Here is a 985,275-nt window from a genome sequence, read left to right as displayed (position 1 = left end):
AGAGAGAGAGAGAGAGAGAGAGAGAGAGAGAGAGAGAGAGAGAGAGAGAGAGAGAGAGAGAGAGAGAGCAGGAAAATATTTAAAAATTTTATTGGATGCTACTCCATTACGCGTGGAGAGTGTCTGACCACTGATCGTCCTATTTCACTTGCGCTCCTTTCTCCTACAACTGTATCTATGGTTATTTCTTTCATGATTTAACATCCGAAAGATTGATACTAAAAGCATGATAAATATCATCGATATTTCCTTTAAACGAAATTTTCTTAAAAATAATACAATTTCTTAAGGATATTGCCTTATCCTTTCTTATTCCTGTCTCGGGAACGACTGCAATTATTCTCTTTGTGGAAGAATAACATTATCAGGTCCGACAGAGTTAATTACCCTGCGTTATCGTTCTTCACCCCGCTGTATCGACTTTACAACCCAGAATTATATTCACACCACCAGCCATTATTAAACATTAACGAACTGTCTGTACGAGCTCTTAAGCTCGCTTTAGGACTGCATTTACAGGACGCGATAAGCATTTCGTGGCACAACGACGGGGTCAGGATAACGTACACCATCCGGGAGCTATAAGCTTCCTCGTAACAATGTTTCCCTCGCCATTGACTTCAATCTCATTTAAAATCTCGCGTTGCTCTTACGCAAACAGAAATATGTGACAATTAATACTGCTTTAGATTTTCAAATGTAACAAAATAAATAACGTAGATGAAGTCATTAATAGTACATGTTATAAATACTATACTCAAAATATAAATGAAGGACTTGCCTTGGAAATCCCCTGTGTCATAACATTTATTAAATATAAACGTTTCTTTCATGCAACTTGCATTGCATTATTGTTCTATTCGCGTTGTTTTTTAGATGTCCAGAGTTTTTAGGAAATTAACCGCTGAGTGAACAGTCAGTTTCGAGTTTCAATGTCATTTGGGGCAGTTTGCGCACGGTAATCGATCATTGCCGTCCGATCTCCGTCACGACAAACGACGATGTCGCGGAAAGCGGCCAGCGTCGAGGATCCGCGACGGTTGGCCGACCGTTTATAGATTATCGATTCGGCCACGATGACGAACAAAAGCTACTTCGCGGCGAACGGTCCGAAACTTTGCTCGTTGAAACACTTAGCCAGCGTGGATCCTCGCCTGCTGGCGCGCTAACTCGCGCCAAGACGGATAATACGCCCGATAAACCAGTGATTTTTAACCCTCCCTGCCAACATCCGGATACAGAGGACATTACTTCCTCCCTTCGATACAAAGAAGTTTCGTTAAAAATCTTAAAATTTAAAGGGCGACATTAAATTAAAAAATTCAAGGGTAAGTTCCTGTGGTGACTTTGTTATCACTGCAGAAAATTTACAGATTTAAAAAGAGAAATCAAAATTTATAAAGATAATATCCCCTAGAAATCCTCTGAAACGTTGACTCGATTTCCAAACACGCTTGGCCACGGCTGTTAGTCCTGGACTATCGATAACAGACGGCGCAGCGGAACGAGAGGCGAGTGGAAGATTTCCATTTCCAAATGAAAGATACTCGGAATAATTTTCTCGACCGGGCAGAAATTATTTCGAGTCCGGCCCCGTCCAGCGATAATCATAGTCATCGTGGTCGTTTCACGGGCTACGTTTTAAATCCTCTCTCTAGATTCACCCCGCCTCCTTGCCCTTTAATTCTTCTCGTCTCTGCCCGCCAGCAGGAAGAAGGATGGGCCGAGTCCCTGGCAAAAAGTTCCGACGCTTAAGTGTGTCTGACGTTACTCTCTTGTTTCTCCTTTATTGTGTATAATGCGCCACTTCCCTGCTCTGCTCCTCGCGCCAACAGTTTTTTACCCGGAGCTCGAAAAATCCCCGCTGGAGATTCGACGAAGGGTGAACCTAGAAGCACACGCAACGATAGGATAGCAAAATTAATTTCTAATAATGAATTAACGATTAACTAGTTATTCAGTCTGTTGTTTATTTTTTTCTTTAAGCGTTAATTCGCAAAACTCTGGCACCCTCCAGCAAAACGCTATGATGTATCACAGGGTCAGACTCCAGTACTTTGTAATTCCTGCGTTTGTTTTTCCATTGTGCAACCCCGTTCTCCCTTCTGAATGGAGGATTCGATTTACGGGGGGAATTAACGACCGTTTATTGTCCCTTGTATCCTGGCTGAATGCAGCGTCTCTCCGCCCTGGGAGCAGAAATTTATTCAATTACGCGTTTGTCGCTGAATAATTGCTCCTCGGATAAAGCTCCCCGAGGAGGGGGTGAAAAAAGAGCCGCGGGCTAGCTGGCAGCGTGGAAACTGGGACAGAAATCGCGGTTGCGTGCCGACCGTCCGGGACAGAGAGTTGTTCATCGTGCGAGCTCTCTGTTGCGTTTTCAGTTGTACGCACCGTGCGCGGAAATTCGTGTCAACCTGTCGGGAAACGTGGTCGTGTTGATGCTGTCCCTTCTTCTGCTTGGCTTCTGTCGTGGTACGCTGAGGCGCTTCGAGGGTGCGCGATGTCAATGTGCGGGAGGCATTGTGTCGTTGACTTCTCCATAAACTGAGTCGAAGTGAAACGATCAGTTTACTTACGGTCGGTTAATTTATACAAATTTCTTCAATGGACATAAAGGGTATTAATATTTATGGAACTGACTGGAGGTTATGGAACTATCAAATTAATTATGTGGAGCAGTCACGAATTTAATAAATACTCGAATATGTTCATTTTCTCCTTGAATTATGTATCTCTTCCAAAAACAAGTTTGAAAAGTTGCTCCATTTCAAACAGCAGTCGCGATAATTCCGTTTCGATATTAATGTTTCAACGCCCAAAACCATCACGAATTCTCCACCAGTTTCACAAAGAGGATTCAGCTCGCGGTTTCATCGATGGAAAAGTGCGATTATTTAAATCGATGCTCCTCGAGACGCGAGACAGTTAAGACCAAGGGAACAGCAACAAAGACAGGACTTGGAGCTACTGAATCTGCCCGAGGCGCCGTGGAAGTGGGAGCTCAGACTCTCTAATCGTCTTTCAAAGTATAGAGATGGAATCTCTATCAATGGATTAAGTGGAAATCAGCGCCCTGGGCGGCCCTGTGCAGGCGAAAGGAGAAAAGTCGATGAAAGGAAAGACGGAATACTTTCCAACTGTGCCTGTCGCACGAAAATTCAGCAAACTGCATTCTTTGCATTTCATTTTTCTCGGAGCATAAATATATTATGAATTTTTTTTAATTGACAATTATTTCTAACCTACTGAAATAATTCCAAGCCTCCCGAAGAGAATACTCAACGAATAATCTTTCATCATCGAACATTGTTATTCTCGATGAATACATAGAAGAATAATAGAGAATAATAAACGACTGAAGTTGACATTCAGAAAAGAGGCATAAAGGCTCCTCTAAAATTTCTGAGAATTTTCAAAAGGCTCGTACCGGAATAACTGTACCAGTGGCTCTATTTAATTGGCAGAAAAATATACGGTTCCTCCTCTCGTGTTAGAACAACAGACAACGGACGAGAAACAGCCAATGGGGCAGAACAGAAGCAAAACTCAGAGAGAAACAATTCGAACAGACCATGGCGTCACCCGTGAGCTAGTTACGAAAGCCCCAGCAGCTACTTAACGTTAGAGCTTCGTTCAGTTCCGCCATTGTGTTTAAAGCAAAATAGCTTTTTGCAAAGTTTCCTTGCGAGAGTTGTAGCGGCGCTCCCGACATCCCTGGGATACATTCAGGCTTCCTGGGACGATCATCGTTGTGCGCTTCGTTGAACATCAAACATACGACACCCGCCCATGGGGTTTGCTCCAATAATTTAGGCTAAATATTCTAATGGAACTACGGTATTCGTTCGCGTGGAGTTGCGCAGCCACCGCTCCTGGCGGGTCCTTAAACGTCGTGTCATTATATGATGAACAATCCTTGATGGAATGAGGATTCCAAATGAAACTAAAGAAGAAATAGTCGTGGTGGTTAGTGCACAGGATGTCTACTGACATTTATCAATTATGTTTCATTCATTTCACGCTTTATCAGACAGGAATTTTTTTTTTAAATTGAACCATTTGCTTACGAAATAAGTGGGAGTAGGAACAGGTGAACAGAGAATGGAGAAGGCGCCCAAAGAATTTACCGTGGGAAGGTGATCCGTTGGAGAATTCGTGAAATAAAGGGCAACTCCGAGTGCGGTGGATGCTGTGGCGGTCTCATGAGAGGAGACATTAAACAAGAAGTCGAGCGAGGCCGCGACTGGACCGTCCACCACCTCGTCGCCTTGTGTTCTCATCCCCTAACGGTCCCATGCAACATTAATCGGCGGACGTTTGATCTCCTTTGCGGTCCACCGCTGTGAATTTTTGAAGGACCTTGGAATTTCTTGCTTTCCACGATTCTTGCTGCTCCTCGAGCTGTTCGCGTGGTAGCAGTCCCTTTTCACCTTCACTTCATCGAAAAGTCAAGGAAAGATAAAATTTTCGATTCGAGAACGCATATTTAATTTTATTTTTATTCATGGAAACGTTTCCTTGGTCACGTACACTTGGTTATTTTTTACATTTTTGTACGAGAAGAATATGCTAATCGTACACAGAATATTATTCATTAATGAAATAAATTTTCCACGCTTTCTTGCGTATGTGTTTATACGTTGATGAGTGCATTAATGTTAGAAACGCATGAAATCCGCATTAATTTCAAATAAGTGTACCCTTGTTGGTAATTAATGGTTGGAAAAATAATCGCTGCCCTCGCAACAGCGATGTTCCAATAAGAACGAAAGAAAGCCATTAGTTTTCCAAACCATTAATTTTAATCTCCGTGGTGACTACAGCAAGCTTCCTTTTTGATCGATGGATTCTTGTTCGTAGAGCAATTTAGCTTTGGGAGATCACTCAAACGTAAAATGTAAATAAAAGTTTGCTTGTACGAGACCAAGGGTCTATATTTATTTTGACGGAGAACGAGATTACACGAGGGTGAAAAGCAATTATACTATTTATTCAGGATTTCCATTTCGTAGGAAGACAGTGGTAAATTCGTTTTTAATACGAAGTGAATCATTACTTGTTCATTTTAGTCACTGTGAGTATGCAGAGTTAGTGCAAGATTTTGCAGCTTAATAGTGAATGAAACTACAATTTGAAGGGATCATTATAACCATCCTATTTTAGAAAAGTTTCGGAACAATTCACCAAGTCTCCTCGTATAAATCTGCTTCAGGCGAAACCAAACAAGTACATATTTAACATTCTATAATTCCTGTACGTTCTCGAACAGCAATTACCTCGTCGACAATGGAAGAAAGCCTATCAGAGCTCTCTCGAGGTAAAATTGCCACTCGACCCCGATCGAATCCGACGTATCGATCATGGGTGACCATCCAAGGCCGTCTCAAGAAACCAAACGAGAACGGGGTAATAAGAACCGATAATAGTCATTGTTATTTCATCAAAGGGGAAGCAACGGGGTTGTGGAACGGGGTTTTCATTGGCTTTCTTTTAAGCGACGGCACGTTTTGCGGGATTAACGGGAAAAGAGCGTCAGCCCAGGCGGTAACCGAGCTATTGTTGAATCACGCCGCAGCCCTTAACCGAGGAGTACGGCTACGCCCTCGCGCGTACTGGAAATTATTGCATCGTTATGTCCTTTGTTATCATTTCGAACTACTCTTGTCCCTACGCTTCCCTCGTTTGTCGTTCGATGACGCCAACCTGCTGTAATTTCGCGACGTCGGTGATCACAGGGCTCGCGCTGCGGTTGCCGCGAGAATCGGCGGTTCTTGAAATTTCACAGCAACTTGGGGAACGCTCTATTATTTCTATAAGCACATGGTTAAGCACTGCCTTAAGGTGTCTCTAAGTTGCCCCCGATGAAGCACTAGAGTTGAGGCTTTAACTATGTAGTGCCGGTTGAAATTTTAATTCCATCAAGCACACGTCGATTGGAAGCACCGAAGCAATCCTCAAATGATTAAAAGAAACAACCCCAGCGATCCGCAGGTCGAGACCTCGCGATTACCCTCAAGAGTCAGTTCCAGTTCATCGCGAAATTTCTCATCCCCTCGACTCCCGATGGAGTCCTCGATGACCCGAAAAATGCTCGGGGCTTCAATTGGATACCCGCGCCAGGGGCCGAGGTTAGCTTTCTCGGTTCCCAATTAAACTTTTTTTATTATTTTCCTAAAGAGCACGCTCCCCGTTCCTCGTCCGAATCCGTTCGTCCGCGCAAATAGAGCTGACCGTCGCGAAAAAATTCACCGTGAACGGAGTGTCGCTAAAGCAGCTGACGAAGGGTCTCGCATAGGAGGCGCTGTACAAAAGACGGCCAGAAGAACCAAGAGACAAAGACGTCCAGGGTTGTGGCAGGGGAAGGTGGAGGAGGTGGAGGAAAGCGAATGCGAACGACCTCCTCCATCTCCGTGGTCCGGTCACATTTTTAATCCGACAAAACTTTTTGAATTACGGCCGTCTGCGAGCGAACGGAAGGGAATACAGACAGAGGAATAGAAGAGGAGAATGAACGGGAAGAAGAAAGAAAAGCTGGAGGAAGAAAGAGAGCAGGAGAAAGAGGGCATAAGTCGTGGACCACGGAATAGGGAGGCAGGGACAGAGACCGCGTAAAAAAGATTATATTCCTCCCTAATGGTCCCCACTCGTTTTAAGCGAACAAGTCTTATAGCCTGTTCCCTCCCGTCCCTCCGCCTCTGTCCTCGCTCGGACCGGGGAACAGTCATTAAAAAAGACTTTCCACGGCCAGTGGACCAGCGAATGAAAATGCCGCGGGACAAGGCAGGAAGCGGGTGGAAAAAGAGCGAGGAGAAGTTCTTTGCCGTGCCACGGGCCGCCTTTCTCACCCCCTCGAGCCCCCGACCCCTCCCTACACTCGTTCCCTCGTGCGTTCTCTTTCGTCTTTGCTCTGTTTCGGTGCCTGATCCTTCCCCAGCGCTGGAGGTGACGTTTTATACGAGGCCCGGGCTCGCCGCGGCCGCGGTGAAAATAATTGCTGGACCGTTAAAGCCCTGCAACCCCGCCCGCCCCTCCGCCGCCACTGGGAAACTCGCGAAAGCAACGGGCTACGTTTCCTAGTGGTGAGGCGAGGATCACGCGCTGCGGCCGTCCTCGATTAACGCGGTTTTTAGCGGCGACGCTTTCGGGTTTCGCTCGTCCACCGGTTCCACGGCCCTTCGGGGAATTGATCGCGCGAGGACTGGGAGAACTGAAGTATTCGTTGACAGGTTGTCTCTGTGTTGGTTGACCGGGGTGTTTTAAAGAGTAGGAATGAAATAACCACGGGGAAAATGTCCTTTTAAAAAGAAAAAATGGAATGTTTGTAACGTGAGAAAAGTTGGTAGGAGCGATGTTCGTTCGTCCGTGGTTAATAGCGGAAATTAACTGGTATTAGTAATGGAGATCGAGGGGCAAAGCAATCCCGCAAGAACTTGAGAATGTATAGTTTCTGCGCGAAGGATACCGGCCGTAAATTACTATGCGGTATTAATTCCAGGGAATAACTGGAATACCGCGATCTGGCGGGGGAGAGGCAGACATTCGATGCGTCGCGATTGTACCAGGAAATATTCATGCTCTGTTCGGCAAAGGTGAGCCGTGAAAAGGATGTACTACAAAGCTTCCGTGGCGTTGAAATAGTGGCCGCAAATATTCATGTATCGAGTGTGAAAAGTATCGAGAAAAGTTGGAAGAATATGCTCTGTATACGTATACAGAGAATAGCAGAAGCTATTGATTGGTTTGCCAATTAAAACACACACTGTCGCTGGATGTGGTGATGGAGTTCAACGCTCTTTTAGAAATACTATTTTATTTTGATTTTTTATAACAAAACATATCCTGTCAGATGTGCCTTGATTAATGAAAAAATTTACAATTCTCTTAATTAAAAAATCTGCAACCTCAACAACAACACTCATCACTGAAGCTGTTTAAGGATCAAGTACCTCTTAGAAAAGAAACCAATTCTTTCCAAATAAGCTCTGACACGGTTAACTCGAAAGGAAAACAAGAATGCACCTCCTAAACCGCGACAGCAACACTGGGAACGCCTGGAACAAGAAGACCCTGAATCACAGTTCCCCGTGGAATTCCCTTTTTCTCGTTCACCGCCCGCGGAATCTCGCACGCGACGATCTTCTCGCGCGAGACGGAATTCTAGGCCCCGCGTCGTTATCGCGAATAATTTATCACTCGTCCTTCTGGCTGCAACCGGTTCGCTTAGCGAGCTTTAATTAAATAACCCGGCGAATCCCAGTCGCGGAAAACGCAGCCTTAGGATCGAATCGTAGAGAAACCAGTTCTCGAACCGCGCAACAAGAGCGATCCGGGCGAGAATCGCTTAATCCTTCGCTCCGTGACAAATCGTCGACAACTCGCGATCAATTCCCGACGACGCGTTTCGAGTTGCGCTTATTATTTCTTGACTGACTCGCATAGCGCTTATAGGAGATGATAACAAAGCCTTTTTCACGTTCAGCTTACTATTCGAGCAAGATTTGGACAATAGGAAACCTTTTTGTACCGCGATATAATTATTTTCAATTTATAATTTGGGCCAAGCAGTAGATAACCATGATAATAGTTTTCTATCGATACTCACTAAAATCATTTAATAAATATTAACCATATGGTTGGAGCAACCCCGCCAGCCAATAAATTATCACCAAGTAGCAACGCGAATTATCGAAGAATAAAATTTCTTTTGCAGGGGTTGGGTAGCCTTCGAATCGACGTTTCGCGCGACATGAAGGGCCCTCGACCACCGCCGTCGCGTCAATGTTTCTCCCTCGTTGCATAAGGAAGCCTCTCGGCCAAGAATTCGGTCGATCATTAATCAGACGGGTTGCAAAAAGCTCGGAGGAATAATGTGGCTCGAGGACTCTTCATCGGCCCGTAAATCCCCGAGCGGGGTGTGCACGTGTCGTTGCTAGACAAACTTCGTTAGCCGTCGATATTGAGTGCGACGTGAAATTATCGACAGATTAAGGTATACCCCGACAGCGCCATTGTTGTCTTTCACTCGCTACCGTCTCAAAGTGCTTTGGAAGTCAGCTTACACGTCCAGGGCTCACGGCTCCATCGAACTTGTCCCTTCAAAGCGCACGGCTTCCCAATCCCGACTATTAAACGCGATTAGTCGCCCCCAGGAGCTTCGCGTGTTTTGCATATTCTATACGATCAATCCTGATTCCTGCCACTTGAACTTCTGTGCTTCCTTTCTAACTGTTGTACTGCAGTGATCTGTGGTCTACCTTCGTTCATTGATAACTTCAGTTCCACTTAAATTTAAGCGTTGCTTGATTTAAAACCTTTACTAGGTCAGGTTTGGAATAAATTTTTCCTATGTATGAAGCACCATAAAAGAATATAAAAATAAGGGAAATATTAATTCACTACATTAAATTTCTTGAAATGATAGTTTCTATAAATTTCTTCTTTACACGCTGCCCTATCAAATCAGCGAGAATCTTTCCAAGAAGTAACGTTGTTTTATCATCCACATCGATCGAGGGTGACTGTCGATTTTGGACATTGAAAACGACCCGCGAAAAATACACTACTCACTCGATGGCTCCTCGGTATAGGTGTTTGGCTAATTTAAATATTTATCTGTCCGATACTCCTTTCACGCTTTTAGCCACGGCCGCTTTTACAGAGGAATCCATTACGGGCCATTCGCCTCCGATTCTGCAGCTGACAGCTCCATCAGCTCGCGCCGCATGATTGGACCGTGGAGAGTCTTGCTTGGTAAGAGAAGCTTCTCGACTGAAATTCACTCGGGCCTCTACAATACCTTAGAATTCATTCCTCGCGCGTCTGTCGTTGTCCGCATGATCGGTGATTTCTTTCGCGAAGGATATCGTCTCCCGTGCGTCGCCTGAATCGATTGTTCTAAGGGCCAATTTCGATCACGGAACCTTCTTCTCCTGTCCCTTACGATCATTCTAATTTCGATCTTTAATTTCTCCAGACATTGTTAAACAATTCTGTTGGCTTTCTTCCAAACAAATATTATCTCTATAAAAGTATACGCAGTCGATATCATAAATATTCATACCTTCTATGTCTATTGAAGAATTTTGACGAAATTAAATTATAACTTTGATATTACCAAATGAATTATATTTATACATACATCAACATATTTATACAGACATACACTTGGAAATATCAAACCTACCATTTAATTTCAACAAATTTCTTCAATAGATATAGAGGGTACGAATATTTATGGGACCGATTGTATTCCATTAAATAAGCGAAATGAAATAATGTGAGATAAAATTAAATTGCACGAACGTAAACTAATATTAACTGCTTTCAAATAAACAGAATCAACACAAAAATTAATTACAATAAATTTAAGTAAAATACGTTATACCAAATTAAATTGAATGGAGTTTGATTCACCTCTTGTTTGTATGCGGAGAGTAACATTATATTATTGTAATGGCAAGCAGTCGCTGTCGACAAAGTATTGGATGACCAAGATTCCAAGGAGCCCCAATATTTTACGGTTTCCAGTATGCATCCCCCAATGGTATCCCTCCTAGAAGCCATGAAAATGAAAACGGCGGTCTGGTGGGGCGTTAAGGTTAACGTTTCAATGGTCGGGTGTCACTCGATATTTCGAGAGACACCCAACCCACAACTCGTTCGCTATTCGATATCCAGATAGAGTATAATAGCAAACGTGGAATAGAGGGGTTGGAGGTACCAACGGGTCGTTCCCGCTTCGCTGGCATCGGTAAATCATCTTTTTGCCATGTTTAATACATGTTTTTTCAATTGTTCCAGGGGTCACGTGTACGACCATTCCTTCGACTCTATCGATTTACGAGCGTCCCTGTATTGTTCACATTGCAGTCGTCGTTACAGAGGGTCTCGTTGCTCTTCCTGTCCCCGCGAGACTCCTCCGCGCGAAACTTTGCGCGAGAAACACAAGTAAGACGCGGACAAAATGAAATTTATCGTGTTTTAATAAACGGTGCACTGCTACATTTGCTTTACGACTGCTGCCCAGGAAATTGATTATCGATCCCCTCTTGGATTGTGAAACGTATTATTCTTCGTAAACACGGCTTTTTTCTAAACGGACGGCTATCTCTACTTTCTCGAAACGATTAATAGAATTTACATTCGCGCTGTGAGGCCCAGTCGAGTTATATATCTCTCTTCTCGCCCGAGGATGGGGAATATTTGAATTCATTCCACTCTGGACTCAACACGATTTGTGCTGTGTATAAAAATGTTCCCAGGTATGGAGGAATTATCCGTTCGCCAACGAAGAGTACAAAGTAACGTGGATATTGGACCTTCTCTCTCGAGTGCCCTTTTGCTGTAAATTTACAGAATGGAACGGATATTGCGAGGAAAACTGTGATTCTACAGCGGAAAAATAGAATATTGGATCTACGTAAACTCTGAATTTTATTGGGATTCGTTATGTTGGATGCAGTGGAGACAGGTCTGATTAACAACGTTCCTGTTCTACTTAAATTAAAGAACGTTGCTGTAATATAAATTTCAAGCTGGCTTTGGTTAATCACTTGAAGTGATATCTTCAAGAATAATTTTCAGGATAAATTGAGGGACATAAACCCTGCACCATCTTTGAGCTTAGAACGAATACTCATCTGTCATGAAAAATATCTTCGTCCTACCTGCCAACAACCTGTTACAAATTAATTGCTTCGTTCCCTCACCACTGAAGTCTCCTGACAGATTATTAGGTTAGAAACAAACGCGCACCAAAATGGGTCTGCTTTCTTTAAATTTGCTCTCCGCGGCGGTTGTAAAACGAGGCGCAAAAAATTCAGTCGAGTTTACCACTCGCAAATCTATTATCCGGATGATCCGATATATACTCGCGCGCAACAGGATTCCCCGCCGTAACCCAACACTTTGCCCGCCATCGTCAAAAGAAGCGACGTTATTTCTGGGAAACGAGTTCCTCCACGAAATTGAAAAGTCCTGCCTCTGCTCTCGTTGCGCGCATGTTTTCGTTCGACGGCGTCGTAGTCGTTTCGATGTTATTCCACGAATTCCATCCGATCGTGATCCCTGGGATACCACAGAGGTCCCTGGCAAGCGCAAATGGACGAACGTGGCGCGATATCGCGGAAACAGTGCCAAACGGAGGACAAGATGGATCGTTTCCATTGTGAATTCATCGGTGCATGGAGGTACGATGGAATGGGACTCGTCTCATCTTGAAATTTGAGCTCTCTTCGATTATAGAATTGGTTATTGTACACTGGGGTGGTTAGTTTATTTGTTAATGATAATCCTGAAATTTAAAGCTCTGTTGAGTTCTGTTTGGTTAATCTAAGCTTCAAATAAAAATGCAAAATATCAATGGTTTAATTTCTCATTCTCCAAGTGATTCCCGATATTTCTAAACTCCAGTGTTCCTCTGTTCGAAAGGCCACTCCTGTTTATTTCCATCATTCGTTCGAAACCCGGCGCGTAACACTAAACACCCTCCAGGCTTTTCTCCAGTGTGTCTAACGGGTCGAGTGGACTGTTTCCGTCGGTCTCACGTAACACGCGATACGTGCACACGGTACGGAGCGTGGGAAAAGTGCAATGCTCGACGAAGCGAGGTTAAAACGACGACACGATCCCTCTTCCATGCCTCCTCTCCGCCGGATAAATGAACGCTGAATTAGTGCGCTGTTAAACGGCAGCGTCGGTTCGCTCACCTTCAAACCCGCACATGTACGCGCCGTGCGGCGGTTTAATTAAATTTCATAATTAGTCGCGGTGTGGGAGGACCCTTACGAGGTTGGCCGCGCCTTAATCTCGCCACTCATCAGCCGTCGCGCGCTCGGATGATTGTGCCTGTAAATCAGACCCTCAGACGGAGCTTCCGCGACTTCGATTGCGGAATCCCGGACATGATACTTCCTGTCTCACTTTCGTCGACTCACTTCCTACCTTTGACTCTTTGTAATGATATCAGAACACGAATTGGGATGGAAATCTACATGCGATAATTAAAGTATCTCTCACGCAAAGTTCTTAAACAACGGTTCCAGCGCTGGACCTTTCCCTTCGGTAATCACCACGTGCAGGAAATCGATCGATTGAGAATCCTTCGCGGGCATCCGGGAAGCCGCGGTGCAACGCAAAATGTTGCCAGGAATTAACATAACAAGTTTCCCGGCTGCACGTAATGCGCCAATACCCGCAGGCACCCCACGGATTTGCATGGTCCATTTAAATACAATTTCTTTTTGACCCCCCTCCCGATCGAGAAATTACGTGAATACGCGATCCGCGCGTCGTTCTCGTATGCAACCCCTACCGTGGGCGGATTAAAGGGGCTCGCATTAAAGCCGCCCTACGAAGAAAAACGCGGGACGCCTCTCTCGCCGTCCTTTACGCTTTACCTTCGCCTCACCTAATTAATTCTGTTTGTACATTAATCGCGCTCTGCCGTTCCCGTCGCCCAGAGCGCCTGCAGACGAACCTCCGACTTTGGTCGGCTAGTAAGCCTCGCTCTTTCCTCTGTTTGGCTTTCAACTAAAAAGAGAACTCGTTTTTCGCATCGCGCTCCGAGCACTTCGCAGTATTGTTGTCCACGTTTCACGTGGATAACGCTAGATAATTAGTCGAGTTTACAGAAACAATTTACTAAAAGGTCTTCGTTGGCTACTCGGTTGCAGGTTTAATTACTCTTTGAATAAACTTCACTGTTTCATGTCAAGTTACTTGTTCGTATTAATTTCGCAGTCGTACGTTTAGCAGCATGTCAGGTGAGGAACTGCTTGGATAAATTTCCGAGTCGATGGAACATTCGAATGTAAGTAAATACCTTAATTTATTCGCACTTTTATTGTTAGTCAGAGGGACGAGCTTAATATGAAATTGTCTAGTTTATTTATAGACTTGATTTTTCACTTGAGAATCTATGGAATCTCAGACCCCCTGTCACCGTGTTAGAGGAGTCTGCAGTAGAAACGGACCGTGCGAGTCAGACACAGGCATCGAGGGACAACGTCGAATCTCAGGAGTCATAAAGTGACAGTGACAAATCCTCGTTTCCGCGATATTTCGAGAAGTAAACGTTTGTCTCCGGTTATGTTCACATTTTCTGAAGCTTTACGTCTAGCAAGAAGTAGAAACGGAGTGCCGCTGTTAGACGTATAAAAAGAGAAACCCTATCAGGTATCTACGGTTGAAAAAGTTGAATTTGTCTGTATTTTTCCTCGGTATTTTTCAAGAGTCTGTGACGATTCTGAGCGAACCGTTTTCTGTGTTAGCGACTGTGCCAAGTAGAATCAAGGGTCAACGTCAGGCATCCTGTGTCGTATTAATAAAATTGTTTCAAGGGAGCTTCTGCTCGCAGTAGAAACGGACAGATGGTGTCAGACACAGGTATGGAGGAACATTGTCGAATCTCAAATTCGTAAAGTTACCATGACAATTCCACGTTTCACGATATTTCGTAAAGTGAACACTTGACATCGATTATGTTCACCTGCAAAAGTGGTAACGGACTGTCATAGTCAGATGCAGGTTACCAAAGGCTCTATCAAGCGTTTACAATTAAAAAAGTTACAAGTCCGTTGGTTCGGTATTATTAGGAGCAAGCGTTTGGTAGGATTTAAGGGAACCTTTCAGAAAGTTAGCGATTCTCAGTAGAACCGGAATACCAAAGCCTGACGCTCAAACCCAGAAACTCTCTCAAGGTAACAGCAACGCAGTAAAAGTTTAAGGCGCCCAATTCCCAATACTTTCTAACACAAATGCTTGCTTTAAATTAAGTATAGCGTTTCCAAAGCCTGCGTTTACCAGAGAGTAGAAATGGAACGCCAAAGTCGGACAATTGAATCTAGAAACTTCCAAGTGAGAAGTAATAGCGTTGGAGTCCACGGTCGAAGCGTTGCTGGGAGTAAATCTTTTTTAAACCACGTCTACCATCGCGTATGGCAGATGTATCATGTGAGAATCGCGAGTAATAAATAATATGAGTTACATAACTGGACGACAATTTTCGAAGATTTATATGAAAGAATTCTTTTTTTAAATATTGTACCTCGTGTTTAAACAGTATTTATGGTAATTCAAAATTTATTACTATACAATATTCGTAATATTAATCTCCATCTTTTGATGGTCGTAATTCAGGTTGATTTATTACGCGCAGGTGCAATCATTTCAACTGATCTTATCATTTTCGCGGAGATGTATCGTTACTTTGTTTCCTTTTTTTTTTTCGAAAAATAAAATGCAGCTGCGCATAAATTACATATAAGCAACGGTTTTCGTGCATCCACTGCACATGCTGATACGAAAAGCACGTGCAAAATGAATGTAAATATGCTTCATAAATAAACACAGTAATATTAATATTTTATTCTCATCCCTTTTTTAATACAAGTTTTGACTTTTGACTCTTCTGTGTATTAGTCGGTACGAAAATATTCCCAAATCGATATTTTTCATGCGGAAACATGCCACTACTACCCTTTCGAAATCTACTCAGCTCTAAAGCCATGCATGTGTTCTTTAAAAACGATCGATAACTAAACAAGTTTGGGAAACGTTGACCACTAATTATTACGAAGCTAATTACGAAGCAAGTTGGTCACGTGGCAGGACAAAACATAAGATGGTGGAAATTTCGCTGCTGGTTACGTTGACTTCGAAATGTAAACCGACAGCCAGCGCAGTTCCTCGCTGAGAAGCAGCTGCGAGAGGAAGCTTCTTCCCTTCGAGAGAGGTTGTGTCGTTTTTCACTCTCGAGTCGGTAAGCGATAAGCGGAGCTGGCTAGGAGCGCCAAGGAAGATAGAAACCGACTGGTGGATCCTTTCGAAACAAATGCTCGGTACGTGTTACGTTCGCTGTACGTACGGATGGATTTTCGGCCACTCCGAAGCAATCTGCAAACACGTATCGCGGTTGCGGATTGCGTACAAGAATCGCGAATGATAGAAATCGGAGGTGAGTTGCCTAATGCATTCCTGGCACCTAAATCGTACCTTTTCAATACCTTTATCATTCCTTACTGCGAGCACAGGGTGGTTACCAATGTATGGAACATTTGCGGTATGAAAAGCGTGAACAGAAAATTCTTTGGTGGTTGGTAGAAAATGGTTAAGTCCTGAATTTTAAATAAAAATACATTCAACATACGAAAGAATATTTTGAATTTATATCACGTACACGTGCAGTTGTTATAAAAATGAAATCAATACTTTTGCAAATGGAACAAACGCACATTCGTTCTCATAAAAAGTATATTCATTTTATTCCAGATTATATTTATTTTGTGAATCCGTACCTTTGTTAATTCTACCAGTGCAATTATAAACAACTATTTTATTTTTCTAATAATAAACATATTCCAAGTTAAAATTATCAACACCTGTCCTCTAAATTATTGCGACATTAATTTTTTCTGTTATAGCCTACGCAGCTTCCCAGCCAAACAAATCCACCTATAATTTCCATTTCGCGAAAGGTGCTGTCCACGTGTCATATAGATAAACTAACACACACATACACACATCTACACGATGATAGTGAAAACAGTGGGTTGCTCCAGAATGGTGAGGTAAAGGGGGTGATCAGGTGAATTCCAGTCTCGCGACGCGATTTATGAGAAGCGAACACCCGGCTATAAAATAACATTTCCCATTCAATTCGCCAAATTAATGGCCGTTTTCATGGATTCTTTGTTTGCAGCTGACGGCAATAGCTCGCTGCTGGGTTATTATTACGAGTACGGACCAAAAGAACAGTCAGTTCGAGTAAAATCCGCGGATCGTACCGCAGTGGAGCTTCCATCGAGAACTTTTTTTCCCATGGATACTGCAGCATGAGTTGCAAACAAAGCATTCGATCGCAGGCGTGTCTGTTTCAATAATAATGTCCGTTTAGCTCACTGGAGCTGCTCCGACATATTTATTTACCAGTTCAGACACTAGAATGCGCGCGAGAGCAATAAAGCCTTCCTATTTTTATCTTCCTCCCCTTTTTTTTATATCGAAATTAATCCATGTCACCATCTAGGCGCGCGGCAATGCGCCGTGGATTCCTTTGACAGCGGCGGAGCATCGATGAAAAGCTGTTGAAGAATTGGGCATACATTTCTGTCGTTCGAAAAGGACTCCCAGCGCGCCTATTCAGCACAAAGGGCCACGCCGTTGGAAATGATAACGCGAAAAGCAGGCGAAAAGAGACGAGGTGGTACGAGAACTCGTCCGCGACCTTTGGACCTACTTTAGGCGAGTCAGTCGGATAATTGAGGCTAATTTGTTTGGGATTAATCTGTAGACAGCCTTTTTATAGCTTCAGAACTTTAATTCACTCGCTCCAGGCTCTCATCTCTGTGACATTTAGATTCTGAATCGGCGTCTCGTTAACTGCGCTATGTAATTTCACATATACACCTGAAGAGCCTGGCGTTGAAAGGGGCACGTAAAATCTCGGAATTTTATCCCAAGCGGAACTATGGGTTTCATTCGTCTTTCTAAACAGTCACTCAACTCGCTCCGCACGTTATGCTGCGCTGTGCGCCTTCTGTTCTATTGTACCTCGACTTTCCCGTACTGTGTTTTAGATCTACGGGGAGTAGAGACGATTAATAAATAAATTATGAACGCCCGGTATGCTTTACAAACTTGTACCGTGCACTCGTTATGTGGCAGCGCATTGGATTTCAGGTTAGTGAACTCTCTGCCAACTTCTAAGGGAATCGCTGATTGAAATTCTGAGGCATTGAGATCTCAGGATCTCAAACCATCAAGATCTCAAGATTCAAAGCTCTCAGGATCCCAAACTCCCAAGATTCCGAGCCCTCAAAATCACAAGCTCTCATGACCCCAAGGCCTCAAGCTCTCAGGATCCAAAGCTCTCAGGATCTCAAGCACTCAAGACCCTAAGCCCTCAGAATTTCAAGCTCTCAAAATCCTTAAGATCTCAAGATCCAAAGATCTCATGATCCCAAGCTCTGAGGATCCCAAGCACTCACGGCTCCAAGCTCTCAGAATGTCAAGCTCTGAAAATCCCAAGCTTTCAAGATCCCGATACGTCAACCCCAGAAAAAATATCGTTTCCTACCTTGAACTGGAGCGTAGATGTTGAGATACAGGCAATCCTCGCTCTGGTTCCTCAAGTAGGGCAGCAGCCGCCTGAGATACTCGACCCTGCCCCTAGGCATCTTGTCGCTGAGCTCAGGGAGCTTCTGCGGGCATACGGGCCCGAACTTGTCGGCCACCTTGACGCCGTGCCAGAGAGCACCGCTGACAGGCGGCATGAACCTCAACGAGCCGGTCGGCGGCGACGCGTAAGGGACGCCGCGGAACACCTCGACGCCCTCGAGGTGGCGATCGAGGGTCACGATAATGCCCGACAGTTCTCCATACTTTGTCCTGACGATCCTCGAGCTGAGCTCGGCGCTGGCTGACGCCAGTACGAGACCGAGCAGCGCAAGGATCGACGACGTCATCTTAGTTCGCGCCCTTCAAACCCCGTCCCCACGCTTGGTGCTCAGTAGATCCTCCTGAAACCTTTCATTCCTTGGTCCTAGCCACCCCCTGAGGCCGGTACGTGAGCTATCGTGCCCGCCTCGTAACCGCTAGGACCAGGAGCGCCTCCAGGATGCATCAGTGATCTCCACGATCAGCGTCAGGACTCTCCCAACTCTCTTGCGGTCTAACGATCCCAAACTCGCTCCGAAGGTTCACGTCATCTTTCGATCCTCGATATCACTGCGTGAATCTGGTTTCAAGAACTAACGGGACCTACGAGGTTAGTCCGGGAGCCGAGTCTCCCCTTCGCGATGTTTGGCTAGCTATATTGGATCAGAAAACGCGCTGACGGTTCTCGACGGGAGTCAACACGCGGCCGTAGACATCCTCGACTCAGCGTTCTGAAAGGTAAATAGTCGAGAACTTGGCGCTGCAGACTCCGATATCCTCGAGCTTCCGATTCTATTCCATTCGACAGGATGTATCCTGAAAATGGGACATTGGACTCTTGGGGAAAAAATCTTCTGGTTCCAGAGATTCTCCTCGAGTCAGTCTTCGAGGAGCAAGCCTTGATTCCTGATTATAAGGAACATTATTGAATTGCCTTCTGAGACTAAGTTGAGGTTCGAATTATTGACTTCGATGTGTGTGGATCGAGTTACAGAAAGACGATCTCATTTCTAATGGCATGCTTGACGTGTCGGTAAAGATAAAACGCGCCAGCTCTGATGACGGACAGGAGAAAACTACCCCTGGGATGTTTAACGGTCCGCTTCATCCTTACGAGCCAGCTTCCCGAAGAAGCCTGAGGAATGAAAACACCGGATCCCGTGTTGAATCGCGTCCACGGTAACCACGAGATGCTTTACTCCCCAACTAGACTCCTTATGGACGGACAGGCGTTTCCCCAAGTCGTCCCTTTCTGATCTTACGAGCACATTCGTCGATTTCTGGAGGAGTTCTCAGATTCGACATGGAGAAGTGAACTAGCCGAGGCAACTTCGAGGAACCGCGATCCGAATACACCAACTCCGATCACTTTAGAATCACTGTCACACTGTCGCGATCATTGTTCTCAGCTGAATGGGAAACCGTCCAAGACTTGTTCTGCTGAACTAACTCTCGTCAGGTATAACTGTTAATGGATCAGGGATTTAGAAAACGATTGATGCTTTCAGATGAGGTGCATTGGTGCAGTGGTTTTCACAAATACTTTAGGGCTTCTTGTTGCATCTTACTCTAGTAGCGATAGATGTGTCCTGTTACTAATCTTGACGTAACACAAGTGCACTTGGTTTCGAACTGACCTTTCGTTGGTCTTGGATAGTAGCTTTGAAATGACGTACTCTGTCACTAATCTAGGAGTTGGTCTAGTTCTGGCAAACTTGTGACAGCTGGCTTTGGGAGCCGGCTGAAGCTTCCTGCGACTGATCCAGACGCACTCGGGCCTTCTGTCGCTTAAGCTATCCTCCGTTTCTGGGTCAGTGAACTGTCTCTCTGCTCCTGAATCTCAAGACTCAATTGCGTTCACTAAATTGTGCTTGATCCTGTTTTACTGAACTTTCTCTCTGTTCTTGGGTCTCGATTAGCTTGGAATCTTGAGTGATAATTTCTTTCATAGGTGTCCTGTTTCCCTCATAAGGTGTACTCGATCCTGTGTTTCTGTTTCTAGATCCCACTTGCCTTGTACACCTGATCGAAGTTTCTCGATACCAATCCAGGTGCACTCAGTCTCGATTTCCTGACCCTTGCCTACCTCCAACCCATACCTAGTCTCAACTGACGCTTCCACTTGTAATTCTAAGCTCACCAGGTCCCTTTACCCCAAACTTCCTCTGCCTCCAACCCCCAACTGGCCTCAACAAACCACCCGATGCATCCAGATACCACTCGGTCTCGGTTTATCCCCGAACTCCCCTTTGAACGCCTCGAGGACCGATTGATCCTGCAACGCAGGATCGCGTACGCGTCCTCACGCAGCCCTCCCGATGCCAACTCGCCGAGAAGTTGACACACGCGGACACTGGACCCGCGCACTATTCGACGGTCTCACGCACTGCACTCCCGGGTCGTCCTGTGATCCCTGTCACGTGGACCCGGCATTACGCAATCGGGATCCACGTAGATCGCGAGTATCGCGGGCGAAGAGTGAGTTAGAAGACGAGTCGCGGCCGCGGAACGCGCTGGACCAGAGGAGCCGATGTTGCCGTCAGTTCGACCTCGGGCAGACTGGCGTCAAGCGACTTGGCTCGCGAGGAGATGCGCATGCCCGCGCAAACACTCACCCACCCCTCACGGGCCATGGGCGTAAGTCCACGAACGCAGTCGATACGGCAGAGGGGATCGATCGGCAATAGCAGGGAACTGGTTCGTGTCTGAGACGCGTGGTGGCCGTCTGGCTGGTCGCGCGCCACCCAGGACGAAAACCGCGCCACAATTAGGACGATTAGAGCGAAGATTACCGTGGACCTCTTATTAGATCGTGCAGGTGTTGGGAAGAGAGTAGAAAAATCCTTCTTTTGGATTTTCTTCGGCCGTTGGAAAATGTCGGTGATCATTTTAATCCCCATAAAATCACTTAGCGAACTCGTTATGTATCCTGGTGAACTAAAACTTGTTAAACTCTGTTAGAAAATATAAAAGATCCACTAAAGAATAAAGGGGTTAGAAGACGGTGCAAATCCACGTCCGATTTGATCTTGTTTCAAAGTTGTAACCATACTTGCGTTGCCACGATCCTTCTACTAAACTGGACTAACATAACTAGTTCCATGTAACTGTTTGCAAACAGAACCTGATACCCCGTGTATGCTCTCGCTGATTATTTTGCAAACATTGTCTCATCGCATTCTACAAGCCCTGAGCCATTTCGGTTCGCTGTCCGCGGTAGGGGCGTGACGTGTTGAAGCTTGTGATTACAATATCGCGATACTTTGCTTTCAAAATGATAATGGAGGCTAATGTTCGTCGCGTAGGTATCGTATTCAACGTGATATCGTACCGAGAAAAGTAACAGTTTCAATGATCATTTGCTGTTTACACTAGGGAACATTCGAACGGACGTTGTGACTGAAGTACGGTCACGTACATTGAAACAGGGTGGTATTTTACCGTCCCTCTTGTTAAATATTGCATCCACGAAATATCTTCTGTATGCTGTCTATTGATAATTGAAATTATTAGGTAAACAATATTGTACTACGAATTGAAAACGTTTGAAAGAAGGCAGACGGTGAAGAAAGGTTTTTAGTTTAAAATTCGATTTAACAGTGGAGTAGTATACAAAATGAGCCATAAATCTTCACTTTTTATTGCGAGCTTTAAACTATAACGTTTTCACCCATGTAATAGCTTCGTTTTCGAATTCTGAAATAGACTATTTCACATTAAACATTTTTCACAGTACAAAGCTTGTATTAACCTCTGGAAATTTACATTTTATTCTACAATTGAATTTAATCTCTACCATTGCTTTTACTCTCCACGGCTAACCCGTTTCATTCCAGTCAACTACTCGAAATACGGGGAACTTCTACATTAATTTAATTAAACTGTCCTCGTAACGCTAACGGTGTTTTATTTGCCCATACCGCGATGTTTCTCGTCTTTCCAAAACAACGTGACGCGGATCTCGAAAACATTCTGCATTATCGAGGAGATACGATAGCAGGGCACGTGTACACGGCCTCGTTCTCCTATTCATTGTTCCCAATCACACTGTTACGTAGATGATCACGAGCGCCAGAGAACAAAATAAAGAACACGCGATGCGTGGAGGAAAATTGGAATATCAGGTATGTACGACGGGTAAACTTTATAACGAGAATTTCAGGGAAGAATGACTACAAGCGCGGTCGATTTCTTCGCAAAGTTTCGCTATGTACTCAGCCTTGTGCACGTAGTTTACCGCGTAGTTGTCCTCGTTAACAAACTTCGATGCTCGCTAAGCTTCCTTTTCAAAACAGAGGGCCCTTCGGTATTTTTTTTTTTTATCGTCGAGCATCGAATTAGATCCGACCGCGAGCAACACACCAGCCTAATGACGTCGATGTTAACAAGCGAGCAAACCGTCGCCACCCTCCTGAACTGTGGATTACTTTTACAATTTCACAAAGGTTCGTTAGGACAACAGATTACTCTCTTTTGTTAATTAATTTTTAACAAGCTGGATCGGATTACTCGTTTTGTCAGTCGGTGGAATTTAAGAGAAGGAGGATTCTACTTTGAAGATTGATAGCTTTAAGGATCTGAAATAGAGGAAGTGTCTCCTTGAAAAGGACACAAAAGTCTTCTCCTTCTTGGATAGGTCTGAGCTGGATATGTTAAACAAAATAAATAAAAAAAAATTGACCATGGAATTCTTAATATAAAATAAAGAATAACCTCGTCCACTTTGATAAACCTCTCACCTTTCTTGGTTAAGCCTCGATTAGTTGACTCAACCGCCAAAGATGAAAGAACAATTCCAGAGTGTCTACCTCAATTACTCCCACGCATGGATCAGGCTACTTCAGAAGGACATAGTCGCAAGGACGAAGGGGAAACTTACCCCGACTGTATCAGGAACGTTAGGCGTTGTTATCTCGCGAAACGAGAGTGGGTGCAATTCAGAGGCTCTATCGCCTCGTTGCTCGAAGGTGTTATCGCGAAAGCTGTCAAGCGTAGTCCTTGCCCATGCGACTGGCTCCTCGATCCTGCGCCAATTAAAACAGCGATACTGCGACTGTGTACCGTGCATTGTTAACCCCTAATCGAAGTCGTTACTTGTGAGAAAGTTTTCTATGTAATGTACATCTAACTCATTGCACTCGAGGGGAGACTTAAAAGTGACAGTCTTTGTTTCATAGGTTTCTAAAGTGGAACACTTTTAAGTAGTAGTATGATACTTTATTTTTACGACTCTCTAAACATGGTAGAAGAAGGTTTCAGTCATCTAAATTGTTAGCTCTCTGAAATGTGACTGTCGTCGACTGCAAGGAGTTAATATTTCACACATAGCAACAGGGACCCCCTGCAATGAGATGATTAAATTGAACGTCGTCCCAGACGCGGCGTTCCGGTGCGCCAACTTTGCCAATGCTATTAACTCGTGTCCTAAGGCCAATGTCAGTCTCGCTACTCTTAATCACGAGGGCGCTGTGGAGCCTGCGTGTTGTGCCACGTCGAAAGCTGTGCGTAATTCAATCAACCCCTCTCTGACGAAACACTCTGCCTTAGGCCATCGAAATTTGGAACGAGGAGTTGAAAGAAACGCGATGGCCAAAGTTAGAAGAGCCTGTGGTTACTAGGGATTAACACTTGAACAAATGAGATATTCGACGAGTGTTCACTGGGAACATATGCTTTATCAAACAAACAAAAAATACAAATTTTTGAATATACCGCTCGAGAACCTCCTTCTTTTCTGATTCTGCATTAAAATGAAACTGAGACCAAAGTGCACACTGTTTACACATTGTAGCGATGGCTGTTGGTGAATCTGAGCGCTCCTGAGCACGGACTCTGCGTGGTGGACCTATCCCGTTCATTGATGCTCTGATAAAGCGTAAGCCAGTCTACGGTGGCCCTTTCACGTCGATTAGCGTGGCCGTCATCGAGACTACTCAAAGCTGGGAACGTGGTTTTTATGGACACGGCGCGAATGAATGTCGCATAAAGGCAGCCGACGTTGATGCGGACGCGCGCCATTTCCGAGATTGCGATCGACAACGCCGACCTAGCTCTTGGCAAATCGCAACGAATACTCTTTGGGGGTCCTAGGTCAGCCCTCTGCGGGGAATTTTTTTATCTGATTATGATCAGTCGTATATGCTGGAGTTTATTTAAACCGAGCGTATTCGTTGACTCGGTGTTTTATTAAAACTCGAAGCTGAGGAGTGGAAAAATTAAAACAGACACCGCGTTAAAATTAAAACATGGCTCCTTTGTTATTCAATTTATAAATGTCCGGACGATTTACTCTCGCGAGAAAGGAGAACTCTGGAAAAAAATAAAAAATTGGTACTTTGCGTGGCAAAAGCTGGACAGAAACCAGCGACGCGAACGAGACGAACAGATCCCTGTCAAGGACACGATTATGATTCACTGCGCATGCGTTGTGACAAGAAGATTCCGTCGGTGGATTCAAATCGTTATGACTTATTCATTCCCGTTAAAGTACCTCGGCCCTGGTGGATGTCGCGCGGGAAAAGAAGGAAAGAGGGAACGGAGGAGTTTATCTGAACGAGGTTCATTCCAGGCTGCCAGGGCCCTTCCATAAGGATAAAGGACCTGTCCTGGAAACGGACGGTTCTTTACGAGGCCTTCTTGGTCCTGGCGTTTCACATCTCGCGGAGCACGGGCGTCGATCGATAACAATTTATAGCTTCGTCAAATCTGTCTTATACTGTCGTCGCTCGGAACGTTCCTCGTTTCCCCGCGCTACAGAATACTGTAGAAAACGTCCCCAGCACTCGTTCGAATTTGTGAAACACCGCAGGACATTTCATTCCTGCGCACGTTTTCATTTATCGCTACTGGAATCTTCGTCTCTTCGAATCTTCGGATTTATTAAATCCGCTGGAACAATTTATTTAAATGCGTAGCTGATAAATGCTTTTATCAAAAATATTTCGAGATAGTTTACTGGGTCTCTGACTCGCGAAATTAAAATATTAATACTGAAATACAAAGCCAGAAGGAGCATCCGAAGGAAAATAATAAATGGGGAAGAATAAATACGTTATACAGGTTATCACAAACTAATTTTATATTTCTGATCAAAACTGTTCCAACTTAAACCTACCTTGTAGAGCCTCACAAGAGAATTTCATAAGTGTACAGAGCATTGTCGATCACCAAGAAGCACTGAACCACTTTCACCTCTTCTTCTTCCAAAAATAATTTACGTACATCCAGAAGACCGATCTGCGATTCTTTATTTTAGGGAATTGTGTTCTGGCGGTACGTCACCATTGTCTCTGGTTCCACTTGGCGATTATTCCAGCGTCCAAGCCTTACCAGGCCCGTCCATCATCAATTTTTCTCCATGCGAAGGGTGTCCTTTATGCCGCGTGCATAAATTAATTTCGTCGCGTGAGCTCAATCGGACGACGTCTCTCGGCTGTCGCATAAATTCGTCGAAAATTCAAACGCGCGACGCGGAGGAAACGCGTCCCGCGAAACCGTTCCCTCCTTCCGAAGGTAGTTTATCGTCGTTGCTCGCACACGACCCGGAAACGAAATGGAAACGTTCGAACAAAAGCGGATTTCGTTTGCCACTTGACTTTTGCCAAACGGAACCCTCCCCTCCCCCCCTCCCCAGGCGCCGGTCCCATCGGATCTACTCTTATCCTTTCGAATCTATCATGTTGACTCGACCAAAGGAGGTAGTTTTTGTTTCCTTCGTTAGGATTACGGATAGATGACAAATTAAATAACCTGACAAGTAGATTTCAAGAACTTTGAGCATTTTTCTATTTAAATATTAATGATAGTGACATTTTTTTTATGAAAGAATTAATAGACTATTTCCATTAAAGGTGAAATAATATTAATAACAGAGATAAGTATAAAAAGAGAAATATTCAAATCGGGGTCTACTAATTAAATCTCAGAAATACACGGAAATTATTAACCAAACGAACTTACTCTTACTCCTATCGTCGATTAAACAACCGAACCGGATACACTCGCCCTGTGAAACGCGTTCAAATCATTTTCAAATATCTATCTCACGCTCTGCTGGGCTAAACTCGAGATGAATTCATACTGACTCGACCAGATCGCTGGGGCGTGGGTAGAGAACGCACGGGGAAGATTGTAAACTCTCTCCACGCGGATTAAACACGCGGAAGGACGATCGAGGGCTCTCGTAGTTGAAAGAAATTTCATTTTCGCTGGGTTGGAGCCTGAAATCGCTGACAACGCGTCGGAGATTCAGCGATTATTCGCAAAACTTCCCTGCTTTGGCGAGTTTACGCGCGGACAGGCCTCGCTCGGACCCTTTGACGTAATCTGCGCACGCCGAGGGCGAGCTACAAGGACGATCGCAGGTTTAGGAGCTAATTAAAGTTTCTTGAAGTAGGCGAACTCCGCGGGCCATGGCGAGAGTATGCTAGAAACGAGCAAGAGACTAAATTACGCCATAGTGGAGAGACTACCACTATAAACTTAACTATTATTAAAAAAATGTTTATAGCGAAGGGTTGCTTACACTTTTTTTTCTTTTCACAGGACGGTTTCTTTCATTGTGATATGGGTCACGAAAATATTTCATGTATGCTACAATCGAATATTAATACCACTCGCTTCAATATTAAATGAATATCCCATTTATCAAATTCAATACCGTATATCGTTATCGATATCCCGAATGAAAAACGTGAAAGCGTCAAGTTTGCTGATTTATTATATTCACAAGCTCCAGTATGAATTATATTTAAAAAAAGTATTCTCATCGCACATTTTCCAAAGCAATTGAACTTAATAACTGATCTTTGTTGGAGGAAACGATATTGCTGTTCCCAGGAACTTGGTTCGTATCATTTTCGCTTGGTTCTTCCTTTAGTTATGAAAACACTTTCAGAGATCTCCGTACATTTTACAACGAGGCCAGAACGAAGGGGACAAGACGAGGGAACAGTCTTTAAGGGAACTTTCTCTCTCCCACCCTCGACTTTTCCCTCCTAGCGGTGTTTGCGTCCTCCCTCGGTCATTTTACGTGGAAATTACGTTCGTGAAAGAGTTTCATCGTCAACCAGAAATACTTCTGTCTCGCGTTTCGTCGATGCTTGTACCGTTGGTTTCCGTATCGGCGACGATCCCTCGCGATAGAAACATAAATGGAGCGAGTGGACGAACCACGCGAGCTCGATTTCGAGTCGGAGAACAATCGATATCGAGGCTATCATCGCGAGAACGGACCGGAGGATAGTTGTACGACGAATAATACGAAGAGATCCAAGCTAATCCTGGAAAAATCCGCTGTGAATGAAAGCCTTCCTTCCTCTTTTCATCCACCGTTTAATACTACCTGTTACGTATACTATTTCCCTCCAGTTATCATGCCGAGTTTTCAACCACGAACTCAAACAAGAGGTTTTAATATACATATAATTAGTGGCTGTAGCTTGAGGTATAAACGATGAATTAAAAAATAGTTGCTAAGTTGGAATAGTTCAAAGCTTTCATTCAAACGTGTAAATTTTATCTGCTGTTGATTCTTTACTGTGGAAAGCTTCGTTATCCCACGTGAAATTAAAAATAATATCTACGAGATCCTTATTCGAACTATACGTAGCTATACGTAAGTGCTTTGTCGCAGTTAATATTACTGATGCTATTGTTTCTACTTGGAACAATTTATTAAGTTCGCATTCAAAGGAACACGACCTCAAACTCGGCGAGCCTCCGTCAAAGGAGAATAACAAGAACTAGAGGAATTCCAAAAGCACGGAAGAAATCGTGTCACCAAAGGCTCTCCAACTCAGCTCAGCGAAGCACTAAGTGCGTCTAATTGCGGAACGCCGTCTACCCCTGAATAATACACTCTCGGAGCTTACTGGGAAGCCCGTGGTCCGGTCACAGCAAGTTTCTGCCTGTATAAAATACGACCACGCGAAAGGAACGGGGTACCGTGGACGATGGGTGGCGGATAATTAACCTCCATTTTTAAGACGACGCTCCGCGCCGGTTCGCGAACTTTTAACTCGCCAAGTCGCGTTATTCGAAACTGCTCTTTTCGTGCTTTCCATGCCTCGTAAATCATGTTATCTTATTTTCGACCATGGTCGCGAATTTCTCCGAAAATTATAATCCATTTTGCAAATTCTCATGTCGTATCTTTCCTTCCACCTCACCAGACCTGTATGCAATAATTGCAATTGTTAGATCCAATTATATCGAATCCAAAACAGGTCGTGGCACTCGAAGAATATTTATTTTCCAGGAAGCATAAAGTTGAGAACCGAGGAAGATAAACAGGCTCGTATCGAACCGGAATTATGAGGAAGTTTGCGAAATTAGAACAGCAATTTGAACATCGTAATTCAGGAAACGCGGCACGGTCAGTAGATTCTTCGCGGACTTTCAACGAGTTGAATTCAAAGTTTGTTTTCAGTACTAATTATTTTCACGTGCTCGTGAGCTTCTCCTTTCCAAAGTTGGAGCACCTTGCCTCTAAAATTCTACGATTAATACCCGGCACCACTTGCCAAACACAGGAATTTCGTTCTTGGGAAATTAATCCTTAACTAGATCACTTACACTCGTGGTAGATTAAATTATAATAATTAAATTAAATGCAAGTTTTTTCAATCGTCATCTAAAAAGATATCTTATATATATATACACCACTAAATTCGAACCTTTTTTAAACTCGCAAACAATACTTTCTTTCACTGAATTCTATTAATTATAATATATCGAATCAGAACGTTCCAATTAACTCATCATATACTCCTGACCAATTAAAAAACATTCATTAACGTCGTACCGCGTGCTTCTCTTGCGTCCGCGACGCTTTGACCGTCGTCAAGGATTTTAGTTCACAAAAGAATTTCATTCGCCGCTCCCAAACACGATCCTCGCACCTTTCGAAACAATTTTTAACGGTTATCAGGGAATTTTTAACGATTTAGGGAATCAGTTTAACGAATTCGCTGGCAAATGTTAACTCAACCGCTCCGAGATGAACCGTCACCTTTCAGGGAAAGCTTGACGCGCTACTTATTCGCGAGTCTGCCGACTGTTGCATTTGTTACATCCGCCTCTCGCTTACTCTCCAGGCAAATGCGTCAATATTCAAAATCGAATGGAGAGATGACAGGAAGATGCAAATATCTCCATGCCGTGGCGCGAATAAACATTTCGCGCCACCTTTCAAAGCGAAATTACCATCGGCATTACCATCGCGAGATCTTCGCTGCGGACGTTCCTCGACCTTTGACGGCCACCAAACGCGATCTTCAATCTTGTTTACCGAGGGGCGACGCTGCAGAGGGTCGGGGAATGGAATTAAGGGTGACTCGTTTGCATCGTCGAAGCACCCAGGAGTTCGACCTGGCGAGAAACGGTTGGGAGAGAGAAAAAAACGAGGAAAAAGATGGCGACTGAAAAGTCGCGAGAGGTTCGAGCTCAAAGGGTAGCGAGAGAAGTCGAAGAGCGTAAATTGGGCCGAGCACGAGCTGGGAGGGGCTCGCGACTGGATGCACAGGGGTCGATCAAGGTTCCATCCCCTTGCTCCACTTATTCGTCCTGACTTTATTGGCCGTGTACGCGAGCCAAGTTCACGAATCTTAGTTTCGAGAGTTTCGCGCCGTTGGTTCGACACCGGGGGATGAAACCGCGCGACCCCCGGAACCAGATATTCAACGAAACTTATTTATTTACGAGACCCTGTTACACGGACCGTGGAGAGAAGAGCTGGAATGCTCCCTCGAGGGTGAGCAAGGTCGAAAGTCTCTTTTAGAGGTTGTTGCGGCTTCAGCAATAAGAAAATCACGAGAATTAAGGTACAGTGTATGTCATACAATTATTATTGTAGAAAATTGCTCTACTTTCCAACAAGAGGGAGGCTCTCCTATATTTCTCGAAACGTTAGAACTCGTCCTCGACCACCTCGTTTACTTTTTTCCCTAATCGATGTCAAGGGAGGAATTAATCAGGGGCGAGAATCCCAAACGAGACCGTCGGAGGACTTCGATACATGACAGATATGACCGAGATTACTCGTGAAGGGAGAGACACGGAAGACAACCGATCAGGGCAGAGCTCCAAGAAGGGGTGGACGGATAGGGGTGGAAGAGATTCGACCCAAGAGAAGAAAGTCGACGGAGTGTGACGCGGAGAGTTCGTGCCTGGACTGTCAAACATTCAAATCCGAGGAATCGATGGAAGATCTTGACAAGAAAACCAAGGATTCTACGGGCTTCTACTTTGGACGAGGGGGTGAGAGAAGAGGACCCCTGTGGTGCCTTCTTTCAAGCTTCCTGCGTCCCGGTGTTATACTTTACCTACTTTACAAGATTTCCGCGCCTCGATAACCGGCGCGTCGACGTTCTTCTGGTTCCTTGAGGACGTGGCATCGGTTCCTCGTGAAAATCGAGATCGAACGTGCTCTACTTTTCTGGTTGCAGTTGTCACTCTCTGCAAGCCACTGAGATTCTCTCTCTTGAAGCGTCTGTGTTGTATATCGAGTTCCATCTGACGAAATTTCGACGTGGACATTTATTTTGGCACTTCGACTTCGAGCTGTGAGAAAAAAGGACGATTTACAAATATCTTGGTAACATTGGGGTACGATATCAGTGCACAAATCGATTAGCCCTATGAAACACAAAGCTGAGAAATGCGGTGAAATAACGTATAATACATTGTTTTTTTTAAATTTCCATTATAATATAAATTCAAATAAATATTGTAAAATACATACATACGGATGTAGCTTTCATCTAACAGTGAATGGCTCATATAAGCATATATTATTTTTCAAAAATATATTTTCTGTCTTTCACAATCTAATCAAATAAGCAATTCATATATTTCATGATGTCAGAGGATTTATCTCACGTAATATGCAACGAGACAAATCTTCAGTTAATAATCAACCCTGACATTTCAAATGTAAAACACGTACACTATCGCAGAGATTTAATAATACTTCCATGTACATTTCGTCAGAACGTTTATAATTTCCCTCGGAAAGATTTTGCATGTAATAAATTCCCGAGCATAGCGTGCGCCACTTGAAGTTCCTTAAGCGATTTTAAAGCGACGCAGATGACACGGAATTTTATCAGAGGAACTCGCGTGTGTACCCCGGACGCGGGGGAAATTTCATTTAAATTTCATTTAAATCCCAGATTTCGTCTTCGAGATAAAGAATGTAATCTACTCATAATACCGAAAGTTACAAGGGTCCTCCAGGGATTAATATCTGCCGAGAAAGTGGATTACACGGATTCCCTTGTCGCGGACCTATGTGGCCGGTACGTCGTGAAAATTTGAACACCTTTCGCGAGCTAATTCATCTCTATCATACGCCACAGTCACGCATGGCGCGGAAGATAACCGACAATCGACCTATACATATGATAAATTATACGAGAAAGATCGTGGGTAATTTGCCGGTGTTATCTGCTGCGTAATTAATGACTACATTATGGTTGATACATTTAGTCATTACTCGCTAAATAATATCCATTAACCTAGTCGCTTGGAGGTGCTTTTTAAAGACCTATAAAAGTTCATATATGTCTAATTTTATTTACAATCTAATTGTGGAATTATTTGAAAGATAGTAAATGGAATCTTGCTAGCAAGCTTTTTGCTTGTATTGAAAGTGATTAAAATGTTCATTCCTTTAGAAACTTGATCCAACTGCTTGGAATCACAAGGTTACTTTTTTCCACCGAGGAAAAATCGAGTATCAAGGAAATTGAGCTGAACGGTTAGAAAAACATTCGCTTGATGGGATTTCAGGGTTTGTACGAGTCGCAACAGAAGCGCGTCGACGGGTAATCGTGTTTGATTTAGCCAATCGACGGTGAACCAACGGAACGATAGGATCGGAATAGTTGAATTTTGAGGCTGATTGAAGTTCAACAGGGACCACCCGATGCGCAATTCAAGTGTCGATAAGTCTTGAAGCGTGCACGTGTACAGGGTGTGCGTTCGTCTAATCGACGGATCCTTGAACGATGCTATCACGGATCTCCAGCCATTCAATTATCGCGTGCGAGCTTTCGCAGCCGCTACCGAAATTAATTGTCGCGAGATCCGTGATCAATCTGTTCTGCTCGATCCTTTCGTTAAGCTCCATCTAGTGGACGCTTCGAGAGCTGTGACGTAGGAAATTATTTACTTTTAGTAACAAAGATTGCATCAGAAGTCGAAACAAATCGTTTATTATTATTCTTTGCCTTCTCTATTTTAGATTTTTCTTCTAGAAATCTTCTAGAAACTATTATTAAAGATTCATACGTACTTTCATCGAAGCTCCAAACCAATAAAATTGCAGAAAATTGCCTTCTAAAAAAGATGCAGCTTGTCTGGGAAGGAGTTTTCAAAAATTCTAGCAGCGAAACCGTGTCGGATGTAAAATAAACAAGAGTAAGGTAAGAACAGTGGCTGTGTTCGAGAAAAGCCAGCGTCGCCAGGTGACAGGAAATAATGTAACACCTGCAAAACGCCCTCGGGATTATCCGCGGAAGAAGAACAACCAACCTTCCCGTACCTCGAAGAACGTGCATGTATATCCGGCATGTTGAAGCGATAGCTACGCGAAAAAACGTACTCTCAACATCGCGCGAGGGAAGCGTGGGCTAATCCACGAAAAATCCCTCGTGAACTCTTTCTCGTGGCAAATTTCTCTAATCCTACTTTTCTCTGCGACGAAGTGCGTGGGTTTTCTGAAGATGTCGATAGGTATTAGAATTTTTTTAATTGATCAAAGTCAATTAATTTTGAGGACGCTTTGAGAGTTCACTGAGCAAACGACTCATCCACAGACTTACAAATAATTAAATCTTGTTAGATTAATCCTGTGAAGGATTAAACGATGATAAATTCGCAGCAAGAGAATATTATCTTGGTATTATTATTACTAAGTTAACACAAGGAGTGAAAAAGAATTTGTCAGCCATCTGCTAAACAGGGACCGAGTGACCGGCGAGATAATTACGTTTCCCGATCAACTGGTCTCCTATTCGCAAGGAAAATATTTGCCAGATCCAGAAGGAGGATGAATTCCAGCAGGAGCAAGCCATCCGGCTCCGAAGACGGATAAATTCCCCGTGGATTGGCATGTATCACGAGCGGACTATTTACACGCGGCAAGTTATTTATCTTCATCTCGCTGTGGCCTGTTTTGTTATCGATAACCCTGGGAACAATGCATCCTCCCCCTACCCTGCACGTACAATACTTCGGTCGAGGTAGTCGGGTTGGAAAATATCGGAAAGCTTCGTCGTGAAAATTGCTAAGACGAGGCGCTGTGTTCGAATTAATTGTTGGGTTTCAACCCAACCACCCATCCCCAGCTCGCGAACGAGAGTTTCTCTTGTAAATATTCGATGCGGAGCTCGGTGCCTGAAGTGTTTCTGGTATGCAGATCCGTTGCTTGTTGTTTCCGGTATAATAAACATCGCAGTTAAATATTGACACGGGCTGCGATGGAAATCGTAGGAAACGTGTCGATCCAGGGAGAACGAGGAAAGAAACCCAGAATCTCAAGTTTGGAGATGTCTCGATTAATCCAGACTTTTGTTTTCGCGTAGGTTACTATGCACCGTCGTTGCACTCACGCCACCCCTGCGCCGAGTAAGTTCATTATCGTAAATGAGATGTTCCTGAAGAGGAGCCACTCATCGGGCAACGCCTCGTGCCTCGAGGACCTCTCAAAGCCTTCTTATCGTTGCTTTAACACGTCGTTCCGGGGCAACGAACAGTGCTCCGGGCCTGTGTGGGCGTGCAAACTAATTCGCGACAGAACTTTTTTAATCTCCTCTCCTGTGCCCGCGCGGGGACGCTTCGTGATTTTTATCGAGCAGCAGATGTTGAAGCGAACGAGAGCGGCTCTCGCCTTCGCCTTAACGCAGCGTTTCTCAAATTGGGCTCCGCGAACCCCCTGAGAGTAATATTCTGTTATTATTAAGAGGCGTTCTCTACGTTGGCCCACTAAAAACTTGAGAACTCTTTATGAACTTTCTGCGAGCACACACTATTCATGATGTTACGTAGACTTCACGGAATTTTCTCCGTGTTTGATAGTGCAATCATTTTTTTAAGGAAATATGAACTCATTGAAGTTTATTAGTATTTATATATTCTATTTTTATAGAAATATTTTTAATTATTATTTATAATAATATTAAATATTTCTTTTCGATAACCTTCGTTTTCATTCCAATCTTGACAATTAGTATCCAACGTTTAATTAAATGTTCGCATTTATTTTTGTCTAATGAACAATTATCCTTTTCCAAGACGATCGTTGGGCGAGGTTTGAGAAACACTGTTCGACGAGCAACGTTTGATCCCAATCCTGTTCCAAGAGCGAGTGGACGAGGGAATTAATTGAAAATTTTTTCACCAAACGAAGGAAGCGTTCAGCAACTTGATTAATACAACTCCTGTTTCGCTACATTCTCGCTGGGCACAATTTCCCCGCGCACTCCAATTACCTTAATCTCGATACACAGAGTTGCTGGTAACCGGTGTTTCATTTCATCCAAACACTCCCATCCCTCCCTCCAGGATTATACTAATTCCATTAGAGATAAAATGTTTAACTTTGTCCAGGAGTCAGGACCCGAAAGGGGAAAGCGCGCTCAGGTCTGTTCAGATTAAGCGAAATTAAATTGCGCTCGATCGCCGGAGAGAGGGAAGGGAGAGGATACCTCCTTAAGAACGCGCGAAAACGCAACGAAACTTTCTTCCTACGGTAAACTTGGTCGCAATCTGTCAAAGTCGAACCGTCTCGGCTTCCAGTTGTCAAAATATTTTGCGCGTAAGTTCTAGGAGTCTCCGCTTCTTTCCTGGACCCCTAAAAGTTTGTACTTTGGTTTGAAAAATGCATAATATATCTAGAAAGGTAGGGAATGTTGAGTTTTGCACGTAAAAAAGTTTACAGAAGATATAATCTTCTTTAAAATTTATGTTGAAATAAACAAGCAGAAGGAAACCGATGAATATGTATATGTACAAGGTGGCAACATTAGGTGGATCGTGTTCATCTTCATGTTAAACAGAAGAAGCATCAGATGGCTTGGAAATGTCAATGATTTGCATAACATCAACGCTCATGTAGCAGGAAGAGTAATTTCAGTAAGTAATTCATGTGCGTAGATACTGAATAATAAGGGTCCCAAGATGGAGCCTCGAACATCGCATGATATAGGCCTTCTATTGAGGTAAGGTAAAAGGCATAAATATTTCAAGACATGGCCTGCTGAATTCTCGAGTCGAGTAGACCAAAATAATAAATACTTGAATAATTTTCTTATAATAAATATCAATTGACATTCGATTTTTAGAGCTTCGATCTAGGTACACCCTTTAAGGTGTTACACCAGAATGGGTGCATCGTATATCCATTTAAAAAAATTAATCGTAGTGAAGGTATAAGATCGAATAGCTTACACTTATAATACGTAAGTGTACATCATTTATGGAATTCTAAAATATTTCTCTTTCTCCAAAATTCGAGTCTGTTATTCAAGATGGCGATCGTGTCTACAGAGATGTTTCCTCGAGCGTAGCCCAACAGAGATTATTGTTTAAACCAGCCAACTCTCGTTAATGACAAGAGCTGTCAGAACTTGAACCTCGGACCTCTTCCATCTAACATTCTAACAACTCTAGAGGTCAGTGCTTCCTCGCTCAGAGTTCCAAGGTTAGACTCTCTCGCTTTTGAACTGGCAAATCCAGTACCTGAATCTTCCAAAGCTCGAGAACTTCTTCATCAGCGCGAGTGCCTCCGCGAGACACTTTTCTCAAAGAAACGTGGATCTCGTAACACGTGCACCAAAACTTGGCGAACGATCACGATATGTTTCTCCGAAAATAAAAGTTTCGTCTTGGAACATTGCCGCGGGCGGCGCTTCCTCCACGACTGGTTCTTGATTTAATTTTAGCACTTACGGACTCAGTTCACTCGCGAGATCCATCGAGGCGAAACTGAGTCCGCCAACGCGATATATTCGTGACTCGACGATCGAGCGTTTATGCGTTTGGGTTCTGAAGGAACCTGAAAGTAGGTCGAAAGAAAGTAACTTCGTTGTCAGACAATGTTTGCGATCGTTGGGGAAAGACTGGCTGGTGTAAACGTGTTTCTAGTTGTTTGAAGTTTCAAATCCCTTGTGATTGGTTCGTGCGTCTCTGAGACTCGAGGCGATACGAGCGTGAGTGCTTAAAATATCTTATTTTCATGGCGATCTGGAAGCTCGTGTCCCAAAGCCGAATCGAAATGGATGTTTGGTCGTGGAATGATTGTGCAATACCAACTAGTATCTTTATGTAGAACATGTAGCATTTATTTTATAATTATAATTGGATGACGTAGGTGTGCAGTAGAATTTGACTTCACTTCGGGCTGCTCGATTCTAATTTTTCTGTATCGAACTTGACCATATTTTTGACGCTGAAGAAGACCTAAACCAGAGGTCCTCCGTATAGGGCGAAGTTTTCAATAGGAACATGTAGTTGCTTCAAAGTGGGAAATCGCGTGGCCCATCACGGAAGATCGCTGGAATTTTGCGGTAAACCGCGGACCACGGTTAATGACGGTGGCTTCTCTTCTGTCACACGGAGACGGAAACTTTCACGAGAATTCCTGGTGTTTCCGCCACCGAATTCAGCATCGGAGTATTCGAATTACAGATAACATTAGTTCGGTATTCCTAGCATCTCGGAAGAATCAAATTTGCTTAATTTCATTATAGATTAAATTCTTAAAAATGGATGTCTATCACTGACAAAAAATTACGTAACCCAATAACACACGCGGCAACAAGCCTGCAATGTTTCGAGCGAACATCTTTCACAGTTTTCCATTTTATGAAATTCAAAAAACGGCCTGGTTTTCCATAGCCAGTCCAGCGTGACCCTTCAAGAGTATCGACAAACATGTCACGTAGCCGGGAAACCTCGTCTTGCTGCGGTTCCATTTCTTTTTTCCGCTTTTTCACGGGACACGTACAAGGCTGGGAAAATGGCGGGTTATACGCCGCGCGACAATTAGTCACGATGCAAATTACGGGTATTCATAATTTAACGCTATTGACCGCTTTTAAGCGCGCGTTAAAACGGTCCCGGTTTTATTTCGCGTCGCGTAATCCGGTTTGCCGCTTCACGCGCGTTGCTAGGGTTTTTCGTAAATTTCGTTGAATGATTTTCACGGTGAAACGGAAGCTCTTTTGATGGCTGCTTTGTGAGAGGCGTGAATGGGGTAAATTGAAACTTTCCCGGTTCGGTTCGCGCGAGCCCGATGTTTCGTTTTCGAAGCCGCGAGCTCGATTCTTTTCTCTAAATTAATTTGTCGAAATAATTACACCCCATTCCGGGGTGCAGCGAATAATGACTCGTTGGTCATTGTCACGTATAAATCGCCTGAAAACACAATTTATTTTTGGGTTGTTTTGTCTCCTTATGCTTCAAACGAGTTGAGCAATATTTGAATAAACATTGAATAGAAAATGCATTTTAATGATCAAATACACTCATACAGGATGAGTTGATATTACTGTTTCCAGTCCTAAACATAATAATTCAGTAATCAATTTGCGAGTCCTCTCTAATTTAACGTTCATTTGCCAAGGAATGAATTCTCCATTTAAATGTTTATTATCAATTACGTCATATGTGTGCCCAACTAAAGTATTCCAAGAGCACACACATCGAATCAATAAATAATTTTGTTCTCGAATATGTACCATTGCCAATATGTTTACCAATAAATTATTTAACATTCACGAGCGGAATTGTTTTTAATATTGCCGATACCGTAGTCGTAAAAATTTGAAAAGTTCTCCAATGGCTTCTTTTTGCTAATGCTCTGTGCAAATAAAAAAAAGTGGCCGCCAGTAGCTGGAAAAATACTCGATACGAAACATTTCTGTAGCTTCTGTGCAAAATGAAGAAATGTTCGTAACAAAGAATTCCAATTACGGTGGCTTATTGCGGATGCCCTTTCTCTCGAGTCTTTTGCAAAATTGGCAGACTTCGTTTGTTTCCAATTAAATTGTTCCATTTGATCTGATTCGTAGAGAGAAAAGTTATCAATGATCGTTCATTTCTGACGATGATAAAATAGGATCTAGAGAGTGTTACAACCTATTCCTGCCCCATTCCAGGCCGAAGTCGGTGGGTGAAACGTTCAAAGGCCATAAAAGTGCCATAAATCGCAATGTAGAAAATCTTCCACGTTGGAGGAGGAACTGAACACGCTCTGGCCGCGAACGCGCGTCTAAAGTTTACCAACAGGAGCCAACGTTCTATTTGGGTCGGAAATAGAGTGCACGCACCGTTCTTTCTCCCCTCTCTCCGCGTACGTGCGTTCACCCTTGTTCGAACCAAGAATATCGTTGGAGGACAGCGGCAGAGGGTCCCCTTCGTCTTTTAATCACCATCAGGCCCGGTCAACGTTGCGCGAAACCGAAACCTCCGCGGTTTCGAGGCCTGTCAACTATATTTATAGCTTGTGCGATTGAAACCTGCGAACGTGAAACTGGAGAGGTCGACAGTGAACTCTCCGTTTCATTTGGCGGTTAGAACGCGCGTAGAACTATCGTGGAGGGTCAAGATCTTGGTTGGCTTTCTCTAGGGCTGATTATAGGCCTACGAAAGTGATAGAATGGTGAATAAAAAATGGAAATCTAAGTGACTAGTGCAAGATTGCGATTTTATAGTTGGTTGGATATTGAAGAGAATCGTGTGAATGTTTGAAGCCTGGAAGATTTATGAGGACTCGATGTCGGAGAATACATTTCGATGCTCTTCGTCCGTTAGGTTCGTTGATATAGCGATGGGCATATTTGGTGCAATCAATTCCGTGGGTGGTCGATGAACTGGTGACGAGGGATTAATCAGGGAACTATGAGGGATCAGTGAGAACTAATCAAGGACAATCGCGTTAGTGGTGGATAGTTCCAGTTGCAGCCAGTGTTAAGTGTCTCCGACGCAGACTGACGAAAGCAGTTGGACAGAGGAAAATTTGGATTTTAATTATTTGGATTCGTGTGTCGTGGCAACTGACAGACAAACTGACTGAAAACAGAAGAATAGAAGATAATCTCTTCGAGTTTACCTCGAGAAAATCATACCCTGGGTCAACATCCCGAAGAATCGAGAAAGGACCGTGACAATGCGTAATCGCGAGCGCCTGGGCATCGATCCCTGCCAGTTCAACGTCGACCAGGAAGCAGTCGTCGAAAATGTGAGCCACGCGCGCACGTGGTGCCAAAACTGACTTGGAACGATCTTGGCACGCCTCGAGGAAGATCGTGCGCCCCTACGAGCGAGCCGACCGTCGAAATAGCGTCGTCCGTGAAACCTCTGGCCCTCCGAGCGAATATAGGGCGGGGGAGGGACCTTCCTCTTGCATCCGGTGCAAGAACGGAAGACGCAGCAAACCGTTGAAAAATTATTTTTACCACGACGGGGTTTTTCGAACGCGCGTGACTCCGTCCAGCCTCGAGCCCGAAGGTGTTCCGCGAGAGAAATTCATTGCCACGCTTTCCGCCCGTCGAACGGCCAAACAAATGTCGAGGATGCTGCGATTGGAGCTGGTCGGGTTCGTGCTGCTGGCCTGCACCCAGATACTCACCGAGCACCGCGACCTCCACCAATCCAGGAACCAATATGGCTACCAATCGAGGTACCACGAGTCTCAGGAACGCGTCACCAAGGACGTGCGGATGAAGTACGGTCGTCTGCGTGGCACGGTGGTGCAGCCGCGGACCAATCACAACCTCCAGGCCGTGGACGTCTTTCTGGGTGAGTTTGGAATTATTTTTGGATGCGAAATTAATAAATTTTTAATAATTTCTGAAAATAGGAAAGGTTCCTTGTTCTACGGAAACTTTGAAATGATTATAATTCATGTGCAATCCGTACTGAATCAGTAGTTGGCGAAATCAGAGGCAATCTGGCACTGCTGCGTGTACGCTTCGTTATATCGCGCTCGTGGGCCAAGAATTTGTATCTTCGGTCTCTCAATGAGTACAAAATATGAATAAACATATCCTACGTTTGAATGAGTTGCGTTGGGACATCGAACAAGATAGTTCAATCAACGATTTCTCGAATATCTCTAATGGAAAACTCAGGAACGATTCCCAACGAGTAGCGAATTTCGATGTTCCAAAATACGTTCTTAGATCCCCCAGGAGTCAATCGCAGGCATTGAAATCCGTTCACAATCATCGGTTAACGTTCCATCGGCGGCGAGTTTCGAACTTGAGGCCCAATCACGGCCTCCCTCCGCCCTTTCTCAATCGAAGCCCACAATCCCTGCCGAGGAGGGGACGGACGATAACACGCCACGATTTCCAGTTTCCGTCGATACGCTGAACTTTGGTCAGCGAAACTTTCCTCGCAGCTGCAACAGCCTCTCGTATCCGCGCTTCGAGAATCCCGATACGTCAAAGGCATCGAGAAACGAGGACCGTGCTGGCTATTTCGGGAGCGCACGCTCCCCTGCCCTGTTACTCCGCTGTCGCGCGTGCACGCTGAATTTGTCGCAGCGGCCGCACACTTTCCTCGAGTTCTCCGTGACATTCCTTGGCACTGGCGATGAGACTTGGAAGATACATTTACGTCGGGAATTAATTTCCCTCTGATGAGGAAAATGGTATTCGAATAACGGATCGGAAAGTACTTTGCGACAGGTATATTCTCGTGAAATACTCCAAACACCTGCAAAATATTCGAATATTTTTATAGTACAACCCATTCCTCGTGAAGGAACTCTTTATACACTTATTTATAATATTGGGTTGTCCAGAAAGTTTGTAGCAAATTTTAAGAAAAATTCAAAAGCACATTTAAATTTTGATATATATGATTTTATTCCACAATTTTACCACCTTTTTCACACTTGAGCCACCTACTAAAAATCGACATGGACTTTCCAGACGACCCAATATAACTTATTCCTCGAGTTCTAGGACTCTCATCGTCTGCTCACTCCTTGATGGTGACTCTTTGGTGATTTCCAGCTACCCTTCCGAGATCGACAACGTCCTCGACTATAGAAATACAGGGGCGTTTGAGTCAGCCCTCGACAAGCAATCAAAGTTTGTCAAGGTCGTTCCAATTTCGACGCGAACAGTCCCATACGTTTTTAATCCGAACCGTTCACAATCAAGCCTCTCGATTTGTACCCGCCCAGACGTACTATCCGCGATTTAATATTTTACGTAGGAACCAGTGGCCTGGGAATCCAATTTACCCAGGGGATCGGATAAAACGGATCGCCGTGATCTTTGCTGCCAACGTGAAACGTGTTAACGGGGATGCCGGACGAACGCGATCAATTTAATCGATCTGGTCGCGGTCCAATAAAACTTTACGGTGATTGCCTCTGCGAGGCATTCGCGCGAGATCATCTCGAGACCAGGCTCTCCCAGCGCTAACAATAAGGATTTTCATTTCCACCGTTGATGTATTGATTATTGAATGTGAATGCGTCGCGAGAATGCATATTCCCGTGGGATGGTACTGCCCGGGTTGTTCCAGAGACGCCGTTAGGTAATTTTATTCGAATCATTCGTCTACGTAATCAGTATCAACAGGAAGATACTTCAAGGATCAATAGGAGTCTTTATTAACGACGAGAATTATAGGAATCAGGGGGTTGGGATGAGAGTAGAGTTGAAAACTTCTACATTTCTGAAGAAAAAATTGGTAATTAGTACTGAAATAATTGGCACTGAAATAATCAGAACGTGAAAGTCTCGATCAATATCGTAAAAACTAAGAAAGTAAAGATGCGAACTCTCGGAGTGATACATTTGTCTCTCGAGGCGGATTACTTTCCTTTGTACCTTTTCTTTACTTTTGCTGTGTATATTTTAACAATGCCAGTGCAAGTTCCTATTGAAAGACAGATGAGAAAATACACAGGTCCATCAAAAACAAAATAAGCTCGAAAGATTCTTAATACTTCCGGTGTCAGTTGCAATCTACCTTAATACTCTGCAACACGCCCACTCAAACTATATTTTATCCCTTGAATTATATACCCCTATTATCCTACCCCAACCACTTCTAAGGTTTCTTCGAGGTCCTCCAAATCCACGACAGGAGACGGTCGCCCCCAATTGAAGCGAGAAATTAGCAATGCACAATCACAGTACCCTGCTACTCGAATGTTCCAGGAGTACCCTACGCGGAGCCTCCCGTTCGATCCTTAAGATTCTCCCCGCCAAGATCACCGGAACCTTGGCGTGGCGTACGGCAATCGCTGGAATTCGCCCCCGTGTGCCCGCAAGTGGCGCCGAAGCTGCGGGACGAGGTGAAGCCGGTCCGCTACGAGTACTTGGAGAAGCTGTTGCCTTACCTCAAGAACCAAAGCGAGGACTGCCTCTACCTGAACATCTACGCGCCCCATCAGTCCGAAGGTGAGTGACCCCGCGAATGGAGATTAATTGTTTCTAAGATCCTCGAGTTCGATGGCAGTTCGGAATCGAGTTCGAGCTCGGTCGAGGACCAATTTGCCTCTACCAGACGGTACCCTCCGGATGAAGCACTTCCGCTATCGGTCAGACTGTTAATACGTCTGTTCGAATGGTTCCTTTGATGTGAAATGATCCTTGAAGAGTCGTTTCTCCTCGAATATTTTCTGACCGGCGATCCGCTGCTGTAATTCGTCAGAATGGATCTGGAATTTCAAACAGGTTCCTAAGGTTTCTCATGTTCGATTTTGTGTTGGAATTGGTAAACATAGGTATCCCTGTGAGAATAGCTTTCGTTTGAGTACCATGTCGATGTATTTAATTTTATTAAGTATAAATTGGTTGAGAACCACTGCGACCAATTCGACATGGTACTCAAACTATAGGGTATCGCTGGCAGGTCAAGAAACTCAAGTATCCGACTCAATTCTCTATCTATCATCTATATTTAGCAACAATACAATGATTATTATCAACAGCTACACAGAATTCAAGAATAATCGACTTCGAGAACGAATGATTAAGGATGGATTTAAGACGTCGAATTTAGGGTTGGATGAAGGAATGGGAATAAAGCATTCCCATAAAAGGCGGCTTCCTCTCGCGATTAATCGAGGCCGAGGCGCCGATTTCCCAGGATCAGCTTTCGACTTACGATCGTTGGGAATACATTTCTCGCTTTATTGCTGGTTACGATCACCCGGTTATAGCTGTCAGATAACACAGTATCGCGGCTTATAGGAGATTCGTGGCCAATAATAACGTGGGAGGCGCGTAGACGTTCGGGGTTATAAAAGTGGGGAGATCTGGTGGAATTTCTGTGGCAGTAAATAATCATTCCTCGCGTTTTATCCCAGACACATTGTCAAAGAGATAAGGGAGAGAGGTTTATAGGCCGAATGGTTCGCGGGAAGAAAATTAGACCGCTGCAATTTCAGCCGTGTTCAATCTTGCTTTTACGATTACTTTGCCCGCGTTTCATTTACTCGAGCTTAATTCCGAGTTAAATCTAGGCTGGTTTTACGTTTAATTTACTCTCGTTGGCGCCCGTTGCCGAGCAATACTTTAAATTTAACAGAATTCTGCTTTCGAAGACCACCCACAGACGGTCTCTAAAAATTTTTAGCTGAACGAGACCTTCCTGAAATTCAGTTTACCTTTGTTTAGCTATTCGGTTAATAACTGCCTAATATATATTCCGTGGGCGAGAGAAAAATGCTCTCCACCGCTGTTAAATATTTAAGAAGTTTCATTACGTTACAAAAGCAATCTCGCACTGCCATAAAAAATGGCACGTACCAACGACGAGGCGCCTCAGCATTTTTTTCGAATACCGCTCCCAGTTCTCTGAATAAATTTCCTAAAAAATGACTGCGCTTCGAAAACTCGTGCTCGAGTCTTCTTTATGGGTTTATTAATATTATGTTTCTGTAATGAAAATACTCACCGACACAAATCTCATAAACGAATAAAAGAATTGTATTTTTTTCAGCCTCGTACGAGGTACTACTTCATTCGTAACGAAAGAGAACAATTATTTGACTGGGTAATTATGATGTAATATATTTAATAATAACATTAATAGGCACCGAAGATGACTCCAGCACGAGCCAAAGCATAAATTAGATTATAGCTTGGAATGTTATTTCAAAACACGCTAATAATTCCAGATTAGTCAACGATTATTAATATTTAGAAAAACGCTCGTACGGGTATATTATTTGTAATTTAAAAGTCGAGTCTGAATGCGTTCCACGAGACGACAATTTTCTAAATTTTCCTGCACAACGAACGCGTCTGGCTATAGGGAAAACATGCATTCAGGCGAAACCCTTTGTTATGAACTTTCGTCCATGCAAACAGTGCATGCAGTGACGTAGCAGATGCATCAAATGCATGCGTCGCTTTCGCTGAAATGACTCGAACGCACGAAACAGTGGAATTCATTCCAAAAGAATTCTTTCCGTATCGTTTGCTATCAGATAGAACAGACGTACTCGTATGCTGGTAATAAAATCTTCATAGCAAAATGGTGATGCAGCAAACAGAGCAATTCCTTTGCGTTCGACTTGATATTAGAGACTTTTTATTCCCCCGAGATTCGATATGTCCATTTGAAAGCTCGGATATTCTTCGAATTTATCGAAGCGTTAACGTACACCCAAGGACAGCTTCTTCGTTCAATTTTGAATGAAAACAGAAAAATTCCATGAATTTTTACACAACAATGTTTATCTTTTGCGTCAAAGGAGCTGCGATATGACGTTTGGCCTGTACTCGCTCGGTCGAAAAACAATATTCGATATTCGATTTACATGGTCCTCTGAAAAACTATTTATAAGGGTGTTGTAATTCAAAATTTTGAACTCGAGGCTTGGAAATTTCCAAAGATTGAGTTTCCGAGATCCGGAACCCACAGAATCCCAAGGCCGAAAGCCTCAGGTCACCAAGACTATCAATAGCCCCGTATATCAATGGTCTAATACGCCAATATATCAGGGATCAGGAGCAGATTATACCAGTAACTCAACACTCGAATACCTTAACCTGTCTACGCACCACCGGAAGCTTGAAAATTTCCTATACAGGGTGGCTTCAGAAACTACGACAAATTGTAGCACATTTCCAAGTATTAACATTGCATTTCAATAGTTGCATTATGCACTCAACAATCATACCTTAATAGGTTCGTGCACAGAGTAACAAGAATCGATTCATCCAAAGAAACATGCATGCATTCGTTCAAATTAAATACTACATCGTCGCACTGAAAGGAAACGAATCGTATCGTCAAAAGATAATTCTCATCGGAATATTCAACTCTCCCCCTTTTCAGGCTGGTCCCAGTTTCCAGAATCACCCTGTATGGCAGCTTACAATTGACAGTCTCGTTCACAGAATGGGATCTCTCGCCGTAAGAATTGTATGGCAGATTCAAACTCCGTTGGCGCGCGTTTGACAAACTCATCCGTTTCCTTCTCTCCTTCTTTTTTTTTTTTGCGACCCCTCCGAGAAGCTAATTAAACGTAATCTCTCGCTCTCGCGATGAGCCGTTAATTAAGGGGAAAAAATTGTGGAGCACCGCGTCGATTCACCTCTCGGGGATTACTAGAGATTTTCCTCCTTTTATTTCTTCCCGACTCCGCTGAAAACCTCCGTCTCCTTCTGTTGCCCTCGTTCGCGACGGGAACGATGCCTCGTTTTTGCCCGTTCCGCAGATAAGGATAAAAATTAACTGAGAGATGTTTTGCGGCCGAGGAGTAAACATTATTGTCCGCCTGCGGCGAAGTTCCCCGTTGGCGTACACGGTGTTAAAACAATGCGATGAAGACGCTGAGGAACTTGCACTCTTCTCTTACCTTTTCTCCTCGAGATCTCAGGGGCGTATTTTCATTGGCCGTAATATTAATCAACCTCGACACGGATATTTTTCTATCACTTTTCTTTTTCAACTATTTGAAGTATTCGACAGTGCGCGGTAAATCGAAGAGTAACGTTAAGATAACTGTATTTCATTTCGCATGAACGAAAGATGCGCCAGCGTTGAAAATAAATTGAAACCGTCTGGCCACGGGTTAGAGGGTCTGTTCTCGGGAAGATATATGCGCCCTCTTAAATACCGAAGCCCCGCTGGACGCGTGTGGGGGTGGAGAAGCTGCAGCCGTCGAGAAAGCCGCTTTCAACAGGCTCGTGGCTACGATGGACCCCATGGGCTCGTAAAATATCGTAAAATATCGTTGGAGGTCGATCAGCGTGGTCAAATAAATTTCCTCCTAAGACGATACTACGTTTTAAAATAAAAACAGATTTTCAAAAGCTATAGAAACATTTTGCAAGTTTCGGTGACCCTTGAATTAAACGAGGTCTCGACAGCGCGTTGTAAACGGAAACGCAACGAGACACCTAACACGGCTGCGTCATCAAACACGAGTAAACCGTCATTTCTCTCGTAAAACGAGCGTTCGCGATACCGATTCCCTTTTTGCTCGGTTTTTGTGCTCGTCACATTTCTACCAATTTCGACGTAGCCGGTTTACAACGCCGCCGGGTCGGTTTTTTCGAAGCGAATTTGGTCGTTTCGAGCGACGAATCTCGAAAGGGTATCGTTCGCCCTATGCGATTTCATTTTCGACATCGAAAGGCGCTAATTTTTTACGCGTAACTTCGTTCTCGGCGGACGTATTACGCGTGGCAGATCCGCTGGCCACGCATTCGGTTGGAAACGCCATTTGGGGGTTCTTTTGCATATGAAAACGCATTATACGACGCCGCGCAAGAACGACGTCCGCGGAATAGTAATGAATTGGGGTACGAGTGAAAGGAGCAATTTTAATTTAACTCGCAGTTCCCGTTTTTTGGTATTAAACTGTTCATTCTGCGCTTCAATTGTCTTATTTAATTCAATTCTAATATTTTTGCCTTTTTGGTATTCATATATATTCATCTGCATGCGTGGCATGGTCGTGTATGCGCGTGTTTGCAGGTCGCAAGTGTATAGACACGCACATGTATACGTTTCCGTGTGTATACACCTGTACGGGTGTGTATTCATCTATTTGCAGGTGCACGCGCGTACAAAATATATTTTTTATATTGATTATGAACTCGAATGCCAAAAAACCGTGTTTTTTATGAATATTGAACCCGAGTACGAAGAAATTAAATTCAGTTTCACTAAATTTCTGCCTCCTTGATTACCGTTATCTGCTTTTCAATTTAGCAGAGGAAAAGAAATTCCGCCAACGCGCCGCGAAACCGGAAACCGGGCGACACGCTTCCGTTCGTCGTTAAAAGGCCCAAGGGGGAAGCAATAGGCACGATTTCCTCGAGAAAAACGGGATCAAAGTGCACGAAACCGGGAAGGAAACGAAATTTGCTGGAGCGTCCCGCCCGCCTTAAATTTGTCTCCGGCGCAGGATTACGGGACTCCGATACTCCGATGCCGGACAAAGGGGATCAACGAACATCCTGCGAGGGGCAAGGATTAAGGCCGTCGAAGAAATTGAATTCGCTAGGAAATCCGTAAACGCGAGTGGACGTGAACGGGAGCCGAACGGTTCGACGTGTTTCTGTGCCGCGCACCTGACACCGCTTTCTTCCTAACCTCGTCGATCTCAACTGGTTTAAAGAATTTTGTCACTTAACCTCTCGAGCATTCTGCCACCATCGTCTCGAAGGAAACTAAATTTTGTTGTATGAAATGATCACAGTAATATAAAGAAGGTTTCATTTGGTTTCATTCGTTTCAAATCCTTACGAAGAAATTAAAATTCATATTGAAACTTACGTAGGATTTTCAAAGCAAAAGTATCAATCTACATCCGTGATACAAACTAACCCTTTTTTTGTCCAGGACGACTCACATTTAGTGAACGTTCTATATCAATCGTAGATTGAAAAATCCTCAAATGAAATCGACTCCTGTATTCCGAATGAAAACGACCCCGAAATCACGGGGAACTTTTCGACAAGCATTTCGCTCGACCAGATGGCTCTTCGACGTTGAACTCGCCCGCAGTTCCCTTGGGCTATTCCGTCAGGCAGAAGTAGAAAGAAACACGAGGGGCGGAGGGGCAGGGGAAAAGGAGCAACGCCCAGCGAGCAGGAAGTTTATGGATCGCGGGTTGAGTGCTCTTCTCCGCAACAGTGTTCGCTCTGCCGCACCGGGAAATCCTTCAGGAGTTGAAGTCCGGCGAATCGGGCCTGTATCACGAATCAAAGACGCCTAATACACAAGACCTCGTTAAGAAGACTTTATAATGACTCGTTAACTGGTCGACGAGTGGCTCGGACACTAAGCGTTCTAGGAGTCAAAGGAGACCATCGTTGATTCCTCGAGATCGACTTCCACTGCGTTCTAAGCGGAAACGTGCTTACTTCCACGACGCTGGATTCCTTCAGGATCAACGAAGTATTAAACAAAGGCACAGTGAGATATTTGCATGAATGGAGGGCTCTAAATATGATACATGATATTTTTAAAGAGGAAATGTTTACAAAATTTTAAAGGTTCGATTTGTATAATACGTTGATTGCTAGACCAATTGTCAAAATTCCCACGAGACTAACATTTTCTTTCCATACAATTACAAATGATATATTACAAATGATATTTGTGGTGAAACTCATTTTTGCAACCCCTTTAAAATCAATCAATCCCACCCTGATTTATGTTCGTTACCACCTCACCTTCAGAATTAACATATCTGATTCCTCAGTGAAAATCTTTGTCATCCTTGAAATACGAATAAAACGTCTTCCTCCAAGATTCAGCGCACAAAAAGTGCCCACCAAACAGGCACAAGTAGCTTCTTTTCGTCGTCCCCTTCCAGAGTCATTCCGGTTCATCTCCGCTGTCCCCGTCGCGATCGGAAACGTCTTCCGCCGTCGCCCAGTGAATTCCACCACGAGCGGCGAATTATTAATCAAAGGCGAACGACGATCGTCTGTCTGCAGGTGAACTCGGGTTTTGAGGTTGAGGATGATCCGAGAGGGAAACGCGCGCTCGAGTGGCACTCGGCCGACTCGAAGCCTTTGTGAGGGGACTTGTCCTCGCGAGCTTCCAGCAGGTTCAATTTCTTTTGTGCCGCGTTTTATCCGACGCCAGAGGTACCCGGGTAAACGCGTTCCTCTCTCGTCGATTCCTTTCCGCTCTCCTCTTTTCTTGCGTTCCGGTTATTACGAACTTAGGCGCGACAGTGAGCTGCTTTGACCGAGTCTCGCGAGTGGTTTTCCGCACTGGCATTCGTAATGAGGCATTTTGCGTTTGGTTTCACTCCGCGCGTCGATGCGAGAGTCCTGCAAGTCCTTTTATCTCGCACCTCGGGGGCGCGAATGTTGCCTTTCGGCGGAAAGTTAGCGGCGCCGAACGGGGACGACGATTTCTACTTCTTGTCTCCTACGAGGGGTGAAGGATGATCATGAGATAAAATAGAATCCCAAACAATCTTCTGACAAGTATAGTTTCGGCTATGGTCAGAATTATCTTTAAGTGCATTTCAATCTTTTACTAATTTGTCTTTCCATTTGGTCCTTGTCATTTTTATTTGGAGCCCTTATGTTTCCTGTGCAGGTCCTCATAGACTGATATACACGTTTCGACGTCTTCGTCGAGTATTATTAATTTCGTTTCGAACTTCGGCTAATTGGGCATCCAGCCAATCCTAGTAGCTCCTGATCGAAACATTTCACGATCATTTGACGATTCATTTACCGTGCAACCGCTCAGGAAGGGACCTCTCCAACCCCTCAAACCTACAGACCAGGCGGTAACGAATGAAATTTCGCGGGTGTCTTTCCTCGTCGATATTATTAATTAATAATAAATCAGTCTGGCCGGGTAACGGGTGACGTTTTACCGGTTTACATCAGCGCGCGTCCGCGTATCGCGAGAATAACAGGCGTGCTCTACGTCGAGCCGATAACGTCGTTATCAGCGCATACGGGTTTCAGGGCCCACGTGCATTTGTCATATCTGCAGTCGTGACGTAGGGGGGAAGGGTGGTTCGGAAGAGGGTCGAACGACAGAAGAGGAGCACAGTGGCCGCTCGAGTCAACCTCTTCCTCGCCATGCACAATCTCTGCAGTTAAGCGTTTCAGACATCCGGAAGCGATCTCGGCAGACGTTGGAACGTCAATATCGAGGGTCGTTAGGAAATTGAACTTCTTGTTTAACGGCGGACATCTGACTGCAATTTGTTGTCTCGTGTTTGTCCTTTATTGAATAGGACGTAACTGATGGAGGATGGAATGGTATATTTTATTTGGAATAAAAATACATTTGATGAAAGAATAAGAGTTTACAATGTAGTAAATGTTTATAAAGAAAATGGGCTCTTCAAACATTCATTTAGAAGAAGAAGATAGTCCACAGGAATTGATAACACTCACATAAGTGTATAAGAGTGTATAAGTTGAAATAAATCTGTAGGGTTAGAGGGTCGATTTCTTTGATTTAGAGGAAACTCCTTCGGAAGGGTCCAAGGACTAGAAATAACGTCTTATCCCTGGCTCATCGAAAAAGTTTCGAGTGACATCCTCGCCGTCTCGGTATCCCCTCGCTCGTACTCGGATCGCCTTCAGTCTTTACTTGGACCAAACAGTCGACGAAATAAGTTTGCACACGCTCGCGTTAACTTGGCTCAGTTTCGTAAATACCCCGGGAGTTTTTCTCGCCCGTCCGTTACGGTACTGCTGATCGAGTTACTTTACGTTTCCGAGCTGCGGAATTTTCGACGTTTGTTCCGAGACGCTGTACTCGAACTTCTCCCCTTTTTTTCAATCGTCGAATTGGGTCAACGCGTGCTTTCGCGCCCGGTTTGAAGCTGGTGTTCATTTTTATTTCAATTTGAAAACCCGTACAGATCATCGGTGATCGTTATTCAAAAATACAATGCACCAAGAACCATTAATAATATATTTGAATTAATGAACATCGCAATTGACAACTGTGATGAGAATAGAATTACTGTATTGTTGATTCATTTATTGTTTTGGAATATTGAATGAGTAATCTATAGAAATAATATTCGGAATGACTTTTACATTTATATTGAAAATAAATGAGGTTCATTTGTTATTGATATTTTGGGGGTGTATGAAATTACTTACTTTCAGTACGTGTAAAATTGAAGTAACGTATGCAAAATTTGAAGAAATTTTCATCGATGAATTAAAAGATACATATATATATTTTTCTATTCGAATTGTAATCAATTTCAGGGGAACATGCGATCAGCAAAATCAAATCAACACTACAACGTATCCAAGCTCGGTAAGGATCGTCGCCATTACTGTAACTCTAAACAAATTTACCTTTCCTCGTCGAAATAACGAGGTACGCGTCCCCACGTACCACATTTCACGAGTTTAAGGTACAGGACAGAAAATATTTGCGAAAATCTCGACGTCGTTCCAGATGCTCGGAAATTTCAACGACAGCTCCTCCCGGGCATCGTTTTCGCGACGAAAATACCTCGGACGGGAAACGCCATGTTGAAATAGATCAAAATCGGGACCACCTGAGTTTCTCAAACGGGAATTGAAAATCTAGTCACAGTGTCGTATATCACGTCGACGGGGATGCAATGAAAGTCGTTCTCGAAGATAAAACAGTATCCGTGAGGGGCGATATTTTTCAGAAGGTTCAATAATATCCTCGTACTTTTATAATACAGTCATCCGTCACTATCTACGGTGAAATAGATCCTTGCAATACATCAGTTTGCGAAATAAGGAATATTTGTTTAGTAACAGCACCACGAACACCGTCGATCGCGGTCAATGTAAATAACGCTCCGATTGTAAATCGTCTATGGTAAAGGCTCTCTGCACGCTATATACTCTCAGTGGGCATGATTAAAAACAATGGTAAACACATTCTTTAAATATTTAAACCGTATCACTATCGTCTAAACAAAAAAAATTGAGTAATCATGATCTCGAGTACCGTAAGCCTCGATGAATTGGTGGGTCTGACCACATACAAGTATAATCTACTGTGAACAACCTGATCACGCGCGACCATTATCTACCGATCGTTGCAACTCGTTCCACAAAGAACGAAGGCGGACAATAAAGAAAGAATTACTCGACAAACGATGTTCGCTAGGAACGCCAGGTCGTCAAGAGCTCGTTTCAGTTAGTGGCGTCAGGGGATCGATCTCTGAAATTGGCTTTGTTAGGACACGAAGAGGTGCGTTTTCTCGCGCCGACGAGCTTCGCGAAATAACTACACGCGCCTCTTAAAAGAAACGTTTAATGGCTCCATTGTCTAGTCCTGTCGCAACACGCGACCATTTACAATCGTTCGCGTCGTCAACCAGTTTCCAGAGATGTCGCGAGACATATTGGTCCTCGGCGACAGGCGAAGTGGGACATTTCGACTATACATCATGTCGAAGGCAACGGAAGAAGACGTATGCTCCAGACTATTCTTTCACGACTGACGCTGGGAGGAATTGTCATTTGTAAATTGGATTACTGCGGGTTGGACGAGTTGTTTACTGTTGACGATTCTCTCAATTCTTTTACAGATGAAGGGAGTGTAATTATCAATCAAACAACTTCCAATTCTACTTCCCCTTTTACTTACCGTTTCGTCGACACGTGCACACACGCGTGCACGCATTGGGTTCGCGAGCAGGTTACGCGGCACTGTGACGAAAGTTTGGGTTCCCCAGAAGCAACAATGACTGGAGGAGGATTGAAGTGATGTAGGGTGGAGAAAGTATTGTCGGGCGGCGAGAGAAACGGTGGCTAGAGCGCGCCGTTTATTTTAAGTTCTTTCAAACTCCGCGGCACACTCCCCGAGAAAGGAAGAAAGCGTCGGTGGCGAAGTAGCAGGGGAATGGCGAGTTCAGAGGGAAGGGGGGAGGGGGATGAGCGGTGTACAAAGGAAGAGACGGAGAAAAGGAAAGAAAGGTCAGCTGCCCACCAGAGTATCGTGGTGGAAATAGAGCAAAGGAAGAACGGAAGAGGAGCAAGGGATGGAGGGCGGTAGGAGACGGCACGCTCTCCGAACCATTAGACAAATTTTATATATAGCGGTTGAAAGCTCATTCGTTTTTGCTGCACATCGTTACCGGCTATTGGTCCCTCTACCCTTCGTTATAATCGATCGTGTAACGCTTTCCCGCGGGTCCTTATTGCGCACGGTGAACCAGTTAGTCTGGCAAATGTTCCAATCAGAAGGACGAGATCGATGGTTCGAGTGTGGTGTTTGTAGAATTGGAAGGGTTTTAACTTAAGATCAACGCGAGTTTTGGAGCTAGAGATCATAAAGCATAAAGCTTCGATAGTACGAAAATTCAGAGTTACTTTCAGGGTGGTACATACACCCCTAAAACACAGATGCGGAGCCTTCGAAAATTCCCATGAAAAAATCAACCCTTTCAATTTCTAAAACAAAAAACGCTAAAGTGCTTTGGACTCTTCCAGTCACAGAAAAAAATTCTCCCCCGCGCAGAGTGTTGACTATTCCTCCATTTCCATTACTTCGTCACTGTAAGCTTTTTGCACTTCAGAGTAGCGTGTTCGAATTCAAAAAATTTTCGATACCCCAAAAACTAGCGTCAGAAAATCCCCCGTCTGGCGTTGCAATTAAGGATACAGTCCGTTCGTGCTCCAGAATGCAGCATTCCACTTCTACCAACCCCCTTGGATAACGCAACCGGAGCCAGAGGGAACACCCAATGATCCCTCGACCGGCTTTCTCAAAACGTTCGTTACCCACACGACACTTCGCCGCGTGGCTCATTAACCGTTAATAGAAATTTCCTCGAACACCCTTAAAGTAGGGTTGTTCTTCCAATGGGAGAGCAGGCGCTGCATACACGACGATACCTCGACGACGTCCACGGGCCACCCGGTGAAACCAAACGTCTCCCGGGACTCGGGGCTATTTGCATTCCCTATCTCCGTAGTTAATCGTTACTCGGTAAACAATTGTCCGTGTTCTGGCTCGCGCAGTCCATCGGGATTAACGCCCGCATACAGGGTGGTCCGCTTTAACCCCGTCGCTCGGCTGTGTAATCAGCGACGTTGCTACGCGAAGCCTGAATTGTTTACAATGGGATTTTTTGGGATTCCGTTGCACGGGCTCTGACAGTTTTAAGCCTCACGCGGGACTCTATGCAATGGTGCATTCTTGGGGTCCAGAGGCAGCTGTGCTCCGATCGAACTCGATTAAGGCTTTGAAGGAGTTGAGTACTTGGAGCATAAAATGCGTTGTGCTTGCAATTTTCAGGGGGAGGGAACCGTGGAGTATTTTGGTTTGAAATTAGGGATTTGGGGAAATGTTAAGCTTTCAGCAAGGCGAGAATTTTTATACATCTATTTATTGAACGTAGAAAAATGAAGAACTTGAAAAGCTTGAAGCTATGACACACCCCAAAGAAGGATAGTTTTTCCTAAAGTAAATTTTGTTTAAGTATACCTCCTATTCTAACTCAAAATACATATAGAGTACTTCTACAACATATAATTAATAATATAATGTCCGTACTAGTTTCCCACCCCGTAAATAACCCCAGAAGATACATCGGCCCTCGCGTGTCTTATTCCGACCTCTTTTCCAGCGCGCGACGCGATAAAGACAGCGACATGGCTGCTCTAAACAGGCCGTTAACCCCCCGCAGCATCGCGCGCATTAATCAGGGGTTTCGCGTTGATTAAAATTGGGCCAGCGTCGCAAGCGCGTAACAGAAATCGCGCTCGTCGAATTGTAGCGTCGGGACGACGTCGATGCGCAGCGTAATTCATCCGCGGGGCGTCCTTGTATTAAAAACGTGCCCCGTCATCGCCCTTCAAAATCACGAAACGTGGAAATTATTAAATACTCGATTTAAAGCATCGAGCTGGCAACGCGTCGGGGTGGTCGCCCGCGCGGGCGACGCGCCCGTAATTACCTCAAATGGTTTTTCCAATGGAACGCGTAATTACGTTAAAGGATTACAGAAAGGCCGGAAAATTAAAAATCGTATTAACCTCGAACACGTACACCGTCGAACGGCCATTAACTGTGACTAATTGAAATCTGACTTAACGAGCCGAGTTACCATCGCGCTGAAAGAACCCTGCCGTTGTGATACGTCCAGCTGCTGACGCAGAACCGCATGGAACTTGACTCGATTATGGTTCTCGCTATTACTATCTTCCCTTGGACTCTTAAAATAGGACGCGTCGGGCTAGGAGAAATCTGGAGCAGCAGTTGTGAACCTTGAAGGGTGTAAGGGTTCATGATTTTTGCTGAGATACCGTTTGAAATTTTGTAATACACATGTGCATTGTCTCAGTTGAGTTACATTTCATCAAATAAATTGTATATGCTGTTCTCCATACATTCTATAAAACCAATAGTATATATTTCCCGTTCTCACAAAATAATTTTACATAGAACATATCTTATATACATATATTCCACATTCAATAAAAATATTCGTGTCTATCTTATATTATCAAAAAAAAAAGAAGAAAAAATAGAAAAGACTAGTTATCAGTATTTAAAATTGAATTCGAGTCAAGAGTACTATAACAATTGTTCATTCCTGAATGCATCATCCCTAATTCATGAGCCGATCGTACGCGGACGATTCGTTCATCGAGAAGGAAAATTGTCAGAGAGATGTCTGGTCGCATCGAAGACGTTCTCGGGCAAGCAACAGTCGCGTTCCAGTATGATCGAAGTCACTTAATATGGAGGGGGCGGGTGGTCCCTGCAACCGCTGGTGGTGGCCTATCTGCAAGCGACCAGACGCCGTCATGGCGGACAATAACATATCGGCGGTGCATGCTACGGACTTCGGTTCATCATTATGGAAGTCTCGTAACCGTGCCGCGTCGAAGAACCCCCTCCGATATCGCTGGCTCGTATGAATATCCGTCTATTCAGCTGCTCGTGTTTACTCGTGGTTAGATGTCGGAGACCACGTAAGGAAGCGGAACGTGAGCGTCGTAATAATTGTCCACCGTGACCCGCCGTGAATTAATTCTTGCGTTGGATGCAGCCAGCCCTTGATTACCTCTCAACCCTTTCAGGGGAATAGTCCATTCGAGTACTTTGTTTAACTTCAGTTAGTAACGGATTCCCTGAGCCTTCGAAGAAAGTAAACCATGGAAGAGACACTGATTATCTAAACCTAGGCACGTCAAATTTGTATTATTCCTTGCTTTGTTGAATCTAAAATTCATTTTTTATCGAGTGGAATGAATTCTTCGATATTGGTTCTATATTCCTTACCAAACTCCGATATTTTCACATGCGACAAATGGTGCAAAACTATAGCATGGTACCAAAACTGTTTCGACACGAATATGGCAAACGTTCATTCCTCCTACACAAACATAGCTTCAGGAATAAATCTCGAACATTTGCATAAATTCCTACCGTCGATCCGAGCCGTACATAGAACATGATGCAGTGTTTCGAATACATCCATCCCCTCTCTATAATGTACCTTAATATATACATGGAATTCGTAACATCGAAAGGAGTACCATCGTCGCGGAGAAACACATCCCTGCGTTAATTCTGCATTCACGGATTGTCATCGATGGACTGACAAATAAATCAAAGACGAATCAATGACACAGAGGCACTTTCCATCGCACCAGCATCCGTCACGAGGGCCGTCATTCACGCTGGAATAATTTCAAGTCGATAAGAAGGTTTTTAAGCCCCCCCTCAAGCATTTACCAACAGCCCCCTACTCGTGTTTCGTCTATCGTCAGGGGACCGTCGTGCGGTTCGGTATCGATTCCTTCAAGATTCGAATCGATCGGAGCGTTTGCTTGCGTTCTATCTCGACTGAAAATTGAACAAGCTATTGCGCATGATGGACACGTTAATAATGGAACCGGTGGCGGTCCCCGCTGAATAAATTTTGGGAATTAAATTCAGCCAGGGGCTGAATTCGTATGATTCGACATTTTCGTTCCGACACGGTTACCAATTCCAATATTACGTCTATCTCCCTCTGGAATTTCTACGCATCGATCTCGCCCGCGGATTAATTCCGTCGCTAAAACTGCAAATTAATATCGCCGCAAGAGCTGTGCCATTTTCGATTCGAGCTTGTAAAATATCAAAACGGTGGCCCGTCGTTATCGAGGTGCATTCCTTGGCGAACCACCGCAGCGATGCAACTTTAAGGGATAAAATAAAATCACCACCCGCTTGGTTTGGTCTGACTACTTCAAAAATTTAATTACCTCGATGTAGCCTTCGATACCTTACCGAATTTTGTTATTTTCTGAGAAATTATTTGTGATATATAGAGTTACAGGATGACAAGGATACAGAGATCACGGGTGATTCATGTACAGAGATCAAGATACATACAAACCTATACACACCCGAACGCGAATAATTTTGTAACTGGTTCACATTTGCTGCTTGGTCTCGCTGCAACTCAAAGCATCGATGGCAAAAAAACCGATATAGTCGGACTTCATTGATACCAATACTTCCTCTCTATAAGAGGGCCAGCGGCTTATATGTATTCAATGACAGCCCGGAAAGTAATTATGCGACAGCCACGGGGACGTTACTGTTCGTCGGATATTAAGGAAGTTCGAAAACAAAAATGCCGCGTATGTGCACGACCACCAACGAGAGTTCGTATCGGTGCAGATCGATCCATCGAATCCATCCCCCCCCCCCCCCTCCTTCAGTCTACCGTGAGTACTTACCACACTCCAGCAGGTATATTTTTCTTTGCGGGCTCAAATACACTTTTTTTAACCACAACTATCTACTCGTGCTTGAAAAGTGCTTCAAATGAAAATTATGTACTTTGTCCAAGAAATGATATCTTTTATCTATGGACATTTAAGTGAATTTGTATTATTATTTCTTCTTACGTATATTAAAAAAAATATGCAACATGCATACGCACAATACGTAATCCCATCGAGAATCGAGTGCTGCTTTTGTTAAAAACGACTGCAACTTCTCCCCTGGAAAAGGGTGCCCAATTTCTTCCGTTAATAAATCATTCCCCGCGTTGCTTAGATCCACGGATGGCACGCACCCTCGAGACTCTGTGAACGAGGGGCAGAAAGTTTGGAAGTTTCGGCGTTCCAAGAAGTTTCTAGACATCGAGTAGCGAGATTGAAAACTTCCGTCCCCCAAGTTGTGCATTACGATTAGGAATACGCGATGCTAATGGTTTCCGTCGGCTTGCAAAGGAACATCAATTATTATTCGCTGTTTCCAAATCTCCCCTTCCTGGTTTTTCACAATGTTTATCTTCTTGGTTAACCCCTTTGATACTTGCAATCAGGCGTTAAAATTTGTACCTAATTTGTTTCTGTCACTATTACTGGGAAAGGGTTGATCCATGATTCGATGAAATCCCAAGTAAAGAAGGAATAATTGGCAGGGCTTGCATTGATTTTAAGCTTCGAGCAGAAGCGCTGTCATCGATGGTCGCGGCAGGAGGTATTTGTTAAATGGATGCTGTTCGTAAAATTCCGACTGTGTCGTTACGCTTGATATTCCGTGATAGATCCGTCGATACGTCCGCGAGGACGCGACATTCTCAGTAGACGGGTCCGACGAAAAATTGATAGAATCGTTTGTTCGATCCCTTGTCTTCGTCGAACGCAACATCGTTCAACCACGTTTTCAAGACAATATTATTTGAGTCGTTCAATGCACACATCGATTAACTCCATAAAACAAAAAGTTGAGAAACGCGATCAAAATGACCTCTGAATGAAATTACTTATTATTCAATGATCAACAAATGCTTTAACACTTAAATTTAAGATTTTTCGAAAAGTGGAGTTAATCGATTTGTGCAGTGAACAATGCTTCGATTAATTTCTCAAATTAAAACCATATAAGATACGAGCATTTCAATCTCTAACATCGATTCCATCGATAACCTCTCGTTTATACGAGAACCACTCACAATACTTCTAACCGTTTCAAGTGCGACGTTCATTGTTATTCACCGACTCCAGCATTCGGCGGTGCCCCGCGCCATTAAGCAACAACACAAGACCGAGAACCGCGCTTCGCGGGGCACTTCGATGGGAAGAATGGTTCGCGATCTCAATTTAACTCCCCCCTCCCTAATTTCAATTTCAAGATACCAGCGATAAGAGCTGGAGTCGAAACAGGGCCGGTTTCCATGGGGAAACAGCATTGTTTAGCGCGTCATTATTCGCGACGAATGACTCGCGTCGCAAAAGAACAACGATACATCGATCCTCGCGGAGGTGGATCCGATCTGACTCCATCGTCTATTTCCGTCGAGATCGATGCTCGGTGAATTCACAGAGGTTCGCTCGAACGATCCGCTCGTCTCGCGAAACGTCGCGTTACAACCGATCCGCATCGAATTGCTGCGATTTGTAGACGAGGAGGGCCCCCTCTGCTTGTCGACGGACGTTCCCTGAAATCCTGTAGGCGGGTACGTTACCTCCAGGTGGAATGCGTTTCATCTTTTGACGAAGTACATCGGACTCTGGTTATGAAGCTATTTTGCTGTGGACGTAGAAAAAGCGGAACTCATTGGAAATTTTTTATAATGAATACCTTTCGAGGAACTAGTTCGTAATTTTGCAGAGTCGTTTGTTATCTCGCTGCGGTTCGTGCAATTTTTCATGATGAAACTCAGAACAAATATTAAGAGCTTCTTTGATCAACTTTGGTTGGTACAAGATTTCAATAGAGTCATAAATGGAGGGAGGATACAAATAAATTAAAAAATATTACTAATACATTGCATATTAAGGTTCCATCTTTTGGAAAGACCCAATTGACACTATGTATATTAACAAAATAAATTTTAATGGATTCTCTCCCCTGTCCCTGCACATTTTACCATCGTTTTTAATTCGATTGATCCCATGGGCCAAAGAGTGTTCCCACTAAAAATTCGTTCCATTCCCAGCCTCAAATCGAGTTTCCCTCGTCGGAGAACGCGATCTGTTCATGGCATTGTAAAACAAGGAAAAAGGCGAAATTAACGCAGGCAGAAAGCCACGTTGAAGTTTGAAATGGCAGCGCCGAAAAGGCTCGTGGATTTCGACGGATCTCGTTGAAACACGAGGATGCAATACGGAGAATTTATAGAAACCCTCGAAAGTGATCCAAAACGAGGCCATACACTTCCAAGTCCGCGCAGATAGCGGCTCTGGGGCGAATCGCCGCGGGTGCAAACCCCCATTACGCATTTCCAAGCTGTAACTGCGCCCTGGTCTGGCTTCTTACTTTCTAATGAATATGAATATCCAACCTTTTTCTTTCCTCAGACGCACCCGACCTCCTGCGTTCCATTCCCATTTCACTTCCGCTCCCTTAACCTTGCTTCTGCCCCAAACTCCCATACAATTGTTTCCCAGCGAACTCGCGGACTTCCAGATAAAGTTCCTATTATTTTACTAACGGACTTTGTCCCACTTCGACGTTCTCTGGCCTTCTCTCTCTCTCTACTTTACTCGATGAAATCTTGCGCAACTTCTGGGGAAATTTATCTAACCCGTTTTCGAAATATTCGTCCTGGGTGGCTGAATAAGTTCCTCTCGGGTTGAGCAAACTTCTCACCCATTCCTTAACTCGTGGCACACTTTTTAACTTTATTTATTCTTGCGGTCACGATAACGTAGTGTTATTAAACGAAGCTCCTAGGATGCAATCTGTAACATCCTTGAGACATTTTCACTCTGACAGTTTTCTATTAAGTTTACTTTCGTTTTTATATTTCCTTTTCTTTGTAATGAAATTTATTCTATACGCTCTTATTTGTATTAAGTGGTCTGGAAAGTGATGCCGTTTTTGCAATTGTAAAAGATACGACTTCCATAAATAACTAAGGAATACTCCCTCTTTCGTTGCGTGAAACGAAATTCGCGCAGCAGAGAGTTACAGAACGGGAATAAATAAGCCCGTGAACGAATCTAGAGTCAAGGTGAACTCGAGTCGTGGAGTACATTGCAAATGGAGTTTTGAATCATAAATGGGCCGCTTGTCTGCCCTCGATGGTCTTTCATGCTTCATAGATGACCTCGTTTCGATCGTGGATACCGTGACGCCGATGCTTGTTTACTCTCCTCGTAAGTTCTGTTTATCCACTTGGGATTGATCGCTGTACTTAATAAGTTTTTCTTCCCCTATCAGACTCGTGGTCCTGCGTTCGCGGGTTGCGATTCTAATTTAGAGTTCGAAGACAGTTTCGGACAGATACTGATTGCTCTGCATCCACTGAAATTAACGTCCTGGGACCGCGAGTCTCTAGACGGCCTAACTTCACTGTCAAACACTTCTTCGATTGAGGCGCTGTTCGAGAGGCGGTGGGATTGTGGTCCAATACTTGAAAGAGATGTTTGAAACTCGAATCAAAGTTAATGGGTACGTCTAACAATGCGATCTTTCCTTAGAAATGCTATAGTTTCGTTTAGGATGCTTAGGGAGTCACGCTGGAGTCGCGCGAAAGTTCGAGGAAGTTTCAAATACACTTTCCCTATGTATCTTCCTACTATTTTGATTATATTAATCGAGTGGCATGAATTTTATTGTTGTTTCTGAAACAGGAATTATTTCTTAGTCAGAATATTCTATCCTTCTAAAGTGACCGACTCAAAGGATTCTTTGCCCCAAAACGCGCAACCCAACGAGATCTATACGACACGGATTTGTCGATTACGGCCAGAATGCACGTGCCGCGCAAGTGTAACGACACTGCGATGCTTTGTTAGCCATGAATTTTTACGACTCGGATTAGTTACGGTCCCGAGTGAAAGAAGGAAGTTGGAAAATTTCATTTAAAGTTATATTACCGTGTCAGGCTCCTTTAACGCGCCACCGAAAGAAATCGTCTTTGGGACTGCCGCGGGTATACACTGCCACTTAAAAGTCTTAGGACACCTGCTGCTTCTAGCGGAACTTCACTCTGCGTATATTATAAGTTTCGAACTACCTTCGTTACCTGATTCGATAGTCTGGGGATTTCGTGCACCTCTTGTCTTCGCAAACAGGTGAAAAAACGTGTGCAAGACACTTTTATACCGTTTCGCGATTTATATAATATTAACATATGATATACAGTCAATCCCATAAATATTCGCACCCTCTATATCTATTGAAGAAGCTTGACAAAATTAAATAACAGTTTTGATATAACCAAATGAATTTTTCATTATAAATACGTATATGAATAAGTTTATACAAGCATATATTTGTACATTTGTATGTACATCAAGATATTTATACGAACATACACTTGGAAACATCAAACCTACCATTTAATTTAAACAAATTCCTTCGATAGATATAAAGGGTACGAATATTTAGACTGTAAATTTCTAAATGGCATGGAAGTGATTAATATCAGTTAGAGGGAGAGGAAAATATTTTTGGAATAGAACAGAAGGTTCTATTCAACAAAATATTTAATTTGGGCAATTCATGGCTCTTCTAAGATAATTTCGAACAGCTTTCGCCTATCGATGCGTACAGAAGCGTCTAACGTAATTTCTGTCTAGCAACTTTCGGACACTAGGCGAACAGTGCGACCAGTAATTTTCAGTGCCAACCGGGGAATTCGTTTCAATCGATAAATTTCATTCCGTGGGCTTCGAGACACGAGGACCCTCGCCACTTTTTCCGTAGTTGCTCCACGCGTCGAATCAGTCGGAAGCTAATGAAGGCAGATAAAAAAGGAACGGTTCTATATCTGTCTGGTCGCGTTTTTATTTTATAGCAATAAACCTCGAAAGTCGATGAAGCTGACTTTAATTAGTGCTCGTAATTGGAGTTGCTATATTTATAGACGCAACTAATTGCGATACAAAGAAAACTGGATTGGGGATATTTCTGGCTGCAATTGAAGCCAGTAATACTTCGAGCATTACGATCTGTATATAAGGTTTACGTATAAATACGTATTCACTGTGCACAAACATGTTCTGATCAACGTGAAATAAATGCTCAAATGGCCACCATGAATATTCTACTCTGATCATGCTACGTTGTTGTAATCAATAGGATATTCCGTTTATTCGAACATGTCGATATTACTCGCGAGTTCGGTTAGTCCTGGGGAAAAGTGTCCATAGATGGAACTCGCTTGTCGTTCAAGCGTGTTCGCGTTCAAACTTGCATTAAACAGCCAACCCCCGGCGATGGACGTAATTTTCGCAATTGAACCCTTCCCAACACACGTCGCCGTAATTTCCAGGAACGCGTAATTTCCGTAAATCGTCATGAAACGGCCGCGGTCGATTAGGAATGCTAGATTGTGGATAACCAGCAGCAGAATAGTTAATTTAATGCGAGTTAGGCGAAGCTGGTTCCCAATCGTCGCCGACCAATCGAGTCCTTTCAATGTTCGACGCGTGGTGGCATTGACTTGACCCTAAACAACCCTAAGGTGTAAGGCTAAGGAAATTCAACGTGTCAAGCTGTAAACAAGTTTTCAATGCTTGTTTCCTTCAAAGGGAATCCTTCGGTTGAATTTTAAAATACGTGTATAGAGTTTTGAAATGGTTGAGTGGAGAAAATATTCATCAGATATGTGTACATATGTTTGATTCTGTTTGTTTGTGTTCGAAGGGTTGGTGTGCTCTTTAAACAAATTTATCGGTTACGTTGGAACCATAAGAATGTGCAATCTGTCACGTGAGAACCACTGTTGGATATGTTAGATGTATCCGTGCAGATGCATGCTCGGTGAATGGCATTTACTCCGACTAAAAGCTATATCCTGGCTGACCCGACAGAATCACGAGTAACTGGCATAATCATCGTAAAATCTGGCTTAAAAGGAGCCCTGGAAGAAATCGTAAATCCGATAGCATTAACTCAATCGAATAAGCTTCCTATTTTTCTATCAAGAACATCGTCCTCTATCACGTGGATTTCCATTGATTTATTTTTATTTAAATATACCAATTATTACACACTAAATGTACAAATGTATTCCGACCAGCTCTAAAAAATCCAACTATTGTTTCCATCACACCAAAGACATAAATTTTACACAGAAATGACGTTGTTCTTATTTTTGCAACGAATTTAGATGCATTTACGTAATACAAAGTTAAAATTTCCCTCGACGAGGAAAATCGACACAGAAATAGCGGCCACCTCTCTTTCCCGGAGTTTAGATGAGTTTTCACTAATTTAAATCGACGAATTAATTAGTCACAAAGTTGACTTTGGCATGTGACGAGAAAATCACCCTTGTATTACGTATTCCGGTCTCGTTCGCGCTCGTGGGTCATCCCGCGCGTCTGAGAATTTCGTTGCTGGAATTTTTAATGGGCGTCGTGATTAATCCCGGAACCATTTGCAAATTAACCCGAGCGGGGATGCGTTGTGACGCGCGTCGGGACTTCGTAGCTGTCGCTGGAATACCGCTTTCATTCGCACGCTACAACCAAATAAGTGGACATTAGCTCGAGAACGGATGGGGAATCCGCCAACCGTAGAGTGGAATTTAGAATAACAAATTTTAATAATACAACACACTATTAATATATGAAACACTGTGATTATTAAAATTACTATACACGTGCTATAGATGTACTATTATGCTTATTTCGAAATAGAGTGGCCAGTGTCGAAGGAATCCGAAAGAATAAAACAATCGCGCGCCAAGGCGCCTCGCGTCGCTCCTTATTCGAAAAGCGTAAACCATTCGTGTGGTGAAACGCGAGGCTCCTTTTGGCCGTACACCAAGCACAGATAAGGGCTCGCCACTTATTGCTGAGGAAATATATGACGACCCATTAAGCTCTGCAGGAAGCCAGACAACCGCGTTACGCCGATGATTTACAGGTCGAGCGGTGAAAAATGCCACGCGTGTACTGTTGAGTCCGTGCAGCGATGCGCCACGTTCCGCGGATTTCACGGACGATCGCCGTTGCGCAAACCGTAGCGTATAAAAACTGAGGGAAGAGGATGGAAGAGGGGGAGGGGTAGTGAAAAACATCCGATACATCGACCAGCAAGAAGCGACCAGCGACGTTTGAGGCTCGAATTCCTACTCGTCTCCGCGGTTTTTGCGATCGCACTCGTTTCTTGAGTCGACAACAATCATTTATCAACGCCCTCTACATTAAGCTCTTTGTTAAGGATTGCCCTGAAGGGATAGTCTTTCCTCCGCTGAGGAGCGAGGATTCTTCAGGAATTTATTCCAAGTGGTGGGTATAATCGAGACGTCTGAGATTTCTTGACGTTCATTTGGAAAGTTTTTATAACGTAAACAGTGATCTCTTACGTTGCCAGAGTGAATAGTGTTATAATATACAAAATGATGCGCAAATAGTCACTGAAAAATTCATGCTTTTCAACTTTTCTTTGTATCGATAATTATTCTAGAACGGTGTCGTAGATATTAAAAGAAGTCATAATTTGTATTCATACTTTTTATATAACTATTTACAATCTAAACCTGTCAGTATTTGCTGTCCAGGATAATTAAACGAATACTTTCGGAAGCGTGTACAGCGCAAGTGGTGATTTGCGTTGATTTAAATAAATATCGTTGCCACCGCAATTATGATTTGTTAATTGCGGAATAATCGGCTCGTCGAATTCCGTGGGAACGAGCACACGTTATCCGGGGCGCGTTTAAGCAAATCTAGGCAGAGTTGTTGCCTCGTGCCCGCTCGTTTTCATATTTAACGGCGTACGAAATTATTGTGCCAGACAGTAGAACAAACCGTCCCTGGTCAGCCAGCCCCACTCCTAGCCTCTTTCCGACCCACCATTCGATTTGTCGTGATTAACGACTCCATTCGACCCAACAGAATCCATCTGCGCGCGTTTATTGCGCCTGGGAACCCCTGCTACAATTAATCGGCCGTTCATAATTCGCAATTAATTATCCCTCGGTGTTGCGTGCATTTTTTTCCATAGTCTCGCTAGCAAGTTTCACGTTACGCCTGGAGTAATTGATTTATTAACGAAAGCTGGATTGATCTATGGGTCCCGTCGAGTTGTCCATTAACTCTAGACGGAAACAGCAACGACAGGAAATTTAGTTAGTTACATTCATTTGCTTAGATGTAACGTTTAGTATCCTGAAGCTTTCAGTCTAATTCCTTAAATTCGGAGCAGAAGTCGAGCAATTTTCGCGCAATCCTCGAAGACAGAGCTTCCTGGCATTTCGATTTTCACGTGGCAGACAATTTTACGTTGAGGTTTCAACGCGACCAGCCCGAATGCGGTGCTCGTAATTTCAGACACGCGTGATTCGTTGCGGGTGCCGCGCTGTTTCGCATTGAAATGTGTTTATGGGAATCGCTGCGCGTACAGACCTGCTCAACTATGGTGTGCCAAACCGCGCCGGGGTTTCTAAACGCTCCTTATATGTGGCAGCTAATTTCTAAGCAACGGAGAAGTCGCAGGGAGGAGGACGATCATGCATTTTCTTCGTAGGAACGCATTCCTGCGGAACGAGAAACACACTAGGCGGAAGAGTACGCAAAACGAGAAAAAAAAAAACATGACAGGAGCGAAAAGTGTTGAGAAAACAGTGACACGGTGATAAAAGAGATACAAATGCATCGGAGGAAATTGCAGTCGTCGACACAGGGGGGAACGAGGCTGTTAAATAATTTATGTTGGTTTAAAACGCGAACGGTGTGGTACGAGCTTCCGCTACCGTTTTATCGACGAAGAACTTATTATTTCCCATGCAACCGTATTGCTCCGTGTTCGTGAGTCCGTCGACGTTATATTCTTCTTTATTCCGCGCTAGGAAACGGTGCAATCGCTGCGGCAATATCGTGGTCACATCAGCCACCTTGGCTTCCATAAACACGAGAGATTACGGAGCAGCGCTCCGTGTCCTTTCTTTGCGTCTCGTAGACGTCGTGTAGACTTGCCGACGGATTCTTCTGGTTATTTACCTGGCGCAATGAGTCTTGAGGATTTTTATGGCGATTATAATTCCAGGGAAATTTCAGCTGTTCAGTACTATCTTCACTTTTAATGTTCACGCCACTGTTATCTGAGATATGAGAGGATGTCAAGTTTGTTCGCTCTGAAATAAAAACTTGAATATACCATTTTTTTTCTCGATTTTGTATAATTGTATATGTAATTCAGTGTGACTTTGGTTCTATTGGGATATATCTTCAATAAAGGCTGATTTCGTGGTGTCTGACTAGTACTGTCTGTTTCTACTTGCGCTCGTATTTCTATGGACCGTCTGTGGTACAAGTATCATCTGCTGCAACCTTCAACTACCTAACCGAAAGCATAGTAATATTAATTTCTGAATGTCCCCGTCCACAATTTTTTAGGAAAAAAATGGAATCCTCCCAACAGCTCCAACAAATCACTTGTCTATCCTCAAAAAAGATTCTTTATCGCTGCAAAATGTACACAAATATACCCGTCGATCTCGATGGTTTTCTCCTGAAACAATCTCGAATATCGCTCGATTTTTATGTCACCGAAACTAGGCAGACGCCCGAAGGAATATTTCCAACCTGGCAAACTGATCCGTGAAATTCCCTGTCTCTATCCGTTTCCATCCCTTCCGTTCGACACCTGGGAAAAATATTCGAGTACACCGTGCATGCGCGGCACTGTAGACGTTTCCTGGCGGATCGACGCGTGTGTTTCCACACGCAACTATGCGAGCGTAAACGAGCCGTTCGCTCTGTGTTCACTCGAACGCGAATGATCGGCAGCGGCGTTACACCGCCGATCGTTTGAATTCGCTGATATTTGATCGCCAGTATCGCCGGAGCGTTTTCACGGCTATTTCCGAATCCGTGACCGCCGCAGCTGCTTCCCAGCGTTATTTCTCTCTGGCAATCGGCCGGGAAAATTCCCCTGCTTATAACGGTAAACGACGAATTCATCGAAACGTGTCACGCGCGCCTATGGTTCGAGGCCAACTCACCTCGCACGCAACGATGCTCATTTCACCTGGCCTGTTTCTTTGGATTCGGCTGCTAATAAATCTTGACAGAGAAACGCTGGCACTTGGAAGATGAATTTTAGACATTTCAGAAATTTAAATAAGAGGGAACACGTGAACACAAACGCGTTAAATATTTGAGCATTAAACAGTTGAAGCTTTTACAGAATTTTAAAAAATATAGAGTATTCTTCTTATTATTCTACCCACGGAAACAGAGTCCACACAAACGAATTTCCACACCCCAAAAACCATCACCTATATCAACCTTTCATTTTTTTCCTCATTGCCCAGATGAATTCCTTTCGATTCAAATTGTCCACCACAATGAACGCGAATATTCTAAACTGATTCTAACAATGCAACCCAATCTCTGCAAAGGGTGAATGCCCTTAACAACCCGGAAGCCAAACCCCTGATTAAGTCCAGAGCTGATCGTAGTTAATAAACGTCTCAACGACGAGCTCCACCTCAACGAGATAATTAAGGACTCATTAGTCCTGGCATTGTTGGAAGATTAGATCGAATTTTCCGCGAGGGATAGTCAGCAGCATCGACGCCATTCATGAGCAACAGAGCATTTCGCTCGGGACTTTAGCCGCGCGCAATCTGCTGAGTGGCGTGCACGCGCGGCGTTCATTTCGCGACGCAACTCGCGGAAGTACCAGGCGTCGCGGCGTCCGCAGAGTGCCGCGTTAAGAGAAGTTACGGGACCGCTTTGCGCATTCAGAAGCCTACCGCAAGCACGGCAATTAGTCGTGACTGTGCCAGCGTTTGAATTTCTGATACGGGTTCTTCGCTCCCCGCGGCGAAGCGCTGCCATCTTCCCTTTACGCGGCTCGAGACGCGTAAGCGCACGTCGTTCCTAGGGGAATCTTTCTGAAACGTTCTATGGTGATCAAAGTGACGAAGTCTTGGATGAAATTGGGGGAGAAGGGCGGGACATATTTGGTCTCTTTATGTCAGTGTTATCCAAGAAAAAGAAATTTTGTTGGCGTGAAAGGATGTGGATAATTGAACGAATTTAATTTATTGTTGGGTTTAACAACGTCTCGTTTAAAAAAATTTCTCATTTCTATATTTTACAATTTCATTAAGTACCGAAATTATTATTGCTCGAAGGCTTCTTAAATCGCTATTCGAAGTTAAGAACGAGTATCTTCTGAGAGTCTCGTAGGGAACCATAATTTAATGTACAAAGGCAGAGCACTTACCTCCCTAATCTCGCTGTCGAGTTACCGCAATGCAAGTACTTCACCTCTGAGGACTGAGTTATGGTTTCGTGAAAGTCACTCGTTAGAATCGTCGTTTAATGTAGATTCTTCCACCACTTCGCATAGACTTCCATCTTCCATAAATCAGGAAACTTGCTGAATTCTTTTTCGTCGTGAAAAGGAAGGGCGTTCTAAGCAGAAACTAATTTTTGGTTTTCAAAAGTTCGAGGGAAAAATTAACACAAATTCAGGAAAATATAAATAACTTGCTTTAACAGTTGGTCAGTTTTGACATTAATTTATGATTTTGTATCAAATCTGAGGCTCTATGAGATGACACAGCGGGACTAACGTATACAGTAGACATTTTTTAATTAACATTCTACATATTTTCTAAATTTTATACTAGATTAAACAGGAAGGCCATGGTCACTGCGCAGTATAGAAGTAGCGCATTACGCGAGCCGCTCGACAAATATTCGCAGTTCGTCCGTCGAGTGTCAGAGGGTTTCCTTGTCTAGAGAGGGCCCTGGTTGGGTCAAGGCACGATCGAGATCCGTGTGCAAAGATAACGAAGAGTAATCAGGACCACTACGGACCCAGGGAAACGGGCAGACGCGTCTCTAGAGCGGGCGATACCCATTTCTTCAATGGTATTTCCATTCGCTGAGTGGCTGCTTTCCATTTAATTATTCTCTCTTACCCCGATATCTCACCGTTCGTTGAATCCCTCGGTAAATTAAGTTACTCACCCCACTCGGAAGCGTAGCTTTGAGAACAAGGCAGCGGTCGAATGAGAGTGCAGGGAAGTCTGCGAGCGCTGGAGATATCCTTCGCGGTGAATGATTCGAACAGCGGACTTCCTCGGTGCAGGGGATGAAAGTTTTGTGAAATTTCAATGTTTAGTAGCAACAATGGTTTGGGTAAAAATACACCACGTTTCTGATTGTCGATTGCATGTAGAATCATCCATTAGAGGTTCTCCACCTGAACAAAGAGGAATCTACCATAAAACCCAAGAAAAGGCTCGATGTTATTATTAATAACTCGCTTATTCTTACATCAAATCAAATAAAAAAATTCATGAGATATCCTTACAAATATACTAATAAGTGAAGAAAGTTTTAGTTTGACACCTAGTGTGGTTTTCTCCCCCGAAAAATCCAAACGTAGTTTGTTTTTCGAAGCCCTTCATAACTCAACGGCCAGATTGAATCTCGTTCAAGACGTACAAAAGAACGTCGCCTGCTTCTTATTTCACCGTGAATATTTTCGAACGAGCTCGCATACCGGGAAATGTCACAGGAATAAATCGCGCGGTATCTATTGAAACGTCGCCGTGCTGAATTACAGGAAACGTCGGGCCGCGCGTTCCTCTTTAGCGCTTGTAAAACGAGTTCCGGCCGATATTCTTCTTCCGGGAGAGCGAAATCGTCGCTGTCGATGGTACGTCAGCGGAAAATGGTGTTTCCTGTGCGAAACGACGAAACTGAGGACCTGTTTCGACGGTATCGATGCCGTTGCTTTCGAAATTGGTGCGTCCGTGCAGAATGGGGAACACTCATTTCAAGAGTCGTCTTGAGGGTGACAGTTGGGATTTAATATGAAAAAAGTAGACGACTCAGGAATCTGAAATTTGATGGAGACGTTTACTGTTGTCTCTAGAGTGTGTCCAAAAATTTGAGTGGAATTATATTATGCCTGTATAAAGTTATTGACTGTTTTCTATAAAGTGTCACAGAAATGTTATCTAAACGAAAGATTATTTCCATGTCCTGTTCCTAAACGAAAGGACCTCGAGGATCGTTGCTGCACGTCACTGAAGGTTCCACCCAGCAGCTGGATCAACGATCATTTTCGTCGAATTCAATCTCTTCCCCTCGGAAAAAAACATTTTTCTCCTCTCGTCAGTGTAACGGCTCGAATAACGGTTCGCTCCAGCTCCGGCGATAGCGTCAACTTCTGGTGACGTCAATCGTTTTCCACTTGGTTGGGCCGAGTAAAATATACACGCAGCATTCCTCCGTTTCCTTCAATCGGCAGTACTCCCCGAATGTTCGCTGGCAACGCGTTATTTCTAACGCTTTGCTTTATTTATATCCGATACATATTAACGTGGAATTAATTTTAGGTGAAGAACTCGCGTCCATCTATATTTTCACACCCAATGCACCTCAGAAGTTATTCTCCCCATCTTCAATCTGGAATAAATTAAACTTCGATGCATGGATCTTTATAAAATCATGAACAGTCAAAACACGTCACTAGTTCTTGGAATATTTATTAAAATTTTAAAGTAGAGCTTAATACCGCATATCGATCGTTGAATTATGAAAGTTTCATAGTCTGAAAATTCCAGAAAATTCCACAATTTCCCAATCCTTGGTTTAGAGAATCTTGCATGCCGTGGATCGAAGAAACCTAATCATCGAGGTGCAGGCACGGTTTATTCAGCCCTGAACGTCACTGTCAGGCTGCCGATGTCACAGCGTCGAGCGTACAAGAAACAGTGACGTCAGCAGCGTGGTCGTTGGTTGGCGACCCAATTTTTCATTTTGCGACCTGAACTTAAAGAATACGCAAGGATTGTGAAATCTACGCGAGGAGAAGAGGGATGGAGGCGGGAATGGAGCAGTGCCTCGACGAACTTCTTTCTTCTTTCGTCTCTTTTGAGGGCTTCGTGTTCTTTATTTCGATACGTTGTAAAGTTTTTTGCGGCTAGGGGGTGGCTGGGTGGCTCGAAGCTCCAAGCATAGCTCCTCGAATTGAAGTACCACGAAACGCAGAGTTCTTTTGGGCGCCAACGATCATTTGCGTTTACATTACGGTTTCAATCAGGTCGCATGGGTCTCGACTGTGCGGGGTTTATCGGAGAATAGTAAACTTGGGATATGGGAATGCTTGGTTCACTGGAAAATTTCAAGAAGTTCATTTTAAAAGATTGCGTTTCTTTCGGAGAAACACGCCTACGGGGACATATCGATGATAATAAGCCTGATTAAGAACTTAACATTACGAATCTATTCTATATTGAGACTCCTAACTCAATCTTTTTGTGAATTTATTTTTTACGTGACCACTTCGATTTTCATTTTATTTAATCAGTGACGAACAAATTGATCCCTACGTCTTATTTTTTTTATTACAGTAAAATTTCTGTTCATCTCTGACCAGGGAGTGCTGAGTCTGCCGGTCAGCATTTTAAGTTCATATCGAGGTTAGGGCTTCAAAATTCGTCTCCCTGCGTAACAAAAATGATACAGTTTCAGTTATGAAATTTTGTGAAGCGAGTAAAACTATAGGAAAGCCTCATTATATTATAATACCACCCGATCTCGTATTCCTACCCACCCCTTTACCTCCCGTTTACTTTTTCCTCCCCATTCCACGGAATTCCGCGCGAACATTATTAACAGTTGCATTTATTTCTACTGGAAACTAAACGAAAATGTTTCATCTGTCCGTGGATAGAAAAGGCATCCTGTCAGGACTTTTACAAATCGCGTGCGGTTCCACCGGATGTTGTGGAGGGGGTCTTCAGCGAAACACCGAAACTGACAAGTGGAAATTTTCAATTTCATAGAACGCTGAGTATCGTCTTATCTGGTTCCCGTCTGGAACAATTTATTTCGAAAATGTTTAATTCCTTGAGCGACGTGCTCGTACTTTTTCTATGACAACAGCTCACTCTTCCATCTTATTTTTTATTTATATTGCTTTCAAGGCAACGATGTACTTAATATGTCGTTATTTTATTATTAATTTTATCTATCGATAATAATGTCTTCTTGTTTTATACCAAGCAAGTGGAAGAACGCCATGTCTGACCATTACGTACTCATTCTACTTGCTCTCGTTGATTCTCATTTCTCTCTAACACAGTACTGCGTGAATTTCAATTTCTATTTGCAATACTGAAATACTATAATTTCTATTTAAAAACTGAACAACACAAATGAGTCAACGTGTTATCCCCCCTCAATTGAAAACATCATATAGAAATCCTGTAAAACAGTCTCACCTAAATTTCATTCTAACCAATTCAATAGCAAAAATGATGAAATTCCATCTCTATAGATCGATTTCAATACACTATCCCCCGAACTGCCCGTATCATCAAGTCGTTAACTACATCATTTTGTGCCCAAAGGACTACGCTACATTATTATAATACATTCCATTCAAATAGCGATGAAACAAAGTTACCCATTACTCTGGAATGAATCCAGTGGCAGGTGAGAGTGACACGTAGCAAAGTAAATAACGTCGAGGCTCATTAATGCGTTGATCCATCGAAACGTCATTATGCGCGTCGCGGAGCGTTTCGAGCGGACTCTTGCCGATATTAGCGCGCGACGATTGCAGGGTCGGTTGTCCGCGCCGTTCGAGCTCGCCAGCCGCTGTAACCGTGGCCGCTGATTGTCCGAAGCGTTTGATTAATTGGTCCGTTAATTCATTCGCGAGGACTCGACTCGATGCGCAATAACGGAGGGCGGAGAGTCTAGCGACGCGTGAAAGGCCGGACGCGGTGTTCGACCAAGCACCGAGACGACGCTCGCATTGGTCAGCGTTACGAACCAAAGAGGACTTCGTGGACACCACGTCGGACCTTGTGAACGTCACGCGAATGGTTCGAACTGTAGTGTATTATTATGCGACATGTGAAACGGTGCACGTCAGAAGAAAAATATTTCTCGAAATATTACAAGTGTGATCTGTTATAAAAGTACATATACAACGATAGAAAAATGCGCCACAGTCTTTGGGAATAACCACCCCCACAAAATCAAATGAAATTCTTCACCAAAATTCACCTCTCACTTGTTTTCATAACTTTCTCGTAACTCCTTCTCCAGTAAATTTCAGTACCCTCTAAGAAAAGCCCAACCCAACCACCAAAATGTTGACAAAAGCAATGAAATCGACAAGTTACATCCTCCTTCTTCTGTTCGGATTATTGCTTTCGCTCCCAAAAGTAAAAAAGACACCCGATTGATGGAACTTGTCCAACAGAACGAGAGACGTTCTCGTGAGCGAAACGAGGAGGACAGGGGATGAACGAGAAGGTCGAGGGGGTGGGTTTGGAACCAGGAAACAGGGGCGAGAGACAGGAGGAGTGGGTTGGCAATTTCGGGCGGCCAAGCATGTACTCGTGTCCCGGTTGTTTGTATTCGCAGCGGCGGCATTGCCTCGAGCGTCGTTTTCCGAAATTACGAGCCGATACCGTTACAATCGGTTGAGCGATGCACCGCCGCGGCACGTCAATCGCTATATATTTTCTGCTAATCGATCGCCGCCACTTCCGCCCCGAAATAGATCACCCAGCCTAGACGCCACGGACGCGTCACCCCAGCGTGGAAATAACGGCAATGAATTTACCGCGGTTTTTGATAGCCTGGATTCAACCAGCCCACCCTTCGTCGCCCTGTCAATCGAATATTGGCCACACTCGAGGAATCCATCGAGAATCGATCCGCGTCGACGACTCAGACGACAAAATAAATTCTCATTTTAAGAAAAAATCATTGGTGTCTCAGACGAATTAAAGAACTTGAAGAAGATCCCTGAAGAAAGACTACAGAGCCAACGCGAGTAATAAAATTAAATTTATTATTAAAAATGTTCGCGTTCCTTTTTGCGGATTAAATTACCTTTCCTCGTTAAGCGAAGCCCTCCCCACAAGGTCGTCTCGTCCGTCATGAACCTCCAAATCTGTCAACTGCTTGGAACATTAAATACTAACAAGAGCCCCGCGTATAAAGATGCATTATTCCCGGTCCAATTTCCATTTATACTACCATATAAGGATTACGCGGAGATTTGCCAAGCGTGAATGTACAATTTAAATTTAATATCCTCAGCGACGAAGTAGGTTACGTTTAATTTACAGAATTAAATTAAATTACGAGTTCCAGCAGGTGAATTTATTCAACGCTTCCAGGACGTATCAACATGTTTTCATGTAATTTTATTCTAATTATGACTACCATCGTTAACAAACGATATGGTATCCATACATACAGTCAATCTTATAAATATTCGTACCCTCCGCGTCTATTAAAAAGGTTTGACTAAATTTAATAATAGTTTTGATATTACCAAATGAATTTTCATATCAACATATTTATGCAAACATACTTTAAACAAATTTCTTTAATAGACATGATGGTTACGAATATTTATGGGACTGACTGTATACAAGTAAGCTCATGCAAAATAAGTTTCGCGTGCAAATCTAGCCTGTCCATCTCAATTCTGTTCCAGAAGAATGTCCAACTATTTACCTCGATTTCCTGTTGGTTCAATTTGAAACTTTTTCTTCTTCATTTCTTTTTCATTTCCGAAGCCGCAAAGCTCTCGATGCTCGCAGTCGGTTCGTTTCCTATCTCCTCGCACGATCGACGCACAAACTTAACGAGTTCTTCGATACATTTATTTACTTCTCTGCGTCCTGTCCGAGGCAGCTTTGAGGCGCGCGTTTACACGCTCACGGTTACCCGAGCACGTCCTCCTGTATACACGTGTCAGCGGTGACGCATTACCAACGGAGAGAAAATTCGAGACACGTTGCCTCGGACGGGGGAAGACAATCGCAAAGCGGGAAACAGTTCGACGCGAAATAGCTATTCCTTCCTGCAATTTCGCGCGGGACGGACGTGGCCGAAATTCCAGAGACGCCCGAAATAAAAACGGGGAATCGAGGAGTCGGTTGGACCCTGATTTCACCCCTGTGATCACTGCGATCGAAGGTATTGCTCGCCAAACATGTTTATTTTTTAAATATATGAACCTATGTGGTACCTGAATAAATAACGTTTTATTTTATTGTTCAAGAAGACTCAATTTTATTCTTTCCAGACTACAATCAATAGATTACTTGGAGATAAAATAGAGAATTTATTTTCCCTCTCAGACAAATAATCAATGCCTCCTCCGCGGTCCTTCACGTTTTCATTTTAGAGGTTCCTGAAACTCCACTCGACCCTCTCACTCGCACTGTTCGTCCTCTGTATCGTGTCTTTATCTATCTTCCAGTCTATTCGCCCCGTCAGCCTCTGGCTCACCTGCTCTGTCGCTCAAAGCACGCCACTGGCCTCCTCTCACCCTCATTTCTCAACCCTCAACCCCTGCTCGTGTTGTACGCGCCGCGCGAATCCGCTGGTTCCTCTGTACCAGATTATGAAGCCGACCTGCCCTGTATACTACAAGCTACCAGCGTAGTCACACTTTGTTGGCTCGTTGCTCGCCAGTCATCGCCACTGTAATTTGCCGGACTATTTGCCACGGACGCTGCGTCCTAGGCTCCGTGTATCCTGCAACGGAAAAGGACGATCGACATCCACGGGATCAGGATGCATTACGGAACCCATGGTATTTTCTAAGCACCTGGAATAAAATTCTTCCAGTAAAGTGTCGCAGAACTTTGTCAAATAACGATGCTTTTATGATTTTTCTTTCAGACCTGAATTATTTCTTTTCTCCTAACGTAATTTAAATTTCAGGATTGACTTTGATTAAAATTAGTATGGAGAAAATTAAAAGTAATCCTAATAGTGTAGTTTTCGAGGATTCTTTCTAAACTTTGTCGTCAGATTTGTAAGGGTTAAAGAAACTGTGTTAGAGGTTCTAGAGCAGTGGAAGGTATCTCGTTTAATAAGTCTGCACACACTGCTTCAAGTTTGCAATTGATCTTCTGTTCAAAAGCTTCGTCTCTATAATTTTCTCAAAATTCTCACCTCCTGAGGTATCTTCGAACTCGCATGTGATCTCAAACACGTCACCGCCGCTGTTTTCTTCTTGGACCACGACTTCTGCTATCTCTTCTTCGATATTCGTCGAAGTGTGCTACCGAGATAAGGATTCCCTGGCATTGTTCGACGGAATCACGTTGCCACGGGAAAAACATAGTGCCGCGGTCGCAAAGAACGGGATCCGTAGCATCGACGCGTTATACGTCATCCCTGGACGGCAGAAGGGTTCGAGGGAATGAAACTGGCAAGAATTTCCGGCATGGATATTAGTATTCCCCGAAAGTCGTGGTCACCATCGCGTTTACGACGGGCTTTTTCCTCCGACGCGGCAGAAAAGCTTTTAAGCTCAGCTTTAAAAAGGACAGTCCGGTTATCGTGGCTCGCGTAAATATATCCAGACGCGGGGCAAAACCTCGCCGCTTCCTGCCGCCGCAATATCGGATAACTCGGCCGCGGCTGCGAGCATCGCGTCATGCATTTAAACAGGCAACCTAAAAACGTTGTTACGCTTAATAATGCTGCTCATTATTAGGTACGCTGCCGGCCACGATTGGTTCCACGTCGTTGTTATTCCAGCCGTTCGTTACGGAACAGATTTAATGCAAAACGGTCCATTTAGAAGGCGAATAGATTTTTTAACGCGTGATCAATTTTAGTTCCCTGCTTCCAGATGGGAGAAGGTTAATGCAAAGGTCGTGGGAGATTTTATACTTTTGTAATAAAGAACTCATTTTATCGTTTCATATGTGGCGTTCTTCGTTCAATTAAATCTAAATCGATGCTCGCTAATTCAGTCGTCCGACCTCGAACGGCAAACGAACGAATAACGAGGTTAAATTATTTTCGAATCTCGGATAAATATATCACGCGATTTCCTGTGCCACTTGGACTTCCACATATGGCTCTTGTACAAAATCTTGTAGAAACGACGTTTAAAGAAAAATTGTTTAAACGCAGAGCAAGTGTTAACTACTTTCTCTGCGATGATATTTGCGAGCAATCGTCACGTAGCCTTCCCTATGCATTCGAACGGAGGAGTCTATTCGATAAGAGTTCGGTAAACTCGATTGTCAATCCACTGTAATTGCAATTGTTCCTGAATCAGGTGTAATTATACAACAACTAGTTTACAGAGCTTCTGTCCGGAACAGGGAGTTCCCAGAATCAACAAGTAGTTTCGGCTAGTTTTTTCCTAAGCCAAAGGAACGGTTGAATTTAATTACAAATTACTTTTCCGCGCGAATTAAGGCCAGACGCTTTGATTGAAACAAAGGGTCCCGTTAACCCATTCCCGTAACTTTAACACGAGATGTAATCTCGTACGTACGCTCGCAACTTGGGAATATTAATGCATCGTTAATATTAATCTTAGTAATGGAAAAAATAAATTTCACGTCACGTTCTTCCAGTCGACCCATGCAATAAAATATTAGCATCATCTGCGATCGCTACACGATCTCGCGTACTCGGTTTTGGAAATCATTAACAACGATTCGCCTGTGTTCAAATGAAATTATTTAACGTCACACGCAAACAAATTGCACCTGGTCGTGATCCCTTCCGACTTGTGAACTATGCTCAGCCGTTTCTTCCTCGTTCATTGTTTGCCCAGGACGGAACGCAAATACATTGAAATTGCTGGGAATACGCGCCTCAGCGAAATTATATCTCCGTGAGAGCTGATGCCACCGCGGCGCACATAATTGCTAATAATTTATCGCGTGCAATTAAATTCGCGCCACACGGAACTACGCGATATTTACAGCTGCTGCCCACACCTCATCCCTCGATCGTTAGCGCACTTTAATATTCTGCGCGCAACATTTTCTTGCCGTTGTGGAAAAATATTCATGAGTGTTCCCATGTTTCCATGAATATTTTCCTGATTCCACGCACGGAAATGAATCGAATGTATATGGAATTCCTATTTCTAGTTGCGGAGGACTCGTCTCCGAAACAGATTTACCTCGAAGATGTCTGGGTTACGAACTTTCCATGGAATTGTCGAGGATGAAAGAGCTGCGATTTTCAGAATTTTTCACATTAAAATGATATGTAGTATTCGATGAAAGAATGATGTTCCAAACGTTAGTCCGATCCATCCTTCAACGTCTCGCTCGCCACCAGGGGAATGTTTATTTTTTAATATTTATTCGCGCTCGAATAAGGAGCGTGCCGCGTCCAATTTGAATAACAATTCGTCGGTTTACAGAGCGATAACTTAGCATTGGCGACGTGACGAGGGATAAGAAGCGAAAGGATAGCTCACGGGGTTCGTTTACTCGTTAAAACAGGATTTTCCTCCACGTATTTTAAACAAACGTGACGTCATTTATAATAAATCAATTTCTACATCCTGAGAAACTTACAATAAATTGCGCGTTAGATACCTATTTAAATCATGAATATGAATAACGAACTCGCATTGATCGTCATAAATATAAAATACAAAATATTTAAAGGTTTAACTAATGGATTTAAAAATTATGTCGAACTACTCACGTACTAATTAATATTTTCACAGGGCCAATTTTCTAGAAAGTCTGGCGATCGATAAAAGAAAGAGTGAAATGAACAAGCCGGGAATAAAATGTCGAAAAGTTCTTTTGAGGTTCGACGAATGCTCCCGACCCTCATTTTCATTGTTCCGGAATATCGATAGAAAAACGAGGATCGCAACAGCGGTTTCTTTCCTTCGTCGCTTCATTATGCATGCGATTCTCATTATCCGCGGAATAAACGTTAATCGCCCGCATCGTTAGAGATCCGACCCGTGGGTTTTTGCATCCCCCTGCGTGTCTAAGTTCGTCTCGGAACGATTTGTCAGTCGTTGGCGACGACGGGAAGAAAGTGGCGGCTCCGTTTGCTTGTTACCTTCATTTTCCGACGCGTTGAGCCGTGGGGACGTCAGCGAACGCTGTTCCAACACGTGAAATTGAAAACCGTAAGAGTAGAAGGATCGAAAAGAGCTGAAAGAATACCCCCGAAGTCCTCGGCGCATTTTTCCTCGACCACTGGCGTGGTCCTGTTTCAAGGTGAAAAGGAGAGAGCTTTGAGTCTGTCGAACACAAAGGAAATTTTCGAGCGTGCTACTTTCGGCGCAGCTTTTAAAATATCCAGGAACTAAAATTCTGAAGAATCTTCGAAGAAGTTAGGAAGGAACTCCAGAAAGAGGTCCCAGGAACTTCGATGGATCGAAATGCTTTTATACTCTTGGGGCGATCGAAGTGTCCTCCCAACAATGTTACACCAATTGGCTTAAAAAATAATCCAAGTTTTAGAGCTGATAACGGTGGAATCCCTGTAACCTTGTAACGTTACACCTTTCCGATAATACTGGATTGAGTGGGATAATGTTAGTGACACTATGGAATTCTACTCGATTTTTTAGCGACAACGAGGAGAAGAATCACGAAGCAAGGATAGCTGACAAAGCAAGCAGAGAAAATTTCCAAGTCCTTACACCCTTTCGCACCTAAGCAGACCTAAAATTCTGAAGAAATACTGGAAAAGACCCCAGCATGGAAGCCCAGAATTTCAATAGGTGGCTCGAAACGCTTGGAAGTCCATCCCCGGAACGACCAAAGCGTCCTCCAACAATGTTGCCCCTCGGGTGGTTTCCATCCCCGTGGAAAAACACGAGACGGACAGCGTATCTGGTATCTTCCAAGTCTGGAAAACGTCTGTGTAGAGCTGACGGATCCTCGTGTCCGGGTAGTGAGTTTATCACGACAGCGATGGGGAAGAGAGGAAGAGAGGAGGAGGGGGAGGAGGGAGGAGGAGGGAGGGGGGGTTCGCTGATAAACGGATCTGTTTATGGAGAACGGGGCACGTGAGAGGGTGTGATCGTTGCGACGCCACTATCTACTCGAGACGCTCCGCGTAATACATAGGAATACGTGTAGCTCGGATTGAATAGCGTCGTCCAGGATAATGGAAGGCTTTGCTGGACCATGTATCTACACCGCAGTCTGCTCGTATCGAGCATTCGGATCTCTCACGGTTCTGTTTCCCCGCTGGCGAAGCGGAAGGCAGAGAAGAATAAAGGGAAGATGACGGAAGAGTGGGCAGACCCGAACGAAGGAGTCGAGAAGAAAACCCCGCCTGAAGCAAAGGTTTTCATGCCCCTCGCGAGACCTTCCAAGGGACATCTGCATGGGGAATCTATCGTGTTTGTTTAACGATAGAAATCCACGGTGTAGCCGACGGTTCTATTCACCCAGCTTCGATGCAGCCTGGAAGCCATTTATTCGTTCTGCGGTTCGAGTACCGTTGTTTGCTCGCTTGTCTTTCATCCGCCTTTCACGTTTTCGTTGCTTGCTTTTGTTGCGTCGTACGATACCACCGCTCGGTTTCCTTGTTTGGACAGCTGTACAAGCGAATCGCTGATCCTAGATGCCTAGAACAATCTGGAAAATTGTTGGGTATGCTAAGTGGACGATTGGGGCTCTGAATCTTTACTCGGACGTTTGTAGGCATCGGTAGAAGAGCGACAACTCCTTAGAAGACGAAAATCTTCATCTTGGCAGAATTTTTAAAAATTTTAGAAACGAGAGATCAGCTGTAGGCGGAAAGCAAACACCCGTCGAGTCCTCTGCCAAATCCTCGACCTGGCACACATTCGCTACGAAATGAATACTTTGGCCGACCTGGAGGTGGGAGCGATCTCGAATCGCAACTAGGGAGCATCCTGCTCCCACTCGAGGATCGGACAGGCCACGGAATCGGTAGTTACTCGGAGGTGCACACGGTCCCGCATAAAAGATGCATACCATCCGCTCGACTCGCGCGCGGAGTCGAATAACGACGGATTTCCAGGACCTCCAAAGTGAATGGTCGAGGAGCATTCAAAGGGGCCATAATTCTTTGAGATGAAAATGCGGAGACGAATGTAATATGACGCTGCGTTCGTACGGAAGCCGTCTGTGCATCCTCGTGGAGCGAAAAAGTAGACCTCTACGACGAAATTCTTTTTACCCCCTCCCTCAGCCGAGGAGAATGTAACATTATTATGCGTCTGGACCCTTCTTTGCAATTGAAATGAGACAGCTGTATTTCGAGCAGCGTTTGAGAAGGTTAAGTGGAATCCGGATGGAATTGCTCTTCGGAGTTGCCTTGACGCAGTTGATACCACGCTTGCTTGCCATAGTAGCCACAATAATACTAATACAGACCAATACTTTTAGCAAGAATGATCTGTATACGCACTATAGAAATGTTATGGTCGATTTCACCGTACCTTTGTAATTAGATTGAGAAGAAACAAATTAATTCTCTATTACAGTAATTCTCCCGAAAAATGTCAATAAAGCACTATTAATAATTCATCTATAATTATAAATCCAAATAATTCATCCACTTATCCTATTAACCTTCCAGTCGTAATACTTCGAAACCAACCATTTCATCGTCTCCCTGCGTGTCACCAAAATCAACCCTGCACGAGTCAAGTGGGCCATCCCGCGTTACACTAGGTAGAACATTAGTAGAACCACGGAGGGAGTTAATTTACATCACAATGACACAGTTTTGATATTCAGCGGCGTCGCGAAGGAAAGCTGCTCGATTAACGTTCCACTGTTATGGCACCGAGCTCCCGCGAGTAAGAGGCAACGAACCGCGAGAGTTCCTCGTCGCTGATTGCCACGGGGTTGGAAAACGCGGTTTCTCCCGCGGCCAGTGTTATTCCATTTTCCAACACCCGATTCGACAGTCTCCGTTCTTCGGGACTCTCGCGGCAGGGACGCATCGTAAAAAGCGGACGACACGACTTCGCACTTTGCTTGCGCGAAACGGTGCCGGTCGAAGGAAGCTCGACGAAAGTGGCTGTTGTTTGGCAAAATGTAGCGCCGATAAATTCATATCGGGACATCCGCTTCGGCGACGGTCTATTAAACGAGCTGCGTTCCGCGGCCCGATCTTCGGTTACAGTGATGGACTACGCTGGTTGAGGAAGGGGATGATGAATGTCTCGTCGCGTCTCAAGTTTCTAGCCAGCAGACATTTTAGGGCAAAAATTCCCGATGGCTTCGTCGCCTTTCATAAACTCATCAAAGGATAAACTCGACTGGAATCGAAATTTACGAAAGTAGAGAGGAGTACGAGTACTGGGGTTCATTTTTATTTGTATTAAATGTCCTGTATCTTGGGAGAAATACTGTATTAAATACAAATGTCATTACCACTTTGAAACGATGGATAATAATTCTCAAAAGTCCCAACATCGGTTCTTAAGAATAACACTGTAAATGTCACCTCGAGGATTATTAATGACTAAAAAAAGAGTCCATAAATCGACCAAAATCATACCTTTAAATCCATACCCCTCAAGTATCACTCCGTGTGAAGTCGTAATGCGTAACTGCTTACTCGATTCCGCAGTAGAATAAATGAACGATAGCCGCGCCGGTTGTATTCAGAATCCATTTCACGCACGGACAATTCTAGTCGCTGTAAAAGCTGTGCTCATTTAAATCCATTTTAAACGACCCAGTCACCAAACAGAAAACGAAAAACTGAAGTGAAAAGGATCAGAGTCGATTTAAATAGCAGGACAATGGATCCCCAAGTACGAGTCGACGATAATCCGTGCGTTACAATTACCGTTCGTGGAAACTTGCGCACACCTGGGTCCCACCGTTCGAATTCAATTAAGTAGTTAGCTTGTCCGCGTATCTCGGTGATCCAGGAGCGAATATAAAACGAGTTCAACAAATGCAAACACCGAAAAATAGATCGACGCGACGCGGACATCGGGGCCTGTTACTGTTTTAACGAGTGGGAAGGAATTAAGAGAAATGGATTTCGAAAATAATTATTATACTAGAGCCATATACAATATTTTCGACACAAGGATTTGTCGAGGATGGAAAGACCAGAAAAGGGAACGCAGAGTTCGAAGCAGTCGCAGGAAACGGAAACTACTATTGACTGTCGATATAGAGGACGTGGCGACGACTATTAATCGCTCGAGTAACGACTTTGAAGCGTAAACATCGTTTAACCTTCGACCCCTTCGGAGTTCTCGAGTGAAAAAGTGGTTTCATAAACGCAACGACGGGTACAACTCGAGAAAATGTTTCCTTGCGGAGTGCCAAGAGTCGCGTTACGACCTTTGCCGCGAGCCAAATGAAGTTCAGTTCCAATGCTGCAGCGCGTCGAAAACAACCCTCGAGCTTTTACTGCCACCCTTTCCGCTTATTACTATAACCTTTACCCGCTTTCCCAGACGGACGAAGGGTGAGGGGTGAATAGGAGGATTGAATGGCCGTGTATAACGAGTACTGGCGTGCATATGATTTCTGTGTTAATCGAGAAAACATTGTAATAGCATACTTTGAATTATTTATAGTTTTAATGGGAGATGGGATTTCTTGAGATCATTATTATTTGGGAGAGATTTCTCTTCAGCTTGAGTCTCCAAAGGCATGATAAAATATTATTTGATGAGTTTGCTCTGTTTAGACTCCTAGCATTCAAAAAATATAATCATTGTTCAAGTTTTCAAGCTTAAGCAATTGTTAAACAGCTCTGTACCGCGTCAGTAAACTAAACAAGATCTGTTTTAACACGAGTGAGTATTCAACGCGGACAAGACTCGTCCGTTCCCCTGTCCCCAAACAATTCCAGTTTAGTTCGACGAACGCAAACTAAACTCGAGGCAGTTTCTAATCATCGCGGCGTGAGGCTGCATCCATCGCACCGCCTACCGTCTTCACAATCCATTAGGCGACAATCTCCAACGACAATATACTCAAGCTCGTCCAATCATGGTTCTCCGAATCATCCAGCATCCCCAAATCCGAAGAATAGATCAAACACTTTTTCCCAGAGATATTCTCCCCACGGAGAATAGCGATCGCACGACCTGACAACCCCTCGATGCACAAGGGTTGCCATTAGTCTTCCAAGGAACGAAATTGCTGGTATCGATAGGGGTGTCGAGTCCACGGAAACCCTATGCGTGCTGACATCTACTCCCTCGCCGAGCAACCCCAGTCGGGGCCAGTTTGCTCGTTCCACCGCGAGGTGGCGGTAGCTGACTTGTTTTCCACCCCCGAGGAGCCACCCCCTCGCAAAAAGCGGTCGCGACGTTTCAGTCTAGACGCGACTCTGTCGTACCTGGAACCAATCGACCTCGAATACTCGAAATCCAGCGATTTCGAGGCTCGTCGCGATCGCGGGGCCAGGTTTAAGCGCTCGTCGCAGTAAATCCGGTAGGGAGGCGTCGCTGGCGTCCATAAAAGAAAATCGGCCGTACCTGACTGAGTTACGAGGCCATCGACGTCCGAGCCCCCGTATATACGCCGGCCATAAATATTTATCCGACGCTGGTCAGATACGACGGACCTGGGGTCGCGGGGGGCCGATAAAAATGATTACGTCGCTGGAAAAACCGACCCCACGACACCCCCGCCGTACCGTGGACGTAAAGGGGCTGGGATCGTAAATCGAACGTTGATTTGCTTTATGCAGAAATGACGTGACTACCACGACATCGTGAATTATAAGAGGGCCTGTAGTTGAATTAAGCCGTGAGCGCATTTTAATTCAGCATAAAAATAAAATATTCGAACGATTAGATAAACACCCGTGACTTCCCCGGTTCAACTTTACATTCAAACTTTAGTTTCATAATACACTTTAATCGTCATAATCGTCCAGAGACGAAATTCGGTATAGTTTCTTTACCCGCGAATGTATTTATTTAAAAAAATTTTCATACATTCTAACAACGATATCTCGATTGATACAGTAGAACAATAACTTCTCTCCTAACAACGAGTCCTTAAATTTATCAGTTCCATTTCTAGCTTCCTTTATATTTATTCCCCTCTATAAAAATGATTACGCCGCCCTTATTTCCAGTCGTAAAGGGGTTGACTCGTAAATCGAACGTTGATTCGTTTCACGCAGAAGCGCCGCGGCGACTGCGTCGTTTCGTATCGCGCATTATTCCGGTCGGAGCGTAAGTTACGCGCGGCCCTGTTAGAAGAAATGCAACAATACGGCAGGGTGCAGCGACCGATAAGAAGAATGGAAGTTTTAATTTTACGAGAAACGGGAGCGTTACTTATCGACGTATCGTCGATGTCGAGTTATTGTTTTCGCGCGCCAGGAGCGCACTTGGGGTTCGGCGCCCGTTATTGCTACGAATCTCGCGAAAAGGGGTAACGCTCGATTACGCGTGGAAATTTAGAGCCACGTCGGGTGAGTTTGATTTAGAATCGGCTGTTCTGCGAGCATCGTGAAATATTCGGAGCCGTTCGAGCAATGAAATGTATTATACCGCGTCCATTGTCTCTGTAGCGACTTTTTGCGTGTACCTTTTATCGATGCGAACTTAGGGGGTGCCTTTATTGATTTCGAGGGCTGAGAGAGTAAAATAATTCTCATCTGAGGTCGTTGGGAGGTAGGTGAGCTACTTTGTGCGAGTTCAAATAAAATTGAAAAGGTATATGAAGATTGAAAAACTACCCCTAGATTTATAATGCTATCTTGAGGGCTGTTGGAAATATTGAGACTCTTTAAAAATATATTCCACGTGCGTTTTGACGATTGAAACTTAGAAAGATCGTCCCAGCACTCAATTTTGAGCACTTGTGACTAAACAAAATATTTGTCCTATCTTTAAAACCTCCACAATTCATCAAAGTCGAGAAATGAGCACTTTGTTTATTCTAGGGTGCTTCGTATATTTTCTGAAGCTCTCTAATAAATCTTCGAAACATTCTATGTTTGTAAAGCGTATTTCTCTCATTTCCAGTGGCCAGGAAATACTAGAACAAGGTGTGTACAACACCTCGACATACATTCGTTTTCCATTTCGCGGCGAAAGCGATCTGCGCGATATCGTAGCCCGAAATGCTCGAGTGCTGCGCTGTTACAGAGGTCTATGGGAAACGAGGTTCAAACGTAAAATATGTTCCCGTACACGGCCCAATTCTCTCGATAACGGCGCGTGGAAGTTTACCACGCGATATCTTTTTACAGCTACACGGCTGGCGACGGTGGCTCCTTTTACTTTTTATTAGAATATCGACTCGTGCCGATTGATTTATGGCGGATGCTTCGATCCGCGCCTCGACCAAGATGAGAATGTCCCGGGGCACGTGTCGCCATACGTCAATTTTGTGCCCGGACCGTATCGATTCGCTTTTTAATTTTCATGGAAATTTCACGGCCGAAGCTTAGCCGGCGAGCTCTTCCATTTATCTTCGCGATCCAGTTCACGCTAGTCGCAGCCATCTTTTTCCGAAGGAATTAAGAGGGCTTTTCTTTTGTCTCGCCTCGATCGATGAGTATTGGGAACTTGTAAAGGGGGACATATTTAATTTGATGGACTGTTCGCTGTCATCGACACGAACAGAAATTTTATTTGTGGCTTGCAGAAGAACCTTATAAATTTGTTTAACTTTTACTCCAAAATGGCGCAATAATATCCATGAAAATTAATAGAAATACATTGCATGCGAAATGAAGTAATCAGATTTAACTCCATGCAAAAAAAAAAATCAAATTTTATATACCTACTCCAACGCATATATATTCAGGAAATGAGCAAACATTTAATCTCGTGGCAGTTTTCACCAAAAAACGTTCCAATTTCCACTCTAATTTTCAATCCAACACCCTGTCATAACCCCCGCGACTTTGCTAATTAGCTCGCGTAAAATTCACGCCGTCTCGACGGAACCATCGACGCAGCACACCCCCCTGCCCCCAGGGTGTATCGCACACGAAAAAAATCAATTTCTCTGACCCAAAAACAAAAGTTAATTAAAATGTCCAAGCCGTCCGGTTCTCGAGTTAATGCGCTATTTGCACGTTCCGAGCATCCTTCTGACATTTGGGCGGTGATGAATCCCCGTCATTAACCACGAAGATGAGCCCATCCCCTGAATAGGGGTGGGTTCGCGCGAGGCCCTTTTTAACGCGGCCATTTGCGGGGAAACGCAACAGAAAATAGGTCGATACGATCTCATGGAAGCGGCCACACGGGCGCATTTATTATTGCAGGAGTGCTTTTCGTATGATCGCATCGACCTATTTCTCGTTACGTTTCTAGCCCGCAAAATGGTTGCCTTGAAAATCCACTCAGCCCCTCCAATATTACAAAAACAAACTTGTACTCGTGTCGTGTATCAATTTTATTACGATTGCGAGCGTTCATCGGGAATTATTCGCTTGGACATTCGGTGTTATTACACTATTGGGAATATAGGATGTCACGAGTACGGTACAATGAAATAATTGATATTAATAGTGATGTAGTTTGAAGCATTCATTACAGGGATCTTAATTAGTATTCATCGGGCAAGTTATTACTTTTTGTCAGCTATATTCCAAAACTCTCGATGACGAGTAAAAAATGTAGAAATAGTTACGTGACAATATAAATTACAGGAGCAATTTATTGCAATAAGAAAAGCTTATGAATATCTTCCAACCCTCGAATACAGAAGTGAAACGCTATTAGGAATAATAAACGCTGTGTAATAAAAAAGGGCCATCGCGTGGGAAGAAGGTCATAAAACAACGAATCGTTCCACCACTCGGTGGAAAATGATTCAATTTGACCCCTCAGAGAGCGCGGTATTTCTCTGGCAGTCCATAAACGTGTTAACAGGTCGTGAACGACACCGATCATCCCCCCAACGCTCGCCCGTTTCGACGTTCATTTCCACCCTGTTTACTTGTAATATTTTTTCGCGCCCTCCCTCTCTGGCATACGTCCGAGACAGAAACTGGGGGAAGATGCACAGGGTCGCATTACCATAACAAATTCAACCCGAGCCGCAAAATATTTAGGATCGCTGATGTCTACCACGAGGGTAGCATTTAATAAACCACCCTTCTTTTTGCTCCCTCCAGATAGACGGACGCGATAGTGCCGTATGGTGGCTCTCGAGATTGGACACGCGCTCAACCACCGCCATTACTTGCATCCGTCTTAAAAAAAAAAGGGAAAACTACACCCCCAAAGGGTTGAGGGGTGTATCCACAGAAACTTCCGCCCGGAAATTACTTAACCAACGGACTTCGCTCCATTTCAAAGGAACATTCAAACCCAGAAAGAGCTCTTCGGTAAAAGTCCAGGTAGTTTACAGATTACGGGGGCCCGTCGTGGAAACTCACCCCCTTGCTGTCTTCCCTCGAGCCAGTTCGCAAACTCAGTCCCTCTGGCGAGTTTCAAGAATAATACTTTAGTGTTTTCTAACCACATGGATGATCTGATTTCCTTACTTTGCCGAAAAGCATGTGGGATATTATAATAAAAGCCATATTATTTTAATCTTTGACGAATTTTTAGATTAAAGTGGTAGTTTTCACGAAGGACATTCTTAGAGAATTAATAAATACTATGTACACGAAGCTATAACTCTCGAGTACCTTCATAAAACTCGAAGGAGGACTACTTTCTCATAAAAATTCCGTCCTTTGGGAACTTTTCCACTTCCCCAGTTTTACGGGTGGTTGATGAGTGGTTGCATTGTTCGTGGGTAGAAGAATAAGCGTATCGTTTAATTTAACTCCGATCGGGGCGCGGTATTCAAATGTCAGTGCGAAGTTGGCTGCTCGACGGAAACTGGAATCGTGTAAAACAGATTCCCCAATAAATCTTGAGGGTTGGCGGGGACAGGGGTGGCTGGGCGGTTCGCTCTAGTCTAATTTGTGGATCGTTCACTAAAAGGAAACTACGTCGTCTACAGGATGGGAGAGAAGAATTTATAGATACCCTAATACTGAAAACTCACAGTGAATAGTTGGTGAACAGAGGCGTCCAGGGGTTGAGGGGGCCGAGGGTGATAAATTTTGGAACTGACCTGACTTCACGCGTGCGTCGTTCCTCCCTCCCTATAGGCAAACTCGGCCGATAATTTTTCGGCTGACGTAAATCAAAACCCGTCGCGAAAAACCCCTGGCGTGAGAGGACGCCCTCATGAAAATCATAATTCAAGCAAGATATTACTGTTGTTAATAAGCGAAGGGGATGCTTCCCTCGTCGTTGCTCAAAGGGGAAAAGTTTTCTCGGAAATATCCTGTTTGTCGTTTGCCTCGTCAGCTTGTCTGGATGGTTGTCGTTGAAATATATTGTTGGTATTTTTTCATGGTCTTTTATGTCAGTAGAGATTTTCTGTTCCATATTATGGTCTCACTTGTTAACAATCGGATCACCTATGAATTCTATCTAAATTCCAGAATAAAAGCTTGAAACGAAGACAATAATGGAGTTATTTAGTCAATTTTTGTTTCCAACCATCACTTTTTCAAGAGCGACGAATTCATCGAACAAACAGCGATTTAACGAATGCAGAGTAACGAAGCGCAGCTAAGTAATTACTCGACCCGGTGTAATTCAACATTTATCCAAACAGATTTCTAACCAAGTGTATTTAATTAATCGCACGTACGTTTAACGTGTAATTAACAAGTAACAATTTATTCCTGCATTTACCTATCACTCATAAGCTACGTAAAATTTTCAACGATTTATTCGGACGGGGTTAATGTCAATTAACATTCAGTATTGCGTTCATTTGCGTGGATAGTACGTCCAATCATTCCAAGCTCTTCAAAGTAGAAATTCAATCGCCATTTACCGTATTCAAACATTTGTAATTGATGTTTCGAAAACGAATTCTATAATTTCGAGGATGGTATTAAAAATGATAGTAATGACTTCCTGATAAAATTTAATTATTCTAGTACTATTTCTACTTTCGCATATTGGATCGTAATTATTTTTTACATTCCAACATCCATAGAAGAAAATAAAGTTGATGTGATTCTTTGTTTTATATTAATATTCTTGATTCTTGTGCTCGCAGGTCAGAAGTCTTTTCGAAAGTACCCTGTGATCGTGTTCATCCACGGGGAGAGCTTCGAATGGAACAGCGGCAATCCCTATGACGGTACTATATTGGCAGCTTATGGCAAAGTCGTCTTCGTCACTATCAACTTTCGCTTAGGCATCCTGGGTAAGTAGATTAAGCACTGTATGGCCAGACACGTACCAGTAGTTCACCTCGGTAACTGAGTTCTTAAGGAGGATCAACTTGAGGGGGATTCCACGTTTTATGCGATTAAACAATCGAGTTATTTGTTGCTGTATTCCACAGTTTACGGTCTTTAAATGTTTCAATCAATTTTCTTAAACTTAAAATAAACTCTAAGATATTATACTCCACATTTTAAGTCAATCATATGTTTTTTTTTTCATTCTTCCTAGTACGCGCGAAAAAAAAAACAAAATAGATCATGATCGTTCTGCATTCGAAATTTCGTGGTGGAAATGCGAAGCAAGCCTCGACCTCTCGTTGGAAATTGATGAAATCTTTGCGAACACTCCACGCCAGCAGCCTTGCATACAATCAGGAATTCTGCTTCGTTAACGGCCGCGCTACGCTGCGCGATCGGTTTTTGATCTTCGACGAACTTCTTTTTATTTCACTCATGCATCTGTCTATCGATCCGTCGTAGTTCAGCGCGAAAAGCGTCGCCTTTCGTATCCTTTACAGTCAGCTCGTATAAATAACTCGGGTTCGAGCCCTTCGTTCACGGAAACTGTGTTCCAACAATTTCTACGGAAATTTTTATCCGTCCACGGCGTTTCAGACACGGTTGAAGTTTGCATAAATTTGTCCATGAATGTAGACTCGAATAAGTTTCTTAATGTACCAATAAACTTTGCATTCGTCGCGTGGAATTCGCTGCTGGCGAGTTCATCGGCGGATACGCGGGATTTTGGCAAAGGATGCGCGAGAATGGGGGTGAATCTAAATTCATGGCGTTTCTTTGCTCGAATACTTAAAATTATTAACAACTAGGGGACAATGGAGAACTTCCTCCAGCTTCTGGGGCCAGTATCTCAAGTTTTATTGCGAGGATACGTTTCGAAAGCTTTTTGAGGGAAATAATTTTAATTCAAATTAAATGTGTCAAGAATTTATTTTTATCAATGATGTACGTTTATCAGTGATGTTACTTTTAATAACTAAATCAACACTTGTAATTTATATTATAACTCAAATAGCACAAACATTGACCTCAAGTATAAATTCGCAATGTACCTAAATTATGAATAACACGCGAAAGAAAATTTGATAAAATCGAGGTAAATTCCATAGTAAGAATTCTCGAAACTCTGACGTGAGAATTTAAAAGCAAACATTTCCTTGGAGTATCGTCTACAGTGCACAAACTTCAGTTTCCTTCCTCCTTTAGTATTCCATATTTCTCGCGCAAAACATAACCGGGGTAAAGTCACGCGACACACAATCTGCTCCGCGGAATTTCTACCCCCCTACGTCCAATTACACGCTCGAACATTTATCGTCCGAAGAAAAACTCCTATTCATTACTCAAGGGCAAAAAGCCAACGACGACTGCGGGGACGGGGGACGTCCGTAAAATTTCATGCAACTCCGGGCAGTCGTATATCGCTTAAAAGGAAACTTCTCGATGGGAAAGGAGGCTCGTGGTAAAGACAAAGGCGTCCTTCTCGCCCTCGAAACTCGACGTCGTACCCCGTAACCTGCCCCAGTTCTTTAATCCAACGTAATGATTTTAAAAAGCAACTGTGCAAAATTATGCTTAGCATTCACCTGCGATTTCTCTCTATGCAGTCTGTTTCTTTCGGAGAGCACGGAACACTCATGTTTCTCTTTTTCTTTTAATAGTCGAGATATTTCAAGGGCATTATTTTTAATGACGGTATACTCTCACGACGTAGAAGCACGTGGAAAAACAAATTTAAGTCATTATAGAAAATACAGAAATTAATATACGAAATTCTGTTACATTCATTTAATATTCTACAGTCAGTTTGAATTCTCACCCGTTTAATTCTGCCTCGGGATAATTACTACAAGCCTGTTAATTTAATCTTGTAAAGCAAGGACTCTAACGGGGTGATCGTAAAATTTCCACGCAACCCCTGGCAGCCGTGGTTATATCGTCGAGAAGGAAACTTCTCGATGAAGGAAGGAGGCTTACGACCGAGACAAAGGCGTCCTTTTCGCCCTCGAAACATCCCATCGATCTCCGACCGCTCTTTTTCCACGGCCTGCTCTATTTTTTCCACCCTCCTGCCTCTCCGCGAACCCCCCATAACGACGAACTTCCGCCTATCCTTTCCCCTAAAATGATAACCGAGACCACCGTCGCGCAATGCAAATGGACGGACGATGCGAGCTGCAGCTCGCTACATCCGACAAGCGGGTTGCTTTAAGAGGAGTCGTGGTGGGGAGTAGAAAAAAAAAGGAAACGGAGGCTGCGAGACCATAATCATAAATTAGGTTAAAGTGCTGGAAAGGCGCTTAGTTAACCTCGCCCTCTCGCTTCCGCCAATGGTCTACAGTTAGCCAGCGAGAAGTCCACGGATAACTTCAGCCCTTTGCGAAACAAGGGTGGAAAAATATGGCCGCGAGGCTCGAGCAAAAAGAACGCTACGGTTGTTGGGCTAGTTTACATCCTCGGGGGTGATTTCTTGGTACACGGGGACGCGAAACCAACCCCGAGGCTTCTGTTTCGACGCTTTAACGAGGACACCGAGCTGTGAAACGAAATATGTCTTTTTTTTTTCTTAACTACTCCGTTCCGAGGCGAACTTAAATCTTGCGTAACGGGAAGCGTGGGCGAATTTGGCACACGCTGGACATGGATTCGAGACGGGCAAACAACACCTGATGCAATAGCTGTCCTGGCATAACACGGGCTAATTAAATGTAACCTAATTGGGTTTCCGGCTGGAGGGTTCGTGTTCGTCGTGGCTTGTTTGACAGACACGAGAATTTATGAAAAAGAGAGTACTTGGTTAATCGCTTTTGAATTTGTCAGACGTGAATGGCTATCGAAGAAGTTTGAGATAACGTGCTTCGATATTATCGTATTTATATTTGACGTGTTCTCTTTGACAGTATCAGCTAGAGGAGGAATAAATAAAACACATTGTTAGGGATGGGTATGATAAGTGAGGATAGCAAGTATTAAATTAATCAAGCCTCTACTCAGATATACATTCTTTAAATAAAAAGTTGAATTGGTATTTGGAATTGAAATTCTGCTTTCGTATACAATTTGGAAATGGCGTGCATCCCCTAAATTCAACCTAGGACAATAGTGGAAACAATAACGGCGAGGGTTTCGGTTCAATTAACATAAATCTCGTTGCAGGTTTCTTGAGGCCCGGTATCAGAGACGACACCACCAGCAATTTCGGTCTCCTGGATCAAATAGCCGCCCTCCTCTGGCTCAAAGAGAACATCGCCGAGTTCGGCGGCGATCCGAACAGCATTACGTTGCTCGGCCACGGTACCGGCGCCATTTTTGCTAATCTGCTGCTTATCAGCCCTGTGGCTAATAAGAAAGGTAACGGTTATTGCTGTATCGCGTGTTTGCGACTTCTGCGATACCTGAATATTAAGAGGACGCTTTCAAATTGGAGGGTGGGTGAACACGTTACCTCCATTTTCGTGAAATTGATACGAGCCAGGGCGTGCAGACTTCGATTTTCAGAAAAGTTTGGTACGACGACGGGAGAGGAGATCCCTGGAAGTGGAAAGACGGAAGCTCCTGGCGAAGTTTACGCAGTAAATGAATCATAATTAGATTTAAGAGAAATGTTCAAGCTGCGAAATTAAGGGTGTTCCAGTTTGGATGCGCGGAGTCTAGCGTCTCTGAAATTATATGAGATGGTAACCATTCTTACTGGGTTAAAATTTTGGTATTACGTCGATATACGTTACGTTCAGTAATAGGTTGAAAATGGAGAAAAATATTTTTAAAATTTGAAGCATCAATATTTCAGTATATTCAGTAGCATCTTGAATTATAACCTGTAGCCGTTGACAAAGAAGTACATCACACAGAAGCATTCCTACAAACATCATTCATCGTCCCCATCGTCATCCAAATCTTGTCCATCACCGAAACAAGTAGTACGAGTCAATTATCTGTCAGACCATTGTTTGACGTAAATCGTAAAAGACGTAACCATACAAGGTGTTAAGGATGACATGCCTTCTTCGAGGGCTGGCTCCCTCCCTCGAGGGATCGAAAAGGAAAAGAATAACCATTGTGTGTGTGGGGGGGGGGGGGGGGAGGGAAGAAAGGGAGCAGAACGACGGTCATTTTTCACCTTGCGGCGCGAGGGGAACTCTTCTCGTCCGCCTGGGGGGACACAATGCCGTCGTGTCCGGTCAATAATTATATTGTGCAATGAAAAATAACCGGACTTAATATTTTTACGCGCGAGGGCAGCCGCCTGTCCGTGTCTCGAGGGACGCTTGTTATTAATCGTCTCACCAACACTGTGCAGGTCTGTTCAAGAGGGCCATTCTGATGTCTGGATCAGCCCTGAGCGCAGACGCCATTGGGAAGGCGCCCCTGCAGATCACCAAGCAGGTACCAATCTCTTTATAAATATCCACCAAACATTTGTAACTTCTGAAGTTTAACTTGATCGATCGCGGTGCACGCTCACCATCTTTCATTCTGTACCCATGTTAAGGGGCGGTCATCCCTCAATTTTGGCACCGAAACAAACTATAATAACTGCGATCATTCTTTGTCCTGTGACAATACCTGCACAGGAAGAGATGAGGACACGACATAGTTTAGATGTCACCAGGGTATGCACTGGAGAAATTTAAATAATGAGTGGCCTCGAGTTGGAGGATACTTGTTTATTTGAAATGAAAACATGAAAATTTGTATACAGTATTACTTCTCAGATTTTCTTTAAAGTTCCTTTCTCCAAAACGATAGATTTCAAACTAACAGATACGATACTTTAAGAATATTATATTTCATGACTAACTCAAGCGCGATTTATTTTTCTGAAGTACAACAAATGTAAAAGTGACACCCTCGACAAAGTTTCCGTACGAAATTACCCTAAACTGAACTGTTTACTTGTTCCACCATCGCCCTTTTGATCCTCAACCCCCAAATTATAAATAGGCTCGTATCACTCACTCTAAATCCCACCAAAGATAAGCTCGGATCTGGGTGTTTCTCGAGCATCGAGGTATGCTCGATCTACTTTGTATTAACGGTCGACGTAAAAAGGGGTTGGAGAGGGGGAAAAGAAACGCCTAAGTCGCGACTCGAGCCCGACTAGAAGAAATATCGTTTCTTGTCGCGTCGAGGAGCAGTCGCGATCGTAGGAACGTTCATTGGGTTACTGAGAAATGGCGCGAATAATTTTTCAGGTTGCGCACGCTTTGAACTGTCCCACCAACACCGACAGCGACCTGGCGCTTTGTTTGCGAGACCAAGACGTGAGCACGTTGCTGGACGTGAAGATTCACAAGCCCAAATACGTGCCAGCATTCGCGCCGCTGATCGACAACGCTGTCATCCCGGACAAGCCTTTGAATTTAATGAAAAACTCCCAATTGTTCGGCAGGTACGATTCCAAATTCCGGAAGGAGCTTTGAGTTTAATTTTATTTTCGTTTAATATTCGAGGGACGATCTGATAGATGGATCTGAAATAACTAACGAAATCGTTCATAATTCCATCACTGGACTCTGAAAATTGTAATCGACTTTGCATCTTCCTATGTCCAGGTTCGACCTGATGTATGGTGTCACAGAATCGGAGAAGTTTCACATCCTACCGCCGGTTGCTCTGGTGCACGGGTTACTGGACGGCCAGAGGGACGAGGTTTTGAGAGATCATGCTAAGGTTCGTGCCCCATACAGTAATTCATAAATGTTAAAGACTCCGAGAAATATATTTTCATGACAGAACAATTTGAAGCCTTTATTAAAGTTTCATCTCCACCCTATGCAACGCTGCGATACAAAGCCCATATTAAACATTTTTTTCATCAAATTTTGAGTTCACCCTCCATCCAAAATGCCGGAAAAATGAAATGCTTGGTGATCCCTTTGAAAATAGGGCAATTTAATTAAAAAATTGTTGGAAGAAACGATGAGATAGCCCCGTGAAAATGAATTCCGCGAGACAAATTTTTGGCGCGTCAGATCCATCGAAAACTACGATAGACATTCCGTTGGGAAAGTGACGGGAATATTTCTTCGTCGCCAGGCAACGCACGAACTGGAACCAGAACTCGTTCTATCGAAGATTCTGGAACAATACGGCGACTTCTCGACTGGATTTACGAACGAATACACGACGAAGAATCGAGATCTGGTCCTGGAGGTGCTCTCCGACAGCGGGACCGTGGCGCCATTAATAATGACCGCGAATTTACATTCAAGGGCGAACCCGAAGAGCTACATGTACGTTTTCTCGCATCCGAAGGCGATGCAGGACTACTCTGGCGTAAGTACGTTTCTGTTCACACGTACCACCATCCGTTATTCTCCTCGAAAATTTATCGCGCGTTGGAGACAGTCAACGTTACCTTCAAAGAATGATTACTCCCGACTTTTAAACAAAAGCCAAGACCCGCACCAGACGCGAATATAAATTGGACCCCATCTAACTCCGACGCGTATGAGAATTTAACCCAGCCAGGATAAAACCTCGTGAAGTTCAAGTAGACTCCGGTTCTTGACTTGCTGATAATGGATTGTGAAACTACCTTGCATGCTATTTTTTGAATCAATATCAATTTGACAACTCCCCAAATCAATTAAAATTCTTGAGATTATCATATTCCAAAAATTATGGAGATTTATTGTAAATAATACACCTCTTTCCTCTGACCTTCCCAGGCCATTCTCAGCTTTGAACCTCATTTGGATATCCTGATTCAAACACATTCCAAATGGTCACCTGTCTCTTCCAAGTGTGGAAATTATATCGATTTAGCCTAGCTAATACACCTCTTTCCTCAGACCTCCCCCAGGCCTTCCTCAGCTTTGGACCTCATTTGGGTATTCTGATTCACTCTGAGACACGTTCCAAGTGGCCACCTGTCCCCTCCAAACACGACTCGCCTTGCCTGCAAGGACACCAGGGCTGCTGCTTCTTTTTACATCGGGTAGCAGCGCACTTAGTTCCCTTATCCATGCTCGTGTACCACCGAAGAAACTTCACGACGTTGCACCGGTGTCTCGCACACGCCGCAGTCTTCTCCCGCCCGCCTGACAAATTCATCCGGGTCAAGGATCCCGGAAGCCGGCAGAAATATTAAGGGAGCGCATAAATCGCGGCGGGCTCTTCCCGTCCGACGGTGGAAACTGGAGCACGTACGATTAGACGGTGTACTTTGCACTTTATTCATTTTCTCCCGCGTCGGATTCCTCAGCGACGATGAGGAGGGGATCAGAGGAACGCGACCTACTGGCTAGTCATTGTGTTCGTGCAAAGGGGCATGGCGGGGAGAAAAATCCCGGCTGCGAACCCATTTGGCCCCCGGCCAACTATTTTTATCGTCGCTGCGTGTCGGCCTGTTACGCTACGAGTACAGTGACCGGCGGTGTCGTTAAACCGAATGTAACAACGTTTCTGGTTTTCAACTCGGGGTTAGAGGGCTACTGGCGCCATTAGATATGAAATTTACGAACGATGGGGCCGCAGACGTTCGAGTTTGCGGTGTGGTATCGTTTAAACGTGATCACAAAACGGTGCACAGTTTGTCGGAAGGCAAAGGTAGAGGGAGAATTGTTCTTGCGGGCCCTGGGTTACGTCTGGATTATAGGGGTGGGTGTTACGAGTGATCGAGGATTTGCAACTAGGGGAGGTTATGAGCCGATTTAAGAATGTTGATACTTAGGTAAAAGGGGTACCGGCGATTTTATACCTTAGAAGTTGAGTCACTTCTGCTTTTAAATTTAAAAGCGTGGACTACTTAAGTTCAGATGATCCTATATTTACCATTCCACGTGGTTCAACCTGCTTTTCCTTCTTTGTTCTTCGAGTGTACATCCATTTAAGTCCCCGAATAAGTAAATTCCGCGTTCATTTATGCATCCACGGTATACAGTCTCCGATTTCGCTCAATTTCGCTGTGGATCGTACGTGACTAAATAGAAGGTCTGCGTTGGGTTGTTTGACACCTGGAGGGCAGGAAAGTGAGCCACGGCTCTTCATACACCTGCAAAGCTTCCTATTATCTCAAAATAACGTAAATCAACAAGAAGCTCGAACCTCAGCCCGAAATATCACTGAAATTACCAAAGGTTTCCAAGAGTGACCCGGGAGAAACACCCATCGAACGTATCGATTGGCCGGAGTTAGGAACCATTCTGATAAGTTACGATTGCACCGCGGTATCAACGAAAGTTAATAACAATGGTTTTCGAGAACGTGGGAGCACTCTTGGTCCGTTCTTATGGACCGCAAAATTTCGGGGGAAACTGGCCAGCGCCCGAAACTTTGTTTCGATGGGAAAGTATATCGAGTGGCCTCGTTATCGTTGCAGCAACAACGGCAGCACACGGTGCACGGCGAGGAGCTGCCCTATGTACTGGGTGTGCCACTCGACGGGAACAAGTACGATCTGCGTCGGCAATACAACATCGGGGAGGCTCTCTTTTCGGAGGCCATCATGACTTGGTGGTCCAGCTTCGCCTACGTGGGGTAAGTTCTGCGGGGTAGCTCTTTCAGGATGAGTTTTTTTTAGCAAACTGGAAGGGTGGGGAAGCAACCAAACGCATGAATTGTACGAAATAAAATATTTAGGATTGAGGTAGTCCAGGGGTAGAGGGTTAAGAGTAGGAATAAAATAATAGATTGTAAAATGAAGTGTTAGAAATTGACGTAGGTTACTTTTTATTTCATAAAATTATGTAGGTTCAGTTTTGATGCAACCGGGGCAGTTTTATGCTTCAAGGCTTTCTTTATATAATCCTGCAATTAAAATAATGTCTCTCGTGCAACCCTTGTATAATAATATTATCGAGTACCACAATGGCGTTGCGAGGGCCATCCTGGAGAGTAAAAAGATTACGGTCACCCTTTCCCACCTAAAAGCTTCTTCTCCCACACAATATCGTCAATGTACACAAGAAGTTACTACTAAATAGGTAAAATGACTAAGTGCACGTAAAATCGCTTCCTTCGTTTAAATAATTCAGCAAACGTGTTCATACGATGAAAACATTTACCGATTGTCATTCGATACTGATTAATCACGTTTCATAACTTACAGACCAACGCGTATCCGTAATAAACAACGCAACTATACAGGGTTCGGAGACCGGACCATTTAACTTACGTTTTAATTACCACGCATCGTTTAACTTGTAGAGCATTTTAGTCGATGCAATTTATAATTCGGAAGTTGACTTTCCCAAACGGAGGGAGGACCATTAACTAACGAGAGTTAAAAATTACTCTTTATAATTAATCGTCTGGCCTTGGACAAAGAGACGGAAAATTTAAATGCGCTCGTAAACCAGCCTTCGACTCTCGTAGTTGTAAACGCCCCCTTTTCGACTTCGAATATCGCTACAGCGAGGCGAAAAATAAAAGGAAGCGACGGAACGAGGGGAGAGTAGCACAATGGAGAGCCGTTAACACACAATTCTGGGCCACTGATGTCGCTTTCCAAGCGCAATGGCGCTAAAACCTCGAGCTTCGAAAGCTCTCCAATCATCAGCGACGCGTTCCAAACGCGCTCGAAACCGCGCCGCGCGCACAATGTGGCAGAAATATTGCGCGCGAGCATTACTCACGTCGACGCATTGTTTACACCAGCGCCACGTGAAATTAGTAAATCCGATCGGGTTTCGCGGAATTGGGAGCTTGTCTCGCTTATTAAATAATAAATTTGAGAACCGGCTAAGCGGGCCGGGGGTCGGGAGTGGTTGGGACGCGTGAACAACGGCGTCGACGCACGGGAAACATTTTGTTTTCCACGGGTACGTTCACGCGTTTACAATAAATCCCTCGGAGTTTTATAGAAATTCCGGAATAATAGGTGGTAACACGTGACAACTCGTTGCCAGAGGAGGAACAATTTAGTTGGGGATATCGCGAGGAAATTTTCAACGTCCTGAAAATTCATTATCAATCCGACGGGCTGCGGGAAATATAGGGTGTCCTTGATAATCTTGCGTGAACGAGGTGATTCGTCTTTGGAGAATTGGTTGTCAGCGTGAAATTAAAATTAAATATTTAAATACGTGTTTGGTTGACGATTCAACGAAGAGTTTTTCATTGATGAAAATCAGTTTATAGAAGAAGTTTGAGCAGAACAAAACAGCTGTTAATTATACTAAACATAATTTTCATAGAATTTTGTTATAAAAATATTCCACCTCGATTTTTGTAGCCTTCCGATTTGAGTGGTATTCGTGGATCACCCCGCATATACCGACGCAATTACGAACGCGATTTTCAATTTTCCGCGTCTTTGAATATTTATATTGTTCCTCTCTGACCCACTTCTGGCGACCAGTTATTGTATTCCCAAACAGAAAATGGCGCACGAGAAAGCAGCGCCTGTTAAATTACCGTTCGCTCCTCCGAGAAAAGTTGACAAAACGTTCACGTTCGAGTGTGCATTTTTGTATTTTGAGAGACGAATCGACGGAGGAGCGCGCGTTCGGTACCGTAACCGTATGCTTCGCCTCTATTTGCGCGCACAATGTCAAGAGGCCCGTTAACGTTTAATGAATAAATAAACAAGTACTTTGACTACCAATTTACGCGATATACGGTGGCTCAAAGTCCGTATAGACGGGGCGCTGATTTTGAAATTACGATGTTCTAACAGGTTAGAGGTATATTAGTATACATTGCGAATGAAAACTGCTTTGAAAACTACTTAAAATAACCTTCTTCTTAACAAGTAATATATACCTTTACTATCATTCAGAGCTTACTCAATTTATTGGTGTGTCCAAGTCTCTTTTTAGAGACCTCAGAAGCTTCTCCTTCGTCTCGGTCCATTTCAACGGTATCCAATCGACGGCCAATAAAAGTAACCGCCGAATTATTGTGTTTCCAACTCAGCTTTCGTACTCAATATATTAAAAAAACAAACCAGTACCGACATTTCATTCGAAAGTTTATTTCTATGTTCGGCGAGAAAAAATTGAAAACATTTCGCGATACTGTTCCCTGTATGGAATTCCAAAAAAAAAGGAAATAATTGATAGAAATTTTTATTTAAAGGCGGAGCGTTTTTCCCCGCCTCGTTTGACGAATAGCCATTGGAGTAACTTTAAACCAGAGAGCTTTCCATGCTGGATGAAGCATGAGCGGTCCTGTTTCGCTATCGAGCCAGGCCTCCAGCAATTTGACGCTTGTTATTCTGACGCAGGGTATTGGTGAATTAACGACCCGATGCGTCGGCCATTTTAATTTTCTCGATACAAGCAGATTACCTATATACACGCGAATTACTCGTACATTTCATTCCGACAAGGGTGGGGAAAGAGGATTTCCCCGGCAATCCACCCCGGATCGATTTGCCTGTTTTATCTTCGAAAGCGCAAAATTTCTCTCGTATTTCATCGAGCGCGAGATAATTTCAGAAAAGCAAACTACGCTGTCAGTTGCGTCTGTCAGTCGCCTCTTTTCGTCTGTCTCGTCCATTTGCGCTACGTTTACGTTCGGGTTTCCTCGGATCCACTATTAGCGAAGCAGTTACTGCTGTTTACAGCATGGTTCCATTATTTATTTAATACAGGAAACGTAGGGATGGATTTAGGCTTGTGTTGGTGCACGAGGTGATGTAAAGGAGGCGAGGATTGGGGAATCGAAAATTCAGCTGTTAAGAACCAGATACGCTCTTCATTAATTTCCTAAAAAATATTAATGTTGAATTGCAAGCACTGAAATTTTATCTCAAGACTTTCCTCTATTATTTATCCCTTCTAAAAATATTTTCGTACCTCCTGATCTAACACTCATCGGTCAAAGCATGCCACCGTGTTTCCACTCACTCATGTTAATTCTCACTTCCTATTTTCATGACATCTTACGCTCCAAGAGTCCTGGAAACTTCCAAGACTATGCGACTCCATTAATTCTCCCTTCAAAGGAAAAGCTTTCTATATCCTGATCTAACGCTCATCATGCCCTCAACGACTACTCGTTAAAATTCTTAGTCCCTGTTATCATCTCACCTCGTGTTCCAAGAGTCGCATGTTTCTTGGAATCTTCGACATACGCGGTGAGTCTTCCGCGATTTTCCGTGAAAACTGATACATATGCATCGCGGCATGTCGCTGGATCGCGGAGATCTGGGTCGATCCAATTAAGGAAAACAAAGCTGTTTAATGCACGCGGCCCGGAACAGACGCCGCGTGTGCACCACGCGCTCCGTGACGCCCGGCTGATCGATATCGCGCGTGACACTGTGTCCTCCTGGTAAGAATACGACTCCCGGGGGGTGTAGCGATGCACTCGATGCATAAGCGGAGGGCGTGGCGCTCTCTGTGCGAATCCGCGACCGGAAACGTGCTGGCGACCATTAGTAGAGACCCTTTAAAAGGTTACCTCGTTTTTCTCCCGTCTCGGTGCATACGATTGCGTGATTGACACTGTGGATCCCTTTGATCGCGAACGAGGTTATATCGAGGACGTCTCTTCATCTTCAACACCGATCTCTCGATGACTTTCTTCGATGGTTGTTACGTGATATATGGGCCTGTTTCAAATAAATAAATATAAGTATATAAATAAAAGCTAAATTAAATTTGGCTCGTTATTTATTCTGTTTAAATGAAATCACTTTTCGTATTAAACCGTTTTCAATTAGAATGCAATTATATGTACTGTCGAATGAATTACAATTTGAATGAAAGTGTATATCATGTGGCACCAATTACAGTTTGAATAAAATTATACTTTGCGTTAAATCAATTACGGTTTGAACGAAATTGCACTTTATTTCACGCGTGTCACTGTAGGGATAATTTATATTTCATGTTTAACGGAGGCTCAGTGACTGCTCGGGATCATCATTATTTGTTTAAATACATAATATGTAATACATAATACGTAAACATGAAACCGGAATAGATAAAGGCAGTGAATTTCAAGGACGTGACTGTACTCGACTCGTTGAAATTGTAGCCATCGATGGCGGAAAATTCCTTTCCCTTTGAGATACCTGTTTCAGAGGGAAGTTTCTCGCGCGTCGAAGGTGCGAACAATAGGTAACGAGAGAAGGGTAGAGTCACCCTCTATCAAAATTTCGATATTGGGCTGGTTTTCCGATATTTGAGCGTGGGGAAACGATATTGTTCTGTGCTTGTGTCGGAGACTCGAGGTACACGCGGAAATGTGTTTTTGTAAAGGTTTACTTGCTGGGAACATGGCGCGGAAACGATTACAATTTTTCACTATTTAACGACAGCGTTTTTCTTATAGGTGACAGGTCCTGTTACTTTTATCGATGGTATTATTTCGTGTACAGCATTAGAGAGCCAACGTTATTTACAAGCTTGCAATTTAGTTGACGGCTCTCTATTGCAGGCTCAATCGATAACTCGGTTCGCCAATTCCATAGGTATCGTCCAATTCCGAAGACCAATATTATGGACAATACTCGGAATGTTAGAATTTCCAATATTGGAACGGCGTAGAGTACACCGATGACTGGAGCATTGAAAACATTAATGTATAATAGCATCGTCGAAACGTATTGATCTTTCAGAGATCTTTCGTGAAGATGAAACAAGGATCGCCATTCAATTATCGAAGAAGATGCTTAAAATTCTGTTGCCTAACAAACGACAACCTATAATTTCCCAAAGCAGATGTAATACATTTTCAAACGACGTGCGGGCTTTAATTAAATGCGCATCAATGACTATAATATTCTAGTATCTCTAATTAAAATGATTAAAATGTATCCGAAACCCGCAAAGCAAATTAAATTCCATCTGGAATGTCGGTCTGATTTCATTACCCCGTTTGTACTTTACGTTTCACCCGTCAATATTCTGTACAGTCGATAAAGAAAGCTGTACTTGCAATTAGAACGCATCCAGCTGGCTGAACGTAGCCAGCAAAGCATTAATAATAACACTTTCTAATTACTGAAGTAAAGCTTGATCACAGAGAATTATGCAGCGGAAAAAAGCTATTTTGATCGAATTACTAAAAATATGGCTCTCAACGACCATTTATTCTTGTCGAACCAGGAATCCTAACGTTGTGAACCGCTACCCATATCTGACTGACGGGCTGAAGGAATGGCGCCAGTACGCGATCGAATGGCCAGAGTACGACCCGCTGAATCAGACCTACCTGAACCTCAGTAAGTCTGTTACGTTCCAATGTACGTTAATCTAGATCAGTTTGTTTATTAAGTGAAACGTCAGAAATGTGTAAGCTACTACAATGTGGAAAGCCAGTTGTCTTAGAGGCAGTGACGCTTACATGAAACACGCTCTTCCTATTGGCGCAGCGATACCACCGACAGCAGGCTCGCGCTACCGCTCGACTGAGATGCAGTTTTGGAACGAGGACCTACCTAACATGCTCCGTCATCCGAACAAAGACATTCCTCTGCCGATTCGACCGAAGGGGCCGCGACCGGAGATTCTTGACATAGCTGACGGGATTGGAAAGTACGCGAATGCGAGCACCAACAAGGCCTACGAGACCCAAGGCATCAGGTTGGTAGCTAGTCCCACGAGTGTAGCTTCTCACTCTTTAAATAACCACGTATTTAGAATCAGTGGATCCTTCGAGATCGTGGTGGGATTGTTGGGATTTTGGGAACTTAATTTTAACTTCAGGCATGGTTTCTGGATTCTTCCTCGCGGAGGGGTTGGTGTCTTCATTTTTGAAGTATTTTTTAACTGTTCTTTTAATTCACAAGAGGTTGGATTTCCTTTCACCACGTTTTAAAATTACTTTGTGACAGAAGACAAATGACAAGGAGCCAATGTTAAAGTAGGAAACAGAATTAAGGACAAACACTTGTACAGATAAATGTAAATTTCCCTTCTAATGTCCTCGTTATCAAAGAAACATTTCTTCTTGCATGAATCTATTTAAAACCTTTGATCAAGGCTAGTGGTAAATCCTTCTAGATATACATAAGCCATAAATGGAATAACGTTCATTTGAAATGGATTTAAAGTGCTCTGCAGAAATGTTCTCAATTTGGAAAAATACTGATCATTGGAGAAGGCTGGGGGGTGGAATGCCATTGGTCCCTCTGGGCGTGACACGAATCGCTTTTCGCGTAATTATTTGTTCAAAGTCCAGCGACTCCACCTCTATTGCTTATGTAACGCGTCACCCCTGCGTTGACGCTCGAAGGGTATCAATTGATGACGTACCCCGTCGTACAATTGATTAAACAACGAACGTTCCAGGACCAATACGTTGTTATCGTAAATACCAATCCTCCGTTACGCTCTGTTGCTCCCGTAACGCGGGTCTTCGAGGCATTCAATTTAAATTTCAATTATAAAAGTTTGTGCGGATGCGTTAATTGAAAAATTAAATACACTCATTTACGCGTGCTTTTATGCAAGCATGCCGGTATTGTTTTTCACCGTGGACAGAATATTTAATGAAATGTCACTTGCACCCCATTGCGTCCCCAACTCCCCCCGGCTGTCGCGAATGCTTAACTGTCTGTACGCAGCGGTTGAAGGGAATTTATTTAAACGGCTGCACAATCAGCTAACAGATTAGCAATTTAGAGTTGCCATTATGCGCGCGGCCGTGACAATATATTCGCGTTGAAAGAAGTTAATTACCGTGGTCTGGCAATTTTTCTCGCCCAAGATAAACGTAGACGATATTGCGAGGTAAACGTTAATTTGTACCATTTCCCTCGTCGAGTTGCAGTTTCGAGAGCAGCTTAATTCGTGAATTGGGCGGGTCTGAGTTGCTGTTTTATACATGTTTGGCATTAATTCTTCTACGCTATATTCGTACATTACTATAAAAATAAAAACAAAACATTGCTATTATTACAACAAATTTTATCTTACTATCTTAACATAATTCTCTTTGTGATCTATATTAAATGTAAATGAACTGAAGAATATATTTCAAATAACTCAGCATAAAGGTAAGCCTGATCTTGAGGACCTCTTGCACTGTTCATTTCAATGTAATAATAACCAAAGCATCCCAAAGACGTTCCCTTTGAATTTCTCAAACGAGCCCCCATTTTAAGCTAACTATACCTCTGCTCCTGCCTTTATCGAAGGTACTCAGGACGTGACCACCATCTACTGGCATCCCAGACAACGGAGCCCAGTGAGGATGGAGCGACGACTCCAGATTTCTCCAGCCCTCGACCAGAGGAAGGAACCATCCCCCCATCGACCACGCCAAAGAGTTCTTCGGTGATTACCATGCTGACAGGGTTCGGCGTGGTGTTCCTTCTCATCAACTTCACGGCATTCCTCTACCTGTACTGCAGAAAGCAGGAGGCGAAGGACAAAGAGGTCGGTCTGAAGAGACGGGTCAGCCAGAAAGACGACTCGAGGCGCGCGAAGTCGGAGAAATACGAGAACCACTACGGCGAGCTGGGCTACAAAAGCGACAGCAAGCCGGACCTCAACGACGTGATAAAGAACGACAAAGCGTACGACAACAACTCCAACTTCGGACGACGCTCGAAACTGTCCAGACAGAACTCGGGTTCTACGATAGACACTCACATCAAAGTTAGAGAGTGGATACAACAGGAGATCGTGCACAGGTTGGTAGCGGTGTCCAGTTTCGCATGATTGAACAGTTGGGGGAGGCCAATAGCTTCGAACTATCCAGAGTCTACCTACTGTAATCGCGCGGATTCGTGGGTCGAAGTCCTGGGCGACTTGGTGGATCGCGGACGAACTCGGTCGTCGAGCAGTCTGCTAATCCAATTAGCGGTTTCGCTTAAAGACTCGTCGCTTTGAGACGCGAGCTGATTCATCGGAAGCCGAACGTTCCCGGCGTTCCGGCTGCTTTCGTCTTTCGGGGTTCCACTAACCGAGCAGAATTTACTTAGTTGGGAGTTTTCGGCTCCCAAGCTGATCTGTATGTGAAGACTGCGTTGGAAGTTCTGATACTGGAAAATTGAGGATTTGGTTTCGATGAATTGCAAATGTTAGTGACATGGTTTCTGTTCAGGAGGGGGATTCTGGAAAGTGGGTCGGGACTGTAGCTCGTTTCTAAACGAAGTCACAAATATCGAGGCGAACGGCTCGATATGGGGGTCCTTTCAATGATATGTATATATATTTCCTTTTGGTGCAACGGTGCAAGCGTGCGTGACCCCGATCGAGTTCTTTCGGGATTCTTTGGCAAAGTGTGTTCTATTCGAAGACGCGGGGGATAAAATACAAACTATTTGGGCAAGTGTAACTGATATAGGAAAATGTAAAGAGGAGAGTAACTTAATGGTTAAAAGTTTTGATGGGATTACGTTTTCGATGGTTAGAACATGGTACTTTGAAAAATTTGTATGTAGGTATGTGCAATTTCGCTTAAGAAGTGCACGATGGACTTGCAGTGATGCACCAGAGAAATCTTAAAATTTGAATACTATAAATTATCTTTTCCTGTCCACGAAGGTGTTCGCCGAGGTTCCTCCGCAAGACGCGCGAAACCCTGCAGAGAGAGCATCAGGACAAGCTGACGAAGCAACAAGAGGAGGAGAAGAAGCGTCTTGAGGAGGAGATGCTGAAAGAGAAAAAGGAAGAGCCGATTTACGACGAGAATCTCGCGCTGGTCGTGCGTCCTGGCAAGAAGTCAAAGCTCCCAAAGGTCTCGGTGGCGATCGACGCCACACCCGCGACGAGGACGGAATCGATTCTGAACCAGGTGCCAATCGAGCTGACGAAGAGCGCCGAGCCCTCCGACGAGTCGTTCGAGAGAGGCTTCGAGTTTCAGACCGTTCCTCAGGTGGTTGTCATCGAGCACCATCACTCGAAGAGCGATCCGTTGCCAATGGAAAACGTCATAAGAAACGTGAAACCAAACTTTTCCACGCCTAGGATCTACGAGTCGGATTCAGGTAGCGCTAGCAGCCTGTACGCGAAGATTAACCCGAAATTGAAATCCAGGCTGCCTCGTTTGGAACTGGGCGTGAATCCAGAGGCATCCGTTGCAGACGAGGCGGAGGAGATTTACATAAAGACGGGACCGAAGCTGACCACTTTCGGCGCCAACAGTCCGCCGCCTTGCGACATAAACGTAACCTGCAGAGAGCCCGTGGTGGAAAGGAACTGTATCAGTCCTGAAGAGGCTCTACGGACAATCAAACGCAGGAACTACCCGAAAGTCCTTCCAGACATCGAGAAAAGGCGATCGCTGCCAGCACCTAGCAGTCTGTTCGCGCCCAAACAATACGTCCATTCGTTGAGGGACTACAGAGGTGGGCTGCATTCGTCCTCGTCCACCCATCATCCTCCCCAACCTCCTCCAAGGATATTCGGGCCGTCTAAGAGTCTGGAATTCGCGGAAGAGAGCGAGAATCACGACGAGGGAGAGTCAGTGACTACTAATCTCCACGTGGGGCCGTTGCTGAGGAGACAGGATGGCTCAACGAAAAACAACTCCGATCCTAGTATCATAGACTCCCTCGACGAGAGGATAGACAGGACAAACAGGTCCCAAGCTGGTGGTAGCGTCGACACCATTTACTCGAACCCCATGTGTCCTGTTCATGGGATAGGCCAACCGATTTCTCAGAGCATGGACAAGAACATTGGGCATCCTACGACTCTGCTGGAGACAGGGATGGGGAACCCGAATTGGTACAAGTCGCCTTCGTCTGGGAACGAAGCGGCGATGACCAGCGCGTTGTCAGAGCCAAAGATTATTGGGAGGGAGACGAGTAATCATTCTCAATTCGGTGGCTCCAACTGGGACACCAGAGTCCCAGGCATGGAACCCAGGATAGTGATCACTCCAAGGGTTGGAAATCTGCTGGGTCAAGCGAATCAAAACCTGAGTCAGACAGTGATGAACTTGACACGTGCATTCTCTGACGAAAGGGAGCCTATACCAGGTCCTGTGTACGATTCAACCCCTACGATCGGTCCACGTTCGACCGCCAGGTCCAATCCTGGATCAGCAGAGCAGCTGGAGACGGATCCCCTTACCAGGTGCATCTCTCCAGACTCCAGACTGCCCATCAACACGGAGAGAAAGGAACCAAGGATTATTATTACTCCTAGAGATCCAAAGGGATCTTCATCGAATCTGAAGCAGCCCAAGATCATCATCAAACCCACGTCCACCCTGCAGAGGACCAGGGACAACAGGAACATACCCAAAGTCTCAGCCATCCCCTCCCCAGAGGCTCAGTGCTCTCAGAGCTCTCTCGATCAGAGGGAGAAGCCTCCCCTCAAGGAGAAACCGAAGATCACGAGGATCCCTTCGATTTCCAGACGTCTGGAGGACTCATCCAGCGGAATCGAGAAGCCAACAGCCCCTGTGTACGCCGAGAAAACAGAAATTGTCCAGAGGGTGGAGGCTGTACCAAGCAAGGTCCCATACGCACCAGCAGCTGGCGATGGGAAGTCCAGCATTCCAACTTTCCTGAGGAGGGACCCTGAAATGTCGTCCAGCACGGACTCCAGCAACGGAAATTCCAATACGGGGACGATCAAGAAGAAGCCTGTCAACAGAAAATAAACTTCACTGATGGATCCGGATTTTTTGTTGAAGCCACGTGGTTCGTGCAAGCGTCGACGAGTGAAGTCGACTGGCGAGAAAAATGAGTTTGGCGGGATCTGGCGAGGATCGTTTAGGTTTTAGGACGATGAAAATTGGCTTGCTGGGACTGGTATTACCTGACGTTCAGATCCCTTGAATTATGAACAGTCTAAGCGTTATGAATTGCCAGGCGTCCCGAGGAAAAAAACGTGAACGAAATAATAGAGCGGGATCAGCTTTGTGTTTAATTAATACTGGCACGTAACAGGGGGAATAACATGTTTGGTGGAGGTTGTTCTTGTCGTTGATAAAAATATGACGACGTACCCGTGACGAATGGACGTGTTTTGTTTTTATCAAATTTATCCAATTTCCTGGAAAATGGAGACGCGTGGAAACGGATTATACGCTTGATATGTTTGAAGGTTTCGTTCGAATCGGACCAGTTTATTTTTCAATTAGAGCGGAAGCTATTCTTTATTTATTTACGCCATAAGTAAAATGGATGATAAAATTCACCTACTATTTTAGGCAGATGATCAAAGGCGATATGACAGTTCTTACAATTCCAGATTGTGTAAATAATTTACTCACGAATACTTCATGGTCTTTAAACAGATCTGTAGAAAACACCTTTTTGTACTCTTGAAAGTAGTAAAAACACTTTAAGCTTTTGTACTAACATTGGATAAAACTTCTTCGCCGACTATTCGTTCATAACCCGTCAAGACTGTACTCACGTATGCGTTAAGTATTAGTTCCTTATCTACCTTATCTCGTGCAATTTTTCTACTCTTGTATGACCGTTGATATAAATTAATTTTAAGCACAATCGCAATTTACCCATACACTTTAATTGTACTCGCACCGCCTGGAGACGTCCACGATAGTTTTGTACGTTTGTTAGCTTGTACTTGACTGAAATAAACGATTTTCGTACTCTTTTTCCAGTAGATTACCAAAGGCTGAGTGCGTCCCGAGCGAAGTGTCGCGGCGATGTTTCGGTTATCATTTTTCAGTACGCTGCCGGCGTACCATTTATCTTGCAACTTTACCTTTATCCGAGGGGGAACTTTATTATTAAGTAAAACAAAGTCTATAAGTCACGACGGTGGCCGTGCGCTCGCGGTGCCTGTCTGGAAAATGTGGGCGGACGTGAAAACGGCCAGTACACCTCGCCACTCCTCCATTCTAGCGCCGTACGCTTCGCGAATCGAATTGATTCTCGAAGTTCCGGTCTAGTAATGCGATTTCCCTGCCGGCCGATAAAGAAAACTTTATTCTCCTTGTCCTACCTTCTCTCTGATTACCTACGGAGCCGATTTATCTTACCAATCAAACGACGGAATTGACTTTAAAGAGAATTGACACAAGAGAGAAATTTAGGTTCCTCCCTCCCTGCGGATAAAGAAGATCGATCGGGTGATTACACTCGCTCGCTCTCGCCTCATTAAATATACAACCATTTCATGCAGCTGGACGATGGAAACCGAGTTGGAAATTTGTGGCAAAGGGAACGATTTATTAAACGCTTCTCGGAGGATTAAATTATCCACGGTGGGAAGGTTTCAACGAAACTCGTACCTTTGTCTTAACGTTGAGCAGTTTCGCGGAGTGTTTCATATCGTGCGCAGTATTTTCCCTCGCATTTTTATCGCGTATAAACCGACCAGTCAAGCAAACTATAACAGCGATACTCGATTGAAATATCGTAATGGCCGAGCACGCGAGGATATTGTCCCGTAAAATGTGTATCGCAGCTGAAACAATAGGCTATGAGTGAATCGGTGACGTTTACAAGGTCCTTTATCGCGAGAGGTTCGCAAATATCAGCCTTCCGTCATATTTACCCAGCGAATACATACAAATTCGTAAAAGTCGCGGACGTTTATTCGGAGCCGATCCTATTCGATGGAGAAACGACGCAAACTTTGCATCCTATTTATCTACTTCGCGCTAGGAACTCTCCAGGCGTTCAATTCTTTGCGTTCTGCCCCACCAAAGATAGACCACCCTTCTGTATTCCCGTCGATAATGGAAAGAGGAAATTTTACTCTAATACAATTTATGCTGCAATATGTAGAAGCCTTGAGAAAAACGCGTACTAAAAGGAAATCCTCAATTCTTGTTATTTATCACACACATAACACTGACACCCAGGCAAATTTTTACCCCAAGGTTTCTAGGTTCTTCGTGTACTGCAATATCTCAGGGTAAACGGCTGGGGCTCGCTTTCTCTACTTTCGATTCATTTTTGGAGGCACTTTGGGAGGCAGTCTCTAGTCCAAAATTATTACGCGCGGAATTTCTCGGTTTTAGTTAAAAAAAATAAGGTGAAATGAATGTTTGTATCACTGATTTCCTTAAATTTTAAAAAATTTGTAGCCTCTGCCAATTGCTTCTCAGCTGAAACCCCAAAGAATTCTCATGTAAATAGCGAAGAAACTGAAGGAGGAATCTCAGAAGCCACCAAAAAGCATCGAAAAAGTCTACGTCACGAACCGCGATAACCAGCGATACATTACGCCCGCGTCACAATCATCTGAAACGTGCCATTGACTGCAGCGAAGGGATTTCAGCGAATACTTGGGCTATATCTAAAGTGACACAGCGGAACATTCGCCCAGCGTCGACGCATCTCGTAATTCATCGTGATTCATTGTTTACACGTTACGGGTACACGGCAAGAGCGAACGCGAACCGATGAAAGTTCGAGGCATCCACGGAATACCAAATCGAAGTCTCGGGCTGTCGAGTGTACGGATGAACTCTCGATTTGCCAGCTGGCGTAATGGCTCGGATCTGATAAATTTGTTCGACGTTTAATGGAACGGGGCACGTGGTCTTCACGAGGCAAGTTTCCATCCGCTGATGGCTCGCTTACGGCAGTTTCGGTTCGATGAAGAACGGGGATCGCAGGCCACTCGTGGAATTATTTCGCGAATAGAACCGCCACGCTTAATTACCATGCAAATATAGAAATTTAATTAAACATCTCTCCTAGGACGCGCTTTGGAGCAACGAGACAAGGGCAATTATTTTGCAAATACCCGCTGTCTAAAGAGTTAATTTGAAAGCACCGTCGACCTCCGGTTATGAATTTAATTCACATTATACTCGCGGCTCGTATTGCGTCAAAGGAAAAGGCGAAATCGGTGGCGGGGTGCATCTGTCTAGGCGACTCCAAGTGCATCGGGACGCACACCTGCACATACGTCGCGCACGTGCGAATGCACAACGGGAAAATATATCCAGAGGCAGCGTCGAGCCAATTTGCATTGCTAAACGTCGCTTCACGTTCGATTCGCTTCTGGCTCCTTCGGTTTCAATGTTTGCAAGCGCAGATATGCATGTACTCCAGACTGGAGAGAGAGACGGCGAGTTCCAAGGGGTGGCAAACGCCTTTATAGTCCTGGGGCCTGCTAAGATATTCGCACACGTCGACTTGCACAGTGATTCCATGCGATGACCAACTCATACGAGCTGTTGAGGATTGGAACTAAAGATACATTAACGTGATACTCTCATTTAGAAAAATAATTTAGCTTTTGGTTTGGATTTTTAGAGAAAATTAATTCACTAACAAAGCAGATGAGACAATAAAAGTACTCGATTTATATTATGTGCAAGAGGGTACAAATACTGTCTCGACTCATTCGAGCCAGTGAATCTCGTATCGATCGAATTCATCGCCACTAACTAAGCCGTTATTTTTACACGAGCTAGCGCGACCAAACAGTGATAAACTCTAAGAACGCGTTACATGGTTGACCGACAGCGAAACCAAGACAAATCGCTGGACGGGGCGGGCGAGCGGAAACCAAGGGAGAATCTGGAAACAGAGAAACAGGAAACGGCGAGAACTGAACCGAACGATTACCAAGCATTAGTTACGGAGAGAGCGCAAACGCAGTTCCTGGGCGCAGCAGTTTGGAAAGCTGTAATTACAAGACAACTCCTCGTTCTATGGTTGACGTGGGCGGATTAGCGGCAACGAGTGCTTACGCAAGGTCGCAAAACTATCGTCCACCGAGCGTTCGGTGAGCTTGACGAACGTGTGATTCGTTCCGGGGATGATCTACGATTAGGGGCGGGAAACAGGATCGATTGTTACTACGCTGAGATAATTGGCGGAAAATATAATAGATCAAAAAAGAGGTGTGCTTTTATTCTTGGCTTTATAGTATCCTTTGCACTCCGAATTATATTTCAATTTCGTTACCAGCAATTTAAATAAGTAAAGAAAGGAACAAATTCACTTAAATATCAATTTTATTCTCACTTTTGTTGTATTCTGTAGTTTTCAAGCTCCTGAGATAAAAACTGATATCGAGTCACACTCGACGAGCGCAAAGTTTTAAGAAACATAATTAAATCAAGATCAAGGAACAACGTTCATTTACTGCATGTGGAAGGTACAAGCGTTGTTGTCCTATTTCATTTTGTTGATTCTGTTCCCATTGTATCTAAATAGAATGGGATGCAAGGGGATGTAGACGAAACCTAGTGACTGGAGCATTGCCTGTGTGTGGAGATAAATTGGACGGCAGTAAATTAAATAACTATAGAGGAGTCTTAGAATGAAGGATCTTGCAATCAAGTCAACAGACACGAAGGATCCATCTCTGCTACAGATTCAGCCAGCCATATCGTTGAAATGGAGGAGTTACACGCACTTGCAAACACAGTGGATTAAACGAAGTCACGAATTATGGGTACACCGAATAAGGGACTGTAGTAGAGGAAAAAGAACCAGAATGCTAATATCAAGCATTAATATCGTTCACAAGGTGGTACATAAGGTATCGACGAAATGTCTTTTATGAAAAGGTTTGCCCTCCAGTGAGGGAATTATGCGAGGGTCGCCATCGCTGATCTGCATGAAAGGATCGATGGCGTGAGACTTGAACTTGGCGATACTGAAAGCTGACGGTGCTAAGGTTGGAGAAAGTGGACATTTCGCTGTGTTATTTGCTATAGCGCCATCCGTGAAGCTCGTCAGCCTATCGTCCAGGCTCTCACGGACATCGAGGAACTCGAGGGGATGGGCCATCGATTTGTAGGTCGAGTGGTCACGTCGATAGGAAAGGTCGTTCCACTTTCGAGATACTTTTAATATATACGCCGAAGGATCGGAGAATATTATTGTGATCCTTTCGGGAGGAAGGGACTCGGTCGGGTACACGTAACGTCAACCCTCTTCGCCACACAAATTCACGTCTCGGCTTGAAATATCAACCGCAATACCACGAACACGGGATTATAGGAGGCCTATAATCAATGTCTATTAAGCCCTCAGTCGTTTCCTACACCTTCCAAATCTTCTTTACGATTTAGAATACTTGTCGATGTTGCCACTTTTTTTTGGCGCACGTTAAACAAGCTCGCTGGACGAGCGAAGTTCCGTGATCCTGCCATAAATCCAGGGCGACCACTGGCTGACGCGAACGCATACATCATGAATTATTCCCGATGTTTTGGTACCGCGAATTATTCATAAGAAAACAAATGCAGGCCAGTGTAGTTCGGGCTACGGTAGGAAAGAAACTATAAATCTGTCTGGTCGTGTTTTCCTTCCCATCCCATGAGTATCGAAAATCTTGTTTTAATTTTGTCGAGGTACGTACGCGCGCTCCCAACTCCTGTATTCCGCGTTCCGAAGTCACATCACAAGAATCACTTCCAAATGAATTCCGAAAGAAGGAGAATCTTAATACAGTATACCGTATAATGTTTGAAAATCGGGATATCTGTTACCGATATTTTTCTGTTGACTTCGTATGGTACAAAAATAAAAAAGAGGATCATGTTCCGATCAAGGCATCGCTTGGTTTTGGATAAATTAGAAGAGAATAGACAAGATAGACAAGAAGGAGTTCGCCATTTGAGCCCACAATGAAACGAGATCTACACGTGTAATTGCTACTCCGTGGCGTATCCATTGACAAAGCAGGAACGAAAGGCAGCTACGAATGAGATTACAGTTGGATTATTGTATACTTGAAACAATGGGGCAACAACGCAGCCTTAATACGAAATGTAAATGCGGATCGAGTTAAGCAGCTAAGGAGATCGGATATGCCAGATCTTACAAAGCAATAAACAGTATTACAAAGCCCGTCTGCTACCGCAGAAGGATCCATCAGAGTTCTCCCTCGAGCATTGTCGATGACACCCATCGCGGTGGCGTTGCATAATTAGCGCTCTCAAAGTGCTAATCAACCTCTAAACAGCGCGCGTACATTCGTCTCTTGTTATCGTGTGCCTGTACCAGCGGTGAGCTACCAGCGAGCAGCCTAATTCCCTGCCTTCGAGCTGAGCCAATTAATAAATTTGTACCGCTTGACTGGCCACAGAACAGGCCAGCCTCTCCAGTCTCGCCTTTCGCTTCAAGAGGTATCCATTGTTGCAGAGACAATGCCAGGCTACTTGCCAGTTCGACTACCTAACTGTCCGCGGTAACGACCGAACGCGATGTCGGATTAATTAGATTTCAGAGCGCGCGCGCGTCTAAGGGCCCGCTTAATCAGGCCTGAATCCTCTCGCTAGCGGGCTGGAACGCCGACGGGCGGGTAATCGAAAAATACTCGAGAAGGAAACGCGGTACGTCCCCACCGGTCGACAGTTTCTATCGACAGAATTTCGTAATTCCCTTTTCGACGAACGCGTTCGTCGATTAACGACTCCCGCCCGCGGTTTCCGCTTTCCGATCAATTTCTCAGTGAATCGGCGAGATAACCAAGATAGCTGCCCCGAGCCGCCGTTTCGTCGTTAATCATTCGTGTCTCGATTGTGTTTCTGTGAGACGGAATTCCGGCTCGGGAAGAAATTGTAATGGATTCCGGTGGGGGAAGGGGAAGCAGGAAATTCTCGGTTGCGCGTCAGGGTGTAGGATTGTTTCTACGCCTTTGGGAACCTCGCGAATGCTGGTGAACTCCGGGAGAACTGATGGAGGATTTTTGATGTCATCGAGGGGACGGAATCGGTCTCGGAGTGGAATTGTTTGAAGGAGGATGGTTGTAGGTGATTTGAATATTTTAAGAATAGTCTTCTAGTAACAGCGCGCACTGCCTTATCCAAGACTATTCTGCCGTGCCAGCAGAGTCACGTGCCTTATCGATAATTATTCTACGTTACCTCTTCTTCTTCTCTATAGAAAACAAGACACAGATACCATTATTATTTCACAATAATTAATTTTTAAACCTCACTTCCGCAAAAGAACAATTCAGACTGACTGGAATAAAACAAGTGGAACCAAAACACGAACGACGCTACTTTCACGCGACCACATTTCCGTGTCACCAGTTTTTCGCGTTTCACGTCGAGCAGCGGCCCTGTCTGTTCACAGTCCATTATTTTCGCACGTTAAAGTCAGGGGACGAGAAGAGAAAACGAAGGAAACGCGCGATCCTGCAACGCGGTTTTCGACGACGGCTCGATTACCGACAAAGCGCGATTTCGTAATCGCATTCCGAGAGGGGCCGGTGTTTCCAGCGACATATCCACAGACGATATCGATTATCGGATGTTCGACTGATTAAATGCATCTGCGGGGCGTAACGTTTTGGCCTCGAGCTCACCGTTAAACGATCCGGTCTACTCGTAAATCATGGAACACTGCATTTCGAGCGTCTCCTTTTTTTTCCCTCCCCACCGTAGACAATGAAATACCGATGAACACGAGATTTTCCTGGATTTAATTAGCTGCCACCGATTAGGAGGCACCTGTGGGGCCCTAACTGAATCCGAAATCGTGGCACGAATCGATCGATCGGTCTTTCACGCCTTGATGTTTGCTCCATAGGACAGGAAGATCGAAGCCCAGCTGGCAAACGTTGCAACGCGTATACACGCCAATCAACCCTTTTGGCACTGCAATTAACTGTAGCTAACACGTGCTGGGTGCTTAATTCAGCGCTGGGTCTATCATTGAGCCCGCTGTAGCAATGACACAAAAGTGATACAACGACTACGAATGCTACGGAAAAATAAACTATGCATTGCGTTCTCGAAAGCTGTGATTCGTGGATAAATTCAATCCTAAAAAAATTACGAGGCCTGACAACTAAACAGACGTAAACTCCCTGTACCATTCGTTTCTTTCCGTTGTTATTTTTATTTTACTTTAGAAACAGTGCGTCTACGGCAAAAGTACTCCAGTATCCGAGTTTATTCTTTCTCAACGTTTCCCGCTGAATAATATTGCTCCACATTCACTGGCGAATGGTCCGTCATCCATATCGTATGTTTAAGAGTAAAATGTATTTCATTCTGAAATTAAATTTCCCCGGTAGCTGGAAACGGACACTTCCTTCGCTTTGTGCCCTCACGTTTCACTGCAGGGGGGCGGGGGGTAGGAGCCTCGTAAAAGTATGTCTTATCTCGCCAAGGGTAAGTACCGTTTGACTGCCAAGTTATACGAGATCATATCTGGAAACGCAGTTCTAAGGTCAGTCTTCGAATAAAATTTTGACGACCGCTAATTTACGAAACGATGTTATCTCGTTCGTCGTTGCGATCGATCCACCCCTAACTTCTCCATTTCGGGCTCCAAGTGTTCGAAGAAACTTCATGCGATCGCGCAATTTAATAATTGAACCCCCCAGGAAATTTTCCCAATTAGCGAACGTAAGCCAACGTGTCAATTATTTTTCGGTAACATGCCCGATAGAATTTCCGGAGATATTATTTAACAGAGCGCGCATATTACTCGCGTACAAAACATTGCATAGCCGAACAAACCTACGAATTTATTTAACCTGGTTCGCCGCCAGCTGATCAAATATTGCTTTTGTGAAAAATAATGCAATTTCCAAAGCTACCAGTCGCTTTATCGATACCTATATTTAATAAATTCTACGCATTTAAGAGTGCAACCACCACGAAAAAATTCCTTGACGTCCGAGAAACGTAAATTACGCGAAGTCGGACAACAAAGTCCGACTTATCGCGCAGAATTCCACTGCGATCCAGGGGCAGGGTCGTATCTTCTCTCGCGGCAGGATTCCAGCGTTTCTTTCGTCAGTAATTAATACAGAATGCAGGAAATCCCCCATACGGCGATCGAGTCTAGGGTGCTGCTGAAGTAAAAAGGTTGAGGGCGAGGGGGGGAGGTGGGGGGGGGGGGGGGGAGGGGGATGGTGGAAGTGAAGAAAAAGGCTAAAGAACGCAACGCTGCAATTCCGTAGACACGGTCGTCGTTTATCTATAATGAAATCTCCAGCGATATTTTCATCGCGGCGACTCGGCGATGCTGAGAGCCATTCGAATACTGTGAATCGAGCTAATGTTCCCTCGGTTCTAATCCTGCCTCTGAACTTCTGATTGCGACCAGACGCCTTTCTGCAGCTCTTCGGGAACCGACGCCTTACGTAGAACTTTCGTCGTCGTTGCTAGGATATCATTCCTCTTTGGCGTCGATCGAATTGAATTTGTCCGAGTTTCCCTCTGTCTCGATGCCAGATGTCTTTTAGCACTTGAAAACCTATGGCGATGGTCCTGTGTGGACACAAGGTCTCCATGGAAAATTCTTCGTGCAGTTGACATGGATGTCCCCTTACAACATTTGTTTTAACACTGCGACGCGTTCGCCTACGTTATGCAAAGTTTATCTTACCATGCGGGACCCACTACGGGGACACGAGGACAGGTGAAATTTCATAGAAACTCTGCTCTGTAGTGGTTTTAATGTTAGCATAGCATGCACGTCATTCATAAAATTATTACAGTTACTCAATGGAAATTATTTACACGTATGTAATGGTACTCTTCCAATAAGTGGCACTCTGGACAAGAGTATCATTCTTCCAAATTGAATCGGAAGTGTAGAATTGTTATATTGAAGCATAACATTGAGTAAATAAGTACGACGCACTTGTATATGACCTTTTCTGATCGTTTTTGTGTCTCCAATCCATGAATTCAAATGGATTTTGTATACCACATATCAAACACAGATTATACCCTCCAAAGTTGGCGATTCCTGCTGCTTAGGATTCCAGTCTACTACCCGGGTCCATTCGATCCACCACTTCAAAAGAGGAATCGCGAGTCTAAATATCTGTGCTGGTAAATCTCTACGCACAGTCAGATGTACAGCAATGCATTTAGTACGTAACACGTAAAGGCACGGAGGAAGCTGATACTCCCAGTGGAACGCTGACAGAGTAAAAGGCGCGCTTGTTAGAGGGCGACCCACGTTTTTCCTCCGCTCGTTACCGAAACTGGCTTACGTATCGGAATCATCAACGTGCCCGATCTCGCTTCCGCCTAGTCCAGCTTTCCCTATCTCGTTACAGATTTCTATTTCGTCGTACGACCCGAATCGAACTCCCTGTTTCATTTTATTTCCACTTTGGCAACGGATGGGACGAACCGGATGCACTGAGAACACAATCCACCGCTTCTGGCTCCCTTAGAGCTTGTTGCTGCACGAATCTATTATCCCTCGTTCCACTGTTCTCCATCGAACGGTATTAGCCTTTCCACGAGGTTATAGGGATTTTCGAATCGGTGTACGCATTCGTGGGATTGTCGTGATTACGTAAGGTGACCATCGAGCGATGCATCTGAGAATAGCAGCTGTTCTATTCATTTGTAATGATGTCAGACGAGTAAAGAATAATTATTGGAGAAGAATAGCTTATCGATTGCAAAGGAATACGATTCGAGGAGTTTTGAAATTCATGTAACAAACTGCATCGCAAAGAAGCTGTTCGATTCGTGAAACACGAAAGGCGCAGCAATAGTCTTGACAATCTTGAGACCTACTTCATTTTTCACATTTCCATTTCTTCCGGCAATGTTCCTTCCACTCCAACAGGGTGGAAGTTTTTCCTTTCCAGAAGAGGTCTGACCTCCTTCCGTCGACCTCATCCCATTATGGTAAGGAATAATTAATAATCGTGAAATTTCTCATCAAGGACTCTTTTACATGATATTGGGACAAAGCTCGCGGAAACAATTAATCATAAACCGTCCCGTTATAGAGTCCGACGCTAATTAAACGTGCCTTCGGTTGGGAAATTGTGATTTCAATTAAAGGAAAGAGACGGGTTACATAAAATATCCCTTGTTACAGCCGCCACTGTTGCTGCTGTTATTGATCTCGAAGCTAACGAAACTGAAAAGTGGACATCGAAATTCTAAAAACCCAAAATCCCTCAAAATCCCAAAGTTCATAGACCGAGTTAAAATTTAGCGTCAAAGGTCGCCAAAATCTCGCAGGTTCCAGAAAGTCACGAACAAAGCTCGAGGGGGGGGGGGGGAGGGGCCAAAGAACAATTTAAAAAGGAACCTGGGCGCAATTCCATCTGATTATATTTCACGAACACTCGCGGGGGAGCATTGAACGCGGCAGGTCGAGCGAACTCGGCGGCATTCGGTTAACCATTCTCTCAACCTTACCTTTCGTCTCGTTGCACCTGCTGCGGTCGTCGCGGTCCTTCGTTTTGTTTCGCCCCCGGACTAAATTGAATTTCACGCCGCGTTTTCATTCATTTTCTTCCTCCGCTTTGAGGATTGCCAGCACCGCCTCCGCCGCGTTCGCGAGGTCCACAAAGAGCAGAGAGAGAGAGCGAGAGAGAGAGCGAGAGAGAGAGAGAGAGAGAGAGAGAGAGAGAGAGAGAGAGAGAACGAGCGAGTCCGGAGGACTGGTGCCAGCAGCTGGCGGCGAAGCCGGTCACCTTCTTTCAGCCGCCTCTATCTAGCCATCAGCGTGTCTTGAGAGACGGTCGACAGGGTGATTCATCTTCCGGGAGGGGATTATTGTGGGCTGGCTGTGCGCGAAAGCTCCTTGTGACTCGTCTTTCTTTCGTGTCAGCTTTTCGCACTTCTTCTTCCTCTTTTTCTTCGCCACGGCAGCCACCTTCGTTCCGCCTGATCCCGTGCCAGAGGCTCGATGCCCGTGTCTCATCCGTACCGCGTTCCACCTCCACCTGAGTTTTCCTCTCGTTAAACCAGAGCTGTTCGACGCCTGAACCCCCGCGACTTCCACAGAGATTCCTTTCGCGGGAAACTCCTGCCTCGTCAGTTAATTCCTTAACAACCGTGAGCACCTGCTCCTGCCACGCGCTCGTTAATTCGACGGGCGCTGTACGCCCTCGAAATCGGAAAACAGCCCCTGTCAGGTTCACCAAGCAAAAGTCGAACGTGCTTTTAGTTCCACCAAAGATAGCTGCACTCGCCCCATAAGTGATACATTCCTTCGTTTCAAACTGTCACAAAGCAGAATATTGTCCTCGTAGGCCAAAACAATAATCTGTGAAGACACTTGATGACTCCTTATGATCGAGCTCAAGCATTGATTAATTCGCGAATATATGATTCACCAATAAGTAATTTCTATTTTACCTCGAGGCTCAATTCTCATACCCAATCGAGGAAACTGAAATGCTCGCAGTCAAGGTTCTCGTGTTCTCTGTTTCTCCGCTTCGTTCGATTTATCCCGTGGATCCTCGTCCAATAAAAAGAATACGCGGTAACAGTTGATGGGACTTGTTACCTCCCCCACCAGGGGAGTAATTGCCATTTATCGATTGGAAGGAGATATAGAAGACACGTTTAATTACGATACGACGGGTACAGGTGTTCACGGATGGCCAAGAACTAACTAGGAAGTTCGTGCTATCCCCGGGGAGGGAATGGCGAAGATGCCGATCAGAAGTTGAAGCCAGTCTGCGATGCTCCGGCATTTCGGGGATGAGACGCGCGAGGGTGAGATTAAGAAACTGACACCGACACGTGACCTGTTTAGTAGTTATGCGAGTCAAAGTGATCCACCATGGCAACCTGTCACAGATGTCCCTGACAGTCGACTGCGTTTATGAAACTCAGGTCATTATACCAAAAACAACCCCAACTTAACCAACGACATCTGTGGTCCTAAATGCCAACACAACCTTTATAACTTGAATCAACGCGATGGATGTACCTCAGTATGCATTCGTCCGTGTTTCCTTCATGGTATATCTTCGTCGAAGAGACGCAGCTTCGGTATATTAGAGGGATTCTTCGACTTCGTAGGGGCGTGCAGCGTCTTCTTCTAAGCCTCGCGTCCCGTGTAGGAAATAGGTCGCATCGAAAGGTTTTCCGAAGTACCACAAACGTAGCGAACCGCCATGAGGAGGCCGCGTTTGCCGCAGATGAGCACATTATCCGGATGACGACGTCTTTAGCCCTCCTCGCCATCTTGGATCAGGCACCTTATGGGGCTGCACTGGAGAAAAATTTTCATTCCAAGCACCATTTTCTGGGGCGGATTTATGCCTACGTTTGGGCTAGACTCGTAATCGTAGACAAGTGTGTTATTTGGAAAAGGTAGGACCGAAGCTAAAATATTCTTATTTAAACGAAATTCTATGTCTGTTCATGCTTTTGGATTTAGTTCATAGTCGAAGAATAATTCGAGATACATTCCGTATACAATTGCGATCAATATGCCAACCTAGGTTGTAAAATAAAGAAGGAATCGAAGCAGTTCTTGTTCCAGAGTGTTCCCGGTGCCAAGAAGTTCGCCAACAAAAATGAACGGGTGCTAAACTCCACTTTTAATAAATAGATCTAACGGCGCAGTTAAATAACGTTGCTCCAAGGAAACAAATTCGCACAACGCCTCTTATTGCACCATTGGGAGAATCATGAAGACGCTTTAAAGCTGCTAAGAAGTTCCCAGTTCTGCGCGAGATCCTCGTTAAAACCTCGAACATGCGAAAGTTAAGCATCATTCTGTCGCACGCTTCAATAACGGTGGAAGTTTACTTTAATAAATTACCTAGCGCCGTGCATCTGGAATTCTCGAATCGAATTCTGCATTAATTTGTCATTTTACCATCTCGAGGAACGGTGTTTATACCGTCAGTCCCATAAATATTCGTACTCTCTATGTCTATTGATGAAAGTTTAAATTAAGTGATAGGTTTGATGTTTCCAAATAAATTTTTCATTATAAAAGTATACACGTGTAATGTTTATTTATGTACATACTTATAATGAAACATTTATTTGGAAACAGAGGGTACGAATATTTGTGGGACTGACTGTATGTCGTAGAAATCATTATGGCTCTCTTCCATTCAAAATAATTTTAAAAGTGAGCTACATTAATATCGCTCCACGTCCACCGAAGTAACTGCACGAAATTATTCTCGCCAAGCCCTGCTTTGCGCTGTGAAACATTCCACTCGTGTTACGAAATTTTAATTTAACCCAAAGACGATAAAACTAATGAAGATGGAGATGAATGGAAAGCGCAGTTCCCACTGCACCGCTTCTGGCTGGCTCCACGGCCGCCGGTTTCCCGAGATTTTGCGAATTCACGCGTAAAGATCGCTACACATCGGTACGAGGGGCAAAAAGGGAACGTCCATTGTGGCAGTTCCCGGGTTCAATGAAGCCAAAACTTAGGGGCGACGTAGGAGCTCGTGATAAGGAACCACGTTTAAGGGAACTTCCACGCGAAGTTCCTCGAGGAAGTTTCATTCATTGAAGTTCTCCACTAACGAAACTTTCCGCTTTAATTTCCCGGAGACTGGCTGATAATTCTTTGCATCGAAGAACACTTGATGCGTCGAATTCACGAGAGAAATCGAGGAAAGGGGGGAACGAGACACCGGTTTTTAAAGGCGCCAATCAGCAGACAACCGCGATGAAAGAGCCCTTGCTTTCGAATTCAATGAAGTGATCTCTGAAGTGTGGTAACCTCTCGTTTCGTGGTTTAATTAGCGACAATATAGTGTCTAAGAGCACGATGAAGCATCCGCCTCGATCAAGCAAGCCAATTAGCGGTTTGGAGTCAACCAACCCGTGGACATTTAAACTTCGAGCTCTTCGTAAGCTTCTTCCTTCGTTCTTTCAGCGAACGAGCGCTTTTTGACGAACTTTGGACACGGGAACCGGTCGTTTTCGAACTCAAGCGGGGCAGCGGAGGGATGACAAGGTTGTTTTATTCTTTTACTTCGGAAAGTGAACGGAGAAGATGTGTCAATGCTCCGTCGAGTCTCTAGGTAGCGGTAGAAGTTACTAAAAAGTGTCCTTCCGTTGGCAAAACTGAATCGATAGCGACTGTCCTCCTCCAGTGGCGCCTGCGCGCCGACGCTCGACCAGCTTTGCCGGTGTTTCAGTGTTCTAGGACGGAATTTGCTTTTCTCGTTTGATATAACAGAGGACAGAGCAAAGATAAACACGATGAGTCAATTAGGAGCTCCTAGATTAAATAAATAAGAAATTGCTACTCGGCAACCTTGAAAAAGTCCTTGGTTATTTGACGTTTGAACCCATATGTTATTCAGTCATGTATGAATAGGAAATTTCGATTATAATTGTACAATAGGAAAAGAAGAAAACAGAGAATAGCATGATAATGATACATTTCGTGTTTTAGTATGTTTGAAGTCAACATAGTACATTCCATATTCACTCAACTCTGCTCACTTTTTTATTCTCAAATGTGCTAACATAAAGTATTATTTCATGGCACGTACTCAATTGAAAGCCAATCAAATTATGAATAATTATACCATAAATGTATCTATGACCTCTCTCAAGAATACAGGAACATATACATTCCACTATTCGCATCCATTTAACCAAACACTCCTTTCAATTCCACCGATCTTTAATTTATTCTTACATCATTTTGCATTAATATCAAGCTATATAATAACGAATAAAATCCATACCATTTCGTACATCAAGCCACTAACACAGAGAAATCTTCTATTCCTTCATCAACAAACACTTCCCCTCCCAAAAAACACATCGAGAGTCCCCGAATGCATCCTTAAAGTATCCTCACCGATGCTTGGAGAATCAGCAATATTCACTCCGAAACAAAGGGACGCGTTCGGTTCGAGTAAAATTGAAAACAAAGCGGGCATAGTCGGTCGAAAGAACCGCGAGTACGAGAAAGGTCGGTCCGGTCGGTAGTGTTTAGGTTTCGAGTCGCAGAATCGACCCTGGCGCGTTTCCACCTTCTAGTAGCGTGGCGGCTCTGGTGTCGCTGTGCGCGAGAGGTTTGCAGACCTTCTCATTCCCGTGCCGTAGTCCGTCTCGCGAGCTTCGACGCGACGTTACGTGTTGTTCGCCGGCTAAACCAGCCTTCCTCGATCGGCTGGTCGCGTTTTTTTCTCGCGAGTGTGTCAGTGCCCGGTGTATCGTTCGCGTTTCTCGTCCCTCGTCTCTATGGAATTCTTCCTCGCGGTTTAACCCGTTATCAACATTGAACAGCGCGTATTATAACCAACGACAGGCGAACCCACATCACTCGAACGAGATGACGTTTGATTCGTTCGACGCTCTCGTGGAAACGTTCCACCCTCTGCGTCCTAGAACGGAAGGAAGGATCACCAGCTGGACACCGAGTTCTGGCGAACCACACAACTGAGCGCCGAGCTGTTTACGTGAACGGTGTCCTACCGGTTGAATTGTTATTGTTGGGGGAGGTTTGGAAACTCTGACGATCCGATCGCAGCTTGGAATCGGTACAGTGCGATGCTGCCGATCGCGTGGTTCCGTGTGCGTGTCATCTTCTTGTGATTGTGTGTGTGGAGTACAGTGAACCTGGCGGACGGTTACATCGTTTCATACACGGTGAGTTGAGCTTCAGAGTTTTTTTCCTTTGGTATTTATCGACAATTGCGGGTATCCTGTGATTCATGCGTATTTTGATTTTGTATGAGCGTGGATCTAGATGCTACATTGTTTTCTTTCGCGCGTGTTAATTGGCAGAAACGCCCGGTACTGGCGGAGGAAAGATTTCATAAAAATAGAGGTTGATGTTTTACCAGACGTGTTGGTTCGATTGAGTCGATACTCGAATCGGTTGTTATTCGGTAGAATTTGAAATTTAACTTTGTTTAAGGAGTGGAGAATACACAGGTTCGTTGTTGGAAACACTAATAATTCTAAATGGTAAATGGAGAATAAAACGGAACACAGTGGTTCGCACTTTGAAGTGAAACAAAGATAGGAATACCAGTTCACTTCAAAACGGGGCAACTGACGATTATCATCGTACCCTCAGGCTAATAGAGATCGATCACAGTTAGGGTCGTTCACGTTACGTGAACGTAAACAAAGGGACATTGGTTACACTACTCGAAACCACACCAAAAATTGAAACTTGGAACTAAAGCTTCGCGTTGCTTTTTATATCAAGAATAGTTCTTATTTGTTTCATAATGAATCCCTTTAAATCTCTTAATTGTCTGATGCGTTTAAATTTAAGGCTGACACACATGTGCAGTGTGAGTCGGGGCCATAAGAATATTTAGGAATTGATAGGCACCGCGGTGCTTTAATGCAACTGGGACGTTGACAGTGATGGATTCGACCTCCGAGAGTCGTTCCCGTTAAAGTTTCGGCGCGGCTGCGTGAAACTGATTTCAGTGTCGCTTCGTGATGTAAATTGTGGGCACTGCGTGCCGTTGGATCCTGGCTATGCATTTTTCTGCAGCGTTGGACGCCCACGCTTCGCCCCACCCGGTATTCACCAGTAAAACCACCGCCTCCGAGTGCCCCAAAGACTGCTCATTTTCTCAGGGCTGCCTCAGCTAAAAATAAACAAAATCTTAGTCGCTTCGTAACGCATACATCGGCACCTTCTTTATTTACCATTAAATGGTAGTATCCATTTTTGTTATTATTCAACGTATTGAATCGATTTTATATCAAATCCAGCTCATATTAAATGGAGCTCATAATGTATCGAGCTCATATCGAGTCGAGTTCACATTGGATCGCGCTTATAGCAACTATAAACGCTCTCACGTCCTCAAAAATTGATGTATACTCACCAAATATTTTTCGCGTGATCCCATCGGTAATTCTGAAGAATCGTGCCCAATCTCAAATTCATTTCACCGTTTCGATCGTCACTTACGTATCCAGGATCACCCAGAAGTAAATCTCTCCGCGAGTTTGCGCCACGACCATTATTTATCGCGGTATTATGCAGTATTTTAATACAGGGAAGAACGCGAGCTTTCATAAATTCGATGTTAAATGTATCGACTTTGGAGTGGAGTGTATCTAGTCTTTATAGGTGGCCCGAGGGGTGCATGGCGGCTTGCATGCGACAATGTATTAGCTCAGGGTTCTATCAATAATTTGCATAAACCGGCGGCGAAATTTACGTGTACGCGGCTGTGCGATGGTCCGCGCGAACTTGAAAGTGGATTACAAGTTGCGACGGGCCGATTTATACGGCCATTATACCGCTGTAAGGTCTTAATTACCGACGGAGAGCTTTTCGATGAGAACAATTTCTCTGTTGCACGTGTCTGTTTTGCCAAGTGCTTGGTAGAAAAAGGGTAGCCGAGATAATTTGTTATTAATCCCTGTAGGGACGAGAACCCGTTCGAATCTGAGCTCGGGTGGCAGCTTTTCGAGTGTAGAGAAATTAGGATACTACACACGTTCGAGCAGGGTTAGGGAATAACTTCATAAGGTTGGGGAATTTTCTTTCTTTGTCAGTAACGTGCAATTTTCACTGAATTGCATTGCTATTTTGGTGTTCTTGAAGGGTTTCAATTGTCCATTCATCCTTTGATTGTTTGTCTATTTATTTTTTAGTTTATAGGGAGGTCCAAGATCAAATAAGCATTTTGAGACCGCATTCAACGAAAAAATGGGGGTAATAATTAGAAGTCAGATCGTAAGGTTAAATGCTCCATAACGCATTCGTAGATATTCACTCACGTATCATGTTTTTGCCAGGTTGAAAAACTGCATCCAGTTTAAACCAAGCATCGCGCGTATAATTTTACTTTTAATCACCGCTGATGATCTAAAAAAAGAGTCGAAACTGTAATTCGCGCAGGTAAGAGTGTTTATGAAATGTACGTGCCTCGGTGAAAATCGTCTGAGGGGAATCGTGCCCGCCAGAAAGTTTCGAAATGGCTGGTTGAAAACACGATTAATGAAAAAGTTCGAGCACTTGCAAATTATGGTCCATTCGAGCGAGAAATCTCCGCGTTTCGGGATCCGCCGGTAGTTTTCGTCTTCTCGTTCTCTTCTCTTCTTCTTGGTTTACCTTCTCGCCTCCCTTTTCTTTCGTTTCTCTTCTTATTTTACTCAAACTATCTTCCTCTTCCCAGCGGCACGATATACAGCTCGAATTTTCCCTTCGCCTGATAGGAGGTTTCCTTATCTGTCTGAACTTTGTTGCACAAGACAGTCGGTTGGAAACGCGAAATTGATACGGATTCAATACGGTTTCCTCGACTGAAAATTCAGTTAGGCGTTTCTCGATCGATCGGTGTAGACAGCCTCGGTCGAAGTGCAAGTGCATCGAGTCCCATTATCGATAAACTGAAACAAGGTTCCGCATCGTTCTTCGCGTCGAAGACAGTGGCGTTCACGTTTGAAACGTAATGATTGCACTGCAGATTTCATACGTTAACGTCGACACGAACCAAGCCAACGTGCTCCGAATATTAATATTTGGTGAAATAATATTACGGTATGAACATATTATTTTCAAATTTGTGTGCAGCATAAATATTTAATATCAATAGTTAAGCAGTAAATAATGGAAATTTCAAAGATTAAAAAATATGCTTCGAAAAGTCAGGAATCAGTTAAAAATTTAGTTCAATTCCACCCTGTAGGTATAAGATGTATTTTTATTGTTTCGAAAAACATCGAGTACATTCATGTATCGTGGAAGCGTAGGAGCTCTTGAGATTCAGGTCGAGTTTCAATTGAACGACGAATATATCTAGAATAACTATCGGAAAGTCTCCCGGCAGAATGCTTAGCATATGAAAACGGTATCGTTGACCACCTCAAAACTCAGGACAAATTCCCTCCATAGTGAAACGTATGCAGATATATCCGATACACGTTTCCTTATTTGGAATTTTGGAAGCCAGAACGAGGAGCAAGCTACAAGTGCACTTCCGACATCGACGAATTTCCTCAAGATTTTCCATCCCTCTGAATTGAAAAATATTTGCATACGAATAAGAGCCTAAGTTTGCTATAAGAGGCACTCGATTCGGACACATTCACCATCCAACTGCCCCTTCGGATAAATGCTCAAAAATGCAATAAACGTAACGTAAAGCTCGCGCAAAATTTCACGGGTAATCAGATACCCAGTATCCATAAATACACCAGGGTTATCCACCGAAACTTCCGATCCACTCGAAATTTATGAAAATCCAATTCACGGCTTCCTTACCAAAAATTTTCCAGCGCAGTCGTTCGCCGAATATATCGAATATATCGAGAGCCGAATCGATCCGTATCGACGCGTATCGCTGAAGGTGCCTCTGCATCTCTGTCTCCCTCGGTCGCATCTATTCTCGCGCCGAAAACCACTAGAGACGTCGAGTTGGCCAAAACGCAGGACAAATATCCGTACGATATCCGAGGGAATATTCCCTCAGGCGTATTTCAGCCGTGGGCTTCTCGTGCTATCAGAACTGGATATTGATACAGACGCAATATCCTCCTTCGCTCGTGGGACCGTATTTAAGCAAAAGGCTAAGTCTCGCGTTAGCGGATGATATCGGGGGCAAACAAAAGGGGCGGCAGAATGAGTATCGGGCGTAGTGGTAGCATTGAAAGGGGTGAAGTTGCCTCAACTGTGATTATGTCGCGGAGAAGCAATCCTGCTCGCGGATGAAGTCGAAGAGTCCCAAGCTCCGGCAAAGAAAGGGGGATAAGGGAGCTCGTTCAAAGGGAGCCTTCTCCTTTCTGTCTGGCCTTCCCTCGGCTCTCGAGACACGTGTACGCGATTCCAGCGAATGCAAGAACTCCTCCCAGGTCATCGGTGCGCTACTCGGAATGCATTTCATCAAAACTTGCGGCTTTTGAGCCCCCTGGTCTCATCCCCGTTCCCCTATTCAGCCGCCACCGTGAATGAGAGACTCTCGATTCGGACTGGAGCTTACGCGGGGGTACCAACAGAGTCCGACTATGGATTTTGAGAATTCGATTTCGGGGAAACGCCGTCAAACTAATTCTTTTAATTGACCGCGGTTCGTTAGCCCTTGGTGAACGTTTATTTGGAAGTTAACGGAGTTACTTTCGACCACTGGCTTTGAAACGCGAGCGAGGGATACGCGTTTCGAGCAATTAGCGTTCGAACGGAGCGGGTTTATTATGTTTAGAGTCGATAGAGTTCACTTGCCCGAGTTTCGCGAAATTTCGGTTGGCGTTCGAAGTGGAAAGTACAAGTTGAGGTTATCGAGGTTGGAATGCTGAATGCTGCTGGAAACGTGGTTGAATATTATTATTCCTATTAAACGCGATTAGCGTGTATGACTAGATTGATTCTGTGGCAGCATGAATTTTGGGAGCATTTAGAAATTTCAGTTCTGCATAAACAGATGTATCTCGATAGTTGGAGTATTGTACGGTTGAGCGTATCTGTTATTTTCTTTCGAAGGGGGTGCAGGTGGCATAGCCAACATTCAAAATTTATTTCCCAAGCAATTTTTCAAAGACGAAGTTCAATTGCACTCGGTGAAAAATTGTATAACAGATTTACAGAGATCTCCAAGCTGCCAAAAATTTTCTTCCACAATTATATTCCATCTTCCTATAAAGCTTCCATTTTCCCAAAGTTATGGGCCAACCTGATACCTAGAATCCCTCTGTACATCTCAATTACACGCTCAGATTTGTATTCAGAGCCTCGATGAGGATATCAGCCGATTCCTTCGTGGTATTATTCCCAGAAACGAGATTTCCATGGCACCGTTTCATTTATTATTCGCGCGTCGTCAGTCGGCAGCAAACTGCACCACCTTAAATCGAGGAACCCGTTGGAGCCATACCACTTGCCACGTTCGCGGAGGTAAGAACGTCCTCCGTCGATGCTTTCTCAGACATTGAACTTTCCCTCCTTCTCCGGCTGTTTTCGAAGGTTTAACGTACACCCAGGAATATTGCGGCACTTTTCCCCGTCGTGGCAGAGGCGTAGCCATTCGAGGCACGTAATCCATGTTCCGGCCGTGCGCCACGGCGGATAAATCATCCGTTCTCCATACACGGGAACGGAAGAAATTTCTATGAATCGTCGAAATCGTTGGACTTACGAAAGCGTTTTCGTCGATTAAACCGCGATTTTCGCTTGGTTGTTCCAACATAAACAACCACGGCGAACGTTCGACCGTTACACGATCGGATTCGTCAAACGGGGTTGACTCAACTTCCCTTTTCGGTCTGCTTGACGCGTTTACAATGGCAAACTGGGCGAAAATCGTTGGTCGTTTAAAAGTATCGTTTTTAATTGGAGGTGATCCGTGCCCGTGGGAAACGTCCTCTTTGTACGAATTAAACGCAAGCTGAACTACGTTGAACGTGTCGCGACGATAGGGGTGAACTCGTTGCTCTTTCGCCCCTTTGTGACCACTGTGCGAATCAGACCGAAAGATCGCGAGTTTGAGGACGCCTCGGTAAGCGTGATAATGTTAATCGATCTCTTTCTGCCTTCTTTACTTCCGGTGATGATTTACTGTGGCCATTTGCTTTTGGACGTTGAGAATTATTCCCTCGGTTAATTGTCGAGGTTTATGGTAATTATTAATATCGGGGCTCTCTAGCCATGAAGATTCAGGCAGCAACATTTTCCAGAAGCCATGAATACTACAAGGAATAATACTCAAGGAAAATCTTAAATCTAAGAATAATTGTCTTCGCGATCTGGAATCCTATCACATTTGAAATCAAAGCTTTCGATCAATAAAGCTTGCGAATTCCAGTCGAAAATGTCCGTAAGAATACTGAAAGATTCCGGTAGAAAGCAATCCAAGAGACCGTGAGGAACGTACCGCTCCCTTCGACGCGCTATAGAATGACGAGGATTACGAGATCCGGCGCGTGTTCGGTGGGAAATTTGTGAAACGTCTCTGGACTCAGTCCGAGCACCGCAAGCTCGCCACAGATGCGCGAGGTTAAATGGTCCATCCGGTGGCGGGCGGTGGTCTCCGCGAGACGACCGTTGATTTATAGAAAAAGTTCATGGGCCACTTGAAAGCTTATTTGGTGGCGCGGTTCGAAAACTGTACGCGGACTTCCGTCGCGGGTCGAGAAGAATGATCCTCTCCTCGAGGAAAGTTTGCCATCGAGAGAAGGGTCAGGACCTATCGCGAACTTCGACGACTCTTTCGTAAATGCTACGCGAGAGATTCCAGGCTGCAATAGGAGGATCGACGAGTGCGGAGCCAGGCGAAGTATGTCCGAAATCTTTTGGTCGAATAAAAATGAGTTGGGTAAAGGACGATAAAGTTCTCTGCACTCTTCGTGAAGGGGACACGAATTTATTCCATGAACGAGGATAATTGGGGTTAGTTGGGAATTATCAGATATTCTTTTCGAGGAGAATTCCAACTATTGGAATTTTTCTTTTAACAAAATGTAAAATTAACGATGTCAAGGTTTCTGTTGATTATAAATACATGTTTCGAAAGTAGTTGATGGCTGGTCTATTAGAAAATTGTTTCAAGTGGCTGTGATATGTACGACAATATCACAGCATGTTTTCACTGTGGAGAATCTGTAGTCTCACTGTAGAGATTCGACTAAAATCAAATATAACAGTGAGAAAGCCATAAATCGCAGTGGTACATGTAGTTCATCTCGCGGTCGAATTCGGAAAAATTGATTTTTGACAAAACGGTGGGAACACGAAGTTAAAACAGCGATATTTTCAGCGAAAATGGAAGCTGGCCAACCGCGAAATGGACGAGACGACGCGACGCACCGATCCTCGCCCTTCTGCCACCTGCGAATGAAAAATGTTTCCCTTTCGCGTTCAAACCTTTGTACTGTCGCTCGAGCAACGTTTTGCAGAGAGCTAGGAGTTTCTGGGAGATCGTATTTGGCAGCACTAGTTGAATCACTCGTGGAAGTGGGAGTCTACGAACCTGTATTCCTCGTTACAACCACTACAAAAGTGGACTAATACATCAGTAAAATATAAGGACGTGATGGATATCAGTCCAAGAAATGAAATAAAAATTAAATCCAAGGGAATTCGTGGTGACCAATAAACATGCCATTTTGCAGATTCTTAAAATCTCCCGAGGAAGTTCACTCGAACCCTTATTCGATACCGAACCGTCTCGATATTTCGTGTTCGGTTCCCTGGATGTGTTCGCGGCGAGGCTGCCCGCTTTTCCGCGATGATATCGGCCAATCTAGCTCGTTCCCTTCTCCTTGCGAACGGCAGAAGCAATCATTGTCCGTGGCGTAACTCGATTCCTTCTGCCTCCGCGGCGACGATTGGCTTCTGCTCGAAATCGAGTCCACGTAGGCCCTTAATATCCCCGAGTGTTGGGATCTTAGGAGAAGATCAATAGGGTCGAGCCGTTTCGACGGCCGGCGGCATCCGATATTCCGACAAAAACGGCGCAAGAGGCGATCAGGCTTAACTGGATTCTTCTGCTTGATGGGAACTCAGCGCTGGCTGAGATATAGCGGTCACCTATATCGGTAAATCTTGACCTTTCGGACGTGCTCGAGATCCCCGTGTGACACTTTCATCGATGTCAGGGATCATTCCCTCCAACGAAATCTGCCCAATTATAGTCGGACTGATTTATTCATCTGGTCTGTCTTGGTGTGGACTCGGGTCACGCTAGCAATCAGCAGACAATTGCTGGGAGATTCACGACGATTGTTTAATTCTCATTTTAAGATGAAAGAATGTTTTTTCTTAATCATACATTTTGTTGTGGCGCTATGACACAGTGCAGTGCTTTAAACCAGGTTGCGGAATATAGTATTCTTTATTGCGTGAACTTTAATTTATCCTTGAATAAGTAAATTCTTTCTTGTGTAATTTACATAGACACGAATTAATTGATACTCACTGTCTACAATTGCCAGTGGTTGAATTTAGTAAGCAATCCCTTCTCCAAATTAAAATTATTTCCATTGCAATCCTCGTCGTAAACGTTTCAAAAATAGTAAAAAAAAGTAAAATACTCCCCACTTGCATTACTACACTGTTCGACACCCAATCCCTCCGTCATATCAAATAATCGCGACGAAGCTTTCTCGAGGACAGGATGGGGGTTAAACGAAATGTGTAGTGTGCGGAAGATCACCGAGGAACGATTCCGAATGGCTTTAATATGAAGTCGACGGAATTGGTCTCCCGGGACGGCATCGATCGGGCTCCTTTCGCTTTTGGCAAGTGATCCGAGAAGTAAATTGCCTTAAGTGGGCGATAACACTGCCTCTTCGATCGGAGGGACTGAGACACGGCTGTTGCATAGACTCTGCACGGAGACGCGAATGCACAGCTGCCAACCTACGAGTGCGATGCACAGCGAATGCTAGCTACAGAGTGGAGGCTTGAAAACCTTTGGCGCCCTTCAAAGATACTGGCAACAACTCACAAACAGTGGAGTTGATCACTTTGGAATTGTTCACGTGTGTTTTGAGTGCGATAGTCGAGCTTATAAACTGAGTATATAGTTTTGTTTCTGAGGGACTTAATACACCCAAAAGTGTACAAAGTTGGTCCACCATAAATTCTATACTCGAACCCCATCGATACCTCACATTAAAAATTCTGCAATCTACTTATATTTCTCCACTGTAATCCAATATGGCACTATAGATCGGAGTACAATCTCAATTTCGTAGAAAGTATTCCAAGTATTCGAGTATACCAACCCTGGCGAAGCCTCCGAACTTCGACGGAATAAAAATCGCATCCAGGATTGAAAAATTTGCATATTAAATTGAATTTAGCTCCCCACTGGTGGAAAAAACAAAAATCCAGCTATATCAATTTGCGCGAGACGCATCGTTATTGGTTCAGTTACGCCGCTCACCGTGGATTTTCGGTCGACGAACTGGCCCGTGCCTTTGAGCCTCCCTTCAGGCCACGTGCACACGTACGAGCACGACCACGCTCACCCAAATACGTTGATGAGTTCTTCTCCGTGCAATAACACGTCTCCGGTCCCCGTCCGTCGCTCCACCGAGCCCCTTGTTCCTGTTCCTCTCGCACCAGCCGCGAAATATCTCCTGCATATATGCAGTAATGTCCAGGAGATACTCGACATATCTGCGTGACGTCTCGAGGGCGCAGATGTCGTATCAGGGCATTAACATCGGTCTCAGGATACCCCGGTGATTTTCGAGGGCATCTCGGAAATGTCCTCGATGCTATCTTCCGTGGTTCTCCGACGTCGATGGATCCTGATGGCCCGCCGCCGGACGCGCTGGTCATTGATATTTACTACTGCGATTCGGGGAGTCGATTCGTGTTCCGAGGAGGTGTCCAACTTCAATCAAACAACAACACGCGAAATCGTTGAAGCACGCGTTCTTATTCTTGAGTTTCGAGTACGGTTCGGGATTGGATTTCGGAAGTATTATACTATATTTCTTTACTGATTAATTACGTTTTACTAAATCTTTGTTTCATTATTCTGAGTCTGAGAGGGTGCACTGTGAATTCCTTCTCGTTGATCTTTCCGTTGATCCACTGTAAAGGATCACACCGAATTCTTGAAGGAATCCCAGGGACATCATAGACATCCAAGACCACAAATACCAAAGATTAGACCTATCAAAGCTCCATAATCCACTAAGAATTTGGTACTCTCCAAGTACGTTTGAGACGCAGCATTTTCCAGCTTTGGGGGATGAACGAAGCCCTACAATTGCGTTCGGTCTAGGGCTGTTACTCGTCGGTCTAATTCCGTGCCGAGCTAATGCATCAACCCCCGAAGCCGCCCCCGCACAATGCACAGGGTCCCGGGCCAAAGAATACTCGGCGACGCGATAGGAATTTCTTTCAAGCGACGCGTCGTCGCGTCATCGCGCAATTTTTCCGTCCTTTGTCGGAGCTCCGTGTAGCGGGGATTCCCGCGACAAAAGCAGTAAATCCAGCGTCTGTCCGCCGCGCGGAACTGACCTGTGCCCCGCGACCACGTACACACAGGACAGAGCTTTTCGGAGCGGTCTCCTGGAGCGGTGCATTCTAGTACAATACGTCCATCCTCGTCTCGAGGCGAAGGAAGAGGGGTTTGGGGGAAACACCGCCGGCGCGGTTCCACCCCCAACCCCTCTGGCGATGATTGTGCTGCGGCCAGGGCTTTTGTGAACTCGTCCCAAAGTTCGCGGTAACGTCCTCGCGAACAAATTTCGCCTGGCAAAAGGAAGACGAATTACGCCCCCGAGGGAGCAACTCCCGTCCCCTTGGTTCTTAGGATGCAAATCGGTGTTCGAGGCGGGCTGCCAGCCTGCCACCAGGCTACCCAACGCTACTTTAATTGTTGGTCGTGCTTAAAATTGTTTAAATTAATGTGGTGGATTAGATTAGGAATATTACTGCATAAGTGTACCTCTTTCAGGAGAAGCTCCAGCTCCCCTCCCTTCCGTTTTTCTCCCTTAGTGTTCCTTAAAAATCTTCCTTGCACCTTCGGCTACCAATCGGCTACCATCGGTTAATTATCTAGCATTGTGCGTGGCGACTGATGGCGTGATTACGAGACGAGATCATAAAGGTAGAGTGTCTCGCGCTAAGAGAGGCAAACTCATTTCCCCTGTTATTCCCTCATACATATCCGGTCGTCTAAGCGGAGGAATAGGTGCCGCGCGGGAGATTATGCAAAAATATTCGCGCGTCGGCCACGCAGCCGCGTTAATCCGTGTGTAGAACGCGGGGGAACACTCGAGGGAGCCTCGTCTCCTGGACGAGTTCACAACGTTGTACGTGCTGCGCGTTCGGCAACGGCAAACCATGTACATAGCATCCTCCGATCTGTATTCAATTAGCGTTAATCCCATTGGCGAATAAACGACGAAGCGTCAGCGCGAGGCATTAAAAGCCAGGCACGTGTTAGAGGCAGGGAAGCTGAGGATGGGAAGATGGGGAAAAAGGGCGGAACATCTTTTCTTTGGTAACTAGTTCTACCGCCGCGAGAAAAGCTAAGATTGTTAAAATGGTAAGGATGGTTGGGATAGTTGAAACATTCCACGTGGGTTAGAGATCCATTATTGGACTATTCGGGGAAATTGGAGGTGTGTTACTTCTTTTTTTTATGTATACCTTGCTAAAGTGTGGCACTCAAACCTCCCTTCTTCAAACATTTTTAAATGGAAGTGTGCTTTCCTAGCCTAGAGTTCCAATTGAAGCAAATTTCGAGAGCCATTTCGATCCCATTGGAGGAGGCCAAAAACATCTTGGATTCACACTCGATGAGGTTGAACGGGAAGCTGGGAATCAGACTGCGGGGAATGTACGGCTCCGGCAGTATCGTCGAGATAATTCCCTTATCAGCATTCTACATGAAACGTCACGACAGATCGACTTCTGTCGCAGTTAACCTCGTTACCTGCCGGCAAGTACACGTCCCTTGCCAGAGATGGGATTTCACTGTCTTCGAGAGAAGCGTTATAATAGTTAAATTAGAGTTCTCGCTGCGTCATAAGCGCCCGGAACGTACGGTATTCGAATGATACTCGCGTACGTGATCGAATAACAGAATTGCCAATTTGTCGCGCGCTCCTTTCCACGTTCATTTCCGGGCCGAAGCCAATCAGAGAATAGATCAATTGCGTTGATAGAGCATAGAATTGCACGGGAGGTGGGAATATTATTAATAGTCGCTTGCATCATAGCGTATGTTTATAACCCGCTTGGTAACCGATACGCGATACGCTAGAAATCAATATCGTTACAGCACAGATTGCAGTTTGAGCGTGAAGTGGGGGATTAAATATGCTATGGGGAATGGAATAACGCGGCTTTTAATGGGATTCAGCTTAAATATTTTTATTTAATTCGGTAAGCGTTTTATGAATACATATATCGGCTGTTTACATGCTTTGTTTCCACGCGCTTTGTGCTGTAATCGAGTTAATCGGTTGGTATCAGAAATATTTAAACAGCTCAATCTGTCTATGAGTGTTTAATGAATCAAACACGCTGATTACTCTCTATTTTGAAGAAAAAGTCAGTGTCCACTGTTAAATGTGATAATTATACAAAAACATATAGCAGAAAGAATCGTGAATCTAAAAGTAAAATTATTTGAACGAACCAAAACATTTTCGATTTCACAAACACTTAATTTACCGTGAGACGAGAGATCAGGGCGTGGTTTCTTTCGGAACTCTTCTCCCGAGCCGAATAGTCAATTCACCTGGACCTGGACGGAACGACTGGTCGGTTTTCGGTTTTCAGGACTCGAAAACGCCATATAATGAACCGTGAAACGAGGGGCAAATAATCTTACCGCAAACGAGGAGCAACCGGACGTTGCGCGTCCTGGCGGCAACGGTCTCGTTTAAATTTAAATCGCCAGGTTTCCGCCAGCTAGAAATCGGCGTCGACCATAATGCCAAACGCTGGACGAGGGTGAACCGCGATAAACGTGAACACTCGAAATCCGTCGGGACGTGAAATCGAAACCTGCAACAGCCGCGTCGAAAGTTGGCCGAGATGCAACAGAATTTTCGCGATTCCAGAATTTGAATACATTTCGCAAATTTACACGCTGCTCTGAATATTTGCTAAGCCTAACATTCAATACCACCTACGCTACGTACTCTAGGAAACCAGAATATACATTTAAACTTCTCCTCTGTTTACACCTCGAACACAAAGAAATTCACCCATCCAGCTCCTCGAAATGACCAAGAGAGTATGAAAACCCAATATTTGGATCGTCGGTTTCGAAAAGGAATCCGTCACTCGGCATTCGCACAGCAAAGTTGCCCCGAGGCTTTGCTTCAAATTTAATGGTCCGTGCGGGGAAGTCTCTGTAATTAGCTGCCCAGCTTTTTCCTCCACCTGGTCCGTTTACCCGTGGCCTGAAAAACCTTCAGAGCCGAGTGTGTAAACGACATTAGTAGAGCACACACAGCCACGGTTTTCGTCGATAGGCGTGTGCCTGGTCGAACGCTCGTTTGATGCAGTCTTTGCGGAAGAGCAGCTCTGCGGTCGACTGCACGTCGGCCAAGTCCGTCGGGCTCAGCTCATTGGGATTTGCGCCACCCCAGCCAAGGCCTGGCCGAAATCGTCGGGGGAGTTCGCGTTCTGGATGCGCGTTATAATCGCCAAAGAAACGATTAGTTAGGCATAAGTTGGGCCTCGTTCGCGGGAACCAACGTTTACGTAACACCGTGCGCCGTAATCCTCGTCGCAGGATTCGTGTTGTTGGGAAACCAGTCCACGCCTCGATTACAAACGAGATGAAAGTGGCAACTAGTTTTGCGCCCAGGCTCGAGCGAAAGGAAGTAGCCTACTCCAGAGTTTGGGCGACGGTGGTTACTGTGCTACCGAGCGAATTTGGTCGACACCACAGTGCTAGAGCTGAATCGCGCATATAGAAGATGTTTGGGTGTTGGGATGTCCTTGTTATATTGGGGATTTATATTTCCTTTTATTTGTTAGTTTTTCTTGCGATGAACAGTAGGTATTTTGATTTTAGATTCTTAGGGACTTGTTCCTGAAGGCATAAAAAAGGAGGGTCAAAAGGGTTAGAATATTTAATTAATTTTTTTTAAATATAATATATCGAACTTAGTACAGTGTCTTATATACGCAGATCAATCATTGATCAACATCCCGCATGAATTGACGTTCTATTTAGACTACTGTCTTCGGTGTTTATGCTTGCTCAAAACGGTTCCACCACCAACAGACGGCGACCCCCATCTATTTATCAAACACAGTCGAAACGGTCTGGAAGCCGTCCAAACCTGAGGCCTGTTTTGAATCTCCTCGGCAACATCATCTTGGCGCAATGTCTCCAAATTCCTCCGTCATCCAAAATCTCCCCTCACGCCGCCAGCGTTTCCAGACCAATTACAGCAAACTCAACAACGCCTTGGGCTCTTAGTTTCCGGATCATCGGGCCAAGCCAACGGTCTAAATGCTCAACGCGGCCCTACTCAGATTGTTTACTAGCTATAGGACCGGTAAAGTAAACCCCCTGGCGCGGTAAAAGTAGGGAACATCGGTTTCGGAAGTTCGCGCGGCACTTGTACCGGAACCTGGAAGCATTGGTAGCTCACCCCGATTTACGCGACCGGTGGCGCCATAGGGATCACCGGATGAGGTCGAATCCTAACGCCTCGACCCTGAGCTTAACCTTACGTAACAATCCCAACGGCGTGCGACTATAAATCTTCGGCAGGGCATTAGTGGTCCCATGTCCCGCTAGCTTGCCTGCCGTACACCCACTCGGTTGGTCGTTTCCGGCCGGTTACTCAATAGCTTTACGAGTTCATATTTCCACGTCGTTTCGGGATTAGAGTCCGGCAAGCTTTAGCTCCACGGTGAAATTACGGCGTAAGTTTGCGTTATGCGTGTTACATCCCCTTCCCACTACGGTATCCTCCTGGCGGTGGACATTTTTTGCCAGGGGAGAATCGATAGAGCTGGTGGGCTGATATGCTGCCTTGCGGATTTGGTTTTGGTGGCTTGAAAGGTCTGGTTACTTGTTTAATTCAATCTAACAAGGTTTCATGTAACAGTGATACAATCATCAATTTCTGTTTAAATCTGTATGCACCCCAGCACTGTGCTATTAAATTCGAAGCTACCCTGTGTAACACAAATTTCTATTCTTCGCTTCACAAAGGAAATTAGATTCTTGATGTTTCGTTACTGAAAGCAATCCAATGGATACATCTGAGATTCCGGGGGTTAGTCGAGGGATTCCCGGGCTCGTTTGTTGCCCTAGTCGCGATTCACGTTCGTTTCGCGGAGCCAGATTGTGTGGAATGGAAGTTGTTGGGTTGAGGATCAACCACCCCTACGGAATGGGGCAGTTACTCGGGGTTGATACATTTATGGTCGAGAAAAAAGGTAGGACGCTACTTTGTGGTCGTCGTTAGGCTTGAGAAAGGCGAAGTATCTTCGAGATTAGACCAAGCATTAGGGGACGAAATAGTCTTGTCGATGCTGTTCGTGTAAAAACAATTCGCTTTAAGTTACAGTTGAGAGGCTGGTTTCTCGAACATATTTTTAATTCTAATTCATCATTTCTTCTCTACAATTCCACGCAATACTCCACTCTCCAAGACGCATTAATTTCTACATTAACTCAGCAATTAATCTCATTTCCTCCCCAAATCCAATTAAAAATTCTATTTACCTTTTCCGTCATACCTCTTCCATTTTCCACCTCGCATCAAAATCTCCCAGAATTTTAAAAGACCGTAACCAGCAAACAGTTGCTTACAAAACAGTTAGATTAACCGTTTCGTTTCATGAGGTTCGCGACTCCTCCGAGAAGTTCCATGGTGCATCCCCAACTTGCCAAATGACACGCTTTGCACACTAATTAAACGAATTTCCGCGTACGTCGTGCACCGACTTCCAGAGTTCACGTAAAACCGAGGATCTCCGTTAGCCGACTCGTTCTTCATTTAACTTTCCGGGAGCGACTCGAGCCGATCCCCACGAAATCGCGGCGAGCAACCCCGCCAACCGGTGATTTACGTTTCTAATCGAATCGCAATTACGCCTGACGCGTCCAGATATCCTCGTCGCTCGAGCCGCGCCACGTCCACGGAAACTATCGCTAGGAATTATGTTCCCTTCGCGTACTTTATCCGTGGCTGGCGGTTTGATCGATGCTGGCCACTATTTTTTGCCCTCCTCGAATGTCCAGGCGATTGTGCGCGCGTCTAGCAGCGATCGTACTCTTTCGCCATTCGAAAATTGCGATTCTTCAACTCGCAGCCCCTGTCCGCCCACGAGTCTGGTCAGCGGAGGATACGTAGGATAGGTATAACGGTGCTTAATAAATCCAGCAGACACAACGGCCACAATCTGCCCGTCGGACACGTAATCTGGCTTAACGTATGTATCCACTCGGTTTTCTCGCGCTGCATCTCTCCTTCATTTGTTTCTCTCTGTGCTTTCCTGATTCTGAGTCTTTCCTTCGGTGTTTTTATTCCTGTATACGCGGTCCAAGATAGATATCGTTAACTGGATGTTGAATTTCTTTTATAAAGATACTTCTGGAAGATTCTGAAAGGATGATCTCATCTAGGGAAACTTGGAAGCAATTTTATGTCCCAAATTTATTGTTAAACTAAGTCTGCAAAGCTATTAAGCAAGCTTGAACTCTGGTCTCCCGTTTCTCGATCTTTTTTGGCTCCTCGCCCACTTCTAAGTTTCAAACTTGCATCTGAGACTCTAATCAGGGCAGTTTAAATTTGATGTTGCAGAAGATAGTGAACGTATTGCGCGACGAAGGACGAACGCGACGATTAGAGCGGAACTTAACCTTAGAGGAATGTTTCACGAGTGGCTCGCTATTAGGCGGGTCTAGGGTATTTGGTGATTTCGAGACGAGAAGCGAGGAAAAGTTTCGCCCAAGTATTCGAATCCACTCGAATAGTTCTGGCGCTCCACCATTTCTCCTTCGCGGGGCGCCCTGTGATTCGCATCCCTCTGCTCCGCCAGTCAGCTTACTTTCCAATTCAAAACTTGCCGCGGTAATGTACTGTCTGGAAACAGGAGCACTCGCATACTTTGCTCTAGAGCATACGGTTGATGCATTAGGGAGAGATAAGGAGATCAGCCTTGGGCTGAGGAGACTTAGCATACATACAATTTACGAAAATCGTACAAAATAACATGAAAATTGACAGTGTTTCGATATATCGACAATAATTCTCGAAAGAAATCTGTCGTTTCTTTGTTTAAAACAAGATAAATGATGATTTCCTATAATTGATATATTTAAGAAGGTGTTTAGTATCAGTAGCGCAAGCAAGTAGAATAAGCCTTTAGTCAGACACGTCGTATCTTACTTTATGGTGCATTTACACGCTCAAGCTCTTTGTGCAATTAACTAGATGAAATATTGCCGTTCACACGTTCAGCTCGATTTTCTGTCAGGACAGATTTCACTCAAGCCAAATTTGTTCACACGCTACGATTTACTTGTGTAAGCCGGCTTGTGCAAGCCGATTTGTGCAAATAGCTTGAGCGTGTGAACGCACTTTTATACATACGTCGACCGATTCGCAGATGAATCGTTCGCTCAGAAATCTCCTGGAAATCGCACTGCCTCTTCCGCAGAATGTAATCTGTAATATCGCGCGTTTTCACTCTCGTTTCACTGTTTCCACGAGCTCTTTCGCAGGCAGCCAGTTCGACGCTCGCCCTCTTTTTGTTCCTCTGTTGCGCGCGCTCTGTTTCCTTCGACGCGCTGATACCTTTGGTCGGTTGATTTTTCGCTGCCGGTGACAGCTGCTCGGCCGAAATGCCACGCCAGCCGATAATATTGCGCGCCAGTTGCAATGGAAACAGCGACGTCGGGAGCCAGGCTCAAAGTTGTTTCGCATTTCACCACCGGACGCTACGATTTCAATTCGTTCGTTGATACATTCGCTGATACGTTCTCGAACGGTGATGATTGTTCCTATGGGACTCGATTTCGAAGATGGAACTGCTAGGGAATTATGGTCGGTTCATTTCTTAGGAGCCAGCTGTGGATGGAAGCGAATCGGACAGAAATATGCTTCCTCTTCATTTTTCAGGATTTTCCTGAACCTCAGCAGTGGCATCTGGTGGTTCCCTTCATTTTTAGAACATTCCTTAACGCGTATAACCCATGTAGGTGTTTCTAGTTTATCCTATATTGGTTGGTTTTATGAAACAGATGTAGGCAGTAGAATAGGCTAGCATTGGTCAGACTTGGTCACGAATTTACACGACCGTCAGCAGTCTACTTACAACAAATTTTTCCTTCACTTATCTAGACCACTATAAGTAACGTTAATTGCTCAAACATCACTCCGGCGATATTCGCCCGAACAGTCTTCGTGTATAGCACAGATAACAGGCCCAGGCAAGTGGCATAAGCCTTTAATCCTGCGAACGTCTCGCGACTTACGCGTGCGACATATTTGCGACATACGATATCAACATGTGACTAACAGAACAGAGAGCTATCAGCATATTTCGAGGAATGCACTCGTGCCGCGACTTAACCGCATCAACCCAGTTCTCGATTCAGTTGCATTCCGTTCGGTCTTAACGGGCTCTTCAACGTCTCCGCGTCTCGCAATCTGCCACTCAGCCGCTGCATTCGCAGCTACACGCCAGAATCGACCGATCGACGACCGGAAAACGCGATAGTCGTGCGTGAGACTATGCTGAGATATGTCTAGCTCGTATCTCGCTCGAACATCGATGTCTCCGTTACTTCCTGTACGTCCAGAGGGAAAGGGGAACATCTTCGAGACAGTCGGGGCTGAATCAGGAGTAGAACTGTTTCAATTAGTTAATTTTGGGAGTGGTAGGACAGGTTAGTGATTAAATGTTACTACTGGATATTATTAGTTATAGGATTGGGGATGATAAGGTTCATTGAAAATTCAGAAATTAAATGGATTTTTATAAAATTTCGAGTGCTATTGTATGTAGAACTTGTTTGGGAAACCAGTGGTTTCAGCCAGTGAGAGTCACACATGCGCCACAGATGCAGCATTCGTACACTGCTTCGGTAGTCAGTAGTATAGGCCAAAAGTATTCAGACAGTGTTCTCCTACTGTTCACCTCGCATGTCTATCCACTTGAGGATACAAAATACAGTAACGTAAGTGCTATTTGTTAATAAATTTCTAACATTTTTACATACTTATTCCAACTGAGCAAGTGTCGATATACTTACAGAAACAAAAATTCTGCATAGAGTCCTGTTGTAGCACCGAACTGCAAAATCTCGTCTATCAGTTCCCCGAAACATACCCATAGGAAAACAGAATAAATACATTATGCATGGCGCAAAAAAAAAAAAAAAAAAAATAGGAGAACAGTTCGTTCCCGATATTTCCCGAACGTGATACAGGAAACGCAGCCGACTTCCGTGCGAGCGTTGACATAAAACGGCAAAATTCAGATTTCGTTCCGCTTGCTCCCTTTTTTAATTCCTGGCCTCTTTTTGCGGTGGCCCTACGCAAGCGACGTTTTCCATCCAGCTAGGAGAATCGCGTTTCTTAAAGCGAGCGTTACAGAAAGCCGCGGGATTTAAAATGTATGAGGCGCGCCGCGGGACAGGGGAGATATTTTATTCAGAAATCTGGGTACGCCGCAACATCGCGAGGCATTAGGATTCGATAATACCGTCGCGGCTGGACGGTTTTTACTCTGTCGAAAACTTGGTCGAGATTTTCCCACAGGCGAACGCCCACCATGGTCGCGTGATAGGTTAAGGGAGGGCTCCATAATTTCAGCATCGCCCTTAACGAAATTCGGGGCTTAAGAACGAAATCCAATTTGGCTGTTTGAGCGTGAAGCGAGGCCGCGAACCACTCCAGCCGCTAATACGATTTACGATATCGCGTGTAATTTATGGTAAAATAATCGGCACCGTCCCTGCGATTAAACAGGATAAGATCCTCGGGGGCCAGACTGGCGCGCAAATGAATTGATTGAACTTCGTTTGCTGGGAAAATTTCATCCGTCTCTTCGATTTAAGCTCGCTTTGTTGGCCTTCCAATAGGCTCCTCGAACTGAATAATTTTCGAAATTGACGCGTCGAGAGAAATTAGCGACCCTTGTACGAGGATGACGTTTCCAACTGGACTGGGAGTATTTAAAAATATGACGAAAACCGTGCAAGGTAATTTTGAATAGTTTGATGAATTCTATTTCTATTTCAAACATCAAGGTTTCTGAAAATTGATTCTTTCAAACATTCATAACTTTCGAATAAACCTATGTTCTGTTCTTATTCATAGATCTCGCCGCGGTTCTACTCGAATACACGCTGGTGTGTATCCAATTCGCAGCAGCTCGGTTTTGGAAACGATTGCGTCGCGGAAAAATTGTCACTGTTTCAATTTACTCGAACGTTCCCATTTCTATATTCCCCGGTCGTTTCTAGCTCGCCGTTTCAATTTTTCCAGAAGATCCCCGTTATCTTCGCGCGCCTAATAAAGAAATCTCGTTTCCGGCGGACCCGAAGTCGCTCGATTATTCCCGCCGCTTGATCCCAGAATTACACGACTCCCGAATAAATTTCCACCGAATACGTAACGAGGGTTCGACCGTGCCCTTTATCCGCCGATAGAGCCATGAATCACTCGCGCAAATTGCCGGTTATTATGAACGGATGCAAGGATCGGTGTGTGCAACGCGCTTCGATGGTCGACACCATCTCTGACCGGACCAACTTTGCATAGCGAACGAACGAAACGTGCTACGCGAGGATAAATCTCGAGCTGCGATCGATCGAGCCGCGTTGCGTTTAGCAGTCCACTGTGGAAACTTTAAACAAGTTGAAACGAATCGTAAATGAACACTGAGGATCGATTTCCATGGCTGACGAAACGAATAAAGTTTAATTTCTGTGCAGAAATGAATTTATCTTGTCTGACTAGTGACTGCTACTACCACTCGCAAGGAATATGCATCAGACTGTTCAGGCTGTTGTTTGACATCTCATCGTATCACGAGCTCTCAATAAAATCCAATAACAAGATGAAATATTGAATTTATCCGACTAATGCTTTAGCAATACTACTGGCTTTCCAGTCAAATAAATAACAATGGTACGTATCAGAACGTATTATATGATTCATGTTTGTTGGTGTTATTAGCACTGCCACGTGATAACAGAGAGAGTTTTCTCCTCGTTTATTGGCAAACACGAGTCTGATCAATATTTACCTATACTACTGCCCTAAAACAAAAATATCTAAAAAGGAACAAAATTTTCATCACTTCCTTTGGTCATCGCATCGCCATTATTTCCCGTGTCGACCATTTATTTTTCCAGCGTGAACGCGTTTATCATTTCCTTTGGTTCGGCGAGCTGAAATTCGGTGCGTCGCAAATTTGATTTCGCTCGCACTTTTAATTACCAGCACGCAGTTAATGAACAACGAATCGATCAAATCACCGCTCGACTCGCGTCACGTTTAATCTCGGCAAGATTTCATTTCGTCTATTAATGACCCATTCATTGGTGCTCAAAACACGATAAAGACACCGCGTAAACACTCGCAAATGTTTGATCGTGCAATCAAGCGATTGCGATGAACGTGTCTACGAACGAATCAAATAAAGATTCGAATGGAAAGAGTTCAACTGCGACGCGATTACGGTCTGCAATTATGGTAAACTTTCCAGAACGATAATTACGAAAATTCCTCCGGAATTAATGAAACATATTAACACCTCAATTAAATTTATTTAACGAAGAGAATTAAATATAGAAAAATAAATTAAAGTATAAATTATAGTTTGTTTTTAATTTTATAGTATCATTTGTATTTTAATTTATTTAACTACAGTTATACTGGATACCCAAAGACCTAGAGATAGAATTATTGTTGCTTCTCCATTTTATAACACCACTTGTATTTTAATTTATTTAATTATGCTGGATGCATAAAGCCTTTCTAATAAAGACCTAGACATAATTGCTAAAATTGTTTCGAATTAATATAAAATTCTTACGTAAAACATTCACGAACATTGCTAAAAGTGAATAGTGTTGGATCAATTTTGCTCTGTCTCTCCCTCGATGACTCCCGCTTTGATGCGATTTTTCACAATACGCGCACTCGCGGCCTTTCATAGTGGCGCGCTTTATTTAATAAGGGTGAAAAGTTAGCATACGGTAGCCCGCGACGAACACGGCGCTTAGCCCAAAAATCCTAGCCCGAGGGGTTGCGGCATGAGTGGCGTCGGGGTTGTCGTTAGTCGGCGCCGCGGCGCAATAAATTTCGACGCTATTAGGATGACATTAAAAACGTGAAATTCAGCGAGTGTGCGCCGTGACGGCCTTGCCACCGCTTTCAACCCCGGGGTCTCGCCCTTTCCTTTACGCCCCGTCGACGCATTAGTGCGAATGCGCCGAACTGAAAATTCATGGCCTCGTTAAAAACAGGATGAAAAAACGTTCACCGACGACCGAACGCAAAACAGTTTCTCCAATGCCAAATCCCAAACTCGCAGTATTTCTGTTGCCATTTTTAGCAACCCCGGACGCGCTGCCTATCATTTATTATTCCCACTACTTATTGTAAGAATATTTTATTCTTAAAGAGCTAATTGATCTATTTATATAGTGGATTAATCTTTTAGTGCAATAGTCAATTTATTTCAAAACATACAGCTATTATAAGATCCCTTGAAAAAGTATAAATACATAGTGAAATTATTTTATTTGACTTCCCTCATCAATTCATAATAATATTTTCCTACAGCTTTAAAGTAGGTTATTCCCGGCGAATTTTTCTCGAAACTCTTCAATGTAAAATGTAGTAGAGCATGAAACGCGAAAGATTCTATTATTCCAAAGATCCTTAGCGCTGTTAAACCCATTCGGACTTCCACCCCAAAAATTGGCCGGCATCCAATCGCGATAAATTCGATGACAGTGGCAATTTAATGAACCCTCCGATCGCTGATTGATTCCCAGACGATTTTGCACGGATAAGTAGCAGAATTCAGAGAAGCTGCCCCCACGTCGCGGACCCGATGATTTATCGCGGCGAGGCCGATCGAGCAATTGAATCGAGCAGTGCGTAAGTCAGCCATTCGATCAATCTTCCCTTGGCGAGTTGCACAACAAATTCGTTTGTAGTTAGGACGGCGATCGATAAACATGGAAACGATGGAAGATTCTTGGACGGAGGTAAACAAAAAAATCGATTGCGTCATTGGCATGGCCCGTTAGGATCGAGACTTCGTCGAATTTCTTCGTTTCCGCGACGAGTTTCCTGGGACAAGGTTCCGCCTTCGGAACGATTCGTTTACGGGGTAAGTTAATACCAGTCACGAGCGTAAACCGACTTTTTCCTCCCGTGGAAGATTATTCTGTTCTTACTGGTGGAAGTTCGGCGACGGTCGCAGTAAATCCTCTTTAATGTAACAAGCACCGTTTCTAATGCTCGCTGTATATCTCCCGGAGTATTTGCCTTCCATCCCTCGCATCTTTCGAGCTCCTCCTTCCTAGGAAAAAATGCCCAACCAGAACCGAGATTACCTTTAGGCAATTAGACGCAAAATTCTTAATGAGAACAGAAGAAGGTACGGCAATTTTTTCGTGTTCCGAGATGTTCAAGCGTGCCAGAGCTACCGAAATTATAGTAGCAGCTTCGCGAGTAAGGTAGGGAAATTATTTTCGGGTGCGCGAACGCGATATATCTTCGTTGCAGGACTTCACGACGGTACAAATACTTGATAAATTGATTTTCGTAGGGTTCGTGTTCCAGAAGGAAGTAAACGATATTTCTCAGGCCCCCTATCCGGTCCCTGGTTCCTCCGGACCTATTGCAATCGGCGTAATGGCTGCAATTTGAGCGCCATTTAGTCTAATCTTTCTCACTTTTTCAACGATTCGACTGACCAATTGCAAAGAAACGCCAGCGATGGCTGCTCACCCATTCCGAGATTAAAGGTCGCGATGGTCTCGTTTCGTAACAGTGCAATAGAGGTATTCCAGAAACCAGACGACCATTCGTACACGATTCTACAAAAATACTAGCTTGCACGAGCTGAACAATGTCGCATGAAAATTAGAATTCAATACAGGAAGCTAGAACTATTTCAACTCTGAACCTGCGAATGTCGTGGTAGGTTTAGAGTTAATATTTGTATTTTGTTCTTGAAGATAACCTTAATTTCCCTTCATTATTTTAATACTATACTCCAAGATAATCAGCCTCTGTGGTCCTCCCGGAAACTTTTGGCTCCACCATTAAACCACGATCGAGCATCCTGCTCCAAACCTTTCTCCTGGATCGAAAAAACGATTCTCCCCGTCCAAATAAATAAAATTTCCGATTCAGCCGATAGAATACTCGTTCCCGTAGCTCCCAAGACGAATATCGTCGAGGAATCCGTGGAATCTCGCGCGGAAACAGGCATCCGCCAAGGGACCCCATGCTTCCTCGGATTCTGTTTCTCCGACGCTCGGAGACGCTCGGAGTAAATCGCTCAGATCTAATTTGCGATTCCTGACGCGTGACGCGCCGCGCCGATGGTACAGCCGACTAAAATGCAGACTAGATCTATCCAGGTCATTACGTGCCTGGGTGAAAGTCGTGGAAACGCGTCGAGGCCCGCTCATCGCGCCTAAAAGCAGTCGTGCTTTGTCTGGCGCGAGGCGAGAGAGATCGAGCGCGTCGTCGCGAATCCTCGTTTATATTCAACCCCCAACTGGACTCACGAGGGATTCTCGTGCGAATAACTGGGCGATCGGGCGGCCAACTGTCGGGAATAATTACGTCGTTGGCGAGACGCGATGAAAAGATTCGAGGGAAATCGATATTTGCGTTTCCAAGGCAGTTTTTTGGCATGGGGTGGCATTAGGGAGTCTTCTGAGTCAGTTGGGAGAAAACTAAAGGGCGTGGATTCTTTGGTTTGAAGGTGAAGAGTTGGGGAAGTGCTAGTCACTCTCAGGGATGAATCGATGCATCGATTTTGAAAGAAATTGATTTAGTAAAAGAAGAGATATTAACGGTATTTTTCTTCGATTCCAAAGATATTTTCCACTCACTACGTGGATGGGTGTTCAATTAAGGTTGACGAGACAACGATGGCACAAAACGAACCGAAACGTTCCATCTGTCCAAGAGAGAGGATTGATCAGGGAGCGATGCAGTCGCGCGTCGGAGAGGCGATTCCGTCGTAGATCCTCGGAAAATTCGCGTGGAACTTTTCAATTTCCGGAACGCTCCACGCGCTAGACTTCATCGGGACGAAACAATGAGTCTCCAGGATCGTATGAAAATTCAAAACTCCGCGGCAATGGGTAACGGAAAGGAGTGGAGGACCGCGCAAACAGGATGAAGCGTCGAATGGTGGATGAATTCGTTGCTGAAAATTTGTCCCCGGCACTTCCTCGCCCTCTTTTCGGGGCCAAATGGTAAGAGTGGTGGTTCAGGGGGCGGAATTGGAAACCTCCGAACGAGTTTGGGAAACGCGCATCGGCGAGGAACGCAATTTTCCGAGGATTGTCCGTTATTAAACCGACGGGGCAAGCGTGAAGAGAGAAATATTGCAGTCTTTCGTTGGAAACGTATTATTTAAAACCTCGGTGATTGCTATCGTTTCAAATATTCATGGGCCAACTGTTGCGCGATATAAATTCCGGAAAACTATATTTTTGTTCCAAGGACGGTTTAATAGGATCGGTATTGATCGTCGAAGGTACGCGAATTTTTTCACCTAAATAGTTTGTGTATTTCTGGAAACTCTATCAACGAGCTCAAAACTTGTTCAGGGGCATTTACCAATGTCCTCACTCGGCAGCGCGGAAGTGGTAACTTTTCAATTTTCGCGGCATTAAATTAGGTGTTCCATCAATCTCGAAACTAGAATTTTTCGTATTTTTTTAGGCGCGTCAGATTTTTTTTCTGCTTCCTTCGTATATCCGAACGCAAAATTTGTCCCTAAATTTTTTGCATTACGACATGCCACAGGCATGCACGATAAAAATTCCGTTGGAGCGTTTGACGTTGAATTATTTCTGCGTCAATTTCAAACACTGGTGGGCCTGGGTTACAACTTTGGAATTCCATTCCAGAGATAACCTGCGCACACACGACCTGTCCCTGCAATCAACGATACAGTTTGAATTAATTTTAATTAACTTCCACTCTAGATATATCGTGTTAACGTAGATGTTACATTTGTGGCACAAGCTGCACCGTGTAGCTGCTATATTTATTTCATTTATTTAGGGTTGCTTTTGACTTTAGTGAGTCATTCAGCCACCCTCAAGTACCTTTGAACACAGCATCCCTAAATGCACTATAAATAACGAGCGCACCGCGGTGGCTCCCGTTCCCTCAAAGATCGTCAGATCCCAAAGCCAGCCTTTGTCAACAATGGCACACTCAAGGATGTAACGTTAATCCACGGTAACATGACTCGAATCGTCATTCGAGTACATCAAAATCGACGTGTCCAGCGACGCAGAAGAGGATCCAGTATCTCGTGGCGGTGGGACTCGAACATGGATTCGAGTTCAATTCCCCAATTTCTCGACTTGTCACTCACCCCTCCCTGTCGTAGTCGTTCGGTCGGATATTTCTAGACGTCGCGATTCCTTTCCTTCAACCCCCTTGGGTGGCGACGGTTATTTAAGATTCCCGCGGGCGTCCCGTCCTCTGTTTTAAAAATCACTCCAGCTCGCTTAGTATGCCGGCTTGGCCCGCGCTAGTCGACTGTGATATTGCTTCAGCGTTACTCTTACCCTCCTTGCTACTGGCTCTTCTCGCCCATCTTTCATCCGAGCTTCAGCCTTGCTCGTCCCCTCCAGCCATCGCTGCATCTCGCTCGTTCCTCACGAGTCGTTCATTCGATCTCCCATATCTACTGGTTCCGTGAATAGAACTGGGGATAGAGGAAGGGACATCCTTTGGGGAACGTTTCAAAGCTCCTGCGTTAACCTGGTTTGGTCCAGAATCCTCCACTACCAGGGGGAAGTGTATTTTATTCCTCCGTGGCGCTCTTTCTTCTTAGTTCAAGCTAGTGGCATATACTAAACAGTGGGATATTCGACTTGTTTCGCGCTGGCATGTCGCTTTGATACTTTGACTCTAAAGAGATTTTCCTTTCGAGAGACTTAATCAGTGACGTTATTTTGAAATAATGCTACACGTGTTAATTGAAACGACCAGGACAGTTCCTCGCTGCAAGGCTGCAAGGTCGTTTTAATTATTCCTCCAATCGCCTGAAGCTAGTCTGGAGCATTAGCTCGCTGCTTGAGGTAATTGATATTCTAAATGCAAGCCTGAATCATTCGCCCCTTCCGGACGAAATTGGCCACGTCTTTATCGTTCAAAGGGGGCTGCGATCCCATCGAAAGCCACGCTAATGCCGGAACTACGCGATATCTACGCAAACTGGTCGTAATTTCTGCGCTAGGGAATATAATGTAATTTAGATAATGCCGGAAGTTGGTGTAACAAGCCGTCCAGGCGCGCGGTACGTAATGTTTAGCGATCGGAGGTAGTTCCGTCTGGTTATTTTCGGCGCTCCAGGGAAAAGTAGGCGCATGCGGTGAGCGAACTGAGAGGGAGAACCTGAACTGACCGAACAAAGGTATAGAGAGCTCGAACCGGAAGCCTAGGGGGATTCCACGTTTCAGATTTAATCAACAAAAGATTTAATAAACCAAACTTGTTTAACCAAGTCGCTGGGAGTAACCTGTTACGTTGCTGCTGTCGACGATTCGTGGAATTTCAAAATAATGTGGACGAGGAGGAATAATGGAATTTACAAACCCTATTTTCAAATTACATCGACTGGACTAAATTACCTGCGCTTTGCAAGGAGTGTTCAGAATCAAGATGCAATCTCGTTCACTCTGAAAAGTATATAATAGTCTCTACGACTATTGTAGAAATTTTATTGAATTAAATGATAGATTTGATGACTAAATAAATTCTCTATAATAAATATGTATGTGTATGTATCTATAATGATAAAATTATTTGAAAACATCAAACCTGTCATTCAACTTAGACTAACTTCTTTGATAAACACAGAGGGTACGAATACTTATAGAACAGACTGCATCAATCTACACAATTTCATCTGACTAATGCTTGAGAAATTGGCAATGGAGAACACCTTGATCGAGAAACCTACTAAACTCATATCTCCAATACTTCCAGTTCCTACAATACCTTCAAAGATCCTCCACGAGCTTGACCACCATGCCAGACACCACCACCAAGTCACTATTGTTTATAAAGTTCCCACGAGCGTAATGTCAGGGTCACTCGCGGAGTAAATTTTAATCACCAGTGACAAAGAAAGCTTCCCCAGCGTAATTGGGCATGCGGTGCAGCCAAGTTCCTGTTTGGATGTCAATAAGATGCAAGACCAGACGCCATCGTGCCTGCTGACGCGATGCCTGACGAAACGTGACCGGGTGAAATCCAATTACCTGCAATTAAGCCCTCCCCTCAGCTGCTCCTCTCCAGCAACTGTCTTCGTCTTTGCGCGCAACGTTGGCTTCGAATCGTAGGAATTTCCTATTAATAGGAATTGGAGATTCGAGCTCCCTTGTCAGCCTCGACCACGAGAACAGGAGCGGGCACTATTCGTCGAAATTAATTCCGATAATGCACCGAACCCGTACAAGAATTTCGGGGGAAAGAAGAGTATAGGAGTTTGTACTTCTTTGAAGCGGGGCCTCCACTCGCGAACCAATCACGATTAAAGCTTCTTTGCTTGCTACGGATCACCTTATTTTCCTTACGAGGGGATATGCCACCGAACTTACTGTTTGGTATGCGTTATATTTCAGGAGCATCCCTCGTTCCGTGATACAAGATGCGGGAGGAAAATAGAAGAGTTGGAATATGTAGATGAATGGATGCAGACTGCGATACGTTGCTGAGGCAGATTGTTATCAATGGAGGACGTTGGGAAAATAAAAACAAAGATGTAGGTGTATGTAGAAGACGATCAGGAAGAAATTCTTTGAGTTGCAAAGCAGAGTTTTCTTTTATGAATTATTTCTCCAAGCACCCTCGCATACTGAAGGGTAAAAGAAAAAAAAAATAACAAAGTCCCACGAGCTTGTATGGCTCGAACGTTTGAAAAATAAACCAATCAAGCAATCAAAGAGTCATGTAATCACGAATGGACCATACAGCTCTCCAATAAGGGTCCCTCTCTTCGATTCCAAAGCATTCTCTTCAAGCTTCACACCCCACGATCGATTTCTGGATCGTGGCATGCTCCACAGGTCACTGTTCGCTCCACAATCATTTCTTTCCATCATTCTAGATTCCCCGCGAGATTTGCCGCTGGCCGAGCATCGGCACAGGGTTCGATAGCTCCGCAAACGCTATTTCTCGCCCTCGAGGGTGAATACCGCCGCGAAGGGCAGAAATTAACGAGGAGGTTCCCGGTTGTCGAAAATTGGCTAGGCGAGAATCGTCGAGTAAGAGGCGGAAAGAAGCCGCCGCGGGAGAATATCAAACGAGACGATCGATACGAACGGGGAAATCGAATAAATCCCAGACGGACAGGTTACCTCTGTAGAGGCCGACTCGCCACCTAATTCCGATGCATCGTGACGAGCGTGGCGAGGTGGACGGTAATTCGATCGAATATTACTTGGGAAAAGTTCTTACCGGCGACGTCGTGGCGAAGGGTGAAATCCAATATTCGAAATGACTTTTAGGACTGAAAAAGTTTCCTACTAATTCGCCGGTCTCTCGGGTAAACTTTTCGATCCTATCTCCTCGGATTGGACCGTAGAGCTTACATTCTACTGGGTTCCCTCGCTTTTGAATACCATTTTACGATTACCAGTTGACGATATTAACACATTTGTAATATATTCGAATGTGTAAATGTACTCGCATGTCTGCGAATGTGATCGAGGGACTCGCATGCGCGATCCCCTAAAACGATTGAACGTAGAACAATCGAAAGCTAGTTCCGCATGGCGTGGTTGTAAGCGTGAGATTAATAAACGTATTTATATATTACAATGTTGACGGCCAGCAATTTTACACAGAACCGATTTCATGTCACCGGCTATTACTTCGTAATTCAATGTGAAATTGAAACAATCCAATAAACTCCAATAAACGTTATTTATATCTTACCAATATAATTAATTGAAATGAAATATTTTACATGCGTAACGCGATGAACAAAGCTCTCACAATATTCTATATCGCCCTGGGTTTCATAAATTGAAATAAATATTGCAAGTGCAAACACAAGTTAACTCGTGACCGGTCATCAACGTGTTAAATGCAATCTTCGTCCATTAATCCTCAGTGAGAATTCAAAATAAACTATTTACGATGTAAATTGATCTAAACGGTGATCTTTCGAAACAGCAAGCTCGCGTGGATAGTAAAATCAAGCCAGTGGACGGTGATCGTGCCAGCACGAGTAATTGTTTCGAAAATCGTGACCGGAGTAACGCTGTAACGGAAAATAACGCCACGGGCAGCGATGTAATCGAAGGGAGTCAGCGTAAATTCCCGTTACAAGATCAGGCAATAAATAAGCGTGGCAGGGGCAAAGAGGGAGGGAGCGATTAAAAAATTTCACGCGCGACCAGGCGAGGCATTTTCATCGAACATTTCCCAATCGCTGGCAAACGAAAACCGTTCGTGTACACTGGGCGGAGCTGCTCAGCCGCTATCGATCCCGTCTCGCATTCGTTGTTTCGTCGACCAAACCCAGAGACGGGGCTTTTTTTTCAAAAATTATTCCTTATCACGGTTTCGCAGCTTACCGCGAGTTAATAAGCTCCCGTCAGCCGTCGGGATGCGCGAAGAACTCGAGTTTCTCCGCTCGATTCGTTATTTTCGCGGCGATGATCGATCGATCGCCGATGCGAGACAATTACCGCTGGTAACGGCCCGCCTCGGAGTTCTCTGAGCAAGAAACGACGCTTGGTAGGAAAAGTCCACCAAGGGGGGAGTTAATCTTTTAGCATGGGGTGTTTGTTCGTCCTTGGAAAATTAAATCGATGCAGTTTTTAGCGACGACGTGGGCCCCGAGAGAGGGACCGCACTGTCCTTGTCGCGTGCTGATCGAGTCATTTATCTTAGACTTCGTAGATCGCGCGGAGTTCGTTTTTCCTGAATCTTTTCGATGCTGGGGGAAACTCGAACGGTGGATGACGTTAGGAAACGGCTTGGAGAGATTTCTTTTGTATTTTGGTTCAATTGTGCAAGTAATTGAAGGTGAAAAATTGATATTTACATATTTAGTAGCTTGAATATAAAAGTTTGTTATTAAAATTCTACTGTAATACTTTTCCTTCCGAAATTTCTGAAAATTTAAAATTTGTACTTCATATTTAAATACACAATCGTTAGAATTATAATTAAATTAGCTCTCATATTCAGGAAAACCTGCGATATAAGTATCTAAAAATTTCAAGCATAAAAATGACTCGAACCCTCGAGAGTGGGGACGTTTGGACGCATAGCTCGCATCGCTACTGTCAAAGGTGTTCTTATTTTTCCCATTCCAGATCGAGACGCGCCCTTATTTTGCCCCTCCGTATCGCGGAGGCGAGGGTCGTGATCACGCGGCTCTAAAAAGTCAAAATCCATCGCGGTCGAATCTGGGTCAACGGGCGCGTCGTTGGTGCATACGCAATACGTACCGCGCAGAAGTATTTCCATCGAGCGATACTGACAGCTGCACCGAACCTACCGCCTATCGCGAGAACGCGAAAGCCAGGGAAATTCTGAATATTTCCAATGGCAATTAATTTCCCGAGGAGGATAAGTGTCCCCCAAGATTTCCTCTCGGGAGCTTCGGATATTTCGCGAGCTAACAAAGCTTAGCTAGCTGATACTACAGCTTTTTGTTCCAGGAGCAACCAGGGGTGCAGTGATAGATTTTTATGATACTAGGAACGTTCGATGTTGGGATTACGGGCTGCAATTATTCTTAGAATTGCTCGTTAAAACTGAGTAATTGTAAATAGTGGGACGATATGAATGAAGTGTTGGGAAATCTTGATGGAAGGTTAAACTTTTTCAAACAACCTGTTTAATGGCTGTTTGAAGTCGAAGACAGAAGGAAATTAGTAGAGCAGGCATTTATGGAGTCCTCGGGTGAGGTATGCAGAGGCCCGGTTATATTTCGTGACACGAGGCGATATGTTCGATGTAATGGCGTATCGATATCGATCCATTTTCAACGTCTTCGGGGATAGAGACGTTAACGACAGGAAACAAACGTCCGCTGCTAGGAAACGGTAATGAAATTCGGCGGAGGGTTGCGTGCCACTGGCTCCTTTGAGCATCGATGTTATATCCGATCACCTCGAACTCTGTTGTTTCGGGAGCACCATGCACGCGAGAACTCGATAGCGGAAGATTTAATTTTGGAATTGTTGTGGCTTGCTTGGTGCGATATTGACACTGGCGATGATTAGCAGAATTATTCTAATTTATACAGAGAATTAGATAAAGGCGGTAGTTAATGAAGACCGTTTAAAGCTTCTTGGTTCGTAACAGATGCGACTAATTTAGCTTAATGAGCGATAATTTGCAATTTTCTCTTGATCATCATTGTTATTGTTCCTTTGAGATTCTTCTAGTTTCTCGCACACATTACTTTTTGTTTTCCACGCTATATATTCCTGCATATAACGTTATAATACCCTGACGACGTATAGGCACGACTCGTCGCGACAATCCCCCAGGCACCACTCTTTGTTTCCTCTCGTTCCTCCTCTCTTATGCCGTGACGCGACTATGATGAGCCTCATGATTCCTAACAATCATGGTTCGACTAAAGGCAGAGGCCTCTTGGCGAATAGAATTCAAAGTTCAAAGAAAGCGAAGGTAATTTGGAATTATGACATCTATCATTCTTCGATGAACACAGAAGGAACGAATATTTATGGGACTGACTGTATTTGTATTTATCCCACCAGAATGTGTTCATTCATTTCACTCATCCGAAAAAGTCTGCACATCGCAGGTCCACAGTAAATATAAACTTCACGGATGGCATCGGAGGGTCGAAACTTTGCAAGGGTATTTCTACTCTCGCGAAGTTCCATCGAAGTCGCTGTAGACAAACGTTGAAACTTTTTCAGTTTTCCGCCAAGCTTGGTCTATTCGCCCGAGCTGGTGACAAGTTCTAAGCCGATCCTAACCCTCTTCCGCGAAAGTAATTCACGCGTGCTTCGAATGTCGCGGTCTTGAGCCCTTTAAAAAGATCTAACGCACGCGTATCAACCCCCGCCAGATCGAGCACAACGAAAACCAAGCGACGTGAGTGCATATCGGGTATCTGGACCGGAAGATTTTTTTCATTAATATTCCCTGGCGATGATCGTTCCATTTGCAAACGCGTCGTGTACCCCAGAACTTACTCTTGTCACCCCCTGCAGCTCTCGTTTACCGCCAGGGATTCGTGTCGCTATGCGTCGTTTGTGCAACGAGCTGAAAAAAATTGTGGACCGAAACAGAACTCCCCGACATGGTTCACACCGTGCTCGAAAATTCGCACCGTTTGTATACTATGTTTTTGACCGACCGTTTATAAGAGCCCTCCTACCTTCGAACAGTCAGCGTAGCTTTTAGTCCGAATTTGTATTCCGAAATGATTTTATCGTTGATGACTACTTCGACCCAGTGTTAACTCTACTGCACGCTGGCTTGTTTTACGACTTTTGAAACAGGTGCATGTGTCGTTCTAAGTTCAGTCTAGTAGTATTTCTACTGGATTGATTCAATTACATCCACCGGTGTTAAATTTACAGCGCCGGACTTCGATAGTATGTAATTACTCTCTAAAATTGAAAGTTAGAAATTTGTATCGCGAAGGCTCAATATTTCTGCTTAAATTCAATAAATTCACGCGTTATTTTCAGTGTTACTTTACAAAATCCATTTCAACCGACCCGTTTTCAAATACATTCAGCTCAAAATACGTGATCAAGAGAACCTAGAGGGAATCACACCCAGTTCCATCGACCCTGTCCCAAACTTTCCCAACGTTGCAACGCCATTGCGCGAACCCGACGGCTATTGTTGCGTCCAAACAACAGACCACAGTTTTAACGTTTTTCACCTCTCCGTTCCTCGCGTGTGACGTCGTGAGTGCAACGATTGTCCTCGTAGCTCCGTCGTGAGCCAGATTGTCGTCGCCCAGATAATTAGTCGAATGGAAAATTTGACCCGCATACCCCGTGTCTATTATCGGTCGTCGCTGATCGATACACTCTTTTCGCCGGTGCTCGTTCAGTCGTGAAACGATTCGCGTGTATGCATCCGACTGTTCGCGAATGCACGGGCCATTCTCGTGAATTCGGATCGCAGGACCTATTGCAGCGATGTTCTCCCTCTCGGGGGATGACTGGTGTATCTTGTCGATCGCCACGCAGGGGACTCCAGCCCAGGCTGGTATTCGGAATATTGGGAAATGATATTTGAGGGACAGAGAATCTGTGACCTTCGCTGATTAATTAAACGAAACTCCGTCGTGGCTAGGTAGGAATTAAGGATATGAATTAAGGTAGGGGTTGTTTTTCTTGCCTGACGTGGTTTTCTAGATATATTTAATGGACCATTGATGGCAACCCTCCCTTCGACCCTCCATTACCGATTAATAGCTATTTAATGTGTTGTTCTCTATCGTTTAGATAGACTCCATTCTTCTCGGCCCTTAATGGTGATAGTTAATCAATTGGGAGTTTTATTTATCCACCTCTTGTATAGCACATTATGGGAATGAAGGTCTTCTAGGTTTCTAAGGTCTGTAATTTCTTCTTCCAGGACTGATTAACTATTGTTACCAAGAAAATATGAACTCTTTTGTACGTTCGTCACACAATATTTGATTGTCTCGCAATCTTCGTTGTGCAGCCTTCGCTCACCCTTTGCGATATTTACCCGACAAACAGTTTAACTGCGCCCGAGAGTTTACTTCGGCACGCAAGGAATTTAACTCTAAACATTCGACTTGCCTTTACAAAGACCATTTCTTGAAATGTTTGCCCCGCTGACGTTTGTTACACAATATCTAGATTCAGCTGCGTTAGCCTCGCTGTATTTACCGTTCCGACAAAAAAAGACCTTTAGCTTTGTAACAGTCTAAGTAATTCAATAACTCTGTTACAAAGAATTCGCGAATAAATTGCACGAATGGGCGTTCAGCTTACTTTTGACTTTCCATTTTCGTACCGAAACTCTGAGAAATCCAATTCGGAATCATTCCGGTCAACGATTGAAAAACGCATTATGGCTGTTGAACTCGTAGCCTTTGTGGCTCGTTAGCATATTTTATTACTTCCACATGAATTGAATTTTAAATGTCTCACGATGAGTTATTTTCCTATTACTTATCGCTATTTCCATTTGCAAGTATTCTCAAAAATTGCTCGTATTGTAGGTAATAAGTATTTACTAATTTAATCAACGTATTATTTTCTAGAACGATCGTGAATTTTTGAATGATCGAGTTGACGCTGTTTTCAAACAATTCGTTGAAAACTACCCTTCGGTTACAGCGCTACCGAATGGCAGGGTGGAAAAGGCGCGTCTATTTTGTTTGCCCAATGGCGCATAACCCGTCCAATTCCGAACCTTTATTCCAGCGAACCGTAATATATTTCACGGTTACATGTATTCTTCGATTCCCGCGTTCACCGATACCGCGTTACTTATCTCCTGACACCGAAGATAAAGGGCAAACGGAAAGTATATTTGCTTCGACCGTTTCCTGTCCACAGATCCTTTAACCCGGTCGTGTAAACACGCCTGTATCGCGTACACCCTAAAACAGGAAAGCTGTTCGCATCAGGAGTGAAGAATCGAACCAGTTTCTATCGCAGTCTCGCTCCTTTAACGTCCTGTGTTTCCGTTCTTCTCAATTTAACACCCGTCCTCGCAAGCACGTCTCTCAAATAACTGAAGCATGCAACGATAACCCAAATCGTTCTGAATTTCTACGAAAAGCACCGGGTATAAGGAAACGACGGATATCGACTTTACGATACTCCTGTCTTTTTCTGTCAATTATTCCAGCAGCTATCGTGGAGCGAACACAGGAATGAAAAATTTATACGAATACAGCGGATTTTACAAGGAAAATGCTCGAATGGAGAAGGAAACAATGCTCCTAGTTTCAATTTACGCTTTGAACTTAATGCAGGTCGCGCATTTCATCGCAGGGGAATCAATTGGCGGTGCATCGTCGCCCTTTGAAAACGCGCAGCGTCGTTGGCGGCGTCGTAAAAAGGTGGAAGGTATTCGTGTCAATTGTTTCAGGCGCCCTTTGCACGGAATAACAACGCGATAATATCGTGGGAGTGGTCGCCGCGCGGCCACACCACTCGATACTTCACCCTCGTTATTTTTATGCGACGATGCTCTGCGAAACGTTCCTCCCCCTTTCACGGTATAGGGGTTCGCTCCATAAAAAGGCAACGGAAACCGATCACCCATTCATTTTTCGAGCGTGTCCGCGTACGCCAGCCAGCCGACAAAGTGATATCGACTAGGACACGGTCCATCGGTCCCTATCAGCTGTGGTGTGATCTGATTTTATCAATAAAACAGGTCGCCGTACCTCCTTCGAGGTCGAAAAAGAACAATCGCGGTACAGGAGTCAACCTCGCGCGGACATCCATTCAGTGGATCCTCACTTCCTGTTCGCTCGGCCCGTATTTATAAAGCGGCGATAAAAATTACCGTGACGTCAACGCTGCCTACTGTACTTAACCCTTTGATCACGGAAGTTGGGTATTAGTCACAGTGTATTGAAGATTATTATTAAGTCGAAGGTGTATTCTCTTCTAGATCGGTTTTATCGGGGGAATGGTTGGGAAATTAATGTAAAATGATCATGGGGCTTCGGAGTGTGGGCAGAGCTAGTCTTTGTTAGAAAATAATCTATGTTTCGACCTTGTAAATAGTTTAGAAAAATTTTCATTGGGAAACCTAGTATTTAATATCTTTCTTTTTAAATCGCAATTATATTCAAATTTGTTACTAAAATTTAATTACCACAAGCCGAGTATTGGATATCCTATGCAAAAGGGTCGTTTAAAGGGCCAAGCACCAAGGGTAATTCAGCATAATCATCGGGCAATCCTCCCATCCCCGAATCGCGATTCGAGTATTTATATTTGTCGCATCGAAATGCAAAAACGAAGCACAGGCAAACCGAGCTCTTTTGACGACCAAAGTTGTGCAAAATTGCATTTCGATTCATGCAGAATTGTACCAGTTGGGTAAGTTAAAATTAGCCCGCGTTGTTTGCAGTGGATTCAGCTTCGGAGTTTATCGGGACGCAGAATTCGTGATGTGTAAATAAATAAAGTTGATCGTCGGTATTTAATATCTCCCTGTTTGAACGTACTCCTATTTATGCCAGGCTCAATTGATTCGAAAACGTTCTCTGTACGAGTTCGATACTCATTGTCAAGTTTTAACTTGCCTCTACAGAGAATGTATTCGAGTATTTGCATACCATCGTAAATAAAGTGCAGAAGCATCGTATCAAACAATTTTCCCTGAACAATTGCGTCTGTTTGCCAGATTTTTAGACATATGGCGACATTGTTTGTTTCTTCTTACCGTGTCAATCAAAGCTTACGTTTACACAGTTTGGAAGGACGCGTTATCAGCAAAGCTTATCACGGAAGGAAGTTCGGCGTTCACGACGCGCGCTATGTTTGCCTCTAGTTTGGATCAACTATTCCACCACATCCTCCCTACACACAAACGCACAAAAACCACCAGACTCACATTCCCTCCAGTAAGTACACTGCGAACCGCAGACACACGGAGAACATCAAACAATGACAACCCTTCATCGGTAAACCCTAGACTCAGCGCGTGTGTTCCACGATCCTTGGACGCCTCTGGCTCGAATCAACAGTTCTGTTAGTCTGTATCAGCGGGGCCTGAAACTCCTTAAGCTCATTGCATAATTCAGAGAAAGAGGAACGCTTGGCAGGTTCTAATCTTGAATAATCAAGCCAGGTGTTCAATAATAAATCGTTCTTGGAATATGCACTCAAGGCAGAGGGTAATTTGGGTTGAAGGAAACGGAAGTTTAAATATGATTTAGGTTGATAGATTAGATTTGTTCTTTGCTACGATTTTTGGAAGGGAGTCCATATGACGAAGGATCATAATAAAGTACATACTTAACTCTGTGCTTTGAGTCAAAGTAGGGAGTCGATAAACGAAAATTCATAATTGTCCTTAAATTAAACATGAATTTGAATAACGCTCCCGAAAGGAAAATTTTTTTATTTGAGATTTCTCTATGTATATTTTATTCTCCAAGGAGGTGAAGGAGATGAATTTCCAAAGAGGTTTATCCTAGAGGATCCCAGATTCGTCATTCCTCGGAATCAATCGATCACAGGTGAACGAACGGTGCTGACGAGCCTTGGAGCCTCTCGAACTCGATGGAGAAACCCAATCAGTGGAATAGTCGGTGGTATGTCAGGCACGCGTGAACGCGTGCGACGTTTGAGCAGAATGAATTACACGAGACCTCGTCTCCTTGCACGATGGCACCTGTACACGGCCTTCGCAGTTGCCATAAACCATTCGTGCTGTTCCGGTGGAATCGGCCGATATTCGGCCACCGATAAGATAATGCCGATTTGCGAGCATGCATCGCCGATTGAACCGACTATCGATCGATCAACGTTAAACGATCGTCAAACGACGAAACTCGTACTCGTGTACAGGTATCGGACACCTAGGGCTTAATGATTTCGCTGGGAACGCAAACTGCATCGTGTACGATGAATTTCGGCGGATTTAATTATATCTGGGATTCACGTTTTGATGATAGCAGTATTTATTTATTTATTTTTCATTTTTTGGATAGTATGATATTTATGGAATTAATATTCGATAATGTAGATTGCGTTTATACATAGTTGTTCGGTATTAAATTAAGTGAAATGACCTGTACGATAAAGGGTTAATTACTATGACAGCGAGTATTTACGAGGTGTTATCTTTCCATTAGACAAAAATGTCGATTTTACGGACAAAAGAAAATTGAAATCCTATAATTAACGGTAGAACATGACCTGGCACAGCGACAATGGAAGCTAAAGTGATGCGCGCTGTAGAACCACAATGTTGGTCAAAAATGCTGCGTAATAACAGGATCGACAGAACAGCGAAATCTCGTTATTATTTTGAATATAAACAGCTAAACTAACGAACATCGGTAATAACGAAACATCGATATACAATATTCGAAACAAAAACTTTACAATACCGAATTATTTGAATTTCGGTAAAACCATTATCCAGGCTGGAAGAATACGTGTAGCTGTAATTAAATTTTCTTTTTATAGTAGCCAGCAATTTTTTCCATCTTTTTCGAGACACGCCATCAGCGGGATTGAGATGAAAGTTTGAGAAATATTAGAACCGTCTCGCCAAAGTTTTGGAGCCGGATGAACCGCGCGGAGGACGTCCGGCCGGCAAAATCTTGATGCCAGCGGCGAAACTTTATTAAATCCAGCGATGAAACGGCCCCAAAAGGTTGTTGACGATGGTCTTAGGCGTTCTTTTAATTAACGTTCCGTCAAAAGTTCCAGCATTGCGCGATTCGCGAGAACGTAATTCGTTTCTCCGCTGAAAGCACGAGATTCGTGAATTTGAGGCTGGAGAGGCAGAAGATGCTTACCTAAAGGTGGTTCCCTTTCGACGGTTTCCTAAATTCTATGTTACAGAATTTTTTATAACATAAATTCGTTGCTTCGACTGGCTAATTAGAATTTCAATCATATCGTTCTCCTTTCTATTATAATTATTGTCGATTTGGTGTATGTTAATGAATTCTAAACACGTAGGAATGTAAAACAGTATAACGAACCATTTAAAAATATTTTGAGTCAAGCATTTTCTGAAGTTTGGAACGTATCCTCGGAACTTTCGAGGTTCGTCCGTCAATTTAACGAGGTTTTCAGCATAGTTCGAATAACGTGGTCGAGTATTTAATCAACGGTATCGTTAAGTTACGAGGCGCAGTTAAGTCATCAAGCACCGTAATCTTCATAACAGCGCGACGTTCTCGGAAATTTGCCATATCTTCATGGAATCGGGGTTCGCTATCGTGGAAATGTTCTCGTCAATCACCACTTATGATACGGAGTCTATACTACGTGTTACATTTTCTGGAAAATTTTAAGACATCGTGCTGAAATTATACAACTGAATAATTTAAACCATACGAAAACGATGAACCCTGAGAAGACCTTTCGATATATGCTTGAAACAAAATGAAAAAGATAAAAACCTGATCATATTGTACAGATTCCAAGGAACATACTGTGATTGATTATCCACTCTGTTGTGTCTTGGTAAAGTTTTCTGACCTTCTCAGGTTCTCTTCTTTTTATGAAAGGAAGAGTGTCGTAGAAAGAGATGGCCCAGTACCCGTAAATAGTTGACGGTCGAACAACGAAATGGAGGAGATAACATCGTCTATCTCGGAAGTAATTCAAGATTCGAGCTTCCTCGCCAAGAATTCCGTGTCGGAAACTTTCATAATTACCAAGTTTGACGCGAAAGCCCGGAACGCCAATCCCGTTGAACACTCTTCTTCCGATTCGTTTATCAAATAAAGTTTACACCACACTGCTCGACGGGATTCTGTAAAATGTTTCGTCGATTGCTCGAGAACAGCTTTTCCCTGTGGCTGTCTATATTCTGAATTAATTTTACTTTTATTAGAAACTTTTGTTTCGCACAGTCACTTGCATCGGACAATACATGACACTTGAGGAGAGAAACTAATGAACTGTGACTTCGAGCTTCGCTCCTGCTTGAGTTTGACTACTCGACGCATTTTTAACCCTTTCTTCGGGCTCTCTGTACACAAGAAAAAAAATATTTTGTTGGAACTATAGACTTCTAAATCACAGAAAGCTACTCGAAAATAGGTTCGATAACGTTGGGAGTTATCACAGCAAAACAAATTGAAGGAGAAAACAATTTCAACGCGGTCTAATAATCGTTTCATGTCTCGCGTGCTAAGTTTCGTCTGTTTCTGGAATTTTTATGAGCGCCACGATCGCGAGAGATGAAAGAAGGATCTGTTAAAAGCATTTTTCATTCACGGTTGGTACGCGAGGCACGTCGGCCCCATTCTGAGGCGGACTTTCGCGCAGCGACGTTTACTTCTCCTTTTACATGTGCGCGAGCAGAGACTTCGAGTCGTGCACGATATATTCCTTCGTGAGTTTCGAATAGAAATTGGTTTTGAATTGGTTCAGCACGAATGAATTCAACAGTTCAGCAATATTGTTAAACAAGAGGAATGTTTCTTTGATAAAAGGAAAATTTCTTCATTGAGTTAGAATATTTAAAATTGATAATAATCATTTTGCTCTTCCAAGGCATCGCCCTGTGATGGCCTCTCCTGAAGGATAACTTTAATTGCTCACCATTGTTCTGTCCTCTACCTAGGTTCCTCCCTCAATAGAAGTCCTTAAAATGATATAATCAGAGAACAATTTCACTCCCTCTCTCCCTCTTCCTCCCTAGGACATCCAATTTTTATCTCTCGACATTTTCCAACACAACTGTCACTTCTACACCGGGGACGCGCCATTTGCAATAAGAAACAGAGCTCGACAAATCGTTCCTCTCAATTTTTCTCACCCATTTAAGTCAACTCGTCTGTTTCGGCTTGCCAGAGGAGAGAAAGAACGAGATTTCCCTAGGAAACAGCGGCAACCGCGAAGCAGCAGGGGAAGTTCTTCTCCTCTGGCGGAAAAACTTACGCTAACGACCGCCCTGCCTAACGATTTCCCTTTCTTGCACGCGTCTAGGACGATTCGGGAACCGGAATCGCGAAGGACTTTTAATCCGTGCCATTTCCTCGACGCTAATGACGCCCGTCTCAGCCAGGGGGTTCTTCTTGATCAATGCAAACGAAGAAAAGTCAAGATCTTAAGACTTGATCCTAGGAATTCGATCAAGGTACGTTGGCACCATGTTTCAGTGGTTTTAAAAGCTTTTAACCCTTTGACCCTTTCAACTCAAATTTTGTACCGCGAGTCTCAATCGTTGTTACAGGTTAAGTGGTTAATGCAAAATAGATAGTTTTAAATCTGTGTTGAACGTTCCATTGTGGACGGAATACAACTTCCTGCGTCACTGACAGCGTCCAGGCCCGCGTTCATCATTCCCAGAAAAATAGAGGAACCTGACAAAAGGATCGCAGGTGAAACGATTTCGATTTACCGAAAATAAAGATTTGGAGAAGCAACGGATGGCTGTCAGTCAGGCTCGCTCGTCCAATAGGATTCGATTTGTCCCAGTTGACGTCGGCCAGATTTCCAGCGCAAAAATTCGACCCAGTCATGTTGTTCCACGCTTATGGATCTGCGTTAGGGGCTCCACGGTTTGTGTCTGAAAGACGCTCGCTCGTTCTTTCAAAGACGTCCACTGAATGGTCGCTCGTTACCGTTTCCCTGGCTTTCATCCCTCCACGGATCAGAACGGAACGATTCCAACAATGAGATTCCTGGTCGACGATCGCGGAAATAGGCGGCGACCAACCGAAACTGCGGCGTTAGGGTCTTCCTGGTTTGAAATGCTAAAAAGCTTTTTCGGGAATTTTTTTCCTGGAAAACCATCGACGATATTTTCTTCAAACTTTCCTCGTTTGTTTGTGCATGCTTCAAGAAGACGTGAATTTTTCTAAGTAGGAATCTGGAACTTAAATATAAGTAAACATTATGCATGGTCCTCGAAATTTTCTCGTTGTTCTCTTAGAATATCTTCTTATCTCTTCCCATTGAAAAATTAATTTGTTCAAACCTAAAGAATCGCTTAAATTCAAAGTGGGTCAGCCTTCCGCATCCGCCCCGAAGGGAATCGTCGCCCTGGGAGATGGCTGAAGGAGCTCGAGCCGGGCTGATTCCTTCGTGCATAATATACATGCATGAAAGATAACGTCGAACGGCCGTAAATTGCGCTACGATTACGTATTCACGCCGCGGGAGGACGCGTCACGCCGGCGAAGTTTGCAGGCGCGTAAGAAAGTAATCGCGACCGCCCTCGTTCCCGCCTAATCCATTTTAAGGGACTCCCTTTGGGCTCATTTGCAAGTCCCCTTTGCGCGCGAACGATAGAGGGGACTTCGGGGCGTTTGCCGATGGAACACCTCACTCGTCCGGTGTGATCGAATTCGACAGTAGATAAAAGTTTGCGCGTAGTCGATACAAAGTGGTCCAATTTCTCAACATGAGAACTTTCTGTGGAGAGACACACTTGAGGCACCCTGTATTCTTTAAGTGATGGTTAGAAGTGAATGGTATGCCGGGAATATGAAACTAAAATTTTTAAAGCTTGAAATAGAGTTTATATACATTACTTATAATATATCTTGGTCAAACAAAATAAGTAGAGTAGACTAGAATCCCAAGCTTGGTCCAGAATTCCCAACCAAAATTTTCAGAACAATTATATAATTGGTGAACAAAAATTTCACGTCCTATTAAATGAAATTTCCCTCAATTACTGCATCAATAACCAAACCTGCAGGCATCGACGCAGCGTCAAATTAGCCCCACGCCATGGAACAAGATTAATATTCCTAGATATCGCTGCGCGAAACAAAGCACAAAGAAAACGGAAACTCGTTCTTCCTTATCAGCGATTCTCCCCTTTCGAGACTCGGAATAATTCCCAGGCTCGCCTGTGTTTGCTTCGTAATTACACCTTGGTCCGTGTTTACACATCCCTGAACCCAAACGCGTAACACGCATACACACACATACACACACATACACATACGTGCCGAGGTGCACGAGCCTCGGTAAAGACAATCGAAGCCCCATTTCAACCGGGGTTCGACTCTACAGAGATTTCAACGCGTCAAACGCGACAGCGGCGCGCTCTGGGATTCTGGTCGCGATTAATGAACCCCAGGCTCCGAGCGTAACGACACTCTTACTCGCGTCTGTCCTTGTGCGCGGGGAAATCCATCGAAGCCTAGACACGGTCGCCGCATATAGCTCCCAGCTATCGATTAGATAGATAGTCGATAAAACGAGCACACTAATCGACGGTGCGCGCCTGGGCTTCTTTGACACTTTGCCTCGCAGAACGAAGGCCGGCCGTTCGATCGAACAGTGGCTGTTGTCGTCGGTGCACACAACCTCGGCCACGGGCATTGATTAAATTGCAATCTCGCGTGATCCACCTCCCCTTGACTCCCACCCCGATCCACCTCTCGCAACCCCTGAGACTTGGCTTTTTTCCCTGGTTCTTCGATCACGGGAAAACCGCGCTCATTTCCCCCGGGTACTTTGACAGAGAATATTAAGTTCCTCATTACGGATACAATCGCGGGATGGATCACTGACAGAGCAAAGACCAATTCCGACGTGGTTGGAGGATCTTTATGTTGACGATTGAATGGCGAGTCTATTGTTTTTGAGGCACGTTTGGCTGCTAGAAGCTGAGTGGTTTGTGTTTATGAAACAGGGGAGGTAGCGTTTACGAAGGTTTATTGAAAGATTGAATCCCTGCTAGGGGACTCTGATTAATGATGGAATTCTCTAGGGATATCAGAAACCCTAGAATTTTTAAAGCAAATTGTTTTAAAGAAGAAAGTAATAGCAAATCATCTTCTATGCACTTACAATTCCAGTAGACTAGTCCGGGTCAGGACATCGGTTTGGGGTTGCCTCGAAAATTATGTTGATAAGAGTAACGAAACGAGGTGGTCGCTTGGCAACGAGCAGCTGGAAAGAATCCCCCTTTGTTGTGCACTGTCGCAAAGCTGGCACGCGCGGAACTCTTGGCTCCGAGGTGCGCCTTAAATGAAGGAAGTCACTGGCATACTTGACGAAAGATGGCATTCCATGCATGCATAACGTGATAACTTCGAGACTGGCTAGTCAACACGTTGGATGCACTGGAACGTAATCTTCTAGTTGACGTCCACAGGATCCCCTTGCTCCTTTTCATTCTCTCTAAAGTAGCATTAATTCCTTGATAGATTTCGGAACTTGATGAAGACTCCTTGCTTTGATGAATTAGTATTACAAGCAATAATTGGCTCTGTTAAACCTCCCGATCCTCACTTTCGATTAACACCCTCTTGAAAGCAGGATGAAGTATCCAACACAATCTTAATCATCTGTGTACTCGACTGTAATCGTTGGTAATATCGCAGGTATCGCACGCGATGCAGTAAAATTCAACTTAGCGGAATTTAATTAAGTAGCGATTAATTTTCACTCTAGAAAAATAAATTTCAATCACTCCTCAAGGAAGGGGGTAGGGTAATTTAAATTTCATTTCAGAAATAGAAATTAAAATTCCTTCGAGTTTTCGACGACATTCTTGCACGCCCGTGTTCCCTAATTACTATCTGGTGGTAATCGCGGTGTTCCCCCAAATCTTGACGCATTTTTCGAATTTAATTCCCCCTTGGGATTCTCCAGCTCGCCAAATTATATCGAGCCCGACGTATCCGAGCCGAAAGAGCCGCGGGGTTGCGATCGAAAGTTGGCGACGTTCGCGAACAAAGGGTACCGAAAGTTTTTCACGGTAGAAGGCATGTAGGTTAACTCGGACTTTCACCCCGATAATAAACCCGCGGCAGTAAGTCGCGAGATTAAAGCCTGCGCTCACCGATTCCGGTTGTCGCGGGTGAACTGGAACTGCGAGGGACCGTTGTAACGACCCGAACTTATCCTCCTGGTCGAAATTAAAGTAACGCCACACTTTTTCGCGCTCCAGCGACGTTTACAGCCCCTGAAACGCGATGGTAACTTCGATCGTAAAGAACTAGGGGACGCGTGGCCGCTTAAAAATCGGACCTGGCCGTTGGAACGTCTTTCCCCGCATTCGCTGTCGGCCATTCGGAGAGCACCTACGAAGAATGAGATCCCGGAAGTATCCTAGAATCTTCTAAATCTGGAAACCTCGGCTTCTTGAATGGATAAAAAGAATTTCAAATTTATTGCGTCGATTTGCGCGGAAATTTGTCAAAATTTTGAAAGGTTAAGAATGAATGTTTACATATTGAATCCAATTGTTTACTTGGAGTGGAATTCGAAGAGTACCTCGTTTGAAATTTTATTACACCAAGCTGCCTCGACAACCCAGCCCCGACAGGTATCATTGATTCTTCTGCTACTCCAATCTACGCTATTAAAGATTACCCTCTACCAAATTTGCCAGCTGCTCTTTGATGAAGTTTGAGATTGCTTTCTCAAGATATTGCCATTCTGAAGTTACTTCATCAAAAGTTTGGGTGCTTGGATGACTGATCAATTATCTTCAATCTCTCACTTGGTGTACAGTGGCTCTCAAGAATCCCAAGACAACTATCGAAAGTGTCGAATCGATGGAACCATCTCGTTGATGGGGAGTTCTCAATTCTATATACAGTCAGTTCCATAAATATTCGTACCCTTTGTAACTGTTGAAGAAGTTTGTCTAAATTAAATGACAGGCGTTGCGTTACCAAATAAACGTTTCGTTATAAATATTCAAATAAATAAATTTTACATTTGTATCTGTTCAAAACTTACCAAACTAAGAATTAAAACATCAATTCAAATAATAATGTACGCCCTACTTTTAGACGATCAGCAAAGAAACATTAGCTGAAACAATGGACATTGCTTAACCCAGAACATCATTATCGCGTTCTGTACTAATTCCCACGGCAAATTGGACATCGTTAAGCGAACAATACGCTGCCCAATGAATCCTATCATCCCCCTCGTCAGCAACGCTTCGTCGGGGAATCAGTTTTCCATGGGGCAGCAGCAAACCGATCTTACTGCACGGCCGCAATCGAGTTTTACCTTTCACGAGCTCGCGAATCGCCATTGCGGCGTGCAATGCAAATCGATGACGCCGACCGAGAATCAAAAGCCGTGGAGGGCGAATTACCGCGAACACTAGCCGAGCCGATCGCTCCCTCGCATAAACGGCTGTGTATCCCGAAACCTCAACGCCGCGAATACCAGCTCGTTTCTCACCCTCTCGCGACCGCGCCTTTGTTCTCCTGTGTGCGTGGCCGCGACCACCGATTCGTCAGAGCACTCGCGCGTGATTAAACAGTCCCTTTTTTTTCGGCCAACAATCGAAAACGCGCTGCTTGCGGCTTTCCTCCCCTCCGCGTGACCTAAAAAAGCGCGGAATTCCTTCCGCGCCGCGAAGAAGCATTTTTGGAATTTGTTCGAAACAATACGCCCAGGAAATTGCGAGCGCTTTCGGCGTACGGTGGTCGGAAAAGTTGTCGGAGATAGTGAGGAGCATAGATTTCTGTTTTAATTGGCGATTCCCCACCCCGATACCTTCGTCAACGACCGTAGCGCCCAGACGTCGATGGGAAATTACCGCTAAAAGGCAAGGGCCGAAACTCAGGGACTAAATCTCGTTAACGTGGGTCGCGCGGAGTGGAGGAGGAGGAAGAGGAGCAGGGAGTACGCGAACGATGTATCTCCCTGCAGCGGGGAATCTGACAAAAAATAAAGCGTGGTTAGCGGGGTTCCCGTGGAGAGGCTTGCGCCGTCGACTAATCAAACGAGCACGGACGAGCGTAACCTCGTTGGGGAAAAACAAGCTGTGAAATGGGTGAACGCGATTCGCAACTTACGCAGAGGCGCTGCGACACGAACGAAACGCGAGGGGCGGTTAAAAACGTAAAACAGGGAACGGTTGAAGGGCGGGGGAGAGAGTAAAAGGGTACACGCGACCGGGCGTGTCTCTGGTCGGGGTTGCCAAAGGCCATCCCCTATTGATTAGCAGCGACGTGGCTACAAAGTCCCTGTTTTTTGTCCACCATTGCCGCCAGCGAAATCAAAGTCTGGTCCCGTCGATTCGCGTCTACAAAGGACGAGAGGATTCCTTCCGACACAGCCGCGCGACCCTCTGGACAGAAACGCACGACGTTTTGCGCTGGTAGCGTAAAAAGGGGTTGCGATGCGATCGTTAGTACCGTTAGAATTGCTCGACGCTTCGTTCTAGTCTTTTTCTCTCGTGGCAAATTGGTCGTGGTGGTGCGAACGGCTTTTGAATATCGCGCGAGAGTGTTTCATTTTCGTCGATCTGTGCAAACATCGTGGAAACTGCCGGCGATGTCGAACAGCTTCTCCGATGGGGGGTTGAAGGCTTTCCAAGGAATTTACATACTGGACGTGATCTGTTTACCGGTGGAGGCGAGTGGATAGCGGGGTGGTTCTTTGTGGAAGAGTGAAGTGAAAATGTGGAGAAAAGGTTCTCCGTCCGGGGATGGATTTTTGGTCACTTGCAAAGGTTAATAGAAATATATAATTAAATTGCGATAGCTGGGTTTTAATTAAATACAATCAGTCATTCATTTAAATGACTAGTCTTGAAGGCACTTTTTTCAATTGGATACAAAAATATTTCACTTGGTACTAAATTTAATAATACACGAATAAGAACTGTACACAAAAATGTGAAAACCAATTGTGACAAGTAAAGTGTTAACATTGAACAAACGTGTTTTATATTCAATTTTATATAAATGATGCATACAAGTGGTGAAATATCGCGTTAACCTTCTATCTCCATTTTATTTTTTCTATTGTAATATAACGAACAAAGTTCGAATAACAAATAGGAGTAAAATATTCCACCAGTCACTCAATGTTTACAACTCCATTTCTTTGTTCTACTCGATACTGGAAATTTGCAGGGTAGTATGGTTAATTCATAAAATCTATGTCAACCATGAAAACATAGTTTTCCAAGCATGGAACACGTTATGCAAGGTTTGCCGCAATTCTCTAACCGTGTTAGAGCAGAACCGTGTTGTAAAACTATTCTGCTGTATGAGAATTGCCGCAATTGCCTAACCGTATTACAGTGAAAACGTGTTGCAGAAATACCGCGTTATGGGAGAGTTGGCCATAAATCGATTTCGGTTATTGGCTCGGTACACGTGCGAACGAGAAAAATTTGTCTGCCACCTCTGACCATCGCCGGCTGTTTCTACTTACGTCGATGCTTAGAAATATCGATGGCTGTGATACGTAGTATCTTCTGCTGTACTATATTTCGCCTGGCGCAATATTTACCATTTTATTTTTAACTGAAACAGTGCAACGTATTCTGGAAGTAGAATAGGGCAGTCTTTGGTCAGACAATTCGATTATACCATTTCCTGACCAGACTGTAGGATCACGGAGTATTGAAAAGTTGGTGAAAATATGACTAAAACACTTACGAAAGAGGAATATCGGATAAAATAAGAAAAATTCAATAGAGATATAATCCACGCGTAATGAAAACATATTTTATATTTTATTTCCATCTCTCCACATCTGTTCACCAAAGTAACCTGTTTCAACGCATCTAAACGAACTAAAGCACACAAACCGCGATCATTGAAACCGGATGAAAATAATACCAAACGGCTACGAGCGAATGTAAGCGTCAACGCAATTAGAAACGACGAGTAAACTAAAAACAAAACGCGTCGCACGATCATTCCGGAAATTTTTTATTCCATATACTCGATGCATTTGTCCATGATTAATCACCTCTTAGCCGCCAGCGCCACGCATCGCTCGGGATATCGTGTATTTCCAAATGGAATCGTGTACACACTTTTCGAGCGACACCGCGCGGGCAACAGGTAAAATAACGTTTCGCGTGGGGCGAAACGAAGTGGAAATATTTCCCCCATCGCCTGGAAATGTGTTTCCGGTACGGCGCAAACAAATGGTACACGGAAAAAAAGTCAGCTGGTATCGGTTTTCACCGTCTCGCGTTTCTACGGCGACAACAGAGTCGTTAACCCGACGAACGAGCAACGAAGACGAATCGCCCGTTAATTTTTTATTAATCACCGAGCCACGGTCTGCATACAAACGTTCGAGCTCCACATGCGCGGAGCAACATTAGTCACGGAGAACGAAACGTTTATCGGCTACACACTCGCTAAAACCGTGGGCAATAAAAATGTCTCCTGCATCGGTGTTGCTTGGCTGCGTCGCGGTCAGAGTGCACTAAACTGTACGTGCACTTAAAAGTGTCGGCTGAGAGGAAGCAAAAAAAGGCAACGGCCACGGTACCGTCAAGGGAGAGAAGCCTGGCGAGGGGGTCGGTCGAGGGGGATTTGGCGAAAAAAAAAGCTGAAAAGCTCTCAGCACAAAAAAAGTGGAATAAATTGGGGCAACTGCTCGTAACGTTCCGCACGCTGCACATCCTATCGACAAAGTGTAGATACCTAGCGCCAGGGGTTGTAATACGACACGCACGCGTCGTTCCATGCGCGGATGTGTGTGCGACGTGAGTGTTTTCCACGCGAGATTAAACCCCCTCAAAGGGGTACCTTCCTTTCGCCGCGTACCAGGGAGGAAAGTCGTTTCGAATATTATCATCAAGACGGTCGTTAGGAGTGGATAGAGCGGACACCCTACGCCTCCACCCCTTCCTCGGTGCAATTCTTTTGCACGTTAATTCAGCGTGCGTCAGCCACGTCACCACCCCTGGGAAAGGGGGATGTGTATTGATCAGAAAATAATAGAGCGCGGCCTGGATGTCGATTAACGGTGCCGAACGTCGGCCATTAAAGCGGCAATTTCGACGGATATTAAGTGTTTATAGATCTTGCGTCGACCTTTATCGCGGCGGGGTAATAAATATAAATCGGCGCGGTCTGGGATACGATGGCGGTATTTTCATGGAAAGCAATTCTTTGCCAGTGTGTAATTTCCGTAACGGAACACCGTCGTGTAGAAATATCGGGTTTTATTAATAGGGACCGAGGGTTTTTGAATATTGTAAACGGTGAACCGGCCACGTTGGTAAATTGCTGATATTATGGGGCGAATTTAATGCGGCCCGAGTGCGCGTAAAATATGGGAATTGTAACGTTGGTTTGCCGTAATGGCTGCGCGAGATAAAGCGTGGGTGACGGTGTACGTCCTTGTAAATTAAAGACTGCGCCAAGGGGTGTATATAATTAGTTAATGGTAAATCAGCGTGGGTTACTTTGAAAATAACAACCCTTAACTGGACGAACAAAATCATAGAACACGAATCGAAGTAGATAACTTTCTGACCACGTTTCTAAAGTCAGTCAATTACTAACGATGCTTTTATGGCAATTTTTGGAGACTACTTAAAAGATTTCATACTACGACAAATGTTAATTTCTCTAATCTTCAATAGTCTCGAGATATAATTTTAACTTTGTAACAATTTTTACGAATTTTAATTTGACACCCAGTGTAAAAATATGTGTCTTTACCTGCTAATGTGAAATGTGAAATCATTCATGGTTAGTGCCCCAAATCGTAGTAATTCCAGTGAGTTAACTATTCCCGTTGTCCGGGTGATAATGCCAGACATTACGCGATTCGGAGATTATATTGAACTACGGGCTTCCGCGATATGGAAATGAGCTGAAAGTGTACGGGGGGACGTATCAGTTGTTTGGCTTTAATTTTCATCGTTCACGAGCCACGAGCAGACGTAGTCCACGGAGGGCAATAAAGCGCGCCGTGATGGCGGTCGTGCACGCGCAAGCTCGCGATTTTAACCGAGATTCATTGGAGTCTCATTGCGTCTATGGCCACCGAACGCTAAGATCGATTCTCCGTGCCATGTTGCCCCTGTCACCGAGAAGCAAGTGGCGTGCTGACGACAACGGCACGATTCAAAAAGAAGAAACGGACGAGAACGTGCCGGGATTTTTGGAACAGAATGAATTTATCAGAAAACGTTTTGCATTTATTTACAGGCTCTAGTAAGATAGAATTTGTCTCCGGGACGTTTCTGTTAGGGGAGTGGACACTTTCGATATAGAAATCACTTCTGATTTTTAGTAACTTCTTCATTTTCGAATATCTGGATGCATAAAGTGTCAATCAGTAGGTGCTGAATCAAAATCTTATGGATATTACTTGGATATTTTGAGTTGAGCAAACTTTAAGTAGTAAGAGGCAGTAATGGTCAGACGTTCCAAGAACAGTTTTCCCCGAAACGATATATTACTTTTCTGTCTCTATTGAGATCCTTTTTCCTTTGTCTCCGATACATTAAGTTTCCTTCTGCTCTCCTCTTCCACTGCTACATTCTCAGGTAACATTTTGCCAAGAAGAAGTACCAGTATGTAAACTCCAGTTTGAAGAGCGTAGAAAGTTCATGGAGTCGACGTCGTAGAATCAATCAAGCATATCGCTTTATGGGCCACCTCCCCAGTACGATCAATCTAGAATGCACCGTCAAAGATGGTTAGGAGTCTGCTACTCTGTGGCTCAAGCAATATCCTGTCTATTCGAGACGGATCAAGTATCTCGTCAAGTTACAGTTCGTGATATATACTCTCGCGACCGCGGAAATCCGCTATGCGTGCTATCTGGATGCACGCATGCACGGAAACAGAGAGAGGCTCGAGCGTACAATGGTGCAAAGTCAATATAATTATGCTTCACGGCTCGGCCAGGGATTCCAAACTAATGCAGATCTCGCTGGCGGGACAAAGCCTGATGACTGGAATAATTTAAACGAGCCTGATGCCGCCGCGGACTGATAATGATATTAATAGTAACACGTAGAGCTGGTGCGGAAGCGCTGGTCGACGAAGGAAGGAGACAGAGTGTGTTTTGAATGACGCTTAATTCGATCGACTCTGAATTTAAACGGTGTTCAATCTACCAGAAGTGTCCGACCATTACCGGTCCTTTCTACTCGAGGCGACATTTGATAATATCAATTCGCAGTAAAATGTTAAGTGTGCTCGAACTCGAAGCGCACAAAACTCTGTTTCGAAAATGTTGCGAAGAATGAAATGGAATTTGAATAAAACTCTCTTGAATCTACTCGTCACGACCCTCATCCTCCCCTTCCCAAGCAGAAGCAATCTACAGAATTTCCTCAGAAAACAACTTTTCCAAACTCCCACATCGAAAATCCAGGCTCTCCTGAAGCGTCATCTCTCCTAAATTGAAACAGAGTAACCTTGAATCGACTCATTACGCACGTCGCTTAATTCAATAGAGCAAGCACGAATAGAGCGTTGGATTTCCTCGAAAACACCGCATTCCCACGACCAGGCACATTTTTTTCTCTCGAGCATCGAGTGTTCCCGTCGCAATTCATATCAAAGTCACTCCAGCGTTGCTTGGACACGTGGACTAAATCTCGTGAAAACATTTCAAGAGCATATCAGCGAGCGCGACAGCGGCACGGTGGAAACAGGGTGATTGGGTTAGGCCGCGTGAAGGGGTGGGCGATTTAAATGCTTAACATGTAAATCCCGGCAGCGGGGCGACGCTGTTTCAGCTGGCGTTAATGTTTGGCCGCGATATTACCAGCGCAAAACAGAGAGCCAATTCGAACGTGGGACGATTCAGAGGGTGAATATAAATTATCTTCGTCCCGGAGACCGGCCAACCGCGTCTTCCCCCCGTAGACGTCATCCCCTTGTCGGATTATATGCGAATATCTTACGCATACCGAATATCAGACCGAACGGAGAACGGAGCCGGGCTGAATGAGAATTCTTCCGTGGGTTTTCTCGGGCTCTCCTCGAAATTGCCGTAATATTTTTTCTCGGTGACGTTTAAATTGGACGACTGTCTCGACGCGAGGTCACCGTAGCCGTAGTCTGGCCAGGAGGGAGGTAAGTTACGCCGTCGATGGCTCGGGTGACTTGTTACCCCACGATGGTGCTCGATGATCCGTCAATGATAGTGGGATCGAGTAATTGAATGCTATTCGAGGTTATGGACGCGTACAAGGGTGCATTGATTGTAGAACCAGGGAGTTGGGCCCACCTTGACCCCTCGTACTATCTTATGCCAGATTTGGAATTGCTTTGATTTTATTACAGCGGTGGAACCGTGTCTTTTAGACTCCTTTATTTTGTAGATAACTGTATCTTTAATAATTTAATTCCTAAAAGGTGTCTAGCCTACTATAGAAGCGATAACAACCCAGTTCCACGAAACATAAACAACAAATCTCATAAAGCATCACTTTCTCTCCATAACGGCGAAACAAAGGCGTTCCAGTGCCGCGTAAAGTGCGGGACATTAATAATGTCAACCCTGGAACACAACAATGGCAATTCGTGACGATTAGTGACTAGCCTGTATTTCATAACCGGACAGCGATGCCATAATCCACGGGGGGTCCGCGTAGTTCTAAACGCGGTTGTATCGGTGACAGTGCCAACAACACCGTAGGCGCTGTATCAACTACGGAATTACAAGTTAACGTTATCAATAGGACTATTAATCAGCCAGTATCGGTAGTCGGCCGTCCAAGTAACGCGAAACGAGATCAATGTAAATTTTACGGTCGTGTTGTACGAATCAGCGAGGGATACGATTCACCGAACGACCGCGTATTTACAGAGCTATATCCGTTACATATCATCACTGTCGCTTATACCGCTGTCATGTTGGCTTTGAATCAATAATATAGCTCGACGAGGACCAGGCATAAAATTGCATCTGTATATGCATGGGAATCCATTGTTTGTCGTTGGGCGCTCTGTCTTTTGGAATCGACAATATTTGTGTAATGAATTAACACTTTGGATTGGACATTAGCATTCCAGAGGTACTTTTTATTCGCCTGAGTATTTGGACTCTGTGAATTTGCTTTTGAATCTCTGATTATCATGATTTAACGTATATACTTCAGATAGGTGTTGAAAGTAGTCGTGGATCGTGCTGGATCAGACACTGTAGGAAGCCTTAGGTAGGCCTACAGGCGTTGCTTATTAATTACAGATAGAAATGTTGACTTCAAATTTAACCAAACTCACGTTACATATTTTAGATAAAATAGTTATTTAGTTACAAGGGACCCAAAGAAGATATCTCACGGCAGTTTAAGCACATTTGCAGTATTATCGTTTAAGACATCACCTTTTCCTATAACTTCTACGTTACTTTAAACACAAATCGCATCGATCGTCATTAAAAGACAATAGTTCATCGCAAAATGTGTTCCCCATTACAAAAGCGATCCGCGTAAAGCCCTTTCAGTGCTCCTAAACGAAATTCCTGGCGTTCCCCGCGTCGCGGTTCAACGTTCTCAATTATGCCCGGCGCAATCAACGTGGAAAAGTGTATTCGTTCCCCATTCGTCGGTTTCGTCTAAGCTGGAAAATGTTTTCAGGTGCTCCAGCCCGGGGAGAGCATTCAGACCGCGCCTTATTTATTCTGAGACGTTCGCCGCGGTAATTTTACGCTCTGGCACAATATCGCGGAATTAATTAGCCACTCGAATGAGAGCGGAAACAAGATGCACCCACCTCGCTGGAGGGATGGGAGCGTTCCGTTTCAGAGATCTGCAACTGATGTACGTATAATTGCGTGGCTGGCGCCCGCTGGCCCTGTGCGGTCCGTTTCTTCCTGCAGCTTCTTGCGGGAAGTTCGAGCGCAACTGCTCTTCCGAAACGGAGGCGGACCGAACGCGTTGTGATGCGAGAAAAATCCACGTACGAGGCGCGTCGATGGACCGATACGGGCTGAGGGACACAGGGGGTGTGTTTTCTTGTCGACGGAGGAGCGGGAACGCGCGGCGCCGCGCGTTCGATTTGGAAATCTCGCGAGACGTTGCGAGTTAACTCTGGCGGGGAGGAAACTTGGAAATTATTTAATCGAAGGAAGGATTCGAATGATTGGGGTGAACTATGTTTTATTACCAGCGAGATCTAATCAAGCTTATATTCATTCCTAGTAGAAATTGTCTTGAATCGAAACGTCTATGTTAGAGTAAGTCAATTTATGATAAATGTTCAAGCACTTTATTCTCGAGAGTGCTCAGGGGCCATTGAATCATTCAATGATCGTTGAAACATATTCGCACGTATTTTAATTTCACGAAAGCCAGAGTCTGTCTTCCTGGGGCGACACTCTCGCTGCGGTAATCGCGCTGGGAGCAGGAGGAACGAACCGTGGCAGGTTTCAAAGGGTTCAGTCTGCCGTGAGGAACGCGTTGTTACGGTAACACCGTTTTATCGTATGACACGGGTAAATTATATCGCGAAGCGATTTCGATCGCGTAATTTATTCTTTTGTTCGGCAATCCTATCGGCATCCTGGTTGCCTTTATCCGCGCTAGTCGCCTATGGGAAGAAAAGAAAAAAACAGAAATGGAGAAAGCTGATATTAATTCAAACGTGTCAATAGCGATTTTCAAACTAGATGTTTAATTTAGAAGCAGAATATCACTCTTTGTTATTATCTTCCCTGGACTCTTATTAAATTCTTCGCCAAGTTTATAAAGTATATAAATAATGAATTAGACCTTTCCTTAAAAATTTTTCCGTTATTATTTCTTTCCCGAGCTATTACATTATTCGAACAAATACCTCGAATTCAACTCATTCAAACATCCCAAACGTGGAATAAATGTAAGAGAACCGAACGAGATCCATTCGAGGCAAAACTGGGTTAGCTTCTTGCTTCCAGAGGGGGCTCCCCTAGCTCCCAGCCGTTCCGACTGATATTACAGAGCCGCAATATGCGTGCTATAAAGAAAATGAAACGGCGAGGAGACCACTGGAGGCCTGCCACCGCCTGTCTAGGCTCGGTTCGGATTTTAAGGAAAAAGAACCGAAGGGGGAGAGAAATAAAGATAGGAAAGTCGTGAGGGGGGTGGAAATGAAGAAATAGAGGGAACGACGCAGACGAGGGCCTGTTCTGCAAATCTCTCACCTAAAATCAGGACGCAAACACACCGCGAGGGGGAAGATATGCAAAGTGGCAGACGCTTTATGCAGAAGGTCCCTCCGCCACCAATTCACTTTCCGTCGGTCTTATCATTCCGTGCGCGACCGCGACGGGTCTCCTGCAACGCTTCTCTTTATTTATTTCACGAGACGCAAATACAAGAACAACGTGCCACGCGAAAACGTTCCATTGCAATTTTACCTGGTCGTTTCGACGTTAAGAGAACCAGGACGATGTCGAGTTCTTATATCCAGCATTATATTTCTCCCTGGATATTAGCTTCGTTCGATGGCTCGAAGAAGAAAGGGAAGACTGTGACTATACAGAGGGAACATTTAGACCGTCACGAAGGACTATCGAGTCGATACAGACATAGTTTGATCAATAAAGGCTAGCACTGCATGACAAAATGAAGACATGGAAGTTTACAGGGATAAGTAACCTGAAACATATTTCTAATTTTCTAAAAAATTCTTCTATAACGTAGTTGTGATTTTTGACCAGCTACAGTCTCACAATTACATTGTGGTTAAACAATTTCAAGAGGATAACGACTGTTCATTATAGTTGAAGCAAATTTTTAATTTATTTCTTGGGGATGAACCACCCCACGAGATATATCGCGATTCCCATGCAATATCCACGACTCCAGCGGATCAGAAACCGATTCTACGAGGCAATATCTTCCGGAGAAGCACTCCGTGCCACCAGTAGCGGTTCTGGGACGTCACGAAACGATTCTCTTCTCATTTTTCGCCGAAACAGCCGTCGAAACGACAGCTTGACTTAAAGCTCACAGGACGTTTTGGAGAAAGACTATGAACTTTTCGGGTTCGTGGTACTTGGTTTACACTTGATTACTTGCAAAGATAACTATAGTAAAATACATTCGTAACAGTAAACCCATTTACCAATGAATTAAAAACCAACTTCCTAGCTCGAGTAATGAGATCTCAAATTAGTTACCTATGTTTTTCGACAGAATAACAATTTCAAAAGTCCTAAAAATAAGAATTCTTTGAAACCATGGAATATCGTTGCGGTTAAGAATCATTGGCTCGTATTGGAAGATACCAAAGCGGACTCGAGCGAACGCAGCACCGAACGCGAATATCTGAACCGTGTTCTCGTGGCCGCGAACGTTCGACCGCACGGTATTCGATAACGCGTCCCGTGGACACGCCGACTCTCGAATCTGATCGCGGGTCGACCCAGATAACGGCTGACAGAAGCGCCCTAGGGTTCTCAGCGAACCTTGCAATATCTGATATTCGTCTGCGATTAAATTAAAGGCGGATCGGGAACCGCCAGGTCGATTTCCATGGCGGACGAAAGCGGTGGCATCGACGAGCCTCGTCGCGGCTACTTTCGATTCGGTTTTGAGGTCAGTCCTTTTAGAGGTTAATGAAACGACCGACCAGGAATGGTCCATCTGTTACATCGAGGTAAAATTTTATTGCTTCTGCTGGGAAGGTTATTTATATAGCAAAGAGCTTTGGGATGACTGGAAGATTGATTTCCAAATTCATTTAGATTTTATTACAAATTAAATTTTAAATTCTTTGACTTTTCGATCAGTTCAAGAATTAATAGAACTTTCTTATCCGAAGAAAAGATTAAAGAAGAGCTTCACTTAACCTTTTGTAAGTCATTGGTACTCATTGTTATCACTAAGGAAGGTGTGGGAATTTTGTATTTTTAAGTTTCTACGCTCATACTTTTTTTTTGGAAAAAAAAGTGAAAAAGATGCCCAGGGAGTTCTTCCCTACAAAGGGTTAATACTCCGCGTAACTCTAGAACCACCTGCGCTTGATTCGGAGTATTTAGCAGCGCACTAACGACCAATTAAGTGCATCTGGAATATTCTGTGAATGCAACAATGTAACTACGACTCGTTATTATGAAACCCATTCTCAAGAGCGAGGCGCTCACTCGAATAATGCCTGATTTGATTTACATTTCAACGTAACGCGTTCAAAGCTGCTTATCGCCGATCACTACGCCCTCGATAGCGAGCAATTGAGCGAGAAATTCGTTTACATTTGCAGCTAATGATATTCACCCAAGGAATCAAGTTCCGTTTATTGCCTGGGAATACGTTATAATTACGTTCTCCTTCGAGTAAGGTTTGAATTGGAAAAAAGGAAAAGCTCACGGCTGATTTTATTTGAAATATCGTTAGTTTCTTTTGAACGCTGGGAATTGAGGCCTGGTCAAAGGGAAAACTGATTAAGGACAGTGAATGCTCGAAGGTATTGATTTCGAAAGTGGCGGTCTGTACGAGGTGGTACACCGTTGGTTTTGTTGGAAAGGAAGCCGTGGAAGAAAGGAAACGATGGGTAGAGGCAACGAGGAAGCCTCTGATTCGTGCTGCCGAGCGTATAAAACAGAATCCACCTAGTTTTGCATCGCGTAATAAGCGAGTGGCCACTAGACTGGCAATCTTTCTGCCTCATTAGACGAGATATAGGCACGTTCGTGTGTCTGCACCTTCCCAGAGCTTGTTTCCTTTGGTCCGACGAGAGATGCTCGCGAGACGTAACGCGGAGTCACGTACATCCGACGAGAAGGGCCGAGGGAACGACTCCCCGTAGGACAGACGTGGGCGAAACTTTTATAACAACTTTTAGGAAGTTATTCTTTCGTTAAAATGAAAATCTAAATTAACGTTTCACTGTTCGATGGAACGAACGTTACAAAAAAAGTTTAATGTATTTCAAGGAAGGGAAATGATTAAAATTTGCTCTCTGCAAAACATCAAAGTAACTTGTACAGAAAGTCAAAGCCGCGAAAATGTTCCTCGCAACTCATATGTAAATAAAATTTCTCCGTTGGACTATCGATTCTTTCAAATAAAACACCGCGTTCAGCTTTTGGTTTACGCTTCTGTTTTGTTCGATTCCCGTGCAACTCGCTGGGCGGTTCCCGCGATTTCTATACAATTTTCGCGGAATCGATTTGGTCAGAGGTAAATGAGTGTTCCGAATAAATTTCAAGCAAAAAGCCGACACGAAATGAAATTCCCCGCAAGAGATACACACGCGTACCACGATAAATCGGCGGGTGGCCCGTAATGTATGCGCCCGCGCTATAATTCAGGGAAATACTAATTGTGCTTGCCGCGATCGACTCGAAAGACTTATCTCAGCCGTAGCGGGTTTAATGAAAACAACTAATTCAGTATGTGGCTGCGATTGAACCGCGATGCCAACAGGGAAATTGAGTTCTTTGCTCCTGGGAACGTGCTGAACGAACCAATTCGATGTTATAATTTCTTCTGGGTGGCTGGCGAATTGTTTTTAGCGTTGCTGCAATATAATTCGGCGTGCTTGGTGCAAACTGGATTAAAAAGGAGTGGAATAGAAGAAAGAAAAGAGGAATGGAAATGCAATCGACGCTGTTCTGGAACGATTCGAGGGATTTTACTATCGTTAAAGAGAGATTTTCGTTATGTAATATTATCGTAATAATAATACTTTATTTACAGGCAATATCAAGGGATATGAAATACTATGTTCGGCTGCAGCACGCACACGGAAAATTGCTACATCTGAATTTTCGAATGCCGAAGTTGATTCATGAGAACGATTAACAGACATCCACAGAACAGAGTTCCAAAAGAAGGGATCGCAAGTCGTTTCGCAGTCTCGCACCTCTTTCGAGTCTCCAAACCAACGACAGACGGAGACATGGGACGAAGAGTAGGCGAACAAGTCGGTTCGTCGACACGTTAATTAAACGGCTCAAAATGGAACAGGACACAGGGGGTGTGGTTGGCGGGTGGTAGGTCTCGTGCACGCGGCTCCACGTTTAATTTAAACCAAGAAAAATCACCGGTGTCCTGTAGCTAGCATCTAATTAACTCGAACCACGACGCGGCGGGTCCTTTCAGTTTTTTTTCCAAGCCAGGCCGTCCAGAGACGCGGACAAAGCCCAGCCCCGACGCTTTGTTTCGCACAAAAGCCCACGGGCCGACGGGGAAAAATAATGGGAAAATGTAATAAATCGGGTGATTAATTAAGCCACATTCGCCTCCGCGAAACCTATCCGGCGCGGCGGCGTCCATTCTTAACCGGGACGCCGCTTGTTCGACCATGCTCGCGCGAGTTTCGTCGCCAGCTGAACCGCCGTTCGTCCATTATTTACGCCGAAGACGTGGAAAAACAACGGGCCTGCCACGGTTATTAATAATCCACCGATGGCTGGCGATGGCGCATTGTTGCGTTAGACGTCCGCGTCGCGCGTTCACCACGACGCCTCGTCACGTTGACTCTTCCGGTAAGCTCAAAAAATACTGAAATCTGGCACCTTTCCTTAAGTATTATGAGGGCTCTAGTTCTGATCGATTTTTAAAAAATTGTATTTTGAGAGTTTTTGAACTACTGAATTTTATGCGATTGTTTCAACTATAGTACTCCCTTCCATTTCTAGAGAAGAAATTCCTGAAGATCGACCAGTTTTCCTCCAACCTAGAACAATCTAAATATTATGCCAAATATTAATTTCTTATAGTTTTCTTGAGTTCTCTTGAATCGTGTAAAGTCGGATGAATTTACCTTCCAGACGTTGCTCCCAAGAAGCAATCGTAATAACTCACCCTGCGCACTCCCAAAAATTCCCTAACACCCGATAGCAAGTGCAGCGTGGAACAATAGGCGCATCCTCGAAAGTAGCGGAGCCAACGCCGCGCGTATTTAAATCCAGGTTAAGCCTGGCGAGAGCCATATGCACGTTCTTAAAGCTTCATCCCGTTTTAATGAATTCCCCTTTATTTTTCGCGTTTCTTCTCGTCACTCGCCCTCTCGTCCGTCTACGTTAGGTCACGGCATTAGGTAGGTAGCGTTGTTTAAAGTTTAAACGCTACCGAAGGGTCACTTATCTTCCTTAACAAGAGTAATGAGTTAAAGTGGAGAAGCGGACGCGCACGTCGAGGAGGCTACTTCATCCTTCGTTTGTTTGTTCTATCCCCTGCGTTATTTTTTTCTGTTCTCTCGGTTTCTCCCGTGGAGATTATAACAAGCGATGGCGAATCACATAGACAGTCGCGCGCACGAGTGCGCTCGAACCTTTCCACGGGACTCTTTAAATTAGAATCAAGTCCGCGGGATGTTCCACGTGCCCCGGCGTGGCCACTTCAGCTTTAAATCTTCGTTCTCATTAGTCGAGATTCGACACAGTTTATGTTTGAGGCTAATTGCGCACTGCAAATTAGAGGAGTTGCACGGGTATCCGCTACTCATGTGACCCACTTTTCGTTACCTACTTCCCTTTGGGGAGGGGAGGGGGGGGGGGGGAGAGGCCAAAGAAACTGCGTCGACGCGCACGAAAGTTCGGTTAACGGATTCGCCAGGAAGCTCGCGGAGTTCGAGCAAATTAAGCTGGACGTTGTCGATCTTCTTACCAAAAAACGGCGTGTGATACTGGCCAACAAATTTCGTTTCAAGGACGAATTGCATCTTTTTCTATTAATGATAGAATATCTATCACAGAAAGCGTTTGCTAGAAACCATTCAAGCTTGAAATCTTGCACAAGTATATCTGAATTTACGCTCCAATAAATATAATTATTTGAAGCTTGGGCAAAGCTTATACTCCTTCAACTCTTAGACAAACAACGTTAAGATTTTTACATTAGAACGAAAGAGCAACGCCAAAGAGAATCTCAGTCGTGATTTAGATGGAATTTCCTCATTGAGGCGACACTTCGGAAGACAAGAGCACTCTTTTAGCGACTCGTCCGTGCGAAGAATAATTAATTGATTAAAACAGACAGATCCCGAAACGGTTAATTATTTGCGAGTACAATAGCGTTTGTGCGTCGTGGCTAAAAGGGGAAGGAACGGTGGGACGAGAGGGAAGAGGGAAAAATGGAATCGCGACTATTAATTGCCATTGAACAATCCTGGCGCAATTAAGCGCGCGCAGAATCGTCAGAGAAACTCGCGAGGTTAATAAGGCATGTTCGAATGCATCTGGTGTCGGTTTTGTTGCCCCCTCGTCGCCTGTTAACTTTGGTCCTCCTTCTTCGCCCGGGAAATTCAGCGTACTAATAACGAGGTGTTTGCAATTTCGTTGCTCCTCTTCTGGGTGGTCTCGTGAAAGGAAGGAGTATTTCGTTTGCTAACGAGAGATATTATTTGTACGATGTAGATTTTTTATTTTTGTGTGATTGTTCGAGTCTCCTTTTATAGCAGGGGAATCCTTTCTCTGTAGACATTTTTACCATATCAATTATGAATCCTCAGGCCTTGAAATAAACATAATACATACTGTTCTTGTAGACTCCTTTCTATTTTCTTTTAGAGGAATTATTATTATGATTCCAATACAAATTTCTCGTTATTCAGTCTTCTGGTTACTTCGTATTTTACGTACTAATAATTGAAACATCGTATACCACTATTCAATATTTAATTTTATTTTTTACTTTCGAACCCCTGCACCAAATGTTCCCCAAAGTCCATATTAAATTTCCAATCCTTGCAGCAACCATAATTATTAAAGAGTAATCTCACGTGCGGGTCGTATGGTAGGACGGGAACTTCCCAAAGACTTTACACAGCTCTATCCCCCTGTTGGGATCCTCCTTGGACCCGTTTTCAGGTTGCACTCCCAGATATCGCCAGAGAGTTCGACGTAGACTTAGACGTCGCAGTTGGACGCATCTGTTGCAGAAACTACAGCCTCCCTTCGGTCATAACCAGGAAGGCAACGAGCCACGGAAGAACTGCCGCCCGTCTATCTGAAAGTACACTTTATCCCGCGCCATTCCGCAGAAGGTGAAAAGTGCCTGTAGGCCACTCCTCATTTTTTCCATCGGAGACGTCGAAACTCGTTCTCCCTGGCGTGTGACGACCTTTCGTGTTCGCGTCCCTCTTTATCGCGTTCTAAAATATGCACGAAGCTGCGATTCTTCTTGTCGCGAGGAAATCGCTCGATCGAAGGAGAAAATCTCACGGAAGTAGACCTAACCTTTCTCGATGGGTGGACCAGACTTTTGTGGACAACTCGCAGAATGAAGAAGCTTGGTTTGTCAGTTTAAAAATTTCAAGAGCTGGTATATATTTTATGGAAATTAAAGGGATAGTACTTCTTGGCATGAAAATGAGGATTTATTCTCACTACACGAGTGACTAGATTTCCTTTAACAATGGTCAAATTTCTCAAAAAATAGTCCAATTAAAATCCAAGCCAAACGCAATCCATTACACGAAGTAATACGGTAATAATGATCTCCTGAAGAAGATCAGACTTCGCCGTGGTAACGCAGACAGCGGAGAAAATTCTCAAAACATTTCCAGCAAGAAACGTCGAAAGAGTAGTAAACCTCACGTGTATCTTACTTCACTGGCTGAGTCTTTTCAGCAGAAGAAACGGGAACGCATAATTTTCCACTTCTCCGAGAATCCGGAGAGGGAATCAACAGCGCCGTATGAATTTAGGGGCGGAATCGTTTCACCGCAAACACTGGGGGATAAAACGACAAGCGTTTCCCGGCCGCGAATTAAGCGAGCTTAAATATTTTCCTTTGGTTTCCAGCTCGAGCGGCTCGTTTCCATCGGAGATACTTATTCCCAGCGAAAAATCTTTACGCGGATCGGCTGAATAAGGAACTAATAATTCTCCAGCCATTTTTTCCAACTTTTCCTCGCGAATCTCAAATAATGGTAATTGCCACAGCGGAGCAAAGCAATTCATATATGCATTGCGCCTCGACGTTTCGTTTGAAGAATATTATACCCCTATAGTTAACCTCGATTCGAAAGAAAACATACGGTAATGAGATATAAACTAATGACAGAACAGAAAAAAGAAAAACGTAACCTACACGAGAATAAATAATGAAAACCTTAATTTAATTAAAACTTGAAATAAAGTAATGACCATCTAACGAGTAAAAAAAATACAATAGAAGTCCAAAGGAGCAGGCACAAAGAAAAAGTACATGTTATTTTGATTATCAAGAACTCCGAGAAGAAAGAAATTATCAACCCGTGGGGTTTATTCTATTTAAACAGAATATAATTAAAAATACTTTTCGCGTTAATACCTCCCCGCACGTAAGAAACGTGCGCTCGAACGCGGTCCAAGGATGTTGGGAAGTTTTCGAGAGGAGTTGGGCAGCCTTTGGGAAATCCCCTGGCGCCGGTCGAGGACCTCGTCTCCAACGAACACGCGAGCCCGTATGGCCAGCAGATTTTCGAGAGAGCCTCCCGTAAGCCCAGTGAATCCAATTCGCGGAACAATAACGACGAACTTACCACTCCCTGCCAGGTGTCCAGCCAGCCACCACCCTCCGAAACTGGTCCACGAAATGGATACGCCTCGACAGGGTTATTGCTCAGTGGAGAATATTATCTTTCCTTCGTATTCTCTCCCCTTTTCACTTTTCCAGGCTTTTTCCAGACCCTGTCCCCGTGCCCCGTCCCACCATGACGACGTTTCCGCGGCGAAGGAGGCTAATGGCGTCTGTTGAAATCCTGAACTGAGTGCTTTCGACGTTGGTTGATCCTGGACGCGAGAAATCCGGGAAATCCCGCGCGGATTTCCAGTTGCTTCCGTCGTATTTTGGGCTGGTATTTTTAGCGATGAAAAATAGACTGGAGGAATAGAAACTTGACCGCTGGCGATTTTAGTCTATTTAAGCCCGAGTCGTTCGAGATCCACAAATTTCGATTCGAGTCGGTTTCGAAGCCCGGACCTCCGGTAGAATTATTGTTTTCAGCAGCGAAGGAAAAAGGTTGCGGGGGCGTGTAGTAGCTGGATGTTTTATATGGGTTCCCAGCGCATGACGGTGAAAATTGAAATTCCTGGGGTAACGGGCACTCGTCCGCTCGTCAGAACGGTTCTATTTATTCGGCTGGCCGTGAAAAATGTCCAGCTGGCCCTTCCGCGCGCGTTTTATCCGAGCTGGAGCAATCAAACTGTCGACCGAAATTAATCTACCACTTGTTCGCTGGCCTGTCATCGACCGCGTCTTCTGTGTACCGTGACAGCCGATTGCTGCACCTTCGTTCCCATAAAACTGCGCGAAAGGGGGCAAAACAATTTACTTGGACACCAACAGCTGTCTAACCATAGATTGGGCACTTTCACTTTCAACCAATGGTGCCCTGCATCACATCTCGTGAATCGATATTTGACAACGTCGAAAAATTGTTCACTGACCTCCGCGCGCTGCTAGTCGATCATAAGATAAACAGTTTTTTTTTCCAGTGACCGAGAGACGTCTGACCGTAGCCTGGATGCTTTCACTTGTTCATCGATCACCGGCTGACTACATAGATGTTTACACCCCTGTGACCAGCATGCCTTGCAGCTGGCAAAAGTATATCCCTTGGTACGCTAAATTCTCCCAAATTGTCCACAGTATTGCCTAGGAAATATTTATATATAAATTTTATAAATATTTATAAAATAATCTTTCTCGGCAAATTGTTAGTTGGACATTTGAGATTATATGGGTGAAATTTAATCCAGACTGGTTAATAGGAAAATTTGAATTAGCAGTGATGGATGTATTGAATTTCTCTAGAAATTCAAGGAAGCGATCGAGGGAGGAAGTTGTCCACGTTCAGGGGAGAATTTACGTACGTTGAAGACTGACGTATCGGCGTTCAAATTGATTCGCGGAACGAGAGGAAATCTCTAGAGTTCCGCCTTTTTACACAGCAAATGCCGGGTTCCGTGTAGTCAATTTCGCCCTATTGTACGCGAAATATGACGGCAAGTTGCGTAATGCTCCACCACCGCAGCGGGAAACCACAACCCTTATTTTTCACGACGTGAAAATTGACTTTACAAAAAATATAAAGGGTGCTCCAACACAAATTGGGTAGATCTGATTTTATGTACAAAAGGAAATACCTTGGTTTTTATTTTTCCCACGTTACACTTGCAAGTATACCTGGCCTCTACAAGTTTAAACAATTTACTTCTTCACAATTGTTCTACTTAGGAAATGATTAAAAAAAAAAATTTTACCTTACATTCCGTTCCTATTTGCAAACAGAAACATTTCCTCCTTGGTTGGAGAGGCACTCTGTATATCCGCAGTTAGAGGCCTCCCCAACCCCCGTTCCGCGTCGCGTTCGCTCATCGCGTTGTCGAATCCAGTCCCGCGATGTCGTTCGGGGGCTGACTTTGTTCCCGTTGACTGCTTGACGCCTCAGTTCCCCTCCGTCGAGCAATTTCAACGACGAAGGACGCGGGAAATCCGTTGGATCGTAAACGGAATCGCGCGGGATTTACTTTTAATTACTCGAGCCTGCGAAACCCTGCACGCGTTCACGGCTGGCCGTGTTTGCGTCCGGAAATTTACTTTCGATTACTCGGGCAGCAGTCGGACGACATCGAAATAAAAGTGTTCGACTGACAAATCGCGTCGGCGCCCTTCCGACGACTTTACACGATTTGGCTCTGTTGACGTAGTCAATTATTTTTTGAAACGGTTAAAAGAGGAAAGCATCGGTCAGTTGGGGTCGACATAGGTCAGAATTCGTAATTGACAGTTAACATTAATTTATGATGAAGTAAAAGAGTCAAGGAGGACCTAAACTTGAATCATTGGAAACTGATCGTTTAGACGTCAAACGAATAGATGCCAAAGCATTAAACAATAAATATGTAAAAGCTATTAGTATCGATGAATATTCATTCCAATCCGTTATTATCATTACTGATTGAATATATCCAACGTGATATCGTTAAAATATGAACGCGAATTATGCAACACTTGAAATAATTCAGATAAATCAACATCGAGACCGCCCCAATGCATTGAACGTAGAGGACCCAGCTTTCTGCGACGATAATCGAAATCCCCAGGTCGCAATTAAGGACTGGAATATTCCAGGGTGTATTCGCTCCATTTACGATCCCCATCTAAAAACAGTTTCTAAATCGCGGGAGAAGAAATCGCATTGGCATCGCATTCTTCCGGAATTTTCCACGGGTCTGAGATTGTGGAAAATGTTGGCCCCTGATTCCATGCTCTTCTGGCACACAGTGAAATGCACCCGCGTCTAGTCAGACGCCGACGGAACGCGTACAAGCCCTGGTACAAGGGGGTTGTTACAGGGGGTTGTACGGGCGAGGGAACTGCGCCGCGTAACGACTGCCCCGAACAATAGCCTTCGACCGTCTATGTCGATCACGTCTCACCCCCAAGAAAGGCGAGAGAGACTTCTCCGCTTTCTTTTGTCGTCGAAGAGGCCGACCGACATCGAATCGATATTCCCTATGCCGCGTAACAATCGAATTCTGGGGTGAATCTCTTCGCAAGCGTCTATTCGGTATCATCGTCCCCGACCCTTCGACGCTTCGAGCTCGTTTCTTCCCAGCTTCTTCCGCCCCATCGACCGAATTTCGCGTTCTACCTGCCTCTGGTTTCCAGCTCTGTTTCGTAGACGTGCCTCCACGATCTCCGTCCAATCGACTCGGACTACGAGATTGCAAACGCTGATGGGATTGATCATTAACAGTTTCTGGGCGATGGGGTTGAACAATTTCTATGGTAGTATCGATTGCCAGGGATTCTCCTGGTTGATGGAGCTTGGGATATATTTAAATCTCGCGTGTCTAGGGGATGGGTTTCACTCTTGAAACGTTCAGACTTTTTAAATTACGAGCACAAGTAGTGCAAGTCAACGTTTGTACTTCCAAGTCGCAATAAATATTCTAACATTCACTTAAATCGAGCACGTTGACACGATTCCGCAAACACGGTGCTCACCGAATTAATAATGAAATAATAGAACAATGGCCGAGAATTTTGCAGCAATCACCGGGATCGATAGAAGCTCTCTGCATCCGCGAGTGGTAATAGTCGATTAATGATGCAGCGAATCTGTTATACGTGGCCCAATTCATTTCGACGCAAATTTCTATCTTCATAAACTAAATTCAACCGAAAACGAGGTATGACGGCTGATCGATAATCTAATTCGAATCCCCCTATCGGTTAAATTGAAACCGATCATCCCCGAAACGAGTATTCATCGATGACAGTATTAAAAGAAGATCACGATTTCGTGACAAATTACAGGGAATCGCGACGGGTGTTTCCCACGAATAGTAAAATAAAAAAACCGGAGAGATGGTAATGGCTGGCACGCGGGAGTTATCAAAGTATTCTAATAAGGCCAGAAAAATTCTTGAAATAAACGGGTAGGAGGAGAGGGGGCGGGCTATCGATCATCCGTGACGTCCGCAGCGGGCCAAAGTTTCATCTGGCGCTGGGATGAGCCGGCATTATCTTCTTTCGCGGACAAGAGCGCAACGAGGTCGGCGCAATCCTGGAAATTTAATTGGAAAAGTTTGGACGGCGGTCTGCCCCTCTCGAATCGCCAAGTGCTCGCGATGTATCGGCTCGCGTTTCAACCGTGAATCGTCGGGGAGCTCGTCGAGACACTAGCCTATAAATCGCCCGTGTAATATTCTAGTCGATCGTAGGTTCGTTTCAAACAGAGTTCCCCCGTATGCCTCGAAATGCCGATTAGAGAGTTGAAAAGGTAGCTTACGTTGCATCCCGCTGGAAATTAGTGATTTCGACGCCATTCCTGTCGATTGAATTTATACTGGTGGTAAGAAGATGAAGAATAACTGATCACGGCTTGTAATTAAATCTGTGAGAGTCGAAATTCAAATCTGGTAAATGACGTAGGTGTTTGGTTGATGTTTGAATCAAATGGCTTTGGAATCGAAATTCACACTTAGGTTCCTTCATGCGTCATGATATAGAGCTTGCACTAAACCACACGGTGCTAGTTACTGAAATAGAAAAGGGAAAAAGAATAACGCTATCAATCCTGCCGTATTTTATTCTGGAAAGCCTTAAGTACGAATTCGACTCGTGGATGAAACAGAGTACGGGGAACGCAGTAGCTAAATAAAACATCGCGGACGTTCTCGCCACCGTAGATTTAATTTGCCCAACGACGATCAATCGGTGCTACAAACAATCCTCGCGATCCGTTGGGACTCGAATTCGCCAATTTTCAACGAACCTCGCAGGCCCCGGACAAATTTCTAATTGCGTTTGCCGGAATTTCAGGACGCAGTCTTTCCGCGTCGGGTCGCGCGATCGACGGCTCAGAAAGTGTACACAAGTTTATGCGAGACTGGAAATGCAATTTGCTGCTTTGACAGCCCGGCGAGTCTGGCCGAACCAGATTGGAATACGGCAACAATGGATCCGCAACGTACGGTTTCACTCCGTTTCCTGAACAATACCGCTAATCAGGCAACTTCCTCCTTCACTGGCGAGGCACTGCCTTCGTGCCCAGCGTTCGTTTTGTCCACTTTACGCCCGATTCGCCACTGTCTTGTTACTTTTTATGCGAAATCAGCCTCGTTACTCAAAAGTGCGAGGATACTGGTTTTTATTTTAATAACAGCGCGTGGAACTGAAGGTTACAAAATAATTCAAACGGAAACGAGGAAAAGAAATATTTTTTTAATAGTAGATAAATAAATCATGTGCTCCCTTAAATTTTGAAGTCCTGAACCTCTTATATATCTATCGAAAATATTATCTTTCCACCATTTCCCAATAACCAACCCCCACAATCACTATTACTCTCCATTCCACTTTATCCCTAAAGCATAAAAAACAGTCTGTAATTTATCCAAGCCTTCCTCAAACAAGTAGTACCAATCGATAGATACCCCGCCAATCGTTCTTCCCAATTTGCTCGCCGGTTGTAAAGACTCTAATTGACTCCCGTCCATGCCGTGCTGCCAGAAGCTTTTCAGGGATGACGGTGTCGACCAGCGCTGCAATTTTCCAGGGTGTAGGAATCGCGATAAATTTCATGTCAGCGTTCTTCGTACGCGATGCGGTACTCCGTGCTCGGAGGAACGCGTTGTTGTGCTTTCGATTCGTCTCGTTACCGTTAATTGGGGGCGATTTTTTCGGCGGAATATCCGCTCCAGCCTTCGAGCCGTCTCGCTGTCGCTTTAGCTTCGAAACTTTTCACCATGTTAGTCAGCTATAATAACTGGGCGCTATTTCTGCTGAACGGGGCTGGAAATAATTGATAGGGTATCGCTGAATACTTTACAGAAGCAATTGTACGAGTCCTTGCGAGATACTCATCGGGAAAATTAAATTACATTCGTTGGACAAGTTGTTGGGAGTCGATGACTTGACGATTGGTCTGAAGCCTTCCTCAAAATTCCAGTAATTTGGTAGAATGATTTCTAAGTGATTAATGAAATAATCTGTCGCCAATTGTAGTGATTCGTGGCTTGGGAAAGTTGACGAATTCGCAATTAAAATAAATTTGTTCCCCCAAATCCGAAATCCCGTGTATTGTTCGAATCATTCGTTATAGAGTCGTAAATCCTGACGAAATGGTTCCTCGGAGGGGCACTCGATTCGCGAGTAGGCGAATAACTTTGGATCCTTTCGTCCGCAAGTTCGAGGCCGGCTGCGGAACCAGTTCGGGGAAGTACGCATCTGCATCCACGGTTATAAACCATAACTTCCCTTAACTCGATTAACGTGTAACCTGATAAATGAACGACGTGCAAACTTCTAAGTACCTCCGAGCCTCGAGATCCATGTAAATTGCGAGTAAACGTCAATATAACAACGATGATCGATACTGGCCGCTGTCCTGGTAAGCGAAACCCCCGACACAGCTAAGAAACCGTCTCTGGGCTTCCAGCGGGATTAAATCGTCTCTTGATTGGATCCTTGACTGGAATTCCAGCGTTGTTTATTCATTCTAATTCTTGTTTGGGTGGGCACTGGGAAAAATCAACGGTGCATTGCAATTGAATGGCCGGGTAAATATTTTCGTAGCATTTCTTGTTTACTCTTTTACATTCGAGCATGGAAAAATGAATAACACTCCATGTATAATTAGAAATTAATACATTAATCTCATAAATATTTGTACCCTTGATGATTCCAAATAAATGTTCCATTATAAACATGTACATAAATACACTTTACACTTTTATATACATAAATACACTTTACACTTTTTATAATGAAAAGTTCATTTCGAAACATTAAACCTACAATTCAATTTCGACAAATTTCTTCAATAGAATTTGGATTCTAAAATACTATTTCATGCTTTTTCTTAGATAGCCATCCTCCAGTGTCCCTAAAAAATCCCTCTCCCGTACCCAAAGGGATGAACAGGTGACCCAGCCGATCCTCGGTAGGTACACAGAAGGGCTGCATAGGTAATACCCCCCTGCGACACCATGCTGGTAGCCCCCTTGTCCTCAGGACCAGTGTTACCCTCTAGAAACAATTATTACTACTTGGCAAACTCAAACAGCCCGGACCTCGGGCGCCAGTTGCCAACTTCTCGGCAGCTGGTGCCCGCTCATGGTTCGATGGTGCGTGTCGACACGTGCACGCGTGTGCTACGTGTACAGTAGTTAGGCATGCGAACGATTGTTCCCATCAGTCGAGCATGGAATGATCAGGATGTAATGAAGTGTGCTACGGTTAATGACGCACTGGCTGGCCAGCTTCGTCGAGAACACGCCTCTTCCACCGTCTTCTCCTCTCTTTGTCTCTCGCAAGAGGAACTTGTCGGCCCCTTGGGATTCCATGCCAAGGAGCCGCGAATGTATTCGCGATACTCGGTTTTAGTTGAACAAGACCGCTGGAACTTTGAGTACTCCGTTGCTTCTGGCTTACCGGTGTAATTCAATTTATGAATACGAAAGTTCTACACGGTCGGTAAACTGCGACGTCTGACGCACCGGGGACTTGCCAGTGTAAACGTTGATTTTTATAAAGGTAAATCGTGATACTCTAAAGATCAAGACACGCCGGTTTATTGATCTTTAGAGTTTTTGAGTAAATGAACATTTTTTTGGACTGCTGAGAAATTGGCGTGAACGTAGAAAAGAATATAAAACAACTTCGGTAATGAATATATTTACCGTATCGTTTTGCTTCGCGCGAGAGGGATACTCGTCTTGTAATGAACAAAATATCGCAATGTGGAGTCAACATTGAACGGTGATAATTGCCCTGCGTTCCGAGCAATCGTATATAAATTAATATCTACGTGCCAGTTTAAGTTCCAAATTAATGTGTCGAAAATTGAGCTGAAATCGTAGCCGGATAATCGATGAAGTTTATGTTAATTTAATATGCTCTGTATGATGGAATAAATATGTGATTACTAACGATTAATAATTAAATTTAAGAGCATGGTAATCCTGAAAATCGATGAGATTGAATCACCTGAGAATTTTTCAAGCATTAACGCATGAGATGCTATGATTGGAGGACGTGCAAGGTATTGTGTCTCCATGATATCCAGCGTGATCTCTCTGTCTCATCGGAGGTCTCCTCGCCCCGAAAGCCATCCAGTTACGCTTCTCAGCGCAGCCTCTCGTCATTTGCCCTCGGCAACCCGATAATATCCGCGCCGTGGATTCGCTTATTGGGTAGTTGTCTAATCGACTATGGAGCTCGATATAGGTATACCAGGTGCGCTAGTAACTGGCCGTGCCGCTCGACTCTCTCGATTAGTCTATTTAACGGCGCTAATTGGACGCGAAACTGCGCGTTGTTACGACGCGACTGCCTCCAGAGGAAGGCGTCTTCCTTTCTTCCCTGAAAGAGAATATCTCTGGCGTCTCGGCCTGAACTTCGAATAGCGTCTGAGTCGAAGAAGCGCGAGCGTCTCGACTTCAATCTTACCACCACTTAAGCAAGGAGATTATTCAGAAACTGGTTCGGACGATTCGATCGATGGAACGGCGATTTTCGGGGATATTAAGTTAGCGGAATTAGAACAATCGAACGACCCAATTTCTCCAGCAGAGAGATCTGGCGCTATCGCTAGAACCGAAGAAGTAAAACTGATGTTTGCTTTGGTTTTAGGAGTGGAACAAGGAATTCTAACATCTTCGTTAACCCATTTTTGAAAGAACTCCTGGAGAGTCGCGAGACAGGAATCTTCACTTGCATAGTGGTGGGATTAAGTGGATAGAAACGTTGCGATAGGGGATGGACACGATAAATTCTGTGGACCGTGCACACCAGTATAGATTGTCGAACGACAGTCGTTTTTGGAGTTTACTTTGTAGCGACAGACTCTTGGAGATCCCTTATTTTTCTGTGCTTCTTAGATGGATCTACTTGCAGGGGAGATACAGCTGTATCGTTTTACGTGCTCGACCGTTGACTTCGATCCTCTGGTATACATTGACTTGGGGTACAAGGGTTTTACGGTCGCCAAACTGAAACTATACATCGTCCGTGATCGATCGTGTGCCATCGACGTTGTATACTAGAGTTTTATTCGTGGAGTTTGTTTTCGTTTCGTTTCTGAATTTCTATGCAAATTTCAAAATATTTAGTAGACTACTTTATAAGATTTTATAATTAATATGCTTACAGTAAGGAGCAAAACTGAACCAACCTGACAGTAATTATTACAAAAAATATTTATTATGATTGTTATAAATCGTAACAAAAAAAAAACCTAGGAATGATTCCTTTTGCCACGAATAAACTAAAATTAACCCATTACAAATGAACTCGTAGCTTCAACAATTGTTTACTTTTTCTGTTTCAGAACTTCCTGCGACTCCTCGAGTGTTATCGAATCCCGCCAACTACGAATGCAGGCTGACAGAACCCGAGTGCAGTATTCTAAATCGTACCCTCGAATAGTGACCGAACCGTTCGCGTGAATGATATCGTGTATCGCGTCGCATGAGTGTCCCCGCGAGCCTGTCCCTCCTCGAGCGAAGCCGCGCTTCTAGAAATGACGATGGGGACGAGATCGAGGAATTAGGCTCAAACGATCCGAAAGGCACGTCTCGACGCGTTTCAATCGATTTCGAAGCATGCCTCAAGACTCGTAGACGCGATTCCTCGTCTGCTGCTGGTCCTGGTTATTCAGAATGGCGAGAGCGAAGTTAATTAAAGCCAATGATCGAATCTAATGGTAAGGCATCGCGATCGTACGTCAGTTGACATCGATTTTGATCGTTTCCACGCGTGATATCACCTTGGGATTCTCCTCTAGGCGACTCAGAATCGGGAAATTTTAGAGTCGATAATTTAGAGTCTGAACTGAACGTAGAACTGAAGGAATTCTTAAGTATCCCGAGATGGGCCCCTTCTGCGTGGGTAAAACCTCCTTCCTCGGGGTAATTGCAGCTGGTTTTATCCAGAACTCCAGAACTCCAGAACTCCAGAACTCCAGAACTCCAGAACTCCCTTTATTAAATTATTGCTTTTTCAGTGTGCTTTGAAACTAGTTTTATATTTTGATATTTTTTATTTAATTTAAGTGCTCACCCCAATTGGGACTTTCGCTCGCTAATTCTTTTGCATTTTAGAGCTTTTTAGTGCTATTTAATAATAAATTACCTTCTTCCATCGCGTCGCATTCTTCCGAGGAGTAACGAACTTCTAAACGTAGATGTCGCCGAAATGCTTGACTCGTACTACTGGAATTCGCGTTTGTCCTGTAGGAAGCGATGATCAAACTCCACGTCATTCCCAAAATCCTTGGCGCCGTTTGAAAGGATTTCGAGACATCCTTCGTCTCGAGAATCCTTAGGATTCGGGAAGAAAGATTCGAACGCCGTTGATAAGCAAGCCTGGGATCACCTAGTAGAGCCGAGCGCCCGAAATAGCTTATCTTCTTGGTCCCCCGCGCGTAGATGACGAAGAGTACGTGAGCCAGTTAGACGATAGCGAACTCCAGTCTCCCGTCGAGGCTGATAAGTGCTGATTTCCATAATGGTCCCTCGTACGAATACGCTCGCTTCGGGCACTGTCTTATCGACCCCCGAGCGAGGAAATTGATCGACATCAGATTGATTTGAGGTAACTGTCGCCGTTTTATAAATAGTCATTGCGATCGAGAGGAGTGCGGGTCGAAGTAGGGGGTCCCAATTTGCCTCGAAGAACACAGTAAGTTTCATGCGCAAGAAGTAGCCAGTGCTCGCGATAACTGAGACGTTTCTAGCTCCAGAGATGGAGGAATAGTTGAAGTTGAGACTTATCGCGTGTCGCTTTTTCTGGAGTCTTTGCTAGAAAGAAGCTTCCAGTGGATGATGAGAACGATTACTTTTCAAAGATAGTGACGATGTTAGCTTCTATCTTCATGAGTAAATGTATTGCTTGAAAGTAGAAAGTTTCTTTAATCTTCTCGATCCTTAGCTGTAATTTTCAAAAAATTTAAGCTTCTGGAAATTAGAATTCATAAGTAGCAAGACATGAAGTTCAGCCAGATTTCAATTCACTCCTTCAAATTAGTAACGTCTCAGGCTAAGCTTGCACCACCCCGGAGAGGATATACTTTACCGGTCTTATCGAAGAGGCAAACTTCTTATCCTCTCTCGTATCACTGACAGTCGTTTTGCTTTATCTAACATCAAGGAGCCCGGGATGAATATTTCCGACACGAAATGAGAATACAGAACGAGCGAGCTCGAGATGGACGAAGCTCCGTAGCGGAATTATTATTCTGTTTAGCGTATCGTCGATGAGCTTTGTCGCGATAAAAGAAAGGTCAGGGTTCTCGCAGAGAATTTCTCATCTTGTTTCACAACCTCTGACTACGAGCTGCAACGTAACCCTGGGAAGGAGGTTATTCTGCATGAAAACTGAATAGAAAATGCGGAGTGAATATTTTTTCTACGAGCCTCCGTTTTCGAGGAAATTGATTTTAATTCTTTTTGGGGCACGCGGTCACCCAATTTCAAATGTGTAATCTAAATGCGATTTTCTCGCTAATGGTGCACTATAAACGAAAACTGCATTTATCTTTTTCGATGCAATTTTGCTCAGTGGAATATTTGAATGTACTAGATTTTTAGTAATACTCTTATTCGAGGGTGGATGGGGGATAAACTACCCTCTGTTTCGATGGAAATTCGATTATACCGCAGCCAGTAATCTTTTCGGGAGTGTACATTGTGAACTGCAAAATGAATCTGAAAAGAGGATGATTTTACGCGAAAACTCGATTCGAAAACGTAGAATAAGAGTTTCTCGTATAAGCTTACTTTTTCGGAGAAATCGATTTTATTTGATCCGATGTTTCGCAAATGCAATTATTCGAAAGTAAACTCTCCTCTCTCGAATAAACTCGATGAAATCGTCTAGCGAGAATTTGTCGCAGCCCAGAGGACGAATAACAACGTAAATCTGTAGGAAGAGGAGATTCCACGTGAAAAACTGAATCGAAAATGTGAAATGAAATTTTTCGTACGAGTCTCCGTTCTCTAGTAAATCAATTTCAACAATATATGACGCGACGCCCACCCGAAATCCGATTTCGTGCGTGCTCTTTGAAAGCGATTTTCTCGAAAACTTTTGCACAGTAGACGATATCATCAATTCACATGGTTGATGCACTTTTTCCAGAGGAATATTCATTATTAATCCGCTTTTTGATAAATGCGATTATTCGAGAGTGAACGGAAGGTAAACTGCCCTCTGGCCCGGAAGAGTATTCGAACAGGAAGTACTTTCATTGGGTGCCCAGAGTAAACTCCAAACGGGCATGATCCTGCATGAAAACTGTAACGAAAGTATAAAATAAAATTTTTCCTCCCGAATCTTCAATTCCGGGAGAATCGGTATTAACTAAACGCGACTTCACACGCGATTATCTCGAAAACGGTGCCGGGTAGTAAAAATCATCCCTCCACCTTTTCGACGCAATTTATCGAGGAGCATATCCCTAGGTGGTTCGATTTTTCATAAATAATATCATTCAGGGGTAAACTACCCTCCGCTGCAGATACCTTTTTTGATCTCGTAGCTTTGCGTGGCGCACAGGATTGGCTAGGGTTTATGAACAGGTTGCAACTGATATTTCAGGGAAAACCGCAAGCCTGCGTCGGTGTGGCGCGCAGTTAGCGCTCGAGCAGGTCTAAATGAAGAGCGATCGTCGCGGGGACAGGTGATCGATACCGATTGCGAGGAGCGGCCGCGAGCCGGGCGAGCGTGTGTGCGCGCGCGCGTGTTCGCAGGGTAATCGTGGCGGTAGCGCGCGCGGGGGAGGGCCGGATAGCAAGATGGAACTCTTCCTGATTCTCGTCTGTCTGATTGCACCGCCCACCCTCTCGCTCTCGATTAAGGGCCAGCTCAATCCACGGATCGTTCAGACCCGATACGGCGAGGTGCAAGGGCTGATACGAACCTTCGACTACGGAAAGAACACAAAGTCAGTGGACGTCTACCTGGGGATACCGTACGCCACCCCACCGGTCGGTGGTAACAGATTCTCACCGACCAGGGCGCCCAGCCCGTGGGAAGGAGTCAGGTGAGCTTCAAATTTTATTTCGCCCCTCGTGTGTCTACCCTTCCATCCTCTGCACACGTCGATCGGCCACCTTCATGCCAAGTGTAAACACCCTGGGTTGCATGGGAATTAAGTGAGACTGAAAAATCGATTCCTGAGGTGGCTGTGTTATTTTTGGAAAAGGATGTTATCGAAGGGATGCTGTTGCATGGTTCGAGGGATTACCTTTTATTTTTCTTTCTGCAGGGTAAATTTTTGATACGACAGTAGGGTAAAATTAGAAAACAAGTAGTACGGAGTATGGTGAATACGGAGAATACTCTATATATGTATTTGCTTGTAATCGAGTCGAAAACGTTTGCACACTCTTTTATATTAAATGTCCTGTACTCACAGTCATGCTAGAAGACAGTATCCTTCGGATAGGCACACAAAGCTTACAAACCCTCCATGAATTTTAACCTCAGCCATATTCTACCCTTCTAAATGAAATAGAAATCAATGGACTGACAAGCTTAGGTGTCTCATCTAATACAAAATACGTAACTATAGACACGAATCATGGCATTCCAACAAGTTATTCCAAAATTTTACAGGAGTTTGATTTTGCCGAGGTGCATTCTGGTACCCGGATTTCTCCTAATGCGCGAATTCTTAAACGTGTTCCAGCGACATATTTCCCACGAAGTTATGTCAAGCTGTTCCTTTGAAATTCGCTCAAGTATTCAGCCCGTACGCCCTTTCATGGTCACTACCCTGTCATTCTGCGCGGCTTCGCGGAATAAAAATGCACTTAAAGTCGTTTACGGAACTTAGAGGAATGTCGACGACACAATTTTCAATGTCTTGCGCCCCTCCATCGCCATCCCTGTCTCCGAACATAAAATGAGAACCCAGTCGCTGTTACTTTGGACGCGCACCGCCAAAAATACAACGGGTTCGCCGAACTGACAGCGCCCGGAATTTAGAGATCCATCTTTTGGATTTCCCTTAATCCGGCCCACGGCAGAAAGTTGAATTCTTGGGGACAACAATTTCGAGTATTCCGCAGCGCCGAGAGGCGACGGTTCTTCGCTTTCGAGCGCTTCCTTTCTCGCCACTTTGTAGCGATACGGAAACAGCGGTGTAGTTATTCACGACCTTAATCTGCATACATTACACAGACCAGAGAAACAAAATGGAGTTCAAAATAGACCGCAACAAATTATGTCGCGAAAGGGACACAATGGAGTACCCACGGAACACTGAAGTTGACTCACCGCGACTCCAATTATTTTTGGCTCCTCGAAGGCACCGTAGAATGAGGAATTAACAAATTGTTGAAGGTGATTTTTAATTGTTTTTTATATTGGATATGTTTCGATGCGGATATGTTTTTAATCACCAGAAAGGTATTCATCGGAAAAATTAATTTCTAAATATTGCGGTTTCTAAAAGCACATTAGATATTGATCAGGCAATTAAGGAATCTGAGGTAAACACAGCGGAATAAATGCACAAAGGGATCCAAAGCAGTCCGATCTCAATCCTTCCAAATAATCGGACTTTGACTGTTTCATCCGATCCATACCAGTGATTCCTCGACTTCATAGCCTCCCTTTTTAGCCGCTCCTTCGTCGAACAAATGAAAATGTAGTTATAGATGGAATTAACAGCAATCATTCGATCGAAAAGCCGCGGTCTCCCAAGAACCGTGCGATTCGAGCGTTCGATTTATCCGCGCCGTCACGCATGAGTGGGCTCAAGCGAATCCCTCTTTGCAGATTATCGGACTCGGTCGGTCCAGTTTGCCCCCAAAAGCTGCCCGACATCTCGAATGAGCAAGAAGCACTGGAGCGTATGCCGAAAGGCCGGCTGGAGTACTTGAAAAGACTGCTGCCACATCTGCGGAATCAGAGCGAGGATTGCCTCTACTTAAACATCTACGCACCCGCCATGGGTGAGTAATTATACCATGAACCGTTTTGCGTACCGCGAACGAACAGGAATTATTGTTTCTCGTCGGATCGAGCCATCGAGGCCGACGGGGATAACTTTGCCTGCGGAAGTGCAATATATATATATATATACCGAAAGTGGCTGTACATCAAGAGTAAACGATTTAAAGAGGGTTTGTTAGAACTTTCCCGCGTGTTTCGAAGCACTGCAAATTTTCGAACGCGGCTGCAAATTTTCTGATGGGACTTTGAACTTGCCCTCCCTTGTCTGCAACTTTATACAGCCCCTTCGCTAAATTAATTTTAATATAGATTCCACAACGATTTTTGATCATTTATGAACGTAATAGGAACGACAAACTCAACTCGATTTTATATCACTTCGGAGAGACTGTATGACAAAAATTGCAGGATCACCTCATGTATTTTAACAAAATTCTGAATCATCTAATACGAAGATCCAAACCTCCTCTAAAATTTTAATCGAATTGAATCCCACGCCTGCGAAAACGTGACTCGACGTCGAACGCTCCTTTTGCGATTGACGTTAATAAAAAGGAATTCTCCTCCGGATATTCGACAAATCGTTTCAGTCGCTGGTGGTGCGAAACTGCCGATAAATAAGACAACGAGAGACAGAGACGAGACTGTTGGCTTCTGGGGATGCGAGAACGTCGAACATCGCGGCATGTACACGCAATATGTTTCCCTCTCGAAACGCCCGCTCGTCTCGTACCCCCGCGCACCTCCTCCTACACACACACACACACACACTCACACAGCTTTGACGTTGCGTGGAACGGTTTCAATAATAGTACATCATTGGATTTTCCACTTGAAATAGGAAATTTTACTCTCCTCCGCTTTTTGAATCCACCCCGACCCCCTGACGGACCCCCCGTTTTTCTTGTAGCCTCTCCCGAGCCGGAAATTGAACGGCAAAGGTGACAGGAATGCCAGGACGTTTTCTTGCGTGACACAACGAGAGGAGGTGTTCGGAAGGGTTGAAACCGAGGGGAGTGGAGTGGATGGAAGAGGAACTTGAACCGTTGTGGTTGATGGAAATGTAAATTAGTCGAGAAGTACATCGTGGTTTCGATTACAGGGTGGGGTGTGTTGCTTGAAGCAAAGCAGGATCTGAATACAACATAATACCCTGACTAGGCAATTTTTTCTAATTTTGTCTACTAATAATTTCTGCTCGACGTTCTACCTTCTATTCTTGGACTATTCATCTCTATGAATGATTTCCTTTGAGTAAAGCTATTATTTTAAATTTTATTTAAGAAATCACCTTTCTTTATACTTAGATGTAATTAAACTATCTACTTCCTTGCTTGAGCTAGCCTAAAAAAAAAAAAAAAAAAAAAAATCTAAGGCAATTCTAAAGACTTCTCCGAAATTTCAGATACAGATCAATTCCAAACACACAGTCTATCAACAGTATTTTCACCATCTTTGCCACGAAATCCCAACGTAGGTCCTCCATACTATTTGTCAAAGTCTAAAGGGTTAGCGACATCCCGAAGAAAAGCACCCCTCCGCTCCCCTCTGATTATAGACACACATTTTACATCGGACATTCACTGTCCCCAGTCCCCACCCTCCCAACCCCTCGCGGATCCAGGTCAAACCGCTTTCATCTCTTTCGTGTATCGCGGCGTGCACGTTCGCGTTTCGACAATGAAACATCCAGACGTAAATGTAAGCCGGAACAGGAAACCAGAACACGCTATTCTGCAAGTCTGCGCGCGAGCGTGACTACCTGCTACCGGGACCTGGTGCCTCGGCAACTGTCCAAAATGCGAAACTACCACGGATGCGTTCGCCCCTCCAACCCCCCTGCTCTCTCTGTCGTGTTCGAAAAATAGTCACGACCCTTCTGCTCGGTGAATAATGCGACATTTCTATGTACCGGAAAAACGAAGAGAATCGAGGACAGCGGATGCGGTGGGAGGACTTTAATTTGTCTGCTTGGTCTTCTCCGATCTAGCTCTGTCGAAAATGGCTTCCCTATCCGGCGAGACTTCGAGATATTAGGCTGGAAATTATGAAACATTTCGATTACGTTCGCTAGGAAGTCATATTTTGTCGTTGGGGAGTTGTCATAGTCGAGATCTAAATCCAAAGAAGTGGAATATCAAAAACCGAAAATCCTTGATTTACTCATGACTCGCAACCTAGTACCATCACCAAACACGCCCAAACGCAGAAATTCCGTCGAGGACGTATGCATGACAGTTTCGTACATATCTGAAGATCAAACGTTTCGCCACGTCTCGTGTCCCCGTTTACTTCGAATCAATAATAGCGTAATAGGAATGATAGCGAGCAAACCGTGTCTCGTCGACGTAAGTAGGGACTCGACGGATACGTCCATCCTGCGTAGCAATCGACAAGATGTTCCGGCAGGTCGCGAAGCTAAATGTTGCCTGGCAACGAAGGACACCGTCTACGTTGCCATTGGTGACATGCGGGATTACCTAGCCGCGAATTGATTCAGCCAGGAGCTGGGAAGATGCTCGTGAAGCATTACATGTGTTTCGTGGGGTGCCGAAGGGCAACGCATGTTTGATATCCTTGAGGATCTTGGGACATTACAGGCAGCTCTTGTTGGATGTCCTGAAATCGAGTGGATCGCGTCAAACAAGGTGTCTGGATGTACTACAATCGCATTAGTTAATTAACACTTTCAGACTTGAATTATTCTTTTTCCTTGTCCTAAGTTAATTTAATTCATTAAGTTAACTTGTACTGCTTTTTATCCAGGATGTCTAGATTTTCATCGTATCTTGTGTATTTTCCTTCACGCCACTCGAACAAAACAGCGATATTTTATCTCTAAAGCGATAACACATCCCGAGGAAAGCTTCGTTCGCATCTACATTCAACACGCCGCCTGACGAGGCTCGGGATGGAGCATGTCTAACTGGGTCGACCGTAAAACAGAAAGTACGATTTGATGACGTGACTCGTACGCGGGTGTCAACGCTGCGAGGTTATCTGGGGTGCGTGACAAGTCCCAACTCTGATAGAAGGCATCCTCTGTGGCTCGAGAGTCTTTTTGGTCTCGAGAATTTATTCTGAAGGTGCAATATCTCAAAAATCCTTTAAGCTTCTACTGTTGAGGCAATTATTACGTATCTGTCGCGTTTCTCTCGAGCGAAATTCCATAAACAACCTAGCCATAAGGGTTGCGAATGTCCTGCGTTACGCTTTACAACGTGCTCCGAGTGATTAATTCATCTCATTCGCGGAGGTGCTCGGACTGTCAAGATTTCATGGTTTTCTGCGCCGGGTAGGAAAACCTTAATTAAGATGGTCATAAAGTAACTCCCACCAGTGCCAATCGCGTGGAAAGCTGAATCGTCAAAGAAACGGCGCTCGCAATTAGTACCGTTGCGTCTCGTTAACGGAAGCTCACTGGTTTCCACGAGGTGGCTTTATGAAGTTACCTGTTTAAGCGCGCAACAAGCTCACCGTTGCTACACAAAAGGGAGACTCCAAAGGAGTCTCGTCTAAGTGCCATACCCGGCAACAAGGACGTCGAGAGTCCTTCCGACAGCCCCTTCCAAACAGCCCATCAGCAGAAGTTCATGCATGTCACCGCATTATTAAATGTGGTTTCGCGTACTTCGCTCGAATCGTGTCGCTGCCAAGCGATCGATCCTGGCTTCTAGCGGAAAAGTAACGTCAACCGATCTCCGCGCCATTCAAAGACAATCGGGTCCTCGAACCTGCTGCCATTCAAAACTTGGCAATCATACTCCTCTAGTGCACTCGTCCCTGGATGTGAGTAGGCTCTTTCGCTTCCCGTTGTTTCGCTTTACGTAGTCCTGCGTTGGTTAGACGCTCTTCACGGAGTTTCGCGTTAAAGAAAATTCCCAATTGAGCCTCAGCAACAACACCGCAATGGATAAGTCTCACATACTATAACGTCCCCAAGTTAAAATTCTACAAAATCCACTCACTCAAGCTTCAGTTTTCCTCGAGGAAGCTCCCTGTTCCAAGCTACCAAACGCAACACCCCGCTTACTCACGGTGTAGACGATTAAGAGCAAGTAGGCTGGAATCATTCGCGTCATAAAATACCGACGAATGGATGCGAGTGTCTTCTGGAATACGTGAACAGTAACGTGCCAACGTGGACGGGGTAGGTCGGCGAGGCAACCACCGCGAAGATAAAATTCAAAGACAGAGGCGAGAAGAGTAGACAGCGAAGAGTGGAGCCATCAAACGCGAGAGAAACGAAGGAAATTCTCTGAATATTTCACGCGGCTCGCCTTCTAGACGCTTTCGAATTCGGTCTCCGGCTCGGTTCTTTCATTTTTTTTTTTTTTTCGGGGACCGACCTATATTCCACTGAACGAAAGATAAAGAGCTTAGAAAAGAAAGGGTTCCACGTGTTGCGGGCGTCGAGTCGTCCGATTAGAATGGAGACTTAAATGTTCCACATCTTTCTTACCTCTCGCCTTGCTGGCCGGCTCTTATTAATGATCTACCTGATCCAGGGTACTCTCCTGATCGAGCTGCGGGAGTTACGTCGCTCAGACTGTCGATACGAATCTTGGGAACAAGGCTATCGGGAAGACTTTGAAAAAAGGGGCGATGGAGATAAATGATTTATTAGATCGTGTGGTTGCTCGATGAGAAGGTTCCCATTTTTTAAATTATATTGTTGGGAATGGTTGCAGAGAGGATTTAGCTAATATTGTTCCTTAAATGTGAAGACTTTATTTCTGGGAATACACGAATCTTTAATAGACACTTTCTTTTCTAACATTGAGGAAGTACATTATTTCTAGTATCTAGCTGAGCAGAATTTGAAAATTAAAATACTACTGTCTTCATTCTTACCTTAACTCGTTAAAACAGAGTCAGTTTGGGCACTTCGTGGCAACTTGAGGAACAGAATTTGTGGAACCTGACAATATCAAGCAGCAACACGTTGTAAACCCCATAATTATACCAAAACCAAGAGAAACGTTTCAAAGCCTGATCACCAAGGCCCTCCCACCCTTAATCGTCCCATCGAATCGTTCAGCCCAACACGTTTCTTTCTACCCTTCTCTTTCGCCCTCGTAGGGCTTGGGAATGAGTCCAACAGTGGCCCTCATAAACTCGAAAAGCGTTCTCGCTGCAGGTTACGGGGGGAAAAAAAATACGCGACGAGCAAGAAAACGCTCGCTCCGACGAGGTGCAAGCAGTGCTTGATCATCGACTGGCATTAAGGGGATCCCGTATCGACGATACAAAGGAACGCTCTCGACGGAACAGGGGAAGCCACTTTATCTTTCGTCCCAAGCGAACGAGCAAATAATTTCACGGCCCGTACCCCGTGGCCGGATGCTCGCAATTCACGCTCCGCGTCCAAGTATTTCAGAGTTGAAACGAATTCCCTGGAACTTACCACGGTTCGATTATTAGTTCGCGGCCGAGTGGAAGTTTGCTACCTTCTTCGGAGCTGGCCAACGAAAATTGTGAGTGCAGGCGGCCGTGTGATTGCTGGTCGCTCTCTTTGTTAGCTCCTACGGTGGTTCGTTGGTGCTGATCATTCGGCAAACAGAAACTTATTTGCAAACGCGGTAATGCTTATTCGGCGAGAACTGAGATGGAAAGACTTTCATTGCGTGTTTTCCTCGCCTTAAGAGTTCTCTTTAGTGATTAATTCGAGACTATCGAGAAGAGTGTGGAGTACAAGAATAGAAGGGTAGTTTGTTCGGATAAATAAATATACGAACTCTCGAATATCTACATATTTTAATATCACGAAAATTTAAATCTCCACCGCTCTGAAAATTCGACCCGCTTATAATCTACATTTTTCGATGCGATCCAGTGACTCTCTTTTACGGAGAAATAAACCGCGGTGCGTAAACGTCCGCGTGGAATTTTTCGGGGTTGCTCGTTGGGCGACAAACGACGCGGAAACGATTGCCGGGGGAGGCGGAATTAAAATAAAAACAGAATTTTTATCCTCCGTTATGGCAGCTTTATCCCGGAGCTTTCTGCATTATAGATTTCCGAGTTATCTCGACGAAAATGTCGAATAATTTCCGCAAGCGTTACACGGTTGTTACATGTTTTACATTGCGAACGGTCGAAATTGCGGTTGAAAAACGCGGAGGAAGATGAATGAAAACCTTCGTCGTCCCTGCTGGTTCTGTAAACTCTATACAAATTACTCGCATCGAAATTAATTCACTGCGTGGCTATTCACTGTGCTGATAATTGGAGTGCGTAATTGTTTGCTTCGTACAAATTTATGCGTTAAACAATGGACAAAATTACAATCGGCACTCCCTTTTTAGTCGTTTTGACTAGATTCTAACGCTACACACGATTGTTATTAATTTCAGACCATAACAGTATGCTAGTCAAAAAATTTTCCTTGTTCCATCAAACTTCAGATGCCTTAATATTTAATTCCCACCGAAAATCAATTTCGTAGGCTAATAATTCCAGTTGACTGAAATTGGTAATGAGCGTTGTCGTAAAACAAATTCTTTCTCGACACGGGGAACTAGCTCTAACAACGCCAATTCGTCTATCCATCAAGACAGCCGCGTCGCCAGGGACGATTTACGTTCGGTAAACGAAGACCACGCGACCTGCTAACCTTCGTTAGTTCTCGCCGATTAATAAAACGTCGAAATGGGACGGGACTCGAGAGGACGGCTATTAATTACCAGCGGCGACCGCAGGCATTAGTAATGCCGTTTCGACCCCGGGAAATCGCGCAAGCGTCCGCACTTGTCGCGGTGAACTTTTTACGTTTTGCACGTCGAAACGCGATATTTCACCCAGGAGTTACCGGCAGGCCTTAATTCGAATAATAGCGAGGTCGATCTGGACCAAACGAGACGTCGAACACCTTTACAGTGAGGATTTAGTTGGAGGAACTGTAACGAAGTGGAGATATTAGTTTGATTTTACAGCGGATTCTTAGAAAATCATACTGCAGGTCGTGGATAGGTAGACGATGAGTATGATATGAGTTATGAGTATCTTATAAATTTATGTTTCGAAATGTATATGAAAAATGTCCACAGATTGAGATATTTGTAGACTGGAAAGACTCGTTGGCGTCGCCGTCGGTATTTATTCAGTTACTTTGTTATCATCAGATCAAATTAGTGCCCGTGTTCTCCCTGATGCGAAATTATGGGGACGTCGACGGTCCCGTCAAAGGCACCCGCGTGAAATTCCGTCCATCAGATGTCGCAGGGTGCCGCAGTCGCCTCGTTAGCCCGGGAAGATGTCGTTTTAATTAATCACGCCGCAAAGAAGCGTCGTTGCACACGCGCTGCGCCGACACGCCTGATACTTAATGAGAAAAAAACGAGTCGCTAGGAAGGGGAAACAGAGACATCAAAGGGCGCCAGCTGGCGGCAGATGAACGGTCCGCTCGTACTTGGAATACGAATTATGTTTCACAAAGGGGTGCTATTCTTTATCTTCTTTTCCTCCTTAACTTTCCCGTCTCTGTCGGAGCGTTCGTGTGCATCGAATGTACAACCGAGCCCGGAAGCGGAGGAACGAGGAGCCAGAGATCGTCGGGGGCCGACGGTCACGTATTATCCTATCTTCTACCCGTTGCCCCAGTCATTGTCCCCGGCGTGAAGGGATACGCGGTTGGTATTCTCGCCACCGTGGAAAATGAGACATGGGAATTGCTGTCTTCGTTTGAGAGGGACCTGTGGGGGATGGGATCGCGGGAAATATTTTCATACCGCAGCCTGGCATTGTCTTAGAGGGGAATTAGAGAATCGTGGCTGTAAAAGACTGTCTCACGCTTTGAATAAGGCAGTCTAGGTACTTTTAGAAAGTGGACGTAACGAGAATTTTCTTATTATTTCTTCACAGCTGGGATAATCTGTCCTCTGCTTAATATATTGCACACAAAAACTGTATACTAAAGTTTGAAAACGGTCATTTGACCAGACAAGTAAATTTAATGTTAATTCTGTGTAATATGTAATATAGTCTCCGGATTTAGTCACTGCCCTGGTTAACGTTAGAAATGGTTCAGAACTTTTCACCCTCCAGCAAACTTTCGTAAATAGCCCCCAAGAGGAAAGAATTTTTCCAGCATTTTCCAAAAAACCAGGAAAACCAGTTTGCCAGTTGAACCTTGTGCACTAAAAATCTTTTCATTCGGGCTTCCAGACCATTCTGGCACCCCCCTCACCTGACGTCTGTTCAAAATACTTCAACGCATGACAATATGGTCCCTAATAGTGGAGCGCAACTTCCCTGCAAATTGTACCCTAGATTGCACTCCCGACAGCAACGCAAAACTCGTAGTCGCGGATGGTCCACTTAGCGAAGCGAGTCGCGTAACGATACCGCGAACGACAGTCGAGAATTATCGCGGCGATTTTGGCGGCAAGTAAAACGAAGCAGTAATTACGCGACGATTGTGCTCGCGTCGCGCTGCTCGATGACGTCGCCAGCGAGCATTACGCATAAATAAACGTATTTACGACGGGATCGGACGGAAGGTACGTCTCGACGGTGAATTAATCGGGCACTGGTGTCGTAAAATTGAATTCGTAGCTGGCACCGATCGGTCCCGTTTTCGGTGTGGCTTCAATTTCGCTCCGACTGTGAAACCAAAAGTTTAATGAAATTATACGCTGGAGCTAGATGTTCTTTGGAAAGCAATTATCAAAGTTACAGATATATGAAATTATTTCATACTTTCATAATAGAAATATATGCCCTAGATGGCAAAGAAATAGTGAGAATATTTTGTAGAATGGAATAGAATTGATACGAAGGAAATGATGGCTGTAAGGTATACTTTGTAAACACGTGATTTTTATATTTTATCGTTCAACATAGAGAAAACGTTCTGTGACGTAATAAGTTCGAAAGAATGCAGAAGACGTCTAGAAACGCGAATTCGGGCGGTTCGTTACACGTTGTACCGATTAAAAAACGATTTCGAGGATGATTTACCATCAGGCCAAATTGAATCGCTAATCTAAGTTGGAGAACTTTCCACGGTAGCTGGAAAGACACCGTTGAATTATGGTCGCCGGGAATAGATGTCATCGACCTTTATGCGATGGCTCTCGATTACCTAAAACTGAACTTTCCAGGAATTGTCCGAAGTCGCGCCCAGCTTTCGACGGGGACTTGGCTCGGGCGAACATATGGGTTGAAAAAGCTTCGACGTTTTGATTAAGCGGCGCTCGGTAAAAGCGCGCTGGAATTGCCGATAGTAAGAGTTATATCGCTGCTCCGATCGAGTTGAAAATTCTTCGATCGAAATTTTGCTTTTTGCTCGACGCCACTCGAGAACCACTCTCCAACTGACGTGTCTGTGTAAATGTCTGTAATTGGACGGAATTCATATCTGGTACATTTTCAGTCTCCCGATGCTCATTTCGAGGAAAGAAATTACTTCTCGACTATTTCTCCGCTAATGCTTATGTAATTTTAGTCAAATCTCCATTGCAAGAATTTTATGTTAGAAAATAATAGAATCCTAGATCCTAAAATCAGAACAAATTTTTTTCCAATAAACCGATATGTTTTTGTCAAGCCAGAATATTTTAATTCATCGACGAATTTCACTTGACAAATTTGCCAATTAAAGTAGCCAATTAAACTCTGTATATTTTAATTTATAAATCGTACGTTCCTCGCGCGTGAATTTCAGCGAAAATTTGCACTTCTACTGTTGCAAGTTTTTAAACCGCGGCGAGTAAAATAATTCCGAAGCCAACCAGCTCTGACCAATTAGTTTCATTTAGTTCTGGAATGGTTGCAGGTCCACTGCGAAATTTTACCCTGTATCCAGGGCCAAGGGTTGTCCTCTAGAAACGATGAAAGTCGGTTCCCGGGGCGAAATTGAGACTGTAATTGACCGCCTAAAGGCCAAGTGGGCCGCTCTCGATGCAAACTACATAGTTCCAGATTCGCATATTCGCGACGCAAAGTGCACGATGGGTTATCGCGGTTGGTTCGCGGAGGCTCGTTCGCGCAGCGTTTATTTACTTGGAAAGGATCAATTAACCGAAATAAAATTGGATGGCTGGATCGCGAGAATGTGCAATGTCTAGACGATTTTTACGTTTCTTCCTTTTTTCCAACGCTGTTGTGTCGTTTCTGGGCTCGGGGTCGAGGCTTCGAATGCAAATTTGAAGACGGTTTACGAGTCCATGTCGAGCTCCCTCCAATTTACGCAGAGATTCGACGGAGAGGCGCAATTTTGGTATGATCCACTCTGGGTTCAAATTCGCACGAATGACGAATTAAATTTGATCAATAATCCCAGAGGAGTCATTCCCCATCATCGTCCACGGTTCTCAGAATTTGTTCTTTTCTAAGGAAATGAGCTACCTCCCAGAGTTCTCGTTAGATCCCTTAATCGAGGAGCGACGCCGACCCCTGTTGCGAGTAAGTCGTTATTGTTTTCCCCCTCGGGCCGATAATTAAATTTCTTCGTGGGGTTGCTTGAAACCTCGTTACACTTAACCCGCTTAAACGACAATCCCTCAAGTTTGTACGCGCATCAACAAAGGTATGTTAACCCCTGGCGCTCGACGCGCCGACGGCCAGGGAAGATGATTATCGGCGATATTGTGGAACGTTCGTTTACTGGTCAGGGAAAGTTTAATTAGTTGCAAGGTGGTGGATTGTGGTCAACCAGGGGCGAGTGGAGGAGAGAGGGTAACCAACGTAGATATTGTAAGCACTTGGGGTGATTGTTGTTGTCACTGAATTACCACTGAGGGGGATTGAATTAGCGTCGTCACAGGGGGACGTTGCTGTGTTTATAAATATACGAAGAACAGGAGAGTTAGTGTCCGAAGCAAGAATTATAAACGTCATAGGTGCTATGGGACTAATAAGGGTTGATCATTGTATTAGACCTTTAAAAATCTCTGACTCACCAAATAGTATTCACACTGTACCTTGAAGAATTTATGAAAATGGCGTACGACATCGAACCACCCTTTCACAATTTATTTCAGCAAGAAAACTGAGAGAAGAATGATGTAAATTGTCCACCGCATCTGTTCAACTCAAATACCACACAAAATGTTGCATCGAGTCCTGTTTGAGTAACGCACGACTATCCATTCAACCCTGGAATCGTCGTTGATTTAGAGGGTGGATAGAGCATCGACGAACGGCTAGGCGCTTCGAATTTTCTTTCCAGGAACTGCTACCACTCTAAGTCTGACATCAATCTTCGCGTGGAGCATTTTCGTCGCGAAGTAGAATTCCACGATCCATGGCCAGACATACCGGCGACGAGGAATTCGCGTCCAGATTGCTGGCATCCCCTGCCGCGGAGCTCATGGAAACAATATTCCTCGCCGTGCGATTTGGCGACCTCTCCCGTTTATTTGATCCTTCGCGGAGCCACCTATGCGCATACCCACCCCTTCTCGATGGGTTGCATAAAACGATCGTGCTATGAATTGTTCCAGTGCAACTCTTATTCGCATAAGTGGTTTCTTTCGAGGAAGCATCCATTTTCGTTATAGTTTCCATCCCTCCAGTTTGAGTCTCATTTATGTCGGAATTTGCAATCTTTCCAAATGGCTGAAACGTTAATTAATTTAGATCAAAATTTCTTCGTTAAATCCACAACCCCTGCCAGGGACTGAGGATATCATCCCTCTCCGCTGATTGCCCCGACACTCCAAGCTGTCTCGAAGTGCATAGCGCGAACACGCTCCCTCGAACCCCTTGTCTGTATCAACCCCCCTTGTCTGGAGCCGCCTGGAGGCTGAGCAACCCCACCCCTCCCCTCCCTCCCCACCGTGAGCGGGTCCGCACGGCGGGAGCGCGCAAAAACGACCACGAAAACGAGCGACGACGTAGAAAAAAGCTGGCGCTCTCGGATGCTGGCGCGAAAATTGAAAAAAGAACAATGACGAGGGTGACGCTTCGTGGCACTCGGACGCGAGCGAGGAAGGGAGGGGTCGAGGGCTGTCAGAGACGAAGGAGGGTTGAACGCTCTCTACAGCCTCCGGAGGGATGTAAAATTGCGAGAAACCCTCGTCCCCTCTAGACAAACTCTTCGTGGGAGTATCGCTCGCCCATGCCCTCGAGTTTCGCGTAAATAAGCGATGGACAACGCGCGATGGCGATCGTGTGCGTAACGAGACTCTGAGAAATTGAATTTTCGGCACCCTCGGGGGGGGATGATTTTCACGAGATTGATACCGGGGAGACTTCTCGAACGGGGAAGTTAATTCGATGGGGACGAAGTGGACCTTGAGACACCGCGGGGGATTTCTTCAGGGGGAACCGTTGGTGACGTGGGGTTGGAATATCGAGGGGTCGTTGGGGCGTATATTATTGAGATTCGAGAATTTTTTTCCATAAAAGAATGCATGATTTCAAAGTGTGGAGTGCATTTGAATATAGTCTCTCTTTTTGCACGACGACGCATATTTGTTAAACACAGTGCTATATTTTTGAAATTAGAGGAGGGAGATATTCACCCTACTGTGCTTAAAAACCATAAAAGTGATACACCATGACGAATTAAATAAAACATCAAAATCTTAGGTAGTGTGTGCATATGACTCAGAATTACATTCTGAGCGTGCATTCACTCAGAATTACAGAGGGTTAATCGAGTTACTTAGCATTACCTCAGATTCGACAAAGGCCACCCTCCTTCAATCAAAAAATCACGGACGGAGCAAAGAAATTAAATAGCTTAAAAAAATACTGCCTGCAAGAAATGCAGAGACCTGAAAGACACCGAAGCCCTTTGGTACTTCGATTCCCCAGACTCGACGTCGATGTCACCTCAAACATGCACAGACAGAATCAAACGCGGGTTGTTTCAGAGCTCGCCACATTAAACAGGCGGGGATGAAAGCGCGCCTCGCGAAACAATGAGCCACGGTGGGCTGTCAGACGTCGGAATAGCGGAGACTCGTTCGCGCCTTTTCGTCTCCATTTTCGTGGGTGGCACGCGGTATCTTCTCGCAGCCCCTTTGTCTTCCCCCTTCCCATCGTTTTGGGAACGACAAACGATTATGCAAACGAAGCACGACAAAGAGGAGGGGGTTGGAATACTCGTAGCGACGAAGCAACGGATGCCTTGTTCGCGAATCATTCCCCCAGGTCGGATTGATCGACCGTACGAGGAAACGATCCCTGGAATTGGCGATCCTGCGAGAGACGCGAGCGATCCATCATCCGGGACGAAACGTCTACGGCTATCGCGGAATCCCACTCGATCAATCAGCTTCCCTTTCTTCTGGCGCAACTGCAGCTCGGTGCACGCGCTCCTCCCCGTGGAGGGTAGTTTCTTCCCTCGTGACTGAAACACACTCGCATCGAGCTCGCGAGGCTTGGGACTCGTCGAGATCTTCTGCATTGGAATATTGGAATACTATTCGAGTATTAAGACTGAGCTATTTTATTCGTGACTCTTGTAAGGGAAGAAGGAACGAATTGTAATTTTGTAGCACTTGCTGGGATTCGTTTGACGTAATCAGACGTAGGTGATATCTAGCGAGAATAGGAGTCGATGGATGTCTTTACCAAACCAAATTTCTCTTATTTTTGTCCAAAAAGTTAATTCTTGCTCGTTGAGAGAAAGCTCCATTTTTTCTCGACCATTTCATCGTCATTTTCAAGCGTAATAATACTCGAGTATAGAATATTCGAATTTCCATAAAATCCCTGAATATTAAATCATTCGAATGCTTACAAACTACTCGAATACAATATTACATATTGTATACGCAAATATAAAATGTTGAATGCCCATTAAACATTGGAATAGTCCCAGCCGCTCGTTACGCTCGTCTGAAGAGCGATAAGCGTTGTCGAGGAGGGGATTCCGCTTGTTTCAGTCAGCTGAACCATAAATCTCTCTTCCATTCCTGCTGCAGCAGTTGAACGACGCGCTAAATGTGCAACCGCAAATGAAACTAATCAGTGACGATGTGCTCGGCGTATTATGCGATGCATTCTATTGTATCTTTGAGCGTCGATTGATGCCCGAGACACCGATACCGTTGCTTAAATTATTTTGCGCCAGCATTGTAGCTGAAGGTGGTTAAATAAATATATTCTAATCTACACTGTTTTAATTTGAAATCTACGGAATTATCTTCCTCCTTTTGCAGTAAAATTTTCAAGATATATTTTCGGGACTGTATTTTTAGAAAACGCAAAAATATCGATTTTTCCGTGTTAAATTACCTCACTTCTTCAAAAGTCAAGGGCCAATCGAGCCACTTGAGCGAGATCGGCTTAAAGTCCACCGCGCCATAAAAGCGTGAACGCATTCTCGGTTCGCGACGTCGTCCCTTTCCATTTAGCGAAAGAAGTCACGCCAGCGTACACTCTAGCAACGTCCCCGACATACGTGCCACGTATTTCGTCCAGTTTGATCCTCTTCCCGCGAAAGAATACGTCGTCTAGTCACGTCAGCCACTTATTTACCGGCATACGTTGTCAAAGTCGCAAAAGGGATTCCAGGTTCCAGCGACGTGGAATCGCGGGGAAGCCTCACTCCGCGACTGGCATTAAAATTATCCGAGGGCTTCTCGAAGTCTCGAATTTACAGCCCTTTTCGTTCGAAGAAAAGTCTTAGTCGGGCGTCTTTCACCCCTTTGCACTCCACTGTGCCGTTTGCAACAGGATTCAGGTCAAGTATTATTTATTGTGAAGCAAAAGAAACTGATGCAGTATAAATAAATATTTAACATTGCATTAAATTGTGACTAAGCCCACTGTCATTATTCTTATTAGTAAAAATATTGAATGTAGGCTTCAGTTAATAGGTGACCGTACTGAAAAATAGACCTGGAATGCAGAGGACTGTAATTGAAAAGTCGATCATTTTCTTACCGCTGTCCCCGAAAGCAGAAATCCAATTCCCGTCCTGACGAAATCGTCGCGTGACTCCGGCGGATTTTTATTACCCTTATCCGTCCGTGCGGCTGACTTTTGCCTTTTTGAATCGATCGTTCGTTATTTGCCAATCACGGGAGCAGTCGCATGCGTCGAACCGAACCCCCGAATCACGCGATTGATTTGGTTCGAAGAAATATTGGCCCGAATTGACGGGAAGTCTCCTTGCGTTTCGTGACTTTCGGGCATGAGGAAAGGGGAGATATATTCAATTATCTTTTAACATGGTTTCGATTTAACTTTTCTGATTCTACAGTCCCAAAACTCGATACTTGTACTTGTTCGATATACTTGTTTCTTTAGAAGGTTTTTAAATACGAGTTCCATATTATTTGCTGCACTTTAACATCAAGCCTTAATGCATTTAACCACTCACACAAAAATATTTTTCTTTCCTTCAAAAATACTTCTATGTTACCTTGCATATCTTCCTTCAAACGTGATGTAAATTTCCTATTTTGCAATACCAATTATTTTTGCAATGTATTCCCTACAATATACTAAGAGAATTGATTGTATTTGATACTCGCTTAGTCGTCCGTCCAGGAACGATCCACATTCTCGCGTGTCTGACCAGGTATCGACCTTATCTACTTGCTCCGCCAGGGATGACCGTACGTATATTCCTCTCGTGTAATCAGTGTCCTGCTTAGTGATGGGATTGAAACGTGCTCCAATATCATCGATTAATTCACGTTTCTAATCGATTCACTGTTATTACTGCAACCATCCTAAGGAATCATTTTCAGATAATTTGTGACTCATCGAAACACGCCGTTCTAGTATCCATACCAACTGAGGAGAAATGGTCGTTGTTTGAGCAAATTGTTCTCTGAAACTTTGTCTCCGCGACTCTCAACGACTTTATTCGTGATATTAAACACAAAAGCAAAGCATCCACGTAAGTATATCTTACTAAATGTTGTTAAATCTTCGTCTTCGCGGTTAATGAATTTTCCCTGCATACATTCGCCTTATGGATTCCCCTCGAATCTGATTTCAAGTTTGTCTCCCCATTTCCCGACGCGTTCTTATTGGCCTACCCCCGTTTTGTCGCGTCGACGCCTCGCGCGGAACAAAGCATTTGAATAATGCTCGTTGAAACGAAACTCCTGATGTAAATAAAACGATAACTTCCAGGCTTCCAATTTTCAGCCAGGAGTATCTTTGGCAGCGGCAATCGGCCCTCTTTGGCCAGTGTCCAACGCATGCAAGCGCCGTATTAAGTTCCATGGAAATTCGAAAATATCGCGGCGACGCCGACGGGTTCTGTCGCTCGCCTCGCTGCGAATAATTCTTGAAATTCAAGAGTAGGTTGACGGCTCGCCTCGCAATAATTATAATTCACGTTCCGCTCTTGGAGAAATAATAAATTCCACTGAATATACGTTGATACATTTTTAGAAAGTATTGATATTCTTCGTGCACTAGTATAAATTGTCGATTGATAAAAATTATTCGAACGTGAAGTAATTCAAGTGTGGAAAAATAATTGTTTCACCTTTAGACATCTGTTTAGAACGAGACCTATAATTAGTAAAATGAATTTCAATCGTTTCAATCAATCAACAATTTTAATTAATAATTCATGAAATTAGATACATGCCCCATAACTCATCGACAGTTAATTAATGCCACTCTGACCGCGATTGGCGTCAAAAATTGACTTCGCTCGTTTTCGTATTTACACTATCGTTAAAAATACGTTCGGCGAACAGCGGAAATCGAACCGTAGCATATTCCCATTGTGTTTGGACAACGAGAGCTTCGAAAACGGATATTGTTCAAATATGAATGCATTAAAGTGATTGACGCAATCCTATTGTGTGCTCCATAAATTGTTTTAATTCGCTCTCGAATGACGGGGGAAGTTTCAGGGATCTGTTACGCGCTTATTTCGCTGTGAACTCTTAATTATGAACACTGCACCAGCCATTAAGGAATATTTAATAATGCTCGGAGCTCGTTACGCTTCTTCTGCCCTGAACGAGAGTCTGGCTATTTAATTAATGCCTTCATTGGATTGGCAAGTTGTCATCCCGTATGGGAATTCCATTGTTCATTGTATCAAAGGAGAGAAATCGTTCGAGATGCGTATGCGCGTATTTGTTATCGACTGAAAGAAAAATGAAAGGGAGAATATTAATATTCTCAATTGAAAGGGGTTTAATTACAAATTTTCAGTTTTATACTGAATAATTTATACTAATAATTTTTTAATATTATTCTCTCTTGGAATTTGCCATACTTTGGCTTCCACACAGTCTGGACGATCGAAAAGACCGCAGACGAAACAGAGGGGCGTTTAGAAAGAGTCGTGGAAGGACTCGGGTCGGGTTATCGACGAAAAGTCGACCGTTTGGCAGCCGCAGGCCGCGGCACGGGGAGGCAACAGGACATTTCAGCGGCAGCCTTCGCTTTCGCACCCCTCTAGACCCTTTATCCCGCCCCCTTTGCACTTCCCTTCGCCGCCGCCGCCAGTCGAGCAGCCCTTCTCCCTTCTTCCCGTCGTTTTTCGACGTCGTCGTCGCTTTGCACTTTGTTTTGCCGTCTTCCTGCAGCTCCGTCTTCCTCCGGCGGCGTTTCACTCCCCCTCCCCCTTCTCAAAGAGGGTAGCGAACGCGGCGAAACGGCGGCTGAAACGTGTTGGCAACTGTTTCGAGTACTTAAGGGACCGGTGAAAAAGTTTTCGCCCCTCCCAGCGCCCGGTGCTCGACACCGCCGATTAAATCGGCCCCTTGGCTCGCTTTTGTCGCGCGAGTCCGCCTCGTAAATCCGTCGCGCGAGTCTCGTAATCGAAGCTGCCCTTTTCTGTCAGCGACTCCTTCGCGGGAATTTTTTACGACTGGTCTCGTAAACGAACCTTAAACGGACAATAGTTTGGCCGTTTTGGAAAAGTAGGTGTGGTGGCGGGATCGTATTTCAGAGTCAAGCGCAGACCCACCGCAGAGGAAAGGACGCAAGTGGAATCGGTTGGCCGCGAATGCCAGCTCGAAGGGCGGGGCCTTTATCGGCCCCAGAAAAGAGCAAAAATCCATTAGTTACCCCCGTAAACGACCGACGGGAATTTATCGAGTTATCGGGCCTGTTTCTCCTTGAGTACGTCCGACCGTGGCTCGAGCCGCGCTAGCTACTTGGCTGAGTTTCCCTGGCGGTTGAGTTGTACTACTTGGACGCGGTGAACTTCGTTACCTCGACGCGCTCTGTTCCTCCGTTCCACTTCATTACGCCGACGCGTCGGCTGATTGGTTTCGCTATGCTACTTCCATGTGTCGATACATCAATTGGCTATCCCCTTTAGAACGATACAAAGCAGCCTTTACGAATTTCTTCGTAATTTAGAAATTGATGACGCTTTTCAGAGAATTTAATTCAAGAGTATCATTGATACGTACCACTTTCTTGATACCCAATTTTACTCACTATTTACAGTCAGTCACATAAATATATGTACCTTGTATGTCCATTAAAGAAATCGGTTTAAATTTAATGATAGGTTTGATATTTTCAAATAATGTTTCATTATAAATATGTAGATGCGTGGAATCTATTTATGTATATTTCTATAATATATTTGGAAACATCAAATCTGTCATTTAATTTAGACAAATTTCTTCAGTAGACATAGAGGGTACGAAGACTTATGAGACTGTATACTGAAGACCAAACTATAAAACGAAACTACAGTATCAGAAATCGTTTTGAATATTCCAAAGTCTACCTATTTCGCACTTTATCCACTACAATATAGAGCAAACCAATCTCTGCGACTATTATAGAACGTTAAAGGTTGGATGCGTCGATCGCCTTCATATTTGGGCGCGTCGGCCTCGCGGTTTACTCTTACCACTCGGTACCTGGAATTTCATTCTTCCCGCCCTTCTCCGCCCTCTAACCAAATATATCTTTCGTTACCAAGGGATATAAGCGTGGAATATGTTCGCCGAGATACGATTCCCTTCTCTTGGCGCGAATGGAATAGAATAAAAGGAATATACGAAAAGAGAAACGGTTATTTTCCACCCAAACGGAGGCGAAACTGTTTCCACGTGGAACCACCGCGAACGCACGAAGGGAACCATTGATTCGACAGCGACGGAAATTTTTCTGTGAGCTACCAGCTTTGTTTGAAATACGAATGAAGGATTTACAGCGTGATAGACGCGGGCCAGATAGCTGTCGAAGGCTTCGACTGTGTTCGCGCGAGGTTTGGGAGCTTTTATAATGATTTAGACTAGAGTTAGAATTCACAAGCTAAACGCATTTAATATTGCAAACACACTCCATGTTACGAACGTTTATGACAACTCTTAAATACACGTAAAAATGTATGCCGCAATTTCCACAGAACCAAAGCATCATTTAAAATTCGAAACGTTCATCCGTGCGGATATAGAGAAAGGAGTCAATGAAAGGAGTAAATGGCAGGTTACCGAAAGGACCCCTTAAAATGAAAAACCCGCTGGGTATCACGATATTGCTCGTGCTCCCATCTACGTCGAGCTTTACAGTCGATGATTCTCGCAATCTCGATATACGCGATATCGGACAATTAACGACATGGCAATATTGCTGCGCCGACTTCATCGCGAGGCGTGTGCATCCAGACCCGTGGAACGACCGTGTCGTTCACGCTTGCATAACTTTCACGGTGTTCCGCGGCTAACCCTTCGTCGGTACGTATCGTGGATCCAGCTTCGATTCAAAGTCCCAGACAGTTTCGCCAAACACGATTCGAGACCAGGAATTCGTCATTTCCTTCGTTCCGCGTAACTCAATCCGGCATAGTTTCGTCCGCGTCAGCATCCAGTCGGCGGCGCAGGCATCTCCCGTTGAATATTAATTTTTAGCGAACGGAGGTTCGAGGGGCAAGCAACGGGAAAGTGGAGTCGTCGACCGGCAACGGCGAAAGAATCGACTCAAAACGAGTGGGAGACTGTTTCGAGGCCTCTCATACAGAGAATCGCGTTCCTCGCTACTTAACAGTCAACGGAGACGGAGTGCTGCGTGTAATTGAAGTGTACAGGATTCTTTGTAAGTATTTTCTGCCGAGAGCTGTTCGCGTTGTCATTCCGAAACAAAGGTTCGAGGGTTCGATCAATCGATTGCCTTTCAAATTTTCTTTACGGGGTTAAAGGGTCTTAGAGAAGGAGCAACAGAATGTATGGAAATGTAGTTGCTCGATCTCTCGCCTGAAAACTGTTTGAGTTTATTGATTAGCTCTTGGGAGGCATGTGTGAATTTTTTGACATTAATGCAGTTGGTAGTTTTTCTTTCAGGAGAGGTACTGGTTTGAGCTACAGACTTTGTTAATATATTTTTATGAAAGTTACCAGAAACATTGTTCGATGTATGTACTTTTTACATATGTATCAACCATTTCCATTATTCTTTCGACATCTTCAGAAAAAATTTCCAAATACTAGGATTTTATGACATTAGAACTGACATTCCACCTTTGAAGGAGGCCACCCAGTGCACGTTTACGGGACCTGGACTCTTCCACCCCGTCGTCAGTTGTTTTTCATGCTTTTTATCGTGCCCCTGCTCATCAGCAAGCCGGCTAAAGCGTGCTCGTATCAGCTCCGCCGTTATCCTGGATTCGCTGCTCGTGCAGGGGTTGTAAACCCTCGCTGGAACGAGGCAGGGGGTTGGTATGCGTCTGTCTGGCTCGCATATCCCGGTGCGAGCCTACGCACGTCCGGGCGTGTGTTCTTTGTAGCTGGCGTGAATGCTGGCGACGTAAAGTTCGCGATATTGCGAGCGTTCCCACGAAATAAAATCGCTGCAATCCCCTAACCCGTTCGCTCGTTCGATTGCGTCGTTCCTTCCGGAGTTTTACCTCTTCGTTTCGTCTCCCCCTTCGTCCGAGTCCGTTGCAGTAACTGCGGTAGGTAAATTAGCTGCGACATCCCATTCTTGCGAGGGCTGCAGCCACCCCTGTTGCTTTCAACCCCTGTATCGCTCGCTGGAGGGTAGTTCGATTGGTTATTCCTGTCCATGCGTTCCTCGCTTGTTTTTCCTGCTTTCGTGAAATATTCCTGAGCTCCCATTCTATTTTCAATGTTGCTTGTTTAAAGCAACAGCCCCTGGAAAGCAGTGCTTTAAACGTGGATGCTGGAAGCGAGATGTATGTACTAATGGGTGGTCGGAAGCAGGAAATGCCTCTGAAAGGAATAATTCATTTCGCCGGTATTATTCGGTGAATTTCGGTTTACATCGGTATCCTTGTTAGCAAGGAACGCAGTGCACGGGTTTTTAGAAAGCTCCTCGAGAAACGCTCGCACAACGGGGTGAAAATGGAACCGGCCACGGTTAACTCGATTTCCTGGCAGCGGTAACCGCATTATTTCAGCGCATTTCTAGTCATTTTCCTGCTCCGACGTGGACATTAATAGCCCATCTCCTCCTCGTTCGGGAGATGAACCCCTTCTACGCCATATTTTTGAAGGAATTTTAAACGTTTCCATGGTAGACCTTGATACTGGACTGCTTTGATGATATCGTATCACAAAATTGAAATTAACGAGGGATTAATCAGTACGAGCATGTTGGTATAAACAAAACTTAGTTTAAGTCTTTTGTTGATCACTTTATTTCTTCATCTCGCGAGCTTTCTACATATTCTCTTATTTGGAAACATTTTTTAAATTATTATTCTAATTACATAAATAATATAAAATTGTTCCAATAGCGTACGAGTAGCTACAATAATATATACTCCAAATACTTACGTCCATTTAAAAATAGTATCCATCCAATTAAAAGAAGTTGCAAGTAACCAGCCCAATAAAACCTTCTTCCCCTTCCTCGGACCTATAGAAAGGCAAATTAATCCAATTGTTCTGAGATTTTCAATATTTGTGCGCTTCACTTTTAAGCTCCTTTCATGATGCTCGAAACTCGCGTAAAACAATCGGTTCAATCAACGCCAGCGCAAGAATCGTGGCAATGGAAATGGTATCGACGTCGCGTGTAAGGCGACAAAGAATCAATTAAAAACATAACGAGACGAGTGCGAATCGCGTTTGTATCTTGCGCGAGAAATACTGAAATGATAACGGAGAGAATCAACCCGGTGTAATTGTTACAGCGGTAAAGGGGGTGTTTGAGGCTGACACGGAATAATTGAGACTCATTGTGCCGAAAAGTACCGAAATTCGGGAGCGAACAAGGCTCAAACTAGCGAAACGCTGTCAAGCACAGCGCTCGCGATTAATTTATTTTCTAATTAGAAAACAATTATTGTTCGTCGCGGCGGATCGATCAATTTGCGTCTACTTCCAAATTTAAATGCGGAATTATTTCTACAATACAGACGAACTAAAATACAAACAATGAATTAGATGAGTTTATCCAATGCTTTCAACTATTCCTCTTGCCCATTGAAGAACCGTAATTTATTATGAAACCGCGTTTCCGTCACCGACTTCTTTCCTTGCGTTCGCATTTCGACGCCAACGGAAATCAAAAAAACCTCCGAGGAGCATTCGATACTGACTAATTCCGTTTCCAGCTGCCGACATTCCGCGAATACGCGAAATGCGACCCCTTCCCATACCCCTTGCCCTTTAATGGAAATAATGGAAAAACGACCGTGGTAGATTCCGGAATGAAACTCCAGACCGGCGAGGTGTCGGTCGCCAGATATAACTGTCCTGAACAGATGGCCTGATTTTCCGACATGCTGAGCGCGAATAAAAAATAAAAGAGGAGCAAAGGGACGCTCCGACGCGGTCCAGCATCCCTCACGAATCAACTGCGGGGATCAGTTCCCACTGGAAGTGCTCAGGAATTCTCAGAGACGAACGCCCTTTGACGGTTCCTACCTGCGTGACGGAATAAACAGCCCCTTGGGGGAGTAAAGGCCTGACAAGATGTTTTTCTGATTTTTTTTCCTTGAATGATCCCTTGACTCGAGTTAGGGTGGGATCGTGAGATTTAAGGGTGCAAGGTTTTTAGTTGTAATTCCATTTTTCAATACTTGGTATATTTAAGGAAAATTCTTCTGCGTTCACTTTGATTTTTGAAGCGAATATTCTGTGATATTAGAGTGTTATGAGATGGTTACAAGCACATACACGTTGAATACAAAACTTTGTAGACAGAAACACGTGGTATGAGGCGTGCCTGGTCAGACATAGACTCGAGAAATCTGATACTGTTATTCTCCCGTAGAATTTATCGTTGTCTGCCAGTGGAGTTTCCTGTTGGGGGGCGTGGTTTGATTAAAATATTTCATTTCAGCAAGCTCGTTTCGTCGTTATCGGTTCATTTATCACAAACAATCCCCTCTACCGTTGTTATTTGAAACATTGCAGAAGGTGTGGCGATTTAAACGAAACGAGAGCGTAATTGTTATCGGCTGCTGGGAGCATCAAATATCAATGCTTGTCACGCAGATCGAATAAGTTTCCTCAATATCTCGATGCATTTAGAATAAGCACCGTTCCATTTCCTTCGAGCGCTGTCACGGATAATCGAGAAGATTTCGATTCGATCGCTCGCCCCATGAGCGAATGTACACCGTTGGAATATACCAGACACTCTCTCCATTCTTCTTTGTCTCTCAACGTTTTCTTTCGACGGGAAAACGGGAAAGTTGTAATTGGGAAATGCAAATTTCGTACAAAAGAGGTCCGAGACTAAAGGAAAACGAGGAAAAAGCGCATGAATTCGTGAACAATCCACGGTAACTTTCAGAGTAACGCGTATCGTTGAATTGAATGATGGAGTTACAGAGAAATAGGATATAGCAGAAGTATAACGCTTTGGAGCTTCGACGTAGCGATGCGATTGAATGACGTTGGATCGACTGAAAATCTCATGGAACGGTACGCTTGATTAAATGAATAGGGGCTTGGGAATGTTATACGATCGCTATCATCGAAGAGCTGCAACTGCCTTTTTCTAGTCGAAGTCAAACGGTGTAGAATTTCTTGCTAACCACTGTTTAAAACAATAGCGCTATTATCCTCGTGGAATCAATTATTATATCGTGTTTGAAGAACTCTTGAATTTCATTATGATAAATATTCCTTGTATATTAGAGTACTTATTAATGAATATATTTACGTGTCTCAAGAATTATTTATTTTAAGAGTCCAAAACTCTCGAAAAGTGGGGCTCAAGTAGAATGGTCCTGTGACTAGTCAGACATGCCCACCAAATTTTTCAATTGCCCCTCGAGGATTCGCCAAAACAACTGTCACCTGAAAACCGCATTTTTCTATAAATAAAGATTTAGTTATATTGTTAGCCAGCCAACCAGACGAGGTAGCAATTAAATTCGTGTTTCGATTCGCTGCACCGGATTTGCGCTCTCTCTCTCTCTCTCTCTCTCTCTCTCTCTCTCTCTCTCTCTCTCTCTCTTTCTATGCGTCGTTTCGGCCGATTTCAGGGGACAAATAACAGAGGAAGCCGCGAAATGTCATCTGGTTTCACGGAGAGCTGCTAATTCTTTTCCGAAGTGTATCACGCCCAGGTAAACACGGTATTGTCGGTCTGCAGCTGCGTCGAAGGTAAATAAAAACGATTCGTGGAACATGGGCATCTACATAGTCGGAATTTATATCCGTAGCAATCAATTTCGAGCGAAAAGCAAATGTTTCGGTGCTACGTCTTCTCGTAAAATGTTATTAAAAAATTCCAAGCAGAAGCATCCCTCCTTCAAGTAATAATTCAAACCGTCGTGCGCCCTGAAACATGTATTTTATGTACTCGTAAAACCTGTCGGGGAGATCGATTCGAGGATGCCATCACTAAATATTCGAGAAATATTACATTTCGCGGGGAGAGGTTTACTAGAAAATATTGCCGCATTCCTCTACTTTTCTGCGCTTTCTTCGAAACGCTCATTAAGAAGTACATCATCCATGACAAACGAGTTTCCGTTTTAATTACTTGATTACTTTCACTTTCGTCGTAAAAGACAGTCGTTAATAACCAAAGGTTGATGCGACGTTAAATATGCAACGAAAAAGAAATAACTGAAAAAGAAGTACATAAAGTATATATTTAATTTCTATTTAATATTTCTTCAACACCTTCACAGTTTCAAGTAGTCCGAGTTTCTGAGAAACCATCCCCTAGAACCTTCCCCCAACGAAAAACACTAATGCAATCGATTCGACATGCGGCTACCTTCCGCCAAAGTGGAGCATCTTCGAAGCGTGTCAACGTCGAAACGTCCCCTGTAAGCCACCGTTCCGGGGTCGGTCGGATCCCATCGTGGCAGCCATGTTACAATTTTTCCCAGTGCCCGCAAACTGCGTACGGAGAACGCTGCCAACCCCGTCTAGTCGATCTGGCATCGAAAGCTGCAATCACGATCGACCTTCCACCCTTCGACCCGTGGCACGAGTCTCATCGAGAGGAAGCTGCGAGAACGACCGAGCGGCGAGTGTCGGTGGTCGTCGGGGGTTGGAAGGAACGACGCAGCCACCCTCTGGCCAGGGCGCAGCGAACTGCAACGAGCGGATAGAGGCTGGTAGAAGTATAACTGCAGAAACGTATGTATACGACGCCTGTAATCGGATCCCCGGGAGAATAACTTCGTTATCCGACGCAGGAAGTCACTTCGCTGGATGGAAACTGTCTACTTCCGGATGCGGACTTCCAATCCCATTTCTTGCTGGAGCGTCGTCGTCCTATCTTCGTCCCGAATGACGCGCAAATGGATTTTTAAATCGTTCCTCGAAACAGTCGGGGGACTGGGTTTCTTATCGTCGGAGCGGAAGCTGGGGCTCTGGGAGCCTCGCGCAAATTCGAAGCGAGGCGAATCGCTTCTTATCCCTGTCTGGGTAATTTCCGCGAGCGACTGGGGGCTGCCACGAGATATCCTCGTGCACGTAGCCGACAGAGACGCATTAATTGTCGCGGAGGAGCGTGGCTCGGGCTGGATTTGCGCGCAGCCCCCGTGTTTTTACCCGACGAAGAGAGGGAGATGTCTCGAGGCGTCTCTTCTGCCGGGGGTTGCCTCTCTTTTGTCATTCGCGGTCCCGTTCGCTTCATTAGGATGTCCCTAATAATATTGCGCGGTTTTAGTCACTTTGTTGTTATCGCCGTCATACCTACGTCAAATTACTCTTGGTTCGGATACGTTTTATTTTAGAATTTCCAATTGTTTTATGTTAATTTGATGCTGATGTTTCTGCATTTATGTCTAGTCAAAATATGGCAGAATTTACGAGAATATTCATTAGTCCTCCGTCACTGTTTTCTGTGTTTTAATCTGGGTTCACCGAAACAGAGGAACGGGACATAAAACGGTAAAACAAGCATGGCTGAAATCCACTTAATTTGAAACAATAAAGCAAGCAAAACAAGCATGGCCCAAAGTTAATTTATTTCGAGCAACAAAATCAGCATAATAAACATGGTACGAATTCAGTTTAACTAAACTGTATTTACACCAATGCTTGTTGCCTTTAATTCCTTTAAAAATCGATAACAAGGAATAAAAACTCAATTTTAATTTTACCGTGGAATTCAGATTCAATTCCTTTTTGTTACAGGAAATTATTTCATAGATACCTCGGGTAATTTAGCGTCGAGGCGAACGGAGTTGCTATTCCCAGGGATGAATTGTGTTTCGAAAATAGAACCCTGAACAAGCACACGAACCGTAAAGCCCATCTTCTTGCAGCGTGTTCGCAATACCCCCTGCCAGGCGATTTGAACCATCGACGTTGTAATCCCGCGCACTATACCATCCCGTAACACGTAGTACTTTCTGCTCGGACGATACCGTTCGCCTCCATCGAACGATTTCATCCGACAGGGTCATCAGGACGACCCTCGACCCTCCTCGCCCTCGAAAACCTCCTCCGCCAAGCGATCTCTCGCTAATTTCACCTGGAAATATTAGTTCACAACGAAGAAAAATCGCTTCCGGCAACGTTATTAACTTTTCCCATCAAAATTACGAGCACCGTTATCTCTCGCTAATTAGATTTCATTTGAGCAACGAGTTTAATTTCTCACAATTTTTCTTTACACTAGAAATATACGGACACCATAGACCTGTGTACGACAGATATTCGTTTCACGATGAGGCTCTGTTGAATTTACCTCCGTCGCGCGAATCTGCGATAAATAATTGCGAAACGGCTTTCCATCGCGCTCCAGAAATATCTAATTTTGACGAGCTTCTTTATTGTCTGTTGAAAAGCAGGGAAATAGGATTCTAAGATATTTAGGGGAGCTCTTCAACGTTCAAATTTAATACTTTAAAATTTAACTTAACTCGAGCTCAAATTTAATTTGTTTCATAATTGAAATATTTGAAAAAGGACGTCTCTCTTTTAATCCTCCTCGTACAACTCGTATTTCTCCCCGAATCATTCGACTTTCGCCTCGAATGTTGACGTCATCGATGGTTCGTGAGGTATTCCTGCGGGAACAATTTAAATGGAACGCCCTGTACAACCGAGGCGCCCACAGCTATCGGGGTTCGTTTGCGCTAACGAAAACCGCGATGACACATTTTCGAGGGCCGACTTTAATCGTCAGCAAGCGCTCGGCCTACATGATACACCGCGAGATAGCAAATGTTGCGTTTCCGCTTTACCGTTGTCATACGTGCTTCACCGTGCACGGTGTATTGCGCGCGTTACATACACCGGTGTAATCGCACGGCGTACTACACGTTAACCACTATCTCCGACCGAATTGTTATGGCGGTTTCGAACAGTCGGTCGACGAGTTGCTCGCGTATGCTGGCATTATTTTACCGATAGATTTCGAACATCGATGCGTGACTATCAAAGCACGTTCCAGGGAGCGATCCGCATTCAGAAGGAGATTGTTCAGGCAAATTAATGAATTAAATTACTTGACTGATTTCAGATTGATAGGTTATTTTTAGTGTGTTTGTAATTGAGACACGAATTTAAGGGAATATTAATGGATAATGAAACAGTGAAACTGGAGAACTTTAAAATAGAAAATTGAAGGACATGAATTTGAATAAATGAATGTTAAAATGATACTAGCCAACCTTTTCAAAATATTATTTCTGATTAACGTGTGACGTAAAGTAAAATATATACAACTCTCTAGAACTTATCGGATTAAATATATGACTCTATTTATTAGCCTGTATAGATCAGAATCGCAGTCGTGTATCCATCCAATGATATTCGTGAAATATCTTCCACCCCAACTTGCACGCTATGCGAACGAGGCTCCGAAGACGCGAGGTTCGCTCTAAAGTCGTTTTCCCTGGGAAAACGAAGTTCGCGATTTCCCTCAAAGGGGGAAAGGTACATGCATGAGGTCGTGTTTATTTCGTTTACCAGCGTGGCTCATAATTCAGGAGGCTGTCTGGTCGCGACAGCTTCTGCAAACGCGGATGAGACAGCTGGTACGGTGACACGCGTTTAAAACGATCGAATTACCTTCGAGTAATTTTCATCGGCCGCAATTAACAGACATAACGCCCCACTCTGCAAAAAGCGAGACAATAATTTCCGCTCGATGCGCCATCTCGTTGTCGATAAAACGTAATTACGATAATTAACGCACGACGCGCCAGAAATTCGGTCGAATTTGTTCGCGATCGTTCGCCGATATCGTTTTCCCGCACCCTGTCGATATATAGCCAACCCATCGATTATATTTTGCAGCGTCACCATCGCTACGGTTCGAATCTTCTATTTCCTTAATTAGAAATTATCGTTTGATAAATACAAATCATTTAGGTTACTAGAATGCTAGCAGTTTTATTCGAAATAATGGGAACTGACTGAAATATTGTGAGCGAGGTTTTTTTACTCCTAGGCGATCGTAGTATGAGGGTGTTTTTTGCTATTCGGTCAGTGAAAACCCAATTACTTCTGAAGTTTATTTATTCAACGTGTTACGTTTGGACCATTGTTTCCGGTCCCTTTCAGGGGTATACGTATTATACACCTGAACACAAATGGAGAACAAGTGTGTTCGGGGTGTAAACGCGAAGAATAATTGAATTGGTTAAAACACGGGAGGAGGAAAAGACTTGCATACCATTAATTAATGCTACCAACAAGAACGTCTGAACATTGAAATACGTAACCGTTCGTTAATGTTCAGCGTATATCTTACAACAATAATGAAACTCGACATTTCAAAATATTCCAATGAATATTCTACACAATATTCATTACACAACAGCCGGAACGATCTTAAAAATATCTTTTGTTCGACGCCAGTCAGTCATGAAACGCAGAACAAATAAACTCTACGTAGTCTCGAAACAAGTCGACTCCATCCATTATCGACGAATACACCACCCTTCGCTAACCTGTTCGTTGAGCTTCATTGACGTCGTGTAATTAACTGCGCAACGCCCTGAAGAGTCGAACATTGACAATTACAGTCCAATTTTCTTCCTATCGCCGGTGTGTGTGTCGAATTTTAACGCGCATCGCTTCTAGCCAATCGTGACGCTCCGTCCATAAAGGACAACGCGATTAATCGATAACAGAGTGTCGTCGTCTTCCCAGTTTCAGTTTGTACCACTGAGAAAATGGAAATCAACCGACCCAATTTCCCGGGGAGCACGAAACTCGATGCGACGAACCTTATTGCTTACCGACGAAACTACATTTTAATGAGAGATAAATTGCACCCGCCTTCCATCCCGCCTCTCTGATAAAACGTTGCTTTGTTATAGCGTGCGACGTTGTTTCTTTAACGCACGGTTGAAATAATTACGCGACGGGTTCTTCTGCAACTATTTCATACTTTACGGTTGTCAATACTTCAGTCACTTCTGTTATTTACTTAGACTGGGGACGTACAAATTTCTATGCTTTATTTCTCATAGTAGTAAAAGCTACAAAAAAAAAGAAATATACACGTCGAATTGAGTAACCTCCTCCTTTTCGAAGTCGGTTAAAAATACAATTTTATCAAATTTTTAAGTTTCTTTAATTTTAACATATTTCAAGTCTAAGAGGTATTTGCTTTTCACCCTCGTTTCAGCACCCGTAACGGCGTCTCTGTGAAATTCCAATTTTCGTAGACGTGCTTTTTAGCCGCCCTGCGTTTCAGAAAATTCGAAAATTCAATGCAAACACAGCCCAGTCTTAGCGAGAAGAAAAATCATTTTCACCCCTTTGGCGAACGACCTCGGTCTAGATTTTTTTAGGTCCAAAGTGGCCATCAGACTGGATGGCTGGAAAAAACATAGCACTCCCGAGCGTATACCAATTTTGGTCCGCGTTTATTCCCAGCCGGAGGACCACTTCAGCTCTCGCGGGGTGAGAGAAGGTTTCTCGAACGATTATTTCAGGCCTGGTTTGGATAGAGGCCTCTCGGTGACACGGTTATTGGTTACGAGGATACTTTCCCGGAGTTTTGGCGACCACGGTTAAGTGTTGACACTGGAGACGCTGGAAGACTGACTCGGGAAGAAATCGAATTAGTCACGTAACTTTCGCTCGTGGGGAGAAAAGTTTATTTACCCTTCCCTCGCCCGTCGGGGGTGGCTATAGTCTAGAGAAAATTCTTCGCGTGGCAATAAAGTTTGTGTACTCAACCTCGGAGCAAATATTGTTCGTCTCTGAATGTCACAAATGGTAAGTGAAATAAAATGTACAGGGTGTTGGAGTCCCTGAAGACGTCCCTGTAGGCGAAACTGGGACCACTTGAGTCGCAATGTCCTAGTTCGAGTGGATGTTTCAACAATAAAAATGTCAGGTGATGAGTAAGTGTAATCGATAGTTATTTTATTAATATCGTGACTTCGTATCACTTCAGTACTTGAGTATTTCATGTCTGAGTATAATATATCCTCGAAAACAATTGATTCTACTTGAATTTTCCCTTCGAAAACAATCAACTAAGAATATTTTCATTCGATGTTCAACGGATATTTCCTATGGAAACAAAGATCATCCCCCAAGTCTTGATGTCACGTGTCCAGAAGGTTGAAGAGTAAGCTCAACGATCCCCTTCGTTCCTCGAACCAGCTGTCAGCCCTCTAATTGCATTTTCCAACGAAAGCAACGTTTCATCGACGATGATCCTTGCCAGAAAAAAATTGCTCGGCTCGAATTGTAAATGTCTCGGTGTTTCCTCGAGCATGGTTCCTCGCGGACTCCTCGTCGGGCGTCGACACCGTCGAGACAACGTAAATTGTAGTGGCATCACTTTTATGACCCTCGACACGTTCGTTATGGTAGCTAAGAAGTGCTACTCTCGGTGTACGCCTGGTGTGCTTAAAACCGTGCGCTCCTCTTTTCTTTCTTCGGTGACCAGAGGGGCTGGCAAGATGGTGCTGCCGGATGAAGGGAATTGAGGACATCCTACAGCTCAGGAAGTGTCGACTTCGACTCGACATTGTGGTCGCCGCGAGAAATTCGGTCTGAAACAGTTATAACTTTCCCACGCCAATTTTTATTTCGTTTATTTTTGTGAATTTCATAAATTATAATTAGAGTCTTAAATTTTGAAACCTTCTGGTTCCACTCGCAACACTTTACTCCTACACCTTCTCTCTAATTAATCCAGCAGACCCTTTTCACCCTTTAAATTATTAAACCCAGTTCAAATGTATTTTAATTTGTCATCCCGGCGCGGAACGGGTTGTTTTAATTATCCAAACAAGTCGCGGCGTTTAAACATATTTAAACACGCCTTTGAAGCGAACCGCGTGTTCGACATTAAAGTGAACATTTATGTGTTACGCAAGCAAACATCTACGTAATTTTGAGATTTACACGTAAATTTCGAGTACGCGTAATAAAAGTGTTGTGTACAGAAGGTAAGGCTGGAAAAGGCGCATAGACGTGAACGTAACGCAACGACTGCGGAATAAAAACCAACAATGGATGTCTTACTCTCTACAGCAACATAATAATAGTAACAAAGGTATCTCGGCAAATGATCTCGCAGGATCCGGCAGCGCAACGTTAACGAGCAACGATCTCCGTCACAAAAACGCCATTAAAACGAACATTCGCCTCGATTTAGAAACTCCACTGGGCTAACATCTGCTTTCGTCTCCCCACTAACCATCCCCTGCATAGAAGCAGCAACTCCTCCTGAAGGACACTATCTAAGGAGCCAGGGCGGAACCGTGGCTGGAATTGTACATTCGAAGGCATTCGATGCGTCGTAAAACTTTTTTATCGTCGACATTTACTCCCTGCCCGTTGAATTTCCCTCTGGTTCGCCCTTGCCCATTCCTCTGCGAGCCCTCTCTTCGAGTGGAATCGCGCTATCTGGTCCCAGGAATAACGAAATTATAGTTTTGTTCACGGCTGTATAATTTCGCAATATACGTACAACGGGCGTCGTAGACGCGACTCGCGATATCGGTCGTCGAATTTATCCGGAATTCTATGCATATTCCGCGAATCCGATAACGAACGCGGGGGGTGGCAGGGGCGTCGTTCCGTCATCTTCGCTCGCCCAACGATCAGTCGGATCGAGTTTGCTAATGAGATCGTTAAAAAGTGCAGCAACAGCGATTGGATTATTTCCCAACCCCTTTACGCACCCTGTTAACCCCGATCGAACATTGTCGTTTTTCTTTGCGAGTTGTTCCACATTGCGAGCTGAGATAAAGGGATGAGTGATTCGTTTCTTCCTTTTTGTTAACCCCTACTTTGATCTAAGATGCTCGAAGACTACAGCAGGCTGTTTTGTTTTGGAGTTTGTACATTTCAGTTGAAATGTACCTTCATTTTTTTTTTTTTTTTTTTTCTTAGATGAATCGATTTCTCGTACAGAAGAGTTATCAGCAACAATTTTACACGACAAACGCCATTCGTAGCTTTCCAACTGGAAATCTGGAATTTTTCTTCTCAATTTCACCGCCATCGAATCTCCAGTTGTTGAACAACGGAAAAAAGAGAGAAATCGCGGATTCTGACTTGCATGAAAAATGATAGAATTTGGTGGGGAAAAAAGCGAACCAGAGAGCGTAGAATTCCCACGTTGTGGAGGTAAACTTTTACGTGTAGTCTTCGCTCGCTCGAAACGGAATAGAAAATGAGGAATGTGTGAAGGCCTCCCACGCCTCCCAAAAAAAAAACCGTTCGAAATTCCAAAATCTCTGGAATCGTTCTCGCGAATCTGTTTCGAGGTGAAACACGATGGACGAAAAAAAAAAAATGTCCAGGGAATCGAGCGTACGAAATCAATGCGGCATGGTTTTATCGGGTGCGAGGGCCAATCGAGCGGATTTGATATCTCTTTTTCAGGTTCGACTTCCTGGCGAGCCGTATTGTCACGACAGTGGCATTGTTGGTAACCTTTGTCCGATACGAAAGTTTCCTGGCGTTCGGCTCGAAATTTCAGTAACGACTTCCTTTACTATTACTAGTTTCTCTTTTACGGTCGACCTCCAATGAGGGAAGCAACTCGGTTGGATAGGCTTGGTGCGATCGGAACGTCATCGCAACTTAAATTAGGACGCTGCGTCCTGGTGGAACCCTGTGACTTTTAATCCTCACCATGATGAAACGCAGAGGACAGAGGTTTTATTCTATTTATCATCAAAATAATATAAACATGTACAAGAAGGCTACATGTGAATAAAATTTAACAGGATTATTACAAATTGAAAGTATTCGGGTACCTTAAACCAAACTTCATTCCCCCAAATAGACGATAATTCCATTAAAAACGAAACCTAAAAGGGCATTACGTGTGAATGCAATCTCCTAATAGAATTAATACAACTAGAAGATTTCAGGATTCCTAAACAAACTTCATGCTCTTAAAATAGACGATAATTACATAGAAGATGAAACCTAAAATTCTCCCAATCTGAGCATCCCCCACATTCCAGTCGCCATATCCTAATCTTCAACTACCATTTCCCCCATTTTCGCAATCGCTTCCATTTCCCTATATTCGACGAATTCGACCAGATTTCCCAGCGGCAATCGCCCTAATTTTCGAAAGCAACGTTTTCGCGAGTGGCGCCTTAATGGAACGTCGGATCCACCTTCAACTCGAGACGGCAGAAAACTTATTAAAGGGAAAGCTTTGTTCACGTATGGAGAACCAGAGACACGGTTGCAAATCTCTATTGCGTCGCATCGCTGAGTGAAATCCTATTTAACACTCGACCATTGTGCGTACATTATACATTATGGACGCCATTGTGCGGCACGTTTCAATACGTGACGGTGGTATTTCATCAAAGGACAGGCGATCGATACTAAGAATGCCGAGACTTCTCGCTCGTGCTTCTAATCGAAGAACGAAAATATGAGAAACTACGGACAAACTCCGAACCAACAGCTGATTAAAATATGCCTCCATATATTCTACAATCGGAGTGGACGTTTTCTGATGTTCCACTTTCTACCTTTTTTAAACTCTGCGCTTATTATTCTGCTGCGCTGGGATTGTGCAGGAAACAGAAGGGAATAATGATCCAAATGTTACTCTCGAGCAAAATAATTTTTTTCTAGTCTGTATTAGGTCTGGTTTGTCCAACCAAATATAAAAAAAAACTCGAAAGCAATGCAAAATAATTTCTTCCCGGTATTAATCTTCACTCCAATCGAGCTTCTGACCCCTTTAATGGCTACTTCAATAGTCATCACTCTCTAGACTCCAGCGTGGTGACTCAGTTCGACTTAATTTACCGTTCCACGGGGAGTTTCTCACAATTCAAAGAGTCCTCTGTCCCCGACAAGCGTTAATAAACACTGTTTTTCCCGGTGGCTTGAAATAAAGGGCCCCGCGTAACTTAACCCGACTTCGCGCATTGCTTTTCTTCGTTTGTATGAGCTCGAAACGCCGGGATGAAATACCCTCGCTCCCGGTTACATTTGTATATCATGAAACGTCACAGTTGCACCTCGTGGAGCACGTTCGTCTTCATTACTCGCCATTACGAGCTAAGAGGATTCAGCGCGGATTTTTCCCCCGCGAACTTGCTCAGAAATCGAAATTTATGTGGCCGCGAGAAGGTATACTCGCTGTTCCCGCCATTTCGGAGATCTCCAAGCGACTTTTCCTTCCTTTTCGTTGAACGTTGTCCCGCGATTTTCCAACGACGCTTCCGCGGTCCCCGTCTAGCAGGGAGATCCTGCGAGAACAATGGCGTGCGTTCGTCATGCTGTGAATGTTATAGGAGCAGTCGCGATGGAAAATTATTTCGACGCTTTGCGTAGATTCTCGCGGGGATGACGAAATTAATTATAGAACGTTGATAAAGTTGCGAAGAATTTTGGAAAAAAAAATTTTTTTGGGGGGGAAAAAGGAATATAAAGGTAGAATGAGAAATTAATATTTTTGGAGTCTAATTGAGATCTTCTTTGACAGTATAGCAGAGATTTTTAGGTTTTGCAGGCTTCCAGAGGAATTATTATAGCTCGAGCGTAATACTATTTTACAAGAAAGTCTGGCTCGTCCCACCTGCTACGCGAAACCTGGGTTACTTTTCAGTAGGAATAAATTCACCGACTGTCGAGGATAAATGGAGAATTTTTTTTAAAGGCCAGAGAGACCCGTGGTTGGAAATTCTTTTCAAAACGAGAGGATTTTTACCGTAGAACGTGAATAAGGGATTGACGATAAAAAAAGTCTTGGCGATTCCAGTCCTCTTTGATCATTCCTGCCAATTCTCATCGTGAATCTTCAATCGTTGATTGCTGCTTCGATGAAATCGTATTACGACTCCGTTCGTCGTAAAAATAATCGAATCGACGGGTTTCTTAATTGCATCCCGTTCGGAAAAACTGTCGAACAGTGTTTCAGTGACTTGTGTAAGGCGGGGCTGGTTCTGGAAATATCGGTTTTCAATTGCAATAACTAGATGGTTATGGTGTTCCTGTGCCAGCCAACTGCGAGGCCAACTTGCATTTAGAATTATCTTCTTTCCAACAGAGTCTTTTCCGCCAGGACTATTAGTAATTGAACAGCTGATCTTTCCATGCTACGTTGTGGGATCACAAGTTGAAGTTTGGTGGCAGAAACGGATAATGGAGCAATGAAACGTCCGAGCGTACACGTGACGAAAGGTGGTTCGTCTCGTTGAACCGTACGACACGTCTAATTACAAGTTAACTTCAACTGAAACTCGTGCTCGTCTTGGATAGAGAAGAAACTTCTACCAGTAGAAACTTCAAGTATCATGCAACGATGTAATTAGATCGCGAAGACAGCTTCCCGACTCTTTCCAACTGGGGAGCAACTTCCACGAACATTTCAACGAGGGACGTTTCACGTCAGAATTGTTGCTATTTTTGACAGAACATTGTCTGTCGGGAAAGTCCCCCAAATTACCCCAGACCACTCGACTCCTTGATTGGAAGCATCGTACGTTAGAACATTTCACCGAGAACTGGAAGAGAATCTTTTGTTGTAATCCGTTATCACGTTGACTAAGTTGCTTGCTGCTTCCACTTACAGCTGGAATTTATCCTGCGCAGGATGGATTAGTGGAAATGCTATTGATCATCTTCTTCGTGTACATAATGTGGCTTCAATGTTCTGGATTGTCCTCAGATGCGCTACAAATATTAACAGAATCTATAAATAAGTTCCTCAAGACATTGACAAACAAAAGATCCACTATCAAATTTTCAATTAATTTCTCAAATAACATTCCAAAAAACTTTCCTCTAAATTGCCACCCTCAAAGCAACCCTCTCATCATAACCACCCTTAAATCAGTAATCAGACTACTCCGATTCAACTGTTCACATGGCGATAAGGAGAAAGCCTGATCGAGCGTGTGTGCTAGGAAAGTTTCAGACCAAGGAACAATCAAGAAGTGCGAAACGTCCCGTTGCAGTGGTACACGGCAGTTAACAGGCTGCCAGTTTATTGGCCATTCAGGCACGGGGGCGGTAAATCGCTCGAGAAGTTAGGCAGTTGGAGTCCTGGAGGCCCCTGACCTCGACGGGGACTCGGAGCGTAACGCCACCAACTGCTATCAATTTTCTTAGAATTTATGGGACACCAACGAGTCTTGGTTCCGGCGTCCCCTAGAGAGCACTCTTCCCACGGCACTCTGACGACAATGGAATTTTGCGATGCTCCCAGCCTCGTCATCGCCAAGAATATAAGAACACTTTGCCTCGACGATTTGCGAGCGAACTCTCGACGTTTTCCTGACAGCCAACACTTGTACGACAGGATTCACGTGGCACATGAAGCGATCGTATCACACTGAGCTAAGTGATTGAATTCCGTTTCTAAAACTTCTCTTCTTAAATATTTCTTGCCCAGAATTAAAGAAGGCTCTTAATTGCCTCCATTCGGAAAATTTCCCCTAAAAATTTCTATCGAACACCTCCAATCCAGTAAAAAATGTATTGTGGTTCCCTTGGAATGCCTCGGTATTGTCAGATCGATCATTCGCGAGTCTCAACAGCGAAACTTTCCATCGTTTCTGCGCGCAGATCCGTGCGGGCTGCTTTATCGTCGATATTACCACTCGACGAGTTTGATTTTTGTATTCCTGTGCGCAACAAATGCTTCCTTCCTGAAAGTAGTTGCACGAACGTTCGCGATTACAGTTGCCTTCGATATTCTTACGTGGTATCTATCAATCGGCGGAAATATTTCAGAACAAATGTTTCGCATTTAAATTTCTTCGCGGCGAACGCGCGCGCCCGTTCCGTTCGGGTAGCTTTTCCGCTTCAAAGCGCGCACGGACTTCTTTATTCCAGGCCGGGCGTACGCTGACAAAGAAGAAGCAGCGAAATATGAAAGCTTTTAGAACTTCTGACGGAGTACGTAATAGCTAGAGACGAGGTAGGGAAGAAACGAAATGAAAGTTTAGAACGTCGCTCACTTTTCATACAACGAACGCAACTTTAATTAACCCTCTTCGTATCTTTTGGAATGACTCGACGTTATCGTGTAACGTGGATTGTTAATCGCGAAATTATGAGTACTCTCATTTTTCCTGGATTTTTAAAAGGAAAATTCGTGCTAGCGTGCTGGAAAATCACACTGAAACTCTACTACGAAATGTCTTTCTACGATTCAAGTTTGATATTTGAAAAGCAGGTTATGTAAGTATTATAGTATCACAGTCAGTCCCATAAGTATTCGTACCCGTTATGACTATCGAAGAAATTTGTCTAAATTAAATGATAGACTTGATGTTTCCAAATCAATTCATTATAAATATGTACACGGATAAACTAAACACCTGTTCGTTACTAGATTCTTTCTGCATATTAAATCGAATCTTCGTAAAAAAAAATAATAATTCGAGACGGTAAAACAACACCTGTACGGTTGGCATCCCGCGACGATAACCGATACGAGGTCCAAGATCGTGCCACCGGCGCCATCCAGCCCTCAGCTCGCGTAGACGATGCCTCTCCACCCCCTCAGGAGAATTGAATGAAACATTTCGGTTGATAATCGAGCCCCCCCCCCCCCCCCCTCGGTCGAGGGTCGTAGCAGAAAGTCGGATGCCTCGAATTAAGCGTTTTCAATTTCTCTCACGGAACCGAGGGACAAATAACAAGTCCCGGTCCCCTCCCCCTTCGGGGTAAATGACTCGACGCAAATTTCCCCATCCGTATGCATGTCCAAGAAGGCTGGCTGTTTCGAGCGCAGCCCAAAAGGGAAATGCAAACACAATTTCCCTCGGAGCCCTGATCCTCGCCCCCCACCCCCAGGCAGTCGGTATTTGCGTGAAACTAAATTGAATGGCCGAACGAAACGGGCGACCACGTCGCTGGCCCGAAATCGGGTTAATCCCGTCGAGCCATTGAATTCATTTTTATCATCCGCCTTGAATCGGTTCTGGGGACCTGAATCACCCCTTCCACCCTCCCATCGGTAACTTCCGATCCCGAGGAATCCCTGAGTCGCTCTTCTCCATTGGGTAGACGACTCTGAGTAATTATTCTCGCAAGGGTTGCTCGACGAAGTGATTCATCGGTCGGTTACCTGAACGGGAAGAGTACAGTTCGGTCGCTGGGTGGTTTGGAGCACTCCTTAGCTCCTGGAATTCGTTGGATTCGTCCTGGAGGAGGTAGATGGTTCTTAGTAAGGTAAGGTTTGCACTTGGACCAGTGCTTTCTCGATGGTGGTGAGTCGTAGAAAACGATGGGTGGTCTTGATTACTGGGATTTGGGGAGATGCTGGACTCCGAGGGAGTTGAAATTAGGTCTTATGATTTTTTTGTTGAAGAAACTGCTGAGAATTTACGTGGAGTATTTTTTATGGTGTATTTGCACGTGTTTGGGATAGGTTTAGACATTTTTGCGTGGTACAATAACCACGATGGGAAAGTTATGGGTTGATATGTGCAAACGTGTTTAGATTTCAAAATGGGAATAAATGATGAATAATAAATTCTCTCCCCCTCGACAACAAATCAGGAGCGTGTCGTCTCGGCTGTCGATTCAAAAAACAAAGAAGAAGAAGAAGCAGCAACAAAGGGAAATATGCTTCCAGGTCTCTCGATGGGATTCAGTGGTACGCGCGATTTTGATAGCTCGTGGCGATGAAGAGCGTCGTTCCCAGCGACAACGGCGTCGAATTGTACATCAACCGTCGAATTTCGACGTACCTCGTCGCTCGTTACGACTCCGAAATTGAGCCAATAAAATAGTCGCGCGGGCACCGCAATTATCGATACGTAACGGTGAAAGCCATTCCGTCGGAATGATTCGTTGATTCCATCGGCGAGAAATGTTTGGACAAACGACGGGGGACCGAAACGTCGGAAACGTCGAATCGCGGATGTGTTTCATCGCGTCCGCTTACTTTTTTAATCGAATATAACCAGCGTGCAACCTGCACGTCAAATTGAGCACCGCGATCGCGGTTATCCACTGGTGAAACGTATCGACGTTTCTTTCACGGTTTTCACGGATCCCTTCGCCAACGATGGAACCGCTTCCTAGCGATTCGCGATTAACCCCTTAACCTGCATTACTTTTTCGGATTCGCGGTGGATGGAGTTGATTCGTACACACTGTTTGTTTCAAGTATTATGGAATAGTCGGGTACTCAAAGCTCAAAAACTAAGTTTTAGGCTATCGAAAGAGAAGTTTTCGTGGGGAGTTTCCTTGGGAAATAATTGATAGTAATGTGACTTGATTTAAACGCTCTGATCTGTAAAACAAACTTGAAATCATGGAATAGACAGAAGTGAATTAAAAAGTTAGCGGATGACGATATACATCATCCCCTGAAAATTAAAATTATAATCTACAAATGACACAAATCTTCAGAGCACACTAGCAAAGATGTACGAATCATAAAAATAAAGGCAAAACGAGACAGGTGATTGAGCTAGAATGAAAAGGTCATGAATAAAGAGAAGAGTCATTGAAAAGGAGGAATGTTGTCGCCATTCGAAGGCAGGTAATCCCCGCGCAGTGTCCGTTTCGACAACGGAATTACAGGTCGCTTGGAAGCTGACCTCTGGCATCTTTCATTTGCGAGTATAAAAGGCACGTATGCAACGAACGGCTTAAGATATAATTTTTCTCCGACGCTTGCGGATCATCCGGGCATTTTTCATGGTAAGCTTCCAGCGGCGGGAGCCAAACGACCCGCGTCTCTTTGCCACGGTAACCGTGGCGCGCCACCCCTTGATCCTCCCTTGTCCTTTTCACCCTGCGTCGCGCGCATTATCAAGCTTCCCAGGGACCACCTCGGCCGTCCAAATTGCATGGAACGGAATCCCAAACGGAGCGCGAGAAGCGACGTCGTTTCTGGCAAGAAGAATGCATTCAAGTGGCGTGAATAGAAATTTACCAAGTGGGACTGCGACTTGGAAAATTTTCTGTGGGAAGCATTTATTAAACTTTTGCGCGGTGAATTTCATTTTCTGCGAGATTTATCTGAAACTATTTTTCAAACTGTTTCGCACGTACAAATTTCCTGAATGTACTATATAAAGCTCGATCAAAAATTTGATCAAACTTTATAATATGTGAAATTTAGTTCCCTCTAAAATTTAAATGGAACAATCATAAGAGCAGGTACCTTACTTAGGTGTTATTACAGCAGACTGGACAAACAATTCCAGACTGTTCGCGCGCCCTTTCACCATTCTTCTCCCTTGATATTTTTACTTCTCCCCAAGCGTATAATAAATTTTCAAAGGATATTTGTAGGAGCCATTGCATACAGCGTGTGTAGAGGGGGGAGCAAATATTCACCAGAACTCACGGCAGTTTATCTAAGAGCGAGGTGAGGGGTGGGTTGTCGGGGTTCGTCGGACCGAGGGGTAATTACGGTTATTCGAAGACGGATCGCTCCTTCTTCCGCTGCGCGGATTCCGTTACGCTTCTGACGGAAAGAATGCAGGGTTGCTGCGTTCCGATCTTCGTTGTTTATCCAAAGTAATTGTGGGATCACCGATTCGGAGCTAATAGAGACGGATTAGGCGATTGTCGGCCGTTAGCTTCGGGGGTGAATCGCGAACGCAACCGAACTTTAAATTAACAGGTGTCAGTTGCAGACGTTGTCAGTGGAGCTGCATGATGAATCTACGATACGGAGAATTTTGAAAGTTCTCTTATCGTAGGAAGCTATTTATTGTAGACGTCGAAATTGAACTGTCTAAAACACTATTCGAAGATGCAGTTTGTAGAGTATGAATATAGTAGCTAGAATTGAACCTGAACTGAATTTACAATTAATTATGTTTATTCCATAGAACATGATCCATTGCAATTTCTGTGGTACATCCCTTCCTATTTTATTCTTTCTAAATTTCACTGACGCCTTCATTAATGATCTAGAAACGATAAAATACAAAAGTACGTACGAGTACATGCTGGCGTTTTTGCTTGGATAGATGTCACTACGATTCAGTCACGAGAATCGAGGAACAGTGCTACGAAAGCTTGCAAGAAACGTTATATACACGCACGCTTTATTTTCGTTACCCCTCCGATGTCCATTTTCAAAGTGAGAATAATGGAAGAAGTTTTATCGCGCCTCGTGTGTTCCCGTTTCTGACTGGCGAGAATAATTACAGGAATTCCCAAGCTGTTAAAAGAAGACACTCACAAGTGAACGGGGACACGCTTTCCCGAGCTCGTGGATTTCTCCCGCGATACGAAAAATCTGCGCTGTGCAATATTATTCAACGGCGGCGACCCGTGTTGCTTTTAATTTAATCCGCACCGCGTTCCCGGATTCACGGCCGAGGAACGCATAAACATGCCGAGTATAAATCAATTGGACTGTCGTCTTATTTTTCCTCGTGCATCGGATTTCGAATTTCTAAGCAGCAACCGCCCGAATCCGGGTGAATAGGAAATACGGCCGGGCGAGGAGGATGATTTGCATTCGACGTATATACCCGAGAAATCGATACGTCGTATATTTTAAAGGGAGGGGAGGGTCCCAAGGAAAACGCGTACTTTGCGAGAAGTTTATGCTAATTGGCCGTCCGAGTCTCGCGTGGCACTTTCCAATCGCTTTTTCGACCTGCATTATTTATTCGCGTGCACCGAACATAATGGATTTTTTTATAGAATACTGCTAGTATTTCCCTTGTGATTTAGTTCTGCTGTGCTTTTTTCCTTGAATGTAGCACTGCTGATAATATTAATAATCAGGGAGACCACTACATTCATTTTTATTCTGATGTGGTATTTAATTTTAGTGATTGTGAGACTCAAGAGGACCAAAGTCTAAGGATTGAAATATAACGCATTCTCTTAAATCTTTTTGAAAGAAGAAATCACTATGAATTTCTCCACTCTCCAATTTCAACGAAGCAAATTCTGATTTGTTCCGATGGCCTCGAAATGACCAAAGAAAACAATAGAACATGATACGCTTTTCCTCCCCTGGGAGCCTACAGATCCCAGTCAGCGCGTAAGTGTTCGTAGATCCCAGTTTGAGAAACGTTGTTACATCGAGGCAAGACGAAGGGATACTATGAGCGTCCAACCACCCCCGAGAAAGAGGATGATGTTCCAGAAACTCCGTTCGCGACACTCGCGCTCTTTCGTTTCCTTTTTCCTTCGAAGTCGAGCAAAGGAAAGGAGAAAAAAAGGAAAATTCCAGCAGTTGAGCTACCGTAGAAAATTACCTCCGCCCGTTTATCCGACTACCATCAGATTCTGCGTGCCCCCCAACCCTCGGCGTCCAGTTTCACCTTTTCTCGTTTTATTCTTCAACCCCCCAGACTCCAGTCCGGAATCTTCGTTTCTCTTATTGGCTTGCTTCCCGTCCCTTTTCCGTTTCGGTCGCGTTGTCGCCCTTCCGTCGATTTTTTGCGTTCCCGTCGCGTTGAAACCGTAAGGGACTCCGGGATTTCTGGCTGCTAGCATCCTGGCGTCCGGTTTATGGGACTGCGTCATCTCCCCTTTCGATCCCCGTCCTGGGAAGGACTCTTCTTGTCGTTAAAAAAAAACTGCGAGTTGAAAGAAGCCGAGGACGAGAGAGCACTGCAAATGGTCTTCGGGGAGTTAATTATTTTATCGACTAAATAACGTTTACTTGCTAGATGGGAACGTGACGAAGTACTAGGATACTATTTACGAGGATTTCGCTCACTTCATCAAGAATAAATAGAAGTATACGTTTGTAGATTACGTCAGGCTTTCACAAATCAAAAGGGGTTTAACTGAAATTTAACTGAAACTGAAGCTGTTGCTTCTTTTTATTCGCTCGATTTTTCTTTTTGTTTCAGGTAAGTCAGGTCACAGTTCCATAGAATATTTTCATCCCAGGTATTTATTGTAACAAATAATTCATTTTTTATTTACAAAACGAAAACACAATTCGCTTACCGAACAGGTATATATTATACACGTTTTAAAAGTGTTGAAAGAGTATTAACTTTCCTTTAAGGCAAACTATGGTTTCCTCGATAAAGTGAATCCTTGTTGAAGAAACTCATTAAACGCATCTCATCAAGGAAGCCATGATCTTCTTTGAAATAAAAATCACCCCTTAAGCCTCTTTTAAAAGGATTATATACCCATTCCATAATGCCAACTGCGGTTCGTGATTGATAATTATCGCAACCTATACTTACGTAGAAGCAACCTAATATACTAACAACTATACTGCTAAAATAAAATCACGGGATCCACGTAATCGCAAGACCCAAAAGAAACCAGAAGAAAGTTAACACAGAAAATGACCTGGAGAAATTTGTGTAGCTTACGTTCGTTGTTCGGAAAAATAACCCAGAGGGTTTAGCCCATCCCCCGTCGAATCACCCTGTATATCGGGGCAGCAGTTCAACGATTACTGCGTCCTCGCAAGCTTGGGCGTCCGTGCTTGCGCGAGAAACGACGTAATGGTGTATAATAGTCCGCGGGAGAGACGGAACGAGCAGTTTCCAGCGGATTTCTGTTTTCTTCCTTGGTGCTTTTGTTTCCGCCTCGGTTCTGGCCAGCGGATAGGGGATGGGCGAGGGTAGTCGACCGAGAAAGCGCCTCCAGAGAAACGCTGGGACGTGTACGATCGTGGCGAACGCTGAAATGTAATTGATCACGCCCGCTGCGATGGAGGCGATGGTAGGGGCGACGAGGGCTGGATCGTTAAGGATTTTATTTCGGTACACGGAATTGCTGACCGAATCCGACCGTTTGCTCGCCAAGCTTTCACGGGGTCCTTTTCTTTTCGACTGTCGTTGCGACGCGATTCACGAACGGTTTTCTCGTTACATTTCCCATCGCGAGCGTCGTCGCGCCTTTCCCGCAAATTAATCCCGAAAAGAGCTCGCCACGTACGAGACGCGCTCGTAAGCAGAGCGCTTCCTTTACCAAGGCAGTCAAATTGCTCCAATGCCTTCTCTGGGAATTAATTCCGAGGAAGTGAATGCAGGCCTCCCCTTTTCCCAGAGTAACTAAAACAATCTAATCACCTGTGGACCGGGGGGGGGGCGGTTTCTGTGGCTCGATTTTATCGAAAATTTGCACGAAATTCGATTTCTTTTAGTGTGCCATTTAAAAGAAATTCATAATTGCGACGATTTTTTTTCTGCGGATTGACACGTCTGGAAATCGACTTTATTCTCCCTCTCATCCTCTTTTAAAGAAGTTGAACCATTAATACGTGGAATTCTTCTATCTTGTATACACAGACGTCGCTCGGCGCTAGTATCGCAACCAAATATAACTTCCAAGTAAAAACAAGTCTCGTTTCGAAACTCGTTCAATTAAATTTCACATACGAATTACACAGAATTGTCTTTCGTTGCTGGAATAAGATACTGCTCTTCTACTTATGTTTTTACATCCCTACTCAAGTCTCAGTTTATAGCGAAAACACGAGGCGATCTTTGAACGCTCGCACGGGGGTTGAATAATGTTGGGAAAGCAGGTTGCGCGCATACCAGGCGCGCGGAGACGAAGGGAATTTTAATTTTCATTTGCGATCTTCCCTGCCCGACTGAAAATTCACGGCTGACGAGAACCCGGACACGGGGTGAATTATGAACTCCACTCCTCGCGACTTTTGTAAATTAATTTACGAATTGCGCACTGGGTTATGTTAACATACCTTGGAAATCTACTTTCGCAGAGTTGAGAATGGATCTGTTTGTGTTTACTTTGAAAGAATCGAAGTAGAAATAATAATATTAGAAATAAGGATAGTAATAATGATAATAACGATAATGATGGGGGTGGTAACAATACTGCGCATTATACGAGGTATCGCGTACGATCAAAATTGGCATGTGAAATCAAATACGATACCCTGAAGCATTATTCGATGCATATTCGAAACGTTATACAATGGGAAAGATATTAAGAAATGAATTGAAAATCACTGCAACTATATATTATCTGCGAATTCGTAACATGTCACATTCCTGAGAAACAGCAGTGTGCCACGGTTGAGTTCAAAGTTACGTTAAATAGTAATAAGGATTCCTTAAATAACTATCGCTCAATAAAACCATAATTTAATAATATTAAATAAATTCGAAAAAGTGAAAGTTTAGCTTGAAATAAATGAAACTATTTCAACTGGGGATTGTTAAACCAGAAATGCAATTTTAAGTTATATATAAACGATAAGATTTTAATTCGCCTCTGACGAGTCCTCCAAAAATTCTCCTGAATTATGGGGATCAGCAAACAGGTGAAGTTTCCAAAGCACTGATCTACTTACTCGCTGCCACGAACTGATAGATCAGTTCCCAGCAGTGCTCGACAGATTTGGGATTTAATCAGTGACGCAGTTGCGGAATATCTTCTCAAAGGGAATCCGCCGCCAAAGAGAAATCCGAAGATTAGCGGCATCATACGAGATTTGCATAAAATGTCCCTTACGAAGCAAATTGGGACATCCTCCGCTTTTTCTGGTATAAAATTGGGGGAGGACTGAAGAAAAGTATCCACCTCGTGTAATACAGAGACTTTGAACAAAGTAGCAATAACAAAGTGCTCTTTGTAGATCGAAAGTTCCTCGAAAACTCTTGTCGAGAATTTAAACATTTACATAAGGTTTTTTTTTTTTTTTTTGAAGTTACTAGTGAATACATTTAAACTTTATCAATGTATTTATTTATATTTTACCAAGTCATTCTAACAATGAGTAAAAAAGACTCTTATTGGCATTGAAAAGAAGATTGAAAGGCTGAAAGGCTAAACTTTATTCACCACAGTTAAAAAAGTACACATTTTGGCCTGACAATGCAACGTTTCTGGTTTTCACTGCAAAACAGACGCAGCAACTGGAACGCGGTATTTCCTTCCCAAGCATTAATTCGTTCGTTGAAAGTTCGTCAGAGAAACGTTTGTTTTTCCACGCACAAAGGAACGTGATGAGAAATATCGACAGATAATATGCGCAACCGACGCCGAGGATAGAGGAAAATGGATAACGGAGTGCACGGTCTGGAGAGAGAAAAGGTGAAAAACAGCAGAACGCTACGCGAGCGATTTATTAAGCGACATCCAGGACGGCTTAACCATTTGTTCTCTCGCGTCGCCTATTTCCCAAGCAGAATTGAGTTTTCTGAAGCGAAATGCCGCTGCGGAAACGCGTCGAAGGTCGCTTCACTCTTCCGTCGACTTTTTCTTCGCGCTGCTAATCGCTTTTCGCCGCCTCGGAAAAATCTCGAACAATAACGACAATACACGCGTATATTGTTTTATCGTAAAGCGTTTTTCCTGTGCTAGAGATCAAACTAAAAGCTACCCTTAAATCTCCGCACGCTGTTAAAATTGCTGTTTCCGATCTGTAAAAAGCAAATGGCTATTTTCAAGTCGCAATGCTTCTTTTTCTAGACGCTGAAATAATGCGGTCTACCGCGAACACTGGAGGACTTAAAATAAAATTCTTTCAACGATAACAGAACATCATACAAATGATTTTATTCCATATTTTTAATTTATATTTACAATTTATATTTACACAAAGAATTACACGGTAATGTTTGCGTCGCGCGAAGGTGGCACGAAGCCACGATGCTCAAGATAAGCGCGTTATTCGCGCAAGGGGCTGCTCGAAGAATTACGACCCCCCGTTGCAGCCAGGGACGAAAATACGACACCCCACGGTACCCCCGTATATTCGTGTATCGTTAAACGCGAAACAGCTTTCGACGGAATGATATCGGGGCTACCGAAACTCTGGGCCAAACGATATCATTCCAGGGCACAGTTTCGCTGAATATTCCCTATCGAAAGAGCGAGAGGACTTCGATGGTCATATGCATGTAAAGTATAAATATAAAATATCAAATACTCCGCGGGGTGCTGTACAGAGAGTGTATCCAACGACGGACGTTCGAGTGTTTTCGAGAGTTTGCTCGGTTGGCGCGGCGCTATCGATACCCCTCGACGATAAGGTGAATTAAATAACGATAAAAGACGGAAACGGGCTTCCCTTTAATGAATTATTTAGTAGGGTGCTTGATGAGAATTGATGCTCGTGTTGGATAATGGTTCGCAGAGGGCGAGTGTTTGAAATGTGTTCTTCGTTGCAGATAGAGTTTATCGAGGGATCGAGGAAAATTATGTTAAACGAGATGTCGATAAATGGGCATGCTGGGAATATAATGCTGGTGTTTGAAACGTGATGAGGGAAGTTAAAAGAATCTTTGCTCGAGTATAAATTGGTTGAGATGTTAATAATTATTTTTCAATGCAAGTGATATTTTACTGGACTGTTATTATGATATCTCACTTATACGTGCTCGTATATTTCCAGTCAGTCAACTTTACACTTGTGTATTAATAATGAAATATTTGTTTGAAAATATCGAACCTATAATTTAATTTAGACAGATTTCTTTAATAGACATAGAAGTTATATTTATACGTTTATAGTATGTTGGTAGTATTTAGTAAATACGTTCAGTCTGAGCAAAAAGCTTAACGTGAATTCAAGGCCGACAATTTATAACAAAGACACCGACGAACTATGGAGCTACTCTTTTGATACCATGTTTTCATCGTCGGGAATTATAATTGCCAGCAGGCAAGCCATCAGCCCAATCTCCGCGTACGTAGTACTCGTTCGTAAACATTCACGAAGAAAAGATACTACGCTGGAAACCATTCAGAGGTTAATGGTCTCAAACGAGACGAAGCTCGTTCCTCGTTTTCTCCGCGGTGGATGGAAAGACGGAAATACAGAGCGCTCGCAAATCTCGCAAAGTAATCGACGATGTCACGAATTCAGATCAGAGCCTTTATGAGCTGCTACTCGTCTCGGGGAGGAGACGCGGCCGTTAAAAGGATATTCAGCATTCTGCTTTCATGGCGAGCTTGTACGAGCTCCTTAACTCTCTGGGGATCCGCCTCGGAGTATGTTTTCCTCTATCTCGGCACAGCTGGCGAATTCGATTCAAAATAATTCCTCCATCGGGTTTGTTTGTCAACCAGACCCCGTGTCGGCTAGCATTTCAAATGAAAATGAACTTCTTTCATTCTATAACACGAACACGTGAAATTCTCCCAGAGGGAATAATTGGTGCAGTCGATGTTGTGTTAATTAATGACTTTGAGTATTAGTTTGTATGTGAAAATACATATTGTTTGCTCCTAATCCAACACAAGCCCTAAAGTAAATTTATACATATTACACACTTTACTTTATCCAATTATGGGGTAAAGTCAATAAATATCCTTGTAACTATTCAAATTCAATTCAAATATTATCACCGTTTAATTCCCTTGCATTTATAGGTCCTTAAATAACTCCATCGCGTCAAGGAGGCACTTCCCACCCCCAAAAATTCAGGTTCGAAGAGGTTAAGTACATTTCCCCTCGAAGAGGAGCATATTCTTTTATGGGGCACTCAAGGATAACACAGTTTTATAGAAGACACTGCATAGAATGACGAAAAACGGCTCGCGGAATATTTTGCGACACGTCAGACAAATGGGAAGCTCTTCCACGTAACGAAAGGGCAGAAAGAAACCATTCAATAACAGTAAGAAATGGGCAGAGACGTGTGTAAGAGGTCGGAGTGCACTTCGAGGAGCTCGAGGAGGTGGAAGGTGTTCCAAAATACTTCGATTTAAATCAGAATTTCTGGGAAGAGTTTACAGGATTTTCAGGAGGTGCACTTAAAGTCTTAAGACTTCAAAGGTAGCCACAATATCGCACAAAGACTTGTTTATGGCAACTTCCAGATCGCGCTTCCTGGATCTTGGAATTTCTGACGATCTCGCGATTAAAGGAAATAAAAAAAGAACTTGTGCATAATTAAAAATGCTTACTGTGTAAAAAAGAATCCATGCTAAAGGCTGAGACCGCACTAATTCAATTTTCATACGAATATCTGGGACTACAATTTTATATGACGAGGAAGACCTGAGCTCGAAGGTTGAATTATATTTTGTTATTAATAATAATACTTCGGCAAGGATTTACAATTATTAACACCTACTCGAAACGAGTTCGAAGCAGTGACACGTAATACGAGGGTCGATGAAGGCGCCCGGCGAACATTATAAAGGTGTTTAGGCGTTACGATGGACAGTTACAAAGTACAAAGTTCTCGATTACCCAAGTTCTGGCGATGAAAATACAAAACGCGACAGGCGTGTGCATGGAAAAGTTTTTTCCCTGTGCAGAGTGCATCTAAGAGCGTGAAACTTTCCGTCAAATTCTATCTCGCGGAGCACGCGGTGGCTTCAGACTTTATCGTCTCGTTCGCCAGTTCGTTTTCATGCCATCGTTAAGAAAACGTTGACGGTGGCATCGTTCCTGCGCAATTCCGACGACGGTACAGCGTCTACGATCCCCTACCAGTGGGTCTAATCATCCCTTGAAAAATGGCGTCGCTCTCGATTCGTGATTCTTCGTCCAATTACAGTACGGTCCTCTTACGTACATAGAGACGTAACTTTCATCGAACAATTATCGTCGAATTCCGTGCTCGTTAGTCGTGCAAAGACGATATTTCTTGGAACTGGAGCTAAAAATGCACTAATCGTTCCAGACCGTAACGAACTGGAAAGCTTTCTGGATGGGAAATGATTTTGTTTTATTCATTAAGAATGATCAGGTGAACTGAGAGAAGAGAGGGTTTGAAAATAATTAATCAAACGGTAGTACTTTAAAAGTAAACCTTTTAATTGTTCACAAGACTCGTGTTTTCAGTGAGCTGAAACAATAGTAATTCTTAAAATATCAAAATTATCGTAGTTCACGTATAGCTAGAAATATAATTTAATATAAATTATATTGAATGTTTTGACCCAGAAAAAATAGAATTCCCTCCTTAACACGATGATTATACCGACAAATTATTTATCGAGCGAATGGCGACTGAAGAGTTTATCTTTCGCGACGACTAGAGGTATGCTGTACGATGTCGTCGCGTCTTTGGTGCATTGTTGGGGGCGTACGAAACGAGAGCGGCTATTTTTGTGTAAGTCGAGGTAACGATATATGACGCGACAACGAAGACCGATTGCCAGGCACGGTTGCACGTCCAGGGTTGTAAAACGATCGCTTTATATCCCAGCGACCACCTCGATCCCACGGGGGTTCATACAAACGAGATTGCCAGACGTACGAGCTCCCTCGTTCGGCATTTCCTGCACGAAGTTACCAGAAAATCAGTCGATCTAATTATGGCGAATTTCTGATTAAACGTACAACCCGGCTGGCTTTAGATAAATGTTTCAGTCGAGTTAGAGGTCAAGCAGCGTTGGAGAGTTCTCCATTTTTCATTGAGCTTTCCTTCGCTTCGAGGCTCCCTTATAAATTTGCGTACAGTTTGCGTAGGCTACGAATTTCTTTTTCGTTAATTAAGCGAACAGTACGATCGACGTCGAACGTTACAGGGGTGCTCTAATTTTTCAGAGCAGCCCTTCGACTTTTTTTAGAGGTGAAATTATTTTTCGATTAAGCCTCTTGATACAAGAGCCAAGTTTCGAAAGGGGAACGATTGGGTCTGATGAATTCGGGTTGAAAGTAATCCGTTTGAAGGGAATCGAAATTGATTAACTTCGAATTAACCTGGATGGAGAAACCTTGACCAAGACCCAGGAGATCCGGATAGAATCAAAGTGGACACACAGCAACTACTCTCAAGGCTAACCAGAGCCCAAGTTAGACACTCCCGGAGTCCAACGGAGAGTTTTAACCAAGACCCAAGCAAGCCACGCTTGGTCCTTCCGGGATGAAACACGGCAAGCAGCTACAGGCCAAACTTCACTCGGACACGCCGGACCTGCGAAGGCTTAACCCAACTCGATTTAATTAAAATTTAACAACCGGAAGACTACACGTGTTGTTTCTGTCAAGGTTAATCCAATGCGGATTACCGGGACTCGTGATCTCCTCGACGACACGAAGATCCTTTTTCTTAACCATCTTATATATATATTTAAAATTTAACAGAGAGCAAAGCAACTGAAGAAATATTTTAATAATAAAAGGAATGGCTTATAAGGAATAAAGAACAAAATTTTCTGAGTCCCAAGAAGAAGTATCGTTTCATCGAAAGTCAACTAATTCTTGTTTCTGAAGCTGCAAGAAATGATGATATGTGAGAATTGGAATGGGCAAGTGGAGCTCATAAGCTTACAATTCATGTTTTGTGCGATGTCCAATGATATGGTGGAAGTAGTCAGTCAGTGGAGTGATTCTTCGAGGTTAAAAGGTTCCAGAGGTCGAGCTCCATTCCGGAAATTGGGCGAAAAATCAAAGCTCGGGTTCGACGAGAAGGCGTCGCGTCATTGTTGCTTCAGAGCGACTTGGAATCCAACAAATCCGCGGTCGAACATCGACCTCTCGCCACGGCACGATGGCCGAGAGAAGAAGCAGTTACTGCCCCGGAGCAAACAACCAGGAGATATTTCGTCCTGGGGAAGTGCTTGCCGAAACGTTTTCTCCATGTTACTTCCGTTTGCTCGCGTAAATAACGCCCCGATACTTTCAGCCGTTCTACTTTAACCGGAAATTTTCCGTTCTATTTTTTATCTCCGCTTAACGACTCTATTCTTCGTATTAAGAACAGAAACAAGCACAGGGGAGAGTGCTGCACCTCTTAAGTCTCTTCTTCACGAGAAGAATATTCCTCCATAATGTTTTATTCATTTATAATAATACCTCCTCCCTCCCTCGCTATACATAAACTGGAATAATCTCTGACTATATCAGGACCTCTAAGAAATATCCTTTAAAAAAGAAAGAGAAGAAAAAACAACCTAACAAGCATTTTTTTAAATATATAAACCTCTGTGTCACTAGACAGTTAATAAGTGCAGAGAAAGAATTGCGATTGTTCACCCTCGATGAACTTATGCTACCATAAATCCATAAGAAAGATAGGGGCCACAAATAAACCCTCAGCAATCAAACGGAGAAACCACGAAGGAGATAGTATCAGTTTAGAGTGGATTTGAATTTAGAGCTCCCCTAGACTTCAATTGGATGTGATTCAATAGCCTGATTGAACGGAGCAATAATATGTCGCGAAAGCACCAGACACGCCGAAATTTATTCCCAGCGTGTTCGCAGGAGATGAGAATCGTCGCGGTTTGGAGACTCTACTTGGGTTACCCTGCTCCAGAGGCGATGACATCGTGACCACCTTTCTCATAGCGACTCTAACTTTTCCAGACGCTTTTCATACCGTGGATCCGTAGTTTCTATGGTGGATAGTTCACACAGCCACGTTTGCGTGGAGTTTATCAGGGAAGTTGCGACACGTTGTCGTCTCTTTTTAAAGTCGTCGCGATACCTGAAGAGTACTACGCCGCGGCGTGCCGACTTCTCTTTTTTCGAATTCTACTTCCGTGCTCGTCGACGGGTTTCGCATTCTTCCACGGTTCCGTCAAGGAGGATCTCGATGGATTCGACGTCGGGCATTTAAGGGATTCTAAGAGCGCGTACCAGAATGGAAGGGAGAAAATTGAAGTACTTAAGGAATTTTGTAAAATTTGAAATTACCCGAGAGCTTACTTTGCACTGGGAGGTACCAATAATTTAATGGGGAACATGAATTTTTGAAAAGAATAAAATACGTAATTAAAACAAAGAATATATGCACATATTGTTAACCAATATGCTTATCAAGAAAATAAATAATAGAGGTATTTACGATCTTGGTTTGGGCGAGGAATTTCGCGTAGGAATTAATATACTGATCAGTACATCGCACGAATTTTTCCACGAAATATGTTTCATCAGTAAACAAATAACATTCGTTAACAATATAAACTGTCAACAGCAAATATCCACGCGAGATTGGTAAAGGGTCGTTGTGTTTTTGATAGCGCTATCCGGGCGTCATCGACTCGATAAAACAACCCCTGTAATCGATTACAGGCATCCACAAATAAATGGAACGAATGCTATCTACGCGTTTACACTTGCACGTGAAATCGACGGGGGTGTGGGGAATCAATTAATCTACAGCGTAGGCGTTCTCGTTGGTTAATAAAATACATAAATCCGCCTTATCGTCGCGACTCCTCGTCATCGATTTCGCCGAACGACCGTTGATGTTTTACGCTGGCGAAGTTGTAGAAGGACCATAAAGTTCTCTCGCCAGATAAAGCACGATTGCTTTCCCGTCGGCAGCCTCGAGGACTCCGTGGAAGCTGCTAATGAAACTGCGACGATTTTCCTAGGGTCCCGTGGCTCGAAAATTTAAAATCGATCGGTGAATTCTAAATTGAGGGCTTCAGGAGAAATGAGAACCTGTGCAGAAGAAATGTGTCACCGGTCCTGCGCTGTCTGCTCCCGAATTTATTGTGTCCCCAAACCATAACGGTTATTTCCATAATACCAAGCATTGCCTCGCCCCATTGAGTCGATGTAAATTAAGTTTTGTCCGAAAGCAACACCCTACGGTGATGTTAATGTTAAGGTTGCGTAAACGCCAGTAGTATTTAGGCGAAACGAGGAGCAAGATAACCCTCGCCTGTCCGAACTTGGACCATTCTGAATTCTCTCGAATATTTCTCCACCGCCACGATGTAGCAGGTGAATGCCAGCAGAAAGTGGAAGGTGGCGGATAAAAGGGGTTGACGATCTTTACTGAAAAGCCAGCCCTCTCGCGCCCCCAACCCCTGTGAGATAAGCTTCTCCGGCTTAATTCCACTGGTTTGTCTAAGACTGCTATCCATGCTGTCCGGATTATACGAATACTTTTCCCGTTTCAACGTGGCACCTCGCCGAGCAGCGGTTTCAGTGAATTTTTAGCGCGGCCAATTGGAATGAATCGTAATTTCCCTCCACCACAGAGATCGTTTTGTCCTTTGAACTAACCAATTTTCATTTCTGATATTTTCATTGCGCTCCGCGCGTCCCAATATACAGCTTGATATTGAAATTTTGTACGTTCATTTTGTTCAACTTCGTCCACTATATTAAACAAACGAGAAAAAAATATACCGTCTAGATATTGTGTCATCGCACGTGAAATATATAAGCGGAAATACGTTTATATTTATCGATGGCTGTCGAATATATTCTCGGTTTCCGCAATAATAATTGCGGCTGTCTGCGTGAAGCAATAAACGCATTTGTTTTCGCGTAGCGGGGCACCATTCGTATCCATCAAACGTTTGCAGTTTTAAATACAGTTTATATTCGTAATATTACTCTACGAGAAATGAAGCAAATACGTCGAACGAAATTAGAAAATAATTGAATAAACACGCATAGACTTCTAGATTGAAATCTTTTATTATTTCAGCCACGAATCCATGCGCAGAATTTCCACGTACATTTATTAAAAATTCTATTAACTCTGGTTTCCTACGAAACATACCTTTTTCTCGATTACTGTATTTCAAATCAAAGTAATACTAGAAAACTATTCAACGAAGCAATCTGAAACCTTCCATACTTATCGAAATACTTGTCAGGATGTTGCATGCATTTTTAGAGTTCATTGTCATCGACACTACACATGTTATTAATAATATAACCCGATACGTCTCAAACTCAAGTAGATAAGGACATCACTGGTCAGACGTCGAATCAATTACCGTGGCTCTGTCCAGGACACATTCCAAAACCGTCTGCAAATATTTTAACAATTCCCCAACACATTTCTGCGGGTGACACAAAACCAATTGTCAGCGGAACGACTTCCGTTTGCGGATCGTATCGAGGCGATACGAGTTCCCGTGACCTCGTGCAACGCTACACCGATGCTACATTTGCAATTATTTTCGAGATAACATCCTCACTCATTCCCGTCGCCGCTGTTTGGGTTGTAGAAACGAAAATGTCCGTCTACAAAGGGCTGATGGAACGCACGGATATGTAAACAGGATTCCAGCATTCGATCGGACAGAGTCACGCTCCTTTGTGTAACGCGCGTCGTTTACACGAGTGTCGCGATCCCCGCCGTTTGACGTCCGTGGAACATTTCGCATCGCTACGCGCGTTTAATTTTGACGAAATCAAGTTTCGTAATTGCCTCGTTCGATTTACAAATTTCCGGTATAACGCAACTGGCGCATAATGAGTACAATGCCGTCCAGGATTATAGTGACTCCCAGTCTACGGAAAATTTCGATCGAGGATAGGATTCCGCAGATTCATTTGACTCTTCATGGATTGGTTTTGAAGGTAAAATAGAATTTTTGAGCAAAAACACGCAGTAGCACCTAGTAATAAATAAGTAGAGTTGTGGAGAAAAAAAGGCCTCGTTGATTTTACAATATTCTTCAATTACCATATGTCTTTCTTTTCCAGTTAACAGTATTATTTATATTTTTTTATTATATTATGTAAAAGCATCGACGCTAATGCAGCAACCTAAGCATTTATTCTTCCTAAAACAATAGTTATCCGTTCCGAGAAAAATATTTTTTCCGGAAGAGTTCGTTTAAATTTCAGAGGAGTTCGTGAAACGCTCGCATACACAGCGCTCGTAGATCAATCTGCATTCAGCTGACAAAGAATACGCAACAAGACCGGACCAACCGGTTTCCTCCAGGTTACGGGATTTCCTTGGAGCACAGTCAAATATTTTCACAGCAATGGCGACGGAATGTAGGTGAGAAAACACGCCTCGGGGTACCAAGGCTCTCTCCCCATAGTCCTAGATGTATGCCTCGACTCGTTCTCGAAAAACGCCTCTGCATTCGTATCTCTGCGATCTACAAGCACCCCATGCCGGTTTGAGTTTAAGACGAGGGTAGCTCCACCTTGACACAGTTTCTACCCTGCAGCGAACGAACGAGCGGTTCCCATCATTTTTTCAATTGTTCCTCAACGGTGATCGATGATTCTTCCTATAGTAGAAAGCACTTTACTCCCTGAAAACTTCATGCTTGAAACCTTTTACATTTCCAAGTGTTTCCGTTTGGAGTGCGCTCCTGTAATTTTATTTTCGACGGAGTCGTGAATATTGTACGATTTCCGGAGTACTACTTTCCAGTCGGAGTTTATTTATCTAATTGAAGTAGTTTAAGACCAAGATATCCAATTTAAAATTAAATTAATTGCCATTCCTCCTTCAAACAATTATTTCTCCATCTATTTCATTCTTAGACACACTTTTGAATTATCTTTTATCCTAGTTGCACTGAGATACAACGCCCCAGCGACTAGGGTGCCAGATTATGTTCACCCGTCGAAGACAGCGAGGCAACAACCAGGCGCACATGACCCGCAGGAACTTGCAAAGCTTTCATAGCGGCCTCGGGACACGATGTGATGAAGGGAATCTCCGCAGACGGTGTCTTCGGTCCGTTTGAACCCTCGTCCAGAATACAACGGGCGACGACAGACGATGAAGGTCTGCTTTCTCAGGGGGCGAGGGGGTTAGGTCCGTCGTCTTCTAAGTCTCAACTGATTTGACAGGAGCATGACGTACTCTGGAAGACGAGGGTTCACGCCGAATCACGTTCCTACGTCCCTCCAGCCCTTCGCTCCGAGAACAGTTGCTCCCGTGATTCAACTTCCAGGCCACGTAGCCGCAGGAAATTAAGACCAATCGCCGATGATGCGTGATTTACCAGCCCTAGTCGGTGTATCGCTCGGATCTACGAGGATTACCGGAACCACGGAGTCGTGGCTCTTCTCGCCTTTCGTCCAGACCCCCTTGGCTCACCGAGTTCATTCCATCAGCGTGCAGGCTCTCCGTTCACATTACAGGACGTGGCCTATAAATTTCGGTGTATACCTGTCCGATAGGTTTTTGCAACGGGCTAAAGAAACGCTAGAGAGACGCTTCGAAGGAGAGATTTGTTGCCGATTGGCGGTGAATTGGAGAATCGTCGATAGGATGTATCGATCAAAACCGGTGTCAGCTGTCTCAGCGAAAGAAATTTGTAAGTTCTCCGATCGATACGGTGGGAGCGTCTGACTATTGTACAGACTTCGGTGATTACCTGCGAGCACCAGCGACGATCGCTGTGAGTAATGCGTTTTCGTTCACGGATAAATGCGAACGACTGACGGGTGTTTGCGTGATAGATATGCGCTGGGAGGATCCAGAGACAGCTATGGGAAAATGAGTTTCAGGTGGGCGATGGTGGCAGTCGAACGGTAATTTATTAGTGATAAAGTACTAGGAAAAAAAATGAAAATAATGAAGCGTGCCAGTAAAAATATCTAAAGTCGATTCGCTTAAAAATGAAGTCTCGTAGGAAAAAGCTTCGTTCCACAGTTTCGATGGAGTCTTTCGCAAGAAATAGTCCACCTTTTCAAATTCACCATTTTTGCGAGACTGCAGCCCCAAGAATAGTCGATTTCCGAGAAAATAAAGTTCTGTACAAAAAATTCTACTATACATTTTCGATCTAGTTTTACGCAAAGGATCTCCGCCTCTTTTTGGCCACCCTATGAATTTCATACTTTACAGAAGACTACTTTCAAAACTCTACAAATAATAAAATTTTACTCTTTACTTAAAAACTATCACTTTATCTCAAGATTATTCCCAATTTTCAAGGGTTAAAAGTTTCGTTACATAGATTCAAAAAGTCAAAATTTCCCCCTGAAAAATGGCACAACTAAAAACACCGTTCCACCCTAGCAGGGATGCCTGTAACAGGCATCGTCGAGTGTCCCGAGCCTGGCGACGATCGATTTACTGCCAAGCAACGACTATATCGGTATCAAGCAACCGTCCACTCCCACGCCTAACAGAGACATTTCACCGTGAAGGCAGCTACGCTGGGGTGGGAAGGACGCCGTTTAAATCGTCAGGGAAAACTGCGTCGTCGTGATGTACACCAGCAATTACACGGCGCGCGCGTGTATGTGTTGTCCGCGATGATTATTGTCGGCTACAGAGTGGTCGGAAAGCTAAACACAGGAGGTAGCCGATCCTCTCCCTCGGCGTTCGTGTACTTTCGTCGATGTATACGCGTATTCACAGACGCCGGGGCAATTAGTCCCGGGGCCGTCCTCTTCGATCAGAAGCCCTGCGACACGCGTTCACGTCATTCCTGCTAGATAATCAACGTGCGCCAGATTTACGGTCACGATGCCTTCGACGATGGGTCCTTTTGCCTTGTCGTGTAACTGAACGGACCTGGTGGCTCTCTCTCTCTCTCTCTCTCTCTCTCTCTCTCTCTCTCTCTCTCTCTTTCTCTCTCTGGTCTTTGAAAGATATTTTCTGACGTGTTGTACTTGATTTTGGTCAGTCTAGTTAGAATCCCTGCATAGGTGAACTTCTAGGGACTTGATGAACTCGCATTCATGTGTGTTTCTAGCCTGGGTCTACTAACACCAACGTAAGTAGAAACTACGCGTAATGGTCGGACACGTGAGCCCAGCAGTATTTCAGGCGTCCAGCAAACACCGATAAAAAATTCGTAGCAGTTCGCACGTATCTGCTTTCAGCCCAGTAGCGGCAAATAATTCGGGTTGAAAGATGCGTGCGCACAGGTCCCCTCTCGCAGTTGAATTTCGAAGTGGACAGGTACGCGTTTCGAATCCAAGGATCACCGTTGCGAGCACGTACGGACTATCGATTTCCACTCGCCTAGAGGGAAGAAATCGCGAATATTTGTGAACGTTATCGCCCTGATGTATGCGTGGGTGTCTGTGCACTAGGAAGCGGGAGAGCATCGGGCGGTTGAGTGGATCGATCGGCGTCGAGATCGTGAGACGAGCCGCGGAAAATAAGCGTGAAACGCGTTGACCAACCAACCGAGTCGATCTCCCCCGTCCGAGAAAGACTCCGATGCTTCCGGGCTATTTACATTTTCTCGCCCCCTACCCCCGTCCATTCCACACGGTAGGAAATTTATTTCCAGCACGGACGATTCGCTAGATCGGATGAAACGTCGGCGTAGAATTTCGATTAGTTGACGGGGGAGGGGGTTACGAATTCCTAGCAGGATCCTCGAGCTCCTGGCGAGCACTCGAAACTTGGAGTGCCGAGAAAGGAGAACTCGAAATTGTGAGACAAGATGTAAGACGAAATTGAGTTGACTTGGATGGAGAAAAAGGCGATGACAAGCATCTGTGTGGGTGGAGTTACTGTAGAATTTTTGTGGGCGTTGAGAAAACTTTGTGGGGAGGTTCTAAGTGTATCCATAATCCTAGAAAATATATCCTTATTTTTAGATAATCTATAGCCTTTACTTCCTTCACAATTAACCGGATATAAATGCTATTAATATCGTCCACTAATGGATTAATATCACAGAATGAATATTCTGGATTTGATTGAATATCGTGAGTGAACAGTAGCATTGGAAAACAATCAAGACGGTCAACTAATTAAATACCATAGCAATGCTCGCGTAATACAAATTTCGACAGTTTACCAATGCGATTAAATTTAGTTTACAACCCAAGCATAACAACCCACCAAAATTCAATTTTCATGCCTAATTATAACCAAGGCAGAATTTCTATAAAATTTACATCGAGATCTTCGATTAGCATTTTCGCTTTCCAGCTTTCGACTTCGATTAACCCTAGCGACGATAATCATCACGACATGTGCATCGCTGGTGCACGCGTTTCCCCACTCGTTCCCGCGATTATGGCGGCGGAGAGGCAGACAGAAGTGGCGGCGCATAGTGCACCCTGTAATGGCATGTTGCATTAATCACGCAACACCGTAAAGCGTTCTCCATTTAAAATTCCGCCTCCTGCAGAGTGGCTGACCGCGGCGAAAATTCGCGCTAGTGACAGCCGTTTCGGGCCGAGTGGTTTAATTTGCTTCAACCTGGTGTAATTAGTGGCGGAATCCTGCAATTGACAGTGGAGGTTGACCTCCCCCTCGACTAGTTTTAACTTGATTTGGGAATTTTCTTCTCTACGGTTGAAGAAGATAGATCATTCGGGCAAAAATCATTTTTAACTGTCGCTTTGATTCCGTTGAATGACAGGTGTTTGTATTTTTGTCGCTTTGTTCATCCACCTGATGAATTTCAATTCTTTGAGAGAATTAAAATTTGTAATGATGAAAGGAATAATGAGAAGCCTTGTATAGGTGTTTATTGCTAAAATAGTTTTGTAATTCGACTGAAAAATGTTTCTACTCCCAAAATGGTCGAAATTTCCTATTAGATATTCTTCGAGATACGTTTCGATCTTCCTCTGGCAGGAGACTGGAAATTTCCTTGAGCCTCTTTCCCGTTTCGCGTGCATTAACTAAATAATTCGCTACCATAGGAAATTACTCTGAAACTTTTTGATAAAAATCCTTTTGGGTGAATAATTAAGGAAACGACTCCTTTGGTAAAGAGAGCCTCCACTTCCAGCTTCCTGTGATCAAAGGAGTCGGGCAGTATCTTAACGTTATCAGAGCATCGTTGAATCATTATCGTTATAAGGCCTCGAGAACGCAGCTTCGAAACGAGTTCGAACGTAAGCTTCTTGGCTGCCATTTATCGCCGAAGATTAACCGAATCGATCGAACGAAACATTTAATTCCCACGAAAGCCTCTGTTAGGCTAAAATCTAACAAAACCGCAAGGGAATTTCGGAATCCAGCTTTATGCTCGCGATAATTCAATCCGATTATTTTAATTCCATCGTGCTTGTTTCGAAATGGTAATTCGCGGAGAGAGAGCTATTCCATTATTATAGAGAAACTAAAAGCATATTGTTTGGGTTACCTTCTAGTTCCCGATACGTTTTATAGATCATAAAAATTATTTACGATGTATTCTTAGATTTATTCAATGATTTCTACTAATTTTCACTGCATTGGAAAATTCTCTTGGAGGATTTAAATAATCACTGTCGCGTGAAGTGGCAAGACTCTCCGTTGAGTTTTTAATTATGTCCCGATAGAGAAGTGTTAAAGAATCCGTCTCCCTTTACCGTCTTTATCAAAAAGCAAATAGGTCGAGGATTGTTTGGCAACAAAAAAAAAACGTTTTAATCTCCCTGATTTTTAATCGCTGCGAGCGAATCGTTTTACCCGTTCCTCGTTGATTGCAATTAAGTCGTTTAAAATCACTGCGGATACAATGCCGTAACGAGGTATAATTAAGATTTTCCATTTGCCAGGGCTCTTTAATGGTTCTCGTTCGCGGCGATAATTGAGAACACACGGAGAGATGAGTACTTAAGTTGATTAGTGCGACGGGGAGAGTTCTGTGAAATGTAATCGTTCCTCGGTCAAGCCTTTCCCTTTGTCCAAGAAAAATCGAATCGCTTGTAATACGCTCGCGTTTCGTGTAACCGTTATTGAATTCTCCGTCTACGTGTATTTTCTCGGAGACTACAAAATTGAATATAACAAGAAACATCCGGTAGAGAAAGGAAAAGTTATCGTATCAAATGTGGACACGTTTCTTTGCAAAAAGATATACATGAAAAAGATTCTATCATTTAGTGAAACAACTTTGTAATTAATCCTCCCAATCAATCCCGAATCAACGCCTTAACAAAGTAAACACAATTTCTAGTAAATATTTATGAATTTTTTAACGAACAAATATCGTTTGTATTTGTCTATCTTTTACTCCATTCAAAAATATATATTTTCGCCACGGTGTGCAAAAAAATGTTGAATAGGAAATGCCAACGCCTATCACGAAAGGCAGGTGTAGCTAGACCAAGTGCTCAGGAAAAACAGAAACACTAAAAGATCGCGCGCTATAGGCGAGCAGGTGAAGCACGGATTCGTGTAGCTTGGAATTCGACGGAAGGGAGGGGAGGGTGGTGGTATCCATAACTTTGCATCCTGTCACTCGGTTTCCACGCGACGCTTTTCCCAGCCATTCGTCACGCACGCCTAGCAGAACGTACGCTAGTCAGGACACACGTTACCCTGGAACCAGGCTGGAAGCTGCACAAGCGTCGATTCATCTTTTTCCAGCCTCCACTCGAGCGGAACGCGCTTCCTCGAGCACAGAAGGATACGCGTCATGCGAGAAATACTATACGAAGGTCGTCCTTTCGGTGATCAATAAAGATTTTTCAAACTTGAGAATTGTTTCATTAGTTAAAAGTGAAGGATATCACACGTATCATTTAGGAAATATTTGAAAGAAAGCAAAATATTCGATTTAAGAATCACAAACCAACGCTTACTATTGCTCGATGAGATTTGATGTCAGAATAAACGCCTCCGCGAGTATATGAAGGCTTCAGAGCTACTCGGGCAATGAAAATTCCAAGGAAATACATAAAATGCGAAGTGGGATAGAAGGATCGTTCGGATCCACACCGTCCGAGGCTGACCGTCCGTTTACGACCAGCAGATGTCTCTTTGATGACGACATAACTGAAAAGATGACTTTCTAAACGAGCTCTTCCGAGCACAAAGGCCTAGTCTTCTCATAGTTCGCGTTTGCACGCCTACTTCCCGAGGGAGGATCGTTCGACCTGTAATTTCACCAGCCGCGTTTACGTAATGCGATCGAGCAATCGATGATGGGGATCGACGATCAACTGAAGGAAATTCCAGGAGGGATCATATAAAGGGTAATACCGCGTAAACGTGTTCATCTTCGACAACTTTCTCTCCGCGCCACCATTGGCTTTCCGCAAGGAGCTCGAACCTATTCAACTATGGCAATCAACCTTGCAAAGTGAGCGCTTGGAGGGAACGAGACTGTAGTCGAAGATGATAGCGAAATTCCACTGGTAACTCTTTGATACCTATTCAGGCACCTGGGGATGAATTTTTATTTAATGAAAATCAATCGCAGTGGTAGCCGTCGAAGCATTTACTCTTCGGAACTGTTTAAAAATATATTTTCACACGTGAATAATATTGAACTGCGAATGTTATGAAAAAGGATTCGGAGTATAGAAATGTAAAGGGTTTATGAATATTGAAGAGAAAACATAATAAAATAATATAGGGTATGCAAATGTAAAACGTTCGTGCTGTGAAAATATTTAGGTGTGCAGTAATTTTGTAGTAGATTTTTCTCGTCGAGCAAACAGTTGTAATTAATATTTATATGAAACATATTTTTATCGAGTGAATATCTTTCAGCTGGGAAATTACAATGGTTCTTCTTTTAATAATAAAAGTTTCAAAACTTTGATTGTGTCTCATAAAATTCAAACAAGTCCTCAAACTATAATTAGCCATAGTTCCAGTTCTAGGAACTCGATTATCGAATTAGTTTCAATCTCCGCCCGTTTATCAGCTGTTTTTATGCCCCATTTGCTGTTTACCAGGTACCGCTTAATATTCCTAGTTCCTCGAGGCGGTATCGCGGGGGTGGAATTCGCACGTAGCCAGAAGTTTAATAAGCCAGGTCACTGAGAACATCGTCGGTAAATCACGCTCGCCCCCTCAGCTATTGGAAAGCGGAAGTTAAATAAGACGACACAAATGGTTCGGGCAATAAATTGCGAGATAGCAGTCGAAACCCACTGGGGACACTCGTGGACCTCCGTTTCCGGTCGCATTGTTACACTTTACAATGCGCCATCCGGCGCACTCGGTCGCTACCCGATTTTTCCTACGTGTCCTTCCGAGTCCCTCGTTTTTAACTTCCGTCGAACTTGTTCTCGAAAGCTTTTCGATGCAGTCCTAGCATCAACTTATCTCCTTCTTGTCTTCCGAACTCGATACATCCCCCTAACTCGCGAGATTACGTCGTTTTAGAGGCTGACAAGAAGGGCGAACTTTTTTGGAGTTCAAGTGTGAGTATTTGGATTAGTATCGTATATTTGGAGTTTTTTGGAATATTTGAAGTATACTTTTTGGTATATAACAAGCTCCTATATAATACATAAAATATTTGTTAGTCCTATATTTGTTATTAAAATCCTCCACGCTACTTTAACTCATAGAAAATTAAACCAGAAGTTCAACCAGAAGTCCATTCTACCCCCTCAGATAGAGTCACAATCATCCCTCAAAACGAGACCCTCGGAACTTGCTTCCCCTCCTCTCCAAATTTGTAGCAAGTTCGCCAATTGGTATTACGCGTCAAGTCTCGTGACAGGTACGTCGAACAACGATCATAAATTACAAGCAAACTTTCCTCAATTACCGTGATCCATAACGGGTGCAATTAAGGCGTATCTGTGAATCTCCGAGTCATTATTACAAAAGCTCACGCAGGGGGTTTGGGGCAGTTAATTGCAAGGTCCCCGACTGTGGCGACCCGGTCTTCTAGCAGTTAATTTGAACTCGTTACGTTCGTCGATAATGGACCGTGGACGAAATAAATGACCGCGAGACTGGGCTCGTGAAAAATACATTCGAGAACGGCCGAGCCGCCGGAGACTAAATAAATCCTCGCGTCGAACTAATTGATTCGTTCCTGAATTAATTTCCCCGAGGTTTTCGGGGAGCCCCGTGTTTACGTTTCGCGATCAATAATTAATTTGTGGATCGATCGCCCAGCGCTTTAATCGAGTACACAAGGTGCGCGTAACATTGCAACTAAACGCGAAACGCTGGATGTAATATTTAGTTAGATTAATAAATTAATTTATAAGGGTCATTCATGCTAGGGGAAATTAAACAGTAGACGGTGGATAAACATTTATATTTTATCGTGAGTGTAAGCGTTGTTATCTGTATAAATTGTTTCCGATTTTTATTTAGTTTAATTTGACTTCTATACAACAGTTTAACAGCGAACTTCAGTGTACGTAAAAATGATTTGATTCGAGTATCGTTTAATAAAATGAATTTAAAGTGCTGTGCAGCAGTGCGTGCATCGACGTATTTTGTATACATTGCCATTGGCCGTCCTGTTTCAGCACGAAATGCATGAAATCGCGGTTTAATATTCCTCGACGAGAGGCCTTCTAATAAAACTTTTTACACGTCCCAGCATTTTTATCATCCGACGCGTACCATCACGAATAAGCAAACAGTATCGAAGGAAACTTCCGTGGCGGTATAAAAAGTCCCTTTTAAACTTCGAGAAAGATCTTGAACGCCGCGTCGAACTTCTAGTTTCCCATTCTGTGCTCGATTCGTTTCGAAATGAAATTGTCCATGAGCGGTCCTTTTTGAAAAATAAATTCGTCAATCATAATATTCACCTGGTCGAACCAAACACTTCCATATATTAACGAAGAAATCAAGCTACAAAACACTCTGTTTTATTTATTATTTTATGGTTACCAGGGTTCGCTCGATTTTTCGCGTCAATTCCCAGAGAGGTTGGAGATGGCGATGAAGGGGGTGGCCTACAAACTTCACTAACCATAACTAGTAACCGTATCCACTAATTAACATGCGCTAAGTTCCGCGTAACACAAATAACCGACGACACAGAGTTGGGTAACGAAGGCTTTTCACCCTGTCAGACCCGCCTCTAGCTGCGCCCACCGCGCGAGCAGGGGGTGGGCGCGTAGCCACCCACCCCCGTTCGCTTTGAGCGGTCGCATTAGTCCAGTTATTAGCATGATTCCATTTTCCTTGGAATTACGCTTCCCAGCGGCAGGACTCGCAAAAAGAGGGACGCTTCGTAAAAACAGGAGGCCACTTGGCATAGCCCGAACAGGGGCTGGGAGCTACGGAGGGGGTTGAAGCGGTCGTTCGTATGCGAATGGAGGACCCGACTTTACGATTTTTCACCGCCGTATTTTCGTGAATAATTTCTCAACGCTTTTAGGAATGTTGGAAATTTTTGTGCGGCTTGAGGGGATCTCGAGTGACTATAGTCACATCCACTGCAGCCTGAGAGACAGGTAGGCGAAGTCTGATCCATCGATTATCCTTTAAGTAATTACTTCAGGGGAAAATAATTTAAACGAATATCGTGTGTTTTAAAGAGGACCATGACGTACAGTATTCAATTGAATGTCATCACTCGAGGTTTTCAACATTTCGTAGCCGTCTTCAGAATCTAGACTTTAATACAGACCACTGAATCTATTTTACCTTGAATTCTGATGAAACTTGTTTTTACAAAAATAACGAATATTGTAAATACTATAAAATTATCGAGATGTATCGGTAAAATACGAGAAACGTTGATGACGCCGAGGTATATGTTTGCTGCGACCCGCGTTGCGTCTTCGTTTGTTTTTGCTACTCTTTCCTCGCGGAGAATTGCCTAGAATGCTGCGAACTATGTTCCCAAGCCGTGTTATCGCATGTTCAGTTCGAAGCTACAGGACGCGCGTGCAACGTATGCAGGACCCGCACGGCGAGATAACGTTTCGCAAATGTTTGCGCAGAATTTTCCTATCGTAATTCCCGTCCTCCAATATTTCGTCTCCATCGCAGCTGTCCTCGAGACAGCAACTCCACAGGGATAATAGATATATACTCGACTCCCATGTGTTTCCCTTCCAGGAGAGCTTCCAGAAGTAGCCCTTTAGAAGAACGGGCACGCTAACGAACAACAACATCGTTGCTAAGCAGCCGCGACTAGCTACTTAAAGACAGCTGAATTTTTGTTTGGAGTAAATTAGAATTATGATTCGTTGAATAGAAGATATTGCTTGGATAGAGTGGCGATTGTTCAGTGACACAAAGCACCAATAGCGACATCTACGATTCAGTATGATTTCTGGCAAGGTAAAGTCCTGTGCTGATAATGCAGCGCAGTCCGTCGGTAAGACTCTGTAATTTATAAACTTAGTTTGTCGAAAACTTTACCATCGGAGCGTTCTACATTCCCAGCAGGGGCGATCTGCTTAATCGACCGAGTGCTCTACGTTATCGACCCTTTTAGACAACGCACACAAGGTACAGAGAGAAGTACGAATGCAAGAAATAAGAAGAAAAATTAAAGAAGCGTCCCATGATAGGAACCAAACAGATTCGATTTATTTTCGCGTAGTGAATCGCGCTCGATCGTTGTCCAAAACTCCATCAGACAAAGATCCACCTGTGACGAGCGGGTAACGGGGTTGGAAAATCGCCATTAATCCGAAACAAAGCCACAAACAGGTCGTCAGCTTCACGCTGCCCGCGCTGATCGTTCTAATATCAATCGGGTCGAATCCCCTAACTACGGGAACGGGAAAATTTCATCAGGAGCGGCAGGCGTGGTTTAATCCATCCCGATGATTAATTCCACCGGCTAACCGACCAGGGGATGGAATCGCACGCGTGACCCCGCTACAAATCGCACGACAGTTTCGTTCCAGCGCCTCTCCGTGGCCCCTGCCACCGCCCTCGCGTCGGTGTCCCGTTTCCAATTACGCTGACTGCCTCGAGATAACTGCTGGTTACAGTTACGCGTTATACGGTTACACCTTACGTCACCCGCGCCATCCGAGCGGCGTTTCGTCTCCGCGTTACCCAGCCTGGTTAATATCCCTTTTCATCGGCTACGATTACCATGGATATCTTACACTTAACTGCTCCTCGTACGCCCTGTTATCTAACGATACCACTTAAAAGGTCAGTATGCTATTCTGGGACGAAAATCAACGGGATCCAATCGTATCCGCTCGTAAAGAAACCAATAATTACATCGAAATTAAAATTAAGACTTTGAGCATCTTTGATGGGTTGAATAACGAAGAAAGGGCTAGTTGGTTGATGTAGGGTAGCAAAAGCTGGGGATAGGACAGCATTCCTCAGTGGCTCTTACATCTAAGAGTCAGCTACACAAGTACAGGGCTCTGAATTGTAATTTGCTGGGGGCTAAAGTAGCCACATGTACAGTTTAACAGCCGCAAGTACGAGTTTCGTGGAGAGTGCATTCGAGGAAACTGAATTAAACGCTGCGCAAGTCGAGGCCACGAGAGGATTGATACTAAATGGCCGTTGAGGACGATTTTCTAAAACGAAGGGGTTCCCGAGCTGCTTTTTTTTCTGCGCGACAAGAGACTCCGTTCGCGCGGTTCTTAATGTTTCATGCGTCTTTCATGCCGCGGGCTCGTTACCAGCGTCCCCCGTGAATATTCGTTTCGCCCAGACCCTTAATGAGGGCGATTAATAGACACGACGAGCTTTGCGTTCGTCGCGACTATTTAACCGGACCAGCTAGCGAGGAGAGTGGCGCGGGGAATCCCACTCGAACTGACCAATTATCCCCGTAATACCTTATCTGCACACAGTCTAATAAGTACTATTAACAAAACTGAGGCGATACAATAAATTCTCATCCCTTACCGTACAACAATTGAGGAATGCAAGGAACTGGAGGAACACAGAACGAATCTACGTATCTTGAAGACTTTAGATACAGCACTGAACGATACAGGCGAGTTTTGAAAATTTGTGAAAACATTGGACAGACACAATTTACTGGTCCAAATATGAGAACGACATTTACATAAACAACTAGTCGCTTTGCCAAATGTGACCGCTAATAACCTAGACGTTGATGGGACCTCGTACAAACAATTAAAAAAAAAAAATGTTTCATAAATTAATAAATGATCCACCACAAATATGATTGAGTAAAAACAAATTAAAAGGAAGTCGATTAAAGGAAACACTCATCTGAAATAAATTAGACTTGCAGCTACGTATCAACGTGACCACAAAGGAAACTGACTTACCCATTCGATCGGTCGAGAAGACTCAGGGGTGACGATGTATGGAGAGAGGCTTGAACTCGCAGAGCGTTCACCTCGTTTCGCGTTTTAGGGGTCGTCGTCTTAAGGATGACTGCCACTTAAGTGGCCGGAGACCAGGGGAAACGCCGAGGAAAATGTCACAACGAGCGGAAGAGGGAGAAAAGGGAAGGAAGCGCCGTGAGACACGCCGGAGAACCGTGGAGAGGGAGGGAGACGATGATCTCGGAGAGAAGACGAATAACCTGCTGAGGTACCGTCGACGAACGGTGGAAAGTCTGGCCGCGCTGGAAACTTTTCTATTACGGCCGAATGATGTATAGAGCGGCGCACGACGAGCCGTTCTTCTTGCAGCGAAATATGGCGGAGAATTTAGTGTTTCGTGTTGGGTCGTGGTTCGCTGGATAAAAAGGAATATTGAGGCTGCTTCGATGTCCTGAAATTTGATAACGTGGTACGGATGGGTTCTATCGGGAGTATATTCTAATCAGATAATTTAATCGTCTTTCCAATTCACTTGGCGGTTGTGTCCAAGTAAAATAGGCACGGAGCCCGTTCATGGTCAGACAAGGATAAACTTTTGTTCATTTTTGTGCCGTGTTTTTTTTTTCTGGATATTCTGAAACAACGGATAACGGAGTTATCTACACCGAATTCAAACCTGCTCACGCGTTAAGATACAAAGAACAATTTTCATCCGTCACTGAAAGCATTCATCCATGCTAACTGGTTTGTGGTCATACAATACAGTGGTCACACAATCGTTCTTCCATTCTGATACAAATAGTATTAAAATGTTCGTACGTCATAGTACGAAGAAATTCAATCGTTGTTGATAGCATTCGTCCACTACTGATTTCGTCTGACTATTTCTCTGCATATTCCACTTGAGAATTTTTAATGGCAGTTTCATCCATTCACTTCAGAACGTGAAAATCGTTTTTCCACGACTTCGGAAATCAGTGTATCAATTCTCCAGTCGAGGAACGTCACCGATTCGACGATACCAATTACTCGTGCCGCTGATTTCGATCGGGAGCATCTCAGAAATTCTACGGGGCAATCAGTAGAAACAGCGATCACAGGTTTTCGGTCGGACGCGACGCAGAGTTATGATCGGAATGTTGTAATTCATCGAAATCGGATCGGGCTCAGACGGAACGGAGGGCAATCGCAATCGCAGACCGGTAATCTCAAGCCATTAACTGTCCACCGATATACTGGTGCCTTAATCGACAGGCCTGTGACTGCCGTGATCAATAGTGCGTGCGGCAAGCGAGCTCTAATTTCTGGGGACGCGGTACCGCCAGTTTCCGCGGTAATGCACATAATGCTCCACTGATTGTGCTCAAACTGTCGTTTAACAAGCTATACGGATATCGATCATTTCCGTGTACCGGTGACTCGATCGTTCTTTCTCGTGAAACAGTGACACTCAACCTTGCATCGCTCGTGGGCTCCTCTTGCAACTTTATTTCCCGGTGTGGATCCCGGAGGATACATTGTTGAATATTAGTACTTATTATATTGTATAATGAAGCACATTAGGTCTTAATATACTAGGACACGGGGCATAAAAAGGTGCCAATGACGCCCTAGCCTTTCGAGTGCAAGCAACCCCCATTTAACAAGAATGTTGAAACAAATTTTACCCCTCGATATCCAGTGCACTTAAAGAAAAAAAAAAACCAGTAATCTTAACATACAACAAAATAGAAATAAAATCCAGTCTCAACGCACAATATTGCTTCTATAATACCAAGCTTTACTCCCCTCACCTTCTTACAAGTATTAAATTTGAAAAAAGAGCAACAATCCTAATGTTTCAAAAGTAAAAGAAAACACAATGTCCATCTCGAATAAAGCGTCCGACCTACAAGGATGAACGCTTTTCTCAGTTCCTTCTTCGCGTCGATTTTTCCTTTTCTCTACCTCCATCCCCCTCCCCCTCCCCCTCCCCCGTTCCTGGCCGTTCGTCTCTCGGAAACGAGGGCTTCCCGAGGTTGCCCGAAGCTCGCTCGCTTCCGTAATTAGTGCTGGTTTCCAAGCGGGATACCGCCGGCGCGCGTTTACAAACGCTTCCCGGTAAGCTGCCGGTCGCGTGCTACGGAAATTAGTATTATCGGTATTGTGTATAATGAAATGAAAGGAAGCCTACGCACGGAATGGCAATGGTAGTCCCGGGCGCCGCGGAAGTTCCTGGCCTGGGTAGCACCCACGGGAGCTGCGTAATAAGGCTCGGGCTTGGAGCGAGCTTTCGCGTTGTTCGCGCCACTTCTTCCCGTTTAATACTTAACGTCGGCGATGTTTAAGCCTGGGGCTCCTGTATGGGGATGTATACCGCCGTTCGGTGAATTTTGAACAACTTGCTTGATCGGCTTCAAAGGATTCCGGCGACTGTGAATTATTCCGCGAGGTCCGACGCTCGCGATAACGGCGACAATGGTCGGCCATACTTTTCACGTACTTCATCGCGTGTTCGTTCTGTGGAATATACGTTTCTGTTTCTTGGAAAGAATGGGGAATATAATACCGAAGAATGAGGATAATACATTTTATTCTCGGCTGTCTCAAGATTTTTGATCTTCGACAATTATGTTAACTATTATTTAAAATTAATGTTTGATTGTCTTGCAGCTCCCTACTGACGAGGAGCGTTCCAATTCACCAGGTGCAATTCATAGCATTGCATAGTTGCAGCAGGAAACGTGTCTGGCAGTGCCGCGAGTAGCGCGAGAATTGCAAAGCCAGACGCAGTAGTATACAGTAGGTTTTCCGCGATGTCGTTGCCGGCAGGTCCTTCAGACCGCATGCAGCACACGCGTGATGCATATTTCCACCGTATTTATCGTGCCAGCCTGCCTTCCCAGGTATCTGCTCGCGATTAAACGCGCGCAAACAAAACCTGAAAAAAGACGGAATTCGTGAATAACGAATCGCTGCGACGGCGTGACACTTTTAGATGACGAAGATTGTCTGAATCACAGCAGTATCATTCGCTTTTACTTGCTTGCTCATTTAACCAAATATTTAAGCAAACACAGTAATTACTTTAACGAGTAATGCTTTCCTAAATTATTTTAATAAGAATTTCCGATAGAGAAAAGTATGAGCACAAGGAAATCTGTTCCAACAATAGAGGGAAGCCTCGTGAGGTACGGTCTGGTACGTCACGCTGTCAAGTACCAGTTAAAATATTCCTCGCAAATGCTATTTTGAAAAATATTGCGTTTCCTTTGTGTCTTTGTTATAACATACGTTTGGGAATCCCAAACACAGCGTTTGTACGTTTTCACCCGTTATCCGCGATACACGTATCACGTTTTCGTTATTCGAAGCACTGGTTTTCTGCAGGCTCCGTTCTCGAAGCTGCTCGACCTCCATATCCGTACCGGTCGCTGTATAATTGCAGAGTATACCGCGACTGGGAGGGATATCTGTACGTGACCGTATATCTGATTATAAATTACAAGTACTCGAGACAGAGGGAAAGATAAGAAATAAATTTAATAATAAAATTGAAGAGATATCGTAAAGTATAATTAAAGTAGATGTGAAGGAAAGATTTAAATTAAGTATGGAGAATATAACAGTTGAATTTCATCTGACAATATTGTATAAAATTATCAAGAATTCCGTTGTCTTGTGGAATTGTTCATTTCACAGCGAAGAGTAACTTAATACTGATTATGGTAATTTTAAAACGAGGCAACTATATTTTCTACGGTACGATTTAATGATAAGATTCAGAGGATTACGTCGATTAATGGCAGTGGAACGCTGCGCCTGTGCTTAATGCACTGGCAAGTAGTATTAGTCGACGATTATGCAGGCACATTAGCGTCTGACTACCTGTTGGCTGATTCTACTTCTAAGTGGATTTAAATGAAACAATATGTACATGTAATTGTATGGTTAATCTGGCGCATTAGCGTTCAATAGTTTACGCTTGGAAATTTCTACTTAATAAATTCATGTCACTGTCAGCATCGATTTATTTTCGGATATTACTTTCGCCCTCGTGGATTATTGAAGTAATTTACCTTTCGCTCAACTTGCTACAGGCACAATGGAAGACCTGTAAATATTTTCATTAGAGAGTTACTTTCACTTGTCGCTTTCTGAATAATTAAAATTCCATTCTCGTGGCATTATCGATGGACGGAAAAATTTGTCACTCACGAGCGTCGATGTTCTCGACGTATCTGTCATGTTATTAATCTATATTCCGAACCCCATCGATCTCTCCCACGTGCACTATTTCAACCAAGTCCTCGGATGAAAGCACTAATCACGCTAGGCGTCGAGTGACGATAAACGAGCGACATTCGAGACACAACGACGAGGAAGAAGGCCGCTAACGATGTAATTAGTGCACGAAAAGTCGACAACGCGACTCTGATAAGCAACCAGGTATCGATTGCACGCGATTGCAAACTGCTTCCCATAATCGCGACGATATAAAGTTAGGAGAGCCCTTGGTAGTTCAAATTACAGAACATTACTTCAATACAATTAAAATGATTATTGAGATGCATGGTTATTTCAATTTATATACAATAATTGTAATTCCCTCAGTTGATAATTTAAATGAAATAATCACTCATTTCAATGAATACGATTACTTTAATTGGCATGCATTCCATTACAAATAGAGGACATTATACTAATTTTATTTATACTTTCCAGAGTGAGGAAAATGATTATTTAAATGGCTATGGTTAATTAGAATTACTTGAAATTATACTTCGATTTAAATAAATGTTTGTTTAATATGATTATCTGAATTATTGTACGGTATATCGTGGTCATACAGCAATTTATAAATTTTCTTTCGCAACAAAATATAAAATTATATAAATAACGATGTCTGAAACGATCCTGGACACCACTATGGGCCGCATCTTGTACTAATATGATGCAACTGACCTGTTTGAAACGATTAATTCCGCTGAATCCACCAAGAGCCAAAGACTAAACGTCTACGTCTTTCCCCATCGAAAAGTATCCTTTCCCACGGGATACCGCTTCTAAATTCTCCTGAGAGAATCATCCCGGTCGCCCGTGAACCTTTTTCATTTTAATATGAAAATGTACAGAATTTCCGCGAATGTTCGAAACCAACGAACGTCTTTGAGAGCTTCCACCGATGCCAGGCTCGTATCCCAAGATGATTAAGATTCGAGTAACGAATATGATTACCTTCAAAGTAAGAAGTTTCCCAAAGAAACATCAACGGTACTCTAGCGCAATTCCTTTTACAAGGAAGGAAGAAATTCCTTCCGCGGTGAAGCTTGTCGCAAGCAACCTGGATACTTGAAAACAGTTTTAGCAACTATTTACGGAATTACCATTCTCTCTGTGGCATAAACCGAGCTGTCGTTTCCCGTGGGATGTAAAGAGACTCCGCGAACCACGTAATGAAAATTCTCGAATAAAAAACTGTATTACTCGTCCTTCGTTCAGGATTTCAGCTATCGCCGCGAATAGTTCGCTAAAAGATTTTTACAAGTAATCTCGGCCCAACGAAGCAACAGTGTCACTCGACCGCAACAGAGGCTTTCCCCGAGTAATCCTAACTTTTGTGCCCGGGGCGTTAAAGTCTTCAACGTCCGAGAAGATTTATTAAGAAATTCATTACATCGAGGAAGCTCGACGTTGCCGACGTTCGCTTGTGCTCTCATGGTTTCCTCGATCGATACCTATGAAAGCTCGCGACTTCCACGGGCTAAATAACATACACTTTGCTTGATCAAGAGTTTGACTGCGACGAATAGAATTCTTGAATGTTCCTCTATTTTTACTGAGTCACTGTATATAACGTCACGTAATAAATCAGTTATCTCATACACGCGTACATTGAATGAAATTAATTATTTCCCAACGGGTAATTTCATTCGTTGAAAATAATTGTTTGCCAAGAGGAAATTTAATTCGATCAAATTATTTATAGCCTCCACATTTAACAGAATCAATTATTGCAGATGATTTTATTATTCAATTGCATTAATTATACCATCTATTTGTAATTTCGTTTAATGTAATTGTCTCAGACGGTTTTCGAAATTCAAACAACCAGCACGTGTTCGATGCATTTCGATATTTTTGTCCTTTTTCATAACGTTCAAATCTACAAAGTGACACGGATGACGATAAATATCGCATAAATAAACAATTCAGTCTCGCTGTGCGTAATTGAGAAATCATAATTTCAAATCGCCGCTCACGAGCGTCTCGTGCTTCGCGCCGGAGTATACGATGGAAAGCTGGGGAGCGGAGAAAAGAAACCGTAACTTCCTTTCTTCATAAAGTCCCGGAATATCGATACAGGAAGCCCTGGGAGGCAATATGCGTGTACCTCGAGAAAGCTGGATAAGTAAATAGGCCCGTTACCCCCCTTCGGGAAGCTTATTTTGTCCTTTGAGAGCAGCTTCATCAGTGACGGTAATATCGTAGCGCGCTGGCTGAAAATTACTTAACTGTCGACTGGAAGTTTGACGTTTCAGGGAGGGGAGGACAGCTGTCATTCGAGGGACGTCTCGCGGAACATCGTATTATTGACTTTCTCAAGATTAATAAAACTCGATCTGCTTTTGGTCATCGCCATCGACCAATGATAAGAATCTTCCTTTGATATTAATAAGACTCTACTTGAAAAACAAGGATATCGAACGCAACACAATTCTTTATCTGGAGACAAACGTTTTCATTCGAACATTCAAAGAAATAAATTTTAATAAACAAGAATCCCATCTTCGACAGATGGAGCTTTAAGAAAATGAAGAAGAAAGAATCTCGATCCACAAAACTCTATCAACTAAATATTCCGATAGATCGCGTTTCTCTCTTCGATCAAGAACGATAACCCCAGTACCTCGTAATTTTGAAAATACAAAACGGCCAAGCAAAACCCTCGATCTTGACTTCAACCCCAGCCCCCTGAAACTTTGTTGTTCCGAAGCCTTCGGTGCTAAGAGAAGCTGATCCAAACTATGCAACTTCGGCTCGTCTCGAACGTTAATTGAAATCTAAAAAGCTTCAGGAATCGGATCCAGCGCATGGCCACGATCGCGACAGGCCCGCTAATTAGACGTTTGCGACGCCGTTGGCGCTTTGCAGCAACTTCTTTCTTCTTGGGCCTCTTCGTTCCATTAATGGACGTTCAACATGTAAATCAGAGTGGCCAGCGAAGGGCTACGCGCTCGATTAAGAGGCCTCGTCGCCCTTTGGGGCAAACTTTCGTCCATGGTGCGCTCCAGCAGCGGTTCTCAAACTTGTTTTGAGAATATCTCAATATCTCAATATCCAAATCACCGACCTGTAAAACATCAATGAAGCAGCTTTTCTTTTTATCTTAATCTGAAATTGTTAAATCGCCTGATTGTATATTCTTCATCCTATAATATTTCTCATGGCCTTAAAGAGGCCCATTTGGGAACCGCTGCGCTTGGAATCGAGAATCGACAACTTTCAGCGAGTTTTCGTGGGTCGAGAATCACTTTCCGCTGTTCCATGGAATGTCTTTCGAACTTCCGCGAGCGGTCTTCGAGTTTTCTGGTAACTACTTGCGACCGGCTGCTTTCTCAAGATTCCTCTGTTCAGCTATTCGCTCGCTGCGAGGGGGGAGATACGCCATTTTCGCGACTTATCGGTAACCGATTCCGCGACCGTGCCGTAGGATAAGCTTGGCGGAATTACGATCGATCGTTTCGCATAACGATCGGATCGTACAGCGAGTCCTTCGAGAGCTTCGATGGAAGACGTCGAGGAGAATTCAAAGTTGCACTCCTCGACGATTTTTCTTATTGGCGATCCTTAAACGTGGCGAAATAGCCCTCGAAGAATTTTAATCCTACACTAGTCGAGCATAAGAAGTGTACGTACATAATTTAGATCGTACGGGATAATTCAGGCCTGTTGAGTATTTGTCTAAAAATAATCGCGACAAATTAATAGCGTCAACAAGTTGCTCGTTAGGAACACCTCGTGGCACTCATCAACCTCTCTGCTGTTATAACCTACTTGCGTAACAAACTTACCGTGTTCTGATGTCATTGTCAGCGAACGTAACTCAATTTCCAGAAATTTCGATTTATCGGCAACTTTCGATTAAACTACAGTGCGTTCACGCTGCTCCGTACGCATTCCCATTAAAACCATAATTAATTGCGCGACAATAACAGCCCCGACAGGCAACGAAAATAGACAGAAAACAGGGAAAATAATTTTTACATGCATAACGGGGCGTCGAGGGGCTAATTAAAATAATTAAATTTTTATCAAACCGTTTCGCGTGCGCCAAGGATCAAGAAAATACGTGCAACGAGGCATTGGAAAATATGAGAGCTTCTCGACGTTGTTGCTCTTTTTATGCAGATCGTTATTATCCACAGAAGGTAGCAATTATTTGAAAGCGTTATGTAAATGCATCCATTACCTTCGATTAGTCTGAATTTATCTCCTTTTTTCACGAGCACAACATCAAAGGGGTTTGAAAATTTTCTCAATTGCATATTCTGTTTCTGCACAACGTTTGCAGTGGATGAACAGAACGTTCTACGCGTGAAATTTAATTTTTGATACTCTCCTAATTGTTAAAGCGGTCTGGCTAGAGTAAAAATCGAATTTGTCAGAGGTTCTCGATGAAGTGCTGGTTCGACATTGGTAGACAGAAGCGACAAGCAACTATCAGTGATAGACAGGGCTGATTTTCAGATTTAAACGCGTTTGACACATGCGACGAGTCCAACTGGACTTTCATGGCCCCCAGAAACGACAGGCCCGGCTCACGAGATTAAGTACTCGATGAGCCGCTGATGAGCATCCATTTGTATTCCGTTGGTGATTGGACACCGCCATCGCTCTCTGCCAATCACTTCGTAATGGGTGGCGGAACGGCGTCGAACGCTTGTCGATTGCCTATACAATACCCCACTATCTATTGTTTTGCACTTGAGGGACGTGCCTCGTAAACAGAAATAAATAATCCCATTTTTACTAGTTCCTCAAGACTGTGCCCCTTCCTGTTCAGAAGATCCAGAGAATATATTTTTCTTATGGCACTACAAATTACTTAAAACTTCTATGATATTTACATGATCATTAATGCAAAACGCTAGACTTGGCTGAACAATTCGATACAGTCACACGGCTGATCGCCTCGCGACTAGGCACGAGCGGTTTCAGTACGCTCGATGGTACTTGGCTAGTCGATTACATTTATATCCTTCGACCCGAAATGCCATCGCGATGAATGCAATTTTCCACGAGAGTTGGGTGCCTCGGAATTTGACTGCTTCGAGTTTCTGCGGCGAGCGCGCTGACGTGAAATCACAAGCACGTGCTACACTGAACGATCGCTGACCTCAAGCCTCGTGTACCTTACAAAATATCCACTCGATCCTTCAGCACGATTCCTTGAATCGTTAAAGTTATTGTCGTACATATAATCGATGAAGAAAAATAAAAATAGTTGTTGCTTCTTAACAGTATCTTCAGTAAAAAAAATTATTTAATATTCATTCATGAAGATATTTTATTTTATATGAGATTGCATGCAAGACAGACATCCCTTGTTTCTTAAAAAGATAATTGTTTTATAGACAAAATGACCACCTAATGACTTTAAATGAAAAGCCATCGTAATTTAAAAAGACAGGACATGGACCGCCCTCCACAGTCGAAACTATGTTTCAAATCGACGCCATGTGCGACCATCGGGCAAAAAGCGTGAAAGAAGCCATCGACGTGATCATTATCCTTGATAGATCATGCAACAATTTTGGCCCCGCGTTTCGATTCACTTCGCGCTCGGCTATCGGACAAAACGCGGCGTGAAATTGAATAGCGGCAGCCTGGACAAATGTATTCGTTTCTGTAGCGAGCCGATATACGCGGCCATTGTCATACAGATTGAAAATTTTTCGCGGAACGCTTTTATCGGCTTTCCTAAATCGCATTAGACGCCGTTCAAATACAACGCGCCCGCGCAGACAAGATGAAAGATCGACAAGAATAGAACGTTGCCGGCAAAGTCGAGCGAAATGGAGTTCCTTTGACGCTAAGTGGGGTATATATCTTCGGAAACGTTCTCGTCCCTCCATACGTCGATGGATTCTTTAAACATGCTTCTTTGTGGGACGAGCAACAACATTCGCGAACGGGCTCCCCTGGCGTTTGGTTCGTTGCTACGCGAAATATTCACTTTGTGTCGCGGAATGCTGTTAACGGAGTCGCGCACTTTACGCCTAAATTATTGGAGAACGTGCTACAAATATCATTCTTTGCGCGAAGGGTCTCGCAGTGTGTATTTATTTATAATTTGAGGAGGCACACGAAGACGTCGCGGAGCCTTCTGTCGGGGATCATTTTCAAAAACATACTATTTGATGGTGTATATTCGTTAGATATATACTCTCACATGAAGTAATTTTCAATATTATAGATTAAATAATTGATGCAGTTAGTCACTGGTCTCTGTCTGACCAATGCTGACTGTTTCTACTTACCCTACTTACAACGACAGTCGACTGTATTATTTCCTCTATTTGCTTCTGATCAACCGAAAAATAGAAAAATCAACGAAGAAGGGGTAGTATTATACTACCTTCAACACTTTCAAATAACAGCTCACGTAGAAATAGAACGCATTGGTCGGACATAGAAAAAAGAAATGACTGCGTCTGAAAAATGATACACCTCGGTGTGCAGTGCTTAAAGCCAGCGAATAATGAAACTAAAGGGTGTTCCCGCGGACGGTGTTCGACCAGGGATAAATATCCGAAGGGAATCGAAACAAATGTCTCCCCGAGGTGCCATTGCGCGGCGTTTATTTGCCCAGAAAAAAAAAGTTATTGTTTCATTTCGTTCGAACGATTCTTCTCCTGGTTTCGGACAAGTCCCCGACGGTTTGGCCAAGTTCCCTCGATATTCTCGTCCACGATCGCGCGATTTGCTTGATCGCCGAACCGTTAGGAGAATTTCCACGATGGGAAAACACGAACGACTGACGACTTGCGTCGAATGGCCCATTTCTCAACCGACGGTCCTAGGGCGTCGCTCTGCCACGACGAGATGACACGAGGATTTTTCTCTACCTTCATTACCAGAATCCTCGGCGATAAGTCACCGAGAATCGTTCGCGGTCCTGATGGTGCAGGAGTCGAGTCCATGATATCTATGAATTTCTTGGTTGGAATGATGGAAAATTTAGAGTTGTTACAGGATTCTCCATTTTTTGGCTCCGTCCACTCGTTTATATTAATTGGCAGCTGGAACCTCTGCGTTGTTTTAACTACATTTATCAAAAACCGAAAAGCACCACCTCGCAATTCCTTTACAATCTCGCGCAAATTGTCCTGGTTGAAACAATTACAATGTCAATTACAGAATCTCTCCATTTTAAAGTAAACGTAACGAACAATGGAAAACTTCGGACAAGGGATATATTTTCGTAATTAGGACGAAAAGAGCTCTCCGTCAATGCAAAAGTATTAATACATATAAAATGACTAAAATGTACGATATTTTCTGGGACACCCTGTCATTATAATTTCTCCCTCGAACGTAAGCCGCACACCCACACAGACACCCACGGCATTCCCATTTTTCACCCTTTTCCGCAGGCACGACAATTATTTCTGCAAACAATTCGACCCATAATAGGCCTCTGCTTCCGCTCGCGCAGACCGACTTCCTCATCCATCGCGTATTTCAGAAATATCCTACACCCATTCTCGTTCTTGTCATTCGCACACCATTCAACGGCCAAGCTTTCACTCATCGCCCAGCTGCAGCGTCAACAATTCTTCGCCCATCTCCTCCCCCTCACCCATAAAATTCAGTATCTCCTGTCCAACCGACCGCAAAACAGCGGATCGAAAACGGTTCTTCCTTCACTCCCGGTTCGTTTTTGTTAATTAAACTCCACAACTGCCGGAAGGATGGAGAACGATCGTGAAACGGAAGCAGGCATCCTGAAAGGGCGACGGTCAGAAGCATGCTAGAGGGGACGGTTGGAATTCCAAACGTTCCGATAATTCATCGACGAGTCAGAATCGGCCAAATGATCGCTTTTTGCGTCCTTTCTGCCGTTACAGCCTCGCCCCGCTGTGGGAAAATTGCTGGAAATCGACGAGATGCTCCCGTATCCGTAATTCGTTCCACGCTCGGTACGAAACATTGAAGAAAAAACAACGGGGGAAAAAGGGAAGTCGGTGTTTGTTCGGGGTAGATTGATGGAAGCTATGTTTTATTCACTTGTAAAAATTCCTTTCGCGCTCGTGAATTAGTGTATACGTTAAAAATTCACTCGAGGCAGATTTTCCACTGGTCGTTCCAAAGAAAGAAATTCCTCGATGAGTATAATTCACCGTAATAACAAAGGAATGGAAACCACCAGAATTCCAGGGCTAGCAACGAAATCGTCAGTCTCGGACACCTCTACTTTACACGCTTTAAATACGAATGGTTTTTAAGTGGAAATAAAAAGTAGCGCTGAAGGGACGATGGCGCAAGAATAGAGGGAGGGAACGGGGGTGGAACTGGCCAGGTCAGGGAAGACGAGCGTTGAACAGTGAAATAAAATCTCCACTCTCCGACGTCGCTATATCATTCAGCCGCAGTTTTGTTCGGCTTAGGATTTACATGTGAAAGAGGGACGCACGTCCGATTTATGTTTTTTTTTTCCCTTGTCGTCTTTTCAAGCGCTATCCTTCTCGCCCTCTCCTCCTCCAAACGACGCGCCAGTGCGCTCGAACGATGAAGAATTTACACCGTCGACGAAAGCGTCGCGTCTCGTTTTTCCGCGCAAATAACGCGATTCCGTTCCACGGTTACCTTCCTCCTCCGTCTTTGTCGCCCTCGTTCCCGACTTCTTGTCAAGTTTATTCGCCCGTCATGCATGGCAAACATCCCCCCGTGAAACGTTAATGCGAGCGAGAAATGGCCTCCCAGCCAACGGAATAAGTCTACTCGTCGCCATGTCTTCGAAAGTGGCGGAGTATCGGTGAAGTAAATCTGAGAAAGTGGAAAATATATGCGTGGACCTAAAACGTGGAGCACTTGTATGTTTTTTATAATCTTATAGCGTAACATTTGTTCTTATATCGTTGTTGTATATCACGTCTTTATGTCGTTATATCATTGTATCTCGCATCAATTGATTTAGCTATTGCCAGGAATTAATTTTTAGGAATTACAGCCGATAGATATAAGAATGTGGAAAAGTTCTCCATGATGTCTTCTCAGGAATAAAGTACCATGCTAATGTCGTGGAACAACCGTGGCAAGTGAGTCGAGCGTGTACAAATAATTACTTTAACTCCTGTCCAAAGTAGAATTGGAACTATCCAAGTGAAACTCAAATAGCAAATGCCGCGTTGATGCGCCCTCAACACGGTTTGTGGACACTGGCTTTGGCTTTCTGTTGGCCGATGATGATGGTGATTATTTCACCTGCTTAACTCCGCCAGGAAATTATATTTATATAAGTGTTTAACAACTTTTGATTTTCTTGGTCATAATTTAATGCAATAAAAGGTAATTAAACCCTAGGTCTCGATAAATATAATTTTCTTCCTATTCGAACACTGTTAAAAATTGAGAAGAAACCAGCCCGATAGTTCTTCAACTATGCCAATATTATACCTTATAACTTGAATTGATTCCAATAATGACCCAATCAGCTCGATGGACACTCTTTCACCAGTTAAATTCGATTTGTCGAACCGTTTCGCTACCAATGGCACGGTTCAATTCCGATTGTCTTTGGTTCGAAGCGAGTTCTCGTTTTTAAAAGTAAAATCTCGTCGATTCAGAAAGAGCTGCAGAAACTTCCGAGTAATTACTACGGGCGAGTTCAAAATGCAAGGTAAGCTTCCCTTGTTCCACGAAAGAAGTTCAAAAGCTGGCAGTACGAGTCGCCTGTTTAAAGTTAAGTAATACCCTCCCACGTCGCCGCGGTGATATATAATTACTTGTCTTTTCAATGCTGAATGCTTTGCGGAGACAATGTCGAAGCACTCCAGACTCGTCAACTTTAATCTAAAATTTCGACTCCTCGAACCCCAATAAGAAGTTCTGCGACCGGAAATAAAATTCAAGTTACGCTCTGCGCCAGCGAAGACAGTGTACCGTTGAAACTGAATACAAACACGCCGCCGGGAAAAAACAAACATTCCACGCGTCTTTGGAATATTAAACGAACTCGTGTTTGTCTTTAACAAACCCTCGGTGCAATTCGCAAAAACTTGCGACGAGTGGTTCCAATTTTTATTCCGATACGAAACTTCAACGTATCAGCGGAACGTCTGAAATTATGTCCCAGGGGTAGTTTTTTCAGGTTCGATATTCGTTCGCTAATGCGTCGATGTTGCAAAAAATAAATGCCAGAAGTACTCGGGCTGTTGATAAACTTTGGAATTCTTGTCAAGAAAAATGTGCATTGTATTAATTGGACTTTCAGTTGTCTGGAGAACACTTGAGTCTTCGATAAGTGATATGTATCTATCATTGGACAGAGTATGCTACACATAATCAGCATTTTAACGGTCAATATTTAATATTTATTGACCAGTAAAGAAAATTACTAGTTGTGATTCCGTAATTCACTGTCTTCCCCGTGTGGATCTAGTACTTTCGTTTCTCGTCAGTTCGAACATCCGAACTTTGTTCGTCCCGAATGTGCGCGAAGAGCGATTTTTCTCTCGCTTATCGCGAGGCGAGCTTTCGTCCGTCTGTCGGAAAATCGATAAAGCAGCGAGTAACTCTTGGTGGAACGGGTGGGGAAAAAACAGCGGCTTCCTCGCTGATTCGTTTTTCGTTACACGCTCCCCAAAGCCATCGATGCTTCACTGTTAACACCGACGTGTCACCGTCCACTGAACGCATATCACCTTCGTTCGAATTTAAATTTTATGCCATGCGCTCGTTATGGCGGCTGTGTTCATTTTACGATGAAAGAATAAATGTAGGATTAAAAATTTTTAATGCATATGGAAGTATTTCGTTGGATAGAATATTTGTAACCACTTTTATTCAATAAGAAAGTCCTCATATTTCACACAGGTTGACCAAAGTAACAATCAATTTTTCGATACAGTGAAGACTGATTGGGAAGTTCTATTTTCCCTGAATTGAAAAATTGATTGACGTTTCATACAACCCATGTGAAATTTATGAAACCATAATGATCTAAAACCCTCTTTTTTTTGCAATATCTACAAAATCTCAAGAACTCCTCGTCTAAAATAATTACCGACTTTGGTCTATTACCAAGAAAATCCTTCACTTCCCCCAGGCTTATCTCAGATATATATTTTATGTAAAGAAAGAATTGTCGGTTTCCTTTGGAGCGGTTCCTTCTTACCGTAATCCAGACTACCTTCCGTCATGTCGCAGAAGAAATTCGAAACCACTCCGCTCACCCCCGCCCGATATTCCATTAGACGTGTAATAACACACAGAGGCGGCCATTAGCGTGTCAGAAAATCCGCTTTCCCGTAGGGATTTTCCTGCGAGCGCAGGAGTAAACCGTTGGATAATCCCTCGGCAAATCGAGAGTCCGATTTTTCCCTCTCGCTTCTCCCCGTTTTAAAAATATTTTTCGACGATCCCGCGACTTACGAAGGGTACCAAAGGATCGTCGAGAAAGGACTCGGCTGTCAGTAGATCGACGCGATATTAATCATCGCTGGCCTCGGTGAAAAGCAGCTGCCGATCGGCCTCGCGATTGTACGCTGCTCGCGCAGAAAACGTGCCTCCGTCGGTTCATCAATATCACCATTCGAAATCATTAATCGTCACGAAGAGAGGGAACTGCTCAAAAATTACTCGACGCGTGGCAGCTGCTTGTTATTTATCGAGGAAGACTCGCTGGAGTCTTTGGAGTCATGTTGAGGGTCTTTGAATTAATTTTGGAGGGGAGATACGTCGTGGGGGATAGGATAGGTAGAATGCTGATTTTTTTCGATTCAAGGGCGAGGAAAGTTGATGTAGACAATTTTACAAGTCACTCCTTAGATGTTAAACAAAATGAAGACGAATGTAAATAAATACACATGTCCATTGGTTTGAATTTTGAAACATTCAATGCTCTGGATATGAAAGACAAGTCAAATTCCAAGTCTTTCTGGAGAATCACTCCTGAGACCTAAAGTAAAATTCATTTAATAATCCTCAAGCTCCTGACAAGAATAAAACTGAAACCCTCGCAAAACATATTATCCGTAAACAGATTAGGGTTTCGTGGAATGGTAAACTCGTTTCCGTGGGAATCGAGAAACTTCCGTTCCAATCTTGCGCCTCGAGCATCAGAGAGGTGGAAAAAAAAATTAAAAACGGCCAATGACAAGGCTTTGAAAGCGCCCTGGAATTCAGCCCTTCCAGCGTCCACCGACAACACTTCAGCCCCTCTAAATAAAAACCAACCAGGCGGTCGTGTTTCGAGCAGTTCCGTTTCCACTGGCGCCCCCGCCCCCCTCTCGCGATGTCACTTTTATTAAACGCCACGTCGACTCGTCATTCAAACGTCCCGGTGGTTCGAACGGGGAAACGGGAAAAGCGTGCTGAACATTTTTTCCTCTCTGTTTTCCCCGGTTTCATTAACGACCGAGCACGTGCAGGCAACAAGAACGCGTTGCGTCGACGTCGCGCTTCAATTCGTTCCGCGATATCGATTATCTCGAGCGAAACAAGCGAAATTTCGACGACAAAATAATTATAAACGGTGCCTCCAGAACCGACAATATCGCTTCCTCTCATCCTACGGGCTACCTCGTGCATTGAGCTTTGGCGCTTTCGAGTAGAAGAAGCTTTGGAACAACGATGAAATATAGTTGATAAGTATAATAATTATGATAAAAAATATTTTTAGAAGCATGTAGCATTTCTGTGAAGTTTTATATTTTCATTTCAACCTGAATCTGTCTATTAAATGTAATAGTGGAGGCTCTGAAAGCTTCAGGCAATCCTTTTCAAGGTATTTATCTCCTTAAAAATTTCGAAATGATATCCCACTGCTTCCCCAATCCAAAACCAACTCCCCATTTTAATGCTATGCTTAATCTATTCACCTACCATAATAATCCTCCATGAACCGTATTAGAGAATGCTCTTGAATTTTTTTCTCGCAGTTTCTCATTGAATGCACGAAGCCATTCGACATCAAAGCGAAGCAAGATCGATTCTGTTTTCTCGAACGTCGAGGAATTCTCGAGAGGACGAATTAACCGAGTATTAAGGGAAAGTCCTTTAGTCTTAATCCGAGCCGAAGTGAGCCTTGAAATACCGTTCGTTCGCAATGTTTTTGTTGCTCGGGTGCCGTGCCGGGTAATGGGTTAAAAACAGCGAGCCTGGAGCCCCGTTGAGGCAAAATATCTGAGGCATAACAAAGCAACTAGCAAAAACGTCGAAACGAGCTGGAAAACAACTTGTTGAGAAAAGGGGAGGGGGGTTGGATTTTCGAGAACAGCACGCGACTTGAATCTTGAATGAGGGAACTGTTGCGAAATTTAAATCCGTTTCTTTCGGAAATCAAATTTGTTACGTCGTAGCTTATCTAGCAGCGCGTTGATAACTCGAGGGCTGCAATTAAATAAAGGATAGAGGATTCGTACTTCGCATTACTATTTATTCGAATTTCGTTTATTGGCATGGAACAGCCTCGCGTGGGAAAAGATCTACGGCTGGAAATTTTTCACGAGGCGCGACCAGGTTACGCACTGAAAATTTAAAAATCTTCGCAGAGCGTTGCAGTTCTGCGATGCATTTCCCTCTGAATAACCCAAACCCTTTCGTTTTTAATAAGACCCCACGTTGACATGGGTTCCGGCTGCGATCTAGCGAAGAGCTCGCTTGCGTGCTGTCTTAAATCCAAGCAGTTTATAGACAGCAATTTTTTTTTTAAATATGAAGCATACGTTCAGTTATTTAACAATACATTCACCCTATAATTACCGAAAATATATAAACTTCCACGATTTTCGCCGCGCATATTTTCCCGTCAGGCACTGCTTCGCAGCAGCGCGATTTTAATTGTTATGTATCGCTTGGCTTCGGGATAGAAAGTCAACTGCTAATAAAGAAATATTATTCGCAGAAATCATAAAACCATTTAATTTTCGGGACGTCATGTTTTTGCAGCGAAATCAACTGAATTTAAATAAAGTTTCGAAATATTCATTTCCTACTGTTACTTCGGCTCACTCGATGCCCGATACACTTTTTTTGTAAAATTCATTCAAATCATAAAATATTATCGGCTATCTGCGAAATACTCGTCCACGCAACGTCGAAAATCGGTGTGGTAAAAATTCATAACACATGTTTCCGAGTATTGCTAGCATTTTTTTAAATCCTCTCGGCTAAACAAAAATTCGATAAACGTTTCATACAATATCGAAGTATCGTCGCACGAAGAATTCCCTGTTCGATTTAATGCACGCACTCAAGACAGAGGGAATTAAACGCAACAACACTCGTTTAACTTTCCGTTCCATTCTCGCACATTCGTCTACGTTTTCAAACATTTTTAATTAAATGTAACAACATATACGCCACGCGACAGCGACGTAGCAAATATTTGAACAACCCTGCTTGGTTATGGATTCGCAACAAATAGGAACAAAGGACAGCGAAATTGAAACTGTAAAATATTGCGACCCTCCCCTGGCACACACCTTGCACGGGAACTGTTCCAAATTGCTCCTTTTCCCAAATGCATTCCACGTGCCTTGAGCAATCAGGCTCCTTCACACTTTATCAAGGCGACTGTGTAGTTTTAGCTGTTGATGTTTTGAACATAAAGACCCCTTGGTCGAAATTATTATAATTATTGAACCAATGCTGAATGGAATATCACTTTCCATGAAATTTACATTTGAGGTGGCACAGGAAGTCACAGAAAAAAAGGTGTCAGAGGAAAACCACTATTCTCCCTCCGAAGGATTAAATATTATGCTAAAGAAAAGAATTTTTTCAAGGAGTTTCCTCATCCACGGTTCGTAGTCGACTTATATTATTAACTCACTAATGCAGTTACTAAAGAAATAAATCCATCCAAGGAACATCGACTTTCAAACGACTTCGAACCAGGAAAAATCATTTCCCCTCGTTTCCGAGGGTGGAAACAAGAGGAAACAAGGTCCATGGGGGACCTGTGGGCGTCAGAATAATTCTACGTTTCATAAATTATTCGCGAGCACGCGGTCTCGTTTCGACGTATCGTTAATTAAACCTTGCGGAAACTCGTGGAAGTTCTCAGGTAAATACGAATCCTTGGACGGCGACAGGGTCCTCTTTGCCCGTTTCCAGCTGAACTCTCGGCATATTCGTAATGACTGAGGATTCTAGACCACGTAGAACAAGGTTACCCAGCAAGGAGTTTCCTGCCGGTGATGACGGGAACTGCGAAACGTGCACCTCAACCGTCGTCTCCGCTTCCACCCGGAATGTGTCTTATAATTAAGTATTAATTAAACGGTTAACCGAGGCCACGCGGGTGTTTCGAGCGGATCAGGACTTCACACGGTATGCCGCGTGTAAAATGCTGCGATTCCCATTACGTGTTCAATATTTCACCAGACTCTTGTGAAAGGTACTCTGGCTTCCCTTTAAACTTCTGCTGCGGAAACGTTCACGCAATGTTTGGCTAAATCTTAACGGGAACTCCACCGTTGACTTCCAACTCGCGACTGGATTTTCACGGGGAGGGATTTTAATCAAACTATTAATAGAATTGTGCGTATGAGTCGAAGGGAAATGTTTGGGGAGCTCTTGAATCAGCAGCATATATTTACGGTTCAAGTAGAATCCTTTGTTGGCGTTGATTAGATTATTCCAGGACCCATGAAATAAACCAAAAAAAGATGAGGAATAATTCCATCTCTTTCTGCTTAGATAGAAATATAAATCTTGATGCTACATTGAAATATTTCACGCTGCTCGTCGCGCTTTCCTCGCGTTTTATCAGAATAAAATGTAAAACCTTGCACCTCCCTCCCTTTGCTTATCATTTCGTTGGCCATTGGTCTACTCCCGTGCCCCAAAGTTTAATTCAATTCACGACGTCACGTTCGGCAGATTCGATCAATGCTCCGCGAGGAATCGGTTTCCAGTCAAACAACTTTCGAGTTTCGCGACCCTCCGGGGCGGGAAGCTCTGTTGTTCGACGTGGGTCGCGCGGCAAGGAGCAGATCGCTGTAAGCCCTGTACAGTCCATTGTAACGACTATTCCCCGACTCCAAGCGGAAAGATTCGCGTTCAATACGTGCCATTTAATCTTCGTCCGCGTCACCGAAACCTCGCGGCAGTGGGAGCTCGAATCGAGTGCTCCTGCAGTGCAGGGCTTTGACCGTGTGCTGTTTCGCCGGGTACACGATTAATGTATCCGTTGCGAAACACTGCGACGGAGGCGACGGACGATCGACTCCAAGAGGAAATTCGAAGCGTGCGGTACTTGGTATTTTAGATAATTAATCAGATAACTCGCTGCTGGACAAGCAGAGTCAATGTGGACGTTGAATGCTTCCAGCGTTTGTGTTTTAGTCAAACACAATTCAGTCAGCATTAGAAACACCAATAAAGATACTCTAGAGTAAGCAGAAGGCAGTAAGGAACAGATTCAAGTGAAAAACTTTACGATTACTCAGCCCCTGCATGTATCCCTCAACTAATAATTTAAAAAGCATCGAATAGCAACTTAAACAACAGAAATTCCCAAAAGATTTCCAAACAATGAAACGGTGCTCATAACTAATGCACGCGAGTGGAAGAATGCCTAAACAACGCACCAGATAACGGTATATTACATTATTCACGTAATTGTATCCTCAATCGACCACCTATTAACGCCCATTCACCCTTCCCCGTGATTGAACGCGAAACGCACTGGTAAACTGGTTCAACGAGCAACCCCAACAACATGAAACGAGAAAATCAATTCACGTCGCTAAATTCAAGCTATAACGACGCAAACATGAACCTCGTCTTAGCTGAGCTAGATGCAAATTATTGGAAATGCAGTTTCCGGTCAGCATAGCTGGTCAAAGTAAGGGTAAACCTCGATCCCTTGACGCGTTAATAGGTAACTATCGATTAGGCCGAGGTCTCGTCGCCTGGACGTACATAAGAAAATCAAATCTGATGGTGATCAAAGCAGAACGAGTTAACCATACCTGTGGCTATTGTAAAATTAATATTTATTATTTATTCTACTTTTCTTCTTAGCCATTATAACAGTTGCTTAAAATTACGTGGATCGTTAATGTTCTTGGGCACAATTTTATCAACAATATTGGATTTGCAATGAAGAAGATGAAAGAAGCTATTTTAGGAGATTTACGTGAGAATAAAGCATTTTTAAGCTCTGGAGGATTTGCGATAAGCACGACGCTGATGTGTCCTCGTAGCGACGTGCAACAGAAAATATTCGAAGTAAAATTAGCAAAATCCATGCACAGTGGGGTGCGTCACGCAACGTGGATATTCTTTTCTAACACGAATTCAATTTCGTTAATTAGTTGATCTTTCAAAATGCGGGGCAGGTAAAGTAAAACAACGTGCCAATGGAAACGATGACAAGAGATACACAAAAGCTGACTCGCATTTCCACGTGAAAGGATTACGTCTACAATTGTATGCACAAGAGAGCCATGTTTTGTTTGACTAGAAAGTTTTAATGAAATATATTGTCAAAGTAAAAGTACAACTCCTCATACCTTAGAATAATTATTCGACTACATGGAAAGGCTCTTTCTAATCGAAAGCGTCAAGATTTTACTCGCCAGAGATCCAAATGTTCAACAAAAAATTTCACGTTTCTGGTCCCAACAAATTTGCAGAACACCCACGAACAAATACAAGGGTTTCCTCGATGTCAGAAGCAGAAATAAAGGTTGTAGCTCGAGATCGAAGAAAAGGAGGACGGGGAATGTAAAGAACGAGATGAAACATAACTTGGAGCACATCTTTCGTATTGACCCAGGACAAAGGAAAAAGAGGACAGAGATATCAAAGCATTCCACCTCTTGATTCCCGATCGGTTTAATGAGATCCTTCTTGCTCGCGCCGTTGTGGCGATTCCAGTGGTTCTTCTCCGCTTCCTCTTTTTTCACCTCTTTCCTTTTTCCGTCAAATAATACCCGGATATGAAAGAAACACACCCCAAAGATTCCACGAATCGCCCAACGATAAAATCTACCCCCTCCCCTCGTTTCCAGTGGAATTTCAGTTGTTCTATTTCACTTTTTTTTTTTCTTCGTCGAAATCGCGGTCGAGATGGAAGCAATATTTCAAAACGAGGTAAATTTTATTTTCTCTAACGAAAAGTTTCATTTTCGGTCCCGAACCCTCCGCTTCTTATTTTTAATTAACGCAAGGAAAACCGAGGCACATAATTAATTCACCACAAGAATACGAATCGAGAAGTTCTCGCTCCAAGGAGACCGGAAGACAGAGATTATTATTTCATCGAACTTCTGAAATCAGCCTGCAGAACGAGAATGTTATTCCGTGCTTGGGGAATTGCAAATCGTGACGAACGTTCGCTCGATTTGTTTACACCAGGCGTGATTCGTATGCAACACCTGTAATTAGGATGCGTTCGTGAATATGTTAAATCTGTGAAATTTGATTCTAATCAGGAGTGCATCGGGCTGCAGATTGTTTCTGTACAAGTTCTAGTTGAATCTAATATTCATCCTGAAATCTTGCCTCGGTAAATATTTGAACATCTATACAGGTCAAAAAGAAAGTCAAGAAATTATTTTCTCCACCTCCAACAGCTAAAAAATATTTTCAAAGAACATAGGTGAGTACGCGCATCTAATTCCGTTTAAATCAAAATCGCATCGGCCAAATTGAACGCAGGCTGGATCGCAACCCTCGAGGAACCTGTTGCGAGGCAGCCCTAAATCCCGGAAGCGCGTTTCTTTTAGAGCATCGATAAACCCCCAAGAGGGAAGACGATCCGGTTGGTAAAAGGCCATTCTTACGGTGGCAATTTCCGCATCGGAAGTTCGAAACTTCCTTACACCGTGGTAATGCGGGAGAGCTCGCGGAAGAAAGCCTGGCAACGACCATCGGAACGCAGGGCGAGCACGTACTCCAGGGTTAATGCACCTCGGGCCGCTGGCTGGCTCTTGGCTGGCCTGCTAATTGGAATTTGTGAATTACGAGCCGAAGAAAGGTCGGTATTAAAGCAGCCTTTGCTGCGAGAAACGTACCCCCGCGCGGCCATTGTGAACGCGTAGTCTCTGTACTCCGTTTCCTCCATCCCGGCGATCTTTTCCCTTCCCTTTCTTTTCCCCGACGGATTAATTAAACGTTTTCGAGTTGGGAGGGGGTTTCGTTCAGCAGTGCTAAGAAACGAAATTCAATGAAACGCCAAGTTCGATTTTCAATGGGGAAACGGGTTAGGGATTGGGTGTCTAGAGATCGTGTGAGAGGAGAGAGGGGGTGGAGTTCAATGAAGAATTAATTTCAACGCAAAATTAATAATTCTAGAAGATTAAAGAGCTGTGTTTTCAAGCCTTTTGGTTTGGGGGAGTTCACTGTCAGAGAACTCTGGCTACACCCCTCCTATCTGATGAAACAAGGTGGTAACAATTGTTACAATTTTCAATACAGTTTTCAATTTTTTATACATTTTATTTGCCTTTTTGTCGTTTTAATGGTTTACTGACAAGAGGACGCGAACGCAATGCTGTCGATTTTTGGCTTAAAAACGTATATATTGAGTGTCCAAATACTGGCAGTATAAAGTGATTGTATCCGTTTTGAGGTTGACGGCCTCAACGATTCACTATTTTCCATTTTCCATGTGTTTTATTCCTTTTTTATGGCAGTTTACTCTCAAAAGCCTGTAACTTCGAAGCTTCAAAAATATACACGATGCTCGTTCACTGACTGTACGAACAACAGTTTGGTTTTGCATGAAGAATCGAACGAGACATATAGAATAAAACTTTTCAATACGGGGCTTTGTTTCGGGGGAAATACATTTTGCAAATATGTGGGGCACTCGTTTAACCATGCGTGACCATTATTGACTGTTTCTACTTACTTTGCTATCAATAAGCATTGATGACAGTATCGTGTATTACAACTGGTTCTAAGTTGAAGTTAGTTCTAAATTATACTACTACAAAACTGCTAGACAAGCTACTTTCTGTATGCAAAGATTTTTTCAGTTACACATTTGATGAAGTTACACCTATCGAGAGAATCGAACGAGACTTTTACCAATATTCGAAATCCTCTGTCTACCGATCAGGCGAAGGAAGAATAGAGATCACCGTGCTAGATAACGCCTATCACTATTTATCGGATACATTGTCCCTCATAGGTTCCCAGGCGTACATCGACACCTGACGCCCGTCGTCTATTGTAATCCTTGATGGATGACGTCATCGGAGGATGGATACTAATCGTTTCCATAATCTTCCCCGCATTGTGGTCTTCTGCTATGACTGGATCCTAATTGCTGGGTAATTATGGTAATTATCGAAGATGTTCTATCGCGATACGAGCCATTTCGCTGAGTCTTCCGTCTCGAAACCGTTGGCGAAACTTAACGCGTTTTCGTTCCTAACTACTGATGAGACTTCGATACTTTTGCTTGCAGCTTGCCAAGAGAGTCAAGAGTGTAGAGATTTTGATTATTTTAAGACCGTCTTGTTTCACTTCTCTGCCCACGACATGATATATAAATTTTCAGAACATCTGTACGCAACAATTAATTAAAGCGCAGAACAGCAGCCAACAAATTCGTTCGCAATCGCGACCCGACGAAATATCCGAGAAAAGCAACGCGAGACGAAATCGCGTTATCTCCTCAACGGAATAAAACACGCAACGCTCGCGTTTGCCAATTAACGTGAATAAAATAGCGAATAAAAAAGTCACCTGCCACCTTTTTTTTTGCGCTCAAAAAACCTGTTTCCCTCGCGACCAGTTGTATTTCATTTAAAGTCCCGCGATATTCGTCCGGAGCATTCGAAACTCGTTTCAACGTGCATAAACAAAAGGAGCATCAACTCCGGCATCCTCTCTAATTAGCATGAGCGTTCGTGTCTCGGGACCAGCCATTCGTTCAATGTCGTCAACGTGCCTCGAAATAAAAATTAAAGAGGAGCGTCTCGGACACTTCGATTCGAGTTTAGACTGGATTTACGTTATTCCGTGGGAACAAAATGGAACACGCGGTAGACTAATTTTCCCACGGGTCACCTCCCAAAAAGGAAAACGGTGTCGCAGTGCAGATAAACGGCGATGATCGTTGTTAGAATCGCGAGGGGGACAGACGTCATAGGGATTGTTTGGAACAATACCAAACGACTGCCTAATCTCCATTACGGAATGGAACTGCAAACACTTCCTGGACACTTAGCCAGAGGGAGCGTTTCGGGGTGCTCGATAATTCCATAACTTACCCCTGTCGTTGCGCGTCATCCTTGTAAAATATGCAACGGAAACTTGCGATTTAATATAATAGAATCGGGTCAGTGCGAAACTCTTGGATTTAGTGCCTTCGCGATTGTAACCGGGAAACGTCGAAAATGTTAATTAACGATAACTCGACTCGAGTTCCAGCTCTGACCTGTTAACCCTCTATCGCATGAATTTTATTCAAATTTTCGCAACTGTTAAAAAGAACGAGGGGGGCTTCCGAGGTATAAAATAAGACATTTTCAGGGGCTGTGTTGCAAGGGGCTGTGTTTACTTAGGAAAATTGTACAAAATGTTTTAAATAGAAAGGCTCAGCGTCTTATTTCAATGAAAGAAACGTATTCTGAATTCCTAACACAAATTACCTGCTAAAAGGATCCTCGAGTCTTCTTTTATTTTAACTCGGTGGTGGACTTTAACATCTTTAGTGGATATTTATAGTTTCGGTAACTTGGAGGCCATTAGCGGCTACTTATACTTTTAATACATTCAACGCTCTCAGCGCTTCCGACACTTTGGACACACTTGATACTTTCCAAGCTGGAGCACTCTTAAAGGATTATACAATGTTAACACGACTAGAAGCAAAATTCTTATAAACAACCCCCGCATAAATTTTGAGCAAATATAATAACGCTCTTTTAATAAAATTCTGTAGAAATAAATATATAAAACTGAAAAAGACTACCATTAATAATTCGTAAAATATATCTCGCTCCAGAATATTCTGAACTCAACAATTTAACTATAGCAGCCTGCTTCCCAAGATTCACCAGGCTCTCGATCAATTCTCCGAGGATATCACGGACGTTTACCGCAAGTAATCGCTTCCACGGTCTATATTTGTACCTTATCCGAAAGCTTAAGGAAGCGAAATCATAATGTACGCTGGGAATCGCTCGAAGAATGAGGTACAGCGTCGATAAGCCTAATGCAATACACGATCACGCGAACGTGCCTAACCGGCCGAGGACAAGCTTTATCGAAATAGCTCCAGCGTGAACGCGTTACCGTATATCCGGTCGGTGGTCTACTTTACGAGCCACGATGTGCCTTTCCAACGAAACACCGAAAGCCGTGGGAAATTCCTGCAGCCCCGAGCTGCGTGGGACTAATTGGACGTGAGCCTCTTAATTAATGACCAGTCGGAAGGGACCCAGAAAACCGGGATCCGACTTCGCAGCGTCTTCGTAATTTCTAACGGTGAAATTGTACCGAGTAATTATGGCAGCTACCTCACGAATTATGCGGAACACCGGCAGTCGATGAGGAAATTAATTTCGGAAATAGAGTAAATGGATTTACCTTGTTGTGGTGTGTAGGTTTTATTTTTTTTCTGGTAAAGAGGGGCAATTTGAGTTGGATAATAAATCTTGCAATAATTGCTTGATTGTTTTCAAGGTCGAAAATGTTTGTAAATGGGTATTGTAAGTGGTGACTTTACGTAGAATAAGAGTTTGAAAGACAAGAGTTGTTCACATTTATAAAAAGGATGTACAGATCTGAATTTCGATCAAAAGGTAATTCCACCCCCTGGAACTATGCTACGAAACCCCCTAAAAATAACTCAAACTCCCCAAGCACGAAACTTTCTGAATATTCCTACTCGTAAAGCCTCCCTTGTGAACCTCCCTGTATGTCACGACGACGATCGACGCGACAAAGCGAACTACCTTATAGAATATTAAAGTCGTGTATAAGTTTCATCCTAGGCAATGTTTCGTTTCTTGCATATTCAAGCAGACCGCGGATACGACGAAACGAAGTTAGCAACGAATAATGCGGAATTGCATATGTTCCCGTTCAGGAATTAAATAACGCGAGCCGTTATCGCGCTCTGTTTTCTCTCCCCCTCCATGTTTGCCCGTGCGTCGCGTCTAATTAATTCATACCAGGAGCGAGCCACCCCTTAGCGATGGGCCGCAGCGGCTTACAAGAGAAACACGCGGCGCTCGTTGCACGAATAAATACGAACAATAACGGTGTATCGCGAAACGGGCTACTTTTGTGTAATCGCCGCCAACAATCGCCGCTTGCCACGCAAATTGCCGTATCGGCGTTGGGTAATTGTTTCGACGCTAGAAAAAATGTTTGCACGACTACGCGACGCGTAGCTTTTGTGCTCCCACCGGTGAACAATCCTTTTTCCTGTGCTCCTCGTCGCGATGGCGCGTGGCGAACTAATTAATTCGTTGGCTGTTCGCGTTAAATTGAATGTACACACCAGCCAATTCACGCGTGCTTATTGATTCTTTTTATGTGTTTTCGTTTACCTTTGGAATTTTTATTGTTGATACGCGCGACACGTATGTGCATTGTAACGAAAATACTCCTGTCACTGTATATTTATTTAAATATTATGTGACTGAATCGTACCGTGTTATTAAAAGAATATATCTCGTGGAATAATCCACCTCAAAAATCAGAGATACTTTGATACATTTTGGTTCATATATTTTTGCGATAAAATGATGTTCCTCTATTTAGAAAAACACTACATGAATTTAAAACAGAGACTGTGCAAATAACTATCCTCAACGGTATTTTGAAATCTAAATAAAACTTTATCAATCCATTTAAAATATAAATATACATAAATTTCCTCGATACAAAAAGCTTCCCAAAACTGTCCAAAAAGTCGGATGGTTTTTCTGCCTCGTACAGTGGCGATTTTCCACCCAAATTGCTGTATCGCGTAATCGTTCCAACGCTGAAAAAAAATATTTTTCGCAACTATGCGCAACGTCCCTTTTGTGTCGCGCGTTCCATACAGTGTTCCCTTTTCCTCCAGTTTGTTTTTAATTCTGAGATACACGCGGCGAACAATCGGCACCGGGGTCGACGACTCCCAGTTATTCGAAGCTAGCTTTATCCAGGACGAGCTTTCACATGTATCGCCCACTTCGATTACCGGGCACAATTGTTTATTGTGCGCCCGGAATAATTGTTTTGCGCTACTGTATCGCGCGGGCTGCAGGCAGGACTCTTCCCTTCGGCGTTCCCGAACACTTCGCTGGAATCGCATTATTCCAACGATTTCGAACGCACAACACAGCTTTCGAATCCTTAAATTAAATTTTAAATATCGACTGAAAGGAGGCAACTGCGCTGGTTTAAAATATGACGCCACTTTCAAGCTTTACAATTCCAAGCTTCGTGAAGACTTGCAACAAAAATTAGAATTCCTCAGTGGTAAGGTAAAAAATTATTCCTTAATAAGTCCCTTAGATACATTCCATACTATATACAACTTCCCATTAAAATTAAAATTCCTATTCTGTTATTTCCTTCCACGTTTTGTGACCACAAACGTGTTAAGTCCACGCATACATCGACCAAAAATCTTCCCAAAACAGAAGACTCCTAGACTCCGCCATGCGAAATAAGCAGCTCCTTGCTCGCTCCTCGTTCCTCGTCTTTACTTCCGCTGTTCCCTTTCACGGGAACCTTTGAATGGTTCGTTAGGAATGAATCACGTTAGTCGTATTTCCGATCGCTAAATCGCTACCCCGAACGTGGCAACGTGAAAAACTTCTTCATCCAATTATCGAAGCGCGACGATTTCCGTGCCCGACAATCAGTAACGCGCGTTGCGTCCGATTGCGCGATTATTTCTGCTGCCCGACGAAAGAACTCGCAGTTGGATGACGGGAACGTCGTGTCGTTTGTCTCGATGCGCAATTTGCTAACGAACACCGGCAAAAATTGTCGAGGAAACAAACGCCTCGACGCGGAAGGGCGAAACGCGCTTCTTCCAGGCAGCTCGACGCGCGTTTGCCCGTTGAAACGAAACGACGCGCTGAAACTCGCCGAGAACAAAGATCCATTTGTTCGTATCGGCCGTGAAGACTACCCGCGGTACGCGGGGTGGAGGTTGGGAACGCGTGGACGTTAAAAAGCCACGCGAACGAAAGAACAGGCTTGAAAGGAGGGCTTGGGAGTCGCATGGAGACGCGTCGGGCCGAGAAAAGAATAATAAACGCGAGCGACGACCGGTGTCGCTGCCGCGAAATGAGAACTCAGCCTGAGAGAAGCTGCCAGCGACGGTGGACTTCATTTAAATGCGCCAGGCGACGCGAATCGTGAGCTCTCGCGTAATCGAATTGCCACTTCGTTGGTACCTACTCGATCCTCACATACCATGCATGCTGGTTGGAGCTTCTCGTTAGGGGATGCTTTTGAAATTAAGGCGGGCGATTGCGCGGCGATACTCTTTGACGCATCCTGAGCATTATTTTTTGGTGAATTAGGAAAAATGGATGTAAATTGATTGGGGATAATAAACGTAAAGGAAGATTGAAAAGTGTTCCCTCGAGCATTCTAATATAAAGGTATGAAATAAAATAACTGTCCTCGACACAAGACAAAAATATCTATCAAAGCATCAGCGATAGTAGCGGTGATGAAAGCAGCGAAAGTAGCGCAAGTCAACGATAACTCAGCCCCTCAGATCACCACGCGTCTGACTCTATACAGGTTTAACTACTTCACACTCGCAATCGGTAGCTTAGACTCTCTAAAAATCGTTTTTACACTCTCAGACTTTCGCCGCCTCCAACTCTAAATATTTCCCTCCAAAGATCCCCCAAGACAATTTTTTCTCCTCTTCCAAGCACGAGAAGTTATTCCAGCTCACTGAAATCCCCGAAGAGAATTCAATGACCCAGAGGAGGTTGAAACTCGCAGAGGTGCTAGACAAAGGTAAGGAAGCCTGCGGAGAATGGTTTCGGTGGCGATGGGTCAGCAGGAAGAGAAATGGGGGCAGTGGCAGGTGAAAAAGCACCGGGTCCACTCGGAATAAAGAATAATAAAGACGAGTAACGAGCGCGGTCGACTGTCTGCGACCAGAGTAAAAGAGACCTGTGGCGAAACGACCGAAGCTTCGAGCCTGATTTAAAAGCACTAAACACTGATTTCGACTTAACGTTGAGATACAACCCAGACCGCGCTACGACCGTGGTCGAACGATTTAAGGAATGCTCGACGAAGACGTGGCGCGTTTTATGAAGAAACTTTTTCCAACTGACGTAACCCACCCTCCTATCCTTTGTCCTTGCTCTCTTCGCACCGATTCGCAGATATCTCTTCGTTACTGTTAACCTATTACCCCGAGACACTTTGCCGGCTAATGTTCGCTTAAATCTTTGTCCACCGCGAGAGAGGTGTCTTCGAGCTTTATACCGCCAGTTTTGGCACCGAGGTCGAGACGGGGTCGAGTGGATCCTGGGGTGAACGAGATAACCTCGCCTTCTTTCCACTTAAGCCTGGCCAGATTGGTTTAAATCTGTTCAGAGTTGCGCGAGGAAGTTCACAGACTGCTATCGTCGCTGTTGGTCAGGCTGCGGCTGTGGAATGTCATCGATTCGGACTTTCCAGGGTCGACGACGTGGAATCTTGAGGAGCTTTGAGAATTTTAAATTAAATGCAGTGTTTACAAGGCAGTTGTGAAACGTAGACAAATTTTTATTCTTAGGAATTTTTGGGAGGGTGAATGAATTTAAGATGTGCTAATTCATATCTACTTAATTCGATATTAAAACATCAGATATCCCTCATCTATGTACCTGACACTAAAGTTATCCTTCACTAATGTAATTTTATTTTCTGTTACAGGTAAGTCACGAGAATCCAGTCAACTCTAACTTTAAAGTTCTCAAAGGTATTTACAAAATCCTTAGCCTTCTACAAAAGTCCCAAAGAAATTTATTATTCGAACAAGGCTATTCCCCAGCTGAAAACTAATTCGCCCAGTATTTGTGACTACTCGAGCCTTTAATTTTCACAAGCAACTTCATTCTACCCCGCGTGGTTAACAAGTTAAGAAGCTGGACCATTTTTGTGTTTCCATTTGCGGATCATTCCGAGCGAGCAAATACTCGGAATGGAAACGTTTCTGCTGCGGGACAATGCGAAACAAAGAGGAACAGCGCGAAACCGGAAGTGGCGAGTTCGGGGACCGAGAGTCAGGTGCAAGAACGCGACTGCGAGTATCCAAGCTCAGGAGAAGCGTGGAAAGACAATGAGCGCGAGAAGCTCGCGGTCGCGAAGACAAAGGATTCGAAAGGAAACGTCGGGGACGACAAAGACAAAAACGGAGGTACCATTTTACTGGTTCCTTCCGCGCGGTTACTTTTGTCTCTCGATAACACGGTGTGAAGTCGCCGACCATTCTCAGTCCACGCTGGGAAGGGAGACGGTGAAATTTGTCGAATATTGCCTTCGAACTTCGAAGTAGCTGCTTCAGTTTTACAAGTGTTTCGATAGCCGAAAGTTTTCGCTGGCCCCAAAGAAAACAATTTACGGAACAAGTTTAGAGATAGTTCCGTAAGTCGGAGTTTTAAGAAATACTTAATCGACGTTAGCCTAATGGATCCTCGAAATTCCACTTCCTTTGTATTCTAAAGACTCCAAAGACGAAGAAGTGCATCGCACACAAAGGGAACAAAAAATAGATTATTCAGAAAAAAAAGGAACTTATTAAGAATCCCTTTCTTCTAAAATCACCCCAGTGGACTAGTCACTCACATGCTTTAAATATAATATCAATTGAAGAAAGAATTCTTAATTTCACCAAGCCTCGCTTTGGTTTCTCTTCATTGATCCTCTCATGCTCCCATCCCTCAAAATACAAATCTCCTCGTTACTCACACTCCACCCAATAACTACCCAAGTCTAAAGATCCTAATAGCTATCCCCAATTGCACAAATTACAGAAATTATCTTCATCAATTTCGCAATTGTCCATCCTACACGCGTAAATTCCAAATGATTCCACTTCAATGCCGGTGAAACAGATTACCGTAAATATACCCAGATCCCATCGATTGGGAGAGAAAAATTCGAGCCAATCGTGGGACGAAAAATTGACCAGCGCGTCATCCCTGTAAAAGTGGCGAAGGCGCACGAGCGTCCCGACGCTTGACGTCCCGACGTTTCCTCGTTACCGACCAGCGAACGGCAATAACGTGGCATGGAAGTAGATCAACGGGAAAGCTCTGGAACGTCCGCGAGTACGGAGGCAGAGATTTGTTGCGTCGTAAATCGGATCACGGCGGGACTAACGATTTTGTCGATACCCAAAGAGCGTTTCCTAGTCCGGCGGTCGACCGTAACTGACTCAGTATCGAGATTTAGGTATGTGCCCGTGTACCCCAGCCGCTGTACTCGCCGATCTGGAACGCGATTTTTAACGTAAACATCGATACGTTGATCTTGGGACTGTGTGAAACAGGGCAGAAAGTTTCGAGGACATTGCAAAGCACCAATTGTGGTCTGAATTAACGTGATCAACCAACCGTGATCGCGGGAATACGATAAAATGGTTCATAGTTCCATAAGCAGACGTTGCGGTGCTCTAGGCTGTGTAATTGCCTGTGAAGAATATTTATCGGATTATGGCATCCTTCGAGTATTATGATTTATTATTATTATTGTAGAAATTTTATTTCGCGAGGGATACTATAAAAAGAAATTTTTCTTACTCAAAGAATCCATCTCCTAGCCTAATTTCAATTTATCCGCAGGCCAATTCACGTAATTCTTATAATTGATTACGTATAAACTGCACTCTCATGCTCCATGGTTTCTCTTAAAATATCGCAATAAGAAGTTTCTGGCTAATCCATAATATCGAGGAAGAAGCGGAGCTAGTCGTTCGAGGAATCTCCAAAAAGACCCTCGCGGCGTTAATTAAAAACTGATACACTCCCCCACCCGGGTCTCAGACATAAAGCCAACCCCTCGGAAGCTCCGTGGAAAAAATTTGCCAGCCGGTTTCATGCCTATTGCCTACCCGAAGAAAGATTTCGCGGATGGGGGTGGAAGTCGGGAACGAAAAGTATTTAGAGGCGCGTTAAAAGATTACCCTCGGCCGTAGCGTGGAAGAGTGGAGGTTGGGAGTCTCTTAAAGGGTAGGTTCTGATCCACTCCCGCGATCGATGGACTATCCCTACTTTTAATACAATATTCTTTGTTACTAATCTTTGAACTGATCACATCAATATTTTCATGGATTACATTGGAATTCGTGACCAACCCATAGGCCAATACAATTTCATTTAAAAATATTCAATAACATCAAGATAACTTAGGTGAACATAACCAGAAAATAGAATTAAATCTACAAGAACAGTTATTAACTCGATCAATATTATTTTTCAGGGTCATTCGCCCTCGTATCATCATGGCCAACCCTCGCAAACCATGGCCAAGATATTTTCAGACTTTTCCCTCGCCCTGTGAATTAAGACGGCGAGCCAGGTCGACGAAAAACATTAATAACGCCATAATCGCGGGTAGATAACGGGCGAAATTTGAATTTTTATCCCCGGTTGCGTTGATCGTCTTCACGAATGCTTCAGAGGCGAAAGGGGAGGATTTTATGAGTGCGGGAAATGGGTTTATGGAAATTAAAAGTTACCCCCACCCCGTGCCCCTCGAGTGAGTTATGCATGACGAGTACTCGGCATAATCTAACGCTCCCGAGACGTCTGGACCTTTTGAAACAACCCACCCCCTTCGTTCCACCCCAGAGGTCGCGACTTCTCCAGAAAAGGGGATGCTTCGAAGAAGAAGTTTGCGAAGGCTCTCGACAAATAGGGCGGTGTTAGCGGCGATTCTCGTGTATTTAACCGACCTGTCGATAAATTGAGGATCTCGCCGATCTAGATCATTCCCTAGAGCGATAGTGCGATTTAATTCCGTCTATCCTCTTCTCCATCCATGCATGGACCACGTCTATGAATTTATTAGTATCTGCAATTTTTCTACATCTCGATAAACATAGAAGTTGACTCTCAGTTGATTATAATTCTTGCATGATCGTACCGCATTATAATATCGGTACACAGAACATAAACCATGAGTTGAAAGGGACGCCACTCTAAATAACAACGCTGACTACCCCTCTATTTAATTTAACATAGAAACTTCCGACTATTTTATCCGGAGTTTTGCGGGAGCTGTTAAAAATTCACGCCTCGCAAACAGTTTGCCAGGCACGTGTTCTCGGTGGAGAACAAGCTACGACGGTGTTTTCAACGAGTATATTCGGAGCGACGAAGTTTTTAACGCGCCGATAAATTCGCGTTGCGGCCGACAATCGAATAAGGACCTCCATTAAGCGACCCCAACGCTCCTTGATAGGTGGAACGCAAGGGTTCGTTCTATTTTGCCAAATTAGCAGATACGAGGTCTTGAATTGCGCGTCGTTGCATATAATTTTACCGCGTCGAGGAAGCAAAAATGAGACGTAATAGGATTGCGTGGGACGCGACCTAATAACGCGTCGACATACTACAGAAAATGACGTGTTGCAGAAAAGGGATGATTTGCATGAAACGGGCGAAATAATTGCAAGCTTGACGTGTGTGAATATTTTAAAAATTTTATTTGTAGAAATTGGCTTGAAACCTTTATTATGAAGGGCACTCTTGGTATGGAATATATGATTTTCAAAGTAATGACGAGCATGAAAGTGTATGCGTTACTAGAACCCATGGGTGCAATATGGACGACAGAAGGGAACTTTAATTAGCAACTGTGTCGAGTTTTATAGGTCTGTTGCTTTTACATCGTATCCTTTACTGTGCATATGTGTTTATTTTGCCTGTTCCTTTTATTTGGTAAGTTAATTCTTTCAGAACCTTACCCTCTGATGTACATACACATTTATAAAATATATTGTATCGTTCCCTGCCTACGCTATTATTTATGGGATTTTCATTTACCATTTTATTTAAAAACAGATAAATAGAACGAAGGCATCCTGAAAGTTACTGTTGATACATCTAATTTGACTGGAAATATTTTCACCGAGTTTGCATTTCAAATCAGTTCGCTTTTACAACTTAAATCTGCCACCTCCGCAAATCTCCTGTAACGCGAAATACTTTTTTACTCGGTGTGGATTTTTTATACGGCAAATGCACATTTATAGACGGACCAGTTTATTTCCTTTTAAAGCTTGTACTCAATCAAACGAAAACGTGCCGAATATATATACTACATATATATACACATACCAAGAGGAATTTTTCTTGCGCGGAAAATTCGAATAAAAATTCCGCGTAATTAGCCATGAATAAATGAAAGGGTAAGAGAGGATTGCCCGTAAAACTGGAAAATTTTATGAATATTTCCCTTGGCTGAAATATTAATGGAAATCTCTCTTTTCACGCTGAGTATTTCTTCGTCGCTTTTCGCACAGCAGAAATTTTACGCACTGGCTAACTCGAATGTTTATTTATCCATGATATTTTTCTAGAACGAGTAACGTAAATCTGAACTCGACATTTTCTACCAGCTTGCTCTTCGAATCAGTCTCCTAGCACAAAAAAAGAGGTCATTGTACCGGGTCTTCAAACAACTCTGACAAAGATTAACGTTATAATTTGCAAGAATGATCGTTTCAAAAGGGGAGTAATATATTCGAATCTCTAAATGATTTCATCAAATATAGAAATGATTCTATTGAAAGGAAGGCTATTCGTTCCATGATATTAACAAGTGTTTTTGTTACGAAAGGAGACATTAACCCTGTCAAACCCACGAGCGCGCTTCTCACAAAAAGGGCATTCGTCCAATTCAATCCGCAAGTGGTCCTGATAGTAATACAATCATTCGCGATATGAAATCCACAAGTACCCTTGTTACAAAGGAAATCACTCATGCTATCAAATCCATAAGTGGCCCCTCGCAGAAAAATTCATTCAGAACCTACAAATGATCTCATTACACCCCGCGTACAAAAGGTCGATTCATTAAAGAATCCATCGTGACGCCCAATCCACAATGAATCCCTTCTCTCTTACAGCCACAAATGTTTTACGCTTTGTTGAATCCACAGGTATTCGCTTAAGCAATTAATAATTAGACAATGACTCCGAGATCTGATTTCCTCGATAAAAATATAAACAAGCCTCTACACCACTAATTCGAGTATAAAGAAATTCCTTTCACGAATTCTAAAATAAGGAGATGATTCTGGAGACTTCGAGCATGTTTCTTAGGTGTTCTAAATGCAGATACACAGTGTAAGTCGATCCCGGGGCTGTCTAGAAAATAATTTCCGCCCAAGGGAGTCCGTGGACTTGCATATTTATGCTTCGTCGCGAGCGCAGCGACTTTTAAAACGTGGAGAGGAACAGCCTGCTCGACCCGAATAACTCGGCGGACATGTGTGCGTGGTTCGCGTAAAAGGGGTTTGTGCAAGGGGGTACGGCATCGATCGTGGTTGTATACAGAGAGGCAGTGATGTATCGGCGCGGGGTTGAAAATTATTTTACAGCTAATCGATAATGCCAACCGAAACGACGAGCGACGTTCCGTGATCGAAACGCTTCGGTATGCAATCAGACCTTTCACGAATTGGCTCGTAGAGCACGGATTGAATTTGCGTCGGGTTTGATTCCAAGCTTTCCCAAGTTCCTGGCTTATAGGGAACTTGACCGTGACGCTGGTCGAGCGATGAAATGATCGCGATTCCCCGACCCAATTTCGTTTTTTAACATCGACGTTTAATCGACAAGGTGCACGAAGTGGTTGAAACATTCATTTACCTTCTGATAGCCGTTCACACCCCGGCTGCATTTTCATTACGTTTTCCAACAGAAACCCCGTTAATTTATCATCGCGCGGGCTCCCGTGAAAGAGTAATACGCGCGCGCAATATCGTACGGCTAATTAAAATTCATACGCAGAGGAACGGACGCGTATTAAGCGGCTGTAATTATTGTAACGTCATTTCGCATGAATTTCACGGGGAATCGACCCTGCCTGGTCGTGGCCAACCTACTGAAACGGGATCGTTCGTTGAAAAGTGTGACTCGAACCGCGATACGACGACACGCACACCCTTCGTATAATTAATTCAACTAACTGCGATTATTAATTCCACTAGCTGCGGTCGTTAATCACTTTTGTATCGTAATTGATCGGTTTCGGGAAAGAAGATAGATGCTCGGTGTTGGATGACTCCTTGGTTTTGGTAATTGAAGGTTGCTTTGTTCTTGGTAGGGGTTGTAACTGTGAATTAGAGTGTTATTTCAAATGGTTATTTGAAAGAATACAGAGTGAAGAAATTTGACACCTCAGTTTGTCAATATAGGGTGGTTAATTCGAAATTAATTGATATTCAGACCAACAGCTACCTGTGGAACTGATTCTCGCACGTGAACCAAAGCATGCACGCTTGTAAATGAATTAAACACCCGTGTGATTGCCATCATTTACACCCTGACGTAATTAAACATGAAAACTACACAACGACGCGAAGTTCGAGATGGTTGGACTCGCTGGACTTCCAGTGGCACGAATCTCTCGGACTTCGAAGTTTCAAATCGTTCAAACTTTCAACTCGAATTGGATAAACTTGGGGTAATCGTCCATGAACCCTCTTGGCACTCGCCACGCATATGGAAGACCATATTTTCGTCGCCAGTGATTATTGTTCATCATGAACACTGACAAAACAGTACGCAGATTACTTTCTAATGATAATATTTGTGTTTTAATATAGGTTAGTTTATTTAAGCGGATTCCAAGGAAAACTCGCCGTGATATTACAATTTTCATGCTGGAACACTGCAATTTACTTTTCTGACAAAGTAGTTTTCAAAATATTATACCATCCTCGAGAACATACTTCAACTTTACATGCACGATTCACGTAGACAGCTTTTCACACGGATTCCACGTTTCATCTCAGCAATATTTCACCCCTCATCCTCGCAAATTACGTCACTCCTGTCTCGATCGAGTTAAAAGGAAAAATTCAAGCTGTCCTAGTTTCGAAGGATCGATGATTTAATTCAGTCCGTGTATGAATCGACTGTAACCCCTGTTTAGATTAAACTTAATCCCTAATGATCTCGTCAAAGCTCACCTAAGTGTGAAAACATACAATTCCAGCTATCGGATTTATTTACGACCATCTTCTGCCTGGGCGCACAGGTCGTTGTACCACGCGCTCGTTTGCACGTGGACTGAACTGACCGGAAGTGATTCAGCGCCGGCGGGGTGCAAGGGTGGACGGCTACACTGTGACCATTTAAATGGGAACGAGTCGATATCTGCGTTGTTTATGGACCAAAGTGCTGGGGAAGTTTACTGGGGTGCGATTGTTCCGAGTGTTACTTTTTTTGAAAGTTTCAGGTCAACGATATTTGTTTAGAGTGGGTAGCATATTTTATTGTACGATATACAATGCGTATTATTTATTACCAACACATATCGTACTCACTTTATAAAGTTCTCGCTAGAAAATCAGGTTTATTTGTACATTGAAAATTTCAAAACCTCCTCAATATGTAGGACCCAAACGTCGCCGCCAAACAGCTCCTCGTCGAGCTTGAATCTCACCCTTCGAATCTTATTAAAATATGAGACCACGTTCCGTATCAAAGGTGGCACCGTGTACATGGCGCGTCGAACCGGAGCTGGAAGTAACGAAGAAAATAAAAATGCTATTTACGAGGGCCGGTCCCGAGAACGGGAAGCCACACTATGAATTACACGTGCCGCGCGACAATGGATTCTTTTTTTCGTCGAGCTTCCTGCCGGCGCGCGTCCGCTCGAGCGGGCCAACGGCGAACGGCGACCAATTTTTCTCCATTCAGAACCTAACAATCGGCAGCAGGGGTTGCGGCACGGTTGAAAGATCGAGCGGAATTCGATCGTCGCCCGAGTCACGGCATACATAACGATCCTGCGCTTTATGCGCGCCCACTCCCATCCGCGCCTGCAGTTTGCACGACCGAGTTGTCCAGCACGGCAAAAATATGCGACCTGGAGGAAGGAGGCCACACGGAAACAGGCGAAAGAGAGAAAGAGGACCGAGGAACGAAGTCGAGTGAGCTTTCAGCGGTCCGCGTTCTTCATCGGGAATTTTGTAAGCTTTCGTCAAAGGGACGACGCAACGTTTCGCGCTCGTGTCCCGTTATTTGGAAACGTTCGGGGAAATGTTTCGAGTGGATTTTAGAGAGCATTCAATTCTACTCGAAAAAGTTCCGCGCACTTTTTGACTATCTCCTCTGTGGAGTGGAGAGAAAATTGTGGAGAAGATAGGTGTATTCTCCTTTTGTAAAAACTTCTATGCTTTTGTTTCATTCATAATTTATTTTATGAATGAAGGATGTACTATGTTGAGCTGGTGCCATTTTTGAAATCACTACTGTGTATATTCGACCCCTTAATAATGAAGTGGAGAGAATGAATTTGATTCTAGAGTGTCCCCACGCGATTATTCGCGTTGAAAGAAAACTGAATAAGGGGATGAACAGGTGTCTCGGAGTTCACGAAGCTTGGTAGACACCGAACGGGGAATTTTAATTCGACCCAGCACGGAAGAATGCGTTTCGCGGCGAAAGGTCAGCAGCGTGAGAAAGGATCCCGCGAAGATGCAGATTTCGTTTCGCAGCTAATTAATTGCAGACGTGAAAGCGATTCCACGCCCCCGAACGATCGTTTTTCCTCCTCGAAGGAGCTGTGCAACGGTGAATAACGTTCCACGACCCTCGAAGCATAAAATTAAACCGAGTGCGCTTTCAAGCGAACGGTTTAATCGTTGTCTAACAATCGACGCTCGGCACAATAGAAAGCCGCGTAAACATCCAGTCCGATAAAAAGTGTATACGAGTTTCAGTTCGCCCGAGGTTCTTCCGCTAACTCGTAAGATACTTTACACTCTTTGCAAGAAAAATAGACGATAAGAACGATCGGCTGAATATTATACAGAACGATTCAGAAGAAAAAGTCGATGTTCAGTGAAACGAACGTTAACAATGGATACTAAACAAACGATAAATTTTTCTTTTAAATTAAATCCTCTGGAACAGAGTCGAAGAAAGGATTAATAGACACATATTCATTCAAATAAGGGATGAATATAAAAATGCACTACACTGAAGATGCGAGTCTAAAAATTCTATAACTAATAAATACACTAAAATATTTAAAAAAATACAATCCAATATCATTTCAACATTACTCAATGTCCGTAATGAAAATTCTTAAATATCAACCAGTAACTTAATCGGGGAACTTTTGGTCCTAAGATTTGCCGCATTGTCAATGGAATAATTTCGTTAAATCGAAAAGTAAGACACATCGTATGCAACCACCGAATGGTGTCACGCATCGTGGTGTTCGGGGCGGAGAAGCCTCGAAACGCGAAAATAATCCAGGCAGCTTGTAATTCTGGATTAGCGAAGCGTGCATTCGGAACTCCGGGTCAGATGAGTCGATTATAAACTGGCAAGTGTCTCGCGGATTATGAGCGTAATACGAACCGACCCGACTACCACGCTTATGGAAAGCTGCCGGGTGTCCCACAATTCGCGCCTCTATCAGCCAGTATTACCTTGAAAGACTGAAAACGAGACCAGCCAAAATGGCGATCGATGGAGGCTTCGATTCCGTCGAAAAGCTGTCGTGCACGGAGTGGAATGAACTGTTTTGCGTACTCCCAGCGACAGAATGATCGAACACCCGTGGATTTATAGCGTTTTTTTCAAAATTATTGGTTGCCTGAAAAATTGGTGGATCCGTATTTGTTATGATAGGATAAATTGAGTTTAAATTTAAGAAGCGATATATCAAGAGAATATTATGATAACTATTTTTGTTATTAGAACGGCAAAGTCCTAAACTTTCAAAACATTTGTGAAACGTTGCGAAATAACAATGAGTGACCAAATATTTTGCTGGTTCTTCAAACGATAATATTTTTGCCAAGGAAAGATAAATTGGCAATTAGTCGACTAGTTCGACGTTAATTAAACACAAATGTTTTCTACCATTTTAGAACCATCTTCTGATTTACGCGAATATACGGATAACAATGTACATTTTCTTTTGCTTTAATTACAGCAAAAAAATGATCTCGTTTATCCGTTCGTTTGAAATTAGCAACGTTTCAACCGAATAAAATGGCAACAGATCGCAACGTTATGGAAATATTTACCAGTATTTTCAGCGCGATGTAATTAAATGAAGTCTCTGATAATTTCGAGTCTTTCTGAATTAAATATCATAGCGAGTTGTCCTGCGCTCGGAATATTTTCAGAATCAGGAAGCGCATATTATAAAATCCATTCCGCGAGTGGAAAAATCGTCGATTCGTTTAACGTAGACGTCGATCGTCGAATGTTTCATTTAACGTTTGTCGATGGAGACTAAATATTTGTCATACGATGATCAATAACGGTGGCCGTGCGCAGCGAATTGAAACGAAATGAAACAATCATTTCAGCGCCGCATTTTTCCCCAGTGGAAATTTTTTCGAATAAAGTTTTATCGACTCTCTGCATAGAATTGTCTCTAGTAGGTACAAAAATGAGATTCAGATGATATTAAAACATCTTCTTTATTTCCTCCTTGTCTATAAAATGTAATACTAAGAATAAAACATTGTGGGAATAAGAAATCTGGTCTTACTGCTACAAAATGTTACTTACATTATTCAGATTATAATACTGACTCGCGTAAGTCTGTATTTGAAATTATAAGAAAGCCACGATTCCATAATACAAAGCAACTATTAATTAGATGACCAACAACGCCTACATACCTGGAAGCAATTCGTCTGTTCTCGAATCACTTTGAGCCCACCATAAGGCATTTAAGATAACTTTCCCCGATGACTCAGTTACCTCGACGCCCATTTTCCTCACTCTCTTAACCACCCGTAATTTCAATTCCCACGATGTAGGCGCGCGTTTGCCGCAAGTAGTTTTACGCGTGACGTCAACGCTAACGCCTCGCTCGAACAATATTCGTTAACGAGCGTTTCACTGTTTAGCCGACGTGTGTTACGGACGCACGTTAATCAGATATCGCGATTCATAGCGTCGCAATTAGGGAAGTTCTGGCGACGAAGCCGAAGGATACAGCTCGGAGCGAGTTCAATATTCATGGAGTCAAGGGGCTGCGGCAATCGAACTCGTATCGAGAAATTGATCAACCCGTCGGTCATGCATATAAATACGGCCCTCGAAACGTACCGAAAAGAAGTCGCCGAAGGAAGAGGCAGAAGCTAACGACACTCCGATGTAACGAACCATGCGATACCCCGAGGACGATCCCAGAGGGAAGACGATCTTCGACGATATATTTTTTGTCTCGCGTTCAAACACGCCCGCGATTGGATGCTTTATTCGAACTTGTTTCTTCGTGCATCCATGAAGAAGTACACGTGAAGGGAGCTTCTCGATAGCGAGATTAGGATTTCCCTTTAACGATTGGTTCGAGTTTGTTCAACCTCTTCGCTGTTTCCTGTTCGCTGATTGATGTGGGCTCAGCGGAGCCGAATATGTATATTTGTAGAGGAGTAGCTACGATGGCATGATTTTATAATTGCTTTGGAAAAGCTAGTAATTAATTGAAAATTTATATACACATGAAGATTCATTTAAGATTCTAGAATTCATTAACAACTTCCTTAATGTAATAGAAATACTCGTAAGGAGTCACAGAGTCAAGCAATTCCCATCTTCGCCCTTACAAGAGCCAATCTAAAGGTTCCCAAAAATCTCGATCTTAGCATCCAAGATGAAAATTAAAATCGATCAGAGCGCCCTGTCGCGTGCAGCAGAGCTAACTCGTCGCCTCGCAGCCATTTCCAGTCTGATAAATCCTCGAAACCCATCCCGTCGCTAATGTCGTCCGTAGAACGAGAGACTGTTGCCCCAAAAATACATCCATTTGGGAAATTGAAAAGGAAGAAGCTCGTTTCCTAACCCATTCATCCGCGGGTACCAGGAAGGAAGAACGAGTTCTGTTCCGCGAGACTGCTGAACGGCCCCTTTTCTTCGGACACGCTTGGAACAAGAAGAAAGGTGGACTGGGAAACGGAAGAAGTACCCGATAAATAATTCAGTAATCAATTTACACAACTTTCCAGCCCCCCGCGTTTGCATTCGTTGGCCGGTTCGCTGATTTTATTTCGCGTCACGGCTGTTTTGATTGCGGACGGAGGGCGCTTTTTATCCAGCCCTGGTCTACCGTCTCGTTGCCTCTATTTATTTGCAGTCTGGAACTCGATTGCCAGGCGTGCCAACCGTCTTATTACGGATTCCGTCTGCGAAACGGTCTGGCCTGCTTTTGTCTCCGATTCGCGAGGAGGGACATTTCGAAATCTCAATGCTGGAGCGTTGTTTTAGGGTACAATTAATAGAAGGGGGCTTCCCTTATACCACAAATGTCTCTGATACATTAAAAATATTTGTAGTACTTCCATAAAGAATATCGTCTACCGGTCGTGTTTACACTAGAATTACCAAGGCAATTACTTTCATGTACCCTAGATTTCTTTTTAAAATTATTGACAAAGCTCCTGCTCCAATTTATGCTGAAGTTATCGAAACAGAGACCCAGGTATACATTTATCAATTGATTCGTCCTTTTATTTTAATTGATACAATAGTACGGACGCGAAGCACGAATTCAGCGTCGGTAGTTTAACTATTAATAATGATAATTCCGTAATGGGAACGTAGAAGATCCAGCGTAAGCTGAACCGACGTCCCAGAAGCGGTACGAAAAGAAAAGAGAAAATTTCTCTCATAAAACAGGAGAACATCGCACCCCGTCAAAGTTATAACATATTTACGATCCTCGAGGGAGATACACACGCGTGTGAGGTCTCTTGTGCGTGTGTTTTGCATCGCTCTGTGAACTCTCGCGAAGCTCTGGAAACGCGTGTGCACGCGCAACGAGCCATAAAACGCTTCGTCGCACACGCGACCGCTATTCTTCCCAAGGATCTTTTACGATGTTATTTACAGAAAAATCCATTACGCGTTCGAACGCCGACCGCACGAAATTCGGTTAAAAATTCGAGGTGATCGTTCGTGGAAAGTCGACGCGCTCGTCAATGCCGCGTACTTAGCAGCCCGTTAATTACTTTTTACTCGATTAACGCGGTCATGACGCCCCGCCAGAACGTACTCGCTGGTGTTAACGTAATTGCCAGCGCACGCATGTCACCCGACAGAATTTGGGACGCTGATCGAAGAGCGTGCACCCCCGGCGAACACAATTCCCTCGAATTCTGAAGCAAATTCGAACGAACGACTACACTAGTGGCGATCTTATCCTCGAATGGAGTCGAGTATTGACAATGTTAAGCTTGGAAGGCTCGCATAAAGGAGGCTCAGATAGCTACGAAATGTTGTTTAGATACCAGGTAGGCAAACAGGTTTCTTGAAAAGAAATTTAGAACTTTGTGGGGCCTGAAAATCGGATTTGGAAGTTTAGAATACTTAGTTATGTGTAATTGCTCGAACATAAAAATTTTTATTATTTCACTCGGCTTTCACGGTAGTCTATTATCAGTTGTCGATGAATCAATTTCTACGTTGTTTTCGTCGAGTTATACACGGATGAACCCACACCACGCGACGGGGATTTAGGTACTTAGCATCGTTTGAGTAGCATCGTTATAACGACGCTGATGAACAGAGCTTTGCCGTGGTTTTTGTTCTATACAGTTCAGATAGGAAGTTCAGATCCACGCTTGTATTTTGTTCCGCGCGATGAATTCATTTTGAAACGACTGATCCGTAAAGAGGAATGGAAATTTTTGTCATTCTTCGAAAAAGAAATATTTTCTAAAGTTTTTCATGACTTCCCACAAAAATGGTCATTTTTAAACAGTATCATCCTTTAAGTACCACTTAGAGTTTATGTACCGCGAGTGTCGATTCTAAACGCACAAGATCATAGTTGGAGATAGTTGGAATTTTCCTCGTACTGTACACGCGGAATACTCGCCAGGGATTTCACAGCGCTCGATATTCAACACTTTTTTTCATTAGCGTGTTTCGATGCAGGCGAGAAGCTCTAATTAATATTTGCTCGTTATCGGTTCTCCCTAGTATCGACCAGCTTTCATCCAGCGACTTGTGATGTCCCCACGCGCACGGCAGCTGGATGTCCCTGTAATGAACGTTAAATCTTTGTGCACGTTCCGGATTAAATCACGATTATATCGTTTCAGAGGAGATCAGAGGAGTGGTTTGAATCCCCCCGTGTTTCGTGATGTATTTTTTTACTCTCATCGTATCTCCGCGAACGGAATTCTCTGCTTTCGCGTCCGAGGATTCGCACAATGCCGCGCTCGAAACATTTTTATACCGATAGTTGAAACAATGGCAACGAAATAATACAATAGCTCCCAAATGTTTTGGTTCTTTTGGATCCCTGGTGACGCGTCATGCTGCTCGTTAATTTCGATCGCTGCTCGTCATTGAAATGTATGCATGTATAATATATAATATATATTTTGCAAATGTCAAGTAACTATTTTCATAACCCTTTATCCAAGTTTTAATTAGTCCAAACAATAGTTATAGATAGAATAGATATATAGACAGAACAGACTTACTCGAGTGTTCGTTTGATCTGTCGAGAATGAATGTCTACGTGACATATTAACATTAAAGCAAAAACATATTCTCCATCATTGTTTAAACAAATATTGTTAGTAATTAATTCAACTATTGTCAGACATTAATTTTTAATTGTTCCAGTCAATAGATATAAATATATAGAAAAATTTCTCACTAGTTCAATAACGTACATCTTACGAGGACATATGCAGTAACTTGTTTACTATTATGATCGCCATGTATCGCGACCACAGAATACTCCTCCATTAATCCAATCTGTCCAGAGAAGAGCAAGCGTTGAGCTTCCGTTTTTTCGTCGACCAGCAAGTTTCGTTGGTAATCTCTCACCCACGCAAAAGTAGCAGTCTAGTTTGTCCTCTGTTCAGCCAGATAGCGGCCTCTGTTTGACGCGGCGCTCAGCAATCTTTCCGCCATAGTTTCGCTTTATCGTTGAAAAAGGAGAGGTCAGGAGGTGCACCAACCCAAAGATCTCTGGCTCTGCGAGCAAAGAATTGTCTGCGACTCCGACAATACTCGATTTTATCGCTTCTTCTTTCTATCGGTCGAAATGGCCATGGGAAAAATGCTCCAGACGATCTTCTTTCAGAAGGTTGTCTGGCCTTTTGTGATGCGACCAGCTAGGCGAACAACTATGATCCTTGGCCCATGACAAACAAGTTTTGAGAAGCGTGCTTTGGAAGCTCGCGTCTGAAAATTTTAGTCATCGTTGATTCGAATTTCTCTAGGATCGCTATCCAGAAGGAACCTAGAGGAAATCTTATTCCTGACAGGGCACTCTTGAAATACCAGAAGAATCTTATAAAATATAATACTTTCCTTTCAATTAAAATACTTTCCCGGAAATTCAACTCAGAGCACAATAATCTCTACGCTCACCGTTCATTTCGAACAATTCTCCCCCGAATGTCTCTATCGCCCACACATTGCCAGCAGTCAGCTGCGAAGAACTTCATTCGAGCTATTTGAAAACTCGTGCCTCGGTTGTAATTCACTTTGAAACTCGGAGCAATTTCCGTGAGTCACCGGCGATGGCTCTGCCTCGCACGCGGTCTAAGAGATTTCCTCGGTGTTTCCCGTACGTGTCGGTGAAGAAACAGAGAAAGAAGGAAGGCGAAATTTCGGGAGAAAAGAGGAACTCTCGCCGGAGAAAGGGTCGCCAAACTACGACTCCATTTACGAGCTCCTGCCACGTTGTCGGCGGTTTTATAACGCGGACCTTAGCCTCCTCAAGGTCTTAACTAAAAACGTCACGTGCTGGGTTGACACCCTAGAAAAAGGCTGCTGATGGCCTCCCTCCTTCTACCGAAGAAGCGTGCAAGAGCTCCACGAAACAAATGTCTTGAAAACATTCTTAAATAATTTTACTGATTTTTCGTGGTATATGAAAATGATAATAACAATGATGCTCGAGTTTCTTAAAAATTAAAAGTAAAGATCAAACAGAAGAGAATGAGTCCTGAGTGGGTCTTCTATCTAAGACGAAGAGCATTTCAATTGTTTCGTGTGCCAAAGGTAATTTAAATAAATTTTTTAATCAATCTTCGTCCACATCTAGAGATACACGAAGCAAGGTTTTAAGAGACTATGATTCCATCTTGATGCTTCCAGGAAAAGTCTATTGTTGATCGGTTTGGTAGTTTCGTTAACAGACGTGCCAAGTCGCCTGGACAAATGGAACCATGGCGATCGATCGCGAGACTTGTAAATGGCTATTGAACGGACGCAGATTTATTATTGAACCGGCAATCGACTCTGCGGAATCAATTTCCAACTTCTCTTGGGCTTCCGAACCACTCCGAGTCAATTATTCCGAAGTCAGTTGGCCCAAACTGACGCTGAGTGACAAGAATCGGCGACGCCGTTGTATATTAAGAGAGAGTGCGATTTACATTGGACCTGTTTCAGCATTCGATTCGAATTCGAAGTCATTGATCCCTGAACAAATAAACTGATGGTTAATTTGCAATTCGTTTCATAGAGTGGTCAGTAGTCTAAGTCTGAATATCAATGCGCTCCAACCTTTCGGTGGAAGTGCATATATTCATAACGCAGTGGAAGAGCTCGTCTCCTAAAGATAATCCATAATCAGCTACATCCAGATCCACTTTAATCAAATTAAATTTAACAAAGCACCCTTGACCAAGATTCGATATTCCCACCGCCCCATTTCTCCCAATCGACTTCCAATTTTCTCTCCGAGGAAGATCGCGGCCGCGTTGGAAGTTTATTAATTGATTTATCGTCGGTGACGTTACCGTGGAAATTCTAGGTGTACGTGTACGAATGCGCAGGTGTACATACCAGGTTATCGAGTAATCGAGTATAAAAACGTAACAAGCTGCGTGGAAGCTTTTTCGCAGAAATTGAACTCCTGGCGAAATTACGTCTGTCACCTGAGGATCCAGAGCTTCCGTTCTAAAAAATCAGTTTATGGCAGATATGGAAACCTTTTACGGTACCTCCACCACTGGAAATTACGCAGTGAGCCCATGGGAAGATTTTTATACGCGACGAATGAGAACGATGTACAATGTTTCGTGATTCAAAGTCTAATCGCGACCGTATTACGTAAGTAGTCGAACGCAGTCGAATTTTCAAATATATATTTCTATTTTACCAGGTGCTCGTTCCCAGGGTACATTCTTCCTGCATTTGGACGAGTATTTTAAAGGGAATTTTATTCTTGAATTCTTGAATGTTTATTGAAATTATACAGAAGAAATAGATCCGCGATAGGACAAATATTGTGCATGAGAATATTTACAAATAATCGACGGTTATTTCCATATCGCTGTTTGTACGAGGATACAACAAACCTAACTGCGACACATCGATTTCGCGAGTGCGGGTTGATGGAATTATTACAGCGAAGCTTTGAAAAAAGAATTCTTTTATTTTGGAATCAATTAAAAAAACAAAAGAATCGTGTGTTATACAATGGAAAATGTCTTCCAGTATATCCATACCAAATTTCATTGAACACATATTTGTTAATCTATAAAATGATTTTACGTATGTTGTTTCGTAAATTTTGCGAATCATGGAGGACGTCAAGGTGGTGCCACCCCCTGAACAGCCCAGGAAAGTTGCAGTGTCGAGTCGATGGTCGTGTCGCGCCTCGCTTTGGGGACATTCAACGACGGAGGAGCGCGGTTTGGCGGATTCGGGTTTAGCCAGCTGTGTCGTTCCACGCGCATAAGCCTGAGGTTTTGGCACTCGAAACCCGCCTCGACAGTCTGCGAACCCGGCCATCCGTGGGCGCCTCATTGTCAACGCGGAAGTTCCGACGCTGTAGCACGTGCAACGCGGTATCCTGGTTGCTGGCTCGAAAGAAACCTGCAACACGTCGGTTTCTGCTTGGGATCCTCTCGTTAGCGCCCTTCGGAGACGCTGGAGAGCGATAAACCGTGTCTCGAATGCTGGCTACCCGGCAAAGTGTGGTAACGCGTTGGAAATGCTCGTGGACGAGCACTGAGTGGAGTATAAACAACTATCTATGCGTGAATCGTTAAAGAGAAATTGAGCATTGCAGAAAAAAAAAGATATTTATTGGAAAGAAACAATTTATTAGATTGTCTGGAAAGTCGACGTCGATTTTTGGTAAGTGGTACGGGCTTGAATATATCGATATGGTTAAAAACAAATAACATGTATATGATTCCTACTATGTAATTCGATAAATATATATTAAAGATCAAACGTGCCTTTGAATTTTTCAAAAATTAACACGAACTTTCTGGACAACCTAATAGTTTGCCTCCCAATGTGTCCATAATTCTCAAAAATAATTCAGAGCAAAGGGATCAAGTATTGCCTGCAAAGCTAACAAATAAGGGTCCTTTAAACGCATTCATGGAAACCGACAAAGGTTCATTTTCTGCGAAGCTTGTTAGCACCTCACGCCTAGCGTGATTAATTCTGTCGCCATATTAATTGTAACAACGCCATCGCGACTAGAATTGCAAGGACACGACGGGTGTCGGGTAACCCAATTAGGTTTGTGCGTTTTCGTAGAATGGCGAGGAGGGTTTGTTAGTGGAAACACGCGTCGGCAGACAGCGAACGCGACCGCGCTTACGTTCATTTCGTCTTGGAAAGTTTTCCCCTTCGTTCGGAGTTTACAGCTGCTACGCTCTTTTACCGACGACAACGGTCTCACCGAACATCTTGCAGCTTTTGAAACAAGCTCCCGCGCGCAATCGGGAACCGTTGAAACCGGAACCTACGCGAGAAACGTTCCAGAACTACAGTTGAAAAGCTCCCGAGCAATTTTGAATTCTTGGAATGGGGGATTTTCAAACCACCGACTGCAGAGGCTAGGAGCAAGTTTCCAATTCGACGAGGGAGAGCGTGACTTTCGTGGTTTTTACAAATACAAAGGAAACTTCGACGATGTCGTTTAAATATCATTAGCGAGGGAAGATATTGAAATATGATAAAAGATAACATTTTATTTGGTCTGAATAAATAATCAAGATGAGACTAGACGATTACGAAGTAACACGATTATTAAATGAAAGATCAAACTTGAGCCACTTCTAATCCAGGCCTAATCCAAACCTGACAGAACGGAAGGTATCTTTAAAATTGAGTCATAAATGCAATAATGATTTCAACGTTTCTCAAATTATAATTTGTTACTCTCCTCACGAGCCTCTCTATTCATAAATAAATGAAATTAGAGATCAACATGGCTCGTCATATTGGTTTGAATATCGCACGGAACTTGTAGGGCTGAAACTGGGGAGAACTATACATGACAGTAAAGTTTTGAGACACAAAGGACGGTAAATCAAATTCTCAGTGAAAAGATCGATCGACGTGGATGGAGGATAGCGTTTCGTGGAGATGCGAGTTTGCAGAATAGATCCTGACACGGGCGGCATTAGAAACAAGGGCGTAGTTGGATAGATTTGGGTGTAACCAGCTGCGATCTCTCACGCGTATAAGCTACCGGATAGACAAGCCAGAGATTTAACGCTGCGAACCCGTCTGACAATGAGACACGTGAAAAGGCTTGCGTGTGAATGTTTCAACGTTTGGAAACTTTTCGTCGCGTAAACGGGCTCCCGTGAACGTGTTTCCGCCATCGTTGAAATTTCCAATAAAAGTGGAAGTCCATTAAAAGTGGAAATTTGCCCGTTAAAGTAAATCTCCTTTAATGGATACTTTGTGAATAAATCAGAACCTCTTCAGAAATTTATTTTACTCTATTGCGTATTTACTCCAAGTGATTATTTTCAACTCTTCGTATAAAATAGGACAAGAATATTAATTTGATTGGTCAGCCAACAACGAGAATAATATATTGACATTCGATCTTAGAGTTCTCTAACTCTGCCTCGCATTATAATACGGTAATTAATATATGAATAGTCAATAACAATTCAACCCATTCAAATATCAAATTTAATTAATACCCCAATCATGCGTCGATAAATGTTCTAATCGGTTTTAATTGCTTAGTCTATTTGTTTAATCTTCGTTGCCATGTATAAACTTCCAATTTAATCCCAACTTGACATTTCAATCTGAAAGTTGACGATACTCGACTCTGTTGGATTTTTATGACCCGTAGTTTATATTATTGCATTAATTAATTACTCGCTGAGAATTAATTACTGAAAATTTAATTGTCATTCGTCGAAAAGCTGAACCTTTACATATTAAATTCAAACGTATATTGTATGGCGTTTGCACCCGGCATTCATAATTAACGAATTTATTAACGTATTGTTATATATGAATGGTTTAACCTGTCAGATCAAAAATAATGTTCGAAAGGATTGCCTGAAACCTTTTTCAAATGGAAACAAAGTCACGAGTGCTTCGAATCGTTATCGATTTTCCGACAATGGGGAAATTCGTTTCGAACCAAACGTGGCTGATCAAGATTGAATTAAAACATTCCATATATCTTTATTCAAAAACGATCGGAAAAAATTTATTCCTGAAAACGAAACGTTTTGATCTGCAATTTAATTCACACCGTGGTCCAGAGATGGACAAAAATATATTCGACAACGAATTTATTCATGATTTTCACTTGAACAATTGAATCATTTAATTGAATTTTATCTATGAATGTGGACTTTTTCACGAACGATTATTTAATTCGTCAACATCCTCGTGAATATAATAATGGAGATCCAAGTGGAAGATTGAATAATGCGAAAGAAGCAGCAAGTTCGAAGGTTCCCTATTGAGGAGCTCAGACGCTGAGACGATCAAGAATTGAATTTTTCGCGTTCAGGAACCCGTAGCACCACTCCAGTCACTCGTAAGCCGTATTCGACTATACACGGGGACGGTAAGCTCTTAATCGCGTTATCCGTATTTCCATATAATGCCTAGAAGCCTGTTATCTACCTGTCGTTACCCACACGACTACCCCTTTTAATCGAGCCGCGCGCATACATCGACGAGCAATTTAATAATCGGAAGCGTTGTAACGAGAGAACCTTTCTGTCGGGGGTGATAGACGACATTTCGTTTATTAACCTACACGTTCCCCTTTTTCCGTCACGATCGACGTACTAAGCCCGGATATTGTCAGTGGAAATATTACCCGCGGAGAAGAGGTACTTTGTAAGTGGAATATCAGCTATTATCGTTACAGCTGATGAACGTTTGGAAGACGTGCCCCTTTGGAAGAAGCTCTGAGATCAATTCGATATCATCGATGGTTGATTATGTGAACATTCGTATCGCAATTTCTACTTGAAAGATCTATTGAATTTATATTTTTGTAGGGTGATTTTATTGTATATTTCATATTAAAATTGTTTAACAATTATTACATCTAAAGGATTAGGAAGTAAAAGAAGGAAGAAGAGCAAGGAAAAAGGAATCTTTGTATATGAGGATTCCGATCTCCTCGATCATCATTGCTAAGACCAAAGAACAACTGTCATTAATTGCCATAAATGGTGAAACGTGTTAAACTCTTAAAGAGTAATACAAGGACGCGATTCAGTTGGCCACGCCCAAAACTTCAAGTGAAGAAGACTTCTCTGCCAACTTCGAGTCACTTCAGCTACTCGTCGCGGAAAACGCTGCAAAATTAGTTGAAAGCACTCGACGGGCTCGACTAACTTTTCCAAAATCCAGCACTGTGCTCGCTAGAACTCCACTCGATTAATCTGAAGTACAAAGTGGCCCAATAACTCGATCCAGCTCAAATACCTTTGTTAAATAAAATTCGCGCAAATGGTTAATGCCATCACTTTGAACATTGGAATTCTTTTTAATGGGAGCGTGGTAGGCGGAAGTCTAATTAATTATTTGGATATTAAAGCGATTACGAATATTATACTTCGTTTACCCAACGTTTCGACCCAAGATGGAAGCTCTCTTCAGGAGATATACAATTTACATAATAAATGGAAGGAAGTGCTTCCACACTTCCGACGTAGTCGCCGACACGAACTATGAACTTAATACGCAAGGAAGAAAATCCTTGCATAATTCCTCGGCGTACGTATACACGCTTAAAAGGAATTTTAGCAGAATATGCAGCTTTGCTAAATATCACTAATTTATTATAAAACAAAGTCCACGAATCAGGGGTTAAAGCAGAAGCTATTTTACTTAGGCAGAGTTTACTGAACCTTTTTCTCTATACGTAGCGAAAAGGCACTCGTTGGAAACATCAATGAATCGATAGAAATAATTTCTGCAACCAGAGATAAAATAAAATCGAGCAGGAGCTATTTTAGTTAGAATTACTGGACTGCTCCGCGTAGATTGATAGCGGAAACGCAGCACGAACTTCCGCATTAGCGCGGATCCGATCGACTACCCAACGCCCCCGATATCTGCTTTTCGGTGGTATAGGGAAAACGGGTTGAAAAAAAAAAGAAAGTAGCGAAGGGAAACGCAACGGAGGCCAAACAATTTACAGGGCCAAAGCAGCCGCTGTTTCCTGCCGTTAAACGATTTCCGATTACACACGTACGCGGAAATATGGCCGCGGTGTAGGTGCATAACGGATGCACGCAATTACGATTCAAATTTTACGACTTGCTTAACTTAAATTACGCGACCCCAATTAAGGGAGATCGAGCGCGGCTGCCAAGTTTCTTCCACGGCCGCGTTTAGGTGGGCCAGGCTGCCAGCATTGTATCAAAATGTGGTCGTTTATGGCCCCGTTTCCCTACTAGGGACCACCGCAGTCGCGCGAGCAGCGAATCCTCTTGTTAAAGGTACACAGAAAGTTCGCGGTTGTTTGGCGAATGATTACTGTATTCGTCGACGCGATAGACACTAGTGAAACGCTTAAGCCAGACGTAAACTGGATTTAACCCTAACCTAAACCCAACGCAGACCCAACTTGGATGGAATACACGCTCCATGAGTTTTCAGAGAAACGCACCGCGGCAAAAATTGCGAAATTGTGGCAATTCCGACCTAATTTCAAGTCCACGCGGTGATTACAACAGTCGTGCATAGAGGGTTGGAGACTTTTCTGGTTTGCTCTAAAGTTGTATTATGTTATATATTTCAAAACTGTATTTAATGTTGATTAAAATTTTTTATTAAGATGTTTTTATACAGTAAAATTAATTCCTTGCTGAAAATACCGCACCTTCTCTATCCCAATAACGTTCTCATTATTCAAATATTCATCCAAAAATGAAACTGACCGGATCTGTTCAAGATGCTTCTCAGGAACATGGACAATTTAATCCAGACAATTTTTTACCTCGCCAAGTAATGTAATCGTGCACTCCAAGTGCAGAGTCTGCTCGAAAGTGTTTGCCAGTTGCGATGCGAATCGATTCGGATTAGCTTCGAAGGATCCGCAATGCAAATGGCATCGCGAGATATATCTGTAAGATAAGACTTAGCCCACTGATGGGGAATCTCCACTCGCGTAGATACGCTATATCTATAGGTAGACACATGAAGATGTCACAGTGTCTGGGTTAGATCTAGGCATCTAGGCTCCACCTGTTTCCAGGCCACCAAAGTCTCCGAAATAATCGTTAATTCTCCAGAAGTCACCCAACAGCTTCTCCTAAACAGTCTGCACCCTGATTAGGTCTGAGTATCTAGATTTAATCTATTCTCAGACTAACGAAAGTCTCCAAAGCACCCCTCACAGTATCTGGATGTCGAATAAACCAAATAATTCGTAGTCGAGCGTCTCGACGCACGATTCGAAGCAAATCGGTAGCCTGTAGCAAAAACGGATCGATTCCGACACCGTCCGCGAACCTGATCGTTCCACACCCTTCAGCGCTGACACCAGTACACGGTTCGTGCACGTTCACGCTGATCGCTTGCACGTGTGCACGGACATGTTGCCCGATGCTCGCACGACCAAGGACGTGTAAGTGCCTGTGCCGCGTTGTACGTCTGCTCGTCGAGAGCAAATGGGAGGAAGTAAGGGGATTCGGTCGGAAGATACCGGTTGGTTCGGGTGTGCCATCGATTCGGGCCGGCATCCAATCAAGGATAAAGACACTGTGGAGACGTCGTCCCGCGTGATTGCGGGCGTTTGCCTGCCGTATGTGCTCCCTGTACCGCGTCTGGCTCCTATGCAAATGGCAAGTTAGCCTGCACTCCAGCTCACGTGTAACCTCCCGTGAACAGGTCGGTGCAAAAGTTTTTTTTATAAGAGGAAAGACGCTGGAGTAGAGGGTGACATTGTGTTCGCTTGAAGGAGTGAAAAGGGATGTTCTTTATAGGGGATTGAATGACGCTTGAAAGAGAGGTTTCCTGGATTCGTGATGGCGGGATCTTGGGTCGGAGTAAACGTTTCCTTTGGCGTTCTTGTAGGAAGCAGAGTTTTCGGAGATGAGTATTTGTTTAATTAATGTGATAGAGTGCTTATGGTCGAAGGATTTGTTTTGTAAACCTTTACTTAGCCGAAGCATGAAATTCGAGGCTAAACCCGAAGAGACCACCTCAAACCCCATACCCAGCTTCCCCGATATCCCACAAGCACCGATTTCCAGCCTGGTGTCACGGAGTGCGACGGTTTTCCTGAAATTCGAGGTCAAACATGGACAAATCTATATCCAATCTCCCCAACAAAATTCGCCAATCATCCGTTTCTAGGGACTCCAGGCCAATCGGAACCGGTGCGAGCAAACATCAAAGTTTCCCGGAGTAACGAGAGACCAGACCAATCGCGACCCAGAAATCGCAGCAGTCTGCTTCCCAGCTCGACGACGCTTCTCTCGAATGAGCACAAAGAAAGTCGAAACCGCGTGTTCGTGACTCGACAATCGAGGAGCGCACGGCTGGTATACGTGCCGAAGAGGAGTTTTAGGGTAGACTGGGACCAAACGTGTAAGGGGATGCAGGACGCTTAAGTGCGCAGAGCTACTACGCGTCTAAGTTGGCCGTGATCCCTTCGTAGTGCGGGTTCGCGCCGGAATGCATAGGCGTAACGTAAATCCATGTTTACTATGCTAATACCGGCAAACTTGCCAGCTGAAAGGATGCCGTGGAGCGCCCCATCAAATATGCAGCGCTACTTGCTCGAGCTACGGGGCCAAACAGGAAGACTGGAGGGGGTAGGCAACGAAGAAACCCGTTTCGATGGAGCCTGTTAGACCTCGTGGCCGGTTCCCTTTTCTTCGACCCCTTCAGAGACGACGCAACGGGGTTGCGACGTTGATCAATTTTTTCGGGACGCATGAACGTTCTGGGGATGATGTTCGTTGCGCTGTAGTCTAAATGCTGAGGTATACGGAGACGTATGCGACTCTTGGGAATCAATTAGTTGATTAGGACACCAGCTGGTGGCCTTAGAGCAGGTGGCGATTCAAGTTGAAGCGTACTAGGCGTAGTATGGTTACAATCCTCAAGTGACTCTGGTATCAATAACTCTCAACTGATTGAGGTCTCTAGACCAGTTAGAAATCCAACTGAAACCAGTTACATAATATTGCTGGCGATCCAATGGGCACCCATGACGATGCTGATGATGCTGTTTGGGACCCAGACTAAGTAGCGACGCAAATTATTGACACATTAATGGAACCACTAGACGTCAATGTCCGAATCATCGACCAACTAGCCACTTACGATCCCCAAGAGGTTCGATAATTACCTCTCAGTGATACGGCTGAGAACTCTAAACCAACTGGTGATTATTCAAATTTCGGTAGACGACCATCCCCAGCCTCATCAATGTTTATTACGTATCCGAATCCGCTATCCCCGAACAGGGTTTGCGTGCACAAAAATCGGTAAACACTTTGGTAATGACCCAATACGTCAAACGTCACGTCAAGCGAAATTCACGGAGCAGGAAAAATCTGATTTGACCGCCAAAAATTACGTACTATGAATCGCGAAAGTATTCCTACATGCTCAACCTCAGATTCTTATATTAACCCTCAATCTAATAAATAAAAATACGATGGTACATCATTGGACCCTCGAGGGTTACTATCAAGTTCCTTGAAAAATATCAAACCAACCCAACAAAACTGGAAGATGAAATAAACAAACAAATAAAAAATCAACTTAAATTGCTTCGCAAAGTCGATAAGCGATTGTGTACATGGAATACTTCAGAGAGTTCAACGCTTTATGAACGTTTTTAATTAATTCTGTACAACGAGTTCACCCTGGATTTTATATCCACGGTTATGACACACCCTGTATCGCTAGGGTCTCTCGAAAGCACGCAACAAAGAGAATCGAGCACCCGCCATCAGGTTTCAACCTGATTAACGAGCCGATGTTGGCCAGACGATCCCCCTGCGCCCCTCCGTACCCCTCCGCGCCACTGCTTTCCCTACACCCGATAAATCTTGGATCAGACGGGGTTCTCGGGGGTTCTTTGATGCTTTTCGTGTTCCTTTCGGGCAGCACGGCCGGAGGCTTCTCGACGGGAAATTAAATCGTTAGGTAATTTCTGAAATTCCCTCGTTTGATGTTTCAACCCCCCACCCCACGCCGTCGATGTTGTTTCTTCGCTGGTTGGCTGTCTTTAGAATACTCCTGCACTTCGGCCGGAAACTTTAGAAAAATAGATCGACGAGACCAAGAATTATTTATTAAATTTTCGTTGGTATTACTCGAGCATACTTTGAGGTATTCCTTCCGTATTTTATTTTACACATTTCCTCTTAGATCTTTCCATATTTCCCCTTAATTTCCTCCACTTTGGCTGTAGTTCGATGGGTGGAAAATGTTTGAAATAATATATTGCTCGATGTAGCAATCAAATGTGAGCCTATCCCAGAATCTGAAGACTCGTAATCAGAATCTCAAAAGATTCTTTGTATCCACAAAGAAAGAAAAACAAATCGATCTTCAGCGTTCAACTCCTCGAGTAAAATCACCAAGTTCGATTAAAAATTCCAAGCGAGGGTTCGTTGACCCGTGGTCAGTGGGCGCGCCCACGCAGCCCACGACGAAACAGAAGCAACGGAAGTTGAGAGAGTGGTCGACCGTGGCACAAAAGCTGAAAACTCTCGGACGTGGAGCGACTTCTCGCAACAAGGCAGGAACGTTGGAAAACGTTCGACACATTCAGGTGCAAGACGCGATGAACCTCGAGAACGCCACTAGTAACAGCGGCCTTTGAAGACGGGAGCTGAATCTATTTGTCGGCCTCGGAGGGACCTCGTTCGTTTTCCCAAGCCCGTTGAAAACCACTTTTCTTGCTCGTCCTACTTTGTAGTTCGTGGCGAGAAGGTGGAGCGCAATCGTAACCGTGGAGGAGGGGAAGAATGAAATCCGGAGGACATCCGGCCCTTCCAGAATAGACCAGAAACTCCGAATGGCTTTTTGCGGTTCCGTAGGTGGCAAGATAAAAGGCAGGCCGCGGTTATTTGTCTTTTGCCGTTGGATGACAATGGCCAGTTACCAAAGCCAAGCCTGCTTGCCCGTTAACTCTCGTTCGTTCCTCTGGACCGCGTTTCGCAAATGGAACACACTTTTTACCCTTCTTCCTAGTGCAACTATTATCAACGTCCTCGATCTCGCGCGAGAAACACTCGCGAAATTCCCGACGGCCATTTTCATAGCACTCTTCTGGGACAGTCGAAAATTATTTGTATCTCCACTTGATCGCGAGGCTTTGATTTCATCGACTAGGAATGTAGGATTTTTAAAACATTGAAAATATTCTGATGGTGAAAATATCGGTATTGAATATTTCATTATAAATTGATTCAATATGGGCATTTATGAAGAGGCCGAATATTTCATAGAATAGAGAATTCATTAATAGGTCGAAAATTCATCAAAGCAGCATTCATTAATAAGCTGGGGATCCATTAAGCAGGACATTCATTACAATTGCTATAATTATTAATTTCTAAAATACCTTCGTCGTACTCTATTTCACCTATTCACAATTTAATAATAAAATAGTCGTATTTCCACAGACGAGGAGTCATCTGTAATACCTATTTCCTACACTCGAAAACGTGACGATAGACAGGTATAATAAATGTCGCAAGTATCCGCGCATTTCCCCAAGAATTACCGTCGACTCTGGGCGAACAATTCCCATTCGTTGGCTACGCGCAGCACTGTAAATAACATTTAAATGTAATATCGTATGAAACGCACGCGTCAGACCTGGCGCACGCATACTGCATTAATAAACTAACCTGTGTTTATGCGAGCGACGCATCGACCATGGTAAAGAGCACTGGCTGAACGCTACGGCAATTTCACCGGGCACTTTGCTACGAAGTACTTACTTGATTAAGATCCTCGGATAATTTCAGAAGAGGGTGAGATATCCCGAAGAAGCCGCGGCAAACGGGAAGCGGATGGAATTCCTGGAACCGAGTTAAAGAGTTGTTCAAAGGCGATGAGTAAGTAATGGAAGAAAAATCTAGCGCGGACGAATCCGCCAGGATCCCCGCGCGATTCAGAAACTAATACGGAGCGCACGAGAGACCAAAATCGGGAAGAGTTTGTTTTAATCGTTGACCGTTTTTTAAGCATCGCCGGTATTCGTTGGGAATGCTCGCGTCAACGACTGAAAAATTCACGAGAAAACTAGTTTTTCTTCATATTATACAGGGAGATTGAGAATATTCTAATTGAAGTATCGAATGCTTTAACTCGGGACGAAATATTGGCCTCATTGTGAAGCCATTTAGGCAAATAAAAGAAATTTATCCGGAAACTCTAACACAATTTTTAAATACTTCTGTATAGACGATTAAAATTCGTTCCTATTCCACACAGAACCTAGCCCAAATTAAAATTAGATGTCCCAACATTCCCTAAACTTGTGCAACAAATTTTAGAAACTACTCCCCACTACTTTTCTAAACGTCCTTCATTTAATTACGTACCAGGCGTAAAACTCCCTTTAATCAACTCCAAGCCACTTCGCGCTTAAATTTCATTAACCCTCCCGCTAGAAAATCCATCGCCCGAACAACGAAGATCGGATCACCCTTCGATGGAGCGTCATCGGGGACCCCCCTCACCCCTGTCCCCATTCTCACAAATCGCCACAGCCTTCGAAGCGTTTGACGAGTAACTAAATTTGCGGGAAGAGGAGTGTCAGCGAGGGACCGCTACTTAAACGCAGCCTGCAATTTAATTTCGCTCCAACAGACTGGCCGAGGGGCGAGGCCAGGGGGTTGGAGGGTTACGAGCTACATTATTGGACTTCCCCGCGTGGCCGCGACACAATGCACCTGCGTGCCGCCCTTTTGACGACGCGTGCACTGCGAATGTTTCGGCTCGTATAAGTGAGCAGTCGGGGCCAACCTGAGCGTCCCTTTTGAAGCCACCCCCGTGGGGGTTGCGACGCTGTTCGTCGGGGTAGCTTAAACTGCGCTAAACAAGCGGACTTGCCCGTGCTAACGATCCATGTCACGTGTCGTTATCAGCTTTTAAATCAAAGAGAATTTTACGTCGAAATCGAGGGATGCGGAGGGATCACAAAGGGGTTGCTGCGGCGAGGAAAGGTGTCCCGGGCTACGTGGACTCGCTCGAAGATCAAAGATCCCTTCGCGCACGAGCTAGCGTTTGGGTGGTTGCTCGATGCGTTCGATTCTGTCATAGGAAATGTCCGTTTGAACCTTCGGAGGTTTGAACTTTTATGAGGAAACCCAGACCTAAGCCAGGTCCTCCAGAATTTTAAATTTCGGTTGCTTTCGATCTCACTTTTCTAAGGAACGAGTTTACCTGTATTTGTTTGAAACAGTTCGTTATCTTGCGTTTGTTTCTTTTGTATGTCTATGATTCGAGCTCGAAATCCCTACCAATGGAAATTAGTAAAAGCGAAGTAACGTTTGAAACCGCAAACCCTCGAGAAAGAATGACTCTGCGGGACTTCGTGACACAGCTCGCAGCCCTCGCTCCTCGTCTAATTTCCTCCATTACGACTCTTCTTCGCTAGCCCTGCACGAAAGCTTTTAAGCTTCGGATTTCGTCCATTGATCCAATGAAATATATTGGAACACTGTCGGAGATGGAGCTAAAAGTAGCGGGGATTAAGATGGGAAATATAAGTAGAATGAAAGTCTGCAGCTTTCGGCCGTCACCGTGTTAGTTAAGAGTGACGAAATAATACCTTGGAAAAGTTCCCAGCGCGTTCGTCGAACTGGGAAATCGAGGTGCACTGGGACGAAGTGAATTGAAGATGAAATTGACGTTGCCGAAACCCAAAAATTAGATCGCTATGATGCTCCACTCTTTGATATTTATAGTAGAAGTGTAGGCCTTTTATTTAATAGACTGAATATTTACATACTGAATATTATATATTGAAATAAAAATACTTAAAGCAGAACAACATAAAATTACCTGTACCGAGGAATGAGTGCAATTGCAATCGACCACTTATACATAAACGTGCCAACGCGACCCCTTGACACGGTGTCATCGATCCCCCCAAAAGATAAGCCAGCGAGTCTCGATTACCCTTATCCTCGGTCATTGATTTCGCCAAAAGGAAGAAACTGGTGGAATTTGAGTAGCTCCACTTCTTATCGCGGGACACCAACCCCCGTAGCCCCATTCGGCCGACAATGGTAACGTCCACGAGTAGCTGAAAGAGCGATAAAGAAGGAGGACGAGGACGACCCTTACCGAAACAAAGAGCCATGTTGACCGTGCGTCTGGTCCTATAGAAAAGTTGCAGCCAGCTTAAGAGAGCACCCCACCCTCTGCGGCGGGGTGGTTGCCAAAGGGGATTCAAGCTGGTCTTTCGTCCACGCGCTTCAGAAAATGTAGAACCGTGCCCCTCGCTTATTCTGAGCTGTTGAATAACCGGGGGCGGCATTACACGTCCCCCAAAGTGCGGGTTTAATTCACAGGGTGGCTGGGAGAAGTGCGTTAGCCAGTAATTCGAGTAGCCTAGCCTATTATTTTACTGAACAAGCTCTTCGAAAGTACGTTAAGCCTCTCTTATCCTTGGGTGACTATGAAGGGATTCATCCATGTGTACTTTTCAGATAAAACATTATCTGACGACCTGGTTGTTGAGCTTTCACAAAGAACATTTGTAGACACTTAATGAAATAACACAAAAGTTGAACTCAAATAAGTATTTAAATTCGTTTGCAGCAACCTCTTTTATTTTTGTAAACTGGGTCGCAGAAAAATTCGCAAACCGATTCAAATTTCTATCTCGAGCACCGATTACAACGAAATTTCGTTGGAAACACCATGAGACGATCGCTATACAGCCGTGTACACGGGTCGAATGAATTGTTGCCGGCCGAAATGGGAACCCGGCACGTTTTCCATTTAACTCTTGTATTTCTAATTTCGTGACCCATGTACCGCACTGCGGGGTTGAGGGGACGGCGGACAGAAGTTGTAAATTAGAGAGAAACGTATTTTTATTTGCCACGCACTGCAGCCGGTTATTAAATTTGGCTGGATCTTTAGTCATGCATTCCTTTCTTGGCGTTCGTATGACGCGAGAGAATTTCATATCGAACGTGGACCAAGGGATGAGATGTAACAAAGGTACGAAAAAGCGACGAATATATTCGATTGCATTTCTCTATCGAGGAATATTCGTGGAATTCATTCCTATCTGTTCTCTTAATAATGTTTAAGTAATTGAAACGTACATGCCGCTAAATTTCATGAAATGTGAACTCATTTTACGCTTAATGCTTCTTCGATAAAGATTACGCTGTGAAGTATAAAATGAGTTTGCTCGATAAACAACGGATCAAAGGCTTGAAATTAATCTATATTTCAGAATGCCACTTCATATCATGCAAATAACGGACCAAACGCCGTGTATGTTTCATTTGCACTACATGGAAATAAAATATAACATAAATTTCTATTTCCACGATCGAGTGAAAGCTTATTTGAATAGCTGTTGAAGCGTACAAACATCAAAAATAAATCACAACACGGTGTTTCTGTTTGTTACATATTCGAATAAAATTCTGAATGAAAATACAGCTACAATGGTGACGTGAGGAACCAAAACCTGTCAATTATTATAATAAACGACCTGCGTCGTATATTCCAGCGATTTTCGCTTATTTATCCCCAGCAAGCTTTCGCTGTTAAATCAACCTCTATTCTAATCAAAACATTCACCTTCCATCCCCATGTCACACTTACTCATTATATTTCTCCAACGTAGCGTCGTTTCACGCGATTTCACATACGAATCGACACATGTCGCACCCGCGTTTACCCCCTCGCGTAGCTGTCAGAGGGGAATGAGCAGGAGCAACGGTAACAATAGCAGAAGAAGCATTAGCGTGCCGTCATATTCTCTAGAATATTCCGTCATACCCACCGTTCCTGTCGCAAGGTTAATTCTCCCCGCGTTACGTTCCCTTCGCGACTGTAAATGGCTGACAGTCTCCACGGGAACAATGGCCAACCCCCATCCGTCCGATACGCCACCCTTGGCGCGTTCTTCGCTGGATTTACCTGGTTTAGACGAGACGCGACGAACAGCGAAGTGACAACACCCTGAAACAAAGACTGCTTCAGACCTTGAAAGGAACGAGTCGAGAAAAGTTGGGCCAGTTAACCCCCAAGAATTTTTCTTTGAAGGTAGACAATTCTTCGCTTAAAAGTTTCGCAGAGTCGTTACGGTATTATCCAAAGGAGCCTTCTCATTTTAGTAATGGCTAATGTCGAGACTTTAGGGCGTTCTTTGGACTTTCCTTTCATGATTGCAGGGGAAAGTAGTCAAATCTGTATATAGTCATACGCTCGATGTCTTGGGGGGGGGGGGCAATTTATCGTTGACCTGCACTACTGTCATGCTATAAAGAGAGTTTATGATTTAAAAAAAAAAAATAGAAAATGGGACGTTCCTATCAACTTATTTCTACTTTATTATAAAGTATGCCAAACTTACTACCCTTTAAACAAATGATAAAATATAAAACCTGTTCCTTATTGTCCTACTAAAGAAGTTACCCTATAATTTCCTCCAACCCCTTTCTGTTCTAAGGCACTGTATACCTGGAGCTGTGGAGTGGAGAACTGTTCTAAACGAACACTTTTATGTCTGCAGGGATGGCAGACAACGGAAGGAGACATCCGGTGGTGCTGTACATCCACGGTGAGAGCTACGACTGGGGTAGCGGAAACCCCTACGACGGGGGCGTCCTGGCCAGCTACACCGACCAAGTGATCGTCACGATGAACTACCGGCTGGGCGTGCTCGGTTTCCTGAACGCCAACGTGGCGCCCCAGACCAAGGCGAGGGTCGCGAATTACGGTCTGATGGATCAGATCGCGGCGCTTCACTGGGTCAACGAACACATCGCCCTCTTTGGCGGCGATCCCAACAACGTGACGCTGATGGGCCAAGGAACGGGCGCCGCGTGCGTTCATTTTCTCGCCATCAGCCCGACAGTCATACGCGGTGAGTTACTTCACGCCCGCGAGATTATGTCGCGACGGAAACGAGCTGGTCGACTGATGGGCACACGCTCGGAACAAATGCTCTAGGTTATTTAGAGATTTTTATTTTGGAGACTTTTTCTCTGGAAACTTGAAAACCTTAAGCGTTGTTATTGTAGCGAAATTAATTCTTCTTTGATCTTTATTAGAACGCAAGGGTGTGCATTGGTTCTCCAAAGTTTGGAACACGGTTTGAGCTTCTTTTTAATCGAAATTTCAGTTTAAAAAAAGAGAAGATAAAATGAGCCTGGGGCGATACGGGACAACACCCACGTGTCTGGCTACCTCCGGCTCCAACTCTGAATAGCAATCAATCGTTGAATCGAACGTCTCGTTTCGACAAACGTTCTTCCATATCGCGAGAGCACTTCGTACGTTCAAATACACATAAGCTCGTTTCCTTTTCGATTCTTCTCGAGAGTCTCGTTAGCGGTCCACGTCCTTAATCCACGGAATCGGTAGGAATCTACGCCGAAGATCGGACCCCAGCATTGAAAGGAGAGAAGTTCCGACGTCTTTTCGCTTATCGGATAACGATTTCTCAGTCCGAACGATTTTTAGCGGGCTGTCACGCCGTAACCGAGTCTTCGATAGCGCCGTGCGATGAGAATTTTATCGTCGAATCGCCTACCAGTCGAGGATGTCACACGTGTACTTCTCGAGCGACGCAATATAAACTAGAAAACCCCTATGAAATACTAGAAACCATTTACAACGTATTGTTTATCTAACAAACGATGATCAGAAGTCAGATGTGGATATCTTATTATTGACTCGTGCTACTTGGACATCTTGCAAAACGTCAGGGTAGCCTCGGAAGCTTCCATCGGTCCTTCCACCCCTGGTTTTCAGAATCGTTTTCCAAGGAAACAATAAATCAGTGACAGAACAACACGCGGAAGAAGTATACAGGATTGCGGGAGTCCCTGATAGCTCAATGAACAACCCTCCACCCGAATTGTCCAACGTTCGAATCCCACTAGGCCTGTCTGTCTCACAAAAAGTCCCATTTTTCATTCTAGCAAAAAGCCAACACCTAATTCGCTCGTCTTCCCCAATGAATTCACGGCCCATCGCTTCTAACCCCTGCGTAAACCCCTCAGATAATACACAGGGGTGGAACAGTCTCTTCAAAAATAATACCGAAGCAAAGATCTGTTTCAACAACTGTATCTTCACTATTCCATAGCAAGGGAAACAAAAAAATTACAACACTAACAATTTGGCGCCTCAAAGCTAAGAATCGCAAGAATAGATAGGGGGATGTTTCACTCAATTCCTTAAAACCTAGCAAGACATTGTGCTTCACAAATAACTACAGTTTCGTAGTTCCTAATATGACAGGTTCTCTGCTAAACACCAGCTTGCAACCGCCACTACGTTCTTGCCAAGGTCCCATTCGTTTCCAGAGGGGGTGGATGACGCACGTGGGGTGGGCAGTTAACGGTAACACATTGCCATCGATATTGGTCGTCTCCCTTCGTGTCTTCATCCGAGTCGATTTCCAGCAGCTTCGTTCGCGGTTAACCGTTCGACTAACAGCGTTCCCGATCGAATTACCCTCCGCAACCCCTCCCAACCTCCGCCCATCCCACGAGAAACGAACAAACGCGAACGATGGAATAACGGCGAGCTCTCGCGATATTATGTGCGTGAAATATCGCTCCCCTCCCCCCGCACGCGTTATCGGAAAATGCTTTCTCTCGTTACCAGCTCGCGGTCTTCCTCAAAGCCGAGACTTTTTCTATTCCCCCCTCCGTCAGGCAGTTTCTTGTTTCAAACCCGGTGCTTCACTCGCCTGGAATTTCACGCTCAGCCTGACCGCATCCGAAAGATATCTCCTGCGCCACGATGGAGCTTCCGCTGGGAAACTGCGCGAATCCTTCTTGATAAATTATCGAGCCTCCGAGGGGATGGTCCAAGGGGGTACTAATTGAAGTTATCGCCTCGAAAGTTATTGACTGGTCCCGTGGTCACGTCGATGAAGATTTTTCTCGCGATAGAACGATCTAGGAGTTATAAATCGGAGCTTTGGTTGCACGATAAATAATAGTTTGAAATTTTTTTAATTTCTCGAAAATTCCAATGTATAAAGTCTCTTCGTATTATTTTCAATGAAGTCCATCTTGTATGCGAGTTCCTCCTTAAAGGTTTCTCTGCTGAAGTTTCCCCGTGATTCGTCAAGGGTGGAATAGAATCGGCGGGCGATTATCTATGGAACGTGACGATCGTTGAAAAGCGCATCCGCCCCGCTTGTTACTTTGAGCAACGCTTCCCGCTTAACATCGATCTTCGTTCTCGTTTCTCGCTGTTCCGAAGTAACCTCGCCTCGAATTTCATTAAAAGTCTTGGTTTTTGGACTTCATTGCTCCCCATCTGGAAGTTGATTGTACTCGATGTAACGTTGTTCCGTTCGGAACTTCCTTTAATATCGAATGTTAACTGATCTCTTGATACTAAGTTTCATCTGTTCCATCCTAGATATTAAACATTCCCGTAACATTGCCTCGTTTCATAAATTATTAGTTTAAGAAGCATTTTCTCATACTTTGGCCAACAGCTGGAGAAACGACTCTGCGAAAGAGTATTCTCGAGAAAAAGTTAAAGTAAGAATGTTTTTAACATCTACATCGATTCAAAAAGGAGATGTAAAATGACTGCTCTGGTATTTTTTTCTTTAACAAAATTATGCATCAAAATTTCACCATTGCTCTTTTCCCACCGAAGTTCTTCTCTCTGATAAATTGAATCCAAAGTTTCCAGGGCTCGAGGTGAATTTCGAGCTGCGAGCACACGAAGACACGTCCGTTTCGAAATTCGTCGCCGCGTAGCAGACTCGGTTGTCGCTGAGCGCGCGGACCTGTGAAAACTTTCGCCGTTCGATACAGAAACTGATTAATTAAGGACTCTTCCGGAATCTTCTTTCGTGTACTTTGGAAGATATCTGCCACCAGGCTCGGAGTACGCCTGGGAAAGTTCTCGTCGTTTGTCTGAAGTTTCTCGCGGAGTTCCTGAAACGATCGAGCCGTCGACAGATTACAGAATCCGGTTATAAATCAACCATGGAGGGAGAGGGAGGGGAGCTGGTGTTCGATTCCTCCAGGAAAATCGTCATAGCGTGTAATGAAAGATTAATAAGACGAATCGTAACTTGGGGGCTCCACGTTTTGAAATTCAAATGCTTCCACGAAGTAAGAGAATACTTCTCTCATACATTAAATATTAAAAAATGGTACAGAATTTTTGTTAAGGAACCAATCGAATGCATAGTGTCAGGAACCTTTCAGGCTTATTTATACATGGATTGAGTATGCGTACGAATTCTTTTGAGCTGAAAGGCACAGATCAAGCCTTGTTTTTCGTAGGCTATAATAAAAAAAAAATTGAAAATAAAGTAGAACATTAATAAGTACTTCCTTTTTCTGTGCAGGTCTCTTCAAGAGAGCCATCCTGCTTTCGGGTAGCGCCCTTTCGTCGTGGGCAGTGGTCGAGGATCCTGTCTCGTACGCGTTGAAGCTCGCCAAGGCTATCAACTGCTCCATTCCCGAGGACCTGTTCAAGGACAACGAGCTGATCGTCGACTGTCTTCGTAAACGTAGCCTGGACGAGCTGATGCAGGTCGACATCCAGCCACCCACTTTCCTCAGCGCTTTTGGGCCCAGCGTGGATGGCGTGGTCATCAAGCCTGACTTCCAGAAGGACCTGCTGTCCTACTTGGGCCCTGAATTCCAAGGATTCGGGTAGGTGACTTGAAACGTACCAATTATGACGTTAGAGGTGTGGACAGTACAGTGCTTTTCTTTCAATTATTCAAATTATTTAACTCACATTTTTATTCATTGGGTAGTTGGAGAACGTAGGCTGCATAATTAATTTTTGAGACAGATCTTAGGAAATCAGATGGTTGTATCGTAGAATATATTTTACATCTTCTCAGAAGGTAGATCCAATGATTATTTGATCCAATGCATAATGTTTTTATATTTAAAAGAAATTGTTTTTGAATATTTTATCGACCAGAAAATTAGTCTACACAATATGGTAGCAAATTATTTTCGTATCGGATCACCGTGAAATAATTTCATAAACCAAGGAGTTACTATAAATAGAAATGATCAAGGCGTCTTTAATAAAGTGTCTGGGAAGACGTCACCGGCTACAATAAGCCAATTACTGCTCAGCAATCGCGATCTTGATTTATTTTTCATTGTTATTCATCGTGTCCCGTTTCCTTGTTGTTTGGCGATGCTAATCGAGAATTTCGTTGGAAATAATAGCCAATTATATAAAGCACCATCGCGAAATCCGTCGATGACGTCCTTATCTCCGCCGAAGAACTCCCTTAATGTCTTCGTTTCCCGTCTCACGACTTTATCGAATCCCCTCATTAAATGTAAAGCAGATGCAGAACCAGCTCGATCCACCGCGGACATTAGTGCGGTTCATTAACGGGATTGTAAATGACCCAGCCCCGTTCCGCAAAGTCATTAGCATATTCGTATCCGAGCACTGGCAACGGTGTTGCGAGAGACGAGGCGGCTTCGAGCAATAAGTTTTTGCGGTTGCCAACGCGTGTCACACGCGAGAAACATCTCCCTTCGATCGACATTCCGATAATTAGTTAAGTGTTGTGTTAATTCTCCGCTCACCTTCGTTTAACCCCTTGACGCACCGTCCAAAATGGACTCTGCGGCTCTCACAGGTACATTTCCATTGGCTGTTACATTAAACACAGCGCGTAGTATTTTCTACAGCATTATCAATCCTTAGCATTCATTATTGACACTAATTAGAAAATATGAATTTAGATTTTATCGCAGAAACGAATTTCCCAAGGGTTTTATTCGTATTTTTTTCTGGTCCAGGCTTGGCTCTGACTTTGATTAACTTTAGTAAATAATTGGTTTATGGAATATTCATAAGTGTGAATTATGACAATATGAAAGCAACGCACATTTTTGATGATATAGCGAGAAGAACTCTAACACGAAATGACCTACAGAGGCGTGTATATTAAACAAACGCAAAACAAAATAAAAGAGTTACTTTGGCGTCAGTAATGACGCACTATGCATGTGCCCAGAAGAAAGAAAATTGTCTAATTTACACGCGACATATATAGGTATACGTGGCAGGAATTTTTATCCATGTTATTATTCCTCTGTCCTCTTTCTCCTACAGGCCACTTCCAAAAAAAGCTGAGCACGGAGCCCCGATCACCAGCAACAACAAATACGATTTGTTATTCGGCGTGACCAACAACGAGGCTCTGTGGAAGTTCGCTGAAAAGGATGTGCAGAAAGGATTCGAGGGCGAGAGGCGAGACAGGATCATCAGGACGTACGTGAGGAACGCCTACGTCTACCATCTCACGGAAATATTCTACACTGTAAGTAGATTTCATTGACTACACTGTTGATTAAAATCGAAGACATTTCGTAGAATGATCGAGTAAGAATCAAAGTAGGAAATCATAGTTAGAATGATCAAGTACATGTTGATTGTTGTGTTTAAAATAAATTTTGTACATTGTAGATGTTCATGTTGATAGAAAATAAATATACGAAAATTTTATTCGACATCTGTTTTTGTAAATTCGTAATCGTTTTTAAGCTCAATAATTTGCACACGTGTATTGAACAATGAAGAGGATTCTAAATAAGAGAAACGTATATTAATCAATCTGAGTTCCATACGCTCCAAAGATACCAATGAATAGTTTCTCTGTACACAATGTATTTAATCGTATTTATATCGACTGGAATGTAATAATAATAATCATAATAATAAGAGTCGCGCAACGCAGTCGAATGCGTCTGGTACGCGTCCCCATGGACGACATCCGCGTTACGTCCAATTTATCCCCATTATCTGCGCGTTCGTGTCCCAGCTGGCAATTTAATTATGCAGCGTATTCCATTAGAGCTGATAAGACTATTAATGAACATTAAACTCGGTGTGAATTTTACACGTGATCTCGCGTGTGAAACGGCATAGTTAGGGGTTAACTTTCCCTTGCATTTTCCAATCACTTAAGAACACAGATTGCGACTACGAAACGTATCATTCCTGTATCGTAAATTAATCGTTTCGCAACGATCCATCGAATGTCGTGATTGTGGGCTTAAAATTGGTCCCGTGAATATTAACGAAAGCGGGTCGAAGCTTAAACTTTCGCCCCAATCGATATGATCCACGTGGCGGAACAATTATCGCGCAATTTGTGGTTGAATACCGTTTTACGATTATGGATAATTAGACGCGCACGCGGCATGGAACGATATATTTTTATAGCGGCAACAAGAGACTCGATGATCCGCCAAATGTTTGCCAAATTATTCCCTAAGAGCATTACGAAAACGCACGCGAAACGGCTGGGAAATAATCTTCGAAATCGGCAGCTTATCGGAATTTATGAAAGATGATCAATTATTTTGCTAATTGTGCTCTGTAATTCCCACTAAATATTTGCGATCTCTTACTTTTCGTATTTATGCGTTATCCTCTGTGGATTGCAATCACGTTGAAATATGGTTAACGAACTCATAAGTTAAATAACTGAATATATGTCATGTGATATTTCTTCTCTTTGTTTGACCAATATATAACAAATATGTAACGTGTCTAGGTTATTCTATGTATATACATTTCATCGCTATAGAAAAATGCAAACGCCTTTCATCGTTAAAATGAATCTCACATGGGACTATATTGAAAAAATCACTGAACGCGATTCCGTATAATAAATTGAAACGAAACAAAAGTTCGTTCGACGGTTGTATTTATCGCTCTTCGCTGGACTGTTTACAAAAACTGATGACAGTTACAATTATCCCGTTCGTCAAAGCATGAACGAACGCAGGCACCGCGTCGCGAAAAACTGTCTCGAATAATAAAAACAGGATACGCTTGATAAAACGAGAACCGGCAAACTGTCTCGACCGAATCCCCCCCCCCCTTTCCTCTCACGTTTGCATTTATCGTTAACAAAATGCGCGGAAACGAACTACTGTATCAGTTTTCCCATTTCATCCATGCTGTTAGAATTCGTTCCACGGCTTGTTGGAATTTCAATGAAATTCATCGCGATACGTTATTGTTCGCTCGTGATTTTTCACGAATGTTATCGACGGTATTACGAAACAACAACAGAATGATACAAAAATAAATAAATACGATGGAAAAGATTGGAGGGCGAATAAAAGTGAAGCGGTGTAAATGATGATTCAATCGAGAGGTAATCATTTTGTGGCTTAACAGAACTTTTAATTTTAGGGCTAACTGGCATTTCCTGAAATCCTTAAGTTTTAAGTTCTTCGTAAGATAATTTTTATACGATCTAAAACTGAAAAGTACAATTTGATAACTTTTAAAGATATCATAAGATATAAAATAGATTGAATTATTGAGTGATACTTCTTGTTTGTTAAACCTGCTCCATTTCGTTTTTATTATAAATCAGGTGGTGAACGAGTACACGGACTGGGAGCGAACTGTGCAACACCCCGTGAACACGAAGGACGCCTGCGTCCAGGCGCTCAGCGACGCCCAGTTCGTGGCGCCCCTTGTGCAAACTGGTGATCTCTTCACTTTAAGACACACGAGGAAGTCCAACAATCGTGACATTACGCCAGTACCAGAAACTGTGGAGGAACCCATGCCCAAAACGTACTTCTACGTGTTCAACTATCAGAACAAAGATGGCGGCTACCCCGAGGTAAGTGGTTCTTCAAACACTTACGAAACCAAGCCATTTCTGGAAACTAAGAAATACATGAATTGGTTATTATGAATTGTTCGTGTCATCTGTACCCTCGCGTCCTACTTCTTCGTGGAATGAAATCTTGATAAAATTGAAACGAACGTCACTATTGTGCCACTTTTTGAATTGTCGTCTGACATATCGTTACCAGAAACAAAATATCTATTTTTATTGATAACAATACACAAACTGTAATTGGAAACTATAATTGGAACAGACAGAAACACTCCCAACGATCGCTTTCGTAGCCAGAGGCGAAACTGATTCCGATAGCAGCCTGCGATAGAATGAATGCCATTCTATTGTTTCCCCTACACACTGTGTATTTCTTTAAAAAATAAAATGCTTACAGGATCAACAATTCTTGATGGCCTGAAAAGAATATTTTTCGATATATATATATATATATTATAACTCAAAGTTTACAAAGGAAACTAGGACATTAGAACTTCTTTAATCTAAGTTGCAAGCTATGTTGAGTTAAAATTTTTCAATTTTAATACTTTTAAGTGGAAAGAAAGATATAATATTAATTACATTACTTGACCTATTTACCCCAAAGTTTCTGTTGCACGATCAGCTCAGGTCCTATTTGGTTATAAGTTTCGAAATTTAATATGCCACGCAACGTTGCTTCGTCATTTTGCGAAAGAATCCGGAAAATTCGTCGCGGAACTCTTTCATTTCATTCCCAGGGATATGAAAGAGTCCACGGTTGGAGTAAGAACGTGTAAATATTCTTGGATGGGTTAGTTCATCCGTTCCTCGCGTGCATTGACTCAAAGAAATAAAAAAAAAAATAATGGATAACTGTGCTGCCAACCAAGCTAATTATATTAAAAAGATCATCGAATATCTGTTCTCCAGAGGATTCGAGTATTGAAATCTCGATTATCCAGCCTGTGGTGTAAAAATATTGCCTCAAAGGAAATTGAGTTTGTAATGGATTCTGTTTTATCGTGGACGAAATACAATTCTCCATCAAATGTAATAAACTGCATTGATGATTTAAATATTTGTATCAAAATTAATAAAAGAATTAAATTGATCTTAATTCATACTTCGGCCAACAGAATCAATTCATGAGTGCTTCCACTTGAAACCAATTGTTATTACGTCCACTCTGAATTATATTAATTGAATTAAAATTTTGCAATACAAATAATTTTTGACCGTCCAAAACTTTTAATATCTGCACGATAAAATCGTTAATGATCGTTACAATTACTCTCAAACGCAATACAATTAATCTTAAGTTCCATTAGCGCGAGGAACAGAACCGAGCGCCTGCGGTTCCTCGTTCGATCACTCGGGACAGACGTGATAATAACGATCGTTAAAATTATTATTATTATTATTTGCAATTACAGAACGAAGGATTCGTCAGACATTTCTTTATTCGAACATCTACGCGCGTATCAATTAATGTAACACGCTGGTCGCGCACGCACTCGGTCGTTCGTAATTTCATTGCTCGTTATTTCATCGTTATTTCATTACTCACGGTGTCGGAGGTGTAGGAACAAGTGAATAACCTTACGTAGGCGATCAAGGAAGCTCCTATCGGTGTGAAAATTTCGATCATGAGGTCGTTGCTGAACTCAGTCGTTAAAAATTTGCAAAATTAGGGGAATAAGAGCTGTTATCTTTCCAGAGTCACGAGTCGTTCAGACTCTTACAAATTACAAGTCACTTTTTAACCAGATAGAATTAAGAAACAAATAAGAATTCCAAGGCAGCAATCACAGAAAATATCCAAGATACCTGCGTAATCATCCAGCTGGCAGGGTACAGATAAACAAAGATTCTCTTCAAGGCCTTCGTCCTCGAACGATCGTAGGGCCAGTGCCCAGTGATGTCCAGGAAGAACCTGGTGACCTTGTAGTATCGATTCTCGAAAACGTCCATCGCGGGACGAGGGACAGCACGCGACTGTTCACCCTGGCGATTCGACCCTTTCGCGAAGCTCTCGTCTCACTCTTTTATTTTCCACGAAACGCCCTCGTGAATGATTAAAATCCCACCAACCGTTGCCTTTTCGCGCGAAACAACGAAAACTTTCCCTAATAACACGTCTGGCCGACAAAGTCGCCAGGAAATTCCTCGGGAGTTTTCCTACCTGGGTAGTTTTATCTTATTTTCGCATTTCTCGCGCTCCTTCTTGACGCGCGTGCGACAGCCTCGCTAGAAATTCTTTTCTCTCTGGGACGAAATCGATCGATGATTTTCGACGTTCCCGGGCTAGCGTTGCACTCAGTCATGCTAGGGGCATCGTCGTGAGTACGTCGAAAAGTTTTGCGTTCCTGGACGACGTTGGAGAGGAGACTCTTTGATCTAAGACTGGTTTAAGCTGGGGTGTTCATGGAGTGAACTTTGGTTTTTTTAGAACGTGGCGAGGAATTTTCCTTTCGAGGAAGGTTTTAACGCCAGGACACGTATTATACGGTAAACTAACAATAACTAAAGCGATTGATGTACAGAGTCTCATGGATAACGCGTTACTGTTAAGCTTAGGGGAAGATATCGAGGAATCAATTGTCATAAATGTCTAAACGCTCGCAGTGCAGCGTTCGGAGAGCCAACTCTCGCGAACTGGTTGCTTTGGAAACCGAAATAATGAAATAACTGCCAGCAGAAGTCAGAGCACCGTTTCCACGGAAATTACTTCTCTCTTCGCGAGGTGAGTCGCAAGTGGGGTTAGCTGCGTCGTCCCTGAAAACGTCTCCTGAGACAATGACTACCGAGTGAGACACAAAGACGTTGCTTGGAATGCGTTTATTAAAGGAAAACTTAATTCAATCGCTGAGCTACCCTCCGGTTCTGGTTTTCCTACGAAGATACAGCCACCGCTGTGGCGTGCAATCCTGTGAATCATTCCGCTGTTACAAGTGACTGTCGCAATTTCCGGTCTGCGTCGAATCCCATTCTTGGCTGCCGGTTACTATTTCAGCGCGCAAAGCACGGCGAAGTAAGGTATCGAGCTCTGAAGGATCTTGAATGGAAAATACGGAGACGTCGAGGGAGTTCTAGACGAGTTGGAATCCAAAGGGGTTGGCTTTAGATCTGTTTCGAGTTCTATGGATTCTTTAAAAGGGAAGAAAAATTCCAGGTTCAAGGATGAATCTATCCTTAAAGGCAGGGATTCATTGAATTCTCTTTTGCTGGTGGCCTTTGCTTCGATTTCAATCCATTGAGTGCCACTGTCCTAAGTGTTGGAAAGCTAACCGGAAAATATTTGTCGACTTCTTTGAGATGCCAGTGATTGGTTAATCTTAGCAGCAAACTTTACCATTTTACATCTTTAACGATGCTGTCTAAAAGTTGACGAGTGACAAATTGCACAGATCCATACACTATTGCATTATTGCTCCCATTGGTGGCATGTGCATCGTTTCATAATATCTGCAAAAGTTTTAAACAAAAATAGCCTTCCGCGTGATTGTAAGAACAATCACGAAAAAAAAAAATTGAGTTTCTTGAGGAATACTAAGCTTTTACAAGTGTCGTCGTCGTTGGAGTAGAATCTTGCAAATTGAATTTGATAATGCAGGGAGGGGGAGTTTAACAAATCTATGTTGCAAGTTCCACAGGACTCTTTTCGCGCCGTTGAGAGTCCACTCATGGTTTAACGAGAAAAACTTGAATTCCTTACAACTCCATTTTCTCTGGCTCCGTTGAACAGAGAACGCGGAGATGGTCCCTGGATTTCCACGCGTGGGACACTTCTCTGTTCTCTTTTCATTTATGAAATTACGAACGGAGAACGAACGGAGTGCAAACGCGATTCACGGAAAAATAAAACTCGCCGAAAATTTCTGCTGAAACTCAAAGAACGTTGAATTGGATGTAATGAGAATTTCTAATAATGCTCGAAATTGAACAAAAACAAAGTTTAAGGATCGTAGATAAGTCGAAATTTGTTGAAAGTGATCTGATTCTAAAGTTATTAATATCAGCATTCCTGTTTCGGAATAATAAAATTATTAAAGGGTTCTCGAGGCTCCATATTTAGAGAATCAAAGAAATTAATGTAAAAAGAATTTGAATAAGTCGTTAAGTATAGTTACAAGCCCATTAACGTGCCAAAAAAAAATATTCTAATACCATAACAACACTGCAGTTTTCCGCGTATAAAATGGGAACTGAAAATCAATATATATACAACTACGAAGAATAATAATTAATAAAATTTGACGACCTCCTGTACAGGTACGTGATTTTCGCCATAAATTTTTTGCAAACTGTACAGTCTTTCTGTACCAAAGCACCAATTCGAAAGCCTGCAGTACATTCTTGAAAAGGCATCAAAAAGAGTAAATTGACCGTGAAGTAATCGAATGTACAAACTCACGCTTGATAAAAGTTCTCCGCAGTCTACCAGCATTCGCGTTGGATAGACGTTCAGAAACACGATGAACACGAACGCCATGGTATGCGGTAACAAAACCTCCTTGATGCCATCCAACGGGGTTAATTTATCGAACAACTACAAACATACCTTGCTCGATATAGGACCACGCGTAAACAAAATTATGCGCATTGTTCGAGCTCTTATTTAACATGGACCGACGTTTCAGCAATATTAACTCATTAACATACCCCGTTACGGTCATTTTAGTGGAAGCTTTCCATCCTAGAAGGTAGAAAGTGACGTGACGTGAGTTTGTTCATGCGTTTCACAAATCTGTAGAAATACATAATTTCCCAGTCGCAACGTTGTATCCATGCCATAAATTTTCTACCAAGCTTCCAACCCAATATTTCGAAGAAGTCTATACTTCGATGGAGGTGGATCAGTCGATTCCAACCTCACATTTTCGCTTTCATATTGTCTTGCCGCAAAAGCACTTTAAACATTTCACGTTTCTACCAAGTCGCGACAATTCCTCATTTATTATTACCCTGGAACAAAGAGACACTTCAGAAAATTTTTGTCTCCACTCTGAAAGTTTCGAATTTGACAGCGGAATTTCCATTGGTCGGGATTTTCCGGTAATGTAGAGTACTCGATCGATAGTGCAGATTACTCTGTCAGCAGAAGTCGATAATGTAGAGTGCTCGGTCGATAATGCAGATTGCGCTGTCGGTAATGTAGAGTACTCGGTCGATAATGCAGATTACTCTGTCGGTAATGTCGTGTGATCGGTCAATAATGCAGATTACTCGGTCGATGATGCGGATTGCTCTGTCGGGAATGGAGCACTCGGTCGATCATGCAGATTACTCTGTCGACAAAAGTCGGTAATGTCGTGTGCTCAGTCGATAATGCAGATTACTCGGTCGATAATGCACTTTACTCTGTAGTAAATGTAGAGTGTTCGGCAGACAGTGCATATTACTTTGCCGGTAATGTTGAATGCGCGGCCGATAATGCAGATGGCTTTATCGGCAATGTAGAGTGCTCAGTCGACAATACAGATTGCTCTGCCGGTAATGCAGGGTACTCCGTCGGTAATGTGCATTGCTCTGTCGATAATGCAGATTGCTCCGTCGGTACTGCAGACCCTCCGTCGGTAACGCACAGTGCTCGGCCGATAATGCGGGTTGCCCCGCCGGTATTGTAGAGTGCTCTGCCAAAAAAGCAGATTGCTCTGTCGGTAATGTCATGTAATCGGTCGATAATACAGATTACTCGGTCAATGATGTAGATTGCTCTGTCGGACATAGAGCGCTCAATCGATAAAGCAGATTGTCCGGTCGATAATGCAGATTACTCGGTTGGTAATGCAGATTGCGCTGTCGGTAATGTAGAGTGCTCGGTTGGTAATGCAGATTGCGCTGTCGGTAATGTAGAGTGCTCGGTAGATAAAGCAGAGTGCTCGGTCGATAATGCAGATTACTCGGCTGGTAATGCAGATTCATATAAATTAACTAAAAACTATTTTATACTTTTCACTTTAACTTTTTAGAAGTCGGCTAAATTTTTTTTCCAAAAAATTACTTTATTTTTCTGTACTGTTACATTCATGTACCTTACAATTTTTTCGTTTCATTTTTTCTATTATCCTCTTTTTCATTGGATCACTCGGTTGGTAGTGCTCGGTCGAAAATGCATATTGCTCTGTCGGTAATGCAGATTACTCGGCCGATAATGCAGATTACTCGGTTGGTAATGCAGATTGCTCTGTCGGTAATGTGGTGCGCTCGGCCGATAAAGCAGATTGTCCGGTCGATAATGTAGAGTGCTCGGTCGATAAAGCAGAGTGCTCGGTCGATAATGCAGATTACTCGGTCGATAATGTAGAGTGCTCGGTCGATAAAGCAGAGTGATCGGTCGATAATGCAGATTACTCGGCCGATAATGCAGATTGCCCTGTCGGTTATGTAGAGTGTTCGGTCGATAATGCAGATTACTCGGTCGATAATGCAGATTGCTCTGTCGGTAATGTAGAGTGTTCGGTCGATAATGCAGATTACTCGGTCGATAATGCAGATTGCGCTGCCGGTAATGTAGAGTGCTCGGTGTATAATGCAGATTACTCGGTCGATAATGCAGATTGCTCTGTCGGTAATGTAGAGTGTTCGGTCGATAATGCAGATTACTCGGTCGATAATGCAGATTGCGCTGCCGGTAATGTAGAGTGCTCGGTCGATAATGCAGATTACTCGGTCGATAATGCAGACTGCTCTGCCGGTAATGTAGAGTGCTCGGTCGATAATGCAGATTACTCTGTCGGTAATGTCGTGTGCTCGGCCGATAAAGCAGATTACTCGGTCGATAATGCAGATTACTCGGCCGATAATGCAGATTGCTCTGTCGGTAATGTAGAGTGCTCGGTCGATAATGCAGATTGCGCTGTCGGTAATGTAGAGTGCTCGGTCAATGATGCAGATTGCTCTGTCGGTAATGTGGTGCGCTCGGCCGATAAAGCAGATTGCTCGGTCGATAATGTAGAGTGCTTTGTCGATAATGCAAGTATTTCATACTTTTCACTGCATTTTCTCATACTTTTAAGCAATTATATCTAGATCTAGTGGGTATTCATATAAATTGACTAGAAATTATTTCATACTTTTCACTGCACCTTTTTGGAAGTCGGTTAAATTTTTGTTCCAAAAAATTATTTTATCAACGTAGATGAAGTTTCTCGCTTTGTTTCGAAAGGTACGAAGGGTCGAGGGTCGCAGGGGGTGGCTGGCCAATCTCGCAGGTTTCGAACGATTTCGGAAAATGGTTCCTTGGGACTTCGTGATCGAGATTTTCGAACTCTACGTTAATATTTATGAAATAATAATTGAATTACGGAGCACCTGACTCCAGATAAACGAAAGTTTGTAACGACGTCTTTTATAAAATAGCAACGATTTCTTGTTAGAGAAGCGAAATTAAACTTGTAATTTATCGATACTTCGATATGAAAGAAAAACAACTTTTCTCTGAATATTTTCATCGAGTAATTAACCGACTTATCTCGGATAATTTTTTCTCTCGGAGGAATGCCTCGAGCAGGGATGGGGGAAATTCTTCAGATAGAAAATTTTGCCCAACAAAGTGAAAATAAACACTTTTTCCAATAGTTACTCGTTGAATAAAAATTAGAATTTCAATTATAAAGTGAAACACTTTGACATGAAAACGTGAATTCGCTATATTTTGATCTTACACTATCAGAATGATCTAATATTATCGTTGTTTATCGATTGAACAAAATTCTGTCCATCTCTAGCCTCAAGTGATGAAATAAATTTTCCTCTGGAAAATCGTCCAATCTGTTTATCATTTGCATGAAAATATTTCGAAACCTCGCGCAATAATTACAGAATAAAAGAACACCGAATGCAAAAGAATCCTGCACGATGAATGGTTCATTGGGTGGAAAAATATGCGCGTCAATTTTGTTTCCGACAATTTGTTGCAGTAGAACAAACATTCGTTTCGTACTCATCGGACAGAAACGCGACGTTTATTGTAACCGTTCCAATAATTTGTAAACCAATGCAGCCGCAATCACTCGACCATTTAACAATATTCATCGTCACCGACTGTGACACTGAATAATTTACATACCTCGCGCGTATTGTTAAATACATGCACGTAACGTTCGTACGTAAACACGATTATCGTGTCTGTCAAACACTGTTATAACCCGGAATCTGAAATTCTCCAAGTCAACATCGAGGCCATGCTGCGAAATATGCATCACGGACACGCTGCGTTATGATAACGACGAGCACGACGAATTTTCATGAAGTTGAAATGGCGAAATATGTAAAAGATAATGGATGTGGAGGTAAACATTATTCTTTTAACCCCAGAAATATAAACCTTCGACATTTTACTAAAATGATTTTCTTTATACTAAAAGTAATTGCGCCACTTTCGACGTGGCAAATTTTCTTTACGATAAAAATGGCCCTGTCACGTGGAAAGTGACATTAGTTTCGATGCTTCCTGATGCAAGGAAACTTTATAAAAATAGCAATATCGAGTGGACACCGCGAGTCACACGCTGGTAAAACGCGAAGCGTCTATTCGCATTGTTAATTTGATATACATCGCTGGATATATACTCGAATTGATCACTGGAAAAATACACACCAACGTCAATACGCGCGGCTCTATCCGTTTACGATATTTCATCGAACAAACGAACCAACTAGACCATGGCAATCAGTAACTCTCGATGAAACGTGTCACGCGACTCGAAATGTAAAGTATTTTAACTGGAAATGGGTTTCGAATTAGATTCCATCTGACTGGTGAACGGAATCTGGTTACACGGGATTAAACCCCGAGTCAGTTTGGGTGAATCTAATCCCTGGAACGAGAACGCTGTTTTATTCTTTTTATTCTTCGCGCGTGAGCTCGTAAATAATTGATTGCTTTCACACTTTGTCAATAATCTACTCGAACACACAGAGAGACGATGCTGTGACAGTAGAACCACCGTATTCAACGCATAAGTATCATATAAAAGCATTGTTAACAATTGAGTAATTTCAAAAACAAATTGAAACACAACGATCGAATTGATCATGTAGGTTTACTGTTAAAAAGAAAGAACCTACTCTTCCACTGATCATTTTAAATAGTTCAAAATTAAACAGGCATTGTATACCCATTGTATACCCATTAAATGCAAACAATTATTTACTGTACGCATTTTCCCTATGTCATAAGGTCAACAAGTGGCCACTGAAGACGCTCAGATCGATCTGAAGCCTATACTGAAACTCTGAATCTACGGACGAGTCCCTCGATCCATTTCCCTTTTCCATCCTCGAACGAATAGAGGCCAGGCTTCGAGAAATGTCGAACGAGGCTGAAGTGAGGGTCGCCCCAATGAAAGCAAACAATGTCCCAGGGTGGGAACGTCTGGGGTAAGGCTCGCGACTTTCACCCTCCTCGCGCGAGGTATAAATAATTCCACAAGTTTTTACCTTCGGTCTCTCATACCGCATTATTACGCTATTGTTGCGCTGGGAAATTCAACACGCGGTGCTGCGTTTAGGTAATTGCGGTCGTTTATTTTCAGCGTGTCGACTATGCGCTCGTGAGAATTTCTTTCCGGCGTGTTCTATGAATTTCCTCGCGTTTAATTGACGTAGCATTAAAAATTACTGGCTGGCGGATTTTATTTAATTTCTCAAGACTTCGAGCTATTATTTTAGGAAAAGAAACGTTCGATTTTTAGACAATTTCAGGAATAGGGATAAAATGGCAAAAGCTCAGTGTCCCTGAGCTTACCATTCCAAAACACCATCCTTTGCCAGCTCTCACACTCTCCACGACAAAGTGCTCCTAATTGTCGCACTTTTGATTCGATTTATCGCCTCCTACCTACATGTCACCAGTGATGGAGAGTCTAACAATTTGACAGCATCCGACGGCCATCTTCTGCTCCCGTTCCGTCAGCATCCTGCTGAACGAGTTCAAGCACGGTCGAATATGAATCGCAGAGAGCGAACGCATACGGACGCGGAATAAACTTTGAAATGAGTTTAAAACTCCTGGATTGTTGGGCGAACTGTCGGCAGATTTGTTATCCCACAGGAGAATGGGGGGGGGGGGGGGCCCGGATGGTCGGATGCAGCTGAATCCAAGACGCCCGCCGGGTTGGTTAATCTTGGGGAAATTATATTTGCGTCTGTGCGCGGTGTCTGCAAAATAAACCGGCCGCAATTGCCCTGGCTTAATTGCGTTCAACCATGCCGATGGTTTGCGGCGAAGGCGACGTAAATCTTTTCCATGGTTTACGCCACGATGCTCGAACAGACAGTGGTTATCGATAGGCGAGGCAATGGGAGAGAATTCTATTCGGAGGTAGACGTCAAGGAACGTTTTTTCAAAAACAAAAACGGCGTAATATAGTTTGTTTTATTCGTTAGATTAGAATTTAATGTGTTCCATTTTGTTGAAACGTCGAAAGAAAGCAGAAGATAGTACGTTTTCTATTCAATGAAATAGAAATGAAACATTTTCTATCAATTATATTTCAACAAAAAGAATGAGAAACCTTAAGATTCCAAATAAAATAAGAGAACTAAAGAATTAATTAAAACAGCTTCGACGCGTCTCCATGTCTGACTAAAATCAGCCATTTCTACTTAAATATCGTGGTCGTTCATTTCTCCGTGTATTTCTGACATTAACTTTGAGTCAGATATTGTATTCACGGTCAGAATGAGACCATAATTGGCAGCGTCCGTCCATAATTGCGTTTCGTAATTGTCGACTATGTTGGCGGTTTGAATGTATCCCTCTAAATCACGCGCACTACAATGTCGAAGTGTCGAGCTATAAAATTTGTCCATAATTACGCGCCAAGCTGAATAAATAATTCAAACGGCGTATTATTATCGCTGATTACGGACATCGTTACGAAACACTGCGCTCACCGCACTCGATGGGAAACTCCCAGATGCATCGAAAGCTCGACTTGCGGTTCGATGCATCGCGAACATCTCGCGTCGATGGTATCAATTATTCATATTTAAATAACTATTCATACTTTGTCGGGCATTAATAATGTTAATGTTTGCAATATTTATGAACAACCGATGTAACAACGAATCACGACGCGAATATCGTCGCCAGTCGATGAAAATTCGATGAGGCGGAGAAACTGCGGACTGAGAAACGTTTCATCTCGAGATTCATGTGGGAAAAAAAATACTATATGGAACGTAATGTTTTTCTGAATCTTTCTACATTGGTTAACGACAGAAAAAGTATTAATTGGAATTAAGAATGGGTACACAGTTGAAAGTAATAAAAACGTCGGCCACAATGGGTACCTTGCAGTCCATCATTCGAACACTGCCCATTAAGAATCAATTCCGATTCCAATTTGCGCTAAATTGTTTGCAGAGGCGATTGTCCTTTCCACTGCCAACCCTCTTTTGCCCCCCTTAACTCGTCTTCCGTTCAACGAGCAGATTCTGGATCGTCAATGCTCTGCCCCTCGTGTAATAGGAAAATTGATTGATTATTGTCGAGGGATGGCAGACACGACAAATTGAAAAGACATTGGGTGACAGAGCGTTATAATAATCCTGGAAAACTTCGAGGGTGTCTTTGCGAGTGTCATATTTCGCCAAGAAAAGTAATAAATAGACGTTGAAAAGTGAAGACGTGAAAGATTTTCTGTAGCGCAGTTAATGCACTCGCTTTTCACTAAATTAACTGGAGTTCAAGTTCCTGATTTTTTCTCTAGATAAAGGAAAGCTACATATTTCTTCCTAATAAAAATAAATAGTGTGTTACATGAATATTAAAATTTGATGGAATCGTGCTGATATCGGAAACAAAAGGAAACACGGTGGATATCCATCCATCTCCATGATAATTTCCACCCTAGGGATAATAGGAAAAAATTGTTCCGAAGTTTTCTCGAAGCCCCAAGCCGAAAGTCCCCGAAGCTCCGGAAAATTGCGGTGTTTGTCACCGGGGAACCACTCGTGAAAAAAATCGCTGGCAGACGTGAAAATGTAGGGTAAAGAGAGAGGGCACATTTGCGGTCGAACGATGGCATGTTGTAACACGCTAGGGAAAAAGATGGAGGGTGCGCGTGACGCGTTAGACGCGTTTCATGCTGATAAATTTGACTGCGAATACAGAGGCTCGCTTATGCGCGATGAATCACGTTACGACGCGACTATGCTACACGCTTCGCGTACAAGAGTCGTGTATAAGGGTTCAACAACGTTAGGTGATCGATAAATGGCGAGTTGCTAACGCCAGAAAGTTAACAATAATGTTTGTTAATGTTTATATAAAAAAGTGGATGTTTTAGTTTCTTTTAATTAGAATTCCAGTAGATTAATTTCTGTGAATTTTTCCCATGACCAACGCTTCTATTTTAATCTATAATAAAAACCTACCAGGCAAAAGAAATTCACCCTTATTGACTATAAATCCATTACGGATCAAATCGCCGATTATTGGTCACTGATCCATTCATTGCCTTCTGGAGCGCAATTCTCTCGACGAACAATGAAACAGCAGAAAACCAACGTCGGCAACACAAAGCAAAAAATTCCGTCTCGTCGAGATATTTGTTCGTTTTACCTCCCTTTCATTGTATCGCGTACACGCTAAATCGCTGCACCCTGCGAATTCTTAAAATAATTAGCTCGAAGTCTACGACGAAAAGCGTTCTTCAGGGTCACGTAAAATACGCTTTCGCGAGGCACTCTTCGAAAAAAAAAAATTGATTGAGTCCTTTCCGACCGATTCTGAAGTTTCATCGAGTCAGCCGATTCAGCTCGAATCGATTCGATTCAAGCTTACGCGATTTCTGCTTTTGTTCGTTATATTTGCGTGCCCTCTCGCTGAAAACCGTGGGGTGGATTTCACGAAAATTAATTTCCTTTTCGCAGGGAGTCCAATGTCTGCTAATTAGGGTCCTCGAGATTAAAACGGCAGGCTGCCTTAAATTAACGAGACGTGATATAATTGACGTCGTTATAATTTTTATACTCAGTGTTTATACAAAGAATTATTATATGTTATTGTTGAATGAATAATCTGGTCCTAATCTGCTTAGCTGATATTTAAATATTATTAGATATATATATTGATATAACGGTGATATTGTTTCCTTCACCTGAAACAGAAATATTTTTATAGAAAAAATTACTTAAGTGCCTATCATCACATGGTTACGTTCAGGAGTTCCAATAAAAATCGAAGATGTACGATTAGCAAGTCCTGTTTGCTAAGGAAAAAAAAAAGCACCACAGAAATTGTTTCAGCGCTGATATATATTGAACATCGAATATCTCGATGGTATCGATGGAAAACCTCACAAATCTTCCTGGACGAATTTCATTCCCTCCCGGGGAATCGATCGGACTTATCCGCAACGTCAGTTTTCACTTTGGCCGCGGATTACAAGCGGCTTTCTTCGAGAAAGCTTTCGCCAATTCGAGGGACGAGGACTTTCCCTTCTCAGGAGCACACTCGCAATTTTCCGACGGAGATCGCGGCTTCCTACGGCCACGAGTTTCCCGTCCGCAACAAATCGCTTTTGGGAAACGCTTTTTCCCGATTTCCTGATAGCGATTACAGCGACCAGTGCCAGGGAACTCGAGGACGAAAATAATTCGGCGATGCTATCCGAAGCTTATCGAGGAAAGCCCGGGATTTCGATGATCACTTCAAGGATAGGAGATACTAAAACACTTTAGAGTAACTCCGTCACGAGAACGATTAATTAATTAAATTACATTTGCACTGCACATATTTTAATTAAATTTGTATTTCCTACGTTTTCCATTTTCAATTACTTTTTATTTGCTTTCTTCCCATCCTAATCTCGTTTTATTTTCAACAGATGCTCGCGTATCGTCAACGAAACGTTTAACAACTTTATCAGCGTTTTCAGAGAAGAAAACACACAAACTACCATGAAACATGACGCGATATGTTTACTGGAATGACAAAATGAGATCTAACCGAGCTTTTGGAAGATCCCAAGTATTTCTTTGATTCGAATACTTGGTACGTGCAAGTTGAACTTCTAAAACAGCTACAAAGCTCGCGTTGCGGATGAAATTCACGTGATGAAAGTAGCTACAACAAGGTATTAACATCAAGCGAAAAGCACACGATGTTTCATACGCTTTAATTGTCAAAGAAAGGCTCGAATTGGCTCGCAAGAAATGTCGACCGGACCGGAAATCTCTTTGAGTGGCTTACGTTTGCTTAATTTAGCCCCCCCCCCCTTCACCGCCCTCTTTCACTTTGTTTCATTGTCCGTACGGATACCTTGTACGCTCCTCCTCTATCGCGAATCTCTCGCAATTAGCGTTAATTGTATAACAAAGGCAATCTTGTCTTGAAATTGTTTGCCACGGAGTTTCCCGATTTCTTGCGAATGCGCAGCTACGATCTGATTACGCCACTCCATGCGGGTTCAGACTGCTCCCAAGTTGGGGATTCTCGATACTTCAGAATAATACTCGTAACTGTTGCACGGGGAACAATCTGTATGATTAAGGGAAAGAAAGCTGAATTGAAATTGTGGTGGATGACTCTGCGTCCACTCGTAACATTGGTTTCTTTTTTCGGAGCTCAAATTTTTGGTGTATTCGGTCCCTGTATGACATTTCTTCCAACACTGTAATTGTGAGTTACGAGCGAATTACAAAAATAAATTTTAAAACGGTCTCTAGCTCAAACGTAGGTAAAATAAAAAACGAATTTCCTGACGTCATCATAATCTAAGGATGTTTGGACAAACCAGAGGAAAAGTGCTAAACGTGTTGGAATTGAAAGTTTTGATGATTTTTCCCGCATAGCAGACAGAATTATCGAATTTTCGCGATAGTGTAAACTATTCGCCAGTTTCACGCGCAGTTCTACGAAATTCGAAACGCCGAAGGCAAACTAACCGGCCCGGAGCACTGCGAAAACGGAAATATGAGATACACGTACGAGTTTCAGAACAAACACAAACCCTGGGCCGACATTACGGCTCTGGCCGCTATGTGTTTGCGTTCTCTTCTTGCGAGCGTACACACCGCGCTCCATATATCATTTCGTCCGACTGAAATTCGCGAGGATGCTAAATCGGCCTCGTATAAAAGAAATATTTGCTTTGGGTCTCCGTGCCAGCGCTGGGAAAACGCTAGCCTTCCGGTTCGTCGGAAGATCCTGTTTGCATTGATTGCAATCGTTCACCGAAACTGGAAAATTTGAAATGGAAATACAAAAAAATGAAGTTCGAAAATAGAATTCAACGCCCGACAGGTAGAGGCGACCAGGAATCTATTACGTTCCACGGAAATTTCTTACGTTTTATTCCATGAAAAATGAAGCTCTATTTATTCCTAAAAAATCTAGAGCTCGTCCGGGAAGCTCATAAAGTATAGAACTCTTCGTTACAAGCTTCCAACTGTTTCTACTTCAAACACATCCTTTTATTTTATTTCGTTATCGTTTTCCAATTTATTATTAATTGTTCGTTCGATTCCATCAGAAACACTTTTGCTCCCGTGGTTTTATTTTGCTGAGTTGAATAATAGGTTTGATCTTTACAAATAAATGTTTCATTATAAATATTGTATGTATATGAATAAACATTACACGCGTATATACCTGTAATAAAAAATTCATTCGGAAACATTAAACCTGTAATTTAATTTAGGCAAATTTCTTCAATAGATATCGACGGTACGAATACTTATGAGACTGTCTGTATTTATTTTATATACATTTCTATGCAATTTAAGAGCGACCCATCATTTTTCCTCTATCAGATCGACTGTACGCAAGGAAAATTCATCCTAAATCCCATAACATTTTCCATTCATAGTAAAAAATTCATTTCGAGCTTATACATCGTGGCAATAAAAAATTCATAAAGAACACCTTTATCTTGTTGCTGTCAGAGCGACGCAACTCCTTAATACCTCGCGTCAGAGAAGACACGGTTAATTGAATTTCGCCAATTCCGCTGAAAATCCGTGGGAAACACCTTCCTCGTTTTCTTCCTCGCTCCTTTCTGCGTAACGCGCCTGGCGTTTATGATTGATGACGCTGGAACGACAGGGACATCCCTCGACGAAACTTCGTTATCGTGGCCGCTAGTTTCGCGACGAATAAGAGGTAGGACAAGACGGGGACTCGTAGAGGAAAGGGAATGTATTATTTAATTAAAGCTATCCGACACGCGATTGTACCAAGGATTTTACTGCTGTCTCTTCCGTCCTTTGACTCCCGTCCGCCTCGAGCCACCTTTTCCTTGCTCCTTTCACGAGCTTCGAACCGATTCTTTGCCAAGCTAATTGAAAAGGATCCCTTCACCCGACCCGATGAGTGATGTAGAACGAGAGAACGGTTTCGAGTCTCGCGGATAAAAGACGATGGGGGTCTGTTACGAAAAATATCGATTTTTTTCGCGATTTAATAGTCGATTGCAGAGACTTCTGGCTGGCAAGTGTAATAATTCTGATTCCAAGCACTCTTCGGGATCAGATAAAATTGATATGGAAGTGATCGAAGAGTAATCGAATTAATCAATGCTTTCTAGTCTTACATACGTGATACAATTTGTCTAGTAATTATAATTGGAGAACTGGAGGAGAATTTTAATTAAGCTTCATTGTACCAGTGCACGTGCATGTTTGTTTAAAATGTTATTTTCCTTCCAAAAGAATTCAGAGTGCACTTCCCCCAAAAAGCTTAATTACAGTCGAGCACAGTCCTCGTGCAATTATGCTCTGATGCGCGCACCTCCGAGGAGCATCACGCTGTAATAAACCTAACCTGCGATTAGCAGGTGACCTCAAGCGGACAGGTGAACTCTCGCTTACGTTTTGCTCTTACGTATTAATTCGAGTTAAAGACTGGCCAGACAACCGAGCGGAAAGTAACACGGGAGAATGAGATTCGTTTCGACGCCCACGCCGCAGTATTATTTGCAGACGTACGTACATACCTGTTGCTGTAAAGCGCATGCATAATCTGCCTATGGGTATATATATATATATATATTTCACAGAAACAAATTACTTCGCTGCGCTGCATCTGACCCACCCCGCATCGCAAAGGTTGATCCGCTTTGCTTTCATAGCCGCGCCTTAAAACAGCTTACCGACGATCGTAAACATTTCAATGAATAAAATATAGAAATCGTGGGGTTGCTCTGGCTCGGAGTATATACGCCGCAACGTGTAGATGAGCTGGGGCTTTAAAAATCAAATTTAATACCGCACAGAGAACCGAGGGTACTATTATGTGGAATAATATCGGTTTCGGGTTTGGATTTCTTGAGGTATACGAGAATATAAGTGAACGAGGGAGAAATTAAACTCCGATGGGTAAAAATGAAGTTCAATTTTAATTTTCTGCTTCGTTCTGGATAAAAGGGTGTAAATCGGATGTTTCAGCTTCTTAGGCTTGAAGAATTATTTTAATTACAAATTCTTTATGGAAGGCTTGTTATCCTTAATTTAAAGACATGATTCCTCTTGTAAAATATATAGATGAATATGTATTTTAATTTCTGTTTTATTTAAGATTGTATTTTCACACAGCTACGTGGCTGAAACGTTCATTTCGGCTTGATCCTTAATTTTCGAGAAATAAATTGTCGTCGAAGCACCGACCCGTAACCGTATACGCTTCGCGATTCCGTTTCAAGAGAATCTATTTAACGTCCCGCGCAAACGAAGAGTACGCGGATGACTGGAGATCGTATTCGAAACGAGTTCCTCCACGTTTTTGGGAGGAATTTGTTCTCTGTTCCGAGGACCGATACTCACGTAGGAATTCGTTGTTTGTTCCTCTAGCTAGCAAGTTTGTTTATTCGAAAGCAGTTCCTAGCGACATGTTCCAAACTGCACTATTTCGATCACATTTAAATAAATAAATTAGTTATCTATATTTAAGAACCTTAATTTATTAAGATCACGCACCAGATTACTTATGTGTAAAATTTTTAAAAACAGTATAAAACTCTGAAGACGATTTTCTACATAAAACTACATATATGAAACTAAGCTGACATTAATTTCTACAATCTATTCATTAAGCTCACGGTTGACTACAAAAGCCCACTTGGTCGGAAGCGTTAATTGACAGGGAAAAAATCGAAGAAATTCGAGATCCATTTAGCTACTGAAGCGCGAAACGAAATTACGAGAGAAAGTAGCCAGAAAATGTAGGTAATGCTAAGTAAATCGGATGTCGCGACTTCGTTTCGAGTTTCATGGCGAGTCGCCAACGAAATCGAATCAGCCGACTGGATCATACGTTCGCGAACGGGAGTACAACTCGTAATGGCCACTTACAACGACCCCTCGTGCTTCTGTCCGTGCACGTGGAACACGTGATCATTCTTGTCCGTTCGGTGACTCGATAAATTAACGAAGCTGAGGGATCGACCCATTACTTTTCTTTCGACTTAGGGTGTATTTCAAAATGTTCAACCTTTCAATCCTTGTATCAGAAAGTCTAAGTCGTGGAAAGCATCGATAAACACTCCATCATCGATTGAAACAGTTGATTTTATCACTGTATTTTTTAAAGTATCGAAAAAATGAGAAATATCTGGCGCCTATAAAGTGGAGGTTGACAGTCGAAAGCAACGTCACGTCAGTGGCACAATGGCGGAGCATCCGCTAATTTCGTTAAAGTTTCGCGCACGTTTAATTAAACTCTTCCGCGAAGGGCCGTTCCGCGTCAGCGCTGGAGACTTACGCGCTCGCTAGCGAGAAACTCACGCTGGATCCAAAACAGCGCTTAGAATTAGACAGTTTAATGCCGCAATTACCGAGTAACGCGTTCCTGGAACAAGAAGTCTCGGTGCTCGCAGCGGGAATTGCTTTCTAAACGCGGCGCAAGTCGTAAGTCGTAAGAACGCTCCGAACGTGGTGCAGACTCGAATCGATCCTTGAGGCGTTCGCTTCGCCCCTAAATCTGTACTGTGATCGTTAATTGCTGCACTCTGTGCAAATCTACCCAGCAATGGAGTTGCTGTTCGCCAAAAATCTCTCCTTGGAGATGATAAAGATCAACTTTATTCAGTTTCAGTCGATCTATGCTTGCTCTGTGGGTTTCTAGCTATGTTTAATGAAAATGACTTCGATTTGTCTTGGAATACCTTTCCTAGATCCTTCTGCTGCCTAAACAAGGTCTCTTCTGTTACGAACAATTCGATCTGGCGGTTCGGCGTTGCACATTTTTATTTTTCACAAAGTGTAATTGGTTCTAAATAAACAAAAAAAAAAAAAATTGAGATGGACAGAGCCCGAAACGTTTGGTTTGAATTCTCGATCCGGTCTTTTTTTTTAAATTAAAGAGATTGCTGGAATTCGCTGAACATTTACCAATCGCGAATGATGAATTAAATTTCCATGTAACTGTGTTTAAAATTAATCCGTTCCAGCGATTGAAAATTTATAGTTATTTCGGAAAATAAAAGACTTCCCATCCGTTTTCACTGAACACGATTCAGTGCTGATTGTATGTCAACGATGGAGTTAGTAACGCGATAAACAAACGTAGGAGTGACTGCAATTTGTATGGAATTAGTCAGTAATTGTCCAGTAATTGTCGACCCATCTATGGTAATTAAATCTCTCTTTTAAATTATAAAAATAAAGTTATAATCGAGACTACTGGCTGTGGTTGCGGCGTGTGAATTCATTATTCGTGATAAACATTTTCCCATCTATTTGTATAGTGATAAATCGCAGAATTAAATGACAAAGTGGAGTGCACAATGGACGTTTTCCCTTTTCGATAATATGAATTATTTTTTAATTAAAAAGTTAGAGATGGAAGAGTGACAGATGGAAGATATTTAAGAAAAATAATGGCTACTTTTAATGATATTAAGTGCAACACCGTAAGCTTCTTTCTGAACAATTTTAACTACGAACAATACTTATTTATTTTAAATATTAAAATAACACATATCTCCTGTCCACCGAAGAACAGACGAATTAAATTCCTACAAAATGATCAAAGTTGTTACTCAAGCGCAACAGGAGTATACAAAAAAAAAACATGTACGACTTCGTCGACAGAGTTGCAAAGAGGATTTGAACGTCAGGGATGGACTTATCGGTGCACCCAGTGTGTTCCCCTGTGTAATGCGAAGGTAAAGTATAAGCCGACGCTGGAATCACAAACAACGAAAAGCTACAGCGATTCGCATCGAACCATACGGCGCGTCGTGCAAATCCGTCGAAGAGGCCAACGAATAGGTCGCTGTACATTTTCGAAAATAGCATACGCGAAAATTCTCGATAAGTAGCAGGCCGCCGCTTTGTCGAAACGGAACACAGCGGACAACAATAGCAGACTTGGCTTGGATTACCACTTTAGAACCATGTAATGGACAATGACCGCTTAAACCTCTCGGCATCCGATTATGCACAGGCCAGCTTACTGCATCGACGAGCCGCTGCTTTCGCAGCGGAAACAAAGCCCTTACTGAGCGTAGTATTAAAAGATATAATGATTATTGGCGGGAGCGTTTGCGTCGTTATTAAAGGGCTCTACGTTTGGTCGTGCTAATTCGAAAACAGAAGGGGGTCGCGTTTTTAAATTGATACCAGAGAGAGTAGGAGACTCAGGAAGAATTCCTAATTAGTGGACCGTGGATGGCAACAGCAAGTGGAAATATTAACGATGAAACACACGTTGCACTCCTTTAGGAATGAGATACGCTTTGGAGTAAATTTCAATTCTTTATCCGTTTCGTGGCCTAGAAGCTTCCAATTATACAACACCCTGATGGCTTCCAAGAAATATAAGCCCAAGGGTGTATATAACCCCCCCCCCTGTGTGGATTCCTGATTCCCAGAATGTTTCATCAATCTCTTCCATCGAAAGAGTATGTCATTAATTTCCCCCATACGATAATCAATGGTGTGCCGTCGCGATGCAAATTTCCAAGGGCGCTCTTACATCAAGCGTCAATTTTCCCGATACTTTCTCGCATCTCAGGCAACGATATTTCCCGCTGCATCGCATTGTACGAGCGCGCTGACCCGCGCTCGCACCGGCGTGAATTTAAATTTAAATGGAAAAACCCAGACGCGATGGCGACTTCCCTCTCGTTCCAGATTTTTTCCACGGCCGCGCGATATGGTTCCAATTTCACGAAAAAGTGGAAGTACGAACCCTTCCTAGGAGTCTTCAGGTAGATTCAGGTAAATGAATCTGTGACCGGGTCTATATTTATTTTCGAAATTTTACCATCACTTAAACTTATTTTAAATATTTGGAAACCCCATCAACAGATCCTTCGACTCCCAAAGTTTTCTATTTTGGGATCCTGCTACTATTTCATCGCGACTTCCTTCGAACACCGTCGTGTTCTCTAATCAGAGACGGTTTAATTGTTATTCGAAATTCGAGAAAGCTTCGACAATCTATCAACCGGGAATTAAAGTTCCCCGAGGGAGACGAGAAGCTTCGAAATCCTTTTCGTCGTAATGAAAACTTCGACGTTGATAATTGTCGAAGGAGTTTCGATGTCTCGAGTCTCTATTTCGTTAGTAGCGGACGATGGTACACAAAAAAGGAGAAACAGGGACGTTTCCGTGCTGGGAGCTCCGACGACAAAGGATAGGAAATTCAATCAAGTACAAGACACACGAAAACTGAAAGTACCATTGAAGACTAGACCTCTGTACGGATGGGAAACTTGGGGACCTCCAACGGAGAATGAAAGAAGACCTTTTGAGAATTCACGTTAACGCGAGAACCTTTGAAGAAATCACGTTGGTGAAAAGCTCTCGACGAATCAAAGCGGGGAGGATCGATACCCGAGCATCGTTCCTCGAACGTCCACAAATGAAACATTAAGCCGGCGACTGACTTGAAACAGAATATTGTAATGTAACGCGAGCATTCGCTTAGTCTGAGCGGACTATCGCGAGCGACGAACCGAGCCGCTCTTGCGATTCAGCCGAGTTCGAAGCGAGCATTCGTGATTCCAAAAACGACATTGTAATGTAACGCTGGTATCGACCCGTAAAATTCGTGCCGAGCAGTTACATTACAGCGTTCTGTTGCAAGTCAGTCGCCGGCTTTAGACTGGATAGTAGGCGAAATGACGTTACTGCTAGATGGGAGAACGTCGGCGCAGTGACAAATTCCACGGCAGTTTCTTTCGTGGAAATTAATGACACTTTAATGGATGGAATTAAATAACGGAAGATTAGACGGGCCGATGAATTCAGAACAGATGGTAAATGCTGAATCAATAGGGCTCCGTAAGACGTTGAGGCGTTCAATTAATTTTCAATTTATTCCCCTTCGCTTTGACGTCAACCGGAGCACCTTCCTTTTTTTTTCGAGTTAATTCACTTCTACGCGAGCTGCATTTTCGCACTTTTATTAACCTTATTTGCCCCTAGCCCTTCGAGGCGTTCGATCGATGGGCTATTTATCTAGTCGAATATCCTTGGTAAATTCAGCGACATGTTATTTTAAACTATGAATTAAAAGGAATTACACGAATAACAGAAAAATGTGATATAATATAATAAAACTAGCACTTGATTTTCAAGCCATTTTTAAAATAAATAAAATATCTAAAGATAAAGCCCCGCTACTGGCTCTTGTGTTAAAAATAAAGCACTATTTTTATGACATACTTCAAATAAAATGGACCACTTACTATTATATTTACTGTTTGAAATAATATTCCACCTACCCCTGCGAGGCATCGTTGCCAACGAACAATGGAAAAACATGCACACACAGAAAACAGATTTCCCTTTGTCCCCGAGACGAACAGTCGCGACGAAATCCGTGGTTACGGTATTATTAATGGCTTGCAAGTCTCGCGAGCATCGTGACCCTAATTCCAGGCTGAAAGTAAGGCTCTTATATTACTCGGGGAGGGCCGATGACGAACGAAACCTTTCAACGGGCACGAGAACGTCTCCAGGGGTGATTTAAAATCGCTTTGCCAGTGCGATGGAACCCGTAAAGGCCTTATGGCCCGAACCAAGGCGGAAATCACCCCGCAGGGCACTCTAGCGTGTTCCATTGGCCGATAGAACCGTCGTGTTTATCGACCTGACACGGTCAAGGGCCAGAAAAATGGAGTATCCACGCCACGAATACGCTGCAAGATGATAACAAATAAATCTGACCACACTTGTGCTATAACACCTTTGCTCCTAAACCATCCACGTCTTTTCTGTATCGCCGAGCAACGAATGATTAGACAAGAGTTTTTTTCCAATTTTATAAATAACGCGTACGTGCTCTTATTATCTCTGAAATAAAATTCTGTCCCATTTTTAGCCCATAGAAGCGTGTATTTCATTAAATCCAGAACCCTCCTCATCAGTAGAATTAACAATAATGCCAGGCAATAAAAAAGGAACAATGCTTTATAAATAATCCAGTGTTTCATAAAAGACTCGGAAGCTCTGGCAGTAACAAAGTCTAATTTTGGTTGAATTAATGTAAAAGTTAGCATAATTGATTTTACTGTGAACAAAATAATTAACATGTTCAGTATAATTACTAAGTGGAATTAAGATGAATAGGATGCTGCATACGCAGCCCTTTGTTCCAATTCATGACTAAAAAATTAAAAATGTATCTGCTCGAGCACAGTCGCTACATAATTTTAAAAATGGTACGAAAGGTGAAGAATAATTAAAACGTGGAAAATGTACAGGTCAACGATAGTTCCTTACACGTTTATCATTTATTAAGCAAGTACTCTGTATGACAAGCACCTCATTTACTCGGTAGTTCAGTGTTTCACTCAATTGTTGACCCAGTCATTCGTCCAACTAATTGGACCTACATTGAATCGACACGTCCAATCATTTGAGTAATCGCTTGCTCGTTCGGTAATTCCTTCGGCGACTTAATTAATTACCGAACCGCGGGTCTAGATTATTAAGCGCTCATGTCGTTCCGACCCAGTTTTTCATTTTGTCTAATTTACACCGACCTCGAGGAAGACTGGTTTCGAGCGATGAGCCAATTCAAACGTTTGCATAGCACAAATGAGGAAGAAATATTTAAAAACTTTAAATAAATTCGAACGAATTATAGATCCTTAGATTTTCACTGTGGACTGTTTCTATTTACGTTGCTCGCAACTCACTCTCTTTCATTCCATTTTACGACTTCCGTTAACACAAATGAAATTTGAATAAATTTTACCTTCTTTACTTTTCCCTTTTCGTATTTATGCTATGTGATAAATCTCCTTTAAAAATTTCTTTCTAAGACAGTCAAGCTTTTCTTCGTTTACGTATAATTGTATCGATTTCGCCAGGAGCTGTATAAAACAGCCTCAGCGCGTTAACAGAGCGTGGAAAGCTTGCGCAGATCGTAGAAACGTTCGGCGAACAGAGTGAAGCGTCGACAATATCGGTTGTCCTTTCCACTTCGCAGTTGCTAAAGTTGCCGCAGTTACGGGTACGACGCGGAATACCGGGAAGCTCCTTTCCTTCGCTTCGTAGTATTAACCTAAGGTCTCCGTCTAAGAACTTGGCCGCTTACAACGCAACTTTCATCCAGCAATTAAACACCAAGCCCGCCTATCGCGCTAAAACGACCGAGATGAGTACTCCTATCGCGACGCGCGCCGAAATTTCAGGCGAAAAATAATCTGGTGCTTATCAACTCAGCGCACTGGGTTACAAAGAAATTGAAAATGAAAGGAGAAGGTTGGTTTCCTCGGTTATGAATTTATTTGGGGAGTATGAGAAATATTCTGTCCTAGATTGTCAAAATTAATTGTTTATACTTGGAAAAATTCACATGGTTAGGTAAAATATGAGTAAATAAGTACACAAAGCTTGAAATTGATAAGTCTATCAAGTCTTCCTCAAAAAAATCCGAAATATCGATCTGGTTAGAGCTTGAACTGGCGGTGCTCTCCTCGACCTATTTTGAAGGATGATCCTCCTTTCGAGGAAAGATCTCGGTGTTCGAGCTATCCACGAATCTCGGGCTTAATCAGGATCCTTTTAGAAATGCAGCAGGACTTCGTTAAAGTAATCCGTGGATCCCAATGTATCGCGCGTGCGATCTTGTTCCTTGGGAACGATCTCGTTTTTATCTTCCCTTTACCGAGATCTCTCATTTCGTCTAGTTCAGTAAACGAAAATAAGTCCCGGAACATCTGTACAACAAACTATTTTATAGTCTGAATCGAGAAGAGAAAGAAATTCTGGGAACAAAGGAGCCTTCCAAACATTTGAATTTTGCGAGGTCTCCAATTTTTACTCGATGTGTCTCTCTCTGTGGCTAAAGTAATCAGTCCAGATCATGTTTCAAAGCCATCACCATCAAACCTTTCCAAATATTGTCTACCATTTCTAAAGGTCTCGAATCTTCACTTAGTAAATAACTTGCCCCCGTTTCCCTGTGTCTTATCCACGCAAGAATCAGCATCGTGCCGTTGCATTTGCCCAGCGTCGACCAAGATGCGACTCGACACATTTCCCCAACCGCAGGGGAAAGCAGCTTTGATACCGCAAGAATGATTACGTTTCCACGATATCGACAAAATATTAACTGGTCAGCAGAGTGGCAGATGCTCATCCGGCGGAAGCTTGGTATTGGTCGTGTCGCAGCCAATGCTTCGCTTAGCTCCTTCCTCTCCGCTCATCTCGACCCGTGGCTACTTGGGACCACCCCTTTGCAGCTGGGAACCAAACTCGATTGCCTGCAAACGCTCCACCTCTGCACACAATCCGCGTACACGCTACAATAATCGCCCTCGCGGCAATATTACGCTTTCCGTTTGCCCAAGCGGATTGCATCGAGTGCGTTTAACGTCGCTGAGCCGCGATCCGAGGAGCTGTTGCCTCTCGAACGAATAAATCATACGCGTCAAAGTTGCTCGCCTCAAGGACTTCCGTTTCCACTGGCGGAAGGCGAGCGCCAAGTTGGACAGCAGCGATACGCCACGGTCCGATGATCGATTCCTCTAGACGAACTCGCCTTCAACTCTTCCTCGGACTTTACAGTTCAATCCCGCTGATGCGAGGCCACTCCCTGTTTTGCGGATTGGTTATTAGAAGGTGGAGAATTCCTCTTGAAGTGGACTAGTAGGTGGTACTGCGAGTAGATGTAGACTACGTTTAAAACAATCACATCTAAATCGATAATAACATCAACCCACTCTACTGCAATACTCTCAGTCCTGAAAACTTTTCAAAAAATATAATGGTACCCCAAATAGAAGTCTGAGTTTTTCCTTTCATTTTTCTTTTCCTCTTTCCAAAGTTTCACAATCAATTGTATAAGTAATCGAAGCCGACGCCCCATTCGACTAGAGTTGAATTTCTCCGAAGAAGGGAACTTAGGCGTACAGGGAGAAATGCATGTAACCGAATTCAAAATACGATCCGACAAGGCGAACCAAGCGTCGAGTATTCGTCACTGTCCCGGTCACCGCAGAGCTTTATCAAAGTTGTTTCGCCAACTGGTTTCTGTCACTGTCGAGCGCCACGGTTAACGGAGAATGCACGACTGTTCTTGATCCCGTTAATTCCATTTGAAAGCATATCGGTGCACGCTTGCGTCCCGAAACAATTCGAGGGAAACGTGATCGATGCGCTTTCTTCCACGGTCCATTATCTAGCCCGCTGCTCAGACAGGTGGTTGTTTATTTCGATGCGCCATCCTGATGTTCTACATCCACTTTCTTCAGGTCACCGTGTAGAGAAAGGCCCGCAGCAACAAATGACGATGTTTATCCGGCATAAAGGCCAGTGACCTACGAATTTCTGTCCAACTCCAACGCTCTATTACTTAATGTATCGATCATGGATTGATTAAAAATTGCATAAATTATTTCGAAGTATAAACTACAGTAATATAAATATAAAAATCAAAGAATTTCCCTGAATGTACTCATAGCCAAGAACTTGCCTCTCGCAATTTTTTCGTGGTACGGAACACCTGTACAGCATCACTGCAAAAGCTTTCCCCTGAAGAAGATTTGCTAGTATCAAGCATAAAGTCCGAGTAAAAATTTCGAACAAGAACAGTTTCGCGTTTCTTGCGATCGGCTCGTACGGGTATCGCGTCAGAGTGCCCCAGGTCCCGTATTCCCGTTTGTTTATACCTGTAATCTCGCAAGAAAGGCCGAGGATCGTAAAGTGCATCCACAGAGAAAGTTTCGTTGCGCGAAACTTCCGCGAGGCCGCGCAAAAAAGCGGCAACTTTTCTCCATCGGGCCACCTAATAGCATGAAGTAATTTCTTCCCCCCCCCCCCCCTCCCACCCCACCCCACCCCGCTACATATTTACTCGATCGCAATCAGAAAACCGTATCTGGCTGAAAACTTCCGTCTGCCCTCGCACGGGGAAGAATTCCTGTCGAGAAACTTCCGCGAAGGACGTTCAACCCTCTCGAAAAAGTTGGCGAGCTCGTGTTCGCGTTCGCGAGAGCATCCGCAACCGGAACGCCAACTGATTCTTACAAACCAGGAACTGTGACCTCCTGTCTGCCCCGTCTTGGCTCCGGCGAACTTCATTTACACCGCGAAACTATTTTCTAACGGCCACCGACTCCGTTGTTGGGATGAAAACCTAGACGCTGACGGTAATTTTCGTCGAGAAACGGAGAAATGGAATTCAAGCATCGAACAAGGTTCTTGGAAGGAAATTTAGGGGAGAAAGTAACCTTGCACGGGGGTCAAGCAGGGTCAGTTGTTATTAGGAGCCCTCAAATATCAAAATTACTGGTGACTGTCGACGATCCACTTACGACTTACGGCTGTGTTTCAAGGAGTCTTTCCGAATAAAATAATCGATATATCCACACCCCAAAGATGATAGCTTCTATTCGACGTTACGAAAGCTCTCCAAACCTCTCACGAACCAGAGACCATGATTTCAGTCCGCTCTTTCTGGCTCCCGCGAACTCCATTTGCGCCGAGGAAATATTTTCTAACAGCCACGGGTTCCTTTGTCGGGATAGAAACCCAAACACTGACGTGAAAGTAATTTTCCTCGAGAAACGGAGAACTTAATTTGTTCGTTGGCCGCCTCCTCGCAATCCCGCCATTACTTTTAATAATAATGAGCGACCCCGCGTTGTTTACAACGACGAATAAATGTTACCTCGCGCGCTGCGTTTTGTAACGCTGCACTGGTGCTACGCAGGTTTAATCCGTTGAGTGTTTCGCTGAAACAAACCGCCCGAAGGGGGATAACGATCTTGTAATATATTCTTCAGGATGGTTAATCAAATGTACATAACAGAAGAAAGTATAATTCTCCGTTAACCTCGAAAAATAAGGAATACTTTTGTTGAAACTTCCGTTAAAAAATTATACCACGTCATTGGTAATTTCAAATCGCAGATCCATCACGGGAAGAAAGAGACATCGGTGACGCGCGACAGTAAAATATAGTCAAAGAAAAATTAGAGACGAACTTTTTGGAATAGTCCGGTGGCTCAGGATCACGGTGAGCTTGACGATTCCGCGGATTAATGTCTGCAATAAAGGACACGGGGCTGCAGGAAATCGGCGTCGTTAACGAAGAAATTCGCCACGACCAGCGATTCGTTAATCACCCGTTGAAACAAGCGATTTAGAGACAACACTGGACAAAGGATACGACGAACGTGGGAGGTGTCCGTGGATCCAGCGGCGCTAATACCCTGCTATCCACGTAATTCAACTTCTCTCATAATTACAATTAAAACGGAACTAAAGGGAATTAATTATGGAGATCGCTCGCGAGATGAAACGTTCTCGACGCTATACGAGCGTAGTTAGCACTAGAATTTGAAGGAATAGAAAAGTTTTTACGATCTTGGTAATAAATTTATGAAACAAAATTGGTCGACAGTTTCTTTTAAAAGGGAATCCTTCGAAGGATTTTCAATGGTCACACGACCAGTGTTCCACAAAATCCGACAAAAGACATTCGAGCGTGATTAACAACCGTGTCATCGAAACGTTTAATTCAACGAGCCAGCTGTGAGCCAATCATGGTACCTTAAGCACTCGTTTCGCCGAGAGAGCCGATCTCGTCCTCGAGGAGGACGGAAATCCGCTCGAGGCAACAGGACACGGCCAAAGCTCTGGCTTGAGAAACTTGAAACGTCGCACGTGCCGTTCCCAAGCTGATATTACACGGGTCTCGCCGTTTCATACTGCGAGGGCTGGGACCGTGGTAATTTCGGGGGAAAGGGCTCCAAGTCCAAAGAAATTGAATTACGCGCACCTGACGTGTCCATCGTGATCGAGCGACGAAATCTGCTCCTGGAGCAGGTGTGCGAGTAAAATATTCCTAATCTAAGTTAGATTCGATCAAATATTACTTGTCGCATTAGAATTATGTATTGCATTTGTACCTGAAGGGGTATAATTGTTTTATATTTTTATATATTGTAAGGTGCATCGATTCCAATGTATATGAAGCACGAGAAATTGAAATTTTCGCAAAACTAATTAAGGCTTTTAATGGTTCCTGATTTCAGAAGATGGGCTCGGTTCACGGCGAAGAATTGCCTTTCGTTTTTGGAGCGCCGTTGGTGGATGGATTGGGCCACTTCCCAAGGAACTACACGAAGTCTGAAATAACACTCTCGGAGAGTATTATGCAGTTATTCGCCAACTTCGTCAAAACTGGGTGAGTAGATTTTGATCCTTGAGGTGGTTCTCGCTTCGAATGGCCCCCGTTTTCTCTCCCAATCTTCAGCTGGAATGTATTACTTCACTGTCAACTACACATTTACACGGACTCTAACGTCAGACTATTCATCACTCTGATTATTGAAACTCACGCTTCGAATGTAAAGAGGATTAAGTAAAGAGGAAAGTTATTTTGTTATAAAAATGAACGCTCGAAACCTATCGACAGGTGAATGCTTCCAACAGGTTAGAAATTTGAACCCGGTGGAGCACGCTGCGCGCAAATTTGAATTTCGAGAGGAATTGTGCCAGTGTCTCTCTTCTTATCAAGAATAAACCGTTATCGTTTCGACGGTGACGAATCCATTCTTTCGACGGTTCGCGACGAGCCGTGAATTTCAATTTTCGTCCGGAAAACCAATCTTTCTCCCTCTGAATCAACAACGACGCGTCGCGAAAGCCTGGGCGCCGCTTGCGTGGAATCAATTTGCGAGCTCCGCGAATGTGAAAAGTGGCGAACCAAAAAAAAAAAAAATAAAAAGAGTCACCACCCGAAAGGTCTAATTTTCCATATTCATGAACGGAACACACGGAGTAAAAGAAGCGTCGAGGGGTGGAAGAGTGGACAGAGACACGGAACGGGGGAGGGGGGATGGTGGTGGATTAGAGCGAAAATATTTTTCGTCCCCCTCCCCCCCCCCCCGGCAGGCGTTTTACGGTCGCGCTAAATTTCTGATCGAACCGCGAGTAGAGATATTCAAATTTAGGGATTTACGAGTGCGAAGGAAGAGAGCGTGTCGTTGATACGGGGGTGGAATTCAATTCACAAGTCGGTTGTGTTCTCGCTATCCATGGCGAAATTAAATACGAGAGGTGGGATTTCGAGGTGTCGAGGTATTAAGGTGTTCTTTTAAGGAGTAATTTTATTCTATAATGGAAGTAGCAAAGGATATCCGATCGAAGTGGAAAAACAAAGAGAAGAGGTTTAACACCTGAATGTCCCATGTTCAAATCTCCATAGACTACATTTCTCCAAGGTAATCGATTAACAAAGCCAAATACATCAGGTTCGATCAATATATGCTAATAAAATGGACGAGCACATACAATTAAATGAAACACTGAATCGCTCAGCAATCTTAAACCGATACAATTCTTCCGGATAAATCCTCTTTCCAATGAATACTCGATGAATTAAGCACGAGTGACGTCGATAAACGCCAAACAGCGAAGAATATTAACAAAACTGTTCCGTTATAAACCATTGTCGGGCTAGTCGAACGAGGAAAATGTCCTCGAATTTTCGTAATCCAAATCAGTTCAACTGGCGCATAGGGGCTCGATAAAACGATGCGAATGTATATCCGAGATAAACATTGCATAAAACTGAACGAATAATATTGGATGATTTGGTCGTGGGAAACTCAACTAAACGTATTAGATTACCGTTGTGCAAAACTGCACGGGAGTATCGAGAACCGCGCTGCAAAACGAAACACAAGTTAGCGTTACGGGGTTCGCGGAAACAATTACTCCTGAAAATTTTATCATCGACTGCCCGCAGTTCTCGGTGTTTCCGGGCTCGTGTTTTCGCTGCTGAATTATATTTTATTAATTATCGAGCCGCGCATCTCTTCCGGGGCGGGAATTTATTCGGGACTATCGAAACCGCGGCGTGAAATTGAAGAAAAAATGCGCCCCGGACGCGGGCGTGTATCAAAAATATACGAAGCAGTCGGATGAAATATTCGTCGACCTAAACGCGGAGTTATTTGCCTGTCAAAACACGCATTTGATCCGCACAAATTATTTTACTCGAACCGCTCGCGAATAGAATTCCAACTCTCGATTCCATAGAACAGTTTTGGTAACCACTTCTCGTTTACCGTTTTCACTTCAACGCTGATTCCAATAAATGTACAGTGTAACGTTGCCTGAGTAGAATAAACAAACTCGTTACGATGCAATAACTTTTCACGATTTCAAATATACGAGTGGAAACTTTATATTTTTGTATTGTAACAAAATGGAAAACTTAATATTTTCCTACGTTAGTTTGGGGGCCTCTAGAATGAGAAGTTTATCTATAAACTTTCTTAGGGTAAATGTATCCAAGCTAAGAACCACTGGCCTGGAAGAAATTGCTAGGAACTAGATATCGCTTCTAAGTATGAGGGTGGCGACTAATCGCGTAGCGGGCTCACGCTCGTCCTCACGTTTCCTGCGGCAAGAAGACGTACAATAACAAGTAATTTCGGCTCGCCAGTTTAGATACAGCCACGTACACGAAGATATTACGTGATGCTGGCTGCACGGTCGTCGTCTACGTTTTCCCTACGTGACACCGCGTACACGGGAGTCTGGGAAACCGTTCGCGGCGAATAATTCATTCTCTTAGTTTGCCGCACGCGCGCGAAAAGTCCAACAATATCCGATAACTCCGATACCTTGTTTCAGTTGCGAAACAAATTTACGATGAAAAGTTTAATCGTCGCTTGGACAACGCATACAATAGCGTGATCCTTGTTACTTAACCTGGCAATTGTTTACACCCCACCCAGAAGGGGTGAGTGAGATAAAAAGTAGAATATGAATCGACATATCTAAAATACGACGTAAGAAAAATATAATTTATATAACGAGACTCGTAGGAATTTAATATATTATTATTTGAGGCCGCTTCTCACTGATTAAAGAATTAGCTGGTGGCGATAGCCCCACTTCCTACCAATCATATGTCGCAGACAATCATTAAATAATTTGTCAAAGCATACACACATGAAAACCACAACAAATATATCAAATATACACCAGAGAGTAATAAATCTGTCCCGACAACCGTGCCTAACCATCTCCATCCCCCTTAGCCTTCCACATTTCCTTTGTCGAGGCTACTCCACCGCCATGACTCTCAGTTTCCGGTCTCTTTTCTTTCACTTCTTCGTTCCCATTCGTCCTTCCCTCTCGCCCTTCTATCCGTCCATGAATATGCAAAACCGAGCTTGAAACGAGCCGATGATATTTCAGCGCGGTTCCCGCCCCGAACGACGTAAATTTCGCTTCGTCGATACACACACGCGCGAACGCGTTCCCGTTGCACCGCAGTGCACATCAACGATGCAAGTGTATGCAAGCGTACGTGTCTGTGGGAGGCTGCAACGTCGAAAATTGATATGTGGTAATGCGATTCTCGTTTTCGGTGTAACGATCTACGAGGGGGGCCTTTAACGATCGACAAAGTGCACGGGGATGAAATAGGGGCTGCCGCGAGACGCGTTCTTCTTAAATCGTGTACAGGGACGGTTGGATCTTCGAATTCTGTGAGTTTTCAGGAGTCGTCTCTCATAACCCAACCGAGTCTCGCATGCCTGATCGAGTTTCCTCTCGCGAGGATTCATTTCAGAACGTTTGATATAGTTTCACTCGATTTTAATCTCGTCAATCTTGTGTAGAAAAAGATCGCATCCCTCATTTTTCGAGGTATGATTGTAGAGAGCTTGGAACAATCGTCGAATAAAAATCAAAGAAATCCAAACAAACCCCCCAGCTCGAACGCGACCCTTGGAATCCCGATAAAGAGATCGAGCGAGTTTGAAAGTCAATTCTTCCTCGGTGCAGGCAGATTATACAGTCTGTAAAATAGATTCGCAAAGATTTCCTTTACGTCGAGCAACGATCGTCGCGAAAGTCCATTGTCTGCCGCGAGTGCACTCCTCGAGATGGCCATTTTACATTAAGCCCGGCATCGGGAATACAAATGGGCGAGGGTGATCAAAATTTCAATTCCTTCCTCCTCGTCTTCCTGCCGCTGGTGTTCATGTATTATTACCGAATCCGCCGAGGGGATTCTGGTAAACCGAAGGCAAAGACGATAGAGCAGGAGTTTTTCGTTTCCAACGCGGACCAGCCTCGAGACAGTCCCTCGAGGGGCAGGAGGGCTGACTAGGATTATAGGAAAATTGGACGACTTCCTCGTAAAGGACCAGCTTCGAATATGGTCCTTTCGCCGCGACACGGTCGTGCCAACGAACGGTGCTGATCCTTCTCGACTTTCTTCGACCGTCTGCGCCAGGGAAAACGTGACGCTGAACGTTGCAAATGGAATATCGATGAAGTCTGCAGCGATATTTTACGCGCCAAAAATCCCTGCGAGGGCCACCTTCAGTTCTGACCTGAGAATTTCATTATTAGAGTCCCTCGAGGACCCCAGATGGGCTAATTAAGGCTCCAGGGAAACCCTCGAGCTTCTTCTTGGGTGGTATCCACGAAGACTTTTTTAATTTAGGGTAATTTTAGAGAGAGAGAGAGAGATGTTTTAAATATTGAATGTAGGTATATTTGCGATGGTAAAATGGAAATCTATGTACAATCGCTACGTGATAAAGCGCAGTATCCAGGGGCAAATCCCAGCCGTTGATGCTGGAATGTATACGAAATATATGAAAGATAACTGGATTGCCGGAAATCGAAATTTCGTTATCTCTTTGTTCGCAAACCACTGTCCCGGATGGCTCCCATTTGGTCCCGTCCGTTTAAATGCTAATTTTATTTAGATATTACACAAATAGCGGGCCCCGATACGTTCGCGTCGACTCCCATTTAATCCGTGATTCACGAGTCGAAATAAGGACGACGGTACGCAGGGATCCCGTGTCACTTTCATCAATCTTTCACGATATCGATTCCATGGAAATCGCTAGTGTGTATCGCCAGCTCTTTTCCTTCTTTTGGTCAGCTTTAAGGTAATTTTAATAGGATGTAATAAAGTATGGCCATAAATGCATAAATTTAAATTCATGTTCTGATCCATTATACCTGCAAATTAATTGAAATCCCACACCCTTGTCCATCGAAGACAACTCATCCGATATTTACACGATGTTCAACGACAAAGTTCGAAAGAAGACCAACTTTTTCTCAAACTGTCGGGCAAAAAGTTTGCGTTTAACGTTCCGCATAATTCCATTCGCTCATCGTTCCTATCAAGTTCCGCTCGCAAGTCAGCAATTTCAATTTCGCTGTCCAGGCCCCCGGAGCAACCGGAATATTATTCGAGATCGCGTTTCGCGCACGATAGAAACTCGCCGCGAGGAAAAATTCAATATTGTTTCGACCTCCGGTTTTTCGCTCGTCTCGTCTACGCCTCGAAATTGCGAGGGCGAATTCGATCGCGATACGCGTATCGGGAAAGAGCTGCTTTTAAAATAAACAGAAGGGACAAGGGCCATCGGCAATGGAGTTGCTCGCGGAAATTATTTGCCTACGACTGCGACTACCCCAACCCGTCGATTCCGTTCGCGTTTCCATCAACGCGGATAACACGCGTCGCGCTCGTCGGTGGAAACTCGCGTGTTTCGGATTCCTGTTGGGAATCGCTTCATTTGGATCTGGAACGACGACGAAGTCCAGACTGGGTTAGGTTTGGGTTGGACGGACCTGTAATTATTTACCACGGTGGAATTGAAGGTTTTTTAATCATTAATCTTTAATCTCTCTCTAAATATTTTATTGTATTTTACCTTAGTACTATATAAAATAAGGTTAAGAGTTTAAAATAAAATGTTATCCATTCACCCCCGAATCCAACGCGCCGGGGTTATTTTTGTCTCTAAAAATCGCCAGATTTCGCCCGTGTCGATTACTGGCAGGTGTACACGTGGGTGGATCGTGCTCCATTAAAGGTAGTTTTGTCATCGCATGTATGCCAGTGGGAGAAACTCCTCCCCAATAATGGAAATGGAGAGGGCATTGAGGTAGAGATTGCGCCGTGCGGTAGATTGCTCTGACGTCGTACAAAGCTCGGCGGGCAGACGACACTGCCAGGGGATGCTCTTCTCCCGGTGATCCGGAGACTTTTTTTTCTCCCCTCAAAAGAGACAGAGGAGCCCGGGTTCCGGGGTAAGGCTATTGTCAAGGTTATGCCTCGAAACTCGCTCGAGCGAATTTCTCGCTCTCAGACGTCGGAGGCTCTTCTCCTCTTTTTTCTTCCCCTTTTTTCCTCTTCTCTTTTACGATGACACAAAGCTCCCCCTTCGGAAACCCTCGGACCAACTTTCGTCGCATTGTGCGCGTTCGATACAGGCACGGTTCGTGCGGGGGATTACGATCGAACTCGCTTCTTTGAAAATGTGAACGATAGTGATCTTCTTGCGGATACAACGCTGAGAGACGGGCTATTATTCCGGTAACGTATGAAAAGGCAATCGCCGATGATTCTTTAGACAGCTTTGTTGCTACTTTACGCATTGTGTTATTGTACGCGGCCCCCGTGACGTTTGTAGGCTAATTCTGGTGCAACGAGACGGAGAGTTTTAACTTGAGGGTGATTTTTATCGATACATACATTAATTCTGAAGATGAGATGTTACTGAAAGTAAATCCGTCTTAGATTCATAAATTTGACGAAGTTTCAGAAATGAGTGCTAGTTTGAATTGGACAAAAATAAGTTGCGCTGAACTCAAGCAAGCACCTGCCAAACGTTGGTCGTCCTTTTAATTTGATATCGGTTAACAGGGACCTCATTCGTAAAAGAGGAAGCTGGCAGTAATTCCCTTCGTGACTGCCTCGAGGGATGACCGCTACTGAACTTTTACTCGACCGTGCGATGGACGATAAAGTCACTTACGGTCACACGTGACCGATTCTTAGACCGAGAGTTTACAGCTCGCTTTTATTTTTTCCCTGACACCTCCAACCATCTTTCCTATCGCCTTCGTACATTTCCAACGACGACACGAGGCTAGAGAATACCCAAAGGGGGTGGAAACGGGTTTAAATCGTTTTCAGGGCAGCTAGTAACAGACTCTACGTGTTGGTGTCGGACAACGGGACGACTTTCTCGAAGCAGAAAGTCGTACGTGGACAACTCCTCTATTTGCCACGGGCATCATAGACAGGGGACGGGGGAGTACACGAGGGCCCAGGACAAGGAGGAATCACGGATTGAAATTTACTCGAAAAGTTCGCCATCGAGGCGGTCTTTCGCTCCCCGGGGCGCCAGGGAACACCGGAAGGGAAGTAAATATGTCAGGTTCGATCGTTCGAATGGCTGGTCGAGAGGGTTGTCGAGTTTTTTACGGGTAATACGAGATCCAGCAGACGCGACGAGTGACTTTCTCTCTCTTACTTCGCTTTCTTGCGAGATCCGCTGTTGGAAACGGGGCTCGCAGAGCGAACTCGCGACGCGGAAGTCACTGCGACCTTTTACTTGCTTTCTTTGCCGCCGTTGCGCGGTCTGTTTCATACCTTGGGAAGTGTGTCGCCGAGATATTTCTCTTCCCACAAATGGTCGACGTTTAATCCTTGGCACGCGGAGATCGCTGAAGCGACTTGGTTAATCGAACAATGAGAAATACTATTTCCTGCGCGACAGAGACTAAAAATAGAACGATTTCGATGGCGCTTCGTTAAATAAACGAGTTAGAGGGTGATTCGTATTTGTGGTTCATATTATTGTACAGGTTTGAACCTTGTTTTGTTGATATTTTATTCGGTTTATGTTATAAACTTGGAAGCCATGCAATCTTGTGTTAATAGATAACTCATATACTATTCTCCTCAGATTTTATACCATTTGATATTAAAAATCAACACTCTTGCCAAATGACAAACTTGCGATGACAATTAACTGTATAACACTGTATAGTACATACCTGTATATACTGTATATTTCATTGGATTGAAGTGACAGTGCTCAGTGCAATAGTGAGCAATAACCAGCTTTTATAATATTTACCGTGTATTCAAAAGCAAATAGAGCTTGCTGACAGCTTGACAGTCAAATTTGCGATCGAAAAAATCCATTTTGGAAGGTGGAATGGAGTAGTGGGCATGTCACTTCCCCGGGGCACCGACCGTTCGTCGACTATTTTTTCCTCGTTAATCAAACGAACGATCAAAAAAATACCTGGGGACGAGCGAACCAGCTCGTTTCTGTCGCGAATTAGCAATCACCGCAGGCTGATTGCGAGGCGAGTAAAATCTGATTCGCGTTAAAATTCGGCAAACCCGTCGTTTCGGTCGCCATCGGGTGATTTTAATCGCTCTCGGTTCAACTGATAAAAATCGAGAACAGAATTCACCCATTTCGGGCTTACAAATCCAACAAGCAAAGCTCGGAAAGATCTCAACATGTAAGAAATTATATTCAGGTACTTGTTCGGAGCTTGATTCATTTTAGACTGGATGAAAAATCAGGTTGCGTCAGAGACCAATCCTCCTGGATACAGTAAATTGGATACTTGCTACATGTTCCGAAGCTATGGATATCACGTTGCCATGAAACTCCCCAGATGAAATGGTTACAAACGACCGCAATGGGGGAACGCGTGTAGGAAAGCGCAGGAATTCATCATCGTTTCTTCCAATATTTCGCAAAACGAGGACCCGGCTGCTGGCGTCAATTACGCGCCTCCTCGTCGTCTGCGAGAAAAACGCTTAAACCGCAAAGTCCATAACCGAGGGGGCGAGTGTACCGTGACGCGTTGAATCCAGGTGGGCAGAAGGGATAATCCCGCGGAGTTAGCGTCAGTCAAGCCTGAATTACGACGTGTGATGGCGCGGGTGTCGGCCTATTTGCCGTAAATTATGATAAACTACGTTACCGTTTGCCCGATAATAAATACGAAATCGATATCGGTCCAGGTATTTCAAACAGGCGAGCGCGTCCTGGCGCCATTGTGTAATAACCCATTATCCGAAAATATCCAAGTGCGGGTGTTGTAATTGATCGCGCCGCGCAATGAAATTAACCTTGTATCCTAACGCGTTAATGCGACTGGCAAGTTTTAAGTGCCCCTTTCGCGTTATTTATCGGCCAGGCGATTTAATGGACACCCGACATTGATTCTAATACGCGGGTCGCGCGACCCACTGGATTTATGGTGTTTAAACGCTCGCTGGGATTTCGACCGGCGATTAACGAGGATTATTTCGCCCGGATACGGCGGAGGATATTAAACGAGCCAAAAAGAAGCGTCGCGGGCGAATCGAAACGCCTAAAACACGCTACTAGCTCGTTCCGTTCGAGAAACCCCTTCTCGGGAGAGATTTACCAGCATAGTTACAGAGCTGAACCGTAAGTAAGTAAGTACAGTAAGAACCGGCTTATCGGCGAATCCTTCGAGAATAGACGGGAACGAACATTACGGGAATTTGTACAAGCTTGGTTTCTTACTACGTTGTGAACGCCGAGTCGACATCTTCCAAGGGGAACTCGCACGACTAATAGAACTACTCAAAAGTTAAGAATATTGAAAAGTAGTCAATTTTGGGATAGCTCAGACGCACAATCATCAATAGAAAAATTATTAAAAAGAGACGATGAAGTAAGTAATACACACAACGAAGAATCGACAATCGTCAATTTCAAGTAATCGTAACTTTGAAACAGATCCATGAAATATAAATATTTAAACGCTGTTTTATAGTTAAAAGTTCTTATTTATTTTTCGTGTAGAAGAGGCTCACATAACTATTAATTAACCCTTATGAAAATTAATCAAAAAATATAACAATGCCTTATAAATAATTTAGGTGCCCCCGCTACCCCAAAATTGGCCATCAACATTCCCCTTTCCTTTTCATTGATTTGCGCATTGCTAACGAGCCCCGAGCGTTCCCATGTTTAACCTCGCTTGCCCAGTGGCTAATGTTTCTCTTTCCACGGCAATGTCCGAGGTTTACAGTGGGAAATCAGTCCAGGAAGTTGGAAAAGCAATGTTCGATACAGCAAGACCGCAAACATGCGTTCACCTCCGCGCTAACCGAACAGAAGTTGCTCGACTCGCCCACGGCTGAAAGAGCGTCTCATTTATTATCGATGACCGATCGCAATGTTTGATAACTGTCGCAGATTGTGCTCGGAATTGCGACAAACGACGACGGAGCTACTTTGTATGCATCGCCGTCACTCTGGGAACACGTTATAGTGTTTTACGAGCTTTCGTAGCAATTCATGAAACGTATATATCGCGATGCTTTTTGTTTACAATCCCGCCGTGGCATTTTTATTCCCGCCTTCTTCTTTATTCCGCGAATTCCTCGGAGGCCCGTGGAGCGTATTTCGTTTCTTCCGATGGTAAATATTTCAGACGCAGTCCTCGACGATGCAACGAAAAGGGAGATGAATGATTCAAGGCGACTAATCAACTGAGACGTTCAAACTAGGCTCGAAACTGACTCGATGACACCAAAGAAAAAGAACTTTGGAGGCAGGGTTCTACTTTGCCCTAATCGATTGCTGGTGGTTCAATTTGTTTTGTGAGGTATCAGATGAGCATCGATTCTTGAGAGAAATGAATATCTACAAGCCTAGTAACAGCTACATTATTAAACTCATTATTCAAACAAATTTTGATTCTATTATATTCTATTCCAAAAAATTTCTGTCTCCACTAAGTATGCCTATTAATTTCATCCTGTTCCACATCAAATTCTGATCAACTGCCATCGATTCATCCTGAATCCCATCCTCTGCAGCAGACTATCCTCAAAAGTTGGCGCATTCCCATCACGGTCGCGAGACTTGACAAGAAAAATCATCTCTCCCGCCATAAGCAGCGAGAGACTTAATCTGCAAGGATCCCGAACCGCGAAACACAGGAGCGCAGGGCATTAAGGATAGTTTGGAGGGGTCGTTGCCACGTATGTCTGTATTATGCGGTGTTTGCTGGTGGATTACGAGAGTAAAGTACGGCGGTCCCGCGACACTGTTTGCGATTGCCACGTTCGCGGTTATTGGACCGACGTAACGTTTAGTCCGGACGATTATGCTAAATTATTGTTTACAGGGGCCGTATCCTATATGTCTATTTACCCAGACCGAGCCGCGCCGTTGGCCGATCGTTAACAGCGACGCTTGTGTGCGGCGCGATTCCAAACGATGATGAAAAGTGTTCCCCAAATTCCGTGCTTTTGGCTGGGAGGAGATTACTATTTCTTCGTCGATTAGGTTACAAACATTTTATTATGGATATTCATATCATAACGCATTACCTTCACAGCTGTAAATTCACTGTTTCATTCTCTTAAGAAAATAGAACTGTGTTATTGAAAACATAGAGGTAGAGGATGCTATGGAATTTTATTTTGTTTCTGCAAACGAAAGTAACATATCCGCGATAGAGTACTTTAGAATGTGAATTCCTTTGGTTAGTACACCGCCCTCAAAGTGCAAAATTCCATTACCACTCCCTCCTCTCTCAAATTGTAAATATGACTTCTGATCAATTTTTTTTCTTTACACCCACAAAAAAATGTTTGTCAATCACCTGACTCAGAGGATTTCACACGTACCAACCATGACCTCACACCATCAATTGCTACCGAGATCCAAAGAAACCTTCTGCAAGACTTTCAAGACCCCGCTCCAAAACCTAGACTCCCTTCCTCTAAAGACTCGAAAAGACGATACAATCAAGGAAACCCCTATCCCTAAAACGTCGAGGAAATCACGTCCACGTCCACGTCGCTGGCCCCGGCATTTCGCCAATCCCAGACTTACCGTTTGCAACATGGATTCTACGGCGCTGCTCCTTGCTCCGTTTTATCACAGCCGACCTCCACAAAGCGAGCAGCGCTCGAACGTCATCAGCCAACGGAACAGCACAAAGCGATCGCGATGAATCTATAACGCAAACAGTTCCGCCACGGGTCTCGCAGGGGACCTTTGTACGTGGCCCTCGCATAGGGCACCGAGATCTTTGGGAGCTTCGCAGGCCCCAGGCCGCGCGACTCGCAACAGGTAAGTCGGTGGTTAGAAGGCTCTTCCGCTCTTGCGGTATGCATAATGGATGGATGGGAAAGAGGATGGTACTGGGTGGTGCAAAAGGGAGCGAATCAATAGATGGCACGAGGTTACCCCCGCCACGGGCCGAGGGGGAGGAGGGATCACGCCGTCAGAGAAGAAAGGGGAAAACGATGAGACTCCGATAATTCCTTGGGATAAATGGCCTCAAAGAGGTGTGCTCGGCTTGTCGCAGAGGACGCGCGAGAGGCCGTTCATTCGTTCGATCCCCGAGATGTACAGGATGGCCTGCGAAATGTGCCTGGTGAAACTGTGAACTCTGATAAGGCTGCATTAAGCTATCGCGAATGGTTTCGTTTTTAATTGAGCAGGTTTGTTAGAGACACGAGGTATAGGATTAATTTAGAGAATCATGAACGAACCTATGTAACGCCATATAATTCTCATCAGTAGGGAATTTCATAGAGGCTTAAATAAATAAAAGAGAAAGTGAGTGTGCTTTAATTTTGGTAGTTTATATAAATATGCATTGCTTTAGCACAAGAAGTATTTTGACGAATGGTTAGTACTTACTCTAGGAGGTTGTTTATTTCCCAAGTATCATTCACGTTCCTTATTATCCACGTGAGAGGGTGTCGATACGGACGCTCCAAGACGGTGAGGCACGTTGGGGCTGGAAAGACTCCCTCACGAGTCTTGGCTCCTTGCTGGGGAATTCGTGGGGATTTCGTGGCATGAGCGGAATCTCTGGAATTAATTAGTGATTTTAGCGATGCCGTTGACTGCGAGACTTGGCGGTGAAAGTCCTCCGTGCTAATCGCCATTTATCTATCGAACATGTGATTTAGTACTAGCATTTCTACATATCGTTAAAAAATTATAAGCGTTCAAAGAAAAGTAAATACAGAGGTCAAGTTGAAGATTAACTCTGTAATTTTTTTTTTTTTTTAATCTGAGGTATTTTTTACTAAAACAGTCACTTCGTAAGTAATTATTTAATTAATCTAGCCCTCGAAGTTTCTACAACGACTTCGATCCACCGTTATCAGTTCTACACTCGATAAGCCACCCTCTAAGAGAATTCACCTCTCCCCTCCCAGGGTTCAAGGAACGTCGAAGACAATTTTCGTGTCGTATACAGCCGCCATTATCGCGAATTAATCGACAATTTTCTTTCAACGTCCCAGTTTGCACGCGACCCTGGCCGCCCCAAGACGGTGTCCATCCACGTTTCTCTGTCTCTGCACGACATTCGCCGCACGGTCTGATCGTAATTTGCTACTTATTACGTGCCCGGCGTCCATTAGTCGCGTCGCTTAAATTGCAAACAACGGTTCGAACACGGGACAAACTTTCCGACTTCCATCGGCAACTTGCCGGAATCTAAATGTCGCCAATTACCAGGCCGCGTCCAGGTCGAAACTTTTAACCCTGACTAACCGATAGCGACCCACTTAACAGTCGCGACCGTTTCCGGCGTTTACGTGCATGAACGGGAGTGGTGATTACGGTGTACACGGCTAGTTAGCGGGCCTCTTTCCTGTTACAACCGTAACAGGCTCCGCCTGGCTCTGGAAAGGAGACAGGACGAACGTTCGCGAACTTGGTACGGTTCTTTTCGTGGAACGAAATGGGGAAACGATGTTGGTTGCGAAAATGGGAAGGGGCGAAGTATAACAAGATCCACCTTTGAATTTTTATTGAAGGAAGGGGTTTTTCTCGATCAAAATTTTTAGATGGAGTTGTAAAATTTAGAAATACTTTGTTTGGGGTAGATTTGAAGGTGACATGGTGTACACGTTCATAGAAAAATTAATAAATTGATGAATCACTTGTAAACTTTGTCATTCATGTTCAGAACCTACCAATTGAGTTGGTCCTCATTATGACCGCGAAAAATTCAAATCGACTTAATAAACTTATTAAGAGCCGAAATGATCCTATAAATCTCTAAATCGCACACGCGAAATGATTTCGAGCAGATCATGACATCGTTTCTACCGCTATATCGAGCAGCGGATAGAATTCAATTAATTCGCCTAACGTTTCCATCGGTATTGTGAATTTATGATTTGGAAACGGTAGAATCCGAATTATTTCGATATCCATTCGGCGTGTCGCGCGGCGACGAGCCTGGTATTACTGCACACGCGCGGCACGTGTTTTTCCAGTGAACTGCTAAACGCGCATACGAAGTTAGCGACTTCAATCGCAGTGATCAGTGAATAGAAACTCCCCATCGACGATCGTCAAACGAATAGATTAATTCAATAGTAAATTACTAGCGATGTCTGACCCAACCACGCGTGAATTTGGTTATTAACCTCTGCATTGATTTTAGTTTAACGTTAACAACCTCGAACATTACTGTAGTTGAAAATAGTGTGTTTCTTTTCAGAATATTTGTGTTCTTAAAACGAGAGACTTACGTTTAGATATTTTCTTATATTTCTGGTCCTGGAGTTAGGTGACTTATCTTGTTAAATTGATGTTCTATGTCAATTCATATTATTTAAATTTGTGTTTGGATTGGTGAATAGTCCAGTAACATTTAAGTTTGTAGAAACATTTTGGAAAGAAATTGTAGTAGCACGGAGCCGTTCCATAATTCGACGGATATTTCTCTCTATCTGAAAATTCCATGTCCCCTCGCAATTTCGCCGGCGCATTCTTCCGAACGGCACAGAGGTACCTGAGACAATTCCAGCGCGTCCCCCGAAACCGCTAATAGCAATTTACCCGACGCGTAGATCCAGGTAGCGCGTAATTAAGCCTCACGCCGTCCGCTGGTCCTCTATCGTTCTCTAAACGCGTTCCAGTCGTTCCGTAAACGAGAACTGAGCAGATTTTGCGGCCACGTAGGCTATGTAGCGCGTTATGAAACCTGGGGTGTGGCGACCGCATTAGTGCGCTACAACCCCTCTAAATATCCGCCCCGTGCCCGAGGAATTCCACACTTTTCCTTCGCAGAACGTATAGTTTCCTCGAATCGTTTCTGCAGTATGGAATAGATACGTCACGATGCTTTCTGATGCATTGTGTTCAATATTGGGCGAAATTAAGGGTGAAGAAAAATTGTATTCAGAAGAAAAATTGAGGCAACTTGATGAACATAGGTCAATGAAGAAGTGAAAGAAAAAACGAGTGGGGGTGAAAGTGAATATGAGCTCCTTGGGGATGAAAATTGTTTCTTTTAAATCCTAATTTAAAACTCAATCGTGTGCACCTGGTGTTTTATTCGATATGAAAGGGTCCCACGCAAGGTCAGAAAGACATTTTCCGAAAAGCAAAGTGGCATTTTTTATCCAGCCAGGAGAAAGAGTTCCCCTTCTTCGAGCATCGTGTCGTTGGCCAGAAGTGGCGGCGACGGATGGAGGGGGATTTGGATGGGGGCAATGCATCAGCGGTTAATGAGCAAACTTTAATATTCTCCCGGACTAAAACTCGACCCGCCGCCACCTATCTTCCAACGGCCACGAAGCAACCCCTTTATACAGAGGGCTGAAGGACAGGGAAGAGGGATGACACGGCGCGCGGAACGCGATCACACGACTGCCATAATTATTGTGCGCCGCTACACGTAGAAGTATATGGCGGTACGTTGTTGCGCCTACGTCGGGAAACGTTCTTTCACCGGTCTCAACTTCAAAGTGCACTGCTTCCATCAATTTCGTGCATGCCCAATTAACCGACTCTGTACGTGTTACGTGCACCCTGCACCCCATTTTTCGATGGATTGGGAATGGAATTGGATTTTACAAAGATGTTGGGTCTATCAGAGACGTTAATGATGACCGACGGCTAAGTTTTAATGGTTTATAAAAGAAATACTTCAATTGTTTTGAGAAACTTAAGTAAGCATGACTGAGGGACTCTTTTTAGCCTTTCGTGAGATCGGTAGAAACGCTCTTCAATTTTCTAATCGGATACATGAGAACTTTTAACGACCTGGCTAAGTATGAAGCGAAGATGCCTCTAATTAACATGGGTAGTAACCTGAGAGTTATTAGTGACTTGCATCTCGTTTAAAATTGAGTGCAGTTCAGGATGCGTTTGAATCCGAAGTTGCTTAAACCAGGGGTTCCCAATCGGGGACCACGATCCCTTCGTTTCATGAAACTTCATAAAAACCAAATAAAAAAATAATCCTTCTATCAGCATATGTCAACTTCCGACCCTGACAACTACGATGTAATCGATTTATCTAATAGAAAATTATAATATAATTTGTCCTCACAAAAAAAACAATTCAAATGAATCACATCCTTCCATTAAATACTGTTAAATAAAATCAAGTTCTGTTTTTCCTAGAACAAAATTCCAAAGCATAAATTCAATTGAACCACGTAGAAAATTTGAGAGCCACTGGGTTGAAGCAAAGTTAACAGTGGATGGCTACTTACCAGCTAATCGAGCGTATATCAGGTCTACCATGTGCAAAAAGCTTTTCCCCCCTTTTTGCAATCGATTGAACGGAGTCTCGCTATCCAAACACTGTAAGTAACAAGTTTGCAGCTATAGGTGCTCGATTATTCTGACCCGCACACCCTGTCCACAGCATGCAATCGACGTTAGCTGTTCGCTTCAGCCGGTCTTAGCTAGTTCTTGCTCAAACTCGACGCGATTTGCGGCACAACTCCGGTTACAGTCTATAGCCCATCGATCGCAGCTAATCCCCCGAGTATCTCGTTACTGGCCTAGCCACGATATTGACGTTCAGATTTACCGTGAAAGTGGCATGAACACCTGTTATCGCGAGATCTTTTCAGTGCTCCCCTGCTCATTCAATTAAGGATAGGCTCTTCGCGTTAGATTCGACGCGTGGCAATCGGGAATTTCCACGTTGAAACGTCTCGATGATCGATTCGATCGACGATCGACCATCTTGGGGGGTACGACAACCAGCTGATCGAATATCAATCATACGGATCTGAAATTGAATTCTATGACCTTTGAAAATAAACTGAAACTCGAAAAGAATTGCATCGTGTGCTTTCAACGGGTGAATCCGACAATCGGGGTTGAAAAGGCTAAGCTTCCGGCATGGTAGGGTTAACTCGTCCAAGGATTGTTCGCAAATCTAACGAAGCTGTCGCTTAAGATTCCCCAAATCCTCGTAAACCAAGGATCAGCGTGGTTTGCAGCGTCCAGGAGAATTCAATTTGAAACCAAAATGGGATCCACCGGAAGCATCTGTCCAAATCTCTTCATTAAAATTTGTTCGTTCAAGCTTCCATGCGTATCAGGTCCTCCTCAGGAATGGATGAGTGAATACTCAATACTCAATTTAAAACACAAAGGAAATTGCCAGACTTCGGTAGACTAGACGAAAAAGAAAGAAACATTCTTTGCATCTAATTTGCTCAATTATATCAACCCAATTATTCCCTGACTCGAACCTCGAGGTCAAAAGGGCTACCAAAGGAACCTGAAAAAAGGGAGACTATCTCGGTTTCAAATTGGATTCACGTGCCCCTCGCAATTATCCACGAAGGAAAATTTTCCAGGCATCGGATAATCAGCTCCTGTCAATAGGAAAGAGGAGCCACGGTCAGCGATCGCGAACTGAGCGGTCTGGAGTTTGAATTACCAGCAAAGAATTCCGTAGACCAAGCAGTTCCGCTTTCCATCTCCAATCGAAGTCGAAAATATAAAAGGAAAGGGGATGCGCGTACTCGTCGGTGACTCGCGACGAATGGCTCGCGGCTCCTGGCAATTTCAAGATGTACGCGCGACAGAGCGTGCGGACCAGGGCGCGAGGGGCCACGAGGGTGGGTCGAGGGGTGAAACTGTCCCGGAACGGTGGTTCGTCGCGTCGTAAAGCGGGCGTTAAGCCCGAATATGAAGCTTTTTCGCCGCTATCAGCAGGAAATTCTGCACTGCGGCGGCCAAGAATGTGCTAACGACTTGGAGGGAAAGAGAAGGCGAAATTGAGGGGCCAGCAAGCCGGCGTGGCACGTTATAACGATGATTTAGCGCCAGTTGTAATTACGACTACCGCATACCTTCCCCCGCCGCGGACCCTTCGACGTTCTTCCTCCGCGGCGAGTTAAGCGATTCCGTTTGCGAGACGATGGTCGAGGCTTTCACGCTTTGAGCTGTCACCCCCAAAAAGAGGAAGATTGGGGGATGTTTTTTTTTGGAGAGGGTGGTGGAGCAACCTACTTTCCAATCTGAGGTATTTTATTCAAGGAAATCGACTCCAGCAACGTCTGCCTTCTTAACTTGTGAATTGTGACTCCTGGACTTGATAACAGTAGAGGAGTTGTTAATAATTCTATCTTATAACAAAGAGTCGAGAGTAACTCTTTATAGAGAAACCCTTATCCAGCAGTGTTTCGAACGAACGATATAAAAAAATGTCCCCAAAATGGAAGTAAAATAGGATCACACATACAAGTAGAATAAGATTCCTCTATGTCAGCCGAGCAGAACAGAGAATTTTCATATTCATCAAGTAAGACGAGATTGTTCCATAGCAACGAAATCGAGTAGAAAATGTCCATCGCAAAAGTCGAACGAGGTCGTTCTGTGTCAGGCAGGTAGAATAAGAAATTTCCATATTGAACAAGTCGAGTAGGATCTCGTTCTGCCTTCAACAAGTAAGATAGGATCTTTCCATCGCAGTACAATGGGACGTTATCGTGTCAGACGAGTAGAATAGGTAAGAGTTTAGTCGAACAAGTGGAGTAGGGAACCGATCAGACAACCGCAACGATAGAAAGTGTTGGCGAAACACACGGAGACGTCGATATCACGCCCAACCGAAGCCTGTCTCGCAACAGACAAGCCGACTACGCGCCTACGAGCTTACAATCAACACGAGAGGAAAGGTGTCTGGCTCTTGCGGTCGCCTGCCAACTTTTCTACGGCTGCCTATTCTCTTTCCACCAGGCCAACCTTGAAGCCATCACGAGGGCCATCAGTGCCTGGAGAGTAACTTTTTGGACCCCAGCCAAGTGGACCCCTCGAACCCCCAGATCCTGTTTCATACGATGATTCGAGGGTGTCTATCTCGAAGACTCCTCGAAACAGTTCCCGAAAAATACAAAACGACTGTACATTCTTTTCTAACTAAATTAATTTCAATTCCTAGATTCTTAAATATCTTTTATTTCAATTTTACTTCCACCAGCTCAGCAGAAACCTTCCTGAAATAAAAAAAAAAAAAATGCCAGGAATCGCAGAGTCGACAGGACCGCGCAATCGTATTCGGGTCGTGCCCTAACGAGAATCGATCCCAGCGATCGCTAGGGACTTCAGTACCACGCGTTTAGGTTCGTTCCCCAAGGAGAAATCTGCTCGGAAGCTTCTCTGTGAGTTACAGCCGCTTGCCAGCGAACGAAGGAGCGCACACGCGCGCGTGCACCGTCGTGAAAGCAAAACGGGGCGAGCATTCGCTCTCTGGGAATAAAAGAACGTGTCAGGCCCTGAAACAACGACGGGAGGAAAACAGAAGAAGTGTCTTTTCACGCTGGCATTCCCGTTGTCGCGAATCGTTCCTGCTGCGAGACAGCGCGCCGCGAAAGGGCCGAAGCGGAGACGAACCGCGCCTTTTGTGCGATCTGATGCCCGAAACGCCTTGATACGCGTGCAATTCCGTCCCTTGGGTGGCGATGGATTCATACGCGTTTCAGAGAAGTGTGTGGAAGGGAGAGGCCAAAGTAGCCGGTGAACGACGAGCGTGAAAACGAGCAAGTGGCACCTTTTGTTTGGGCTTTTGATCGCTCCTCTCGCCTCTGTTTTCTTGGGAGAATAGGTGTAGTGGGTGTTCATCGACGAGGAGAATTGGAGAATTCATGATGGAGGGATTAATAGATCAGAGGGATCACACTGTATTGATCTGTGGAACGAATTTTTTAGAGGAAATGGGTATGCTTGGTTGAAGTGACCTTTTTTATAAACTATATGATAATGATTTAACTTTGAAGAATATATTTTTGGGACGGCTGTATTTATTTGTAACGTAGAAGAGGGTTAGCAGGTGGTTAGCTAATGTCTAGACTAAACAGTCGTGAGTTCGGGTAGGGTTCCATTGACATGCAAATGACGATGAATTTCAAGTGGGAAATTAAATAGTTACATTAGAGTCAACTCAACGTGTTTAAATTTTTTTGTACCTGTACCACCTACCATGCTCACCGATGACTAGAGTCTAACCAGGCACCATCCTATACTACTACCAGAAGAGATATATTTTATCAACAACACCTGCTATTCTACATACTCGAATAAACATTGCGTTAGCCTGTTCGATAGTTCCGTTGCCATTTGTTTGCCCAAACAAGACCTAATTCCACTTATCGTGTCGAACAATGGTCTGATTTGCTTGTGTGACGAATTACAAACTAATTCTACTTCCCTTTTCAAACGGACGGTTCTTTATTGTCCGACCAAACACTGCCCTATTCTACTTCGATAATCAGCCCCGACTATATTGTTCTCGTTCGCTAGTACAGTCTAGACAATTCTACCGAATCGCCTTCTGCTACCATGTTGCATGTTTGTATCGCTTTGCAAATCAAAGGTACAAGTACGCTTAAGACATTATTGAAAGGTTAGTGTTCCAAGTAAATAACAGTGCTTGTTACACGACGACGTAGCTTCGTTGAACCCTGTACCACGATTGCAACCTTCCTTCGGTGGAAACACAGCTGGGCCAAGGGTGTAGATTCATAGTGCTTCGATGCCGGAGGGATTTCCGTATAATGCTGCGCGTCTACGGGTTATCGACAGCTCTCATGATTGCCGGATCTACGCGGTTATCCGTTTGTTTGGTCGATGCTAGTCGCCACCCAGCGTTGATCACTCGCTATCGCGCAGAGGCGCGTGTAACCTATGTTGTTTGACTCAATTCTAATCGATCATTCGCGAATGACCCTTGAAGGATCCTAATCCATCATTTTAATTGTGAACGTATCAATCCAATTATTTTTAGTTGCTCTACCAGACCCATTCGATCTGTTAAAGGTAGTATTATACAAATTGAATTGGTCTTAAAGAAGGTATTTGTTTAAGAACCATTTTCAGGATGTTCTTCAAGTTCCTCAAAGCACCGACAAGCTTATGTAACATTTAAAATGTTTATAATTTAAATTCTATGTTTTATTCCTAATTATCGAGGCTCTTAAAATGTCCTACGCGTTCCTGAATTTCTAAAAGTAGTCGAAGGGCTCGAACGAGCACGATATCGATCGAGAAATCGTTCGAACCCTCTTTTATTTTCAATTCCCACGTCACGAGCACCTTTTTAAGTACTTGATCCACTAAATCCGAAATCCCGACTGTACATAGACCCGTTGGGAATTCTGTTCAAGATACTCGAGCCGAAAACAGGTCAGGGACTGCGTGCTCTAAACGCGAGAAGCACAATTGGGGCGTCCGAGGATTACCATTTACCTCTTTAATTACAGAATTAAAGTCGATGGGAAATCTGCATCCACCGCGACAGAGGGTAAACATTTCTCTCGCGAAATGTTCCCTCGCTCGAGACCAAGACGTTTCTCTAATTTCGCATAAAATTCCTGGCTGAGAAAACGTCAGGATATTTGGGAAAAATTTTGTACAGTCGAGTGATAAACAAGAGAGCTGCGAAAGGAGAAGAAAAGATTTTCTTTGGTAATATACTCGACTAAAATTGTTTCGCAAGCACCTCGACGTTCCAAAGAGGTCTCTTTTATTTCTTCGACCGTCATCTAATTTCACTGATCGCCTGGACATACCGGTTTCCCTGTTTCTTCTATTTGCTGTTTCTGTGGATTCAGTGCGCCACTTCAAAGCTGGTTGCCAATGAAATTCACGCTGTCCGCTCATTCTTCGTGGCGCTTGAGATGAAAACAAATGTTTTAAAGAGCGAATAACGCACTTTTCACTTCGTCGAGTTAATTTTTGTTGTATTACAGTTTCTCTGCTGAGAATTCTATCAAGCTTTCTACAGGGACGATTCCTTTATCTGGGCGAAACTTATAATAAAATGTAGAAACTCGAATCCTGTTTTGTACTGTACGAACCTTTTCGTTGAGTAGTAAATTATTTTTGTCAAGCAATGTAAGGTGATTCTTGAATTTTCCAGGTAAATAAATTAAATATACGTCTGACTAACCGAACATTGTGTCGTTATCTGATATTTTTTGGCCGACTCGATCATATTGGAGCAGCATTTGTTTCGACCTCGACGGCCCACGAGGCCAATTTACACGATTATTTGTCGCTGGCGTTCGCCCAGGAAAATATTTTCCCGCCTAAAGGCACGATTCATCAAACCGCTTCAAAATCAAGCGTCACGAAATTTAACATTTATCCCCTGTCCGGTCATAAATCTTACGAATCGTCCAGCCGAATAATACGCACGATCGGTCCCCCATTATCGGCTGGAATATTGGGATCGATGGTTTTTTGAAACCGCGCGATATGAACGTGGCTCGATTGGTCACGTCGATTAAATATCAACTCGAACAAAGATCGCCACGTTTGGAACCGAGAATTCATTTTTTTTTTTTCTGACAACTGGACCCTTTGAAAAATTCAATTTCCAAAAAGTCACCTGTATTTGATTACTTCAAAGAAAATTCATCCCTTCATTATTTTACACGATTAAACTTGTACCGTCCTCGTATCATCGAGCAGCAACAAAAAGAAACATCCTCTGGCTTCTTCGTTTATTAACCACATTCGAATCCATTTCCACGCCATCCGTCTCCAATCCAAAAGTTCGCATAGTTGGCCAGCCAAGGACTTATGAATCGAGTCGATACTTTCGCGAAGAAAATGCGGAAAATTGAAGTGGACCTTGAAGATTGGAAACTTCGTCCAACTCCACCGGTTCTCTGCGAGGCCAAGATTTCTTGTCGCTGGAAGTGGTGCCCTCGGTTCGCAGAGTTAGTCCCACTCCCCTCGACTATAAACCTATTTCCCTCGTCGCAGGATGTCGAAATCCATTTCGTTCAACGCGTGCCGTGTCGTTCCGTAGTGTTACACCCAGTTTCCGCGGACGCGCAACGAGCTCCAGGCTTTCTTACACCGATTCTAATATTCTTTTTCACGTCAAATCGAATTTTCACTCGCAAATCGAGGCGTCGCGGTACGTGTATCCTCGCTCGTAAAAAGAACGTTTCACCCAGAGCCGACGTTCGAGTATACACGCAACGACATATGAACTCGTCGCCCATAGAACCATGAAGGCATATCTATTTCTTACTTACAGGTGTATACCATGTTTACAGCTGATGAATGTCTCGAGAAGAAATTCTACAAGCCGAGATATGAGGAAAATCAAAAATAATAAAATTGCATTCGAAGCTTTGAATCCAATCTTAAGGAAGAAACATAAATTTTGAATATAAAGCTTTAGTAGGGTATATTTGATCAATAGTCGGAACGTGATCAAACGTTTCTGCCTCTTGATTTTCGTTTTATTTTGGGCTCGAGAATCACCTCCTAAAATATTTACCATCCTGTCTACGTTGCCTCGCGGATTTCGGATCATCCCGTTCGCGTTAGTTTCGAATCAAATCCCATCGCATTCGCTTATTTTCGTGGCGAATAAATGGAACTTCGGGACGTATTTAATTAATCGTTGCATGTGAAAACAATTATGCAATTGTTACTTGCTGGCAGTTTTAATTAAATTCTAGCGTAACGTTACCACACGCCTGCCAACAACGAACAGCTTAACTAAGTCCAATGTGTAATCGGATCGTTTTAATTTCATTATTAAATAACATCTGGTTCTACTTACATTACAGATCATGAATACGAGCAACATTTGAGTTTAATAATATATGATGAATAGAACATTTACACGTTTCCATTTTACGCAGTCGATCCTTTCCATCGTTGATGCTTTTAACCCAATCTTGACAAAAATAGGTGCACTCGCGACAGGGGTGAAAAACATCAGAGTCGGCTATGCGTATCCGCGTCGCACAAAGGATACGAGGGACCATGTACAGGCAATGTAAACAGCAACCTAGTCTGTATATTACATCCTGCGAGCGGGACAAAGTGTAGCTATGGCTGGTTTCGCAGCTAGCGACTCGATGTGGGATATTAACCTCCCGTTGTACACAATCTGACTGATAAAAAACAGAAATTGGATCGATCCAACGTTCGTCACTAAAAAAATCCAAGTCTGCTTCATATTACTCTTTTGACTGATCAAGCACTCGGTACTACTACTTAAAAGTTTGCCAAACGTACATTTCCTGACGAAAGTGCATTAAATGGTAGCGTCAGAGTTTCAGTAAACAGTAGATAAATAAATAAACAAAGTGGTTACGCAGCAACTCAATTGTTACGAATAGGAAAGAAGATACACAGCGCTGGTCGAGTTATTTATTTATCAGGCAGACCGTGTATGCGAGAGTCGCATAGACGACCGAAGTTCTCGATCGTGAATTATGCCACAGCCGTGTCTCGAATACATTCGTTCCTCGATTCCGGATTCCGTCGCCGTATTCTTTGGGAGAGTCTCGTGGACCGGCTCGGAACTCGCGAACAAAGCGCACGTCGCGGCTTAATTCCCTTTCGATTCGCTACTTGTTGCGCTAATTCACAACCAGCCACCGATGCGTGGTTTCCATCTCGGTGGTGTAGGTTACCAAGCCGAGAACATAATAGGAAAGGGGGAGCGGAGTTCGCTAAGATCGTCACTTGCAGGCCCCGCTGCGGATAGTTTGGCAATTGTGGGTTTTCTGGGCGTGGGTTAAAGGAGATGGATGGTCTTAGGTATTGGAAGACCTGCTAGAAAATGTTGGTTATTTCATTTGGCTCTTGTCCTTGTTTTCCATTCTTTGGAGGTGGGGGTAAATGTTTTCTACTCATTTTGGTCGTATTTGATTGCAGGCAGGTTTATATCTAACTGAATATTGACTATTACTACTGAATAGTTTGGTAACAGTGGACTTTGTGATGAGCATAAGTTAAAAAAAAAGATTGGCATTGTTATACTAGGATCACCTAAAAAATATTTCATATTCTGGCACATTTGATGCTCGGCAGTCTGACCAAACATTGATTACTACTACTGAATATCTTCCTAATTGTAAAAATAACCTCAATTCCTCGTAAATTTCTAAAATGTATAAATTAGGAATTGAAAGCCTCTGAAAATTGACTTGTTAGCGACACCTAACTGGTTGTTACTAGGATGACAATTCTCCACGATTCGCATCGATATATGAAACACCGATTTACGTTTTCCTTTGCAGAAATCCGAACGTGATGGATCACCACAACCGATACGACACGCTTCTGCCTGCCAACCGGGAGAAAGACCGTTTTCGCAACTTGACATGGGTGCAATACGACCCGGTGCATCAGAAATACCTGGAAATCGGTAAGTCGACAACAACGAATTCCCATTTTGCATCCCATCGGACCGTGCGTGCCACGCGATCGTTCATTCTTCTCCCCTCTCCGCTCCAGTGGCTAATTAACGAACCCTCTCACAAAAATATTCTGCTCTTTCAATCCCCCGAGAGCCACTCTATTTTCACGTCACAAATTTAACTCCAAACTTACGAAAAAATTAAATCCACTGAAATAAAATATATGTGATACGAATTCCATAGAAAATTGTAGGAGTTCTGAGAAAAATTAACATGTCATACAGAGTGCAATTTTCATCGACAAATTTTCCATTTTAAAATCGATATGGGGTAAAATAATTGAACACAACCATGAGCACCTAATGCGACCATACACCTACGAGAAGGTACTACTTACTTTTTCCAATTCCACCAAACGGTTCTAGACATCGTGACGCAATTAATTTCAAATATTTCTGTAAAAAAATCCTGATTTCCCAGCGCGGAACGTTGTTAGAAAAAGCGTGGCTCGCGAAGGATCGTGCGTGTGGAATTAGCTGATACCAAGGGAGGCCCCCCGAGGCCGCGGTTTCATCGTGATCGTGCGCGCGTAAAGAAAGCTAGGAAAATGAAGTGTCACGGAGGAAACGCAGCGCTCGCCGCTCGCCTGCTCGCTTGTCCAGCGGAGAGAAAGCCCAGAGAAAGACTCGCCGCGAGGTCATTTTTATTTTCAGCGGGTCTCGAGTGCGGCAGATGACGTGAAAGAAACCCTTTGACCTGAAAAAGAATTTGCGGTCTTTTTCCCAGCCGGTTCTCCTCCCTCGCTCGTTCCATCCCCTATTTTCTCCAACGCCGCTCCACGCGCTCCTTTTTCCCCCTTTTCTTTCCTCTTTCTCTTTTTTTACTTCTCTCCACTTTTTTCGCCGCGTAACGTTACGACGAACGCCAACATAATTCCATTAGCATTTGAAGGCAATGTGAGAGCACTAATTAAGCTAATTAGGAGTGTTTCATGGCGGCGATGCACTTGATGCGGCGCGTATCCCCGACGCGGAGCAAGAAACGCGGGGGGAAGGGGAAGCGTACGTGAAAATGTAGCGGACTAATTGAAATAAAAAGGATATCCGGCCGGGTGTAATTGAGGCAGAGGGTAAACGCGGCTCGTAAATGTCTTCGAGTGTTCGTTTAATGAATTCTTTAGAACTGCGGCTCGCCAGGCGACGGAGATCGCGACTGAAGCGGAATTATAGAACAGACTGCGAGACTCTCGCTTCGTCGACGGCTGGAAATTTTGATGGAAACCGTGCTCGACTGAATGGCAGACAAAATGAACATGACGTGTCATGCCTGATGTTTGTTTATGAATATTAATCGATCGCACTCCATCGTTTGTGTGGGAAAGGTGTGGGAATGGATTGACATTATGTATTGAGAAAACTAAATTAAAAATAATATATATTTCTACATCTAGGTAAAGAAAAATAAATTCCTTCTATCACCAAAAGCAGACAGAATTCTATGTTCCACAGTTTCTACAGGTTCTTCGTAAACGAAACACGACTCCTTTAAAAGATCCTTTCACCCCACGTGTGAATCATAAACTCCCCCCATCGATAGGAATAAGAGACCTCGAGACCGGATGATCGTAGCTAAGCATGAGTAACACTAAGTTCGACGTTATCGAGGTCGAGATTAATATTACTCTTAGCCGATTCGCATATCCTGCCAGTAATAACGGGCTGATATAATCGTCCTTCGGCCTCCATCGAGGCCGCACGACCACGATGAAATATTGAGCTGTCAAGTGCGCCGGGGGTCTATGATACTTGAGTGGGCCAGAAACTCAACGTATCAGACGATCGTTTCATTAATGAGTGATCAATAGCCGCGCATAATCGCGCCGACTGCTGCTTAACCGCACGTCCAGCCACACTATCAGCCGGCCCTATTGCGCGTAATTTATTATTATCGTTAGCCCTGACACTCGAGATTCATTAAGCGCTAATTGACTCACCCGCTATTAACGATATTATCGAATTTTCGAGGTTCGCCAACGAGTGTCCGGCTCCGAACCAAACGCCGCGCGTATCGACGACCCTCCGTCGGGCTTTCGTCGTTCTACGGGCCTAGTCGAAACTCGAAGCACGCGAGGAATTGCTTAGGGAATATTTAGAAAGGGTGGAAACTTGGTCCGGTGGTCAAAGGAATTTCTAAAATTAAGTTGGTGGTTAAGGTCTCCAAGTGTTTGAAAACGCAAAATCTCTAAACAGCAACGAGGATTTACTTGAAAATTGTTGCGTGTATATGTAAGAAGGTTACCTCGTGTATATAGAAAGCAGAATTGCGAGAAAGATTCACGAGAGAAGGGAACAAAAGGTGGTAAAAGCTTTGAAATTGTCATGATTGTCGACATCTGAAAATTGAGAAACAGAATCTCTCTCTTTCTCTCTCTCTACATCTATTTAAAAATATATTTCTAAGCTTGCTCTGCAGGCTATACAAAATTAAACATCGCCTCTCTATTCCACTACTTCACCAGGAAATATAAATATTTCTCAATGCTTTATCGCTGCCTCGTCCTTCCTGAAAACCGCACCCACAACGTCCTAGGGAAAAAGGGAACAAGAATCGTTTCGATCAGGAGCAGGCGGCAAAACGGATCACCGGCAGTATCCGAGCGATTCACAGACGGCCTGTATCGCCGGAAGGATCGCTGGGCGTGGCGAAAACAGAGGTAGAAGTCGAACAGACACGACGGAACACGTTCCCCGTTGCTATTTCTCAGGAGGTGGTGAAAAATCACGGTGAAACGATAGCCCGCATTCCGTCCTCGCTCGGGCGTCCGAGATCCGAGAAAAATGGGCCGTGAAAATGGACCGGAAGGGGAGCGAGCGCGCCGCCCACGTGATTAATTTTTTTCCTTTGTCTCTCTTATCTGGCCGAATGAGTGCCTCGGGCCAATGGGCGCTTCGTTACGAGCCACAGCGACCGGGGAAGACTTTCATCGCCGTGTCGAAATCGTCCTACCACCAAACAGACGCTGTGCTTTCGGAAACCGCTGACCCCGATTCCAGGAAAATTTAATGGTTCCTTGAAGCTACTTTTTATTAGTAAATAATTCAATTATAAGATAAGGGGTATTTTCACTTTAAAATGTCGTTCCTACCCTCCTACCCTCCTACCTCACCTTACTTTTACTCTTCATGCCTGAACTGATTAATTACTTCCACCCTCCTAAGTATACACGCATTCGTTTCACAGGATTCTGCATTCCACTTCGTCATTCCTTATCTCCGATACGAACGCGTCCTGCCTCGCTATCGATTAAGGCTCTGGCTTTCCCTTGCGCACGACCTGGATCAACCGCAGAACTGAAACAACCCCAGACCGCCATAATTTACTTGTACTACACGTTCCCACCGTTTTCCATCCCCCGCACCCATGCTACATAGACAAACTCCCTCAAACAACGACGCCTGCGAACCTCTCAAATATGAATAGTTTCATTACTGACTTAACCTCCCATAAGAAATTCAAAATTATCAACACCTATAGAAGATGGTATGCGTAGACTATGAATCTTTATACAAATTCGTGAATGTCTTCTCTTCTGAACAGTATAACCTGTATATTATTGTTGATATTTTATATATTTTTCTATTTCTGCGCGTTCCTATTTCTCCTACTGTACAAATTTCTCCTAACAAAAATCCTTGACACCTTAATCTACATTTTTCTCTAATATATTAACCTACATGCTCGCCTAACAGGAGCCTCGAAATTACCCAAAATTCCAATCAAACATTCCATTCCAGAGTCTACCTTGTACGCTTCGCTACAAGTTGGGTAAACAACACAAGAAACAAATAGAACCACCGCGCAAAAAGTCAGGCTCAGACTGTCGCCGCGATAAAACCAGTCTCCCTCTGTTTTCCCCTGTTCCTGGAAACAGTTTGTCAGCCAATGTCGTTCCGCGTTCGGAACCGCATGCATCTAACCGTGGTTGGGTGCAGACACGCCGCCCTGAAGCCACAGTTACCGGTTTCTGGGGAGGTGTCGTGCACGCGATCGCGTAATGGGGCTGTCGTGAGCCGCAGCTGCCCGAGTTCGCCTGCTTGGGGAACTACACGCGAGCGCATTTGGCGCATCTGTACAATCCGCGTCGTCCTCGTAGCCCACCCACCCCTTATGCCTCCCCACGGTGCCAGTCGCGAGAAAGAGGCGGAAAAAGAGCGCTGGAGGAAATGGAAATGGAACCGCGGCTACCCGTAAAACAGAGGCTCGTCCTCGCGAGGGATTCTCGTCCTGCCAAAGTGGATACGTTGATAATAAAGAGTCTTCATTTTATTTTTTGAAATTTGATAAGAATCAAGTCTGAGAGAAATGTTGCCGCGTGAAATAGTTCCGGAGAGAAAATCGATCAGAATTACTGAAGATTGAAAATTCAGAGTAGAATACCTCCTTAATAAAGTGAATTAAATAATTCCAAGCATCTCTCTTTGGAAATAGAAGCAACCAATGAATAACGGCGCTAATGAACAGGTCATATTCACTCGCGCAACTATTTAATAATCTCGTCCGATGTATACTATGCGTTCACGGTTTGCCCGTAACGGCTGAAAATAAAATTATCCGTTAGCGAAATCCAGCCGAAAATTGCGCCTAAATACAGGGACGGTTAATGAAATACCGCAGCGGGACAAACATCCCTTTATCGATTCATGCTGTGCCAACGGTCGTAAATAAACATCGCGATGTTTGCCAATAGATATAGCACGCATTTGGTAATTTTCTAACGGCGGTTTTCGGACGATATTAACATCCAGACATTTAAGAATAAAATTATTTGAATATCGCTGGAAGGGAAACTGAATACGCGGCTTCGAAGGTGTGGGTGCATGGAATATGTATAGAACGTTTTCAACGTATTTCACGTAAGGAATAGCAAAGAGTGCCGGCGGCACGTGTGCGCCGCGGCATATGTAAACCTCTCATTGGTATTTTCCCTGGGACGCTTAGTCGCTCAAAGTAGATCGGGAATTTTCCCGCTGCGGCTGTAAATATCGAGAAAAATAATTCGCCCCGCGGTTGAGGGTCGATGGAACGACCGTGTTCACCCCCCTGTGAAAACGCGGGGACAAAAAGGAAATACGCCGGCGTCTCCTCGCGAGCTGCGTTGAACAAATATGTTTCAGTAGCATGATACGTCAGGAATATCGGATGAAGACACATTCGAACGGAACTGTGATTAAATGCGCGCAAACAACCCGTAGGGTATCGTCGTTTCTTGAAAAAAATGTGACGTAGTTGAAAATAGGAGTTTGAGTAGAATTTCAACGAAGGGGTATTTGCTATAACGATCCGAATTTCATAATTGAATCGCGAAATTGCTACGTGCACGTTCGCGGACGCATTTATATGAATTAATTTCAATATTTGCCGATACGTACCCGTGCGAAAAGATATTTTCAATTATGAGTTACACAGGATAGAGTTACAAATCAGGTTTATCCGATTCTGCATTAATCGTACGTGGGAGGACTCGCGTGTCGTGTTTGCTAATATTCGAAAACTGGCCTCAGGACCCTGGAGTTCCAAAATTAGAGATTCGGAGCTCTGGAGATTCAAAAATCAAAGCTTTAGAGCTTTAGAACACTAAAGATTCGGGGCTGTAAAGCTTCAGAAGCTCTATAATTTCAGAATATAAGACTCCAAAGTTTCCAAGCACTAAAGATACAGAGTCACAAAATTTACAAAATTCGAGCCCTCCCCAGACCCCTGAGTCCCTTATAGTACGAACCCCTTCGAATTGCAGTGGACTCGATCACATGTCCCAGATACCCTAATTCCCCTAGCTACCAAGTTGGCAAAATCTGGTTGAATATCCCACAGCAACACCGTTTCAGGACCTCGGAGGTCGCCGTTGCCAGGGAAATGTTGGGATTCAGCTCCTCGTTACTTCGCGTTTCGCTCCTTCCGGCGCGCTGTCATAATCATAAAAGCGTGCTGCAACGTTTTACGTCCCCGCGCCATAAACACGCCCAGTTCTTTCGCTTGAAAGGAACTTCGAATATCACGGTGGCTTTAACTGCGGAACTCTCCCGCGAATGGAACGGCGTGCGATCGAATGAGAAACGACACGGATGGTAGGTCGATCCATCGACGTCGTCCAGCGAACAATCGTCCTAGCGAAGCTGGTAGCGATCGCAGGAAGCGGAAAAAGAGCTCGAGACTGACCGTTAGAAGCGGATGCCAGTGAAAACGGTGTTGTGAAGGTTCGTTAAACGCGACTTCACTGCGAGGCATCCTCTGCAACGTTTTCTCGTTCCTTCGCTCGCTGCTTTCATCAACTGAAAGAAAGCGCCCGCGAGCCACGGGAACGCCGAAAGTCGATAATCGCTTGTCATGAATTCAAAATTACACGAGGAACGCAATATAAGGAGATAATATCTGACGACGTTCAGCTAGATTTAACTCTCTACAATAGTATATATATATTGGTATGAAAAGTTGGAAATTAAAAGTTGTTGAATTAAATCAGAATTAAATCAGAGATCAGAAATGTAGATAATTGATACATGATTTCAGAGTCACGTGAGCTTTCAGAGGGTTAAAACGTCTAGCTCTTGAATCATTACATCGAAATAATAATATTCAAGTGACGACGATATCTAAATATTAAAAGCCTACCTACCAAAATACCTACAAGTATCAAGATTTTGCGAGCGACGGTTCGGTACACAACGTGTTGATTAAAATTCGCAACTCTGGCCAGCGGTTAGTTTACGTCTAATTAAAACCAAGGCAGCCGCGCGTCTCTTTATATCGCGGCGAAGCTAATTGCACCTGAAATGGGTAATTGTGAAATGAGTAACGAGTTCTGTTTCGCTGCCTTCACCGCGAGAACCTTTCTCTGTTTCCTCGTACCAACTTCGTTAACCCATTAAGGATCAAATTGTTTTCTCGCAATTCATGTCCATCCAAAAAAATATTCTATTTGTTCAAGTAGATACTCATCTTCTGCTGTTTCACCGAAACTCATTGTGCCACTTGTCTGACCATGCACAACCGTGCTTTATTCTACTCGTCTGATCGAGCACCGACCCATTCCACTTGCAAGATGATTCATCAACCCTCTTTAATCAATATATATTATTTTTAATTTAAAGCTATGCTCGGAAGAAATTTCATAGGAAATCAAAGTACCATAAACTAACTAACTCGTCACTCACACGAACAGAATCTCCCAACACATGATGTCAATGTTTCATTCGAACAATGAAGGTCTTCATTTCAGTGATACATATTTTGCAGACAGATATTTCAAGGGATGAACGTCGCAGAAGCAAAAGTTCGTAGGAGCCGAAGACGGGAGGCTCGTGTATCAAAGTCGAAAAATTTCGAGGCCGGTGACTAGCGAAACGACGACACTCGCGCGCGAATTATGAGCGGACGGTTTATCAGCCAGATCGATCACGCCTGCGGCTTCGGTATCGTTGCGCGGTATCGAAGCCGGATTAACGATAACGGCTGACACGAGTCCCTGATACAGCCACCCGTCTCGTTGGCCCAACGTCAATTTATAATCGGGCTTTTATTAAACATTTCCGTCGGCGTCGCTTAAAAATAGAACGCGATAGCCAACGATAAAGTCCTCCCCCGTCCGTTGTGTCCGTGAGGTTTAATCGTCGAATGGCCAACGTTTTTTCGGGGAAGCCCCGATTTCTGGGATTTCGGGAACTCGGTGTTTGAAGTTCGTCAGCTTTTGCGGAGGAGTTCGATTTTTTTCCCCTCCACCCTTCCTTTTTTCCCCCAACGTTCGTTTTACCGTTCCAGCGGGATCATTCGCGAGTCGAATCGTAAAATCGACAAATTTAAAAGCAGACGCGAACGACTGTGTCTGGAAATACCTGCTGGAAATACCTACTGGAAATCGGAGATATTTCGATGCAGTCGCTTTTATTCGAAACTCGCCGGAAATCTAAAAGTTCCTCGAACCGCCTGCGATCGCTCGAAATGCACACTTATCGAGATGAGGACGGGGAGGTGAACGCAAGGTTTAATTGACAGTGTTGAGTTTGAATTCCGTAGCGGAATTGTAGTTAAATTCTCCCCAGTGGAAGCGATATATAATTTGTTGAGATTCCAGAAATCACTTGAATCGCACAGATGTAATTCCCTATTCGTCTTCGTCGAGAGGAATTAAATGCTCCCCGAAGAGCACATTAACTCCCGCCGACCGCGACGCACCGCTGCGTTCTCGCTTCAGAAAGTGGCATGCGTTTTAATTAAACGGCAGATATTAATTTAGTGGCCGCCGTTGGGCAAATTATTAATCGTTCCCACGGCGAACGAAACCGTGTTCCCTCTTTCGAACGCTCGCTGCCAATTTCTAGAAACAAAGGGGAATCCTACCAGATTCGTTCCTCTATCCCCTCGAATATTCCGGAGTCCATCGAACGGGACTTATGAAAGAGAAGGTAGCCGAAAACGAATTAGAATGGAATTTAATTCTACTTAAACTCCGCTCAGGGTATTCGTCGAAACTCCCGGCATGAAATTCGCTCGAAACTTTCCATCAAAGTCTAATTTACGCTAATGTAAGCTAAGCTCCGCCGCATCTCGACTTTTGTAACGTTGGTAGCACCGATGTTGACCACTTACGGTGCATGAGAGACGCTTCGCAAATGACTTTCGTTGCAGTTACTCGCAAACCAGAAAAATGGGAGATTATTCTTAAAGAAAGTTCAGGCTGAACCTCGAAGATGACGTCTGATAATGGCATTCGATAAGGGACAGAAAATGTCGAGAGCCTTCTGCGAGGACAATTTAATCATAGCTCTCACATTAATTAATTTTCATTCTTGGACAACTATAAAGTACATTACAAAAATAAGATAGCAAAAATCTACATATATGAGCGAACTTACACTGCAATTGTGCAAAGAGTATAATACTCATCGAGTCCAGTTAACATAGGCAGAGCTAAACTAAATTACGCTTACTCTCGATAATCTTAACAAGATTACCACGGCTGAGAAACTTCTCTTAATACAAACGAGAATGTGATCTCGACGAAACTGACGAAGCGATACTGAATATTCACGAAACTTCACCTCGAATTTCCGTGCGTCCTGTATGGGTTGTTTAATCGCATAAATTACCTACGGCAGTCGCGAAACGAAACAAATTTGCCGAAACTTTGATTGTGTTAAACAATATTGTGCGTGTTTGCCGACGAAAAACTAATTTAAACTCCGGCCCGCGGCGCTTGCCTGGCCGCAGCGCCGTTTACTTTTGATCTCGCTAAATAAATTCCACCGATAACGCGATAGCTCGAGATGCGTATGTCAGAACAAATATCGAGAAAAGTGGAAGACAAATGTTGGTTAATTATTCGCGAAATGCAAATCTTTCGTTACACGTTTCATCGAGTATTAAAATTTGAACAAATGAAACTGTTAATAAAACATTGCTCTTTCGTTCAATGTGAAATGCAATTGCAATTAACAATTTATATATTATTCATCGTATAAATAGTGGATCGAATATTGTCTACTTTCGATCTAAATAAAATGTGTGCCCATCTCTGATTCATATATAAATCATTAAATGAAACTACACAACTATTACACAATTCATGTAATACTTATTCGCTCCGGACTAAACGCGTTCAAACGAGACTTGAAAAGATTCCTGCACCCAAGGAGGACCCAACAAGGTAGCAAGAACGTGTTCCAAGCTTGCAAGAAGAAAGCAGTTAACGTCCACGTTCCCAGATTCGTCCAGGTCTCCAGATTTATTCGTCTGATTACCAGCAAAGTTACGCTTTGCATAACGTGGCCACCGAATCGTTCGGAACTTGTTCCAACTCTTTTCCCCTGCGCTTTGCAGCTGAATCCATTAAGGGGACCCGAGACTGATACAGGTGCACGCAAGAACGAGCTAGCTCGTTCTTCTTCGCCCGCCCCCTGAGCAACCAGAAGGGAGAATATTTCCGCGAAAGGGACGATATGACTGGAAAGCGTGGAAAACTTTTCCAGGTACCAACAATGTTCGTCCGAGCACGGAACCGTGAGAAAAGTTGTGTTCCACGTAAGTTTCCTCGTCTGGTCGCGTATGGCTAGCTACAGTGACGCACAAAGCACGACCCGAGGGTCAATTCGAACCATTCGTCAATTTTATCTGGTTCGTGGAATAAAGTTAGGAGTGAATTCAAAAATTAGAAGAGAAAAATGTGAGGGACCCAATTTTTTAACATTTCTGAAGCGACAAGGAATAAAGTTGGTAGCGAATTTAAAAAATTCAAAGGGAAAATGTGAGAACACGATTCTTTTTTTAAATGCTGATGCTGAAAGCTATGCTGAAGACAGTCCACAAAACAAAAAAGTTAATTCATAATTCATGAAACACTACATCAATGAACTAAAACATACAATTATCCTTAGCTTTCTAGTGTCAGGATCCTCGACTGACCGCGCAATGGGATCGATGCCTCGACGTAAAGGGAATTCGACCGCCATCACCTTCGATATTTCGCAATAAATTAGCAACTACTCCCTCCCCCTCCCACTCTGGTGGGGTTCCCGGCACCGCTCAAGCTAATCTCCGTAAGAGCAAAGTCTCGAAGCTCCGAAACTTCGACGTCGGGGAACTTGGGCGTTCGCTGTTTGCCGCTTTATACGTTCGGCGATAGTCTTCGCGGCTGTTTCGACTGCCTTCCCGTCTTTAATCCCGCGGATAGGAGGGCGGCTCGAAAAGGAGATTCCCTCCTCAGCCTTCGACTTTCATTCAATTCGCTTTATCGAACGTCGCCTTGATTAATCCTGGCGGCGAGTCCTCGACGGATTGTTAAGCACCCCCGTCTCGGGGATGAAATTTTCGTACGTCGATTGTTCCTCGAGAGTTTCGCGTCTGACGACGCGTTGGGTTTCGAGTCACTTTCAAGAGTTCCGTCGAGGAAGTCGACTTGTGTCGCATAGTTGCTTTAAAGGATCAGATTCCGAGCAATAGACGTCGCAGACGAAGTAAAATATAGGGAAAGGAATCCTCAGATTTTTCTAGAAAAATAAACAAGTAAAATAGAATTATTACGAATGATAGACGCGAGAAAAATTATATAGAGGAATTTCTACGCGTAATACATACAACATTTTCAACTGACTTGCACAATTTGACTACAATTTTATTTGTTTAATCCAGAAAGAAGACTGGTTCACGTTTAAATGTCTGAAATCGAGCTATTTTAAAGAACTATTTTCTCATGCATACATGGGTTCGTTGTTTGCACCCCGAGTGTAACTCGTCGTTCGAGTCAAACGAAAAAGAACGAGAAGCGGAGGGCGCGAAAAAGCATTTCAGCGAGGCTTCCTTCTCCTTTCCACCGGGATTTCGTGCAGTTTTATCGCGCCGATTTTCGCATACAACGGTGAAACGAGGCACGGGGCATTACCGGGCGTCACGCACGCGTGTACAGCGACATAAATCGTCACGTAGTATCACTTAGGCCACGCATACGTGCGCCCGTGAATTACTACGTGCTCTCCTACGTACGCTTTATCCTGCCACGTCTCCATCCGTTGCACATGCAGCCGATCTCTCTTCCACGAAACTGCCCCACCCACGGCTTTGCCATGTTCTCGCGCATCCACGATGCATTCGGCCAAGTTGATGTATCGCGCGAAGTGATACGTAAATTCTAACAACCTTCTTCTCCATTAGACAATACGGACGCTCTCTGGAATCGTATTTCTTTCCTTTGTGGCTAGTCCTAGGTCGATTCTTCGTTTTCGCTATGATAGTAGCGATGGGATCGAGAGCATTATAGATTGGAGGTATTACCTTTGGGAACACTTCCAAAAAGGAGGAGGCTTTTCGAATTTTCGAAGAGTTTTGGACGAACGATGTACCTTCTAGCTTAACTTCGAAATTGAATAAAAAAATCCGTGCATCTCGAGGCTAGCTAAAAATGAAATATTTTCTGTAGAAAGTGCGCTAAATGTAATAGTATCGCCCAACGTCTGGTCTGACCACGCACGGGTCAATACTACTTGCCTCCTACTTTTAATTCCTACTCGCCACACCAATTAACACCGCGATACCCGCAAGTCTCTTCACGACAAGATCCTTGTTCAATCATCCTGTTATGAAGTCTAGCGCAAAATTGCACCCCACCTCCCTACAGTTAATTGAGATTATTAACAGGCGAAGACGAAGGAGAAGGAAAATTGACTGCGAGCTTACATTTCTGAATGAAACAGGAGCCCCCGACGGAATTGCCAAGAAAGTAAAACGACAGGAAAAGCTATCCGGTGACAAGAAGACTCGAATTCCTTCCCACCAAGGCGCGCCAATTTCATCTTTTCATTTCAGTGCCACGATTCTCGCCCGTTTTTATCATTTAGCGAGCCCCAGCGAGCGGTCGAGAACTTTATCATCCCTTTTAAAGACTTCCGATGCATCACGCGACGTTTTTTACACCTGCGGGGGGAGGACGGACGAGGGGAGGGACAAAGTGGATCTCGAGGAGGGGAAAAACCGGTGTTGGGCGACTGACGGTTAAACCAACGAATGAGCCTTATAATTTGGCGAAATGGACTCGAGGTAACGCTGATGGTTTACGAGGACGCGTTAAGACTTTCCTCAAGACTGAGCGCGCGATACCGAAAGCTTGAAGTGTCTCGAAACACGTGAAACCGTAAAACGCGTAAGCTGTAAAAAAAAAAAAAGAAAAAAAACTCCACGCTATGGAAGCAACCTAATGGTGCACCGACACGGGAAAGGCACTACAGCTTATCTTTACTTAAAGCAGACACGCCGCCTGGGATCTACTTCCTGGTCTTAGTAAATCTAGGGTACACCGAAATATTGGCGATAAATTCTCTTTATGGCGAGACAAACGTGAACGTTAGGTGAATGGGTATAAACGTTGTCTACATCTCTACTTTATCCAGCGTGCATTTGAAGGCTTACGCTCATTTACCTTACGCCACTTTTTCTTCCCTGTTGTAGAAATAAGTTTTATCGTCTCAGAATTGTAAATAATAAAGGAAAAAGAAGTGGGCATCCTGTAGAAACTTGAAGCAAGAAAATGTATTATTAAATTTGGGAAACATACTACGCACCTTCGTGTTTCATCTTCAAAATTCACCGTAAACTCTGCTCGATAAAAATTAATCATCGAACAGGTCTCGAATACGGGAACGTCGTGCATAGTGCAGCATACTGCATATTTCTCGCGGTGCATAAGTCGAGAATATTCGGAGAATAGGAAAACAAGAGCTTAGGACGTGGAATGGATGAGACAACGCGAATGTAAGGAGGCACGTGCCGGATAAACGATATTTCGACACCGTGGTCGGCCGCGCGCGTTCACCCGAATACCAAATGCATAAACAGAATTATTATTTCGCCTCCTGGAACCTGGCTCTCGCAACCCTGGACCCGTTTCAACAATTATGCTGGATTAATCGTCGGGACACAAAGGCATCGGGCTGCAGAGATTTCTAACCGTTCTCGGAGACTGTTGCGAGTCGAGAATGACTGCGTTTAAGGACGATTTGGAGGAATGGGTTTAGAGATGGAATTTGGGTTGTGCTATGGTCTGAATTTATGCTTTGTATAAGATGGGGTGATACGAATGGAGGCTGTGATGCGAGTAAATGACAAAATTTCTTTCGGAATGTGCCCCGAAATTCTTCGTTGTGTGAAACCACACACAGTTTCTAAATTCTTGTGATTTCTGCAATTTCTTTACGCTACCCTCGATGACTTTTGACATTAGGACAATTCAGAGTCAAGGCTCCGGGAAGAAACTTGGTGGATCCCCTCACGATTAGCTGCCTGCGTCGTCATGTCGAGGTCAGTAACGTTTGAGAAGCGCTGGTCGACGTTTTCGCGAACTCCCGAGTACCCATGGAAACCGTCGAATCGAGAGTCGCTTAACTGTAAACGCGGAGAGTAACGCTAACGTTACAAGCGGTGGAGACTGCTCAGCCCTAAAAACAACGAAGCAACGGCGAACTACAGAGAGGAAGGCCCGGTGTTAGGGTACTTGGGCAAACACCAGCGCGCGAAGCAAATTCCCTTACACGAAACGATTCAGCCGTTCCTTTCCTGGATAGACTCTCCAACCAGGCCCCCATACGTACACATCCTCTTAACAGCGACGGAACTAATGCACGTGGGAACTTCGGAACATTACGACAGCCAGCGTCGATCGCGTACCGCTGCCGAACAACCGGATCAGACTGTCGGGGAGCCAAATTGTAATGGCGTCGTATTATCTTGGACCAACCGGTCCTCGATTGCGTTTCGATTCGACCTCCACCCCTCATCGGTCCATCTACCACCCCTCCACCCTTCGTTCGTTATCTCTGGCCCGTTTCTATGTGCCACGAGATCCAAACGAACCCTGCCAAAGCGAGACTTCGACGAGATTTCATCTCCGTGAAATTGCGGCGGTCGGTATTCCACAGCGAAACTGACTTTTACGGGGATACTAATTGGCCTGGAGAGGATTATGAATTTAACATCTGAATAGGCCGTTAGGAGGAAGTTAGACCGATTGCTGGGGTGGATTCCTATCGTTCTTTCTGTTTATAGTGGTTGGACATCAGGTCTCGGTTAGGTATAGAATATCTTGACAGGTAAATCTAAAATGTCAAGAAATTAAATATCCAACGCTTTTGACCTAGTAATTATAGCAAGGCCTAGTAAAAACACCCAGATGATGCGAATTGAACTCTGCTTAGAAAAACAACCTGCCAAAATTCTCCCAAAATTCATCTGCCTTGGAGCATACTGTACCCTAATACACGAAACGTGATAGTTTCCATTCTGGGTGCTGTATTAATTGGATAGCTTGCTTCCTGTTTCCATTAGTGGCGGGTTTCCGATTTAGGGAGACGGGGTACGCGTGTCGAGTGTATAGTTCAACTTGGAGGTTTAATTGTTGCGCTCGGGAATTATTGTTGGAGCGTTTTACAGTTCACCGTGTGTTGGTTCGGTATTGTAGTTCCGAACGCCAGTACCGGACGAGGGAAACAGAGAGGGGGTGTTTATAGTACTACGAATCGTATATCGGAGTCAGCGTTAACAATCCCTGCGATAACCATTACGTTTCCCCTTAAAGAAAAGATCCTTTCACGCGACCAACAGGTGTCACGACTCGAACTAAGTTATCCATCGACCATCTGCGGAGCACTAATAAACACCCGTGGCCGTGGATTAATGGCAGCTGGAACTGCGCCAGGGAGCGGATAATGACATCAAAAATAGCACCTCTCGTTAGAATTATTAACAGTGCATCCTTGAATCTTACTTTCTACCTCCATATGAAATGTGATCACAGTACGACTCATTTCTTTCCTATAATGTCACCTCAGAACATATATTCTTCCCCTCTGCGTACGTTTTTCCCTGTTACCACACGCCACGAGTAAATCCGCCCTCTAATTGGTATATTCTGCGAGAAACCATAGGGATTATACCCAGCAACGTTCCTTCCTCATCTTTCGCGTTTAGTTTGGAAGCAGCTTTCGTTGGACAGCTGCAGCAGTCTCGCGCAGACTTAACAGCGAAGTTACGTCGATCCAATAGTCGAACTTGGTACCCTACCCACGGAGCCTGAAGATACGACCGGACCCTCCTCGCCGTTCCAGCGGGTTTACCTTTATTTTTATGCAGCGAAGTTCGAGCAGTTGTCGGCCAGGAACGCTAAACCTCGCGCGGGGGCGTGCGAAACTCGAAGAAAATAAACGAGCTCGAAATGGCAACGAGACTTTCCAGTTACACGTTAATTCGTTGCGATTGCTCGAACCCGCTTCTTCGATAGCCGTAGGATTAGGAGGAACTTCCGTGGGCCGATCAGGGATTCTTTTTAATCTCTGTTTCTTCCCCTAAGCAACGTCAGGGTCGTTTCCTCTTATCAGGGTGGTTTCCTTGTATCTGAGTGCACTTTAGTTGGTTAGGGGCAGAAACAAGGACTCGCTATGCCAGTTTTACATGGGAGAAGATTACTTCCTCGTCAAAGGAAGTTTGGACTAAATTTCAATTCATCGTTGGATAAAATTTCGAACGTGCACTCTCTACTATGCAAATTTTACGTAATGCGTGTTTTACATACTGATGGATTACACGGATCTCCACTTATAACATTTTTGAAAAAGATTGGGATTCGAAGAGTCAATGAAACATCGAAATTGAATAAATAGATCAAACGTTATACGAATATGGTGTTCCTTAGCAAGCAATGTATATGCAAACAGGAAAATCAGTTTGGGTACATGGGGTCAACAAAAATATTCGTTTTCACACATTTCTACAAGAGATATACGTGTGATATACGTCTCGAACACACAGTTCTATAAATTTTCTGTAAAGCCACGCGTCTACACATTCACGGGCCATTGGTTAACCCTCTAAGCACCCTTTCCTCCTGTTATTCAAATGATTCTACCACACTAACAGGTGTACCCTCCCCAAAGCGACATGAATCACCCATTTTCGAGGGTGTCAGAAGTTGCAACGGATCGCCAGCAAATCATCAACCGCTCCTCGATGTTTGGTCGGCGAAAATAATTTAGCAGAACGGTAATTAGAACGCGGGGCCATCGGAAACGATGAATTCACCGTTCGTCCGCGTAAATAGCTTCCCGATTGTAACGTTTAGCAATTAAGATACAATTTACTCGGCAAACGTGACTCTCCGCGCGCTGTCGCGTTAACGAAATTGAGAGTGAACTTATTATCGCTGATTCGCTCCCGTGGCAGAGGGCATTATACGAGCGCGTCGCTACAAACGCGCGGCGCAAACAGAAATTTATGGCGCGTAATTGACGGGACATCGTCCGCGAATAAATACAACGGATCCCGTAGATCATGCGAGTGGAACGACGGTGGTTAATCCACGGACACGTACACACTGGCCTGACACGTAGAATTATTGCGCGTTGCAACGACGACAATGGGGACCGCGGCAGCGCATTTACGCACGTGCGGTACGTCCTACGAACTCGTCCTCGCCGAGGAGAGACGCTCCTGAGGGACAGCTGTCCCGTTGCCAAGGAAAGCAATTACCGAATTAACCTGGCATCGCGGCCAGAAACGAAACGCAATTAACTTCGGACTGATTCATGGAGTCACGCCTCGAGGTCCTCGCGATAAAGCTGGCTCGCGAGCAGACTTTACGTTCGTTCCAGAGTGATCCTGTGGCATGGAAGCAAGTACATTTATTTACTGATAGGGACAAAGGAGGATTTCAAGTGGAAATCAGGAAGTAACCTTTGGGCAAGCTTGAAAGTGGCTTCATAAATAAAAATCAACACAAGTGATTAACTTAGATCCTTTGGTCCTGTCCTACAGACCCACACTTTCTACGCCTCCAAAGAACCAACGCTCGCCTAATTTGCCTCGAACGACCCTGTCCAAAACGTCGACCGCGGCAGTGGAAACGCAGCTAAACCCGTAGCAGGGAAATTGAATCATCTTGCCGATCGCACGACAGCAATTGACACGAAGAGGGCAAAGTAGCGATTCTGACCGGGTCCGCGCGCGCACACTCTATGAAATTGTTTCACTTACACGTCGGGGATATGTGTAACTCTCGCACACAGTCGTTCATGCCTGACACCTACGTGCGCCAACAGGCAACGTCCAGTTAATTTATGCCCCGACTATATCCGCATACACAGTCGGAATACGGAACCGCCGCGCGCATTACATAAACTCGAAACACACCGCAGAGGGACGGCTGGTCGTAAAGGGTGATGGAAACGGCCTCATCAGCGTCCCCATAACCGCCGATGCCTCGACTGGTTTAATCTTCGACCCTTTAAGTGGACAGTCGATTGGTGAAGCTTGTCGCGACGATTTTCGATTCGTCAGGATTCGATTCGCAATGGATTTTGATCTATAGATGGTTGATTCGTGACTTCTATTGGGTCACCCTTCGAGTTTGTGCCCCAGATTGTGTTTATATTTATTAAAAAACAGTATGATGATTTTCTCGTGAAGAAGAAGAGAGGATGATAGAGGGAGATAAGTGGGAGATGAACTTGTGGGATGATTTAATACTATTAAATAGAGGGTTCTGTATAATCTTAGTTCCTAACCTGGTGCAATTTGTTCCTCCCTGGATCTGGTCAGGTGATCGACCAGCGATTCCGCGAGTCTTGGAATTCATCCATAATGCAAGCACCTTTCCTCAAATATTTAAGATCCGGCGCAGTAAGTAATCGCTCTTGAAAGTGACACGGCCGACGGATTGCGAAACTATCGATTTCTACTTAGAAGAAATTTCACGAAGGACACCGAAAGATGTATTTTCATTTGAGATACTTAAACGGGTTAGCGTCTCCTCGTCTCATCCAATATTCATTTCACCCTTGAGAACCCTTAATACTGGAAGTCGAATCCTGTTCGTGATCTCGACAGCGTGAGGGTTCATTTCGCGCTACTTCGAGTCGCGTTCAAGCGACGTCGAGCGTCGAAGATATTATGTTTTCATGATTGTCGGGCTTTGTGATTTTATTCTAGACAATTTCGTCTATTTTTTCCTAGTAAAAAACTCAATCTTACTAACGTCGCAGATGTATTAGTCTGATCCTGAGTGTAAAGAAAAAAAGAAATTGAAACTCCTAAGGAAAACCAGGGAACTTCTGCCCAAATTTCCACTGAATCCCTTAGAAACGAATATACCTCCAAGTTTGCAAATCTTCCAATCAGTGGAAGATGAAAAACTCTGAAAGCTGAAGCTTTCTAAGGGATTGGCGAAGACCAATTACGAAAATTCGAAATTCTTGGGGATTCCAAGGGTTGATTAATGGATAAAAAGTTGTATCGAACCGCGTCTGTGCGGATCACTTTTTAATTCCCCTTCAACGCGGATCTGGGCGCGACATCCGGTTGACAATGTAATCTTAATTACTTTCACGTGAAGAAATGGGAAAGCCTTCCATCACGACTTCATCCCTGTTGACGCGAACACGACGAGTTCCCTATAACAGCCGCTAAGCCGCGCCGTGGGCGCATTAATTCTTAACGCCAAATTGGCATCGCATTAGCGGCGTTCCGTCACTGTAATACCATGATTAACTGGGACGCACTGGTGCCGCTAAGCCATTCGTTTGTCCCGGCGGTCGAGCTGGAAATAATGGAATGTCCCGATGCGTAATGTGGATTCATCACTTTCCGCTGGCTACTTCCTTTGTATCGCAGGGCCCTAACCAGTGGCTTCTTCCACTTGTGAATATGGGAACAGAGATAAGGGAAACCATTGCCTATGGTGGCTAACTATTGGCCAAGGGTTTTTAATCGAGATACAATTTGTGTCGAGGATAAATGTAGTCTTCAGCTAAGGGTTGTAATTTTGTTTATCTCACTAGCTTGAAATTATCAGTTTCTAGAGTCAACTAATTTTCCTGAAGGTGTTTCTAATGGTGCCTTGATTACGAAAGAATTGGTAACTGAGAGAATCGGTATAGAGGGTGACCTAAAGTTACATAACCAAACTGGATTAATTTCAGAATCGAGCGATGCGTGAGATTCGCGTACGAACGTCGTCATGCGGGCAGGTCCACTCTATTGACCAATGGGAGCTATATTTGATGAAATTTCTCATGCGTCTGACCCACCTGCGTCCAAAATAAAAGTAAAAAATCAGTTTCGAGTTTTTCGTTCCGCAAACCAAACCCTGTACCGCGATCCAATAACACAGAGGTAAAATTCGCCAAGAAAAATTAAGTAAAAAAACACAACTTCCATTGAAATATAATACATAGCGTACTAAACAATTGAAAATTTACTCGTTCGATCCAATAAACGCGTCGAACAAATCGTTTCGCCTTCATTCCATTTGTAATCCATTGTTCAAATGAAATTTCGCAACATCCAATAACAATGTTGATATTCAATTGCTTTTCGAGCCTTTGCGTAACGAATAAGTTTTGAGTAATAAACATATAAATTTTGGGAGGAAAATAATCGCGTACAATGCGAAACGCAATTCTCCTCGGATATTTAATAATCAGGCACCCTCGAACAACGCGAGTGATGGACAGCTGCCGCTGTCGACGATGCGTTAAATGCCCGAGCAATTTTTCATAAAGCATAGCAACCGTCGCGAGCATGTTTTCGATTTTAAAGCGTTAATTAAATTTCCGTTTTATGCCGGGGAAACGAGTCGACCCCGGAGATACGTGCGCGCGCGCACGTCGCATTTTCAATTCTAAATTAAAATCGCGCCACTTCGTTTGTGCGTGGCAAAAAGCGTGAGAGTATATTCTTTTTTCGCCGCGGAAAGCGCATTGAAAATTAAATCTGCCAGCGGTCGTTGCTTTGTCGTCAACAGGGGAATTAAAACTTCTGCCTTCCGTCAACAAATAATCAAAACCCGAGCCAATTACTCCTGTTTATTGAAACTCAGCTGGGCCAGTTTGTCGGTCGGCGTCCGTTCTCGTTTCTCAATAATATTTAATTGCCACTGTGATTTTATTTCCTATTCAGGCTTTGTCTTTCGAGGGGAACATTCCGCGGCTTGCGCCGAGTCGTTCGCAAAAGCACCCGTCCCACTGGAATTTGTAATATACTCTACGTAATTAAACAATTTCAAAGTTCGAAGTTGGTAATATCAACTAAAAACTCCCTTTAATATAAATATTCATTCTATGCCCAGTATGGACTTTAATCATTTTCTATTAAACTTTCATCCATTATCATGCGAGAGTATGGCGGACAATCGAGTTGTTCTAAACAACAATCTACTTTTCTAAATAGAAGAGCTTGTATTGGAACTATATTTTATACCAGGGTTGATACTTGAAAATTACATAAAATCCAAATGATTTTTCCCTCCGCACTTACAAAAAATTCCTCAGATTAATCAAAGAATTACTTGAATTTTCTTTAATTTATATTCATAAGCACCGATGGAGCCATATCTTCTCAATACAATATACCAAGTAAAAAAAATCATGTTCGAGCAATTTTTGAAAGGTGATTGAACGATTGTCGTTCGTGCATCGCCAGAAAGCATATTGTCAAGTAGAATTCGCGAGGAATGATGCGCGATTCCGTATTCCATGTCTCTGATGTAATTAGCATGCCTCCGATACGCTGGGCTTTGCCATAATCGTCTTACGTGGCTCGCCGTCGTGCCGAGCGGCCCTTTGAATGCAAGCCGGGGCTTACATCCGATATTAATATCGCTTTTCCGTAAACGAAGGGGGAGGACGACGAAACGGGAATAACCATAAGTTAGGCAAGGCAACGCGTCCGTCGATATTGCGATAGTTAAGCGCGCGATCGCGCATAATACAGCAACCCCTTTGTCGCCAAGGTTCGTGCAACCGAAGATCCAAGAATTTCCACTAACATTTGCGTCTCCTGCATGCCTCAAAATACAAAACAGTTTTTTTGGTGGAACGATCAAGTGGAGTCGAAGGTGAGAAGAGTAATTAAGTAACCGCAGTTTAGATTGTACGTAATTGGTAAAAGTACCGAAAACTCGAATTAAGGGATAATGTAGTCCGTCGCGAGTGTACTTTTAAATACGCGTGTACAACCTAAACGGTTCGACCTCGTTTCGGGTGTGTCTTCATCGGTGAAAATTAGTAGAAACTTAATTTCATTCTACCAGGAAAAGAAGAAGGAAGGAATTCTTGTTTCCGCAATTACAGATATACGCCACACTTCTTTCTCTTTGTTGTAGAAGGTTCTTTGTAATTGTTTCTGAAGAGAAACCAGGCAAAACGAGGTCAAAACATTTAAAACACTCTCGTATCTAAATACACGTCTGCGTTGGAGGGCATCATCGTTTAATTTGATACTGGAACAAGTTTCGTTACTTTCTCTAAGCTTGACTAACTCTCTTCAATTTTCAGTTTATTCTAGTCTTAAACCTAGCTTCAAAAATTTAAATAAATAGATTTCCTATAAATGTACTAGCGACCTTAATGAAACCGAATATTCCCCAGTACCAGTTTCCCTCTTCGCTGACACCGACTGTACCCTATAAACGTGATAAACAATACTGTTAGAGTTCCCAAGGCAGAATTATTTCCCTCATCAGCTATGTAACAAACGGAAAAACGCGGAGGTCGGGAGAGCTATCCGAAATAGTTTCCCACTCGCCTAACGAAGTTCACGTTCCCTCCATTCGCGTGGAAAGTTACGAGGCCAACATTTTTTTCCCGCGGAGAAGTATCTCACCAAGGAGCACCGTGGTCGAATTAAACTAAACTATATTAAATGTTAGCACAGTTACGCGATATAAACCCGGTTAATTAAAGCCGTGGAAGTTCTCGGACGCTATAACGGAACCCTTTAACAACCAGTTCCCTAGGGGGAAACTGGATAGACCGTGTGCACCTCTCCTCCATGCACAGAGAAAGATATTAAACTATTACTTGGATAATTTGATATGTAAGCCCTGGCACGCAACTTTCGCAAATTCCATCAACAACAGCTACTCGATCACTGCCAGCGTTCACCTCGACTCGACCTCTTTAATATCCTTCATATTAGCTCTGCGTCGTGATAAATTCAATATTTTTTTTTTCCAAAACGCCGTGAACCACCGATTTATCACTAAACGTGTCTCGTTGCCGAAACAACCGTACACGGAGAATTTCAAAGCTTATGGCTTGGGAACATTATTCCTTGTTTCCTACGTTCCTTCTCAAGGAATATATAAACTAAATAAAATATGTCTAAGTTTTATCACCCTGTATCTCTTGAATTGAATTGCGTGTGTAATTCGTTGAAAATGAATATAAAAAGGATGAAAAATCGGAGAAAACTTTCGGTTCAGCCCTAATATTGTAGAAACTCGTGGCCAACTTCGCTCGAGCTTCTTAACCCAAATTTCTCCTTTTTTTACGCGAACGAGTCTCCGTCCGTATTTGAGAAGACAGCCGGCGTTGTTAGCCGCGAGGAATTCATAAAAGAGGAAGAAAATGGGGCCGACGCTGGCAAAGAAAGACGACGAGATAAGAAGAGCCGGCGTAAAACTAGCGAATAGGTAGACGTCCGGTACTGGCTTAATCAAATTCTTGTTCCTTCGTCGTTGCTATCAGTATCTAGCTAGTAAATGTTCCCTAATCAGAATAGCCAACTGATACTCAATATACCTAATCCTTACGGTTCAATATTATTTTTAAACTGCGAGGAGAATACCTTTTTCATTTTACAATTTTATCATTCTTAGAAGAAAAGTCCTTTCGTGTTTCGTCGATAGTTGATGAGAATTTTGAAATTATTCTCTTCAATTGGAAAGTCGACCATCTTCTTGCAACCAGCCACTGTCCCCGACTAAACAACGAAGTCCTCTTTTTAGACGACCTGGTACCACCCTCCTATTCTCCTCCTTCTCTCTTTAATAATATGCAGCATCATTCAACCCTCCCCCCTTCCCACCGCAGTGCACGTAATTCATCGTTCCCGATAAGGGTTGGGCGGATATCCCACGGTGGATAAGAATGGCGTGCAAATACAATACATTTCCGTTGGTTTCGACCGTAACTCGCGACACGGCGGAAAGATCGACGCCCCAGCAAAGACTGCGGAAGCCCAGCACGTAATTCTGAGTCCTCTGGCGATACTTTCTGGTTATCTCGACCACGGTCGTCGTCGTCGTCGTCGTGCATGTACGTCGTTGCGGAAGCCGCACTTGAATGGTGACAAGAAACGACCGCGTTGGAAATACGATTTCACTGGCACGGTCATAACCAACCGAGACCGTCCCCCCGTTGAACGTCGTGCTTCCGGCTGCGTATTACCATCGCGGCTTAAAACGGGAACACTAGAAACGCCTGGCGTGTTGCTCCATTTCCTAACCATTCCGAATTCCCCCGTAACGCCGTCGACGATTAAAACGGAATATTTGACCGTCTCCTAGTCTAATCGTCGATACCTCTTGCCTCGTGGCCACCAAGCGGAGGCTTATCTCCTTTATTTTGAATTCGCTTTGCTCCGTGCCCGCGGAACCGAAACCTTGGAGGTAGCGTTCGTGTCCAGGTAGCGTTCATGTTTTATTGAAAAGGTCGGTGGTTTCCCCATTGTCCTCGCGTTTGGAATGTTTTTATGTTGGTGGAGATACCCACTGTTTCCCCATTTGGAGGATTACAGGGGGACAGAAACGCGCCATAATGGATGGTAATAAAATTCTTGCGATGAACTTGTTTTTTAAAGTCTAGCAGAAGCGACCCCTCAACCTTGAAGCACTCCTTAACATAGCCTAAACCTTCGAGTGGCCATATTCTCGATGCATAGAAAACAAAAGACTCTAAAGGAGAAGTTATTGCAATTATCCTGTTCGATTATCGCTGTGAAAAGGATCGAAAAGCACTCGAATCTGAGTAACTACAGGCTTCGAGGTCTCGACACTCTTCACCCCTAAATAAATCGAGCTGAATTACGCCAGTCTTCTCTAGACGTCTCCACTCGCTCCGTTCCGTGCGATAAAAAAAAGAACGCCTCTTCGACAAAGGACATGCACTCTTCAAGAAGCGTTCTTGACAAGCCACCATGAGTGCGGGAACATCAAAGACGTTTCGCAGCGACAAAAGGTCAGACGATGATGGACAATGAACGACAGTGTTTCATTCAGCAGAGATGCAAATTAACTTCAGACCTCTCTCAGCCCATACGGTGGCTCGTGTACGAGGGCATTAACGCAACGACATGCACCATACACTATCGCGATGCATCCGGTGTGCAATGTCCAGCGGCGCGCTTTCAACCACCCTCCATCCTCCCCACTTTGCATGGCGCGCTGCAAGCGACGCGTTACAAACCTCGTTTCCCGCGATCTTCGTGCCCCATTGTTGGCTGCCATCGCTGAGCCATCGCTGCGTGCCGGATACACGGAAGCGTCTCGAAATAAAATCCTCGCGAGCGTGATCCATAGATCCCAGGTCGAGTTTGAGCGCATCGGTGCGCTTAACCTGGAGATCAACGCTTGAGAACTCGAAATTGTTGTAGCTGAATTTATTTAGTTTTCATTGGGGGATCTTTGAATTGGATAATACGTCTGGAAAACGAGATGACTGGGAGCCAATGGGCCCCAGAGTTCAAGTTCCACTCAACTAAAGTTCCAGTCAAGGTCAAGCCTCAAAATACCTAAATTTCTAAACTATTGAACTCAAGACTCTTGTCTTTCCACTCGCCTCGCTTTCCAGACGTGTCAGTCCGCAGAAAAAAATCGAGAATCTCTCCTTACCAACCACGAACCTGACGTCTTTCAGGCCACGTACGAGAAGAACCGTAGATCGAATAGATTGTCGGAAGATTTAAGCAGAACCAAGGAATTTTCGCTGTAATCATTCGGCCCGATTCACACGTACGTTTCGTCCGGTCGGAAGAGTTCGATTTATATGCTGTCCGGCTCTTGGCAATACCGGAGCGCGATTATTGGACGTGGATCGAGTCCTTGGGAGAAGAACGTGCCGGAATTCATGACCGTGGGCGCCGAAGCCAACTAATTCCAGCCAAATTCGACGACCGTGGTAAAATCCACAAATCGAAAGCTCGGCTTTCCTATTAGCAGGGGAGATGGTGCCTAGAAATCGACCGCGATATCCTGCAGCGTTTCTGAATAGCCAACAGGCTGACAGACGTTATTGGTTATCGATGGTTCCACAAACGAACGCGCCAACCAACGGACGAATTTTTTCTCGATTAGCTCGGACGCTCGTCACTCGAAGTACGACGACAGGAATTGGTCAATTTTTGTAGTCAGCGGAAAACAGAAATTTTGAAATAACAAGCATGTAGGAAACGTAAAGAACTTGCAGATTTCAGATTATGCGAGACCACATTGGCACTATATAGAATAGATGTTTCACGGCAGAGATTATTAAACAATATACATCGTTAAAAGAAACTATCGGTCTCTAGTTAAGAAAAATTTAATACTACGAATGAATATTTAGATTAGAAGCTTGGTCTGACCCAACTCGAGGCACGACTACTTCCATGAATACCTCTCTTCGCAATACTCTCCATAGAAGTAACAAATTTTCATGAACACTTGTCAAAATTGAAACATTTTAATGCAACTGGTTCAGTGTACTAACCAAAAAGTATGTTGTGAGAAATGTTGGTTCGCGTACACGAATCGTTTCCAATTAAAGAAGAATTTTCGAGTGGAAATACAGACAAAGGGTACAGAGACAATTTTTCCAACTCGTGTTTTTTGCATTTTACACGTTCACGGGGACGGCATTTCTGGAATGGACCACGTCGGACCTTTCTGGGAGGTATCCCGCACGCGTATTGCGATCCTGAAATTATTTGGGGACGTTGAAGCGAAGTAATTGCTGTCGAATCCAACGAGCTGGGCGAAATCTAGCAACGGGAATCCGGGATTTCCACCAGGGAAATGGGCTTCTGGTTGGACATAATTCGTGGCTTAGCTCCGTCGTGCTTAGAAGATAATTGATAGTAGCGAAGCGTTCGATACAAGATTAACATAAATCTACAAAACATCGAGGAAACTGAAAAGTCGATCGCTCTAACCAGTTGGAGGTGTATGTTGTCAGACTGGCCTTTAAAATGCTCATCGCGAGGATTTAAAGTACCCACGTATTTATTATTCTGGAATTAAAATACGAAATCTTGCATATCTAATTTCCTCATTCATCGCAGATTGTTGCAAAATTTATTACACTGGATTAATGCGAATCGTTTTAAAGGTACGTCGAGTTGATTAAATAATTATCTAGTACCGTGCTGGGAATATTAACATTTTAATTAATTGCTCAGAGGCTAATTGGAATTTCGAAACTGGACCTTTATTAAAATTTGTTCTGTTCCTTTCGGTAGGTATCTGTAATATTTCATAACTTCGCGTTGAGCAATTCATCCCCAATTCAGTTCTATTATCAATGTATAGATAAACCCCGCGGAAGTTCCTTGGTTTTCTTAATGAATTCTCTACTGTAATTTTTACCTCCAGGTCTCTTCAATTCCGCTTTTCAAGAAAAGACCTTGATCTTCGTAAACGGATCAGACACTTGATCCCGTTCTGATCGGTGCTCGACGCGCGGGTTCAACCCCAATCGGTGACACAGCGATTATTCCGTTAGGTTCTTGACAAAGCATTGTTAAAATGATACCAAGTGTTCCTAACTTCATAGTGAAAGGAAGAACTGAATTATTTCTACCGTATTTGCTCGATAAAACAGTACCTTTGATGAACAGTCTCAAAATTCATCTAAAAATTACCCTCTTATCCCTCGTCACGTGGCATTTTTTTCCATCCCATGTCCTTCGAGCTGATTACACCTGAAAACAGTTACCAACTCTCTCGGAAAAGAAAGAGTAACAAATAACGCTCTATCTCTGTATATCATTCACCATATACCCTCGCCAGTGAAAAAAGGAATCCCCAAATCGCGACGGGATAAAGCATCCCCTAATAGGCGATACAGAACGACCCGTTCTTTCCCGTTCCCATTGAATCTTTCTCGTCGGTTCCATCGAGCCGGATCGCTAAAGGAATCCTCGTTTCGCATCATCGGCGAGGGCTGACGGCCTATCGATCCATCTCGATATCCCCCACGGAGGGTACAAGGGTCGTTTCATTTTATAAAGTGCGTTGAATTGATAGAGATTGAACGTATGGGGGTTGGAAGCCTAAGGACGGACATATTTCAGGGTCAACGGAGATTCAGCCATCGTTAACCCCCTAGGTCCTCAATTTTTTCTGTTTCGGGGTAGATGTACACGTGCCTCGCATTATTTGAGCACGTGGTAGATATTGTCAGAATTCAACGGGAATAATATTTTAGAGATAACTGGAATAATATTTATCGACCCACTTCTGGAAGAAAAATACTCTGAACTTGAACAGGCTAAATAAGAATGATTTGATGTTAGTGATTAAGAGTTAGATTAGATTAGACTGCACTGTTTAGAAGATAAGACATACATTCATTTAAATTTCAATTCTTTATCTGAATCTGTATAAATATGAATTTCCATAAACATCCCCAGCCTACTCGTCAATATTTTCTAATGAAATTTCCATAGATCAGTTGGCTATAAGCTACATAAATTATAAATGATTGCAACCATTTCACCTTAAGGTCGATCTAAAAATCCTGATGCTACAGCCTCGAATGAGGGCGACGCGCCCAAAGAGTCTTCATTGGAAAACACTTTGCCACTGTCGGCAGATGCCTCGGCAAACTTACCAGGGAGTTTATCGCGCTGGCAACGCTCGAGCCCGGTGTGTCTGCGTTTTAAACGCGAAAATAAGAGGCCGTGGCGCGCGATTGGCGCGAAAATCGCGCCGAGGAAGCTGTCAGACTCGCGAAACTTATCGTCCAACGAAGATTACGCTCGCGGAAGCAGGCGTTGAACCGCGTTCTCGGGGTTTTCCTGTCGATCTCGCCGCTGATTATCGATCGACGCCCCGTTTATTATACTTCGAAGAGCGTCTGTGAGAGTTTCGAGGCGACGTCGTTCGCATAAATGAATATCCCCGCCGCGTTTCGGGACTTTCGACTCGCGGCTGGAGCATTTACCGCCAACGACATGCAACTTCCAACAATTTACAATGATGTTCTGGTTGGTTTACATTATTCGCGCGCCCTGCGCTGGATGGCTTTGGCTTTGATGGCGGTGATAGAACGATAATTAAACGTGATGAGAGGGTCGTGAAAACGCACGTGATCAGTACTCGATACATATTTGAGAGAAAAAGGGATCGGTCACGCTATTAGTATAACGTCAGTCTGATATACTTATAACAAAAATAGGAAAAGGATGTATTTGAAAATTTATTCAAGATGAACTTCAAATATTCCTGAAAGGGTATCAGCCGTTTTATGCGTAGAGTGGCGAGAAGAATCGACCTGAAAATCAACACACGAAGACGAACCTTGTTAAAACATTTAACATCCGCCATGTTTCTCTTCGACGAGGCAACCCTAGATAGCCAGAAGCGCTTCGTATAACGATTTGAGCCACCAGTATTTTTAAAACGACCCTGTTCGATCGACTGTTTTAATAAGCTCGTCATAAATGCAGAGGCCACCCTGTGGACCGTGTCCATCGAGAACCGTGGGGTTGAAAATGTTGAAAACACCTTGGACAAAGTCTTCGGTCCATCGAATTCGGTACATCGTCTGCGTCGTTGTCGAGGAAACCTATTTCCTACGTAAACGGGACCCGGGGGATGGGAATTCTTCCTATCTCTTGTTCCCCTGTCCCCCTCTGACACGATCAAAACGGGGTGCTCGCGTTGATGGGCTATCAGGCTGCTCCGCGCGGCGGAAGGTAAAGTTCGAGGACGGAAATTAACGCAGCCCTCGTTGATCCTACTTGACCGAGTGCAGCCCGCGTTTATCTTGGCTGGATCCCCCCCGTCAGATTCGGTAAACCTCGGGAAAGGGGAAGAAGTAGGCGGGTAGATTGATGAGCGAACGGGGAGATAAGCGTGGAGATTGATAAGTAGAGCGATATAGACAAGGGGAGACAAATTTTATGTGAATAACCCTACCAACGATCGCTAATGAAAGCCCCTCTCGGGGAAGATTTAGGGCTGATAGGGAACAACAAGGCATGAGCCATTGGAAAGTGGCAAAAATGCAAAATTTACAGAAAGAAACCTAGTCTCGATGCTGTACTAGAATGTTTCCATGCGTGACGCTTAATTGGCTTTGAAAATGACATGTGATGCCATCGAGTGTTGCAAGCTAGGTAGCAAAGACTTAGTGCTCCCATAAAGGGTGTTTTGTATCGACCCTCGAGAATTGTGTTCGAGAGATTTGGAGGGATCGAAAACATTCCGTGAAATAGTTCAGACGATAACGGAATTAACGCACGGGCAGAGGGAGTCAACAAGGCGGAAGATTAACAGGCGGCGGAACGTAATCTAAAAGCGTTCACAGACGAGCGAGCGTCAAAGATCGATAGCGCCAGGATCTGTAATCCCTGGCTAATTCAATGCTACTTAGAACCAGCTATGCCAAGCTTCGCCACTCGAGGCGACCCTGTCATCCCAGGGTTCCCGCTCTTCGTTCCCTCTTGTTTTCCCATTTCCAACGCGCCAAGTCATCCTAATTTGACTCGGCTTACCCTCTTCAACGTCTTTACGAGACCTTTCTCCGTTTCTCGCCCCCTTTAAGCCATCGCGCCTTCTCTCTCTCTCTCTCTCTCTCTCTCTGTCTGTCTGTGATTATTTTATCGACTTAGTCGACCTCGTCAACCTGCGAAGTAACGTTTCTCGGCACTGAGTGGGTGGCACCGTCGTCTGGAAACGGATATGAAGACGGAATTCGAATAACATGTTTACACTCCCGTTCCTCTTCGGTGCTAATGGCCTCTGACGAACTCACGCAGACGAGGGGAAATAAATTCCTTTCGAGCTTCAACGTCGGAAGGACTTGGCTGTCCATTAACCCTGCGTCGGTTCTACCCTTCGACGAGAAAAGAAACGGCGTCGCGTTCGTTAGCGAGATGGCGCGATGAAATTCCGTTTGCAGGAGCCAGTGTTAACAGAAATCGCGCGTGATTGCTCAGACTTTTCGTGAGAGGCTGCGTGTGCTATGTCGAGTGCATACTTGCTCGTTCACTTATTTATTTGGCTGAGAAAGAGAAGGTTATAAATAGACTGAGGATGCTTGTGCCTATTACAGGTGTACTAGATGATTAAATATTCGCGGTCTAGTCGTAAACTTTTAGATTCTATTGTCATTGATCTTTTTATATATCGACTATTCTATATTAATATCCTAATTGATATTTACTTTTCAACCACCTTCTTCCTAACAATTTTATTCACACGATAACAAATAGAATGCTCGAATGGGTCGTCGCCACTCGCTCTTCTCAGCCTCATACATTTTTAAGGCGACACGTAGGATACCTGGCGCGATGTGTCTCGTGGCGACCAGCTGACGGTCGATAGTCCAATTTATTTCGTTTCAAGATACAAAGAAGCGGCTCCGTGGCTTCCCTCCCTTGGGAGTGGACGTGTTGGCTGCAGATACTAAAGCTGTCGAAACAAAGGCTGAGAAGGAATGATCCACCGATAGCAATGGCTTCTCGTGAACGTCGGCGTCCTCTACCTGTTTCTGCGACCCTTTATACAGCCCGCTTTGATCGCGCACAGAGAGCCCACAAAGTAAATGACCCACTCTAGCGCATGAATTCTAGTTTATACAAGACACTATTCCTCAATTACGAATTTAAATAACGTTTGATGGAGTGGACGTGGATATTACATGTATAACATGACGGAAACATCGTGCACATTGTCTTCATTTTACTCAAGAGTAAACGACAAAGCATGTTTCGAACAGTCTAACGATTAATCTTCCTCAAGCAAAACAGATTCAAACTGAAAACTCCAATGATATCCAAAAACAAACGTTCGGATTACCAGGTAAAAATTCGTCTTCGGAGGATTCGACTTTCTCGTATAACCGTATAAATCGATACGCGTCCGAGTAATCTCGGTTAGGGGAACGAACGTGTCGAAGAGACCGTATTTTTTTCTGGGACACCCAGTGCATCCTTCAAAATTACCTGGAAAGAATATATCGGAGAAGAGCTGAATCGGATGGTGAACAGTTCCGAGGCCTCGATTAGCATCGCGGCACGGCTTTATTTACATTTAGATCGAAAAATGATTTATCGCGCGCACCGCGTTATCAGGTGGCCCACTGTCCAAGAGGGCCATGAAATATTCATATCCTTCTCACGTGGCCACTCATAAAATTTTCGTCCCCCCTAGCCAGGTGAGATTTATGGGCCGTTCGTACGCGGCCAGCCTCCGATTCCAAGCACGCTGGGTGATTAATTAACTTCGAGCTGCGAGGTACGCGAATATTTGGGTAACGACTGTCGCGTGACGCCTGATAGTTTATTAGGTGATCATTGTTGTGGAACAACTCTCGCTAAGATCAGGGCTGATCACTCTACGCTTATACCACTTTACGCTTTGACCATTCAACCCTTGAACCACTCTACACTTAGACCACTCTATGCTTTGACCATTCTGCACTTTGACCATTCAACCCTTGGACCACTCTACGCTTAGACCACTCCAAGCTTGCCACTCCCAATAAGGCCCAATTTCTGCCGAAATAAAAATATTTCTACTCTCTACGAATGCTACCTGAACCTTGGTCGCAATTAATTTCCAAAGAATCCTGAACGTATTACAGGTCCCTGACCTGTAACCCCTCGACTCGAGGCTCTCCATCCCGAAGATTGCCCCCATTAGGGAAGTTCGACGCTGCTTTATCGCCGCAAGGAGCGGTGCTAGACCGCCGTGTCGCAACAGGGCGCATAAAGCAAGACGACGGGTTCCGTTGATCGCGAAATAATCATCGCCCGCGGGCCTCGGTCATGTCGCTCGGAGATATCCTCGCTTCCCGGTGAAACTCTCCGGTGAAACTCCCCGTCGAACAAATGAGAAATAGAACGCGGCAGGGGTTGAGAAACGGCGAGATACGAGACGAGAGGGTTACCGTCTCAGATAGCGGAAGATAAGTCGTGTAGAAGACGAACGGATGAGAGAGGTTCGAAGAGTCTCGCGATAGCGACGCTTCGAGTGGGTAAGGGGATCGAGGGACACCGAAGATGGCTGCCAGAGTGGCGATGGGCGCTATAGGGGTGATCTACAGAAGGAGAAAGAGAAGCAGAGAAGAGGAACGAAGCGCGAGAAGGATCGCAAGACAAATTTACTTTCGGGAGGAGAATCGAGGTGGCGATGACCTGGGGGCGGCTGGAAATAGTTGCGAAAGAATTTCTTATTAGATCGGAAATTGAAATAAGCTCCCGACAGAAGCTCGAAACTCGGCTACAATGACAATCGTCGGCTCGCACGATCGATCCTCTTAATCGCGAAACGCTGGATTCGCGCGACCCGATTACCCTCGAGTAATTGCATACCGAAGTCGGTGCTTTTTCCAAACGTCTCGTCGTGATTCGACTTTCTCGTGGCTGGACGTTTGCTATTCGTTATCCAGGCCAGTGAAACGCGAGGAGAGGCGTTGGGAAAAAGCTGTTACAATAGATAGGCTGAGTGTCATGGCACTGTAATCGATTGATGAGACGAGGAATGATCAATGTGAGCTTAAAAGGGGGTGAAACTGGTCGATACATAAGAGAAGTTACCCTTCTAGATCTTTTTATGAGTGTTTCATTTATTATCTAACCTCTAGAGAGGCTAATTTTAAATGATTCTATCTATCATTTAATTTAGACAAACTTCTTCAATGGACGTAGAAGGTACAAGCATGTATGGGATTGACTGTATGTGTCAAGGTGCCAAGATGTTAAACAGTAACTATAATTCAAATTGATCAATTTTTTCAACAATGTCTAAAAACAACACGTACACCTCGAGTGTCCAACGTTAAATATCTCTGATTCCGGGATATCTCTGCCTCGAAGATCTGCAGGACCAGAAGAAGGTCCCCTGCTGTAATTTGTTAAACCTTTGTCACGATTCGTACCACGATAAAGAAGAATTCCGTGGCCGCGGTGGAGACTGGCTCGTCGACAGTCGCGGGACCACTAATTCGTGGTTTTTGGGGCGAACTCGACTCGCTACTTCCTTAATTGGAAGACTCCTTTCCTTAGTTTAGCGAGCAAGTCGCGCGCGCTGCTAGGAATCTTCCCCGTGACCCATTGCGCCAGTTTTCATTCGAGAAAAGCACAGTTACGCTAGGAGGAAAAACGCGACGGACTAAAGGGGCCACTGGATGCTTCCTCCGGCGGTTTAATCACTTTACAAGCCCCGGCCAATGGCGAGGGATTAAAACGTAATTCAGGGACCGCCGTTCCGTCGTCACGAGGTCCCCCAACACTTCACGTTCGCGGTAATCTCGACAAATTAAATGTCGAATCGGGAACGAGCTCGTCCTCTTTGTTTTCTTTTTTTTCCCCCATCTTCCTCGCAATTACTCCTTCTTGTTTTTCCTCGTCTCCCTCCCTCCTGCGGCCCTTCGTTACCCGCGGAACGAATTTCTCGCGGCTTACTCGCATCCTTCGGCAAACCGTAACGAGGAAAGTTCCTGCAAGACGACTTAAAGAGGATAACGCACAGCCTGCGGAACGAGTTTTATTAGTACGCTGCGCCGAATTCTTTTCTCGAAGCGGACGTGCACACTTACAACGAAATAAATACTCCAGGTACCCAGAAGGGGCGTGTGAGTTCTCGAGAATATCGTGGAGGGTTTCGAGAATTTTTCCAGGGATTGGAAACGCTGGTGACCAAAGATGGGCAAAAAAAATGTGTTTATCTCGTTTCCTTTTCTAGAAAATGTTTGAAAGAGGAAACCAGACGAACATATCGCCAAACTTCAGATTTATTCGAGCGCTAGGGTTTTTCCAATCACTGCTGGTGACGAAGATAGATAGAAGAAGAAAGTGAGGAGATATTATAGTGCTCGTAATTTTAACGACGTTCAGAGATTTAAATGAGAAATGCCCAGTCGTATTCCAGCAAACAAAACCTCATCATCGTCAAGCAGAATAATCTCAGCTGTCGTAACATCGTAAATACCACAAGTTTTAATCATCCACTGGTTTCAACAATTATCTTCACCTTCGTAAATGAACCATTCCAGTCGACGTAATATTTTCTTTACAGTATCAGCATTTACAAGAACAAACAAATTTCTTCACTAGACATAAAAAATACGAATATTTACGGGATCGACTGTATGTAAAACCTTCCATTGCGTTCACCCAGCCTTCCACCAAGACTAGAGTAATTTCTATCGTCGAAACATCAAGTTTTTGTCAGAGGTAATTCGACGACAATTACGACGAGGAGCATAGGTAGGATTCGAAGCCAAGGAGGAACGCGACTCTCGAAATCCTCAAGGGTCCCATTACCCTCCTTCAATCCATCGCATCCTTCCTCATCTTGGATTCACCGCGGGAAGTCATTCTGGACTCGCGATACTGGCATCAGAATTCCCCTCGGTGGCCAAGCTTATCCCGTCCCTGGTAGCAAATTAGCACGAACGCAAATCAAATCATTGCTAGACGTAGGGCTCGCGACGACGCGTAAATCAACTCTCTGGAAGTCGCCAAACCCAGCGAACCCCGAACCCCTTCCGTGATTTACGCCAAACGAAAGAGAAAGGGATCTTCGTCGTTATAAATCCGCGACGACAAAAGGGAGCTCTATCCAGATGAGAACGTACGCGCGATTGGAGGACACCCATCTTCTCGCCGAGATTGGAGTCACCCCCGTGACCCTGGGACTACCCCGACAATTACCACAAATGCGAACGACCCGGCAAGTAAGGTAGTTGCGGGCGCCCAGATCGGTTGTCCCGCAGAAAACGACGTTTAATAGAGGGTGAGCACGGTAAAGGGCGAAAGTAAATAAGTGGACGTGTTCCAGGCATCCCTTTTTTTTCCTGCTTGCTCGGCGAACCGTGTTTTCGCAAAACACACCTCCCGTTGCCGGCTGTTTCCCGTTGGAAAAATTCTTCGGGTTAATTGGGTTTTCAGTTGCATTCCAGGAAAATTCTAACGACGATCCTCGACCGCTGAGATTATCTCTCACGATGAAATAATGCTGTATTTTCGCGAATTAATTTCCTTTCTGGCCTTAGTGCGGTCGCGGGCTCTTTTTCGTAGATTAAAATAACGATAGTACTCGTGGAGATGCTAGGAGCGAAGGTGGGTCGACGACCTCGGATAAAACTGATTTCACGCGTTGGAATTAAACTTTTCTTTCCCCAATTAGTATAATCGTGATAGCCGTTGTGGTAGTAGGCGAAGAAACGCGATCAAAGGACTGATTTATATTTTTGATAATAATAGTATCACCATTGATTCGATATCAAAAGTTCGACGAGGACAAAGGATACTTTCAATTAGTCCAGTCAACGTTATTTTCCCGAACTCGTGACCGCTAAAAATCCCAAGAACGGAAGAAACTTATACGTTCCACGAGCGCCACCCTCGCAATGCCTTTTCTCCCGTTTCTTTTATTTTCGACCCTATCCGAGCTCCGAAACACTTTTTCCTAATGGCACCCAGGACTGAAAGTCTCCACTGTCGTTGTCATTTAAGGCGCACAGACGCGGGCGCGTAATAGTCGTGCCTTGGAGAAGACGCAATCTTATGAATATTACAATTTGCCACCGTTCTGGCGAAACTGGTTCAACGATTCTGAGGTATTTAGCCCGAAAAGTGTCTCGAAGCTGTTGCGTCTCCGAAAAGTCGTTCCAGAGATGGGCGCAATTATCCTAACTGATTAACTCCGAGAGACGAAACTCTGTGGAGCAGTCTACGTGCACAGAGAAATTAATAAAGAAATATGAATAAGAAATAAGAACGTGGATACCCATTGTACGTGAGAAAAATATCAAAATAATTTCAATGAAACCAGTTTCACTTAAACGATATGGTAAAAGGCGATGCAAGCTACATAGGAAGATGCAGAGTCGAACGGAGTGCAAAGTATGTACAAGTCGAAACGACCCTCGTCGCGGTATGGACGTCGCGACAACGATAAGCTCCTGAAGCTGCGTCGCACAAAGAGGGATTCATAAAGATGGTATCTTAAAAGGTTCGCGACCGACCATTGGAGTTTTTATGGGAGGCTCCGTGGTCCGTGAAAGGGTATCGCATGAAAGTTAAAGCAGCCACGCAATTATCGAGGCCGTGCAGGGGGCTTAAGGTTATGAAAAACACGACGATAAAAGCTCGAGGGAGAACCAGAGGAGAACGAGGCGAATCCAGAGGACAAAGGAGAAAGCGATTCGCGAGTCGACGATCGTTCGCCGTCGTGTAACCGCTTTCACGGTTTTCGACGACGATTCCACGGACCTCCGCCTCTATGGTTTCGCAATTCTGCGTTTCCGTTAATAGCGACGACTCCAACAATAATTCTGCCCGGAAGCCGTGCCCGTTGCCAGCCAGACTGCCATTGGTCGACGCCGAATGGCTCGCCAGGAATGAGCTCGTTGTGTCAATTTTCACGGACTTCGTCGCTTGGCTGCTCCGTTTGCTTCTGGCTTAATCGGAGGCGATAAGGTTAATCAATTTGGAACGATTTCAAATTTCGTTTCTGGTGCTTACATGAATTGCTGTCTGGTCAATATTTGAGGGGGTATTGCTTTGGATTGCTTAAAGAAAATTGGCTTGGAGGACTTGGAAATTATTTGTCTAAGAAAAAATAAATATGTATATTGCGCAAGCATTTGGGAAATACAGCCATTCCCATAAATATTCGTACCTTCTATATCCATTAAAGAAATCTGTCTAAATTAAACTATAGGTTTGATATTTTCAAATAAATATTTCATTATAAATATGTTCGTCTCCAAAGCCAGACCCAGCAGAGACTCACAAAAAGAAAACGGAAAAGAACCAACTAATAGAAGCACCGAGGCGAGTTTCGCATCCTGAGACTCGAGGGTCCAAAGATCCCTGACGAAAGTTCGCGTATCAATATGAAAATCCGATTCGAGGATCACGACGACACTTCGTAATGTTGTTTGCTCGTGTTTCCTTCTGCACCGCGAGGGAGACAGAAAAAAACGGAAATGTATTCGTCGAGTAGAACCTCGCGCCACCTGGATTTTATTCTTTCCGAGACTCGACGTTCCCTGTCCAACCAGATCGGCTTCCTGCCGTGAATCCTATTCCGGACGGCGTTACGTAATATCCGCGAAGAACGCGCGATCTCGTTTTAATTAACAAAGTCGAGAGAGAGAGGGGGCTGTTCTTGCCTGGTCCGTTCGAATTTAATAAAGACGCATGAATTAAACGCGACGACGAACCATCCGTCCGTGGGCGACTTAAAAATTCATCGGATATCTTGAGAGACGTTGAGAATTAACGGGACAACGGTTTCGACTTGGGTAATCGAGTCGAGGAAGGATTCTTCACCCGTGCCTCGCGTATTGATAGTCGTACAGGACGATTTTAGAGGGTTGCGTAGGCTTTGGATGAGAATTTTGTGGGGTTGAGTGCAGTAAATCCAAAAATGAAACATCCATCCATAGCTCTCGAATCGTTACCTCCATTCTCTTCCAAAAAATGAAACATCCCCTCAGCGAGGGGTTAATTACCCCACGACTGGGTAAAAAATAAACAAAAAAAGACCCCCTCCAACATTCAACCCTGTTTCGTCGCGAGTACAATTTCACGAAAAAAATCAGCATACAAGAAGGACGAGCGACAATAGGGCTAAAATTATAATTCCCAGGGCGAAGTTGACGGTGACAAGGGAGTATCTGAACGTGCACCCTTCGTCTGCACTTTGCGAAAGGAGCAGCTTTTTCGCCGGCAGTCCGGTCGGTCCGTTGAAAGAGGAGCTTTTATTGTACACGAGAGGTCGTGTCCGAAGGAGCTCTCGTTGGTCAGGTTTTTCTCTCTTTCTCGATCGAATACAGCCCTCCCTCCCCCCACCGAAACCCTGGCGCGAGGCTGCATATCAAGCAGCCTCCTCGAGCGGAGCGCGAGATCGAAAGACTATCAGAACGAGAGGGTTGGAAAAGCGCGGAAAAGAAAGAACAGGGGTTGGGCGAGGTTTTCGGGATAGAGACGGGAAGCTGGCACGTGAAATACGGATGAAAGCCCGAGAATCGAACCACGGGGTGGGGCTCAAAGGGGAAAAAGAACGAGGAGATGAAGCGGATCGCGACAGAAGCAGAAGAAAATACCATGAGACATGTGTTGGCATTTATGCCACGACTTATCTACTGCGATAGGTTTTCTCGTTTTATTCTCTGGCGGGCAGCGAGCAGCCTGGATATTCCCGTGGAAGGCCCTCGAAAAGTCGAGAGAATATGGCGTCTGCACAGGAAAGACGTCCTTTGGAAGTTTTAGCGCGTCTTAAAAGAATAAGTCGTTAACTTTCCCGTGTGTATGTGTGTGTGCGTTCGCGCGTATACACGGCCGTGTCTCGCGCAACTTTATCATCTAAAGTATTTTTCCTTAGTCTCAGAACTAGGGAAAAATGTTTCCCAGGAAAGCTGTACGGTTCTGAGACTCTTGGACACCGTACGGTGACAATATTTTCGTCTTACGAGGGACATTCTCCTTGGAGTGTATCGTTCAGCACCGAAGTTTAAGAGATACTTCTTTGCGGGCATCTCGAATACAGAGTAAATAATAAACATGTCGTCGGAACCTTGAACTAACGCTCGACGAGATTCGACTAAAAATTCCGTTGCTACTTGTTTGTACTTTTTTGTTCGCGGGTTAACTTTCCGTTTGGCGATCCCAAACAGAAAATCGAGACGTCGATGAATGCTCCTCGGAGATTGCCAAATCGTCGTTCTGAATAATACAATTTCAACGAGCTACAACGTCTCGGATGTACATCTGTTCGCGTAGTTTCCAAGAAAGGATTTCCTGCATGCATATCGCGAAAAAGAGAAGTCGGGGGAATCTCCAGTTAAGTCTGGAGGATGTCGTGAAACGCGACGTTCCGTGTGTCCCGGGCCGTGAAAGATGTCTCGGGGAGACAATCCAAAACACGCGAGAGGAAGTCGGACGGATCAAACTTCGACGAGTCGCGGAAACTGGAGAACGAGGAAAACAAGAAATAGAAGAACAGAAAAATGATCCTGAAAATGTGCTACGATTCACTGCAGGGATGATTGCCCACTTCTCGGCGCTTATTTCAAAGCTTGGATCTGAGAAACGATTGAGTCGAGACGAAAACATTTAGTTCGTGGAGTGATTATTTTTAGGAAAAAAGATCCGAACGAAGCAACTTTGTATTTAAGCAAGGACATGCGCGGAATGTTGCATTTCCAACCCCTTCAGCTCTTGTCAAGCATCCAAGAACCTAGCATGCTCGATCTCGTGACTATCCATACGTGAGAACGGATAGCTTCCATGCGAACAACGATAGGAACGCGACCAGGAATATTCTGACACCGCATGCATCAATATTTAAGTGCACCCACGCTTTCGATTTGCAATAAATCGTATTAAATCTATCCAGAAAATTAGAACGCTTCGGATACGAACATTTCCTAGCGAAACGCCACCTCTAGCAATCATCTTCTGCGATTCGAAGAACTTGGGACAAATGAGTGTTTTTGGGGGGGAAACCAGCTTCTTCAAGAGTCAAAAAACACACTGGATACAGAGGACGCAAAGAAAACACCAGGAAACCTCGATTAATAACAACTGTGGTAGTGATAACTTCGTCTCAACTTGGTGGACAAAGTCAAGCTACAATTAATTCTTTTAATTTATAATTTGAGAAATAATTGAGTCAAGAAAAGGAAACACTAAAATTCCTTCATTTCTCCCCTGACCTCCCCTAACCTCCCTTGAACGCTATGGATGGGGAAGCATGTTTCGAGTGACGAGCAAATAACGTCGAGGGAACAAAAGAGCGGTCCACAGATCGGGTGGGAGTGTCCATGAAAAGTCGATCGCGGGCATAAAATCTCTTCGTGAATCAGTCGTCGACCGGAAATCACTGAACCGTGGTCCCGTCAACCGGGTCGTCGGTACTCCGGGGGCAATCAATTCGGCGCTGCCCTTTCAAATCGAACGATACACGCGACGGAGGGTGAAAAGCTGTAAAATGGCCAGCCAAAAATGGATTTTATCGGTCATCAGTCGCGCAACGGTCCGCGGGAATCAACTGAAAAAGGTGGACGGTCGTTATCACTCTCGAACAGCGAACTGTATCTGGCGCTAAACGATGGGCCAAAGGAGCACCACCACGTGGAAACCTCGTAAAATGCGTACAAAATTCACGCAGCTTTAGAACTTAACTTTCGTTAGGTTATTGGTTGAAGAAGAACATAAGAGGATTCATTTTCAAATCGAATCGATATAAATTCCTAATGTGAAGCCTGACAAAATTAATGTCCTTGTTGTAGACTTTCAAAATCATTTTTCGCGTCCGTTTCCTGTCTCTACTCCCCGCACCTCCCCCATGGCATGCGTGTACAACTTTCGCGAATCGAACGATGGAATTAATAACTGTAATTTTTCGCTGGACGTGATCCAATCGAGAAATGTAAATATCCGCGAGAATTTAAACGATAATCCTTGGAAGTGCGCTTGAAAACGTGGAAATTATAATTCGTACGATACCGGCGCGCACGTCGCCAGGGTTCGACGCGAGTTAATTCGATTCGCGATCAAATAAAACGGGGAAATTATTTCAATTATGTATTGCGTTTAATTCTCCCAAGCACTAATTGTTCGAAAGCGGGGGAGAAAACGCTTTATACCCCGATAAATCTCCCGTTGAATTACGCTCGCCCGCTTGGATTTTATAATGCACTTTCCCGTTTAATTAGGGCGTACGGGCAACTCAAATATGTTCTTCCGCTGATCGGGTAAACGTTTGACGAGCAAAAGTCGCTACGGAATCGCGTTGCCGCGAGTACGATTGCGTTCGCGGGATAGACGTAAGAAAACGAACAAAAATAGAGAGAGGATTCAACCTCAGAAACTCCATTAACACTAAATATACCACGATAGATCAAAGATCCAGTTTAAAACTCATGTACAGGTCTTATGGAAAATTCATAAATTATTTACAATTTTTTCCTGTACTATACAGTCATGTATTTACAGTTCTGATAGAGAATTCATAAATTATACACGATTGTTTGATATATTATTCTACTTAATATTTATCCATTCAATTAAAAATATAATCTTCAAGACCAACCACTTGATCGATCGTGGTAGAAGTAGGTACAAATGTAATAACACTAACTTTAACATTAAAAGTAGATTGTACAATACCTCTACCCGATGTTTGTAGCGACATGATCGTTGTAGGTCGAATGATCGCTGTTGACATTTCCCCTCTGCCTTCGAGTGCCCCGAAGGCCGTGAATTAATCTCTATTTCTTCCAAAACCAAAACACAACACTACCGTACCCACCACGACGGCCAAGCCCGATTAAACTTAATGATTCAAGTGCTTCCGGGCCTGACTAGGCCTGTTCTACCCCCTATCCTTCTGTCCCCTCACAACGGCCACGCTCCATCAAATCAAATGTCGTGTTTCGAAATGATTCACGAGCTCGATACAGGAGATCCACGCCGGAAATCGCTCTCCCGCGCATTCTGCGCTCAAGTCCACGTCGTTGTGTTACACCCGGAAATGTTTCCATTCTAAATGTCTCGAGAATGTTCCCGTCTTGACGCACCACGGATGATAGAGACGCGACATCGATCAGAATTTCCTGCATGCATCGCGTCCTCCCATAAGTTGCGCCACCTTTTGTTCCAGATGATATTTTTATGTTTTCTTGGGGAACGTGGTCGTTGGTTGTTGGAAAAATAGTTAGTGCGTTAATTTCTGGTTTTTAATCTTGGTAGTCCTTGCTACTAAGGTTTGTGTGTTGTATCGAACAAGGTGCCATCTTCGACTTCATGTTCGACTGCGGAAGAGAGCACGGGTGTAAGGATTCTCGGATTTCAGCTTCCGTTCTTTCAATTCTCGAACTCGCGACTACTGTAAATTACCAAAATGTTAGGATGAAAGCATTCATTGAATGAGATCGTGAAATCAGTTGAAATTACCGTTCTTGTTCTTTCGGTCCTCAGATTCGCAGTTGCTGCAAATGGCCAAAACAGTAAAATGAAACGCATTCGACTACGGAATGCCTCTGTTTCCCGCGGTTAGCCTCGCAGTTAATTCTTAGCATCCAGGACAATGCGCGTTTACCGGCAAACTATCCCGAATATCGCTTGGAGCAATTATTTTCATTAATTTCATCGTTCCAGTTACATGCACGCGTTCGCACGTTCCCGACGCTCGTTTTCTCGTTTTCAGAGATGACAAATTCATCAGCTATCAGCTTTAATTAACTGACCGCTCCAGATTGTGTTTTCGACGAAAAATTCGACGTAATTAATGCAGCGCCAATGGCAGTGGTGCTTTTCGAATGATTTGCATGTATCTGAGTAAATTTTGCTGTGTTCGACGGGAATCTGGTTTGGTCTGAATGTTTAGATGATGCTGAATTTTCCAAAATTGTATTGGTACCTTGGATCTTGGAGCTTCGAGGCCTTGGGATCTTGAGATTTTGGGGTTTTTGAGTATCGAGGTCTTGAAATCTTGAGATCCTGAGGTTTTGGAATCCTACTGTTCTGGAGTATCAGAGTCTCAGGATTCTAAAAAACATCAGGACATAGAGTTTCAAAGTTCTAAAAATCTAAAATTCTAAGGTCTTAGAGATGCAAGCTTCTAGTTACCCAAAGCCCAATGGACCAACGGTTCCAGGAATCTAAAACTCTTCCAAAGCTCACATCCTCCCAAATTTTCAGAAACGCCAGTACATTCGTTTTCCAATGCAAACTGGAAACAGATTCGTTTCGAAATTAGCTAATTCTTGGTTCGCTGAAAAGCGAAGTAAAGCATAAGTAGGAAACGGAACAGTACACCTCATTTGCCTCAGCAAAAAGAATACATTTCATGTTCCTCAACTCAGGCGCACCCGGTTGAAGTAATTACCTTTTTATCGCAGCGAAATTATAACGTCTCGCAGTTTCTCCTTTCACCAGGGAACTGAAATTTTTTCTCTGAATACAGTTTCATTTCGTTCCCTACTTTAAGAGTAACGCGAATAATTCTGGTTGCAATGAAACGGTGTAGCGGCATCATAAATTCTTCATTACACGTTGAGAATTTTATAACTCGATAATGTACAGCGACCAAGCAACGCGGAAAATTCCGAAGACGATTCCGGAACTTTTTTAATGAAGCGTACTTTACGAAGTATCATAATGCCCGGTTTGCCCGCCGTTAATGGCATTATACACGAAATGCATTTTAAAACTGTTTAATGAGAGAACGCCCCTCCCCCCACCACCCTCCAAAAAAAAAACTTTCTTTGTTTAAAACGGGACTAAAATAAAAATTGGAATTATTACGAGCGAAAAATTCATTTCACCCGAGTTACATAGCAACTTACACCGAGCTCGACTTCTGAAGCCTACGATCTCTCTGTTCCAGGTCTCAAACTAAGGTCGAAGAGTCATTATCGAGCTCATCAACTTTCCGTGTGGCTACGTCTCGTCCCAGAGCTTCATCGAGCAGGGATGGAGGAAGTGGACTCCAGGCACAATCTATTCCGAGGTCACTCTGATCCTGGCCTTTACGACGGTTTAGTAAGGCCAGACCCTCTGAGCAGGATCAGCGAGGAATTCAAAAGGAAAAACATTACCACCGAGCCAACGACCACCACCGATTATAACGCCGCCACGTGTGTCAGTTACATCCAGAGCACGAACCTCCAGAACGTTCACAATGCCAGCACAGATACCCTGGCCAGTTTGGACGCAGCTGGGTGCGTAATAAGCAGTTTCAGTAGCTACGCTATAAGTAATGAAGACGTTAACGAACGGTATCCTCCTTGGCGTGAGCGTTTAAACTCAAGAACGCTTGTCCCTTTGCCGTAATTGCAGCTAAATTTGCCAGAGTCAACAGAGACAATGGTGGAGAGACTGTGGAGTCCTCGGGAAACGGAAACACTTGGCTGTCTCCATTATTAATATGTCTGCGACCATAAAGCGTGTGGACCCTTCTCGTGGACTCTACGCCTAAGGCTTCTCTTATGGAAGTCTTATTTAAATCTAAACTGATAAAAGCTGCAATCGTCGTAATATACACATACTGTAAAAGTCCATTTATTCGAACTTGATATATTCGAAATCCATTTATCGACTCACGCATCCCTTATGGGTCTTCATGAAGTCCAATTACGTAAACTATCTAGTTATCTCCGCATAAATAATATTCTACCGTCCCTGTGCTCTCTTCCCGTGTCGCCAATTTTTCTCGACCACCTCCAGAGTATTCATCGTAAAAATGATTCTATCGTCAGCCTATTGAAAAGTTGATTTTTCCTTGTCGAACAGGTACGCCGCGTACTCGACGGCCCTGAGCGTCACGATCGCCATCGGGTGCAGCTTGTTGATCCTCAACGTTCTCATTTTCGCGGGCGTCTACTATCAGAGGGACAAGACGCGGCTCGAAGTGAAGAGCCTTCAGCAGCAACAGATGTTGAATCAACAGTGCGGACCGCGTGGCTTCACCGAGCTCAAACAGCCGCCACCGCCTCATTCCCACTTCCCCGGTGGCGGTCAGGTGATCGTCGACGTTGAAAACGAGATGTTAAGAAGGTACTGCACCTGTGTGAATTAATCCTAGCAAAGGAGCAGCGTGACTTATTAATGAGCGCGCAGTGGAGCACGTCAACGAAAAGGTGGTCGCATATCTATTTATATTCCGTAGTCATCTTGACACTTTTTTTTTATCGTACATCCCCCGTTCGTTAGTGGCTCTCTGCCATCCCCCCCACCCCCTTCATCTGTGAATAACGCAAACGGCTTATAAAAGACGAAAGCTACGCTAGTAATCGCGTTAGACACTTTGCTGTACTCTCTCCCTTTCTCGAATACGTTCGAGATCATCGTAACATCGTTATCGTTAGTTTGTAAATATACTATTCACGTCACTCGCCCAAGCTACATGCCATTTATCTCGGTATAATCGCATCTGTCCCGTCGATGGCCACCTTTTCCCTCATTGTAACCCACTGCACGACTTTCAATTTTATTTACCAACATGCTCGACGATTGCGTCTCGTCCCTGACCGTTACGGAGCTCGTAAAGATCGATCGTCGTTACAGGAACGTTATGAAAGGCCCTCCGAACGATCCCAACACGCTTCTCCAACAGGGCCAGGGAACTCACACGTTGCCTCATCAACATCACTATCAAAAGCAACATCAGCAACAGCATGCCACTCTTCCCCGAGCTTCCGTCATACAGGACATGAACGCGCAAACCCAAGTGAGAGCCGATCGTTTTACTTCAAACGTTACGTTCAAACTCTCACGGAGATAAGGGTCCCATCATGCAAAGATAACTACGCCGTTTAACGCGTTACTCGAAACCGTTAATCCACCCCTGCTTTTGTTACCAGATTTTCCCACCTTCTTTTGTGTCGATAATGGCGCGCCTTGCTTCCTTTGCTACTTTTGCTTCCTTCCCGGCTTGCTCCTTTAATCTTCCCAGATATCGAGTTTCCTTATTAGCATCAGCAATTTTTCTCGCTCTCTTAATTTCCCTGAAGAATGTTAACTACATCGGGGGTGCGTTATTTTTTCATTTCTGGCCAATTGCACCTATCGAAACTCGTTAGATGGAACTAAGCTTCGGGTTGCAGTAGATGAAAGCGTTTCATGATTCATTTTATGAAACACTTGGACCGTCGAGGGTTAAATCTTTAACGGGCGACGAGTTCTGATTAGTACTCATTCGTTAAACGTAATCAAAACATCACGAACGGTACTTTTCATTCGTCGAAACGGGGAAGCCTTAAAAAATAACGCTCTGCTCTCGCGACTCTTATTGTCCATAAACATGAAGTTTATTTGCAGAGGGGAGGGGGCTGAAAATTTTACGTTCGTCGTTGATTTGAAAAAGTTTGGTTAACGACCCAAGCGCGTTCGAAAGTTTAATTCATAATCTTATTAAGGAACTTTTAAACTTCCGAGCCGACCCGATGAAATTTACACTGCAAAGCTTCTGACATTCTTCGGCGGTCATTATTCTACCTACGAACAGTATCACCTTTTATCTCGTTACTAAATTTAGCTCGTGACCAGGGTGAGCTCCGTTAAGCGAAACTTTAATGGCTGTTAATTTCGTCACTTCTGATGTCCAGTTTCATTTTAACTAAAACATCTCGATTTCCATCGAGGATTTATTAACATATTATTTAGTTTGACTGTTCTACTGAGTTATTCTTAAAGCTTCAGACATTTGCTTTCGAGCTCTTTCTTTCATTTTATTTGCCCCCAAAAGTATTCAAGTCTTAACTTAATCAATGTTCTGCACCCATGTCCTTCGACTCCTTTTGTTGAACCATTTCCTACAGGCCACGTATCCGGTTTCAAATTTTTATTTTTGATCACAATAGCCTTCGATGTATGCAACTATCGCGCTTAACTTCCCTTAATTTCCATTCGATCTTAGTCTTCCTTGGAATTCCGATAAAAATCCTTAATTAACGGCGACGCATTGTTCAAAGTTGCCGTAACTAGATTTCATTTCGAGTTGATCAAACAGTCGGAACTCCAAACGAAGAGAAATCTCTTTATTGACAAGAAATTCGTTACCGGGGAGCTTAAGAGAGTCGAGTGGCGAATTGTCGGAAGGAAAGCATTCGACGCTTCATTTGGTAGCGAGAAAACTTCTTGACAATAATCGATACCTACGTCGAGTGCCTCTTTTCGGACCGGCTCCACTTTCTATCCATAGTTCGCTGGAAGTTCCCATAAAGTAACAAAGGAATGATAAGACTTCTATTGCGATTCATAAAATTCCAGAACGCATTCTAGAACGCTTTAAAATCACAGTGCATCACACGCTGCAAAATAATCGGTAATTATTTAAATAATCTTGTGAAAATAGTAGTCCTTTGAGTATCATTTCGTTGAGATTCACAACCCAATCTGATAGTCGATCCTGTTCGAGGCTTCTTGGGTGCAAGCTATGTCCTTGTGGAAAAGCAAAAGCTTCAATCGAAAATGTAATATACGGTTAGTCCCGTAAGTATTCGTACTCTCTTTATATATTGAAGAAATTTGCCTAATTTAAATGATAGGCTTCACGTTTCCAGATCAATTTTCCATTATAAATATGTACTAATAAAGCAATGTCCCGATGAACAAGGACACAGGTTTCTCCCTGAAACTTCAACCACTGCTCTCGAGTCCTTTTAACCTCCGCCCTCCATTGCATGATTCAATTAAAAATGCCTCTCAAGTCAACTAAGAAACTCCTGAATTTCATACCATAAAATCACACCATGCCCCTCTAACAAAATAAAAATTCCTGCAATGGAGGGTCGAGAAAGAAAACTCACCCCCAACTCTGGCCATCGAGAAACCTTGCCCTGCTAACGAACTCGAATTTTCAGGGTCCACCAAACGGATCTATACACCTGACAGTACCGAGAGCACCACCACCCCCTCGAGCAAAGAGTCCACCAGAAAACCAGCCCTTACTGCAGAGCGCCACAGTGTCGAGTCGCGTGTCCCAGGCAGCAATGAGCGAGATGAGAGTGTGATGCTTGGACCCCCCTCCGAAGCCAGTCGTCCCGGATGTCCTGACGGCATCGACCTTGCTTTAAGAGTCTCGTCGATGCCGCTCGAGGTCCCATCGAGGTGAACGCGAGTCGACCAAAGGCTGAACAATCTTTGGAAGATCGTTCGAGTTCCCTGGGATCTCAAGGCTGCGGCGAACAAAACGCTCGACTGGCACCTGGTCCGAGCAAGTAGCATCTAATCAACTACCTGCGCGTCCAGGTGACGACGAGCCAAACGACTAACGGAGGGGGGTGGACGGAGCTTACGCTCGATGGTGAAAAACGCGACGAAAGTCGAAGAGGAGAGGAGATAATGGGTGGAATACGAGGTATCCGTCGCAGGAACGACGTCGGGCGATGCAATCGGATCATGGACAAGATAAAGAACGAGTGGTTTTCGTAGGGATGTGATTAATAGGCGTTAAATTACTTCACGCGAGTACGAGGACTCTCGAGAGGGTCTAGATACGACGAACGTTCGGTTATTTTGAAAGGTTGCGAGAGGCTGAGCTGCGATCGAAGCAGAAACGTTTGATGAAGGTTATTTTGAAAGCTCGCGAGAACCACGACTCGGGAGGACGTCAAGCTGGAGGTTCGAGAGGTCTAGGCTTTTGTGAGGATGCCAAAGGGAGAATCTTGGCACGGCGGATGGCACGACGGATACCAGGAGTCTATCGTGATCGGGATAAATGGATCGTAAATATTTTCGATGAGGAGATTCAATCGAACTTCAATCAAACATCATTTCAAAACGGAATCAAACGCAGTACATTCAGCTAGCTAGTCGATAATAATAAATTCTAGGTGTTACGGGGAGAGGAGAGAGACGCTCAACAACATGAATCGATCATGGAGAACCCTGTATAAAACGCTATCCACTACGATGTTAGATGTTCCTTGTACATAAAGTGAATTTATACCGTAAGAACGCCAAAAAACGTTTGCTACTTTCTAAGAGGACCTGTACTCGTGTCGCGTACCGTTTAGTCGTCCGTTCTTTCCCTTTCTCTCTTCGTTTCTCTGTAAACGTTACGCGGTGTAAGTGTGCGAGATCAAAGCTCGGATCATCGAAAGAACATTGCCCTATTGACCGGTCGACTAGCTTTTGATTGATCAAAGAGGAAAGACATCTGTTTCTGAACCTTTCTCTCAACTGTTGGCTGAGTTATCAAAAAATGTATTGCTTGTCAGGATGAACGAAACAATGTGAATAATTGTACTTGATGTAGTCCTTGGAAGTATCGAAATATTTATTTATTTTTTTTTTGGAATATTTTTTAATGTATTTTAATATTGGGTTGTCCGGAAAGTCCATGTCGATTTTTGGCAGGTGGTACAGGTCTGAATACACAGAAGTGGTTGAAAACAAATAACATGCATACATTCCTTAAAAGGTGGAAAGGTTGTGGAACAAAATGGCACTTATGCAATTTAATAAATATATATTAAAATTCAAACGTGTATTTGAATGTTCCTTAGAAATTGGCACGAACTTTCTGGACAACCTAATATATTATTATGTAGATTTTTGAAAAGAGAGTAGGACCACAAGGATATAACATTGAAAAAGCCATAATTCGAATTCCTTTAACATCCACACAATAATGGACTTTTTAAATCTTGCGATCATCCTCCGATTCCTTCTGAATTAATTACAGCCTCCATTTTTTACATAAATAAGTACTCTTATTTACAATATATGATTGTACATCATTTTACATATTTCATTGAACAAGCAGACAAGGTTTACGTGTGAATTGCTCCATAAATGTATCATGGAATTGGGGATAATAGCAAAAGTGAAAGTAGCAAGCATGATGGACCGTCCACAAACATTCCATTTCTTCAAAAATCTCATAAAATACGACGTAATTTTCATTTGAATACCTTTACTGCCATAAATAGTTTCTACCCTCTACAAAATCAAATGCAAACAAAAACAGGAAGATCAAACAACCAATAGTTCTATCTGAGAGGTCTCCTAGAAGATACCAATCACTTTCACCAATCAAAAGCTTTGGTCATCGACTAACAACTCAATTAATCATCCCATTGTCCACAACTGTTACCCCAAAAGGTCTCGTCTTTCATTCGGAAACGAAAATTGAACCGAACGATGCCTCTTTTGAGAAAGACTCGTCGCTTTCATGTTTTATCGACGCATTGGGAATCACCGTTTTTTCTACGCTTTTGGTAACACTGAGGAATCTGCCGCCGAAGAATAAAAAAAGAGATTTCATTTCACAGATAACACCGCGTAATCGAAAATTGTACGAATCCACGCTAATTCTTACCAATGTCAAAGTGTCGGGAAGACAAGTGACTCGATGAATACCGAAAGTGTGCGTGACTTTTTGTAAAGATATACGTATACATATAGGTGTAACATACAGAATAAGATAAATCCGTTATTATGCGTAACACACTGCCAGAAAACTCGGGAATTCACGAGGAAAAATACAGCAGAGTGTATCTAATCCATCAGAACGATAAGAAGCAATTTCAAATTTATTTAATATTCGTAGCGCCATCTTATAACAATTGGCGCAACGCTGTCCTAATTTCCATGTTTTACTCAGCTAGTACAAGGTTAACTTTTCTTTAGATAACATTTATTTAGTGTGCTTCGAAGGATTAATCACAGAACGGAGTTTAACACTTTCACTGCTGTTGAAAGATCAAAATTAACATGAATAATTAAGTTTTTGGTTGAGCTACCTTCGTTGAAAACACAAAAACCGGAGCACACGATATTATTACCTTCGTGTTTCAAACGTAGTAGCGCCACCTTGCGTTAGAAGCAGTAAACGTGTTAAAGGAAGTTCTCACGTTCGATGGACTTGAAGTTCTGTTTTAAATAAAGCGAAACTCAGCCGTGAAAACCGAGCTTAAAGGGGAAAAGAGCACGTGTTAGTTAAAAAAAAAGGAATCAAAGTTTTTGTACATACATTAAGCGATTAAAGCAGAATAAATCAAAGGATGCGTTTTCAATGTTCTCATCGAGTATGACACCGACGTTAGAAAACCGATTGGACGTTTTCGACATTATCGTGAACGAGATAAGAACGAGGAACAAAGTTTGTTGCACCGAATAACGTTTTCTTTTCATTTAAAAAAAAAAAAAAAGAACTCGCGGAAGTAACGGAATTTCGTGGGAAAGTTACATAATAAATATCATCAAGTACGGACAATCCGAATATATTAAAGACTAAAAAGAAAAGCGAGTAATAGTAGAGGTAATTAAGAACAAGCCGCGGTCGGTTAAAGGAGAATAACGCTGAAGTGAAACACTGAACCGGTTAAACAGAATCTGTTTAACAGATGTTTAAGAAAATTTAAATAACGTATATTACATATACATATTACGGATTGTAATGAATTTATTATGACGAATATTATTATATTTATGTGACTTTTAGCTGGCCTTGCGCTCCACTCGAAAGATGACTCGAAACTAATCTTTCGGCCGAGGGCGAGACTACCTGTTACGTTTAACATTTCTGTTATCAAATTGTAAATATATAACAAATACATGGAGATACTAATTGTACGTGTTAAATCTTTTACCTGAATATTACAGTCTAGTTAATAAGTAAATCGATGTTGAGTTACCAAGTATACAGGGTGTCCCAAAAATGTTGTGACACATTGTAAGAGGTGGTTCGAGAGGTGATTTGAAACAACTTTTTCCTTAACGAAAATGTTATCCGAGGCTTCGTTGAGGAGATATTAACGGAAAACACTGACCAATCAGAGCTCGAGTATGCCGATGGGAGCGCTCGCGGTAGCGTATGAGCGCGGCCGCCTAGCGCGTAGCCTACGCTCAACCAGCATACTCGCACTCTGATTGGTCGGGGTTTTCGCTTAATATCTTCTTAACGAAACCTCGGACAACATTGTCGCTAAGGAAAAAGTTATTTCAAATCACCTCCTGAACCACCCTTTTCAAGGTGTTACAACATTTTTGGAACACCCTGTATATTTTATTGTAGCATGCCATTTACAAACACCAATCGATCCGCTCCGCCAGTTTCTAACATCCTCGCAGAAACGTGTAAATCTGATCGATCATTAAGTAACCAAATACTCGTAGGTGCACGTAATCACTCTTAACTTCGCTCCTGGTACTACGCCACACGAAGTTCAATTTCATATTGTACTCTGGCATTATACCAGACATCAAACGCGTGCATGCACAGTTGCATACGTACCAGCGCAAATATTTCAGACATTGCACGCACCTAAATATAGGATGCTCCATAAGGTCAATAGTAAGCTGTTATTCAACAACTTCTAAACTAAAAATACTGCAGGTCCTGGCGCTTTCACGCGATTACTATGATGCGTATAGTTTTCAATTTATTTAATTTATAGTCTAAAGGTGAGCGATGAACTAATTTGCATACTCTATCCTTCTCGCACACGTTTTCTGTCTCTCTCTAGCACGTCACCTAAAACAGTGACGCCATTCTTTTTTTTTTCATAAATGCATAATTAATATGATTCTATGCTTTATAACATTATAATATAATAGTTTATACGTCAATTTATCATCTTGATGAATAGTTGTTTAATTTAGCACTAATTATCGACCCTTTTATTTAGTGGCGCCATCGGTGGCAAAACGTCCAAGTTTCTAGCGAAAATAGTTTCCCCATTTTTTGTAAGATGGCGCCATTAACCGAAGGATCGATAATTATTACTGCCTTAAGTATCTTTTCATAAAAACGGCACATTTGGCATTTTAATTAATGTATTGTAGTGTTATGAAGCAAGGAATCGTACTAATTAAGCATTTATGTACGATAAAAGAAATTCATTACAATGACGCCATCTTATAAAAAATGAAGGAACTATTTTCGCTACAAACTTGGACATTTTACCACCGATGGCGCCACTAGTTTAGCTGACGTGCGAGAGAGATAGAAAACGTGTGTGAAAAGGATAGAGTATATAAATTAGTTCATCACTCGTCACTAGATGGCAATACCATCGTTGTTACCGTAATTGGGTATACGATACCAACAGATTTGCAAGGATTTCTAAGGGATATCAATAAATAAAATATTTGGTACATGGATGAAAAAAACAATTAAAACAAAATGATTTCAAATGAAAGGGCTTTCATACCATACGGAATACATTCAACGATGAATCAAACTAAACCTTTTGTTTACACATAAACCCCAATGTACCAAAGTTGTAACTTAATACATCGAAGAGTCACGTTTTAATGCGTAGACCTTTAATCTTTCAAGCACGCGTTAATCACGCAGCTATGCACATGTAAATCCAAATATTTCTGTGTACATAAGTATGCACGCAAACGTATGCACTGGGAAGTTCGGTTCGCACTTTCGAAGGCCAAATATGGAGCATCTATTTCGAACAAGCGCGAACTTGAACTTAACCAGCCGACGTAATCTTGATGGTGGCTGCATGATAGCCAGGAAATTGGTAATTATGGACGAGAGCGATAAGATACGCTTTTCGTTGGAAGTTTAACGACTCCCCACCCCCCACGTGGATGGATCTAGGCAAAATTATTCGATACTCGAGGGCAGCTCGCATTGGCGCCGAGTTTGTTTCCTCTACATAGTTGTGTCTAGAAAATTATGCAATTGGGTCGTTAACCTTTACTCTACGGAGATAAAATATACTCTGATAAACGTATGCTCGACATGTTGAATAATACCTCCTACTACATATAACGTACGAGGGCTCTAACACTGTGTTTTAATGTAAAATAATTCATTTCTATTTTTTTCGCGACTGATACTTCATTCAAATTCTTCCTATAGCATTTAACGCCACTTCTTGACCTGGCGACCATGCTTCCTATTTTTACCGTACCTACAGCCCTCGACACGAGATGCAGGCTTTTGTTTTCGATTATCCATTTCCAATGAGAATGCCACGAAACGCGTGCTAACATTGTAAGATCGGTAGCTGCGATAAAATCGCGAAATTGCACACGTGCGAGACGAGCTGCACATGTAAACGCAATCAAATGCATACGAGCATTCGACTGTGTATGCGGGGATAAAAGCATTACTCGACTACCTCGAGAACTTCAGTAAGCATGTAACAACCTTGCGAAGTAACTCGAGTTCCGCAGCATTCGATTGACGGTTGGATGTTAACGATCCTCCTCGTTTCAAGCTATGGTCGATTTTCCTTTGAAGAGTCCAGATAAAATACTTATTCTTCAAGGCATGCATGATGTCTAAGAGAGCTAGTGTTTAGGTGCGGAAATCAATTCTGTGCCGTTCCCTCAGACACACATTGCAAGAGAGCACCGTATAGTCGTAAAATCGAATTTAAAAGCTATCATCTGTGTACGTATAGATTCATTATAATGAAAATCAGTTTGAGGACTCAGTAGGTTGATAGTTTAACGTAAGGAGGTGTCGAATAAATATTTTTCTCAGAGTCATCCTCTTAAACACTCTTTCCTCTATGAATTTCAGGCTCAGAAATGTTCTCTTCTATTTAATCTTCCAAAATGTTTGAAAACCAGTGGTCTACGGTTTCGCTGTAGAGTTGAAGTTTCCAGGCAACGTCGAAGGCGAAAACGTAGGTCTGACGCGCGAAACTTTTTCCCATCGTCCCAATCACGGATTGCCCAAGGTGTTAGGCTAGTATCCTCGAGTTCACGGCTCGATGTTATGCATATACGTATTCCCAGCCTGGTGGGATGGTAGCTCGTGCGCGGCTCGATGAACCGACTCGGCCTAAAGCTGCCGGAATTATTAACTCCTGTCAGTCCAGGTAGCTCGATGCAGCAACGAGCACTTGACTGCCTCTTCTACTTGTTAATACGTCCGAAGAAGACCATCGATCGGCTCCTGGAAGATCGAACGTCGCCCTGAGGACAGCCAGACATCGCGAACCTTCGCAAACCTTTGCAAACTTCGCCAGAGACGCGTGTCCAGTTCCTCTTCGTTCATCCTTGGAATTGTCGAGATTATCTTCACAGATAAAACTTTGAACTTGACGCTTCGGGTCCTTTCGGAGTCATTTGCAATCGTGTGACGAATCTGTCGAAGCAACAGAGTGTTCGTTGAATGATGTCTGCACGTCTGTAGGAACTTGTCATTTTCGTTGAAGAATCAGTTGCTGAGATGGAGGAGCCAGAGGAAACTGAAGAAGGCACCAATTCGAGTTCGAAGACAGCAACGGTGTCGTCGGCATGTGGGAAGAGACACTGCACGGAAATGCGCGCTGAGAAACCGGTGTATCTTCGACAGAAAGGTACGATCGTCACCTGACGCGTGGAGCACGTGTAAATAGAGCTGTAGCGCTTTGCATGACATTTGAAAATTATATGTCCCTTGCAATGCACTTTCGAACTGTGTACTCTCATAGTGTCGAAGCTTGATAGGTATAGTACACCATTGTGTCTTAATCATTTTGTGGAGGACAGTGGAGGAATGGGAGACAAAGTGGGGGAATTTCCTTAATTTGTGTAATTTAATCATTTCCACTGCAGAGTACCTGAAGTTGAATAAATATAATTAAACACACGCATGTAGTAGAGCATATACTTGCTTTTAATTGGACGTTCATCCTCGATGAATACGAAGAAAAATACTTCGATCCTGGATTCCTTATTAAGTGGAAAACCTCTTTAATCACTCCTAGTCGTTAAAACGGTAATTTGCTTTCTTTGGTTTCTAGTTTCTTTGTAAGTAAGACATAATTAGTTAAGCTACAGTACTTTTTCTCCAATGTTCCATTTGGCGTTTACCGAAGTTTATATCTTATCTTCGTTAAGATCCTTTCTGAAGCATTCTGACAAACTATTTTTCATTATTACAATCCAGAGGATACTTTCCTTGTGCAGGAGGACTGAAATAGACTGAGTTTAGGTGCCAAAAAAGGATTTACCATTGAACGTTACCAAATGTCATAGTATTACATTCAGTAGCACACACGTACCACCTAGTTATGATTTTAACAGTATTGAAGTCGAAGGAAGAGTAATCAAAGGAGGTTGTTGGAGTTATTTCGACATCGTCTTTAACTCTAATTTTCCGTTCATCCCCCATTACTAATGCATGGCTAACAAGACATACAGATACCTGGATTTTTCAGAACGTAACGCCATAGATTTTCGTAATTCCGCTTCCTTCAAGAAATTACACTGTGCATTTGTCATATCATACTTAGAGTAGCTCGCTATAATAAATAATCTCCCCTCCTACCTAGAAAATTATTTTATCCCGATTGCCCCAATAACAAAAACGTGTCACATCACTATACTACAATCTGGCTACCAGGCAAGGGTGTCAAACAACTAAATAAATCGATAAACAGATAAATTTCGAGGCCAAGCCAAATTCCACGATCCCTCCAACGAATTTGAGTCGATCGAGGCGGCCAAGACGCTTTTTTTAGGCCCCCCAAGTATAGATGCGCGAATCAGATCGATGATTCGCGGAGAGTAGCAGACTCGCGAGGGGTAAATTAAGCTGCGTTATATCGGTAGGTGTAATCGGCGAATGCAGATGCCTGTTCCGACGCGAATTCGTAATTCGATAGACTCGATTGCACGCGAGCACGCGATTCGTCCTGAGGCGCCGAAGCAATCGAGACGAGCACACCCCCGTTACACATGGGATTGTGTGAGAAATGAATAACCACGTGTTATTCACCGTTAACATGCGTCCAGAGTCTGGAAGAAAGCCTGATAGGATCTTCTAACGCTACCCACATTCCACCATTTTCTTTTTTTTTTTTTCATTGTCTATGAACGAGCGATTCTCGTGTCTGGAAGATATCTGAATTCTACGATGATGGAAAGTTGAAAATAAATTTGAAAAAAATGCTACGAAATTGTGGTTTGTTCTTACAATTAAAGAATGCCACAAAAATTCTTTTATTATTGTAAGTATTTAAGAAAAATGTTGAAACTCGACTTATAAATAGCGAAGTATTAACTTCTTTCCAATTACAAGTTCCCCTCCATTTCTCCCTACCCAGAAGATTGCAAACGATCGTTTGAAGCTCATGGAATATTCGTTCTCACAGCCAAACTAATGCCTCGAAAAAAGAACCTTGCGAAGCAGGACGTGTCAAGGAAGAATTGACTCAGGTACACATACGTGTTTTTTGTTTTTTTTTTTTTTTTCGAAGCTTAGGCTGTCACGCGATCCAGTTTGCAACTGTAAACGGTGCGCAACCGTAGCCACATATAGAGAAACAGTAAAACGGTAAATGAAAAGATGAACACGTTAGAGGGCGAGCGATTACTCCGCGGTGCATCAAATTATTTCGGTCGAAACGGCATTTTCAATTTTCCACTGCGCCAGATTCGGAATTGCGGAAGTGCATTCCGCGTTCAACGGTTCGAGTAATTGTGAAAAAGCCTTGACTCCCATTATTACACTTCGTTCTGAAAATAACGCGTTCCACCCTCGTGGAGGTATGATTTAGTGATTTGAGGAAAATAAATAAACGAAGGCATTTAAAATCAAGCATAAGGCGTTGTGTGATTGTTCATCGCTTGGTAACGGTCCTGGCAACAATTTACACTTCCTTTGCCATTTATGTGTTTTTTAATAGTGTTATCATTAGACCGCGGGATTTATGGCTCAACTACAAAAATCTAGGAACCAGTTCCCTGCATTTCCGTGAAAACTTCGCAATTTATATCCAAACCACCCCCTGCACCTTAAAATATACATCGATCTTCTTACGTGCGACACATCCCGTACTCGATACACCAATCTCGAGGCTCGGCTCGTGCCAAGCGTCGCGTCAACGGCAATTAAGATCCAAGTGGTTCGCCACCTCCCTTTCGAAGAATCGCGCCGTTGTTTCCGGTCTCGACAATGGCAAACGGCGAGATTCCATTACGCCTTGGTATTCCTCGCGTGGCCTGAGACATGTACGGAGACAGACAGACGTTATTGGGGCATGTCTATCCTCCATCCAGCCGAAGTGTCTTCGGACATCCGAAATTGACGCGTTTCGTGCGCTTCAAACTTTCACGGACTTCTCGAGATACGAGGCGCGGATAAGCGGTATATAAAGGGTCTTGGAGTCCTGCACGAATCCCCAATTGATATTCGATAGCTTGCCAGTGTGCATCACCAGGTGACAATAGGCAGAACGTCGCGAGCCTGTCCCCGAGCCACGTGGATGTCCCGCTTCCGTTCCGCCGTTCGCTGTTCGATTTCGACGGCGAACTCGACGCTCGAACGCGAATTCGGTCTTTCTCGACTACAGTGCTTCGATTCGTGGTACCTTGGTTCGGCCTACATGTAGAATCTCGGTATCTTTTGAAGTTGAAGTCCGAGAGAGATGTTACTGTCCGCGAGAGCTGCCAGGTGCGCTGCGCTTATGGGAGAGCCAGATGAACTGTACCCAGGTGGAGAACGTACTCGAGTCTGCACAGTGGGCAATGTCAACGTTAACTCCTCGATGTGTCTTTGATTTCAGAAAAAATTATATACCCGAGGAACACGAGGACGCTGACGAAGACGGCGGTAATTGGCGGCAAACCCATCGACGAGGAAACGTGCATGGTAATTTTGTTTGATCGAGGTCTCTTCTGTGGGGAAATCCTGTCTTTGATGGGTGGGAATTATCTCGTATTTATTTATTCATCGCATATGTCGATGAACGTTGATGGATCGAAGGATTCCTTTTATTTCTGATGACGGACATTAAAATTTCTAGTTAGGATGTCACGATAGGATTTCCCGTGACCTAATATTTTTCAAGCTAAAGATTAACAGTAGAATATCGAACTATTCTTTGCATCTTCGAATGGCAGACTCTGAGGGGTCTTGTTTTCGGAAGCGCCGCTACTCCACCGAAACCAGAATGGGCAAGAACCGGATTAACCTTGCGACCTTATGGCCAGACCTTGGCGTTTGGATTACGATCGCCACGGAACACGACGAGAGGCCTCGTCACGGCGGTTCAGGCCATCATGCTGAAGCACTTTCTGTTCAAGTGCAACAGACAGGAAACCCATACGAACCCAGAGAGGTAAATGTCTTCCACGTTACATTTTCATAGGTACAAATTCATATTTTAGGTGGACTGAAAAGTAATGTCGTTTTTGCAATTTTAAGGCTGTTAAGCCAAAAAGGCTGTTAATAACAAGGGCGATTACATAATCGATTAAAAATAAAAATTTGTTTGAATTTAATGTAAAGGAAACTACATTACTTTCCAGTCTATCTAATACCAATTCTTGAATACCTCACCAAGACGATTTTACTTTATAAAAACAGGAAACTTAATGTCGGACTATCTTAGAAACTCAATTCTTGAGTAATAAATCTCCGAAAGTGTTTAATTACCTTTCGAACTCTTCGAGTAGCTTTAATTCTAGCCCAACAGACCTTGAACTATTTAATTTCATGCTGTTCTCCATCATGCCTGATCCTTAAGGTCTTCTTGATCCCACCCAAAGTTTCTAAACCTCTAAAATTGTCCAATTACTTTTCCTGCCTGTGAATGATTGCTACACTTTCGGTAAATAAAGAAACGCAACAGCTCCGGTGTTAATTATACCGCGCGAGAAACGTGATCGCTATTCAGGTCAGGTTGTCGGAACGGTATCAATGATATCGAGAAGCAATCGAAAGTTCTGACAATTATTTCTGTTGGTAGCCTGCTGAAACCGTCGTACGACAGGCAAATCGATGTCCTGACAGCGGCGATAGCCGAGATCATTTGGCGATGCGCCGGAGGATTCGTCGTGCAAAATACTGGTTGCTCGCCAAATCAAAGTGTCGCAGGAAACGCGAACGTGCCGAGGGCTGTGGTTGCCTTACCTCAGGAGACACCCTATTTGCAGCATAGCGTGCAATACTTCCAGGATGGACTGACTGAGACCGTACGTAAATGCGCTAAGGATAATTAAAGGATCAACTGTTCCACTGGCTTCAACATGCTATTAACACACTGCCCCAGATGATTAGACGATCACCTGCTCGAGTTACCGTGCACCTCGCCATCCAGCACTGAAACCAGTGAAACTTTCGATATATTTTGATTGTTTTTCTCTTCGCTTAATTTTCCATCTCATTAGTACTTGGTTTAGAGGGCCTAATTCAAAACAAGTTTTAATTAACGGCCACTTTCAACGCATTGTTTAATATAATAAGGCGCATCGCTCCATTGTCCACGCATTCTCACAATTTCCTTCCTATGCGTCGCACTTGAAGAACTTATAAATATGTAGCAACGAATAATTTACTTTCAGCTGCACTTGTTCGAGTTCGACTCCCTGGACGATCTCCAAATATTCATCAAAAGATACTTGTACCTGGTAAGACGGCCAGATTACCTTTCCAATTGATTTATAAATAAAAGATTGACGTGTAACATCGAGTTTCAGTTCCAGGATGAGGGTGGTCCTGGTGCTCAGTTGCTGCTGTACAGCGCCATGCTTTCTAGAAACCTTTCGAAGTAAGCACTCGTGTAATTTATCGCTTCGTTAAGAGTACCTTCCAAACGAAATAAAATTCAGAAGTAAAATCACTGTAGAACGTCGATTAAACATTCATTGTCCAATGCAGAATACGAGCTGACCTCGAAGACCCCAGAGCCTCGATACTAAGTGGTTGCCCTGAAGAAGGCCCCACCAGCGTTGTGATGCTTTCCTTAACTGGTCGTGCCTCGCCTCATCTACACAATGGAGTCTTACACGTTGGAGATGAAAATACATACGTAAGTTTCATCATTTCTTTTCTCAGCCTCGTTTCTCAGTTTCCTTGTGACATTCAAGGCCATACCTCAATGGGGCGTCCTCGTGAGGAGCGAGATAGGCTTCTTGGTGCACGAGGGCGATGGCCAAACGACCAAACAACCAGGCTCTCGTCTCAAGACCCCCAGTCTTCCCATTTGGGTCACTCTTTGCCATGGCCACCATGGCGTCCTCTTCAACACCAATCGGGAATTGCTTAGGAATTATCACGCTGAACGTCTGTACGTTCTCTCTTTCTTTGATAAGTTCTTCTTGTAAATATTCCATACACGGGGAAGGAACATGTTCGTAATGCTCGTAATGACTGTTCTGACTGTGATGACTGTTCTTTTGCAAGATTCGACGTTCAGTACTTCACCTGCGGCGGCAGCCATGCTACTTTGACAGTGGACACTAGATCGAACTCAGCAAACGATTCAGAGTTCGAGGGTTCGAGCAAAGAGTGCATGGACATTGCTGCGACCCCGTTGGAGAAGCTTATTCGTTCCAAGTAAGTACCAGTCTTGCATTCAGAATCAGTGTATCGATTAATAACGATTACTGTGTCAATGTGTCAATTCTTTCTGGAGTATTCTTGTTACACATCCTACGATTTCTAGTTCGTTCGCATTAATATGGCTCCAGAATCGTTCTTAAGACGAGTAACTTTATAAACCCAGTTTTGTAAAGTATGTTGCAACAAGCAATCGATCCAGTTGCATGAATAACGGAATGAATAATTGATTTATTGCAGATGGCAAGACGCTTACGTACAGTGGAACGGAACCCCCTTGATGTGAATGCACTATCTCGTTCTATGCGTCTATAACATCGCATAAATGATCAATGTAACTTTGTATTTCACTGTTCGATCGCTGTAGCGCCTCGAGTAACTTTGTAAACGTTTATTTAAAAACGAAAAGGAGTTCTTCCTCGTACCTTCGGCCATTCTCGACGATAACCGAAAATCTGAAGACGAGACTAACTGGAACGACGTCTCCTTGGAAAGTCTCCTTGTAAAAATATAGAAATTCCATAAAAAAAGATCGATAGCGTTCAATCTGTTCGACAAACACCTCTTGACATGCGATCGCGTGAAGTGCGACCAGCTTGAACTCTACGTAACCGGTTGTGCTCTAAATAGACGCATACACGTCCTCCGACAATTTCAATATTTTATTTCTAATTTTCACAAAATTAATTCTACCAATCAGTCAAGGGATAAACCTCGCATTTCTGAAGTCTAAACTCGGCTGGGAGATCCTGCACCTCTCCAACAAAACGATACCAAAGGAACCGATATCCAATCCTCTCAAGAATCAACAAATCCGTCAGTTCTACTCTCACCTGCGTTATTCCTAATTCACCACCACAATTAGGCATAGATATCGCACGCTTCTATCCTCGTACGTCTCCCAATTAAAATCGCCTCAAAGGTTTAAAAACAATGCAACCAGACCCCGTCAGTCTTCCCAGCGAAGGATTTCGGCTTTCACGAGGCCGATGGTGAGGGCAGCGCAGTTGCATGTGCACCCGTGGACACGTACTCGTACAATTTCCTCCTGACGAAAGTAAACACCTGTTCGAAGCAGGGCCAGGAAGGCGCCTCGGTTGGTCGTCGATTCCCCCTACCTAACAATGGTGAACCGACTTCCCGAGTGCCGCTCTACCGCGCACTTTGCTCGTCCGCGTTTCGTAGTGGCGAGTCCTGCTGGCTGAAAGCGGACAGGTGCGTCCTATAGGTTCCTTCGTTGACGAGGTGCACGGGCGTGGGGATCACGAAAAGAAAGAAAACGGAGGAACAGTCGGTTATAAGGACTCGTCTGCCACGGGAACGCGTAAAATAAATATTCAGGGTGCTTGTCGATGGTGTCAGGGTTGCTCTGCGCGATGGGAGCGTCGAAGAAGGGGTTCGTCGCGAGGAAAGGCGGGAAGTGTTCGTTGGAGAAGTTTGATCGTTGCTGATGTCGACGATAGTTTCGTGATCGAGTTGAGTGAATGGTGACGATTTAAGAGGAATATTCAGTGGTTGTTGATACGTGACAAGGACTTGGGGGAACGAGGAGGAACTGGAAGATCGGAGTGCTCTGGAGATCATCGTATGCTTCTTGTGGTAAGCATTTAGACGCGAAGGAGTTATTTTAAATGCATTGAATTTTGGGTTCTTTAGTCTTGATAGAGTAGAAGTAAAGCTTGATAAACAGATAGGAAAACCTTCGACTGTTGGAGGGTGGAGTCGAAGAACGCACTGGTCGAAAACTTGCATCGATTTCGAGGGGTCGCAATTGCACAACAAAGTGACCATGCACCAATACAAGCGCAGTCCTGGGTTCAGCCAGACAGGGTGTATACTCCAGCCATTTTACTGCTGTCATTAGCGGGGCCGTTGCTATCGGTCAAAGTTCGACCCCTCTTCTTCACTCCTCGACATTCCGAGTACTCGGGATTCTATTTGTCCTCGCGCAAACATGGTCCCTTGATGGCACTAAATTTTTGCCGAAAAGGATCTCCATTTCATCTTCTCAGTCCCAATATTTGGTATCAGCAAGCTTTCGCATCAAAGCTGCCAGCTTTCTTAAAGGAACCGGCATTGTTCCACAAGTCAAACGTTGAAAGTCTGTTGGATTCCGTTCCTCCGATCGTGAAAGTACGGCGATACGTTGCAGACGGAACGAAGTGATTCATCAAAACGTTTCTCGAACCACCATTGAATCGTCTGCATCGCGAATCGTGGCCAGGGGGGAGGTCTTTACGCCGGTTGCCCATGGCAGTGCGTTTCAGTTTACGGTCCGTGAATTTGAGGAGTATCGTGGCCCACATAACCGCCGTATCCGGCTCGCGTATCCCGTATAAATCGTTTGGCCCTAGGAATCCTTTTTCCTTCGATTATTTCCGCCTACTCTCCCGCGGCGATTCCTTTTACCGCTTTGTTCCACCCGATAGGAAATCTAATCGGCGACTTTAGCAAGGGTACGGTGATTACACTCTCTTGTGGCGAGGACACGACTTTTGAGCAATGGCTGCCAACTGTTTCAACAGTCTGTCATTTCTGAGACGAGTTATCGTTCGGGTCACAGATCGCCGATCGGTTGGATCTAGATGCGGCGCGAAACGATCCACAGATCTGTTTCACGATTGTTGGCGTGCTTATGACGAGTATGAAGAATCGTGTTGGAGTTCGGAACAATAGGAACGTGGTTCTACTAACTGCAACTAACGTTTACGCCTCTCGTGGTTTGGAAAGAATTCTAAAATGGTCAAAGGAATGGGAAATCCCGTTCCCAGGGTCGATGGGAATTTTTCCGCGATCGAGGAGCTAATTTTCCGCGCTTGGATCAACGTTGGCCTTCTTTGGTTTTGAAGGATCGACAAACTATCGCTCTCGCCACCCCCACCCTCGGTTCGGATGTCGTTCCACGTATCTAGGTTTCACGTAATAAAGTAGTTTCTTCGCATGCTTTCTAACCACGCGTTATGTTTGCCTGTTGCAGGCACAGACGCTCGTTTTTCGACCCGTCACTCGATGATCCAACGTCTATCCGACAAATGTTTGCTCTTGCTTTTGTTGCCAGAGGCCTGCCTTTGTCACGCCACTCGCGAATGCAACCCTATGATATGCGTCACGTGAATTTCTGACGATGCCCTAGTGAACATGTGCTGGACCTCTGGTTAGGACCTTCTGTGTAGGTTTGTGTACTGAGACTGTTGCTTTTCTGTCGAGGATTACTTAATATAAAGTTGTAACAAGTATTAGGCTCTTCATACAGGAAGGTAGTTATTCACACAACCATGTGAACAATACCATAATAGGGTGGTTACATATTCTATATGATTGTACGATTACACAATAATACTGTAGAGTAGTGTCAGATCTAACCCAGACCTAATGATTAAACTACAGATTTTATGCATTTGTGATTCATATTGATATAATAAATAGACATAACCAAAAGGTATGTGCATTTAGCAAATAAAAATATTAGAATCATGCCCTCGATGCAGCCAGTTGCATACATGATTATATAATGATACTGTGTTACTTTGAGTAGTACTACACCTAATGACGCAATGACACATATTTCAGACATTACTTAAGTCAATAAATCTTCTTGGGAAATAAAACAAATTGCCCTTAATCTTCCTTCGTCCTCATAATCGTTTTTCCTCGATTTGCAGATGCATCTGCCGGTGCTGGGACCGGTGAAGGATGTCCTTGGATCGCCATGAGACCCAACATTCTGAGGATCCTGCCAATCCTGTGCTGCACGGCGCATTTACACGGCCAATGTGGGTCCTCCGAGTTTTCTCACGCCATTCATGCGCCTCCTGCCTCCCTTTCGTCCCTTCTATTTCCTGAATTGTCCTGCTGACCCCCTCCCACCTCCGGCATCCCTCTATCCGCTTCAACCGCGACCTTAATCGGCCCCTTCTTCCGTTTCATCGCACGGTTGATCGCGTGCGAACGGTTACGCACAAGAATCGCGAAGAGGAGTTCGGCTCTGACACGGGCCACGAAATTTCCCCACGTTTCCTGGCCTTTCCGTTTCCCTTCGATGCTCCTCGCGACACTTGCAGGCCCAGACCGCCATCGAACCACTTAGAAAGCCGTCATAGTTGCGAAAATCCCGACACACGACTCGAACTCGTCCTCTTTTCTTGTTTTCCTCAAAGGACTCGTGGAAATCAGCCAGCGCGGCAATCGGGTCGCGTTGAGTGCGAAGGAATGGCGATACTTTCGAATGCTCAGCTCGTTGCGTGTTGTGAACCTTTCTTAATCAATTTTTTTTTTACGCCGAGCGGACGAAACGTTGCAATCAAAACATGGCGTTGCGACAGACGTCCTATCGATGGCCCGTAATGTTTCTCCCTGTATTTAATATTCTTTTTTATTTAAATTAATTTCTACGCGCGATCATTGTTCGTTGACGCCGTAACCAGTCCTTATCTCGTTAATTCTTATCTCGCAATTATGTTCGCGGCCAACGGGTTAGACTCGTGTCTCTTTTTCTCGCGACCTTTCGTGACATTCGGACACGTTCTTTATTTTCATAATTTTCCATTTCATCGAAAACGACCAGTGTTTTTCATTTACATGCCAATTAGCTGCTATCTCGTACCGGAAACGTGTCCGTCGTTAAGATAACGCTTAAACGAGCGTTTACTTCGCCTCGCTACTTAGAACCGTGTGAATACGCGTTGCTTCTCGTTGTCGCGTTATACATAGAGTACGGTGAATAAATTAACAATCGAAGAAGACACTTCGTTTAGCCTCGTCACTCCAACCATTCGCGACAACGTATCTTGGCGATAATCCTGGAAAAATCGTGGAGACATCCTGGAGGAATACGTTGAACATAATTGCGCACATTAATTAGAGGTTCTTAGTATAATTTAATTCGAAAATGGAATAGCTAGAATAGCGCGAGACCTCGCAGACGGAACGAGCCGCTACCAATGGCAGCCTCCGAACGCGAACTGTACAGTAGGCATAAATTTCTTCTAATTGGAATTAATACTATCGTTTTCTTCTGGAAAAGTCTTCGACTGCGGTGAAAAAGATTACGAAAGGCAACGCCGGAACGTTGTTGCATCGACGATGTACGCCATGAGCTGGCAGCGGGCGGAATTCCGCTCCAAGGGAGCGCGCACGTCTAACCCTCGTGCACGCGCTCCTGTTAAATAACGCTTGCGTGTGCACGTTTTAGTGGACATGTACAGATTCGTACGTCACGTTTGTGTGAATCTGGATATTTTTGTTTTCTTATCTGCACGACTCATCGCGAACGCTCCGTCGGTCATTAAAATGTAGGTTTCTACCATGTCAAAGGTGGAGGTTAGCCCCAAACGGGAACGAAACGTTATCGCGAGTCGCTCACGTTTCAACTTTAGAAGCTTGACTTTCTATCGAGTAAATTTTATTTTGTTTTTCGAGGCAGAAATTGTTTCCGGTAGTTTTGCTTGGACCTTGTAGGAAATCGTTCTTGTCTTTGAATTTAACGTATAGATCATCGAAGAGTCTGTGCTTGAATTAATTTAGTAGACGAAAATAGTCACAAACGGTACAGTTAAATCGAAAATAACGGAAAATGTGGGCTCCCATGCGCGGAGAATTATGCAGAGGCAACGATCGCTTAAGTGATCAACTAACTCGGTCTTATAACGAACCATTGTCACGAACATCCTTGTCTTGAGAGCGATTTTAAACGTCTTATTACATCTGTAATTGCAAATAATTACAACGGTAATTAGAAACCTTTACCTTTCACTAAATTGAAATTTTATTTGAAAATTGTCCTTCTTCCCAGCAAGTCCGACCTTTACATCTGACTGCCGAAGAGTGGCAAACCGGTTCTGAAAATCACCGGAAACCCCAAAACCACATGTCTCACATGAACGCAACGTCTCGATCCGAATCGTTTGGAACACGATCGCTCGCGACACAAGGAAGCTTAAGAAATAAGAATCGCCGTTCCTTTTATCACTTCCTGCCACCTAAGCTTCTTCCCCCTTTCGACTCCACTTTCTCTCGAACGTGAAATAATCTTGAACACAATAAATAATCGAGTTTGCGATACCGTCACAGTGATCCGTGACGCGCGATGCTTCCTGGAGAACGGTGCCACCGCTGCGCATCTCTTCGTCAGCGAAGACCTGCCTGTCGGTGACACCGCGGGCGTTCTGGGGGTCTTAGGTGACCCTGGACCTCAAGGGGACATCGAGCTCAGGCTCCAGGAGATCGACAGTCCTGTGACATTTGCAGCGTACTCGAAGAACCTGAGTCTGATCAGACCTTTGGACAAGGAGGGCGTTGATGGACCAGCTAGTGTCTACGTGAACGTCATCTGCGAGAGGAAACACACCTTGGACCCTGTGAGTTTTATACAATATTCTTAGCACCGAATATTTTTGGAATTTTCTTGCTGATAGAAAGGAGATGACCCAACAGTCTCAATTATTTGTTTCTGATGCAAGGGGTTCGTCATACCGGTTAATATTCGCGTGACTGACGCCAACGACAATGCCCCGCAGTTCGTGAATGCGCCTTACGTGCTCAACATCTCAGAGGTAAGCGTGTTTTAAGTTGTTTTAGAAAGAACATGAAGAATTAAGGTGAATTTTCGTTGTGTTTAGGTCACTGTAGTTGGTACGAGGGTGCTTCAAGGAGTAAGGGCAGTGGATGCTGATCAGCCAGGACCTTTTTCTACCGTACAGTATGCCGTCCTTCCAGGACCTCATTCGGTACTTGTTTTTATGATTTTAAATATTTTACAATTATTGGTATTTTACTTCTAACTGATTCTTGACACCAGTTTGGAGACATCCTATGTATAGAACACTCCATTTATGCGCAGGACTATTTCGTCTTCGTGAACGCTTTAGAAGGTACTCTGGTTTTGAGAAAGCCATTGGATTACGAAATCCTTGCTAATTTCTCCGTCAATATCCGAGCACAAGTAAATCATCATTTTCATTCAGTTAAAACTTGAAGAATGCACGCACTCGACCTGATGCAGTAAAAAAATTGCTTATCTATTTTCAGGATCAGGGTAACCCGCCCAAATCATCAACCACAACCCTCCACGTGAACGTGATCGACGCCGATGATCAGAATCCTGCCTTCCAAACCGACCAATACAAAATTGTCGTGCCTCGACAGATAAAAACGGTACAACTGGTAGCTTCACCTAATAAAAATGTGTCTTCACAAAGTTTCTCTTGTCAAAAAGTATGTCATCTTTGGATTACAATACATTTCGTTTTAGAGGAGGGTATTAAAAGTGGATCCAGCTCCGATAAAGGCTGTGGATCAAGACGTGGGCATCAACGCTCCAGTTAAATACACGATCCAAGGCGGAATTCTGCCATTCCTCACCCTGAACCCTGAAACCGCCGAGGTCGCCATAACGCGTCCTCTGTACGAGCACGAACTCCTATCTCCAGCGACAATCGTCGTAAAGGCAAGCGTTATTTCATTTATTTCTAAAAATTCGAAACACAACTTGTGATTGAAAATTGAAAATTAATCTCAATATTGATTTTGTACAAAAGATAAACCGTGAACTCTATAGTGAAAAGTTCAAGTAAACACTAGCTTCTGTATAAAATAACCGTGAACGTAACATTAAAGCAAACCCAGCTCGGATGATTTCAATGCACGGTAGTAGTACCAACGGCGAGTTTAAAGGTTAAGGCAAAGCGCAACTGAAGAGTCCTCGATTGCCAAGTGTTGCTTTACATTTTGCATAAATAAATACTCGATCCACAGGCTACACAGGTGGATAATCCAGACAAATACGCTCTTTCAACGATAGTCGTTTCACGCGAGAGCGACTGGAACGTGGAACCCACCGCAGGTGAGCAATTAACCGTCTCGTTTGATCGATTCGAATCTCTGAAATAACTGCGATCAATCAAAACGTTGCAAATTAGGTGGAAGATTGCCTGTCAGATTCGTACGACGAGATCATCAGACGAGCATCCCTGAAAACACACCACCTGGGAGCGTTTTATTAACGACAGGCGTGAACAAAGTGGATTCCGTGAGTTCAAGTCAGAAATAAACTTTTGCCGAACAAACTGGAATAGAAATGATGAGTTCTACATTTAGAATTTAAGGTTTTGGCTGGTTGGGGCGATCGAAGATCTGGAGAGATTCTCCATCACCAATTCTGGCGAACTGATCTTGAAGGGCACCTTGGATTACGAGAGGAGGGTCCAGCACAGCTTCCTGGTCCGCGTCACTGATGGCCATCATGTAAGTTCATTCAATTAAAAATACACTAAGCTGGTAAACAAATCTCTGTTCTCTCAATCGGAGTACAAAGTACACTCGCGTCAGCAAATTTGGTCACGATTCGATTACTTAAAAATTTGGAATTAAAAGGAAATGATCAAGCTGCTAAATGCTTGCTATTATATTTCAGAACGACACGTCGCGAGTGAATGTCTCCGTCGAGGATGTAAACGAATGGGAACCCCGATTTCGACATCCCAGATACGAATTTCACGCTGCAACCTTGAAGGAGGGATCCATTGTTGGTAAGCCACTTTCACCTGCGCGGTTTTCTTCGATGAATTTATCAGTAGAATTGTGACGAACACTGACCGTGAAACTTTCAGGGAAATTGGAGGCTGCTGATGGGGACAGGGACGACAAGGTCAGTTTGTCCCTCAGGGGCCCCGATGCAAGGTACTATAAACATATAGAATGCAAAGAAAATATTTAGAAACACCAGAAATGAGGGTAATAAGAGTATATTAATTACATTAATTGTGTAACAGGTCTTTCGAGATACGTGACAGTGGGGAGTTGATCCTTAGATCATCAGCGAGTATCAATGGGACCTTGGCGCGATTGGTAGCAGTGGCTTCCGACTCAGGACGTCCTCCAAGGTATGTATATAATATGGTTCCTTGTAAAAATCATAGCATTGACTGTATTTTAAATAAAATAGAAGCTTACCTACTTCAAATCGCTACTAATTAAAGTTTCTTGTTGATCATCTCTGTTAAAGATCGAGCATGATCCCAGTGATCGTGCACATACCCAACAGTGGCTCACTACCGGTCGCTGCCAGAGCTGCACCTGCTTGGCTAGGCAGCAGCGTCCTCCTGGTCGCTGTCTTCGGTGCAGTCTTGGGTCTCCTCGGGGTCATTATACTTGTGTTAATTTTGTACATATATAAACAGTAAGTAAAGCAGTAAAATTATCTGAAAAGTTTCATTTTTTCATTAACGATAATCTCCTTTTTTGCACCCAGTGACATCTTCTTCGTCTAATAAACTATATAAACTTCGACTTCCAATAACTTCCAATCACAATGTCTCCAAATCCTACAGTGCTTCTCGTATTGTTTTCCATCTAAGAGTTCAGATTTCCAAGTCGAGAAGCTTTTGTATATTGTAAAGCAGCTCCAAACTTTCTTTTTCAAGCCGAATCTAGTCTTTTTAAATTCGAGCTCCTTTCTTTGAACGTGTTACCAGTAAGAGACCAAAAGCCAGCGGATCTGTAAGCTCTGTTGGAACTGGGTACCGCGAGAAATCGCCTATTCCCTCTGCCCTGAGCTCGACTCCTCAGGTCCTCGGGGCAAATATGCTCCAAGACACCCTGGAAGCCTCCTGCAGGGGCAATCGTTCCGAGGGCGCGCACAGCATCGACGAAAACGACGAGGAGGCTGACGGAAACGATCCTAACGACGACGATCACGTCGACCAAGCAAACGTCGATGATAGCAATCACGGAGAAATGAGAGAGACGACTAACGACGGCGAGGACATCGACAATCCTGTCTTCGGGGCAAGGAACTCTTACAGTGCCACGATTAAAAGTAATTAACTTTCCTATCATTTTCTCAGAGGTACATCGAGGGTTTTCTTTTGGAAAATTTAGAAAACATGACATCTTTTACTGTTTGTTTCTGTAAATCAGGTTTATCGTCGGCTAGACAAGTGCCTTTGTATGCGAGGCATAAAGTAGCTCCAGCTCCAAATCCTCCGGGTTTATCAGCCACGTCGAACATCCCCAACATCGGGGGGTTGGTCCAGAACATGAACGACCTGAGCGCGAAGACTAATTTTAACACAGGCTCTCGCGAATCTTCCAGTTACTCCGCGGATCTTCCAGACTCGTTGGTGCCTGCCTGGCCTGCTTGCTCTGTCTCTCAGAGGGTCAAGAAACTGTCCTGGGACGACGACGATAGGGTAAGTGAATAAAAGGAATAATAATTTTCGATGTGGTCACGATATATCTGAAATGTTTGAAATGGGCCCATTGACGACGTTCGAATGAATTACGTCGAATTCCGTGTTTGAGAAAGTTTTTATTTTGCAGACAGTGGACAGCGTCGAAGTAGCTGCTGAAACGAGATCCAGAAACAGCCAATCGGGGACTGAACGACTCAATCTCACCGTCTACTTCTAATTTATGCGCGAAACGAAAGACTGAAGAACGATTCACTCGTGCATAGCTGCCTTGCGCTACACCGGAGTTTCCCAAACTGTTTTTGATAATGGCACACTTTTTATCGCAGTACATATTTTAATTAGACTTATTGATTATAGTAATTATGACCGTAATACAAGTTACAATTAGACTGAGGATTTTATGAATTTATTTCGTACAGTAATATAGAAAACATACGAAAAATATACATGATGTATGTTAAATATAATCTATTAATTCATATAATAATTTAATGAGTGTACATACGATGTATGGCATGTATTTGTCGTATTAGCTTGTGTGATAAATACGTAAAATTCGCAGTCCAGTTGTAACTTTAAAGAAAAACAGTTTGGGAGGCACCATTGTCATTGCCAGACTCTAAATAAATTTTTAACACTATGTACATATCAAATGTATAGTTGTTTACACGATAGTTGTTTCATTAAAAACGTGCAGAGAATCAAACAGCTCGCAGTATTTCAATCCCTTCGTCTGGACTACAGTCGACGCAAATTCTTCTCAGTCAAAGGGTTAAGGAGACGATGAGTTCCGTTCTACAGAGAGATTTGTTTATTGAAATTAATAATCTGTAGTGAAAACGCTGGCGGTAATTGCATCGTGCGAGGAAGAAAGTGACTAATTTTTTCGAGGAGAGAAAGTGTTCAGTGGAAGGCTACCGATCGGATCTCTTGGTCCGATAGTCTTGCGCGGCTCGCTAACGGAAGCGGATCGACCAGGTGAGAAACGCGAAGGAAGAAACAAAAGTGGAATGATAATAACCGCAACGTCCTTGTTTCACGAGTATTATGTAAGTGAAGTGATATACGGTTGAAAAAAAAAACGATCGTAACATTAACTCGACACTTTAGTTACCGCCCTATTTAAAAAGAATTTACAACTCGTTGACATTAATAATGTTACAAAGTGTATCCAAAAGCTTTGCGTGTTTCTTCGAATTGAGCAGTGTCAATATACAAGCAACAACGTACGTAATAGATTAATTTTAGTAGATATACACTGGAATTAAACATTAATCTTTTAATCACTTTTCGCGATCAAGCAATTGCATTAATTGCATTAAATAATGAAGATAACATAATGTGAATTCCAAACGCTTTAAACTCAGACGATGTTTTTAACAATTGAAAGATAACAACCATGATAATAAATTGTTTGTTAAGATATACATTTATCACCATGATATTTCTAATTATAAACATAATTATCGTAACGAGATAATGACATTCTATTAACGATTAAAATACATTAAAATATATTTAATTAGTCGTATCGATTTCTTATTAAAGATGGTTTGCATGAAGCGACGCGCATTCCTTTGGACTTTCTCAGAGAAAGTTAGAGATAGTATGCTACCAAAGAAATAAAACTAGCATTTAGTGTTTCCTTAATCCGTTCTCATTTTAATGTAATAATAACTGCTCGGCACTTTCAGGTCTACTGTGAAAGATAGAGGATCCGTTTGTTTGTGTCTTTTGCTAATTTTCCAGCTGAACGTCTGCATGGGAATTCCTGGTATGAACAAGGAAAATACTATCATCTTGATGACGTTCGACTACCTTATGACTAACGAGATTTTCAAAACATTGTTAGGCTTGTCAAATGTTTCCACCATCGAAGCAACAGGACCATGGTCTGAAATATTGGAAAATTGGGTCGTTTCTGACTCGAGGTCTTCCCGGGCTTCAAAGGTGATGAAACTGGGCGATAAAGCCTTGACAGTTTCGAGTAAAATATCGTCGCCAAACAAGAGAGAGGTGACGGAAACTGATCTCTATCTACTTGGTAAACTTGTTTCCTACGATAAAACATTTCACGGCTACCAATGTTTGGAATTGGACTATGTAAACAGACTTTGCGAAACTGTGATTTATTCCTGCAGGTGCCATAGAGAAGCTCGTCTACAGAGTAGATTTTCTGGAAAATCGCTTGAGGAGAGCAGAAGAGCTGCTTTATTACGTGATTTCGGGAAATATGAATCAAAAGAAAGGTAAACTCGTTGTTTAACACCTGTTTTCTTTTCATATCTCACATGCAACTCTATAAAGTACTTAATTAATAACGATTAACGTGTAATTTTATTATTTATCTGTTATATCACCTTTTAATTCATTTCTAGAGCCTTGCCCATCGAATTACACGAAGATTGGCGAAAGTTGCTATCACTTTAGCGATCGTGACTTCGACTGGAAGTCATCCGCCAGCCTCTGTCGCGGATTGGGCGGCCATTTGCTCGAATTCGAGACGAACGACGAAAAACGAGATGTGCTGGCTAGTTTGCAAACGAATTCGAAGTTGAAGGGGAAACACTTCTGGACGGGAGGATTGAATCCAGGGCTGTTATGGATTTGGGCGAGCAGCGCGAAGCCAGTTTATCAAAACACGAAGCAAACTGTTCCAGGCGATGGCAGGTAGGCATTCTACTTCATTTAATGTATCAATACTTAATTTACGATTTTATAAAAATAGAAATTATTGTACTTTGTATTCTCAGGTGTCTAAAACTGGCATACAATTCAACATCTAAGATATACGCGTACCGAAGCGATGATTGCGGAGCAAGACATAGGTACGCCTGCAAATTAACGGTAGACGACGAGTCTGCGAATAAAATTGAGAAAACTGCTCGTATGCTGATAAACAGGCAACGCTAAACAACGACTGACTATTAATAAATAATTACGATATTATTTATTCCATTTTTATTTATTGTTCGCTAGAAGCTCACAGTCTCTAGAGGAATGTGTAAACGACGCTTCTTCGACGTTAAAGTGCCTTATAAAAAATTAAGTAATAATTTAATATACACTGTTCCAAGTAATTAGAGGATCACCAACTTAAATCGCTAGTTAAAGTACTTAATACTGCAAGAGCCACGACATGACATGTATGTATATCAAAATATTTAGTATAGGTTTGTTTGTTTTCCTAAATTACCTAGGAACGTGATACACAAATTCTTTTGACCAGTATACTTAGGAACATATGTAATATATAAAATATGTATGTGATGTAGATAAGAATATAAATTACGTGTACGCTTCTTAAATACCGTTACATAACCATACCCGATGTCCTTGTTCAAAATCGAATGATTCTGATCGAACACATAAACTTTATTTGTTAAACTTAATGAATATTTAAGTATAGTGCCTCTCTAACCACTACTAATCGCTACAAGCGATAACTAAGTTACTTGACTCGAGTAAACTACAAAGAGAACGCTCAAAATACAGGACGTTCCGGTAATTACTAACCGCTGAAAAGAAATACGATAAGTAGAGTAGGACATTCTTCTTTGAAGCAGCCATATTGGACTGTTCGAAGATGTATGCTACCGTCCTGAGTCTAGTTTAAAACAATAAATAGTCTTTCGTTTAAAAACAAAGAGAGCTGGAAAAAATTTAAAAAAAAAGAACAAAGAAAGATTCTATTGCGACTGTTCTGTTCTCGCGTTGACACACCCTGTATATACCTTTCCCGCCTAACCGTGTGTTACTCCGCAGACGTGTTGACGGACCTTTCCGAGAATGAAATCGAGGTCATCATTTTCGCCGACTGATGGCTCATGATAAGACTTCGCTTTTTCTCATTCACCAGCGACAGAACGTCCTCACTGTTAACGATCAGACCACCATTCTCTGAGATTAATTTCTTGGTATCCTCGATATCATCTATATCGACGCCACGGCAACAATCGTTGATCACCGCCACCGGATAACCCAATCGAAGCCCATCCAATGCAGTGGATTTCACACAGACGTCGTAAGCAAGGCCACAAATGAAAACATGTGTGACGCGAGCTTCCTTCAAGAGTGGTAGCAGCTGTGTGGTATTCTTGGAGTTGTTGTCGAAAAATACCGAGTATGAGTCCACCTCTGGATCCTGACCCTTTAGCACCTGAAAGACGATTGATAGTCAACGAAAATTAGGTGGATAAATATACATTCGCAGATTCACGTTGAAAACTGCCATACCTGCTCTGCACCTGGAGCGATCACGAGGGCTTTATGAAAGTCAGACCCTTTTGTGTTCATAACGCAATGCTTGGGCCAGAGTTTCTGTTCCAAGTGAAGATCGGCGAACATCACTGTGTCGAACGGCTTTGCGTTTTCCTTTGTTATCTATACGCATTTAAAATCATGTTCGTTAACTTTCCTTCGCGACCAACTTTTCTATGAACTTCATGCTGGAACGATTAATTTGAAAAATGTTGTATATTTGTTTTGCTTTAGACAGGACCTCTAAAATTTAATTTTGCTGTTTTATAAGTCGCCATTGGACATGGAAGTGCCCAATTATCGCAATCTGACGCAATATTGTCGCTTGAGAGATTACTGTGCTTAAACCGTGAACCGCTCCTACTAGGAAACAAAGGACCGATGACGAATAGAGATTGTCACGGTGACATCCGGGTTTTTGCGTTTTTGATCAATTGAAACTTTAAATTCGTCGCAAATCAGTCGATAATAGAGATTGGAAATATTCTTATCTACCCAAAATTTCGAATAACAAATCCATCATTTGTTAAATAATAATCAGAATTACAGAATGAAATTACGTTCGATAACAAACGAGTTAAACGTGGCCTATACTATGTTATCAATCGTGATCTATTATTGAAATAAAAGTTTCCCAATCTCTGGATTGTATCATGTTGCACCCCTTTCAACGTGTTACAACATTTTTGGGACACCCTGCATTATATCGTCGAACGTTCTTTAAGGTGAATGCGTTCGTTTAAACAGAATGCAAGCGATACGTGAGAACGAGGAAAAAATGTTTTCTGTGGTGATACTTGAGCGAACGAATGGTTATGTAGGATCGGAAGGATAGACAGGTTTAAACACTTGTGTAACTCCGTTGAAAGAAGATAGAAAAAGAAGGTAAAGGAAAAGGAGAAAATTAGGAAAAGTTTGTAGCAAGGATAGCGGAAGAAGATCATAAATAAATTACTGAAGTGGTTTCGCCTGGCGAAACCTTAAAAGGGACACGATGAATTAGAGACGATGACAACGGGTTCTTCGCCTCGCACGGGTCTGGTCGCCAAATGTGCAAGAGTACAAAAGAAGAGAAAGTTCCACTGGAAAAGGCGTATGTGGTCCTTTGGTCGTCACAGTTAGTTCGGTAAATTATTTCGGTAAGGAAATTCGTCGGGAGAAATAAAACACTTTTTAAACGCTCACAAGGTATTACGCGACAGCTCTAGTATCCAATGACGCCACATACCTTCGAGTCTGGATGTAGTTCTCGTAAATGCAAATTTTCATAAAAACTGATGTGATTCTCAGGATGCCAGTCCCTGGAATAGATAATTTTATCGAATTGCCCCTCCTTTATCAAATAATTTATCGGCTCCACAACGTCAACACCATCTTGATTACATCCGCAGTCACGAAGGGCTAAAGATCCGTCGATAAAATCGTTTTGAACGTCCACGATCAGCAGAGCAATTACAGGTTCGACCATCACCCGTAACCAGTCGCAGAATCTACGTAGGCGATGGATGGATGTTCATTATGTAAATAACGAATTGTTCGACATCATTTATAAAGAAAAAGCATATAAACATGTGAATTCAAAGTATATAGGAAATACTTTTTCGTATCGCTACGTAACTTAGATTAAAGAATTAATGCAGATTAATTTTAATTACATTGGCTTTCATTCTTTTACAGCGTTTAGCAATTCAATTCATCTTTGCGCGATCTTTTGGGATTGCATCACTTCCGGTAACGAACAATGTATCGAAAAAGTTGTGATCGCGTGTGAGGCATTCGAACGTAACGTTTGATTAAATGGCCTATTATTCGGTTCGTATGGTACTGGGATTGCCAATTACGTAAAGTAAGTACAAAGGACGGAATAAATCTCCATTTTTATTATCTATACAGTTCTTTAATTCGTATTTCTATTATATTGTTAGAATTATGGTAAGATCTGATCGTAATGGGTTTTTTATACATTAGTTGGTACATAGAAAATCATGTTCAAACGAATTATTATTAAATTTATTAAATGTTCCCTATGGAAGACACCAAAAATACCAAATTCTTCTCATAAATGATGCTATAGATCATCAAGTACGTCACTATTTTGTCAGAAAAGAATATCTAGCGTCCTTCCTCAACCCAAGCGAAAAGATAAAGACAAAGAGAAGAGAAAAGAAAGTGTTTCCTTCTAAAAAGGAGATTGGCAACCCTACACGGAACACACATGCGTACTCACGTTTTCCATTCTTGTCCTTTCAAGATCCCGTCGCGATCGCAATCGAATAAACGGAAAATGTTCTGAATCATCCAATCGTTTTGCTGGATCTCGTCCGGTGGAAACAGAGCAGCGCAAATCACACGAAAACTTTCGTAATTTAAGGTACTTTCCTCGATAGGCAAATCAAAATTTGCCAAAATCTTCTCGATAGACGTCCATTTCTTCCCGCCAAACGATTTGATCATAGATTCGGCACTTCTTGTTTCCATGTCTCACACGTGACGTTGTAGCGACGCGACAAACTAAATAGCTTTACCAGTCGGCTTCCTTTCCAGCCTCACGATACTCGTTCGCACGAGTGAGAGTAATCAATAGACGTTTTAATTGTTCACAATCGATCTACGGTTCCTTATCGGTACGACTGATCTTCAAACGATACGAGCTAGTTTTAGTAACCTGATTTTAGCCTATCGACGAAGCATTCGTCATGCGTAGCAGGTGTTCAGAATCGATCGACCGCTCCAAGCGCACTCATACTTCTGCGAAATTGCCGCGCAACCTTTACTTTTTATACAACTGTATTTCCCGTCGCTATATATAGCCTTTATTTCTTACGATTGTTTCCCGCGAAAATGTTATCATTCGTACACGGAATTTGGGAGCAAACGTGACACAGAGTTATATTTCTTTTGTCTCGATGTTTAGAGTCACTTTCATGCACAAACGAAATTTCGAACTGGTCGAGATATTGACAAAACACTTCTGTTCGCTTTTCCTGGTTTCATCTTTGTATACAAACAGGAGGTATATCAAGCATCTGATAAGAAACGAGTGTGCTATATTTATCTTTTTCAAGGTACTCTAATTTAAATTCATTATATTCACGTGTAAAATTTCGTTTTATATAAAAACAATATTGTACTTACTTTTGTGGAAATCTTTCTCTTCTTTGCAGTTTCTTTTATATCAAATATATATAATTATTACAATTACTACAGAAATAAAACAACAAAATAAACAATCACAATTACTTTAAAAAACTTTATTAGCTAACATAAGTAGTTAATAAATAATTGTATGGGAATTTGGTATAATGACTATTATGTTAACTGTAAAACATAAACTAATGTCTAACTCCGTTAACGACGAATGAACTAGATCGGTAATGAATTCATTTTCTCATATTATGTGAAAATGTAACATGAAATATGTTATAAACATAACAAAACTAGAAGCGAGTTTTACAATTATAAAATCTGAAACATATTCAACAGACATAGGAGTTATCATTACTTTGTATTGAAAAGTTATTGCGTTAAATAAAAATATAATTTCCAGTATTCTTATTATTGGTACTATAGAACAAAGCCTATTACTATGACTTATGTGTAATGTTCTTTGAACTTAATAAATAAAATGTATAAAAACTGAATGAAGTAAATATTTCAAGGAGCAATTTTTATTCTAAAGATCTTATTTTTCTTATTTTAAACTAGATGAATCGCGAGATAGAGCATCTCTTCTTGAAGTAATCTCTGATGCTATTTGGTTAATAAAAGGATGTCTGATTTTCCCATTGGTTGTTGCAAAAAATTCTTCCAAGGCGCCAGGAACATTGTCTCTCTTCTCATACTCATATGCTTGCATAATTAAATCCAATCTGTCAAGATCTTTAACATACTTGGCTTCAGGGGACTCTTGCTTTTCATATTCCTATGAGAAAAAATATTAATAATCATAGTAGAATAAATTAATCATAGTAGAATATATGTACATATATTTATTTATACGGATAACACTTACACGAAACATTTCCAAAATCATAGGACCCTTGTCACCCAACAGTTTGCAAATGTCCTCCATAGCCTCATCTTCTAGCCTATGTTTCACATCAGGTGGAATACCATCATGTGGTGTTATGTCTCCCACAATACATTCAGCTAAATCATGAATTAAAGCCATCTGCATAATTCTATAATGGATATAATTTAATTGATTAATAAAGCTTCAATTATGATGAATCATAATAAACGATAAGAATAATACCATTTCATACTTGACTTTATCTAAATTGTCTTTGTTATCTACCAGGAAAGAGAGCATAGCCATCCTGTACATGTGTCCAGCAATTGTTTCTGGATCAGAAATATTTCTAATGACCCATCCTGTTCTCTTCATATGCTAAATTCATAGATATATATACATGTAAGAAATTATAACAAGATAAGGCTTATTTGCTAAGGTGATATACAAGAACTGGCAAAATTTTACTCGCATAAGTAAAAAATTGAAGCATGATATACTAATTTGTAGGTAATGTTTATTTGAACGAATAATTATAAAGATCATTTTATTTAATTCATTCATTAGTCATGCAAAACTATTTTGTTTCATATTTTCCATTTACATTAGAAAATGACGTTGAATCATTATATAACAAATATGCTGTATGCGGTATAGCAACACACGGATTACTACACAAAATCATGCTGATTGGGAATGCTAAATGCAAACATTTGACACATATAGCGTGCGTCTGCACGCGCCCAGAAATCACGAGTTTATATTTGTCACAATACTGCCTCGCGCAAAGACAGGCAAACTTCTCGTCTAGTTAACCCTTTGCGCTCGAGTGGCGCCACTAAAACAACATATGTATTTTAAAGTGATTTTTTGAACGTACAATTTCAATTTTACTTGTATCAGAATACAGCTAATTATTAATTGAAATAATAATACATTGAGGCATAAATGTTTGTAAATGTTTTGTTTCAAAATTTATTATAAAAATGGACTGGATTTGATTGTGTAGAAAAATGCCTCGAACGCAAAGGGTTAATACATATTTTTATTATAACTAATTGAAACAACTTTCTAACCGAGATTCATTCAATGAAACTTAAAATTTGAAAAATACAATCTAAATGTAATTCACAGTTTTCATTTGTCATCCATTAGTGGAATAAAATTCTGCCAAATCGTAAACTCTCGCAACAGCTCTCGACCATCACTTACTTTTAATCGTCCAAGCAATTCCATGAATTCCTGCAAATTCTGTATATTCATGTTGGTCGAAAATTAATAGCCTTCCCAGCAAAAATGAAACGTTCGATGAAATGCACTAATTCTCACTAACTGTCAAAGCGAGGACACGAACTGCGTGTTGTATACTATGTTAGTACAATACAACCAAGTACAACTTCGCGGATAATCAACGAACTGCGACACCAATGGACACCAACATTAGAAGAGTATCGCAATCCACGAAAGTTACTCCTCGAATGTGCATACAATTCTATCTACACTCGATGCTATACTCCGTGCGTCACACATTTCACACATACACACACGCGCGCGGTATCTGAAAAGAAGTAGGTTGCATAACTATCGTATTAGAATTTTTATTTCTACCTGGGGGAAAGTAAGGTCAGGGATTATGTGGGGTTCCCTGGTGTAATAGGAATACAGAAACTACCCATTAAAACCCCCATAGTGTGCAACTACTAAAAACACCATCCAGTACGCCCCTCAAGACATTTAGGTTCATTGCTGTAGATAGTTGTCTAAGTACAAGGTAAACCTGAAAGGGAGAGTGGTTGTTTCATAAATATGATAAATCACATTGTATAGCAATTTATATATATTTCTTTTTCAATCTGTGAGTTATTTGTATAATTTTTTTGAAATTATGGTATATAGAAAATTCTATTATGTGAACCCCTCTCAAAATTGTTCTACGTACGTCACTGGTCTTAGGGTACAGAGATGTCGCCTTTAGGTTCGTATAAATCACTGATGGAGAAGATACCTACAGGGTGTCCCAAAAATGTTGTAACACCTTGAAAAAGATGGTTCGGGAGGGGATTTGAAACAACTTTTTCCTTAGCGAAAATGTTGTCAGAGGTTTCGTTGAAGAGATATTAACGAAAAACACTGACCAATCAGAGCGCGAGTATGCCGGTGGAGCGGCCGCGGTAACGTATGAGCGCAGCCGCCTAGCGCGTAGCCTACGCTCCATCGGCATACTCGCGCTCTGATTGGTCAGTGTTTTCCGTTAATATCTCTTCAACGAAACCTCTGACAACATTTTCGCTAAGGAAAAAGTTGTTTCAAATCACTTCCCGAACCACCTCTTTCAAGGTGTTACAACATTTTTGGGACACCCTGTATACAGGGTACCCCTTGTATTTTAACCACGTCTAAATGTTTCCATTCTTTTAATGATCGAAGGAAATATAAAAAGAATTCATTCTTTGACTTAAAAGAATAAGTGTTATACTTAACAGAAAATCTTTTTTAAGGTCATGGTTCATTCGACAATTCAAGGTCATGCAAAATTTAAATAGAATGTATTCTACATTAATCACTAATCACTATTCGTTCTATTTTTAATCATTTTTGTAACAGGAAGCGCTCGACAAAGAACACGTCGAAAACATATATATATTTTCTTGTAATTATAGCAATAAAGTATAACCGTGCCTTGGCTGTTCTAATTTTATCCAGCTCTCGTCGGTACAGTTCAAAAACGTTTATACAATTCGTAATTGCTGCGCGTATTACGCGAATATACAACGTATCGTCGATATCATGTAAAAATTATTCGAATCTCTCAAAACCAGTCATATCTAATCTAAAACTTAACACAAATATATTTATCTATTTCGTTTCGTATTGAATAAAATGATTTGCTTCTAAAAATTACCAAAATAAAAATTCATGAAGATCACTTGTTTTTATATGGATGGAACAAGAATCCCCTGAACATGTTCTCCTACAACCAGATCCCTAACTTAAATACGAGGTTCTTCAGGTGAAAAAAAGATTCTGTAATAAATAAATTTTGCACAATTGAAATCTTGAGAAAGAATTGTCGCTGTACCCCTCTAGTGGCAATTTTGAGAAGCCTCGTCGCAGTGCCGTAATTGTGGGTACCCTATGGTGTCGTCTACTTGTAAACCAGCTCTTAATTCTACTAGGACTGACAATTGAAAACGAGCACATCGTTCAGTCAGCTGACCTGTCTTGTGATAGCAGCCAGGCTCGACTCTGAAGCTTGACTCGCTGTTATAGAGTGAATTTACTGCGATACGTTGCACATCTCGTAAGTTTCTTTACTGTCATTTATTTCGTTAATTATAGATCGCTTCGCATCCCTCAATTTACTATATAGTAGAGGCAATTAAAACAATTTCACGCTACATAGACGGTGTCTGAAATTTTTGTGAAATATACTACCGCGTACAGTATCGATCGCACCAGTTTGAATGCGCCATCGTTTTTCGATCTTCGGTAGAGTTTATGTCTTTTATTTGGTTCGCAATGCCTAGAATTCGCGTTTTCAAACGAGGAACGATTTCAGCTATTCAATGCTGATGATCGATGACCGACTATTTCATTCCAAATCGATGTTCTCGTCACCAGCAGAAGTCTCGCGGGCTTAAAGAGGGCTACGCCTACTTTTTAAATGAACTGCTCACGTGAATTTTACGATGAATGGATGCGCTACTTGACATCGAGTTTCTTGACGATTTCAAACAAAATTGAATCACGGTGCTTGTCAGAACACTTGGCCCGAGAAAATTGTCCACGATCCTCGTTTTTTTTTTATTGTCAGTACGTTATATCTTTCATCAATGTGTACTGTGTGATTCGTTTCGATTTTGTGTCAGATTGAAGTGGCACTAACTTGATCCCGTGATCAAACGTGTATTAACAATTGTCCTTTTGAAATTTGTTTCTATCAAAATCTACTTTTTGTCAATTTAACTGACCTCGCATTAATTTATCTTCTTTTGTAAAATACTTGTTCCTTGCTGTATTTACTTCAATCTGTCCTTACTTAACAATTTTATCTGCTTTCAGTTATTGAGTGTCTTTACTTGAAGAACTATTCAAAATGACGAGCCAAGGGTTGTCAAAAATTAGTAATGAGGAGAGGGAATCCAAATTTGGATATGTATATGCTGTATCTGGTCCTGGTTAGTGTACAATATAATTTCCATAGTTTGCACTTGATTTTCATCTTTTTAACATTATTAACTTTCTCATAGTGGTCACTGCTGAAAAGATGTCTGGATCAGCTATGTATGAGCTAGTCAGAGTAGGATATTATGAGTTGGTGGGAGAAATCATTCGTTTGGAAGGTGATATGGCTACCATTCAGGTATCAGCAATTTCTTATAATTTATTCACAAATTCATAAGTGTTCCAACAGCCCTATATATTTATCTGTTTTTTATATAGGTATATGAAGAAACTAATGGTGTAACTGTTGGAGATCCTGTGTTACGAACTGGTAAACCATTGTCTGTAGAACTGGGACCTGGTATTCTTGGTAGCATTTTTGATGGTATCCAGAGACCACTGAAGGACATCAATGAGCTTACCAATTCCATTTACATCCCAAAGGGTATCAATGTGCCAGCATTATCCAGATCTGTAGCTTGGGAATTCAATCCAACTAATATAAAAAATGGTAGTCATATCACTGGTGGAGATCTGTTTGGCATAGTTTATGAGAACACACTAGTGAAGCATAGGATGATTTTGCCTCCAAGGAGCAAGGGAACTGTAACTTATGTAGCTCCTGCTGGAAACTATACAGTTACAGTAAGTTATATAATATTTTTATAAATCAAAATAAACTTATACAAACTTGTTTAATGCAGCTGGTAGCTAATTCCTGTATCTTCGTATTTTGTAGGATGTTGTATTAGAAACGGAATTCGATGGCGAAAAGCAGAAGTATACTATGCTTCAGGTAAACCAATCATTGTTAATTTATATATGTACCGAAGTTATTATACTTTCATATTACCATATGGTATGTAGGTATGGCCGGTACGTCAACCTCGTCCTGTTACTGAAAAGTTGCCAGCCAACCATCCTCTGCTTACTGGCCAAAGAGTCTTGGACTCCCTCTTCCCGTAAGAATTTAGCTTTTTTACTTTCACCCGCACTTCATTGTAAACTAAGACTTAAAATATTCTTTAAAATTGTAGATGTGTCCAAGGTGGAACAACGGCAATCCCAGGTGCCTTCGGTTGCGGTAAAACTGTAATTTCGCAAGCTTTGTCCAAATATTCCAACTCCGATGTAATTATTTACGTCGGTTGCGGAGAACGTGGTAACGAAATGTCTGAAGTACTACGTGACTTCCCCGAACTAACTGTAGAAATTGACGGTGTCACCGAGTCTATCATGAAGCGTACTGCTTTGGTTGCTAATACTTCAAACATGCCTGTGGCTGCTCGTGAGGCATCCATCTATACCGGTACGTGTACAATCTTTAAGAAAATTCTGCCGTTAAACATTTTGTTGCATGTATTTATTTTTTCTTTCAGGTATCACTCTATCAGAATACTTCAGAGATATGGGTTACAACGTTTCTATGATGGCTGATTCAACATCTCGTTGGGCTGAGGCTCTTCGTGAAATTTCTGGTCGGTTGGCTGAAATGCCTGCGGATTCCGGTTATCCTGCTTATCTTGGTGCTCGTCTAGCTAGCTTCTACGAACGTGCAGGAAGGTATTAATTTGTAATACGCAAGGTCATTTTACAAATCGAGACAAGTTATTAATGTACATATCGTACTTTCAGAGTAAAGTGCTTAGGTAATCCCGATCGTGAAGGTTCCGTTAGTATCGTAGGTGCTGTATCACCGCCAGGTGGTGACTTCTCCGATCCTGTTACTAGTGCCACCCTTGGTATCGTGCAGGTACTGATACTACCAATTTCTTTTACATCATTTTCAAATTATAGAAATTTTATTTTATTCTATTGACTCCCGTAGGTGTTCTGGGGTCTTGATAAAAAGCTTGCACAGCGTAAGCACTTCCCATCCATCAACTGGCTTATATCGTACAGTAAATATCTGCGAGCGTTAGACGATTTCTATGACAAAAACTTCCAAGAGTTTGTTCCTCTGAGAACGAAAGTAAAAGAGATTCTGCAAGAAGAGGAGGATTTGTCCGAGATTGTACAGTTAGTTGGTAAAGCTTCCCTCGCTGAGACAGACAAAATTACGTTGGAGGTTGCGAAACTGCTGAAAGACGATTTCTTACAACAGAACAGGTACGAGAGTTATTTGTCGTATATTGACGCATTTTAAGTCTTTCATATTTAACATTGATTCTTCGCAGTTATTCGTCATATGATCGTTTCTGTCCATTTTATAAAACTGTGGGAATGTTGCGAAACATGATCGCTTTCTATGATATGGCGAGGCATGCAGTGGAGTCCACAGCGCAATCTGACAATAAAATAACGTGGAATGTTATCAGAGATAGCATGGGTAACATTCTGTACCAATTGAGTTCCATGAAATTCAAGGTAAATATTATTGTTCAAGAGTAGCATTTTACGAATGTATTTAAAATTGGACCGCAAGATTTACGTAAGATATTCTTATTTATTTCAGGACCCGGTAAAAGATGGCGAAGGGAAAATTAGAGCTGACTTCGATCAGTTACACGAAGATATCCAACAGGCGTTTAGAAATCTGGAAGATTAATTATCAGATGCATTCATATGAATATAATTTCTCCATGTAAACGTTCAGGAATCTTATGCTGGTCATTTAAGGAAGTCCTGAATATCCTGGAGAGGAGTTTATGTATAACAGGCATTCATAATCACGTATCGCACATAAAGCTATTACATTAGTTTCAATAGTTTAAAAAAAAAACAATTGTACATAAAGAGTTACAAATATAAAATCTGCTATAACTGTACGTGTATTAACTAATATTTAACAGAAGATAATGTGTGATGGCTAAAAGAATAAAATAGGACGACCTTAAATGCGTTTCCAGCTGCTACACATATGTTAACTGCTATAATAAGTTCTGAACTTTGGAATGAAATTCTATGTAATTAATTTGAATTGATAGGAAAAATAAGTTTCCTGGAAAATAATCAAGCTTCCGGTCAATTTATTTGGCCAAAATCGAGATAACTAGGAAAAGCTTTCAACAGAGGAACGTTTGTATGTATGTAAGAGTAAAAGCATCGTAAGAAGCTTTCCATTCATCCTTATACGTTGTTTTTCCTAGGAAAAAAAAACAGTTAACGGTCAACTATATTTTTGTTGTGGTATGGGATGATATGGTAGCTTTTTACAAAGAACGGAACTTCGATTAAAGAGTATTAAATATTGTATTATAATAGTGTATTATGTAAACGTGTTAAGCGACGAATGCAGACGTTACATAAAAGTAGATGTTATTTTAAACGTTAAAACGTTGTAAAATGGTCTGAAAGTTTAATAAAAGTGTCAAAATGTTAAACTGTTAAGGTGCAGGGTCTTTTATCGTTAAAAGAAAGTACAGAAAAAGATGCATCTCAAACAGTGTTCCAATAACTTCTCGACATTTCCATTGTACCATATGTAAAAACGAATAAAGACTATGCATTAAAAAAAGGATCGTTATTAAAGTAAAAATAACATTAGGTTTCATTCAATTTCATTTTAATAATAATATTATTATATAACAATAACTTCGCGGTATATATACATCAACGATATATTACAAACCAGTACTTAATTTTTCAATGATTCCGACGCGTTTTGATTGCGTTCGAAACCTCTGGTTGAAAAAAATATGTTTATTGCTATATGCATACGTATATGTATATGTACACATACGTGTATATATACATATATAAATATACATACACATCCATACGTGTACGATTAATCTATTTTACATTCTCAGTTCCTAGTTCATTTTCATGAAGTACCTACTCTACACTCGTGAAAACAGTATTAAAAATAAAAAATATTTAACGATCTCTAATGATTCAGTCGTCATATTTCGTATCGCAATTTCATCGATCGTGTTATAACAAAACATTTTTCTTTTTAAATTAACTTCATCTGCATAATTTAAAATTTTATATTCCGAAAAATTTCAAATCAATGTTCAATATTCACAGCCTTGGCTCGTTCATATACAGAAATAAAATCAGTTTTAGCGGGTCCTACGAGGAATAGTCGTAACTTCAATAATATCGACTTCATACTTTTTCGATCACTACGATAGCGAAGTATAAAATTGCACTTAAGATATATCGATCAATCGTACAAATGTAGCATTAAGAATGTAAAATTCGGAGCTCTGCGATCGATCTTTTCGTAAGAGGAAAAGATCAATATTATTTACAACAGATGTTTAAAACTTATTGCAAGAATTATAGAATGATATTTTAGGCACAAAATTGATTATGCTATTCTTTTTTTGGATCGTTAAATACTTGATAGACATAAAAATATATATGGATGCAATCGTTGAAAATGCAGTTATGACCATACCATTAGGACCATTTGTTATACACCTTGAAGAATGTAATTCCAATACGACGAAATTTGATGTGGCTCGCATGAAAACAAAAAATATAAGAGTAAATACTTCGTCTAGCCGGTCGGTCAGCTTACGTTTTCTAATATTTACAAAAAGAAGCACTGTGTCGTAAACTAACAATTCTTTAAGGACTCAGATGAATAACATCAACGTTATTTCCTGTGGTAGATGTTATTTGTGTCCTGAGTTGAAGATTCTCACGTTTCAACTGTGCAACAAGTTGCTTCAAAGAGGATATTTCTTGTCGTAATTTTTCATTGTCTCGCAAACACTGGCCCAGTCCTTGGTTAGCCGCTCGCAATTCTCCTATATATTCGCACGCTTTCGCCAAAATTCCTCCTTTGCTCTGAATAAACCATTAATATGTACATTTCAATGTTTATAAACTTTTAACACAAATTTTACCAGAAATTTGATTTGCTACCTGAGTTTCATAATTTGCTTTCCCTTCACCACTGCTACCGCTTCCATTAGTGGCCGATGTAGCATTGCACTCAGGGATGATTTTTCCCAACTTTGCAATCCAATTATTTATTTTATCTCTTCGTCTGCGTTCAACTTCATTATGGGTCGCCCTCCGTCTGTCGTCTCTCTAAAATATAGAATGAAATATAAAACACCTGAAACTCAAATTCAAACATAAATTTTAAAGGAAAGAGTAAGGATTTATACCTTCTTCAATCCTGTAGTACAATTTCTTGGTGTTTCTATTTGTAAAGTGGTGGTTCTAGGAACCAGAGATCTAGAAGTTTGCGCAGTGGTGAAAACATCATTAGCATTTCCGATAACATAAAACTGGCCATTTAACGGGGATGTTAAGACCTGTACAGTATTATTTGGTTGGGTAACTGGCAATTCTATTTCATTACCAGCAGTAGAGCCATTTACTTGGACTACTCTATATGCAAGAGCTTCTTGATACCGCAGTCCATCTTCTCCAACATTTTCCCCTGTAAAAGATTCGCAATATCTCCTGATACACACAGCGATTGAATTAAATCAAATCACACAAATATACTCCTCATACATAACATTTATTTATCATAACCAAGACATGAAACACGTATGTAATTTTCTCGATTATACTTGTTTTTGGAGTATCAGTGGTATTTACCTTCGCAGTCAACGATTTCCGCTTCTTCGATAACAATTCCCGTGCCGCCGTCATCCTTCGCGTTAACAGTGCTGTAAAACAAGCGTAGGTACGTTGAAGAATGGATATGTAACGTATCTATAGAATTACGTCTATGCCTATTACTTCCACGACCGTTGTCCTAAGTCTTGTAAGTGCGCACTGTGCACTACGTGGTGACCTTGAGGAGACCTCGAGCGAAACAGGAGGGATAGGTGTTCGCATTATCAGCCAGTCGATATTTAACATAAACACTACCTGACATCCTGTTGTTCGAGGTGCTGCTCCAATATATCCATTTCTTTTCTACCGAAAACGTTTGAATTTGTCAAAATTCACGTGAGCTGGTCACGGGACACGGCAACGAGGTCATGTGGTGCACAAGATGGCGATCTGTGATCACAATGCCACCTCACGCTGTTCGAATGCACAATGTTGCATTCTTCCTTACCAATAACTGATAACTAATCATTTTGATGCTCAATCAGCAATTAATCCTTTACACTCTAATTAGGCTATTACATTTTATGTATATTCTGAGTTAGACATTTCTATTTCTACGAAAGTGCAGCGAGCGAAGGAAAGACTTCGCTTACGCTTTTTCTTTTGAATATACAGGGTGTCCCAAAAATGTTGTAACACATTTTGTAACACGGGGGGTAATTTGAAACAACTTTTTCCTTAGCGAAAATGTTGTCCGAGGCTTCGTTGAGGAGATATTAACGGAAAACACTGACCAATCAGAGGGCGCGTATACTGCTGGAGCGCCCGCGAGAGCGAAGGCTACGAGCTAAGCGGCCACGTCCAATGTCCTTCGATGCACGTCGAGTCGCTTGTTCGCATACAAGCGCGGCCGCTTAGCTTGTAGCCTTCGCTACCACAGCCGCTCCAACGGTATACGCGCGCTCTGATTGGTCAATGTTTTCCGTTAATATCTCCTCAACGAAGCCACCCCTTTCAATGTTTTACAACATTTTTGGGACATCCTGTATAATATCGTTCGTTTAATAACATAAGGTTTTTTCTTTGTTTTTACAATTTCAGTACATGTTTGAACATATTCATACTAAAATTGACGGAAAAGTCACAAGAATCGTTGCAAAATGAACAACAAATAAACCACGATTTTGTTCAATGCTGATAAATTTAAACGATTCAGCATATCAAACAGAGTTTAATCAAATCTAACGATACTCATGTTGCACGCGTTTGAAAGTCATAAATTTCGTCCTGTACATTTTATTCTATAACTAAAGAATTCAATATTATCTACAACTTCATTTTTACAACAGAATAATTTATTACATGCACTTGCCACTTGCATGCACCCGTCAACCTTTCAGTTATCATTCTGATTTGTATCAAGTTATAACCCTCAGATCATTTTAATATACTGATTCATATCGATTTGAATAAAAAGAGAAGTATCACCTTTTTTCGAAAATATATTTGAAAATTTGAAAGTCATTCTGAGGATTGCTGTAAATACGAATGGCAGAAATTACACGCATCTTGCAATAGTTTTGATTGGTCAACGAAATACAGTTCATCATGGAGTACGTGGGTACGTACACTAAATCTTGGCGATTTTTCATGCTTTTTAGTAACAATTGTGAATCAATAAATATTTTTTATCATTATTCGTGTGTCTGTTTTTAATTATTACGAATCTAACGAATATTTGTCACCCGAAATAATCCTGTTATGAAATATTATAAATAACAGTTGCATACGTTGAATTAACTTCTTAAAAACGATCATTATCTTTCTGAAAACCATCTCTACATCTATTTTTTATTTACATTAAACACAATGTGTTAATAAATCTGCATAAGAATCATCAGTAAATCTCAGACACGTATCGTTTTGAACATAACCTTATCTAATCTGTTTGTAAAATTTTTCCTTAAATTTTGACAGATCTCTGCATATTGAGTATCTGTCGTAACAATATAAAAAAAAATTATTATTTTTCAGTAGAAAAAAGTACCTTGTAAGTCGGAACAGAACTGTAAATATTGTGCATATATTTTTTTTTATATTTTTCAGATGCTGCAAAGGATGAAAGCAACGACAATTGTTGTAATGTAACTCCTTGTCCTGAATTAGTATCAAATACAAATTCTAATGAAAATTCATCCATAGAAACAAAAGACACCACATCAAAATGCGAAGTTTCAGATGTACAACCAAACGATGACACAGTAACAATCTCGCAAGATCCACCTAGAGAGAATATAGACTTTAAAGTGATTTATAATAAACAGCGGATTAACATCAATTTTCCACTTGATGGTACAGTTGCGGAATTAAAAGCTCACCTTCAAAACATCATATCTGTACCACAAGCTATGCAGAAAGTTATGATCAAAGGATTAGCCAAAGATGAACAAACCCTTAGAAATCTGGGTGTTACAAAAGGTAATTTTCCAAACACAGGACATAATCAGTTCTATTTTTTTACATGGTTCTTTCATATAATATTGTATCATATTTTTAAGGTGCCAAAGTCATGGTAGTAGGATCAAAGTTAGATGATGTGTTAGCTGTATCAATTCCAACAAAGCAAGATCTCTCAGATGAAGCTGCTTCCTCTTCAGACAAAGAGCCATGGTCTCAACAGAAATTGCATAGGAAAGTTTTAGATAAAGGTGTTCCAGAAGATGTTATGCCTGGTTTAGTAGGTAGCAAGGTATGAGTTTTAAATTCCTGATTTAATTAATTAATCAATGTAATCTAGACTAAATTAATAAATAAAAATTTAGGAGCCTCTACCCGACTTTCCATTGTTTGGCATGTTAAATAAATCTGGTGGCAAAGTTAGATTAACATTTAAATTGGAACAAGATCAGCTTTGGATTGGTACAAGAGAAAGAACTGACAAAATACCAATGAATTCCATAAAAGGTGTACACAGTGAAGCTATACATGATCATCCGGAGTACCATATTATGGTGTGTATTTTCGCACTGTTTATTTTGTTATTTCGTACATATATGCATTTAAATGAACATAAAAATCATAGGCTATACAACTGGGCACAACAGAGGCGTCGAGATATTGGATATATTGGGTTCCTGCACAATACATATCGGCTATAAAAGATGCTATTCTTGGCAAGTGGTGCTACTTCTGATCAATTGCTGATGGAAATGTCTGTCTCTACGAAAGCAAAGTGTAATCAGGTGTAAGCATTGATACAAACACGACTGTGCTAGTCACACACTTTTAACAGTAAGTAATAACTTATTTTGCGTTGGATTATAACCGATGTGTCCTAATAAAAGTATTCTGTTAAGAAATTTTTTTAGATAAATAATGTTTAATTTTGTTGAAAATGATGGCAGTCATTTTATAAAATTGACGTGTTTGCTTTTCGAAAGCTCATTTTACGACGGTAAAATATTTGCACAATATTGTGATTTCAAAACTATCGAAATCTTTTTATACATTGAGATAATATGGTAATTATAATAATAATTTCATTGATTTATATTCTGTAAAAGACTTGTAAATATAATAAGTTTTTTAACTCTAAAAAATACATTTATGTTAAAAATACACTTGTTACTTTATAGGTAAAGTTATTGTTTAAATGAACAGATCAAAGAATTTTATCTCTTCTGTTTATTTAAATAGGAACATGTAAACCTTTTTAAAAAAAGAAAAATGAAATTTTTGTAAAATTACATTTATAGGAAGAAGCGAAGAAAGAAGTTATGATGTTGCATTTACAATCTTTTGAAGTTCGTCGAGAAATAATTCAACTTTTTGCCACATTTATCGATATTAAAGAATAAACGATAATAGTTCAAGTATTCATATAATGTCTACAACTTTATTACGATAATAATTTATATTTAACATTGAAGCAGTTCTCTTAAATGTTATGCTTTGAAAAGAATTTATCTCTATTATGTCTCCCTCAATCAAAAAATAAAAAAGTACGAATTATAAGTATTGGTCGGATTGTAGTAAGCTAAGTCAATATTGAAAAAAAATTCATCAGAATATTGTTCGATAATAAAACAACGAATTTGTTACCAAATTAAATACATTAACATTGGCCTACATAAAGGAATAAATTGTCAAGGAAAAGAGCCGTCACGGAATTAGAAGTTCGAATGGACTCGAAACTTCATATCTCGACGAGCGTAAGCAAGTTAATATTGCATACTTTTAGTATTATAACTGCTGTAAATTAGGTTTTATACTATGTAACGTATATAACTAAATCGGAGTTACGATAAAACGACAAATCAAATTTATCTACCGTAATATCTACATGGAATTCATAACTGCAATTTGCACATTGAAGATCAATTTCAATGTCCGTTTAAATATGACTTGTACATCATGTTGTGTGATTTGATAAAATAAACAATTTTAAGACTTCTCTATTGTGTCGACTTTCTTTGTTTCCATGCAGCGATTACGTGAAATGTATAGATAATATTTTTTATTTAATTTTATTTTTACATCCGCTTTATCGTACATGTTATCTGCATTATTGTACATTTCTGTTACCCAAGTAACACTTCTAAAATATTATTTTATTTTCATTTGCTTTAGCATCTAATGCTTAAAATGGTATTTCAAATTTTACTTTTGCATTTCGTTCGCATAAATTGCGTTACGCCTTGTATTACCCTACATTTGTCGCCACGTGAACAGGAAACTTCCTATTAGGGTATTAAATTACTTCATACTTCGAGACGAGAGCGAGCGGACCTTTAAGCTTTCGTTCGCTCCATGTAAGAAGAAGATACAAAAATTGTTAGGAAGAGATACAGGATTTCGCACCAATCAGAGGATGATAGTATCTGTTGTGCAATCTATGCAACCTTCACATTTCGAAGAAACATAAGTGGTTCAAGGTTTAATACAGTGTAGAAGTGTGTGCGTGCGTGGGTAAGGTATAGTGACATAAACACACACAGTTAAACGCTTGGAGAAGGCTGTATTTATGTCATAACTGTTGCGTCGGCAAATAACAATGGAACATATGTACGTTCACTTGCTAATACCAGCTAATTCCAACATGAATATGCATTTAGACGACACACGATGAATATTTTTAAAGCAATCGAGCATTTTCTTGCCGTACGAAGTCTACACTCGAAGAAAATAACGAGTAAAGTCGTCAGACTGAGTGAAGTGTAAAAAGAAAACTTAAATCCATTTAAGTTGATGTAAAAACTATATATTACATTAAACATTACACTGACATAAGAATTATGATGTTACTAAGCTGAGTTGTGAGCATCTTTCGAAACTATACGATAGTTAGTAGATGAATCAACAAGTAGCAATGATGAAATGTTATTGACACTGATGACAACAATATTAACATAGAATTTTGAAACACTAGAGTATAAATATCAATGGATACTTTAACCTAATTCTTTAGTAATTGCCAGTATTACTAGTAATGGAAGAAAGAGAAAAAACTTTAGAAAAAATACAAGAAGCATTTTTTTTACTAACTGAAAGCTTTTTGGAGCAAGGTGCATCTCTATCAGATCTTAAATCTACTAGCATAGAAAATAATGGAAAACATACAAGAAGCTTCCTTTCACATATCTGCTCAAAAAAGTTTTTTCTTATTTTATTTGTGCCACTATTCTGTAGTATACTCTTTAAATATCTGTATATTGATGCAATGAGAAGCTTTCGTGGAACAAGGTGTTTAATACCAAACAATTATCTCATATGGGAATTTACAAGGCCAATATCTAATTGCGATTATTGTTGTAATATTACTTCAGCATTGATTTTGCCAAATTTAACCAGAGAAGAATTTAAACAGTATGCTTATTCTTCTCAACCTATGGTGATAAAAAATGCTGCAAGTCACTGGCCAGCCTCGAAGGTATTTAGTTGGAAATTCTTCAAAAATTTGTATGAAACTATCGATGGTGCTTATGATGCGGTAGATGAATGCCAATTTTTGCATTTCAAAAGTAATTTCACTAATTTACGCGATGTTTTTGCGATGAGCGAAGACAGAGCTATGCAACATAATGGAACAGAGCCGTGGTATGTTGGTTGGAAAAATTGTCACCTTCAAATTTTGGATATTATGAGACAATTTTACTATCTACCTCATTTTTTGCCAGAAGATGCAGAAGTCCCTTATACTAATTATGTTTTTCTGGGATATGAGGAAGGTGCCATTATGCATGTATGTACCAGAACTGTAACAAATCTATACCCATACTTACATTGTTATTTGGTTCATTATTTTTTTTTGCCAACAGCTGGACTACATCTCGCGTCTCATGTGGCAAGGACAAATTATAGGCAATAAAACGTGGACCGTCGCTCCGACTCCAGAATGCGATCATATTTGTACACGTTTTAATTTCACCGTTCACGCTGGAGACATTGTACTTTTAGATACAAGAATTTGGTATCATGGCACTTATGTTATAGACGGAAATATCAGTTTAACAGTCACCTCTGAGTATGGCTAGATTTTTATGTATTGCATATGGATACATAGTTGTATGATTTATACACTTTTACAGACTGCACAAATAGCATTCCATGCAGTTGAATATTTTTAGATAGTACGATCGGAAAACACTGTCTTGCTTTCAGCATTTAAGTATTAAATTACTCTCTTAAGAAATTTGTTCAAAATACGATATATATTGGTGCCATTTTTAGTGAAAGTTACATATTTACTGATACTTACGATATATTTATACAATAATGAATATTGTAATATTTTACACTGCCTGTTTAACTGAATTATTATGAACTATCGAATAGTATAAAATTTTTAAATACACGCGAATCATCGTACGTGCCATTTTTGCCACAGAGAAAAACTAGTCGAAATAATAATGTAATATGAAACCAACTGCCTTTAATGTAGGTGATTATTACGCAATCGAAAATTATTTTTATATACACGTATTTAAATTTTGGAAGTACGCTATTGTACCTCCAATGAAAAAATGCATATGTTTGAATATATTTTGTCTATTTAAATTTTATATAAATTTTATGCGATACTATCTATTATTTATTTTCTTATATATGTATGTATATGTACATATATTATGTACCTTTTATAATTAATAAAATGTTTGAATATAGATAACATTTCGATACGAGTGATTTTTTTTCATGCTTGTATGCAGTAACTTTTATTTTATATATTCATTTAATTGCACAAGAAACAATAGAATTTTTTTTATAGAATATTTGTACAATCTACACAATAAGTATAAATACTTGCGTATTTTGAAGCATAACAGTACAATATAGTGTAAATATTCAAAAGTGTGAATAATATATGAAAGATAGAAATATTATTTTATTCAAATGCACACACCGAAATGACATTAGAGCAAAACCTAAAATGGAATGCATATACCTGTTACTATGCAGTATATTATACATATAATACTATTCAGACAGCAATAGTGTTGGCATTACACCACTGTTTTTAGAATTCATTACTGTAATTTTACTGATCCTTTTTTTCCGTTGCTTGCTGGAAACTTGGCGGACTTTCCTAAAACATATTAAGATTATAGCCTCAAGATAAAAATTACGAATTATTTAATAAATGTTACACGTACATAGTATGCAGGAGGTGGAACATAGGCACATTGTGGTCTGCTTGGATCATAATATGCACTTTGAGCAGCTTCTGCTGCTTTTGCATCTGCAGAAGAAAAACAAATATAACACATTGATGAAGTTAAAATGATCAATTTTTAATTGTAAATATGTTTAAAGTTGTGACAAGTAACATACATATGTATATATTTGATGCAGCAAATTTAAAATGATCTGGCATTTTCTTGTCAGAGGGATTAATTTAAACAAATTAATTACTTTAATATTTTATAATTCGATTGTTTCTCGAAATGAATGTTATTGGTATTTGATCAAGTTTTAGTGTTGTCAAATAATTTGTCCATGAAGCAGAATTATAAGATGGAGCAATTTTAATATAAATTTGAAGATAAATATTCTGAAAATTTAATAAGATCATATAATCTTTACGATTTTTGCTGCTATTACCAGTAATAGTACTTTGTCATAGCATACTTTGATTGAGTCATTCATTGGTTACACTGAAAATATAATTTTTCATCTATTTTATGAAAAATGATACAAAGATAACAATTTTATGCACTCTTTTACTGTACACAATAAGTCAATAAATCGATTAAAACTGGTCAAGAACTCATAATAACACTTCACGTATTTTTGAACTATCTCTGACAACTATGAGATAATAACTGAGCCATAGTGAAAGTCAACCTTACTTCAGGTCAACCAAACCTGTTATGCAACAATATTGCATAATTTTAAAACCTTCAAGTTTGCCAGATGAAATAAAAAAATGTGACATCATTATCCAGTTATTTCGTAAAATAGATTTTTATAATTTTTATAATAAAGTCACATTTTGAATTGGTGGGTTTAAATAAAAACAGCAAGTTATGTTTGACTAAATTTTAATAACATAGTACGTTCGTTGTATTATAATGAGTGTCATAAAGATATTATACTATTAAAACAACGAAAATATAATACTTTAGTATATTAGATAACAATAACAGGTAATACTTTCCGTACTGTCCGCGAATACATACGACAAGAAAAAAGTATTTGAAAGCGATTCAGCATTCATTATTCTATGTATATACGTTACATTATTATGGAATATAGTAGTATAAATGTATTTGCATCATTTTCAAGATAATTTTGGTTACACTTTAAACATTTTAAAGAAATGTACATTCTACTTCGTTTATCGTAACATCGCATAGTCGATTGGCGGAATCATTTTCAAAAGTTCGATTACTTCTAAATGTATTAAATTTTATAATTTTATAGCACATATATAAAATATTATAATAAATTATAATAAACATGTATACTATCATAATCTTGATATAATTAATAAGTAGGTGGATAGGAATTGTAAGGATTTTGTTGAGGATAATACCCAGGCTGGGTGTAATTATTACTTTGAGGATACTGGGAATATGGTGGTGGATTTTGTGGATAATTATTATAAGTCGGTTGCCCATAGGGTGGATACGCACCTGCTTGGGACATTGGTTGACTATTATAATGTGGATTTGACCATCCAGCTGCACCATTTTGTTGAGGTGGTGACCACGCGGGTGGTTGACCAGCACCGCCCCATGCACCTTGAGGTGGTGCACCGGTCGCGTATCCTTGATAAGGTGCATTTATACCAGGGTATGGAGGTGGCATATCCGTCATAAATACGCTGTTTGCTGTATACATAAATAAAGGAATTAGAAACAATGGCATTTTACTAACTGAACAAGCTTGCTTTATAAGTAGTCAGTAAGTTAGTTATTAACCTGGTGGCATATCTGGAAATACATTTGTAGGTGGTACCCAGCCATAGTACCCAGTTGGAGCAGCTTGATAAGCAGGTGGTGGTGCAGCATACCAACTTGATGTTGGTGGTTGATAAGGTGGTGGCGCATCAGCTCCAGGCCCATTACGTTGAGCTAGAAAAAAATATAAAAACTGTATATATACTACAAAAAGAAATAAACTTTTGTGGGTTAAACAAGTACTATTCTTTCTCTTTATGTATAAGTACAATAGACATACCAATCGATGCAGCTCTTAACATGGCTTGCCCAAACTCTATAGCACCACCACTTTTGAAGTGCAATTTGAATTTACATTCTCCAATCCAATTGCCGTTTGGTTGAGCACGGCATTTACCTTTGATATAATTAGCTCCAAACATTGGCTGTTCAACTTCAACTTCGCTCAGTGTTATAAATGGAAAGCTGAAAGATTGCATCCTCTCTTTCTGATCTTTAGCGTTAAAGATCATTCTATGTGTTGTTAGGTACAATCGACCACGCTTACTACCCAGAAACTCTGGTTGCTCTTGTCCATGGAATTCCATTGTAACATTGTCGCAAAATAATAATATGCTAAGGAACGAGTAGAAAATGTTATATTAAAATAATGTAGAATACATGTTAACGTAATTTAGAAAATACAAACATCTTTTGCGGTTCAATACGGCATTATGATTAATGGAAGGAAGATTATTGAAATAATAAGGAAGTCGTCTTAGGAAGGCCACGATAGTAACTACGTTGCAGAAACGTCACAGTCGACACATACGAAATAGCGGTAACAATCTCAAAAATGACAAACGTTTATCGTAACTCACCATTCACCGGCGTGTATAAGGACACCGCCGTTTGCGTGCGCTGTATTTAACGACATAGTTTTTAACTTTTACTGTAATATTGTTGAAACTCAGAGCAACAATCCTCTCCTCTCATCAGCTGATTCATAAGTGATAAGTGTGACGCAGCGCGCAAGCGCATTGAAGCGCATACTTATCTCGATTTGCCAAGCAATGGGTGCATTTAAAAGAGGCACCGCTCATTGAGCCGCTCAGTAAAAAACTTGAAATAAAATAAAATTAATTATTAAGTGTAGTAAATAATAAAATGGTCAGTCCATGTGTGATTATGTCAAAGTTATCATTTTTTTAAATATTTTATTTAATACCGGTCTTAGTACCAGTGGCGCCATCGGTGAGAAAATGACCAAGTTTGTAGTGAAAAAAGTTCCTAGTAAATAATAACACGTTTTTTAATGTAAAAATATATTCACAATCATATTCGTTCGTACATAATTATAACATAAACGCATAGCGATATGTATGACGATATACAGTGTAACTGTGTAATATAAATATCTACTGTACATGTTTAACTTACGGAAACAGTCGAAAGGAACAGTAACAAAATAATTACATCAATTTTCTAATTATAAAATAAGTTTTCACACATATATTATGTCGTATATACTATTCCTAATCAGGTCTCTGAAGATTCAAAAATTACAATCTTCATCAGTATCCACAGACTTCAAGTCTCGTTGGTTTAATTTGACGTATTCTCCTCTTATAGGAATGTTAGAATCTACCGAAATGGCATTTACTTCTTGCTGCGATAGTAATATATTGGTTTTAATCAACGACGCTTCAACTAAATCACTTTTAGACGGGTTTTCACTTAACCCTTCTATCGTTTTACTGGCTATGTTTTCATTAATATTTTCATTTTGCTTGAAACATTTTTCTTGATCATCTTTTAAGGTAGAATTTTTTAATAAATATTCAGTGTTTTTGTCTGACATATCACTTGTAACTTTGGTATTAGTTTCTTCTACATTCACATCGATTTCTCGTTTCTCGCGTTCATGGTCCTCCAAAATATCTCTACGAATCGCTTGAATATTTTCTTCTAACTTACTTGTTGATAAAATAGACGCATTGTCTACTTTTGTTTGATTTCGCATTTTTAATGCAATGGGTAAAGAAAATTCATGTTCTACTGGTTGATTCTCGGTATTCAAACTCGGATCTTTTTGTAAATTAGAATTAATATTATTAGCTCTATTGTTGTCATTTTTAGGCAAGACTATTCCACCTTTGCTATTACTTACTAATTCATTAGTAGCAATAGACTTTCGCAATCCACGTTTTGACAAAGCATTTAAAATAGGACCTTTTGGTAATTCTTTTGAATTGCTTGATGTAACTTTCGTCTCTTTGATTTTTTCTCCATCAAAGACTTTTTTATTTAATATTTTATTTTGTACATCTGTGGCAGAATTTTCATTTTGAATATCCGTTTGAATACTTTTATCTTCTTTAGCCCTCGCCTGTTTGATTTTAATTTTATCATCATTATTTACCGTTTTAGACTGTTCATTCAATTTTGTACTCGAAACTCTCTCATTATTTCCTTTTATTTTGTTTAAAGCTTTCTTATTATTATTAACATCCAAGTTTGTAGAATTTTGTTTCATTTCTAAAACAGATTCTTGATTAAGAATTTTTAATTCCTTTTCATTCTCTTCAAGCTTTCTAAGTTCCTTGAGATCTTTTAATATTTCTTTTTGTTCCTGCATCATTTGTTGTTGCTCAATTTTGTACTTTTCTAAAGTCTTTCTAAGTTTTTCATGCCTTTCTGCAGCCATTATGTTAGCAGCATCTGCATCAGCAGCTAGTTCCGTTTCTTCTTTTTTAATTGCATCAGAATTTATAAGGTTATCTGTTTTTTGTATATCTACAAATTTATCTTTTAGTTCTACGGGATGATTTTCTTCTTTTACGTTTGCTGTATCAGATTCTCCTATTTTTACAATTTCATTTTTAATTATTTTCACTGGAGGAGCTGTAATTACAATACTTTCTACAGACTTTTGTGTTCCCGCTGCTAATTTCTCCGCAACAACTACGCGCTCAACTGGAATCGGTGGTTCCTGACGAACATCATTCGTCTTTAAGTTCAATGATTTGTCAAGAATATTTAGAACTGGTATCTGATTTATTTTCTCTAAAAATGAATAATGTTGTTACTGCTGTCATTTTGTATGCTACATAGTAATAATAAAACGTATTTAATACCTTTAATATCTGGTAGAATGTCAGGGTTCTTAGGAATATTTGCTATTGCATTACTGTCGTCTTTATTTACAGTTAATGGTAAATTATTAATTTGATTAAGAGGTTTGCTTGTTGTTGCCAATGCTTTTGTATTAGTAGATTCTTCCAAAGCATACAAATTTGCATATGTACTTAGAATCATAATGCAGATAGCAATAAATAAAATCACCTAATAATATATTAAGAAGAGAATATTAATGATAAACAAATAAATAATATTAAAATTAATGAATTCACCTAGTAATCTTACTTGTGCTAATAACCTCTCATTAGTATGTTTGCTACTAATGGATATAAAAAATATTGCTGGGAATATTAGGCATATCATTACTCCAATTGTAGATCCCACTAAACCAAGAACAAATTCAATATTTGGTATTAGAATACCAGCAGTCAGAGAAACGGCAACAATAGCAATAGTAAGACATCTAAATCTTGTTTCTGGTAAATAACTTATAGATGGCTCGTGAGTATGTACCTGTAAGAAATTATATATATATGTATATATATATATATATATATATAACTACTAAATGATATTATTCTACTATTATTTTACGTCGCTACAACTATACGAACCCTGCGAAATAAAAGAGAGTTTAAACTTGCACGACATGGAAAAATGACTAGAGGAAAACTAAATGCAATAGAAAACACAAATCCCATTTTGATCATTTCGGATGACAAGCTAGGTTCAAAGCTCATTAGTATGTTGCCTACAAATTCAATAATAAATTAGTAGGACTCAGAAGTGCGACATGCGTGTAGAACTATATAAATACCTGTAAAAGGTTGTGTGCAAAATGCAATGTAACCAAAGAATCCAACACATAGATATACAATTGTACATATATTTAATGCACCACGTACAACATCATTCATTTTTTCTAATGACACATTGGGAATGGTTTCATATATTTCAAATAGTTGAGTTTGACAGAATAAAGCCATAGAAAAAATAGGTATACATTGAAGTATACCAGATGGTCTCCAGTAATATACATGATCATACCAGTCTTCTGCAAAAATGTGTTGCATAGACTCTGTCATTGTCTAATAACAAAGAAATAAAATATTGTGACGATCATAAATTACATTAAATACATATTTCATTGTTTAAAATTTGTAGTTACAGTAAAATAAATTATTTACCTTTAATACAAGACATAGGTAAAAAATAATTGTAGCAGTGCAAAGACTGGATAAGCTGTCGATGTTTCGAAGCAATCCCAAGGGTAAAACAATAAAAACGCTTGTTGTTACAAGCAAACTGGTCCTGATATCTTCTGGATTTTTATCTATCATTTTCCCTATGATTTGTGGTCCAACGTCACCCATAACAACAAAGAAAGCAATACACGTTCCCACAAGAAAACCAATGATGAACAGTTCCACTAAGACTTTTCCCATATGACCAAATGCGTGAAAAGCCAAGAGCTCAAAGTTTCGTCTTCTTGACATTACAGCTGACTTGATAAGAAAGTGAGAAGCAAGTCGAGACAAGACGCTACTTACTAATAAAACCAAAGTAGCCAATACAATGCCACATTGCTTAAAACAAAATGGCATTGCAAGAACACTTACTCCGATAATGCTGTTTGCAAGAGTCATAACATGCGATAATTGAGAAATCATTTCAACAGATTGTATTTGCATTGACATCAACCTGTTAGAATCTATAGGAGTTTTGATGTCTACTGACGGTTAAATATTCTTTTTCCCAATGAATTTTCTCGATTAAATTGATGGCAATATTATGCTACTTAATGAAAACCTTAAGACTTCATAAGATACATAGGTGATAATCATTCGTACATTGTTTTCATACCCTAAGTATAAAGTTTCTCGACTGTGAGGTTAGAACTGATATATCGTTAAATAATATTGTACATCCGACGGTAATCCGTATAAAATGAACGACAAAAGTCGTTATCATATTGGACGTATCAAAATTGTGCTTTGGATGTCACACTTTTGATGAAACGCACTTTTTGCGAGCCAGATTGTAAAAGACCATTGAACAGTCTGTCGGTTTCTTAGGACTGCCGCCATTTTGTTATAACAGAAAACACTCTGTTAGTCCACGTAGCGGAAAACAAAATTCACCAATACGCGCGGTAGATTTCTTTATTTTTTATTATAAATATTTAAAAACATTCGTGTTATTCATGTCTGGACATAAATATATATATTTATATATCGTACTTGATCTATCTCAAACCGACTTAGATATACGCAATATTGTATCGAATTTGTCTTTGCGGATAATTAATTACAAGTAGTGGTAGGTACTTAATTACAACTAGATAAATCGACATATATTTTTCTTTCGATCAATTATCTGTCGTCGTGTAACTAGTCGAATTTAATCTGCTTTTGAAATATTATTGAGGCGCAAAACGTTACATTTTATGTACACAAAATCATCAATGTATTTTTACTTTTACATAAACATCCAAAGTACTGCGATTGGAGGGTAACAATTTTATAAATGCATCTGCGAGACGCTCTTCTTTTTCTTTTTTCTGAACGACAGTACTTTCGCAGCCTCGGTATACAGATATAAATCGACTGCGTTACATTCATAATTTTGAAATCTTACAATTACTTTTGCTTAATTTATGATTAAGATTCTAATCTATGTTTGAATTTAATACGTTCATTGACTGTTTTAATTTCTCCGTACTTTCGTCTTCGCCGATCAATCAATTTCATTCATATAAAATAAAATACTTTACATATCAAAACGAATATCGTTATTGTTATCGTATAGTATTATTGCATGTAGGACTTCGTTTAAACCTGATTTTACTTTATGTACAAGAATAGGAAGCAAAAAAATTTGTTAATCTCTAATACTTGCCCGTTATATAATCGCTCTTTCTTTCGATTATAAATCGCGCTTATTAAACGGTTTAATCAAGATCACACTGCGAGTAATGGATAAGAAGAAAAAGGACTTCGAGCGCCCAAAATGTTATAAACATTATATTTCTTGCATGATTTATCGGAACATGCTAATCGTAAGGTTAGGTATCTTCAAATGCTGTCGGTATCTTATGATCTCATTGAACAAAACAAATAAATGTTATAAAATGTATTTTTTTAATCGATATGAAAATTCTTTGTACAATCAAGGTACTTACCTCAACTGACTCGTTACTTTTATTCTATATAAATGTATACAAAGGTGAATTTGGCAGGATCATAAAATTCGACAGATTATTCAAGATACTGACTGATCCCAACAATAGTTTTAGAACCGGTCATTTGATAAATTGTCAATTTAAGAATATCGGAAAACGTCTGTAAATTTAATGAGACAATTGAAATTGTAGAGCGCTTGAAGTATTACACGCTCATACGTGTATCGTGGTAACAATGCAGCTTGCCACGAATTCAATTCGATATATATACATGTACCAACGTTTCTACAGAAATAGATATTTCCGAATAAAATAATAAAAAGTGATAATCATAATTTAGAATTGTATTACCGAGTTCGAGGCAGCGGACATCGTATGATTCTTGACTTAAGTTATCTATACTTATTCATACTTGATTTAAATAAGGACTTTTTCCAATTTCTTAAATGTTCAATGACAACCATTTATCAGGGATTCGCTCCACCATCCTTCTTTGTTTCCTCGTTTGTGGCATTTGCTTTTTCGTCTTTCTCATTTTCTGTAAAGTATTATTGCTTCTTATGAAAACACAATTAAATGCGAAAGCATAATTTTACACAGAAAAATTAAATGTACATACCTTTTGGTTCCGATTTTATATCTTCCTCTTTTTTGAGATCGCTTTCTATGCCTTCTTGACCTTTCTCTAGACGAGGTCGTTTTCTGGAACCCTATTGGATAAGAAAGTATTGTAATTTAAATGTGAAATTATTTACCACAATTGTAGCATATTAGAAATAATAAATATTACCTTAAATGACCTATTATCTCTTCGTCCTCCTTCTCCTTCATCCTCACTATCGCTATATTCATTTTCATGTTGTATCCTTTTGTCTAAATCCCGTTGTGGTAATCGTTCGTCCGGATTTACTTTCTCCTCAGCCTCAGAATCTTCGATTACTGCACCATCTTCTGGTATGGGTTGAACTTGTACACCTGGTGCATGAGGCAACATTCGTAGATTTTCAAATAATCTAGTCCTATAAAAAAATTTAAACTCATAAAACAACGAAAATTAACTATATATATATATATATTTTAGTATTCTGTTGAAACATACTTAATCTTTTCAAGATATTCAGGAGTATTTTGATTTGCCATGTTTGAGGGACTAATGTGTAATTTAAAATCAGGTCCAAAATATTCAAAATAATCATTATAAGGTAATTCATTTGCAATTTCTGATCCAAGAGCCACTGATGTTTCATATGTCCAGCATCTGGATACATTCCTGATAGTGTATCCACCACCGCCAACCATCAAAAAAGGGAGATTATATTTTTTTACAAATTCAACACATTTACCATGACCTCTTACTGTTAAGTTGAAACAACCCAACCTATCTCCTGTAAATACACTAAATTAATATACATGTTTTTTTTACATAAGATTGTATCCATGTACAAAGGTGTACCTGTTAACGAATCAGCACCACACTGTAAAACAACTGCTGATGGCTGAAATGTTTCCATTACTTTTGAAATAATAGGTACAAATATTGACTCATAACTTTCATCATCCATACCATCTCTTAGAGGTATGTTCACAGCATAATATTTTCCCTGTGTAAAAGAAAAGTACATGCATATCTTATTGGATACAATAAATCTTATTTATATTGATGGTTGATTTTATACCTTCCCTGCTCCAATATCGCGAAGATCACCAGTACCAGGAAAATATTCACCATATTTATGAAAGGAAACTGTCATTACTCTATCAGTGGTATAAAATGCCTCTTCTACTCCATCACCATGGTGAACATCAATATCAATATATAAAACTCTTTGATGATATTTAAGCAGTTCTAAGATTCCTAGTACAATGTCATTAACATAACAAAACCCAGATGCCTCACTCTTTTTGGCATGATGTAAACCACCACCCCAATTTATACAAATTTCTGAAGCCTGTTTGTTAAGCTTTACAGCAGCAGCTACAGAACCACCGGCTGATAATTGACAAAATTCATATAAACCATCAAAAACAGGGCAATCCTCTCCAACATTAACTGTAGAAAAAACAAAGTATTATCTTTATAATATATATATACTTTATAATTTTATTATGAATATAAAGTTTATTTGTATGATCTTACATCTTTGCATTTGTTTGTTATACTCTGACATATTATCAGGCCTTATGGATCTCAGGAACCTTATATATTCGTCGCTATGAAATTTTGTCATTTCATCAGCTGTAGCTTTGTGAGGTCGCTGAAAACGGAATTATTTATGATTCGCTATATAATAAATAATGACGAAATGATTAATAATTCTTACATATATTTCCATTTTTCTGTAAAGACCATAATTGAGAAGTAAATTATGTGTCATCCTTATACGATGTGGCTTCATGGGATGTCCCTGTCCATAGTAGTAATTTCCAATATCACCTAAGGCATGACTTTTATTTTCATTTGTTCCATTGTATAACAAAAATTTGTAAATTAACTATGAACGGATATGTATACTACAAGCTACGGTCAACCGAGATACACTTGAGAATCTTTCGCGTAACTCATCAGAAAACAGTGTTATCTTTCGTATATATAATCGAAAATCTACCATTTTTTAAGGATTTATAACACATATAAAGCACATTTATAAATCTCAGCACATGCGTCTGTATTAGTTACAAATTTGACGTAATTTCTCAATACATTTTCATAACCTATAATTCGTTTATTTCGAGTAGAATAATTGATCTTATTTATAAGAATTATAATACCATTGAATAAAATAAACTGTAATAATACACGAGATATACAAATATCTAATTGGGAGAAAGATAATTATAATTCATAATTTTTTTGTTATAACTGCTTATTATTAAATTCTAATGATTTATCGACGATCCACGTATAATATTAAAAGTTTGTGAAGATCTAATAAATAAAACTGGAAAGAGTTGCATTGAAAAATAGTAAATAAGCGATGAAAATCATTTAATGTGCTGTAATTGCTAAAGGGTAGGTAGGTAGGTAGATAAAGCCGACGCTCTTTCTTCGTTCAAGTACGGTAACATGGAGCTACACCTGAGAATCTCTCGCCTTAACGTGGCTAAAACCGTATAAGGAGGTAGAAGCCACGCTAAAAGTAGCCAGCATTGTGAATAAAATGGAAGTACTTTACGTATTTATGAAAAGACGAAACTTATTTGGAGGAAAATACACCGAAATACATTGATAGACACAAAATAAATTAGTCGTACGGGATACAAGCGCGGACAGCACAAACACATTTTGACAATCTCCCCGTGCGTGTATAATGTTTTCGCGGGATCACAAATTACTAAGGAATATTCTAATTTTTTTCACTCACTGTCGTAGTAGTAGCAGACGCGCTTCTTGCTGTGTGGTATCGTCGACATTTTCCACTGATTTCTTTCGACTAAATTGCAAAATATCTGATATGAATCAAACGCGAACCGCGGAGTGTCGCGGCACCCACCGACAGAACACAGCGTCACTAGATCACTCGTCTACGCAAGCGCAGTATTCCGTAGTTATGGTTGCAGATTTATCGCATAGATGCCGCTACGCCAACAACGAACTTAATCATGAAATAAACAATGTTAAGAGTGCGTATGTTACTGCTAAAATTGAGAGATTAGAACAATGGAAACTTTAAGCAAAAAAGAGATTGTATGCGTAGAATTAATAAATAAAGGAAAGATATACGTAATAAGTAGCAGAAATTAATTTCTACATTAGACAACACAAAGAAATTCATATAGTTGCATGATCAGGACACCATGGCATGCATGCTTATGCGCATACTTTTATAAACAAACATTATATGTGCATGCAAGTGGATCATTGCATACAATATACATGACCAATTAAAAGTAAATGAATATTAAAACATGTAAACGTCCATAAAAATATATGAATTAGAAAGTTTAAACGTGGTATATTTTATAAGAAAATATACGAGTCTCGAAATAAAATGGACGAAATTATAGAACACTCTGTAAAGGGAAATTTAAAAGATTAAAATGTTCATTATGTACATCAATATGTACAAGTAAATATATATATACATATTAAAATAAATATTAATATATACATTGAAAATATTATAATGAACGTATTATAAATTTCAATATATGTATTAAAAAGTTTAATATATATATATATATATACACACACGCAAATAGATCTTTTATTTCAAAGCATTTTACACAACGCTGCTCTACATTTGTTTACGTAAGTAAAATAATGTCGATTCAAGGTCACCCGAGGAGCGCAGTTTACACAGGTCGGTGAATTAAATCGTAAAACGTACGATGAGCTGCTAAAATTTTACACCCGCACATATAGCTCGTATTGCACTCTCACACCAAAGAACGTTACACGTACATCGCTTTTGGTCGTCCTTTTATACTAATCTGTCAGATTAGCGAAGTACACGTGTACTGTATATGTGTGCAACGATTGCAATCGTTGCCATTAAGAAAAAAAGCAAATATCAAAAGAACTATGCTGCGTCGATTTAAACGGAATTTACAAAATAAACGCTTCGATTCGCGTAAATGCAATAGCATCCATTTTGGCAGTATGATTTTTCAGCGTTTCAAATTAATTATCGATCTCTATGTATTTATGAAACCTTTGTAAATCTGACATTAGTGCTAAACGAGTACGTACAAGAAATGTATACTAAGCATCGTAAATAGGAGCTTTTTTCCCCCTCCAACGAGCATACAGAGCTTAACAACGAAATATACGCTTGCGTTTATTTCACAGACGACTTCGATTGTAGATGTTACCCTGTATCCGTAAATTGCAAGAGAATTTGTCAAAATCTGCCTGGAGCTGGAGATGGACAGAATTTTATTCGAACAGTATATGACAAATAGAAACTCGCAGATTATAATTTTTACTAAAGAAATAACGAATCAAAAGTTGTTTACCTTTAACTCGTTATTTGAAACGTGTTTATCTAGATGAGAATTTTGTCTATCTCTGATTACAATGAATAATCATTGGCCTTGCTTGCTTTCTTTTCGTATTACACTCGATCGTTTCGAGGCTCTGGTATGCATCGTTTTAAAAATGGTTTTTTTTTACAATCTTTACCCCGCGTGTGTGGGGAGGCGTGGGGGCAGAGAATGTAAACATCCATGCAAAACATATGCGCACAGAATATACGTATAAAAAACCGACATACAAGAAATCGTGATGAACGCTTGAAGAAGAACTTCAATAATCGCGCTAAGTAAATGCAAATTCTAAAAACTAAATTCACCTAAATGGAAATGAAATGCCGGTACAGCGGCTGCTGAAAGCAACGACGAAGCAACGCCCGCGAGCGGTGGCGTTTACAAAGTCGATCGCGTGTACCATGAAGAATACTTCGATAAATATTTTTCGACCAGCACCAATCGCATTTCGCATACACACCATCGATCTAGATCTACAGTTATGAGATTTCGCGATCGTTTCGACGAAATCAACGTCCGTTACTTTTGCCGACTGACGCCATTTGGGCAAGTCGTAGAAGACGAATTCATCGTAGTCCGTACGCTGAAAGAAAAGCTTCCAACGAAAACTGATTTAACTTTGTAGCGCGGTAGACGCGAGAGTATACGTTACATTTGTTCTGTCGCGTAAAAATACAGTAAAGAGAACAATAGCAACAATTCGTGAATTCTCATCATTCACAAAGGTTGTTTTGGTAATCGTTAATCCCACAGCACGATTCAGAAATTTTCATAATTTTACCGTGTAGTAAAATTCTCGGACAATGTATCGTAAATTCGATTCTAAATATCGTTACACGTTAAGCCTCTGTTTCTTAGCGTCGTAATTAGCAAACAACATGGGAATACAACAATTGGTTTACCATCCTCACGTACCTCCGACGAGGATATCAAACCAGTCACGCATGACGTTCTTCCAGAAGGATCGCAAATTTGTCTTGAATAAAGTGTTTAAATGTATCGTTACTCTGTTTTTATATTAGATACATTAGGCTGATGTCCTTCTAGAAGGAAGGATCGTTTTAGGGTCATTTCCTTTCCACTTAAATGTGTTATTCCTAATCTATTCGTGGTAAAGTATTAAAAAAAGAAAAAAAAAATCAGCCTTTTCTGGGTTAAAGAGAAACAAATGGACTACCCGTAATTACTGGAATTTGATCACTCGAAAAAATATTGATCAAGTGTACGTACGTGTTATGTACACGTATACATGTTTACAGTAACCCGCGTTAAAGATATTTTTGTTTCAACGATAATGTTGGAATCTCTAAGCGAGGAGTAAACACCTTGTAAACACCTCTATCTCATTTCTACTTGAATAGTGCGTGCTCGTGCGCGCGTATACGTACTTACAGTCGACGTATAGGGACTCTCTATCTTTATTAGAGAGCGGTCGATCTTCCGTTTCGGTTGCATTTGCTTGCGCTTTTCGCGCAATACCTCTGGTTCCCTCGTTTCGAACGATCTCGATTGTACGTGTCGTTTACAGCGAAAAGAATTTGAGGAAGGTTTGCGGAGGGATCGGAACGTGAAGAGAGGCTTGATCGACGTCTGCCAGTTTCTCCTGAAACGCTGGATCTTGATCCGCGATACAAGGATGGCCCAACGACCGCCAAAACAAGCAACGGCAATTGCGGCACAGTTGGATCATCTCTGCGTATTCTTCTCGTAGTCCGAACGATCTAAACAAACGAATTTGTCAGGGAATCGTTAAGGTTACTCCTTTTAATACATATATTTGTGTATAGCAAAGATTCACACACGCGTATTACCTTCGAGCAACGGTAAATATAGTCTTCCAGTCTTTTCCAGGATTGTTTTGTCTGGTGGTGGCTATTTGCTGAGGCGTGAAATGATACTGGGCAAGCTCGCGCCAGATTCTTTGTTCTTGAGCCAGGACGGCGAGATGTTCGCAAGCCTCCGAAGAAGCTTCGATATCACGTGGATCGCTCAGTCGAAGAAGCACCTCTCGACGGCATTCGGCAGGCAAATCAGACCATTGTGGCTGTTGTTCTTCGTCAGGCTGAAAAACGACAACAACTCGTCTCGTTATCGATCGTTCAAATGAACCGAAAGAGATAAGGAAAGAACCAATCATTTTCTACTAAGTTAAACACTAGAAAACAAATGATATGATGCCTCAGAAATCTTGTTATCAAATGTAGGTACTTTCAATGAATATATTTTCTTTGGCCTTCGAAGATGTCGAGAATTCTTAAAACAATCGACATCCTTGTATAATCATGCGTCTTTATCGAACCTTATCAGATCATACCTGCGTTATAGTGATGGACGATGCAATTTGCAAGATTCTCTCCAAAGCTGCTTTGTGTTTTTCCCACAAGATCACGGAGCCCAAGGGTCTGCCACCCCAGCAGCATCCCGCGCTGAAAGCTCGCACTCTTTCAATCAGCCGACGAAGCCTTCCAGTTTGTTGCTGAGACAACGATACTGCGAAACACGAAAGTAAATCCGAACTCGTATCATTCCCATCGCTAGAACGAACGGATGAACAAGTGGGGGAATAATTTACCTTCCAACGCGACTTCTTCCAGCATATTGAAGAGAACTCGCTGAGCGCATCCGCTTAGTCCGCCCATTCTGTGACTGACCAGAAGGTCCAGCAGTCGCACAATATAATTGAAACGGCGGCAATCGTGAACCGCGGATAGAAAATCGAGCCTCTTCAATGCATCGCTTAAACCGTTGAAGCCGGCGATCTGCAAATGGAAAAATAATATTAGAGTTCGTTATGATCGAAATAGCGAAACGTAAGAATAGTCTCAAGCCCTTTTTTCGTCTAAACTTTGTTTACGAGACATGTTTCCAGAAAATGTAAGAAAAAGGAAAATTCGGTTTTTCGAAGCCTCTAAAGTGGGAAGACCCCTTAACGAATAAATATCCCATCTCGTGGCTCTCCCCTTCGCGAAGCTAAGTTAAATATAAGTAGGGGTGGAACGAGTCACTCACCTCGCGCGTGCACTTCAGCGTGATGTGGCAATGCGGCTGGACGACGTTTTCTAAAATTACACGAGAAGATAGTTAGTCGAAAGATCTAAATGGCGAGCACCCCTTCCGTCTGAGACGCAAAAGACGACGCGCCGTTTCAGTGCTTTTCAGAGCGTCCCTCTGCTTCCCGCGCGTTCCCCCCGTATCTTTTAGTATAGGCAATTCCTCGCTTAAAGATCGAGATTCAGGACCACCAATTTTCTTTAATCGAGGTCTTGGTAAATTATGGTAAATCACAAATGATTCGACTCGAATCGTCGAACGCGCCATACTCACCTTTCTTTTTGTCCTTTTCCTTCTTGTCGAGGGCATCCTTGTCGGCGCTGCAAGAAACAAACGAGACGATAATGCCACCCTTGTCTATTCACGGTCTGCTTAACGATCGTAGGACACGTTGTATGCAAATTCTTTCATTGGTCCAACAGAATGTATGCGTAGGAAACTTTAACGATCAGAGTAATTGTTAGGTCGCGACTTAAACTTGGCGAACCAGGCTGGCGAACGGAATCGCTAAGCGTGAACATTGCTTCGCGCGTTAACAGCCGCGTTGCTCGTTCGCGTGTGCAAACAACAACCGTATACGTGGGCGTACGTAGCTTTTTTCAAGACATAAAATTATATAGTGGGCCGGCAATAACAGCCCAATTACAGCACGATAACGACGGGACCGGTTTACACGATCTCAAACTATGAAAGGGGTTCGATTTGTAAGCAACAACTCTACAGAACAGATTCGATTTTGGTGAAGATCCCTTTAAAGCTTTCTCGTGTTTATTTGAATACGCTACAAAAGAGTTATCATTGGAATTGAGTTGATGCAATGCGCACCTGTTTTTAAAACGGAGCTATGCATCTTTTTGTACATAAATCGATTCTTCTCGTCATTCCGCGTATAAAAGAGATGCATGGTCCTCATTGTGAGATTCAACTTTTTCCTGTATCAATTCATATCTACGCTTGGACGAGAGAGCTACGGCTTGTCCCAGTTTCTAGAACCACCCTGTGTATTATCAGCTATAACTCTCGTTTTCTTGTTTTGTACATCGTTAAGCATTGTCCTGCTGAGGACCAAGGGGCAAACAATTTTTAGAACACGACAGCAATGAAATTTAATCGAATATATAATTAACATTTCTATTGAATATACCATATTGTATAAGAAACTTCATTAGTTTTCTGGGTAACGGTATAATGCGAAAATGGATAGTAAGCTGCGCTAGGCCGAAGTGTTCGATGTCCACTGAAAAAGAAACAAATTTTTTCGACCTTGAGCGAAACCTGATTTTACTTCGAAGTCTGTTTTATTCGTTTCCTTTGATCTTCTTGTGGATACGGGGCGCAACTTGCGCGCCCACGTGCTTACCTCTGCGTCGAGTCACCGACATCGGAGATATGCAAAATTCTCATGTAGATCAAATTAAGGAATAAAAAGTAACCATTTATCCGGTACACGGTGAATAACATCATTAATTTTTAACTAGATCGTCTTGTCGCGACAGTTTAAGTAGAGATCACGTATCCATTTCCAAAGGCATGGTTAACGAAGATAATGTTGTCTGCGCGACAGCTTTGTTTTAGCTGCCATCAAGTTGCGCGAAAGGTCGCTGAATACGTCAAAGGACTAAACAATGGTTAACGCAACAGGAAATCGATTGTTCCACGGTTAGAGATGACCCATTTTTCTTTTCTTCGCAAATCGAATCTCCCGATACAAAACGTTCGAATTAATTGTCGACGATGCGCCTCGATGGCTGTAATTGTGCAACGTTTATTAAGAAACGTAGCGATGAGATCGTATTTACAGACGAATAAAGCGAGGCGAAGAAGACGAGAATACCAAGTGCTTTGCACGCGATGCAAAACAATAAAAACGAATCGCACGTTAGCTTTGTCAACCATGATCATCGGTGAAGTTTCAAACGTGTAGGCGATAATCTTTCGGCTCCTAATCATTCGACCAAAGTACAGTAAAGCATCGTCTGTCCTGATGGCCGATTTTACGAATACAGAACTTAACATCGGAGCTGATAACTATAGAAGTGTAAAGTAGGTTCTCGATGTAAATATTCACAGTCCAAAGATGATTAACTTACTTCTTACACTATGTTTCGTACGTGTTCTTTCGCACAGTTGCATCTTTGATTTTCTTAGGCAGATTATCCGAAAATCCAATTACCGAAACGAATTCGTCTCCCTATTGTACTCGACGAAGTGTTAACGTCGACGAATCGCTGGTGTACGGTCGCAGCAGAGACCTTGCACTAACGCGCTTAGGCGATGCAGGGACCGAAACCTCGCACCAATAATCCTGCGACATTATGTAACTTGTATCGGTAATACTGGTCGTGAAACGAGTCGCGTAGGTACACGAACGAGTGCGTATTTGTACACGCGGTCAGGCACACTATACACCAGTGGTGCACAACTTTTTCGCTAACGAGTAAAACGAAGTAAAATTGCATTTGAATGGAATTGGATTTGAGTGGAACTTTGTGCATCACTGCTGTACATTATGAATACTCAGACAGATGAGAATATCAAAAAGTTCTCGGTATACAGGAGCTCTGGTTTTACTCCAGACTTTCAGGCAAGCCATAGAAAGTGTCTTCTGAAGTTTCTAGGAAGCTTAAAAGCTTTCAAAGTATTTTCTATTCCAAAACTTTGAATCTTCGATAGACAACTGAGCCTGAGATGTATTCTCATGTTTAATATGCAACACATAGGAGTAAACGCATGAAGTTCTATCGCGCGCACATATCGTGGGGTATTCGATATTTTCGTGGTAAGTGTAAAATCGAAGCTCTCCATTCGAGATGCGAGGTGGTCGCCAAGAAGCACGGTATCGTCCGATCGAATTTATCAGGACTCGGTGATACAGAAGGAGATTTGCGAAATTGGTGCAAGTCAGGCTGCCTAGGTCGCGACCCACTTTCGTACCAGGACACGGACAAGTTACGCTTGTACTTGCTATAAATTCGAGAATTCGTTCAATCCCCCCCCCCCCCCCCAGGAACCCATTTAGTTCGATTTTTAACAACCTTATTGCATTGTAATAGAATATACACTCTTGAAAATATAATTTATAAAAGAAGACGGCTGACAGACGAATAGTCACGATTGTATAAAAAGGTCGAAGATTGAGGAGACGAAGGGTATTGTAAGAACCATCGTGTTCAGTAATTGAAGCCAGATTACGCAGGCTATACCTTCGTACACGCAACAAAGAAGTTCAAAGCTCGCTGTTCGTAATACGTATCGCGTGGATCTCGGGAGCTGCTGATCGGAGCAAAGCTGCGCGCAACGCGCTGCGATCCGGAAGCCAAGGCCGTCGGATACGTATGTATGTACACATAACTGCTACACCAGGCAAATTGTATATCGTTAAGATACGAAATTGCAGAGCTGTGTGCCTAGAAGCGGTGAAAAAATTACGTTCGACTCTAACAAAAGTATCGCGGTATTGAGCGACATCTTCAGGAAAAGATTGATGCTGGGCCTGGCACGATTCAACTTTCCAGCATTGGATATGCCGAAGGAATATTTAAAGAAGAACGTGAATTGCATATTAATAGGATTAATATTGCATAAATTATAGAAAAGAAAGTCAAAATGTACGTATAGAAAGCTACAAAATATTTTTCATTTCAATCAAATATTTTCCTTTAATTATCTGTCTAAAGAATAGTGCAAGTATGAAAGCGTATTGCGAGATGGAAAGTGTTTCGTGGCTGAATAATTTTGAGGAACACGTTGCAAACAAATGTTACTTTCAGGTAGAAAGTTGACGATCCGCGGTTGCAGATGTTAAACGAGTAACGAGAAACTATTTGGTCTTCACGCGATAGTTTGTTTGGTGTGCAAACAGAAGAAGGAGAAGAAAAGGGGATCGTTCTTTCGCGAAGCGCGCGAAAGCGTGGCGACGGGTGCAGCCCCCGACAGCTCGCCTGCCTGCCTGTCTGTGGTGTATGCATTGGCACGAGGAGCTTTCACGGTCTCGAGACGCGCCGGTGCTTAATTCGTCGGTGAATTCGTGCACGTATATCACATACACGTCCAATCCGATGGTATTTGCGCGTACCTGCCCACAAAAGAAAATCACGAAGCAATAACCATAAGGAGAATGCGCCCGCGCGAGAGAGTATGCGGTACGCACCGTTGATTAGAAACACGATTCGCTGTCGTGGAAAACAAGAAAGATTAAACAAAAAATGTAGACGCAATGATACCTGTAAAACCATTCGAAGGAAATTATTATACCTAAGGCTTCCAGATCAACGTTGCAATAAAAAATGGTCAAAATTCTCATTTGCCTCGCAACGCAACAAGGAGTCAAACGTATTTTACAAGTCGCACCGTCTTGGAAAAGTACTAAGAACGCGCGAGGAGCTATTTTTGGAATAATGTTCATACTGCCATAGACGACTGACAACGTCAAACACTCTCGATTCTCTGGAAAGTTAAATAAATATTTTATTCCTGATATTTTCCACGAAGGAATATAAATAAAAGTCATTGGACGATGATGAATCGATACACTTTGAGAATCTGACGCGCAAATCATCGAGAATAATGCGTATTAAATGAAAATTGGACGTGAAACGTTAATTACTTACATCGTATAACAGTGTGTTCAATCGAGTCAGGTATAAACGAAGAGCAAGTACAAAAGTTGTCATACTAAATTCTTTGAAATCGAGTGTTTTCCGTGATGGTTCAGTCCACTCAACGGCTGAAACGGGCAAAATTCTTATCTAAATAACAAATTCGAAAAACGAATAAAACAAACAACTTTTGATCGAGCATTTGTTCAACGCAAAAATATCTGTATCAATTATTTTTGTATTAAAACTGTTGAATCGAATAAACACTACAAATGCTACACATCGTTATTATTCGAGCAAAATTGCGACTACCTCTGCTAGACGGAACGTCAAGCGAGTGACTGTCACGACAGACAAAGCACTCGTCGGTAGCACGACTCGTGATTGTAAACAAACCGTGGACTAACTGTCATTCGATCGATGTAACAGCTGTGAAGCGGACCGAATACCCGGAAACGACTGGCCCCGCTAGCGTCGGCTGCTATTTGAAAACAAAGAGTGACGCCAGGAACGTAGAAGGAGAGCAGAGAACGCAAAAGTAGACGGTGGCACTTACCGAAGGAGGAGAGAAAGCGTTTTATTGTTTGCGCACTCAAGGATTTTCTTCTTTTCCCAGCCCTCGACGGTCTTGACCCATTCCTCGCCAGGACTGCGCCAATCTTTCGATATGAACGGCATCCTTTGCGAGGAAGACGCGAGTCGAGCGTACCCGCGCACGCAAACCGTACCTCTGGCCGAGAAATCTTGCTAAACGGACCTCACTGTTTCGCGGACGCCCAATGTTTGTTCGCGAGACGGCTCGGTCGGTTCGGTTTGCCTCGCGGCTGCGATCGACCGCGCATGGCTTTGTTTTACTGACGTCACTTTGGTATCAGCTGTGCGACCACGGATCTGAAGGACGATACAGAGAGTAGTATTATTGGCTAGGGGAACGAAGCCCAAAATACGAGGGGAAACGACTACTGGAATAGTTCTCGGCCATTTTGTGTTGGTCTTTAGTGGCGCCATCTGTTTAAAGCGCGGCGAACTCGAGATGTGGTCGCCATTCACCGCCATCTTGAAAATTATAAGCACGCGCGCGATGTTTAAGTGTTTAACGATTTAAACATCGAAAGACCTACATTTCGATATTGTTCGAGATACGATTTTTATTTACAATAAATAGATAAGTCGTATAAGCGTGTAACGTAACGGGATTAGTCTTGAATTAAGTACAAAACAAAAAAATATGTACAATCCTTATACTATATTTACATCACTTAATTGCTTATCTATTTGAGAAACGGTATTCTCGACTGATTCTTCCATTTCATCTTCCGTTTCCGAATCAGTAGGTGGGAAATCCGAAGTAGCTAAAAATTATTCAAGAACGATGAACAATAACGCTACAGAGTTATATATATCCGCATGATCGCTATGCAATGCGATGATCGTAAAATTACCGTGTCTATCTATCTTTTCTTGTCTAGCATCGGCGAGGAACTTCTCCTGTGTGGCTATAATTTCTTCTGCATTCGCGCAAAGCGAGTACTTTTTTAACAATTCGTCGTTCAATTCTAAAAACGCATGGCCCCAAGAAAACTTTCCAAGATAAAATTTTGCCTCCTCTTGAAAACCTGTTATAATTAAAGTAGCAGCTATAGCTTCCACGCAACTCAATTGACATGGTTTGCCATAATTTATTGGATTTGCTGCAACTAAAAATGGTAAGAGACGAGGATTAGGTGTCCTCATCCTACCGAACGGGGTATCGTCCAAACGTGCCCAACTACAATCGACCACTGCACATCCATAATCTCGTATGATATCGCGATCTGTCGGACTCACGCACTGTAACAAACTTTTTTAATTTCAAATACCTATGATAACACTATTTTATTACTACATACGCTCGGTGTACCTTTTGACCAACAGGAGTAAGAACTAAGCCCGGAAATCGAGCACCTAACCTCAATAGTTTCACTAAACCATGCCTAACAAGTTTCCTACCGGAACATTTTTTGGGATCGCAGTGTTCCAGATCCCACATAGCGACTGGAAAAGGGAGAGGCCATTCTCCTTCTTCTGAAAATTTAATAATATTAATCTCCTTTAAATATGCACACCTAAATGCATCTTCCCTAACCTGACTCTTCGTCTTCTTCCTTGTCGGACTTGTCCCTTTCTTGACGATATTTCTCTTCTTTTCCGACTACATGTCTAGGACGTCGCGTTAATATTTTCTTTTTGTTTTTCTTCCCACGAGATGACATTTACGAAATTTTAAAATGTTTCTTGATACAGTTTTTTCGCGTAAACGTACGCGCACATAGAGCAGTGCAACTGCCTCTCTAATTCGAAGGCTGCATCAGCTACATGTCAATACAATTAGTTTAAACTCTGTTGATAACTGATGTATGTACAAATCTACATATATACGTGTCATGTACACGATATGCTTATATAGTTTCGTCTCTGATTCGAGCGTATTTATTTCCGTTGTATTATTCCATAGTATGCAGGGCATTGGTACATAAATACTTTATACTTTCGTACAAGTGTTGCGAATACGAACGACAGTTTTAGCCTTAACATTCCCAACTACAGTTTTTAGTTAAAAATGTAATGTTTGTATATCTGTGTCAACAAAATTGCACTTGTTCGACTTATATATCTATCCGATGATACAAGTTTCTCTGTACAAACAGTGAATACGAAACGTCATTTAGAGCTAGAAATGTTAAATCAAACTTCTATCGGGTAGAATATAGAAAGATTAAGAATACAATGTTAATGCAAAATGTTCGTCTTATATTTTGTAATAGTGCCGCTGCATTAAACGGCCCTGAAGTACTCATAGTGTGGGTAACAAGTGGCTGTTCTGTTCTCAATCGCTTCGCGGAACACAAATCGTTCAGAGAACGATGCTGCTTTAACATGCATTTTAAAGCACTTTGACTCGGATAGGAATGTATTATTTGCTTTCATTTTTCTCTTAAATCGAAGGTAGGTCTACATTTATTCAATTTTATATATTAATGTTCTCGTTTCCTAAGTACGAATCGTCAAATTTATAATTTCGCAATCGTGTATAAAAACAATAACTGGTTAATGCGTATTTGTATACACACATGTTTTCAGTTCTTATTGTTTTAATGATCTTATCTCATTCGCGCTGCTTAAAGGAGATGGACCCAGGTATTTCATCAAGGAAGATAGATTATGTAGTATTTTAGAATATTTTCATTCATACGTGCTACAATATTTAAACGTGAATTAAAGGCAGAATTCGCAATTTTAATTATTATGTCAAATTTGCATAATAAGCCTGTAATACAGAAATTTTGATCAATATATAGAAGCTAACATAAATTTTGTAAAAATATGTTGATGTGTAAAAATTAATTAATCGCAATAGATTTATTTAATCCTTTGAATGTTATTAGTTTTACCAGTTTTTTTAATAATTATTGTTTCTACTGTAATAGAAAACGTAGGTAAAGACACATTTATAAAAGTAACGGGCTGGATACGCGGAATTTGGGAAATGAGGCGACGAAATGGTCCAGTTCAACAGTGGGTTGATTCTATACCATCGCCCATAAAATCAAATATGTCGCTAGCAGATGAACACCATGAAGTATTGACTGAAATAGTTGATACTCCATTGATGCCGACAGAGCCTAAAGACATACCACATTATTTGGGAACAAAACTTCCAACTATGACTGTCTCAGCACCTATTAATGTTCCTACTACATCAGCAATTAATACAACTAATACATCCGGCCTACCTAGGTATTGTATACGAATTTCTGTTGGCATGTATTTTAAATTTTATACCATAATTATATTGCTATGTTTACTTCCAGCTCATTACCTCATAGACTTGTACGTGATCCAAGTCTGCAGTCTGATAGTAGTCACTGTAGTAGCGTGGAAAGCTTGTTAGAATTGAGAAAGGCTGATCCAGAAGCAATATTACTTGGTCTTGGATTTGGTGGTTGTCCAAACAGCCCTCAAGACAATGGTTCTCTTTCGCGTATACCAAAAAGATTTTTGCAGCCTTCAAAGTTAAAAGGCATAGCTATTAATGATTTTATGAAACACCAACAAGAAACAACTGAATCTATTGACTCGGTATCCTTAGGATATAGAGGATTAACTGGTAAGTTTTATATAACAAATTTACGAACATTACAAGCGAATTTGTAATGAAATATAGATTAATGAAGAAACAGCATGTTGGAAGTCGTTAAATTTAATGACAAATAGCTACAACAAAATTTTAGATCAACTATCTTAAATCGGTAGTAACATTGTTACGTAAATGATAATTTTATAGGAAGCGATGGCACATTATCCGTATCTAAACTTTTTCCACATCGCAGACATTCTGGACCAATTAAGTTTGTAAGTCTTACGACAGTTAGGACTTTTCCAATAAAAATTGTTTTTGTTGCATATATAAATAACTAATATTTTTATTTATAAAATTTAATTTTAAAATTAAAAATATACTATTTTAATTACAAAGTATTTATGTTGATTATTTGTCTGCTATAATTAAAAATTTATGCTCTACAATTTTTGTTAATTTTGAGTTTTATTATAAATACTGAAAAAATTTAATCTGCATGAAACACTGATTATATTATTATGAAGACAGTATGCTTGTAATTATGTTTGTTCATAAAGCTAAAAGTGACATAAATAATACATTTATTACATTCTCAAAATGTATACACACAAATGTGACATTGTGCTATATAATTTGCATACTGTACATGATTTGTTAATTATTACTACTTACTAGTTGTTTTTATGTTGTTATAGTTATTACTGATGTTAGTAGTATGTAATGTACAGCAACATTTATTTATTATGGTCAACGAAATAATTTTGCATATTATTTGAAAGGTTCACCATACGTAGCACCATCAGAAATTGTTCAAAAAATTATGCAACGTTTACGAGAACATGAAAGTCATGAAACTGATCCATATGCAATGTATAATTCTTATGAGCAATATAGTCCACTGCAACACAGTGGCACACTTTCTGTACTATCCCCTGATAATAGACAATTTTTAGAACGTCCACGTTCGAAAAGTCCTGATATGCGTAATAAACGTATGATCATTGGTAAGAATCGATTGCATTTTTTTAAAAGAATTTTCTAACTACATATAGCAGGTCTTTGTACGGCAATCTAAACGTTTCAGGACAAAAGTCCTTTGCATTTGGACACGACGGTGACTTAATTGAAATTAATCCTTCCGATATAAAAGAATCAACGGAATATAACGAAAACAATGATTCAAATGTCATAGAAAGTTCTAAAAGTCAGGAAACAAACGACATTTTGCCAAAGAAATTATTGTTCGACGATAGCACAGAATTTTCTGATACCGAGATTAATTTTCCACTGGAAACATGTAAAGAGAATTCCAATAAACAAAATACATGTTTAGATGAAAATATTCATCTTAAAACAGAAAATTCTGTCAATACAAATTCACAAAATTTACCCGATATTCGAAGAGCTAGCGATGGGTCTTGTGATGTGAAAGTTGGGGTGAATTTATCGATAGCGCAAGGACGAAGACACAGCGATAGTTTTGTTCAAACTAATGGCAGTGAATCCATTTTATCACAGAGAAGGAAAACCTTCAAGCGACAAACTAGAATATCTGATATGGATACGATAAGTTATTATAATTCGAAAACATCTATACCTGATATAACGCAATGTAAAGATAGCTTGCACAAAAAAGTAGAAATCGGCGAACACAGTACAAGTACTCGAGTTAATTCTCTCGAAAAAATCGCTGAAAACGTGGCATTAAATACTGAAGATGAAAGTTATGGTGCAAAATGTTCAAATACATTTTCTGAAAAAACGGACGATATTTTAGTTAAAGAGAAACAGAATAACGATAAATGTTACATCGAGAAAAATCAATCTGTGGAACAATCGTGTGAGGACGAAGGGGAAAGTACGAGTTCTTGTTGTTGTCGTCCTGGTACTACGAAATATTGGAACAAAATGGACAAAATTATTAAAAAAAATAAAAATCTAGAAAACATGGTAGTAAAAAACAGACGAGAAATGGCAGAAATTCGAGAAATGCTAAGCAACGTACTGTCCGTACGATTGGAGCCTGGTTTTTAATATAGATGAATAAAACTAAATAAAAAAAAAAAAGGATTATTCACAAGTAAGTGAATGATTAATGATTGGTTCATGACATTGTAAAACATGGTATTAGAACGTAAAATTGTTTGAACTTATTTCACTATCTATTTCAAAAACTGAATATTTATTTCACATACATTAATAGACAGTGCTCTATAATGCATGTATAAGCACTATACACATAGTCAAACTGGCATACGGAATTATCTCAGGAAGTAATAAGTACCATAAAAACTAACAATGCCAATGTTTTATATGTGAAAGAAACATCTTTATTCATAACAGCTACATTTTTTTTATGCTTTCAGTTATAAATAAAGATGTAAATATTTTGTTTCATATTAAATATTAATGCAATACCAATGTTCAATATGTGGTTAAACTTACAAATACCATGCACGCGGTCGTGTCTGTATATGTATATATATATATATATATTTCCACACGTAATTACGATATTTCGTTATGTTTGAAAATTATTGCTATTGTGTTATTACACTTGTTAATTTTAGTAGATATTTTTTATTTGCTTAATGTTGAAAGTTTCATCGAAATATTATATTTACCTCTGAATAGTTTTATTGTTGTTTAATCGTACAAATATGAAATAGATCGTAAACGCGAGTGAAACATTGTTTGTTATTTTGCTTCTTATACTTGATATATTGTTAGAAATAATGGAACATACATTCCTGTAGTGAACGAAAGAAATTCGGAGAATCTAGTCTCGTAATTTCGCACAGCAATAATGTGTTAATAATATTATTGTTTATTACGTTGTTTCACTTATAATTGAATATAACAGAAACATTCCAAGTTAATGGAATAATGATAATTACTGAACATTGGTACCTACATGCAATATAACTAACTTGTCATACTTCATACTATCGTTCGCCGAGGCATTTGTAAAATCTTCAATATATATCGACTGTGACTACGACGTAAAACATAGTTGAAGCAACATTTACAGCTTCCTTCATATTTAAGAACATTTTTTTGTAAATACTTAGCGAATGATTATATTGATAGCGAAAACATCAATGCTATGAAGTTGTGTTTGGGATTTGTGTGAACATTGAGTCTATTTCTAATGATACACGTTAGACAAGTAATAAACTGCTAACATCGACTTACAAGGATACGAGTATCGCTACGCCTATGAACTGTATAAAATGAAAACGCATATTTTTGTATAGTATATTTTGTTTTACGTAGTATTATTTGGCTTCTGTATGCTCCAAATTAAAAGAAGCAAAAAGAAAATTTGAATCGACTGAAAATTCAATATTAAAAGAACACAGTTACTAAATATATTCGAAAATCTAAACGAGGTAATAGAAGAAAAAAAGCGAAGAAAAACAGTTGTATAGGTAGCGATCGCTGTACATTGTCAAATCTGCCTTGCCAAAAAGGAAAACTTTGAAACATTCCTAATCGTAATGTTTTATACTTTTCCTCTTTTTGATGTTTGTACTATTTTGTATTTTTGTGCTTTCAAAAACACATTTTGAAAGTGTGTAGTTATTTTTAGAACTTGTTTGCATAATCGATATATCGAGAGAAATATTAACTGTAATCTACAGTTTATACACAGTTGTAACTTTACAAGCTCATTAATCGTTTTTATTACTCAAATATGTATGTATGTACTTTTGTTACTAAAAGTAATCCAATTATTTTTTATATGAACTGAGTACAGTTTTATTTGAGCTTCTTGCTAACATCAACTATATTTCAGTGCATACATTTTATAATTGAATTAAATACAACTATAAAAGTTGTATTCGATTATTATTAATCAAAATATTTCAAGTACAAATTTCAACATTTCGAAAAGTTATCTGAAAGTTTTGGAGAACTCGCGGAATTATTCTTCGCAATACTTTTTAAATATATGATTTAATGTTTAAACTTATAATGAAAATTATATTCCTTATATGCCTACATTCCAATAAGTTTGATGTACATAGATTATACAAACAGGGTAGGAGCTTTGTAGATGATACAATGAAATGTACAAATACAGGAATACTGAATAAATATTTAACACAATTAATTTTTACTCTTTCTTTTTTCATGTATGTGAACCATAATTTTTATCTATAAAACTAGGTCCGACATGACACACCACTGAACATGATTCATGACAGTACAATTCAATTTCTTATTCACAATTGTTGATATAAACATAAATTTAGTATATACGTTTTTTATGCTCATGAAAAATAGTCCAAAAATGAAATAAAAAATTATAAACATGATTTTCCAGGGGATTCACAGGATGGTAGGAACACAAGACAAACGGTAACTGACATGGTGTTTTTTTTTCTATATCTAATATTTTGCATTTCGGTGACTAAACGTAATGCAGGATTTAATTAATTAATGTGTTTTCGTCATAGGGTATAATTATTTAAAGTACAATAAACAGCCAAGTGAATTTCGAGATCGAGACTGAGTCCAAATTTTTGTATCGCGTAACAATTATCCGAATGGAAGATAGAAAGAAAAAAGACAATATTTAAAAAATAATGTTGCAGTCAAATTAAAAAGTTCGTACTTTCATCCGAACTATAAAATATAAAGTGCGAGTGGATATTGTGTACTTTTAAAGAACTGAATAACGGCGCTTTAAGGTAGCTTTATTGTTAATTGAAACACGCATACGCATTTGACAGAACTATCAATTACACGTAAAGCTACCCTTTTGCAACTTTGAACTGAGATCCATGGTCCACTCAATCTTATTTTTAAACACGAATCTGCTAGAATATCAATTTGTAAACTGCATCCATTTGTTTGCGTAATATGCCTGTGTAGTGTTATTGTGTACATGTGGATGTAGATGTATTCTTTCTTAGCATACCTTAAAATGTATATAAACAAATAAAATCAACCGTGATTTTATATTTAGTCTTCTTTGTCCTCCCTGAAAAAGAGAACAATTTGTTATGATTTTCATACATGTATTATACAAAGAAATGCTAAGAGACACATACTTTACAACTTCTTGTTGTTGTTGATCAAGATGAAGTTCAACAATTGTCTCTGTTCTACTTTGCACTTTAAAAGTGACTTGTGCTGCCAAGTATTTATCTTTGTTATTCACGGACCATCCAGAATACTGTAAAAAAAAAAAAGTATTACAAACGCATAGGGATACAAAGACTAACTTATACAATAGATATATTAGAGCTTACTGTTGATGTGCTTTTGTACAGTGTTTTTCCATCTTCTTTAAAGGGTAAAAATTTTTGAAGTAATGCTTTCCCATCTATCCTCCACAATGTTGGGTCTGTACTTGTACCAATGTCAGCTTTAGCAACAACAAATGCTCCAGACTATATTGCCAATGTAAATAACATAATCTTGTTATTATTTAGGCAGATAAATAAAGATATAAAAATAATAGGTCTTGATGCACAACTCACAGTAAAATCTTTTGGTGTTTCTCCAGATGATTCATTAAAGCTATTATCATCTGAATCCTCTTCATCTTCATCTTCTTTCTCATCTTCCTCTTTTTTTGACCGTCTTTTCCTTTTGGGTTTCTTTCCTGTGTCAGAATCAGATTCTTCGTCTTCTTCTTCATCTTCCTCTTCATCCTCTTCCTCTTCTTCGTCTTCCTCCTCTTCAGAATGTTGTCGTTTTTTAGCAACTTCTCTCTGTGGCCTCTTCTTAGCACCACCCTAAGTAACATTTGCATAAAATTGCAATAACTAATGCTTACTAAACACTAGTAATTGAGAATGTATAAAAATTGGAAAGTTCCGATTTTTATCAGTTACGAATAAAATACATATGTTTAATTCACTAGACTAATTACAATGACACCTTCAACAAATAACGTTAAATTGGACATTATTCGACAAATCGTAAAAATATATTAAAGACTGTAAAGCGTGTACGCGTTTAAAAAGGATTGACGGTTAGCAATTGAACTGTTTTGAAGAATTTATTAGCTGGCGCCACCGACTGACCGGCCGGCAACGATGACTCGCGACAGCGGTAATGCTATCTCCAGGAATAACTGTTTTTCTTGTAAAAATAATACGATCCACCGACGGACTTTTTATCCGCGTTATGAACCATCGAATGCTTATTTCTTTTTTTACAGTAAAATGGAATATTCATAAGATACATTTAGTAGCGATAACACTTTCGAAGACATACTATATATCAGGTAGCGTGCTTGACACGACTTCGACGGCGCTCCGCACAACCAATTCGTGTTTTCTCGTTATCTGTTCGAGTAGACCGATTAAAAATGATTTATACCTAAGAATAACGAAACGCGTATAATTAGGAGAGAGTCGAGAACGTCTTGGACGATAACGGTGATCCTTTATCCAAAACCGTTAAAATCCCTCACTTCAATTTCAATGGAAACGAATAAATGGAGCAACGACTCCGATTGACAGATTTTTAGTAGCAAATAATTGGGTATAAATGTTTTCGTGCGCGATGGAATCTGTATGAGAACCGTAGCCGGAAAATAGGAAATTACGGACAGAATGAAAACATTGGGAAAAATGTTTGAAGTAACAGTAAAACAGGCGAAAATGTTAGTAGCGTGGGCTTACTTCGACCCCGGCCTCAGGAGTCCACTCTTCTTCGGAGGCTCCTTCCATTTCTTCTGGATCGTCTGCAGAGTATTCGTCCTCGTCGGACACGTCCTTGGTCTTCTTCATGTTGCTTTTTCGCGAAATGTTTGCAAACTTTCCCGAGGGACTCACCGAACAAGAAAAAAACTCACGCGACCACGTACAAATCGACCAACTACGTGCGCGACTACCGCAAACAATATGGCGGTATATGGCGGTGGGAATCACCTTTCGCGCATATCCTCCTGCGCAGCCTGGAAGCGACGCGTGCCTCGCGACTTCCCGTGCTCTCGAACGAGCGCGAAATGTACGTTTTTCAAATTTACACGTTTACATGTTTATACAGTGTGTCCCAAAAATGTTGTAACACCTTGAAAGATGTGGTTCGGGAGGTGATTTGAAACGACTTTTTCCTTAGCGAAAATATTGTCCGAGGCTTCGTTGAGGAGATATTAACGGAAAACACTGACCAATCAGAGCGCGAGTATCCCGGTGGAGCGCAGGCTACGCGCTAGGCGGCCGCGCTCATAGGCTACCGCGGCCGTTCCACCGGATTACTCGCGCTCTGATTGGTCAGTGTTTTCCGTTAATATCTCCTAAACAAAGCCTCGGACAACATTTTCGCTAAGGAAAATGTTGTTTCAAATTACCTCCCCAACCACCCCTTTCAAGGACCTCCAACATTTTTGGGACACCGTGTATACATATATATAAATCCGTAGGAGTATTATTGTGTTTATAATCATTTCTCATCGATTGCCAGGACCTGGAGGCTTATTTGATGACACTAGAGCCCAGAAATGTATCTTCAACATTTTTGTATAAATCGAAACAAAAAATATTTTTAATAAGTAATCAAGAAGAGATAAAGTAACAAACGAAGGGTTTCTTTTAACAAACGCGTACTTTTTAAGGAATTTAAGAGTTTATTCTATTAGTTTCGTTAATTAATATCTTTATCGTGTTATTTGTTAATGGAACAAGGGTCGTACGTAATTCTTTTTCGCGATGAATGCGAAAATGCTGAAGACGCGCAGACAAAGTTTTAAAAACGTCAATGAAAATGTTGTTTTGCGAAGCGTAAGCTTTCGACGAATCGCGACTGCGTATCACATCAATGAATTGAATTACACTTCGTAGGTGCGTATGCTTGCGTAACCGAGTATCTTGGTCACAGGAATGTAGTGTCGTTTGATGAATTTTTAAACAAAATTTCGCCGTTTTAGTGTAATTTTTTAGATTTGAAACGTTTCCCCAATATTGGGTCGATACGAGGGTTGACGCATGCGTTAATGCCCCACGACACGAGACGCTCCCTTCAGTATTTACGGTCCTAAGGAACTCTTCGCAGAGGCAACAGAGTGATTCTAAAAAGAAGGGAAACATGTTTGAGCTTTACGGAGTAAATAAAGATGGCATGGTTTATCGGTCACCGCCTCCAAGAAGAAAAGAAGTCGACATATTAGAGGTAATTCACAATCTCAAGTAAATTCTTCGATTATGTTAACTATATCGCTGTATTTTTGATGATTCCACGGCTGTATCATCGATGTTCGCCAGTTGACAAAGCGAACACTGTTAAAGGAGCAGTCGAGAACATTAGGCTGAAAATTCTGATTTCATTCTGTACATATTTATATATATTTTTGTATAGGAAGAAATAATCGGATCAAAACGAAAATTAGCACGCGTATCGAACTTTCAATACGGACTTGAGATATTTTTTGTTTCTTCTAACAACACATTAGTTGCATTTTTTTAAATATTCAAAGTACGATAGAAAAAGAAATCGACCTCGATGGCATTAATCATCTTTTGTTCGTTTCTCAAGACTGTTTTAAAAGCGTGAAAATGAAAAGCATAATGTTTTACGCGCGGAGAAGACTACGACAAGTTTTTGAAATTCAAACCACGCGATGATTCTGGAAACGAGCCAAGTGTACGATCGGAAGTGATTACAAGCGGTGAGGTTCTTTAAAAGAACGAATTGTCCCCTAAGCGTACAAATTTGATGTTTTATAAAATCAGGAATATCGTCATTCAATCGGCATAATGCAATAATAATATCTTTTTAGACTTGCTTGCAGCTATCGTCGCCAGAGCTCATGAGAAAATTGCCTAATGGCGATGCGCTACACCATACAAAGGATTCAGGTGTCTCTACATCCCTCGACAAAGATCCACCGAGGGAAAGCGGTATGTCCCTAACGAATAAGCAAGGTTCAACACGCAAACCTTTATACACTTCATACGTATAGTGCGTGAACCAAATATAGCTTGAAAATTAAAACACGTACAGGGCATGTTAGACTTCTTTTTTTTTATTGAACAACTGTCTGATAGCTGCAAATGCGTGGCCAATAACTTCGAGTTAAACGTAACTGTTTCTTTTGTAAAGTTCTACGATAATACAGAATTCGTGTACGGCAAATATTCTTCAGAGATCGCTATATTTCTCCACGCGCTATGGATACACACCAGTCACGATCAGAGATAAACAAAATTTGATTGAAGTAATAGACGACGTGAATTCAATGAACAGTGACATTTCTACTTGTTCAACGTGTGTTGAATAAAAACCCGATCATCATTTAAAATTTGGCCCATCTCTGGCCAAAAAAATATATATCGACCGTGCGCGCATGTTAAATTTTTTCGGTCGTTTCTGCGCAGAAATATTCGAGTAATTTCTTTGAATCGAAATAATTCACGTCTCTATAAAGAGGAATAGTCGCGCTAAGCTGTTTCATTTCGCTTCCGGCCAACCTATCGCCACCGATTAATCGCTTTTCTCCCTTTTCTCTAATTTCGCACATCGGTGAACTTGCTCCGCAACCGTGACTTTTGCCCGCGCGAAAAGTGAGACGAGCAGACTGCAGAAGCGTTCCACGAGCGAGATTAGATACGATTTCCATTCGATTCACGGATCGACGAGCTCGTTTGACGCGGTCAGGACCGAATTAAAAGAAAAATAAACACGCAATCGTTACTTATCGATACGTTTTCGAATAGAAATTATTCGAAAAGTCTTCGTGGACCGCTAAACTATGCGAACTCGTATCTCAATTCGGTCCTGACTGCGTTACAAAAATCGAGACGACCGGGACACGTACCGGTGTACGACGACGGTTTCGCCACGAGTGATTTCGCCAGTCGATGAAAGGGGAAATGATCTCCGATCGAGAAATTCGAAATCGTCTGACCGTTTCCGAGAGAAATTCTCCGAAAGAGGATAGAGAAATTCGTAGAACAAAAACGTCAATTACACACCGAAAGATCTGAATTGCGAATTGAATTGGCCTATACGTACGATGCAGGACGAAGTATGCTGAGAAGGTGGATAGTGATGGCAGGTTTCTTATTCCTCGGATGTGCCTTGGTCGCCGGTGTAGGATTACCTTTAGCTTTAGAACTGCGAAGCTCGCACTTGTTGGAAGTTAGGCTTCAAGTTGTGCACCGAATGCTCTCCGAGATTCCTCTCGTCGATGGGTAACCGTCATTTTGTAAATTAGATCGTTTCGAACGACCCTACTCCGTACGTTAGGCACGCCCAACTGACCTGTGACGAGCAGGAGCGATCCGCAGCCGTGAGAGCGAACACCGTGGAAAAGACGTGTCTTTGTTTCCAAAGAGAGCTCGCACAGCCACCGAGTTGGACATGCCTGCCGTACGCGATCGTCGAATTATTCGGCTAAACTTGGCTCCATCTTTCAGGCACAACGATTTCGCGTGGAACCTCCGGAAGCATCGAGGAAACACAAAGTTGCAAGACTTTCCGTTCGACGAGGACTTGTCGCGAAACGAGAGCTGGGGTCCTCGGTGGCAAACCGACTTGGTACGGTTGCGACAAGGTATCGTGGGCGGACAATTCTGGTCCGTGTACGTTCCGTGCGAGGCGCAATTCCTCGACGCGGTACAGCTCACCCTGGAGCAGATTGACGTGGTGCGTAGACTCGCGTCGAGGTACCCGAAGAGAATAAGACTGGTGACGAGCAGCAAGGAGCTCGAGAAAGCGCACAAGGACGGCGTGATTGGGAGTCTGGTAGGAATCGAGGGTGGTCACAGCATAGGCACCTCCATGGCGGTCTTGAGGAGCTTTCATCGACTAGGAGCGAGATATATGACTCTCACGCATAAGTGCAACACTCCTTGGTAAGTGTCGATGCTGTCTCGCGCATCGTTGATGGTACAAAGGACAGAGACAATCGATTTCCTGTTCCCAGGGCGGATTCGTGTACGGTAGAAGATCCAAACTCGGACGCGTCGCTGGGTTTTCACAGTGGCGGGCTGTCAATGTTCGGCAAAGCTGTCGTTAAGGAGCTGAATCGATTGGGGATGCTCGTGGATTTGTCTCACGTTTCGTTGAGAACCATGAGAGACGCTCTGGCGACGACCAAAACCCCGGTGATATTTTCTCATAGCGCGGCCAAAGCTCTCTGTAATTCGTCCAGCAACGTTCCAGACGACGTGCTTCGCAACTTGGTAAGAAAAGAAAGCGAACCAATGAATCATTTCATCGATTTTCTTTAATACTTTCCTCGATCTTTCGTCCTCGAGATCGTTCGATATACGCGACGGTGAATCGCCACAGACAGAAATCTAAACCATTTACTTATGTTCGATTGTGCGTTTTCCCCTCCTCTTAATTAACGATAATTTATCAATGTGAGTAACTTTTTTGTAAGAAAATTACACGATACGAGTGACCTTTGATATTTGGAATTTCTTTCGACGTCTCGGTCAAAGCAACGATGCCATAGGTTTCAGCCTCAGACGAGCCATCTTGTATATCATTCGTTTACCGATAAATCAGTCGATTTTTATCACTTTTTTTTTACAGTCTGTGAACGGTGGTCTGGTCATGGTCAGCTTCGACAGCGCGCATTTGAACTGCGGTGATAGAGCCTCCATATACGACGTCATAGGTATGCGTAACGAGTGAACTTTATAGTATACTATGTTACACATGTTATCAAAGTAGAAATTTTCTACGCTGCTCGAAACGCATAGAAAAAGATGGACGAACGTTTTTGCGACGAACCACCCGTATGCTTGTCTCTTTGCAGCTCACATCAATCATATACGACGAATAGCTGGTGTTAATCATGTGGGTCTAGGCGCTGGCTACGACGGTATACTAAGGTTGGTGGAGTGATTTAACGTTCGTAATTTATTTTAGCGAACTTCATCTCTTACTCAAGTGTTTCTCAAACCGTATGTATTTACAGTGATATCCTTTGCAAATATGAGTCTCCTTTCTCAAAAGGAAAAGGTGACTGACAAGGTTTGGGAAACGCTGTCTCGCGCGATACACGATGATCTAATATTCGCCTATCTTTAGTCCGCCGGTCGAACTTCCGGACGTTTCCGGTTACCCTCTGTTGTTGGCGGAATTGACGAGGGATCGAAGATGGTCGGCCTCGGATATCAAGAAATTGGTCGGTGGAAATCTGTTGAGAATCTTTAAGGAAGTAGAAAGTTACGCGGCGACGATGTCGCATCAATTGCCAGCCGAAGAGCTGATCCCTCAGGAGCTGATCAAGGATACCAATTACTGTAGATACCACGATTCGTAAAGCCGACGTTCTTCGTGTACAGTTTCATCTTTATACCTGGATTACTCTGTTTTACATTTTTAATAAAGTAGTCACGGATTCTTTTACCGTTTTCTTCCCATGCCCAGCGGAGAAGGTTCGTTCGTACCAGTCGAGACGAGAAGGTACGCGATTGCTTTTGCGAACGAAATAGATCCTGCCAGTTGAGTCAATTTACATTGTTATCGACGGTGCCGTCTACGCGGAATGTGTGTCGAAGCAATTATTTAATTTCATATCAGTCGCACTGCGGTTAACGAGCGCAGACAAATCGAGTCAGTTGCCTTGCTTAGCTTAACTGGTTAACGTTCACCTTTTTCAGGTTGACGGTGGAAAATACTTTGTAATCCGACAAATTGCCACGATCTGGTCGTGATCATTGCGTAACTCTGAAAATCAAGAAAAAACTGATTGGAGTTGATTGCCATCTTACAGACTAATTGGTAGGATTGCGAAGGGTTACTTGAATTCTTATAGGTTGTACGCGAGTCTTCCGGGAACTTGTATCGTTTTTCGAGTTCTCGGTAATTAGATATTAGTACAATTGTTGTTTCGAACCGCGTTGATTATTATCTCGAACGAGGAAATTTCGAGATGCGATAGGAGCCTGTTTCAGCTTTGCTAAAGTGCACCATTATTTTTCCTCTTTTTGTCGATAACGCGTTCGTGTAAACTTTGTACTAGATATCACTTTTAGAGCAACTCGATATTTCTATCCGTTGACGACTTCTTATTTTTAGAAGGTTGGCATTTATCTACAAAGACCGTTGATCGCAAATGGTGACCGTAACCAATTAACTCGTAAGCAGTCATTGCGATTGTAGAAGACTTTAGGAGGGAATTGCCGATCCCATTTATGAAATTTGCATGATTATGAAATCATCGCATCTTTTTATGCAATCACCTTGGCAAATTTAAATTTAGATACAACTATTTATCTTTCTGGCTATCTCGACTGAAGAGTTCGTATCGTCATGTCGCCACGCTTATTAAACCAAGACCCGAAAGAAAATTTTTGTTTTTAATTATATAGTGAAAACACGACAGGAGTACGCAATTCGCCAGCGCGACCTCGCGTTTACGATAAAGCGGACAGAATCGTAGACCAGACGTGCGCTGAACGCGGGGATTCGACCGAAAGTGATTCGTTGATCTCGTCCAACTGACGAAGGAACAGTGCGTAACGAGTTCATCGAATCAAAGAGGCCAAGATAAAGTGCAATCAAAATCCTCGAGTTGGGACAGATTACGATTCGTACCGTGCCGGGCGCGGTAGCGAGGCAAGCGATGTTTCTACGTCGGTTGCGTCGCGACGAATGCCGAATACAACTAAATCCATCGGCTTTTAAATATTAATGGCCGAGCATCGACGAATATCAACGATATTCACCGATCGTCCCCCGACTCCAGGAATGTACACGCTTGCGTGAAAGCCTTACCCATAATCGTAACGAAAAGTCCTAAGATGGTCCCTGAAAACAATAACAGCAGCTACTATTATCTTATTTTCAAATTGGACAAGAACATACAAACGCGACGCGACGGTACAAAACACAACAAAAGAAAAGAGGAAAAAGAGGATAGGAAAACAATGATAATCGTTTATGCGAAGCGCGCAGCGAGGATCGTTTGGATTCCTGCGATGAGTCGCGGTAAAGATCGATAGGATCGTTCTAATCGTTAGTAAACAGATTCGTACGATTAGTACGATTACATTAACAACGCAACGTGCGTTGCGTTCTGGACGTAGGACTTTATTTTAAAATCCTAGCAGGAAAAAGTAATTCAATTTGTCACGGGATTTTTCCCGTGTCGCATTGTGCAACTTCTAATCTGTACAAGGAAAAATATATAATCTCGAACAATGCAAAGTGTAAATGTTTTGAAAAGAATAAACATGATTTTTTATATAAAACGCAACGTGTTTCGCAACGAAAAAATATTTGAAACACGCGTAATGATTATTATTTTAAGAAATGAAATATTTTCCTTGCGTTTAGCGTGTTAATAGAGATGGCAAAGGACGGGACAAGTATGCGACAACGAAGAGAGGAAAAATATGACTAAAGAAGAACAAAGACAAGTTCATCGTCGGCCGTTCCTGGTCGGTTGTATGGCGGTATCGTGGCGCGGAAGTGGTAGGGGATTCGAAGATTACACTTGCTGGTTCGCAAGCCGAAACATCAGTTTAGTTTACTATCGGTTCCGTGTCGCATCCTTCCAGGGGATTCAGAAGCGTGGATGCGCGGAGTAAAAATCGTGACGCGACAGAACCAACGAATCCGCAGGAAAAAATATCATTGAAGTCTCGTAATTATCGCGCGAGGCAGCGTCCTTTTCTTTCTCGATTAAGATCTCGTTTGTCGACGCTTCGACGGACATTGGAACTTAATTGTTTAATATGCGAATTTAACGTAGACCACAGACACCGACGGCAGGTAAGCATGGTATTTCATTTATTTTTCCAATACTTTCGAAAAAATACAGATTAAAGCGGTTATCGAGAAAACGTATCGGATATTAAGAAAGGGAGATAGGTCCAACTGTTTTATACTCTGGCAAAAGTTTGGAGATCGAAAGGAAAAGTGGACGATATAGAAAGACAACCACGGATGATAGACGGGTGGTTAAGTCAGCGGGCACGTGTCTCGCGTAGATACTTGGCCAACATTTCGTTTACTTCGCAGCGTACGTTCAGTGAACTGTAATCCCGCGGAAAGTGAGACAGAATCCTGTAAAAATAGCCGTGGCTAATTTCGAACCGCGTAGACCGATGTATGCTTTTTGACGGGTGATGAACACGCTTAACTTTTTCGGCAAACATTTTTTACCGCGACAAAACTATACGCAGTCGAATTTTACGCACGGCCTAGCCTTCGATACCAATATGTATACATTTTGGCAAACGATCAACGGATACGTCGAAGATCCTAACGAGTCGTCTATGCAATTTGCGCGATGTACGATTGCTGTCGATGCATCAAACCGGAGACGTTCGATTTTTGAAAGCATGTGTTTTCTTAAAACATTTATAAGCACGTTACGGTAATTTAGTACGCTACGATTGTATGGAAATACTAGTATTTTTAGCAAAAGTATTCTCGAAAACGATTGATTTTCCAAAAGTACGTCACACTCCCCTATAAATTCCTATTACAGTCGTTTCTCAAAAAGGATAACGGTCCGTTGTCCAAGAAGGAAACGGCCAAGGTGGCGAGAACGAAAAAGGACACGCAGATATTTCATCGGTTCGAAATGAATTGTCGTTTGGATTCGTGATGGACGTATGGCGACGTCGAGGCAAATTATGTTCAGCGTCGAAGCATGGAACGTTTCTGTCAATAATTCTTTGTTTCAGAGCAACGAGCGGAAGTCGGGGAAACGGAAAAGACAAAGGAGACCAGAAGATGAGATACAAGGTGAACGCGAAGGATGAGACGCTCCTCGATTGTATTTTTCATTCGCGGCCACGAACATGCACCGTCGCGACCTCGAATGTGTCGCGAGGAACAAGAATAATCAGGATCATCGTGACATTGCTCGTCCCGTCCCCGCGATATTCTTACCAGCGAGTCATTGAGCTTTTCTTTCTCTCTTCGTTTGTCTCGCGGGCATATATCGATTTGCATAAAACATAAGCCGCATAGAGGCGACGATGCAACGCCTTCGTTTGTTCACCGACGAGTCTCATTGTCATTGGGAAGATGGTGAGTCCTTGTTATCGAGGCGTGCATCGCTATTGCCATGAGTAGGAATTATTATGATGATTATTATTATTGGAACATCTTTATCTTGCTTACAAAGCGACGTCTTGGAAGGTGTGCATCTCACAGTTACGTTTCGTGAAAGATGGAAAAAAGTGGATAGCCGCGGCTCGATGAAGGATAGCTGCGTTAACTATGCGATCGGAACCGTGACGACTCGCACCGCGAATAGAATCGACGATCACGTTCACGGTCAATATCGGCTAACTCCTTTCCAAGCTCTTAGACCGATGTATTTATACCTTTTCGTTCGTCACGAAGGATGCCGTGTCTTCGCGCGGAGAATCTTTGTTGGGGATTAACTTCGTGCAAACTTTGTTGTATAACTCGTAAGCGCAGCGAGTACAATATATACATATGTACACATCGGTTTATTGCACAACGCAAATTATCTACTATGGTGTTGCGTGCATTAGGCATGCCTAAGCGAAGATCGGCACGAAGATTGAATAGGTTCGGTAGGAAGTGGAGCGTGGACAGAGGCCCGTCCTTCTCGATTTTACTGCTCCGACTGGATCGGTTCGAGAAATTGAAGTCGCTGGCAAAATAGTCGCTCGAGCTTGACACGAATTCGCGGTCCGTCGAATACTTGAAATGGAATTGCACCGCGAGAATAATAAAAATAATCGTGTCGACTACTGGGTCGGAGATTCAAAGGATCGTCCTGTCTTGAATGTCTGAAGGTGTACGAAGCACTTGTGCGGAATATCATTTGCAAATTGAAAGAGACTAGGAGAAAAGATTGCATCAAAGACGCAACGATTCATACCGATTCCCTAATGTATCAGTGCCAGGCTAAGCGATCATCGATAAAGAAGTCGTTCTATTCGTAGAGGGCACACAACGTTGAAGCTGTGTTGTGGCGCGTTCGTGGTTTGCGTCTTGTCGTATTGCACGTGTAGTCACTTTTTAAGCTGCCGTACGCAGGCAGCTTCCCGCAACCTACATTTTCCAGGCCAAGGCTGAAATGGATTCGTTCGTTCCATTAACCCTTCAACTCGTCCTTCGATCCGACGACGGTTCTATGCGCGAAAACATAGCGATCTCTGCTCTAGCGATAGGATCAAGTTCAATTTGTACTCGTGAGTACGAATCAGTTCCAATACCAGATGCGATTGGCCATGAACTCGCGGAACCTTAGCTTTCGGACCCCCAAGGAACTCCTCGCGCGTTCATTTTTTAATCGAATTACCATTCCAAGGTAGATTGATGCTTGATCTCGTCGCTAGTATTCTCGCGAAACGATCGATTCGACAATTTTGGCAAACGTGATGAGAGAAGGACGAAGGATCAAGGATGCCTCGAGACCGAGGGCAGGATATTGGGCGCGAGGAGAATAATGCCGAGGTAATTCCAACGATTCTGGAGCAAGGTGAAATGATCGATCGTGTAAACGGGCAGAGGATAAACCGGCGAATTCGATTAGATCGATTAGAACTTATCCGCGATGCAATTATCGAAGAGAGAAAAAGAACATGGTCGAATGACAGATATCACGACCCGAAACCGACCCCTTGCGTTTCTCGTTTTGTCGCATTTTCGCTGCGTGCGTAACGATGATCCCTGATACGACCAACATCGCGAACTTTGATCCCTTGACACTTAACTGTCACGACAGTTTTCCGTGTCTAGAGAAGTCCTCGATATTTGTTCAAATTATGGCGCGAAGATGGTGTCTTTGATACTCCATAGCGCGAAAGTTTACACAGCATTGTTTGAGGCGAGGATCTACTTACCGTAAATGAAGACGTATCTCTCGTTTTCGCCAGGTAACCGACCCGGAGGACTATGGAAGAAATGAGCCAGAAGAAACGAGGGAAAACTCGATGGTTTCGAGGTAATCAGCAGCATTGTCATGAATTCTTGTAGAAAAAAAAAATGCGTATACAGAGTTTGTCACAGAAGAGATGCGAGGTAGAAGCTATTTACCTAGAGTTCTACTTATCAGAAAAGAATATACACGTAAGCATACCGACGATAGTACAAAGGAAAGACCATTGCCCTCGAACAGCAGGTGGGTATCTAGCTTGCATGTGCTCGCGAAAATGTTGATACAAGATATGGAGGTCGTTGTCCGTCTGACGTGTAGAAAAATTGGTAGAAAGCCTGCTGAGACGGTGTCGAACCATAATGGCTAATGGAGGTGATTGGACCCATTATTAAGTAAGTGCGTAATAGCTTTTTAACCTTTTCACTGCTGATTAATCAGTGGTAGGAAAAGCTCTGTGCCGAGTTAACTTTACGATTCAATTCTTAATAATCGCACTTGTAAATACACGTGAGGGTTAAATAAGGAGGTCAACGAGGTAGCTTAATCTTTTTGGAAGATATCGTGGATCTTTCTGTGTAAGATCTTTCTGTGACAAATGGTAGAGGCATGTAAACAAACGAGGAAACGGAATACTCTACGCGGAGTATTCTTTTAACAAAAGCTACTTTGTCATCCATGCTTCTTCCGATTGATTCGAACAGGCAGCAGGTTCGGAGGGAGGGAAAGGAATTGGGCGGAAAGGAGACGAAACTGGTGATAATCGTGGGCTTGTTGACGGTGACCGTGGTTGCCTTGGTCGTAACGCTAACTTTACAGATAGCAGTGTTCCGTCGGGAAGAGTACAAAGAGATGTGCCAAAGCGAGGAGTGCGTAAAGACAGGTACCGTACTTGCGTAAAACCAAGGTCATCCTATTTTTCTCCTCGATTAACCTTGCGGCGCGATTAAATGGAAATGTTCGGTATCAATTTTACGCCCATTTGCATAATGATAATTCATTATCGCGTAAATACTGCAGGCCTCCACGATGACGAACGACCATCGACGATCGCTTGACAATTTGTTTACCTTTCCAGCCGCGAGGATAATAGAGGCGATGAACAGGTCCGTAGATCCTTGCGATGATTTTTACAAATTCGCCTGCGGCGGTTGGATCACGAAGAACCCCATACCCCAGAGCCAAACTTCCTGGGACCAATTGAGCCTTCTGAGAGAGGAGCTCCTGAAGAATCTAAGGATCCTGCTCGAGGAGCCCGACAACGAGGACGATCCGAAACCGGTCAAGATGGCCAGGGCTTTGTACAGAACTTGCTTGGACACTGGTAAGAAACGTCGACGAAATTAAAAAATCGTGTCATCGCTTTTAAGAAGAATCGAATAAATGATCTCGATTTTTTCAGCAAGCGTCGAAGCATTGGGATTGAAACCGGTCCACGATACCTTGGCCAGACTCGGTTTGCCAGAAGATCCACCATCGCGAAGCAACGCGTCGCCTATGGATCCATCGGAGATCGCTGGAAAGACGCAAAGAGTCCTGGGCTTGGATCTGTTTCTAAAATTCTACATCAGCGAGGATGTTCGCGACACGTCGAGGAACAGGATGATGGTAGATCGTCAAATACGTCAGATTAAATCTCTATCGCGCGGATCCGGAAATATTATCGTTCTTGTAGATGGAACAAGCGTCTCCTGGATTCAGCGAGCGCTATCTTCTCGATCCGCAACGTTTCCGATCGGAATTGAGCGAGTACAAGAAGTACATCAAAGCCATGGTCGAGCTGGCTGGCGCCGGGAACAAAAGTCTCAGCTTTGCCACTGAAATATTGGATTTTAGTACGAAAATCGCTAAGGTGGGTAATCGTCCGCGGTACGCTCGACTTTTGTGCACGCGTACATAGGTATGTACACACATATTCGGAATGGGACATTTAAACGGGGACACTTCTTTACAGTCGTACGAGAAAACTCTTTACGACAAAGGCACGCTACACTAATTTCAGTCTTGATGTAGTCTCTTGATGTAGCTTGTCCCTTTGTCATAAAAAGTTCTTTCGTACGGTCAGAAAATACTGGGATACTTGGGTGTTCCTATTTGAATGTCTCGCTCTGTACAAATATGTATACAAGTATTTCAGACGAGTGTCAAACATTTTTCACGCTATTATGCAGATTATGGCGACACCGGAGCAAAGACGCAGCGCTAATCATGTCTTCCACGACGTGACGATCGACGAATTGCAACAACTTACGGACTTGCACGCGCAACAGGTAAATACAGCGGAAGAATAGAATGGAAGATACTATCGAGCCTAACGAATGTTAATAAACAAGACTTCTTTTTTCTACTGTTTCAGTGGAACTGGACAAAGTACGTAGAAGGTGTGTTCAACGATACGAACGCGACGATTAACACCGGCCTCGACCGTGTGATCGTAATGGATCTACGCTATTTACAGGAATTACCTGAACTGCTTGCGATCACGCCACCCGCTACCGTGGGTACGTACCATCTATCCATCATAATATTTTGAGAAAACCGCATTAGTCGAGCACGATATCTTTTGATTGCTAACCGACTTGCGATAAAAGCAATGCGGTTCAATGACATCTTTCAACCTTATCTATCGACAGATACTCACAATGAAACATCTCTTTAAGGAGCGCCTTTGCAAACACCGTCGTCAGATTTTTCTAGTTCGTGTTATACAAGACTGTTAGATAACACGAGTAACTGAATTTTTCAATTAGATTTACATCAAGATATAATTGTAACAAACGTACTTATAATTCCAGGCTATTAAGTTTAATACCGAGTCTTCAAATATATATAATCTTTTGTGTAATTCTTTCAATTGCTAGAGGCATTCTGCTTTAAAGAGCACTTAATGTTTATTCGTAACGTTTCAGGGCGGTACGTATGGTGGAGCATCTACTCGACGATCGCCCCGTTAACGTTGCAACGATTTCGCGACCTAGGCTTCCAGTTCTCGCAAAAGGTTCTCGGTCTGAAGGAGAAGACCCCGAGATGGAAAGCCTGCACTGGGAACGCGAACGCGAATTTCGGGATGGCTGTCAGTTATGTTTACGCGCAGAAGCATTTCAACGATCGAGCTCGCGAAAAGGTACGGTCAAACTGATCACTTTTGTATTTCGACGTCGGAGCCAATTTAAGTTTTCGGTAAAATCAATTTTCAGGCACTGGAGATGCTGTTGGATATTAAGGCCGCGTTCGACGAGATGGTGTCTGAGTTAGACTGGATGGATGCTAGCACGAGAGCTAGAGCGCACCGGAAATTGGAAGCCATGAGACCCTACGTGGGGATTCCCGATTGGATTACCAACGTCACGAAGCTGGAAAAATATTACGAAGGGGTGAGCTGTCCAAGTAAATTTTTCACTCGTTTCAACTTTGAACTATACGTCGAACGAATGTTATATTTTGCAGATGGATATCGTCCCTGGAAGATTATTCGACTCGTTTCTGAAGCTGACCGACGCGGGTATGAAGAAAAGTTTGAATGCCTTGAGGAAGAAACCAGACAAAAATCGATGGATATCGACGGGCACGGCGGTGAACGCGTTTTATAGCGCGATATTAAACTCAGTTAGTAAGTATTGAAAATACTTGGACAGAATTCCCTCGTTCTATTGCTACAAGATTATATTGACTTGCAGCTTTTCCTGCTGGCATTCTGCATCCCCCATTCTATGGCAACGGGCTAGAGTACGTATAAATCGTTACCATCGTGCGCACGCCATGTTGGAAGATTCAAAATAACGCATAGATTTCATTGAATACTGATAAAAATCACTATATCTTTCGTCTGTTCACACAACATTTTTATTATCAATTGTACAGTTCACGAGATATAAAATAGAAAGTCTTCGTTTCGAGTTGTATTGTATCATCTGAAGGATAAATATGACGATTATGGTTAAGAACTATGAGTATTCTACATCTCCGACCTGGTGTAACTCTTTGAAGGTTTACACTTCCGATTGAATGTTTCTAACGTTACGCGTGGTACAGGTCCATAAACTACGGTGCCATGGGCGCTATTATGGGTCACGAACTTACTCACGGATTCGACGATCAAGGTATCCGTTCGACGTTTTAGTCGTCGATAGTTAATACAAAATTATAAAGCTTTCGCGGGTTAATCATAATTCACATAGACTTCCGATTACATGATTTTTTCTCCTAAGGTCGCAGATACGACGAGACCGGGAATTTGAGGCAATGGTGGAGTGCCGAAACATTGCAACATTACCTCAAGAAAGTCGAGTGTATGATCAAACAGTACAGTAACTATCACTTGCCAGAGTTGGGCGATAATTTCACGGTGAGTGTAATTACGTTTCTTATAAGGAACGAGACGAATATACATGTGTGCCAAGGTAGGCATCAATATGATACCACGACGAGCAAATATTTTCATTCTTATCTTTTGTTTAGATTAACGGCATTAACACGCAGGGAGAAAACATAGCCGATAATGGCGGCATACGGGAAGCGTACAGAGCGTATAAACGATTAGAAGCGAGAAATGGCGGTGAACGAGTTCTACCTGGTCTCGTGGGATATAGTCACGAACAATTGTTCTTCGTGGGTTTCGCCCAAGTAAGCTTTCGTATGACAAATATTAACGACACAAGGTAAACGATGAAACGAAATTATGTATATTTATTGTACAGGTCTGGTGTGGTAATTATACGAACGGCGCGCTAAAATCTAAACTGGTGGAAGGAGTTCACGCACCTAATCACTTCAGAGTGATCGGAACTCTATCGAACAACGAAGAGTTTGCGACTGCTTGGAGCTGTCCTGTCGGAAGTCCCATGAACCCACCTCATAAGTGTATATTGTGGTAAATTACGCGAATGAACGCCGCGCGTAAAAAACTCAAACAAACTTTTGTTGATTTCGGTGATCATCCGTGTACACGTTACAGCTGTAGCGGTAAAGTTACATTAAGACTGATTCGTAGGTACTAGCGTGTAACCTAGAATACGTTTAGATCATATTTTTTAGCAGAAATAACGATCTGTAAATATTATACAGAATGAGAATAAAATTTTTTAAATTTACTCAGTGTTATAATTGTCTAGCTTCAATGCTTCTTCTTCTTCGTCGGAATTGCGTCAGGTTCGTTAAGAGTTGCTTTCTTTTTTTTCTTTTTGGGACGGACTCCGTCGTTTCTTTCCAATCGTTTTATTTTCTTTTTCGGTATCTTAACAATTACATTATCCGCCTCCGAAACATTATCACAGGGTTGATTGTGCTCGCTTTCTAAAGTTACAGCGCTTCTCTTTCTCTTTTTTTTAGGATTGTCATTCGTATCTTCCTCGTACGACGATTTCTTCTTTTTCTTTGGGATGGTTTCGACTACATCTTCCTCTCGTTTCTTCTTCTTCAAAATCGTTTTGGACTTTTTCTTATCTGGAACGTTTGAGACTTGTACTTCTTCCATCCGTCTTTTTTTCTTCGATTTCTTTCCCATCGATAGTTGGGGATCGTTGACCGGTGTTATCTCCCAATCACCTTCTTTTTCGATGACGACCTCATGGCGAAGTCGAAATTTCTTTTCCTGTATTACTTCTTCTTCCTCTTCGGACTTCACTTCTTCGTCGTAGTTAAGATTTTTATATGGCATCGCGAGAGTCAAGCAAGTGATTCTAGCGCCACAATTAACGCTTTGTAATATGTGTAATTTATGTTTATTGTATCTCCAAACTTTAATTTCGCCGGAACTGGAAGCGGTAACTAACAAGTCGTCCTTAAAAGCCATACATTTAACTCTAATGTCGTGCGCTATCGCGTCTATAGTTTGCACGGATTTTTCGAGATCGTAAAATTTGATCCGACCATTCTCTAACCCAACGGCGATTAAATTGTCTCTTAAAAATTCCACGCATACAATCTTCGAGTCAAACTGAATTTCGCTGTCGATACCAGCGAATTGTACAGAATACACATCTATTCTTTGGTTAGCAGCCAACAAGTATTTTTCGCCGTTTGGACTCCATTTTAAAACGGTAACATTGCGAGCATCTAGCTTTAGTCTGGGCACCAAATTTGTGGCGTATGCTTGTCTCCCTTTTACTAGGTTCCAAGTTCTAAGTATACCATCGGCTCCAGTGGACAGTGCTATTTTACCAGTAGGATGAATAGCAAACGTATTTACAGCTAAACCTTTATGAGGTTTTAGCCAATGTTTCTCCATTTGCCAATTGCCACAATGAATGGCAGCTATAGTGCCATCGTTGCTGCATGTAAACATATGAGATGCATCAGGAGTAAACGTAATGCAATTTACGGTATCTGTATGAAAAGTATGGTTTACTGTATTACAAATAAAATATACAGATAAATGTGAAAGTTTGTACTTACCATTGTGATGGACTAATTTACCAGACTCCGTTCTGTAACGCATATCGTATAAACAGATGGAATCGTCTGCTCCACCTGAAGCCAAATAATGTTTATTAGTCGCGATACTACGTACACTGGCGACATGGCTATGCGTCGCAAAGGTCCTGTCCACTTTGTATTCCTGAAAATTAAAAAGCACGTTTTCAGGTTAGAATGTAAAACAACTTTACGCGGGGAACCTTGTTTCAACTTTTTTGCCCTTACGTTTTATTTTCGCTTTCTGACATGATAAGTAAAGTTATCGAATGAAAAAATAAACGAAAATATGGCAAGAAACCTGATCTACAAAATCCCAACTAGAACATTCCACACTTACGTTAACGATATTGTTGACTTTGTAGCCAAGTAAGTATTGCTCGTATGTTCCCACAATTATTTCAAATGGATCTGACATGTCTTCGTCTAAACGTACCATCGTGAGCAAACTTTTTAGTCAATTACGAGTCGTAATTAACGACACAAATACTTTTGGCACGTGTTCGCAATCGGTTTGACATGTAACTGCGTAACTGTACTGTTCCGCCGGCTGCCGGTAACGAAACGGATATAATTAAGACGCGGTAAACACGTCACACGATAGTTTCGAATATCTGATCTAAATTTTTCACGAACGGATGAATAAAACAATAGAACACTAGAACACAGAACAATAGAAATTAATAAACGTGAAGAAGAATGAAGTAGAAGATAAAATAGAAACGACCGATCAGCTACGGGTCACTGTGTTGTACTGTGTCTAACTATATTGACCAGAGCCAGAGGGCCAAGAAGGAAATTTCCAGTCGTTTCCAGTTGCTTCTTTTATGACATTGCAAGGGTATAGAATTAACGAAAATTAATGTTACATTGGATGTATATATGTACAAATAAACGAAGATTGACAATTATCGAGTACACCTCTCCTCTTTGGCCAACAGATCCGCTAGCTGAATTTAGTAGCTTCTAGAAGTTTCTTTATTTGTTAACAAAAGAAAATCGTAATTTAGAATAAGATTTTCAAACTTCTGGATAATTAAATGAAACTCTACTATCCCCTTTAGATCCAATTTAGAAATGAAAAACAACAAAGAGGCAAAATACTGCATCTTTACTATGTCCCCAATAAAGATGTTCAGTAATTGCTCGTATCGATAAATTTACGTTATCTAATAATACATTTGTTTTTTACGGACGCGTATCAAATTTCATACAGCGTTGATGAGATAATGCCTATGTACTCGAATCTTTATGTAATATGATAAAAGGAACACCACTGATACTTTAGTCTCGCCAAAACTTTACTCGTTATTTCTTGTTTAACGCTTCGTGCAAATTGTTACCAAACGTACCGGCTAAACGCGTGTAAACAAAATTTGTATAAAAAATGGATATTACAATCACGGATATCGATGCGAAAGATATTAGATTTCCAACATCGTTGTTAGCAGATGGAAGCGATGCTATGGTATGTGAATCGTTGAATATGTAGCAAATTAAAATATGTTTTCTTTGTTCCAAAAAGAGGTAAAACATTATTAGAATTGTTTGTATTATCGAGTTGTGTTATTTACGGAATTTTATTGAATTATAGCACACCGATCCCGATTATTCTTGTGCGTACGTAACAATAAAGACTAACAAGGACATCGAAGGATACGGACTAACATTTACTTTGGGTAGAGGGACGGAAATTGGTACATAATTATTGATCTATGCCTCGAGAAGCTTAATTATCAATATTAACGAACGTTTTCCAAAAATCTCTTTAGTCGTTCAAGCATGCAGATCAATGTCGTACTTGGTACAAGGTCAAAATGTTAATAACATTTTTGAAAACTTCGGATCCTTTTGGAGGAGATTGACTAGCGAGTCGCAGCTGAGATGGGTAATACATAATAGCACAAATTTTTTCGTACGTTGATTTCTGTTTTCAATACGTATAAAAAACGTTACAAAGCGTAGATCGGACCGGAAAAAGGTGTAACTCATCTCGCCACAGCGGCTATAATAAACGCATTGTGGGATTTGTGGGCGCGAATTGAGAATAAACCTGTTTGGAAATTGCTGGTCGATTTAACTCCCGAGCAATTAGTTTCTGCGATAGATTTCAGATACATGTAAGTTACCGTGAGGTTGACATTTACCGAGGTAAGCCTCAAATATTTTATTAAATAAATATGATACTCATAACATTTTTCTTTTGTGTAGTACCGACGTTATCACAAAGGAAGAAGCGTTACAGATGCTTAAGGATAACGAAGGAGGAAAGGCGGAACGTGAAAAATTTTTACAAAAGAACGGATATCCAGCGTACACGACGCAAGTCGGTTGGCTTGGATACAGCGACGAGAAAGTTAAAAGTCTTTGCAAAAAGTTTCTAGACCTTGGCTTTACATCCTTCAAGGCAAAGGTTGGTCAGAACTTGAAGGACGACATAAAGAGATGCCAATTGATACGCGACATGATAGGATACGAAAACAAGTTGATGCTGGATGCGAATCAGATTTGGGATGTCGACGAATCGATAGAGTGGGTGAAACAGCTATTGAAGTTTAAACCAACGTGGATCGAAGAACCGACATCTCCGGATGATGTGTTAGGTCACGCTAAGATCGCTAATGAATTAAAACCGTACGGCGTCGGTGTCGCTACTGGTGAAATGTGCGCAAATCGCGTCATGTTCAAACAATTACTACAAGCAAAAGCAATTAGTTATTGTCAAATCGATTCGGCTAGGATAGGAGGAATTAACGAAATATTAGCTGTTTATTTCATGGCAAAGAAAATGAGAGGTAAGTTGGATAAATAGGATTTTCTGTTAGTGTGAACCAAATAGCTGCAACAATATTATCTTCTTCTAGTTCCCGTGTGTCCGCACGCTGGTGGAGTAGGTCTGTGTGAAATGGTTCAACACCTCCAAATGTGGGATTTCATTAGTTTGAACACGTCTACTGAAAATCGCGTGATCGAATTCGTCGACCAACAACACGAGCACTTCGAGCATCCTGTACGAGTTCTGAATGCTTGCTACATGCCACCCACTGCTCCAGGATATTCGACTAAATTCAAAGACGACTGCTTGGAAAAGTATACGTATCCGAACGGCGAACAATGGAAGTATATGTACGAAAAAGGACTCTTCCAAAGACCATCTGTCTAAAGTAAATTAAAAATTAATGTGAACTTATATTAAGCATACAATGCTTGTATTGATATAAATAAATCTTTTACAAAAGTAAGATTGATTGAACAAATTTGGATACACCAACTAATTATTAGGATATTAATAATTAAGCATTATTTATTTTTCTTCCAACAAAGTAGATATTGCAGCTAGTTAGTACTTAACTAGTTATAGTTCTCTAAAGTTGGCATTAACTGCACGACTGGAGGTGGGATTTTACATAGTCTGTCTGCAAAATGAAAAAGTTAGCGTTAGCAAAGTAATGTTAAATAAATAATTTCAAATGTTATAAGGTACATGGAATACATACACTCACAAACCAATACGAGTTAGGTCTGAACATAAACTTTCTAACAAAGGTCATGTCTTCTATGGGAGAAATAACATGTAAATGTAAATGATCCACTGTGTTAAATGGTGGCCAATGAAATCCTGTTCGTGTAGCTTCACGATCAAGACCTTGTTGCTCTATTATGATATCCACTGTAGACACAATTTTGTCATCTGAAAATTCCCATTGTTTTTAAGTTATACGCATAAGATATGAAAAATGAATACAAGAATTATTATTTTGTATTACTTACAAAGTTCGGCATCTTCTATTTTAAGTTCTTTTGCGTTACGTATATGTTTATTTGGCAGTATTAAATAGTGATGTGTGGAAGCTGGATTGATGTCCTTAATACACGTCACATAATCATCCTACAATAAACAATGACTTTAATTAGAAACTGATATCTACGTGTTTTATTAATTCTTCGTTACTTTGACAGGTGGGGTTAGATTTCTCGTACCTCGTAAATTTTTTCACCTGGTTCTTTATTTTCTATGATTTTGCAAAATATACAATTTTCCAAATGCGTTTCCATTTAGATGAGTTAACAATTACACTGTCATTCAATACAAAAATTGATCTCTCCGTATCTTTTACCTTGAACTTTGAAACATAAATTGCCTGACATTTCAATGAATATACAGGCTGTTTCAAAATGAGTAAATAGTTAATATTGATACAAAAGTACAATGAAATTTTTGTTTTTAAGAAATATTCCTATCAATTTTTTATCCAATCGATATTATATTATTTTGGAAATATTATAAATCCGTTTTCTTTTAAGTGATAATTGACTTCTTATTAATGCTTCAAATTTCGCGCTTTCTACAGTATAGCCATCTCACGGTGAGAAAGCCAAACTAAAATCCCGACCTCCGTACAGCGCTCCAGCGGGAAAACGCCCAAGTTTGTCCTCGAATAGTTCCTATTTTCACTGTTAGATGGTGGCATTTGTTTGTTTAAATAAAAAAAGGAGGGTTTAAGGTTTAAAAAACGATTCTCATTTGAATTTTTATATCAGAATGTTTGTTCACATATTTGTTATTATTAGATATAATAAAAAAAAACTATGAATATGACGGTCGGTAATTGAATAAATTAGAGGCGACATCTAGCATGAAAAGTGGAAACTATTATACGACAAACTTGAGTGTTTCCCCGCTAGAGGCCCTACCATAACTCGAAAAAATTAGTTCTCTGACCGCCGCTAGATGGCTATACTGTAGAATGTCACGAAAATGGGGATCAGCAACCCTTCAACCATATTACATGATCGAAGGGGCAATTTAATGAAAGGTCGAAAATTTACTTTTCTGGCAGCCGCTAGATGGCTATACTGTAGAATGGCGCGAAATTGGGGTTAATCATTTTTTTCGGACGAATTTATTAATAGTCGTTGAAGAAGGATATAAATGATAGAAATAACTAAATTGCCTTTCATAATTGCATTACTTTTTAATTTAAAATATATAAACTGTACATATATTTATAAGTGGTATATATTCATGTGTTTTTATATAATATGTGTGAGCATGATAAATTAATAGTTAATCTAACATATTTTTACATGTGGCAGTTGAGACGACCGAGAAAATGTTCCGTGTGTACAAGTAATTGATAAAATTTGCAGAGTCTCTGCGTATTTTTTCTAGTTTCGCCGGTTTACGTTTCCTAAATGGATTTCTTTCTACGTTCAATGTATCCTACTCAGTCATTTCTGAAAATATAAAAATGCAGCATCGTGTTCTCTATTCGAAGTATACAACAACACATCTTCCAATTTCGTTAAATGCGAAAACAGAACGAACGATAATAGTAACACTGTAATTTCGACGTATCGTAGAGCATCGATCATCCATTCTAGATATTACCTTATTCGTTTCATACGTTACAATGATACCGAACGTCACTTTCAGCATTACGTATTTAAATTTTGCAAACGTAGTTAATTTAATGGAATACAAATTCTTCGGGGTGTGCGTGCTTCGCGCTCGCGTGTATGCTTTTCTTTTCTAACCTAAACGTTCACAAATGTATAAATTCTTTACTTATATACGAAAAGCATTCGCTACGCCCTAATACGGATATACCAATTTCGATCGAGTTGCAAGTATAAAATAAAATAAAGCGCTGTCTCGCGAACGATCAACTTAAGAAGACGTAGAAAAGAAATGAGTACGGTTGTAAATCGAATTAAGTCACGAATCGATGGTTTTTTCATAAGTTAACCCTTCGAGTGCTACGAACGAGCATATACGTCATAAGATTTCGATCACTTACTTTAGACACAATTTCCCGTACGTTTTTATAATATTTACTAGGTTCAAGTATTTACATTCGTTTATTTCCAAGTTAAGATATATTTTACATTTTGATGTTTGTAATAAAGTAATGGATTAGAAAAAAAAAAAAATTTGGCAAGAGCATTTAGCACTCAAAGAGTTAAGGTGATAACATATCCATTCGTCGAATGTTTTATATCCTCGATTATCGGCCCGTAGGTGACTTACACGTTAAAGTAGGTTTACCGGGATTATCCCGACTGTACAGAGCGTTCTTTATAAATAATTCTTATAAATTACCATTAGTCTATGTTTCCGATTCAACATAAAAATCATACAATGTACACGTTTCCTGACGATAATCCACCTTTAATACTGCGAGTCCCCTCCCCCCTCCCATTCCCGCCCGCCCCACCCCAATTCCCTACCCACCCGTTAATGAATTCCTGAAAACATCGTTCAGTTAATTGTCCTCTAACAGGTTTGGTCGGTGGCTTTTCGTGGCTTCGTCTCGTTTTCGTATATCGCACCCGTTCAAAGAATCGGATCGAGACGCGACGAAAAAGAAAAACTCAACAATTAAGTTAACTTACATCTCTAATAGAGGGGTAAGTTTCAGCTGCCTTGGTACGTCATTTGATCCGGAACGGCGGACGAATGATTCTGATTTGGACTCTGGTGGAAATGTGAATTGCTTCCGTCTAGCGACAACGGGTCGTTACTAGGTTCTTCGTATTTCCCCCTCTTAAAACGTCCGTACAACGAAGAGTAGGGTAAATTATAGTGAATAGCTGCTTGATTGATGCTCATATGCCCTAATCTGAAACACGAAAACGAACGAAATCTATATCGTGGAGAAATCGACGAATCGACGAAAAAAGTAGATCGACCGCGGTGGCAGAAGCTTCAGACCTCCTAGAAAATAGGGCGTCCAAGAGCGTTGATCTTTTAATTTAATTCTCAGAAAACTGTAGCGGTCGATACACGTAAACTTCTAATTTTCCGCGTCACGTGGATACGTCTGGGCTCTGACGTTGCGAAAGGATTAAACGGATAAGCCCCCAGGTGTTAACGGCATGGATAAAACGGAAAACGTTTACCTGACGGCTTCGAGGGCTTCAGTCATGGCGTCCTCGCTCCACGGTGTAGGATTACTTCTGCTCAGTTCGATTCCTTCCCTCTTACATCTACCGTAGAGCGTTCCCGTAGGTATACCGAATTCCGTCGACGCCCTCTGCACGGATGTCTGACCGGACCTTATCGCTTCCAAAGCGCGATCTAAATCAGCCGGTGACCAAGTGGTAGGACTGGCGTTGAAAGGCGCGGCCAATCTAATGCCTTCCCTCCTCGCGATTTTGTACAACGTACTGGAAGGTATCCCGAACGCTTTGGAAGCCTTGTTCGCCGAGATCGTTCCAGTTCTCAACGCCTCGAGCGCGTTATTCAAACTCTCGTCGCTCCATGACTTTGTTGGTCCGTCTTTTTTTGGTGTGTCTATGCCTAATCGATGCGCTCTTTGCCAGAGCGTCGTCGAGGGTATACCAAACGTAGCTAAAACAAAACGGAGAAATACCATACAACACCGCGCAACGATGGATCAGCGGTTGGCGATGGTGGCCAGAGCGTGGCATAGAAGCGTAAGAGTTTAAGGGAAACGTTAATTACCGGAGGCTTTCGTGAGACTCATGTCGTGATTTCTCAAAGCTTCCAACGCGGCGTCCATGTCTTCTTGGGTCCACGACTTGGAGCCGTGGTGATGGGAACTGGATTGTCCGGAATGACCCCTTGAGTTATTTTCGCCGGAATCGGAGTGAACGGAACTTCCAGAGGGCATTAATCCGAGCAGCTCGGGCGTGATCATCATCATGTTGTCGCTGTCGGCTGCGTTCTTCGAGCTGACGCTCGCTCGATCGGACATGTGGCTGTCGATGTCAATGGTATCCGACGAATCCATCGTGTGCAACGTTTCGAACTTAATCTTCACACTGTCACAGGTTTGAATCTCTGCAAGCAAACCTGAATAAACGACAATTCTTCTAGTTCCATTTGTGTAGCAACGGTTGGTTATCGCGGAACGACGACGGCTACGATCGCGATGCTTTCGAATCTCTACCCGAGGCCACCTGGATTTCGCGAAAGAAGCGCCGCCGAAGGCAAAGCTGGATGCGTTGGACTAAATGAGGTTGCGTGGGCTGTTACGAACCGAGCAACGCAAATCTAATCGCGACTAGTTAAGCCCGATTAGACCAATTATTTTGATTCCTTCCCTGTCTAACGAACGGCTACACTTTTTTTTTTTACTCCCCTCCCGTAAAACACGCTTGTGCTGCAACAAACGACAATAGGAACACCGTTATTGTTCGGTTACAAGTGAGAAAATCGTCAGTGCGTTCGAAAGCGGGGTAGGTGGCGAGTTTCGATTCCGAACGCGACCAAGTCTCGCGTGTAACGTTCCACGAGACGTACATCGTAAGGTTGCAGGGTTACGATTGCAGCACTTTGTATGGAGTGATTCTTTTCTTTATATAATCGTATCTAGCATTTCACCTCGTTCTGTGTTTACAATTAAATTTTAGTAAACAGCAGAGTCTAAAGCCGGCGACTGACTTGCAACAGAACGCTGTAATGTAACTGCTCGGCACGAATTGTACGGTTTGGCACCAGCGTTACATTACAAGATCATTTTTGGAATCACGAATGCTCGCTTCGAACTCTCGGCTGAATTCTCTCCCGATGCTTCCTACTCGATTCAGTGAAAAGTAGACGATCAAAGAGGTTCGTCAAAAAACTGACAGACCAGTGGACCACGGTCGAGCGCGAACCGAGCGCAAGAGTCCGTACAGACTAAGCGAATGCTCGCGTTACATTACAATGTTCCGTTGCAGGTCAGTCGCCGGCTTAAGAGATTACCGTGATTGCGATCACAGAATAAAGATTGTATACTAAAAGAAACTGCACCTGTATGATGATCCGGATCCCTCAGATGGGTGATCGTAGTGCCGACTAACGTGGCGCTAGGTGGAGTCGGTTGGGTCTCTGGGGGCAGATCAACCTCCCCAGGATCCGGATGATGACCGTAATGGCCGAGTCCTGTATGACAAAACATGTCACCTTTTTATTTCAAGTGAAAAGAGTCTGTTCTGTCGTACCTCGAATTGGTAAACCGCCCCACACCCGGAACCCTTGGCACATTTGCGATTCCAACGAGCGTGCTTAGCATTTAACGTCGATTACTGCTAGCCCTTACGCCGCGTTGTACTTTCACGCTTTGCGAAATACTGTCCTCGGAATACAGAGAATCGCTAACGTTTCGACGAGAATAAAATGTGCAAGAATTCAGGTGTGGGGCGTCGATCACGATTAATCGACTTACCGTTGTTATTGTTATTCACCCCGTCACCGTTGTTGTTGTTGTTGTTATTATTGTTGTTGTTGTTGTTGTTGTTGTTACCGTTGCTGTTCCGCTGGCAAGTTTCCAATACTATTGCTGCTGTCGTTCCCTCCGTGCAATCTTCATCTTCGGCCGGCCAGTCTCTGTGGTTCTGCGAAATATCCGGTACGAATTTAGCGACGACCGTGACGAGATCGTGCCACCGTTCGCTGGACGGCTGTCACGTTCTCGTGCTTTCACCCCCGCCCTTGCAAATTATTTTTCACCTTTTTCTCCATCGTGCCTTCGAGATTTTCACGCGTGTCATTTACAGTTTCCATACTTTTCTTACCTCTTTGTCCTCCCGATTGTAATTCTCGTTCGATTCCTCCTCTTTGTATCTGTCGTAGTGTCTGGAGTCCGTCGCGCGAGGTTCGAACGTGGTTCTGGCTCTCTTGTATTTCGGATGATGCCTTTTTAGCTTGGTGAAATTTATCCTAGGCGTGCCGGGTTCTCTTGGTGGCGAGCTCAGGCTGACCGACGGTGGACCGTCTCTGCTTTCCGGCACCTCGCAGAGGCCCTTGATCTTCAGCTGATCGGCCGTTTTCAACAGCGACTGAAACACAAAGGATCGATGGAGGTTAACGAGTTTTATTCGTTCCGACTTGAAATTTTATGGCGGTATTCGAACATGTAGAAGTTTTGGTTTTTTGAAGAGAACGCTGGCTTTAGGCTGCAGTCGATGGGCAAAATGGAATTTTTTTTTTAAGGACTCAAGCATAGCTAAGAAATATCAGTTAACTTTCACTGGGAAAGGGCTCGCTCGTAGCGTTCTCAATAGCAATTGACGCACCGTAAACCCGCAAGCAGTGCGAAAGGGACGACGAAGCATGGGCGAGTTCCTTCTTTCGACAAGGGACTCTTGTGCAACATTCCTGCCCAACGTTGGAAACCGCCCTAAATTGCAATTGGGATTTTGTCTACCTCCATCAACTCATTCGGACCTTCAAGTATCTCCTGAACGAAAAACTAAAATAACCTCCAGAAAATTCCCCCATGATTATTTATAAAACTTTCGTTTACCCTGTATTTTGTTTATTCCCATCGTTTCGGAGATATTTCATGGGACAAAACCCATACCAGCGAAAAATAACTCCGCGTTACGGACAAGCAACTCCATTTGCGTGCAATGTTTAAAATATTCCGAATTCTCGGATCCGTGGACATCTCTTGTTAGTTTTTCAAAATAAATTTTGTTCATCCCACGAACCGGAAGGACGCGCAACTCGAAATATTGGGTTGTCTGGAAAGTCCGTGCCGATTTTTAGTAGGCGGTACAGGTCTGAACATATCGGAATGGTTGAAAACAAATAACATGTGGACATCCTTTAAAAGGTGAAAAAATTGTGAAACAAAATGGTACATGTACATATAATTCAATAAATATATATCGAAATTCAAACACGTATTTGAATGTTTCTTAAAAATTGGCACCAACTTTCTGGACAACCTAATACGAATATCGTATCCTAAATTCTGACCTCTCGTTGTTCGTATCTCGAATACATTGTGTTTTTAAGTAAGATTTATCAAGATTTATCTGTGGAAGCTAACAACCGCGTTGGCACGGTCGTTCGCGTTTGAAATTCCACGATTGTTCAACGCAGCATGCGGTTCATCCAGAGAGCATCGGAATCGTGATCTTCTCGGCACAACTAGATATTCGTCTAGCGAGCATGTTGGCAGCAACGCATTTTGAGGGTGTTTTGAATGGTTGGCCGGTTTCAGATAGCCCGACGCTACTTCGTTTTCTAAAGGTTTATGGCTGACTCAAGGATTGAATAGGTTCGCGATACAAGCCGTGCACTCTCACAGCTGGGCGTTGAACTGATGGCTGGCGACTCACCGTCGTGTGGTTATTGTGTGTTGGATGATATTTAGGAAACGTAAGAGTTTGGAAAGATGGCTCTATCGTAGAGATTACGGCTGGCGATGTTCGAAGGATTCCGAGGATAGCGAAGGTAGCGAGGTTTAAGAAGTGTCGCCGAGAACACGGAAGCTAGAATGACTTTGGGGTTCGTAGGGCACGGGTGTCCCCAGGCATGACTGACGCAGCGTTTGCGACTAGAGCATTACAAAATAATGAGAAATTCTAACAAGCAGTTGGAATTCCCACACGGTGGGACGAACAATTATCAAAGCATTCGTTGAGAACTGCGGCCATTTGAGGCGGTCGAATACGTAGGGCGTCGGTATAACGTGGACAAGACCAAATACGGAATAAAGTCATTTCGGTAAACCGCTTTCTGAGAGGAACGAGAAGGGACTAGCAGGGGCCGGCGGATTTGCATATTCCTGGTAAAACCTCGTCATCCTTACGCCCCATTCCAACGGATACAATTTCATCTCGCAGTTGCCGTCTGGCCGCGGCTCTGGTCTAAAATCAGTTTTCGCGATCCAGTTTCGGCGTGCAGCGATTCATCGGCACAGTGCGTCGACCCGCGTCGAGCGGCGGCGACGTCCTCCCCGAGACTACGACATCCATCCCAGGCCCCCCTCCGCTCCTTTCTGTGATCTTAACCTTGAAAGCGGCGCGCAAAGGAAACTAGCGAAGGAAAAGAAACGTAAAGGAGAACGAGCGCGGCGTACGGTAAAGAAAAGCGAAGAGAATCCGAGTTTACGGTTCCGTGGACCGGAAGAAGCACGCGGAGGGATGGAGAAAATGAGAAGAGAAGACGACTTCCGCGTGAGATAGCGGACGGCTCTCCGACGGAATTTTCGTGGCGCCTGGGACGGATTGGGAAAAGGAAAGATCAGTCCTGGAAGGGATTGCGACGCTTTGGTTAGCCTTTGTCCAGTCTGGGACTTGATAAAATATTCGTATTCCTCTTATGGTATAGACGAGAAGACGAACGATGAATCCTGAGAGGAATTCCACTGGGTCTAACGTTGTAGGCCATATGCAAAGATGGGGTAATTCTGAAGGGGCAGTCTCCTTTGCAATGAAAAGTTACTCGACCTGGCCGTATTTCCTTTACTTACGACGTGGGTGACAGGAGGAGAGATCGATTCTAGAAAAATGACTCGTCGTTGTAGTACGTTCTCGTCAACCTGGGACTGATTTTTCTTTCGGCCGTCCATATTCGAATGGCGTAAATAGTGACAGGAAACGAGAGAAACCGGAGTAGAATGGATAGAGGGAGAATCGAGGGAAAATGGAAAGAAAACCGATAGAGGGTAGACGAAACGAGAGAAACAGAAGGTAGAGGAGACGAAGAGAGAAAGAAAGAGGAGCGAACGATCGAGAGCGAGGGCCGCATTGAAGTTGAGGCTCTCTGTTCTTTAATCAAGGCAGGGGTGGTGCGATTAGGCGGGGTCGGCAAGGGGACAGGCGGTACGAGAGCGTCGGTGGCGGCGGCGGCGGCGGCGGCGGCGGCAACGGCTCGGCTAGGAGGGAGGGGGCCGAGGAAGCAGAGGAAGAGTTAGGCGATGGAAGCAGAGGTTCAGGTGGGGGGTTTAGGCAGGCTGCACCGGGGGTGTCGGTGGCGGCTGGAAAGCGGGCGTGGGTGGAAAACTGGGTGGCGGTGGGTAGGACTAGGTTCACAGGGGTATGGCTGGAAGAGAAGAAGAGAGTTACAACGACAGAAAGGGAGAGAATCTGACTGAGCTAGCGATTGAGTGAGCAGCTGAGGGAGACGGGGGCGGAGGGGAAAGAGAGCAAGTGAGAGAGAGAGAGAGAGAGGCAGAGAGGCAAAAACGCCCGCAGGAAGAATGGGGAGGCCTCCGACGCGGCTGTCGCGGCCCCAGGGCCGTATCGACCACCCCCAACCCCCGATTCTCTCTACGGCACTCGCGACGGCACCGACACCGATGACTTCCAACCGTTTCCACGCACACATCCTGTCTCTCTGTTGCTCTATCCGTCTCTCTTCACCCCTCCACTCTGCTCTACCTCTCCTCGTCTCTCCTTGTCTCTTTCACACGCTTCCTCTCACCCGACGGCTGCGAACGGATACGTATAACCGCGTTGAAATGTCCGCGAATCTTCGAGCCCGACAATCCGTGAGTTCCGTGGTATTGGTCGAAGCAGGGTGATCGAACTTCCATGTCGGACGTGCACGCCGCGACGACAACGTCGGCGTAACGATGCTAACAGGAGTAATTGGGACTACCCTGTCGTTGCACGATTTTCCACACATTTTCCAAGATCGTGTTTCGGTTCCGATCGACGTATCCCAGGGGCCACGGTGATTCTTGCCGTCTAAAGAGGAGATCGTCAGTCCCGACACCGATCGAAAAAGATGAGCCATTTCGATCGGTGCCGAAGTTGACGATCATCTCCCGATGGGACGAGAATCACCGTGTCCATACGATTCGCGATACCAACGAGTTTAGGGGGTCGGTTGTTAAGCGGCCTCTGCGGGAACTCTTCCGCTACTGCAACTGCTTTCCCTTAAAGGTCCGTTTTCACGTTTTTAACGTGACATCGAATGTCAAGCGAACACGGACCTTAGAATGAACGAAGACGGATCCTAGAATTAACGATACGTCGTCGTCAGGAGGGTATTCGAGAACACCTCGAATCGGTTAGAACTGTCTCCTTTGGGACATCGAGATATCGTTTGGCGGTTTGCGAGCGCTGAATGGTGCTCTTCCGCAAAATGGCTTTTCGCGGTTCAATTAAACGAAAGAAGGTACGAAGACGCGCGATACTTGAACGATACGACGTCGACGTCGACGTCGACGACGACGACGACGGGACTTGGAGAACCACGGACGCTAGGCAATGGGTTGGTAGGGTAGTGCGGGTGTTGGTGCAGGGGTTAGAGAGCGGGAGGGTAGTTGGTTGGTTCGGCGGTGGATGCATAGGGGTGGTGCCATCGGTTCGGAGGCAAGAGGGAAAGCCACCGGCAGAATCCAACCTCACCAATCAATACTTAGGGTTCAAGGGCATCGCCCGACCAATTATCCCAGACTAATTGACGCGAGACGAGAGAAAAAATTCTACCCCCCCTTGGTGGCTACTTCCGATCCGTGTCTTCTGCAGACAACGTTCGCGAAATAATGTAGAAACGTGGTGTTCGGAAGTCGCCGTCCAGATCACGGGCGGGAAATATCGAGCATGATGGGAACTACTTTCGTCGGAGGAGCAGCCGATTTATTTAGATATCGCATCGAACGTCCACTTTGAGAAGCATCGGGAGGCAAACAACCTACGATTCGTCCCGAAGGAATCGAATCGCAAGGATAATGGGGAACCGAGAGACCGGGGGACAAACGCGATTCTCGAAGGCGGGAAAAAGCGACAGAGAGGGAGAGATAAAGAGTAGAAGCGAACGGGGTAGAGGGGGTGGAATCGTTGAAAGATCTTCCCATCGAGACAGAACACGACGTTGGGTGGAGTTCTTTCGCAGGAAGAAATAAGGGGGCGATAGAACGAGAAGTCCAACAGGTGTAAATCCGCAAAAAGATCGACCGTGGAAACGTTTCACGAGAACAGGAAGGACGCGAAGGGGTGGCTCGGGGTTGGTCTCCGTGAGACCGTACCAGGAGACGGTGTAAGGTACATTATACAGACACATCGGTAGGAAGAGACCCAGGAGGCGCAGGAAGAAGAGACGAGAGAGAGTTGGAAACGGGGAGAGAGGGTCGCTAGACACGTGAAAGAGAGAAATGAGGAGGAAAGCGGAGAGGAGAACGCACAGGGGAATCCCCGAAGATGGTCGTAGGGTCGTCTCCACTATTACGAATACAGCGCCATAACGGAATTGATAATGTAACGGGCGTCACGAGCATAACCTTCCTCTCTTCTTCTCCACGCTACATAACCTCCTTTCTGAATGAAAGCGCGACTCTGGCCTCCACGTGCTCTTCGAGCAAATGCAAGAATACACCGAGAATCCCCGTTGGTGCTAGTATTTTGGTCGCGTCTTACGTCAAAATATTTATCCTTAATAAATCTGCAGTTTTTCGTGACGTTCTTATCGGTATTGTTTATCGTGGCGTAAGACATAACGCCATCATTCTTGCTACCCGTTAAAACCTATCAATTTTACCTATGTACATTTGGTAGAAATCCAACGACGAGTGAATTAAGTAAATTTGATCTATTGTTATCGATAGAATTAGAATATCGACGACAAGTACGAAATATCTACGGTAGTGTACCTTTTTAACGGAAATGACATTTTTGTACAGCATCCAAACATCGTAATTTTCATTTTCCCTGTTAGATTCTACTCGCGATTACAGAAAGGCTTTACGATTATACAACGGTACTGTCTAAATCGGCAAGATAAGACGTACGTGACGCGAATGTTTACGAATGTGAAGTGGAGAAGGCTGATAATGCGAATTACGCAGTTTCGCAGTCGTTCTAAAGGATTCTCGTGCACGTTGGATTATCCTTCGATCATTCCCCTCTCGCGAGAAATTTTTTAATAATACGGACAGGGAATTAATCGCATCGCGTACAAGTTATTTAAGTTGACACGGGGAAAGTCTAGACGCGATTTTCACTTTACAGTGTAGACACGATCGATTTACACTGTCTGCACCGTTAAGTACAATTTCAATGTATGCATCACTGATCGACATTCGAATTTCTTTCCGAGCGTACTCACACTCAGGATAGGGTTACGCCGTATGACAAGCTTATTCGCCAAACCTCGCCCTTTCACCTCGTTTCGATTTAATAAAACGTTACATACATTTTGTTTTTTCTTTTAATATTGCAAGTAAAGTCGTTAAATTTAAGAATAAGATGAAGAACGACCGTTTAATATGCGTGCTCCATTATTTACACAACGTGTACGACACTCCACGCGTGCGATGAACGCCTCGTGTATCATAATCCGTATCTTCGTTTCAAAGTGGATTATTCGAGCGTTGCAGACTTCGTAAACACTTCGCGAACGCGTCCGTCTCTGGTACCGGTTGGTTGCGTCTGTGTTTCATTCATGAGAAAGACACTTTTGCACGCAATCACGACTTTCCGACGTTCGGAATACACACGCGACAACTCGCGAACGATTTCAGACGGCGATAACTCGATTCGAAAGAAACGAAAAGTAAGATCCGCACGAAACAGTCTGGCGCACAAAAATATCTTGAAATACGATGGCTCACGTGCACGATACGGTCGTCCAACGTTCTCGGCGGGTAGTACGCTTGTCGCGTATCCACGTTTAAACTTGTGCTATCTTTCCCTTGTCTTTCGCTTCTCTCTGTCTCCCTGTGGCGAGAAGTCCATCGTAGCGATGGCCATCCTACGGCGGTGCAGTAATAACGCGACGCGGCTCGCTAGACACTCTTCCATCCTGGCGCGAAGGAAGTTGTATCGTTTATCACTCACCTGGCTGCGGTGCTCCGTAGGCGAACGGTCCAACGTCGAGAGAGCAGAGACGCACGAGGAAGGGAAAACGCAAAGGGAAGAGGAAAAGGGAGAGGAATAGACACGAGGAGCGTCCGACGATCGGGCAGAGAACGAACGAAACGGGGTGCAGCGAAAAGGGAAGGAAAAGGACGAGGAAGAAAACGAAAGGCGAGCCAATGAAGAACAGGAAGAAGTCGAGGAAGAGACGAAGGAAGCGGAGGAGGCGAAGGAAGAGAGAGAAGTAGGAGTAGGAGAAGGAGGAGGAGAAGGAGAAGGAGAAGTAGAGGCACAGAAGTCACGACGAGAAAACGAGGTGGTGTCGCCGGCGTTAGTAGAGTCGACGTCGTGAAAAAGCCAGACGAAACCGTGTACGAGGAGGTTACGACCACGTAGAACGAGAGGATAATTCCTGGCAGGGCCCGATCTCCTACGCGGCGAAGCCCAACGAAAGTGAAATGGCATTCGGCGCTCCGTGCTGAGGGCGCACGGCATTCGGAGGAGCGAGGAGATGAAGAGGACGCGGCGGAGAGCAGGAGGAGGCAGAGCCAGAGCCAGAGCCAGCAGAGCCAGAACCGGAGGAGGAAGAGGAGGAGGAGGAGGAGGAGGAGGAGGAGGTGGAGGTAGAGCGATGGAGGAGGAAGAGGAGGCGGAGGACGCCGCGAAATTCGCCGACGCGACGAACAAGGACGGATTCAGACCGCGCTCGAGCGCGTACAACGAGGAAGAGACTCGCGGGGGATGCGTGCTCGACGGTGGACAGAGAGCGATTGAGCTCTCGCATGGAGCGAGCGAGCCAGCCGCACCTGACCAGTCCCCATCGGCGGGGTAAGGGGTTGAAAACCGGCGGGTGGCAGGACGGCCGGTGGGAAGCGGCGGGGAAAGGTGGAGCGAAGGGGGGTAAGAGAGTCCGTTCGGCGGCCGGGGGGGGGGGGGGGCCCGATGCACCACGGCCCGGGGGGGGGGAAGGGGCGCCCCGGGGGAAAGGGGCGACAAGTCTGCGGCGCTCGAGAGAAACGCAAGAGCTTGCCTCTTGCGGGAGCGCGACAAAGACAGCATTCACGGTTCCCGTGGGAGGAAGGAAGACTTCCCGCGTGCAGGACGAAAACAGAAATACGGTTTGCGCGGAAACGAACGAGACGGAACGGCCAAGACGAAGAGCGGGAATGCGTTCGGTGACCAAATGACGAAGACGGATGCAAGGTTCGCGAGAGAACGGGAAAGGACAGAGGCGATCTACCGTCGGCGCGACAAAGGTAGCGCTATCGCGTGAACACGCCGATCGAGACTGTGTATATGTATATACATATATATCTATATATATATTATATATATATAATATATATGCATGCATATACGTGAAAGAGAGGGAGATGACCGTTGCAGTAGTGTACGCCTAAAGTTAGGTCCCTGGTTCGCTATATATTGCGAGCAAATCGTAGGAGAATGTTGCTCTATTAACATTTTCGAAAGTCTCTTTTTGGATGTTAATATGGATAGGTAAGCTCGTTAGTACAGGGCATATTCTTTGGATCATCCTCGAGCGAATCGTTTCATTCGAATTAAAGATGTGCTTCGAGGACGACAATAATTGCCCAGAGGGCGTATTCGTACGTACAATCGTTTGGCGGTCAGAGAATGGGAACGATGAAATTCTTGTCGGCATAAAAATGTCGGATAAAGATCAATTGCATATAAATTTTGTTTAACCTTGCAACATTTTAGTGCTAGGTCCTTGTTGACATGTTACCCTTACACAACTCACATTGGTATGGTTTTAATTTATATTTTGTTATAATACAAAAATCCACTTTAGATGCTGCAAAATCGTGGACCGGTAGACGCTTCAGTATGCGTTTAGCGCGCGATCGTGACGTGTGACTTTGTAACGTCAGGAAATCTAGTATGATAGTTCAATAATCGCCATGTTAAGAAGTGTCGGCGGACACGCGGGAAAGATCGAATTATCCCCACTTTTCGTTGTTGTTAACTGGCCCCACGCAGGAACCTCGAGGGTCCGTAGGGCCGGCCCTGCGTCGAGCTGACTCGAGTCGAGTCGACTCGACGCGACACGACGCGACGCGACTCGACGCAACTTGCGAGACGGTACGGCGAGAGGAAGAGGGCACGGTCGGTTTCGGGAGAACGAGCATCACAGAGAAGGACAGGAATCGCCGAAAAGAAACGAAAGAGAGGAAGATGGAAAAGCGGTGGAAGAAGGCAAAACGACTGGAACCCCGTGCGCGCTCGAGGAAGAAAGAAGACTCGAAGTCGAGTCGCGAATTGCAGAGCTTGCGCGCCGCGGACAAAGGGAATCTGCGGCTCCAGTCGTCTCTCTGCACACGCATACGCGAGCACACGCATACACACGCTTGCTTCGTGCAACCGTCCGCACGCATATGCACGCCACTGCAGAAACCGCGGGTACAGTCGACAGAGGAAGCGCGAATTCTCTTGTTTCCCCGCGTTCGACTTTGCCACTATACCTCCTACCCTTTTCTTCTCTTCGTTGCTTTTCGTCTGCTTCGCATCTATCGAAGAGAATAAAGAGACCACGGTCACGAACACCTATCGTACGACCTAAAGAACGTTGGTTACCATTCGTATACAGCCATTCGCTTCTCTAACCTCCTGCTCGCTCCAGGACAGAAGAAAATTATTAGTCACCCGTACCAACGACTCTCTTCGCGGTTTGGCCAAAGCCTAGAAAGCGGTACAGTCGCGAAAGTAACGTCTGATACTCGTACTTTATTTTGCGTCGATTAGTCGGTAAAACCGAATGATAATAAACAGTATTATCGCTGCTGAGAGTCATTGTTAATTTACAAGAACGGAATGTAATCTCGCTTGCGTTAGCTGCAAGCAGATATTGGTCAGATCCGATTAATCGTTGTTTAGTAACTCATTTGTAGCCGTAACTATTGATTCGATCTCTAGTTAAAACGTATAACCATATTCTCTCGCAGCAGTCACAACCACTTGCATCGATGATCACTTGTGTCGTATGCACTGCCAATATGCACCACGCACTACAGCTTTCGAAATTAAATTGCATTATGAATTGACTCTATCAATACGGTGTACCATTTGGTATGTGTTGCCTGTTTTTTCACAGAATCATACTTTTTTTTCGTACCTTTGTTTTCGATCCTTCTACGCGCTCGTATTTCTCTCTCGACTACTCGAAGAAGGGAGATACACCGATCGAGAACGAGGTCAGTAGAGAATACACACTATCCTTACCCCCGTGATGCTGAATGTTTCTTCCCTGATTACCGTATGTATAATTGGTAAAGGATACGTGCGTAAACATTTGTCGCAAGCTTTCGAATTTTTACCGATCCTCTGGCACGGTTCGACCGTTGATTGCATTTGGAAAGGGAGCATTATAAGAATTCTTTCGCGTTGTTTTCGTTCCAGTTAGATCAGACGGGGACACGTGCAGCCTGTGACCGTGAATATACGTATATACAGGGTGTCTCGAGATAAATGACATGGTTTCGCGAGTCATAACTGACGCAGATAACAGTACGGATAAATTAAAATGGAACACCCTGTATACGCAAGTACGTCCAGCTCGATGCACATGAGCGATATGTGTTTTCTTCGTAACGTCGTCGTCTTACCTCGCGTGTCAAGGACAACGAGTCGAAGGTCCGCGTGTGTCAGGACCTATTTATTGGCTTTTCTCCGAAAATGAAACGAAAATGCTTCTTGTATGTCCTTTCATAATCCACGACAAATTTGACGTACACTCTTTCCGATAAGCTGGTTAACGACGACGGCGGGAAGAAGCTAGATACGATTGATAGGAATGGTCGTGGAACTAGAAAAATGTCTTTGAAAAGAAATCGCGTTACAAGTTTACTCTCGGCCAGACCAGAATTACGTCCGTAACGAATGCTGGCAGCGAGATAGGAAACTCTGAACGAGGAGCACCAATCAGGGGCGTGAGCATCGTTGCGTGCCAACACGTTTTGCTTCACGGAGCGGGGTAAAAGGAAGGTAAAAAATGGCAAAATAACGAAACTCGAAGCATCGTTTGCGAGCGGTTCTCTCTGGGCATATTTCGCGCCAGAGGGTCAAAAGACGTTGACACACGGTGGGTCGTAAATATTCGATCGACTAGTTCGAATAGTCGTTACGCGAACAAACGGACACTCTGCGCCGTTTGGTAGAGAACGAGAAATAAATTACACTACACACGGACGGCAAAATCCAACTACACAAAAATGTAGTTCCTTTGTACGATCGTACGTTGCTCGTACGTGTTTCCGAATTTCTAAAAAATGTGAAACACCGGATGTCCCAGACGATTTTGTTCTTCGTGCGAAAATCATTTGAAAATCTGTCAGGTATGTCGGTCTATTTGACTAATAATCAATTACAAATTCTACGAATAACAGTGGGATCGATAACCAAAGTGATAATGGTTGAGTGCCACTGCAACGGCAGGTATGGTATGTAGTAGTAGTAGCTTGATTGCTGGACAATGGAATCTAACGAGACAGGGTTTGAAGACTGTCTTATTGATCTCGCGAAAGTGGAAAGCATAATAATGGAACTGTCCATTCATGATTTTGTAAAACATGGGCGTTCAACGATGAATAACTGTTAGATCGAAAAGTAATATCGGGTTCGCTATTCAAAACAAACGAAGCGATCGACTCGAGGTTTTTTGTTCGTTCGAAGAGATGCGGAAGCATTACTATAAAAATAAATGCAATTATTACCTTGCATTTATACGCGGAGCAAAGGAGAAAATTGTATTTATAAATGCAGTACACAACGCAAGTTTATTGTCCGATTTTAAACGGTTCGAATAGCCGGTCGATCTGTTCTATGATAGATAACGATGCAGCGGTGTGCACATAACGTACCAATGCATTTTAAGTACTCCAGGAAATTGTCCAGAAAGTAATCTGTTTTTTTCTTTACATATCCCTTTCGAAAATAAAACTGTACTTTATTTTATAGGAAATACGCGTAATCATTCCTTTGTTCTTGACCGAGGGCTTACGCGAGTTTACGTTTTGGTTGTTGCAAAATAGGTTAGAAACGCGAGGGAGGGCGCGCACGTTCGGCCCAGTAACTAAACGAATACCTTCGGCGAACGGTGGTGGTATCGCGATTGAAAGAAAATTAAAGTGCGCGAAAGGGAAAGTGGACATTTGAAACGCACACGACTCCTTTAGCCGTGAATGTACCGTTATTTATAGCGAGTACCGAAGGGAACTGAGAACAGGGAAGGGGAATACGAAGAGGAAAAGGAGGATTGCGCGCCTAAACTGTCCAAACGAGATCTCTGTGTTTACCACGTACGCCGAGGATCTGTGGCGCCATCTCGAGCATCACCGCGAGTCTGCGTTATCGATAACGGATTCAAAATGGCACACCAGAGAAGGATACCTATCGACCGGTAAAACAGAATAGCTGTATCGTGCGAGATTCGACGATGCCGAAGAAGTTAACTTCCGACGGATGTGCAGGAGTCGCGAAACTGGAGAACCGGCCGAGCGAGTTAATTCATTTTCGCTGTCGGTAAAAGTGTTTCCGAAAGTTCTCCTCCGTTGCGAGAGAATACGAAATAATGCGCAACGAAGAGAAAGTCACCGTCGTTTCTTCTTTCAACAGACAATAACGCGGTACACATACGAGCATTGTATTAGGTTGTCCAGAAAGTTCGTGCCATTTTTCTAAGAAATAACACACGTAAAACACGTACGAATTTTAACATATATTTATTAAATTACATAGGTGAAATTTTGTTCCACAACCTTTCCACCTTTTAAGGGATGTAGGCATGTTATTTGTTCTCAACTAGTTCGATATATTCAGACCTGTACCACCTACCAAAAATCGACATAGACTTTCCGGACAACCCAATAATTTGTAAGGCTTACCTGAAGCTCTGCTTGAGAGACGTCGATCTCACCCCTGTAGACGAACTCTATGATGAATTTCAGGTCGTTGAAACAAACGTCCTGTGGCATAATGATCGTCGGGTGCTTGCAAGGATTCGAAAGCAGAAGCTTCTGAAAGTAGGAACTGCACGCCGACAATACCACCTGCGCAAACAAAAGGAGGCATCGAACGAGAATTAAGTGGATCCCAGTCTAATACGATCGTGACTATGTCGACGCCGCGCTATGCAACGATTGGCTCACCTTGTGCGCCTTCAAGGAAGCTTCGTTGCATGCCAGGGTGACGTCCACGAAAGCTTCCGTCTGTAGGAGTTGATGAAAAACGGACGTCATGTTGGACTGGTAGTTGTTCCAGCGCAGGCAGTAGTGCTGCCCGGCCATGCCTCCGCTGCAACAGAAACACCAAGGAAACGCTCTTTCAGTTATCTTTCCAGTCTCTCCACGCTTCCTAGATTCCACGAAAAGTCATCGACGAGTTCGTTCCGCATCTCGCATTCACCCTACGCACGCATACACGCAACACCGTATCTTGATGACATTCCTCCTTCGAGATCGATCCGCGAAGCGGAATAGTACCTGTAGTGCACGCCCCAATAACGATCTGTCTCCATGAAATATTCTTTAGTGTTCGTTTTCATCACTGTTATGCCAAGATATCGGCGTCGAACGATACAGCATTTAAGCGAAGGCGGAGAAAGGAAGGCAGAGATCGGTGGAAGGTCTCCGACGAGACAACGGACTGGTAGAGATGGACAAACTACTTATCCGAATATTAAGATAATCAGCTTTGGATCAGTTGTCGGTTCGTCCAAGTTGTATATTTTTGGTCGGACGAACGAAGGAAGGATTAGAAACCGTTCGATCAACTAATTCCTCCAACGAAAACTTGACCATCTCCGAGGACTGGTCATGAAGAATACGGACACGAAACACAAAGTGACGTGGACGGAAGAAAAGTACTTGGCGAAATCGGTTAGGTGAGGTATTTCCGGTGAGGCAATGGGTAAGACAGAGACAGGCGCAATTTTGATCAGAATACAAAATTCGAGTAAGAAATATGAAGATATTCGGCTTTCGGTATTTTATTCGAGTAAAAGTTATAATCTGGATTATACAACGATACTATATTTACGTTGAACGAATGAAAGCTTATCCGAACAACTGTTCGATGAAACGAACGTCGTCTATTATTCGAATAAAATCTTGCCCATCTCTGCGGATTGAATATGGGAAGAAACGTGGACACGAAACACAAAGTACACGAAGAAGAAGAGTTTCGCACGAAATCAGGAAACACTTTCGCGGCAACGATGATCGACGACCGACACCAGGTTCTTCGAGTTCGCGATAAGGCGCGCGGGCGACGTTCGACTGGCCGGAAAGACGAAATCGAAAGGGAAGAGCGATAATCGAGCCGTGTTATTCGCGAACCGTAAGTCCGTTAATTTTTCGTTGAAAATTTACAGGTGAGAACGAACGTATCGTCACGAATCGACACCACAAAAGCAAACGAAGAAGTTCGGGCGTTGGTCTGTCTCGTAACATTCACCTGTTCTGTGGATCGTGCTTTATCTGTCTCTATCTATGTGACTCTTTATACAAGCCATTCCGTCGTTATCTATCCGTAAGAACACGGACTTTTATCAGTTGCTTAGACGTGTTCCGATAACGCAAGAACTTTAAGCTCTCGTCTCATCTCTTTTCGCTTCTCGTCCCGTTCGTCTCAGACTCTTTCGTTTTCGTTCTCGCTTCAGGCCGTTGTTTACGCGATGAAAATGTAAATACTAACGATTCTTTCGCTATCGAGTGCCAGGAAGGACGCCAAGGATTCTGTACAGGTATTCTATCCCCGAGGATTGCTTTGGTCAAGAGTATTTAACACTCAAAGGGTTGTTATTTATGGAGAACTGCTTCGAGTTTACCGTCCATACTCGCGCGGAGGTCGCAAACGAGCGAGGCGGCAAACGAGCGCACCTGGTGCATTTACCTGTCGGTTTTTGCCTGCAATTCGTTAACCGTATATTTTAACCGCGCGTGCGTACTTTCGTCCAGTTTCGTATTCCCGACGAGTCCAACGATACTGTGTATGGATACACGCGTTGTAATGTACGCGGCCCGATATCTAGAAATTGGGTTAACTGGTATACCGTTTCAAGACAAACTGATAATGCGCGATAACGGACGTAGAATGACGACCAATAGACGTTAGACGATCGATCGATTTCCTTCGTCGTTTTCCTTCTTCGTGAATCGCGTCACCGATACGCGAACAAAGCGATGGAAATCAACATGGTACTGGATAGGAATCGATAATGAATGTAAACTACTAATATGTGAAATATTCATCAGGTGTTTCTGGAAAAGTCCTGAGCAGCGCTGGAACCTGAGTCAAAAAGAAGAGCGGGCTGTCGATACATCGGAGAGCTTCGCGTTGATCGATTGTACCGCTATCGCCAACCCGATCGAATCGATCGATACGCTTTCTCGACGGTCGATCTTTTGCGCGTGCGCGAGTTTGCCGGTCTCGAAACAGTTTTACGCGGTTTCTCTAGAATTGTGTAGAGGCTGTTTCAAAGTTAAGCTGTTGAATTAGGTTTGCTTATGTCGTTTGGAAAGAGTTCATTTCCCACGTGTTTTGGAAAGAATATCTTTATTTCATTACGTAACACGACAACGAAACATTTTTTGTTGTTATATTTCTATTCGCAGAATACACTGTTCGATCGTTTGATTCTGGAATGCGCTGTAGAAATCATTTAACTATTTTCACAGATACTTTCACTGATATCGAAGAGCAAAACAACCACACGCACGCCGCGCCACAACGACTACAACGCACGCAAGGAATTTACCAAAGATGAGTAAGATTTGATTCAAATAATGGATAACGAAGATTACTCGATTGCACGACGAGACTTTTATTCGTTTGTTTCGAATTCAAATTTCGATCAATTTCGATATTTCTTTTTCCATGCAAAAGTTGTACTCATCTTTTGGATCCATGAATTGGACGAGTGAAGGAAAAAGCGCGCGAAACATATGTGAAACGTTGACCGTGAAAGAGTGGGGCGACTGTAAACTACTTTGGAGCGCGTGACGTTAAACGAGCAGCGAGGCAACCGTGGACGCGAAAACAAGCGTACGTGAGGGACCGAATGACGTACGAGCGTAATGTAATGATCTGAGATATAGCCACCATTGATCGGAACGATGTATAACAGCGGCGTCCAAAATCTTTTAAGAATGGAGTCGAAGTAATTACAAACACTTCCTTGTTTTTCCGAAGAATCCCTCTCAAGTAAAAACGTGCTATTTAAAAGTCATACGAACGAAAAAAAGTAAGTGCGATTTTTCTATCTGGAATGTCGAGTCGTTTCACTCTGTGGCCAGTAACGTTCACTTACATTACGCGTTCGTGTCGAGAGGCGTCGAATCCCTAATGAGCCTAGATGACCGCTAGCGCGTAAGTATATCGGGCGAGCGCGTTTGGAAATCGGCAAGAAATATCGCATCAACGGACGACGCTCATCCCTCGAAAGCGACGTTCACGCTTTCTTTCGCGGCCTCGAAGAAGGACACTGCGTTGGTCTCTCCCTTTCAGAGAATCCTCCCTTCCCCGACGTTCCCTTCCACGATTCATCTCAATTTTTCTTCGAGCTTTTTGTGTCCAATTTCACCTCGCCTCCCTCGGATCCCATCCTCTTTCTTTTTCCCGTCTGTCTCTCTGCCATTCGTGGAGTAGACGAGCGCGCCTGCCGCGCACCTCCCCCTTCATCTACCCCCTGGTATCGTTCTCGTTCCATCTTCTTCTTTTCTTTTCTCCCGCCCTCTTTGTCCCTCGGTCGTTTCATCGTTTCTTTCTCGACCCTCCGACGTCTCCCGTTCCCTCTTTCTCCGCGCGTTGGCTCCATTTACTCGTTCCCTCGTTCCCTCCCTACGACGAAGACGCTATTTTCTCGTGGCCCCCTTTTCTTCCACGGTCTCCGCCACCACCCTTCTCTCTTTTTCTCCTCTCCCGTAGTCTCATCCTCCTCTTTCCTCTCCACTCATCTCTGCTACGCCCTTCTCTCGCTCGATGGGAAGCTGTGCGCTACCCTCTCTCTCTCTCTCTCTCTCTCTCTCTCTCTCTCCGTCCTCTCTTCCACTCCCTATACTACGCGCGTTTCCTTCTCCTTGCCGGTGCGCGTTTTACGTTTTTCCAACGTTATCGACGTTCTTCCTCGACTCTTCCCGGACTTTTTCCTTTCGTCGTACCGTCCTCGAGACGACCAACCAGCTCTTTCTCCGGGAAAACGTAAGCGGAAACGACTTTCCCCTCCTCCTCGCCTTGTGCCCGTTTCCATCGCAGATCCGCGTTTCCAAGGAACCAGCTCTGAAATCTTCCAGAAACTGTTTTCTCCGGTTCGTTTCTGTGTTCGTGTTTCTTCCGTATAGATGTTGGATGATAAAACGCGGGACTAATCAAATTTGCATCGCTACCGGGCCGGGCTTTACATAAACTAGCGTCGACCTTTGCCTTCGCAGTGGCTACCGATCCTCGAGCCGTTTTTGAAACGGACCGACGATCCTTTCTGAACAACGTTGCGACTGCAAACCAAATCTCGATGCGGTCATTTCTTTATATTACACGTTTAACTTTTCGTTCCGATGTGAAACGCTCTCGTCTACTTTAGCATCTTGTTTGTTTTCTGTATTTCATCCGTTTGTTTCATTTGTGGCGCGACGCCAACGGTGTCGATCCATTTAATCGTCATAACCAAACTGACCTGCGGTTGTCGTGGAACGGAGAACGGGTGAAACGGTAATGTTTTTCGTCCATGCTTCTTTCGACCGTTCTCTCCGGAGTAATTGTAATTATCTGACCTGTGCTCGTATTCCGATCGGATTACTTGACACAATGTCTGAGCAAGGTACGTAGCATCTATTTTTATCGGGAATAAGAGACCGTATGCGAGGAAGTCGCGTTAAACAAAATGTGGCTTCGAGGGACAGGAGGATACGGAGAAGAATAATACAGCAAGAGGTTCGTTTCGATTCGTATCCGCGGCGGTACCAACCTGTCCTTTAGAGATGAACGTTTCAACGACGCTTTCTATCGACTCTCTCTGCAAGTACACGCTCCGTCATCGAAACGACGTCGATATCGATTTACGGTAATACACTGACGTTTTTCGTATCCCGTGAGATTGAAAGTAATCGATAACACCGCTCCGTCGAGGCATCCTTGAACCGATCGTAGACGCGAACAACGGTTCTATCGATGTAATGATAACGAAATATCGGAGGGAAATATGACTGCGCGCAGCCTGTTCGTAAAGACGTTGGCGTCCAGCGAGGATATTTTTCTAATCGGACTGAGAGGACGTAACGGTTTAGACAACAGAAAAAACATAGAATGTAAGGCATGTAGGTACGCAACGTGGTTCAAATTTATGGCTAGCACTCCGTACACGACAATAGACGATAAACATTTTTCTCTTGAGCGTATTTCCCACAGTCCGAACAACGCATTACCGCGAGCTCTTTCCAGACGCGTTAAACACTGCGAATCTCGTATCGCCGCTAGCGACTCCCAGACGGGTTAAACTGTTAAAGGGTTGGAGGAAAAATGATAAGGGGAAGAAGTCTGGCTACGAAGACGAGGGAGTAACGATCGGTGATCGAGACAAGTTGTAGCAGTCCTAATTTCCGTCCTGTCTGTACCGTAAGGCATAACAGTACCGCATTCCAAATGCCCTTCGTTTCTTCGTTTCTCTCCGTTCACCTTTCCGAGAGAACCGGGCTCTCTCGGCCTCTCACCTGTTCCCCTTCGCCCTACCACTTGGAAGAGTAGTCGTATATAGTCGGAGTCTCGGCTCCGTTCTTCCGACCACCTTTTACCTCCCGCCATTTTCCTCCGACTCCAACTACGACTCCGTATACGCTGTATACGCAGCTGGTTTCGAAGGGCAGGAAAGGAGTGGAGAAAGAAACGTAGCCGTCGATACGGGGGGGGAGGAGACGGACCCGGAAACGCCAATTTCACTGGAACTGGAGGAGAGCGGAGGAACCGACACGTGGAGACGCAAGAAAGGGGAAAGGAAAGACACGGGTCTATATCGAAGTAGATACTGCTTTCGATAGTCCTATTATCGACGTTCTCTCGAAATCCATCGTAGAAAGGTTCACGCTAAAAGAATCCCTGGATATATACGAAGGCCATCGGAGGGGAAAACAGGAAGTGTGCTCGCGGTAAGTTGACGACTGACGTGGCTAATTCCGAAGCTCTTCTCGTTGATCGACCCGCATAAATACGAGTTTAGTTACAGAAGTTTTAGTACACGATAGATCAACGTCAAGTTTGTTGGAAATAGATATCTTCTAACATTGTCAGTTTTTTCTCCAATAATGAAGTGGAGAGCAACGTCTAGGCTCGTTTTAAACGAAAAACATGAAAATGCGCGTACGCACAGTTACCGGAGTGAAATTTGTGCGCTGCGTAGAATATATAACATCCGAGAGCAACTCGCCGCGCGTTTCATCGTCCATCGTCCGACGTCCTGTGCTCCTCTCTATTCTATTCTTATAGAGGAAGGATAAACGAGGGTTGAAAACCACCCCCGAGATCCACGTGATCAGGGTTCCGTCCCTTCGGAGGGTGCAACGTAAGAGGGTGACGTGGACTTGCCCAAGGTCGCACGTGGCTTGCCTAGAGGGATCTTTTTTCTCTGTATGTAGCTACAAGGGTGCGCAAACTTTTTTTATTTCTCATTCGGATACACCATCAACGAACAACTATCGTTTGTATCGTCAAAGAAAAGCTTTTTCCTCTCGTCGCGTCGTTTGTACTACGAAAAAGTATGATTCCTTACGCGTGGCAAACTAACTGTACGATAACGAGACGTTATCGTCCGAAATTTGTAATTCGTGGTATTATTTCAAAGTATTTTCTCGATAGTTACATCGATAGTGGATCCCGCTGGTCGCCGAAGGAGCCTGGCGAAGTTTCCAAGGAAGGAGAAAGGAGCAACGCGGATGCGCAGGAGTAGTCGACCGAACGGAAACTACGGCGAAGAAGGGAGAGCTGGAGAAAGGGTGAAGAGAGGGTGGCGAACGACGGATAAGAGAGTCTCTTTGTGTGCTCGTGTACAACGGAGGGATGAAAGCGGAGGATGAAAAAGCCGGGGGACAGATGGCCCTTTCAGACAATGAGAAACTCCGGAGATAAGGGGAACGCGAGCGAGAATCTAAGGGGAGAAAAAGAAGGAACAGCAGGGAAAAGGTTGGCGAGAGAAAGAAGATGAGGCGAAACTGCTTTTTTTTTTTGAGATAGCAACGAGAAGGAACTAAACGAACGATCGTTTTCTGCATGCGAGAACACGTTCGATGAAAATGAATATTTCGATAACTATACTCGTCATTTCGATTACGAGATTATATGGATTCGTCTAATCACAGGGATTCAACGCTCGCGTGAACTCCAAGTTGGAGTAACTCTTTTTCGTCGATCGTCGTTCGAATACCTTTCTCCTTTTACCGCTCTCGAAGCGTTCAGGTGTTTGTAAAAAATCCTAACAACCGCCGTTCTCTTCGACGTTGTTTCAAACAACGAGTATCTCGATCGATAGACGTAAAAATAGTACATAAACCGCGCGAATTAATATTGATTTAAATATAGAAGCTTTTTACGTAAGTAACTCGAAGAAAGAAAAACGCGAGAAAAATCGAGCAACAAAGTTCCCTCTCTCGAATCTCGTTCTTCTGTATCCCCTGCGCCATCTGTCTTTGTCCGTCTTTCCTTTTTCCTCTCACGTCTCGGTCGTATTAAAGAAACAGGATGTGCGGAGCGGGACGAGGAACGAGGAAGAGAGTAGGGAGAGAAAGGCAAGAGGGTTGGCAGCGGAAAAGAGCGGTTCGGGGGAGTAAGAGGAGACGAAGGCGAAGCAGGAGACGACGCCAACGACGACGAACGAACGAACGAACGAACCAACGACCGAGCGGAGGAGGTGACGGAGAAGAAGGAAGAGCTGCGGTGGTGGTGGTGGTGGTGGTGGTGGTGGATATGGAGGTGAAGGTGGTAGCGAGGTAAGGAGGCAGGAAGGAGAAGGAAAAGGTGGGTAGAGGCAGATCGAAACGCAAGAAAGAAGCGAGGTTAGGGTGGTAGACAGGATGCTACGAGGGAAGTCAAAGGGTGAAGGGAGGAAAAGAAGAGGAGTTCGAGCGAAGCAAGAGAAATTTCTTGCCTTCGTCCTCCTTCCATACTTCTTCCGTTGCTGAGTCAGTCCGTGCAGCGTCGAAGAAGACGGATAGAAAATAGAGAAAAATGGTGGAGAACTGTCCGAGAGAACGGTAGAGCTGAAAACGAGGACAAAGAGAAAATGACAAAGGCGAGAGGGGCGTTCGATTCGATTGGAAAGGCAGGCAGAGAGGCCTCTTTCCTTTTACCAGCGTTTTCTCCGTATTATGCTCCATACTTTCCGTTGTTCCTATGCGCGCGCGGTACGGTCATGCACACATGCAAACCAGTATGCATCTATACTCGCGCGATACGTACAGCCTATCTAGAGAAATATGCATTTACCCGCGTTCTCTTTCTTTCCTGTCTTCCTTTGCGTCCATTACCTGTCATTCCTCCTATCTCTGTTCTTAACACTTGCACGAGCACTTTTTCGCTTCCTCCCTCCCTCTCTCTCCTTCCTCCCTTCTGCCACCTCAATTACTATACGAGGTTTCGCGTTATGTGGCTCTATGCTTTTGCGGCGAGAGGGCAGCTTTATACGTGGGTGAACGGGAAAATGTCTTTTGAAACCTTTCTAGGTCGCTCTCGATCGCCCCACTGTCAGTCATATACACGCGATTCCGCTCGCGGCCTCTCGAGAAAATCGTCGATCTCTTCGTGGTTTTCTTTTAACGACGCTACAAGATACTATTACAATGATCGTGTATCGACACGAAACTGAACGTATTCGTCGAAATGACGCAATAAAAACGTTCAATACATAAACAAATGGTATATCGTTCTCGTTTTCGATTAATCTCTCACATCTGCAAGAACGTGTTGCCATAGATAATGTGAAATCGATACTTTTGATGCGTGAATAAAAATGGTCCCGTGATTTCTACACCTCTTCCCATGTATCCTACCGATACTTTTTAGATGCATCGCCATGTGGCGAATATATGTTCGAATATTTGCTGGCGGTTGACGGTAATTAATCTTGTCAACGATAAATCGTCGAAAATATCCGCGACTTTTTAAATATGCCTTGCTAGTATTATCGATAACCGAGAGTGATTCAAACGTTCGTTTTTATCTCTGTTGTAGCCGGTCGTCCTCCGGAACACGATCCTTGAATCGTTCTAAGAAAAAATAGGAAGGGAGAGAGAAGAACGGAGATGCAATGGAAGGGATAGAGAGGTGGTAAAGAGAGGGAGAACTAGAAAAGAAGAGAAAAGGTGCAGTTCTCTCGATGGTTACGAACGCGGCAAGGCCGAGAGAAGGAACAGTAAAATTGTGGAGAATGTGCACGCGCCATCAGGGTGGCCTAGATTCAGTCAAGACCTGCTTTCTAGGCAGCATTTCTCTTTATCATCGGCACCGCGAGCACAATGTATAGGTAAACCGTTGGTTGCTGTACGATCGCAGAGAAAATCTCAGGTGCACGAAATACTCGTACCAGTTACGTACGATTGTCATCGATTGATTTTTGTAAACCGTTTACCAATAAGTCGATAAACAATGCGCATTTGTACCCACGGTTTTGTGTCGTAAATATAAAACATCGTCGTACGGTTTCGACGATTCTCATTATCTTAGCTAGATAGCTCGCCTCCGTTTACTCTCTCCTTTCCCGTTCCTTCCTTTCGCAATCATCCATTGGTAACGTTAAAGAGAAAATCCTTCGAACAATTGATCGCGCTAGCACGTCTTTACCTTAAACATTATACGTTCGCTTATGTATCACTATAAAATACAGTGTCTGCAAAAGCTTTACGGAAATCACTTTCTATTATTCTAAACATAACCTACTCGAATACGCGTGAACGTTGACAACTAAACGATAATCAACTATTCGAAATATTCTAGGATTCAATCTACGAGCAACTACACGCGAAAATGATATAGTAGTTATGTTTTCCTTGTGTTTAGCTATGTAACGCGCGCAAACATTAAATAAGTGTTTCCTGCGCATACGTAATCGTTGATTATTGGACAGTTATCGTGCACGTGACCTACCGTAATCGGCGACAGCGTTTCGAACGTGCACGCGGCAAGTGTTCCAAATCCTCATGGAGAAGCCACGAGGTGCGCGTGGAGGGACGTCGTTTAATTCGTCGCTTCGTACGACAGGTCGTTAAACGTCGTAGATCATTGTCACGCACACCTATACGAGTACGCACACGCCAACTGACCAGCTGGGCGAGATACACCGGGAGTAGTCGAAAGTCAAAACAATACGCGCGGGCACGCGTAAATGCGACGCGGAAATATCAGCTACCGAATCCGGAAAGCATTTTATTGACTCGAGAATCCGTATTACTTACGCTTGAATACTCTTTTAGATCCCTATTACGTCGAAATGAGTCACGGAAACTATAGAAACGTTTACGTGTCTATTTACTATCAAACGAAAGTGTTGTTTGACGATGTTTATAAATAAACTGAACGATGAAACTCTATCGTTGCACTTACCTTACCATGACAACCGGACGCACGAACAAAATCACCACTGGAGAAAAAGTTGAGCCGATTCTTGGCAACTCTGTGCCAAGGTTCGCGGGAGACACTCACTTTTGCTGTAGTTATGACACTCGATGTATGCACACGACCACGCACGAGACGATATTTTACGAGGAATTCTCACAAAACGCGTATACACGCGATGACACACGAATGATTGTCAGTCGCCGCGTAAAGCACGTACCGCGCTGACGACTGGCAGCTGTCACTCTCTCGGTTTGCCCGTGAAAACGTCGCGGCACGAAGTGGCGTAGCGAATCACGGAGAGAGACGGACAAGGGGAAGGAGAAGGAGAAAGAGAAAGACATAAATGCACACTAGGGGGCACCGTGATGGCGGCGGACAGCCCGTGTTCCGTTGTGTTCCGTTGCGGACGGTGGCGCAAAGCGATTAAGCGATTTTGTTGTGGACCCCGATTCTTCCCTTCGTCGGCTCTCTCTTCCCGGCTTTCCACTTCTCCTGCGCCGCCTTTCGCCTCTCCCGCCTGTCGCTTCGGCTGCGCTATACGATAAACGCGCCCCTCAACGGAAATCAGCCTTACTCCCCACTACGTTCTCGCGAACCCCTACCTTTACGGTTTGCCATGACGTTACACCGGCAAAAATCAGGATTGTATCAATTTTATCTCTTCGCGGCTTGCTAACCTTTTCTCGTTGTAAAGGTTTGATCGATGTATTGAAAATTGTCACAACTAATAACGCCTATCGAGTGTCAACGTTTCAAAGGATCTTTTATCGATACAAGTTTGAATTACGCGCGGTGTATACATCGCTGGTCGATATATTTATTCTGATTGGCAGAAACTATTCAACGTAAATTGTCGTTTTACGGACTGATTGTGTAACGAAAGACATCGAATATTACTTTGTATTTTTCAGGATATCAAGAGGTGTTCGCTATTATGCCGCGTAAAAATAGTCACTAGGTTCTAAAAATCTATCGACGACCCTGCGCTAGACGGCCGTTCTCTTTTGCCCCACTATTCGTGCCTGGATGCGCAGAACACTGATTTTCCTCTTCTGCGCCGCGTCTCCCCACAAGGGGCATACTGTTTCTGTGCATACCCGGCTATCCCCTCGCAGAGCGGGTCGATCGTTAACGCGTAGCACCACGGCCATTGTGTAAAAAGAATCCACGACGCTCGGTTAGTGTACGCTGAGGACGGGACGTGTAGTTTTCCAAGGTTTCCTCGTGTGATATTTAGACTGTGCCAATAGAGGTGAGTAACGCACGAATATGTATTTTGACTTGCGTTCTAGTTAATTTTTTCTTCGGATTGTGTTTCTATCACTGCGAAAAGTTTTGGGAAAATCAGGTCGCCTCACGATGCCAACAATAACGCGGTTTTGTCGTACAAGCGTGTCGCACGAGCATGAGAGAACTTAGGATAACGATGTTCGAAATTTTGCGTGGAAGTGTTTGTTGCGAGGTTCAGATGCATTACAAACTTGTTCGTACATAGAAGTTTTCCAAGCGCGTTTTCGGGAGTTTTCGCCATTTTGCCTTGGCCGAGTCTACGGAGTCGGCCATTACGTACGCGTGCCAGGTTGAGGTCCAGGGCCGGTTAATGACGTTGAAGTAACTTTGTACTTTTTTTTTTGTTTAATTTATTCCTTTTCATTGAATGCGCATACAAGTGTGTTTACATACACATGTCTTCTTACCTGTTTATTTCTTTCGTGATGGTAGAATTGTGACGCTATGTGTTTTATGTGTGATAATAAAATTGACGCCTCTTCTCTAGTTTTATAAATCGGCTAGTTTTGTTTATAAACGATTAGCTTTCCAAACGTTTCGTTACCGTGATACTACGACAGAAGTTAATTATGTTCGATAAAATATGGTTAAGCCGACTAGTGTATTTTATTTGCAAAAATTTTCCCACTACGTAGTCAATTACCATTTTCATCGATTACTGTTTACTGTAAGATACAGCATTTTTATTCATAAGAAAATAGTTGAAGTTATTTTCATGTAACGTTAAATTTCACATCAAGCTTCATGCAGGCGTATATTATCAAATCAAAATAGAGAAGCCGTTTTATCTGCAGCGTCCTCTAGTTGCGATTTCCAATCACGACGAGACATCATAGCTTACGGGAATAGAGCGCATGCTCGATAGTTTCCTTCGTTTTTTCTTCTCTCGTGCCCTCTTCCGGGGAAGCCTGCGCTCTCTGACGGTCGATGTACAGGCAAGCCTAGCAGGCGTTGTGCTACGCCATTGTTGAAAAGGGCAGCGCTCGAGGCGCACGCCGAGCTTGGACGCTTACGCAGTTTTTCACTTTTCATCGATCCGTTGCTGTGATATTAGATTGTTTTATACTCCTTATTAGGTGAGTGTTACAACACGTAGTTAGTTATTCGTTATATTTGAGTGTTTCGTCAGAGCTTGGGAGAAAATTCCGGAAAATCTTAAGGTGGGGTGACATGGCGCGGGCGGATCCTCTATATACTTTTGAGAAATACCAGCTTGACTGTGCTATTACTCTAATGAAATTTCCCGATTAAGTAAACGTTTGCGATTTTCGTGTGTTGTCCAGGCGGTACTTTTAATGGGAAATTTCAATATAGCCGAAAAATTTTAGATTGTATATTTTTCCTTGCGAGCTTTTCTTCTATCGCCATTTTGTCCGGGCGCGACCTCGCAGACGGCCATATTGCGATCCACGTCTCCTCTCCTCTCGTGGTTTCCGGGGGCGGTGTGAGGAAAGTGCATCGTTCTTTTTCGCCGGTCGGTAGATGTGATTGAAAAAATTATCTGTCGCTAATTTGTTTTGTTTCACACACGTTGCCCGGCGCCATCTGACGTAACATTCGATTCGAGATAACAATATAAATAGATTATGCAATCGCGTGTAAGCAGTGAATGCTCTTCGCTTTATTTCGTATTAATCTCTACACGCGTATACTCGTCCCTGTACCCCACCCCAACCGCGGCTGAAACTTACGCGTTGCGCATGTGAGGCGAGTAATCGATTTTCCGTTTTATTGCGCGTCAATGATGTAAACTTGGGTGACGTGAACTGTTACATTTCGCCCTGTATCACGGACTTAAATGTAGTTTCCTAATTATCGTAATAAATTTCGTTTCTGTCGTTCACGTTTTTTGATGTCGTCTACTTATATATGATGATATACGTTTGTCATTCAGGTATAGTTACACTAGACAATTTTCATCGATCGAAAAGAATTTTGAAATCGGTACTTACATAATTTAAACATTATTCAAACTGTTATGCTTGTAATTTTCAAGCTTTTCAAAGTAGTAACTCGGTAATGTCGAATTTGTCTATCGAATTAAAAATGTACCTTCGTAGTTGGTCTCACGTAATCGATTTATCGCGTTAGATTTTTCCGTGGTTCGGTATTATCGTTAGGGTACCGGTGAATCCAGCAGACGCCCCTGACTTCCAGGGGCCTCGAGCCAGTGCGCAAGTCAAGCGCGCAGCTCGGGCGCAGCTGCGCATGCGTGATGCTTGCGCGTCCTCCTGCATCATCCCCACCAAATCGTCCATTACCGTTATGAGGACACGCACAAAGGAAAAGGCCAGAAGACCGATTCGACCGACGCGCTTGCATCGTACGGCCATTTTGGAAGCTTCGGTGCTTCCTTGCGGAGCTTTTACCGCAGCTGCGTATCGATCACGAACATAGTTAAAACTTATCACTTCTTCCGTGTATTTTCGAATCATCCGGCTCGATGTTCACGTTAATCGGGCGTAGAAAAGCTAGATAGCATTAGGCTCGGTCGATATTGTACAACAACGGCTCTTTCCGTCTGCTCATCGCCACGGTGTTTTTTCTGCTTGTACAGAAAAGAGGAAACTGTAAGAAAAAATGGAAGACGACCAGCAGTTCTGCCTTAGGTGGAATAATCATCAAAGTACGCTCATACAGAATTTCGACACGCTTCTCGAAAGCGGGACGCTGGTTGATTGCACTCTCGCGGCGGAGGGGAAATACTTAAAGGCCCATAAGGTAGTTCTTTCCGCGTGCAGTCCCTATTTTGAGGTGAGTTTATTCTTCATGTGTCTGTTACTAATATATATTGCTTTTTTTTTTTTTATTGATTCGACTGTACACGTAATGTTCCTCTCGCGGTTAAACGGTGCATAGAGTTTAATTTCAAATAAAAAATGATTAGATATTTAATTTGTATAAGATGTCACTTTATGTTGATATGAAATTTACGTAAAAAAAGTATAGATACGTTCTTGGTATTATTTGCTAGAAAGCAAACGTTTTTCACACGTATAGAAAATACGAGAAGTTTCGAGCTAAAACTTTGGTTATAAGTTTTCCTATTTCTATTGGCTAAGCATGGTTAGGATCTGTAGCAAATACTGGAATTCAAACTGGTGAATAGGGGGAACCTGAAATTGAAACAAGATGGCTGCCCTTGTTGAACGCTGCCTGGGCAGATGCCTGAGAGGCAGGGGGAGTGAAAGCCCAAACCCCCTCCTGGTTCCTCGTGATCAATACAGAGAAAGCAAGATGGCTGATTTCCAGGGCACTTGCCCTGGGATTTTACCCTGGCATGGGTGGGGGTGTTTGAAGAGGCAGTGCCTCAGCAATTTGAGCTTGGATGATGGAATTAAATTCTATTCGCTAATAAATTGCCACATTCAAAACTAAGCTTAGCCTAATGGAAAATGCATCTAATTCACACTAATTATTAATATCCTCGTTATACTTATTGTTTTGTTTGTTCTCACATTAGTTACACTTTGAGTTTTTGCGTTGCATTTAGGATTTGATGCTCGAAGAATTCAGTAATCATTAAATCCGTAAACCGACATCGCCATTTACATTTTTGAGCATTTTTATAACGAATTATAACTTTTACAAAAAATAGTTTGAACTTTGAGAAGGAAATAATTTAATATTCGAAATATTTTGTTTTCATTATAGGGCCTCCTCAGCGAACACTATGACAAGCATCCTGTTTTCATATTAAAAGATGTTAAGTTCAAAGAATTAAAAGCGATGATGGACTACATGTACAGGGGAGAAGTAAACATCTCCCAAGACCAATTGGCAGCACTTCTTAAGGCCGCGGAATCTCTACAGATAAAGGGTCTCTCAGAAAGTAAAACAGGTGGTAGCAGTAAGACGGACACGAGACAACAGAAGGTCGTCCCGCAAGCAACAGCCCCGTCGTTAGACATTCCACATGCGTCTTCCGGTCTTACAATAGAAAAGAACAAAGTTCCTAGGCAGGCGGTTCCTCCTATGGCACAAGGTTCCGTAGGGGACCTGCTTGAAGAGTCGAGCAGTCCCCAACTACCTAAGGGTCTCTCCTCAAGGTAAGAATGTTGAAAATAGACGACAAATTTTATGCTACATAACATTGATAGTATTTTAAATGAATCGTTTCTTGTTTACTTTTGCAGAGAGGGCTCGCAAAGTCCAACTTCAAGAAAAAGAAAGAGGTTTAGAAGAAGAAGCGTCGGTGAAGATACTATAGAAAATCACGAAGCCTCGAATTCCAGCGACATGCCCCAGCAAATGGGCGTTCCTGCGTTAGGAATCGCGCCCGTTGCTGACGAAAAAGTGCACGCAGACCCCACAGACACGCTTGGCAGGTCAGCTTTAATGACACAGCTGACGAAACCAGCGGACGAGATGTTACAGGTAAATGTTGTGAAATTTAATATCGATTTCTCAGCGTAACCTCGTCGATCGATTACCAACGTATAATGGAGGCAGTTATCCTAGCGTTCTGTTTCTTTCGCGCGTTGGTAAATTAACGAACGTCGTACTTTATCCTACTATTTGGTTCCGTTTCAATTTGATCTCATAGTGCGGAAACGGTGCGATACAATAATTCTTCCTTTTTTCTCAGCATGTGGATCAATTTTTCTACCGATACTATCCGAAGTAGCGAAGAAATTAATTTATAAAATGCCCAATGTTTCTTTGCACAGCTACCCTTGGAAAAGCCTGAGCCAAATGATAATCTGATCGAACCAAAATCTGAGTATCTCGAAGACCCGGAGGAGAGCGTCGAAGACCTGACACTAGATGACGATATGAATGACCTAAACGAAATGGAACAGGATAATAACAGAGCGGGACCGTCCCACGACCCCTCCCAACATCCTGGTAAGTTTGCATAAACATACACATTTTTATTTAAACGATGGTTCCGTTTGGCTAGTAATGTAGAGAAATACAGGGTATATTCGCGAAGTTACACGATGCGAATTGATTTCAAATTTCGCATACACCTCAAATTCATGTTGCTCAGATTTCTCCCGAAATTAATTTTTAATATACCGTGTGAACTATATGTGATATCTAAACGAATTGTATGATGGATACGAAACGATAGTGGCAATACTTCCATCCAGAAGAAACTTTGGATCGAAGCAGAGCTTTCTACCCTGGCATGTTACCGATAACGAGGAGATCGTTCTTCTTGTAGGTTCGAATTTTTGAAAATACTTTGATAACAGGATGAAAGGGACTCGTTAATTGGTGAACTCTAGCTTATTCCTCGCGATCGTTTCGTTTATTTGTTTTAAGTATAAACCGGGCCGTGCAATGATTGGCCGACACTAGCTTGGGTTTCCTCGTTGCAGGTGGGGGGGCGGGAGCGCGGTCTCGGTCGAGAGGGAATTTGGGTGGTGGTGGTGGTGGTGCCGTCTGGGCGTCCCATTTCCTCGAATGTAAAAAAGGTCCGAACACGAGGCGGCCACGCCCAGACGTTGACGTAGGCGCGTTGCTTAATTCGCTGGCAAACAAACAGGGCAGAAAGTATAGCTTAGACTCCGTTAAAATGTCCCTGGAGGCAATATTGCAGCAGGGGGTTAGCACCACTCAGGCATCAGAGATGTATGGCATTAATCGATCGACCCTGCAGTTCTATTTGAAAAAATTGAACGTCGTCCGAAGGAGATGGAGGCAACAACCTAGTAACCTGATCCAGCCTAGGCAGTCTTAGTGTGTATGCCTTACAAAAAGTAGTTTGTGTAACAATGTTCAGTGTTGAGATTTGGCAGCGAGAAATGCCACTAATCGATGAAACGGCTTGTTCAGCTGCTCCGATCTGTTTGTAATTCCACGCGGCGTTGTACTTACGTTTGCTTCCTTCTTTCACGGAATATTTACTTTTCACATAATAGCTGATAACGATCAATAGAATCCATAGCGAGTCGGAAGTATTCGTACACCCCAAACTGTTGACATCCTTTTAGAATAAATATTATAGGATCTTTGACGATACAAAAATACACTATTTTAACCAAGAAGTACATGATTGCTTTTAACAAACAATTCTGCTAAAACATGTAACATTGTTTGAGAATCTAAATATATAATACATTATAATAGCTCAACGAGCGCTGCAGATAAAATAGACAGGATTACAAGTGGAGTCCAATCGATAAGAAGCTTCCCTATTCTGCTATACTTTTTTGCTTTATACTTATTCAAATATTTTAAGTAGCTAGCCATTTGTTGTATTGAATTGGTATTTTTACGAGAAGCTTAACAAATACAGTGTACATATTTCTCGGTCAGGATTCCATGTAATTTTATTCTGAAAGTATCTGTCAGTTAAACGTCAGCAGTTGAGAGAGAACGAATACTTGAGCGATTCACTGTATATGCGTGTATTGTGCCAATTTTTGAGAATTAGTATACAGCGCCGGTACGAAGCATTCTTATCACGTAACCATAAGTTGCGCGATGATAATGTCGATGTTTTTATTCCTCTTAAACAAGAAGACAAATTGTTGATTATTTGTTTTTATGGGTAATTTGTTATATCGTGTGCTCCGAAAAATACAGGGTTTAGAATTCATTTTTTGAATTAGCACCGAATCGATATATCGATCTATTCCAATCCGACGAGGAATTTTTATCGCTCTACAAATATATATTTCGGGTTAGTTATTGTTATGCGTACATACGAGTCTATATATACATGCAGTCACTGTACGACGCAGTAATGAATTTTCTAGTTGTACGACCTGTGTTTCGAATGAGCCGTTTGCGTTTGCATTAACCCTTTCACACTATATCATACAACTGCGGAAGGGTTGAATTCAAGTGCGAATCAGCATATACGATCAGTGGTGTACAAAGTATCCGACTGTGAAATAGCTTAAAAACTATCAGTATTATCTCTTTGTTCTAAGTGTTGCGGTAGGATTTATTAGGCGAAAGTATTCGAGGCGTATAAAGTGTTCGACGTATGTTTGTATGCGTGTATACGTATGTACGACGACAACGGATCGCGTGTTTCATAGGTATATAAGGTTTCGTGTTATATTGCCAAATATTATTCTCGCAAGGAATAGCGGATACCGGGGATATGAACGACGGACTGTACCTTATGATATATCGTATATATACGTATAATACTATCAGGTTCACCTTTCCTGTAAAAGAAATGTGTACAATTTTTGATCGCGATTACACCCTGTATTTCACTATTTCGGATCGTCCAAGAATCCGTATGGTATTTTTGTTCTCGTTTAAATGAGGATGAACTTGTGAATAAAGAATCCCTCATTCCAAACTCTCTGATCGACTACTAATTTTCATTATTCGCTTTCTATTTAATTTCTTTCTCGTTCGTTTGTCTGGTGTCTTTGTTACGAGTATGGTTGTTTGCTTGTTTCGTTAGCAGGTATAGGTGCGTGGCACGTTACCGGCGATCGGAGTAACGCGGGAGGAGTTGTGGGCTCGGTGGCAGGAGCTCCAGGAACGACAGACGAAGTCTTTCTTGCAGCCCAGGAGGCCGCCCAGGCCCATCGCGATTCTCAAGGTAGGCTCACCCACACCATTTTTCATCAGCTCCTGCCCGCCGTAACAATAGGCACTCGATATTGGCACATACTAGACTGGTATCCGACAGGAACACGAACGCTCTTCGAATGTGTTAATCTCAAGGAGAATATTTTTGAAAATTGTCGGACGTACGATGGAACGAAAGATGGCTCGTTAGAACTGCAACACATTCTTAGAATGTTCGCTATTAAAACGGGAAATGAAGTAATACGTAATAACGCCGTAGCGAGAAGTGCCAATTGCGCAGGCGTGACAGAGCTCTTTTTTTTCTTTCACTGTCGAATAACGTGGTTCAACCTAGATGCCGGTACATTCAAGAGTAGCACGGTCTCTGAAAGAGCTTTTCACTTTTTAAACAGGGCATGTAGCTTTTTCGTTAATTTCTAAGTTCCTTCTTATCTTTGTCTTCCTCTTTATTTTTATCGCGATACCATGCTGCGAGGTTTACGAGAGAGACATGCCACGATTTCTTTTTTTTTTTTCTTTTATGTATATGTTTATTTCTTATTGTTCGTCGTCCTTCGGTATCTTCATATCGCTCGGTGTAGTATTCCAAGATAATGGAAGTCGCATATGCGCGCACGCTTTTCTTCTCTTTTTATTTCGTGGCTCGTCTTTATCGTTGGCCTCGCGACGCGATATTGCGACCTCTCTCTCCTCTGCAAGGAAAAAGTCAACCGTGCGGACCTCGCAGCTTCGCCGCGACCACCGACCAAAGGAAATACGAGACACGCTCTCGCATCTTTTGTATTATCGTATGCGCGTAATGAGGGAAATTCTTAGCAGCAGCAGTAGTAGTAGTAATTAGTAGTAGTCTCTGTCCCCCCCGAATGTATCGTGATTTCTCACGTTGATCTAGTCGAATACGCGCAGAAATAATTTTGAGACTACAGATGGAGAGAGAGAGAGTGAGAGGAAAAAGGGAGAGCGAAAGCTGCAGAATATTCAGAGTAGAAATCTGTACGTGTCTCGATCGAGAGACCTGAAAGTGAGCTTGCAAGAATCATTGCTATCGTAACACGGTTTGGTGTCGTAGAAATTTCGCATAATTTTTCATATGCCAGCGATTGATGGCGACGTTCAAGATCTGAAACGATATTCACACGTAATGTTTCGTTTTCGGGGCGTGACGTACACGATTATCGATACTTTCGTTGCTAGACAGGTTTCTTAAGGGTGTCCTCTCCTTTCGGTATAAGATTTTATTTTCATCTCACCACGGAAAAGAAGTTAGACGATAACTAACCCTTTGCACTGCGTCGTGAAAAACCACGCTTCGATATTAGGTACTAGGAGACGGGTTTCTCACACGGATCTACTTCAAAGATCCTCGATGAACACGAAGCAGCATCGTTTCCGAAAAATTCCCGGTTCTGGGGACGAAAGATTTCCTCGGATATCGTGCGAGGTCTGTAGAGGCCTACGGTAAACATAAGGATACGTATTACTCACGCGACAGAATTCAGTAACAGAATTCGGTAACAGAATTCTTCTCGCCTAACGGGGCCAGTATCTATGTAACGTTATTCTTTCTCCGATCGAGGAGGCTCGTCCAAGGATTGTGTCGAATAAAGTCGCATCACGGATTACATATACGATCCAATTTTATTCTCCCATGGTACGATATACGAAATAAGTGCAAAGGGTTAATTGTGTAATAAGTGCGAATTTATTGCGGTACATAAGATTAACAAAGCGATACGTTTAGGAAGCTTAGGAACTCGAGCGTGTATATCGCGACGAGTCGCGCTGTTGCTATGAGAAACTTAAGTCGAAGTAACGCGAGAGCTTGAGAAGGATATAACGGCGCGTAGTCGCGAGAGCTGCTGTCCTAGTTTTTCCTTCCTTCTTTCTAGAAATTGGATCGTAACGGAATATAGCCGCGATTATATTCCCTACCCCTCCATCGAATTTAACGAGAATCGCGTTCTCTATAGTTAGGACTATAGTTAAGGGAAATTTACTCCGTTCGGAATGAATGGAAAAATGAAAATACGATTCGAAATTTCAAAGTAGAAAGTTGATGGACGACGTGTTTGTGAACGAGGCTCCGTATTTCGTACAAGTTGGTTCGCGGAGAAGGCAAGCGAACGATTCGGTCGCCTCGTGGGTTCTCACGGAAACTTGTCGGCCTTGAGCTCGATAGGACCCCGACGGTAGTATAATTACGATGATAGAAATACCTGAGAGTCGTAGCCGAATAAACTATGCTAACTATGGTATCGATGACCGCGATATCGTCACGGGGAAACCATACGTCCAACGATTTATCGAAGCTCCCTAAGAGTCGTTGATCGCTTACGCGAGGATAAATTGTATTCCGTAGCGATAGGTCAGAGAAATTATGTAGCTGAGATGAATGGACGTTATCTTGAGCGTTTTAGGCGCGACGATTTCGAAGCCGACGACCTAGATTCGCGATTCTTCGCGTCGAGGCCCGTTGAACCCTATCGACCGATCAATAGGACCGATTACGTAACGATAAATCGCGGCGATTTACTTGAAACTCGGATGCTCCAGTTACGCGGACTTGCGAGCACCGAATGCGCGCTAAAATGGAGCGATTCTTTACTTCTGACCCGTTTTAAAGTTGGATATTTCGCGAGAACAGTAGAATAAATTTATCAAACAGCATCGTGAACGCGATGAGGCTTGTTCGTTAATTCCGGAACGCGCGAACGGGGCGAGGAGAAAGTGTAAAGGACCGTGCAGCTGTCGCTTCCTCGGCACGGTGCATCTGCTATCAGATGCGCAGCTGTCGTTGGCAGATGCGAGACGGGCTGGTGTTTAAAACTGATAGAAAAAGGTAGAGTTCGTTCGATGCTTTTTGCGCAACACGCGAAGCTCTTTTAGAATTGCACGGGAAGGGGAGAGGCGCCTAAGGAAACCTTAGAAATTTGTATGGTGATACGATAGGATTTTCAGAGAAGGGCGCTTTTACATGGGCGGTCTATATTTTTTTTTTTTTTTTAAAGAGATGTTTAGGGTAAATGGTCGCCCGAAAGAGAAAAAAGGTGATCCAACGCGGGATACAAGGTAATATCGGAGAGAGAGGAGCGACCTCTCCGTCAATGCTAGTCTTGCTACATTTATGTTCAACAATAATAGATCTTTGTTGGTACGTCACGGACGTAAGGAGTGTCTCGAACAAACGATTTTGTAAGATATTGTCGTATGGAATAGAATTTTTGGGAAGCGCTCGCATTGATGGGGACGGTCGTTGTTTTCACCGTCAGAGACTTGTTACCTTGAATCGATTTTTCGAGCGGTTTCATTGAGATTACGAAAAGGTGCGTCCGAGCAAATGCAAATTTGCACATTCCGTTGTCTTTGAACACGTTCCGTGCCGCGTGGGTTGTCGATTAAGGTGGATTTTTGGGAGAGTCGTTGGTCATTCGAGGAAAGCTTTTTAACGTGCACCGTGTACACATTTAACTGTATAGAGACAACAGAGATCACGAGACTCGCTATTTATCTCTCGCAGATACGAAGGGCAGAGGCTTGCGCCACCAATTCAGAAAGAAAGAGGGGAAAGTGTCGAAAGTAAGACGTCGTTGCGAGAAATGTTACTACAAGAATGTGAAAAAGTTCGGTGCCAGGATAGCGGCAAATTATACCCGGAAAGTAGCGACGTTTTGCGATGATTGTGACGGTAAACCTCACCTCTGCCATAAGTGCTTCTTTACGGTACATCACCATTGGGGATAATTGTTCTAAAATAAAATTCATTCAGCTTTACATACGGCATTCGTGTACTTTATCATCCTTGTATCTCTCGGTGCTTCGTTACGTAAGAACAAACACGCGTTGAACGAGTCGATCAAAGCGCAATATCGATGATACCGCACGGCATGGAACGTGTCAACGAATCCACTTGGTGTCCAGTTCTACCCAGTGTTGGGCAAAATTTAATTCACTATCACGATTCCCGAGTAATCGATAACCGTGATTTAACGAATAATCAGCAGTCACGATTAGCTCTGAATTCTTACTAATGACATACCAAAGTTAGGATGGTTTCGTAATTTACGATTACTGATTTGCTGCCCAACTCTGGCTCTACCACAGAAAAGAGATAGCACGCAGCCTGGATACATTTGATTTGATTAAAAAGAAGCTTCGGTTGAACGCTCTCTCGTAACACACTTTGTGTCCGCTTTGTCCCGTTTTCTTGGCGAAATATCGAGTCGCACCATGGTCTCGTTCGCGGGTTTTCCCACCTCGCTATTGTTTTTGTCGGCCACTAGTCGTGTACAAAAGCAGCGAAAACTAGAACCGGCGTTGCGCCACGTTATTTACAGTACGTAGAGGATTCCTATAAACGTAGTCGTTAGAGATAAAGAGGATACGAGATCCGGTGGTAACACGGGCAAAGGTGATTGTCGTTCGCGACCATTCGAAGGCTAGTCTAGTCGACTGCTTCGAGATCCGAGCAAAAAACGCGTTCGAAGCATTTCCTTCGGGTAGACGTCGAAACGGCGTTCATCTTTGCTCTAACAACCGGGTGGGCAATTCTCGTATCCTAAGGGAAAAGAAATAAAGAAAGGAACTACCCATTGTAGCCGTTTGCGTGTTTTTTTTGTTGCTAGAAACGTGACAAAAGTACGTGTAACGATCGTAACCCATAAGTCAGGGTGTCGGACGAAAGGGGTTAAATCGTTTGTGCTGTTCGATCGTGTGGCGAGGAGTAGAGATGGTCAATAATTTATTCACGTAATAGATAACGAGTAAATCTAAATTGTTGTCTACGTTTCATTTAACGAATGATGTATAAACAATTCTCCGTTTATCCTTTATCCGTTACTTGAAATGTTTATCTAGGAAACAGAATGTCCATCTCTGGTTAGAAGAGGCGAGCTCTAATCGCGACGTAAAGCCAACCGTACGCGCGCATGCCTGATCTCGTGCTCGTGCACACTGCAACAGTTCTTTCGTTACTTTTGCACGACGGGAAGAGTCTCTGGAAATTCTTCGTACGTTCCTCGTGGTCTGCCTGTACCTATTTTTTCTCCCACCTTCCGTTGTCGCGTTTATTTTCCAAAACGGACGCTTTTTTCGTACCTAACAGCTGAGCGGCGACGGTTGGCAGTGCGTTTCTCGCCATGCGTGATAATGTTTGCAATTTTCGAGTAACCACGTACACCTCGTGGACACACGACGATGGCTTATCAAAGTATAACGTTTCCGCGTCAAGTCCCTCTTTTCGCGTTTGAAAGTGACGTTTAAGTTCACGTTGGGTTGCGGCTCTCTATAAAATCAATGTTTGAACGTTTGAACAAAAAAAGCACGTGCCGTTTGATAATCGCGATACGCGTGCCACGCGTCTGCAACGCGTCCTCGAAATCTGAGCATTTTGTCGTTAATCGTGTTTCTCTTACGTCTAGCTTTCTGCAGTCACGTGTCACGCGTGTCGAACCTTTTCCACGCGTACCAATACGTGTGTGTATATACATTCTTAATTTATATACACACACACACACACATTCATACATATATATATATAAAATACGATGTGTGATATATCAACATACTTTTTCTTTGTCCATCCGTGTATGCGTACACTCGATAGATTTTAATCCATTGCGTTGTGCCATTTTTTGCGTAATTCGTCTTGCATGCCACGCTTCCTTCGGTAGTGTAATTACGACTCTTTAACTCTGCGGAGGTGAGCGAGCGCGGTGCGTTCTCGTCACGGAACCGCGACATCCTTTTACGCGCGTTTTGTTTCCTTTTTGTCTTATATTGCCTTGCAGATCGCGTTTATCATTAGGGTAGTTACATATACATGTTTGGTGGTGGTGCCCGATCTGCGAACACATTTTTACTTTCTTCTCTACCGGTTAATATATACATATACGAGGCGTACGCGCTTGCACACACTCCAAAAAAACATTTTTTTTTTTACTAACCCATGTGTACATAACTTGCTTCTTTGTTCGTAACGCATATAAACATCAAAATATTTGATTAACTCGATTTATATATATACATATATACAACGTTGTTTCACACGTCTGTATATTTGTACACGTATATATAGTACACACGCGTATGCGCATATGTATGTATATATGCGTATAAATGTACGTGTGTCGATGGAAATCCATAAACAAGTGTGTGTGTTCCCCGGAGATTTATGCATATTACATATATGTATATGTATATGTAAAAATACGGATATATATATGTATATGTATATGTATATGTATATGTATATGTATATACATTTTGTATACATATATAGAAGCACGCACCTATTATACACACACTTTTTCTACTCGATATGTACCTATTATCTTCTATATTTACATTGCGTATGAAAACATACAGTTATAATTATTGTTAATACTGTTCATGGTATTGTACTTTCTCGCATTCGATTCTCGTTGTTGTACCATGCCATGTCAAATTGTACTCTGTACGATATTTTTTGTCGTCTTACCTCCCAAGTGTTTAGGGTGCAATGATTGGAAGAGATATTCGATACGAGAAGGAAGAGCACGGATGGAGACGGCTCTCGTTTCGGTCACGGTCGAGCTATTTCTCGATCGAGACGTCGAACGGAGCCGCTTCGAGTTCCATTTCCAATTGGTACAAGAAGAAAGAAGAGAACCATCGATCGATGTACCTTTTATACACCGATCGGCCTCGCGAGATTTATTTCGCACGTTCGTCGGCCTCTTTGCCGCGAGAGTGCATCGTTTCCAAACCGCGTTGTCCAACGATTTCGCGTTGCCCATCACCGACTTTCGATTTTACAATCGTGAAACGCGTTTTCAATGGATCGAGTACGCGGTGAATTTTTATGTCCAACCGAATCTACGCTTTTTCGTACGATTCGCGAACGACTAGCCGTACCGTGCTCCCAGTTGACTGTTGTCGAACCTTGTCGAGATGACCCGAAGATGCATCGAGGAAGAACCAGGGAAGTCGTCGTTGGTAAGATGCGTTTGTTTGGAGAACGAGACGTGGTAAGATGGTAAAGGTAATCGAATGGGTAACGAGGTAATATCTAAAGGTATCGTCTGCCTATTAGGCCCGCGAATAATGTCCACAATTTGCATTGTTTCGTATATCTGCTAAGTTTTTACGCATAACTTATATATCAACCTTGTACATCGCATACACTTAACCCGTATACGTAACATTTGTGCGCACGTGTAATAGCAAAGCGTATAACTTGATTAATATTTTACGAACATTGGAAACGAAAGCTGTGGTCTCTCGAGCAAGTGGGCGAATCTAATTTGTGGTAAGATGATTGGACGTTCCTTGGATCGAGAGTTAACGGTTCGTTTCTAATTCGATTGTTGGACGAACGAATGAAAGCTGTGAATCGAATTTTCTGAAAGAATGATTCCTATGTATGATCAATTGTCGAACTTGTAGCGGTATTCTATTGTTATATTCTATTGTTAATTTTATCTTCCAACATTTTTCAGCGATGGTAAGTCCTTGGTTTTTATTCCTTTGGTTTCTCCCAAAGAAAATGTACTTTTTTCGGTTATACGTTTGCTGACATTCGAGAGACTCGTGAAATGCAATTTTTGCTGAAGTATTTCGCAACCGTCTTCGAGTACTTCGAGCATTGTATTTAACGAATCGATTGAAGGCTTGGCAACGTACGGTTTGTGTATATGTGATTTTTTCATACTTATCGATACTTGTGAGCAGAACTTTGCGCGATTTTGTGTAGGTTCTCGAACACTTGAACTAGCTGCATTTTAGCGTTCGTGTATCTTGGACCTGCTCTTCGCACAATTCTTCTGGTCGTCTTGTATCGATGAGTACGGATCAGTGAAGAAGAAGAGAACAAGAAGAAAGTATTGGGGACTCGTGAAGAAAGAAGATTCCTCGATGGTTTCTGTTTCTAAATGCTTTTCGACTTGAAAAGATCTTTTGGGGAACAGAGACAAAGGTTTAACGAAACTTCTGGTTTTAGAAGTTTCTGTATTAATTTTTGTTTTACTTGAACTTGAACTTTAATTATTGATACACGCAATTTCGTAACGATGACCGATCGTTTCGTACGGTTTCTGTCGTGGAAAGGTATCGAATTTGATATCTTTTCACTATAAAGAAGTGCGAAAGGAAAATCACACTCGAAGTTCTCGACTTTTAGGACTTCGAGTGGTAAGTTGAGTACGAAGAAGTTGGAGGCTGCGTCGTGGGATTCTGGTAACTCGATACGCGATATGCGAACTGGTACAGTATTGGTAATCCTCTTTAAACCTTGAAGTAAGATCTAATTTAAGGTGCGTTTATTACTCTCCTTCTGTTCCCCCATATACGATTACATATATTTTCAATATTTTCTTTTGCAATCGTGTTCCAGCATGACTTTAATATTTCGTGTACTCGGACCATTTCTCTGCGTATACAATGTTTCTAGTTTGTCTTCCGTAAACTGTTTTACTTTGTATAGAATATAGGTATTTTATCGCACACACGATCATCGATCATCGATGATCGTTCAACTGTTAACGATCGACGATATCTTCGATGCTATTTTTAAACAATTTTATGTCTATATGGAAAATACGTATAACTTTTTCTTGTCGTTTATCGTACTGTGAATTACATCCGATTTTACTTTCAGGAATTTGAATCGTCTTCTTTTGCATTTATAACGCCAACATACAGATCTCGAGTGGCACGTTTTTAGCGATATGTATTCCATATACGCTTGATTTGTCACGTTTCGAGAGCTATCATCGATTATTTTCGTTATTTATTTCAATATTGTATATATTTTGAACATTGTCCTTCGCGACATAGTGAAATATGTGAAAACTTTTCCAAAGTAACGAAGGGCACTCGATAAGCCTTGTTCTCGAAATCTCCTTTTGAGTTTTCGAGGCAATTGGCTCATTGTCGCGAAAAGAAGAATATTGTGGTGTGGTGTTCGTATCGAATGTGAGACGTTAATTAATCGGTAAAAGGTAACCCGCGTAAGTATGTAGTCTTGCGCGTTGTATCGGCGCGCAAGGCGCCTTTCCTTAATTAATACTCTAAATAATAATTTTTATAAAAATGATTGTTCGTTTGCCATCCATTTGAACTTTGTTAGAGAGTATATGCATACGCAAGAGGGAAGTTTATTTCTTCATCGAACGGAAACAATCATTTTTATTCTTAATCTAAGTATATTTTACTTACAATATTTCTCTCGATACACCATTAAATATGTGTTTTTGTTTTCTGTGACCATCCAAAGGTTTTCATCGATCTTTACTTAACAAAATTCCACATGCCGTTTTTCTTCAATCCCGTTAAAATTAGGAATTTCATTTCATGACGTATCGATTTTTCCTTCGTTTTTCTTTTACGCCGATCGATTCCTTTCTGTTCGTATACTTCAGTTTCTCGTGCGTGACAGAAACCGCGTGTTTCACCACTGTATCATTTCGCAACAGGAGAACGATGTGTATTCGTAAGACGACGGTCTGCGGTTTTAACCCTTTCTTCTCTTCCACCTTCGCATTCGCAATTTCAGCCCAACGTATGGTTCTATTTCAACGGCGACTCTGCGGAATTCTCTCGATTTCTGTGAATGTGTTCGTCTCGACGAAAGTATGAATGCGTATCTGTGTGAGTGGTTGCAGAAGTAGATGGTTTCACAAGGAGTTAACCGAACGGTGGATCGAAAAGACTCACGGGAATATTGCGAGCTCGGTGTTTGTTCGATCTGCATCTTTCACAATCTGAGGCGCCGGATGATGAAAGATCCGCCGGTTGTTCCTTCATCGATCGCAATTTCTCGCTAGAAAAGTGAGTGATAAGATTATAGGGAGCCTCATCGCCACGTTTTTCGAAGTCAATCCTGAATTTATTACGCGTAAAATCAGCACCAATCGATATCAGATTACGATATATTCCACAGGATCCAAGACAAGGTCGCGCGTAGACGATCCGAATGAATTCATTCCCACGAAGGAATAAAATTTATTTGGATGCTTCTACGCGACGCTTGCGCGTAAATCGAACGTTTAATTCGAGGCGATTTCTCGTTGCGGATGTCGCAGAGACTTCACCGTCGATTTTGAATATTCGATCGTTCGCGAACGTCCGCGGGGAATACCGTAAGCTGAAACTTGTTCGTCCAGTGATCGAGTCTGCGATGAGCTATCAAGTGTACGTAGTTCGTTTTTTAAACCACCAGGTTAGCTTCGTCTTCGGCACTGGAAATAGAAATAACTCTTAGGATGTACGGAATATGCTGTTTGCAGCGTCTGATAAGATTCAACCTCGTTCCCCAATGCTTTATGGACAGAAGATAGGAATTTTTGTCTATCGCTAGTTGATTACCGAGATGACTACGCGTTTAATTCAACATTTTACGACGCTACGTTCTATCGACAGGGTGAAACTGCAGGCGAAACGTTGTCCTAACGCAACCATATGCAATGGTTGTGCCTCTGGTAATTTCTGCTGCGCAGTGGTCATTAACGGTGTCGCATCGCATTGCTGCGTTACCGCAACGTTTCGTCCGTGTTTGACGAAGGTACCGAGACAGAGGACGAACAAAAATGGACGAAGGGAAACTTATGGACGCGGATACAGCGATTCTGTCTATTCGAGCGAGAGTTAGAGAGACAGAGGGGTGGGAAGAAAGCCTAGAAAGATAGATAGATCCAAAGTACGAGTGCTCGCGTGATTGTAGTGAGGGCCACGGTGTTTCAGAATCGTTTGTTGGCTATTGTTGCTTGCGATGCGGCCGACGTTATTCCATCCAGTACTCGTTGGACAGACATCAAAAGTATGAGTGCGGAGTAGAGAAGCAGTTCGTCTGCATGACTTGCTGTCGGCGTTTCACGAGGCTGGACATCATGAGGGCCCATCAGAAGCGGACTGGTCATCATTTGGCGCCGTACTCCAGAGGAAGGTTTTCCAGGTCGCAGCAGCAGCACTCCGTCGCGACATTCCAGGACTCTTAAGAGAGGCAAAGTACAGGAGAATATCGAGTTGTAGTGCGCGTATATTCTCTTGGTTGCCTCTTTTACTTTTCTCGGTACGAACCACTGACCGGGAAAGGAGAGAAAATCACGTCGCTATGCCAAGTATGTCACGTTCCGTTTTTCCCCGATCTTATTCGAAAGTGTATCCTCGCCTTCGAGGACGGAAACACCATTTTCGTTCGACGATTTTTAGCGCGCGTTACCAAAAAATCGGCTCACTTGACCATCGTACGACTCGGTTTCATTTTGCGGCTGCGGGGAAAGATGGCGCGACTCCTTTGCCAATGATCGATTTTTATCGTTTTAATGGACACTCTCTCGCGGAGCTTTGCATTGATCGTCGACGTAGAAAGTTTAGAAAGCACCGTTCTAATGAGAGAGCGCCTCTTTCAACCCAGTCGATTGTTTCTTTTTTAATTATTGTTTCGCGGTTCTCATCTGTCGTCCCTGCGACTGGATAGTTGTAACCAGAGTTGGGCTGCGATTATTTCCCGATTACTTTGTAATCACTCATGATTGTCGGATAATCAATTTTAATAATTATTCATCAACGATTGTTACCGATAGCTGATTAATCATAAGTACTACGTTTCGTCCAACACTGGTTGCGACGCGCCTCGATCAATCCGACCTTGGTCAAGTGATAGAGAAACGTCTTGGCTCGTGACATAGTCGATCGGTTGCGAAATTCTGTCATTTTCATCGATACAGCGTTGAACACGTTACGCGAGTACAGTTTTTTCTTGAAAAATTTCGATATTACGCAGAAAGAGAAAACGTATAGATCGTTTTTATAAATCGCGTTTCTTTTTCTTTTGTTTGCCTTTGTATAGAAGTAAAATCGAACGCGCAATTCATTGTAAGAGAATATCTAAATTCAAAATTGTACATGAAATACGAGTGGCGAGAAACTCTCTCCCACGAACAATCGGCGTTGACAATTATTTGTAAAATAATCCTGCGGGAAAGTTGCGGTATAATGTTGTTAAAAATAAACGATAGCTGTTTGCAAAAAGATGAAACCAGGCTTGTGTTGCGGTGATGTTGTTCACTTTGTTTCTTCCGGCGAGAAAATTATTATCGGTTACACGAACATGTTCGAAACACTCTTTTTCTTCGTTAGACGTTAATTTTCGGTAATTTGAATTCATTTCAAATCCGTTAGTCCGCGGGTCTTATCAGTGATTGCAACTGCGTTCGAGGAATAGTTATCGTTTTGTTTTTCCGTTGATTAGGCGAAACGCGTAGAAAGGGCTAGTCACAGCTTTCAATTTCTATCATTCTTCTTGGACGTTACATTTAAAACCAAGCAAAAAGAGAATCGAATCCGTCGAGTCTATACGCACAATTTTGTCTAATTGCGAAATTCCTCGGTTCTCGAATAGTTAAACGAGTTTCATTCGGTGTTTAAGGAGTTCCTTCTATTCGAGCGTGTTTCGTCGGTAAAAGATTAAATAAAGAAACTGTAGGAATACGTTAGTTGTAGTCTACACTCGTCTCGTTCGCACGTTCCAGCTGTCGTCCAGTGGAGTGGAGTATAAGAAGATACAATAAACTGTTTTTCTAATAAAACCACATTGTTTCTTATCTTTTGCGCATGTCCTTCCTGTATCCTACTTTTCAGGAACGATAGCTTGCGACCAATTCTCAATTTCGGTTTCCGGATCGTGGTAAGCCTTCCGGACATCGCGCGATAGTTTCGAGCCTATATCGGGTTTACGAGTTTTTCTAATTGCTTTTCGACCGGAACACGGGCAAATATAGTCGCCATACGGATTCTGAGAGTCACTTCGGTATTGTTGACAAATAGCATGCTTCAATGTTCCTTGAAAGTAGCGATTACGCGTGGAAATACCGCGACGCGGAACTAATTATTTCGTTCGACTTGCGAGCACGAATTTCAAATAAAAGCTGTCTAAGCTCACGTAACCGTGGCGTTTGCAAACTTGTGCAAAGATTTCGTATCGCGAAATGGTGCCCTGTATTCGCGCGATCATCGATCGTTACTCGGTTTGCGCGCGAAGAATTACGTGCAATTCAACGCGTCGAGTGTCGAGCGAGATTTTTTCATGTCTTTTTCCTCTCGTCTGTCGATATTTCTCCAAATTATCATGTAAAAAAAAAGAAACAAATAGAAAAACATTCGATACTTGAATGGTGTAGTTGTTATTTTAGTCTTTTTAGACATATTGGCTTACTCGAATAAATTTCTATGATCCTTTCGAAATCAATGTATGTTAAGAAATAGAACGGTGTTTTTGATGTTGTATCGAAATTGACAAGTATTTGTGGTAGATTTCAAGCGTCCTGGCACTCGACGCGTTGAGAATCGAACGCGCCGCGCCATCGTGACTATATTAAATTCTTCGGGTCGATAGTCTGGCAGGTTATCGCAGTCGATTCCGTCCAAGTTGCAAGCGCAGCTTCGCGAATATCGAAGGTGTTCGCTGGACCACGAGTAACTTCTACCGAAGGGAAAAGCCGCAAAGTCGCTTTTCAATGCCGACAACAGGAACGGCAACAGATGATCTCGGCGAGGGATTTGGATCGGACCTCGCAGCATTTGGAAGCCGTGAAGCATAATTCCTCAGGATCGTTTCTTCTGTAATTGTCACTAGACCTGCAATTCTTCATTTTCTTTCTTTCTTTCTTTCTTTTTTTTTTTTATTAATTTTCGTATTCAGATCGCAAAAGACTAGTTTGTTTGCACGATTCTCTATCTAGTAGAGTAATCTCTCTTCCAACGAGAATGGTTCGACCAATTAGCGTTTCTTCGTTCTTCAAAATTCCAATGAAACGTTTATATATTTGGCCTAGTTTTCGAGACTGGTTCGATATTTCGATCGAAGCGTAAGTTTGAGATTGAATTTTCATTTCATTTCGAATACAATCAGTTCGAATTCTTGCGTTCTAATTTTGATACGATTGATGATGCTCGCGTAGCAATAAATCGTTAATAAAAAAAGGAAACATTCAAGAAGTGTATCTCGACACGCGATGGCATTTGACGATGGTACTGCATGCTGACTCATGGTTTGCCACGACTTTAAGCTTCATTATCATTAATGTAATGCGGAGTAATTTTGAATTAAAAATAAACAAACACAAAAGAATAAAGAGTATTTGAGTGTGTCGATGAATTACAGTTTTGACGAAATTAACGTCGCGTAACTCGTTTTAGATGTATGTTTTCATGTGTCATGGACGTGTGTCGGGTGAAACTATACAAGGAGGCATTTTTTACGTTGGGTTGAATTAATGAAGTTATCACGGGTGTAAAAATGGAAACACTAATAAAACGCAATTCATCTTGGAGCAGCATGTAAATAACAACGGCTCTGAGCAAAGAAGACTGCGCGAAATATCGCTGAAACGCCTCGAACGATAAAGATACATGTGAGAAGGATTTGTCCTTTTCTACGATGAGTTCGTTAGAATTCAGTTCTTGTTTCGTAAATATCGAACATTACATTGGCTTTTCTTGTATCATGATGCGTCCGTTTCGCGTATCATTGTTTTTGTGAAACTCGAGAATTAACTTCAAGAGGGAACCAGAGATGGTAAAATTCTTACGTAAATAAAAGTTGCATTATTTTACAGTGGATAAATAAATACGATCGTTTTATCGTTAATACACATATACGTATTCCGTGATCGATGCTTTATCAATTATTTTTGTTTCAAGGTCTTTTTGTGCTTGAAAAAGTGCTACCAACTTTTGGCTGAAACGTTGCTGGAAAAACGTGTAAACGTTAAAAATAAATCTTTATACGCTAGTTCGCTTGTGTCATCCATTATTCGAATATTTTTCCCATCTCTGGAGGCAATGCTGTTACACCAAACACATATTTATATATATTGTTATCGCTGAGAATAAAACGAAAATGATTACTCTCGTAAGTTATACACGAGTCAAACAATTTCTCGTAGAAGAAATAGCTTCGCCGTTTACCTTTTACTGTTTTCGTGTCGCTGTTCCTAAACGGGAGAAAATGTTTGCGGTGTGCGCAGTCTTCTTTCGGAGCGAGCTTAGGCCTTGATCGTATATCGTCCACATGCTTGGCTCGAGCTTAACTTTCTTCGTCGTTGTCGAGAAAACGGAAAACCCCGCTTCGAACTACTATTGTCATGTATTTTATATATTCATTACCGTGAGAGTGAGAGGGGGAGAGCGACACCAAGAATGAAACGAGGCAATTCGTCGAGCGCGCACGCACGGTGGGGTAATATTGATTTGATCGGATGGTGAAAAAAATGGAAAACCCATATGTAAAAAGCCTCCCTGTATGCTTACAGCGAGCCCCATGATGGAGGGTGTCTCTGCCAGCGAGCTGAGATTTCGGTGTGTCATGTGTGGACGCGGATATAGATCACGGTCTTCTCTGACGCGACACTCCAGGTACGAGTGCGGAGGACTCGGGTCCAGGTACACTTTCACCTGCACCCTCTGCGGAAAGTACTTCTGCCGACCGGATCATCTAAAGCAGCACATCCTGAATATTCACGGCGGATCGGTCACTAAATAGCTTCCGTTCGCTGGCCTAGAATTTCACTCCGAAGACGCTTGATACGTCGCTGTCGCGAGTCCACGTTGGCTCCATCAGCCAAGCGTGAAGTTTATCGCGTTATTATTTAACGCAGTGGTTCTTAAACTTTTTAAGCTCATAGCACAGTTTCGATATTAAATCTTAAAACTTGAATAAGTTGAAAAAGTAACGACAGAGTGGTTGAGAATCGCTGAGTTGAACGATTCAACCTTGCTAGACACGATGATCGTTCTCATTTAGGGAAGGGTCAAGGGAGGGTTTAATTTATTCGTATCGCGTGGGTTCGCGCGCAGTGTCGGATAGTTAATTAGCTACAATAATTTTATTATCATTTTGTTAAACGTTTATCTTTCAGTTACATCGATGCTTATTCCTTTACCTTTCTATTCATCGGTTTTAGTACCGCCGATTACTGTCCGACACTGTTTTTGCGTATTGGCGTAGAAAATTATGCAAACTCTGCTCGCGAAGTAAGCGTTTGCTTAGATTATTGTTATTCTTTTTCGTATAGTAGTTTGTTTCATTTTCCGCGAAGATTAGTTCAGTTTTCTTTTTGTTGTTGTTGTATCTAATACTCTTCGTTTTTATTCGTGACTACTATCTTCGTCTTACCTGTTGTTATCCAAAGGAATACCAAAGGGAATTTTTATGATAGGATTTAAATCGTACGTACAAACGCGTCAATTGTTATTAACGGTACAATGGTTACTTCTACGATGTTATATTTCATTACGAATTCAATGTTTGTAACGAGCATATCGCGCTGCGATGCAAGTGAAGTTTTCTACGTATAAGGAATATATAATTTGATCGACAAGTGTGCAGACAAAATGTCAGCTAAAGGGTATCTCTGTATCGTCTCATCCATATTGGCAATCGCGATGCATTAACGCGCGTTACAGTTATATAACATCGTAGACGTTTCCATTTTTGTTTAAGTTGCATTTAAGGAAATACGTACATTATTGAAAATACATAAGGAAACAGTAAATTTATTCAGGTTAATAACGAAGAATTTGGTTTATGCCACGGGCGTGCATACGAACTGCCAAATAATTTGATCACGAATGCCAAATGAATAATATTCCTATTTTCGTAGATTAGCGTAGTAATATATTTGTAAGTTATTCTATACGATTACACGATTGTAAGTGTGCGTTGCGTGTGCGTGTGTGAGTCTGTATGTACATATAGATAGCCCCGCGAAGTGTGTTGTATTTATCGAACAAGAGGTTTTCAACGAAAGGTAAGACAGACTGGAGAAGAGCGACTGTCAACGCTTGTAACGTGGACCAAAAACTAGAAAGATCCATTGTGACTCGGAAAATTCTTGTTTTTCGATTATATGACGCATTAGGTGTGCATGTACGAGTGCAGAATTTTGTCAGAGAAACTAAATTTCCGTAACAGTTCCATTACGATGCGTGACGGAACGACGGAGTTACAGTTATGAAATGTTATTTTTTTAGTCGCGACACGATGCGTACACAGAGATATCTATATATTTCTATCTAAGAGGAGGTAAATTTGAAATATCGATTTAAACAACGAGAAGACTAAAGCTACATCGTTACCGTTGAGCAATAGATTGTAAAGAACGTTGCTCGTCGGACTCTTCAAATTTTTATCGATTGTAAATAAACGAGATCTTTGAACGAAACGTTCCCGTTTGCGTCCATCCTTTGCTTCCCGATTGCAAACGGGTCGTAGTTCAATGAATGGAGGAATAGGACACGGAGGTTTAGTAAAGAAATAAAGGAGGTTTAATAGAAAAGAAATTATTTTCTTTATAGAATATCGATGGGATGTTCGATACTTTAGGTTCTCGTGCATTGCACTTTGAAGTTTGCAATCTTAAATTATCCTTTGTAGTTTTGATCGACTTTGCAACAGAGAAAAGAATCTATTTTTCGCTTCTCGCAATGTTTGGAGAATCGCTTAACGATGTTTTCTAAGGTCAATTCCTTCGATATCTTTTCTCTTTTTCCTAGAGACTAGATCAGGAGGTAACAGTCGACTATTATTTTTCGTAAATCGAGCGAAATCGAATGGACTAAACGAGCAGGAAAGCGAGGTCTATATGTACATTGAGTGTCGCTTGTCTGTTACAGCGTCGCTTCGCGAGTGCAACATTGGGGAATATCGGTGCAACTTCTGCAACTGTCCTTACTCGTCACAGAGTCACTTGAAGAGGCATCTGACCAGAGGATGTTTCATGGATCCCACGTTTCGTATCGACGAGAGACGTACCTTAAACAGAGCCGAGTCCAGGAACTATGTTTGTCCGAAATGTTCGCAGGGCTACAAGAACAAACGTACCTTGGTCACGCATTTGCGTACCGTGTGCGGACGAGAGCCGAAATTTCATTGTCCTTATTGTGGTCTCAAGAGCAAACACGGAGCCAACATTTACACCCACATCAGACGAAGGCACAAAGGCGAGGATCTGTTCTTGATCGTTGATCAGGAGGATCGCTGAGTTTCTCGCGTTCTCAAACGTTTTACACACATTTTTTAACGCTTTTTAACGCTTTATATACGCTATTCTTCAACAGGAATCTTCACAGTTTTTATTATATGGGAATACGATGGCCTCCGTAATCCCACGGGCTCGCTCGATTACGTCAAAGCTGCCGTTGCAATCGTTTAGGACCTTTGATATCGGCATAATAAATTTTTGCTAGCGAGCTCTCACAGTTCGTAGGAGACATATTTAATAATTCTGTTTATTGATTTGTCGAGAAAACCATTTCACATTTAATGTGTATTACATTGGACGAGAATCAGGAGATGGTTGTAATGGTATTTCATAAATGTTTCCAATATTTACAGGTACTCCTATCGAAAATTTAGAAAATTTCGCGACGCACAGTTTGGTAACCATCGTTCGAACGAATAAATGTACGATAAATCAATGAAAACCCTTTTTTTTATTCTCCCTTCATTATAAAACGTGTTAGATTATTGATAAGTAATCGCAGAGTACTCGATTTAGAGCCTAAGTTGGTAAGGTAACAGTAGATTAAGTAAACATGTAGATGCGTTTAGTTTTAGCACAGTTGCTATCAGTGTAAAGTAGTAAAGATTGATATTAATACATCCGCGCTCTGGATCAATCGGAGCTGCTCTATCCATGAAACCAAATAGTAGATTTCATCGGACCATTATGGGTTTACTTGGGGTCGTAGTTAAGCGTAAATTAAAACACATTGTTGGAACAATGTAGGGGAACTTTGTAACATGTTAGCACATGGTAAATTTATTCGTACCTTTTGGGAAATGTTCCACCTTAGTCGGTTCTTTAGTCAGTAACGGGACAATCGATTCAATTTGCAAAGCACTGGTAAATCGGGGCATTGCAATCGTTGTACTTTGTTCGACAATCAACGATGCTAAAAATGTCCCGTGTAATGTTTCATGTGTAGATAGTTCTAGCTACATTCACGTTTCGGTCGCAGCGCAGGGATTTGCATGTACAGATCTTTTCCTACAAATATCTGATACTTCGTCTCTCAGGTAGCGACATCATACACACAAACGACTTTTTGATTTTGTTTCAGAACTGCAGTGTACAAGAGTTACTCGTTATTATATAGAACCGATCTCATATTATCGTTGCAATGCATGCAGCAAAACTTTTACAAACAGGAACACATTAAAGTCGCATAAATCGAACGACTGTGGCACGATACGTCGGTGTCCAAACTGTAATGCCCGTTTTACGTACCGTGCGAGCTATTGCCGCCACATTAAAAAATGCGGAGTAAACTATAGGGGTCAGGAGGTTGTTTCTAAGAAATAATTGGCAATTAATGCGTTCTGTGAGTATTATATTTGAAATGTAGCTTGTCAATACAAAAATATGCTGGGACATGTATGTCCCACTTTTAAACAATCTAAAGTACACATTTTTCAAAAGAATCTCTGCGAATAATGTTATTAATCACTGTTAAATTTACGAAAATTCCAGATCACGGTTTACATTCGAAACACGAAGTGAGAAACAATGAGAGCGAATGGGAAACCGTAAGATGAGGGTAGACGAAGTTCCAGTTGACTCTGACGGTCAAATTATGTGAAGACATTTTTATTTTTTATCTTTTTATTTCGTATATACTTATCCAAGAATGTTATACCAAAGTTTACTTTCGTATGCGTCAGTCGATTATCGCTTGATATTATGCGTTCTGTGCCTATTTTTTAACGTGATTATTTTATTTTTATTCGTTTCGCCTCGTGCATTAGTATTTTCATTACGTTTCAAGCGTAATCGTGTTATTTTACGTTTTCATATTTTCTACCTTTTATATTTTTGTCGGCAAACTTTATAAGAAAGTTTACCGTTGTATGCGATTAATTAAACACGGCATGTGATTGCACGTTCTATCTTCGATTATAGTTTATTTTTTAATTTGAAGTGGAGATTTATGTTGCGCAAAAAAAGAAAAAACTCGGTTATGTTGATTGGAGTCGTGCAAAATGTTTTTACACGATTATAACATTTATATTTTGTAATACCAAATAAAAACTTCATTCTATTCTGCATTTTTGATTTAACTGTTTCTTTACTGTCACGATACATTCTTCCCGTATAGTTCCACGGAGCGTTTCACCGTAGTCGATAGAAGAACTCGTCGATAATCTAAGGTAGTGGCAAAAGTCACACTCCCATTCTTTTCGTATAGATTTATCATTTTGCGAACTCGACGAAAGGGTGGGAATTCGTGCGTCACTGATCTATGGAAAGAATAGTAGGTATAAAAAACGGAGATAGGTAAGAGATCGCGCGACTCTGATGGCTACTTTGATGGTGTTCCAGAAAGCGGTGTACCAATTCCTCAACGGGATCGACCTGCACCCGAATTTCAAGACACGTCACGCTGTCACAGTTGCAATTATTGCGGGAAGAGTTTTACTAGTGCCAGCTTTTTGCAGGCCCACTTCACCTTTCGGTGCTCTATGAACCCTCGGTCGCAAATGCGCAAATCCGGGAGGACTGCTCGGTTCGCGTGCAACTCTTGCGGTGCGAATTATTCGCGACAGAACAACCTGATGTGGCACGTTCGCCACGAGTGTGGCAAGCTGCAGAAATGCACGCACTGCGGCAAAACTTTCTTACACAGAAGAAGCCTGTACAAGCACAAAAATCGTTACTGTCCCTTTCGTCACATACTCGACAAAGTGAGCAAGTTGGACACGCACGATTTCACCGCATTGGAGATCGATTCTACCATGAGAAGCGAACTCATTCTGAACCCTTTGGACTTTTAACCGAACACTTTATCGCAATTGAATCGCGACGAGCAACTGTTCGGTGAATTCATTTATGTAGTTTCGAATGGTGTTTGTTTTCTTTCGTTATCAGAATTAAAATTTTACGAAAACGAGTAGAACTAGAGCGTAGAAACAGGGCTCGATTAAGTATCCATCGTCCAGTTGGCTTACCAATAATCTTGTATCTTTTGCATGTGACTAATAAAGATGTTTTCACGGAACGTTACGTTTGCCCGACACAGTTCTTTATCGTAAAGCACTACAATTTCTTTTAATAAATATTAACTCGTAGATAAGCCTTCCGTTTCTTAACGACGCGAACCGCTTTTGTTTCTTTCTTGGTCTGTTCTATTGCATAAAGAGCGAGCACAGTGAATATTTATGCAAGTACATGTACAGCGTGAGCCGATAACACGCGACGTCTGAAAGAACTTGTCCATTGGTATTAGGAAAAATTACTTTGGACAATCCTGTGTATTGTATAAAGGTGGACGATTCTCACGTTTTATATCTAAGGATCTTATTGCAAGTTCGCAGCCATTAGCTCGATATTATTCGCGACGAAGGATTGTTCACTTCTACACTTCTAATTCTAACGCACGGCATTCCACGCATCCACTTCTTTTTTCACGGCAATCGTTACGCGTTCGAAGTCGCATTCGAAGTCGCGTTCTAGTTTCGCACTGTTCGTGACGTAAATTTTTGTTTATAATTCCATCGTTATTGCGTGTATAACGGAAACTGTACGCGATACTTGTATTCGTTAGGATTTCTGTGTGAATAAAGTAATATTGGACCATATCTTCCTATTCTTATTCCTGCACGTTTCCTCCGTTGATGTCGTACAATGAATCGCCTTGGAATATTGTTGCATCGTTGGACTGCTTTAACAGTTATCGTTGAAGGTCGAAAGCAACCGCAGAAATACAATACACGAGGGAACATTCTGTTTTCTTTTTACACAGTTCTGCCTACGAACGATACACAATGCGTAATGTACGGAGAATGAGTGGCTTGTCCCAAAGGAAACCGGCGAGGAGAACACTTCTCGACTTAAACGCTGTTTTTCAGGAAGGATCCAAAACGGATGCGAAAGAAGACGGTCGACTGGCAGATAAGTGACACTGTTTCCGCCCATGCAGGACGAGTCTTTCATTCTCCGTACGTTATGTCCGCGCAATTCGTATGAACGCGTTCGATTGTTACCGAGAGAACGCGACTGACGAATGGTTAATAATGTTGCAGAGCTTTTCGCTGACACGATTCGAGAGGACGACTCGAAAAGAAAGTACAATTGCAAATACTGTGGCAAGGGTTTCACCCTTTCCGGTCACTTGAAGAGTCATCAGAAGAGTTTCTGCTATTGGAATCCTCGATCGACGTGTCATCAGTTGCAAAAGAGCAGGCCGTTCTCCTGCGGCCAGTGCGGTGCCCGTTACTCGAAACAGTCCCACCTGATTTTCCACGTCAGACACGACTGCGGTAGGACGCAGAAGTGTCCCGTCTGCGGAAAAACGTTTCTCCATAGCAGCAGCTTGCAAAAGCACCGACAACGGCCTCCTTGTAACTTTCAATCTCGCTAATAAGTCTCGATTCGTATGCAAAATAAATTGTAAACCTCGAACCTCGATACTCGTAGGAACCATCAGCCACGCTTTCCTGCGATTATCGAGATTCCGTTATACTTCGACTTCGCTCCCGAACCTCATTCGCGCATCCTTGTTGAATCGAGGAGATCGGGCGAACTTGTTACAGAATTATGGTAGCGAACGTGTCAAGAAACAAATATGATTCCACGCGTGGATGTATTATCTTTAAATTATTAACTGTTAGTGTAACTTCGGTGGGTCACGTCTGACGGTTTTAATTCGTTTCCTTTCTAGCCAGTAAACATCGTAAAATGTGCAGTATGTGAGTTATACGTAATACAAGAAAATAGATAACAGATAAAGCGCCTTATACTCAGTTTACTCACATTCGTTCCTTTTCCCTGGCTGATCCGTTCTCTGTTTCGGTGGCGTCTCTTTACGTGCGTCTGCTGACGTGCTGGTTGATGTTTTCAGATATCGTCTTCGTGTCGTACCTGGACAACTTTCTACGACCGAGGAGGACGCATGCAGCGCGAAGAATCCACTCACGGTTGTCGAGCTGTCGAGTTATTTTCAAAAATTTCCAAGTTTTTTAACGGAATTCTCGATATAAAATTAAAGGATAAAATTTGAAGTTAGGATTTATCTGCATCCGTTCATTTCATCCATACCTCTCATTTTTCTTTTTTTTTTTTATATTTTTTATGTATTTGTACGTCGATGCGTATTATTTACATATTTATTTGTTATCATTATAAATACACTTTTATAATAATAAAGATTAACAAAATTCAGAGGTCAGATATTAGTAGGGACGGTTTTTGATCGGAGAATCGTTTAATTTTACTGATTTGACAAGGACGGGCAATTCACCGTTAAAATGATTAAATGATAACGATAAGCTGAAAAAGGACACGTTACATTTTCTAAAGAAATATTTCGCTAGAAGTTCACGCATCGAGTATGCTGTACCCGATGATGTACACCCAAATGAAGCCAACGATTACGTAACCGCGCAGTTCGCTATTCATTTTCGCCACTTTCAAGTCGATCACGAGGGTTTCTTTTCTTTGTTTCGATCTTTATGTTCAGTCTTGTTACCTTTTGTACGCCCATTTCTCTTTGCCTTTCCATTACACTGGAACTCATCTACTCGATCGTATTGTTACAGAAGTAAAGAGAATTACTCGTGGGAGACAAGTAGCAAAAAAGCGAGTCAATACTTCCAATGCCATGACGGTGCGACTCGGTAAGAAGACGATTACCGTCGATGCGCGCAATCAGGTGAATGAAGAAACCGAGGACAACCTAAACGGGGAAGACGAATCAACAGGGGACAGCTGGCTGGACGCGCATAAGGGCGTACGATCTTTGGTATGCAAGTTTTGCAATGCTCCGTACAGGACACCCGCTAATTTGGGAAAGCATATAAAAAACACTTGCTTGAAAAATCCGGATTCGATGTGCAATGCTAAAACGCATCCGTGGGTGTGCGGTAAATGCGGTTCTCGTTTCAAACAGGAAAAGTTGTTAAGGCACCATAACAGGATCACATGTCAGAAATGGACCACTTGCGCGAAATGTAAAGTGATGTACGCCGGCAGTAGGTTGCCTCCTCGGCACGAATACACTTGTATGTCTCCCGAGAGTAAGAGAAAGCTCGATTTGATTAAAACGGCTACATACAGAACGCTCAAGCTCAAGACCAGTTCTAGAATTGTTGAGACTAGCGAAGATTCGAGCGACGAGTAATCCATTCCTCTGCATTTTATATTAGTTATTTTAAGCGTCGGTATCCGTGATTGTCGCGATTAAATTCACGGATTATAATACGCGCGTTAGTTGCCGGCGATATTCCTCAAATTTCATTGTTTATTCGCATTATTATCCATATTATTAATACTCATATATTATTGGCGTATCGAAGAATCGATAGATTTGGTTGTGATTGCAGTGGCGACAAGACGTAACCGCACTTGTTAGAAACAATCGCGATGTATCTTCTCTCCTCAAAGGTATTTAATAAGATCTTGTAGATTTAGCAAACCAAGTTTCCGAGTTGAAATTGTCCTTCAAAGTCTCATCTTTTAATCATTTTTGTTTAACGCGAAGATTATTATTTCTGATGAATATCGTACAAATTCTAATTAAACGACTTCCTCGTATGTTTATTGTTCTTTAAGGTGACATTGAAAGCCTGAAAGTTTGGAGTACAATTTCACTACTTATATGCCAAACGTATGCTATCGACTATGACACCATGTTATGTTTCAAATGAATAGTTCTTCCTTTGAGTCTATTTTTTATATTTTTGTACTTCTATGTTTGTCGTGCGCTATGGTTGTTACCAAAGCGGAATGTCATTATCATTTTCCTTTACTGAAATTGTGAAAATATATTTCTTTTGTGTGTGTACCTGAATTACTTTACCTTTAAAGAATTTTCCAACAATCCGAAAATCCATCCAATCGCTCGCGAATAATTGTGACGGAAATTGACTTCAAGACTCCCGTCAATATCTTCTTCACTCGCGAGAATGCGGGGACTACACGATACAAAAGCATACCGTACGAGGTGTCCAGGATGCACATCGGGGATGAAGATGCAATGTCAACCATAAAAATTGTATATATCGTCGAGTGTAACGTTTCGTTTCAGGACATTAGGTTACGCTTCGAAGGTCATCATCCAACAGTAATTCTCGACTGAACCGAGTTTCGGAGCGGCCATCATCGACGAATCGTTCGTACAGAAATTGGTTCACATCGAAAGTTTCGAAGTGCAATTTCATTAAATAAATCATGTAACCGTTGAATTGATTTGAAGCGAAATATTAGCGTTATTCCAGTTGTTATGGGACACTTGTGAGAATAAAGTGTAGCCTCTCGCATAGAATTCCTTTCTTCGATTAGATCGTTACGAACCCGAAGTAGCTCGAAAACCCGCGCGCGCTTAGAAGATCGAAGCATGGACGGCGAATGTAATTTCTATCCGATGTCGTCGGTTCGTTGTCGTTTTGCTTGGCACTAACTAGCAACGAAAATTCGATTCTTTTTCTAGATTCGCTGTACGCCCGACTGCATTCGGCGTTTATTCGTCCGGAAATGGTACCCGGGGGATCCATGCAGTCCGAGGCATTCCAGTCGAGGGGCGATTCCGGCAAGGACGCGAAGGACGAGTCGTTTCTCTTCGTGGAACCGAGCGGATGTCGCCAGGAATCGATGATACCGTCTGTTTCTAGAACTCACTGGCCGGACAGTGTCGTTGTACAACGCCCCACGCCTAGGAAAAAGTTTTACTGTCCGAGGTGCAACAGCGGTTACACTCGACTCTCGGACATGAAGACTCACTGCCACTTTCAATGCGGCAAGGAGCCGCGATATCAATGCCCCTATTGCACGAAGAAGGCGAAATTTTCCTCGAACATGTACGTCCACGTGCGACGGATGCACAAGGACGAGAAGCTGCAGATCATCGATTTGTACAAGCAACTCTCCAGAGTTCGTTATTAACACGTTAGGTTCCGAACTTTTACCGAATACTGTGAATGCCTTTTTTTTCGTTCGAACTAGCGAAACGTGTAATCAAAAAGGATAGAACACTTTGGAGAAGAAGAAGGAGGAAGATAGGTTTCGCAAACGATACATATCCGAAGTTTATTTAGGAACACTACTCGTTATTTATTCACCGGAAATATGGTTAGCATTGTAATCCGCGAGTCTTTCTCGGGTGGTTTGCATCGATCATAAACGACGATGGAATCGTCGAAATTGGCATTCGTAAATTGGACGATCAGTTTTTAACAGCACCGTCGAAATCACTCAAAATTAATTGAAATTAAAAGGAAATTCCCGTTTGCTCTTTGATTGCTTCGTAAAAGCACCGAGCATCCACGTATGTAAATTGGTTCGTATTAAGAGCAATCGCAAATGCAACGCAAATGCAACTGCACCTCTGATCTACACGATACAAGCATGTCCACCACTAACTCGGACGAGAAGATGAACACTGCGTAAAGTATTTATCGATTAAAGGCGTAAGTTCGTAAGTTAACGGTAGATCAGGTTGAAATGTAGACGTTCGATGGGTTCATTTGGGACTGTCATTGGAACATCGTATACAAAACTACTTTCGAAATAATGCATCTGCCAAGTGGGCCATTTAATGTCGGTACACTCCAGTCATAAGGAATTCTACGAGAAACACTTTTTCGAAGAACAGCCTGCTTGGGAGAATACGGGCACTGGCTTTCGAGATAATATGGCCACCAATGTTTTAACGTCCAGTACGTGTGAGCACTTCTCGTATGTTCGTTTACAATCATAGCGACGCTACTTTTCACTTCACGTACTCTAATTTATTAACGTAACGAATTACAATTGCTTCGTAGTAAAATTGATGAGAAACGAAGCGTACTATCTCGTTCGCTATTAGAGATAGAGTCCATAAGTATTAAGACATTCCATTTGAGAAAATCAAGTTGATTTTCGACCTTCGAAACACCTTCACCTATTGTACAACGTTTGTATAAAGAAATTTTTCATGCAACGCATAATTTATAAGTTATTTCAGGTGAGCATGTTAGATGTTTCGCCTTGTATATATAGATAGGTAGATTGTAAATAAATAACTATGGTAAATTTTATTTCACGTTACATTCTCAATGAAATACATTTCAATCCATACTGTCCACATTTCCCCATACTAGATGCTTGGATTAACACCGCTTTTTCACGAGATATCAACGTTGTTACATGATTTATATTTCCTCTCGCTCGGGACCTGTGAGTGCGGATGAAATTGTACGAATGGGTAAATAAAATATCAGCGTGTAACAATTGTTTACGATACGTGTATTAAAATTTGGCGTTCCCCTCATTTTTATTTATTTTGGAAAGTCGAGTATGCCCATATTACTCCGAGTTTCTCCTATTCTGCTTTCAGCACGACGATGAACGGCGTTATTCGCGAATAAATCTTTGGGAATTCCTCGTTATTCCTCATTCGAAATAAAGCTTGTCCTACTCTGGACCGTCCAATGCAAAGTTCCTTTCCTATGAAAGCCGAAAGGCTCGATTCTCGAGAAATTGCAGCGACGGAACTGGAGTAACCGTTTTTTTTTAATTTTGTTTCAGGCTACAAAGTTGAGTGTCACAAACGCAAAGACGGTGCTCCCAATCAAGCATTGACAAGCTTCGACGGCACTAGAGCGATTACGAGTAATGTTTGCAATATCTGTGGTCAAATATTTTCTTCTTCGTGCTCGTTAAAATTGCACGAACGCGTTATCTGCAGACGACTGTTGATCTGCGTATGCAAGTGTTGCGATATGTTGCGACAAGAGGACGAAATGCTAACTGGAATCTATAATCCATAGAAAACACTGCTCGAAACAGAAGTGTCCGCAGTTGTTGACATGCGTACTTCATTATACTCTAATTTTTATCGTTGCCAAGTTCTTTTTCATGCGATTTTAATGTCGAAGCGTCGAAGATAATAAAGAAAACTCAGGCTATTCCGTATTTTTTACTCGAAGATACGTTATTACTTCATTTTCACTGTGTCCGCTTAGTTTTACGTTTCGGTACCCAATGTACCTTGATAGTTCAGGGAAGAAATCGAGCAAGTCGAGAAGAGGTTGCGGGTCTCTGATGGAACTGCCTCTGATGTTGCAGAAATCGGAGGGCTGGTACTGGGCCAACGAGATCTAGGAGCGTGCAGATTCAAACTTGCTGCGCATGATTACACGTGCAAGTACTGCCGAATGAATTTTAGCAGATTCTGCGAGTGGCGGGCTCACCTGGAACAGTGCTATGTGATCCCTAAATGGTTGCAGCGCCATTTCTGTAAAATGGGCGGTCATTCTTAATAACATCGACGAATGTATCGTGTAACTTGGTTTGTCACACAGTCGTTCTTCGTTGATCGTTCATCCACCAAGAAAAATAATAACCGTACTTGTTTGATATGCGTTAGGCTGGAGCTAGGGACGGCAAAGTATTCCTATGTTAAATAAATGTTGGAGTTTGACCTGTTTCCTCATCTCTTATTCGAATAAATATGGAAAGTTATAATAATCACATGTAATTGTGTCCGATTCATCCATCATTAATCACAGTTATTAACAGTATGTTCCCAGCCTTGTCCACAAATGGCCTCGAATAAAGGCTTTTCGATCAGAGATGGGCGAAATCCTCATCCGAATAAAAATCAAAATAGAAAATACGAAAGATAGATCACTTTAGAAGGTGATCGAGTACGTTGATGCGATTTTTTCGAACAATTCTTGTATGCGGACGACGCCCATTTCTGGTTTCGACACAGCTCGCCGCATCCGATACAGTGCGTCACGTTACATGCGTTCCTTTGATTTTTCGTTGGCTTTTATTGGCATGATTACCAATCACGATCCAGTAAACTTCTTCTGCGTTTGAAACGTTGCTGCTGCGCAGTAGGTGCGACGACGAAGCATTGTTTTCTTACACAGAGGATTTGTCGTATCGTAGCACGGACCTCACGAAGCATCTATACGCCTGGAACCTTTTATTTTCAATCAATTCGTCGTTGTTGCGGTTGCGTGAAGATGTTCACTGACCAGCGATTCGATGTTTGCAGGTTTCAAACGATTCGCTGCGTCGAGACTGTTACTGACTGCAGGACAACGCAGCAGACTTTACAGATCGTTCGTACCGAACAGTCCGACCCAGTATCCTTGCAGCAATTGCACGAGTGTTTTCAGACAGAAACGAAGTCTGCTTACCCACTTGAGATACGAGTGTGGCCAACCACCTCGATTCAAATGCCCGTACTGCGACTTGATCTCGAAGAAGACGTCGAACGTACAGAAGCACATCCGGAGGAAACACGAAGGCAACGCGGTTTACGTTCAGGATATCTATCGGTTGCCAAATTTAGCTATATAAAACTCGCGTCGAACGCGCTCCACGGATTCGTTTAGTCGGGGATTCCTGTGTTTGTGCAATAAAACTACATTTAAAACAGAACACACCGTGAGCTTTTCCTCGACGATGCTCGCATGATCTCGTGGTTGTTGATTTAAAAACTGACGTGTTCGCGAGTCTTTACGGACAACCGAGACATTCATGCGTATCGTAGGTGTCGCAACGAAGTTGGGAAAATTCGTTCTGACGAGATGCTTTTCGTTTTCAGGTTTCTGTTGGCTAGAGGATACGCGCGGGCTGTGTTTGTCCGCGGGAGTACCATTTAATCGAGCAAGCAGAACTACTCTGCAGACGACACGAGGGATCGTATAATTTTCGTCCAACGTACTCGACGTCAACCTTCCCAATGTATTCGCGTATTGGACGAATAAAGAACTTTGTGAAATTTTGCCTTCTTGAGCGTTTCTCGATAAACGACACCCTCCTAAATTCATCTTCACGGCAGGTTCCTTTTTTTTCTTTTCTGTTTATTTGTTTTTTTTTTTTTTTTTTTTTCTTTAAAGCGTTATCTCTAAATAACTCCTGCGACTCGAGGCGCTCCAGTGATCGTGACGTTTTCCCAGCATAACGAAGATTTATGCTTTTAGTTTCCAGATCGATCAGGAGGACGTCGATAAGCGGTCGGTTTGGCTGTCCGAATTGCACGAGCGTGTTTCCCAGATGGAGAGGTCTTAAAGAGCATTTGCGCTATCAATGCGGTCAGCCACCAAGATTCCAATGTCCATATTGTCTCCATCGCTCGAAATTGATATCGAATCTTTACAAACACGTGCGATGCAAGCATCGTGGCCAATCGGTGTGGTACATCGATCTCAAACAGCAATCGCATTATCAACGTTACGCGCAATAGGTCGCTCCTGGGTAGCCAGAGTCGAACGCTATTCGAATAAATCTATACCTAGATAATAATCTTGACGGAAAGGTAAACGCGACGCGGGCCTCGCTGGAAGTTTATTCGATATTCATTAACGTACAGATTCAGTCTTCGGATATTGAATCTTGAAACATCACCTACGACCAACATGGATATTCCAAAGTTGCAGTTTACATCACGTTAACACTAAACATACCACGACCGGTAAAATGACAGTTTTCAAATTTTCGTGTGCAGTTCTTACGTGCTATATGTAAATTATGTACAATTGTTTCATGGAAGTATCTTTAAGACTAGTCGTTCGTCCCATCACGATAGAAATAGTTACAAATGAACGTCGTTAGGTTTGGTGTTAATTTATGTTATTCAGCCAATATTGAATATTGAACAGCTCGCAGTACCCGCGTTACGTTTATTTTTAAACGTTTACAAGCAAGAATCCAGTGGGTGATTTATCTAGATATATCTGTTATCCGAATAATCGGTGCTTTCTGTTGCGAGTAATCGCCTTTTCGCGAATAAAATTTTATCCGAGGATGCGTCCGTCTAACGTGATCGCGTTTCCACGGTAGCATCGTTGGCGCTTCGCTTCTTCGACGGTGGTGACTTTCCAGTTACAGATTTCGTCGCAACGAAACAATTGTATGGCTATCACGATTAAAGGTTTATTTAGATAATACGTTAGTCGTTATTCTTACTTGCCATCCGAATGCAACGCGTCCAACATCAGACTTTCTTCGCGGGGAAAATATCCCGAGGGACCTGAAGGGATTCAAAGGTTTTTAGGAATAGAAGGAAAAAGGAAACGATTTACGAGTGAAATCCTTTGGTGTTTTATCGTCGCAAATAAAGAAAATTCAAGAGTACGTATCCTTGCAGCGCCTAAGATTGTACGAGACCATAGAGCATACGACCTCGATGAATAGGAGAACGAAGAGTCCCTCCTGATATTGTAACTCTTCGTTGGTTAACGTAACAGAGTCGTAGCGCAACCTTGCATTAACATTGTACAATTGTTGTCTCGTTTCTTCTTTTGGGGGGGATCGGAAACAGAGAAACTCGTTGGTGGACCGAGCGCACACACAGCTAGCATTTTGCAATCGTTTCTTTATGCTTGCAGACGAGCAGTTTCTCTCCGACCGTCTAATGGCCGGACGGGACGCGTCGACGTCGTTCGCGATGCAACACGTTCCGAACGCCAGGTTCCCCTGTCCGAATTGCAGCAGCGTCTTCAACCGGAAGAACAATCTGCAGAAGCACCTGAAGTACGAGTGCGGACAGTTGCCGAGGTTTAAGTGCCCTTACTGCGGGTACCGTTCGAAGAAAACGTCCAACATCCGCGCGCACGTACGCTCCGTTCACTTCGGCTGCGCCGTTTACGTGATCGATCTTAACGCGAGTTGCATCTAGTTACTCTAGATCAGGATCGACCACCCTCTGAGAAAAAAAAGACACCGATCAAACCGAAACCGTCGAGTATCAAAGTTTCGTTGATCTCTGCGCGTAACGATCCAATGAAAGTTTGCATCGTGTCGCGTCCACGTGGTCCTTTTCAAGGATTTTCGCTGGTCGGGGACCGAATTGCTAAGTAAAACTATTTTTCTGATAGATCTCGTAGTTTTAGCTAGGGTTTTGTATACATGTACATTTGCACACACAGAATTTCGACTTCATCGAGAGTTGACTATTTTGTTTAAAGGCTGATAGAGACTTTGAAGAGGAGGAGGAACGATATCCATCCCCGAGCAGCCTTGACCCGCGAGAATTCTTGACAGGACCGCATTGCGTTAATGTTTAAAGCGCGGAAATTTGAAGGCTCTATCCAATACTGTGTACAGAACCGAAATAAAAGTTGCATTTCTTTCGCCCGAAAAGCTACATGTGTATCCCCGAGGAAGAACACTCGAAAGAGGCTAACCGGTCGTCCAAGTCGTTTCACCGTTTCTCGACCCGATCCTTCTCGCTTCCATATACGTTCGTAGATCACTAACACCGTTTCCGTCCGTCTCTCGGACCTTTTCTTAATCGACCTTACTTATCGGATATAGTCGAACCGCCGTTCGTCACTCGATCGCGGACTCTGACGAGCTCCAAACATTTTCTTGCAGATCTGGAACACCTGGGCGGCTTCAAGATACCTTGCAACGCGTTACCAAGAACCACGGTGGAGTTCCAGCACCGTAACAAGAGCAGATTTCCCTGTCCGAAATGCACGAGCACGTTCAACCGGAAGAACAATCTTTATTCCCACCTGAAGTTCGAGTGCGGACAACTGCCGAGATTCGGCTGCCCTTATTGCAATTACGCGTCGAAGAAGTCGTCGAACATCCGTGCCCACGTGCGCAGGAAACACTACGGGTATAAAGTCAACGTGATCGACGTGTCACGCGACCCCTTTGGGACTTCTTCCATGGAAGATCTCGACACCGCGAAGATCTCCCAGAGCTTTTAATCGACTACGGTTCCGCCCTTGCTTCGTTTATCTTTTGCCAGTAGTAACGTCCAGGTCACGTAGATCGGTGGTTCTCGACCCCTAGAGCAGTGCAAACCTAAGAGCACGGATCTACGTTTTCAATTTTCCGTTCAAGCAGCGCGATCGTTAATTCACGGTTAGCCATGGTATTTTTACACAAGGGACGTCACCAGTGCGCGATGACTGTAAGGATCCTAAGAGAAAGCCTGCGCTAGTTACTTTCCATTTTTGAGGGGAACGAAATTAACATGGCTTGGTATTATAAATATTCGCTTTTTCGTTACCTTTACGTTCTTTCTCTAAAGATCTAAAATGATTAAGAAACACTGGTGTAGATCGTTAACAGTATTCGTTCTATCTTTCGCGGCCGGCGTCGCCGACCCTAACCGATCACGAATCGATTCTTTGGTTGATCAATAAAGCAATCAGCTGCCACTGCACGAGCAACGAGCCTCTTTTCTTATTTCATCCTCTTCACGGAAGATCCCAAGCCCGCAGGAACGAGCTCGATGGCCGTTAACGTTATGGCAATCGAAGAAGGTTTGACCGATTCCAGCTTCCACGATTCTTACTTTTCCTTCTAGCATCTACCACCGGTGGTACGCTGGCAATACGAAGAACTCTGACAGCGGTGTCGCGTTTCTGTTTCTGTTCCAGGGTTGAAATACTGCGTGTTCACCGGCGTCCCGACGCCCTCGCAGAACTTTCTCCTTCAGCAGCATATGGTGCCGAGTAATCCCTCGATCGTGCCCCTCTCCGACACCTCGCAAATGCTCCCGCGGAAGTTTCCCTGCTCCAATTGCACCAGTGTCTTCAGTCGGAAAGGCGGCCTGACCTATCATCAAAAGTTCGAGTGCGGCCAGAAGCCGCGGTTCAACTGTCCTTACTGCACTTATCGTGCGCGGCATATCTCGAACGCGCGTAGACATGTGCGCAAGTGTCATCCAGGAAGAGAGGTCTACACCGTCGACCTAAGTCAGCTGCAGCAGTACGCTGCTTGAAACCGACGACCCCGAAGACGACAAGCGTCTCGTCTCCGAAGAAGAATACCGTCAGCTGGAAAACGTCGACGAGTAACGCGACGGGATCAAGCGGAAAAACGAACGAGCCACGTCGCGGACCTTCTCCGGAAGAATCGACGTCGTCGTCGCGAAGAACGGTAGAGACCGACGTCTCTTAGGGGAAAATTGCTCGAATCGTGTGCTGAGAATTTAGTACAGTTGGTACTCGATCGAATAAGACATCCTCTGCACTGTGTATAACATAATAAGAATTTTTAGCGTTCCCTTGTTATCGTATCTAACTTATTTCTGTCGTCTAGTTCGATCACCCTCACCTTTCCACCCTTGTGCGACTTGATTTCATTTATTTGACCACTACCGTACCTCGCGGAATACAGAGTCGAGCGCTATTGAAATATGTTTATTGTCACGAATAACACGTTCCTTGCCAGACCATTTTTTGAAGACTTTCAGTTTAAAAAATTAATTTCTAATGCAAAATAAATTAATTTTTCTAGGTATTAATTTAACAAATACAATACCTAATGGCTTGAACGGAAAGTTCAGCGTGGGGCGCATACGCGTCACGGAAAGTGATAAATTTTCTTCGAGTCTTGCATCGTTCAAGGGTACGATCGAGCAATCTTCCCCTATTTTCGACGTCTTTTCCTTATCTTCGCGTGCATACGGAAGATAACGACCCAGGAAGAGTCAGAGCAGTCGGGGTTGAACGCGATTTTGTTTCTTTTCAGGAGTTCAATGTTTCTTCCTCCAGTGTTTACGTTTCGTCAACGGAAGCTGCGATGGAACGAATCATCAAATAGAACGGAAGTCTCGCGAGCAACCGACCCGCGCGTACCTTAGCTGAATGCTGCCCCGAAGACTGTCAGTGCCAAACAACGTATCCATTTCGCATCTACCCACACGTTTTCGCGTGAATCGCGACGGACCTTGCGCATATCTGTGACGCGCGAACGACAGGACGCGTTCGCGCGAAACGCGTAGAGTCAACGATGTCACCTTTGTTCCTGCAACTCGCAGAACTCGCAACTGTTTTACTCATAGTACAATTGTTCGCGACTAACGCTACCTAGACCTGCATTGTATTTTCCGGTAGTAGATGTTGCAAAGTTACAGTTCCGCGAATTCCAGAACCCACGAACACGAACAAACTCTGTACTTAATGGATATGGATCGAACAGATCTGTCTCTTTTTTAAATATACAAAGTTAAAATCAACGGTTTGTGAATTACGTCCATTCGCAAACACGCGGCACCCGATCATCCGACATCCTCTGCTCCTGTCACGTTTACGTAAACCCTTTGAACGAACGAATTGATCCGGAGTCGCTGATAAGGTCAGCTGGAACGTTCGAAGGCATGTTGTTTCCAACTATCTCGATGAAACGATAAACATTCAAGCAGAAACCAAGCCTTCGTTGAGCAAACCGAGTGTTTGACGAAATTCTCGTCTCGTTTCTGTTTCAGGGTTCTCCCTGTCAGATTATCCGTGCACGGTGCCCATCGGTAAAAGACGTCGGAGTTATCAAAAAACCGGACTCCTCGGTAACGGCGAGAAGCAAAAGTTCCCGTGTCCCACGTGTCCGAGCGTCTTCAGTCACAAGAACAATCTCTACTATCACTCCAAGTTCGAATGCGGTCAATTACCGCGATTCAGCTGCCCTTACTGTCCTCACAGGACGAGACACGTGTCTAACGTGCGTGCACACGTGCGCAGAAGACATCCCGGTAACAACGTATACGCTATCGACGTCTGTAAGGTGGAAGGATAATCCTGTTGAATAGGTGTCGAGATTCTCTCAACTTCAACGAGGAAAAGCTCGCTCGATTTGTATGGTTGTACGCCGAAAATGGCGTCCGCACTTAGCGTAACCCCGTGTCCTTTCGGACGTGGCGACGGCTGACAACGTATACCCATAAGTTGATCGAATGTATCCTTAGAGTATCGCTGTGTAATCTTAGAAATTCTCCTTCTGTATTGTACAGTGTAGGGTAGCGTCGTCGAGATTTGTAATTGCTCCAACGCGCGTAGGACAAGTTTAAATACAAAAATGTATTCGTTAACGAAGACTGTGGCAATCGGCCGCCACGGTTGGATTCATGAATCGCTAAGAGGCGTAGAACAGACGATCAAGGGATTAATCTGTCTTAACTGTCGACGATTACCTCTCCCCTCGAATCCCTTAATCCGCGATACTACGCTCGCATTTTTCGAAAGACTTTACTGCAACTTATTTAAAACAAAAAGGAACTTAACGTAACGTTCGAGAGGACATAGAAAACTGGATAGGAGTGTTTCATTTTTCTTTTTTTGTACTTTGATAAGAAGACCAGGTATCGTGTATGCGGTAGCGAGGTACCTTCGACGCATAAGAATAATAAGTGACACTCTTCCTTTGTACCCAAGATCTCGCAATAAACGTGGAAAGTACGAAAACAAGTATATTTGCGCGTGCACGCCAAGTTCTTATCACTAGACTTGACCAGTTTGTTTGTAGAAAAACTGCGTTGTTTTGTAAGAGATCCCGTAACCCAGTTACGGCTGACGTCCTTCTAAATGTACGGAAGGCCCGGTTTAGGAACGATGCCGATATCTCATAGCTTTTGATCGATTAGACTGCGTCGCAAAGAACGTTCAGCCTTATCTGGGTTAATTCCATTCACCCGCAGAACGATCGAGAAACGCGGGCGTCTCGAGAAGAGTTTTGCTGGCGTAATGAAAACGGTATCGCTTTAAACAGCACTGTCGATGTTTAGAACTGAACAGTTAAGCACGTCGGTGCACGAACTGAGAGAATTAACCGTAAGAACGTCTGAATTTTCCAGGGAAGCTACTGAATCAGATGTACGGTTACGGCAGGAATCAAGCGCGCCGCGCTACGGATCGTCATCCTCAAGATATCGTCAAACACATTTGCCCGAAGTGCGGTGGCTCGTTCAACTGGCGCTACAATCTGCTCCATCATTTGAAGTACGCCTGTGGGCAATCGCCGCGATTCAACTGCCCTTATTGTCCTTACAGGACGAAACACACGTCCAACGTTAAAGCTCACGTGCGCCGGAAACATCCCAATCTCGAAGTCTACGTTATCGATATAATGAGCGGCCAGCAGTAACGAGGAGATCCCCATGTATTGTCCCGTAACTATAGCGAAACGATCATTGAATAAAAAAAGAAAAGAACAAGGTCTTCCCGAATTCGTCCTTTGAAACGCTTTGCGTGCATGCTCTCATTCGCAATATTCGTTTCGTACTATCCCTTGTAGCAAAGAACAGTCATATAATCGCTGGTGATCATCGTTCACGAGGGTCCGGTCTACATGCTGAGAAAAGTATACGGGGTGTCACGCGAAATTGCAGCGAGCTGTGTCGCCTGGAATACTTTGGATCGAAAAGGAGAAACGAGAGAAAATTTTAGTCCTTGGGTTTTGGATGCTTCGATCCACCTTCTCTTTAATGGAATCCTCTGATTTTTCAAGTATCATCCGACGCTGTGACGCTTTATTCTCTATGAAAAAAAAAAAAAAAAGTATCGAGGAGTTTGTCCAGCAAGCTGTTATTTTGAGATAAGAACTTTCCGTAAGTCCTTCGCTAAGTTGAATATCCTTCCAACCAGCAGCTCTTTGGACGCTCTAAACACTTTCTCGTAAAGCATACAAAACTACGTCGAGGAAACATCCGAGACCGTTCGATTTTCTCTTATAAATTCTCTTTTCGTATCTCGAATGGTTTCATCGACACGGCTCGTCGAAGTTGCGCGAACCACCCCGCATAGCGATCATTCTAAGCCAACCGAGATACCAAGGTACGCGATCGAATCGTACGAAAATCATTGTCATACAGCGAATATCGCATTTCGTAGATTATCCACGTAACCGTGGGCGTTGCTTAGGTCTCATAACGATCCGATAATGCTCGGAACACTCGGAATGAACGAACGAATTGTGCTTTTTTCAGAGCCGATGTACTTAGCGCCGCATCAGCTGGACACGAACGTCTGTTGGCCTTACTCGCCCAGGGGAAGGACGTATTCGCCCACGGACGTCCATCACGCGCAAAAATTTCCATGTGGGAATTGTCACAGCGTGTTTAACCGGAAAAGCAACCTCGAGTATCATTTGCAGTACGAGTGCGGACCGTCGCCAAGATTTAATTGTCCTTATTGCGTCTACAGAACGAGGCATCCGTGGGACGTGCGAGCCCACGTGCGCAGGACTCACCCTGGCAACGCGGTCTACGTCGTGGACATAAGCAAGATCGAAGTTCCCCAGCACTCCTAATCGATCTGACCCTCGACCTGGACCGTTGCTAGGCGATGCGAACCGTGTACTCGTCAACGACGCGAGTTGTTCCGAATTTCGCGATATCTTCGATCCGTTTCGTGTCTAGTCGCGGGAATATTTTTTACAGGCTGTTGTATGTATTATACCATCGGGCGACGATGCTTTTAGCTTGTAAGAACAAAAAAGAAACAAGGAAAAAGGAAAAAGACACATTTTATGCACCTGCGCATAGAGCACGGTAATCCCTGGATATCCAAAACGAACACTTGTAATTCGAACTATAGTGGAACTCCAATTCCTGGAACAAAACCACGACTGATTTCGTTCGATTCACCCTGGGATTACGGTATTCGCAATGTCTACGTCGCTTTCCCCTCTTGCCTCCACGACGCAATGTTTTTCCACGTTCAGCTAATGTCGGAAATGGGTTTCGCATACGTTTTTTAGGATAGCTCGGAGTCCTTGTACCGATTTCTGTATCGCGTTGCAACCGTTAGGGAGCAACACGAGGCAAAAGACAATTAAAGTTTGTAAGTTTCACATCTGTCGAATCGCTAAATCGTAAATCGGTGGCATCGAATCATCGTCAGAAGTCATTTTTGGTGGCTTTTTCTGTTCGCAGGTGTTCACCATCCGGTAATACGTCCGTCTTGTTACGCGCAGGGTCCTCATTGCGCCTACGATCTCATTCGAAACGAGCAAAACAGAAGTTATCCGTGTCACAAGTGCGGTAACGCTTTCACGCGTAAGAACAATCTGTACAATCACCTGAAGTTCCAGTGCGGACAGTTGCCGAGGTTCAACTGTCCTTACTGCTCGTATCGCACGAGGCACTCCTCGAACGTCAGATCCCACGTGCGTAGGATGCATCCTGGTCTGAGGGTGTACGTTCTCGACGTGCGCGGCAAACAAGAGAGTCAACAGCAGTGGATATCGTAGACGTGAACGAGAAGATGGTTCGGTGAATCATCGCTGAACCTTGGTCAGTTTACGACGAAAGCTGTTTTAATATATTTCAGCCTTTCGCGACACGACACTTCGTGGTCTTCGAGCATCTAATCGAGGACTTACTGGTGTATTCTTTGGATAAAATATCTTGACGTGTCGCCAGCGCTGCAGCTAGCTTCTTCAGCGATTGAACGAACCTCGACGAAACGTCGGAGTATCTTATTCAAAGGATATGGAAACCTCGATTAGTATCAACCACGAGAGCTGCTTTGTTATTCGTATCAAACGATGGTTGTCAGAAGCCGGCATCCAACTATCAACGAACGTGGTACGTTGGAGGAACTTTCGTTTCTCGATGTGTAAAAGTGTGTAACGGGCAAAGTAGCGAGAATTGTAAAAAGTGTGAGTGGTTGTAAGATTTTTAATTTATCTGGCATGTATCTTGGGAAATATTTTTAATACTTAACGTTTCTTTAATGAACACTACGAATTTTTATACCTGTCGTTAGCGATAGGACTGGTACACGTATGTATACAAGAATGTTCGAGCAATGCTATAACGAAATCGACAGACGTCGATACTATCGTACGAGTATCAAAAGTAAGATACGTTGTTCACCATCCTATCGATATCTGCTCCATTTATAAGACATCGGTTTACAATCGAGTATTCGACGTAAAAGCATCAGTTTTCTACAAAAAATAAATAATATTTTATAACGGTATCAGTCCTATTGCTACCCGTCGTAGACTCGAGATTCTTCAATAAAACGTTTCCTCAACGAAAATTTGTCTAAACGTATCTTCCAGACAATGTTATGCGCGTCCTCGAAACAAACATTTCGTCCCTGTATCTTTCCTTCTTTCTCCTCCAATGTTACTATTCGTTCAATGTTTGCTCGGTAGGTCTCGATAATTAGTACACGTAACGTCGTCTTTCGGGGAACATGTGGATTCGATTGGGACTCGTAGATCGTTGTCGAGAACACCGTCAATGTAAACTGACAATCAGCCAGACCCGTTTCGTTCCAGATACGGCCCCGTTCACCGTGTTCGGGTTCAACATCGGTATCGGAGGCAGCCAAGTCCAAACTATCGGCAAAATCTGGCCCCAAACGCCACTCCCTAACTTTGACAATAACTTTAGGACGAAGAAGTTCCCGTGTCCCAACTGCGCTTGTGCCTACAGCCAGAAGTACTCGTTGAACCGACACCTGACCTACGAGTGCGGCCAGGAGCCACGGTTCAAGTGCCCGCACTGCGACTATCGATGCAAGAAGTCTGCCAACGTCTACGAACACGTCAGAAGAAGGCACAAGAACTGCAAGGTCTACGCGATCGATGTCCTCAAGATCGCCCATCAGGAGCGCACTTAATACCCCTGGAGACTCTTCCACTGTATCGTAACGCTGTCTCGAACGACCCCGTTCAATGCACAAATCGATTAATTCCACTTTTTGAAAAATCTTTAATTTAAGTGTCAAAGCATTGGGTATAGTCATAACATTTTATATTTCATCGGATTTCTCAACTTTTTGTTTCACGGATTTAGTCGATAACATTGAGCACGATCCTTTCTAAACTTTGTTTGAACAGTATTACGGGCTTGTAAATCGACGCATATTTTTGGCACAAATTTTTGTTTTGCGAGACGATCGAATACCATCGGTTTCGTGCATTATTCAAAGTCGAACCAGACACACGCGTTTCGCTCGAGTTCGATAGTCCAGGAGCTATGTACAAGCGTCGTCTTTCACAAATTGTACTCGCATTTAAGACTGTAAATAAAGAGGTCCATTCATCGCAGCGATTCTACATTCGCTGTTATTGTAAACCTTTAGTTTTCTACCACGTCCCGAGCACAGTCAACCCTTTCTAAGTTTCATTGTCACCCCCCCCCCTAATGGCGTTAGGCCTTCATCCCACGCTTGTAAGGCGCGGCGCGAAAGCCCGCGAAGAAGGTCGAGTACATTTACTCCACGATAGATATCGATCCTCTCGATCTTTTGTGTCACGCTTTACAAATGTGGAGCAGTCGCGGGCGACTTCACCCAGCTCTCCGTCTAAGTGTCGCAGCGACGCTCGGACAAGATTGACCGTACTTTCTAGCCGCGCGTTCTTCTATCCAAACGTTTCGTTTCCTTTCTCCTGTCATCGTTACGACGATTCTAACGAAAACTGCTTTCAGCGTTGCTCGATGATATTGTGTTACGTTCAGTAGTTGATCTTCTTTTGCAGGCGTCGTCGCGCGTTTCGCTCGCGTTCCCGGGAGTCAGAGTCAGCGCGATTCGACCGCCCAACGATTCTACGCCGCAAATAAAAGGTTCAGCTGCTCGAACGCCTGCGGAAGCTCGTTTACCCATCGTGGTTCTTTAACCAGGCATCTGCGTTACGAGTGCCAACAAAGTCCTCGCTTCAAATGTCCGTTTTGCGAATTTCGCTCGAGATGGAGGTCGGACGTATACAGACACGTGCGCAGAAGGCATCAGGGCAGCGACGTATGCTGCATCGACACTGGTGGAAATTAATCTTGTACCTCAACGGAATCTTAATAAATGGCCAACCCGTACAATCCTTGTCCTGTTATTTTTCTACCGTTGTACTTGTTGTCCCGCACCGTTGCATTGTTCTTTGTCACTTACATTCTTATCGGTTTCGAAAAAAAAAAGAAAATACAGAACGAACAACAAACGTAGAACCAGTTCGGCAGTTGCATTAGGATGGATGTCGCGAACTATTGTTATGGCACAAAATTTTCTTTAAATATATACATTGTAAAGCTACGGTTCTTTCATTTCTAACAATTCCGTCCTTTGCTCGTTATTTTGTCACAGGCTAATTACTCGTTACTTACTCACTCATGCCACATTATGTTGTAGGGTCCGTCTTGCGCTGTCAAGTATACGATTTCGATACGTAGCTCCTATCGCGCGTTAGAAAATCGTTTTCGTGCTTCTGTGACGTACACTTTTGCCGCTGTTAGTCGCATATTCGGTGTCGTATACTCCGCCCGATTCTGGCAAACCTTTTATTCACGCGTAATGCAAGAATCAAGAACGCTCGATCGTTTCTCGAGTCTTCGTGGCACGAACGTCTCGTAGTGGGTGGAAATACTCGGCGATTGTTTGACCATAGCGTTTCTCTTCTTTTGCAGGCATCGAATCGATCTACAACTGTTACTTGGCCACCAATGCCGAATTCCAGGCGGTCGCCGTGAAAAAGTATCTCTGCCCTAACAACTGCGGCAGCTCTTTCAGTCATAACTACAGCATGAAGAGGCACGTGCGATACGAGTGCTGCCAGGAGCCACGTTTCAAGTGTCCCTGCTGCGACTACCGATCCAGGAGAACCTCCGATGTCTACAGACACGTGAGAAACAGGCACCATGGATCTATCGTGGACAGCATGTACATCGACACTTGTAAAAGTTGAATAAAAACTCCTTAAGACTCGTCGTTGTGCGGTGATCAGTTGCTCGAGCAAACGTTGCAGCCGAATATATTGTGTTTTCTATGCTGTTTACCGAGTTAACGATTTCGCGATAGCGCGGATCGCTCGATCGAAGTTGGATAACGTTAAAGTTTACGAAGAGAATCGATGGCGACCCCCTCGAGAGGTCCACGAATAAAGAGTTGCAAACGAAACGTTGTTCTCATTGACACGGACGCTTTTCAGACGCAGAAGGTTCTCTGGTCTTCCATTTTCAGATCACGCGCTCAGGACGATTACCTCGAGCCTTAACGATGAGCAAATAGAATGAAAGAGTCACACGTTTTCTCTGTTCGGTCGTTTCGCGTTGTCCCTGGAAACTTTGGACACGCTATTAACCGTAGCCAATCTGTTTCTGTCGTTTGCAGGGCACAGGGATGGTCCGAGGTATTCATATCGACCGTTCGCGTTCGTCGACGAAGGACATCATCCCTGTCCGACGTGCAGTCGCATCTTCAAGAGGAAGAATAGCCTCAGCAGACATCTGCTGTATGCCTGCGGGCAGAATCCACGATTCAAGTGTCCTTACTGTTGGTATCGGTGCAAACTTCGCAGTAACGTCTACAGACACGTTCGTTCCCATCACAAGAAGCGCGAGGTTCTCGCCATGGACGTTGTCAGACATTGCATCAATAAGCCCAATTGAATCCTTTCCTTCCTATGTATGAACGGGAGCTTGAACTAACCGATCTACTGGAGGCAGAGAGTCCACCGAGACATATTTAATAAAGCTTCTAACACAGATTTATAGATCGTGTTGCATACCACGCGAATTGTCAGAACCCTGTGCAAACGTTGGTTGGACAATTACAATTTTTTTTTTTTTGGTACGCCCATCTACCCTTTGTAACAGAACACTCATGCTCCCATTTTCTATACATACAACTCCTTTACCCATACGCTTTTGCAGTCGACGCGTTAGAGATATTGGGACGTGGATACCAACGATTATACGCGTTCGAAGGTTCTTGCAGCTTTGCGAAACATATGCGAATGTACGCTTGCGCTGGGAAGCTAGCAACTATGTATTTGTTGCACCATCATTTAATTATATAACACGAGTATGCAATAAATGGTATCCCAACATTTTCTTCATCCGTGGTCGTCCCCTTTGCGCGAGAGCATGGAGTATGGAAGAGCAGGATGAGTATAACTTACGGTACCATTTTTATTCCTGTGTTTACTGGCCCATATCGCGTAGCCTCGAAGGATCCAGGAACCCCTTTGCGCGACTGTTATCCTCTGAATGTGTCCTATCGCAATGGTCCCGTATTTCCGATCCACACGGTCGACCGTTTCCGTCGATCCGTTTCACACGGTGGAGGTGAATGTGTTCATGTACGTGATCGGTGAACCCGTGTTTCCTTCAACGACGAGAGGCGGAAGATTCTGAATCTTTCTATCAGCATTTTTTCGTCCTGGGGTTCTTGGACAATCCTCGATACTCGTTGCTTACCTTCAATCGTAAAGCTCCAGAGCTAATCGACCATTAACCCTTTATAGTTCGCTGGTACTCATTGTTACCACTAAGGAAGGGATGGGAATTTTGCATTTTTAAGTTTCTACGCTCATCCACAAAAAAAAAAGTGAAAAAAGTGACCAGTGAGTTGTGCCCTATAAAGGGTTAACTGTTCAACGTAGGACCGCAAAGGGTTAATTGTAATTAGCTACTGCTACCCATTTTTCTCGACAATAACGCGCACATGGTCCAAGAACCCCAGTTCTCGCGATGTCGTCTAAGAAAGAGTGATTTTTAAAGCGCGAGAGTCCTCGCGCAGCTCTCTTCTGTCTACCTTGCAACAGGTGCTATCGAGGACTTTCAGAGACGGAGATAATATACCGGGGTACTTCGTTTTGTTTTCAGGTGGTCTGTATTATGCGAACGCTCGCTACAGGAAACCCCGGGTACGCTTCAACGATCTATCCCACAAGAGATTCCCGTGTCCGAACTGCCCGAGCGTTTTTGTCTGGAAGTGCACGTTGAAGAGACACATGCGCAACGAGTGCGGGAAAGAACCGCGCTTCAAGTGCCCGCACTGCGAATATCGCGGTAAATGGAAAGCCAACATATGCAGACACATCAAAAGAGTTCACAAGGAATGCAGTATTTACGTCCTCAGCACGTAGGCTTCCGGAACCAGCTCGATCCCGTCGACCATCGCTCCTGAACGAACGCGTTTGTTCCTCTCCGTGGATGAAATATTTTTTATTGCGATATCGACGCGACATCGAACGTTGCGTACGCTTTCAACACGCCGTGCCTCGGGAAACTCGATGAAACTTTTCGCGTAGACTCTCGTCGAAATGGGTGGCGCAACCTGAAGAGGCTTGATTTTTCGAAGCGAACGATAAATATACGTTTCTTTATGGAAAGATCGATTTTAGGTATTCGCCGCATGACGAATAAGACTGTTGTTACGTGTAATGGTTAGAATTGTTGCTTGGTACGAAATTTATAACGTTTGTCGACTGGCTGTTAGTCTCCTTCGGCGATCTTTTAGAATTAATTATCCCTGCACTAAAAACTGATTTTGTTTTTATAGTTGTCATAAGCTTATTTTTCATTTTTAAGGAATTCTGAAGGTGGCTAAGTAGCGAGCAGTCGAATCGTTAGGTTATTAAGTTAACTGACCTTGTGTTCAATGTGCGTTGAGATTTTTTTTTTTTTTTATTCACACGATGTAAGCAAGAAATTTTACATATCAAGCACGTGGACCGACGTGAAAGTTCGGAAATATTTTATTTCAAACCAACCCCGAATCAACCGTTTCACGGTTATACCACGATTTTGATCGGAGCCTGTCCAACGCACAAGTGCGAAATTCGATAAATCGATAATTAGGATAAGAGGATTGCGCGATGTATCGAAACCAATAAAACATTATTGTTAGAAAAGACGAGATTACGTGCCTCTCTATTGGTATCTTTTTAGGAGCCCGAACAGGGGCGGATTAAGGCAGGAGCTTTAGCGATTAAGCGAAAAGTTATTTAATTTCTGAATGCTGAATTAAAGTATAAGTACTCTCTAAATTACATATTTAAAACTCGTTGTTCATAGTTCCAGCGGTAAGTTGCGATTAATCTTCGACAGAGATTTAAGAGCGGATGCCAGCGAGGCAAACGACATTCTACTCGTAAATTAGGTCTGTTGGATCTTAATTTGGCTCTGAGCCTGATCGCGTAAGATCCTTTGGCGCGATGGTGACGTCGAAAGCGAGCGGTTTATCGCCACGAGAAAATTTCGTCTGTTCGTTTGTTTCAGGTTTCGGGCGAAGGTGGCAGTTCGGCAAGGTCGTGATGAGACCGTCCAGGTACAGAAGACTTCAGGCTGGCGTCTACGTCTGCCCTAGTCCGAACTGCTCCAAGTCTTTCAGCTGGAAGGGCAATCTGAACAGGCATCTTCGATACGAGTGTGGTCTACAACCCCGATTCAAGTGTCCGTATTGCGAGTACCGTTGCAAAGTTAAAGGGGACGTGAGTAAGCACATCCTGAGAAAACATCACGGCTCCACCGTTTACGTTCTGGACCTGTTCACCGCCTGATCCTCGAGCTATGGAGCCGCAGACGTTGACCAGCCACCGACAACTTCCAATCTTGTACTTTTTACGTGCAAATAAAACGCAGGCTTTTTTCTTCTCGAGAATATTGCGCATTACTTACCGAGCTAGCGATTAGAAAGGCACTCAGCGAGTTTCAGGAATCCTCTGGACTTTGATTTCCTTTGGATTCGAGCATGCGACTACAGAGAAGCACACCAGCACGTTCTCGCCGTTCCCTTTGATCGCAGGTACTCAATGGTCGAAGGATACGCGATGTTTAATGGCAACAAGATACGCGGTTAAAAAATTGGTCCTTGGTTATCACGTTCCGTGCCACGTGCATTGCCGGTGGTACACGCAGATATGTTTACTTAATCACTGATAGCATATAGTTTATGAACAATTTTGTAAAATATATTTCCATGAAAAGAATGAAGCATGAGTGGTACACGATGTGGTAACTGCTCTAAACAAGCCAACTACTTATGGATCGATGATGTAACGAAATATTGTGCGATAATATATCAATCTTTAGTCAAAACACCAAATGGGCTGACCGACAAGTCGGGCAAAAGAACGGTTTGGCACGGAACGTGTTGTACGAAATTGTTTGGCATGAGTTTTTCCTTCTCGGGACTATCGTAGTCGAAGTTGGATCGCGAATCGAACATGTTTTCGCGTCGTTCTTTCCCGATTCGTCAGGTTTTTCGCTGCTCTAGTGGGGTTTTGTGGGTCGATCGGAAGGAGAGAAAGTGCAGCTAGCGAAATCCGACGATAACTCGCGTATAAATTGTTTGGCAGTTACCAAAACGACTGATAGCGAACGAAACGTTCTTTTTCAGGGTTCAAAGGGTCCACGTCGCGGTTGGACCACCGACGCACGAATTGGTTTATGAAACCTAGCACGTACGCCTGTCCGAATCTGAATTGTCGGAGCGTCTTCGCTTGGAAAAAAAATCTGACCAGCCACTTGCGTTACCAGTGCGGACAGAAGCCTAGATTCAAGTGTCCTTACTGCGATTACATGTGCAAGGTGAAGGCAGACATACGGAAGCACATTAGGGTGCAGCACAAGAACCACGACGTCTACGTGATCGATATCTTCCAATCGTGGGAGGTTCTACATTGACCGGGAGTTGTCTCGACGAGGAGACTCGTCACGTTTCAATCTTCATCGACCAGCGACGTCGTCGACGACCAATCCAACGGCTCTAATTGTATAGGAGAATTAAATTTCGCTTCGATGGCTTGCCTTACACCGGCTTGCCCCGAATCTGTCTGTAACGAAGTCTTGCGTTCAATAAAGATCCGACCGCTTTCGTCGAGCCACCGAATCGAGCGATGCTTTCGCATGTTCATCGCATTTTTGTTCGTTCCTTGGGCTAACGGGTTACACACCTATGCAAAAGTACTAACAACGAATCATCCAATCGAAACGTTTCGAAAATAGGAAGAAAATTCATTTAACTTTTGTCGAGGCGAGATCGAAATGTCGCAAACCTCCTCGTCGCCCGTTCGACGAAGCCGAGGGGTCGAAGAAACGAGCGGCCTCGACGCACCACATTTCGTCAACCTTAACATCGACTTTTTCCCCTTCTAGGTCCTGGACTTGGGATCGATGTTCGAGGACAATCGGAAAGTTTGGGCGAGTTTCCCAGAGGGAAGAGATTCCCCTGTCCGAATTGCCCGACCTCCTTCGGCCAGAAACCGAGTTTGACTAGACACTTGAAGTACGAATGCAGACAGGACCCACGTTTTCAGTGCCCTTACTGCCAACAAAGAAGTAAAAAGACCTCGGACATTTACGCGCACATCAGAAGGAAACACGCAGAGTGCAAAGTGTTCGCCATCGACATCCACGGCGACCCGATGCAGTATACGACTGGCGCCTACCATCTGGACTGGATCTGAAACAATTTCCCCGCGCCAATCGCGTCGATCGACTTGCGCTTGTAATCGCATAAACGCCACGAATACGGTAATCCCTGATTTCGGATATCCGAAACGATTACCTCTCAAGTTGGATACGTTAAACATTTTTATGCTTGTAGTCGCGAGTATTACGGATGGCTCGACAAAGTTTCTCTACAAACAATTTGAATACAGTCGGGATATCAGGGATTACCGTACTTTGCGTAAATTTTATTCAGTATTACATTAATCTTGCTTGCTGCCTCCCGCGAACAACGGATTTCTGTTTTTGGCGACGCCACGAATCGCGGTCTGTACAAATTTTTCATCAAACGACGAATTTTCCCGTAAACTTTATTGTATAGAATAAAACAGAGTATTCGGAGGAATAAATGCGTTTCTATGACACTACATATTTTCATTTCGCAGTCGCATGCACACTGTTTGAGCACATTGATCACACGACGATATACTCCCCGAGCGGTCTTCTCATTTTAGCGTCTCGAAGAATGGATGGGATTTGGTCAGTCTCGAATATGACAATCGTCGATCGAAGTTGAATTAGAGTCTCTATAAAATATATTTCGATTACCGAACTTGAAGAAAAGAAAAGCTTCGATGTTGGTACCATTTCTCTTAGCTTTACAGACAATTTTACAAACCTCTAAACTGAGAAGACCCTTAAAAGCTCCTTTCTGTTCGTTCGCCTGGCAGCGAATCCGAGTAGTTAAAACGATTCAGCGAATCGAAAAGCTCCACGAAGGCATTCACGAAAGAAACACGACCGTTCAAATCTGTTCCAGGATACTACAACGAATGGTACAGCTACTGCCCTTGGAACGCGAAACCGTATCAGTGTTTGAACTGTCCGAACAATTACTCGACGAAAGTTCACCTGAAACGTCACGTAGTCAGCGCCTGCAACGGGAAGGAGCCTCGCTACAAGTGTCCCTATTGTACCTATAAATCGCGCTACCCGTCAGACACGTACAAACACGTGAAACGTCTCCACGAATTCCACGAGGTTTTCGCGATCGACGTACAAAATCAGAGGACCTACTTGCCGAAAGATACCCCCACGCTGCAGGACAACAAAATGATATTCTGAAATCCGAGCGCGCGAAAGATCGCGCTATGTACAAACGTTAGGAATGAGTAAAGAGTGTACCTAAACAGTACCAAAGGAAGTCGCAGAAGAAAGCACGCGTTCTTTGAATTTCTCCCTGTCCTCGTACAATCATACCGTAGCAGTTCCAGGATCGATCGGTGACAGTCGAAGCGAACAAGTTTTCCCATGGAGTCGAAACGAACTTCCTTCGACCACCATTCGACGGACGCAGGTATACACGTCCGAAAACCACATCTCTCGAACTCTACTTTTGTTTCAGGTGTTCCGCCAACGCGGTGTCTTAATTCCCACGTCGACGATAGCGACGATCCTTTCGCGTTTCGTTAGTTGGCTCGCGCGTTTAAACTTCGGTTAAAAGCGAGTTACTCGTAGTTGTTGCACGCACGAATCTGTCGCCGGCGATCTTTGTGTCTCTCGCTGCTGCTGTCCGTGGACTGTGCGCAAGTATCTTGCTGGGTTTTCTGTTTCAGTTTGCCGGGGCATCGTGTGGCGGAACAAGTCGAAGAGGTTCTGCTGTCCAAATTGCCCGAGTGGATTCACTAGGGAGACGAACCTTCGGAGGCACGTGCGGTACGGATGCGGCCAGGGACCGAGGTTCAAGTGTCCGTACTGCGACATGCACTCCAAAGAGATCTCGAACGTGTACAGGCACATTAGGACCAAGCATCGGGGAATGCGCGTTTTTCTCACCGACGTCGCCACCAACAGGCAGTATTACGCGCGGAAGAACTAAACGAATCGATTTTAACCGATCACACCGTGTACAATGGTGCTCGACTACAAGCGGTGGTACTTCGTACGGGTGCCGCACAAGGTAGCGGCATCGTTTTAAGGAAGGATGTCGCCACAAAAACTAGCTACCAGTAGTTATTCAGACAAAATTTTGAAACTTTGTACTCTTACGTAGTTTTAAACGCTGAATTGAATGGCGTAAACAAAAAATGTATAAACAATTCTTTTGGATTTTTCGATCCGCCTTTTTTTTTCAAATAATTTTTTATTAAAAATCCAAAGAAATTGTTTCGACATTTTTTTGTTTACACCATTCAATTCAACGTTTAAAACTACATAAGAGTACAAAGTTTCAAAATTTTGTCTGAACGATTACTGGTAGCTAATTTTTGTGGCGACATCCTTCCTTAAAGTTCGCCAATTTAAGACGACCACTATTATACACCGGTCGAGCTGGTCTCTGTGGCTCGACGGATCAATTGTACAGTGCGACGAACGTCCTACGACGCGAACGACATTTGTATCCTAAACGAATAAACGAAGTAACGTTCACTGTGTTCAGCTTCTCCGATAGCTGTCGTCGAATGTCAAAAGTTGCTCGCTGAAAACCCTGTTCCATCTGTAAGCCTAAGCAGAGAATGTATAATAAAAGTTGCTTATCCGTGGCACCGAAGAAACTTTTAGTCACCGATCCCGACAGACGATACCGGTAGCGTTTCTTCTACGTTCTCGATCGCTCTGCACGATTACCCTAAGTTCCGTCGCTGGTACGTCGATCTCTATGCGGTATCGCGACGGGTACAGCGATCTCTGGACAGCCTAAACGAAAACTCGACTATCGTTTCGGTTATCCAGGGATTATTGTGCTTCGTTCAAGTTTATCGCTTTTGTCACGATTTCTACCGTTCGTTCGTGGAAACGTATCCAATCACGACGCTTCGCTTTTGATTTCAGGCACGATATATTTCCCACGGTCGACGGGTTATCATTACCCCGTGTGCCCGGGTCAGTCGCAAGAACCGCCGCTCTGTCATCGTCCGATTAAGCCCGGGAGCAGCGACAGCGACAGGTTAGTTGTCACAACAAACACCTTGTCAGTCCGTTTCGTTTCCGTTTCGTTATCCGATAACTCTGCCACGAACGTTAACCACTTCTCGGTTACGCGCTCCCGTCGGTCACGATTTTCCGTTGACGGTACCGCACGTCTCGGACTAAAGTCTCGGTTCTGCGTGTCGTGTCGCAAACCCGTGGAAAAAAAATACACGTTTGCATTGCAGGATGGAAGAGAAAGACGGTCTCGTGGAATCGTGTTTCGTCGGCTCGGCGGCTTATCATCGCCGTTTGATCGAGAGACATTTCCCGGAGACCATACCGCCGACGGAGAAAAAATCGAAACCCGTGAGAAAATGTGTTCAGTGCTCGAAGAAGATATGCGCGAACGGGAAAAGAGTACGCAAAGAGACCAGGTACTACTGCCCGGAATGTGACGCTGGACTGTGCATCACCCCTTGCTTCCGACTCTACCACACGACAACCTAATGCGACGTGTCCCTCGATCCTCGATACTCGATTCTCGATTCTCGATACTGTCGAGCTCTTAGTCCTACTCCCGATGGCGGAGGAATGGCAATGTTCCGTTCGCTCGCGGGCTACGGTTAACCGAGAAGTGGTTAACGCCGATTAATAACACTGACTAATAACGCTACGGTGCGTCAGGTACACTTGTCCAAAGTGCGAAAGGAGTTACCAGCATTTGCACCACATGCTGCGGCACTGTAAGTTCGAGTGCGGTAGCCCGCCGAGGTTTCAGTGTCCTTACTGCGTGATGAGGAGCAAGCAGTCGAACAACGTTTACAAGCACATACGTCTCAAACATCCAGGATTGAAGGCGGAGGTCATCGTGCTCCACTACGATCAGCAATAAACGTTGCCGACGGTTGACTTTCATTATATTTTTTTTTTCTTTCTTATTTTCCCTTCGAAAGTTGAACAATAAAGGGCGATTAACCGAGAAGAGTGTGTACTTCGATTTCACCATCTCCTCGTCCTCCATCCTTCGATCCCTCGATAGTTTGGTGTAGCGGGAGACCTAGCGGTTTCCTTCTCGGGGGTACTTGTTCTTGTCACGCTTCGAATCGACGTCATTTTAACATTTTCAATCGTTTTGCAGGTTGAGAGTCGCTTGAACGTCAGCTACGCGTCCACGTGGGAATCAGCGGCTGCCATTGATCGTTACACTTCCCGCAAATTCTCCTTCTCGCGCGTAAACGGGTTGTCCGGGCATACTTTGTCCCCTATATATAGCTTGAAGATGCCTGCAACCGCTTTATTTGTTTGTCTTTAACTCAACAAAATATTTTACCACCGCGCGTGTGTCAGCCTGCAAGCACAATCTCTCCAAGACTTCGACATAGAAAACCAGACCATTCATTATTGCCTGTAAGCACTTGTTCCCCGACGATTCGCCGTGTACGATTCTTCCTTTCGCGACGATTCGCACGGCGGTTTGTCCTGTCTCTAGCTCCGGGGTTTCAAACTTGGTCGGATTGGTTTGTCGCGTTTAACGAAATTCGACGACCTCGAATAATATTCGATGATTTCCTTACTCGACTGGAAGTTGCAATCTTTGATTTGTGTCTTACCGTATCAGTCGAAGCAGGGAATCGCGCGTCACGAAAGCGCGTAGACGAAGAACGAAGCTCCTGAAAGTACAACAAAATTACTCGTTTCGCGTTGAATTTAATTTTCGGAAAAGTTTAGGAACCCCTGATCTAGTTCATCGTTCGTTCTCTTCAACGATCTCGCTATCGCTTGCGATCGAATGGAAAAAAACAGTGGCGTTCGTTCGGTGTGCCCGCTGGCTCGCGTCTCCTCGACTTCGTTGCTTCGAAACGCTTGAGAGGCGGTCGCGGTACGCGTCGAAAGCTTTTCGAAAATCCCAAGCCCCCCCCCCCCCCCCCTGCGGAGGAACGTCGTTGCCGATTTGTTCGAGCTAACCGTGCACTTCCATTTCTTTTTCAGCTTTCCTAGAAATGTTGCCGCTGCCATGGGCCGATGACAAGTACACGGAACTTAGTCTGAGAAAGAGTAAAACACGGTTTCCGTGTCCGCTGTGCCGCAAGAGTTACACGACCAAGAGCGCCGTGACGGCCCACTTCAAGTACGATTGCGGCAAACCGCCGCGCTTCGAGTGCCCGTATTGCGGAAAGTTGAGCAAGAAAAAGTTCAACATCCAGGATCACATACGGCACAAGCATCCCTCCAAGCCAGTCATCTGCAACACGTTGTTTTAGGCAGGGGCCGTTTTAATACGTGCCGGCGCGTCCAGGAAGACTGACATACTGTTGTATTCGCGCGAACTAGCTGACGGAAGTTCGCTTTAATTTTGGAATAGAATAATAATAAAAGTAGGAGCAACGGCGTAACCGTTTGCGTCACCGAATGGACATCGTTCGCAAGAGATCGGCTTGCAATTCGGAAACTATCGCTCGGAACTTTGTCGTTATCAGGTGCCTGACGTCCGATTTGATTTTGTCGAATCGAATTGCGCGCGACGGCGCGTTAATATTTTTTAGCGGAGTTGAAATTAAGCGGTGGTACCGCTTCCTTCGATTTTAATCGAGAAACGGGGATCGATGAACCTGGATTAACGACTCGTGTACATAATTTATAGAGGTATTTCTGTACAAGGATGTGTAACGCCCTGCGAAATCGGGGATGCCTGTTAGTCATGTAAATTGATCGGTATCTGACTCTTGTTTAGAAAAAAAGAAATAAAAGCGTTTCTAGGAAAAGCAACGAACATTTGGTCGTTTCATGAATCGTCGCCAGAGAGTACTCGTCGTTTTCATCGTCTCTCGTCGATGTACTTGCCCACCGACTACCTCCTCCCTGCATGATTATTTCCTGTGCGTACTGTTTCGTATCCCGATATTTAAGGCGATGCTCGACAAAAGTTGTCCGTGAATCAGCTAGCTTACAATCTTGACTCTGGTACGATGTTTTGTAGGTGACAGGCCCGGCGACCTTCGCGCTGCGCGCAGAAGGAAGTTCGCCAGGATAATGGACACGCTGTACAACTCGAGTACGGGGAAATATCACTGTCCTAACTGTAACAACGGCTACGGCAGACGAGACACAATGTTGGGTCACTTTAGGTACGAATGCGGCAAGGCGCCGAGGTACAAGTGTCCTTACTGCACACTGTGCAGCAAGAAGACATCGAACATTTATCAACATATCAGGTGTATGCACCCGAAAGAACTGGTCACGCTCGTTAAGCTCTATTGAGCTCCTTCTCGATTCCTTATCGGGATCCTCAGGATGCCAACCGAGGCTTCCGCGTCCTTTGGAACGTTTCGAGGTACTCCTGTTCGCGTCGCAATTCGACGACAAGGCTTACACCTGGAAGCCTCGGTTGGTATCGCCCACGAAGATCTTGAAAGTCTCGAATACCATGTCCTCTGGATACGTCCCATTCGCCGTTGTTCATAAGTTGGAAATACGAAGAAACCAAGACTGCGATGTACGATAGATGGTAACGACTTCGATCGTTGTACAAAAGAATAAATGCGATCAAGAACCAATCCTTCCTTCGTTCGTGTCGTTCGATCTCTCCTGTTGTTTTTCAGCGATGTCGATCATACAGCCAGCCCATCGAGTGCGATCGAAAGGTATCACCGAGCCTCAAATGTTCACGAACTAACCGTTCCTTCGACTTGTTTCGTTTCAGATGTCGTGGAGCAGCTGTCGACGAAGAAGTTCGTCTGCCAGATCTGCGGCAAGGGCTTCAGTCACAAGCCGTCTTGGAAGAGGCACTGTCGCCACGAGTGCGTCGGTATCGAACCACGTTACGCCTGTCCCTATTGCGGGAATCGGAGCAAATACGCCAAGGCTATCTATAGACACGTGCGGAGAATGCATTTTGGTTTAGAAGTCAAGACGAATCTCCTCTATTGTACGTGGTATTTCGTCTTCGTTAGCGTTATCGATAAAACAACCGCCGTAAACAGTCGGCCCTCGACACCTTTGCACTCGACGTTATTTGTTTTAGTTTAGTTTATTAGTCAAACTAACTATACGCGTGCCATCGACTCCTAGATGCAGCTGAAACTCGTCATCTTTTCAATTTTCAAGCCTCACTCTGTTCTCTACAAACCGACTTTTCTCCTCGTGAGCCTTAGATGCGCACATTCCGATCCTCCTCGTTATTTTCCAAAGTTTTCTCCAAAATACAGATACTGTCTCGGCGTCTACGACAGAGTCACACACACGGAAGTCAGCTACCGAACAAGTTATCGAACTCTACGCAACAAACTATTTCCTCCCAGAGTAACAAACCGCACGGCGAACACTCGCCGGTTCGCGTCTTCCATAATTTGCTCGTTGGCTTTACCGAGTGCTTTAATCGAGTTAGCCTCAATAAAATCCGCGCACGTGAGTGTATTAACTCGACACCACGGTCTTGGTTTCAGAGTTTCGTCGAGAATCGAGGTCGGAGCCGCATCTTTCGCAGCGGATTTCGACGCAACAGCGCGAGATGTTCTCGGGCATGGCAGCCTCGCAGAAACGGAGACACGAATGCCCGAAGTGCGACAAGTCTTTCTCGCAGAGTTACTCGATGTACCGTCACTATAGGTACGAGTGCGACTCGTTGCCGCGTTACCAGTGCCCTTATTGCGGTCACATCAGTAAGTGGACGCACGCGATCTACAATCACATCAGGAAGATTCATCCTGGACAAGAAGTCGCTCTGAACACGCTCTACTAGCCTCGCCTGGCCATGGAACTCACGGAACCGGATCGTCAATGTATTCGTGTCAATAAATAAGAAATCCTAGTGCAGTGAGCGAGAATTGTATGCTTCTATGCGAAAAAAAAAGAAAGAAAGAAAGAAATAGAAAGTCATCCCTTATTCCGCGAGAGTTTCAGGGCTTTCCAGGCAAAGAGCACATACGGTTTTTTTAACGCGCCATCGATCCTCGACGGAATCGACGGATCCGAAACGATCGTTCGAAGCTTACGTTAATCCACCACCCGTGTCCCGTTGGGTCGTGACCGTTCCCAAACGCGACACCTCCGATATAACCGTACTCGGTTTCAGAGGAGAATCACTTCCACTTTTTCTCTCTAACGGTAGATCCCCGTCTCTTTTTCTGCTTACAGACTTCAGGCCGATTGTCCTGGGCAAGTACCACGCTGTCGTTCGAAATTCTCGGCACATGCTGAAGCTACAGACGTCCCTTAACCGGCGCGGCTTTCCATGTCCAAGGTGCGCTCGTACGTTTCACACGTCCGGCGGCATGAGTCGTCACTACAGACTCGAGTGCGTCGATCTTCCGCGTTTCAAGTGTCCTCACTGCGATATGCGCAGCAAGTATACTCAAGCCGTGTACAGGCATATTCGGGCCAAACACCGTAATATGGAGCTGAGGTTCGTCAAGTTGTATTGAACGCCTTTAGCAGCGGGATTTGCGTTCTTCCGCGTGACGAGCTTTCAACGGCGACCCAACCCGACAAAGGTTCGCTGCGATTTCTGCATCGAATCGTCTTTTACCCGACGCTGTTTATCCTTCGAGACGGTGATCTTTCGGGCAAGGAACGCTTCGTTATTTCTCGTGTACATCTCACGACGTGGATTCTGGTCAACCGTGGGGCAAGTGACTCGGAAAATACTTCTATTAAGGAATGAAAATTGGCCCATCTCTGGCACGCGATCCAACAGACGAGGAGTCATTTACCTTTCGACTGGCAAAAATCCGCGCCACAGGGTGTACACGGGTATTACTTATTTCCTAGGAAGTAAAAGGAGATTGCAAAGTGTTTGCAATAAATTCCACGCTAAGTACCAATGATCCGATGCGTTTGTAAATTGCTATACGAATCGTTTTCAGCCTTTTCTTAAAGCGTTATAACGGAGAAGGTTGAAACTTGTACCGATCGATTAACGAGTTTTCCCGACGTATACCAAGACCGTATTTACGTTCCATGATTTACGGTCGTAGAAGCAAGCTTTAAACGACCGAACGAGCGCGAGCATAGCCTAACGAGAGTCGATCTCTCGACCGTAGCGAATGTAAAACGATTTAGGGAACGAGAGGAACGACGTAACGAAAGCATGGTGAATTGTACGACTTCATCGACCTCCGAACAATAATAAGTTAGAAGCATACGTTAAAATCTATTTTAATCGCCAGAGTCTACGTAGATTACGAGGACGTGACTGAGATTACAAGAACAACTTATAAGGGGTTTATACTCACGAATATTGTTAGTATAGTTATTAATATCCGATGTCGTCGTTGTCGCGCGCACGAAGTCTCGACTGCGAGAATTTGATCTTTCCGACGCGTAAACGAGGCACCATCTCAATGAAACGTTCGAGATTGGAGAAACACGACATGTTTGCGATACGAAGACGCGCACAAGAATTTTCTGTATCCATCGTCATAGTATCCTGCGACTGATATACTTGTATTACCAATTCGCTGCGCGCCATGCATGTAAACGCGTACGCGTCGATGTCTGATTGGCCTTAAATCGCACCACAGTCGAGCTACGCGTGAATTTTCTGCTGGAAAGTCAATTTTCCGCGACACGCCAAAGGTTTGCGTCAACCAACCAATGTATTAATCGTGTACGATACAATTCACACTGATAAAAGGAAAGAAAAAAAAAAAAAGACACAGATACAAAGGCAACGACTATCGTTTTATTGCAATTTTTAATACATTTTTTTTTCATCTCTTTAAACAAATAAATTTTTGTTTGTTCCGTTAGGTGCGATCGACGATGCGACAAGTTCGTTGGGCAATTGCCATAACTTGGAATCGAAAACTCCTTTTGAAAAGGACCTTAAACTATTTCAGCAACTTCTACGAACTTCTCGCGTTTTACTTGTTTTGTGGTGGGTAGGAGTAGGGTTCGTTTCGTTTCTTTTTTGTCGTCCCGTACCTGGATCCAAGATTTTTCGTTCTCGTACTTTAAGCGCCGAAGACACGGACGGACGACGTTTTTACTGATCAAGCATTTTCAATTTTTCAGAAGGAGGTGGCGACGGATTCAGGGGTAAGATCTTCTCCTGCCCACGTTGTCTCAAGCATTATAAATCGAAGCGGTACATGCGGATACATTACAAGCTAACATGCGGCGTCAATGTGCCACGTTATTGTTGCGCTTACTGCGGATACGTGAGCAAATACGCGTCGAGCGTCTACAAGCACGCTCGAAGCGCTCATAAAAAGCTGCCGCAGCTTACACCTCGAAGACTCTACTGAATACGCCCGGTCGACGCGAATCCATCCTCGATGATCGTGTAGTTTACCAATTGCACGCGCTGCTTTCGCTTTCCGAGGTGTACACTGTTCCCTTTCCTTTTTGTTTATATTTTATATCTACACGATCGCCGACACGAAGTACCGAACTCGTAATAAAAATTGTTATTTATCATTTTCGATCTTCCTCAGCGCTTTTGCTTGCCCATGTGCACCGTGTCCTTGATAACTCGTTTTCAGCGACTTCTTCTGAGAAACGGAGTTAAAATCGTACGCAAAGATATCTCGAGAATAAATCAACTTGCGGAGTACCACATTAGAACGAAATTTATTTCGCGCGTTAGAAAAACTGATACAATTTCTAACGTGTAAAGTAATTCTTTTATTCGCATTTTTTACTCCGTAATTTCACGAATGTATATAATTTTAGTTGGAAACGAGCGTTCCGCAGATCCGGTTACCTCAGTTGCGAATTTTCGCGTTGAACGGATATCGACGATACGTCTATTTGTTTCCGTTATTTTTTCCAATCCGTGCTTCCTCGTTAGAGGTCGACTTTTCTCGTTAGGAGTACTTTCGATCCTTTTTCGAACGTGGATGCGAAGGCCACTATTACTGGCATCGTTCGACGGACGTTATCGCTCGAACCGTGCGCGGAACATTTGAATTCTGATATTGAATCCGTGCTTCCAGGTAGTCTGGCGGGAAACGAAGACGGTTGGTTCCACTGTCCTCGTTGCACTCACAGTTTCCTGTCGTTCGACTGCATGTTACGTCACTACGGGAACCATTGCAATCCCTACGAGACTCGTTTCCGGTGTACATACTGCGATTACGGCTCTAAGTACAGCTCGAATGTCTACAAACACGTGCGAAGGGTCCACAAACAGATGCCCTTCTTTAAACCCGACCGAATATATTTGCGTTAATCCGCCAAGGAGGAGTCGGCGGCATCGCGGGCACTAGAAGGAAGAAACTGAGAAGAAACTCGCCGAGGACATTTTCATGACGATTTTAACGTTCAGAAGAAACTGCCACGTTACCCCTTGTATTCATTTTTCACGCATTTTCCGCGTATCTTTGCCAAAGACAGAGATAGAGCGTTGTTTCTATGTATGACCCACTCGAATACTGTGCACCTTCGTTCTGGTCGACCAGTTGGTTCGACGAAAGCGAGCACATTTAAATGTTGTGTACGCTGCGACAAGTTTTGTATTAGAACGTCTCTTGCAAAGGAACAATAAAATTAGTTGAGTTTATTTTATTACTCGAAGCGTGTCAGTCATTTTGCAATAAATCGTGCGCGTCCGTAAGAGGACACGCTCTCCCGAAACCGATACAAGTCGCCATATCGCGATCGATCCTTTCCCTACAACGGACGACTATAGTTTCCCTCCACGCGTATCACGTTTATTTGAACCGTTGCAGTGAAAGGGTCGATGGCATCGATGTTCGTCTCACTGCTCGAAAGTGTTGTACCGTTTTGGGGTTGAAACCACGTCCTCCTTCAAACCCGATCCCGATTGTGTGAAGTGGTTCGAGGTGTTTACGTCCCGTCGCTCGTAATCGTGAACATCTTTACTGACTCGCGTCGCGATCTGCTTCTTCTGTTGCAGCGTTCGACGACAAGTGGGCCGCGTGTCAAAACGAACGACCTCCGGCCGAGAGGTATTTTTGTCCAAGGTGCTGCAGTTCCTTCAGCAAAAAGTCGAACATGATGACCCATTTCAGGTACGAGTGCGGCAAGGAGCCGCGGTTTCAGTGTCCTTACTGCGGTAAACGGGACAGGAAGTCTTCGAATACCTACAGGCATATCAGGACGAACCATAAGGGTAGCAGAATACAAGCGTTCAGACTCTACTGATTATCGAGATCGATACTTCAGTTGGCGCGGAGCCACCGGGAAATCCCAAAGGATGGAACAAGCTAAAAGTGTGAGCAGCTGTGTGTGCGTGTACCAGATAACGAAAATAGATGTCTTCCTTCGCCTGTCAGGACAGTTACTCTCATTGCATACCCTTTCTCTCGGTCATTTCCTTCTACTCTCGTATCCTTCGTTACAGAGGACAACGCCGAAATGGTCTACGGGCCGAGCGGAAGGTTTTTTTTCACCCCTAGGCCACCCCTCGTTGCTCCGTTTTCTTTCTCTCGTTTCCACCCCCGTGGCTGAAATTGCCGAATCGCGAGATCGTTGCCTACCACGCGATCCACTAACCGTGACCTATGTTTTCCTGTTCGTAGGTCGAGCTCTGCCACCCTACGACACCGGGATCCTGGACATCCTCAGGATGAATACTACGGACCACGGGGCGAGTCGTTACGACGCGAAGCACGAAGACGGCCCGTTCTGGCACTCGAGCAACAGGATGGCCTATCACTGTCCCAGGTGTAACGCGGGCTACACTTACAAGAAGACCCTGAAGACCCACATGAAGTACGACTGCGGCAAGGAGCCAAGATTCAAGTGTCCTTATTGCAACAAAAGGGACAAGTGCTCGTCGAACATTTACAAACACGTCAGGATGCGACACGACGGGATGCCTGTGATCGTCCATAGAAATTAGGGTCGTGTCGGTCCTCCGCTTCCATCTTTGGGTTTCTATGTCTTCTGCTTCGCATTTCTTCGGTTTTCATACGTACGCCGGTAAAGCTAGCAGCTAGTGCACGTTCGGACGCGAGGGACGTTGCAGATTTTTTGACAACTTTTCTTTTCATGCTTCCGAGAGGAAGAGAGACGCGTGTCGAGTTTTATTGGCACTCGCCGCGTTAACCCTTCGAGTGCTATGAACGCGCGTCCGCGCCCGATGCACGTAGGCGTAGTCCTAAAAGTCCTGTCACATTTGTATTTATTCTGTACATTTCTTAAAAAATTAGCATAGCTATTTCTGAAAATAGATATGATAGTTTGGAGTTACGGCGCGTGTCTACAAATCAGAGGTAGGCGAAATTGTTATTCAAACAATGTACGACGAGTGAAACGTGCGTATAGCTCTGTTTTTATTTCTCGAACGTGAAATATAATTTTATTTCATGAATAACGGATAAAAGGTTGCGTAAAAATCTTTTATGCGTGACAGGGCTTTAAACGCGAGTGCCATCGACGCGGACTACGGACTGGCGCGTGAGATTTGGTATATCCTTTAATATTTCGTTAGTAAATTAGCAACCTAGTTACGCATTTTATAGTTACTACTGCGAGCCACGCGTCGTCCAATGAAAACGTTTAATTTTACAGTGTTCCGCACTCGAAGGGTTGAAACGCTATTCAGGGAATAATTGTACATTTTATTATTCTTTACAGCTGCCTGTGACGAGTATTTTTGAATTGCGGGATTCAATACACGGGCGCTGTATTATCGCAGTGTTCTTCGTACGAACAAAATTTATTCGACTGAACGCATTTTGAGCCGGTACCTGCGAAGACGTACGACAAACGGGGAACTTGTCGACGCGTCTCGAAATTGTATAGTCAACTTTCCTCCCTATGGTACTACCATATCTATCAAATGTTAGAGAATAAGAAATCCTATAAATAGAGTATTTTAGGTGGTACACCTGCCCAGATGCGTATCGCGTATGCCTATTTCGGTATTTCCACGAGTCATCAGTTCCTACGGCAGGAAGAGTGTGCAGTCATTGGACCACGCTGGACAAAATTAACGTGTTAAGCGATGCCGAGAAACTACCGAGTACAAGCAATAAAGTGACGTTCGTTGCGAACGCTTACCTCGATAGAATTGCTCGACGAATATTAGGTAGCAATATGCTCGCCAGTAAAAAGATATTGCTATCGTGTAGCCCTCGAGCATTTATCGATATTAAGACAGGGTTCTAGCGGAGGCTCGAGACTGTTAACGTCCATAAATGTTCGAAAGCTTACGCGATACGAATAAACGAAACAACTCGAGAAGCACCCGGTGCGCGAAGAGATAATTGGAGTCGATGCGTTGGTAGAAGCAGCTTTCGCGACATCTTTCTTTTGTATTACGAACCGATGCCATAACGATTATACTTCTTAAGCCGTGTATGCGAATTACGGTCGACGGAGGCGACGAGCAGGTCGATCACTATGCCAAATTGTACGAGTTAAGCTAGAAAAAGGACGCATATTGAATAAAAAAAAAAAAGAAAAAAAAAACGAAGCAACGGAAAACGTGAAGCTGTCGGTTTTCACGCAACATTTTCTGTTTTTCTTGATCGTTTCACTCTTCCATGCAGTGCTCTCTCTAGTCACACATCACAAACCCGTTCCAGCGACGTAGCACGTAGCCACACATATCGATTTTAGATCCCGTTACGAAGGACGTCCGATACGTCGCGTAGTTTCGGCGAACGGCACCTTTACGGCCGGCGCAGGACTAACGTCCTGATTGTTTTCAGATGTACGGAGAATGGTGTGGCCGAACTTGAGGACACAGTTCGCCGTCTCGAGTTTCATCTGTCCCAAGTGCAACGCAGGATTCCGAAGGATGTGGGACCTGATTAGGCACAAGTGTGGCCAGATACCTAGATACGCGTGTCCCTATTGCCATAAGAAGGACAACTCATCCTCGAACGTTTACAGGCACATTAGGCGGTGGCATCCTAAGCTGCCAGTCGGCGTGAACAAAATGTTCTGAGCCTTCTCTTGTCTGTCTGGAGCGAACAGTATTATATATCTTACCAAACTAGATGCGATTGGATGTTCGAACAAGCTATCGTCTCTGTGTATGGTTCTGTAGGATTTTCACTTTCCAGAACGACGAGAAAGTTACGTTGCGTAAAATTAGATAGAAGCACGCGGCGAACGGGGACGCCTGGCATTTGCAGAGCGAATACGACTGCGAGGCATTCTGTAAAGAATAAACGATAAAACTGTGGCGTTGCTCAGCTTCCGATTCTGTGGTACAGTTATTTCACACCCTCGTACCCAAGATCAACGTGTCTGTGACTTCTCTTTTATCGTGTTTCATTTTCGGTGCCTACTTTGCAGTAGGTATACTCGCGTTTACATAGATCGTCCTCACAAAACTAGCACGATTCGATTACAGAGCAGAGATGGCCAACGATTACTTTGGGATTACTCTCGAGTAATCTTTCCAAACTATACGTGATCACAGGTTACATTACGCTTGACACTGGTACAGAACGACATCAACGATCTCGTAACGCGCGTTGACCCAACGGTGATTCGAGCATTTCGTAACTACATGTCACCTTTTATTTTAATTTTCAGTGTGGGACATCTCGTCTTTTTCGAAGATCAACTCGAACGAGTGCGAGCAGTGCGGCGAAATGTTTGCTAAGCTCGGAGACTTGATCTACCACACGCAGAACACGTGCTGTTATCAGAAACACAGGATTCTTCCCCCGAACCCCGATGGTTATAACGCCCCCAGCAGCTTGGACTGCGTTCAGTGCGGAAAGACGTTCAAAAGGCTTAAAGATGTCAATTATCACATTCGCCATTTGTGCGGGATCCGTGGGATACAGTGCCCGTATTGCAAAAAGTGTTACACGTACACCTCCAACGTCAAGTATCACATAAACCGTTATCACAAAGGGAAGAAGGTTTACTACAATAAAATCTACACTTCTAACGCTCGCGCTGTCGATCGTGGGTCTTTCTAGACCCAGATGTCGGTCTTTCCATTCGTCTTGTCCCCTACCGATTCCTTTGCCAGTCTATAACGATGTTATTCTAGATACTCGAATTAAAGAATACATAAAGTATATGTATTCTTTAGTTTTTATGGGCGATCGTGCAAAATGTGTTTACTCCTTTTACTCGTGTTATAGAAATTTAAGTTAAGTCACGTTAACGCGTATAATTCGTTGAAAGGCGCGGTTAGCAAACCGTTAAGTTTCGAGTATAATTATTGATAGCTTTCCCAATAAAGTCCAAACGCTAATCTATTCGTACTAGCTTCGATTACATGTAAATATACGTAAATTATATGTATAGCGATGAAATAATATTTACGATTCGTGAAGAATTTTTGTTGTTTCTTTTTTTTGTTACGTAGATATTAAAAATATAAAGAGATGTACGATAATCGTATGCTTTAAATGTATGGGTCTACAAAGATACGTCGAGGGCCATGCGAGTGTTAGACGTGATCGATTACTATTAAGGTGCTTCTGAAATGTTTCCAGACTGTTGATGATTATTGGAAGTAACCTTTCACCGTTCTATCGGAATAGCTAAACCATATATGTATCGATTTAATGGACTTCCGGTTACATCGATCGCTGATCGCGAATGTACTCGCTGAAAGACATTTCTCTCGCCAATTGTAAACACCTATGAAAGATTAAACGAATTTTGCTGAACCTTCGGTTCCCTTGTTTCGATTACGCCCCCTGCGTCCACAGTAATTCAGCGTGTTATGTGTGATCCGTTGACTCGTATATCGCTCTCACTATCTTTCCCCCTTCTCTGTTGGAACGTTTCCTCTCGCTTCTAAGATACTCTTGTGTTTCTCGAGAAACGTTTCCCCGTTGCACGGTTTAACGCATGGTCGTTGCACCGACGTCTATTAACTATCCTGTGTGTTGATTTTTTCCAGATGACTATCGGAGATACAAGCGCAAGTGGAACGAACAGGACTTTCTTAACTACCCGAGGGACATGAAAAGCCTCACAAACAGTTACAGATATCACCCGAACGAGCGTAAAAGGTTCGAGTGTCTCGACTGTGGATGTCGTTTCACCCAGAAGACCACCATAACCAGGCACTTGCGTTACTTTTGCGGTCAGGGGCATCGTTATCAGTGCCCTTACTGCGAAATGAGAGCCTCGTGCTCGTCCAATATTTACAGACACGTGAGGTCGCGCCACGCCGGGCATAAGGCGCACGCCATCAAGCTCTTCGACCAGGTTAATTCCCGTAGAATCGCGTGAAAAAAAAACCACCCTCTCCCGTGTGTGTGTGCAGAACAAAAGAGGTTCGAACGAACAACCGAACCACCGACGAGTCGAAATCGCTCTAGATATCGACGACGAAACAAACCGACGACTAGTGTAAAGTAAAACCGTGTAAGATCCTTTCTTTCTTTTCACATGTTCTGCAATATAAAAAGAATATATCTATAAACATGCGTCTTTCTGTACCAGTCTCTTATCGCGACGTTCACCCAATTCCAGCTTTGCTTGATCGACGCCTGCTCAACGAGGATCGTTCACCGTTCGAAACGGATTCTCGTTGAGCGTTCGTTCCCGTCGGATGCGAAGCCAACGATAGAACAAATTTCTTTGTTTTGCGCGTCAAGGGTGTCTTTTCTTTTTGTCTTGTTTGTTTTCTATGTCACGAAGACGCGGAGCGATGCACGTGCACACGCTTCCGGACACGGATTAAAGAGCTTCGAAAATCGTGCTCGTACCCCCGGGATGTTTCCTGCTAACTGGTTCCTTCGATCTTTCAGGTTATTGCCAGACCGTTCCCAGGCAGCGACGGAAAGTGTACTCCGTGAACAAGAGTCACTATTGCCCACGCTGCAACCGCGGCTTCACGCTAAAGAAAAACATGACACGGCATCTGCGCCACGAGTGCGGCATGGCTCCGAAATACCAGTGCCCTTACTGCGAGAAGCCCTCCAAGTTTACCCAGAATATTTACGCCCACATCAGGAAGTACCATCCTGGCCAAGTTTTGTGCTTCAAACGACTCTATTGAACTCTCCGCCCGATCTCCAAGTACCTTTTCGATCCACCTTTGCCGACGCGAGAAATATCGACTGTCTTTGATCCATGTGTGAGAAAAATTAATAAAGTTCTCTGAATCCCAATTATTCCGAGAGTGTTAATTTTCCGAGCGTCGAGCGAGAGGAACCAAACAGGATCTCGTCTGCTCACCCGTTGAAATCATCGGTGACGTTGTTCTTACCCTACTAACAACGTCGGTTGTCTTTATTTCAGATGCTGGTCAAAGGTCGTCGTCCTTCTCGATCGTCTCCGCATGGGTCACGACGAGAGGAAACGTTTGCCACTGTTCGGAGCTAACTTCGCAACGTAAACACGCATCGTCTTTCGTCGACGAGTGTACGCACAGTGACACGACTTCGTCTCATCGCAGAGGTTGAGTGATACTTGGCGTTATCGCGAAGAAGGAAAGGTAACGCGAATCGATCCACTCGTTCTTTCGATGGAACGAATTCGTGTTACCTGACGTACGGAATCCTTCGTTTTTTGTATCTGTGAGAATGAATAAAGATCAAAGGTAGTTGAATGTTACTCGTTACGCATACGTCTCTTAGAATGGGCCTGGGTTAGGAGGACTTACGTACGCGACACATTGCGTCGAACCGATCTAATTTGCTTTTAAATGTTTTGCCAGTTGTCGAGCTTGTTCGCGTTGGTATCTTTCGGGTCAGATTCGGTAATTACGTCGTCCGAATCGAAAGATAGCACGATACGGCCTGTTTTTCAAACGCCATTTAACAATAGACTCGTCGCTGACTTTGGTTGCTTCCCCATCCAAACACGGCGAGTAACTCTTGTCTCGCGGCACGAGAGAAAGAGAAATCCATATGAAAATTACCGCTGTTATATGTGTCGTCGAGCCTCGTACTTGTTCGTGTGAAATTTCACTTACCTAGAAAACTACCGTGTAATTTCCAGTGATCTTCAACCTGACTACTTTGCCCTACGTGGCGACCATGGCCCCGGAACGAAGATGGAGGCGCTGCAACACCAGCGGCCTGTTTCCGCCGGCGAACACCACGTCCAGAGGTAACTTCGATTGCCCCAAGTGTCAGAAGACGTACAAATGGTATCGAGGGCTTCACAGGCATTTGAAATACGAGTGCGGTAAGGCGCCGCGTTTCAAGTGCCCGCACTGCATGTACACCGGAAAACACAGGTCGCACGTCTACTCGCACATCAAGAGCAATCACAGCAATCGTCCTGTTTACGCTCTGGACACCCAACAGCCCTGAATTAGTCGTTCTGGCTACAGCTAGTCCCCGACTTACGTGAGCCCTCCGCTCTCACGTAACTTCGGATTTACGTCAATTTCTTTTCTGGTGCAATCGTTTACGTTTTAAGGTACCTTCGAGTTCGCCCGAGTGCAAAGACGTTTACGCGGTTTAGGGACATTTTCACGAGTATGTACACTCGGGCCCGAGCTTAAGTAGCTTTTATAAACTCTACACGGTGTACGAAATAAGACTACGGTGTGATTCGACGAAGTACGCTTTCATTTCTTACGCGCTACTCTGGCTACCTCGCCACTGTCCGCGAATGAGATATTGTTTCTTTAACGATATGTATACACGTCAGGGGCATAGTTGCAATAATTTACTAGTCACGTAAAGATCTTACAAGGGAGGTGTTCGGGAAATTGTCCGTCGCGGATGTCGGGGACGGTATGTTCTCGCGAATTTTTTCACGACGAGCACGCGCCGCTCGAACGGGTCAAAGAAGTTAGTATCGAAAGCACGCTTCGAAATGTACCACGGATAAAGCGAAGTATACGCGATCGAAATCGAGACTGTCATCCAGCTGTCCTGTAACATTGTTTTCGTTTCTCTATCTGGATATTGTACATTTTTATTCGTAGCTACTGTATAGAAAATAAACTTCCTCTGCGACAGAAAGGACTTAGTTCTTCCACCTTCGATGTTAGTTGTTTCTTAGCAGGTGGCTCGCAAATAAAGTCTCGAGCCGTGCCCATCGAAAACCTTCCTTCCACATCATTCTTTCCACCCTAACGTTTTTCCTTTTTCCATTTAACTATAAGAAATCTTTACTTTGTTCACTGATATCATTGGCATCAAAAGTGGCAAAAGTAATTTCCCCAAATATAATGTTCACCGTTACACGCTTTAACCTCCTGGTCCTCTTCAGGAATAAATTTAATAAACGTTCTTCTTCTTAACACGAAACTCTTGATAAAGACCTCGGTTTCGTTCTCTATCCCTGTACTGTACTGTAATTAAACATCCCAGCTGTGCGACTTAGAATTAACCACACTTGAGAGTTTATCCCGCGTCGCTTTTATGCCGTTGTTAACCTTGCGTGTTCCTCGCGATCCAGACCACACGCGCTCGTCTTATCCTCCTAGCTCTTTGCACTCCATCGATCAACGGCGGACACGTTCGACACGCATTTTATTCATGGTAGTACGAACCAAACGAACGAAGAAAGTTTTGCCATTTCAGAAAGGTCACCGAAAAAGTGCCTCGAAATTGCTAGACGATTATGTTAGACAAACTTTCGGAGTGCAAAGGGTTAGAACTTCAAGGACCACGAATTTCCTCGTTGAATCGAGAATCCGTCGACTAACTGCTCCGAAATCTTTCTCTTTTTCAGATTGGCCGACGAACAGCGGTGGCACCTGCCAAAGCTCGAAGCGAGCCTACGATTACAATAATCGTAACCGTCATCCATGTCCGATGTGCTTCCGCAGCTACAAGCACCGTAGCCACATGATACGGCATTACAAGTACGAGTGTGGTAAGGAGCCTCGTTTCAAGTGTCCGCACTGCATGTACATCGGCAAACACAGGTCGCACGTCTATACGCACATCAGGAGCAATCACAGCAATCAGCCAGTTTACGCTCTCGACACCCTGCAGTTCTAAGTCGTTCCTTCGGCTCGCGCAGCGTCGAATGTGAGATTTACAGACCCCTCGGACTGTGCGAGGCCCCGAGGAATATTCCCGACAGGAAACAGAGAGTCGAGGATGAGAAAAATGAGTATCATTTTTTTCACAGAATGGTATAAAAATGTGTAAACGTAGGAATCCAACGTTGAACTTCACTTGGAGTACGTATGGAAGTAATTCGCAACATCAGAGGACCCCAGTCCGTACCTTCATTCGATCCTGAATCCGTTTCCGAAGTATTGAAACGCATCGAAAACAGCCTTCGTGTATACCAGCCTCGACGAAGTTCCAGCAAGTTTCTTCGAAGCTGGTGTGCTACGAATAAAAACAGAGTACTACAGTACTGTCTCTCTGCAGCAACTCGAGAGGCGGGTAGGTGAAATTTAAGCGGTATCTTTAGCTCTCTTGGTTCTGTGTATATCGAGACAAAGATGAGAAACACCGACGGGAACGTGTTTCAAGCGGGGTCTTACTGTATACTTAAACTTCGCCTCGTTTGTTTTCACCAGACTTCATTTTTTTTTCCCGTCATCACGGAGAAAAACTTAGCTTAGAGGAAACACTATCTTCTCTTGCGATCCCTTGAACGACTAATACGTACAACTGAAAATACGAAGTATACATACATATATATTCCTTAACCTACATAAATACTCTTTATGTGCAATCGCATAGCAATCTAGACGTTCTAATTCTAGCGACGTTCGTGCGTCTGTAGCTGTACGGAGTACCAATTTGACCCAACGGGTCTCGTGCGTTGAAAGAACAACAGCGATGGTCCAGGAGACGACGTACACGATAATTGTCACTGTAGAAACTTCCATTTACGCGAATACAACAGTTCTATAATGATAAAGTAGACTCACTAGTAGCTGCGACAGTTCGAGAGACAGTACTGTACATGCGACCGAAACCTCGATACTTTTCGCTAACGAATAATTTTCGTAACGACACTACCGTCCCTCTCCCCGCACAATTTTCGTTGTAACCTTGTTCTTTTCTCTCGATACTGTACATTTTTATTCGTAGCGACTGTATAGAAAATAAACATCCTTAGCGTTAGAAACGGCTCAGTCTTTCCACCTTTTTATTGCGAATCCATATTTGTAATAAATAACAGCAGATCGTTCGCGATCGTTAGCATTTTTTCCCAGAGTTTTGTTCGTCTACTTCGTCTTTGTGCGTCCTCCAGACCTCGTTTCCTCGTTTCTCACCTTGGACTGTACGATAGTTTATCGTTGAATCCTCGTGACGTAACTAACCACGCTTGAACGCTTCCTTATTCCAAGGATCAGGACATCCTGTTAGGACTTCAAGGCCAATCGAAGGACCACGAAGCTCTCGCTCGTCAGAATCTCCCGACTAACTGTCTCGAAATCTTCTTCTTTTTCAGGTTACAAGGGCCACTTCCGTCATCGGTGTCCGAAGTGTAATCGCAGCTACAAGCATCGTAGCAACATGACGCGTCATTTCAAGTACGCTTGCGGAACGCCTCAGAGGTTCGAGTGTCCTTACTGCAAGCACCTTTTGCGTCAGCGCACGCACGTGTGGACGCATATACGCAACCTACATCCCGATTGCGAGCTCTACTGCCTGGACACCGTGACGAACGCGAGGATCAATCATCCGGACAATATGATCTCGCTGAAATCCGTCCAATTTTCCTTCTCGTCTTAAGACTCGTTAACTTGTAAACGTTAAACAGACAATCTTACGTGTTTTTCGAGAGTCCAATGTATCGAAAATAAAGTGTCGATTATTTCGAGTCTGCGCAGGTTCAGTGTTTGGTACGCGGTGGCGTCCGACCATATGTGAAAAATCGAGGCTAGAGATTCGCATATATTTGGGGTCGGCGACGAATTCGTTCCAGGATTGCGTCTTGTATGACATATGTTCGGTCACCGATCATCGAAGCGGTGCTTCGATCCGTTTACGCAACGCGTCCGTCGAAAGCTCCATCGAATCCAGGAAGAACACTGAGTTTTAGGTATCCGACGAGAAATTGTCGTGGGTTACCATTAACCTTCTATTTCTCTTTGTGTTTGTTTCAGAGTGCGGTAAAGGGGTGACGAGAGTCGAGCGGTTTCACGGCCGTTCGGGAAGAGAGTTTATGATCATCAGGCGTAACGGGATGTACGAGTGTCCCAGTTGTCACAATCCGTACAAATGGAAGAAATCGATGCTGTCGCACCTGAGGAATCAGTGCAAGCAACCGCCGCGATTCGAGTGTCCCCACTGCGCGATGAAGAATTACCAGAAGGCGCACATGATCCGACATCTGCGCGTCCATCATCCGCAGCTCGCGCAAATGTTCTGGGACCGAAAGCTCAACAATTTCTTTCGTCTCTAACTCCCCGCTTGGCCCTCGTTAATTTAACTGTTGCTCGCAATAAAGCTCGCCGATGAACTCCAGTCGAATGAAGTTTGTCTTTCCCGTGTTCTATCTTTCGTCGTACCACACATAAACGGACAGTTACTGTACACTTGCTTTAATTATTCCTTCGATATTTTTCAGCTCGACAACCATCGGTACTACTTCTAAAGGATGCATGGATGAGTAAACACTCGTTTTATTTTATTTTCGAGCAGTTTCAATGTAAGGGCTAGCTACTCTTGGGAACGAGCTTAGACACACCGAGCAGGAAAGTAAGGTTTATTTTGCGTTCATCGTTTTGCAGTAGACCACGAATTTTTATCATTTCTTTGTTCGACACAGAAACGATTTGTCGTGAATGCCTAACTTATACTTGCGCGTTTGAGCTTGGAGCGATCGAGGAAACGGTAGCAAACGCGCGTTCCGCCGAGTGCAGCATGTTTACGGTTCTTCGGCAAAGTCCGAGAATGCGCTTGGCTGTTAGGTCTGGGCTGATTCAAGAGCGTTGCATTCGGTGGAATCCGTTTGTTCGATGAGCTCGCAGCCATCGTTGATCGATCTCGCTCCTAGCGACCGAGAGTCATGCTGTTCAGCATCTACATCTCCGTGTTTCAGGATACCACATCCTGCCGCTTCCGTTCGGACAGAGCATGAGCTACAAGAGCCGATCGGGATCGATCGGAAAACGTAGCTTGGAAGTGCGACAAAACGTGAAACGGAGAGGCCTGAAGATGAGTCCCAGCGACAAGAAGAAACCGTTCCAGTGTCAGAAGTGCGGCCGCGGGTTCACCCTAAAGAGAAACAAGGATCGTCACGTGAACTACGAGTGCGGTCACGAGCCGAGGTTCCAGTGTCCTTACTGCGGTCTCCGTAGCAAGCAAACGTCGCCTGTGTACGCCCACATCAGGAAGAAGCATCCGGAAGAGGAGGTGTTTATCTTCGACATGAAGCTCTGAACTCCGAAGATCACGGAGAACCGTTAACGCGCGTCCCTTCGGGTAGAGAATGTCTCGGATAAATAAACTTAGATGTTGCTTTACGTCTTCGCTCGCTTTCAGCGGAGGTGTGTACCCCTCCGACGCACGCGCTCATCCTGAAGATCTATCGTCGACCTACGTGGAGACTCCAAGACTTTACTCTTAGGATACTATATCGATGCTTGAGAATCTTTAACGAACGAGTCGCCACATCCTTGTAAAGTTGCAAGTAAACAGGAATTTTTGGATAAGACACTTAACCAACAAAAAGAAAAAGAACAAAAAAAAAAAGGAACTGTCCGTTGTAGTTTACTCTTTCTTCTATCACTTACACGTAAATCCTAGCTAACGCGCGCACACGTAACCGTACAAGTCAGGCATGTCCACGGGGAACTACCCTACCATGCCATAGCGAAACGAAGGTGTTGAACGGATCGTGGATTTCGCGTCTGTTTGGCAGCGTTGGGCAAAGAATCGACCAACGTCGTTTACGGTTGCCGACTAGTCAGATAATTATGGACGAGTGTCCGAAGTAGTCAGCCCAACTCTGCTGTCCGGGCATTTCACTTATAAAGTAGAAGACTATATGCTAACTTCCACTGATATATATTAAGCTGATGTTGTGATATACGTATACCAAGACAGAGTAGAGGAAAGTGTCCGAGCTCCGGAGCTCGGTATGGACATGCCTGGTGCGAGTAATCGATTCTTCTGCGTTCTTAAGTAATCGTACGGTCAACCAGGACACGCCATGGATCTCATCACGCGAAGACTGCTGCCGCAACGATTTTGTTTTTTTCATAGATTTATTTATCATTGCCGTAGACTAAGAGGTTGATCCTTGCTGTAGACACTAGTATAACAAAGCGCGTTAAAGTCGTTTTCGAGTCGCGCTATGATTAATCGTGGAACGATTGAAATCGGTTCGACGTTATCGTCTCGAAGATCATCCGCAATTTATCAAGGTATCTTTCTTTTTCCGTTAAAGCTCGTGAGTCCGAAGCATGCGATCCGATCCAATCGATGAACGTTCCCGACAGGAGTATCCCCGATTTCTCGATCCCTCCTCCGATATCTCTCTGATCACTCTCACAATTTCTCTATCTCTGTATCTCCCATCGACGACGCTTCCACCGATTAACAGACCGATTTTGAAGTTTCAGGTTTCTATGCTGCGGCGCCACAGTTGGATCTAAACTTCGTTTTACAATCTTGCAAGGCGTTCGAGAGCGATGCCAACAACAGGGAGGCTGGCAGCGAGGGGGATTCCGGTGGAGCGTCCATACCGAGGTCCCTGCCGAATTACTATTCGCAGGACAGAGTGAGGAACGCCTACGCCAAGGGTTCGTTCGCCGATTGCTTCAGGAAGCCGTTCGGTTGTCCCAAGTGCGGACGATGTTTCACCGTCAAGGGCAACATGACCAGGCACCTAAAATACGAGTGCGGCCAAGCGCCGAGATTCCAGTGTCCTTATTGCGAGTTCCGTAGCAAGCAAACGTCCAACGTGATGTCTCACATCAGAACCAGGCATACCGGCCAGAGAGTGTACGTGGTGCATCTCAAGTACGAGAATTGAACTTGCAGCGCGCACCGGACCCCCGTGGCCCGGAAGCTTTCGCTTAAGAACGTTACCAGAGTCGAGATTTATCTCCGCATTATCTTTAATCATTCCTAATGAACGATGATGGTGGCGTACGAAGGGTGTTTAACAAAAGTATTCACATTTTCTTAAACACCCAGCAAAAGTCGGGAACGATATTTAAGACAATCGATCGCTCACCGCGATACGGTTATCCGCCTTCGAGAGACTAGATCTCTGTCCCTTCCAAGATCTCTGTCGTCGTCCTCTCTCGGACTTCCGGAATCTGCTCGTGTGGCTAAACGGAAATGGAACTGTGCCATCGAGAGTAACACATTGCGGTCGGTTACTGTTTTTGATAAGAAAACTCCGAGGACCAATATTCGTTAATTTTTAAGCAAACCCTGTCAACTCCACCTTTCGACTCCAGTTCCGAGTCATTCGCAGAACCCACGAATGAACTTGAATTCAAGGGTTAACCAACACTCGCAAAGAACTACTATTATTTTTTTTCCTAGCAAAAGTCCATAAAAGAGTACAAAAGAAATTTTAGTCGAAAGTACGTGGAAGAATTCCACGTATAAGTTCCTTCCTTTCCCGAATTTCCCGAGAAGGTAAACGGGGAATGCTCAAACATTTTTCTGATTTGCGAGAAAATATGTAGTAGCGTTAGATCAGCTTAATACTAGTCTCGAAATAAATTGTCAAGATCGGAGGAAGGAATCGCAAAGTGTTAACCGCGATGCTGATCGCACGGTGAAACGTAAGCCACGCGAGATTACGGACCCGACTCGATTAAGCAAATAATTTCGTGTATATACGTACTTACATACATACATGCATATACATATATACATATATATATATATATATTTTTCGTTGTTGACAAATTTTTAAAATGTTTTATAAAATTAGAAGAAGCGATCGTTTTATGAGATGTGGGACAGGGCGATGCTCAAGCGTGTCTCGAACCTCGGTTCGGGAGACCGGTTTATTAGTTGTCTGTGCGTTACAATTTTTCCGTGCTTCTAGGAAAGATCATTCCTCGTTGAATGAACAAAACAAAAGGCGTGTTTTAAGTACAAGTGCATTTAAAGTTCCAATGAATATACGTACGGTTAAGGAGCACGAACGTTTTCGATTCCTAGGCGCCCTAGATGGAGCTGTATGTTTTCTAAAAAGAAGTAACGATATCGATAAGAAATTAATTATGGTAACGACACCTTCGATGTTCGTAATAGCGAAACGAATATAAATGCACTTCCGTCTGTCGGGATCGAACGAGTCGCAGTCGCGCGCGTGACGTGCTTGGAGAGATTGTGCGAAAAGACGAGTGCATGTTTGTTGGATATGTTAAAAGTTGTTTCGAGTAAATGTTACGTCCGTTGCGTTGCGTTGTGCGTTGCATGGAAGAGGCATGGTAAAACGTTACCCTCGTACGGTACGTTTTCTATTATAAAGACTGAAGCGCTACCAACCGAAGTAAGAAGGCTAATATATACGTGGTACAGGGTGAGGCGGTCGGGACAAACGTTATGGATTGATTTTTTTTTCTCTTTTTTTTTTTTTTTTTGGTAAACGTTACGTCGATGGAGGACATCACGAAGGAACTTCTTCAGCTGTGGAGAGACTGGACGTTAGACCGGTGAACAGGCACAGATCGCTTAAACCGAAGACCAAGGTGTACGGCGGTGAAAACGGTTCCGATCGTATCGAACCGTTTCGAAAAACCAAAGGCGTCGTTGCTCTTCGTCTCGCGGCGAAGATGTTGTTTTTCTTTTACTTTTTTTTTTAAGTTTTTATTCCTGTTGCTCTAATTGCACCTAGACGTTTGACGTTAGTGGCCGACTGTTTTTGTTGCTGTGATATAATTAACGATGTAGTAGAAGATAAGTACGTTTTTAAATGTGCGCCTGATTTAGATCGGGCTAGAACCACGTTTATGAGACGGGATGCGCCGTACGAACCGAAAAAAAGTTGTTCTTTCTAATCGTTTCGTTCGGGATTACGGACCCACACGGATATAAGTGTTCGTGAAATAACATTTCGATGTCTCAACAGTTACTATTCCTCATTTTCCACGATGTTTTGTGATCGTATATCGTCGCTGTGGAATTGTAAGATACAAATAAATCGATGTTCAAATACCTCATGTACTCTACGTACGCTTGATGACGGGTGTCTTGTTTTCGAATAACTTTTCTATCTCTCATTTTTTTTTTTTTTTTTTGTGTAAATTGCTCTCCTCTGTTTTTTTTTGTGAAGCTTGTGACAAAGGGAACGGCGATCTTCCGCTCTTACAGTATTTTTGTTTTCACCGATCCCGACAAATCTACGAAAATCCCTGGCAGTTGGGCCGCGCTTCGTGTCTTACCTTGGCAACGAATCTTCCCCAAGTTTCCTAATCTCCCAAGGATTACGTTCCTCGCTTCCTCTGTGCTTGTCCGCAGGGCGGTTTCCCTCCACCCCAGCGATCCCCTTCTTCCAGGGCAACGACGTTACGGTTTAACGATGATTAACGAGGCGAACTGTGAGGTGTGATTAGAAACGGTTGTCGGTGAGAGCCTTTCTAAGGAAGCTTGTTGGCGAAATGGTTGGAACGGTGGTTCACGAGTCCGTGTTTGCTTTCAGATATGAAATGCTGGCAGGACCTGGCTACGACGAGGCTGGGAGGACTTGGTCCCGAAGCGCCCGACGACCGTTTAGTTTACGAGCCACGGAAGATGCTGCATTACTGTCCCAAATGCAATCGCGGTTTCACGTTAAAGGGCAACCGCAACAGACACTTCAAGTACGAGTGCGGCCACGAGCCCAGATTCAAGTGCCCCTATTGCGAATTGAGGAGCAAACAAACCTCGCAGATCTATTGTCACATTAGGAAGAAACATCCGCACGAGACGGTCTTCGTGATCGATCTGAAAGTCTAAATCGATTCGCGGACAATACGTGGGAACGTATTCAAGCGGTTCCCATCGATAGATCGAGACCATGCACGCTTTATCGTTAACGCATCGCACTTTATTCAGGAGTAAAGCAATAAACGTTCTTTCCACGATGCATCGCGGTTGTTCGCACAGCATCTCGACGAGTCCAGAGCTTGTTTCAGGGCATACTCTCATCCTCGGATAATTAAAACGAAATCGGGTCTTCGGTTATCCGAGGAAGGTCGTATAACTCGAATAAGGTTGTGAGCTGGACGTTCGTAGGATGTTTAGGATAACCTTGATATCGATATAAAAAGAAGAGTAGGTAGTACCTTAAAACCGCGTGGATAAATATGTTTAGGAAGTAATTGTTTCCTAGAATCGTCTAAAAAAACTATTAGTAAACATTGTAATTTTTTAACTGGACGAAGCTATTCTTCTGATTTTTTATCATTAAATGTTATTACGTGAGCGTAGATATAAATACGGCATGAAAAATAAAGGCATAAAAATAAGTAAAATGTAATAGCGTAAGAGCTAAGGTGCAGCCGGAATTTAATCTTAGATTCTGTTCTGTGCGCGTACTTGATCGCTCCTGCTTATGGGGAATCGGTTCGTTTAAGTTATTCAACAAGAATCTCGTTCTTCTCTGCAAAATAAAAGAATTGCATTGCATGAAAAAAAAAATATATAACCCAGGAGAATTATTTATTTTCTTGTTCTAATACAATTTTTAACTTTTTTATGCACAGAGAACAACTTTTCTACCGATGCTTTCGTTATGGGAACTGACAACAAAATTTTCGTTACGTTATTTTCACGTTAAGCAAGTGTACGAAATCCGTCAGTGTCATTCGAGTAAGTATTCATTAAATTAACAGTGCAGTTATCGAATACGAACTTTGGGGAGTAGGGATCCCCAATGCTCGCAATTGGGGAACCTCTGAACTCGGAATAACGAGTCCAACTACCGAACTCCGGTAATTTTAAAAACATTTCGATATAATCTAGATCGAGTTTTTCGAACACTGACGATTCGGACTCCCATTTGATCGGGGCCCCGGGCAGAGATGTCTTTTTTGGCTCTAGGATAATCCGCTATCGCGGCGATCGGTGCAAAAAGCAGACATCGTTGGCGAATGGACCCTAAGCGCTGCTTCCTTACTCTTCGCGAGGAGTAACTCCTCTCACTTGGCGATTCGTCGTTGGCGAGAACGATACTCTTCCGTTTGGTGCTCTCGGAAGCGTATCGTTGTTGCCGATGACGTATCGCAAAGACGGATGCTCCCGACGAACCTACGAATCTAACCCTGTCACGTTTCCCCGTAATCAATTCATCGTTTCGCTAACCGTTCCGTTTCTTTGATTTCAGTGGACCCCACGTCTCGTATGCTGTACGGGAGCGGTTACACCGGCAATCTGTACCGGAAGGCACGGAAATTGGAGACGTCGGAGGTCGTCTTCAGATCGCGTCGACTCAGATACAGCAGGAAGGACCACGTGTGCCCCAAGTGCGGGAACGGTTACACAGTGGCGAAAAGTCTGAACCGTCATCTCCGTTACGAGTGCGGCGTCGCGCCGCGATTCAAATGTCCTTACTGCGGCAATCGTGGCAAGCAGAGGGCTCACGTGAAGGACCACATACGTAGAATACACTCGGGTCAACGTGTCTACATCATCGACTCGCCCTGATCGTCGAGGTGTCAAGCTCGTTGATTCGACCGTTTCCCAGTTTTTCTCTGTTCGTCGCGCGTTTCCTTCATAGGATTCATCGCGCACCTAATCGGGGCTGCTCGTAGGGGCACGGAACGCGCTCGTAGCGTCGCATGAATTAATCTTTGACTACCGAATCGCGTCGATTCGGGAGAAGAAATCTTCTTTGTTTGAAAAGAAAACCATTTCTATTGGGCTACGAACGTGTTCCATCGCGCTGCTTGCCGACGCCGGCCGTCTGGGCACCCGACGCGTTGCACCCTCAGCCCCTGACAGCGATAAGTTCACGAGGAATTGTGCTGTTGCAGACTTTAAGGCCGTCGATGTTACTTCGAACCTCGTTGGAACATGGCGCTGTCCACGATGGCCTCTTTTTCTCCGTTGAATGTTTCTCATTGGTTCCATGCTGTATTAATTTTGTATACGATTCACGAACAACGCTGGTTACAACCGTTCTTTTGTACATATGATCGAATAAAAGCATTCCAACGATGCTACTGTGGATTTGAAGAGTGCAGCGGTGCCCGAGGTTGGTCGCGAATTTCAGGAATCGAGTTTTCGTACTTCGTGCCGAGATCTCGCGTTTATTTCGATTTATTTTGTCACGCGCTGTTTCTTCGTTCCTCCAAACATTTTTCAGTTCTCTCGACGACGATATACGGATTCGCGACAGCTTTCAGCGACCAGGTGACGGGATAATAACTCGCGGGAAAGTAACTCGATCTCTTTCGTAACGATTAAACAGACAAAAAAAGAAATCTTCCATCCCATAACTTTTTTGTTTTTCCATTTATTGCCCGGCCGGTCACAAAACACGTCTTCGAAGATTCTAATTCCTCGTTTGTTTGATCTTTCTTCTTTTAGACGTCAAGAGAATCAAAATCGAAGCAGACCTGGAGAACCTGTGCTCGGTGGTGATGGAAGAGAAGAGGGACTTCGATTACGAGGAAGAGAAACCTTTGAGCTCGAGAAGACGAAGAACCAACACCCTCAGGGACATCGAGAGGCACACGTGCTCCAGGTGCTCCAAGAGTTACATTCACGCCTGGCATTTAAAGAGGCACACCAAGTTCGAATGCGGCCAGGAACCGAAAGTCCAGTGTCCTTACTGCGCAGCCCGGATGAAGCAACGCGGTCACGTTTACAGACACATCCGCCAGTGCCATCGCGGTCAGAACGTCTACGTGATCGATCTCAATTAGCGATCTGCGCGTCTACCTCGTTTCTCGCGCGCTCCATGTTCCTGTTTATCGCTGAAACCTGCTCGCATAAGAGAGCGGAGAAGCGATCATTTTTCGCGGACTCGAAACTTACGTGTCATTTATCGTTCGAGACGTTAAACTCCCGATTAGGAGACAATCGAATCGACTGCTGTGTGCAATGTTTGTAGAATATGGTTAACGATGCGACGTACGGCGAACGACGTCTTTCCCTTTGGAGAAACTAAGGGGCCTCTTTACCGTAAACGCGTGAACAATGATTTTTGAGGACTCGATATTCTGCACGACGTTTATCCCTCTGTATCTTCTTCTACCCGTTTCTATCCTCCTTTTGTCCATTTACTGGTTCGTGGAATGGTCTGGAAAAAGATACGTGGTTATATTTGTTACAGAATCGTTGAAACTATTTTTACACGAAAAGAAGAAAATAACCAAAGTTTGTCGAAGGTAGGGGGACCCCTTATCCAAGCAAGGCTCGTTACGAGAGGTTCCGTCGCAGAGGCAGAGTACTTCAGACTATTTTACTTAAAGTTATCATTTTTTATTAATCCGTTCTGTTACCATAATTTTATTGTACGCATTACGTGGACGAAAAAGTATTAGAGAGAATAAATTCCAAATAAGAACACGATCGATTGTTTCTGTAAGTAGCGATACACTTTACGTTGCTGCGTTCTCATTGCTCCATCCCCTTCTATCGTGTACGATTGTTCTGTTGATAACGTGTTGCGATGTCGGTTTGATCGCGGAGCGGGACGAGATTTCTAATTGGACACGTTCGATTTCAGGTACGCGTCAAAGCACGTTGCGTAACCTCAGGACGGATGCGTCGCGGCGGCGCGCAGGGATCCATGGATCGGTGCAGAATCTCTGTCTGAGAGTCGGCGAATCATCGGCCAGTTTCTGTCCACAGTGTTCCGCCAAGTTCGATCAGTTGCGCGATCTTCGCGCGCACATGATGCAAGTTTGTAAATTAACGTCGAAGAAGATATGCCCGTACTGCGACGCCCAGGCGAATGCCTCCGACGAGATCCATCGACACATCAGAAATCGTCATCCCAGCATGCGCCCCGCCGTTTTAGAGGTGTACAATATGCAGAGAAATTGAACGACGAGAACATTCCTCGAGAGAAACACCTTCATCGAGGCTCGTTTCTGCTATTTTCATACGTTCCTTTTTTTTTCTTTTCTACTCGAATAAATGCTAGATCGTTCCTTTCTCGAGCAATCTGTAAACGCGTCAATGCGGTTTGTATATTAAAATATTTAAAAACCTGTGTGTCGTGACGATTAAAGGATGTTTTAAATGGTAGTTGGGTTTCTTGTCTGACAAAGCATCCCCCAATTCGAAGCGTTTGCACGTTCATGGTCAACTAACGTCCCCCGTTTTCTTCTTCCTTGTGACTTGCAGAGTTTCCGTGCGTGGTTATTCCGAAGAGATACCAGGGGGACTGCGGCTACCCGATGATGCCCCTGATCAAGAACCTGGCGAACTTCTGGGTGTCCAAACGTGTCGACTTTCCGTATCGATGCGAGACTTGCGGCAAAGGTTACCAGCATCGCGCCACTTTGGTCAGACACACCAGGCACGAGTGCGGCAAGGAGCCGCAGTTCAAGTGTCCCTACTGCGCTCACAGGACCAAGCAACGCGGCAACCTCTATCAACACATTCGAACTAATCACCCTGGCAGAAACGTCTTTTCCAGCACCATTTAAACTAACGAATCCGTTTCGTTTCCGCTTTCTTTTTAGCACTGGACGCGTTTGCGGAACCGTGTATACTCGATGGAACAAACTTAGCGACGCTATGCTCGTAAATCGACCCAGAAATTCTGACTGGATACTTTCTACTGGATGTTCTCGCGTAGTTATCCAGAAAGAAGATCGAACGCTAGATAAAGTCGTTGTATTTGTTCGATATACTGTATAGCGATTCTCGGATAACTGGAACGATCCTCATCACTGTGTTCATTTAAACCGATCCGTTGACTTGTAGAGAGCTGCGATAAAATACTCACGTCATATAAAATGTTAAATCTTCGAACTTTCTACTGTTAATCGTCTTTGTTACTCGAGGCTGGAGGTACGGAGAAACTTCATATCGCTACAGTTATCCGAGGATTGATGCATCTCACGCGATATACTTTTCTTGCGTTCCAAGCGAACGTTCCAAAGTTCCAACGACTAAATAAGTTTCAAACAATTCGCTTCACCTGCGCAAAGTTTTTGATTCCCTGCTCGAGAACCACCTTTCGGTAGATGCCAACGCGTAGGCAGATGTAAGTTATAGAAAGATCCTTTGTCGAGCTTAAGTCGTCGGACGAAATTCTGTAACGCGATAGAGTAACCCTATCATAGGGTAGACATTCGATAGGAGAATTTGCATCGTTCGAGAGTAAAATCGAGCGATCGCTCGACCTCCGCGCGATCGCACGACACGTGTAAATCTATCCGTGCGTCTGTAGGCATGTGCCAAATTTCACGACAAATAAAGAGCAACGTTTGTAAAGCATTTGGACATACACACATCGCTGTTCCAACGCATATATTGTTCTTGATCCGTTCTCCTTTGTGTACGTCGAGGCGTTTTCATCGTTTTATTTGGCTTGCATCTGGTCCAGCCGTCTGGTCGCAAATCGCAGATACCTAGACGAGACGGCGCGTTGCATTGTACCGTTTTTCGAGAGACGAGTGCTTCCCGAACGCGTTTCGCGCGCAAACGCGCTTTAACGAGAGATTGTTATTCTTCCTTTTTTTCCAGATCTATCGTGGTCCGGCTATCATTACCACGGCGGAACGGTCGACGAACGTAAGATACCGTTAACGTCGAATACCGCGAGCTCGAAGATACCGCAGAGATCTAGCAGCTGCTTGGACAAGAAACCGGGTTGCTTCAGGTGTCCCAGGTGCAACAAAGGCTATCGTTGGCTCAGGAACATGAAGAACCACCTGAGAATCGAGTGCGGGAAAGACCCGAAGGAGTGTTGCCCGTACTGTCCTCATAGAACGAAATACAAGAGCAGCTTGCAGAAGCACATCCTACGCATTCACTTCGGATGATAAGCGAGAAGGTCTCTACGCGACCGTTAGTGATTACCTCGTTGCATTAGTGATTGAAATCGATAAATCGCGCGCGTGACGAGTACCAGAGTGGTCTTCTAAGAGTAGAATCGGTGGAGGGTGAAGTGTGTACATACGCATGTATATTTATATATAGTCGGACAGAGCATGTCACAAGTGTTTGATCGAATGTTTGCTCTGTAATCAATAAATTATTCATGGAACGAGAATCACGTTGATGTCCCACGACAGTCTCGATCATCCTTAACGAGACGCTACGAGCTGCGCGGCTTCTCGACGTTGTAAGGGGAGCTGTTTGCCATCGCGACAACACGCTAACTAGAATATTTGTTTCAGGTAGCAAGTACGTATGCGAGTGGTGCAGTCGACCCTTCGTCTGGTCCTCGAGTCTGATCTATCATAAGAAAATGGTCTGCGGCAAACCACCGAATTTCTACTGCACCGTCTGCGACTACAAGTCCAATTTCAAGGGAAACCTAAAGAGGCACTTGATAAGCAAACACCAAATGGAATTGCATTAGCGCCTCGTTCGTTCTGAAATCGAATTCTCGACGAACATCGAAACCCGTTACTTGTGTTTGCGATTGAACTGTGTGACTCGACGACAACCTTGCGTAATAAAGTGCATTCCTTCGAGCCCGAGATCTATCCTTCATTCGCTGAATCGTCTACGAATATTTTCGATCGTGTACGGTTTTATTCGATACGAACTATTCGGACAGAAGCGTTCCCTTATTCGAAGGAAATTGTCCGAAGAAACTCGACTACACCCACGACTCACCTTTTCTTTTCTACCCGCAGCTTTATACTACACACGGTGACATACTCGCCTTAATTAATCTGCCAAGCTATGCGTTCTATGAAAAAACGATTGTACACAAAATTTGCATGGTTTCCATAGCGTATGTATTTCTTGTGTCTTGTATTTTAAAGATATTAAGGTCAATTTTGTGTTTTCCCAATGGAATATCCTTTTACACCGGAGTTCCATGTTCGAAATTATTTCTCGGGAAATTCCTCTTTCCCTTAGGAAAGAAATTTCTGAAACAGAAAGACTATCGAACCCTGAGTGTACTTAATCATTTGCTTCGTAAACGCCAACCCGAAGATTCAACGTCGTCATAGATTTCAGGTGTTTCTTTGCTTCCGATTGGAGAGCAGGTAACTTGAGGGAACAGGATCTGCAACCGTACGCGTGAGTATTACCGCGTGCACGAGAAAGTACAGGTGTGTTAGCATCGTTGTTTCCTAGCTGCTCTTTTCGAGTAAACCGCTGATCGTTCGGACGAACGAAGGAACGCTTCTTTTTCGCGAGACTAGCGCGGGATCGAGCATCGTTGCTCCGGGATACGAGTCGGAACGATCGTCAAGGCATGCGCTTCGGTGTCTAGAAGCTACTCCCGTGCGAATCCCACGTTTTTGTTTATTCTCCCATCTCCTCTGATCGCGCACGACCTCTCCCTGCGATCGTTCTTTAACCGAAATTTCTTTCCAGATGCTCCCCTATTTCCGATCGTGAGGCCACGGCTCCACGTATGCCCCCGTTGCGGGCAAATGTACTCCTGGGCGTCAAACTTGCGGAAGCACCTCAAGATGGGCTGCGGAATGGTCACGTTCGAGACCCACTTCTCCTGCCAATATTGTCCTTACAGATCGAGGATCGAGGCCTCCTTCATCAAGCACCTGCTCTCGGTGCACAACATCAAGTAGACCGGGATACGATGAGCGGTGGATTCTTTCGCGATTTCGCGGCTGGACTCTCGTTTTTATACCGAGACGCGGGTGGAAAATCGTCGTCGGCCGATCTCTGGTCTCTGCGCGCGCGACGTAACCGAGATCTGCTGAACGATCCAGAACGGAGAAACTAGGATGGACGAACGACGAATCGATTGTTAATTAGTGTCGGTGTTTCGTGGACGTTTGGTTGTAATTGGATCAGTACCTGTAATTTATCGGTATGCGTAAGTTTCTCTGTGAACGATCGGCAAAGTGCTGCGGGAAAGGGACGCTTCGGTGCGAGGATCCGCGCCGTAATCCGTGATCGTTCCTTGAACGTGTAGCGATCTATCCGAGTGTTACATTTGCCAAACATGTTGCGACACGTGCGAAAGAGTTATCATTGGTTCACGCGATAGTGTCATTAACCCCTTAGCCGCGTCATTTTGGTGCAGGAAACGCCCTTCGCAGGTGAAATATTTCAGTATATTTATCATTAGTTGTATTTGCTCTTGAAAACACCAAATTATCTTCGTATGGTGCGTTCCGTAGTTGATGGGTTAATAAACTACCCGTGGCCATACTTAACTGAACTAAATCTAGTCTAAAGGCTGTTCCTTTTGTAACGTTTATCGACGATCGATTCTGATCCGCGGTTTCGGGACTGGTTGCGTCGTGATCGTGGACATTCTTACGAACGACCGTGGGTGTGTCTGTAGGTAAACTTTGACAACGTATGCTCCGTATCGCGCGTTGACCGTTAAATGGTACGTCGCTGACGTATCTGAAACCATTTCTCGGACCCCCGATGAATCAAATTACGTTTGATTTCCGAGGAAAGTCCAACCAAACACAAATTTTCATCTGTACATAAATATCCCTGTATTCGTAAGCGACACGATGTTGCTTTAAAACCGCAATCGATCGAGATCTGGAAACACATTTGTGCGATTTAAGTGTCAACCGATGAAAAACGTTTCATTGTCCCGAATCAGTGGTCGACGATCTTTGTCCTCGCGCGAAATCGGTAACGCGCGAATGGTAACGATAACCGACTATTTCTTACGTTGACACATGTAATTCTATTCGCGTTTGATTGTGCAAAAACTATAATTTTTCACGTTCATCGCCACGATTTTTCACCGTATCGACGAGAAAATAATCGTAGCGCGGTATACTTCTAGCATCCGGTTTTCCTACCTGTTTGATATCGAAGTGGTTGTAGTAAGGGCAAGCATGCGTTTGCGGTCTCTGTTTCCTATAGAAATTGCTAGAGACCAATGTACATAAATATCGCAATTAACATGGTAACGCGCTGTAACTATGACGTTGTACGCTCAATCGATTCTCTGGTGTCGTTCGAATAAGAAAATGCTTCTCGAGATTCTCGTTGTCGCGTTTCTGCTTGCTCGAACTGATCAGGAAATAATTTCGAAAACGAAATCGTTACTCGTGGAAAATACACGGAACGTTTGGTAGCCAATCGTACGCTATAAAATAGAATTTAATCTAGGAGGAGAACTGAAGACTAAACAAAATCACTCTTATTATTTAACTGTAAATACGGTGTGGAAAATTGCACGAGATATTCGTTGGTACGTCCTGTCAGAATAACAGCAAATCATTTCGATTGGCTTCGGAATCGTTCGACGAACAAAGATTGCTATCGACGCGACGGATTAACCCTGGGATGACTTATGGGATCGTTGCAGACCCTCCCTCGAACTTCAATCCTATCGAATTGGGTGAAAGAATAGAAAATTCTTAACGATAGCTTTGTTTAACCACTGCTGCTAGATCTTTGGCCACCTTGCAGTATTTTCAACGTGAAATAATCAATAAAAAATAAGCTGTAAATTGATATAGAAATAGGAATTCGAAGGGGATCTCAGGTGGTCCTCCTGGGGTTAAGTTTCGCGTAGCTACTCGCGCTAACCAAGTAGTGAATGTCAGACTCGTTTAATCCCATTCTTTATATTATCGCACGAACCGCGAGAAGCGAGTCGTACTTGTTATCAATGTTAGGAAGAATACTGTACGAGTCGCTTGTCTACGATGCATGGCGATCTAGTCTATCCGATCCATCCGATTCGATAGGTGCGTAGATCTATAGATCGGGCAACTATACTACGCAGTGGTTTAAGTGTCCCTGTGTAACGGTGTTCGACAGTCGATTGCTTTTTAAATAAATACCTGTGTACGTGTCCGAGTTAATGAAGAGATTCTTCGAGGAACGTCCCGTTTCGTTTTGCTTGTTATTTTGTAAACCATTTTTTTTTCCTTCTGTTTCATTGGATTTAATCCAGGGAGATATAATTTGTTTTCAGCCCAAGGGGTAACGTAGGTTATGCTCTCTGGATAACGATCTTGGAATCGGTAAGACCAGAAGCGTAATCGCCGATAACGATCAAAGATCGAGGTGATGCGACTTTAATTCGAAACTCACTCTGTACCAGAGATGAGTTCTTTCAGACTTGTCTTTTATACACCCATGAGTTGTAAATATTGATAACTCGCCAAAATTGTCGTTCGAGTTTAGCTTTACAAAATCGTTTTTGCTACTTGGCTCACCGATCTAAACTTCGCCGATCTCTTTGTTTCAGATTCGTTTCATTTCTACGATTCGACGTTGGACGACCCCTTAGGACCCTCCGAGGGGTTTCGCGGTTTCCCAGCCGACGACGACTACGTTGACCACAAGGATTGGCATACAATTTACAAGGTCGAAGACAGGGTCGAAGACGAGGACGGGGACGAAAGTGGCCACAAAGGGAGCAGCTATAGAAAGAAAAGCATGAAACGTGGCCCGAAGCGCAAATTCACCTGTTTCAAATGCTTGAAAAGCTATTTGAGAAAAGGACACTTGGCCGAGCATCAAAGAATATTTTGCGGCAAAGACAAGCAACAGTTCTGCCCGTATTGCTCGTTCCGTACATACAAGAAGTCGAACTTGAAGAAGCATATGTCGCGAAAGCACTACGAAGATATGTCCTCTTGAACTACCTGCGTTAGAGCAACGAGAAATATAAACATTTTCAAATTGCATTAACGACTATCGCTTCCAGCAGCGCTTTTCTTTTAAGTTTTGAAACATTTCATTTTGTCGTTTCATAGCATCGCCTTTTGTATCCACAAAATTTATCTTAAGAAAGAACAATAAACCTATTATCGTCATATGTTTGTCGAGAACTCTCAGGATGATCATAGATCCAACTTTGTGTCCCTTCCTGTATCGTCGTCAGCCAATTGATAACGTATCCGTGCCTATGCCGTCTCGACGTAAGTAAACGATTCTATGTCTGTTCGACTTGGACGTGTCCCGAGAAACTCTGATCGTTAACGTTCGTTGCACGATCCTCGGCAGTGTTAAGACATCTCCGGTCTTGTATACGGGCAATGACGAGTTGGACTTTGTGTTTCAGGTGAACTGGCCCTGTGGGAGGATTACCAGTCGTTCGATCCTGCAACGAGAGTCGAGACCATCGAATTTCGGTCCGAAAGGTGCTCCTACAACGGAGGTTACTTTGGTTCGGAGGGCGAAACTGGCCAAAACCTTCAGAAAGAATCCACGGATCTTCTAACGGATCGATACAAATGCTCCAAGTGTTCCAAGTCGTATCGTTGGAAGCATCACTTGGTCGAGCACGTCAAGGCTTTCTGTGGCCAAAAGAAAGCTGAGTGTTGCCCGTATTGTAGTTATAGAAGCAATCGAAAGTGGAACTTGAAGTGTCACGTGAAGAGGATCCACACTGACCTTTAAGAAGATCCGATGCCCTCGTTTAGGATTATCATCGACTCCAACGTCGACCATCTGTAAATAGTTGGTTACATTCGTTGAATTCGATTGTCGTGGACGTTTCAATCACCATGGATCGCTGCGAACTTTTTTTTACAAGAGGCGTTTTTCGTTTCTAATCGTCAGACACGGGCGAACATTTTTGTTTGTTTGTACCTACCGAGATCTATACCAGACCGATGAAAATAAATTTTTCCTTTTCTTTTCGAGAGTTTCGATTGAAACCCAGGACTGTATGTGATTGTCGTGTCATCGAACAGAGGTGTGAGATGCTTTGCAGAGGTTGAAGCTTACTTTCTCTGTTTCGTTATCAAATATACATATTTCACTTCGAATCGAATCATGAAAAGGTGAAGGCTTGAATGTTTCACAGATCCTCGAAATCGTTCTGTCTGTTTCAGTCCACTTTCTGTTGGCGGTGGGCGCGGCGTTCTCTTTAAAAATGATTCTCTTGATAACGATTGATTCGTGTTGCAGGATACTATTTTCACGACGGAAAATCGAAACTTTTCAGAAGAAGATACGGCAAAAGCGAATTCGAACATGTGAAGACGGCCGTCGAGGCCGTGAACAACGGACTATCTTTGAGGAAGGCGGCCGAGCTCTTCGGCATATCCAAGTCTGTTCTCCATCGTTACAGTAAACAAGGCCTACCGTTTCTGATGGAGAAATACGCTCGAGACGATTTCTGACCGTAAACGATCCCCGAATATTCCCTGCAGGAACTTTACCAAGTTCGCTGCGATATCATGTATTTAGCTTTCGTCGTCTTTAACGATTCGATATCCCTGAAATTTAAATTTCTGTTGGTTACTCTAATTTTTTACGGACGTCTATTGTAAATAAAATACAACGCGTATACAGATATCAGTTATGTATTGATGATAAATATATTGAACGTTGTTGACTTTACGTATCAAAAGTACTTCCATCTCTTCAAACTAGAAAACGAAACACATGGACCAGAAGTTCCGAAGGCAGTCCTCGAGGAGATCGACTCGGAGACATCGAGGAAGAACGGATCATCGCGAAGGAATCCAGTTTTATTAAGAGAATTTATCAAGAACGATTCATTCTTTGCCTGCGGAAAATGACGCGTCATGCGTTTCCTAATATTTAAAAAAAAAAAAACTGATTTGTAACAAGTTGCATGGTACCTCACGATTTGCTACAGCGTTTCCCAGTCCTAACCGCATTTATAAAGTACAAACTCGTTGCGAAGAAAATGTGATTTTACTCGCGTATCGCTTCGAAGTATTGCGATATAGTGCCTTGTAAAATGTCCCGAAAGGTACGTAGTTCAAGATAGCCGACGCTATTTTGCGCTATGTACAGTAATCTCCCGATGACGTAAGCGCAATTATCACGATTCGCTGTTTTCGTGGGATACAATTTAAGTCAGAATGCGAAAAGAACACAAGACTCGGCGTCCGTTATCCGGGGATTACTGTACTCTTTTTGTAGAGCAATCCGTTGCCACGAATCTCGATCCTAATTCGCGCGGAAGTGTCCCGTTGGTCCACTGATCGTCTCTAATGTCGACTTCTTCTGCCTTTCGTGTTTTCCAGAGGCGAGAGCGATGGGTCTGCTGAATTGTCGGAGGGTGACCTATCCCTGCAAGAACTGCGGCAAGGTCTACAATTACTACTCCAGTCTGGCGAGGCACTTGAAGCACGAGTGCGGCGTGGAACCCAAGTTCCACTGTCCTCTGTGCCCTTACAGGACAAAGCACAAGTCCAGCTTGAACACTCACCTGAACGGCAGACACATGAAACTTCTCAGCGAATTCTACGCGATGCCGAATAGAAACAAACTCTCATCTACCACAGATGCTGGGAAGTAGTTCGCGACTCTTCGGACGATTTTCTGACTTCGCGAACGAATATCCATTTTGTGTTTCGATACGTTCATCGATAGTTTTGTAGACGTCTGTGCAATACATTTGCCGATCGTATTTACGAATAGCGCTTATACATGTACAGGATTGGTCGGCCAGGCAGTTAAGACCCTTTGACGTTACGGCGAACATTCGACGCGATAGTATATATTTTTACAACTCGTCGAAACGTGTTACAAACGACTGTCTTTTACTTTCTCTCGTCCACGAAGTGCAATGACATCGAAAATGTTTCGGTTTAGTTGTACCCGATGGTGAGATGCTCGTACAGTGTCTCCCTCGTTCGAGGAATTCGAGGCGCCGATGAAAACAAAGGGATGAAAGAATCACTTTCCTGGCGCTTATCGTTAGACAATTTCGTAGTGTCTCGAATATTCTACCGTGTTATTTTATAATCGTTTCTATTTTCCATAGGAACATTTTTGCGAATCCGAGAAACGTTCGAGGCGCCATGAATCCCTCTTGTACCGCCATGTGTATTACATACCTGTAACGTATTATATCCTTTACTCGTAAGAGTGTAAACGCTGTAGAAGCGATCAGAGTCGAGTAGATCGCGCACGACGTATCCGTACGTCCGTAGATTTTAGTTTGTCGGTAAATAAAAATCGCTCAGGTGAGGGGAAAGGACGCTCACACGCGCGCGTAGAACGTAGGTTCGTCGACTAATCGAGATCATCGAAATTAAGGATTCGGTTAAGCTCGAGAACGCGGAACATCCATGTTTTCGCATAAGTATTAAGAACTGTTACCTCAATCACCGTATTAATCGTCGCGCACAACGCGAGCTCGTACATTTTGCAACCAAAGTCTAAACATAGAGAGATCGCATAGTACAGTGTACAGCAGTCTTCCAAGCCGCGGAAGTTTTTCATGCGCGGACATGCACAAAACTCGATCCGAATCAGCAACATTTTTGCGTTAACAGTCTCCATTTTACTTTGATTCGCGTGACCGACAATAAACCACCGAGAGTAAATCGTTGCGCGATTTCGAACTCCACTGGTAGGTTTCTATTTATTAACGAGAACATCCGTAGAGCTTTTGCGTTTCACCGTTGGATGTGATTCGATACTTGGGCTCGAGCAGAGTAGGAATCACCATTATAGCGCATACCTATTTAATAAAGTAAAAACTGAAACCTTGGAATCCGTACTTTTCCTCGAGACTTTTCCTTTTTTTGCCCTTCGTTTCTACCATTTTGTTATTTTCCTATGAAAAATACTTACAAGGGAACACTGCGAAACGTCAAACGCTGATTTTGACGAAACTTTGAGTACACGTTATATAAGCCATATTTATGCAAAATCTCCTTCCATTCTCACGTTCGCTTCGCATCAAGTGCCGTATACACCAAAGAGCCAAGGCAATCGAAAGCACATGTGCGCTAATCTTGGCACATGTGCCTTCGGTTGCTTTGGTTCCTTGGACTATACAGAGTTGTGGGTTCTAAAAATTACACATTCTTTTAACACCCTGTACACACATTTTTTTAACTCAAACTCGTTTAAAAGCAATCGTGGATGAGGTACGTTTAATGAAGCCCTAACAAAATTTATTATTCTAACCGTTCGTTCACCGATTTCAGAGCGGAGCTGGGGTCGGATCCAGAGGTTCCAGCATTCAATGGGCCGCTACTAGAAAGACTTCCGCCAAGGAACCATACGCCTTCTCTTAGTCTGCCTGCAAACGTCCGCACAGCCAATATAGCAGCAAGTACAAGACCAGCATGTCGAAGCACGCGATGAGAATTCATCCCAAGTTTCGTGAAAAGTTGTCGACGCTGATCGATCGCCGCTTCTGTTTCGACCATTAACGATAGTATTGTCATCTCGATACGAGGTTGCATCTTCGGTCGATCCGCTGGTTAAATGTACAGTTTTTTCTTTTAAACCAACAAAATATACCATACGTTCTAATGGCTAAACGCAGTTTGGTAATTGTATTCTTAGTACACACCTTGTTAAAGCGTAAATCAACGATGCTCGGAATATCGAGGGATCGAAGCTTGCGAGCAAACGAACCGCATTCCAGGTTCACGCAATTGTTCACACGTTGCAACGAATTGTGACTGTATCGACATACACGTTCCCCGTTTTTTGAATTTTCTTTTGAATCCACGATCTCAACGCCCAGCCCCATCGTCAATGTGTACAATTAATACCGTTTGCATGCGATCGAAACAGGCGTCCCGTTCGTTTCATTTTTCAGACAGTACTGGAGTACTCTTCATCTCCCATGTGCCCCTGCTTGAGCGTCTTTCTTTCTTCTACTCGTGAGCACAGTTTTTACCCACACGCTTTAGAGGCATACGTTGTATCGTTAAACGAAACAAACCATTCCTCCGTCGAACGTAAGAATGTCCTACGACGACGATCCTCAGGAACGACGATCGCTTTCCGTCTAGGCCACGATTTAACCGAAACTCTTTCCTCGTGATTGCAGATTACACGAAGATGAGATACTTCATGAGTCGCGTGACGAGGGACCGTAGGAGATCTCGCGGCCAGGGACGTTTCGCTTGCGACAACTGCGACCGTCGTTACCATCAGATGAAGAACCTCAGGAGACACGTGATAAACGAATGCGGTAAACAACCTATGCATCAGTGCGTGTTCTGCCCTTACAGAGCGACCTACAGATCCTATCTGCAGGTGCACATGATGAAGCACGCCAGGCAGGGATTCACGCCGCGCACAGCGACCGTCAGACAGCACAGGAACCCTTGAAGAACTTACAGGGGTCCTCGAGTATCTCATTCCAGTGATCGGTGATAACCAATCGAAGCATAGACAAACATAGAACCGACGCTTCGAGTGAATTGTGTTAGAAGTAGATTGGACGACGTGAAGCGGCACGCATGATCTCTCTCTCGATAACTTCCACGCCGATCGATTTATCCACCGATATCTCTGTTTTAGCTTCTACGCGTAGACTAAACCGCAAAACGACGACAAACAAACAAAGTACAGGCAGAAAAATGGGGGGGGGGGGAGGACAAGAGACAGAGTAAACAGAATAAGACGATAGCGTGCGTTGCGAAATGCTCGTTAGCGTTCAGCTTTGTGAACTTCGCAAGTTAGATCCCGACGAGTGACACGGATCAAATAAAAGTCTGTCATGTTCCATACCACACGGCTGTCTGTGTCTCACCCTGTTTCCATTCCTACTTCGCCTACTCGCTATCCGTCGGTACATCCGAGGAATAAATCGTTCAAGATCGCCCGACCCAACTTGGTAACGCGCCTCGCGCGAGAACGACGCTTTCGACTAATTGTGACTATCTGTGTCTGTTTCAGTGGAGTCCCAGTATCCCGCAGTCTCGGCGTTTAAGCATACCTGCGCCACTTGTGGGAAGACGTACAAGCACAAGCACCATCTGAAGAGGCACCACGACTTCGAGTGCGGGATCGATCCGAAATTCAAGTGCGCGTTCTGTCCACACAGGACCAGGTACAAGGACAGCTTGATGAAGCACATATTGGCGAGGCATTCGCTTTTGCTCGACCAAAACTCTCAGTACGGACCGCAGCAGGTCTTGGACGTCCACGGTGATATCCCAGGGACCATGTTCGCCTCCTATCACGACTTCACGCAGAATTTACAGTAATCCCCGTCGCTGTACTTCGTTCGCCTCGTGTAGCGAGAAATTCTCCTTACTGTGCATCGATTTCTGCTGCGGGAGTACAGTAGCGCCCGAGTATACGCGCGAGGATTTCACCCTCGAATCATTCTCGATGTTTCTGTCTCTTCGTTCTGTCTCGATTTCTTGCAAATAGTCGATTTTCGCAAACGACTGAGCAGATCTGACCTTCGAAACCATTTCAACCATTGTACACGTGCAGGACACTTTTATGTGACATGTAAATAAAGATTCTATGTATTTTAATATCGCTCGGAATTTCCATCCGATTCGCTGTTTTCAGATCAGTGGCACGATGAGTCTCGATCGCGTGACTCGACTAAGTCGCGTTGTATTTAACGAGGAACTAATTGTTATCGCTTCCGTTTGTTCGGTTTCAGGGTCAGGCTACAGCTCGTCGAACTGGACGGTGCCGACGTTGCCATCGACGTCGAGGGTCATCTCGTACACCAGGCATCTACGATCCACGACGATGAAGGACGAGCAGGGGATCGCTCATCGTTGGGGCCCCAGGAAGTACCGCTGCACGGATTGCAATCGAACATTCTCGTTGATGGCCTCCATGGCCCGTCACCGTATATTCGAGTGTAACAAGCAGTCGCAAGGGTTCGAGAGGGCTACGCAAGACTCCATCGACAGCAAGAAGATGAAAAAGAAGAGATTCGGTTGTCCCGACTGCAATCGCGTCTACGCGGCCTTCACGTCACTTTGGAGGCATAGGAACTACGAGTGCGGTGTCGAGCCCAGATTCATTTGCACCATTTGCGACAACAGGTTCTCGCAAAAGACAAATCTGGACAGACATATCAGAGCTAAGCATTAGCCGCTGGCTCGCGAATGTTTGCTCGTCGACTTGGAAGAGTAATGGAAGAACAATGATCTAGCATCTTCTCCCATCCAGTTCCCGCACGAACTAAGTTTTCCTCGATATTCTGCTGGCTAGACCAGGTGGAATTCCATAATCGTACTACTTTTTTTTTTTTTTATACTTTGAGACATCTGCAGGCGATGTCAAAAGAGTAAACGGTTAGATCAGTGTCTTATGTTGAACGCTAAGAGATATTAAATGTCGAAGTTCCTGTTCGTTAACGATACAACACCCAGTCGTCGTCGTCGTCGTCCTTGTATGGTCCTGTTTTTGTTAAGTAGAGATAGGTACGTATCCCTGCCACGCTCGGATCACAACCTCAAGAACTTTGTTTCCAGTGATCCTTCCCATGTGTATCGAATATTCTGTATATCGTTAGCGTACGCCTATGCTTACACATTTCCTATTCTAACCCTTAACCTCTTCAGGGACGATTTCTTTTTTGTTATTATCAAATTTTTATTCTATTTATTATTAACAGTAATTATAATGATAAAAAACTAAACGTCCACATACGTGGTCAAGAGCGCGAAGATGTTAAAATCGAGCAATATCTTCCAAAAACATCCCGTATACATACTTATTATGTATATTGCATGAAACGTATATAACGATACATGTTGGTTTCAAATGTTGTTCACGCATTACTTAACGTAACGATTCGCGTAGCTCAACCTGTAGCGATTCTGGTTAGGGTTGAATAGAATCGATCGTTTATTTCTCCAGTTATCATTGCGAAATCTACGACTAAATAGTCGAGAGCTGTAGCGATGCGTCGCTAGTTAATTCAGCTGTCTTGTCCGTCGTAGTGAAACGTTTCGTAGACGATACCACTCCCAAATGTGCGTCCAAAGATAGTGTAATCGTATGGCTGAAATAAATTTACGTACTTCCCAAAAACGAATACGCATTGACTACGATAAACGGTGCGATTGCGCTCAAGCAACGCAGACGACTTTTTTCCGCAGGGGAATTGACGGATCCACCGAAAGCGTGAAACTTACTCGACAGTGAAATATAATCGTTTTATCTGTCCAGCGTGCGTCCCGTGCATTTCTCTAACACGTTATCCTGTTTATTTCTAGGATTCAGGAGGAGCCACGTGCTCAGGAGTAACGTGACGCGGATACATTCCTTTAGCGAGACGGAGTCGCCCATCAAGTGTCCCCAGTGCGGCAGAACGTACAAGATGAAGCGAAATTTGACGACTCACATGAAATTTGAGTGCGGCGGACAAAGAAACTTTACGTGTCACGTGTGCCCGGCGAAATACACGCAGAATATCGGACTGCGCCGACATCTCTTGCAAAGACACAACATTTACCTACCGCCAAAGTTCTCCATGCCTAAGCGCATTTTCGATCAGGGATCGATGAACTCTTAGACCTTCTTTGCAGGAATTCTCCAACGAATCGTCAATTTTTCGACGAGGATGACTTATCGCGACGCTTCGCGGCTCGGCACGCCTCGTATAGAACGCGTACTTTCTTGTCTATCCTTATCGAATTCTTCCACGGTTACTTTACAGAACGTGCCTCGATGGAAACGATCCCCCCCCCCCCTCCCGACTCGAGCATTCTTCTATTTCGCACGAATTTGGAAGACTTCGAACCGACAAGGTAGACCTAATCGAACGAGACTAAAGGTAACTTACGGACGAAATCTTAGGCACATTTTGTACAGGATGTAAGATTGTTATTATGCGAGGAACGCGGAATAAAAGGTGCACACGATTCCCCGACCACTCTTTTCATTATCCAAAATCGCTCTGTTTCCCGACGGCGACTAGTATAACCGCTAGAGTACCTTGCGATGGTTGTTTTCTCTCACAGGACTTTAGACACCTGACGTCTCGTTTTCATTGTTTTGCAGAGCCGATAATCGCCGCGGGGGGATCCAGAAACGGATGCTTCAGGAATATGGAAGCGTTCACCTGTCACCAGTGCGGCAGATCGTACCAAATGAGGCACAATCTGGTGAAACATTTGAGATTCGAGTGCGGCGGGCGCAAGCATTTTGGCTGTAGTTTGTGCCCGGCGAGGTACACGCAGAATGGGAAGCTAAGGCAGCACATGCTGAACGCGCACAATATCTTCATCCCGCCGCGAAAGACTTGGATAAGGCCGACTTATAGCACTTGAATGGACCCCACCTAAAACCCTTCCCGTGCGAAGTCTTCGTAGATGGAACATTTTTGTGCAAATAAGTTAGGTGTCGACGCTAGTTTATCTTTTCTTACAGTAGATAGAACCGGGCGTGGATATTTGTTTATGTAACGTTTCTGACAATAGATGAGAGAGTAACAATAAATAGTTTTGGGAAAATGAACGCTTGCGAGAAGCCACTAGTTTTATCCAACGCGTTTCATGCTTGTTTGTCGCGTGGTCGGGCCGATTCGTTTGCGGTAAGTATCGAAATGCGAGCCAACGATTTCGACGAGGCTGCGACGGACGGAGGAGCTGACGATAATTGACACTCGTGATTGGAAACGGGATGTTTTGCGAGATCGACGGGTCTCTGATAAAGGAACCGGGCTTAGTACTTGGATTTTAACGAAATTTGGTGGATGGTAAGCCATTCACGAATTTTCGTTATAATACAAACGTCTGGCTCTGAGTTGTTCGCTTGTCAGTTCCAAAGATCGGTACATTCGAGGGTCCAATAAAGTTCCTAACGTTCGATTTTTCTAATCGAGGTATGAACGTTTTTTTCCAGATTTCTACGAGGATCTCCTTACCATTGAACTCTACCACAAAGAGGCGACAGCTTCCCAAGACTCATCATCGAAGAGCCTGTATACGAGCGTTGGAGCTGCACACCGACTACTCGTTGGACAACCTGAAGTCAACGACGAATGCGACAACCGATGAAGATTCTCTTCCACTTTACCTCTCGAGGAATGAAGATACTCTAAAAATCATCTGACTGTCACTTATTCATTTTTGCTGCTCCTTTTGTCCCTCTCCTCTTCGCATAATAAATTATTATTTACAGCCCGTGTCAATTGTCGATTTATTTCTGCATCAGAAATCTGTTACAGTTGTCTGTTTGTAAAAGTCTTTAGGGATATGTTGTTTACATGTAGACGCGCACTTGTTGTACGTAGAAAAGCATTACTAGAAGAAATCTTTTATTTACAGCCGAGTCATCACGGAAGAACACGCACAAAATCATCGCTGCCAGAGTTAATCACTGCTATTGGGTTGTACGATTTGCGTAGATTACGACACGGCCGTACCGATCGGTCGGTCGATAAACGTTATTGCCAACTTCGCGATAACCGTCACGGTATATCGGAAGCTGGTGACACGCGATCGAGGCAAATCGGAAGTTCCCACGAGTGTAGGACGCTCGTCGGTTAAAATACCTTCATTTGAATCAGAAAAATCAATCAATTCAATTGAATCAATTCCTTCCATCCCGTTCGATGGACCGTTCTCTGACAGTGGGGTTTTTCTTTTCGTTCGACAGGTTTCATGAGGCCCCGGTTCATGTGTCAGCAATGCGGCCGCGGGTACACAATGCTGTGCAACCTGAGGAGGCACATGAAATGGGAATGCGGAGGAAAACGTCAGTTTCCTTGTTACTACTGCAGCTACAGTTTTACACAGAAGACGAGTCTGCAACGTCATCTGACTGCAATCCATAAAATCGACATAGTCAACGGAATGGAGTCTACTCTAATGCTATAGGAACACTCGAGTTCTGAACGTTGCATCGTGTGGTATTTCACCCAAAAAGCGGGGAAAAACATTTTCTGACTACAGTTGTATATTTAGCCCAGTGTTTTGTTTATTTGTTGCAATTAGGGAATTATTGCATACTTGAGGGCTCGGGAGAAACGACTTTTTTCCGCTTTTTCGGTCGCATACCCCAATGTGCGCCAACCGATCATCGAAACAGTTCGGATAAAAGCCTGTCCCCCTCCGCAAACATCAGATCACCTCTATCCCGTACAGGTCACTTGTCTCGCTTAGCTTTTTCTCGTAATAATGTCTCTGTAACTGTTTTTGCTCTTATAATCCACACCATCCCCAAATCCAAACAGCTTGTCTTGTACCTTGTAATCTCCAACTTAATCAAATTTCCAAAATTACATTTGTAGCAGGCTGTCGACGCCGAAGGAGGGAAAGGTTAGATGGGTCTAAAGGGTCCGTGAGAATCGATCGAATCGCTCGAGCGTGGATGAGGGAGGGCGAGGGTGGGAGAGGACCGCACGTAAATCGGTAGAATCGATCGAATTCGTGATTAACGCGACTGTGGTATTAATGTTCTTTTAGGTATGCGCGAGCTGGCCAGTCTTCGATTCCTGTTTCACCGCAGATCGAGACACGCCAATTACTTGAGGGACGAAGACCTGGCGCTCAAGTGCAGGCAATGCGGCCGAAGGTACAAGGTCCAGCACAGTCTCAACAAGCATCTCAAATACGAGTGCGGTGGCCAAAAGAACTTCGCCTGTGATTTCTGCGATTGTAGCTACACGCAGAACGTCAACCTGCGCCGTCACTTGATGCGTATCCACAATGTGTATTGTCCGCCTAGGCAGAAGCTCGTCAGGAAGAGTCTGTGATCGAATCTTCCCGGAAGAAAACGTCCTCGATCGTCGCGGAAGATTGCGTCTCCGAAGATCGATGCTTGGTTCCTCGCCCCCGAAGATGGTCCGTCCGATCCGTCGTTTCATCCACCGATCGCGAAGAGCGTTCCTCTCCACGACCGTCCCAAGATTCTTCACACGAAGATTAGTTGAATCGCGCAATGGACATAGGCGAAGTGCATGGACCTTAAATTATTCGAGTTCCTCGGTCTTATACGGAGATTGTATAGATAGCTGTTTAACTTTCACACGTTGTAAAGGCTTTGTCCCGGCTGAACGCGTTCGATTATAATAGTATTGTTATCGAGGTCTACCCTAACTTGCCACTTAGAGCATCGATACGTAGTTAGACGTTTGAATTTCGACTGTGCCACGTAGCGTCTAGCAACAGTAATAAATATAACAATAAAGTTTTAAACTGTTAAGTTCTGATCGATACGGCGATACCTGACAATCATCGCGCACCTTTTTAATCTTCTACATATATATGAACGAAACCCTGACTGATTACTATCAACGTCCAGGCTAAATCCTTGAACCTAGAAAACTGACATTTTGCACAGAGGTTTCCTTTATGATGTATACAAGGAATAAGAAAGAATATTTCGAAATTCAACCCCTAAGGGGGTAAACTGCGGGGCACAGCTAGTTATATATAAATACGCATAAGACACGAACAAGCACAGAACTCTTCCTATGGTTTTTTTTTTCTTTTTTGATCAAAAATCACTGCTCATTCCACGAGCACGTCGTGCAGCTTTCGAACTTGAGCGTCTCAATATTCTTCTTCTTCTTCTTCTTCTTTTTTTTTTTTTGGATTCCTTCATACGAATAATCGGATTTTTTTTACTGCGACGCAATCCTACTTAAGTCGACGTCACCTCATGTCGAAGATGCTCATCATGCGTATTGTTCCTATGTACAAGTACGTATAAAATAATTATTATGACATCCCCCTCACGCAGAAAATCGTTCTAACTCTTGCGGACATGCGAGATTATCGGCTTTCATTACGAACTTTTGTTTTTCTTTTTCCATTTCCGTTTCGAAGGAAAGAGAGTTTCTGTTACCTTTTGTTCGTCGTTTTAACTTTTTATTTGTGCTATTTTCTAAACGCCTTTTTCTCTCATGTTTCCTTCCTCTGATCGATCGAATCGCCGACACGTCTATTTCGACTGCGAAGTAGACTCTCGAGCCTCGACACGCTCTCTTTTCTTCCGCCCCCGACTCACGGTCCCTCCTCCCCTCCCCCCCTAACGTATGAAATTCGTCTGCTTTGTTTTGCAGACAGCAAGCCAAATTATCGGACCATGTTCCTGAAGCAGTGCCTGCCGCCACCGGACATCCCCAACAACGCCCCAGCACCGTTCGATCCTGGATTGGGCTGCTCGGCGGATCCACGGTTGCTGTTTCAGGGCTCCTCTGCCTGGATACCCGAAACCGACAAGCCCTACATGTGCTCGAGCTGCGGCAAAGGCTACACCCACATATTCACCCTGAACCGTCACCGTCGCACCGTCTGCGGGAAAATCAGAAATACCAACGGCAAGTGGAAGTGTCCCCGGTGCACCAGGTCCTACGTAACCGAAGGGAACCTCGTCCGTCACGTGAGGTTCGAGTGCGGCGTCAGACGGAAGTTCTGCTGCATATTCTGCAACCGCAAGTTCACCCAGCGTTGCAGCCTGATACGACACCTGAGGAACTTCCACAACGAGAGCTTCGACAGCAACAACACCGGTGCCGTTCCCTCGGAATACCAACCGATGGAAGCCTGTCACGTGGAAGTAAAGGCCTCGGACGACTCTAGAATATAAATCTTCGTTTTGAAAAGCAAAAGAAAAAAAAAAAACGAAAACGAAAAAACAAAAAGAAATACGCAGAGACTATTCTCGTCGGTTGTTTTTAGGGATTAAAGAATAGGAATAATCGTTTCCGCGAGAAAAGGTTCTCCTCTGGGAGTACTTCGAATCGTCCTGAGCTTCTGAATCGCGATATTTACCGTATTTCTTGGGCGACGGTTACCCTCGCCGAGAAATCGGTGGAACGGTTCCTCGAGAAAACAAAAACAAAAAACGAGCAATCTTTTCGAATATCACGCGGATAAACGTTTCAAGTGTCACTTATGCGTATAATAGTTCCACGTCGTGTTAAGTAGGTTAGCTGGTAAAGGGGAAAATTTCGAAGGGGGAGAAACAGTACCGCGCGGCCCGTACTACTGCGTTTTTAGGCAACCGCAATTCTTTCTCGACGAAACGCGAAAAAGTATCCGCGAAACCGTGATCCTGAAACGAACTTTGAACGCGTAATTCGAAGACGAGAATACCTGTTTGGCGAACAAAGGTATTCAATAAACGGCTGGAATTCGTATGGCCTTTTAATTCGATAAGCTTTTTGACTATCAAAAAAAGAAGATTCGTATATATATATAAATATATAAATATTATATATATGTATATACATATATACATACATTTAAGTACGTTACACACAATAATGTGTAAAATAAGATTGCGATCGGCACTGGAGCACGTGGAAGCATTTTATTCACGTCCACTGGGGAGAGAACGATCGGTCACGAATCAGAGAGATAAAGCATTTGATCAGATTTCGCGACGACTACGTGCCCTTTTCTTGAAAAGTGTCTTATAGTTGGATCTCCGTACGTACATCGTCGATGTATTCGAGTACAAGAAGAACATATACGCTTTGTTGTTCGTTTTCAAAATGTTTTTTAAAATAAGGCTGATTATTCGATAGCTTACGAAACTTTGATACGATTTTTTCCTTGTCGTCAGATTTGTCATTATCATGCGCGTACTGAGTGGACACGCGTTTTAAGTGCTGTTAGACTACTCGGATGTGCACGGAGGATGGCACGAGCGTATTCCATCAAACGAAAACGCGAGGAATGTATCGTCGAGCTTGGTACACTTCGATGGTGCTGCATCTTCTAAGCTATTCTCTATTATTATTAGTATTACTATTAGTATTATCATTACTGTTGTTTCTTTTCTTTTCTATTAATCGAAGTAATCATTTAAGACTGCGTTATTAAAGGGATTAAGATTAAATAATTTGCAATGGTACAGTTAAGAATCTTTGCAATGACTCGTAGTACCGTCTAAATAAAAGTCAGGATATGAGTCGCGAACCGATTCGCCGAGTTGTGTATCGCTGTAGTCAAACCTAAGACGGCCGATTTTTCTCGTTAATTTTCGACTGATAGCGTTGTTTGGGCTGTGAAAATCATTCGTCTCTCGTACGCGTTCTTTCCTTTCTCGTTGACGATGACGTAGAATAGCGTTCCGTACTCAATTCTTGGCGAGTCGAAACAAAAAAGAAAAAGATAATTTAGTTTGAATCGATGATCCTTTTTTTTTTGTTTATTCATTTTTGATTCGCGATACCGAAAAGATACCATCTAAGAGACAAAAAAACTTTGTTGTTGTGTAAGGTGTTACTTAAAACGATAAAAAAGAACAATAAATACACACGGTTTATGTACGTCGTGTGATGTTTTACCTTGAAACTGAGAAATCGAGTTGCGATAGTGAATCTGCATTTCGTCGAGACGCTTCGAGTTTCGAGCATATCGATGTCTATCGAAGCGTAGTCGAGGACAATGCTCCCGATCATTTCTTTCCCTTCGTTGTGCACTCTCCCGTCCGAGTTTCCCATCTCCGGCCTGCGAACTTAACATCTCTTCTTTCTCGAGACCCGTCTTTGTCGTTTCAGTGCCACCGATCGATGTTACATGCTCGAAAAAACAGTTTAGAATACTTCGAGGAGCGTTGCCGTAGCCATAGTTGCAGTGGACGTTGAGAAACTAGTAAAACCACGATGCTGGTAGTAGCCTTCTATTTTTATGGACAGCGTATTATGACTCAGGTTGTCCGAGTTCTTCATATTTCGTCATTATTATTCATTTGGTTTCAGTCTAGACGACACGTACCCCCATGCTCTCTACAATGGTGTACTTCCTTTCAATTTATACCCACGGGACACACAGGAGAGAAAGCATCACTAACAAAGCATATTCGTGTTCGAGGTTTCAGTCACTCTTGCTAGGAAGGTTCGAAACGATCTCACGTCTACGATTCTAATACGTTGACGATGAAAATAGAAGGCCATCGCTGGTGTTGTGGGTTTATTTAATCAAGAATGTTTCTGACGCAGAAATGTTCCGTCCCTTGATTGTTTGTTTGTTCGTTCGTTTCTTTTGTTCTTTTGCCGAATGCCAACCACTCATGCAACCATTCCGTTCCTGTTTCAGTCAAAGGGCGGCTGTTTTGCGACCAACTGCCACGCGACATTTGGAGACGTTGCAAGGACGACCTACTCTGTTTGAAGTGTGCCAAGAGGTACAGCGACTGGAGGAGCTTGCGGAAGCACATGAATTTTTTCTGTCAGATGGAACCGCTTTATCCTTGCCCCTATTGCACGCACAGGGCCAGGATACCGACTTTGCTCAAGTATCACGTGGTGCGCGAACACGCGACTTTCGCGTCCACCGAGGAGATCTATTGATTCGTCGAGCCGCGCTTTCGACTGTGTACGAATATAGCTTTTTCTTCGTTCTTTGTTGCGTCGACAGAAGAAAGAAAAGCTTTCCTGTCCGAATAAACACGCGCCGTTGTTGCGAGTGGACCAAATTTCTGTGCGTTTTGTCAGTAAGTTGTAGTTATTCGTAATATGAGTTTCAATAAACGTATCGTTCGCAAAAAAAAAGTACGTATCGTAACAACCCCATTACTAAATCGGTATGTTTCGACGATCCTATGCAAGTTTCTTTTCCAGACGTTTGTGTGCCGATTGAACTCGAATCTGGGCGATCGAGGCTCGTTTTTCTAACTCGTTCGCTTCTGATTTTTCAGGGATCAGCCTGTCGGTTCGCAAGGTCCAACTGAAACCAATCTTATTCTGCCCGAATTGTGGCAAAGGACCTTTCACCTGGAAGACGAACCTGCGACGTCATCTGAGCACTAGCTGCGGACGATCACCCAAGTTCCACTGCGACATATGCGTCTTCAAGACCAGCAGAAAGGACATTCTCCTCAGGCATATGAGAAATATGCACCCACCCGCACTTCACGAATTAGCATAACCATCAATCTATAGGGAAACATTATCGTTGACTCCACCTGGTAGATCCTGGATAAAACACACTCCTATTGGTCTTTGGATCAAAACAGTTCGCGCTACCGGATTGTACGTCGATTGTGACAATACACACATAATTTAACGATTGTTTGTGGATGTTTGGAATCTCTGCGAGTGCGAAGCGCGGTTGACTCAGCCTGTCATAGAGTCTTGAAGCGTTTCGAAGCTTCAAAGAGACCTCGACGGAAAAAAATGTTGAGACTACGATTCCAAACGTCAGTTTAGGACGATAGTCGAGCAGCTCAGTCGACGCTTGACTTTTCTAAGCTAAACGTGGTATAAGATTTGTTAGTTCCTTTCGTTCCCTTCGATCGAGAATGCCATTTCGCACCTCGTGTTGGCCATGCTCGTCTACGAAGAATTGTTATGTGCTTGCTACTGGTTCTCAATTGTTCCCGACCAATAAAATGTACGTTACATAAATCATTTACGATTGCATTTAATACTGCGTCAACATACGTTTCGACTCCCTCCGAGTATCGCGTAGGTTTCGTTCGATTCGAAGACGAACGATGTCTTGTCTTGTCTCGTCTCCGCGAACTCTGCTTCATCGATGTTTGTTTTGGTTTGTTTCAGGTGGTTGGAATTACGCGGACGGCTACAACCCCATGGACGGGCTGCTTCATTCGGAGCTCGATAAATTTAAAATCCCTGATGCGGCGGCACAATCCATCCCCAACTATCAGTTCGTACACAAACGCCACATGTGCGGTTTCTGCAAGAAAGTCTTCCCTCTGAAGAACCTGCTCAGGCGGCACATGCAGTTCGGCTGCAAGATGAACCCGAGGAATTCTCAGTTCGCCTGCTCCTTTTGCCCCTACAAGAGCACCTACAAAGCGAACATGGAGAGGCACGTTCGAAACGTTCACGAAACAGGCGCGCTCAAGTTTCGTTGCGATCTATGCAACTTCCGCAGCAACTATTCGTTCTGCGTGCGAAGGCACATGAAGACTTTTCATCGCACCCCTGACTCGGCCGAGGCGAAACAGTAGACCTCGCGTTCTCCTTGAAGGGAAGCATCGTGGCCAAAGAGGATTCTGATTTTTGGCCATTTTTTTCGACAATACCGAGTGTCTATCGTAAATGGTTCGTACATATGTTAAAAATGCATCCCTCGAACTTTATTTTTGCCGAGTTTCGTAAAAGTATGTTAACCCTTATATTTTCTATATACTTTTAATACAAGTCGAGAATATTTATACTGGACGTTCGGTATGGTCGGAAGAAATATTCATTCGTCAGTATTTTTGGGGCCCGAAGCTGATATTCCTCTGGAAGAAGTTGCGCCAGGATGACTGGATGAGAAAATGAAATGGCTCTTAGAAATTTTGTTTAAGAAGGATATCGTGTATCCTCTTCTATTTCAGTGAATCGATAAATAAGTATGTTTTTTTTTCGACATCGTAGTACAGATGCAGCCATCTGAAGACAATAATGACGAATAAATAATTCTAACTTCCTCTTCCTTCTAATTGCCTGTAGCTCTAAACCGAGGGTGAGGGATCCTTAGCTGTAGATCGAGGACACTCGATGGTCTTTCTCCTCAAACTTGCGTCAACGACGAACTTAGTTGTCGGTGTATATAATTACAGAAAAATTATCCAAAAGGCTTATTTGCTAGCCCGTCACCCTGACGCAACCCTAATCGTAGACTGTGGTCTACAGCGACAAAGACAAGTGGCCGTTGATTCTGTGTAACCGCGATGGCCAATTCCGTGTAAATTACATTAAAGAAAAACCCGCCAGAGATTATACGCGTAGCATAGCGGAGATTATTTGTAATTGTCGAAGAAGAAACCAAGAGTATGTATAGGTGTCCTTACGACGTATCTTCCGCAAAATTTTGTAATTCCGTGACGATTCAGTATTATACTCGGAACACGCTTTTCCCTTGCAGACATTATTTTTCTAGCTTTTCGTTTGGGCTTCCCCCTCGACTCCGCCGTAACCGAAAATCCCTGATCGAAAGCATAATAGCACGAAATTGACGTATCATTTTCTCGATTGAACGTTACATTTTTTACAACGTTCGCGATCACTGCTGAAAAATACTCGTTCTTCGACAAGAGGGGAAATGGCGAAGAATAAAAACCTAGACTTAAATACCCGAGAACTGTATCGGCTACCGATAGAGAGCGAACATTTAATTAACGCGAGACAATTTGTATATGTATTTTATAACACTTACTTCGCAGCGTATATTTATTCGTAGTGAAACGATATTGTAGACACAACTTTACCGAGAAATTGAATTAAAGCACTCAGGTTGTTTGTAAATCCCTCGAGAATGTAATAAAACATTCGATACGTTTGACTAGGATACTACGAACGTGTGTTTCCTTGAATACCGATCGACGTTCGGGAACGAATCGGTCAACGACTGCGAAACGGGTCCACCCGTTCGTCCTTTTCCCCACGACGTAAAAGTATCGAGGATTTACTTTCAGGTTACGTCCGTCACGGGAACGCCACCGTCGAATCAAAGGTAATTCTCCAAAAATGTCCCCAGTTCCGCCGAAACGAATTTGTTACTTGTGCCATGTGTTTGTGTCCATCGAAGAGACCTAAAATATCTCGCAGCGCGCGTCGTCGATCGTTGCTCGCATTAACCAGCCACTTGTTATTGTTTCAGAGTTCTTGTGGCCTTACAAAACCATCTACGCGTTCGAGACGGCGAACAGATTCGCCCGAAGAAACGATCAGCGGCTACAGTTTCGCCAACAACGCGGCATTATGGATATGCGCGAAAGAAAATTCGTTTGCATCGACTGCGGCAAGGCGTACGCGGTACACAGATCGTTGTGGCGGCACCGGAAGTTCGAGTGTATCAACGCGAAGCCGAAGGTCGCGTGCGAGTTGTGTCCTTACAAAAGTCCGCACAAATGGTGTATGGATAACCACAAGAAGAGACACCACAACAATTGATGCACGTTCGTTGAAGCATCCTCGACGACTGACACGCGTTGAACTAATGTTAACTGGAAGATGGCGTCGTCTTGATGGCGATGAATTGGAGTGACGGACCCGCGAATAAAGTAAAATTTGGAATTTTCTTTTGCAGGTGGGGATGTAGCGTTTTCAAGGTCGCGATGACCTAGACAAATTTTCGAAACAGGAAAATGTTCAAACGGAAGTACATACCCGCCTTCAAAAAGAGTTCCCACATTCTACTTCGCGTTACAGTTCGTTACTCTGACGTAATTGCAGAATAAGGGAAAGTATACGAAGACTACCTATTGTCATATTAATCTATAAATTAAATGTACTCCATATACGATTATGGAATTCGATTTAACTGTAATTAATAAAAAAAAAAAAAGTGCGATGTTGAACGGATCAAATTATACGAAGTATGTGTAATGGGACGATTTTATGTAATGTTGTATTCGAACAAACTCTAGAGCGTCGAAGTCTATGCTTGAAGCTGCCGCGGAAGTCTGTGATAAGCCAATTAACAATTTTCTGCATTACAGAAGTTTTCTACACGTTTTTTTTTTTTTTTTTACAAATGTACTTCTGTTATTCATGTTTCCTCGTACATTTCGTACCTTCTGACAACGATCTACAGATACAGTCACATAAGATAATGGTAACATTCCTTCGGGAGCATTTATGGTTTGTCCTTAAAAGTATTTATTTTACGCGCAGACTGACTATTAGTATTCACGATAAATGTATAATATTCCTGTCGAAATAAAGAATATTCGTAGCGGTAGTACCGTCTTTCGCTCGGTGTCACTCGAACTCCCAGCGTTAAAGTTCTTCGTCGCGAAAATAAGCAGTATTGTACGTAGGTATACGGAATACATCAAGAAAATAATACAAGAACGAAGGATGGCGGCTCGAGTGCTACGAGGAACAGGAGAAGCGTCCGACGAAGAGGAAATACCTGAAATCCGGAAGATTGCATTGGGTTTTATATAAAATGTTACTTTTACCACTACTGCGTAAGCAAAAGAGTTTTAATCCACTCTTGATTTATCATGCTTGAGCTGCAGCGGCCACTGCTAGTTTCTTTAATAAACGAATTCCGCAGGACTGCGTTCTAAGTTCACGAACCTCTGAGTCCTCGTCCTTCTAACCTCGTGCCATTATCCCAATGTGAACTTGCCGATCCGACTGCTTTCTTTTCTCTGAAAAACGTGTCGAGAACGGTAACCATCGCTTCAAGCTTGTCGCACAACTCCAGTTATGGAGTAGCATTAATTGCCATTAATCCAGGTACGGCTGAGACCTCGCAGAAGTATTTAGAAATGCGTTGGAAGTTTGTCTCGAATGTAATTTTTAATTCTCCGTTTCCGCGTCGAGTATATCAGTTCTTCCAGAGGGCTGTTTTGGAGATCCCAAACTGGTTACAGTAAAATCATTTTAGAGGTAGCCATACCTGGGTTAAAAATAGCGCAAAAAGAAAACTTTCGGCACGTTAATCGAGAGAGAGTCCCTCGAGGCTTTTCGTAGAAGAAGCTGTTTCGCTGGTCGAGGAAGCCAAGCCTCTTTCATCACTAGCGCTCAACGCGTGCTCGCGTCTAACTTGGTCCCTCTGTTTTCAGCCTACCGGAAGATGTACATGGGCGACCAGGTTCTCGGCTACACGTGCACAATGTGCAGCAAATTCTACAAGATGTGGAGCAACTACTTGAAGCACAAGTGCGAACCGCCACAGTTCAAGTGCCCGCTCTGTCCGTTCGCCGCGTTCAAGGCTTTCATTCTTCACGCTCACCAGGCCGAGCAGCACTTCAAGGTCACCTCGCCGAACACGTGAACCAATCGAACGCGATAGGTGAACGCCGCAGCCAACGCGCTATCGAGTTGCCTTAATCCGCGTCGCAGCTTCTTCGTGTCTAATCCACCCAGTCCCAGGACGTTCCTCCCACGGTAGACAGGAACGGTTTTCCGAAACGAACACGAAGAAAGGCGAGGAAGGTGGAGCGCGCGGAATCTAACTAAATACTTCCTCCTTCGCGCAGGAAACTTGCGGCGGCGATGCCCGTAATTATCTTGCTGCGCGGCCAAGATGACGAAAATACGACTCATCGGTCTATTTTCCATCAGGACAATAATCTGCGCGCAGGGATGGGTGAACTTTGGATGCAAAATTTTGGACAGATCCCCCACATCCTCTAAAAAATCTTTCGTCATAAATTTGAAGACAGGTGTTAGCACGTTCAGTACTCGTCCTACGTGCTGAACACCCGCATTCGGTATTCGGTATTCGAGATGTTCCTCGATGTTTCAAGCCCATTCCTGTGACAGACAAATTTTGATTTCCTTTACGATGAGCGCTTTATTATTAAATCGACGCTACGCTTGCTACATCAAGTGTTCGCAAGCTAGCGAACACCTCGACGGACTGATCGCGCGTAATGCTTAAAAATCTTTTCCTAACTACCGTATCGTTCGCGTCAAGCGACAAATACCTACTGTCACTCTTTCGCAACATAGTTCGCGCTAACTTTATAGGTTACGTAGAACGCAAGGTTTCTCGGCTGATGAATTAGCCGTAAGCATTATCCATTAGCAAATCCTTCTCGCGCCGCTGGTCTCGATTAACGTCCCCCAATGCTTTGTTTCATCGCGTGATCCTCAGGTTCATTCAGTTGTACGATTCGAAGACTCGTCTCGAAACTAGAAGCAGATTGGTCAAATTGTAATTGCGTTACAAATCCCAATCGTTGGTTGTTTTGTAAAATGCGTAACTGATTTTACCGCTTGGATTTAACCCTCTGTACCCGAACCACCTACATTGTCATTAAGTAACTTATTTACAACAACCGTCGATCACAAATTTTTATATAATCGATTGTTCCTATCATCGATACCTTCTTGCATACTTTTTTCAGAAGTCAGATATAACTTGGGTTACAGGGGGTTAACGACAGGCGAAGACGATAGAGGAAAAGCGTCGTTCATTGGCGCGCGCGCCTGAACATAACTCGTAATCTCTAGTAATCTCGTAAATGCATGTATTTTCGTAAAGCCAAAAATAAAGAATCACTGCAAGAGTATTTGCAAACGAAACGAAGGGGCTGTCATTTGTTGGACGAGAGGCGAAAAGAAGCTTTCGTTTCGCAACCACCTCCTCTTATCGTTCGAACAGGCAATCGAAAACCACGTTCGATCGAACGTCCCAACGAAACGCCGTCCTATCGCAGGAGGAATAGACGACACGGGTTGATTCGATGGAATTCCTAATAACGAACGATGAATTTTCTGTGTTTCAGCCATGGTCTATCCTTGCAGTTCCTGCGGCAAAGCGTTCAAATGGAGGAAGAGCTTGGTGCGGCACGAGCGCGAAGAGTGCGGGAAGAAACCCTACCATTGTCCTCATTGTCCTCGCGAGATGAACCTGAAGGACAGCCTGATCCGTCATTTGCGCGTAAAGCACGGCCAGGATTGTCGCGTTAGGACGCGAGTCGTGCACCGTCCGAATTCGCGGAGAGTAGACAGTTACCTGGGTTCTACGATGGACGGAGAAATTATACGACTGCCCAGGAAACGAATGAAAAGTCTACCCTTTCGATATTAACTTTACGCTTCTTCACTTCTCGCAACGAATTCTTCCGGTTAAGAACCATTCATGGACTGCTATGTGTAAGATTTTATAGACCGTAATTTTTAACGTAGCCAACCGTTTAGAAGACCCGAGTCAGGACCTGACGAACCTTGCGCGACGCTCGAGCTTCTTGTATATTTTCGCACGAATAAAGAACAAGTTTGTACCGAATTCTATTTACTCCGAGTTAACACGTTGACGGCCACGTCATAGTGGTGACATTTTTAAGGCGCGCCATTCAAACTGTAAATATCGGGTTAAAATATAATCTATAAGAAATTCTAAATAAATCTTGGAATGGGCTTGGCAGTCAACGTTTTAAAAGAAGTTGTGCTTTTTTACTCGTTCGATTGTACAGGTATCGATAGACGAAACGGAAAGGTGAAAACGTAGAAATAATAAAACTCTGGCGGGGAACGTAACGTTGCGGAAATACGATATGTGTGTGTATATGTACTGTTTCAGAGGATTCTCCTAATTCCCGTAGACTTCCAAACTGTCGAAGGCGTTGGGCGAAAGATTCTTATTCACGAATCGCGAAATTTGGCGGGGTTGTTGTGCTTAATGGTATCTTTCTCGTTTCCTTTCAGGTTTCCACGAATGCTGCGAGTGCAAGAGGATGTACAGGTCGAGAATGGCTCTAAATCGACACGTCAGAGAGGAGTGCGGCAGGGTGTTGTATACGTGTCCCTTCTGCCACAGTATCATGCCCATGAAGTTCAACCTCCTCAACCACCTGAAGAAGGAACACGGCTGCGTGCCGAAGACGTAAATTGAAATGTTTCAACAATGATCGTTCGTCGAGAAATATCGCGATCAGACTCTTTATAACGCCATTGCGGTTCAAGCGATATGTTGTTCCTATAAATTAAGGTTGTGTGTGCACTGTCTCTTGGATAACCGATCGCAAAGTGGTCTGGCACGGTTGTTCAGAAAAGGTAGCTATTGTTTTCCAGGTAGGTTATCCGGAACATGGTACGACTGTTTCGTTATCATCGAGCGCGTTCAATGTATCGTTTATTTCTTCGGTTCTGTTAACTATGCATTTGATTTAACAGCACTAATCTGTGGTCGAGAACTTTTGTGAGCGTTGTCCGCGTTGACGGTCTATGGAAACATGTTGAATATGTACATAGCGCGTGTGTGCGTCGCGAGACGATAAAATAGACTTTATTTTTACAAGCTGCACTTAAAACTAAGATTTATTATAAAACGGACCAGACGAGCTCCGAGTGTCTTTTCGTGCGTTAACGTTTCGCTGTTTCCTTTCCTCTCGATCTAACTCTTAACTAACGACAAACAACAATGGATGACGATCTGGTTGAAAGCATGTATCGCAATTGTGTAGCGTGTATTACAGGCACGTCGTTTTAAGATAACAGCATCAATAAAGTGACATCGAAGCATCGTTATACGTAATTGCAGTCGTGTATCTTGACCTCGTTTTTCTTTCTCGTTCAAGAACAGACTCCGAAGGTACGCTGGAGCTTGTGCGGCGTACTAACACGTGCATGAGGAATCGACTCGAGTGAATCGCAAACTTGTGCCTTGCTTTTATTTTAACGTGCGCGCTTGATTTATTATTCTTTGTTATTTAAAGACAGGCGATAAAGACGAAAAAGATACACAAGTGGATTTGACGTAGCTTGCTTTTGAAGTGCAGATATGTATAGGAAGCTTGAAACATCTGTCTTTGGTAGGCGGATTTACGTCAATATTTAATGTTATTTATTGATTATCTCGCCATTACTTTCATGACGTTTGCGAGCGAGTTAGGTTTAAGGAAACTCACACGATGCTTCTCGTCCTCTTTCTCTCCGCTAAATTAATAAACACGGTTTCACGTTGCTCCACTGATCGTTGATACTCTGCTCTGTTATTTACATTTCCTAATCGTTCAGCCTTTGTATCATCTCAGCTATCACACGTTCTATGTCACTCTTCTAATAACAACGCGAGTGACGTAACGCTGTAACCTGGCCAAGCAGTCCCCCAAATGGGGTGAAGATCGATCTTGGAGTTTTACTAACCGAGCATTGTGATTTCTTTTTACAGGTAACCCGAATGGGAAACAAGTGCACGAGTGCAACACCTGTGGGAACGTGTACATGTGTTACAGTTCGTTGACACGACACGTCAGGGAAGAGTGTGGCCAGCCACCGAAATATCAGTGCTTGTATTGTCCGAAGATGACCAAGTTACGGTGCAATTTGTTGAAACACATGCGTAAAAAGCACGGCGGTGTCGACGACGGTTCCTACGGGACATGGAAAACGAACTATGGGACTGTGTGATCGGTGAACAACGACTCTGGCAGTCGTCGATTCCTCTGACGATTTAGTGTACGCGAGCTGTGGCGATATTTCGTGGTACTTCCGAATGGAACCGATTCTCCGAGTGAGAATGAATCGAAAATGTGCAGTAGAGTTTCTATTTTTTTTTTTTTTTTCATACGAGGCTTCGTTTTCGAGAGATTTAATTTTAGAAGTTTGGGAAGTTTGCGTACTGGGTACCTGGCGCGTCAGACCATTACTGGCTGTTTCTACTTAGGCGTCTACTGTGGTCAGACGCGTCGGTCAACCTCCGCGCGTACAACTGTCTAAAAATCAATTTTCTCGAAAACAAAGAGCGTATATAAATTGTATTACACCCATTCGATTAATTTTTTCACGAAAAATCATCCCCTTTCCGGGTGTGACACCATAATCGAGCACGTAGAAGTACTCTCACGCGGATACAAATCACGCATTCTTTTTTACCGAAGAGAATCATCTGTAAAATAGTGTATGTTCCTCTCGAAAGCATGCCCTAATCATCTTTGTAAATAAATCATTAAGAAGTTACCGATCTGTCTTGAGCAACGATCTAATAAGAGGAGTTGGACATTGTGGATAACCGATAAACTCTTTCCTACGCCCGTGAACTTCCTAGCTTAGGGACATTTAGAGTATAACGTAATATCGATGCGAGTTCGCTCGCATTTTTCTTGATACGTCATTTCCGTATCCGCGACCCTCCCAGTACTCGAAACATACACAAACAACGCAGACGCGCGAATCGAGTTTGGTTTAGAGATAAGGTAAAGGTTGGATGCAGAGGGACAGTAACATTACCCACGTCCATGTGTTCCCGGTGGTCGATCAAACTATTGACGATGCGAACGCGTTAATTTTTCAGAGTGGAACACCTGCTTGGCCTGCTCGAAGTCGTACAAATGGAGGAAGTCCTTGCATCGGCACGTCCGAGAGAACCCGGAATGTTGGCCCGTTCTCCTAACGTCTGGAAACGACGAATTCATCAGACAGATTCACTACAAAATGCTCTACAACGTTAACAATTGATACGTTTCTCTGCTACCGCGCGATACGAGAGATTCGAAGAGGACGAGCGCACCGTTTCAGCGCAATCTTTGTTGTTATTTCAGATACTTTTTTATAGAAATAAATGTTATTCTATTCTGATACAAGAGACTAATACATGCGTATTACACGTTGACGGTGAGCATCGAAATTTATTTGTTTGGAGACGAGCTCTGGGGCCAGTGCCACTTGGAGTTTCAGGAGAATCGTCACTTTTACGGTCGAACGGTATATCTGGAATTTTTTTCAGCTAATTTTCACGAGAAACAAAACGTTGATTTGAAGAATGGAAAAACTTTTGAAACCGTAAGGGTGGCGCCTCCTTTTCAGCCCATCGTTCGCGATTACGTCAACGATTTCATAGTTTCTTTTTTCAGGCTGCTTTTTTCTGTATTCGTTCTCTTGGAACGACCACTTCGCGCCGCTTCAAGTATTTGTTGCTATTACTTCAATCGAGAGCTTACGACACACAGAATGTGTAAAATTCGACGTGAAAGTTTCGAAAGCTACCGCGTCAGAAAATCGTTTCGCGTTCCCCCCACTTTCTCCCTTGACAAACTCTCGTCTATGTTTAAGTTGAAACGCTGCTCTTGAATGTCGCGCTCCGCAGCACCTGTGCCGCTTATAGCTGACGCTACGATTTTTCGCAGATTTCGGGCTGCTCCATTGGGTCAGGACACCGAGTATGCCACGAAGAGCATACCCTTGCGGCAAGTGTCAGAAGATCTACGCGAACGCATCTTCCCTGTACCGACACTTGAAGCTCGAGTGCGGCATTCTTCCGCAGTTTCACTGTCCTTACTGTCGCTTCAGCTCAAAGAGGAAATTCAATTTGGACTCCCACGTGGCGCACAAGCATCGAAAATTGTTACAGTGTTACGTGAAGGAATAAGACTGGACTCGTGCACCGTCTTTCAAACACGGTACCCGGTTAACTAAAGCGTCGAGAAGTCGTTTCGCGAACGCGAATCGTTCCTCGCGAGTGCAAAGACGAGACTATAGTGCACGCAGACGTACAAGAATATTGTAACCGATGCGAATAAAGAGGTGTTTGGATTTCTATCCTCGCCGACACCTTTCCTTATAATTTTCGAATTACACGAATAAATTGTTCCGGCAATTAAGCACGCTTTGTCTTATGGTCCTCGTGCTGTTCAAATGTTTATTAATCAGTCGTTTATTCCGCAGAGAACTGGTACTGTGTTTTACGTTAACGTATCCATCATCGTATGCTCCTGAGGTCCCTTCGTTCGTCGTAGAATGCGTTCGATCTCCTAGTAAACATGTGTTTCGTCAACCGTTTCTAACTTTGTGTTTGTCCGTAGTCGCGATTGTGTCCATGACGCGTTCCCGAACACGCATCGAATTTAATCATGTGAATTTGTGTTTCAGGGTATTCTACCTCGCAGGTCGAGGACACGTCGAAGAAATTGTATCCATGCGCGCAATGCGATCGCAAATACAAGCATAAAAGTAGCCTGAAACGACACATTCTGTACGAATGTGGCAAGGAAAAGCAATTCGTTTGTCCCATTTGCAGTAAAAGGCTCACCCTGAGCGGCATCCAGAAACACAAGAACGTTCATTGAACCTTCGATGCAACGTCTTTCGCGAATAACGCTCGCGTTCGTTTCGAGGACAGGAAAGGAAGAAAGATCCTGTCGCTGTCGTTCAGAGTCTCGTTGTCTCTGCTCTGAACTGTACAGTGTCTCGAAGTATATAAATACAACAGTCGCTTGTGTATATTACACGAACTCGTCCGCTAAAAGTACTTCTTTGTATATTCGTTCATTTCTCTGAATATCTACGACGCGAGATCATTCTGCGATCATCAACGAAGCATCCTATTTGGTGACTTTGTTTGGAGGGTTGGAATTTGGCATATCTTTTCATGTAAGACGGGACTCGGAGGAGATGGAGAGACACAGATCGCGCACCGCGAGCAGAGTTGGGCAGCGGTTACTTTTCTAATCGGTAAAATACATTTGAAATCGGTAGCGTGTAATCGCGATCGATCATGATTATAGAGTTGCAGACTACTATTTTGCCCAACACTGACGGCGAACATTGTACAAACTATGGGTGGCGCGTAGGGTGCACGCTTGGCGTCTTTCCATCTCGTTACGCAACCTTAAGAATCTCACGCCTCTTCACGTAAACACGGCAAAATTTTACCCTGGGCGCACCTATCTCTCGGGGCTATTGGCTGATACGTTATGTGTTGGGTTGGTTACGGGTTTAATCTCACTGATCTCTCTCGCCAGTCGCATAACAACCATCATCCGTGCATCGGGTCAAGAAACGCCTCTGTTCTCGATCCTCGTCCCGTACCAACGATCCACTTCCCTCTCCTAGCTCACACTTTTTCGTTTTCTCCGCCCGATTTTCTGTTTCGTTTGATAAAGTAACCTCTTACCTCGCTCTCGCGTCTCGCTTGGCGCCGGGACCTGTTGCAGGAATGGTTGCGTTGCTGTCGTTGTTGCGGTCCGATTACAAGCAGCAGCAGCAGCAGCAGCCGACGGGCAAAAAGGGCCGCACGTCGACATCGTCATCGACGGCCACCACTCGAGGCAACGTCGTCGTGGCGAGCAGACGCGTCAGCAGCAACGCGGGTGACAGCAACAGCTACGACAGCGGGACCGACAACAACAACGCGCGCACCACCTCCTCGACGCGTGAGGTGGTTTTCCCAGACTCTTTCGAGGTGCTGCCCCAACCGCGCGACCTCAGCGTCGTCTACATGGGCGTCCCTCACGAGCAGCAACGAAAGTTCAGGTGTCGTTTCTGCGGCAAGGGTTACCGATGGAAAAGCACGATGCGTCGCCACGAGATGGTCGAGTGCGGCGGCAAACCGCCGGCCTTTCAATGCCCCGAGTGTCCTTACAAGGCAAGGCAACGAGGCAATCTCACGGTGCACTACAAACGGCATCATCAGAAGATCGGTTACGACGAGGGCGCCTAGGAGACTCGGAGTCTCCGCGAGTTGGGCACGATCGTCCTGGAAATGTCACGTGTCAGTCGACGAGTTTCTAGCATCGAGTATTTTAGGCGACTTTCTTGTGGGTTGTAAGTGGAGTGTAATATACATCGGGAACAATTGTAAATAACAAACGTGAGAGAATCGCCGCGAGCGTTATTTTTCAAAGTCTCTGAGGGACTACGTCGGGTCGACAGGATACGTTAATTTAGGTAGCTCTCGGCAGCTTTTTACGAAGACACGCATCTCCGTCTTCGTGATACAATGTCCACAATCTAGCCTATTTTTTAACCCCTCCACGCCGACGTAATCGCTGAAGAATCTTTAGTTGTATCGAATACTTTTACCGACTTAGAAGCATAAGCTTAGGGGACCCGAATGGCGGACTATCGTAGGAAAGTTATTAGATTATTTTTTTCTTTAATCAATTTATTACCTCAGCGTAAGAATTTATCGTGGTATTTCGGTTCTTCGTGTACATAATCTCAATCTCTCTACTTCTATTTAAAGGGTTATTTTGTGTATTCTCTAGAAGTGGTTTATTAATCGATCGCCGGTTAATTTGCGTGGTATTTTTATTTTCTAGATAAACCAGAAATCGGTATTTAAGTTCAACGGCATTTAATTTCTATGACGATCGTACCACGAACAATTGCAGTCTGCGTGTTTTTCGTGGATTGCAGACATTTAACTCAACATTCCAGAAACGCGCGATATCTACTATACGTTCGAGTCTCAGGATTTAAACGACTTAAAGCGATAACGGAAGGATCGGGGCGATAGCTCTGTTCTTGTCGTGTTGACGTCGAGGCAAAATTGACGATCGCGTGTTACCACTGTTCGAAAGTTTTTTTTACCACAGAATTTTGCGTATTTTCTAGTACACTTACATCGTAGGTATTTTTATATTTAGATGTTAACGCTGCTTCGTTATTGGAACGTTACAAATTTTTTACTAGGTAAATGGAAGCGTAAAGGCAGTTGTAGGTACGAAATTACCGATCATTCCGAGCGTGATAAGGATATGGGTGAAAAGTGCCTTGTTTTAATAGGAACGAAACGTTTCAGTAAGATGCGAATCGTTCGTGCGTCAAGCACGACCGTCGCGTATCGCTGGCGATTTATTGCGAAATAATCTCCAGAAAATCGGTTACCTGAGAGCACCTTATAGACTTATGATAGAAAATAATAATTATACGATCTTCCATCTTCGCCCTAAAATGGAAAACAAACGCGAGAACTACGATTCTTCGCTCCGTTGTTTCCTCCACGTTTACGAGGAACAACGAATTCTGTACTTCAGCGACGTATGCATTTAACAGGTAGCAAAATGCCGATGGAAAAGAAACATATTCGAAATTTTCGACTCACTTTGCATGAGACGATCGACGATAACAGGCTAGAGGGTTAAATAGTATCCTATTTTCTTAACGACCGCTACGCGTCTCTATCGATCGCGATTGTATTTATTGTGTATGGATTTCAATCATCGTAGTCGGCCATTATCAGCCAAGAAAAGGAAACGTTATTATTCGATTCAAATTTTCTGTACTCAAGTAACTTTGTAATCGTTTGACAATGAATATCAAATTTGGTACTGAGCAAGTCTGTTATGATTGAAACACTACGCTCGACAATCAAGGTTAGACGCTAGAATTTGTAAGAATCACTGTACCTTTAAGCGAATTTATCGACGTGGAGAAACTTACCCTTGTTATATAACGACGAGAGGATTCAAGTCCGCTCGAACGAACAAAGGAGCCGATCTCTAATTCCTCTGAGGTTCGAGATTCCCTCTAAGTCGACTAAAGTCTCGTACCAGAGATGAGCAAAATTCTCGTTTACGTAAAAAATGCCGAACAAATTAAAATACGTATTGTAAGAGTGTTTGCTCATTTCTGCGTCGTACAAACTGCTCCCGCGATTATCGAGATCCGTACGCTGAGGAATTACACGCTCGATCGCGCATCGTACTTGACAACATTCCATAATTCTCTCGAGATCGACTCATTTGTCGTTCTACGCGGAATCATTTTTTTAGCGTTTTAAGAAGCAAAGTTTTTTTTTTTCCATTTTTATACGAGCATTTATGAACGTATCGCGCGCAAAGTGAAAGAGCGTGTATATACAAGAGAAGAAAAAAAAAGAGAGAAGAGAAAGAGGTCCCCGTCGAGAGACTTTTGTCCCTGGATCGGGGTCCAGTATTTTTGATATCAGTATTTGCGGACACTCGCGTCGACGTGCCTGCAAACTAACGTAGAATATACTCGTTATACCGTCTCCCTGATACCTCAACGTTGTGAATCTTGCGCGATGAGTTTCCGAGACTATTTTTTGAGAATCGATCAAGTGTAATTAATTCCCCGTATCGCCGACCTTTGTTACCGAAACTCTTAATCGTTTAATATTTAAGCAACACGTGTTTCAGTTTTCCTTCTTTTTTTTTTCCGTTTTATTTTTATTTTTATTATTTTTTTTTTTCAAACGTCTTTCGTCTCTCTCATTTCATTTACGGCGTATCGGCGAGGAGAGAATGGAAATTGTCCCTAACGAATACTCGTTTCGGTATTTAGCACTTTCAATTTTTTTTTCTTCTATTCTTTCTATTTTATTTTTGGAAAGGTTTACCAAGCGAACTATGGAATATCTATCACGATTATTATCAGCAATTAATATTATTATTAACATTATTATCATTATTATTATTATTAATATTATTATTAATAAAAAGACAATCTTTGTTGCGGGTTATTTTCTAAACGATCGCACGTGTCATTCTATTTTCCCACATATATCCACGTTTTTGTGTCGCAAACCACTCGAACTTGCATTTGATTACTCGCAAAACGTACCCGAAAAAAGCTCAGCCGTTTGGAACTGTGACGATGCAAAGGGAGAATGCTCCGGTATAGATACCTCGGAGCTCTCGTGGGTATCGAGAAAACATTCCCGGATTTACGAGCGTTCCGCTAACCAAGAATTTCTGTTTTCAGCGTGTTTCTACCGGCTACCCGTCAATTTCGAGACGTACCCATGCGACACCTGCGGCAGACAGTACCGAAGGCTGATATCGTTGCAGCGGCACAAGAGGCTCGAGTGCGGAAAAGAGGCTCAATTCGAGTGCGTGCTGTGCCATGCCAAGTTCAAGCACAAGCACAGTCTGCTGAGGCACTATAACGTTCACGTGGCGGACGTGAAGAAATCGGACACGTACAGACGGGAGGAGAGGTCTGCTTGACAGGCGAGACTGGTGACTTCGATGCAGGGAGAGACAAGCTGCGGCGCGTGACGGTTCGCACGCTTACGGACCGATTACGTTAACTTGCCGTCGACGTAGATTCGCCGCTTCGCCTCGAGATATACGTATTTTTTTATTGACTTTGCGGCTCACATCTAGTTTCTATCACTTTTAGTTCGTCGGCACTTTGCCACTTAACGTGGTCGGTCAATAATTTCCAGTCTGCGAACCAATGGCGCACGGAAATTGAGCGCAACATTTTAATTTTGCAGACTCTGATGCATTTTATTTCGTTGTAGTAACATGTACGCCATCGTGGTCGTAACCCCTGAAGCCCTTCCCTTCTTAACTCTACTAATTTAAATAGTAAGGGTTCGCACCGAATGTGCCGATACTAGAAATTCTTATTTAACGTAACGAAACGTTAAACACGTTCAGGAATATTTATTTATTTTATCATCGGATAATATTATGGATATGCACAATGAATTCCATTGCCTTCGGGAGGCTGCCACGTTTGATTTACGAACGGTGTATGTCCATTGTTACAAGAAATAAAAATTACATTTCGTTAAGTCTGTTATATTAGTGTACACCACCTCAGGAATTTACAAAAAAAAAAAAAAAAAAAGAACATATCCTTCTAGTTAAGCTGTCTTGTTTTCTTTTTTTTCAAAGATCCTTGTCTTCCTAGCGCAATATTTTTAATTATCGATTAATGGAGTTTTCCATGACATTTCATTGGTAAAAATGTCACTCGAAGCTTTCAGAAGGCGAGCAAACGAACGAGTTCCGAAGTCAGTAGTAACTGGCTCATAACATAAATTTCCAGTCTTCGTTACAAGTTCTCGCAAAGCTTGCAACGAATACTATAAATGTATACCTTACGCTTTACTGCGAGGGATCGCTACAAAAGTAATCGCAACCTAACTCTGGTTTGCCCGGTATTAAGGGCGAAGATTTTATCCGTTCGGTGTGTTGTCGATCGCAGCGTCATCGTTCAGACGGAACATCAACTTGAACGTTTCTTTTCGTTTCAGGTTTTTGGCACAATCCGGTCCCAGATGCCAGGAACGTGGTGTACTTGCCGCAAGTCGAACCGATGCCGACCGAGCAACCTCGAAACCCACGCGGCGAAGCAGCTTTCAAATGTCCCGACTGCGGCCGTTTCTACATGAGACAGTCCTGCTTAAAGCGTCATTTGAGCACCGAGTGCCGCAAAACGCCGATGTTTCAATGCAAAATCTGCCTGGGATTCTTCACGTACAGGCACAACTTGATGTCCCACATGAGGATCCACACCGAGGGGCCGCAGTATAGTTGCGGTCTATGCCAGATGAAGTTCTACAGACGGGACAATTTGGTGGATCACAAGATAAAATCGCACAACATCTTCCCGGTGACGTGATCCTATACAACGCAAATCTACGTTTCCAACTAATTCTTAACGAACAACAGGGTTCATAGGGTTATCTTTTTTCGAGATCAATCCACTTTAAATCGATCGCTTCGTGAAATCGAGGTATCCGAACCGAGGGGGTCGAGTCTCCAATGTTTCATTCCGAAATTGTTGATCTCATTTTTTCTCATCGTCAACAAGGATTGGCCTTACAGTAAAAGATTACTGAATCAATTACCAATTGTCATGTATGTTCAAGGAAGGTTTCTTTTCTCGATATCGATCGCATCGTGTACATACCGTCGCGCAGTGCGAATGTCTAAGCTTTTTTAACTTCTGACCAGCATCTGGCCGCCGTCGATCGCTAATTGGTCGGTTTTCTTGTATAATTTCAGACCCCTTCAGGCAACTAAAGCAGGGTACCGTCTACGTGATCGGCGGACCGCAGAAACTCGCGTGCAACAACTGTCCGCGTACGTACACTACGCTGCCCGCACTTCAATTCCACCAGAAGAACGAGTGCAACCGGGAACCAATGTGGAGCTGCCATTATTGCGCTTACAGGTCTCTCAGACAGACGAATTTGAAGAGGCACATGCTCCGCCACGGACGCGACAAGCTTCGCTGAAACGCGATCCAAGGTTTTCTTTCCAGCAAGTCTGTGTCAAAGTTCGACTGGGCGATGCCCTACTCGATGACGTTGTTGTCCAATCTGTGTTCTGCTCGGTGACGGATCACTCGCTAATTCTAATTAACTCTATTCGTTTGTGGTGCGCGCTGTTATTCGATGACAATACGAGTGACTGTTAGAAAGATCGTCGTTCTATGTGAAACGTTAACCCTTTGCACTCTGAGAATCTTTTAATTTGAATACGATTAATTAATTTTAAACGAATAAAGTTTGCGGCGCTAGTGGAGCGCAAAGAGTTATGTCTCCCTTCTACGACACTATATTGTACTACATTCTATTTTGAATAAATAACGGAACATGTACCAAAATAGTCCTTTTTCGAAAGATCCACTTTTATACGGAACGATATGTTCGTGGATTTTTTTTTTAAACGGTGTAACTCATCCCTTTACACTTTTCCAGGTTGCAACGTGTCGTTCGACCGCAAGAAGGTACAATCGAATTATTATTTCTAGCTAGTGTTCCTTGAACCTGCGTACAATATCGCTGGATCAGAAATATTGGAACGGTAGTTCATGGGTGTCTGATCTTTTCAGGTGGTTCGATATCCTGGGACAACACGAAGCCGTATCAGTGTCCAAAGTGCTTGAGATTCCTTAGATCCTCGAAATCCTGGTGGACTCATCGGCGAATCTGCGGGATGGACAAGAAGTTTCGTTGCACGCTCTGTAATTATCGTTTGCACCGAAGGGGGGACCTGCTCAGACATTTCGCTACGCAACACCCCGATACGGACCAGAAGAATTTCGCGATGAAACCGTAACATTGAAGCTGCAGAGACAATATCCGCGCAAAAGTTACGGTCAACGAAACGATGTGAACAGTAAACTTAAAAACTGATGAAAGAATACCAACAGAAAAGTGTGTCATGTTTATTCACCCGATATTTCTCTTTCTTTCTACTTGGTTTCTTAGACCCGAATCACAGGTACTCTTGGGAAACAGGTACGTTCCCTGATTTCTATAGGAAATAGTAAAAACGAGATATTCTGCGATTAATTTTAAACCGACGAATGAACGTCGTTGCCATATAAACAAAATAAATGTAATTTCGTTGGCACACAAAAAGACCTTCATCGCGACAGTGGTAAGAAGTTGGAGCGACGAAACGTCTGTACCCCGATACCGTACACGATGACACTTCACAGCTGAATAATTAAAAAGATTCGTAGTTTACTGTCTTCTGACCAACGGACAGTTCTCGATCGAAGAAAATAAGAATCGACGAAATTGCGCTGAAGGCTTCGAATTCGAAATATTAATTGCTAAGACTACTAGGTATTCGGAACGTTGTAGCAATTAATAACTGGAACACAGAGTCTCAAATGCAATTTCGTTATCCTTGTTTTCCCTTGAAAAATCTTATTCTAGATCCCTATCCGTTCGAATCGCGGCGATCTATGCCACTACCTCGAACTTACAGAGTGTGTAAAACCAAGTGTGTGGCCAGTCACGGTGCTACAGAGGCGTGACGCGAACGGGGGACAAGCCTAAAGTTGTTGTTTTTTCCGAATTGCAGATGACATGATGGAGAACAGAGAGGAGAACGCCGATCTGCCTGTTCAAGCGTGGAAGATTCAGGAGCAGGGGCTACCGTTCGCCGAGCTGAAGATACCGAAGGCCTACAACTACGTTGGGAAGAAGCCACCTGGACAATTCGGGTGCAGCAGATGCGGAAGATCGTACATGAGGAAAGACTCGTTGCAGCGGCACATGCACTGGGAGTGCGGCAAGGAGCCACAGTTTCAATGTCCGTTCTGTCCCCAGCGTTGCAAACGGAAGGCCCATTGGTTGAGACACATCCGTCGCCAGCACTTCGACAAGATTGGAGACATGGAGGCCTACTTGCTGGCTTACACGCCGAAACACGAGATCGACTGAGCGGAACGGTCGCTCGTGCGTGTGCCTTTTTCTCGATTCGAACGATCGACGAATTTCAGCTTCAAAGTTAACAGATTTCAGATTTTTTACTGCTCGACCGTCGACGATCGTCTCCGAAACCAACGTTTGTCGCGGTCAGCCTATAACGTTTGTGATTTCCAGAGTATAGGGGAGGGGAGGGGAGGGGAGGGGAGGGGAGGGGGGTGAGGTAACGTCCGATTTCCAGAGGACTGGAGAACTTCGATTTTATACACACGCATATAATATATATATATATTTCTTTTTTCTATAATATACCACGACTTTGAAAGTTTGCATCGAATTAAAAAAAAGAAATGCGAAGAAATACGAAGATGCGTATTGCGAGGGGAACCTATCTATTTTTATCGAAATCTTTGAATTGTCGAACCGTTATATTCCTGCTTTCTTAAGTAATACGCGCGTGTATTTTTTTTTTTTAATTTTTTTTTTTTGATTGTGCATACATCGGTGGTAATCGTGCGAAATACTCATTCCAAGTTAGCGTAAAACGAGCTTAACGTACAAAAAAAAAAGACAAAAAAAAAAAAGAAACGACGAGTTTGCTTATAAAAATGTACATCGAGTTTCGTTTCTCGTAATCAAGAACTCCGACTGATATTTATTATTGTACATCGAATTTACGATTAGTTTCTTGTAATACGATTGTGTTTGTTTTTCTTTTTTTTTTCTGCTAGATAAGATACGATTTTTTTTTCTATTATTTTTTAATCGCTTTGTAAGTCACGGATGCTAGTATCTTTTCGGGAAGTTTCTTTACATCGTCGACGCTTGTTTCCCTCGATACAAGTGCCTTAACGGATGCGCGTAGGTGTAACCGATATCGTTGAAGACAATAAGTGTGATTTCTCCGTAAGCTACTCGAGAAGAAGAAACGCAAAGTACACGAAAAGATTAGCCTTAATACCTAGACCATAGAGACGACACGAGTAACGTTATTTTCTATAAACTTAGGAGTAATAGGTTCGTAAGCGAACGCTCGTCAAGACTGATCGTGTTCGAAACGCGACGTACCACGATTCGCAGTGCGGCATCACTTGATCTTGCGATTAGTATTAGAGCTATATGCGAATTCTATCGTATTTCGTACGTTTGATTGAATAAATTTGTCAGAAGACGATAAGTACCAGAAGTGACAACCCCAATACATATCCACCCTTACCGTTTTCTCGCGTCGATAATTGCAATTGTTTCCGAACTCTTTTCAACGTCCGTGAATCGCCGAAGTCATTCGTGTCTATTTTCAGCTACGTCGACGAAAACAACGAATTCACGCACTTGACACACTTTCCACGACGATATTTTTTTTTTCCTCTCCCCCCGCCAACGACAACTTTCCGTCTTTGTCGCCTCTTTCTTTCTCTCACTCGCTCACTTTCTCTTATCCCTTTTGAAACAGGAATACTGTACATTATTGCGGGAACTGGCGATCGCAACGGTGTTTCATCGAATTGTGGGAGACACGAGTCGGAAGACCATGGAAAAAAGTAAAGAAACAAATGGAAGATTCTTTGGTCTAACGATCGGTCAACGTTTTCCACTGTATTTCCCACAACTCGACGAACGGCGATCGGATCGGTTGCGTTCCTTCCGATTGCATTTTCTCTATTGAATTTTTGACCTCTCTATCTTCTCGTCGACATTAGGGGAAGTAGCATGCGCACTAACTTTTCTCGAAACTTGTACATAGATACACGACTTTTATCGCTTGTGCGTTGAAAGGAACAGACCGCTCGACCCAGAGGCCACTCGACGCGAAATGGAAAAGTAGAAGCGACGCCGTATCGCAGGATCTGGCGAACGAGTCCTGATTCGGCGCGACGTTCTGTTTCTTTCGTCACGCACAGATACCGCTCCTTCTTTGTATGCGAAATTCATAGCTAGCTGCTTGGGGCTCAAAAGTAGGGATTACGAAGAACGTGCATTATTCTTTCCTTCCTTGACAATAATCTACCCATTTTGATCGCGTCGGTGTCGAGCTCGAGAACGAATCGAACGACGAATCGGTGGCGACCGGTCAACCGAGAAGTCAGCGATGATTCTTTCTCGTCCTTCGAGCCGTGCGCGGATTTTCAGGACACTGGCGAAAGATACCTTCTGCTTCGACGACGCTTAAAAAATTCTGACAAGAATAACGATCGTTTCGATACGTTTCTTTCGAAAATATGACAAAACTACTTTGACACCCCGAGCAACAAGATGTAGCAACGAGAGATAAATTGAGAAGCAGCAGGTAACTTTCGCACCATGCAGGCGACTTGGACGAAGTGGCGAGAAGCAACAGGAACAGTTCCAACTCGCCACGTAGCACCTAAGCCTGTAATCCGTATAAGTTCGCCTGCGTAGAATGACAAAGAGAGAGCCGGGGATCGGTAGCGTTAAGCCGTGTCCTTCTGAAACGACGAACAGAACGAACGAACGAACAGACCACGATCACGTCCCAGGATATCTAATTGACCGTCCGATCCTCACCTGGTGGCGTGAACACCATACTAATAAAGCCGTGAATCCTGTGTTCCAGCCGAGGACCTGAGCATCACCGGGCTGAAGTGGGCAGCCGCCTGGCAGAGATGGAGCGTGCCGTCGATCATGTGGCGGTCAGGTGGAGGTTTGGGCAAGGGTATCGGCTCTGGCTCCTCGAATCCCGAGGGTTTCAACTGTCCTGCCTGCGGCAGGGTCTACAAGCTGAAGAGCAGCCTGAGGAACCATCAGAAGTGGGAGTGCGGCAAGGAGCCACAGTTCCAGTGCCCTCACTGCGTCTACAGGGCGAAGCAGAAGATGCACATCGCGCGGCATATGGAACGGATGCACAAAGAGAAGATCTACAAGCAGGAGCTCGTCTAAGATGGCCGTTGGTGAGACTCGAGCGGACCGTCGGCGTCGTCGATCCGGGCGCGAAACGCCGTTTGGTTGCGCTGAGCGCAGACGTAACCGAAGAGGAGCAAGTATCGTCAACGTTTGCTTTCGCGCTCGGTTGGCGGTCATCAACGATCACGAAGTGGGGTGGGCCGAGATAATGGGGCTGGGGAAGGGAAAGAGATATATCGCATGCGAGGAGGTATGAATTGGGAAGATGACGAGGTGAGGGTAATCAACGACGTTGACGATCGATACCGATCCGGGAGTAAGACGCGAAAAGACGGACGGAGCTGGGTGGAACAGGACAACTGCCAATCCTCCTTACTCGATTTTGGATTCTATTTTTTTAACGTTTTTTAAGGTTTATTATTATTATTATTAGTAACTATTAATTATTATTATTATTATTTTTATTATTTGCGTAACGAGATGTACCGCGTATGAACGAGGGAACGCGTCGATCTCCCGCTCGGGGCGATGTCTTCGTAATCAAACGCGTTCACTCGAGTCCGCGAGATGCTTCGCGTCTTTTCGTTCCTTTTTCACGATGATCGTGGGTGTATTCTGTCCCAATCCGACGTTCCTCGCTGGATGGATGCTCGACAAAAGTGGTCGGAGACGGGACAATTTATCGTTGGATACAGTCCTGCGATACGACACGGCCTAGTCGGACGACAGGTTGTAGAACAACCCTGCACATTCGCGCTTGTTAGAGTGGAAGCACCGAGAGGTCGATAGTTTAATGTAAGAGGAGGAAACAAAGCTCGAAAGTTCATTCACAGATGTACAGTTAATCAAGGAATGCTTTTCTTCTCGTAAGAAACAATGAAAGTCACGCGATAGAAGGTTAACCATTTTTCCACAAATTATAGAAATCCATCCGTCTAATTTCACCTCTCGGTCCTTTCACTCTGCGAACATCGTCCAAATCTCGCACGAACCGCACTTCTGCCATAATTTGTCGCGTTCCGAGCACTTGTCGCGCCGATCCGACGCTGGAACGTCGGAGATCAGATGTCCCCTAGCAGATGATCGCGTCGACAAACTTTGTCCAATGTGTTCGACGAATCCTAGAGAAGCTAGCCAAACGGTTTCCAACCAGCGCAGAAGAGGCCCTAACCGAATACGTATCCCTGGATAGAGTCGTTTTTAAAACGCGGCCCGCCCCGAGTCGGATTAAGACCGTCCGGTAAACCGGAGCTCTTCCATAGCAACCATTCTGGTCACACTGGTTCCATATTTTTAAACGGGTGAAGCCGTGCGCGTGTGGCTCACTGGGGACACCAAAAACGCGAGATGAAAGCAATCGTCACTATTCCAGAGAACACTGCTCTATATCGTAGCTGGAACGTTCCTCGATCCGGTCCACGTGCTTCCCGTCGCTAAATACACGTAAACATCTACACACACTCACACTTACGATCATACAAAACGTACACACCGACCATGTCCCGGAGTCGAACCACGAGCTCCGTCTCATTTTCCTTTTTTTTCAGCCTTTCACGACAAAGGCAGCCATTTATTATATTCCTTGTCGCTGCTGAACCGGCAGCGAACCAGAGAGGGTACAGTATTAAACACCGATTCGGTCGTTCACTCTCTGATCGAATCGCGCGTCTATTTGCTTCTCGCTAATATGCTTCCAACTAAGTGACACGCGCGTAGAGTCAGATATACGTACATATTTATACATGTACATACATACATATTATACGTACACGAATACACATAACTTTAAATACTGCGGGGTATTCCTATAGCATTGTGATCGTCAGACTGCCAGATACACGAACCTAGTAGATTCCTATACGATGCATTTAAGTATATATATTTATATTATATAATACGTACGATTAATGCTTTTTAATTAAGCGCCCTCGAGTTTAAGAACCCTCGCGATTTCTTTATACGATACTATCCTCACTGCCGATGATCCTGAGAAGCACGGCAATCGGGCCAGAGGAACGTTCTCGGCTAGTAATCCTGAGCCGAGCGCGGGTACGCGTCACCATTTTTCCCGCGCACACGATATTATTCCCAAAAATAGTCTTCTATACAAAGCTCTTCCACTTTGGGAAACTGCAACGCGCAGCCTTTCGATCCATGAAATTTTTCTACGCAGTAGGTCTTTCTCGGCGATCGCACGTTTGCTGGTCCTGCGCGGCGGTGGACAGAGGATGAACGATATTTACGATTAGTATCCGGAGGAGATTCCCTTCCATGTACAAATGTATCGTAAACCTCGGAGAGAATCTCGTCCTCGTTAACGGGAATGAGGGCCGAAGGTCTTCGAAAGTTCTTCTGAGCCACCCATAGACGTCGACGAGGACGAGTAACCAATTCCTGGTTTCGCGATACGAACAATCAATAACTTTCAATACTTTGTTTGTGCAATAACAATTAAAATCCGAATAGTAGCGTGCGTAATCTTCGCATTGACTGAGTAGCAGCTTACATAACCATTCAAACGAATGAATAGTCATTATACATAGTTTTTATTCGTCATCTGTTACGCGTAACAGATTATTCTGTCCATCCGCAGTTCCACGAAACGTACGAGAGTCTCGCAGAAATAGTAATCGACGAACAAAGAGACGCCCGTGCTCGGCCAAGTACCTGGCATCAGGTCCCGTATTCCTACGCCAAATACGCGCGCCACGGCTGCCCGACTTTCCATACTGTAGACAATATTTATGAGACAAGCTAAACTAAACTAAACTACTCGTAACTCATATTATACAGTGTAAGTGTGCGCAACGTCTGACGCAAAACGAACAGAGCGGTGTAGATTTAATTTTTCATTCGCGTCGAGCAAGCGAACATGTTCTCGATCGGCCTCCTCGCGAACGTGCACGGCGCTACCGCGTCGCGAATCTCTAGTTCCCTACCGAACCAACTGTTCGGCTCTTCGTTAAAAAACAGTCTCGATGACCCAGACGTGGGCAAAAATCTAAACGCGATGAGCGATTCGCTCTTGGTACGATAAAAATTAAGGCAAACGTTCTTTGGTAATCGGTCCATCGACAGCCGCTTCGAATGGTAATGAAAAATTGGGAGCGTTATTTTTGAAATACATCACGAGGAGGTAGAGCACGAAAAGACCTTTTATTTTTCGATAGAAACTACAGTTTCTTCGTATTCCTACATTGATATAAAATTTTGCCCACTTCTGTTCGATAATACAAGCGATCGACCGATTGCGATTTACCTCGGCGATGGGATGCGGCCTCGCCAAAGAGAACAAAGTATTACGATCGACGCGAGAAGCTCTTTCGAGCGAAGCAGGCCAGGATCGACGTCTCCTCCGTACGAGTGCAATAACTACACCTGTATTACTTTGCTCTTTCGATTACGTTCTTTCAATTCCGACAACCGTTTTCCGTTCACCGATGCGCCTTGAACGGGTCGATCGAGAATTGGTTCGTCGACGCGCGATGGTCGTATGTCGTATAGTGAGCGAACGAATAGCTACTGTTCGCGGAATGGATGAGAAGAGAGCATATTTGGGTGACCTCGACGAAAGTTCATCCGAGGTGGATGCGCGACGTCGTAGTTGAAGCTACGAGGGAGAACGGAGAAACAAAAATGGTGGAATGCGCGATCGGTAACGATATATCGGCTCGAGAATAGGTAGGAGACACGGCACGAAGAAGACGGTTAGGCGATAGGCGTTTACGATAAATACGTTTATGGATCGACTTGATACATAGTTACTGAATAATATTATTTGATAAATACTACTGCCTCACGAGGCCTTGATGCGTGGCGGCGGTCGTTAAACGAACGGGGGTGGAGAGCTGGTTTCGAAACGTTCGCGACGGGGTCGGGAAGTAGGGGTTGGGAGATTTCGATGCCGACGAGCCGACCGACCGCCGCCATCGACGGAGATTATTAGATTATTAGGTACGTAAGAAGTACTATTAGGTAGGTCGTAGGTTTTTAATGACTCCTTTTTTTCCTTGTAATGTAAGTAACAGAAAAAACGAAGGAACGCCTCGCGCGGTTTCGCGCGGGGGCGTCTGTGGTCGGCCGAGCCGGACGGATATTAAGAGAGACGTTGGATGCGAATTTCGGAAAGCTGTCTATTAATCAGAGCCTACGATCCTGCGCGTGTATTGAAACAAGCAAATAAACGTGGCACGTGTACGAGATCATTGCAAACGACACGGGTAAACGTACAGTGCCTTTTAACTCACGAGTATTCGACACACGTGTATTTAAGATTAGGCGAGTTTCAGCGGGCATTAGTTTCACGTGTCGACTCACTGGAAATTTTGTTATCTTGGAAATCTTGAACTTGAAAGACGCGATAAGTAACTTACCGCGATGTGTCTCGAATATTTGGCAATACATCTATCGATTTGTTGATTTTTTATTTTTTAAAGTTTTTAAAATTGTTACTATAATTAATATATTTACGCGAACGGCCTCTGACGAGCCCATTCGATGTTCTAACGGTTTCTTTTTGGATCCTCGTCAGAAGTAAGTAATTTATATATATTTTAACGATCATAGAGAGGGAAAGTTCCCCTTGCGTTCTCACAATTTTCAAGAATATTGTATCGATATAGTCAAAATTAATGTTTCTAAACATTGCACTGTTTCGTCGTGCTCTCTTCTAATTCTCTTTAATTTAGAGTTGGAATTACACATTTCTGAAGAGAAACCAAAAAAATGGGTCGAAAGCGTTAGAGTATTGAATCGGCTAGTTAAAGATATCGAGATCTTGGCAAAACAAGCATGAATTTTTATTATTAAGTTGTATCGTTCATGATTAAGCTTTTGGCGTGAGCTTTTGAGAGAGAAACTATTGTACTAATATATATGAATGATATTCACCGTACTCTAATGCAAATAATGTGATACAAAACGTCAGATCGCGAATATTCGAGCGACGTATTCGTATGATTGTTTTGAAGTAAAATTTAGGAGCGCGGACTTCTATGAAACGAGACGAGTGAAGTATTGGAAACGACGGAGAAATAGTATATTCCTCCCTTAGTTTGGGAAACGTACTTCTGAACAGTGTCGTGACCTTGAAAAGGTTACGAACCATCGAGTTATCGCGCGAAGTTGACTGTTGAAACGCGCTCGACCTTAATTACACGTGCATAGATACACGTGAAACGAGGAGCAGGAGTTCGAAGACGTGTGTCCGCTTATAGACATCACGTGAAGTAATATCACGTGCCCAAAAGCGTGCAGCCTTGATTTCACGTAAAACGGGGGACCGCTAGAAACGAGAACGACGAGAGAAAGAGGGTGGAGGGAATGAACGAGATGGTAAACGATCGTGATAGACGAAAGTGATAATAACAGTCGTGATAAAAACGTTTGGCCGTTCGGCAGGAGTTGCAGAGGACAAGGGAAGGGTGAAACGAACCGTTGAACAGATGATGCGCGCTTAATTTAAGCATTTCCCAATGGAGGCTCGCTCGTCAGATGATTTTCTCGCGAATACGTCCCGGAATCGAGTCCGTCGAGAGGCACTTAGGGTGAAACGTGTAGCTTTCGTGTCTCTTTCTCTGATTTGTTTGATCGGTTACACCTGGCCGTTGCTCGTATCGCTGTGCCAAGTTCTACGATGGTTCCTCCTCGCGAGCCTCGTCTTTTCCTCGGCATGATCGAAGATCGTGCCAACGTCGATCGCCGAAAGCCTCGCAATCCGTTCCCGTCGAACGTATTTTATAGCAAGAGATGACACAAAGAGCAATATTTTTTCCCCCAACGGATCGAAAATTATTTTTGAACGCGAACCCCGACGGCGTGGGCGTTCTTCGATCATCGGGGAGAAGATCTGTAATTAACGCGGTGCAGGATCGTCAATATATATTATATGTATATGTATATTTCTGCTTGCGGATTGAGTTCAACCGGATCAGGAGTTCGGCGCGTATCGCGCCGCTTCGTTTCCGAATTAATCGCGGTTCGTCGATCTTACGTTTCACTGGTTGTTTTCTGTTTTTTTTTTTTTTTTTGTTATCATTCTTTCTGTGTTTTTTCCCCCAAAGAGTCGGTGACTCGTTTCCTCTTCGTTCGATAGTTTCAGGACACGTATCGACGGCTTGCACGCTCTCGCTTTGACTCTTTTTCGAAAATCGATCAACGATGACAACGATGGGGGGGGGGGTGAGATTCGAATTTGAAACGCTTAGTGAACGAGCGTAAATTCGTTCTTGTATACATGTGCCTTCGAAACGTTCGAGAAAGAACAAAAGAACGCGGTTCTTACAATTATTGGGTGGGATTCGCTGATGAATTCCATGGCTGGAATTAGCGGTAATCGCGGATAAAAACGACGAAGGGAGAAGAAGTAAAATAGCGCGAAGAGGTTTCAAAATCTTTTTCTGTTTGAAAAGTACACACACATATATATGTATGCATATACAAATACACTCACACACTCTCTCTCTCTCTCTTACACACACACACACTCACTCACTCACTCACTCACTCACTCACGTATGTATAAGAACGCCTGTCACCGTAGGGAGACGAAAAAAAAATTGTGTAGAATTTGTTGAGATAGGTGAGCAAAAATATTACATGTATACATATATAATATATATATATATATATACATTTATATATGCGTGTATATATGTACATATAAAGATATATACATATATTATACACACGCGAGTACACAAGAGAATCGCCGTAACGATATAGCTTTTTTACGGGTTCGTCTATCGTACTAATTATTACGGCTTTTAATCAGGTCTAACTCGAGTGTTGCGCATTATGATTGGGCTTTATTAATCATTTTCTTTATATTTTTTCTTTTCGTTTTTTTTTTTTTTTTGTCTAATTAGGTTTTTATTACGTTTACGATTATATCGGCCGTCGCGGCGAATCTGCGACGCGCAGGACGTTGGAATTCCATGAATTTTCTTTATCTTGGGTGTCGGTTTGGGATTGGGAACACTCTAACCGAAAGCAAACGTATAACAAAAATAAGAGAGAACAAGCCGTTGCAAAAATCGATGCATTTCGAAATATCGGTACAGCTCGAGGGGGCGGCGAGGTGAAACGCGATGACGACAGTTTGTTTTCATCTTTTATTTTGCCTTTTGACGGGGGACATTCGCGTTTTTCATTTTTTCTTTTGTTTTGTTTGGTTTTACCTTTCGAAGTGGAAAAAAGTGTCGCTTTCGTTTGTTTTGGAGGGAGCGATTTGTCGCTGCTGTTGAAATTGAAAAAAAATATTTTTATACGGTCGAGTTGAAGGCGAATTCGGCATTTTCTACGATATCAGAGGACAGTTTTGCATTTTCATTTCACGACTTTTTTTTTTCCACCATTTCCGTTTGACACGACGCGTCCGTAGCAGAGTAAATCGATATTATCGGATCGTCGTGTCACCGTCGGGGCAATTTTGTTTGTTCGACTCGTGGAGGGAGCCTCGTCCGTGATTCCGTAGCTCGCGATAGATTAGAGAATGCGCGCATAGTGTGATATTTAGACGCTAAATTTAAAATGTTAAGGGTCCCACGAGAAACTTCACGTGCTCGCGTTGAACATTTATTATTAGAATTTTTTTTTTTTTTTATTGGAACTTAACGAGATTTCGGTACGATCGTTACCGCGAAATTTATAACGATTTTGTTTGCCGAGAGAGAAAGAGAAATATAAATCTATTTATTAGGCGATTGTTCGCGGCTTCGATGCAGAGATATCTTTTTTTAATTAAACGTATATCTATATAGGAGAGGATTATTCGAAATGTATATGTTATTAACAAAACGAGAAAAAAAAAATGAAAAAAGGGGGAAAAGTGAAAAAATATTATGTTGCTTCGCAGTTTAGATCGAAATTTATCGCGATATGGTATATCGTTCTTTTTCTTTTTCTTTTTTTTTTTTAAACAAAAATATTATTCGTTAAGGGTGTTAAGATATAGGCTCGTGTGGTTTCTCGAATGGCCGAGTTTTCTTTGTTTCGCGGCACCTGGCGAGATGCGGTCTATGAAAATAAACGTTTTCTGGCACGCGTAGATCGGGAAGGATACACGTACAGTAACGCGTAGGGAATGTAGAGCGTAATTCGCGAAAAGACATGCCATCCAGGAATTTAGAAAGTACAGTGCTTTATTTTTTGTATGACATAGTATATTTCCGCACGAATGCACCGTGAAGGAAAGAATTAATCGAAGGGATACTGCTGGATCGCGAAAACGAGAAAAAAAGAAAGTATAATAAAGTGATCGTCCTCGGGTCGACAAAAGTGACAGCGAAGTTCTATCGTAAACTCTAAAAACAGGGAGGGAATAGAAACTTGCTCTTTTCTGTAGCTAGAAATGTCTCCATCGAGAATTTCAATTTTCGTTTCAACTCGATCGAATCTGTCCGTTGAAATTCGGTATGCTACGACACTTTGGCGAGTCTAATGCTTTTGTTACGCTTGACGTGCGTCGAAAAGAATGAGAAAATTTCCAAAACCAGGGAACCGTGAAAAGCGAGGAAATGGTTAGGAAATGAAGGCCAGCGAGAAACGATCGAAGCACAGTATTCCCTGCTTTTATGCAACCAAATCGTGTTGAACATAAAAGTACACACAACGATATTTGTGGAAATCAACTTCGTTGCTTGTAAGCGGGGAGAAGAAATTGGTCGCATCTAACGGGGATGTACTGTGCCCCCTTGGCGAGCCGTGGAAACACTGCGTGGCGGGTGTTTAGCTTTTAAGGAGATAGGAAAGAAATTATATTGAGAAATTATACGAGGAAAATACTTATGGATAGGCTTTGAAGCCTTTTCGAAAATTATCTTTAACGTTAGGATTTTTTCGCGATGATTCGTACTTTTATTGTTAACCGCCCGGTGATTTCTGAGTCTAATGAAATTTTGATAATCGGTGCTCGCCGAGGAAAGAACGCGAGTGCAAGGTGAAATGAGTGAATCAGAGATGGGCAAATGCTTATCTAAAAGAGACAATTTCGAGTAAAGAGTAAGAGGTACGCGACGTGGTTTTTCCATGATAATTGCAATTGTTTTATAAAAGAGAAACACTTTATCGTTCGAATAAAATTTTGCCCGTCTCTGCAGCGAACAATGATCCGTACTATCGGAGGGAAACCAAGGAGAGAGCGTATATGAATATTATTATTTTTTTTTTTTTTAAATTAGAAACGTCGTACTATATACCGTACTATAATCACCGTATTATGAATGAAATTTCTAAGAGCGAAAAAGAAGCCGCAGTCAGGCACTGCGATACGTTTATCGGAAATTCGTTGACGTTGTTACATTTATCGTTTCGCGAGAAAACGTTCCATTCTTCAAAACTTATTTTCCGCATGAAGCGAGGCACAGTTGATTTCTTGTCGGACCACGGTCTCGCGACAAAGGCGACCATCGATGACAGAGGGGGAAACAAACTCCGTTTCGAAATTACGGTGAACGGGAATTGAGACGCGAAAAGTCGCAAATTAACGTGGAGGAACGTTCTACCGTTAGAATCCAGCAATGACAAATTAAAAAAAAAATATGAAACAAAAATACCCGTGGACAGTTTTCTTTAGCTCTTTCGCAAAACGCGTGTTCGGGACGAACATTCGGGAAAGACGTCTAAAAAAGAAAAATAAGGGGAGGAAGTAGCTTTTTGAACCGAGAGAGCCTTGTGTTAAGTGCCTTCAAGTACGACTTAGATTTTAGGATAGATGAAAAGAAAAATGAAATAACAAGAGGCGCTGGGCGCATCCAGCTGTGAACGAATTTTTACGGTATTATTGGCCGAGTGTCATGTACAGGAAAGACAAACCTGCGCGTGCCCTCTGGCGGATGATCTTCACCGTCTTGCGAAAACTCGGCTACGAAAATCGCCAAAGTCCGAGAAACATTCAAGACAGTTTTTTTTAACGGTGACGGGTGGACGCGTCCGCCATCGCGCACCGCGCGAAACGATACCGCTTTATAGGTGACACTCGGCAAACATCTTGAGACCAGTGATATTTTTTTAGAAATTATTTATTTACGCCGAAAGAAGCAGAATTTAATCTCGATCACTCGCCTTTATACTGCCAATATATCCGCTAAGACGTACACATCTTCGTTGTCGATCCATATTACATACATAATGACACCACCATATATCCCTTACGCGTTACATTTGTTCCTTTTCTTTTTTTATTATTTTCTTCCTTTTTTTTCCCCTCGAATCCTGACAACCGCAATGTGATTCCCGCGCGTATAATTTTCCTTCAATCTCTATTTATTCCTGCGCGTCATACGTTTACCCCCTTTACTTTTGTATTTTTCCACTTACTCTTCGTTTTGTTTTCGATAAACGGGTATGGCGGTACTCGCGTACTCCTTTACATTTCTTTCGTTCGTTCGTCTCTATTGATTAAACAGTACAATTATCTGTAATAAATAATAGTGAATTTACCTGCGGAGCGACCCAAAACACGCGAGAGATCATCGAGTCTCGTCGCGTGTTTCGGGGCGTCCCGTGGAACAGTGTTTTCCAAACTGGCGCCCGTGGAACCCGGGAAATCCCAAGCTCGCGAAAGAAGAAGCATTTTATAAGGTAGCGAATTTTATTGGATTTTTCGTCTGCGACGAGGCAATTTTATCTGACATGCCAGTGCAGAAGATTGGAAACGTTTTAACCGATAGAAGAAACGTAGATCGTATTCAAATCAAGTCGAAGCTTTTAAACCGTATACACATTTTCTATAAGGGAGCATTTTTCAAGTAACCCGTTCGCAAACAATTTCCTTTCACCAAGGGTGTCCACGGAGAGCAAAGTCTGGGAAGCGCTGCTGTAGAACATCGGGCGCGTGATGCCTCCTCGACGCAGCGTTCGAGGGATCCCCATAGAGCGCCATAAGGGTGACGCGCCTGATTTGAACCTTCCAGGCACAAACGTCCATCGAGCTTGAACCGTGTTACGGTGCCAGCGACAAAAGTATTAGTGCCGACAACGAAATTCACCACGCTCGAGAAGGTATCTCGCGTCCCGAGCTTAAGTACGATATTCTTACAATTAGTACAAGCACAGTACTCGACTGTATAGAGAGACAGGCGGAAAGAGAGCGAGTGAAAGATAAGAACGAGTGGGAGCGAGCGAAAGTAAGAGTGCCAGTGAGAACACGGGAAAGCCAATTAGGGGTTGGCAGGAGGGGGAGAAAAAGCGAAACAGTGTGCGTGCGTGTGTACGCGAATGAAAGGAAAGCAAGAGAATGTGCGCGCGCGCTTGAGCGAACGAGAGAGAACAGAGAGCACGTAAAAATAACGCGACTACAACTTCCGCTCAGCGCCTCGAACGCAAAACATACATTGTAATCGTAATTTCTTTGTCGCCATGTATTTGCCAACGAACGATGATTTATTAATTATTACTTTTTTTTTTTCTCTCCATTTTATATTAATATTATTTAGGGAGCAATAATTATTAACGATGATACGCTACGATGATAACGATATTCTTTCTAGATAATTTTTTTTTTGCTTGTTCTCTTGCGACGAATTCGCATGCATGTAAACCCACGTATATACAGAACACGTTATTGTAGCACACGAACAATCGAGCGTGCCGTTGCCGCGCTCGCCGAGATCAAGTGTATCGCTCGCAGCGGCGAAACGGGGGATGAAATCCACGCGTACACGTACACCTACACGTACACTCACACACGTACACAAGATGACGAATAATAATGACGCGTCGCCGTTTTATTGGCTTCGTTGTATCGCGCGAGAAAAGTCGCTTGCTTGTGAAATTCGTGGAACGATCGGCGGTTGGGATCGCGCGCGGACGACGCCTTCTTGCCTTCGAGTCACTCGCTCGCGCGATTATCCGCGCGAGTCCGTCGACTGGCCGGTCGTTCGCTTCCTATTTTCTACCACTGTGCTTCCTTTTCATTTCTTTGTACACGTATCGTTTCGACTTTTCGAACATTCCAAAATGCTTGTTTCCCTCCTTTTTTGTCAATTTGTAGAGAGCCTTGTATTCGATTTAGAGAAAAATAAAGTCTAGAAAGGCAAGTACTCCGTGTTTCCTGTTCTTCTTGCCAGCCCTCAGACCACGCCGTGGATTTCCAACGACATTCGCCTGGACTTCGACGAGAGGCACACGACTGGGAGAAGCATCGATCGGTACGAAAATATTTTATCGCACTTCCGCATACTGACCGGTTTTATTTTTCGCAGGTGTTCCGGCCGTGGATCATCCGACATGGCGATTTCTACGAAGAGGACCTTCGCGGATGCAGAAAAGAGCATTCTTAACTTATCCCGACCTCTGCCAAATTTCCTTCTTCGAAACTATGCCTCTTGCGATCTATCGTCGAACCACTGTCAGTGTCTAGAATTTTGTCATTAATCGACGCGTGTGTTGAGTTCCAGGTCCGCGAGTGCTTCAAGAAGGCAACGGCTCCCTTGCAGCCGGAACAGAAGAGAAGAAACCCTAGGTACATACGCAAAGAAAATTCAGTTTCATCAACGATCCGTCCACCAATCGCAACGTGTTCTCCCGAAGAAGCGTTTTGCATAAAAGCGCGTCATTAACGATCAGCTCGTTCCCGCAGAGCGCGAGAACGTACCCCTGAGAGGATCTCCTCGGCGATAGAGCAGCCTGCGAGGAGATCCTCCGCGAGTAGAATCACCAAATAACCCCGAGAACGTAATCGTCCCCCGTTGATCCTCCTCCCCTTTGACATGCTCGTTGTTGCTAAGCTTGAGAACATGAATGTTTTTTCTTTTTATCGCATGGCCCGCGCCGTTGTAAAGAGCAGTCGTGTAACCAACGAACCACGTAGAGAACAAAAACAGATCCCGGCAAAACTAATCGATCCGTCGAAACCTCTGTTTCGATTGTTCGCAGGTTTCTTCGCGAGCCTGGGCTGGAATTCAGATGGGACGAGGCGTGTGTCGCGGGCGTCTTTGAACGAGACGGTGCCGGCGCCGTTGACGCCCCAGCGTCGCGCCAGACTCCATTGTCCCTCGCGTCATCCCCCCAGAAGCAGCAGCAGCAGCAGCAGCAGCAACAACAACAACAATCAACCGATCGGCAGCATCTCGGGCCAAGATCGTCGCCACAACTGCTCCAGTTGCGGCAAGAGCTACAAGAACGCGTACATCCTCAAGAGACACTTGCGCTTCGAGTGCGGCAAGGATCCCTCGTTCAACTGTCCTCACTGCGCCTTCAGCTCCAAGTACGAGAGGAACGTGAAAGCACACATTAACCACCGTCACGTTGTAGCGCAGCCCTCGCAGTCTGGCACTGCCGTGAACCAGAGGGCCTGAAGGAGAGTCCTATCCAGCCCTAGAGGGCGAAAGAGACGAACGAGCGCCCGTAAGAGCCGAGAATCGCCGAAACGGGCGCTTCGTTAGGTCGCGATTAATTTAGAGATCTTGGAAATCGTGTACGCCAGGTGACACGGATTCGTTGGGTTGCAGGCTTAGCTGTACAGTTTTGTCTCTCGCGTGAAAAAATTCTTGCGCTCGCTATGATTCGACGACGAAACAGTCGACTTGCGAGGAGTCTGAGTTTGTTCGTGTTTCCCAAGTCGATTCCTTCGGTTGTCGAACCTTAGAGAGTTTCAGAGACCACTCGTGCCGGCGACTGTAGCGTTCGGTGGAGGTCTCTTTTTATAGGAGAGGATTTACTACCCATACAGGCCTCTACCAAAAGCCAGAAAGTTGCCGACACGAATTAATCCTTATTCTGTCGAGAACTTCGAAGTAGATACCTAGGAAGAAAGAATCCGTATCATCCGCGTACCTAACCCAGCCATGACAACGTTGTGCAACAATTTACTTGCGTTTTCAACCAAAAGGACTATACAATGTTACGTTTTCTCTTCCACTTACACGACAGCTCTTTTTTTCTTTTTTTTTTTTTTAAGTTTCGTTACCAAACAATTTGATTCGTTTTAATTTTTAATTATTCTTTTCAAATTTTTCAACGTGAGTTCTTGCCGCGCTAACGCAAGTTCTTGATAATTAGTCGGACGGAGTACAACAAACTGATCTTGACTGACGCGATTCGAAATAGTCGCGTACATGTGACAATACACTTCCGTCATGCAACTCGAATGAATTCGCTTTGCTTTAGCTTCCCGTTGGGAACGCGGTAACCAGAGTTAGAGAGTGCTCGTCGTTTTTAAATCGAGTCGACGAAAATTAAAGACGGTCTCGTCGCTCTTGTTACAAAAAAGTAGCGACTCACCGTGACGCCATGGCGCGAAGCCGTTGTTGGATCCCATTTAACCATGTATAAAGGGGGATATATAATGTAAAACGCATTGTTGAATATTTTAGGAGGCTCGAGAAGAGCGCCGGAAAAGTCTGCTAAAGTGTACGCGAAAATACGGAGGAAGGTGATGTTATACAGAAATATTATATTTTCCAAATTTAAAGGACAAAAGTGAAATACAAAAAAGTTGTCGAGGTAAAGGTGTTCGATTGGAGGAGGAATGCATCGCGATTAGTTTCTATTTGGAGGCATTGGTCTCATCCGAAGGTTGATTGTATACTTTTTTCTAACGGGAAATCGTTGAAAAAATTGGGGCATTCTATTGAGAAAAAATAAATTCGACCCTCGGATAATGTCGAATGCCTTCGGTAATGATCTAAACGGAATGGTTTCTTTGTTCCCCTTCGTGTTTCGAAAACAACCCGATCGATTTACGCGAGTCACCCGGTGTTTAGCAGAATCTCGAAGAATGACAAAATAAACGTTTGTTTGACGACGCTATTCGACGCCACCGATGGTTTTTGCTTCGCGGTTGCTCGAGCGTCGCGAGCAACGTGGCACTTTTCCGGGATCTTTTCGAGTTTTTGGCAGATTACCCAATTGCCCACTTATTTTTGTACTAATTATAAGGGAAGCAGGTGTTTCCCCGCGAGCCATCACGGATACGGAAACGAACGTTTTTGGCGACAGGGGTTCCGTGATCTGTTGATCGAATCGGTCGAAGGCAGGCCAGCTCGATGATCGTGGCCGCGTAAATAGCATGATTCGACGGCCATGACGATCGAGTTGCGCACAGATATCCTGCGACGATCGAGAGAAACAAGTCTCGATTCTTATCGTTAGTCGAAAGAGTCGATGTTCTCGGTGCAACGAAAAATCTCTGACAGTAGCAACTAGTATCCCGGTTCTAGCTCTCTAGTGTAACCTAGCTTAAGTAACGTTCAGAAAATCTAGTCAGGCAAACGTTAGTTCTCGTTCGCGAATGACGGTTCCTCCCGTGTGACGTCGAGGGGACCGGTTGAACGGAAAAATCGTTCGAGCATCGTTGCCTTTTTATTGTTTCAGCGCGATAAAAGGCTCGTCGTCGTCCACGCGGGAGCGATGTTACATTATTTTTGTCGGAGATTGTGCGTAGATTTTGCGAACCGACGACGTGGTCGAACGAGTTTGGGGATCGAAAGTGTATAGAAAAGGATTCCACGTCGATTCGTTCGACGACTTGACGCCGGTTCCTTTCGTTTGAATTAGAGTCGTCTAGTTTAGAGAAAGGTCTAAATAGACCGCTACCTACCATAGAATACCCAAGATAGAGAGTATATTTAAATCAAAAAAAAATATATATATATATATTATATATATAATATATTATACATTATACATAGACATATACATATACCTATTGCATAGTAAGTTTACAGTGATGATGTAAATTGTAATTGAAAATCGTATGCGTACGTTGCGGTTGAAACAGAAACATGTCTTTCCACGTGGCTTGGCCGGAACACGGGATCCGTCGGATTCGAGTTTTTATCGCGCGTGGATCTCTGTGATAACGTTAGTAATCGATACCGATAAACGAACCTCCGAAATCTTCGACGGTGAAACATTGCGTTCTCAAAAACGCAAAGGAAACATTATTTTGAGAGCGAACAACGACTTTACGATCATTTCCGTCACCATCGTGAACAGTACGATACATTCGATACGATCCTCGCGACAAATTCGCGCGACACCACGAGCTTCCTTCGAGACCCAACGAATTCGAGAATACTCCTCGATCAAGGACCAAAGACTCGACAAAGAATTATACCGTGACAGGATTCTAGTCAAATCGAAGCCCGACGACGATCCGCGCACCGGCCAAGCGTGAATCAGCGAAGAAGCGTATATCGATAATACTATAGAGGCGTTGAATCTCGTATTTATCCTCGTAGGATTAGAAGAATTTTACCAAACTTTCCAGTTTCACTATCTTCCTCTCTTCTCTCACAATCTCAGCTCTGTCTCCTCTGGGCACGACCTGTGCTCTGTTCGAAATACTCTAGCGAGCTTTTTGAGCGTCTCGCTTACTCTTACCCTTAAGCGTCTTCTATCTTAAATCTTGATAATTATTCATAGACAAGCTTGTATGTATACAAATTGACGGATGGCGTTTCTCCTGTCTCGCGCTAGCTATTATTTATCTTGCGTTAAGACTCTAAACCAAAGAGTGGAAACGTGCAGCGAATAACAGCTACTTCGAGACTGACAAAACGATCATCCTCTAATCTTGAGAATTGTTCGATCGAATCCAAGTTAGACCTAGATGTTGGACGATCTTAGACCTAGATGTTGGACGATCGACCGCTTCTTTCTTCGGTCATCGTCAACGGTATCTCTCGACTATTCTCTCGCTCGACTTACCCGTCTTTCGTGTCAGAGATCGCGATCGTCTCGTCGATGAGTTTTGAAAGAGCTTTTTGGAAAGAGAGCAACGTCGACGAGATCTTCGAGACGAAACTGTGAACCTCTCAGCTTCTACGCGCTGGTCCTCGTTGGTCTTGAAAACTTTCACGCAGACTCGTGTCGAACTATTTGAAAGCTGCACGTGCTGAACGCCCAGCCTCTTCCGTTTTTCCTTCGCGAGCTACTTTGTGCCAAAGAATTCGAAGCGGTTTTTTAAGAAGACTCTCGCGCGTCGTTCGAGTCGACTCCATGTGCCTAAAATGTGATCAGAATGCTACTGTTATCAGTGTGAACTGAATGTTATTGTTATCGATGTCGTGTTTTCATATCCGTTTTCGTACAGAACCGCGAGATCCCCATCCGAGCGTACAGAATTGTATCCTGTTTTATTCGAACGTTCAAGCCGAAACCAGCAAAATTATTTTTAGAGATGCAATCTTTAGCGATCGATCGTTTACAGACGGCGGAACGTCGTTCGATGACCCGTTGAAACGAACGTTGTTTTTACCAAGCGTTGCGGGAACAGAACGTGTCTTCCAACGATGAGCAGTATAGAAAACGAAGGATTAATCGTTAACGGTGAGCCAAGAGGAGTTAAATTTTCAGCCAAGCTTGCGTTTCACGGTCACAATTTTCGCACGCGGACGAATAAAAGTGTAGCGTAAACAGAAGCGCAAAGACTGATAACAAAAATCGTAAGAAGTGAGAGGTATACATGCATTTATTAAAAGCGTCTGTTATATCACGTAACGTAGATACGATAGCGTCAGAGGGTAACGCGACAGAAATTCGTCGCTGATTGCCGTTTGCGATCTAGGATATGATGTCAAGAGAACAGAGATCGAAGAAAACGATTAATACCGTGCTGGGAAAAGATTTCATCGAATTTATTTGACAGGACGATCGTGAAATCGAATTCAAAGTCGAATAAATCAAATGGAGATCCTTTCAAGCACGCTTCCGTTGATTTTGCAACCCTTGTGCCAATATAAATCAGACTAGCTATGCGATATAGTTGATACACCAAATGCCTATAGAATTATTTTCAAGCCACGTTATACGTAAAAGCCAGGCGATTCGCTGTATACGCGTGTACAAATAATCGATCAAGAGACGGAGATTATGTTTATACACGTATACACACGCGACGATGTTCGAGGTGACATTTAAGTTTAAGTGGAGGTGTCCAGTTCGTGACAAAATTCGTAGTATAATCAGGAGTGATCTTTCGTGAAAAAGTGAATAAAAAAAGTGAAATAAAATTTGTTTTGACACGAGGCTTTGGCTTTCTTGGAAAATCAATCTTCAAAATTCATATTCTAACTAGTGAGAACCAATTAAAATCGATAAAACCACCGTCAGCGCTTGCAAAGATCAGTGCAACTAGTTACAGTCAATAATTGTCAGACATGGACACATTTCTAGTAAACAAAGCCCCGTTTGGAAAAATGTTATACCACAATTTCGATGCAGTTTTACACCAAGAATCGTTCCCTTATACCACTAATTTTGCCACACCTGCGTACAGTATGTAAATAAGAATTATGATTGTACAATACGCTATACGATGTAGAATCCGACGATTCTCGCCAGTTTGTCGCGAGACAAGTGAGAGACGGAAAATATGAATGCTGAAATCCGAAGCCCAAAGAAAGGAATACCTCTTGCTTTTAAGGAGATCGATGATAATAATTAGCACGTAAGCGTTTGACTCTTTTTTTCTCTCCCCGACACGGAGAGCTTTCGGAAGTACAGGCGACGATAGCGACAGGTAGGAAGGTTGAATATTATGCGAGAGATAAAAAAACAAAACTATAATTGCATACAATATTCATGTTCAATCGGGTAACACGTGTGAAATATACGCAACAGAGCGAGAGTCGCGCGTTACATGCACGAGCGTTACATGTACGATATATTCTTTATGGTTTACGATTTTTGTTTTTTTTTTTTTTGCGAACTTTAAAGTTACGATTACCATTGTGAGTGTATCACTGATAACCATTGTGTTAGCGAGGATACTCGACAAATAATAAAGAATTGAATTTAATTATTCAGCAACCATCTGTCTCCTGGAATTTTTCGTTTGTCGTCACCTCGGTTCTGTTTTTTACATTTGTACCGCGATAAGCACACAAATGTACAGAGTGTTTCTGCAAGATCGGTAGAATGTACCTTCAAAGCTGGGCAAGGCCTTCTAGAAACACCCCGTACAATTGTCGCCTCGATCCTACACGAATAGCGTTACGATTTAACCGTATTGTTTCAATGTGTAGTTAATTTTTATATACGACACCATATGCATGATACTGACACATTTTCCGTTTTTTTCTTTTTCAGATACACGCTTGTACTGCTACTGTGGACGTCGTTTCAAGTACATGTTCTCGATGCTGTGTCACCAGCGGGACGAATGCGGCGAGCAGTTCCGGTGCCATTACTGCAGCTTCAAGACCGACAAACTATCTAACTGGACGACTCACATCGACACCTGCGCTCAGTACATAGACCAGCAATTGATGAAAAGGTCCCCGTAGTAAAATGGGTCCTTCTGGCATACGTATGTTAAGAAAATGTATACTAGACCGCCACTCTTCGAGTAACGGGTATAATCTTTTGGCGTTTTGCGTATAATTCGCGAGAGTATTAATTACTATTGTGGTGAACGGTATACAACATCGGATATTTGTCCACTAGCCGTTATTCTAAAATAATGTTATCCTATAATATTAGTAATACGTTAGTCTCCTTTTAAACGGAATAGTGAATGTTATACAACATCACACGTTTGATTACTTGAACTTATTATCCAGTAATATTATAATCTTACTATAATCCTATAATAATGGCATAATAATCCTATGATAATCATATAATCGTTGCGGTCATTTGTTCAAAGCTGTTTCACCTTTTTTTTTCGAGACCTAGCCATCAAAAATACCAGCGCTTAGGAGACCTCCGACATTACAAAATTCGGAGGTACTCGTGGAAATTGTCTTGGTGGTTCACGGATACGAGGTCAAAAATAATCGCAATGTAAACGTTGCTGGTAAGGAAAGGAGTATATTTGAAATTGTCACTCAAATACAATAAAGATGGAGCAAGCGTGTAGCTGAAAACGCATTTGCTATGTAATCAGTATACGTGTTCTCGATGCTGTGTCACCAGCGAGACGAATGCGACGAGCAATTCCGGTGCCACTGCTGCACCTTCAAAACCAACAAACTAACCGAACGACTCACATCGACATCTGCGCTCATTGCATAAACCAGCAACTGATGAAAAAATCCTCGTAATAATATGGGCCTTTCTGGCGTACGTACGTTAAGAAAATATATTCTAGACCGCATTCTTCGAGTAACGGGTATAATCTTATGGGGTTTTGCGGAGAATTGACAAGAGCGTTAATTACTACTGTAGTAAACGGTAGACAACGTCCGATATTTGTCCACCAGCCGTTACTCTAAAATAATATTATCCTATAATATCGGTAATACGTTAGTATCCTGTTAAACGGAATTGTGAATGTTATACAACATCACACGTTTGATTACTTGAAGTTATATCCAATAATATAATCGTATAGATGTAAAACCATTATAATCTTACTATGATCGTATAATAATTCTATGATAATCGTATAATCGTTGCGATCACGCGTTCAGGGTGTTTTACCTTTTTTTCGAGACATAGCCAGCAAAAATATCAGCGCTTACGAGATCTCCGTTATTACAAAATTCGGAGATACTCATGGAAATCGTCTTGATGGCTGAATGATACGAATTTACAGATAATCGTTGCTGGCGGCGGTAAGGAGAAAAGTACGAAAATTGAAATTGTCACTTGAATTCATGAAAGATGGAGCAATCGTGTTGCTGAAAACGCATTTATTATGTAACCGTTATATTTTGTATGTACCGTGACTATTAGTAGCCTTGCTTTACTAGGGATTGCGAGCAGCGAACGAAAACTAATCGATGTAAACAGCCATTGTCGAGCGATTTACGCACAGCGTCGAATTCTATGTACTTTCATCGTCTACCACTATGTAACTCACTCTTTTATCGCACAGTAATAAAGAAGCTTATCTGAAACTACTTCATCGAATCCGAGAACACACAAACAAAATTCTCTGATCGATGTTCATTCGCGAATGGATGCGCGAACGAAAAGTATAAACATTAACACAGTGCTGCTGTTTCGTTAAGGTTGACCCTGTGTGGATACCTTCGGGCTAAACTCTGTCTACCGAGCGGCTACGCGACTTCCTTCGAAGGAAACAATACGAGTACCGTCGATTGTCGATGCGAATAGGTTCTATAACCGTGTAAGTAAAAGAAGATGGTCTCTTTCAGGCCAAAATAGTTAAAATTAATTCTAGGCATAGAGAGTATCTTGTAAATATGTCATATGCCCGTTGAAGAAGAAAGAAGACACTGCGCGTTAAAACGAGGCATACAACAAACGCCTCCGCGATCGAAAAGTCTTTAACGAAGTGAACCGATTTTTGATTTCAGATGACATGGGCCTGTTTCACGCGAAAGACCCGAGGTTCACGCTCGAGAGCTACGAGCTGTCACCCTCGCTCACCATGTCTGCGAAGAAGTACATATGTACTTGCGGCAAGATCTACAGCCAAAAGAGTTCCCTGGACCGACATCTACGTTACGAGTGCGGGAAGATGCCCAACGTGCCCTGTCCGCAGTGCGGGAAAATGTTCAAGCACAAACACCACGTGACGCAACACCTGAAGAGCTGCCGTCTCAAAGATTCACGAAGCTCGGACTTTCCCAATTGTTAATCGCGGCCGGGGATCCGTGGAATCTGTTCGATTTGTTTTTTTATCGCGCAGTATTGCTCGACTTTGTCTGACTATTGCGAAGCATGGAGCGTGAACATTGTCTTTGTAATATAATATATCGACTGACTTCGATGGAAGTCTCCACGACAATTTTGTATCGCGCGGTTCTCTGATTTTTACTGTTCACCGTGAAACGCGAAGTGTGTATATTATTTTTGTAATATATATCATCTAGAAACGTCGACGTTTTCTTTATCCGTCACAGAGTAAAATGTTTTACGCTTTCAGGGACCGCAGGCGTCGAAGAATCGCTCTGTTTCGTTTGCCTTTTGGAATAGAATTCTTCCCCGCGTACGGTTGACGTTCGATTGACTCCTCAACTGTGTTCTGCTTGGATAATTTTGCAGATGCGATGCAGCGACGACCAGGTGGCCATCGTCGACGACCGTCGGGATCGCGTCAAGAGACAGAGGACAGCCTGCTTTCAAGATTCTTCTGCGAGAGTTGCGGGAAATCGTACAAATGGAGGGAGTCTCTTTTGAAGCACAAACGCGTGGAATGCGGGAAGTTGCCGCAGTTCTCGTGCGAAGTTTGCGGCTATAGATTCATGCACAAGCATCACCTGCGTAAACACATGACTTCTATTCACCAATTGGTTCCTTCGAGTCACGATGGTAGCTTTTCGATGAAAATGACGGCATCCGGGGGCACGAGTGCGTTTCGATTCGAGCGATTGAACAACTTGCAGGGCTCACAGACGTAACAATTTTAGTCGAACTTAAAGGCTTGGTTTCTTTTCGAGTGATTCATTGGTTGCGTACAGGCCAGTTTACTCTTCGATGAATTGTTGAGAACTAAGCCTCTAACGAGAAGTTTCGATAACTCGAAATATAAACAGAGTTCGAAGCTCGTCAGAAATCTTGCCTCGACGAAGACACCGCATGGTTGCCAAAACAAGCTGTAATTTTGCCGAATAAAATTTCAATGTCAGTCCAAACTGCTGGTTTGCTATCGCGGTTGACGCGCTTTCCTTTCCGAAACTTTCGATTAATCGCGACCTTCTACTCTACAGGCACGTTGAAGCGTTCAGAGGTACGTCAATGAGGAAGGTTGAGTTTCGAACATCGATGGATATCATTTCATTTCAGTTACCTAGGGATCATTGTAATTTTTACAGGCGAGAAGATCAAGTGCGCGAGAAGGATGTTTCTAATATATATTTATCTCGTTTTCAGGTTGGCCGTGCCAGCAGCAGTACGTGGCGAAGCCTTACAGCTGCAGCAACTGCAACAAACGATACGTGAGACGCGATTCCTTGTACAAGCATTTGCGATACGAGTGCGGAACGGAGCCGAAGTTCGCTTGCATCGTGTGCGGCAGAAGGTTTAAGCGGAAACACCACCTCACCTATCACCTGACAAACATGCACAAGCCGAATTGAACTCCACCTCGCCCATTTTTGGGGCAGCTTCCGTTCCTCCGAACGTATTGTTACGACAGATTGAATAAACGCCAAGCGAATGATATATTTTGTACGAATTAAATACGAGTCATCTTGGTTGAAGCATTGGTCTTCGAAGCATTAAATAGCCACTCGTTTATTGGAATAAAGAGTTTCGCTCAATTGTATCGCGGCCCTTGGGGTTGAATCTTGAATAGTATAATATTATCTAAGCTTGTAACGCGTCGAAACTATCTCAAATTCCATTCGTTACAAGCTTCTGTTGTATTATTTTAAATTCGACCTGCAGAAAGCCGTAATACAAATTGTCCGAAACGTTGGTTATCGATTCCGATAAATAAATTTCTATTTATCGAACTGTGAGATTGGATTTGGATGCGTTTCGCTCTCCGAGAAATATTCGCGATCGTGTGTTATCATGCTGGATAACAGACGGTTTCCTTTCACTAACCCAGACCTGTCGATTATTACTCGCGTTACGTTTTCAGTAGCGGTGGAGGAACTTTCTACTTTGTATCATCGCACCGAGCCACTATTCGAAACGATACAATAACAACATTTTTCCTAGCCGAGCGTCGACCACCAGCGTTGAGGTTCGCGCAAACGGATTTCACTGATGCTGCTTCCTTTCTCGAATGTTTTTAGTTGTTTGGGGCCCCATTCTCGTCAAGGGCCATTCAGACCGGCTGAAACCGTTCGTCTGTCACCTGTGCGGAAAGAGTTACGCGTGGAAGGAGTCCCTGTGTCGTCACCTTCGCGAGGAGTGCGGTGTCGCACCACAATTCGGTTGCGCGCACTGCGGAAAAACGTTCAAACAACGATCCAGCTTTCAGAGGCACTTGCTCAACATACACGGACGCTACGACACATTCAGACACTGATCCTATCGAAAAGTGAAGGACGCTGACAATTTGCATGAACTCTCACAGAGCGACGAAACGCGCTCGAGGACCAAAAACGTTGAGAAAAGAGCGTGAGGAGAGAATATAGGAGAAAAGAACGACGAACTAGTTTAGCGATTAACTGCAAATAGAATTCATGGTATGCCAAAAATATCTTGTACACGACACCGTGGCCCGAAACTTTTACAATAAACATTGTTCGATCCCGTGAACTTTCTATTTTAGTCCGAACTGATTTTTTCGTTCTGCTCTCGGTATTTTGGTCGCACAGTCGGTTTGATAGGAAGTGCGTCCGATAACGGGCAACAGGTAAGAGTCGATTACTTTATCCCTCGGATCCTTATCGTTCGTTTAGTGTTTCCTCGACGAATTTTCATTTCTGCATGCGATCTACTGGTGTCGATAACCAAGTTTCAACGAATTATATTGAAATGTTCAAGTTACCCTTAACTCGAGCGTTTAAATATAACACGTCTAAACTACGCGCGATTGCCGTTCCCGCGTGTCATTTTATCATAACAAGCAACATTTACATCGAATTTAACACGAGGATCAGGAAATTGGAGTGGATATTTCAGAAGGATCTGGAAAGTATATTCTTCGACCTCACCGTTATCTGTTAGCTTTGCTTCGCGTTCTGTCAGCTCGATTATTCAGTGGTGTACGAAAAATGACTGGCCGACATCGGCATTTTTTCTTTCTATTACAGAGTACAAATGGAAGCGAAAAATCGACGCAGGCGACGCTCGTTCCCGTCGAAAACCGTATCCTTGCCCGTCTTGCGGAAGATCCTACACCCGCAAGGACACGTTGCGTCGCCACATGCGCGACGAGTGCGGAAAGAATCCTCAGTACATCTGCTACGTCTGCACGAAAGGCTTTAAACAGAAGTCGAATTTCCAGCGGCACAGCGCGAACGTGCACGGCTTCAAGATGTGAGAGCGACCCGTGAGAAGAGAAACCAAACGAAAATTATAAACAATCCTCGAAACAGATTCGTCCAGCACCGATCAGAAATGGGCGACAATATTACACACTTTATTTGTCCAATAAAATTACGATCGAACTAGGTTTCACGATGGACGATTAAAAACTCATTCGAGTAACCGTTCGACCGGACCATAAATTGCCGCCTATCTCTGATACCAAACCATTTTCCCGTTGTACAATAGCGATTCTCCTTGTTTCATAGAGGAAGCGAGTCTGTCTCGAGTCACCTACGCGACATTATTCTTGAAAATAAAGCATGTGAAGTAACACGTAGAACGTCCACGATACGTTGTTGTTTATTTTAATCCCAAATCGTTACACGAAAGTGCGAATGCCAACGAGTGTCATCACTGAAGATCAACCGAAAGCTTATCGACACCTTTCCCGCAGTCACATAATTTCGAGAACAGTACTTTTTCCCTCGTGCTCGAAACGCATCGATCATTCTTTCGTTTCTTAACCTCTTCCCGTACCACTTTGTTCGACTAAAACTAGGGCTGAAAACTGGTGTTTCTTTGTGGCCCGACTATTTGTTTACAAGCTTGGCTCGTGGTATTCATGTTTGGAACAAAATCTTCATCGCGAGTCAGACTCGTCAAAGTACGGCAAGAGGTTAATGTCGCAATTTTTGCCCGAGAATTGTCACGTGCGTACACACTACTCTGACGTACAGTAGTGCCTGGTTAAATGTGAATGTAAAATTGAACGTAAAATTAAAAGCACTCGGTATTATTTTGAAAAATGTACGGGCTTTCAGCTTGCGACAACTGTCCAAGTTCGAGCAGGCGAATTGTGTTTCACAGTTGATGGTCATTTTCATTAAACTGCGCGCTATTGTACGTGGAAACAGTGTTCACAGCAATGGGACTGGTAATTAAGCGTATTTCCGGCATCATTGGAGATCTGTTTTACGGGTACGCGCTTCTCCTATCAGTTTGACCAAGATTAGATCGAATAATCGACGCCTTTCGTCCTCTAAATTACAGGTAATTGCTCGAGGAGCAGGTATACGTCGTCGCGGGGCCAAGATTTCTTGCCGAAGCCATTTCCGTGCCTCAAATGCGGTAGATCCTACAGGAACAAGGGCAGCTTGAAGCGTCATCTCCAAGACGAGTGCGGGAAACCGCCACAGTACATCTGCAGCATCTGCGACAAGGGATTCAAGCAAAAGGCTAACTTCCAGCGCCACAATTCGACCATCCATGGCCGAATTTTCCTCCTCGGCCCGTGAAGAGGGCCGAATATGCCCACGAAGAGCCCATCGTCGTCGGAAGATAACGTTCTTATCGGGTCCCTGAAACAGCTTCTCTGCAGAGATTCAGAATCAGAAATCTTACGCGACTTGTGCACTTTCTGCTCTCTTTATGTATATGTGTAGCTCCACTTCAGCATTTAGCCTTTTTTCTTTGCGTACGCTCACTATTGCTACTTCTATCAACGGTTCTCACATAGTGCAGCGATGGAACCGAGACACGTTTCGACACCATCGATACGCTTGGGTCACTGGTTGATCGATCGCTATTATCTTAATAATCGGGCGATCCGAACGTGACGAATCCTTGGAAGTAATTTTTATTTAAGTTTTATTTCTTGAATATTGTCTTCTTTTAAAGATAAAGACTGTCTTTAACCAACTATCTTGGTTCAAGTACTAAAGTGGTGGTTAATCGTCTTACCTCGCGAATAAAGTATGCGAAAGGGTATTTCGAGCGAGAATTGATACGAAGTAATTTACTTTCTACTTATTATATTTTTATGTACAAGGAGAGTCTCTTGACAACAACGTAAATTAAACAAGTTTATTTTGTTATGTACAAGTCGAGTCTCTTGACAATAACGTGAATTAAACAAGTTTATTTATTTTTTTTTTTATATTATTACATATTTTTATTTGTTCGTTTGCCAAAGTAAAGTTTTCGTTTATTATGTGTAACCGAGCTGGCAAACAAACGTACTCGACTCGGAACAGGTTTTACGTTACTCTTGAGATCGGAAAGTTCAACGTCAATCGATCGAGCGTATCGACATCGACGAGTGTTTTAGATCGGTTCCGTCGCTAGTTACATAAGCGATTAAGCAACATAAGGCTTCGCACTTTGCAACATTTTTCGCGGACCCGTCCTGTGCCCCAGAAATTTTATTTTTGTTGCGCGACTGAGGGATTCGTTTTTGAATCTAATTGGAACAAAAAAAAAAAAATGAAAGGAAAAAGAAAACAGTTTCTCGGGGACTGCGAACACGCGATAAACTATTTAATACGACGGCCGATCATGGTTCGATGCTCGAAAAGACTGCATGGGTCGGAAGGTATAGCGTTGTTAAATTGGTTTAAGAAATTTCATTCTGTAAGAGATGTTCTGTGATACGTTGAATAATTGTTATCTTTGAGAAGGGTAATGAAAACGATGTTCGCCGAGGCCTTGGTTATACGTAATCTAGTTTCGCTACGTGTAACTGTAGTTTATTATAATTTTATTATAAATATCGAAGTACGCGGTAATAAAATTGTAACAACAAGGGCAAATCATGTTTTAACATTTTTCGTCTTCACGGGAAGATTCTACCTACTGGAAGATACACATTCCCCGCCACGATCCCCGAAGATCAAGAGGATATCGACAGGAAGAACGACCGGAAGATCCATTTTGTTACACGAAATGCCGCCTCGTTAATCGAGTAGTTCTCGTAAAGCAATCTTCAATTCGTTTTGTTCGTTTTCTTTTTATCTCTGTGCCGCTTTTTTTCACTGTTAAATTTCTATGCGAGAATATTTCCACTTTCAAAGTCTCGACAAAAATTATTAATACGATTATACAGTGCTCGGTAGATACATTTTACAAACACGCTTTCCCAAGATCAGATTAATGGCTTGCTTCTTTAAAATTTAACTCGGTTTCAGTCTCGTTGCTCGTGAGCAATGCCCCTATTTTCTTTTCGCGATGCTTTCGACAATGACATCGCAAGCTGCGAACGAAGAAGGTATTCCAGAGGAGTTATGCGAGTTGATGCGAGAGAAGAAGAGAGTCCAGTTGTCGGTGCGCGTATTCAATCGATCGTGTTTCGATTTTGATTTCAGGTCACTCGAGATTTCGCAGAGACGTCGCCAGGGACGATATCCGCAAACCGTACCCCTGTTGCAAGTGCAGTAGGTCCTACACGAATAAGAGCACCCTGAACCGCCACCTGAGGGAGGAGTGCGGGAAATTGCCTCAGTATTTGTGCCGTTACTGTCAGAGGGCGTTCAAGCAACGGTCGAATTTCCAGCGACACGTCTGGACGGTCCACGGATACATCATGTGACCCGATTTTTCTTAATCTTTACAGCGCAACGTTTCGCGAACCATTTTCAAGCGATGTTTTCGTTCGCGAAGGAAGGACAGTAAGTCTGAAATGGTTTGAGAAAATTTGTATTCGCTGCTTGATCGAGGCAACGACAACTTCGTTATAGTCATTGCAGAATAAAGGCACGATTTTCTATGCAGCGCGAATTTCTCATCCCTCGACGCGATCGTTTATCTTCTATACGGTAAATAACCAACAACGTAGCTTTCCTTTTGCTCAAGTGCACACTCGATCGACACGTCAGCGTCATTCGTCGTTTATTTGGATATTCGAGCAGCCGTGAAAGCAAAATTTGTAAAATTGTCCATGTAGCAGAACGCTGTGTAGCTTTCGTTCATCTGACGAACGAACTATTGTTTCAGGGCGGCAATTCGTCGCAGACGACCTCGACGTACTCGAATTGCTACCAATGTAGCGACTGCGAGAGGAGCTGCGCTTGGAAGCGGTCGTTTCAACTATACATGAAGCTGGAATGCGGCGGAGAGCCGCAAAGATCCGTTTGTAAGAATTGCGGAAAGCAGTACCGTTAGCGACACTCGTTGAACAGACACTTAAAGTTCGAATGCGGATTGGAACCTGTAATATATTGAAAGTTATACCTAATATTAAGTGGGTTCACGCAAGAGTATTAATTAGTTTATTAGTTATATGTACACGAGTATTACTTGGAGCCGGTCCACGTAATTACTTATTGATGTTACTATCAATACGAGCACCGACGGTCCCCTCCGGCCAACAAAGCAAAAACTATACAAAAACTACTATCAATACGCGTACTTTTGGACGTTTTAAAAATTACCTCTTTGATCTCGACTCCATACACTACAAAACCAACCTACGTGTGCTCTGTCTGCGATCGGAAATTCCGCCACAGGAAGTTCAAGGATGACCTGCTGTTGTTTCACCCGAAAACAGTGTCATACTTTTATAGTAAATATAAGAACGCAACTTTTATTTCGCCTTCTAACTGTGGTTAAATCGCCAGCTTTCAGGTTCTCCTCTTTTGACTATAGTAAATTTATGAAAAAAGGGTTTGGATTTGTCGTGTTTTATCTTTGCGATGTTTGTATCTCTTTTCAGCATTTCCACGTGAGTTTCCGTGAGTTTACAAGCATCATATTCGGAGTGAAAGTACGCATATACGGTTTTATTCTACAAAAAAGGAGAACCTAGAACGCAGTGCTACATTTGATTACAGTTTATATACTTTTAGTAGGTTACAATACTTGCTACCGTCTCTCCGCGTCTAAAAGTTCCTGTTAACATTGCAGCAGGCCGAATCCACTCAGATGGGATTGGATGAAAGAGTGAACAATAAAGAAATCCTTTAACCTTTCAGTCGGTGATTCTCCTTTTTCCCCTAGTCGTCCACTTTATCTCGCGCTCATGAAAGTTCCGGTGTGGGTGGGGCAGTACTAAGAACGTCTTCGCAAGATGCAATGATAATGCCATTTCTCGCCGAGAGAAAGGATGTCTCCGTTAAAACGAAGCCCCATTTGGTCTCATCGTCGTTCTCTTTGCGATCTGTTTCAGACCCGAAGAGGGACCACAACCGCGTCAATTACGACGCCCCATTCATCTGTTACAAGTGCGGAAAACGTTATACGTGGACGGACTCGCTGACCAGACACCTGCGGGAAGGCTGCGGGAAATTGCCCAGGCACAAATGTACCCTCTGCGGTAGGAAGTTCAAACGTAGAGATTATTTGTTGCGACACGAGACCAATGTTCACAAGATGATCTGAAAGGGCTCGGGAGCGCTTCTGGCTACGTCAAACTTTTTCTCAATCTGCGACAGGCAGACCTCGTCGACTGATAAAGCTGCGCTAAGCGCACGCGATTTTATATCGAGATTTTCTCACGGTTTTGTGCTTTCTAAACATTCCGAGTACGGTATGTGTATTCTAATTCGTACGTAAGTTCCTTGGTAACGATAAGCCGAGCGTCGGTCTCGACGCTAGTTCACAGGACTGGATGAGAGCAAAGGCCTTAAGGGCCACAGGGTTAATCGCCAGTTGGGAATTTTCAATTTCAAACAATGTAACGTTGAGTTTTAATTTTTGTTAATCTTTTATAAATAAATTCGATTTTCTTTTCGCTCGACTTGGTAGCAACTGTGGCCCAAGGGTCTGCTCAATCCTAATTCGGCACTGTTAGTTAAAATGTAATGCCGGTGCTTGACTGCGAAACAAAGTGTGCAACGATACGATTCGTGGACATCGAACGTTAGACTGGCGACTCTGTTGAACTGTACGACACCGACGCGAGATTCAAAGACTTGTTCGTCTATAAGACTGATATCATCGACTCGAGAGCGTTAACGTTTAACTGTAATCCTTTTCAAGATCTAAATTTCGCGATCTTTTAAATTGTTCATCCTAAAACACCTACCGATGCTCCTGATCGGTCAAAACTCTTGAAAGGGGTAACAGTTACAATTTGTCTCAATTTGTTCAATTGTGCATTAAACTCGATTTCCTAATCGTTTTCCTAGGATTATTACGTAATATAATAAATTATGTGACCACGTTAATTCATCGTTTACTTTGGGTGTAAGTTCTCATCGACTGAAACGGATAATAAATTATATAATTTATCGTTGTTAATGTAGGTTGAACCACAGGCTGTCGCACACGTACTTGTAATTTTTATTTTCATTAGTTTTTCGTTACTGTTGAAGAAGGTCCATTCGAACCGGCCAACTATCATCTTCGTATTCCTAACGTCCTTCGACATTTTTATACGTGTATAATGTGAATATGTGTTTTACATGTTACAGATCGACGTGTATGAAAAGACAAAACGGAATATAATAGGTGTATGTACATACTTAACTACTCGCTGATCGTAGTACCATTTTTTACTTCGGTACCGTTTGTTAAACAATGTTGTGATGTAAATAAAGCGCATATTAGCAATTTGTTTCGTTCTTTATATCAAACTCGGCGTGTATCGATTAGAACATACTACACTTCTACAGTGTTCGTCTTCGTCGTTTCCTTTTCTAATCGAACATCTCAATTCAGACGAATTCCAAGGCCGGTGAACGAATTGCTGTGCTAGTGGTCTTAGTAGTCTTGCAACGGTATTGCAATCAAGACAAAATTTCAAGGAATAAGAATCAACGGAGTATTGAACGAAAGCTAAAGCGTCTTGAGTCGTCATAACCGATGCACGGGGTTGACAGCCGTCCTTTACCGTGCATTTATACCGATTTGCATCTAAGCACGAATACAAGCTATTCCAGATCGCGCAATTACGAATATAATTACAGAAGCTTATTATTCTTTCAGTTTACTTCAGTCCAGACTACTACAAGAGATTCGGGAGACACTCCTGTTCGGTCTGCGGGAAGGAGTACAGATGGATGCAGTCGCTGATTAGGCATGAACGAGAAGAATGTGGAAAGGATCCGCAGTACTGTTGCCCTATCTGTGGAGCAAAGATCCGCCACAAGTGGATGCTGAAAAAGCACCTGGTCAACCTTCATCAGTGGAACGCCCCGGATGGAAAGAACACTTAAGCTAGAACATTTAACGAGATCAGTGCGGAACGATTGCTTTTACCGAGGAAACTATCGCAAGTTGCTATCTAAAATGGTGCCAGACGGAGAAAGAATAGCTTCTCGATCGACTTTACTTAAGACATTATTTCTTGCATACGGTTGCAGCTCGAAAACGGTTGTATTATGTAAATTTACTTTCCCTGTTAGGGCAAATATGGTAATCTGCGGTGATTGTTCGATCAAATCTTTCTTTTTTATTCTCGATTCACTCGACTTTGTGCAGTTTGCGGAAGAAATTGTATGTATGTATATTATACGAATTTTTGGTAATAAACGGGACGATAAAATAAAGGACGAGTAAGGTACCACAAATATCGTTTCACGCGATAGCCAATGAAAATAAAGAGCAGCAAGGGATTTCGTGACAGGCAGAATAAAGTCTAATGCCCAATTTCTCTTTGCAGGATGTACGAAATCCAAGTATCACATGCGTTATCGCGGGAGATATTCATGCGACGCCTGCGGGAAACAATACACTTGGAAGCCATCTTTGACGAGACATCAACGCGAGAAATGCGGCAGAGGACCGCGATTCGCGTGTCCCGTTTGTAATCTCAAGATTCGTCACAGTGATCAATTGAAGATGCATCTGACTAACGCTCACAATTGGACGTCAATGGATGACGAAGTTTTTACGATGCCAGTGTACGAAGAAATGCGAAAATTTCTTTTTAGATTCCGTGTACAGGGTGCTGTACAGCTGGTGGTGAAAGTGGAAGTTGCATCGACAGTGGTAGATACCAACGCAAGTGGAAATAGCCAGGAATGGTCGGACGTATCCAAGTTCTTTACGTCTAAAAAATATTGTTCTACCGGTGCCATCAGTTGCACGGCATCCTGTGTATCCTGTCGCGACACGAGTGTCTGTTCGATGTTTAACAAAACGAACGTGCAGCATTACAAACACCGACTTCTTTATACCTTGGCGCTATCGCGTGTCCCTTCAAGTAGCCAATAACAAAAACGATTTGCACGTGTCTAATCCGACGATGTGTAATACTTATTGTAGTCGTCCTAGGTGTACTAACATTGATCGTAGAACGAACCAGTGATTTAGTGTGTACTGTGACGTCTAATTAGTACGAAATCTGTATCGGCCTTCGTCTGGGCTCCTCGTTGGATAGATTCTTAATGAAATAAGAATTAGTCTAAATGATGTTAGTACTTGTATCGGGAAAGGTTGTAGGTTCCTACGTGATACATGAAATCTTGAACATTTCAGGTACTTTCTGTGAAGCATGTGGTGACCAGTGTTTGATTGTTATCCCAGGAAAAAATGACAAAAATACGTAACGTGACGAGAGTTTACTTTCATTAGTGAGAAACGTACAGGCTATAAGTAAACAACGTTTATACATAGTTATATACGATTTTGTGTAATTTTTGTTTCCATTGAAAACTGTATTACAAATGAAGGTCTCGATTTGATTGTAAACGCTGAGCCACTGCTACGTTCTGCGTTTAATGTTGCAACACGCGTACGATCGCCTGGAAAGATACTCCCGGCGTTAGTATAAATTTGTCGTGTCGTTGAATTTTAGGCAACCTTAAGAAGCACGTCTGCGACACTTGCGGGAAAAGGTACAAATGGAAAGAGTCTTTGCAGCAGCACCGTCGATTGGAATGCGGAATCGAGCCGCAGTTCGGCTGCGTCTTCTGCGGTAGAAGATTCAAGCACAAGCATCATTTGAAAGAGCATACGAAGAGACGTCACTACAAATGCGACCAATTGAATTGGTTCAATAATCAATAAACCATTCTTATTTTCTTTTTGTTCCCTTTTCCTTTTTTATTTCTTGACGCAGGCACGGAAGCGATTTATCAATGTCGACTGAATATTTTTCATTTCTATTCATCGTTTCCAATACTAGCATTATGTTTTCATTCGTTTCATATGAAATATATCGGCATTGTTCATGAAGTATTACTAGTAAGAAACTAGTAGGCGACTTCCTAATATTACACTTTTGTACGTTCCTGTAACGTATCGAACGATACGATTATACGATCCTACTGTATATATTTTCAAGATTCAATAATAAACGAAGCATTTTCGAAGAAATTCACGGTTGAGTTTTCCAATGATACGCGGCCCATCGTGAAACTAGGACGACTAAATCCCTTTTCGAAGACAAAAGGCACGTTTGCCTACGCCGGATCGACTATTCGTTCTGCGACGCTAACAAAAATCTACCGTTTTGTGATTTCAGGTTTACCTATTTATGTGTTTCGGCCGAGCTATCTGTGCAACAACTGCGGGAAAACGTACAAATGGAAAGAGTCGTTGAATTTGCACAAACGAATGGAATGCGGCATCGAGCCGCGGTTCCCTTGCAAGATATGCGGACGAAAATTCAAGCACAAGCACCACCTCACGAAACACCAAAGGGCCATTCACAATTACGTTGACCAATGGCAGTCGAACAACGAATCGACCAAGGAACTGGACAGACAGTCGCGAACTTACGCTGGCGCGGCAACGTTATGAATTTCGTCGATCGTTTGTCGTAACACCAAACCTAACCTTCGCGCTATTTGCTATAAATGTTTCGTGTTCAGTAAAAATGTTGCGTTAACATTATGAAACGACTCACTGCGTGTTCTCGTATTCAGTGAATAGTTTTCGAATTGACAGCACAATTGCTGGGAGAGTACGAGAAACGGATGACGAGCAATAAACAGAGAGCAAGACATTCTGCGATCCATATTTATATAAATCATTTGAACAAAGACACGCCCGTTTAACCAATGTTTCTTTCGGCTTCTTCCCATCCCTTCCCCAAAATTCACTAGTTCAAGTTCGCGAATAACACGAAACAATTAATCCTTTTTTTAATCGATAAAACAATCGCGATAACACCTGTTTTCTGCATCCACGCACGATTCATGACTTGTGTTTCAGGTGATGCCGGCCAAGAAACCGCTTTCCCGTGCAGAGTGTGTGGCAAGATCTACTCGAGAAAATCTTCTATGTACACGCACCTCCGCCTTTGCGGGAAAGAACCCGCGTTCACCTGCGTTCTTTGCGGCAGGAGGTTCAAATATAAGCACAGACTGCAATCGCATCTCGCGTCGAATTTGCACAACCGACGATTTCGATAGTCTAAAACGTTCAGGGGACAGTCGTTTTGTATAAATTCGTAAAAAGTCACTTTTCAGCTGAGATCGAATAAATATTAAATATTGCTTGTGGATATTAAAACAGCAACGCAGCTGATAAACTGACCCGAGACAACAAAGACTGATGGGACTCGCCAATTCGAACTTCCACGCAGAGGCACAGACGCTTTTCATTTTTGTATCGCTTCAAGGAAGCAGAGGCTGGAATATATTTTTATCTACACGTTAGAAATCAATCGAGAAACTTCATTGTAGAAAGTACCGCATAAACCGTTATTTTATTACACGTTTTTTACGACTAGGGCTTCCAACGCATTGTACACAAGGCTATACAAGCAATAAAGGTTCCATGATGATTATTTAATAATAAAACCCCTAATTTACTTGAGACGTCGAGGGTATCGCTTCGAGATTGTGCACGGTCTTCGACGTAAACGACTTTGTTTGTCAATTAATCTGCAAACGATTCGATGATTGATGCTTGAGTGACTTGAAACACTAGTAGTCGTTACAAGCATTATTGTTTAGAATAGTATTCTTATTGTTCTAAATTATATATTTCCAGAGGATCTTCACCAGGAAGAAACACATACTACTCTAAATAATAATGGCTACTTGTGTTTGTAATTTAAGTCATAGATTCGCAACGAAGAGTATACAACGGTAACGCTCGTACTGCTAGCGCTGTATCGTTTCTTAATCGTTTCTTTAGCCTGAAGCGCTAACCACCGTGAAACGCTTCTCCTTTTCCAGTTTTGCTGAAGAAGTGGACCTGTTTTCAATGCGGGAAACGGTACCTCTGGCGGGGTTCCCTGCAGAATCACATCCGCGTGGAATGCGGCAAAGAGCCTGCTTTCAAGTGTTCTATTTGCGGCAGGAAGTTCAAGCACAAACATCGCTGGATGTCGCACGCCAAATGCGTGCACGGTATTAACTTCTAACGACGTGTACGTCGCGACGTCGACAACATCCTCGGCTAGGTTTAATCATCTACTTTCCACGCGAAAGAACCTGCATTGCGTTAGAAAAAGCTGTGTCGGTGCTTGCTTGTACGACGTTCAATCCCTTCGCCACACCTCTGCCAAATTTTGTTCGCTATTCGCAACATTTCCTTGTTTCATTTGTTTTTACGCGTTACCATTTTAGTCCCTAAGAATGGTTTCGTTTAATTATCCAGCAACTACATAGCTCGATAGCGAATGAAATCAACCGATCAATTTTTCAAAACTCAACGAATCGCGAAGACACACGTCGCATTCTTTCCTTGTTGTATGTAAACGTGTGCCACGTGAAATCTCAGAATATAGTTTGAAGTAAAAAGAGAACACTTCGTATCCCTTTCTTCCTTGTGCGATTGCGAAACCGTCCAGTGTGTGCATGCATCGTACATAACCAACTCCGCGTTTCCAATTATGTTTTGTCGAATATCAAGACACGTCCACGCCTCGAAGCCACAGTTTCGCGCGTAAATTCGCGAAATATCCCCATTAACGACTGGATTTCTCTTTGCAGACAACGCGAGGAAACTGTGGTGGTGTTTCCAGTGCGGCAAGCAATACATGTGGAGGGACTCGCTGAAGAAGCACCTTCGAGTCGAGTGCGGCAAGGATCCCACTTTCCAGTGTCCGGTTTGTGGGAGAAAGTTCAAGCACAAACACCGCTGGCAATCGCACGCTAGATTGATTCACTGTATCAGCATATGACTGACTGACCGAGGAGACCGCATAATTTAGCTAGTCGCCATGATTCGTTAACGAGCTGTCAACTGCGTGTAAATAACTTGCATCCCGAAATCTAATTCAAACGTATCGATCGAACGCCGGACTGATCAATTGCGTCAATGCCAAAGGTGTTTTAAAAGTTCATGGCCTCGAACAAAAACAAATTATTTTCAATCGTTCCGTTATATTTTGTTGTTCTTTTTTTTTTGCACATCCCTACCTTCACGTCCCACCTCATCTGTACCAAAAACGAGAATAATTGTGTTGCAGTTGGTACTTGTTTAAAGAAAATAAATAAAAGTTGTATATTCTGAGTTTTGGGCTTTTTGCGTTCATACTCCATACTTCATTTCATTATTCGTATGGGAACTTCAATTTTTGATAGTTTGCAAACATTGGTATACAATCGAAAGATATGCATGCGATCGAATGTATGTAGGATACGCTCGACGCAAAGGAATCCTCTAACAATAAATTAATCTGCTTTCAGATAACATACCAGACTTCAAGTTTGTCGTCGTAAAGGTGGCCTGTCCGAGCTGCGAAAAGTTTTTCAAAAATCATTATCAGCTTCGATTGCACCAACAGCAAGCACACTCGCAAAAGCGCTTAATGGATTGTTACTTTTGCGAGGAGAGCTTCACAATGAAAAAATCCTTGTTGGCACATATGGCATCTGCGCATCCATATCCTAAATTGGGAACTAAACCATTGAATCCCTTGAAACCCTGGTGGTGCTTCCAATGCGGTAGGCAATACGTGTGGAGGGGCTCGTTGAAGAATCACCTTCGAATAGAGTGCGGCAAGGAACCCACTTTTTCGTGTCCGGTTTGTGGGAGGAGGTTCTTGTACCAATATCGCTGTAAATCGCACGCTAGATTGATTCACGGTATCAACATATGACTGACCGAGGTGTCCACATAATTTAACTAATCGCCATGATTCGTTGACGAACTGTCAACGCCTGTAGGTGACTTGCCTTCATCCAAAAATTTAGTTCCCACGTGTCGTTTGAACGCTACACTGATCCATTGTGTAAATGTCAAAAATGTTTCAAAAGTTCATGGCTTCGAGCAAAAACAAATTATTTTTAAGCATTCCGTTATATTTTGTTTTTTTTTTTGCATATCCATACTTTCACATCGCCTGTTCCAAAAACGAGAATAATTATGTTGCAATTGGTACTTGTTTAAAGAAAATAAATAAACGTTGTATTGATTCTGAGTTTTGGGCTTTTTGCGTTCGTACTCCTTAATCATTTCATTATTTATACAGATGACTCTGATTTCTCATAATTTACAAACATTGGTACCCAATCGAAAAATAAGCATGCCATCGAATGTATGTAAGATAGGCTCGGCGCAAGGGAATCCTCCAACAATAAATAAATGTGCTTTCAGATAGCATAGCGGACTTCAAGTTTATCGTCGTAAGGGTGGCTTGTCCGATCTGCGAAAAGTTTTTCGAAGACGAGGACCGGCTTCGGTCCCACCAACTGAAAGTACACGTACAAAACCGTTTAATGGATTCTGACGTTTGCAAGAAACCTTTTGAAATGAAAAAATCCTCGTTGAAACGTATGAAATCTTCGCGGCTACGTCGTAATTTTGAAAGTAAACCATTGAATCCCTTGAAATCCTGGCGGTGCTTCCAGTGCGGCAAGCAATATGTGCACAAGGCCTCGCTGTCGAAACACATTCGAGTAGAGTGCGGCAAGGATCCCACTTACCAATGTCCGGCTTGTGAGAGACAGTTCAAGTACAAACACCACTGCAGATCGCACGTTTGATTCACCATATCAGCATGTGACTGACCAAGGAAACCGTATAATTTAGCTAGTCGCCGTGATTCATTGACGAACCGTCAACACGTGTAAATAACTTGGTTTCATCCCGAAATCTAAGAGCGTTTAATGGACGTGTCATTTGCAAGGAAACTTTCAAAATTAAAAAATTCTTGTTGCAACATAGGGAATCTGCGCCCATTGAATCCCTTACAAATTTATCCTGCGACCTTTTAACTTTTTCTTTCTTTGTAAGTGTTCCTATCAAATATAATTGAGATTGAATTTTAGATTAACTGGTAACTACCGAATAATCTACAGCACGATTACAATTTTCTTTGACAATATCGTATACGTTATTAGTTATATTGTTTATTTCTTACAAATATATTAATTTTATGAACAATATTATGTTCTTATTATTATTTCTTGTTTTATTACTTTAATCTAATATTTTTAATATTGCGTAATATGACATTAGGATAAATTAAAAAGAAGCAATCGAGAATTATGTTGTTTTGTTGCGAAATGCTCGAGTTACGAAGGTCGAATTAGGTTAAAATAAAAGCATGCAGTTATTCTCTTAAGAATATTACTCACGGTACATGCAACTCAGGGATTTAAGCAATCTTAATTTGGCCCTGGTAACGATAGATAAAATTGTCGAACGATTTTTTATTATTTTATTTAATGGAACAGTATTATTTCGCGTAATATTCTCTACATACACGAATGTCAAACTCAATTATCAATAAATCACTTTGTATACACGTCTCGTCTAATCGATGTATATTTTTGTACATATAACCTCTTCTGAAACATATCGTTCGCTCATCGCCATGCATAAAGAAACAGATGTGCACGTAAGTTTCTCGAACAATATTGCGATTCAGACCCATACTATACACTCTAACGCATAGTTTAAAAAAAAAAGGGCAACAAACTTCACCTAAGAAATGCATTTCCTCTTTTTTTGCTACATTCAGAGTTAAGGTTCGAGAAAGGTTCTCTAGGTTCACGTGTAATCGTTGGGATAATAAATATAATCGAAAAATTTGCTGCCCCTTACTGGCTTTTATTCTCGTACCTTTTTCTGTGTCTTTCAGCGCCGAGGGTCACGGTGAAGAACATCGAGAACCTGGGGTACAAGAGGAGACCGAAGATACTCAAGTGCGACAGGTGCGGAAGGTGCTATCAGCTGCAGACGTCGCTCAAGAGACATCAGAAACTCGAGTGCGGCATCGAGCCAAAGTTGAGCTGTCCGATTTGCGGGAAAAAGTTCACGCATAAGCACAATCTAACGAATCATCTACCCTCTTGCAGAAGAAAACGCATAGACGCCATCTCGCACGTCGTCTACCCCCGTATGGAAGAAAATCTGCGACGATCTTAAGATGGAACTATGAGAAATACGAGATTTTTCCACGGATACGTGATCCGCTAACGGGGAACAAAATGGGGTTTAGGCTTATCGAAAGTAAAGAAATTCGTGATCACTGGAGGTGAGTGGACGAGGATGCCTTAACGATGGAAACGTCGCAACGAATGTGATAACGACGAGGGAACTCGACTGGGACGCTTTTTACAATTTTATAGAATATTCATTGTTTTGCATACCTACGGTAACAAGTATCGTTATCTTCTAAATAAGATAATCGTGCTCGATATAGAAAAATGAATATACGTTTCCGACGATCCGGCTGTATACATTTTACACTTTTCAAATAAACACGATCCATTACGAAACGAACGCCTATCCAATTATATGACCGAGCGATTATAATTCCCCATGATCTCGACGAAGGATCGATGCAAGCAATTGTGTTACGTACTTACACGCATACTATTACTTCTACTCTGAATAACAATTTATTCTATCGCTTGCCCGTTTGAAGGCTACTTTTGCTCTTCTTTATTCATCCTTCTTCTCCTCTATCTATTCGTCTCCCTTTCTCGGAGCCAGGTCTGCACTTGTAATTGAAAACAAAAAAAAAAAAAAAAGAATAAAAGAAAAGACGAAGTCGATTTTTCAGGATCGTGACGCTTAAGTATCTCGCTAAATAAAATTTCCTTCCCATCGGTAAGGACGAAAACGGCGATAGGGTGAGAGGAGCAGTCGTCTAACGAACGAATCCTCTCGTTTCAGGACTTTTGGCGACGATGTTGCTGTCGCAAGATATACACCAGCCCCTGGACAACAGCGACGCGTTGTGGAGCCAGTTGTGCTACACCTCGGGGACGCCCTACAAGGCCAACAGGAGTCAAAGAGGGAAGGACTTGAAGGACACCGAGGCCAAGTACGTTTGCAATAGGTGCGGGAAAACTTACAAGGCGACGACGTCTCTGAGTCGTCACAAGCGACTCGAGTGCGGCGTCGTGCCCTGCGAGGTCTGTCCCATCTGCGATCGGAGATTCAAGCACAGATTCGTCCTCAACTCTCACATCGTCGGCTGCCAGAGGAAGCTCCGGCATATTATGGAGAAGAGCGAAGACTCGCCAATGTACAACGAAGAACGAGAGTAGCGCTCGCATCGTTCGAATTCTTCCGCGCGTAGGTCAGTCCCCTGAGATTTTCAGAATACACCGAGTAGATGTTTTACCGCATTGATGGGTGTATGCTATGTCTAATTAATCGATTTTTAATATTCCTGGGGACCGATCTACGACACGTCACTCGCTCGACAACAGGGTTGGACAAATATTCGATCTATCGTAAGGGACTGTTCTTCGCGATTGAATTTTACGAATAACAATACAGTTTTGCCCACCTCTGCGTGTTAACAGCCTGCCCATCGATAAGCAGGTCTGAAATCTGTCGCCACGACCGCGACGCGATCGGAAAGATCTTCGCCCAACGGTTACCTGTGCATCGAACCTTAACCGTTCTTCCAACTTGCCAGTCGTCTGCACGTTGAAGCTTTAAGAAAGTATTTGTTTTTTTTTTTCAGGCCAAAAAATAGACATTCTTGTGGAAGCCATTTTCTAAAATGTCCTTTTGCATGGAATGCAGTATACTTCAAACCTCCGAATATTTAACACGAATATTTTAAACGCTATATTCGAACAGAAAATGTAGATTGGATCTTTTTCTCCCCAAAAAATGAATACTTTCTTAAGCCATTATTCCATCCGAACAACGCGATTTTCGATAGAGATGATTAAAATTTCATTTGAATAACAATAGTAAAATTTCTCACTACGCTCATTGTAGAATAAACATTTGTTTTTATTCAAGGAGTAACTGATACACGGTTTCTTTATCTTCGCACTCGATTCGTGTCTCACTTGCGGCTCCACGCGTCGTTCGGATGGTGGAAGGGTCTGAATCTCCTTTACTTTGTATTTCTCCTCATTTGTACAGCTTTGCCCAAGAAACGAAGAAAAGACAATTGCTCTAAGGAAGCTATCGCCGTAAGGCTCGTGGTCTCCTCGTATATTGAACGAATAGGAGAAAGGGGCTTCGAAAGATTTAAAGTAACTAAGCAATGGGTGCTCGTCCAACGCAATTTAGAATATTAAACGAACCCCCCTTCTTTCCAACACTCTGCGAAGTTAAGAATGCCCGGCACTTTTTGATTCTAGCCGACGTTCGGAGAATATCGTTCGAGCTCGATGAACTTTTATAATAATACGATAAATTGACGACATTTATATTCGAACTTGGTAAATTTTAAGTAGTATAGATCATCGATGTTTACGTAACGATTTCGTAGCGACGAAAGAACTTTTTTACTCCGAGGATGCATTTACGGTTACGTAATTGTTTTGTACAGCATCTAATCTTGTTTTTTTTTAATTCGCATTGAGGGAAAACCGAGTGTGTGTAATTATATCATAACGAATTGAAATGTGTTTACTTCGATGAAACGCGTACCAAAAGACATTTGGACCGTGAAGTTTTATATGTACTGATAAATAAACGAATATGAACGAGCAATGCGATGCTATTAAATTGCCTAAAATCGGACGTGCCTCGACGAACTGCGTCCTGATCGAGGTTTACTTATCCTATCTGGTCGGCACCTTAACTCAAATATTACTGAAACATTTTTATGAAAGTACATTTGCTCTGCGCGCGCAAAGATCTATAGATATCCGTATTTTAAAAGGAATGCAGTAATGTCTGAGTTAAAGAACAATTCCATCCTCGGTATTCGTAACTTTCTTCCGTATCGAATATCAGGGGGCATCCTTCGAGGGCCTATCACCGCCTCAACTCGTCTAAGTCCGTGCATCCCTTTTATTATAATCGTTATCATTCTGTGCGAAACGAGTGTTGTCTCGAGGTATTTTCATTTTACCTGTTGCTGTTCGTTCACGTATTTGTTAATTCGACAGGTTATCTACCGAAGAATGTCTGGAGCACGGCGAACAATTATCAGACGGGCACGATGGACGATAAGCTCCTGAACGAACAAAACTACAACGACATGTACTATTACCCTGGCGCCACTGATCCGAACAAAAAGGACCCGCAGCAGCGTTTCACCTGCTCGCTCTGCGGCAGGGAGTACAGCTGGATGTACAGCCTCCGACGGCATCAGCTGCAGTGCGGCAACCAGGAGGCGAGGAACAAGTGCCAGTTTTGCTCGAGGAAGTTCTACAGACGCGACAGGCTCAAAGAGCACATGTTGGCGCATCATCCAGAGTTGATATAGGGAACGAATTAGCCAGCTTTAGTCGAGCGTCCACTCGAGAGTTTCACTCGACTATTCTCGTGCGAAAGAGACGTTACTTTTTCTAGTAATTCTACAGAGTAAAACGCTCGAGTGGTTACCAATCGTAACGCCTAACCGTCCGTTCGCGAGACTGCGTAAATTCGCTACCTTTTCTAAATACCTTCTTACGTGTCATCTTCCACGCACAAATTTTTTATTATAGCAATAGATGTCTCGCAGAACGAGGTCGATGACAAGCGAATTGGACGGTTAAACGTAAATTATTCCTGTTGCGTGGATCATTTTAACGGACACAGTGCACAGAGAAACGTTCCGTGTTCGTTATCAGAGGTGGGCAAAATTCTTATCGTTAAAAACACTTCGACTAACGAATAGAGACTCCGGATGCCTTACTCGTAAAAATTAATTTTACCTCCGAATAAAATTCTGCCCATCTACGTTTTTTACTCACGGATCGAAATATTGTTTACCACCGACGTCGAGCTTCGTTTTATATCTGCGCGTGTCGTTCCGGCAGACTTCACGACTCAATCCATCGAACTGTATTTTTCCCGAAATTCATTTATTTAATAAAGTTATCGTCACGTAATTTCGTTGTACATCACGCGACCTTCTTCACGTTTAAATTATTTTCACGAATCCGCCTCTTCTAATATTTACACGCACCTGAACGCAACCGAATCAGATTTCTCGTTCGGTTCTTCTAAAGGACACTCTAAACTCCGTCAGCCACGATTTGCCCTCGGTAACCGATTTGATTTGCGTTCCAGATGATTCCAACCTGATGGACGAGTTCGCTGCCTACGAATTCGTTGACACCAAGACCTACGAGTCAGCTCCCGTATCCTTCAGGCCTTGCGTGCCTCGTGCTCCTCGCGGAAAGCACTCGCAAAATTACATGTGCGGGGAGTGCGGGAAAGGGTACAAGTGGATGGCGAATCTGCGCAGGCACCAAAGACTCGAGTGCGGGAAGTTGCCCAAGTATCACTGTCGAATGTGCAAGAAAGAGTTCTATCGACGATACGAACTGACCAATCACTTAAACACTAAGCACAGCGCGAGTGGCAGCCTCCACGGCTATGAGAACTCGGCCCAGAAGGATACTTCGACGTCCTGGACAGTTTAACCAGCCGAATTTTGCCTGTTATAGTAGCGTTCTCCATCGCGATACTCGAACGCTTCGAGGCCACGTCTCGAATGGAACGACGTGTCCTTCTAATCGTAACACATTCTAATAATTTTACCACCTGTGCGTCTAACTTTTTTGCGACACTATTCTTTATTTTCATTCGAACGATACGAGTGAAGCCGATCCTGAACTTATTTATACCGCATGAAATGTATGCCAATGCTGTAGCGTGACGTTCACGAAAGGACCGCATTCATTAAAACGCACTTGCTTTTTCGAATAACTGCATCCTTCATTTCCTCTCTGTGAAACTGCTTTCGCGTGTGTGAGATAAATACTAATTCTCTAATTCCGATGCAACATTTATCATACGTGTTCTCGAGGCTCCTTGTGAACGACTTTCGTTTTATAAGTTCCGTCGACAAGAATTTGCTATTGGAAGCGAAACAGTTTTCCTAAAAATCTATATTACTTTGGACAATTACAGCTCAGTTTCTTTATATTTTAAAGAGGACCACAACATCACAGTCGAGAACAAATAACACGAGATTTTGTACCTATCGGCTGCTTTCGAAAGGGCGAATAAAATATTTACTACGCTTGATGCATGTTCTTTCCCGTTCTACTCGAATCTCCCGGCCATTCTGCGCAGAAACTGCTTGATAACGTCGACTGTTCGTTATTCGCAGGCGACCAAGAGGATTTCAACCAGTTGAGCCAGTGGTTCGTGAAACAAGAGGTCAAGTACGAGTTGCCACAGTCTCTTTACCAATACGTAGCCAGCAATTACTCGCCGAAATCGGAGGAGAGGAGGAAATCGTCGAAGAGCGTCGTCTGCGAGGAGTGCGGCAAAAGCTTTTCTCGGCCCGACAGTCTTCGAAGACACGAGAAAAGCTATTGCAAGGTCAAGGGTGACAGAATGTATTGCCGTTTCTGCGGCAAAAAATTCGCGAAGCTGGCCTTTCTGAACGACCACGTGAAATCGGTGCACTCGATTCTTTTTTCGGAGTCGGACACGCAATAAGCTCGTAGGCAACGGTCGTCACGAGCAGAGAAGAGACTTCGACTCTTTCCTCTCCTTTGTAGGATTCATTCAAGATTCAGTTTCTTGGGTTATGTATATAGTTACCTTTTTTCATGAAAAAGATCGTCCGATTCCCGCGTGTGCAATCTTGCTACTTTTGTAAATCGCGAAATTTGTATCAGAGAATTAATCGCGGGCCCAGTGTATCAATCTCCTGTAATAATTTTCGTAATGAACTTTGTAAGGAGATCTTTAACTTTTCATCATTCTAAGTGTACATTAATCTTCATCGGGCGATAAATATATGGCTTGCAGAGCATATGTTGCAAATGTATTATACTTGAGCGTGCAAACTAAGGATGATTTCATCGGATCGCAATAACGCAATTTCTTCGAACGAACGTAATTGAATAAAACCACTCTCGAAACGATGTTTTCTAATCTCTTTTATTCGTTCTGAAATGCAGTCTGTCTAACAAAAGCGTGACCATTCGAAGTTTAGCTCCAAAGTAATTAGACTTTTAGTGTATTTTACAACACAACGATGTAAAATAAAAAATGTCACGTATTCAAAATTGATGCGTGAAGAAGTGCTACGAATACTTTCGCATCGTTGCAACATTGCGAATCATAACGAGCAGCTAAGCTTCAAACGAATCCGTACAATAATTTTCGAAGCGTAGCGACGAGTAGTTATTGAATTACGCTGGTCTCATCTTATTAGACAGACTGTAATCGCGATCCCAAACTTCTAACAAGATTTCCCACGGAAAACAAGATGAACGTAAGGTAACTCGGCTACGTCGAAAGATGCATGCTTCCTCGCTGTTGGCTGAACTTCGTAACGCATAATTTTGCACGCGGATCCTCCGCTGGATTTCCTTTTTTCACTTTTAACAGAGAAACGCGTCTTTACAGGCGCGAATATGGAGGCTATGAGAGAGGGCGAGAAGGGCCAAGAGGACAACGCGGAGGCGTGCGAGGTCTCGTTTCACGGGCAGCTGCCGATGAGTTACTTACTGTGCGACTCGTCCATCCTGAACTCCGCGGAGACTAGCGTGACGCAGAAAAACGTCAAGTCCAATCAGCAGTTCCGTTGCGACGGATGCGGCAGAGCTTACACGCGAATGGACAGCCTAAAACGACATCAGGCGAAGTGCGACGCTTCTCTGGAGAAGCTGCAAGAAGAAGTCGAGTGGCTTCACAGGCAGAAGTTTTACTGCAATCAGTGCGGCAAGGGTTACAAGAGGTTGGACACCTTGAGGAGGCACCAAAGGCTCGTCTGCGTGGACAAAGAGACCGCTACCACCAGCTCGTAAAGGGATTTCTGATTCGCTTTCCCTCTGGCGAACTTTGGTGCTCCGAAATGACGAGAAGTTTATTTGTTGACTTTGCGTGGCAGGAGAAAGTAAATTTATCCAAGAGAGTTTTTGGATCGAACGTTTAACCCTTTACGATTGTTGATACTGATCCGAGTTAGGTGTCGAGTCGAGAATTAGTCTCTATTCTTAAAAATCAAATCTTCGAAACATTTCGTACACTTCGATTGCAAAGGGTCAACTATCGTAAGGGTTTAAATATCTGGGTTAATATTTACTCATAATTGTTGAAGAAAAATAATAGCAAGTATTTCGAGGGTTTCCCTTTGCGTGTACGCGAGGCGACGTGCCTAGCGTTATATCTCCGAAACTACATCCCCAACGGCACCGTTTAATTTCATTGCACTTCCAGGAAGGTCCAAACGACTCTTTCCTTGTATTTTTAGTCGGGAATAAACCGTCAAATCACCCCCAGAGAAGTAACCGCGTTTACTCGGTGCTTGGCTAAATTTACATCAAATATACCAGTTCAAATCACCAAATTCAACAATAATACATGTGCAAAATAGTATATTATATCGCTGCAATGTTGAACGTTGAATCAGTTTATAGCTCTTGTTTGAACTTTTCAAATATTTGTACCTGCGCGTACGTCCATTAAATCCTGAAGGAATAAAGTATTGGATATCTGAATTAAGGATGCTTCGCACATTTTCGACCGTCCCTGTAGACTATTTCGTGTCGTCGCAATAAATATCGACTTCCAACGTTCCATGATCGTTACCGCTTTGCGCTTTTCCCGCAGGTGGCGAGGAAACGGGAGTGTACAACGCGTTGTGGATGCTGGAGAAGAGTACTCGAAGCATAGGGGATTTCCAAGCTTCGCACGTTTGCACCGCTTGTGGAAAGAGGTACAAGTGGTTGGACAGCCTGAAGAGGCACATAAGAGTCGACTGCGGCAACAAGGAGAAGCAATTTTCGTGTCACGTGTGCCACAGGAAGTTCAGATACCGATACGAGCTACGAAATCACATTGTCGTACGCCATGGCGTGTGAATCTCTTCTCCGTAGCGCTAACAAATTTTCGAAAAACTTTCTTAATCGTCTTCTGAACCGTGTAATTCTTAACGACACATTTCGTTCAGTTCCTTAACAACAGAATTAATACCGGTGCACAAGTTACGCGATTCACTCTGTGCGAACTCGATACGCCGTATAAACTTAAGCAAGACTCGTAGTTCACGTAGAACTAAATGTTATTTCCGTGTAAAATAATTGATTTTATTTTTCAAAAATATATTCGATCGATATCAAAAGCTGTTTGAACTTAATAATTATTTGTTGTTAAATAATTTGGAGCGAACCTGTCTTCCTTGAGCTTCCTTGTATTGTCTGATATTTTTAAGGCTTTCTTGATCGTAATCGACGGAACCAAAAAGTGACCATCGATCGATGAAGTGTAATCGTTCGCGTGCTCGAGTTTCACCTTGCGATTAGTCACGAGACTTCGTTTTTCAGGAGAGCAATGGTACGTGATGGATCAAGCTGCATCACGCGAAATCTTGTCGCATCTCCAGCCAGTGGAAGTCTATCGATGCGAGTGCGGAAAGGGTTACAAGTACAGTAGCAATTTAAGAAGACATCAGTCCATCGAATGCGGAAAAAACAAGAAACGACATCTCTGCAATGAGTGCGGGAAACGTTACAATCGACGCTACGAATTAGATCATCACTACCTACTTAATCACAGAAAACTATAAAATCGATTTCTTTCCGTTTCTTCTTCATTTGACATAAACTTTCAAACGAACTGTACGATTCGTTAACTTTTCTTTTTTATTTAATCTTTGTTTCAATTTTTTTCGTTCAATAAAATCGTTTCGATATTTTATAACACATTATTATTACCTGAAATGTTTGACCTTTGACTGTGTAAAATCGAACAAGAAATAAAAGTTTATACTTTGACGGTACTTGATTTGTATACGGTAATTCCTCGTCTCAAGGTAGAACTAAAGGCATAGGGATTGGAGAAACTGAATCTCCAATGCAACTCAACTTCCGATGCAAACTCAAAGTGGTTGGATTAATTCAAACTGTCGTCTGGTATAAAATAATGTTATTCAAAGCGTTCCAGAACCTCCACGACGATAGAAAAGATACTTAATTTTATAATTCGATAAGACAGGAATTATTTGGAAGAATGTTACTCTATCAACTCTTGATCCGAGGCAACCGATGGTCTCGATTTTCGATCTTGAAACGAGGAATCACCGTATCGCATTTCTTTCCAGCCTCTGTTAAAATCTTTCCACTGTTTCCATTCACACGCAGAGAGTTTCGTGAACAGTTCTTAAACGGTGCGTTTGTTTCTTTAAATTTCAGATTCGTTCTCCATGTTGCAGCTGTCTTATGGCATGTCGTCTGGATTTCAATCTTACTCGAGCGCTCCGCAACACCAGCAGGACGCGGAACCATCGCGCAGCAGCGACGGGATCCTGCTGAACATTTGTTTCGGTTGCGGGAGGAGATACAAGTGGAGGGACAGCTTGCTGAGGCATCAAAGGGTCGAGTGTGGTAACAAGGAAAAAAAATTCTGTTGCACGCTGTGCCCGAAAAAATTCTATCACCAGTACAAATTGAACGAGCACTACCAGGGACGACACAAATTGCCCAAGCTCCGTTGAAGACGAAACGTTTCGCTTTTGCAACATTTTTTATCGCGACGATCGTTAAAGAATTATCAACTAAGAGAAGTACAGAAATGTTCCTTGAGATTAGACTAAAATACTCGCTACGGTTCTTCGACCGTTTCTTCTTAAGCAGCGATTGTAACGTTTGCAGACAATTTCCTGATGTATAATACGTTATCTGCTATATCCAGACTTCGAATTAAAGACTTTCTTTCGCGTCTGTGAACGATGATATCGGGAGCACGGTCGAACGAAACTTGTTAATGTAACGAAAACTGTAAATGCGAAGTTTATAATTGATTTGTACGTATATATAAGTACCGATACCTGAGACTCTACGACACTCGCTAACCGCGGATACAATAACTGTAAAGCGCGATCATCGTTGTATTTTCGAACAGTATCGATTCTATTTTCTCTAGTTTCTGTTATTAGGTAATTAATAAATCACGACTTGGCGTCATAACGTTTCATTCCTATCGAATTATTGTTATCGATACATTTGCCGAACACATTGTATCCAGATCGAAAACCTCGCTGTTCTTTTTATGGAATAAAATGGAATTAACGAAAACCGTGTGGTGCTTATACGAGCTATACTTCACACTTGACACATTCGCTACCATGGGTCACGTAGTTTATCGTAGCAGATCGTTTATGTTAGATTCTTATTTTTCAAATTTCGATGAATGAAGTATCGGTTACAATCCAGTTATCGATGTAACATGATCTATGGTGGATTCCAGCTAAATGGTGGTTGCGATCATGTTAACGTTACCGCGGTAATTTAATCATAACTCTTTCGCGTGATGCAACTCATCCCTTCAATTCCAAAGAGAAACAGACCTCACGCATCTCACGTTCAATTAACACGCACCCTCCGAAGCGACGAGGAATCTAACACAAACCAAAGGGTCCAAATACTATCGCTCTCGATTAGCTTTCCCGTCCGACAAGTGAACGAATCGACTTCGGAGACCCCCGCCAGGTTTCCGTTGTACATCATTCGATACGAGTAGCCTCCTTCCTTAACCAAGTCGTTTCTTTCACCTGTCAGACCGCGAATTACTCGAGTATTCGCTTACGATGCGAGCAGAGAACCTGAACACTTGGAGAACGAAAGTTGGCGGTTCTGTCATCCGTGTGATTGCTTTCATGGTAAACGGTTAAGTGTACCTTGATTTGTGCTTTGTGTAAGTCCACGTTCTTGTCATCAACCATCGTCACAGACACAGACTCATTGGAAGCGTGCAGAAGAGCCGCTCGAAACGGTACTGATCCTCTTATCTGTTTTCTAGACCGGAGCTACTCGCCAGGTGCAGCGATCAACTGGTACTATCAGTACCGAACACTGTACCTGAGAATGGTAGCGGAGAATCAGATGGCGGAGAACGCGACCACCCAGAACAAGAGCCCAGTCGTGGAACAGGACTCGGAGAGCTGGCCGAACAAGCCGGTCGTCTCGGAGAAGACGTCCGAGAAGATATTGAACGAGGCTTCGGGGAATCACACGACGTTTGGCGCTCGCGACTCGTCGGAGTACTCGTGCCCGCGGTGCGGAAACGCTTACGTAAGACTCCATTCGTTAAATAGGCATATCAAGTTCGAGTGCGGGGTCGAGCCTCGGTTCGAGTGCCCCGTGTGCCACAAGAAATCGAAACACAAGCACAACTTGATCTTGCACATGAGAACGCACCAAAAGTCTTGAGGGGATAGGCGATCTACATATATATGTATATATATATAGTTAGCGATAATCTGTTTCCACGGCTGATGCAGTAATTCCTTCGCTTAATGATCGCACCTGCGTTAGGAATACTTGAAATGGTATCACATTTTGTAACAGACTATAAGATTGCAATTTAAAATATTTAAGAAATTTGAACCTCGATTAAGGGCACCTGATGGGCTCGATTTTGTACCATTAAACGAGGAATTACTGTGCGATCCAGATATCGATGTATTTGTGCACGGTGACATTTTTAAATTAGATACGTCGCACACGTGCTTGTATATAGTACAAAGACAACGATTGTCTCGATTCATCAGTCAGTAAGCATAGTTAACCCTGGAATACCACGCTTCATTTTTAAGCAACTTATCGATATTTGTTTGTTCGCATCGTTTAGAATCATTAGCTTTCTCTGAACAATGTGTAGGCTTGTGCGAGGTGTAGCAGACGTTACAAGTCCGCTATGGCATTCTTTATGAAATATACAGATAAACTACGAGAAGATAGACTGGAGTCTACAGGACTTTAGCGCGGCATTCCAGGGTTAAGAGCTCTCGAGCAACATTCAAACTAGTTGCTTTCGCTGTGCAATAGAAGATAATTTATTTAAGTATTATCTATTGCTAAGAATGTTTACCATAGCGGGTTCTACGAAATTCCGATCGTAGAATCCTTTTCCAATTTTTTGCGTGATGCCTTCCAAAGAAATTAACTTTAACAGTTAGAATAGGAACGCAGTCATCAGCGTGGGCTTTGATTTTGTCGCTAACATGATACTGTTGTTTTGTATCATACGATCCCAAGAAATTGTCAATCGATCCTTGTAAGTACTTACAATTTCGAGTACAGTAAGCTCATCGTTAACTGTCTATTCCGCTACGTGCCCCACTGGGAACCCAGCAAAGTCTCGTGGAGTTTGCTCAAAAAATGTTTACAAGATTTTCGCACGATATTTGTTTGTGAAGCTATTTAGCTTAAAACATATTCGAACGAATGAAATAGAGGGCTAAAAGTCCAACAAAAACATTTTGTTATTACCGTCGACTCGCTGTTTGTTTAAGTTTTTGTTTTCCATACATTCCGTACCAGTTTAGGCTCGAAGTGTAAGTTTATTTTTGCGCGAGAGTGCAATGTTAAATTTACGTTTAAATTTATGTTAGAGTTTAGCGGATGTATTTAAAGTACATTCGATGCATCGAAAAAAGATGCTAAACGCATGGTGCAGTACTTAAGGTACTCGTTACGTAAGATACCCGACGACGATTAACACAAATCGTTTGTTCTTACGTTCAAATTTCCTTTTTATTTTATGAACTGAAAACAGAGATCTCGAAAGTAATTTATTGTTTTGTTACCGTACAAAGACTGACTCGCTGCCATTGTTATTACGTGTTCAGTAAGATCGCGAGAAAGAATAATCGAAATACGATTACGTTTTTATATTTTACGCCTCGGAGTATGTTAATGGACGTTCTACGTCGAAAGTTAGACCGATGAATCCTCGTTTTGTGTACAATTCTTACGTTGAACGGATCAAAGAAGTATAGTGCCAGTGCAAGAAGTCTGAGAGGAAACCGTTACGAAAAGAAGCGTATACGTGCGCGTGCGTGAATTTATATTAAGTATAAACAGATATATGCGATTGTAAGACATTGGAAATAAATATTTTCTAATTAACGAAACCTCGCAATACCTAAAACAACTCTTGATCGATTTACAATAGGAAAGCCATCTTCTTGTACCGTAGATCCGAGTATCATCGACACGTACAGCGCAGCATGTCTTTGGTAATTCGTACAATATGCTTCTTGTACAATTTTCTTTACGTAGAAAATGTTTTACCCATCGCTATTGACAATTGCACGTAGGAACGTGAACGATCGACCTAGAGGACTATTCGAAGCGAACAACCGCCGAACGCAACCGTTAAAATTTCATTTGTCGAGTAGAAAAGTACACTTTTTTTTTGTTTTCTCAACAGCATGGCCCGATGCAAGTTCCTCGAGGTTGTGGTCCTATGTTTTCGTTGTTAATTATTACGTTGCAGTAAACGAAACCATGCTTCTTCCTTTTCCGCCTTCCTTTTTCGTTCTCGTCGTTGGAGAAACGAACGCTTTACTGATCGTTTGGAACAATGTTACAGTCTGGAAAGCGCTGAAGGATTTGGAAGACGGACCGCCATTTTTGTGCCCGAAATGCGGCCGCACTTACACACACAAGTGCAACCTGACGAGGCACTTGCGCCTCGAGTGCGGCGTCGGGCCGAGATTTCAATGCGCGTGGTGCAAGAAGCGGTTCAAGCATCGACATCACCTGCGGGACCATCAGAGGATTCATCTTTACAACAACTGCAACTTCAAGTCGCGAAACTGAAACATTTCTCTCCTGTACAAACGTTTGGTTGTAGAATATCCAGTCTTTTCTTCAGCGATTCGCGTGTTTACTATTTACTCGTTTGTTAACTTATTTACCTGTTTATTTATTCGAAGCCGGCGAGACGTTCGTAACAGCGATCTCAGTTGTTCGTCGAAGGAAAATGTGTTGAATTAATGCGTATAAAAAGGTATTGTTATATTTCTGCTGTTTTGGATATTTTAAGTATTTAATCTTTCTTTGACAGAAGGAATAGTCGCTCGAATATTATTTGTTTTGTTGCGTATGCGGATATAACGCATAATCGTAGGTATAAATTCGTTGTTGTTCTATAAATCCTATCGTTCCATCGATGTTCGTGGTAATTTAATTCTTACGTAAGTAAGGTAAGTCGAGAAATAAAACTACAAAGTACGTAGTACATATATAGGGCATTTAAACAGAAGGGAGAAACGTATAGACAGCGACGAATATCCATCTGTGCTATTTTCGAGGCATGTAGTTTTACTTTTGTGCTCAATACAAGTCACTATTATAACTGCAAGGACAAAGGATGTATTCTTGTTGTTCGTGAAATCAACGAAGATGAGTCCTTTGTTCTTACGATATTGTTTTATCTTTTACCCATTTTATATGTAAGGAATTCAAGTATTCGAATATAAAAGAAACGAATTATTCGATCTAGGGTAAAATTGCCGAGTCGGATATTCAGCGGTGTCCGAGATGTAAGATTCGGAGCTAGAGTATTTTCAATGTTTGTGATCAGTGTGATTGTCGCGTCTGCGCAAAAGACAAGGTATTAATAAAGTATCTATTAGCGTGTAAGTCGTAATCGTACACCGTGCGTAGACGGTATAGATATATTTGCGAATCTATAGAGACTGGAATGACACGAGTGTACAGAAACAGCCCGTTGGCCGTAAACGAATCCGTCTCAATTTTTTGTAATCCGGTGCTCTAACTACATAATAAGAGAAGCCATCGAGCCAAGCGAATCGAAGAGATGTTTCGGAAGACAGAAGTGCAAATACCTCTTAATTGTGCCAAAGATACGATCTAGTTTTTACGTTCAAGAGATCAACGCAACAAACGCCTTCGCGAAGCATCTCGTTAACGATTACGAGAAATTCAAACCTTCCTAAGCGAATAATAGTGCAATACGAGCTAGCGTAAACGTACGTTTTAAATACGCTTCGAAGTTTTCCTAGTTTACAGAACCGATGCTCCTACGTCGATAAATTGTAAACAGAGATGGTAGAACATTATTCGAGCAACAGACGCCGAGTAAACAATTTGTACAACGCAATGGTAATTGATTCAGCTTGAAGCACGATTCGATTTTATAGTATACCCATCTCTAGTATCCAAAGTAACATTAGAAAATTCAATCGCAAGACGCGAAAAAACAACGAAACACGAGAGAAGATTATATTTCGTACGATACTTACTCGCTTATCTAACACGGTGCTTCCCAATAGACGTGGGAAAATTCGGAATAAATTTCTGAAGTGACTCTAATCGGAAAGGAACTTAATGTAACAAAATGGGCTGAGAAGCACTGTTCTAACAGACGCGGATGAACTATTTTACCGTAGTTTGCGCGTTCCATAGAAAGCAGAGGACTTCAGTTGAAATAGCAAGCGAAATAAAGAGCTTCCGATTGTCCGCTCACGGTAATGCAATTACAAGTACAAGTTTATACGAATCGCCTATACGTACGTTCGAGATTTATAAATCGAATGTTACGAATGCGTTAATTGAGATTAGAAGTACTTAAGCACGATGCTAAAAAGCTGCGCGTTGTTTAAGTAGCCGAACGATTAGGTTAACGTTAAGCCAAGCTTCACAGTTCCTTTGATGTCCGTAGCACGAACGAAACTATGTACAGTTAGAGAAAAGTTGTCACGAGATAAAGCGCAAAGTTATCTTTTATAGACAGAGCAGAAACGGCAAGCTTTCCGACTATGTTACGAGCCAGCTATTTATTTCAACTGCTCGACGAGTAGCGTGTTGCGTTTACTTAACAAAAGACATCGTGTACCTTTGCGAAACAGAATAAATTTACTTTTTACGAAAACTTGCAGTTGCTTACTTCCTGGAAACGTTCACGTCGCTAGTTTTAGAAGACCAACTGACACGCATTCTCAGTTATCAAGAATATTAAACAAATCGCTATTTATTTTCTAAACTCTCGCGGTAACTTATCGACTTTATTATTATTACTTTAAATTTATTCGACCATCGGTATAGTACTGGCCGTCGACGTGAGCATTCCGTAACGTTCGTCGGTAAAATAGCAACGGAAGATAATAATGCTAGGCGCCAACATTCGATTCCATGCGCACTCGAAACAGAGCACGCGATTACTTTTCAATTTCAAGGCCGTGCGTCAAAGAAGATAACGTAAAAGGTCAGTATCGCGAATAGGCTCGTAAATCGTTACCGCGGATACAGTAATATTTCTTTACGGTTTACGTCATAAGACTTCTATTTAAGCGTTACGCATCACTATCATCCGTTGAACGTCGTTACCGATATCTTAACGATGGCATCACGTGACCAAAACCCAATGATAGGCAAATGTTGCCATTCGAAATAGTTGCTCGCAACCCTTGCTCGTTTAACCTCTCGTAAATACAAGGCGTCGACGAAACGCACAGCTCTGGAAACGTTTCGACGGTTAGCAATTTACCGGACGACCTTGGGCCTATCGCACCGGGCAGTCAAAGAGTCGAGGACAGGTCGCGATGGATCAAGAAGGAGTTCCTCACCGACGGCGATATCCTTTTGTGGGAACGCAGCGCCACTTGGAACGCTGACGTACCAGAAGGGTGTTACGCGGGTACGTGAGATCCAGCAGGAACCCTCGCCAGAAAATCAATCCCGAGACGTCATGCCGTCGTGTGTATCAACATTGGAAAATCAATGGTAACCCGTGACGTAGGAGTCCCGCCTCAGGACGGACCAATAAGCTGGTCCTCTCGTCCCCACCGAGTCGAGCTTTTACACCTAACCACACGGCCGCCGGCGTGCTCATTCCGTAGCAGACAGCTGCCCAGACCGGACGCGCGTGTATTCGAACCTCGTTGAAAAGGCAACGCACGCCGAGAGCTACCCGTGAAATCAACACGACGTGTATGCAGTTTTCCAGTCGACACAGCACCGGGAGCAACAACACTCTACCGATCCGCTAGTACCAGCCGAACCGAGCCTGAACGCTGACGCTCCAGAACGATCGATCCGATTCCGAGTCGAATCAGCAGAAGATCCTGCGCGAATTTCTGCCCTGAAACGAAGAATTCCCTTTTCCACTTTTGCCGCCAAAGACGGTCCCGGGTCCAGCGAAGCGCCGAGTGGTCGCCGATCGCCCGCTGGGATAAGCCTCTCGAGGGTGCAGAGCTCGCTCAATTCGAAGTTTCCGGAGAAACGGTGGGAGAGAGACGGCGACTGGTGGCACAGACCGTGAGAAACGGGACGTTCCTTCCAGAGGAATAAAGAGGAAGAGAGTGCGCGCTAACGAGTGCCGGCTACCGAGATGGCGTTTATGATGCCCGTGGTGAAAAACGAGTGGGACATTTACAAGACAAATCGCAACCGACGATCCTCGGAGTGCTCCAATCCTCAGACCTGTCGCAGCAGGAAGGTGAGTGATCTCGATCAATGGAAAAAAAGAAAACACGAGTTCGCGCGCTATTTGACAGCACCGAGACTTAGATAGATAGATAGATAGCGCCAGGTATTTTAAAAGGAAATTTTTGCTTTGTAAAATAAATAATACTTTCGTTGCATGGAGAATAGCGTTTCATATAGAAGTTCTTAGTTCAAGTCATCGCTGAAGCTTATCTAGCGGCTACTGTTCCGGTCGTGACGCTATTAATCATTTCTTGAACGATCTCCAATTACTCGGTAACTCATTAGCGTATAATTAGTTTAATCGATTGCCTTCAGCGATTGATAGCGTCACGTTTATTGCTAGACTCGCTAAATATGCTTTACCGAGTTCGATTATCGATCCAGGTTGGATTGTAATTTCATCGAATTTAGTACTATTTTTTGTGTAAATTTTGAGCCAATGCCAAACAGCCTGGTTAACGCAGTTTGGAAACAGAACCGTTTCGCGTTAACGACTCTCTCGCTCGGTTAAGCTCGCGTCAAAGTCACGTTTCGATTCGGTTAGTCTCGTGAGCTGAACGCGTGTAGTTGCACAGTTTTTAAAGAGAAACGTTGCTCGTCGCTGGAAACTACGTTCTACTGGTCAACTTATCGCTCCAACGATAAAAGAGTTGGTATTCGGTAGGCCGAGTTTCCAGTTCGTTGAGAAAATTTGGCGCGTAATCGTCCTCTTCTGAGAACGTCCTGGCGTTCCTGATGGTTTACGGTTGTTTATTTATTCGAAACATACGTCAGGATGGGTTTCGGAGCAGATTGTAGTAGTTAAATGGTTTCAACGTGGTAGAAATGTTCGACGCGTCAAAACCCTGAACCGGGAACGATGAACAGCGATTGGTATTCAGGACCACGCGCCTCGTCGAGCGAATTTAAGCATCGAATATTTCGAGCGAACCGTATGCGATCAAGAATGTCGTTTAGCCATAATTTCACGCTTACTCGGCTCGATGATTACACGCGACGAAAGCGACTCTCGACGACAGATGACAAAAGAGCACGGCGTTTATTTTGCCCGCGTTGCTTCGGTGAGGTAATCCTTGTTGACAGTCTTATTTCGCTGACGAAGACAACAGAGTGAAGAGCACGTCGCTGTCCTTTCGGCGTTAACGCAAAATGGTTTTGAATTGGGTGGACTCTATATTTCTTGGTTCCCCGACTGTCCTTGTTAGGCTAGTTTGTAATCAGTGGGGCGTATATCATCGAGCTGATATCTATAGCTCTTCCCGGCGTGACGCGCAGTTGCACAACTTCGATTCTCAATTTCGTAATGCGTCATGCAGTGATATCTCTCTTCTCACGTGAATTCTCGCTCGGGGCACCCTTATCGGATGTCTTATTCGTTCCATAATCTCATATGTCATCGATAACGGAGACACCAGTTTACGAAGTCGAACGCGAAGAACGAGAAATCGTATCGTCAATCTGGCGTGTAGACCATCTTATCGATGTGCATTGTTCGATGTAAATCTCTGTAACCATTACGGCGAATAAAAAAGGCGAGCGTAGCGAATGATAACAGCGAGCGCGAAGATAAGCCTTATCGGATCTTTCATCGGATTATTACAGGTTCTAACGGGTATGCAAAGTGGAAGCAGCAAGAAGAAATCGCGAGCGCTTCTCGACCGTTTCCTTTCATTTTTCGACCGACATTGACATGAAAATGATACCGTCGATCGATAGTCGCGTCATTACAAATGCTGATGGAATCTGGTCGAATCGAAATATAGTCGAAGGTGATGGAGCGCTCGCTGATGGTGTTCTCTTCTCGCACACCAGAAGAGAAAGATAGAGAGATCGTAGATTGCGTGAAGCTGCAAATCGCGTTAATCGATAACTACCGGCTCGAGAGAGATAGTTATCGCTGCAATGCTGGGCGCGAAAATTGCAGGTCTGGCTCTGTTCTGGTATTGTACTTTCAATTACGCGTGCTAGGTGTCTCGTACAGCGATGCTCGTTCACAGTTCCGTCCAATTTCGAAGCATAGCGCCATCGATTGTGTCGCGAGAGGCTATTTCGACTCCACTTGCGAGGGATCATCCCCCACCCCTATTCGCTGCATTTAACTGCTGCTTCTTATCGACTTTAGAGCGACGTCTAATTAGCAAGCCGATAGGGAGTATCAAATACGGAGGCATCCGAGTCGAGGACAGCACAGCTTAAATTTCGTTCACCTGTTTTTCAGGTTGTCAGAGACCGGTTCCAAGTCCCGTGACTATCTAATATACGTTATTGTGCAGGTCGACAACTTGGAAAGATCCTTGGGGGTGGGAAAAGTGGTTCAGTCTCTGTGAACTCGGTTTCCTCTACATTTCCTCGAATGCTTCTTTTCGAATGGACATTTTCTATCACTCTGTACTTTTTCCTGCATTCGATGACGAAACAGGGTTCTTGAGAAGCGAATGAGATCGTTGCTTCCAGGAAATGCGACTGACCGTTGTCGCAAATAGGTGCTAAGACATTTCATTTCATCCGATGCAAGGCCACGTGTCTCGATTCGACTGCATCTGATGGCAGGGAGAGAGGGACAGTTATGCAATCGAGTATAATCTGTGGCGAGAAATTCACCGTGGCCGCGGTCATGGCGCACGTGCACACGCGTGGCTTTGATTATTTGATGCGAAGGGACACGTCGTTTGGCAACCGCTGTTCGATTCTAGAATTACCTAGAGAATCAGGTCTTGCGCCGCGACGCTCCGCTAGATTCGCTCGAGGAATGTTGCTTACCGATTCGATCCGATCGCTAACCATCCGATATGTTTCACATTTCGTTTCTGGTAAAAGTCCACCTGCGTAAAAGGGTCAAGCTTCGATGATTTCAAATTGTAAACATACCAAGAATACCCAGATTACGTAAACATCGTGACGTGTCGTTTATATAACTATATTTACGTAACGTATTCTCTTTACGATTACTCGTAGAATAAGTCAATAAAGTTTGATCGTTTCATCTACTTCTCTGAGAGTTGCTGTACTATGCAGCATTTGGTCGGCAGACATGAAAAAAATTCGAAAGTCGTAATAGATGCGCGAACAGACGTTTAATCTTCGCAGCCGAGTCGAATATGAAGTATAGGTTCCCAGTGAAAGTAGTCGAGTCCTTGCGCGTTTTGAAAGGAGGCGTCTGTATCGAGAAACAAGACGAAAACGAAGGTTTCGAAAGACCCGACGCGCAAACTTTGGATTTCTATCGCGTTTGACACTGGTGAGTCAGACCGTTACTTCTCAAGTATTCCGCGCGATTCCGATGACGAAGACACGCCGTCGGTCACGGACTACGTCGAATCGATTAACAGAAATTTATTTTATTTATATGCGTTGGATATTTACGCAGGTTTCAAGCCTTAAGAAAAAACGCTCAGGTATTCGGTCGCTATTGACCCGAGGGTCTCAAACCACCCAAAATCAAACTTTCGAATTATAATCTAACGGTTTTTTTCGCGAAACTCCAACGATATGTTCGTTAGCAATAGCCAGAAAATTAACGTGGAAATGTTGTCTGTTGACAGGTGTCGGAATGCTCAAAGTCGGAGGGTCCGTCGTTGTCGACGTCGCCAGGTTCAGACTTCCTGACGTCGCCGGCGCACCGTTCGGTGCCCCTCACCTCCAGGCACTTCTCGAGGACATCCTCGAGGGCGTCTCAGAGCTCGTTGCAGAGCCCGAGCAAAAGCACCGGGTCGTCGCCGCCAAAGACGGGCAGCTCGAACTCCTTGAACAAGTTCCACAATCGGTTGGTGGACAAGTTGAAGAGGTCGTTGAGGAAGGCTGAGGAGTGCGGGGAGGACCAGAGGAACTTGTCGTGAAACAGCCAAGGGGTTTTGGGCCGGCCACCGATCCCCGGCTCGAAACCGATCGAGATCCGACGCACCTCCGCACCCGTTACCGCGTCCGAGACGAGCACCGACGCGGTGGCACGATCGTGCCCGGATCCGCCGCCTTCGGCATGGTAGACGACAGCTGACGAACAGGAAGAAGATGGGGGAGTCCAGTGTCCCCGTCACAGGCGACGATGATCGACCCTGTGACAAGTCAAGACTCGATTTCGACGATCGTCGCTATCGCGAAACACCAGCGAAAACAAGAGTCAGGGGGCCAGAAATGACGTCAGGGTGGACGATCGCGATGATCGACTACCGGGGATGAAAGTCCATGGACGTCTCGGAAGATCGAGAACCGTTTCGAGTTCTCCGGTCTCCTCGACGCGAGGGGAGGCCTGGGGAGAGTTCGTGTCGGCGTTTCCAGCAGCCGAACAACCTGACCAGTAGGTTGCACTCGTCCTTGCTCTCTTCTACGTTCCTCCTCCGCCGATCGCAGAAACGCATCGTTAAATAACCAAACACCCGGTCCTCTCTTTCGTTCGATGATTCATAGTCACGGGAGACGATGAAAGATCAAACCGAGCAACGCCCGAAGATGATCCGGAAGAAATCGTTTCGCTCGTTTAGTTTCCGATGAAAGATCAAACCGAGAAAATTACAGCCGATTCGATGCACGCCGCGATCTTCCCTTCCCAATCCGTTGATTTTGGTCGGATTAATCGCGATCGGCGCTTGGATAACTGTGAGAATCTGTTTAGGGTTAACGCCAAGAGGAAAGAGATAAATTGTGAGAGAGAGATTGAGAGAGCCGCTGCGAGCAATCTCTGGGAAGGAGCGGTCGGATGAACGAACGGGAACGAGAACGGGTCTCTCTAGCCGAGACCGTGGAGCTCCTTCGCGATCGAAGATCACTAGGGCGAGCACCGCCGGGAACGAGCTGGAACCAGGAAGAACCCAGCGAAAGAGGTACATAATTACCACTGGAATATTCGCCGTGGATGTCCGGGGTGCACGTTCAGAGGTGTATATACGTACATCGCGTTGATTTGGCACGCGTAAGTCGCAACGGTTCGCGAAATCGAAACAGGACCTCCGCGCCCGTACCTAAAGTTCCTTCGTTGTACATTATCGCGCGTATAGAATCCTAACACTCTGACGACCACAAGTTTCCAACTCGTTAAAGCTTTCAGACTTCTCAAATTTTTCTATCCGATATTTCTCGAAGATTCGCAAACGTTTTTCCCTTCGGAAAAGCTACTATTCTTTGCTTGCTTCTTGTCGAATTGGTACCTAAACAGTAATTACAAAACTTAGAAACGATTTCGATAGTTGAACCCATCGAAGTAACGAAGGCCGTCAGAGCGTTAACGAAGACTTTCATACGAGTGTTGCTACGCGACTTTTGCTTTTCGCTCTCCAGAAACTAACGATTAGTCGCGTGAACCGATCGTGCCGGGAATATCGTGCGAATCCTAACCATTACGTTTTCGTGCGACATGTATCGCTGCCCGGTTATAGTAACCCCTCCCTCTGGTTCCAAGTTCTCACGTAAACGTTTCCCCGATCGTTATTCGAAAAATGTCTCGTCTTTTCTAATCGTGTTTCACGCAACTGGTAACCATGATGAATATGTTTTTGGAACATTAGGACACGCAGAAACGAAAGAGCGACTAAACGGGGGCGTGACTCGCGTCGAAGCGAACGGGGTTCCGGTAAGAGCTTCTCGCATGCGGACGCAACCGGAAACGCTCGTTTTCATCGTTAAGATTACTTGCTGCCTCCTGAAGGGAATGCGCGAGCATGCGTGCGCGCAGAAACTGCGAAGGGATGCACAGAGTCGCGAATGCGTATATTTACAATCGCATACCAGAGTTGGGCAGTAATTCATCATCGTATTGTGATTCACTCTTTGTAATCGATTAATCGAAGTAATCGTGATGATAATAATAATGATAACGATCATTCATCGATCGCTCGTCGCTAAGATTAAGTAGATTAATCGGAGATTAATATCGTTCAACGAAGGATTACTTTAGCTTTTCTTATTATTAACTTATCGATTCGATCGCAATAAAAAATAAGAACTCTCGTCATCAATGATTAACCCCTTAACTGCGTAAAAAAAAAAAAAAAGAAAAAAATTAAACGCAGCGCGAACGGGCTTCCCGTTTTATGTCGCTTAAGTGTATCGTTGCGTAACCTGCGTTACGAGTTCGTAATGTTTCTTTTCTTTCGGTTTTGTATACGGATGAACAAATGTACGCATCGAATTTACATTCTTTGCGTTGACGTTGGCGTTCAAAAATGCATAATGGACGTGGCAGCTAAGGGATTAACGAGTCAATCGCGTCCGATGATTGCATTCCTTTTGATTATTTGTGTTACTCGTTAATTATAACTATCGATTAGACGGTTAATATAGTCGTCGGTCACTAATCGGATTACATTTTGCCCAACACTGTCGCGTACACACATATACACGGTATATGGAGCTAGTGAGAGAATGGAAGCCTAAGAAAAAAACATAATTTTAACCATGTAACGTTCAAGCGTGATTAATTGTACTTACAAACGTGAATATTTATTCAAAACTTTTCTTATTTTGTTCCCGCGTCTGTTGTACAGGATGTCGCGAAATGCGTGGCACAATTCGAACTTCACGCCAAACAAGATATTTTGACCGCGTCGATACGATAACGCGGATATCTTGCGAATTTCCGAACGTCGTCCAAGTGCTGGCGAGAAACGCTTGGTAACAATTTATGCCGCGAAAGAGATATTTTCTTGATACGATCTTCGCAATGTATCGAGCCGCATCATAGCGCTTTCCCTCTGTCCCGCGCCCGAGGTATTCGATTATTATTACTGTTTCTATTAGCCATTACGAAGCATTTGTTAACTTCTTGTATAGTATAATGTATTTTACTTCCGTCGAAATGAGCGGTCAAGTCTGTTATTCGTTGTATCGCCGAGCAATCTCTTTAAAAGATGATGAATGGGGGACGAAGGTGGAAGTGTTGTCGAGATTCGGACGCAGAACGACATCTTCCAAAGGCATCGAATGAAATCACAGAGATACCTTACGTACAATTACGGGAAAACGAACAGAAAAATCGTGTTTCATTTTCCTCTAGAATCTGTTCGCGGCACGACGAAGAAATTCGAAACCAAAGAGAGTCTCTGGTTCCGTGAAAATGTTTCTTTATCGATCGTAAACGTTTCAATATTTTTGTTTTTTATACGGAGAACTCGGGTGATCTCGTCGATCGTGATGACACCCCGAATATCTATCGACTGTTTCCTTTCTTTTTTTTAATTCGACAGTATTAAGTCATTTGCGTAAGATAGAATGTATACGTCCTAGACGAGAAGCTAACACTGTGCGACATCTTCTGCGTCCGCTTTGACTATTTTTCTTTTATCATTTTTCGAAGCGAGAGAAATTTGTTCGCGCGCTTTCGCTTGTCGTTTAACGAAATTACGAAGTGGGAGCAACTAAACGATACCGCGTGTAACTCTGTGATACCGTAAGCTATAAGGTAGAATTATTTTGCAACGATCAAAGAAAACAAAACGAAAACTGTAAAAAAAGAAAAAAATAGAAGCGAAGGAGTATAGTCGGCGGAGATGTTATATTGTTACGACGAAAATTCGTACGAACGCTTTGGTTCGGGATCAATTCCTTACGAAGAACGGATTCGAAAAGACCTTCACCATTTTGCAATCTCAGGTTTCGTTATCGAGCTATAAGCAATTAGATCAGCTGATTGGAATTCAAACTTTGAACCTTAATCATTCGCATCTCGATGACAAAGCTTCGGATCGTAAAATGATATAGGACATTGCCATTTCTTTTCTATTTGCGAGCGTCGAAGCCGATTCAACGTGTTTTCCTCGAAGCAATAAAGGTTTAACGCGAGACAAGAAATATTCAACGATAATAGATTTTGAACTTTAAGCAAGACGGTCGTGTCCTGCGTATTTTTTGAGAGACGGAGCGGTTGAAGCGGTGAAAGAAAGAGGATCGGATAAGAACGAGAAGGAGAACAGAGCTTACGAAAATAATGCTAGAATGTCGCGCGATGGATTTAATAACGCAAACGTTGCCGTTACATGTAAGACTGCTTTAGAAACAGAAGAAACAAATAGAATTATTGGTCGGATGTTACATTGTGGTGCTGGATTGAAGTTTGGGAACGCGCGAAGGATCCTGAATTTTGTCCGGATCCTTCGCGGTGATTCTCGAAATTCCGTCGGATGATTTGTACTGATGAAAACAAAAAAATGGTGTTACTAGAGTTTAGGGATTGACGAGATAATACGATCTATTTATTACGGCGGCCTCGGACCGCGGAGTAAACGTGGATTGGGACTATTGATTTCTTTGCCTTATCTACTTAAAATGTTCGCGGAACTGGTAAACGTTTACTTTTTAATCGTATCGCGACAAGCTTATAAACAGTCGATATTGTAGTTGGACTTTTACGGCTCGATCCACTTTCATTCTACGGTCGCAACGTTCGCGCGATTACAAAGCTATACAAATATATATTATATGTATACACACTTAAACACACATTATATATGTATATTTATTATTCGACGACTTGACTATTTTTTCTATTACTGTTTCAAGTACTTTATTATTATTCGTTATACCTCACTCGGGACATTTTGAGCTGATTTTTAGCGCGTGGTTGAGAAGACAAGGCGTGACACCTAACCAAGTCCTCGAGCTAAGTGTTCGTAAATTTGTAGTCGATTGATGGCACCTGTGTGCCAAGTTTCACACTGGAGAGGTGTGTTTCGATCGGAGATGGGCAAGAGTTTTAGAAATAAAAATTTTTAATAATGACTAAAAGATCAACAACTGTATTCTATCGAGTAAACGTCACGAATAAATTGCTACACGTTGGTTTCCTTCAAAGTTTTGCCCATCTTTGAAACTCGAGTCACGTACCGTGTTGTATTCGTTCATTGTTTAGAAGATTTTATACTGTATAATAAAGTCGCTTAATCGCGTCATGTTGCCAAACTGATATCAAGATAATAACTTTTCTCTCTATTTCGCCAACGTATCGCTGCTAGCTCGAGGCCTTTCTCCTCACCCACGACGATTGAATGTCACTGCCAAAATCCCCCAGAATTAAGTGAAAATGTAGCGTGCGTGGTCGAAAGACTCGAAAACCGGCTGTTGTCGCCTTTTCCCCAACAGTCTGTTCTTATTCTGCCGCCACGGGCCTCTAGCATCCCCCGATTAGATTTCGACATTCTATATTGTGTATTTATTTCTTTTTTCTTTTTTTTTTTTTTGTACGAATAGCGGCTTTCGTTGTCGAGAAAGAAAAAGACCCGTGTCGCTCGCTTTTCTTCGATCGATGCTTTTGGAGAAATTGAAACGAAAAAAGTAAGGATCGATAGAAGGCGTAGAAAATTACGATGCGTACGACGTATCCAGGCATACCCGCAGTTTCATCGAAAGGCGAAAAAATTGTAACGAAAAAGCGAGACGGCGGGTGCACATTCCATAAATTTAATTATTCATACCTGTCTAAAATAATAAATCTGTTTGATAAGACATTCACGTAAGATAATTACACGCGACGATGATAATAAATGAATAATATATCTAAAGTTTGAAAGCTTACAATAGACTCGGTTTACCATTATTATGTATCGTGATTTTTATGTCATGTTCAATAAATGAGTTTTAAAATATCTTTCGATCTGTTCATTTCCCGTGAAACGCGATCCCGTTACGTAAGCAATGTTGCTTTCGGCGTGCGTAACCAGTAATGCTGCAACAGATTCAAGGATTTCGTTTGCAGTCCCGGCAGACCATTGAAATAATTCTTTGGTAATGAGTCACGCATCGGATCTAAAATTACGACGGATCGCTCAAGTCGGCGATGACACGTGAAAATGACTATCCGATACTCAACTGACGCGGAATAATTATGATTCACGATTAACGGATTCTTCGGATACGATTTATCGACGTTGTCGTCAATTCAGATCGCGATTACAATGAAATCATTGTACGATACGAAGTTATCGGTCATCGGTGATACGTGTGCTTTGACGAGGAAATTAAATCAGAGAAATGGTGCATCGTTCGCGAACCTTCGCGAATGATAAGCGATGGACTCGAGCCAATCCCACGATCGTTGATACCGATACACATCAATCTCCGAGCATTGTGTTGAGGTATCGATCACGTATCAAAATAAGTTGTCATTGCTATTAATAACATGTACCTGTTGATATTTTTTGTAATAGAGATAGTCGGTATCGTAATTTCTAGTAATCCTTCATTTAGAGTACTCTAATATCTAATTCTAATTCGCTCGAATAATTTTAATTATCCCCTACGCGTTATATTTGCATGAGCTTTCATCTTTCGAAACCGATCGTCCAATTTCGTTCGAATTCATGTTTCAATTAACGTTGATATCGTTATACACGCAAATCAAAGTCGACTCGACGATCAAACAATGGAAAGATTATTCCATCGAATAATTACTATGAAGATAAAGATGAAATACAATACAAGTAACGACTGTTATTGTTTCTGGTATCGATCACGTCTCAGACCCATCGCTGTTCACGATAGTCGTATCCTCTGGAAAGTTGGTAAGCTAATCGATATCGTCACGACTACATAAAAGATAGAAAAGCTTCCCTAGAGTTCGTTAATCCACGACTGCGATGTAACTACCTGGTGTTCGCGTAAAAACGAAATCGCATGATCTGAACGTAAGTTCATCGAGATTACCCGGTATCGAGCACAGAAAACTATCTTGTTTATGTTTACGAGGATCCAGCGTGCACTTATCTTTAGAAATTATTACACGAACGTGTCGCAACACACGGTTTACCATTAAACGGGTATATAAATTTGATGCTGTTCAGCAATTGTGTATTAACATTTATCGATTGGAGATTAAAGGTCAACTTGCCAGTAACAGTAATCAATTTCCGATATACCGTCACTCTTGTCCGCGCATACGCGATTAAAACACATTTACAATCAATGTAGATCTTATCTCGTTTATTATACATTCGCACAATGTAATTGAATGCAAAATTGTAATAAAGGGAACCTTCGCGTAAACCTTGAAATGAAAATCTTACTGTACGCGTTTACCGTGGAAATTTAAATTGCTTAAAGACATACAAACTTGGCGTTCCTACAGAATTTTATTCGTTACTTAGTTACGTTGTTATTAGTCGAATTATTCATTAATCCTTTTAATCTATATATACATTATTCATCTATTCTAATTAGCGTCATTACCAATACAAGTCCTCGATTGACATTTTACGAAATATTGCGTCACTCTTTATGCCGACAATTATTCCAGAAGTATCCTACTTATATCGTCATATTTTACGAGGAGCAATATACAGGCAAGGATGTCGGGCTATTTCGAGTGCCCGCGATTTATTACCTGTCTCCCGATTTGTACTTAATTTTAATCTGAGTGCTAGAAACCGATAGAAATTATCGATTAGGGAAGACGGTGTCGCGTACAGGGTACAATGGATGGTATGCGACGACGAGTCTTCGCGAATCGACCACCAACGTTGCGGTGTTTCCAGAACATTCGAGGAGACACTGCGCTATACCTGCGCGACGCAGCTTCCACGCTCGCAAACCAAGACGATGGGTATAGCTTTTGGTGCTCTTGCACTTAATCCAAGCCTAAGTCGCTCCAATTTAACCATAGAACTACCCTTGTAACAGCTAACAGCATACTTGGAAATGACATAGGAAATGAATATGCACGTATTATTTGCACAGTCAGGTTTGACAGAAGGACAATGGTAACTGTGCATCAACCGTTAACGTCATCGCAACCCGACGCAATCGTCTCTCTGATGTCACGCGCGAGCAAGGATCAATCGCACCTTGAAAGTTCCATTCGGCATCCAACGACGTTTGAGTTGTGAAATCGGTTACCGTTTTGCCTTTGTTATCAAAACTTTTCATAGAGATAACGCGGCTTCTTACGCAACTGAGATTCAGGGGTAATCGTTACAACGTGCTCGTGTTTACAATTGTACCGGAAAACTCTATATTGCCGTTCGGCTTATCTGCTTCGTTTCTCAGGTATGAGCGTAATCAGCGTTGTTTCGAGTAAAATGCAGGCTTATCCGTGGTTGGGTTATTTATTTTAAAAGAACCGCTTCTGAACATTGCTCCGGTATCTGAAGCCGGTATCTGAAGCGATGAATCAGGAAATCGTACGTATTTATGTAACACGGCTTTATTTCTTTGTTCTAATCAACATCGGGGATTCACGAAAAAGAACAGAAACACTGATAATCTGTATATCACACGCGGGTTTCCCCGTGCGCACCGAGTTGAACAAGGTTTTCCACGATTCTCTCCCCGTGTTAACCCTTTGCACTCCACTGGCGTCGCCATGGCGACATTATATGCACCCTGTTTCAAGTTTATTTATGGCGACACGAACGAAATTGACGAAATGAATGAATAAAATTGCGGGGAAAAAGGGACTACAACGAAACTGTACACCTGGTTATTTACAAGTATACAATTCTGTTATCAAAGCCACTCCGATCGTGGATTTTTATCGAACCATTATCGGAAACGGCGAACGCGACGTCGTATTAAGACCCTCGCATTGCGCCTGACGTTCGAGCGAGCCAGATTACAGCGAACAAGAAAGAATTTCATAATTAATCGCCACGTGATTAATTGTTACCGCCAGCGAGTAAATCCCAGCACGTATCAGCATTAATTACAGCGACCAGTCACGTATAAACAGCATACGTTGGATTGTCAGTGAAGTCGTTTTCGCTCTAAATAAAGTAGCTAGGAAAGAATTCAAATTCCAATCTCGAGTAGTAAGATATGGGAACAATGATAGGAGAAAAAGACAAAGGCTATGAATGAGGAAAGGATCTATCGTCACCTATGGTTGAAGATATATCCTAGATTCTCGCGAACCATCTTCGAAGTTCAGAATCGGAACAAGCTAACAACTGGGTTCGGATACGGGTCCAAGTTGCGAGAAGAAGCTGCGAATCGCGAATTTTTAGACACAGGAGTCCGCGACCGGTTACGCCAATGGTTTTCGCGAATGGAAATTTCCACGGCGCTTGGAGGCCTCGACTGCTTACGATGGTGTGTCACTGGCTGACTTATTAGCGCGAAAATTGCACCGGCAAAAATACTCGTTGCGAACACTGAGAACAAGGAAAATAAAATCGCGTGTACGAGCCTCACCGATGCTCATGATTCATCTGTGGTCACGGTTCGCCACGTGGATAATATCCTTTTCGAGGCAATATCGATATCGTTCTCGAATGAACGAGATGTTGCACCCAGCATGCCTAGCTTCGAACAGATGCTAGTTCGATCGTTTAGAATTTCCCAATAGGCACTTTGTACGACACTTTGGTCGTCGAGAATGGATCTTACTCTGCTTCGTTCGGTACCAAAGGTTTACCTCGCGATAAATAGATTCACGAGGAGTTACGGGACACTTAACCAGCTTTTGAGACCCAGAAGGTCCTACGGGTTAGCATGCAATAGCCAGTTTCCTACCGATTTCCATCCGATTACATCAAAGTTTGCACGAGTCGCGATTAATTGAATTTCCTTGGTAGATTCCACAGAGGCTTTCGACGGAAGCGACAGGAAGGAAGGAAGTCGAGGCAGCGCGGTGCAGTCACAGGACGACAACCACCCACGACGCCTTATCGTATCTCGTTCCGAAATATGCGCGTTCATTCAGCCGGTAGCCTCGCATCTGGCGTATGTCGGTTGGACTCGTGCAAACTGCCTACGCTCAGCTGCGTTCCATTGCACTTCCCTCGCTCTCTTTCTCCAATCTGGCATCAGCAACTGCTTCTTTCCTCCGTCACGACGTGCCGGTCGTACAGTCTGGCTAACGATTTCTCGCGGCCTTAAAGTACGCCAGGAGTTAGAATGGACAGGGTCGGCCTTGAAACGGGGAGCACTTTGTCCTTGGCCGACGAAATGATGATCGACCAGCGGTATCCCCTGTAATCGCGATGGGAAAGGGTGCACGTTCGATTGTTGGGCAGATTCCATCGTTGAATCGCGAGTTAAGCAATCGATCCCTGGTCCGATGGCGAAGGTTTCGCGCGGTTTCAGCAAATTTTCGTGCTTGAAATCGCGTAAGCGAATCATCGACGCGTTTACTTTCAGAGGTGAAATCTAACACAGCCAAGAAGGAAACAACGAACTGCTGGTAATAGTGATGCGCACGAGACGAGATAAATCCGATCTCGTCTCGATCTCGTCTCGATTTCTAGATGCGATTCGAGATCGAGATTACTTGTAACATTCGAGATCGATATCGAAATTTTTCGAAAGCAAGATCGAGATCATAAAAATCTCATCTCGTCTCGTCTCGTGCGCATTACTAGCTGGTGAAGCTTCGAGGAGTCAATTTTGGCTTTAATCCTGTGGACGAGCGCCAAGATGTACTGGACATATCGAATTAACGCGTATATAACAGTCTATTAAGATGGAATGAAATTTGTTACATGGATACTCTGCTCCAGAACTGTTCTGTCTTATCTAGCATGCCTGGTTCAAAACGATACGTAACGCGCACTATTCCAAGCATCGCTAAAGCAAACTAACGCTGATCCTCGTTGGGAAGTATCGAGGGGACTCGTGGAGACAGATTGAGGATACAGGCGAACCGTCAGTGTCCATTAGAAACTGTAGTCGCGGAATAGGAAAAGCCCCGGGACTTATTGGATTAACGTTCTTGGAGTAGTGTAGATTCCTAAGTAATCGTAGAAGACCACGAAGTTACAGGTGCCCTGGTAAAACGTGGCCCGGAAAAGAATTCAGGTCGATGGACTTTCTGGCTGATGCAGAATAGGGCCGACGATCAATACGTTCGCGCGACGATACTATTTCTAACTTGCAGCGAATTATTCTTAGAACGTAACTTCCCCTCCTGTTGGTTCGATTAAGATGCGACGTGCCTGGGAAGCTTATGAATTGCCACCGGTACTTGTGTTTACACTCGAGACGTCTCACGAGATCAAGAAGGGTTGTTGGGTCAAGAACATCATTTGCAAAGTGCATCCGTGAAACGAGATTATTTTTGCGTCATGGATTGGTCCTGGTTTACTGGTACTTGGTGTCACGACAAGTGTACAATTATTTCGATCTCATTGGAACACGTGTCCTGCGACCTTTTACGTCAAAAACTAATTGAGCTTTGCAATACTCGGGTTTCCAGACGATTCCAGGAAAGATCATGCTACAAACGTCATCGACGCAACAAAAGAGAGACGTCAAAATTACGGTAAATGAAAACCGGTTCTATTGATCAGCGTCTTTGTGGACGGTCCGCGGTTGATCGTTACTGCATTTTTAATGAATGTTACCCACGTCACGGAGTATAACGTTTTTGTCTGTTTTCGTTTGATGCGTTTTTCTCGAGAACGATATTCATGAATATGAATGATACTCTTTTGTGTTTCTCTGAACAGAAATTGTAATATATGCTTATCATAATTATTCGATGAAGAACGATGAGATAACAGCGACTCGATAAGCGTGGCGATTGACGGAGTTGGCCTACATTATCATCGGCAGAAATCATACATTATCTACATTATCATCGAGTTTCCAGAAAAGAAATGAAACTTCGCAAAATCACGATGCTCGATCGATCACGGAATGATTCGTAATTATTCGCGCGAACACGCGCGAGATAAGTAAGTTGTATCGCTTGAACTCCGTTTCAGAAAATGCATGACGTCGCAAGGCCGCGTTACATTTTACCAATTCTGCGGCTTAAGAAAGTCCTTGGTCCTTTACGAGCGAGGGAGCCTTGAGTTAAACGGATGCAGATCGAAACCGTCGCAGAGAAACCCGCGGTAACGTTTGGATTTCTTTTCACCGCGCGATTATTTCGCGCGGGCAAACAAATCCCACGCGACGAAGTGGAGGAACAAAGGGAAACGTTGAAAAATCTATTGAAAATTTTCCATTGCCACGACTGAACCGAGAGATAAGTGTCACGAGCTTTCGATTTTTGCTTCGCTCAGAGGCGACAACACCGTGTCGTTGCATTACAATTCTTAACGGCGCGGGAGTAAATTATGTGTACGATGGCCTCCAGGTTATCGAGAAGCATTATTGTCCCATCTTCGCTATTTATTGCGACAAGGAAGCAACGTGCACGTCTGCAACGCGACGCGACTTATTTCTGTTCTTATCTGCATGATTGTTAATAATAACGTGTGGCTATTGGCGCCCGTCACTGAACGATAATACACCAGCTGATCGTCGGCGGGGTCGATGGGAAAATTTGCAGCTTGCAATAACATGTTTGTCATCGCGGCATGTCGGTATTGGCGCCTAGTTTAGCAACCGGATTCATTTCTGCGCGATTTCGACCGTGTACGTAGGAGAGAGTTGGCTAACGCATACCGATCGACTATATCGCGCTTCTCCGGTTTCTTTAAAATTTAAATATAGAAAACGTTTGCAATTCCTTTATCGTTACCGAATACACGCTCGATCTCGCGATGATCACATATACGAAACAATTGAGCAATGCGAAGCACTGGCAAAAAATTGACGGATGATATTTTGTTCTGTGCATGCGGTGCACAGTTTGAGCGATCAGAAATGAATGATGCAATTTTATTTTACATGTTTTATATTCTGTAAAATTCTATCAAAATCAAGGACTCTTTCGCGTCGCAGGCTGGTTGATCTGATCTTGTTGATCAAGGTATTCAAAGATGGAGAATAGGAAGACTCGATTAGAAGCTAAAGGCCTATTGGTATCGTAAATTCTATTTCGAACTCCTGGCTGAGCACGATGCAGTTTCTCACAGTCTCGTTACCGGAAGGCATCCTTGTTCGATCCGTGACCAGATCGTTTAGAAACAGTCTCCGTTCTCTACCGACGCCAGATCGTCTGCAATCTTTCCATACCCTTATCTAGTTTAAACAGTGTCATTTGAGACTTGATAACTATGTGACTGCAAATCGCTAACCATCCCCTGGCGTCCACCCACACGAATGGCTCTATTCAATCCTTGACCCAGTCGCAACCATTCGGAAAGAGAAATAGCGTCGGGGTATATGTCTTCCAAGCACTATCAAAATACGCCAACAGACATCAGAGGGATTAGTCTCGGAATAGAACACGTATTTGCTCTCCAAAGAAATTTACAAAATATTCCCTGGTGTACGACGTATTCTGTTTCGTTAAGATTTCTCAACGATGTATACACGTTGGAAAGAGTGGTTTGAAATGTAACAACGAAACAGGATCAGGTTCTCTGTCCTTGGTAATTGTAAAAGCTTGGTGTCCATTGTGCAACGCGTTTAATGTTGATTTAAAGACATGACCCACGTCATGTTCGTGGGTTGAAAAAGAACACTTTAGCTGGATGCGTAGATCCCTGGGCGTTATCAAACGAAGCAAAGGCATTCAGCTTGCTCCTATTCACGCGTATTTCTTTTACCGACGGTTAGCTGGCCAAGCTTATTTCATTTTCATTATTCTCTTCTCTGTTCGCAAATATTTATGCGTATTATGTATCGCGCCCGTGTCACGCTTTTGTGCTATTTCTAGTTGAACAAACGCAACGTTATCGCGTTGCATTTGTAGCGGTAGCTCGTCTCTGTCGGTTCTGCCTGTTACCGATGCCAACGTCATGTTCTCCTTTGAAGCGTTCGTGTGCAAGTTTTAGATTGTAACACGAAAGATCTTGTACCGGCTCCCTTGCGATCAGGCACCGACTTGTGTGCTTCTTCCTCGACGAGTTTATTCGGCGAAAACCGGAAACGATTAGCGGTGGGAATGTAAATCCGTGCGCGCGGAGGTTGAAAGTTGCTATCTTTGGAATGTATGCAGAAAATACAGGCTGATGTAAGAAGGAGGTTGCAGAATTTAGATACGGTGGATTCCGGAGGAATCGATGTGCAGTTAATTTTAGTTGAAACAATCTGAAACGCGAAGCTTGAGAGTGCATCCTTTACTTCCTCTTCTAAAGAAAAGAACAAATGGTATGCTGGAATTATGGAGCGTAAAGAAGATTCTCTTTATCCGGCCGCAAGGTCCTCGACGAATCTGTATCGACTTATGCGTCACAAGCTTACGATACGCTAATCTTAATGTCTCTGCGTACGAGAGTATTTCCATTTATAGCGAACGTACTAATAGGCGCTAATTTCGAACGACAGTCTAACCCGGCTAATAATAAAACTGCTGGTACTTTAAATTATGAGAATACGTAAACAAGTCCCAAGAATCTCACGTTGGATGAGGTGGAAACATTGTTGGCGCAAACAAGCACAATGCTTGGCATAGAGCGCTAAGCATAGTAGAGATTCTAGAAAATCGCCGCGGATTTCCACGAATTACCAACGAGCAGTTGCTCAGGTGCAATCGCAATGTATCCATTTAATCTGTATACAACATCTGACTCACAAACACCGCGTCATCTTATCTTCCGCGTCTTTCGGGATATCTACTCATTAAAGATTGCTCTATGCTATCGTTCCCTCTGTTACAATCATAAATCATCCAAGATAATTATGCACATTTCCCCGAGCCAGAATACCGGGGCACTTTTACATCGTTCAACAACCAAACTCTACTCTCGAAACTTGGTAGACGTAGCGATTCCTACGAAGCGTCGAGGATCCGTTGGATAATCGCCCGACATTGAGACCTTTCGCGATGTCACGCGTGAAGAACGTGTACGTGTCCAATCGACATACGCGTCTGTACTTATAAGTATGCCAGTCTACCCTGTTATTTTCGGCGTAATAGCGACGCAGGTCGTCGCAGAGCGCGGCGCCTACGGCGTCGTGACGCGCCGTCTCGACACCCACGTGAACATTTTTGAAGGCGCATACTGTCACGATCGCTGCCAAATTGTTCAGTTCATCGGCAGCTGGGCCTGGGACAACAAGAGACCTATCGCAGGGGCAACGGATGCGTTTGCGTGGGCGTAGCGATTGTGCAGCGCTGCAAGGCCGAGTTACGTTTAGAATAGACAACCAACGTGCTCGATCGTCGACCAGTACTTTTTCGTCCTGACTCTAATCCTTGCACGACCACGCCATTCTAGTCGACGTAAAGTGTCGCGACGATAAAAATTTCTTCATTTGACGCGACATAGGCGTATTCTTAGATATATTCGAAAATACTTTGTTCCGGAATACAGAGTGTATCGGTTCGGTACCAACGACGCGGGGAATTCGATGCGACGTTCAATTTTCGCGCCAAGAGCGCAGGACGTCCTTAGAGAAGAAGCCAGGGTGACCACGTTAACGAGGGTGTTCGAATTAAATATCGCCTCGTGATTAGATTACACGCCAGATGAAGGGAGCGACGTAATTGGGACGAAGAAACACCGATTCCTTTCGATTTCGTCTTGTAAATTAAAAGAAAAAGTAACGAAGATGTGTAACGATTTATAAGTATAAGAAATAGAATTATAAGCATCGAAATAGAGGCTTAACCGAGTATAGAGAGTCGCATGTTTCGCGGATATAAACACGAGGATACGATAAAATCCCATAATCCTACGACGGTGGAAAGATATTACAGATTGCGATCGTCGACAATGACCCTGTTGTCTCGATGGAGTAAAATTATATAATCGATGACGTAGAATCCTGTATTTTTGGTTGCTACGTGGTACGAGACAATAATAGACTGTATTCCTTGATAAGCTAATAAGTAATAACGATACGTGCTGCTGTGACGCGTATTAGCCTGTACTCTTGACGCACGTTGCTTGCTTGGGCAGCTGTACGCGCAATTTTCCTGGATCGAATAGTTTACACGTTAATTTACACTGACCTATCCTAACTCTAACTCCACCCATGAATAGGGCGAATGACGCAGATGCAGGGATAGGCAACTGTTTATCTAAACGATCCTCCTACACCCTTCCATGGTTGCGAAAATCGCTACAATTTTACGTCTGCCATGCTGTCCTATTTGCAATCGAACGGAAGACATTCAATTTCAGCGACTCGACTCGCGGATCTATCATTTCTTCGACTGACGTGTCAAAGTTGTACGCGTCAATCAGTACCGCCTACGAGGTACGCACGCGTGAACCAGGTATGAACGAAAGGGACACCTCAATGGAAATTCGTACGGCCAGACATGCCACGCACGTCGAGATTCATAAATATGAACGTCTGTAGTTAATTCAAATTTACACATCGACGACGCAATCGATAACTATTGCAGCACGTGCAATCTAAACGAAGAGAGTATGTGCTGCGAAATATGTTTTGAATCTCGTAATCTTACATCTTCAAGAAAATAAAAAAAAAAAAATTGACAACGTCCATTCGTACAGAGCTCGATTTCGTTTGATTGATACGCGTACCCATTTTACACATTTGTAAAGTTGATCAATCGTTGAGACGTGCGCAGTTGGCGTGGACAATTATGTCCGCTTCGCATTACGTTCCCCAATTGGATTCGCGCGTACGCGAGAAGTTGGCATCTGACACTTCGAATTGTTGGTAATATCTTCATAATTGATTCACGATTCTAATCGCGTACAGCAAATAACTTCGATGCCACGATCGTTTCTAGACTAGTAGATCCGATCATTGAGTCATACATGGAAATATCGATCGGGTGATCGTAATACGCGTCCGACATGCATTCAACAAACATTTGAACAGAATCCATGTTGGCGTTTGAAGATTGAAATTTCGATGATCAAGTTTCTACTGCTTAAACTATTCAACAATTGCACAACTGTGATATAACAAACGTATTATTGTTGTTATTATTATATAACAGAAGAGCAAACATAATTCTGTAGGCGCCTCGCTCGAACAGCAGACTATAAATCTGTAATGAATACTCAGATGTTGGCATTTAATGTTCGAACAATGTTCTTACACTATATTGCGGCGCAAAACTATTGTCTCGGTCATCGATTGAGACGTAAATAGTCGATATCCTCTTCGTCTCTGCAATGACAAATTTCTTCGCATCACGCACGCGGCACGCTGCGCTTCGCGATCGCGCGTAAATTGGTCCCTGAAGATTAGCACGGTCGCCGGTTGTGAACAGTTTGGCACGATTCAGACGCGATAAATAGTTAACGGCGAGCCATGCTTATTGCCAAATATCACAGTGCTCGTGCGCAGGCGTGCATGCATTTTTAAATAAATTATCTTGGCCAGCGGCGTCTCGATAATCTCGTTAGCGACGATGTACTTTGTAACGCGTGAGTTTCCTTCGATTCCAAACCCGTGTCAATGTTCGATTCGAAAAATTTCTTCCTCCTACAACGCGTTCATTTTTGTCGACCTTGCGGACGAAAGGTTTAGAAACTTGAATAGGAGTTTGAACTTTGTGCCGCAAAGAGTTAAGCGATAGGAAGACACGTGGCACTCGCAGAATTGCTCAAGTATCATCGGGCTTTGATCGTGATAGCAGAAAGTTCGGACGGGCTGATAATCGGATCAGACGGTTCGTCAACGAAGCGACCAAGAGGCAACATAATCGGGCGAGGTTGTATCGACCTTGGTACGAGATCTTGTTGATTCTCAGCAAGGACGATATCATCTGGCTGGAAATTCTCCGTTGCCGTCTACCGCGGCCTATTCGCTCTTTTCAAGGGAAACCAGTCTTAGCCGGGCTTCTGCATCGGTTTTCTGCCCTCCGCACAGATGTCGGTGTAAGGTTCTGCCATCAACCGGTTACCGACCACTCGACCAGTTATGCAGCAGTTTAAAACTCTGAGATCGCAGCACGAGCCAGCGTTTTGTTTGCGAGGTATCTTGCAACCGGTTTCGTTATGAATGTCGCATCAGGAAGCACGCGTCCACGGTGATCCTTAGATAATTTACAGAGAATAGAATGCCATCGGTTCGAATCAATTGAACCACTTTTGATACACGAACCAACCATCATCCATCGACGCCGAGTCGATCAGGATGAAAATCGACCATCGCTCTCGCTTACATATTCCTCTCCATAGAGTACACTACGTACGTTATTTAATTATTCAATGTTTCGGTTATCTTCAGGAATATAATCACGTGTATTATTATATAAAGATTTCCATTCTTATCCTTATATTAATTTTTCATCATCGATATCATACTTTACCTTAAAGTTAAGAATGAGAATCTTTATATATTAATACACGTGTATACATATATTCCTGGAAAAGGTCACGAAATATGTTCATACGTTTTCATTTTACTCTAGAACTCTAATGACATTGAATTGTACCGATAGACGCCACGTGGACAAGATTCCAGATTAACCAATCGAATCTGTACATGTTCTTCTCGTATTTCAAAGAAACCTCTTCGATTCCCCGTACTGTCACGCCTTGCAGGTAGATTACATTGCCTCGCGAACATAAACACCGAATTCCCAGTAAGCAAAGATCGCAATGTACACTCCACGCAAATATTTGACTTAACGGAGCGGCTTTTGATTACATCCCTTTCTTTGTCGAACGATAGATTCCGTTTGTTGCGAAAGATGACTACACCTTCAATTTTATCGTTCAATTCTGTAACCGTCGATACAATCCGTTCCTAGTCGATGCGCCGGCGCGTCGAGCTTAAGTTTGCTAGACGACTTTTGACGAATCATCCATTGCGTTTGCCAAAATTCCACACCGATCTAGGCTAAACATATCCTTCAAATTTCGATCGGTTTCTATCTCTGTTTCATTGACAATTTTAATCATGTTGCATCTATAATTTAAGTAATAAACGATCTATGACGTAATATTGCGTTAGCGGTATCTCGCGAGGTGGTTTCTAGAACGAATTGCAAAGAACGGTACGCTTGTTCAACTGCGATGTTGTAACGGTTCCGAGTACATTTTCTTACAATTTTTATTTAAATACGCAGAACGGAGTTTTCCTGAATGAGAGCACCAGCCTGGCCTCCCCTCCGATCACCTTTCTACCGTATCTACGTCGTACTCAAATGACACTGAAAGCGCGGATGCAGAGAGCTCCGACCGACCGAAATCAATACCACGTTGGCCTACTACGCCGTGGCCTTCTTTTCATCTAAATCTGTTTGCCATGGAAGACAATAAAGGACAACTAAAACGGTCATCTGTACTAATTTCGTTCAAGATTTCACCGAGTCTCGTCATTGAAATTCTCGTTTAACTCGATTTAGGATAGCTATAACAATTGTTTATCTTTTTCCACTCTTCTACGTATCAAAAACAAATCAGATTATATCGTAAATTATTCGAGAATATCCAGCGACAAACTACAGTGTTAAACGTTGCTTACGCCAACGGTATTTGAATAAATTTTTAATATCGTGACTAAGCGAATACTTGCTAAGTCTAGACTTATGTGACTAATCTCTGCCTCTAAATGCTGATCATTCGTCGATTGCACGATTCGCGTTGCCGAGGATTGAGTAATTTAAAGATAAGAATGTTACGATGCAGGGATAAGCAGATCGAAAGCTTCCAATCATTAACGTAAGGTTTCTTTGGAGAAGCTCAGTCGAGAGCTTACAGAAGATCTAACAGAAGTGATGAAGCGTACGAATCGAAACTTTCCAATGGACAAACCACGAGTAATATTAACGACGATTACTCTTTGAAATTTTGAAACGAATTAGCGACAAGGAATTATATATTACGATCCAAATTAAAATTCTTATCGTTCCTTCGAATGAATCTGACCGTGTACTGCTTTGAACGTAGTGTTGTTAATCAAGGAATGCTTCGGGAAGGTTAAGGAAGTAAATACATGGAAATAACACGACTACGAGCGGTTATTATCCTTTCCCGCGCCATCGATCTTGGTCAAAGAGTCGCATGGCTAGGAACGACGCAACAGCAGGACCGTCGTCGCGACGTCCTGGCGCCCGCGACAATGTCGTCGAACCGTTTTATGTAATCCAATTAACGTCAACGATTAGTGTTATCCTTGAAAAATTAATTTCATCCGTAAACAAAATGCGACACTAGTTCAAATATTGATTTTGTTTCGCAAGCCGATAAATGTCCCTGAGAATTAGGATCGCTTTACCTCTATCTTCTCCCACCTTTGTTTTACCTCGTGTTATCAGGTCTGTAATTAATTACCCAACAACCCTTTATTTGTTACGTTCAAACAGAGAAAGACTGTTTCATTAACTTTATAGTGGATATTTCAAGTGACCTCTTTCCAGATGTCGTGGAAAGATATGTGAAAAGTATTCGTCGATAATCGAGAATGGGAACATTTTTTCATGAATATTTAATAACATTCGATCGTCCAAAGATGTCGAAGAGATAGTATATAACCCAGCCAGTTTAAAACGTGGATAATAATAAGTTTTCATTGCCCCTAGAATTGTAAACAATTTTACACGAAGGATGCGACTGATCTTGGTGAAAGATCGTGTTCTGAAGTTTAGAAAATTGTAAAGAAATCGCGAAAATAATAACTGTTCATGTTATCAAAATAATTCAGTTATTCAAATATTTAATGAGAATCTATTTGAATAAAAATAAAGCGGTTCGTAGATTGTTTGTACGCTCCTGAACCTAGCATTAATGCAAGGTGCAATTTTCATTCATTTTCAGAATAATTCCATGGTTATTGCTTACAATTTGAAACTCCTCGTTGTTTAAATAACGCATCGAGTAAAAGGTAGCGAACCCTTTGGATGGAGTTACCCGTTAGGTAACCAGCAAATTACATTATTGCTTAGGTAGGAGGCATTAAGAGCTCCTTGCATCCAGTATTATTCCATACGACCGGGTCGTATATTATTAGAATACCCTAAATAATTACTTTGGCTATGAATATACACTCTCGTCATCTGTTAATTGTCAGCTTCATCAGCAGTTATATGCACTCGCAATGGAAACACACATTTGTTTAGCAATATTAATAAGACTGAGTTGTTAATTACAAACCACGTAGATGACATTCGAAGAATCGTAATTGTGCAATTGTGTACGTAACCAGTGGTACAATAGGTTAACTCGTTACTGTCACTTTGACAGTTCGCAACTATAATAAAAACATACATACCTGAACGACCTCCTGTCCCACAGCTATCTCCGCAAATGGTTTGTTATTATTTTCATCGTCTCGCATAGAATTGTCCTTGTGTAGTTTCTTGTTTCTTTTCACAAAACCCACGTCAAACATTACTTCGCCATTCGATTTTTCAGGCAGCGTTCCTCACGATCAACCATCGATCAATCGATACTATCGTTACTGGACCCATCGTTAATTCGATAAATAGTTGACACGGGGGCGCCTCAGTTTAATGGCGTTCGACTCAATAGAAAGTGGTGTTGTCGAATTTATTGTCATACGAAAGCAATTAGATTAATGACATCTGTGGATGATTTCGAGCTCTTCGAGAAATTTAAAGTGTACCGTGATTACCGACCGAGGCAAGTGTCAGGGTGTCGCTCGAACGATAAAACCCAGTGGTCGCTCGTGCTGGAAGACAGCCCTTATGCACGTTTTATCGTGCAGACGCGCACTTTCGAGTTCTTTCGGCGCTCGTTCACGGTAGTCATGCCATCATGTGAATCGTTGGCAGGTTGCAGACAGAAGACAGATAATGAAAACGGCGCGAAACAGGTAGGAAACATCCGAAAATGTGCAAGATCTTCGAGACGTCTTTACTTCTGATTAATTAGCTTAGGACTCCATCATCGGCTAGACAAGACCACCATGCAGATAATGATCTTAACCTCCAATTCTTTGGATTGTCATCGATACGTTCCAATAGGAAGAGCCATATTTGTTCTTTCGTTGAATATTCATATATCAGGATAAATTTTTACATTCGTATAATACGGTGTTTATTCGAACATAATCGTCGTGTAAAAAGACAGTCGGGTCTACTTGAGTCAAGGTCGTCTCAATGATAATCGCACAAATAAATAAGTAAATAAATGCAAGCGTGCATATCTCGAAATAGAATGCGAGAAAAATAAGTGTATACGACAAGTAAAAATAGCATGGTATGCCATGGCTTATGAATTTACATGAAATCATTTTTTCGGATTATATGACCAAACGGCGGACAAGGCCGGTCGTTTATATCCGATCGCTTTTACCATGTGTCTTTACGCGGAAATACCGATAAGCAGAATGTCTAAATACATTCGTATTCGTAAATGTATGGACGAGTACGTATCGATACGTTCACTGTGTACGAGACAATGGCGTAGCTTGCATTTATTTCGCGGTGCATTTTATTTTCACGTAATTACGCTTTTTATGCAGTTCTTCAATTACGTGTAATTACTCCGTCACAATCGCGAGCAGTGATTGTTTAGTGCAGGAACAGAAAATAATTACACCCCTGTCCCATGGAAAGAACATTTCAATTTTGGGAAGTGTGCAGGTGTTACAGCATCGTATAATTTTGTTGTTTGCTGTATTATATAATCGATGGGACAGAAAATAAGTGAAATTAAACGTTAACGAATTCCGGGAGTCGCTTTCATAATTGCTGGCATAAATATTTCCTTGCCAAAGTGTTGCCGCGTATGCACGTGGCTGTAATTAACGTTTCGTACACGTAATTCGTACCGACGATACGATATCGAAATGATATTCTACGTGCACGCGTGAAAGACAAAGAGTGCACGCTATTTCGTTTACGTAAGCGTCCACTGATCTGTAGCACGTCACAGCAGTTCATATTTTCCACGGACCATGATATTTTTAAACGCGACTAGAATAATTGTGGCCAATGTACGTGTGATGAATCATTGTATCCTCTGCCGTGTGTATCTAGCGCAGTAACAGTGGAAAGGATTGGTATCCACCTTGTCGCATTCCACCGGGACGTGGAGACAGGCTGGAAGAAGCGAGCATTTGCGCACAGACAGTTATTTAAAGATTCTCACTGCATTCAAATTGTGTCACGTGATTGTTGGCTAGCTGCCGGTTCTTTACCGCGGGTACCTCAACGGCTACATGCAGAATACTGTACCATGGAGAAAAGGAGAAATCACGTGCCTACAGGTCTCTTCATGCGAGTAGAACCTACTTCGTTCGTCATTTCTTAGCATTTCGTCAATTTCCAGCGTGAAAGACTCGTTGAACTCTCCAGGCGACGTTGAGACGCGAGGCTCGCCATATTTGTTTCGTTTCACGCTGCAAACTTTACTTTGTATGCGCACTTGCATCTTTTGAAACACATTTGAAAACTGAACGACTTATTGTTAGCTACCTTTCGTTCTTCGACAGACAAGTCGCCTAAATATCTGTCTCTTGTTTACGGATGTGTAATAGTTCGTCTTTGAGTACGTACGATGAACGATCATGCTGATTAGAGGATCGACAGTTGCTGGCGCCTGCCTAGCCCGTTTGTTAACCCGTGACCTTTACGTCGCAATTAACAACGTGGCATTTTCCATTCGGTAAAGTTTCGTATGCATTTCCGGCCCTCGTCGAGATCGATCTAGGGGCAAATGTTAAAGTACTAGGTTGATGTAAAAGTAATTTCATTTTTCCGTGAGATTCCGGTCTACATTTTGATAACAGGTATCGTGTGTTTTCCATTAATGTATCCTTTATTCTAAGCGTGTGTGTTGGCACATCGACGGTTTGTTTTATCAGCTGGCAAAATTCATATCTCGGTGGGATAACGACGTGAGTTAAAGAAGGAGGGCTGGCGTAGAACATCGTATCACAGAGTAATTTTATGAGACTAAAAGTTTAACGTTTTTTTCAGATCCCGATTCCACGAGCAGCCTAGTTGCGAGGAATTCATCGATGACTCGTCAAATTTACCGATCTCGGTCCGCCTTCGATTCGAGGAGTCGCCTCGAGATGGTGCTACCGTCCACTGGAAATTCATACTTAGCAAGAGTTCTGTATTGACGATGCAAAGTAATGGTAGCTGGCACGGAAGGCAATAGAACGACTGTCGCACATGTAATAGACTTGGTAATATTTCTTTTCTCTATTTTACCGAATAGGTTCGATATTTGTATTCTCCTTAGTCCGTTTAGCCCACGAAACGTATCCGTAGAACTCTGTTCTCCTATCGTTACCAAACCGCAGCTGTAGAACTGTTTCCTTTAGTTGAACACGAGTCAAAGATGCATTTTCACGTCCCGGACAGACGTGCCCTAGATTCGAAATACACGCACATTGTGATAGCCCATCTATCGGCTATTATTTTGTTGAAACGCACACTTGTACTCTTTGTTCGAGTTCATTACGTGCCAGACGGCGTAGTTAATATCTTTAGGTAGAACTAGGAGCTCTTATATTTGCGGTAGACGTGTACAGTGAGTCAAGAAAGTATTCGCGCACCCTGTGGTTTCAAGATATTTATATTTATGATAAGAAACCAACATTTTATATCTTACATTGTTTAAAAATAGAGTATACGATAACCATTGGTAACTCCTGTAAACTACATCGTTAGGCTGGCTTGCTTACCTTTTCAAATTGCATCACATCATACCAAGTGTGCTCGTACACCTACCTTTCTTATACGAATGCTCCTTATCGCTTTCTTTAAGTGTGGACGCCATTGTCGTACTCCAAGCATTCTCTTCCCTCGTCATTTCTGAGAAATTAGCGCTTCGCGTGAATGTATCCTGTGTAATCATTGACAAAGTATGCTGGACTTATGATGTCCCCACGAAGGGAACATCCCTGCAAAGGGTTAAAAAACTGGGTGTGCAAATACTTTTTTGACCCACTGTATACATTCCGAGTGAGCGATACAGCATTGCTCACATATAAAGATCGGTATGCTTCCAAGTTTATCCATACCAAACATCGCACGTGCGTTTGTTTAAATAAGAGTAGACTGAACGGTAGACCAGTCCGCCTTGGCGTCTTTTGTGCATTAGCCATCGTTCACGCTTTTGGAGCGGAAAGACGCGCGCATGTACGGTTTTTCGCTCTTCTCAATTGAAACACCCTGTAATCCGGGTGGTCCTCGTGTGCCGTACGTTACGGCACGGAGAGAGTATTGACCGTCTCAGCGAGCACAGTGGAAATTTCCACTGCCCTACCCCAAGACTCTTGGCGACTACTACATACACTTTCCGGTCGCGGTTGTGTGATGTACATGTAACCGAGCCCTAAAGTCTACCATCCAATGTTGAAGACCGTCTTTCAAGCTGTGACGCTTTTAGTAAAAAGCCTTTTACGTATCCCTGTTCGAAGGCAATTCGATATCCCGTCATAAATATCAATGGCGGCACTCGGTAGACGACATTTAAGATCGATTGCATTGGTCTGTACGTGAAATTGTGTTTACGGATAACACACATCGACGTTCGAGTAATTAGAATGAATAATTTATACTAGGTTTCTCAGTTACATATCAAGTTGTAGACCGTTGTCGAAACAAAGTTCTTACGAGCGATTACAGGCTTGTAAGCGCTTGGTTAACTATTTCACGAGCATATCCATGAAAACGTGTACAATTTTACAGTGTCTACGTTCTTAATATCGATTATCGATTTATATTTCTACGCATAATGAATGTATATAATAATGCTCGCCGATGTCGTCTGCGTATCGATTTATCGGGCATTTCCCGCGCGTATGAGAACCACTGGCAGGTATGCGGGACTTCCCTAGTTAGAAAAGGTATCGGGGACTTGGGTAGAATTTGTGATGGGTCGCTTGACCTTGAACGAAAAACTGCAGAAATGTAATACACGGGTGTTTCGTGTTTCTTTCGCATTTTTCGAGGCTAATCGTGGTAAAGAAAAGGGAAACTGAAGACTGGCGCTGATTCAGCGAGCTTGGCGAGAGAAACACGAGATAGCGGTCCGTGCTCACCTATTTTTAGCTAGACGACGTCCTTCGTCTTTACGCAACTATATAAAAAGAATGTATTTCTCGCACTCTACTGCATTGTCGCTTGCGAATTACAACATGTTATGTAAATGTGTCCTTTCAGTATCGATAATCGAACGATGATCGTCTATGGTTACGGGAATATTTTGGTCCAAAGAGTATCGAGTAGGCAATAGATTGGCGAAGTGTTACTAAAATATGGGCACGGAGCGAGAATGAAGTCACTAGACTTCATTTTTATCGATTTGTGATGTATACACACCGGCTGTGGTGAACGAAAGATCATAGATAACTATGTTCAAGACAACTATAAATATTACTGCCTACCGATAATGTAATCTGCGATCGACGACCTTGCTGTTATCAACGAGGTAACTCTCCACCGCAGGTAAAGCTGCTCAGACTGATTGAAAGTATACTTTATCGAGCATAAATAAAGTGGATCTCTCGTGATCAGCAAACGTTAACGAAGTATAGAATGGACAAACTTGAGCGTTTTACCGCCGAGGGCGTTGAGTAAAGGTCGTGAAATTAGTTCAGTTTATTCACCGATAGATGGCAAACTCATTCAATATTTAATCGAATGGCAATTTGAAATTAGAATGATTGTTTCCCATAGATTTTTAAATGTGAAATCAGTGAGAATATATTCCATGTATTTTCCAAATGCTAATGTTACAACATGCAAATTATTGCTATTATATCGCTACTATATTTTCTCTTCTATTTCAACATTAATAGATCTAAGAAGTTACACTTTTAACGCGCGACATTCCGCGCACTCACTTTTTTTTTATGTTTTGCAGGTTTTCAATTGGTCAGATTTTTAGACCGACCATTGATTTACTCCGAACGTAGCGATACACCAGCGGCCGTTATTTGGCACTCGTTGGTCGCATTTGTAACGCTATTCAATGATGTTTGCTGTGCTCCTATCGGTTTTTGTTTGACTTTTATTCGAGCTCGAAAAGAGTGGACAACAGCCCAGGCTGCACTTCCACGGTATAGGAAACGTTTGTTTGCGGTGAACTGGCAAGTTTCGAATTACGAGTCGGTCGACTGGTAGCGTTGACGAAACGGACTGCTTGCATTCCCGCAGACGTATCGAGTAGAGTTTCCAGCCCGTGTAATCATTAATTCCCTTTCGTTATTTAACGGTCCTCGCGAGTTTTTGTAAGGAGTATCAGAATGATGCAAAGTTACATTTTAAATAGAAGAGCGGCGAGAGATACAGCGATAATCACCGATGTAACTCAATTTAGGGCGCCTTCTGCATTTTCATGAATTCGACGAATCGTGGATTTAAGTTAGCCAACGTAAATAAGCGAGCCGTGGCCAGCAGAGAGTATAGACTAAAATTGCAGCTAATGACATAAAATATTCCAATATGATTAGCAGGTATACGCGGCAGTATACACAGCACGCTATCAATCAGTGGCCGCAATCAAATGCAGATTTCATTCCGCGAGCGTTTAATTACTGCCTCTTGTCTACCTTATTTGTTCTTTGGGTTTCTTATTACAAATTTACCTTTCAGCTCCGCTCTCGTCAAATTTTATGCCGTTAATAACGCAAATATTGACACACGCTCGAGTCAGCCGAGTGAGCGCTGTTTTCTTTCCACGCCAGTCGCCCGAAAGGAATATTCCACCAGGAATTCGAAATTAGCCAAGTTAGATCAGCTCTCCCAGTTTGAAATATGACCCGCCGGCTTAACCGTTGCGAAGTCTAAATTTCTCTTTCTGTTTGTTTGCAATTGCACATCCTTATGTCGCATTTCTATATTTTCATACTTAAACAATTCGTTCAAGCTAAAAAGAAAAAATTACAGACAGGCAGGGCGTGTGTCGAGTCAATTTATGGTTTCCGAGTAGTGATTTCCAGAGATTTAAACTGACGAGAAGTACTGCAAGGATAAAACCAGGGATGAAGGAGATGAAGAGGATAAAAGAAGAGACGGGAGAACGAAGGAGTGACACACGGTGTGCCATGAAGTCGAGAGTAAAATATGTTAAACGTGAACTTTCCCGTATGTACGTATCATATGCGACTTCCTTATGCAAAGACAGTCGATGAATAATGAAGAAGAGAAATTGTGGGTGCGCGGAATGTCGCACGTTAGAAGTATAACTTCTTAGAAACAATGGTGAAATTTTATTAAGTCTCTCCAAGTATTTGGGAGATAATACAAAGAACTTGCGATACAATGATTTTGTCATCAAGGGAGTCTCTTAATCGGATTATTAGCATAAAGAGTATCATCGTCTGAAAATACCACTAGAAGGGGGTGGATGGCCGACGTTACAAAATAAACTAGCCGGCGAACGGTCTTTGGCAAACTCTGACCAAATAGGGCCAAAGACACAAAAGAGAAGATACGGTTACGTGCACATTGCCACTCGAGAAGAGCACGCCACGTGAATATCGGCTTCCAATATAACACCCGGGATATATTCACTCCCGCTAATTCCAAATATCGTCGATAGCTCCTTGTAAGATTGGAAATACCCTCCCACACAGATACTTCAAGGGCATGCGCCTAATACATTGGGATGTTACACCACCGCCACCGCTGCCGCAAATCCGCACGATCCGTATAATCCTGCGGAATCGGACGATACGGTTCCACCACTGTGTAAACCACCGATTGGATTCTGGATTATCATAGTTTCCCAATGTCTACCTTTCCGTCTTCCACTGTAACGACTTTTCGCTGAATCGCTGGATAGCTCTATGCCCTGATTGATCGAAGATGCCTTTAACTCGCAACGAGAAAATCGAGCGCTCTTTCCGCAGGAACGATCAGCTCTGGAGTGATCGATTAACCCCTTAACCGCGGAAGAAAATCACTGAAATCCGCAACGCGATGCAGAGGAATTTTCTCTTCGCTACGATGTAAGTGAGTAATTAGATCCATGATACAAATCCTGACGATATGGTTCTCCGAGATCTATCGGTTTTTTATTACTATCAACGAAATGAATTACCTACAATTTTTCACGGAACACTTGCTTCGTATACCATAGGAAATCAATATGCACTTTTCGATTAATCCTCAAATGGTAGTAAATAGGAAACGTGTGTCCATTCAAGTGGATGCTTTGGATGTACATAGACGCGTATCTAATTGGATACACAAAATAGTAATTTTGATTGCCGCGAAGGATGCTCTCTTTATTCATGCTTTAAGCCGCGTATACGAGAGGAGCGTCGACGGTGCTAAAAATTTTCCAGAAATGTGTATTTCTGATAAATGGCATCAAAGCGTTAAAAATTCACCACATCGATCGCCCTTTGTTGGCTTCCGCGTCGGAACGACTGGCGAAGGATTCATCAGTTCCGTTCAAGTGGTATGCTTCCGACTAAAAGCTATTTCTCCCTTTTGATTCATCCACCATTGATGAACAGGAAATAAATTTTACTTTTTTCAATTTCTCTCCCTTTGTCTGAAAGTAAAGAAATTGTATCAACGACTACAATAATAAACGCGTAGATCAGTCATGGTGATCTACCGATAATAAGGACAATTAGACAAATCACGTATCAGCTTAATATTTAAATAGATCGTGTAATGTATTTTTCAGCATTTAGCGAAATGGATTCGAATCCGTACGGAGACGAACGTTTGTCGTTCCTCGGTAAGAGCAGCATTCCTCTTACGTCCTCTCAGTCTCCTCGCACGTTTTTTCTTCTCAGTCCGCTCATGTAATCGTGGTAGCCAAACGTGTACTTCGAGCCAATTGTTCCACGCTCGGTTGATTATTGGTTTTATATTAACGTCGGTTTGTATCCCGCTTCGTTCTGTTTTCGTGCGGCCTCTTGCTTCTTTTTTCCTGCTGTTTTCCAGCAAGGAACCTTTTTCCCTCTCGAGCTATTCCCGGACACGCGCGTACCGCACACGGGACGAATAAAAATCGCTCGACTGTGTAGCTGTGCTTATCGAACGCCATTTGTGACAAATAGTCGGTGAATTATGGACCAGTAATGGTCAACAGGTGCAGCGTTCCATTTACCAAAACCATGTTCGTTTCCAGTAACCAAACTAGCCTTAGCGTCCCACTAGCCTCGGGAAACAATCTTATCGACGAATCCTCTAACGCATCTGGCATGAAACGCCAAATTAATTTGCGATAACCGAACCCGTAGCTTTCTTTTTGCTGTACTTAAAGCCGATATTAATTTTCATTGTCCACGAAAGTATCCTTCGCGTTGATCTTCGCGCGCGATGCGAATGCTAGAGGGAAACGAGATTCTTTAGTCCGTTGAAGGCAGGAGTGAATAAAACGCGCCCGTGACAGGTTGTTTTATAGCCGTATTTGATCCAGTTTCCGTCATAAGTGTACTTCCGTCAAGTGCAGAACCCGAACGTTGCAGGTTCGTTTATTACTGTTTGTCGCGCGAATCGTTTCGAGCTGTGCGGTTTTTCAATTAAGTCGGCCGTGTCGTTCCATTGTGCTATATTTACGCGGTTGTTTCAATTAAAACTGCTCGCCGAGATAACCGCATCTAATACAGCCGTGGAAACGTCTCTTCGAGCTGGGAACGCGTCATTGAGTCAGACCTGTGGCCGGGAGAATCGATGTCACACTTTTGTGCCAACGAAACGAACTTTCTGGACTTTCGCTTTCTCTTTGCGTTCTAATTTTTCCCGACAAGTGGAAATTGTTTTCGTTCCCTTGGAACAATGTTTTCTCAAATGTTGGACACGCTATCGTGAAATTTATTCCCCTCGATTTACGTTCACTCATCAAACTGTCAACTCCAAATTTATGTCGACCTTTTTGTTCCATTTTCTTAGCATTACAGGTCTCCAAAACGCAATTGTTTTTAGAAAGTGTTCGAATCGATTCGCGTAACGGATCTCTCTTAAAGAAATCGTCCAATTTTCGAAACCGAGAATTAGACGGATCCCATAAAGAGAGAGACTTGCAAGGTAATTTTAAATACTGATAAATGGTCGAGCCATTAACCCAACTCCGCGAAAATCTCGGCTTTTATTACAGCTGAGCTTCGCCTCTTTCGTTCGTATCCTTAATTTATCCTCGTTTTATATTAATATACACACATTTTTTGGAATTATGATCTGGATTATTATTAGACATTACTTTATACCAAAGACGAGCCAATTCAGTCTATATTCTGTCTAAATTGCTTGTTTTAAACAGTTGAAAGAATCGATATCTCATCTCAGAGAACGATATTTCATGCGAAAATATCGGAAAATGGATCATACAGCGTACCACGGATTTCGTAAGTTCGTGGTATCGGAATGTAGCGTGTATAGAGAAGGTATTTTCCCGTCTTTTCCTTTTCGGATCGCGCTACGAGTAATTCCTCTTATCTGCGGAAACTAGATGGACGAATCATTCGCGAAAACGAAAAGTCCGTTCGAGAAGCTCGCGGAACTTACAATGAAGAGAATGATTGACCTATTTACTTAATGCTCTCAGGATTTTGCACGGCGGAAAATTCGCTGTGACATTACCGCTTCTTTGCATTTACATGTTTCGAGCCTTTGCGCTAACGTAGCATGGAGCCTCAAAGTCAGCATATTCTCTTTTTTTATACGGGACATTTTTCTGCCGTCGTTTCTTTCAGTCTTCCACGATGAAGTAAAGGGGGGGGGGGGGGGGAGAGGGATAAAGGTTTTGAATGTGCGATGATTTCAATAGCCATTTCACCAGATTATATCTTACGAGATACGTAATGGTCCCTTTAGGTGTGATTTAAACTGTTTCTAAATTATGCGTTTCAAGTTTCTTTAAAATATGGCAGCGTTAATCCTTGCTGTAATCGTCTATCTTTCTTTCATTTGCCTCTTGGAAAACATTTTTCCGCTTCTCGCCTCCTTAATTTTCGCAGATTGATGTTAGGTTTTTAATCGAACCCCGAGCGAAACTATAATAACCAGACGGAAGAGAATATCTTCGCGACAACGTTATCTTCATTTTTCTTTTCAAGAAGCAACGTGCCATGAAACTGTTTACCATGTTCATAGTACCAGCTCGTAACGCTTTGTAGACGATAGTTAGAAAGGGATAAAAATAGTAATTCGACTTTTTGTAAATATTCACCGAAGTATTGCTAATATCTAAAACGTGGTCGCACGTTCAAGTATTAATAATCTTTGAAATGTAACTGCACCGGTCCATGTTGAAGTATTTAAGAAACCGCAGTACGGCACAGAATACTTCCCATTTTTGCAGCTTGTTGCTAATGGATAAAAATAATCTCTACCCGACTTTTCATTCTTCGTTGGGTAAATAAGTCAGCGCTCGTTAATCCAACGACGTAGCGACAGATTAGTGATGTATTAGCATGGATTGTTTCGATTTTCATTTTTAATGAAATTCTGTTTAAAAGTAGCAACGAACGTCACGAGGTATCGTTTAACAGATACGTAAAATAATGGTCATCCGTGAACAGTGGATAGCACAAACTAAATGTAACATTGTAAATTTATCGAGGTATTCGCGCAAGTTGCCGTTGTTATTAAACGTGAAAATTGATGAAGCTTACGTATTCCTTACTGATTTGTATCGCTAAGCGGATCTGCGCGCAGGGAAAACAACTCTTCGCTAAGCTTTAGATGAAAGATTCGCGCAAGGATGCATCTTTTTATTGTTAGCTCTTTATATCGATCTTTCGCATGGTGTTTCATTAGAATCCATCGTGTTTTGTGCGCTGAAACGTCGGCTTTACCGCCTGCTGCATTTATCGGAATCTTTGTAAAATTTATGCAACGATAACCATGCACTAACACTCTTTGTCCCCCCCCCCCCCCCCGTTACTTCGCGCCTCTATCTTTTCCTCGGTAAATTCGAGTTCCCGTTCCTTCGTTCCATTATTTATGGCTGCTTTTCTATCATCATAATTTCCATCGCCCCGATATTGTAAATCGAAACTCTCCGTGTATCAGAAAATGCGAGAAGAGGAAGAGGGAACCACAATGGTTTCGATGTTGCATTTCGACGTTCCATTTTTCTGCCTAGATTGCGATGCGTTACGTTGGATTTGGGGACGATTTAGGTCACGGTGTTTGGATCGATGCTCTTTTTTCTCGCGGTGTCTGTGGGATAAAATTGTACGCGACTACACGTCACTTGGAATTGTTTTTAAAAAATGAAACGAGCAGCGTTGTCGCGGTATTATTTCAGCCATGTGCGACGAACGTTTCGATCTTTTAATAGTAGCCTTTATCGTTTTACTCATCAACCTCGTAGAGTAATATTTTTAAAGCATCTACTTCGCTAACTGTTGCAGAATAGAACCAAAGCTGCTTCGATTTTCCGTTCCATCGTTCCCGGCAATATGCTCGTATTACAATCCGGTAACACGTATCTGCTTTCGACTTACTGTTTACCAGATACTGGATATTACGCATTATCCGCTGGGTTTTGATTAATCGACGGAAATAAGCCGCGCTTATGGAAGAACTTCACGTAAAGGTCGCAAATCGATTGGATGGCGCAAGTAAACTCATCGTTGCGTGTGTTTACCGATACTAATGGATTAATGGGATCGTATGATTGCGTACGTGTTTAAAACGGTTAGGTTACGCGGTTCTCTTTGGCTGAAACTCGAAAGTCGACGAGAGCTTTCAATAATTGAATCAACGATTTCTGTAACGACCTAACAGAGTGATTTATTCCCATCGATTTCGGGGCTTCGGGTTTGATGAGATACCGGCCGTAATTTTCATAGGCCATAATTTTCACGTTAAGCATCTCGCAAGCATTTAAGTGGTAATACGCGATTGAGTGTGTTCTAGACGGAAGATACATCTTCGCTGTAGGGTATGCCCTGGAGACGAGCAGGTTATTACATTCCACGGGCGAAATTCCTCGGGTTAGAATCACAGTGACACGAGAAATCGCGCCTTGTGGTCTCCATCAGGCTCGTTCCTTTTCCATTTAATCCCGAAACTTTTAGATACTAAAATCCTTAATACTCTCGTGATCGAAGACGAAAAATTCACGTTACTAAGGATTTAATATCACCGATGTGACCGTGATCTGGCATAATTGAACTTACCTCTTTCAAGGAAGCGTTTGTGCATCTCGGTGGTGAAGGAATTACTTACCGACGGATTCGAAACGTTCAATTTATTTTGCACGCTGCAATATCGTGAGGATGAAAACGTAACTCATTGTTCTATTTCTCAACTATACTCCTACAGTTTACACAATCATCGAGAGACGACGAAAAGAAACATACTTAAACGTATATATTGAAATTCATCTATATTGTTATTAAATTAATTAATCTACGGGCGTCGATTAATACAGGGCCGGTTTCGAAAGAACTTCGAAAGAACGTCCTATCCATAGCTGAATATTTTTTTGACGTATAAATGGATGTTTTATTTGCGTATAATTTGAAGGGACGCTAGTAATTCTAGCACCGGCTCTGAATTAATGTAATTCTGAATATTAAACTTCAGCTAGCAAGAATCTTATAACGCTATAGATAGCGAGCACATCGATTTGTAAGTGTTAAACGACGAGTCTTTGTTGATAAATTGTTAATCTAGGTAGAAACGTGTACACTGGTTGGATAAAATGTGCAATATTTCATTGGATGTAAAAGGATACGGCAAAATTCTTGTACCTTGTGGAACGTTTTTTCTTACACGCACTTACGCACTTATAATTAACATACATGTATATACACTGATCACATTAACACATCGAGTGAGCATTTTAGCGTTGCCTGGAAACATTGATCGTTTTCGTAAGTCGATAAAACGCTTCTTATCGGTTCATCCCGTTGAATAGTATGTGCGACGAACGACGATTGTACTTCGTAATCGTTCACCGAAGAATCGACGTATCCTTCGGTCCTTCCACGAGCGGAATTTTCGCTGTCGACCGTATTGTGCGTACCGTCGTGCTGATTTCACATTTTCGCCAACAAAAAGCACCGAGAACTTGAAATTGAGCGACAGTTTTCGAGATACACCTCGGAGTACGGAGATGGTGGACGCAATCTCGCCCGTTTCCCAGCCAGACACCGAATTTCTGATTGTAACTTTCCACGGAGGGGTTGAAATGTTAATTGAAGTGGTCACGCGGTTCCGGAGTACAATCGTTTGCTCGACAAAAGGTAAAATCGTCGGTGGCAACGTGGGGCCAGCGCGTTGAAAGAAATTTAAGACAATGGCGGCCAGTATTTACATGAAAAGGTTCGTGAAAAACCATGCCCGGCATTTGCGGCCGTGTGTGAGTTTTCATTCGCACCGGTGTGGTCGATTTGCGAGCTCTCCTGTTAAGGTGATATTCTAGTCCAGTATTTTGGAAAAAACAATTCTTTTCTTTACTGTTTTTCGTGGTTTAGAGTCTTCGTAAAATGTTAAAACCGTACTGTATTTTCCCGTGGAGAAATTGATGTAACTTAGCGAGACGTGTATCGAGAACGTTGGGAAGTTCCAAAGAAATATCTCGATTATTCTTGGTCTCATAAAATTCCAAAGATGCTTTAGTTTTTGCGTAGCTGAACTAGAATACCCGTTCAAATAAAGGATCGTTCGAGTTTATCGAATTCACTTTGCGATTCCTTGAACGGCGAAGCACGCGAAGAGGCATACCTCGGGTCTTTCAATGGATTAAATTCACACCGAGCCGAGAACGTCGGACCTTTCGATTCTTCCTTGGCAGTATTTTCTATGAATGAATGTGGGACCTTGCCATTCGATGTCTCGCAATACACGGCATCCGGGTTATTTGTGCGAGGAAAAACATGAAACCGGAGAAAGCACGAACGCGTAACGCTCGCCGCGTCGGTGGATTCGCTTCGATAAAATGTTTCGCGTTTTTCTCTTAATTGCTAAAGAAATTTGTGGCGCCTCGAGCTCGCTCGTACACTGCAGCGCGTTTAATTAAACGTTCCTTGCGCTAATGAGTACGAACGGAAAGCCGTCCCTGACAGCAAACATCAGGTTACTATCTTACATTGAAGTAAAAACGTTGCCTGCATCTGGAACAGTCGCGAGCAAACTAATTTTCTCTTACGCATTAAACAAAATTAGTTTCCTAGTATCTTCGTGAGAAAAATGAATCCTTCAGTTTTCACGGTAATTATAAACTCTTCGACGGGGAAGCTTCCGCGCGATGTGCGAGATAAACGTTATTGTAATTCTCAGGTAATCGTCAAAGGAATTTGCGTTCGTATCGCGCGTACATCAGTCTGAACGAAATAAATTGGACAGAAATAATGATTTTCTCGTCGTCTCGTAACTCGGTGGTTTCGTTTTATGTTTCCTTTTCCAAAGCAGTTGTCGAACCGAGGACGTTTCTTCTAATTTGTAACCCTTTTTAGCGAATGGGTCTAGGAGTGCTAGAGTTAACGTATTTCTCTCAAATTAATTCAGCCCTGTGTTTCTTACGCGGATCTCGGCCAGGGAAGTAGCTTCGAGCGATCAATTAATTTTGTCTCGCCATTAGGATCGAAACCCCGCCGTGAAAAGTTCCATTCCAAAGTCTCTTTTGTCGTAATTGCGCGTTGAGTGCTCCGTCGAAGCTCAAATTGCCTCAACGAAATCTGATGTATCCTCGAACCGCGATACGAAACTCGAAACTGTTTCGAAACTTCGCTATGAATTGGCCGTGTCGCGAAAGACGGGAATCCGTCTTCGCGCGAAACCGGATAACGTTTCCTCGTTATTGTTATTTCAAGCTGTCGTTTCTCCGGTTTTAGATTAAACTACCAAGTTTCCGTGTACGCGCGCATAAAATTACCGGTTTGACTTCGCGCGTATCTCAGCGACCGAACTACGCAAGAGAGACGTTTCCAGAAAACAAATCTCTGGCACGGTGGCACAACCAGAGATTTCAAACGACGAGCATGCCAATTTACGTCTATATCGTGAGAGAAAGCGATCGCCATTCTTTAACGCGAAATCCAATTTTGTGTACGTTTGATAGATTTTGAATCGATTCAAAGAGGAGGTACCTTCTTTGTCTTCCTTCTGCGATATATTTTTCGAAGGCAGCGTGCCTCTGTACATCGGTGATGTGTGGTTTCAGCCTTCCGTCGAAGCGCATCGTTGATTATTCAACGCCGCTCCGCGAAAATAAACACGGGTCAGACGAGTGACAGCTAGATAGAAGAGAAAGGTGTCAGAAATGTTCAAATTCTCGTGGATGTTACTAATTTGGTGATAAAGTTGACCGGTGGACTGGTCACGTGACGTGGTACTGCTGCAGATAAAGACGGCTGGAGCACTGTATACCGAGAAAAGTCAGAAAAATCAACATGACGTTGATGGACGTTCCGCGCGTGCCGTTTCGTCGATCGCCGCCATGCATGGCTGCCGGTTTTTCCTCTTCTAGAAAGAAAAATAACAACCAGTTAATTCTTGTCCTCTCGCGGCTCGAACAGCCAAAGCGTAGAACAACATTCGCGTTGAAAATAACTCGAATACCGCGAGCGGACAGTTTTCACAATCAGATTTCTCGAACAATTACATGAAAAACGAAGAAGCTGGTAAAATCCGTTAATCGACTTGGAATCGCAACGATGATTGAATCGTCAGTTTGAAGGTTGAAGCGAACGCGACTGATCGTAGATTGAGATTCTATTCAAGAATAGAAAAGAAAAGGAAAGTCTTATGAGTTCACAGAAGGAAATAAATTTGACGTACTATTCAGCTAGGAAACTCCCTTTGATGAAACGAATATCGATTGAGTTACTTTTTATTCGCGCGAAATCACTGACCTTCGATCACGTGTATCATGATGTACGCTGGCTTGGCGTTGCTCGGCAAGCAAGTGTAATTAGCGCCGTGGGAGAGTTTCACTTTGTCGACAATCAGAATGGAACCGTTTTTCGTTGCCTCGACCCTAACCCCTGGCTCCTTATCATAATTGATCATGTTTTTCTCTCGGTACCAAAAAATGAAGCTCGGTGCTTCCGCGGAGGCCATTAGTTGGCATTCCAGGCGAAGGCTGGATCCCTGTTTCACGTGAAGATCCGGTCCACCGGGAATCATGGAGTACGCCTCGGTGATGCTCAGACGAATGAATCGTTGCTGAACTGGCTCAGTTTGAATCTGTCGCGACAGAGAACGATGAGAAAACCGGGTAAAGAGTTACTCGAAATCGACGCGATTTTGCAGTCGAAATTAATCCATATTGGTTACCTTACCGCGTTATAATCGACACATGACCCGTTGTGAATAAAATATAATATCAGGATGACCGCGTTTTTCTTTTAAAATTCATATTTTAACGTTACGTGTCGTTCATTATTTTAAGAACCATTGTGCCGCACGTAGCTGCAGTGATAAGGGATTCGTGGCATTGTGCGCGGCTATATTTCGCGGCGTTATTTACGTCACACAACAATAACCGTAGTATCTCGCAGGCTTTTCGCTGTTTTGATGCCCGACGAACTCGTAATTCACTCTTATTTTGTTACCGTTACTTTTTCACTTTTTGTCATCGGTTCTCGTTACCTGACACTCGTAGACTCCAGCGTCGTCGTGCTGAATATTCTTTATCAGTAGAGTCCAGTCGGGACTGTTTGGAACAACCACGAACCGCCTGTCGATCGTGTGGGTGTCTCTGCCCACGGTCAACAGCTGCCTATCCCTCCGTCTGATCCAAGTTACCTGAAACACGAGATTTCCACGTGTTTAACGTCGTCTACCGTCGCAGGTTTAGAAGGGAATAATTTCAAATGAACGCATCGAAAGCGCAACTATTCGCGAGGAATTCTTTCGTGTATTACGTCTTCCTGGCGTAGTTAAGACGAGCGTGGCCCGTTTTAAGAGACTCGAAGAGGTCGGCGCAGTTTCTTCTGAAGGCTTTGCGAGCCGCATAAATGTTGCAGGGCGTCGTTCGCGAGAGTTCACTTGGACGAATTACGCGAGTTTAAATGCGGAACGCGTCGCACAGAGAGGAAGGCGTGAAGGACGAAGTCTTGTCCGCGAGCGCAATTTGACGCGGCTATATAGACAAATGAATCGCGAAGGTGCACTCGGAGATTGTGGAACGTTGCTCTTTAAGCGGCTTCTCGCGTTTCGCGCTACCGCGTCAGCTCTGTCGCCCTTTTTAATTCACTGCTGACACTTGCGGGAAAAAAGCTGCTGCACACGCGCGTCATTATCGCTCAAGGACGGTACACAGAGCGCTTAGTAAATTTTACAAAGAGCACGTTAGATGGTGCGTTCGCTTGAATTTCAGTTGAAAACCCCCGGCCTTTTAATCGTCGAGAAAAGAGATTTTAATAAGGCGAGAATCTTTTGACGCGAAAATTTGTCGCCGTTCCATTGAATTCCAAACCTCTTCCCGTTCTCAACGAGAATCGTTCACCATCATCTATTGTGCATTAAGCTCGAGAGGAGGTTTAATCTTTCGACGCGTTGCCTTCAATTTTTAACGATTTCGAAAGGCCCCCTTTCGAGACTCTTGCATTTTTAATACCGCTTCCGACTTGTATCCGTTCTCTAAACAGTAAATATTATACTCGTTTCTAGGGATTGTTACTTCCCCCCTCCCTGCAATATTAATAGTTCATCCAAACTGAAAGTAGCTCCAACAATAAATCCTTTCCTCTTCCGTAAGTACGAAACATCGTCATCCGGCTTAGCCATTCGTAATACTGTTTTCACCTCCTGGCCGACGTTATTCTTACGTCCGCGGTAAAGGCGATTTGCGCGAGAAATACGCCAAGACCGTTTCTCCTTCGCGCATAAATATCAGATTAAAGTTTCACGCGATCGCCATATTTTTCAGCGAACCGCGATCCATGGAATCGTAAAAGAATCTCCGGGTTATCCGTTTGACTGTCACCGACTCGACAAAGCCTACGTCTGAGAAGACGAGACTCGAAGGGTATCAGGGAAACCATTGAAAATTATTTTCTAGCTGCTAAGTTGCCCTTCCTCATCCTTATTCTCGCGTAAGTTCTGATACGCAATCTCTGGGAATAACGTTATTATCGAAAAAAGCTTCAAACGGTGGGCTCGCGTTTTTACGGATTTTTTGAAACGCGCTCCGTTCCGCGATATGGAACATTCTCATCCGTAGCTGTCACATGTCAAAAACTAACATTTGATCTTTCTCGGTGAAAAAAGAGGTAAACGCATACATATTTGAACAAAAATAACTCCTGATAACAAGGGTAAAAATTGGTCGATGCGCAGGGCGTGGTATTCTTGTAAGATACGACGCGTCGACCAATATGCGATGTTTCGTCGTGAATAATTCTGACCAATAGGACCCGCACAGCTTCCAAGTCTCGTCTTCTCATCCGCTCGCTTTGCCACTCGTTTCCATGCATTCGGGGTGCGTACTCTTTTTATAGACATCAACCTTTTTTTTTTATCCAGGCCTGAGTCTCTCTTGTACACAATTTTTATTTTTATAGTATACGTTCGTGAGAATATTCCCAATGGAATTGGCAAGGTTTTTCCGACAAAAATGACTTCGGACAAATGTTGTTCGTCGAAGTAATTAATTTTTCTCTCCGAATCAGGAGCAGTTTCTTAAGGTACCGTTCGTTTTTAATATCTTCGAATGGAGTACTTCAAAATATTGATTTTAATTGATTGAAATAAAAACTGCTCGGGAATTCCTTTTCCATAAAGGTCACGAGTTCTCCCATCCGTGATTCGAACTGCACCGATTTTATTTCCCCTTGGACTTTGCATTATTGAAAGATCGGTACTTCGAGCAAATAATAACGCTTATGGAAAAAGGGGTCAAACGGTTCGCAAAATTGAATGGATTGAGCCGCGTGTTGGACACACTTGCTATAGAAACGTATCCTTTCAGTGTCAGTCACGGAACAGTTTCGTTAATGCAACGGTTGAATTCTGCTTGTCGACGGACAATAAAGCGAAGGTTTGGTCGACGCACAGCCCGGAGCTCGGAAGCTAAACTCAACATGGCAACGGGTGCGCGATAACTCGATGAAAATCCCCCTGAATTACCATAATTGCCATGCTGCTGTGTACGTAGCTCGCGGGGCAGTTGAAATCATCATTGGTAGCGTAGCCAACGGGTGAAAGATATCGGAGCTGTCTGTGTTCTCAGCGATGACGGTGGTAAAAGGAGACCGGGCACTTGCGTGCCTTAATTGTCTTTGTCGAGTGCACTCGACGTCCGTGGCAAGTAGGTTTCTCGATTTTCTGATGCGGGCCTGAAGATCGACGAGCACCGACGCGACGAGTGCACTCGAGCATAAACGAGCTGAATAATGAACCGCCGCGACGTATTACGAGTCAGCGTCTATCTTTTCAGCCGTCTCTTAACGCAATCGTCGCGATACTCGATGCTTTTCCATCGTCGTTTCTTTGCGTGATTTTTTGCGAGTCGTCGAGTACTTCCCGTCGACAAGCATCGACGGCGAGAAATTTCCTTCGCCTCGTTCGCGATACCCTTCATCGATTTCGATCGCTTCCAGGTGACAATTTTGTCCACGTTTTTTCCCAAACCGACGGGAATGGATCGTGTAAAGGAAATTTCTTGCGGCGTTTATATAATCTTCGTTTTCTGACCACGGCAAAAAGAAACAAAAATAATCCTTCTTCCGGTCGGCTAAGCTCCATTAATCAGGCTTTTCTTCGCACGTGTGAAGTCGCTGGCGCGATTACATCATCCGCCGTTTAATTAATGTCCCCCTTGAAAAAATGGAGGACACGATCCTGATAAAGGACAATGTCAAAAAATGGTCCTCTTCTACGTGCGATGCATTCGATAACGGTATGCATGAAATGAGACGCAAATTTTATTAGACCGCTTTTTTTATTAAATCAAAGCCCAAAAGTCTTTCAGAGTGTCTATGTACGTTAAATTGTATGGCGCAGGCCACAGTGGATAAAATGCTTTATCCCACAAAAAATTCCAATACTTTGATATCTGTGATATTACGCTCGTAAAAGGCGTGTTTTATTATACATCGAGTTTGTGAAATTGAAATTGAATTTTGAAATTGAAGTTGGATATGTTAGAAATGTATTCGTCGATCTACCATCCAGCAACGCAGTTTGTATCGCTTAACCGTGATCGCATGTACAACCGGCGCCATTTCGGACACGTATAAAAATAACTTTTAATTATCATCCGCGGTGCAGGCTCGCTAATTGAAAAGTAACACGCGCTGGAGTTATTATATTCGACGTGTTAACGAGTATCTGCAGCTCGTAACTTCGTGGAATCGATTCGCGTCGCCGTTGTTCCATGAAAATGAAATGTCAGAGCTTCAACCGTGAGTTGTTGGGGCTCGTGTATCCTGAAGATGTATCGACTAAATTTGGGCGCGATGTAAATCAATCGGTAGTGGATTATTAAGACGACATCGCAACGGACTCGGATTAAATTTCAATTACGTTCCTCCGCCGTCAAGGATGATGGATTGAACCATGCTGGAAAGATCGATGCTTTCGCGTGTCCAGATTTTTCAGGTTATTTTACAACGCGGTGTCTTCCACCAGTAATCTCCTAATGGAAACGAGATTAATACACTGCCCTTTGACAGAATAATTGAATAAATGAAAATAATCGATAGAAATCAGATTTGGAAGAAGCACATTAACGCGATACAATGTAACGCATTTAGTGCCGCTTTATCGGTTGGCTAAGGAGCTCGATGGATAAAGGAAATTTCACTTTGTTTCACGACTAAGAAGCGTAAATAGGCTATCGTTAAAAACTTTCCCTCTTATTCAAGCCCTCTAGTATAATCAGTCGAAACGTTATAAAAAGTTTGCGTGCTTTGCAGCAATGAAGAAGATTAAAAGGGAGGAAGACTAGAATCTCGATGAAAATACGAACGTCGGCGCAGAGCTTCCATGAATAGTTAATTGGAACTGGTTGCGGTGCATTTTGTGGTTTAAGTTCTTTATTTTCGGTACTGTTATACAAGAGTAGACAATTCTATTCCTTATCTTAGGTATTAGATCAAATGAGAAAAGAACTACATTTCGGAGCAGTCACGAGATAGTGGCGACATTAATGTAATTTGAAAAGGAGCTTGTGTTGGATGTGTAGCTTTATTATTCGTCGTCAAGCAGATACAGTTTCCGTTGGTACGTGCACGACAGGTTATGACAGTGGAGGGAAATTATTACTACGGAAATTGATGCGAGACAGCGAAGGGTTGCAACGCGTCTTTAATTACGAAGGGAGACGGCACAGTCGCAACTCCTGGATGCTTCAGGGCACCGTGCACAAGTTGGACATTGTTGTTTCCATTACTATCATTTACCATTATGCTTGGTCCATTGTAATGAATCGATATGAAGCACCGTGTCTTTCCTGGTTGTAAAACAGGCGGACGGTTGTGCGTGAGTCGTAAAACTCGAGAAGTCTCGTAAAGTTAAACGATTATTTCAGACCTCGACCACGGTTTAAAGCATCTCAAGGGGCAACAGACATTGATGCTTCGAAATGAAAACAACGTCAGAAATCAGGTGCACTCGTGCTTTAACACAAAGAGAAGCGAAATAAATTTGTAATAAATCGCGTGTAATAGCCACCGGCTTCGTAAATTGCAAATTATTTGCCGTGGAAAGAAATGTTGTTTCTACGATAATTTCCGGAAAATATAGAACACCAATTAAAGAAAGTTTATATCGCGATAGTTGGCGAATAGCTACAGTTGACGCAGTTAATCAACGTTCGTAATCACGTTACAACATGTTTGTAATTAATGCACTCGGTATACATATCCGTAATTAGCGTCGTTCACAGACCGAAGAGTCAAGACGCATACAGTCGAACCTGTACGCGAGGCTAATGAATTTTCCATTAGCGCTAATCGTGCAAAACGATGCACTACTCGTTCAACGGTAATTCATCTTATTTTCACTGCGGAAGGTAATTTCCGAAATTTACCGCAAGGTTTTAATTGGATTCTCGATTGGATACTAGGGACATATTCGCGGTAGAGGGTTTTCTTTTCTTTTCAATTTACTACAAACAATTTCCCTCGCGTTTCATCATCGCCGCTGCCACTCGGGGTGAAAGGGGGGATGAAACCTGCGAGTCCTTTCGTCACCGTTTCCTCCGCGCGGGCATAGTTACGTGCTCGCGGTAGGGTAGCTACGAACACGCGCATGATTACTCATTCATTAAACTCCAGGCTCGCATCAAGTGGATGCAGAGGACTCTCCACGTTCGCAGGGGGCAAAATGTAGCGCATTCGCGTCGCGTACGCGTGGGGTTGATGCGATTCGTGCGTTAGGACGACCCGACGTCCTACTGTCTCGTGCACTCGAAGCTGCTCGTCCGAGTGAAGAGCTCGGATCGGTTTCTAGATCTTTTGCGATACAGTAGTCGCGTGCGTGGAAGAAAGGGCGTCGAGAAAGAAAGCGGGGTGGCAGAAATGCGTGATGAATAAAAGATCTCGGGAAGAGAATCGCGCGAATTTCTGCTTGTGCTCGGTACCTCGACGCCGTATCGATTGCCTCCTTGACACTTTTTGATCTGCTAGAATATACGAGCCGGCTGGACCCACCTTGGGTTATCTTCGGGCCGTAAAGTTACTTTATGAGGTTTTTTCGTACGTTCTCGCGTCCCTGTTCCAAAGCAACCCACCAGTGATTTACGACACCCTCGCGAGTGGTCGATGCTTATTACAGGAAAGGAAAGGAATAGAAGAAGTAACGATATTTATATTGTTAGTACTTATTTCGATTATATTTTAGATGCGTTGAAATCTATAATAGATTTAATAAACGATGAATGCACTTTTGTTTGACGATTTCATTTTACCTGCAGCTTTAGCGCGGGCAATCGTTGAATAAAGGTTAGGAGATTTTAAGCTGTAATCCTGCACAACTCTGCTGGTAGAATTAAAAAACTTCTTTCTCTCTCCGAATCCACTTTGTTCGGTCAGTTCAAGGGGAATTCAACAGAGTTAACGTTTGACAGAACACAGCACAGAGTACCACAGACTTTGATATTGCAAAAGCGGTAAAGTGCGTCGTTCTACAGTTTATCCGGTTAATGTACATAACCGATACGCCAAGTTATCCTGTTTGCCTGTAAGCGATCGATCAGACGGTTACATTAGTGACATGCTATATTGTCGTTGTACGCTAACTCGTTGGTTTACCCGTTGATTTCGAGCAATTGCGGGTGTCCATCACTCTGTTATTTCACGTTCATTTTTCACCTCGGTTACGTTACGCTCATTGAACGTTGTAATTCATATTCATATTTTCCGCTGTATTTTTCAAACGTTGTAAACATTTGTTTTCTATTTATTCGACCGTTGTGCTTGGTAACGAGCGCGAATATTGCGTTTCAGTCGAATATACCAGAAATTAATTTCACGTTTTTCGCGTTCGTTTATTATGTAAAGCATACCGAGGAATTTCGAGCGAAAATCATCGATATCGTACATAATAGGTAGCCCATATTACATATACTATGGGATTACTGGTAAAACGAAGTTGGAAACGAGATGTCAATTTTTTTCGCAGTTGTAAACTGGTTTGTTTCGTACTCGATCTGAATATTTCATTGTTTTTGGACCAATTAAAGGGTTAAGTGGTTTCTCTATTTCGATGCCCTTCTTCCTAAAGGGTTGTGTTTTGAATAGATTCTTGACCACGAATGTTCTCCTTTGTCGGGGTAGTTTTCACGGGACTGGGATCTGTTTTCTTCGCGAGAACTTGTTGGAAAAGTTGGTCGGTTTATGGGGAAATCGACGCTACGCCCTCCGGCAGCGTCATATCGCCGCCATATGGTACTGTCTAGAATCGGTTCGAGGAAGTAAGGAGAACGAGAGATACACGGACTGGAATTGTTTCAATCGACTTTATAAAGTTTTCGCGACATATCGAAAGATTACGACGTCTCTTTCTCCCAGAATCTGCTTCGAGAAAGAATTTCTACATTAGACTTGCAGTGTCTCATAAATATTCGTACCCTCTATGTCTAGTGAAGACATTGGTCTAAATTAAATAATAGTTTTGATGTTTCCAAATGAATATTCATTATAAATACATGTATGTAAAGAGTTTGTTCGTGTAAATACTTATCGCGAAGCATTTATTTGGAAACATCAAATTTATCATTTACTTTAGACTAATTTCTTTAGCTTTCGTGAGCTTCAGTTTTTTCCTCGTTTAATCTGCAATCGTCTCGAGAATCAGTAAGGAACAACGACGAATTTGACTAATTAAAAGTGGTTGTCTCCGGGCTTGTTGATTCGACGAACGTGCACGCGTTTCGATCTGTCGGATTGGAAACACGGGTAACGAGCAGTTGCTCGGGAAATAATTATGCATATTAGGTCGATATTCGAATCATCCGTTAATTCGTGTATCAAAACGTGTGTACATCGAACACGAGCTAACAAGACAAACGAGGTATAATTCACAGCTTTCCATCATCCAGTCAACGTCATTTCCATGAGCGGATCATCGTGGAATGTGTTCCGTTGAACAGAAAATAGGTCGATCCAGTTTCCGGTTCGTTTGCGTTTTCCTATTGGCGCTTTAACTAGCGTCGCGATCTCGTTCATTCGCTCGAGCAAAAGTTGAACGTTTGAACACGCGCCAAGTATGCTCAATTTTTCCTCCTGTCGTGACGAAAATTCGTTTCGATCAGAGGCAGTTACAATCGCGACATTGACCTAAAATTACCGATCATTAAAGATAATTACTATATAAGGTGATCGATCGTTCACTCGAGAAATTTATAGATTTACCTAATAATTATGTGCGTTGGATAATTCTAGATTGTCAAAACGACGTCTTAGCTTTTCGAGAAATCTTCACGGTCGAAAAGTAAACTCTGAAACTAGCGGGTGGGTCGATTAAAAATTATCCCTGTCCAGTCGATCTTTCGTTCCTCGAAGGAAACTTACAGATTGGTTCTCGGTTCGATTAGCGCGGAAAGGCGGAAAGTAGAATTCACGGGAGTGTCGCGCGACCGCGTTCGAATGTTCCGAAGGCGAAGTTTCCGCAGCGTTTCGGCAACGATTCGTTATCCGAGGCAGAAAATTGGAGAACTTCCCTGGTCCCGTCGGGATTGCCTCTTGGATCTCGAACGCACGTGTGCCGATTTCCGAAATATTCATATTGCTCCCGTCCTCCTGTGGCAATTTATACCCTGCATAGCGGTCGAATATAATACCGCGACGCTCGTATCGACGCGCCGCACGCGCGATTTTGCCCCGTTTACGTCGATGCAGGAACAATCGCTGGAAGCGATAAAAATATTTTACATCGGGTGCGACTAGACAACGGATGAAATAATACTGGGTTTAAATCGCGCGACTTCATGGTTAATGCCCCGCGGACGATTTTTATTAGCTTACCGAATTAAACGACTGATCGGTGTATATTCCATCGATGCCGATTGGGAGCATCGTCGCGCTTCCGCGAGTATCGTAAAAGTCTTCTGAATCGCGCAGCGAATAGATAAACATGTGCGCGTCCTCGTGATGCGGAATCTATTCCCCGAAGGTTTTACGATACCGTTCTTTTATATTAAACAATTTTTTTACGATCCTCGCTGTATAAAACATATACGAGCCATTGGTTGGCTCGAATTTTCTCTAGCGTGCTGTAACCCCCGTTTAAAGCAACTTTTTACAACTTTGTGCCAGCGGCAAAAGAGGGGGACCCGTACGTTCGTTGCTCCGAGGAATAACGCAGACAGAATACTGCGAATGATCCAAGTTTCGTTTACGTGATGACACACTCGCGTAAACCAACTTTCTATGGCAGACCTGCTGGCTCGATTCCTTTAGCGTAGAGTTAAACTGTTCGATCTTTCCGGGGGTAGTTGTTATATACGAGTAAGGACGAAACAATATTTATTAATTTTCCGCTGCCGAGTCATCATTCATAACGTGCTCGACCGTCGAATATATGAATAAATATCAGGCTTCCTGGAAAGAAAATATATTTTTCTGTATGCCTATCGTTCCCCTATAATGGAACGTTTCCCCTAACCTTGTCGGGTGAACGAGTCACCCTGCATTTAATGCGCGTGTAGGTTTACTGGGAAACTCCACTTCCTACCATCCAATATTTTACTCGTCGAGGCCAGAAGGGCTCACACGAATATTTAAAAGCATACCCTGGAGTTTCAAGGAACTTGGAAAATTGCAGATTTTTCAGAATAGATCCACGAATACGAGTATAATTCTCCGCAAAAATATTCGCTCCCCGCAGTCAATGTTTTACCGTCTGCAAGTAGAAAATTCATACTTGGTCAGACGTGCCTTCCTGCGCTGAGTCCTAAAAAATTTCAAATATCTTCGCATGATCTGTATTCCTCGCCTTTATAGACCAAGGTAACACGTTTTATTTCGTTCTACGATGATGTTTCGGAATGAATCCAGCACTTTCAAATTATTACACCAGATTCCTTATACAAAGGTGCACCAGCCCTCAAGTAGATGACGACGAGCATAAATTTGAAATCGCCAAATTACTACATAGAAATAAACATCTTCAGATGGATATTTATTTTGTTGATTTCGCTACGACGTTTCATCGAATCGTGGCGAAGGATGATAAGGAAGTTTGTTTCACGACCCGCTGCGCCTGATTAAATTTCGTATTATTTTATCTTCCCAACCTTCGGCGTGCCAAACTACCTTCGGATTCCAATCATTGAACTTTGTGCCGCATTGCACGGCACGTCCAATCGAATTTTTTAGGTTTCTCTGTCGTATCAGCAGTTGCGATCGGAGTCACTCCTCGGCGGTTCGAATTGAAATTCTACCCGGGTGCGAATCGATCTTTGGCCAGCACTAGGTGTCCTTTTGTAGGTGAGCGCGCGTCGTGCATTTTCAGTTACATCAGTCTAGAAGCTTGCGCCTCGCCTACCGGGACAACGACGTGCCTCGTTACTTTCAGATGTCACGATATTCCTGAATACAATACCAGGGACCCCAAATGCTGGCGCCATCATTTTATTCCCGACGTATCCTCTGCTTCTGCAGCAAATTAGTGTCGAGAGGATCGGTCTCTCTTTTGGTCTACCACTTAGAAAATGATTTTTTATATTTGTACACATTAATCTAGGCTGTAATTAAATAAGCTATTGATAGGTAAAGTGTTAACTCAAAGTGTTTGAATTTCCTACCTCTTTATCCGTAGCCTGTCCATGATAGAACCATTTATTGCCTGGCCTAGGTCGCTCGAAGCTAATCGACGCAACCGCCCCAGAATCTATCACAATTACCCGCGTTAATAGACCGTCGTGCTTCCCATATGACGTGATCATATTAGCGCAATGTACGCGTATTAAACTTGAATGGCTTTTGTACCAGAAGTGGTATCATCGGTTACATCTGTTGCGACGTTCATTTCACCATCTCCTCGTGGGGATCTAGCAATTGTGCGTTACACTCTAAGGCATACGATGCCTAATACTCCGACTATGAAACATTCCTCTCGCGAATGGCGCTCAGGCACGAATTGCTTCCCGTGCAATTACACTTTATTCCGTGCAGCGTCGCATAATCGTGTGTTTCTCCTACCTATGAGCGAGTATTTGACTTTCGATTATTCGGGAAGTTTTGTACAGGGTGAAACAAACGTAGAAGGTGTTGCGCCTCGATAAGTCTGTTGTGCCTTTTCGGAGTTCCAAGCTTGTCTATTCTCTGTTGGTACTTTGATAGCGTTAAAAGCAAACGTTTCTTCGAAATAAGATCTCTCTACGGTCTCTAAAGTGGACTGCCCTTGATGGACACGCCCAAATAGGGCGAAAAGTGACTCCCAAACACATTGACGTCAACATATTGGCCTTCCTCGCGTGCTAATATCGCCGCAGTCTGTGTACGTTCCTTTACGCTCGAAGACACAAATGAGTCTCGCGTCCTTCTCGTCGATTGCTTCCTGGTCCGCAAAAGGGGCAGACAGAAATCACCGCGCCTCAATTATAGAAGGTATCCGCACCGTTCTCGACGACAAAAGCAACGCCGTCGAAGCGATATCGATATATTGCCAAGGATGGACGGTTAAGTGGGCCATTTCCGAGTGCTCGTTCCTTTGCCTATTGTTTCCGAGAGGATCAATTTGCCACCCTCGGCCGCGCGCTCTCGCAGACAGCGTTCGTGTGCAGTCGCCCCGAAAAACTAGGCAAATAGTCCCCGAGGCAAAAGAAGACTACGAAAAAGTACGACGACGTGTGTTTCCGTAGCGAAGGGGCCACTTAGGTGGAGAATGATACGCTATTTATTAAGTGTCAGATTTGTTCACGCTGCGAGCGCGTTGGTTCGTTTTATAGGTCAAAAAGCGCGGACAAATATCCGCCATTCCGAGTAGAATTCTTCGCCGACAAAACAGGTATTTTCCGAAGGAATTTATTAAATATTTTAATCTCGTCCGCCGCGTGCCTGCTCCTTTGTGTTTATCAAATTTGCCGGATCGGTACATCCAAGGGAAAGTGACGATATTTTCGCGCACGCCATGCGCCAGATTTCATCTTGACGTGCAATATATTTAAAGAGATGACAACGAGAAGCGAGTGGAAAAAAAAAATGTATTCCCCGATCGTAAACATATAGGACACGAAGATTCGGGTCATGTACGCTGGATATTTACTGTCCCCGTTCGCAATTTAACTGGTACGTTCATCGTCACCAATGGAATGAAATGAAATTGTTTTCCATCCCACTTTGCGATATTTTATCCTTCATCACGACGGTGTCGCGATATGGTAAAAAATTCATCGTAGATCTGTTGCAAAAGAGTTTCCATGCATCTATATGTTACGATGGGGCCATAACGAGTTGGAAGTTTCCGATTAAAACGCTTTTCGAAAAAAGAGGGACTAGTAGAGGTAAAGAATGGTTAGAAGTGGATCACGAGAGAAAATGTGTTGAGAAACGCTGTTGTACACGGCATTTACCGCGAAGAGGGTTGTTCGAAGTTCTCGGTTTTCCAGAGATTCTTCCACAAGACTCGGTCGCGGAGGTCTCTCGTGAACATCGGAGAGTTTCCGTGCAATTACCACCGCAGAATCGCACCTTCTCGCGAGAATTGGGTCGTGCAAACGTTTAATCTCCCCCCCCCCTCCCCCCCTCCCCCACCCGTGTTTCGAGATGTACGAGGGTCATCCTGATCAGCGAATACAGTCGCGAGTTTGTTTCCGAAAATGATCCGCGAGGCGAGCCAAACGTTTCGTTTCCAACGTGGAAGTCCATTCAGTCGAACTTCCTAAATCGCTGTGCTTTGACTTAGGGAAGCAGATAAGTGTTCCTCGTGCCATTGCACCGAGTCAATGGGTTTCTCCCTCCAGCCTGTTCAACTTTCGCTCTTATCTACCGCATAAATACCTATTTATCCAGCTTTCACTCCCTGTGCTGTTCGGAGTCGTTTAACGAAAATTTACATAATATGCAATTTCTCGTTTCTTGATCGTGTAATGGATTCGTCTACATAAATCCTGATTTTTGAGCGACGAATTCAATTACGCGGAGCAGCTATCACGAACCCGCGAACGAACAGTTAAGAGTTAACGAAGCCATTAAACTTTTTCACATTTTCTCGGCACATGCGGCGTTGATGTGTCCCTCGAGAAGCTCAATGCGCGGGACAGGTCATAGTTTGCGAGAACACGCAGCTTTTCTGTCGTTGGTAGCGCGGAAAATCAATCTTGCGTGACCAGTCCGAGGGGTATTATTACTGACCTCTTTGTGTTTGTAATTCTGCTTTCTGTTTATCGAAACCATGGGTATAATAGAGACGCGTATCGATGGTAATAAAAATAATTTCGCGAAATTTTACGTTCGCGAGGTATCGATCATATTTGGTAGACTGCAGCTGAATCTAAAGTTCGTCGAATGAAAGCATTGTATCGCGTGAATGGTTGATTATCGTCAGTCGTTATTGTCGCGCAGAATTTCACACAATCGCGCGTGTCTTCAATTGAATTCGTGCGGCGGACAAAAGTCAATTACTCGGATCCGTTCATTTTTCAGGCGATGCACAGCGAGCGCTGGAGCAAGAAAGATACGGGGCGTGCTGGATCTGTGTTAAATCGCGACAGGGGCTCTGGTATGCAGCTGGTCCATTCGTTATTATATTAATAATAGAGATTTAGATCGATGCTCGATAAGCAAACAATTTCACGCGCAAGAGTTGCGTCGAGCGTATAATTCGATAACGTTTCGACCCTTTGTTGTCTGTTCCCTTCGAACAAAGTATTGTTGCTCTATAAAAGGAACATTTACACAGTATCTATTCGAAATCATTAATGGTCGTATCGATTGCATCGCAATGGTGAAATATGTTCTTCGACGTACTCCCAGGACGAACAGGAATTTCGAGGGAACTCGAACAATCGCTCCAAAGTTGCCGCGAAGACGTTAATACCCTTGCTCGAAGTTGATGAAGCATCTCGACCAACCGGGGACAAAATTGCGTCATAGCGGAACCATTCCGCCCACCTACGTCCTGAATAATGCAGCATGAATCTTAATCGCGCTCTCATTGTACATACTCACGGGAAATAGAAATGTTCACCCGTAATTTCAGCGCGTCTGAGTGGCGCGGATCGAGCCGTGGCAGACGGCCGGTTGCAGCTAGGATACTGCGGTTCTCGGCGCGTTGACGCTTGCAACATTAATACCGAGAAATTACGTTCCAGCCCGAGAGGGGAAGAGTTTTCAGTCCCATTGGACGGTTCCTCTCTCTTTCGTCCGTGCATTTCTCGGTTTCCCTACGAGCCGCGGTACTAGTTTGACCCGTTGCGTGGAAACGACCGCACGGCTCGCACCCTTCTCGAGATACATTTCACGATTTCCGCTCTTTGCCACGGTTGACCTCGGCCCCGGGGCTTGCATATGCCAGCACGGTGTTCTCGATCATTTATTAACGAGCGTACCGCTCGCCAGGGCGGCTAAGTAACGCGAGTAAGACGAGTTCACCGAGTGTTACGTCGTTGAAATTGCGGAATTTCGGCTACACGCTCAGCGAGTTGGATCCGAAATGGCCCGTTTGATCCTTTACAGCGTGTTTCGTTTAATTATTCATTATCACGATAGAAGGCTGCACCTAGAGGTCAGCTCGTAAAACCACGTTTTAACGCCATGTAAGACCCAACATGGAACACACTGGTCGAATGTGTGCTTCTCTTTTAAACTTGCACGTTTTAACACTCTAGGGAAAGGACACCGCGAAATTTACACTTACACGTGGAGTCGAGTACGACTCGGCTGGCGCGTCTGGCCATCGATGGCTATTTCTACTTGCGATACCGCTTACGAGCATCGATGATAACTACATAGCTTGATCTAGTTGTTGCAACTGCGTGGATGATAGAGAAGCGAATGGAAATCGAGAAACACTATACCACCATCAGAGTTTATACGTATCAACGCGAGTGGAAATAACGAGCGACAGTCAGACGCGTTAGCGAAGTTGGACTCGAGCTTGTGTTTTAATGCAATCGATGTCCTCCACCTATTTTTTGACGTGGAATGTTTAAATTCAGTATTTTGCGAGTGCTTCCATGTTTTCGTCGGATACATTCGTCGTTAAAAACAATTAAGCAAGCATCAATTTTATTAATTTGCATATCTCGTCGCTATCGTGGTAACCATTACAGTATATTTTCCTGAAAACTTGCATTGAAATGTATTCGAGCATCGCGTGCTACTAGAAATCGCGGCGACAGTGGTCGAATAAAATATTTTATTAAACCTTTATTTCTCGCGACGATAGAAAGGTCCCACGCGAACCTCTCCCAAGATCGTAACCAGCCTTTCAATGTTTTTTCAAAGGCGTTTCAAACGACGCGAAGCCCTCGAGGCATTGAAAACTCGCGGTTCACGTGGAATGAAAATTTCCTCCGAAACAAACAGGATGAAAGACACGCGCGCAAGTCCGCCAAATGAGCGTCAACAGTCAGCTAGTGTCCCCAAAGGCATATGCGCACGGCGTTTCACGCACTCGGTTTCGGAATGCGCAATGCCCGTGCCTCTGTATACGCGCAATCTGCAACACGGGTGTTTATCGATGTTCCCGCTTTACACAATAGCATGCAAACTTGTGTACAGTGTGCATATTTCCTTGGTGTGCATTGGCCCGTGTATAATGCGTTCACGGAGTCCAGGCCTATAGGTTGTGTGTATACGGGTCCACTTGTACACGGAGCCGTCTCCTTGTATACATCATCTAGAACGCATATATTTGTCTGTATACATGTAGCTGTACTCACTATTCCGGGGCCAGTGAATCTACAGGGTAGCATAGCGTTGCCGCCGGTCTGCGCCAGGACATCCTTGACAGGTGCAGCTACCGAAGAAAGGACATTATTCTGATTCCGAGTCTCCTCGCTGGCCGGTTTCTCGCCGCGAATGGCACCATCTGGAAATATTGAAAAGCACCGATGTACTATACATCTCGGTTCCCTCAATGGATCTGGGTTGCCTGGAAAATAGGCGAAGGAAATTAACGCGACGCTATCACACGCGTGTAAAAAGACCCGCGCGAGTCGAGGATGCCTGTCGTTCTCTAACTACGGACCACACCAAGAGGGCTATTGTCGAGACTTGTTTGGCTGTCCTTGTGACGTACATCGTGCATTTAAATTACGTTGAATTGTATTAGTACCTATGGGTTGTCTAGAAAGTTCGTGACAATTTTCAAGAAAAATTCAAGGGCATATTTTGATATATATTTACTGAGTTATGTAGGTACCATTTTGTTCTTTGTTTTCAACCATTCTCATATATTCAGACATGTACCACCTACCAAAAATCGACATGGACTTTTCAGACTACCCAATACATTCGTAAAATATGTACGGTTACAAGGAGGATAATTCATTTGAAATCGCACATTCACTGTGTTAACATGTTGGGTAGTTTATAGAAGGTTCCTATAAAAAGCTCTCCCTATAGTTTTAAACTCCTCACACACTCATGCCACGTATCACCGTCCGCCTTGAACTGCGTGTGTATTCTTAGAATTCATTCACTCTTCCCTCGCAACCGGTATCCCAGTACAAACAGTCACTCGATTTCCTCCGCATTGAATTATTCATACAAAAGCTTGTGGTTTCATCGAGAGTCAACGGGATAAAATCAACGATTGATGCAAACTCGATAACTGCAATTAAAACAACCATACTCATTGCAAATTATCCGAATTTTGCCTACTTTCTCGATAAAGTTCTCGAAACTAATTCATAGCAACGATTCCGTTTCCCTTATCTAGAGAAACTTTGCATGTATGGCACGCTAAAAGTTCAGGAAACCTAATCGAGTCAATCGAATCGAATCGCGCGCCATCGTGTTCCACGTTCTATGCTAATTTGGACATTTCACGGAACGTCTACGCTGTTCGCGAACAGATTCACGGACTCTAATTGCGCAAATTGGTACACGAACTCAGAACGGAGCTTTCGCGAATCTTTTTATCGTCGCAAAAACAAAAAATGCCGTCCGTTTGTTTCGACAGACGGTTAACGAAGGTTTCGAACGTAACGGAATTCGAAGGAATTGTTTCTGTTTAGTAACCGAGCAAGTTGGTGAAGTTGAGAGTAGGTGGATAGAGAAGTCCGACGTGGACAAATATATTTGTCTTGTCCCTCTGTATTAAAGCACCGGTCGTTACGCCTTTATCTTTCTCTTGTTTTCCCCGTTTTTATAGTTCCGTCGCAAATACGGTGTCTCGATTTACACCAGCGCTCTTCTTTCCCCGGTGTTTTAAGAACAACGATGTCGTTCCACTGTGTACCCCGGGAGTTCTCGTTGGACACACGGACGCTTCAGGCGTTTCCCCAGGACCGAAGGTCTCCGCTATCGAGTAACGTACGTGTAACGACTTGGAGCCAAGCCGAAAACTCAAGAAATTGCATTACTCGAGAATATCGTACGGCGATCGCGGGGACCGCAGGAGTCGGTGCACTCGGCGCTGATTGGACGGGCCGGAAAGCTGTGCCAACCTGGTAGCAGACGTTAAAGTTTCACCCTTTTATTAAACCCATTTGTCGTAGCGATTCGTTGCTAAGGTTCGCGTACTCGTTTCGGCATAAGGATCTCGAAAAAAAGTTTCCCGTTACTGAAGCGTTTAGCCCTTTGCACTCCTATGTCGAGTATGACTCGACATTCTTTTATGTCTAAAGCAATAGACGTCGCGCACACGTTATGGTTAAAATAAATATCAAATAGAACACTTAAAAGTGTTGGGAGCTGCTGGTAACGAAGTTGTAATATAATTCAGAGTGCAAAGGGCCAAGAATGTCTCCAGAAATTCCTTTTTGCCTCGAATCCAAGGGAAGGAAATGTAACGCGTCCATTGGACCGACGCCGACGGTTCCTTCTGTTTTTGACGAGACCGCGTAACAGAAGTTGCGAATAAGTCTGGCCGAGATAAGCGGAAACGCGAACTCTCGGTTCCCTGGCAGAAGTATCTCGGCGTGGGCGCGTTATTCACGGTCTTGGCCTCGAAAAGTTGGCCCCGCTTGTCAAATCGGTGGCACCGTATCAAAAGTTATCGTTTCGCTCGGTCCCGGTCAGATTCGAAACGCTACCTTGAGCGTCATTCGCAACTAGGTCGTTGGTAATTACCGAAGTTATTCACTCAGCTATGCAGTCTGAAGCGAGGCGGTTGCGGCAGCCACAGAATTTAAGATTCACTCTACGTACACCACTCAAGGGGTGGGTCTACGGTTTGCCCCTTTCCACTGGCCATCTGCCTACGGTCCTGCTGGCATCCTGGTTGACGAGCTTCTTAAATTGCATTACCTATTAGAGCGAGTGCCTTAAAATTGTACGCTCCTCTCTGCTCCAGGCGTGACTGTCTGCCTGCCTGCTAATTTGCACCGGCAAAGAGAGGGACCCGTAATTCGGGGTTAGCTCGGCTTATCTGGCCAGCTGCAATATTCGCAAAGAGGCTGCAAACCTCTCCTCTCCGCTGTCTCCTGATTAAAGCGCCGATTTTTTGACTCTAAGGAGACGAAATTATGGAGCGCTCCTTAGACCGTCCGTAGCAATTCGAATGGGAAGGTATTCTTGTTCCGGATCCTTTCAGGAAATCAGCGTCGAGATCTTCTCGGTGTCGAGTGAATCGTATTCAAACTGTACGTGGAACGAAAATTTGTCTGATGTAATATCGGTACAAATTATATATACATATATAGTCTCTTTTTTTTTGCTGAGTGGGACTTCCTTTTCGGGGAGTTTATCCTTCTGACACTTCGACCAGTAATTTCGATCGCATCAACGCGGCAGAAACAGATATTTACAAAAGTTCAAAGCCTGTATTTGTTGCTTTCGACTACATTCGGCTGGTCAGAAATTCGTTCTAACGTTGAATGAGCCTCATCAAAGGTTCGAGTCCTTTCACACGGATAATTGGAGCTTATGCTGGCCTTATGGCTGAGCGACAGTCATTAGAAAGATTGAAAACTCTAAAGCTCGGGGTCGGAGTTATAAACTCGATCGATATCGGTGTTCGTATCGTTTGAGTATAGTTGGTGGTACTCTATGCTTTCGTTGCGAATAACTAGACTGTAATATGATGATATTTCAAACACAACGGTATGCGCGCGGTATGCGTTTGCCAGCACGGGTATTACGGCAACGTTGGTGCGCACAATAGAAGACAGAGCAGCTTTAAAGCAATTCAGGCCTATCGCCCGTAAAGGTATGGGTCTTCTTGCCATGAGCTTGCAAGGGATCTCCGTAACGTGCAGTTTACTTTGTGGATGAGGAAGGTGCACCGCCTGCAGATACGTTCCATCGACGTCGCTGGTAACGTTGCTGGCGCGAGTTGCCAACGGGTTAACACGGTCTGCGATGAGATCAGCAATGACCGCAGCTACTTTCAAGGAGCAAAAGCACGTATGAGCAACGTGCTCCTCCTCCCTCGAGTCTTTCCTTATCACTCGAGGCTTTCGCGACGCTCTAAAAATCCGCCACGACTCGCGATTGGATTTACGAACAGCAAAAGACAGAATTTTAAATTAATCCTGTTTCGGATCGAATCTTGAGGAACTTTTCCTTGAGGTGATTTTCTTTGTTCTTAGTCAAAATTAATTATACGTGTGCAGACGTTGCGTCAATGTACACGCACTGTCGTGTCGTCATGCATCAGAGGTTGCATGGAATAGACAGCTAAAGATTGCGTGGTGTTCGAGCGATTAAGGATGTCCTATGAAATCAGACAACGCGGATCAATTTGCACGTTAGCGATCTGGTTACAGTTAGAACATTGTATACTCATGTCGAGCAGTGTCACTCAATATGGTTGGAACGGTGAGACAAAAGCAAGGGTGTAGCTGTTGGACGTAAATATCGTCAACGGAGTATCAATGCGGGCATACGTGATATATGTATACGTGTGTCAGCGATGGTCAGCCTCATAGGTACAGGTTTCAACTAGTCACGATAGAGCGAACGCGATCAATGCTTAAGGGGCTTTGACCATCAGATAAAGGTCTGAATGAACTCCATGAATCTGGCTTGCAGCGCTGGCTGGTATGCGTTAAATCGATCCTGTCAAAACATAATTTCATGACTGAAAAGTGATTATTTACCGAACTATTTGCTGTACTCCTATTTTCAGCCGGCTTGATACGCTTATACTGCGGCGTTTTAGCAACCCAAACGGATTACGTGATTTGCTTGTTGGAAACGGCCGTACTTTGTAAACGCGTGTCTATATTTTTTGCTCGTGAATCCTCTCTGTTGCGAATTATGTTGTCCAACCGAGGGGACGCGGGTTAAAGTTTGTTAACTAGCTCCTTTGACTCGTTCGACGTATCGCGTAACACAGCTCGTGTTCAATTCCACTACTTTGACGATATCTAACGCTAAAATGAAATTGGTACTGATTGGCTCGCGGAATTGTTGAAATTCTACCCTCTGACCGATACTGCTTTAAGTAGCACAATCGGTGCTTTAGGAATTATTAAACCGTTGTGGTTGCATTGCGTCGATTCGTCGATTCGATAGTGCTACTACCATTGTTCACCGTATCGCAATAGCATGGACTGTAATATACATATAGTTCAAGTGTTCCACTACCGAAATTGGGGAAGGAATAATTCTGCCTTGTTTTAATAATTTATTAATCTAAGATGTTACGAGCTCGCATAAATGAACCGAAAGTTTAACGAGTGGATGTAAGAGACGTCCTGTTAGAGACCCGGGAATATTCTTTCGTGACTTATCGACGGAAATGGTTGGAGTATCTCCAAGAAAGACACGGAAACAGAGCTGCCTAAGGGGAACGGTGGATGTTCTCCGTAATTGGACAATTTGCAGAGATGAATTTTGAGGTGGTGTTCGAACTTGGCGATCTCCAAGAGCAGTCAAGGGTGCTCGGGCAGTTTTTCTTCGCGACTACCGAGAGGTTGGCGCACGTCTTAGGAAAATTGAGTCATTCTTACAATGCACGAGCAGGATCTTGCGCCAGTGCTCGAAAGCAGCCAATAACGATGCAAACAAGTTTCCTCGGACCTCGGAGCAGAGAATGCGAAACTATTTCTTTCCGATAAGGGATAAGAGTAGTTCGCGGTGTCGACATTTTCCAGGAAATTTCTTTCGACGTCGAACTTCCGTTCGGTTCTCTGTGTCTGCCAATTCCTGTTGACGTTAACGTACATCCTTCGGAATAACTTTTCGCGAAAGGGAACTTAGTAATGAGCAACGTTTGCATACCTGTGCACACATTTCACTGGCGTATCACAAAATGCAGTTTTTCTTACTCATTCATGCTGACCAGAACTCTTTCGATCTTAAAGATTCAATCAGCTTCTTAAGCCTCAGCTACGATTGACCGTGCACCACTTTCAACCTCGAGTATTTGTCTCCTATGCCTATGCACGGTTTAAATTAGAGGTGTCCCCACCGCGGAAAGTGTTCCTTTTATTTCACCGTGTTCATAGCTTCCTATAAAGGGGAGCCTTTGGCGCGGGAGGAACAAAAAGCCAGCAACTCTATGTACCAACTTAGAGGGAAGGATATTCGCCCCCCGTTCCTTCCGGCTTTCCATTTTCTTGCTCGCAAGAAAATTTTTCTTTAATGGAAACGACCGCGCTTCGAGCATCTTCTTTGTTGCATCGTCCGCGAGGAAAACGAAGATGCTGAAGCAGGAGTAATGGTCGTGGATTGCAACGAGAAGAATATATTTGGCCTTGTACGCGCTCAAACTAAGTTTACTCATCGTTACTGCGCCGACTGAATTTTCGTTAAGGAAGACGGCGAAAACGCTATGCGTCTTATACCCATTTGCAATTTCTTTACCAACTTCCTCAGCGCCAGTGTTTCTTAAAGTATAGTTGCCGTTCATCGACGTGCTGTAGTCAGCAAAATTTGAAACACTGATCGATTGTGCTCGAGATTCAAATTCTTTAACAAATTTCCTGGCGAGATGAATTTGCTCGCGACTCGACAATGGTTAAGAGATTTTTGCAAGTTTCGAAAATTCTCGTTGCGCTGCTCGTCGACGTTCCATCGAGTCTTCTTTCTCGTTTTAGTTTGCAACGCTTGTCCTGAAAACTCGGCAAAAACCAGTGTTCCACGTTAACGTCACGCTCGCGAAATTATTTCCCGAGATTTATGTACGTCGTTACAGGGAAGAATAAGCTATGCTTCTTGGTTGGAGCTTGTTTCGGGACGAAGCAATACCTTTATCTTCGTTAAGCGCATTTCGCGCAGTTTCAGCCCGCCCGGCGAACATATTTTACTGCTTATATCCTCTCCGAGCCGTCAACTCGCTCTACTTGCTAGTACATCAAGAATCTGTTGTTGGGGGCATGCTAAAGGTTTATAAACATTGATGGCGACAGTTACGGCCTAATAAAAGACGAGCATGAGACCGCTTCTCGAGCTTTTGCTTGTCTGCTTACGTTGTACGTCGCAATTTTAAGTGCTCCATGGACCAGACGTAAATCAATCATGGTAATACGCTACGATTACTTTGCTCGATGATATAAATCTTTGATTAGCACGTTTAGGAAATAACTCGTTCCAACAAGAATAAAATACTTTTCTTTTTTCAACTTTCCTAAACGCACCAGTTATCGTTGGCAAATGAATCATCCTTGTTCGTGCGATGCTAATGAATTGGCGACGACTGAATCCCTGATTAAAGGCTTAACGAATTTCGTCCGAGTTACTTTACCGTTACTTGTGAAATACTTGAACGGATCCACGGTCAAAGAGTTTCCGTGTGCAATGGCTTTCGACGGGCGAACTTCCGTCCGTAATGATTCGCTGAAGATATCGACGATCGGCCAGCCGATTCCGACCGTGATTTAAAGGAACGACAGTAATTAAAAGCGACGATTCTAGTCGGCTACCCCCCAGTCTACCTTTCGGTGCTTTTAAATGCCGACGAGGACGCGGACAAAGAGTGAAATCGACGAATTACGAAACTCCGCGAGAAGAGAATTAAGCGAAAGGGGATCGTTCGAAGACTCCGAAAGGAACCACGCGAAAGAGTCCGAGGAGAAAGTGTTGAAGAGAGTGAGAGGAGAAAGAGTAACGGAGCGTAGGCGAGTCGAGCCTATCGGTCTACTCTATCTTCGGTCCCAGGTTCATCGTGAATACGAATGAGCTCCTGGTCGATCGAGCTCGAGTACTAATTGAGAAAGTTCGACGAAGTGCGCCCGTTGGTGTTTCCTTTGAATGAAGATAACCGGCCACCTCTGGGTGTAAGTCTCTGCGTCCGTTCCTCTTCTTCGTGATTAAGGCTTGCTCCTTCAGGTGAACTCCCGTGGACGAGGAACACTAGAGATTCCTGGTGGCTCAAGCCGTCGCATGTCATCGCCAAATAATCTTTTCACGATTACGATTAAACAAATCCACCGTGTTATCCCTTTTTATTCCGCCTCCATCTCCGAGTTCTCGGTATTTACGGTTATCGAGATAGTCCTTATCGCGCGAGAAGAAGAAAAGGTGGCTTTGTCGCCACGGGATGACTATAAATCGCAGTCCTCGAACAATGCAGTTTCTCTCTCGCTTTTAGAGTTTCCATCGGTAGTTCGGTCTGATATCGACGAAGTCTTGGTAGCATTCGAAACGTGCATCCTACACGATTAGGTTAATAAAGATTCGCGACTCCAGTTCGAGAATTCCGCGTCTTCTCCGTCCTCACGGTTTAACTTACCGCCTCGCTTCCGTAATATTTCCTGTCGTTGGACAGGTAAAGTAACTTGCAAGAGATAAGGATACGGGCAAAGACGAATGGAGCTATTTGAAAATGCGCGATACCGGAGCTCGACAATTCAACGAACTGTATTTCGTGTTTGTAGTCTCTCGATTATCCACGCGGTATTACGTGTAATCCCTTCCGCTTTGTCCAATTAAAATTTGTTATGTTATCATTAAGTGTGCGCAGAGCTTGATTTCGACCTGGTAATTGGTGGAATAAATAAATAAATGAAACTTAACGGTCGGATAGGCATGCGTAAAATGCTTGAAAAGCATTGTTAGCGAAATTAACTAACAAATAATTGTTTTTAAATTTTTCAGGTCGGACTAAATCTTCTTCTGGTGCTCGTTAATATGAAAGCTTGACTCACCGATCGGTTGAACAAGGTAGGGCGACGATGCCAGCAGCAGGGGGATCAATTGGAGCACACCCATGATGGCTTCGATTCATGTGTCCATCGCGCGTTCATCCATGAACTTGTCTACAATAGAAAAATTTGTATAGCTATACGAATTGTTGCTTTTAATGCTGATATCTATTGTCTACGCCAACGTGGATACAATATTTTAGTCAACGACGCAGCGATCGGTAAGAATTATAATTATAATTTTATTTAATAACTAACCATTGGCAATTTTATGGGTTCACGTTCAATTAATTAATAAGCGACGAAGTAACGACTCTAAGAATCTATTCCAACTGTTTTCGAGTAATAATTTCTTCAGCTATGATACATTGCTAGAGATGATTTGCGTTTGAAATCACTCGCTAGCAATTTCTAAACTTCTTGGATCAGGTTGGACAGTGAATTAATTAGAATCTAGTCCCTGCGATCCACGGAACAGAGCGTACGGTATAATGCAGAAACGGGGATCTCCTCTGGCGAAGTTCCTAATTAATCCGCGATACGCGTATCGCTGATCGCAAAGCCTTATCGCGGATGGAAGCCGCCTGTATGTACATTGTTAATGCCGATCGATGGCTACGATTCGCGTACATCCACCGTTGCGGGCATTCATCCGTTGGAGCCTATAGCGACGCAAGAGCTCGTTGGTTTGGAAAATGTGTCCGGGATTTCGCGGCGGTGTATGGAGTATCTCGAATAATCTAGGTAGACGGCAGAGTGCCGGCTACTCCTCTTCGTGTACCGGTTTCAACGGGCATCGGCACGGACCACGGATCAACCGTGTTGCGAAGCTATTCGACCGATCACTCTCATCCCTCTCGGTAACAACGTTAACTGTAACGTCTAACCACGCCTTTGCCATCTCTTTTGTCGATCGTCTTTCTTCGAAGGCTAGAAGATCCCTTCTTACATATATCCACGAAAAACTACACGGAATAAACATTCGTTAGATCTCTGCGTAAGTCTCTTCGATCTTCGATGTCGTGGAACCAGTCGTTGCTAGGCAATTTGCTACAATTTTCAAGTAAGTCCCGTCGTCGAATGTCCAGCGACGGAATTTAAAACCTTGTACTCTTTTACAAGTTCGAATTACGTTCGATGGCGTATCCGTTGGAGCGGTACGCTTGCGTCGCAATTTACATTTTAGAATTGGCAATTAACGATTTCATAATCGCGTTCGAGGCGAATTGATAACGGAACAGACGCGAAATAAAACTGTGAATCGTGTTATGCGTTACTCGTTTCGCGAGATCCGATTAATTCGTGTAAACTGGCGCGGCTATGAATATTTATCTCCCGGGATGCATTAACGAGACGTATTTCGCGCATTCCGGGGCCTCTCGAACGACAAGCGCGATTAAACTGTTTTATAACGACGTTTGTTTGATCCGGATATGGATAATAATATCGCGTCCCTCGCAAGAAAAATTATGCAACTGGAAACGTACGATTGACGAGTTATGTCATCGTCCTTTCATTATTTAATTAGAGAAATGGGTCATGTACCTTTTCAAAGCGTGGTATAAAGCTGTCTCAGCTGAAAGGATTCAGACCCGAAGAAGGAATATTTTTACGTCGCGTCTCTCTTCCAGCATCAGTACAACATATCAGGAAAGAATTTTTTAAGACGAGTTAAATATTCTTGATCGTCGGTGCGACGCGTGTTTACTTTCTGCCGTAGCATCGAGACGATCCCGGTCTTCGCGTTGGTCGTTCTCAGTTTGCCGTGTTCGCAGCTTGGACCGAAACAACGCGCGGTCCGGCTAATTCGCGAGTTCTCGTACGAGCTCGTAATTTCCCCACTTAATTAGACGGTGCTTTAACTTGCGACTACATAGAGCGGTAGAGTTGCATGGCCGCGATGAAAGCAACCGGTAGGTGGTTACGGGTATAAATAGAGGCGAGCGAGGGAAGAAGAGACGGGCTTTGCCTTATCTGCACGCTCCGTTGTCCCGCGACGATGACTGCCGCTCGCCTATACATTTAAATGAATTCCTAAGTTAGTAATAAGTTTCGTGAACGGTCAGCATATATCAGTGTCGCATTTAACGAAGCGTAGAGACCACTCGGGACTATAGAGTCCTGGCGAGCCAAGGACCTTTGCCTCCACTCACGAAAACACTATTCGTTGCTATCGAACGAGTTTGCTACCCTGATCTTGTTTATTACAGTTTCGCAAGTAAGAATATATCTTACTGGTACTTATCGTAATACTGTTGGGAAATAATGTACGTTGCACCGATCAGGAAATATGAATATTTATCGTCGCGAAGGTCTACTGTACTTTAGAAACTCGAAGCACAGATTCGGTGGTCGTTGGAAATGAAGAAAGGTTCTTGGGATAAATATCGGCGATGGGAAAAGTTGCGATTAAGAGCCATGATGTAGTATACCATCGTTCACAACGATCTCCTTCTGCCATTTGTTAAGCAATCGGTTATCGAATACAGCTCTTATCGATAGGGAACGTTCTATATAGGTTCGTCTGAGTAATTCATACGTACCGGTTTGATAGCTTCCTCGATAAAATATATAGATCGGCATTCGATACCGTAAATAACGACGAGTCCGAATATTCGTGTCGATGGAAAGGATGACCATTGATGCGTGCTTTGCAGACGAGTTATGTAGTGCGATGTACACCTTCATCGAGGCATAAATTGATACGTATTGATCCGGAATAAAGAACGGGTCGAGTCTTCACGATTATACTACTCTTTTCATCCATTTTCGTGTTTTTTGATCCACGTTCATATTTGTTCTCCCCCCGTTAATTCAGAGTATCGAATAACGAATAAGCTTATATTCAACGAGGGGAAAAATGACGATCGTCGTGATAAATAAATTTCTATCGCAAGAGATTAATTCAATTTCCGATCAACGTTTTATTGATACCATGGCGCGATGTGACTTACGACGGCTATTAGACCCGCCACAAACCGGATTCATTCCTCCCCATCTCTTGTTTTACGGATATCGAATGTTTGGCATCGAACTGTATTTTAGATGTTTAATGATTCGCCATCGCACTGGATTACCCGCAAATACAACGTGTTCAATAACGAAAACGGAAAGTATTTATTCTATCCCTGAGTGTTTACTATCCACACAATTTCATTTATTCTTAAATTTTTACAGCAAATTTTTGTACGAAGATATTAAAGATTTATCGAGAGAACGAAAGCTACGCGTATTCACCTCCGATTTCAGTGGTTATTTAAAAATGAGAAACCATCGGAACGCGTTTTATAAGAAAACTCGTTGCGTCTATAACTATAGAATGCTGTTGAATTTATTCGGTAAAATTCCAGAAGCTTTTAGTCGATAAACAACTCAGATTTTCCGCTGTAATTTCATAACCATTTTATTATATCGGATTCCAGAACAGTGGTCGCGATGGGGGGTACGGAGGGTCCAGCCGAAAAAAGTTTCCGCCCGAGTTTGTTTTTCACGGGAAATGCTTAAATTACGTTAGACATTTATTCGATGGTACGTTGCGGCGGCGGGATGTAAAACACGTAGTTTCTTTGAACGGGAGGGACGGTCAGGGAGGAGTTTCACGACGGGGCTCGAGAGAACCAAGAGACACGAGAAACGGCCAAATTAGTGTCAGCGCAGAAAGCAGTAGCCCGAAAACCTCGAGAGGAAGAAATATAAATGTGGACGCTCCCATCGCGGGTCACGTACTTTTCTTTCTTTCATTTGTCGCGCTTTTCGTCGCTGCCGGTGAAGCAAAGAGGAGTAAAGAAAAAAAAAGGGGGAAAGGAGACGAAACGGTACGTGGCCTTTTCGGTGAAACATGCCGCCGCGTCTACGAGAAGAGCTACTCTCCTCGGTAAATGCGGACCGATGGAAGGAAATTGAAGAGGCTGCAAAAGCTTGTTAACATCTTGATGACGGCAATTGAGGAGTTGAAACGGTAAGTCATGTAAATGCCAGAAGTGAACATCCTTGGTACATAGCGGATACATGTTTACGCGAATTTTGGCACACGCAGGACGATTCCCTTCCTACGTTCCCACAGATGCGGGCAGAAGCTGGTTTGGTCTCAGTGTTACAGCCTCTGCGAGAAAGTAACGAAAGAATCACCAGCGCTTGTCACCTCTAGAGGGAAGAATTTTTATTTCTTCCGATTAGAATTCCTACGGATAAATCGACCAATTTGGGGCGCAATTTGTCTTCATTTGTTCGTTGGGCTTTCGAATCCGACCCGCGAAACAGTGGATGCCGTGCATTTACGCGAAACTGGGAAATATGTTCTCTCGATTTACGTCCACGCGGTACGCGCGATAGAATTAACCGTACATTATCGTTGATGCGTTCGCAATATCGGCTGGTATTAACATAGGGTGATTTGTTATGCATTTTAGCGGTGCATCTAAATCGGTTATATTTACCAATTTACTTCTGCCCTGAATTTCTCATCGTTCTTACAAAATAATTGAACTTTTACAATGCACCATGGTTCATTTGCCTGTAGCGTTTATATTTACTCGAAATGAAAAGCAGCCGTGACCGGAAGCGCGTAACTGCTGATTTACGCAAACTGGTACGGACAGTGTCGTACGGGCTGCTGCGCAAGGTGTATCGTCGATGTAATATTTAATACCCCTCGCAGTTTTTCTCGCGGAAGAGGCAGCCTTAACACCGAATCGTGATTTACCGTTGAGCGAGTCGAATTATTGATTGCAACGGCCGTTCGATATATTAACGGCGATACGTTCTCGCGGCGCGGCTGATACCATTGTTACGGGGGTGCTATAATATCCTACACGCTCTCGGTATCGTTTCGTTTCTTTGCCGCGCCGTAACATATGGAGGGATTATTCTTCTTTCGCCTTTCGTTCGCTCGTGTACTGGGTGTATCGGAGACGACGCTTGGCCGGATAATAAATGGCTTTCGAGAGTTCACCTTAAACAAAACACGTTCAAGCAGATTCGAAATAACGAAGATTTCCGCGCGCATTAACAGCGCTGGAATATTGAAAGAAAATGTAATCGAAAGCTGTAGGAAACTACGTGCAAACAATTATCGAAGGGTGTAACTAGAAGCCAAAATTTCTAACGAGCTGCGATAAATTTTGAAATACGACCGTTCGCAAGTTTCCTCGAAAGGGGGTAGTTCTTCGACGATAATTAGTCAGCATATCCTTTGTAAATCCCTTACAAAGTCCGAAGGAGATCCGGCCAGGCACATCGAGAACGCTTTGAACCGATCGTCGGCGAATAATTAGACGCTTACACAAGCCAGGAATAATGAAGCGGAATCCGGATGGAAGGTGTTAACGGGTAACGGGCGAGCTGTTACGCCAGGCGAAAATTAGGTTTCCTTGGCTGCCAGTTGCAGAGTTAGAGGAAGCCCTTGCGCCTGGAAACGTCTGCACGTGGCGGAGAAGCCGCACGTGTGGGATACTTGAATAATGTATACAATGCTGTCAGTCGGCCGTCTTGACGATGTAACGAGCTGTCGATGTCAAGGGAACGAAAGGGCCAGCAACCCTTTGCCTGGTGAAATTTATTGCCGCGTCACAACGAACGAGGATGCTTGTTCACGCCGATAACCCTCGCCATCTGCGATTCGGATCTCTTCATTTAGTGGTTACGGAACACCCTCGTACGTCAGCAGGTTATTAGCTAGGGTTGCAGGTCGCGTGTTAGACGTTTCGATGCCGTCTACATCGCGCGCTTCGCGATGCTTGTACAGCTTCGCTGCCCACGGAGGGGAAGGTACTGTACCAGCGGTCGGTCTCTTCCGACCTGTGTATTACTACAGATCGATTGTCTGTCTTGTCGTTTAACAAGCTACGACGACACGCGTCGGACAGTGTTTCTGACACGTTGGACAGCCGTATATGGGTAACGTTTGCTATTACAATTTCTAAACGCGGAGATGCGACAGCGATGCGAGTTAAGCTGTGGCAGCTTCCACTGTCTCGCCGTTCCTATCCTCGTTTACTTATTCGTCAGGATGACACGAGCATTAAATATCTAACCCAGACACTTTCGTTTGGAGCTTTAAATTTTAAGAGCTTTAAGCGAGGTCTCGCCGTACGTGGCTCATCGTTTTACTCTTGGAATCTCATTCCCTTCTTGCTAGACTTTCGAATGCTCTGCATACGCTTCACCCATGCATTCGAAATCGGTGTTCCTCGATTCAGGAACGGTTGCATCCCCTGGAAACGTTAGAAAAGTTTTGCAGCGAATCGGTAACCGTTAGCTCTGTTTAACGATTTTGATGCAACGAGCAACGCAGTTAATCCAGTTTCCCTCGAAAACTATCGGGCTTGCGCAGTATCGTGCATCCGACCAGTCGATCCAATTACTTCCTCGGTGCTTTCCTGAACGATCGGCGCGCTCGTTTTCATTAGGAAGCTCGCAGGCTATGTTCCAACGCATTATGATCTTGCTTGATTTTTACCAGATTCTTTACGCCACTTCTATTATTAGTCTACGTTCGTTCAAACTTGCAGTGAATAATTAATCACGACCAAGAGCAAGTTGCATCGGATAGAAAGGTTACACGTTGTATGTCAACTGGGGCAGAGCTACGTTTCGATTTTTATATTTTAATAGATAATTAAAACGCACACAGAGAGTTTTAATTCGAAACATGAACGAGGCTCGCACTGTCCAGACATATATTTTCATATTAATGAACCACTTCGCGCCCCGTAAATAATTGTCTACTCGTTATTTTTATTTATTATACGTTTTGACGATTCGAGCTAACGATTTGCCTTTCGCGACCCACAGAGTTAACGCTGGACCAATTTGTTGTTTCTTCCACGGACGTAACGACTCTTACCTGTACTGTATTCGACTTAGGTGAAAAGCCGCGGAAAGAATTGAATCGCGTAAGTCGACAACTTCTTATAGAGAATTTAACGCGATCGCATTGCTACCTCTGTCTCAGGATTATTCCTTGATCCTTGACCCAAATATAAGCTTTGCGAAATGAAGCCATGCCGTGGACAATGCGTCGCAATGTGCCGGTCGAGCAGCGCGAATCAAAGCAGCCTTCGAGTAGCAATTTCAGTGAAATGTACAATTGATACGTAAGTACTTTATCGATCCGCCATCTCGGTCGCTGTAATTGCGCTATTACCTTCGTCGCGAACGTCGCAATCTTTTACATTAAGTCACCACCGTCCCCATATCGGGTGCACATTCAGCGTTAATCACGCTCAGACGCACCTGGAGCTTCTCATTCCAAAGAATTATCTCGAGCGTCCTTCTAAACGATTTTTGGCGGAAACTGAATGGAAAACTCGAAACTGCGAGCAGGTGGCAGGTATCCTAGGAACGTTGCCGATCACGGCAATGTGTTCCAACGCGATTGCAATCGGGGCGAGCGATGCCAACGGAGGGCACGTCGTGCAATTACAATCGCTCACGTGCACGCCGGGGCTCGCAACTGCGCTCGTTCGTTCCGCCGTTGAACTTTTACATCGTATCGAGGAAACTTTCGTCTCCGGAAGTTTTATCACTTCCTCGAGTTCTCTGTTTCTCCGTGAGGGCGCGTTAGATGTTGTAGAAACAGAAAGAGGGTGGACTGGGAGACTTCGAGGGACGGGTGAGGACAAAGACAGCGAAAGAAGGAAGGACGAAGCCCGAAGACTTTTAAATTGCCGGAAACGCCAACGGGATAATCGCTGATCCTGCGTTGGGGTCTGGAATCGAGTTCCCCGCGACATTTTTCTTTTTTTTCTCGCACCGTGGGTGGAAAAGAAATTAATGGACCGTATCGACTATACGTTGACGCTCAAAGTAATCGTTATCGTATACACTCCTCAATTTTACACTATAATTTCAATTTCATATTTCTTCTAATGATATTCGCATTATCATTAGAAATTATGAATCCTTTATATCTTTTCGAGATCGCACATTTTGGTCTCTACTTTTGTACTTCCAAAGCTTCGTCACCGACATGTTTATTATTTCTCTTGCCTCGGGGATTCATCAACGGTATCGCGATTCACGGATAGCTCTCGAACGGAGTAGAAATGTGACAGCGAGGAAGGTTGTCCTTCGACGTTCGTTCCTGCATACCCAACGTTACTTTCCGTGCCTCTGCTTTGCTTCCCGACGCGTATAGTTTGGCGTAGCAGTCTCGTCGATACGACGCCGACGCCCCGATCCCCCATTTTATTTGACAAGCGACGTCTCGTTAAGGACGCTGAGCAATCCTTCCGTCAGTTCTTGTACTTTCGTTCTCCATCGTGACTTTTTCCTTCCTTAAATTCCACCCGGTCGTGGATTCGAAGGGATGCGTACCCTATCAATGTCAAACACGGCGCGGGGAATTCTCGAGATTGCGGTTCGACGAAACGACGATGGAATGAAAGACGCGCAAGGAAGAGGACGAACCATCGAGGTTGCCTCGGCGTCGTTCACCGGCGGATCAACTTCGACGAGAGTCGAGCTTGGTACGTTTTCCTCGATCCACCTCTCGATCGCACGAGAAGCCAGGAAAACGAGAGGAGGAAGGAAAGTGAAACGTACCTCTCTTCATCATTCCTGAGAGGTTCATGAATCATGGTGGGGAATTCGACGTGGCACTCCTCGTTCGTTATCGGTCGGCTAATAAAACTCTCGCGGCTTCTGATCGACATTGGGGTTTCGTTTTTACAGTGCTTTGTTACAGCGGCTCAATGTTCACGTTTTACTAAGTGGATTTGAAATGAAACACGAGCCATAGTTACCACCTATATGCTCACTGTATCGTTTTCGATACGCGTCGGGTTTAGATTACTTTTATTGTTGGTACGATAACGAGTGTTTCTTTCCTTTTTATGGGTTACATTTATGTACGTGTCTACTTTTCGGAACACTATTCCTTCTCTGTGACACCCACTTCTATACGACTCGACGATACTCGTATCGAGACTGACAAACATTGGTGACGATTTCTTAACTGTTGCATACCGTATCCAAAGAAGAATTTCTTGTATATTATCGCTCGTGAATTGGCCATCGAAAAGGCTTCTCGAGGACAGGGTGGACAAAGTACGCGGGACCAAAGCCTGTGATAGGTTTGACGGGATTTAGTGCTTGTAATGGCAAACTCGACGTCTGGTGTTGCGGTCGGCTTTGGCCGACGTATTAGGGAAGGGTCGCCTGGATTACGGGGGTGGGGTAAACACGGCCTCGTTCTAAACTGCGCGACATTTTGAAAGTTACGTTGCACGGTGCAACCCTCCTAAACGCATTAAAACCTCTTATACGTGTATGTAGCTTGGAGGAAGCGTCCACAACGTCGTCGAGTAACACGAGGATTAACTGCGATGCGCGTAAACGACAAGCGCGCCGCGATACGCTTAATCGAATGGTCGCTCGGAATATCAAAACTGGCGGCGGCCATTTGCGAAATATCGACTGGATACTTCTTTTATAGACATTTTTTTTTTATTTTTATATTTGAAATACTACGGTGTTATATTTTCAGTTGTCAACAAAATATTTCTTATCGATCTCCATTCTCCGTTAATTTCTCCAGCTTCGAATGGTCTATCGAAAATCCATCGTCGAAATAATTCAAACTATGTGGGCACATCGTGGACAAAGTTTTGGAGAGCAAGTTATTTACGATTTCCGGGGTACATACACTCAAGTGCTTTCGAACGTGTTTGTTAAAACAGATTTGTGCACTCGTAATAACTACAACGAGAATGGCAACTACCAGGCGCATTGGAAAGAGTGGAAATACTTCGGATGGTATTGAAATCGATCGAATGGAATTTTTCAAGCGGAATATAGGGAAGAAATTATTCGAACAATCTAGCGGGTGTATGCTAGATACGAATAAAAAGGTAGCCAGAGGATACGAGGAGAAGAGGTGGAGCAGTAATGGTCGATAATATACATATAGATTAAATTGTAGCAAGATTATACCACTCATTTGAACGAATCGAAACGATTTTGTAAATCCCCCCGAGCTGGACTATCGCTGCTTTTTCCTCCGATTTTCGTACTCGTTGGACAGTGCACGCTTTAGACTGCAATTCCGGCCGCGTCGCATATTCGATTGCCATTTTTCGAGCCCGCGCTCATTCGAGCCTCTTTCGTATTCTATCCCGTTCGAAAGGGCTGCATTATAGATCGTGTGAAATCCAAGTGTCTGACCCCAATCGAATGGCCGACCCGCGAGAGAAACAGAGGGGTAGACGGGAAGAAACAGAGATAGATTCTGATACAGGGAGAGGGACGGAGCGAGTCGTCGTTGAAATCCCATGCGAATCCGATGGCTCGCGGAAGTAGAGTGTATCGATCAATAAATCTCTGTACAGATAACGCTTATGTAAACGCTAGGAACGTCGCCGTCAGGTGGGCAATTCTCGTTTATCGATATTACCAATTATGAACGCATACTACATTTGTAAGTGTTCGTGCTTTGTCCACGATCCGTTTTATTGCGAATTGCACGCGTTATTCTTCGATACAACGTTTCGACGTTATCCGTTTCAATGGATTTATAAAATTTCGAGGAAAATCAGTGGTTCTGGATGCTTACGGTAGACATCTCTCAGCAGCCACGTGTGACCGGACGTGCGAGCGTGCAGACTGTGACATTAAAAAGTTTAGGAGCTCGAACGAGTTTTGAGAAGTTTGCCGAGGATGCGGCCGCGACTGGATGGTCCAGACTGGTGCAAACTGAGCGCGGCCAATTACGCCTGGCTATTTTTCGTCCAAGGAATTTCCAGATGTCCGCGAACCGGAAACTTCTTTTTCCGGCGCAAGGAAAACGATAATCGAGGGGAGAGAGGACTCCGCGTTTCCGTTGTCGTACAAACGCAATATCCTGAAACGAACATAAATAATCGTTAGCGCAGCCGCGTCGAGGCGGAGGGAAAAAGTTTTAATCGATCCACTGGGGCGTGAATGATCGCAGCAGGGAAATCAGGGATGGCGGGAAGGAATTTCAATACTGTCGTTTATTGTACTTTACGGCCATGCGGCCCGTGAAATCAAGAAAGGAACGGTGCCTGGCGACTTTTAGGTTTCGCTTCAGGATTCCCTCGAGCAGAAAATTACCGCCTTATATTGAATTTCCGTTCCTTTCTTAGAAAGAAAATCATTCTGAGATTAATCTTCGAACGTCGCGTATATACGTGACTTATTTTTGATCACAAAGTTAGGATCTTTCGACTCTTCTATCATTTTCATAAATGTCACTCGTGGTACTTACTTTCGACCCTCTTTTAGTTAAACTGTTCCAATTTATCGAGGAGCTTAATAATCTCCAAAGCTTGCCAATAATTATGTGCTGTAAAGTTTCGTAATATATTCTACTCGCTCGCTCCTCGTTTCGAGGATCTTCGACTAACGTTGTTTCACGCCCTGCAAACATCGAAAGTTTGAGAAACAGAAACACGAGGTGTTCACGGCCTGATTTACAGAAATCCGTTTCCGTCGTTTTGCCGAAGTTGTTCGATAGAGAAGTTTCCGCATTGGTTGCTAATAAAGCATGCAGCAGCTTGCCTCGAACACTTCTAAAGCGAGAAATGCTCAGTGTAAGCAAAGGAACGTCGTGTCTCGCGTCTCGACTCGTAATTCAGAGTAGAATATCGGGCGATTCTTCAATTTACAGCCAAGTTATGAACGATGGAATTCGTAGACCCGATCCGCCTGTTGGACGAGGACGGATTATCGAGGTGAAAAATATTCCTTTGTCTCAGAATCGTCCAACGATAGATGAGTCTGCTCAGACAGCTCGAGGATCGCGGGGATCTTATTGATAGTTCATTCTAAAGGCGTACCCTTCTTGTCGATCTTATGCAAATCGGATCCTCTTGAAATTTATCGTTACAGGGAGGGGGTCGAAGTGGGACGAGGGTAAACGACGAGCTATAAAACAGCCAAGTCTCGGATTTACGTACTCGAGAGTAATATATCAATTCGAGCTCTTGATTTTTAGCAATGTAACTTTAATCCGTCTAAAAATAATTCGTCTTGAAGTAATTGCATATTTCATTCCTCCGAGTTACTCTTTGACTCTTTGGTCATGCTAGTTCAAATATGTCTTGTCAATGCAAACGACAAAGTAGGTCAGTTGAATATTATTTACAGAACGAAATCAAGAGAGATCTCGCAACGAGGACACAAGTACACGTCGAAACGTGGAATCGAATGTAAATTGCTCCGAATATTAAAAAATCTGCTAATATAAGGAAAATAAATATCTCAATGATTATTATTATTATTTCGTTCGTTATTCGAAACTCGTATCCAGATATGAATCGCGCCCATTTCTATTTGCTGATGATGAAATATAATCTACGAGAAGGAGTTGAGAAGCATCCGGAAGCGTCGCGCATACGAAAAACGGGGAAAGAAGGGTCGACGAGAGACGAGGTACAAATACAAATTGTTCGGGAGAAGCATTCCGTAAATTGGACCAGGAATTCTCCTGCTGGCTGTGCAACGAATCGCGTTTATTATGATTAAGTAAAATTGCGTTCTGAAATTATTGCAATTGGCCGCATTTTAACGCTTGAAAACTATATTTCGAAACGACAACTTGGCCCTTACACTGTGACCATTAAAACGCAAAGGTAGGTTGTACTACATTTCAGCTGAAGCTTGGTATTTGAGGAAACATAAAACTGAAATGGAATTCCTCATAGTACATTGCACGCATTCAGAATTAAATTGTACGTAGTATATACGTCAGCGTTGCTTGACGGCTGTTTATCATTTCTTCACACGGTACGTAATACCTTGGTAACACAAACTCTACTTTATCATGGAGAGGGAACTCGGAAAGCAAAACATGGATACATATATTTTTAAATACAATTGGAGAGGTTTTTCGGAATGCGAACCAGCTAGTCGAACTCGCGGAGTGTTTTACGAGCTACCCCATTGTAAACGCAATTATACAAATGAGACACAAACGCGAGGTGCTCTAATTATTTTCAACGAAATGTTTTCGGCTGGTCTTTACGTTTTTAGTTTGATTTTCTAATACGCATATTATATTGTATATTATTATTCTAGACATTTCTCACAAATTCGATTGTTGTAGTCAATTGTTGGATTAGCGAGGCCCATATGCGGGTTCCGAGTAACGAAGAGGTTAATCGTCCCGTTCTAATTTCTTTCCAGATCCAAGTGTTTGCTCTCGTAGAAAATGATCGGTAAGCCTTAACGAGTTCTTTCTGGACTAAACAGGCGGAAGTGTTCGGTCGTTAGGCAGAAACCTGGGCGAAGCGAGATGTAGGCTAACGAGTACAATGAAAATGGTCCTCGGTGACTGAATTGGATTCGTCACAATTTTCTTGATTGAAGTTAGATCCGATCGCTCGAAGGCGAAGGCGAAAGTTTGGAAATTTTTCTCAGCCGCACGTGCCGGAAACGAACGACCTGCCTCTTTCTGACGTTTTCTTCTATCACCGCGAACTGATTCGTCGAACGATTGCTTTCCTTCCCGTCGTTCTTTCAGTTCATTCCTCCTTTTACGTTCGCTTTGTCCTCTTCTGTTGCGGTTTGTCCCTAACGCGGAACTTTCTGACCCTCGACGCCGATCGTTCTAACTCGGAACGTGACCATTCTCTGCTAAAGAATCGGTTTCTATCTCTGCTGCCTGTTCCTCTTATTTACACATTATCCGACGAGTGTTTATCTACAGAGTCTAGCTCATGATCGACGCGACGCAGTCATACACAGAACTGTAGAAGACTCGAATCGGTCGATACGGAATCGAGCGGTAGATCCATTAACTTTGGACAGCGGACATCGAACATTTCTCGATGCCGACGTTCTTCTTGTACGCATCTTCATTTTATATGCGAGAGCACCTTCAACGATCCATGAATCATAACATCGTTAGATGGGTTAGAGTTATGGGCGAACGGAAGTCGCAGAAGCGATCGTGGCCATCGTTCGAACGATCGGTTTCTCCCTTCGCCGAGAGTAATCCACGGGGGTTCGTTCTGTTCGCAACTTGATATCCATTATCAAGATTCCGAATGCCTGGTTTAGGAGTGTTTACCATCCGGATTGTCTAGCCGGCTCGTCCGTTAATGGGAAGCTAACGATTTTCTGCAGCGCCATTATTCATCGTCGTTAGTACCATAAAGTTTGGCCACGGTCGGTCGGGCTAATGGCGGGGTCGCGCCCAAGTAGCGGCCCTTCCCTAAATCGAGTATTAAATCGTTCTGCTAACGGAGGACGATAATTTGTCGTCGAGAGGGCAAGTGTTAAGTTCCACTGGACTTACGGTCGCCTTCGCCTGTTTGTCTTTGGCCACTGAAAACTTTATATCGACATCGCTCCCTCGGCTGCTGCGATGAACGACCGATTCGACTCGAGACCGACGCTTGTATATTCCCTCGGAGCTAAAATTATTTTCGCTCGAAAAGCAGTTTACGCTGCAGCGAACATTTGACGATGTTTACGCGATACCCAGCTTCGCGAATTCATTGTTTTCGGGTGAGTTTATTGAAAGCGTTGGTTGCTACGTTTCGTTGGATAATATGGTGGATTCTGATCTGCTCGTAGCGTATTTGTAATAAATTCTATATGACGTCTCGGCATGACTGTTTAGATTTCTCTCGTACGTGCGTAGAGAGCATTGTTATGTAAATTCAGGACTTCAAGTCCCGAAAGGATTGCTCGTAGGCACGCGTACGTCTATCTAATTCAAATTCTGGAACGGAGTTCTGGTAATCCTTGAAATACTGCTGGGAAAACAAGCGAGGCAACGCTTAGGGAAGAGTTGTCTAAATTGTTCCGCTTAACCTCCTCTGTGCGCGTGCGATTAATCCGATGTAAAATATAGCTTTGGTATTCAGTGTTTTAATACTACGGACTTTGAAATGTAATTCGTTCGCCACTTAGCTTCGCAAAAGAGCTACTTGAATATGCAGTAAATGAATTTTCATCCGTATTCTTTTGTTCTCAGTGGGGAAAGGACGATTCCCTTTCTTCGTCAACTATCGGTGGAGGTTCTCAGGGTACCAGTCTCGGTTATAAACCATCGGTAATGTCGTGGTAACGTTGGAGGACAGATCGTTGTGTGGCCGTGCAACCCTAGAGAGCGGAAGTCCGCGGTTACCAATCGCGGTCACGCCAGAGGGGGTAGAATCGAACGCAAATATGGGCGCAGTACCTCGTCAAAATTTGCTCACCGCATATTTGTCTTGACGTGGCCGGTTATTATAGGATGGCCGAACCATTGGGCAAGTCGGGGGACGTTTCGTGTGGCCTGTGTTCAAATAAGTGCCGACTGTGAACCGTGATCCAACGATGCTCTCTGTTATGTACCATCTACGCTCTGGAGCACGTATTCAACGCCGCAGATGCGTGACATTCCGTGTGCGCATCCTGCAATTTCCCTGCAACTTCGCCGATTGCAATTTACGGCCGATTCGATTAACCCATTCGCCGCGACACGCCGCGTCGATTATAATTGCACGGATTCTCTGTCGTTCGTTTCACCGGTGCCGCCAGATGTTTTTATCCTCGTTCCAAAAGCGTTGCCTCGCGTACTGTGGTACCACGTTAACGCGTTAAGTTGCCGCCGAATCAGATTCGCCTCGAGATATACGTATTTTTGTTGAAGTCCACCCCGTGACACAGAAAGCGAAGAGAAACATAAGAGTCATATCCTGCCGCTGAACAGAGCGGAATTAACGGTGCTGATATTCGAAGCCTAACTCGACCATTTCGATTATTTTCGGATTTCAGTGTCGCAAAGGTAGAACAGTAGAGGGGTAGCTGATTTAGATAGCCACGGACTCGCGGAAACATTATGCAGCGTTCGCTGACAAGTTAAAACAATGTCGGCGCAATTTTTGTCCGCGGTAACGAAGCTTTATATTACGAGGTGGAAGAGGCGACTGTCACCGGAGTGGCCGTACGAAATTTATGTTGTCGACGGGGAACGCGAGTCGAAACAAAATAACAGAAATTCTGTTCCGCGTATCGCGGTCCCGATGCAACACACGATATTAATAAATCGATTTTCGTAATAAATACGTTAGCTGGGCAAATGAAAATGAACTTCCGCGAGCGAAACGTGTACATTGAAAATAATTTCATATTTGGCAGCGGCGAGGCTAAAACAGCGAGCTAAAACGAACGCTTTTCAATCGCGAAATCGGGCCACAGAATCGTTCCTTTTTCGCGTCTCGATATCGTTTGCAGCGACCAATGAAAGATTTATTCGAAGTAATTGAAGAGCGCATCCGTGTAGCCCCGACTATACACGGTTGAAAGCACGTAATGCATGATTAATATTAGAAATACGGAATAAGCTGAAAAGAGCTCGAGGGAAATGAATGATATTCAGGGAAAGCGTAGGACGCCATGCCATCGCGATCCTGCAACTCCATCGAGCCGTTTTATTTAAACTCTGCCACCCTCTACGATTAGATACACATCCCTGACACGAGTAACATGCTACGATGATTAGCTTGAAGTTGCCGATAATTTGAATAACAACTGCCTGCGATGTACCCACGTCCCTGTGCATATGTGCGATCAGATAGGAAGAAACGAGAGAAAATTCCGAGGCCGCGCTTCACAATAAGGCGAGCAAATTTTTCTACCTATGTATCACGCGTTCGAAGCTGAACATACGTAGTTATAAAAATCTTCTCTGGCTCATAATTCCGCGATCAATTTACATTTTAAGTATATTCATGGAAAAATCAATCACTCTGATTGAAAGGTTGTTTGATTAAAATTTTTCGAAGGGGAAATTTTCCTCTAACAAATTTACATACAATTACCCTCCACATGGTTACCTAATATAATAGCGTTCACAAGCGGATTTATAATAGAGATCGAAACGTTGATCAAAGAGAGCACCCTGTCGATAATCTCGCGCATCCCGCGTTATCCGCGGAGCTCGCGAGACGCGTTTTTGCCGAACGTGCCAACTCACCGCGAGCGACGCAACACGTTTTCTCTTAAAGGAAGAGCCAGAGTTTTCCAGCTCTCGGTCGTCATTGAAATCCCGTGGGCAAGTGGCCCGTGACCCATTTAGCCGCCACACTCGGCTTCAGCTACGGCTTTATGTAACGGCCCGGCTTTGTGCAACGTCTCGTTTCAGTTTTAAGGATCGCGGATCGATACGAGGAATCTCGAGGTATCTCGATCGAATCGCGTCCACCAGGCGCGGAGGGGCTGGCGAAACTTTGGCAAGTGTCGTCCCCCGATGGGAATTTCCTGTTACAGCAACGTCACCGTGAAAATCTTCGGGAAAACTCTGCAACGCGTTTATTCTTCGAAGTCGTCGGATTACGACGAGGGAGGGCTCGTTATATCGGAATGAAAATCTTTCAGCCGTAAGACCGATGTACCCTGTTATCGATGCTCAGTTTCGTTATCGCGCCCTGGCTACGACCTGGCTGCCCATCCAAACACCGATTCTCGCTACAGATGCTATTTATGATAATCTAGAGCCAGATACAGATCATCCGGTCGAGGGTTAACACACAAGGGTTGCAACTTTGCGTACGCACGGCACGTGACCTCTAGTTAGGGACCCCTGGTCGCGTGCTCGGAGATCAGAGGGGTTGATAAGTCTAACTACGGATCTTCTGCTTTAACGTCGGTTGTACGGATCCGTTATTGATGAGCTCAGGCGCGATAAGAAGGAATCTCGGACGGAGTCGACGAGTCCGAGGGAAGCGCCCGAGTCTATTCGGCCAGCCTTTTGTAAACGTTTTCATTTTCGCTCGCCACTTTGGGGGGGTTATCCTCATTCACCAGCGGAGAAAGAAGCTGTTCTCTGTAGAACTTTTTGAAGGAAAATTATACCTGCGAATAGATTGAAGTTTTAATAAAAAAATACGGGAAAGGCAAACAAGAGTCTTGCGTATATTTTGGCTCTTTTTTAATTGACAAACACGATGGAAAATATGCGGGTCTCTGTCGTCTATTTTTTTTTTACCCGTATGCCAATTTATGGAACCGACTATATCGAGTTACCCAAAGTACTCGCGTTCGTCGCCATAGATGCCATCCTATTCTTTCGTGGTTCGATCACAATCGATGCTGGTCCGTTCCAAATGAGTACGAATGACGCGGTAGAATGCAACGAACCGCGAACGTAAGTACAAAATCGTGGAGAGACCCCCGTCTCGATGAAACTCGTTTCGTATTATATTCGAGCGGTCGTTCCGTCGAGGTCCATTTGCCCAGATCCCGAAATCCCGTAGAATGGTGCAATTTTTTTGCAAGTTCCATGTTCCGAAAGACGACTGCAGCGGACAGCTTGGGAGACGATTCGGACCGCGTGCAGGCTACGATCGTCGTATACGTGGCCATCGAGAGGGGGGTGACTTAAACGATGGCCTCGCTGAATCGAGAGCGGAAGCGCAAAATCCGAGGGAACGGAATATTCTAGCTGGATATTGGACGGAACGTGGAAACCTCCGGAGAAAATGATAGTCGCGCGTCTGTAGGGAACTGTGACGTTCGCGGTCCTTCCATTAGAACAGTTGCGACAGGTACTCCGCAATGGAGAACAGCCGAAAGTAGTTCTCGGTCGATGGCGGAATTATGTTGTACACGTACAGAATTAGCTTCAAGATCGACAGCTGGAATTGGTGATGGAACGAGCTCGTTAAATGGTAACCGGTCACTCGACATCGGACCAATCATTTTATATGCGGAAGGGACCTATTTTTCGATGCCACGCGTCACTAACGGAAGCACTGTCATTTATAAAGCTGTTAGAATCACTGGAGACAAAACAGGATTATCTATGATGAGAAATTTCATTACCTCCTAGCCGAACATCGGGAGCATCGTGCGACAAGCTTCTCAGCTTCTTGCGTTAACAGATAGGAACGATGGCGTTTCTATGCACAGGCAACGAGATTCGTTTTATAAGACTTTCAAATGCGGTGTCGTAAAACGTCACTGTCGGAAACGGACAAGGGTCCAGGCGAACGACATCGGACGAAAACAGAATATTCCACTCGGTCGGATATCGAATGAACGGAGGCAAGGCTATTCCAGGGAAACGATAACCGAGAACGCCCAGTAAGGTACTGCGCCACATGGTAAGTCCACAGGAATGTTTGCACGGTTCTTTCCTTACGACTATACCTTTCCGGCGCAAATAGAAAATAGAAGCGAAACTCTTTCCTCCTCCAGCTCGAGCCTGCGCAACCTTGCCAACCTAATAGCCGCAATCCTATTTTCGAGTTGGCGTATGCAGTACGCTGCAACCGAGAGCTCGTAATCGCGTGCTTGACCCGCGAAATGGAATGTTAAATCAACGGTAACGACACCGTCGAAATTCGAGAAACTACTCCATCTACTTTGGATTTGTCGAGTGTTTGTCCATTGTCCAAACTGCTATCGAAACAAATCCGTTTCGATAAAGGAAAATGATATAAAAACATGTACCTCTGCGAGTGGCGGTACAAGTGGATAGAGGGTGATTCCACGCGAAAAGGTGTTATAGCTCCAGAATTTTCAGCAGAAAAATAAAACGTGCGAAATACGTTCTTTTTCTCGATTTTTCGTGTCCTAAGAAAAACCTTATGACTCAATATCCGGAAGTTGGGCTGATCGAAGCATCTGCTAGCTGTTACGAAGTTATGCCGTCAGTTTTTCGCGGCGCGGAATTGGACGAATCGGGCGAGGAGGAAGGATCCAAGGAAAACTCGGTGGACTCTAGCAAAACACAGCCCTTCATAGGACGCTGGAGGACAAGGGAAAGGCGGTTGTCTGGCCCGCGGAATAGTTGAATTCCAAGCGAGGAGGGTGAGAATAGAAGAGGCATTTGGACCGCAGATGTCGGGTTGTCGTGGGACTGGCGGTGGTTCGAGCTGGTCACGGCTTTTTACGAGTTTCCAGCGTGGAACTTGCATTACTTCTCGAGCGTAAGGGGTCGGAAGGACGACAGGAAGACGGAGGTGCAGAGGACGTGCCGCGAAGGGGAGGGAGCGTGGTTTTATTCAAATTTTCTCTGCCCGAAATATCTGCTTCCTTCGAGCTTTTCTCGGCAGTTTCTACGTTCGAGTAAACATCTGTCATTTATTCGAATATATTCGAGGACGAAATTAATTCTCACAGGTTCGATGCCACGGAACGGTTATTAACCTTCTAGTTATCGCTTCGAAATCGATAGCACTGGGATCTTCCACAGAATTCCAGTTCCAATAAAAAGCAACGTTGACAAAGATGCTCAGGATTTCACGGCTTCGGTTTAGTTCTCTCTTCTTGGATCGAACCACCATCCCCCTAGTTTTTCCTGTCGTAGTTCCTGTCGCACAGAGGATGAAAATAACGAACGTTTCGCGTCGAGCGATTAAAGGAGGATCGTTCCGTTTTTCCGACTCGGAACAAACAAAGCTCCACGGTTGAACGCAGATGTCGAGTCCGCTGGTGCTCGTGTTTTTCCTCCGAAAATCACCGTTTGGAGGTTACAACGATACGAAGCGGGAGCTAAAGGCTTCTCGAACAAGTTTCCACGGGCTTAGACAGATTAAACGCGATTATTTGCGAACTTACAAATTGTCTGATCTTTCTTTCTGCTTGGAACACTTGAAAGACGATTCAAAGACAGATTAGAGACGAAGAATTTAGAGACCAGCGTCGTTTAGAGTTACTCGATTTTTCACGTTATCCCATCGGCGAAGTTCCATTAAGAACTTGTCACCCCGACGAATCTTGAACGCATCGCCAGCGGTAAGGTATTACTTCTGCCGTCCTCAGATTAATGAAACGGGGAGCAGAACCGCTCGTCGCGAAACTTGCTGCAAGATGAAACTTTACCACCACTCTGGTCGGACGATAGAACTTATAGAATAGAAATCCGGTCACGTAGAGGACATCGGGCCAACATTATTAAATTGCGGGACCCTCCCGTGCCAGGAAATAATGTATTTCGCGGTCCCGTCGCACGACCAGGCGAATAAAACGTGGTTCCGAAACAAGTTTTCCGTAAACTTTGTTCGCACTAGTTGCAACGGTTCGCCGAATTGTCCGGTTCGTTATCGAACATTCTTCTCGCGCTACAGTGATTCAAAAACGTATCTGCGCAGGCTCTTTTTTTCAGATATTTTTAGACATCGAGCCCTCTTTCTTCCAACCATCTTTCTTCTAGCACATTTTCTCTTCATATTTCTATTCCACCATTTTTATTCGTTACGGTGGAGTGAAATATACACGGTGTTGCGGAATTGCAACATACATTCCGGTTAAACGGTATCTAGCGTTCTAATTTAATACACGGCAGGTTAGAAATAATTAGCCGGCCAACTTTACGCGCCCAACTCTCGGTCTATTACACGATTGGTATGTTCTGCAAGGGAATCCGTGCAAACGTTTTAAGTCATTATCTCTGGAGCGTAGTTATGCTATCGGAGTTGTCTCATGTGTTCCTGCGCCGTTGTAATTTGTGGTGCAAAGTTTGCCTTCTATGTAATTGCTGCGTCAGAATGCTCGAACGGGGTAAGTAGCGACGTAAGCGCGGCGATAGGGTAGCGAGATTTCACGGAGAAGGTCACTTTGAAGCTAATTACGGTTTGGAGATCAATTTCTTCCTCCGAATAAAGTCTTTAATATTGCTGCACCCTGTCAAGGGTGCTCGTGAACGTCTCGTTTCGTTAACTACGACAACTCTGAGTTCTCTTTCAAAGTTGCAAGTGATTTCGTAGGTATCGAGGTGGCCTCTAGTTCACGTTTATTTACTATACTAATTGTTGGCTAATGAATAGTAATAATAAAAGGATAAAACGTTAGTTAGATGTCTTACCGCTTATCGCTCGACGGAATCGTGACTCGTACTACGACCAGGCATTATTCTTCTTGTTATTCCGTAGCGTGTGTCGCACACAGCGTCCCACGTGGAAACTTTATTTGTCCACTGTCTTACTGTTTCACGGAATGCGATCGAATTCTCGGTTGGAAGTCCAGCAGTTTGCGGGAATCGAGTTTCAGCGTTGGCGCGATCAAAATAATACCACTACGGGAAGGGGAGAAAACAACTGAAAACTACTGTTGCTGAAACGCCAACGAACCTCACGATCAGAACGCGGATATAGCAGTTTACAATACACGATTCGTGAGTTCTTTGCGGGACAGCTTGATTGAAAATTATTTGCGGTGGCTCTGGCTGAAAGAGTACCGTGGATATTTCACTTCGCAAACGTTCCGCGGGGAAACGTGTTTGCGAGTTGCTCGACGATCCTAAGATAATTATGGTCAGATGAATTTCAATCCAGCTGGTAGCGTCTATGGGGGTTTCGTCGCGCTGCGATTGGCAGATGGGACAATGGTACGAAATTGTGGGAACAAATTTGTCCACGTTGTACGAACGAATTGTCTACGTTTATGAAAATTAGATTCGAAGGTAATAGAGATGGTAGACGGTAGATTTTCCAATACGACGACTGGTAAATGGATTGGAAGAGCAATGAAGTTTCATTGGAATTGAAATTCCTCCGACCTGGAATCTTGATTTCTAATCGAGTATAAAATGGACATAAAAATACACGGTTTGGCAATTGAGTTTAAAGACTGTAAGAATCTATAGAAAAGTACATTTAACGTTTTCTCAAACCTGTCTACAATAACAGAGAAGACTCGTATGTCGAGTCAATAGCTTCACCGCCACCGCCGAGATCCGAGAGGGATCAGCGTCCTCTTCCCTAAAACAGCGCTCTCGGTCGACGATTTCTATCCGAACGATTATCGAGGGTAGTTTCAAACATCATTGTCAAACCACATACACGTAAGACCAATGCAACAAGAAACCTTCTGCTTTGAAAACTGATGGATAAATTAACATAGGCATAAGGGCGCGGCTTTCAACTCTTGTCTTCGTCAACTCTCAAGGAATTGTTTTTGACATCCGCGCGCAATAAGATCCTGGTGAAAAATAACATCCTTCGCAAACTCCACGAGAAACGAATCGACGAATCGGTACTATAAGAGCGTCGAGTTCCGAGCGAAAACGAACAGTTTCACGAGTCACAGAGAATCAGTCGAAAGAAGCGTGACGGCGTTTTGGCGCGGAGGTGGTTTTGCACCGCGTGGCAAAGAGGCCGCGAACCCACGCGTTTCAAGTTCGCCCGACGACTGACGAACGTTCCTGGGCTCGACGCCTGCGTCGCGAGGTTCGCGGCCACCTCGGCGCCGCACGGCTCTGCCGCGCGCATCACGCCTCGACGATGTGTCCGGATTACTCTCCAGCGTACCTGTTAAGGCTGCGACGAGCCGATGCTCGCAGCCTTGAATATTGCTCAAAGGGCTCCTGACAAAATTACTCGACCACCCAAGGGACACTTTGGACACAGAGCTTCGTTTCCAGCTTTCCTCTAAAACTTCGACACTGGCTTTAAAAGCTCATTCTCATTCCAAGAAGAAGATATTGCATTTCTTAACTCGTGTAGTACTTAACATTCACAAGATGAAAACGTTCTTAACACGTTCCATGCCACGTGTACCATCGGTGACGTATTTATTTAATTCGCTGAAAACATATACTTTATGACAAATTTAATTCTGTAAAATCTTTAGTCAAAACATCAAATGGCCTGATCGACAAGTCGGGCGAAAACGACTTAACACGGAACTTGATAAATGAGCGATTCTTCGAGAAGGACTGGCTACAGAAATCTCTACAGACTCTTCGTGTCCTCATTATTTACCCAACGAATGTAAGCAGTCAATTCGAATCAACTTCAACCCCCTATAAGTTTGGATCCGCCATCCGAGGTCACGTGGGAATACATATCTGTCAGACGAATGGTTTATCGCCGTGGATTTCGTGACTTCGTCTCCGCAGTTCTTCCTTTATTCCCGGGACGGTTTGCTTTTTATTATTTCGCGAAATGAAACCACTCGCGTGCGAGGGAGATCGTGTTCAGCGCAGCTTTAAATATTTAATAAAGGGGAAGAACAGCGAGTTCGCGTCACGGTCGTAAATGTTTATCCATGCGCTTAACTTGCCTCTCGTGCTCGATTTTCTCTCCAGAAAACTCGTGTCATCCGACGCTGGAGCCCACGGCCGGCTGAACGGAAACCCACGGATGAAATTGGAGGGAAGACGAAACGCTAGGGAAAACGGACGACGGCCAACTATTGTTTGAGATTAAAATTAAGCCGTGGTTCGTTTCGTCCTAACGAGACTGTGGTTCTTAATTGGCACGAATCTGGCGAAAATTCTTACGCGACGAAGCATTGTCAATCCACTTCCGTTGTCGTTCCCATCGACAAAAGGCGAGAGAATTACGCTGCGTGTAATCCAGAAATAATTCTGATTAGAATATTGTCGCGTTGCAGCTTCTGTTAGAACCCGTAGCTTCGCTACAAGCGTAGGTACCGGTGTCTCGGATATTAACGAAGGTTTAACTTGAGAATGCGAGTCCGTAAAATTTCTTTTTCGCTCTGTTCCAAATTGTGTCGCGTAAACAGGGGAGAGAAGACATCGCGCGAAGTAAGCGGAAATCAGTAGATGAAATCTAGGTGTCAGTATTCAAGAAGAGCAGGGGTTGCGAATCGAGAGGGAGAGTCCAGCTTTCGAGGAAGGCGCGAAGCAAGACGAAAGAGGGACGCGCGTGAGAATGCTCGTCCCTTATCCGTCGGTGTTTTCCTCTGTTGAATGCGCGCGTCCGTAACAGATTGGCAGTGGAAATGGCGGGTCAGCGTTTTCCGGGCAGGTGCGGAGAGAAGTCGCAGGATTAAAAGGCTCCCTTCTTGGCCGACCGTAATAAGAGTCAGCATCTTTTTCTGGGCAATATTTCACGCCATTACACACCATTTCCTCGCAATTAAGATTTGAGAATTTTCGGCGGGACGCGGTTTATCGAGAGCGCGCCGACCTCTCTCCTTTTTCTTGAGTCTTATGCCACTGTCGACGCAGTCTGTCGCGACCCCGTTTCGCCGCCCTTATATCATTCTTCTCGCTGCATTCGGATAAAGTCGCACCAACGAATCGCTCGCGAAATTTTACATCCTCCTCCTTTGCTTTCTCTTCTCTTCTTTTTTTTTCGTTTAACGCTTAATAATCATACACGCTATGAGTTACCGACTTTTGGTCTTTGAAAACGTTCAAAGAAAGCAAAGAGGAAAAACAGTTTTTAGACGCTTGATGTCGTCCACCACTCGTCGGCTCGCCTTGAAATTTTCAAACGCTCTTCTGCCAGGCCGTTCGTATTTATCCTTTTTTCGAAGTCGATATCGCAAATATAAGCCGGCGATTAATTCGTGGAAATGCAAACTTTCCTGTCCGAAACAAAAATACACCGTAAACAGTGGAGTCACGTTCATCACACGAACGTGTCACGGAGGGAAAATGAATTTAGTAATTGAAGAGTGTATTTAATAAGAGGACGTCGCGAAAACGTGCAAACGGTATTGCCAAGAACGTAGATTTTGGCGCATCAAAGGAGCGCACGTTATATAAAAGCGTAGAGACAAAAAGCTGTACAATTGTTTCCTCTCTGTTTCCTTGCTGTCTGTAAACTATTGTGAATCGTAATTTAATTAACAGTACTTGCACAGTTACCGTGAAATTGATAGTTTATATAAACAATAAGTGGTCGAGTTTACAGAGCTGGTGGATGTCCCCGTGAGAAAACATCATGGGTCGATCGCGTGAAATATTGCCAACTTTGCAAGGATTTTCTTTACTAGGTTACCAATCGGGTACATCGCGCGATAAAAGGTCAAATACAAAATGTATCACCCAGTTCGGATACTTTGGAGCTCGGCCGTTTCTCGCTCATGAATCCCGCAAGAATAGAAAATTTGAAATCCCTTGGAAGAGACAGACGGAACTTTCGTTGGACAAAATACACCAGCGAACGAGAGTTTCGAAACTCGCCGCATACATTTTGCAGAATGCGCGCACATTATCGAAAGTGCATTTTGTTGATCGTTTCCTGGAATGTAACTTGCGTTTTTCGATGTAGCTTCCAGCAATCGAAATGCATGCCTTTCGACACTTTCCAAACTTTTCCTGAAGCGACGTACATAGAAATAGATGGACTCATTTTTTATTGTTATTATTTTTCTTGTATTTCCTATTTGGTACTGATTCGTGCGCAAATAGATATTGAAAGTAGCGAGGTGATCTTTAAGATACCTGGTTTTAAATGCACATTTAGCAAACAACTTTTAAGGTGTCGGTAAAACCTTATCGCGTTCCAAAATTGGTACTCGTGCTATTTATTTTTAGTCCCTCTTCCAAACTGCGCTGTGAGCTTACAGAGGTTAAGAACAGTGGCGGTGGTACGATATTATCTGCTTTAACTGCTTGTCCCATGGTAGAGATACCATACCTTCGTTACCGTTTACCGGAGACGAGCAAAATTCTTATCTCGATTAATAACTTTTTATCAACTACTCGTTCGATGAAACCCAGGCTTTGAATTGTAAAATTAAATATTTCACGGTGGACAATTAACATATACGCGTTCAATTATTACGAGAATGAGTTTGTTCGCGTCTCTGTCGATCAGAAACTATAACGCAAGTAGTAGTAGCGAGCAATGGTCAGGTGTCTCAGTCGAATACTCGATGACAAGTTTTCCAAATAGTTAGAGCACAATTTTAAGACAGCAGTTGATGAAATACACATATTCCTTTGATTCTCTACTCGATATCGTTTCGAGGGATTACTTTTCAATACCCAGAAATTAATGGTTCGACATCGAACGGAGGTTTACAAATTTCCTTTCGGGAATGCGTTTAGCCAAATTATCGAGGAATCGCGTCGTAGCAGCCAGCTATGTCCGAATGGCGAGCGTGTGATTTATATATCGGAGATCGTCGATACGTCGATGTCCGTTCGTGATCGCGAGCGGTAAATGGCTTCCCCACGCGTTTCATGCTCCAGCCTCATCTTTTATGCGCTCGCGTATACCCACCAATTTCCTTCGTCTCCCAATCGATGTGGTTCCTTTTACTAGCAATTAGAAAGTAATGGACGCGTCAGCTGGTAGTTGCACTGGCAGTTGCGCTGTCATTTATAAATCATCGCAGCCGGTGACGCCCATTCTAGTCCGATCGAGCTTACGCCACTCTAATCGGATCCACCGGAACTCATCTTCCAGGCGCAGGGGCAGGGGTAATCCCATTGATCGACGCGAGAATTGCTGGCGTTAGTTTGCAGCATTGGCCGCGAGACGTGGCATTCCTTGTAATTCGATCAAATCTACCGAAACGTTTACTGGACTGCTTAACGAGAGAAGATCGCGCGTCGCCACGGAGAATCGCGTTATTCCAATTGTTGACTCGCGAACATTGGACCCTTCGGTGTTTGAATACGCTTCACGTCGTGTCGACAGTTTCTATTCCTGTAACGAGTTGCCTGTGAACTCGATTCGAGCAGTTACACAAAGAAACGTGGGCAATAAAAAAAGACAGTGACGATTCGAATTCCAAACGTACGTCCTTTGACCCGGATGGTGGTCGTCCTCCTGACGCCAGATTTCGGGTGAAGAATGCGGGCGAATAATGAAGTCGTTCCACGGTTGAGATGTCCTAAAGGGTTCCGTATATAAAACCACGGGAAGGTAGGGAATCGCGAAAATGTTAACGTCACGACGCCAAAGAAGTGGCAGCTGAGCCACGTGTGTTTACAATTTTCGATAAGTTCATCCGTTTGCTTTTCATATCGAAACGACCAGCACTGACGTTTAACGCTTTAAAGCGTTACGTATCGGTGCCACTGGAGTACCTAGAAATTGATTCCCAATCGATGTATCGTTGCGTTAGGACAACGGTTATTGAAACGTATCGCCTCTTTGACTGCAGATTCCTCCACGAAGAGGAAACTAACCTTGAAAGCGGAAAGTTTTTCAGTCGAGCGAGGAAACCCTGAATAGAACGCCAGAGAGAGAACTCCGCTAACGAATGGAACGATCCAAGGATACGTCGACCGACCGCGAAACTTCCTGCGGGTTTGTAGGATGTGAAATTCCTGTAGAGTTGCGCGTGCTCCTCGAGTTCCTCAGGGCTGCACGCATCGCAAACTTATCGGGACTTTGGCTGGGAAACTATGCCGACGTTGATGAAAAGACTTCGAGACCCTTTTTCCTGGAGAAGTTGAACGGTAACAAGCTTACGACCAGATCAACTCTGTGAATCCTTTAAATGCGACCAGGGAAACATCATGACGTTTGTTAACGCCATGATTACTCCGTTACTCGTCTTGAATCGCTGAATTCTTATTATTCACGTGGACTACGTATATAAATTTTGCATCGACTAAGTGAAACGAACGAACCAAATGAATCGTATTGAATATTTCTTCTGGTCGCGGTGGCTCGAAATTACAACGTTGAAAACTCTGTAATGAAGTTTGTGCTTGGAGAGGCATGAATAACGTCAGTTTTTGTTGCATGCTTTTTTGCAGACGTGGACTATGCATCTTCGCGATGTCGCGGTGCCTCGGGAGAACCGATGCAATTTGGAGATTAAACGCACAGGGAGTGACGTGACCGATGACGTCACAGGGTAACGGCACTATAACCTGGAAACACGGCGTTACCTCGCAGCGGGCACGTTTAACGGCAAAAGTGGCTGTTTGCCTCGAATACGTCGCAATTCGTCCGCGCCAACAAAGGTGACACGTCGCAGCGAGAATGCCGCGAATGAAATAAATAATAAGTCGCGAGAACAGTCGGGAGCTACCTGGACGGAGAATCGGAGCAACATATGAAATGGAATTTCTGTCGGTTGGCTTAGACAAACAGTCGCAATTTTGCTCCGTCGACAGTAACCAGCCCGAAGAGTGTCTCGGAATGGAATACGTTGCATTCGTGTTCATACCTTCGCAGCTTGTTTTGCTTTCTGTCTCCAACACAAATTTTCCCAAGATTTAAATTAGATCTCAAATCGTCTGTAACAAGAAGGATCCTATTCTCATTCACTTAGGCATGAATAAAGAAAGAATAAGAAATGAAAGCAACGAGGGTTAACAATGAATTTTGTTGGAATATCGAAAGATACCGATAGCTTTCCCTGTTTTAATAAAGCATCCTATCATTTCATTAACGCTCCCGCTAAAAGTATAATTGCGGATTAATAATGGATACTTGAATAATTATTGGAAACGGTTGCGCGGATATAATTTCAGTTTCACGTCGGTATGCAGGCGGACTCGAAGATTTCTCGAGCATCCGGGAAAAAGCAACAAAGTTTCGCGTGCTTTCAACGAGTTTTTTCGAAAAGTGACTTATCCTCAACTTTAAATGGCCGCGGTGACAATAAGTCGCGGGAAACTCGTGTCTACGCGTGCAGCATAGTCGGGAAACCATTTCGAAAGTCGTGAAAACAGAGTTATCGGTACAGCAGCCTCGAGCGATAATTTCGAAAATTCTTTTCTCGAGCACCTCGTTCGAAATTTCACAGTCAAATTGCGAGTTACCGCTTGACGAAAGTTTGTCGTTTCAGTTTTATTTGTCGTACGATAAATCATCAAAGATATTGCGATAGGAAATTCTATGACAACATGTCTAAAGACTAAACAGTTACACGATGGTGTATAATATTTAGGAATCGCGGAAATCCACATGAATTATACAGGGACATTTACGATCCAGGTTTAACGATTTCAACCGTTAAATAAACAACAATTCTCTGCAGGTAGCGTTTCAATAGTTTCTAATAAACATCGCACTGCTGCAACGTGTATGCACACCAGTTTCCTCGGGTACATTTGTACCGTCGACTCATGCGTCGAGCACGATACGCGTGTTTACAGTCAGCTGCGAATGCGGTTGGTGAATTATCATTGTTATCGTTAGCATATTTGCGTAAGTCACCTTCGACTATTGACGTACCGCAACATAAAATGCGATTCCGAGTTCTTCGATTTTCCATTAAATGTCGCTGTTTCACGGTTGCTTAGTCGCTTGTAAAACAAATGCTTTGTTATGGAAATTCAATATTTAGTCATGTTAACATAGTTTTCATAGGTACCTAGTCTTCTTCTGTCTACTGCTCGAATAACCAGGAGGAACTATTTTTTAATTAGACTTACAATTCGATAATCACACAGAGAAAGCAATTATACGGTGAATGAGTAATTAGACCATGCTTCGGCATGCCAAACTCATCGGTTGATGGATATATCGATACTATCAACGCAGAATTCATTACAAAATCAAATTCTCCGTAGGGACCAGATTTAATTCGTGTTATATATCAGGCACTCGATTTTACGAGCAAAAAACGTTGGGCGGATGAACTAACTGCCACGGTAAACTCGCGTATTCGTTTCGGGTTTAGTCGTCGGTTGGAAAATTGAAATCAATGATTACCTTTTACCGAGAAGCTTTTCGGGGGGGTACAATTAGCCGGTTGGTTTCGTCGCTACCTAATTATCTCTCGGCAGATTTACACGAACGAATCCAGACTAAAGCTGGGACCAAAGCTCGAGGAGCTTTCGCTCATCCCTCGATTATACTGCAGGCCAGCACGATAAACTTCCCGAGTGATAAATCAAATCCTTTTGTGACTGATACGTTAATTCGTCTCGTTGTTATTTATCGTGCTGCTGAACGACATTTCGAATACTATTTAAAATCTCAAATAAAAATCCATTTGCTTTTTGTCGCTTTCATTTTTCAATTTTTCTGCTGAATCTACAATCGTCACTTTCATTTGGCTTTCGTTTCCTTTGGAATTACACAAGTGTTTTCGATTGAACTTCTACTTTCATACTGATTTAAGAAACGTCAATATTACGTATTTTATGCAAAAATATTCTTGGCGAATCGAAATAAGCGATACTCGCAGGAAAGCCGTAAATCAGTCAGACTGTTCCAGCGTTGCAGTTCCAGAGCAAAAAGTTCTTATTAATTATCTATTAACCAGACGCTTTTTTGCAGTTTCTCTGTAAATTACGGTTTCTTCGTCGGTGGTCGAGCTTTCGTTTTGCGCTGGTTCCTTTTTACTCGACGTTGAGCGAGCTCTGAAAAACACTCGTCGCAAACACTAACAGGAGGGACGAAACGACTAGGCGAAATATTTATCGCCTCGTATCGATCATACGTTCATCTTTACGCATGCTATGGTCACGCGAGGACTTTCTCCAGAGTTTCTCGTGATATTCGACCATCAGTGACTGTAGCTACATATGTGCTGAATTGTAGCTACGGGAGCTATGGGGTGGCTACGGGACCCCAACAGATTATTGCAATCCCTGAAAGATGGAAATTTGTAGTTGAAGACCTATATATATTGATCATTGTAAACCCATTCGCTGTTATTGTTATTCGGGATATGGCTGCATTCGGAGAACACGCTGATGCAAATGAATGAGTTACCTTGATACATACGCAACGAAATGATTGATCCCATTTTTTTTCGGTTAATTGACTTCCATACCTATTTTCCAACGAATTCTGTCGCTGCAATGCTTTTTGCGGAATATTTCCCGCGATATTTTGTTCGTTATGGGCGTGTTGTTCGTAACGCTGAAAATATTCAAAGCGTTAAAATAAAATTCCAACAAAATTGGGCGATTGTTTTCTTCGATGAATTGCTTCTGAATGCTATCGTTTCATCTGCTAACGTAAGAAAGTTCCATTCGGTCAATGTAGTACACCGTTTCCAGAAGCTGAATCGCATTTTTCGAGTTAAATAAAGTTTCTTTGTCTTTCGAATGTTAGAAATTTAGAAAGAAGGGGTGGCGATAAATCGGTGACGATAATCGGAATAGCTAGGACGACAGACGTCGCGAAACAAGTGTATCGCGAATCTACGAACTGTCCGTTACTGCAGCGACCGCATCCGGTGCTAGATATTACGGAGCAACGAGTACCGGCCGCCAGTTTTCATCGCGGCAGCGAAATGGAGGCGTCTTCCAATATTTTTTCGCCGTTGTTGCCGGCTTTCCGGTGTTTTTTGCTACGAAATTTATACCCGCGAGTTCCGGGCACGAAAACGGCGAAAATTACAAAGAGCTCGCGAGGAAGAGTCGACGAGAGGTACCTAGGCAGCACTCTGTGCTCGGATATCTTCGAATCTGGTCTAAAGTAACGTTTCATCCTTCGATGTCGGATATTAAAGATTGGATGCTTACTACCAGTAGACTTCTAGGGGAATTTTAGGCATTTATGAATATTTGAAAAACATGGAGCATTTTTCGGTTGTTCAGTTACAGAAGCTTCGATAAAAATCGGTGCGTCACGCGTTACGCGATCCCCTCGTAAATGGAGGATAGCAATAGGGGGAAGTAAAAAATGCAGCGTTCATGTTAATGATACTTTTTGCGGCGACAAACGAGCACGGGCGATAAACGTTGAGAGGCGGCGAGGAGTCGGGGCGAATGACGGTCCCTGGGAACAGGAAAGGCGTGCGCTATGAATAATGATCATTCGCGGTGGGCACTGTTGCGAGGTATTTTTAATTTTAGCATGGCGTTCTCGGGGTCGATGCTTAAAGCAGCTGTAACGCGATAGACGCCGCGACCGTCACGCGATAATAAGACGAAGGAATGTCCCCTAGAATGTCCCTTCATTCGCTTAGACGTTGTTAAGGTCGCATGGGTGGACTTGCTTTACTAGCATGGTACGCAGTTTTTGGGTCACGTGGAAAATTCAGGTTTTTAATAGATAACAATATTAGCATTTACCTGCTTCTAAAAATAAGATATTCGTCGTCGATTTATATTTTCTACCCTTTGCTCTATTGATCAACGACTACTAGCTCGAAAATACATTAGTCAATTTTTGAAGTTCGCGGCAATCGGAACGAAAATAATGCTCATATTCCTAGATCACATCACACAGGAATTCAGTTTAAATTTGAAATTATCTCCTTCATAGAAGTCGTAAATAAGTCGATGTAGCGCCAATTCTTAGAATAACCAATTGCATGAATTATTCAAACAAATTCTATTAAATACATGAACGTGTACCATGGTATTTTAGCTACCTGGCATATATATTTAAACGCTTATTTCGAGTTTGATATAGGTGGAAGGTAAATAAGTATGAATACTACCGATGAATTCGACGAAACTTTCTCCCGAAATGAATAATTCATTCACCCATGAAACTTTCTTTTTTCATATTCCTCTCGCGTTTCCCTTTCAGAGTATTCGGTGACTTAACGACGTACTCGCATCTTTCTCCACTCGAGACACCAATTAGCGGGAACCAGGGAATCCTCGTACAGGTTTCTTCAGTGTCCATTGAAGAACACCCTCTCCATTTACCACGTACATGAATCCTCCCATCAATCCTTTTCGAACGTTTTCAAACGTTTAGCGCGGGAGATTTAACGCGTGGAATCGTACGATGGAAAATTGGTCGGTATGAATTTTTCAAAGCGAATTCCCGTAACGAGGAGCACTCGTGGTCGAAAGCGGAAGCACGCAGCGTTAACTGGAAGCACGAAGGAGAAATATTCCCAAGACAGTGGTTTGCCGTTGATGCGAGTCATCTAGTTATACGCTTCCATTCCGTTTCTTCGTTGTCCGTGGCCACCTATGTTCTCTGTTTTCCGTATATCCTTGTCGAGGTTCTTTCGCATCCAGCAGATTCTCGGGGACGCAATTTCGGGATCACGCGCGTTCCACGAGCAGAAGGAGGGACTCCCTCCTTGGCGTCGCGCGAAACAGATTCCTTCGTTGCGATCCATTCAGTGTGGCACGTGCTCTGCATCGGTGCAACGTCCCGTGAATTTAGCATGCATCTCGTCCAAAGCTTTCAGCTTACTGTCGCCCGCTCGCCTTTATCGAGGAAATGTTCGCGCTTTATGCACCGTTAATGCCTCATGGTTTCTTACAGAACCGGCGGACGGTATTTATTTCTTTCCTCGAAGTACGTGTGTGCGGGAGCATATGTAAGCACTCCCGTGTTCCAACTGCTATTTTCTTTAAAAATTAGGTTGTCCTGGTATGGAGAACGTCGACTGCTCAACAATTTGTTTTTTCTATCCCCATCGCGTCGCGTTTCCCGAGAGTCAAGTTCTTCGAGCACGTGGAAAAGGAATTTGTTTGATTCGAGGCTAAGTAACGGAAACGTATCTAAATCAGAGCATTAGTAGATTAAGATACTCTTTCGTCGGCTTATCGCGGGCGACCATGGAGGTAGCGGTGCGAAAAATACACAAGTCTCGCTTGCATTCACGTTGAGAAATAGACGCGAAGCACGTGCTACGAAGCCACGAAGCTTTGTTCCATTTCTCTGTGGCGCCCCAGGTGGCTTCGGTATCGTAAACGCTACTGTGTATTCTACTTCCCGACCGGCTCTTTTGTGCGAGACAATATATCTGATAGCGTTGACACAGATCCTGCTGGACAGATCCGACACCAGCGGGTGTACTCACCGAATTCGGTTCGACGTCCACCGCCATCTCAAAGCTAAGGAGACTTCGTCTCGATCCCCTTGCTCCTCGCGTCGGATTTCACTCTGGTACTTTCTTGAAACGTTCTCTTAGTTTGCTCTCCGTTTCCTGTTTCGTTCCATGAACTCTCCGAGAGCTTTTTTAACCGTTTGCCTTGATCGTATTTGTTACAACCAGCGGTGATCGCAATTTACGCTGGTCACATTTTATCATATCTGACAATATTTAATCAAGGATGAGTGAGATTAGCTTTCGTGTCTCTTTTAGTCGCAGTAGAGAAATTTCAGGTATATTTTCTCTTTCCTCGGTATAAAATTGCAGCCGCATGTGATGTAAATTTCTCGCACACTGCAGCCACGTTGAGCGCATCGGTACGTCTGCGACCGCCCATCGATCTCTCGTCGTCTGTTGACCGTGCGAATCAACGTTAGCGTACAGTATCGAAGCTAGGAAGCAGGTGGATCGGAGAACCGCCATAAAAATATAAAATAAAAATCCCGCGTCAGATCTGGACGGTATGGATCGGCACCTGTAAGGCTATGTTTGGAGGCCGAGCATATTTTTGACGTCAACTTTTATTCGGTTCACGTCTCAGCTTACTTTACCGACGACACCGACGAGACTTCCCTCCTCGCGACTCATGGATTGTTACTCTTTTCCTTGTCCTGGCTTTTCGCGATGTCTGTTAACATAATCGAGATGTTTTTACTTAGTTGCTTCCGCTGTCGTATTATCTTTTATTCTTGGATTAGTTTGAACAGGAAAAATTGATGTTTTATCGTATCAATCAGACTCTCTTCCCCCAGCTGCCACGGATATTTCGTGCTCCGCATTGTTTGGATGGTTTGGATTTAGTGGCTGGAATATGTGGCATCATTGTGGCTCGAATTCAGAAGCGTGGTTCTTTGTTGAACGTTGCTCGATGGTCGAGCGAAAGTTCGTCTATCGTGGTCGATGCCAGCATCTGCGAGGACCCTCCAGTGGTCGAGCGAACTTCTGCAAATGAAATTGAAATTTCCAGGTTACACGGCGGGTCCGCGAAATTGCCCTTCGTTCGAGGAAGCGACAGAACCGACGCTGGTCCGCGACAGGATTCGCGAATCGTTTCCTTTTCAGAGTGAGGAAATACCATCGCCAAAGTTTTCAATTAGACGGTTTGCCGCCGTCTGCTCCGCCTCTGAGTTCGTTATTATCGTCTCGATAGGTTTTTTCGTCGTCCCTGTATTATTAATTCCGTTGAAATTTTCTGTTTCCGTTATTACCCGGTACTACTCGATTATCGAACCGAAGTGCAAAGTTTTCTTGGTTTTCACGAGTGGTCTACATTTTTTCTCTGCTTACGTGCATCATTTGAACATTTTTTACATACCTCTGCATAACATTATAATATTTTAATTCGTATTTTCATGTCCTGGGAAAATTGCTTCGAAATGGAAAAGATTGCTTCACATCGTGCTCGTAACCACTTGTTGCTCGAAAGTGAAGGAATTTTTACACGTTACAAAGGTCATTGGGAAAAATGATTAATTTATAAGCCCTTCATTAATCATTAAAAAATTAAAAAATGGAAAATATAGTGGGATATTCAACACGCAATAGCCGCCCGAGTATACTCGGGCGTGATCTTTAAGCGGTTAATATAGAAATATTTCATTTTCAGCTCAAATTAATTAAATATATATTCCCGTAGGTAATGCACAAATTAACGATTTTTTAAATTTATTAACCGTGTACTTCACAAATTCATTCGCTTCGTAGATCCATTCGTAGATTGACGTAAAATTACACGAGATGAAAATTCATACCATGGCCATGGCCATAATTTAAAATAAAATACAATTACATCGTCAACCATCAGCAGGTTTAAAAATGACGAAAAATGACGTCACCGGCTGGAAATGTGTTAATAATCTTGAAAACTCTCTCGAAAGCGACGTAAAAACGTTCGCTGGAGTAAAAAACAGTGATTGCTGCCCCGTTGCGCTGTGAATCGCTTGGCTGCGCGGGTAAAGGTTGTTATTAAAAAATGAAATACTCTTTAAAAATAGTCGAGCGTAATGTCAAACGAGACTGGGGAGGGAATAGAAGCACGCGGTTGCGCGATCCTTTCTCCCTTGCGGAATTGCGAAACGCAATTTCTGCGCTGCGTAAACTGGCTCTCTTCCGCCCTCCTGGTGCCTCTGTGTTTCGAATTCTGTGGCATTAGTTTTGTTTCCGCATTGGCTGGTACGTCGGGAGTGCACCTGACCCTAAATCGTGGTCAAACATAGAGAATGTGGCAACGGAAGGGCCGAGTGCAAGCGTCGTTCTCGTTGCATGCGCTTGTATGCATGTATCGGTAATCGGGCTTTGGTATCTATTAATATTAACTGAGAACATCGACACCATAAATTTCGCCGAGCCAAACAGCGACCGCGATGCAAATGAACGGGAGAGGGCAGATGAAGAAAAAGCGAACGTCGACGCCCCACCTCGAAAAATCAGCGTGTTTTTCCTTTCTAGCTAATTAATTGTTCTAGCTTTGATTATTCTCTACTTTTACGATGGATAAATAAGATAGACGCGATATAAATTTTGGATACCGCGAAACCACAGCAAGCAGAGAATTACACGACACGACATATTAATCGCTATAAATTGTAGTAATGTATTAGCGTGATCGCATTAGTTAATTCCGTTCACGGATGAATTAAACGAACGAATTACAAAGCCAACGCAGAAAGGCATTCACCTAGTTGTCGAGCGGGCAAGTGCATTGTTCTAGCCGAGTGTAAGCGCTCGCGGCAATCGGAAGAACGCGAGGGAAGCTCCACGATTGTCCCCGTCCACGAGCCATTATATTGCCGTCGCATTTGGCTAAAACGTTCCCATCCAACGGGGACGAATGATCAATGAACGGTGAGCGAAATTGAATTATCCTCGGTGTAAATTCAGCGAGTCGCGCTAACAAGCCAAACGCAGTGGAACGAGCAAATGGAAGAGCAGACAGCTGTCAGCAGGAAGGAACATTCTCGGAAGACATGGGAACCTCGACATTGGGGTGGGTCGGGGACGGGGGAGGGGGTGTTCGAAGGGATGCCGTGATTTAGTCCCGGGGAAAGGCTCGGGGTCCCTTGGACGGTTTACAAGCCGTTTCCGTACACCGAGGTGGATCCAATTAGAATTTATGCAGCCAGGTCAGCCGAAAGTGGCCGATGCATATGCATCGAATGTAACGCGTTTGCTTAGATTCCGGGGATCGTGTTGCGGTCTTCTGACAGTTTGCAGTTCCTCCGCGATAGCGGAACACTTTCCTGGTTGCTCGGATCTTAGAGGTTTCCCTTCTGCCGTTTAACCGTCGCCTTTGTCTCCTGCGCCCTCTAGTCGTCGTCGTTGTCGTCGTTGTGGTTGCCAATTAATTGATTCTCAGGTTCGGTTTCACGCGCGCTCCCAACGTTTCCACGTCGTGATCGCGGCTCTGGGAACCCATCAAGAGTGGAAGCGGGGAATTTCACGGGCGTAGACGTAACGTCGATTCGGAGTCGATTGGCCTGGGTTGGGTCGTCGATTGGTATTCCGTTGGACGAACGGGAAATCTTCCCCTGGAGGATTTCGCTCAGTCTTGGCGAAACGATCCTCAAGATTTAAAGGACGCCTTATTTTCTTAAATTGGTTACGCCGCGGATCCTCGCGGCTCCGCCCTTCATTGCTATTCGAGCAGCTTCTTCGCGGCTGCTAAAGTTCACCTTGTCGAGTATTTACATGCGGTAATTGCGACGAGAATATCAAGGATGTGGCGAATCGATTGTACGAACGCAAATCGTCGACATTTTCCGTGAAATAGTAATCGTCCTCTGTCTATTCGATTATCGAAACGAGAACGGACCGTGCGTCATTCGGAATTTTATTAAACTGGTAGCTCGCTGTCAATAGGACGGTGTAATTTGGCAATAATAATTATAGCACGTCTTTTTTGTGCCAGTATACATTAACAAACTCATCATCGAGCAAACAAACGAAAATAACCATGTACTAGCGCGAATACTTGGACTTAATTCTTTACAGTTTCTTATCCTCCGCGTGTTTGAATTAATTGTTAGTCAATTGTCTGATCGCGTAATGGTACATTGTACAATTTGTTCCTATAATGTCGGTGACATTAAGTATTGTTTGCAAGTGCATTTTTCTGTAACACGAAGAGAGCGTATGGAATAGTAGTTGGTCTTGGAGCAGTCCTCTCGCGAGAAACGAGGATCAAGGGAGCGGCGTCACTTCCGTCCCGTGAAACCCCTCAGGAAATTGTTCTTATCCCTTGATCCCTTAAGAGTTTATCCTATCGTCGCTTCCTGTAAAGTTAGAGAGGCCATTCGATCGTTCTCGCTCGTTCATCTCGCGAAAGCGATCCACCGATTCCTCTCGCGGAGCTACTGCGCTTTTCTTTCAGAAGAGTTTATGGAAATTCGAAGCGTATAGCGTCCACCGAGGCCTCGTAAACAGAAAAAGTAGGTTCTCATCGACGAGTGGGGACGCCTTATTCATTTTATGCCCCCCATTTTCAAACGCGTAACGGTGTTCGACTCGTTAGAAGACAAATGGAGAAAGTAAACAAATAGTTGACACTTTTGAGTACTGAATTGTTTATCACACGAACGAACCGAAGGACGGAACGACAGAAATTCTCTATTGGAATGAAATAACGTTTGTTGTAGCCTTGACAATAACCGTAAAAAAGTACGAAGAGAGAAATTGCAGTTGCGCTTATCGTTTCTTTGGTTTGTCGATGCAAAGAGAATGGACACGGTCTCTCGGTCCATGGAATATTATGTCGCGATGCATTTATTTCGCACTGGTGGATCATAAATCACTGCCTGCGAGCGATGCAGTTTTTTTGTGTAGACCAGGGTCGGACCAAATTGTAGGGAAGCGGCTTTGTCCCTTAGCAGTGACCTTTGACTCTTCGTGCACGCGTTGTAATTATCTCGACGAGTGTGGAATCTGTTTGTTTCTTCGATCAAACATAATCGGTTATTATTTAAGTCGCTCCGCATTTTGGCGATCGAAACTTAATGTTGCGAAGAAGTGGCATAAGATTACACAGATAAAATCGATGAGTTTATTATGTCAACGCAATTTTTAATCTTATCCTGGGAGGAGGAGGGGGGGGGGATCCGGAGCCCCTAAGGCGCATCACTTTCTATATTGTTGCAATCACATTTGCAATTTTCTGTCAAGGACACATTTATACAACGATGTCTTGCGCATCGCGTGACGTCGTTGCATAAATGTGTTCTTCTTTAGGACAGAGACGGATTGGACACGTTACGAAAATACCTGTTACGGAATATTCACGAACGCGTGAAATATATTTATATATTCCTATATTTTACACGCGAATTCAACGTAGAACCGTCGGTTTATAAATGAAAAAAATATAAAATCGGTGAAACGGTGACTCGAACTCCCTCTAATTTCACGCGAACTGTAACATATTCCAACGTCATGAAAATCTTTTTTCGGGGACACGACGAACGATCAATTTTGAATCGCAACGACCGCTACTCGTTTCGTTCGCTTCCGCGCCAATGTGCCTTTAATTGCCGTAATTAAAATGGGCGATGCGTGCGACGGGGCACGGTTTAATCAGTGCCAGTTATACGTCGTAAAGTTCTGACGTTAAAAAATTCTACGAGGTCGCGTTGCAATTATCGCGACGGTTTTGTCAACGAAGCGAGGACCGTTTTCGGCGTTTCAATAAACTCGGTCGCGCGAAACGAGCTCGCGGCACGTCGAATCAGGGAACAAAAACTGCGCTGGTACGGCGGTTCCCCTCGATGTTTGCGCATTCTTATTATGGAAAAGCCGGTGTCGTTAGTAGCCTGTAACATTGGTAGTTGCTTCGCGATGCGAACGACGATGCCAACGCATTGGCGTTAATCAGAGCCGAAAAAATGCATCGTCGACGACGGTAGGGATTTCGAGCTCGAAATGAATTGACAGCGTAACGCCGAATCGAATGACATTTAGCGACGTTGGAGGTCGACAAATATTCGACGTACAAATTTTCGTATTATTTGACACGCGTGTTCTAGGAGCGAAAGCTGTGGATACAACGCCTAACGAATTAGGTATTTTCTGATTCTTCCATTATTTATACCCAAGCTGAAACTCAACTTTTTATCATTTTTTTTTTATCTTGAACTAAATATTCTAACCTTCGTTTGTGTTAATTTTCAAAAATTTACTAGACAGGCGATTTCATTCGCAACATCGAGGATAGTTTCCATCCCTTAAACAGGAATATCAGCCTACGCAGGAAATGTGCGAGCTTTTCAGTGGTATATCCGTGTGCAAAGTTTTCCGGAAAACCGACTCGGATGAAAACGGTAGAGCCGATTTCCGTGTCGGACGGATGTTAATGCAATCGCGGGGTAGTTTGACGCTGCTCGTGGAACCGTCTCGCGGAAAATCCCGAGCGAAATGCTCCATCGCGAACTTCGATCGGCAACTTTCCGTCGGAAATTCAATAAACGATCCGTGTACGGAGGTGATCGCACGACAAACGAGCAAATGTAACGCTCTGCTGCCGTGTTGCCTATAGTTTAGTAACTATTATGTCACGCACCGCGCTTTATACCTAGCTAGGAATTAACGGTTTCATGTAGCGGTTACGCGCTCTATTCATCCTCGGAACGACACGTCAACCACCGAAGCTCTGTAACTGGTTTAGGAAAATTAGTTCAGATCGTGATATATGTTTAAGCGTGCAAGTTCTTCAATTTTCTGATCTTATGGTTGATCGACGAGAAATAATTGTTGAAGAAGAAACTGAGAAATTAATTCAGTATGGAGGTTTTATTCGTCGCTGATTATTGCAGCGAGAGGGTGCTCAAATAGATCGAGAAAACTTTAGAAGGTTGAAAGGTGAAAGATAAAAGACCTAAACAAAGTGTGGAGGAACGACCCGACGAAAAATAAGCATTTCAGTCATGAATTTACGTCGAACATCGTTATTTGGACTTCCAACGATTTTCTTTGGAACAGAGAGAAATTAATTAAGGAACACGTGAACGCGCTAATCATAATTCACCAAGGATGTGCGGTGCTTTAGTAGATCCTGACGTAGGCTGACTCGGAACACTAAGTAGTCCACTTTTCTCTGAAAATATTGTTTGGGTCGTTTCATAAGTCGTTTATACTGTACGTATAGAATACGGATAAATCACGAATATGACATTCTTCTCAGAAAATGAAAAACCAAAGAATTTTCATTTAAATTGTACTTTGAACTAGCTCGCGTACTCGTGCATGGAAATTCGCGCGTAACACGATTTCCAGGATTTGCGATAATATTGACGCGACACTATCGTCGATTACTATCGCGTATTAACGTCTGTATGGTTCATCCGGCAGGGACAGGTAGCCTCGGATTCCAGCTGTAGCCGTGTTCGCAGGGTAATTAATTCATATAGTAATTTTCGGCCCATTGTCGTGCGCGTAATGGGCTCCAGGATTTAATAATGGCGTTTCATCTGCTTGTTAGGGGATTTCATTGTAGGAGCGGCTGCCTTTTAATAATCGGCAGTTTCATTCGGCGAATATTCATGCCAGGAATGAACGGTAACCGTGAATCGTAGGTATTTTAATTGTGCGAATTTTGGAATGCGCGTTTTTTGCGTGCAATGAAAATGCACGACAAAATAAAATTTCGCAGGTTGCATTTTTTGTTGTTAAAAGAAACAAAAGAATTTTCATAATTCAATTACGAATTTTGAATCAACAGCGATATTTCGTTAAATATCAGCTTTTAATAATGTTCTAGTTAAATGACGAACATCGACTATGGAGACCCCAGAATAATCGTTAAAATTTTATAACAAAAATATCTCTCCGAGATTTAACGACCACGTAATTTAGTTTTTATCTCCGATTATTTATACGAGCGCTACGTGTATCGTTCCCAACCACGACTGTATTCCGTTTACGAGAAACTTGCGGTCCAGTATTCTCTCGTTGCACTTCACGATTCTGCCTGATTAATTATGATCCCTGTAATTGGAAGAGCTAGCGCGAGATGACGCGATAGCGTAAGAGCCATCTAGTTCGTCTGAAAACGTATCGCGCTTCCAACTATTTCGAGAACTCCGGGGAACGATTACCGTCCCGGCGATAAATTTCCAACTTTACATCCCTCGATGAAGTTTCCCGGACATTGGAAATCTGACGGAGGTCAATCGATAACCTGAACAGCCGAGCCAATGACTTATAAAGATGCATTGTGTAAAATCGTGTAAAAGTCTTTCGGGAAAAAGCCCTAAGATTCTTTCAGGGAATGGAGAACCAGGAACGGTAGATCTAGCGGCGAAGAATTGCCAGAGGAACAAAAGGACATCGGGGATGAAGCAACCGAATGGATTCAGGAGACGGTCCGATTGCTTGTCGTGGCTCTGACAACCTGTTCGACCATAGAGAGACACGGAACGTCGCGTACTTTAGCGGATAACGATTATGGCTGGTCTGTTCCTTCGCCACCCGATGGATTTACGAGCTCGTCGGTTTGATTCGAAGCGTACCTGTGACGAGGAAAACGTTGTCGCTGTTCAATGCAGAATTTTCAAACGCTTTCTTTTTCAATTTGAGGTGTTTCATAGGTTAGTTTCATTTCGCTGCAAATACTTGGTTAGTTTTGGTCGTGGAAACGAAGTGGATCCTTGGAATGAGCGGAAGCTGAGGCTCAGGGAAAGAGATCTAGTATTTACGGGGTCGCTTGTATCGGAGACACTTTTGTCGGTTTTTCCCAACGGTTAAAATGGCAGCTATTTTCGTGGGTGCGAGTTGAATTTCGTTCCTCTTGAAAATCTCGAGGGCACCGCGATAAAATCCGCGCCCGGTAACCACTCTCTCGATCCACGTACACTTTTACGATCTCTTTATCGCGCCGCCTCGCAGCTTACGGCGACTCTTATGGAGGAACGAGGACCCGTTGGCTGATCATGTTCAATGCCTTTTCGTGAATTACGATAAGATCGCGAGGCGGGAGCGTTGGACGGCAACGATTCACGCGATCTATTGTGCTCGTTCGTCGATCTCTCGAGTCGATATTCCCATTGTAGCTCGTGTCGCGAGAACTTTAAAGGCTCAATTTTCGTTGGCATTAGCACCATAGAGACGCGAGGCGCCGTTACTTTTTATTGCGGAATCTCCTCGATAGCTCGAAAGATCGAAGATCACGGAAACGTTTTCGCGGTTCTGGGCTCTCCCGACGCGCCCGCTGTTTAGGCTTCTGCTTGCACTCGATGCACAATGTTTTATGTTTTTTCTTTCCATTTGAAGGCAACCAGTGTTCCAATTAATCGATGAATATTACATATCGATCGTTCGACGCTCCTTTAAATTCTAGTCCATCTAGAATATCTTTAGTATTAAATTTCCGGCATCCAATTTAGCTTCCATTCGGATATATTCCTACTACGACTACATTCAAACGGTATAGTTCTATCAGGTCTATATTTATTTGATACGTACCCGATCGGGCAGTGAAGCTTGATTCATTTCTAGCAAGAGAGATCGCGTAACATATCCATCGCTGATTTCAAATATGTAGAAATACAAGGTTTCCCACAATCGCAGAACCTACGATATCGACATCAGCTTCTCGATTACCGCTTAATTATGTTCGTCGATAGTCATAGACAGGCAGTTTAACGATGGTAACTTCCGAATAATTGTTACAAGAGGGCGAAGACGGTGGATACGTTTTCGTGGTTTCGAGGATGGCCTAGCGCGCGCTATTTACCCAGCCGGTTCGGTTCCTACCTCCGTCGAGGTAAATATGAATATTCAACGCATCAAATATCAAGAAGATTAAGCGTATCGATATACACGGACGCGTACGTATTACCCTAATAAAACGGATGCACGTAGCGGCTGTAATTATTCGGGATAATCGCTCCCGTCTCATTTCCGAATACCGCGGACACACCGATACGCAGATTACAGACGATCGAGCGTGCTAGCTGTTTGGAAATTCAGGCACTTGTAGCGGGGTCGAATGGCATCGTAATCTCTCGTCGAATAATATCACGATCGCGCAGGAGAACCAGGGGTACTCGAGGATTCCATGGGGATTATTCTAGGTTGGTATGTAAAGGAACAAAACGTTTTTTTTCAAAATGAAGATAACCACGTTTTTGAAGCCCTTATGGTATTATTAAACGGTCGATTTTTCATCCAAACAAGCACGAACTCTGCTTGTACAGAGACTAGCGAGCGCAGTCGGTTGCGCAAAGCGTTGTTGGCAAATTGTAAAATGCCCCGAGGATCGGTCGATTGACGTTCGACGGGGCGGGAAATTTCACGCGAGGGAAATTCCGTAAATTTTTATTGGTCGGCTAGTTTTCCGTGCGCGGCGCGCGAATTAATAATTCGTAATGCGACTTCGCGGCCGTGATGCACCCGACACCGAGATATTATTTTGTCAATAATGCAGTTGTCACCTGCATACGTACACGGGTTTCGTCGACGTTGGTATTTCGTAACGGTTCGTTGCCTACGGGGTTTGCGAGGTTACCTCGAGCGAGGTTCCGGCGACTCTTACAGCGAACAACGCGTCGGCCGGTTATTAATTTATTAATTGCAACGCGCATCACGTACGATGACGCGCGACATGGGAGGTATCGGTGCCGTGGCCCGTTAAACCTGCGTGCCGCGTCGAATCGAATTTGGTTATCGTCGCGTTGGGAAACCGGTAATAACCTTTGAAATTGTGTTGACCCTTTGTCATCGTGTCGAATAATCATTTTATCGGCGCATAATCAATAATTGTTTACCACCACTTCGTACTCGTTCTTTTCCTCGCTGTTTCGTCAGCGGTTGGAGAGGAATTATTCACTTCCACGCTCATGGACGAAACGATGCTCGCCATTTTACCGAGTACAATTATTCATTTAAAAAGCATCGCGAGCGTGTCGTCTCCGGTAATTTTTCTGCTTTATTTTTTCCTTTAACCGATTATAATCGACACGTCTGTCTCGAACGGACGCGACTTAGTTCTCGTCCGGCTTTAATGGAACAACGGCTGTCTCTCTGAAATACCTATTATGCAAAAAAACTTAACGGGTATTGACCCCGTCTATCAATCGACACTTTTCTTCTATCCATTGGGCACGTGCTACATGCTCAGCTTTGTCGATTCTGGAAAAGCCACGTCAAGTGGTATTGATTATTCTGTCCGCGAGATATGCAAATCGCGCCTTCGTTCGTCTTTCTGCTTTCGCACTCGCATACTTTTGCCACCTTATCTGTTTCTCGAATTCATCAGACGACTCTCTTCGACAGAGGCGCATTTAGATATTTCCCGAGAGAGAAGCGACTAAGGATTAGATTAACATATAAATTGTTCGGATGGACGCGTGTGATTAAATTTTGAAAAATGATCTAATAAAGGATTCGAGAAATGGATGTGTGTAGCAAGAGGGGTGCGATTGCTCCCATTCAGCCTTCCAGGTTCGCCAATGCCCCCCGCAGAAACCGGAATGCGTCTGTCACGTGATTTACGGCGTCGAAAAATAAAAGATCGTTCCTGCGCGCGCGCAAAAGAAGATAGAATTAGCGAACCAAAGAAGAAAGGGAAACACAAACGCGACGGAGGAGGGTAACCATACTAAATCTCTCCCGGTGCTCTCGGATGCCAAGGTTCGCGGACTCGCCACTTATCACGCCGAAACGGTCCTCTTTCGAGCTGCCTTCCGGCTCCCTGCCGTTTCCTGCCTCCTTCGGCTTTCGTTTCATCCATTCTTTTTTTGTCCCCAAAGACGGAACGGAAATTGTGGGAGGGACAACCTTCATCCCTGCTGATTCCACTCGCTTTAACATCCTTAGACCCCAATTTTTTCTCTCGCGGAAAAGTAAATATTTCTCGCGTGTTTCGAATTGTTTGGAGTTCGATAAACGTAATCGAATCAGGAGATCAAGATACAAGTATTCTTGCTATGTAGCAGTAGCGTCTCATTAATTGTAAACGCAGACGAACGGCGCTATGCATCGAGATGTGTTCGAGCAGATCGCTGTGAGAGAAAGAGTATGCAAATTTGCCATAGAAGAATTCTCGTTAGAATCGTTTTGATGTGAATGCGGATTGGGGGCTGCGTCGTTGGCAAAATTATCGGATTTACCGACGTTCCTTAGGACGAACGCAGATTGGAACGATTTTATTGACAGACTAGCTTAAAGAATAGCGGTGGGGCTTTATTCGCGAATAAATGCATCGCTGACGTTCCGTGATCTCGTAAACATTAATTAGCGAGCCTTATCGGGGTATTTGCGTTGCGAGAAATCTACGAGAAACACACTGGAAACACAAAAACGATGTGAGCAAAGCCTGATGAAATCGATATTACATATTTTCAGACGACAGGTGTATTTGGCGACAACGGTGAACCTGGATAAGAATATTTTACACAGACCGTATTACACATTTTGACAATGAAATTCCTCAGAAATTTTTACATCGATTGCTCGTTCGAGATGGTAGTAGGAAATACCCAAATGTCCTTGGTTGGCGATGCGCCCAATGAATACACAATTTCCGCTTGAATTTAATTTTCAACAAAATATCGCATAAACGTGCAGCGGCAGCTAGATGAAACAACTTGCACGAACATGTGATATTCGATTAACATTTCAGCTTGTCCCGTATCCATCATTTTTCGTTATGTTTCGCCGACACTGCTGTTGTTTCATCAGGTTTCGTTATTGATCGTTCGAAACTAACCTAATTAACGCGGATTGCATTGGAAGAATTTGCAAGTAGGAAAATTCGATGTGCCATATTGTTAACTTTTTCGATTTTCTTTTATCGCGAAACTTCGAGTACACTGTCTTCTTTCTCTTTTTCCCTCGTTTCTTCCCCGTTTCTTCCCCTTTGTTCTTTCCTTTCGTATCGTTTTTTATCTTTAGATGTATTAAAAAATATATCTAACTAGCGTAGATGAGACGTGCTAGCATAAAATATGAAATAAAATAACATAGAAATACAGTATCATAATGTAACCGATAAAAAACTCAGTCAGCTTGGTTCTCTCAAGATTGCCAGATGCCGCGTAATTACAAGGACGTGAAACGGGTCCTTTGAGAGGCGGTATCGACCCGTTTTGTAATTTCGCGCGAACGTCCAGTACCTAGGACGATAAAAAAATCCATTTTAATTGCGAGTGACGTGTCTCCCATTGCCAATTTAACGCGTTTCGCGCTTGTCCAGCTGATGTTCACATAATTTCGGAAATTACGTCATGGCATTAATTGAATACGGTGATAAATTATTTAATAGTACGTAATCAGGAATTGATTTCGTTCGGTACTGTTAGTTGCGCGGCGATGCCCAGGTCGCAGGGCTCGCACAGAAATTTATTCCCATCGTAATTACGGGATAGATTTAATCTGACTGCAGGATTAATCTTCTTTTCGTACGGCACGAAAATGCAACAGGCGTTCCCAGGGCCGTTGCAAATAATTCGATGAAATTAATTTCACGCGTTCCGCTGGAAATTTCTTACCATCCGATACGGTTTATCTGGCACGCTACAGTGCCCCGGCTGCGTTTTCGTCCAATCAATTATTGTCACGTTCGCGTTGTATTCGTTCCGCGAATTCGTTTATCAGTGAAATTAAATTATTTCGGGGAATGTTGCCTGGACGTGGTTATTACGGTATCGAACGATTTTAAGAAAAAAATCGTTGCATCGAAGCAACGCGTATTGGACGTCTGATCAAATTTGAATCTACTGCGCGCAAACTAGAACTAGATGCAGCCAATGCACAGCGTTCACTCCTAGTCTGACTAGAACTGGCCGCGTCTACGGAACACGCGAATATTCTCTTGCGCGCTTACTGCAGGTCTGGCTAGAGCAGGACGCATCTGCTGTACGCCAGTGAATGCTCGCATTAAGTGCTCGTCTGATTTCAAACTAGGCGTATCTACTGTCCATCGGGTCTGAGCTGAACGTATATATTCTTGGTTTAACTAGAGCTGAACGTAGTTATCGCTAATCAGGCTATAACTGTACGTACATACTGTGTCAAGACACTCATAAAAAATATATATATTCATGTTAAAAAAATAGAAATAAAATTGTTCACTTGGATTAGCGCTCATCGAGGCAAGGTAGTACCTTGCCAACGCGTGTCGCTTCTTCGTCGTTGTCGTGTTTCGAATATGCGAATCTATCACGTGGCCCGAGTTACTTTGCAACGAAACGGAGTTTATCGAAGAAGGAGCATGATCGATGGCAATGCCTGCGCGTTCTACGATAAACTTTCCATCATTCGCCGCAAAATTGAGCCGGCGAACAAGATGTCAACAACGTGGATAAAAATAATTTGGAGTTTCCGTCGCTGGGGGAATAAATCGTATCGGTTCAAGTGTTCCATTCACGAGACGCGGAAGAATAACGGGGTTGGAGGTTTTTGTCTACAACGGTCTCACGTTTCTATATTTCGCGACAGGGTACAATTACGATGTCTTGGTCTATTCTTATTTTACTAACTCGGGGACTACAATTGAAATAAAACAGAATTTTAATATCGAGTAAACAAGAGCTCAGCTATGCTCGCCATTTTATCCGTTATATAGTCTGAAGAACGTTACGATCAAAACCGTTTAATTTCGTTATTTGATCGTACTCTGTTCACCGTCGTTCGCGTTCCAAAATCGAAACATCCGCGTTCTCTTGTTTTTCTCCGTCAAACGGGGTTATTGCGTTCTGTTATTATTTCACGTGCGGGAATTTATTTGAAAACACGATCTTGGCAAGAGGACCGCCAGCGTCGAAGAGGATTGTGAAAAACGTTGAATGTCCGCAGAATTTACAGGCGAACGAGGGAATCGCGTCTAGTCTATTTTCGTGTTCGTTAGACGTTCTTGCGACGCCGCGCGTCGTTTCCGGTTACGGCGAATCGCAAGTACGATCGCAATAGCGCCTGCGGGTTTTGCGAATCAGCCGAGGCGACCCGAGATCCAAACTGCAATAATAAGAAATCTGCAAGATTAACTCGAGATGGTGTCTCCGCAGTAAAGGGACTCGTTCAACGTAACATAAAATTCAACGACCGTAAGAACGAACCGATGGAGTATCTTCTTTTACCTCGAGACTAATATATACGAAACGAGGTCGCTGGCCGTGCTCGAAAGAAATCTTTCTATGCGACGAGATGCGTTTCAACTAACCGCAGCGCATCGGACTCGTCATCGAGTAGCATCACGTGATCTTACCGATACTTTTTGCTCGTTTTGCATACTTTTCTTAGGCCTCCCTTAAGTCTTCAGTTCCAAGGATACATAAAGCAATAAAATAAAATTGCTTCATACATTTGGCGAGGGAACATTTATGGAGTTACACGAAGAATGGCTGGGGACAAACAGGCCCGTTTATTTTCCACTAAAATTTCGATCGTTTCCTGAGTCACGTGAACCGTAAAGGGAATTAGTCTCACACACGCAACGCTCGCGCGATCACGGACGGCGACCCTCGCTCTCGACGCTTCGATGACCTAACGGGCAATAAAATGAAGACGAACAAACCGTGTCAAGCATCTTTGCGGAACCGAGGACACGATAGGGAGATATTTGTTTCTTTGTAGCGAGCACGATCCGATTCGATGTCGCTTCGTGGTTGCTCAGGACTTCTTCTCGCGAGCAATGGAACAACGCCGCGTACATTATCGTTTTCTCTTGTCCTTCTATTCAATTTGCTTGGCGACATTGTTACGTCTTCGATGTAGAATCCTCTCAAGGATCCGGATTTCTTATCCCTGGCTCGCTGCCTATTTTCATTCGAATCTCTTCCACGATCTTATATTTTTCCTCTAAAATCCTATGGGACCAGCGACGAAGACTCTTTTTCCTTCTCCCCGCCCCTATTCTGCCTCTTGTCGCGGCCATGTAAGAGATCTCCTCGTTATAGCGAGGTTTCGTTACTGAGAACTTCGGTGTTCATTTCATCGGATACTTTGACGTGCGCCTTGAGAGCTCTGTCTCGCGGTAATAGTCTTCGAGCTGCTCAGAATTGCACCTGAGGTTTCCTCGAGGAAATCTTTTCTCGATTCGAGTAAAATTAATTGCTTCCTAACGACGGTCCATTAGGAAACGGCAAACCAAGACGAGAGGATAACACGCGTTATCTAGAGGAAAGCTGAAATAACAAAATACACAATATAAATCTATGAAATGTAAGAAATTGTTTCAATCATTTCTGTACATTAGTCTCCTAATAATTTGTAAAAGAATGCAGCACCGAATTACGAGGATTTCATTGATTCGAGAATGTTTAGGCCGATACGGGAATACATAGAGTCCGATTCATAAAACATTTGTTTCTAAGGCGATACCATTCACGTATTCGGGAATTCGGATAATCGCGAGTTCGGCTAAACAGCGTTCGTGTAAACGAGGACCTTCGACACATAGAAAATTGAAATAATCACGGGTTTATCGATGAAACGTAGAATCGCTGAATTCGTAACTATTCGAGCCGAATTGTTATGCTTTTGGCGCAATGCACCGTTGAATACTCATTAACGTTAAATTAGGTATAACAGCACCGCAATCGAAACCGGTCGGTCGAAGGCACAATCGAGATATTCAGACATTCGTATCGCTGGGAATAAACTTAATTGGATCGAAACTGGATTTAATAGCTGCGTGAGCGTTAGTCGATCCCAATAAAAGATACCTCGTCCATTCGATGACACAGGCTGACTATTCACGAGCGAGAATAAATACCTAATATTGGAAGTGTGAATTGAGACTAATTAGGGATGCTAAAGTTAGGTAACTCATGAATTGATATTAATAATAAATTCTTGAAAGAGACTGTTGTTGATTCATCGAGCAATCTTTATCCAAGAAGAAGGCGTTGCAAAAGTCTCCGCGATTTCTTCAAATATATGGTATTAAAACAACAATCGTAAAGAATACCCGTAATCTCTTTCGGGTCCGGTAATGCTTCTGTCGATTTCGATTCGCGCGCCAATTCTCCAATGCGGTCACCCTTCTTGCACGGACGATAGAAACTCCCCACGCTGTTCCCCGGCACTTAAACTTTTATTTATCAACCTCGCTCGAGCACCGCATTTATCAAGTTCCCGGCATCCCTTGAGTTCTCTCTTTTTATTAAAGCCTGCCGTCAATGTCGAAAATAGCGCTCGTAGATCCACGCGGGGCGAACGTATTCTTTTCACTGTCCGGCTTTTCCAGCTCGCGTTTTACAACGTTTCTTTCAGGTTCGTGTACAGTCGAGCCGCGAACGAGGCGAACAAGAAAGTAATGGTGTTCAAATGGGACAGAATGGGAGAAAAAGTACGCGAGAAAACAGGAGCCGGAGGAATCGGGATCGACGACGGAGGTACGCGAGCGTGGCATTGCCGCAGGGTGGAACTGCGAGTCGGAGGATTCCACGAGTTCGCGTGACAAATTTCCTCTGTTTCGCTCGTTGCTTGTCGGCGGCGATACGAATAAAAAATATCTTTCCTCGCGTGAAAATTTCAAGTAGCAACACCGAGTAAAACGGGTGTACCGGTTAAATACAATTAAGTACATTTATTTATGTTTTCGTAGAATGCAATTACACTTCTAATACGAACCTGTAGGGACCGAAATAGCGTCGGATATCTGGCTCGAAAACATCCAGTAGGATAGGTTTTCTGGAGACTGAAGGTTGTCTGAGGGTAGAAGTTGAAGATAATTTGGCTAGAGTAGTGCTGACGGTGGTAGGAAGGCCTTACCATGGCTTAAATGGTACCACGAGGGCTGACCGAGTGGGTAGACACGACTGATCATTCCTCGGTCCCTTCGAAGCTTCAGGGATGGCTTAGCCGGCCGATGAGGTTGGATCACTCTGATGGGATTTGGCGTTCGTGTATTATGGGGTAGAGCGATATCCAACCGTGCTCATACGTAACGGATACAACGTGTACCAAATCTAACCTTCCCGGTATTAACTTTAACAGAGATCTAACCTGCTAGATTTCATAGGTCTCGTAGCTGACCGATGAGATTGTATCATCCTGACGGTCCAATATCTCGGGGTGAAGTTTCGATTCGTCGTGTGTGTTGCGGTTAATCAACTCGCGCACCGTCTTGTGGAAACGATAGGGATTTCGAAAGGCTTCGCGGCAACCAGTCTGGTTACATGGATCTTGCAACTTCCTATCGCATTGCTAGTCTGTGCTCTGCGCGCTGATTGGGTGTATCCCAATCCCAGACCCATGAGCACCGAAGGGACTGTCGCGTTGAACGCACACCAAGAAATATCGTCTATTACCGCTTCCTAGGAACTAAAGGAAACCAGCTGACAAATTGAAACATACTTGGACCGCGATATTGAAAACGAAACTATCGAGATTTACTAATCTTCGATGTACAATGAAATACAAAGAAAAATATGAAAAGATTCTTAAAATCTTCCAAGTTCATTTGGGATTATGTTTCACCCCCCATTCGAGCCGGATTAAATTCAAGGAGCGTCCCAAATGATCCTCGGGAGTCAGACTCCGCGGAAGTTATACTTGGAGTAAAAAGAAAATTAGGTTCATGGATGAAAAAGTACAAAGGGGAAAAGAGATACAGGACGTTTCCTGCATCGTTAATCGCAACCAGGCCGAAAGATCGACCGCGGGGCGTCTACGTGCGCGGCGAACTCGTGTGAGCGAGAAACGGGAGGGTGGCATACCTCGAAGATATATTACCTAGCTCAACAACCTTCCTAACAATAATCTATATCCAACTTACAGTCTCCCCGCTGGGTCTGGTGTCTTTCCCTCGCTCGCCTCCTTCCACTTCTCTCTTCTGCGCGACTTCCAGTGCAAGTTAGCATGCCTCGAGGCCTCGGTTTGTCGCGCGGACGCTTATACGCTCGCAGGCTCTCGTTATATCGCGAAGTTGAACTACCTGCTAGGCTCCCACTAATTCACCCCGACTCGTGTCGACCCTAGGAAGCGTTTCAAACAAGAACAGACACCCAATCCTGCGACTGATCTCGTACATGACGTGCAACGTATCACGAACTCGACGTACTCGTCTTTTAACATGAAACCCTACCGACAGGTTACATATTCACGCGTCATATGTCAAATGGTATTGATTAATCGATTGATCGCGGGTACGTGTAATAATAGCGTGGAGGAATAATACGCGATAATGGCATGAACTGTATTCGAAGTGTGACAAATACGTTTGAATTCGAGAACACTGTCTCGATTCGCATCCCAACTCTTTCCACCTCGTCTTCTTTAAAGGACACTCATTTCTCGCATCTACGAGCGAAAATAAGAAAATATTTTCCTCCAAGTTTCACTCGATGCATAGACGATGATAAATGTCTGTTCTTTGAACATATCCCGCAGAGCTTCATGGAGTTCAACGATCGGGAAACAGTTCGACATTCAGTAGAGGATTTTTTTTTCAAAAGAAAACCTCGTCCCTCTAATTACGCGCAATTAACGGAGTCTAGGGCTTTCAATCGCGAAGCCCGATCGACTTTATTTCCACGCGTTTCGCCTCTTACTATCATCGTTTCATTTTCCAACGATCCACATTATGGTAGTCATGGGTCATCGACATCTGGATACATTCGGTCTGATCGATCGAGCCATCGAGACTTTGTTCTGACTCGGTGGACCGAGAATTGACCGAAGCATGAGTTTCGTCGCGCATGTATGGTTCTTTCACGATTTCGTTGCATTGATGGGTACGCGTGCGGAACATTTTCAAGGAGACGGGACGTCGTCGAGCTCGTCATTGACGTCGAGCCTCGTTCCCGTCACGACGATCCACTCTTTGAGGACGTTGGGGAAAAGGATACGCCGCGAAAGAGAATCCTTTAACGTCGATGAGTACACGTTCGCGCCATTCGCCAGAGATGCCATCGCACTTACGTCATTCAACCGGACGGGGATGTTCGAAGCGACTACGGAAATATTTACACAATCTTCTTCGTTTTCTGGATTCTTCTACCCGTCATGGAAAATCGTGGCCATACGCGACGTGTTCCTATTTCGCTCTCCAAGCTTTAATTTCGATGAGAAACAATTAAAACACGCATAGAACACGGACACCGTGTATTCGCGGCGTTATCTTTCTCGCAAGAATCGGACTAACCGTTTTTCCAAGAAACGAATAAAAGTAACTTTCTAAAACAGCAGACCGAATATATAGGCACGTCCTTTAAGACTAATGATTCGTGCCGAGCGGTCGTTTGAGAAATCTCCGTACCTTTTTCTCTCTTGAAGAGCGTTTACACTCGAAAGGAGGTTCTAAAGAATTTCGCCCACCTTCTTTTCCGAGCGAGACGCGAGATCCCCGTTTGGAAAAAGTCACGAGCGGTATGACGGAACAAGGATCATCAATATTTGTCTTCCTCCTGCGACGATTGCGTATCTTCGTTTCATTCGTCGCCTCGTCCTTTGCTGGATGCACGGGACGAGAGAAAGTCCACAGAGTTTCGACTGACTGTTTACTCTATCATATCCAGACTGCTCATGAAGCGAATACTTGAAAGAGCACGGGAGCTCTTTTCGCGTTGTCACTTTTGCGCGCCCTGCTCCTCGAGATAGATCGTATTTATTCCGCGACTTTCCTCGTCTTGCGCCTGATTTACCGGATATCACCGTAATTATTTTCCGTTCTTCGATTAGATCCAAGTAAAACTAAAACAGGAAACGTTTCCACTAATAACGTGGATTAGTGTCGCACTTGTGCATGAAAGCGCGCAAGATGGAGAACGTAGAAGGTGCGAAAATGGAATCACGTACGGTTTCGCGCGCAGAATCGGCGGTAAATGCTAGGACGAAACGCGTCGCCATAATTGGACGTAACGCGTCCGATTAAATTTTACGCCCGCGGCTGCGTTATATTGCGTTATATACGCGACCCTGTGCATCGGTACGGTCGTCGATGCCCGATGCCGATTCCATTTATCCTGCGATACGCCACCTGTGTTTTACGACCGCCTTGCACGACACTTATGAGTTCGTTCGTACGAAACAGGTTCCTGAATCTTTTTCATAACCGCGGAGAGAAGCTTTGTTTGAAGAGTCGATTTCCTGGACACTCCGCGCATCGGGAACAACGCGAATCGTATTTTCTCAAGCGCGACAATGTATCTCAGGTTCAATTGAATCGATGGTATCGCTTGGATTGGGAATACCTGTAACTTAGATGCGATTCTCGATTGTTCTGAAAAATTCAATTAATTCTGCCACATACTATCTTGGCGATGAGTATTTTATCGAACGGATGATGAGAGAATTAAGCGGCTCGAAAAATCTGTGGGCTGCTCAGTTTTCGAGCAGTGGCTGCTCGTAGCTCGGTTGGAGATCGACGCGCCAAAGCTGAAATCAAAATCAGAGAATGAACGAGGCGTTTCGCGCACAGGAACGAAATATCCGCAGGAAGCGACACGCTCCGGAGTTAACAATACGGATTCGAACGAGCAGAACGCGGTTCTGTTCCCGTTCTCTTCCAAGCGGGATGTTGATCTTGCTCTTCGGTGCATTGTCCGCGATACATTATTAATACCGTGGATGTAACGTGCAAGCGAAGAGATACAAAATGGAACGGTGTTGTCACTCGAACACACAGTGCCCGTTTGCGGATCAACTTCCGTCTTTTTACGAAATAACAGCCACGCCCGAGTGTACGCGGAGATAGATCGCTCGTCATCCGCGAAGCTTCGTGTTTGTACTCCCAAAGTTACTCGTCTTGAGAGCCTTCCATTTCCGTAACCCGAGTAGTCCGCTTCATCCTTGCGCTAACAAGGGGAGGGTCACCAGATTTCAATGAAATTGCTATCGAATGATAGCCCTATCCTCGAATAGATCGTGTATACGATATTGGCTTCGGATGATCATCGATTTTTTATGACAGAGTTCACGTTACTAGGAAGGAATTTATCGAAATACATTTTATTAAAATATTCAACTCAATATTCTTCTACGTTACTAAAGTATCCCAGTGATATTCTTACATTGCAATGAGATATTCAACGTTTCATATTGACTTACGTGTGTCTGATCAAATTCCCCTAAGCAATTTCGATAAGTGCAAGCTTTTTATCCCATCGAAGGTTTTCGTTACTCCCGAAAATCTGGTCCCGGTTGTAGGTCCTTTTCTCGAGATTTATGCTACTGATGACGGCATGGGAGGGATGGAAATTTGAATTCACAACCCCCTTTCGCGAGAAACGCCGTGGTTGAATTTACGTTCGGGTAGAAAAAGGTTTTTACCGAGGAGAACGAAACACGATATTGGATACAAGGGCGAGAATCGCTTCGGAAAGTTAACTGCAGAAGTTCCATTGCGATGTCTTCCGCACTGATCGTGCATTCTATGTGCTGTGCCCGAGGACAGTACTCCATTCATAGACTATAAGGTCCTTGTCACCTTCTTTACTAACGATACTTATATTCCTACGTAAAACTAGAGGAATACGTTTTTTTTTAATGTAGCGAAAGTGTCCTGTTAAAGATATAATGTACAAATGAATCTCTTTTGACTTTAATATCGTAAACATTTTTTGTATACCTATCAGTTAATAGTGTCCAGAAAGGAGTCTATTAAATATATCTTCTGGCGACGAGTTGCTTTCAAGTGCATCCCCTCGTTGTTCCAAGTTCAAAGCGACCGCGAAACTCGAGCTCTGTAAATTTCTGCTTAACCGCGAAGAAGTATTTATGACTACGCATTGTTGTTGGACTAAAACTAGTTAATGGACCGCGAATCCTTCGGACAAGTGCCAACTTTCTAGCGGGAAACGCGAGTGCCGGTTTGCGACGTTGAAGAAACAGTTAGCGCCGTGCACCTAGGATCTGTGATTTGGCACAAGCTTCGCTTCAGCTGATACATTATTTTGCCAGTCGGGTCGTCGTAGCTTCCAACCATTTGCACAGAAGTTTTCGCGAAATATCAATGACGCGATAAGTATTATACAAACAGCATCTGTTTTAAAGTATATTCTATATAAGTTTCAGAGCTATTCCTCCAAGTGGACGATAATACGCGCGATTCCATTGCGAGCTAAAAAGCGACGGTGCTCGTGAAACCCTTGAAATCGCTCGTATTCGACGAGCAAGTGTGGGTAATCTTGTAAAAGGTTGAGCACGAATGTAATCGCGAAGCAAATAATCCCAGTGTACGGCGGGAAACAATTTCATAAATGATCAAGAGTACGTGTGTGCTCGGGGAAATACTGGGGGTCGAAAACCGACGCCCGTGAACTATAATTCAATTAACGACATTGTTTCCTCGCATGAAACGTATTACCGTCGAATAACCGCGTCAGAGCACGTCGGTGAAAGAAAACGTGGAAAAAACCCAGGCATTTGCGTCGCGTTGGGGGAAAAAATGTTGATTTCTGTCGCTCGCTCGAATAACTTGCTCGAATGTTTGAAACTACTTTTAACGTGATTTCGTGTTTGTCACGAGCTTGGAAAACGTTCAGCGATCGGATAGAGTTTGGACGAGCATGACAAAATTCTTTCTACGCGGGTAAATCAAAGTTTTGAGCGACCGTGCATCGTGATAATGGATCGTTCTCGTTCATTTCCGATCCTGTCCCGCGTCGTTGCAATTAAAACGTAATTAAATGTCACGGGAGGAAGATGGGCGAGACGAAACAAGGTGAAATCTTGTTCCTGTTTAGGCCGTTCATTATGAAAGTACGGACATGTATCCTTCGAGATATAACAAGTTCTGCCTTTTATATGTCGACGGAAAGTAATTTATGAAATACAGAACTTTGATCATTTCATTCTTGCATCGCCCAGTCGATATACACTTTACACTTTACACTTTACAAGTTCGCAGCCATTAGGTCGGTATTATTCGTATCGAATGATTGTTCTTTACGAATAATACCGATTACCAGGTCTCACCACGTGGAGGTTGCTGCGATTGGAGACCCGGAGATACAAGGAATCAAAGTTCCTTCGATCTCCCGCTACATAGAGTATACATCGATACATACTCTATATATGGTAGAGTCGACGAGCTTACTGCATGTATCATAAATGAGCTTCTTTATACGCAAAATGAACACAATTCTCAGACATTGCTCGCAGAGACATAAACAAAGCAATAAACGAACTTACACCAATTTTGCAACGAATCATTCATCCACCTCCGACATGGGTCAACGGTAAACCATAACATGGCTAATTGGTTGGATAATTCCGTCGATTGAAACGCAAATGAGGATGCTCTATTTCCGATACACGATTATTAATATAAATTGAAATTACCAGGATGGCGGGAGCATCGAGGATCATGTGAATCGAAGAGCGGTGGATCGATGGGTACCTGGGAAAAATTAGCTTCGTTATCGTGTCGCTTTTCGCGAGCAAAGGGGCAAGGGAGGCGGGGACGTTGCGTAACGAGAATGCGAAATTTAATCAGGTAAACGATAACGTTGATTTGTTCGCCCAAGCTCGCTGGTTCCCTCAGCGAATATTCGCCATTATTCGCGGAGTGCTAATATCGATGCGATAAACACGACAGCGCATCCACGAAATGAAGGCAATTTAACGAAGCGGCCAGTCCCGAATACGGCATTGTAAATTACGTCTGATCGGGTGCTCGCGGTCCATCATCATTGTAACGCGAATCGTCATACAGACTTTACGCGTGTTTACTCCGAACGTGGCTTCCGTTATTAGCCCGATCGCTCTTTATTAAGCCTTCATCTCGCCCCTGGACGATAATGAGTCTGACTCGTTCGATTGGATATTGGTGACGAACGCAATTAATTTCGCTTTTTTAGATGAGTTTACAGTTACTCCAGGAGTGACCTCACAGCGGAAACGTTGAATAAAGCTTCGTTTGGATTAAACGTTTTGCGAGACCAGTCTTACTAAACGTCGTTGATTTCGAAGAAAGAATCGCCACGCGTTAACAGCTATTGCCTTGGTGTAAATTTCCCTCGGTTTCCATCCTGTCGAGTGTCTTTTTTCTTCTAATTTTATTAACGTGTCAGAGAAGGTACCAGCACAGAGCGTCCGTCTCCTTTTCCTTCGTCGTTCCGTGTAACGTCGCGTTTTTGTACCATTTCTCGCCGTTGTGGCCATTTTTTCCGGGAAGAGTGTGCTCCTTTTACCACCGTCGCTTTCTGCGAACGTCAAGAGCATAAACGTTAAAACACCTCGAAATATTATTAATTCCGTGCCATTTCGCCAGCATTACCCGTAACACGAAAGAACCGCGCGATATTTCGCGTTGCACTTACTTCGTTCATTAGCTTCATTTATTTCGTGGTCCTTTGTGTCGTTTCTTTAGCGAAATGGCGTCGCAATGAACTACTCTTGTCAGGAGAACGAAATTAACAGGAATCATTGGCGCATACAAAAATGAAACGGAGGATGGCCCTAATGCGTGCTCAGTGCAACATTGCGACTATTATTAAACATTTTCAAGTTCGACAGTTTTCAAGCTGAAGGCTATAACCCAAATCTCTGATCGATTCGATTAGTCTCGTGGCTCTGATTTGTATAATTTGTATCCAAAGGCGTTCAGCTTATTCGAGAAGGGTTTTGAAAGCTTAACGAGGCTGAGAATGTATCGATTGGACCATAGCATAAATATTACAGGAACATTTTTGCGAGACGAATTAATCCCTTTCCTCAAATAAATTCGTGTCACGGTCGATATGTTTTCAATAAAAGTCGGACTCGTCGGAGTCGAATTTTCGCTATTCGTGGTACCTGGACGTGCGTGTACGTGTGGCGCACGCGCTAGCTTTCCATTTGTACCATTCATAGGGCACGTACACGCGTGGTAACGATTGAAAACGCGTTTTGAAATCGTAATCGAGTACAAGATCTTCTGTGCGTTCAAACGCTTATCAGGATATCTAGGAATCCACTTCCATTCTGCTATCTCTATGTATCGACACCATAATGCGCTCCGCTTGAAAACTCGCGTTACGAGTTCATTCGTTATTTAGTAAAATATCTAGCTCAAATATTAAACGAACTTGAATATTAAACAAAATTGATGATACGAATCTTAGTTAGTTCATCCGTTAATTAGCATTGATATAATAGAATAATTTTTGAAACCAGACAGTAGCGTAATTTCTCTCCCGACCAAGCGAAAACATTTACCTCAAACGAGTCGAGTCCAGATTGGAGAGTTTGCTCGGAAGTTCCGCGATTAGCGCGAATAAACGAGAGAAAATGAGGCTTCCCTCTTTTTTTTTTTATTTTTCCGCGAGGCCAGAGACAACGGGCCGTGGAAGTCGGAAAGGAGAGTAAACGGCGCGAAGGAGGGAAGAGTCTCTTCATAAAAGTCTCGCAGCGATACGGAGTCGAGGCAACGTTAGGCGAGCGCTCGGAGGAAGGGCCGAGCAGTCGCCAGGAGAACGTAATTTGTATTAATTTCGCGGGAATTAAGAGTTACGCCTTGGGCCGCAATTAAAATTTGCATAAACAAATTTTGCTCGTCGCTTTAAGCTCGAGAGAAAGATGGAAGAACAGTTTCGTCCTTTTTCTCTCCCTCCCTGCCTTCCGACTTTTCCTTAACCTCTGTATCGTTTTATCTACAGATGGGAGAAAGAAAGACGAGTCCTGGGAGGAATTACGTCTTGTACTTTCTATCGAAGTTTATGATGATTAGGGAATCAACAGTCACAACACGACTGACAGTTTTGTATACATTAATTTTTTTTTTTCAAATTTTTCTTTAACTCTCTCAAAAATATATAATTTAGTATCCGTGCGTATATATTGACAAAGTTGTAACATTCGAACCGGAAACAGGGCTTGGAAGCTCGGATCCAAAAGACATAATTTTCAGCAAAGAATCATACATAACTTGTCTACTTTAGGGCACGTGCCCAGGGCGACATAACTGTCGCAAAATTTTCCCTATTTTCTTAAATATATAGATTATTGCCGATAATCCATGTCGAGAAATCCAATTGGTCTGTCGACCCTTGCCAGAATTTATCGACTTCGATAAAAAATGTGTGAGCAGGGTGGAGGTTACGGGGGACGTAACACCACATTCCTCTTAATCCAGGACTGACCTCTCTTTTTCCCCAATACACTAACATTCTATAGACATTGTCGGATGGAAAAATATCGTAACGTTCACTTACGTTTCAGCGCCGTGTCGTAGGAAATTCTATCTACCGAGTCTCGATAACCATTTAGCTTTATTATAAAATTTTTATATCCATTCTTCGACCCAGTTGCAACTTCATCCTCGTATTCCGACGGATTAAAATTTGTCGGATAAAATCAAAGACATTTTGTGGTTTATTCGCTCGCAGGGCATGAAATGGAAGTCCTAATGAATTATTTTAAGAAATTTTTATTTCACTTCACCTGGCATTTTACATTTATTTTTTACGAGTACGTGGTTCGGTGTTTTTGTTCGAATCAGTTTTTCTAATTTCGTTGGTTTCTCGTTTATTAAAATATTGGAGTTTTCTCTCGAGTACTAATAACGATAGGAATAAATTCTACTTCTATTGAATATTCATTTGCGAAACGCGAGCCATTTTTTAGCCCCCAGATCGATCGAATCTAATTTGAAAATTCCCTTTCTTGACGAATTCCATCGGAATCACGTTCGTGGAACGAGCTTACGCTACGAACACGTTTCACGCGCTCTTGTCGCGCTCGGTACTTACAAATTGCGCTATCGCTAGAAATTTGATAATGAAGCGACCGCGCATCGTCTGTGTCGGATGCTTCGGTGAAAATTTGATAATTAAGATACCGCAATGTTTGCCGCCTCGCGCGATATAATTATGAATGCTACAGATTCGTTTGAAGTGCTCATTAAGAGAAAAAGTGGACCCGATGGAAGAGAAATTGGGTCGGAGAGAATTGCGCCAAGGTGTCGCCCGCGGTTAAGAGTGCTCCGCGTTAGCCGCAGTAAACAAGTGTGAACGCGACTCAAATTATGTCTCAAATTTACTCGAATCGAGAACGGAAACAGCTCGTTCTTTTTTCGTGCCGTTCCTGGTCTCGTGTGAAATTTTACACCGTTTCAGAAGCATTGGCTCTCCGTGTAGTCGATTATAGTGTGAATAAGGCTTTTAACATTTTTAACGATTGTAGTAGACCTCCGATTGCAGCTGAAACAGGGGGCAGAGAATTTCTGTAATGATCAAAATTCAGGCAATAATTAACCAATCCCAAAAGAAGGAGTACAATACATCTACAATATATACAATATCTACAATATATCTTCAATATATCAGTACAATACATCTACAATATATCAGGAGTACAATATATCTTCGGTTCTTCTACTCTCCATTTTCACTCGTTACCAAGTAACCATCCCTTCCATTTGACCACCCAGTAAAATCTACGAGGGTCTCGTACGATAATCGAGGTCCTAAGGGTAGACGTCACGCACGTATAATTCTTTTCCCCTGCGAGAGAAGTTGATATCGTCGAAAGAAGGCGTTGGCGTCGGACACGCAGCTTTCAGGTAGCCTTGACAGCCGCAGCGAGTTTTAATGCATCGACTGTCGGCAGCTAACAAAGATACCGGATGCCATTATTCTCTCTTTGAAAATTATGACGAACAAGAGGCAGGACTTGGAGCACGAGGGGCTCATCGCTTTTTATGCTTCTGGAATACCCTTAGGGCGGTTGAGGGGAAAATTAAGTTTCCGCATTAGCGTTCGCGTTCGTCCAGAGTTGAAGTTCGTCGAAGAAAAGAGGAGCGAGAACAACGAGGCTGCTTCGGCGGGGTAAAAATGGACTCACAAAGGAGCACGCCGTGCGCAAAAATGGAGACGAGAGAGTTGTGCAAGATCGGGTGGGAACCGCGGGAAAAGGATGGTCGCAGGGTGAAACTGGTACAATGAAAGGTACACGTTCCGAAGAGCGCCACTTGGGCGACTTCAGTCCCGATGGGAGCACGCCAGACCATTCCGTGCGTCTAATTAAGTGCAGACATATTCCACGTGGAAGAATTACGACAGAGGATCGAGAGTTCCGAACTGAGACGCCCGGGGAACAATGGGGACGCGAATTTCTTCTTCATCGCGACGTTTTCATGGTTGCCCGGGCGTTTTTCGCGAAATTTCGCTTGCAATTACCGATCTCCTCGACTGGGCTCTTTCATCGTTCGTCAATTGAAACGTTTCACGGCTGATTGCGACGTCCCCCGCGAAGTACTTGATTTCAATTCGGCTAGATTTCGATTGGCAATTAACCGTTACCGCTTCGGGAGTAAAAAGTTTCGTCGTTTCGGAAGACAATACGACTCTTTTGGAGTCAAATTAAATACAGGATGTTCTTGAAGGGCGATCGAAAAATTCGCGAACCAGATCGAATACAAAAAATGATATTACGTTATATATATAAATAAATTATTTAATTTCGTTTCGTTTGCCGGCAAGATAGATCGCGCATCCACTGCTGTGTACCACTTTGGAAGTTGAACGAGTTTTCCATCTCGCGATTCTCATCGAGAAAAGTTGTAAGAAAGATTCAAGAATTCATTTGATCTTTTTCTGAATACTTTCCGTTCAACGTGATTGTGCTTTTCCTCGAAACGCCGTAGTCCGTAAACTTCCGCTAACCGGTGGAATCCAACGTTCGCGAATTAGCGCTGCAGGGTCGATGATGATTAAGGTCTTAATCCGTCTAAAATTTGCCGATTTCGTCGGTGCCCCCCAGACCAAGTTAGCCCAGTTTCCGAACCAGCGAGCATCCGATAACGAATTTAATTCCAACTCGAAAGAAACGTAGGGAAAAGATTTGGAGAAATCGAGTACAATCGTGGAAAATTCGTTCTACTTTTACGCGCGGAAAGGAACGAGCCAAGATGAGTGGACCGAAGGACTCTGCGACAGAGTATCCTGTAGCATCGAACACATTGCCAATGAACGTAAGGCGAATTTTCACAAGCATGTTTTCGGTGACCGTGAAGTATCACCATCGAGCAACTTTAATCTCGCAAAGGCTTTTTTCTCGAATATTATTCATAGCGTAGTTTAATTCTTCTTAATTCGAATAAAGCGAAGAATACATTTGAAACGTTCGTTCTCTGCGACCCATATCCTAAAATATTTTCGTTCGCGCACGAATAAATCTGTTTCTCTCTGGGATCGTGATACTTTGATCTTCTCGGCTTCTCCAGATTAACACATATGCGGGCAGCGTTTGTAGTTCGAGAATACATTTGAATGTACCAACGTTGCATTTTTATGCGAAAGCTGACGTATAAACGGTATCGTAACTTATCGTATCAGTATGATCCCTTTGTTTTAATATCCGTACATTTATTATTGTTACGTTTCGGATCTTTTGCGGATACTCGTGTGCTATCTGAGGAGAAGAATTCTTTGTGAATAGGAATATTCGTGTTGTCTTGTTTGATTTATCTCGTACAGGTTGCCGGGCGATGTTTGAAAAATGTGGAATTTTCTAACTATGCGTATAAATAATTTTCCATCGGAAAGTAGAGCGAGCTACAGTATCTCCCCTGCTGCTATGTCACGTTCGCTTTGTTTTAAATTTAATTGTTAAAAAGTGAATAATCGTGACACTCACGGTTGTGTCATTGGGTCGAAGTAAATGTCCGTTTTTGAATGTACCTAACAGGTTCATGAAATATACACACGGTATTCCGTCGGTTTGCTCTTGGCTGTGTCGCTTCGCTACGAATGTCAAGGGAGAATACGGCGGGTTGTTTCGCGCGTCAAGAACACGCACGTGATATCTCTTCGTCGTTAATACGTTGATATATCAACGTCCCCGGTGCAGCAACCTTCGTTTATTCACGCTTCAGCCCGCCCACGGGTTGAGCTCGTTACATTGCCGCGAGGAACGCGAAAAGTTCCATGGTTGCGCTCCACCTGGAAATGCAAGTAATTATTCCCATGTCTTCCAGAAGCAAGCGGCATCATCCACGCGGAATACATCGAGAAAAAGGTTTGCAAAACAGAATTTAATAAAATCGTTCGCGTTAGAAAATTACGAATAAACTCCATCGCGAGTTCTTCTACCTCGACTCTAGCTTTCCAAATTTTGTTTATTTCCCAAAGTTGTAGAATCTTTTGCAACACAACGAGCTCCAGATATAGAACTAATTATTCCGGTGTCTTTTAAAGGTATTACCGGCGCTGGAATGCATCGAAGGAGAAGTTTGCGAAAGAGAATTTAATAGAAACGGCGCCAGGTGAATCGCGCGCAACCCACCATCCTTGAGTGATTGATATTACGCGTCATAAATCTTCTCGTGTCGTATTAAAAAATGCTAAAGAACGCCTCTTAATCGCACTCCGCCTCCGATGCCAATTCTCTCTATCTTGGCCCGCTACCAACGCCCCGACGAGAATTTAAAATTGTCTCGCAACTTCTTCGATATATTCATCGAAAGATCCTCGTCTCTTGATTTCTCTAGCCGAAAACACCAAATTTTCATCAGAACTCGATTCCCACAAATTATATTCGCAATTTTAAAACTCTTTACTTTGAAAACTGCTCTCGTTGGTGTTGTCGAGAGAAATGTCCATTTGTTGCATCGGATAGTAACGGTTCTAGGTGCAGGTATTACCTCGAAGACGTCAAAGGAGTCGAAATGAAAAGAGCAACAGTTGGCGACGACTGTTGGCAAGAAATAGAATCTCTATCGATGGAAAAATTCACTGAGTAGGAGATAAAAAATGGCTGGGTTGCGAAATCTGCATGCAAACGAGTCCCGCGAGACTCGGTACACGAGGAATCTACCTTGGAATTATTGAAACGGACGACAAGAGCGATTCCGCGGCAAGAGGTGCACGCAATAAAGAAGAATCGTGTCCGATTCGTGTGTAATACGCCTCCAGGGGCTAGACAATGGGTTAATCTTACCCGAGGCTTCATTATTCCCGCGTTATCTGGCTCGGAGCAGCCGCCGATAATCGATGTTTAACGACGCTGTTTACAGCCTAATGGCCTGCCTAATTTGAATGAACGTCGACCAATCGAGTCCTGGCGCTCGCGAGTCTCTTTCACGGCAAGGTGCACGTTCTTCGTTACACCGTACCTAAATCTTTTTCACCAATTTTACCACCTCTCGACGGTAGTACTGTTCCTTTGAATACGAAAACATTTCTTTTTGATACAAGCGTTGAGTAGGATCGGTAGTTAAATGAAATGAATTTTTCTTGGCGTTCTAGTTTAAGTTCGTCAACTCCTCTTTGCTTGATTTCTTCATTTGTATTCCAAACGCGTATATGACATGAAATGAATTGCATTTACAGGTTATAAGTCTGGTATAGTAAGGGGTTGAATATCGAGGGTAGTTGAAATCTACTCTGATTAATAAATGCTATTGAATAATGAATGCCAGGCGCAAACATTTGTGGTAGAATTAAATTCTAAATAATGGTAATGTTTAATCTGGGCCAAAAGGCGATCGACGTTGAAAATGAAACAGCGCGCGTTTCTGTGCCACAAGCCAATGGCTATTTATCACGATCCGCTCTGCAACAGCTGTTTTGCGCGAGATTGCATGCAAACTGGACGAACGCTCGAGGAAAGTTCCACGCGCTGACGTCACGTTTCCAGCCGACGAAATAGAATTCTCCAAGGGAGCTCCTCTCGTTAATTATTCCTCCTAGGAAATTTTCCTGTAACTCAGTCCTTGCATTGATATTGGACACAACGCGCTATTTCACATTTCGATAAATTTATATACTACAGATATTTTGACAAGATTACTCTTGATAACTTCGGACGCGCAAGAAATATTCCTTTCCCGCGAAGAAAAAGGTTTCAGGACCGAAGAGATTAATCCGAACCCTGGCTTCTATAATTCAAATACTATCGGTTTTCTGTTTCCTAGCTCGTGGAATTATGTTCTGGTTCGTGTTCAGAGGGGATATTCGTTGCCAGGTAAACCCGTGCACCTCCTAGACGCGGGAAAGCTGTGACGCGTTCAACGGGTGTTTACACGATACGTTGCAACTGTAATGAAGTTCTTGCATCGCGCCTGCACGCTTACAGACGTCTTCGATGCCGCCGAGGAAATAACAGCGTGTTTTCAGTCGCCTTTTTATTATCCGTAGAGATTTCATTTCGTTGGGAACGGAAATAATCAAAGTAAGAGCGCGGAAAGCATTGCTGCATTCGGAAATATTAAAATCTCCCCAACTGGAATGGTAAAGTAGATACCAAAGCCGAAGTTATTTGAAGCAACTCGAATGTTTATAGCCATATCTAATAAGAGGTGATTTTTTCTTGGCCGAAGAAAGCCATGAACGTCTCGTAAAGACTAATAGAGCGCTTGGAATGACATCGTTGGCTAAGAATTTTACATCGAGCAACAGCTTGAATTATTATCAGTTTCATATTTCTTCGGTGTGTTCCGACAAGCGCCAAGATTATTTGCTATTCAAATTGTCTTCGCGAATGAAATATTAGCGAGCCCCACGCGTCTGACTCTCGTCGGCTAATACTACTGCAGCGAGAATTCCACTTCGACCCCCGTCGCGAAAATCGTATCTATCAAGGATACTGCGCGGTAAAATACACAATGGAACGAGGTGACAGTGGAGTTATCGATAAACCGATGGCTTTAAAGGCGAAGGTATTTCATTATTGTCGGTGTCGGCAGGTTGATGAGAATCTGCGTTAATCTCCCAGCTATCTTCGCCAAACTAGCTCGGCCCATGCTGTACCCGCTGAAATTATAGGGCGTGATAATTGTCACGTGATAACCAATTAGCCAGGGACCTGTGTAAACGCATTACCAATTTTCAGGGTGGAACAAATTTCGACTGAAATCGCAAGAGTATGCTGACGTTTTCGAATACACGAAAACGTGGGTATTTGCATTCATCTCTAAGAACTCGATACGTATTCCCGACTCTCTCGGCGCTCATAATGTAATAACAATTTCGGTAGAAATGGTCGGAGAACTTTGATATGAATTTCCGTAATGATTAGAGTTTGTTACCACGACATGGAAACTTAAATATGTCTACCCCGACTGCTTGGATCCACAACTCTCTGCCTTTGTAACTTTCAAGTTTCCATTTACGTATCACTCACTTTGTCTATGCTTTGTTTGCTTCCTCCCGCTTCTATGTGGATCAAATATCCACATCAAGGATCGTATTCCGACGAAGTAGACGTTCATGTACTATACATCGTCGTATTTACCGTTCGCTTAGTTCCTTCAAACTCCTTCTACGAATGTAGCACCTCTGATCAGTTAAAACTAAGATACGGCAGGGGATAACAACCTTTGTTTCGAGCGCGTAATAATTGTTACGCTTTGGGAAACATTTGATCACGGGAACGGTGTTCTTTCTTCAACGAACGGCGCAACCGGTGCGCGTAATTCAAGCACGTTGCGGCAATTTGAACTCGATTCGCTCAGCTCTCGTGGCTCCAGTCTTCACCGAGTTGTTATTTCGAAAAATTTCAACGGAAGCGCGTTCCGTAGAATTTCCCGATTGAAACGCGCTCGGAATATGTTAAATACGTTCCACGAGTGGAAATTCTTTTGCATTCATCGGCTACTACTTCGAATGGGCTCGTTCGTTCGTTTCCTGAGACTTTCAATTGAAAAATTACGCGACAAACCGAATTTTTCCAGAGTTTCCGCCATGAAGCGGCGAAACGATAATCCGAATTTGAAAACTTCTCCCAACAGACAACTAAGAGGGAATCCCGAAGTATCCTGCGAGCTTTTTCCACGTTTTGTTTAAACATAGTGATTTCACTTAGCAGGAAGCTGCGAGTCTTCGAAGCTTATTTGTTTTTGTTCGTATTAGGTATATTCCTTGCAGCGCACTCCCAGCTGCTGGTGTATTCCAGTGCTTTTAATAAATGAATGGAATAAAATTCGAAAAGAGCATCACGCGAATGCGGTATTAGAGGATGAAAGCCGTGTAATACGTTCGGGAAAAGAATTAAAAATCCTGCAGCCGTTGTTGCGAGAGTAACGCGTAATTGTAGCGGAGGGTGTAGTGTGCGGGGTTTAAACGCGACGCAGGGTTGAAAGAGGAACGAGTCGGGGTTGGTTACGCTAAGCAAGTTTCTCAGTAAATTCAGCAAGTTCAGCAGCTGTATAGGGCTGGAGGTCGGCGAGCGTTAAGACGTACCCTGCGGCCATCCGAAAAAAATCCTCGAGAAAGTTGAACGGCGTCCGCAATTGCGAAAGTTCCCTTCGCAGCTGGAAGAAGAAACTCTCGACTCTTGATCCGGCAACGAGTCGCGAGCGTAAATCTTCTGCGGCGAGAGGAGCTCGCGTTAAGTTCTCCGCGCGGAGGAAACGCCCTGGCGGCCTCCATTCAGAGAGCAGGAAGCATTGCGGAACGTGCAACGTTCCGCAGGCCAAGCCACCGCAGATATCTGTAGCGAAACGCGCCGATAAAACCGTAAACTTACGGGATTTCCTTTCAGAACATCATTTTTCCAACCAAGTATAGCCATTTGATATACAAATATTTTTAGCGAATGTCGCACTATTTCACAGTCAAACTCGCTCTGAATTTACGTTGCTTCTTTGGTTTTCTTTTGCAATTTTTTTTTGAGTTTTTTTATCTACCTTGTTGGTCTGCAATAACTACGAGATTTCTGTATTTTTCGACGTGACATTTACACACGTTGTTTATTCAACGAGATGTACTCTTTCATAAAAAGAATAGAAAGTGTCGGAATGTGGACAGACGAAGCAAAAGAAGGAATGTACGCACGTATGCGACAAAACAAAAGACAAACAAGAAAAGATGAACGAATATGCTACAGAAAGGGCAAAAGAGACAAAAGGTTTGCTGTCGCGGGTACATAGATTAGTTTACTCGAATTCTCAGGGTTGGTAAATATTACAATAACATATTTGCACCAAAACAGACCGACGTCCATTTAGCGAGACGTTGAGTTGCGTCAAGGTGCGTGATAACGAAGAGGTTAAAGGTTAATTGCTGCCACCGATCTAGCCAGAAACGGAATCCTCGTGAAATTTCCGGACAAAAATTCAATTTGACTTTCCTACCGCTGAGCTCGGGTTCCCTTTTCCTAACCCTTCCTTTCGCGCTTGCATTACGAACGAGAACGAGAGATAGAACGAATAATCGAGTTACCGTGTTAGTCTCGTTGCTCGTACGTCGCACTACCGGGACCTAACGTTTCCGTTGTACAAATTTTCCAATGACGTTGAGCGTGATCTTTCACTGCTTATTACGAATGCTCGAGGCGGACCTGCCGTCTTCTCGCTCGACAACAAAGCTAATTATTCGTGCGTCAGAGGTGGAAACCTCAAAGTGGTTAATTCGATGGCATTCAGTTTTATTATTATCTCGTAAACTGGCGACGGTTCCACAGTTTAAAGATCGATCAAAATTTATAACCAACGAAGGTATTTCGTTTAGCTCTCCTCGTACATAATTGATTCAATTTTAAGAGGAGACAGATTGCTCGATTTCGATTAATAAAGCATTTATCAGCGTTCGTAGCTATTCAGTATTTCGATTTCTAAAACGTAAACTTCGTTAATTTGAAAAGTTTTATTCCTAGCGCCTCGTTTTATCCCGTTTCACGGTGGGGGCGAAGACTGGTAACAAACTGCAGTTTTAAAAGCACTTGCGGTCTCTATCTATAGTTATTATCAAAGAGCGCGGTGATACTCGGCGAAGTTTAGTTTTAATTTGCAGGAGAAATTCGTCGGGAATATTTTAACTCACTCATCGGTGGGGGACAGAAAGTTTCTGGATATTTAACTTCGCGGAAGAATATTTTATGACGTAACCTTAAGTCGATTCACGAACTTTCGCGAATCGTGATCTTGGAGGACTCCAAGTTCCTTAAACTTGTACGATGTCGTTTCTCATTTTGTATCGTTCGCCGAGGAACGAATTGCGATTCTTTTCGCGAGGCGAGGTCTTTCGTTACTCGAAGACAATATAAATTGTATGTACCTTTGAAGGCGAGGTGTTTCCAGGGGGTCGAAGAAAGAAGGACGACGACTGTTCCTCGAGAGATACATTGAAATTCGAGCAAGTGCAGAGAAGCGCGTTTCGGATAAGTTTCAATGGGACTCCAGTGCCGCGTATCTAGCCGCGACGATCTCAATTGCGACCTTCATCGGTGAATCTCGAAACGGAATCCGTCGGTACGAACAATTTAATCAGCAAGACCGGGTTTATTGGCCGGGACGTCGAACTTAACCTCGTGTTGACCAATTTCGACGGTTTACCCTCTCTGCCTCGTTACCGAGAACCTCGAGAAAGGTAGAGAGAGAGCTTCTGGGGACGAAGGACGAAGAAGAGGCCAGGGTTGCATTTACCCCTAACTGTGCCACGAGGAGTTTGCCGTGCTGTAGTTATAGTTAGCGTCGTCCTCGCTACCAGATCTAGGGTGGAGGACTCCTCGATGGCGGAGGTGGGTCCCGGATAGTTCGAAGGGAAGTTGCGATGGTCGATATTATCTCTTCAGCCGGTGGCTTAACCCTATCCCTGTCCGGTTGCGGACTGCACTCCTGTCGTCGTTTTCTCTCCGTTCGTCCTCTTGAACCGGTCCTACGCTCGTTCACACCCCTTCTTGTGGCCACCGACCGCCAGATAACCAGCTTGGCCACCGTCCAGAATTCACCGACTGCCGCATTCCAATAGGGTTTCCCTATTGTGCTCAAGGAGCGTAATATATATGCGCAAGTGCGGACTTGGCTTCGCGATACTCGACGAGGGTACCACACGCGACCCAGACACGCATCTTTTCTCCTTTGTCAGCAACATTTCTCCTATTCTTATGCGGTCTGTCTCTTGGCCTTCGAGAATTGCATGGATTTTAGAATCTCTTTCATAGAAACTTCTTGGATAAATTCCACGCGGAAAAGATACGAACCTACTGTAGGCGTTTTAGAGCGGTTTGTACCGTGGCCATCGCCGTTCGACAAGTGACTAGCACCTGTCGCGATATTCGCCGCCGATGCAGATCGTTAGTGACTGTCTTGCGGTAGGGCAGTTCGCATTCGGCTTTGGCAGTGAATGCACGCCGGAGGATCTCGATTCGAATAAAATACTTTTGCACGGCATTGATCGAACGATTATTTCACCAGCTTCTACAGTACAAAATTATATCTTGGTAAGCGTGTTTCCGAAAACCTCGAGGATTTTTTTAGGCGCGAATAACTGATTTTAGACCCTCCGTGAACGAAACTGCCCGGTGTCCTATTTTTTGTCGCGGACTGTATTCGGAGTATGGGAAATTTGTCTCGTCGATCGTCGATGGCGAGGCTTTCAGTACTTTGAATGGTGAAAGCGACACGCTGCGCGATTTGCCGCGGTCGAACGAGGCTGTGGTTTTGTCGCTGACGCGATAGTTTGATCGTTTCAGGCGTCATCGACAATCTCTGGCAAAAAAGCGAGCTTCGAGTGGCTCGTTGTTCCGAAATCGAACTCGAAACGGCTCGCGAGAAAAATCAAGCGCCGAGTGAAAAAGACCGTAGGTGGAAACTAGAAGCGCGGTGGCCTTCCGGAGGTCAATAATTAAATCCACTCGGGAGCGTTGCGGGGTTGAACTTTGATCCTCATGAATTTTCAGCAAGGCTAGGTGCTAGTGAATTATGCTCACCAGGGAAAAACAGGGCCCCGGATACCGGTGTTCTAAAGGCCTTCCCGCAAGCTCGACAGAATATTCTCATGTTTCGTGAGCTTGGTTTCCAACTGGCACTTTCACGGTAATTAGGTGGATAAAAAATGCTGAGTCGATATTTCGTGGACCGGTCTGTGTTAGCCATCGATAGTTTCCATACAAATCGTTTGGCGATATTTCAGCCGCGAGTATCTTATTAAACTAAAATTCTTTTTCAATTCGATTCGAGCTTCATTGTTTCCCATATTCCCATCAGAAATGTAACGGACGCAAGAACCCCGCTCGCGAGTTCGGGTTGGAGTTAATTTAGAATTGCTTCGTCATCGCGGAAATTCAAATTGCATTTACGAGAGATGCGAGCATTAATCATTCCCTGTTAGGTAGTTTTAGCGTCGCGTCGTACCGTTTGACGTAAAGAGTAAATCAGAAAATGAAGTACGCTCGAGGATTACCGGCTACCAGCGCGCGTGAATTAATTTGTATCTTTCAGTTCTACGATTACATGCGCGTTCCAGATTCCCCTTGAAAGCCAGTTACAGATTGGGAAAGCCGCGTAACTTGTTTACCACTATTGTTTTTCTAGCTGGCGAACCAATCTAAATTTATCGTGGCTCGAATAGTACTCGAAGTCACGTTGATATTGGAATCTTTACGAATACAAAAGATAAGGTCTATTAATACATCCGAAGCGGATTTTAACAGGATTGACATGCTGTTTTTCAATTTTCGGCAAGGTTCAAAAATAGCGGACAAAAAGGAATGTCAATAAATTTTATTTATAGATTGATTGGATTACGCTGACTATAAATCTACAACGACAAAAGACCTTTCGAAGCATGTCATTCGCGATAAAAATTTTAATCGGTCGATGAAGAATGAAAACCATCGTGCCAGGAATTTATAGTTGTCGAAAAATCTTCGTTGGACGCGGACTGTAGTTCGGATAAGAGCCAAATTACTTTTGAATCAAATGATTTAAATGAGAAAGCTAGAAAAAGCATAGTTTCCTTTGGTTCGTTACGTTCTCCAAACTATCATAACAAACTGAAATATCGTGACGTCTGATTCGCATCTTGGCGAGTATATCACTCGTAATATTCCAACGAGTAGCTCGCTAAAAATTATGCGATTTGAGACAGAGTACTGCTCCGTGGCTCTCATTAATTCAACCGGGGGCCAATCGTCTCCTTTGGGATTGCGTCGCGTAGCACGGGACACTCCGCATTATCTCGCGCATAAAACTCGGTCTAAAGTAAAAATTCATGCTTTATTAGCCCCGCTCGAGCCGGGGCTTTTAATCTTATCGTTCGAAGCGTTCGTCTCATTCCATTAACGTGGCGTATTTTATTTCGTGGGTAGCGCGATACCCGACGCTCGTGATTCTCCTCTGTCCACTGTTTCCCGTTTGGTCGCGACGCGTCGCGACGGACACGCCAGGAGAATAGGAACAACGGTAAAAAGCAGAAAAGCGTGGCCACGGCGCACCGCGCCACGAAACGGCACAGGATACGGAAATGGCGCAGTGTCCTACGGGATACGTCGCGCGATTGTTTTGGCCGAGCTCCCATTTCTCCGGCTTTATGGGCAGCGGACAGAATTTGTGGCATCCCGTGGAGCGGCAACGAGCGGCACTTTTGCTGGCTCGCAGGCCGCGGCTATTCCGCCATTAGTTACAGACCCACTGGCTTTTCCACGATTGTTCTTCTTATTTTTCGAACTTCTCTTGGCCGTTCGCCCTCGCGCCAGGAGCGAGCTCTCTGCCAGCTTTTTCTCTCCGCGCGACTTCTGTACCAAGGATAGAGAGACTCCCGCGAAATACACAGTGTCGAGGAGAAACAAACGATACGAACAGCGACACGTGAGCGTAGATGAACTCCAGGAGGATTTTCACGATCTTGACCGACTCGACGTTCGGTTTACGAAATTCCAACCCGGATAATAACAATAATAAAATAGTAAATTGTAATTGGAGTCTTTGGAATGCCGTTGCGTGGAAAGCATCGATATCGCCGGACAAATATTGCCGCTTCGCAGTCGCGCGTATCCTTCGATCGCGTAAAATAATTTGCCATGCTCGTAGCAACGTAACGAGGCCATTCGCGATAATATTTTCAATATAAAGAGCAAGCCCGGTATTTAGTTTGCCAGCGATGCACTCGACAACGCGTAATAACGTGATCGCGTATGCGCAGCGGAAATTCCGCGGATTCTTGGTCCGTCGTCGTTTTCGAGAAAGGAAGCGTTGGACGGATCCGATATTACTCTCGGGCTATATTAAGGCGCTTAATACTTTGAGGCCCCCTCCCACTAGATCCTAGAGGATAACTTCAAAACATCTTCATATTCGGGGAATTCAATCCCCGTGGATCTACAACGACGGCAGTCAAGTTTCTTCATTATAAATATACAACTCGTAGGACCACGCGGCACTGTAATTTATATGAAGAAACATTGTGCAAGAAAAATTGATTCGCGTTAAGATTGTAACGATAAATCGTATCGTGGTGCTCTTATTAGCAGCGCGAGGGCGCATTTGGGCAAAGGGGGCGGAAAACAACCGCTGAAGCGTTTCCCTCGTTGGAATTTCACGTGAAAATCGAGGAACATTCGCGTTGATTCTACTTAGCCCTGTCGAGAAGCTGCTCGTTTATATTCAACCAGCCGACGAGTTGCCTCGACTTTACGCGCCGTCGGGTCGACGCGTGGCTGCGTGTTTTTCGCGACGAAATGGAAGCAGTAGCGATTTCCATAATCGATACCGCGTCGGGATCACCTCCGAATCGGGGCTGAGACTCTAGCTTCGCCGTGGGACCGTCCCTTGTTTCTCTTTTCTCGCCGTGAGGCCGTGTTTTCCTCTTTCTCCGAGTCGCTGCCACGATATTTTTCGGTTATTTCCCGAGAGAAGAGTCATCATCCCCAAAAGAAATTTCGACGGCAGACACCGGGAGGAAATACCCCTTCCGATCGGCTGAAGAGCCCGACCGCATCACGATTTGTTGCGTTCAACCTCCATGATGAAAAATGCCGAGTTGATAGAGACACCGAGACTTCTGGCATTTGATTTGTCCAAATCAAAACCAAAGCCGTTGTTTCTCGTCGAGGAATTTTCTACGTCGAAGCCAAGAAAACAGATATTCATTTATTTATTCCGATGTTCGATCCGTGGTTTCTTCTCGAATAAGACGAACCCGTCGAATCGAGCACTTGACCTAAGTTTACAATTTGACCTGCGCTGTGCACGTGTCCGCACGTGTCCGCCATTGGGATCGATTCATTCCCACGTTTAGCCAACACACGGCGCACCAGTCAATCGAATGTTTGCGGAGTCAATCAAAAACAAGGCCACAAGTATGCTCCCTGCTCTGGGATGTTAAAGTAACCCCGAACTAAATATGTTTGTCCCATATATCAATGTTACAGTTGACGAAAACAATAAGAGCCGTCGACATGTCGGGGGACGTCGATCGATATCGCAAACCTCGAGCTTCCTTTTTGTTATGCAGACCCTCCATCGAGAGGCGAAATTGATGGGATGCGTCAACGTCGAAAAAATAGTACAAAACGGATCGGGTGAAATCCGAGAGCAACGTCGGGTAATAGGTTGTCGAGCAATGGAGATAAATGAAATACCGCGGATGGACGCGAAAGAGAGCAGACGTCTCTGCCTTGGGGACGTCTGTCGACGATCAACGCTTTCGTCCCGCGGAGAACACTAAAACTCCCGTAAGAAAGCATTACCTTTGACTCGACGTAAAGGGTAATATAGTATAAATGTGTGGCCATGCATGACGCTAATGTAATTGAATCTGTTTTTTTAATGCAAGATCGACAGGCCAATCTTGTGTCAATTTCTTGAGTAATCACTCGTGTGACCTATTGGAAAAAAGTTCCGTTTTATATTGGGCGGTGCACGTAATTTATGCATGACGATGCAACGCCAGAGCGATCAGACAGTTCATGAACGAACGATTTTCTAACAAGTGGATAGATCATGCTGGACGTACTGCTGAATCTGCTTCTTCCACGAGCCTAATTTATGCACCCAGTTTTCTTATTATTAAGAACAACTTCTGGCAAGTTGATAAGGGTTCGATCAATGGGACTACTCGGGTAAGACGTTAAGTTGCCTCTCGACGAAGAAAAAAAAAAAAACAGGGAGCTTGAAGAAAATTGTCCTGGGAATATCCTGGGAATATATATACGGAGACATCATCAAAGTATAGCCACCGCAAGTGTTCGCGGGAAGCGGAAGAAGGACGATGTCTTTTCGTAATTACCCACCTCCGGAGAACGCATTACTCTTTGTCGTCCGACGCTCTTCGGGTCTTATCGTCGCCATGGGGGCGCACAGCCTGAAACCCAGGACTTTTCGTCTGCAAGGGACGGCGGGAGACGACGACGACGACGATGCCTGGAATTTCGTCGGGAAGAGATTCTTCCTTCTCCTGTATTATGGGCCGGCGTTCTTGGAGAAACGCGCCGTTACGATTTCTGCTCGAGTTCGAAAGAAGTTACGCTACGAGGACGTTCCCGACGGCTGACAAAAAATTCGAGGAATTCTCGCAGGAGAATCAGGAGAGACAGCTCTCTACCCTTTGCTGAGATTTCTGGGAACGAGCTCTCTCTGCGCACGGAACTTTCATTGCAAATCGTTAAGAAAATATTAAGAATCGTTAAGAAAGTTATTTTATTCGTTGTTTATCGTTTGTTATTCGAGCGAAAGGCCATGTCTGGTCTCTCGTAGAGAAAGCAACAAGTAGCACGCTCAAACTTGCCACAGATCCAATTCCATTGTCCCACGTACGAATAGTCAACAGATAGCGAACTCATTAGCGACAAAGGCAACGATTTGGATGCTTACGGGAATTGGCGATCGAGTAATTCGCGAAAGTTTGCGCGCGGAAATGCGCCTCGTAGGTCGTTTTTATCCGCCGCTGGACGTCAATGGGAAATTATGTTTCCTGCGAGACCGAATATTTGATCGAAACAGCCAGTCGGGGCGAAAACCGGCGACGATTTGTTCTCTCAATGACACATTGGAGAATTCGCGGAAATAACGGGTGTTAACGACTTCGCGATAAACGCAAAATGGCAATTTCGTTAGGGGTGCAATAATTTGGCCTATTAGTCGGGATAATAAAACGATTCGACAACGGGGCGAACGAAACTCGAATCGTTTGGGAGTGGCGTCGATCGTGCAGGAACGTATCATTTTCTCTTTCAACAGTCCCGCTAATCGATTGGCGACGAGAGATTTTTTGCAATTGACGTCAATTTCGCGGCGCAACTGACACGCGAAAAACTCGATTATCGCTGTGACGAGCTACAATGTAGTCAGCTTTCAAATAAATCAATCTTTCCTATGTATAAATCACATTGGATCGTCCCCCTGGGCCGGACGAAAATGCCTGTTAACGGTAATGCACGATTTCCACGTGCGAAGATTGAAAAAAATATTATGAAAAATTGTCGAGGTTGCATTTGAATTCAATGCTTTCACAGAGGCCAGAATACGCAGTAATCCATCAATCTACAAATTTATAAATATTTGTAGCGCATGTATTTTAACTCGATTAATAATACTGTACGATACTTTTGGTTGTTATGCTAAATATTTGTTCCGGTGGCAGAGTTTATCAGAGTCAGCGTATCCGACGCGGTTGATTAGTAATCTCGCGGTTTCGCGGCGCTCTCCTGCGAGACGCGTAAACTTTGGTGGGGTGATATCCGCTGGAAAATTTGTTATGCGTCGATGACGCAAGCAATCGATGTTTCTACATCATTACGGAGGAAGTCGTGCTTCGAAATCTTCGAGAATCATGTTTACAGCTGCAATTTATAAACACGCTATGCAGACATTCTTTTTTTCAAAGAATTCGAGCCATCTTCGTTGATTGTAATCCGACAAACTTGTAAATGCTATGAACGATACCACCGAAATTACCATTTTGAAAGGATTCGAATTCGTCGAAACAAATTCCGACGGATGATAGATTCGTTCGCGATGCATTCGCAACGCGTCCTCCATGCAGCGCACCGAGAATGCTGTTATCCGAGTTCCGCGAGATCGATTTAGCGACGGGATGTCACGAGCTACAAGATCCTATCGAAGTCCCACGCGCCGCAGTCTTGTATTATACACGAGACGTATCCAGATTAACTGCAACGTCCACAGCGAAACGTGAGTCGGCGAGCATGCATCGCGTATAACGATCGCGTTCCTAGAAAGTTTTCGGTTATAGAGATTCGAGGCTCGTGAATTCCTCTTTGTTCCCGTCACTCGGGACATCGGAATCGTGTTTGAATGCCGATAGGAACATTAAGGACGATCGCTATTTGATAATCTTAAATATACTTACGAGTGGGAAACACTCTCGGCAAAAATTCTCGAGATTGTCGAGAACGCTTCGATTTTTTTCCCGGAAAAGTGTAGTGGAAATTCGTTAAAAAAAAAAAAAGACGTGTAGTACTTCCGTGACGGGATTCTCGAGTACAATCGTAATCGCGTATGCATCGTGACGCGCTCCACTCACGACTTCATCGAGTTACAGATGGCTTTATCCGAGGACGATAACAGGCCGCGATAGACACGGCCGCTCCCTCGCTCGTTGCAAGGCGACGCGCGCTTCCGTCTACGTCTACGTTCGCGTTTTCATTCGGTAAATGGACGGGGTTGCATTGTTTCGTGGCGCAGCGTGGAGCATCGCGGACGAATGGAGCTACGAATCGTCTGAAAGCCTTTTTTTGTTTCGCTGTATGCATACATGCACCACCGCGAGTGCATCCTCCGTCAGAGGCCGAGGGGAACAGTAGCTCCGAGCTACCGTTCATTCTTTCTGCGCTTTTATTTACTGCATGTGCGTCTCGACATAATCGTATTTTTAACCGTGGCACAACCCGTCAATGTTATTAACTCGTAAATTCCCGTGCTACGCGACAAACGAACGAACGTTTGCAGTAGACGATGCATCGTCAAGTTCTTTTCGCATCAAAGGTTGGCTGATCCATGCCAAATCGCAGACTGCTTTGCTGAAACTGAAATACGAGGTAGTCCATGAAAAATTGTAAGTGTCGAGGCGTCGTTGTTTTGCTGGTCTATGGACCTTTGAAATAATCAAATTGTTTCTTACCATCCACGTGAATAATTGCGTAATTTAAACGATGTTTGAACACTCGTTAAGCTCTCTCGTTCAGAGTTTTTTGAGACGTTGCGCTTCGTCCAAGGGTTCCTCTTCTTGTAGGCTGGTTAACCACGGCTCTCGCTCGAATACGTTTTTATTTATACTCCGTTGCATTTACCGATCCACAATGGTGGAAGTTTCTTTTGTCAAAGCCGCTTTACCCTGTCACTTTTCTTTCCAGATGCTTTGTCATCATCCTTCTTCGGCGTTTCGTCGTTTTTCCGTTGCCACCGCTTCGAGGTGCACTTTGAAACTGGACGCGATGACGGAGTAAAAACCAAAGGGAACCGTATACAATCGCGACAGAGAAAAGCAACTACGCGGCGATTGTAAATTGGAAGACGTAAGTATCCAGTGTAATAGATTATTATACGAAGTAAGACACTCGAGACAGATGCGATTGGTAACGATCGATTTCGATCGAGTTTTGAAAGGATTAAAAGTAAAATGGGGTTAGAATACGTCAAAGGTAAAAACCCAGCATTCCGCAGATGTAGGCGACGCAATTGTGTTAAGATGGAAAATTACGCGTGGATAAAGGGTGAATTAATCATCGTGGGAAGCGGAGTACGACAAACTCAGACTAGAGTAGGAACAGTTTTTTAATGTCCTCGGCCAGGATCCCTTTTAACGAAGAAAGCGGTAAGAAAAATGCATCGTCAGGTTATATTAATCAGTATGCATCCGTGTTTCGTTCTACGCTTCCCCGTAGCTTCATCATCGTGCTTCTCCACCATTTCACCATTTCCTTTCTCCGACGCGGTCTAATTGCGCTTCCGTGCTACGTGGTGCAAACGGGCCAAATGGGTTGAAAGAGAAAAAATAATACGTAGCAACGGTAGCTCGTAGGCAAGACCTGGAAAAATGAAGTAAATACCAAAACGAGAGAATGATAGTTCGTCTACCGACGGTGAATTACGCTTAAATAATTAATTGCCTTTCGAAGAATGCGAACATCTCGGTCAGCTAACTGAAACAGTCAAGGTACACGGCATGTTTCACAGCTTTTAAAGTCAACCTTTCAGTCACACCTTCCGCATCATCGTTGATATTTTCGTTCGTCGATACCAACATTTTCTTTCGATGAAAACGCCCATCGAATCGAGCGAAGTTCAGCTGAAACGTGCTCATGGCACGGAAAATAAAAAGCCGCAATAGTCGAGAGAATATGCTAAACCAGCTAAACAATCGCCAGTGTACGTGGGAACTGCGACTCCATTCAGTCGTCTTTTTCTGACTCGATTACAGCGAGATGCTGCTGGAGCATCTTCGTCAAGGTTCCTTTATCTTCTTTCTCTTTTCTCCGGGGCGCGCGGTCTGATTGCGGAAAGGTACGTGCTTCCCTCGTTCAAAGAGGTCCGCGAAGTTGCTTCCCCTGGCCGACTGGCCGTGGAGCTCTTTACTGTTTCCGCTAATGCGCTTTTATATTGCAGCGATAATAAAGCTGCATTGCCGCGGTAACTCTCGCTGCGACGATACTACTCTAAAAAAGATCGCGTGCCTCCGTTGCGGCTTTTATTGAAATTTATTTCGATCGTTCGTGTAGCTAATCGAAGCACTTCTTGTAAGCGGAAAATTGAAACCCCTGGGAAACGGGACCTCGCTGTATCGAGCCATTATCGACTCTTCCTAAGAAAGTTTCGCCTATCGTGGCTACAACGCCATCGGTGGATTTACACTTTAATTTGCATCGCGTTGCTACTGTTATTGTAAACGAGTAGCGGCACGTACGTTACAAGTTTTGTACATTTCAAGAAAATGAATCCAGTAATAATGGTCTGAACGATTTTTGCAAGTCTTTTCCGAGTATTTATGAACCATCGAGCGGAACAACCCCCACGATCTTGGACCGCCTTCCATGAAATCGGTCGGACCTTTATTTTAATTCTCTCCCTATCTAGATCTGGGGAGCAAAACGTTGGTAGCCGGAATAGAAAAAAGAAAGGGAGAAAACGGCCAACGATTGTCTAAATGGACGCTCGAACGATAACGATAGAAGAAGCAGCACGGGAGACAGAGATAAGCAGACGCTACCTAGTTTTCGTTCGTTTCCTCCAATCGCCAGTCGTCTGTTTTCCTTAGCTTTAACCTACATGTTATCTAAATCCTCTGTCTGGAATCAACATCCTGCGCGAGGATATCTGTGTCTTGACCGGAGAAGTATGCTTGGATTAACTCATCCGACCATTTTATCCAACGATGTGCAGGTTTGTGCGTCTTGGAGTTTCACGTGCGTCCTTCTCGTTTTCCCGCAACTACCTAGATCGCCTACCGATATCTTCGATCTTAATTCGCGGACCGAGTATCCGAGGCATCGTTTCGGACCGTGTACGATGCTCTTATGGTCGAGCTTAGCCCATGTCGATAATACCAGCCTCGTTCGAGGCGTCTACCCATTACCCTCGCCACGCTCCCGCTTAACGAAATTTCGTTACCACTCCCCGGGTTTCTTCCCTGGCTTATCGTGGGAAAAGATTCTGCTATTCTAAAAATCGTTACCCTGTGAATCGTGGATATACTGTTAGAGAAGTACGTATTTAAAAAATAAGTGAACATCGAATTTTTAGATGTTTCCAATAACGTTGCTGCCAACAACAATAGTCTTGGTGTACTACGAACGAAAACGATTTCGCGTATAAAGTCCATGGTCAAAGACAAAGTCGATTCGCTGGTGTATAAAGCTGTACAAAACTTGCACAGATCCCAAGAGCCATGTCTGCGGAAGGTAGAAGCGCCGATTCGTTTACCATGTATTCCGCGGAGAGTTTCGCGGCAACGACGATTTGCTGTCGATATCGTCCTGTTACGGAAAGGGCAACGCAAACGATCAGACAACTATCGAGCACTGGTATCGATATTCTGTCGACGAGAGAAAGGCGCGCCAATATCCGGAGGATATTCTTCCAGTCGCGCTAGGTGCATCGGCGGCATGCTTCCCGATTCACGATTTCCAACTCCGCAACCGATATATTTTTCTACGCCGGAGAGGATCCGAATTAAGGTTCGAAACGTTTGTTTAAAATAAACCATGCGCGTTGGAGCTGTATTTGTTAAAATATTTATTTTAAATCGCGCTGCAGCGAAACGCGAAATCGCGATTGGAAACGAACTTCCGATAAAGCTCTCGATTGCAACTGCGTTTGATTGCGATTCAATGATTTTTATGAAGCGCAAATTTGGCCGCCTCGAGCGAGCACTGGATTGTCTTGTTGATTTTACCAGCTTTCATGATACAGGAGTGCCCAATATCGAGCGAGTAATATCAATCCTCTTGATCGATTGATCCTATTATACCAGTTACTCAAACTTCATTTGCTTTGCTTGGATTAATCTCAATTAACAGTGACCTGGATATTATTCTCTATGGCATATTTGATTTGAGTTATAATCGTAGTCTCCCTTTGATATACGTACACTTTAGAAGTAAGTCATTGAATTTCTCAAAACTGTTAAACCGGTAAACAAGCTCCAGCACATAGCTGAAACTAGTCAACATAATAAGAACAAACTTTTCGTTTATCAGCCTTGGGCGCGGAAGTTTTCTCTGTTTCGTGAAACTGCTTTTTAAATTGTTTGCAGACTCTATATAGCGAAATTTGTGTCAGCTCAGCGATCGTTTATCGAGACAAACTAAGCTAAAGTTCGATCCGGCGTACATCGGCAATGGAATTAAACCGTTTGATGCGATAATTGCGCGACCATCGATATGAACCGCAAATTCCACGATGTAATTCTATTGCGAATGTGCAATACAACTCTTTGGAAATTTTCAACCGATCGCCGATTTTCCAGGGAATGCTTGACGCACACATCGTCGTTAATTATTCACGTTTCAACTGCTAATCCTGTCAATATGCGGCAGGACAGTCGTTTGCCTATTTGCCAGGCATTTTCGGCCGAACAAACGCATTCGAGAATACGCCTGTTAGCGTCAGATTTTCGCCTTTCACTTCGTACCGATTGATCGGTCGCTTTGTTCGTAAATTCGACGGATAACGATATTACGAGCCCGCCACTGACAGCTTTTCAACGTCCGCCCCAAAATGAACGATAAATACAGTTTAGCAACCACTGGCAAGCTGAATTTTTACGAGGGTCGAATATACTATTGGTTGGTCTTAGTAACACTAGAATAAAAACACTAGACTAGCTGAGACTAAAAGTGAGACTGGTTGTTAAAGAATATAAATCGATTACGAATCAATATTAGAATTTGTATTATTTGGTTTCTCATAGTTCTCGCCTATTTGGACAAGGGACGTCGCGAAAAAGGACGCATTTTTCCATAAAACATCATTGCGCCTCGTCGATCACTGGTCGGGGTTAGAAAAGAGCCGCGAGTTGCGGGGGTGCGTAATTCGAGAACGATTAACAGGCGTCGAGGGTCTGACGGTCCAGCGACCGCAGTGGAAATGCCGACGATAATGGCGAATCCACGAACGTTCTGTACAGAGTGACCATCGGCGGCCGGTAGTAGCAGGAGTCCTGGCACCAGCTTTATTGTTAGCGGCCATGTGCGGCTGATTGTGAGTTTCAACCCTGTCGGCTCTTGTCGCGTCTGCGGCGAAATGTAGCGCTCCTGTGTTCGAGTCGGCAGCCTGTCTACACGCGAACGTATGCACGTGACGTTATGTACTCGGTACCGCCGTGATATTCTTCGTGGCTGTCTCGTACCACGGAAGATGTCCCGCGCGTTTTCAGAAACAATTGATGAGCCTTCGGTTCTCGCGAGCCACTGCAACTTTTATAATTCTTCCGCGACTTTAAACTTTAATTTGCGTTTCCGAGGCTTTAAACGTTATCCCACAATTGCATAATGCGACTGACCGGGAACTCGTTAAAGAAAATCCTTGTAAAGTTAGCCGAGAACATTTTGCGAAACTTGTGGATGATGCTTTCTTAAAAGGGTATCTCGAAGTATTCCGATCGCTTACTTTTTAGTTTGCTTATTAATTAATCTGTGAACGCGTAAATAATCAAGAAATAACATAATTTAAATAATTTCGTCTAGTCAGTTTCTTAACATGGAATAAAGTTCACGAGACGGAGTAGTGATTCTTTTTACGATTACGCTGGAGTCTGAGAGGAGATTCTTAATCTTTATGGGCTAGGACATGTTGTAGGTAAAAGCATGGTCCAATTACTTGGTTTCCGTCGTGACAGGAATATAATTATAAATAATAAGTTGAAAGGAGTATTTTAGAAATCATAATAAGAAGATAGGCCTCTTAAATAGCCCGCGAAGGAAGACTGAAATTTTCATCGAAGCTTCAATCGGGATTTCAATTAGGTTATACGCTATAATCCCAGCGATAAGGGCATCAACCTCACGGTATTTCGATCAATCGATTTGCCGCGGGGCTTCCCTTTTCTTTTGACGTTCAGCAAGGTATACCTTTCGTGAATTGCATTTTAAAAGCAAATGCACACCGGCGTGGTTAGTTGTGCGCGTCAGTCCATTGGCCAGATCGCCCTTTGACCGCCAGAGCGACAGGGAGGAGAAGGAACGAGGAAGGTAGGGTGGTACGGCTGGCGAACCGAGTACGTGGTTTTATCGATTTGTCAATTTGGAACGGTTTCCTGTCGGCGGTACGGAATAATTTACCGTCGGCCAGCATCATGACATTGGGCTCTGTCTGCCACTCTTTCCTCTCTAACTCCGCGCGTACATAAAGACGAATAGATTGCCATCCGACTCCTCGATACCCACTTCTACGTCGTCATCAAACCCTATTGTGCTCGAAGGCTGCCAACAAGTGTTCCGACTGTTGGAAAGAATTTCACGAACAGCTAGGTTCGATGGTTACATTTCCATTCGAAAAATAAAGGCACTCGAACCTGTAACCTAAAATTATTACCCAAAACGGTACGAAGGAAAGATACCCGGTTGGTTTGTATACCCATGGGTGTGAGACGCTGTACAATAAAATAATTTCAGGAATGTTCTATACGATATCACCGGCAACATCGGTTCGGAGCGTGGATAGGAAGGAGGTACGGTTCGTTGCAACTTTTGGCAAGACAGCTCGGTATTAAATTTCACAAGGGGGCTTGGACGTCGTTCTCGGTTTAACAAGCAAGTTTGCTCGAAAGCGGAAATTCGTTGCAGCGTGTAGGAGAGGCGAGAGAAGAACGAAAAGCAAAAGAGATCGCGGGTAAGGAAAGACGCGTAACGGTTCGATGTGGAAGATCGAGGGGTTCTCTTTTTGTCGGAGAGCAGTCTATCGATCTCGACGGACCGCGCACGAGATCCCTCATTCTCGGTGGACCGAACGACTGCCGTAGGATTAGAAGAAGAAAGACGCCCCGTGTTACGTGTCGCGCGGCTGCACGCGAAAAAGACGGAGCGCGAAGGGTATAAGGGTGTTCGCTGGAAATAAGGAGGGAAACCGAAGTAGAGGCACGGGATCGAGACCGCCGGGAGAAGATTCATCGTTGGCAGCTTGCCGTAGTTTTTTCTTGCGGTGAGCAGTTCCTTGCGATCGGATATCCTTTCTGGGCTCCGTTCCGAAGGTCTTCCAATATCGGTCATGCCGTATGAATCGGTTCTTTCTCTTCTTCCCTGTTTCCAGAAACGGCGGCCTTCCGTTCGCGATTAAATTGCTTCTCGTCCAGTGGGTTTTCACCGATCCCTCGATTGATTTAACGACGCGACTGCAATCAGTCCGTTCGAGTACATAAATCCTCCTAGCTGCCACCTGACACTTCTTAAGGACCGATCACGTATACCCAACGAACGCTATCGAGTGACAAACCTTGGAACGATGCGCGAGAGGCGGAAGGTTATCCGAATCTTTCGTCAAAACGAAGATTAGACCAAAGCCGTTCGTTTTATGTAAAGCGTCCAAGATCGAACACGCCCCAAAGTGTGTTAGCGCTAGAATTTACCATCGGGTGTTCTCCTCGGTGTTTCGATAAAATTTTCAACTCATCTCGGCCCTCGATCGCCGATAAGATTGAAGGTGATCTCCAAGGTATACGTAGAGATCGGTTTGGGCGCGAGACACGCGCGTTCACTGGAAGCAGCGTCGGAAAACGAGCAACGTCGGTTGTGGCGAGGGACGGCGTCTTCTCAGAACTACTTAGCAACTTCCGAAGGCTCTCGGCATCGACGTTGAAGAGTCAATTTTAACTTTATCTCGGTCGAGTTTGTGGCCCTCTCTCTTTCTAACCGACGCCAAATACGTTTTCTCATACGTGCGGCCAGAAGTGGCGAACAGGGGCAAGATACTGTTCGTAAGTTTCATAATATCGGCTCGAACGGGATGAATCGCGATAGCGCTGATATTGTAAGAGTGCTGACGGGTTATCCAGCTTCGGGTTATGACATCGATACAACATACACGCTTTTCACTGGCAATCGAGAGAGTGAGAAAGAGATGAAGTTCTTCGAGGAGAAAATACGAAGTCGCTTGAAAATTCTAACGCGATGGAACTCGAATTCTGTTCTAAAAATGAAGGAAGCTTGTTAGTAGCATCAACAAATCTTCAGAGCACCTTTCAATATCCTGAACGTAAAGTACTTTGTGAACGTAAAGTACTCATCTACAGCTAATAAAAGGGGGAGACACGATAACACGCGCAACGCAACCACCGTACGGAAATGAAATTTCGCTGGGAGAGGTACACGATTACTTCGCTGTTCAGCGTCGTATCGCCATGGAAAATTGCTGCGTTCGTCATTAATTTAATATAACCGAGATAAGGTTGAACGGAGACAGGAAACGTGCGCGAGAGCGAAGAGGAAACGAGGACGACAGCTGGGAATGCCGAATCTGTTGGAGCGAAGAGTGATTGATCGGCGAAAATTACTGACAGATTGATGGAAATTAATGGAAAGCGCAGGTGGAAATTAATGGCTCGACTCTCGTGAACCACAGGAAAGTTAAAATGCCACTCGATCGACCGTACACGTATAAATTCAGCGTTCGTATGACGCGTATATCGGTACGCGAGTGTAAGTATGATTAAATTTATGTGCGGCTGCAAAGTGTTGGGATTAACGACAGAATGGTTTCGATCGAAATTCCAGGCAGGATCTGTTCGCGGGAACGCACGATTTCTACGATATTTCACGCGCTTGTCGTACGGCATTATGAAAAACGAATATTTGATTTTCGATTATTAAACGGCACACCACGATCGTGAAATTTATATCGGTACACAATGGGATAAAATCGCTAAGGTGCTACGAAAACGTGTAACTATAAAGCTCAGATGAAAATGGATATTTTAAATCGTTATTCAATGTTAATCGAACAATTTTGAAACGTCAAAGAATTTTGCACATATTTTGCTTACTTGGACACTGTCGTAAGCGGTTTACGTTATGGCGATTCCAAAAGATGCTCGGTTGCCCCTTGTGTACGTCTTCGGTTCTTTCGCCACCCAGTTTTCCTCTGTCAAATCGCAAACCATCCCAATTGTTATTCCGTGATTTAATTGCCCAGAAACCATAGCGATACCTCATGCTAGTTTAGTAGAGTTCTTGTTTGGTAACCACCGAGTTTCGACCGTAAGTTCGAGACTAGATTTTGAGGTTGCACACGCGTCTTGTAACAATGCGGTTGCCACGACATTTCCGACAACGTCACTCTTCGTTCGCCAAGGAAAAAGCTTTTCCACGGAGGTCGGCTGCTTTTCAAAGGGCCAAAGGTATCTTTCAATCAGTCCGAGAAAACGACTAACGAAGAAGGAGAAATAAATTCTATTACCTCGAATGAAAGCACCGCTGGAGGTACAAACCTAATTATGACAGTGATCGATGAGATGTAAGTCGACACTCCTTTTAGTCTATATGCGTAATGCTCCGCTTTTTCTTGGCAATTAATCGTGTTCGTGCTGGGAACATTGGCGAAGCGATTATCTGAATTTTAATTGGGTTTCGGAAAATCTGTCTCATCGTGTGACCACGTGCTAGCGATGTTAATCGAAATTAGAAGGAAACATTCGTTGAATTTAACGATATCGGTGACCGATACAATTCTGCCGCATGATGCATTTCGCTTCACGTTCGCGCGTGTAAAAATATCGATCGAATAACGCCTGGTCGGCCTATTAGCCGCTGGAGGAAACAACCAGCTAATTTTTTCGGCAAACAGCGTCACAATCTCGATGCTGTTTCCACCGTTCGTGACGATTGGCTGTCCCTTGAATCTTGATGAGTATTTTTTTTTTATCGTCAGTTTTTATTACGAACAGGTGACATCGACGTGGAAAAATACAGTTAAAATTAACTAATAAATAATACTAACTTCTGTCGGTCTACCCTTATATTCTATTATTTTATTAAAAAGATTTTATAAGTTTCTAGTCAATTCACGCGTCTGTTACCCCATTCCTCTGGTCGGCTCAGCTTTAAGGACTGAAAAATGGATTTCAGAGTTCAATTTGCACATCTGGGTGAAAGCACGATAAATAGGTTTTCATCTCGCTCGTCCTACGAACAAGAAGCCACCTGTACTTTTCTTTCGCCAACGGAAAATGAGGCTACTCTAGCGTCCAACGTGTTGCTTATTTTTATTAGGACCGATTGTGTCGATCCATCTGTGCGACAGAATCGATCTACGGTACGCAGCGTTCACGGCACCGGCGTACGTTTCAACGGGAAAATAGCTTCTCGCGACGTAAATGACGAAATTGAAGTGTGATAGAAACTGCAGCATTTTTTATTCCTAGCTTCGACGGTGGTTGGAACCCCTCCAGTTGATTAAAAAGTAACCACAACAGCGGAAGCATTTTATTCCAGTTCGGTAAACTAAAGTTGCGTTTACTTTTTTCTAAGTTAAACTTTCGATGTGGTCGTTTGTTTTGAAATGTTCGGTTGTAGTGTATGAAGATCTAAAAATAGGTCGGAAGATAACCATGGTTACGGGTAACGAGATAGATCTTCGCGGCTATAGCAGTTTAATTATAGAGGCTCCTTTTCGTTAGGGTAGGACGGAGATATTGATTTCGCAACGATAGCCCGAAGTATCTGGAAATTAAAAACTTCCACAGAATCCTGCTCGCTTTTAAGCTTCTTGATGGATCTCGGCGAACAAAGAGAGCCGACTTGTCGCCTCGTTGCCTCGGCCCGACCTTTGCAGATCAAGGTAAAGGGAGACGCGGACGTTGAAGCCTCAAAAGCTCGCTCCTACGAGTTGCACGTCGTCGAAACAACCTATTAACGACCAGACTGGAAGAAGAGAGGCAAACCAACGTCTTTTCCACAGAAGACCGGCTAGGAGCTTGACTTCCGTAATACGAATAGTTCGAATTTCGCTGGGCGATTCCTATCTAACTTCTTCCTTTTACAGGTGCAATCAATTTAGATCTGCGTAAATAATTTTCTGGTCCGTTTGACGCGGGGTTCTCGTTCCAAGGCAGGTGGTATGCGACGGACTGAAAAATGCCTCGTTAAAATTGTAATTCTGCCAAGTTCCATCATAGCGACCTGCCCAGGGTGCGCGAACCGTTAGATTAATGCATCCAAGATATTTTATGAATTCCGCTTGATATTAATTACGACACGAATAAATATGTAGCATCAGCGCCCCGCGTTTTTTTTTTTTTTTGTTTCTTATATATTTTCGTCACTTGTGATATTTAGCACCTTTTTGAAAGCATGAGCAAGTTAAACACGGGCGAGGGTATCTATTAACTTGTCCAAAGCGGACAGTTTCGCGAGCTGGACGAAATCGAAGGTTTACGGGCGGGACCTTGAGGGCCATAAGTTTCCCAAAGCGATCGAACTTGAAATACGACTCGCGTGGTGACGCAGAACGAATTAATCTCTGGCGCGAGATCGGAAGACCGGGTTGGTTATAGAATTGGCCGAACCGGCTGTCGCAGTCGACAGAGCGAAGGGATGATGGCCTGAAAGGACTCGAGCTACAACGGGAACGTTGAATGTCGTTCGGAATGAAAATTGGTATAGACGTCGTTCGCTTGCACGGGCCCATATTGTATGACACCGCGAGATTCCGATGATTTATTACGTAATATCACGGGTACGCCGTAGACCCCAACCCCTTCTCGTCCCTCGACCACCCTCTCCTCCGCAATTTCTGTAGCTCTCCCCATTCTCTCCGATCTTTCTATTGACGTCGCGCTACACTTGGACACTTTCCAATTGAGAATTTTACTGTAAAGGGTCCATCGACTAAAAGAGAATCACCGTGGTGTCCTGGTTCACGAGATGAACATGCTTCTCGCGCTTTCTAACGCCAGCAGCCGACAGGGTTCGCGGTATAGATGGTGATCCTTTGTTACCTTTGTTTCGAGGGACGGTAGTTTACAATAGTAGGCGCGAGTGATATCCGTGCGTTGCGGATGACACGTTTGAGCGTGAATGGCTGGCGTTGCTACATCCCGTTTATGAAAGCAAAGCGTTTCTTGTCAGGTACAATTAACAGCAGGATAGGTGTAACATAGTTTATACGTGACTCGCGAAACAGAACCTTCCGATTTTTCACGATGAAGCTCCACGTCGATCGTAAACGAACCGTTACCACTATGGATGCTCGCAGTCTACCCTTGGCCGTCCGTGGATACTCTGCCAAATGTGCGGTACTCGACCTTTTTTTCATCCTCACCCTCGACTCAACCACCTTCTCTCATTTTCAGTTTTCCGTTCTCTATAGTTTCCCACTCTCATCCTCAGGCCCTTCGCCAATCTCCACTCCAACTCCAAAGTTTGCAATCGTCTTGCGTCTCTCACCTTTGCTTCCCATTCCGACTGCCTCGAATCCGCGACGATCTCCGCTTCTATTTCTAATTCCAACCGTACAATATTTAGTCAAAGTTTTTACGGGCTTGTCACTTGTCTAGCAACAAAATTTCCGCGAGATGAGAGCCCCTGAAAATGGGGCGCAAAGATTCCGACTCCCAACTCGAAGGGAGGCGCGGGGCATTAACGAGGATCGGGAAAGATCAAAGAGGAGTAGAATCAGCGGATTCGACTGGAAACTTTTCGTCGGCGTTGCCAGCAAAAAATGAAGAGCATTTTCCAATTTTCGTCTGGATATGACGTGGGTCTTAGCCGCCGGAATCCAGAATGCCCGATACGTGATGGCGTTACCGATTTTCCTCGCGAAGGAGGTCGAGCACAGCCGCGGAATGATAACGTTTCCAACGAGTCGGGCCCTCTCTTTCTGTCCTTTCTGTCTCGTACACAGCCGCGGAAAGAGCAACGTCTACGATATGTGCCGTGTTTGCGCGTTGCATCGCCTATAGTTCGGTTTCTGATAAGAAAAGACAAATGTGGAGAGCGGCCAAGCTGGATGGGTAGATTTATCTCCCGGAAATTTCAAGAATATGTATTCGTTCAAGAGTAAGTCAGAAAATAAGGTATTAAGCTAAACCGAGTAAAATTTTATATCCCAGCGGTTTGTGTCACAATCCCACCTCTACATGTAACGTTTGTTTTAACGAATCGTTCGCGGGAGTTTGTGTTTCCATGTTCAGCCATCAATTCCGATGTAGTTTGAAACAAACAACCGCTTGTTTCTTGTTTCAGCGTGTCGGCGCAACCACGTTGACACAGTCATTCGAATCGCATCGTAGCGCCGTTCCCTTTTCATCCGCGTTTTCCCGCATCTCGTTAGGTAAATAGCAATATTGTGATAGGATTTCCTAATTAACCGAGGTAATGCAAGTGAACCCTTTGCTAGGAGAACGTTTCATCTTTCGACCAGCTTGCAGAGTATTATTCCAAAGGAAATAGTTGCGCAAATAGAGGGGGACAGGTACAGACTAATTGTGTAAATACAGATTTAGCCTGTACTTCGTCCGGATGTTTGTGACGGCGGTATTGCTCGAGTCTCGCGACGGTCGTAAAACATTCAGGCTGCGAGTTTCTCGTCTTTCGGTTGCGCGAGATCAAAGGTTTCTTCTTCAATCCCACCGAGTAGCGCCGGTAATTATATCCAGGGTAGATTCTTCGAGATCGAACTTGCGCTACTCTTCGAGAAACAAAAATCAGAACTTAACCATTTTAAACTCTCACGATTTATGTACGACTTTCGGCCATTCCGGCGCCATAAAAATGCAGCTTCGCTAATTTAGGCTACGAAAACGTTTCGCTAATCTTCCATACACTGACTCTCGCGTATTTCATTTTACTTGAACCCGCACAGTACGACGAACGTGCACGCGCACACGCAGCTGCTTCTTATTATCTCTAACAGTAAGTTACGTCTCTCCCCTCGACGGTGTATTCGCGGTGCATAGCTAGTTAGATATCAGCGGTTGAGAATTGCAAGTTTACAAACGTTACAGCGCAGATTGCGTCATGAAGTAATTTTGCAAGTATGTACACCGGGAGGATGGGCCCGCAGGGAACGCGGCAGATGCACCGACGGGACGTGAACGAAATTACAGAGCACGGGAGAAAAAAGGCAATTAAAGGGAACAGGCCATTTACACGCGGCACATGGTTTTATCAGGATAATCGCGTCGATGAGTAACCGTAACCGTCACCTGAGACACGTTCCGCCTCGTCTCTCGAATAAACAGTACTATTAATTAGCGGAAATAGCATCAGGGTTGACACAAAGGGATGCAGAACGGATAGTCTCGAAACTGATACGCGCGGCTGAACCTCTTCAACCGTTTCATCGTCCGTGTTCTATTTGCGATGTGTTTGCACGCGTTTGCGTATATGCGTTTTCAATTAATCGACGTAATTAGCCGGATATATCAACACGGGATCGAACGTTTTTACGCTGGTTAAAAAAAAAAAAAAATGAAATGAAAACGTGGTTCAACCATTTTCAGTTACTCTGTATTCGTTGTCAAGACCGTGTTAATCCTAATCCTACCGATTTACTATATTAGAGCTGGAAACTTTTTGGAATGAAGGTTGAAGTCGACACCTAGTGTCTGGATATAACCGTTAGGGGTTATATCGGTTCTGTAACATTAGAGATCGAACCGAAATCACGCGAGAATCACGTTTGTTTCGGCGTAACGGCGGTGGCTCGTTAACTCGAGGCGCTTAAATCACCCAGCACGCGGCCGAAGGAAAGCGCGGTTTATGTAACGCGTCCACGCCGAAGTATATTGCGCCGCACGGTGAATTATACTTCATTTACGCTGGGCAACGATTAATAGCCATTAGTCAATGCTAGATCTTAATTAGCGCGAGCTTCCCTTCCCTTAATTACCTCTCACTTTGTCTAGCAATTCTTTCGCTGCGGTGAAACGGAAGTGTTTGCACGGGAAATGAGTTTTTTCAATATTTGCCCATCCGGCTGATAGTGGATTCCGAGTAATTTCATTGTGCGAAAAGTGGTGGACGGTGGTTAAACGCTAGACGTTGAAATAACTTTAACCGTTGTGGACGTACGGAAGGAAAACTTTCCAGGCTACCATATTGTACAGAAACCTATTAAGGTCGCATTCTCGTTTTCCCGAAGAGGCGAGAAAAATACGACACAACTATAACGAGAAACTTTGCACAAATTCCACGTCTCATCTGATCATTTGAAGCCCTTCCACGGACCACTGCTATGTTTGAATGCGAGACATTTCTTCGAGTTCACTCATATTTGATCAGTGGGGGCAAATAATTAAAGCTTCCCCTCTTCTCGAGAAAATTACCGTCGAGTCTTTCAATCTTCCTTCGCCATCGTCGAATTTCAAACTTCCCCTTCGTCTGCGACTCACTTCTTTCGTCGACGACGATGCTGCAGCCCGCCGTTAATTGGCAAGATTAACAACCGACGACGCAACGCGTAAAACGACCCTAAAACCTCCCGAGACGCTCTTTTTGGCCTGGGTAACTGGAGTAGCTACAAGTACTCTGGAAATCGTGGCTGGAAGTAACTTTTGTACGCGGCCCCTCTCTTCGCAGTTAGAGAAAAGTTCTCTCGTCTAAAACACTGGAATTAGATTGTCGTTAGAAGTTGTCCGATCGTAAAAGTGCGCTGACATCGTCAATTGGAACCCACGTTAGTGTTAATTTTCGGTTTTCAGGAAGCATCCTGTGGGTAGTCGAACTTGGCGTGCGTTTTTGACGTGTACAGAGAATTTTATAGGACTTTTTAATCGTATACGAATTTTAGACCGTTCTGGGTAGAAGTAAACGAGCATCAGTTCAGAAAGATTTCAGTCCGTGCATCGTGCACCGCACAAGTTTTCTAATTAAGTACACCTAATGAGGAAACGCGCCGTCCCGCCGTCCGTGTAAATGGCAACGTCTGCAGCCGCGACCAGGCTTCGCGTAACGCTGTTGCATACAAACCGCCGCTATTTGCGGCAATACCGGAAACTGACATACTTGTGTTTGTTTACGGGGCCGCCGTCTCCGAGATGGTTGAGCCGGAGGTAAGACGAAAGCACGAGGAATCGTCTGGACGCGTAATGAAATACTAGTGGCTGTTTTACGCTATGGTGAAAGGGTAGGTCGGGTTGAAGCGGGTAGATTAAAACAAGCAAAAATTAAATGTCTCGAATTGAAAAAGAAATAGGAATTTAAAGGCCGAGACTCGTATCGCGCGTTTATAGTCCTCGGTTCGAACGGAGATCGAGTAATCTACAGCAAAGTAGTCCTTCTGAAATTTTAACAGACCGCGTTATGCAACGACGCAGCCAGAAATTCTTTTAAAAGTGTAATCGCATGAACGCAGAAATGCTCGCGGCAGAATTGAATTTCACAATCCAGCAGAAAAGAAGTAATGGGAGGAGGGAACTCCTTACGATGATGGTATGCACGGCATTTTATGCTGCTCTTGAGTTGAACGTTGCCAAGGAAAATTTTATCTTTATTAACTCTAGGTTCCGTTCGCTTCCCTTCCGTTCTTCCTAACTCGGATCTTCGACTGTGCCGACATCGCCGAGTAACGAGATAATTTCGAAGATGGAAAATAGAGAAGTCGTATAACGCGTACGGGCCATCTAAATGGCAACCCTTCAATTTCTTTTTTATTACTACGCAGCGAGCAAATGCATCAAATTGGAATACTTACATATGTATGCACCATTTAATGACGAACGTCTCCCTTAGAGACATTTAACAAAATCCAAGTCCGCGTGCCTTTCAGGACACGTTGAAACGTAAAAATGCAATTGCATTCTACGTGTTTACGTTTCCGTGAATGTAGGTTCGTCGTAGAATATTTCACATTTATTTTCCGTGTCACGGCGTATCAGCTGCTAAATTACAAGCGCGGAGAAATCAGGAGTTTTATAACCGTTCTGACTTTGCGCGAAAGCATAGCAATTTCTTTCGGCAAATCGGCGAAAATCGCAGCGATCCGCAGTTACAACGACGTGTAATAAGCGACTTCGCGCGCGTTATCGCCGTGTCTCGATCGTTGCTTGGAAAATGCGCAATCTCGCGAGTCAGCCTGACGTTTCGTGGTCTTTGGACACGCGAGGATCGACCATCGCACGACGATTGGCGTCGCGAAAGTTCCAGCCGACTTGGTCGATCGTCGATGAGCGTTTGAGGAGAGGGTGACAAACCACTGACGATTTATCGAAACATTTCGACGCTTCATCGGCAGTTAAGATAAGGATTGCGGAGGCTAGAGTGTGCGTGTGGGAAACAGCGCCCCATTACTCGATTCTACGCTCTTCGGACCAATTAAAATGGCAATTCGAGAACATTTGATGCGCCAGTTTACTCGGTAATGCGTGACGATTACGGAAATTTCATTTCGCCAATCCCCTCGCGTACAGAGATGTGTCGTATAAAATTAATAGGAGTAATACATTAGTAAGAGATAGAAAACATACAAAATTTGAAACAATATACACTGGAATAGAATATGCAACATCCATTACCGGATTGAAGTACCCGTAATGGGTGTTGAATAACAAATGCTTTTAAATGGTCAAAAAGTAAAAGTCCAGCTGGTTTAAATCTGGTGAACGGGCATCCTAGACGATGTATCGTACACGTTCTTTACATTTATTAGAGAATCATTTATTCAAGAACTATCCGACTACGCGGTTAAAATGTGGTGGTGCTCCGTCATGCATAAACCACATGTGATGTAGAACATGTAATAAACCTTCTCTCAATAATTCATAAAATCGTTTATAGACGAAATTGGCACACGTTCGATGCATTCACTTTCTATTAATAGATACAAAGAGTTAACAGCCACTTTATATAAATAAGAAATGTGAAGTTTCTCGGAGAATAAATTTGCGTTCATTCATCATCGTTAACTTTAACTATAATTTCATTTTGCGATTCAACATCGCTGGAAATTAATTACACATTCCGCCAATAATGTTAACGGCTTCCGTCGGATTACACGGATCTCGCGAATAATGAAATACCGCTGTACCAGGCAGATTTCACGATCCATAGCGCGTCGGACCGTGAATTTAGATGACGGAAAGAAGGAACGGGGCGTCTCGCCAAGTACTACGTGGAACCTGGCCAAGTCTAGCCAGGAAATTTCAGGATCGACGGTACTTCCGTTCATCGTCGACCTTCGCCGATTCTTATCGTTCTCTCGCGACTTCGGTCGCTTTTATAGCACCCTTACGCGGACTCTCACCCCGATATGCAACAAGAATAGCGCAAGGATGTTTACTAACATCCCATCGATCCGGTTTCCTGCTCTTACTTTCGCTTTCTTTAGCTGTTTCCCAAGAGAAATAAATGAAAGGTCGTCGAGGTGGGTGGTACCACGTGGAAAATACGATGAACTCTTGTTATAGGGATAATTTATACGATTTATATTGACTAGAGATTTAAATTACAAAGTAAATCGACAAAATCGCTTAAGAAAAATCGTACATTTTAATTGACGCGTTTCAGGCAGGTGCTTAGCAGATTAAGTTATATCAAACGGTTCTCCTTCTTGCGGATGAATCGATCGCCGCAATTCTCTCGTGGTCCGCCAACGAAGAAAAAAATCTCGTTCATCCTTGAACCTTTGAGATTGATTTAAGCCGGTATATGATGACGTGATCTTTCAGCGGGAGCCTTTCGAAAAATCGTAGGCACTGAAAGGGGCGCGGATCGAGCGAAATTAAAAAACTCGAAGCCCGGATTACGACCCTAACGGGGAGATTGACGCGCATTATCCGCTCTGTTAGGTTCATTCCGGCCGATTTATCATCTTGTGCTTGCTAATTTTCCCGTCGCTGCGATCAAGACTCGACCATCCCATCGACTCGGCTTCCCCCAACCCGCTATTTTTGCTTACATTTATCGAACGAGACCAGCTCGCGCCGCAGTCTATCCCGAGTTTACTCTTACTCCCAATTTAGCCCACGTAATTCGCACCTGACTCATTTACAAGTTTAACGAACGGAGCTTGTCTGGCGCGCTTACAAAGGCGTCGACCTTCTCTTTGTTTCTGGTTGATCAGCGATATTCCACGACAGCGTTACGGCCCCTTTCAATTTTTTAATTCCAATAATTCTTATACTTTTTTTCCAGGTGTTCAGAGTCGGAAAATGAATTCGTTTCGAGCACGGCTCCAACGGCTGCGACCGCAAATAAGCGATCAAAATTCTGTTCCCCGTTTTTTTCCTTCTACGGACGACGACTGAACATTTCTGGATCCAGCGAAGCGTGCCGAAGTTGGTGGAAATCTCATTCGACGGAAAGAGTCACGCGACGTGTACGACAGATACTGGACTTGGACCTTTCTATAATAAAACTTCCACGTGTTCGTTTTGCACGGCGTTCACGTACGCGAGGTCAGGAACGACGGGGTTTCGTCGGTCGAGCGTCGGTGAGAAATTTGTTCGACGTTGAAAACGAAGGAGCTTCGAACTTTTCGTCATGGAAATCAACTTTGGATCTCTCTCCTCCCCCTGAGCACCTCATATTCGCTGCAACCTTCGGACAAAGTCTACCAGACGCGAATCTTCGTTTGGGAATGAGCGACGAGGAGGCAGAGTTCCTCGTTGCTTACGCCCCGCTCCGGAAGAAGATGGATCGCGCGCATAAGGTAATTCCGCCACGAAAAGAAGGTAATACGATTTCTTTCGAGCTACACAAGCTTCTTCGCGCCTCGTATGTACCTACTTTATTCTCTCCCTATTATAGCACAGATTAGGACGCGCTTCAACGAGGGTATCAACGCTCCCGTGTGAGTAATTTCAGAAACGCGCGTTCTCTCGTTGCCTCATTTTTCAACTAAATCCGCATTAGGGGTACTCTAAATGGAATCACTCGACACATGTTTCTTTAACTCAACGTCTGCAGCTGTAGCTATAAACATCCTATAAGAGTTTTCTACTTATTCGTATTTAAGTCGTACGTAGTTCAAATCCAAGCACAAGATGCCCACGCAATCCTGAAGGATGAGGGATGGAGGAGTTCAATTCGGCGCAGAAAGGATCTCCCCGTGGAACGAAACGATCTCGGACAGAAAATCTTTTCTCATCAGCAGTCGATGCGCGGGGGTGCGGCACATCCTTTCGCTTTCACTTTTGTCCGTTCGTTTCGTTTTTCCCTCGCTCCTCGATTTTCATTCCGAGGTACACCCCGACGATCCGAATAACGCCAAGTCGAGTGCACACGGTCACCGATTCCTGCCGATGGTGCTGACACTTCGCTCCTTTCGTGTCGGCACTTTTCTATCCGGTTTAATTTCACCTTCGAACGAGCAGACCGAAAAGGTGTCGGCGAGAAAACGATAGGTACCTGGGAAACCCCGGACCACCGAGACTTATCCGTCGCGGCGGATGGAGTCACAAGAAACCGTGTCGTTCCTATCTTTGTCCCTAGTCAGCTCGATAAAGGTGACGCCCGGGCGAGAACAAGACGAACCTCGAATCTCCTCGTTCTCGTAGGCATCGGGAGAGCCGTTGTTCGTAGATGATGAAGGCGGTTAGGGAACCAAGGAAAGAAATATGCAAAGCAATTTCCATCCATCAAGCCCGCCTATCGCCGATCTTCTGCCGAGGCGAGCACGCTCTCCCCGCTCGTCCGTTGCGTTCTCGGATTCTGCCAAATATAAATCTCTTTTATCTGTCGGCGCATAAAGAAGTGCGTACCTCTCACGACACGGGGTGAGAATTTTTCTTTCGTATATATCCACGTAACACCCTCCTGTCGCTTGCGAATTCTGGCGACAAGCAACGGATACTCGACGTTCGTTAGATTCGGTGAACACAATTTCCTCTGGTTTCGAGTTAATTGTCATGATACATTCCACCGAAAAGACATACGTACAACGACCGAGTCTACCCGTTGGCTGTAACGTATACGGGAAGGTTTGCATACACTCGGGATAAACCGTGCTCGAGGAGGGGGAATCGTAGCCACTCAAATTATTTTGCGTGGAATGGAAACTAATTACGGGCGAGGACAAAGTTATCTATAGGCGAGAGAGCTGGGGCCACTTTGAAAATGCGATGCAGTTGCACCGTCGCGATTAGATCGAAAGTTAGCCAGTCGGGACGGGCGACAAGCGGTCAGTGTTACGATAAGTTGCCGCGAAATTACGTCCCCTGGGCGAGACTGTAAATACTTTGACCGGAAAATTTCCATGGAACGGAAGGCAGGGATGGGGCTTACTCTGCACTTTCGTTTGAGTTACGGGTTTAGTGGTCGCGATGACGACGCCTGGTCTAATGAGAATGCGAGAACATTCGGGTTCCAAGCACGCCCGGGAAGATGGTCGATGTCCGCGTCGATTCGATGCTTGTTTAGGCTCGGCAAACAAACGCGCGGTTACCGTGCAATTAAATCATAGCGCTGGACGCTTAAGCTTCACGAGCACCGCACCGTTTCGTGCATTCATCGATTCTGCTCCGACGCGCGACGCCTCTTGACCAGGCCTCTCGGAACGAACCACGAATTCCATTGTTTTGTCTGTTTGGCGGGTAATCTCGATAGGTTGCCAAGGAAGTGTAGTTAAGTAAATGTTCTCTGTTGTCTCTCGGTCCATCGTGTTTTTCGAGTAATCCATAGGAGATCCGGGAGGAAGCCTTGGAATCGTACAAAGTTTATTTTTACGCTCGCTGAATCCGGGGCTGCTCTGCTAATAGTATTTAAGTATGATTTTGTGTTTACTTAGCTTGAAATAATAATATCTCTGGAAGGGGTCCTTTAAAATTGCAATGCTATTAGAAGCAAACAATCGTCGGCGTACGGTGAAACGCAACAGTTACCTAACTCTTCGCGTTTAATCGTGGCAACCTGTTAAACGTTTGCATCCGCGTGATAAAGTGGTTGGATGCAAAATAATAAAAGCAGAACGGAATCCCATTCTTTCCATTATATTTCAGCAGAGAAACGTGTAGAGTGGTGGAGGAGGAATATTTTCACTGATACGAAGAGTACCAAACGATGCGAAGAGTGTAGGTATAAGAGATTTGTCGAGGAACTGCAACAGGTTGTTCATAGAAGTATTCAGATGAGAAGATTATACACATATTACCCTCGTATTAATTTTTATATGGCGCTACTTTAATAAAACTTTAACTGCCTGTAACTGTTAATATCGTATCTTCGTTTTTACGAGCTGAATATCGAGATTTAGAGGAGCTCGTAGCCTTTATCCTCACTTTCGGGTATGGTACGTATAGGTCTCTTTAGAAGTGTCTTCTATTTCATACCGTGACATTTACGCATGAAGAATGCGATAAATATCGGTACAAGTTTCCAAAGTGCTAATTAAACAGATGTAAATTCCAAAATGAAAATTCTTCCCGTTTATTCGACGCAATTAAATTTTTTTTATGGGACGGATAATTCATTTTCTTTCCAACAAACATAAAAGTGCATTAACGGAAAGCTGCGAGAGTTCTTACGTTTCAGAGAAGTTAACGCCTTTTTCAGCGAAACTTGTGGAATCATTGTCGAGTAATGCTTTTACAGATCGCGCTGGCTCGCTCACGCAGTTTGCCATTTTCCCACGATACTTATTCGATTAATTAATTTTCCGCAATTAACTCCATTGGACGAATATCGTTCCGCTTTATTAGAGTTTAATTGGCACTTACTCGGTCATTATATAGTCAGTAAATTCATCACCCTTTCACGCAAAGTGTACGGATGTAAAATTATAGATAAATAAATTAGAGTTCCATACGTTCCATGGATTCACGGTATCGCAAATAGATTCTGCAAATAGGACGTAACGTTAACGTGGCATCAGTCGAGCGAAACTTTTCACTAACTGTGCGCCTATACGTATATGTATACTTAATGTTTCGCATTATTGGAGTATGCAGGTGCATTTGTAACACGAGTAGGAAGACGAAGTAACTCGGAATCTCGTCTGGCGCAACTCGAAACGTTGGAACGAGCAAAGTTTAGCGAATGATACAAGTTTCGACCCTTTACAAGTTTCCCGGCTATATAAAACGACGTAATACCGCTCACTCGACGCGGGGATAAAATACTGCAGCATGCGAGTCGCATAAAAGAACGCGTGTCGCATGGAGCGAGAACCGCGGAGAAAAAAATTCCGAGCTGCGAAAGACGTTACTCGGTTCTATCCTTTTTTTCCCTGCACGTACTGTTTTTCCTTTGGCTCGCGCTGTTAATTACTTCGCTTTATCCTCTTTCTGGCTGCTATATTCGCGTTCTGCCGCCGGACTTTTGCGTAACTTCGGTCTTGAATAAGATAATTCAGGAACGATACGCTCTGACGTGCACGAGGAAGAGGGTGGTGCGAAATCAAACGGGAAGGCAAAGGCGAACAGAAAGTAAAGTTTGGGGGTGCACCGATGAAGCAACGACGAGGAGAGAGAAAAAACGCGTGGGGTTGGAAAAAAGAGATAAGGGAGAAAGTGGAGAACGAAGCTTAGCCGGATGAAAGGCGAAGTAATTAGCAAGAATGTCCTTGTAACATTGATATATTGTTTGCATGTACAGGACAGAGCACGTAACTGCATAAAAACTTCGATAACTGGTTAAATATCGATTTTAACGAAAATTGCTATGGAAAAATGTGTTGATATATATATACGTATCGTATATATGACGTTGCTGGCTCGCTTCGAAACGGAAATTCTCGTTGCGAGAGAGTCTGAACTTTCCTCTTCCATTCTGGCTCTCTCTCTCTCTCTATTCGCGGGACCGTGAATCCTAACGAACCGACGAGACGTGGTGCTTCTTCGATGTGTTTTCAATCGATGTTAATGGGGATACCGGAACACGGGGCGAGATCCTCGAACATGATCGGGCGCGTTCGGCCGAGAATGAGAACTAAAGGCTCGCTCTCTCGTTTGCGCCTCGCAGAAGGATCTCGCCTCTTCATTCTTTTTTTCTCTCGGTGCTTGTTCAGTTGGCGGCTTCTTTCTTCGGGGTTCCAACCTAAAGCACGGTATCGTTCGCTAGGAAAAGAGTCAGGCGATGTTATTACACGTTGTTCGTTTAGGTACTTTACACAGAAGAGTCAAAGATTAAAGGCAACATTTATTTATTTCTCATTCTACGGTTTCTCGTTATGCAGAACTTGGTGTTTGCTATTTTTCCTCACTCGAATTCTGAAAACTTAATTGCATCCTGGTTTATATATTTCTCCAATTAATGAGTGTTTTTCGTACAACACTTCTACCAGATGCAGCCTTAGCCGCCCTTGATTCGAAGCTGCCAGCTTCGTCGCTCTCTGGATTTCTTCGTAGGCCATTTAGTTCGATCCCTTCGGAAAATGATTTTGGAACTGTTTCCGATGCCACGTTACGCGGGGGTTCGAGTAAATTACGGACTTCCGTTTCTCGCAAGACGCGCTTCGACCTCGTTGCCCAGGACGAGTTTCGAAGGCCCTTGGAGCGTGAAATGTTTCGCGTTCCACGGAAAAATTGTCGGAACGTTGATGAGAGAAGCTATTTTTCAGGGAGAATTCGTGATATTTTTCTGCGAAAGGATTCGACGGAGGTTCGTTTCGAAGTCACGTACGTAGAAGATCTCCGTGGTAACTTGGTTTACCAATCCGTAGCTGAATATATGAATTCGTGGATTGGGGAACTCGGGATGATATGGACATAGCTAAGTTTATTCTTCAAAATAAAAAGGGGAGCAAGGTGTAGAATACAATTGCAGAGTTCAATGCATTTGTTTGATTCTCTTACTTTTTGGGAAATATTTTCTTTGCTCCACCGGGCGAGATTAAATTTTGATATTTCCTTATCGAGGAGAACAACTGATTGAAACGAAATAAATTTTAGAGTCGATCTTTTGAACCGTGCAAATATGACGCACTCGAAACGAATGACTGCGTATGTAGATAACAAACGAGGGTCAATAGTAGACTAATTAATTCGCCGACGCAGTTTAACTCTGCCCGCGGTTCAACTTTGTCGCTGAAGCACGTACCTCTCGACGGAAGGTTTGGATAGCTCTCGAAAGGCTAAAGGTAACAGTTAAAGTCAGAAAACTGATCTCGCTTTTCCGAGGGAATTTCTAAAAATATGTCTGCATTCAGACATTGGGAACGCGGAAGAGAACAGAGAGGTCGATGTAAGTGCTCTTTTTAACCGACTTCGAAAAGGAGGAGGTTACTCAATTCGACATATATATATATATTTTTTATGCCACGGAAAATGATACAAATACAGACAGACGAAGCAGATTTATTACGGAATCGCAGAGTTGTTCCCAAGTCTGAAAAAGTTACTGCTCTATTTCTGTGTATTCTTCGATTTTTCAAAACGATTCCGCGCAAACGCGGCGTAAAACGCTCTTGATAGACAATTAATACAACTTTGAGGTGTATTAATCTTGCTCGAGATTGAACGGGAGTTCGAAACATCCTTTCTTTTTTAAAGATCATCGCTTCCAGTTATGTCGCGTAAAGCAGTTAACGTTGAACTTTGGGAGACTAACGAAGCAAATTCATTTCACCGAAGATTAGTTTGGCGAAGAACGTATTAGATTTTCGGTCGTTAGCGCGTTCATTTTCCCCACCGTCGACAGAGAAAACACCAAGTCCCCGAGCTGTTCGGCGGGGCTGCCTTCGTTTCGTTCTGAATTAGCGAACTCGAAATTAATTGAATCCGGGGTGCGTTACTATTAATTCGGGCCGTATCCGAACGTGAACTAATTGCGTCGCCTGTTCTCTTGGAAACTGGGTCTCTCGACGACTAGTAACAGGGAAAGACCGCTTCACGGAAAAGCTTCGCCAACCCGTTAAAGAGTACCAGAAAAATGTTGTCAACTTTTTTAAGCATCGCAACTTCCATGTTCGCAAATAACTTGCGACACGACGAGTTAACAATAATGGTGCTCGCTTTGTGGCATCAGCGAGGAATTAAGACCACGAGTAATTAGGAAAACAGCTTCTTTGGTTCGTTACGCCGCGAGTAGAGACATTGTCTGAAAAAGTCAAAGGGCTGACGCTCTTTCTCGACCTATGGCAAACACCTGGCTTATTCTCCGCTGGCGAGAGTTACTTTGTGCACGCGCAAAATTCCTTCAAGTATTGTCAAGCCGCGAATAAAAGTATCCGCCTTCTGGAAAAAAGCTCACCATTTACGCGAATCAAAAGGCACCGATTTAAATGTTAATCGAGAGTCTTTTACGTTGGCATATTAGGCTTCTTTATTTCGCATCGTGTTGTTTGCATTGCTAAAAAATAGAAGAGAAATTTAAAGCGATTTAATATCTATTTCAGCTATCACTTTAATCAATTCTTCTTAGATAGACTCATCGCATCGTATTCTGTAAATTATCAAGCATTCAGTTTTGCTTGGATCCTGCATGGCAACGAATTTATCTCAAGGCGTTTGTTTTAAGACCAAGGGGTTGAAATGCGATCGTTGCATTAAACATTCACGTTCTTTGTCTACGTCAAAACTTTCGAATTTCCATTTTCGTCTCAGTTTTATAGACGTCTTGCTTATTCGACCGTAGCTGTGAAACTGCATTCTTTCCAAACGGTCCGAATCCGGAACTGAAGTGTCACCGAGCTGTCCGTCGAAAGCATTTTAGCATGCGCGCCCGAACTTTTGGAAATCCGGTGAAAATTTTTCCAGAGGGAACAGAACCTGGATAGTGGAAGTTGCATTCGTTGAAATCTGCACGGAAATATTTGACAGAGTTTCGAGATTTATGTATCCACATGACCTAAATTGTGCAGGATTTTCCGGGGTTGTCGTCCTAGGCTTGAGGAACTGTGCGCCTCAGAAATCGGAAACTCGGACTCGAATCGAGTAAAAGGATAAAAAAACGTGTATAACGGTCATCTTTTCTCTGATTAAAATTTCACTGCTTGTCTTCTAAACGTTCTTTATGTACTTCAGTTTGCGTTGGTTTCCGGTTCAATTCAATTTGCTGTCTACTTCCAAGAAGTTATTTAAGCATTGTATTTCATCTTTCTTAATGGTGGTTAAGAAAACAAATTAAACTTCCTTCGCTTGAGGATCTTGTTTTATTTACTTATCGTGGAAAATATTGAGCGACCCGTGGTTTCAAGACAATCAACATAGTATATATCAACGGGCAACCGTTTCGTTTTCATGAAGCAACGGTTCGAGTCGACTTAGTGTCTTACGTGTTCCAGCGTTCCTGGAAGACTGAAATGTCCCTGTTTCTGGCATGCGAGATATCGAGTCTCTCGAAGTTTGAGACGTTGAAACGAGAAGTTTGTTTGATTCCGACTCTGTATGACCACTGGCTGGACGTACTTGCGGACGCTGTCGTCAACTCGACACCTATTCGTTGGCGATGAAAATTATTTCGAAAGTGTCAAGCGTACGCGACACCAGAGCAAGATCGAACGACTTGAAAAAGTAAATTCTGTGACTTTTGCGAGTCGATTTCTGCATTGTGTTTCTCCTCTGTCGAGCATCCCTCAAGAGTATTCTCGAGAGTGCCTTTGTCGAGGACAGACGAATAAAAGCAAGTTAATAAATATCGAGATCATCTACACAATGACAGATTACGTCAGATCTATTTCAAAAAATTGATTTATGTATTTCGATAATCAACTCTTGGTTGGACAAACAGCTTGATCGTCGAATGAATAATTAATCCTGTTTTTCTAATTTAGCGTTCAAGGTGTAAGCAAATATTGTTCTTGTTTATGAGAAAAATGAAATATTAGCAATAACGCGTTTTCGTTTAGCGAGAGATTGAATATCGTCTATGTTGTAGCATTACGCTATTCATGGTCTTCGCGTGCGCGCTGACATTCGCAAACAATTATTCCCTCTCAAATATTTGCCAGTTCAACTTTCCTCTCGTTTCTTCAACGAGTGCGCTTAAATAAACACGTATTTCGCATTCGTCGCACGCGAACGCGTTCGCACTCGCTTCGTAATATTACGAGGCGAAAACTCGGCTGCATTTTTAGCCTGCTTCTTCGTCCAATTTCGGCGCATGCAAGAAGGCAACCGTTGAGAAAACAGTGTTAAAGATTTGCGCGAACGAAAGGAGTGCGAGAAAAAATGGACCGTCGTCGCCGGGAGTTGGCGAAAATTGCGTTTAAATTAACACTTCGTTGCGAAACTGCTGCACGAATGTATAAAAAAGCTGAATGTTTTTAATGATCGCTAATTAGTTCATTCATCGAGTGTTTAGTATACAAGAGTTAATGTAGAACTCACTCGACGTTTACACGACGTTTCGTTCTCTATTCTAAAGGAAAAACCGAAAGAAGGAAAATCGGGAGATACGCGTAAGCGCGGTCGGATCGGTGGACGATGACTAGGGGATGCAGATACAGCCCATTTAATTAAACGCAACGATGATTGCTCGCTAATCGCGACGTTGATTCGAGGAGCGCATTGTTAACGTTATAATGACGACTGGAATTTGCGGGACGAAACGAGCCGGAGCCGAGTAGGATTTCCATTAACCGTAGACTTCATGCACAGCTTTCAACACCGCCGCTTTTGAACGGAGATTTCGCGCGAGGGTTGCTGCGTTTCGCTATGAATTGCGACAAACAGCGAGCGTCTAGGAAAGAAGGAATTACTCGGGACCCGTGTTATAGTTTCAACCGCAACGACGGATTGTAATCCCGGGAAAATATCGTTCGCGTTTTCCCGGGTACTTTTCAGCGGGCCGATGATAACCAGCGCGAAAATTATTTCCTCGAATCCCGCTGAAACGAGCAACGCGGCGAATAACGACAAACAGGCCACGATAATGGCACAGTTCGTTGCATAACGGATGCCCTTGTTCGTCGTGGCATTTTAAGGCAGCGTTGTTACTTGCTCAAACGAATCATCTTTTGGTACACGAATTACTATACGAGAATCAATTTTGGAAATGCAGAGTTCCAATCTACGTTTAGGGTTTCATCCATTCTTGTAAGATTCTGATTGCACTTAAAGCAATGGAATTCACGGTGAAGAATTATTAATAAATCAATCATGGAATTATCGTTTCATTTTCATTTGGAATTGTTACTTATTCAGAGAGGTCAATTTGTCATATCAATTAACCTAAACGCTAACTATTTCTGTCCGCTTCAAAAAAGTTCATCCAAATCTCCAATGTTTAATTTTTCAGCTTACGGTACAGAAGACGCGTTCCCTTCTTCATATCTACTTATTTATGCGTAGAGTCATACGGGCACACTGAACATTACGTTCACATAAGATTTATCTAAGCTTCCCGTTACTTTGTGTAAAACCTATCTACGCTGGAGGTTATTGGAAATTCTTTCTACGGCGCGCGTTTTCGGAACACGATACGGATTCTCCGATTCGCTATTTGGAGAACGTGGCAGGGAGCTCGAAAGAATTCTAGATTCCCAGGAAATTCCTGCCGGGACGGAGGGTTTGCGTAACGCGTTTCCATTTTCCGATCCCTTCTCGACCTTTCAGCCGAACGAAGACACGCGGGCAATATGTTTCCGCGATACGAGGGCAAAATTATGCAGCGAGAGACCACCGCGGGAAACTAATCGCCGTTATTGCCGTTCCCTCCTCCTTGTTTCGCGTCCCTGCACGCGTACCATCCATATTCTCGTCTGGATTAGTACGCAATCTGCGTTTAACCCGCGAAAGGGTACGCGTGTGCGACTACTTTTGTTTCCGGATGAGGCAGGCTTTCCCAGAGATGCGAAGAGTTATGAGAGCAACCTTCGAACAATTAATCCTTGATCCAGAAAAAGATGGCCGATTCGTAGCCGAAACAACTTGGCTTAAAACTCGATAACACCTACCTGACATCAGGCTCTCTAAAAACCCTCCACATAAAACTCGACTTTCCTAGAGGGTGGACGTGATTTTGAGGCCCTACATGTTCGTGGCGCCTTGCATATATTCGAATCGAGCGTAAGAAGCGATGCAGATGATTCGCTTGCAGTCTTCCGGCAGAAATGGAAAAGGTGGTGTTCAATTTTCCTCTACGACGATTTGAAAGGCTCCCAAAGCACGGGTTTGTGTACCCATATGTAAAGTATTGACTCGTGTTCTGGACGAAGGTGAAAAATAAAGGGCAGTAACGATAATCGCTCGTGAACGAGTACATCGGGTAAAGGGGGTCGTGGAGAATACGAAATGGAACGTAAATAAAGATTTATTTACGTTCACGGCGGAACGCGTGAGATTTACGTATCGTGTTTTGCACGCTGCTACTTGGGGCTATGTTCGGGGAAAGTGTCGATTCCCCGGGATTAACGTATACCCGCGGGGCCACAGTAAATCACACCGTCGTATAATCGAAGGTACCTCGACTCGGAAACTTTCGTATATTGATGAGAGAAGCAGTTGCTCCGTGAATCTAAATTCCCTTGAAATCAACCTGGAAACCGTGCGACTACTTTGGTGGGTCGAGGAGGACCTTTGACGTCAATGGATAAGATACGCGTTAATGGTATTCGAGAAATACGATATCAAATTTACTGAGTAACTAGTTTAAAAAGTATTCTTTGTATTGTAGTAATTAACACCCATCGATCGAAAGACGAGTCTATCTCGATTTATAGATCGTGTGTTATAGCGTTAGGGCCAGCTGAACGTAAACGATCATTCAGTTTCCGCAAGAACGTCGACAAGCATTCAGGGACCCGGGAAGCACATTGTAAGCAGCAAACATAGGGTCGTTTGGGGCACGATCAACGGCCTAAGAGAATTGGAATACGGGACATGGGGGCGAATGATGATCGGAGCGGTGTGAATGCCATGCAATCGACATACAAACGTGTCGCTGCGACGAGAGATCGATGTATCTTCTTGGTCTCGTAATCCATCAATCGGACGCTGAAGACAATGGACGGATACCTTCGTATTAGCTCGATATCTCGAACGTGGCCCTTTCCCCGCCATTATAACGTCAGTCAGGATTTCCGGTTCGTTTCATCTCTATCCGGTCGATGATAACCCTCGCCCATTACGCATGCAGACATCGACGGGTTCCTTTCACCGTTCTGTCTCTCCATCCTCCTCGCTTCGACTCGGTTCCTATTAACGTTCCATCTGTTCGATCTCTCCATTGCTTTCCCATCGGTCGTCAACGAGTTCCTGGAGATGGGCGAGCGCGCGCAACCGTCTCTAGACAGTTGCCCCACCACGACAAGGTTCGTGCTCGCACGGGTGCATTATGTATGCAACATTGCAATTTGCATCGCCCTCCTATCGTCTGCTCTACGTGTACAGTTCCTTCGGGCAGAAGTGGACGGGAGGGATACCAGGACATGAGCAACGACCAGTTACGTAAGGCTACGGACGTTACGTTTTGTATTAGCATTTGCATGTTTAACCTGCTATCTCCTACTCTTCTATTACTTTCATCCCCTGCTTCGCCGCCCACTGCAACGTTTTAAGTTCGTCGCACTCTTCGCTCGACTCTTCGATCTTCTTCCTCGCTCGACGATAGGGGTGAGATCGAGTTCGACGTGTAATTCTCGACGTTCGTTTTCCCGTTCTCGAATATCGTTTAGAAGATGATGCGCGGTTCCGGAGCTGCGACTTAAAACTTTAACAAGAGATATCTTTTCCGCGGGCTGGAGTCTCCTCTCGAATCGGATCTCCGCTTTGGCCGGTTACGGGTGCACACACACGATGGGCTGTGTATGATGTGTGCGAGAAGCCAGTGTATGTATAATACATTTACTGGGTGGATGCCTTAGGGTCCACTTACTTGGAACGAGCTTGGATCGCGAAATATTCGGAGAATGCTTTCGTCTATGCGCTTCGAGGGGAAAGAATGCATGTAATCTAAGTTTGGCCTTCCATCTGCCCCGGAAAACTTTCTGGTTAACTGTTCAGCTTTAGGCTAGTCGCGTTCACTCTTATTCGACTTTTTCGACCGTTGAACACCGGTTGGAAATCACAAAATACCGTCCGGCATGCTAATATCGTCAGTTGCACTTTACTTTCGGGGCGTAAAATATGGGGAACTAAACATACAAAGTTTGAAGAAGCTACGCGAAGTTGAAGTACAAAATCAGAAAAGGGAAACGTTACTTTCGGAGTAGTAACCTTACCCCTTCGAGACGTGTGCACGTTTAAAGCGCATTATCAGTTACCGTGGAGTTTAAGAATTCCATTAACTACGTTCGAGCGCGTAGACATTGTTAACGATCTCGGCGGGTTCTTCGAGTTGAAATTGCACGAATCTCGGTCGAGTAATTTAATTCTAATACATTAGGAGCGTTTCCTAAGGTAGACTTCGAACGCGGACTTTATAATGCTTCGCCCTTTAGGTAATTTCCGTAATTAAGTAGCTCCGGGGCTGGCTGGTTGCGCGCAGCGCTGGCAACCGAATTCAGACGCTTCTAATTATTAATTGGACCGCTGGCAGCTCGTTACCGACGCGCTTGAATGACTAAGCATTGCCACCCGCTAAATTCGACAATTAAGTTCGTAAGTTGCAGGGGTGGTTTGCCGGGGGAGGGGGAGGGGGTGGGGGAGGGACGACAACGCCCATGCGCAGCTAACCGACTTGACCAAACGAAAGACGGCAACAGGAGCGGAATGCTCGAGAAGACGGAGAAATTTGTCGTGGTTTTCTTAGCATGGAATTAATCTGCCGTCAGAGAATATTCAGAAGCTTTCGAAATCTTGAATTGCAATGGACGTGAAACTGTCCACGAGACGAGGAAGCCTGAAATTGCAACGACGGATTCGTCACGGCCGCCTCCAGAATGAGAAAAGTGGTGGAGAATAAAGAGCGAAGGGATGCTGGAGACACGGTTCGAGTTAGTTACCGTACGCGTACGTAAGTGGTGCTGGAACGAGAAGACGACGTGACTGCGACCACCCTGACAGTGTGGAAAAAATAGAAGAAGAGGAGAAAAGCTAAGCACTCCGTTTAATCTACCGTGTTGCATAAATACATAATCACTGCGCCCTCAGACTGGAAACCAGCAGACGCTTTTACCCGTTTCGACAGCTCGGTTCCGTTTCGGACGTGTCTCCGAGTTGCGTTGTCTCCGAGGCAAATGCCGCTTATTCAGAAAGAGATAGGAATGCATTTGAAAATAACGATTTCATTGCAAATATTTGGCGGTAGGTAAATGTTACATGGATGTGGAAATAGCACCTATTAAGATAGTTCGCGTTCCAATGGTATATTCGGCGACAAGAATCGCTGCTATTCCACTTAATTCCACGTCGATGAGTTTCCGATCACATTTGTTACGTCTTCTCATCGACGTGACATCAAAAACTCGATACGACAATTCGAACGGGTCGTTATTAAACCGAACTCCTAACAGCTCTGCCAGCATTGCGCGATGCAGATGCAGTTCGCATTGATGCATGCACGAGTAATGTCGTCTTAAGTTCTCTTATTGTCCATCATTAAGATAATGTGCTACGTAATAAATCAATTAGACTCGATGAATTGCTCACGGGATTCCTTAATCCATTACTCGGGATTATCTCGATTGCAATATATGTAGATCAGTGTTGGTGGAACTGAAATACAAAAACGAAGGTAAGGATTTATGTAAAAGTGATTTTTCTATCACTTTCCAGTGGCCTGAAACCACCGTTGCGACATTCGCGATACAGGATCGAATCGAAGATCGACGCGACACTCGCTACCGACTGGATCTTTCCGTAGGGCCAATCGACGAGTTTGGGAAAACGTGGAAAACTCGGCGGGGATGAAAATTCGAGATAGAGAAGCCGTGCCGAGCTGGTTGCAGGTCAATTTAATCCTGGACGGTAGTTCGAGTCCACTTAAGTACCTGGTAAATAGATTCCGATCGAGTACCTATCCTGGATCCCTGCAGACATTCGATTCTCTCTGCTCTACTCTCGACTGTCCCGCTTCTACCCTTCCCGCGCCACCATCCGTTTCTCTATCTATCTACCCATCTCCCTTTCCTCTCCCACTATCTATCTACGATTGTCTGCCATCGGTCCTATCTTGCTGCTTCCTCTCTTTCTCGTCTATCTCGTACTCGTTTAAGACAAAACGGAGGGTTGTTCGAGCACAGCCGAGTTAGCATTCAAATCAATATCCATTCATCCCCATCGACTCGATAGCTTCCGTCCGCTCGGTCGTCTGAAATAACCGATACAATCGCTGCGAAGAGGGGCAATGATAACAACGTCACGCTCTGGAAACGATTCAGAATCAAAGAGAATTCAAAGAATAAAATCAAACGCCGCTGTCCTACATTTGGCGAGGAGGCCCTTCGAGGGTGGCTACGATCGCGTTTCGTTTCACTCTCGATCTTCTTTCGATGATTTATTGATCACTGCGAAAAGTACTTTAGCTTTCGAGGGTAGATTGAGTGGCGTTTCAATGGAGTCGCGATAATAATGAGAGGATGAGTAACGCGTCCGTCGACGTCTGTGCTCATGACGTGGAAGCAGAGATTGGCAAAATTTTATTCGAAAAACTGGCTTCTGTGTGACGTCAGTTTGAAAAAATCCGTTAAATTAAATTTTGTTCTACGTTAAAGAGTTGTTATTTTTATGGATGTCAGTAGTATTTAGTTGAAATGAAAATTAATCTAATTCTTTCTATATAAAAACACTGCACAGCTTTTGTTCGAGTTCGAGATTTCATTGAATTATTCATGTAAACTCTCATTTATCCAGATAAATACGATTTAATGTCATTATTCAAACAACCGTGAACCGTGTGAAATAAATAAACGAAGAGTTGTTTAACCTCTCGTTACATTTCGTAAATTTGTATCTGTATAGCGATTCCGTCCACCTGCCTGAGGAAGCATAATAAAGTTGTCGCGCGGAGCAAACGATGGTCCAACCTTCTCTCGTTCATAAGGCAAATGAATTTTATTATTGCGACGGACATAATTCTGAAACCATATTCGGATGGGTTCGCACTATCTTTCCAGAAATTTGCGACGTTCGTTAACGTTTTAATTAGTAATGAAAATCGTCTAATTAATAACGTTACTTGCGTGGAACGTTGAAATTATCATTATTATGATATTGGAATTTTCTACTATGCGTGCATTTCAACCAGAATTTAGGTCTATCCTTCGTTTCGTCGTGGATGATGATTGAAAGGAAATTCCCACGCGTTCGAAGATATTCGACGAGTAGAGTGCATAACCATTTTTTGAAAAATTTCATTTTTCAACATGTCGGTGTACTGTGGCGGAACAGGAAGGTGTGCTTGCTTCCTGTGTGCCGATTACATTTTCATCTATCGCGGATTATCCTGGTTTATTCGGCGAACGAGGTCCTGAATTATACAAGTTCGAGTCGATATATTTCTCGGTAAAGCGTGTAAAAACGATTTAAAAGCGAATCTCGCGTCGGTTTGGATAACAAGAGGAGGTTCAAAGGAATAATGTCAGCAACACTACAACGGTAATGCCAACCAGAACTCGAGAGCGTACTTCGAAGACATTGCAAACGAATAGTTTTGACGAGTAGTTTTATCTTACCGGTATTAAAATCTTCAGCTAGACTTCCGAGAGACGGTTTCATTTCATCCGTAGGAACGAGGCTACAACTTTCATCTCCTTCGGCTGGGGATTTAATCGACGTCGGAATACGGGGTACGTTTGTAATAGAATTTTAGCAATCAAACGCTGTCGCTCAAGCCAATATAACAGCCTTGGAAGTTAATACACGCCCGATAACCGTCCGCAGGAACGGTTTTAATCGAAGTAGGAGAAACGAGGCGTTCGTTTCAGGGCCGAGACAATGTCGTTTTCCCTCCGCTAGCTGGTAAACTCGGCAAGAATTTCACAGAGTCTTTCAGAGAGCGAACGATCAAGTTGGACGACGCGACACTAGCACGGTAGTTGGGCTTCATTTGGCATTGTTACCTCGGCATTTCGGAGGTGAACGTCGAGGCGGTTCGTTCGATTTTCGATTGGCTGGGCGGCTCGAGAGGTTTACGCTAAAGCGAGTCCAAGTAGAAGGTACATTAGCGGAGCATATCCATGTTCCGAACGTACGTTCACGTACGAGTAGGTAAATGGACGGATAGGGGTTGAAGTTTCTCGATTTTTATTCCAAGTTTGAAGGGCGATTTCTCGTTAAGTATACTCCCGAGCCTCGCAACGAGATATCAGTGGAAGGCTTGCAGCGAATTTCATTCGTCGGTTAAACGAAAATATCCCATTTTCAGCTGGCGTTCGACGTTTGGGATAATACCTCGCGGGCGAATTTAGTCGAAAGTATAACGCGCACATGAATTATTCTCGCGGAGCGCTACCGCGAGGTCATTAACATGTTTGAACAATAAGCGAACTCATTAAACGCGAAATACCGAGACGAATGAAATTACGACAAAAAATGGCAGAAGAACTTTTAACTGGCTGTAGTTCGGGGTTGCGCGAGACGGGGTTAAATTCTAATTAAAAACGTGATGAAAATGTAGGTGTAATTAACAGAAAGTGGCCACGGAACCGAGGGAAACCGGTCGGGGGATTTACGTTCAGGGATTACCGATTCCATCGATCAGCTGCCCACGACACGACGCTTTCCGTCCATGAAAGCAATCGCGATTTTGTTTTAGACGCCAGTAATCGCACTGAAGGAAGATGCTCTGCTAACGCTACGCTCAGTTTAACCGTGAGCAATCTCTGGCGACAACCCTGGAGCATCGTTCAGCTCGAACATCTGGTAATCCATCTTTATTTTCACCGAGAATTCTATCTTTCCGTGAAAAATTCGTTTATGACTGCAAAATTGTCTTCCTTATACTTACGAGCATCTCTATTAATAACTTGATTAAAGTTGTCGGATAATTCCCGTCCCAGGAGTACGGCCGGGATCGTTGCTCGAGCAGCCTCCGGGTGCCAATGGGAATCGAGCTTTATGCAAGGCTTCTACATGCATTACCGGCGACAGAAGTATGTTAGTTTAATGACGCCATTATTAGTAGCATAGGTTTGCGTATCCGCAGTTTCGCAATGAGATATCGATGGTTATATCGCACTAGTACTCTACTACCACTCTACAATTACAGAATACTACACAGTATTTTTTTGGCGCTGGGATTAATGTTGCCCACACATGTGGCACTGAAATCTACGCGTTTCCACATACGAGCCAACTGGCGCCAATGACTTCTGCTTGCGAAAACCGTGCAGTACGCGTCGAACACGAAACGCAGCGAGCTCGCGACCAGTCGGATTAGTAATCCGCGGTATTAACGGGAATTATATAAATCACGGGAGCGTTATTGGCTGGATGTTCAGACACGAAGAGAAAACAGGTGTCGTCGACTTGTTCGTTCCGTGGTCGTTAAAAGTTGTAAGCAAACAAGTGAGACACGGCGTTTTGGGGTTGCATCGAGGTTCGTTGGAAGCTGAGTGCGGTGGCCTCTTGGCGGCCGCTGGCCCGGAACAAAATCCGCGTGGGATTTGAATAATTTTTGTCCCTTATCGTGCACACGGCAGGAAACGAGGCCAACTGGTAGTTTTGCCCGGAAGGCAATAAATTATTCTTGGGAAATATCGAGCTGCTTCGACCACCGTTCTCTCTCCTTCTCGTAGCGCGTGTAACGTGCGCGCAACTTTCGAATTTCGAGCGTGTATAATTCTACCCAGGATTAACTGGAGTTAATAGTTCTCGTGCCGAATTTCCAACCCACGTATCTCCGCCGCGGCGGTGTTCGTTAATTAATCGAACGTACCCCAGCGAAACTGGCTCCCCGCAATTGCTTGTAAATTCGATCCAAGAATTCGAATAGTTTCTCGAACGTATTTACAAAAAAAAAAAGGTATTTCCTTGAATAACTGTAACTCAAAGAATTAAAGATCTGGATGATAGCAGAGAACTTAGAGCACTCGTTACGAAAATTGAAATTATTAACAATCATCGTCACGTTGGTGTAATTTTGTCTCCGACATTCTCGTTAAATAAATATTTCTTCCGATTCGTATTATCCCAGTTTGCTTACCTAAAATTCCTGGATCCCTGTATGAAATCCGACGGTATTGAAAATAACATACAACCCCCGAGGCTGCGACGCCGAATACTGCAGGGACGGTTGTTTTTGCCGGTATCGCCAAGAGATAGAAGAGCCGGAATGTGGCTGTGCATCGCGGCCAATTTTACTTGTCTAACCGCCTTTAGCGTTTGCCAGAATGGTACAGCGATGGGTCCACACGAATTCCAGCGTGTACATAGGTAAAAGGGATTCTCTTGCCGCTGTCGGCCATGGCATAACGGATCACGTAGCATCACCGCATGCTCGAGTAATATTTACAAAAACGATTGAAAATAATCGACAAATATTTGCTCGCATTGATTTTCGCGATTTCGGTTGCAACTATTTATGCGTTTATAAATATTGCTGACGCATTTAAGCGAGCAAACTCTGATAATGAGACATCCTCGGTTTACTCGGTCCTTGGCTAGCGTTTCTCAAACGTCGTCCCTATGTAAGGCTTCGCTCGAAGAAGGCGGCTCCTTAGACTCAAAGGAGGACAAAATATATAGAGAAAATTTGGCCAGTTAAGTCTGGTCAGTCTGATCTCTTTTCCCTCTGTCCATTTAGCGGCGAAGCGATTTTCCAGAGGGACGCTTTTTACTACGCGCTCCAGTGCCGTTTTCTTCGCTGCCCGTTTCTCTCGTCTTACGGACGACCATCAGACCCGGCTACCCCGCTGCAGCAGCTCCCGTTAACCGCGAAGAAGACGTTTTTCCGCGGGAAATGACATTTCCGGGCGTAACGGTGTATTAGTAGACGCGCCACTTTACGCTTCCCGACGCGCGCGACAGTGTGAAACGACGTCCCCGTTGGGGACCGCCGCTCGTCCTATGTCCAGCGCAGCTGAGAATCGCAAAAACACTTTCGTCCCGCGACTAACGAAAATTGTTTCCATCTGCGATGCTCATCTGCCGCCACGCGCTGGAAGTCGACCATAATTGCGCTCTGAACTCAGTCTAGCTCTCGACACTGTAAATGCTTTAGAGGGATACGTTAACTCGACCATTTTCAAAAATTCAAGATAATTTTGCTACGAATTTCAACCCGAGTGCGTACGATTGCTATCAGAAGTAATTCGTGAAAGTGTTGCGATGTTTGGTCTGATCAATGCTGTCCGTAACCACTTAAATTTTATTTACATTATGAAAGAAAGAATGTCGGCTTGTACTGTAAGGACATGACGTGTGTAATTTAGTTGCAGCCGTCAAATGCTCGAGGGCGGCTACCGTTGATGCCGTGGTCTGATATCCCGTTGACAGCAGTTGACAAACGTTGGTCAGTGACAACCGACGGGTGACAGTTCATTGGTCGCGGGGGCGGCGGTAGTATTTCTCCGGTATCTCTGGTTCGGTCGGGTGACAGGCGCGGCGACGCTGGTGAATTAATTAAATTGTCGGGATAGAGAAGAATTTCGAGATCGAAACCGCGACTTTGGCTAGTTGGTACGGTAGATTTTGTAAACACGTAAGCGGTATGGAGCGTTAATTGTCGATTGTTTGGACAAATATAGGTTACGAAATAATTGGCCACTCGAGATGGAGAACGATCCTCTCGAATTGTCGGCGTGGCTCGTTAACGAATCGAGAAGAGAAGAAAGCGTCAGGGATTGCTTGGCGCGTAAATATGTCAAGAATGGCAGCGGTATCTGCCGATCCGGATGCTAATTGATTTACCCAGAGGTAATTACGTTCCATAATTAGGTACGCTATGTAGGCGGGGGGGGGGGGGGGGGGGGCGACCGGCGGCAATTTGCTTTTCCGATAAGAGCGCGACGTGATTGGTTCGGTACCTCTATTCCTGACCATCAGGTAAATCAAGGCTGCCACGTAAATCCAGCGCTCTTTGTGCGCGGGAGAACCTCCACGGTCGCGACGTCGAGCTTTATATTATCGCAAGCCAACCCCATCTACGTGCACTCTGAAATACAATACGGAGACCGAGGTGGAGCACGGTTCCCCTGAATTAAATGCGCTTATCCTACGCACGAAGAAGAAGAGGATATGAAAAGAGCTCGATTAGGAAAGTTACATAGCTCGTCACCGTGTAATATCGCCTTTGTAAGGGGACTTTTCAACGGGAAGCTTCATTACCGTTGCAAATTTTTTTTGAGATTGCGCCCCCACCCTGCAGATATAAAAAATGCACACTAGGCGGACAAAAATCAAGGTAATCTACGCGAAACTGGCGTATTCCATGTTTATAAAATATGCTTATGTTGGAATTTCTCATCTGAATTTAGTTTGAAACATAGTTTCAATCAATATTATGTCCCGTAAGAGATCGTACAAAAAAATGTAAACCTAGTAGGTCGAACCATAACAGTAGTTCGCACCGAGAGTAGAATTTCATTGTTAATTCTCTATCGTGGGAATTCATTTAATTAGAACCGTCAGTTTGGTTTGAAACATTACAATAATATTCGTTAGAAATATGATTCGCGGTAATAGTTATAGTTGAATTCAACCATTATTACGGATTTCAATTTCCACAGTAATATTTATCTGACAACGGCGAGCTCGCACGATATTGCAAGAGAAAAGTATATAACGAAATTTTACGTTATATTTCCGTGATCGTTAGCCGGTTAGCCGCGAATTATTGCGGAAAGAGCGATTAGGTTCTTGGACATTTAAATTAAACACTCGCAAAATCACCAGATTTCTCTACGCGTCGCGTCGCATCGCGAATATGACGCAAACTTCGACCACGTTCGAGCTTCAAACTTCCAAAGTTATTATACCAGCTGCGTCACGTCCAGCGAATGCGACGTCAATCTCGATCAGTTTCGCGAAGAACAAGCGAAACGGCACAGTAATTTCCCGTGCTTGATTATAATGGACAGGCGCCAAAGAATTATCCAGAAAAGATCCTAAGCAATTTCTTCTACTTGTAGATCTCGAATCTTCGTCCTTTTATTTCCAAGGAAAAAAGCTAGTCGACTGAAATACTGACGAATGAACGCGGAAGGTGAGAGAGAGAAAGATAATCTAACGAAAAGTTATTCGGTTCAGCTGATTCGCTGAAATGAAAGTTTCGCTATTGGCTTAACCCAACACCATCAGTATGTTAATTCGATTGCAGTTCGGTTAACACCACTCCCTAAAGTCTAACTGGAACGCATTAGTAGCCTCTGTACCTCGCAGCCTTTCTTTCGATCGTTATTTCCTCGAACCTTTCCGTCTTCTTTCGTCTCTCTTTCCATCTCGATCCTCGCCAGTTTGTTCTCGTTATCTGCTGTCAATAATCCGGCGATTTAGCTCAGCGAACACCCTTTCATGGACATTTTTCACGCGAGACTCTTGCGAGCATAACTCATGCAAGTAGATATTAGGTTGTTCCACGAGCGTACGATGTACACGTTATTCGTCAAATTCGAATAAACTAATCGTTTTGTTATCGAAGGGGACCGCGAGAATGTTATCATTATCGATGAACGGCCAGTGGTTAGAACCGCGAATTGTTTTAATTTTGTAGTCATTGTTTCCGCGAGTGTTTGGAAATTGTTTTTCGCGTTTCTGGAGTTTCGATGCACCGTTATACGAACATAGCTTTACAAATGTATTCGACCACTACCGCCGCATTATGCTTGAGTTGAAACTCACGCAACGTTATATATTTCAACTGTATTTCGTTTGCCTCTACGTTTGACGGGATAAATCGGAGTAAACGTATCGAATGAATACCAATGGAAGTTCGTTTGGATCGACTGAAAAGATACTCGTAGCGAATATTCAAAACAGAACGAAGTTCAATTTTGGCCAAAATGAAAGGTTTATGTAACATCCTAATACGTTGTTTGCGTATAATCGGCTCGAAAGAAACGGTTTACAGCGATATTTAACGGGGTTCGGTGTTTTATATTTGATTAAATTTGATTTCATACACCGTTGAAATTTAACGTTTCCAAACAAATTTCGGAGCGTTCATTCGGATGGGAAGTTCCATCGATTGGCCCCATCGGCGATGCGTTACAGTTTCGAGTATAGTCGTCGAATTTCTGCATAAAATTGAAAAATAAATTGGACGTCGCTTTAATTTTACGCGCTAGTCGATGTTCGTTTCGATTCGGTAATTTGATAAAGCATGGCCAGGGTGGGGCGCTATTCGCATGGCTGTTACAACTTCGCCCGAATCGAGAAACTTTTCTGGCAAGTTTCGTCCATTGAGCTCTCAGCTCGAATTAAATCCCGCGGGATTCGTTTCCCGCGAAAGAAATGCTGTGCTAAGTGCTAAGTTATTCAAAGTGTTATGTCTAACTGCGGTTTGGAGTTGTGTACGAGGTGTATATAAATAGCGATATTAAACCGCGACTATGGCCACATATTTTTATCAGTTCGAAGCGTAAGTGCATACTTTGCCCGCATTCTCGATGAATTCTTTTCAATTTCTGAAATGTTTTTAATTGTAATTGATCGTTCCTCGCTCGTCGAGTTATTCGAGTCGATTAAGAATACCCTATCATTACAGGTTTCTCGCACCGGGAAACCTTCGAGTCACGCGATTCTCAGCTTAACGTAGATTTTCTTCCAAGTTGAAAAAATAATTCATATAGATTGCCTCGCGTGTTTTCACACCTTGGAGACTGGAAGGTACGTGCTCGTTGACCTACGGTTCCACCCTGTGTTCGACAGTCGATTCCAGCGGACATTGTTTCGCGAAATGAAAATTATTACTTCACCCTAACTGTTTCGCAGATAGCGATTCTGCGTGCGTTCGGTGTTGCCTTTATTCCGAATCGTCGTAGTTTTCTCAGCGCTGTCAATGATTTTCTCGGGCCATCGTCGTAACTCTATTATTATACAAGCGTGTATATTCCGTGGCTCGAATGCGCCACTCTGTATGCCAGGTGTTGCCGTTTACGCGTGGATATCATTGATCGTTAGGGGCACGGTACGAACAACGCCTCGCGCGAATCTCCAATTCGGCGTTCAACCATTCAACGTGTAAGGTTTTGCGGTGACCATTGATCCGTACACGGTCAAACGACGCCTCCAAAAGCGGAATTCCCAATGCTTAAATTGACCATGGAGAAGCAGAAACGTCATCGAGTACATCCGCCGAACCATAATTAGTGGTACCACTTCAAGTAATGACAGGTGATTACGGAAAGCAAGAACTGACTTTTGGTAATTAATTCAACCAACTATTTCGATCGAATACAAGCAACGATCGTAGCAATGGTACTTATAATGCATCCAAATATTAAATATTGAAAGAGTAATGATCTGAAGAAACACTTATAATCGAGAATAGAAGAGACACTGAAAAGTAGAAAAATAAAAAATAACGAATTAATAACGAGCGATTGAGACATTTCGAATATTCGGTAATAGGATAACACAGAAACTATTGGAGAAGTCCCGTCCCGATGGAAAGGCTGTTAAACCAGACCAACACAAACGTCCCTCATTTACAAGGAACTGGCCCCGATGTACCGCGACAACGGAAATGTCACAGATGCGCTTGCTTCCGCACAGGCACGCACACGCCACGCCGCGGAGCGTGTACACGGCTGAACGCCTGGACGTGCATACGCGAGTAACAGCAGCGGTATATCAACCGGTGCTGATGTATGCCTCAGCATGTACGTCGGATTAGCAGGAATCCTCAACGTGCCAGAGAATATTAGTCCAATATAATCGACGTCTTATTGCGTCGTTTCGTCCATCGTTGTCCGGCTCTAGCGATGGTCTCCGCGAGTTACGAAGAGGACGACGAGGAGGTCCTCCTTGTCATTAAACTTTGACTGGCTTGGGGACACATTATTTTTCTAGAATAGTAACTCAAGCTTAATATTAAAAGCACTCGATCGAATAAAATAGATAGAATCGATATCCTCGCGATGTTTTCGTTTAGAACATGTAACTAGCCACACACGAGTAACGGTCACAGCTACTCGTTCCAAGCGAAGAAACACAACGTTTCGTCAGGGGTTCCGACTGTTCCCGTCTGTTCGTTTAAAGTTTCAGACGTATTCGTTACCAAACGGTTGGCTTGTTTAACGAGCCCACACTTCTTTCGCCTCCCCCGTTCGCTGAAAATAAATATTTGGCTAGAGCGAGGCACTCGTGCGAATGCCCTCGTTAAGTTCGAGCAAAGTGGATCGACGAAACACGTCACGAGCGTGCACGGTTTCCCTTTAGTACGATTTAAATATGTTTCGAAGGGTGGTCGAATTGATTTTCAATAAATTCACGAGATTCTCTTACGAATTTCTCACTCCGTATTTCGTATTGTACGGGGGTTGGATTGGATTACAGCGAAGACCTTTTTTCTGCGCTAATGGCGTAAAAGTTCCTCCGTACACGCGACAACAGATGGCGGCGAAAATAATTAAAAGTCACGGCGTCGCGAGTTCGCCAAGCGAGGGGAGAATTCACAAAGATCGGTCCAGCGAATTTCCTTTTCCCTTGTTCCGCGTTTAAAGGGTGACAGGACCGACATCTTGCGAGGGGAGGCCTTTAGAGAGGGTGGCGAGCGAAGGAACGCACGCGAAACAAGCCGAGTAGAAATCAGTCTAGATGAGTTTTCGCGCGTTCAACGCGAAGAGTAATTTGCAGAATCTCGGATGTTCGTCTTCTCCTTGCCGCCGCTTCTTCTCAGCATTATTTCTCGGTGAGACCTCCAATCTCAACGGAGGTGTCTTCATCCCCTGTTTTTATTATTCACGACGTAATTCGCCGCTTCGAGGCGAATGATCCTGCGTACGCTGACGTGCGAGGGGAAAAAGCATGGCGATGTTGTCGCGGAACATGGCTGGCATTACCTTACAGCGTATCGAGTTTTGAAATAAATTTGATTCGGTTGGTCGGCCACAAATGGATGGCAGGACTTTTCATTAAGGAACTAGAAAAGAATTCCAAAGGTGAGACATTAATAAAAATAAATGTGGATAGGATTCGTGAGTTTGACAAGATTGAAAAATTAAATGCTACGACAAATGTTACGTTATGTAATCTTCAATAGTCTCGAGACGAAATTTGAGCTTGGTAGAAATTTTCACGAGTATCAGTCTGGCAATCAATGTGTTAAATAGTTCGATATTTCTTTTGAATCTTTTCACCCAAAGGGAAAGAGAGGAGTGAACTAAATATGTTTGCCCAATAGCGATGCCCTTTCTCTGTCATATTCAATAGCTGGGGAAGTAAAAGAAACGTGGCGGATGGCGGACAATGTACCGTGCGAGGGGAAATCGCTGCGATTCTCGTCGCAGTTGTGCGAGCGGAAACTGTCGAGGGTGGATGCGCTCCCTTTGTTTTTGCGACTTTCTGTGCTTCTTCGACGCTGTTTCCACGCTTAATTTATTTCAAGATTTTTCTTCGTACGATCTTCGAGTCTGTTTCACTTGAGTGATATTTCTGAAACAGAAAGCAGTGCTACCATTGGCTCAGCTCATCAATAAGACTTATCCAGCAGATCCTTAGATACATAAATAGTTCAACAGGTCCCCCAGACGATTAATAGCGACGCATGTAAGGCATGATCAACGAGATAAGCCTAATCGATGAGCCCTACCAGCAGACTCAAAACCGAACAAACAGTACCAAATCGTGAATTGATCAATGTCGAGAAATATAATTTCAACGTGGGACAATTGTAGCCAGTTGTACCCACAGGATTAAAGCGCGCAGCGAAGCATCTCGCTCGAGTTTTTAATTGCCTCCAAGTTTAAATTGCGCTTACTGTAAAGGGGGTGGCGTCAATTAGCAGTGAACGAGGACAAAGAATAAAAGTGATCGCACGCGAAATTATAAGCCATCTGCCACGATACGGACACGCAATGCAAGGCAGTTTCCCGTCGTCGTCGTCGCCACTTCGCGAAACTTCGTGGTCCGCGATTCGCGTTGCACGTACGAGATAATGGCACGCAGCCAAAACAATCGCCAGCCGCTAAATTTCCAGTCAACAAACATTGGAATCGAGCCAAACGTTATCCCGCCGCTTGCTCTCTGGTCCGAAAGACTTTTATCCTAGGCCGACCGTAGTCGCCGACTCCCTTCTGTCGCAAGGAATGCCTCCGTGGTCTACTGAATAAGTAATTCCGTTTTTCGGATGGAACGACTCATCGTCGACTCCTCCTCATCACGGTGAGCGTCTACGGCCCGTTCTCCTTCGCGAACGACGCTACTGAGACCGCTATCAAGGAAAAGTTGGGAAGGAAAATCTTGCCCCAAGTGACTGTCGCGACACGCCTAGTGCCAAACCGAGCAATTGCCAAAGATCTTGACGTCATTTGATCATTTTGTGGACGACTGTCGAGAAACAAGTTCTTTGAAAAACAACGCAGTTGCGTCCTCCGTCGTGGGAAAATGGCTTAATGTTACACCCCTATATAGTCTCTCAGTGGGAGTTTCTCTCCACTCTTTTCCAGATTACGTCGCAAACGCATCATTTATGCGAGAGGACGGCCTAATCGTTTTCTCATCTCTCACTTCCCGGATGTAGGAAACTCCCTTCCTCATCGATCATGTTGCTAATTTTTCGTTTCGAGGAATGCTAAGGGCGAACCGTAGCGAGAAAATAATCGGTCCTCCCGTGGATAGGCTCCTCTCGCACTGTATCAGCTAGTCGTTTACGAGGAAGATTGAATTATCGAGTTGTACGTTCAATTAAAGTGTCGAAGTTAATAGCAATTAAAGCGAGTAAACGCGTCTCAGAATAGAAGCCTGTCTTTGCAAGAAGCTGATTACCCTCTGGTAAATTACGATTCGCGGCGATCGTTAAGAGTCGAAGAAATCGTCTGACGACTAAACCTATTGGGTAATTGGATAATTGTTCGACTGCGGGGAATCGACGTTCTATTTCCCAGCGATCAATCACAGTTACGTGAAAAGTTGATCTCGTTTTCCGGTTTCACAGCGTCCGATCGAAAGTTTCTATGTTTCCGTTACGCTTCAACAAAGACTTAAGAAATCCATCGAAACGATCCATCGTTTTTGCAAAATATAAGATAACGAAGCTCACAGTTTGGAGCGAAGTCTCCAAGAAATAGTTTCATTTCGAAGAAGCTAAGGGTTTATCATACTTTGGTGTTCATTTCTGAAAAACCTGCAGCTTCTATAAAATAATTTTTATATTTGAGACACGTTTTCCGCCGTCTAAGACTCTGTTGGCCTTTATAGCGCATAAATTGCAATCTCCCAGATCGGTGCCGACCGTTCAATACGGCTGGGCCAAAATTAAGATATCTAGTCGAAACGTTCTAGGTAAGAAGTCGCGACCGCATTGCGTGCGGTTCAAATTTATCGTAACGTATTTCAAGGCGGACGTTAATGTATCGGTTTTACGTATCGCCTTACCTAAACGGATAGAGGTAGCGTATCGCCGCTATTAAAGCTCATAAATTGTGAAAATTTACGGTGTCGCCTGGTCGAAAACTGCGTCGCGGTCTAGTTTCTTATAGCCATGGAATTATCCATGGGAGCACCAGACACTTGGCGAGGATACTGGTTCGTGGGAAAAACTGCAGAAACTCCAACGATCGCTGCATTATTCCAGTTACCGTTCTTTAGTCGCATCGAATGGATGACGTAGAAATTATTATTGCTGGAGCTTTTTTCGGCACGTTTTGGTCCTCGGAATTTTTCAAAGGCAGATATATCAAACGTACGTGACCCTGTAGCGCTGGGTGCAAGATGAAACGTACGAGGAATCAGTTTTCAATTGACCCGCAGTGTCCTTGTTCGGTTATTTTAACGGAGTCCCTCCAAGTTTCGTCCGACCAATGATTTGTCGATAGTGTAGGAGTCTAAACGAAAAATAAGGCACGGGGATTCGAACCCACGATCCTCGGATCCACAGTCGACCGCTTTACCTACGCGACCAATCCCGTAGCCTACGTTTCGTGTTCTTATTTGACTCATTGTTGGGTGTGGGAGGCGCGGATGCTACAATAGGAAGCGCCGGTACAAATCGCATCGGGGCATAAATTCTTAAATAGCGGGAGCATTTCGAGCTGAGGCGTTTCGGTTGATGAAAATTTCAAATCGTTACTTTGTAACGGAGAGGCGATCAGTTTCGTCGAAGGTTCACCGTTACGAAAAGTCTGGAGGGACTCGTTCGGGACAAAAGCTGATCGAATTTTCGTCGTTCCTGCGAAACTTTCTAGATTCATGACCGTAAACCATGATGGGAAGACAATGGAATTGATCAGACGCAGGATAAACATTCCAAAAATTATACTTTGTATATTGACACCGTCGCTCTTTCATTCTTTTAAATCAGTCGATTGCTCTTCGAATTACTCCTAATTACCGATCGATGAAACAAGAGATCAGCGCGCGATCGAGCGTCGAAAGTGCCTCGATGAACGCAGGGAAGTGAAGGAAACATCGATCGTAGTGTTTGATGTTATCGTTTCCATCTAAGGCAGGAATGAAGCGCGCCCCGAACGCGGAAGATGGATGATCGCCTCAGACAGAGAAAAAAAGCAGCAGAATATTTCTGCTTGGATATCTATTTCCACCTGTAGAATACGAGTACGTTTCGCGAGCCGTCTATCCGGGTGGAGAATCTCGGCAAGATGGAGTAACTTTGTCGAGATCGTCTATCAAGTTGCGCCAAGTATTGGAACAGACGTAAAGTATCCACGCTTGACCAACAAGAAACTCGAAACTAGACGATGAAGGATGATCTCCGTTCTCGAGTTAAACGCATCGAAACGATTTATAAATCGAACCGAGAACGAGCTTCGAGCTCCTACAAGAAGATTGGGGCGACAGCTTTGGCCAGTCACGAAGGGCTGCGGAATCATAGCGAGGAACAAGAAATGCGAAACGTTATTAATCATTTGCTAGACAAAGGACTACCAGAAATATTATCACGAAAATCTGTGGAGTCATTTTATGCTTGAAGGGTAGGTTAAGCTCTCTTGTTCTTTAATTGTGTATGTCTGCTAATAATGTTTGTTATTTTCGGTACGGTAATACGGAAGCTTCTCGTATCTGTAAAAGGATGGAAACGTAAGGCGTTGCAAGTTGGACTTGTGTCAGGGCCTCCCCTATATTTCTATTATTTTCTCAATCGGGACAGTCGCGTATCCGCGAACGGAATTGTGTCGAACGCGGAAGCAGGCATTGCTCGTCAAATATGCAAAACTTTCCAGCACTCTGACAATTTACAATGGAAATCGGCTGCCACGAAACAGCGCGACGTATCGCGGAGCTGTTCGCGCGTCCTAGGCAGAGCGGAATCTTTTCAAAAGATATCTCAACCGGTCGAATTCGATTGTTCCGAATTATTCGATCCCAAGAGAAGATACCCGGCTGTGTCCTGTGTGCAGAAACGCTGAAGCTTGCGTGCGAAATCGCGCTACCGTGTGAAGAGCGAAAATTTCCGCAAATATTGGGTTATCGCATGACGTCGATACCGTATTCGTGGACATACGAAACGGAAGTTGCATTTAATTATTTCAACCGTCTCTTCGCGCGAGAGTTCGTTATTCGTAAGCGATTACAATCCACGATATTCACGATTGTATGCATGCGTTAACATTTGTGGTCAATAAAACGGGAATGAAGTGAGGTAAGACGAAGGAATTCGTTTTAAATTCCTCGATTATGGGTCATTTGAATGAATACAGAATTATGAATGCGTCATTAGTCTCTGTCAATAAGACTAAGAGCTTTGAAACCTTGATTTGAAACACAGAGATAATATTCAGACAAAGGTAGTTTGGAGACTGAAACAGAAGACGGAATGCATAAAGCTCGAACGTAGACTGCTGACGCTGAAACGTCACTTTTCGGGTTGGTGTATTACCCTTGGGAACAAACGAATAACATGGTACTTAGGTAAATTAAACGTTCGTTTATTCATTGCACGCTACATGCGTCTAGTCGAATCGTTTTACATTAAAGACGAACATTGAAGAATGTCTATTGTAAGTCTTTAGATCATCGGCGTGTGATAAGAAATTGCAGAGTCTGAGAACATCAAAAATGTCATTAATAAAATAATTGAAAAGCAAGAGTTCGAGACTTCGAAATGAGCTTCACCGTTCCTCGAATACATATTATTAAACTTCACTACTTGTACTATGCCAGTAATAATGCTACCAAGAGAGTAAACTTCCAGTGATTCCAAGAGCTTTTACTTTGCATAATAAAATGGAGTGGTTAACAGAATGGAAAGCTTTCCGGAAATCCATATACACGAGGTATCCCACGGTGTTCGCTGCAAACTTAGCCAGCCTGCTCCGTGAATTAATAATTTACAACTTTCAGAACGCCTAGAGTATTTTCCAGTAAAAAGTACGCGGTTATATTTCTGATGGAACGGTACAACGCCGCGCATTAAGAACATTATCATATTGTCGCCATTCACGCCGCTTCTACCATGTAAATTTAAAACATATAGTCTAGTTAGCAGTCGTATCTGATATAGGTTTTCGTTTGTACATCCGATAACAAGGGAACGAGTCACCTGGAGGAGTCATCGACGGGCATCGTACTCAACCAGATCGTAAGAGGCGGTGATACCAGTGGGAGATCCGCTGGGTCTCGAATTTTTCCCTCGGAACCGTCGGCTGAAGAACAACGAGGGAAGGGGGTCGAATGTTTCTCCGGAATGTTCCCTATTTCGAGATCTAATTTGATTATATCGAACTCGTCGGCAGAGGAAGAAGTAGCGGACTCGTCGCGAGTGCCTCCGGATAAGAGTCTCGCGAGCACGACCGACGAACAGTGGAAAGAGAAAGATCAATAATCGGAGAACGAAGGAAGTCGAGGGTAGAGGCTGCGAACCGCGGCGCATCCGGTGCAGCGGAGAGAACAAAGGGTGCAGCGGGATAGCGATGGGGGCGTCGGGGGGGGGGCAGGGGTGGACAGGAACGATGCAACCGAGACGAAAGAAAAATGCGAAGATTCGAAGAAGCATTCCTCCCGCGGGGTGGAAGATGGGCGGAAGGAAGAAATCGGGCCAAGCCAGATAAGGACAGGTGGAAAGAACGGGGGAGGGAAGAAGTTGGAGAGTCAGCTCTCTCCCGTTCAGTGTCTCGATAAACAAGCTCGAGAAACAAAGAGATGGAGAGGATCCTGGAATCGGTGGAAGGAGTTTCCGTTTCGAGGTCCATCGTGTACTCAGGCTCTCCCGTTGCATTTATTTATCCGTGGCAATCGTAAGTCTCGCGATCCCCTCGTCTCGTCTCTCGATGTAGGGTCCCAGGGTCACCGAGAGGACCGAAAGTAGGGATCAGACACCTTCGCGATCCATCCAGAGATTCCCGTTCTTTGCACGGCTAATACTTTTCGCCTCGCAGTGATACGCGAGGAAACTGTTTGTCATCCTTCAGCTTGAACATTCATTCACGAATACGCAAGTAACCAAGGAATTTCTGTTTCGATGAATAAATTAAAATGCATGGAGCAGAGAGTTACGAGGATTGCGCGAGTACATAACGTCAATAATTGCTCATTTTACGGAGCTGGCGTCTGATGGCCATTCGAACTTGCGTAATTGCCAGCGATTTTCATGCCTCCGTCGCTGGTGTTTAATTGCGTTTCGTATTTAAAGCACAGCGACTGCAGATATCGCGTTACGTGTTTACTGCGCGCCGCGTGAACGATACGCGCAGCTGCGACCCCCGTTAATTGAATTTTCACGTTGACGTTTCTTCCCCCGAGGAAAATAAGGTTTATCGACGGCTACGCGATGCCTTGTTCTCGCTAGTTACTGTGAAAACGTTTTTTCAATTTCTTCGGAGGTCTTTCGAACACGTTTTTATACAGTAAATAGCGGTTGATGACCTCAATTAGTCCCTTTCAGGTGAACAATGTATCTGGGGTGTTCTTAAGCATTACAGGTTCTTTACTTCGTGTTCTTTTATATTTGTATACTATCCCCGCGTCTTTTTATATTTTATTTTCGCCATTATCGATATTTATTTTTTTTTTTTTGTATTCCTCCTACGAACGCGTTTCTTCTTAGATAATCACTATATAATATCGAGCTCCATTACATTAAAATCGTCGTATACGTTTTCAAGTTAACAAACTTATTTCTCTGGTTGAATTGCCAACCGAGTCGAAATGACTGTAACCAACACTGGTTACGGAATTAATTGAGAGAGGTGGACGTGTCGTTAACGAGATTAAAATGCTGGAAGACTCCGAGCTTTAGGAAAGCCTTGGTTTTATTTAGAAAAGGTTGCTCTTCGTGGAGAGGATACCTAGCTCCATTCGGAGAGTACGCAGTCGAGGGTGATTCTTGGGAATTAACGTAGGGTTCATAGCGCCCAGAGTTGGCGCATTTCTTCTATTAAAACAAATTTGAAAGAAGCGCTTTTAATGGAGTGGTACGCTTTTCAGTAGAAATTCATCCGAGTAAGAACGTTGGATCGCTGTCAATAGTGTACGGTGTGGATCGAGGGCGACAGAGTGATCGAATCCGTCGGCGCGGAAGACCGATCGAACGGCCGTCATTATTATTCATTCGACGTGGAATTAATTGGCGTAACCAGACGACGGACGCCCGTGAAAATCAACACGCGTCGCGTGAATAACGAGCGGTCGCCGTTAAACGAACCAGAAAATGGCAGAACACGCTTTACCTGGTAACGGTGTTGGTTGTTTTCACGGTGTTGGCCGATCGCGTGGCTATTTTTGACGACGACGACGTCGACGATAACGGCGACGCCGTCGAAGAGTCGCGACCACCCCGATAGACGTACCTCTCGGGGATCCGTGCCGCGAAAACGAATCGCGCGATGACGCAAACGCAATTATCGTCAGGGAGAAGCCACGTTGGCTGGCAGCTGTCGTACAATCAAATTCGCGCCATCACTATTCGTTTGCAAGATTTTCTTCGTTCCAGGTGACAGACGTTTATGAGAGCACGTGAAATCCTTCACGGCTCTGCTATTCTCCTGGCTCAGATACGAGTAAAATTCTTCGAATGAAAATTGAAAAAGTGACGCAAAGAATTTATGAGAGAGGGTGATATTCTATTTCGCTTGAATTATCGCGAGTCTAAAAACGTAGAAAAACAGCATTTCACGTGCAGGGAGTTCACAGCGAGGGGTTGCTGTTATAGTATGTACTTGAAGCTTCGTCCCTCGTACTTTGGAGTCCCTGCCTCCGAAGAGTTGACTGGCAGCTAAAAATTGCCCTTCGCGTCACTCGTGTCGACAATAGGGGCCACAATTTGTTGTGCATTAATTTGTACAAATATCGTTGACGGGGTTGCTTGGACGCTACTTGTAGCAACAGCATGCGTTGTCACCCTCGTATCGATTCTTGCGTATTTCCATTCGTTTCTCGAAATGTTCAGCTAGACTAAAATTTTGCTCGTTCCTGTCTGAGAGTGTTTATCGAGCACCTTTTTGCGTTTGCATAGTTGACACGCGGCATCATCCCTGATACATACAGTTGGTCGCGCAGACAAAACATAGCCCGCTATCAACACGAGCCATTATTCTGCGGCCAAATGAAATTAGAGACGTTGCCAGCATCTGTTCAAATTCCAAGAGGGAATTCCACGGTCTGGCATGTCTCCACGCAGACAAACACGCACTGTTTGCTTTTGTGCCCGTGCGAGCGAAGTGGAAACACGGCAATTTACGCAAACACGCGTCTCCTAAAATCCGGTTCGGATCCCAATGGTTCCTCAGCCGCTTGGTTCTCTTGAATTCACGTAGAATTGAAATAAAACAATAAACACGTTGTTTTCAAGAGAAATAAGAATTATCTTGATTCTTTTCAACGACGTTTTTACTTGAAAAACTATCCAAAGTAAAGGAAACTTTTGTTTTCAATTCACTTGGAATTTCTCCTCGTTGATCTTCTTGTATCCCAGAGGAGCGTAATGCACGTGTAGCAAGCAGGGAGCAGCAAGAAACGCGGAATCCGTTTCTTCCTCCTTTCGAGACTAAGAAAGAAGAATGCTTTCGATGCTGGGACGATTGTTCCCGAGGATTCGAGCAACAAACGTTCCGGGACTTTCGCTCGAGATCCCTCAAATGTCCACTGTAGCGTACGTATTCAAAGATTGGATAACAATTTTCCGTTTGCAAACGCAAACAAATCCGTTCGACGGTCGAGTCGTTATCCGATAATGCTGCGCGCTTTAACGACCAAGAAAGAGTGAGCAGCTCTTCGAGTTAATGCATTCTTTGCCTAGATTCGCGATCGAAGTAGTGCTCTTGCGCAGCAAATAGGTCTGAAATTATTGGAAAACCATTTAACACTGTGCACCCAGGAAAGGTGCATCGGAATGATGCACGAAAACGGACATGCAGCGATGAAATTTCAATCGATCGACGCGCACCAGTTTAAGAATGTAGACGGAGGTTCGATTCGCGCACAATTTACGGAAACATTCCGTTGAAATTGCGAAATTTTGTTCGCGTCGTAAATTTTTCTGCCAGCGCTCAGAAAGCAGTTCGACCAATTATGAGTCAGATTTTCGATATGTGTTTATATACGCACCGCATACGACCACGTATTTCTACGACAAAATCATTTATTCACACTTCAGAATCGCTTCGCTACCAAACAGGAACTTCATTTATTTTTCTATACAACGTGGCCTCGCGGTATTCAACTTTCGATTTTCATTAAAAACATGTCAATATTTTCTTCTTTGAAAATTCGTAGCGTCGAAGGAACCGACACAAATCAAATAGAGATTATATTAACCTACATTTTTTATGTACTGTCGAAATTCAAGTAACTTTTTGATTTTGTTTGAAATGAGTGTCGACAATTCTAAAAATATAAAGCCAAATGACTCGGATCGTTCTAAGACGTGCGTATTAATATTTCACAGAGGTACTTTGGAACTTTAAAACTTTTAGAATATGTAACGAGAATCTATTTTTCATCCCGAAAAGTGCTTATACTTCCCTTAATACAGACAGGGGATGGAATCGTCAATCACGTATCTATGAATAGCAAACTTTCCCTCATTCGTGCCACATCTATAGAAGGTTAGCATTAGCGAATGGATCGCGGATTATTTGATTACAGAGTACAGTCTAGAGTCGACCGTCTGCGATGTCTATAGAAACAAGGTCGCCGGCAGTTAAACCTTTTGAAGTCTCTTTCGGAGACACACGGTTCTTTTCGTTCGCGGAAATAATTTATTCCTACGGTAATGGACTAGATACGAACGAGGTCAACCGCGTGCATGGCTTCATTCGCGTGACACTCGTCTGGAAAAAAATCGAGACATACAGAACTCAGTTTAACCCTCTCCAACCTAAATTGTTTCTTTAATTAAAAACAAAATTCTTCGAATTACTTCGCAACTCGCGTCGAACACCGCCAAAAATCTGTCGATAGCGTTCGATAACGTCAATTTTACGAAGCAGTTTCATCGATCATCGATGCGACATCGTAGGAGGCCCCTATACTTCAAAGAGCAGCCAAACGGTGTTACGAGTTTCATCAAAACTTTGCTATCCGTCGGCCGAGTGAAACACACGGTGTGTCGTCGGTGTTGTAATAACAATTTGCGACACAGCGAAACATCTGCGAAAATAATGATCGCGGAGAAACGGAGCATGCCACCCTTAACGTTGCATATTTTAGAGAGCTTCCCGATGCAAATCATTCCGTATTAACGTTAATACACTGGGTATAAAGTTACGACGTAGACGCGACCATTACCTTCGGGCTTCTCGTTCTTCTACGACAGTCTTTCCTAAAATGTAGCGAGCGTGACCCCTAAAGGGGATGGTATCTTGTAACCTAAGAGAACCCCGATTAAATTGTAATGGAATAAAAAATATTTCCATGCTCTATGGATAACGCGTGTCCATGGCTCGAAAGTGCTAACGTTTCGAGTATACAGTTCCACCGCGATGAATTTTTAAAGAACCATGAATACTGCAGGCCTCTAACTTAGCGCGACCAAGTCTGCTCAAAGTAGACTGAACTTGACTCTCAGACTCACCGAGAGGAACTCCACCGTATCACAAAGTGACGTGATAGTGGCTTCGGATAGTCCATGGCATTAAATCGCAATATCACCTTTTCGTTTGCGCTGCAATTTGGAACGAAGATTTCAGCGCAGAGGTTACCAACGATCTAAATATTCAATTTTGCTGAGAATTAATTATCAAGCGATGGTCCATATGGTTCCCGTTAGAGATCCCGTATTTTAATTTCGAAACTCCATTCGTGAAGTTGGGTAGAAAGGTAGGGAAACAGAAGGGTTCCATCGGTTTAAAATTAATTAATCTTTGACTGAAAATGTGAGAAGAGCGACGACTGCGGCCCGGACCAAGACAAAATTTTATCGGACTAATAGATGAAGAATAAAAGCATCGTGTAACGTTCATTGAATTTAACGGAATACAGATAAGTTTTCGTTCCGAAAAAGAAGTTAATTTTAGAATTTAGATTGCGATTAAGTACTCGAGAATATTTTGAAGCAATAACGATGACGCTTTTCCTCAAATAAACGTGAAATAAGGGACGCTATCGGAAACACGTGCTCCCCGCAGTGGTTTTCACAGCTCCACTCGACACGTGTATAACATACATAGGGGATTGTAGGCACAATGTCCAAGTGAAGCAACGTGTATGCACGGGAAACATAGCTCATCGCGCGTAGATGAAGGACGTTAATTAGCGGGACGGAAAATAAAATTTTCAACTCGAACAGAAGTTTATGATTTGAAACGTCAACCGGAAAAGATTAGCCGCGGCGGAATTTACGAGACGAGCAGCGGTCCCGTCCGAATGAATTACTGACGGCTTGAAACCGTCACAACGTCATTTTACTAATTTTCCGGGAGATTCTACGACGGAGTCATTTCCGCGGTTGGTCCTTAATCCTGATAAACTGAAAAATGCCCCCCCCCTCTCCTCCCCTCCCCGCCCCTCCCTCATCCTCTCTGGCAGCCATGTCTAGAGCGGACTCGCTTTTTCCGGCTGTTGCAGCCCCGTTAATAAATTTGTGTTTACGATGTCTGCCACGTCGCGGTCGCGGGGCTTTGCTATTTTTGTCGTTGGTTGCGTCACGGTTACCCCTCTATAAATTTTCCGTGCTTAGCTTTCCCGCCACGGTATTAACCAATCCAAGCGTTCCACGCAATCTTGACCCACGCGTTTCAGGTATTAGATTAGTCTAATCGCGCCTTGAAGAGATAGAATGCGCGATTTTTGCGAAGAATGCTCCCATGAGAGGCGAACATTGTTTTTGTTCAACTGTGCTTACTTTTCGTTCGTATAATTGATTATTCCACGAGGGATTGAAATCATTTGTCGAAACGAATACGCTCGTGCATTTATGCGTAATTATATCGGTTGTTTCAATTTAACGTAGATAATAATAATAATAATAATTCTGCAGGAGTAATGATACATTCATTATCGGGAGTAATGAGTCACGACGTATGCGATATGTATCAGATTATCATTATTATTAATGTATATATGTCGGGGGCATGGTTACAGTTGCTCAATTTTTAATAATATTTTCGCAGATACTGCACAGATGAATTCATTTCGAAAGAGCAAATCAAAAATCTGGTTTAAATAACGATAGTCGAATGTAACGTGGAATTCACGGTTGCGTCGAATTTTCTCTGCAGACCGATCCGGTTGAAATATACGAGTCTAGTTTGCACAACAGCACGGATACAATCTGGAAAAGATTTTTTCAGGAGACAGGTTTGTTCTCCTGCGCGAAGGTAAATCATCGAAACGGGGGAGACTGGGGCATATGAAACACGTATGCGATCAGGCGAGGGATCCATCGAGAAACGATCACCTCTTCGTTCCACTTAGATACAAAGACAAGGATACGATGAAGAATGGCTTCCATGTGACGACGCGACGTGGAAGATCGATCAAAGCTAAGCAGATGAAATTTTTCATAGATGGCTCCTGAATACCAAAATGAGATCAAAGTCACTGCTCCACGCTAAGACTCGACGAGGCTTTGTTACGTCTTCCGCGCGTTCTTTATCGTCTGCCATGTCAACGAGTATCCTCTAAGTATCCCTTGTTACTTTTTCCCTAAGGAATCGATAAGACTCCGCGCCGGTGTCTGTCGTTTGCGCTATAATCAACTAAGGAGACTACCGAGAATCGGAAAAGTATGGCTTGGTAACATACTTTGAACTCGTACTTTCTCAGCGAAACTTGCACTTGACGCTTCTTGTTTCAGTAGGAGTTCGGAATAACCCGGTCGGAGGAGGCATCGAATACGATAAAGAAAATTCGGCGTCAGAAGTACCACCGCTGCGAATTCCAGTGTCCCCTGCAGCGATTCAGACAGGATAATCAAGTCTCGACGGGCAAGCAGGATATTAGAAATCCTGTCAAACAAAAGGTTTAATCGCGGTCCGTTTCCCTCGATGGGTCCGTGAATTCGCCCGCCCATTCAAGTCGCACTGGTCTCACTTCAATGAGGCACAATTATACGTTGACGTGATTTTGCGACGGCCTCTTAGAGCGAAAGATAAATACGGGCGTGTGTGGGTAAACACTGATCACGAGAGACGATGCAACCTGCGCGTACAATGGACGTACAGGGGTTTGAGAGAACACTTCTCAGCGTGTCCAGGTTGGAATTAGGAGCTGAAATTTTCATAGTAGAAACTTTTACCAACCTGAAGACTTTCACACGAGAAATTTCTTTCCAAGCAAAATTTTAGTTCTCCCTTTCCTTATTTTTTTTTTTGGAGCTTTTAAAAAATAATGGGAGGCCTAGGGTGTACAAAAGCTTAATACAAGGGTGAAACTAACCCGGGCAACTGTATATTGCGTCTGTCACGACGTTTCTACGCTGCCATTGTAATCTGAAGTCCTGGCGAGGGTGGCGGAATGGATGGGGGCCCTAGACGTCTCGCATTAACCCTCCGACAATGCGAGGGATGCGAATGGTTAGCGTAATTCGCTAGTGTCGAACTTCGTGGGCGCGCGGTCTTCGAACGTTTCAGTTCTCGTTCCTTCCTGGAGGACTGGTTTCCCTTTCGATCTTCGTCGCCTAGAGCCACGGCTTCCTCTGCATGATCTACGCCACTGTGGCGTCAAATTTTATTTTAAAGTTATGGAAGGCTGGAGAAAAGACTCTTCTTAACGCTATTATTTTGAATCAAAATTAAACGATCGGATAAAATAAAGGGGTATTGCATGCCCCTTTTCTATGTGAACCTTAAAGTGACTCCGTTTCTCGGGTTCTCGATCGGTTACACATTTCAATCGAGAGTTGAAGAAAAGTCATGAATAATCTAGATCTCAAATCTGGTGTAACCCGTTAATGTTGAATGAACTTGACTTTTCGATTTATCGAGTGGATTTCTGTCGGACGCGGATACATCGCTGCGGTCTCGAACAGTCCACATTTTTAAGTATTAATCCCCCTCTTTCGCTTGAACTAGAATTTTCATCGAAGACTTTTATAATCCTTCCAATAAACGATACGTAACCTTTACAATACTTTCACCAGATTGATTCCCATTTATTTCAGTCCTTGGAAACTATTAGAAAACTTAGCGAAAGAATCCCGTATTTTAATTCTGACAGTTCGCGAAGGTGGATAAGAGGATTGGAAACAGGAGTCCCATTCAGCTTTCCTTCCATTCTCGAGAATTGCGACTGTTGCAGACGCAACCTTGCGGTTTCCCTTTCGATTGTTGTCGCGGTTCTCTCGACGTGATCGACGTTGTCTCGCATATATACGTACACGGAGACGAATTTGTACGTTTCACTGACGTAACACAGGCCGCTATTAATTACGTTCGTCAACGATAAATAGCGATTGTTCTTTGAACCCTCGTTTAATCGTTTCCAGTGTCAGAATCTGGGTAACACACGCGATGTCGGTGACGGCGTCGTGACTCTTACGGTGAGAAATTTATTAGCTCCTGATAACCCCAACCGACGCAACGTCACGACCCTTATCGAGCGGTTTGGCTCTTCGGTGTCGTCTCTGAAATTTAATTGAGATTCAATCCAGATTCTTCGACGTTTTTCGACGAGTGCCGTCTCGATGGCTATGTCCCTGCGTGACACGAATTATGATCACAACTTGGCGAACAAAAAGATCGCGACCAAGGTGAAACGCACGAACGTTTATTTCAGGTCTTGGACAGATTTAGGAGAGATGAGTCTTTTCTTGACTATGAAAAATAATTCTCTACAGGAAACGTAGGAGGTTCATCCAGCATAGCCTACAATAGCCTGCGAAATAAGTATGTAAAGCGTGAGGCAAAGAGACAAGAACCTAACCGAGGTCGAAATGTGGTTTAATGTCTAATCGAGCGATGCTCGTTGTCCGTTGACGATACTCCCAACCATTGTAATTCGAAATCCTTCAGCTGGAACTCCGCGTTTCGCATTAACTGTCGAGCCTTAGGGTTGAGTAGATGCAGTAATTTCGGACGAGCGAAATTTGTGGACGTTGCCGCGAGACATTCGCGGCACAATGGCTGTTAAGTTTTCGAGGAGTTGAGTTATCCGCGTGACTGAGATCATGCAAGTGAACTTCTCCATGCGGCACCGAGTCTGTTAAACGATTTGCCATTTGCCATTTCGAAGGACAACTAATTACATTTTTGGTAAAAATTTTCGTATTTTCGTGCTCTGCAAACAATTTTCAGTGAATCTCATAAGTATTCGTACCCTCTATGTCTACTCGTATTGAAGAAACTTGTCTAAATGAAATGATGGGTTTGATGTTTCCAAATCAATGTTCCATTATAAATATGTACACGAATAAACTTTACACATGCATATATTAATAGTGAAAAATATATTTGGAAACATCAAACCTATCGCATAATTTAGATAAATTTCTTTAATGAACATAGAAGGTCAAATACTTATGGGACTGACTGTAGATTCATATACGACAAACACAAATTTTTCTAATAGGTAGTTTCGCTACAATTAATACTGGAACAAGTAAAATATGGACAGTGTCATGTCAGACGAAAGTGTCTGCCAGTACTGGAGAACAGTTGGTTTTCTCGTGACAATAAAAAGAGTCAAAGGGTTCGGAGTAACGAATCGCCTAGCATACGGAGCAAAAACTGGGATTTAATATTAACTCGAGAGAAGTACGTTGACCGCTAATTACACCGCAATCGAAATGTAAGTGGCCAGCTACGTCGACTAGGTAATTTTATTTGCTCGCGGCGCTGGAAACACCCCAGAAACGATCGCCTACAAGAGACAGTTAATTAAAAGCTAACCGGGGACTTGGAAAAAGTTTCTCTGGATGGTTTTCGAGAGCAAAACGGTGCTCGATGTAAAACCAATGCAACGGAGTCGCGCGTAGTTTCCTCTACAGGTTCGAGGCGATGTTTACGAGTGAGGAGAGACAGATTTCTTTGATAGAAAACGGATTCAAATTAGCCCATTAATAGGAAAGTGAAAGGATACAATTTATAGGATACAAGGTGAATTTACTATATTGACGGTCACAAACGAAAAAGATTATTAATCAAAGGTTCAACTTTACATTCGTGGGTGCAACGAGGTCTGTATTTTTTCTCTTCCATTATGGGATCTCTCGCCTCCCTCCACGACACACTCGGGAAGAAACAACTCTGACGGTGAACTTCCACGGCGTTTTTCCTCGGGGGTAGGTGAACTTTAGCGAAGTGTGATATAGCTTCCAGCGCGATCACGAACGCGCACCAAGTCTTTTCTTCCCTTATTCAGCCGAAAATGGCCGATAGTACCTGGCTCGGGGAGTTTCTGGATTCACCGAACGAGCCCGTTTACTCTCGTTAAGGTGAGTGCCGTGGGGTGATTTACCCTCTTTACTCTGCCGCGACACCGACCCTGGGCTCTCCCGCGGGAGGCAGTCGAAGGGCTCCAGGAGAAAGGGAGTAAAACGAATCGTCCGCCTTACAAGATCCCCTTATCTGTGGCTGGAGCACCAGGAGAGATTGAAAAGTTCTTGCGAGAACGCACCATTCCCCTTTCTCACTTATCGTTACCGTGATAATTCGCAAGCCCGATCGAATTGATTATCGCGTCGCCTCGCCTCTCTCGGCGGATGTTTCCTTCCCTTCGAGGTCAAATGACGGGGAAAAAGATTCCTAATCCCCTATCGCGTAATGCCCTTGACGAGGAACCTGATAAAAAAAAAATATCCGTGTGAAATTCATCGATCGAATTTAAAGGTGGCCATTCCTGTTAGCCTTGCAGGTTCAGAAAGTTTTTGGTAGGTTCGATATTCATTGCAGTGGAGAGTTAATACATTGACAGCAGCTGTCACGTATACGTGACTTCGGTGATACAGCGGTTATAGGTAGACGTCACGTAGATGAGACTCCGCTCGCGCTATCCAGCGCAGTTAGCCTAGTTTATGCAGACCTGTGGCTTCTTTCCTACCCGCGCTCTGACATTTGTTTATTTATATTATACATAGAAACTATTCATGCCTTCCCATGAGTAGTTTGAAGGAAATTTACGTTTCATTTAGATCTTTTATTCGAGGGTATTTCGTCAATTTTGATGAAGGTTTTATACGCGATACATCTTTCAAAAATACTTTCACTTGCTTTTTTCTTTTTTTTTTTTTTTATCAGCAATGTCAGCAATGAAGGGACCTCCAAGCCCTCGAAGTTGGGGTGAAAATAGATTTCTTGATTGATAGGCTGTTCTAGAAATTCTCTTCCATACCGAAAATATGAAACGAATCGAAAACTTGAAATAAGTGCAGGCGACACGCTAAATCGATCACAGAAATAGAAATGATAAATTTGCGAAATTTTAGTGGTCAGGATCGTTTTGAGAAATCACGTTGTACGGCCAGTTATTCTTTATCTGGGCGCCACGTCGCGTGTGAGTCATTGTCGCGATTATAACGACACAGCCGCGAGATATTCGCGTGGACAATGCTACGCGAGGAGCAACCATTAAATACAGTGGTCGCTGGAGGCGGAGGTCAAAGAGAAAAAATACAATGGGCAGGCGACGATTTTATGTAAAGAGTGGTTTAACGAATGGCATTGTTATCATTCCGTGATGAAAAATTGTGGAAGATCTCAAAGCGAATAGGTGGTGGGCGCAGAGGCGTGAGACAGAAAGGAAGGCGCGAGGCGAAGCGAGCACCTGCAGCCAGGGAATCGATAGCTCCTTCGCGATGAACGATGAAAAAAACTGTCTGAATAAGTACTCGTGGTTTCTTTGTCCGCGAAGTTATTCCTCTACCGTCGGTTCAATGGGTCGTGACTTTAGTAAACTCATCTTCGAGGCCCTTGAATAAATACTTGCCTCGTGCATCGAGTTCTTTTAACCTTGGTCGGATCTCGTTTTACTTCCTCGTCAAAAGGGCCCTTGTTTATCGTACCGTGCGAGCGAGCTGTAGACAAAATTACGGTTTTCCTGCAATTAGTTCGACGTTAATTTGTTATCTCTTCCGTGGTTTAGTTCATCGAAGGCAGATACCAAAACTTATTTAAATTGTATAAATCTGTTTGTAATTTTAACCGAACAAATCAGAAGACGCGTGTTTTTTATTCGACCGTTTTTTTCCACCGCGAAATAATTTATTGTGATATTTTTGCCTCCATCGGACCGTCATTTCGGGCATTAATCAAGCGTCATTTTTTCTGCTCCAGATGCGTAAAATAAACGATCAAAGCGTATTTGGAGTTGAACGCGCGCACATTTTCCTAGCCACTCTAATAAATCTCCGATATCGTGAAACGTTTTGTATCAGCGATAGTAACTTCGAGGAATTTATATGTAGAATTAGATTCAAATGAACGCGAATACAGAGATAGGAGGTCAAGCAGCACGCGATATACAATTCTCTTTATTTATCATTTAATCCAAGTGCAGGTAATACCTTAACCAATGGCGCACGAAGATGTCTCGGTTGTTCCAACCGACCTCTGAACCAGGGATGGAAAATTATGACACCTTTATCCATGTTCGAAATGTTAGACTGTTATCGCGCTGAATTTTCTCGATTCGAAAGGAAAACACGAGTTTTGACCGCGTATTAAACACTAGCTAGCCAATGGAGCGACGATGGCATTCGAACAAAATTCGAAACAGTATTAACTTCTTTCATACACGGGGTCGGTTTATTTGTTTCCACAATAATGGCCGCAGGTTGACAGAGAAACGAGATATTATACCGCTCGTGTTTCTACGAATTCAGCTTGTTTGTTCGCGTCTTCGTTTCAGGAAGCTCTTTTCTCCGTAGAGAGCTTCCATCGATATTTTTCCCTCCTTCGAGTGCTCAGTTCTTCGCTCGAATGCGATTTAATCGTATTACCGGTGACTTTATTAATCATCGACAATTAGTGGAAATATTTGCTCCCGACATTACTCTTAGCTCGCAAATGGGAACGATTATTAGCAAACGAGCATCGTTCTCTTTCGCTTTCGCACGGTATTTAGATCTTTCAGCGCAATATTTATCATTTCAACGAGACAAAGGTGCTATCGCTTGTACAGAGGGTTTGTTCGGCAGAGACTTTGGGAGCTCGTTACTGCAGAATGGAAATGGATGACTCGCCCTGGAAAATGCGGAATTATTTTGTAAGATTCGTTCCAGTCGCGTCAATACCTTTGACTTTGGTATACATTTGCCTAATTAGACACGGAATTTATTAACATTTCGCTACATTAAATCCCGTTTATTCGTAAAGAGTATTAATCTAACGTTTCTGCCAGAACGTTTCATCGTTTAAAAGCAGCGCATGGGCGACGATAAAGTTACCCTTAAAAAATGATGTAATCGGAAGATAGTCCCCCGGTTCTTCTCGATCACCCTGCATGTTACAGTTCCTGCAATCACTCCGTACATCGAGACGTGACTGGAAAAAAAAAAAGAAAAAATAATTTGCAGCGAGTGCTCGACACACGTCGCAAAGGTATTTCGAATGAAAGAGGGCAATACGTTGCTGGAGACGAACGTCC

The 985,275-nt window shown here is 43.4% G+C and overlaps 51 protein-coding genes, 4 long non-coding RNA genes and 1 pseudogene across 120 annotated transcripts in view; 41 read left to right on the top strand and 15 right to left on the bottom strand.

The window, feature by feature from the left end:
* LOC128886104 (neuroligin-4, Y-linked) overlaps positions 1-20,706 on the bottom strand; it is a 266,124-nt gene extending 245,418 nt beyond the window's left edge. The window contains exon 1 of the mRNA XM_054140678.1: positions 18,080-20,706. Coding sequence (XP_053996653.1) covers positions 18,080-18,467 — 388 coding nt within the window. The 5' untranslated portion in view covers positions 18,468-20,706. The remainder of the gene's footprint in view (positions 1-18,079) is intronic.
* A 15,417-nt stretch (positions 20,707-36,123) lies between these two features.
* LOC128886306 (uncharacterized) lies at positions 36,124-111,424 on the top strand. 6 transcript variants are annotated; one of them, XM_054141018.1, is made up of 14 exons: positions 36,124-36,371; positions 38,977-39,963; positions 42,348-42,590; positions 90,830-90,979; positions 94,176-94,370; positions 95,320-95,405; positions 96,215-96,411; positions 96,575-96,692; positions 97,059-97,298; positions 99,346-99,503; positions 105,026-105,141; positions 105,292-105,502; positions 107,059-107,556; positions 108,413-111,424. In XM_054141018.1, the coding sequence occupies exons 2-14, from the start codon at positions 39,729-39,731 to the stop codon at positions 110,478-110,480; spliced, it is 4,515 nt and encodes a 1,504-aa protein (XP_053996993.1). In that variant the 5' UTR covers positions 36,124-36,371; positions 38,977-39,728; the 3' UTR covers positions 110,481-111,424. The 6 variants fall into 6 exon arrangements, with proteins under 6 accessions (XP_053996993.1, XP_053996989.1, XP_053996991.1 ...); XM_054141014.1 differs by having other exon boundaries at positions 38,792-39,963; XM_054141016.1 differs by having other exon boundaries at positions 38,322-39,963.
* Positions 111,425-126,556: 15,132 nt separating this feature from the next.
* Positions 126,557-454,574, top strand: LOC128886307 (neuroligin-4, X-linked). Of its 6 annotated transcripts, XM_054141020.1 has the most exons (14): positions 126,557-127,091; positions 201,181-201,555; positions 204,450-204,894; positions 206,637-206,812; positions 340,200-340,553; positions 344,022-344,331; positions 345,773-345,980; positions 348,054-348,308; positions 377,744-377,895; positions 402,853-402,980; positions 446,894-447,227; positions 447,799-448,062; positions 448,573-448,735; positions 450,870-454,574. In XM_054141020.1, the coding sequence occupies exons 3-14, from the start codon at positions 204,647-204,649 to the stop codon at positions 451,017-451,019; spliced, it is 2,742 nt and encodes a 913-aa protein (XP_053996995.1). In that variant the 5' UTR covers positions 126,557-127,091; positions 201,181-201,555; positions 204,450-204,646; the 3' UTR covers positions 451,020-454,574. The 6 variants fall into 6 exon arrangements, 4 of the variants coding, with proteins under 4 accessions (XP_053996995.1, XP_053996997.1, XP_053996998.1 ...); XR_008459789.1 differs by lacking the exon at positions 448,573-448,735 and having other exon boundaries at positions 447,799-448,145; positions 450,870-451,004; XR_008459790.1 differs by lacking the exon at positions 450,870-454,574 and having other exon boundaries at positions 447,799-448,145; positions 448,573-448,698.
* LOC128886308 (uncharacterized) lies at positions 444,576-453,821 on the bottom strand. 4 transcript variants are annotated; one of them, XM_054141025.1, is made up of 5 exons: positions 446,321-446,844; positions 446,134-446,236; positions 445,925-446,052; positions 445,459-445,493; positions 444,576-445,390 (listed from the first exon to the last, which is right to left on the bottom strand). In XM_054141025.1, the coding sequence occupies exons 1-5, from the start codon at positions 446,353-446,355 to the stop codon at positions 445,242-445,244; spliced, it is 450 nt and encodes a 149-aa protein (XP_053997000.1). In that variant the 5' UTR covers positions 446,356-446,844; the 3' UTR covers positions 444,576-445,241. The 4 variants fall into 4 exon arrangements, 1 of the variants encoding a protein (XP_053997000.1); XR_008459792.1 differs by lacking the exon at positions 446,321-446,844 and adding an exon at positions 453,332-453,455 and having other exon boundaries at positions 444,674-445,387; positions 445,459-446,052; XR_008459791.1 differs by lacking the exon at positions 446,321-446,844 and adding an exon at positions 453,332-453,455 and having other exon boundaries at positions 444,676-445,390; positions 445,459-446,052.
* Positions 454,575-457,047: 2,473 nt separating the features above from the next.
* Positions 457,048-464,751, top strand: LOC128886463 (inactive ubiquitin carboxyl-terminal hydrolase MINDY-4B). 2 transcript variants are annotated; one of them, XM_054141381.1, is made up of 10 exons: positions 457,048-458,291; positions 461,484-461,569; positions 461,821-462,038; positions 462,669-462,894; positions 463,264-463,329; positions 463,399-463,469; positions 463,580-463,730; positions 463,789-463,988; positions 464,105-464,257; positions 464,501-464,751. In XM_054141381.1, exons 1-10 carry the CDS (start codon positions 458,162-458,164, stop codon positions 464,544-464,546), a joined length of 1,347 nt encoding a protein of 448 aa, XP_053997356.1. In that variant the 5' UTR covers positions 457,048-458,161; the 3' UTR covers positions 464,547-464,751. The 2 variants fall into 2 exon arrangements, with proteins under 2 accessions (XP_053997356.1, XP_053997358.1); XM_054141383.1 differs by lacking the exon at positions 457,048-458,291 and adding an exon at positions 460,118-461,412.
* A 521-nt stretch (positions 464,752-465,272) lies between these two features.
* LOC128886327 (protocadherin-like wing polarity protein stan) lies at positions 465,273-475,264 on the top strand. The gene is made up of 18 exons (XM_054141068.1): positions 465,273-465,859; positions 467,923-468,033; positions 470,330-470,616; positions 470,719-470,811; positions 470,878-470,985; positions 471,099-471,200; positions 471,287-471,421; positions 471,510-471,704; positions 472,013-472,100; positions 472,177-472,286; positions 472,355-472,501; positions 472,671-472,785; positions 472,867-472,936; positions 473,029-473,139; positions 473,262-473,435; positions 473,731-474,074; positions 474,176-474,447; positions 474,578-475,264. The coding sequence occupies exons 2-18, from the start codon at positions 467,970-467,972 to the stop codon at positions 474,665-474,667; spliced, it is 2,505 nt and encodes an 834-aa protein (XP_053997043.1). The 5' UTR covers positions 465,273-465,859; positions 467,923-467,969; the 3' UTR covers positions 474,668-475,264.
* A 140-nt stretch (positions 475,265-475,404) lies between these two features.
* LOC128886469 (C-type lectin domain family 9 member A) lies at positions 475,405-477,372 on the top strand. 3 transcript variants are annotated; one of them, XM_054141391.1, is made up of 6 exons: positions 475,405-475,499; positions 476,145-476,224; positions 476,303-476,494; positions 476,592-476,699; positions 476,829-477,120; positions 477,204-477,372. In XM_054141391.1, coding segments are annotated over exons 1-6 (834 nt in total). In that variant the 5' UTR covers positions 475,405-475,497; the 3' UTR covers positions 477,364-477,372. The 3 variants fall into 3 exon arrangements, with proteins under 3 accessions (XP_053997366.1, XP_053997367.1, XP_053997365.1); XM_054141392.1 differs by having other exon boundaries at positions 475,421-475,499; positions 476,200-476,224; XM_054141390.1 differs by lacking the exon at positions 475,405-475,499 and adding an exon at positions 475,573-475,676.
* Positions 477,373-477,381: 9 nt separating this feature from the next.
* LOC128886468 (nicotinamidase-like) lies at positions 477,382-481,882 on the bottom strand. Its single transcript, XM_054141389.1, has 4 exons — positions 480,938-481,882; positions 479,939-480,200; positions 478,687-478,833; positions 477,382-478,609 (listed from the first exon to the last, which is right to left on the bottom strand). The coding sequence occupies exons 1-4, from the start codon at positions 481,186-481,188 to the stop codon at positions 478,205-478,207; spliced, it is 1,065 nt and encodes a 354-aa protein (XP_053997364.1). The 5' UTR covers positions 481,189-481,882; the 3' UTR covers positions 477,382-478,204.
* A 53-nt stretch (positions 481,883-481,935) lies between these two features.
* LOC128886472 (5'-deoxynucleotidase HDDC2) lies at positions 481,936-484,259 on the bottom strand. Of its 2 annotated transcripts, none has more exons than XM_054141396.1 (4): positions 483,935-484,259; positions 482,976-483,100; positions 482,723-482,891; positions 481,936-482,632 (listed from the first exon to the last, which is right to left on the bottom strand). In XM_054141396.1, exons 1-4 carry the CDS (start codon positions 483,983-483,985, stop codon positions 482,402-482,404), a joined length of 576 nt encoding a protein of 191 aa, XP_053997371.1. In that variant the 5' UTR covers positions 483,986-484,259; the 3' UTR covers positions 481,936-482,401. The 2 variants fall into 2 exon arrangements, with proteins under 2 accessions (XP_053997371.1, XP_053997370.1); XM_054141395.1 differs by lacking the exon at positions 483,935-484,259 and adding an exon at positions 483,327-483,542.
* A 1,649-nt stretch (positions 484,260-485,908) lies between these two features.
* On the top strand, positions 485,909-490,343 carry LOC128886467 (V-type proton ATPase catalytic subunit A). The gene is made up of 12 exons (XM_054141388.1): positions 485,909-486,023; positions 486,785-486,900; positions 486,973-487,085; positions 487,166-487,531; positions 487,626-487,682; positions 487,754-487,848; positions 487,924-488,195; positions 488,266-488,449; positions 488,522-488,639; positions 488,715-488,995; positions 489,064-489,253; positions 489,342-490,343. The coding sequence occupies exons 2-12, from the start codon at positions 486,819-486,821 to the stop codon at positions 489,432-489,434; spliced, it is 1,851 nt and encodes a 616-aa protein (XP_053997363.1). The 5' UTR covers positions 485,909-486,023; positions 486,785-486,818; the 3' UTR covers positions 489,435-490,343.
* LOC128886471 (upstream stimulatory factor 2-like) lies at positions 489,878-492,828 on the bottom strand. Its single transcript, XM_054141393.1, has 5 exons — positions 492,674-492,828; positions 492,398-492,468; positions 491,956-492,233; positions 491,708-491,875; positions 489,878-491,629 (listed from the first exon to the last, which is right to left on the bottom strand). Exons 1-5 carry the CDS (start codon positions 492,712-492,714, stop codon positions 491,408-491,410), a joined length of 780 nt encoding a protein of 259 aa, XP_053997368.1. The 5' UTR covers positions 492,715-492,828; the 3' UTR covers positions 489,878-491,407.
* A 934-nt stretch (positions 492,829-493,762) lies between these two features.
* LOC128886502 (ubiquitin domain-containing protein UBFD1-like) lies at positions 493,763-496,811 on the top strand. Of its 3 annotated transcripts, none has more exons than XR_008459850.1 (6): positions 493,763-493,979; positions 494,465-494,836; positions 494,917-495,107; positions 495,181-495,369; positions 495,441-495,649; positions 496,114-496,811. XR_008459850.1 is itself a non-coding variant. In XM_054141450.1 (5 exons), exons 1-5 carry the CDS (start codon positions 493,967-493,969, stop codon positions 495,549-495,551), a joined length of 876 nt encoding a protein of 291 aa, XP_053997425.1. In that variant the 5' UTR covers positions 493,763-493,966; the 3' UTR covers positions 495,552-496,811. The 3 variants fall into 3 exon arrangements, 1 of the variants encoding a protein (XP_053997425.1); XR_008459849.1 differs by having other exon boundaries at positions 495,727-496,811; XM_054141450.1 differs by having other exon boundaries at positions 495,441-496,811.
* Positions 496,812-496,898: 87 nt separating this feature from the next.
* Positions 496,899-499,437, top strand: LOC128886500 (uncharacterized). Of its 3 annotated transcripts, XM_054141446.1 has the most exons (4): positions 496,899-498,287; positions 498,421-498,454; positions 498,535-498,599; positions 498,676-499,437. In XM_054141446.1, the coding sequence occupies exons 1-4, from the start codon at positions 497,847-497,849 to the stop codon at positions 498,889-498,891; spliced, it is 756 nt and encodes a 251-aa protein (XP_053997421.1). In that variant the 5' UTR covers positions 496,899-497,846; the 3' UTR covers positions 498,892-499,437. The 3 variants fall into 3 exon arrangements, with proteins under 3 accessions (XP_053997421.1, XP_053997419.1, XP_053997422.1); XM_054141447.1 differs by lacking the exon at positions 496,899-498,287 and having other exon boundaries at positions 498,312-498,454; XM_054141444.1 differs by having other exon boundaries at positions 496,902-498,599.
* A 106-nt stretch (positions 499,438-499,543) lies between these two features.
* Positions 499,544-502,780, bottom strand: LOC128886501 (WW domain-binding protein 2). 2 transcript variants are annotated; one of them, XM_054141449.1, is made up of 6 exons: positions 502,620-502,780; positions 502,040-502,374; positions 501,781-501,933; positions 501,493-501,690; positions 500,011-500,096; positions 499,544-499,943 (listed from the first exon to the last, which is right to left on the bottom strand). In XM_054141449.1, the coding sequence occupies exons 1-6, from the start codon at positions 502,673-502,675 to the stop codon at positions 499,896-499,898; spliced, it is 876 nt and encodes a 291-aa protein (XP_053997424.1). In that variant the 5' UTR covers positions 502,676-502,780; the 3' UTR covers positions 499,544-499,895. The 2 variants fall into 2 exon arrangements, with proteins under 2 accessions (XP_053997424.1, XP_053997423.1); XM_054141448.1 differs by lacking the exons at positions 499,544-499,943; positions 500,011-500,096 and having other exon boundaries at positions 500,882-501,690.
* Positions 502,781-503,209: 429 nt separating this feature from the next.
* Positions 503,210-506,879, bottom strand: LOC128886197 (putative sodium-coupled neutral amino acid transporter 10). Of its 2 annotated transcripts, XM_054140851.1 has the most exons (7): positions 506,743-506,876; positions 506,067-506,224; positions 505,697-505,967; positions 505,494-505,630; positions 505,165-505,392; positions 504,876-505,083; positions 503,210-504,804 (listed from the first exon to the last, which is right to left on the bottom strand). In XM_054140851.1, the coding sequence occupies exons 2-7, from the start codon at positions 506,217-506,219 to the stop codon at positions 503,294-503,296; spliced, it is 2,508 nt and encodes an 835-aa protein (XP_053996826.1). In that variant the 5' UTR covers positions 506,220-506,224; positions 506,743-506,876; the 3' UTR covers positions 503,210-503,293. The 2 variants fall into 2 exon arrangements, with proteins under 2 accessions (XP_053996826.1, XP_053996825.1); XM_054140850.1 differs by having other exon boundaries at positions 506,067-506,879.
* Positions 506,880-507,023: 144 nt separating this feature from the next.
* Positions 507,024-511,626, bottom strand: LOC128886205 (histone deacetylase HDAC1). Its single transcript, XM_054140898.1, has 9 exons — positions 511,423-511,626; positions 510,382-510,494; positions 510,198-510,315; positions 509,737-510,110; positions 509,514-509,661; positions 509,160-509,445; positions 508,851-509,079; positions 508,680-508,770; positions 507,024-508,598 (listed from the first exon to the last, which is right to left on the bottom strand). Exons 1-9 carry the CDS (start codon positions 511,469-511,471, stop codon positions 508,528-508,530), a joined length of 1,479 nt encoding a protein of 492 aa, XP_053996873.1. The 5' UTR covers positions 511,472-511,626; the 3' UTR covers positions 507,024-508,527.
* A 448-nt stretch (positions 511,627-512,074) lies between these two features.
* Positions 512,075-521,679, bottom strand: LOC128886209 (F-box only protein 32). Its single transcript, XM_054140903.1, has 7 exons — positions 521,252-521,679; positions 516,371-516,417; positions 516,056-516,105; positions 515,619-515,805; positions 515,361-515,536; positions 514,858-515,108; positions 512,075-514,767 (listed from the first exon to the last, which is right to left on the bottom strand). Exons 1-7 carry the CDS (start codon positions 521,371-521,373, stop codon positions 514,569-514,571), a joined length of 1,032 nt encoding a protein of 343 aa, XP_053996878.1. The 5' UTR covers positions 521,374-521,679; the 3' UTR covers positions 512,075-514,568.
* A 144-nt stretch (positions 521,680-521,823) lies between these two features.
* On the bottom strand, positions 521,824-523,102 carry LOC128886212 (18S rRNA aminocarboxypropyltransferase). 2 transcript variants are annotated; one of them, XM_054140910.1, is made up of 4 exons: positions 522,821-523,102; positions 522,596-522,759; positions 522,138-522,525; positions 521,824-522,047 (listed from the first exon to the last, which is right to left on the bottom strand). In XM_054140910.1, the coding sequence occupies exons 1-4, from the start codon at positions 522,945-522,947 to the stop codon at positions 521,935-521,937; spliced, it is 792 nt and encodes a 263-aa protein (XP_053996885.1). In that variant the 5' UTR covers positions 522,948-523,102; the 3' UTR covers positions 521,824-521,934. The 2 variants fall into 2 exon arrangements, with proteins under 2 accessions (XP_053996885.1, XP_053996886.1); XM_054140911.1 differs by having other exon boundaries at positions 522,596-522,756.
* Positions 523,103-523,173: 71 nt separating this feature from the next.
* On the top strand, positions 523,174-526,882 carry LOC128886203 (protein ITPRID2). 2 transcript variants are annotated; one of them, XM_054140867.1, is made up of 7 exons: positions 523,174-523,296; positions 523,500-523,680; positions 523,860-523,872; positions 524,163-524,472; positions 524,547-524,842; positions 525,595-525,819; positions 525,900-526,882. In XM_054140867.1, the coding sequence occupies exons 3-7, from the start codon at positions 523,863-523,865 to the stop codon at positions 526,847-526,849; spliced, it is 1,791 nt and encodes a 596-aa protein (XP_053996842.1). In that variant the 5' UTR covers positions 523,174-523,296; positions 523,500-523,680; positions 523,860-523,862; the 3' UTR covers positions 526,850-526,882. The 2 variants fall into 2 exon arrangements, with proteins under 2 accessions (XP_053996842.1, XP_053996843.1); XM_054140868.1 differs by lacking the exons at positions 523,174-523,296; positions 523,860-523,872 and having other exon boundaries at positions 523,489-523,680.
* A 2,023-nt stretch (positions 526,883-528,905) lies between these two features.
* On the bottom strand, positions 528,906-531,703 carry LOC128886213 (nucleolin-like). The gene is made up of 5 exons (XM_054140912.1): positions 531,460-531,703; positions 530,308-530,565; positions 530,077-530,217; positions 529,876-530,000; positions 528,906-529,805 (listed from the first exon to the last, which is right to left on the bottom strand). Exons 1-5 carry the CDS (start codon positions 531,565-531,567, stop codon positions 529,787-529,789), a joined length of 651 nt encoding a protein of 216 aa, XP_053996887.1. The 5' UTR covers positions 531,568-531,703; the 3' UTR covers positions 528,906-529,786.
* Positions 531,704-532,245: 542 nt separating this feature from the next.
* Positions 532,246-537,137, top strand: LOC128886207 (dipeptidase 1-like). Of its 2 annotated transcripts, none has more exons than XM_054140901.1 (8): positions 532,246-532,948; positions 533,556-533,676; positions 534,798-534,969; positions 535,195-535,632; positions 535,704-535,962; positions 536,321-536,405; positions 536,547-536,622; positions 536,709-536,849. In XM_054140901.1, the coding sequence occupies exons 1-8, from the start codon at positions 532,865-532,867 to the stop codon at positions 536,758-536,760; spliced, it is 1,287 nt and encodes a 428-aa protein (XP_053996876.1). In that variant the 5' UTR covers positions 532,246-532,864; the 3' UTR covers positions 536,761-536,849. The 2 variants fall into 2 exon arrangements, with proteins under 2 accessions (XP_053996876.1, XP_053996875.1); XM_054140900.1 differs by having other exon boundaries at positions 532,259-532,948; positions 536,822-537,137.
* Positions 537,138-539,246: 2,109 nt separating this feature from the next.
* Positions 539,247-547,696, top strand: LOC128886198 (neprilysin-4-like). Of its 2 annotated transcripts, XM_054140854.1 has the most exons (17): positions 539,247-539,512; positions 540,433-540,493; positions 542,608-542,675; positions 543,311-543,489; positions 543,685-543,930; positions 544,009-544,214; positions 544,282-544,458; positions 544,778-544,876; positions 544,963-545,107; positions 545,516-545,730; positions 545,804-545,980; positions 546,054-546,216; positions 546,284-546,332; positions 546,639-546,706; positions 546,815-546,951; positions 547,065-547,229; positions 547,304-547,696. In XM_054140854.1, exons 2-17 carry the CDS (start codon positions 540,482-540,484, stop codon positions 547,478-547,480), a joined length of 2,283 nt encoding a protein of 760 aa, XP_053996829.1. In that variant the 5' UTR covers positions 539,247-539,512; positions 540,433-540,481; the 3' UTR covers positions 547,481-547,696. The 2 variants fall into 2 exon arrangements, with proteins under 2 accessions (XP_053996829.1, XP_053996828.1); XM_054140853.1 differs by lacking the exons at positions 539,247-539,512; positions 540,433-540,493 and adding an exon at positions 540,522-542,185.
* Positions 547,469-549,687, bottom strand: LOC128886206 (p21-activated protein kinase-interacting protein 1-like). Its single transcript, XM_054140899.1, has 4 exons — positions 549,358-549,687; positions 549,000-549,162; positions 547,698-548,930; positions 547,469-547,611 (listed from the first exon to the last, which is right to left on the bottom strand). The coding sequence occupies exons 1-3, from the start codon at positions 549,454-549,456 to the stop codon at positions 547,720-547,722; spliced, it is 1,473 nt and encodes a 490-aa protein (XP_053996874.1). The 5' UTR covers positions 549,457-549,687; the 3' UTR covers positions 547,469-547,611; positions 547,698-547,719.
* Positions 549,688-550,255: 568 nt separating this feature from the next.
* On the top strand, positions 550,256-552,259 carry LOC128886208 (mitochondrial enolase superfamily member 1-like). Its single transcript, XM_054140902.1, has 6 exons — positions 550,256-550,485; positions 550,612-550,714; positions 550,790-550,905; positions 550,983-551,137; positions 551,229-551,812; positions 551,882-552,259. Exons 1-6 carry the CDS (start codon positions 550,405-550,407, stop codon positions 552,178-552,180), a joined length of 1,338 nt encoding a protein of 445 aa, XP_053996877.1. The 5' UTR covers positions 550,256-550,404; the 3' UTR covers positions 552,181-552,259.
* A 44-nt stretch (positions 552,260-552,303) lies between these two features.
* Positions 552,304-553,183, bottom strand: LOC128886218 (adenosine 5'-monophosphoramidase HINT3-like). The gene is made up of 4 exons (XM_054140920.1): positions 552,999-553,183; positions 552,789-552,906; positions 552,515-552,708; positions 552,304-552,433 (listed from the first exon to the last, which is right to left on the bottom strand). The coding sequence occupies exons 1-4, from the start codon at positions 553,071-553,073 to the stop codon at positions 552,395-552,397; spliced, it is 426 nt and encodes a 141-aa protein (XP_053996895.1). The 5' UTR covers positions 553,074-553,183; the 3' UTR covers positions 552,304-552,394.
* A 791-nt stretch (positions 553,184-553,974) lies between these two features.
* On the bottom strand, positions 553,975-582,765 carry LOC128886199 (probable serine/threonine-protein kinase DDB_G0282963). 8 transcript variants are annotated; one of them, XM_054140861.1, is made up of 9 exons: positions 582,164-582,765; positions 571,730-571,874; positions 571,466-571,630; positions 558,543-558,806; positions 558,194-558,362; positions 557,779-557,931; positions 556,486-556,836; positions 555,921-556,371; positions 553,975-555,640 (listed from the first exon to the last, which is right to left on the bottom strand). In XM_054140861.1, the coding sequence occupies exons 2-9, from the start codon at positions 571,865-571,867 to the stop codon at positions 555,436-555,438; spliced, it is 1,896 nt and encodes a 631-aa protein (XP_053996836.1). In that variant the 5' UTR covers positions 571,868-571,874; positions 582,164-582,765; the 3' UTR covers positions 553,975-555,435. The 8 variants fall into 8 exon arrangements, with proteins under 8 accessions (XP_053996836.1, XP_053996835.1, XP_053996833.1 ...); XM_054140860.1 differs by having other exon boundaries at positions 582,159-582,762; XM_054140858.1 differs by lacking the exon at positions 582,164-582,765 and adding an exon at positions 572,063-572,274.
* Positions 582,766-583,264: 499 nt separating this feature from the next.
* Positions 583,265-640,068, top strand: LOC128886204 (longitudinals lacking protein-like). 28 transcript variants are annotated; one of them, XM_054140871.1, is made up of 9 exons: positions 583,265-583,425; positions 586,021-586,217; positions 587,118-587,512; positions 587,600-587,840; positions 588,134-588,311; positions 590,845-590,982; positions 633,793-633,954; positions 635,289-635,474; positions 636,687-637,045. In XM_054140871.1, exons 2-9 carry the CDS (start codon positions 586,044-586,046, stop codon positions 636,965-636,967), a joined length of 1,755 nt encoding a protein of 584 aa, XP_053996846.1. In that variant the 5' UTR covers positions 583,265-583,425; positions 586,021-586,043; the 3' UTR covers positions 636,968-637,045. The 28 variants fall into 28 exon arrangements, 26 of the variants coding, with proteins under 26 accessions (XP_053996846.1, XP_053996844.1, XP_053996849.1 ...); XM_054140869.1 differs by having other exon boundaries at positions 590,842-590,982; positions 636,687-637,035; XM_054140870.1 differs by lacking the exon at positions 583,265-583,425 and adding an exon at positions 584,394-584,539 and having other exon boundaries at positions 590,842-590,982; positions 636,687-637,037.
* Positions 640,069-640,770: 702 nt separating this feature from the next.
* Positions 640,771-643,749, top strand: LOC128886266 (zinc finger X-chromosomal protein-like). Its single transcript, XM_054140976.1, has 4 exons — positions 640,771-640,818; positions 641,437-641,503; positions 641,691-641,805; positions 642,453-643,749. The coding sequence occupies exons 1-4, from the start codon at positions 640,771-640,773 to the stop codon at positions 642,658-642,660; spliced, it is 438 nt and encodes a 145-aa protein (XP_053996951.1). The 3' UTR covers positions 642,661-643,749.
* A 19-nt stretch (positions 643,750-643,768) lies between these two features.
* LOC128886265 (zinc finger protein ZFP2-like) lies at positions 643,769-653,383 on the top strand (annotated as a pseudogene).
* A 17-nt stretch (positions 653,384-653,400) lies between these two features.
* Positions 653,401-656,664, top strand: LOC128886264 (zinc finger protein 271-like). The gene is made up of 4 exons (XM_054140975.1): positions 653,401-653,608; positions 654,225-654,605; positions 655,558-655,878; positions 656,414-656,664. The coding sequence occupies exons 1-4, from the start codon at positions 653,401-653,403 to the stop codon at positions 656,662-656,664; spliced, it is 1,161 nt and encodes a 386-aa protein (XP_053996950.1).
* Positions 656,665-657,066: 402 nt separating this feature from the next.
* On the top strand, positions 657,067-660,979 carry LOC128886222 (longitudinals lacking protein, isoforms A/B/D/L-like). The gene is made up of 3 exons (XM_054140925.1): positions 657,067-657,207; positions 657,609-657,719; positions 659,301-660,979. Exons 2-3 carry the CDS (start codon positions 657,647-657,649, stop codon positions 659,570-659,572), a joined length of 345 nt encoding a protein of 114 aa, XP_053996900.1. The 5' UTR covers positions 657,067-657,207; positions 657,609-657,646; the 3' UTR covers positions 659,573-660,979.
* Positions 660,980-661,727: 748 nt separating this feature from the next.
* LOC128886263 (zinc finger protein 425-like) lies at positions 661,728-662,926 on the top strand. Its single transcript, XM_054140974.1, has 2 exons — positions 661,728-661,938; positions 662,586-662,926. The coding sequence occupies exons 1-2, from the start codon at positions 661,728-661,730 to the stop codon at positions 662,924-662,926; spliced, it is 552 nt and encodes a 183-aa protein (XP_053996949.1).
* A 5-nt stretch (positions 662,927-662,931) lies between these two features.
* Positions 662,932-666,671, top strand: LOC128886217 (zinc finger protein 771-like). Of its 2 annotated transcripts, none has more exons than XM_054140919.1 (2): positions 662,932-663,912; positions 664,111-666,671. In XM_054140919.1, the coding sequence occupies exons 1-2, from the start codon at positions 663,843-663,845 to the stop codon at positions 664,521-664,523; spliced, it is 483 nt and encodes a 160-aa protein (XP_053996894.1). In that variant the 5' UTR covers positions 662,932-663,842; the 3' UTR covers positions 664,524-666,671. The 2 variants fall into 2 exon arrangements, with proteins under 2 accessions (XP_053996894.1, XP_053996893.1); XM_054140918.1 differs by having other exon boundaries at positions 664,105-666,671.
* A 1,082-nt stretch (positions 666,672-667,753) lies between these two features.
* Positions 667,754-669,656, top strand: LOC128886219 (zinc finger protein 595-like). The gene is made up of 2 exons (XM_054140921.1): positions 667,754-668,308; positions 668,823-669,656. The coding sequence occupies exons 1-2, from the start codon at positions 668,221-668,223 to the stop codon at positions 669,140-669,142; spliced, it is 408 nt and encodes a 135-aa protein (XP_053996896.1). The 5' UTR covers positions 667,754-668,220; the 3' UTR covers positions 669,143-669,656.
* Positions 669,657-671,847: 2,191 nt separating this feature from the next.
* Positions 671,848-673,443, top strand: LOC128886256 (zinc finger protein 358-like). Its single transcript, XM_054140957.1, has 2 exons — positions 671,848-672,034; positions 673,145-673,443. Exons 1-2 carry the CDS (start codon positions 671,848-671,850, stop codon positions 673,441-673,443), a joined length of 486 nt encoding a protein of 161 aa, XP_053996932.1.
* A 9,489-nt stretch (positions 673,444-682,932) lies between these two features.
* Positions 682,933-685,245, top strand: LOC128886216 (zinc finger protein 578-like). The gene is made up of 3 exons (XM_054140917.1): positions 682,933-683,462; positions 684,173-684,326; positions 684,897-685,245. Exons 1-3 carry the CDS (start codon positions 683,330-683,332, stop codon positions 685,105-685,107), a joined length of 498 nt encoding a protein of 165 aa, XP_053996892.1. The 5' UTR covers positions 682,933-683,329; the 3' UTR covers positions 685,108-685,245.
* A 1,534-nt stretch (positions 685,246-686,779) lies between these two features.
* On the top strand, positions 686,780-688,382 carry LOC128886229 (uncharacterized). Its single transcript, XR_008459787.1, has 2 exons — positions 686,780-687,788; positions 688,100-688,382. It is a non-coding gene; the product is annotated as an uncharacterized LOC128886229 (long non-coding RNA).
* Positions 688,383-689,968: 1,586 nt separating this feature from the next.
* Positions 689,969-695,562, top strand: LOC128886214 (zinc finger protein 787-like). The gene is made up of 4 exons (XM_054140913.1): positions 689,969-690,903; positions 691,266-691,762; positions 694,252-694,648; positions 694,853-695,562. Exons 2-3 carry the CDS (start codon positions 691,289-691,291, stop codon positions 694,324-694,326), a joined length of 549 nt encoding a protein of 182 aa, XP_053996888.1. The 5' UTR covers positions 689,969-690,903; positions 691,266-691,288; the 3' UTR covers positions 694,327-694,648; positions 694,853-695,562.
* A 2,497-nt stretch (positions 695,563-698,059) lies between these two features.
* Positions 698,060-703,548, top strand: LOC128886228 (uncharacterized). Its single transcript, XR_008459786.1, has 2 exons — positions 698,060-701,729; positions 702,282-703,548. It is a non-coding gene; the product is annotated as an uncharacterized LOC128886228 (long non-coding RNA).
* Positions 703,549-704,662: 1,114 nt separating this feature from the next.
* LOC128886215 (zinc finger protein ZFP2-like) lies at positions 704,663-712,597 on the top strand. The gene is made up of 2 exons (XM_054140916.1): positions 704,663-704,770; positions 704,869-712,597. Exon 2 carries the CDS (start codon positions 707,509-707,511, stop codon positions 708,010-708,012), a length of 504 nt encoding a protein of 167 aa, XP_053996891.1. The 5' UTR covers positions 704,663-704,770; positions 704,869-707,508; the 3' UTR covers positions 708,013-712,597.
* LOC128886255 (zinc finger protein 425-like) lies at positions 705,525-706,639 on the top strand. Its single transcript, XM_054140956.1, has 3 exons — positions 705,525-705,528; positions 705,701-705,925; positions 706,443-706,639. Exons 1-3 carry the CDS (start codon positions 705,525-705,527, stop codon positions 706,637-706,639), a joined length of 426 nt encoding a protein of 141 aa, XP_053996931.1.
* On the top strand, positions 711,750-712,673 carry LOC128886254 (zinc finger protein 707-like). The gene is made up of 2 exons (XM_054140955.1): positions 711,750-711,798; positions 712,306-712,673. Exons 1-2 carry the CDS (start codon positions 711,750-711,752, stop codon positions 712,671-712,673), a joined length of 417 nt encoding a protein of 138 aa, XP_053996930.1.
* Positions 712,674-730,394: 17,721 nt separating this feature from the next.
* Positions 730,395-740,342, top strand: LOC128886253 (zinc finger and SCAN domain-containing protein 10-like; the record flags this gene model as incomplete). The annotated part of the gene is made up of 4 exons (XM_054140954.1): positions 730,395-730,546; positions 730,960-731,309; positions 739,296-739,574; positions 739,987-740,342. Coding segments are annotated over 4 exons (1,137 nt in total), but the record flags the coding sequence as incomplete, so codon positions are not given.
* A 468-nt stretch (positions 740,343-740,810) lies between these two features.
* Positions 740,811-744,039, top strand: LOC128886252 (zinc finger protein 568-like; the record flags this gene model as incomplete). The annotated part of the gene is made up of 3 exons (XM_054140953.1): positions 740,811-740,962; positions 741,687-741,943; positions 742,467-744,039. Coding segments are annotated over 3 exons (825 nt in total), but the record flags the coding sequence as incomplete, so codon positions are not given.
* A 1,845-nt stretch (positions 744,040-745,884) lies between these two features.
* On the top strand, positions 745,885-749,798 carry LOC128886251 (zinc finger protein 331-like). Its single transcript, XM_054140952.1, has 6 exons — positions 745,885-745,912; positions 746,010-746,145; positions 746,258-746,312; positions 746,638-746,776; positions 747,809-747,970; positions 749,569-749,798. Exons 1-6 carry the CDS (start codon positions 745,885-745,887, stop codon positions 749,796-749,798), a joined length of 750 nt encoding a protein of 249 aa, XP_053996927.1.
* A 523-nt stretch (positions 749,799-750,321) lies between these two features.
* Positions 750,322-751,902, top strand: LOC128886224 (longitudinals lacking protein, isoforms A/B/D/L-like). The gene is made up of 2 exons (XM_054140927.1): positions 750,322-750,485; positions 751,382-751,902. The coding sequence occupies exons 1-2, from the start codon at positions 750,461-750,463 to the stop codon at positions 751,591-751,593; spliced, it is 237 nt and encodes a 78-aa protein (XP_053996902.1). The 5' UTR covers positions 750,322-750,460; the 3' UTR covers positions 751,594-751,902.
* Positions 751,903-752,939: 1,037 nt separating this feature from the next.
* On the top strand, positions 752,940-755,905 carry LOC128886227 (uncharacterized). 2 transcript variants are annotated; one of them, XR_008459785.1, is made up of 2 exons: positions 752,940-754,552; positions 755,172-755,905. It is a non-coding gene; the product is annotated as an uncharacterized LOC128886227 (long non-coding RNA). The 2 variants fall into 2 exon arrangements; XR_008459784.1 differs by having other exon boundaries at positions 752,940-754,588.
* A 51-nt stretch (positions 755,906-755,956) lies between these two features.
* Positions 755,957-757,857, top strand: LOC128886250 (zinc finger protein 41-like). The gene is made up of 3 exons (XM_054140950.1): positions 755,957-756,026; positions 756,082-756,423; positions 757,571-757,857. Exons 1-3 carry the CDS (start codon positions 755,957-755,959, stop codon positions 757,855-757,857), a joined length of 699 nt encoding a protein of 232 aa, XP_053996925.1.
* A 737-nt stretch (positions 757,858-758,594) lies between these two features.
* LOC128886249 (zinc finger protein 888-like) lies at positions 758,595-760,516 on the top strand (the record flags this gene model as incomplete). The annotated part of the gene is made up of 1 exon (XM_054140949.1): positions 758,595-760,516. A coding segment is annotated over one exon (393 nt), but the record flags the coding sequence as incomplete, so codon positions are not given.
* A 201-nt stretch (positions 760,517-760,717) lies between these two features.
* Positions 760,718-761,916, top strand: LOC128886223 (zinc finger protein ehn-3-like). Its single transcript, XM_054140926.1, has one exon. It carries the CDS (start codon positions 760,856-760,858, stop codon positions 761,120-761,122), a length of 267 nt encoding a protein of 88 aa, XP_053996901.1. The 5' UTR covers positions 760,718-760,855; the 3' UTR covers positions 761,123-761,916.
* Positions 761,917-762,205: 289 nt separating this feature from the next.
* On the top strand, positions 762,206-764,184 carry LOC128886221 (zinc finger protein ZFMSA12A-like). The gene is made up of 2 exons (XM_054140924.1): positions 762,206-762,392; positions 762,962-764,184. Exons 1-2 carry the CDS (start codon positions 762,341-762,343, stop codon positions 763,294-763,296), a joined length of 387 nt encoding a protein of 128 aa, XP_053996899.1. The 5' UTR covers positions 762,206-762,340; the 3' UTR covers positions 763,297-764,184.
* A 38-nt stretch (positions 764,185-764,222) lies between these two features.
* LOC128886248 (gastrula zinc finger protein 5-1-like) lies at positions 764,223-764,615 on the top strand. Its single transcript, XM_054140948.1, has one exon. It carries the CDS (start codon positions 764,223-764,225, stop codon positions 764,613-764,615), a length of 393 nt encoding a protein of 130 aa, XP_053996923.1.
* An 840-nt stretch (positions 764,616-765,455) lies between these two features.
* LOC128886247 (zinc finger protein 775-like) lies at positions 765,456-773,484 on the top strand. Its single transcript, XM_054140947.1, has 4 exons — positions 765,456-765,653; positions 767,021-767,247; positions 768,607-768,878; positions 771,184-773,484. Exons 1-4 carry the CDS (start codon positions 765,456-765,458, stop codon positions 771,411-771,413), a joined length of 927 nt encoding a protein of 308 aa, XP_053996922.1. The 3' UTR covers positions 771,414-773,484.
* Positions 773,485-774,416: 932 nt separating this feature from the next.
* On the top strand, positions 774,417-784,615 carry LOC128886220 (uncharacterized). 2 transcript variants are annotated; one of them, XR_008459782.1, is made up of 3 exons: positions 774,417-775,056; positions 778,589-779,863; positions 780,545-784,615. XR_008459782.1 is itself a non-coding variant. In XM_054140922.1 (2 exons), exons 1-2 carry the CDS (start codon positions 774,949-774,951, stop codon positions 778,880-778,882), a joined length of 402 nt encoding a protein of 133 aa, XP_053996897.1. In that variant the 5' UTR covers positions 774,417-774,948; the 3' UTR covers positions 778,883-784,615. The 2 variants fall into 2 exon arrangements, 1 of the variants encoding a protein (XP_053996897.1); XM_054140922.1 differs by having other exon boundaries at positions 778,589-784,615.
* Positions 784,616-795,440: 10,825 nt separating this feature from the next.
* LOC128886226 (uncharacterized) lies at positions 795,441-798,235 on the top strand. The gene is made up of 2 exons (XR_008459783.1): positions 795,441-796,704; positions 797,803-798,235. It is a non-coding gene; the product is annotated as an uncharacterized LOC128886226 (long non-coding RNA).
* A 16,134-nt stretch (positions 798,236-814,369) lies between these two features.
* On the bottom strand, positions 814,370-864,255 carry LOC128886211 (igLON family member 5-like). Of its 2 annotated transcripts, none has more exons than XM_054140909.1 (7): positions 863,742-864,255; positions 862,935-863,182; positions 841,175-841,285; positions 832,856-833,004; positions 817,171-817,326; positions 816,432-816,765; positions 814,370-816,042 (listed from the first exon to the last, which is right to left on the bottom strand). In XM_054140909.1, exons 3-7 carry the CDS (start codon positions 841,236-841,238, stop codon positions 815,897-815,899), a joined length of 849 nt encoding a protein of 282 aa, XP_053996884.1. In that variant the 5' UTR covers positions 841,239-841,285; positions 862,935-863,182; positions 863,742-864,255; the 3' UTR covers positions 814,370-815,896. The 2 variants fall into 2 exon arrangements, with proteins under 2 accessions (XP_053996884.1, XP_053996883.1); XM_054140908.1 differs by having other exon boundaries at positions 862,935-863,144.
* Between the last annotated feature and the right edge of the window lie 121,020 nt (positions 864,256-985,275).

Source organism: Hylaeus anthracinus, unplaced genomic scaffold (genome assembly GCF_026225885.1).
Source record: "Hylaeus anthracinus isolate JK02 unplaced genomic scaffold, UHH_iyHylAnth1.0_haploid 11982, whole genome shotgun sequence".
In the NCBI taxonomy this organism is placed as follows: Eukaryota; Metazoa; Arthropoda; class Insecta; order Hymenoptera; family Colletidae; genus Hylaeus; species Hylaeus anthracinus.
Note: the sequence above shows the minus strand (reverse complement) of the source record. Positions and strands in the feature narration are given on the sequence as shown.

Excerpts from the sequence above, each read along its gene's own strand:
- LOC128886306 (XM_054141018.1), top strand. The coding sequence starts at position 39,729 with ATGTCGAGGATGCTGCGATTGGAGCTGGTCGGGTTCGTGCTGCTGGCC. Across the intron at positions 39,964-42,347 it reads GGCCGTGGACGTCTTTCTGG|GAGTACCCTACGCGGAGCCT; the intron begins GTGAGTTTGGAA and ends CGAATGTTCCAG. Across the intron at positions 99,504-105,025 it reads TCCAGCTTCGCCTACGTGGG|GAATCCTAACGTTGTGAACC; the intron begins GTAAGTTCTGCG and ends TTGTCGAACCAG.
- LOC128886307 (XM_054141022.1), top strand. The coding sequence starts at position 204,647 with ATGGAACTCTTCCTGATTCTCGTCTGTCTGATTGCACCGCCCACCCTC. Across the intron at positions 206,813-340,199 it reads CATCTACGCACCCGCCATGG|GGATGGCAGACAACGGAAGG; the intron begins GTGAGTAATTAT and ends TTATGTCTGCAG. Across the intron at positions 402,981-446,893 it reads TCAGAAATACCTGGAAATCG|GTCTCAAACTAAGGTCGAAG; the intron begins GTAAGTCGACAA and ends TCTCTGTTCCAG.
- LOC128886308 (XM_054141025.1), bottom strand. The coding sequence starts at position 446,355 with ATGAAATGTATTCTTTTTGCTGAGGCAAATGAGGT. Across the intron at positions 445,494-445,924 it reads TCGAAGCTCCAAGATCCAAG|CAACTGCGAATCTGAGGACC; the intron begins GTACCAATACAA and ends GGCCATTTGCAG. Across the intron at positions 445,391-445,458 it reads GGACCGAAAGAACAAGAACG|TAGTCGCGAGTTCGAGAATT; the intron begins GTAATTTCAACT and ends GGTAATTTACAG.
- LOC128886463 (XM_054141381.1), top strand. The coding sequence starts at position 458,162 with ATGGAGGAGCCAGAGGAAACTGAAGAAGGCACCAATTCGAGTTCGAAG. Across the intron at positions 463,330-463,398 it reads TCAAAAGATACTTGTACCTG|TTCCAGGATGAGGGTGGTCC; the intron begins GTAAGACGGCCA and ends ATCGAGTTTCAG. Across the intron at positions 464,258-464,500 it reads GAGAAGCTTATTCGTTCCAA|ATGGCAAGACGCTTACGTAC; the intron begins GTAAGTACCAGT and ends GATTTATTGCAG.
- LOC128886327 (XM_054141068.1), top strand. The coding sequence starts at position 467,970 with ATGAGACCCAACATTCTGAGGATCCTGCCAATCCTGTGCTGCACGGCG. Across the intron at positions 470,986-471,098 it reads TCCTTCCAGGACCTCATTCG|GACTATTTCGTCTTCGTGAA; the intron begins GTACTTGTTTTT and ends ATTTATGCGCAG. Across the intron at positions 471,705-472,012 it reads CAGCGACAATCGTCGTAAAG|GCTACACAGGTGGATAATCC; the intron begins GCAAGCGTTATT and ends CTCGATCCACAG.
- LOC128886469 (XM_054141390.1), top strand. The coding sequence starts at position 475,606 with ATGTTACAAAGTGTATCCAAAAGCTTTGCGTGTTTCTTCGAATTGAGC. Across the intron at positions 475,677-476,144 it reads GTCAATATACAAGCAACAAC|GTCTACTGTGAAAGATAGAG; the intron begins GTACGTAATAGA and ends CGGCACTTTCAG. Across the intron at positions 476,225-476,302 it reads CGTCTGCATGGGAATTCCTG|GCTTGTCAAATGTTTCCACC; the intron begins GTATGAACAAGG and ends AAACATTGTTAG.
- LOC128886468 (XM_054141389.1), bottom strand. The coding sequence starts at position 481,188 with ATGGAAACAAGAAGTGCCGAATCTATGATCAAATCGTTTGGCGGGAAG. Across the intron at positions 478,834-479,938 it reads AACTACATCCAGACTCGAAG|ATAACAAAGGAAAACGCAAA; the intron begins GTATGTGGCGTC and ends AAATGCGTATAG. Across the intron at positions 478,610-478,686 it reads TCGCTCCAGGTGCAGAGCAG|GTGCTAAAGGGTCAGGATCC; the intron begins GTATGGCAGTTT and ends ATCGTCTTTCAG.
- LOC128886472 (XM_054141395.1), bottom strand. The coding sequence starts at position 483,407 with ATGATTTTGTGTAGTAATCCGTGTGTTGCTATACCGCATACAGCATAT. Across the intron at positions 482,892-482,975 it reads GACAATTTAGATAAAGTCAA|AATTATGCAGATGGCTTTAA; the intron begins GTATGAAATGGT and ends TATCCATTATAG. Across the intron at positions 482,633-482,722 it reads TGATTTTGGAAATGTTTCGT|GAATATGAAAAGCAAGAGTC; the intron begins GTAAGTGTTATC and ends TTTTTCTCATAG.
- LOC128886467 (XM_054141388.1), top strand. The coding sequence starts at position 486,819 with ATGACGAGCCAAGGGTTGTCAAAAATTAGTAATGAGGAGAGGGAATCC. Across the intron at positions 486,901-486,972 it reads ATATGCTGTATCTGGTCCTG|TGGTCACTGCTGAAAAGATG; the intron begins GTTAGTGTACAA and ends ACTTTCTCATAG. Across the intron at positions 487,849-487,923 it reads GTCTTGGACTCCCTCTTCCC|ATGTGTCCAAGGTGGAACAA; the intron begins GTAAGAATTTAG and ends TTAAAATTGTAG.
- LOC128886471 (XM_054141393.1), bottom strand. The coding sequence starts at position 492,714 with ATGGATATATTGGAGCAGCACCTCGAACAACAGGATGTCAG. Across the intron at positions 492,469-492,673 it reads CTCGAACAACAGGATGTCAG|CACTGTTAACGCGAAGGATG; the intron begins GTAGTGTTTATG and ends CTTGTTTTACAG. Across the intron at positions 492,234-492,397 it reads GGAAATCGTTGACTGCGAAG|GGGAAAATGTTGGAGAAGAT; the intron begins GTAAATACCACT and ends AATCTTTTACAG.
- LOC128886502 (XM_054141450.1), top strand. Across the intron at positions 495,108-495,180 it reads CTGGTTTAGTAGGTAGCAAG|GAGCCTCTACCCGACTTTCC; the intron begins GTATGAGTTTTA and ends ATAAAAATTTAG. Across the intron at positions 495,370-495,440 it reads ATCCGGAGTACCATATTATG|GCTATACAACTGGGCACAAC; the intron begins GTGTGTATTTTC and ends TAAAAATCATAG.
- LOC128886500 (XM_054141444.1), top strand. The coding sequence starts at position 497,847 with ATGGAAGAAAGAGAAAAAACTTTAGAAAAAATACAAGAAGCATTTTTT. Across the intron at positions 498,600-498,675 it reads AGGAAGGTGCCATTATGCAT|CTGGACTACATCTCGCGTCT; the intron begins GTATGTACCAGA and ends TTTTGCCAACAG.
- LOC128886501 (XM_054141448.1), bottom strand. The coding sequence starts at position 502,675 with ATGTCGTTAAATACAGCGCACGCAAACGGCGGTGTCCTTATACACGCC. Across the intron at positions 501,934-502,039 it reads GTTAAGAGCTGCATCGATTG|CTCAACGTAATGGGCCTGGA; the intron begins GTATGTCTATTG and ends ATTTTTTTCTAG. Across the intron at positions 501,691-501,780 it reads ATTTCCAGATATGCCACCAG|CAAACAGCGTATTTATGACG; the intron begins GTTAATAACTAA and ends TTATGTATACAG.
- LOC128886197 (XM_054140850.1), bottom strand. The coding sequence starts at position 506,576 with ATGTCAATGCAAATACAATCTGTTGAAATGATTTCTCAATTATCGCAT. Across the intron at positions 505,631-505,696 it reads TTGCACACAACCTTTTACAG|GCAACATACTAATGAGCTTT; the intron begins GTATTTATATAG and ends TTGAATTTGTAG. Across the intron at positions 505,084-505,164 it reads ATGAGAGGTTATTAGCACAA|GTGATTTTATTTATTGCTAT; the intron begins GTAAGATTACTA and ends ATATATTATTAG.
- LOC128886205 (XM_054140898.1), bottom strand. The coding sequence starts at position 511,471 with ATGTCGACGATACCACACAGCAAGAAGCGCGTCTGCTACTACTACGAC. Across the intron at positions 510,495-511,422 it reads CGTCTGCTACTACTACGACA|GTGATATTGGAAATTACTAC; the intron begins GTGAGTGAAAAA and ends GTCATGCCTTAG. Across the intron at positions 509,662-509,736 it reads GCGATATTGGAGCAGGGAAG|GGAAAATATTATGCTGTGAA; the intron begins GTATAAAATCAA and ends TCTTTTACACAG.
- LOC128886209 (XM_054140903.1), bottom strand. The coding sequence starts at position 521,373 with ATGCCGTTCATATCGAAAGATTGGCGCAGTCCTGGCGAGGAATGGGTC. Across the intron at positions 516,418-521,251 it reads ACGCTTTCTCTCCTCCTTCG|CGCCGACAAGGATGCCCTCG; the intron begins GTAAGTGCCACC and ends TGTTTCTTGCAG. Across the intron at positions 515,537-515,618 it reads GGAAGAAGTCGCGTTGGAAG|TATCGTTGTCTCAGCAACAA; the intron begins GTAAATTATTCC and ends CGTGTTTCGCAG.
- LOC128886212 (XM_054140910.1), bottom strand. The coding sequence starts at position 522,947 with ATGTCATCTCGTGGGAAGAAAAACAAAAAGAAAATATTAACGCGACGT. Across the intron at positions 522,526-522,595 it reads TTACTCCTGTTGGTCAAAAG|TGCGTGAGTCCGACAGATCG; the intron begins GTACACCGAGCG and ends AGTTTGTTACAG. Across the intron at positions 522,048-522,137 it reads AGAAAAGATAGATAGACACG|CTACTTCGGATTTCCCACCT; the intron begins GTAATTTTACGA and ends AATAATTTTTAG.
- LOC128886203 (XM_054140867.1), top strand. Across the intron at positions 524,473-524,546 it reads AATACATCCGGCCTACCTAG|CTCATTACCTCATAGACTTG; the intron begins GTATTGTATACG and ends GTTTACTTCCAG. Across the intron at positions 524,843-525,594 it reads AGGATATAGAGGATTAACTG|GTTCACCATACGTAGCACCA; the intron begins GTAAGTTTTATA and ends ATTATTTGAAAG.
- LOC128886213 (XM_054140912.1), bottom strand. The coding sequence starts at position 531,567 with ATGAAGAAGACCAAGGACGTGTCCGACGAGGACGAATACTCTGCAGAC. Across the intron at positions 530,218-530,307 it reads AAACACCAAAAGATTTTACT|TCTGGAGCATTTGTTGTTGC; the intron begins GTGAGTTGTGCA and ends TTGGCAATATAG. Across the intron at positions 530,001-530,076 it reads TGTACAAAAGCACATCAACA|TATTCTGGATGGTCCGTGAA; the intron begins GTAAGCTCTAAT and ends TTTTTTTTACAG.
- LOC128886207 (XM_054140900.1), top strand. The coding sequence starts at position 532,865 with ATGTTTGAGCTTTACGGAGTAAATAAAGATGGCATGGTTTATCGGTCA. Across the intron at positions 533,677-534,797 it reads AGATCCACCGAGGGAAAGCG|GACGAAGTATGCTGAGAAGG; the intron begins GTATGTCCCTAA and ends CGTACGATGCAG. Across the intron at positions 535,963-536,320 it reads ACGACGTGCTTCGCAACTTG|TCTGTGAACGGTGGTCTGGT; the intron begins GTAAGAAAAGAA and ends TTTTTTTTACAG.
- LOC128886198 (XM_054140853.1), top strand. The coding sequence starts at position 542,135 with ATGCCTCGAGACCGAGGGCAGGATATTGGGCGCGAGGAGAATAATGCC. Across the intron at positions 544,215-544,281 it reads CGTCGAGGAACAGGATGATG|ATGGAACAAGCGTCTCCTGG; the intron begins GTAGATCGTCAA and ends TCGTTCTTGTAG. Across the intron at positions 544,877-544,962 it reads CGGACTTGCACGCGCAACAG|TGGAACTGGACAAAGTACGT; the intron begins GTAAATACAGCG and ends CTACTGTTTCAG.
- LOC128886206 (XM_054140899.1), bottom strand. The coding sequence starts at position 549,456 with ATGGTACGTTTAGACGAAGACATGTCAGATCCATTTGAAATAATTGTG. Across the intron at positions 549,163-549,357 it reads AAGTCAACAATATCGTTAAC|GAATACAAAGTGGACAGGAC; the intron begins GTAAGTGTGGAA and ends TTTAATTTTCAG. Across the intron at positions 548,931-548,999 it reads TAAATTAGTCCATCACAATG|ATACCGTAAATTGCATTACG; the intron begins GTAAGTACAAAC and ends CTTTTCATACAG.
- LOC128886208 (XM_054140902.1), top strand. The coding sequence starts at position 550,405 with ATGGATATTACAATCACGGATATCGATGCGAAAGATATTAGATTTCCA. Across the intron at positions 550,486-550,611 it reads CAGATGGAAGCGATGCTATG|CACACCGATCCCGATTATTC; the intron begins GTATGTGAATCG and ends ATTGAATTATAG. Across the intron at positions 551,138-551,228 it reads GCGATAGATTTCAGATACAT|TACCGACGTTATCACAAAGG; the intron begins GTAAGTTACCGT and ends TCTTTTGTGTAG.
- LOC128886218 (XM_054140920.1), bottom strand. The coding sequence starts at position 553,073 with ATGGAAACGCATTTGGAAAATTGTATATTTTGCAAAATCATAGAAAAT. Across the intron at positions 552,907-552,998 it reads CAGGTGAAAAAATTTACGAG|GATGATTATGTGACGTGTAT; the intron begins GTACGAGAAATC and ends TGTTTATTGTAG. Across the intron at positions 552,434-552,514 it reads ACTCGTATTGGTTTGTGAGT|ACAGACTATGTAAAATCCCA; the intron begins GTATGTATTCCA and ends TTCATTTTGCAG.
- LOC128886199 (XM_054140855.1), bottom strand. The coding sequence starts at position 566,057 with ATGCCGTGCGCCCTCAGCACGGAGCGCCGAATGCCATTTCACTTTCGT. Across the intron at positions 558,363-558,542 it reads ACAATCGGGAGGACAAAGAG|AACCACAGAGACTGGCCGGC; the intron begins GTAAGAAAAGTA and ends GATATTTCGCAG. Across the intron at positions 555,641-555,920 it reads GAAGCCCTCGAAGCCGTCAG|ATTAGGGCATATGAGCATCA; the intron begins GTAAACGTTTTC and ends TTCGTGTTTCAG.
- LOC128886204 (XM_054140870.1), top strand. The coding sequence starts at position 586,044 with ATGGAAGACGACCAGCAGTTCTGCCTTAGGTGGAATAATCATCAAAGT. Across the intron at positions 587,841-588,133 it reads CAGCGGACGAGATGTTACAG|CTACCCTTGGAAAAGCCTGA; the intron begins GTAAATGTTGTG and ends TTCTTTGCACAG. Across the intron at positions 588,312-590,841 it reads CGACCCCTCCCAACATCCTG|CAGGTATAGGTGCGTGGCAC; the intron begins GTAAGTTTGCAT and ends TTGTTTCGTTAG.
- LOC128886266 (XM_054140976.1), top strand. The coding sequence starts at position 640,771 with ATGGTGCTCGACTACAAGCGGTGGTACTTCGTACGGGTGCCGCACAAG. Across the intron at positions 641,504-641,690 it reads TACCCTAAGTTCCGTCGCTG|GCACGATATATTTCCCACGG; the intron begins GTACGTCGATCT and ends TTTTGATTTCAG. Across the intron at positions 641,806-642,452 it reads GGGAGCAGCGACAGCGACAG|GTACACTTGTCCAAAGTGCG; the intron begins GTTAGTTGTCAC and ends ACGGTGCGTCAG.
- LOC128886264 (XM_054140975.1), top strand. The coding sequence starts at position 653,401 with ATGGTGTGGCCGAACTTGAGGACACAGTTCGCCGTCTCGAGTTTCATC. Across the intron at positions 654,606-655,557 it reads TAACGCTCGCGCTGTCGATC|ATGACTATCGGAGATACAAG; the intron begins GTGGGTCTTTCT and ends GATTTTTTCCAG. Across the intron at positions 655,879-656,413 it reads CTTCGACCAGGTTAATTCCC|GTTATTGCCAGACCGTTCCC; the intron begins GTAGAATCGCGT and ends TCGATCTTTCAG.
- LOC128886222 (XM_054140925.1), top strand. The coding sequence starts at position 657,647 with ATGGCCCCGGAACGAAGATGGAGGCGCTGCAACACCAGCGGCCTGTTT. Across the intron at positions 657,720-659,300 it reads GGCGAACACCACGTCCAGAG|ATTGGCCGACGAACAGCGGT; the intron begins GTAACTTCGATT and ends TCTCTTTTTCAG.
- LOC128886263 (XM_054140974.1), top strand. The coding sequence starts at position 661,728 with ATGTACGAGTGTCCCAGTTGTCACAATCCGTACAAATGGAAGAAATCG. Across the intron at positions 661,939-662,585 it reads AAAGCTCAACAATTTCTTTC|GATACCACATCCTGCCGCTT; the intron begins GTCTCTAACTCC and ends TCCGTGTTTCAG.
- LOC128886217 (XM_054140918.1), top strand. The coding sequence starts at position 663,843 with ATGATTAATCGTGGAACGATTGAAATCGGTTCGACGTTATCGTCTCGA. Across the intron at positions 663,913-664,104 it reads ATCATCCGCAATTTATCAAG|TTTCAGGTTTCTATGCTGCG; the intron begins GTATCTTTCTTT and ends CCGATTTTGAAG.
- LOC128886219 (XM_054140921.1), top strand. The coding sequence starts at position 668,221 with ATGCTTTCGTTATGGGAACTGACAACAAAATTTTCGTTACGTTATTTT. Across the intron at positions 668,309-668,822 it reads AATCCGTCAGTGTCATTCGA|TGGACCCCACGTCTCGTATG; the intron begins GTAAGTATTCAT and ends CTTTGATTTCAG.
- LOC128886256 (XM_054140957.1), top strand. The coding sequence starts at position 671,848 with ATGATGCCCCTGATCAAGAACCTGGCGAACTTCTGGGTGTCCAAACGT. Across the intron at positions 672,035-673,144 it reads TCACAGGACCAAGCAACGCG|ATCTATCGTGGTCCGGCTAT; the intron begins GCAACCTCTATC and ends CTTTTTTTCCAG.
- LOC128886216 (XM_054140917.1), top strand. The coding sequence starts at position 683,330 with ATGAGATACTTCATGAGTCGCGTGACGAGGGACCGTAGGAGATCTCGC. Across the intron at positions 683,463-684,172 it reads ACACGTGATAAACGAATGCG|TGGAGTCCCAGTATCCCGCA; the intron begins GTAAACAACCTA and ends TGTCTGTTTCAG. Across the intron at positions 684,327-684,896 it reads TTCTGTCCACACAGGACCAG|GGTCAGGCTACAGCTCGTCG; the intron begins GTACAAGGACAG and ends GTTCGGTTTCAG.
- LOC128886214 (XM_054140913.1), top strand. The coding sequence starts at position 691,289 with ATGTTCCTGAAGCAGTGCCTGCCGCCACCGGACATCCCCAACAACGCC. Across the intron at positions 691,763-694,251 it reads TGGAAGCCTGTCACGTGGAA|TCAAAGGGCGGCTGTTTTGC; the intron begins GTAAAGGCCTCG and ends TTCCTGTTTCAG.
- LOC128886255 (XM_054140956.1), top strand. Across the intron at positions 705,926-706,442 it reads GCATCGAAAATTGTTACAGT|GGTATTCTACCTCGCAGGTC; the intron begins GTTACGTGAAGG and ends TTTGTGTTTCAG.
- LOC128886215 (XM_054140916.1), top strand. The coding sequence starts at position 707,509 with ATGGTTGCGTTGCTGTCGTTGTTGCGGTCCGATTACAAGCAGCAGCAG.
- LOC128886254 (XM_054140955.1), top strand. The coding sequence starts at position 711,750 with ATGAATTCCATTGCCTTCGGGAGGCTGCCACGTTTGATTTACGAACGG. Across the intron at positions 711,799-712,305 it reads ACGTTTGATTTACGAACGGT|GTTTTTGGCACAATCCGGTC; the intron begins GTATGTCCATTG and ends TTTTCGTTTCAG.
- LOC128886251 (XM_054140952.1), top strand. The coding sequence starts at position 745,885 with ATGACATCGCAAGCTGCGAACGAAGAAG. Across the intron at positions 746,313-746,637 it reads TCGTTCGCGAAGGAAGGACA|GGCGGCAATTCGTCGCAGAC; the intron begins GTAAGTCTGAAA and ends CTATTGTTTCAG. Across the intron at positions 747,971-749,568 it reads CTGCGGTAGGAAGTTCAAAC|TTTACTTCAGTCCAGACTAC; the intron begins GTAGAGATTATT and ends TTATTCTTTCAG.
- LOC128886224 (XM_054140927.1), top strand. The coding sequence starts at position 750,461 with ATGACGAAGTTTTTACGATGCCAGT. Across the intron at positions 750,486-751,381 it reads GAAGTTTTTACGATGCCAGT|GCAACCTTAAGAAGCACGTC; the intron begins GTACGAAGAAAT and ends GTTGAATTTTAG.
- LOC128886250 (XM_054140950.1), top strand. The coding sequence starts at position 755,957 with ATGACTCTGATTTCTCATAATTTACAAACATTGGTACCCAATCGAAAA. Across the intron at positions 756,027-756,081 it reads AAGCATGCCATCGAATGTAT|ATAGCATAGCGGACTTCAAG; the intron begins GTAAGATAGGCT and ends ATGTGCTTTCAG. Across the intron at positions 756,424-757,570 it reads CACTTACCAATGTCCGGCTT|CGCCGAGGGTCACGGTGAAG; the intron begins GTGAGAGACAGT and ends TGTGTCTTTCAG.
- LOC128886223 (XM_054140926.1), top strand. The coding sequence starts at position 760,856 with ATGGACGATAAGCTCCTGAACGAACAAAACTACAACGACATGTACTAT.
- LOC128886221 (XM_054140924.1), top strand. The coding sequence starts at position 762,341 with ATGGAACGACGTGTCCTTCTAATCGTAACACATTCTAATAATTTTACC. Across the intron at positions 762,393-762,961 it reads TTCTAATAATTTTACCACCT|GCGACCAAGAGGATTTCAAC; the intron begins GTGCGTCTAACT and ends CGTTATTCGCAG.
- LOC128886248 (XM_054140948.1), top strand. The coding sequence starts at position 764,223 with ATGGAGGCTATGAGAGAGGGCGAGAAGGGCCAAGAGGACAACGCGGAG.
- LOC128886247 (XM_054140947.1), top strand. The coding sequence starts at position 765,456 with ATGCTGGAGAAGAGTACTCGAAGCATAGGGGATTTCCAAGCTTCGCAC. Across the intron at positions 767,248-768,606 it reads CCGAAAAAATTCTATCACCA|ACCGGAGCTACTCGCCAGGT; the intron begins GTACAAATTGAA and ends TCTGTTTTCTAG. Across the intron at positions 768,879-771,183 it reads CGCGGTGCGGAAACGCTTAC|TCTGGAAAGCGCTGAAGGAT; the intron begins GTAAGACTCCAT and ends ACAATGTTACAG.
- LOC128886220 (XM_054140922.1), top strand. The coding sequence starts at position 774,949 with ATGGCGTTTATGATGCCCGTGGTGAAAAACGAGTGGGACATTTACAAG. Across the intron at positions 775,057-778,588 it reads AGACCTGTCGCAGCAGGAAG|GTGTCGGAATGCTCAAAGTC; the intron begins GTGAGTGATCTC and ends GTCTGTTGACAG.
- LOC128886211 (XM_054140909.1), bottom strand. The coding sequence starts at position 841,238 with ATGGGTGTGCTCCAATTGATCCCCCTGCTGCTGGCATCGTCGCCCTAC. Across the intron at positions 817,327-832,855 it reads GATTCACTGGCCCCGGAATA|GTAACTTGGATCAGACGGAG; the intron begins GTGAGTACAGCT and ends CTCGTGTTTCAG. Across the intron at positions 816,766-817,170 it reads CTGGAGTCTACGAGTGTCAG|ATTCAAACTGAGCCAGTTCA; the intron begins GTAACGAGAACC and ends CTGTCGCGACAG.